The sequence below is a fragment of the Gobio gobio genome (genome assembly GCF_949357685.1).
Source record: "Gobio gobio genome assembly, chromosome: 10".
Taxonomy (NCBI): Eukaryota; Metazoa; Chordata; class Actinopteri; order Cypriniformes; family Gobionidae; genus Gobio; species Gobio gobio.
Window position 1 is genome coordinate 20037917 of NC_137116.1, and position 1153433 is coordinate 21191349.

Consider the following 1153433-nt stretch of genomic DNA (forward strand, 5'->3'; position numbering starts at 1 on the left):
TTCCAAACATCATCCCTCACCGTTCTCATCCCGAACTGAATGATGATTGCTCTCGGTGTGTTATTTGAGGTAGCAGCGTCGCCTTTCCTTCCCAGCCGGTGAACAGTGTCTACTGTGTCTCGCAGCCGCTCCACAGACATTGGAACAACTCTTGACAGTATCCCGATGACAACTTCTCTCGTGTCTTCTCCATCCTTTTCAGGAAGACCAATCATCCTCAGATTCCACCTTCTTTTGTAGCGGGCTTGCTCTGCTCAATTTTTTTTTTTCTGAAGCACGCAGATTTCTTCACGGTTTTCTTTTGTAGCGGCTGTGTTAGCTTCAATACGTCTGTCGAAGCTTTTCAAAAGTTCCGTCTGCTCATCCATTTTTCTGGTCAGAGCCTGTACTGCATGTAGAATTGCAGCGCCAGTATTCGCTTCCTCCATTTCTCTTCGGTGCCTCTGTTTCTTTGGATTCGGCTGTTTCACTGGCGTATGATCCTTGTTAATTTTGTCTTCTTTAAATGAATGATTCTCCGCTTCCATTTCTTCCTCAACGTCAACTTCGTCACATGCCTCGTGGAGCGCATTCAAATTGTAGTTGTGATCGGACATGATTCCAAAAAACAAGGAAAAAGCCCTCAGAATTATGTGATGACTTAGTTTTGTCACTAGATTTTAACACAACGTTAAATAACTGTTTACTAGAGGGGTTGACACACTAGTTTATCACATTTCAAGGACTAAAAAAGCAACTTTCTACCAGAGCCTGCAAAAGTGCTACCACTCACTCCGCCATTTTGAACCCCCCCCTCCGCTCCTTTTAATGCAGCTGCATTTAGCGCCTATATATGGTACAATAAGCTCTGGTTTACGGTTACATTATACAAATGTAACTTATAAGTATAGTTATACAGTTCTTAACTGTGTATATTCTGTCATGTCATTATCATGTATATTTACCATCCTAATTTGTTCTCTCACAGAAACCACATTTATGTACATATCCATGCAAACCTGTTTATGCCTTGCAATTGGATGACTGAATAAACATTACTATCATCAAAGTTCACTCTGGATTAGCTGCAGTTCTTTCTAGCCGAATAATTAGGCCAGTTGAGTTCCAACCATCCCACTGCACACAGAATATCCCACAGGCACCGTGTCGAATGTGGACGAGGTCGAACTGGAAGCCATGTTAATCTTGGACTAAATCGGCCACCATAGGAGTTAAAACGAAATCGGAATTGAACAGAACAGAAACTAAAATTCACTAAATGGTCATATACCTTTTCACCACTAGATGGGGGAAAATATCACACAGTGTAGCTTTAAGCATGAAGAGAACTTATCTATGAGGCGCCGTATATGACAAAAGCGAAGCGAACGCCGCGAGAGAGGCTGAACCAGACTTAAGCTCTGACCATGTAAACGGAAGTGTTGAGGTAAACTAGACTGTAATCATGATGTAGTCGGCTATGGAGTTGCCGTGGTCCAGACCTCAGTATTTTTCAGAGGTGGATATAATAAATGTTGTAAAATAATTTCCCCATATTAGGCATATGGTGTGTAGGCCTACTTGTGAATTAATTTATTAAATGTATTTAGCTAACGTTTGTAACCATCCCTAAATTAACTTGTCTAAGAAAATGCTTAATAAAACATAAGCTAAACATCAGTTGACCATATGTTTACTTTCTTCGCTGACCCAGACAAAAATGAAAAGACTATAAGTCAAAGCTCAGGTGTGGGGAAGAGCCAGGGCAAGAGACAGAGAAACAGAAAGAGTAATGGAAATGAGAGTGTGATGAAATGAGGGCAGGTATGACAGATAATCTGCTTCATTAAAAAAATTTTTTAGCATTCACCTGTCTTAAAATCATCTTACATCACAATACTCAGTATGTTGTCCCACGGTGAGTCATTTTTCTCTGTTTCACCTACACAAAATTTGAGGGTTCCCCCACCTGCCAAATCCCACTTTAACCACTGGTTAGTAGCCTAATGTATAGTATGTAGCCTACCCTAAACCTGAAGGAAACTAGCAGTATAAGTTTTGTTACCCATATTTAAAATGTCTGTATCTACAACAAAGTTTGTGTGTGTGTGTTATTGTTTAAGCCTCTCTCGCAGCTATAGATGGGTAGACACCTGCAAATAAACAAATGAATAAAATGTTTTTATTTATTTGTTTATCTATCTAATGCTATGTCAATGTAAACATATGTAAACATATCTCTAATAATAATTATAAATAATTGCAATTATATACATTCAATAATATGTGAAGTAGGCCTACAGCAAACGAATATAATGGGTTAACCATTATATATAGATTCAGTATCAGACTGATTGAGGTGATGCCAGAATTTAACAGGACTCTCTCTCGCGCACTGTCGGTCTCTCTCGCGGACACGATCGGTCTCTCTCGCGCACTGTCGGTCTCTTTCGCGGACACGCTCGGCATCTCTCGCGCACTGTCGGTCTTTCGGGGCGTTCGCTTCACTTTTGTCATATACGGCGCCTCATAGTTATCCGTCTGGTTCGCTCAAATCCTGCATTTTCTACAGTTTGAAGAAGGCGGCCGATGCGAGGTAACGAAAGCATTACCAACGCAACGAGAGAGGGGGCCCCACTAAGGGGTGTAGCGTCTGGAGTCTCTCTGTCTCTCTCTCTCCGTTTCTCTCTCATGGGATCAAAGTGATGCGAAACAGCAGGGATGCCTTTCGCTACCCAGCTCTGCAGGGAAATCAGATCCCGGCACCCATAAGTCTGGGGTGAATGGCCCTCAATGCCAGGCTGACGACCCACCAGAGAATGGCCAGGCCTACGACAATTGCTCTGGGGGGAACTTCAAAAGATCCCTATCACACACACACACACACACACACACACACACACACCCCAGGCCACTAGCTCACACCTGCAGAGGGGCCGAGAACTGACCTCCATACACACAGACAGCCTGTGCCATGTGGCTTGAACTATTTTAATTAAACCATCCCAGAAATATATGTGATGACCCCTTTTGTTGTATATATGTTGACCACAAAGTATATATTTATGTATTTGTGTGATGTTAATCTTAAATGCTCAAGATGGCTCTGTAAAAGAGATACACCGTCTTTCATGCATTTAAACTAGCATGTTTGGTGTCTATCCGTTCCTCTTTCTCTGCCTTAGCCAATTATGTAAAAAGTATGGTTATGACATGTACCGTTAATATGCTTAGCCCTTTTGGAGCAAAACCTCACTCGTTGTGTTTGCCAGCATTAACATTCCAGTGAGTGATAAAAGTCCAAACAAAGGAACTTTCCCGCCTCCAATCCACATCTACGATTGGTCATCTCAGGGAAGGTGGGCGGAGGTTACTGGACTTTAAAGTGCAGTAACTCGAGCACACCCGGGCTCAGTCATCTTGCAAGAACCCCGGACGAGACAAATCCCCTTTTCCTCCCATCTCATCAGCGTGGCTCGCGGGTTTTCGACCTGCGAGTCGGCGCGGTCCAGCCAAGCTGATGTTTCCTTTGAAGATCGACGCGCTCCGCGACGCAGTCAGCGGACGCACTTAGCTGGACGAGATGAACTTTCCCTTCCAAGACGACACCTTTAAAAGTCCCGCGGACCAACGAAGCTCTGGAAGAACCAGACGGAGAGAACGCTTCAGCGCGCAAACTCTCTGAGAAACGCCAACGCATGCATCTTGCTTTACACAACACCAAGAAACCATGCAAGTATCAATTCTACCGAAATTTAGATGCGTTTTAAAGATTGTACCCCTGTTTAAGGTGATATTTCTGGCTCCAATGGTTTTGTCTGGGAAGGTGTCGGATCGGACACGATCTTACCCTCCTTCCTTTCCTTTCCCTTCCCCTCATCCTCCTCTTTACTTTCCACTATTCTGTAAATACATGTATTCTTTATGTAGTCATATGTAATCGTAGTATTAATCTTTATTAAAACCATGATATTCACGTTTTGATTGTCATTGTTTGCTCACGGAACATGAGTCCCTTTAATGTCAGATCTAAGCTACGAGCTCTTATAAGCATCGTTGAATGCTTTAATTAATACCATAACTCGGAAAGTTTGTCCTTTGTGGCCAGAGGGATAAACTTCCCGAAAATTGGGTAGGAAGAATAGACCTGGTGAGTGGATAAAGAATCTCCGCTCGTTCTTTAAACGGAACGGAGAGGAATTTTGAATCAACTCCCTTGAGGTTATTCTGTGATTATTTAATATAGATATATCTGTAGTTAATAACAATAAATTGTTGTTAACCATATATATATATATTATATTGCATAAATACCGAGGTGAGGTATTCCCATTTTGGGTGATTTTGGAGATTGGTGATTAGATTATAACCCGTTATGATTAATCATAAATCCCTAAATATTAATACCCACAATTCCCTATTGAGCTAATTTTTAATTTAAATATATATGTAACCCTAATACGCTACATATTTTTGGTGGAGAATATTTCGAGCACATTCTAAACTCTGTTTTGTGAGCAACTTTGTCAATTTTATGCGTATATCATTTGTGTTAATTGTTGTCTTATATGCGCGCTTCAGTGAGACAAGTCGCAATCGCGAACTCACGTATCTGTAACTGAAAAGCCCAAAGCTCATTTCAGTTAGTCCTATGTTAACAGCGTCTATTTTGGTCAAACATTTTGGTCACTGTTAATTGTTTGAAAGAAACTGCAGTTCATAATATTAAAACTGTCTCTGTAAAGGGAAAGAAACTTCTTTTGCAGAACATTTTAATATTATCAATTCCACCTGTTAGAACGAAGAAATCTTCTTTCAGCGTGATGCCACCTGTGCGTGATGCCACCTGAGCGTGATGCCACCTGTTAGAACGAAGAAATCTTCTTTCAGCGTGATGCCACCTGTGCGTGATGCCACCAGAGCGTGATGCCACCTGTTAGAACGAAGAAATCTTCTTTCAGCGTGATGACGATTTGAGCGTATTCCTCTTATTCGTTTTGTAAAAGGCCTTATCAATCACTAGCGATCTCACCCCCTGAGGTGGAGTTTTGGCATAGCTAACCAGAACGCACACCTTGCACAAATCAACCAGAAAAAAACTGCTGGCCAGTATCTGCTTGATGTGTGAATGGGAGTATTTTATTTTAACCTTGATCACGTTAAAAATTTGTTGCAGAGAAAATGCTCTGTTCTACATTTGTGTGTATATGCGGTAAATAAATCCGTCCACACACTCTGTGCTTCAAAATTGGCACAAAGGAAATTTGAAAACAAATTCTCTTCACACTTGTGGTTGCAGTTAAATTGCTGCGTTAGGAAGCTGGACCCTCCCCATTGTCGGACGCTCAAGCTTCATAATCACCTAATTTTGGGTAGTGTAATACCTCCGAGTAACACAAGGGGGCAGCCCGCTAGGTGTGCTGCACCTCTCAAATTACCCACGCCTGACTCCACTACGCCATCTTGTGGACGTCTGCAGATGTTTGCCTTATTAAACTCTCTCAAGCGAACTCTCGTTATTTTATTTGTTTACTATTATAATTATTTTCATTTATTTCCTGTTATTGCTATTGTTTGGTATCATTCAATCTTTCGGGTTCAATGACTTCTCACACTTATTTAAATTTGGTTTAAACAAAGTTTGAATTTGAATTTAAATTAAGTTCTCCTTTCAGCCAGTGATGCTACCTAAGGGGAATGGGCCCCTTTTGTGACATCTCCTGCTAAGTCAGTTTCCCTTCTTTCTCATTGTTTCAATTTGAGTTATTTTTGCTTGTATGTTCCTTTCTTTCCTTTTTATTGTTATTTGTTTATCAATTGGTTTCTTCCATTTCATACCAGTCTGATACCCTGCACTTATTTAAATTTTGGTTTAAGCAAGTTTGAACCTGAATTTAAATTAAGCCTTCTCTTTTCAGCCTGCGACAGCCACTTATCAGTAACACGCCCCCTGTTGGGCACTCTCATAAGTTGGCTCTCCTCTCTCTCTTCTCCTTTGGCTCCATTTCTGAATAGATTAATTTAATTAATTCTATTTCTCCCTTTTTCAAGGTTGTTCTGATAATTACCAACATTATCATCATTTTATGTTTTAGTACTATTTGTTGAATAGTCTTTTACCTCACTCACTTTACAGAATTATTTGAATTTGGTTCAAACAAGTTTAAGCTAAGCTAATGTCACGTTTTCCTTGTTAGCCATTTATATATTTACAGGTAGTACCTCCCCTAGTGCTTGTGGTGAATTTCCGGTTGTCTTCTGGCTGGGTTCCGGTGAGTGGAGTCACCTGGCCTGCGTAACTGACACCGGTCGTGTGTGAATCGCAGACACCTGTCTCCGTACCATTGGCGGCGGCACGCAGCAGACTAAGCATTTCGGGCACTCCAGGGAGAAGTCAACGAGTCCAACTGAACCGCTCAAGGGCATCTTGGTTAATTACTCTGATCCTCCGTTTGGACTCCAAAGGGATTTCAGAGGAAACCCAATTTCAACCCTTCAGTCTGGCCGTTGACCAAACTTACCTGAGTGCTGCCCAGTCATGCTAAAAGTCACACGCTGTTTGAGTGGGCGCACCGTGGTACCAAGGGACGAGGATCTGGGAACACCGCGGTCGAGTGTCCAGGGACCGCCGGCGAGATTGACCTCACCATCGGTTCTCACCTGAGGCGACCCCGATTCACCCCAGGCATAGTAAGTTAAATAAGCCCATTCACTTATTGCAAGCCCTAGAATATACATATTCCCGGTCACTTAAGTGTTTGGCCACACCTTTCTTTTTTTTGTAAGCCATACCTTTCCCCTAGGCTTTATAGCTCAACAGCGCCCCCTCACTCGTTGGCCCTGTCATAAACCCTAGCATTGGTATTAAGCTTAGAGCCTTCCCATATCTATCTCTTCTCATGTTCTCATTCTGTTTTATTTCGTGCCTTCCTAGTATTCTTGGATATTTCGCCCTTTTCTTTTCTACTCTACTATTCTGTTGTTTAGTTTCTTCCAGTTCACCTAAAGACAGAACCTATGAGAGCCATCAAGGAAAGCTGAATAATAGATTGACGATCAGCAGCCAGTGTCAGTAAATGACCCACTAGGCTACCGCACTGTCAAAATTGTTATTTAAATCCGGCACTCACCCACACAAATCGGCCCCACCTGGCCGCTCACGGCCAAGACAACAGGTGCACGGCCTAGATTCCACTAACTGTCTGCACCAGTTAGTCCAAAATTGCACACACAATTAAATAGTCACATATGGCTATAAGCACTACACCCTATACGGACTTGCATTGGCCTCTTTTGTGTTGTCTCTCTCTTGCCCACAGTAAGCGGTGTGTCCCGTTCATCCAGCCCCACCGCCACTGGGATCACGTCGAGACCTGATCGAGCACCAGGACAACTGCGTTCCTGCCTAAAGCCACGGTGACCTGCAGCCCCTGAGCCAAGAACGGCAGCGTTGAAGCTCCATGCCGAGGAGGCCCGTAGGAACCAGGACCACGCGCAGAGTCGATTAGATCAGCTACTCCTCGAGACCCAGGACCGACGCGGACGGAAGGACGGAACGGACCTACAACTTCGGGAGGAAGTTGAGAGACTCCAAAATGCCCCGGCAGAACTTCGTGTAGAGACAAGCACAGAGAGCAGTTGGAGAAAGAATCCGAAGAGGAACCAAAAGAAAAACTCCAACGAGGTGAAGCTCTCCTAACAAGAGCAAAGATTGAACTGAAAGAAAGAAACAGCAAGGCCAAAGCTTGTGAAACCCACTTGCAAACGCCCATGCCAAGGTCCAAGATTTGGTTAAAAAAAAAAAAAAAAAAAAAAAAAAAGACTATTCAAGACAAAGAACTTGAAACTGTTCACAGAGAACTGAAGTTCACATGTACATCGCACAGTGAACAGCAAGGGGAAACACGCACCACACAGTTTCCCCTGACAAGTGGGACAAGAAACCCCCAGCCAAGAGTTCCAAGCTCAAAAGGGGGGTGAAAGCCCACTGCCCAAGTTGTCACCAGCCAGCAGCCACGAGCCCCCACCAGCAGCAAAGGGGGTGGGAGCCAATCCAGAGAATCATGCTCAGGCACATCATGGCTTCCCAAGAACTCTACAAGCTGGCCAGAAACATCCCAACTTTCACCCCAAACCCTGCAGGGTATGAACTTTCACTTACAACATGAAACCGTAAAGCTGGACTACCAACAGCTACGGGACTGCCGACCAAAAAGACTGTTTCTGAAAAGACTGTGAGAAATCGAATGGTTTACCATGTCTCTGATCACCGTTCAGAGCTGGCTCCAGGGGGCGCCCTGCAACAACGCAGTGACAGACTTTGTAACCGGCAAGACCGTTCCAAGCCAGCAGAGAGCAGCGCAACTGGCACGGTGCCCGTCTTAAGCACCTGTCCGAGCACTCTGAAAGACTCTGAGACAAGCCACGTCTGTCTAACCACCCAAAGGTGGAGCCGCGTGAGATGCCAGCCGACAGCCCAGAAATGGCAGCACCCCTAGCCCAAACAGCCAGCGGCGGAACGGCTCGCCCCAAACGAACCCAAGTCTGAGCACTCACCAGAGCCAGACGGTGCAGCTTCATCTGAGTCAGCAGAGATCCTGAGGATTCTGAAAGAACTTCTCGCAAGGGAGACAAGAAGGACAGGCCAGACAGCTTACGACTGTGACCAAGACCGGCACCCAACGTCCTTCCTGACTGCTCTCCGACGGAACCAAGCACCGCACAAACCACAGTCCAAAGATCCAGAGACTTCATCACCAAGTGACAGCGTCGCTCAACTCCCTTAGCTGACAGCTGCACTTCCTGAACAATCGAACTCTGAAATCCCAAAATGTGAGTTGAATGTGCAGTCATACAGCCAAAATGAGATCCAACTTGAACAGATAGCTCCCATCCAGCTAACGATGGGCCTAATGAGTCTGGTACACCCAGTGTACATCTAACCAATGGACGCGTACCCCTTTCTCGTCGGCAAAGATCTGCTAGATCTGTCACATGCCTGTCCTGTCTTGTGTGCACATGTTGGTTTTGTTAGTGTGGCCATGTGCCTCTGTCATTGTTTGATCCCTCCCCCTTGTTATCTGATTAGTGTTTGATTTCCTCCACATGTTCCCTCCTGATTTCTTCCCCTTTATATAGTTCCCATGTGCTCACAGTCTTTGTGGTTACGTTGTAATGTCTACGTCCTCCGTTCCCTGTGATTCCCTGGTATGTTCAGTTTTCTGTTATGTTATATTTTTTCCCCCCCTCGTGGGTTTTGTTTTGAGTTTATGTTTTATTTTATAATAAATTTCTATTTTTCCTGCACTTGAGTCCTCGCACCAGTTTTCCTTTGTGTTAAACGTGACAGAACGTAACCACCATGCAGAGGACTCAGCAGGAAATGGTCCCACCACGTATGAACATTTTGGAGTGCTTTGCGTGGTGGGCTCGTCTCACTGAGGAGGCCGATAGACTCCGTGTTCCGGTGGATTTGGTGCCGGTGGTCTCTAAGCGGAGGAGGAGAAGGAAGGCTCCCTCCGTGACGGCTCCGGGGGTCCCTGTGCCGGTGGTCCCTGTGCCGGTGGAGCGTGTCCCGGTGGATCGTGTCCCGGTGGATCGTGTGCCGGTGGTCCCTGTTCCGGTGGATCGTGTGCCGGTGGTCCCTGTTCCGGTGGTCCCTGTTCCGGTGGTCCCTGTTCCGGTGGTCCCTGTTCCGGTGATCCCTGTTCCGGTGGTCCCTGTTCCGGTGGACTCGGTGCCAGTGGTCTCTAAGCGGAGGAGGAGAAGGAAGGCTCCCTCCGTGACGGCTCCGGGGGTCTCAGTTCCGGTGGTCCCTGTGCCGGTGGTCCCTGTCCCGGTGGTCCCTGTCCCGGTGGTCCCTGTTCCGGTGGTCCCTGTTCCGGTGGTCCCTGCTCCGGTGGTCCCTGCTCCGGTGGACCCTGCTCCGGTGGACCCTGCTCCGGTGGTCCCTGCTCCGGTGGTCCCGAGTCCTGACACAGCCTGGAGGGCTGTGATGGGGTTCTTCATGGCGGCAGTCCTGCGTGCCTGGGAGGAGCACAGGGTTTCCCCTGGCGTGGTCCCAGTTCCGGTGGACCCTGCTCCGGTGGACCCTGCTCCGGTGGACCCTGCTCCGGTGGACCCTGCTCCGGTGGACCCTGCTCCGGTGGACCCTGCTCCGGTGGTCCCTGCTCCGGTGGTCCCTGCTCCGGTGGACCCTGCTCCGGTGGTCCCGAGTCCTGACACAGCCTGGAGGGCTGTGATGGGGTTCTTCATGGCGGCAGTCCTGCGTGCCTGGGAGGAGCACAGGGTTTCCCCTGGCGTGGTCCCTGTTCCAGTGGACCCTGCTCCGGTGGTCCCTGCTCCGGTGGTCCCTGCTCCGGTGGACCCTGCTCCGGTGGTCCCTGCTCCGGTGGTCCCTGCTCCGGCGGTCCCAGTTCCGGTGGTCCCTGCTCCGGCGGACCCAGCTCCGGCTGTCCCTGCTCCGGCGGACCCAGCTCCGGCGGTCCCTGCTCCGGCGGACCCAGCTCCGGTGGACCCTAGGCCAGAGACCATCCCGGCAGTTCCTGCCGTGTCCGGGCCTCCCGAACTCTGCGGGCCGTCCTGGCCTCCCGAACTCTGCGGGCCGCCCCGGCGCCCTGCTCTTCCTGCGCCGCCTGAACTCTGCTGGCCGCCTGAACTCTGCTGGCTACCCTGGCCGTCCCGGCCGCCTGAACTCTGCTGTCCGTCTGAACTCTGCTGGCCGCCTGAACTCTGCTGGCCACCCTGGCCGTCCCGGCCGCCTGAACTCTGCTGGCCGCCTGAACTCTGCTGGCCGTCCCGGCCGCCTGAACTCTGCTGGCCACCCTGGCCGTCCCGGTCGCCTGAACTCTGCAGGCCGTCTGAACTCTGCTGGTGTCCCCGGCCCCCCCGGCCGTCTGAACTTTTTGAGATCCCCGTCTCTCCCTTGTTTTCCCCTTCCTTTTCTGTTTCTCCCTTGTCTGTCCCTCCCGTCCCGTCCTGGTCAGTCCCTCCCGTCCCGCCCTGGTCAGTCCCTCCCGTCCCGCCCTGGTCCGTCCCTCCCGTGCCGCCCTGGTCCGTCCCTCCCGTGCCGCCCTGGTCCGTCCCTCCCGTGCCGCCCTGGTCAGTCCCTCCCGTCCCGCCCTGGTCCGTCCCTCCCGTCCCGCCCTGGTCCGTCCCTCCCGTGCCGCCCTGGTCCGTCCCTCCCGTGCCGCCCTGGTCCGTCCCTCCCGTGCCGCCCTGGTCCGTCCCTCCCGTGCCGCTCTGGTCCGTCCCTCCCGTGCCGCCCTGGTCCGTGCCGCCCTGGTCCGTTCCTCCCGTGCCGCCCTGGTCAGTGCCGCCCTGGTCCGTCCCTCCCTTCCCGCCCTGGTCCGTCCCTCCCTTCCCGCCCTGGTCCGTCCCTCCCGTCCCGCCCTGGTCCGTTCCTCCCGTGCCGCCCTGGTCTGTCCCTCTTCGTCTGTCCCTCCCGTCCTTCCCTGGTCTGTCTTTCTTGCCCCGCCCTCGGCTGATGGAGCGTCTGGTAGCCGCTCCGTAGAGAGGGGGTTATGTCACATGCCTGTCCTGTCTTGTGTGCACATGTGGGTTTTGTTAGTGTGGCCATGTGCCTCTGTCATTGTTTGATCCCTCCCCCTTGTTATCTGATTAGTGTTTGATTTCCTCCACCTGTTCCCTCCTGATTTCTTCCCCTTTATATAGTTCCCATGTGCTCACAGTCTTTGTGGTTACGTTGTAATGTCTACGTCCTCCGTTCCCTGTGATTCCCTGGTATGTTCAGTTTTCTGTTATGTTATATTTTTCCCCCCCCTCGTGGGTTTTGTTTTGAGTTTATGTTTTATTTTATAATAAATTTCTATTTTTCCTGCACTTGAGTCCTCGCACCAGTTTTCCTTTGTGTTAAACGTGACAGAACGTAACCACCATGCAGAGGACTCAGCAGGAAATGGTCCCACCACGTATGAACATTTTGGAGTGCTTTGCGTGGTGGGCTCGTCTCACTGAGGAGGCCGATAGACTCCGTGTTCCGGTGGATTTGGTGCCGGTGGTCTCTAAGCGGAGGAGGAGAAGGAAGGCTCCCTCCGTGACGGCTCCGGGGGTCCCTGTGCCGGTGGTCCCTGTGCCGGTGGAGCGTGTCCCGGTGGATCGTGTCCCGGTGGATCGTGTGCCGGTGGTCCCTGTTCCGGTGGATCGTGTGCCGGTGGTCCCTGTTCCGGTGGTCCCTGTTCCGGTGGTCCCTGTTCCGGTGGTCCCTGTTCCGGTGATCCCTGTTCCGGTGGTCCCTGTTCCGGTGGACTCGGTGCCAGTGGTCTCTAAGCGGAGGAGGAGAAGGAAGGCTCCCTCCGTGACGGCTCCGGGGGTCTCAGTTCCGGTGGTCCCTGTGCCGGTGGTCCCTGTCCCGGTGGTCCCTGTCCCGGTGGTCCCTGTTCCGGTGGTCCCTGTTCCGGTGGTCCCTGCTCCGGTGGTCCCTGCTCCGGTGGACCCTGCTCCGGTGGACCCTGCTCCGGTGGTCCCTGCTCCGGTGGTCCCGAGTCCTGACACAGCCTGGAGGGCTGTGATGGGGTTCTTCATGGCGGCAGTCCTGCGTGCCTGGGAGGAGCACAGGGTTTCCCCTGGCGTGGTCCCTGTTCCGGTGGACCCTGCTCCGGTGGTCCCTGCTCCGGTGGTCCCTGCTCCGGCGGTCCCAGTTCCGGTGGTCCCTGCTCCGGCGGACCCAGCTCCGGCGGTCCCTGCTCCGGCGGACCCAGCTCCGGCGGTCCCTGCTCCGGCGGACCCAGCTCCGGTGGACCCTAGGCCAGAGACCATCCCGGCAGTTCCTGCCGTGTCCGGGCCTCCCGAACTCTGCGGGCCGTCCTGGCCTCCCGAACTCTGCGGGCCGCCCCGGCGCCCTGCTCTTCCTGCGCCGCCTGAACTCTGCTGGCCGCCTGAACTCTGCTGGCTACCCTGGCCGTCCCGGCCGCCTGAACTCTGCTGTCCGTCTGAACTCTGCTGGCCGCCTGAACTCTGCTGGCCACCCTGGCCGTCCCGGCCGCCTGAACTCTGCTGGCCGCCTGAACTCTGCTGGCCGTCCCGGCCGCCTGAACTCTGCTGGCCACCCTGGCCGTCCCGGTCGCCTGAACTCTGCAGGCCGTCTGAACTCTGCTGGTGTCCCCGGCCCCCCCGGCCGTCTGAACTTTTTGAGATCCCCGTCTCTCCCTTGTTTTCCCCTTCCTTTTCTGTTTCTCCCTTGTCTGTCCCTCCCGTCCCGTCCTGGTCAGTCCCTCCCGTCCCGCCCTGGTCAGTCCCTCCCGTCCCGCCCTGGTCCGTCCCTCCCGTGCCGCCCTGGTCCGTCCCTCCCGTGCCGCCCTGGTCCGTCCCTCCCGTGCCGCCCTGGTCAGTCCCTCCCGTCCCGCCCTGGTCCGTCCCTCCCGTCCCGCCCTGGTCCGTCCCTCCCGTGCCGCCCTGGTCCGTCCCTCCCGTGCCGCCCTGGTCCGTGCCGCCCTGGTCCGTGCCGCCCTGGTCCGTTCCTCCCGTGCCGCCCTGGTCAGTGCCGCCCTGGTCCGTCCCTCCCTTCCCGCCCTGGTCCGTCCCTCCCTTCCCGCCCTGGTCCGTCCCTCCCGTCCCGCCCTGGTCCGTTCCTCCCGTGCCGCCCTGGTCTGTCCCTCTTCGTCTGTCCCTCCCGTCCTTCCCTGGTCTGTCTTTCTTGCCCCGCCCTCGGCTGATGGAGCGTCTGGTAGCCGCTCCGTAGAGAGGGGGTTATGTCACATGCCTGTCCTGTCTTGTGTGCACATGTGGGTTTTGTTAGTGTGGCCATGTGCCTCTGTCATTGTTTGATCCCTCCCCCTTGTTATCTGATTAGTGTTTGATTTCCTCCACCTGTTCCCTCCTGATTTCTTCCCCTTTATATAGTTCCCATGTGCTCACAGTCTTTGTGGTTACGTTGTAATGTCTACGTCCTCCGTTCCCTGTGATTCCCTGGTATGTTCAGTTTTCTGTTATGTTATATTTTTTCCCCCCCTCGTGGGTTTTGTTTTGAGTTTATGTTTTATTTTATAATAAATTTCTATTTTTCCTGCACTTGAGTCCTCGCACCAGTTTTCCTTTGTGTTAAACGTGACAAGATCGTTTTGAGCCCCTACTAGACTTCAAACAGCTAAAGATTTGGGCTCAAGTACGAGAACCTCTGCCTCTCCAGCCACCCAGATCACCTGAGCCAGACTGTCAGGTCACAGAGGTCACGAGAAATCTTGCAACCCGCCGCGAGAACACTGTCTCAGCACCAGAGCAAAGTTCAAGCTCGCTACTCTGCACTTTTCAACTCACCATAGACTCTGACTTTCACTGCCCCAAGGTCATGACCGACCTCCAGCTGAATGATGTAACAACTACAGACATCATACTCTCACTATGGGCAGACAACTCAGCCATCAGTCTAGCACTGTTCAAAGCCCTCATGAAAGACACATCCAACCTTCCATCTGCAAGCAAGTGCACCCACTGCCCGTTGGACTCCTGCCTAACAACCATGGTAACTGTCAAGGGCACCTGCACTTTGAACTTGAAATGGAACGATCAGTGCCTCACACACCACATCCTGGTCCTTCAAGATCCACTGCATAACGTCTACATAGAAGCAGACCCCTTGATTCGCCTCAAGGCTCATGTGGACTTTACCAATGAGGTAGTGTGAGCCCCACTGACATCACAGCCCCCTGTGGTTCCTGCCAAGACTGAAAACCTCCTGCCAGGCCAGACCATCCCAAGAGTCTGTACTTTAATCAACGAACAGGATACTGCAGCACCAGCTGTCTTTCACCTTCTGCAACCGACAGCGTACTTTCACCAGGTGCCCAATCGGCTATGCCAACTCACCAGCCGAGTTTAACATCTTCCGAAACAAAGCATGCCCAACACCTGTTCGACGTGAGTGATGACATCACAAGAACACACGACATGACTGTCCACCGGGAAAAGGTGACAGGACACTCAAGGCAACCCGGCCTTGACAAAGACTTGAATGACCAAACTGATTCCCTGGCCAAGACTGGCACACTTCACGGCAATCCATGGTCACCTCCCACCCACGCAACCACCCGTGATGGCGCTGTGATAACCCGCAGCAAACTGACTATTCCTGCGACGATTCCAACATCACAGCCGCTTACGCTGGCTCTACAATTTCCATAAATGACACAGCTGACATGCAAGCCTCTGACACTGCCATAAAAGCTATGAGTAACCACCTCTCAGACCCCTCCAACCACCCTGTCACGATGTCTGACTTCACCGCTACCACAGGCCTCAGACGACCGCATGACGGCAAACACATGCTGCGTGAGAAAACAAACATTCTGGGGTATGCCTCTGACGCCCTCACAGCGCTAAAGCTTGTGATGCCACAGTGTCAAAAGGGGGGTAATGCTAAATGTATGCCCACAACGCACCATGTGCCGGACACCACGGTACCAGAGCCACAAGACACAGAAGCAAGTGAAATATTGGCCTGGCATGCAGCAAGTCGTGTCAGAGTATGTCAGAGAAGTGTCTGGTTTGCTGACAATTCTAACCGGCAAACCCAAACCCCAGAGCCCCTGCAACGCAGAAGAGTCACAGTCCCGTGGTCATACCTCCAAATAGACTGGGTGGGATCCCTTCCCAGATCGACGAGGGACCACAAGTACTTCCTCACAGTTGTATGCCAGTTCTCCAAGTGAGTAGAATGTCTTTGAGCACCCAACGACACCAAGTTGAACGAACCAATTGAGCTGGGGCCAGCATGCTGAGAAAGTATGTGTCTGCCAACCAGAAAGACTGGGATGTGAAACGTCCATTGGTGCTCATGACCATCAGAGCCACCCCGCATGAATCAACTCATGTGTCTACTTTGGAACTTGTGACTGGGTGTCAGACGACCCTGCTGCATCAAACAAGAGACTCTAGTTTTGTCAGAACTTACACTGCTCACCAGCACATTGACAAACTACACCTGAAGTGGCTCAGACAGCTGTTGAACCATGAGAGCAGCTGGACAGATCAAACACATGCAGAACTGTCACTATGGCAAACGCCAAGTACCAGACAAGCCACTGGGCGGAGCCACGGAAGACAGCGCGTCCACCCTGCGCACACCACAGGATGTCCCACAGCCGTCGACAACAACGCCCTCTGCCAAACCCTTCACGCAGGTGTCAAGCGGAGGCGGCACAAGGACAGCTGGACACTACTATCTCAGGGTCACAGGAGCTGCTGACACCAGCAAAATAGCCCCTGAACAGGACTCACCAGATGAGGACTGCAAAGGACAAGCTTCCAACTCCTTGCCACACACAGCTCAGGCAAGCTCACAACAGCACTGCTACAAGAAGCAGAGCAGAACTCCGATCCTTCGGACTTCTCGTGACTGAGAGGCTAACAACTACCTGCTTCCCTCCTGTCACCAGCACTAGGTCAGTCTGAAACCCTCTTCAGGCCACATAGACCCCTTACCACTTCCTGAGACCACAAGCAGAAACCTGCGCCACACAGACGGACTTCAGGATGACAGGTGACGCACCGTCATGGCACCTGCTGCCTCGACACCTGTTGCACAAGGTCAGAGACATGAACTTGGCTACTGCCTGCCTTATCTGCCGTGGAGTGACCATCACTCCAGGGGACACAAACGACCAGAGTGTGTGGATTCACGTACCAAAGGGTACCATCCTCCACCTTGATGATCTGGCATCGTAATACCTCCCAAGTGAAGAGTACTGGTCAGAGCTGGAAACCCCATCCTTCTTCAAGAATCACAACTTCACTCTAGATCCAGAACTGGAACTAAAGATTAAGAAAGGGGGTCCTAGCCAATTGACATCACTCTCATCGACACAGCTCTTTACCTTGCTACAGCATCATGCCACACCCTGACACTGGGCCTGGCTTTCATCCTAGTCAAGAGGGTCCACGAGATGCGAGAGTCCATGACCAAGAACACAGCCTCTCTCCTCCTGGGATTCAAACGAAACCCACGGAAGGGAGGTATCAAGACAGAGACAATGCCAAATCTCATCGAGATGGACTCTCAGCCGGAGGAACCAAAGGCTGAGAACAATTAGAAACCACCTGTCATCCGACCGTCATGATCCCTCTCGACCACCATCCGATCAAAACGACAACTGCCATCCGACGAGGTCAACCGGACGTCGTCACATGGCAAAGGGGGAGCTGTAGCGTCTGGAGTCTCTCTGTCTCTCTCTCTCCGTTTCTCTCTCATGGGATCAAAGTGATGCGAAACAGCAGGGATGCCTTTCGCTACCCAGCTCTGCAGGGAAATCAGATCCCGGCACCCATAAGTCTGGGGTGAATGGCCCTCAATGCCAGGCTGACGACCCACCAGAGAATGGCCAGGCCTACGACAATTGCTCTGGGGGGAACTTCAAAAGATCCCTATCACACACACACACACACACACACACACACCCCAGGCCACTAGCTCACACCTGCAGAGGGGCCGAGAACTGACCTCCACACACACAGACAGCCTGTGCCATGTGGCTTGAACTATTTTAATTAAACCATCCCAGAAATATATGTGATGACCCCTTTTGTTGTATATATGTTGACCACAAAGTATATATTTATGTATTTGTGTGATGTTAATCTTAAATGCTCAAGATGGCTCTGTAAAAGAGATACACCGTCTTTCATGCATTTAAACTAGCATGTTTGGTGTCTATCCGTTCCTCTTTCTCTGCCTTAGCCAATTATGTAAAAAGTATGATTATGACATGTACCGTTAATATGCTTAGCCCTTTTGGAGCAAAACCTCACTCGTTGTGTTTGCCAGCATTAACATTCCAGTGAGTGATAAAAGTCCAAACAAAGGAACTTTCCCGCCTCCAATCCACATCTACGATTGGTCATCTCAGAGAAGGTGGGCGGAGGTTACTGGACTTTAAAGTACAGTAACTCGAGCACACCCGGGCTCAGTCATCTTGCAAGAACCCCGGACGAGACAAATCCCCTTTTCCTCCCATCTCATCAGCGCGGCTCGCGGGTTTTCGACCTGCGAGCCGGCGCGGTCCAGCCAAGCTGATGTTTCCTTTGAAGATTGACGCGCTCCGCGACGCAGTCAGCGGACGCACTTAGCTGGACGAGATGAACTTTCCCTTCCAAGACGACACCTTTAAAAGTCCCGCGGACCAACGAAGCTCTGGAAGAACCAGACGGAGAGAACGCTTCAGCGCGCAAACTCTCTGAGAAACGCCAACGCACGCATCTTGCTTTACACAACACCAAGAAACCATGCAAGTATCAATTCTACCGAAATTTAGATGCGTTTTAAAGATTGTACCCCTGTTTAAGGTGATATTTCTTGCTGGCTCCAATGGTTTTGTCTGGGAAGGTGTCGGATCGGACACGATCTTACCCTCCTTCCTTTCCTTTCCCTTCCCCTCATCCTCCTCTTTACTTTCCACTATTCTGTAAATACATGTATTCTTTATGTAGTCATATGTAATCGTAGTATTAATCTTTATTAAAACCATGATATTCACGTTTTGATTGTCATTGTTTGCTCACGGAACACGAGTCCCTTTAATGTCAGATCTAAGCTACGAGCTCTTATAAGCATCGTTGAATGCTTTAATTAATACCATAACTCGGAAAGTTTGTCCTTTGTGGCCAGAGGGATAAACTTCCCGAAAATTGGGTAGGAAGAATAGACCTGGTGAGTGGATAAAGAATCTCCGCTCGTTCTTTAAACGGAACGGAGAGGAATTTTGAATCAACTCCCTTGAGGTTATTCTGTGATTATTTAATATAGATATATCTGTAGTTAATAACAATAAATTGTTGTTAACCATATATATATATATATTATATTGCATAAATACCGAGGTGAGGTATTCCCATTTTGGGTGATTTTGGAGATTGGTGATTAGATTATAACCCGTTATGATTAATCATAAATCCCTAAATATTAATACCCACAATTCCCTATTGAGCTAATTTTTAATTTAAATATATATGTAACCCTAATACGCTACAGGGGGATGCAGAGATGTTGCTGCATGTTTATATGACTATTTCTGATTGTTTAAATGATCAGCCCTCGGGGGCCCCCTCAAAATGCGGGGCCCCAGGCAAGTGCCTGCCTTGCCTGCCCTATTGCGACGCCTCTATATATATATATAGTAACAGCTGGATGAAACCAGGAGAGTAGAGGACACTACACCAGGATGGCAGTTTACACACAATACTTTATTAATCGTTAAAAACACAGCATAACCTCATAAAACACGTTACCGCCCTTGTGTCAGTAGGCGCAGTCACACGCGAGCTCACGTCAGCAGGGAAGGCTCTCTGGGGTTCCCCTTGTCGATTGCGTCACACAGTAGGCAGATTGGTCTCAGGTTCGCATCATCCGCAGCCCAGTTTCCGGGTTCCGGGTCACTCAACAGTTCTCTCAGTGTCCTTGGGAGCTCTCCTAGCCAGCGAGTCAACTCCTAACTATCTAACACATTTGCCCCCGCTTACTGACTATCTTCACCGCCGGAGACACTAATTGTCCCGAGCGGCCGGTTAACGTTCCCCACAAGTGAGAGCTCTCACCACACAAAACTCAGCCCGCGCGCCTCTAGAGCGGCACTGCTTATATAATCAGGATTCACACGCATCACCTGCGCACATTAATTTCATTACGGGACACCCCTCCACATTAACTGAGGGGCGTGTACGTTAACCATAGCCATTCTCCTACTATTACACTACCCCCCTCCCAGGCAAAAAGGACTCGTCCTCGAGTCAAGCAGATAGCTCATAATCCAGCAACCGGGCTGGTAACTTCCTGGCCCGCGACAACCGTCCCTCAACCAGTTCGTTTTGTGCCACAGCCCGCGACTCACAGGCTACCGACTCCATAAGTCCATCACCAGACAGAGAAGCACCCATATTCAGCCTAGGGACAGATAGAAAAGTAGGGGCAGAGGGCAGCACAGGGTCCGGAGGCAGCACAGGGTCCGGAGGCAGCACAGGGTCCGCCTCCCCCCCATTCTGCTTTTCGGGCATCCCTACAAAGGAATTAGAGACATATGGCTTAAGGCGATTAAAATGTACAACTCGCTCAGACCCTTTCTCCGGTGGGGCTATTCGGTACAGAACATCCGTAACTCGTTCCATGACAACAAACGGCCCCACAAAATGCCTTTGTAATTTTGGACATAGTCTCCGCTTACGAGCCATATTATTTACCCACACCAATTCTCCTTCTGTATAAAACTGATGAGAAACCTTTAAGTCAAAACATTGTTTCTGCCGTCCTGATGCTTTAAATTGGTGTGTCTTCACAGCTTCTGCTACCGTAGACAGGCTTTCAGCTATTTTCACCACATAATCACTTACGGAATCAAAATGTTCCACCTCCCCCACTCCCAGAACAACATCAACATGCAAAACAATTTCTCGTCCAAAAAGAACCTTATATGGTGAAAATTTTGTAGTAGCATGCGTGCTGCTCCTAGAAGCCATCATGACATAAGGCAGGAGTGTGTCCCAATTCAGTTGGTTACTATCTACAAACAACGACAGCATGGAAAGCAGGGTCCGGTTAAACCGCTCAACCATCCCATTCGATTGCGGATGATACGCTGTCGTCCTTGTTTTATGCATCTGCAACAGACGACATAATTCTGCAATTAATGTTGACTCAAAGTTACGACCTTGATCAGAGTGAATACTGCGTGGGACCCCAAATCTACACACCCACTCCTGCACAAAAACCTTAGCTATAGATACTGCCTCTTGATTTGGGAGGGCAAATGCTTCAGTCCACTTCGAAAAGTAATCCCCAATAACCAGGATATACCTATTCTTCTCTGCAGACAAGGGCAAAGGCCCCCATAGAAACACACCCTCCCTCAACCACGGCGTCACAAAATAACGTACCAACTTTCATTCCTCGTTTTAAAATATGGGTGTCATCAGTAACATTGATTACACGAACGGGCAACAAACCCTGATCCACCCTACATACCACCCTTGCAACTAAAAGGTCACAATGGGTACCCAGGGAGGCCGACGGCTCTAACATGCCCTGCAAACTGTCAGACACCCCGTCCACCGCCCCTGTAATCAGAACCTCACTACGGGGGGGAACAGATGTATCAGCGTGCACGACCACGTCACAGGACTGCGTAACATTATTTGTTGTACACAGGAGGGGTATTTGTTTTCCCATCAACCGGCAGCTCTTTTGATCAAGATTAATAACAGCGCCAAATTTTAACAGAAAGTCAGCGCAGAGCAGAATTTCTTGAGGCTCCAACTCCGCCACGAGAAACTCTGCGATGACAGCCAGGGACTCAAATTGGCAAACAGTTTGCCAACGCCCCAAAATCGGCATCCTCCCCCCGTTAGCCACACTAACCACGCCCTCGTGATGTTCGAGCCGGGCCCCCCCATTCGTGAGTGCAAGCCACCTTTGTTTTGGTATTATTGAAACTTGTGCACCCATATCGAGTAACAATTTAACATCACACCCACCTAATTTAGCAGCAAGGAAAATCCCCGGGTTGCCTTGAAACGATGAGGCCAACTGAAAAAAACGTTCTTGAATTGGGGCAGGCATTTGGCCTATGGTGCCTGCCCCCTCCCGTTTCCCTGCACATAAGGGCAGTCCCTCCTAATATGCCGATAACAGCCACATTCCCAACAACCACCCCCTAAAGGTTGTACCTGCCTATTCCCTAATAATAAAACAGCTGGATGAAACCAGGAGAGTAGAGGACACTACACCAGGATGGTAGTTTACACACAATACTTTATTAATCGTTAAAAACACAGCATAACCTCATAAAACACGTTACCGCCCTTGTGTCAGTAGGCGCAGTCACACGCGAGCTCACGTCAGCAGGGAAGGCTCTCTGGGGTTCCCCTTGTCGATTGCGTCACACAGTAGGCAGATTGGTCTCAGGTTCGCATCATCCGCAGCCCAGTTTCCGGGTTCCGGGTCACTCAACAGTTCTCTCAGTGTCCTTGGGAGCTCTCCTAGCCAGCGAGTCAACTCCTAACTATCTAACAAATTTGCCCCCCGCTTACTGACTATCTTCACCACCGGAGACACTAATTGTCCCGAGCGGCCGGTTAGCGTTCCCCACAAGTGAGAGCTCTCACCACACAAAACTCAGCCCGCGCGCCTCTAGAGCGGCACTCAAACACTGCTTATATAATCAGGATTCACACGCATCACCTGCGCACATTAATTTAATTACGGGACACCCCTCCACATTAACTGAGGGGCGTGTACGTTAACCATAGCCATTCTCCTACTATTACACTATGTGTACAACAAATTATGTTACGCAGTCCTGTGACGTGGTCGTGCACGCTGATACATCTGTTCCCCCCCGTAGTGAGGTTCTGATTACAGGGGCGGTGGATGGGGTGTCTGACAGTTTGCAGGGCATGTTAGAGCCGTCGGCCTCCCTGGGTACCCATTGTGACCTTTTAGTTGCAAGGGTGGTATGTAGGGTGGATCAGGAGAGAACTGTTGAGTGACCCGGAACCCGGAAACTGGGCTGCGGATGATGCGAACCTGAGACCAATCTGCCTACTGTGTGACGCAATCGACAAGGGGAACCCCAGAGAGCCTTCCCTGCTGACGTGAGCTCGCGTGTGACTGCGCCTACTGACACAAGGGCGGTAACGTGTTTTATAAGGTTATGCTGTGTTTTTAACGATTAATAAAGTATTGTGTGTAAACTGCCATCCTGGTGTAGTGTCCTCTACTCTCCTGGTTTCATCCAGCTGTTACACTATTAGGGAATAAATCCCACCGCTGCCACCAGTGTAACACACAGTAGGCAGATTGGTCTCAGGTTCGCATCATCCGCAGCCCAGTTTCCGGGTTCCGGGTCACTCAACAGTTCTCTCAGTGTCCTTGGGAGCTCTCCTAGCCAGCGAGTCAACTCCTAACTATCTAACACATTTGCCCCCCCGCTTACTGACTATCTTCACCGCCGGAGACACTAATTGTCCGGAGCGGCCGGTTAGCATTCCCCACAAGTGAGAGCTCTCACCACACAAAACTCAGCCCGCGCGCCTCTAGAGCGGCACTCAAACACTGCTTATATAATCAGGATTCACACGCATCACCTGCGCACATTAATTTCATTACGGGACACCTCTCCACATTAACTGAGGGGCGTGTACGTTAACCATAGCCATTCTCCTACTATTACAATATAATTAACATGATGATGTATTTATTTATAACTTTAGCTTCATTGCAAGGCAAGTTTATTTATATACCAAATTTTATATATGGTAATTAATTGCTTGACATAAAGTGAGAAAGAAAATGCAAGCTATTAAAAAGGGAAGATGATTTAAATTAGAATTGATTATCAGGAGATAAAAAAGTTAAATAAATGGGATTGGGATGTTGTCTTTTATTCTGGACAGCAAGGGCAGTGATTGCATGTATTTTGCAGTATTAAACATGTATTTATATCGATTTCATCAGGCTCCGAAAATTCCTCAAAAAGAACACAAAGAATGGCCTTCTCAGCTGCCATAGTTACAACTCTTCAGAACAGGGAACAGGGTGTCCAACGTGTTGCACCGTTTCCGTTTAAAAAACGTTTTGCAGCGTTTAGTCGGGGCTGAACGCAGCCCTGGACAGAGTCAAGTGATTGTACATTGAAGCAACAGAACTTAAAGTTGATCAGTTAAATGTCAGTCCAACTGTACCGCTACCAGTAATAAAACCTTGGTTGCTTGCAGATGCTACTGTAGATTTTACTTTGTTAGAAAAGAAAAATAAGGATATGGAATGTAATTCATATAATGTGCAGACATATATTGATGAGTATTATAATTATGTTCAGATATACCTTGTTTGGGTGTTTAGAGCTCTGTCAAATTGATTCATAATCCTTGATTTTCTTCTTAACACTCGCTTACAAACGAATACTTTCTACTATTTACAGCGTGTGAACATATCTCCGATACTCTATAAAAAACAATCGGATTGCTTTGATATCGCAACTTATATCCGAACTTCTGCTACTAGCCGTAGCCCGCTAGCATTGCACGCGTGGTAACTTGTTTACACCCGGTTACCACTGAAACTACAATTCGCCATCGTAGCACATCTGCTACAATGGCGAATAACTCGGATGTGTGTCTAATGTTACCTTTGAGTGCAGGTGAGGACACGTTCGAGCTGCATTCGGTGCAGTTGGAGTTGGAGTCGTTGGAGAAGCAGATTCGCGGCCTTCTAGACAGACAAGCTGTGCTGAGAGAGCGACGAACAGCGCTTGAAACATTGCGCGCCGATGCTCTCAAGTCAGTGGATAGTAACATTTTGACTCCGACCTCGTCTACACCGCGTGTTTCTCTGCACAGGACCCAAGCACCCAGGACGCGATCATCATCCCTGGTTTCGTTCACTCCGGCACCGACACAGCACCATGGACCCTGGGTGTTTCCACAGCGGAAGACGCGAGCCAGGACCAGAGCTAGGACCTCTCCGCCCCTCCTGGTCTTCGAGATCTCCAACCGGAACCGCTTCTCCCCTCTTCGCGAGACGGAACGCGACGCTGTGGTCATCGGTACTTCCATCGTCCGGCATGTCCACGCTACCTCAGGTAAAGGCAAGGTTATCACTCACTGCTTTCCTGGTGCTCGTGTTCTCGATGTCGCAGGTTCCCGAGATCCTGAGCGGTGACGAGCGCATCGGAGCTGTCGTGCTGCACGCGGGAACGAATGACACCAGGCTGCGGCAGACGGAGGTTCTGAAGAAGGACTACAGGAGTCTGGTCGAGACGGTGCGCAGAACATCGCCTGAAGCAACGATCATCGTATCTGGACCCCTTCCCACGTACCGACTAGGACATGAAAAGTTCAGTAGATTATTTGCTCTAAATGAATGGTTAATGTCATGGTGTAATGAACAGAAGCTGCTCTTTGTAAATAATTGGAATCTGTTTTGGGAGCGACCTAGGCTCTTCCGTCCTGATGGCCTTCACCCCAGCAGAATCGGAGCGGCTCTTCTGTCGGACAACATCTCCAGGGCGTTGCACACCACCATATGACTAGTAAGTCAAAGTCCAAATCACAGTATTTGCTGTCCTAACTTAATTGACATAAGTACCAATGTAGAACATTATATAGAAACTGTGTCTATTCCTCGTTTAGTGAGGTCAAACATTAAATCTACTGTAGGATCTAGGAAAAATCTAATTGTGATTAAACCAGAAAATCTCAATATTAGTGAACAAAAACAATTTTGTCCTAACTTAATTGACATAAGTACCAATGTAGAACATTATATAGAAACTGTGTCTATTCCTTGTTTAGTGAGGTCAAACATTAAATCTACTGTAGGATCTAGGAAAAATCTAATTGTGATTAAACCAGAAAATCGCAATATTAGTGAACAAAAACCATTTCTAAAACTAGGTCTTCTAAACAAACATTAGATCGCTCACACCTAAGGCGGTGATTGTAAATGAAATGGACACAGATAATAGTTTCGATGTACTTTGCCTTACTGAAACCTGGCTTAAGCCAAATGATTATTTCGGTCTTAATGAGTCTACTCCACCAGGATACTGTTATAAGCATGAGCCCAATCTGATTGGTCGTGGCGGGGGTGTTGCAACAATCTATAGAGATATTCTTAATGTTACCCAGAAAACAGGTCACAGGTTTAATTTGTTTGAAGTACTAGTGCTAAATGTTACGCTCTTAGATGTAAGAAAGAAATCCGTATTATCCCTAGCCTTGGCTACTGTATATAGACCTCTAGGGCCCTATGCTGATTTCCTAAAAGAGTTTGCAGACTTTCTCTCAGATCTATTGGTCAACGTCGATAAAGCATTAATTGTTGGAGATTTTAACATACACGTAGATAACACAAATGATGCGTTAGGGGCTGCGTTTACAGATCTATTAAATTCCTTTGGGGTCAAGCAAAAGTCACTGGTCCCACTCATCGTCTTAATCACACACTAGATTTAATTATATCACATGGAACCAACCCAACCGATATAGATATTATACCGCAAAGTGATGATGTCACTGACCATTACATGGTAACTTGCATACTGCGTACTGCTGAAATCTGTCATGTTGCGCCACGTTATCGACCAGGCAGAACAATCCTTCCAACCACTATAGATAGATTCTCAAATACCTTACCTGATCTGTCTCAGCTGCTAAGTGAACCCAAACAAACAGATGAACTAGAGGAAATGACTAGCAGTATGAGCACCATTTTCTCTAGTACATTAGAAATTGTTGCACCAATTAGATTAAAAAAGGTTAGAGAGAAAACTAAAGCACCATGGTACAACAGTGCTACACGTTATCAAGAGAGAAACTCGTAACCTAGAGCGTAAATGGAAACAAACTAATTTAGAGGTCTTCAGAATCGCGTGGAAAGATAGTATGTCACGTTATAAAAAGGCCCTAAAAGCAGCCAGGGCTGAGCATCTCCGCAAACTAATAGAAAATAACCAAAATAATCCAAGGTTTTTATTTAACACTGTGGCTAGACTAACAAATAAACAAGCATCGCCTGAACAAAATATTCCGTTACAGTTTAGTAGTAATGATTTTATGAATTTCTTCACTGAGAAAATAGAAAGCATCAGAAACAAAATTGTAAATGTACAATCTTTAATGATGTCTTATGATTCAATCGCAATTATCGCCCCTCAAGAACTACTACACCGCTTTACAACTATAGGACAGGAAGAACTAAATAAACTTATAATTGCATCTAAACCAACAACATGTTTATTAGATCCAATACCCACTAAACTACTGAAAGAGTTGTTACCTGTAGTGGAAGAGCATCTTCTCAATATTATTAACTCGTCTTTATCTTTAGGTCATGTTCCAAGAATATTCAAGTTGGCAGTCATAAAACCTCTCATTAAGAAGCCACAATTAGATCATAATAACCTAGCAAATTACAGACCAATTTCAAATCTTCCATTCATGTCTAAAATACTAGAAAAAGTTGTGTCCGCTCAATTGTGCTCTTTCTTGCAAGAAAATGATATCTATGAAAAATTTCAATCAGGATTCAGGCCGCATCACAGCACAGAAACCGCGCTTGTTAAAATCAAAAATGATTTACTTCTAGCTTCTGACCAAGGCTGTATCTCAATACTAGTTCTACTCGATCTTAGTGCTGCTTTCGATACTATAGATCATAAAATACTATTAGATCGATTTCAAAATTACACTGGTGTTCAGGGACAGGCATTAAACTGGTTTAGATCGTATTTATCAGACCGCTACCATTTTGTCTGTCTAAATGGGGAAAAATCAAAGATAACGTCAGTAGACTATGGGGTGCCGCAAGGATCCGTGCTAGGCCCTCTGCTATTCTCAATATATATGCTGCCACTTGGTATTATTATAAGAAAACATGGAATTAATTTCCACTGTTATGCTGATGACCCTAAATTATATATTTCATCACGACCAGATGAAAACGCTAAATTATCTAAACTGACAGCGTGTGTTGATGATATTAAATACTGGATGACGTGTAATTTTCTGCTATTAAATTCAGATAAAACGGAGGTATTACTTATTGGTCCAAAAAACTGCCCACAAAACCTCTCACAATACAACTTTAACTTGGAAGGATGTCCTGTCACTTTATCCACTACAGTAAAAGACCTGGGTGTTTTATTAGACCGCAACTTGTCTTTCGAAAATCATATTTCATATGTTACAAGAACGGCATTTTTCCACCTTAGAAACATTGCTAAGCTACGTAACATGCTATCTATTTCTGATGCAGAAAAGTTAGTTCATGCATTCATGACCTCAAGACTAGATTACTGTAATACTTTATTAGCTGGTTGTCCTGCATCATCAATAAACAAGCTACAGTTAGTCCAAAACGCAGCTGCTAGAGTTCTTACTAGGTTAAGAAAATATGATCATATAACACCAATTTTATCATCTCTACACTGGTTACCTATTAAGTTCCGTATCAATTACAAAGTATTGCTACTGACCTATAAAGCCCTAAATGGTTTAGCTCCAGTGTATTTAACGGATCTTCTATCGCCCTACAATCCATCGCGCTCTTTAAGATCACTAAACTCGAGGCTTCTGGTCATTCCTAGGATATCTAAGTTCACTAAAGGAGGGAGGGCATTTTCACATTTAGCTCCTAAACTCTGGAATAGTCTTCCTGATATTGTTCGAGGTTCAGACTCGCTGTCCCAGTTTAAAACTAGATTAAAGACGCATCTCTTTAGCCAAGCATTCACATTATAAATACGTTTCATACTACAGTTAAATCTGATCAAAAGCATTAATATTCTGAACAGCAGCTATGCTAATTATTTCCCATCTGCTTTTCTGTTGTTATCTCGGGACACTAGTCCCGAGGTAAATAGTTCATCAGCTCCAGTTTGTATCCAGCCTCTCATGGAGACTTCAGATGCCCCAACACCTGTGATGAGACGACTCGACGCCTGTGAAGAGACGATTCAACCTCAGCGTTGTTATGGCCTAAATTAATACATGATTGATTAACTTATTCTAACATTTTTCTTTAACATTCTCTTTCTAACATTTTTCAATGTACATTTATGAAATGCACTTTCTGTAAAGCTGCTGTGAAACAATGTGTATTGTGAAAAGCGCTATACAAATACATTTGAATTGAATTGAATTGAATATACACGGATGCATCAAGGAGTTCAGAATCAGATAATAAAACAGGAGTAGTATTCATTGTTCCAGAATTTCATTTATCTGTAGGGAAAAGGATCAGTGATGAATTATCTGTTTATACAGGGGAAATGAATGAAGACCTATGAAATCAATAATTTGTTCAGAATCAAGTTCATCATTGGCTAGCTTACATTATAGTCACTCAGAGAGTAGACTTGACATTTTAATAGAAATACAGCAAACATTATACAGAATTCATATGATGGGTCTAACAGTGTTTTTTTTATGGGTTCCGGCTCATATTGGTGTCCAAGGAAATTAAATGGCAGACAAGAAAGCAAAAGAAGCCATTAAAAACAAAGACATTAGTTTATCAGTTAATTTGAGTAGAACGAAATCAAGAGTATTATTAAGAAAAGGTTGAAGAAAAGGTGGCAAAAACAGTGGGATCAGGAGATGAAAGGTCGATGGTTTTACAGGATTCAAAGGAAAGTAGGAGAGATGAGAAGTGCAGGGAAAAACAGGAGAGATAAGATAATAATATCAAGGATGAGATTTGGACACACAAGTCTAAATAGTACACTTTATAAAATGAATAAACATGATACAGGAAAGTGTGAATTTTGTGGGCAAGAATAAACAGTGGAACATGTTATGTTATACTGTCAGAAATATGAGACTGAAAGAAGGGTTTTAATACAAAATCTAGAAAAAATAAAAATGCGGTTTATATTAGGAGATATTTTACAAAATAAGTCAGGAAATGAATGTTATAATTTTATTTTTCAATATTTAAAAGTGGCTAATTTATGGAATAGAATATAAAAAGGGAGGAAATGTGTAATTTTGATCCACACTCCATACCAGTCGGTGGCCGTAATACACCATTTCGTTGTTTGTCAACCGCCAATAAATATCGAAGAAGAAGAAGAAGAAGATTGTACATTGGCGGAAGTGGCGTCACTCGTTTTTTTTTGTGCCCGCCTTCTGTATTTGCAGTTTCAGGAGTGCAACACATCAAGTGGAAAACCCTTTACACAAGTAAGAAATATTGCATTTTTAAATTCATGTAATCCTTTTTAATGTTTTGTTTGGTGTTACGTAAACGGTTAACAGTCACTGGTGCTGAATGATGATTGTAGGTTAGCACATTTGGCTAACCACTATGCGTCCTGTTATTGTGTTCTTCAATGATTCTACATGCGTGTCTCTTATTTTCATATAAGCTGCTGCGCGTGCTTTAAGATTTATAATATGATGTGTCACACAGTCGAGACTGTGGATCCTTTGTGGTTAAAGAGATCAGGGCTAGGTGTAAGATTTTCCGGGGCGCTGTTCGGCGGCTGACCCCAGAGTCTCACGCATGTTGTTTTGCTTTTTTGTTAAAGGTCTTGTTTATAGCCGTGTCTCGTTAACGTTACATGTTTTAGTCTGTGATTGTGCGTGAAAGCTTCCTACACTGTGGACTATGGAGATAACTAGGAAATGGCTCTTTCTGAATGCCTTATTTTAGCTGTTTCTCGTCGGAAACTCCTTGCCTGGATTTAGGCAAGGTTTGACCTACTCCAGAGATCACTTGATGTATCTACATAGATATGCAGGACAGCTGAACTTTGAGACCATAACGGGCTATTGCTCAGAAATCGTACGGAAACCCAAGTTTGCGGTGAAGGAGCCAAAGAAAAGGGGTTTGAGATGTGGTATTCGGAACAGGCTCCGGAGACGAGGTGCGCGTTTTCCTCTTCCCATGATATCGCTATCAAACGTGCGGTCGCTCAATAGAGTGCCGAAGTAATGACGTCACGTTGTAGGCCAAAACGCGGAAGTGAGTTAGCATTTTATGGGTTTTTGCTAAATCGCCTGAAAAAAGGTCTGTGGTTAACAAAGCCTCTAAATATTTTCACGTTTTGATCTATGACATAAAACAAATGAGTTAAAACCTGCTTGTGATTTTTAAAAACTTTGTTTTAAAAACGATGGTTGCTAACAAGTTGCTAAAAGGGACTACATCCTTTGGCGGGGACTTTAGACGTCATCGTGACAAACAGGCCATCTCTCACTAGCCCGCGTTTCAGCCTCACTTATGAAGAACTTATGTGGCGTGAATAAATCGCGCTATTCGCGCAAAGTTGGATGCTTCAACATTTGGAGTTTACTCTCTTCACATGTTCGTCTCGTTGAGAAATGGCTGACATGGACTGTGTTTACACGTCTTTTTGTGTTAAAATCTACTGTTAATGTGTGACACAACGTAGTTTTAAGACTTTTTCAGTCGACAATTTAGTTGTTTAAAGCTCAAATCTGTGGTATATTTATAAGGAGTGCCTATTTAAACATTTTATCTGGTGTTTTCGGAGTTGTGAGCTCCAGTGAGTCAGCGGCGGTCAGCGCTTGTTTAGCCGGCGAGAGTAGACTTTCCTCGGCCAGTCCTTCTGCCGTCTGCCGCTGGCTCTGTCTCTGTGGCGTCTCCAGCTATAATTAGTCTTGTGGAGATTTAACGGCCCATATTTGCTCTCATGGATCTATAATTTGCTCCCTGGCAAATCGTTTAGGCTGAGTGCAAAGTGAAGTTTCATTACTTGTTTATTTTTAGGCTATAACTGTACGTTACCGTTGTAAGTTAGCCGACTAGCACTGACTTTGAATGTTTGACTGAATTGTTTGCTTTATTTCATGTGTAGCTTGTATTATTGATCATACATAAACTTGCATTTAACAAAAAGAGACTGGGTTGTGTTTCATGTCATTTAATGTTATCACAGTGATAATCATATTGTCTGAATAAACATTAACAAAAGATAAATCTCAGAGAGGCACGCATAAACAAAATTAGTTTCTAACATTTTTGGAAAAAACGAATGGGCAATATTTCTCATGAAAAAGTGGATAAGTGTTCATACACAGCGCAGATCATAATGAGCGAGCGTGCTTTTAAATAAAGTTTGAGGAAGCTTGATGATGTTGCTCCGCGACCATGGTGTGCTCTAGTCCGTTTATAGCCTACCGTTAGCATTTTATATCTGACGGCTTTATTTAGGCTTCAAAATGTATACATTTTGGATTAACTTGTAAAGATTATCTTGGTAGACAAAACGTGTAAGGGTCATAACTCTTTGTTGAACACAGATCTTATTTTTTGCGATTTTCCAAAAGTCTATGGGGAAAATGAATAGCTTTTTGATCGAGGGAACCCATGCGCCGCTAACTTCCGGGTTGGCCTACAAAGTGACGTCATTACTTCGAGACAGAGCGACACGCGTCATAATCTGAAGACCACGCCCACCGGGGGTGGAAACAATCAAACCGTCTCCATTGACTTTGCATTGCGTGAGGCTGCCTCTTTGTCATTTCGGACTTATAACAAAAAACTGAACTATGTATGTAAAAGCTGATATGTGACGGTGTACTGCAAACAAGCTAAACAAAACACAGAAGCAAAAACCCTGACGTTTTTATAAGTTGTTGACCCAAAAAACGAGCGTTTAAGGACAAAAAATTGGATTCAGGCCATTGAGACAGCACGCGACAGGTCATATTACACTGAGAACTACGGCGACTAGAGGGGAACGTAATCAGCGACAGTAAATATAATATATAAAACGGAAATTTGGATATTTGACTTAACAGTGACAACATATTTACTGCACACATAGACATATTAAGGCATACTGAGTGTCAGGATCCCAAAATGTACCCATTCTTCCTGCTGAAGCTTCACTTCGTATTGACTGTATCCACTTTTATCTTCTTAAACGCTCGTTTTTTTGGGTCAACAGCTTATAAAAACTTATTTCTGTGTTTTTTAGCTTGTTTGCTGTACACCTTGTCACATATCAGCTTTTAGACATTGTTCTGTTTTTTGTTATAAGTCCGAAATGACAATGAGGCAGCCTCACGCAATGCAAAGTCAATGGAGAGCGTTGGATTGTTTCCCCCCCCCGGTGTGGGCGTGGCCTAAATGCTCTGTCTCTATTGAGTGCCGAAGTTATGACGTCACTTTGTAGGCCAAAACGCGGAAGTGAGTTAGCATTTTAGCACTTCCGGTTCCCTCGCCCTAAAGTCTATGGGTTTTTGCTAAATCGCCTGAAATAAGGTCTGTGGTTAACAAAGCCTCTAAATATTTTCACGTTTTGATCTGACATAAAACATATTAGTAAAAACATGCTTTAGATTTTTTAACTTTACTGTGTCTTAAAAACGGTGGTTGCCAAAAGGGACTACATCCTTTGGCGGGTAAGTTACTTTAGACGTCATTGTGACAAACAGGAAATCTCTCACTAGCCCGCGTTTCAACCTCACTTATGAAGAACTTATGTGGCGTGAATAAATCGCGCTATTCGCGCAAAGTTGGATGATTGAACATTTTGAGTTTACTCGCTTCATTCCTGCTTGATTCGCGTGGGACATTCACTGCACAACAGACGCGAATTCGCGTCATGGGCGGAGCTTCTGCAGCCGGCACGTCTCTTTGAGAAATGGCTGACATGGGCTGTGTTTACACGTCTTTTTTTGTTAAAATCTACTGTTAATGTGTGACACAACATAGTTTTAAGACTTTTTCAGTCGATAATGTAGTTGTTTAAAGCTCAAATCTGTGGTTTATTTATATAGAGAGTGCCTATTTGAACATTTTATCTGTCGTTTTCGGAGTTGTGAGCTCCAGTGGATCAGCGGCGGTCAGCGCTTGTTTACCCGGCGAGAGTAGACTTTCCTCGGCCAGTCCTTCTGCCGTCTGCCGCTGGCTCTGTCTCTGTGGTGTCTCCAGCTATAATTAGTCTTGTGTAGATGTAACGGCCGATCTTTGGTGGTCTCATGGATCTATAATTTGTTCCCTGGCAAATCGTTTAGGCTAAGGACAAAGTGAAGTTTCATTACTTTTTTATTTTTAGGCTATAACTGTACTGTTGTAGCCGACTAGCACTGACTTTGAATGTTGGACTGAATTGTTTGCTTTATTTAATGTATAGCTTCTTATACCTTTTACTTATACTTTTGTATTATTGATCATACATAAACTTGCATTTAACAAATAGAGACTGAGTTGTTTCATGTCATTTAATGTTATCACAGTGATAATCATATTGTCTGAAAAAACATTAAAGGGGTCATAGAATGGTACATGCACTTTTACAAGTTGATTATACGGAAATGTGTGTTGGCAGTGCCTGTACACAACCATCCTATAATGATAAAAATACATCCAGTGTTTTTTTTTAATCTCCTTATATATTTTCCCCTGTCTCAAATCGAGCCGTCTGATCGTGTGACGTTACACGGTGTACACCCCTCCTAAGATTGTTGATTCACAGCAGCGTTTCAACACAGACCCGCCCTGAGCGAGCTGTCATCAATCCGCCATTGTTGATACTCTGGAGCAGAATGGCGTCTAAGCGATTGTGGTGTTGTGTTGTTGGGTGTAATAACGAACACAGCAGTCATTTTGATGTTCCTAAATCCGAACTGCTGAAGACCCAGTGGCTGCGGAGTTTTGTTTTAGAAGGGAATATTCCCCCCGATCAACGCCAATGTTTGCGCGAATCATTTCTCAGCAGACTGCTTTATAAACGAGCGTCAGTATAAAGCAGGTTTTGCTAATAAGCTGCTCTTGAAAAATGGATCGTGTTCCTGCTGCACCTCAGGAAGATGTGAGTGTAACGTTTTATTAACCTTTATGTTAATCTTTGCAAATCGCTTGCACGCTTCACGATGAATGAGGCTAAAGTTTACAGGGTAAGTTACATTACGGCATGCTTTCTGTGTATGACGTTCTCAATATAATTCATAATCCCACATTTATAATGAACAACGCGTTATGTTTGTTATTACAAACTGTGTACTCGGGTGATAAAGTTAACGTGGTAACACTACACTAAGCTTACTTTTGTACATGGTTTATAACGGTGTCTGTTACTGATTAAGAAGTAATGTAAAAAAAAAAATCTTATAACATAACATCAATCTGTCAATGAACTAACACATCAGTAAAGCAACTACGCTACTCTGCCAGTACAAAGATAGATCAAAGTGACATGACGTTAACCAACCATTCAGAAACGTCCTGTTCGAACTTCGATGGGTTCGTCACCTGTTCCTGGTCCGACTCCGGTTTAAAATGATAAGGTTGCTTAGATGTGTCTTCAGAGACTCCCGTTGCCATTATTTCTCGAAAATATACCCTCAAATGTTGTCAAGGCAACACTCCACGTGTGTCCAGAGCAGAGGGGGCGGGGTGAGCAAAGCTCATTATCATTTAAAGTCACATACACTGAAATGACTTGCTGAAAACTGAGCTGGTTTTGACCAGGTAAATTGAGTGTTTTCTTACAATACTAATGAGAATTTTTAATTAAAGTATATTACAAACTTTTCATTTAGACACTAAAGAATCACATTAAAAAATGTCATTCTATGACCCCTTTAACAAAAGATAAAAAATATCAGAGAGGCACGCATAAACAAAATTAGTTTCTAACATTTTTGGAAAAAATGAATGGGCAATATTTCTCATGAAAAAGTTTATAAGTATTCATACACAGTGCAGATCATAATGAGTGAGCGTGTTTTTTAAAGAGCACCTATCATGGAATTTTGAAATTTACCTTTCATGTAGTGTGTAACATAGATCTAAGTGAACAAAAACATCCTGCATAGTTTGAAATATGACAGTGCACCGTATATATAGTTATTTTCTTTCAAAAGTAAGAGTCGACTCGGAGTCATTTTTAAGAATCGTTAGAAGACCGAAGCTTTTTCTCTGACTAGATGACGTCAACTTGTCAAGTTATTTGAATACGATACACCCACTTATTGCGCTCCAAGACGCCAGTGAAAACTAGAAAACATCATGGCGACGAGACCCTGTGTTCTGAAGTGCGACTCAAAAGCAAACTTTTTTCATCTGCCCAAGGATGAGCATTTGAAGACTAAGTGGCTTGAAGACAAACCATACATCGTCGCGATTGAGTGTTTATTAGTCGTCAAATGTATGTTTCGCGATCTCAGGAAGATCTTTTATTATGGACTTCTATTATGGCACATGGTATCTTCTTCGTCTGTCTGTACATGGACTACATGTGCACAGAGCGCCCTCCGGCTGCCAGTATGAATTGAAAACAACACATAAGAGACTCAATCGCTCATGATTAGGCTATATCTGCGCATTTTGAGGAAGTATTGAATAAAAAATACTCTAAAAATAAACTAAAATTTGACACAGACATATGAGAATCTATCAATATGTCTCCTCATCTGCACACTTTTGAACTAAAAGCCCTGAGGGATGTTGATTTGTCGCGAGTCTTCGTGAGGAGAATAGAGGAGTTTTTTTATGAATGAGATCAGCTGAGGCTCATATTACAATCAAACGGTACAGACGCGGTTTTCATATTCATAACTCCTGACACCTATATTAACAAATTACTGTCACTATAAGACTTTGAGCGTTCCGTTTCCGAAAATATCTGCACAGCCACAGACTATACCAATCACAACTGACTGGGTCATCGGACCAATCACCGCAGATTAGCGTCACGTAAAGGCGGGGTTTTGAAAAGTGAATCACTAAAGGAATCATTTGAGAATCGCTGTCAAAACAGGTAAAAATAAATGCATATTATAAGAAAACTAAAGTCTTTTTTGTCATTGCATGCAAAACTGTTGTTGGGGACTTCTAAAACAATATTTGGAACATTTTAAATGCCATGATAGGTGCTCTTTAAATAAAGTTTGAGGAAGCTTTATGATGACGTTGATCCGGAAAAAAAGTTTGGGAACCGCTGGTCTAAACTAATGATCGCGATGCTGAAGTGTGAGACACTTGATGAATACAAACTTTTATTTATTTGTATTAAACATGTTGATCACTATTCTGTCATTCTTCATTGTCAGTCATTTTACTGTATGTTATAAAAATGTTTATGCCCAAAACGCTTAATTAATATTCAAGGTAGGCCTAGTTGACTGACATTTTCCTCTACTGTGTTTATCACTTTTTAAGATGAATTTAATATTTAACATTGTTAACGTTACATTCATTTAAGGCACGTACCGAGCATTCATTCTACTTCTACTGCATTCAAGCACCAGCGCACACAAACGATCATTTTAATTTTTAGTCAAATTCATTTACAAATGTAAACTCAATAGGTATAAAATATGATCAGTAAAAGAAAAACACTGCTAATGAGGACGAGCACTGGACTGCTGCAGGATAGTGGGGTGATATATTTATTTATTTATTATTCAGAATGCACAGGAAATATATTTATAGAAACATGAGTTCTGCTGCGGCAGCTCGTATGGGTCAACGTTTTTGATATCAGCCAGCTTCTCTAAATACCTCAGCTTGGTGCTGGTAGTAAGTTTCTCCCTGTAAGAGACATCTTCTCCATTTCTTCTAAGTTTTCTCGTAATTTCTCCGCTTAAACGCCGCGATGATAATTCCTCGAGCCGTCTCTCCTGCTCTGATCTGTGACCCTGTCTGTGAAAACCCAGCTAAAGTCATTTTTTTTTGTAATTCGCTGTTTTATACATAAAATCATCCTACATAATGTAAAGAACATTCTGTGAAAATATAACCTTGATATCTTTAATATTGACTGAGTAAGATAATGTCAAAAGTTAGCTGAATTGCGGCCTCAGAAAATCATGATTTTGAGAAATTCCAATTTTAAAATCAAGCTTATTTTTGAAATTGTAAAACATTTTACCATTATTATTCTGATAATGTGCCATATACCACATTAAAGCTAAGATTCTCCCATTTTCAGTGATATAGGACACAATTATGGGAAAATTCTTAGTTTTGTAAAACAAGTCTATTTATTATGATGTGCATGTCCAAAAAGCGTGAAACATTGAAACGAATGGGGGCACCACAAGAGCTTGATTTACCAAGTCAGTTCACTCTAATGATTTGTAGGCTATAACTTTATTAGTAAAATGAAATATCAGTAGAAAATGTCATTAATAGGCCTATATATATCCATTAATATATAAAACATCCATAGACAATCTCACTGTGTAACATTTGGAGTAAATCCAGGACTAGGCCTAATGCCCTAACAAGTTAACAGGTCAGTCTCAAACTTTGTGCAGATAGTTAGTCATAACTGTGAATCTTCACTTGTCTCACAATTCGATTAGATTATGATTCATTAGGATTTTTTTATGGCTCATTGTGCTTAACTCTTTTAGCCTACATAAAGCACGTCCTGCACTTTGTTCTCATTCATGCATGTTCTATTCGTATAGGTTTACAAACCGAAACCAAAACATCAGACGCAAGAGCTTTGCTTCCGAAGGACACACGCAACTTTTTTATATTAATATATAATACGGGTTCTTTATTTAGCCGACAAAAAACAGTAGGCCTATATTAATCCTTATTAATTAAACTATAAGCTGTTCTGTTCCTTGCACTTTGCTTGCCGCGGTCGCCCTGTCAGAGAGCGAATTCATAAACCCAGCGCATCAGCATACAAAGACCAAACTATTTAGACACTTAGCAGCCATTAAATGTCTTTAAAATAAGATGGATGTATAGGCAGAAGGTGGAGTTAGGAAACAAATAAACTGTTTCCTGAAATGTCGGTGATGACACAAAGAAATCCACACAGAAATCGGAACCCGGCTTAAGTCGCTGTTTTCTTGCCTTTCCCGACACTGATCTGATCCTTGGTCGTGTGGATTGATATTATGGTCTATTTGCACTTTGTAATTGTAAAAAATACGTTTCTGAACCGAATGATATAAGAATCAGGAGTTGTTTCTGCGTCCAAAGTAAACGGAGACGATTCAAATCAATATTTAAGAAGCCCACGTCCGGTATTTTTTGGTGCAAAATAATAAAACGTAGCGTCAAAATCATTAATTTCAGTATTTATAATATTATAAATGAGAAATTGAGTACTGCATAGGGCTGAAACGATTCATTGAGTTACTCGATTAACTCGATTGCAAAAATTCTGCCTCCGAAGCCTCGTTAAATTCCTAAACGCGCACTATATGCGCAGGGATCTGATTCACACGGACCGCTGTTCAATGTTCAGGAAGCACACCATAGCGCATGATACATTTTGAATTTAGATGCCCAGAATCACTATAGTAACTGCATGTTTTACACAGTTTATGTAAGTTGATTACCGTTCTTATAGCTGCCACACACACACGCGGCGCGCGCAAGCCCCGAAGCCAGATCGCTTTCACTTTCATCCTCATAAAGTTTGTCAAGTAAATGCTTTTAAAGCCTTGCCAGTTTGAACATTGAAGCGGTTGTGCACTATTCAAAAACAACAATACGGAAAACTTATCCGTTCAGTGCTCAGCTTTTTTCTGTGACACGGAGAGTTGAGCCGTGTCGCGTCTTTGACAACGAGCGCGCGCCCTGAAGGCAGACCTCTTTTCGCGTGAAGATCGCGCGCGGAGAGCAGCGCAGAACTGATAGAGGAAAATCAGTAACACACACACACACACACACACACACATGCACCCTCCTCTCTCTCTCGCGCCAGTCAGACCAATCGTGGCAATGCATCACATATGCTTAAACTTTTATGTAGCCACGCAACAATAATTTCAGCTTGCGTTCACTGTATACACCGGGACGTGATGTTGTGACGCGATTTTTCGAACGAATGCTTCACCTTAAATGCACCGCTATGCAAGTGATTCAAGCCAAATGCAGCGTTCTATTAAAAATGAATGTATGTATTTCTGCTGTACCAAACTGCAATGAAGACACACACACACACACACACAGGTTGCTAGGTTACCATAGCAAATAGGCTCACCACATATGATATATTATTTGTTAGTAGCCTAATGGTAAATGCTGCAGGTGTAGAAATCTACATAAAATATATTTACTTTGATGTCACCGCTAGATTACAGCATGAAACCTGTTGTGCATATTAATAAATTAAATTGCTTTTCCTCTTCATTTTCGTTATGCATTATTTGTTTTGGTTGTTTAAAAACACGGGGAAAAAATATCCGATTAATCGATCGATTAAGTGCTAGATTAATCGATTACAAAAAGAATCGATAGCTGCAGCCCTAGTACTGCATCTCAAAGCCCTTGGTATAATCTATCATTTACAGCAATAAACACAAATTGCCTGTTTTGGTCATTTTTATGGCTATGACTACTTTGATGCTCTATATCTCCTAATTAGATTATGCGACTTTAGCCGGGGTTTCACAGACGGGGTCACATCTCTGTATAGCTCTTAGAATGTTGCCCCTGGCAACCGATAGCGTGGGATCCCTAAATGGTGGACGGGCTCAGACTCTGCCCAATTTGTCACGTGACAGCAAGCGACCATGACGTATCTCCTCATTCTCAATAATAAGATGGATGAGTTAGGGCTAAAGTCGAGAAGGAATTTAAAATGAGTAACCTGATCTATTTTATGACTCAAAGAAGAGACTGAAGTTGCACTTCCTGGTTACACTATGAAAAGAGCTGACCGGGACAAACATAAATCAAACAAATCAATCTGTGGAGGTATGTGTATCTTTGTGGATGGTAAATGGGCAACACAATTGCGCATTCAAGAGAAAGTGTGCACTCCGGACTATGAATTGCTTTCTGTATCATTCAGACCATTTTATCTTCCAAGAGAATTTGGACAGATTACTATCATTTTGGTTTAAATTCCCGAACCCAAATATGAGGAAGCTGCTGGACGGATAACTGAGAGTTTTAACAACGCACTCTCGCGTTCTGTGGATCAACCTGTCTTCATACTTGGGGATTTTAATAACTGTGAACTTTCCGGTCATCTACCAACGTTACAGCACTACATAGACTGTCCTACTCGGCTTTCACGAACTCTAGATCAGTGTTACGGTAATATTCCTAACGCTTATAAGGCAGTGTCCCGCCCACCATTGGGTAAGTCAGACCATAATGTTTTTCATTTACTGCCTACATATAAAGCCAAACTGAAACAAGAAAAGCCTACTGTAAAAGAAGTGGCGGGGTGGTCTTAGGACTGTAAAGAGAGACTGAGAGACTTTTGATGATACAAATTGGGACATTTTCTTTAATTGTGATAATGCAAATGAGCTAACAGAAACAATAACATCATATATTAGTTTTTGTGAGAATAATGTAGTGCAAACAAAAATCGTTAAGATATATCCTTATAATAAGGTTTGGGTTTCGTATGAGATTTAGAAATGTCTAAGTGAGAAAAGGGTTGCTTTTGTTCAAGGTAACATGTAGGGTTGGGTACCGAGATCCGGTTCCAATATGGCACCGGTACTTGTATAACCGGTATGTACCGGACCGAATCAGAACGCAGATTTCGGTTCCTCATTTCGGTGCCAAAATTCAAACGTGCTTTCGGGTGCTTTGGCTGGCACCGAGCCAGAGACACGCTCAGTGCTGGTCACATCACAACTCATGACAACTATTCAGTGTTTTCAACGACATCATGTTTATTCCAGGTTTCAGACATTTAAATGCTCATAAGTAGGCTACTAGCAAAAAACACACACTGATGTCTATGAAAGCGGCAATGACAGTCCTTTCAGGCGGTTATAATTTGACTAACGTTACATGTTTTATTCACATCAGATACATGCACATTATATAGTAGCTATATCGTTTACTCTATTCTTCTTCCAGTTCACTGGTCACTTACTTTCATGTATTTTGTAAGACGAGAATGAACTCAAGTGTTGTAAATCCGACAGATCCGATTCTGAGGCGCAAACTAACATGGCGCCGCCCATTGCGCTTTATAGATCAACTAACACACATTGACTCACACATTTGAACATCAGATAGTTCGTGACACAGTTAAGAAGTTTGTGAATATTTTGAATAAAAAGAAAAAACGAAATAAACCCGATACAGCTGAGCTGTCAGCGCTATTGTGGCTGCTGTGTCATGTGAGAAACATGACGCGTCGTCATGGAAACATTAAGGCGATGCGTTCTAAAATATTTAGCCAGAGAAAATGATCATATTTCAAAATAAAGCTGAAGCTCGAAGCTGGTTAGTAGCAGACCGAGAATACAGACTAGGCTAACTGCTGTTATTACTGTAACTGTTATTTAGAGTTATATTAGGCTTGTTGTAGTTGGGTTAGGTGGCTATTAGGTTTTACTGTGAATTTGTAAATAAGTCAATTATAATTTGTAAATAAGTCAATTGTGTTTTGTATTTATTTATATTCATACATTTAAGTATACATTAAACTTTTAATAAATGGTTCAATTTAAATAAATAAATAAAAAGCCATTTAAATGTTATCCACCTCGTTTTGTGGCCATTTAAAAAAAAAAAAAAAAAACGTTTAGGCACCGGAACCGTTTTAAAAGTATCAGTTTGGCACCGGAATCGAAAAAAACCCAAACGATACCCAACCCTAGTAACATGGCACTTTTTAAGGTTAAAAGAAGAGAACTTGGAGCGATCATTAGGAAATCTAGAAAACAATATAAAGATAATTTGGAGAAACAGTTAGCTACTGGGGATGCTCGTAAAGCATGGAGCAGTTTGAATAATATGATGGGCAGAGACAACATAACTATACAAACACTGGTCTATCTGTGAATGAGCTAAATCAATTTTACAGTAGGTTTGATAAAACCATATATCCCGATAGAACAAGCCAAGTGACTAGCTATGTTAGGAATACAATTATTCTCACGGAGGAGGAGATAGCTGGCTGTTTGGCAAGGGTGAACCCCCAAAAGGCACCTGGCCCAGACGGTCTTAGAGGGAGGGCAATAGTAGGGTGCATTTACCTACTAAAGGGTGTTTTAACTAGATTATTCCAATTCCTGCTTGACACGCATACCGTCCCTCTGTCTTGGGAAAAAAAATACAATCATCCCTGTCCCAAAAAACAGCAAGCCTGTATCACCTAATGATTTTAGACCTATTACCCTTACCAGCATTTTAAGCAAATGCATGGAAAGGGTAGTGTTAAAGCTACACTGTGTGATATTTTCCCCCATCTAGCGGTGAAAAGGTATATGACCATCCAGTGAATATTAGTTTCTGTTCCTCTCAATTCCGATTTCGTTTTAACTCCTACGGTGGCCGATTTAGTCCAAAATTAACATGGCTTCCAGTTCGACCTCGTCCACATTCGACTAGGTGCCATCGATTTACGGGTCTGTCCCTCTTTGGCTAATGTACTTTCAAGATGGAGGGGCAACATGGCGACCGGCATTCGAACCCCTCACCCGTATGTATTTTTAATGGCATATTATAAACTTACGAGAATTCTTTCAAGTAATAAAGTAGTAAATATACATTAATGAGCACATATATTTTTGAAAGAACTAAGTGTTTTTAGCTAAGAATAAACTCAAAGTTACACAGTGTAGCTTTAAGGCATCTGCCAAACACCCATTTGTCAGATCAACTACAGTTTGGATATAAAGCACAGAGAGGCACCGAGGATGCCATTTTAACTTTGCTCCATACGATTAGCAAGCATGTACAGTATCCTGGCGCTTTGGCCAGAATTTTATTTATTGATTTTAGCTCTGCTTTTAATACTGTTAGGACTGATATTTTATTAGATCGATTAGTAAACCTTAATACCAATGGACAACTTGTGTTATGGATCAAGGATTTTTTTAACTGACCGTCCTCAAAGAGTTTCAGTACACGGTACCATGTCTGACGAAGTCCCTCAAGGTTGTGTGTTATCACCTGCATTATTTTCCTTGTATATAAATGAAATGCAGGTTTGTGAAAGTAACTTTGTTACTTAAGTATGCTGATGACATGGCTATGGTTGGTCTTATGGACAAATGAAATGGGGACTTAGAGAGGGCCTATTTTGACCATATAGCCCGCCTGGTAATGTGGTGCGAGGAGAGTGCTTTAGTTTTACTAGCATTTAATAACAAAGAACTGATTGTTAATACTAGGGAAGGACCATCTACACATCAGCCGGTTATAATTGGGGGCCAACATGTTGAAACTAGGGATGGGCATTTTTGTCAATTTCTCATTTCGATCATCGATAGGTCTCAAAAACGAGTACTCGAGTACTCGGGGGGCGGGGCATGTGCAGGGGGCGGGGCATGTCCGTCATTGAGATAATGAAAACTGTTATGAAAATGCTTGTTGACAAATACAAACGTGACATGAAAACAGGTATATGAAAACATGAACATATAAAACAAAAAATAACTGCTAGATTATGATGCATAAATATCTTTGAAAAAGAAACATCTTTATAAAATGACCGTCTCAAATAACCAAGTCAATAATATCGAGCATTGCCTTTGAGCTGAAACTGTGAAATAACACCACCCTGCAGAGCTTGCTATAGCTGGTTAATAAACTCAACCAAACGCACCCTATTTCAATATTAATATGAAGATTATTATGAACCTATTACGACATAAATCAACACAAAAGGACGTGAATGCGCACGTGAACTTCAGCGTGCTAGATTTTACAGGTGAAGGGTTTGAAACGGAACATTTTGAATGCGCTCTTCCCTTAACAACGCTGATACACGGACAACGAAAGCACACAGAAACAACATTTTATTAAAATAGTGTTCTCATTATAAAGCTTTGACAGATTGACTCTACACATCATGCACTTCAGTGTATTATTCATGATCGAAGCGTTTACAGACATCACTGCGCGTTTTCGAACTCATAACGAAAAACAACTTTAAATAAACTAGGTCTACTGTTAAAAAATACGAGAACAGTATAGCACTGCTGCATTACTAATGTCAATGATTCTGAGAAAGAAATAGCCTATCTGAAAAGAATATCTGTCTCTAAACCATGTCAAGCTCGAGCATTAATGCATTTGAGCTGAAACTGAAGAGAATGAACAACAGCCGGTATAACGGCAGCGCTTTGCTAGTTTATTAAGCTCAACCAAACGCGTTTTATATTAGATTAATCAGATAGACAACATAAAAGTAATCTTACAACGTGCATCTGCAGAAAAGGACACGAATGCGCACATGAACTAGTCTGAGTGTTCTCGCTTCTCTGTGGATAAGCTGATACACGGGGAACTAAGCACAGATCATTTACAGCATTTTCCACGGTGTTCTCATTATAATGCTATGTAGGCTATGACAGATTGGCGCTGCACATCTTGCACTAACCATTCAATGATCAGTGATTCCAGACATCACTGCAGTTCATGCCTCAGTTTCACTTTATTTCGCCGCGGTCAGGAGGCGCTGTATAACGCTAACCAATCAGACCTCCGGTACCGCGCAAAACGACGCAATAACCAATAAAAAAGAGACAAATATATATTTTTTCAGGGCGATCATCGTTCTCATGATCGAAGATCGCTGTCACGTTCGAGTACTCGATTACTCGACCACTGTTGCCCATCCCTAGTTGAAACTGTTAATAGCTTCAAATATTTAGGGATCATCCTAGATTGTGGTCTTACTTTTATTGAGCATACAGACTACATCTATAAAAAAGCACTCCAAAGATTGTTTCTTTTAAGGAAATTAAACCGTTTTAATGTGAGTAAGAAAATCTTGGGAATGGTCTATACTAGTTTGCTGGAAAGTATCACGTCATATAACATTACTTGCTGGTGTGGAAACTTGGGGGCTAGAAGTAAAAGCAAGCTCACAGAGATTATTATTACAACCAATAAGATTATCTTGCACCCCCAGAGGCAACTTGGGGAAATCTGCACAAATCAGTCCAGGAGGAAAGCTCTACAAATAACTCAGGACCCTACTCACCCTCTCCATTATGAATTTGAAAAACTCCCATCAGGCAGATGATAAAGGGTACCCATAGCAAAAAGAAATATTTTTAAGAATTCCTTCATACCATCTGCTATTATTTTATTAAATAAATGACATATGTCTGTGTATTATAGGGATGCGCGCTATACCGGTACTGGAAAAATACCGGTTTATGTTTTATTTCAAACGGTACAAATGATTTTGCTCATATCTGTATATGCTGCTGTTCCGAAGTTCACCGCTAGGTGGCAGCGCGCTACCCAAACTGGCGTAAAACCGGCAAATGTGGCAACAGAACAAGATGAATACAGCAGTTGAATCTCACTAAACACGCACAAAAAAACTCATTAATAAAGAGAGTAGACGTGAAATTTGGTATTACTTTTCTTATAAAACTGCTGAAGAGCCATCAAACATTGCCAAGCATCGGTCACTTAATTCCTGACTTGTAAGACATTAAGAGATCGACAGGTGAGTGCATAATTCTAATGATCTAATTTAGACTTTTTTCTTTTAACACTGATTAACGCACATACATAAGATCTTATCGTTTAAATATAAAGAAATCTCCAGCGTTCATTTCAACCAGTGACGTTTAGACCTCATAATATTTGCACGCATACTATTGCACTATTTACATCCGCGAAAGACATACCCAACTGTGTTTATGTAACTACTCACTAAAGATTGACATTTTTGACATAATTTTGTGTGTATTTGACTTTGATAGGAAAAACATCTTAATTTGGAATGCGCGAGCTCTTTAGGCTTGTGTGTGTGTGTGTGTGTGTGTGTGTTTGTTGTTGGCATGAGCGCAAGGAAAACTCTCTCTCAAAGAGCTCTCATCCCATATGTATTACGAAATGCTATAAAATCGCTTGCATGTTCAAATTGGCGAGGTTTAAAAAGACGTGGGCAGTGATTTCCGTCAGCTGTCCCGCAACGGAAGCCAAAGTGTTGAATCTGAGCGCGCCGGCTGCTTTTATAGTGCAGGTGCGATGTCTTTTGAAGCCAATAGCAATTTGCTCATTTTGAGAGAATAGAGACCATAATGCTGAAATTACTTACAAAAAAGTTTCCAAATGACTGATTGATGTGATAATCTTTGTTGATTAATTTAATAATGAACATTTGCGGTAATTTCCCGCTTCATAAACCCAAAACTTGCGAGAGTGAGTAAAATTATGCGCAATACCCGCATCAAAATTCAGACCCTGTATGGTATCGATTTAATATCGGTACTTCAGTATTAGATTGTGGTACCGTACCGAAGTAGCCTGGGAAAACCCAGACAACTTCCGGCAAATTTAGATTTGCTCTGCAAGTAGTCTGGCAAAGAGCCCATTCAAACCCATTTCTAAACCCTAGAAATCGCGGCACCAATCAGAAACGTTGGGGCGGGCTTTACACGATGACGACAGCGCAGCGACGGTGAAGCAGATTTGTGGAGCATCACTCGTTCGAATCAGCGTCTGTTTTAAGCGATTTAAACTTTTCCTTTTCGTTAACCCGAGCAAAGAACAACACTCGAAGCCTTCATATCTAAAAAAGATGTTATCGCTGTCTTACCGACTGGATTCTGATACCAGCTTGGCCCTTTGGTGGCTAAACGAATGGGTCTTAGCGAGAGCCCTCTGGTAGTGTTAATGTTTTACAAAATATAGTTTTAAGTCCTTTTCAGGCGTGAATGTAGTTGTTTAAAGCTCAAATCTGTGGTTTATTTATAAAGAGCGCCTTTTTTAAAATTAGATCTGCCGTTTTCGGAGTTGTGAGCTCCAGTGGTTCAGCGGCGCTCAATCGATCATTGAGCCCGCCGAGAGGCGCCTTTCCTCGGCCAGTCCTTCTGCCGCCTGCCGCTGGCAGAAAGCTCCTCAGTCGAACCAACTATGAACTGGGACTAGCTCTGGCTCAGAATTAGCTCTAGCACTGCCTTGGTGGAAAAGGGGTATCTGTCTCTGCTGTGGTTAAACCGTCTCGTCTTGTGTAGATCTAACGGCTGATCTTTGCTCTCATTAATCTATAATTTATTCCTAGACAGATCGTTTTGTCTGAGGGCAAAGTGAAGTTTCATAACTTAAAGAGGCTGGTTTTTTTATATTTCGTTTTGTTTTAAACATGCATTGAAGATAATATGCATTGCCTGCACTACATATACAAATATATACTGAGTGATACTGTCAAGAACGCTGCTTGTCCATTAGCAGAGTAGGCGGACTAGTGACCTCCTCCCGTCCTCGGGAGTTCGTTCTCCGGAGTCAAACTTGGTAGCCTAAGTCACGGACGCAAGTCAGAAGTTCGCGTACGAAATATGTCATAAAACACTGCCTCATTTCATAAAAAAATTAAATAAAAATTAAACATAATAATTGCCACACGAATGTGGTTCAGGCAACGCGTAGCTAGGCCTACATTGATTATCTTATATATTTATAATAAAACAAAGTATAAAACACCCTGCCTCTTTTCGTTTACATTAAAAAAAAATATATATTAAACATTAATATGTGGTTTAGGTAAGGTGACCAGATTTCTGAAATGGAAACCGGGGACATTTCCTATTTGAGAACACAAGTACAGACAAGAATGCATATTGAGAAACGGCCAGAGTCTCAGATGTTTCTCCATCGCTCTGCATAAGTCCTCTCCCTCATCGCTCTGATTGGTTTTAGGTCTATCCAATTGCGCCGAGAGGCATTTGAGCGACGCCCGTTGGTGACGCCCCTTTGGAAATGATTTGTCTATGAAGCTTTGCCAACCCATAATTCAGTAACTACTGAGAATGGTCTGGTTTTAACCAGGCTAGTACCGAAGACAAAATTGTGGTATCGAGCCATCCCTAGTGTATTATGAAACTAAGGGTGCTTATTTTTGTAATATTCCTAGTAATTGTATTTATGGTCTTAGTGTAATAAGCTTTTTATATGTTGTGTTTTTATGTGTTTGTAATGTATGGAGCATGTACATTTTGCATTTTAGTTTTGTTGTACTTTATTGTAGTCAACTGTATATGTTTTTCTTGTGAGACTAAAGATGAATTTCCACATGTGTGGACAATAAAGATTTTCAAGATTGTAGGATACATCCTTGACCAGGACACTAAATTTGGGGGACTGAATAATTTACAGTAAGCTCCTATATTTGTCTTTTATTCATTAAATTGGTATGGGCTGTGTAGTGGTGAAGATCTGAGCTGGTAGCCTTAAGACTGTTGGTTCAAACCCTACAAGGGATGAATTGCGTCTACTGTAGCCATTAGCATACTGTATTGCTATAAACTAATTTAATTGATACATTTTTCATGACATTATGGCAATTATGTGTATCTATTTTTCTTAAAGGGATATGGAATGTCAAATATATTTTCATTAGAATGCTGTTTATTTCCTGGAAGTTGTAAACGTTTCTCAATTTCCAAAGTACAGTCTCATACAGCACTGCTTATCCTGGACATCAAATTATTTCTTCACTTTACACAGTCACAATAACACAGTTGTTTCTGATATGACATGTTGTTGTTTGAATTACAGGCAGATCTACAGATTGCTGCAGCCCAGCCGCCAGCATGTCTGGCACTGCCACAGTTCTGCAGCAGTTTGTGAGTGGGCTTAAGAGTCGCAATGAAGACACGCGTGCCAAAGCTGCCAAAGACCTCCAGCACTATGTCACTACAGAACTAAGAGAGGTAAACTTTGATCTCTCCAAGTATTTGCATAATTAAACTTCACCAGCACAGTCAAAAGCATAGATTTGACCACAGTCAAAGGAATGTTCTATATATTTTTTTCTAAACGTAATGTCTAGGTACCACTTCTGTCACTGTCAGAAAACTTAAGGTAGGGACACACCAAACCGACGCCAAAGAACTAGCGTTGATGAAAGCCGACTGTGTTGTCGCCTCACCTCACGGTCGGGAAAAAAAAAATCTGTGCTTGAACTAGGGTTGCAAAGGGGCGGAAAGTTTCCATGGGAACAGTTTGGAAACTTAACTGGAATTTACGGGAATTTATAAGACTTTATGGGAATTAATTGGAAATTTATATAAACTGTATAATATATAAGCATAAATATAAACATTTTGTTTGGTCATAAGCGGACATGTTAGGTTTTCTTTTTTGCATATTGATATATTTCCCAATTACTAATTACTAAAATTGATTTATACATGAAAGCTGAATAAATACACTTTCCATTGATGTATGGTGTTAGGATCGGGCCAGTTCTAGGCATGGGCAGGGGTGGGCTGAGACCACCCAAATGTCTGCCGTGCCCACCCAATCAGAATTTCGGAACTGATAGTTTTAATTTGTTTTTACGATTTGTGCATTGATTGGGGCTGGGCAAAAAAATCGATTTTTCGATTAATCGTTTTTTAAAATGTGGTCGATTCTTCTCAAGGCCAAGAATCGTTTTTTTTTTCAGGCGATCCTGCCCGGTATCGCATATATGCTTGTCGTTAAGATAAAATCGAATGGCAATCGCATCTAAGGAAGGCACTCAAATAACAGAGATAGTGACGAAATATAATGCACCATCCGGGGCATGAATCAAAGCTCAGACGCCCCTGGAGGAAAAAGCCTCCATAAAAACGGACAGAGTCTGAATGACGGTCGGCTAAATCGCAAGAAATGCTTGTCCTTTACTGAAAATTGCTGAAAATCATCCAATATCCTTTTTGTTTTAGAATAAGTGTATCAAAATATCCATAAAAACAAAATTGTATTCTATTTAACATAATTGAATGCATTTGAAATATAGAGATGGGTTCTGTTTTAATGTAGGCCTACCCAAGTGTACCTTAAATAAAACGAGTTTAATATACAGATTTGTGGCTCTTAATTTATTTTTAATTACCCACTTGTAAACTTGTTCACTGTTCTTTTTTATAAATATAGTAGGCTATTTGAATTAAATCTATATTCATTGAGTTGAATCAAAATTGAATCGAAAATCGAATCGAAATCGAATCGGAACATCTGAATCGATACCCAGCATAGATTAAAACAATCTGAGGTGGGCTATGTGTTGAAAGTTTTGATGAAGGGCTGTAGAATGCCCCAAACAATCACAAAAATAACACCAAAAATTTGCAGTATTTTTTCCTTTATTAACTGAAAGTAATGGCGTGGCGCGTTGCAACTCGTGCGCTTCAGTCTATAGCACAAAAGCAGAGGCTGACATACACACAAAGCGAAAACAGGCAGAAATTTTTGCATGCTATTAAGGCAATTACGAGGAATTGTATTTGTGAATATGTATCTTGTAAATATTAATATACAGCTCTGATTTGTTTTTTTGATTCATGCCAAGTTGAAATTAGCTAAATAAATAAAAAATCGCTCATTTAAGAACGTGCATTTATTGCATGGACAGAGCTGGAACAATGTAGCGTTGAAGCTATTATGACATTGGTGATGATGACATGCGTATAATTCTTTCCTATCCCAATTTTAACTTTCCCAAATTGGTTTAGGCTATGTGGAAAGATTTTGATGCTTTGTTATATGTACAGATGCAAGTAAATGTGCATTCACTTGTTACTTTAATTATAATTTCAGACACTATCCAGTATAATATGAGAAAACAGGAAAACGTGTAGTTTGGTGTTGATATGTATGAGCATTTACACTTCACATACAGTATCATATACAGTGTGTTAACGTTGCAAACCATTGCCATCTTCGTGCTTTTGCAAACTGGATGCTCCGACTTGCCGTAGAGTCCTCAAACCTGGTAGAGGTGTGCCCATGTAGATGAGCCCATAAATCTGCATTTTGAGTGGCGTCAACTTAGCGTCTTTCGGCGAGTGGCGTTATTTTAACGCGTGGCGGCGTGAGACGTTAACTTAACGCCTGACGCCGCTTATTTAACGCTTGGCGGCGTTATGAAAACGGCGTTTTAATATTAATACGGCGATGAAAAGCACGCAAATTCTGACCCATTTGGCTTTCGATAAATGCAAGTTTTCGGACCTCTGGCTGGAGGACTCATTATTACGATTTAATAATGATTTAAAGACTGGCTAATGTTGCGTTCACACCGGACGCGATTCGCGCGATTCGCGCGAGTGATTTACATGTTAAGTCAATGCAGAGACGCGAAATGGCATTCTGCGGCGCGATTCGCGCGAATGAGGCGGCGAGATTCGCGCGATTCGCGCGATTGAGGCGGCGAGAAGGACGCGACTTGAGCGTTTTGAACGCGCGAATCGCGCGAAACGCTCAAGTTGAAAAATCTGAACTTTGGCGGATATTTCGCGCCGCGTTAACCAATCAGGAGCTTGCTCTAGTAGTGACAACAATGAAGAGAAAATCTGTATATTGATATCTGGTTCAGACAATATGATTATCACTGTGATAACAAATTAAATTACATGAAACACAACCCAGTCTCTTTTTGTTAAATGCAAGTTTATGTATGATCAATAATACAAAAGTATCAGTAATGTATAACAAGCTATACATGAAACAAAGCAACAATGCAGTCAAACATTCAAAGTCAGTGCTAGTAGGCTAACGTTACAACTGCAACGTACAGTTATAGCCTAAAAATATAAAGTAATGAAACTTATCTTTGCCCTCAGCCTAAACGATTTGCCAGGGAACAAATTATAGATCCATGAGACCAAAGATCGGCCGTTACAAGACGAATTATAGCTCGAGACACACCACAGAGACATCAGAGCCAGCGGGAGACAGCAGAAGGACTGGCCGAGGAAAGGTTGCCCTCGCCGGCTTTCACGTGCGCTGAGCGCGCTGTCCGCTGGAGCTCACAGCTCCGACAACGGCAGATAAAATGTTCAAATAGGCACTGTTTATGTAAATAAACCACAGATTTGAGCTTTAAACAACTACATTATCGACTGAAAAAGTCTTAAAACTACGTTTTGTCACACATTAACAGTAGATATGAACAAAAAAAAAGACATGTAAACACAGCCCATGTCAGCCATTTCTCAACGAGACGAGCTGCTGGCGGAAGCCCCGCCCATGACGCGAATTCGCATCTGTTGTGCAGTAAATGTCACACGCGATTCGCGCGAATTTCACGCGCGATTCGCGCGAGTAAACTCAAAATGTACACGCGTCCACCTTCGCGCGATTAGCGCGAATTATTAGCGCGAATCGCGTCCGGTGTGAACGCCACATTAGGCCAGTAGTTTGCAACAGCCGCTAGGCTTATTGCCACGTTTGCAAGAAGACAATTAATATAAACTGTGTGGGGTGAATGGCGTCAAATCGCATATGTAATCATATAGCAGTCACCAAGCTAGGATGTGCGGACGTAGCGAGCAGCTTCCCATATCAATGTTCTGCGCTACGGATGCATCAACGACCTCAACCTCCACTGCTTTGCCCTCAATCCCGACTGCTCTCCCGATTCAAACCACTGCCAGTAGCCTAATGTGGCGTTCACACCGGACGCGATTCGCGCGAATAATTCGCGCTAATCGCGCGAAGGTGGACGCGTGTACATTTTGAGTTTACTCGCGCGAATCGCGCGTGAAATTCGCGCGAATCGCGTGTGACATTTACTGCACAACAGATGCGAATTCGCGTCATGGGCGGGGCTTCCGCCAGCAGCTCGTCTCGTTGAGAAATGGCTGACATGGGCTGTGTTTACATGTCTTTTTTTTTGTTCATATCTACTGTTAATGTGTGACAACGTAGTTTTAAGACTTTTTCAGTCGATAATGTAGTTGTTTAAAGCTCAAATCTGTGGTTTATTTACATAAACAGTGCCTATTTGAACATTTTATCTGCCGTTGTCGGAGCTGTGAGCTCCAGCGGACAGCGCGCTCAGCGCACGTGAAAGCCGGCGAGGGCAACCTTTCCTCGGCCAGTCCTTCTGCCGTCTCCCGCTGGCTCTGATGTCTCTGTGGTGTGTCTCGAGCTATAATTCGTCTTGTAACGGCCGATCTTTGGTCTCATGGATCTATAATTTGTTCCCTGGCAAATCGTTTAGGCTGAGGGCAAAGATAAGTTTCATTACTTTATATTTTTAGGCTATAACTGTACGTTGCAGTTGTAACGTTAGCCTACTAGCACTGACTTTGAATGTTTGACTGCATTGTTGCTTTGTTTCATGTATAGCTTGTTATACATTACTGATACTTTTGTATTATTGATCATACATAAACTTGCATTTAACAAAAAGAGACTGGGTTGTGTTTCATGTAATTTAATGTTATCACAGTGATAATCATATTGTCTGAACCAGATATCAATATACAGATTTTCTCTTCATTGTTGTCACTACTAGAGCAAGCTCCTGATTGGTTAACGCGGCGCGAAATATCCGCCAAAGTTCAGATTTTTCAACTTGAGCGTTTCGCGCGATTCACGCGATTCGCGCGAATCGCGCGTTCAAAACGCTCAAGTCGCGTCCTTCTCGCCGCCTCAATCGCGCGAATCGCGCGAATCTCGCCGCCTCATTCGCGCGAATCGTGCCGCAGAATGCCATTTCGCGTCTCTGCATTGACTTAACATGTAAATCACTCGCGCGAATCGCGTCCGGTGTGAACGCAACATAACGTTTATGGCGTTCCGAAGGGTTCTTTAATATGACTTTGCAACATGCACTCGTCTCAATGAACGTGACGTCTGCCGAACGTGACGTCTGCGTCTGCCGAGCGTTTCGCCTGCGTCTGCCGAACGTGACGTCTGCGTTTGCCTTAAAGGGGTTTCCAGTACATTCCACACAATTAATTATTTATTATTTTTTCCCCGCTGATCTTCAATTATGTTTTATTAGCAATTAAGTGATTTTACCTTGCTTGTGTAGCTATAGCTTTTTTTATTCCAAATACCAAATTTTAAAAACAGTTGCACCTCCAAATCCCTCCCTATGCCTTATTCCTCAAACTTTGGATAAAAGAGTCTGAATACAAAATGAATACATGTAAATGTAACAGAGAAAGACGAGCAGTTTATTATTATTTATCATATAATTTAGCAGAGAATTAACATTTTAGAGCCAGGGATAATCTTTCAATTCTGTCATGGTTTTTATCACACTTAAACAACATATTCATGTGCTGTAGAAGAGATGATCGATCAGTGCACATAGCCTACAGCTTGAACTGAGACTATAGGCTACACAGTAAAGTCACAAAAGTTTATTGATTGGGTTTCTTAAAATGTAAAAAAAATTAAATAAATTGTAAGCTCTGTTTCATACTACTGTTTTTGAGAAAGGTCCCTTGTCATTTGTGGACACCAGACTAAACATTGCAGATGTTTAGTACCTGCAGGAAAAGTACAATTGTACAATTAATTTCTTATTCCTGCTTTTAACATTTATTTCACACTGGTTTTAGTTTTCTTTTTATAAATCATTACTATACATGAATAAACAATTAAATGAAAAGATATGGAAATGTTAATTTTTAGGCATTACAAATATGCAAAATTATTTATTAATCACCTACACTAAAAATCTATTTTAAGGCATTTAAGACCTGGGATTTCGATTTTCAATTCAATATCGATTATTTTGATATGTATCAGGTATAATACATGGAAAATTCTCAAGGAAAACAAATTTCTGAACTAATGTTGTAAACTATGGAAGTCAGTTGATACTACATTAGCCTACTAATATTGAAGGTACAAATTAACAGATTTGTATACAAACACTTAAATGACACTATTATATATATATATATATATATATATATATATATATATATATATATATATATATATATATATAAAAATAATTTAAAGTTATAATAACTTTACAATTACATAATCATAATTCTACTCCAATTAGATTTTTGAAATATAAAAATTTAAATGGTGGCTGAATAAAAACTTGCCAGATTTATTCATACATACATGCATTAAATATTGAAGAACATTGACAATGAATAGCCTATGTAATGTGGTGCATATAATTAGCAAAATGCTCCTTTCTAGAGTTAATTTTTCTAGCTGACTAATGAGTTTATGGACACTGGATATGGTTTTTCTGAGGAAAATGTGACGTTACATGACATTTACAAGCCGTTTTACTGACGCCTTTCTGCGGTTGAAACACTGATTGAGCTATTCTATGTGACATGATACAGATATCGGTAAGTTGTCCTGTATCTTTTAACAGACTTTCAGAAGCTCCTTCATGTTTATTTTGCACTGTTACTGGTATAAGGCGGAAGAGAAAATCCGTTCATGTTTGCTCCACGCTGCCGGTTCTCTTGAGCTGAGCTGCGGCAGAGCGATCTCGCGCCACAGCGTCAAAACTGTATTTATGTTTTTGAATTTCGTAAAAAAATAGAGGTAATTTGAAATCTGAGACTTTGTTTCATATCAAAAGTAATAAAGCACAAAGATTATTGCGATTTATTGGATGGGAGGCGTGCTACAATGTGTATTTCATTCATTAACTGAAAACAGGATGACTAATCCATTCTTGGGATTTAAAAATCGATATTGTTTTGTAAAAGTGAGAATCGATTAAAATCGAGAAATCTATTTTTTACCCAGCCCTAAGAGCCATGCAGTAAAAAGTGTGCTGTGTGTATGTGATTTAAGGAATGTGTAGGGTAGAAATTCAACTGAAATTGCATTAAATCTGGTTGTTTAAACCAAGATTATGCTGCAAGATTTTTTTTCAATTACATTTAAGTTCCTTGTTACAGGCTAACCTGCATTTTTGCAAATTCCCATTCATTCAAATTGATTCCCGTTATTTCCCATATATTCCCATTAATTTCCATGGAAAGTTTCCAGCCTTGACAGTGCGGCCGTGTGTATTTTACTTTAGGTTTAGAATTAGCGCCAATTCGGGGCGCGGGTTGCTTGAATGGTGGGTTCATAAGCCTATTATTCTTAATGAAAAAACACAAAAACAAAACAGTACAATGACAAATTCGCTTAAAGGGATAGTTCACCCAACAATGACAAATTCGCTTAAAGGGATAGTTCACCCAATAATGAAAATTTGACATTTATCTGCTTACCCCCAGGCCATCCAAGGTGTAGGTGTCTTTGTTTCTTCAGTAGAACACAAATGGAGATTTTTAACTTCAACCGTTGCTGTGTGTCACTCATATAATGCTTGTCAATGGGGTCTAATTCTATTAGGGTTAAAAAAACATGCACAGACAACTTCAAATTAATCCATGCGGCTCATGACGACACATTAATGTCTTAAGACACGAAACAATCGGTTTGTGCGATAAACCAAACAGTATTTATATATTTTTTTACCTCAAATACAACACCATGTCCAACAGCCCTGAAAGCACAGCACTTCCGGGAAAGAAGGTCAATGTACACAATCTAGTGTAGAGACTATCACTTCCTGTGTGTGAGGTCTCTACACTAGATCGTGTACATTGACCTTCTTTCCCGGATGATGATGGGTGAACTATCCCTTTAAATAGGCGCCTTTTACATTTAGCTTTGAAACCAAATCTTCCGCGATCATCTTGTCATTCAGCTTCTCACTCTCGTGATGAATGAAATTTGACTCCTGCTGCTAATTTGTGCTGCGACTCTCGTTCGGCTTAGCCTACGCTGTATTGAGCACACACGTTCAGTTTTTATTTGTAGTGACTGTTCTCTAACTGAACTAAATTATTTTATTACTATTTACAAAATCAAAACGATGGTGGGGGTCTGTGCCACGGTGGACAAGTAACACCGGCTATCGCAGCAATCCTATTATCCGTTATTATCAATCTAAATTAATCTACTGCGAAATATGGGAGCTTGTTACTGGGAAGTAACAAACTTATGTGCTTTGTATCACTAGTGCAGTGTCCGTTCCCGCCTGAGGCGCGCTGCTTCTCAAGTCTTCTCAAGTCTTTATTAGAGAGAAGAATATGTTCACCCCCCTCACTCCGAAGCTTCGAATATTCAGTGTTGATTAGGGATGGGTATCGATTCAGATGTTCCAATTCGATTCGATTTGCAAGCTCTCAAATATATTTGATTTCGATTCTCGATTCAACTCAATGAATATAGATTTAATACAAATACTATATTTATAAAAAAGAAATGGTAAATGAACTGCATTTATATAGCGCTTTTAACAGATACATGGCCATCCAAAGCGCTTTACATCTTGCCTCATATTCACCCATTCATACACCGACGGCGGTGTCAGCCATGCAAGGCGCCATCCAGCTCATCGGGAGCAGCTAGGGTTAGGTGTCTTGCTCATGGACACTTCGACACTTGGACAATGATTTTTAAGTAATTAATTAGCATTTTATTGCATGACATAAGTATTTGATACATCAGAAAAGCAGAACTTATTATTTGGTACAGAAACCTTTGTTTGCAATTACAGAGATCATACGTTTCCTGTAGTTCTTGACCAGGTTTGCACACACTGCAGCTGGGATTTTGGCCCACTCCTCCATACAGACCTTCTCCGGACCCTTCAGGTTTCGGGGCTGTCGCTGGGCAATACGGACTTTCAGCTCCCTCCAAAGATTTTCTAATGGGTTCAGGTCTGGAGACTGGCTAGGCCACTCCAGGACCTTGAGATGCTTCTTACGGAGCCACTCCTTAGTTGCCCTGGCCGTGAGTTTCGGGTCGTTGTCATGCTGGGCGACCCAGCCACGACCCATCTTCAATGCTCTTACTGAGGGAAGGAGGTTGTTGGCCAAGATCTCGCGATACTTGGCCCCATCCATCCCTCCCTCAATATGGTGCAGTCGTCCTGTCCCCTTTGCAGAAAAGCATCCCCAAAGAATGATGATTCCATCTCCATGCTTCACGGTTGGAATGGTGTTCTTGGGGTTGTACTCATCCTTCTTCTTCCTCCAAACACGGCGAGTGGAGTTTAGACCAAAAAGCTCTATTTTTGTCTCATCCGACCACATGACCTTTTCCCATTACTCCTCTGGATCATCCAGATGGTCATTGGCAAACTTCAGACGGGCCTGGACATGCGCTGGCTTGAGCAGGGGGACCTTGCGTGCGCTGCAGGATTTTAATCCATGACGGCGTAGTGTGTTACTAATGGTTTTCTTTGAGACTATGGTCCCAGCTCTCTTCAGGTCATTGACCAGGTCCTGCCGTGTAGTTCTGGGCTGATCCCTCACCTTCCTCCATGATCATTGATGCTCCACGAGGTGAGATCTTGCATGGTACCCCAGACCGAGGGAGATTGACCGTCATCTTGAACTTCTTCCATTTTCTAATAATTGCGCCAACAGTTATTGCCTTCTCACCAAGCTACTTGCCTATTGTCCTGTAGCCCATCCCAGCCTTGTGCAGATCTACAATTTTATCCCTGATGTCCTTACACAGTTCTCACAGATCGGCTTGCTTTTTTCTTATCAGTGCCAAAGAGACTCAAATAATTTATCATTCAGGCAAGTGTTATACATTATTATAATCTGTTAAGTTTCTATTTTTTTTGTGTACTGTCACAATAAAACACAATGTTTTGCTTTTTGCAAAATAAAGAAAACAAACATGATGCGCGATCTGCAGCCTCTCGGTCAAAGACGTTCATTCAGATAGTCTTCAGAAAAATGACCTCTGGCTTAGTGAATACTTGTCTCACAAACATGAGACCTATGTCTAAAGAAATGTTGAAATGTCAGGTTTTAAATAATGTAAACCAAATCCAAAACAAATATTCTGTGTTTATGTAATCTGTTCGAAAAGAGATACATGTCAGTCACCCGCGAGCCACTTCATTATCCGCTAATGCGACCACAACGCGCGCTCTTTGAGATTCAAATACTGACAATCCAGAGTCGACGCCCACACATCAACTCATACAAACGCATCTAGTGAAGCGCTGTAACGTCACTTCAGCTACATCGTTTTGAGACGCGTTGAGCAATAATCCTGGATTTATTCTCCTCATGAAAAGCTCCGCCGCTGATTGTAAAGTAGGCTTTATTCTGTTAAGTTTATTCTGTTATCATCTATGAATATTAAACGCACAAAGACGTTTAAATATAAATCCTGCTGCATGTCATACACGCAAGACTGTTTAGACAAGATTTATTTGGCTTGGTTTGGACAGATTAAAATGTGTTTATTGTAAAAGAGCCTAGTGTCACATTTATAAAGCTTTTATTCGCAAATGTCTGCTCAGATGTTATAAATATACCAGTCAAACGTATTTTGCTTCATATTGATGTTTAAATATTATAGCCTACTCTTTGTTTTGTAGAAAATGAATTGATTTTTTTAGTGAATTTCGTTTTGTATAAATTGTATCTTTAATTTTAATTATTTATTATTTAATTTTAGCAATGAGACTACTTTCAAAAACAAAAAGTACACAATGTATAAAAAAATGCTCTTAGTCATTTTTGTCTTGTTTCTAGTCTAAATATTTAAACATTCTTAAATCAAGATGCATTTACTAAATAAGTACAATTTTCAACTAAATAAGAAAAGCATTTTTTTTCAGTGTATTCAAATCTTTTGATCATTTAAAATATAATAGGCCTTTGTTGACTACATTCTAAATAAATAATTCTGGAGTTTTGTTTTGTAGAAAGTGAATTGCTTTCTTTACAGTGAATTTTGTTTTGTATAATCTTAATTTTAGTTATTTATTATTTTATTTTTTAGCATGAGACTACTTTCAAAAACAAAAAATAGTACAAAAAATGTAGAAAAAATGCTCTTAGTAATTTGTCTTGTTTCTAGTCTAAATATTTAACCATTCTTAAATCAAGATGCATTTACTAGATAAGTGCAATATATAATATGTACTTTGTCCTGTTGCTCTCTGTCACAGGCCTTCCTGAAGCTCATTCATTATGCGGGCTATGATGTTATTTTGTCTTCTCAGGTGATATCCATCATTATTCATTAGATATCACGCCTCCTCGCATACGGGCTTTGTGAAGAAAAACTGTCTTACAAATTTTAAATCATTGTATTGTTTTATGCTCAATGATTCTCACATCAGTTTAAAGCAAAACATCTAGGCAAATACTCCCATTAGTCAAAAGTCTTGTGGACACATATATTGTGCGTTTTGAGGCCTTAATTTTAAAACAATTTTTTTTCTCAAACTACGCAAAAACATTTCTCTCAAAAATACAAGCATGTACATTAGGGCTGTCAAAAAAAAATTGAATTTCGAATATTCGTTGAATTTACAAAAAAAGCCTGCACATTCGAATGCAAAAACTGTGCATTCGAATTTTTGGTAGAGGCATGTGAGACATGATGACGTAACTGACGCGGTTTGTTTATCCAGTACAGCGCGGTGCGGCTGTAAAAAGGCGTAAAAAATGGGCAACCTGTTCAACGGTGTATTCAGTCAGACACAGAGCAGTGCAGAAGAAGGCAGTCAGGGCTTTGGAGCATGAGATGGATATAAGTTAAAGAGAAGATGCGCTACCTGCTGACGAAAATCCTCTCAGTTGGTGGCACAATCATGAGGTATAACGTTATATGTATCCACATATTGCGCAGCTGGCAAAGACATACTTGATCATACCTCGCTCAGCAAAAACGCTCTGCACTCACTGCAGGTCAAGTTGACTGTTTGGTGTTTTTCACCAACAATATGTAGATGTTTAGTGAGTGGAAATGGATTGTTTTTGTTTCTATGTCCGTTTGCTATTTTGTGTCCACATTACGTTGCCTGTTGAAGCGTGTTTTCTCAGGTTACTGATGCACTTGCAGTTTTATGCTCTTTTGTTACCTAATTTTCCTTACATGCTCATTAATGAAATTATATTTTATTTAATAACAATTGTTTAAAAAAAGTTAATGCACTGTAAAAAGTGGTGCGCCCGCCCTCTTGTGGCCATAGGAGACGATACAGTACTTTTTCCCTCTAACATTTAAATATTGGTTTTAGAATTTGAATATAATTCGAATTTTGCTAATATTTATGAAAGAATTTCGAATTTAGCTTTTCAGACATTTTGACAGCCCTAATGTACATACATGTTGTTCACATATTATGGTAGCCCAGTTTGTGCTGAATACAGTGTAATTACACTTTTGCCATTAATGTGTTTTAGAAGCAACTGAAAAAAAACACAAATGTCAGAGCATGTCAACTTCTAAAGGTCCCCAAAACAGCTCAGACTCCTAGGGGTTAAGTGAACGCTCAAGTTTAATGATCATAATGCAAGGCAAGCATTCGCATGTATGTAACCTATTTTAGTGGTTGTGTGCTCGGCTGTTCTTGCTACAACTGGGTGATGTCTCATCATCAAATGGTTCTGCAGATTCGTAGCATTTCACCTCAGCATTACAAACGTCAACGCACCGGAAGCCGCCATTTAAGCACTGAATGAATGAATGACAGGCGCGCCTCTCGCTCCTTTGTAACATCGTGCAAGGCCAATAAGAGCGGAGAAGACTAGTAATTAGATTTATGTCAACCTTATGTTCAATGTTTTGCGGAAATAATTATGGGGGAAAAATCGATCGGCCGACCGTCGGCTTTGTGTGTCCCTGACTCATCTTTCAGTGTGTTTAAACAAACAAGAAAAGAATGTAAACATGTTTACAGTAAATACAATTATAATTGAAGCAAAACTGCATGTGCATGTTCTGCAAGATCTGCTAACAGGAATACTGCCAGTAACAAATAACAAGTTCAGAAATATGGACATATCAATATTTGCAATATTTTGCACAGCCCTTTTCAAATCACCCCACAGCATCTCAATAGGAATAAGATCCGGGCTTTGACTTGGCCATTCCTTTACTGGAATGTTTTGGGTCATTGTCATGTTGCATAGTCCCCTCCTGCTTCAGCTTCAATTTTCGGAGAGATGGTTTTACATTTTCCTCAAGTACCCTCTGATACAATGAAGAATTCATAGTGGATTCTATGATAGTGAGTTGGCCAGGCCTTGCTGCAGCAAAGCAACCAAGACATTTCCACCCCCATTCTTCACAGTTGGTATGAGGTTCTTGTGCTCATGCTGTCTTTGGTTTGCGCCAGACATGTCTTCTGCTACTGGGCCCAAAAAATTCAACTTTGGATTCATCTGTCCAAAGCACATTTTTCCAGAAGTCCTGGGGGTCTCATTTATAAAACTTTGCGTATAAACCTTACTAAAAGTGTACGTACACACAAAAAAATTCTGATTTATAAAACCATGTGTATGCCAGAACCTGCGCAAAAATCCCTTTATAAATCACAGCCAGCAGAAGATTGTGCGTACGTGCATCTCCACCCCATCTCCTTCCTGAAATCACCATGTATGGAGCTTACAACGCCTAGTTTTACTATGCATAACCTCATTTGCATATAATTTGCATGCACATTACCATCCACGTGATACCATGTTTAACACTATCAAAGGTACAAGACATAGAAAAATATTAGATACAGACTTTAAATGCCATTTGTGCCTTACACAGTACATTACTGACAATCATCCAATATCTTTGTTTTAGAATAAATATATCAAAATATCCATAAAAACAAAATTGTATAAAATACTTCTGATATTTAAAAAAAAATAAAGTTTATTCATTAATTTCCACAGGCCAAATGTTATTTTAGTTTAAAATATTTTGTTAATTTTAAACCCTTCAACTCAAATTCATGCAGTTTTGCTGATAATGTGACCATATAGGATGTTTAGGCTATTTTAATTTAAACAGATAGGCCTACTTATTTATTGCAGCGTAAATACAATCGTCTGACTCAGAGCGCCACTGACAATGTATTTAAAAAAAGGAAATGGGCAAATCTTAATTTTTTTCTTCAAGTTGTATCCTTCAAATACAGTGGTATTTTTCATAGTTTTGTGAAGATGTCTTTACACTCAGTGTCCGTGCAGCTGTGGTTGTAGGCTAAAGTAAGATATGGACCGTTCGACCACCGAATCCTGCAGTGTCTGTGATATCGAAGTAAGTGTGCATCACTGATCATTGTTTTCACTAAAACATATTTTGTCATACCATGAGATCTGCAGTTTAAAGAGGAATTATTGGAATTAACCTAATTGCTGTCAACAGCGCGTCACAGGAAAACGGATCAAAGTAGCACCTCCACATGTCTATCTAAATTCATATAATTTTTGTTTAAATTCTGAGTAATGACTTTATGTAATTTCAGTGCATATCGCCATTAATGAAACTGGAACATTAATGTAAATGTGTATATCAAAATGAAAACAGTTTTAAATTGTTCTTCATTACTTTTCTCACTCTAGTAAAAGAGTTTGTGCGCATTAAAAAAAAAAAACATTTTGAATTACATTTGGATTTTACTAGATGTATGTATATATATATATAGCCTAAAACAATAGGCACAAATAACACTGTTGGATTTAATCTTCATGATAATGTGGATATAACGTATGAAATGGAGTGAAAATTAAATGTCATTAATTCTTATCGTTCTTCTCACATTTTTCTACAATCTAACTTCAGTTCACGACCTCACCATCAGAGTCGCCAATTCCCTTTGTCTCCAGAATGTGCGTACGCACAGCTCAAAGTTTGCTTAAAGGTGCGCACATTCTCCCGTCAAGTTTGTTTTTTATAGCTCACAACCTTTGTGTGGGAACTGGCGTACGTACGTTTCCGGCCCCGTTTTGTGCATACGCACGCTTTATAAATGAGACCCCTGGTCTTTGTCTAGGTGTGCTCTGGCAAGCTTTAGTCTTGCCCTGATGTTTTTTTTTGACAGCAAGTGTTTCCTCCTTGCACACCTTGCATACAAATCAAACTTGTGCAGTCTCTTTCTTATTGTAGAAGCATCACGCATGTACTTTGACGTCAACTGTGGCTAGAGTTACCTGTAGGTCCCGAGATTACATTTTAGGATTTTTGGAGACTTCTTTAACCCCTTAAACCTGGAGGTGTACCGCGCCGTGAAAAAAATTCATAATCAAATTACTAAGCGACCACTGAATGTAATAACACAAAATCATATAAATATAATTTTAAAGCTTAGAATCTCAGCTTTTCAATGCATCTATCCATTTTGAGCAACTCTAAACGAGTGCTAAGTTATTAATCTAAAACGTCTCTATTAAAAAAAAATCATAATTTATAGAGGGGGGTTGGGTTACACATCAAACAGCTCAGATAGTCATGTCATATGTCATTTGAAAGGTTTCACGGAGCAGAACACAATAAGCCTAATTGTTTTGGGCTTTGTCTAAACTTGAGACCCTTATGTAAATAATATACTGATGCAGCATTCACGTGGTGTTTTTCACTCGTAACTTCATGAAACGTGGAAAATGGCATATTTATGATTCTCACGATTAAAAAGAGCCCAAAGTCACCATAATCTGTCTTTTAGATCTAAAGATATTCCTTGTTGAAGTATAACACCCAAAAAAGAGGCACAGAGGCACATAAGCGGAGTACAAAAATAACTAGAGATGTTCCGATACCCTTTTTCCCTTCCCGATACCGATTCCGATACCTGGGCTCAGGGTATCTACCGATACCTGTGTGTGTATCTGTATATATAGCTGTATATACTACTAGCCCTGTATGAATTGCTAGAATTATTTTATGGTGTCCTTCAGACTTATCCCTTAATAAAACATGAACAAATACATGGTGAACTACTGTATTTATTAAAGTATTTTTATGACATGCATTTGACAGTGATATCTATTTTTCTTAAACGAAAAAGAACTTCAAATGCAGCCACAAATCTAACACTGCAAACTAAAAAATATATTTTAGTTAACTGTGTAAAAAAACTGCAACAAATAAGTCTAGGAATATTAAAAATGATATAGTAATCAGAAAATAATCTCTTTACAACAAAACAAGTGAAAAAAAATAAGCAAACGTCTAGGCATAATTATTATTATTAATAGAGACGTATTATTATTACATAGAGACATAGCTAAATCTACTGTAGGCTACAACAGTAGCTTAATATATTGTCAATTTATTCACGTTAAACCAAACTTTTATTTTGACGGGTTGGCGTGAAGATTTGAGTGTCTGTGTTCATGATATGACCGTTTTCTCTAATGAAACGGTAAATTCTCGTGAAGTGACGGTTTATGCGTTTGTGTCCTCATATAGTGACACACAGCCGAGACTACAAAGACAGCGAGCGAGTGTCGTGTCATGTCGTGTGTGTGCGTGCGCCCGCCATCCACAGAGACGTAGAATTTGCAGGAGTAATATTTAAATAGTATTTTGCAGTTTAATATTCACAGACACTAGTATATATTTGGCTACAGTCTGGAGCCCTGCGCTTAGATTAACGCGGAAGCGACTGAACGCAGCAGCGGGTACCGAATATAGCCTACTCGGGAGTCGGTAACTTACTACCGGTACTACAGAAATGCTGGTATAATCACATTTTTTACATTTCAGCACCGACTTGGTACTGAAATGCTTTGCGACATCCCTAGTCGCCGTTTTACTGTCTGGTTGGTGCAGTCTGAAATACTGCTAAACAGCGGACGTACTGCTAACACATTTTCATTTCTTCTTCGCTGCTCTAAACAGGGGTTGCTTGTGGCAACACAGCACAACTTCCTGTGTTTGCAATGCATTCTGAGCAGCGAAGAAGAACCATGCAGTGGTTAGGCAAAGCTTGCGGTAATAACTAGGTCTTGTTTAAGAAAATGGTATCGGATCGGTACATGGGTTCAAGTACTCGCTGATACTGATGCCAGAATTTGTTGTGGTATCGGGGATATTTCCGATACTAGTTTCGGAATCGGAACAACTCTAAAAATAACAGTTCTTAGACTTGGCGTTTTCACTCATAACTTAATGAAACATACTCGGATCAAAAGTTATTACTCATGGAGTTCTAACACATTTTGGCACATGCTTATTTACAACAGATTCTCACGATTAAAAAGAGACCACGGTCACCATAATCCGCCACTCAGGTCAAAAGTTATTACTCATGGAGTTATATACAGTGAGGAAAATAAGTATTTGAACACCCTGCTATTTTGCAAGTTCTCCCACTTAGAAATCATGGAGGGGTCTGAAATTGTCATCGTAGGTGCATGTCCACTGTGAGACATAATCTAAAAAAAAAAATCACAAAAATCACAATGTATGAATTGTAACTATTTATTTGAATGATACAGCTGCAAATAAGTATTTGAACACCTGAGAAAATCAATGTTAATATTTGGTACAGTAGCCTTTGTTTGCAATTACAGAGGTCAAATGTTTCCTGTAGTTTTTCACCAGGTTTGCACACACTGCAGGAGGGATTTTGGCCCACTCCTCCACACAGATCTTCTCTAGATCAGTCAGGTTTCTGGCCTGTTGCTGAGAAACACGGAGTTTGAGCTCCCTCCAAAGATTCTCTATTGGGTTTAGGTCTGGAGACTGGCTAGGCCATGCCAGAACCTTGATTTGCTTCTTACAGAGCCTCTCCTTGGTTATCCTGGCTGTGTGCTTTGGGTCATTGTCATGTTGGAAGACTCAGCCTCGACCCATCTTCAATGCTCTAACTGAGGGAAGGAGGTTGTTCCCCAAAATCTCAATATATGGCCCTGGTCATCCTCTCCTTAATACAGTGCAGTCGCCCTGTCCCATGTGCAGAAAAACACCCCCATGATGCTACCACCCCCATGCTTCACAGTAGGGATGGTATTCTTGGGATGGTACTCATCATTCTTCTTCCTCCAAACACGTTTAGTAGAATTATGACCAAAAAGTTCTATTTTGGTCTCATCTGACCACATGACTTTCTCCCATGACTCTTCAGGATCATCCAAATGGTAATTGGCAAACTGAAGACGGACCTGGACATGTGCTGGTTTAAGCAGGGGAACCTTCCGTGCCATGCATGATTTCAAACCATGACGTCTTAGTGTATTACCAACAGTAACCTTGGAAACGGTGGTCCCAGCTCTTTTCAGGTCATTGGCCAGCTCCTCCCGTGTAGTTCTGGGCTGATTTCTCACCTTTCTTAGGATCATTGAGACCCCACGAGGTGAGATCTTACATGGAGCCCCAGTCCGAGGGAGATTGACAGTCATGTTTAGCTTCTTCCATTTCCTAATGATTGCTCCAACAGTGGACCTTTTTTCACCAAGCTGCTTGGCAATTTCCCCGTAGCCTTTTCCAGCCTTGTGGATGTGTACAATTTTGTCTCTAGTGTCTTTGGACAGCTCTTTGGTCTTGGCCATGTTAGTAGTTGGATTCTTACTGATTGTATGGGGTGGACAGGTGTCTTTTATGCAGCTAACGACCTCAAACAGGTGCATCTAATTTAGGATAATAAATGGAGTGGAGGTGGACATTTTAAAGGCAGACTAACAGTTCTTTGAGGGTCAGAATTCTAGCTGATAGACAGGTGTTCAAATACTTATTTGCAGCTGTATCGTACAAATAAATAGTTAAAAAATCATACATTGTGATTTCTGGATTTTTTTTTTTTAGATTATGTCTCTCACAGTGGACATGCACCTACGATTACAATTTCAGACCCCTCCATGATTTCTAAGTGGGAGAACTTGCAAAATAGCAGGGTGTTCAAATACTTATTTTCCTCAGTGTGTTTCCGTGGGTGTTTGAGCCCCTCTTTCCTCTCTTTATTTAGGCCATAGGTAAAGGGTTGCCATAGGAAAACAAGCCTTAATATAATAAACAGACATGGCAAAACTGTACCAGAGGAACAATTATAAAACAATATAACTAGCATTACCAATACACAGGAAATGCATTTTTTAATGAATTAAATAGTTCAAAATAAAATGTAGATATTATAAAATGAATTGATTGAAGTAAAAAAACAATAACATGAGATTGAAAAATAAACTTTAAAGTTTTGTTGAATTATTACACCTTTGTTACGTCCCTCGTTAATTAGATGTTACATTGTCTAGCATATCATCAGACATAACACAAGATGATGAGCGTGTGTGCGTTTCAGACAGTAGGGGAGCTGCAAAAGAAAGACCAACAACTATTGGGTTTATTAAACTATTAAAGGTTTAATTCGTGATTATAACAATAAAGTGAAGTAATAATGTGAAAAGTAATAAAGTAGTGAAAATAAAGAATATTTGCAAAATATACAATTAAACTGGATCAAGCAAAAGTAAAACAAACTGGCAGAGAAGGAGCAAATGAGTGGTGCTTAAATCAAAAACAAAACATATCATAACACAACTCATCTAACTTATTTCTTAGGAAATAAGCTAACTAACAACAAAAGTTGTAGAAAGAAACATCTTCAGTGTCCGAAAACGGCATAGCTGAAGTACCTAAGGCTGGCTACACACTGCAAGACCAACGCCTATTTTTCACATTTTCAAATATTGCACCTGTCAATAGAACGAAATATTATGTCGCCTATTTTGCCGTCAATACTGCCGACGTTGTCTTTGCTGTATCAGTAGGCTATATATTTATGTTTAACATGAAGTATTGGCCTTCCACTACGTCACCTAGCAGCAGCAGCGCCGTGTCAGACACGTTTCTGGTGCGCACATAGAAAGACATAGAAAACGCCACGCAACCACCACGCAGCTGACATGCAACAGAAACGCCACACTTGCAGTGTGTAGCCGGCCTAACTAACCAAACAAAACTTACATTTTTAGCACCACTGCTAAACCTGGTGTTTCTAATACATGAGGTGAACTATATGTTGTAAATGTAGGTCGCGGCTTGCTTACCTGACTCACAACCTTTCTTACCCGTTTACATTGCGTAGATGATAACTTGACATGAAGCGTCAGAGAACAGCGGTCACACATCAAACGTGTTAGCACCTCAAGCATATAGCAAACAAGCACGAACACAAACTGAGAACTGATCTAACTACTAAGGTGTAACAGCAGTGAGCCCCGAATATTGATCAGCCTCTCAAACTGGACTCTTGAACGAGAGACCGTCGTCACTGAGCGTGCACTCTCTCCAAAGTCAGAGCGTGTCTCCCATTGAAGTTTGCGCCATTCATAAACAGTCTCCGGACCGGTGATTGGTTGCGCAATTGGTGCGGCAGTGGCTCAGTGGTTCATGTAGGTTGTCTACAAACCTGAAGGTTGGTGGTTCAATTGTAGAGTGTCAAGGTGTCCATGAGCAAGACCCCTAACCCCAGCTGCTCCCGACGAGCTGGCCTTGCATGGCTGACACTGCCGTCTGTGTATGAATGGGTGAAATGTGAGGCAATATGTAAAGTGCTTTGGATGGCCATGGGTCTGTTGAAAGCACTATATAAATGCAGTTCATTTACCAATCCTGATGTCAGCGTCTTGACGTCCGTGGGAGTTTTGACTACTGATAACTTCAAATGATAACTGATAACTCTGCTAATTTTTCTGTGTACTGTAGACCAGTGAAAAGCTTAAATTCTCTGATATGTAAATACAACAAACAATATAGTGACCTCTAAAGCCAACTTTTGTAATGTCTGTTCAGTGCTTTTTCTGACTAATGTAATGTTTTTGATTTTTCTTAATTTGTGGGCTTTTCTTAGTAAATATTAACATGCAGTTACTATTGCACATAATTTACAGTATATAAGTAGAGAATTTTTAAGGTGTGCATAGGGTTTACTCACACTTGGATCTGAACCGTGCCCGAGTACCCAATTTGACACCCAAGGTCCAGTTCGTTTGACTAATGTTATCACTCCATACTGGTCCTGGCGCATAAAAAAACATGAATTTTCATCTTAATGACTTATGCGTGTTCAGGGGCGAAGGTTAAGTGCAATGTGAGTGCAGGATTGTGGGGAAAGGGGGTACAATCGTGCTTGGGCACGGTACAACATAAGTGCCAATGTGAGTATGTCCTTAATTTAAAGTATACAAATATTAAGAAAAGTCATGTTTAGTGTCCTGTGTTTTTGCTTCTGACACAAGCTGAGCCAAGACGAAGCCACCACTTTCTATGATGAGCTGAACCACCACATATTTGAGTTGGTTTCCAGCTCAGATGTGAATGAGAAAAAAGGCGGTATCCTTGCCATAGGTGAGTATGAATCAAATGACAATCAATCTCTACTTTATTTGTTTATTTTTAATAAAATGGAACATATACTTACTTATGTAATGTTTCCATTTTGCCAGATCAAACACATTTTTCTTTAAAAATGACTACTCACCATTGAGTGACGTTATTGTGTAATGACTGTCTCTACAGTGAGTTTAATTGGTGTTGAGGGGGGAAATGCCACCCGTATCAGCCGATTTGCAAACTACCTACGCAACCTGCTTCCCTCCAGTGACTCAGTGGTTATGGAGATGGCCTCTAAGGCCATGGGTCACCTGTCCATGGCAGGAGACACCTTCACTGCAGAGTATGTGGAGTTTGAGGTGAAGAGAGCTCTCGAATGGCTGGGAGCAGACAGGAACGAAGGAAGACGGCATGCAGCGGTGCGTAGAAACACTTAACAGCATCATATTATATAGTCATGGTGAATTGCAGGCAAACTGTTGTACACCCTGACATATTAAAGGGGTCATGAATTGAGAAAACAAGCTTTTGATGTATAAAAGGTAGGGGTGGGACGAGACGCTTATCTCACGAGACGAGATACGAGATTGGGTTCACGAGAAAGGAACGAGACGAGCCAAGATTTTTCCATAGTATTTTTAAGAAATCCTCAATGATGAAATAAATGACTAGAAAAATAGTTTGCAGGTGCATTTGAAATGTTTTAACTCATCTTGTAATGAATGTCATTTCAGTTCTACTTTCTGAGTATGAATTATCATATGCATTAAAAGTCAACAAGCACTGTAAAGGTTTTGCCAAAAACTCAACTGACTGGCTTCTTTCCTGTATGATTGTCTCTTCAGACCTTAGAACTGCACATGAGCTTCTTTTGACCTCCTAACTGAACCCTTCCCACAAAATTATAATAGATATTAAGTGCAAACAATAACCATAATACCATAATCAAAGTACTCAATATTCAAAGTGCAAATAGAAACCACATTTTTCTTCAAGCATGATACAGAGCTAAGAGATGGTTACAACGAGATTGCTTTTATATTGGATATTCGCTTGCCTCAGGGAGCCGCTTTTAAACAGCGGTAACGTATTGAAATCGCTTTTACTTTCACTTTGAATTTCGTGATCATGCGTACTCTGGGAATAGTACTGGTGGTGCTGAACGCGCATTTTCAAATATAAGTCTGACGCTTCTGCTGCCCAACGAATCCTCCGCCACGGAGTCCACACACTCGTAACACACGCTCAATGTGAGCGCTTCACTAACCCCGCCCACCGATGCTTGCCTGAGATGGTATAGGCCTACATAGAGCTAAACCGGAGAGAACTTCTTAGCAATAAACATACCGCATAAGCTTCATTCAGATTCCAATATTATGAATGAATGGATGAACTTTATTTTTAATGACTATGTATGCATATCACTGCATACTGCAGGGAAGAACAGCTTGTCTCAATAAAGAGTAACGTCTGCCTGAAAAATATTCCAACGTCTCCTGGTTTCTTCTTTGAGGATGAAAACATTTCCCAACAGATCTTTATAACAGTATAGCAAACTACTTGCATAGAAAGTGACAACCGATATGTCTATGCATTTTATCTTCCAATATTATGTCTCAGTAAGATGATATTCAAATGCTTTTATGATCAAAGCTTTGTAGTTTTTATTGTGGGGGCAAAACATATAATGCAATGCAATACAACAATGATTTATAGATGTACAACCCCAAATCAGAAAAAGTTGGGACCGTATGGAAAACGCAAAAAAAAAAAAAAGTGATTTCTAAATTTACTTTGACTTGTATTTCATTGCAGACAATATGAACACAAGATGTTTTGTCTGGTCAACTTCATGTCATTTGTAAATATGCATCCTTTCTTGTCATTCAGACCTGCAACACATTTCAAAAAAAGTTGGGACAGGAGCAATTTAGGGCTAGTAATGAGGTAAAATGGTTAAATAATGATGTGATTTGAAACAGGTGATGTCAACAGGTGATTTGTAATTATGATTTGGTACAAAAGCAGCATCCAAGAAAGGTCTAATCCTTTAGGAGCAAAGATGGGCAGAGGATCGCCAGTTTGCCAACAAATACGTGAGAAAATTATTGAAATGTTTAAAAACAATGTTCCTCAAAGAAAGATAGGAAGAGATTTGGATATTTCACATTCAACAGTGCATAACATAATTAAAAGATTCAAGGAATCTGGAGGAATTTCAGTGCGTAAAGGACAAGGGCGCAAGCCTAAGCTGAACAACAGTGATCTCCGATGCTCAGAAGCGCCGTCGACTTCTCTGGGCTCGGAGGCATCTGGGATGGACCATCACACAGTGGAAACGTGTACTGTGGTCAGATGAATCAGTATTTCAGGTATTTTTTGGGAGGAATGGACGCCGTGTGCTCCGGACCAAAGAAGAAAAGGATCATCCAGACTGTTACCAGCAACAAGTCCAAAAGCCAGGGTCTGTCATGGTATGGGGTTGTGTCAGTGCTTTTGCACTTGCACTTCTGTGAAGGCACCATTAATGCTGAAAAGTACATAGAGATTTTGGAGCATAATATACTGCCTTCAAGAAGACATCTTTTCCAGGGACGTCCATGCATATTTCAACAAGACAATGCAAAACCACATTCTGCACACATTACAAAGTCCTGGCTGCGGAGGAAGAGGGTACAGGTACTTGACTGGCCTGCCTGCAGTCCCGACCTGTCTCCAATAGAGAATGTGTGGCGCATTTTGAAGCGCAAAATGCGACAACGAAGACCCCGTACTGTTGCCCACCTTAAGACTTGTTTGCAGGAAGAATGGGACAAAATTACACCTGAAACACTTCATCACTTGGTGTCTTCAGTCCCTAAACGTCTTTTAAGTGTTGTGAAAAGGAATGGCAACATTACAAAGTGGTAAATGCTTTACTGTCCCAACTTTTTTTTTTAAATGTGTTGCAGGTCTGAGTGACAGGAAAGGATGCATATTTACAAATGACATGAAGTTGACCAGACAAAACATGAAATATTGTGTTCATATTGTCTGCAATGAAATGCAAGTCAAAGTAAATTTATAAATCACTTCTTTTTTTTTTTTTTGCGTTTTCCATACTGTCCCAACTTTTTCTGATTTGGGGTTGTACAAATAAACGTTCCTCAAAAGCTTGATGGATCATAATTGATGCTCGCTGATGCTGATTTTTCTAAAAAGTGTTTTATAGATAGTCAAGTAAACTTAAGTTGCTCTAGTCCAGTATTGTGTACATCTTGAAATATAACTAACAATATAAAAGTTATTCTTACCTGTAAACCCGCCCACAGGTCCAATTCTCAGTGTCCAATGGCAGGGGAAAGGTGTCTCTGCGTGTCACTGTCTTTCCTTTTACGCAACAAAAGATTAATTTAAATACATTTTGTTATATGTATTTACCTCGTTATTTCATCTGACTCCATTAATAAAAGATTTTCCAAATATGTTTAGTAATTTCGAAATCTGAATAAACGTTTGATTACTCTATTCACTCTGTACTCAATATTTTACTTTACACTATTTTTACTTTTAGTTTTGGTCACTAAAACAGAGGTAATTGACTATACAGTTTAGAGTGCCGCTCTCATGCTTGCTTTCTCTAAAAGTATTTTATTTAGCCCCCATAGATTTGTGTACACTTGAATTAAAGTAACATTATCTCTAGTCAGAGGTCACGGCCACTACCTTAGCTATAAGTCGACCAATACTTTCTCTAATAGTAGTTTTTGGATGGCCATGCCATGGTTTCCCATGTACACTTAGCAAGAATAACTTTACTTTAAACAGAGGTAAGACTCACCCTATTTAGGTTGGTCAATCAACATTATTGTTGTTCTAAACGGAAATTCCCTTTTTAACCTTCACAGTCTAAGTACACTTGAATTAGTGCCAAATGTTAATCAGAATTCCAGAAACTCAGTCAGTGTGCTTTATGCTCCAGTCAACTGAATTTTGGTCTGATACTCAGCCTGACGCTGATTTGTGGTAACATACGTCTTCACTTAATCTACTTGAGAGAAATAATGTCAGAGTAAATCAGAATAATTCCAAACGTAACAATTTATTTAACCAGGTAAGAAACATCAAACTAAATTCAATTCAAAGAATAAAAAGCATCAATCAATTAGGGATGGGCATTTTTGTCAATTTCTCATTTCGATCATCGATAGGTCTCAAAAACGAGTACGCGAGTACTCGGGGCGGGGCATGTGCAGGGGGCGGGGCTTGTCTGCCATTGAGATAATGAAAACTGTTATGAAAATGGTTGTTGACAAATACAAGTGACATGAAAACAGGTATATGAAAACATGAACATATAAAACAAAAAATAACTGCTAGATTATGATGCATAAATGTCTTTGAAAAAGAAACATCTTTATAAAATGACCATCTCAAATAACCAAGTCAGTAATATCGAGCATTGCCTTTGAGCTGAAACTGTAAAATAACACCACCCTGTAGAGCTTGCTAGCGGGTTAATAAACTCAACCAAACGCACCCTATATCAATATTAATATGAAGATTATTATGAACCAATTACGACATAAATCAACACAAAAGGACGTGAATGCGCACGTGAACTTCAGCGTGCTAGATTTGACAGACGAAGGGTTTGAAACGGAACATTTTGAATGCGCTCTTCCCTTAACAACGCTGATACACGGACAACGAAAGCACACAAACAACATTTTATTTAAATCGTGTTCTCATTATAATGCTTTGACAGATTGACTCTGCACATCATGCTTCATTTTATTATTCATGATCGAAGTGTTTACAGACATCACTGCGCGTTTTCGAACTCATAACGAAAAACAACTTTAAATAACTATAGGTCTACTGTTAAAAAATGAGACCAGTATAGCACTGCTGCATTACTAATATCAATGATTCTGAGAAAGAAATAGCCGATCTAAAAAGAATATGACTGTCTCTAAACCATCATGTCGAGCATGAAATATGCGTTTGAGCTGAAACTGAAGAGAATGAACAACAGCCGGTATAACGGCAGCGCTTTGCTAACTTATTAAGCTCAACCAAACGCTTCTTATATTGGATTAATCAGATAGACAACATAAAAGTAATCTTACAACGTGCATCTGCAGAAAAGGACGCGAATGCGCACATGAACTTCACGCGCTAGTCTGAGTGTTCTCGCTAGTTTCTCTCTGGATCAGCTGATACACGGGGGAACTAAGCACAGATCATTTACAGCATTCTAATTTCCATCGTGTTCTCATTAAAATGCTATGTAGGCTATGACAGATTGGCGCTGCACATCTTGCACTCAAGGCCGTAACCAGAGTTTGAAAATGAGTGAGGTCCGGGGTGGGGTGTTAAGTATTGTGCTATAATAATTGTGCATCTTCGGTGGGCCATCCCTTTACAGTTTTTTTCAATTGCTAACAAGCATTGTTCAATACTGAAACCATATTTTCAAAACTTTTCACACATTCAGCGACACACAAGTGTATACGGACCAAACTGTGAATAATTTTTCATTGCTTTCAGACAAAATGCATTCAATTACCCCATTTTTCAAAATCCACAGACACTTTTGTCATTCATCCTCCACAAAGTCAAGTCAACTTTATTTATATAATGCTTTTAACACTGCAGATTGTTTCAGAGCAGCTTCACAGTGTTAAACAGGAAAATAATGCAGCAGAATTTGATTCGGCCGTATAGGCGTTCTGGAGAAAACGGTGATGTCATCAGCTCAGTTCAATTAACATACAGGGACAATGTGGGCATTAGATCAATAATTTAGTTTATATGGTTAATTTAGTTTAATAATTAGATTTATTTGGATATTTAGATGAAAATGTAGTGTCCCCAACTGAGCACGCCAAGCCAGAGGCAACAAACTGCAAAAAACAATATATTTGCAGGATATTTTTCATATGCTAACACACTGCTTTCAAAACTGATAAAAGCACATTCAAATCAGAATGATGGCAAATTTCAAGCATTTCTGCAGAAATTATTTTGAAATATAGAAAATCTAGCTCCCTGTTGTTAGTGTTTTTTTAGGACCGTGTGTTAAGAGTGACATGCATGTTTTCTGAATGAGAATTTGTTGCCAGTAATTGGTGGAACGAGCTTATTTTGAGACATGTATGAAGTGTTTTGAGTGAGTTTTGGGGGTTAGATTAACTGTTTGGCTAAAATTAATCTTGGAAATGCAGATTGTATGAAGAGTTTTGAAAATGTGGTTTCAGTATTGAACTACTTGTTAGCAATTGAAGAAACCTCTAAGATAGCCTACTCAAAAAAATAAAGAATATGACACTGATGATGAATAAACAGTAATAATAATAATAATAATAATCAATTTTATTTATATTGCACTTTACATTTAAAACAATCTCAAAGTGCTACAGAGTCAAGAGTTAAAATTAAGTTTAAACAAATTAAAAGTAAAATTAAACATGTCAGTTGTATGCTTTTCTAAAGAGATGTGTTTTTAAGTCTTTTTTAAAAACATCTGTAGTCTGTGGGGCCCTCAGGTGGTCAGGGAGGGCGTTCCACAGCCTGGGGGCAGCAGAAGCAAAAGCCCTATCACCCATACTGCAGAGCTTGGTTCTGGGGGTTTGGAGGGTGTGTGAGGTTGCAGACCGGGTGCGTGAGGAGGTCTGGGGGGTGAGGAGTTCCTGTAGGTAAAGGGGGGCATGTCCATGAATGCACTGGTGAGTGAGGAGTGAGACCTTGTACTCAATTCTGAGTGGGACTGGAAGCCAGTGTAGGGATTTCAGAATGGGGGTGATGTGGTCATGCTTGCGCACCCTCATCAGGATCCTGGCAGCGCTGTTCTGTATGTACTGGAGTCTCTGGATGCTCCTGCCAGAGATCCCGATGAGGAGTGCATTACAGTAGTCCAGCCTGGAGGAGACAAAGGCATGGATGAGCTTCTCTGCATCTGGTAGGGTGAGTGTTGGACGGAGTTTGGCGGTGTTCTTGAGGTGGTAAAATGATGTCTTACTGAGGTGTTTGATGTGGGTGTCAAAGGTGAGTTGTTGGTCCATTTTAACACCCAAGTTGGTGACAGATGTGGAGAGGGAGATGGTTTCGCCGTAGAAATTGATATTGGTGATGGTGGAAGAGCGGAGCTGATGTGGTGTGCCAACCAGGATGGCCTCCGTTTTGGAACTGTTGAGCTGTAGAAAGTTGAGCTTCATCCAAGCCTCTATCTCCTCCAGGCAGTTAGTCAGTGTAGAAGTTGGCAGAGGAGCAGAAGAAGTGGGGGTTGTCTTGAGGTAGAGCTGTGTGTCATCCGCATAACAGTGAAATGCTATGCCATGGCTGCTAATGATATTGCCAAGGGGGAGCATGTAGAGAGAAAAGAGGGTGGGGCCCAGCACAGAGCCCTGAGGAACACCACAGGTGACGTTGTGGGTGTGTGACTTGGCTTTGCCCAGGGCGACATGCTCAGTTCTGTCGGTCAGGTAGGAGGTGAACCAGTTGTGAGCGTTTTCTGAGAGTCCAATGGTGTATTGCAGACGGTGGAGAAGGATGTTGTGGTCTACTGTATCAAAAGCAGCTGTGAGGTCCAGGAGGATGAGTAGTGATGGGGAACCAGTATCTGCTGCCATCAGGAGGTCATTGGTGACTCTGACCAAGGCTGTTTCTGTGCTATGACCAGGGCGGAAACCAGACTGAAATTTTTCATACAGTTTATTGTGTTTGAGGTGATCATGGAGTTGAGCTGCAACTATTTTTTCCATAACCTTTGATAGGAATGGTAGATTGGAGATGGGCCTGTAATTGGAGAGAACTTCTGGATCCAGGGTGGGTTTTTTCAGTAGAGGTCTAATGACCGCAGTTTTTAATGCAGATGGGATATGACCGGCCAGGAGGGAGTGGTTTATGATCTTGGTGATGAACGGAGAGATGGCAAAGATGTTTGCTTTCAGCAGGGCCGAAGGAAAAGGGTCCAGGGCACAGGTGGACGGCTTCATTCTTTTCATGATGTCCTCTACTTCCTCCTGCGTGGCTTCGGAGAAGGTGCAGAGCGACTGTACAATCTCAAGCGGTGGGTCAGCAGTTGGGAGGTGCAGGATCGCAGTGGTGGAGAGGTGAGAGCGGATGGTGCTAACTTTTTGCTTAAAGAAAGTGATGTGCATGTTGCACCTCTCTTCGGTGATCTCAGAGTGGGAGGGTGAGCGGGGTTTGAGAAGGTGATTTATTGTAGAAAAAAGTTGCTTGGAGTCACCAGGGCTGTTGTTGATGATGTTGGAATAAAACGTGGAACGTGCATCCCTCAGTGCTTCTGCATACGCCCTCCTATGTTCCCTGTATGCCTGTTTGTGGACAGTCAATCCAGAGGCCTTGAGCCGACGCTCAAGGACACGCCCAGCCGCCTTCATCTTGCGCAGTTCGCAGGTGTACCAGGGTGCTGAGCGCGAGAATGAGACCGACCTGGATGTTAAGGGGGCGTGGAGGTCCAGGAGATTGCTCAGGGACTGATTGTAGAAGTCCACGGAGTCATCAACAGAAGAGAAGTCAGTAGAGGCAGACGAGAGAAGTTGAAGGTCCAGGGCCAGGGCATCTGCATTAATGTTTTTTATTTTCCTGAAATGAATCTGTCGCTTTGGTTTGGTGTGGGTGGGGGGGAAGGGCAGCTCCATTGACACGACTTTGTGATCTGAAACACCAAGATCGTAAACCTGTAGGTTACTGATGGGGGCGGAGTTAGAGATGACCAGATCAAGTGTGTGTCCCCTGCAATGTGTGGGGACATCAACATGTTGTCGTAGGTTGATGGAATCCAGCAGCTGAAGAAAATCAGCAGCGGGACGACAAGAGGGGGTGTCAACATGAATGTTTACATCACCCAGGATTATGGTATTGGCAGAGGTAGTACAGAGTGTTGTGAGGAGATCAGACATTTCTGAGATGAAGGCAGAGTTTGGTTTTGGTGGACGATAGATAAGGAGAACAGTCATGGGAAAGGGCGGCTTACATTTTAAATGCAAGACATTCACAAGAAGATGTTGTAGGCAGCAAGATGGGAGACAACTGCAGTTCCTGTCGGTAAATGACAGCTAGGCCACCACCGCGGCCAGTGCTGCGAGCTGCCTCCAAGTAACTGTAGCCGGGGGGACAGGCTTCATTTAGGGCAGAGTAAACCTCTGGTTTGTGCCAGGTTTCTGTCAGACACATGAAGTCAAGTTCTTTCTCCCTGATGTGTTCTTCAATCAGTGTGGATTTATTGTTGATCGATTGAGTGTTAAAAAGTTCGAATTTGACCAGTGACTGAGGATCTCTGTACAGAGCGCAAAACATTAAAATCCACTCCACGCAGATTTGAATCCAGTCCACGAAATATATCCAGCCGGGATTTCACGGATCTCATGCTGGAATGCAGAGATCTCGCGATATTTCCGGTGTTGATGGTAACTGAAGCGGCAGTACTCTGATGACGCGTCAGTCGTGCGACAGATGTCCAGAGAGATGGGATGTTGTTGGTAGCAGAGCAGCTTGACTGGTTATGGAAGATTAATTTTCGACCGGAGCCTCTATGAATGTAACGAGGGCGGCGAACAAGTCCAAGTTCTTTAATGATGGGGATGTTTAGTCCAGGAGTGGTTACGGGATTTAGTCGCCGGAGTTGTGAGCTGGAGTAGCTGAACGCCATACTGACCAAGGAGAGGGGTGCCAGCCAGACAGCGCTAGCACCCAGCTCTGGAGCGGTGGTGGAACGGAGAGAAGTTGTCCGTCAAGGCAGCGTGATGGTTGGATCCAAACGCGCCCTTACCCAGGTTGAGCAGGGTAGACAGCTGGAAGTGTTCTGAATCAGGTAGGTGCCTAGTTACCTAGCTTCCCCACTATGTAAGCGCAATTCAAAGATTACGGGCGGAGAAGCGGCGAACAAACAACGCCAGCGTCCTCTCCGTTCATGAATTGACGCTTACTCAAATATGTATGAAAAAACAAGTAGTTTTGTAGTTTGGTAGATGGGTAAATGTCCTTCAGATTAGAAGCAAGCCGTAACAATCCATTTCCAAGTTTTTAGACGTAACAACGGGCGTCCTCTCCTGTCATGAGTAACGTAAATCCATTCAAACTGCCAACGACCAACTGTAAACAGCCGAGTGGAGTCATCTGAGACGATAAGATCCAAAAAAAAAAAAAAAAAAAAAAAAAAAAACGGTCCCAATATTAGCACTGACTGATTTTACTAGTTTGGATAAAAAAATTAATAAAATCTAAATCTAACATTACAATTTAAACCAAAGTATAAGGTAGCAGTCCTATAATGTTAGTTGTAAGTTGGTATGAGAGACCAAAGTAAAAAATAAAATGGCATTTTGGGGTTAGGGAAACAACAGTTACCATGGTAAATAGTACACAATATTAAGATGAACTGTTAATGAAACATATGAATACTGATCCTGAGGATGAATGAACAACATCATAAACCTGCATGTAAATCAATCGCAGCTAACATACTAAGTTGAATATACTGGCACTTTTGGTAATTTCATGACTTACTAATTAACATGCATTGTTGCATGCTCGTAGTTTATTTTGCGCTTTATTTATAATCAAGTGAGATCCACCGCGTTTGCGCGTGCAATTGAAGAGTGCGCGCTACGAGCACAATATTGACTGTGAGAGGACAAGGAAATTCTGTAACCTACTTGTTATACAGATCTGTATTATGCTACTGGTTTTGATTGTGTTGTTACCTTTCTTACAGATAATAATAATGATCATTGCGTTTGTCTTACGGAATGCGGCATCTTCCTGTCAGCAATTACAGTAGGGATGCACCGAAAAGAAAATTCTTGGCCGAAAACCGAAAAAGAGGAAACAGGCCAAAAACCGAAACACCGCAACACCGAAAGAAATTATGCCAATTATTAGTACCATTGCATTTATGGCTATGACTGTGTACTAACTTTACTAAAATCAAGGCATTGCAATTGCATAAATTAATATTAAAGTTCCAAAGAATAAATCAATTACAAATTATGCCAATATTTATTTAGCACATTGCAACAATGCACAGTATAAAATAAAATTCAAACTAAAATGTTTAACTTGACCCCACTCATTTGTGCATTAAATAATAATGTACAGGCCTACAGAAAGGTTTTAAAAGTAAATGTTCTCTCATAAAAACAAAGTGAATTTAGGTCTAGTGCATTAAAAAAATTTCTCTGTAGGACTACTACAAGAAAGTGCATTCAGAACAAGTGCAACTGCTTAAAGATGCAACTACTTTCTCTGTAGGCCTTCAACATAATAGTGTATCAAAACACAGACTGCCATAGCCTGTATGTTAACTGTAGAATAGGGATAGCGGTACACAAAACTGACGGTTCGCTACAGCAGTTTTACAAAATGGCTTTTTATTTATTTGTATTGGTTTACTAAAAAAAAAAAGTATCTGTCCTTAAATAAATTATATTATAACTAAAAGTTTATTGAAGATATTGCTGTAAACTATATAGGGAGCCCACTTGCACATTAATATTAAAGGTTAACAACAGAGCCCAAACTATTAGCCGTAATTCAGTTGCTATTTATTTTTAGGTCTAATAATCAACACTCAAATAACACATTGTGTGCAAACATGTAAACTTCACATAAGGCAGTATTTACAATAACTTCTAAATCTAATTATAAAATATATTTTTATCCAATTCGTTGTTGAAATATAATCATTTGTGTCTGTCATTTTCATGACAGGTTTATTTAAACATACATGAAATAATCATGTAGAACAGGGGTGTTCAAAAATCCGGCCCGCGGGCCAAATGCGGCCCGGGGATGAATTTCAAACAGCCCGCAGCGCGTCTATTAAAATGTATTATATGTGGCCCGCCACGGATCATTTATAAATCATGCAGTTCCACGATGTCACCGCAAGGTGGCAGTACTAGACTTTAGACCAGGGAAACAGCGCCCAAAGCGGAACGAGCGGAACGAAACAGCGGTACTTGTGCTCTGCGCAACTCACGCGAGCCGACAGCTAGCTTTAAGGCCAATTTATACTTCTGCGTCGAGTGTACGCCGTAGGCTACGCGCGTAGCCGACGCCGTCGTGAGCATTTATACTTCTGCGCTGTTGTCGAAGCCGAAGAAGAAGCAGGTTGTTGTGTAGAATCTGTACATTCATGTCGGAGTATCAGCAGCAGTGAGAGAGCGGCTTTTCTTGCAGCTTGAGTTGTTGTATCTAATACAAATTAAGCATCTCTAGTTGATTAGTAAAGTTAAATAAGGCGATCTGGCGCTGGAATGGGTTTGTGAAATCATGCAGAGCTCGTGGCCGCTGTTTTCAGCAGCGGTGGCTCGAGCAGTCGATTGCTGTTGCGGAGACTTCATTCACGAAATATACCCTAATGTGTCCCTGTTCTTGATATACAATTACTGATTAACATCTTTGGTTTTAATGAGAAAATAAATAAACTATACTCAGCGGATCTATGTATTTATTTACTACCATAAAGAATCGCTGGACTGCAAAATATTGTGTTATAGCAGACGTAAGGAACTATCATCCAATTTCTGGACACACACTCACACTCCTATCGCAGATTTTTTATTTATTTATTGACCTGAGGGAAGGGTTCTGGCAGACCAATCACAGCGCTTGCGGTCCGCGTAGAATTGACGCGTTGTTAAATTTTTGGAGAGGTGCGCGTCAGGCTACGGCGTAGGGTACGGCGTATCCAACGCGTCTATGCGTAGGGTACGCCGTACCCTCTGCGTGCACTCGACGCAGAAGTATAAATTGGCCTGTAATTGGCCCTTTCACTCGACGCAGAAGTATAAATTGGCCTTGACTCTGAAAAAATGTGTTTACCTGCTGAGTGTCTCAATCACGCGCCCACTAAACAGCCTTCCGAAGCCCGTGAGAAGTGTTCGAGTTCGGCACTGAGGTCTCTGGTACGAGCTGTGAATCTCTCGGTGATTTGTTTTAATTTCCAGTTAAACAGCGCTGACTTAATCAACAACACGAACGTGCAAATCAGCTGAGCCGATTCAAAATGCTTTTCAAACAACAATTCGCATTTCGAATTTATCATGGATTTACTGTAGTAACACTACCTGCTGTAAACATGGTAATTTGTCAGAAATGTAGGTTAATATCTAATTTTATTTAATTTGTAATGTAGACATGTATTAAATGAGTAATAAAGGCCAAATTGCAGACTATTTTTTGTCATAAACTTGCAGTTTTGTGCATTTGAATTTATATGTTAGACTAAATACCATTCTAGATGTGTGTGTGTGTGTGTGTGTGTGTGTGTATTATATAATATATATATGTATGTATATATTATATAATATATGTATATATTATATAATATATGTATGTATTACTTTTTGCCTTGTGTGCACTGCAAAAAATGCTGTCATTTAGTATTTTTTGTCTTGTTTCTAGTCTAAATATATCAAAAAATTCTTAAATCAAGATGTTACGAGATTAGTTAAATGACATTAGATATTTTTTCTTGTTTTCTGAGTGAGTTTTCGTTTAAAACAAGCAAATCTATCTGCCAATGGGGTAAGAAAAATAATGTTTCTGTTTGGAATCTTTAAGGAAGATTTTGGAAGATTATTTTTCTAATCCATTGGCAGATAATTTAGTTTGTTTCAAGCAAAAACTCAATTCATTTAGATTTTTTCCCCCAGGAAAAAATATGTAATTTTCCTTAGTAAAAGCATCTTGATATAAGAATTTTTATATATTTAGACGGGAAAAAAGACAGAAATGCCAAGTCACAAAAGCATGTTTTGTAGTGTGGTTTTACCTGTGGTGATCTAAATAGAGCACTTATTAAATTTAAATAAGAATAGAGTTCTAACTCTGTAATAATATTAAAATTTCACCCATTAAAACTTTTTGGTTGATGAAAGTTTTACAGATATTGTTAAATATCTATACATTTCCTGTGTCCTATCTCAAGCGAATCTACTGTCAGCTCAAGCTTTTGTCAAATCTGTCATGTTTCCAAGAAACAAAACATTTCATATATATATATATATATATATATATATATATATATATATATATATATATATATATATATATATATATATATATATATATATATATATATATATATATATATATATATATATATATATATATATATATATATATATATATATATATATATATATATATATATATATATATATATATATATTTATATTTATATATATATTTATATATATATATATATATATTTATATATATATTTATATATATATATTTATATATATTTATATATATATATTTATATATATATATTTATATATATATATATTTATATATATATATATATTTATATATATATATATATTTATATATATATATTTATATATATATATTTATATATATATATTTATATATATATATTTATATATATATATATATATATATATATTTATATATATATATATATATATATATTTATATATATTTATATATATATATATATATATATATTTTTATATATATATATATATATATATATATATATATATATATATATATATATATATTTTTATATATATATATATTTTTATATATATATATATATTTTTATATATATATATTTTTATATATATATATTTTTATATATATATATATATATAATATATATATAATATATATATATAATAGACTAGAAAAGGGACCGGCCCCCGGGTATGTCCACAATATCGAATCCGGCCCCCTTTAAAAAAAGTTTGGACACCCCTGAAGTAGAATATAATGAATATAACGGCTAATATGGCGCAGTGTTGCCAGATATTACTACGAAAGACAAGTAAAAACAAACAATATAAATCCAAAATAAGTTTAAAAAAGCTTTTGTTTAGGGAATAAAATAAATATATCACTAACCCTAACATGCAACTTACCACTTTATTAACTTCCTAAAGTTTTACGTTAAGTGGGAAAAACGAGTCCAAAACCGCTTATAATAACTGGATCTGGCAACACGGCACCCGCGCCCTCATTTCCAAAAAGCTCTTGAGTCCCCCTCACTCTTCTCGCAGCGACATGAATCGCAAACAGTAATATATGAATACCTCTATGGTATGAGCCTATAGGAGGTGGTTCACACTGCTTATTAGTCATTTATACCCCTTTTCCACCAAGGCAGTGCTAGAGCTAATTCAGAGCCAGAGCTAGTCCCAGTTCATAGTTGGTTCAACTGAGGAGCCTTCTAAGAACCGGTTTGCTTTTCCACGGGCTGAGAGCCACAACAGAGCCATGTCTTACGTCACTGTATACGCAGAGGTGTCAAGTAACGAAGTACAAATACTTCGTTACCTTACTTAAGTACAAATTTTGGGTATCTATACTTTACTGGAGTAATTATTTTTCAGCCTACTTTTTACTTTTACTCCTTACATTTTCAAGCAATTATCTGTACTTTCTACTCCTTACATTTTAATAATAGCCTCGTTACTCCTATTCCATTTCGGCATATTTTTATTCCGGCTTAGAGTGAATTTGATTGTGGTTGGATGAGAAGGATAAACACAAACCATTCCGACACCCTATTGGGCTGTAGGCGATCAATCACGCCTGCGCCTGCACAAATCACACACCATGTTGCCAGATAGGGCGGGTTCTCGCCGACGAGCACGCACTTTCAGCCAATCAGCGATCAGCAGGCAGACGTGTTCATTCATGACTTTAGCCGGGTTTTTAGCGCGATAACTCGTAGCTGTATATTCCAGTGATCGCTATGCCAGTGGCATAAATATACAGTAAGTTGTATCTACAGTAAAGAGTGGGAGAGTGACTCAACTCTCAAACGTGAATTACACCTGTGACTCGAAGACTCTTTATAAATATGACAGTGACTCCTGTCCATCATCATATACACACTTAGGACATCTGCAACTAGCAACCCCGACAGCTGCTGAAAGAGGTTTAAATCAACGATTAATCCATTTTGACTGTGCTAAGTGCATGCGCCATGTATTTTATGAAAGACGTACTGTAGTTTTGTCAAAGCAAAGTGCAACACAATGGTAGGCGCATTGTTGTTATTTTTTGTTGGGGCGGATTGTACAGTATCAATGAATTACGCATTTTGACAGTGGTCTGAGCATTAACGTGTGAAATGTCTGTTAATTACATTGCTTTTTTCAATCTCTATATTGGGCACTTTTTGCACCAAATTGGCTTCTTACTGTTGACATTGTGTTTTTCTGAGGGATTGCCGTTTTGACAGTTTCTACCTGGACATATAGTCATATTTAATCCGTTTTACTGGGATTTTTTTATTTTTTTATCATCAATGTTATGTTTTAAGGAGATAAAATGGTAACTTACTTATCAACATTGATTGGTATGGCAATAAAATAATATCACATTATTTTGGCAGTTAAAGTTAAAGATTTTTCTTGGAGTGACTAGCCTATAAGTATTGTAAAGGTGCAAAAAGTCAAAATTCAGAGCCATGTTATCAATAACCATTTTTTGAATATAAATGTACATTTGGTGAGTTTTTGGGCTGGAAATCGTTGACCCAATCTGGCCACACTGATCACACATTCAAATAATGGTTATTGATAACATGCCTCTGAATTTTGACTTTTTGCTCAGTAGTACAATTATGGTTCTTTAATGTATTTGCATTGTCTTAATGCGTTGATTTTCAATGGGAATATATGCAGCTGAAACGGGTAGCCTATGCATCTAAAAATTTTTCAAAATTAACTTTTTAATATAACATTATAGTCATTATGGCCTTTAGAATTTTTTTTTTTTTGAGGAGGTGGGGTATGCACTGTGGCGCGGCCTAATCTTTTGTCCTTAAAGGGTTACTTCACCCAAAAATGAAAATGCTGTCATCATTTACTCACCCTCAAGTTGTTCCAAAGCTGTATGAGTTTCTTTGTTCTGAGGATATTTTAAAGAATGTTTGTAACCAAGCAGATAGAGCAACCATTGACAGCCATAGCATTTTGCCCCTACTATGGCAGTCAATGGTTGCCCTATCTGCTTGGTTACAAACATTCTTCAAAATATCTCTAGAACAAAGAAACTCATACCGGTTGGAAGTACTTGAGGGTGAGTAATTTATGACAGAATTTTCATTTTTGGGTAAACTACCCCTTTAATGGCATTTTTTACCCTTACATTACTTTTACTTTTATACTTTAAGTAGTTTTGAAACCAGTACTTTTACACTTTTACTTGAGTAAAAAGCTTGAGTTGATACTTCAACTTCTACAGAAGTCTTTTTAAACCCTAGTATCTATACTTCTACTTGAGTAATGAATGCGAATACTTTTGACACCTCTGTGTATACGTCTCATCTCTCTCAGCAACGCTAGCGAGGCAGCGGCAATGTTGCCAAGTATGTGGTTTTGCCGCGGGCTATTTTTTCATGTCCGCGGGATGAAGCGACCCCAATTATGTGATATTTAGCCCCAGGAATGCGAATTTTAGTGCCAAAAAAACACATATTTTACCCCCAAATGTGATTTTTACTGGGGAATCCCCCCCTGGAACGCGATTGGGCTTGTTTTGAGTAGCAATTGGGAGGGTTTGTTGTGAAAACCTGGCAACCCTGGGCAGCGGGAAAAACAAACACACCAGGCTTGTTCGAGATGCATCGTCACTGCGCAGACCGATCCACGTATGATATTAAAAAAAAACGCATGAGTGAATCAAACGCATAAGGATTCATGTGCTCTCGCTGGACTCATACGTTATCATACGGCGATCGGTCTCTGCACAGCACCGCTGCGAACAAGCCATCCATCAACAATGCAAACGTTGCGTTACTTTTCATTCACATGGCTTTACGATCCTACATCGGCATCAAAACACAACGCAAACACCGAATTCGCCGCATTCATGTAGTTCGCCGTAATTTGCATAGACGGAGATTACAAACGAACAGCAGCTGTTAGCTCCATTAGCTGCTATTTCAAAAATGGTGGATCTAACGTTTGTGTTCGTCTTGTTGACCCCGCCCCCAGCGCCTGACGTAATCGGTTCTTACTTCTAGCCCTGTTCTAGCCCAGCAATGTTTTGGTGCTACTTAAGAACCACTTTTCCTGGCTCGGAGCTGGGGCTTTGGGTGTGGAAACACAAAGAACCGATTTGAAACTAGGCTCTGGCTCCGATCTAGCTCTGGCTCTGCTTTGGTGGAAAAGGGGTATTAGAGAGCTTGACATTTTTTTTTTTTTTTTTTTTTTTTGAATATGAAAAAAATTACAGAGGTCCGGACCTCGGTGACCTCATAGCTGGCTACGGCCGTGCTTGCACTAACCATTCAATGATCACAGTGATTCCAGACATCACTGCAGTGCACGCCTCAGTTTCACTTTATTTCGCCGCGGTCAGGAGGAAGCGTGTTGTATAACGCTAACCAATCAGACCTCCGGTACCGCGCAAAACGACGCAATAACCAATAAAAAAAAAGAGACAAATATTTTTTCAGGGCGATCATCGTTCTCATGATCAATGATCGCTGTCACGTTCGAGTACTCGATTACTTTACCACTGTTGCCCATCCCTACAATCAATCATATACAAAAGCAATAATGCAAAAATCAAGGATTCTAGAAATCTTTACATGGTCGTGAAAGACTACACACATAAGCAGTGTGGGATATCTTGATACAGATTCCCAAATTCTTGTATCACCGTCCCTTAAATACCCAGATAATTAAATAAGTCCACAAATGGTGGTGTTTGATATTATAATTAGGGCCCAAGCCCTGAAAGGGCGCAGAGCCCTATTGTTCTTCTAAGGACAATTTTGTTTTTTCAACTATTCGGGCACTTTTGGGGCCCTTACCATGCTCAAAAACTCTTGAAACTTTGCACACACATTGGAGTCTGCGGCCATCAGGGCCGGACCAAAGCTGGTACCCGGGAGTGGCAGGGGGGCTCGACAGCGCCCCCTTAAGTGGGGTCTGAAAACTTGGTCCATATATCAAACACACTTGCACGTACATGTATGAAACTCTGTACACATATGGAGCTCATCTGGCCGAACAACTTTTGTGCTCTGTTATACGTCAGCCCAACAGGAAGTGAGCTATAATGGGTTGTTCTGAAAACGCATGCTCTGGAATTTGATATACTCCTCCTAGAAGATTCCCCCAATCAGTGCCAAACTGTCAGCATGAAGTGAACATATTGAGGATGCTAAATTGCGACCGGATTTGATATCTCGAACGGTTTGGCCGTGGCGAGGAGACCAATTTATGGCGAGAAAAGTGAAACGGGAAGTGTTTTATAAATTCTGCAAACATTGACTGATTTGGATGAAACTTCAGCTGTGTGTTCGTTTTAAGAGGCCGATCACATGGGTCTCACTATTGTGAGTTATAGCGCCACCAACTGGCAGCAGGAAGTGTCATTTTCAAAGTGCTTTATAATCTTATTTTTACCCAATAAGTATGATGTCAAAACAGCAGATGTAAACCTGGTAAGCACTTCTTGACGATCTAAATATTGTTGCCATGGCAACACATCAAACTATAATTTTCTTTTTCGATGCTTTTGAGACTCTTACAATGCTTCAAATTACATGAAACTCGACACACACATCAGACATGCTATCCAGTAGATTTGGGCATAGACTTAAAAACGGGCGTGGTTCAGGGGCTCAGTTGCGCCATCTTTCGACAAAAGTAGCGCAATCTTTTGACAAAAGTTGGGAGGGTTAGTTTTATCTACAGTCACCAAACTCTGTATATATATTGTTCTCTTTGAGCTGGACAACTTTCTAATTTAGAGTCATTAGCTCCGAACAACAGGAAATCAGATATTTAGGGCCTGAGGTGTGAGGACCGTATTGTAATTGCTCAAGGCCAATTTATACTTCTACGTCGAGTGCACGCAGAGGGTACGGCGTACCCTACGCATAGACGCGTTGGATACGCCGTACCCTACGCCGTAGCCTGACGCGCACCTCTCCAAAAATGTAACAACGCGTCAATTCTACGCGGACCGCAAGCGCTGTGATTGGTCTGCCAGAACCCTTCCCTCAGGTCAATAAATAAATAAAAAATCTGCGATAGGAGTGTGTGTGTGTGTCCAGAAATTGGATGATAGTTCCTTACGTCTGCTATAACACACTATTTTGCAGTCCAGCGATTCTTTATGGTAGTAAATAAATACATAGATCCGCTGAATATAGTTTATTTATTTTCTCATTAAAACCAAAGATGTTAATCAGTAATTGTATATCAAGAACAGGGACACATTAGGGTATATTTCGTGAATGAAGTCTCCGCAACAACAATCGCTTGCTGAGCCACCGCTGCTGAAAACAGCGGCCACGAGCTCCGCATGGTTTCACAAATGCATTCCAGCGCCAGATCGCCTTATTTAACTTTACTAATCAACTAGAGATGCTTAATTTGTATTAGATACAACAACTCAAGCTGCAAGAAAAGCCGCTCTCTCACTGCTGCTGATACTCCGACATGAATGTACAGATTCTACACATCAAGCTGCTTCTTCTTCGGCTGTTGTCTTGATTACACCAACATGCCCGAGGACACTGCCTTCTAGTGTCTGCATGTGGAATTGCACATTGACGCAGACAACAGCGCAGAAGTATAAATGCTCACGACGGCGTCGGCTACGCGCGTAGCCTACGGCGTACACTACGGCGTACACTCGACGCAGAAGTATAAATGGGCCTTCAGCCCATCATTCTTCTTATCCCAAGTGAATTGCATTTTTGAGGGCCTAAACATGCTCAAACTCATGAAACTTTGCACACACATCAGAAGTGGTGAAAATTTACATCTGATATGGGTTTTAGAATTAGGTGTGGCAAAATGGTTCGATAGCGCCACCTACAAAATTTCAACTAAGCGCCATTCATGCTACGTTTCATATATGAGTATGAAAATTTGATAGATGCGTTCAACAGCCCAATGCCTACAAAAAAGTAATCGGGCGTCAAATCGGGAAAAACCAACAGGAAGTGAGATATATTGAATTTTCTTTCCTAAATTGGTGCAGTTTTTTGCCATTGTCAGACGTTGTACTTTAACAAATTCCTCCTAGAGATTTAATCAGATCAACATCACATTTGCACTGTCTAATCTAAAGGCCTTTGCGAAGTTAAATTGCGAAGATCTTGGGTTTTTGCTGAAGGGCGTGTCCGTGGCGGCCTCACAAATTTTGATGTTTCGCCATGACACAGGAAGTTGTTGTAACTCTGGCATACAATGTCCGATCTGCCCCAAACTTCTCATGTTTGATAAGCGTCCTGGCTTGAAGACATCTACATGCCAATATTCAAAGTTATAGTCCCACCAACTGGCAGCAGGAAGTGTGTCACTTTCAAAAATGCTTTAAATCACTGTCTTATTTTCACCCGATTTATTTCAAACTTCATCTGTATAATGTCAAAGCATGGCAGATATAGACATATGAATGGATTCATGATATTTTAAATACTGTTGCCATGGCAACATGTCAAAGTTTAATAATCTTTTTGGGTGTTTTTGACACTGTTAGCATGCTTGAAATTGCACGAACCTCGACAGACACATCAGAGATGCCGTCCAGAAGATGCGGGCAAAGACTTAGAAACGGGCGTGGTGGAGGGGTTCAGTAGCGCAATCTTTTGACCAAAGTGGGGCGGTTAGTTTTATCTACAGTCACCAAACTCTGTATATATATATATTGAACTCTTCAAGCCGGACAATTTTCTAATTTACAGTCATTAGCTCCGACCAACAGGAAGTGAGATATTTTGCTTTAAAATTTTGAATAAAAAGGCTCTGAGTTTTTATAAACTCCTCGTAGGAGATGCATGGAATCGACACCAAACTCGGTCAACATGAAACAAAGACACTGAAGATGCTATATTGATAACGATTATATAATATCTCCAACGGTGCTGCTATGGCGAGGGATTAAATAAGAACAAAAAAAGGGTCAAAAAGGGTCTCCTCCCCCCACTCTCTCAGGCTTACTGTGTGTGTATGGGGTGGGGTGTCTCTCTCACTCACTCACTCACTCACTCACTCACTCACTCACTATGTGTGTGTCACTTTCTCTCTTGATGGTGGTAATTCAACCCTTTCATATCATAGGCTATCACAAATAACTATCACTTTAGTGTGAATAAGTAAAAAAATTAAATAAACAAAAAACTATACAAACACCTTGAATTAAATACTCGCCTTCTGGACTTACAAAATTTTGAGCCGCAAAAGATAACTTTGCACATATTTGAAAGTGACCTATTAGATCCTATGACATTTAAATGAATCTATATTTAAATTACATCATGGGTGTGGTTTATGGTCATAATGGCACCAGCTGCTGCAGTAAATGTGGCATATTCAAGTGATTTTAAAATACTTTTCTTTTTAAATGCCTATTGCCTGCCGTGCACAGTTAAGCTGATGCCACCGGGGTGGCGATGCCATCGGCTTGGGCCCGTCATCGCTGCTTGCAGCTTTAATTAGATTTTGGCAATCAGAATTTGTGATTGAATGGGTTCTACACTTCTGTAAAGGAGGACACTTATTTACATACAGGAGGCACTCTGAGTAGATGATCTGTGGGAGGTCACCTTTTGGTGATATACAGTATTTTTATCAATTTATATAACTTCTTGCAGTTTTGCATTATGGTTGGGAGAATGAGACCATTTTCCCAGACGCACTGACACGTTTCAAATGATACTAAACATGCATAGTTACACATTGTACACATTTAACGTTGCATAGATTTTGAATTAGTTTTCAGTGGGGGAGAGAATGAGTTACACAGAGGGTGATGTGCAGAGTGTGAAAGTGAGGTGTGGTGTGTCTCGGGTGGGGTTATGTATGCAGGGGAGTGTTCATATGGTAATCTTTGGAAAAGTCCTTTGTTTCCGGGAAGTCACTGTTTCTCTGCCCAGACTGATCGGCATCCGCCTTATAGTTTACTTCATAAAATTCAGTAAAGATTTTACAGCAAAAAGACCACAACCTGAATTTCACGACCTGCCTCATTTTAGAATGATTCTAAATGGCATTTTACTTGCAAAAAAAATTATAAACTATCAAATCCGACAACAGAAGGCATAATTTTTTAGATTGTGTAAAACACGTTTTCAGCTGTTTTGATCATGTTGATAATTTAGCATCCATAGAAATTGCCTTATCAAATACAAATCTTGTATCGTATCAGATACAAACTTTATATCAGAATCTCTCCTAATGTATTGGTTGCATTTAGCTTCCTGGTCAGTACTTCAGTCTGTGATATCTTGTTGCTCTCCTCAGTGAACTGACCCCACTGTGTTTTTGTTTCAGGTGCTGGTTTTGCGAGAGCTCGCTGTTAGCGCACCTACATTCTTCTTCCAGCAGGTGCAACCTTTCTTTGATAACATTTTTTATGCTGTGTGGGACTCCAAACAGGCCATTCGTGAGGGTGCAGTATCTGCCCTCAGAGCTTGTCTGATTCTCACCACGCAGAGAGAGACTAAAGAGATGCAGAAGCCACAGTGGTACAAGGTCAGAATCAACACCGCTAAAGGGTTCGTTCACCCAAAAATGAAATTTCTGTCATTAATGAATCATCCTCATGTTGTTCTAAACCCGTAAGACCTTTGTTCATCTTTGGAACACAAATTAAGATATTTTTTATGAAATCCAAGAGCTCTCTGACCCCTCCATAGACAGCAATTTAATTAGCACTTTCAAAGCCCATAAAGGTAGTAAAAACATTATTAAAATAGTCCATGCAACTACAGTGGTTCGACCTTAACTTTATGAAGTGACGAGAATGCTTTTTGTGTGCAAAAAACAAACAAAAATAACTTTATTCAACAATTTCTTCTTGTCTGTGTCAGTCTTCTACGCAGTTTACGTTTGCCAGGTTTTATGTCAACATCACACGCATACGTTGTGGTGCTCACGTGAACAGCTTAGGCCAATGGTAAGCTAGCGTTCTGGCGTAGCTCTCTGAAATGCTGGACTATATTTACTACGTCAACAGCGTAGGAGACTGACACAGACGTGAAGAAATTGTTGAATGAAGTTGTTGTTTTTGTTTGTTTTTTTGCACACAAAGTATTCTCGTCTCTTCATAAAATTACGATTGAATCACTAGAGTCTTTCCTACCTTTCTGAGCCTTGAAAGTGTTAATTAAATTACTGTCTATAAAGGGGTCAGAGAGCTCTTGGATTTCATCAAAAATATCTTAATTTGTGTTCCGAAGATGAACGGAGGTCTTGCGGGTTTGGAACATGCGGGTGAGTAATTAATGACAGAAATTTCATTTTTGTGTGAACTAACCCTTTAACTATTTTCAAATATGTTTGCATGAATGTATATGGACACTCACACATTCTTTGTATTTTATTGTCATTAACAGCAAACATTTGAGGAAGCAGAGAAGGGTTTTGATGAAACTCTGGCTAAAGAGAAAGGCATGAATAAGGATGACCGTGTGCATGGAGCTCTACTCATTCTCAATGAACTAGTGCGAATAAGCAGTATGGAGGGAGAGGTATGACACTGCCATGCTATGGGCAACATGACATAATTTCCTCATATTACACTGCCTTTCTAAAGATTATTTACCGTTTCTTTTCTTCTCTTTGTTCTATTCTTTTGTTCTTTTTCTTGTTTGCTCGTTTATTTTTTTTGTAAATATTTTTCTTGTTTGATAATTTCTTATTTTTCTTTCTTTTTGGCCCTTTCATTTGTTTTTATCTTGTATTGCTTGTTTTTACTCTTTGTTCTTTCTATTATGCTCTTTTGTTATATTTTGTCATTTTTGGTTGTTCATTTGCTTCATCTTTTTTTCCTTTGCATGTTCGTTTGTTACCTGTTTGCTTGTTTATTAACCTTTTGTTTCACTTTTTATTTCTTTCACTACTGAAGCGTATGAGAGAAGAGATGGAGGAGATCACGCAGCAGCAGATGGTTCATGATAAGTACTGTAAGGAGCTGATGGGTTTCAGCACTAAACCTCGCCACATCACACCTTTCACCAGCTTTCAATCAGTGCAACCGCAGCAGTCCAATGCTCTGCTGGGGCTGCTGGGATATAACACACCACAGGGCTTTCTAAGTTTTGGAGCTGCTCCTGTTCCCTCTAAAAGCACGCTGGTGGAGAGCCGGTACTGCAGAGAACTGATGGAGGAGCGTTTTGACCAGGTGATTGTATTTATTACTGTAGTGAAGAGGAAATTGAAGTTTTGGAAGAAACTGTAGCCTTTTGTTTTTATCTATTTTCTTTCTTTTTGAGTCTGTCTACAATTTAGGGTACATTTCATGAGCATTGAAGATATTTATAAAAAAAAAATTCTAACAGAAAAATCACATTTGTGTCAGGTTTTCTAGAAGGAAGGACCCAAGAGCAGACAGATGCCTAATTAGATTTATTTAATAAGTAATGTTCAAAACTGAAATGGTGTGAGCCTCCTGGCTCTGTGCCAATTCAAGGAGAGAAGTTAGTAGAGTAGTCAGCCAGTTGAGGCTCAAACCAGATAACCTATCCAAATAGTGACCGAGTCCAAGTTGTCAATGAGAGAGAGGAGGTCAAAAAGGCGAGCTGATCAGAGCCAGAGATTAGTCAATGATATAAGGGGGATATAAAGGGACGAGTTCTGACAGATTTATAATTTAAGGCAGGGTTTTTCAGTCTTTTTTTAAGTAAATAGTTATCAAGTTCGCAAAAACTTCAGAAAAATATATTTTTTTTTTGTTTATATTTGATTTCCTTCTGTCCACAAAAGTCTTGTCAACTGTTATTAACAATTTGTAGCTAACCATTTTACTAACTCTAACTAAAAATGGTTTGTCACAATACCATGCAATCATTATCATATGATGTTTTTTTGCTGTGGTAGAGATTTTTAATGCATTATTGTAAGTGTCTTCTCATTTTTTTCACAATTTTATCTACAATAACTTGCAGTTAAGGGTTATATTAATTGACTGTCAGCTATAGGGATGAAACGGTATGGAAATTTAACATCACGATTATAGTGACCCAAATTATCACGGTTATCAATATTATCACGGTTTTGTTCAAGTTTTATATTTGAAAATCAACAAACAAACTAAAGCAGCTCTATGCACTTTTTTTAAGCAAGATTCTGTGGGATTTTCTTCCTTATAATGGGCGTCGTCAATATAGCAACGCATAAATAATAATAATTTCTCGTAAATATAATCTCTAATATTATCTCTGTAAATATATTCTCAAGCAATATTCTCATCAGTGTTCAGCAATGATGCATTTAAATCTAGCATGTTTTGTGTAAGAGCCCAAACAGTATCCTAGAGAAATAATGCATATCCATATTTCCATATGATTTGACAGTTTATTTGATTAAATATCAAAATGACTATCATACCTGACACCTAGATGATCACTTTACAGCCAGTTTTATGACTTTCATTGTCTTCAAATGCTATTAAAGTTTCAAACGTGTATAACGTTACCAATGTTGTGTGTAACTTTAGAGACGGTCCCTAAATTCACCAACTTTATGCCAGTCACATCAGATGCGCTGTGTTTCTGCTGTGTTTGTTTGAAACTATTTTCGCTGCTGAAATAGAACAAAAACAGTCAACCTCTGTATGATGAGTGAATCTCTTGTGTACATCACACACACATCTCTGCTTTTAGTGTAGATTTCAGCGTGTGAGCGGCGCGCGCTCTGAACAAAACTCCGGATAATCTGAACGCCTCTGATTATGAGACATTGCATTCATAAACTCAATATAAACACGTGTGAGTGGTTATAATGTGCAACGCGATTATAACAGATGGCTTTTGAGAAGACTATAATAAGTTCAACAGCAGAGTGGCTAGTGTGCAGCCGAAATGACGTTAACTTACACCCGCAAACGGCGGTTGTTAATGGCAAACCCTGATTATTATCCCTTAAATGTCACCCTAGTCTTGTCTGAACTTGTTCGTTCGCTTCACGTTATTATTTCCCAGACGTAGTTTTGGTATTGAAGTCCACTTGCCTTGCGTTCGTAGTTTTGAAGTGTTTCCCTCTATTACAGTGACTTTATTCTGGCATGTTCTGCAGACAGGTGACCATCTTCGATTAAGTTTCCCTCAGGACTTTTGTAAAAGCCAAAATATGACAACGCCTCAGATTGGGTCCTTTTAGAGGCTGAACAATCTCCAGAGTGCTGTCACTGCCTTCTGCCATTTCTTCTCATTCAGAAAACAGTGGTGCGCGCAACAGACTGACGCTGACTGGACAAGATTTACCACGAGTTTTAAAATCGTGATAATCACATGCGGTTTTAATGATAATTAAATTTTATACGATATTACTAACCGTCACTAAATTTTACCGTGGTTTATCGTGAAACCGGTAATCGTTTCATCCCTAGTCAGCTATGATGGGTACATTGTAATATTTTTATGATTTCAAATATTTATTGAAATTTGAGGTTAACCCAATTAAGAAAATAGTTGCTTGGGCACTTACCCATTGAGAATTGGCAACAAATTTATATCTGTATACTTTAGATCAGTCGTCGGAACTGTCTCACCTGGTTGCCCGTTGATGGAAAAGTTGCCCCATGTATCATCACTAGGGATGGGCATTTTTGTCAATTTCTCATTTCGATCATCGATAGGTCTCAAAAACGAGTACTCTGGGGCGGGGCATGTGCAGGGGGCAGGGCATGTCCGTCATTGAGATAATGAAAATACTGTTATGAAAATGGTTGTTGACAAATACAAACGTGACAAATGGGTATATGAAAACATGAACATATAAAACAAAAAATAACTGCTAGATTATGATGCATAAATGTCTTTGAAAAAGAAACATCTTTATAAAATGACCGTCTCAAATAACCAAGTCAATAATATCGAGCATTGCCTTAGAGCTGAAACTGTGAAATAACACCACCCTGCAGAGCTTGCTAGCTGGTTAATAAACTCAACCAAACTCAACCACCCTATATCAATATTAATATGAAGATTAATAGGAACCTATTACAACTTAAATCAACACAAAAGGACGTGAATGCGCACGTGAACTTCAGGGTGCTAGATTTTACAGGCTATGGTTTGAAACGGAACATTTTGAATGCACTCTTCCAACGCTGATACACGGACAACGAAAGCACACAGAAACAACATTTTATTAAAATCGTGTTCTCATTATAATGCTATGACAGATTGACTCTGCACATCATGCACAACAATAATTTTATTATTCATGATCGAAGTGTTTACAGACATCACTGCGCATTTTCAAACTCATAACGAAAAACAACTTTAAATAAACTAGGTCTACTGTTAAAAAATATGAGAACAGTATAGCACTGCTGCATTACTAATATCAATGATTATGAGAAAGAAATAGACTATCTAAAAAGAATATGACCGTCTCTAAACCATAATGTTGAGCATGAAATATGCGTTTGAGCTGAAACTGAAGAGAATGAACAGCCGGTATAACGGCAGCGCTTTGCTAGCTTAAAGGTCCCATGGCATGGCATTTTTCTATTATTTTATAATGTTTCCTGAGGTGTACTTATATTGTTAGTATGACTTTTACATCATAAAATGTCATAATTTAGAAATAAATTTTTTCTATACTGCTGTTTGCCCTGTGGCTGAATGCCCTGCTTCAAGAGGCGTGTCTGCTGTGAGACTTCAGTAAAAACGCCCACTGTTGTGATTGGCTGACATCTTTGCATTTTAAATGAGCGGAGGGGGCGTGGTTTAACGAGGTCTACGAGGCACGAGCAGGCACGAGCTGCTGCCAGAGAGACGGATGGACCTGAGTTCACTTCACATCATTTCTCAGCATGTCTGAACTGTTGTAGTTACAGCATATACTTCAGGTTATTAGTCTATTTCTAGTCGGAGGGACTGTCACTTATGTCAGAAAGTTAGTAACTTTAGTAAATTATGGATCAGCGCTGACTGGAGACGCGAACCGTTTAGAACGATTCAGTCCGATTTGGTAAACTGATTCGGTTCACTAAAAAGAACTGGTTCAAAAGAAAGATCGTTCGCGAACCGGACTGTAATGTACCAGAGACGGAGCTCAGCGATTGCTAACTAAGTTATTTATAGTAACTACTGAGTTATGAGAGCGCTGTCTGTCAGCGCGAGTTTGTGTTTGTATCTGAGAGTTCTGAATAAACACGAGTCCCAGTCACACCGAGTCCGTCTTCATCATTATTACCAACTTTGTAACACATGCAAAGTACCATTACAGCTGTCGAGATGAACGAGTTAAAAGTAGGTGTTGATAATAGCATTATTTTTAAAATAAAATAAAAGCGTCAGTGACGCGCGTTGAGTACACAGCGCAAACAAAGACACAACAGCAGTAATCGAATGTAATCCAGTTTATTGTGGGGCTAGGCTGGCTAGCCCGAATATGCTCACGCTTACCCCCCTTCTGCTTAATCTCACGCCGCGTTTGGTGCCTCCGCTGTGGGCCAGATGCAGTACTGGGGGTCGGGGATGTTGAAGGCCACCGGCCAGTGCAGCCCGAGCTTCGGCGTGTGTGAGGCCGATGTTGAGCAGAAACTCATGACTGTATGCACATTTTAGAACCGATAGACGCGACGAGGACGTACAAAAACACTGACTCACAAGATAGAAAACACCGTTCTGTCTGGAGAGAGAGAAGCTGCATTGTGTGCACGAATAATAAATAATTAGCTACACATCAGAAATCACTGATCACAGATCAGAAGGAACTGAAAAAAGACTTCTGTTTTCATTTGTACATCCAAACACTGAGAAACTGCCAGCATTCACTCGTTCACAACCCATGATCTCTGGAGCGTTTGCATGGGCGTGCCAGATTCTCTGGGTGGAGGAAAGGGAGGTAACCGTTCCTGCTTGGATGTCAAACCAGGAGACTTCAGGATTGGCTCGTCTGGCCTGTCATTTTCTCAAAGGCAGAGAGAGACAGCCAGAACTCGGGTTTACACCGATCAACATTTCTATCCACTTGGGGACAGTATTCAGGCTAGGGGAACTCATATTAATGTTGAAAAACCTCATAAAATGAAAATTTCATGCCATGGGACCTTTTAAGCTCAACCAAACGCTTCTTATATTAGATTAATCAGATATAGACAACATAAAAGTAATCTTACAACGTGCATCTGCAGAAAAGGACACGAATGCGCACATGAACTTCACGCGCTAGTCTGAGTGTTCTCGCTAGTTTCTCTGTGGATTTCCTTTAACAGCTGATACACGGGGAACTAAGCACAGCTCATTTACAGCATTCTATTTCCATCGTGTTCTCATTATAATGTGATGTAGGCTATGACAGATTGGCGCTGCACATCTTGCACTAAACATTTAATGATCACAGTGATTCCAGACATCACTGCAGTGCACGCCGCAGTTTCACTTTATTTCGCCGCGGTCTGGAGGCGTGCTATAACGTTAACCAATCAGACCTCAGGTACCGCGCAAAATTACGCAATAACCAATAAAAATATAGAGACAAATATATTTTTTTAAAGTCAGGAATCTCATGATCGATGATCGCCGTCATGTTCCAGTACTCGATTACTCAACCACTGTTGCCCATCCCTAATCATCACCTTAAAGGGATAGTTCACCCAAAAATGAAAATTCTGTCATTTAGTCACCCTCAAGTTGTTCCAAACATGTATAAAGTTTTTTTTTTTTGTTCTGCTGAACACAAAGGAAGATATTTGGAAGAATGTTTGTAACCAAGCCACTTTTCCACCGTCGGGCCGAACCTTTCTCTTGGCTTAACCGTTCCATTCCGTGCCATATGGTTCTCTTTCATCATCTCGTGTTCGAGATCCACCTATGGGAAGGGCATCCGTACAACGCTACTTCGGGGAACTTCCAGTCACGTGCGGCACCCTCATCGCCACTTGGGATTCCCATCCTTACTGTGTGGTGTGTATGGTCCTTAAACACGCTGAAAAGGCTATTGAATTCCCTGAGAAACTCCAGCGCCGCAGGCTCAAAGTGGCCGCTACACAGAGCTTTGATTTCGGCCTATCTGACTCTGATGGGTAAAATGGCGATGCAGGTGTTCACACAGGGGACTCCCACGGTGCTGCCTCCTTGAGCTGGGCCGACCAAAGCAACCCTGTTCTTTTCGAGGATGTCTTGTCTGGATAAGCCACCCGGCCCCGGGGATGAGGACGATGATGACTTTCTCGGTGGCCCGGAAGACGAGGATGCCATCCCGTCATCTGTGACGTCTCAGACGAATGCTCCCGCTGCTTTACCCTGAACGGTCCTCTTCGAGGTTTGTTAGCGAGCGGCTGCTCACCTCAACATCGAATAGCCGGCCCTTCAAAGTGCCTCTGAACAAGAGTGGGACGTCTACGACAGGAAACTCCTTGGATCCCCTCCCGGCCCTAGAAAATATTTTTTTCCTGTCCTCCCTGAATGTGCTAAACACATGAAAAATTGCTGCGGAGATCCGCTTGACCTCAAACACAGTTTTGCAGGTCTGGACGTTAAGGATATGGCCTTTCTTGGCATGGGTGACCCACCCCGCCATCAAGCCCTCTTTCGCCAGGCACCTTAACCCTTTTCAATGTGGGCTTCTCACCCCTCTCAAGCCTGTTCTCCCTGGCAAAATGGATCACATTTCTTCCTCCATCCACCAGGCCTCTTACAAAGGCTGCGAGAACTCTCATGAATCATGCGTAGTGATTTATGATCTTAAATATTAATATTAATATTTAGTATTAATATTGAGTTTTTGGTCACACATCACCTAGGGTGAGTGTGAGAGTGTCTGAAGATTCCTTCCTATATTGAGTCACCAGCCAAGGAATTTCACCTTGACAATAAATAACAATCATGACAGATTGTTGACTGAAATAAAATGATAAATTGTTGGAAGTTTGTCTTCTGATCAATCTGAAGGATTTGTGGGATATCGTTAACTTGTAGAGCCTCTTACTGTATTATCAACACAAAGAAGACACGACTGTAATAAAAGGATTTTATTAACAAAAGGGATAGACAAGAGTAACTAACAACCACTGAATGGGTAAGGTGCAAAAAGATTGATAAATGCAAGTGACTGAGTAGGGCTGTCAAAATGTCTGAAAAGCTAAATTCGACATTCTTTCATAAATATTAGCAAAATTCGAATTATATTCGAATTCTAAAGGCAATATTTAAATGTTAGATGGAAAATGTACTGTATTGTCTCCTATGGACACAAGAGGGCGCAATAGAGCGCAAATGTAAACCAAATCAAGCATCGCATATTTTATTGAAATGAAATGACATTCACTTTTTACAGTGCATTAACTTTTTTTTTAAACAATTGTTATTAAATAAAATATAATTTCATTAAAGCTACACTGTGTGATATTTTCCCCCATCTAGTGGTGAAAAGGTATATGACCATCCAGTGAATTTTAGTTTCTGTTCCTCTCAATTCCGATTTCGTTTTAACTCCTACGGTGGCCGATTTAGACCAAGATTAACATGAATTCCAGCTCGACCTCGTCCACATTCGACACGGTGCCTGTGGGATATTCTGTGCGCAGTGGGACCGTTGGAACTCAACTGGCCTAATTATTCGGCTAGAAAAAACTGCAGCTAATCCAGAGTGAACTTTGATGATAGTAATGTTTATTCAGTCATCCAATTGCAAGGCATAAACAGGTTTGCGTGGATATGTACATAAATGTGGTTTCTGTGAGAGAACAAATAAGGATGGTAAATATACATACACAGTTAAGAACTGTATAACTATACTTATAAGTTACATTTGTATAATGTAACCGTAAACCAGAGCTTATTGTACCATATATAGGCGCTAAATGCAGCTGCATTAAAAGGAGCGGAGCTGCCGCTGCTGCTGCTAACAAGCGGTGTCGGGTTGCAAAAGTGTGTGCGCCGCTTTAACGTTAGCACTGCAGTGCGCTCTGTATAACAATTGTTAATATGCCGATCAGACCTGATGCATATTTCCATCAACATACATTACAAGCAAATATTTTCTATAAACGAATAAACATTGTTAATAACAAAATAGGTGAGCATTATGCTATTGTATGTTGACACAAAAATACTTCTGAGGTGACATCAACTGAATTACGTGATGACACTCTGAAACACATCTACAATGACAATAACTATTATTACTTACGGAGTTATTAACGCACAGAAATACCACACAAGGAAAAACAGACTTGAGGAATAAACAAGCCAGGAAAACTCCATATAACTCTGTTACTGGAGCTGCTGAGATGAAAACTCTCTGCACATGCACCAGACAAGTCTGAACAAGTTGACGCGCATATGCGCGAGGCAGAGAATTTTGTACAGTGCCATCAAGTGTTAAAACCGGTTAAAACGCCAAAGGCGAAGCTTGAATTTACGGGTATGTCCCTCTTTGGCTAATGTACTTTCAAGATGGAGGGGCAACATGGCGACCACCGTTAGATCCCATTACCTTATGTATTTTCAATGGCATATTATAAACTTACGAGAATACTTTATTACTTGAAAGAAGTAAATATACATTAATGAGCACATATATTTTTGAAAGAACTAAGTGTTTTTAGCTTAGAATAGACTAAAAAAGTTACACAGTGTAGCTTTAATGAGCATAAGGAAAATTAGGTAACAAAAGTGCATAAAACTGCAAGTGCATCAGTAACCAGAGAAGACACGGTTCAACAGGCAACGTAATGTGGACACAAAATAGCAAACGGACATTCAGAAAAAATCCATTTCCACTCACTAAACATCAACATATTGTTGGTGAAAAACACCAAACGGTCAACTTGACCTGCAGCGAGTGCTGAGCGTTTTTTGCTGAGGTATGATCAAGTATGTCTTTGCCAGCTGCGCAATATGTGGATACATATATACCGCTTGATTTTTGCCACCAACTGAGAGGATTTTCGTCAGCAGGAAGCGCATCTTCTTTCATTTATATCCATCTCATGCTCCTAAGCCCTGATTGCCTTCTTCTGCACTGCTCTGTGTCTGACTGAATACGCTGTTGAACAGATTACCCTTTTTTTTTTTTTTACTCCTTTTTACAGCCGCACCGCTGTACTGGATAAACAAACCGCGTCAGTTACGTCATCTTGTCTCGCGTGCCTCTACCAAAAAATCGAATGCACAGTTTTTGCTTTCGAAGGTGCTTTTTTTTGTTTTGTAAAATCGACGAATATTCGATATCGGATTAAAAAAAAAAAAAAAAATTGACAGCCCTATGACTGAGTAGGATGCTACTATGGCAGTTACGAGTTATCTTATGGAAAGATAAACAGTAGTTCTTCTGGAAGTTATAAGGTAAACCTTCGAAGAAGCCCTTTTAAACTGCATTGATTTGGACCTTCAACCGTTGGTGGCCATGGAAGTGCATTATGTGGAGAAAAGTCCTGGAATGTTTTCCTCAAACTTAATTTCTTTTCGACTGAAGAAAGAAAGACATGAACACCTTGGATGAGATGGGGGTGAGTAAAATATCAGTAAATTTTCATTTTAAAGTGAACTAATCCTTTAACTGACATCAGCTATGGAAAATCTAATACAAATTAGATAACCATATACTGACAATATATACTAATGCCAAGGTCTTTGGAAAGAGGTTTGGTAAAGTGATATTTATGTTCCGCCTGGTGACTTGCTGAGTCTGAGCGGCAATGTCTTCCACTTGCTGAGCTGGGCCGCTTTGCAGTGGGATGAAAGGAGTTGGATTCCCTTTCACAGCCTTGAACATAAAGTACTTGTGAACATTGAACTCCTGGAACACGCAGAAGATGAAGCCTTGAAGTTGAAGGTTGTAACATCTGTGCAGACGATCCTTTTTGGGATCTTTGGGATGGATCTTTAGGTTCCTTTAGATTTCTTTAGATGGGAGGATCTTTAGATTCGGAAGTCAGTGCAAATCTGGGCAATCTGGAACACGCAGATCTGGAGAATCTCTGAGAGGATTTTAAAGTTAGTACAGATTATATTTTGAAGATTGGGGCTTAGCTTGTTGTCGTTGTCTCTGTTGCAGTTTTCAAACTCCTCAAATTCACTTCTTGCAGAACTTCCTTGTTTCTCAAGTTGTGCAAATTCACAACTCCGTAGTTTTGGACTAAGCTTAGCACATCTTGGAACTGGAACCCTGAACCAGAATGGGAAACTGCAGCAACCCAACTCTGTCTCAGAGCAAAGCATTTTAATCTCTCCTGAGGAGGGGGGAATTGCAAATCCTGTCAGAGGTTGCCACTTTATGGCTCCTCTCTGGCATGAGGGTTATTTGCATAGCTTAAAGTTCATATTAAGAACAATGTCTTTAAGGTTTAAGGTATTTTTCATCATTCACTTTTCAAACCAATTTCACATTAACCTAGACATTGTGCTGAAAACATTGAGTAATATTGAACTTTTAACCATGCATTCATGTACAGGTGCTGGTCATATAATTAGAATATCATCTTTCAGATTATATAGTTGTCAGATTATAACGGACAACTAAGGAAAATCCCAAATTCAGTATCTCAGAAAATCAGAATATTACTTAAGACTAATACAAAGAAAGGATTTTTAGAAATCTTGGCCAACTGAAAAGTATGAACATGAAAAGTATGAGCATGTACAGCACTCAATACTTAGTTGGGGCTCCTTTTGCCTGAATTACTGCAGCAATGCGGCGTGGTATGGAGTCGATCAGTCTGTGGCACTGCTCAGGTGTTATGAGAGCCCAGGTTGCTCTAATAGTGGCCTTCAGCTCTTCTGCATTGTTAGGTCTGGCATATCGCATCTTCCTCCTCACAATACCCCATAGATTTTCTATGGGGTTAAGGTCAGGCGAGTTTGCTGGCCAATTAAGAACAGGGATACCATGGTCCTTAAACCATGTAGTGGTTGCTTTGGCACTGTGTGCAGGTGCCAAGTCCTGTTGGAAAATGAAATCTGCATCTCCATAAAGTTGGTCAGCAGCAGGAAGCATGAAGTGCTCTAAAACTTCCTGGTATACGGCTGCGTTGACCTTGTACCTCAGAAAACACAGTGGACCAACACCAGCAGATGACATGGCTCCCCAAACCATTACTGACTGTGGAAACTTTACACTGGACCTCAAGCAACGTGGATTGTGTGCCTCTCATCTCTTCCTCCAGACTCTGGGACCATGATTTCCAAAGGAAATACAAAATTTACTTTCATCAGAGAACATACTTTGGACCACTCAGCAGCAGTCCAGTCCTTTTTGTCTTTAGCCCAGGCGAGACTCTTCTGACACTGTCTGTTCAAGAGTGGCTTGACACAAGGAATGTGACAGCTGAAACCCATGTCTTGCATATGCCTGTTACCCCTTTTCCACCAAAGCAGAGCCAGAGCTAGATCGGAGCCCGAGCCTAGTTTCAAATCGGTTCTTTGTGTTTCCACACACAAAGCCCCAGCTCAGAGCCAGGAAAAGTGGTTCTTAAGTAGCACCAAAACATTGCTGGGCTAGAACAGGGCTAGAAGTAAGAACCGATTACGTCAGGCGCTGGGGGCGGGGTCAACAAGACGAACACAAACTGAAGATCCACCATTTTTGAAATGGCAGCTAATGGAGCTAACAGCTGCTGCTCGTTTGTAATCTCCGTCTATACAAATTACGGCGAACTACATGAATGCGTTGGATTCGCTGTGTTTGCGTTGTGTTTTGATGCCGATGTAGGATCGTAAAGCCATGTGAATCAATAGTAACGCAACGTTTGCATTGTTGATGGACGGCTTGTTCGCAGCGGTGCTGTGCAGAGACCGATCGTCGTATGATAACGAGTCTAGCGAGAGCATACGACTCCTTATGCTTTTGATTCACTCATGCGTTTTTTTTTATATCATACGTGGATCGGTCTGCGCAGTGACGATGCATCTCGAACAAGCCTGGTGTGTGTGTTTCCCGCAAGCCTGGTGTGTTTGTGTTTCCCGCTGCCCAGGGTTGCCAGGTTTTCACAACAAACCCGCCCAAGCCCAATCGCGTTCCGGGGGGGATTGCCCAGTAAAAATCACATTTGGGGGTAAAATATGTGTTTTTTGGCATGGTTGCCTACTAAAATTCGCATTCCCGGGGCTAAATATCACATAACTGGGGTCGCTTCATCCCGCGGACATGAAAAAACAGCCCGCGGCAAAACCACATACTTGGCAACATTGCCGCTGCCTCGCTAGCGTTGCTGAGAGAGATGAGACGTATACAGTGACGTAAGACCTGGCTCTGTTGTGGCTCTCAGCCCGTGGAAAAGCAACCAGTTCTTAGAAGGCTCCTCAGTCGAACCAACTATGAACTGGGACTAGCTCTGGCTCTGAATTAGCTCTAGCACTGCCTTGGTAGAAAAGGGGTATGTGTGTAGTGGTTCTTGAAGCACTGACTCCAGCTGCAGTCCACTCTTTGTGAATCTCCCCCACATTTTTGAATGGGTTTTGTTTCACAATCCTCTCCAGGGTGCGGTTATCCCTATTGCTTTTTACACTTTTTTTCTACCACATCTTTTCCTTCCCTTCGCCTCTCTATTAATGTGCTTGGACACAGAGCTCTGTGAACAGCCAGCCTCTTTTGCAATGACCTTTTGTGTCTTGCCCTCCTTGTGCAAGGTGTCAATGGTCGTCTTCTGGAAAACTGTCAAGTCAGCAGTCTTCCCCAATATTGTGTAGCATACAGAACTATACTGAGAGACCATTTAAAGGCCTGGCACCAGGTGTCTTCAATATTGAACCTTTTCACAATATTCTAATTTTCTGAGATTCTGAATTTGGGATTTTCCTTTAATGTCAGTTATAATCATCAAAATGTAAAGAAAGAAACATTTGAAATATATCAGTTTGTGTGTAATGAATGAATGTAATATACAAGTTTCACTTTTTGAATGGAATTAGTCAAAAATAAATAAACTTTTTGATGATATTCTAATTATATGACCAGCACCTGTATACCTTAACCTCTTAACCGGATTGAGGGCGCATTCGTCCTAAAGCTTTATTTGTTTAAATTAGCTCAAATGACTGTCAGATGTAAGTAATTACAAGTGACAAACTATACATCATTTAAAAGATCTAAGAGTCAAGCTTCCATTTTTTTTACCTGTTTTATTCTCAAAGTCTTATAGTGACAGTAATTTGTTAATGAGTCAGGAGTAATGAATATGAAAACCGCGTCGGTACCGTTTGATTGTAATGTGAGCCTCAGCTGCTCTCATTCATAAAAAACTCCTATTCTCGTCACGAAGACTCGCGACAAATCAACATCCCTCAGGGCTTTTAGTTCAAAAGTGTGCAGATGAGGAGAAATATTGATAGATTCTCATATGTCGGTGTCAAATTTCTAAACAGAGGAGTATTTTTTATTCAATACATCCTCAAAATGCATAGATGTAGCCTATTCATGAGCGATGGAGTCTCTTATGTGTTGTTTTCAATTCATACTGGCAGCCGGAGGGTGCTCTGTGCACATGTAGTCCATATATGGTCCAGACAGACGAAGAAGATACCATGTGCCATAATAGAAGTCCATAATAAAAGCTTCCTGAGATCGCTAAAGATGCAAATAGAGACATTTGAAGACCATAAACACACAATCGCGACGATGTATGGTTTGTCTGTGTTCTTTATACCATGTTGGGTGTATTCATAATAGATTATATTTATAATGTAATGCTATTCGACATAGCTTTTATCAATATGCAGAATATTGTAAAATGATATATTTTCTGTCTGATTTTTTGATCCGAAGCCAAATGAGACCACAGAAGGTTATTTAAAACATCCCACTTGTTTTTTTCTCGAAAATTACTCAATATCACATGGTTTTAATCTTTATTGTATTTTGATTCTGTGCTAAGCTAACATGCTAGCTAGCCAATGCACCTGCCACCTGGGCAAATACGTTATTTTTATTAATAATTTTGAATAGACTGAAATGAAAAACAACTGCATTGTTTCTATTGTCAACAACTGCATTTGAGGCACTTTAGAAGGTGAAGTGAGAAGTTTGATCATAAATGAGGTTTGAATAGAACAGTTTGAATAGAGAGTCGTCAGTGATTACAATGAAGACAAATGAATAAGATAACTAGAGCCATAACCTGGCCAGAGAGGTGTGAAAGTGTTCTGGGTAGACTGAAATCGAATGGGCAGTTTGCACCTCAAAACAATAGAGACAATAAACTGAGTGGTAGCTCAGAAGAGATGGCAATAAACATCAGTTAACATTTTAGAGAAATCTCAAAATAAAATCATATGACATGATCTTGAAAAACATTTAATAAAAAAGAGTTTTTGACTTATCTTCAGATTTGAAACATAACATGGTCAGACATGTGGCTTCAGCTGTAGTGCACTTCTAGATTGCTAAAATGCCAACTTCAATTTTATTTTCATAAAGATATTTCATACAAATATATTTCTAATAACTTTACAAAACTTTGAAGCTTATTATAGCTATTTTTGATTATGAAATAATTATAATTTTGAATTAACAGTAAACTGCCAAGTGTCTGCTTTCAAATGACGCCATACTTATGATTTTAGTGCAAAGGAATCATTAACTGTAACGGTTTTAGTCTGATTATGCCATTTCTTAGGATTTTTTCAAAAGCGGGGGTGCAGGCTAACAGGTTAAAGGAACACGGCGACTTTTTGGGACTTTAGCTTATTCACTGTATCCTCCAGAGTTAGATAAGTCCATACATACCATTCACATCTAGCCTACTGCTCAATAAGTGACAAAATAACACCAACATTTTCCTATTTACATATTGTGATTTGTATAGTTACATCGTCTACTTAGACCGACGGAAAATGAAAAGTTGCAATTTTCTAGACCGATATGGCTAGGAACTATAGTCTCATTCCTGCGTAGTAATCAAGGATCTTTGCTACCGTACCATGGGTGCAGCGGCGCAATGATATTACTAGGGCTGGGCGATATGGACAAAAAGTCATATCCCGATATATTTAGGCTGAATATCGATATACGATATATATCCCGATATTTTTTCCGCAAAGTGAGAGCAAATGTTCAGTCAAAGCCAAATATGACGTCACAAGTAGTTTTATTGAAACCGGCCATTTCAGTGAACAGTTGAATGAATAAATAGTAAACAGGTTTCTTCACCTGGTTCATAATTAAATGCTCAGCTGTTCAAATAACAATAAAATGTAAAAAAAAAATACTGTATAACAATAGGACAGGAGTACCTTTTTTTTAAATCAAAGCTCCATAAGGTGCACATTTAAATAAAAATAAAATAAAAATAAAAAATAGCCTATAAAATAAAATAGGCCAATCTTTTTCCGAAATAAATATATTTATATGAGAAAAGTACAATATCAAAAAAATTGTTTTACAACTATAAATGGCTTATTAAAATCCAATAACAGATTTTATTCTCCTTTCTAACAAATCCACAGATGCAAATAACGAACATTACAAAAGAATATGACAAACCCTAGTAACTTAAGGGCAGCATTTACATATAAAGAAAGAACAAAATAAAGTGCTCAGTTTAAGAATTTTTTTTTTTAAACATCAGCTTGAGATGACCTTTTCCTTTTTGTTAACTCAATTTCTTATCTGAACAGTCTCAACCAGTTGCACAAGAAACAGATTATCAACTCAATAAACATTTTCCCCCTCTTTTTTTACTTTGATAAACAGTAATGCTGTCTTGAGGTAGACATTAGAAGACAGACAAGCGTAGACATTAGAAGACAGACAAGCGTATCCTCCTTCGTTTAAAGATTTTGTGCGAGAAACACCAGCCTGTCAACAGCATCCGGCTTCAGAGATGCTCTGTGGCAGGTCACGATATTGCCACTACAGCTGAAAACCCTTTCGGAGGGTGAACTGGTAGCTGGTACCAAGAGATACTTTTTTGCCAGGTGGCTCAGAGATGGAAAGAAAACTTCATGATCCTTCCACCACTTGAGAGGTGTCACTCTCCACACTTGCGGACTGCAAGTAACTTGACAGTTCATTTTCAATAGTCCCCCTCTTGGTTGGTGCAGTGGTGGTGGCTGTGTGCTTCTTGAAGAAGCTTGCCAGTCTCTTAGCTTTTGGTGCTACTGCTGCTTCTCCATCTGCAGGCTCAGGCACAGTGGGCACACATAGGCAAGGCGGTTGACAGTTGCTCTGATCAGCCAGTAGCGTCTCCACCTCCAAGACAGCTCTGTGCTTCAATGCATCGACTTTTTCACTTGGGATGTAGGTGGCCCTGAACCGAGGATCCACAAATGAAGCCATCTCCAAAAGGTCAGTAGTGGCTGGGTCAGAATATTTGCTGTTGAGGTACTCAACAATGCTGGTCTTGATCGATTTACAAAGCTCGCTATCACCCTCTTCACATGCCAGGAGACTTTCGTTAAAAAGGTGCAGCACAGGTTTCACATATGATAGAGTGACGTACTCCTCACCTGATAAAGCATCAGTAAAGTCCTGGAGAGGTTTCAGGACCTTTTGGACTGCTTCTAGGACCTCTAAGTCCTGCCAGGTAGGGACAAGGTGCCTGGTCTTTTTGTCATTAGACAGGACTTTGGCCAGTGCTCCTTCCTGCTCCAATACTCTCTCTATCATCTGCTGCCTGGATCCCCAGCGTGTGGCAGACTCGGTTATGAGTTGGTGACTTGGCAGACCCAGCTGAATCTGGACTTCAGCAAGATGTCTCCTTTTCTTCCAGCTGTACGAAAAACAGCCTACAATTCTTTTGCACAAAGAAATGGCCCGGGTGACACGCTTGTCATTCATGCCATGTCCTGTCAGAATCATAAAAAACTATTAAACAAATGTGCTTATGCGAGAAATTTGACTCTGGTTTCACTTTAACACATTCATACAACTAATCCAAAATCAAGCTTTAGAAATATTCTACATTAATATTATTTTCTCGTTTCATAGTTTGTTTTTTTAATCAACACCAGTACTAATCATAAATATCAAATTATATTTTTTTCTGAATTTTAATCATGTAAGTGATTATGTATTATTATTTTTATATAATTTATAAATGATGACTATACTGTATGTACGTTTACTCGTGTTCCGTTCTTGTTGTTGTTCTTAGTATTTAATATTTATGCTATTTTTTAATGCTACTTCATATTTCTACTCCACTAAAAACTCCACAATGTTTAGGCATATGTGTCAACATTAGTTTCTAGTTACTTTGCAGTTTGCTATTTTCAATCCAGAGAAAAAACTATAGTCTATCATAATAGCTAAATATATGTTACCTTGATGATAACAACAGGCTAACCAGCATTTTAAAGTCATAATTACCTCACCTTTACCAGCTGTAACATTAAAGTGGTAAATACATCAATGCATCACTAATTCTTATCCAATAACGGAAACCTAATAAATATGGTTCTGAAATCTACCATTCTGTATTGTAAATGATTTTACATTTAGCACTTTAAGTTTTGTGTTTTATTAATCTATTTAACAATACATACTGCATTTCAACGGACACCTGGCCAAGACAGCAGCATAAAACGCAAAGTTGCAGACAGACACGCAAAGGAAAATAAGTAATCAAAAACATATTAAAATGTTAGTTTTTCAAGTAAAATATCTGAATACTCCTTACAACACTGCACTCACCAATAGCCAAGTGCAGTCTGTGACCGAAGCACTGCATCCTCAGCCACTCGTTCAGCTCAACCGCTTTGACGATGTTGCTCCCGTTGTCGGTTGTTATAGCAACCAGATGCTTTTCTTGGAGTTTCCAGCTTGCAATTGCGTCCTGCAGGGCCTCAGCTATGTGCTCACCGGTGTGATCCTGGGGGAAATAACTTGTTTGCAGACACGCTGTTTTCATCTCCCAGTCTTGAATGAAGTGAACTGTCACGCTCATGTAAGGTTCACACGTCCTGCTCGACCACATATCGCTGGTCAACGCAAAATGGGTCACGTTAGCGAGCCGGTCAGCAAGGCTCTGTCTGATTTCAGAGTACATTTGTGGCAGTGCTTCTCGTGCAAAGTAGTTGCGACTGGGAAGCTCCTATCTCGGGTCCATAGTTTTCAGTAGCTTTTGGAATCCGACTTGTTCCACAGTTGCAATGGGGACCATATTTTTAGCAATGTGATAGGACACCGCTTTAGTTATAGTACACCACTTGACACTTTTCTTTTCATAAGGCACATTGCGGGAAAATGAAGTTTGCAGTGAGCTTTGTGTCGGGGCTGGAGCTTTCTCGGGTTGTCGATGGCTGGCGGCTGTGGCTTCTGCAGCGCGCAGTTTCAAAGACTCTTCGTACTGCAGTTTGTGCCACTGTTTTAGGTGGTGAAAGATTTGTAGTGCTTCCACCCCTGGCTGTAACTTGTTTATTGCACTCCCTACAAATAACGTGATGTTGTTGCTCATCTGAAACTTTGAATCCGAACCATCTCCAAATTACTGAGCCACTGCTTTTTCTTTTACTAACCAATTCCTCCGCGCGCTCTGCAGACGTAGTTGCTTCCTCCATGTTTGTTGAAGAGTGCCTCTGTGCCTGCCCCCTCGAAGAGTAGGGGCGGTGGCGCGGGGAGCAGCGCAAATTTGAACTATATCGATATATGCGATATGGTCTAATTCCATATCGCGTCTAAAAATATATCGATATATTTTTTTATATCGCCCAGCCCTAGATATTACACAGCGTTAACTTCCGTCAACATCACCAACGTGACAACCTGCTTGCACAGGGAGTGTGCCGGGGACTATTTTCAGGCGCTGCGTAATATCATTGCGCCGCTGCACCCATGGTACGGCATCAAAGTTCCTTGATTACTACGCAGGAATGAGAGAATAGTTCCTAGCCTTATTGGTCAAGAAAATCACAACTTTTCATTTTCTGTCAGTCTTAGTACACAATGTAACTATACACATCACAACATGTAAATAGGAAAATGTTGCCGTTATTTTGTCACTTATTGAGCAGTAGGCTAGTTGGAGCCGTTTACCTCCACTCTTTGTGCTAAGCTAGGCTAGCGGTGGGTGCGTCAGACAGAGTTATGGCACGCACGGAGATGAGAATGGTATGTATGGACTTATCTAACTCTGGGGCATACGGTGAATAAGCTGAAGTCCCAAAAAGTCACTGTGTTCCTTTAATAGGTAGGTTTGGATATTTTGCATGTATACAAAAAACACTCATTAGGTATACAGTTCTTTAAATAGATATGAAGAAGGTTAGATCCATTGTGTGTCCATTTTTCATAGAAAATCCATCCTTTGTGGCTTCAAGCCACATGGCAAAACCAGTTTGTTGAGTCTGAGTCTGTGGTCATTCACACCTTGGTCTCAGGACTGAAGGACTGGGGTGAACAATGGGCAAATGGTGATGGGATCAGTCTGTGACTAATGACATGCTAAGCCATCATCTTTCCCTTCCTTAAATGGTACCTGGCAATTGTCTTTGTAGGCTCATCTCCTAACACACCTATTTCCTGTATTGTGGTACTTCTTTTGGAGGTGTGGGTTTTAGAGTCCTGTCCTTTTCATCATGGCAGATGAAAGGAACTCCTGTTTATCACTACACATGTAACAGCCTGGTCGTCTGTGTCCGCTCCCAAATGTCCCAGACTTCAATTTGCCAGAAAACCCCCGTTTCAGTGGAGTTATCTTTTCTCACACAGAAGAGAGATCCGCTCACATTCTGAAAGATGAGATCTCTTCTCGAGAAGGGGGCGGTGCAAGTATCAACTCTGCATTATTGCAAGCAGGGTTTCCACTCCCGTTATTTCCTAATTCCAAAGAAAGACAGTTCTCTTTGTCCTATTCTGGATCTCAGAGTGTTGAACAAACATCCATTGAGGAAATAGAATTTCAGAATTTCGAACCACGGCGTTCTCTCTTGTCCAGTAAAACAGAATGATTGGTTCACATCGATCGATCTGAAAGATGCTTTTTTTCCATATAAGCATTTATCCTCCACACAGGAAGTTTCTTCGTTTCGCCTGCCAAGGCATGTTATGAATTCAGTTCTTTTTGGGTTCTCACTGTCAGAGAGCGTTGTCTGTCTGTGTGTGGAGGCGGGTTTAGCACCGCTGAGAATAACAGTGTTCAAAATCCTGACATACATTGACGATTGGCTGTTTATTCGGCTGATTGGCCAATTGACTGGATATTTTATGTTTTCCGTGAGAACTTCTATAGATGGTCTCTACTATTAAGGTCTATTTAGCGGCTATCACTGCATGTCATGTTGGGTTTGAGGCACTACGCTGGGGCAACACCCCCTTATTTGTAGATTTATGAAAGTCACTCGCCCTTCTCTTTCAGTTACTATTAGAGCGGTTCCAGAGTGGGACCTCTCCATGGTTCTGGAGGCTTTGTCTCAACTTCCTTTTGAGCCCCTGGGAAATATTTCCCTTAAGCTTCTGTCTTTCAAGTCCGCTCTACTACTGGCCTTGGCGTCAGCCAAACATGTCAGTGATTTGCTTGCTCTCTCTGTTCAACGTGCACTAAATTCTCTCTCAGCAGAGATAAGGATTTTCTCAGGCCCAACCCTGCCTTTGTGCCAAACTGTTTCCCAGCGTTCACATGCAAGGTGATTTAGCGTCCTGCCTTTTACCCACCTCCTTTCTCCTCCACGGAAGATCAGAGGTTGAATGCTCTTTCCTGTACATGCCTTGTGGGTTTACTTAGACAGGACCAGCTCTTTCGGGAGAAGCGACCAGCTTTTCATCTCTTGCCCGGGGAGCTGCCCATATCTCCCATAGGTGGTGTTAAGTTTAAGACATAAAAAATGTGTTCATGCACATGTATACCTCTGTGCTGAATATAGTTAAAGATTGCACATGACCGATTACCAAAAGGAAAAGGGAACTCTTATTATGAAGTCCCCGGAAGTGCGGTTGTTATTGTTGTTCCCCGAGCACGACTGCACAATAAACGGGTGATCGTTAAACCACTGAAGTGTCTTCTTTAAGTATAACATTGGTAGCAGAGGATGGTTAGCAACTACAGAGTACCGTCAACATTTGATGATGGAAAACCATATGAAAGTTGGAAGAATGAAGTCACAATTTGGACCAGAGTTACGGATCTTGAAAAAAAGAAACAGGCACTTGCTGTTACTTTGGCGCTGTCGGGAAGAGCGAGAGAAACGGCGATGGAAATACCGGTAGATAATTTGAATAAGGACACTGGCATGGACACTTTACTTGTGAATCTCGATGATTTGTTTCTCAAAGAAGAAAAGGACCAAACGTATAAGGCTTACTCGAGTTTTGACCGGATTATGAAAGATAGCGGTGTTTCCATGACAGACTATATAATCTATTTTGAACAGCGGTACTCACGGAATGCGTAAATATAAAGTAGAGCTTCCCGATGCAGTATTAGCAGATGCTGGACACTATTTCCCGATGCTGGACACTGCGTGCTTAGAAGTGGAAGACTGACAGTTAGCTTTGACAGCATGTACAGATTTGACTTTTGCGTCAATGAAGTCAGCACTGAAGAGGATTTTCGGAGGAAAGTCTACTACTATAGTGGGGATTAACCAGGAAACAGCATATGTAACAGAACACCGAAGACAGAGGAGCAAGCCATGGTCACAAAATATTCAGCAAAAGACACTACTGCCTGGCACTAACCCTCTGGACAGGTATGGACGCAGATCAAAATGTGCTGTTTGTCAAAGCACATTCCACTGAGCCAAGGACTGTCCACACAGAGGTGAGCAAGTCCAACTGACGCAAGATAGTAAAACAGATGATATAGAGGAGTGCAATATTACTCTGTATACAAAAGAGTCACCCACTGAAGCAGAAATATTTATGACAGTGTTTTGGCTCAGCAATAATAGTCACTGCATGCACACGGACTGTGTGTGGACAGGAATGGCTAAATAGCTACATCGCTGAACTAAACCAAAACGAGATAAAAAAACCTGAGGAAGACAGAAACACACAGTCATAGACTCTTTAAGTTTGGTGATGGAAAAGTGGTCTATTCCAGCAGAAAGTTGAAAATTCCTGCAAAGATTGAACAAAGTGTCATATCGAAACTGAAGTTGTTCCAGCAAAGATTCCACTACTCTTGAGCAAGGCATCCATGAAAAGAGCAGGGACAGTGCCGGATATGGAGAATGACAGTGCGGTGATGTTCAGACAACCTGTACAACTTGACTTCACAAGCTCTGGTCACTACTGTGTAAACATTATGGACAAGGAAATGAAAAACATTCAAGCTAATGATGACTGTGTCTTGGTAGCTGCTGAAGATGTCACTCCAATGGAATAAAAGAATGAGGATGCACAAAGTCAGTGTGATGAGGAAATACTAACAATCTCAGAAAAAATTAGCTCAGCAGAAAAACACAAAATCCTGATGAAGCTTCACAGACAATTTGGTCATCCTTCTGCTGACAGACTGCAGAAACTTCTTACTAGCTCAGGGAATAAAGATGCAGAATGTAGTGTCATTCTGGAAAAAATTGAGTCAGTGTGAAACATGTCAAACATACAGTAAGACCAAACCAAAGCCTGCTGTTGGCCTACCACTAGCATCTCAGTACAATGAAACGGTTTCAGTCGATCTACACAAACTTGAATCAGGTGTGTGGTGTCTCCACATTATTGACCAGTTCACAAGGTTCAGTGCAGGCAGCATTCTGACCACGAAGAAATCTTCTGAAATAGTGAAACACTTTGTCCATGTCTGGATAAGTGTACATGGTCCACCTCAGAAACTGTTTAGTGATAATGGGGGAGAATTTAACAATGATGAGGTTCGAGACATGGCAGAAAACTTCAACATAGAAATAAAGACGACAGCAGCATGTAGCCCATGGAGCAATGGACTTACAGAGCGACACAACCAAACACTTAGAGATCATGATGAAGGTGAAGACAAGTAACAGCTGTGACTGGAACACTGCATTGGACTGGGCTCTTATGGCAAAGAACACCATGCAAAATGTACATGGCTACAGTCCTCATCAGTTGGTGTTTGGACAGAATCCCAATCTGCCCTCTGTATTAACTGACAAGCCCTCAGCTTTAGAGGGCACCACGTAAAGTGAGTGGGTGGCAAAACACATCTCTGCTTTACATGCATCAAGAAAGGCTTTTACAGAAGCGTAATACTCAGAAAGAATACGGAGAGCACTGCGTAAACACATTACACAGATGAGAAATATAAAATGGGTGACAAAGTGTACTACAAGAGAGTTGATTGTCAAGAGTGGAAAGGACCAGGAGTTGTCATTGGCCAGGATGGTGCAGTGGTGTTTGTCAGACATGGAGGAACCTGCATTAGGGTACACTACCTCAGACTAAGAAAAGTAAATACAGACAGTGGAGATCAACATGTCAATAAGGATGATGCTGAAATTGACACAAACAATGTGCAAAGACAGGAGATGCTGTCAACACTGAAACTTTAACTGAGATGCAGCACAGTTCGATGCAAATTGAGCACACGGGCATCCATTATGGGGCAGAATGTAGCAGCACAACACACAAGTGACGACATAGGGACACAAAGTGATACAGATCAGGGCGCTGATGTCCGTCTGAAAACGGGGCAAGTCCTAAAATACAGGGACCGAGACAGTGGAGCTTCGCACACAGCTAGAGTACTAGGGCGTGAAGGCAAAGCTACCGGTAAATATAAAAACTGGTACAATCTTCTGTTCATTGGGCCCACTAATGTTGCAGGCAGTAAAGATTCAGTAGATGTATCATGTTTAGAAAATCTTCAAATAGAACCCGCTGTTACTGATGTCAATACCACTAATGTCAGTGAGGATGTATTGGTGACAAAAGATCTATCCTTTGACCTAGCTAAACAAGAAGAGATTAAGAGTTGGAGAGATAACAGTGTGTTTGAGGAAGTTCAAGATGATGGACAAATGTGCATCTCCACCAGATGGGTGTGCACTCTCAAGGAAACACCAACTGGACTAGTACCGAAAGCACAATCAGCAGCTAGAGGTTTTGAAGAGTTAGATGTGTTTGAAGCACATGTGGGTGAATCCTTTTGTAGTTCTGAGTCCCTTCGACTGCTTGTGGCAGTTATTTGTCAAAGACGGTGGACACTTCATTCCATGGATATAAAATCTGCATTTCTGCAGGGAATAGGACTGTCACATGAAATCTACATCAGGCCTCCCCCTGAGGCTATCTGTGAAGGAATATTATGGAAGCTCAAAAAGTGTGTATATGGTCTGGCAGATGCCTCATTGTACTGGTACAGCAGAGTGAAAGACATAGTGCTGAAAGCAGGAGGAAAAGTGTCCAAGGTTGATCCAGCTGTTTTTTTATAGGCTAGATCACGACTGCACTGTAAATGGTGTGCTTGCCTGTCATGTGGATGACTTCATATGGGGGGGGCACACAAAATTTCTCCACAACTGTAATACCACATCTCAGATCTGTTTTCTAAGTTGGACGCGAGGAACATGATCACTTCGGTTATGTGGGAATAGATTTTGTGACTGTTGACAGAAAAGTACAAATACACCAGGAAAACTACATTCAACACATGCAGCCCATACATATGGATCCTTCACGAGCCGTGGAACAAGACTCACCTCTCTGCGAAGAGGAAAAGGATCAGCTCAGGTCTAAAATAGGCCAAATTCTTTGGGTGGCAAGACAGAGCAGCCCAGATGTCATATTTGACACTAGCAATTTAGCATCAGATATAAAAAATGCAACTGTGCAGACAATCCATGAAGCAAACAGGATAGTGTGCTAACTCAAGTCCAAGAAGGTAATTCTAAACTTCCAACACTTGGGCAGAGACAGTGCTCTTAAGCTGATTGTGTTCAACGATGCCTCATTTGGAAATCTTTCAGATGGAGGTACCCAAGGTGGGCACCTGATTCTTCTAATGGGAGAAAATGGAAAATTCTCACCCCTTTCTTGGCAATCAAAGAGAGTCAAGAGGATTGTGCGGAGCACTCTTGCTGGTGAAACATTGGCAATGTCTGATGGAATTGACAATACTATTTTTCTGTCCACACTGTTCTCAGAACTAACAACTGGTGATGCTGAACATGCTCCACCAATAATCTGTGTCACAGACAATCTTCACTGGCTGATGCACTAAAGTCCACAAAGTCAGTTTCTGAGACAAGACTACGCCTGGAATTAACTAGTATCAATGAACTTGTCCAAACACAGAGAGTTGAGCGAGTACTGTGGTACAATACAAAAGAACAACTTGCAGACTGCCTTACCAAAAAGGGGACATCAGCTTGTCAGTTACTGAAGGCACTGATTTAAGGACTAAGGAAACTTTGTTAAAACAAAGTCTGTCTTTGAGTTGTACTCCAGCGCGTGTTGAAATGTGCTAGGTTGTATCCTTGTTCAAGGATGTAATTGTTCAGTATGTTTTTTGTTGTTGTTTTTAAGAGAGAGGGAGTTTAAGTTTAAGACATAAGAAATGTGTTCATGCACATGTATACCTCTGTGCTGAATATAGTTTAAGATTGCACATGACCGATTACCAAAAGGAAAAGGGAACTCTTATTATGAAGTCCCCGGAAGTGCAGTTGTTGTTGTTGTTGTTCCCCGAGCACCAATGCACAATATACAGGTGATCGTTAAACCACTGAAGTTTGTCTTCTTTAAGTATAACAGGTGGATCTCGAACACGAGATGATGAAGGAGAACAATAGGTTACTGTTCATAACCCCGGTTCCCTGAAACATTGAGTGGAGAGATCCACCAAGCTTCCCCACTTGCTGCACAAGAAGCGATTATGCTCACTGAGGAAAGGTAGCTTGTGCATTATGCACCTTGTTAAGGGGTTGTCCCTTATCTGGCATTGGGCACGTGCTCCTGTCTGTGAAGCCAGACTTGATGCAATTGAATGCTTCTGCAGCGGTCAGCTATGGATGCCCCATAGGTGGATTGATGTTTCAGAGAGCCGGGGTTACTAACAGTAACCTATTGTTTAATTTTCCACTGAGAGGCTGATAACGGCTGCTCTTTGGAATACAATGCAAATGCATCAGTTATTGCCAGTGGCGTACCGTGGGGTTTCAGTCAAGGCCTTCACTATGGATCAACACACCCCACGCCGCTGCCATAACCACACACACACACACACACACACACACACACACACACACACACACACACACACACACACACACACACACACACACACACACACACACACACACACACACACACACACACACACACACACACACACACACACACACACACACACACACACACACACACACACACACAATCAAATCATGCACTGTATGCTCTACTGTTACGAACCCCGCTTTCAAAGTGCTCTTTGGGAAGGTCGCAAGCAACATAAAAGGACACGTGAGACAAAAAGGCAATTTAACTATTTATTGATACCACTGCACTCACGTGTCACCGTTTAGGCAACTGGTGAAATTAATCAAAATCAACCAACATAAAAGGACACGCGAGACAAAAAGGCAATTTAACTTTTTATTGATACCACTGCACTTATGTGTCACCGTTAAGGCAACTGGTGAAATTAATCAAAATCAACACACTGACACAACTCATACTCATAAACAAACAAATAAAAACACAGAACATCAAGAACATCAAAAGAGACACAGATAAACACAGCTTGTCAGCTAACGTTACCGGCTTGCACACAAAGCTTGCGCAGTCCGTCATCCGCAGCGGCCATAGCTCATTTAACATAGATCGCTCACAATCCGCGAAAAGTTCAAACGGCAGATGACCTCAGCGGGGGGTAGCGCCGACACATCGCTGGGCCTCTGGGACGTTCTATCAATACACATCAAAATCTGATTGGCTGATGACACACTTCAGTCAAAGTTATGATCCAATGGAAAATGGCAGCTTCAACGGAAGGCTAGCTATTCTACTAGTGCTGGTCCACAGAGCTGTGATGCGTTTAGATGATGAAAATACAGCTCAGCCTCACAAAAAATAACCACATTCTTTCTGGAAATATAATTGTAACGTACTGAAATAGAAAGTAATTGAATTTAGATACGTTCAGACACATTCATTGAATTATGAAAAATATATATATTTTTGATTTTGACAGGGCCAGCAGAGAAGGCCCTGATGGCCCATACAGCCCACCACTGGTCATAGCCTTGGTAACGCAAGAGTTTACAGATTATGAGATGTAAATAGTGACCGCGTTATGGAAGATGATCAAATATTTATTTTAAATTTATTATACATTTTTATTTGTGTTTGTCACTCAAATAGCACGCTTAGCCAGCTACAGATTAATTGGTAGCCTGGCAACAGACAAGTGACCAATTGTGAGTTGCGACATCACTACACGTATTCTACCAGCACGGTTGAGAATTCCGGGCGAGAACAGTTTGTAATCATGCCGTGCCATACCAAGCTCAAGTGGAAACACAACTGGAACCGATCCTTACTGTTCTTAGAACCTTTTGACCTGATGGGGGAAAAGGTGCTTAATTTGCCAATTCTTGGATATGGTTGTCATGACCCTACTGTGTCCACAAATGATAATTGAGTTAAATAATTCAATATTAATTTTTTTTTTAACCTTCTATGTGTCAGTTGAGACTGAGTGTATGTGTGCTTGAGCTAACAATGTATGCAGTTGTTAACAATGTCTCCAGTCAACTATGTTTCTTGTGAACTATTTATTTATTTAATAATAAATTACAAACATTAACTTTTAGGCAGATATCAAATGTTCTGTCTTTAGTTACCATAGAGAATATCACATGGACATCTGTGAAAAATAAAATTCTTAAAATTGTTTTAAAACAATCACTGTACATATGGCAGAACATAGTAAAGAACCCTTGAATACATGTTACTTTAATTTGTCCATAACATTAGTTTACACATTCACCAGGGTAAACATCCTTTCCATTGTAACATCAAAATGGTGTTTAATTATTAAACTTGGCAACTAGCAGATGCTACACTGATCAAATGTATAAACTGAGACCATTAGTAATTTTAAAAAAGCATTTTGTTTTTGTACTTTTTCTGTTTATGTGAAATGTACCTCAATTATAGAAAGAGCCTTTTTTATGCACTTCATACAACAACTGCATACATCCACATATTTTTTATATTTTTATTTTTATCTTATTTCCTATTTTTATCTTTTACTTGATTTATTTATAATTCTACTTATGTTAATACTTTTTATTCTAATTTTATTCTATTTCTATTTAATTTCTTGTAACTGTTATTTGCACTGTCCATGGAGCGGACCTGTTTACATTTCACTGCCAGTTGTATATTGTGTATATAACTGTGTATGTGACAAATAAAACTCTTGAATCTTGAATTTAAGTGACCGTAGATATCAAGAGACTATAAATAAAAAATAAAAAAAATCTGTAAAGAGTCTAGATGGCGCTATAATAAGCAAACTTACATGTGTGCAAAAAAAAGCAGAAATGTATGGGCTAGAGTCAATACACTCAAATCAAATGGTCATATAGATTTCCTGAATTTTCAGAAAAACATACTTTTTCAAAACCATCTTAGGGTGATTGTCCAACTCACTTGGAAATTGGCATGTATTCAAAGATTCTTCTGAATAATATTATTATTATTTTTTTTTGTTGGTCAAATTCAAAAACAATTAAAAAAAGAATGTTTGCAATTATGTTTCTGAATAGTATTATGATTGAAAAAGTATTATGAATTAAAAAATGTTATGACATGGCTCTGCTGTTTTAATCAGGTGTGCCGTTGGGTGCTGAAATACAGGACCAGTAAGAATCCATTAATCCAGATGACTATCCTAAACCTTCTGCCTCGACTCGCTGCCTTTCAGCCACACACTTTCACTGGTAACCCACCTACTTGTGATCGTCTTCCAAAACTGATTTTTGATTTCAGTTTCAGATTTTCAGTTTTGTCTTTCTAATTTAGTGACACTGTTTTAATCAAAGCTTAAATTGTAAAATCCATTGTGGTGCCGCTGTGCATATTACAATAATTTAGTTTAGCTGCACTTTTTTTGATTGACTTTTTTTTCAGTTTTGTTTTTCTTCTACCCTCAGATCAGTATTTACAGGACACTATGGGGCACCTGCTGGGCTGCCTGAAAAAAGAAAAGGAACGGACGGCAGCGTTTCAAGCATTGGGTCTGCTGGTGGTGGCTGTAAGGGCCGAAATTCAGCCTTACCTCACCAAGATCCTGGAGATTATCAAAGCCGCACTGCCACCTAAAGACTTTGCACACAAGTAAGAACCAGAAACCATCCAGTGGGCATACAGTGATTTTTAAGCAGATGAACCACAGACTATGGCAACATTATTATCCTTGTTAAATTATTGAATTTTTTATAATAACCTCAGTTGATCCTGTGCAATTGGCTGTTCAAGTTTCTTTCTTGTGTTAATGTATTTTCACTTCTAAGTTTGTTCATAGACAAAAGTAATGAAGCCACCATCATGTTTAAATGCAACTGTTAGTACAACTTGGCTTCTTTTTATTTGCTAATGTCCTATCATTATTTGCTATGTTTGGCGTGTGTGTGTGTATATATGGTTCTCATTCTAGAGATTATTTTTTTAGTTCCCTGGGAGAAAAAGACTACATTTTAGTAGAAAATCTGATATTTAATTTTGTCTAACTTTTAACTTCTAATAGTACAACTTGTACTAATAAGTTAGTGAGTATGCTGTCCAATGTTTATTTGTGCCAGGCAACACGATCAGAGTTCATTATAAAATTGAGCTCATATGTTAATTCATGACTTTAAGTGTGGCATACACAATCAGATTTTAAAACTCTCCAAGTGTTGTTACTGTTTCACTAAGCATGAAAACTTAATGTTATGAATTTGATTTTCTTTTTCTCCCCCTCTCCTGTGTTGTACTCTTTTAGGAGACAGAAGACTATGCAGGTGGATGCTACTGTATTCACTTGTATAAGTATGCTGTCCAGAGCTATGGGGCCTAGCATCCAACAGGATGTCAAAGAACTTCTAGAGCCCATGTTAACTGTTGGTCTCAGGTACTGTAACAGTCAAACTACTTTGAGTTAGTGTTTTATTCTCAGTTTTTCTTAGTTATTGTTAGTTATTATTAACTAATCAAATTATTAACTAATAATAACTAATGACAATAAAATAACTACTAAACTTAAATGCAGTTGACTGTGCACAAACCTTTTGCTTGTATTGTACATGCTAGAAGATTCAGACATCAGTTCCTCTGTCATCTGTCTGACTCATCTGCTCCTTCTCTTCGGTTAGTCCTGCTCTCACCGCAGTGCTGTACGACCTGAGCAGGCAGATCCCACAGCTAAAGAAGGACATTCAGGATGGTCTGCTAAAGATGCTTTCACTTGTGCTCATGCACAAGCCTCTGCGTCACCCAGGTATGCCCAAGGGCCTGGCATACCAGTTGGCATCACCCAGCCTGACCAACATCCCTGAGGCTAGCGATGTGGGCAGCATCACCCTGGCACTGCGTACTCTCGGCAGCTTTGAATTTGAAGGTACCAATACACTTTAGATGATGACGGTTAAAATTCCATTTTCTTGTCAGTTTATTTATTAATTAATTCTACTAGGTTTTTAAATATTTGTTTGCTAAGAGCTACTATTATTTATGTACTTTCATTAATAGGCAAGGCAAGGCAAGGCAAGTTTATTTGTATAGCACATTTCATACACAGTGGCAATTCAAAGTGCTTTACACAGAAATGAAATAAAAATATTACAGTTATAATAGGAATTAAAAGAAATAAAAAATAAAGAAAACATTGAAAGATAAAAATAAAGAGTATAATTAAGAATAAAAATAAGAACAGGGTTAAATTTAAGCATATAAATTAAAATGCAAGCAGTTCGGACAAAGCACGTACAGTGGCACAGTGCTCATTCTGTAAATGCACTGCTGAACAAATGTGTTTTGAGTCTGGATTTGAAAGTGGCTACTGTTTGAGCACATCTGATCTGATCAGGAAGCTGGTTCCAGCTACGGCTGGCATAATAGCTAAAAGCAGACTCTCCTTGCTTTGAGTGAACCCTTGGTATTTCTAATTGACTTGATCCTGATGATCTGAGTGATCTGTTGGGTTTGTATTTAATCAGCATATCTGCAATGTATTGAGGTCCTAGGTCATTGAGTGATTTATATACAAGTAATAGCACTTTAAAATCGATCCTAAATGTAACTGGAAGCCAGTGTAAAGATCTGAGGACTGGTGTGATATGGTCATATTTTCTGGTTCTGCTCAGGATCCTGGCAGCAGCGTTCTGTATGAGCTGCAGCTGTCTAATGGTCTTTTTGGGAAGGCCGGTGAGGAGACCATTACAATAGTCCACCCTACTGGTAATAAAAGCATGAACGAGTTTCTCTAAGTCTTGCCTGGAAACAAAGCATCTAATTCTTGATATGTTTTTGAGATGATAGTAAGCGGATTTAGTTATTGCTTTGACATGACTATTGAAACTCAGGTCTGACTCCAAAATCACACCAAGATTCCTGACTTGATTTTTTGATTTCAGGCCTTTAGCCTCAAGATATGCATTCACCTTGAGAATTTCATCTTTGTTTCCAAATGTAGTAATTTCAGTTTTGTCTTTGTTTAACTGAAGAAAGTTTTGGCACATCCAACTGTTAACTTCATCAATGCATTTACATAGAGAGTCAATGGGGCTGTAGTCATTAGGTGATAGGGCTAAGTAGATCTGGGTGTCGTCAGCATAGCTGTGGTAAGCCATTTTGTTATTTTTCATTATTTGGCTCAGTGGCAGCATATACAGGTTGAATAGTAGTGGTGCAAGAATTGACCCTTGTGGGACTCCGCATGTCATGGATGTCCACTCAGACTTATGGTCACCTATACTCACATAATAACCTCTCCCTTCTAAGTATGACCTGAACCATTTGAGGACCATTCCAGAAAGCCCAACCCAATTTTCTAGCCTGTCAAGAAGTATGTTGTGGTCAACAGTGTCGAATGCAGCACTGAGGTCCAGTAGTACCAGAATTGATGTTTTGCCTGTATCTGTATTGAGGCGAATATCATTTATTATCTTAATGAGGGCCGTCTCTGTGCTGTGATGCGGTCGGAAACCAGATTGAAAATTGTCAAAGTATCCGTTTGAGTTCAAGAATTTGTTCAGCTGACTGAAAACAACTTTTTCAATGATCTTGCCTATGAAGGGGAGATTTGAGATTGGTCTGTAGTTGCTCAATATGGAGTTATCCAGATTTCTCTTTTTCAGGAGAGGCTTTACTACTGTGGTTTTTAGGGAATTTGGAAAAGTCCCAGAAAGAAGTGAGGCGTTTACCACTTCTAGGAGATCTGCTTCTAAACAGTTAAACACACTTTTGAAAAAAGAAGTGGGGAGTGTGTCAAGGGCGCAGGTTGATGTTTTAAGGTGCTGTACTGTTTCTTCTAAAATTTTACCATCAATTGCTTCGAAATCAGTCATAGTAACTTTCTGAGGCTGTGGTCTGATCTGATTCACCCCAGAGAAACTCAAGGATGTGCTGATCGCATTTCTGATATTAATGATTTTCTCGGAGAAGAAGGAGGCAAACTCACTGCATTTGCTGTCTGAGAGCATTTCACTGGGAATGTGACTCGGGGGGTTTGTTAGTCTCTCTACAGTAGCAAAAAGAGTGCGTGTGTTGTTTATGTTTCTGTTTATAATATTTGAAAAGAAGGTCTGTCTAGCTTTGCCTAGTTCCACATTGAAAGCACGAAGACTGTCTTTATAGATCTTATAATGGACTACAAGTTTTGTCTTTCGCCACATGCATTCCGATTTCCTGCATTGTCTTTTCATTAATTGCACCGCTGTTGAGTTTCTCCAGGGTGCTTTTTTTTTGCCACTCTTTTTCCTGGCTTTTACAGGAGCAATATCATCAATTACACCCTTAATTTTTGAGTTAAAAGAGTCAAGGAGAAAATCAACAGAGTCTGCAGATATGCTTGGTGTTAGAGATATAGCCTTCATAAACAGCACACTAGTGTTCTCATTTAAGCATCTCTTTTTGACAGAGACAGATCTAGTTTCAATGGCAGGAGAGATTGATATATCAAAGAAAATACAGAAATGATCAGACAGTGCCACATCCTTAATAACTATTGATGAAATATTTAGACCCTTACTGATAAGTAAATCTAAAGTGTGTCCACGATCATGTGTGGGTCCGTGAACATGTTGTGTCAAATCAAAAGTGTTAAGAACAGTCATGAGATCTTTTGTTGTACTGGATTCAGCATTGTCAATGTGAATGTTAAAATCCCCAGCAATAGCAAAACAGTCATACTCAGATGAGATTGCTGATAACAGCTCTGTAAAGTCATCAATAAAGGCCGGAGAATATTTCGGAGGCCTATAAATAATGATAAGCAGGATGCGTGGTGCACCTTTTAGCACAATGCCCAGATATTCTAGAGACAAATAGTCACCAAATGATACTTGCTTACATTGATAAACATCTTTAAATAGAGCTGCGACCCCCCCCCCCCCCCCCCCCCCTTCTGACTGGTCTGCAGACACTCATAAAAGTAAAGTTAGGAGGGGCTGTTTCATTGAGGACTGTTGCACTGCAGCTGTCTTCTAGCCACGTTTCATTTAGAAGCAAAAAATCTAGGTTGTTTGTGGATATTAAGTCGTTGACTAGAAATGATTTGTTTTTAAGTGAACGGATGTTTAAGAGTGCTAACTTAACAGTATTAATTTTAATTTTTTCCCCCATAGTAATCTTAGTTTGACAATTAACAGGCAGCAGATTAGATGGGTTTGCCATACGGCCTGAGAAAGCCTTGGACTTTCTATCACGTAACAGAACAGAAATAGAGAAAGATAGAGACACACTGGGCTCACGCATGTTTTGTAAACATTTGATAAGATTGCTGGTGACTTTGCGAGGACCCAGAACACGTCACTGAGAGCTGGTATCAGTTGTTTTTGGTGCAGATGGAGGAGGGTGTGTGCCCTGACGTTGTCAGGGCACACTATAATGTACCTATTGGTCAAGGACCAAGATGTGCAATCCTCTTTCTGCTGGCTAATGTCCTGCAAAGTTTTGCTACAACATTTCAACACACCAGCCTGGAAGTTTCTAGTATCACCTACTAAAGTCAAGTCAACTTTATTTATATAGCATTTTTAAAAATGAAACGATTACCGGTTTCACGATAAACCACAACAAAATTTTATTGACGGTTAGTAATATCGTTTACAATTGAATTATCATTAAAACCGCGTGTGATTATCACGATTTTGAAAACTGCCGGTAAATCCTGTCGAGTCAGCGTCAGTCTGGTGCAGGCGCAGCGCACCGCTGTTTTCTGAATGAGAAGAAATGGCAGAAGGCAGTGACAGCCCCGGGAGATTTTTCAGACTTCTAAAAGGACCAAATCTGAGGCGTGGTCATATTTTGGCTTTTACAAAAGTCCTGAGGGAAACTTAATCGAAGATGGTCACCCTGTCTGCAGAACATGCCAGAAGAAAGTCACTGTAATAGGGGGAACACTTCAAAACTACGAACGTAAGGCAAGTGGACTTTGACCTCAATACCAAAACTACGTCTGGGAAATTATAACGTGAAGCAAACGAACAAATTCAGACAAGACTAGGGTGATATTAAGGGATAATAATCAGGGCTTGACATTAACAACCGCTATTTGCGGGTGTAATGTTATTTCGGCTGCACACCAGCCACTTTGGCGGTTTAACTTATTATAGTCTTCTCAAAAGCCATCTGTTATAATCGCGTTGCGCATTATAACCACTTACACGTGTTTTGAGTTTATGAATGCAATGTCTCATAATCAGAGGCGTTCAGATTAGCCAGAGTTTTGTTCAGAGCGCGCGCTGCTCTCACTCTCACTTATCGCACTCAAAGCAGAGATAAACGTGCGATGTACGCAGGAGATTCACTTATCATACCGTGGTTGACTGTTTCTGTTCTATTTCAGCAGCGAAAATAGTTTCAAACAAACACCGCAGAACCACAGCGCATCTGATATGACTGGCATAACGCAGGCGAATTTAGGGACCATCTCCAAAGTTACATACAACATTGGTAACGTTATACACGTTTCAAACTCCACTTGTATTTGAAGAGAATCACAGTCATAAAACTGACTGTAAAGTGTTCATCTAGGTGTCAGGTATGATGCACACATTTTTATATTTAAAGAGCACCTATCATGGCATTTAAAATGTTCCAAATATTGTTTTAGAAGTCCCCAACAACAGTTTTGCATGCATGCAATGACAAAAAAGACTTTAGTTTTCTTATAATATGCATTTATTTTTACCTGTTTTGACAGCGATTCTCAAATGATTCCTTTAGTGATTCACTTTTCAAAACCCCGCCTTTACGTGACGCTAATCTGCGGTGATTGGTCCGATGACCCAGTCAGTTGTGATTGGTATAGTCTGTGCAGATATTTTCGGAAACGGAACGCCCATCAAAGTCTTATAGTGACAGTAATTTGTTAATATGTGTCAGGAGTTATGAATATGAAAACCGCGTCGGTACTGTTTGATTTTAATATGAGCCTCAGCTGATCTCATTCATAAAAAAAACTCCTCTATTCTCCTCACGAAGACTCGCAACAAATCAACATCCCTCAGGGCTTTTAGTTCAAAAGTGTGCAGATGAGGAGACATATTGATAGATTCTCATATGTCTGTGTCAAATTTCTAAACAGAGGAGTATTTTTTTATTCAATACTTCCTCAAAATGGGCAGATTTAGCCTAATCATGAGCGATTGAGTCTCTTATGTGTTGTTTTCAATTCATACTGGCAGCCGGAGGGCGCTCTGTGCACATGTAATCCATATATGGTACAGACAGACGAAGAAGATACCATGTGCCATAATAAAAGTCCATAATAAAAGCTTCCTGAGATCGCGAAACATACATTTGACGACTAATAAACACTCAATCGCGACGATGTATGGTTTGTCTTCAAGCCACTTAGTCTTCAAATGCTCATCTTTGGGCAGATGAAAAAAGTTTGCTTTTGAGTCGCACTTCAGAACACAGCGTCTCGTGGCCATGATGTTTTCTAGTTTTCACTGGCGTCTTGGAGCACAATAAGTGGGCGTATCGTATTCAAATAACTTGACAAGTTGACGTCATCTAGTCAGAGAAAAAGCTTCGGTCTTCTAACGATTCTTAAAAATGACTCCGAGTCGACTCTTACTTTTGAAAGAAAATAACTATATATACGGTGCACTGTCATATTTCAAGCTATCACAGGATGTTTTTGTTCACTTAGATCTATGTTACACACTACATGAAAGGTAAATTTCAAAATTCCATGATAGTTGCTCTTTAATAAAATAAACTGTCAAATCATATGGAAATATGGATATGCATTATTTCACCAGGATACTGTGGGCTCTTACACAAAATATGCTGATTTAAATGCATCATTGCTGAACACTGATGAGAATATTGCTTGAGAAATATATTTACAGAGATAATATTAGAGATTATATTTACACAAAATTTTTATTATTTATGCGTTATGCGTTGCTATTGACGACGGCCATTAAAAGGAAGGAAATCCCACTGAATAGAATTTAGCTTAAAAAAGTGCATAGAGCTGCTTTTAGTTATTTGTTGTTAACTTGTTGAAATGTTTTAAGTGTGTGCATCTGTTCTTTTTGAACGTTATCTTTTCATTTGAACAAAACCGTGATAATATTGATAACCGTGATAATTTGGGACACTATAATCGTGATGTGAAGTTTCCATACCGTTTCATCCCTAAGCATTTTATACAATACAGCAGCTTTACAGTGATAACATAAAAAAGATTAAATGATGCAAACAGATATCACATTGGCTGTGCTTCATTTTGCTCTTAAAGAAAATAGTGTCATTGTTCAGCTGAAGTCAGTAAAGTGTTGATTCAGTTCCGTTGTAAATATCATCAATTCTTAAATTAGTTCATTGCATCTATAAAGTAGTTCAGCAGAAAACAGTGATGTCATAGTCCATCTCAGTTCAGTTCTCATCCAATCAGAGGTGGGTAGAGTAGCCAAAATCTGTACTCAAGTAAAAGTACAAGTACTTACGGAAATATTTACTCAAGTAAAAGTAAAAGTAACAATCGTAATATTTACTTGAGTAAGAGTAAAAAAGCATTCGATGAGAAAACTACTCAAGTAGTTAGTTACTAGTTACTTTCGATCTGATTGATAAGAAGTGAAAACCCTGAATTTCAGGCTACTTGGAGAGCTTTCACACAGCTCTCGGTAACACTTTACAATAAGGTTGTGTTAGTTAACATTAATGCATTAGTTAACATGAACTAACCATGAACAACACCTCTGTTCAGCATTAGTTAATCTTTGTCAACGTTAGTTCATAAAAATCCAGCTGTTCATGGTTTATTCATGTTAGTTCACAGTGCATTGACTAATGTTAACAATATTTGAATAATGCATTAGTAAATGTTTAAATTAACATAAAGATAAATAAGTGCTTTATAAGTGCAGTTCAATATTAGTTCATGTTAACTAATGTAAGCTAATGAACCATATATATATATATATATATATTAGTGTGTGTGATTTAATGGTTAAACAGTGTAAATTAATGGTGTGCTGGGCTAATTAGAGCTCTTCTTAAAACATACTTTGTTCTTATATTTTTATAAGTATATATAATAGGCTATTCTTTAGGTAGGAATAAAATACAATACCGTTTTTATTTGTATGTATTTTCTACACTTCAGACAGGTGTCTGTCCGGATTTGTGTATAAATGCAAGACGTCACATTAGGCTATTCAATTTGTTTCATTTTGTGAAGAAAAGGAAATGTAAATGTGAAGATGTGAACGTTTGTTCGTGGACGTGTGTTGTTTGGAGGATTCAAACGATTTGTCATTGCTTGCTCAAGAGCGCATATGAGGAAAACACTCGGACAGTGTTAAATAGTATTATAATAAGGGAAAATTTCCCATAGTTACCAAATGACCGTTAATAGTGTTCAAATATAGGCATTATTGTGACACTTACCGCTACATGTTCTTTTCAGGGTAGAATTCTTGTATGCTGAGAGATGTCAGTTCGTTTTGGTGCACACAACATGCATCGCATTATGAAACTATTCTTTTTGACATCTTGGAGTGAAAACATAGACTGAACTTGAGGCCACGGGCAATCTGCCTCCCGTAGCTCACACACATCTTCCTCTGCTCCGGCCATCATCTTCCGACTAAACGCGCGCTAATTATAAGCGGGTGATGCGTAGCAACCTCTCGCGAAGCAGCCTCTCCAACGTTTCGCGAGACTTGCGAAAGTCATATGAACTTATTTTAAAATATATAATATAATTATTACCATTTGACGGTAACGGAGGAACGCCACCGAATGTAACTAAGTAAAAGTACAGTTTTTTCACAAGAAATTTACTTGAGTAAGAGTAAAAGTACCCATCTTTAAATCTACTCTAAAAGTACAAGTTACCCAAAAAATTTACTCAAGTAAATGTAACGAAGTAAATGTAATTCGTTACTACCCACCTCTGCATCCAATAGTGTCCAAAATCCTGTCCTGCCAGCATCAGTCTGGTGCAACGCACAACGTTGTTTTTTGAACGAGAAGAAATGGCGGAAGGCAGTGAAAGCGCTCTGGAGATTTTTCAGCCTTCTAAAAGGAACAAATCTAAATTTGTCATATTTTGGCTTTTAAAAAGTCAAATCTGCAGATTCGTCTTCGTGACCATCACACACTGTTTTGTAGCCAAAACTACGTCTGGGAAATAATTGGACACAAAATGTTGTTTTGAGTTGAAATAATTTGATATTACTCACTTGAAATTTATTTTTAAATTTATATTTACCACATAAATAATTACGGGGCATATTGGATTGAAATTAATGTTTTAAATCTTGCCTGTTTATAAATCCATTTTGTACAGCGTACAAAACAATTGTCCAGACAAGATGATCACAACAATATTATAGTTGTATTAATAGTGAAGTCCTCTGATTTCATTTTCAATGCAATCAAAAATGGAGACGCAAGACATGGCAAGGCAAGTTGCATTTAAATGAAACGAGAGAGCGCCTCCGTTGTGATGCATGGATGTGCGCTGTTATAATGTCGTATGATTCGTTCAAAAGGATAAGAAAATGCCTCTTCTAGAATCTGCTTGCTGCACAAACTGCCACAGACTTTTACAAAGGATTGCAGTTCTTGAAACAAAGTTATTTGCGGAACCATCCAACTAGACGAATCACACAGCAGAGCTTCATCATGAACGCCCTCTGCACACTGTCGGTGAGTCCCATAAATGTAGTGCTACTCAAAAGGTAGAGAAACAAGTAACTGATCAACACACTAATCGATGGCACAAACAGGGAGCAAGACCCAAAGGCACTCGAGACATCAGATTGTCACGAGCATAACATATTGCCGCAGTAGCAAGCTCTACCCCAGACACAAGGATTGCAAACACTAGTTTCCTACCACCAAATATACATCTTGAAAACAGATTTGAAGTATTAATGAATGTGGGTGAGGAATCCCCGAATGTGATGAATGTGACCGAACACAGATCGAAACAGCCTGTAGCTAACACTGATGCTAACAGGTGCTCAAGGTCAAGCAGACAGCGGCACTCAGCTCAGAGTGCAGCCGAGCCCAGGACTCTGATAGTGGGTGACTCCTCAGTCAGAAATATTAGCAGCAGGGATGCAATAACATGCTGCCTTCCACAAGCAACAGTTTCTGATGTAAACAGGGAACTTAAGAACATTCTGATGAAACATAAGACTGCAAATCGACTTCTCATTCATGTGGGGAAGAACGATATTCAGAGAGAGCAGTCAGAACTCCTTAAGAGGGATTTCAATTAACTTTTTGAAACACTTAGAAAACTGAAAGTTCAGCCGTTCATCAGTGGACCACTTTCAGCAAGAGGAACAAATAGGTTCTCACGGCTACTTGGGCTTAATACATGGCTGCAAAAAACCTGCAACATGAAGGGAGTGAACTTTATCGACAACTTTAATCTCTTCTGCAGTCAGAGACAACTGTTTACATCAAATGGCCTCCACCCAAACAAACTCTGTGCAAGAGTGCTAAAGGACAATATACATTTTTTCGCTTCATCATCCTTCAGCTGTCTGTGCTAACCCACTCAACCTGGATGGCACACACACACACACACCAGTAAAGAGTATAGACGATCACAGGACTTCATTTCAGCATCTGAATGGACATGCGGTTGATACACTCCACAAGGACGATAATAATAATAAACATTTATTTGTATAGCACTTTTCATACATAAATGCAACTCAAAGTGCTTCACAAGCATAAAAACAAATAATAGGAAAACAAATTCACACAACATCAATATAAAAGATTAAACAACAAAAGCAGCATACGATTCAAAATGTAAAATAAAAGGTAAAGAAATTGACAATGTCACCTCAATATCAGTAATAAAACCTTCACACAATGTTTTAATTCTGATAAGCAGCTTTAAAAAGATATGTCTTAACCCGCCTTTTAAAAATATGAATGCTTGGAGCCTCTTTTACTTCATTAGGCAGAGAATTCCAAATATTTGGAGCATAGTGACTTAAAGAAGTACCACCAGATCGTTTATAATTCACTGAATAATGTGCCAGAAGATTAGCGCTAGAGGATCTCAAACTACGATTTGGAACATATCTTAACAGACAGTCAGAAATATATAGAGGTGCCAGATTATGCAGTGCTTTATAAACCAATAAAATAACCTTAAAATCAATCCTTTGATAAACTGGTAACCAATGTAATTCCATTAAAACCGGTGTAATATGCTCTCTCCTTTTTAATTTCATTAATACTCTGGCAGCTGCATTTTGTATCAGTTGTAGCTTTGCTATAGAGCCCTTGGGTAAGCCAGTGTATATAGCATTACAATAATCCAGATGAGAGAAGATAAAAGCATGAATGAGTTTTTTAGCATCATCCAGGGATAAAAAAAGAACGAATCTTAGCAATATTTCTTAGATGATAAAAGCAAGTTTTTGTCACTTGATTAATATGACTTAAAACTCAGGTCACAGTCCAAAATGACACCTAGGTTCCTTACTTCCTTCTTAGATTGTAGGGCTAATGTACCCAATCCAGCTTCTATCCTCTCCCGCTCATGTTTCGGGCCCATAATGAGAATTTCAGTTTTTTCTTCGTTCAGTTTCAAAAAATTTGTGTTCATCCACGTTACAATGCTGGTCAGACAACAATACAACAGTGTCTCTGAACTCAACTGAAATATATAACTGTATATCATCGGCATATAAATGATAGTTCATGTCGTATTTCTGAATTATACTACCTAAAGGTAGCATATATAATGAAAATAAAATAGGCCCAAGGATTGATCCTTGTGGAACACCATGCAATATTTTATGTGTCTGTGATATACAGTCACCTATATTAACTAAAAAGTTCCTATCTGTAATGGACGTTTTGAACCAATTTAAAACATTACCAGAAAGACCTACAAGCTTTTCCAGTCTGTTTAACAGAATACAATGATCCACCGTGTCGAATGCAGCACTTAGATCCAAGAGGATTAAAATTGAGGCCTTACCTTTTTCTGTATTTAATCTCAGATCATTTACTACCTTTACTAATGATGTTTCGGTATTATGACCTCGTCTGAAACCTGATTGATATTTCTCCCGAATATTATATTCATCTAGAAATTGATTAAGCTGTTGCAATACAACTTTTTCTAAAATCTTACTCAAAAATGTTATGTTAGAAATTGGTCTGTAGTTTTTTAGGAGAGAACAATCCAGGTTTCTTTTCTTTAAAAGTGGCTTCACAACAGCAGATTTAAAAGCATTAGGAAAAATGCCTGTCTCTAGCGAACAATTAACTATATCAAGGACATAGTCTATCAAACAGTGTGACACCTCTTTAAAAAATAATGTTGGTATAGGGTCAAGATAACTGGAGGAGGAGGAACTTAACTGAGAAATAATTTGCAGAAGATTATCTTTGTTAACAGTTTTTAACATTTCTATTTTATGGTATGGATAATTTCCCAATCCATCCATGTCAAAATGATCAGTATGATCTATTGCAGATCTAATCTGTATTATTTTATTTGTAAAAAACGAAGCAAAATCTTCACACATAGTTACAGAGGGCTCATGTAACCCATTATATGGCTTGTTGTTTAAAAGACGATCTATAGTAGAAAAAAATATTCTAGTATTTGTATTATTTTCATTAATAATCTTTGAGTAGAATTGTTGTCGTTCAGAGCACACTGCTTTTGCATATTCTGATATATTAATCACGATAACACCACGCAGCCACAACAACCACTTCTCATGGACACACTCATGGAGTCCTGCCCTCAAAGCTCACCACAGACAGACTGTGACTGATTAGAACTGCTCCAAGTGACACAGATCGAGGCACTAAACAGCATCATCTCAGCCCAGACTGTGGAGGCACTGGTAAAAATGGGGACCATCGGGGGTCAAACTGGTGAACTTTTACGCCTTATGTCTGGTCTGAACATGAAGCTGGATGAAATGTCTAAGTCACTCCATGAACCGGACGATAACATATTGCAGCTTCCGGTAACACCAGAGTAGGGATGCGCGGTATACCAGTACTGGAAAAATACCGGTATATGTTTTATTTCAAACGGTACGATATCATGATTTTGCTCATTTCGGTATATGCTGCTGTTCCGAAGTTCACCGCTAGGTGGCAGCGCGCTACCCAAACTGACGTGAAACCGGCAAATGTGGCAACAGAACAAGATGAATACAGCAGTTGAATCTCACTAAACGCGCACAAAAAAACTCATTAATAAAGGGAGGAGTAGACGTGAAATTTGGAATTACTTTGCTTATAAAACTGCTGAAGAACCATCAAACATTGCCAAGCATCGGTCACTTAATTCCTGACTTGTAAGACATTAAGAGATCGACAGGTGAGTGCATAATTCTAATGATCTAATTTAGACTTTTTTCTTTTAACACTGATTAACGCACATACATAAGATCTTATCGTTTAAATATAAAGAAATCTCCAGCGTTCGTTTCAACCAGTGACGTTTAGACCTCATAATATTTGCACGCATACTATTGCACTATTTACATCCGCGAAAGACATACCCAACTGTGTTTATGTAACTACTCACTAAAGATTGACATTTTTGACATAATTTTGTGTGTATTTGACTGAGGAAAAACAACTTAATTTGGAATGCGCGAGCTCTTTAGGCTTCTGTGTGTGTGTGTGTCTGTGCGCTCATGCCAACAACAAACACACACACAAAGAAAACTCTCTCTCAAAGAGCTCTCATCCCATATGTATTACGAAATGCTATAAAATTGCTTGCATGTTCAAATTGGCGAGGTTTAAAAAGACGTGGGCAGTGATTTCCGTCAGCTGTCCCGCAACGGAAGCCAAAGTGTTGAATCTGAGCGCGCAGGCTGCTTTTATAGTGCAGGTGCGATGTCTTTTGAAGCCAATAGCAATTTGCTCATTTTGAGAGAATAGAGACGCGCAGTAATGCTGAAATTACTTACAAAAAAGTTTCCAAATGACTGATTGATGTGATAATCTTTGTTGATTAATTTAATAATGAACATTTGCGGTAATTTCCCGCTTCATAAACCCAAAACTTGCGAGAGTGAGTAAAATTATGCGCAATACCCGCATCAAAATTCAGACCCTGTATGGTATCGATTTAATATCGGTACTTGAGTAGTAGATTGTGGTACCGTACCGAAGACAATATTGTGGTATCGAGCCATCCCTACACCAGAGCAACAGCCCCCCTCACCAGACATTTTATTCCTCTCTACAGCATCCCCACTTCTGAGCTTCTCAGAGAAAATGGATTTTGTTTATTCTGGAACCAGACAACCACACTCGATTGCTGCGAGCCCCCAGATATCAACCAAAGAGCGTCGAGCCCCACAACCACCAAAGTCTGGGCCCAGCTTGCTTTGCCCCTCCTCCTGTGAGATTTCTTCGGTCACAACGCCAGGGCACACACCCTCCTCTATCTGCACCAAAAACAACTGATACCAGCTCTGTGATGTATTATGGGTCCTCGCTACGTTAACAGCAACTTTTATCAAATGTTTACAAAACAAGTGGGAACCCATTGTGCCTGTCTCTTTCTCTATTTTCTAGTTCTGTTACGTGATAGAAAGTCTAAGGCCTTCTCAGGCCGTATGGCAAACCCATCTAATCTGCTGCCTGTTACTTGTCAAACTAAGATTACTGTGTGGGAAAAAAATAAAATTAATACTGTTAAGTTAGCACTTTTAAACATCCGTTCACTTTTAAAAACAAATTATTTCTAGTCAACGACTTAATAACCACAAACAACTTAGATTTTTTGCTTCTAAATGAAACGTGGCTAGAAGACAGCTGCAGTGCAACAGTCCTCAATGAAACAGCCCCTCCTAACTTTACTTTTGTGAGTGTCTGCAGAGCAGTCAGGAGGGGTGGAGGTTTAGCTGCTCTATTTAAATATGTCTATCAATGTAAGCAAGTATCATTTGGTGACTATTTGTCTCTAGAATATCTGGGCATTGTGCTAAAATGTGCTCCACGCATCCTGCTTATCATTATTTACAGGCCTCCAAAATATTCTCCGGCCTTTATTGAGGACTTTACAGAGCTGTTATCAGCAATCTCATCTGAGTATGACTGTTTTGCTATTGCTGGGGATTTTAACATTCACATTGACAATCATGAGATCTTTTGTTGTACTGGATTCAGCACTGTTCTTAACACTTTTTGATTTGACACAACATGTACACGTACCCACACGTGATCGTGGACACACTCTAGATTTACTTATCAGTAAGGGGCTAAACATTTAATCGATAGTTATTAAGGATGTGGCACTGTCTGATCATTTCTGTATTTTCTTTGATCAATCTCTCCTGCCATTGAAACTTGATCTGTCTCTGTCAAAAAGAGATGCTTAAATGAGAACACTAGTGTGCTGTTTATGAAGGCTATATCTCTAACACCAAGCATATCTGCAGACTCTGCTGATTTTCTCCTTGACTCTTTTAACTCAAAAGTTAAGAGTGTAATTGATGATATTGCTCCTGTGAAAGTCAGAAAAAAGAGTGGCAAACAAAAAGCACCTTGGAGAAACTCAACAGCAGTGAAATTAATGAAAAGACAATGCAGGAAATCGGAACGCATGTGGCGAAAGACAAAACTTTTAGTCCATTACAACATTTATAAAGACAGTCTTCGTGCTTTCAATGTGGAACTAGGCAAAGCTAGACAGACCTTGTTTTCAAATATTATAAACAGAAACATAAGGTAAATAGGTAGATAATATTTACATAAATACTATTTTCTATTTAAAACTATCATTTCGTTATTTTTACTAACCCAAATAATGACTCGTCCGCTAGGTTGCACGTGAGGGGGAAAAATAGCTTCCTTCCACTTAAGAGTTGAGCTCTATATTTTAATATATCTTTTTACATAAATACTATTTTCTACTTTTAAAAATTAATTTAGTTATTTTACTAACCCAGTGTTTTGTATGTGAATGCTGTTTCACGTGAATATTACCACAGGAGTGAAGCACAATTTTGTTTAGCCTACAAAGGAAATAATGGACAGGGAGCTCTTTTTCATTCTGTTTTGTGATCTGGATCTGGTCAATCGATTTTCCGTGCATTTTAACAATAGGCCTAGTCCATTTTATCCCAATGGACATGGACATCTCGTTTCTTTTCCCAAATCTTCACTCACGTCGCACCCATTTTCGCAGGGGATTATAAACGTTTCTTCATTTCGTTTGCTTATACTTAAGTCTGTTATAACTATTCACATCCTTTACTGTGGGAAGGTATAACAAAACACTGTGGGACGAATACTTTTTTACTTCAAATTGTATTTAACACAGTTTGTTCTTGTTATTAAACTTAGTAAGGCGCGTCAAGTTTGGTTTATTTGAATAGCGCATTTCACACACACACACACGCTGGTGATTTTAGTTTCGTTTTCTCTGGCAGTGAATAATCAAACATTGCCTAAATGTCTTGACCTTGTGGAAGATAAAATCCGCTCTTCAGACATTTTACAAACAGTGTTTCCTTGCAACATCAGGAGAAAACATGAAGATGAAGATATTCAAGAAGGTGTCTATCCAGCTTGTGTCCCACATTCCTCTCAAAGCGCAGAGCCGTATAGCCTATGACGCATCTTTGCGGGGAAATAGTATGAATCAAATATTTTTCTAACTAATATTTAATTTTCTTTAGGGCTGTAATCTCCCAGTCGATTAGTTGATTATTAGTCGATACGTTCTGGCTCGACCAAAATTCTGATTGGTCGATTTTTTGCAGCGTTCATTTCATTAGTTTTGCCACGTTCATTTCATCAGTTTTGCCACGTTCATTTCATCAGTTTTGCCGCGCCGCGTTCATTTCATCAGGTGGAAAGCACTAATTGCTAATGGGGGTGTTTTCAGAGCACCCCTGTTTCACAGGTAACAGTCTGCCTTCAGAACACCCCCATTGTTTCCACTTCTTTTGGATTAGCCCAACCCACTAGAGAAGAGAGACAGATTGAAGAAGGCTAGAACAGCGCTGAGCTGATCCTATGTTTGAGCTGCACAGAGCGGCTGAAATGATACTGTCAGTTATTATAATACATATGACAAAAACAATTGTCTAAATTATGTTGCATATTCCTCAAAAGTTATTGTGATGATATCTAGTTGACAACATACTATATTTTCGGAAATCATAGTGCTATGATATTGCGCAGGTGCACGTGATGCAGCGCTGTCAGAGCCGACAAGACTCGTGTGTCAGACTCATTTCAGTGCAAAATAATTAGCTCAAAAACTATTTAATATACTGCAAATAGCCTACTAGTTTTTTATGTTTATTTTTAATTCACTTAGGCAGACAACAAGGCTACCAAGTACTGCGCAAAGTGCGCAGCTAATTAATTTAACGTTTTTTTTCTTCTAACGTCATTTTAGTCGATTTTTAGTCGAAAATTTCAGGACATCAGTCGACCAAGATTTTCTTTGGTTGATTACAGCCCTAATTTTCTTATATTCTTGAGGTAACCATTATTTACTGAAAATCGTTTAAATGTTTTATAGGCTGTGTTGTTTCACTGACGGAAGTGCTAAAATAAACACGCATGCTTATGGATGTTTCAGCCTCAAATGATTTCAAAATGTAGGCTATATATATCTGGCATAGACTACAGTATTTAAAATAGCATATATGCATTAGTTACATTCTCAATTTAATTTACAGAGCAATCTCTGCTAAGTTTTTAGTTTAACTAATACTATAGAAGCGGATTAGTGTGTGTCGCACTCGCAACGGGGGCGTGGCATCACGATGGTGGCGCTCCATCGTGATGTCGGTCAGCCGTCCATCGGCACAACCCTATAGGTGACCATAAGTCTGAGTGGACATCCATGACATGCGGAGTCCCACAAGGGTCAATTCTTGCACCACTCCTATTCAACCTGTATATGCTGCCACTCAGCCAAATAATGAAAAATAACAAAATGGCTTACCACAGCTATGCTGACGACACCCAGATCTACTTAGCCCTATCAGCTAATGACTACAGCCCCATTGACTCTCTATGTAAATCAGGGTAACCACGGGATCTTAAAGAGTCTTAAATGTCTTTTTAAATTCAAAATCAAAATTTTAAGGCCTTAAAAAGTCTTAAATTCGCTGAAGTATTGAGTTCTAGGTCTTAAATAATTTTAAGCGGGTCTTAATTGTCCTACGTCCATGTAACGCTACCTCTCGCCTGTCAGCGCTCGTGCCAGTGTGTTCCGAATCTAGGCGCATTACTGTAGGTCTTAAAGTGAAAGCAACCCAATATAGCCTAGCCTCCACCATACTTGGCCACACGTCACTTCACTTCACTTATTGCCATGTATGACTATTGTGCATCTAACATAATGATATGGTAAATGTGGCATCCTAATTATTGAAAAAACAAAACAAAAAAACATGCACATTTCTGAAAATGACCACCACAAAATCAGTCATTTTGATCTCACAAAAAATATATATACATACATACACACACTACCGGTCAAAAGTTTGAGAACGGTATGATTTTTTAAAATGTTTTTAAAGAAGTCTCAAAAACCGTATTGTTGTGATTTTTTTTTTTTTTTTAGATTTTTTTTTTTTTACACAATTTTAAAGAACTATTTTCTATTTCAATATATTTTAAAATGCAATTTATTTCTGTGTTTCAGCATCATTACTCCAGGCTTTAGTCACAATCCTTCAGAAATAATTTTTTTACTTTCTATTTCAGATAAATGCTTTTCTTTAGAACTTTCTATCCATCAAAGAATCCTAAAAAATAATCTTTTTGTAATAATCATAAATGTTTGTTGATCATCAGATCCTCATATGATAATGATTAGTGAAGGATCATGTGACACTGAAGACTGGAGTAATGATGATAAATTCAGCTCTGATCACAGGAATAAATTACACTTCACTCAGATAGAGAACAGATCACAACAGAACTGTCACAATATTACAGCTTTTTTGTATTTTTAATAACATAAATGCAGCCTTGGTGAGCAGAAGAGACTTCTGTAAAAAAAATGTTTTTTTTTTATTTTGAAACCTGCAGATACCCTGTAAATGCATTCATGAAGTTAACAGTTGGATGTGCCAAAACTTTCTTCAGTTAAACAAAGACAAAACTGAAATCACTACATTTGGAAACAAAGATGAAATTCTCAAGGTGAAAGCATATATTGAGGCTAAAGGTCTAATAACAAAAAATCAAGTCAGGAATCTTGGTGTGATTTTGGAGTCAGACCTGAGTTTCAGTAGTCATGTCAAAGCAATAACTAAATCAGCCTACTATCATCTAAAAAATATTGCAAGAATTAGATGTTTTGTTTCCAGGCAAGACTTAGAGTCCTAAATAAAGTGTGTAGTGAATTTGGTGTTTTAATATCACTTTCGTAAGCCACTTTAAGCATAATATGGGTGAGAACGCTTGATTCCGGTGCCGGTGTCTGTTTTGGCAGATACTGCCATCTAGTGGCAGCAGGTTTTCTTACACATCTCTGTGTGTGGATCGTGCAAGGCCAAACCGGCGAAATGAAAGTCTCAATCCAAATGAATCAAATAGGATCGACTCACAAACGAGTCAATGAATGCATGCGTGTCACCTGATCCACAAATGCACGGATTACTTTTTGCACGTGGAAATTATGACACTTTACTACAAAATAGCACATATATACTCACAAAAATGACTTTATTAGAACAAAATGCTTCACGTTAATGAAAATCTTAATTCTACAGACACCAGTTGAAAAGCATTTGTTTCAGTGTAGTAATGCACATTTGCAAATTTTTAAAATCGTTTAAACATTAATGAATAGCACTGGGCTATTTAGTTGGTTGTTTGTGTGCGGGTCTTGAAATGCTGTAAACTGCGAAAAGGAAGTCTCAAAATCCAAATGAACCCAACGCGATCCACTCGAACAAGACGTCAATAAATGCACGCATGTCACCTGATTCACAAATGCACAGATTACTTTTTGAATGAGCAATTTATGATTTATGAATGCAGAACAGAACGTTTTTATTCGCAAACGTACAAATCGCTGCGCAATCATTCAAACCCAAATTCCACAGATTCAAATCAAATGACATTTGTTTGTGGCTAGTAAGATACATTCATAACATTTATCTAGTACATGGATAATTGTGCGTGCATTCATTAATCATTTTGAGTCAAAAATCATCCCATATAGATCCGCTCTGACGGTCGAACAAAGTAGAGATAGCCCTGGTGTTCCTGTCCAGGAAGATTTGTCTGTAAGGGTAATGTTTAAATGCACAGTTACCTGACAAATTTATTTTTTTGAGTACTCCATCCGGTGCGAGGAAGACCCGTTTAGATCTGCTCTGACGGGTAAAACATCTAGAGAATGCCCTTAAGTTAGGCCAAGAAGATTTGTCTGTAAGGGTACTGTCTAAACGCACAGTTACCTGACAAATATTTTTAAAGGAAACCTGACTTTCCATTTTCTTCCATTTCATCTTTATTTTTTTTATTTCTTTTAATTCCTATTATAACTGTTATACTATATATATATATATATATATTTTTTTTTTATTTAAAAAAATTATTTTATTCACTTACGAATATTTTAAATTAATTTCTGTGTAAAGCACTTTGAATTGCCACTGTGTATGAAATGTGCTATACAAATAAACTTGCCTTGCCTACGTTGCTATTAACGGCCATTATATAGAATGAAATGCCACAGAATATAATCTTGCTTAAATCTGGTTTTATCTGTTGTTTCCTGATTTTCAAATATAAAACTTATTGAAATGTTTCAGTGTGTGCATCAGTTCTTTTTGAACACTTTAATCTAATTTTAACCAAACTGTGATAATATTGATAATCGTGATAATTTTGGTCACTATAATCGTGATATGAAATTTTCATACCGTCCCATCCCTAGCTTAAAACAGTATACAATACTGTATACAATTATTTACGCGCAAAGGAACTACCATGTCAAAAGTGCTGGAAAAGAGATAGTCAATAGTTTCTGATGCAACATCGAGTTCCTCCAAGCTATCTGGTATGCTGAGCAGTTGAAACTGATCAGGAAGATTATTTATAAAGCTATCTTTGGTGGTAGAAGTGGTAGTTCTATCATATTTGTAACAGGGAGTTGGTTTTGTAGTTATGATCTGTGATCAAATAATTTACAATAAGTTTAGCCAGTTTGTCTGCTATATACAAATTGTTTACTTAAAAATTTGTTTAAAAAAATTATCTTGACATAGCCACTAATATTCCCTAAACGATTGTAATAATATCACTGATATTCAATGTATTGCCTAGCTTACCCAAAATACCTTAGCACCTGCATAGCAATGCTCTACAACAAGCTTTGCATAAGCTAGCATCACTTACATTTTCTTTGGAAAATATCTTTTTTTTTTTTTTCCTGTTTGGTTCATTTTTAGGTCATTCCTTGACCCAGTTTGTGCGCCACTGTGCAGACCACTTCCTGAACAGCGAGCACAAGGAGATCCGCATGGAGGCAGCGCGTACCTGCTCACGTCTGCTCACCCCCTCCATTCACCTGATCAGTGGCCATGGACATGTGGTCAGTCAAACCGCTGTGCAGGTGGTGGCTGATGTTCTCAGCAAGTTACTGGTGGTTGGCATCACTGACCCAGGTGAGAGACACAGCTGTTTAAATGCATGTTAGTTTATAGATTATGTATTTTCACATTTCTGTGTGCAAGTACGTTTATGGAGATGTATACATCAAGAAATTTAATGAAAAACTGTTGTATAGTGGAGATTTTGCTTAAAAAATACGCTTAAAGGAACACTCCACCGTTTTTAGAAATAGGGCTTATTCAACTACTTTCCTACATTTAGATATGTGGGCAAATGCATTTTTGTCTCAGTGCATGCATTGTTTTAGTTTGGCAGGGTCGCCGCTAGCTTAGCTTAGCATAATGAATGGAATCCTATGTTGCCAGCTAGCATGTCCCAAGTAAAAGTGATCCAAAAAACCCCCCCACCTAATTACTTCTTGTGGCCTGCGTATTCACAACGAGAACAAATAGTGATGCAGATTAACACTAGGCGATTTCCTATGCAGATATTAACTTGGGACTATATTATGGGGAAGCACAGGCGAAGCACTGCTACTTGGGCGCAGAGATATCACGCAACACATGAAATCCCACCACTTCCGTCAACATATCGGCGTGAATAGTAGCTGGCTATTTTTCATACAGTACATGAATGGCGATGAACATGGCTGATTTTGTGAGAGACGAAGAGAATTACTACTTAGACAGTCAAGATCCAGAACCATACCTCTATGAACCAGAGTTTTCAGAAGAGGAGCTATGCCTGCGTGCTTTGGAAATAGAACGACAGGAGGAGGAGGTTGCGATCACTCAACAGCTGGAGGGCGTAAGGATGAGAGCCAACATGAACTGGTGGTGTGAGTGTGGTGGAAAATGTCACTCTATGCTGACTGAAATAGTGTCTGTGCTGTGGCGAGTGTGACAAGTTACTGCCATCGATGACCGGTATGTTGACGGAAGTTTGGGGATTTCATGTGTTGCGTGATATCTCTGCGCCCAAGTAGCAGTGCTTCGCCTGTGCTTCACCCTAATATAGTCCCAAGTTAACCCTCTGGAGTCTGAGCTGTTTTGTGGCCCTTTAGAAGTTTTGCCATGCTCTTACAATTGTTTTTTTCAGTTGCTTATAAACATATTAATGGCAAAAGTGTAATTACACTGTATTCAGCACAAACTGTGCTACCATAATATCTAAGCAACAGGTATGTACATGCTTGTATTTTTGAGAGAAAAATGTTTATGCATGATTTTTGAAAAAACTAAAATATTTGTTTTAAAATTAAGGCCTCAAAACACACAATAGATATGTGTTCACAAGACTTTTGACTCCATGGTGTATTTTCATTGAGTTTTTGCTTCAAACTGATGTGAGAATCATTGAGCCTACTCATTCACATAAAACAATTCACTGATTTAAAATTTGTAAGACAGTTTTTCTTCAAAAAGCCAGTATGCAAGGAGGCGTGATATCTAATGAATATTGATGGAGATCTCCTGAGAGCACAATAGAACATAATAGCCCGCATTAATGAGCTGCATAATGAATTAGCTTCATACCTGATTGAGAGAGCAAAAAAAATGCTCTTCTTATTTAGTTGAAAACTGTACTTATCTAGTAAATGCATCTTGATTTAAGAATGTTTAAATATTTAGACTAGAAAGACAAAAATGACTAAGAGCATTTTTTTCTACATTTTTTGTACTATTTTTTTTGTTTTTGAAAGTAGTCTCATGCTAAAAAAATAAATAATAAATAATGAAAATTAAGATATAATTTATACAAAAAAAATTCAATTTAAAGAAAGCAATTTTCTATCTACAAAACAAAAAAATGCACTTTCTTCAAAACCAAACTCCAGAATCATTTATTTAGAATGTAGTCAACAAAGGCCTATTATATTTTAAATTATCAAAAGATTTGACTACACTTAAAAAAATGCTCTTCTTATTTATTTGAAAACTGTACTTATCTAGTAAATGCATCTTGATTTAAGAATGTTTAAATATTTAGACTAGAAACAAGACAAAAATGACTAAGAGCATTTTTTCTAAATTTTGTACAATTTTTTTTTAATGTTTTTAAAAGTAGTCTCATGCTAAAAAAAAAATTATACACAATTTATACAAAACGAAATTTAAAGAAACCACGGGATAAAGAAAAGCAAGAAAGCTTTTCTTTAAAGAAAGCAATTCTATTTCTACAAAACGAAAAAATCACTTTCTACAAAACAAAACTCCAGAATAATTTCTGACAAACTTTGATATTAAATAAAAAAAATACCATTAGGCTATAATATTTAAACATCAATATGAAGCAAAATACGTTTGACTGGTACTATATTTATAGCATCTGAGCAGTCATTTCCGAATAAAAGCTTTATTGATGTGACACTAGGTTCTTTTACAATACATTATAATCTGTCCAAAACAAGCCAAATAAATCTTGTCTAAACAGTCTTGCCTGTATGACATTTAATGTTGCAACAGCATTAATATTTAAACAGTATTTTTGCATTTCATATTCACAGATGCTAACAGAATGAACTGACCTTACAATCAGCGGCGGAGTCCTTTGCTTTCACAAATGAACAGCTTTGCATGAGTAGAATAAATCCAGGATTACTGCTCAAACGTGTCTCAAAACGATGTATCTGAAGTAACGTTACAGCGCTTCACTAGATGTGTTTGTATGAGTTGATGTGTGGGCGTCGACTCTGGATCGTCAGTATTTGAATCTTAATAGAGCGAGCGTGGTCGCATTACCGGATAATGAAGTAGCTCGCGGGTGACTGACATGTATGGCTTTTCGAGCAGATTACATAAATGTTTTCGATTTGGTTTACATTGTTTAAAACCTGACATTTCAGCGTTTCTTTAGACAAATGTCAAACTCATGTTTGTGAGACATGTGTTCACTAAGCTAGAGTTCTTTTTCTGAAGACTATCTGAATGTAACGTCTTTCAGAGAGAGGCTGCAGATCGCGCATCATGTGTGTTTTCTTTGTTTTGCAAAAAGCAAAACATTTTGTTTTTATTGTGACTGTACACAAAAAAATAGAAACTTAATAGATTAAAATGATGTATAACACTTGCCTGTATGATAAAAAAAACGACAGAGTTATTTGAGTCTCTTTGGCACTGATAAGAAAAAAAGAGAGCTGATCGCGCCGGCCCGACCGACTCGAGGGGGTTTATATATGCCTAGGAAATTGCCTAGTCTTAATCTGCATCGCTATTTGTACTTGTTGTGAATACGCAGGCCACAAGAAGTAATTAGGTGGGTTTTTTTTTTTTGGATCACTTTTACTCGAGACATGCTAGCTGGGAACATAGGATTCCATTCATTATGCTAAGCTAAGCTAGCGGCCAAACTAAAACAGTGCATGCACTGAGACAAAAATGCATTTGCCCACATATCTAAATGTAGGAAAGATGTTGAATAAGCCCTATTTCTTAAAACGGTGGAGTGTTCCTTTAAGTTTTAGCCAGTAAAGTTTAATGCATAGAATCTGGGGTTCTGTTTATTGTACACCCCCCCCGAAGATAAACCTATACTTTTATATCTTTTTTTTTTCTCCCTTTTTTAAATGTATTTATCGATTTACAATATACAATTTAGATTTAGCTATATTACTTGCTCACGCAAGTGGCAAAACTTTTAAACATAGGTTATAGCCTAAAATCCCAAACAATTTAAATCAAAATGTTCAACAGGCTAGACAAAAACAGCCAACTCTTGTCTTTTCTTTTGTTTTTAAATCTTTTTTTACAAGTAGTTAGTTTTTCCACCTCGAAGAAAGGACGAGTGCTATCCATTATGTCACCTTTTTTACCTAAATGCCAGGTACGGTGCCGTTTTCCTTGCTTTAACCAAGGAAAAAAAGCAATGTGTTGACTTTGAAACAGAGTATACTTTAAATTATATGCGTCTGTGGTGAAATTACTAGATTTTCACGTCAATACATGTTTATTTTAATGCGAACAATGCACTGTCACTTTAAAGGGATAGTTCACCCAAAAAGTAAAATTCTGTCATCATTTACTCACCCTCAAGTTGTTCCAAACCTGTATGAGTTCCTTTGTTCTGCTGAACACAAAAGAAGATATTTTGAAGAATGTTTGTACACTGTAAGCCTATACAGGTTGATTGAACCTAAAAAAATTATGGAAACTCGTTGCCCTAAAAAAGTTAATTTTGTCTTGTTGAAAAAACAAAACATTTCCAGTTTAATGTACTTAAGATTTCAACAGCATTTAATTAAAAACTTTTAGTTAATTGAACTAACAAACTAACTTAAATTTTAGGTCACCATGATGCAGATGAGTGTTCGTTTTAGTTGGGCTCTTGCCGCAATGCATGCTGGGACCCATGGGGGAGTTTTGATTGGTGGTACCCAGCATGCACTGCAGCATGAAGCTTTTCATTGTCACCATTGTTGAGATTCATACGCAGATTCTTGATGTCTGCATGTGTATAAGTAATGCCGTAGATTTAAACCTTTTGAGCACTACATGGTTTTAAAATCTTGAATATTATTCAATTACCATAACAGTGCTGGATCTCGTGCTATAGAATAACATTACGTAAACACAAAATTGATAACACATTACCTCTATAACCAGAACATTTTAGTGTGAATGAGATTAGTGATTCAGCCTCTACATGATGATGTCATCATCATCAATAAGGCAAAGTCACCTGATCACATTTTCTCTTTGGCTTGTCTTGGCATAACTAAAGTGTTTTTTTAAACACATAGTTAAAGCAGCCAAAGGAAAAAAAAAAACTAATGTTAAAGAGCCAAGGGCCAACTAAAACAAACACTCATCACCATCATGGTAAGACAGAAATAATGTCAGTCTGGTTAGTAATGTGTGAAGCTGGTAATGCTGTTGGTGGAGTTGTTTAATCCTCCTCTGCTGAGATCATCAGAAATGTAATGTCTTCTTTTATCTTCAGTTGATTTATTTAGTTATTTCAAAATGAAAACCTTAAACAAAATAAATTGTTTAAATAAAGTCAACAGCATCGTAAAATAATTTTTTGAGTGTAAACACAGCCTAAACTTACATTTTGTTTTACTGGCTAACTGTTATACATCTAATTTATTAGGGATTAATAATGTATTAGCTGTTTGAGACCAAAATGTAAAGTTACAAGGCCTATACTGCAGCAAACGTTGATAAAACTGCGTGCAGCTGCAGCCTGACTTCAGTTCAAAGAGCCAATCAGCATCTTCCTTGTATTGCGTTGTATTGACAACCGACTAAAATAGGCTTCTTTAAGTACATTTAATTTAAACAATTAAATAGAATGAAAAAAATCATGCAAATCGTACAACAAACGAAAAACATTTAGTCATTGAACAAATCTGTTGGAGTTTATGTTTATTGTACCTAAATAATTTGAATTAAAACAATTTCAGGGATAACAGTGTAACCAAGCAGATAGAGCAACCATTGACCACCATAGTATTTTTTTTCTCTACTATGTTAGTCAATGGTTGCTCTCTCTGCTTGATTACAAACATTCTTTTAAATATCTTCTTTTGTGTTCAGCAGAACAAAATAACTCATACAGGTTTGGAACAACTTGAGGGTGAGTAAATGATGATAGAATTTTACTTTTTGGGTGAACTATCCCTTTAATTCAGCGCGTCCAGTACAGCAAAAAAATAGACTCGGTGCGGAAACGATCGCCGCATTGCTGCAGACACAGCGCTCCTGGAACGCACTGACACTGCATCCATGTGCAGTGTGAAAGCTGTAATCCGTTAACATGGGTACGGAAAAAAATACGCACCGCATACGCACTGCAAACGGAGTATGTGTGAAACGGTTGTTATAACTTCAGCAAGGGGTTCAATTGCTTGACAGCCTCTTTTTAATATTATTTTTTCAGACATAAAATTATTTGTACAAATCTTTCCTACGGTATTACTGTTAAAGTTTTTGATTAACAAAATAAATGTTACTTAAATAGAATATCTTTAATACAGCAAATAAAAATGTCCATTCTATCCAATCAAATGCCTTTACGGCATCAAGGGATACTATTACTGTTTGCAAATTATTCAATTTTGAGTAATCAATTATATTTTAGAGTCTACTAATATTATCTGAACTGTATCTAGCTTTTATTAAGCCTGTCTGATCTGAATGAATAAGGTAGGGAAGAATTTTTTCCAGCCTGCTGGCAAGAAGTTTAGATATAATTTTAAAATCGACTGGAAGTAGCGAGATTGGCCGATATGACGTACATTTTGTCGCATCTTTATCCTTCTTATGAATTAAAGTTATAATAGAATTCTTCATTGTTTCAGGGAGGTTCCCGTTCTCAAAGAAATCATTCACCATTGGCATAAAAAGGGGTTCGATTTGAGGCCAAAATGCCTAATAGAATTCCGCAGGGAATCTATCTAATCCAGGAGTTTTTCCTGACGGCAAGGACCTGATAACTTGTTGTACCTCTATTGAGGTGGGTAATGCATCCAGATATGCTTTATCCTGCTCCTCCAGTGATGGTAAAGATATAGAGTCCAAAAATGTTTGTATATTGGAATCAGAGGGGTTCTCAGAGTGATAAAGCTTATTATAAAAGGCTTGATTTATTAGTTTTGCAAGTCAATTGACCATTGGATTTAATTGTGTGTTCTGCACGCTCCTTCTTAAATTGATGAGCTAATAGTCTGCTAGGTTTGTTGCCAAATTCAAAATACTTCTGTGTTGTGAAAGACAGCTTTTTATTGGTTTGTTCAGTCTGAAAAATATTTAATTGATTTCTAAATGAGTGTAATTTTTTTGAGTTCTCCTCTGAAGGATGCTGTTTATGAAGTTGTTCAAATTAAGAGAGATCTGACATTAGCCTCATTGTGCGCTCCTTTGTTGCCCTTTTTCTTGCAGAGGTGTAAGATATTAGGTTCCCTCTGATAACTTCCTTTGCAGCATCCCACATAACAGCTGGTGAAACATTAGAGGCAGCATTATCAGTTTTAAAATATTTAAACCACTCTGTAATATTGTTACATGCATCATTATTATTACTTTTATTTCTTGATGATCATTATTACAATTCGTGAGAAGAGGACAACATTTACATTTATTAAAGGGGTCATATAATGCTATTTTAAAAGTTCATCGTTATGATTATTGGGTGTATTAGAATAGGTTAACATGCTTTAATAAATAAAAAAACATTATTTTTCACATACTGTACATTGTTACATACCTCTATTCCCAATCTGTCTGAACACTTTGATTGCTTTCCAGTTTCTACAAAGTCCCTTTTCCATAACACAAGCTACAGCTTCCAAGGCTTAAGCAATTGTAAACACAAACCAGGGCTCGCAAAATTTCAAAATGGCTGGTAGCCCTTCAGGCAGGCACTCTTCAGATTTTGGTAGTCCGAGTCGGAACATCAATCAAAACCATTTTCAAAATCGCAAATATCAAAAATAGTATATAAAATAATCAAGATACAATCATCAATACAAATTTTCATTTGGTTCTTAGTAACTGAACTGAAATTTATTCATCTTGAACTGTTTTTTTGTCTGAGTAGAACTGAAACACGAACATAAATCTATGCTCCTCGTAAATTTGTAACACACACACACACACACACACGCACACACACACTTCGCAGTTTTCTCAAGTATTAAGCATGATATGGTAACATGTTACACTGAAGTAGGCTGCTTTTAAATTACATTTAATGTGCTTTTATACATTTATTTCAATGCAAAATTGCATTTCCTTAATACTTTACACAGTTTCCGTCACAGCAACATCCCGAACACAAACATTAGAAATTAGCGTTGTACTCTCCCAGGTTCAGGAAGCGGTCCTCCGTATGTGCTGTACACAAACTGACTTTTGGGTTGTACTGCTCAGTAACAGCATTATAAATAAATCCTAACCAATAATTCCTAATTTCATTTGTATTGGAAGGCCAAAAAATTGTCAAATCTATCGTGTTTAACTCCAGGAGGATGACTTCCTTGTTTAATGGGATGTGTTGCTCAAATTCTCTACAAAATGGTGCTCAGTAGTGTTAAGGTTGGGTGAAATACTTCTCGCTTTGGGACAATAGATTTAATGGGTGCTTCTCATTTCTTATTTGTGCTTCCTTGCTTCCCAACTCCACCCCCTTAGGATGTGTGGGAAGGATACAAGGCAGGAAAATTAAGATGGTTATAACGATCACAAAAACACAAACAGTTCTCATGAACAACTTGTTAGTATAAGCACGACAGACCAACTAACGAAAATATTACAAATATGACAAGACTAGAGAGTTATATCGATCATGAAAAGAGGAACCAAAGGAAACAAACATGTATTAGGAGTTTATCATCATACTTTTCGGACACACTTTGGGAGCTGACGCTTGAAACAGACAGTGAGGAGGTTTAGGCGCTCCAAGCTTATACAGTGTGGAAATGAATGGGTCTTTATCATAACTGAAGTGACGACGATACGATTGCAAATGGACAAACAAGCGAACATGACACACAACTTATCTGTACACATGACGGGCGGCAATAATATCGCAAGAAAAGCCTGACGTGTCAAGTGAGTTTCATTCATAATTTTTCTACTTCATGTAACATGAGGTACTGGAGTGAAGCCGTTCTCATCATGTGATTGGGGGAAACATTTCTGAGGGCGTGGTGAGCTCGTGCCAGGGGCGCGGATAGTGAGTCGTTGGAAGTACCATCCTACGTCACGATGTACCACAATGTCCAATAGGAAAATTCAACTGCAGTAGCCACCGTTCAACCTAAGAGGACAGCACTTTGGCGGTTTTACACCATATTTTATAGAATTAAAACACTTTATACTCAAATGTCAAAACATTTACTCGAATCAATGAACAGCATTAATAAAGCCCTAGTATTACAGATCATTAACTAAAAAAAGTTGGTTTAGGGTTTACCCTTTAATATCTGGTTCAGACAATATGATTATCACTGTGATAACATTAAATGACATGAAACGCAACACAGTCTCTTTTTGTTAAATGCAAGTTTATGTATGATCAATAATACAAAAGTATAAGTAAAAGGTGTAATAAGCTATACATGAAATAAAGCAAACAATTCAGTCAAACATTCAAAGTCAGTGCTAGCAGGCTAACGTTACAACTGCAACGTACAGTTATAGCCTAAATATATAAAGTAATGAAACTTCTCTTTGCCTTCAGTCTAAACGATTTGCCAGGGAACAAATTATAGATCCATGAGACCAAAGATCGGCCGTTACAAGACGAATTATAGCTCGAGACACACCACAGAGACATCAGAGCCAGCGGCAGAAGGACTGGCCGAGGAAAGGTTGCCCTCGCCGGCTTTGACGAGCGCTGAGCGCCGCTGTCCGCTGGAGCTCACAACTCCGAAAACGCCACATAAAATGTTCAAATAGGCACTCTTTATATAAATAAACCACATATTTGAGCTTTAAACAACTACATTATCGACTGAAAAAGTCTTAAAACTACGTTTTGTCACACATTAACAGTAGATTTTAACAAAAAAAAAGACGTGCAAACACAGCCCATGTCAGCCATTTCTCAACGAGACGAGCCTCTGGCAGAAGCCCCGCCCATGACGTGAATTCGCGTCTGTTGTGCAGTGAATGTCACGTGCGATTGAAGCGAGTAAACTCAAAATGTTCAAGCGTCCACCTTCGCGCGAATCGCGTCCGGTGTGAACGCCACATTTAGACATTTGCTTAGCATTTTTCTGCTCTTTTCTTAGCAAAAATCACTCATCCTGAAATGAAAGCTTAAATTGAAGGCCCTTTTTCAGAGACCTTGTTACAAGTCCCTTTTATTTTTTTGTATTCTTTTTTTCTAGTATGCTCACCATTGTGCAACAATGATTTTGTAATCCTATGCCTTTGCCCTATGTTGTATAAATAAATAAATCTCCTGACCATTCACTTCAATGTGGTTTCTTTATTGTCAGCATAAATCTAAGAATGACTCAGTTGGCTCTATGGAACGAAGAAAGGAGTCCTACTTAAATTTTTATTTCAACATATTCACTTGTTGATCAGAAAAAAATCCTTTAACTTGCACCAGAAATGTTTTATTTAGTTTTAATTTTGTAACTTCTGGAGGGTTTACTCTTATTTTCCTGATTAATATTGACATGCTTTTTTTTGGTAATTGATCAACCATATTTTTTATTTGTCTTCTATGTGAAGAGAAATTGCTGAATTGTAAGTTCAGAGGTAGTATACTGATTTATGCTGTGCACTGTATATGTGTCTTCCTTTCAGACCCTGATATTCGATACTGTGTGCTGGCCTCCCTGGATGAACGCTTTGATGCCCACCTGGCACAAGCAGAGAACCTCCAGGCTCTGTTTGTGGCACTTAATGATGAAGTGTTTGAGATCCGTGAACTAGCCATCTGCACTATCGGCCGTCTTAGCAGTATGAACCCTGCCTTTGTCATGCCCTTCCTGCGCAAGATGCTTATTCAGGTATTTATATTTATCATAGTACATGGCTATATTTAAAATGGCATCCTACCATACTACTCATACTACTATACATACACTTTGTATATATATATTCAATGCTCCTAAACGTTGATGCTAGTTCCACAAAGTTGTACAGATGGTGGCAGCAACAGATGATTTGTTAGCACCGGCATTAAAAAATTTAAGACCAAACTAATAATAACCATAGCAATATTGTTATTATTGTATTACACAGTGTATTACAAGTTGAGTTAACAATAAAATGTCTTATTTGTCTCATTTCACATTCAAAGGTAAACCACTGATTGTCATCATTTACTAGGTACTATTGGGTACTGTTAGTTGAATTGACTATTCTAGAATAGTAGAAATACAAATAGTAGACAAAGACAACAAACAACAGAACAGAGATATGGAGATATTAGAGATTAAAGATGTATATGCAGTAAATGTATCTAATTAGCAGAATATTAAGCATAAATTCAATATTTACAACTGTATAGCTGCTGTGCACAAGCTAATAAGTGAAGCACGCTAAGTGAACTGAGAGCACAGTGGCAATAGACCAGGGGCCAGTTGCATAAAGTAAGCCATTATGTTAAGACAGTGTCTTAAGATCTAGTATGACCCACTAGCAGTTAGGCAATTCAGCATTCAGTCTTACTTTTCGTTTCAAATTAGGCCAGTCTGTTTTTATGTAACTGATTTTAAAAAGTTATGAACAGTCTTAAAGAAAAAAATGTATGTCTAACTTGTAAGACTAGTCTTAACGGTTTATGCAACCGGCCTCAGGGGTCTCGAACTCAATTTACCTGGGGGCCGCTGGAGGTAGACTCTGGGTAGGGCTGGGCTGCATCAAGTATTCCACAAAAAAAGTGTTTCATGTATTCCAAAAAAAGAGCACAACTGATCCAATCTTCTCAATCTTTATTATTAACAGTTCTTCAACATGACTGTTTCTTCTGAACATGAACTGTTCCTCTGAATTTGAACTTTCCTTCTGAACATGAACGGTTCTTCAGAACATAGGCTTCTCTTACCTACTCTGTTCTTTTAAAATATAGCCTATAGAAATTAAATCATTATGCAGGGTGTCCGCGGGGTTGTCAAAGGTATTAAATGAAATTAGCCAAAATCAAGGGCATTAAAAAGTATTAAAAAGTAATAAACGTCATCTGACGAGGTATTCAATTTTCAAGCCCAATTTATTTTAATATACATTTTCAATGTGTGTTAAGTGCAGGCCTTTTTTTTCTAAAATTTGTGTGGATTTATTTATATGTTGAGAGTAGGACCTGCACGATATCATGTGAGGTGGTGTTCGTTTGTGCGCTGAAACAAACTGGGTACCCGGCTGGCTTGCTGCGAGCTCGCTTGCATTTCTCCATACTTTAATTACTGAATGGAAGTTCTCGGACCTCTGGCTGGAGGACTCACGATTTAAAGACTGGCTTGGGCCAGTAGTTTGCAACAGCCGCGAGGCTTATTGCCACGTCTGCAAGAAGACAATTAATATAACCTGGGTGGGGTTGAATGGCGTCAAATCGCATATCAAATAGCCACCAAGATGCGCGGACGTAGCGAGCAGCTTTCCATATCAATGTTCTGCGCTACGGATGGATCAACGACCCCAACCTCCACGGCTTTGCCCTCAACCCCGACTGCTCTCCCATTTCAAACCACTGCCAGCAGTAACGTTAGTCCTAGCAGCATCATCAACAGGTGCGTGACAGACGTCAGACTGCAGACGCTATGCCCTATCACCACCGCTACATTGCGAGCTGAGGTGCTGTGGTGTTTAGACCTTGCAACTAAACACCACTCTTTCAATTTGAATGATGGCATTGAAGAGGTGTTTCGAAATATGCAAGTTGCTTAAAGCTGGGCATACACGGTGCGATTTCAGCAAGGTTACCTACTCACACTGTACGAGTAGATCGCATGCGATGTAAAGCCAAAGCTCACGGTTTATGTGCTCACACCATGGCTCACACTGTGCGGATCGTCGAGCGCGACTTGCCTGCTCACTGTACGAGTGAAATATGCGCGAAAAACCTATAATAGAGAGATAGCCTATCAAATGCATCAGCTATCGATATCGAGGATTTAGCATTTACAATTTATGATTATTAGGGGTTCAAGCACGAAGTGTAAGGGTTTTTATTATTATTAGGGGTTCAAGCATGAAATTATAACAGGGTCATTTAGAAAAGGGGCGTGGCCAAATACACTCAAAAGCCTATAAATCCCAAAGGATGATGGTGAGGAAGCATGCAGAGTTTCATGGAGATCGGACCATAGGTGGCGCTATAACTGGCAAAAAGCTACAGCAACCAAAAGTTCAAAATTGCTCATAACTCTTAGACCGATTGTCCCAGGATCAAGTGTCTTATATCGTTGGAATCTGTGGCTCAAGCCAGACAAAATGGCTACCTCCGATTTGCTCGCCCTTCAGGTGCCAATTTCGAGTAAATTGCATTTTTTTTTAAAACATATTTTTGCTGACTTCTCCTAGGTTTTTGGCCCGATTGGAACCAAACCACTGCAAGACTATTCTCTGGAGTCGGACAATCAATAATCATCCAAAAAATTCAAAATTTCAATTAACGGTCGATAAGGGGAACCAAAATCTTTGATGGCACCAGGGCCATTTTTACTAAAATGGTTATAAATTGTGAACGGAAAGAGATTTTTTTGCTAAACTTGGGATACATCTTCGTGATCTTATTGTGAGATCACTTGAAAAAAAATCGCAACAATTGGCTACTAGGTGGCACTATAAAACGGTTATAACTTGTGAACGGAAAGGGATATTTTCGCAAAACTTGGGACACATGTTCATGAGCTCATTCTGAGGTCACGTGAAAAAAAATCATGACAATTGGCCACTTGGTGGCGCTATAAAATGGTTATAACTTGTGAATGGAAAGAGATATTTTCGCTAAACCTGGGACACATGTTCATAAGCTCAATCTGAGTTGACATGAAAAGAATCGTGACAATTGGCCACTTGGTGGCGCTATAACAGTGAAAGAAATCATGAAAATAGCTATAAGCGCACCCAACCGTTAGTCTACTGAAATTGGCATGCAGTGTCTTTGTCCAGGGTGCCATGATTGTCTATGAGAACATTGGTGTATCTCAAAAAACTCAGTATACGTCATTGGCCCAATGCCTTGAAGGAGCCTTAGAAGTTTCAAGCCCGTGTTTTTTTCACAGGAGTGACCTCCTAAGAATCCTTGCCGAGTCCAACAATACCAAACATGCTAGGTTTTGCCTTATGGTTTTTGTAAGTGTCATTTAGAGCTTTAAAAAATTGTGGTTATCTTCAAAGCTGTTAGTCTGATCGAGACAACAACAAAAAAACAAAGGAAATTTGTAAACATAGGTAAATAGCTAAACAATAACGCCAAAATGTTAAAATTATGATAGGAACTGACAAAAAAAAAAAAATTAAATCCAATCAATTTCACCCATGGATCATTTTGATGCTCTCACATGTTTGAAACGAACAATGATGGATTGTGATGAAATTTGTTCTGAATTGGGACTGGCGAATCCCCGTCCATACTGTCAATGACCGTTCGCAAAGACCCGCCCACTTTAGTTACTGTTGCTATGTCTGACAAGCGACGCCACTCTCACACCACACCAAGTTCTCACGCATTGAAAAATACATTGCGGATCAGAGAAAAGACTGCGTGCTGACAGACAAGTACTTTTGATATGAAACAAAGTCTCACCTTTCAAATGTAGTCAATTTTTAGAGACATTTAAACAATAAATACCATTTTGTGACTCTTTAATGTGTCTGATAGATTGCTGTAGACTCGAGGCTCAGGTAAAGCTGCTTGTGAACCGATCATCTCTTCCTTCTAGTTAATTTATATCATTAAAATAAACATGAATGAACATAAAAGGAATGTTGTTTTAAAGTGCTAAGACGTCAGTACACTTTGTTTTTCAAATGTAATTCCTCCTATGTTAATCTACTAACTTTCCTGACTGCTTTGTTGGACAAAATGGCGGATTATGATTAGTTAGATCGCCTGTCAATCAAACTCCCTCCACATATATACAGTATGGGCACACTTTGAGTACTACTAATAAAAGTGGTGGAGCTCAGGCAAGACTTTAAGAAGACTCAGGCAAAAGGTGCTATAACTGTAAAAACGCTTTAAAACCATATATTTCCTATGGTAAACTGCCTGTATAGGCTGTAAATTGACTTTTTCATCTATGATGGCAGTTGTTAAATGCTTGCCAAATAAAACTTAATGTCTTTTGATGCTTGTGTGCTTAAAGGCCTTAACTGCTTGAACCCCGATAAATGCTGCTTGCAGCTTTAATTATTATTATTATTCCGCCGTAAAACGCATTTTGCAGCCCAAACCGTAAGTGCTAGAGACTTGAAACTTGGCCACAAGGTAGTACAAAAATCGAGGAGAGGTTATCAAAGTATGAGCCCGATTGGCCTATAGGTGGCGCTATAGCGCAAAAAACAAAACCAAAACAAAACACTATTTTGCTTATATCTCAATAACCCTTTGTCCCAGATTCAAGTGTCTTACATCATTGGAATCCTTGGATCAAGCCAAAAAAAAAAAAAAAAAAGCAGGTATTTTATTTCCGGTATGCAGATTTTCCCGCCATTTTGGATTTTGTCCAAAACCTACTTTTGCGAACTAGTCCCTGGATTTTTTCCCGATCGGAACCAAACTAGTGCTAAAATGTTCTCTGGAATCTGAATATCAATAATCATTGAAAAAAAGGTGAAATTTCGATTCATGGTTGTTAAAGGGTGTAAAAATGGACGTTCAGGGCGGAGCCAATTTGACTAAAAAGGCTATAACTCAATATCAAAATGAGATATATTCACCAAACTTGGTACAAATGTGTATGGACTCAGTCTTCGGTCACGATAAAACAATTGCGATGATTGAACACTTGGTGGCGCTTTAAAATGAAAAAAACATGAAAAGGGCTATAACCACCCGACCGCTTGTCCGAATGACTTGAAAATTGGAATGCAGTGTCTTGGTCCAAGGCCCCATGTATGTGTGTGAGTACATTGGCGTATCTCAAAAAACATGGCCGCCATTGGCCAATGAACAGGGTACCCGCGGGACCTTAAAAAGTCTTAAATGTCTTTAAATTCAAAATCAAAATTTTAAGGCCTTAAAAGTCTTAAATTCGCTGAAGTATTGAGTTCTAGGTCTTAAATAATTTTAAACCGGTCTTAATTTTCCTACGTCCATGTAACGCTACTCCATTGCTCATTGAAATGCTCCCGCAATGTTTTAGTGTGTGTGTGTGTGTGTGTGTGTGTGTGTGTGTGTGTGTGTGTTGTTCGTTTTTTCGCTAGTGAGAGACCAACATGCATCTTATATAGCAGCCAATCAGCTTTGGTGTTATTGGCGCGGGTCTCTTTCTGATTGTACCACAGACACATCAAACGTATTTTATTCTTCAGCTTCAGTTCTCCAGTTCTTCCAGTTTCACGCGATCGTGAAAGCAAAGGCGAATCTTTCTCATCTGCCATCTCGTATAATGACCAAATAAAAGTTTGATATGCCCGATAGCACTAAACAAAGAGTTTAAAAAGCGATGGAAACCCCGAACTCATTCGCTACTGACACACGGACCGATGTCAGACTGGCCGCGGATTCTGCACGCGTTTGCCGCCTCAGCGCTCGCGCGAGTGAACCGAATCTAGGCACATTCATAGAGATCCATATCTATGGGCTCATTACTGTAGCAACCCAATATAGCCTAGCCTATACCCACCCCTGCCTGTGTCGTTAGTATTAATCACACAACAACAACAATGGGGAAAAACAAACAGTAGCCTAACTAAACTTAAAGCACTGTTTGAATCTGTATATTTAAGTTGTATTTATTTGTCCTATTGTCAAACAAGATTCATGCATTTTGTTTGTTTTATTGCCATGTGTGACTATTGTGCATCTAATATAATGATATGGTAAATGTGGCATCCTAATTATGAAAAAAAAGAAACATGCACATTTCTGAAAATGACCACCACAAAATCAGTAATTTTGATCTCACAAATTTTTTTTTATATACATACACACACACACTATCGGTCAAAAGTTTGCGAACGGTTCAATTTTTTAAAGAAGTCTCTCCTGCTCACCAAGGCTGCATTTATTTGATCCAAAATACAGCAAAAACAGTATTATTGTGAATAATGTTTTTTTTTTTTTTTTACAATTTAAAATAACTATTTTATATTTCAATATATATCTTAAAATATAATTTATTTCTGTGATTCAAAGCTGAATTTTCAGCATCATTGCTCCAGACTTTAGAGTCACATAATCCTTCAGAAATCGTTTTTTTTTTTTTTCATCAAAGAATCCAAAAAAATTTTTTTACACAACTGTGTTCAACACTGATAATAATCATAAATGTTTGTTGATCATCAGATCCTCATATGAGAATGATTAGTGATTTAGTGAAGGATCATGTGACACTGAAGACTGGAGTAATGATGATAAATTCAGCTTTGATCACAGGAATAAATGACACTCCTATATATTCACATAGAAAATAGTCACAACAGAACTGTCACAATATTACAGCTTTTTGTATTTTTAATAACATAAATGCAGCATTGGTGAGCAGAATGTAAAAACATTAAAAAATCTTTCCGTTCTTTTGACGGGTAGTGTGTTTGTATATTAATCCTGGTGGGATTGAGCTATGAGGAAGTGCAAGATTACTAATACTTAGCCTACTTAATTTTGCAAGTAATTTTGTGATTCTGCATTTCCTTTTGTACGTTTTTTTTTTAATTGCGTGATATAGGTCTTAAATTTAATTCATAATGGTCTTGAAAAGGTCTTAAAAAGTCTTAAATTTGACTTGGTGAAACCTGCAGATACCCTGATGAAATTTGAGCACCTAAAAGACAAGGTTAACGGAGGCTGATCGAAACGAAACTTGATGGGCATGTTTAACTCACGGTCTTAGAGGTCTGTAAGAATTTTGAAAGATATCGGCCACTAGTTGGCGCTAACAAGTTTTATGGCTCTGTAATCACGTGGTGTTTCACACATCAACAAAAATATACACATCATATGATCAGTATCCTCATGTTGAACAACTTAGCCTCTAGAAGCATTGCTGTAAATCAAATGGTTCATTAAATATTCACGATTATATTCTAAACCTACTTTTGCGAACTAGTCCCTGGATTTTTGCCCGATCGGAACCAAACCAGTCTAGGATTCTCCGGACTCTCTAGATCAATAATTATTGAAAAAAAGTTGAACTTTTGCATTTGGATGGCTACAACAGTGTCATTTAGAAGAGGGGCATAGCAAAATACACTCAAAAGTTAAAAACTTCACGAAAATTATGTATATGTGACATAACATGTTGAAGAAGCATGCAAAGTTTCATGGATATCGGACCCTAGGTGGCGCTATAACTTTTAAAAAAGCTTTGAAAACCATTTATTCCCTATGGTGAATTGCCTGTATTGGCTGTGAATGGTATTTTCCATCTCTGTAATCAGGTGATATGCATAAATTATGATAGATCTCCTCATACTGAACAACTTTGCCTCAAGAACCACTACTATCAATCAATTCGTTCATTAAATAGTCACGATTATGTTAAAAACCTACTTTTGCAAACTAGTCATAGATTTTTCGACCTGATCAGAACCAAACCAGTGCAGTACAATTTTCTGGACTCTTTAGAGCAATAATTATTTAAAAAAAGTTAAACTTTTGCATCTGAATGGCTATAACAGTGTTATTTCAAGATGTGGCCTTGACCAAGTGTCCCCAAATGCCTATATCTATTCAATGAATGCTCAGATATTCTTAAAAACAAGTCAGAACATGTGTACTATGCCTCTAAACAAGCATGAAAAATTTCAGACAGATCGGACAATATTTGCCTCTATAACAGTTAAAAAGGTGAAAATTAAAGAGTATATTAAGCCAATAAGTGGTCGTTTGCTGCCCCCCGCTGTTCATTTTATTGTACTACACTCTACTATTGATCTATAAGTCATATTCAGACGTTAAAAAAATCCCTATTTTAACATTTACAATCACATTTAGTCAAAATTAATCTATTAAGTATTACTATTGACAATTGTGTCACATTGAGAAATGTGAATCTTGAAGGAGACTTGCAGGAAACATTTTGTTTACTGTAACATCAAATAGTTAAAATGTCTGTATATACAACTGTGTGTGTGTGTGTGTAAGCATGCATAATGGAATTAACATGGAAGACCAATTTGATATATACGTGATTTTATAGTGTCTATTGCAAAGCAACTGTGAAAAGACTTTATTAATAAGTAGAATGTCCAGCAGAGGGCAGCAGAAGACCACTTATTGACTAACTTTCCTTCTACAGTTCATGATTTTCCACAGTATTTTGCACTAAAGTAATTACTATTATAACACACTCATATTTTGTAAGAGTTTATCTCTTCATTTGTACTGACACTTCACATAATTACTAGCAATGTGGTAAATCATGGTAAATAACGCTAGAAACATGGTAAATCGTGGTAAATAATACTAGAACATGCTATATCATGGTAAATTATGCTAGAACACGGTATCTTCACCAAACTTGGTACACATGTGTATGGGCTGAGTATTTGGTCATGGTAAAAAGAATTGTGAGGATTGAACACTTGGTGGCGCTATAACATGAAAAAAACATGAAAAGGGCTATAACCACCCGACTGCTAGTCCTATTGACTTGAAAGTTGGTATGCAGTGTCTTGGTCCAAGGTACCATGCATGTCTATGAGGAAATTGGCGTAACTCAAAAAACATGGCCGCCATTGGCCAATGAAATTTGAGCACCTATTAGACAAGGTTAATGGAAGCCGATCGGAACAAAACTTGGTGAGCATGTTTGACTCATGGTCCTAGAGGTCTGTAAGAACTTTTAAAGAAATTGGCCACTAGTAGGTGCCAACGAGTTTTACGGCTCTGTAATCACGTGATGTTTCACATATTCCCACAATATTGATATCATTTGATAGATATATAAATTATGATAGATCTCCTCATACTCATGGGCGGATCTACAGGGGGGCAAGGGGGGGCAGGTGCCCCCCCACTCTAGAGCCTTGCCCCCCCAGCTGCCCCCCTAACTTTGATGATCCAAAAACTGTACTTGTTAAAACAACCCGCCAGTATGTCCAATACATTTACCAAAAGTAAACCGTTTAATTTTTTATTTTAAATGTATTAAAATTAAAATACATAAAATACCCCTCCCCCCGCCCCTCAAATACGTCCCTGATTCAAACGTGCAGAGCGGCGGTCGCTCAGTCTGGCTCACACACAGCGAGTCTGCTGCGGTGCGGTGGCCCTTCAAACCGACTGGAGAGACTGAGCTGCCCCAGAGCCCCTGAAGGTGAAGTGAGTTTCCCCAGGTGTAGTTTAAAAACACGTTTAACTTAAAATTAAATTTGTAATGAATGTATTGTATGCTAAAGAGGATTCAGCATCAGCAAAAACAGCGAGTCTATTACGTTAGCCAAAATCAGCGGTTGTGATTCGTAAGAGCATTCTTCCCTTTGATTAGCCTAATTTTGATTTTAGTAAAGACAAGAACAGCTTAATAAAAAATATTGTATCCATAACTGCCAACTCTCACGCATTCACCGCGAGACACACGCAATTGACACGCTCTCACGCCGCACACCTTTTCTCATGCACAGAAAAATCGCGAAGCAAAGAGGACACGGAGACTGACAGACTAGACAGAGCAGGTTACTTATGATATAAAAAAAATCCCAGCTCTCAGATTCTGTCACTTTTATTACGAAATTCAAAGAATAAATGCCGTTTTGTCGCTTGTAAATGTTATGTGACAGATCCCTAGCTGCACGTGGACAGATCATCTCTACTAGCTAGTAAATAAACACGAATGAACAATGTTGAAAGAAACAGTAGCCTACAACTTACCTAAATGTATATTCCTCATGCATAATATCGACCAATCAATCTAACAAAGGGGTCAATAAAACAACTGGAGAACAATTATGTCACATAACATTTACCTCAGGAAAGCCATTTAATGACCATAATAGGCTATAGCACAGGGCTGTCCAAACTCTGTTCTGGAGGGCCACTGTCCTGCAGATTTTATCTCCAACTTGCCTCAACACACCTGCCTGGAAGTTTCTAGTATGCCTAGTAAGACTTTGATTAGCTGGTTCAAGTGTGTTTAATTGTGGTTGGAGCTAAACTCTGCAGGACAGTGGCCCTCCAGGAGCAGGATTGGACACCCCTGCTATAGCACATTAGTTGGCTAGAAAAAAAAGAGCTATAGAGAGTATTTTGCTAAATATGTGTAGTGTACCATATTACATATTTATTATATTTTTATTTATATCATTAAATAAAGTTATTATAATAAAAAAACGCATTATATGTAATTTGAGTTATTTTTAACCTTAAATAACACTGCCAGCTGATAGGGCTCTCTGTATGTTTACAGCATTAGGTGAGTTGTTTTTTCTTGAGATTAGGTACATCTTGTGTGCCTAATAGTTAACCAAATGAGTCAATATTAAATCAAATCACAATAATTTAATTTAATTAAAATAGCAAAAAAGCGTAGCTTACCAGAAATTGTACCATGTAAACACTGTAATATGTTGTCACTAAACCCAATAAAATTCAGTTGTTACTAAAATGTTAGTGACAATCACAATTAGGGTTGGGTACCGAAATCCGGTTCCAATATGGCACCGGTACTTATATAACCGGTATGTACCGGACCGAATCAGAACGCAGATTTCGGTTCCTCATTTCGGTGCCAAAATTCAAACGTGCTTTCGCGCTTTGGCTGAGCCAGAGACAGACGCTCAGCGCTCGTCACATCACAACTCATGACAACTATTCAGTGTTTTCAACGACATCATGTTTATTTCAGGTTTCAGACATTTAAATGTTCATAAGTAGGCTACTAGCAAAAAACACACACTGATGTCTATGAAAGCGGCAATGACAATCCTTTCAGACGATTATAATTTGACTAACGTTACGTGTTTTATTCACATCAGATAAATGCACATTATATAGTAACTATATCGTTTACTCTATTCTTCTTCCAGTTCACTGGTCACTTACTTTCATGTATTTTGTAAGACGAGAATGAACTCAAGTGTTGTAAATCCGACAGATCCGATTCTGAGGCGCAAACTAACATGGCGCCGCCCATTGCGCTTTATAGATCAACTAACACACATTCACTCACACATTTGAACATCAGATAGTTCGTGACACAGTTAAGAAGTTTGTGAATATTTTGAATAAAAAGAAAAAACGAAATAAACCCGATACAGCTGAGCTGTCAGCGCTATTGCGGCTGGTGTGTGTCATGTGAGAAACATGACGCGTCACCATGGAAACATTAAGGCGATGTGTTCTAAAATATTTAGCCAGAGAATATGATCATATTTCAAAATAAAGCTGAAGCTCGAAGCTGGTTTGTAGCAGAGCAAGAATACAGACGACTGCTGTTATTACTGTAACTGTTTAGAGTTATATTAGGCTTGTTGTAGTTGGGTGGCTTAGGTTTTACTGTGAATTTGTAAATAGGTCAATTATAATTTGTAAATAAGTAAATTGTGTTTTGTATTTATTTATATTCATACATTTAAGTATACATTAAACTTTTAATAAATGGTTCAATTTAAATAATAAATAAATAAATAAAAAGCCATTTAATGTCATCCACCTCGTTTGGTGGCCTTTAAAAAAAAAAAAAAGTATCGGTTCAGGCACCGTTTAGGCACCGGAACCGTTTTAAAAGTATCGGTTTGGCACCGGAATCGAAAAAAACCCAAACGATACCCAACCCTAATCACAATACACTTATTGTGATGCAATTATTATTTTTTTACATTTGATTTAGTTAAGCAGTCCTATTAAATCCAATTCCTCTCAGATATCACAGCAATGAAACCAGGTTACAACTGGGGAAATAAATACAATAGGATTAAGTAGTCTAAACATAACTGGTGTGTGCATGTGATAAGTCTTTCTGATTTTATATTTGTTATATAGGCTACTTATTAGCTACATGACCCTACAGTGTAATGTAATACAAGGATAACCAGAGGTTTCACATATTGACTTTTGCAGGCAAGAGTAGTTGAAGAAAGTAGCTGAAGTATACAGTAGTATACTGTTTTGTTTTGTTTGAACACTGGGCTTATTCCTGTTGTGAATTAAAAACCTTTGTAGTGTGTAAGGGCATGATTAAACAATAAGTACTGTAGTTTAAAAGTGGTTTTGTGTTTGTTTTGTTAAAGCAATTCACATATAGGGATTTCCATGTACCGTCTACCCCTGCCACCCTGCCAAGACCTCTTGCCACCCCTTTGCCCCCCCCCATGTAAAATTTTCTAGATCCGCCACTGCTCATACTGAACAACTTGAAGTTGAACTTTTGCATTTGGATGGCTATAACAGGGTCATTTAGAAAAGAGGTGTGGAAAAATACCCTCAAAAGCCTATAAATTCTAAGGGAAAACTCAAAACTTAACGAAAAGAGTGGGCATATGTGACATAACATCTTTAACATGCATGCTAAGTTTTATGGGAATCAGACCATAGGTGGCGCTATAACTGTAAAAACCTTTTAAAACCATGTATTTCCTATGGTAAATTGCCTGTATTGACTGTAAATTATTTTCCATCTATTATTTCAGTTTAAAATCTTGCTAAATAAAACTTAATGTCTTTTGATGCTTGTGTGCTTAAAGGCCTTAAAGTCCTAATGAAATCAAAATCGACCTTTTTTACTTTGTTAGCCCACATTACAGGTCTTAGGGCGAACAATTAATCCGTGCAAGTTAATACACATAAAAAAATTGTTTGCCGTGGTAATCTTTAATCAAAATCTGAAAAGTAACTTCCGGTCTTGAATGGCGTTCCCTTTCCGATGACGACTATGCGACGGCTTGGGTTTGAATATCCTTAACCACTCCCCTCCAACCGTTAGTCTGCTATGAGTGAGAGATGGAGAGGAGGAGCGCTGAAGGGAAACCCTGCCCTCTATTCAATATTCCGTTTCGCTTGGCAATACGTCACAGCACTGAAATAAAATCAGTTGCAACTTCCGGTTCACTGGGACTTTAAAGGCTTGAACCCCGCTAAATGCTGCTTGCAGCTTTAATTATTATTATTATTATTATTATTATTAGGGTAGGCCTACTTTTATTATTAAATTGATATTACATTTAATTTGCCCCCGTGATAATTTCATAATGCATCAATGCAGGCTATGCATAACCGACACTCTGCATTATAAAAGAATAGATAGATTAGCTTACTCCTCATTATTTAAATACATTTTGCCCAATTAAACAAGGAATTATAGGCCTATAATTAAAATGATCATCAGTCTATAATATGTCAGAACACTACAATAATATCAGAAAGTAAGAGCAGCTTTATTTCAAAAACAACTTGTTTAACACGAAATGGGCCTATACTTCTCTTCTAATTAGTTTCACAATATGGGCCACAAGAGAAATATTAAGAATATAAATTCAGACAGTTATATATACCGTAAAACTTCAAATAATAGCCCGGGCTTCTATTTACCCAAATCACCGAACTGCACCGGTTTGTATTTGAAACAGGCGTCTATAAGAGACAGGCCTTTAATTTAGTGTTGAGATGTTCAAGCATGACGGTAGGAGGTTACCACATTATATTACGTTTTATTTATAATTAATTCGAATGTGTTTAACAAATCATTTAATGTAAGAAATGTCTTAGATTATTGGCAGCACAAAAAACGAAACGATGTGACAGCAATGGGCAGAACAATATAAGTTACCGCTAAAATCCATTGAGCGTATGAACTTGTTGCCCGAAACGCATCAACAAGAAAGAATGAAGGCTACCCTGTAAAACAACTGCAATCATGTGATAGAAAATTACTCTATTCATCACTATCATCATCCCCGCGGTTCTCCTCCACTTCTCCCTCTCCAGCCTCCGCTAACTCTGCCTGCCTTGCTCGCACTAACAGATCCCGCCCAGATGCGCACGGCTCTCCCTCTTTGAAACAACGGATAAGGTGATCCTCGCTTCCGTAAGAAGCTACTGTCAGGTCACATACCTAAGGATAACATCCCGAAGTTAATGAAATATATCTCCTCCTTCTCCCTCGCACACACAAACACACGCGCACGTCTGCGCGCAAGCATTAAAGGGATTTTTCAGCCGCTCCGTATCCAGCTTTACCCACGCTTGAAATTTGACAACTGTCAGCTTAAATGTCAAATTATACTTTTTTCCATGGTGGTATTGAGAGAATTAAGAAAAACTGAAGACTGAAAGTTCGTTAACCTCTTTGTTGCCATAGTGATGAGTCGTTCATGAACGGTTCCGTCTGTCACGTGAAATCTAATCAAAACATTGAACAGACGATCTGACGGGTTTGAGAAGATCAAATACAGCCCGATACTAAAAAACAGACCCGGCGTCTATTTGAGACCGGCCTTTATTTACCCAAACCTGTCGTCACACCAGGCGTTTAAAGGAGACAGGCGTCTATTTGGGACTCGGCTATTATTTGAAGTTTTACGGTAGGCTATATGTTATCAGCATATATGTTAAAGCAGATTTATATAAATAAAGCGATATCTCTTGTCTCTGTGAGAATATGCGCCGAAAGCTTGTCAGATTTTACTTTCACTTTCTGTAGTGAATAATTGACTAGGTTTGAGACTTCACTGACTCTCGCGCACATTGCGTTTTTGTGTGATATCCACTGACTCGCCTTCATGATTTAAAACGAAAAAGAAAAAAAATCAATATTGCGCCGTGGAAATTGCTCTCGTTTCCATTTGGAAATTTGGTTCAAATTTTGATGCGTAGCTGTTCATTCAAATGTCCAACATTGTTATGCAATTGTTACTTTTTGACACTGATTAAAAACTATGGACAAAGGCCCGTTGTGACATCTTGATTAATCCCTCTGCTTTACTTAAATGTATCAGCTTAATTTATTTTAATAACACCTGTGCTTACTTCTCGGCCACCTCTTTTTTTAGATTGCTCACACATCAGACTTACTGACTAATGATATATGAAGATGTCTCCTTCCTCTCCTGTCTTTATTTCTATTCTCACCTCTATGGGCAGTTGATGTTAAGTTAAAATGACCTCGTTACATTGTGATGCAATATGTTATTCCATTTGGAAAGATATTTCATTTACGCTACTATAGTTGCAGCTTGAACTCGCGCTGGTATTAAAAAATATTTTTAAGGTATTAAAAAAGGTAGTAAAAGGTATTAAATTCAACTTAAGAAGTTCTGTATATACCCTGTTCAGTGTTTCCCCTACCATTGTTTTGGGGGGGCGCCCCGCCCTCCCAAAACGACCCCCCGCCCCCCCTGAATGAATGACCAAAAATATTTGTCATTAAGGTCGACAATAAGAATTGCCTGATGGTTCAGTGCCAGCGTGAAAGACACTCCCAGAGCTGCATCTTCACTGAAACTGATCATTTGCGCATTTTTAAGCCTTGCCAATTTAAATATTCAAGCGCTCATAGACGAGATAGTGTGTCTCTCAGTTTGATACTCGCGAAGGGCAGCAACACAACACACATGCGCACGGCCACGAGTCTCACAGCGCGCGAATAATCACACAAAATTATATCAAAATGACTGTCTTGTTGAGTATCATTGTAAACATAGTCGGTTAGGTCTTTTAAATGAACGTAAACATGAAATTTGCCAGTCACCGCCAGCATTTATGGTCATTTTCACAAGTTTTAATGGTCCACAGAATATCTAAACATGCAATATATCAAAAGAAAGAACAGACCCACTGTTTTATTCCAGCTTCATATATAATTTTTTTTATCAACACTTGAATGTTGCAAGTTTCATGAAAAAGCAACATTTTGAGCATAAAGCTGAAAAAAATCACGTTTTTGTAAAAGACTAACGTTACGTCCGAACGATGAACAAAACACAGATGTTGTAGATGGAGTCCATCAACACCTCAAAGCTTGACAGTCCTATAACTCGTCCTGGTTTGACATTTAATTCAATAACATTAGGCAGTTGTGATTTATATGCTGTTTATTGGTGATGATCGCGTTATTTTACATATGCATCTGCTTACACATGATATCGCACGTTGCTTCTTCGGCTGTGTTTTGATCAGGAGATTCTGTTCTCGTGCAGGAAATGCGCTACAGCGACCCCTACCGTATAACAGTGAACACGCATGGAAAGCCGGAAAATATCGTCATTGGCTATATAAATATTGAGATGACAAAAGACAAAAAAAAAAAAATTCACTCACTGCTCTTGACTGAATAACTTTTAATAAGGGTTCATCTGTTATTTATTTGCAGTGACATATAATTTTATGCAGACTATGCAGTGAAATTTTACATTTGATTACTATTTTTGTAGCTGACAATCTAGTTTAGACCTAAATGAAAATAACTGTTTATTTAATTTGTATGTTTGTTCTGCTGTATTTATTTGTGCTTTTGCTCATCATTTGATTATTTGTTCTTATTTTATTACTGACGGTCTTTAACAATATAAAAAAATTATATGAGTTAGGATATTAGTTTTTAGAGTCATAACCTTATTTATTAAGCTTATATGGCTCAAAAACAATACTAGGCCTATTTTATTTTAGTTGTCGTTTTTTTTGTGTGGTGGGGTCAGTGAAAATTCTGACAGGGCAAGTAAAAATTTTAACCCCTGAAAAAAATCCTTAGCATTGAGCCCTGAAATATACCCCCCCCCCCCCCCCCCAAAAAAAAAAAACACTTTTGCGTGTAGTAACTTTAGTGGTAAAAATGCAATGCGGAAGGTGACGAACCTAAACAGGCAAAAATTAGGGTTTTTTTTCTTAAAAGCAACAAAATCCAGTGCAACAACTCAAGCAAAGCCAACCTCTGTTGTGTTGTAAATAGTTGTGTGATGTATAAATAAATGTTGTTTAAATTTATTTACCAAATTAATTAATTTATTGTCTATGGCAACACCACGTATCTGTAACACTACCGCTCCGTGACACTAGTAGTTTCGGGAGCCCCCCCCCCCCCAAAAGCTGTAAACCTAGGGGAAACACTGCTGTTATGTAATAATGAAATAATGAATGATTTTAATTTTATTTAAAATAGACTAATTCAAAGCAAGGCAGTAACCAGGTCAAACCGAAAAGTGAACACAATTCTATGTCTAATTTTAGTTGGGAAATAATCTTTTTGGGACTATTTGCAGTTAATTAATTTGCGTTAAATATATTATTAGTCCCGAGATTCTTCGCATGAGTGAATAAATACATAGATCCGCAATTAACATTTGAGTTCCTTAGTGGTCTGGTGGTAGAAAGGTAGAAAGTTTGTAAACCGTGTCAAAGGTTCCGAGTTCTAATCCGCCCTCATATAGTTTTCTTCATTAAAATCAAAGATGTTCATCAATGATTGTATATGAAGAGTATGGACACGTTTGTGTGCATTTTGGTTTGTGATTTCCCCGGAAAGAATAGATTCTCTCTCCGCAACGGAATTAAGCCATAGATTGACACGCTCATCTGTGTGAAGACTGTGCACGAGCAAAAAGAGAATATAAACCCCACCTACTTTGATTTGATTGGCCATCTCAATCATTTTGACATTGACGGGCGCTTGTTTCGACTGTCTGATCAGCCTCACATTCTGTTCCTGTCAATTACGTGGTGTCAACCAATTATACTGCATGAGGGAGGGGCGAGTCAACTCTCTCTCTCTCACACACACACACACACACACACACACACACACACACACACACACACACACACACACACACACACACACACACACAGAGGAGGCAGCAAGCAACGACTCCGCAAAAAGGTGCTTTTCAGAACAACGCGCGGGCCGCACTAACACTTAACTTTGATGTCAAATAGGGGGCCACAAAATATCCCGCGGGCTGCGAGTTTGAGACCCCTGCAATAGACGCACACGCCGAGCACACATGCCTTTCTCAAAGATATTGCTGAAAAGTTTGTAGTTCGGTCTGAATTGTCAATAGCAAAGAAAGTAAACTGAAAATAATCTGATCGGTCATACCGCACACACATGAGTTGCATTAAAACTAAATTGTATGTGTCCTAAGTAAAAACATGTGGTTCCCTATATATTACAGAAAAATGTCAATTGATTACAGGGGCACTGCACGGAGCGGCTCTAAATGCATGCTGTAGATGAAATATGATAGAGCAATACAATCAACAGTGAACAGAATAGTAACAGAAGCTTGTACAACACATTTTAACATTTAACATTTTAAGCATGAAAATAACTGAAGGAAATATCTATTTGCTAATCAAATTAAGCCAACGAATGATTCATTCTTTTTCTTTACCCAATATTTTAAATGATTATATTTAAATTATATAAAAAATAAAAAATGTATCAGTAGTCCGAATTGGCGAGTACCGAAAAAGAAAATATCGGTATCAGACTCATTCTGTAAAAAGTGGCATCAGTGCATCCCTACCTATATATCATTTTACATAGATAACATTTAAACCTATAACATTTTTATCTCACAATTCTGACAATTTTTTCTTGCAATTGCGATTTCATCTCATTTCGGACTTTATAAATAAGAGTTTAAAATCTTGATATTTTAGATATTAATGCGGAGAGTCAGAATTGTGAGATATAAACTCGAAATGACATTTTTCATAATTTTATTCCATGGCTTTTATAGACTGCTAGTGCTACTGTCATTTTATCAGCGTAAAGTTGAGCCAAAAACAAAAGAAAACGCTGAATCTAATTGCAGGCAGTATCTTTTAATGAAAAAAAAAAAAATCTAATTTACACTTTTCAGGTAAACAAGAAACAAAAACACAATGACCAGAGATAAGATCTAGCAACTAGAGACAAACACGGCGCTATAAATACTTAAGCAAACTAATAAAGAAAATGAGACACAGGTGCAGGGAATGAATCAAACAATAAATCACCATTGTAACATAGTGAACCTAGGAAACATAACGGAGAAACTGTGCAAAAACCACATTTAAAGGTCAGTCAGCTCCCTAGCCCCTGAGCTCGCGAATCAGTATATAGTTTCCACAAATTCGGGCATGGGTAAGGACAGTAAAGGATGCTGTCTCATTATACATTGAGACACTGATTACTCCATTTCTGGCGTTTCTGGCGTTCCATTTCAGCTTTAACTTGGCATTTATGAACAACAGCAGAGCTGATATCTTTCTGACATTATCAATGTACTTTAAATAACATTACAAGTAAATACTTTGCTTAAGTATACGTGCAACATTTCATCCATACATAAATTATAATTGTTAGCTAGATTTATGTTCATCGATGTCTACCGATGTATGTTTATGCTGAAATATATAATATAATAAGTATAATAAAATAATGGTTTGTATTTCTAAAAACATCTTTTGCGTGTCGCTATGTGTAGTGAGTTGGCTCGCGTGATTTAAATTTCGGCCTTCAGAACTTCGATGCTCCCTGGTTTTCATGGTGTACACCTGATTCTAAACACCTGATTCAGTGTGTTTTGTCGAAATGCGATAGATAGAAAATAATTAATTTTTAAAAATCCTAAAAATAAGTTGTATGTTTACATCAAATGCATATGACTCAATAAAATAATCAAATAGCTGAAAACTTTGGTTTAATAATTAGGTCAAAAAGAGGAGTGACACTTTACCTTTGCGAGTATGACTGTGCTTTCACAGTTTGCCTACTTGTTGCTTAGCAAATCTTGCAACCAGCCAGTGCAAGGATTTAAGTCACCTTTATTTATATAGTGCGTTATACAATACAGTTTCAAAGCAGCTTTACAGTAATAGAAAAATAATGATCTGTCATTTGAAATTCTGTCATTTACTCACCCTCAAGTTGTTCCAAACCTGTGTGAGTTTCTTTGTTCTGCTGAACACAAAAAGATATTTTGAAGAATGTTTGTTACCAAGCAGATAGAGCAATCATTGACACCATAGTATTTTTTCCCCCTACTATGGTAGTCAATGGTTGCTCTATCTGCTTGGTTACAAACATTCTTCAAAATATATTCTTTTGTGTTCAGCAGAACAAAGAAACTGTAAATGAGTAAATTACATAATTTAAATTTTTGGGTGAACTATTCCTTTAATAGTACAATTTAAAATGGTTGTACTCATTTGTAGTAATCATTTGGGTTTTTTCCAACAAAAATATTTTGAGTCAAAATTGAATGCTTCCTACTGTATCTTACACCAGTGGTTTTCAAACTTTTTTAAGAGCGACCCGCTTTTTAAAAAAAAAATTTTTATTGTCGCGACCCATATATAGGCCTACAACAGTTTACATTCAAACAAGTCAAGCCAAGCATAAGAATACTTGTATACAATGGGCCATTTGATTGTATTCTCCATTAAACCAATAGATGGCACAAAAATTCAGCTCAGCACTTTTCCACACAATCGCTTTTGATTATTAATGTATTCGCAACACAAAGTTGATTTTGCACTAATTTGATAGCTAGGCCTATATATGGGACGTTAATTAACTGGTTAACCATTAACCAACAAGGATTTTAACCAATTAATCGTTTGATTGAAAAAAAACAGGAAAGTCGCATTTGATTGCATTGAGATAATACGGGTAAATAAAGTGAAATGTTATAATGTACTACAAACATTATAAACTCTACAAACATAGCTATTGGTTATTTTAGTTCCCCTTGTAAGAGTGGACTCCTGCAGATGGTTCAATCTGCAGGGTTGCCAGAAGACTAAAGAAACATTATCAGAAAGATGGAAGAAAACTGTACATTTCTAGTGTTGTTTTCGTCAACGAAAAGTATGACTAAATATCTTCGTCAACGAACCTTTATAACGTGACGAAAACGAGACGAGACGCAACGTAAATGTTGGTCATGTGACGATGACGAATAAAAACGAGACTAAATGTGGTTCACAAAATAAAAACTATGCTAAAATGTCTCTTCATTTTCGTTGACGAAAATGAGACAAGACGAAAAGTCGTGTTTTTATTTTGCAGTATTTCTATGCGTCTCATTCAGGGGCTGTATCAGGTCTCACTGCGCAGACGCAGGTGACATCACTCTCTTCAAACCCCACTCGCGCGGCGTCTCCGGTGAGTGAACGGGTCCTATGGCCGGCCAGTCGGGGTTCGTAAGCCCTACTCGGACGGTAATTGTTTGTCCTGCGGTCGTAAGGTGTCTTCATCATTTACAGAGGCTAGTCAGTGCTTTTATTGTCGTCTTAATGCAGAATATCAGTGTTTTTCTCCCACCACCCGTGTAAAAATCTCCGGCCGAATTACCTAACTGAATTACTGTTTGACAAACACCAAGGTCGTGTGGTGCCGTCTGAATCCACATCTCTGAGTTTTCAATCACTTCAGAATTCACGGTTTATATCCTTTTTGGCCACTGCAGAGCACTGTGCGGTTGTGCTTCGCTGTTATTAGGATGCATTTTAAAGATCTAGACTTGTATTACTGAAATATTGGCAAGTATTTACAAGAGTAAGATATTTCATCACCGCTCAAAAAAAGAAAGAAAAGCATGCAAACACTTGAAATGTGCCGTTATAACGGCAGCAATTATATATGTTAAAATAACTGCAGCATTATGAATACCTCATAAGCGAATAAGAGGCTATATTCACTTATTTCCACTTATTTTTCTCATTTCCATGTGGAATAAAATTACATCCTTTATTTTGAGATAAAATACAAGACAGAAAAACATTTTAACTATAATGTGGGTCTAATTTTAAACATATTTAACTAATTAAATAATAATTTGGATATTATTTTCCTATTATTAAATGAAATATGCATTTATTCTTATTAAGACATTTGGAAAAACTTTTATTACATTGAAGTGGAAAATAAAACGGGTGTTGTGGAAATAGATGGGGAGAAATGTGGCCACAAATATCACAGGAAAAAACGCCACAAACCTTAAGAGACATCTCAATGTTTTTATTTATTTTATTTAAATGTATGTGTGTGTAGGCTACTTCTAACATTTTTAGTTGGTAAAATAAATATGTAGTAACTTCAAATCAGAGCGTCTTCCGTGTCTGGAATGGATGTATTCTTGAGTCTGTAAGGTAACAATAATAGAAGATAACTTTGTTTGAAATGGGTTTGGCTAAAAGAAGATTTTGGTTTTGTCTATAATACGTACTTATACTATATTGACTGGGTTAAATAGAATTGAATTATAAAAAGAGACTAAAATACAATTTTCATTGACTAAAACTTGACTAAAATGTCATCAGTTTTCGTCGACTAAAACTAGACGAAAATAGTCATAGATAATTCTGACTAAAATAAGACTAAAATGCTCAGACTTTTAGTCGACTAAAACTTGACTAGACTAAAAAGAGTATGACTATGACTAAAACTAATAAAAACTAAAATGACAGCTTGACACAAAGACTAGACTAAAACTAAAATTAAAACAGGCCGCCAAAAACAACACTGTACATTTCTCGTCTATTTCCACCCACTGCAACTTATACCAACGACGGAGATAAGTGCAGTTCCAATAGCAAAATATGTGGGAGAGCGTTGCTATAAGGTGACTATATTGTATTGCAATAGGGAGAACTTCAAAGTCAATACCAAATCAAAACTAGTTAGCACAGTATTTGTAATAGAAAGGATTTAATGACAAAATCTGGTTATGGTTACACTTAAAATAGTTTCAAAATGGATTTATGAGATGATAAACTTATACCATTAATCGTACACAACATGAAATAAAATGTTACCTGAGGGATAGAGAGCAAGCGAGGGAGAGCAAGCGAGGGAGAGGGAGAGAGAGAGGAAGAGAGCAAAGAAGAGAAGCCCCCATGACCTCAAGAGCCAGAGAGTAAGAGAGCCAGAGAGTAAGAGAGCCAGAGAAAAAGAGAGGGAGCAACAGTTACAATCTTCTTTTATCTATTCCTTGACCATGTGACTGAAACCAAATGTGAGATATTTAAACTGACCAATCAGACCAAACTCAAACATGACATTCAAACTGACCAATCAGACCAAACTTCCCCCACTGTAAAGGTGTGGCACCCATGGGGCCTACAGGCCTCTCTATTGTCTTCCAGATGGCCCTTCTGATAAGGAAATGGGGGGTGACAACAGTAAAGCAAATTTCTTTGTTGGATTTCAAATATCAAATATCTTTGATTATTTTCAATTCCTTCACCCTCGCTCCACAACTAATTAGGAATATGGTGTGGCCCCTTTAAGAGCTGCGCGCTCCCTGTTGAATGCGCAAAAATGAGCTTGGAAACATCACAGCGGCGGAGCTCACGCTGAATGGCACGAGCTGTAGGCTACTACTCTAAACTACTTAAACTGAGCTGTGTAACTTTTAATATGTTAGGTTGACTATTTTATGTTGATAATGAACAGTCTGCTGCGATATCATGTTTGCAATGCTGGAATATGTTATGTGTGTGCGCGTAAGGCGCCCGCGCGAATAAGCAGAGGAAACATAAAATACTCCGTCATTTTGGTCATACAGATAATAAGAGTAGGACATCGTTCAAAATTGCAAAGTGTTAACTTACATTGTGCTATTGTAAAATAAAGAAAACAAGATGTGCTTTCTGTTGTCTGGGTTTCCTTTCCCTGTAATTGTTTGAGGAGCGCCGCGCCTCACAAAAATAAACAATCTCGGCAGCAACTGTTGCAGTGTTTTTTTTGTTTTTTTTGTTAATCTGTTAATTATTTAAGTCAAATATATTTAGTGTATTTATTCCTTTTATAAAGGCCTATAGATTGATTTTATGAAAACAATTTATTTTTATTTTTAATATAACTCCATTTTCCTTAAATCATCCTGGTGACCCATTTTTTAAGTCTGGGTCGCGACCCAGGGTTTGAAAACCACTGTCTTACAGCACTGTTTAATAATGGTGTCACATGGTTGTGACTGGCGAGTAAACACACCTGCTCTGAGCTTTCCCAGTTCTGTCTATTAGATCATGATAATCTGATAATTTGTGCAACATTCAAATGGATAAGGCTGTCATTTCTGCTTTTTGAGAGTGTTTTGATGCCTCTCATATATCATTCAAAATTAAAGAGTCACGTCAGCATTTTAAAGTTTCGCAAAAATGTGAAGTTTGTTTGAAATCTTTGCAAATGTATTAAAAATTAAAAACGAAGGAAAAAAAATCACATGTACATAAATATTTACAGCCTTTGCTCAATACTTTGTTGAAGCACCTTTGGCACCAATTACAGTCTCAAGTCTTTTTGAGTATGATGCTACAAGCTTGGCACACCTATTTTTGGGCCGTTTCTCCCATTCTTCTTTGCAGGACCTCTCAAGCTCCATCAGGTTGGACGGGGAGCGTCGGTGCACAGCTATTTTCAGATCCCCAGAGATTTTCAATCAGGTTCAAGTCTGGGCTCTGGCTGGGCCACTCAAGGACATTCAAAGAGTTGTCCGGTAGCCACTCCTTTGTTATCTTGGCTGTGTAGATAGGGTCATTGTCCTTTTGGAAGATTAACCTTCGCCCCAGTCTGAGGTCCAAAGCGTTCTGGAGCAGGTTTTCATCAAGGATGTCTCTGTACATCGCTGCATTATTCTTTTCCTCAATCCTGGCTAATCTTCCAGTTCCTGCCTCTGAAAAACATCCCCACAGCATGATGCTGCCACCACCATGCTTCACTGTAGGGATGGTATTAGCCAGGTGATTAGTGGTGCCTGGTTTCCTCCAGACATGACGCTTGCCATTCAGGCCAAAGAGCTCAATCTTTGTTTCATCAGACCAGAGGATTTTGTCATGGTCAGAGTCTTTCAGGTGCCTTTTGGCAAACTCCAGGTGGGCTGTTATGTGCTGCCTGGCCACTCTACCATACAGACTTGATTGGTGGAGTGCTGCAGAGATTGTTGCTCTTCTGGAAGGTTTTCCTCTCTCCACAGAGAAACGCTGGAGCTCTGTCAGTGACCATCGGGTTCTTGGTCACCTCCCTGACTAAGGCCCTTCTCCGCCGATAGCTCAGTTTGGCCGGGCGGCCAGCTCTAGGAAGAGTCCTGGTGGTTCCAAACTTCTTCCATTTATGGATGATGGATTTGCAAGTTTTACCCGCCACCAATTATATGATGCTTCTTAAAATAATTTACCGGCAAATCAGATAAATATATAAATGCGCTTTGTATGGTCTACAGTGCCATAAATGTTTAAAATAAAATGTAACAATATATATTTGCTATACGTGTTTGATTGTTGTTAAATAAGGATAGACTGATTCCAGTTCAATACAAAAATACATCAAATTGTTTTTTATAAAAGAAATGCAGTTTTCTCCGTCTTTAAAGTTGAACAACGACTCTGTTGCTTTTATGTTTAAATTTTACAAATTTTTGGCAAAATGATGTATATAAGTATTTGAACACCCTGCTATTTTGCAAGTTCTGCCACTTAGAAATCATGGAGGGGTCTGCAATTGTCATCGTAGGTGCATGTCCACTGAGATATAATCTAAAAAAAAAAAAATCCGGAAATCACAATGTAGGATTTTTTAACTATTTAGTTGTATGATACAGCTGCAAATAAGTATTTGAACACCTGTCTATCAGCTAGAATTCTGAACCTCAAAGACCTGTTAGTCTGCCTTTAAAATGTCCACCTCCACTCCATTTATTATCCTAAATTAGATGCACCTGTTTGAGATCGTTAGCTGCATAAAGACACCTGTCCACCCCATAATGTATTTTTTATTTTTTATTTATCCTTTGTTTTACCAGGGTAGTCACATTGAGATAGTAGTCTCTTTTTCAAGTGAGCCCTGGCCAAGAAAAGGCAGCACATAGCTTAAAAAGACACATAAAAACAGAGATGGACACAACATAAAAAACATAAATACAATTAACAAGTGAGAATATGCAGGCTGTAAACAACAAAAAGTCTAGACACACTCACATGTATGATGTAAAGTGTCTGCCAGATATGACTTGAAATCAGAAATGGGGATAAACATGTTTAGTTTCAGTTCTTTCTGTAGTGCGTTCCAGGTTGACGGAGCATTGTAACGGTAGGCTGTTTTACCAAATTCGGAGTGAACAGTAGGCACATTGAAAAGTATGCTATTGTTAGACCTGAGATTATATCTATTGTGTGTTGCCAATGAGAATACTGATAAATATGATGGTAATGATCCAGTAATTGCTTTATAAATGAAAATCAACCAATTGCGTTGTCTGCGTATAGACAGTGGTAACCAACCAGATAAGCTGTACAAATTGCAGTGGTGTGTGTTATAGTCGGCTTTTGTTATAAATCGTAGTGCTGAATGGTAGACAGAATCCAGCGAACGCAATACAGACTTTGAGGCATGCATATAGATAATGTCGCCATAATCCAGAACAGATAAAAATGTGGCTGCTACAAGTTCTTTTCTAGCTTTCAAATTAAAACAAGCCTTATTTCTAAAAAAGAAACATAGCTTTACTCTAAGTTTCTTTACCACATGCATAACATGAGGATTAAAAGAAAGATTTTCATCCAATAAAAAACCTAGATATGTGTAGCATGACACCTTCTCTATTTCCTGTCCCTGTGCGGTTACAATTGGAGTTAGAGATTTTACTTTGGACTTGGAGTGTGTGAACAACATGTGTTTGTTTTTTTTAGCATTAAGCACTAACTTTAATCTCCTTAAATTTTCTTGCAAGACTGTGAAAGCCTCCTGCAGTTTTACTAACGCCTCACATGGAGAGGGTGCAGTGCAATAGATGGTGTCATCCGCATAAAGGTGTACATTAGCATTTACACGTTCAGAAAAAGAATTTATGTAGATGGTAAACAAAAGTGGCCCTAAGATGGAGCCTTGTGGAACCCCAATTGTAATTGCAGCCTTCCCTGATGTAATACTATCACATGTAACACATTGAAACCTACCAGTAAGATAGTTTTTAAACCAATTTACCGCATTTGATGACACCCCAATTTTAACTAGACATTTTAAAAAGAATCCTGTGATCCACTGTATCAAAAGCCTTAGAAAGGTCAATAAACAATCCTGCACATGAGTTTTTGCAATCCATGGCAGACACAATGTCATCAATTACTTTTGTGGCTGCCGTGACGGTGCTATGCCCCTTCCTGAAGCCTGACTGAAAGGGGGTGAGGATACAATTGCAGGTTAAAAACTCTTTTAATTGTTCACTGATTAATTCCTCAAATATCTTAGCCAGTACTGATAATTTAGATATAGGGCAATAATTGTCCAATAATGTGGGGTCCCCACTTTTAAAAAGAGGTATCACATGTGCTGCTTTCCAGGATTCAGGAATAACATTTTGTTCCAAAGACAAATTAAAAATCTGAGCGAGTGGTTTGGCAATAATATCAGCTGCAAGCTTCAGGAGCGATGGATCAAGCCCATCCGGTCCAGCTGACTTTCTACAGTTTACACATTTCAATTTTGACAGGACCATTTTCCTTGTAAATGGCTGAAAAGAGAAAGCGTTAACATTTCCAACATTTGGGACCTGTGTGTCCAAGGGTTGATTTGGCATTGACTTGAAAAGATGCCCAGCAGAGGCAAAGTGCTGATTAAAGGAGTCCATTATCTGATTTTTATCTGTGATTTGTCTAGAATCAACACTTATTTGCTTTGGTAAACTTGATGATGAGGAGTTAGATTTTAAAGATTTAATAGTTTTCCAAAATTTAGCTGGATTATGCAAATTTCTGGTTGTCTCATCTAGATAAAACTGTGCTTTAGCTTTACGTGTCTGTGCTATACATTTGTTTATTAGGCATCGGAAGATGGACCAATCATTTTTTTAAGCCAGATTTCCTTGCCCTGGCCCAGGCCAGGTCCCTCTCATGTAGCAGAGAGGATAATGCATCAGAAAACCAAGGGTTATCCCTCCCTTTAACCTTGAACCTCCTTAGAGGTGCATGTTTATTTAAAACTCCCATAAATAGACCCTTAAAATAAGTCCATGCCAAATCAACATCAGGAATGAATGATATTCTATTCCAATCACAATGATAAATATCATGAATGAGGTTTACAATTCCTAATAATCCCAATAGCACAGTGTTCACTTATGTCATTTGTGAAAATACCAACCTGTGTACATTTATCAGGTCGGTTTACTAAAATAATATCAATTAACGTGGATTTATTTAGATTTTTTGTGTTTGGGCGAGTTGGAGTATTTACTACTTGTGTTAAATTAACAGAATCACAGTAAGCCTTTTAGTCCTTTGAATCATCTATCATCCAGTCCCAATTTAAATCACCAAGCAGAATTATTTCTTTGTGATTTACAATATCTGTAAGCACAGCTGAGAGTGTTGATAATGTTTCTTTAAGAGCTGACGGGGGCCTATAACAACAAGCAACAGTCAAACTGGTAGTTCCTAATTTCAGATCAATAGCCAGCAATTCAAAACATTTTGTGATACTCTTAGCCTTCAATAGAGTGGTATGATACTTAGACTTCACGTAAATAACCACGCCTCCTCCCTTACTCTTCCTATCCGCACGAAATACATTGTATCCTCTAATCGCAATATCATTATCACTAACAGATTTTTTTAGCCACGTTTCCGATAAGACAAAAATGTCTGCATTTGTCGAATTTGCCCATATCCTAACAAAATCTATCTTTGGCACAAGACTACGGATATTTAAATGTAAAATTTTCAAGCCAGATCTATTAGCGAAATCTCCTGGTGTGTATAAACATTCAGGCTCGGGTCCTGGGTTTGGCTTGACATTTCCAGCCAGCAGTAACATCAATATAATAAAACAACGTTTCCAGACATGCTTTAAAATATCATCTCGTTTGATTGCACAATGCTGAATGAGACTTGATCTTTGTCCAAACACTATAAAATTGTCTCTAATCAGACGCAAACAAACAAGGGAAAGATGAATATCAGGTTCATGGATGAAAAGTTTGGCGCAATACTCCTGTTTTGGAGTGTGTGTGTAGTGTGTTCTTTGACGAAGTGTATGTAGTGTACTATCGCGAAGACGTCGGAAAGTCCTTGTGATACGCACAGGTTGAAAAATTCTGATCTAAAGTAAAAAGTAACAACCAGATTACCTGTAGAGTTCCCATGATGGGGAGTAGCTTGCCTACGGGAGACCAGGAAGAATTCAGCAGGCAGTTTCGCAGGTATGTCCACAAACGCTTGTAAACGACGGTGTAGCTTCTGCTATTGGGTGTTTGTCCATAAACCTAGCGCGACATTATGGGAATTGTGGTAGGAAAGGGCAAAATGGAATGGGTAAGGGGAAATGTGTACTTGTTGTTTGGACTGAAGTAGGCCTCCTGCGGGTTTGTAATAAGTTTTCAACAACCAAAGCCTGGAGCACTCTGCTGCAAGAGGTTTAGATGCTGCCCGCAGCCGACGGTAACGCAGAGTTTCAAATTACATAAAAACAGACTGGGTATAGGCATAGATCGTGTCCACAAACAGTCAGTTTAAAATAACGTTGAACAAGACAAACAGGACAGAGACGAGAGAGAGGAGAGACGTGCTGCCATCTTGGGATTGCAGATCAGTGAGACAATCCGTAAGAATCCAACTACTAACATGGCCAAGACCAAAGAGCTGTCCAAAGACACTAGAGACAAAATTGTACACCTCCACAAGGCTGGAAAGAGCTACGGGGAAATTGCCAAGCAGCTTGGTGAAAAAAGGTCCACTGCTGGAGCAATCATTAGAAAATGGAAGAAGCTAAACATGACTGTCAATCTCCCTCGGACTGGGGCTCCATGCAAGATCTCACCTTGTGGGGTCTCAATGATCCTAAGAAAGGTGAGAAATCAGCCCAGAACTACACTGGAGGAGCTGGTCAATGACCTGAAAAGAGCTGGGACCACAGTTTCCAAGGTTACTGTTGGTAATACACTAAGACGTCATGGTTTGAAATCATGCATGGCACAGAAGTTTCCCCTGCTTAAACCAGCACATGTCCAGGCCCGTCTTAAGTTTGCCAATGACCATTTGGATGATCCAGAGGAGTCATGGGAGAAAGTCATGTGGTCAGATGAGACCAAAATAGAACTTTTTGGTCATAATTCCACTAAACGTGTTTGGAGGAAGAAGAATGATGAGTACCATCCCAAGAACACCATCCCTACTGTGCAGCATGGGGGTGGTAGCATCATGCTTTGGGGGTGTTTTTCTGCACATGGGACAGGGCGACTGCACTGTATTAAGGAGAGGATGACCGGGGCCATGTATTGTGAGATTTTGGGGAACAACCTCCTTCCCTCAGTTAGAGCATTGAAGATGGGTCGAGGCTGGGTCTTCCAACATGACAATGACCCGAAGCACACAGCCAGGATAACCAAGGAGAGGCTCTGTAAGAAGCATATCAAGGTTCTGGCATGGCCTAACCAGTCTCCAGACCTAAACCCAATAGAGAATCTTTGGAGGGAGCTCAAACTCCGTGTTTCTCAGCAACAGGCCAGAAACCTGACTGATCTAGAGAAGATCTGTGTGGAGGAGTGGGCCATATATATATATATATATATATATATATAAAATTTCAGTTAAATATGAAGGAAAAATAGCACTGGAAAATCATGCAAAAACAAAGAAGCACCCGAGTTTTGCATTAAGCAAACGCAAAAATCTAGCCATTGCAACGCTTATGACAAAGAAAGGGAGTCCTACAACTGTTAACATAGTATATTTGCAAATATGGGTTATATATATATAGTATTAACATAGTATATTTGCAAATATGGGTTATATATATATTTGCAAATATACTATGTTAACAGTTGTAGGACTCCCTTTCTTTGTCATAAGCGTTGCAATGGCTAGATTTTTGCGTTTGCTTAATGCAAAACTCGGGTGCTTCTTTGTTTTTGCATGATTTTCCAGTGCTATTTTTCCTTCATATTTAACTGAAATTTTGGCAGGACACAAAACACAGGTAGCGGAGAATGGGTCTCCTTGAGGGTGGGCCTTACCCATTCAGAAAAGTTTTCTCTTTTCGCCCAGTCTGAGTTGTAGGTTGTAAATCGTTTTATCTTTGACACTGGCGGTGACTCATCCGATTTTGTTGCGTTATCCTCCTAGTCCGTCTCTCCCCCCATTTCACAAAACTGTGTTAATATAAAGTTTTAAAAAAAGCTAGCAACTGAACACTGTTTTATCCTGCATGTGCGTGGATGGATGCGTGCGTGCGACCGACCTACAGCACAGGCAGTTGCTAGGCGATAAGTTGAGCCCGTTTACGGACACCGGATTGGATACATAACCATGAAGAAAACACAGTAACAGTATAAGGAAACAATTTAATTTGAAGCCAGGAAATTCTACTTTAGAAGTACATTTTCACAAAAAAACGGTGTCCCGGGACAGGCGCTCAAAAAAGAGAACAATCCCTGGAAAACCGGGACGGGTGGCAACGCTACTTAAGACTGAAATTTCCACTTAACTGTAGATCTCACAACTGTGTCTTTTTATATTGTATACTTATCTATACTTTGGTATAGTTTGTGCTTGCTGTTTAATAATCATTTGAACTTAGCAAACTGGGGGTGCTGCAAGAAGGGACATTTCTACAAACCTAAAATTAATATCAACACAGAGGTATCCTCTAGTACAGTGCAAACCTGTCCTGGGGACCCCCACCACTGCATATCTTATATGTCTTTTTCATCTAACACACCTGATTCAACTCATCAGCTTATTAGTACAGGCTGCAAGACTTGAATTAGGTGTGTCTGATGAGGGAGAAAATGTGCAATGGTGGTAGGCTTTGAGAGGCACTGCTCTCCTTGGGTTCAAAGGTACTTCAGTACAGATAATTTCTGCAGTACTATATCTAAATTTTGTGTACAAATTTATTTTAGTCTCTGCAGTTCAATAAATTAAGTTAAAATGGAGATTGTGGGATACAGTATTTCACACAGTGTATATATTGCACATATTTTGTATATTGCACATTTTGCCACATGTATTAGGTTTATATTGTGCACAGTATATACATACTCATGCTATACTTTGCAGAATTGTTAAGAGGAGTTGTAGCCATTCTTTGCTATTTTACTTCATCTCAGTTACCAACAGATGGCAGTCATTAAATGTTTTTTCCTGCTGAAATAGCATCTGTTTTTCACCATAGCTCTAGTCAGCCTTGTCTGACTCTGTTTTCCCTGGCACCTCAATAAATTCACTTAACTGTTGACTAGTAATTTATGAGGTGTTATATTGCTTGGAAACATTTAATGTTAACTGCTCCTAACCCTCTCATTAGAAAAGTTCTGGTTTTATTTGTTTTTGTTATAATATTATACAGTGTCTGTTTAGATCAAATATTAACTGTTGTTTTGTCACTCATCTGTTATGAATGTGTCTACACACTTGAATAATGTCAAACTTGGTACTGTTCAATGCAATAATGTCTAGATCCTGACTGAGCTGGAACATAGCGGTGTGGGCCGAAACAAAGAGCAAAGTGCCCGCATGTTGGGTCACTTGGTGTCTAATGCCCCCAGACTCATCCGCCCATACATGGAGCCCATTCTCAAGGTATAGTCATTTCCTTATATTCTCTGCATTCGTTTTGGGAAGTCAAATGTGTTGTGAACTTTTGTAACAGGAAGTTTATTTGATTGTACGTGGAAAATAGCCAAAATAATTTGCACAGTTGAGAATGTATGTAAAATAGCATATTTATTGAGGTACATTTTTTTTATTCATTATGATTCCCAAATGTAATAACTTGCCAGTCCCTTTTCCTGGGTGTAAATATTGTGATGTCCTTGAAGTGTTACTAAATGTTTGTGATGTATTTTTCCAATTTCGTTCTTCACACAGGCCCTCATCTTGAAGCTGAAAGATCCCGATCCAAACCCTGCAGTCGTTATCAGTGTTTTAGCTACCATTGGAGAACTTGCCCAGGTAATGAACTTTTTAAAATAATTTTCTAGCCTGATCTTTCGACATCAACTACAGTAACTAAAATAACCAGTTCTACTTCCTACTCAGTGCTGCACAATATTTAGTAAATGTACAGGAGAACAGACAGGGTAGCTCTGTGGAGGAGAGGAAGTTGAGAAGACAAACATAGAAACAATGTTTGTGGTTACTGGGTAAGAAGGTGTAGCAGAGGTTGGAGAAAAGGGATTAAGTGTTAGAAAGGATCGTTTTTTCCAAAGCAGATAAATGGTGACGTTAGATGTGACTATTACGGTTGGTATGAATCACCCGGATTAATCACATTCAAAATTACTTTACATTCAAAATAGTCTGTCAACCCTGAAAGCTCATTTATTTTGTTCAGTTGAAATGTTGTTTTCAAGTGTCCCTTTCTTTAATATGTACCAGGTGAGTGGACTCGAGATGAGGAAATGGATGGATGAGCTGTTCCCCATCATTATGGACATGCTGCAGGACTCATCTTCATTAGCCAAGAGACAGGTTTGCTCATTCCTATGTAAAACTTCAGGGTCTGTGTATATTGTGTTCCTCACATCTGCATCCACATTACTCATCAGCCTACTTTTTTCAGGGTTCCCATGGGTCATGGAATTTCTGGAATATCATGGAATTTTAAAAGGTCTATTCCAGACATTGAAAGTCAGGGGATTTTTTTTGTTTGTCGCTTTAAAATTTTGTTTCGATTTATCACAATAAAAATGTTCTATACTGTATTTTTTCCGCGTAGTTTCATCGTGTTTTGCGTATTATGGTTAGGCTATTTTTCAGAGCCATTTTATTCCCTTCCCGCTTGTCAACTAGCAATCACTTAAGTCAATGCAGTCACCTGTATCTGTTAACTAAGAATAGGGCTGGGTATCGAGTTCGATACTTTTTAGGTACCGACCGAATTGCCTCGACTCTATCGAGTATCGTAAAAGGTCTTGTCGTTGGTTCGATACCAACTTTCGATACCGAAGGGGTTAATCATGTCAACGTCAGTGAGCCAATAAGCATGCAGCATGATTGGCTGTGGCAGAATACGGACAAGTAAATCTGTCACCTCACTTGTCCGAGTAAGAAATTTGCTTGTCTGGAATTTTTTTTTTTTGTAAATATAATTTATTCTGAAGCAATATTCTCACCAGCTTTGTCATATTTAAATCTGCATATTTGTGATATTTTTACCTTTTATAAGGGGCATTTTTTCCATATTCTTATTAAATATAGGTTATGCTTCAGCTTAAATTCAATTTTAATTTGATCTAGAAATTTAATTTGAATAAGAAACTATATGGCTGTTACCAATCAAATTAAATAATTTACACACAAAAAAATGACAACCGCTTTAAATAATGTTATGAGATTGTTTTAAATATGTTTGAATATACAAATAAGGAATGTTGGAAAGATGGAGCTAAACCACCAGTAGTTGGCAGCAGGTGACCGTCTTAATGAGTGAGTCATTGAGTCATTCATTCAAACGATTAATTCAAACGGATGATTATGGCCCTGTCCCAAATGGCACACTTCATGTGCACTTTCGGTCTTGTGCACTTACAATGGTCGCTGCATGCGCATGTCCGTTAAGTCCACAAGACCATAGGGTGTCTCATTCATCATTTAACCCCTAGGAGTCTGAGCTGTTTTGGGGCCCTTTAGAAGTTTTGACATGCTCTTCAGTTGCTTATAAACATATTAATTGCAAAAGTGTAATTACACTGTATTCAGCACAAACTTGGTTACCATAATATGAGAGCAACATGTATGTACAAGCTTGCATTTTTGAGAGAATAATGTTTATGCATGATTTTTGAAAAAGCAAAAAATTGTTTTAAAATGAAGGCTTCAAAACACAATAGATGTGTTCACAAGACCTTTGATTATTGGGTGTTTTTGCATTGAGTTTTTTCTTTAAACTGATGTGAGAATCATTGAGCCTACTCATTCACATAAAACAATATATTCATTCGAGCTTCAGTCAGAAACACGTGAAATGCATGAGCCAGCGCTAAGGCTATTATCTGCTATATTGGTATGAAATATACTAATTTATTTATTATACCAGTCTGTTATATTATATCAAATATATTAAAAACATTGATTAAAATAAGATACAATTTATACAAAATTAAATTCAGTTTAAAGAAAGCAATTAACTTTCTAAAAAACAATCAAAAAAACAATAAAAAAACAACAACATAGGGTATAATATTTAAACATCAATATGAAGCAAAATTCGTTTTAAAAACATTGATTAAAATAAAGATATAATTTTAAAGAAAGAAATGAATTGAAACTTTAAAGAAACTTTAAAGAAAGTGAATTTCGTTTTGTATAAATTGTATCTTAATTTTAATTATTTATCAATTTTTTTAGCATGAGACTACTTTCAAAAACATAAGAAATTGTACAAAAAATGTGGAATAAATGCTCTTAGTAATTTTTTTCTTGTTTCTAGTCTAAATATTTAAACATTCTTAAATAAAGATGCATTTACTAGATAAGTACAATATATAATATATAATGTCCTTTGTCCTGCTGCTCTCAGTCACATAGGTACCTGAAGCTCATTCCTTATGCAGTTCATTATGCAAGTCATTATGTGGGCTATTATTCATTAGATATCCCGCCTCCTCGCATACTGGCTTTGTGAAGAAAAACTGTATTACAAATTTCAAATCAGTGTATTGTTTTATGTGAATGAGTAGGCTCAATTATTCCCACATCAGTTTGAAGCAAACACTCTTGGCAACAACATCCATTATTCAAAAGTCTGGTGGACACGCATCTATTGTGTTTTGAGGCCTTCATTTTAAAGCATTTCTTTTTTTGTTTTCTCAAAAACTGTGCATCAAAAATACAAGCATGTACATACATGTTGCTCACATATTATGGTAGCCCAGTTTGTGCTGAATACAATGTAATTACACTTTTGCCATTAATGTGTTTATAAGCAACTGAAAAAAACACAAATGTCAGAGCATGTCAAAACTTCTAAAGGGCCCCAAAACAGCTCAGACTCTTAGGGGTTAACTGTATCATATGTTATAAATATAAAAACTCCACAATTTATAATTTTAACCGTGTATGTTAACTGAGTTTCTTTGTATGAGCGGCGCTCATTTGTTGTGATCTCTCCTCGAGAGGCTGCGCGAGCCTCAACTGCGCAACCTTGTTACCATCAGTTCATTATACATTAAATATTATCCACTATCAATCGCCACTTACACTAAAATAATGCAGAATCATTCTTGCATTTTGGTGATTCCCTAGTTATTTTTTGTTATTTTTTGACGTTTTAAAGGGTTAGTTCACCCAAAAATGAAAATTCTGTCATTAATTACTTACCCTCATGTCGTTCGACACCCGTAAGACCTCCGTTCATCTTTGGAACACAAATGAAGATATTTTAGTTGAAATCTGATGGCTCTGAAAGGCCTCCATTGGCACAATGCACGGTACACTCTCAAGACCCTTAAAAGGTACTAAAGACGTCGTTACAAAGTCCATCTCACTACAGTGGTTCTACAATAACTTTATGGAGTGACAAGAATAGTTTTTGTGCGCAAAAAAAACATAAATAACGACTTGTATAGTGATGCCGATTTCAAAACACGGCATCATGAAGCTTCGAAGCGTTATGAATCAGTGAGTCGAATCATGATTCGGATCGCGTGTCAAACCGCCAAACTGCTAAAATTTGCAGATCCAAACTGCTGAATTTTTCTTGTTTCCAGTCCAAATATTTAAAATTCTTAAATCAAGATTAATTTACTAGATAAGTACAAATTTCTGGGGGGAAAATCAAAATGAAGTGAGTTTTTGCTTAGTTAACTTTATTGTCCCCAAGGGGAAATTCTGCCTAGGCACAGTGCAGAGTTGCTTCATAAAGGTAGACCAGATAACCTAAAACAATCTATATTCTCTGCCACAACAATTTATGATTTATTAAACTATAATTTATGATTTATTACACCAATTTATAAAAAACACAACAATTAGTTAATGAGATTAAAACCATGTTTTTACTCCAAACTTACTTTATATCACAAGCAGTGTTGGGAATAACGGCGTTATAGATAAACGGCGTTACTAACGGAATTACTTTTTTCAGTAACGAGTAATCAAACGAATTACTGTTTCTTCCGTTACAACGCCGTTAGCGTTACTGAGGAAACAAATGTGGCGTTACTATAATTGAGCTCATTGAAGCGGTTTTCATCCGAACAGGCTCTCTGTCAGTCGGACCTGCAGTGTGTGTGTGTGTGTGTGTGTGCGCGCCAGCCATGCGTGTTGGGGGTTGGGTTGGGTGGGACACATAACTGATGATGATTGGTGGGTGGGAGACAAGGTTGAGGTTGATAGGTTGAGTTCACACACACACACCTATGACGCGCACGCATTTGCACAGTCAGCGATGGCAGTCCAACGACTTCAAAGGTAGCTTTCGCAAACTGGAAGTATAAGCGCTACTTTTCCCTCGTTGAGGTGAAAGGTAAGAATGTTTATGTAACGTGCAGCTTATGCCCAGGAAGAAAGAGTCTATCCACGTCGGTGGCAAGTAATTCTATTTCTAATCTAATGAAGCCTCACGTCATCACAGCAACAACATTAGTGGCTAAAAACCCAGGTGATAACGTGAGCTCCACTACCAGGAGTAGTAAAGAAGTACTGATACTATTTACACAATATTTACACTATAGTAGGTCAATGATAATATTTACACAATATGTACACTATAGTAGGTCTACTGATAATATTTACAATAATATATTGAATTTGATAGGTGTCTCTCACATTGTCCCACAGCAACATTACAATAGTGTAATAATTTATTCTATTTAATTTTAAAATTTAATAATAATTTATTCTATTTAGTGTCCAATTCATTCATTTAACATATTTAATATTGGGGGCATCCAAGTTATTTGACATATTTTAACATTTGAAGAAAAGAAAAAAAGTAACACATTAGTTACTTTCCCTGGTAATTAGTTACTTTTATAATGATGTAACTCAGTTACTAACTCAGTTACTATTTGTAAGAAGTAACTAGTAACTATAACTAATTACTTTTTTAAAGTAACGTGCCCAACACTGATCACAAGTCAAATGTTTTAAATAACCTTGTGTGATCTCATTTGGCTTTGGATCACAAAATCAGACTGAAAATATATTTTACAATATTCTGCATAATTATAAAAGCTTGAGTAGTATTGCTTTATAAATATAATCTATGAAAACAACCAATATGGTATAAATAACACAGATAAGCCATATATTGTCGCGATTGTGTGTTTATTATCTTCAAACTTGCATGTTAGAGCGATTTCTGGAAGCTGTTTATGTCAATGTCACATGGTATCTTCTTCATGCGTGCTATACACTCACCTAAAGGATTATTAGGAACACCTGTTCAATTTCTCATTAATGCAATTATCTAATCAAACAATCACATGGCAGTTGCTTCAATGCATTTAGGGGTGTGATCCTGGTCAAGACAATCTCCTGAACTCAAAACTGAATGTCAGAATGGGAAAGAAAGGTGATTTAAGCAATTTTGAGCGTGGCATGGTTGTTGGTGCCAGACGGGCCGGTCTGAGTATGTCACAATCTGCTCAGTTACTGGGATTTTCACGCACAACCATTTCTAGGGTTTACAAAGAATGGTGTGAAAAGGGAAAAACATCCAGTATGCGGCAGTCCTGTGGGCGAAAATGCCTTGTTGATGCTAGAGGTCAGAGGAGAATGGGCCGACTGATTCAAGCTGATAGAAGAGCAACTTTGACTGAAATAACCACTCGTTACAACCAAGGTATGCAGCAAAGCATTTGTGAAGCCACAACACGCACAACCTTGAGGCGGATGGGCTACAACAGCAGACGACCCCACTGGGTACCACTCATCTCCACTACAAATAGGATACAATTTGCACGAGCTCACCAAAATTGGACAGTTGAAGACTGGAAAAATGTTGCCTGGTCTGAGTCTCGATTTCTGTTGAGACATTCAGATGGTAGAGTCAGAATTTGGCGTAAACAGAATGAGAACATGGATCCATCATGCCTTGTTACCACTGTGCAGGCTGGTGGTTGTGGTGTAATGGTGTGGGGGATGTTTTCTTGGCACACTTTAGGGCCCTTAGTGCCAATTGGGCATCGTTTAAATGCCACGGCCTACCTGAGCATTGTTTCTGACCATGTCCATCCCTTTATGACCACCATGTACCCATCCTCTGAAGGCTACTTCCAGCAGGATAATGCACCATGTCACAAAGCTTGAATCATTTCAAATTGGTTTCTTGAACATGACAATCAGTTCACTGTACTAAAATGGCCCCCACAGTCACCCGATCTCAACCCAATAGAGCATCTTTGGGATGTGGTGGAACGGGAGCTTCTTGCCCTGGATGTGCATCCCACAAATCTCCATCAACTGCAAGATGCTATCCTATCAATAAGGGCCAACATTTCTAAAGAATGCTTTCAGCACCTTGTTGAATCAATGCCACGTAGAATTAAGGCAGTTGTGAAGGCGAAAGGGGGTCAAACAAAGTATTAGTATGGTGTTCCTAATAATCCTTTAGGTGAGTGTATATGGACTGCATGTGCACGGAGCGCCCTCCGGCTGCCAGTATGAAGAGTTTTTTATGAATGAGAGTAGCTGACGCTCGTATTACAATCTTTAGAAGGTACCGACGGTTTTCATATTCATAACTCCTGACGCATATTAACAAATTAGTCACTATGACTTTGAGAATAAAACAGAGGTCAAAAATAGAAGCTTGAGTCTTAGATCTTTTAAATGATGTATAGTTTGTCAAGGTAATTACTTACATCTGACAGTAATTTTGAGCTAATTTAAACAAAGAAAGCTTCAGTGTCCTCGCGCACTGTGTTTGTTTGAGCTGATGTGTGTGTGGGCGTCGCCTCAGTATTTGAATCTCAATAGAGCGCACGCTTCGTGGGCGTGGTCGCATTAGTGTATAATGAGCCTCTCAGGAACGACTAACATCGCTCTGCTTTCAAACGGATTACATAAACACAGAATATTTGTTTTTTATTTTGTTTACAGTGTTTAAAACCTGACATTTCAGCTTTTCTTTAGACACATGTCTCATGTTTGTGAGACAAGTACTCATTAAGCTAGAGGTCATTTTCTGAAGACTATCTGAATGAACGTCTTTGACAGAGAGGCTGCAGATCGCGCATCATGTCTGATTTCTTTATTTTGCAAAAAGCACAACAATTAGTTTTTATTGTGACTGTACAAAAAAAAAAAGAAACTTAACAGATTGTAATGATGTATAATACTTGCCTGAATGATAAAAAACTACAGTTATTTGTGTCTCTTTGGCACTGATAAGAAAAAAAGCAAGCCAATCACGCTGGCACGACAGCCGACTCGAGAGGGTTAAGTAAAAAACATTTAGATTTTTCCCCCAGAAGACAATTTTTTTTTTACTGTTACTGTTCTTATCTAGTAAACCTAAAATCTAGTAGGCCTGCCTGAAGCTCATTCATTATGCTACTCATTATTAGGCAGGTCTTTTGTTTCTCAGGAGTGATCACATTATTATTCATGAGTCGTATCATTCACGCCTACTCGCATACGGCCTGAGTAAAGAAAAAGTGTTTTACAAAATGTAAATGAATATATTGTTTTATGTGAACGAGTAGGCTCAATGATTCTCACATCATTTTGAAGCAAAAACTCTAGACAAAAACACCCAATAATCAAAGGTCTTGTGAACGCAAATCTAGTGTTAATTTTAAAACACATTTTTTACTTTTTTCAAATATCATGCATAAACATTATTCTCTCAAAAATACAAGAATGTACATACATGTTGCTCACATATTATGGTAGCCCAGTTTGTGCTGAATACAGTGTAATTACTTGCCATTAATATGTTTATAAGCAACTGAAAAAAGCACAAACATAAGAGCATGTCAAAACTTCTAAAGGGCCCCAAAACAGCTCAGACTCCTAGGGGTTAAATATAACATTTTGAATATAGAAATACGTAATGAATGACGAAATGAAACGTACTTGGATTATGAGAATAAGACCGTCAGATGGTGGTGGCAAGTCACTGTCTTAATGGTTCAGTAAGTCATTCATTCAACCGATTTGTCCAAAACGCTATTTAATTCAGGAATGAAACAAGTGGCGGTCTATATGAATGGGTCATTGAATCATTCACTCAACCGATTCGTTCAAAGACTTCATTCAGGAATGAAACCACACTGTGCAGTGTTTGGAGTCAGCCATGTCTGTGACTTTATTTTGCAACAACATTAATTTGATTTCGGCTTCATCAGCATTCAAAACTCTCTGTGTTGTCTGAAGTAAAAGTTATGATTGCTGCTAGGGATGTGACGGTGAGGAAATTTTCCTACCGGTTAATCGACGTGTGACAACACCGGTAATACTGGTATCACTGGCGGGGGCTTTTAAATCGCTAATTCTAAACCGAAACACTCGGGCATTCATAACGGTGCAGAGCAAAGCAAGTGTTTTTAATGAATTTCTATGGAGGTTGAGCTTCCATATGAACAAACTGAAAATGCGCCAGTGGACACGCACCGTGAATGACAGGCTGTGCGCATTTTACTTTCGGTTTAGAATTGGCGCCAATTCGGGGGTGGCAGTTGCTTGAATGGTGGGGTGATTAGCCTATTATGCTTAATGAAAAACCCAACAACGAACCAATACAACAAAACAGTACAACGAGCTCCTCACTCGTTAGTAGTACTTATGCTACGCCATATGCCAAAATGATTAATGGCTTTGACCTTTAGGGCGGGCCTTCCGGGTTAGGGGGGGGCCTTCCGGTATAGGGGAGCTTTAAAATGACCTTTGACCTTGTTGTTTCCCCTCCCCTCCCCTCCGGAATAATATATCATGTTTTGACTGAAGGTTTGAGTTCTTTGAAGTTTGTGACAGAAGGTTTTTTTTTTTTTTGAAAAACGGCTAACATCATCAACCCCTCCAAAGACTGGCTGGATAATTAGGGCTCGAACCTCGGATCACAATAACCGACTTACCTCCAGCTGCTAAAGCCAGTTGCGACGCAACAGACGGATGTTTCAGTGATGTTGGATTCAAAATCATAAAAGCAGCGACCGTGGTGCTGCTGCAACATCTCATCGGCGACAAGCTTAAGGACGAATGCGAGGGGTGTGCGATTAGCCATCCTAGCCAGCTGCAACATTCCTGTCTGTTTGACCCTCCCAACTTCTTCTTCGACACACACTTTGACGAGCTGTCAGGCAAGCTGTTTAAGCCCTTTGTTCATTACATCTTTACTATTCTCCTAAACCACTGCGGGTTAAAAATCTCATCCCCAGCGAATTCAAGGAACAGTCGGGCCTATTTTGCACGAATTAAAAGACGAACCATTCATCGCTGCCAAGCTAGAAGAAATGGGACCTCTCCAGCATGGGTGCAGCCTGTAGCCTAAAGAGCTGTATGGAATTCATGTTTAAAGACCATTACAGATTCCAGATGACCCGTCTGATGCATACGATTATTGTGGATGCATCCAACCCTGAAATTCCAGGTAGCGCCGACACTACGCGTGAAGCAAATCTCAAGAAAAAAATGGTGTTAATAAGAGGACTGGCTAATTCATGGGACGATTTGACGGACAAATGTATTGATGGTACCGATCCAACCGATGTAACTATAAAACAGGTTCTCGACAATAAATATCTGCTGACGTGCATAGACGTATTTAGCAAGTACTCGTGGGTTTGTGTGTTGAAAAATAAGAGCGGCATTGAAGTTACTAAAGCGTTCGAGTCTATACTCGAAGAGGGTCGTGTGCCTCAGAAATTGCAGACGGATCAGGGAAAGGAATTTTTTTAACAAACATTTTCAAGATGTGATTAAAAAGCACAACATTAACCTCTTCGCTACCGATTTGAAAGCCAGCGTCGTGGAACGGTTTAATAGAACATTAAAAAGCCACATGTGGAGATTTTTAACGGCTACAAATTCCCGGCGATACATAGATGTTTTACAAGACATTATTCAGGGGTACAACACCAGTAGAGATGCTCCGATCAGCATTTTTGGGGCCGATCACCGATTACCGATCACCAAGATCATGATCTGCCGATTGCCGATCACTGCCGATCACAGAATGGCAGGGGAATGGGAATCTTTTATCTATAATCTTGCAGAGTTTGCACCATTTGTAGAAATGAAACTAACTCTAAATTAAGGAGAACCACCAAGTGTTTATTTTAGAAAATGAGATAACTTAAGGCTACTGTAGGCCATCTTTCCCAAATAAATGTATATAATAAATGTGTATAATTATCTCACCTAAATATTTGATCATGCAGTGCATTTTTGTTTTTAAAAACAATTTTTCAGGTAGGTCTAACATTAGTATTGAGGTAAGAAATACTAAAGACATTTAATAAGAAATCAAATGTAAATTAATATTGGTCTTCCCTGAATAAATTAAATTAGATTAATCCTTACACTTAAGGTTGCAAAAGTTAGTCATTCAAGAGCAGTGAGTGTCATAAAGGCTAATCAAACAACACAAGACAAAGAGAAACTCGGAGATAGCAGTTTATTCGACAGCTGTCACTTTAAGAGTGAACACGAATACGGTTACATGCAGTTGCACAAACGTTCACTCGCGAGTCACGGCGGGGTTTACGTGCATACTCGTCAAGACGGTCATTTAGTACATACATTTGTGTGTATCTGACCTTTTCAGCGCAATTTGTACTCGCAAGCTTTTTGTGAAATGGCGTGTGTGCGTGTGTGCGTGTGTGTGTGTGTGTGTGCGCGCTTGCACGGTCTGGAGAGCGCGTGAGTGCTGAGCGGTTTGAACACTGGCAAGACTTAAAAATAAATGCAAATGGTAAACTTTAGTGACGATGCGACACTGCCTCGATTGTGCAAATCCTGAAGTGGCAAATCCTGTGTCAACTGTGCAGCTCAATTTTAGTGCAGATGCGCTGATGTGAAGCCATTTGAGCATTTTGAAAGGGAGAGAGAGAGCGCGTGCATGCGGTGATTCACTCGCGCTGTTTAACTTGCGTCTCACAGAAAGTTTTCAAATGACTGCGTAAGTTATTTAATATAGAAATATGAATTGTACCTCACCTTCAGCATTATAATTATTTTACCCGCGCTGGAAAGAGAATGAGACGGTGTCGCTGCATATCATGCCCTAGCTCTCACGGCAGGTGCAGGTTTATGTGTCGTCAGCATGCGATCGGTTCATGAGATCAGCCTTTTTGGAGACCGCCGATCAATCATCCCAAAGCGATTATCGACCGATCGAGATCGTTTGCCGATCAATCGGAGCACCCCTAAACACCAGTTATCACCGAAGTATCAGAATGAGACCCGTGGATGTCTACAAAGTAAATGAGGCTCAAGTGTTTCAAAACTTGTACGGTGATATAAAGAAGAAGACCGGGAAAACCCTTTTTAATTTCAAAGTCGGTGACGTTGTCAGGATTTCCAAAGGGAGAGGCCCGTTCACCAAAGGTTATGAACAGAACTACACGGAAGAATTGTTCACCGTATCCGCGTGTATTCCGCATCAACCCCCGGTCTGCAGACTCATGGATTATGACGGCGATGTCATCAAGGGGGTTTTTTATGAAAAAGAGCTGCAAAAAATTATTGCGAGTAAAAACAAATCTTTTAAAGTGGAAAAGATTTTAGGTCAGAAAAAACAAGGGAAATCTATGCTTGTTTTAGTGAAATGGTTAGGATGGCCTTCAAAATTTTATAGTTATGTAGATAAAAAAACTCTGTTGGACTTGCAATCTCCTTAAAACGCACCGACGTTAACGGGTGAGATCATAAGAGCGAAGGACCGTCATGGATGACCACGGATTCTACGTCACATTACCGTGCAATGCGTCATCGTCGATTTACCCTGAAAATCGCATATCCAGCTATACAACCAGGTTGTCTAAAGCCATAGACTTGAAAGGACAATGGGAAGTCGGACTTGCCGAAGTCGAATACCCTAGAAGTTGGTATAACTTTAATGATGAAGACGGATATTACATCCTAAATACTGCCCCCGGACCCTCGGATAGCGAAACCGCCAAAGATGCAGAACTGCATAAAAAAGACTTATCGCAGTGTTTTGTATTGACAAAATTATACATAAGCGGTGGGTACTATGCCAACATTCGAGCGATCCTCCGTGCTATAAATCAACTTCTCGCACCCTCTGCCTTATTGAATCACGATGAATTAAAAAACAAAGTGTTTCTGGTCTCGAAACCCAACGTTTCGGTCCTCTTCCAAGAGAGACTAGCCACTATTTTAGGAATGATACCGGATGATGCTCTCGGACGGATCAAACAAGCACTCACTCGTACGTAGAAAGCGTAAGAAGTCTGTTAGTCGAAACGTGCCGACCAAGAGAGCCGCAAAATCCATATTCTAACATGGCGTTACTGCATCGAATGTCGGGAGAATGCCTCAAGTCCGAGTTGGACTTATTTACGGTCCCCCTGACACAGACCGTTATTGAGAAAAACGGCTATTTAGAAGTAGCCCCATTATCGGCCAATATCGGACTCTGCTCCATTGGAATTTTTCATCGCAGGCAGTGGCGATGATTATATGGATCTCAATAACACAATGCTCGAAACCTAACGGAGACGTGATTGCACATCCTGCGAAGGTAGGTCTGATCAACTACCCCGGAGCCACTATATTTTCACAAGTCGACGTGACCCTAGGCGATCGCCTGATCAAAGTTCGAACACCTATCCTTATCATTGCATCATCGAGAGTCTGATCAACTATGGTAAAGATACGCTGGAATCTATTTTCGCCTCCGGCCTGTTTCACAAGGACACGGCGGGTCATATGGCTGTCCATGACCCCGCAGGCCATAACGCGGGGCTGTTGAAGAGATCGGGCTACACCAGCGAAAGCAAGGAGATGGAACTGCTCGTACCCATACACAGCGATATATTCTTCCAGGAGACATTTTTGATAAATGGGGTTGATATTAAGATACGACTTATTTGAGCAAAAGATGAATTCTGTCTGATGAGGTCCGACGATGTGGCTTACAAATTAAATATAGTGGCGGCATCATTATTTGTCAAGAAAGTTACTGTATCACCGCCGGTGAGACTGGCTCACGCCCAGGCGTTACTTTTGACAATGGCCAAGTACCCCATCGATAGGGTCAGTCTAAAATCGCTCTCCATACCTGCCGGTTCTCGCGTTTTGAATCAAGAAAATCTGTTTTAAGGAACGCTACAAAAGTCTATCGTCATTGCTATGGTAGAAAACTACGCATTCACCGACTCCTACACTCGACTCGCGTTTCGTCACTTTGATTTGGAATTATTGGCGATTTACATCGACGGTCTGCAGTACCCCTCCAAGCCTCTACAACCTAATTTTGAAGCCGGTTCGGCAGTACGGGAATATTATCAGTTGGTGATGGCAACCGGGAGACACCTTAAAGACCAACTGCTCTGTATCGGCAGGAATGGTTTCCTGAACGGATACACGCTTTACGCATTTAACCTCACCCCCGACGAAGAGTGCGGTCAACATATTTCCCTCCTCAAGTCCGGCAATATCAGAGTTGAAGCTCGTTTCAGACAACCGCTGCCGAATACCATTAATTTAATCCTTTACGCCGTATTTGACTCCATCGTTGAAGTGTCTAACCGCCGTCAAGTACTGATAGACTACTATTGAGATGAACACGCTGCAACTCACGGCTATCATGGATAAAATTACATGCAGGACTCATTTTCTCGGCGTTCTACCGAGCGATCAACTACCCAAAAAACCCCTAAGGATCTTACCGTCGATGGCGATCATTAACACCCACCCTTCGCGGTTACCGGGGGAGCATTGGATCGCCGTTTATTTATCCGAAGAAGGCCCTGCTTGTTTTTTCGACAGCTTCGGCAATCCACCCAAAAGCCACCGCTTTCCAATCACCATCAATAACTTTCTAGCGGACAACGACGTCGACGTATTATATTCCGACAGACGAGTCCAGGACTATTCATCGGATACCTGCGGTCAGCACTGTGTTTTTTCTATATCATTTAGCCCGAGGATACGACTATAACCATGTGATGAAACTATACACCGATGATTATATTAAAAATGATAAAATGGTGTCCCTATTTGTGAAGAGATTAAGGTCGTATGTTTGTAATGATAAAATGTTTTCCTGCGTTCACTGTGTGCAAACATGTTTGACATATAAATAAAAATCTTAAAACCATTATATTTATCGTCTTTTTTTATATAATCATAAGATGCATATTAATGTACACACACACAAAATAGAGGGATTCGTTAAAATTCCAACCATTGTCTTCGATCGATAGTCGGGGATTTAAACACTGAGTCTTCTGAACTCTGGAAACACGGAGCGTGAATATCTTTGTGCTCTTTTAGAAGGTCTAACAAGGGCTGGGCTGGGGGTGTCTGGTTTACTCTTTAGAGATTTAATTGCGCTCCTGACTTGTTGATTCGGCACTGAAGAAAAAGGGATGGTTGATTCGGCACTGTAGAAAAAGGTATGTTTAATTCGGCAAAGGCGCGTAGAAACTCTGGCCATCCTAGAAGTCTCCGGTCATCCCGAACCTTTTGCGGGGCCGTAACATTTTTTAACAAATCGACAATGTGTGAACCTTGTACGGCTTTACCCCTGAACACAAACTCCCCCGATTCGTTCCACGCGTTTAGTCCTTTAGCTTTAGACATCTTGTCTAATATGTATCAGCTGTTTTTTTTTTACTCTTCTCGAAGGTACATTCTTCAGATCTTCGTCCACCACATGCTCCTCAGCACCATCGTCTTCAACGCTGGCCACGGTCGGTAGTTCGTCTTTATGAGCGGGATCGGGTAACGAAAGCGTTGAAACACCGGTCTCACGATCGCCTTGTTTAACGATGGTCAAAAACCTGCTCAGGGTATTTGTGTAAAGCTTTGCTTTTTCGTACGGGTTCAAATCAGTGCGGTGTAAAATATTTCTCATGGCAGCGTCCAAATCGTTTTCCACGCTCTGTTGAATATTCTCGTGAGCATTTTCAGTTTTCACCCTATCCAATTGATGGTGCGGGACTAAATACATCTTCCCGGCATACTCCATCCTATCTATTTGCTATCAAGCTCGAAAGAAAGGGTACGGCGACGCTCAGGAGCGGTTAAAGGAATCCGCCCTTCTGGTTGAAGACTCGTTTCTTGGCCACTATGCATATTTTTTTATCGGCTACAAATTTGATTACGGCATTTCTCTTTTTCAGTTTTCGGTACTGTTGTCGATTGACCGGAATCGTGCCATAGAGGATGTTAAGCGCCACTTCACACAGCGATAAAATGAATTAGTCGGACGCCGATTGCAAAATAAGACGTCGTTGTTTAGGAGTTGCTTTATGTAGCAGTTTTAACACCGGCAGATGTTTACAAAGTCTGGTGGACATGGTGATTTTATCACGTTCTTCTTCTTTTTTTCGAGATATAAACCACTTGGCGGTCGGAAAGCAATCCTGTTCTGAGGCGGTACTGCTCACGAGTTTTTGCTTTATAGTCTATCATTATGTAGCCTAAAGGTTGGTTGACCGCATCGTGATAACACTCCATAAAGTATTTTGTGTTTCCGGGGTACATTTGGCATCCCAGCATCGCTACTTGATTGACGTCCCGAGGATTTTTAAACAGAATCATATAATTGCCGTTTAAGCTGATGGTTCGGCTGGATTTACCCTGTACAAATAAATGTTGCACTATATAAATAGCGCTGAGATTACGGTGGTGCACATACTGCGTAAAAACCCTTTGAAGCTCCAAATTAGCGCTAGCTTGCTGCATCAAATCATCCACGATGAGAAGATTTGGTTTAGTGACAGGTAGCAAATCATCATCATTCAGACTCTGGTATTCCTTGCACAAATTTAATGTTGTACAAAGGCTGCCAACAGTCATACAACCAAACAATGTTTTCAATTTTCTTGGAAATTAAATTCAAACCTTTTTCCAACAAAAGTTTAACAAAAGACTTTCCAGAATTGGACGGTCCTCTAATAACGCAGCTAAATGGTAATTGAAGTCTGAAATCAAAATCGGAAACAAACTGTCTCCTTAGAACCCCATAGGGTACTCCCAACAAGGGGTGCGTCTGATATGGTTCAAAGCGACTACAGTGTCCGTGGAACCCTGCGTATTCTAAGCCGTGTCTCACGCCGTCCTGCTCGTAGTAGCCGTATAAAAAGTACTTACCGATCGATACTTCGCTGTGGTTTACGCCGTGGTGAACATCCACGTAACAAGTCTTTTTTACATACTCGAGCCATTCGATCGAACCGCTTGAGTAGAACTTATTCTGATGGATGTACGCTTTATGCGTGAGAGCAAGCGTGTTTCTGTCGAGATAATGTGTTTTGAAGACCCCCAACGAACAGCCGGCGAGCGTCGTGAACCCAAAAGGGTCAAGTTTGGTGCATTCTATGAAGGCCTCACAGTATTTCATGCAGCCTTCGCGTAATAAGGCAACATCGTTAACGCCGTACGCGTACAGTTCTTTCCAGAAGTCAAACCACTTGCCCTCAACCGTGCTGTACCACGCATCAAACTTTTCGCTGTCTTTATCCGACATGTTATCATAGTTGTAGAACTTTTTGTTGGAAAAAATTAGTAACTATTGATATATCGCTGGGCAAACGATTCGTCGTACATGAAAATTATTTTACAGCATTATGATAAAAAATTGTCGAGAATTCGAAAGGCGTCAAATCTGGAGGTGTAATGAGCTATGAAGCAGTAGCCATTATATAGGGGTTGTCTGAAGCGGTTGATTAGCTTAGCGATGCAGTCGGTATCCTTTGTCGTAAATTTCTTCCCTTTGAATGTGGTTGCGCAAACAAAACCACGTGCCTACCGTTTTTGTAACGCGTTTCAAAATCGTAGAAAATGTATTTCTCACATAATATCCTTAGGCTCTAGGGGTCGTATGAAGCATTGGTGCGATCCCCTCGTCCACCAGACGTTCTCGGCAATGGACACATTTGTCCGGGGCGCATATGTGTTTTGTTTTCTTGCCACCCGCTTTAACGTCGTAACGTCTGTCGCAAAGTTTACAGTATTTTATAATGGCACAGGAGGGGTATTCCTGACCGGGAGGCTGGTTTTTTTTCATGCATTTCGAAGCAATAGCTCGATTTACAGTAACGCAAACAATCGGTCGTTGAGATGAACCGAGGTCGTGGTAAAACGTGATATCAGTTAACGAACCCGCCTTCTCGAGTCAGTGTCTCAATGTCCGTACGGCTTAATCGAGTCTGTGTGGTAGGGTCAGTCTCGCGTAAAGCGTCAGCATTACCTGATGCGGGTGTGGTTTTGCCGGTCGATGGTTGTGAAGTATCGTCACCGACAGGGCGGTCTGTGTTGTCACAATCAGGATCAGTATCGGTACATGCTGGTAGTTGATTATTTAAAACACCGCCGTATTGTACAAAAGGATTGTTGTCTACGCTTAGCACACGATCGTACAAATTAATATCTGGATTTACAGCTAATTCAAAAAGATCCAAATTAGCAGGGGGTTGTGAAGATTCTAGATTAAACAAATACTGTTCTAAAGAATCCGGAAGCATTAAAAGCTCGTCCGGCAGCATACTTAGCATTTCAATCTCGTCCGGTGACAGTTCTGTGCCGTCTGCGCAAAAGCTTTTTGACCCGTCCATTCTAGATTTCAGACCAAAACATGAAATATCACAAAATCATAGAGTATATGATTTCTTCCCACAAGCAATTAGACTCCTGAACTCTTGATCCATCAGGACCATAACACACTGGACAGAATATCACTCAGCACAACCCACTGTAGATACACACACATTATATACACATTTATTATAATTTATTATTTATCATATAGCACCTATTGTACATTGGATCTCTACTGTGAATAATAATGTATACTGTACATTGTATATTATTATTATAGCGTAATGTATATTGTTTAATGTATGTTTTAGTGTGTATATTGTTTAAAGTATATTGTTTAAAGTATATGTATATTGTAAGTATGTGTATATTGGTTAAAGCTGTGAGAACCACACTCACATTGTGTAAATTATTTATTGTTTATTGTAGAGTTTGCTGTGAGTAATTGTGGGCGCATCAGTGTAATCTGATGCTGCTCTAAATGTTGTACATGTCATGTCGTGACTACTATGTTGCTCGGAACTGCACCAAGAATTTCACCTGCTGTTGCACTTGTGTACATGGCTGTGTGACAATAAAGTGATTTGATTTGATATATGTAGAAAGTTTACATGAAACATTACAAAATCATAGAGTATAAAAAAAAAATCAAAGCATAGAGGGAATATAAAAATCAATACATGATAGGTAAAAGTAAAAAGTAAAAAACAACCATAAAGTTTAATGGATTACATCTATATTAAATTTACTCCGCGGTTCCATCTATGATGTCGAGAATAAGATGATGAAACATGAGTACCAATTCACGATGGTATTCGGTGTTTGACCCGCGTTTGTGCTTGTCCAAGAATCCTGTTCCCAAGCGATGCGTTGAGGCGTATTCCATCTAGTCTCGTCTTCGGGGCTACTACCCGACCCTGCTGTGTATAGAAATATATCACAAAATCTTAATGGTATGACTCAATTTGAGTTTAAATAAAAATAATGTAGATAGTCTTACCATAAAGAAATAGACTGTCAAGACTCGTCGCAGGACTGTTCGGTGGCGTCGGACAAAGAGTTTTCCTCTCAGGACTGGTCTCAGGACTGATCGCTGGGGTAAAACAAATTGTTTTTCTCTCAGGACCGGCCAGTGAGGTGGAACGATCTGTTTTTCTAGCCTTTCTCAAAGGCTCCCCGCATGGTCCGGGGTTCTGGTCTAAAATAAGTTTTTTATAATTTATAAAAGAATAGAAAAAAGATCAGTATCAACACGCAACGATGACATCGAAAGCGTCACTTTCAATATTCGAACCTGGGGAGCAAAAAATCCTGTTATGAATGGAAACGGTTGTGAGTCGTATGTGCTTGTTTGATGACACGCCTACAGACAGACGCTGAAAAAATAAAAAATGACCAATCCTAAAATAAATCATTATTTTCAGAATGTTATATCACCCCGGTGCGCTAGGGGGCACAATTTCGCCATAACAGGATGTAATTTTAACTCCGGGACACCAGGTGGCGCCGGAGAGCTGGTTGGTTCCCGTATCAGTAGCACGCTTTATTAAGCAGACACGTTGCATTTTTAATTGTAGTGTATGTTCTCTAATAGGGCTCGGGCGTATGACGTCATGACTTTGCGTGGCGGCCATGTTGATGGCCTCATTTGCTGCTACTCGGACTACTGCGCACTGTTTATAGACGTGCTCCCTCTCAGTCGTGTGTCTTAATTTGGCGTTATTATTGGAAACCATGGTAAACCGTTGCTGCATTGTGGGGTGTAACACTAGATCACATAATCGCCATGGGAAAAAGTTCGATTTGGATTCGATTTGGATCGCGGCTGTAAGACAAACTGTTACCTGGGGATATGGTGTTGGCTGATCGCGGCTTTGACATAAAGGACAGTGTGGGACTTATGTGTGCCGAGGTAAAGATCCCTGCTTTCACAAAAGAACGCTGTCAGCTGGATGCAAGAGATGTGGGGAGCACAAGAAAAAATGCCCACCTCCGAATTCACGTGGAAAGGGTGATTTGTAAACGTCCGCAACAAGTACACTATTTTGTCAGATAAAGTACCGATTCACATGGTGTTGCCAAGCAAGGACGAAGACATGACATTCCTCTATAAGATTGTGTATGTATGTTGTGCTCTGACAAACATGAGCCCTAGCGTTGAAATAAAATAAATGTGCATTAAATACAGCCATAAGTGTCTGTTGCATCCATACCCACAATCTTCAAAATAAATATACTTAAATCAATATAATGTGCAAAAGCAAGAAGTGTCACACAATCGCAATAACCGTATAATGTGCAAGAGCAAGAAGTGTCACACAATCAGATATTTTTCAGTGTTTATTTGCAAGTAGTGCAACCCGAGAACACAGAACGGTGCAGAATGCTTCAAGGTAAAAGGTTAACGTTACATAGGCTTCATGGTCTGCAGCTCCTGAACCCATCCATTTGTGAACTGCAAATTTCATATAAATCCAAACCGTTAATAGTTCCAATTTTGTCCATATACCGGTCCCTGGCTTCCCTATTTAACGTATCCCGGTAAATTCCACATCCTTTTCGGGATTTTAACATAGTTTTTCTTTCTCCCAACTCCGCTTCTCCTCGTTCGATTTGCTGTATGTTTACATTCGCGAGGCCATCAACATGGCCGCCACGTCCCAGAATGCAACGCAGCGCCCGAGCCCTATTGAATGATTGTATTACTATAAAAAAATTTATTAAAAAACAACGATGGGGTCAGTGCTGCGGTGGGAAAGTGATGTAATTGGTGTTGCGCTTGAAAACCGGTAACACTGGCAACTGCTGTGTATTTACACTTAAAATGTTACTGGTCTGCGCTTTGCTACAATGTAAAAGCACATTCTCAGTGCTGTCCAGTGGGTCATGAAGCTTTGCCACACATGATGTTGGCACACAGATTGTTAGTTGGACAGTTAACCCCTAGGAGTCTGAGCTGTTTTGGGGCCCTTTAGAAGTTTTGACATGCTCTGACATTTGTGTTTTTTCAGTTGCTTATAAACACATTAATGGCAAAAGTGTAATTACACTGTATTCAGCACAAACTGGGCTACCATAATATGTGAGCAACATGTATGTACATGCTTGTATTTTTGAGAGAAAAATGTTTATGCATGGTTTTTGAAAAAACAAAAAAAAATGTTTTAAAATGAAGGTCTATATATATATATATATTAGTGCTGTCAGTTAAACGCGTTATTAACGGCGTTAACGCAAACCTATTTTAACGGCGTCAATTTTTTTATCGCGAGATTAACGTTCTTTTTGGTCTAACAAACTTTGTAGTTTTTTCACATGCTGTTGCAACAACTAGTAACGTTAGAAAAACTACAACACCACTCCGGATGTAGCTAGACCGGAAACAAAACATCAGGCACGCTGCGGCTGCCCGCACTCGTTTGGGCCATTAAAAGAGTAGACGTGGATGGCAAGCGTGAGACGCCGAAATGAGAAATGTATTAAGCCATGGTTTAACTCAGGGGTCTTCAACTAAAAGTGCTTGTCTTGAGCGCTGCTTTCTGCTCTGATGGTGCGTAGCCTACACACCAGACGCGAATGAAGCGTTTTGCGCGAGTGATTTAAGTCAATGCAAAGACGCAAATAGACATTCTGCGGCGCGGATTAAGCGGTGTGCATGTCGCGTCATTCGCGTCCGGTGTGAGCGCACCATCAGTCTCTTCTTCACTGCATGCTTGACCGGATGACCGCGCGTCTGGGTCTGAACGTAGTAACAGTGAGCATTGCAACGTTAACTGTTTCATTATGTCAAAAGGCTTCGCGGTCCGGATGGACGCATCTCGCGGTCCGGATTCGGACCGGAGTTCACTAGTTGGCGACCCCTGGTTTAACTGCACTATAGGCGGAGTCCTAGTTTACCTTGCATGTGCACTTTGTAATTTTATTTTGTATCACCCTGTTTTGATCCCTTAGAAAGGGCTGTTGAAGGGGCTGTTTGTGCAACAAAGTATTTGTTTCACCCTTTTATTGATGGGCAGTGTTACATTGTGTGAGATTATTTGCTCCAAGTGAGAATGTTGGTGTGAAATCGAACACTAAAGTATGCCAATGTTGTTTTCAATAAAACAAACATTTGAACAAAGCAAGCCGATCCACTTTTCTATGTTGATACGAGCATTAAAATAAGAAAAAATAATGGGACAAAAGAAATCAAGGGACATTTAGAATAAATAAAAATGTGCGATTAATTGTGATTAATTGTGAGTTAACTATGACATTAATGCGATTAATCGCGATTAAATATTTTAATCGTTTGACAGCACTAATATATATATATATATATATATATATATATATATATATATATATATATATATATATATATATATACACACATATATATATATACATACAGGGAGTGCAGAATTATTAGGCACGTTGATTTTCTGATCATATTTTTTTTTCCAGGCACATTTGACCAATTCCAAACCACAGTAATCCTAATAACTACTATTGATTTAGTATTTAATAATGTATAAGTGATATATAATTGTTCATGAAGGCTGGAAATTAAAAACACCTTATATTCAGGTGTGCAGAATTATTAGGCATGTTTTCTTTTACAGATAAATTGAGCCAAAAAAGAGATTTAACTCAGACTGAAAAGTAAAAAAGTATTAAATGCCCATGAGAAGGATGCAATACTAATGCAATACTAGACATTGCGGTTAAGGCATGACCATTGGACAGTGAAATGCTCGTTGGGTCAGCAGGGTTAGACAAAAACATGTGGCGGAGAAAAGACACCTATTAACCGCAAAAGAATTAAGAATTAAGGTGAAGAATTAAGTGTGAAACCATCAGGAACCCTTTAGTCTCCAGCGCCACCATTTTCCAGAGCTGCAACCTACCTGGAGTCTCCAGAAGTGCAAGGTGTCAGGATCTCAGAGACTTCAGTTAGGTAAAGAATCCTAAAAAATGACCCCCACTAGATAAGAATCACAAGCTGAAGTGTTGTAAAATACATGAAGCCTGCTTTTTTATAGGCTTTATAGGTTTTATAGGTTGAGAATGACTCTTGAAGGACCAGCACCACATCCTCTAGTACCACTGTTTGAAGAATTCATCTTCCAGAATCTGGCAGTACGTTTTGGGAGTTCATTTTAGTCCATCCTGAAGTCCGTTTTGCAGAGATGGACTAAAAATGAACTCCCAAAACATAAAATTTAAAATGTTAGGTTGATCAGAGTGTATTTGAGAAGGGGAAGGAAAGTGCCTGTAATTACCCATAATGCACTAATCCCCAAATTGAACTCATTAATTTGGGGGTAAGCTTATGCTGTACAAATTTTATCCTTTGCAAAGCAATATGGGTAATTAAAGGCACTTTCCTTTCTCTTATCCATAACAACAATGGAAACATTCTGACGTACTCTCATACCTCAATAATATTTGGAGGCAGTCTAGAGTGCACGCTTTGAGTCTGAAAGGTTTTATAGTCCTGTTATGAGGTGCGGTCAGATGTCCTTAGCATTTACAAAACTTTACACAAGGCTTTCATTCTTGGTGTGACGTTGTGAGATTCTGCTTTAGCAATCAGGATTGTTGTAGAGTTTAAATGTTTTAGGTTGCCTGAGGTTCACAGAAGCTCATGTAACTAAATACTTTACCTTCTTTGGGCTGTGTCTGGGGCTTTATTTGTCTTTTTAGATCAATTTTCTCAATAAAACAGCTTAAAAGTGCACTCTGTAAAATTGGGGGAAAAAAGAAAGAAATGTGTATTACTTTTATTTAAATAGGTTTAAAATGATGCATACTCACATGATCACATGACCTTTTTTCATCCAACAATTTTTATGTGCATTTTGATATATCGTTTAAAAAACGTTGGGTGGAACGCTAAGAATTCTAAAAATGTGCATTAAAAACAACTTGTATATAACTTTAATAGAGGTGTATAATTGTTCTTCTTATAACATGACACGCATAAACTACAATATAAAATACATTTACCGGGTAAATTCCTCGATATGCAACAAAAAACTCAATGGTGGATGTGATTGGATACCTTAACCAGTGGACTAATTTCATTGCACAACATTTCAAGTGTTGGTTTGATCATTCTGAAATGCCTGAGCCAAAGTCTGTCATCAAAATGATTTCGAGTAATTCCCTCCCAGAAGTGTCTCACATGATTGGATTCCCAAACACCAGGCATCTGAATGCAACATGATAGCGCTTATTGTGTTTCTTCCGTACTCTAGGTGTGGGGGGGTGGGGCACAGTGGCTTCATCGATATCAGCAACGATGCTTTATTCACAAATGTTTTATGTGATATTCAAATTTTTGGCGCATAAATTAAATTAGCAGCTTTGGATGGAAGCTTTTGAATGAGGTTGCATGTTGTCAGTATAAGTCCAAAATGACTACAATATCAGTGAACCCAAAACAATTTTTGCAGCATCTGAAATCCCATACTGTCTGAGCACTACATTTGATGAAGAATATGCTTCTCAAGCTTAAAAAACTTATTATCTATATAGTATGAATGTGGAATGAAATCCAGATGCATTACATCCATCATGTGGCTTTTTCATGTGATCTACAGCGTCAGTTCCCTCATGGGATAGTAGTGTCTATTGGAATGCGCACTTCAGAATCTCAATGGAAGTGTTAGGATATTCTGGTACTTTTCCCCTTAATGTCTTATAAATACTATGAATTCGGACATACTACTCATTCCACATACTGCTTTTCACCTACTATATTGTTTGTTTATTTATATGGATCCCATTTGCTTAAAGTCTTTGCAATCAGCTACTATATAGTAGGGAAGTAGACATATTTCGACACACGGATTAAGTGCTTTTTAAATATTGCCATATAGAGCTGACCAATGTTATTAAAAATATTTGGATATTTTTCATTCTTTTGATGATATGTATTAACTTGATATGCAGTTCTGAAATTGTTTAAAACTGCTTTACTTTTTTCTTTCTCTCAGAAAAAACATAACTTCAACAGATTCATTGTTGCAGAATAGCTTCAAGATGTTTAATGTATTGAGAAATAAAACATAAATAAATAAAAAATAATGTGACCTGTTTTCCACTGTCATTTATATTCAACAAAATAAATTTCTGATACATTCGTAATACACTGTACAAATACTGGAAAAGAACAGTGAAGCTTCAAGCTAATGTATTGACGCAGAATTTATAAATGTTAAAGACCAAACACAAAACCTATTAAAACCATCATTATATTGTATCAATACACAATAACTCTATTGTCTGCTCTCCCACCAGGTGGCACTTTGGACTCTGGGTCAACAAGTAGCCAGTACTGGGTATGTGGTGGAGCCATACAGGAAGTACCCATCTCTACTGGAGGTGCTACTCAACTTCCTGAAAACAGAACAGAACCAGGGAATTAGGAGAGAGGTATTGATTTCTATTCCTGTTATTGAATGCCACATTTATGATTTTGGGTACAATGTAGAAATTCCACCTCAGGTCAAGGTTTAGTTTTTTAAATTATTATTAGGGGCCAAGCACCGAAGGTGCGAAGGCACCTATTGAAACCGTTCCCGTTCTTATTATTATTATTCATCTTCTTCTTCTTCTTCTTCTTCTTCTTCCGCCACGAAGTCTATGGCAGCCCATAGAACCGTATGGTAAAAAGTTGTGAAATTTGGCACACTAATAGAGGACAGTCTGAAATGTCACCGTAGCAAATTTGGAGTCTCAAACTCAATCCCTCTAGCGCCACCATCAGTCCAAAATTTGACTCATGTTTATGCTAATAACTTTTGAACCATAAGGGCTAGAAACAAATTTCTTTTTTTCCTCTGATTCCTTGGCTCAAGACGATTCGATTGCACCCTATGACGTCATTTTCCGTCATAAAAATTTTCCCGCCATTTTTAATTTTCCGAAAAACCTACTTTTACGAACTCGTCCTAGACGGTTCATCCGATTTGCACGAAAATTGAACCAGATCATCTTCAGACCATGCTGACAAAAAATCTTGCAAATCAAGTTGATTCGTCAAATCGTTTTTGATAAACGTGCACACACATTTTACGTAGCGGTTGCAAAAACCCACTTAAGGCTATATCTCCACAATGCTTTATCGTATTCAAACCAAACTTGGTACATGTCATCACAAGCATGACTTGAGGCAAAATACAGCGTTTCGGCGCAGCGCCACCTACTGGTCCGGAGATACAAAAAATGGCTATTTTTGCTTATAACTTTTGAACCGTTTGTCCAAAAATCATAAAAGTGGTCTCGTTAGATTCAGGACGACATGCCGAGTTGTCTGATATTCAATTTTACCATATCGGCCATTTTGGCTGTCGGCCATTTTGAATTATGTGCTAAAATGCTATATTTTACAAATGCATTAGTGTATTGTTACTAAACTCGGTATGTGACTTCCACTCCATGCCCTGAAGGTACTCAACAAGTTTTGGGGCAGTGCCACCTTGTGGTCAAAAGTTATAACAAACTTGACAAAAATGCTAATAACTTTTGATTTAATTAGCTTAGTATAATGACACTGGTCATAATACATTAATTGGCTCATGCCGATTCAATTGCACCCTATGACGTCATTTTCGGTCATGATAATTTCCCCGCCATATTTAATTTTCCAAAAAACCTACTTTTGCGAACTCGTCCTAGACGGTTTGTCCGATTTGCACGAAAATTGAACCAGATCATCTTCAGACCATGCTGACAAAAAATCTTGCAAATCAAGTTGATTCGTCAAATCGTTTTTGATAAACGTGCACACAAATTTTACGTAGCGGTTGCAAAAACACTCATAAGGCTATATCTCCGCAACACTTTATCGTGTTCAATCCAAACTTGGTACATGTCATCACAAGCATGACTTGAGGCAACTTGCAGCGTTTCGGCGCAGCGCCACCAACTGGTCCGGAGATACAAAAAAATGGCTATTTTTGCTTATAACTTTTGAACCGTTTGTCCAAAAATAATAAAAGTTGTCTCGTTAGATTTAGGACGGTATTCAGAGTTGTCTGATTTTCAATTTTACCATATCGGCCATTTTGGCTCTCGGCTATTTTGAATTATGTGCTAAAATACTATATTTTACAAACGCATTAGTCTATCGTTACGAAACTTGGTATGGGTCTTCCGCACCATGCTTTGAAGGTACTCAAAAAGTTTTGGGGTAGTGCCACCTTGTGGTCAAAGGTTATAACAAAATTTACAAAAATGCTAATAACTTTTGATTAAATTAGCCTAGTTTAATGAAACGGGTCAAAATACATTTATTGGCTCAGGCCAAGAATATAGATACTAATTTTGCCATATTTGGTCAAACATACTGTCCTCAATGTTCTTATTTGATCAAAATCTACTTTTTCAAACTCATCCTAGACCGGTTGTCCAATTTCCACCAAAATCGAATCGTATCATCTTCAGACTGTGTCAACAAAAAGTTAGGGATTTTGCATCAATAGATGAAACCGTTTTTGTAAACCGCAGCGACGAATTTGAGGCATGATGCAAAAATGACTCTTGAGGCTGTATCTCTGAAATGCTTTGACATATTGGTATCAAACTTTGCATGTGTCATTGTTCCCTTATTCTGACCACACCATATCAATTTCGTAACTGCGCCACCTATTGGTCAAAAGTGATAAACCATTAACTTATATTATCAGTGACTCTATATATGATATTTCAGCCATTTTGCCTAATCTTCTTAAACTGTATAATTGTTCATTGTTGCAGTTGGTCTGACACTGTCAGACTACAATGCATTTTTCAGCCTTTTGCCTAAAATCATCTTAAAACGTGATTAATTGCTCATTGCTCCAGTTGATCTGACACTGCCAGCCATTTTGGCATGTCTTGTCTTCTTCTTTGCGCTTGGCCCCGGTATTGCTGCTTGCAGCTATATTTATTATTATTATTATTATTATTTTAGCAATGATTATTGAATAACCTTAAAAAAGAAGAACTTATACAATAAATAAAATAAAACAAAAACAAATAAAAAAAGGATAATGGGGTTACACATTTAGCATAAATTAAACTATTGGTTTGTAGATTTTGATAAATGGATGTTTTTAAATAGAGAATTTTTTTAGCTTGATGAATGTATATCTTGTATAAAACTGTAAATTTTGTATAAAAATTAAAGAAATTGAATGAGACTGTAAACTTTTTTTAATGGGGGAATTTCTGCTTTAACAGGGATGTATGCAAAAATATATTTTTTGGTGAATCATTAAAATGTTACTATAATTTGGTTATCAGTAGAACATATCTTTAATTATGACATTGTTGTGTGATAATTGATTATTGTTTAATACAAGAGAGTATATCATAGACTGTAAAAAAATATGGACGTAGTGTCTGTGACGTCACCCATAGGATTCTGATGAGCAGTTTTGAAGCGCAAAGTATGGACGAGATGGCCGTTGCCATCTTGGCAGCGCGTCATCGCGCGTCACTCCCGGATAACAGAAAATGGGCAAAAAGGCGGGACGTGGGCGGAGCTGAAGTGACGCGATGACTAACAGACAGCAGATAAATGGCTATCCACCTGTCACTCGAAGTGGCCACTCCCTGAACTTTAAGGCTTTATATAATGTAAACTAATGAGTTATAAAAAAATTCACCCCCCTCACAGTTGTCATGAAGGGCAAAATTAGCCGTATAGACCAAAACCACAATTTGTACCAGGCTATAAACATGTTTTAATCTGCTGTAAAGTTGGGCATTTTAACATGGGGCTCAATGAGATTCTGCTCCCTTCTGGAGCCTGTCCCTAACTGCCAGTCGATGAATTGCAGTAAATGTCAGTTCCGTATTGGCTTCAAGAGAAACTGCGGGAGGTTACCGCTTGGTGTATATACATTTGATGTGCTTAAAATTGCTACTTGTCATCTATGTTAAATTTATGTTAGATAATATTTTTTTCTTACATACTTAAAATTTGTGGGACTTGTTACCCTAGAATATAAAACCATTTCCATTTTTAAGTTAAGTTGTGCTTCTGTCACTTTTGTTAGGCTATACGTGTGTTAGGTCTGCTTGGAGCTCTGGATCCATACAAACACAAGGTGAACATTGGTATGATTGACCAGTCTCGTGATGCTTCAGCTGTCAGCCTCTCAGAGTCCAAGTCCAGCCAGGATTCAGGTAATCAGATGCACCCATAGCTTGTTTGAGCATGTACGTCTAGACCAGGGGTCTCCAACACGTCGCTCGCGAGCTACCAGAAGCTCATTGCCTGATTGGAGGTAGCTTGCCAAGACGTACTTTTCATCTAATCAGTGTCAGCTAATATAGACAGGTGTCCCACCCCCTCCAACGCAAATCAAGTTTGACATATGGGCTGTGAGGTTATTATTTTTATTTATCAACAAATGTAAATGTAAACATGTAAATGTAGGGATGTCACAAGTACCAGTACTTGACTTCGGTACCATGGTAGTGAAATTTTTTAAATATGACGAGACCAGCATTTCTGTAGTACCGGTAGTACCGACTCCCAAGGTACCCACAGCTGCGTTCAGTCGCTTCCATGTTTATCTAAGTGCGGGGCTCCAGACTGTAGCCGAATATATACTAGTGTCTGTGAATATTAAACTGCAAAATACTATTTAAATATTACTCCTGCATGTTCTGCGTCTCTGTGGGCGCGTGCACGCACACACACATGCACGTGCGTGTGACATTCGCTCGCTGTCTTTGTAGTCTCTGCCGTGTCTCTAAATGAGGACCTAACCCTCATTTAAAAAAAACTGTCATAACATGAACACAAACACACAAAGGTCAACTTAAAGGCAACCCGTCAAAATAAAAGTTTGGTTTAACGTGAAGAAATTGACTGAATATATTAGGCTACTGTTGTACCCTACAGTAGATTTAACTACATCAGGGTGTCCGCGGGGTTGTAAAAGGTAGTAAAAGGTAGTAAATGAAATTAGCCAAAATTAAGGGCATTAAAAAGTAGTAAAAAGTAGCAAACGTCATCTGACGAGGTATTAAATTTCCGAGCCCAATTTTTTTTAGATACATTTTCAATTTGTGTAAAGTACAGGCCTTTTTTTTTTCTAAAACTCACGTGGATATGTTGAGAGTAGGACCTGCGCGATATCATGTGAGGTGGTGTTCATTCGCGCGCGCGCTGAAACAAACTGGGTACCCGGCTGGCTTGCTGCCAAGCATGTACGCGAGCTCGCTTCCATTCAGTAATTAAAGCATGGGGAAATGCAAGTTTTCGGACCTCTGGCTGGAGGACTCACGATTTAAAGACTGGCTTAGGCCAGTAGTTTGCAACAGCCGCGAGGCTTATTGCCACGTTTGCAAGAAGACAATTAATATAACCTGGGTGGGGGTGAATGGCGTCAAATCGCATATGTAATCGTATAGCAGCCACCAAGCTAGGATGCGCGGACGTAGCGAGCAGCTTCCCATATCAATGTTCTGCGCTACGGATGCATCAACGATCTCAACCTCCACTGCTTTGCCCTCAACCCCGACTGCTCTCCCGATTCAAACCACTGCCAGTAGCCTAACGTTACAGTCCTAGCAGCTTCATCAACAGGTGCGCGACAGACGTCAGACAGCAGACGCTATGCCCTATCACCACCGCTATTGCGAGCTGAGGTGCTGTGGTGTTTAGACCTTGCAACTAAACACCACTCTTTATATTTGAGCGATGGCATTGAAGAGCTGTTTCGATATATGCAAGTTGCTTAAAGCTGGGCATACACTGTGCGATTTCAGCAAGGTTATCTACTCACACTGTACGGGTAGATCGCATGCGATGTAAAGCCAAAGCTCACGGTTTATGTGCTCACACTGTGCGGATCGTCAATCGCGACTTGTCTGCTCACTATACGAGTGAAATATGCGCGAAACCTATAACAGAGAGATTTTGTGCACACAGACACACATACAAAAAACATTGTGTTCATTGCCCCCACCACATTAATTTTGGCCTGAATAACTGTTATTAGCTACATATTTGGCCTGTTTTGTTTGGATGACCAACTCTCACAATCTGCGTGAAAGCTGCGGGACACAGGACAGCGTGGAGAGAACGCACATGATGTGCTTTGGAAGTTTACTTGTTAGAGAAAATAACAAGCACCGTTTTGTTTGACATCAATTAATTCTCACTATTAATGCAATAAACTCAAAACCAAAAGGTAGCTATAACTGCTGCGTATCTCCTGAACACTTCAATAGGCCTAATGGTCTGTGCTTGACTGTTAGCGTTTATCTGCTTATTTAGTTCATTCAGTTTAATTAACCCATAGCAATTTAGGCTATTGAAACTGTGTGAACTGTTGTTCTCCGGTTTTCAGTTAGTCAGAATGACAGTTCTTGCATGAATAGGCCCAATATACCCAAGTCTAAAGTTTAAAATATTTAATTTACAACTATTAATATTAATTTATATCTTAATCTATTTATTTTTATTAGTGTTTATTTAATTTTCAACTAATTAAATTAAATTAATTTAAATCTTAATTTATTTATTTTTACTGGGCAACCGCAGGGTAGGCGATGATAGCCATCATATATCCTGCCATACCCAGCTGATGCGAAGTGTATGTGAATTTATATCCACACAGGAGAAATCCCTAGGTGTTTCTCAATGTCAAGGATCCTTCCTCTGCAGGACTGGTCCTTCCAAGTCACTTCCTTCAGAGGCTAGGCGAGGCTCCTCTTAAGCATTCGGAAAACACGTAAATGGAACAGGCTAGCAAGTGCACGTCAGCCTCATTACGTCAGTGAAAAGGTCCGTTAGCCATCAATAACGTAATTTGTATAATATCAATACGCTTGTAATTTGTACTGTACTTAAAACTTTACTTATATTTACTTATACTTTACTTATATTTATAACAAATGTTTGGTAACGTAAATACTTACACTTGAAAGCATATTGCCCCGTTAACGCTCCGACTCCACCAACGTCCGATATTTAGTATTTTTTGAACAAGATAGCAAAGCTGCGCGCATAGGATTGTGGGTGATTTGAGAACGCTAAGTCCGCGAAGTCTACTCGTATGCATCCTTTCCTGTATATAGCATATTTTTCGAACGAAGGACTCAAACTTTGGTTGAAATTCCAAGGATCCTCGACATTGGAACAGCCCTTCGACGGACGTCGATGACGTAGCATCCTCGGAATTCTGGCATCTGAGGATCCTTCCTTGACATTGAGAAACGCCTCCTGTCTAGGCTCTGCCCCGGGACGGCCGGGTTGTGTCGAGCCATTCATTAATCTGATTGTTTTATGAATAAAAGATGAAATGTAGCTGCAATAAATGCGTTAAGAATCCGTGGCAGCGCAGGACTATATATTCTGCTGTGCAGTACTGAGGAAGAACTAATGATGGAACAATTTGATCTTCGGCTGACCAATCAGCAGAAAGGGGCAAGGTTATTTTCGTAAACGAAAACTGAAACGAAGACTAAAACTATTGGTCAAAAAACATTTTCATAAACTGAAATAAAATTAAATAATCATAATAAATGAAAAACTAAACGAAACTAACAACTCTTACTGAAAAACTAACTGAAATAAAATAATAATTAGCAAAAAGAAATATTCGTTTTCGTAATTAATAAGCTCTCTGTGGCGGAAAATCTGACTTGTGGCGGTTGAGGGAATGTCTGTTTATGGCGCTACTGCGCGTGAGTTGAGGAGATTAACCGCTGTCCTGTGACGGAACGCGAGCAGTGAACACACATCGCTAGTCCTAAACGGCTGTTCACAAAGAATGCGTTCGTGGCAGTGAAATGGGAAATGACACAGGGTAACGAGACTCATGTTGAACTTGAGTTCACTGCTTTTAGAAAGCCGTTTCATACGTTACACGATGAGAGACGCAGGTTGCTACTGTGTGTTTGAGATTTTATGTTTGTAATATTGACAGGCTCAAAGGTGTTATCATTGTTTTTACAAATCATTTACTACTAATAATATTATTATCCGTGTGGAGACATTTCCCCACAACGTAGGGAATTCCAGGACACACACACACACACACACACACACACACTCTCTCTCTCTCTATGAACACATTACCTGTTACTGTCATTTCTTTATCCTGTAGAAACGTCTTACATTTATATTCAATTACACGCCGTTATCCCTTTACAGTTACTATTCTCATAAAATACTTGAATTACATGTTGACATTTAAAACTAAATTTAGCGAGTAAAGCAGATTTTGCAGCTACATGAACGTTTTTGCACTGAATATTAATTGTCTCCCTCTCTAAAGCGTTCTGTCTGTTTGACGCGCATGCGTGCGCTCACTGCGCCGGCGCTCGTTCAGTGAAGTTACTTTCAGGACCAGGACGCTCTTTCATGCAAAATGGAAATACTTGCGTGAATTAGTAACATTTACAGATGAGGATATAACTGCAGTTCTCTATATAGATCAGTGGATATAACCTGTAAAATGAACGTTTTTTTTAATCATAAATTGATTTTAAAAATCTTGTATAATATGACAAGTTGTGTTTGTTTGCTTGGTTTTATTGAATATATAGCCTATGATTTATTTTTTGCCATGAATATAGCCTTAGATGCTGACATGGCATTAAATAAAACAATCTGTATTCCATTATTTTATTTTTATTATTAAGATGTCTGCATAAGAACTCTAATCTGTGCAAACATTTAACTTTGCTGAAATTAAAAATCTTGATTTGATCTCTACACTGCTTTCTGGTAACTCTGCTAAACTATAATTACTAAAACTGAAACGAAATATATAAAAACTAAATAGAAATGTGTTTACAAAATAAAAACTAAACTAAAACTAGCAAAACAATTTATAAAACTAACTAAAACTAAACTGAATTTTAAAGCAAAATTGAAAACCATAATAAAATAAAAATAATTTAAAAATGCAAAACTATAATAACCTTGGAAAGGGGCGTATAATTCCCGCCCACGTCTAGAAATCTAATATTCAAACCATTTATACATTTTTCACCTCTGAACGAAAAACGAAAAATTAATGTTTAAAAAACGAAAAAGGAAACTTTTTTTTTTTTTATACCCGTTTCTATAAGGAAAATCGAATGAACGAAAAAGTACATGGACCGTACTGACTACTGGAACTACTACTACTACACTCTTTCAAGTGTAAAACAGTTTGGATAGTTGTTAATATGAGAATTATGATGCATTATTTAAGAGTTTTAAGTATTGTATAACATGAGTAGCTCTCTGCGACTTTCATTTTTTAAAAAGTAGCTCTCAAAGGAAAAAAGGTTTGTCTAGACACAGTGGGCTCTAAGCACGCTAATGTGAGTTCACATCAACATAATTAATCACAGACGCATAGAAGAGGCCGCCCATCCAACACGCATTCTCCAGAACAAACAGAGCACATCTTCATTTTATTTTTATCTTTCCAGAAACCCAGCCAATACTCTTGGGTAGCGTGCTCACAGATTGTTTGGCTTTTCACAGAGATATGTACACACATTCATCCTTTTATTGGTGACTTTCTTTGTTGATTTATTTTTAATTTTTGCGATTTCATACTCTGACCTAGCCTGGTTAAAACCAGACCATTCTCAGTAGTAACTGAGTTATGGTCTGGCAAAGCTTCATAGACAAATCATTTCCAAAGAGGCGTCACCAACGGACGTCGCTCAAATGCCTCTGGGCTCAATTGGATAGACCTAAAACCAATCAGAGCTACGAAGGAGATGACGTATGCAGAGCGACGGAGAAACATCTGAGACTCTGGCCATTTCTCAATATGCGTTCTTGTCTGTACTTGTGTTCTCAAAAAGGAAATGTCCCCGGTTTCCATTTCAGAAATCTGGTCACCTTACCTAAACCACATATTAATGTTTTATACATTATTTTTTAAATGTAAATGAAAAGAGGCAGGGTGTTTTATACTTTGTTTTATTATAATATAAGATAATCAATGTAGGCCTAGCTACGTGTTGCCTGAACCACACTTGTGTGGCTATTATGTTTAAGATATTTTTTTTTTAATGCAATGAGGCAGTGGTGTTTTATGACACATTTCGTACGCGAACTTCTGTCTTGCGTCCGTGACTTGCCAAGTTTGACTCCGGAGAACGAACTCCCGAGGACGGGAGGACACTAGTCCGCCTACTCTGCTAATGGACAAGCAGCGTTCTTGACAGTATCACTCAGTATATATTTGTATATTTTAGGCTACAATAAAACAAAATATATGATAAAACACCACTCTGCCTCTTTTCATTTTCATAAAAAAAAATATTAAACATATTATAGCCACACAAATGTAGTGCAGGCAATGCATATTATCTACAATGCATGTATATAACAAAACGAAATATAAAAAAACCCGGCCTCTTTTCATTTGACATTACATTTTTGTTAAATGTCAGTTTATGTGTGATCTATAGCCATTATAAAAGGTATAAGAAGCTGTACAATAAATAAAGCAATTCAGTCAAACAAATTCAGCGTTAGGAGACTACAACAGTAAAGTTTAATAGCTTCAAAATATAAAGTTATGAAATTTCACTTTGCCCTCAGACAAAACGATCTGTCAGGGAACAAATTGTAGATTAATGAGAGCAAAGATCAGCCGTTAGATCTACACAAGACGAATCATATCTTATGTTTAACCACTACAGAGACATCAGAGCCAGCGGCAGATGTCAGAAGGACTGGCCGAGTTAAGGCTGCTCTCGGCGGGGTTAATGAGCTTTGAGCGCCGCTGATCCACTGGAGCTCTCAACCCCGAAAACGGCAGATCAAATTTTCAAAAAGGTGCTCTCTTTATAAATAAACCACAGATTTGAGCTTTAAACAACTACATTCTCGCCTGAAAAGGACTTAAAACTATATTTTGTGAAACATTAACACTACCAGAGGGCTCTCACTAAGACCCATTCGTTTAGCCACAAAAGGGGCAAGCTGGTATATCAGACTTTTGCCGAATCGCTGTCTTACCGACTGGATAACATCTTTTTAGATTTTGAAGGCTTCGAGTGTTGTTCTTTGCTCAGGTTTTAACGACAAGGAAAAGTTTAAAGCGCTTAAAACAGACGCTGATTCGAACGAGTGATGTTCCACGGCGGCATCCATCTTTGGAATGTTATGTACAAAATCTGCTTTACCAGCGTTGCTGTGCTGTTGTCATCGTGTAAAGCCCACCCCAGCATTTCTGATTGGTGCCGCAATTTCGACGGATTAGAAATGGGTTTGAATAGGCTCTTTGCCAGACTACTTGCAGAGCAAATCTAAATTTGCCGGAAGTAGTCTGGGATTTCCCAGGCTAACTCTGCCCGAGTACAATAATGTATTTTAAAAGGTATGATTAAAGTAGATAAAATTGCAACGCCATTTCCTTTTCCGCCCATATCATTATTTTCCAAATTTCATATGCATGTGCCCAAACATCAGAACGAACAGTTCTCAGTTATCAGATAAAGACGTTTGTTCTCTCATTGTTGTGAACACAGTGGCCAAGTACAACATGTCCACTATTTCTCAATCCAGAACGTTAATGGAATGAACCCTGAATACAAGTTATAACAGCATATTCAACATTTAAGACTTTTTAATTTCTCTTTCACTTGCCCCTTCAAAAAATGCTGAGCCCTGAGTATACATATTTAAAATGAAAGTCTGTGGGACAAGGGTTTATCGGCTCTTTTTTTCTTATCAGTGCCAAAGAGACTCAAATAACACTGTCGTTTTTTATCAGATAGATGTCAGACTTTCGCGAGCCACATCATTATCCGCTAATGCGACCACGCCCACGGAGCACGTGCTCTTTCAGATTCAAATTCAACTCAAACTACTTTTGCAGTTGTATGAATTTGTAGAACTTTTAAAAGGTTAAAGTTTTCCTGATTTTCATTGGCGACTGCTCGTTCTGATGCCATTTTATTTTGGCTCTAGAGTCATACATTTAGCTGTACTAGTCACATGGCATTTGATATGATTGGCTTAAAACTGTTCTGTGGTTCAATGAGCAAAGACTGAAGACTGAGTGGGTCATTAGTGTCTGGCCTCATTAGTCGTTCTTCAGAGTATCAGAATCCACCAGCTTAGAGCTTCATCTCCTGTTGTGCAGAGAGAATAAATAGTTTTAACAGCAGGGCCTCATCTCATAAAGAAGCATGAAGCAGGATGTGTGGATATCTCTCGAGTGATGCATTATGATAAAGGTCACGTCTGGGGCAGCTGTCTGGGTCTGTACTTTTTCTCCAGTCCAACTTTAAGAAAAATCTTCTCATAGGCAGAGAACTGCCTGCTGAACCTCTTATTGTTATAACAGAGCAATGGGATGTTTAATGAGCTGAAGGTGAGCTCAGTAAATGGTGTGCAGGAAGAACGTTTATACACGGCTATCAGGATCTTGAATAATTTTGGTCAGTAGCTTATTTAGAAGACTTTCATTACTAATCATTTATTTCTCCAATTCAAATATTTAAAAAAACTCTCTCATTAATAGACAGAAGAAAACGGAGACGGAATAATTCCATAAGAATTTTGGCAGCATATCCATGACAATTGGAGAAATCTACCTGCAAAGCTACAGTACTATGTAACATATTAGACATATGTGTAACTCTTGTAACTCTTGTGAAAAAGATATCATTATAATGTGAGGATGTTTTCAAAAATAATGTTCTCAGTAGATCAATTGATCAATTAACTTCTATTAACGAAGTCAAATTGATATTTGGTGTGACCACCTTCTGCCTTTTAGACAGCTTTTGTCCATGGTACACTTGAACACAGCTTTTTTAAATTTAATTCATAAAATACATACAGAAATTGTACAAAATGCACATATTGAGAAATATCAACAAAACACTATAGACAAACAGCAATATAATGGAAGATGAGAGAACGAAAAGGGGAAAAAAGGGAAAAACAAACAAAAAGGTAGTGAAAAGAAAGATCTTGTAATTAGAAATATATGTCCTTTGGGAGTTGTTAAATGTTCTTTTAAAGGGTAATTAGTAATTTAACATCTGGGCCCACACCCACCAAACCCCTGTTCGGAATACCTGCTATTACCTAGAAGTTCTTTCCTCCCCATTGTAAGCCATAGAGGGTTTTTGTTTTTGTTTTGTTATTTTCCTCACAGTCCTACGGCTATCCCTACACATCCCACCGTTGTCCTGTGCACACAGCTTTTTAAGGTATCTTTGCAGGTTGACTTCTGAAAATTGTCTTGGAGATGTTCCCTGTTCTTATTAATTTAGTCTCTTTATGTAATCCCAGACTGACTTGATGTTGGTGAAATCAGATCTTTATGTGGACCACTCTGTCTGTTGTCTGACTCCCTATGCTTACAAAAATCTTAGTTAATAGCAAAATTATTGTTTGGAAATGTAAACTAATATTTCCTTGTGATGCCTTGTTTCAGCCACAGAATAAAGATAATTGTGACTTTTTAATCTTTTGTGACAATTGATTTTGTCTTTTAATTCTGAGAAAAAAATGTCAGTATTGCGAGATAGAAACTTGCAATTGCAAGAAAAGTCAGAATTGCACATTTATATCTCACAATTCTTAAAACATTTTTGTTGAAAAATCTAAAGCACAGAAGACCTTTGCACAGAAATATAGTGTACTATATACTGCAGTTGTAGTATAATGTTCTGTCAACATTGGGGAAGAATATTCAATAAGCATATTTGAAAACTGTTAAGGGAAAAAAACTGCCTGAGTAAACACGTTTTGTTTTTGGGTGCTCTCATATGTGATTAATACTGCCAATTTTTTTGTTTTAATTATTAAATTAAAAACTGTCCCCTTTTTTACTTTATTTCAGAGTTTTTTAGAGTCGTTACTGACTTACTAATTCAGAAAAAAAGCATGTCATGCATAATCATGACCGATCATTGTTTACATCATTGATCGTTTTGGTCACTTTTGAGTACTTGTTCTCATCCCTAGTATAATAATATGTATTATATGTAGTTAGTGTTATGTTGTAATGCTTAATATTTGAAACGGCCCAATAAAATGATAAACATAAACAAGTAAATATTTTAATGCGGATATTAATATATTAATGCTTATTTTAAAAAAATATTTGTTTTAGGAATTTAAATTCTTTTTGAGTTTTGTTTTTCAAACAATATTTTAAAAAGATGAGAATATTCATTAGAAATTATTTGGGAATACAAAATATTCTTAACTTTAAACTTAAATTAGAAAATAAGATGAAAGTAGGAGTAAAGAATGTTATTCTTAAGAGTGTTTCAGGAACCTGGCCCCAGAATATCATAGATACAGTATACACCCTAACCCTCAGTATAAACTGCTATGATTTCACAAGTTTCACAATTTAAATGCAAATGTAAGGTAAGCAACCAACATGCTCTGAAGTGACCACCCACATGAAACGCTTAATATTCTTTATGCAAAAAGTTTGTCACTAACCCACACCCCCTGCAGCCTCCACCCTGACTTTAACATATACCATTTTGAATCTTATTACTCTCAACAGCTGACTACAGTACCAGTGAGATGCTGGTCAACATGGGCAACCTGCCACTAGATGAGTTTTACCCAGCAGTTGCCATAGTGACTTTGATGCGTATCCTGCGTGACCCATCGCTGTCCAATCACCACACCATGGTGGTGCAGGCCGTCACCTTCATTTTCAAATCGCTTGGCCTGAAATGTGTGCAGTTCCTGCCCCAGGTTATGCCCACCTTTCTCAACGTCATCAGAGTGTGTGATGCCAGCATCAGAGAGGTACAATTCTGTAAATATAAATAGTAAAGCTTTTTTAGTGCAATGAGTTTCTGTTGATCTTTCTGGACACTCTTTTGTTTATGAGGTAATGCTTTCTACAAAAAATATTTCAAATTGAACATTGAAATCCAGAAATTGATCACACTGAAGTGCAAAAATATGTTGATGCTTTGCCAACACATTGCAATACATAACGTGTTCTTCTGTTACTGTGGTGTATTGTCTTTGACAATCAATCAATGAGGCTTGTCTTTTTTTTTAAGTAATATTCCGGGTTAAGATAAAACAACAGCTTTTATAACAATGTTACTTACCACAAAAAAACAGAAGGATTTAAAAACATGTGTGAAGCTAATCAATAACATTTCTTTAAAAAAAATATTTAATTCAAATCGACTGAGCTGAAGTTTTATCATGATAAAATTATAAATTCTTAACCTCTTCTCCAATAATAAATACTATTCTTAAATGCTCAATAATAAATAAAATTCTCAAAACCTTTTCTCAGATGATAAATCAAATACAAATGCAATTTCATTTCTTCATTTGGGGAAATACAAACTGTGACAAAAATACAGTTAAATATCATTATTTTGACCACACACACACACACACACACACACACACACACACACACACACACACACACACACACACACACACACACACACACACACACACACACACACACACACACACACACACACACACACACACACACACACACACACACACACACACACACACACACATGTTTGTTTTTGTGAAATGTGAGGACATTCCATAGGCGTAATGGTTTTTATACCGTACAAACCGTATTTTCTATCCCCTTACACTGCCCCTGCCCCTATACCTAGCCCTCACAGGAGACTGTGCAGTTCACTTTCTGTGAAAAAAACCTTGTTCTGTATGATTTATATGCATTTTGAAAAGTGAGGACATGGGGAACGTCCTCATATTTCACCCTCTTTTTGTAATACCTATGTCATACCCATGTCATTATACACATTTGTGTCCTGATATTTCACAAAAACATGCCCACACACACACACACACACACACACACACACACACACACACACACACACACACACACACACACACACACACACACACACACACAGCTGTTAATCTACCTCATCTACCCGCCACCCACTCAAACTTATGATTTGTAAATGTAAATTTATGTTCATTAACAAAAACAGTAGCATCTGTTTTGACAAAAAAATTTAATAGTGTAAAAATTGGTCTTCCATAGTATTTGGATCATGTTAACCACAGTTAAAACCACATATTGCACCTCACAACCATGGTAAAATTGTAACTTTTTTGTTGCGTTGGTATTTTGTTATGAAAAACAGTAACCTGAAGCCATTTAGTATATAATACAAATGCAGTAATATAATACAAAAATACTGCAATTACTGTGTATTACATTACTCCTTTAATACGTGTATGTGTACATTAATAATAGAATAAAATTTAATATGAATATTCAAAAATAAAGCCAAAATAAAGAAGAGGGTTTTTTTATTTTTACTTTTTATTATTAATAAAATAATATTATTATTATTATTATTATTATTATTATTATTATTATTATTATTATTATTATTATTATTATTATTATTATTATTAGTGTATTATTATCAGGACCCACAAATATTCCCCCATTGCATTATTATACATTATATTCAACGTTATATATAGTCGTTTAATGTAATAATGTCACTGAAACTCTAACTTAAAATGTTCCCCTCACGCATTACTCGTGCTTTCAATGCAGGCAGCATTCTCTCTGTGCTCGCTATGTTCCGCCTCTACTGCTATTAATGCACTATACATATAAGAATTAACCATCTAAAATGCTTTGAATAATTATACTATTAAAACTAAATGTGATCTGATGATTTAAATTATGTTTGCGCTCTCACTTTGAAGAGTGCCGTTCCGGCAGCACGTGCACTTCAGATGATCAATGCAATCAATCACAGTTCTAATCAGAAAACGTGTCAATGACTAATTCTCAAACTGTAAATGTTTACCTCATGCAAGAATTTTAATTCTGCGTTTTCTCACTCTCATGTTGTTTTCGCACGTCACGCAATCATTTGAACGTCTGTGTTTACTACAGTATGTGCATCGTTGTAAATCTGTTCATCATAAACCATCGTTCGTGTCTCTTCAGAAGACTTGGATTTGGATTAGACCACTCGATTAGTGCTTTTACAATGCCTTTATGACATTTATTGGATCTTTTAAGTTTGAGAGGAATGAGTTTAAATGGAGGGACTGATATCCCTCCGGTTTCATAAAGAATATCTGTGTTTGGAAGTTAAACGAAAAATGACATATTGGTGAGTACATGACAGAGTTTACATTTGTGGTAGCCTACATTTGTAAATTTGTGTTTGGGTGAATTATACCTTATAAATAGGTCTACTACAACAAGTTGAGCCTTGGATAAAACAACTCTATCGCGAATTATATCGTTTCCATCAACGATACATATCACATTTTTATATTGCGGTGTATCGTTTAATGATATAGCTTTACACCCCTAGTTACTACAGTAAATCATGGTATACAGGGAGTGCAGAATTATTAGGCACGTTGATTTTCTGATCATATTTTTTTTCCAGGCACATTTGACCAATTCCAAACCACAGTAATCCTAATAACTACTATTGATTGGTAACACTTTATAATAACTACACGCTATGAAGTATTAGTTAAGCATTAGTAAGTAGTTAATTCATCATTTATAAAGCATTAATAGACATTACTAAGCAGTTTATAAATGCGTTATTCTTGATTTATAAGCAAATCTATAATGTGTTTAATGATTGTAATTTCATACTTTATAAATTATTTATCATTTTATCATTTCTAAATTAAGCATTACATTATTTACAAACCAGTTATTTAGGAGTTGTCAGTGGTTCATCAGTAATTCATGATTAATTCAGGTAGTTCTAAAACATAGTTGTCATTTAACTATTTCTGTGAGCTCATCTAAAGGACTATTTATGTCTATATATGTTTATGTATGTTTATACTATATATGTTTATATTTATTTGTGTAAAACTTTTACAAAGGAGATTTAAAGGCTCAGTTATCTTCTGCACTGCTGTTCTCTAATGTTTTAAACTCAGTACTGTTTTGACACTGCAAAATATTGTAATATATTATTATTGTTTTATCTGAATTTTATTTGTTGTATTTTGGCGCTCCTTAAGTGTAATCCACTGGTACATTTTTATTCAGCAATGTTTACACTTTACAGAAATGTATTTTTTATATCAGATTGCAGAGGCTTAGTTTAATATTACTGCAGTTATGTTTTCTGGTGGTCTACAGGAATATTATATTCTATGACATTGAAGAGGTTTAATTTTAATTTTATATTAAGTTACTAGTTGTACAGTTTCCATTTTGCATTTTGATATACAGATTTCTATGTGCTATTTTCCTCTGTGTTGTGTTTGTTTCCTTTTTCTGTTCAGAAGATAACTGAGCCTTTAAATCTCCTTTGTAAAAGCTTTACGCGGCATAAATAGTCCTCACTTTAGATGAGCTCACAGAAATAGTTAACTGACAACTAAGTAAATGTTTTATAACTACCTGAATTAATCATGAATTACAGTAGAAATACAGCATTTATTAACACACTGAGTAACTATTACTATATGTCTAAATAGTAAGATGTATAAATGCATATTTAAATAGTTTATTAATCCTTTACTTACACTTTTTAAATTATCTGATGAACCACTGACAACTCCTAAATAACTGGTTTGTAAATAATGTAATGCTTAATTTAGAGATGATAAATTGACCATTTATAAAGTATGAAAATACAATTATTAAACACATTATAGATATGTTTATAAATCAAGAATAAAGCATTTATAGCTGTATTTATAAACTGCCTATTAATGTCTATTAATGCTTTATAAATGATGAATTAACTATTTACTAATGCTTAGCTAATGCTTCAAAGCGTGTAGTTATTATAAAGTGTTACCCTATTGATTTAGTATTTAATAATGTATAAGTGATATATAATTGTTCATGAAGGCTGGAAATGAAAATCACCTTATATTCAGGTGTGCAGAATTATTAGGCATGTTTTCTTTTACAGATAAATTGAGCCAAAAAAGAGATTTAACTCAGACTGAAAAGTCAAAAAGTATTAAATGCCCATGAGAAGGATGCAATACTAATGCAATACTAGACATTGCAGTTAAGGCATGACCATTGGACAGTGAAATGCTCGTTGGGTCAGCAGGGTCAGACAAAAACATGTGGTGAAGAAAAGACACCTGTTAACTGCAAAATAATTAAGAATTAAGGTGAAGAATTAAGGGTGAAAACATCAGGAACCCTTTAGTCTCCAGCGCCACCATTTTCCAAAGCTGCAACCTACCTGGAGTCTCCAGAAGTGCAAGGTGTCAGGATCTCAGAGACTTCAGTTAGGTAAAGAATCCTAAAAAATGACCCCCACTAGATAAGAATCACAAGCTGAAGTTTTGTAAAATACATGAAGAAGGTTTTTTTTATAGGCTTTATGGACAGATAGGTTGAGAATGACTCTTGAAGGACCAGCACCACATCCTCTAGTACCACTGTTTGAAGAATTCATCTTCCAGAATCTGGCAGTACGTTTTGGGAGTTCATTTTAGTCCATCCTGAAGTCCGTTTTGAAGAGATGGACTAAAAATGAACTCCCAAAACGTACTGCCAGATTCTGGAAGATGAATTCTTCAAACAGTGGTACTAGAGGATGTGGTGCTGGTCCTTCAAGAGTCACTCTCAACCTATCTGTCCATAAAGCCTATAAAAAAAACCTTCTTCATGTATTTTACAAAACTTCAGCTTGTGATTCTTATCTAGTGGGGGTCATTTTTTAGGATTCTTTACCTAACTGAAGTCTCTGAGATCCTGACACCTTGCACTTCTGGAGACTCCAGGTAGGTTGCAGCATTGGAAAATGGTGGCGCTGGAGACTAAAGGGTTCCTGATGGTTTCACCCTTAATTCTTCACCTTAATTCTTAATTCTTTTGCAGTTAATAGGTGTCTTTTCTCCGCCACATGTTTTTGTCTGACCCTGCTGACCCAACGAGCATTTCACTGTCCAATGGTCATGCCTTAACTGCAATGTCTAGTATTGCATTAGTATTGCATCCTTCTCATGGGCATTTAATACTTTTTGACTTTTCAGTCTGAGTTAAATCTCTTTTTTGGCTCAATTTATCTGTAAAAGAAAACATGCCTAATAATTCTGCACACCTGAATATAAGGTGATTTTCATTTCCAGCCTTCATGAACAATTATATATCACTTATACATTATTAAATACTAAATCATTATTAAATCCTCCTGTCAACTCTCATGAAGATGGGCATCTCAGGAACTGCTCTCCAGTGGCTCAAGTCTTACCTCTCAGGTAGGTCCTTCAGGGTGTCATGGAGAGGTGAAGTGTCTAAATCACATCATCTAGCCACTGGTGTTCCCCAGGGCTCAGTGCTTGGACCACTTCTCTTCTCCATCTACATGTCATCACTGGGATCGGTCATTCAGAAACATGGCTTTTCCTATCACTGCTATGCAGACGACACTCAACTCTACTTCTCATTTCAACCAGATGATCCCACGGTTGGTGTTCGTATTGCTGCCTGCCTAACAGACATTTCTGCCTGGATGAAGGAGCATCACCTGCAACTCAACCTTGCAAAGACTGAACTGCTTGTGGTCTCAGCCAACCCAGCACCTCATCACAATCTCTCCATTCAGCTAGGATCATCAACCATAACTCCGTCCAGGACAGCCAGGAATCTTGGAGTTGTGATCGATGATCAGCTAAAATTCACTGACCACATTACTGCAACAACCCGGTCCTGCAGATTTGCATTATACAACATTAGGAAGATTAGACCCTTCCTATCTGAGCAGACCACACAACTCTTGGTCCAAGCTCTTGTTCTCTCCAGACTGGACTACTGTAATGCTCTTCTAGCAGGCCTTCCGGCATGCACTATCAAACCCTTGCAACTGATCCAGAATGCAGCGGCGAGGGTGATCTTTAACGAGCCGAAGAAGGCGCACGTCACGCCTCTCTTCATCAGACTCCACTGGCTACCAATAGCCGCTCGCATCAAATTCAAGGCACTGGTACTCGCCTTCAAAGCAACCACTGGCTCTGCACCAATTTACCTTAACTCGCTTGTTCAGACATACACACCCTCCAGGAGTTTGCTTTCTACCAGTGAACGACGCCTTGTGGTGCCATACCAGAGAGGCATGAAATCACTGTCACGGACCTTTTCCTGGACTGCCCCCACCTGGTGGAATGACCTGCCTATCTCAATTCGAGCAGCCGAGTCTGTAGCCATTTTCAAAAAACATCTAAAGACGCATCTCTTCCAGCAGCACCTGACCAATCAAGAATAGCACTTAACATTTTTCTGTCTGTCTAATTTATAAAAAAAAAAAAAAAAAAAAAAAAAAAAAATCCTATGTGTTCTGTGTTAGATTAACTGAGACTTGTTACAGCACTTGCATACTGTAGCCTCTGACTGTTGTAGTTGCTTCTATTGCTCTCATTTGTAAGTCGCTTTAGATAAAAGCGTCTGCTAAATGACTAAATGTAAATGTAAATCAATAGTAGTTATCAGGATTACTGTGGTTTGGAATTGGTCAAATGTGCCTGGAAAAAAAATATGCTCAGAAAATCAACTTGCCTAATAATTCTGCACTCCCTGTATGTTGGCGACTTGTGGATTGAGAAGCATTGTAACTGTATTGTGGCCCAATTAGATTATATATAAGGTCCATGCAGAAAGTGTCTTGTGACATATAGACAGCAAGCATAGGCTAAATGGAATAAGTAACTAGATTAAGTAACTAGTAACTCGATCTTCATAGAGAACAACTTTGCAATTTCTGCAGCATAGACCAGCGAGGCTTACTTAATGAATCCTGTCAATGCGGGAATATTGTGAGTTGGTCTTCCTTACTTGGGACAGGGCAAATAGATAACTTTTGAAAAGCAATTGCACTGGCTAGTCATGTTGGCGAGCTCCCTCCATAGCCCTTGATTGATGCCCATCTCATTTTATTTTGATTTAGTTTGAACATTTTATTTATTGTTTGAGATGGTTGAAATAATTTATGTATCAGTTGGACATTGAAATAGTTTTAATTTTGACTGGGTTATACTGGATTGATAATGAAATATCATATACAGTGTATTTTATAATATAGTTAAATTGCATTTAACATTTTATTCATTGAGCTGCCATTTTGAGAATTTAAGAGTTTATTATTTGATCATTAAATTTAATTTTGTTAAGAAAAAAATCCATACCTTGAATATCAAATCAGCTTCATGTACAGTAGCCTACTTCTGATTTTGGATTTTTTTTGCAATCAAGTTTTGGTTGTAACTATCCGGACATTTCTTTCTCTGTGCATCTTTCTCTAATTAAAATCTTTTTTCTTCAGTTCCTTTTCCAGCAGATGGGGATGGTTGTGTGCTTTGTCAAGATCCACATCCGGCCATACATGGATGATATCTTTACGCTAATTCGGGTAAGAGATTCATCCACACATCTAAACAAACTATTAGGCACTCAAAAATGTGCACTTAAAACTAGGGATGCAACCGATACCACATTGGCACAGTGGAATCGACGCAAGCGTTTCTCACAGACATCGCTGAAAAATGTGTAGTTCAGTCGGATATGCCAATAGCAAAGAAAGTAAAGCGGTGCACCTATTACTATGTTACTTGACGGAAGGGGAGCGAGAGAGAGATAGCACTTTTGAATGCGCTTGATTGCTGATCGCTCACTCAGCACACACGTGTCAGTTGGATTAAAACTAAACTTTATTTGTAAAGTAAAAACCTGTATGTGTTTTTTGTATAACGTGTTTTCCTACATTATTACTGGAAAATGTCATGTGATTACACTGGAGTGGCTCTAAATATGTGCTGTAGATTAAATGCAATAGGGCAAAAGAATGAGCAGTGAACAGAACAGTATAACAAAAGCAAAACACATTTTAGAGTGTGTTACAGTCTCCCGATAGCCAGAAATGACAATGCTACTGCAACACGCAGCGCCACGTATATGGCCCGCCAGTGATGAACAGTTGAGCATCTTTCTTCAGCAAGCAGACGCGCAAACTGTCGCAAATGAAATTCAAAGTTTGCTGTCACATCCTGAAAGCTCAATTATTCAAATATGTCAAATAAATTCAAAATCATATATCATATTCAATAAAGTAAAAATCATATAAATTGAAATCTGCAGTGTCCTGTTTTGAATAAAATTAAATGTGTTGTAATCAGAGGTGGTTACTGAGTAAAAATAAATAAATAAGTAATAAAAAAGGGGGAAAATCGTGCTCCGGAAATGACTGCATTGAATTAAAGGATGGGAGAACAAACGCGCAAAAATCACAAAAAGATGGAGACGGACAAGACGTGATGCAGCGTCAAAATAAAAGTTTTGTTTAACTAAAAGAAATTATGACAGAAATATATTACTAATGTAGGCCTACAATAGAATGTACTTGTCAAAATAATAGTAACAATAATAATACATAATTTAAACATTATTTAAGAATATCTTTTTTAATCCATGGTTTAATTTAGTAAATCTCTGTTTTGCAGCACTTTGCCAATAAATAAAAGAATAAAAGTTTGTTACATTTTATTTGATTGCCATGTTTTTGATAATATATTTGTATCAAATCATAAAAAGAAAAAAATTCACTTTATTATTCTTAAACATTTTAATAAATTAATGATGAAAATAAGTTGTTAATCTAATTCCTAATCATTTATTGAATTTATTTGATTAGACATGTTTTATTGATATTTTAATAAACTAAACAAACAAGTTTCAAATTTGTTATAATAAATCATTTGTTCAACCAAAAAAACCTGTTTTCATTCATTTAATGGCCATTTAAACTGATGATAATAATAACCCTAATTTAAAAATACAGTTTATTTATTAAATCATTGTTTAGTACTGTGCTGCTGTGAAACTCTGATGTTTTCTGAGATGGTTATCATAACCTGAAAATCTCATTCTATTACAAGGGAGAGTCCGTCCACCTCCCCCCCCCCCCCCCCCCCCTGCTGGTAACTCAGTTACTTTTACTCTGAGTAAATTTTTAATGAACTACTTTTTAATTTTACTTGTAGATTTTTAGACCGAGTTTTTTTTTTTTTTTTTTTTTTTTTTAAAGAATATTTTATTACTCTTTCCACCTCTGGTTGTAATGTTTTACTGATGACAAAACAGATGTCGCTCACTGAAGCTTTTATTCAGAATTACAGTGAATGGCTTAGTTCGAAAAACCAAAGCAGCGTTCTCTACGTGTTCCGTATCAGATAATCCAACTCCTTAACCTCATAAATTCAGAAGGAAAGAAAAGAACAGTAAATCACAACTATTCAGTTTGACTGTTTGATGCTACAGTATAATTACTCAGTACGTATCAAATTATCTGTAAAAGATAAAGCAATAGTGACAGTGACCTTAGCCTGGTTTCTCCCAAGGTTTATTTTTCTCCATTATGCCACCTGATGGAGTTTTGGTTCCTTGCCACTGTCGCCTTTGGCTTGGCTTGCTCAGTTGGGGACAAAATTTTCAACTAAATATCCAAATAAATTTAATTACTAAACTGTAATTAAAATTAAAGTGTAATTGTAATTAAAGTGGCTGTACAGCCGAATCAAAATCTTTTGCATTATTTTCCTGTTTCCTATTTCCTGCATTATTTTCGCTATATAAATATGGTTGACTTGACATGCTAAAAACACTGTTACTCACACTTGTGTGTTGCAACATTACTGTCGGATCCAATGTAGTTGTAGTTGGCACTTCAAAACGTCTTGTAATCCTTAGAGGTGTCTATTATTTTGTGTTTGCCTCTGTCTTTATTTACTACTACATGACATTCATGGATCTGTGTGTGGGGCTGAAGAGGCAGTGATGTAGAAGTAGGCGTTGAACTTTTGCAGAGGTGGTCTTTTGTCACACTATGTTATGTGACAAAATCCGAAACAAGTCATTATCTGAGCTCGGTTTCTATAAAAGCTGTATTTTGAGTAAGTTTTGAGATCTGAAACTCACAGGATATTTTTACAGTACAATAACCTCCGTCAAAAGATCAAGGAAAATTTGATTTCTTAATTCATAACCCCTTTAAAAGTGGTGAGCGCTATATTTCCTCACCAGTCCTGATGTCACAAGTCTGTTGCTTTCAGTGATGTGAACTCTTGAATTTGCATATATTGTGTGAATTGAAGATCAGATTTGTATTCTTTTTGTGGAGACACATTTATGTGGAAAAGTGTAAATTAAACTGTTTTAGCTGTTTTAATGGATAGCTATCTTCTCAGTAAAAAAAAGTGAGTCCATAGAGTCTTTGACACTTTGTTATTTTGTGGCTCAACAAGTAGAGAATATTGGATGCTTTATGAAGTACTTGATTCACTCTCTCCACTCGCATCACAACTCCCAATTCCACAGTTTTTTCACTGCTATTCAGCGTGGCTGTTGAACTTTGAATGCCACAGTGCAAAAATAATTATTTATTTGTTAATTGTTAATTTGTTTATTTTAATTAGTTTGTGAGAAAATTAATTTCTCAAGGCGCTTAACATAAAAATAGTAAAAAACAACAACAAGATCAAATACAACAATAACAGAGTATTATACTATAAATTTAACAAAAGACAAAATAATCCAAAACAACACAATATAAAAACAAGTCAAGTAAAAGCAATCCTAAAATAAAATGTTTTAAGACAAGTTTTAAAGATATCCAATGATTTTGCTTCCCTAAAGTCAGCTGGGAGAGAATTCCACAGTTTTGGATCATGTGCTGAGAAGGCCCTGTCACCCCTGGAACGGAGCCGTGTTTTAGGAACAGCTAATACCTAAGACCACCAGCTAAGACCACATTCAGAAAATCAAGCTGGTGTGTAAGGAGTAAAGAGATCGGCCAGATACTGGGGAGCTAAATCATGTAAAGCCTTATATGTTAGCATTAAGATTTTAAAATCTACACGATACCTGACAGGAAGCAAGAATAGGAGACGTTACATTGGGGCAACCCTGGCCCCTGTTAATATTCTAGCTGCAGAGTTTTGTAGATATTGTAATCTGTTAATAGAAGATTTAGATACTCCAACGAGGAGAGCATTACAATAATACATTTGTGAGAGAACAAAATAATTAATCAATCTTTCAGCTACAGAGAAAGACAGTATAGGTTGAATGCGTGCAATGTTTCGAAGATGAAAAAAGGAGGTCTTAAAGGATTAGTTCACTTTTAAATAAACTTTTGCTGGTAATTTACTCACCCCCATGTCATCCAAGATGTCCATGTCTTTCTTTCTTCAGTCGAAAAGAAATTAAGGTTTTTGATGAAAACATTCAAGGATATTTCTCCATATAATGGACGTGACCATCTTATCAGACGAACGTGATAATCTCTGAGCTCCGCCATAACTTTCGCTAAGTGAGGCCAAAATACGAGCGTGGTCATAGATATATTGTAGATGCCTCATTCTACTGATCCGTGCAGGCGCTAATGAGGCATCTACGTATTTGTTCGAAATTGTTAAAAATTTAAAAATTGTTAGACATCCTCAACTTAATCTCAGAGATACAATTGGAAAGATGAGAAATGTCTACGAATTGACCAGGTTTAGAATGTATGTAAATCTGTCATCAGCATAGAAATTATAACTGAGGTTAAGAGATCTTAAAAGCTATATAATATAAGAGGGTATATATAAATGCTAAAGAGCAAAGGACCGAGAACGGAGCCCTGTGGGACACCAGTACAAACAGGACCCACCTCAGATCTAAACCCACCCATAAAAACAAATTGACAGCGATCCCTAAGATATGACCAAAACCATTCCAAGTCAGTCTCAGATACACCAAAGACAGTTTCTAATCGGTTAAGTAAAAGCATGTGGTCAACGGTGTCAAAAGCGGAACTGAGATCTAATAAAATTAGGATCGACAAAGAGCCAGAATCGGAGGCTAGTAATAAGTCGTTAACGACTTTAACCAAGGCTGTTTCAGTGCTATGCATTTTCCTAAACCCAGATTGAAAGGGCTCGAACAAATTGTTAACCTTTGTTGACGAAAGTTACTAAAATTGTTTAAATCACTGTTTTGCTTTTTTAAAGGTCCCATGGCATGAAATTTTCATTTTATGAGGTTTTTGAGTTCCCCTAGCCTGTATATGGTCCCCAAGTGGCTAGAAATTTCGATAGGTGTAAACAGAGTTCTGGCCTTTGAGAAAATGAAAGCTCAGACGAGCCGATCTGAAGTCTTCCGTTATGTCGTCATACGAGAAAAGGTTACCTCCCCTTCCTCTGCTTTGCCCGCCCAGAGAATTTGGAGAAAATGGATTCAGTTTATCAGTCGCGATGTCAGCACAGGGTTTACAAACAGACTTTTACCATATGGATTCGACAACATCGCCACAAACAGTGAGTAACAGTGTTCATTAATGCCTTATCTGTGATCAGTAGGGGTGTAACGGTACACGTATTCGTATTGAACCGTTTCGGTACAGGGCTTCCGGTACGGTGCACGCGTGTACCGAACGGTTATGAATGTAATGTTTAACAGTTAACAGTCGGCTTGTTGTAAGCGTGGAACACACTTCAATCCGAGTTCCCACACGAACATATTAAGTATTCAGTCCATATTATCATGAAATTCAAACTATAAATGACGTTTTGATGCTCTTTAATGTGCGTGACTGATCAGTGATCACTAAACACAGTTCAAGTGGCCGCGATCATTTGTGAACGGTGCACGCGTCGAACGGTTATGAATGTAATCTTTAACAGTTCACTGTCGGCTTGTTGTAAGCGCGGAACACACTTCAGTCCGAGTTCCCACACGAACATATTAAGTATTCAGTCCATTTTATCACGAAATTCAAAAGATAAATGCCGTTTTGACGCTCTATGTGGCGTGACTGGTCACTGATCACAGTTCAAGCGGCCGCGCGACACGCACGCGCGTGAACGCGATCATCTGTGAAGGCGATCGATCATCTGTTACTAAAGATTTAAGAATAAACATGAATGACGATCTTAAGGTATGCTAAGGATACATTACAATTTACTGTCATGTATATATGTGGTGTAATCGCTAAATCAGTGTTTCAACTGCGGAAAGATGTCAATATAACTGCTTGTGAACTAAACAATGTCATGTAACGTTAGCATCACATTTACCTCAGGCAGTCATTCAGTGTCCACAGAATTTTATTCACTAGAGAAATCAACTCTTTCGCTAAATATATGCTCTATATTAGCCGTTATATTCATTATATTCTACTTAACCTGTTAGTGATGTCTTGATTATTTCATGCATGTTAAATAAACCTGTCATGAAAATGACAGACACTGTATATAAATTATTATATTTCAACAACGATTTGGAGAAAAAAACTATTTTATAATTAGATTTAGAAGTTAATGCAAAAACTGCCTTATGTGAAGTTTACATATTTGCACACAATGTGTTATTTGAGTGTTGATTATTATACCTAAAAATAAATAGCAACTGAATTTAGGCTAATAGTTTGGGCTCTGTTGTGAACCTTTAATATTAATGTACAAGTAAGGGCTCCCTATATAATTTACAGAAATATCTTAAATAAACTTTTAGATATAATTTAATTCATTCAAGGACACTTTTTTCTCCAGTAAACCACTGTTAAATATAAAAAATAAATAAAAAGCAATTTTGTAAATCTGCTGTACCGAACTCGTACCGAACCGTGACTTCAAAACCGAGGTACGTACCGAACCGTCAGTTTTGTGTACCGTTACACCCCTAGTGATCAGTGATTTCTGATGTGTAGCTAATCATTCAAGTTCACACAGACTTTCTTTCTAAGTCGTTTAATACTGTCAGTCACGCCGCTGGCCGTCTTGATGCCCTAAAGCATAATGCATCAGTGAATCAAGCCAGTGACTAAAACGATCAACTTCACATCATTTCTGTTAGTAGCATGAAACAAATCCGTTATTTAAATGATTAAACTACAGAAATCGATCAAAGAACACTCTCTTCATAATGTTCGGATCTGTCAATCACACGTCGCGAGTGTATCTGCACACTTGCCCAAACTGCCATAATAACGAATGAACTGTTATGCTGCACAACAAAGCTATTACTGTATTCATATCGACGTCGTGTTTGCTGTTAGTTGTGGTAAAAGCATTTTGTGAGAGAAATAACGCAATGACGAGATCACTGCATTCACGTGATCAACAAGACTGCTCATCACTGCAGCCGTTCATGTGATGGAAAAAGATCTAAAAATAATGCTATAATTAACACTTTGACTCATCTTGACGGCTGTGATGGTAAAAATAGAATAAGGAGGAAGACGACAGGGCTTCACTTGGACTCGTGTTTATTCAGAGCTCTCAGATACAAACAAAATAAACTTGCGCTCTCAACTCGGTACAATAAAACTTTCTCAGCTATCTTTCTCCAGCTCTCCGTCTCTCTGCTCCACGAGTGCCCAGTCCGTCTCTCTCTGGACTGGCAGTGCTTGCAGAGTCTGACGGTGTCTCGCTAAACCACGCCCCCTCCGCCACATAATCTAATACTCATTTCAAATGCAAAGATGTCAGCCAATCACAGCAGTGGGCGTTTTCACTGAAGTCTCACAGCAGACACGCCTATTGAAACAGAGCATTCAAGGGCTAATATCAGTATAGAAAAAAATGCCTTTTATTTCTAAATTATGCATTTTTTTAATGTAAAAAATGAAAGGCGCTTCCCGAGGCTGGCCAGTCTAGCGAGGCGTTATCTCTGTATTCCCGGGACATCAGTGCCATCTGAAGCCTTGTTTAACCCTCTGGAGTCTGAGCTGTTTTGGGGCCCTTTAGAAGTTTTAACATGCTCTTACATTTGTGTTTTTTTCAGTTGCTTATAAACATATTAATGGCAAAAGTGTAATTACACTGTATTGAGCACAAACTGGGCTACCATAATATCTAAGCAACATGTATATACTGTACATGCTTGTATTTTTGAGAGAAAAATGTTTATGCATGATTTTTGAAAAAACTAAAAAATGTGTTTTAAAATTAAGGCCTCAAAACACACAATAGATGTGTTCACAAGACTTTGGTGTATTTTCAATGAGTTTTTGCTTCAAACTGATGTGAGAATAATTGAGCCTACTCATTCACATAAAACAATACACTGGTTTAGAATTTGTAAGACAGTTTTTCTTCACAAAGCCAGTATGCAAGGAGGCGTGATATCTAATGAAGATTGATGAGATAACACCTGAGAGAACAATAGGCTGCATAATGACCCTGCTTAATGAGCTGCATAATGAATGAGCTTCAGTTGTGTGACTGAGAGAGCAAAAAAATGCTCTTCTTATTTAGTTGAAAACTCTACTTATCTAGTAAATGCATCTTGATTTAAGAATGTTTAAATGTTTAGACCAGAAACAAGACAAAAATGACTCAGAAGAGCATTTTTTGCTACTTTTTTTGTTTTTAAAAGTAGTCTCATGCTAAAAATTTTTTTATAATAAATAAAAAAAATTAAGATACAATTTAAACAAAACGAAATTCACTTTAAAGGGGCTATATGCGTTTTTCTGAAATTTAAACTCGCGACTGACACCTGTGGCCAAAAAAACAGAACTGCTCTTATTTTCTGCTCGCTCTCGCAGCGGTGGTGACGTCACATCCGCAGACATCGCGGGAAAAAAACCACCCGCCAGAAAATAGGAAAAATAGGATACAGGCTTATAGGTGCACCCACTGTGAGCGGAAAAGGTGTCAGTATGAGTATCAGGAGATGTTTGAGTCATAAATGGTAAAATAAAAAGGCTATTGTTATGTTTATTTTTGGGAAAAAGTTGCATATAGCCCCTTTAAAGAAAGCAATTCACTTTCTACAAAACAAAACTCCAGAATAATTTCTGACAAACTTTGATATTAAATCAAAAAAATACCATTGGGCTATAATATTTAAACATCAATATGAAGCAAAATACGTTTGATTTGTACTATATTTATAGCATCTGAGCAGACATTTGCGAATAAAAGCTTTATTGATGTGACACTAGGCTCTTTTACAATAAACACGTTATAATCTGTCCAAAACAAGCCAAATAAATATTTTCTAAACAGTCTTGCGTGTATGACATTTAATGTTGCAACAGGATTAATATTTAAACGGTCTTTTTGCATTTAATATTCACAGATGCTAACAGAATGAACTGACCTTACAATCAGTGGCGGAGTCCAGCTTTGCATGAGGAGAATAAATCCAGGATTACTGCTCAAACGTGTCTCAAAACGATGTATCTGAAGTAATGTTACAGCGCTTCACTAGATGTGTGGGCATTGATGCGGGGATCGTCAGTATTTGAATCTCAATAGAGCGTGCGGTCTGTGGGCGTGGCCGCATTAGCGGATAATGAAGTGGATCGCGGGTGACCGACATGTATCGCTTTTCAACCAGATTACATAAACACAGAATATTTGTTTTCGATTTGGTTTACATTGTTTAAAACCTGACATTTCAGCGTTTCTTTAGACATATGTCTCATGTTTGTGAGACAAGTTTTCACTAAGGTTGAGGTCCATTTCTGACTTTGACAGAGAGGCTGCAGAACGCGCATCATGTGTGTTTTCTTTGTTTTGCAAAAAGCAAAACATTTAGTTTTTATTGTGACTGTACACAAAAAAAATAGAAACTTAACAGATTATGATGTCTAACAACTTGCCTGAATGATAAACGACAGAGTTATTTGAGTCTCTTTGGCACTAAGAAAAAAAGCAAGCCAATCACGCCATTTTGTCATCTTAATTTGGTAATTATTTAAGTTGAAAATATTTAGTGTAGGCCTATTTATTTTATTCTCTTTATTTATATTTTATCTGATCTGTATGCTGCTGTGTGCACGGTAAAATAAACCCTTGAAAAAAAAGACCCGTCTTTTTAACGGGTCACCGACACTCGTCAATCGTTTTTATTCAATTTTTATTTAATGCCAATTCAATATTATAATCTTATCAGTTAACGGTTAATAATCGGATAATGAGCAGCGGTTGTCAGTTGGGAAAATTAACCGAACCTACAGCAGTGTATTTTTAATAAAATTTTAATCAAGAATAGGCAACATTATGCCAGGATGACGGTCCTTCCTTTGCCATACCTGAAGTTGCTGCATTTTGGCTGCTGTCTGTAGATTCCTTCATGCACTCGTATTCTCTCGCATGTTTCATATGCAAATGTTTTAACAGCGGTCATTGTTTAGGGTCCTTGCCACCACGAGACAGAATCGGCATTGCAAATTGAACATTTAGCTCGACTTGAATCGCCTTCTTTAGACTGAAAGGACTGCCAAACAACGCGTTTTCTGTTCACAAGCTCCATTTTCACTTTCTCACAGCCTTCAGCATTCGAACGGTCCACCTAGTAAACACCTTCCCATGATCAACGGCGGCGTCATACGTTCGACCAGTGGAGCACGCTTAGTGCAAGCCTATAGGGTTCAGTCCGGTGGAAAAAAATTCTTAGGTTCGACAGAAACCGAACCCCGTCAAAAAGCCCAATATTCGTCCGAATCCTAACCGAATCCTGGATTCGGTGCATCCCTATTAATAACCATGACAAGATTTAAATAAATTAAACGGAAAGGGATCAGGTATGCAACAAAGAAACTCAGAATTAACATTGGAAAAATTTGAGAAAGGTGTACCGGAAAAACTTGATAAATTAACTATTGAAGCATGAAACCTAGAAGATCTGACGATATCTTTATGAACATTGTCAATTTTTGAACTTAAAAAAATAAGAAAATCATTACATAACTGCTCTGATGCAATCAGATTGTTAACGCTGTTGGGGTAACAGCTTAGGACCCAGGACCAGTAGTGAAAAATGAAGACCAAGAGTCAGGAGTTAGATTATTTAAAGAAAAATTTACTGAAGAATAGTTTGCAGTTTCATCAGCAGAAGCCAGCTTCAATTCTCACAAGGAGTTTGTAGGCCGCGCTCCCTCTAACAGTCTCCCCGCCTCCACCTCTTGTACATACAATTTCTGAACAGTTATACTGTTTTCAAGGTCCATGTGGAATGATTCTGATTGGCAGAGAAAATGCACAGTCACGGTAAATTTCCACACAAGGATAGATAGCAGAGCATATCACTAAACTAGGTAGACTTGTTGTCGCCCCATCACTAGAATTAGATCATTGTTGACCTCGGAGGTTGTAGAAAGGCGTCTTCAAGTCTGGTGTCGTGTGCAGAAAATGTCCATCTTCAATATTGGGCCTGCACAGATCATGCAAGGCACACACACAAAAGCTCCCTAGCATCACAGCTCTCCCAAGGTTGAAGAGTCTTAACTACATGTCAACAAAGCACTTCACCAAAACATGCTGATAGCATGTGCTTCTGTCTCAGTGAGAGGCAGACAATAGTGCAATTGTATTCATACAATTCTTTAGGGTTTCAGTAAAAGGAAATATAAAATAAAATAAAATAAAATGAAAGACAAATCCATATTTAATCTCTGGAAGCCGGGCTAAATGAGCAATCACTGTTACTGCATTCCCATCGAGTTAGAGGCATGTGATGCCTCCAAAATCCAAACACATGACTGAAATCAAGTGTTCTCGTGAGACATCACACACGCTAGGGCGGACCCTCAGTCACCACTCAGAGACCAAATACAAACTTTAGAAAATATAAAGGAAGAAACAATCATTGGTCCTCTTGATATAAGCAAAATCATAACTGGAAAGAATCATTAAAATCATAATAATTATATAGGAGGATGAATATTGATTGAGGTTTTGATTATGAATTTAATTAGGATATATACAATTATATTGAAGCGGTAGTGGATTTCAGAATCCATCTTTCAACACAGTCTTCTTTCATTAGACTGTTAATACTGTGAAAGAGCTGCCGAGGATTATTAGGGGCCAAGCACTGAAGGCTCCTATTGAAACCGTTAGATTTCTTATTATTATTCCACCATTGAAGTTTTTGGCAGCCCATAGAACCGCTTGCGGGAAAGTTATGAAATTTGGCACACAGATTGAGGACTGGCCCAACCTTAACCACACCAATTTTGGAGTCTCTAAAACAATCCCTCTAGCGTCACCACCTGTCCAAAGTTTCAATCATGTTTATGCTAATAACTTTTGAACCATAAGGGCTAGAAACAAAATTATTTTTTCCTCACCCTGACGTCATTTTCCGTCATAAAAGTTTTCCTGCCATATTGATTTATCCGAAAAACCTACTTTTTCGAACTCCTCCTAGGCCGTTGCACTGATTTTCACAAAAATTTAACCAGATCATCTTCAGGCAGTGCTGACAAAAAGTTATGGAATTCAAGTTGATTCGTCAAATAGTTTTTGATAAACGCGCAAACAAATATTATGCAGCGGTATAACTCCAAAACAAAATGAGATATTTTCACCAAAATTGACACACACATGGGCTCACTTCGAGGACACATACAAAAAAAATGGTAGGATTGTGCCTCTTGGTGGCGCTAAAATAGAACAAAACATGAAAATTCCATTGACTACAATGCATTTTTCAGCCTTTTTGCCTAAAATCATCTTAATATGTGTTTAATTGCTCATTGCTGCCGTTTATCTGACACTCCCAGCCATTTTGGCATGTCTTGTCTTCTTATTTGCACTTGGCCCCGGTATTGCTGCTTGCAGCTATATTTATGATTATTATCAATAATCTGAGAAAAATATAAAGACCTTGCCGTATCAATTGCCATTCTGTATTGACCCAAACAGGTTTTCCATGCTTGATGAAAAACAGTCAAGCCAGAGCAGCGCCACTTACGCTCCAAGTTGCGACATGCCACCTTTGCGCGCAAGTCGCTATTGTACCAGGGAGATGACTGTACAAAAGATACACTGCGTGATTTAATAGGATCTTGTCCAAGTTGGCAGTAATGGCATTGTTAAATAAATGAATTTTTGCTCAGAGTGGGCAGAGGACAAACAATCTAGGCAAGAGTTAATAGAATATGCAAAAGCAGCAGGGTCATTTGATTGCCATTTACGGAAAGAGAGAGTACGTGAAACAGGCATTGAAGAATATGAAGCCTCCAAATTAAAAAAGATTGCTGAATGATCAGAAAGTTCAACATCTACAGCAGAGAATTTTGATGCTGAAGAATCATTTGCCATGACTGTGTATGACCTTTACAATGCGTAGAAAAATTCACAAATTGTGTAAGATTAAAACAGTCCAACAGAGATAGAAAGTCCTTGGCCATAGTACAGGCTTTCTGGTCAACATGTATGTTAAAATCACCCAGAATCAGAACTCTCTTAAACCTAACACACAGCATTGTCAGCAAATCAGCAAACTCTAACAAAAATCCTGCGTTTAATTTTGGAGGTCTATAGATTGTAACAAGAGCAGCAGCATAGGGAGCAGTTGCACTAAGTACAAGGCATTCAAAAGATGTAAAACGGGGAACCGATACAGGGCATAATTTACATTGTAGGTTATAGACCACAATAATACCCCCACCTCTGCCAGATGACCGCGGGAGATTGTAAAGTCCAAAGCCTGCTAGAGTCTGTTGATTGAAAAGCAAACCATCTTTTGTGCCAAGTTTCAGTGAGAAAAAGTAAATCCAGCTTATTTTCCGTGATCAATTCTGATAAGAACAAAGCTTTGTTGTTCACAGAACGTGTATTTAGTAGTGCCGCGTTTAAAGAGTTTGTTGAAACTGCGGCGTGGGAATTCCACTCTGAGCAGGGCAGAGCTGTTATATTTCCACTGTCAACACCAGTGTGACGTAGTCTTGTGTTCTTCCGGCGGCAATAAGTAATCAAAAAAGGAGACGAAGATGATGCATAGCTGCGACCTGAGCTCCGATGTAAATAATGTTTAGGCCTCAGCAAGCCAGCATTGCCACAGCAGTCATATGCGTCTTTAGCCAGATGGTAGTTTTGCTTTAGCGACAGAAGTTGACAGAAGGTGTACCGTAAAGCCATGTTTGGTAAAGCCACAGCAACCCCAAGAAGATTTAAATCCTGGAAAACCTCCAGGCCAACACCAGTCGAGCCAAAGATCCTGCGTAGATAAATCGATGCCACCACATATCAAAGTTCATTAAAAGAGAATAAAAAAAATAAAAAAATCGGAGAGCAGAGAGCAGAGAGGCAGAAAAAGGGCCAGCATACACAGTCATCCGGAAGTCCGTCATCTAAACAGTAATTGACAATAACTTGCTTCCTAAACTGCATTTAACCAAGAATCAGTGCTGTCTGAGTAATACTGTTTTAGTTTTTTTTTTTATAAAAATCAAAAACATATTTCATAACATAACTTAACTTAAAAAATTGGGGGAGATGTTGGCCCCCTCTGCAAAAACAAACTACAGGTGCTGGTCATATAATTAGAATATCATCAAAAAGTTGATTTATTTCACTAATTCCATTCAAAAAGTGAAACTTGTATATTATATTATTTCATTACACACAGACTGATATATTTCAAATGTTTATTTCTTTTAATTTTGATGATAACTGACATCTAAGGAAAATCCCAAATTCAGTATCTCAGAAAATTAGAATATTGTGAAAAGGTTCAATATTGAAGACACCTGGGCCCACACTCTAATCAGCTAATTAACTCAAAACACCTGCAAAGGCCTTTAAATGGTCTCTCAGTCTAGTTCTGTAGGCTACAAAATCATGGGGAAGACTGCTGACTTGACAGTTGTCCAAAAGACGACCATTGACACCTTGCACAAGGAGGGCAAGACTCAAAAGGTCATTGCAAAAGAGGCTGGCTGTTCACAGAGCTCTGTGTCCAAGCACATTAATAGAGAGGCGAAGGGAAGGAAAAGATGTTGTAGAAAAAAGTGTACAAGCAAAATGGATAACCGCACCCTGGAGAGGATTGTGAAACAAAACCCATTCAAAAATGTGGGGGAGATTCACAAAGAGTGGACACAAAGAGCTGGACTCCACTACGCACAGACGTATGCAAGACATGTGTTTCAGCTGTCGCATTCCTTGTGTCAAGCCACTCTTGAACAACAGACAGCGTCAGAAGCGTCTCGCCTGGGCTAAAGACAAAAAGGACTGGACTGCTGCTGAGTGGTCCAAAGTTATGTTCTCTGATGAAAGTAAATTTAGCATTTCCTTTGGAAATCAGGGTCCCAGAGTCTGGAGGAAGAGAGGAGAGGCACACAATCCACGATGCTTGAGGTCCAGTGTAAAGTTTCCAGTCAGTGATGGGGTGCCATGTCATCTGCTGGTGTTGGTCCACTGTGTTTTCTGAGGTCCAAGGTCAACGCAGCCGTATACCAGGAAGTTTTAGAGCACTTCATGCTTCCTGCTGCTGACCAACTTTATGGAGATGCAGATTTCATTTTCCAACAGGACTTGGCACCTGCACACAGTGCCAAAGCAACCACTACATGGTTTAAGGACCATGGTATCCCTGTTCTTAATTGGCCAGCAAACTCGCCTGACCTTAACCCCATAGAAAATCTATGGGGTATTGTGAGGAGGAAGATGCGATATGCCAGACCCAACAATGCAGAAGAGCTGAAGGCCACTATCAGAGCAACCTGGGCTCTCATAACACCTGAGCCACAGACTGATCGACTCCATGCCATGCCGCATTGTTGCAGTAATTCAGGCAAAAGGAGCCCCAACTAAGTATTGAGTGCTGTACATGCTCATACTTTTCATGTTCATACTTTTCAGTTGGCCAAGATTTCTAAAAATCCTTTCTTTGTATTGGTCTTAGTAATATTCTAATTTTCTGAGATACTGAATTTGGGATTTTCCTTAGTTGTCAGTTATAATCATCAAAATTAAAAGAAATAAACATTTGAAATATATCAGTCTGTGTGTAATGAATGAATATAATATACAAGTTTCACTTTTTGAATGGAATTGGTGAAATAAATCTACTTTTTGATGATATTCTAATTATATGACCAGCACCTGTGTATATATAGGGAACACTGGGATATGTTTTCTCTTCTACAGGAATACTGGACTCCAAACAACCCCATGCAGAACACCATTATTTTGCTGATTGAGCAGATTGTGGTGGCTCTAGGAGGAGAATTCAAACTTTACCTGCCACAGCTCATCCCACATATGCTGCGAGTCTTCATGCATGACAACAGCCCTGGACGTAGCGTCACCATTAAGGTAAATGCATACACTGATATGAGTGTTAAAGTAGCAATGCGTCTAACTAGGTTTGGGGAATAATCGATTCACCAATTCATTAAGAAAAGTTCTCAAAAGATTCTAGATTGATATACATAGTATTGTTACAACTGCATATAAGCCTACATGTTTTTACATGTTTTTACATATTTTATATACATTATATGTGTGACATTAGCTAAAGTTCTGTTCTGTTTTCCATCATTCATGCAATTTTCTTAAATCAAGGTTTAACTTTCATGGGAGCAATTGAGTTTAGTCATGTAGCAAAGTGGTGCACACTTCTAGCGTAGTCACAGTTTCAGAGATGACTTTAATTTTCTTTTCAAAATCAGTGTTCCTTTTTTAATAGCTGCTTCTTGGCGTTGGCGCTATGGGTACATTTCTGTGTGAACCGGTGTCTGAAGCATGTGTATACTAGGCTTGCTACGATAGTTGGTGTTACCGGTGTCCAGACTCAACACCGGTTACATCACTTGCCCACCGTGGCACCGCCCACCGTCTTTTTGATTTTTTTATAGTAATAAAATAATTTAGTTCAGTTAGAGAACAGACAATACAAATAAAAACTGAACGTATCTGCTTAATAAAGCAGGATCCGACCGTGAGTCTCGACAGCGGCAGGAGTCATTCATCAGATTTAAGAGTGAGGAGCTGACTGAGATGATCGCGGAAGATTTGGTTTCAAAGCGAAACGTAAAAGCGCCTATTTAGGGGAGTTTGTCATTTGTTTTGTTGTTGTGTTTTTCATTAAGAATAATAAGCTAATGAACCCACAATTCAAGCAACCCGCAGCCGAATTGGCGCTAATTCAAAACCGAAAGTAAAATGTGCACGGCCGCATAGAGCGCGCATTGTTTACTTTCGCCTGGCTCCGCAGTGCAAGCCTCCGCGCTACGCTGACTGCGCGCATTCATTTTTGCAGCGTGCACCGAGTATAAACAAGGCTTTACGGACGAACTGTTATTCATTCATGGCGTGCATCTCGATCATAGGCTGATCAATGCTTGATCAGTGCCCCGACTACTGAACTAGGGAACTGATTGAGACGCACCCATGACCACACAGAGCGCGCATTTACAGACGAGCTGTCATTCACGGTGTGCGCGCACTGGCGCGTTTTCAGTTCAGAGCGGTCGTGTGCATGTTACTTTCGGTTAGATAGAATTAGTGATTTAAAAGCCTCCGCCGGTGATACCGGTATTACCGGTGTTGTCACACATCAATTAACCGGTGGGGAAATTTCCTCACCGTCACATCCCTAGTGTATACACGCAGCAATTCAATTGGCTGAGCATATGGCGTGATGATGTGGCACAGCGTATCATCACCAAAGCCATAAATAGATGCCTGAAAAACATGTCATCAGCTTCTTTGTCTTCAGCAGCTGCATGTCTGTTAAGTTTGAGAATATTATTGTAAAGTGTGTGTGTGTGTTTGGACTAAGAATAGGAGTTAGTCTGTGAAATGTCAGGAAACCACTTTAGGAGATGTGCTCTCTTCTTGAAGAATGAGAATCATGCCGCTGCATCCCGTGGCTTGGGTCTTGCATCTACTGAGGTGGTGTGGCATCTTCTGTCACATTCTTCACCTCTAGGAGTTAGGACTCCTCTAGAACGTCTCAGGCTAAATATTGTCCTTCAGACAATTAAAATCTGATTACATGCATTTCAGACATTTATTTATTTAGTCAATAACGTGAATAACACTCATTGCCACCTCACTCTGACCTCACTACATCAGTGCCTTTAATTGCTCATTGCTGCAATTGGTCTGATGCTCCCAGCCCATGCAGTTATGACTTATCATGCCTTCTTTGTGCTTGGCCCCTTAATTGCTGTTTGCAGCTATATTTCTAAATGGATCTGTGTACTGTAGTAGGCATATGCAGTCAGGTCAAGGCAGTTGGTTTACTTTTTTTTCATCTCCAAGTGGTCCTCTTCAGTATTGGAACTGCATTGACGTATGTAAACGCGTGAAATTTCTGAATGACAGTTGACAGCAAAATTTGACATCACATGTTTTACGTCATCAAATTGGAATCGGATTGTGAGGCCAAATGCGTTCATAGCGACGTCGCTTTTTGTTCCTTCGATGTCGGCTCTTCTTATCATTGTGAAGCAGAATTCAGCAAGCGTTGGATTGTTCACCCACTAATAGGTAATGTGAGCTGGGATTAGAATGTCGTGAGACGGGTTAGTTTTACCTTAACCTGATGTAGTTTTACCTGATGTCTGTGTCGTTGCAATAGTAATCCTGCTCAGTACGAGAGGAACCACAGGTTCAGACATTTGGTGCTGAGGAGCCATTTGTGCGAAGCTACCTTCTGCGGTATCATGACTGAATGCCTCAAAGTCAGAATCCCGCCTAAAAGGAATGGTACAGTGCTGCAGGACTTCGATAGGCCCCGGATGGCCGGCGAGGAGAGCTGCTAGAGACTGGAACCGGAGGGCAGCCGAAAGAACATCGCCCCTCTCCCCTCGGTCGCACCACAAGTTTGTGGGGAACCTGGTGCTAAATGACTCTTAGACCACCTGAATCTGAATCAAACGCATAACAAAACGCATCCCATGTGAGATTAATCATATATTTATAAAGCATTAGCATAATGTTACAACTTAAATCTGCACAAAATGTTGCAAATAAATTTTTTGTTGTGGATGCGCTCTTCACATAACAATGCGCTAAAACGCAGCAACTAAACCCAAAGAATTCACAATATTGTTTTATTACAGTAGTTTTCTCATTATAATGTTATGTATATGACAGTCCCAATCATAGTTATTAATGTCATGCATTGCAGTTTGAGCTGCACTTGCTGAACCTAAAGATGGTCACCAGTAAACTGGAGTTCTTTATTACTGTGTTTATTAACTTGACCAAATGCATCCTATATGAGATAAATAATATAATACACGGATCAAATATTGTGTTGGCATGGACTCAATCCATCTGCCACCAAGATGTTAGTAGCAGATCATTTAAGTCCTGTAAGTTGCGAGGTGGGGCCTTCATGAATCGGACTTGTTTGTTCAGCACATCACACAGATGCTCTATTGGATTGAGATCCGGGGAATTTGGAGGCCAAGTCAACACCTCAAACATGTTGCTGTGCTCCTTAAACCATTCCTGAAGATGCTATAAGATGCTATCCTATCAATATGGGCCAATATTTCTAAAGAATGCTTTCAGCACCTTGTTGAATCAATGCCACGTAGAATTAAGGCAGTTCTGAAGGCGAAATATATATATACACAGTCAAGCCCGAAATTATTCAAACCCTTGGTAAATATGACCAAAGAAGGCTGTGAAAATAAATCTGCGTTGTTAATCCTTTTGATCTTTTGTTTTAAAAATGTATAAAATTCTAACCTTTCATTGGAGTATAAGAATTTTAAATGGGGGGAAAATCTTATTATGAAATAAATGTTTTTCTCTAATACACATTGCTCACAATTAATCATACCCTTTTATTCATTACTTTTTGCAACCTCTTTTTGCCAAAATAACAGCTTTGAGTCTTCTTCTATAATGCCTGATGAGTTTGGAGAACACCTGACAAGAGATCAGAGACCATTCCTCCATACAGAATCTCTCCAGATCCTTTAGATTCCCAGCTCCATGTTGGTGCTTCTTCTCTTCAGTTCACCCCACTCATCTTCTATAGTGTGAAGGTCAGGGACTGGGATGGCCATGGCAGAAACTTGGTTTTGTACTCAGTGACACATTTTTGTGTTGATTTTGATGTTTGTTTTGGATCACTGTCCTGTTGGAAGATCCAACCTTGGCCCATTATAAGATTTCTAGCTGGGACAGTCAGGTTTTAATTTATGTGTTGGTATTTGCTAGAATCCATGATACCATGTATCTGAACAAAATGTCCAGGATCTCTGGAAGAAAGATAGGCCCACAACATTAAAGATACAGCAGAGTATTTCATTTTACACATGGGGTACTTTTTTATCCCTGTGTGCACCAAACCTATCTTGAGTGTTTGCTGACAATTTTTATTTTTTTATTTTTTATCTGACCACAGAACATTTGAAAAGTAATTGACGCTACTGGAACTTCAGACGGGACCTAGTTCTGTGGTCAGATGGAAAAAAAATAGCTTTTTGTCAGCAAACACTCAAGATCTTTGATCTCTTGTCAGGTGTTCTCCAAACTCATCAGGCATTATAGAAGAAGACTCAGAGCTGTTATCTTGGCAAAAAGAGGTTGCAAAAAGTATTAAATAAAAGGGTATGATTAATTGTGAGCAATGTGTATTTGAGAACATTTTTTATTTCATAGTAAGATTTTCCCCCCCATTTAAAATTCTTATTCTCTAATGAAAGGTTAGCATTTTAGAAATGTTTAAAACAAAAGATCAAAAGGATTAACAACGCAGATTTATTTTCACAGCCTTCTTTGGTCATATTTACCAAGGGTATGAATAACTTCGGGCTTGACTGTATGTGTGTGAGTGTATATATATAATATATATAGACACAAAATAAAATATTACAACTTACAAAATATTGCAACTTACAATTTCACAAAAAGTTGTGAATGCACAAGCAAACTTGTTTGTGAAGGCCTCCTTCACTTCACTTTCCCTCTGTACAGTCTGGCTATCACCAGACCAAGCTCAATCTTTTAAGCTCTGTATTTTCTACTGCACAAGAGGCGTGATCAACGAGCATAGGTCAAATGAGTCTGTACGCAATTGGATAGTCCTTCAACCAATCAGACTACAAGAGGCATGATCAACGGGCATAGTACAAATGATTCTGTATGCAATTGGATAGTCCTTCAACCAATCAGACCAACGATCCATCGCTTCTCTATCCGTCATCGTGTTAAACCCGCCAATAGCACGCCAGGTGGATAAGCCGGTTTGTGATTAATTCCCACAAATTTGTAACAGAAACAGGATAAAAAGATGTACAGGTTTCCAGCCTGAGCTGCAGGGCGAAATCAAATCGCTGGTAGATCGGGCTGGGTTTACCCAGTCTATCTGTACAGATGAAAAATTAAACAAACTAAAAACGCTGTATTTTGCAATGCAGACAAGCAATTTGGCAGTCATGTTGTAAAGAAAAACGTTACTTTACACATGCATATTCTGACTATAGACTAAACACATAATGCTTACGTGCATGCCGTCATCAAAGATTCACGTTTTTTTAAGTTTACACGAAGATGATAACAGTATAATTTCAAAACCCGTTTCGGGGTTTGTGTTCTCTAGCAGCCGTGGCCTGTTGCCATGCGGATGAGCGGCTGGAACGCAATCAAGTCATGTCAACTTTATTTATATAGCACTTTTTACAATGCAGATTGTTTCAAAGCAGCTTCATAGTGTTAAACAGGAAAATAATGCAACAGAATTTTATTCGGCCGTACAGCCGCTCCAGAGAAAACAGTAATGTCATCTAGCTCATTTCAATTATCACACAGTGACAATGTGGGCAGATCAGTAATTTAGTTTATATAGTTAATTTAGTTTACTAGATTTAGTTGAAAAGTTGTGTCCCCGACTGAGCAAGCCAAAGGCAACAGTGGCAAGGAACCAAAACTCTATCAGGTGGCAATGAGATTTTTCTGTTTTGGTTGAAAATTGTCAGGTATTTTGTTGTATAATTGTGTTGTGCCCCAAACTAAATAACTAATGATTATTTACAACGGAAATTAATCAATCAAAAACAAACAAAAACATTTTTTAACGGATTATTTGTAAATCAAGAAGTTACTGTCTAAAGTATGTCTACTTTTAGCAAGTTCAAATTGCTTTTTTCATATTGTTTCATTTACAAATTATTTATTTCTAAATTATAAAATATTGTGTAACATAAATATCATTGCAGCATGTGTTATTTACTATATTTTAAATTAAATAGTATGATGTTTATATCAGCCTTCTGCCACTCTAAGATATTGGAATATCAAAATATCAGTATCCACCAGAAATTGTATTGGTTGACCACTATTACAGATGAATTTGATCATAGATGAAGATGAAAATTAATGATTAAAGCTGAAGTGTAATGTAGTAATTATGCTTTTTCTTATCACAGTGTAATATGTATAGACAACTATAAGCCAAGCATACAATAGGTTTATTTTCCTGAAAAATGCAAACATTATGGCTTTGTGGCACTATCAAAACAGCACTTTCTATATTTGAGTACACCCGATTCAGCAACGATGGCACAACAAATCATGTGAATTTAGGGCAGGTCTACAAGTATCTGTTTGTCAGATGAATGGAAATGAGAGGAATAATTGGGAAACCATCATTGTTTTTGTAATTTCACTTAGGAATTTTCAGAAATTACACACTTCACCCGTTCATTATCATAAATGTACTTATTAAATACTTATTCAATTAATGTTGATTTGAAAATAATTGTATTATGCTAGAAGAAAAACGTGTTGACATGAAACTAGCAGGTGAATTAGGAAATCAGTTTATGCACACAATGTCTCAGACTCGAGTATGCACTCTATATTGCCAAAAGTATTGGGAAGCCTGCCTTTACATGCACATAAACTTGAATGACATCCTATTCTTAATCCGTAGGGTTTAAAATGGAGTTGGCCCACCATTTGCAGCTATAACAGCTTCAACTCTCCTGGGAAGGCTTTCCACAAGGTTTAGGAGTGTTTATGGGAATTTTTGATAATTCTTCTAGAAGCGCATTTGTGAGGTCAGGCATTGATGTTGGACGAGAAGGCATGGCTCACACTCTCCGCTCTAATTTATACCAAAGGTGTTCTATCGGGTTGAGGTCAGGACTCTGTGCAGGCCAGTCAAATTCCTCCACACCAAACCTGCTCATCCATGTCTTTATGGACCTTGCTTTGTCCACTGGTGCATAGTCATGTTGGAACAGGAAGGGGCCATCCCCAAACTGTTCCCACAAAGTTGGGAGAATGAAATTGTCCAAAATGTCTTTGTATGCTGCAGCAAATTTTGATCTAGTTTTATTCATAGTCTTTTGACTAAAATGCCATTTAGTTTTAGTCATATTTTAGTCAACTGAATTGTTTTTAGTTTTAGTCGACTAAATATCATACGATTTTAGTCAACTAAAATCGAATGAGTTTAGTTAAATTGTAATTGTGTTTTTGACCGCTCAAGCACAAAAATACATGAGAGGTCAATTCAATTAAACTTTTTTTTTACATCTATATAGTTTTTATCATTTTGTATTTCTCTTTTAGTTAGTATATCGGGTTAAGCTAAAGCTTCAAATACATTTGTTTATATATTAACTTTTTTCAGTTAACATTTATTTAATTTCAAGTAATTAATATTTTTAATGTTTTTAGTTAACTGTTATAACCCTGATACTTTATTGAATAATATGTGTCAAATACTGTTCTTAGTCTTTCCTCCTGACTATGAATTAAATGGGAATTAAAGTTAGAGAACCGATTAACTAAAATTAAAAACTGAACGTGCCGCGTGAGCCGAACGAGCGTCTCAGCACATCTGCAGCAGGAGTCAGATTTCAATCATCATGAGAGTGAGGAGCTGAATGACAAGATGATCACAGAAGATTTGGTTTCAAAGCGGAATGTTAAAGCACCTATTTAAAGGAGTTTGTCATTTGTACTGTTTTGTTATTGTGTTTTTCATTAAGAATAATAGGCTAATGAACCCACAATTCATGCAACCCGTCCCCGAATTGGCAAACCGAAAATGAACTGAGCACGGCTACATTCGTTCAAAGCCGCTCAGTGCACAAGCACTGCAATGTGACGGTGAGGGAAAATTTTCTCACCGTAACATCCCTAACGGGCAAATACATTTTGATTCTATTTTCCACAATGTCAAACCAACTTAGCTTAACCCAAAATGCAAGCTCAGGCATGCGCTTCTTCCATATAAGCTCATTCAGTTGTGCGCTCTAGACAGAATACTTGCAGGGAACACTAAGAAGAAGCAAATACACTCTGCTTGCACTCACTTCGAATGAATGCACTAATATTTTAATCTCTTGCATACATGACCGCTCAGTCGTGCGGCCAGGACACATGGACATATTCATCACGTTTCATACAATCAGAGAAATCATACGGATGCCTTCTAACGCATCCCACATTGGTTTGTCTTTTGCAGTTTATTTTTTAATAGCCTAACTAAAAAGTGTGTATCTGATATATAAAATAAGAAATGCATAGCTTGATCTCAGCCAGTGGATCATTTATTCAATCAACATGTATCATATCGCCCTCATTCGTTAACGTTAAAGCATTAAGGGATAACACAAGATTATGGCTCGTAATGCAGCTTTGAAATTATTTGTATTGTGAAAGCACTTTAGTCTACGGTACTAAAAAGTTTTACTGGACTTAAATGGAACAAGTACAGTATTCCTTCTACTGAGAGAAGCTGAACAATGAAGCATTTCCAGACGTGTTTCATACATTATTTATGGTGTGAGCCCATACAAGCGGTTCAGAAAATATTAATCCGTAATATATCGGTTATAAATAATAAATGTATAAATACAAATGATAGACACATTTTGGTTAAGTTGGTTCCAATGAGTTTTACTTTAACTTTTTGTAATTTCCAAGCTGGTAAACTGAAAAATTGCGTGTCATTCGAGATACATTTTCCACGCAGGTCGTGAGAGCGGCTATAGCAGTTCATAACACAGCAAGCGTTCAACATTCAAATGTGTTTTTAACTGTATAATACAAGTTTGGACGTCTACCTCCACTACTACTCATTCTCTAATGTAGTGTCTGTGTCCTAAAGTCCACGAATGCATTGCGTTGCTGACGTCACGTTCCCATTCTCTATAAACGCGTTGCGCATTATAACCAATCACACGTGTTTCTATTGAGTTTATGAATGTTATGTCTCATAATCAGAGGCGTTCAGATTAGCCAGAGCTATGTTCAGAGCACGCTCTCACACTCACTGAAATCTGCACTCAAAGCAGAGATAAACGTGGGATGTACGCAGGAGATTCACTCATCATACAGAGGTTGACTGTTTTTGTTCTATTTCAGCAGCGAAAATAGTTTCAAACAAACACAACAGAACCACAGCACATCTGATATGACTCGAATAAAGTTGGCAAATTTAGGGACCGTCTCTAAAGTTACATACAACATTGGTAGCATACGTTTCAAACTTCAATTGCATTTGAAGAGAATGAGTCATAAAACTTACTGTAAAGTGTTCATCTAGGTGTCAGGTATGATGCACACCTTTTGATATTTTATAAAATAAACTGTCAAATCATATGAAAATATGGATATGCATTATTTCACTAGGATACTGTTTGGGCTCTTACACAAAATATGTTAGATTTAAATGCATCATAGCTGAACACTGATGAGAATATTGCAAATTATTATTATTTATGCGTTATGCGTTGCTATTGACGACGGCCATTATAAGGAAGGAAATCCCACAGAATCTAGCTTAAATTGCATAGAGCTGCTTTATTTATTTGTTGTTTGTTGATTTTCAAATTTAAAACTTGTTGAAATGTTTTAAGTGTGTGCATCTGTTCTTTTTGAACACTTTCATTAGCCTAGAAATCTAGACGCACCCTAGCGGCAGAAAATTAATTTTGCCGCGAGTGTAGTCTAACAACTCTCGGTAGACCTGAGAGCTGGAAAAACCAAACTCTGGTCAGGCCAATCACAGCGTGTGTAGAGTCGGTGGGCGGGCTTAACATAATAACGGTGGCACGGAGTTGCGGAGGTTCTGCATGCTACTCGTAAACAAAGAAGCTGACGAACAGCGGTCTTTTGAATCGGCTTTGGCCGTGACTCTGGAAGACTTGGAGTTAAGCTTTTCTTTGAAAAAAGAACAAAGAACGGCACTGAAGTTATTCTTAAAGGATTAGTTCACTTTTAAATAAACTTTTGCTGATAATTTACTCACCCCCACTACTTCCGGAGAGTGAGGTCAAATTAGATTGTGGTTATAGATATATCGATAGTAGATGCCTCATTCTACTGATCCGTGCAGTCGCTAATGAGGCATCTACGTATACATCTATGACCGCAAATAAATTTGACCTCACTCTCCGGAAGTAATGGCGGAGCTCAGAGACAATCGCGTTCCTCTGTTAAGAGGTAAAATAATAGCATAATTACTGCTCGGTTTCTCGCAGAAACTGATCGTTTCGCTAGATAAGACCCTTATTCATCGCCTGGTACCGTTTAAAACCCTTTGAAGCTGCACTGAAACTGTCATTTGGACCTTGAACCGTTTGGGTCCCACTGAAGTGCATTATATGGAGAAAAACCCTGGACTGTTTTCACCCATGTAGCAATTATGGGCGCAGACATATAGAGGAATTAATCTTCCAAATTATTCAATCAAATGAACATCCCCTTCACAAAGCCCAATTCAGCTCCAGACCCCAGGAAATCGACCATCGCTCACGAGAGAGATGGAGGCTCGATTCTGCCCGGAGCTACTAGTTGTTGATAACTGACTTCCTGTGGGCTTTTGTTCAAAACTTAGTTGGAGAGGACAGAGGACTCGTTGTGATCACAAGACAAAGAAACAACCAGATCTCTGTCTTTTCAATGACCGGTAAATGAACTCCACGACACAGCTAAAACTCCAAGCAAGCTCACAGAAACTGTTACATTCGGAGTGCATCAAATCACTGATTATTGAACTTTCATTCAAATAGCCTTCGACATAGCTTGTTAGTGTGTTTACAACTGATAAACGTGACTATTATGCATGTATTTTACTCCCAATTCATGCAATTATGTAACTATTGAATGAGTGGATGAAAAGGCACGGTGTTTGATATTGTTGTGTTCGTATGGATATAATCCAACAGATGAGCTGAATGAAATCTTTATAGAATTGATCATGTCCTTATAGTAAGAAATTAGGTCTGAATTTACTCTCTGCTTAAGAGCAGGAAACTGAATTACCATAGATAACCCAATTTTATGGGAGGGGTGGAGACACAGTCACCCCTGAAGTCTAATTGGCCAGAACCCATCCAGGGGATGGGCAAATATTTGAGTTTAATCTCAGAACACGAACGAAGAGTTCAGTTCTGTTCAGTTTTCAGCTCAAGTTCGGTTCCAGTTCGGTTCGAGCTGGTTCGCGGCCTGTTCGCAGTTCAGAGATGAGCTAAGTCCTAGCAGTTTGACCAGAGTCGAGTTCTGAACGGAGAGCTCCCAGGAGACGATCTGACGATCGTGGCAGACCAAGATCAGAGAAAATGGGTTAAACAACGATTTCATTCAGGCCATCTGCTTTTCTCTCACTTTCCTTTCTTTTACTTAAAGTTTTTTATTTCCGTTAAGTCTCGGGTTCTGTTAAGTTCCGCCGCAAAAGTTTATCAACGAGTCTCCAAAAGCGCGCTCCAACTTCAAACAACGCCCACAAGACTTTCATCCAGCCGCCAACACGCCACGTGATTGGCTTCCCAAGACGTCGACCAGACCTTCAGCAAATCAAAGACCCGGGAAAACCCCTTGTCCAGCCAGGAAAAAGGGAACCCCCTTGTCAGACGACACACGAGACACAAACGCAAGTAGTGCCTCTTGATTCCGAGCTGAACTGGTGCATTAGATCAAATGTAATACCCCTGCCTAAGAAACGATAGGTTACATTTCTGATCAATGGTTTCTTTAGGTCCTGTTTCATAAATGCATAGATTGCTTAGGATTTCATAATTTCTCTCTCTTAGAACTTATTCTTTTCCTCACCTTCCTTTCTGCAACGTGTGAATGTGCGAGTGCGTGTGTTTATGTTCGATATTAGTTTGATGTGTTAGAGTAATCAATAAAGTTCTGTTTGTATTCAAAGATAACTGTTCTTGTGTTATGTGCTCATCAATTTAATGTCTTGAACTGCCGATCTAAGTTACCTGGCTGTTAAATAGTGTTTCACTATTGTTCGGATATTAATATCCGCTGCAGAGTTGATATTTACGGCCCGTTCAAATGAACACCGGAAGAGTCATTTGCTCGGCTGTAAAATAGACTCTCAAAATTCCCTATGAATTCATTAATTCATTCATTTGAGCTAAATATACATGTTTCCCTTTAACAGAGCCCCCTTTAAGTTCTTACATATTGGCGGACGAATAAGTTAAGGTGTAAACATTAATTCTGAATTATTTATAAATTATAGTATCATTCGAGTCTTTCATTTTAATTCAGTTCCCCGTTGAGTTATTTTATCTGACTCATAGTCGCTACATCCAAAACCTTCATTTCTTTTTGACTGCAGAAAGAACGACATGGACATTGGATGACATGGGGGTGAGTAAATTATCAGCAAAAGTTTATTTAAAAGTGAACTAATCCTTTAAGAAAAGATGTATTCAAAGTTTTGCCTACCGGATACGGCGAAAGTCTATCAACTAACGTTAGCTCGGCTTCACCTTCTTCTTTGCTCTGGTTGGTTGTGGCGCTCATGGCACTATCCAATTGCGTGCAGAGGGAATTTGAAAGACAACCGTTTATCCCACCCCTTGGATTGAGCCCTGTCAATGGTGAGTTTCAAGACCCCAACATCTTGATGTGGGTTTGGCTTGTCAGGCTACACTTTCATGTCATTTGAACAAAACCGTGATAATATTGATAACCATGATAATTTGGGTCACTATAATCGTGATTCGAAATTTCCATACCGTTTCATCCCTAGTTCCTATTCAACTGTCCATCCTATTAAAAACTGCTAGGCTATAAAATAATTGTAAAAAAAAAAAAAAGTATTTTATTTCACCAGATGTTATAGTGTAAACCTATGCAAGCGTGAATGAGAACCGTTTCGAGAGGATGCCAGGTGTGTGCGAAAAAAGAAAGAACCCCCCCCCCCCCGAATATTCGAATCCCAAATTTGAAAATCGAATACCAACCCATCGAACGAATATTCTGGTACAGCCCTACTCTCTTCGCACTGTTCTTGAGCTAATCTGAAGGCCATACGAAGTTTGGTGGTCTGTAGCTATTGACTCTGCAGAAAGTTTGTGAATTCTGTGCACTGTGCGCCTCAGCATGCGCTCACACCGCTTTTACGTGGCCTACCACTTCGTGGCGGAGTTGCTTTTGTTCCCAATTGGTTCCACTTTGTTATAATGCTACTAACAGTTGACCGTAGAATATTTAGTTGTGAGAATTTCTCGAATTGAATTATTGTATAGGTGGCAACCTATCGCTGTACCACGCTTGATTTCACTGAGCTCCTGAGAGCGACCCATTCTTTCACAAATGTTTGTAGCAGTCGTCTGCATGCCTAGGTGCTTGGCCATGGAAGTGATTAGAACACCTGAAATCAATGATTTGGAGGGGTGTCCCTATACTTTTGGCAATATAGTTTATGTGTGTGTATATAATCCCTCTTTACACTTCAAAATAAAGTCATGGATATCAGAGCTTCCCGAGCCCCTTAATCATTAGACATTTTCTCTGCCAGTCTTCAGCCTCTGACAGATGTGTGTAGCTCCAGGCCAAAACCACATATCCCACTCAAGTAATTCAGTAATTCCTACATCCACATGAGTCTTCTCTCTGCATGCCTGGAGAGCCCATAGCCACCGCCTGCATCACTGGGAGCACTAAGGTCACCCTAAAGGAGCTCTTAAACTGCCTACTAGTTGTTATGGGATGAATAAGAAAACAAAAGCTTAGTCATTCATGTGAGCTGCGCTGTCAAGATTTTGTTTTGGTTTATTCTAAAGATGGCCTCCTCATAGCAATGTCTCATTTATGTATTTATTTTTACTGGTTTGCAGTTTTGTTTTTTTGACTGCCGTCGGAAAAATATCCTCGAGTCACATTTCATATGAATATGAAAAAAATAAAAATAAATTGTCTGTTTTTAAGTTGAGGCAAAATGAGGCAAGCTTGTTATAAATTGTGTGAAGTCCATGATGTATAACTGACCCTCCACTAAACCTTACTTGCTGGTTACTGTTTCTAATACTGTTAAGCTTTCCTATTAGCACTTTTTTCGCTTTCCTCATTTGTGGATAAAAGACAAAGAAATATGAGATTAGTGGTTTGCTATTGGGTTAAAACAAATGCTTTGATGTGTTCATTGCTTTGTAGATGGATAGATGGTAGTTTTATTTTTTCCAGAGATGTACTGTTTTTCTTGTTGCACCAGTTTCACAGTTTTCAGGCAATTTTCTTCCTTATGTTTCCTAGATGCTCATGGCCATCCAGCTGTTTGGAGCTAACCTGGATGACTACCTCCACCTACTGCTGCCTCCCGTAGTTAAACTATTTGATGCCCCTGATGTCCCCCTGCAGGCCCGCAAGTCAGTATGAAAATCGTCTGCCCTGTTCAAGCTCCATAAGAAATTATTTTTCTTATGTGAAAAAAGTGTTATTCAAACCAGTAAAGCAGTGAAACTGCATTATTTCATTTTTTTTTAAATAATGCCTAAATAGTTATTTTGCTGTTTATGTACATAAGCAGTCAAAAAAGGACATTTCTTTCAGAGATTTTTTTTTTCTTTGGAATAATGTGCACTGATAAACAGTGAGATCAAGAACATATATTAAAGTTTAATTTTTATTTCATGTTGACTTAAAATGTGGGCATAGGTCATTTGAGGTAGTGAGAGTGTTTTCGCAGAAGTGGTAAGGATGGATGCAAATCAGGTAACCCTAGAATCTATGAATACAGGATCACATTAACAATGTGGCTTTGGCCAGCTTTTTACTCTCAGTTAAATGTTTTTCACAGACAAGAATCTGTATTGTTTTACTGAAAAAGTGCTGGGCTGAGTTAAAGAGAGAATTTTAAAGGTAGAAAGGTAGACACAGATTGTATTTTATTAATGTGCTTGATTGTGTTGGCTGCACCACAGTGCAGGTGTGTTGCTAGTGCTTTCTATGTCTTTACATTTGGCAACTTGGCTTTAAAACCTCAAACAATTAACCAGATCGTGTCTCCTTCACTGATACAAATTTTTTTTTGTAAGCTATGTAGAGGCCAATGCCAATATAGAGAGCAGGGCGGCCAAATGAAAATGTATATGTCATATCATTTTAAAAAAGCAAATGAGATTTACACATTTGCTGCAATAAAATAAACACTAAAAAAGAAAGAAAAATAGGCATAAGACATTTATGTATTTTGACTTTATTTGTTTTTTTAATTATAAATTTCTGATATCTATGAACACATTTGTGTGAACAATGTTCACTTTTGTAAATCAGCCAAGACAACATGGTTTCTGCTACCAAATATTTTTTAAATGTCTAAATACTGGCCAATATATCAGTCTATCACTAGTTATTTTACAATTCTTTAAATGTGACAAAATGCCAATAAATGGTTTTATTTACACTTGGTTATTTTATTTTTGGTGTTTAGGGTTGCTTTGGAGACTTTAGATCGCCTGACTGAGTCTTTAGACTTCACGGATTATGCTTCCAGAATAATTCATCCCATTGTACGCACTCTCGACGTTACTCCAGAGTTGAGGAACACCTCCATGGACACGCTGTCCTCACTAGTCTTTCAGCTTGGCAAAAAGGTACAATCTCTAAGCCTAGTTCAAGTCTGGGGAGTGGATCTATAATGCTGTCCTCATCGTTTGGAAATAAACTATAAAAATGTTTTTTGCCATAATTCTCATAGTTTTATGTCATTGTGTTCTGAAGTAGCCCTCTAATTATTTCCTAGCGTCTTCTAATGTAATGCACAAAGAGGTTTCCATTCAGAGAGAGGGATGAGGTCATTGCTTTAACTATTCCTCTTAAAACCCTTTTAAAATTACCAGTCAACATGTGGCTACCATGAGCACCAGACACAAGCTCTGATTCCTTTGATCACTGCAGGCCACAATCCTCAGTTTCCTGTGTTAGATGAACAACACTTTGTGTACTTACTAGTTGATGGGGTTTAGTCACATGTACACACATGTGCACTCATTCACTCCCAATACTCAAAAGCCTTTATGTGAGAAGTACTGCTACCAAGTTAATTTAATAAAATAAAAATAACTTTACAAATATTTCTACAATGCTAGTACTGAGTACAATGACTTAAGTCAAAACACATGTGGTACTTGTTTTTTCCCCTTTGTTTTCCTTTTTTTTTTGCTGTTTTTTTTTTAACATGAAGCAGTGTTTACTTGCAGTGATTGAAAAATACTTGAAGGCTTTGTATTTGTTTTAATTTAATTTAATATTTTTATTAATATTTAACTTTTTAAATAAAGTAGTGGGTTTAAGTAGTGTTGACATGAATATTTGTATTAGTATGAAAAATATTTTGTCTGCATATTTCTTTTACAGTACCAGATCTTCATTCCTATGGTAAATAAAGTGATGTTGAAACATCGCATCAATCACCAGCGCTACGATGTGCTCATCTGTCGAATTGTCAAGGTCAGCATCCTACCCTCTCCACTGGATATAATGTCTGTGGATATAATGTTTCTTTGTAAAAACATACTTTTTTTTTTCTACATAAAAGAGGGCCCTGATGACTATTCAGTCCTGTTCTTGTTAGAGCAACTTGTCTGAAACAAACCACCACTTGTGTTCTGGCGGAGAAGCCTGCCTCCGTTTCCTGAATTTGGCCCCCTGTGAACCACCACTCATTCTTTGCTAGTGAACCCAGACTTCCTGTTCCAGCACATGGCCTCTTGGCATCCATATCTAATCTTGTCTTTGACATGCATGATATTTCCTACTGACATAGAATTACCAACATGTAATGCTGGTGTAAAAGAAAGTTTCTTGCCCCTTTTTCAAGAACAAACAATTGAAGACAGGCTGTTCAATTATTAGAAAATAATTGGTGGAAATGCCTCGATTGTGCATTATTTTCTAATAATTCAACGGTCAATTATTCAACTTATGCTATGGCTACCACACTTTAAGACATTTTTCAGATGTTTTATTTCAAGACATTCGTCAGGTTTTTGTCCTTTAGGCGCTTTTGTGTGTAGGACTAATTTCTTATGCATCTCATCTCAAACCTGCATTGCTAATTCCAAAACATCATTTTAAAGCTAGTAACAGAGGCTTGATCCATTGATATGCAGTTATCTCAGTTATTAGAGAGAGAGATTAAGCCTTTGTGAATTGCCTCAGTCTCTACAGCTCTCAACAGTGTTTGGCAGCATCTTCTCTACTAATAGCAAAGCTGTAAGTTTAATTGCTTCATTTAGCTTTTCAGGTGAGAAACTATTAGTTCTTTCATCATCTCGTGTTCGAGATCCACCTATGGGAAGGGCATCTGTACCTGACCTCTGCAGAAGCATCCAATTGCACCAAGTCTGACAAGACAGGCAGAAGCGCACAGCCAATGTCCGGTAAGGCCCCACTCCTTACCTGCGGGCATATATAGCCTGCATGCACTACTGTACATCAGTTGACATTCGCTTCTCTCGATCTCTGCACTGACACAGTTCGGTCGAATTAGGGCTGCTCACTTATTGTCTGCAGGAGGAAATATCTTAAGATCAGCCTCCGCCGGGCGTGACAGTTTCTATTCTGCCAGTTTCTCTGTGTCTGCTCTCGGAGCTGCCCGCGCTCTCACTCGTCTTTCCTGTCCCACGGCTGCCACCACGGATTTCTCTGAGTTTTTCGCCGATATGTCGCTCTCTAATTAAGCTGCTTCTTCCGGCAATAGCTCATCACGGACCTACCCGGCCGCGTGTGGTGCTCTTATCGCCGCTAAGGATCTTCACCCTTTCTGCGTGGTTTGCTTGGGCCTCAAGCACGCGCAAGAAGCCATGGAGAACTGCAGTCACTGCCTAGTGCTGCCGAAGAAACTCCTGCGACGCCGCCTTAAAGTTGCTTCTACCCAGTACGGCAAGCTCGACTTTTCAGACTCAGATGTGGGACACGGCGATGTCAGGGCACCACCAGGGACCTCCCGGTGCGCGACTGCTTTTGTCTGGGCTGACCAGCCCAATCCTGAGTTCCCCGAAGAGGGCAACCCCCCACTCGCCGACGATCCGGCCGGGTCCAGTGACAACGACAATGCGGGCCTTCTCAGGGTTTCAGAGGACGAGGAGGCCATCCCGCCCTCTGGTATACCCCAGGCTGGCACCCCTGCGGCCTTGCCTCAATCCATCCTCCTGGATGTATGTGAACGAGCGGCCGCTCGTCTCAACATCGACCCTCTAATCCTCTAATCCGCAGATTTATGAAGGGTGCCCGTCACTCTTTGCCAGTCATTAGGAGAATGATCCCTGAATAGGACCTCTCCATGGTGCTGGAAGCTTTGTCTCAATTCCCTTTTGAGCCTCTAGGGAATATTTCCCTAAAGTTGCTGTCCTTCAAGAGAGCCTTGCTCTTGGCCTTGGCATCAGCCAAACGTGTCAGTGAGTTACATGCACTCTCGGTTTACCCCTCGTGCCGTTACACAATCTTTGTCGTTCTGTGACCGTGACGCGCACCTGCACCGCAGCTCTGCGCCACTGGAAGAGCGTGGACTTTTACGCACAAGGAGCCCCTCTGGGGACGGTTATGTTGCGGAAAGTTGGACGGATGCGTCCTTAACAAGCTGGGTGGCCACCCAAGAGGGTAGAGCACATCAATTATTTAGAGCTTCTGACCATTTGGAAGGCTCTGAATAATTTTCTGCCTCGTCTGCAGGGACATCATGTGCTCGTACACTGCGACAATACAACTGCAGTGGCTTATATCAACCGTCAAGGCAGCGTGCACTCGTCGAAGCTTCATGCCCTGGCTAACAAGCCTTTGGTATGGAGCAGGCAACTTTTGTTGTCGTTACGCGTGACTCATGTTCCAGGGATTCTGAACAGAGGCACGGATCTTCTATCGAGGGGTAACCAGCTCTTCGGAGATTGGCGCTTCCATCCTCAGATAGTAGACATGATATGGCTGAGATTGGGACAGGCATCCGTTGATCTATTCGCCTCTCGCGAAAACAGCCATTGTCCTACGTTCTTCTCGCTAAAGGACTTGGACGTGCCCCTCAGGGTGGACGCATTGGCCCACCCGTGGCCCAGAGTGCTGCTGTATGCCTTTTCTCCCGTGTGCCTGATAATTCTCACACTGGCCAGGGTGAGAGAGAGGCGCCTGTCTCTCATTCTGATGCCCGGTTGGCCAAATCTCCATGGCCGGCCGAGTTAATCCCTCTGTTACAGCTACTATACAGAATGCCAGGGCCGTTTCTACACGGTCCTTATATGGCTGTAAGTTGCAAGTGTTCAATGAGTGGTGTGATGGGCAGTGTCTCACTTCATATCAGTGCTCAGTTTCTGATATTTTGTGTTTCCTCCAAGACCTTATGGATAAGGGGAGGTCTTTTTCCACTATTAAGGTCTATCTGGCAGCTATCTCTGCTTGTCATGTGGGTTTTGAGGGCTCAACGGTTGGGCAGCATCCTCTAATCCGCAGATTTATGAAGGGTGCCCGTCACTTGTTGCCAGTCATTAGGAGAATGATCCCTGAATGGGACCTCTCCATGATGCTGGAAGCTTTGTCTCATTCCCTTTTGAGCCTCGAGGGAATATTTCCCTAAAGTTGCTGTCCTTCAAGAGAGCCTTGCTCTTGGCCTTGGCGTCAGCCAAACGTGTCAGTGAGTTACATGCACTCTTGGTTCACACCTCTTGCATTAAATTCTCTCTGGGTGTAGATAAAGTTTTTCTTAATTCTAATCCAGCCTTCATGCCGAAATGTTTCCCTGCGTTCACATTGGAGGTGTAAGAGCTGTCTGCTTTTCACCCTCCGCCCTTTTCCTCCGCGGAGGCTCAACGGTTGAATGCCCTGTGTCCGGTCCGTGCGTTACAGACGTATTTGGCAAGGACCAGTGCATTCCGGAAGAGTGACCAACTCTTTGTTTCATGGGCTCCTCCCCACAAAGGGGATCCCCGGTCTAAGCAACGCCTTTCACATTGGCTTGTGGACGCCATAGTTTTGGCTTACGAATCAAAGGGAGTGCAACCCCCAGGGGACATCAGAGCTCATTCCACGAGGGGCTTAGCCGCCTCTTGGGCTCTGTTCAGGGGAGTATCACTGCAGGATATCTGCTCTGCTGCCAGTTGGGCTTCTCCCCATACGTTTGTGCGTTACTATAGGCTGGATGTCACCAGAACCTCGGTAGCACATTCTGTTTTGGGGGTGGGGTCTTAATAACCCTGCCTTCTTTCATGTCCTGCTTTCACACCGCAGTTACGTGTGTGCGTCGGTGTGGCGGGTTCATGATAATGAGACATCGTCAAGCCCCCTTGGGGTCTTTTTCTGGCTAAACAGGACCTCACTGTGAGTGTGTTGGGCAATCAGGGAGCTGTCCATGACTCTCCCATAGGTGGATCTCGAACACGAGATGATGAAAGAGAACAATAGGTTACTGTCGTAACCCCGGTTCTCTGAAACATCGAGTGGAGAGATCCACCAGCTTTGCCCAGCTTGCCGCAAGAGAAGCGAATATACTTAATGATGTACAGTAGCGTATGCAGGCTATATATGCCTGCAGGTAAGGGGTGGGGCCTTTGTGCAATAGGATGCTTCTGCAGAGGTCAGGTACGGATGCCCTTCCCATAGGTGGATCTCTCCACTCTGTTTCAGAGAACCGGGGTTACAACAGTAACCTATTGTTTTTGATAATTGTGGAGTAGAGCTGACATGCAGTTTCTCTGCATGTGTGAATGTTTCCATGTGTGTGAGCACGTGTCTGTACTGTGTACTGTGTGTCTTATTGTTTGTTAGATATATTTGCTTTTATTGGGTTTTGGTTCTTTTTCTACTGTAAGGACATTTTAAATGACTGAAATAATTTGGCGAAGTGAAATACGGTTATGTGGTCAAGAACTGCTTTAGCAGTGCGTTTTCAGGAAAATAATTATGCACCTTAGAATGTTCGTCAGCCAATCAGAGTCAAGCGTTCAACAGCCCGTAGTATAATTACAAATATATTTCAGCCTCCTTTTGCCAACAAAACCTAAATAGATGCTGTCCCATAATTCTTTTTAAGCATGAAGGCACACATTTGATGTTATAGATGCTGAATTGATGCATTGATATGTTTGAAATGTTTGGTGTGTAAAATCAGTATAACCTTAAAATATTTTTGTATATTCAGTTTGTTGTAGAAAATATTTTAAATTATTTTATAATGAAAGAATTTTATAATGAAATATTTTTTAATTTATTTTGTTTATATATGTTGCTAGTAAATGTTCACACAAATCAGTGGTCAACACTGTACATACAGTAGACCTTTTGTTAAAAAATAAACATTTGACTATATTTCAAGTCCTATGTAACCTATCTGTGGAAAGTTTTGGGAATTTAGTTTTTTTCGAGCTGACACACATGTAGATTTATTTGTGTGTTTGTATTTGATTTGGCTTTGCTGACATGTGTCTCTCTTTCTCAGGGCTATACTTTGGCGGAAGAGGAAGAGGACCCTTTAATATTTCAGCATAGACAATTACGTGGTAATCAAAGCGACACTCTGGTTAGTGGCCCGGTCGAATCTGGACCGATGAAGAAACTGCACGTCAGCACAACTGCTCTGCAGAAGGTTTGTAGAATGTGTAACCTTAGTAACTTCACATTCACATATTGGATCGTTTGTGGTTAACGTTTACATGTGCCAATAATAGATTAAAGGAACGTTCACATAAGTATGTAGATATTGAAGCAGACCAGTCCAATAATATCAGACATCCCGAACTGTGGCTCTACTGTTGGAAATCTGAATATAATATCTACTTTATAATGTTCTCACCCACAACAAATTTTTTTTTTAAACACAATGGTATTGTGTGTGGTGTACTGGTTGAATGAGCGCTCATTTATCACGTATTGAAATTATGAAATTGAATCTTTCATAAAATAAATTTAACTCGTTCCTACGTTTGTACAAAACGGGAAAGTATTTACAACTAGGAATAAATTAGTCCCCTTAAAGTCATGCCCAGTATATTTCTTTCTATTTTTTTGTATTTTGGATGGTTTGAAACATAGCTACATCGGTCTTCAACACCAGACTTGATCATTCTTTTCAGACAGAGATTGTTTTGTGTCTTTCGGGGCACACTGTTGAAGGGACTGTCTGTTCTCTGTGATTCATGAACACATCATAATCATTTACATGTGTTGCCTGAGTTGTCTTTCCACTATCTTCTCCACCATCACATTCACCAGTTTTCGATTGCCTAAATGTTGAACATTCACCCATGGATGGACTGTCTTGGCTATTGTCTTCATTTTTTAAATAAAACACACAAATGTTTATTTTGTTGATATGAACATATATATATATATATATATATATATATATATATATATATATATATATATATATATATATATATATATATATATATATATATATATATATATATATATATATATATATATATATATATATATATATATATATATATATATATATATATATTCATTTATTTATTTATTTATTCATTCATTCATTCATTCATTCGAATCGATTAAAACAAACCCTGAATTAATCAAATATTTTTCTGTAATTAATCGCGTGATTAATCGCAAGTTCTTAATATTTTAAAGAGCACCTATCATGGCATTTAAAATGTTCCAAATATTGTTTTAGAAGTCCCCAACAACAGTTTTGCATGCATGCAATGACAAAAAAGACTTTAGTTTTCTTATAATATGCATTTATTTTTACCTGTTTTGACAGCGATTCTCAAATGATTCCTTTAGTGATTCACTTTTCAAAACCCCGCCTTTACGTGACGCTAATCTGCGGTGATTGGTCAGATGACCCAGTCAGTTGTGATTGGTATAGTCTGTGCAGATATTTTCGGAAACGGAACGCCCATCAAAGTCTTATAATGACAGTAATTTGTTAATATGTGTCAGGAGTTATGAATATGAAAACCGCGTCTGTACTGTTTGATTGTAATATGAGCCTCAGCTGATCTCATTCATAAAAAAACTCCTCACGAAGACTCGCGACAAATCAACATCCCTCAGGGCTTTTAGTTCAAAAGTGTGCAGATGAGGAGACATATTGATAGATTCTCATATGTCTGTGTCAAATTTCTAAACAGAGGAGTATTTTTTATTCAATACTTCCTCAAAATGGGCAGAAATAGCCTAATCATGAGCGATTGAGTCTCTTATGTGTTGTTTTCAATTCATACTGGCAGCCGGAGGGCGCTCTGTGCACATGTAATCCATATATGGTACAGACAGACGAAGAAGATACCATGTGCCATAATAAAAGTCCATAATAAAAGCTTCCTGAGATCGCGAAACATACATTTGACGACTAATAATAAACACTCAATCGCGACGATGTATGGTTTGTCTTCAAGCCACTTAGTCTTCAAATGCTCATCTTTGGGCAGATGAAAAAAGTTTGCTTTTGAGTCGCACTTCAGAACACAGCGTCTCGTGGCCATGATGTTTTCTAGTTTTCACTGGCGTCTTGGAGCGCAATAAGTGGGCGTATCGTATTCAAATAACTTGACAAGTTGACGTCATCTAGTCAGAGAAAAAGCTTCGGTCTTCTAACGATTCTTAAAGGGTAACTAAACCCTAAACCAACTTTTTTTAGTTAATGATCTGTAATACTGGGGCTTTATTAATGCTGTTCATTGATTCGAGTAAATGTTTTGACATTTGAGTATAAAGTGTTTTAATTCTATAAAATATGGTGTAAAACCGCCAAAGTGCTGCCCTCTTAAGGTTGAACGGTGGCTACTGCAGTTGAATTTTCCTATTGGACGTTGTGGTACATCGTGACGTAGGATGGTACCTCCAACGGCTCACTATCCGCGCCCCTAGCACGAGCTTACCACGCCCTCAGAAATGTTTCCCCCAATCACATGATGAGAACGGCTTCACTCCAGTATGAACTGTCATATTACATGAAGTAGAAACATTATGAATGAAACTCACTTGCCACTTGCTTTAACATTGTATTGAAGAAAATACGGTTAAATAATGCAGTTGTCAGTACACGTCAGGCTTTTCTTGCGATATTATTGCCGCCCGTCATGTGTACAGATCATTTTCATACATGAGACGCGCTTTCAAACCCTGACACGCAAGTGGTTGCCGCGGACGCAGATAGATTAGGTCGGTTCTCTTGCGCGGCTGCTTCGCTAGCATCGTCGGCATCGGGAGTTAACGCAGTTTGAGCAGCGGCTCGCATTGATAAGGCTCCGGGTTTGTGTCTGTTACAGACAATCCACCCTCCTCCACTTCAGGTGAAGGTAGGAGAAATGACCGCTCTGCTGCAAAGCTGGCGTCACTCCAGTCATTCTCCATCTTTGCGACTCGCGAGTCTGACAGCTGTCAATCAACCCCGTCCCTGCGGGTCTCAGGTGCACACCCTCCGCTCAGCCCCGCCCTCGGTTCGTCCCCTCTGTGTCCGCCGGGCTCTGCCCACTTTTCCAGCATTTTTTGAAAATTGCCAGAGGGTGGAGTTAAGCTCTGAGCAGGGGTTTAGTTACCCTTTAAAAATGACTCTGAGTCGACTCTTACTTTTGAAAGAAAATAACTATATATACGGTGCACTGTCATATTTCAAGCTATCACAGGATGTTTTTGTTCACTTAGATCTATGTTACACACTACATGAAAGGTAAATTTCAAAATTCCATGATAGGTGCTCTTTAAGTTTTTAATATTTTGATATTGTAATTTCAGTTACTCTCCAAATTAATGTAGAAACAATTTAAAGACAGTATATTTTAAATATGTGTTGTAATGGCATCTTTTTATGAATGAAGGCCAGTATCACTGATACTAAAGTCTCTATGAAAAATTAATGACGTTACATTACAGTATAACTGAAAGCTCCCAATTTCAACATTTATTAGGCTTTAAAAAAACAACTTTTAATTTAAGTGAACTTAAAACAATCTTTACATAAACCCATTATAATAAATGTTATTTTTACCTGTGGTCTTCCCTGTTAGACATATACAGAAATGTAATAGTTATCAAACACCTTTCTTAACTGCATAAATAATAAATGAAATATAGATTAATCATCATTAAAGCTACAATTTTCTCTGTTCCCGTTGTTCTATGATGAACATCAATGACAGGCATCATCAGTGCTCCTGTCACTTTAAGAATGGCCGCTGACGAACATGACGCGGATCTCATTTCCTCACAACTCTTTAAGTTCATTTAAGACGTCATTTAACTAATTTAAGACTCCTAATATGAGAATACTCAAAATTCTCTGTGTTGTTGTTATTGTTTGTTCAAGAGCAAAAGAGAACTCGATGTGAGCAGGAGACTGACGCGATTCTGTCACACACACACACACACACACAGACACACACACACACACACACACACACACACATTGACATACAGCGTGTTCTCTTGTGTCTTGTCGCGCTTGGAAGCATTTACATGAATAGGAGCGTGATCATGTAACGCTAGGCAAAAATGGATATAAAAACGGATGCTGTGTTATTTGCGTTAAATATTTTTAATGCGTTGAGCTGAAAAAATGAATCGCCCGTGTTAATGCGTTAATTTGCCCAGCCCTAATAAATATATATATATATATATAATATACAGTGAGGAAAATAAGTATTTGAACACCCTGCTATTTTGCAAGTTCTCCCACTTAGAAGTCATGGAGGGGTCTGAAATTGTCATCGTAGGTGCATGTCCACTGTGAGAGACATAATCTAAAAAAAAAAATTCCAGAAATCACAATGTATGATTTTTTTACCTATTTATTTGAATGATACAGCTGCAAATAAGTATTTGAACACCTGAGAAAATCAATGTTAATATTTGGTACAGTAGCCTTTGTTTGCAATTACAGAGGTCAAACGTTTCCTGTAATTTTTCACCAGGTTTGCACACACTGCAGGAGGGATTTTGGCCCACTCCTCCTCACAGATCTTCTCTAGATCAGTCAGGTTTCTGGCCTGTCGCTGAGAAACACAGAGTTTGAGCTCCCTCCAAAGATTCTCTATTGGGTTTAGGTCTGGAGACTGGCTAGGCCACGCCAGAACCTTGATATGCTTCTTACAGAGCCACTCCTTGGTTATCCTGGCTGTGTGCTTTGGGTCATTGTCATGTTGGAAGACCCAGCCTGTCCCATGTGCAGAAAAACACCCCCATGATGCTACCACCCCCATGCTTCACAGTAGGGATGGTGTTCTTGGGATGGTACTCATCATTCTTCTTCCTCCAAACACGTTTAGTGGAATGATGACCAAAAAGTTATATTTTGGTCTCATCTGACCACATGACTTTCTCCCATGACTCCTCTGGATCATCCAAATGGTCATTGGCAAACTTAAGATGGGCCTGGACATGTGCTGGTTTAAGCAGGGGAACCTTCCGTGCCATGCATGATTTCAAACCATGACGTCTTAGTGTATTACCAACAGTAACCTTGGAAACGGTGGTCCCAGCTCTTTTCAGGTCATTGACCAGCTCCTCCCGTGTAGTTCTGGGCTGATTTCTCACCTTTCTTAGGATCATTGAGACCCCATGAGGTGAGATCTTGCATGGAGCCCCAGTCCGAGGGAGATTGACAGTCATGTTTAGCTTCTTCCATTTTCTAATGATTGCTCCAACAGTGGACCTTTTTTCACCAAGCTGCTTGGCAATTTCCACCGTAGCCCTTTCCAGCCTTGTGGAGGTGTACAATTTTGTCTCTAGTGTCTTTGGACAGCTCTTTGGTCTTGGCCATGTTAGTAGTTGGATTCTTACTGATTGTATGGGGTGGACAGGTGTCTTTATGCAGCTAACAACCTCAAACAGGTGCATCTAATTTAGGATAATAAATGGAGTGGAGGTGGACATTTTAAAGGCAGACTAACAGGTCTTTGAGGGTCAGAATTCTAGCTGATAGACAGGTGTTCAAATACTTATTTGCAGCTGTATCAAACAAATAAATAGTCAAAAAAATCATACATTATGATTTCTGGATTTTTTCTTTTTAGATTATGTCGCTCACAGTGGACATGCATCTACGATGGCAATTTCAGACCCCTCCATGATTTCTAAGTGGGAGAACTTGCAAAATAGCAGGGTGTTCAAATACTTATTTTCCTCACTGTATATTTATTTATTTATACAATATTACTGTTTTTGCTTGAATTTTGGATCAAATAAATGCAGTCTTGGTGAGCAGAGGGGACTTTATGTGAGTAGCATTATTTGTGTGGTGAAGTTGGTGTCTTTTAATAGAGCATTTCAAATCAGTCACATATGCAGTTCCAGAAGACAGCTCTCTATGTAAAAGGCTTTGAGGCAAATAACTAGAACAGAGCTCACGTGTTTGTTTGTTTGTTTTTTTTTATTTTATTATTTTTATTTTTTTTTTAAATCTGTTTAATTGTCCTGTTTCTGCTATGTGCAGGCTTGGGGTGCAGCCAGAAAGGTGTCAAAAGATGACTGGCTGGAGTGGTTGAGACGTCTCAGTGTGGTCTTGCTAAAAGAATCATCCTCACCTGCCCTGCGCTCCTGCTGGTCTCTGGCGCAGACATATATACCACTCGCTAGGTAAACCTTATCTCCTCTGTCTCTGTTCATCTGTTAAAGTGCCATTTCAGAAACTCATAATTTTTGTAGAATTTGCCAACATTTTGAGTAGCCTTAATTCTGGGAGTATTTTCTATTTTGGCAAGAACCGCTAACTTGGACAGGAATGGGCGGTCTGGGTAACATGTAAAATGACACACATCAAACACTTTTTAATGAAACATTCAGGAGCAGTTAAATCTGTAATCATACCTGCAGTGATAGGCTGACAAAGTGACAGCAGAGTGCTCATTCAAATAGCAGCACAACCATTTTTGCTAAATGTTTCATGGACAATACCACAGAAAAAACCTGGGTAGATTTTGTGGTCAGAAGTAATATGTACCAACTATTGTTTGGACATAACCCTGCACAATTATCAAAGCCTATTTGTATGTTGTCTCTTCTCTGCAGGGATCTTTTTAATGCTGCATTCTTATCGTGCTGGTCAGAGCTGAGTGAAGACCAACAGGATGAACTGATACGCAGTATTGAGCTTGCTCTGACTTCTCAGGATATTGCTGAAGTCACACAGACGCTGCTCAATCTTGCAGAATTCATGGAGCACAGCGATAAGGTCAGTAATGAAGTCTATAGTCTTTAGACTAATGACAGCAGGCTGAATGCCAGATCCACATCGTTTGATCATATAACTAACCCTGCAAGCCAGGAGAGTTAAGGCTTTTTTAAAACATCTGAAAATAAGGCATAAATACAGCAATTCTCTCTTCATTCTATAGCATTTGCAAATAAAGGCTACTGCTTGAAGTTTTTTCTTCATATACATATATATATATATATATATATATATATATATATATATATATATATATATATATATATATATATATATATATATATATATATATATATATATATATATATATATATATATATATATATATATATATATATATATATATATATATATATATATATATATATATATATATATATATATATATATATATATATATATATATAAAAAACCTAAATGCAAGATGTACTGATTTTTTTTTTCTTTTCTATTTCTGTATCCTATCCAGAGAGGTCACTCATGTTAATAAATGTTCATCATTCCATGATTAAGCCTGAAAGGAGCACTGTAGTTTGTTCTTCTCCTGCGCACTTGGACGATTACATTTCTTTCCATGTTTAGAATGATCTCATTGTGTTGAAGTCCGAATGAATGGAACATTTTGTTCAGTTTTTTTCCAGCACAACAAATACAGCTCACACCCTTTGGTGGTGACATAGCAAATGGCCAGTAAAGTTTGAGAGCTGTGAAATGAAAAGTTTACTCAGTGAGGGTCTGTTATATAAACATTTTATGGTCTAGATGCTCTGTTCTGGCCTGTTTAAAATCCTGTTCCATTTTGTTCTTCTTTTCTATATCTAAAATCTTTCTTTTCTGTATTTTGTTAGGGCCCACTTCCTTTGAGAGATGACAATGGGATTGTTCTGCTGGGGGAGAGAGCTGCTAAATGTCGGGCCTATGCAAAGGCCCTGCACTACAAGGAACTGGAGTTTCAAAAGGGCCCTTCACCGCTCATTTTAGAATCTCTGATCAGGTAGGACACACACTTTTAAAGTCTGAGGATAGTCTTGATGCCTATATGGCTTAATTTCATTTCAGTTAGTTTAGTTTGTGTTAGATTATAATTGTAAAAATCCTTATTTTACTTAAAGGGATAGTTTATTCAAAATTTTAAATAGTCTCCATTTACACAAACTCATGTAATTTATGTATGACACAAAACTGTTTCAAATTAACTACATAAAAACAAAAATTGCATTGCCACCTACTACTGGTAGATCATAGGAATAAGTACTTCTTGGTTTTTTTTGACAATGGATGTTTTTTGGGAATTATTGAATTCAGAATCTGAATTTAGTCCGATTTTTTTCTCTAACGAGCTTATTTTTAACTACACAGACCTATGTTGTATATTTAAATTGTCCCCTTGCACTGTTTACAAGTATGCACTCAACATATTTTGCAGCTTTAAAAGTGTAAGCATCAAATCATGAAGTGTCTCAAATTTCAAAGAGATTTCTTTAGTCCGATGGCACCCAGTGTCTTAGTTCAACTTCCTTGGTCATTTCAAAGTTATATCTTTTTTTGAGAAGCTATAATCTACATTAGGTTGATTGCAGCAAACATAAACTGTTATTACTGAAAAATAAATGTCCTAACACTGGTATATTTATCTTATATGTCAGTCAGATGGCTCTGTCCTTTGTAAGTACTTGCCATGTTAATGTCTACATTATTATCCAAACCTGAAGCTATGAGTATACTTTATTATATATCATTTAACTTAAAAGATGATGTCATCTTAAGTGCACCTTATGCTCTCATGCCCCAATTTGTCCGCCAAAGAAGTAAGCCCCTTTGCCAAATGTATAATTAATTTCCCAAATTGGCAAACATTTTCTCTTTAGGTCGTCTGCATGTTTGAAGAAGGACTATGTTAGACAGCACCTAGCACCCTGTTATTTCAGCGTTATGAAAGTGCATATTTTTGTTGTCAGTAACATGCTTTATATTTAATGCGCCTCCTGATTAGTTTGTGATATTTTGTTTAGTTGTCCAGGTAGATTCAGTATTGTTTTAATATTGTTTGTGGTTCTGTGGCAGTTAATTGGAATGTCCATTTCTGTGTATGCCAGTGTTGATGTTTTTTACTTAAAGGGTCACTTCAGTGATTTAGCATTAAGCTTTGTATCAGTAGAAACCCTGTAGTATATTTGAATTATGGTACTTTCCGCCCTCATATTCCCCTGAGACAAGAGAATTATGCATTTTATTTCTGGAAAAATTCCTCCGATGACGCAAATATCGTAATTTTGCGTCATCGGAGGATTTTTTGGCCGGAGGCTAAAAACTACAGCCAGTAGATGGAGCTGTTCCACATGTTTTCAACCCGCCCACAGGGAAGAGATCTTATGCACAGAATGTAAATGCGCTCGCGGCTCAACCTCATAACGGAGCGATGCGGAGCAAAGTAAGTGTTTCAACTTTTCAATTAATTCCTATGAAAGGTTAGCTTCCATATGCGTTCAGAAAACGCGCCAGACTGGACACGCGCTGAGAATGACAGCCGCGCTTACCTCAGCTACTACTTCCCTCTCGTGCTGAATAAGATCTGACTCCTCCTGCTGTGTTTGTCCTGTGACTTTCGTTCGGCTCACTCACACTTCATTGAAAAGACACGTTCAGTTTTTAATTGTAGTGTTTATTCTCTAACTGAACAAAATTATTGTATTATTATGAAGATAAAAACGACGCTGGGGGCGGTGTAGGGAGTGGCCTCGTAGGGCAGCGAAGCAAGTGCATTCTGGAAGTTGTTGTCTTTCATCCACATGAGACAAAAATACATTTTCTGTCTTTTCTCAGTCTAGAAGGCACCAAATTCAAAAATAATTTCACATTTCTACTACATAAATGACAGTTTAAATACACATTCATCTTCCCAGCGCTGAAGTGACCCTTTAATTTGGCCCACCTTTGTCAAAATAATGCATCTTTGAATTGGTAATAAGGTGTTTTCTCTTGGAATTTCAAATACACTTTGAAAACTGAGCCAGTCCTCCGTCCTGGTACTTGTTGAGTTCTGTGTCTTGAGTCCTTGGTATTGTTTGGTCTTGTTTGTTTTGTCAGTGTAATATTATTTTGTGTGGCAAAGAACAAAGACGCTAAGCAATGCTGAGAACATTAGAGAAAAAGGCTAATTTTGTTTTTTGTGACTTGTGATCAGGCTTTTTTTTTTTTTTTGCTTGTCAAATTAAATGATAACAATGTGATTATAGTAAAATAAGTCACAATGTTGTCTTTTGAAAATTACTTCTTGGTTTTATTGCCCAAGACATATACCTGCAAGATAAACAAATACCTCGTAAGGGTCATAAGGGTCTGCAATGTCATGATGTTAATCAAATGGTTAATGGTTCCTTTTCAACTTAAATCATTTTTAAATACTGTAAGTGGCAGTGTCCATTTGCTTATTGCCCTGGTATATATATATTTTTTCTGTGCTTGATGATGATAAAATTTGCTTTGCATTTAAGTGTTAAACGGTGCTCTCTGTTGAACAAATTTGTACATTCACAAGCACAGTTTCTGCTTGGCTGCTTCTCATAGGGGCTCTTGAATGGCAAACCCCTTAGCTGTAAAACTTTAAAGAAATTTATTTTCTTCTTTTAAACAAGATTATATGCAGAGTTTAGATCAGTATTTTATTAAGAACTCAATAAAAACTTAAGCTAAGCTTTCTTGCCAGGCCTTATATGACATCCTCTTTCAGAAACAATGTGTCAACCAGTTGGGCACGGGAAGTCCGCTAGTGCACTAAAAGGTCATTTAAGGCCAAACAGTTCCTGGAAGTGTAACCTCATCTGGACCTCACAAAATGCCCAGTGATTCTGCACCAGTTAAATCATGTGGAATGTGTTTAGTTATGTTGACCCAGGTTTTGGGTATTTGTGCAAGGAATTAATAGATTTATGCTTTTAGTTTAATAGCTGTGGTTGTTTCTTGATGAGATTTCACCCTTTGCTGATTGATATTTGTTATCTTTTTGCATGTTATCTTTTTTTATTTTTGTGTTTGCCTTTTCAATGTTTATGGCCATGCTATCTGCATAACCAAAGTGATTGCGCTATATTATTTTGTCTGTAATAGTTGTTACCTGATCTTGACAATGTCACTTGAATAGTGAGGCCATTCTTGACAGTCAAGACAAGTACTTTTAGTACCCCTAGTTTTTTTTTTTTTGGTTCATTTTGCACGAATGCAGACACACAATTTAGGTAAAGAAAAAAATATTATTTTTTAAAATACATTTTATTAATCATACATAATTTTACATTTTACAAAGTTCATTTTACTCTACCAGTGAATTTACCGTAAAGTCTCTGAACTGTCAAATTGTTTGTAATTTTACAAAATCGAACATATTGTATGAATGGCTTACATCAGCTTGTTGCCTTAGTCTTGCTGTACTCATTGATCATGTGCATAAAATCCTCTATAAAAGGCTGAAGAAAATAAAATATTTAAGAGATAAATACCTTGTATAAAATGCAATTTACAATCAAACATCGTTTATCACATATTTAGTCTTAAAAAACTGTTTTACAAATGCATTCCCCCTGAAATGTTTTCCCAGTTTAAGCTGTAGATTATGTTGATCCAAAGTTTAGTGGTGAGCAGGAACATAAGTTTGGTTCGGGCAAGTCTTTAAGGTACAAAGCTCTGGGGCCGGATCTTCATCTCCACCCGTTTAAGTGAATAGTTTGGTCCATGCCATCCATACCAAGAGATGCCATCTGAATTCTTGGTATGTGACCCATAGCGGTGAAACACACCATTCAGATTGGAGTCAGTGCAGCAGTTGTACCAGTACCCACCTGTGAAATAAAGCTGTTATGGTTAAATCATGAAATTCATTAGCACAGCAAAAACATGTTTGGTGGGTGTGTCTTTTTACCTTGGCGAAGTTGTGCGCAGTTGTCCACACACTTGTCATTGTCTTTGTTCTTAGTGCTGAAGTTGGTATTATTGTGGTAACGCAGAGAGTCGCCAGCGTTCCCGCTGTAGTTGGCGATGAAAAGCTTGTAGCTGTTCATCTCATTACTCACTGTGAAGAAGCCATATTCAGCGTAGCGTATCTCACCCTCCCAGTCCTAGTAGAATATTAACAAAAAATTTGTTGCAAAATGTCTCATATGTCATTCTTTAAGCATTATTCATGGATTAATATTTCTTAATGTGGATCACCTTTAATAAGGTGTTCCTTTGTGTGATTCCACATTAATTCTAATATTGCATACTTGCCTCCATCTCTATTCTCAGCACTGTGGGCTGTCTAGTCAAACGGAAGATGTGTTCATTGCCGAGCCAGAAATCACCACGGATTGTACCAAAACCATTCTTGTACTGCTTCCAGTCGCGATTGAAGCTTGTCAGACCAATCTTGCGTCTCTGAATGACAGTCCAGCCACCACCATTGTTATCCATGTCACAATATACCTGAAGAAATAATATGGGGATTAATGATACATCTTCTGTTAAACTGAAGTTGCTACCTGTTTGAAGATTCAGACTTACATTCAGTTCAGGTGTTCCTAGAAAGTCATCTTTTGGTAGTTTATACTCTCCAGAAATTTTGTAGTTTTTGCTGTATAGGGATGCGCAATCATAGATTGCATCTAAAAAAGAGAGAATTCCTTGGTTTATAGTATCAAAAACCAGGTACTTTTGAAAAACAAAGGATTTAAACCTAATGGGATCCATAAGGATCCACCTTCAAACCAACTGAAGAATCTTAATTTAGTGTGCAGTCCTGCTGACTATAGACTTGTGTCTGTGAAACTAGCACATTCCTAACAAAGCTTCACTATGTGCATGGTTGCCGCTAGGAAAAAGGAAAAATAAAATTACAGCTTTGCAACATACTTCATTTAACATCTCTATCTGGTTTGAAAGATTAATAGTTTTAAGGGGAAAGTGCTCCTTCATTCTTGTGGGTTCAGAGTAAGAAGCACAAATTACCTGCTGTGACTTGGCTACTGTTGTAAAGCCAGACATTCCTGCACAAGGTAACTGTCCTGTATTATTACCTACTAATTGCCTCCAACTGCTGCCCAGACATTTCACAGCTCTTTGGGTACAACTATGTTAAAGTTTCTCCAAATGAAAACGTGTGTCTAAAGAAAAATGCATTGAAGCATTTTGTCCAGATGAAACTACACAAACCTTTTGTTTTTATTTTCCTCTCTGCTTTTCTTGTCTCGTGTTACAGTATTGTAATCTCGTGTTACTGTAATCTTGATGCTTAGTGGATAGTGTACCATGATAATAGAGCGGTTATCCATTATTCCAAAGTAGAGGTCTGCTTCCAAAGTTAATTTTTGAAATGCAGTTTCGCAGGAAAAACTGTGAATTCATTCAAAGAATGAATTCAGAAAAAACCCTCTATTCCCCAACGGTGTGGAGTGAGTTGTGAATGGCTGCCAATGTAATTTAAATTCAATGAAATGGTCTAAATAAAGAGAATAGTACAACAGTCTTCTGCTAATACTTGCTTGATTTTGCTGTAAAGATGGTTTATTTTTATGATGAATAATGCCTGGGTAAAGAATATACAGGGTACCATACTTATAACTAGAATAATTCCCAAGCCATATTTACAATCTTTCAAATGACTTTAAAGGACAATCACTGACGCTCTGAGGTAAGTCAACAGCCCACATATGTGACCTGTGACCCTCCAGAGAGTAGAATAACACATGGTGTGCGCTTAAAAAGAAGCTTTCAAGCAAGTGTTCGAGTTATCTGTGTCAAGACTTACCTGAAGTGCTCTGCTGTGGTGCAGACTGGGCTGCCTGCAGTTGCATGATATCAATTTGATTGTAGATTTCTGAATATTTGCTCTCTGCCTCTGTGACACGGGCCTCGTGCTGCTGGTTAAGCTTTTCCAGCTCCATCATCTGTCGCACAACTTTCATAAGATCAGACTCCTGTTTTTTGTTCATTTCTTCCAACATGCTGCTCAGATTGGCCACCTGGACCTTCAGGGTGCGCACCTCATCACAGCATTGTGCTGGTTTTGCCGATTTGGTTGTTGCCAAGTTCTTCTTGAGGCCACCCTGAGCCATGGCGTTACCCAGGACTAGAAGTAAAAGAGTCAATGCTGTAGCTGTCATCTTCATGCTTTTCATTATTCTTATGTATGGACAAAATTAGAGTGCTCTTGCTTTGAGGAAGATGCTGATCGATCCTGGCTGTGTTGCTCTCTCGAATGTTTGTCAGATTACAGTGGCACAAGAAAAATGTATGAACTCTTTAGAAAGTGTAAAACTTTAGAATATTTTCCGGGAAGGTCTCTTCTCTGCTCTTCAGAATCAAATGTCTGCTCACACCGAGGGCCTGCAGCGGATGCAGCTTAAATATTTTTTCACTTATGCTGTACCCTCCCCTTTTGCTCAGGCCCACAGTCATTGACCCCCCCCCACCACCACCTACTACCACTCGGCCCTCCCCACCCTCTCCCCCTTGCAAAAAATGTTCCTCCGCCTTTTGTCTGGTCACACCCGTCAACACGTGTGCAATGCACCTCACAATGCTTACATTCTGCACAAGTGGAATTAGTTTGTACACAGAACACTGGGTGAAGACTCTTTGTTCTGTGAAGGTCTTATATTCTGACCTTTTCTCTTTTCTTTTTTTGTCGTTTTCTGTGTGACATCCTCTTATAAAAGAGGAAGGCTTGTGAGAGGAAACTGTGCTTTTTATTTCTTTCCATTCTTTTAATTTCTCAGAACCATCTTGTAATAATTGGAGTAAGTGCTAGATAACTATGTGAGATGCTACTAGATTTTACTTGATTTAAAAGAGTGGTTCTCAAACTTTTTTTCAGGTGGTATGCTACAAAAATTTGGACTGCTTAATTTCCCAAATTACATTCCTGTCTTGAGCCAGGATCCATATTTTTGCTGAAACTGCTGTTTTCTTATTGTGAGCCAAGTCGATTTTATTTGTATAGGGCTTTTCACACATTATTTCAAAATAGCTTTATAGAGAAAATCATGATGTTAATGTTTGTAATATCTTAATACCTTTATGCAGTGTAGAGATTTCAATATATTGAACTAGATAATTTAGTCTTAAGTATAATGCTCTAACTGTTAACTGACTAAAAAGTCACTGACACGTAACTTTCCGTTATATTATTAAGGCAAGACCTCGGAAACCCCTTTTCATAAAATGAGTTAATGGATACCTAAACACGGTGTTCATTTATTAATTTTCTTAGTTTACTTATTACTTGTACTAATGTAACCAATTTAACTTTCACCATCGTTATTTTTCGTGGAGAAACTAATTTTCCCTCGAACCAAAAATGTCATTATCCCTTATCAGATTTATATGTGTTGGTGTGGTGTTTCCAATTTAATAACATTAATCCCCAGAGTAGATTGACGAATAAAACCATACTATGTTCTGCACTGTTTTTAACTATGTTTGACTCTACAATTCCTAGAACCACCATCAAGGGATCTAAATCAATAAGCATATGCAGTATTCTTAATAAAAACAATATTTCCAGTATATTGATAGCTTTGGGCAGCTCTAAAACATATGAGCTAATGATGCCGGTACCAGCCCAGAGCATTACACAAAGGGCTGCCTCTGGAAATATCCTCAAGTTTTTGTTTTCATACAATCAGTAAGAATTAGGGATGCACCGATCCACATTTTTTCACTTCCGATCCGATCCCGATACCTGAATTTGGATATCGGCCGATACCGATACTATTCCGATACCAGAGCTGTGTTTGCTTTAATATTATTATTATCAATATTGTTGATTTTATATGATGCTGACATAAACTCCACTCAACAGGCAAGTATGATATGAACATAATAGTGACCCAAATTATCACGGTTATCAATTTATATTTGAAAATCAACAAACAAAAAATAAATCAAGCAGCTCTAAGCACTTTTTTAAGCTAGATTCTGTGGGCTTTCCTTCCTTATAATGGCCGTCGTCAATGGCAACGCATAATGCATAAATCTCTAATATTAAATCTCTAATATTATATCTGTAAATATATTCTCAAGCAATATTCTCATCAGTGTTCTATCAGCTATGACACATTTAAATCTAGCATATTTTGTGTAAGAGCCCATACAGTATTCTAGTGAAATAAAGCATATATTTTCATATGATTTGACAGTTTATTTGATTAAATATCAAAAATCCAAAAGGTGTGCATCATACCTAACACCTAGATGAACACTTTACAGTCAGTTTTATGACTAAGTCATTCTCTTCAAATGCCATTTAAGTTAGAAACGTGTAGGCTATAGCCTACCAATGTTGTATGTAACTTTAGAGACGCTCCCTAGATTCGCGAACGTCAAGCCAATCTAATGCCAGTCATATCAGATGCGCTGTGGTTCTGCTGTGTTTTGTTTGAAACTATTTTCGGTGCTGAAATATAACAAAAACTGTCAATCACTGTATGATGAATGAATCTCCTGCGTGCATCGCTCGTTTATCTCTGCTTTGAGTGTAGATTTCAGCGAGAGTGAGAGCCGCGCGCGCTCTGAACAAAACTCCGCTAATCTGAACGCCTCTGATTATTATGTTCATAAACTCAATATAAACACGTGTGATTGGTTATAATGCGAAACGCGATTATAACAGATGGCTTTTGAGAAGACCATAATAAGTTCAAAGTAGCTGATGTGAGTGTTACACAGCCGAAAGACGCGCAGATGGCGATTGTCTGTCAAGCCCTGATTATCTCTTCACCCTAGTCTTTTCTGCTTTTTTAAATGTTTGATTGCGTTCGTTGTGTTGTACGACGCGAGGGAGCTTCCACCTCTCTGAATTACGGTTTTGCAAACACACTGTCTTGCTCCGCGGTGTTTCCAGTGTGAAGTATTTCCACACAGCATTGAGCAGCCTTGTGGCTAGCCAACAGCTATCTGGCTGCAAACTGCGGAATGGATTTCCTGAGTGGGGCTTGTCTCATAACTCTGTCTCATTGAGCCGCGCCTCCGTTCAGGAAATCCATTCCATAGTTTGCAGCCAGCTAGCAGACAAGCCGGCGAGAATCACTTTTGGAAAGCGCAGACGTGGCTCATGGGTATCGGATTCCTCCGCAGGTTGGATCGGGAAAATCCGATACGTGAATTAAGCTGGTATCGGTCCCGATCCCGATACTGGATCGGATCGGCCCCATCCCTAGTAAGAATCCAACTACTAACATGGCCAAGACCAAAGAGCTGTAGCAATAATGCTCTGATTCAATCAGCCATCTGGCCGGATGGATTAAAGCTTGAACTCATCACAGCTCTCGTGACTTTCCTAATCAGATCATACATAAACAAAGGGCTTTGTGTGTTGATATGGCTATCTAATTTAATTAACAACCCAAGGAGCCACAATGTCTCCGCAAGAGAATGGAACGTTGAATGTTATAGCCCCGAGACATTCACGTGACTTCACGTCCACACACACACCCTTTGTGCGAATGGACACACACACACATAGCGGAGCACGCTGAACTGTCCAAACAGACACACACACACACACACACACACACATACACGCGTTATTTGAACCATGTGGACCAAAACTGTCTCAATAATGTTCAAATATATATATTTTGTTGATTTAATGTCTTTATACGATGTCATCAAACTACGCCTTTGTTTTGAACAGGCGACCTCTAGTGGACGGAAAAGTTACATAGTGTAGCTTTAAGAGTTCCTTTCACTGTAACTAAGGGGCCCCAAAAAACAACCCCACACCATAACCCCCCTCCACCAAACTTTAGACTTGGCTCAATGCAGTCAGGCAAGTACCGCTCTCCTGGCAACTGCCAAACCCAGACTCGTCCATCAGATTGCCAGACAGAGAAGCATGATTCGTCACTCCTGAGGGCACGTCTCCACTTCTCTAGAGTCCAGTGGCGCCATGCTTTACATCCGACACTTTGCATTGCACTTGGTGATGTAAGGCTTGGATGCAGCTGCTCGCCCATGGAAACCCATTCCATGAAGCTCTCTACGCACTGTTCTTGAGCTTAGCTACAGACCTCCAAATTTCATGTGGCCTTCAGATATTTACTCTGTGGAAAGTTACGGTTAAAGCACGGCACCATGCTTGAATTCACTGAGCTCCTGAGAGCAAACCATTCTTTCACAAATGTTTGTAGAAGCAGTCTGCATGCCTAGGTGCTTGCTTTTATACACCTTTGCCCATGGAAGTGATTGGAACACCTGAATTCAATGATTTGGTGGGGTGTCCCAATACTTTTGGCAATATAGTGTATATGAGACTAAACTATTTTATTTCTCTCAAATTCAAAATTGCCTTTATTTATAAGCTAGTCAACTTATGGATACAAATATGGATACACCTATTTGAAAATGGATACAAACAGTAATTTGTTTTTATTAACATTTTATAAAATTACTCTGCACCAAATATTTTTTCAAGCAAGAATTACTTTTTGCTGCTGAACTATATCTCACTTAGTTTAATATTTTTTTTCATAGCTTATGATTATATATTTTTATTAATATGTATTGAAGTAGTGTGTATTTAGTGGATTGTTCACCAAATAATAAAAGTGACCAATTTGTTCATACTGTGTATAAATTATATATTTTATGGCCTTTTCTGTGATTGGCCAATTTTTTGCAATCGTTTCAGTTATGTACTGAATTTAATACATTTCTTTAATATTTAAAGGTGTTAACTGTAATCTAATGCTGAACATTTTTAATTTACAAAGGATTAAAATTCATCACAATTATTTAATGAATGAAGCACACAAAAAATGTATGACAATGTATGACCTAAAACAGACAATCGTCTAAATCGTCAAAGCCCTAAAACCGGCAAATAATCTGGATATTTTTTAGACAATTAATCGTCAGCCAAATTTCATAATCGTGACAGACCTATTCATCATACAAGATTAATGTTGGGAAACTTAAATAGGTAGATTAAGTACTCTATTTGTGATTGATTGTACTTTTGTTGAATAAATCACAAACATTCCGTCTGCGTGCACTGCCATTGATAGAGGCTAAGTGAAAGTTGTTTTACGCTAGTCAAGTCAAGTCAACTTTATTTATATAGCGCTTTTCACAAAGTAGATTGTTTCAAAGTAGCTTTACAGTGTTAAACAGGAAAATAATGCAGCATAATTTTATTCAGCTGTATAGCCATTCTGGAAAAAACGCTGATGTCATCAGTTCATTTCAATTATCATACAGTGACAGTGTGGGCTTTAGATCAATAATTCGATCAGTAATTTAGTTTAAATGGTTAATTTAGTTTATTATTTAGATTTATTTCGATTAGTTGAAAAATGTAGTGTCCCCAACTGAGCACGCCAGGCCAGAGGCAACAGTGGCAAGGAAACCAAAACCCCATCAGGTGACCTAATGGAGAAAAATAAACCTTGGGAGAAACCAGGCTCAGTCGGGGTGCCAGTTCTCCTCTGGCCAATTAACAAACAGCGTATGATTATTATTATTATTCTGGCAGCTTTACAGCTCAGAGGTCATAATAGATCTGAATATTCGAGGGACCGGGGGCAACATGCTGGAGACGGGTTTATTGAGGATGATGTTGATTAAATAATTATTAAAGTGCAATATTCGAATGATCGGAGGCAACACACCGGAGACGGGTTTATTGAGGATGACATATCGATTTAAGTATTATTTAATTGTAATATTCGAACAATCTCAGTCAACACGCCGGAGACGGGTTTATTGAGATGCCGTGTCGATGAGGCAGTTGCAGGGGGAGTCTACGTAGTAGACGTGATGGAGTATAATATGTTAAGAGCTCGCTCAAGTATTGGGGAGCTAAACCATTTAGTGCTTTGTAAGTAATAAGTAAGATTTTAAAATGTATGCGATGTTTAATAGGCAGCCAGTGCAGTGTTGACAGAACTGGGCTAATATGGTCATACTTCCTGGTTCTAGTAAGAACTCGAGCTGCTGCGTTTTGGACCAGCTGGAGTTTATTTATTAAGCGAGCAGGGCAACCACCCAGTAGAGCATTACAATAATCTAGCCTTGAGGTCATGAACGCATGAACTAACTGTTCAGCATTTTGCATTGAGAGCATGTGCCGTAATTTAGATATATTTTTAAGATGGTAGAAAGCAGTTTTACAGATGCTAGAAACGTGGCTTTCAAACGAAAGATTGGTATCAAAGAGCACACCCCGGTTCCTCACTGACGACGAGGACTTGACAGAACAGCCATCAAGTGTTAGACAGTATTCTAGGCTACTACTTGTGGAGCTTTTTTGTCCAATAATTAAAAATTCAGTTTTTTCTGAATTGAGTTGCAGGAAATTACCGGTCATCCAATGTTTTATATCAGCTATGCATTCCGTTAATCTTGTGAATTGGTAAGTTTCTTCAGGGCGTGAAGAAATATAGAGCTGAGTATCGTCAGCATAACAATGAAAACTAACGCCATGCTTCCTAATGATATCTCCCAGTGGTAGCATGTACAGGGTGAAGAGTAGCGGTCCTAGCACTGAGCCTTGTGGTACTCCATACTGAACTTGCGATCGGTGTGACATATCTTCATTTACTACTACAAACTGATAACGGTCGCATAGGTATGATTTAAACCATGATAATGCAATTCCACTAATACCTACATAATTTTCGCTACAAAGCCATCTTTCAAACGCGCCACAGACCTAATTTAATTATTGTGCGGGAAAGACAAATCCGATCAGTTATCCAGATACAGAGGCCACTTAATGTGAACAAATGTAAACGCACCGTGTCCTGACTGGCTAAAGAGCCGAGCTGCTTGATGTGATCGCATGTCTTTTTAAAATCATGCAGTTTTTACCTGGCATTAGTTAAAATAAGATTGGGATTCAATAGTTTTTTTTCTTTCTAACACACATGTAGCAAACAATCGTGCAGCTGTAAATTAATTCAATTTACAATACTTATTTTTTCAAAGCAGATTTACAGAGAATGCATGTTTCTACATTACAATTTAGAGTTATCTGTTAATAGATGTGACCGTGTCCAAGTAATGTCCATATGTCAGAAATGTACAATTCTAAGATAATACAAATCACATAGTTAGCTAACATCAGGTATTTAAGGTAGTCAGGTATTTAAAAGTAATCCATATAAATTGAGTGGTTTAGTCAAAATTTTCTGAAGAGAAAACAATTGGTTTATATGATGAACATTTAATTTAGGCTTTTATTCACATATAAACATTCGTCAATGCACACATTATTTTCATTCTCGTGTTACACAGCACGTTTGAGTTGCCGCAAGAACCATTGAGGTTTGTTCTTGCGTGTCAAGCAAGAATGGTTGAGCTGTTTATGTTTGCCAATCAATGTTTATATGTGAACAAAGACTTGTTTTATGTCATGTGAAATGTTTTTGTTTTTTTTGTTCTTTTATTTTATTACTAACTTTTCACTTAACCTTTATAAATCAGTGTTTACTGGTACATATTTGAAGGCTGCAATCCAAATTAATATATTTTTAACCGTTAAAAATATGCTATGGTACCATTACAGAGAACCATGAAATATGAATGGTATTGGTACCTACTACTGAAATTTTGGTATCGTGACAACGCTGATCACAGGTTTATGTTCCCTCTCGTTGAGACAACAAAAGAAAACAGATGTCAGGGAGCTGACTCCAAAAAAAACCCACTTATAGATAAGACATGCTTTTGTAGCAGTAATGATACTCTTGAGAGGGTGTTAGGAAGCTGTTTACGATGTCATACTGCTGTGTGAGTCTGCAAGTGTATGGTGAAAGTATTTTGCCTGCAATTTTGTTCTGTTTTTTTGCAGCTGTTTTTTTATTTATTTTTTTATCGTGCTTCTTTACCCTTTTTCGCCTGTCTCATACTTAGCTATATTTACACATCCACACACTGTGTGTACATAACAGTTTTATCAATTGCATTGAAATTTGCATACAGTGCATGTTTAATAGCAGAGTAAAGCAGATTTGTTTTTGAATAGATTTTATGACAGAAAATATTTTATTCAGGAATGTGCCCCACAACTCAAAGGTACTATTAGCACAGCTGAAGTCAATGAGGATGTTGTCTGATTGCCATAGGCCACAGACAGGCTTCCAGATGTTTTCCCAGCAGTTTTGGTGTGCTTCAGACTGTCGTGAGACCCCAAGTGTCTGCTAATTAACGTTCTTTAGTACCACTGAAATGTACTCAGGTTGAAGAGCTACATTTTTATCTTTCAAGTCCCAAAGCTATCTGGCGGTCTCCATCTGAAGCTGACAAGACAGTTTCTTTTGACAAAACCTGTTGCTAAAGCATTTCTAATCGTTTGGCTCAAAATGCGTTCTTCAAACAAAAAAAATGTATCCTTAACTTATCAAAACTTTTCCACGTTTTTTTCTCCTCAGTAATACAGATTCTGTAACTGTTCACAATGTAACTGTTCACATCACATTTCACAGTGGAACAGATGGCGCTAGAGATTCTCTTGACACCCTGCATTTATTACCAAATGAATGACATAAACAGTCTGGAGGCGTTGACGTCATATCGCCTGTCAGTGTCTTGCTTATTTCCAAACATCATGCAACAATTTATTTTCAGAGTCGGCACATCTGTGAGTATTTTACCATGAAATTCAAGATTATTATCTTCACATCCTCAGCCAGTCATGTGCAGGTTTCACCCTCAGCATTTCACTGTCATGTATGTTTGTATACTGACCCTAGGGGTGAGGCTTGTGCCAATTTTCAAATGTCAAAATTCTCTCGAAAAAACACATTGAGGTTAATACAACTTTTTTTTGTATAATTTCTTGTTCGCTTCATTTTTTTCAATTAGACCACAACAAACTAAGATTATGTTTACGCCTAGTAATGAAGTGGTTTGTGGGTGATCCAGTCACAAGTGGTCAGAGCTGAAACACATCACTGTTTACACCTAGGGCCTAGTGTATAAAATTTTCCGTAGATGTTATCCGAACAAAATGAAAACAGTCAGCGAAAGATTGTGCATACATGCATTTTCTCCAAATTCTATCCTTCAAATACAGTGATATTTTTCATAATATTCGGTAGACCAAAGGGTTATCATTAAGCTACTGTCTGTCTGCACACAACAGCAATAGCACACCTGTGTGCAGCAGAGGTTGTACAGTATTGTGTCATTGGACTTATTCAAACCGGCCAAACCTCGACCTTTCGATCACTGAGCAAGTCCTTCATTGTCTGTCATTATACTGTCTTTGTTGCTAAGCCATTTGCTTAGATGGAGTCAAGTGCGCATCGTTGATCATTATTCGCGTGAAAATATTTTCTCAGAAGATATGTTATTTAGAACACAATTTAAAGTGGAAAAATCATGCGCTGTATCCTCGCTGTAGTAAAAACATTAAAACAGAAATATTTGTAGTGGATTCACTGCTCTTGAACACTTTTCCTGTGGCATGCGATTTCATATTTCTAATTTAAATTCATATAAAAAAAATTATAACTTCTGGATAATGATTTCATGTAATTTGAGTGCGTAACTCCATTCATGAGAGTGGCATATTTAATCTTAATGTATCAAAATGAAATATCATTTTGTCACAAATATCAGTTGGGGACAAAATCAAAATATCAAAATGAAAACAGTTTGAATCATTCTGTTTACTTAATTAATTTGCTTGCACCAGTAAAATAGTGTGTACGCACAGTCTAGAGCAGGGATATTCAATAAGCAGGGGTAAGTTCCAAGAGGTCCAGTCTCTATATTTCTTTTCCAGTGGAGGTCCGAGTGTGTGTGTGTGTGTGTGTGTGTGTGTGTGTGTCTATGTATATTATATGATTGCAGAATATTGCAGTATTTATTATAAAGGATTTATCCATATACTCTACTAAGCTGATCCTCCTAATTCATTTCCCATGCCATGTAATCAAAGGAGTGTTATGCTGTTCATCTCTAAAACATACTCATTATTGACCTCTGCTATCCACCTCTCCTGCAGGCATATTATGATGAACTAGCTATAATACAGCTTAAATAATATTATATAATGCAATATCACTTCTTCCAGTCGTGTTTGTGGTCAGACCACGAGGAGATCCACATGTACCTTGTGTCAGAAATAGCATGTCAGAAAAATGCCCCTGAACTCTTAAGTAATCAAATGGAAACTATTGTCTAAGCTGCATGTCAAACCTTTCATGAATATTACTAGAGGAATGAAAGGGATTGGCAAGAAGTTTTGGGTCCACCCTACTTCAATTACATAATTTTAACTGACCTTCCACTGTTGTCTAAGCTGAATTGGGAATGAATGGCTTAGTCTTTTATCATGTTCCATGAGGGGAGGAAACAGAAAACATTCAAACATCTGGACATTAAACATCTGGATTGTTTTTTTATGTATTGCACTGTAGATTAACTCCTAAATACTTTGTCTGCCTCTGAAAGCTTAGATTCTCAGAGAAATTCATCATAACCAGACTATTTCATCACACCAAAGCCAAAGATGAACCCAGCTGTGCTCTATTACAGTGCAGTTTTGGCATATTGTGACCACTAATGCTAATAGTCCTACCCATAATACAGTCCAAATGAAGCCACATGCTTCTGATGAACATGTCATATATTGTAAACGTAAGTGTTTTCATGCGGCTGTAGTAGCTCTGGTTCTGGTGCAAATTTGGACATGAAATTTGACTGTGTAGTCTTTAATTGGTTTAAAACACTGTATTTACTTTCTCTCAGGTGAGACGCAACAGTACAATAAAATTATCCTAAAGGGCGTCCATATGAAGCTATAGAACAGCTTTTTTTTTATCATTGACCTCACCTTAAACTGCTGTTTTGTTGTTTTATGATTTTGTTTTGGTCAAGCCTACTTTTTTTTTATTACTTTTTAGGCGTCCACCTGTGGTAAATACAATTCACTAGAAAGCCACACACCTGTCTATTAGGTCTTACAACTGAAAATGCATATCAGAGCAAAAACCAAGTCATTAGGTCAAAAGATCTGCCTGCAGAGCTCAGAGACATAATTGTGGGAACTGGGGAAGGCTACAAAAATTATGTTGCATTTAAGGTTCTGAAGAGCACATTGTCCTCCATAATTCTTACATTAAACGGTTTTGGAACAACCAGGAATCTTCCTAGATCTGGACTCCTTTCCAGACTGAGCAACCGGGGTAAAGGGCCTTAGAGAGGTGACCATAAACCTGATGATCACTCTTGATCTCCAGAGATAATGTGTGGAGATGGGAGAAACTTGCATAACAACCATCACTGCAACATTCCACTGATCTGGGCTTTATGACTTCGTAGTAAGATGGAAGCCTCTTTTTAGTGTAAGACACCTGAAAGCCCCTAAAGGACTGTCAGATTGTTAGACCAAAAAATGGTAAAACAAAGGTTGGTTAGCCTGGTGGAAACTAGACACTGCTCATCACTTGCGCAATACCAACTTAATGGAGAAGCATCAATCAATGTTTTGTTATAGAGCACATTTAAACACAACCAAGGTTGACCAAAGTGCTTTACAAGGTATAAAAGAAAACAAAGAGGAAAACGAGAGAGGAAAAAATTAAGTAAAAGAGCATAAACAAATAAATAATCAACAGTAAACAAGGAAACCCAAGATAACGTAATAAGGAGTGTAAAGCCAAGGAAAATAAATATGTCTTGAGATAAGATTATAGTGAGATATAGTGAGTGATGGGGCATGCCTAATATAGGGAGGTAGGCTATTCCAAAGTTTGGGTCCAGCATTAGGGAAAGCACGATCACTGCAATTTTTAAGTCTAACTCTGGGTACTGTCAGTAGGCCACGGTCACGTGTTCTCAAATTTCTTGTCAGGTTATACGGAATTAATAGATCAGTTAAATAACGAGGTGCTAGGTCATTGAGGGCTTTATAGACAAATACAAGATTTTAAAATAAATCCTATACTTGACGGAGCCAGTGCAGAGACATTAAAATAGGTGTTATATGATCATATTTTCATTTCCTGTCGAGCCGTCTAGCAGCTGTGTTTTGGACCAGCTGCAGACGAGAGATAGAGGCCTGAGAGATACCATAATACAGTGAGTTACAGTAGTCAAGCCGAGATGTTACAAAGGCATGGATTGCAATTTCAAAATTGCTCCTGGATAAAAAGGGCTTGACTTTATTTAGAAGACGAAGTTGAAAGAAGTACGATTTGACAACAGCAGTGATCTGTTTGTCAAATTTTAAATTTGTAGGGCCAAACGTAATGATTTCTGATTTATTTTCATTTAAAAGTAAGAAATAGCTTGAAAGCCATAACTTAAGTTCAGTTAGGCAATCAAAAAGAGGCTGAAGAGAAAATTTGTTATTGCGCTGTAGGGAAGGTAGATTTGAGTATCATCGGCATAAAGATGAAAAGAGACACCATATTTTTCAAAAATAGAGTACTGTGAGATGTGTTGTAAGGCCCGCTAAAATCCGTTCGAATGGCGGTAACGATCTGCAATTGAAGGTCACTGCGCATTCTGTGTTTTTCAGCTGGGCAAAATGGATTTAATTATAATATTCTTTAACTGACTCCATTTATCATCTCAAATTTAATATAGAATGCCAATTGGTTGTTTGGTCATTTATATTTAATAGTTAGTCACATTTAATCATTCTGTTTTAACCTTTTGTTGCAATTATACCGTTCCATACTGGAGATAGTTAATAATTACAGAGTAATTCAAAAAGGATAAAAATTTTAACAATTTATTATCGGTCATGTAAATGTATAACGCCAATTACCTAATCAATTCAAAGATTATCCATACAAAACATCAAATAATCTGTAGCAAAGAATAAGATATTGATACCTGACTTCTGAATATTACGTAATGCAGAGTGTCTAACAGACTTCTGCGTTACGGGCCAACCTCATTACAGTATTGCGCCCTGAACTCACTGCTACATCACTTTAACTCAGGCCAGATCGAAACCTCTTTTAAATGGAAATGCATGATAACAAAGGGAATTTAAATTAAATCGAGCTCCCATTTGCCTGGATTGAAAGAAGAGACCAAATGGCTCCAAAAGCCACACCCACCGTCATGAGTAAAATATCTCTAAGCTCTAAAAACTTTTATTAACTTCTTGTATATTTCTGTGGGGATGAGCTTTTTGTACCGTTCACACGGAGACATTTCAAACGATATCAAACACATATAATATTGTACAGTGAGAACCTACATCCAAATCACACATATTTTGGGTGATCTCTCAGCATGAAGTGGAGTGGAATGTGGGAAATTCCGGAGAAGGGAAATGCATGTAAATTAAGGCTATTTTCAGTTGATTGACTCAGTGTGACGTCGTCTGCGAAAAGTGTCCTCTCAGTGAGTAATTGTTTTCCACCAGACATCTTGTCGTTATGCAAGTTTTCTCAGTCTTTCAGTGTACCGGTCTTCCATGTCGATCGCGTTCTCTGTCGTACAGCAAATCAACCCCTGCACTACGGATATTAAGCTGTGTAAGTCGGCCATAAACCAAGGTGGAATTACAATTTGAGATTGGAGAGGCAGAGACATAGAAGACAGCAGACGGCAAGCCAGCACAGGCACCATCTTTCCAGGGCAGCAAAAAAAAAAAATAGTGTGGTGGTAGAATAATACTGATGGAAATGGTTTTTCAGGTGCAGGGACTGGGAAACTGGTCAGGGTAGAAGAGAAGTGTAATGCATTAAAATACTATCTATGTCTTAATGGGGGGGGGGGGGGTGGGGGGTGGTGCACCGATCGATTAGTGATGCACCGATCATGATTTTACATGGCCGATTCCGATACCGATTTTTTTTCAAGAAAACTGGTCGATACCGATTTCCGATTTTATTTATTTATTTATTTTTTACACAATAAAAGAATGAAAGTATACATGAACAAGATGTTTATTTGGTATTTAACAGGCTAAATTGGTTTCTGGCTAATGAAAACAAGTCCGCAATCTGAAATTAACGGGAAATTGAATTGGAAATTAAAAGGCTGAAAGGTGAAATTAAAGGCAACAACTGCATATTCTGCAATCCAAACAAAGATGTTACTTAAATCAGCATTTTTTAAAAAAAAATCTATGTAAAGAAAAAAAGTCTTTACCAGTGAAATTCTATAAAACCAAAGTATATAATTGTTCCAAAATGTTAAATCAAATAATGTTTAGTGCAACGAAAAAAACTAAGATGCTACGGCAGGTGCTTTTTAAATCAAATTAAGTAATAATGTAATTTTAAGGTAAAATAAAAATGATCATCCTATAGGCTACAGAACTGATAGTATTTCATTTCAAAAGTGCATGCATGTTCTTCTTTAGGTTACAAAAAGAAGTATTTCGGCTTTGTCACAAGTTAGTCTGTTTCATTCTCATCCGATCCAACACGTGAGAAGCTGAGCTGAACAACTCGCGCAACTTCAGCTCGTGCAGGAAAGCGGCTCTTCATTCCCTTCAGCGTATCTCCTTCCCTCAGTTCTCCAGTTTCCGTTTGTAACACACAAGTGACATGTTCGCGAATACAATACAAAAAGAAAAACGATTTTTGGCCGGTCAACCAGTGCATCCCTAGAAAAAATATAGCCAGATGCCTCAGTTCCCCATCCAACCTAAATCTGCAAAGAATGGCAAAAAATCCCAAAATCAAGGTATGCAAAGCTTGTCATATTATACTGACCATAGAAAAAACTTGGTGGTTCTAGGAACCCTGATGAACATTTTATTTTCTGAAAGGCTGGATTAACTTTTTTATTTTTTGGATGTTGCCGTAGTTCTCATCCCTTTTTATACACAGTAGTTGCAAAAGGTATCCAGTTCATATAACATGTTACAGTTATTTAACGAGACATAGGTACTAGTGTTGTCATGAAGCTGGAATATCTAACTTCAATACGATACCTTGAAAAACATTGATATTCAATACCATTTTCGATACCATGGTGAAAAATTCCATACTGCCATATATATTCCATACTATTTTTTATATATATATATATATATATTATCTCATATTTTTGTCCATACATTAAAAGTCTAATATTCAATCAATCTTTTCATTATTCAAAATACATGAAGCATCATAACAGTAATCCATATTAATCGAATGGTTTAATGCAAGTCTACTCATGAGACACAATCACTTTATATGATCAACAGTTATGAACATAAATTGAATAAGTAGTAATCAAGTGTAAAATAAAATGCACAGATCCAGATCCGTGACCAGTATTGCTCCAGAGACTATATAAGCTGGATCACGAACAGTTGATACTGATCCATCCTTGACTAACAATTTTTAAACACAGCCTGCCTTGCATTACCCCTTATTCACAAAGCAGTCTGGAGTAAAATTATTTGAGATGTAAACAAACCTAAACCTGCTCTGGCGTCGAAACAATGGCAGACTGTTCAGCTCACTCAGGACCGGTCATCACTCATCACTCATCTGCCAACGGATTGTTCTGAGACGGTGCTTATGAATAAAAAGCACTGTGTAGATTTTTATCATTGTGGTTGTGTACACACACTGCCAACACACAGTTATGTTCAAACACCATGTAAAAGTGACGGTTCGGCATGGTTAACCAAATCGAATTATATAAAGTATGAAATATAAAAAGGACCCACTTTATATTAGGTGGCCTTAACTACTATGTACTAACATTTTAATTAATCATTTGATACAATGCACTTATTGTGTACATACATGTCTTTACATTGTACTTACATTTTTAAATATACCTGTATGTAATTACATCTGTAATTAATTTCTGTAGTTACATTTGTAATGACACTGTTGACCCTTCCCTTACACCTAACCCTACCTTTAAACTATCCCATACCACCACACCTGTGCCTAACCCTACCCATATCCCACCTCAATATCTGCAAAAGTGTTTTGCAATACAATATAAACACAGTAAGTACATTGTACTTATTTTTTCATGTAAGTACATAGTAGTTAAGGCCACCTAATATAAAGTGGGGCCTATGAAACTAATGAAAAAATATTTTAAAGCCATAAGTTTATTGCAAAATCTTAGGGGTGTAACGATTCACTCATTGATCTTGAAACATCTCCTTGAAAAATATATATTGAAACAATATTTTCTAATCGTGAAACTTTGATTTCGGTTAATAATCGATTTAAAATGCCAAGAATCGTATTAATCGCGATTTGTTAGCGATTCAGTGCTTTTAAAATATATAAACATTAAATTATTACATGCACAAATTGTGCGCTGTCATTCGCGCCCTCACAGCTCTCCTTCACAGATACACGCTGCACTCTTTACCGCCTTTCACTGGATTACGCAAGCGCTCCATTGCGCTCATTGACACATTTCTGAGCAGCCCACGTTTGAGCTCTCATCAGGACGGCCAATACTATTCACATGAGCAGATGACAGCTCTCTATCGAGACAGCAATAGTCCTGAGTCAAACTGCTCAAACCATTGATAAAGCTGTCGAAGCACTTTCATTATGTGGAAACGCCACCATTATTTTATATAAGATAAAATACTGAGTTTTACGGAAATGGGTCATAGCATTGACATTAACTGAGCAGTTTAAGTAAAACCCAGCTTTTTCAAGAGGGCACACATTTATGGCACACATAATGTAAGTAAGTGTCTAAAATGCATACGCACAGTTCTGATGAATGATAAATTAAAGTTAAACTGAATGTACGAAGGAAACTGCTGAAATAACTACAACATTAACAGCTCTTAAAAAAGAGCGTGCAGTTTATCTATCAATCAGATCTATCAATTACTATAGCAACAGTAGACACCCGGCCCGTTTTCTTTTAGAGTCATCATAAGGAAAATGTTCCTATAAAGAGAACAAAGAGGGCTTTTCCTACTATTCCATGAAGAAAAGTTAGTTGAGGATTAGTTAGAAAAGTTCATATTCTAGTCTCTCCATGGAAGCACTGTATGTTTAATGCACATGGAACACGTTAATAAGGTTGTGCAGCCTACACAATAGAAGGGCTGCACAATATATCGCTCTTTTTGAATGATTCTAATAGGCTACTTCAACATTGTGAAAATTGTATGTTTTAGGTCGATGCATATAGCAAAGAATAGACTGGGCACACGACTGTTACTTATGTGACTTGCTTGACGTTAAAAAGAGTTATTAAACTCTTTGCAGTCTCGCACTGTTAGCTTTTTTTCGTGTCTTGTTAAACACTCGAACTGTCAAATTCACACACACAGATATGTCAAAATGGCTGTCTTGATGAGTATTCATGTAAACACAGTTGATTATGCTTTAAGTGAACGATATCAGTTGGGGAAAGAAACCGAATGCGTGTCAATAGGATCCGTGCATTAGGTCTTAAAGTGACAGCCTGCTAATACAGTAAACCTGCCGCTGTCTGTCAAAAAACAAAAGAAAAAGAGAACATCACTCAGTGCTCATGGCTGAATAACCTTTGTAGCTTGATTATGTAATAAGTTTAAAGCCTTTTTAAGTTTTGGCTTATGTAAATTTCTACAAATGGCAATTTTTAAAGGCTATCCTATGAATGCATATAAAAAAAATGTAGAATCAAATCGAATTAATGGAATCACATCAAATTTTAATCGTCTCAAATCAAATCGTTCTGAATTTGCCAAAAAACGCTCTTGAATTTAATAAAAAACCTATGAATCGTGAATCTAATTGATACGCTGTCTACTCAAAGATTCACAGCCCTACAAAATATGCATATATATTCATATATTTATAATGTGGGCTAATGGCTTCAACAGAAACATTCTATCGATTAACAATCTCGTAGCTCACAGCAAGTCTGTCTTTAAAGGCTTACAATTTATCGTTAAAGGAACACGCCAACTTTTTGGGACTTTGGCTTATTAACTGTATTCCCCAGAGTTAGATAAGTCCATACATACCATTCTCATCTCCGTGCGGGCCATAACTCTGTCTGACCCCCCCCCCCCCCCCCCCCCCAGCACAAAGACTGGAGGTATATGGCTCCAGCTTGCCTACTGCTCAATAAGTGACAAAATAATGCCAACATTTTCCTATTTACATGTTGTGATGTATATAGTCACAGTGTGTACAAATAACAAGGTAACATGAGACACAGCCATCTTATAAATGTATACATACTGGGAACTATATTCTCAGAAGGCGCAGTACTGCTCTACTTCTGAGGAGTGATTTGCTCGTAGCACTTGAGAAGCAGCGTTGTTACTTCCGTCAACAAAACCAGCGTGACTAGGTAGCTGTTTTTGCACAACCCACAGACAAAAATTAAAACTGCCCATCCCCCCTCCAATTCATTAGCAAGGTAAATGCTACAGTCCAGAGAACGTCAGACAGAATTATGGCACGCACGGAGATGAGAATGGTATGTATGGACTTACCTAAATCTGGGGAATACAGTTAATAACAGTTAAGTTTCTGGAACCCGACTGTTGCACTCTATTGTTCTCTGATGAGTCCATCTTCACTTAATGTCTTTCCTGGGAGAATTACGATTTGTAGAAGCCCCAAAAAGGCTTACCACCTGGACTGTTGCACCAGTGTCACGTAGTGACCTCTGGCCACTGTTCTGCAAGAGGAATGGCTCTAAATCCATCTGGCCAATGTGCAGCACTTATATCTGTCATTCCCAGGAAGTATTGATGCTGTATTGGCCCTACACCATACTAATAAATTATTGTGGTCTGTTGTGAACTTTTGTTTCTTGAAGTAGAGACCAGGAGAACTTGGATAGGTTTTTCAGCAGGATTCTTTATTGAGAAAAACGTGCTGTCTTTCCGCTGAGGTCATCAAATCTAACTAAAGGAGTTGTACATTGTAATTCATCTACATTTCAGGGGGAGGGATTATACCACAGGGGAGGAGACACTCTGAACAATGCAATGCAAATGTTGTATAGGTAAAAGAACACACCCTACATAACTGTGTCACCCGTCCAGATTCAATCAGCATAACAGTGTCATTCAAATGCATAGATGCTAATCCAATCACTTGGGGGCTCCAAGAGCCATTAAAGACAAATGGTGCTCATTTTACTTACAATGAAGAGACCAGGAAACTGGCCTGGAAGATTTGTATAGCAGACTAATTCATCTGATATCATCATTTTTACCTTAAATGCTAAATGCAATGTACTTTCTTAAATTTGTAATCCCACAATTCCCCCTTTGAGAATTCTAATAACTCTCACATAATACAAATTTAAACCTTCATCAGTCCATTCTGTATCTTATGTTTGTTAACATAAGCCCCATCTTCTAGTCATGTAACTTGGAAAAAGTTACAGGCACATATCACTGTTTCTGTGTTGATTGTCTGTAGTGACGAATGACATGCTGACACAGAAACAAACATGCCACTAGGGTCCGTGTAGTTCATTACGGGTAATGTTCTTTTGTGGTTGGAACAGTCCTTGTGAGTCATTTGTTGACCTAACAGGTTTCCGAACCACCGTCTTTGTTGGTGGTAGGAGCTGAATTATGTAGCAACCAGGGTGCACCTGCCATTGAATTGGCTGAGGAGGATGTTATATACAGACGTTCCTCCCATCATGTGCCACCCATGGGATTCCTGCTCCTACTGAAGGCAGGTGTGGCATGCAAACGTTCTTTCCAGCAAACAAGGTGTTTCTTGACATATTCATCAGCTCTAAGAATATGTTGTTTCTGCATATGTTGTGAGTCTACACTTTGTGCGATGTCCATGATGAGTAGTAGCAAGGCAATCTTGATAATGTTGATGGAAGACTGAAGTTCCCGTAGGTGATTCTCTGCGTTGTGTAATATCATTTTTTTGTTTCGTTTTTTTTTTTCTTGACAGTTGACTCAGTTGTGTGTCTAGTTGTCCTTCAGAGGTTGTGGCTTCATACGCAGGTGAGGATCAGTGCGTATGGGTCTAGTTGTCCTTCAGAGGTTGTGGCTTCATACGCAGGTGAGAAAGTCTGCATATGGGTCTGGGGACAGCCATCAAGTGGTATCTGCACAGATTAAGAACGAAAAACAAATGACAACAGAGCAGTATTTGTTCTAAAAGACCGCAAACATCAGGGTTGTCTCATCTGTTCAATCGGAGTCTGCTATTGTTGTTTCTTCTTTCCCTATTTCTTAATTCCTGCGACACCTAAAGAACAATGAGGAAAGGATGGGCTAGTGAATGGGGAAAGGCCTATAAGGAAGTCATCACCGCAGGGTTTGCCCCCGAAGCTTATTGCATTTGGTTCTTTCCTGGGCTCCTCACTGTTCCGTGTCCAATCCTATCCCTGTTGGTGGGGGAACAACTTTACCGTGTGACACATGACTCCAGGTTTTCCTTCCCTGACACAACACTGCAGCTGCTGTAATGTTACCTTCAATCACTTGAGCTGAAACATCAACAAACAACTCCAATTCTGCATTCTCAATGGGAGTTTCTGCTATTTCATTCGTAGCTGCGTATGTAAGCGTAACATAATCATGAGTCATTTCATCCTCTAACAAAACTTCAGTCATTGCAGACATACATGAGGATGGGTTCATGACTGGTGCAAGCTGTAAAACAATGTTCGGGGCTGTGACGCTAAATTTCACTGAATCAACAGGCACATCAGATACTGATTGAATGGCTACATCTGTTTCAAAGAAAGCTTGCAAGTCAGGATAAACGTTATCAGGCTGACTAGCTTCATTCACATCAGTTTTCTCTGCAGCTTTGTTGCGGTTCAATTCCTTTAGTCAAAGATGCTACTCTAGCACAGAGTTCTTTGTTCTGTTTCTCTAGCTCTGAGATATGCTGAGACTGTTGTCTAGCTAGCGCTAAACCAAATTCTCTGTGACAACAAATAATGCCTTTCACATTGTTCTTGCAAATACATGCTCCTAAAACTTTTTTACATTCATCAATCGACAAAGTCTTGTCTGGATGGATCTCATATTTCTGCATTAGTTCTTGCCTAATTTTCTCTGTGACAATTAAATTCATCTGCACTCCTAACTCTGATTTGAAATCACTGTCTGTCCACAAAGGAGCTGCGAGACCACCTTTTTCATTTGTGGGGGTCAGTCTAGCATTCTTTCTAAACATTTTTGAATTTCTTTGTTACCACACACTCACAAACACTGACTTCTCTGATCAACAAACTTGTTAACACAGCTCAACTATTGTTAACTTTCTTTGGCAAAAAACAGAGGACAACACAAATATGAACTAAATGCTAATCTTCCCTGCCTAAAACAGAGGCAAAACAATTATTAGCACGTTATGCTAACCTTCTCTATGAAGAGGCAAAACAATTATTAGCACGTTATGCTAACCTTCTCTATGAAGAGGCAAACAACTTCCCTGCTTGAAAACAGAGAATAACTCATCTCTAAAACAAACCTTTTAGAGGATAACTTAGTTAACCAAACCCTACAGCTGTCTGATAACTCTTCCCTGGCGGCACAGAGGATACAACATTTGTACTGGTCTTAGGTTCTTTTGGATTAGAGAGCAGCACTCACCACAACCCTTGGTTGAGAGAAACATTCGGTCTGGAAATCTTTGTTCAGCTGGAAGTTTCGCTCTGGATTCCAGTCTGGAACGTAGGCAGATCTTTATCTTTGAGCTTGAAGTTTCAATCTGGATTTCAGGTGAGGAAGCTGGACCTCTATCCGGGTCACAGGGCACCATCTGTTGTGAACTCTATCTGGGTCACAGGGCACCATCTGTTGTGAACTTCTTTTGTTTCTTGAAGTATAGACCAGGAGAACTTGGATAGGTTTTTCAGCAGGATTCTTTATTGAGAAAAACGTGCTGTCTTTCCGCTGAGGTCATCAAGTCTTGTCTAAAGGAGTTGTACATTGTAATTTATCTACATTTCAGGAGGAGGGATTATACAGCAGGGGAGGAGACACTCTGAACAATACAATGCAAATGTTGTATAGGTAAAAGGACACCCTACATAACTGTGTCACCCGTCCAGATTCAATCAGCATAACAGTGTCATTCAAATGCATAGATGCTAATCCAATCACTCGGGGGCTCCAAGAGCCATTAAAGACAAATGGTGCTCATTTTACTTACAATGAAGAGACCAGGAAACTGGCCTGGAAGATTTGTATAGCAGACTATTCATCTGATATCATCATTTTTACCTTAACCTGTTAGCCTTCACCCCCGCTTTTGAAAAAATCCTAAGAAATGGCATAATAAGACTAAAACCGTTACAGTTAATGATTCCTTTGCACTAAAATCATAAGTATGGCGTCATTTGAAGGCAGACACATGGCAGTTTACTGTAAATTCAAAATTATAATTATTTTCATAATCAAAAATAGCTATAAGCTTCAAAGTTTTGTAAAGTTATTAGAAATATATTTGTATGAAATATCTTTATGAAAATAAAATTGAAGTTGGCATTTTAGCAATCTAGAAGTGCACTACAGCTGAAGCCACATGTCTGACCATGTTATATTTCAAATCTGAAGATGATAAGTCTAAAACTCTAAATTTTATTAAATGTTTTTCAAGATCATGTCAAATGATTTTATTTTGAGATTTCTCTAAAATGTTAACTGATGTTTATTGCCTTCTCTTCTGAGCTACCATTCAGTTTATTGTCTCTATTGTTTTGAGGTGCAAACTGCCCATTCAGTTTCATTCTCCCCAGAACACTTTCACACCCCTCTGGTCTGGTTATGGCTAGTTATCTTATTCTTTTGTCTTCATTGTAATCACTGACGACTCTCTATTCAAACTGTTCTATTCAAACCTCATTTATGATCAAACTTCTCACTTCACCTTCTAAAGTGCCTCAAATGCCGTTGTTGACAATAGAAACATTTCAGTTGGTTTTTCATTTCAGTCTATTCAAAATTATTAATAAAAATAACGTATTTGCCCAGGTGGCAGGTGCATTGGCTAGCTAGCATGTTAGCTTAGCACACAATCAAAATACAATAAAGATTAAAACTATTTTTGTTCTCCAAAATGACTTTATATCACAAGTGGGATGTTTTAAATAACCTTCTGTGGTCTCATTTGGCTTCGGTAAAAAAATCTGACAGAAAATATATCATTTTACAATATTTTGCATATTGAAAAAAGCTATGTCGAATAGCATTGCATTATAAATATAATCTATTATGAATACACCCAACATGGTATAAAGAACACAGACAAACCATACATCATCGCGACTATGACACATGGTATCTTCTTCGTCTGTCTGTACCATATATGGACTACATGTGCACAGAGCGGCCTCCGGCTGCCAGTATGAATTGAAAACAACACATAAGAGTCTCCGTCGCTCATGAATAGGCTACATCTGCGCATTTTGAGGAAGTATTGAATAAAAAATACTCCTCTGTTTAGAAATTTGACACAGACATAGGAGAATCTATCAATATTTCTCCTCATCTGCACACTTTTGAACTAAAAGCCCTGAGGGATGTTGATTTGTTGCGAGTCTTCGTGAGGAGAATAGAGGAGTTTTTTTATGAATGAGATCAGCTGAGGCTCATATTACAATCAAACTGACGCGGTACTGACGCGGTTTTCATATTCATAACTCCTGACACATATTAACAAATTACTGTCACTATAAGACTTTGAGAATAAAACAGAGGTAAAAAATGGAAGCTTGACTCTTAGATCTTTTAAATGATGTATAGATTGTCATGGTAATTACTTACATCTGACGTTCATTTGAGCTAATTTAAACAAATAAAGCTTGAGGACGAATGCATCCTCAATCCGGTTAAGAGGCATTGCTAAATGCAATGTACTTTCTTAAATTTGTAATCCCACAGTGTAAAACCCTGTGTTTCAGTTTCATTGTCCAACCTCTGTAGCTGTCCTGTAGGAGTTAAAACACCATCTGTGGGTAAGGAAAACTCTGTCCTCCACAAACATTTTTTATTTTATTTGCCAAAAATAGCTGACTGAACGTAACACCTTTTGCTTAACATTAAATCAATTTTGTTTATATAGCCAAATAACACTAATCACAAACAACATCCATTCATTTTTGTGCAGCACTTGAAAATACTGCTTCTCTTTCCAGTAAATAAAGGTCTAAAGTTTTATAATAAAGTATTCAATTATTATTAAAAAATTCAATATCTGATTGTAATTTCTTAACGTCTGTCAGGAAATCTTATGCATCCACTGGGAGAATAAAAAGTCCTGGAAAATACAGATTTTCTTACTTCAAATTTCTTTAGAGAAAAGTATTATTTTTACCCAAAATAGGGTAAAGTTATAATATTTCTTATTTCTACTCTATTTTTTGATAAAAATTAATGCAGCCTTGGTGAGCATAAGAGACTTCTTTCAAAGACATAAATATCCCTTCCATAACTTTTAATCTGTAGTGGGCATGCAGCAAACTATGTTGTATAATGGTTTTATTGTATATTTGAATCATTTTGAAAGAACTCTTTGTCTGAGCTGTATCAGAGCACAATGTTTCCAATTAACACAAAAAAATGTGTTGGATACATTATATTATGAGTTTACGTTACATTTCAGGAGACTTTGTGTTGACAGGTGAAGAAAGTTCACTATGTTGCAGTTTGGTATTGCAAAATAAAGTGGGGAAAATAATCTCATATGGTAGGCCCTTTGAACCACTTTAATATCCTTAAGAGAATCAATATCAGGCTTTTAGGAAAAAAGGAAAAGCAGATCAGGGATATTGGAATCCCATCTAAGAGAGGTCAACCTATCTGAAAGCTCTTCAGTTAAGCAGGGCTTTGCTTTTCTGAATTAGGGATTAAGTAAATATTTATTCCATGTGGAGTTGTCTTGCTTGTGAAGGACCAAACACTTTGTTTCATGATTGCTTTATGATTGTGGTTCCAGTTTTTAATGAGTAGCAGATCTGGAAACAATTTCGATTGGTTTCTTTGGTTTTAAAAAAGGTGCTTCTGGACTATAGTCTGTGTACTAGAGAACCATCATAAAAATTATAATAAAAGTCAAGTGGCACAGGACTATAACGCTAGCACCAAAGTAGGTGTTTTACATTTAAGTGAAGACCAGAAACGTGTTTCATTACGGTCAGTAATCCTGTAGAATTATGCTTGAATGATGTGGCATTGAATTCTGAATTGTTTGTATTCGTTGCAAACAGTAGAGCAGCTCATTGTCATGGCCACGGCTGCGTGTCCTGCCCAAAATACTGCCTTCAATATTTTCAAATAAAATGTAAGTGTCACTTAGTCAACAGTACTGCTCATTTGATTCAAGGAACACTGCTCATGGATTCGAGGAACACTGCTCATCAGATGAAAATATCATATGAAAAGTTAATGCAGGATTTAAAACGTTTTTACAAGACATGAGGGCACAAATTTAGTAGAAAAAGTTTCTTTGACAAAAACTTTATTTTTATTTTTAGATAGTGTCATTTTACGTCGCGAGAGGTTCTGCGTTGGCTCAGTGCAGAGTAGGTTGTTATTCAATCGTGAATCAGTGTGTTTTCGGTAGTTTTTGTATTACAATTTATCATCGTCATGGTCAATTATTGTTTTTGTTGCACAAACTTCAGCCTGTCTGGACATTGAGTCCACAGGTTTCCTAACAAGAAAAAGGACGGTATTATCTTCAGTGCCTGGGTTCGTTTTGTGCAGGTGAAAAGACGGGACTTCTGCATCTGCTTGGAAAACGCGGTGTTGTGTAGCGTTCACTTTAGACTGGAGGATTATCATCTCGGCATTGGCTTGAGGGTTCTCACCATCCTTTCACGGTTCTCACGGATCACAAGAACTTAGAATACTTGAGAGAAGCCAAAAGACTCAATCCCCATCAAGCCCGGTGGGCTTTGTTCTTCACACGATTTGATTTCTCGATTTCATATCGTCCAGGAACCAGAAATGTCAAGGCTGATGTTCTGTCCTGTCTCCACGCCCCTGAGGAGGTTAGCGATGTCCCTGAACCCACCCTGCCTACTAACCTAAGCGTGAATCCTATCCAGTGATCCGTTGCATACACCAATGTCTCGACCGTCACTCCGCCAGGCTGTCCACCCAGTCATCAGTACGTTCCACGACATCAACGCACCCCACTTATCCACTCAGAAAATTAATCTCTTGACACTGGCCACCCAGGGGCCAATAACACCCTTTCGTGTCTGAAAGATAGTTTCTGGTGGCCCTACATGGCCAGGGATGTGAAATGGTTCATACAGGTATGGAAGGACTGTGCCATCTCAAAGAGTCCCCGCCATCTACCATCTGGCAAGCTCAATCCGCTGCTCGTTCCCAGTCGACCGTGGACACACCTAGGAGTGGACCTCATCACTGATCTGCCTCATCCAACGATAAAACATGCATCCTTGTAATCATCTATCGCTTTTCCAAGTCATGACGTCTGCTTTCCCTTAAAGGACTTCCGACAGCTCTAGAGACAGCGGAACTACTCTTCAACCACATCTTCAGATACGGGATACCTGAGGATATATCCCGGGTATGGAAGACATTCTTCACCCTCCTAGGTGTAACCATAAGTCTCTCCTCTGGCTAAAATCCTCAATGGAATGGGCAGACGGAAAGAACAATCCAAGAGATCGTCCGCTTCCTACAAACCTTCTGTCATGGCCACCAGAACTCTTGGAACCAGTTCCTTGGCTGGGCCGTGTACGCCCAGAATTCCCTGCGTCCCATACTGTGACAGATCTGCCAGGATCTCTCAACTGTCAACCACAGCGCACCCAGTCACCTGAGTATTATGAAGGTTCGACATTATCAGGGCCAGATAACGCTTTTATGATGTGAACATCAAAAATGGTAATCTGTTCAAAGCTAAACTCTTTGATCTTTAAGTGACTTTCTGTTTAAATAAAATCAGATGCAATGCAATGTTTGTTAAAACAATCAAGCATATGTACTTCATATTAACTGTTTAATGTTCTACCAATATGTCTTTGAGTTATTTAAGTTGTGGTTTTATCAAGGGAATAATCAGCTTTTACCTTTCTAATTTCAACTGTACATTTGTTTCGGAGCTTTCTAGAATGCATTGTCTGAACTTTGCCCAAGCAAGGATTATCCTGACCTTTAACTATATTTTTTAAAAGGTACATGCTAATTAATAATTGACATAAAAATGACATAAAGCACACTTAATATTTGGAATTAGAAAAATCTTATGCTTGTCAAATTTGGCAAGGTCTTAAAGAAAAACTTTTTCATTGAAATGTTTCATACACAGTCTAGCAACAATAAGAGTTTTTCACTTAAGTAATTTTGTATCTTTAAATACAGCGACGACACAATGATCATACAACCCCAAATCAGAAAAAGTTGGGACAGTATGGAAAACGCAAATAAATAAAAAAAGAAGTGATTTCTAAATTTACTTTGACTTGTATTTCATTACAGACAATATGAACACAAAATATTTCATGTTTTGCCTGGTCAACTTCATGTCATTTGTAAATATGCATCCTTTCCTGTCATTCAGACCTGCAACACATTTAAAAAAAAGTTGGGACAGTAAAGCATTTACCACTTTGTAATGTTGCCATTCCTTTTCACAACACTTAAAAGACGTTTAGGGACTGAAGACACCAAGTGATGAAGTGTTTCAGGTGTAATTTTGTCCCATTCTTCCTGCAAACAAGTCTTAAGGTGGGCAACAGTACGGGGTCTTCGTTGTCGCATTTTGCGCTTCAAAATGCGCCACACATTCTCTATTGGAGACAGGTCGGGACTGCAGGCAGGCCAGTCAAGTACCCGTACCCTCTTCCTCCGCAGCCAGGACTTTGTAATGTGTGCAGAATGTGGTTTTGCATTGTCTTGTTGAAATATGCATGGACGTCCCTGGAAAAGATGTCTTCTTGAAGGCAGCATATTATGCTCCAAAATCTCTGTACTTTTCAGCATTAATGGTGCCTTCACAGAAGTGCAAGTGCAAAAGCACTGACACAACCCCATACCATGACAGACCCTGGCTTTTGGACTTGTTGCTGGTAACAGTCTGGATGATCCTTTTCCTCTTTGGTCCGGAGCACACGGCGTACATTCCTCCCAAAAAATACCTGTAATACTGATTCATCTGACCACAGTACACGTTTCCACTGTGTGATGGTCCATCCCAGATGCCTCCGAGCCCAGAGAAGTCGACGGCGCTTCTGGACACTGTTAACATAGGGCTTCCTTTTGGCACAGTACAGTTTTAACTGGCATTTGTAGATGTAACTACGTATTGTGGTACTTGACAAAAGTTTGCCAAAGTAGTCCTGAGCCCATTTGGTGATATCGCTTATAGATTAATGACGATTCTTGATGCAGTGCCGCCTGAGGGATTGGAGATCACGGTTGTTCAGCTTAGGCTTGCGCCCTTGTCCTTAACGCACTGAAATTCCTCTAGATTCCTTGAATCTTTTAATTATGTTATGCACTGTTGAATGTGAAATATCCAAATCTCTTCCTATCTTTCTTTGAGGAACATTGCTTTTAAACATTTCAATAATTTTCTCACGTATTTGTTGGCAAACTGGCGATCCTCGGCCCATCTTTGCTCCTAAAGGATTAGACCTTTCTTGGATGCTGCTTTTGTATCGAATTATAATTACAATCACCTGTTGATATCACCTGTTTCAAAGCACATCATTATTTAACCATTTTACCTCATTACTAGCCCTAAATTGCTCCTGTCCCAACTTTTTTTGAAATGTGTTGCAGGTCTGAATGACAGGAAAGGATGCATATTTACAAATGACATGTAGTTGACCAGACAAAACATGAAATATTTTGTGTTCATATTGTCTGTAATGAAATACAAGTCAAAGTAAATTTAGAAATCACTTCTTTTTTTATTTATTTGCGTTTTCCATACTGTCCCAACTTTTTCTGATTTGGGGTTGTATAATATCATGTAGATGTCCTCATACACACAGTTCATTCCCAAAAGGAGTAGAGCTGGTAGAATCATTTGTATAGCAATTATAGGTAGCATTGTCTTTTTAGTCCATAGTATTGAAATTTAATTATTGTGAATTAACATTGATATCAAAGTTTTACGAATTTACATTGCAAATTGCAAAACACAAGTTTTGTTTAAGGACAAAATGTACTTATCCATCTAATCAAATCATTTTATGAACTTTAGAGTTACATTTAAGACTATACTAATTCCAAAAGTCTCTGAATGGGTCTATTCCAGGCATCCTCAAATAGTGGACCGCGGACTGGTTCTGGACCCTGGCTGGGTTCCAACTGGACTGCGATACAAACTGCAACTGTAGCACCATTTTACCATTTGTCAAAACAACTTGGAACTTTAATTGAATACCCCTGGTCTATACTTCATACTGTAGTATAGTCATACATTGTACACATACAGAGTATGTGTTTTGGGCTCTTTTATTTATTTTATTTATTTTAATTGTTGTTTACAGCTAACCTAAACTTCTATCCATTATTATATTTGCAGTATTTGAATAGATTTTGAGTGTTTCTGTACTAAAATATTGCAATATCTTTCTCTTTTTTTAGCATCAATAATAAACTTCAACAGCCAGAGGCCGCATCTGGAGTGCTTGAGTATGCCATGAAACATTTTGGAGAACTGGTAAGAGCTTTAAACCCTCATTAATCTGTTTATTATTCATGTATTAACTACATAAGATGAGCCCTTGGGTGAATTTCACAAAGCCTGTGAAGATAGGTCATATGTCACCAAAAAAAAAAAATATCGTCATGTCAAAAAAATCGTAGCAATTTGTTTATTTTCATCTGAAAGTCATATTGTAATAGCTAAGCCTTTTTTGTGTGTAATATATTTTAAAATGTTGAAATTTTTGATAAAACAGGAAAACAAGTCAGCTCGCCAGTATGGCATATTTTTGGATTGTATAAGTCTGACCGTCGTCCCTACCAAGACTGGTTATACCACAAACTTGTTTTACCAGCCATGTTTACTTTCGTCTGGCTCCGTAGCGCGAGCCTCCACTGACAGCGTGCGCATTCGGACAGCTGCTGTGTGTACATCGGCTGTACACTCATTATTGCGGTGCAAAGTGGGATAGAATGAGTGCACTCAATAACGTCCACTGTGGTTTCGGACACCACTACAAATGGCTGTCCCCTCAAATAATGCCCTATTTAAAGGTAGAGGGGACGATTTTTTGACTCTGACTGTATCAGTGCCTTATGACAGCATCTAAACGGTAACGTTAACAGTTACAAAGAAATAACGGAGGCACTGCACCTTAATGTTACGAGATAACTGTTAAGTGTTCATTGTGATTTTAGACTTGTGTTTATATTTTAATTATTTGAGTGTTTTCCATGGTTGTGTTTACATTTCTGCCTTTATAACTGAGTGGATTATAATCAGAGGAAGGTTAAGTTTAAAATAAAAATGTTAAAATGTGAAATATTTTTCTCCTGGTCCTTATTTTAAATGGGTCATAAAACATATCAATAATTATCGATATCGACCGATATGAAACACTTATATCGTGATAGCCTACAGTTTTCAGCCATATCGCCCAGCCCTACAATGGTCCCACAATGGGACTAGACTATAATGTCTAAAATGTCTGTGTATCCAGCATACTGTATACAGTAGTCCAAATGCAAAAGGTCAAAGAAAACTCTAAATGAAAAGCATGTTACAGTACACTCAACAAAATGTATGCAACTGCAAAATCAAAGTCAATGAGAGATGCATTCTGCCTCAGCATCACGTCTTCATGTTGGGTCCAGCCTGTGGACTTCGTCCACATCACAGTCAATGTTGTCTCTTGCCAGGCAAAGGAACAAAAACCTCTAATGTGCTGGATCCAGCCTTGACAACACTGTCCACATCTTGCTCTTTCTCGTCCACCTCCTCTTACACATACTCTTCCTCTTCTCCTTATTAGATTGTATCCATCCATTGTCCATATCAATATTCCGTGCACCTGTGTCACTTGTGTACTCCGAGCTGGCTTATATTTTGTAGAGCTGGTTTGATCACATCCTTAGAAACAAATATGAACAATTGAGCAAATGTGCAAACGATGACAACTGTGTTGTAGTTGTGTTTAACTTTTGCCACTTTTGTTTATCGTTTTGCGATGTGCATCACAGTGCAAAATTTGTTTTACTGAGTGAGAATGTTTTTAGGGTTTTGTAAAAAAGAATGCATGAGATTTTCAAATGGTGTCTAACTGCCTGAACTTGTTTAAGGTTTTGTAGAAAGTAATTTATTCGACAAATGGGGTTAAGCTGTAGAATTTGGTTCAGAGAATGGGGTCTGTATGTAAACGTAATGTCTGTAAACTGTAATTTGGGTTCTTGAGGTAGCACTTTCATCCCCCTCCCCTCTAAAATAAATTTTAGTCCCTGATGTTTCTAAATGCTCCCTTTAGGAATGATATGACGTGTGCTCTGTCTGAACTTTTGGTTAATTTTAATTATTTCTATCATTCATCCTTTTATATTTTGTCCTCCTCTACAGGAGATTCAGGCCACCTGGTACGAGAAACTTCATGAGTGGGAAGATGCTCTGGTGGCCTATGATAAAAAAATTGACATGAACAAAGATGATCCGGAGCTAATTCTTGGTCGTATGAGATGTCTGGAAGCGCTAGGCGAATGGTATGTACATATAACATAACTTGTCAGTTTTTGAAGTGTTTTTTGTGGAATTTTCATTTGTCAGTTCATGCATGTCATTTATACATTTTGTTCCAGGATAAATTTGATGAATACACCCCTTTTTCAGACAGTTTTATGTAATCCCATTGTTATTGAAGGTAAATGTTTATGTTTAGTGACTAGATAGGATGGACTGGTCCATGTTTCTAAGCAGGCAGCTTGTAGTGCTGTTAGATGTTACCCAGATCAGTGTTTTCCCTACAATGTATTCAGCAGCGGCGCAGTAATATCACGACATTTACTTACACACTGTAAAAGCACAATAGCCAACGTCATCTTGAAATTGTTTTCTGAAAGTCTTGACTAAGTTAAGTGCATGAAATCCTCCCTTAGCCTCTCATTATTCAGGACATGTAGGCCATACAAGCATTACAAGCCGAAGACAAGACCCATACGTTCTGAATATTAAGGCTACATTAGCCCCTTTTACATGCACACTTTTTTGTCATTCCGATTGAAAGATTCGGTGGACAGTTTACATGAGACATTATCTAAACCGATCTGGTGTTTACATGTGCTAACGCTTTCAATCTGAATCATTTTGTGACATGCGCGCAGTTTGTCTGCTGCATCAGATTCGTAACGTTGCCAGTTAGTAACTGCGACATTCATGGATCAATAGTTCTGTGTATGTAATTTTTATATTTATTTTTTTTTCTGTAGGCGGTCAACTTTATTTGTATAGCGCTTTTAACAATGCAGATTGTTTCAAAGCAGCTTTACAGTGTTAAACAGGAAAATAATGCAACAGAATTTTATTCAGCCGTATAGCCATTCCGGAGAAAAACGGTGATGTCATCAGTTCATTTCAATTATCATACAGTGACAGTGTTGGCTTTAGATCAGTAATTTAGTTTATATGGTTAATTTAGTTTAATAATTAGATTTATTTGGATATTTAGTTGAAAAATGTATTAAATGGATATTTAAATGAAAAATGTCCCCAACTGAGCAAGCCAAGCCAGAGGCAACAGTGGCATAGGCGTCGATTTCGGGGGGGACGGGGGGGACGCGTACCCACCAGATTTCGTCATGAGTCCTTTTGTACCCACCACTTTTTTTTATTTTTTTTTTAAACCTCGAGTTCAATTTTGCGGTGAAGCATTGCTGACACACACATATTATTTTTTCCACTCAATTGTGTCGTAATAACGATATCTTATGTCGTTTTAACTACATCTTTTCTCATAATAACGAGATCTTATGTCGTTTTAACGACATCTTTTGTTGTAAAAACGTTTGAAAAGCAGAAGCAAGCTCCGTAAAATAGGCTCTTCCGCTGCCTGTATCAGTGGCAGTGCCCATAACACGAAATTGTTGTAATGGATTGATGTAGCCTAAGCCTATACAGTTCTTAACAGCCATGGGTAGCAGGTGCCATGGACGGACCGCTCATGATTTAGCGTAATGACGGACCCCGGTGCAGCCACAAATATCATAATTATCTATAGGCTAGGCCTACTGTAATTGAGACATTCAAGAAATGTATTAAAAAGAAAGACGCTTTCAGCCTTACTCAAATTAGAGCCCTACATTTCTGCCCGAGCCCGACGGGCCCCGACTTTTTTACGCCCTAGGGCCGGGCTCCGGGCCAATTTTCCAGTCATAGCCTACCTCAGACGCGGGCCGGGCTTCGGGCTTTTTTAGGCTATAGGACGGCGCTATGCAACATGCATCGCCGCAAATGAGTAAAGCAAGCCAACACGCAAACTGCCACAAGTGAAACTGAAAATAAGCTAAGTTTTAGATGCTCAAAAGCACAATCATCTTCATTAAAATTAATGAGACTAAATGCTCTTACCAGTGTTTAGGTCGCTCGTTCTCATAATGCGGTCTTTGATGTTGAAAAGAGCTGATGAATAAAACACTCATATCGGTTGATTTCGTTGACATGAACTCCGTTAAATGTGCATATAGCACGGGAATTGAAGATCGGATATATATTCATTTCGCGGAGAGGTGTAGCCTAAGGTAAGACAACCAGCTTGTTTTTTTATTTTTAATTAAATGTTTAGATTGTGTAGCCCGTTTTGTTTGCGCGCGCCGTTGCGATCTGCCTGCCTCATCTTGTCAAAAATGCCTTTTTACTGTGATGGTGGTGATAATAGGCTAAAGGTTTAAACGATGCTTTAAGTGTTTTTTATGGATTTAATAAGCAAGACAAGTCAAGTGTTGATTTCAGAGGCTAAAGTGTTGGGTTAACTCACTGTCGGCCGCTGGCCGCTTGGTCGTCACTTTAAAAAGCAAAAACTTTAGTTTACCAAACATTAAATGCTTTAAACATTTTTCTAATTTAACTTAGCCTAATAAAGAAACAAAACGAAATATATCCACTTTGACATTAAAAACAAAACTGAACTATTTTAATGGCTGTAACTAATGTGTAATAGGGAGGATAAAAAAAAACACGGGCTCCAGTGGGACTCTGATAATGAAGTGGGAAAAAAAATTGCAAAAATGAAAAATATTAAAGAATTCGCGGGGCGCTTTCGTCGGCATGAGTAGGCTATAAGGCCCACAATATGTCTCTCATCTGACATTTTTATTTATTTACATTATAAGCTGCAGGACATAGTCTTTCAAAACATGACCTGCGCGAAAGAGAAAAAAAAATGTACCCAGCACTTCTGAAAATGCACTTCTGAATGCGTCTCTGTCCCCAGCACATTTCAAACCAAACTGACGCCCATGAACAGTGGCAAGGAAACCAAAACCCCATCAGGTGACCTAATGGAGAAAAATAAACCTTGGGAGAAACCAGGCTCAGTCGAGTTGCCAGTTCTCCTCTGGCCAATTAACAAGCAGTGTATGATTATTATTCTGGCAATTTTACAGGTCAGAGGTCATAATAGATCGGAATATTCGAAAGATCGGAGGCAACATGCCGGAGACGGGTTTATTGAGGATGTTGTGTTGATTAAATAATTATTAAAGTGCAATATTCGAAGGATCGGAGGCAACACGCCGGAGACGGGTTTATTGAGGATGACATATCAATTTAAAAATTATTAAATTGTAATATTCGAACAATCGGAGTCATCACGCCGGAGACGGGTTCATTGAGGATGCAGTGTTGACGAGTCTAATTGACACGGTCTCTGCAGACACTTCAGGGTCATGCGTTGGTCATGTCTGGGCGCAGGTCCACCATCTGATTTGGATTAAGGTTATTATATTTTTGCATTTTTAAATTAGTTTTTATTTTATTATCGTTTTCAATTCTGCTACAAATTTCAGTTTAGTTTTAGTTAGTTTTATAAATAGTTTTGCTAGTTTTAGTTTAGTTTTTATTTTGTGATCACATTTCTATTTAGTTTTTATATATTTCGTTTCAATTTTAGTTTTAGTAATTATAGTTTAGCTAGTTACCAGAACGAAGTGTAAAGACCAAATCAAGATTTTTAATTTCAGCGAAGTTTAATGTTTGCACAGATTAGAGTTAACTCTTATGCAGACATCTTAATAACAATAATAAAATAATGGAATACAGATTATTTTATTTAATACCAAGTCAGCATCTAAGGCTATATTCAAAAACTTTTCATGCATAATCTTACTAAATAAGTCCTTAAGTGAAATAACTTGATAAAAGAGCATTCTTGTTTTAACCCAGGACAGTCCAACAAAATATGTTTAACGGAGAGGGGAATCTTACAAAACATGCATGAAGTTGGGTCTTCACCTTTAAGAGTCAAACTTTGACCTATAAGACAAACAATGGTCTGAGATTGAACAAAGAACCAAATAAATGCAATGTAAAAAATCTAAAAGTAAAAATGATAAATTCCAGACAAAGTAGTACAATGTAGGCTAGCAGTGTGACCACAGCTAAAGTCATCTGACTACAGCCAACACAAATTGTTGTGAAGACAGTGTGATTAAATAATGAAGTGTATATGCTGTGTGTGTGTGTGTGTCCTGGTATTCCCTACTTTGTGGGGAAATGTCTCCACACGGACAATAATATTATTAGTAGTAAATGATTTGTAAAAACAATGATAACACCTTTGAGCCTGTCAATATTTTGCGAACATGAAATCTCCAACACGCAGTAGTAACGTTACTAGTAGTTGCTGTTGCACCTGCGTCTCTCGTCGCGAATGAAACATTATTCTAAAAGCAGTGAGCTTAAGTTATAAGAAGTTCAACGTGCGTCTCATTACCATGTGTCATTTCCCATTTCACTGCTACGAACGCATTCTTTGTGAGCAGCTGCTTAGGACTTATAGGACTTAGTTCACTGCACGCGTCACATCACAGGACAGCGGTTAATCTCCTCAGCTCACTTCACGCGCAGTAGCGCCATATACAGACACTCCCTCAACCGCCACAGGTCAGATTTTCCGCCACAGTAAAGATAGCTTATTAATTACAAAAACTATTATTTATTTTTGCTAATTATTATTTTATTTCAGTTAGTTTTTCAGTAAGAGTTGTTAGTTTCATTTAGTTTGAGTTTTTCATTTATTATGATTTCTTAATTTTATTTCAGTTTACGAAAATGTTTTTTGACCAATAGTTTGTCTTAGTTTCAGTTTTCGTTTACGAAAATAACCTTGATCTGGATTCGGCCCGGATCCGGCTGACTGCAGTTAACCTCGGGATAAAACAGAGAGACTATGATTAGCGTAGATGCCATTCTTCTGATGATGTGACGAGTACATCAGGTGTTATGGGAAGTGTTCCCGGTTCCGGCTGACCTAATTAATGCAGCCTAACAATCATTTAATTGAAAAAGTGTTTTATGTGTATGCCATAGAAAAGAGATGTGTTTTTAGTCTAGATTTAAACTGACAGAGTGTGTCTGCTTCCCGTACAATGTTAGGAAGACCGTTCCAGAGTTTAGGTGCTAAATAGGAAAAGGATTGACCGCCTGCAGTTGATTTCAATATTCTCTGTATTATCAACTGGCCAGAATTTTGAGACCGCAGTAGACGTGATGGAGTATAATGTGTTAAGAGCTCGCTCAAGTACTGGGGAGCTAAACCATTTAGTGCTTTGTAAGTAATAAGCAAGATTTTAAAATGTATGCAATGTTTAATTGGCAGCCAGTGCAGTGTTGACAGAACTGGGCTAATATGGTCACACTTACTGGTTCTAGTAACTCGAGCTGCTGCGTTTTGGACCAGGTGGAGTTTGTTTATTAAGCTAGCAGGGCAACCACCCAGTAGATCATTACAATAATCTAGCCTTGAGGTCATGAACGCATGAACTAACTGTTCAGCATTTTGCATTTAGAGCATGTGCCGTAATTTAGATATTTTTTTCAAGTTGGTAGAATGCAATTTTACAGATGCTAGAAACGTGGCTTTCAAACGAAAGATTGGTATCAAAGAGCGCACCCAGGTTCCTCACTGACGACGAGGACTTGACAGAGCAGCCATCAAGTGTTAGACAGTATTCTAGGTTACTACTTGTGGAGCTTTTTTGTCCAATTATTAAAAATTCATTTTTTTCTGAATTGAGTTGCAGAAAATTACTGGTCATCCAATGTTTTATATCAGCTATGCATTCCGTTAATCTTGTGAATTGGTAAGTTTCTTCAGGGCGTGAAGAAATATAGAGCTGAGTATCGTCAGCATAACAATGAAAACTAACGCCATGCTTCCTAATGATATCTCCCAGTGGTAGCATGTACAGGGTGAAAAGCAACGGTCGTAGCACTGAGCTCTGCGGTACTCCATACTGAACTTGTGATCGGTGTGACATCTCTTTATTTACTGCTACAAACTGATAACGGTCACATAGGTATGATTTAAACCATGACAAAGCAATTCCACTAATGCCTACATTATTTTCGAGTCTATTCAAAAGAATGTTGTGGTCGATAGTATCGAATGCAGCGCTAAGATTGAGTAACACTAATAGAGAGATACAGCCACGATCGGATGATAAGAGTAAATCATTTGTAACTCTGATGAGAGCAGTCTCAGTACTATGATACGGTCTAAATCCTGACTGTAAATTTACATTTACATTTATGCATTTAGCAGACGCTTTTATCCAAAGCGACTTACAACTTGGGGGTACAATAAGCGAATGGTCGTGAAGAGTCGAGTGAGCGCAACAAGTGCCTGAAATACTTAGTCCGTGTACATTTCTCAGTGTAGCACAGGCTAGAGTAGGGAGGGAAAGAGGAGGAGAAAGAGGAAAGGAAAGAATTATTTTTTTTTTTTTTATGAGGTTAAGTGCTCATGGAAGAGATGAGTTTTTAGTTGACTTTTGAATGTTGTCAACGAATCAGCATTTCGGATGGCGGTGGGCAGATCGTTACACCAGCTTGGAACGTTGAATGAAAATGTTCTGGAAAGGGATTTTTTGCCTCTCTGTGATGGTACCACAAGCCTTCGCTCCTTAGCTGAACGAAGGCTTCTGGTGGGGGTGTGGATTTGTAGAATCGAGTCAAAGTATGCAGGAGCTGAGCGCGTGGTGGATCTGTAGGCAAGCGTCAGCGCCTTAAACTTGATGCGAGCAGCGAGTGGTAACCAGTGTAGAGAGATGAAGAGTGGTGTGACGTGGGTCCTTTTGGGCTCATTGAAGACCAGACGTGCCGCTGCATTCTGGATCATTCGAAGTGTTTGGATCGCACAAGAGGGGAGTCCAGCCAGAAGCGCATTGCAGTAGTCAAGTCTAGAAATAACCAGGGCCTGGACAAGAAGCTGTGTTGCGTGTTCTGTTAGGAACGGTCTGATCTTCCTGATGTTGTAGAGCGCAAACCTGCATGAGCGAGCTGTCTTAGCAATGTGTTCTCTGAAGGACAACTGGTCATCAAATGTAACTCCAAGATTTCTGACTGATTTTGAAGGGGAGATCAGGGATGTACCTAGCTGGATGGTGAAGTCATGTTGCATAGTGGGACTGGCGGGAAAGATGAGGAACTCAGTCTTTGCCAGGTTGAGCTGTAGGTGATTTTTACTCATCCATGCAGAGATGTCAGCCAGACAGCTGGAGATTCGTGCAGCTACTGTGGGGTCGTCTGGTTGGAATGAAAGGTAGAGCTGAGTGTCATCAGCATAGCAGTGATATGAGAAGCCATGTGCCTGTATGATGGGACCTAATGAAGTAGTGTAAATGGAGAAAAGGAGAGGTCCAAGCACTGAGCCCTGAGGAAACCCCGTGGTCAGTTGATGCGCTTGGGATTCCTCTCCTCTCCAGGCAACCTTGAAGGACCTACTTGTGAGATGATAAGATTCAAACCAATGGAGCGGAGTCCCTGTGATGCCCAGTGATGAGAGGGTGGACAGAAGAATCTGATGATTGACCGTGTCAAAGGCAGCAGATAGATCAAGGAGGACGAGGACTGATGATTTGGACTCAGCTTTAGCTATCCGCAGGGCTTCGGTGACGAACAGTAATGCAGTCTCTGTGGAGTGGCCCCTTTTGAAACCGGATTGGTTAGTGTCTAGCTGATTATTCTGTGAGAGGAAGGATGAAACCTGGTTGAAAACAACTCGTTCATGAGTTTTTGCTATGAATGGCAGGAGAGAGACAGGTCTGTAGTTATCAATGAGTGATGCGTTTAAAGTGGGTTTCTAAAGCAGTGGAGTTACCCGAGCCTGTTTGAAAGTGGTAGGGAAAGTGCCAGTGCAGAGCGATGTGTTGATGATGTGTGTGAGTGCTGGTAGGAGAGTAGGAGAGATGGCTTGAAGGAGGTGTGAGGGAATGGGATCGAGAGGACAGGTGGTAGGATGGCTGGAGAGGAGAAGTTTAGATACTTCGGCCTCAGTGAGTGTGGAAAATGAGGAGAGAGTATGTTCGGTCGTGGAAGTGGCTGATCTAAAATCGACAGTGCCCGCGTCAACACATCGCTCTGCACTGGCACTTTCCCTACCACTTTCAAACAGGCTCTGGTAACTCCACTGCTTTAGAAACCCACTTTAAACGCATCACTCATTGATAACTACAGACCTGTCTCTCTCCTGCCATTCATAGCAAAAACTCATGAACGAGTTGTTTTCAACCAGGTTTCATCAGTTCTCAGGGGCTGATAGTTGTAGTTTTGTTTTTGAAGAATTGTGCAAAGTCGTCTGGAGATAGGGAGGTGGTGGAGGAGGACAGAGCAGAGAGTTGAATGTTCTGAATAATGTGCGTGAGTTTGAAGTGGTGCTGATTTTGTTTTGGAAATAAGAAGATTTAGCTGAATGTACTTCATCTGAGAAGGATGAGAGCAAAAATTGATACTTAGCTAGATCAGATGGGTGATTTGATTTATGCCATTTCCTCTCTGCTGCCCTGAGTATCGTCCGGTGTTCACGAATAACATCAGATAACCAAGGGTTAGAGGGAGTAGCTCGTGCTGGCCTAAAAGAAAGGGGGCAGATATTGTCTAGACATGAAGTTAAAGTGGAGCATAAAGTGTCAGTTGCAGTGTTAACGTCCATAGAAGAGAATTGTGTGGATGAGGGAAGGGAGGATGACAGAGCAGAGGAGAGATGAGAAGGAGAGAGTGAGCGCAGGTTTCACCTGAAAGTAACTGGTGGAGGAACTGGTGGTGTGTGAGTAGTAAGTTGAAGATTAAATGTGATGAAAAAGTGATCTGAGATGTGTAGAGGTTTGACCAAAATGCTGTCAGTAGAGCAGCTGCGTGTGTAAATGAGGTCCAGATGGTTACCAGATTTGTGGGTATGTGAAGTGATGAGGCGTTTGAGATCGAATGAAGCTAGGAGGGTGTGGAAATCTGAAGCATAGGATTTGTCCAGGTGAATGTTGAAGTCGCCGAGTACTATGAGTGGGCAGCCATCCTCTGGAAATGAGGACAGCAGAACATCTAGTTCATGGACAAAGGTGGTCAGTGGACCTGGGGTGCGGTAAATGACTACAATATGTATTTTAGTGGGAGTTGTAAGCGTTATAGCATGATATTCAAATGTGTTGTTATTGCAAAGAGCTGTGTGAGATGAGTATTTCCAATTGTTAGAAATGAGAAGACCTGTGCCCCCACCCCTCCCAGTCTGGCGAGGGGTGTGGGAGAAAGAGAAGTTATTAGAGAGAGCAGCAGGTGTTGCTGAGTCTTCTGGACGGATCCAGGTCTCAGTCAAGGCCAGGATTTTGAGAGCGGATTGAGTGGCAAAGGCAGGAATGAAGTCAGCTTTATTGACAGCTGACTGACAATTCCATAGCCCCACAGAAAAAGAAAGAGCAGGAGGGGCATTAGAGGAGGAGGGAACAGGACGTAGATTAGCAGTGTTGGAGTGGACGCACATGGTTAGAGAGAGGAAAGGAAGATGAAAGGAGAAGAATGAAGATAACTAGGTGCCTTATCGGAGTCGTTGCCTCGGAGGAGTCGCGCAGAGGAAGAGTCGAATACAGATGTCTTTACCCGCGTCGGTCTTCACACGCGGAGGCTGAAACGCGGGCTGAACGCTTCCGCGCCAGCTATGGAACGCTCGTTAAATAGAACCTATTCGTTGCTGAGTGAGATCAGCTGGCTCAGATAATTACACTTCAACGCGCAGATGATAGGCCGTGAATGGCTTTAAATCAATACCAATTTATGCCTGGATATAGGCAACTTAAGTGCAAAGCTCTCTCGGTAATAACAGAGTCCAATCTTATTCAAATGCAATTTTGCAATTTGCTATGGCAGTAATAAAAATGCTAAAAACCACACAGAACGAAATATAATATTAGTAGGAGAATCCAGCTACTACTTTGAGTCGTGCAACAGGACTAAAGAATATGTTCAAACTTACATGCGCGCTCAGCCGACCTGCTTCAAAAGCCGTTCGCTTGCCCGGAAATCCTCACACATAATTTCTTTCTAAAAAGGAACATAATTGTGAAGACACTGCCTTTTCAAGTATTTTTGACAGAAAGGGTAGATTTGAGATTGGCCTATAATTGACTAATATAGGATCAAGTTGCGTTTTTTTAATAAGTGGTTTAATAATAGCCAACTTAAAAGTTTTCGGTACATATCCTAATGACAAAGATGAATTAATGATATTAAGAAGAGGATATATGACCTCTGGTAGCATCTCTTTTAATAGCCTAGTCGGTACAGGGTCAAGCATACATGTTGTTGATTTTGATGATTTAATGAGTTTAGCCAATTCTTCTTCTCCTATAGCAGTGAATGAGTGTAATTTTTCTTCAGTGACACTACAATGCTCTGTCTGATGTGATACTGAAGTAGACGGCTGCATGGTTAAAATTTTCTTCCTAATATTATCAATCTTACATGTAAAGAAGTTCATAAAGTCATTACTGCTGTGCTGTTTACAAACATCAGAAGTTGAAGCTTTATTTTTGGTTAATTTAGCTACTGTATTGAATAAATACCTAGGGTTGTGTTTGTTTTCTTCCAAGAGAGGCGAGAAATAAACAGATCTAGCAGTTTTTACGGCCTTTCTGTATGCGATCATGCACTCTTTCCACGAATTACGAAAGACCTTTAGTTTTGTTTTCTTCCAGCTGCGCTCCATTTTTCTGGCTGCTGTTTTAAGGGCCCGAGTGTGCTCGTTGTACCACGGCGTTGGACATCAGTGCCAAAGAGACATGAATAACTGTCGTTTTTTTATCATTCAGGCAAGTGTTATTCATCATTATAATCTGTTAAGTTTCTATTTTTTTTTAGTACAGTCACAATAAAAACAAATTGTTGTGCTTTTTGCAAAATAAAGAAATCAAACATGATGCGCGATCAGCAGCCTCTCTGTCAAAGTCGTTCATTCAGATAGTCTTCAGAAAATGACCTCTAAATTAGTGAATACTTGTCTCACAAACATGAGACATATGACAAGCAGCGGTTCCCAAACTTTTTTTCCTGCGCACCCCCTTCTATGTCCCAACCGGGTTGGCGCACCCCCAATGCCCACTTCAAAAAAAAAAAGAAAAAAAACGCAACAAAGCTTTGTTTTATCGCCATATAAAGACTCATGTTTAATCATGCGCAAATAACCAGAACACGCATGACAATAACAACATCAACAAAGTTTCAATGTAATGCAACAAAGCTACGCACAAGCTTCCACTTTTAAGAGGATGAGTGACAGACACAGGCTCAGTAACAGAAAGCACGGTTATTTTCAGCCGCGTTATGCTGCGTTCACACCAAATGCGGATAGAGCGTCTGGCGCGAGTGATTTCAATGTTAAGTCAATGGAAAGGCGCGTTGACGGGCGTCTGGAGGTCCCGTGGCGCGGAAGGCGCGTTTTGCACGGCGCGAAGGACGCGAATCCGCCTCATTCGCGGGTCCAGTTCGCGCAAATGACGCGAATTGAGAGTATTTCGCGATACGCACGTTACACGCGAGTGGTGCTTTTTGTGCATTCACGCGTTTAAAGCAAATTCGTGTCTGACGCCCGAGTTGAAAATTTTTTACTTTGCTGTCAATTCGCGCAGCGTTAACCAATCAGGAGCCTGCTCGCTGCGGTCACGTGGTAAAGTGACGTGATGTGAAACCCTGCATAATTTAAAAATACTACTATTGTGTCACAAAACGTAGTTTTAAGACTTTTTCAGGTGAGAATGTGGTTGTTTAAAGCTCAAATCTGTGGTTTATTTATAAAGAGAGCGCCTATTTAAAAAAAATTATCTTGTGTTTTTGGAGTTGTGAGACTCCAACTTTGCTTAAAAAAATGTAAGGTGCTTTTGACTTAAATTCGGGCAATCTGTATCGCCGATCCAAGTGAAGCCCAGACCCAGATAATTGTCATCATATTTCCTTCTTTTTTTCCCCGTCTGGTGTTCACCCTCATCACCTCTTTTTTGCCATCTCTTTCCCTCCTCTTCGGTTTCCTCCGGCGCATCTTCTGACTCCCGCTCATTTTTTTTCTCTATTCTCTCCGTCTCTGTTGCCTCCAAATCCTCACTCTCTCTTGGTCCCTCTCCTCCTTCGTGACTAACAACTTTATCATAAGACGTCCCACTTGACAGTTTCCCTGATTTCAGCCAGTTAAGCATATTTATAATATATATATATATGGAATGAATTAAACGAGTTGGCACGCATATAGCCTAGCCTGCAGTGCATAAAAGAAGAAAAGTGCGTAGAAGACATCATCTTCTACGTTTCTATCAAAAACTAATAAATTATAGTTTTTTTTTTTATTTAAAATAAAAGCGATTACAAAGGAAATGTTTACTGTTCATTTTTTTTTATTGTATGGAAAACCCCATTAAAAAAACAGACCGCCATTACATTTTTCCTCTCGCGCACCCCCTGGTGGCAGCTCCACACTTTGGGAATCCCTGGTCTAAAGAAATGCTGAAATGTCAGGTTTTAAACACTGTAAACCAAATCAAAAACAATTATCTGTGTTTATGTAATCCGTTTGAGAGCAGAGAGATGTTAGTCGCTCCTGAGCGGCTCATTATACACTAATGTGACCACGCCCACGAAGCGCGCGCTCTATTGAGATTCAAATACTGAGGCTCCGGAGGCGACGCCCACAGACACATTAGCTCAAACAAACACATCAAGTACTGCATTCCTACTTCAACTACATCGTTTTGAGACACGTTTAATAATCCTGGAATAATTCTCCATGAAAAGCTGTTCATTTCTGAAAGCAACTGATTCCACCGCTGTGTGTAAGTAGGCTAAGTTTACTCTGTAAGCATCTGTGAACATTAAACGCAAAAACCTGCGCAAGGACGCACTAAAGCATTCTTTGTTTAAATTAGCTCAAAATTACTGTCAGATGTAAGTAATTACCTTGACAAACTATACATCATTTAAAAGATCTAAGACTCAAGCTTCCATTTTTGACCTATGTTTTATTCTCAAAGTCATAGTGACCGTAATTTGTTAATGTGTCAGGAGTTATGAATATGAAAACCATGTCGGTACCTTCTATAGATTGTAATACGAGCGTAAACTGATCTCATTCATAAAAAAACTCCTCTATTCTCGTCATGAAGACTCATGACAAAACTACATCCCTCAGGGCTTTTAGTTCAAAAGTGTGCAGATGAGGAGAAATATTGATAGATTCTCATATGTCTGTGTCAAATTTCTATACAGAGAAGTGTTATTATTTCAATCGCAGATGTAATCGTTATGAGTGCTCGATACTCTGTTGTGTTTTCAGTTCATACTGGCAGCTGTAGGGTGCTCCGTGCACGTGTAGTCCATATATAGCATGCATGAAGAAGATACCATGTGACATTGACATAAACAGCTTCCAGAAATCGCTCTAACATGCAGATAGACACGTTTGAAGATAATAAACACACAATCGCGACAATATATGGCTTATCTGTGTTATTTATACCATGTTGGATGTTTTCATAATAGATTATATTTATAATGTAATGCTATTCAAGCTTTTATAATTATGCAGAATATTGTAAAATGATATATTTTCTGTCTGATTTTTTGATCCAAAGCCAAATGAGATCACATAAGGTTATTTAAAACATTTGACTTGTGATATAAAGTAAATTTAGATCGGAATATTCGAAAGATCGGAGACAACATGCCGGAGACGGTTTATTGAGGATGTGTCAATTAAATAATTATTCAATAGGAATATTCAAAATATTGGAGTCATCACGCCAGAGACGGGTTTATTGAGGATGCCGTATTGATTAAACAATTATTAAAGTGCAATATTTGAAAGATCGGAGGCAACATGCCGGAGACGGTTTATTGAGGATGACGTATTGATTAAACAATTATTAAATTGCAATATTCGAAAGCTCGGAGCCGTCAGGCTGGAGACGGGTTTATTAAGGATGCCGTATCGATTAGGTAATTAAAGGGGGACTCAAAATTGACACGGTCTCTGCAGACACTTCAGGGTCATGCGTTGGTCTTGTCTGGGTGCAGGTCCACCATCTGATCTGGATCTGGCTGACGGCAGTATAGGGGTGCACGATATATCGATTTAATATCGTTATCGCGATATCACGTTGCCCGATATTATATCGAAAGTCTCGCGATAATTATGAGATATTTTGTTTATGACAGAATGAGACTCGTTTCACTGTATATACATTCTTTATCGGATCTATTTTTTTAAAATTGGGTCCCTCCTACTCGCTCCAAAGCTAACAGTCACTCTCTCACTTCTCCCTGGCTCTACACACACACACCAGCGCACAACAAAATGAAGTGAAAAAAAAGAAAGGAATTAAAGAGAGAGTGAAGGGAGTGAGTGGAGCAAAGAAAGAACACAAAAGTAAGAAAATTAGTGTTGCTTAGGGAGAAGACGAAAGAACCACCACAAGCCACTTTACGAGGAGTGGTTTTGCATTTAATTAACTATTTTATTTCTCTCCGTTTTAAATAATTCTCTCAGTTTATTTCGGCTCTGTTTAAGTGTGCCTGTCAGTCTACGTGCTGATATGAGCAAATATCCAATCACTATGCACTAGACATGTGCCGGTAAACGGTAATACGATATACCGCAATAATGAACATGCACAATATTGTTATCGTGGGCACTTCAAAATACCGTGAATAATTATTTATTACAAATTATTCAGATTTTAAGAATGAATTTTAAGAATACTTTATCCATCAACCGTTTAAAATGAAAAACACGTCAAAGAGGAACGCGCACTGATGTAAATAGACCGTGCATGAGCCGAGCACATGGCGGAATGAGGAGTGAAGTGCACATTCATTCTTCGACAGCAGAGGGCGCTGACGGAACAGCAGAAATGCAGCCGTTTCCACAGTAATCACATAACCTAATACATAATACTTAAAGACTTAAGGCTATTCATTTTCAAACTTGCATTTTATATTTTAATCTGGACTAAATTACATGCCCTAGATATTGTTTGAATATGTTCTGACTGTTGTTCAATCACACACATTGTAACAAACTGACAATGAAAAATACACTTTGCACTTTAATCTGTTTTAAATATTTGTTTACTTTATACATTTTTGTGTATTGCTTTATTGTATTTAAATGTTTGGTTCTTTTGTTATAAGAAAGTGATTTAACCTGTTATAGTATGACAACACTTTTTTTGCAACTTATTTCAATATCGTGATAATACCGTATACCGTGATAAAAGCTTCAGCAATTAATCGCAACATGAAAATTTGATACCGGCACATGCCTACTATGCACAAGTTGGGTGTTTAGCCACGCTTGCAATGCTGGTGTCAGGGAGTTATACTCACGGAACACTATAGTTATTCACAATCACGAAAGTTCATTATTTGCAAGCGCTTTAAAGCTTTGCCGGTTAAACATTTCATTAGCATGCTCATGCACTGTTTTAACATGCGCTGTGCGCGCGCAATAAAAGCATGTCAAACACGTGATTACTGGACTAAGTAGTCTTACTGTGCTAATACTGTCAAATACACACAAGGTTAACATAAACACAGTCAGTTATGTCTAAAGTGAAAGTAAAATTGGCGTGTGTCTGTATATTAGATGTGTAGAGGTCTTGCATTGACAGCAGCGCAGTAGTGAACACGCTGCAGCTTGTCCTTAAAGGGACAGTTCACTCTAAAATTGTCATTATTTACTCACTCTAATGTTGTTCCAAACCTGTATTCATTTCTTCTGTTGAACACAGACAGTTGAATACCAGACAGTTGATGGTAGCCATTGACTTCCATATTATTATTTCCTACAATGGGGACCAGCAACTTTTGGTTTCCAACATTCTTCAAAATATATTTTATGTCCAACAGAAGAAAGAACTTTATTCAGGTGTAAAGCAACTTGAGCATGAGTAATCGATGACAGAATTAACATTTTTGAGTGAACTCTCTCTTTAATAGTACATTTATTCATACAATTTCATGCTGCTGTACAGCTCTGAGCTGCCACTGTAAATCTTTATATAGATAGATAGATAGATAGATAGATAGATAGATAGATAGATAGATAGATAGATAGATAGATAGATAGATAGATAGATAGATAGATAGATAGATAGATAGATAGATAGATAGATAGATAGATAGATAGATAGATTATACTATAAGCTAGGAATGTGTACAAGGTGTTCAAAAGTCTTTTAAGTAAAATAAAAAAAAGAGTATTGCAATATTTTTTCTCCTTAAGCTCTTGCTGTTCCTGTCGCCTAAGAATAGAATAGCAAAAAACTGATATGACTAGCCATCAGAACCAAACCGAACCAAAAACCTTATTGTATTGTATATTGTATTGGTATGTATTGAACTGTGGACTAACTGTATTGTTGCATCCCTACTGTACAACCAGACATGATTATCATGTTGTACCAGTCCAATATGACTGTCAGTTGAAATAAACCTTGTGTTGTAAAAACTTGTTTTATTTGTTAAGAATCTATTTTGATGCGTTTTCCATAACTTTTGTAATTTTACATAGGTTTAAAAATATCTAAATTAATTTCGATATCGCAATATTCATTATCGATATCGCAATATCACATTTTGTGAATATCGTGCACCCCTACTGCAGTAGACCTCGGAATAAAACAGAGAGACTAACATTAGCGTAGATGCCATCCTTTTTTATGATGTAACGAGTACATCAGGTGTTATGGGAAGTGTTCCTGGTTCTGGCTGACCTAGTTAATGCAGCCTAACAATCATTTAATTGAAAAAGTGTTTCATGTGTATGCCATAGTAAAGAGATGTGTTTTTAGTCTAATATTAAACTAACAGAGTGTGTCTGATTCCCGAACAATGCTAGGAAGACTGTTCCAGAGTTTAGGTGCTAAATAGGAAAAGGATCGACCGCCTGCAGTTGATTTCGATATTCTCTGTATTATCAACTGGCCAGAATTTTGAGACCGCGGTAGACGTGATGGAGTATAATGTTTTAAAAGCTCGCTCAAGTACTGGAGAGCTAAACCATTTAGTGCTTTGTAAGTAGGGTTGGGCATCGAGAACCGGTTCTAACTTGGAACCGTTTAAAAAATAACGATGCCATTGGAATCGGTTAGAAAATTTGTTTTCGATTCCGATCATAGGTTCCAAACGTGCAAGTTTTGGTTTCCATAGTGGCCACCGGATTCCCAGAAGTGCTTGCCGCGCCCGCTTGTTCTGTTCAGGTTCTGTTGCAGCCATGGAGCACGGTAAGCGGCGCTCAAAAGTGTGGCTTTATTTCACTTTTTAAAAAATCCTGGGTCGGCACAGTGCAACACATGTGACAAACTTATTTCTTGCATGGGAGGATGCACTGCAATGTACAAATATGTGGTGTAACGTTACAAATGAACGAGTGTAGCGTGTTTGACATGCTGCGCAGGTCCACTGTATCGTCCTCCTCGGGAAACCCTGTGCTAACCTACGTTGTTAAAGGGATAGTTCAACCTGAAATTAAAATAAAGCCTTCTTTACTCACCCTGCTGTTGTCCCAGTGCCCTATATCCTTCTATCTTTTTCGGACCTCAAAAGCAGAAATTTTTTTAAGTAGTCCTGCACGCGCTCCTTCCTATCATGGCAGTGAATAGAGACCAGGGGAAAATGCCTGCAGAGAAAGTCCCAAAACTAAACCTCATTATTGAATCAAAATAATTTTTTTCTCTGTGAAATGAGCCTGTGACATGTTTTGACTCCAACCCTCAAAGAATCGGAATCGAAAAGAACCGAAATTGAAAGTAAGAATCGGAATTGGAACGATGCCCAACCCTATTTGTAAGTAATAAGCAAGATTTTAAAATGTATGCAATGTTTAATAGGGAACCAGTGTAGTGTTGACAGAACTGGGCTAATATGGTCATACTTCCTGGTTCTAGTAAGAACTCGTGCTGCTGCGTTTTGGACCAGGTGGAATTTGTTTATTAGGCGAGCAGGGCAACCACCCAGTAGAGCATTACAATAATCTAGCCTTGAGGTCATGAACGCATTAACTACCTGTTCAGCATTTTGCATTGAGAGCATGTGCCGTAATTTAGATATATTTTTATGATGGTAGATTGCAGTTTTACAGATGCTAGAAACGTGGCTTTCAAATGAGAGATATTGGTAATATAGAGTTGAGGATCGTCAGCATAACAATGAAAACTAACGCCATGCTTTCTAATGATATCTCCCAGTGGTAGCATGTACAGGGTGTATAGAGAGATATAACCATGGTCGGGTGATAAGAGCACTTGTAACATTTGTAACTCTAATGAGAGCAGTACTCAGTACTATGATATGGTCTAAATCCTGTCTGGAAATCCTTGCTGATACCATTTCTTTCTAAAAAGGAACATAGTTGTGAGGACACTGCATTATCTAGTATCTTTGACAGAAAAGGTAAATTCAAGATCGGCCTTTAATTTACTAATTCTGTAGAATCAAGTTGTGTTTTTTTAATAAGTGGTTTAATAATAGCCAGCTTAAAAGATTTCGGTACGTATCCTAATGACAAAGATGAATTAATGAAAATAAGAAGAGGATCTATGACCTCTGGAATAGTATAGGGTCTAGCATACATGTTGCTGATTTAGATGATTTAACGAGTTTAGACAATTTTTCCTATACTACAATGCACTGTCTAATGTGATAATGTAGTAGACGGTTGCATTGTTATACTTTTCTCTCTAATATTATCAAGCTTGCAAATAAAGAAGTTCATGAAGTCATTCCTGCTGTGCTGTTTGGAAACGTCAGAAGTTGATGCTTAATTTCTTTGTTCGTTTAACCACTGTATCAAATAAATACCTATGATTGTGCAGGGCTCCAGACAAAAATATAAATTGAGGAGCCATTGGCTCCTATAAGGGAAAAGTTAGGCTCCAAAAAATTTTTTCAAGTGCCACAAAAGACTCACTGGAAATCCAAAATACTTCCACACCGGCGACTTCCGTGAAAGAGGAGGGGGTTCAAGTTCTGCCGATGGGTCTCCTGCATCTGCACTTGCCATGCTATCTTATGAGTGGCTGTAGCTGAGGTTGACTTGCAGCATGGGGTTGGTGATTGGCACAAATATCGATTTTGATCTTGATTCAGTATCAATTCATATGTATATAGCCTACTGTAAATATATGGGGAAAATAAGTTTGCCCTTTTAGCACTATTTTAAACTTTTCTTGGGTTAAATTATATTTGCTCGCTAACATTCGTTAATATTCAATTGTGTGTGCTTGTATAAGTATCATTAAAAATATTAGGATGTAAGTTATTAACGTTTTAAAATTTCACATTTAAAGAAATCTTGTGTTTGATCATGTCTAAATATGTATTAAAATGCAAAATCTAAAAATAAGTAAGCAGTTATGATCTGCAATACTTTTTTGAGCAACTAGATACATGTATATTTATTAAAGAGCCATACAGGCACCTATAGTAGGTAAACCATGGCATTACAAATGAAATGTATAATTTCTCCAGCCACAAAATGACTTTAATTTGCCTCTTTGAATTGGCATTCTCTATTTTAACCTTAATTACACTAATTGTAACATAAATAAGAAAAATATTAGAAGAAATATATTTTAATTCATTAAATGGTCATTAATGGACCGTAATTATTGCACAAATAGTAGGCCTATTTAGTACCAAAAGATCTCAAAATATTCAATAAATATTATTAAACTAAAATAAAGAAAATGTATTTAATTGAAAAATAGTTAAGGTGTATGGTCACATTTGACCATCAATGAGTATGAGTGACTGATTAGTAAGGAATAGGCGTATTAGTAAGGAATACCTGAGGGCTAAATACAAGAAAAACATTAACATTAATGTTAACAATGTTGCCAGACTAAAATGTGTGAAATCAACGGAAACATTTTGAAATATGAAATAGGTAGGCAACCTTTCAATGCTAAATAAAGATACACGTACGACATGAGGATATTTATATGCTCCATTATATTAAATAGCATAATATAAAAGATGGGTTGTCACCTGTCCCGTATTTGCCAGGATGTCCCGTATATTGGGCCTAAATGTCCCGTACATGACCTCCCTTATCCCGTTTATTGACTGCTATGCTGATCTAACCACTGTCTAAGGGGCTGTTCACATATGTTGCGTCTTTTGCACGCTTAAGTTTGTTGTTTTAAATGTAGACATGCGACAAGCGCACTCAAATAGAGAGCAATGCCGTCATGACGCTCATGCTGTGCGGCATGCATGTTTTTCCCAGCCACGTCTATGCGTAGCGAGATGAAAAAGCTTAGCAACGGCAGACACCATGGGAGCCTTTAGTTTGTCGGTTTAGTTTGTTCGGCAAACTAAGTGTGTGTGAGTAAAATGCCTTTAACCCCCTCAAGTCGGCCGCCGCGCCGGCGCGATCAGCGCGCTTTTTTTCTTATCAGTGCCAAAGAGACTCAAATAACTCTTTTATTTTATTTTTTTAAGTGTTATACATCATTATAATAGAATCTAATACAGAATCTGTTAAGTTTCTACTTTAATTTGTGTACAGTAGGGCTTGCATAGACTAGTCGAGTAGTCAAGAGATCGACTACTTCAACCACTAGTCGGCGCTGTCGGAAACGATCGACTACTCTAGAGTGCATTAAGTAATTCGTCAAGGATGACAAAAATATCTTAATTTGCCAACTTTGTAAGAATACTTTAAAATACAGCAGTACGACAGCTATGCACAACCACCTAACGTTATGATTGAAACATCCAACAACAAAGGCACGACTTTGTTAGTGAGACGTTAGTGAGACACACACCATGAAGCAAATAAGCATTGGTGAATCCTGTAAATGCCGGATTACAGGGAGGAGAAGACAGGTAATAACAGATTTACTATTTTACTATTTTTATGCTCAGGCCCTAGCCTGGCCCGTGTCTGACAGCTTATCAAACTCTCGCCCGAGTCCGGCTGGAGCCCGTGTTTTTTTGTTTTTGTTTTTTTTATCCTAACTATTACACTGTTACAGCTATTAAAATAGTTCAGCTTTTTTTTTAATGTCAATTAAGTTTAAAACTTTAAAATAAAGTTTTTAGTAAGTTAATTTAGAAAAAGGTTTGGAGCATTTTTTGTTTGTTAAATTTAAGTTTTTGTTTTTTAAAGTGACAACAAAGCGGCCAGCAGCCGAAAGTGAGTTAACCACATGTTTGATCAAATCAACACTTGACTTGTCTTGCTTATAATAAAATTAATCAAGCATCACAATGTTAGTTTAAACGTTAAGCCTATATCACCACCACAGTAAAAAGGCATTTTTGACAAGTTGAGGCAGGCTGATGCTGCTCGCAAAGGCGCTCGCAAACGAAACGGGCTATCGAAACTAATAAACAAAATAAAAATAAAAACATGCAGTTTGTCTTACCTTACACCTCTCCGCAAAACGAATATAAATCCGATCTTCAATTACCGCGCTATATCCATATTTAACGGAGTTCACGTCAACGAAAGCAACAGATAGCCTATGAGCTTTATTTTATTTATCATCAGCTAATTTCAAAATCAATTACAATTTTATAGTGAAGGATATAAGACGCTCTCTGCAGTTCTAGGAAAGGGATTCAGGATATCAACTTCTTTGAACCCAGTTACACCGTTTCATCGAATGCTACACTCTGGAAAGCCATGCACATATAGTTTGTATATACGACGCGAATGTTAGGATTGCAATGTCGCGTGAAGCTATTTATTTGGCTTTACTCTGTTACATGAAAATTAAAATATAATGTCATTATAATGTTTTGAGAGTTTACTTATGTAATTGTTGCATTAAGCTATGAATTAATAAACATTTATTGTTAAGAACTATTTCTTATAGAAACTATAACTACGAGTAATAAAGGACACAAGATACGCAGATACTTTTGTCAGAAATGATTTTGACCACTTCATTAAGTTTTGTTTTGTAGAAAGCCTTTCTTTACAGTGAATTTAGTTTTGTATAAACTGTATCTTAATTTGAATCAGTGTTTTAAATATATTTGCTTCTTATTTAATAAATAAGAAGCAAATAGAGCAGACAATAGCCTTAGCGCTGGCGCAATCATGTATTGCATGCATGTCTCATAAATGAACCAAAACTCGAAATGATATTTGAGTATTGTGTGTATTGGATATTTTTTATATCATAGTTTTGCCATTGAAATGACTTGGGAAAAAAGTGTCCCAATCAACCTGAATTCACCCTATACTCTTTGAAATCATAATTGCATTGCATTGTTGTTTTATTTTATATTTGCATTATGTTGCCAATTTATTTTCAATTTATGCTGAATACAGTGTAATGATACTTTTGCCATTTAATATGTTTATAAACAACTGCAAAAAGCACAAATTTCAGAGCATGTCAAAACTTCTAAAGGGCCCCAAAAACAGCTCAGACTCCAGAGGGTTAACTGCAGACTCTGAAATGACACACTGTGTGGTACAGTACAAACATTTTTAGTGTCCCTTATAAAGAACCACAATGTATTGTTTTATATGAATGAGCGGCCAGAGTGATTTTACATCGTCTTGAAGCAAAAATTCTAGCCTACGTGATCCATTTTTCAAAAGTCTTGTGAACAAATATTCCGTATTATGGCCTTATTTCAGTGACTTAATTTTTTTTTTCACAAACCACGTATAAACATTATTTTCTCAAAACTACAAACTTTTACATACATCCTGCTCACATATTATTGTAGCAGAGTTTGTGCTGAATACAGTGTAATCAGACTTTAGCCATGAAAATGTTTCAAGTAACAGAAATAAGCTCAAATGTCAAAACACCTCCAGGGCCCAGAAAACACCTCAGGGTTAAGCAAGAAAACAGAAATTTAATCAGTTGACCAAAAATAAAAATGGATATGTGTTGTATCAAAAATGATTCCAAACCTATAAGACCCCACTGAATTTAAACAAAAAATGTCATAAACACTCACAATGTTAGTTTTTTGTTTTAGCTAATACCAGTATTTACTATTATATTTTACATTAAACCAATATTTTTTTAAACCAATATTTAATTTAGAGTCTTCTGGAAGTTTATATTATAAGCTGTTTAGAGGCCCCACATATTGCTGTCATTTTATTGTAATTCCCCATATGCATTATAGGATGCTTCGTACTGTAAATTAAGCTCTTGTATGTAGGTTTAAATTGTCTGCATGCATTACTCCAGCGTAATTACCCATAAGTATCCACACTGCACACCTCTTTAAGTATCCAGCTCTCCTCTAAACGTGTACTTCATGTGACGGCCATCCAACTTCTGCTGGGTTTTTTTTGGTCAAATTTCCATTTGACATTCCATTCCAGTGAGTAACAGACTGTTCCCGTGTAAAGGTACTGGCCCTTTTTCCTGTCTCGCTGTTAATGTGCGTCTTTGTGTTTTAGCCCTGTCTGCACCCTGGAACCTTGTATTTTGCAAGGCCTCATAAGTAATGTTTTTTCCAGGTGGCAGGGAAAGCACATTTGTTTCAGATCCCCCACCACATCTCATATGAAACCCATATGAGCAGTGTCTCGCAGGGCTAATCATGGGGCCCCTTTCTTCACAACCCCCAGCAATGACACATATGGTTTGCTTGTGTCTGTGTCAGCACTGTTAGCCTCAAAGGGCCCATTTGTTTTAAAGGTACACCATTCCTAGATGTGATATTATGTCAGTGCTTTTTGCAGTTTATCACAGCCCGAGCTGTGGCAAGGGATTTTTGGTGAAAAGTTCTCAGCTTGGACACAGACAGAAGCTCTCACTGAGGAGTAACTGACCTTTCACATTCTTTCATTGCGTTTAGTCTTTATGAACTGTAAGATGGAGTGCTTATGCTTTGCCAGAAACAATCATTGAAAATCAAAATGATGTATGCAGTGCAAGTACGGGAGTGTTAAATCCTGTTTTTTCCACACCCCCTTTAATAAATAAACAAAATAATGATATTTTTATTTTTTTATAATTTTCATATTGTATACAGCATTTTTAACGTAGAAGGCAAAGCAGTGAGAAGAAATTCATGTCCCTTAATGTTTCCACATTTTCACATAATATTTTTTTTTACATTCACATCAATATACACTCCACACCCCATAAAAAAGGGGCTTTTTAGATTGCGCTTTCTCTTTCCGTTTGTTCTGGTTTTTCAAACACAGAACTAACTTATCAACACCACTTTGTTCATTGTTGAAATTAACTTTTGCATGTTTTGTGATTAGCTGTCTTGAACTGAACGTGATGCGTCCAGTGCAATACCTACCAAAGAATGCCACTCGCATAGTATTCCATTAAATCACATTATATTTGTCCCAAATTATTGTTGATGTACATGATAACTTAACTCCTAATTGGAAGATTGTGTATTCTGCCTTTTTTCAAACACCGAACCGAAAAATCACAGATTTTTCAAACACTGAATTTCAACATTCATCAACGCCACTTTGTTAATTCTTGAAGTGAACTTTTGCCTGTTTGGCGATTAAATTTAATAGATTTGGACTGCTGTCTTGAACTGAAACTGAACTGAACTGAGTTGCTAGATGCGGCGCATCTTGACACTTGAAAGGCCCGCACATACATTCAAAGTAAAGCAATAAAGTTTAATTTTAAAGGGACAGTAAACTCATTATAAAGTGTTATATTTATTGTTAAAAAATTATATATTTTTTCTGGCATCACCGGGGCTCTCCCTCAGCCCAGGGCACTGGGCTTAAGCCCAGGTAAGCTGTGTATTAATGCGGCCCTGCCACCCAGCCAAACTGAGCAATCAGATCACCGCAGCACTTCACCGATCTGCACTTTATAGCAGAATGGTCAGATGGAAGCCTCACTTCAGTGTGGCTTGACACATGAGGAACGTGCTGGAGTTAAAAACGAGACAGGGATAGCTGCAGGTCATAATGGGCATGCTGAAAGGTTCACAGTGCTACAAAAAAGAACTAACCCTACCCCATACCCTAACAGGCAGCTTTTGCGACCAATCGTAAAGAACTTTTGGCACGCCCACTACCTTTCGGCAAGCCCATTACTCCAATCTGCAGATACCCACACTTGAAACAAACACCGAAAAGACTCTCAGACTTTAAAAACATAGTTGGTCGATCTGATTAACCTCAATAACCTCAACCCTCATCATGTCTGGAGGATACCAGTGACCACTCATCGTCTACACAATACCATCTCAGTTGTGAAGCACGGTGGTGGTAGCATCATGCTGTGGTTGTGTTTTTCAGGGGCAGGAACTTGGGGACTAGTCAGGCAAGAATGAAGGATGAACACAGCAAAATACAGATATATCTTTAATGAAAATCTGGTTCAAAGTGTTCAGGATCTTAGACTGGGTCGAAAGCTCAACTTCTAACAGGACAATGACTGTAAGCACAGAGCAAAGACAATGCAAAGTGATTTAGGGACTACTGTGTTGTAACACTTGCAAAGATGTTGCATCATACCCAAAAATACTTGAGTCTGTAATCATTGCCAAAGGTGTCAAAGTAAATACTGAGTACTTTTAGGGGGTAGAGGTCGACCGATTCATCGTTTTTGCAGATTAATCGGCACTGATAGTTGATTGGTGGAACAATCGGTTATCGGCAAAAATCCACACCGATAGTTTTTCCGTGATGCGTCTGTTGCTGGAGCGGCTGAGATGGGTGCGCTGTCATTACACAGTACAAGAGCTCTGAGATACCCCTTTTCCACCAAGGCAGTGCTAGAGCTAGATCGAAGCCAGAGCCTAGTTTCAAATCGGTTCTTTGTGTTTCCACACCCAAAGCCCCAGCTCCGAGCCAGGAAAAGTGGTTCTTAAGTAGCACCAAAACATTGCTGGGCTAGAAGTAAGAACCGATTTAGGCGCTGGGGGCGGGGTCAACAAGACCAACACAAACTTGAGATCCGCCATTGTTGAAATAGCAGCTAATGGAGCTAACAGCTGCTGCTTGTTTGTAATCTCCGTCTATACAAATTACGGCGAACTGAATGAATGTGTTGGATTTGCTGTGTTTTCATTGTGTTTTGATGCCGATGTAGGATCGTAAAGCCATGTGAATCAATAGTAACGCTACGTTTGCATTGTTGGTGGAAGGCTTGTTCGCAGCGGTGCTGTGCAGTAGGGATGCGTGGTATACCGGTACTGGAAAAATACCGGTATACGTTTTATTTCAAACGGTACGATATCATGATTTTGCTCATTTCGGTATATGCTGCTGTTCCAAGCTGAGCGTGCTGAGCGCGCTACCCAAACTGACGTGAAACCGGCAAATGTGGCAACAGAACAAGATGAATACAGCAGTTGAATCTCACTAAACACGCACAAAAAACTCATTAATAAAGAGAGGAGTAGACGTGAAATTTGGAATTACTTTGCTTATAAAACTGCTTAAGAACCATCAAACATTGCCAAGCATCGGTCACTTAATTCCTGACTTGTAAGACATTAAGAGATCGACAGGTGAGTGCATAATTCTAATGATCTAATTTAGACTTTGTTCTTTTAACACTGATTAACGCACATACATAAGATCTTATCGTTTAAATATAAAGAAATCTCCAGCGTTCGTTTCAACCAGTGACGTTTAGACCTCATAATATTTGCACGCATACTATTGCACTATTTACATCCGCGAAAGACATACCCAACTGTGTTTATGTAACTACTCACTAAAGATTGACATTTTTGACATAATTTTGTGTGTATTTGACTGAGGAAAAACAACTTAATTTGGAATGCGCGAGCTCTTTAGGCTTGTGTGTGTGTGTGTGTGTGTGTGTCTCTCTGTGTGTGTGTTTGTTGTTGGCATGAGTGCAAAAAAAACTCTCTCTGAAAGAGCTCTCATCCCATATGTATTACGAAATGCTATAAAATCGCTTGCATGTTCAAATTGGCGAGGTTTAAAAAGACGTGGGCAGTGATTTCCGTCAGCTGTACCGCAACGGAAGCCAAAGTGTTAAATCTGAGCGCGCAGGCTGCTTTTATAGTGCAGGTGCGATGTCTTTTGAAGCCAATAGCAATTTGCTCATTTTGAGAGAATAGAGACGCGCAGTAATGCTGAAATTACTTACAAAAAAGTTTCCAAATGACTGATTGATGTGATAATCTTTGTTGATTAATTTAATAATGAACATTTGCGGTAATTTCCCGCTTCATAAACCCAAAACTTGCGAGAGTGAGTAAAATTATGCGCAATACCCGCATCAAAATTCAGACCCTGTATGGTATCGATTTAATATCAGTACTTCAGTATTAGATTGTGGTACCGTACCGAAGACAAAATTGTGGTATCGAGCCATCCCTACTGTGCAGAGACCGATCGCCGTATGATAACGAGTCCAGCGAGAGCATATGACTCCTTATGCTTTTGATTCACTCATGCGTTTTTTTTTTTTATATCATACGTGGATCGGTCTGCGCAGCGCCGATGCATCTCGAACAAGCCTGGTGTGTTTGTGTTTCCCGCTGCCCTGGGTTGCCAGGTTTTCACAACAAAACCCGCCCAATTGCTACTTAAAACAAGCCCAATCATGTTTCAGGGGGGATTCCCCGGTAAAAATTATATTTGGGGGTAAAATGTGTTTTTTTGGCATGGTTGCCTACTAAAATTCGCATTCCCGGGGCTGAATATCACATAATTGGGGTCGCTTCAACCCGCGGACATGAAAAACAGCCGCGGCAACAGTGATGAAGTAGCCCAATTCCGCAGGAAAACCGTGGACTTGGCAACACTGCCGCTGCCTTGCTAGCATTGCTGAGAAAGATGAGACGTATACAGTGACGTAAGACCTGGCTCTGTTGTGGCTCTCAGCATGTGGAAAAGCAAACGGTTCTTAGAAGGCTCCTCAGTCGAACCAACTATGAACTGGGACTAGCTCTGGCTCTGAACTAGCTCTAGCACTGCCTTGGTGGAAAAGGGGTATGAGAAGGTCTCTGGCAGTATATAGCACAAGAGCGGCCTCTAGAGGCGAACAAAAAACTCACTGACGCCTTGTGTTTACATTCACACGTGAGTCTGCTCGCTGCACAGAGAGCGCTAACACATCAGATGCGCGTTTAAAACACAGACAGCGAAACGGTATGAATACTGAACAAAGAACAGCAGTGTGTATGTTTGTCGACGAGGCTGAGAGGACGCTAAAAAAATTTGCAGTACCTCAAGCAGTTAAAACAATGTGATTAAAAACACACGCAAGTCCGACCCAAATGTTGCATATATAAAATTAGTGATGTGAGAAAGCAAACTGTATAATCATGCTGCCGACAGAAACATAAAGCAGAAACACGTTTGTTTTGTATTAGATAATTTCCTTCTAAAAAAGCAGACTGTTTGGATTTGTATGAAATAGTAACACTTTCCAATAAGATTCCATTTGTAACATTAACTAAGGTTAATAAATGCTATGGAAGTATTGTTTATTGTTAGTATGTTAATTTCAACATTAAATTGAGTTTGAATTTTTATTTTATCTGGTAACCTTGGTTATGCTCTATGAACTAACATGAATGATCAAGGTACAATATTGCTCATATTAAATGCTGTAAAAATGTATCATAATTCTTATAGTTCATGTAAGCTAACACATCCTTGTTGCATAGGGACTTGCATAGTGTTACCTATGATATGTACATGCATGTTTCTAGGTTATAGGTAAAGAAACAAATTTGATCTGTAATATTTTAATGTTTAAATTATTTTCTGAAGAATTTGTTCTGATAGAACTTCTTATTTTTAATATTCATATTTATAAGTTTTTAATTTAGCAAATTTTCGTGAATCAGTACTGTTTTTTATTTCTTGTTATAAAGTTCAGCACTGTTTTACTTTTTTTTTTAATCCAGTATCCATTTTAAAAACTATCGGTCGATTAATCGGTTATCGGCAAGTGTGGTCCAACCTAGTTATCGGTATCAGTAAAATCCACTAACGGTCGACCACTATTATGGGGTATAGAAAATGAGAAAATTAGTGTAGCTGCAACAACAAAATGAGAAAAATAAAGAGGTCTGAATACTTTTACAAGAACTGTATGAATGCACCAACTAATAAACAGATTTGTTAATCTTTATTGTGGGACCAGACTTTACTCAAAGTCTGGTTATGTGAGACTGCTTCCTCCTCTGCTGTCTGTCTTTCTCATTATCTTTCTCTTGTTTCTCTGTCAGGGGTCAGCTGCACCAGCAGTGCTGTGAGGAGTGGACTCTGGTCAGCGAAGAGACTCAAGCTAAGATGGCCCGCATGGCAGCAGCTGCAGCATGGGGACTGGGTGAGGGGGTGAGGGGGTGGGGGGGGGGGGCATTTCACCTTATTCTAATTAAAGAAAAAAAAAAACTTTGTTTTGCGTTGTACCACAATTAGGTTGAAGTTCAGGAATTTGTGAATTCTGTAACGTGTGTGTGTGTGTGAGACTACCTGGCAGCTTCAACTTTAACTGGCAGTTTTGTCCATTTTTTACTAATTTTGGTGAAACACTGCTAGCAAAGCCCTGGTTTAATTTCCATTATTACTCAAAAAGTAGCCCTATAATCACATTAGCACTATGATACATAATTAACATTACACTTCTATAGAGCAGAGATGCAAACTGCTTACCTTTAGGGTGAAGTTCAGTTCACTGTTATGAATTTTAAGCTAAATTGGTTATTTACATTATTCGTGCAGTTCCCAAGAGTTTTTGTTTGGGGCGCGATAAGGGATAATGTACATCCAGCCGGTTGTTATCGCAGAATAAACCCAGACAGAGTGATCAGCACCCTTTTATTAAATACTTTTTGCAACCTCCTTTTGCCAAGATAACAGCTCTGAGTTTTCTCCTATAATGCCTGATGAGTTTGGAGAACACCTGGCAAGATATCAGAGACCATTCCTACATACAGAATCTCACCAGATCCTTCAGATTCCCAGCTCAATGTTGGTGCTTCTTCTCTTCAGTGTACCCCATTCATTTTCTATAGGGATCAGGTCATGGCAGAAGTTTCATTTTGTGCTCAGTGACACATTTTTGTGTTGAAATTTGATGTTTGTTTTGTATCGTTGTCCTGCTAGAAGATCCAACCACGATTTTTAGCAGAGGAGGTCAGGTTTAGTTTTTTTTATCTGTTGGAATCCATGATAACAAGCATCTGAACAAGATGTCCAGGACCTCCAGCAAAAAAATACATTTTTTTCTCATTTCTCAACCCATATTTCAAAGAGGTAAATTCATATGAAATACTTCAAATGAACTGCAGCCACACAAAATAATTAAATCAAGTAGATTTTCATGTACTTTCTAAGAAGATAATTTTTTATGAAGCAACAAGATTCTATTGTGACTTTTGACCTAATAACACACAACGCACAGTTCAAATGCAATCATTATTCAGCATTCAATTAGTAAATCTATTTAAAATAAATATAAATTATAATCTACTGTAGATTCATCATACTCATTCTCTCCTTGAAATCATTTCGGATATAATATAGTCTTCTGCTTTTAAAATGTCCCATCAGATATTCCACATTGCTGGGAAACTTTATCTTGAATATAAGTCTCAGATATTGCAAACAGATATTTGTTTATAATATTAATTATTTTGTAGAAGATGTAATAGTTATATATAATATAATTTGCTCTTTTGTGTTTGTCAGGCCACTGGGACAGTATGGAAGAGTATACCTGTATGATCCCACGAGACACCCATGATGGAGCCTTTTACAGGGCAGTGCTTGCTCTACATCAGGATCTCTTCTCATTGGCCCAACAGGTACTTCATAATGAATAACTAATGAGAGTTATTAAATGAATTGGATTTAAACTACTGCTAACCTAATTTCTCATCATCTAAAAATGTCCAACTCACTTTACATGGAAGAAACAACCAGGAGGAAGATGTTTGAGGAAAAAGTTGGTCAGTTAAAATGATGAGCACAAAAGTTGGCGTGGTGCATTGTGTCAGTTATGTAATATTGGTCAGAGGCTACCCTCAGTCTGCACATAAAATTACTTGGCTGATGCTTGCACCCTGTGGTGATTTGATGTTCCTTCTTCCAAAATGAATGTGTGTTTGTGTGTGTGTGAGAGAGAACAATGAGCTCATACACACAGAGAACATCACAGGCACACCCATGTTTTCATCAATATTATCCTGTCTTCACACCTGTTCCATTACTCATGAGGACATTGTGACAAAGGTTGCTTTAATGAAACAGTCCCACCATCACTCGAGTTTAATGCTGGAAAGGAAAGTGTCCATTCACAGAATGAGATCCAGATGAAACTGTGCTTCTGGTCAGATCAGGTAATTTTGGTTAGTAGAGCTGCAGAATATATTGAAATTATTGAAATATCACCAATGTGCATATCCCAATTTGCATATCACAAGGTCTTTCGATAACTCAATAATTTTAATACTTCAAAAAGTTATGTTTATGGTGATGTAGATAGCAGAGAATAAACTGGGTATGCAACTAGGTGTGTGTGAGCATACACAAAAGACCAATGCCTGCACACACTGTGTGGTGAATATGAAATCATGGCTCCAGGTAAAAAAACAAAAAAAACAATTAAGGAGCCATTGGCTCTGATAAGGGAAAAAGTTAGGCGCCAAATTATTTTTTTATTGCCACAAAATAATAAAGAAGTTAACATTTTTCATGTGCAATTATATGAGCGCTGAATTTCATATTTAACTCCTTCCATTCTTTCTCATGAAGACAACAGTTTAAAGGTGCTACAAGCGATGTCAGGCGTTTTAGGCCAAAACATTTTGTCACATACAGCAAACATCTCCTCACTATCCGCTAGCTGCCTGTCCCCTACACACTCTGTAAAAAAAAGCGGCCTCTGTAGTCAGCACAAGCTCCACAAATGGCAACAAAAACAAACTTGGGCAGTCTGGACAACGAAACATAATAAACAGTGCTCCAGCCAATAACCGACAAGAATGATTTGGGGGTGGAGGTTTGTGCACATGAAGAGGGAAGTTTGAATTAAGCCGCGTTTCCACCGAAATTACCCGGAACTATTTGTACCAGGAACTTTTTTCCCAGGAACTTTTTCTCCCCCAGACCTGCTACAATCTGCGTTTCCACCGCGGTCTAAAGTACCGGGGAGATTAGGCAAATTAGTCCGGTGACATGGGAATGCGCGCGACTGCTTCTCCCAGTTACCGACGGACAGTAGGCTAATCACTTTTGCGCGATACTGTCTGCAACAATAACAAGTGTAGGTGATGCAAGCAGCGCTGCTTTTGCTGATTATGTACACACATTACCAACACTGTTTATTTAAACGTGCACTTTCACCTGGTTTGACCATTTTAATGCAAAATGGGATGATGGAATAAATATATACACATTTTTGTCAGCTTTATAACGTACTGGTGACCGCGGGGGAAAACACGCTGGTCTCCGTTGCCTGCGATTCATCAGGGCCACTCGTTACGTCTGGAAAAGCACGTTGAAAAAAGTTACTGCAACGTGTTTAAACACTGCAACGAGTTTAATAGATGATACCAAGATGATATATTTACCTTACCTTTACCTTCGGATTCCTGGATGGTTTCCAACAACGCACTAGCCGAGTCTTTCGTTACCGCTGCCCTAGAAAAGGACGGTCTGTGTCCCAGCAACGCGTCCAGGCGGTCATACCACTTGTTGATACGCCGGTCGGAACCGCTCCGGTTGTTATGATCCTTTAATTTCTTGTAATCTTGTCTTAATTTCTTCAACTTCTCTCTGCACTGTTTTCCAGTGTGACTGGAACCGAGCCGATATCTTCAGGTATACCTTTTCATTACGGGTCGCCGTTTCCAGTTCCCGCTGGATGTCCTCTTCCGCATATATGCTCAATAAAGCCTGAACCTCGTCGTCGGTCCATCGGTCGAATTTTTTGTTGAACTCCATTGTTGCAAAAAAAATATTTACTGAACGCATAACCCACGGAACCCACCTCGCAAAAGACTTGTAAATATGGCGGTGGAAAAAAAAAATAGCTGCGAGAGCTCAACCAATTAGCATGTTCAGCGCCCAAGTCCCACCCCCGAAAGTTTGCGAACTTTTGAAAAGTCCCACCTCGCAAGCAGGGCCGTTTGGAGGGGGAAATATTTACCCGGAACTTCATTTAGACCCTGGTTCCTGCGGTCGAAACACACCGAGTTCCCCCCCAAAGTTCCTGGTTCCGGGGTAAAGTTCCTGCGGTGGAAACGCGGCTTTATATGATTTTGAAATGGCCGACACACGACCAAAGATACAACGTTCTGATGAACAACTTGCAACGAAAAGGGAAAAGGAGAAGGAACACGCAAAGTCCCGAATTTACATCGGAAAAGCCGGAAGCACGGAGGGGAGGAGGAGGGAGGGTATAGCTAGCCTCTGTTTTGTTTAAAAACACTTCGAACGTCAACAAGAAGTTACTCCACCCAGGATCGCTTAGAGCACCTTTAAGTAAAAATATTATTTTTAAGGATTGTGATATAGTGCATATATTTAGCAAAATGCCACTTTCTATGGTTATTTTTCTAGCTGACTAACGAGTTTATGAGCATTGAATGGCTTTTCTGAGGTAAATTTGACATTACATGACATGATTGTTCTTAAGCTGAACGTGATTGCCGTGACCTGATTGTTCATAAGCTGTTTTATACAAGCTCTTTCCAAGGTTGAAATGCTGATTAGGCAATCTGTCAGGCCACAATAAAGAGCGCCAAAAAGTTTAAAGTTTGTTAATTGTTTACTAAAATTAACAAACAAATTAAAAGTGACATATTAAAGGAGACCGTTCTTCCAAAGTACAAATCTTCCTGCGATAATGGATGGCTGCACTACAAATAACGTGAAGTTCAGGCAGTAACAGAAAACAGCTAAGATTAAAATATATTGAGGATAAGAATCCATATCAGTATCAATTAAAAATGCAAATTGTTACGGATTAGTTCGCATCCACACAGCTGACATGTTTATCTGTTGCGGTTAACCCCCCCTCCCTCCATGTAAAGCGCTTTGTGTACCTAGAAAAGCACTATATAAATGTAAAGAATTATTATTCATTGACATGTCTCCATCGTTTTCTATCTCTCTCATGCTGCCACAGCAGTCAGCATTGTTGCTCGATAGAGATGAGAGCTTTGAAAAAGCCTGATATTTTCTGTTTTGACATCCGTTTCTGATGAGTATTTTGGCGCTCAGGCAGTTTTTTTCCCACTGTAACTTTGCTGCATGTCGTCTCATTTTATTACGTCAACAAAACAAAAGATGTGATTGGCTACTCATCACAGAACATGCCGGTAAAAAGGCACAACATTTTTAATCGTAACGTATAGGGGTGTAACGATATATCGTTAAACGATACATCGCGATATAAAAATGTGAAGATATGTATCATTGATGGAAACGATATGATTCGCGATAGTTATTTTATCCAAGGCTCAACTTGCTGTAGTAGGCCTATTTATAAGGTATAATTCATCCAAACACAAATTTACAAATGTAGGCTACCACAAATGTAAACTCTGTCATCATGTACTCACCATCATGTAGTTTTTCGTTTAACTTCCAAACAGAAATTATATTCTTTATGAAACCGGAGGGATATCAGTCCCTCCATTTAAAGTCATTCCTCTCAACTTAAAAGATCCAATAAATGTCATAAAGGCATCGTAAAAGACCTAATCGAGTGGTCTAATCCAAATCCAAGTCTTCTGAAGAGACACGAACGATGGTTTATGATGAACAGATTTATAAAGACGCACATACTGTAGTAAACACAGACGTTCAAATGATTGCGTGACGTGCGAAAACAACATAAGAGTAAACGCAGAATAAAAATTCTTGGATGAGATAAACATTTACAGTTTGAGAATTAGTCATTTTGACACGTTTTCTTGCGATTAGAACTGTGATTGATTGCATTGATCATCTGAAGTGCACGCGCTGCCAGAACGGCACTCTTCAAAGTGAGAGCGCAAACATTATTTAAAGCGGCACTCCTTAGTGAAAGTGCAAACATCATTTAAATCATCAGATCACATTTAGTTTTAATAGTATGATTATTCAAAGATGGTTAATTCTTATATATATAGTGCGTTAATAGCAGTAGAGGCGGAACATAGCAAGCACGGAGAGAATGCTGCCTGCATTGAAAGCACGAGTAATGCGTGAGGGTTTACGGAGTTTACAGAGTTTCAGTGACATTATTTCATTAAACGACTATATATAATGTTGAATATAAAGTATAATAATGCAATGGGGGAATATTTGTGGGTCCTGATAATAATACACTAATAATAATAATATTATTTTAATAATAATTTAAAAATAAAAAAACCCTCTTTATTTTGGCTTAAAATATTGGGATACCTATCGTATCGTGAGTTCAGTATCGCGATTCATATCGAATCGTGACGCGAGTGTATCGTTACACCCCTAGTAACGTACATTTATATGGTCATCAGTGGAGATCTCAGCAACAATATCACTCGCAAATTAATATTTTTGGTCGCAAATGTGACCGTTTTAGTCGCAGTCTGGAGCCCTGTGAAATGCATGTGTACCTGCGGCAGCATTTCAGCAAAAGCTAAAGCCTGATTCCACCACAGACACGGAGCCTGCACCTGCCGCGGAGAATGAGCCAGCGAGCCCTGCTGAGCCATGTTCCGCCCCCGAGCCCGAGCCTAATATAATGTCTGAACAGGTGGGGGAGTCAGAAACAATGCCTGTCCTCAGATGGAAGCCTTTTTTCTTCTTCCCCCACTGGAGTTTTCTAGGTCTCTTGAGTTTCCTGTATCCCCAGAGAGCCGCCCAGCCTCCCTCTCCCACCTCCTCTACCTAATCGAAATGTGTCATCAGCTCTTACTCTGGTTCCTGTCAATCCCTCAGCGCATCCACAATTGGGCCCCTGCAGTATGGCAGATTCGCCTCAGGTCTTCCAGTCCCCAGCATTGCCTTGGATTCCCCATCTCCACCTCCATCCACAGAGCCCTGGATTCCACCTCGGTCCTCCGACCCATCTGCTGCGCCTTGGCTCAATGCTCCCTTAGCTTCACCATGACCCGTTATACCACCAGCTCCACCAGGCTCCTCCACCTTCCTCCGGCTGCACAGTGGTTCTTGGTCGCACAGGCTCCACTGCGGTTTTCCAGATCCCTGCCTTTGCTTTGGTCCCATGCGCAGTCAGCTCCACCTTGGCCCTCCAGACCTGCAGTTTCACCCTGGCTACGTGTATCCCAGGCTCCGTCTGGGTCTCCTCCGCGCAAAGCACCCCTGGTTCCATCGATCAAGCCTCCACCATGGCTCCTCCCTCCTGCGTCACTTTAAGGAACATTGTGCCGACTGTGGCCTGGGTCATCACCAGGGGCCTCATTTATAAACGTTGCGTACGCACAAAAGAAATATATACAATAATTGGTATTTATAAAAAGCAAACTTGGCGGGAAAATGTGCGGTCCACGCAAGCTCTGACCCAGGCATACGCACAAAAACGGGTGAAATGAGAAGGCAGATGGAAGAAACACGTGAAAGTGTGTGAAACTGTAGACCGTTGTGTAAAAGAAATGGCAATACTGCCTCTCGTAAATAACATGAAGACTTCACAAAGCAAGTCTTACAATTAACAGCCTACATGAACACCCGTTTGATCGATCTGCAGTGTAAAACAAACAAAATCAACGAAAATTACAACAGAAATGCAAATGAACACATATTTGTGAAATATGTTCTGCAATAATATTGGCATTTTATGAGAGAGAGAGAGAGAGAGAGAGAGAGAGAGAGAGAGAGAGAGAGAGAGAGAGAGAGAGAGAGAGAATTAGAGAGATAGATGTATTAATTGTCCACTGGAGAAAGTTGTTTTCATAGTCAAAATTGATTCATCAGCTACGGAATCATGGTATTCATGCATATGCCTTTAGTTTGTTTTATTTCTGATAAAAAATAACGTATGACGTATGTCTCAACCATTCAGAAAGCTGCAAGAATTACATTTGCACTGAACTATTTCCCATTTCCACGTAGATTATAACCTTGTCAGCTTGTCAGATGCAATTAAATGGATGGAAATAAAATACCCCATCACAATGCGTAAAGACGCACAATGGCTGATCTTGCGCTCTTAGAAGATGTGGCAAATGGAAGGATTCTTGGTGAACGCATCTTCAGACAGCAAGAAGACTTGCTGACAAACGAGGACACACTCTGGCGATGGAGCGCTAGATGCTTTTTTGCCTCGACTTTGACGTCCGACCATTTCTTTTTTATTTCGGCCATGGTCCGAAGTTGTGAGGCTACAGCATTTACGGCGTCTGCAACCTTTTGCCACTCAAGTGCCTTTTTGGCATTAGTATGCCCACACTGTGCCCTCCAAAACAACATTTTTCTCCTCATTTCCACCTCACCAACGATAACTTCTACTTCACATTGAGTGGTTACGTTTTTTTTATTTCCTCTCTGTGTTTGCCATGATTTAGCAATCGATGAATATTAACTTGTGGGCGTTTCACGGACTATTTATGGGCGACTATGGGCGTGACATGAAGCCGCAAAAGCTGCGCTACATTTAGAATTGATTGTGATTTATTAAGGGAAAACTGCGTAGGATGTGCGTGCGCACGGTTTTATAAATCCAAATATTTCTGTGCATACGCACGTCCTGTGTTTCATCCGTACGCCACTTCTGACGCAAATCCTACACAAAATTTTATAAATGAGGCCCCTTCTGCTCCTGGCTCCTTCCTCCACTCGCCGATGGACTGTTTTGTTTGCTCTGGACTATGTTTGTTTCTGTGGTCCACTCTATAATAGAAAATTAAGAAATTAATGAAAATAAATGTATCATACAAAAAGTGTTTTCATGGCAGCTGTTTAGTCATTCTTTAGTGAGTATCAAACACGATTGAATAAATTCAAGGTGCACTTTTTCATAATGCAAAAATGCAGTTTATTAGCATTTCGGGTTTTTGTGGGAACCCTGACAATAGTACAGATGTACAGCTGTCTGGTCCATTCAGAAGCTCGTATGAAAGGTGCGCCGGTCATTGACCTGTCACTGTCACGCCACTGTTATTCTTCCACATCCCACACTGTGCTGTTTTTGTCTTCTTTGCTTGAAAAACAAATCCTTGTCACCCAAAAGCCTCTTTTCCCTCAAGAGGACGTATTGGAGAATAAACGAGGAGAAGAATGTTTCGGAGAGTGAGGTCAGCAGCAGAATCTTAGCAATGCTTGTTCTGTATGTCTGTGTATGTATTGAGGCAATCATTCTCTTTCATCATCCCGTGTTCGAGATCCACCTATGGCAGGGGTGTCCAAACTTTTTTAAAAGGGGGCCAGATTTGATGTTGTGGACACACCTGGGGGCCGGTTCCTTTTCTATATACAGTGAGGAAAATAAGTATTTGAACACCTTGCTATTTTGCAAGTTCTCCCACTTAGAAATCATGGAGGGTTCTGAAATTGTCATCGTAGGTGCATGTCCACTGTGAGAGACATAATCCAAAAAAAAATCCAGAAATCACAATGTATGATTTTTTAACTATTTATTTGTATGATACAGCTGCAAATAAGTATTTGAACACCTGTCTATCAGCTAGAATTCTGACCCTCAAAGACCTGTTTGTCTGCCTTTAAAATGTCCACCTCCACTCCATTTATTATCCTAAATTAGATGCACCTGTTTGAGGTCGTTAGCTGCATAAAGACACCTGTCCACCCCATACAATCAGTAAGAATCCAACTACTAACATGGCCAAGACCAAAGAGCTGTCCAAAGACACTAGAGACAAAATTGTACACCTCCACAAGGCTGGAAAGGGCTACGGGGAAATTGCCAAGCAGCTTGGTGAAAAAAGGTCCACTGTTGGAGCAATCATTAGAAAATGGAAGAAGCTAAACATGACTGTCAATCTCCCTCGGACTGGGGATCCATGCAAGATCTCACCTTGTGGGGTCTAAATGATCCTAAGAAAGGTGAGAAATCAGCCCAGAACTACACGGGAGGAGCTGGTCAATGACCTGAAAAGAGCTGGGACCACCGTTTCCAAGGTTACTGTTGGTAATACACTAAAACGTCATGGTTTGAAATCATGCATGGCACGGAAGGTTCCCCTGCTTAAACCAGCACATGTCCAGGCCCGTCTTAAGTTTGCCAATGACCATTTGGATGATCCAGAGGAGTCATGGGTGAAATTCATGTGGTCAGATGAGACCAAAATAGAACTTTTTGGTCATAATTCCACTAAACATGTTTGGAGGAAGAAGAATGATGAGTACCATCCCAAGAACACCATCCCTACTGTGAAGCATGGGGTGGTAGCATCATGCTTTAGGGGTGTTTTTCTGCACATGGGACAGGGCGACTGCACTGTATTAAGGAGATGATGACCGGGGCCATGTATTGCGAGATTTTGGGGAACAACCTCCTTCCCTCAGTTAGAGCATTGAAGATGGGTCGAGGCTGGGTCTTCCAACATGACAATGACCCGAAGCACACAGCCAGGATAACCAAAGAGTGGCTCTGTAAGAAGCATATCGTGGTTCTGGCGTGGCCTAGCCAGTCTCCAGACCTAAACCCAATAGAGAATCTTTGGAGGGAGCTCAAACTCCGTGTTTCTCAGCGACAGGCCAGAAACCTGACTGATCTAGAGAAGATCTGTGTGGAGGAGTGGGCCAAAATCCTTCCTGCAGTGTGTGCAAACCTGGTGAAAAACTACAGGAAATGTTGACCTCTGTAATTGCAAACAAAGGCTACTGTACCAAATATTAACATTGATTTTCTCAGGTGTTCAAATACTTATTTGCAGCTGTATCATACAAATAAATAGTAAAAAAAAATCATACATTGTGATTTCTGGATGTTTTTTTAAATTATGTCTCTCACAGTGTACACGCACCTACGATGACAATTTCAGACCCCTCCATGATTTCTAAATGGGAGAACTTGCAAAATAGCAGGGTGTTCAAGTACTTATTTTCCTCACTGTATATATGTATATATATACAGTATATGTATATATATATATATATATATATGTATATATATATATATATATATATATATATATATATATATATATATATATATATATATATATATATATATATATAGTGCTGGGCAAATTAACGCGTTAACACAGGCGATTCTTTTTTTTTTTCAGTTTAACACATTAAAAATATTTAACGCAATTAACGCAGTAACCATTTTTATATCCTTTTTTGCTCAGCGTTAAATTATATGACTACGCTCTTATTCATGTAAATGCTTTTAAACCATCTAAGCGCGACAAGACACAAGAGAACGCGCTGTATGTCAATGTCCTGTCTGTGTGGGTGCGTCTCAATCAGATCCCTAGTTCAGTAGTTAGGGCACTGATCAGGGAGTCGGCCACATTCATGTACACGATATACTGATTCACCACCTAGGAAGCTAGGGAGTTAATCGAGGGACACCCCTCATAACCCTGGCACACATACACACGCGCGCTAGTCTCGTGCACACATTGAGTTCTCTTTCGCTCTTGAACAAACAATAACAGCAACACAGATGTTACATAACTACCCGTCTAGGGTTGATAGTCAGTAACAATGAAACAAAAGTAAAAAATTAAATAAAAAGAAAGCTTGGAGAGAGAACCAAGATTATTCAACCTCCTGTCCCAAAAAAGAATCAACCAGTTCAAATTAACATTTTAATTTGAAAAGATAAAGGATAATACAAAAATCCCATGAAAGGATACAAAAATACAATTCAAAGAATAGCAAATAATCAAGAACAGGGGATAATACTTCAGGGGAGGGCCAGGCCAAAATAACAAACAAAACATAAGATAACTAACCCAAGAATCTCATTAAATGTCCTAGAAAAGGAGAATAGAAATAAAAGACATCAAACTTCCCTTACTCCCTACCTACCCAAAAACAGGAGAAAAGAGAAGTACAAACATAAATGGCACCCTCCCCCTACAATCCCCAAATTACAAATAAATTAAGAAGAATATACAAACATACTTAACATAAGATCATAGATTAAATCAAAGGTAACACTTTAGTTCTCTTCCCACTAAAGAACTCACGACAAGATCCTGAGCTCACTCAATCAGAATCAAGACAACAATCCAAACAACAGAGTCTGGGCAGACAGGAGGAAGAATTCATCTTGGCAAAAGAAAGTCTCTCTCCCTTCTCAATTGATCCGCTTCAACTTATATCTCAGCTCCTCCCCTTCATTCTCCAATCACGTCAAACACCGTTAGATTGAGTACAGCTGGTCGTTGTACCTGTTGGAATGACGAAAGAGAGAACAAGAGACAAAGAGAGCAAAACACCCAAGCACATACACAAATGCATGACACACTGCAGTAACAAATAAACATACGTCCTTGGACGTAACACAGAGAATGTTGTCAAAATGGCAGTTTAAAGTGACAGCAGCACTGATGATGTCTGTCATTAATGTTCATCAACGAAGTCAAGTCAACTTTATTTATATAGGGCTTTTTACAATGCAGATTGTTTCAAAGCAGCTTCACAGTGTTAAACAGAAGAATTTGATTCGGCTGTACAGCTGCTCTGGAGAAAACGGATCATTTCCATTTCGGGTCATCTAGCTCATTTCAATTATCATACAGTGACAATTTGGGCAGATCAGTCATTTAGTTGATGTCATTAATTTAGTTTAGTAATTAAATTTATTTGGATATTTAGTTGAAAATTTGGTGTCCCCAACTTAGCAAGTCAAGCCAAAAGTGACAGTGGCAAGGAACCAACGGTAACAGAAAATTGCAGCTTTAATGATGATTAATCTAGATTTAATTTATTATTTATGCAGTTAAGAAAGGTGTTGATAACTTTATCCAATTTCTGTGTAGACTTTGTCTGACAGGGAAGACCATGGGTAAATATAACATTTATTATAATGGTTTAATGTAAAGATTGTTTTAAGTTCAATTAAATAGCATATAGTTACTACTTACTAGCATATACTAGAGGTCTTCACGGGTCCAAAAATTCATACCCGAACCCGAAGAGACCCATGATTTGCTTAACGGAACCGACCCGGACCCGTCTGTTATTTCAAAAGCTGGACCCGACCCGTGCAGATCCGAGAAATGCCAAAAATGTAGTACCCGGAACCGACCTGGACCCGTCTAGTATTTAAAAGCTGAAACCGAACCCGGCGGGAAGACACAGACCCGATTGGACCCGACTGTCACATATTCCATAATAACTGATATTAACAAGTCAATAAACAAGTTATGAAAAAATATAACTTTTTGTCTTACCTAGCCGTCGTCTCCCTTCCTTGTAACGTTACTTGTGATGCATTACATCCTTGCCAAAAAGTTGAATCCATGTTATTCCTCTCTTGTTATTCCAAGCATGCTTAATTCACTCATCATTTCAGCTGTAAAAGTCCACTTTATGTCACGGTGACGGATGACAAATGCGTCTTTGCAGATTTGCATTTCGTCAAGTTAACTCGCATAACTTTGACTGTTTGACTGTTTGCCTTTTTGAACTATAATAACGATTGCTCGTTCAGTGGCCGCTGACGTCAGCATTATTTATTTTGTATCATCCCTGTGAGCCGAGTCTGACCACCAAAACTTTAAGATTAAATAAGACGGTTCATTCATATTATTATTAAAGTCAATCACAGCGGAAGCTCGGGTTGCCATAGAAACATGACACGAGCTTGAGACCGCACATGCGCGGTGGCTGGAGCAACCTGAAATATGAGCTTTTTTACGCAATTTGAGCATCATAGAAAACATTTGTGACAGTTCACCTGGGATTTTGTTGCTGATTTTAAATATATTATTTAAATATAAGTTCAAATCAAACTTCAACAGTGCGTCATGTAGACAGCACTTGCTTTTTCTCATGTTTGTCCACAATATGCATGAAGGATGCCCGGACAGAAGAGGTGGCCGTGGGTTAAACTTCTTTATATTCGTTGTTTTTTTTAGCTTTTTCCGCACATCACTCATGAAGGTAACCATTATTATTACTACCGTGCGCTTGCAGAGAGAGCGCGAGAGCGAGAGAGAGAGAGAGAGAGAGAGAGAGCGCGTGAGGCGAGCGAGGCGAGCGAGCAAGAGAGAGATCGCTCGTGTTTTTCTTCTTTCTTTTAAACCTTATTTCCCGGCTCACACTTTTCTTATCCTAATTTTACAGTTGCAAGTTACAAAAAACACACAAGCAGTGCTGACTGACTCTGATCACGGGCAGGTGTTCTCCGGTTCCGGATCGACTCCGGTATTACACACAATGTTAAACAGACCCGGGACCCGTAGTAATAGATTGGGACCCGACCCGGACCCGGCTGATCATTTAAAATATAGACCCGTACGGGTCCCGGGTCGGGTCCCGGGTCCACGGGTCTCGGGGGCTCCGTGAAGACCTCTAGCATATACTTCAGGTTATTCGTTTATTTCTAGTCGGAGGGACTGTCACTCATGTCAGAAAGTTAGTAACTTTAGTAAATTATGGATCAGCGCTGACTCGAGACGCGAACCGTTTAGAGCGATTCAGTCCGATTTGGTGAACTGGTTTCAGACTTTTCCAGACTTTCTTTCTGTCTTTCGTTCCACTTTTGGCGCGTTAATGTTTCCCTGGCCTAAAATCTAGTACTGCCACCTTAACTGCATGATTTGTAAATTATGTGTGGCGGGCCACATGTAATATATTTTAATAGACAAACTGCGGGCCGGACTTTGGACACCCCTGACCTATGGGAAGGGCATCCGTACCTGATCTCTGCAGAAGTATCCAATTGCACCAAGTATGGCTTGACAGACCGGAGTGCATTCCCAATGCCAGGTAAGGGACCGCCCCTTACCAAAGTGCATAAAGCACATGCACACGCTACCTTTCCTCAGTTGTCATTGAAATATGGAATATTTTATATTCAGCTCATGGTTTTACGGACTTCACTATTGTCTGCAGTAGGACACATCTTTTGGATCTGCCTCTGCTGGATTTTTTTTTTTTTCAACCAGGTTGGCTAAAGTAATTAATGCAGGCTGCCCGTGCTCGCACTCGCACTCTTTAGCAGGCTGCCCGCCTCGCTTTCTTCTCTATTTTCCCCTGTTCTGCGGCTGCCCATCTGTCAGATTATTTGTTTATTTCTTTCGATAACTGTCTCTAAACCCACAATAGCTATCCCCAGGGACAACCACTCGCGTTCCTGCCCGGCCGTGTGCTGCGCATTCATCGCTGCTAGGGATTACCATCCTTACTGTGTGGTGTGTATGGGCCTTAAACACGCCAAAGATGCTTCTTTGAGAGTCTTTCCAAGAAACTCCCTACATTTAGTCATTTAGCAGACGCTTTTATCCAAAGCGACTTACAAATGAGGGCAATAGAAGCAGCTAGAGCAGTCCAAGGGCAACAATATCAACAATATGCAAGTGCTGTAACAAGTCTCAGTTAATCTAGCACAGAACAGAATGTTTTTTTTTTTTTTTTTATAAATAAATTAGACAGACAGACAATGAATATAATGATAAGTGCTATTCTCGATCGGTCAGGTGTTGCTGGAAAAGATGTGTCTTTAGACGTTTTTTGAAAATGGCTACAGACTCGGCCGCACGAATTGAGATAGGCAGGTCATTCCACCAGGTGGGAACGGTCCAGGAAAAGGTCCGTGACAGTGATTTCATGCCTCTCTGGTATGGCACCACAAGGCATCGTTCACTGGCAGAACGCAAGTTCCTGGAGGGTGTGTAAGTCTGAACGAGCTTGTTTAGGTATATTGGTGCAGAGCCAGTGGATGTTTTGAAGGCGAGCACCAGTGCCTTGAATTTAATGCGAGCGGCTATTGGTAGCCAGTGCAGGCTGATGAGGAGAGGCGTGACGTGTGCTCTCTTCGGCTCACTAAAGACCAACCTCGCCGTTGCATTCTGGATCAGTTGCAAGGGTTTGATAGTGCATGCCGGAAGGCCCGCTAGAAGAGCATTGCAGTAGTCCAGTCTGGAGAGAACAAGAGCTTGTACCAGTAGTTGTGTGGCATGATCTGATAGGAAGGGTCTAATCTTCCTAATGTTGAATAGTGCAAATCTGCAGGACCGGGTTGTTGCAGTAATGTAGTCAGTGAATTTTAGCTGATCATCAATCACAACCCCAAGGTTCCTGGCTGTCCTGGACGGAGTTATGGTTGATGATCCTAGCTGAATGGAGAGATTGTGATGCAGTGCTGGTTTGGCTGAGACCACAAGCAGTTCTGTCTTTGCAAGGTTGAGTTGCAGGTGATGTTCCTTCATCCATGCTGAAATGTCTGTTAGGCAGGCAGCGATACGAACACCAACCGATGGATCATCAGGTTGAAATGAGAAGACATTTATAAAAGGTAAAAATCAATTAAAACTTTTTGGAAAAGATTATCCCTAAACATAGGGGTGTGCAATATTGACAAAAAATTATATCTTAATATTTTCTGGGATTTTCTTGATAACGATAATTAGACGATATTTTGCTGAGTGTGTTATTGTGCTAATATTATTCATATTCTGTGTGGTGGTCAGTTCACAACAGTGACAGAAATAATCTTTTCCAAAAAGTTTTAATTGATTTTTACCTTTTATGGGCATTTTTACCTTTTATAAATGTCTTTTTTTAAACCTAATTATATTCATGCATCATCTTTGTGTCAATTAATCAAATGTAATTATACTAATGAGCAAACACTGTCAGTCCAGAGAGAGACGGACTGGGCACACCAGATAGCTGAGAAAGTTTTATTGTACCGAATTGTTGAGAGCGCTGTGAGCGCGAGTTTTTGTTTGTATCTGAGAGTTCTGAATAAACACGAGTCCCAGTCACACGACCCTGTCTTCTTCCTCCTTATTCTACGAAGCCCTCTCGAATACTTTTACTACATTTTTTTTACCATCACAGCCGTAGAGATGAAAGAATCGTGAAAGTGTTGATTATAGCATTATTTTTAGATCTTTCCCCATCACATGAAAGGCTTGAACATAGAGTACACATGCAGTCTGTTGATCGCGTGAATGCAGTGATCTCGTCATTGCAGTGCTATATCTCTCACAAAATGCTTTCACCACAACTAACAGCAAACACGACATCGACATGAATACAGTAAGAGCTTCGTTGTGCAGCATAACAGCATCATTCATTATAACGGCAGTTTGGGCAAGTGTGCAGATACACTCGCGACGTGTGATTCACAGCTCCGAACATTATAAAGAGAGTGTTCTTTGATCGCTCTCTGTAATCATTTAAATAATGGATTTGTTTCATGCTACTAACAGGAACCATGTGAAGTTTATCGTTTTAGTCACTGGCTTGATTCAATGATGCATCACGCTTAGGGCATCACAGTCGGCGGGACTGACAGTATTAAACAATTTAGAAAGAAAGGCTGTGTGAATTTAAAATATTAGCTACACATCAGAAATCACTGATCACAGATCAGGCATTAATGAACACTGTTACTCACTGTTTGTGGCGGTGCTGTCGAATCCATATGGTAAAAGTCTGTTTGTAAAGCCTCTGCTGACATCGTGACTGATAAACGGAATCCATTTTCTCCAAATTCTCTGGGCGGGCAAAGCAGAGGAAGGGGAGGTAACCGTTCCCCTTATGTCGACATATAGGGAAGATTCCAGATCGGCTCATCTGAGCTCTCATTTTCTCAAAGGCAGAGCAGGACACCCAGAACTTGGTTTACACCTATCAAAATTTCTAGCCACTTGGGGACCATATACAGGCTAGAAGAACTCATATTAATGTTAAAAATGTCATGCCATGTGACCTTTAATAAAAGTAAATTTTATCTGCATATCAATTCTTAAACCTTTGTTTGACTAGATTATTGTGAACCTGCTCATCAAGCACCACCCACCACCACCACAAGTAAATTCTCAACCTATGGGAAACACTGCACTCTGACAGCAGATGGCGCTAATGGAACAGCAGAAATGCAGCAGTTACCCCGGTAATCAAAGCAGTAAACAACGCAGCTGCGCTACTACAGCATTTAAAGTTCCCATACTGTCAAAACTGAAATTTCCTGGACTCAGGTCTAGGGGCTATGTAACTACCATTTAAGTTTCGAAACAGTCAATCCACAGTCAAATGCACACAGCCTGCATAAAGTAGCTGTGCCGTTTCACGAGCCATTGTAACTTCCGTAAAAATGTGATGTCAGAACTGTCATTCACCACCCCGAGCACTGCCCACCGTCCCACTCTCCTTTTGCCAAACCCCCAGACAGCATCTTGTCCATGCCATTGCTGAGCAACGACATCAGGGAAACATGTCGAGAAAACGCTGTTCAGTTGATGGATGTCAGAAATTACATCATTGCACAGGCTTCCGAACAACATAATATAAGAGACCAGTGGCTAATGTTTATTTATTCGAAAATACCACAGCAATTTAGTTAGACCTTCACCGTCTGTTCTGCACATTTTACAAGTGACTGCTTCGTCAATCAGGCACAGTTCAATGCTGGTTTTTCAAAGAAGCTACTCATCAAAGATTCAGATCCGCAACCCTTAAGTAAACTTCTCGCACATTTTATGTTACATTTTGGAGCCAGCATAATCTGAAATTATAGTTTGTAAACGGTTATGCAACGCTAACGTGTTCCTAAAGCTGAAAGTAAAAAAAAATTAAAAAGGCCTTTCTGTCAGGATCACTATCGTCAAAGTGATAGATAATTAGCATAGTTTAGATTGGCGGTATGGTTCTGTTCTGGGCAAGAACTCCCTACTCATCCATGCAGCCTAGCATGGATAAGAGCAGAGAGAGCAGTGATAAACCCCCCTTAGGGTAAACAGAACAGAAGCAACAATGTATTGCAGATAGCATTAATGTCATATTAAAATGTACAACCCAATTCAGGAATGTAGTCTGATTCAGGGGGAATCAGAACGCCAAATCCTGACTGACGAGTGGAGGAGCTGGGGATGGAGGAGGGTAATTAGCTCCGGAGAACGCGATAGCAGCTGATGATACTGAAGGAGTTTATATATGCACGCTGTGATAGGCATCGTATCCCTATAGTTAGACGTGATCAGCTGACAGTCGCTGATGCAAGCTTGACTAACGTGCCCTGCCAGAACTAACGCTATACGCTGGATTTCTGTCAGGATCACTATCGTCAAAGTGATAGACAATTAGCATAGTTTAGATTGGCGGTATGGTTCTGTTCTGGGCAAGAACTCCCTGCTCATCCATGCAGCCTAGCATGGATAAGAGCAGAGAGAGCAGTGATAAACCCCCAAAACAAAACCAATGCTGATATCCCCCAATCACAACTAATAAAAAAGGCACAAGCATGCTGCCAATACCTGCATACGCCATAGCAACAAGCATGTTGCCAATACCCTCATAAGCCATGGCAACAAGCATGTTGCCAATAACCACATAAGCCATAGCAACAAGCATGTTGCCCTTACCCAGATGACCTAAACGAGTATATTGCCACTACCTACATAGGCCATAGCAACAAGCATGTTGCCAATATCCGCATAAGCCATAGCAACAAGCATGTTGCCCTTACCCAGATGACCTAAACGAGTATATTGCCACTACCTACATAGGCCATAGCAACAAGCATGTTGCCAAAATCCGCATAAGCCATAGCAACAAGCATGTTGCCAATAACCACATAGGCCATAGCAACAAGCATGTTGACAATACCTGAAGTTAAAGGGTTAGTTCACCCAAAAATGAAAATTATGTCATTAATTACTTACCCGCATGTCGTTCGACACCCGTAAGACCTCCGTTCATCTTCGGAACATAAATGAAGATATTTTAGTTGAAATCTGATGGCTCTGAAAGGCCTCCATTGGCACAATGGCACGGTTCACTCTCAAGACCCTTAAAAGGTACTAAAGACGTCGTTACAAAGTCCATCTCACTACAGTGGTTCTAAAATAACTTTATAAATCGGCGAGAATAGTTTTTGTGCGCAAAAAAACCCTAAATAACGACTTGCATAGTGATGACGATTTCAAAACAAGGCATCATGAAGCTTTGAAGCGTTATGAATCAATGAGCCGAATCATGATTCGGATCGCATGTCAAACCGCCAAACTGCTGAAATTTGGTGATTCAAACTGCTGATTCGACTCGCTGATTCATAACGCTACGACATGAGGGTAAGTAATTAATGACAGAATTTTCATTTTTGGGTGAACTAACCCTTTAAAAGCAACCCAGCATTTTTTCATGAATGGTATGCCATCTGAAAAAGGTTAAGATTGAGTTATGAAAATGAATCAGGCGCTGCTTGATATAGTTGTATGAGCAGTCCAAGTTCCAGTTCTTGAGTGATGAATGCTACCACCACCTGCTAGTGTGGACCGATATTCCTCTCATGCAGTGCAGCTGTGCATGCCTATTAGCTGTAGTCTTGTGGTAACCTTCATCTGTGCAAGCGGTCTTTAATAACTTTACTCAAAATGTGAAGATGTCTTTTCTTCTGGAATGGTGTTCCTTCTATGACACGAGAGATGACCACTGGGTAAAACATCCTTAACTGTGCCCCTGCAACAACAACTGCTCTGAGCTAGAGATGAGAGATGGAGATCTCAATATCCAAATTTCCTCTTCGCTTGGAAATACCTCATAACACTTAAGTAACCTCGGTGACAATTCACACAGACTTAGGAAACAACATGTCAGCAATAAAAGCAGAATGGTTTTGTGCAACAGCGTGATGCTGATACCTAGATGACTTGAATATCTAGAATTGCATAATTCGGAATCACTAGAACGAAGTATATATTGTTGAACGTGCACCCGCATTATCCCAAATGTTTCCAAAATGTTGAAGTCAAGAGAAATCCACCATCCCAACCAATGGAGTGGTCCGCTCACTGAGTCTCTTGTCAATGATGTCCTCTTTGTTATACTTGGTTGACGGAAACTCCTGTAGACTGGTTAATTCATCCTAATGTTAGCGGCAAATGTTGAGCACTGTAAATCCAATCTTATAGGCTGTATATGGAAGCGTACACCCCTAGCGTATGCACAAGTATGTTACTGTAACCAAATTGAAAATCATTGAATAATATCTATTGAGCGAAGCATACACCCCTAGCGGCAGCAAAATTTCCAAAAGTATGTTACTGTAACCAAATGGAAAATCATTGAATAAAATCTATTGGGGGAAGCGTACACCCCTATTAGCAGCAAAATTAGCAAAAACATGTTATTGTAACCAATTTGAATCATTGAATAGTGTGTATTGGGGAAGCGTACACCCCTAGCTGCAGCAAAATTAGCAAAAGCCTTTTATTTGAACCCAAACTTAAATTCTTAAATTCTGTCGGGGTGATTCCAACGCTGGAGGAGAAGACGACGACCCCCACGACTCCACACTGCGTCATGAGATCACCAAGCCACAATGTTTGTTAGTGTTGAAAAAGAGACCTCTGCCGTGAAACGTACCTGCTTTGTGTATTTAAGCAGAGCATGTTATTGATACTCTGGATAAGTTAAAGCCACAAGCATGTTGCTAACATTACATAGCATGTGCATTATGATTGTGTTTCCAATTGCAACTATAGCTTAAAGGTGAACTATGTAAGATTTTTGCAGTAAAATATCCAAAAACCACTAGGCCAGTGTTATATATTTTGTTCAGTTGAGTACTTAGAATATCCCAAATGTTTCCAACTATTTGTAAATCGTGAGAAATTTCTATTTTAAACCTATCCAAGTCTCCTGGTCTCTGCTTCAAGGAACAAAAGAAATTCACAACACTATGCCATAATAACAGTCCCGCTCTTCAATCGCTCCAGCGGTTCCTCAGCTCCACAACACTCGGTCCTGCTCTGCTTCATACTACGGTAATGTTAATAATCGCATCCATGAACATGATTTCTGCCCGAGACCTATCCTGACTCTTTTCCACCGGCTTTGAGGTAAAGACTACAAGTCCCAAGATTCTGCGCTAAAGCGTGGCATTTTAAATGCTTGTGCTTTGTAACAGACTCTCCACCAACACAACAGAGAAAGACCCTTGGTTACCCTGGAAACAATCAGATAAGAAGTTTTATGACTCAAAAGAATGTGGCCACAGGAAAAGTCCACATGGGAAAGAGAAACAGCCTGTAAAACACACGGTTTTGCCTCAAGGTATAGACAAACTGTCTATAAATGAACATGCAGCCCAGGACATTGTATGTACACATATAACTGTCTTGTAAAGTGTCCGTTGTATTGTCGTTTATGCATGTCTTATGAACAACTTACTATTTCATGTAACCTCATATATGTTGTGTCTCCTATCAAATTAATGCTCGCTTCACGACTTACACTTTCATGTATGTCACGTCCTCAAGGCAATATGTGTTTATTGCATTAATTAGAGTATAAATGGGCACAGACCCTTTGATTTTACGCTTGAAACAAAGAGCCATAAATTCTCCAGAGAAATTTCCCGCTTGGAAATCCCAACAATCTCATTGGTCAAGTCTACTTCAGGAGGGTGTGATCACTCCCAGACTCTTAAAAGAGAGATCTCAGATTCCCTCTCTCTCTTCTCTTCTCCCTGGCTGAAACAACACCTCATCTCGGCCAGGCGGCCTACTGGCCAGATAAGGCCTCCACACACAGCCTCACGTGTGTGTGTGGGACAGAAAGCCAAACGCCACTACTATTTGGGCCAGCAGGCCCAACTCACAGCTTGTCTATGCAAGTTCACCGTCATTCCTTCACTCAACACGGAAGTAAATGATCGCAACTGCAAAAACATCGGACGGAACCACCAAGACTTTCTCCTGCGGCCGTATATCTGGACGCCTTCCCAGGCAAATGCAAGTAATGTACTAAGAAATACAAGTCGCTGTGTAGTTAGCAAAACTGTAAAGTTTATCAAAGACGGTTCTTCCCAAGGTTTAGACTCGTTGCCTAACTTCATCCATCTGTTCTGACCCTTTTTCCTCCAGCCACTTTAACCTTACCTCGTCATGTATTTTGTGTATGTATGTTTCATGTTAGTTTTAGTCTTGTTCCGTGATTTAGTTATTAAAGTTTGTGCACAATATATGTTTGGTCCTGACTTCCTGCCTGCAAACAAATTGTCCCTTAAATGATCGATCTTGCTATGCGCTCTAAGCGCTTACATAAATTCAAAGAAATAATAATTTTTCTGTAGCCATGAAAAATACCCTTTTCTTAGAATTTATTAATAAATAATACTGAACGTTCATAGGAGGAACTGATTGATTGATTATAATATTAATGTAGCTACATCAAGTGAATCTATTTAACTGATTAAACTATCCATAATGAATCATAATGAGTAATCATAATGAGTTATGAATAATTATTAATAGTTTCCCTCAGATCTAATTCGCTACTGGCCTGGTCCTACCAGACTCTCGTACATTTCATTTGTACAGAGAGTCTGGCCACTCTCCGTTGACAAGCGTTTACTTCCTTGAAGGCGGGTACTCTGTTGAAATGTACAACTATTGGATCTGCCCAGAGCCACTCTGGATCTGCCATAACCAATCGCTAACGTTTGGTCGTGACATATTTCATGCGCCGTTCGCCTTTATTTCTCACATGGAAGTCCGTAAAAATAAATGTGCAGCCACCTCAGTGAAAAAAACCTTGTGCATTCGGATTGTGAATTATTCACTGTGGAGGGGAGAGTTTTGTGATCGGGAACGCACTGCTCACGTGGTCCATAACATGATTGTATACTGTAAATAAAATATAATATGCTTGGTATGATAAGAATAAATGCTGCCGTAAATAACGGCCCAATTCAAATGTTTACGTGCTTTTCTTCCTTTTATTTTTTTAGCGTGATGAAATGTATTGCTCTTGAAAATACTTGCCAGCATTTAAAGAAATACAAGTCTAGAAATGCATCCAAATTACAGTGAAGCGCAACAGTACGGTGCTCTGCAGTGGTCAAAAAGGATATAAACAGTGAATTCTGAAGTGATATATTCTTGAAAACTCAGAGATGTGGATTCGGACAGCAATTAAATTACCACACGACCTTGGTTTTTGTCAAAACCAGTAGGTAATTTGGCTGGGTGTTTTTATGCGGTTGGTGGGAGACGGACGGCAATAAAATCACTGACTAGCCCCTGTAAATGATGACAATACTTTCCGACCTCACGAGAAACAATTACCGTCCGAATAGGGCTTCAGCCAACTCCTTCACCACGAACGGAGCGAGCTGGAAAATCTAACTTTTCCCGGGACACAACATCATGGCCACCAAAAAAACTCAGCAAAGATTGTTCTTGCTCCGGCTTTAACTTCTGGATATTCGGCAGCGATGCCACAACAGATGAATGGCTTCGCTCGCATCTTTTCTCCGCCGCCATTACTGAACTACAACTCAAACTAGCACACAACATCAACGTCATCGTTCTCAGTCACTCCCTCTGTTCGCTGATTGGACCGGTAAAAATTTGTTTGGAGAAAACCTAAGACTATACCGCAGTCCCAGACGGAGTACTGAAGGAAAATGAAAATTGAGCAGAAGTACGTAGGAGGGCGGAGCCAGGCTAATTCGCTACATGGCTCAAAGCACTTTTGAGATTATTCCTCTGCTGTATGCCCAGCCTTGGCCCCTTCCAATACGCTCAGACCTCTTGTCCCAAGCAAACAGGGAAATATACCACCCTCACCCAGACAGGTTGGCCCTTTGTGCCTAGCCCGTGAGAGGACCAAGTTAAACAAATTGGGACTCCCCCCACGTGTTATTGCCACTATTAAGAGTGCTAGAGCCTTTTCAACACGTCCATTTATGACTGTAAGTAACATGTGTTTTGAGGGTTGTTGTGAAGGGCGCCGGCAGGTATCATATCAGTACTTATATCAGTTTTCTGATATTTCATGTTTTCTGCAAGACCTTATGGATGGTGGAAAAGTCTATTTAGCGGCTATCGCTGCATGCCTTGTTGGGTTTGGGGCGCTACGGTGGGGCAACACACCCCACTTATTCGTAGATTTATGAAGGGCACTCACCCTTCTCTTCCACTCACTAGAAGAGCGGGTCCAGAGTGGGACCTCTCCATGGTGCTGGAGGCTTTGTCTCAACAGCCTGTTCAGCCCTTGCATGGGAAATATTTCCCTTCAGCTTCTGTCTTTCAAGACAGCTCTGCTCCTGGCCTTGGTGTCAGCCAAACATGTCAGTATTTTGCGTGTACTCTCTGTTTATTCCTTGTGCACTAAATTCTCTCTTAGCGGAGATTAGGTTTTTCTCAGGCCCAACTCGACTTGTTTGCCAAAATGCTTCCCAGCGTTCACATGCAATGTGATTGAGCTCTCCGCCTTTCACCCCCTTCTTTTCTCTTCCACAGAGAATCAGAGATTGAGTGCTCTATGTTCTGTACATGCTTTGCAGGTTTACTTAGGACCAGCTCTTTCAGGAAAAGCGACCAGCTTTTCATTTCTTGGACTCCCCCACACACAGGGAAACCCATTTCTAAGCAACGCCTCTCTCATTGGCTTGTGGAAGCTATATCTTTGGTAGCTATGTCATCAGGACCACTGGTAGCTCATTCTGTCCTTTTACCCCTTTTCCACCAGATTGAACCAGGTGCTAGTTCAGAGCCAGTGCTAGTCCCAGTTCATAGTTGGTTCGACTGAGGAGCCTTCTAAGAACCGTTTGCTTTTCCACATGCTGAGAGCCACAACAGAGCCCGTCTTACATCACTGTATACGTCTCATCTTTCTCAGCAACGCTAGCGAGGCAGCAGGAAACACAAACACACCAGGCCTGTTCGAGATGCATCGCTGCTGCGCAGACCGATCCACGTATGATATAAAAAAAAACTGCATGAGTGAATCAAAAGCATAAGGAGTCGTATGCTCTCGCTGGACTCGTTGTCATATGGCGATTGGTCTGCACAGCACCGCTGCGAACAAGCCTTCCATCAACAATGCAAACGTTGCGTTACTATGAAATCACATGGCTTTACGATCCTACATCGCCATCAAAACACAACGAAAACACAGCAAATCCAACGCATTCATGCAGTTCGCCGTAATTTGTATAGACGGAGATTACAAATGAGCAGCAGCTGTTAGCTCCATTAGCTGCTATTTCAACAATGGCGGATCTCAAGTTTGTGTTCGTCTTGTTGACCCCGCCCCCAGTGCCTGACGTAATCGGTTCTTATTTCTAGCCCAGCAATGTTTTGGTGCTACTTAAGAACCACTTTTCCTGGCTCAAGGCTGGTGCTTTGGGTGTGGAAACACAAAGAACCGATTTGAAACTAGGTTCTGGCACCGAACTAGCACCAGCACTGCCTTGGTGGAAAAGGGGTATTTGTAGCCTCATGCTAAGCCCTCTACTTTGTGGTTTAATGCACCGCCTTCCCGGGTGAACGTCCTCTGGCTTTCAGGGCGTCGATGTGAGTGTATTGGGCAACCGGGGAGCTGTCCATATCTCCCATAGGTGGATCTCGAACACAAGATGATGAAAGAGAACAATAGGTTACTGTTCGTAACCATGGTTCTCTGAAACATTGAGTGGAGAGATCCACCAAGCTTGCCCCACTTGCTGCTCAAGAAGCGAATATGCTCACTGAGGAAAGGTAGAACTTGTGCTTTATGCACTTTGGTAAGGGGTGGTCCTTTACATGGCATTGATCATGCGCTCCTGTCTGTCAAGCCAGACTTGGTGCAATTAGATGCTTCTGCAGAGGTCAGGTACGGATGCCCTTCCCATAGGTAGATCTCTTCACTCAATGTTTCAGAGAACTAGGGTTACGAACAGTAACCTATTGATTGTTTTTAGAGACTGATGGCTGTCTTTTGCCTGAATAATTGGCCATTGTTGCGATAATAGTTTATGTATAACCTTCAAATGATTGCTTTTGGAGGCCAATTGCTGTATGAATTGGTCATCAATATAGCTATTGTTTTACGATAGCCTAGCGATGTAGCATCTGTTTAGATGTATGACACGACTGATTGTTCTGTGAACGACTGGCAATCAACGTTCTTTCCGTGTATGGAGACAAAAATTGTTCAAAAGCTGTAAAAAGGTCTCTTTTTGTATATAGCTAGGTTTTGTGTGAATTTAGTAATGAAAGCACTAAAATTGTGTGCACAGATTTTTTTTAAATGCCTTTTCTAGTCCACAGATCTTTTGTTACCAAGGGGCACTTCGGAGCTCCAAGTAGCCATTTTTTAAAAAGGCACTAGTCAGAGAAAATGAGAATGTCAAGAACCTAATTTTTTGTCAAATCATCCTCAAACTTGAAACATAGCTTCTTAAGACTTGTGGCTTTGTGCCCTATTTCTAGCTTTTGCATGCATCTTTATTATTATTTTTTTATGATAAAAATATATGTTAAAAAGCATGCTTAAGCATAAGAAAGTTAAGCAAAAAAAAACATTTGCATTCCATTAAACTTCAGTTTATCTAACTTTTTATTTTTTACTTATATTAATTCTGAAATGTATTCATTTATAATTGAGAATGAAGCTCAAATGTATTCTTTTTTTTTTTTTTCGAATGATACCACAACTATGCTCAGCTTTACCTCACTCCATCTTTTGCAGTGATTCTCATCTCAGCAGGGTAGAACAGGCCGTTGTGTACAACCTCACATTGTCTGAGTAGACATTGTACCTCATTGAAGACTACTCATTGTCTCATGACCTTTTGGGTGTAGTCCTTAACAGGGGCGGGGCCTGGGGTGGCACGGGCCACCCCCAAAATGTAATTGGCCACCCCAAGTGCCCCCCCACCCATCAGAGTCGGAAGGTAATATGTTGTTGGACTTGTCAGTATTAATTCTTTACAAGTAGTTCCAGCGGTTTTCTTAACTAAAACTAATATTTTACAGAGCATTGATTTTTTTTATATTTTATTGTATGCATGCAAGTGGCCACTGCACTCATCCCCCTGTTGTTGTTGTGGAGCGCCTCCGCACTGGGGAGGAACCACTCTACCATGACGTGCTGTTATCGGAGTAAATAGTGGGCGCAAACGGACGGCGAAGTGCGGTGGTTGGTTTCTCTACTTTAAAGCTTATAAAAAAACATTTGAGCACAAAAATAAACTAAAACTAAGCCAATTCAGGAGCTAGAAGACGCGAATGAGAAGTTGTGCGCGCTGTGAGAAGAGAGAGAGTGTGTGTGTGTGTGTGTGTGTGTGTGTGTGTGTGTGTGTGTGTGTGCGCTCATCCGAAGCGCGCAAACCCGCGTCTCAGATAGCGAGCAAATATTGAGTTCTCTTTAAAGTCTTCCGCCTAAACGGACAAATTCACACAAAAATTGTCAACATGATCGTCTTGAGTATTCTAGCAAACTAATATTCCTGCTGTCTGTGTTTTTAATGTTAATCAAACTACAAAAGACAAGGAAATCACTCACTGCTTTAGCTTTTATAACTTTAATAACAGTCTTTAATTTATACAGTCAAATAGGCAATGCAATGCAATTTTACATTTGATTACTGATATTCCATTTCTGAGAACTAATGTTAGATCTACCAGAAAAACCTGAAAAGCACTGTTTATTTTATAAGTATCTTTGCTCTGATTGTGTTTATTTGTGCTTTTGCATAGTTAGATTGTTTGTTTTTATTTTCTTTATTTTTATTTGACAGTAGTTATTTTTTCCCTGAATATAGCACATACAGACTGAACCATGAGTAATTTGAACAGTTAGACCCTATAGCCTAAATATTCACATAATAAATATGTATTACAGGCCCCCACTAATTATTCTAGAAATAAGTTAATTCAACGAAGGTAACCTCTTTTGCTGTATATTTTTGATGGTTTGAATGCATACTCTCCATGTTTTACCATTTATGAACTATCATTTATGTGCCCTATACCATCACCATTCATATCTATGCAACCAATAAATAAATTACTACTAAAGTACAAAATTGTTTACTAAAAACACATTTCTTTATGGATCTAGTCACTTAATTTTTCTCTCAAAATGCACCAGATTTATGCATTTAAATTTAAAATGAACAGTTTTCTTTTGGGGAGCAACCCCTAGCCTAGAGGGACCAATGTCTACCCAGCATAGTCTCAAAAAATCCTGTGGGAAACAAATATAATATATTTATAATGTAATATAAATATGAATAAACACTGCTACAGCTTCTTGTTGAGCTCAAAAGCTTTTCTACTCTTGTCAATTATGTTGGTCCATCTTGTTTACAACTATATACAATTATGATGGAAAAAAATCATGCTTGCATTGCATTTACCACAACCCATGTTCTTCTACTACTGTTGAGTTATTTGTTATTTCATATCAAATTTGAAGTTGCTCATTTTTAATTCATTTTCACTCATTATAATACGTTTTGTTATCAATAATATACAGTATTATTACCTCCAGTGTAGGGCTATTTATACTGGTTCACTGTTTACATGTATTTAAATGTGCCACCCCTCTCTGAGTCTGTGCCCCAGCCTGGCCTCCCCACGAAAAATTGTCTAGACCCGCCCCTGGTCCTTAAGCAGCTCAGATATGAAGTTGGGGATATACTTTCCCTCCTCACGTCTCTTTTTCTTGCAGCAGCGAGAATTCAGTTAATAGAGAATGAGCAGAGAGTTTAGACAAGTCCAGATTAAGAACACATAAAGCCCCGGGGCTATAGCAAAAACATAGTTCATGCATAACATGCAGAATTTTACTGTAAGATCATGACACAGGCAAAAAACATACTTTTATAACAAAAACAATAATAATATTAATAATAAACTATGGTATTTATATTGAAAAACTTCTTAAACGCATGAAAAACAGCCTTTATAAAAGTGGCTTATATTGACCAAAATTTAATATAAGGCTAATAATAGTAACATTAATAATAAATACCATAATGCCATATTCATACAGCGTTAGTTACTGCATGGTACATTTTGGTGTTGTGTGGCCTGAAAATCTTGTAATTACCGTTGTGTACAGTTTTACATTTCAACCCTTCATTTCACATGGTCGGAGCTATTCTGTCTGGTTTCATCTAGATTCTTACAGAGCCTTTAATGGGTGAAGCAGCTTGTGCTGGCGAAGTGGCGAGTGAGTGGCGAAAGCGAAAACGTTTTCTTATTGTATGCATACTTGTTTGCTTTGTCAGTGTCTTTGTGGTTTTTGGTTATTTTGCTGTTATAGGCTATAAGGCCCTTTGAAATCATTTGAAATTACAGTACTTCTGTCAACTGACTGAAATAACTGCAATGCAGTCAACAGACCTACTCCATAGATGAATAGAACATTCAGCAACATCATGGTATTATGTTGTGTGTTCATGTGATTTCAGTGCATCGACAAGGCCAGAGATCTACTGGATGCTGAGCTCACTGCCATGGCTGGAGAGAGTTACAGTAGAGCATATGGGGTAAGAACATATACCTCAGTCTCAATACAAGATTGGCTCAAGTCAAATAATCATTCAACACTAATCTTTATTTTAATAGCTCATAATCTGTTTTCATAAGAATGCATGTGATTACCACATGTGAGGTAAAGTTGAGACCATTTCATGAAAGAATATTACATTATTTCAGCTTAGTGAACACACACACAAACACATCCTCTCACATTTGGTGAGGTAATTGAACTTAATTTCTAATCTATGATTTTTCCTCCATTTCACTGCATTTTAATTTAATGTGATTCAAATGTTTAAAGAGTGCATACAAATTTTGAGTTCAGATACCATCTTATCTCTCTCTCTCTCTCTCTCTCTCTCTCCCTCACTCTCTCACACACACATAGGCCATGGTGTCATGTCAGATGCTGTCTGAGTTAGAGGAGGTGATCCAGTATAAACTGGTTCCTGAAAGGAGGGACATCATCAGGGAAACGTGGTGGGAGAGGCTGCAGGTAACAGCAGTGTTATTCCCCCCATACTTGTCAAGTCAAGTCGCACTTTATACAATACCGATTGTTTCAAAGCAGCTTTATAGTGATAACAGAAAAATATTAAATGATGAAAACAGTTCATTTCAGCTGTACAGCAGCTCTAAAAGAAACAGTGTTATTGTTCAGCTGAAGTCAGTTCAGTGTTGATTCAGTTCCATTGTAAAGATCATCAATTATTAAATGAGTTAATCTAATATATAAAGCAGTCATGCTGAAAACAGTGATGTTATCGTCCAGTTCAGTTCTCATCCAATAGTGCAGTGTCAGTGCAGTGCAAGTAAAAGAAGTATTCAGGGTTATATTTCTAAATGTATAAAATTTCAGATAAAAGTTACATAAACAAAGGGCTCATCAAACTGATCCAAAAGAATCCATCTGCTGCTGTTGTTGTTGTTGTGTTCCTTCATCAATAATTCTGCCCTGACCTGGCTGATGCTATATGTGAGAACATTTTGTGGTTGGCATGACATCAGCTCAGCAGGGTGCTTTGACGTACGTAGTGTGTCAGCATGCATTCCTTTTATATGCCATTGGGGAAAACCAAACCATTAACAGTGTGAACTAATGGTGCAGACTTTTCCATTCATAAACAAAGGCGAACTGATGTATCATTGACAAAGAAACGGTTAATTGGTCGGCTTCAGTCTAGGAGAATTACAGAACACTGATCAGTTGTATTAGTAAAGGTTAATGTACAGTCAGCTTTTCATCTATATCAGCTAAAGGTGCATGATTAATTGTTAAAAGATTGCAATCTCGAACCCCTACACAATCTTATTCCTAAATGGCAATGATTCCCCTGTGTCTGTTAAACCTTTTACAAATTAACACCTGAACATTCAAATCTGCATTGGCATACATTTACATTTACATTTAGTCATTTAGCAGACGCTTTTATCCAAAGCGACTTACAAATGAGAGCAATAGAAGCAACTACAACAGTCAGAGGCTACCGTATGCAAGTGCTGTAACAAGTCTCAGTTAATCTAACACAGAACACACAGGATTTTTTTTTTTTTTTTTAAATAAATTAGACAGACAGAAAAATGAATAGAATGTTAAGTGCTATTCTTGATTGGTCAGGTGCTGCTGGAAGAGATGCGTCTTTAGATGTTTTTTGAAAATGGCTACAGACTCGGCTGCTCGAATTGAGATAGGCAGGTCATTCCACCAGGTGGGGGCAGTCCAGGAAAAGGTCCGTGACAGTGATTTCATGCCTCTCTGGTATGGCACCACAAGGCGTCGTTCACTGGTAGAACGCAAACTCCTGGAGGGTGTGTATGTCTGAACAAGCGAGTTAAGGTAAATTGGTGCAGAGCCAGTGGTTGCTTTGAAGGCGAGTACCAGTGCCTTGAATTTGATGCGAGCGGCTATTGGTAGCCAGTGGAGTCTGATGAAGAGAGGCGTGACGTGCGCTCTCTTCGGCTCGTTAAAGATCACCCTCGCCGCTGCATTCTGGATCAGTTGCAAGGGTTTGATAGTGCATGCCGGAAGGCCCGCAAGAAGAGCATTACAGTAGTCCAGTCTGGAGAGAACAAGAGCTTGGACTAAGAGTTGTGTGGTCTGCTCTGATAGGAAGGCTCTAATCTTCCTAATGTTGTATAATGCAAATCTGCAGGACCGGGTTGTTGCAGTAATGTGGTCAGTGAATTTTAGCTGATCATCGATCACAACTCCAAGATTCCTGGCTGTCCTGGACGGAGTTATGGTTGATGATCCTAGCTGAATGGAGAGATTGTGATGAAGTGCTGGGTTGGCTGAGACCACAAGCAGTTCAGTCTTTGCAAGGTTGAGTTGCAGGTGATGCTCCTTCATCCAGGCAGAAATGTCTGTTAGGCAGGCAGCAATACGAACACCATAGAAAGTACTGGGATAAAAGTTGATAGTTCGAATGAAAAAAAACTGATGTCTATGGTAGCGATCAAAATAGAGCAAATCACCTTTTGAAAGTGGCGCTTTAAATAATGATTGTATTGATTGCATCGATTACATCGCTACGCCGCTTGGTGGCGTAATTCCTTTAAGAGATTGGTTCAAAAGCTCTGATTCGTCCAGTAATAAAACGAGTGAAGTCATTAAATCATTAATTCAAGCTGATTTTTTTTTTAAATAATTCATTCAAATGAATAAAAACACTTTTAAATAGACTGCAGCAATTAAAAAAATTTCCGAACCTGTTATTTTGTTTGGTTATAGTTTTTGTTTAGTTTATTTTTTTAATCGTGATCTCTATCAGAATCGTGCAGTTCTAATCTCAGTTTACCCAACCCTAAATGTCATTTGTAGAAGCAGTTTATTCTGGCCAAGGACTGCCCATTTCATAACCTCAACACTAACCCATTTTTTTTTTGTCAGTAGTCAAGTCTGGCTATGTAGGCTATGTTCCCACTATTGGGAAGAGCAATAGACTTCTACGTAAGTCTACATCTTTCTGACAACAAATGTTCTTAAATTAAAGGCAAACACACCATTTTTAGAGCTGTCAGCTGCTATATTTCTTATTTAATTGAAATGTCTAATCTAACCAACCCAAGCTTCAGCGTAGTTTATAAATGTAAGTGATAAAAATTGGTTTGTTTTTCCAGGGTTGCCAGCGTATTGTGGAGGACTGGCAGAGGATCTTGATGGTGCGCTCCCTGGTCATTAGTCCACATGAGGACATGAGGACGTGGTTGAAGTATGCTAGCCTTTGTGGAAAAAGTGGAAGACTAGTAAGAACAACAGTGTCACATCCAATCACAAGCTTAGAACAGAACTGTTTTGTGTAACACGTAAACCATCGTTGCTTAAACCTCAAATTCACCTCTTAGTTTTTACCTCTTAATCGGATTGAGGGCGCATTCGTCCTTAAGCTTTATTTGTTTAAATTAGCTCAAATGACTGTCAGATGTAAGTAATTACCTTGACAAACTATACATCATTTAAAAGATCTTAGAGTCAAGCTTCCATTTTTTACCTCTGTTTTATTCTCAAAGTCTTAGTGACAGTAATTTGTTAATATGTGTCAGGAGTTATGAATATGAAAACCGCATCGGTACTGTTTGATTGTAATATGAGCCTCAGCTGCTCTCATTCATAAAAAACTCCTCTATTCTCGTCACGAAGACTCGCGACAAATCAACATCCCTCAGGGCTTTTAGTTCAAAAGTGTGAAGATGAGGAGAAATATTTGATAGATTCTCATATGTCTGTGTTTCTAAACAGAGGAGTATTTTTTTATTCAATACTTCCTCAAAATGCGCAGATGTAGCCTAATCATGATGGAGACTCTTATGTGTTGTTTTCAATTCATACTGGCAGCCGGAGGGCGCTCTGTGCACATGTAGTCCATATATGGTACAGACAGATGAAGAAGATACCATGTGCCATAATAGAAGTCCATAATAAAAGCTTCCTGAGATCGTTAAAGATGCAAATAGAGACATTTGAAGACAATAAACACACAATCGCGACGATGTATGGTTTGTCTGTGTTCTTTATACCATGTTGGCTGTATTCGTAATAGATTATATTTATAATGCAATACTATTCGATATAACTTCTATAAATATGCAGAATATTGTAAAATGATATATTTTCTGTCAGATTGTTTGATCCTAAGCCAAATGAGAGCACAGAAGGTTATTTAAAACATCCCACTTGTGATATAAAGTAATTTTGGAGAAAAAACATGGTTTTAATCTTTATTGTATTTTGATTGTGTGCTAAGCTAACATGCTAGCTAGCCAATGCACCTGCCACCTGGGCGAATACGTTATTTTTGTTAATAATTTTAAATAGACTGAAATGAAAAACCAACTGAAATGTTTCTATTGTCAACAACGGCATTTGAGGCACTTTAGAAGGTGAAGTGAGAAGTTTGATCATAAATGTGGTTTGAATAGAACAGTTTGAATAGATAGTCGTCCGTGATTACAATGAAGACAAAAGAATAAGATAACTAGAGCCATAACCTGGCCAGAGGGGTGTGAAAGTGTTCTGGGGAGACTGAAACTGAATGGGCAGTTTGCACCTCAAAACAATAGAGACAATAAACTGAATGGTAGCTCAGAAGAGATGGCAATAAACATCAGTTAACATTTTAGAGAAATCTCAAAATAAAATCATATGACATGATCTTGAAAAACATTTAATAAAATTCAGAGTTTTAGACTTATCATCTTCAGATTTGAAATATAAAATGGTCAGACATGTGGCTTCAGCTGTAGTGCACTTCTAGATTGCTAAAATGGCAACTTCAATTTTATTTTCATAAAGATATTTCATACAAATATATTTCTAATAACTTTACAAAACTTTGAAGCTTATTATAGCTATTTTTGATTATGAAAATAATTATATTTTGAATTTACAGTAAACTGCAAAGTGTCTGCTTTCAAATGATGCCATACTTATGATTTTAGTGCAAAGGAATCATTAACTATAACGGTTTTAGTCTGATTATGCCATTTCTTAGGATTTTTTCAAAAGCAGGGGTGCAGGCTAACAGGTTAAATATCTTCCAGAAAATGGCACTGAACACAAAAGTTATGTTTGTTTTGTATCTATGTGTATGCCTACGTTTGTCTTGTCTCATGTTTAAATAACTACTGACTCTCCTGAGCTTTGGTGTGAAAGTTTACAAACAAGGAAATATTATAGTTTTAAACAATGGGCCCCTGTATCTTAGTAGCATAAAATCGTCTTTTATTAGGGCCTGAGCACCGATGGTGTGAGGACCCTATTGTAATTGCTCAGTCTATTAAATTATTCTTCTCTGAAATGAATCGCATTTTTGAGGGCCTGAACATGCTCAAACTCATGAAACTTGGCAGACGCATCAGAAGTGGTAACAATTGGAATGGAACCCTGACCCCTTGCCTAACTGTCTACTAATACTCTGTGAGTTAGTTGACATGTAGGTGAAACATTACTTATAGACATGAGATTATCTAAAGGGGACCATCAAAATAAAGTGTAACACTGTTTTTATTAAGTTTATATTAACTTTGCATTCAAATGCTCTGAAATTAAATAACAATATATTCAAGGCAATAGAACACAACATATGTTTTAATATTTGCACTATATTATAAATGCATTTTTTTCTTGTCTGGTTATTGATGTCTTAAATATTTATGAATGCTTATGAATATGAATTCTCTCCAAAAATGTTTAGAATCTTAAGAAGCCATTTTCTCCAAAACAAGTTTTTATGACAGCTTAATGTAATTTAATGGCATTTAGTTTGCGGATGTTTGTCATCTTATTTTTATCGTTACACCAGTTTGAAGAAATAAGCAGTGACTTAGCTTTTTCATTTAGTTATGGAGTTCCAAAACTGACATAAAGCATTTTCTTGAAGCACCCCCATGAGATTTTAAGTTAATTTAGCAACAATTTAACATTTGCATGTTCACTGTTCTGTGATGTCAGTTAATGGTTACATGACATTTAGTAAATGTTTATTTTTATTGTTTTTATTTTAAAACTATTTATTTACAATATTATTATGCAGCCCTGTATATTTATTTGATTTTTTACATTTTTCATGACAACCCCCTGCAGCTTTCACACAAACCTGTTTTAGAAACATCATAAATATAAGATCAATATTACAACTTAGCCTGATTAACTAACATAGTTTAGCAAATTACAATAACATATTCCTAAAACTGTTTGTTGCTGAGATTCAATGTCAAATATTTGTGTGTTCCTCAGGCACTAGCCCATAAGACCCTTGTTCTCCTACTCGGTGTGGATCCCTCCAAACAGCTCGACCATCCCCTGCCCACCGCCCACCCTCATGTCACCTACGCTTATATGAAGTACATGTGGAAGAGCACTCGCAAGGTAAACACTCACAGCGCACTGAATCAATGCCCCTGGGAAGTATTTCCAGTCATGTACAGTCAAGTACAGATTTTGTCTGCTTGAATGTGGAAAAACAAAAGTGGTCTGCAATATCTGGAGGAAGCCATCCATTAGCTTTCCATTAATCTTAAAAGCAGTTGCTTATCTGGCAAATTCAGTCCTGGAAATACATGTTTAACTACTATCTAAATAAAAGTCAGTGGCATATTCCTGGCAAAAGACTGGCAGAGATAAAGCTGTTCTCAATGTGTACATGAGCGTTCAAATAGGCGATAAGTTTATTTATAAATCGCATATTTGATGTTTAAAAAACTGCATTCTCACCTAAAAAAATATTACTTGAATTTAAGAATAATGCTGTTTAGAATGAATAGATGCAGTCCACACCACATTACAATGCTGTAAGGACATTTCAAGCTTTTAAACTATTTTTACACACTATGTCCACCAGTTCCACTTCCATATAAATGTAACTAAACTTAAAAAATGTAGCTCCACATAAATATTACAAATTCAAGTAATAGCAGGAGATAAAGCTCTACCTCTTCTTAAAGGGTTAGTTCACCCAAAAATGAAAATTAGACCATGATTTACTCACCCTCAAGTCATCCTAGGTGTATATGACATTCTTCTTTCAGACGAATAAAATCAGAGTTATAGTAAAATGTCCTGGCTTTTCCAAGCTTTATAATGGCAGTGACTTTAGGTAATTTCTGAAGTTCATAAAAGGCCTTCTGAAGTGAAGTGGTGCGTTTGTGTAAGAAAAATATCCATATTTAAAACTTTATAGACAAAATAATTAGCTTCCGGCGTCAGCGGTACGCAAGTTGACTTGCGCTAAAAGAGTAATCCCTGACGCGATGTACAGGAGCATCACAAGCTTTGACACCTCAAAGAAGGCCTTTATTAACCCCCCGGAGCTGTGTGGAGCAGTTCTATGATGGATGGATTCACTTTTATGGACTTCAAAAATGACCCAACAAGTCACTTCCATTATAAAGCTTGGAAGAGCCAGGACATTTTTAATATAACTCAGATTTTATTCGTCTGAAAGAAGAATGTTATATACACCCTAGGATGACTTGAAGGGTGAGTTAAAGGGTGAACTAACCCTTTAACTTAAGCTTGAAAAATGCTTACTTCTTGTTGGGGTTCTGATTAGCAAGAAAGGGTTTTTGTGTTGCACCACAGGACTTAATATAATTGGTGATAGAATAGTAGATTTATGTAGATTCATGATTGATCAGTCATCATAATCCGATTTTTTTTTTTTTAAATATACTCTAAATAATGTAAAAATTAACATTTTTATCCACATTGTTCATTTTGAAAATATGTATTTTACAGTTAATTGTGAAGACTTTGAACGCAGGAAATGCTTAAAGGGGTCATGAACTGGCTTTTAAAAATTTGTATACTGTTGTCTGAGGTCATCTAATGGCGTTTGCGTGTTTTTTACATTAAAAAACATCATAATCAATAAGAAATATGCTATTTTCTACCCTGGTTTTGAGCCTCTTTCATGGAACGCTCGGTTTTTATGGGCATGCCGCACTGAAGACTTGGAAGTAAACGCCCACTGCTATGATTGGATAAGCTTTGCATATTATAATGAGCTCCGCTCCCCCGTGAGTACACATGAGGAATTGCTTTGAAAGCGTGTGGGAAAACGGTAATCGGAATAATGATTCGCCCACTGGGCTTGCAAAATGTCTTTATCAAACAAACACAATGATTTATCCCTCATCCACCCACAATTAATTGGAATGTTATTTTTTATTACTTGGCCCACCCGATCGGTGGATATAACCACAAACCTTGCATCACTAACACACACAGACGCACGCACACGCCTCACTGCATAGTCAGACAAATCAGCATGATCAAAACTTCCGCAATTTTATTTTTCCTTCAAATATCAAGTCAAGAGTGTGAACAACGCAAATCAAGAAAGGAATGTTATTTCACTATTTAAGATTCACCGGCCTGCCGACGGGCTTACGTTTTGGTAGCCCATCTGGAAAACACTAGCCCTGGGACGTTGGGCTTTGCGAGCCCTGGCCCATACATGTTCTAGTCTGATCCCGAATCGCAGTATAATGAACCAACAACACCTCATATAAAGGATTCTCCAGCCTGTGACAGCGTGCTAAGTTATGTACAGTTAGACACGTACACATAATCAATAGATATCAAACGATCTGTAACAATGCAATACTATCACATATAAAACACATTTTTTACTCACATAAGTGTGTTGCTTCATTCATTCATGTAATCTCATCCTGTCTGTAAATCCAGTCTCTTGTTTTCAAACGAATCCATGGTGAAATGAAGGAACAAACTCTTCCCCACGTGAGCTGGATCTTCATTAAAAATAAAGTTCAACCATGCATTCATATTAGAATCCGAAGGAAGCTTTTGCAGCGACTGTGTTCTTCCACAACAAAGTGCAATATCTTGCTATCTTCGGCATGTTTATTGCTCAGTAGCGCGATCCGTTGCTCTACGAAGGCCCATGTTATTTATGTTATATTTCTTGCACAAGTCGGTGGGCGGGGCTACAGAATCAGGTGTACTTCTTCTGTTGAGGCAGCGTTTCACCACACTCTAACGTCACAGCCTGGCACATTCTGAGATTGAGCGTTTGTTTGGCCTGGTGTCAATAAAATCTTTTCTTTGACAAACAAGGAAGTTTTCAGCTCCGAAACTTACAGGATATCCTTATATCACGATGAACTTTTATATATCAAAGGCTGAATGAAAAGTTGATTTCTTAATTCATGACCCCTTAAAAGAACTACAACACAATTTGAATAGGCAAGTTTGTTAATGCAACATTTTTTTTGCTTTTGGCTGTTCTGCCAAATGATATAAATTTAAGAGGAAAAATCGTAGCTTTTAATGATAGTATAATTATGTCACGTCAGTGTCCCATAATACAGCTTATGTTATGTCTGCGAGAATTTACGTAAGTCCCAGGCACTGAATATCACAGACCAAACCTGAGAGCCAGTTCCTGTCCGCAGTACAGCTATCAGCCTCATTTGAAATATTCCTGTAAAGATATGAGAAACAAGTATACAAAATCACTAAAACATATTGCATTGTGAATTGCACATTAATAGAAATCCCAAAACACAATTGACTAGTTGTTTGTTGTAGAATGAACTGCTCAAATTTTAAGTATTGAATGTGTATTACTCAAGGAAAATATCTACATAATGCAATGACCAGCTTATTGAAGTCTCTAGAAAATCAGCTCTTGTGGGATAGTGGCTAATGCTCATTTCTGGCAACTAGCAAGTTACTGGTTTAAGCATGAGCCATTACTGTTGTTTCAGAGATTTACTTTCATGATATATTCAGGCATTTGTTCCATCCTCATCTCTCTCAGATTGATGCATTCCAGCATATGCAGCACTTTGTGCAGGGGATGCAACAGCAAGCACAACATGCCATCGCAGCTGATGACCAACAGCACAAACTGGAGCTGCACAAACTAATGGCACGGTACGTACAACTCACAACCATATGTTAAACCTTTATTTAAAAAATACAAATACAAAACTTATTTAATAACAAATATAACTATCAATATTTGAAAATCATTTGTTAATTTAAGTAATTTATTTTCTTGTAATTGATTTATAATTAAACTATATTGATTTTGAGATTATTGTATTAAATACATTTGAACAAAATTGGAAGAGAAGAAATTAAACAATACATTTCAATTTTACAAATGCACCCATAATGATACCAGTACTCTCAACCGCACCCAATACCACTTTATGGCAACACATCTTCGGATGCGGAGCCTCGCCATGCACACCGCCAAGCGAAAAGGGGTCTCGCGCTCTCAACGCGCACGACCGTAATGACTTCATTTTTGCCACGCTTAATCTATGAATAGTCAAAACCCATACAGAATGCTGCTAAAAATAGATCAGATACATGCGATGCATACTTGCCTTGCATTATGATCATTGTATTAAACTTGAGCGTTCACTGAAGCAACTTTAGCCATTATAGACATATTTATTCAAATTCGAGTCAATGGACAGCACAGGAACAATAAGTCAAACCTAATAGCCTATTATAAACAGATTTTCAATTAAAAGTTAGTCCACATAAGTCAGCACGTTAAGGTATTGTTGTTTGTTACCACGGCAACCACTTGCGTGCCCGGTTTGAACACACATCTCGTGTATGAAAAGTATCTGCACACATGACGGGCGGCAAAACCGCAAGAAAAGCTTGTCGTGTACTGACAACTATACATTATTTAACCATATTTTCTAATCTTTATGGTGTTGATATAGCAACTGTTCAAGTGCAAAGTAAATTTCTTTCATAATGTTTCTCCTTTTATCCGATATAAAATTTCATACCGTATTGTCCCGGTATGAACCATAAGCAATATAACCGGTAGTATAACAAGCCTAAGCAAGGCAGCAAGCTTAATTGTTATACTAGTTTGACATGACATGGAAGAAAACGGAAAAGTTTTGTGTAAGCTTTCAAAATCCTCCATCACCTTGCTCATCTTCCGAGTGGAGATTTCTCTGAAGCCTCTGCGCACGTGAGCAACAGAGAAAACCTGCTGCAGCTATACATTTCAAGATATAACATTAAAACGACAGTAATTTAAACATAGCCTTTGTAAAAAATATAAAGCAAAACATTAAATGTTCAAAAAAAAAATGTAAACGACTAGTATGTTCCAAGTTCCAAGTCCTAGCAGCAGCACTAACGTTTAATCAACTAGTCGGCTAGTCTCGCACATCCCTAGCTCAGTGTCACACATTGTAGATGAAAACAGATACAGGCTCATAGCTGATAATGCAGATCACTTTTCCGAAAAAGGCTTAGTCTTTAGTACTGTACTAACATATGATAACATTTAATTTCAGTTGTTCTGCTAATGTTGTGTGGTACTGAAATCCACTGAATGTGTTACAGGTTACATTTATGTGAAATGGGCAGCAGTGCCATGTTTGTTTAGGAAAACACCAAGTTGAATGTTAAATTGTCAGCAACAGCATCAAGTGTATATTTACTTAGCTACAGTCTGAAAGTGAAAAACATCTGATGAAAATAAAACATTGTTAGAATAACTGTAATGGTATTATTAAGTACTCATATCGGTACTTGGTATTGGCAAGTACCCAAATGTAAGTACTTGTACCTGGTCTGAAAAAAAGTGGTTTATATGCATCCTAGTTACGATGTATTCAATTTAATATTGACAAAACTGTAAAATCTGAAGTGTGTTTTTGCAGCAATTGGAAAAGTAGACGTTTGCCACTACATCCTCACAATAACCTATAAAAATAGAACATTTCATTATTTTCTCTTTTTTTACTTTTAGTTCAACAACTCAAGTTACATTAACTCCACAACAAAACCTTAACCCTCTGAGGTTGATGATCACGCTGGCGTGACCGTCTCAATTTTTTTCTTATCAGTGCCAAAGAGACTCAAATAACTCTGTAGATTTTTATCATTCAGGCAAGTGTCATACATCATTATCTGTTAAGTTTCTACTTTTATTTGTGTATACTCACTAAATAAAGAAAACAAACATGATGCAGAAATGCAGCCTCTGTTAATGAGGTTAATTCTGATCTTCAGAAAATGAACTTTAACTTAGTGAATACTTGTCACACAAACATGAGACATGTATCTAAAGAAACGGTGAAATGTCATGTAAATCAAATCGAAAACAAATATTCTCTGTTTATGTAATCTGTTTGCCAGCCTCTTCATTAAGTGTTAATGCGACCATGCCCACAGAGTGAATTCTTTTGAAAGTCAAATACTGTATATCCTAGCCCACATCAACTCGAATAAACACATCAAGTTTAGTGCATGTACTTTACATTGTTTTGAGACGCTGTGAGGAATAATCATGGAATAATTTACCTCAGAAGAAAAGCTGTTTAATTTCAAATAGCAATGGATCCAGCCCCCGGATTGTGAGGTAAATTTATTCTGTTAGTGTCTGTCAATATTTTTAATGTGAATCCTGCTGCAACATAAAATGTCATAGACAGAAGACTGTTTAGACAAGATTTCTTTGGCCCGTTTTGGACAGATTAGGAAGTGTTTACTGTTAAATAGCCTAGTGTCAAATCAATAAAGCTTTTGGTCGCAAATTTCTGCTCAGATGCTATAAAAACAGTACCAGTCAAATGTTTTGTTTACAATACTTGTTGTAGCCATTAAAATGTATTTTGTTATTTGGATTTAATAAATAAGAAGCAGATATAGCAGACAATAGCCTATAATCCTACATAGCCTACATAAGGGCCCGGCGCAATCATTCATTGCAGGTGAACTGGGGTGCGTCTCATAAATGAACCGAAACAGTCTATAGGCTACTTGCCTCACAGACATGATATTTTGGAGTATTGTGTGTATCTGATAGTTTACAAAATCAAATTATTCAGAACATGTTTTCCATTGAAAATAATGGGAAAAAGGGTCCCAATCAACCTGAATTCACACTATACTCTTTGAAATTATAATTGCATTGCATTATGTTGTTTTAAACCCCAAATATTTTACTTATAACATTCATCATTACCAATTATTCAGTTATTTGTATTTACTGAATACTGAATTGTGTTCAATGTCACAATATTACTTGGTTTTTTTTTTAGCATGAGACTTCTTTCAAAATCATTAAAAATAGTAATATAAAATCTTTTGATAATGTAAGATAATTAAAATTATCTTTGTTTGTTGCTCTCTGTTGTCACATTGCCTTTGGCTCTCACTTAATATTCTAAATAAACTACAAAAATATATATTTCTTTTGTAAAAATTTTAAAGAGTTTCCTCTCTGTCACATACCTGACTCAAAGGCTCATTAATTAGGCTGCTCATTATGCGGTTCTTTTGTTCTCTCAGAGGTGATTCACAGCATTATTCATGATTGTTTACGCCTCTTCGCATATGGGCTTTGTAAAGAAAAGGTGTCTTACAAAATTTTAATCAATTTATTGTTTTTTTTGTGAATGAGTAGGCACAATGATTCTCACATCAGTTTGAAGCAAAAACTCTAGGCAACAGCACCCATTTGTCAAAAGTCTTGTGGACACATATCTATTGTGTGTTGTAGCCTTATTTCAGTGTCTAAGATGTTTTGTTTTTTCAGAAACTACGCATAAACGTTATTCTCTCAGAAATAAAAGTAAATACATACATGTAGCTCACATATTATGGTAGCTCAGTTTGTGCTGAATACAGTTTAATGCATTCACAATTTTGCCATTAATATGTTTATAAGCAACTGAAAAAAGCGCAAATGTCAGAGCATGTCAACTTCTAAAGGGCCTCTAAACTGTGGAAATCTGTAGGGGTTAACCTGCATCTGGTAATAACATTGTCCTTTGAAAAGTTCACTGCTACTGTTATACATGTAACAAATTAGGTGTCCTCCAGTTAATCGGCCATTGATCTTTATTGGCCCATATTAATCTTAATCTTGTGATTTGCATTACAACAAAATTCCAAGGGCAAACCCTGCCTCACACCTTATTCTAACGATTTAATTGGTCATGTCAATCACATTGCTGATTGCCTATGCAAACAAACACTAACCCCTAATCCTAACCTGAAGTGTTGTTAGCCCGTCCTGATAGATAGCATTGCTGTTTGTCTGTAATGTCTAGTGTTTTGGTTTTGTTTCATGTTCTTATTCATGTTCAATGTCATGTTTCCTGGTTTGTCATGTGATTCCAATGTGCCCTCATGTGATCATGTCATGTGCTTGCCTAGTGTCTTGTGTCTTGTTGTCATTGGTTCATTGTCCTGATTGTTTTCAGGTGTTCCTTGTTAGTCATCAGTCTCAGTGTATTTAAGCCCTTATGTTTGCCATGCGTCTTTGTCTAGTATTGTTCCTGTAACCTGTTGTGTGAGTTTGTCAAGTTTACTTGTGGTTCATGTTCAAGTCTGTTTTAGTCAAGTCATGCTAAGTTCAGGCCAAGTCATCGTTGGATTCTGTTTACATCACCTTATTTAAATAAAACTGCACTTGGGTTCATCTACAACTTGCCTCCAGTGGAATCCGTTACATTGTCTCAATCAGATCAATACAAAAAATTATAAATTGTTCTGAACTGAATCCATAAAGTATGACCTTTTCTTGACAAATGACTGCATGATTGAGTTGACCAAGGAAACCTGCTGGGTGGCAGGGTTTGTGCCTAATGATTTTCAGGAAAAATCATGAACAGAAAAAACTAAAGCATTAACTCTAAAATGGCATTTTGTTTGTGTGTGTATGAACGAACAGTTACCCTAATAATTTGATGACTGGCTGTAATTTGTGAAAAAGTTTATCCATCTTCTAGGTCGCTAATAAATAAAATGAATCCATACAGCTAAAAGTAATCCATACAACTACAGTGGGTTAATAAATGTCTTCTGTAGCGAACCGATGGGTTTTTTTAAGAAAAATATCCATGCTTAACTTTATAAACTATAATCACCGGCTTCTGGCAACAACCATATACATGTTCACGAGGTGACAATAGACGCCTCTCACGAAAACCATGTAACTCTCTCATGTACGTGTGTATGGTCGTTGGGCACTATTCAATGCCATTACAAAGCTGGGAAGATCAAAGATATTGTAATATAATTCCGACTGTGTTTGGCTTAAAGAAAAAAGTCATATACACCTATAATGGCTTGAGGTCAAGTAAATTATGGGATAATTTTCATTTTTGGGGGGAAAATATCGATATGAATTACTTTATTTGACACTTCAGTTTTCTAAAGACATATCTCTCATGTGTGTGGGATGTATTCACTGAGTTTCGGTTTATTTTTGAAACGCGTTTCAGAAAGAAGCTCACAGAGACTGAGACGGCAGAAGCCCTGTTTTTTTTCTTTATTTCACAAAAACACAAAGTTTTGTCCTTATTGTGAGTGTACACAAACAAAAGTAGACCCTTTACCGTTTCAAATGATGTATTACTCATTTGACAAAAATGACGGAGTATTTTAAGTTGTCTCTGCTGTTATGAGGGAAAAGTCCAGCAATCAAATCAAATCAAATCAAATCAAATCAAATCACTTTATTGTCACACAGCCATGTACACAAGTGCAACAGCAGGTGAAATTCTTGGTGCAGTTCCGAGCAACATAGCAGTCATGACATGTACAACATTTAAAGCAGCATCAGATTACACATCTGATGCGCCCACAATTACTCACAGCACAGTAAACACTACAATAAATAATTTACACAATGTGAGTGTAGTTCTCACAGCTTTAACCAATATACACATACTTACAATATACATATACTTTAAACAATATACACTAAACATACATTAAACAGTATACATTAAGCTATAATAATAATAATATACAATGTACAGTATCCATTATTATTCACAGTAGAGATCCAATGTACAATAGGTGCTATATGATAAATGATAAATAATAAATTATAATAAATGTGTATATAATGTGTGTGTATCTACAGTGGGTTGTGCTGAGTGATATTCTGTCCAGTGTGTGTTATGATCCTGATGGATCAAGAGTTCAGGAGTCTAATTGCTTGTGGGAAGAAGCTGTTCTGGAGTCGGCTGGTGCGTGTTCTGATGCTGCGGTACCGTCTGCCTGATGGCAGCAGTGAGAGCAGCCCATGGCTCGGGTGGCTAGAGTCTCTGATGATCCTCTGAGCTCTCTTCACACATCGCCTGGCGTAAATGTCCTGGAGGGAGGGAAGCTCACCTCCGATGATGCAGCTGGCCGTGCGCACTACCCTTTGCAGGGCTTTTCGGCTGCGGGCGGTACTGTTGCCGTACCAGGTGGTGATGCAGCCAGTCAGCAGGCTCTCTATGGTGCTGCTGTAGAACCGTGTGAGGATGTGGCGGCTCATTCCAAACCTCCTCAGCCGTCGCAGGAAGAAAAGGCGCTGATGAGCCTTCTTCACAACGGCCTCGGAGTGGACGGACCATGAGAGTTCCTCTGTGATGTGGACACCAAGGAACTTGAAGCTGCTGACTCTCTCCACCGGTGCTCCATCGATGGTGATGGGGCGGTGTTCTCTCTCATTCCTCCTGAAGTCGACCACCAGCTCCTTGGTCTTGCTGACGTTGAGGGAGAGGTTGTGCTCCTGACACCACCGTGTCAGAGTGTGCACCTCCTCTCTGTAGGCCGTTTCATCATTGTCAGTGATGAGACCTACCACCGTCGTATCGTCAGCAAACTTGATGATGGTGTTGGAGCTGTGGGTTGCCACACAGTCATGTGTGTACAGGGAGTACAGGAGTGGGCTGAGAACACAGCCCTGAGGGGCTCCAGTGTTGAGAGTCAGTGGTGAGGAGATGTTACTGCCCATTCTGACCACCTGGCGTCTGTTTGACAGGAAGTCCAGGATCCAGCTGCATAAAGAGCTGTTTAAGCCGAGAGCCCGGAGTTTAATGTCAAGTATGGAGGGCACAATGGTGTTGAATGCTGAGCTGTAGTCTACAAACAGCATTCTCACATATGTGTTCCTCTTTTCCAGGTGGGAGAGAGCAGTGTGAATTGTTGATGAAATGGCATCATCAGTGGAGCGGTTTGTGCGGTATGCAAACTGCAGTGGGTCCAATGAGGGGGGGAGAACAGAGCAGATGTGGTCTCTGACTAGTCTCTCAAAGCATTTGCTGATGATGGGGGTCAGAGCAACAGGACGCCAGTCGTTTAAGCAGAGTGTTTTTGACTGCTTAGGTACAGGAACAATGGTGGACGTTTTGAAGCATGTGGGGACCACAGACAGGGAGAGGGACAGGTTAAAAATGTCCGTGAAAACTCCAGCCAGTTGGCGCGCGCACGCTCTGATGACGCGGCCGGGAATCCCGTCTGGACCCGCAGCTTTACGGACGTTCACCCGCCGGAAGGATCGGGTTACATCCGCTTCAGATACGGAGAGTGAACTAACCTCTGTATCTTCAGCCGCGAGCTCTCTCTCCGCGAGGGCGGTGTTAGTTCCCTCAAAGCGAGCATAAAAGGTGTTGAGCTCGTCCGGGAGAGAGGCAGCGGTGTTCACGGTGGAGTTTGAGTTCCCTTTATAGTCTGTGATGATGTTAATTCCCCTCCACATGCTTCTGGAGTCGGTGGTGTTGAACTGTCCTTCAATCTTGTCCCTGTACTGGCGTTTTGCTGCTTTGATTGTTTTCCGGAGGGCATAACTTGCTTGTTTGTGCTCCTCCGCATTACCGGAGTTAAAGGTGAGGGACTGCGCATTGAGTGCCGCGCGAACATCCCCATTTATCCACGGCTTCTGGTTTGGGTACAGCCGAATTGTTTTGGTCGGAACAACGTCATCTACGCACTTCCTGATGAAACACGTTACGCTATCAGCGTAGACCTCGATGTCGTCATCAGAGGCCGACCGGAACATCTCCCAGTCCGCGTGATCAAAACAGTCCTGTAGCATAGAGTCCGATTGGTCCGACCAGCACTGGATGGTTCTGAGGGCGGGTGCTTCCTGTTTCAGTCTCTGCCTGTAAGCGGGCAAAAGTAGAATGGACGCGTGATCTGATTTGCCGAATGGTGGGCGAGGGAGGGACTTGTAACCCTCCTTGAAGGGGGAGTAGCAGTGGTCTAAAACACGGTTCCCTCGCGTGTTGATGCTAACATGTTGGTGGTATTTGGGTGCGATGCGCTTGAAGTTGGCTTTGTTAAAGTCCCCGGTCACAATAAACGCAGCCTCAGGATGCGCGGTTTCCTGCTCACTCACTGACCTATACAGTTCCTTTAGTGCCCGGTCTGTGTCGGCTTGTGGGGGAATATACACCGCTGTGATGATGACCGCGGTGAATTCCCTCGGTAGCCAGAATGGTCGGCACAGAACCATGAGAAATTCCAGATCAGGAGAGCAGAAAGACTTGATAGAATGTACGTTCCTCTGATCACACCAGGATCGGTTGATCATAAAACACACACCCCCGCCTTTGCTTTTCCCGGAGAGATCTTTTTCTCTGTCCATCCGATGCACGGAGAACCCCGTGGTTTCGATGGCTGAGTCTGGAATCTCAGCGGACATCCAAGTTTCTGTAAGGCAGATAATGCAGCAGTCCCTCGTGTCTCGTTGGAAAGAGATCCGCGCTCTCAGCTCGCAGAGTTTATTGTCCAGAGACTGAACATTTGCCAGTAAAATACAGTCGATCCCAGTGGGTTAATGCAGTTATCCCACTGGGGGCAGTCGTGGCCTAATGGTTAGAGAGTCGGACTTGTAACCGGAAGGTTGCGGGTTCGAGTCTCAGGTCCGGCAGGAATTGTCGGTGGGGGGAGTGAATAACCAGTCCTCTCTTCCACCCTCAATACCACGACTGAGGTAAGGAACCTTAAGTAAGGCACCGAACCCCCAACTGCTCCCTGCCTCTGCAATATGGCTGCCCACTGCTCTGTATGTGTGCACTTGGATGGGTTAAATGCAGAGCATGAATTGGGTCACCGTACTTGGCCACATGTCACTTCACTGATCCGCTGCTTTTGTGCTGAATTATCACTTTAAAAATGTATTCTTCCATTGATTTCTGAAGATGTTCTGAAAACAACTACTACAGTCTCTGGAAAGGTCCATATTTTTTATATATTTTAAATGTATTATTTGAATTGGTGTTTAACTTGGTGACTGCAACACATACACAACATAAACAAACTGGTAATGAGTGAGTCGCTTTATTTTACCTCAGAAGTACATCTTAAAGCACACAGTGCAAGTAGTCAACTCAGGCCAGAACAAATTATGTTATAAATAAATTGTTTTAACAACAGTTGATGAGCTTTAAACTCTGAGGAAGTTTCCTGGCAGTCTGGGCTCCTTTCCTACTCAGCCAAATTCCGTCCTTTGAAAGCATTGCCAGATCAGGCACCTTACCACATAATAACACCTAATGTATGAATGAAGCTTTTAGTGGGATACTTTCCCTACTTTCTTGGTAGTTTAGGCTACCAGGGAACCTCGGGAACCTCAGAGTTGTGATTGATGATCAGTTAATCTTCACTGACCACATTACTGCAACAGCCTGGTCCTGCAGATTTAAGTTATACAACCTTAGAAATATTAGACCCTTCCTATCAGAGCAGGCCATACAACTCCTGGTCCAAGCTCTTGTTCTCTCCAGACTGGACTACTGTAATGCTCTTCTAGCGGGCCTTCCGGCATGCAGTATCAAACCCTTGCAACTGATCCAGAATGCAGCGGTGAGGGTGGTCTTCAACGAGCCGAAGAAAGTGCATGTCACGCCTCTCTTCATCAGTTTGCACTGGCTGCCAATAGCCACTCGCATCAATTTCAAGGCACTGGTGCTTGCCTACAAACCACAAGCTCTGCACCAGTATACCTAAACTCGCTTGTTCAGACTTACGCACCCTCCAGAAGCTTGCATTCTGCAAGTGAACAACGCCTCGTAGTGCCACCACAAAGAGGCACAAAATCACTCTCATGGACCTTTTCCTGGACCGGTCCCACCTGGTGGAATGACCTGCCTATCTCAATTCGAGCAGCCAAGTTTGTAGCTATTTTCAAAAAACATCTAAAGAGACAGAGATTTTCCAGCAGCACCTGACCAATTAAGACTGGCACTTAACTATTCTATTAGTTTTTCTTTTTGTTTATGTTATGTTATGTTATGTAAAAAAATGTATTTGTACTCCGCTAGACTAACTGAGACTTGTTACAGCACTTGCACGCTGTTCCCCCTTGTTTGTCTGATTGCTTCTATTGCTCTCCTCATTTGTAAGTCGCTTTGGATAAAAGCATCTGCTAAATGATTAAATGTAAATGTTAGGCGAGATTATTTGTATAGTGTTAACTGGAAATACACAGGACATTTTCCACATTTTTCTTATGGGTTTGTCCTCTGTGCAGGTGTTTTCTGAAGCTGGGGGAGTGGCAGCTCAGCCTTCAGGGTATCAATGAGAGTACCATCCCTAAAGTGTTACAATATTACAGTCACTCAACAGAGCATGATCGCAATTGGTACAAGGTATGTTAACCTCAAAAACTTTAAATGTATGTGGATAAATCTCATTAAACCTGTCAAGAGCATGTCGATGTTGTCACCCCAAAAGGTTGCATAAGTAATTCAGCAAACACAATTGCAAATATAGCTGCAAGCAGCCATTATCGGGGCCAAGCGCAAAGAAGAAGACAAGACATGCCAAAATGGCTGGCAATGTCAGATCAACTGCAGCAATGAGCAATTAAAGACCTATTAAGGTGATTTTAGGCAAAATAGCTGTAAAATGATAAATACAGTCAATAATAATGATTTAATGATTTATCACTTTCAACCAATAGGTGGCACAGTTACAATGACACATGCAAAGATTGGTGTCAATATCAAAGCAGGGTGTCAATATAGTGTCAATATGTCATTGCAGAGATATAGCCTCAAGAGGCCTTTTCATTATAAGTATGGACCACATGGCGGTGCTGTTTTGAAACCTTTTAAAGGGGTGGTAAAACACATTCTTTTGAAGGCTTGACTGTGTTTGTGGGGTGCACTGTAACATGTGTTCATGCTTCGTTTAAAAAAAAATTGCCTTATTTTTCATATATTTGACCTTTATTCTACACTGCTCTGTCCCTCCTTGTAAAACGGTCTGATGCTTTCCGGGTTGTATGAAGCCAGTCCCTCAAAAATACGCGATGGGCTCAGATTGGTTAGCTGGCCCAGTGTGTTGTGATTCGCTAAACGCCTAGTGCACGTATGTCGGAAACGTCACGTCCCTTACCGGAGGCTGTGCTTTGGTCAGTGTTAGAAACAACGGCGTCAATAAAACCATACCAATCTGAGCCCGAATCAGACCCAGAACATTTGAGTGAAGATGATCGAGCAGAACCTGTTCAGTCCTCAAGAGTAAAGACTGCGGATCTATAATGATCGCTACTGAATGGCACTTTAACTTTTGTATTTTTAGAACGATTATAGCCAAATATCTGTCGCAAGAACTAACCCAAAACAAACACTAAGCACTGGCTTTAACTAGTAAGTTAGCCAAATCACACACAGAACCATGTTTAGCATGCCTGTAGATAAACAATACATAAAAGCTCTAATCAAAGAATCATTTACACTAATGTCAGGTTCGCTGTTGAGATTTTAACGTTAGTGCTTGTAACGTTAGGTGTTCGTCGGATAACGTTAAGTATGAATGAGCATTTAACAGACTGGTTTGCAGAACAGCGTTGTCATCTGTTTACTTCCTTGCTACAACCTATTACAGGAAAACACATCGATGAAAAATAAATCAGACTTACAGGTTGTGGCCCGTGAACAGCTTCTGTTTGTAAATCCAGCTTTCAGGACAAGCCGTTGTGCATATCCTGTATTGAACTCGCGAAGTTTGTGGAAGTTTGTGTTGTCCTCCGTGAAATGTGCAGCGCGCGCGTCGTGCATCCACGCACCGGCAGTGTTTTTTTCACGCAGCTGACGTTGTGCAAATCTGGCTTTGAAATCGCGAAGACGGTGGATGTTTTCCTCTGTTAGATGTGCTGCAGGGAGCCCTGCGCGCGCCTGATTCCCCGCTGACTCAAACACACGTGCATATAACATGTTTTATGTTAAACGCTCTGCAACGCACCCCCGTCCCAAGGAAGGCTGAACAGAGCAAGTACCCCAGACCTGCAATCCGGATGAAAATAACAGCGTTTCCTCGGCATCGCGGCAACAACACTCCAGCCTACTATACCACAACAGCGCCGCGATACAAAATGGCCTCACCCCCCCTTATTTAATATTCTCGGAAGAGGGGTTTATGTAAATATTGAGCCTGTTGATGTCACCAACCCTGGAGGAATGTGTAGTCGCCTACTGGCCGTTTGCTGTAGTTCTTAGAAACTGATTTCTTTAAAAGCAAATATCTCCCTTTGCTTTAAACTTTGAACGTTGTAACTTTGCAGATGTTGTTTATGCTCAAGCAGCAACATTACACGTTAGCTAAAGTTAGAATAGTGAAATCGTGGTTTACCACCCCTTTAAGTAGCTTAAAGGCAGGGCTCGACATTAAGCATGTTCACATGCTTGTCCTTCGGACAAGTAAATCTGTCATCTACTTGTCCGAGTAAAAAATGTGCTTGTCCGGAAAAAATAAATAAAAAATTGTGTGTTGTAAATAAAATTTATTCTGAAGCAATATTCTCACCAGTGTTCAATCAGCTTTGACATATGCATATTTGTGATATTTTTACCTTTTAAAAAGGGCATTTTCCCCTAATCTTATTAAATATAGGCTATGATTCAGATTTCCTTTTATATTCTTAAACTGGATCAATAAATTAAATTAGAAGACGACACTGGCTGTTACCAGTCAAATGAAATAATTTACATTGAAAAATTACAACTGCATTAAATAATGTTTTGAGATTGTTTTAAATATTTTTTGAATATACAAATAAGAAATGTTGGAAAGATGAAACTAAACCACCAGTAGGTGGCAGCAGGTGACCGTCTTAATGAGTGAGTCATTGAGTCGACAACACGTTGTTGTTGTGACACTCGTTCTGCTGTGATCTTTGTTTGGAACTATTTTCGCTGCTGAAATAGAACAAAAACACTCAATATTGCATCAAAATGTAAGTGACGTAATGTTAATAATTGTTTATGGAGCTGTCATTTGAAATCAGTGTCCTTTTTAGTCGTGATGTTATTCAGGAAAACAGCACTCTTGGTAATGTGACATTGCAACTGTATCATGTTATAAATATAAATAAACTCCACATTTCTAAATTTTTACGGCAGTGTGTTAACTGAGTTTCTCTGTGTGAGCGGTGCACATATGTTTCGATTTCTCCTCGAGAGGCTGTGCGAGCGTCAACAGTGCAATGTTAGTTACCGTCAGTTCATTATACATTATTATCATTCATTGTCAATCGCCACTTACAGTAATGAATGCAGAATCATTCTTGCATTTGGGTGATTCCCTAGTTATTTTTGTTAATGACGTTTTATCAGCCTACTTGTTCGTCGGGCAAGTAAAATTCTCTTTCACTTGCCCCTTCAAAAAATCCACTTGTCCCGGACAAGCGTTAATGTCGAGCCCTGCTTAAAGGCATGGTGCTGATGGCACAAACCAAGTTTCTTAATGATACACCAATTCATTTGTAAAGCATAGCATTTATATCATAATTCTGCATTGTAGTCAAAGAACAAAACATGAAATTTCCAATTATAGCGCCACCAAGAGGCACAATCCTACAATTTTTTGTATGTGTCCTCGGAGTGAGCCCATACATGTGTGTGTCAATTTTGGTGAAAATATCTCATTTAGTTTTGGAGTTATAGACATTTATATGAAAAAACATGTAAAAAATGACCTGACTTTGATTGGATTTTACTACCCCTTACTATCAATATTTTGACATTTGGGCATTAGTATATAGCTATCGACCTATGTTTCCGAACTTCTGAAGCTGGTTTCGTCTCAATGTGACTAGCGGTTTTGAAGATATCAGCTAATGTTTTTTAAGCGCTAAATTGCAACGCTGCACAGACCATATGCCGTAACCTGGCAAATCTTGTTTTGTTGGACTCTGCAAGGATTCAGGAGACAAAAAAAGTGACTCCCATGAAAATAAGTCAATCTTACCCAAAGTTATAAGCATTTGAAAAAAAATGTATCCACTAGGTGGCGCTGTTTCGAAACTTCTCAGGCTACTTCAGGATATCGTGCTGATGACCCATACCGAGTTTCGCAACAATCCGTTCATGCGTTCATAAAATACAGCATTTTAGCATATAATTCAAAATGGCCGATATGGTAAAATTGGATATCAAACGACTCGGCATACCGTCCTGAATCTAACAAGACCACTTATGATTTTTGGACACACAGTTCAGAAGTTATACGCAAAAATAGCCATTTTTCGTATCTCCGGACCAGTAGGTGGCGCTGTGCCGAAACGCTGCATGTTGCCTCAAGTCATGCTTGTGATGACATGTACCAAGTTTGGTTTGAATACAATAAAGCGTTGCGGAGATATTGCCTTAACTGCGTTTTTGCAAGCGTTACGTAAAATTTGTTTGCGTGTTTATCGAAAACGATTTGACAAATCCACTTGAATTCCATGTTTTTTTGTCAGCATGGTCTGAAGATGATCTGGTTCAATTTTCGTGAAAATCGGATGAACCGTCTTGGACGAGTTCGCAAAAGTAGGTTTATCAGAAAATTCAAAATGGCGGGAAAATTTTAATGACGTCATATGGTGCAATCGAATCGTATTGAGCCAAGGAATCAGAGGAAAAGCCCTTATGGTTCAAAAGTTATTAGCATAAACATGAGTCAAATTTTGGACAGGTGGTGGCGCTAGAGGGATTGAGTTAGAGACTCCAAATTTGCTATGCTGACACTTCAGACTGTCCTCTATTAGTGTGCCAAATTTCATAACTTTCCCGCAAACGGTTCTATGGGCTGCCATAGACTCCCATGGCGGAAGAAGAAGAAGAAGAAGAATAGGAACGCTAATGAAATGTAACGCTTGAAAATATTCAATCTGCTATCACAAACTATCCATCATTTGAAAGCTAAAACACTCAAGATTCATGTTCTGAAATTGTTTTTGCAATAAATACACCAGAGAGGAAAGGGTTAAATGAAATGCTAAAGGACCGGCCATGTAAACATTAGCATAATATTAGCGGTACTCATCTTTCATCTACTGTCGTTCAGATCAGATCGGACGAATCCAATAAACACCCGCATACATGTTCGTGTAAGGGTCCACTCTTCAAAATGCATTCCACTTTTTAATCCAAAACAACAAAAAAATAGGGGAAAAACAAAAAATCCTCCGTTGTTTGCAAGAGAGTTTTGAGTTAGCATAATCAATCATGTCCATTCTCAATGAAATATCTATTCTAATCCGTTTCTGGCAAACTCCCCCTGCAAGAATAGTCTCTTCCCCATAATATAAACCCTCCCTCGTCTCTTTCCTTCAATCAGAGTCTCTCCTCTGATGCATCATCTAGAGCAGGGATTCCCAAAGTGTGGTACGCGCACCCCCAGGGGTACGTGAGCTGCCACCAGGGGGTGCGCAAGAGGAAAAATGTAATGGTGGTCTGTTTTTTTAATGGGATTTTCCATACAAAAAAAAAAAAAAGAACAGTAAACATTTCCTTTGTAATCGCTTTTATTTTAAATAAAAAAAATATATAATTTATTAGTTTTTGATAGAAACGTAGAAGAAGACAGCTGCTGTCTTCTTCTACGCACTTCTCTTCTTTTATGCACTGCAGGCTAGGCTATATGTGTGCCAACTCGTTTCATTCATTCCATATATATATATTATAAATATGCTTAACTGGCTGAAATCAGGGAAACTGTCAAGTGGGACGTCTTATGATAAAGTTGTCAGTTGTTAGAAATCGAGCGTTTGAAGCGAAATAGACTCGCCTTCAATGCGCTCCAGGAGAAATATGTCATAAAACACCACTCTGCCTCTTTTCATTTTCATTAAAAATATATATTAAACATTTGATAACCATACAAATGTGGTCCAGGCAACTCCTACATTATCTTCCCTGTACAGTATATTTAAATATCCTTAAAAAATAAAGTTATGAAACTTCTCTTTGCCCTCAGTCAAAACGATTTGGCAGACAACAAATTATAGATTCATGACACCAAAGATCGCCCGTTAGATCTACACAAGATGAACCACTACAGGACATCACAGCCGACAGCAGAAGGACTGGCCGAGGAAAGGCTGCTCTCACTGAGGTTATGAGCGGTGATTACCCGGTGATCGCCTGGATCTCACAACTCCAAAAACACAAGATAATTTTTTTTAAATAGGTGCTCTCTTTATAAATAAACCACAGATTTGAGCTTTAAACAACCACATTCTCACCTGAAAAAGTCTTAAAACTACGTTTTGTGACACAATAGTAGTATTTTTAAATTATGCAGGGTTTCACATCACGTCACTTTACCACGTGACAGCAGCGAGCAGGCTCCTGATTGGTTAACGCTGCGCGAATTGACGCCAAAGTTACATTTTTTCAACTCGGGCTTCAGACGCGAATTTGCTTCAAACGCGTGAATGCACAAAAAGCACCAATCGCGTGTAACGTGCGTATCGCGCAAGACTCTCAATTCTCGTCCAATTCGCGTCATTCGTGCGAACTGGACCCGCGAATGAGGCCAGGGTCTCCGCGGGGTTGTAAAAGGTAGTAAATGAAATTAGCCAAAATTAAGGACATTAAAAAGTAGTAAATGTCATCTGACGAGGTATTAAATTTTCGAGCCCAATTTTTTTTAGACAAATTTTCAATTTGTGTTAAGTACAGGCCTTTTTTTTTTCTCTAAAATTTGCTTGGATTTATGTATATGTTGAGAGTAGGACCTGCGCGATATCATGTGAGGTGGTGTTCAAGTGCGCGCGCGCTGAAACAAACTGGGTACCCGGCTGGCTTGCTGCCAAGCATGTACGCGAGCTCGCTTCCATTCAGTAAGTAAAGCATGGGGAAATGCAAGTTTTCGGACCTCTGGCTGGAGGACTCACGATTTAAAGACTGGCTTAGGCCAGTAGTTTGCAACAGCCGCGAGGCTTATTGCCACGTTTGCAAGAGGACAATTAATATAACCTGGGTGGGGGTGAATGGCATCAAATCGCATATGTAATCATATAACAGCCACCAAGCTAGGATGCGCGGACGTTGCGAGCAGCTTCCCATATCAATGTTCTGCGCTACGGATGCATCAACAACCTCAACCTCCACTGATTTGCCCTCAACCCCGACTGCTCTCCCGATTCAAACCACTGCAGTCAGCAGTAGCCTAACATTAGTCCTAGCAGCATCATCAACAGGTTCGTGACAGACGTCAGACAGCAGACGCTATGCCCTATCACCACTGCTACTTTGCGAGCTGAGGTGCTGTGGTGGTGTTTAGACCTTGCAACTAAACACCACTCTTTATATTTGAGCGATGGCATTGAAGAGCTGTTTCGATATATGCAAATTGCTTAAAGCTGGGCATAGGCTACACTGTGCGATTTCAGCAAGGTTATCTACTCACACTGTACGAGTAGATCGCATGCGATCTAAAGCCAAAGCTCACGGTTTATGTGCTCACACCATGGCTCACACTGTGCGGATCGTCGAGCGGCTTGTCTGCTCACTGTACTAGTGAAATATGCGCGAAAAACCTATAACAGAGAGATAGCCTATCAAATGCATCAGCTATCGATATCAAGAGGATTTAGCATTTACAATTTATGTATATAAATTATTATTATTATTATTAGGGTAGGCCTACTTTTATTATTAAATTGATATTACATTTAATTCGCCCCCGTGACAATTTCATAATGCATCAATGCATAACCGACGCTGCATAATAAAAGAATAGATAGATTAGCTTACTCCTCATAATTTAAATACATTTTGCCCAATTAAACAAGGAATTAAAATTGTTTAAAATAATTAAAATGATTATCAGTCTATAATATGTCAGAACACTACAATAATATCAGTATTATCAGAAAGTAAGAGCAGCTTTATTTCAAAAACAACTTGATTAACACGAAATGGGCCTATACTTCTCTTCTAATTTGTTTCACAATATGGGCCACAAGAGAAATATTAAGAATATAAATTCAGACTAGGCTATACGTTATCAGCATATGTTAAAGCAGATTTATATAAATAAAGAGATATCTCTTGTCTCTGTGAGAATGTGCGCCGAAAGCTTGTCAGATTTTACTTTCACTTTCTGTAGTGAATAATTGACTAGGTTTGAGAGTTTACCGACTCTCGCGCACATTGCGTTTTTGTGTGATATCCACTGACTCGCCTTCATGATTTAAAACGAAAAAGAAAAAAAATCTATATTGCGCCGTGAAAATTGCTCTCGTTTCCCTCTGTACACTGCACGAACTATGAAGAAGATGTCTCCTTCCTCTTCTGTCTTTATTTCTATTCTCATCTCTGTGGGTTGTTGATGTTAAGTTATAATGACCTCGTTACATTGTGATGCAATTAGTTATTCCATTTGGAAAGAGATTTAATTTACGCTACTATAGTTGCAGCTTGAAATCGCGCTGGTATTAAAAAATATTTTTAAGGTATTAAAAAAGGTAGTAAAAGGTATTAAATTCAACTTAAGAAGTTCTGTATATACCCTGGAGGCGGATTCGCGTCCTTCGCGCCACGCAAAACGCGCCTTCCGCGCCGCGGGACCTCCAGACGCCCGTCAACGCGCCTTTCCATTGACTTAACATTGAAATCACTCGCGCCAGACGCTCTATTCGGGTTTGGTGTGAACGCAGCATAACGCGGCTGAAAATAACCGTGCTTTCTGTTACTGAGCCTGTGTCTGTCACTCGTCTTCTTAAAAGTGGAAGTTTGTTTGAGCTTTGTTGCATTATATTGAAACTTTGTTGATGTTGTTATTGTCATGCGTGTTCTGGTTATTTGCGCATGATTAAACATGAGTCTTTATATGGCGATAAAACAAAGCTTTGTTGCGTTTTTTTGTTTTGTTTTTTGAATTGGGGATTGGCGGTGCGCCAACCCGGTTGGGACATAGAAGGGGGTGCGCAGGAAAAAAAGTTTGAAACAAAGGTTTGATTGATGAACTTATTAACCAATCAAAAGGCATTATTTTGCGCAGTTTATGTAAGTAGGATTTGGTGAATACTACTAGTGCTTAGGCTTTCATAACACCGGCGCGCGCTTCCCAAGGCGCCTGCCAGTGTTCGGGGCAGAAACTGCAGTGGAGCACGCAGACTCTGACACTTCTTATCAACTAAATTAGTTTTTTACACTTTGTAATTTCTGTAAATAGTTGCTTTAGTTTTTCAGTAACTGTTTATCCATTATAATAAGCAGTTTATTGCAGTTTATTGCAGATTTATTTGAATGAAAAACTACTCTTTACAATTGCAAATGTTCTGAAATAAATGGCCTTTTTGAAAGGACGCCTAGTCTTTTCTTGACATAAAAGCTTACAGAAGATTCATTACTGAGAGAATCATCCTCATATTTGAATCATGACATGATTAGACATTCAGTTTTATATTTAAGTTATTTTCAGGCTCTTAACATTAAATTATCATATTTTTTTCCCTAAGTGATGGGAATTTGGTTAATGTTATTTTATTTCAGTAAATGTTTATTTCAAGTAACAAAAAATGTTTTTTCATGGTTTTTGTTTTAGTTAACCTTTTCATTAAGCTTAAATTGATCTCCAGAGGCTTTTTAAAAAAGAAAACAAACTTTATGAGGCCTTTTTTTTTCCTAAAATTCTAAAATTCACCCATCATATTTGGTCAAAACGTCAAATAATAATTCAAATTAAAGCTGCGAGCAGCGATAACGAGCCCAAACCGGTGGCACCGCCACCCCGCTGGCATCAGCTTAACTGTGCATTGCAGGAAATCGGCATTTAAAATGGGAAAACATAAAAGGACTATGTCAAAGTCATCTGAATTCACCACATTAACTGCAGAAGTTGGTGCTGCTATGACCACGAACCACAACAGCCACATCTATGAGATCAATTAAATTGTATTCATTCATTTCATGTCAGATGATGTCAAATGTCAATTTCAAATGAGTTCAGAATATCGTACTAATGCTGATGTTGTATTATCCGAACACTTTTCATCATGTGTTTTTGACCTACCTTAGCTACCGTTTGTTCACCAATCTCATGCACCAAAAAGTGTGCTTTCATTTCAATATGGGTGGTAGCCAATAAAAAAATGTTAATAAAAAAAAATTATAAATGGAGCCAAATCACAGAAACTGCAACAATGATTTTAATATCAGTGTCAGGTAAGTGTAAGATGCGTGTCTAAATTTTATGGAAGTTTATTACAAACAGACACTTGTAGAAAATCATGTGAATATATATTTTTTAAGAAATTTGAATATCAGTAAATAATTAATTTAAAGACATATGTGTCAAAAGGGATCTTTGCAAACACAGCACATGACCTTCTGTAAAGCACAAGTATACAAAACACACACGCATTCCTCTGTTAAAGAAAGAGTACTGTCTGAATGAGTACGATATCACAGAAGTCAGGTGATAAGTAGGGATGGAACGATTACCGGTTTCATGATAAACCACGATAAAATGTACTGACGGTTAGTAATATCGTTTAAATAATATCAGTCAGGTGCGCGCAACGCTGTTTTTGAAAGAGAAGAAATGGCAGAAGGCAGTGAAAGCACTCGGGGGATTGTTCAGCCTTCTAAAAGGACCAAATCTGAGGTGTGGTCATATTTTGGCTTTTACAAAAGTCCTGAGGGAAACTTAATCGAAGATGGTCACCCTGTCTGCAGAACATGCCAGAAGAGAGTTGCTGTAATAGGGGGGAACACTTCACATCTGCGAACGCAAGGCAAGTGGACTTTGACCTCAATACCAAAACTACGTCTGGTATTACTTACACTCACACTAGCCACTTTGGCAGTTGAACTTACACTATAGTCTTCTCAAAAGCCATCTGTTATAATCGCGTTGCGCATTACTAACCACACCTGTTTCTAATAATCAGAGGCGTTCAGATTAGCCGGTGTTTTGTTCAGAGTGCGTTCTCACTGAAATCTGCGATCAAAACGTGCGATGTACGCAGGAGATTCATTCATCATACAGCGATTGACTGTTTTTGTTCTATTTCAGCAGTGAAAATAGTTTCAAACAAACACAGCATAACCACAGCGCATCTGATTTGACTGGCATAAAGTTGGCTTGACGTTCGAGATTCGCGAATTTAGGGACCGTCTCTAAAGTTACACACAAGATTTGTATACACGTTTCTAACTTCAATTAGCCTGGAAAAACCCAGACAACTTCCGGCAAATTTAGATTTGCTCTGCAAGTAGTCTGGCAAAGACCCCATTCAAACCCATTTCTAATCCCTAGAAATCGCGGCACCAATCAGAAACGTTGGGGCGGGCTTTACACGATGACGACAGCACAGCGACGTTGAAGCAGATTTGCCGCGAATCAGCTATCGCGTCTGTTTTAAGCGATTTAAACTTTTCCTTTCCGTTAAAACCCGAGCAAAGAACAACACTCAAAGCCTTCATATCTAAAAAAGATGTTATCGCTGTCTTACCGACTGGATTCGGCAAAAGTCTGATACCAGCTTGGCCCTTTGGTGGCTAAACGAATGGGTCTTAGCGAGAGCCCTCTGGTAGTGTTAATGTTTTACAAAATATAGTTTTAAGTCCTTTTCAGGCGAGAATGTAGTTGTTTAAAGCTCAAATCTGTGGTTTATTTATAAAGAGAGCGCCTTTTTTAAAATGTGATCTGCCGTTTTCGGAGTTGTGAGCTTCAGTGGTTCAGCGGCGCTCAATCGCTCAACCCCACCGAGAGGCCCCTTTCCTCGGCCAGTCCTTCTGCCGTCTGCCGCTGGCTCTGATGTCTCTGTAGTGGCTAAACATAAGATATGATTCGTCTCGTCAAAGATCAGCCGTTAGATCTACACAAGACGAGACGGTTTAACCACTACAGAGACATCAGAGCCAGCGGCAGACGGCAGAAGGACTGGCCGAGGAAAGGCGCCTCTCGTGGGGTTAATGATCGATTGAGCACCGCTGAACCACTGGAGCTCACAACTCCGAAGACGGCAGATCAAATTTTAAAAAAGGCGCTCTCTTTATAAATAAACCACATATTTGAGCTTTAAACAACTACATTCACGCCTGAAAAGGACTTAAAACTATATTTTGTAAAACATTAACACTACCAGAGGGCTCTCGCAAAGACCCATTCGTTTAGCCACCAAAGGGCCAAGCTGGTATCAGACTTTTGCCGAATCCAGTCGGTAAGACAGCGATAACATCTTTTTTAGATATGAAGGCTTCGAGTGTTGTTCTTTGCTCGGGTTTTAACGAAAAGGAAAAGTTTAAATCGCTTAAAACAGACGCGATAGCTGATTCGAACGAGTGATGCTCCACGTACAAATCTGCTTCAATGTCGCTGCGCTGTCGTCATTGTGTAAAGCCCGCCCCAACGTTTCTAATTGGTGCCGCGATTTCTAGGGTTTAGAAATGGGTTTGAATGGGGTCTTTGCCAGACTACTAAAGCATGCCTCTCCGGTCTGGCTCTGTGTGTGTGTAGCGGGGGATGGGAGGGTGTCAGCTAAATCATGCCTCTCTGGCTCTGTGTGTGTGTGTGTGTGTGTGTGTGTGTGTGTGTGTGTGTGTGTGTGTGTGTGTGTGTGTGTGTGTGTGTGTGTGTGTGTGTGTGTGTGTGTGTGTGTGTGTGTGTGTGTGTGTGTGTGTGTGTGTGTGTGTGTGTGTGTGTGTGTGTGTGTGTGTGTGTGTGTGTGTGTGTGTGTGTGTGTGTGTGTGTGTGTGTGTGTGTGTGTGTGTGTGTGTGTGTGTGTGTGTGTGTGTGTGTGTGTGTGTGTGTGTGTGTGTGTGAGAGAGAGAGGGGATGGCTGCAGCTGCTGTGACCTATGAAATCTTATGACATGAAATAGTTATTTTACATTTAACGGATACAAATTCATATTGCAGCAAATGATAACTTCACATTTGTAATTAAACTATGACACTTTATCACCATTCGGATAGGACTAATTTTCTAAATGACATTTGAGTTACAATTCCTATCACATCTGTAATTTCATGTACTCATTCAGACAGTACTTTTTTTTTTAAAACAGAGGACTTTGATTGTATTTTCTATACATGTGCTTTAAAGAAGGTCATGTGCGGTGTTTGCAAAGATCACTTTTGACACATTTGTCTTTAAATTCATTATTTACTGACATAGTTAAAATTTATTTAAAATTAAATAAAAAAAATAAAAAAAAATCACATGATTTTCTAAAAGTGGCTGTTTATAATAAACTTCCATAAAATTTAGACACGCATCTTACTCTTACCTGACACTGATATTAAAATATTTTTTGCGGTTTCTGTGATTTGGCTCCATTTATTCATTTTGTAATCAACATTTCTTTATTGGATACCACCCGTATTAAAATGAAAGCAAACGTTTTGGTGCATAAGACAAACAAAACCAACGGTAGCTAAGGTAGGTCAAAACGCATGAAGGTAAGTGTTAGGATAATACACCATCAGCATTCGATCTGTATTCTGCACTCATTTGAAAATGACATTTGACATCATCTGACATGAAATTAATTAATTAAATTGATCTCATAGATGTGGCTGTTGTGGTTTGTGGTCATAGCAGCACCAACTGCTGCAGTTAATAGGGTGAATTCAGATGACTTTGACATAGTCCTTTTTTGTTTGCACATTTTAAATGCCTGTTGCCTGCCGTGCACAGTTAAGCTGATGCCACCGGGGTGGCGGTGTCACCGGCTTGGGCCCGTCATCGCTGCTCGCAGCTTTAATTTTTTACTTTTTTTCATACCTCTCTGGCACTTTTGGGGCCCTTAACGTGCTCAAAAACGTGCTTGAAACTTTGCACACGCGTCAGAATGCGCGGCCATCAGAGCCGTGCTGAAGCGGGTACCCGGGTGTGGCAGGGGGGCTCGACAGCGCCCCCTTAAGTGGGGTCTGAAAACTTGGTCCATATATCAAACACACTTGCACGTACATGTATGAAACTCGGTACACATATAGAACTCATCGGGCCGAACAACTTTCGTGCTCATAGTTGTGCGTCAGCCCAACAGGAAGTGAGCTATTATGGGTTGTTCGGAAAACGCATGCTCTGGAATTTGATATACTCCTAGGCCATTGTTCCAATCAGCGACAAACTCGTCAGCATTAAGACAAGACACTGAGGATGCTAAATGCGAGCGGCTTTTTGATATCTTGAACGGTTTGGCCGTGGCAAAGAAACAAATTTATGGCGAGAAATGGGAAACAGGAAGTGTGTTATAACTTCTGCATACATTGACTAATTTGGATGAACGTCAGCTGTGTGTTCGTTGTAAGAGGCCGATCACATGGATATGACTTTCAAAAATGCTTTGAATCACTGTCTTATTTTCACCCGATTTACTTAAAACTTCATCAGTATCAGTGTTTCCCCTAGAATTTTTTCCAGCAGTGGTGCTGTTACGTGCCGGAGGTTGTTACCAAGCCGCTCGTCGGGGGGGTCCGGGGGCATGCACCTCCGGAATAAATAAAAAATTAAAATAAACCATGATTTCTGGCAAGTTTTGTGGATAGAAATAGACATTTTGAACATTAAAATCCAAATTAAGCTTTTCATTAGTTTAAAAGGTGACTATCTTATAGCCTATTTTACTTCAATACCTGCAGGGACGTGCAGAAAGTTCCTAAGGGGCAAGGGCTCAAATGTAAGAAAGGGGCAATAACCCAACAAAAAACCCCATATTGTTTGGATACTATTTTATGTTTTTGCAAAAAGTCTCATGCTTATCAAGCCTGCATTTATTTAATCAAAAATACCAGAAAAAACAGTAGCCTAATATTGGGAAATATTATTACATGATGTTTTTTTTTTTTACCTTAAGTTTTTATTAATCAAATATATTGTTGTTTTGATTCACATTATGGCTCAATCGTCACCAAGTTTATTAGATGCTGCCCCTTTAAGACGCAGATCTAAAATCATTCTCCCTTTTACGCCCATTTAAGCTAAACTGTGTTTAAGTGAATACTCTCCAAGCCTGTCATTTTGACATATAGGCTATTTTGTTGTGTATTTGATGGTTTAGTCGCGCACACGAAGCATATGTGCAATTCGGTCCGTTTCGCAGCGTGCGTACACACACACACACACACACACACACACACACACACACACACACACGCCTGCCTTGAACTTGGAAACAGCGTCTATTGCGCGGATTATTGTGCTTTTCATTTAATCAAACACGTTCTGCAATTTAGCCAAAGCGGAGAGTGCATTTGCCAACAATCACGGATTGTGCTGAGTCTGACGTTAAATGCATGTTTGAGGAGAAATGACAGCGCGCGCTGTGAAGGGAAGGAAGTTGTGCTAGACGATGCGCGAGCATAGTTTATAATAGTTTTACCTCATATCTTCTTTTTTTAATCCTTGGAAGTGAAAAAAAGATTAATATCACAGCCCTGTGATATTGTGAAAGTGTAAGCAGACTACATTTTTGTTTAGTTCTCTGGCCATCGTCAATCTCTCTCTCTCTCCTTTACAGTGTGTAAGTGAATGTCGTGATATTACTGATCATGTGAAGATTTTGCAGTGGCGCTGAAAATCCAGCGGCGGCGCTGCGCCGCTGTGAATACATTGTAGGGGAAACACTGAGTATAATGTCAACATGGCAGATAGAGACGTATGAATGAATTCCTGAAATTGTAAATACTGTTGCCATGGCAACGTGTCAAAGTTGAATAATCTTTTTGGGTGTTTTTGAGACTCTTAGCATGCTTGAAACTCAACACACACATCAGAGATGTCAGTCAGTAGACATGGGCAAAGCCTCAGAAACGGGCATGGTGGAGGGGCTCAGTAGCGCCACCTTTTGACAAAAGTGTGTGTGTGTTGGGGGGGGGGGGGTTAGTTTTATCTACAGTCACCAAACTCGGTACATATATTGAGCCGGACAACTTTCTAATTTACAGTCATTAGCTCCGACCAACAGGAAGTCAGATATTTTGGTTTAAATTTGATTTTTTTGGATAAATCAGGCTCTGAGTTTTTACGTTCTTCTCGTAGGCAATTTGTTCAATCTCCACCAAACTCGGTCAACATGAAACAAAGATACGGAAGATGCTAAAATGTGAACGGATATTGGATATCTCAAATGGTGCTGCTATAGCGAGGGATTAAATAAGGACAAAAAAGGGAAACAGAAATGACTTCATATCTTGTAAAATCATTGCTTGATTTAAATTAAATTAAGATTGTATATATGGTAATTGAACCTGTATTAATTTAAAATAAATGTAGTATTTTTCAGATCAATATATTTATTTATTTAAAATATTTCATCTAAATCTAAACTCTGTGCTTCTCTCTGTGCCCTCCCCTCAATGAACAGAAGATGTCAGTGTTGTTATTTTTGAAAATCTCTCTATGCCTCTGTGTGTGTGTGTGGAGGAGGGGGATGGGTGTTTGTCAACTAAAGCATGCCTCTCTCTGCCTCTGGCTGTGTGTGTGTGCGCGTGGATATGTGTGTGTGTGTCTGTGTGTTGGGGGGTGGCTGCAGCTGCTGTGACCTATGACATCCTATGACATGAAATAGTTATTTTACATTTTATGGATTTAAAATCATATTGCAGCAAATGATAACTTCACATCAGAAATTAAACTATGACACTATATCACTATTCGGACAGGACTAATTTTCTAAATGACATTTGAGTTACAATTCTAGGGATGAAACGGTATGGAAATTTCACATCACGATTATAGTGACCCAAATTATCACGGTTATCAATATTATCACGGTTTTTTCAAATGAGATGAAAGTGTTCAAAAAGAACAGATGCACACACTTAAAACATTTCAACATGTTTTATATTTGAAAATCAACAAACAACAAATAAATCAAGCAGCTCTATGCACTTTTTTAAGCTAGACTCTATTCTGTGGGATCTCCTTCCTTATAATGACCGTCGTCAATAGCAACGCATAATGCATAAATAATAATAATTTGGTGTAAATATAATCTCTAATATTATCTCTGTAAATATATTCTCAAGCAATATTGTCATCAGTGTTCTATCAGACACATTTAAATCTAGCATATTTTGTGTACGAGCCCAAACAGTATCCTAGTGAAATAATGCATATCCATATTTTCATATGATTTGACAGTTTATTTTATTAAATATAAAAAATCCAAAAGGTGTGCATATAGGCCTACCTGACACCTAGATGAACACTTTACAGCTGGTTTTATGACTGTAAGTCATTTTCTTTAAATGCTATTGAAGTTTAGCCTGGTTAAAACCAGACCATTCTCAGTAGTAACTGAGTTATGGTTTGACAAAGCTTCATAGACCAATCATTTCCAAAGGGGCGTAAATATAATCTATAATTTGTTCCTAGACAGATCGTTTTGTCTGAGGGCAAAGTGAAGTTTCATTACTTTATATTTTTAAGATATTAAACTTTACCGTTGTAGTCTCCTAGCGCTGACTTTGACTAAATTGCTTTATTTATTGTATAGCTTCTTATACCTTTTACTTATACTTTTATAATTGCTATTGATGATCACACATAAACTGACATTTAACAAAAAGAGACTGGGTTGTGTTTTGTGTCATATTTAATGTATTTACAGTGATAATCATAGCCTATATTATGCCTATATTATGTGTGTGTGTTTTTTAAAATGTAAACGAAAAGAGGCTGGGTTTTTTTATTTCGTTTTGTTATAAACATGCATTAAAGATAATATGCATTGCCTGCACTACATAGGGCCTATATACTGAGTGATACTGTCAAGAACGCTGCTTGTCCATTAGCAGAGTAGGCGGACTAGTGTCCTCCCGTCCTCCGGAGTTCATTCTCCAGAGTCAAACTTGGTAAGTCACGGACGCAAGTCAGAAGTTCACGTACGAAATATGTCATAAAACACCACTGCCTCATTTCATAAAAAAATTAAATAAAAATTAAACATAATAATAGCCACACGAATGTGGTTCAGGCAACGCGTAGCTAGGCCTACATTGATTATCTTATATATTTATAATAAAACGAAGTATAAAACACCCTGCCTCTTTTCGTTTACATTTTAAAAATAATATATTAAACATTAATATGTGGTTTAGGTAAGGTGACCAGATTTCTGAAATGGAAACCGGGGACATTTCCTATTTGAGAACACAAGTACAGACAAGAACGCATATTGAGAAACGGCCAGCTGATAATCTCAGCTGTTTCTCCGTCACTCTGCATACGTCATCTCCCTCATCGCTCTGATTGGTTTAAGGTCTATCCAATTGCGCCGAGAGGCATTTGAGCGACGCCCGTTGGTGACGCCCCTTTGGAAATGATTTGTCTATGAAGCTTTGCCAGACCATAACTCAGTTACTACTGAGAATGGTCTGGTTTTAACCAGGCTAATGCTTTAGCTGACACCCGCCCATCCCCCGCTCCACACACACAAACAGCAGGAGGCAAAGAGACAGAGAGAGAGGCAGGTTATATCTCTATTCAAAACTCAGTGCTGCCAGCTTTTGGTGAATGAGGGGAGTGCAGACTTAGAGAGAGGGGAGATTCAAAATAAATATTTTAAAGCTACACTGTGTGATATTTTCCCCCATCTAGTGGTGAAAAGATAAATGACCATCCAGTGAATTTTAGTTTCTGTTCCTCTCAATTCCGATTTCGTTTCAACTCCTACGGTGGCCGATTTAGTCCAAGATTAACATGGCTTCCAGTTCGACCTCGTCCACATTCGACACGGTGCCTGTGGGATATTCTGTGCGCAGTGGGATGGTTGGAACTCAACTGGCCTAATTATTCGGCTAGAAAGAACTGCAGCTAATCCAGAGTGAACTTTGATGATAGTAATGTTTATTCAGTCATCCAATTGCAAGGCATAAACAGGTTTGCGTGGATATGTACATAAATGTGGTTTCTGTGAGAGAACAAATAAGGATGGTAAATATACATACACAGTTAAGAACTGTATAACTATACTTATAAGTTACATTTGTATAATGTAACCGTAAACCAGAGCTTATTGTACCATATATAGGCGCTAAATGCAGCTGCATTAAAAGGAGCGGAGCTGCCGCTGCTGCTGCTAGCAAGCGGTGTCCGGTTACAAAAGTGTGTGCGCCGCTTTAACGTTAGCACTGCAGTGCGCTCTGTATAACAGTTGTTAATATGCCGATCAGACCTGATACATATTTCCATCAACATACATTACAAGCAAATATTTTCTAAAAATGAATAAACATTGTTGATAACAAAATAACTGAATGATTATTCAAATAGGTGAGCATTACGCTATTGTATGTTGACACAAAAATACTTCTGAGGTGACATCAACTGAATTACGCGATGACACACTCTGAAACACATCTACAATGACAATAACTATTATTACTTACGGAGTTATTAACGCACAGAAATACCACACAAGAAAAAACTGACTTTTGAGGAATAAACAAGCCAGGAAAACTCCGTATAACTCTGTTACTGGACGCTGCTGAGATGAAAACTCTCTGTACATGCACCAGACAAGTCTGAACAAGTTGACGCGCATATGCGCGAGGCAGAGAATTTTGTACAGTGCCATCGAGTATTAAAACCGGTTAAAACCGGCGAAGCTTGAATTTACGGGTATGTCCCTCTTTGGCTAATGTACTTTCAAGATGGAGGGGCAACATGGCGACCACCGTTAGATCCCATTACCTTATGTATTTTCAATGGCATATTATAAACTTACGAGAATACTTTATTACTTGAAAGAAGTAAATATACATTAATGAGCACATATATTTTTGAAAGAACTAAGTGTTTTTAGCTAAGAATAGACTAAAAAGGTGACACAGTGTAGCTTTAAAGAAATAAATATGTTAATCTGAAAAAAAGTACATTCATTTTAAAATTCATTCAGGGTCAATAACCAAACATCCATCATATTTTTTTTTAAATCAAACAATGATTAACTGTACATTCTATCCCCCTACACTAGCCCTAAACCTACCCATCACAGGAAACATTCTGCATTTTTGCATTTTTAATAAAGCATTGTTCAGTATGTTTTTTAAGCTATTTGATTTACGGGGACACATGAAATGTCTTCATAAACCATGATTATGTTGTAATACCAGTGTAATACCACACCGTAAGCACACACAGAGAGAGAGAGAGAGAGAGAGAGAGAGAGAGAGAGAGAGAGAGAGAGAGAAGCAGAGAGAAAGAGAGATTCAAAAATAACAAAACACTACAAGCTTTAGTTGATAGAGGGGAGGGCACACAGAGAGCCAAAAACAGCATCAGTATTTAAAATATCAGGAATCCATTCGTATGTCTATATCTGCCATGTTTTGTCATTATACTGATGAAGTTTGAAGTAAATCGGGTAAAAATAAGACAGTAATTTAAAGCAGTTTTGAAAGTGACACACTTCCTGCTGTCAGTTGGTGGCCACACACACAAACTGCACACACACACACACACACACACACACACACACACACACACACACACAAACCCCTTAAAGCTATTTGGTTTATGGGACACAGGAAATGTCCTCATAAACCATGTTTACGTTGTAATATGTAGTATATTTTAAAGCTATTTGGTTACATTAAAATAAAACATTGTTTAGTATGTTTTTAAACACACACACACACACACACACACACACACACACACACAGGGACACAGGAAATGTCCTCATAAACCATGATTACGTTGTAATACCAGTGTAATACCCATGTCATTATACAAATTTGTGTCCTCATAAATCACATAAACAAGCACACACACACACACACACACACAAAGAGAGAGTGGCAGAGAGAAAGAGAGATGGAATGTTTTTTTTATCCTGTTTCAAAACTAACACAGTGCTGCCATCTTCTGTTCATTGAGGGGAGGGCAGTACACACAGACACAGAATAGATTATTCAAATAAATATTTTAAATAAATAAATAAATACATATATTGATCTGAAAAATAGTAAAGTCATTTTAAATTAGTCCAAGTTCAATTACCGAACATACAATCTTAATTTAATTGAAATCAAAATATGATTTTACAAGATATGAGATCATTTCCGTTCCCTTTTTTTGTTCTTATTTAATCTCTCGCCATGGCAACACCGTTTGAGATATCCAATATCCGTTTGCATTTTAGCATGTTCCGTATCTTTGTTTCATGTTGACCGAGTTTGGTGGAGATTGAATAAATCGCCTACGAGGAGAACGTAAAAACTCAAAGCCTGATTTAAATTCATTGCTTCGCCACGGCCAAACCATTTGAGATTTTAAAAATCCACAGGCAATTTAGCATCCTCAGTGTCTTGACTTAAAGGGGCTAAATGCGTTTTTCTGAAATTTAAACTCGCGACTGACACCTGTGGCCAAAAAACAGAACTGCTCTTATTTTCTGCTCGCTCTCACAGCGGTGGTGACGTCACATCCGCAGACAGCGCGGGGAAAAAACGACCCGACAGAAAATAGGAAAAATAGGATACAGGCTTATATGTGCACCCACTGTGAGCGGACAAGGTGTCAGTATGCTCATCAGGAGATGTTTGAGTCATAAATGGTAAAATAAAAAGGCTATTGTTACGTTTATTTTGGGGAAAAAGTTGCATATAGCCCCTTTAATGCTGACCTAGTTTGGCACTGATTGGGTGAATCGCCTAGGACGTTAGCCTGTTAAGTGTTTTCCTCATCTTTATAACGAGGACACATAAAGCGTCTTATAGGCAGAATAACGCTCACGGTGACGTTGACCGTTTTGGCAGAATACTGCCATCTAGTGGCAACAGGTTTTCTTAGACAGCTGTGTGTGTGGATCGTGCAAGGCCAAACTGGCGAAATGAAAGTCTCAAAATCCAAATGAATCAAATAGGGTCGACTCCCAAACGAGTCAATGAATGTTTTGTATTCACAACTATGTCTCTATTTGTACAAAATCGCTGCACATTCATGTAATTCTGTATTTTGCTCACACAAGTTAAAAGGCATTTGTTTGTGGATTGTAAAAAATGTCTGCAACATTTATCAAGTTCATGGATAATTGTGTGTGCATTTATTACATTTTGAGTCTAAAATCATCCCATACTTCTTTAGTGACATTGTTGATTTCGTGGTCTAAAAACAAAAATACAGCGCCGTCGACGGCTACCATAACCGAACGAAGCTTGTTGATGGCCGTGCTCTTGCTCTCGCTCTGGTTGATGTGCGCATGCGCTCATCCGGGAGAAGTGCCCATACAAGCAATTCCGCCTTTTATGAAGTCATACAGGGCCATACTGGAAAAAAACTTTCCGAAACACATTCGAAATCCAGAAGAAAAATAACAACCCCCCAAAACAAAGAAAAGTGAAACACTTAAAATAACCTGGCTGCACAAGTGTGCACACCCCTCGACTATTACTTGTTTTAATTACTTTTTGCCTTTAATACAACTGCCAATCTTTTTTAATAAAAGTCTCTCAACTCATCACACTTTTTTCCCTCTCCTTGCAAAAGAGCTTCAGATCTCCTGTGTACATCCTTTTTCAAGTCTTTCACTAAGTTTTATTTATTGGATACAGCTCGCTGTTGTTTATCCTGCAGCTGTCTCTTTGCAGTTGACAATTGTTTTCACATGATTGAAAAAAGCATACTAACAACTAAACTGTTCAGTAAAGTTATTTGTATTTGGATCTGTAATTGTTGTTTTCAATTTTGTCAAAAACTGAGATGAAATATATTGCCTCTCCAGGCCTGGCACGCTTGGGCAGTAATGAACTTTGAGGCCGTGCTTCACTACAAGCACCAGAACCAGGGCCGGGATGAGAAGAAAAAACTACGACACGCAAGCGGTGCCAGTGCCAACAGCGAAGCTAGTAACAGTGACAGTGAGGCAGACAGCACAGAGCACAGTCCTGTACCCTCCCCTGGACAGAAGAAAGTCAATGAGGTGAGGAACAAACCAAAACCAGACATCAACATTGGAGTATTATTACAAGCTTGTGTGCAAAGCTTCTCCAATATTCGCCTCTACTGCATTTCCAAACCAGTTGTAAACAATTTTCTAAAACAAGTAAACAAGTCTAAAACAAGGAAACAAGTTTAAACAATACAATAGATTTGGCAGCTTTCATCTTACAATGTGTTTATCATGCCATATGAACAAATCTACAGACCATTGCTATTAACAAGTTATCAACAGTTTAAAACCCAGAATTTCATGGAAAGTAAAAGAATGTTTATCAACAGACATTTGGGCAAATAAAAAGCAAATGCATTGACATTCTTTCCCAAGAGCTTGAAGTCAGAAACAAAAAAGTTAACACATGCAACACATAAAAGTGTATGCGACGGAAATAACACAGATTTACATATGAAATGTATGTTGGCATTCATGTAATGTTTATGGTTGAATTCTATGTTTTTTATGTTGCAGGATTTGTCCAAGACTCTCCTTCTGTATACAGTACCTGCAGTGCAAGGATTCTTCAGATCTATCTCACTCTCACGTGGAAATAACTTGCAGGACACACTGAGGTAAGTCAGCACTGTAGTAGTCTAAGCCAGGGGTTTTCAAACTTTATGATGTCACGGACCCCCAAATATGATGAACCTTTATGAGGAACCCCCTTCCTAAAATCCATTTTTAATTTTTACGTATGAAAAAACATTTAAACTGTTAGATAAATAGTAAGTGTGACATTATAAATACAACATATTGTTTCCCAACTTAAATTGGCTATTTAATGTTGGATGTATTAACCCGAAGAAGAACATTTTCTATTAAAAATTATTTGTATAAGCAACTTTTACAATAAATGTATGTAAGCAGCTTACGTACTGTGTTAAGAATCCTGCCTTACAACCCCAGTGAGTGAGATAAAGTGAGAAAAACTCACTAAAGATACAAAGCAAACGTATACAATTCTGGAAAGTACGTATACGGCAAGAAAGGAGAGAAACATTTACAAATGAAACCGTTAGAATATTCGGTAGACTTTATCCATTTTTGCTTTGTCTTTTGATTCTCTGAAATTTTCTGGGAACCACTTAGAACCTTCTGGAGGACCCCTGAGGGGCCCTGGACCCCAGTTTTAAAACCCCTGGTCTAAGAGACAATACACTATATTTCTGTTTATAATATGTACATTTCTGAGTCTGTTTAGAGGCTGCAATATTATTTTGAATTGTGCTGAAATAAATGCCATATTAATACTCATTAATATGAGTTCCCCTAGCCTTTCTATGGTCACCCAGGGGTTAGAAATTGTGATAGGCATAAACCAAGCTCTGGGTATCCTGCTCTGCCTTTGAGAAAATGAAAGCTCAGATGGGCCAATCTGGAATCTTCCCTATATGTCGTCATATGGGGAAAGGTTACCTCCCCTTTCTCTGCTTTGCCCGCCCAGAGAATTTGAGGGAAATGGATTCAGTTTATTTTTTACATTTAATTCAGTCGCAATGTCAGCACAGGCTTTACAAACAGACTTGTGCGATATGGATTCGACAGCACCGCCACAAACAGTCAGTAACAGTGTTCATTAATGCCTGATCTGTGATCAGTGATTTCGTATGTGTAGCTAATTATTCAAGTTCACACAGATTTTTTTTCTAAACTGTTTATGCATCAGTGAATCAACTTCACATTGTTTCTCTTAGTAGCATGAAACAAATCTGTTATTTAAATTGTGATTAGACTACAGAGAGCGATCAAAGAACACTCTTTATAATGCTCTCTTTATAAAGCTGTCAGTCACACATCGCGAGTGTATCTGCACACTTGCCCTAACTGCCGTTATAATGAATGATGCTGTTATGCTGCACAACGAAGCTCTAACTGTATTCATACAGATGTCGTGTTTGCTGTTAGTTGTGGTGAAAGCATTTTGTGAGAAAAATAGTGCTGCAATGACGAGATCACTGCATTCACGTGATCAACAGACTGTCTGTCTTCTCAATGCTCATCACTGCAGCCTTTCATGTGATGGGAAAAGATCTAAAAATAATGCTATAATCAACACTTTCACGATTCGTTAATCTCGACAGCTGTAATAGTAAAAAATACGTAGTAAAAGTATTCGAGAGGGGTTCCACAAGTAATACGCATTTCAAATGTCTCACAGCAGACACGCCCCTTCAAACAGAGCATTCAAGCCAGATGGCTAAAATCAGGATAGAAAAATGGCTTTTATTTCTAAATTATGACATTTTATGATATAAAAAAAAATCATACTAACAATATAAGTACACCTCAGGAAACATTATAAAAATAATAAAAAAAATCCACGTCATTGGACCTTTAAGATTAAGTTGTGGTTTCTTTATGAGTGGTTAAAGTCACCATGAAATAAAAATGGACAATTCTTATGCCCTCAAAATCTTTAATCCTCTCATGACGTGTTGAAATGCAGTAAAAGATAATTATGTACAGCACCTGTCAAACAAAAAACAATTTAAATATACTGAATTCAAGTACAATCATGGAGTAACTTCAGACTATGTGTGACAATGTATTTGTTCCTTTACATTTAGAGTCCTGACCTTATGGTTTGATTATGGCCACTGGCCTGAGGTGAATGAAGCTCTAGTTGAAGGTATTAAGACCATTCAAATAGACACCTGGTTACAGGTAAGACCATTTCCAGCTTTTTATACATATGCATGGTCATGATTGCTACAAAAATGATCGATAGTTAAATCCTTAAAATCTATTGCCATTGGCAGCAGCACTTTGTGTACACGTGGTTTCATAAGATTTTATTAGATTTGTAGATCTGCACATATCTAGCATTTATTGGGTTTTATGCTTAAAATAAGTATCAATTTTAAAATAAGTATCAATTTGCTAATGAGGTAAGAAAATAAATAAAAAATAAATTCATGAAGTATATTTTGCACTATTTTGCTTTCCAAAAAAATGTATGTTGGTTTAAGGATGTTTACATATTTTTAGCAAAGCAAAAATACTGATATTAAAGAAAATTACTAAATGCCAGAATTTAACTTAAAATTGCTGCAAAAATATGTATTATCTTCCTCCTAATATAATCAGGTGATCCCTCAACTGATAGCGCGAATTGATACCCCACGTGCGCTGGTGGGACGTCTTATTCACCAGCTACTCACCGACATTGGCCGCTACCACCCCCAGGTATACATAAAAAAAAGTAATGATCAATATGCATTCATTAGAGTAGTGCACATAGAAGTTCCATCCCCATAATATAGGAACACTTTTATCTAGGGCTGTCAAAAGATTAATCGCGATTAACCGCATCCAAAATAAAAGTTTGTGTTTACATAATATATGTGTGTGTACTCTGTTAATTATTATTTATATATAAATACACACATATTCATGTATATATTTAAGAAATATTTGCATGTATATACTGTATATACATTTATATAATTTATAATATATATAAATATAAATGTTTTATATATAAAAATAATATTTTTTTCTTAAATATATACATGCTTGTGTGTGTATTTATATATAAATAATAATTAACAGAGTACACACACATATATTATGTAAGCACAAACTTTTATTTTGGATGCGATTAATCACGATTAATCTTTTGACAGCCCTACTTTTATCATCTCACATTATCTTATTTGAAAATTTGTGAAAATCTGTTTCTTGGTCTGCTGGGGAGCTACATACTGTTTGATAGAGGTGTAGCATACAATTGGATGCTCATCTGGTGAAATGCATGACTAACAAAAAACAAATATACCTATAAGTATTTACTTATTGCCAAACTTGGCTGCATTTGAAAGTACACAATATTATCTCACCACTTAAATGTCACTCATTCACAGTGACACCCAGTTGCATTAGATGATGTGAGGGAAAGTGTGTGTCTTTACTGCATATAGCAAAAAATTTATATTTTTACAATATTCAAGAAGTTGTTTTTGTTGTTGACTATAGTTAGTGTACAACTTGATATTGTTATGTCATTTAAAACATAAACAAAAAAGCAAAGCTCCAGATTACAGTGCATCCAGAAAGTATTCACAGTGCTTCACTTTTTCCACATTTTGTTATGTTACAGCCTTATTCGAAAATGGATTAAATGTATCGTTTAATGTATTTTGCTCAATTCTACAAACAATACCCCATAATGACAACAATGAAGAAGTTTGTTTGACATTTTTGCAAATTTATTAAAAACAAAAAACAAAAAAATCACAGCCTTTGCCATGACAGTCAATTGAGCTCAGGTGCATCCTGTTTCCACTGATCATCCTTGAGATGTTTCTACAACTTGATTGGAGTCCACCTGTGGTAAATTCAGTTGATTGGACATGGCACACACCTGTCTGTATAAGGTCCCACAGTTAACAGTGCATGTTAGAGCACAAACCAAGCCATGAAGTCCAAGGAATTGTCTCCAAGACAGGATTATCGAGGCACAGATCTGGGGAAGGGTACAGAATTTTTTTTGCTGTATTGAAAGTCCCAATGAGCACAGTGGCCTCCATCATCCGTAAATGGAAGAAGTTTGGAACCACCAGGACTCTTCCTAGAGCTGGCCGCCTAGCCAAACTAAGCGAGAAGGGGAGAAGGGCCTTAGTCAAGGAGGTGACCAAGAACCCAATGGTCACTCTGATAGAGCTCCAGCATTTCTCTGTGGAGAGAGGAGAACCTTCCAGAACAACAACCATCTATGCAGCACTCCACCAATCATGCCTGTATGGTAGGCTAAACGGAAGCCTCTCCTCTGTAAAAGGCACATAACAGACCGTCTGGAGTTTGCCAAAATGCACCTGAAGACTGGGACAAAGGTTCATCTTCCAACAGGACAACGAACCTATGTACACAGCCAAGATAACAAAGGAGTGGCCATGGGACAATGCATGGACCCCCACCCCCCCCACCCCCCCGTTACCGATGGCGTGTTTGCTGTTAGTTGTGGTGAAAGCATTTTGTGAGAAAAATAGCGCTGCAATGACGAGATCACTGCATTCACGTGATCAACAGACTGTCTGTCTACTCAATGCTCATCACTGCAGCCTTTCATGTGATGGGAAAAGATCTAAAAATAATGCTATAATCAACACTTTCACGATTCGTTAATCTCGAATCTCCCCGTTTTTTATTTTTAAAACATTTGCAAAGATTTCAAACAAACTTCTTTCATATTGTGATTATGGGGTATTGTTTGTAGAATTTTGAGGAAAATAATGAATTTAATCCATTTTGAAAGAAGGCTGTAACGTAAAACTATTTGGAAAAAGTGAAGCGCTGTGAATACTTCCCGGATGCACTGTAGTACCATTTGTGTTATTTAATAGTTTTGATGACTTCATTATCATTCTAAAATGTGATAAATAGTCATGACAAAGATTGAGTAGGTATGTCCATACTTTTTACTGGTTAGTGTGCATGAATCATATGGCGTGATACTTAGGCTTTCTGTTTGCACACTTAAAGGCTTTGATTTATCCACTCACTGTGGCCTCCAAGTCTACCACTACTGCCCGCCACAATGCAGCCAACAAGATCTTGAAGAACATGTGTGAGCACTGCAACACGCTGGTCCAGCAAGCCATTATGGTATGAGTTCACATTCAGTTTGACTGTCTGAATAATACATTTTTTATTAGGTACACATTGGCCCTTGACTATGTTCTGCTCCCTTTTGGTTGCTTTAGCTCGTTCAGACAAGCTTTACAAAATGTGCTATAAGAATGAGACGGAAATGAACAGGGAGTTTTTCTGTGAATGTGAATTTTTTTTAAAAACAAACTCATTCTCAGACTTGTACTCTCACTCATCTCATCACTTGCAGTTGTCACTTGCAATCGCCACCCGCATTCTCTGCTGTCTGCGTCACTTACATGACACAAATAAATCGAAAATATTTCCTACAGTTTGTTTGCATTGCCAATGTGGCCAATAAGCTGGAATGGTTAAATGATTTAAAGTTATTTATTACTCTAATGAGACGGACTATAATTTATTACCTTTAAAAAAATCAAAATATGTTTGTTTCTGCTTGTGTCTTTTCTCTTGAGTCTATTGCAGGATTTTAATACATTTATTTATTTCAATCAATTGCTCAAAGAACATGAGCATATCATGCATATGAGTAAAAACAAAGCTGGACAGGCTTCCAGAACATTATTCCTGTTCTTTGGACATTCAGCCTTCAGTAACTTGGCCATTGCTTTAGTCTTGTTACTTGTTATATTTTGGGCAGCTGAACAGAACCAAGCACATTTGAGTGCTCCACACACCACTTGCTGGCTTTCTTCAAATCCACCATAAATTGATTCTGAAAAATATATAGCATTATTATTGCATTATTATAAAGTCAAAGTCAGAGTGTATTTATATAGCACCATGTATACAGCAGCAGCTGTCCAACATGCTTTACAACACATCATAAATAACATTAATCAGAATACCATAAAAGAAAAATGAGAACAAATAATAATAAAACAGAAAATATATTCAGTGAAAATAAATCAACTAAAAGTCATAGTAATAAAAAGCATACAATGATTAGAATGTATAGAAGCCTACTGACAGAAATGAGTCAGAACCCACATAGCTGGTCTACATCCAGATTGTTTAGAAACCAAATGGCCCAGTAGTCATACTCAAAGTATTCACAATATTTTGTAATTATTTAGGGATCATTGAAAGCCAGTCAGAAGACATGAGCACTACTCTTCTAACAACACCCACTTCTTGTGGTGATTGAAGTGGTGCATTATCCAAAATAGATGCAGTATGTCTATATTACCATAATCTGCCTAAAAACAACATTAATACAATTAAATACAACCAAATGTATTAATTTGTCTGTCTTAATTTTATAACAGACTTTTTAAAGTGGCATTTTTTTATATTAAATGTTTTTATTAAACATTAAATGTTGTGTTTGTGTTTCCAAAATCACATTACGTATTTTCCTATTAAAGATGTTACATTTAGTTGTAATTTCATTCCATTTAGTTAAGTCCACAACACATGTACTATCACCTCCACTGCCAAATTTTTACTGTGAGAAAGTAAAGTAAAACAGACGGTAAACTATAGCCTACATATCGCTTGCACATTATAGCTAATGTGTAAGCGATATAATAACAATACAATACAAATATAATTCTGTCAAATTGTTTATTTTATGTATTCAAGAGAGTAAAGGCATCATACTAAAATCAGTATGATGACATTAACACTTGTCCGGGACAACTGGATTTTTTTGAAGAGGCAAGTGAAAGAGAATTTTACTTGGCCGACCAGACAAGTATCCTAAATAAAACGTCAATATCAAAAAATAACTAGGGAATCACAAAAATGCAAGAATGATTCTGCATTAATTTAGTGTAAGTGGCGATCGATAGTGGATAATAATAATAATGTATAATAAACTGACATAACAATGTTGTGCTGTTGACGCTCGCGCATATTCTCAGATCCTCGAGAGGATGAGATTTACAATAGAAAAGAGCAAAAGCTTGTCTGATAACATGGTAAATATCAACAATCGCTAAGGTACAGGAGAAAAATTGGTAAGCAATGTTTTTAAAGCAGAGCTTAGCCAAGGGTCAATTACGATCCACAACCTCTGCAAAAAGCGATTTTTTTCTAAGTTAAAAGCACCACATGACCACTGTTTCTGTCCATGTTCAGGTAAGTGAGGAGCTGATAAGGGTGGCTATTTTGTGGCATGAAATGTGGCACGAGGGGCTGGAGGAGGCGTCACGTCTGTACTTTGGAGAGAGGAATGTCAAGGGAATGTTTGCTGTACTGGAGCCCCTTCATGCCATGATGGAGAGAGGGCCACAAACTTTGAAAGAAACATCCTTTAATCAGGTAAAATGCACATACTTCACAAAATAATATAATTCAAAAAGGAGTAGAGAAGATAAGACCTTTATATGCTTAAAGGATTCAGGTTACAATTATTTTACCACAGCTAATAGGTGTTTTGATTTTACAACAGTAATAAAAACACTATAACACATGACTTCTTGTCCATCTACATTAATGCTCCTCCAGTCATGGAAAACCTGGAAATATTGTGGAATTATAAAATTGTGATTTCCAGGCCTGGAATAGTTATTGAAATTAATACAATCTCATGGAAGTCATGTAAAATCAATAAAAACACACAGTGAACATTGGTTTGCAGTGGAATCATTCTCAAGTGTCAAATCCACCATTAAGATGCTGTCTAATGTATAGCCAAAAAGGTTGAGAACAACTGGTATAGTGTTTCCATGATAACACTAAAGCTGCAACAACAGTTACTGTCACAGACTCATGAACCTTCTATTTATTTTGTAACATAAAGCAATCTAAGTGGCCAAGCAGTATTAATTATATTTTTTAGGGAACACTTTATTTTAGGGTTCAATTCTTGCTATTAACTAGTTGCTTAGCATGCATATTACTAGGATATTGGCTGTTTATTAGTACTTATAAAGCACATACACCGATCAGGCACAACATTATGACCTATTTTTATTCCTAATATTGTGTTGGTCCCCCTTTTGCTGCCAAAACAGCCCTGACCCTTCGAGGCATGGACACCACTGCTGTGGTATCTGGCACCAAGATGTTAGCAGCAGATCCTTACAAGTCCTGTAAGTTGCGAGGTGGGGCCTCCATGAATCGGACTTGTTTGTTCAGCACATCCCACAGATGCTCGATTGGAATGAGATCTGGGGAATCTGGAGGCCAAGTCAACACCTCAAACTCGTTGCACTCCTCAAACCATTCCTGAACCATTTTTGCTTTGGGGCAGGGCGCATTATCCTGCTAAAAGATGCCACTGCCACCGGGGAAAACCGTTTCCATGAAAGGGTGTACATGGTCTGCAACAATGCTTCGGTAGCACCCCGACTGAGCCTGGTTTCTCCCAAGGTTTATTTTTCTCCATTAGGTCACCTAATGGGGTTTTGGTTTCCTTGCCACTGTTGCCTCTGGCTTGGCATGCTCAGTTGGGGACACTAAATTTTGTGTTCCACAGGTAAGCACGTCCCTGGCCATCCACGTGATGTAAAAGAAAACATGATTCAGACCAGGCCACCTTCTTCCACTGCTCCGTGGTCCAGTTCTGATGCTCACGTGCCCACTGTTGGTGCTTTCGGGGGTGGACAGTGGTCAGCATGGGCACCCTGACTGGTCTGCGGCTATGTAGCCCCATACGCAACAAACTGCGATGCACTGTGTAATCTGACACCTTTCTATCAGAACCAGCATTAACTTCTTGAGCAATTTGAGCTACAGTAGCTTGTCTGTTTGATCAGACCACACAGGCCAGCCTTCGCTCCCCACGTGCAACAATGATCCATGACCCTGTGGCCGGTTCACCACTGTTCCTTCCTTGGACCACTTTTGATAGATACTGACCACTGCAGACCGGGAACACCCCACAAGAGCTGCAATTTTAGAGAGTCAAAATTGCAATCATCTAGCCATTGCAATTTGGCCCATGTCAAACTTGCTCAAATCCTTACCCTTGCCCATTTTTCCTGCTTCTAAGACATCAACTTTTGAGGACAAACTGTTCACTTGCTGCCTAATATATCCCACCCACTAACAAGTGCCATGATGAAGAGATAATCAGTGTTATTCACTTCACCTGTCAGTGTTCATAATGTTATGCCTGATCGGTGTATTAATTCCTTATTCTGCATGACCTGCATGATCCCTTAATCCTAGCCAATACCTAAACTTAAACACTACAAAAAAACTACCTTACTAACTATTAAAAAGCAGTAAATTAGGAGTTTGAGGCAAAAGTCGTAGTTAATAGTGAATGTGTTCCCCATACTATAGTGTTTCCCATTTTTCACTAATTTCATAATTGTAATAAATTGTTGTTGTTGTTGTTATTGTTTTCCCTTTTTCTTCTTCTTAACTACGCATCTGTGTATTTTTTGGAGATTGTGTTAACCACTTTCATTCCGTACATAAAAAACACTTTCATTCCATACAAGAAAGTAATTTACTGAGAATAAAGATGTTGACCATTTATATCAGAAATATTTATTCATAACAAGCGCTTTCTTTCATGACTTTTCAGAGCAGCACATTTTTTTGTTTATTTTTATTTATTTATTTGAATTTATTTTATCTTCTTCATCACTCTAAAGAACTTTGTGAGAATTGTTTTGTTCCATGTCTTAAGAATGTGTATACTAATGGCCATGTAGCCAAATTTAGAGTTGTCTAATAATTGGTCTGCATTTCAGCCTGCATCACTTTCCATTTTATAATCATGGCTGTTGTTTCAGGCTTATGGCAGAGACTTGATGGAGGCACAGGATTGGTGCAGAAAGTACATGCGATCAGGTAACGTGAAAGACCTGACACAGGCCTGGGACCTTTACTACCACGTGTTCCGCAGGATCTCCAAACAACTTCCACAGGTCTGTCAACAGTGTTTTTTAATGGTGTAGTGCTCAGAATAATCATTAAATCAACAAAACTGTTTTATTTTGGATTGAGAACAGAAAATATGTGTACATTCTTATAATGATAAAAACTATAAAACTCACTAGAGGCCTATGTGATGTTTTTGAACTCGTAGCAGGTGAACTATGGAAGGGCAGATTTTCAGAATGAAGACTGACTTTGATATTACCAGATTTTTTTTTTTTTTTGGCATACATATCTGTGTTGATTAGATGTCAGATGTGAAATTGTATAAAAGAGGTGTACTTTTAAAATGAACCTCTTACGTCTGCCAGGATATAATGTTAGTAACACTTAAAAGTGCACATTCATGCATATTGCTTTGTCCACAGCTCACTTCTCTAGAGCTTCAGTACGTCTCACCTAAACTGCTTATGTGTCGTGATCTGGAGTTGGCTGTGCCCGGAACATATGACCCCAATCAGCCAATAATACGTATCCAGTCCATTGCTCCCTCACTGCAGGTTATCACCTCCAAGCAGCGGCCACGCAAACTCACCATCATGGGTAAGAGCCAAATTAAAATCTGCGGTTTTGGATAGGCTGCAAATTTTCTTTAATACTAGGGGCAAAGAAAATGATCAACAAAATAACACATATATGTTTTTAACCCTTTAATCTCTAATCTTTTGATATTTGGGATGGGATCCACAGGTCCCGGTTTAATTTGTTGTAGTGAGTGAAAAAGGTTGTTGTTATACACTTATATACACTTAATTTTCTTTTCTTTAACTTTATCTGTACGTAGGCAAGTACATAATTTCGCTCTATGTTTGTTTGTACAATGACAATAAAAGAATCTAATCTAATCTTATAAGTGTGAGGTTTAATTCTATGGGGGGGGTTTCCATACACACACATGCTTTTCAACATCTTGGTTGTAAAGGAGAATGCATGTACAGCAGTTGAGTTTAATATAGAGACACAAAAGCTTTCTCTGTTCTCCTCTGCACCCTGTAGGTAGCAATGGTCATGAGTTCATGTTCCTGCTGAAGGGTCATGAAGATCTACGGCAAGACGAGAGGGTCATGCAGCTTTTTGGCTTAGTGAACACTCTACTGGCTAATGACCCAGCCTCCCTACGCAAGAATCTAAGGCAAGCTTCTCGCATTCATGCATCAATGCATCTCGGACAGTGTCATTCTTTAAAACAAAGTATATCAGGCAAACAAGACATGGCTAAAGCAAAGAATATATTGATCTTAATTGATTTTCTCTTTTTTATGTATTTTCTCTGAAATGGCTTGAAAAGATCATTTTGTTTTTTGATCAGTGGAATCAGTAATATTTGATGCATAAAGTGCGGCACAGCACAAATGAATAGTCCGATTTGCGGTATTATACGTCGGCCATCATTTAGCTTTTTTAATTACAGACATATGCAAATATCTTACTGCCCTTTAGGAAGATGAGATATTATATACATTTCAAAAGACAAAATAATAACAATTTACACAGATAATAACACAGATCATCAGGTTCAAAGTTAACATATCTTAATGTAGTGTGTTGCCTGCATGAACATCAGTAAATGTTCACATTTTGTAAAAGTTTTGTAAAAGTCCCTCAATTATCCTAGGTGTGAAAAGTTGGATCTCATCATCATATAGCCAATGCAGGTTTCAGATAGTGAACAGCTTCACTACTCCGGGTAAAGCAGGAAATCATGCACACAATCACTGATCATCGAGGCAGCTGCACACCATAATTAAAGAAACCAAGGCAATGTACATTTTTTAACTGACTAGTTTGTGTAACTTCAGCTGTTATTTGGTCTTTTGTAGTATATGGAAATGTATGCTTATTTATGGTGGTACTAAATATAAAAAAAATTATGACCTGTTAAAAGTATTTATTAAAACTTAAGCGCAACTGCAAAAAATCCCACGCAAGGACTTAAGTGAACATCAATTGATTCCATGAAGTGGTCAGTTTAAAAAGATTCGACATGAACTGAACTGAATTTACCAACGTTAATGTTTAAAGGTTTTCAATCAGATAATTATATTATCTGCATTATAGCATTATAGTCTTTCTCTCACTTTTGGCTGCTTCCATTAGGGAGTGCTCATTCAATCCCAGTGCTGGGACACACACACACACACTCGCTCACTTACTCCTATGGGAAATTTAGTATGTCCAGTACACCTAACCTGCAAATCTTTGTATTGTGCGGGAAACCAGAGCACCTGGATGAAACCCATGCTAACACGGAGGGAAGATGCTATAGACAGGCATTCTTGCTCAGCCGGTACTCGAGAGCCCTCTTGCTGTGAGGCAACAGTACTACCCACTGACCAGAGCTGGTATTACCTCCTCAAATATTGGAACTGTTGGAAAATATGAGCAAAACTTGTTTGCTGTTGATCTGTTGGTTTGGTCTGTAGTGAATTAGCACAGAGGGGAAATATTAATAATTTTTCATAACTTATTTGATTATTATGATTATTCATTATGATTAATTATGAAAATTTGAATCGGTTAATGAGATTGACTTGATATAGCTACATTAACATTACAATCAATCAATCAATCAATCAATCAATCAATCAATTGCACAAATAACTTTGTGAGAGGCAAAGTTAAAGTGGTTGAAAAACCGGGTTAGAACAAATGGATGCAACACTAAAAGCACCTGGGAGAAACCATAATTGACTAACAAAGGGGTCTGAACAAAGTGGTTTACAGTTTTACTAACTACACAGCGATGTCGTACGTTACTTGCATTTAGCCTGAGCTGTAGAAGGCCGTCCGAGGTGAAATCGCAGGAGAAAGTTTTGATAGTTCGGTCCGATGGCATTGAAGTAGCGATCAATTTCTTCTGCATCGATTGAAGAAGAAATTATGAGCTTGCGTGGTTATTTCGACTCCGCCGAGGTTGAGGAAGTTGCACATGGCGTGAGGTGTTGGGCCTGCTGGCCCACCGGCCATGTGGTGACATCGGGCTTCCTGTCCCACACATGCAAAGTCTTTGAGAAGTCCCACACTTTATGGTCGAGTTAAACAATGGGATTGTTGGGATTTTCCAGCAGGAAATTCCTCTGTGGGAGGTTTTATGGCTTCTTTGTTTCGAGCATGATTCAATGGGTCTGTGCCCATTTATACATACATGAAAGTGTAAGTCGTGAAACGAGCACTCATTTGATAGGAGACAAGACATATATGAGGTTACATGAACTAGTAAGTTGCTCAAAAGATATGCATAAACGAAATACCGTACAAGGGACACTTTACAAGTCAGTTTTATACGAGAATACAAAGTCCTGGGGTGCATGTTCATTTATAGATGGTTTGTCTATAAGCAAAAGTGTGTGTTTTTACAGTTTTTGTGTCTTAACTGTGGCCTTTTCCATGTGGCCACATTTTTTTAGGGCCATAAAACGTCTTATCAGTTGGTATCCAGGGTAACTGAGGACCTTTCTTACTAAGCACAGAGCATTTAAAACATATTTGTTGAATGCAACAGGCCACAAATCAGATTGTGTGTCTGATTTGCCTCAGTCGTTACAGGTATTTTATTTTTAAATATTCACAAAATCTAACCTTTAAATGATGAAATCGAAATGATTGGAAGAATCTTTAAAATATATGCTTGCAATCAAAATTATTGAACCTCCTGACAAGACATTCAAAATTGTATGAAAAAACTTCAACTAAGGCACCAGTAAACCATCACCGAATGTTTATTCATATGCATTGAATATGTGAATCTGAGAACATGAATTCGAGTTACTGAGTTCAAGTGAAAAAGAAAAAATAAATTTGTTCTAAACATATATATACAAAAATATTCAATCCCTAATAAGTCAAATTTTGGACAGAATCCTTTACTCTTTATGACCTCAAATAAACTGTAGATGTGCACAATAATAGAGAGGTCTTTAGATAAACTTTGTGATGAACCAATTTAATGTGTCGCCTCCAAGAATACAAGAACACCCACTTTCGTCCTTCATGTCCATTTCAAAACATCTGGCTCCCATACATCTATAAATATGTGCGACACACACATTCTACATCTTTCTCTTCTTCTTTTTTTTTGAGACATAACATAGCATAAACAAAAAGAAAGAAGGATGCAGCATAGAAATAAACAGTAACAACATGAATCATGTGCTCCTATAAATTGTAAACAAGACATGATTTAAGAGCAATCAGTGTATGACAAAGTGGGGCTTGTGAGTCTGGATCTTCTTGCTTGGAAATGTCTTGGGGTTCTGGAGAGATTGTGGACACTGACATGGTAGTGGTAGGACAGTACGATTCAGCTACCCGTAGAAGGTGACGGTGGTTCCTTACATAGGTCTTACTATTAGACTCGAATATATAGCTGTTAGGTTGGTAGGCCTTTCCAGAAACCTTAACCCCTAGGAGTCTGAGCTGTTTTGGGGCCCTTTAGAAGTTTTCACATGCTCTGACATTTGTGCTTTTTTCAGTTGCTTATAAACATATTAATGGCAAAAGTATAATTACCATACCTGTCAACACTCCCGTTTTTGCCGGGAGTCTCCCGTATTTCACACCCATCTCCCGCCCCCCTCCCGTTTTGTTATTTCTGCTGGGAATCTCCCGTAATTTGAATGGCCCCAACCTTATTATATGAATAATCACATCAATATATTATTCCAAGGTTGTTCAGTTGCCAGATCTTGTATGAAACGCTTACACATACGATCGACACATCCATAGACTGATTTCAACCCATTTGTGACCTGATTTACAACCCAGTTGCGCTGTTGATCTCTGCGCAGGGCGCGGGAAGTATCAATGGTAGAAATGGGAGGAGAAGAGTCAGGTGGTAAATAAAGCAGCATCCATTTTTTTCTGTCATCCTTTGGCTAGTGTTACATTATAAGATCACGCTCTTATTTATGGAAATTATTTTAAACCATTCAAAAGCAACAAGGCAAAGAGAAGGTGCAGTCTGTGCCATGATACGTACCAGTATCATGCACACACACAGAGCGCCAGGATCGAGTTCACTTTCGCGTTTTAACTAACAATAACACACACAATTATGCCAACATGCCAGTTTTGTTGGGTATCCTCTTAAGAGCAGTCTTAAATGAGTTAAATAACGTTTAAATGAACATAAGAGTCGGGAGGAAATGAGAAGCACGTGAGATCCGCTTCATGTGCGACAACGGAAGGCCTTAAAGTGACAGTGACCATTTATGATGACATTAACATAAAGAACAAAAGTAATGAATTACTCACTGCTCTTGACTAAATAACTTTTGTAGCTTTAATAAGTATTAATCTATTTATAATTTATGCAGTGCAAAGTAAACTGTTACCATTATGTTCATCATCTGTACATTTTTATTCTGACTAAACGTAACTGTGACCTTATATTTTTTTATAATATTTTTCATATTTTTATTCTTAGAAATTGTATTACTATGTCCTTGTTGTATTTGTATTGTATATGGTCACTGGGAGCTTCAGCACCAAGAAAAATTCCTTGTGTGTGCAAGCACACTTGGCAATCAAGCTCTTTCTGATTCTGATAACTTTTAAATTTCTGTATATTTCCTACTTGTTATAGAGGGTACAGGTAGCCTACATATGAAATTTATTACGGGTTTATGTGAGAATTGTTTTAAATTCCCTTAAATTAAAAGTTGTAAAAATTTTCAAAGCCTAATACATGTTAATGTGTTAATTCATTGAAGTGTCAATGAAATGTTATTTCATAGAGACATTATATTAGTATCAGTGATACTGGCCTTAATTCATAAAAATGTGCCATTAAACAAGTATTTAAAATATTCTTTCTTTATGTTGTTTCTACATACATTTTTATATTAACTGTGAAATTATTACATTTTAAAATATAATTTTTTTTTTAGTGTTTTTAATGGTGTTTAATCATGATTAATCATAGAAAAAATTTGATTTAATTTAGTTAATTTGTATTTCTATTAAAAAATTATGTATTAACATATTCCCGGATTTTGATACCCAAATGTTGACAGGTATGGTAATTACACTGTATTCAGCACACACTGGTCTACCATAATATGTGAGAAACATGTATGTACATGCTTGTATTTTTGAGAGAAAAATGTTTATGCATGACTAAAAAATTTGCTTTAAAATTAAGGCCTCAAAACACACAATAGATATGTGTCCACAAGATTTTTGAATAATGGGTGTTGTTGCCAAGAGTTTTTGCTTCAAACGGATGTGAGAATCATTGAGCCTACTCATTCACATAAAACAATACACTGATTTAAAATTTGTAAGACAGTTTTTCTCCACAAAGCCAGTATGCGGGATGCGTGATATCAAATGAATAATGATGAGTATCACCTGAGAGGACAAAATAACAATAGTCTGCATAATGAGCTGCGTAATGAATGAGCTTCATACCTGACTGGGAGAGCAAAAAAATGCTCTTCTTATTTAGTTGAAATTGCACTTATCTAGTAAATGCATCTTGATTTAAGAATGTTAAATATTTAGACTAGAAACAAGACAAAAAAATGTTTTTAAAAAACTTTTTTGTACTTTTTTTATGTTTTTGTAAGTAGTATCATGCAACAAAAAAAAAAAATCAAATTAAGATACAATTTATACAAAACGATATTCACTTTAAAGAAAACAATTCACTTTCTACAAAACAAATAAATTAACTTTCTTCAAAACAAAACTCCAGAATCATTTATTTAGGATGTAGTCAACAAAGGCCTATTATATTTTAAATGATCAAAATATTTGACCACACTTAAAAAAAAAATGCTCCTCTTATTTAGTTGAAAATGACTAAAAAAGCATTTTTTCTTAATGTTTTATGTTTTTAAAAGTAGTCTCATGCTAAAAAATAATATTTAAACATCTATATGAAGCAAAATACGTTTGACTGGTACTATATTTATAGCATCTGAGCAGACATTTGCGAATAAAAGCTTTTTTGATGTGACACAAGGCTCTTTTACAATAAACACATAATAATCTGTCCAAAACAAGCCAAATAAATCTTGTCTAAACAGTCTTGCATGTATGACATGTAATGTTGCAACAGGATTCATATTTAAACGATCTTTTTGCATTTAATATTCACAGATGCTAACCGAATAAACAGACCTTACAATCAGCGGCGGAATCCTTTGCTCTTAGAAATGAACAGCTTTTCATGAGCAGAATAAATCCAGGATTATTCCTCAACGTCTCAAAACGATGTAGCTGAAGTACCATTACAGTGCTTCACTAGATGTGTTTGTATGAGTTGATGTGTGGGTGTCGACTCTGGATCGTCAGTATTTGAATCTCAAAAGAACTCGCGAAATGAGGGCGTGGTCGTATTAGCGGATAATGAAGTGGCTCGTGGATGACTGACATCTATCGCTTTTCAAACAGATTACATAAACACTGAATATTTGTTTTTGATTTGGTTTACATTGTTTAAAACCTGACATTTCAGCATTTCTTTAGACATATGTGTCATGTTTGTGAGACAAGTATTCACTAAGCTACAGTTCCTTTTCTGAAGACTATCTGAATGAATGTCTTTGAGAGAGAGGCTGCAGATCACGCATCATGTTTGTTTTCTTTATTTTGCAAAAAGCAAAACATTTAGTTTTTATTGTGACTGTACACAAAAAAATAGAAATTTAACAGATTATAATGATGTATAACACTTGCCTGAATGATAAAAAATGACAGCGTTATTTGAGTCTCTTGGGCACTGATAAGAAAAAAGAGAGCCGATCGCGCCGGCACGACTGCCGACTCGAGGGGGTTAAACAGTTAAAAAGAAACCATCCTTGCTCTCTGCCCAGGCTCCACAGGTGAAAGACGTCTGGCCGATTTGTCATGGCACAATACATCATGGCATTATCCCTGGAACTTTCGATTCACTATACGTTCATGTTGTTTACATTATTTGCACTTACCGATTGCCAACAAAACATTTGATGCAGTTTCACTCACCGCCTGCGGTTTCGACTCATGACCGGGAACAAACAAACACACTTGCAGAACTCCATTGCTGCGCCGGAAAAACAAACTGCATCCACTGTTTCCTTAACGCCGGGTTATTTGGGAAGCAGAACACGGTTATCCTTACCTCAAAACCTAAAACACACTTTTTTTTGTGACAGTAGCCGCGTTTCCATTACAGATTTGCGCAAAACTTTTGCGATATTTTCTAAAAGTCGACAAAAAAATATTGCGAAATGACAGCGTTTCCATTAACTGATGTTATGTGACTAAAACATTTTTGTTCCTCTCGTGATAAATCATTCCAAAAATCATGCTACGTATGTTGTTAAGTTTATGTATATCCCAGCCACCGCACGCCATTATTTTTAATGGAAAGAGACGTGCGTGTTATAGCACTGATGGCAAGGAAAGCACCTTATACTTGAGCGGCACATATGAGGTGTTATGATAAATTGTGGCATTTTATATTCTATCGTTTTTTTAATAGTTTAATAAAGAACTCGTCTTCTGTCCAAACATACCATCATCTGTAAAGAATGATCGACTTTTACATATGCCAGGTTATTGTGACGCATTGCCACATACAGAGACGAGCGAAAAGTTTGAATTTGCATGGTGGTAACTCAACGTTTTTTTTACCACTTCGTTATTTTGGCTCGGAATTTCATTTTTTGGAAATATAAACTGAATTTAGAAATGCTTTTGAAATGAAAAACTTTGCGTTTAATAAACAAAATATATTTTTGAAATGAAGACAGCGTTTGGAGTGGAGTGCAAAATAATCCGTTCCCTGAGTCCACGGCCTTTGCTGTTATCGTGAGTGTACACAAATAAAAGTAGACCGTTTACTGTTTATAATTATGTCTTGCACTTATCTGTATGGCAAAAAATGTATTTTGAGTTTCCGCTGGAATAAGGAAAAAATCCATCAAAAGGCGACAACGACTTTGACGGAAAGAGGGTTAAAGAAAACGTAGCCTATTTAGTTTCATATAGTTAGGCTATGTCTAAATATTATAATCTTTTAATTTCATATGTTGATTATGAAAAGTGAGCAGCATGAGTAAGGCTACATAATCAGATGTGCATATGTCTGGACACATGGATTTTGAGCACAATTGAATTGTGTTTTCTAGAAAGTCTTTCTTTAAAATTAATTTCGTTTTGTATAAATTGTATTTTAATTTTGATCAATGTTTAATCAACTATTTGGCTGTAGGCTATATTTAATAAATAAGAAGCAAACCAAGATCGTCGGGAATGGATTGACCTAGTCTTTGAGCAAGGCTGAAACTATAGCGTCTTTCTGTTTTAATACATTTCTTGAATATATGTCATAATTACAGTAGGCCTATAGATAGTTATGATATTTGTGGTTGCACTGGGGTCCGTCATTATAAAGTTATGCCACTTTATTAGGAGAAAATATATGTTGTTTTAACGACATAAGATCTCGTACATACTTGAGTGAAAAAAAAAAATTATATGTAGGCCCTGTGTGAGAGCAATGCGTGACCATACCAGGTGACCTGTAAATGCGAAAAAACTGTTTCCATTGCAGTTTTGCGAAAATTTCCTTTTTCGAATTGCCTGAAAAACCACCTCATGCGAGCGGAAAAACTTTTTGGCGATATATGGGAGTTTTTGCGAAATTGACGCGTTTCCATTGGGCGTATTTTCAATTCGCAATTTCAATTTGCGCAATTTGAAGGGTAATGGAAACGTGGCTACTGTTGATTTCATGGTCTAAACGAACCTCGTTGATGGGCGTGCTCTTGTTCTCGCTCTGGTTGATGTGCGCACACGCACATCCGGGAGAAGTGCCCATACAAGCAATTCCACTCTTTATGAAGTCATACAGGGTCACCTGAAAAAACTTTCAGAAACTTTGAATCCTAAAGGAGTGTATTTGGCACATAAATACTGTCATACGTCCAACATGAGAAACCAACTCTTTAACAGTGTAAATAAGTCAGAATGCATGAAATAACATTAGACCCCCCCCCCCTTAATATTTTATGTGCATGATGTTAATCTAATGCCACATCCATAAAAATACATTTTAATTAATAAATAAAATTTTAAACTGAAAATAAAATGTTCTAAAGTTCTGTTTTCGATGGAGGAAAATAATAGTGTGATAAACGTTTATTTTAAATAAAGTTAACGCTTATAAAAAATAAACGTTAACGCATATAAAAAATTAACGTTGCAGGGACTGGGAAACTGACATTGAATGGTCTTGAATCGCTCCTGCATCACACTGTAAATGCCATTTATGATAAAGAACTGCAGATGCTGATATCTTGATGATCTATCAATAAACGCATGCCTTGTTCTCTGCCTCTGACGCTGGGCTGTGCCGCTTCAGACTGAAGAACACGCTGAATATACTGCTAGTACTGTGTACCGGTGTGTACCAGCCCACTTCGAGAAAAGCAAATGATGTTGCCAACTGTGTCTCTAGGAACATTTAGGCCCAATCCCAATTCAATTTTATACCCCTTCGCCTACCCCTATGAAAATATTCCCCTAAGAAATGGGACACCACTACTATACCATTACACGTCATCATACCCCATTTCTTTTATTAGTGTCCTGTAACATTTAACCAGTATAAACAGCAAGTGCACATATCTAACAGAAATCAGACACAAATACGTTTAACAGATTACTCACTCACAACGTTGTTTTGCGCTGTACTTGATAAAACGGCGCTCGTTTTCAGTTCAAAAACGTATGAGCCTTTGAGTTTCCTAAGACGATACAGAACATACAAGACTAGTGAAGTCGTTTTTCCATCGGGCCAAACTGTTCTCTTTGTTTGTTATTCGTTCCATTCCGTGCTGATCCAAGCTGGCCAGTATGGATATGGTTTTGTTATCTACTGTGGTGCTGCGATAATGTTCATACGTTATATGTCAGTCGTTGCCTTGGTAACGCAAGCGTTTACAGACGATACATGATGTAAATATCGACTGCGTTATGAAGGATGACCAGATATATATTTTTAACTATTATTAATATGTGTTCACATTACTCAAATAGTGCGTTTAGCAAGCTACGGAGAAACTGGCAGCCAGGTGACACACAAGTGATCCATCCCGAGTGGCAACATACACACATTCTAGCAGCACGGTAGTCGCTGGAGGGAAACTCCTCATACCCCTTCGTTCGAAGTGTGGCCCTGAAAAATCTTCGTTTGAAGGGCTATCTGGCCCTTCCCCTTACCCCTACCACTCCAACCAAAAGAGAATCAAGACACCCCTACGCGCAAAACGAAGGGGTAGGGGAAAGGGAAGGGCTAAGGGATAGAAATGGGATTGGGCCTTAAAGTCTTGGAATGTTCTCATAGCCATAACCTTTTTAATGTAATAAAACAACTTGTCTCTTAGCTTTTGTCTTGGCCATATTTACTACTACTGAATTAAATTTTACGCCAAATTTAGGTATGTTTCACAACTTAAGATAATTAAGTGTTGTTATATTAAGTGCCAAGTTTAATTGTATTTTTAACACAATTTTGCACCCTACCATACTAGTAAGTTTTTTTTTAAAGCAATGTTGAATTAGCCTGACGTTGTCATATTCAATTCTAGTCAGAATATGAGTCTGATACTGCTCCATTGGGCTGTGATTCACTGCATGAAAAGTGGGATTTTCGACCCCGTAAACGCCTGTATACTCCTGGAAATCTCCCTAATTTTCGGCAGTTTTCGACAATTTAGAGGCAGCGAACGTCGCGTTCGTCTGTGCCACAAATTGTCGTAAACGAACCATGACGTAGGTGGAGAGCCCCCCCGCTGAGAGACCGCGCGGAGGTGCGACGCCTCTAATTTGCATATGAATAGCAGCGAAACCAGAGAGTCAACGGCCAGACTTGAATTTACTCACTCACTATTGGCTGAAGCCACTACATTTAAAAAAGAAAAATCCCTCGTGATTGGTTGGCAGATCACTGCAAACCAATCATTATTGGTCCCCCTGGCTCATTATAAATGTAAACCCCAATAATAATAATAAATATATAATTTATGTTGTAATAATTTGTTTCATATTAATGTTATTGTGCTATGAAGTGTTCATACCATCAAGGAATATATGGGAAAATTATACGGACCGTGCCGTTTATTCAAACAAGGGGCTTCATTTATAAGCATACAGCTGTTCATTCAAAGAAAGGGCTTCATTTATAAAACACAGCGGTTTACTCAAAGAAAGAGCTTTATTGTTAAACACACAACTATGTACAGTGCAGCAGTAATGTCTCGTAATGTAAAGTTCGGCGTGCTCCAGGCTGCAAGAGGGCGGTGGCCGCACAATCCATCCAGACACCCCGTCAACAAAGCCGTCTTCCTCGTCAGATATGAGTTCAATGGTCGCGGACTTCCAAACGTCCACCTCATCCAGCACACTCTCGCTTCCAGCAACTGTAATACAATCCATAAAGGCAATAAGCAACCTGAAAAATACTCACATTGACAAAAAACGGATCTAATATAATAAATCTTACCCTTTTTCTTCTCGATCGACTCCGAGCTAAACTTCGCAGTTTCCGCCTGCTATTTAAGTTCAGGTTGTTTGTATCTGAAGCTCCGGCGTGTCGATTCATAATACGTCTTACAGGCAGCTGGAAAACAATTACATGAGACTGGTATTATTAAAAACAGTCACGGTAAAATTAAACAAGGAATGAGAAACACATTAGAAATTACTTACACACAATTTCGTCATGATCAGCGGTTAAATCTGGACTCGCGGAAATCGCTCCAAGCAGATAAGAGCTCACGGCTTCGTTATGAGGCGAGGATAGTCTGTGTAAACAAAATGTGCAGTTTTAAGCTCGGATCTATTAACCTATCCATTTCCTTATACAGCTGAATAAAAGCATATTCTTTAAATCGTAACGTTACATTACCCATGCTGTGGTTCATAGCGCCTGCAGTTTGCCTCAGAGTTATGAAGACGAAGACAGCCTCCTGAAAATGAGTCCAAAAAGTTCGTCGCGTCCATGCAGAGATTGAGTTGAAGACGGTGTCCTGTAATTGTTGATCACGAAAAAGGAAAGCAGCAAAAAACATTAAAAAAAAAGCTTAAAGCTCGTCTTCTACGCGTCATGGCCATGACCTCGACCTCGACCTCGCACCTCATTGGACTAGAGCTCTAATATGGAACGCGCCCGGGGCCAAATCTCTTTATACGAAACGCGTGATTTAAGACCGTTTCAACACGCCCTGTTTTCTAGCCTGGCTCCGCCCTCCTACGTACTTCCGCTCAATTTTCATTTTCCTTCAGTACTATGTCTGGGACTGCGGTGTATGCTTAGGTTTTCCCCCGAACAATTTTTTACCGGTCCAATCAGCGCACAGAGGGAGTGGCTGAGAGCGATGACGTTGATGTCGTGCGCTAGTTTGAGTTGTAGTTCAGTAATGGCGGCGGTGAAAGATGCGTATGTGTGGCAGCGCTGACGAATGTCCAGAAGTTAAAAGTGTGGCGAGGTGGACGAGCGAGCGACACCGGTGTGCGTGATTGAGACACACCGATCTCGAGGGAGCACGGAGGCATATAAGGACGAGCGACACCGGTGAAGGACGAGAGAGGACCAGGCCTGGATTTTAAGATGGGTTTTGTTATGTTTGTGCGCGGCAGTCATCCGTGAGGGGCTGCCGCTTTTACTTTCATTTTGTGTTTATTATTTGATTAAAAGTTGTTAAACGTTCGCCGGTTCCCGCCTCCTTCTTCCCTGAACAAACGAACTCCCGTTACACGGAGCAAGAACAATCACTGCTGTACTAATGATGTTGTGGTCCGGGAAAAGTCTTTTCCAGCTCGCGCCGTCAGTGGTGAAGGAGTTGCTGAAGCCGTCCGTCTCCCACCACCCGCGAGAAAAACCCAGGCTGAATTATCGACTTTTGACAAACACCAAGGTCGTGTGGTAATGTAATTGCTGTCCGAATCCACATCTCTGAGTTTTAAAGAATATATCACTTCAAAACTCACTGTTTATATCCTTTATAGACCCTTTCAGAGCACCGTGCGGTTGCGTGAGCTGTAATTTGCATTTCTAGACTTGTATTTCTTTAAATACTGGCAAGTGTTTACAAGAGCAAAATATTTCACCACCGCTCAAAAAATAAAAGAAGAAAAGCACGTAAACATTTGAATTGGGCTGTTATTCAAGGCAGCATTTATTCTTATCATACTAAGCAAATTACATTTTATTGACAGCATACAATCATGTTATGATTGCACGAGATATGCACCACGAGAGCAGCGCGTTCAGATCACAAAACTCTCCTCTCCACCGTGAATAAATAACAATCCGAATGTACTAATGCACGAGGTTTTATCACTTAAGGCCTGTTCACACCGGGACGATTTTCGCACGCGTTTATCGCCGACGTTTAACGCCTCGTGACTAAACAATGGGCGCCAATGTGAGTGTTCACACCGACGCGCAAAACGCCAGGCGTAAAAGCGTCATTTTTAAAAAAACGCCTCGGGTTCGTTTTTTTTCTTTTGACGCGGCGCGTAAAAAACTGTCCGACCAATGAGATCGGCGCTTTTGTTCACGTGCCTGGAGCTGCTGAAGTGACAGTAAAACACGACTTGGTGGCGCTCAAGCACAAAACGGTCTTGCCGAGCACACATTGATACGACGAAGAAGTAGTAAGTAGACAAAGAAGAAGATGGGCTGCTAATGCTGCTTGCCAGTTAGCAAAAAGTGTGTGAATGGTTTTGTCCATATACATAATATGTCTATGGTTTTGGCAAGCACGTAAATACTGTCTCTCTTCTCCTTCTGTGTGACAAGCGAGTGTCAGAGGCTTAAAGTGCCGCAGCACCACCTTGTGTACCGGGAGCGCATCTACTGAATGTGCACGTTCACTCAGCGCAGCGCCAGTGAAAATCGCTTGGGTGTGAACACTCAAGACGCGCCGAAAAACGGCACGAAAAACGCTGGCGATAAGCGCGCGCGATATTCGTCCCGGTGTGTACAGGCCTTTACACTGAGTTGGTGTGCTCAGTTAATGTGAGAATCAAAGGCGAACGGCGCGTGACATACGTCACGACCAAACGTTAGCGATTGGTTAGGCAGATTCAGAGTGACTCTTGGCAGATCCAATAGTTTTAAACTTCAACAGAGAACCCGCCTTCAAGGAAGTAAACGCTTGTCAATGGAGAGTGGCCAGACTCTATGTACAAATGAAATGTACGAGAGTCTGGTAAAACCAGGCTACCTGTTTTCCGCTTCAACGCAGCAATTTTTTCCGTGTTTCTTTTGTATGTGTAGACACGCACATTCTGGTCGTGTAACAGGCATACACACACAGTCGACGCACAGTTTTAACATGTTAAGAAGACACATTTGAACGTGTTTCTTAACGCGCACATTCTGTACATGTCGAAGTGTAATATTTTTTTTTTTAAAGCAGACTTACCTTTAGATGTAGCCTAGGCTACATACATATTAATATAAGATATGAATTAATTGCTTAACTGACTACTGTGCTAGAGTAAAGTAGCCTAATGTTACAATGTATATTAAGTAAATGCTTAATATTATACAATTATTATAATTTATCTATATGGGTTATTGTTTGTTTTTTAAAGTTAGGCTATATATAATTTCTAAAAGTATAGGCTAATTTACACAGCACATATTTATAACTGAAAACACACACAACTTTATTCACTTTCACATAATAATGTTTTTGTAATTTGGTGTTTAGTTTGTTGTATAGTTTGTTTATACTGTTCTGTCTCTGTTTTGTTTCCAGGAACATCTGATGAGTGCTATAATAAAATGACTTCATTATATTTAAAATATGTTTTGATATTCAAAATATATTGTTTCATAGCAGCTTCAGTAACAAGTTCAACACAAATTCTGCTGTAAACCGGCTCTAAGCCAATGTAGTGTCAATATTCAGCTCAAGTGACTTCAGTGTTGATTCAGTTCAGTTGATTTCAGTTCAACTGTAAATTCCTCAGTTGTGCATTGTGTGTAGTTAGATATATGCAAAAACAACATTTTTGGAAATAGTTAAAATAGTTTTGCACAAAGTGTTGCTTTTGCAAGAGATGTCTGATGTTTTGTGTGTAGAGTTACAAGAAATGGAGCCATATTTTCAGAAATTGTGTGTAAGCAATTAGATAAAGCTGTAAATGAATCCAGTTTATTTTAGTTCAGGACTCATAGTCCAGGTGTTAGTAATCTGTGCTTAATCTTTGTTCCAGGCAACAATTTTTTAACTCACGATTAAATAGATTAAGGCCTACTCTTGGCATAATTTAAACCCTGTCCAGGAAACCACCTCTTGAAAATCTGCATTGATAATTCATAAAATGTGGTGTGAGCTCAATTTAAATGACAATTACAGAAAAACACAATCTGACTTAACTATAAACAAACAAACTTGTACTTTTCACATTTATTAATAGCCATTTAAAAAATCATTCACAGTGCAGGGTGGAAAAATTAATGTTGGTATGTAAACTGTATGCTTTACTTGATTTATTTGTGTGCTTTGGTTCATTGTCTTGTTGCATCACATAACCTCTCTAAAGGTTGAAGACATGAACTGCTGTCCTGTATTGTTTTATTTTTTTTACATAACATTGGTTATTGCTAATGACATACAGAGTAATTAATCTACACTGTGAGCCCGGACAAGTTGAATCTAGCAAACTGGTTGCCCTAAAAATTTAGTAATGTGAACTAAAACGAGTACATTTAACTTAAATTTAAGTTAACATTTTAACTTAAACTTTAAACTTGTTTTAGTCAAAAAAATTCAGAACCTAGATAAAACTCCCCCTGCTGCTACTCTGATTTGCATTTGTGTAGCTCACAGCATGTTCATTTACATGATAAAGCCTCCCGTAGAATTAAGGGGAGGGGGGGTCATGGGGGGACAACTGCCAAGCAAGGCCCACGTCAATTTCCGACAATTTACGGCAGTTTTCGGTGTTGCCTGCAAATTGCCGTGCACAGTCGTAAACCTGAAGTTTCACGGCAATCTACAGTGCCACATACTGACGAAAATCCCACTTTTCATGCAGTGATTATGGGGCGTGTCTCAACCGAACCAGGAAAGACCTCAATTGACCTATCGGTAAGCCCCTCCCATCGAACGCCGATGAGCCAATGGCAGTTGAGTATAAGTTGCGCTGGGACCGGAACTCGGACATCTTTAGGTGTCAGCGCCATAGAGAAACTTTGGAAAATCCGAAGCTGTCATCGGTTTGATGGTGTTTATGCTACAAAAATGGTAAACGTCGTGCCTGAGGTACTGCAACACTGATTCCAGGGATCCTGAGAGGATTTTCTGGTTGTCATACTCTAATTAAGTTACTATTAAAGTTAGTAATTCCCTGCTAACATACAAACCGACTAACTATAACTAACTGTTCTCATGCATGTAGGTCAGAAACACGAAGGTCTACATTTCAGTGCATCTCTCCATATTATTAAACTGATTAAATGTGAATTTATGTAATCTTACCCTGCGGTACATGAACAGTGTTGATCCTGGATGTTATCATCTGCGATTGTAACAATAGGCTTCTCCCGTTTGCATTGAGATCTGTAAACCATCGCTTCCAAATTAATCTCACCATAATTATTTTATTCCCATTTTATTTCTGTGAGTTTAGATATGTTTTAAGGTCTGCATTATCTGTCTTATAAGGAGGACTCCTATTTTGACGGGTGTTATAGTCAACGGGTAGTAAAGGGAGAGCTCGCACGCAGTTTATCGGAGTTGTTTTGCAGATACAAAGTTCACCAGTTATTAACTGCACCCCCGAAAAGAAAAAAGGTCTGTGTATATGTTTGTTTACTGTGAGTGTTTTTGTGTAATTTGCTGTGTATGTTAATGGTAATGCCACGGAGAGAGGGCTAGAGAAAGAGTTTGTGAATGAGACGTTAATGCGCACTTATGCTTTGTTTGTTCAGCTCTTACGATGATTATAAACTTCATAAACCATCAGTAAAGTTTAGCCATCATTCGGACAGGGTATATGCTACATTCTGTGTCCAAAAACATATTGGGATAAGGTTTTCACACTGACAGCTGTACATTGTAAGATATAGCAACTCTGTTTGTTTGTCCGAGTTAGCAACAGTAACTAAGGGGGGCGGGGCTTACCGATAGGTCAATTGGATAGACCTACAACCAATCAGAGCAACGGAGCGACGCACAACGTTAGTTATCAAATGTCAACAGAACTCAACTGCACTTGTTGCCAAGTCCGCGGTTTTGCCGCGGGCTGTTTTTCCATGTCCGCGGGTTGAAACGACCCCGATTATGTAATATTTAGACCCAGGCAACCCAGACAAAAAAAACACATATTTTACCCCCCAAAAACCTTTTTTTCCGGAGTTTTCTGAACAAATGCGCTTCATCAATGGTTTTGTTTTGAAGGAGAAAAAAAAGCATGTATATTGCTGGACTTTGTCGAGACCAACTAGAACATTTGGCGAGACCTATGACCAAGCCCAGGACAAGTCCAAATGTGCAAATAGCAATGAGTCCAAGACAAGTCAGAGACCCTAGAAAAACATCTTGAGTCTGAGACCGGACTCGAGTACTACAGCACTAATGGCAAGGGATCTAAAACTGATTTGCCATCAAGAATCTTTCTGTGTACAACAAGCTCTATTTTGGATCTATTTTTTAAATAAATGTTGAGATATTTTCTTATAGCCATTTCCTAATTTGTGCAGCCTTTCATTTTACAAACATATGCACAAATATTTTGTTCTTAGGTCTTTCCCATAGTGATGACTAAAGTAATTTTGTACTGTATTTGTGGATGATTCTATTCAATGCTCATACTCACTAGTCATGAGCTTAGTCTATTTGCATTACTTTTTCAAAACTTCAAAAAATATCACCCACCTTATAGGTATGTTATGATGATATAATTTTTGTGGCTCATCTCTTTAATTGGTTTCCACTAATGAATATGTGTCTTTGAACAGTATTCAGCGCTATGCTGTGATCCCACTGTCCACCAACTCTGGTCTCATCGGCTGGGTTCCTCACTGTGACACGCTGCATGCACTGATTCGAGACTACCGAGAGAAGAAGAAGATCCTACTCAACATTGAACACCGCATTATGCTTAGGGTAACATTATGCTTAAGCTTAACAAATACAGCTTCCTGTTTGCCTTTAAAGTTAGTCAGAATTGACCATTATTATTATTATTAATACACTTTCATTGTCTTACTGGTCTTAATTTACCAGTGCATATATTACAAAAATATATATATATTTACTGTCTTTAATGTCTTTAAACAATACGGTGATCAGGAATGGACAGTTCACTTAGTTTTGTTGGAGCCAACACATAGCTTGTCAAATGTCATAGCATGTTGAGGCCACAAAATATTAACTTTTGGAAATGTGATATGTTGCAGCCACAAGATCATTTTGGTAAAGCAACAGCATCCTGTTTTTGTGGCTACAAGTTTGATGCATAAACAACATAGACTGTAAAAAATATGGATGACATATCCTCTACTGTGGGAAAATGAAGCCAAAATGTCCCAGAAATGCCCACCCATACTCCCACAGACTCAATTGCAAGAACAGTCAATCATGACGTTACGCTCCGGTGAAATGTTTTGGATTCATTTTTCAGTATGTGTGGTAAACAAACCTACCTGACCAAAGCAACCTGGGATTTTAATATATTGCATGCAAATATATAGATGCCTAGTCTCCACAACAGCTTTCGAATAAAATTTGAATGTTTTTTGAATAACATGCACCAATGAATTGGGCCCAGTAAGACCATTTTGATTTCATTTTAAATGTCATGATTTCTTTTTAAATATCTGCCATAGATCATGCTGTTTGCATTTATGTTGAAATAAACAGCCTGCTTTCTTTTGACAGACCGTCTCAGGTTACGCATGTAACCATGGCTCCCTGAGAATAGGGAATGAGACGCTGCGTCCCCTAAAGGGCGCTATGGGGAATGCCTCCGGTGTGACAGGTGTATGAAGCAGGAGTCTAAACACGACAATGAACTTGACATTGGCAGGCAGCAGCCAATGACATCACCACTGGTGCAACCGTGAGTATAAAAGGACCCCTGTGAAATACGTCATCCACTTCTTGTCTGAAGGAGACTGAGGAATACCAAAAGCAAAGCAAAGGGACGCAACGTCTCATTCCCTATTCTCAGGGTACCAAACTTACATGCGTAACCTAAAGGATGAGTGCCCTATTGACTGAGCTAAGTCAAAGGACTCAAAGGAGTCCCCGTCCTTAAAGGTGCACACCAGCAATGATCATAGAATTTCTCAAGAACAGAGGCCTCAACAGGATTACTCTAAAGAGAGGAAGCCTTACTACGTTCATATTCCGGCCAGTGTCCAAGGAAGCTCACAGAGAGCCTAACACTCAGAACTTCTGTTCTGACAGCCCTGAAGATTGGAGGCCTCAAACAAGAGGCCTAGGCAACACTCTAACTCAAGGGAAGTACAGAGAAATATAAACTCAGTCTAACTGGCCCGCAAAGTTCCACAGAGTGGAGGCCTCAATACAATGACTCTTAATAATGAGAGGAGGCCTAGCAACACTCCACACTGTGGTCAGTAGCCAAAGAGGCTCCCAGAGAGCCTAACGACTTAGCAAACAGCCTCTGGGGAACGGAGGCCTCAATAAGATAACTCTCTCTAGTGAGAGGAGGCCTAACAACGCTCGCAGAAGCCAAGGGGGCTCACAGAGAGCCTAACGACTTAGCAAACAGCCTCTGGGGAGCAGAGGCATCAATAAGATAAACTCTCTCTAGCGAGAGGAGGCCTAACAACACTCAGATAAAGCTAACAGTGACAAAAGAGGCTCACAGAGAGCCTAACAACTTAGCCCCAGGCTGAGCTCGGAAGATGGAGGCCTTGAAATAACGACTCTCTCAAGAGAGGAGGCCTAGCTACGTCCAATGTATGTCAGGGAGCCCTAAAGAAGGCCTAACAACTTGACACTAATATAGCAAATGGATCCCGGCTGCGAGGGAGCTTGCGCTTCTCTTCCACAACAGATCGAATCTCTCTGTGGCATGAGACATAACATCCAGCAGCTTGTCATATGCAGGGCTGAGGGTGTTCAGAGACATCCTCAATCTCAACAGCCTCGTCCTGCTCATCTTGGCTTGAGGCGAGGAGCATGCTCGCTGCCGGATCAGATGACGTGAGGGATAACACCAGCCACGGACAAATGAGACATATTCATACCATTATCAAACTCGCCAACAAGCTCCATCTGTGAGCCCCACGATCTCAGTCTCCTACTCGCCTCAGCTGTAGCGGGTCCTGAACCGCAAGGTACAGAGGGCTGTCCCGATTCCCTCGAGAAAAGGTATAAACGAGAGCAAAGCTTCCTCAGGACTGAGCGTGCATGCTCCTCGCCCAGTGCACATAACACGCACATCATGTGTGACATCAGATGTCAAGAAACGTGAAAACAGATGAACACTCTGTACTCCTGGAACTTCCTGCTGCTGGTGCTAGTGCTAGCCATAGTTTGTCTTTCTATTTAGATGCAGACTCAAACAGACTGTCTCCTAAAGACAAGAAAGAGGATGACATATTTCACAGGTGCCCTTTTATACTCACGGTCGCACCATTTGTGACGTCATAGGCTGCCGCCTGCCGATGTCATATTTAGACTGAGGCATTCCCCATAGAGCCCTCTAGGGGACACAGGGTGAGTTCCCATTTGAAAGGGAAGACCTATTTTCATTTTTGACAACCTGCTTTTCAAGACACTATCTTTTTTTTGTAATTCTTTAGACTATTTAAATCAATAATTGATCATCAAGCAATATTCAGGAGGTGCTGTTGTATTATTTTTCTAATTAACTTTTTTAGACTGCCTATTATTTTTTTAAATGGGAGAAACAACCGCCTATTCCAAATTTGTACACTGTAAGACATATTTTTGCAATTAGCTACCACAAATTAAAAATGTGCGTTAGTATAACTTTCTTAGATTTAGCTTGAGATAACAACTAAAATATCCAAGTTGTCACTTATACAACTTCACATTTTAAGTTGATACATTTTTTTTATTGTACAGAATGCAATTTGACTTTTCCATCACCACCATTAAAATTAACACATTTTAATAAAATAATTTCAAATACAATTTAATCATATGAATATAATAGATTTAATGCACCTTTGAACATTACAGAGAAACTACATTAACAGGAGCAACACCACAATCCCGAATGCTGCATCTAGGCTAACCCTTTTTCTTGACAAAAGAACCAATTTTAGTGACATATCCACTAAAATTAAACAAAAAAATGTCAACATCGGTAACCATTTTGAAGCGCTAAACCTTTTCGAAAAAAATGAATCCTTGATGGAAACCTGTACCACTATACCACCCTTAAATATAGACCAAATAAAAGGGCTACATTTTTCAGATAGTGCAGGAGGAAGTGAAGAACTGAAGCAAGAATTATCTCTGAAATAACTCATTCAATGAAGCTGTTTGCTAAAACTGTTTCATTTATGTTAGATGGCCCCTGACTATGATCACTTGACTCTCATGGAGAAGGTGGAGGTGTTTGAGCATGCCGTGAACAATACAGCAGGAGACGACCTCGCCAAACTGCTCTGGCTTAAGAGTCCCAGTTCAGAGGTTTGCATTCATCATCATCATCTCTCCTTCTCATCTAAAAACTGCTGTGTTGTATGTTAAGCATATGGTCATATTAGCTGTGAGTCCATTTCTTAGAATACATTTTAGTAATATATTATCTACAGTGGGGAGAACAAGTATTTGATACACTGCCGATTTTGCAGGTTTTCTTACTTACAAAGCATGTAGAGGTCTGTAATTTTTATCATAGGTACACTTCAACTGTGAGAGACAGAATCTAAAACAAAAATCCAGAAATTCACATTGTATGATTTTTAAATAATTAATTTGCATTTTATTGCATGACATATGTATTTGATCACCTACCAACCAGTAAGAATTCCAGCTCTCACAGACCTGTTAGTTTTTCTTTAAGAAAGAAGCCCTCCTGTTCTCCGCTCATTACCTGTATTAACTGCACCTGTTTGAACTCATTACCTGTTTAAAAGACACCTATCCACACACACACAATCAAACAGACTCCAACCTCTCCACAATGGCCAAGACCAGAGAGCTGTGTAAGGACATCAGGGATAAAATTGTAGACCAGCACAAGGCTGAGATGGGCTACAGGACAATAGGCAAGCAGCTTGGTGAGAGGGCAACAACTTTTGGCCTAATTATTATAAAATGGAAGAAGTTCAAGATGACGGTCAATCTCCCTCGGTCTGGGGCACCATGCAAGATCTCACCTCGTGGGGCATCAATGATCATTAGGAAGGTGAGGGATCAGCCCAGAACTACACGGCAGGACTGGTCAATGACCTGAAGAGAACTGGGACCACAGTCTCAAAGAAAACCATTAGTAACACACTACGCCGTCATGGATTAAAATCCTGCAGCGCACGCAAGGTCCCCCTGCTCAAGCCAGCTCATGTCCAGACCCGTTTGAAGTTTGCCAATGACCATCTGGATGATCCAGAGGAGGAATGGGAGAAGGTCATGTGGTCTGATGAGACAAAAATATAACTTTTTGGTCTAAACTCCACTTGCCGTGTTTGGAGGAAGAAGAAGGATGAGTACAACCCCAAGAACACCATCGCAACCGTGAAGCATGGAGGTGGAAACATCATTCTTTGGGGATGCTATTCTGCAAAGGGGACAGGACGACTGCACCGTATTGAGGTGAGGATGGATGGGGCCATGTATCGCGAGATCTTGGCCAACAACCTTCTTCCCTCAGTAAGAACATTGAAGATGGGTCGTGGCTGGGTCTTCCAGCATGACAACGACCTGAAACACACAGCCAGGGCAACTAAGGAGTGGCTCCGTAAGAAGCATCTCAAGGTCCTGGAGTGGCCTCGCCAGTCTCCAGACCTGAACCCAATAGAAAATCTTTGGAGGGAGCTGAAAGTCTGTATTGCCCAGCGACAGCCCCGAAAACTGAAGGATCTGGAGAAAGTCTGTATGGAGGAGTGGGCCAAAATCCCTGCTGCAGTGTGTGCAAACCTGGTCAAGAACTACAGGAAACGTATGATCTCTGTAATTGGGTTTCTGTACCAAATATTCAGTTCTGCTTTTCTGATGTATCAAATACTTATGTATAAATGCAAATGAATTACTTATAAATCATACAATGTGATTTTCTGGATTTCTGGACAGTTGAAGAGTACCTATGATAAAAATTACAGACTTCTACATGCTTTGTAAGTGGGCAAACCGGCAAAATTGGCAGTGTATCAAATACTTGTTCTCCCCACTGTATATTATACAGTATATATCTATATTATCACTGCATGTTTTGTCCCATGACCGCTTAGGGCACCTACACTAGAACACTATGGAGCATTTGATGGGAAGGAATGCGTAAGCTCATTTATTTAAAGGATTAGTTCACTTTTAAATAAACTTTTGCTGATAATTTACTCACCCCCATGTCATCCAAGATGTCCATGTCTTTCTTTCTGCAGTCGAAAAGAAATTAAGGTTTTGGATGAAAACAGTCCAGGGTTTTTCTCCATATAATGGACTTCAGTGGGCTGCAAACGGTTCAAGGTCCAAATGACAGTTTCAGTGCAGCTTCAAAGGGCTTTAAACGATACCAGACGATGAATAAGGGTCTTATCTAGCGAAACGATCAGTTTCTGCGAGAAACCGAGCAGTATTTATGCTATTATTTTACCTCTTAACAGAGGAACGCGATCGTCTCTGAGCTCCGCCATTACTTCCGGAGAGTGAGGTCAAATTAGATTGTGGTCATAGATGTATACGTAGATGCCTCATTAGCGACTTCATGGATCAGTAGAATGAGGAATCTACTATCGATATATCTATAACCACGATCGAATTTGATCTCACTCCCTGGAAGTGATGGCGGAGTTCAGAGACGATCGCGTTCCTCTGTTAAGAGGTAAAATAATAGCATAAATACTGCTCGGTTTCTCGCAGAAACTGGTAGTTTCGCTAGATAAGACCCTTATTCATTGTCTGGTGTCGTTTGGTATCGTTTAAAGCCCTTTGAAGCTGCACTGAAACTGTCATTTGGACCTTGAACCGTTTGCAGCCCATTGAAGTGAAGGAAATTTTGGGATCCTGACACTCAGTATGCCTCAATATGTCTATGTGTGCAGTAAACATTTTGTCACTGTTAAGTCAAATATCCAAATGTCCGTTTTATATATTATATTTACTGTCGCTGATTACGTTCCCCTCTAGTCGTCGTAGTTCTCAGTGTAATATGGCCCGCGCGCTGTCTCAATGGCCTGAATCCACTTTTTTGTACTTAAACGCTCGTTTTTTGGGTCAACAGCTTATAAAAACATCTGGGTTTTTGCTTCTGGGTTTTGTTTAGCTTGTTTGCTGTACACCTTGTCACATATCAGCTTTTATACATTGTTCAGTTTTTTGTTATAAGTCCGAAATGACAAAAAGGCCGCTTCACGCAATGCAAAGTCAATGGAGACGGTTTGATTGTTTTCCCCCCCGGTGGGCGTGGTCTTCAGATTATGACGCGTTTCGCTCTGTCTCTATAGGCTGAGCAAAAATCCACTTTTGCTGCTTCTGTGCAATTTCTGCAGTGCATCTAAAGCAGCATTTAGATGTATGTATACTGCAATTACAATTGGATAAATAATGTTATGAGATTGATGGTTTAAAAATATTTTGAACATCGAAATATTACATTTAAAAAATAAATAAATAAAAAGATACTTTAAAAATGAAACTAAAACTGCCAGTAAGTGCTGCAAAGCACTTTCATTAAAGTGAATCATTTGGTAATTAATCCAACCTATTCGTTCAAATAGATGATTCAATCACCATGAAACAAGTTTTATATATATGTATGTATGTGTATATATACAGTGAGGAAAATAAGTATTTGAATACCCTGGTATTTTGCAAGTTCTCCCACTTGGAAATCATGGAGTGGTCTGAAATTGTCATCGTAGGTGCATGTCCACTGTGAGAGACATAATCTAAAAATAAAATCCAGAAATCACAATATATGATTTTCTTAACTATTTATTTGTATGATACAGCTGCAAATAAGTATTTGAACATCTGTCTATTAGCTAGAATTCTGACCCGCAAAGACCTGTTAGGCTGCCTTTAAAATGTCCACCTCCACTCCATTTATTATCCTAAATTAGATGCACCTGTTTGAGGTCGTTAGCTGCATAAAGACACCTGTCCACCCCATACAATCAGTAAGAATCCAACTACTAACATGGCCAAGACCAAAGAGCTGTCCAAAGACACTAGAGACAAAATTGTACACCTCCACAAGGCTGGAAAGGGCTAGGGGGAAATTGCCAAGCTTATGTTGTGAAAAAAGGTCCACTGTTGGAGCAATCGTGTGTTTGATTAAAAAAATTGGTTTGGTTAAAAAACATTTACTAGCCAATAGACATTATTTTGCAGATTTGTGTAGAGGGTTGCAGAGCTATGACTTCACAAAGTGCCCTGGAATAGACATACACCCCAAAACGTGAACTAAGAAATAGGAATTAGGTCATAATAATTGTGCATAAACAACATGAAGCCTATTTTAGTACCAATTTAAGCATTTCATTTTGTTACCATAAATACAGTAAATTTATTGTGAAAGAAATGTGCTGTGTCCAGACAGGATTATTTTAATGTATTTAACGTATTACAGTAGTGAAAACAAGATTTCTAACGTTAGGCTTTATTTACTATTTGTACAATATAGTTTAGTCATTTTGGCATGAAATTTGAGCTGGGATTTTCAATCAAGAGATTCATTATTAAACTAAGTGGTGCAAATTATAAAAACAAACAAAAAAATCTGAAATGTTGCCGTTTTATTTCACAAATTAAGGGAATAGTTAAACAGTGTGCAAATTTTCCTCGTTTATTTTCATATGTTTCGTTTTCTGCACCTTTGGAGATATTTTTTCCCCTTCTTTCTAGTAGTAATTTATACCATTGTATCTACAGAAATGTGTTGTTTCAAGAAATACAAAAATTATGATAAAATGAAGATACTATTTATGCATTATTTTATTATTTTAATTTTCAAAATGAGTTTACCTCTACCTCTCTATACAGGTTTGGTTTGACAGGAGGACCAACTACACCCGCTCACTAGCTGTCATGTCCATGGTTGGTTATATCTTAGGGCTTGGGGACAGGTACAAAACTCAATTATTGCATTTTATCAGCACTTATCAAACTAGTTTATTCATCATTTATTAGATCATGAATAATCTCTTTTTTCCCTCTAACCACAGACATCCTTCCAATCTAATGTTGGACAGGCTCAGTGGAAAGATACTACATATCGATTTTGGGGATTGTTTTGAGGTTGGAAACTACAACAAATAAGCAACATACAGTAGTTTTGTTCATAACTGAAATTTTGTTTTATATTTTAAGGTTGCAATGACCAGAGAAAAATTCCCTGAGAAAATACCTTTCAGATTAACCCGGATGTTAACCAATGCTATGGAGGTAAGATGGTCATTTGCATGTGAGTGTATTTGGAGTGTTAACGCTCTGAAAGCTTTTTCACCTCGAAGCAATACTAATAATACTACTTCTTTTCATGTCTGGTCATTTTTTATTAAAATCACTATAAATCTCATTCAGCATTGCAATTTTGTTCTATTCTTTAGCCAAAAGGGTTTAAATTATTTGTATATAGTCCAACAAATCCAGATCACTATGTCTACGATTACTCAGATACACTGTCACTCCAGGTAAAGGCTGCAATACACTACTTGACTTTTGCCAAGATTTTTGTTTTCTCCTCTAGGAGTCAGCGCTAGTTGTGGAAAGTTATAGCTACTCTGTAGATTTGGGCAGTCAGAGTTGGCAGATACAGTATATAATGAGTACAGTTTTTTTTTCTTCAGACTATGATTCCATCAAGTTAGAGGATATCAAACATATTTTGAGCTGATTTTATTACACATTGTTTTCATTTGCCATACGTTTCCTAACAACAAGCCACGTTTCTGAGTTTGTTGTCTTCTATGGGAAAAAGGAGATCCCCATATCACCAATTTTAATATAATGACATCCAACACATATTTACCCTACATATTCTTACATACTTTAAAATATTTTTTTATCCAGCACATATTAATAAAGCACACATTTCATGTTATCACTGTATTAAAAAAAACTGATTATACGAGAGGCATGTATGTTATAATTGTTATATGTTATAATTATTGTACATGGAATATTAAACAGCCTACTCGAACACAAAAGACAAAACATGAAAAAGGGTGGCAAGTAGGGCACACCTGAAGCTCTACCTAAAATTCCCCAAGTACCTTCACTTCACGACAGCAATCACACCACATATAACCATTGACTCTAATGAGAGGGCAAAAGACTACACTGGTTGCACTGTTTGTTTTTACATGCAGCCTGTGAGAACAACCAATAGAAAACGCATTTTCTTGTCATTCTTTTTTGGTATTTTTAATTTAGACTGCAAACACACATTCACAACTAAGCCAAAACAATTTTGTTTACCATGATGTTTGAGTTTCAGCAGTTGCCGAAATACAGTGGTACAGTTATACAGTGATACATAAAACCACATATTCTAGTATTTTATCAAAAGATGGCCTTGGACACATCCACAGATGTCTATGCTAAGCCTCGGATATACATTTACTTAAAATAACCCCTGCATTGTCCATTGTGCATGAATGACATTCCCCATCTCTCTGGCTGAATAACAGATCATGTTTTCTCTCAGGTGACCGGACTGGATGGTAACTACCGCATTACATGTCACACAGTGATGGAGGTACTGCGTGAACACAGGGACAGTGTCATGGCTGTGCTGGAGGCCTTTGTTTACGACCCATTACTCAACTGGAGGCTTATGGATAGTAAGCAAACAACTTTTCATCATTCAAAAGACTTAAACATGCCAGAGCCACACAATCCTACAATTGAGTCGTAAACATCTTCAGCAAAAGTCTGCTCATATACTTTAGGGAAGTTGACCTGCTGTGACTTTCTATACTCCAGCTAAAACTTTTTTAAACAGCATTTTTCAAGGTTTCCTATCATAGGTTCACTCTATGCCCACTCGACCAACTCTCTATCATTCTCCTATGTCTACTACTATATATGTAGAAGTCGATATAAGTGATATTTAGCCAAACTGAACATTCTCCCGCCCTTCGTGTTCTACGTTTTGGACAACAACAGGCACACTATGCGTTTTGAACAGCAAATTATTTGCTTGTGGTCTGCACAATGACCCTTTTTGAGCATTGGAGTTTTGCCTTAGTCCTTGCGATTACGACACGTAGCGTAGCGACTTCTGCTAAATGCGTCTCAGGTTTTTCGAACTGTATGCCCTCCAATTTCAGTGCTCCACAAGCCATTGTCCACTGCTTGTGTCCAGTCATTTAGCTTTTGTCAAAATCCATTCAAAGCATGGCAAGGCATTCCTGTAGAAGCAGATATCTTATGTAAATGTGAAGGTCATCAACATAAGAAGCGTATTTGAGACTATGGTGGTGGATAATGTAACTGAGCAGTTTTTAGTAGTTGAGAGAAGAGCTTCTCAGGTAAGCAATCGGTGAAGAGATTACAGATAAACAGGCTAAGAAGATCGAATTGACAGGTAGAAGAACTAGTTTTGTAATTTAAGTCACTCACAGATAATGGACTGGTGAAATTAAAGCTAGACAGAATTGTAATGTCGATCCATGTTATAATCTCTCTCACATGCATGTTTGTAGAGCCATATGTAAAGATACCAGTAGACGTGGATACAAGAACACCTTCAAACTTTATTTACGCATTATTGCACACTGGCATCTCGCGCACTGTGTGGGTGGGGCTTCTTCTTCTTGTGTCATCATAGAATAAATTAAATGCTTACCATCACTCTTTTTTTAAATGAGCAAAAACGATTATATTTTAACCCCTAGAGCAGTGGTTCCCAACCACGTTCCTGGAGGACCCCCAACAGTGCACATTTTGGATGTGTCCTTTGTCTGACACACCCACATCAGGTATTGGAGTAGCTACTAATGAGCTGATGACCTGAATCAGGTGTGTTTGATTGAGGAGACATGCAAAATGTGCACTGTTGGGGGTCCTCCAGGAACGTGGTTGGGAACCACTGCCCTAGAGGACTGCCCGTTTTTGGGGCCCTTTAGAAGTTTGACATGACATTTGTGGTTTTTCAGTTGCTTATAAACATATTAATGACAAAAGTGTCTTTAAACTGTTTTCAGCACAAACTGGGCTACCATAATACGTGAAATGTACATGCTTGTGTTTCTGAGACAATAATGGTTATGCCATTTTTATTTTATTTTTTTAAATGTAAGTCACTGAATTAAGGTCACACAATAGATATGTCCAAAATACTTTTGACAAATGGGTGTTGTTGCCTACAGTCTTTGCTTCAAACTGATGTGAAAATCATTGTGCCTGCTCATTCACATAAAACAATATATTGATTTAAATTTAGTGAGACACTTTTTTTTTTCAACGCCCGTATGCGAAGGGGTGTGAATGATCATTAATAATGCTGTGATTTTCACCTGAGAGGACAAAGGAACACATAATGAACTGTATAATGAATGAGCCTTTGAGTCAGGTACACTGTAAAAAATTTATAATCTTCCCAACTCAAAATTTTCTAGTGACTGGTCACATCTAAAATTTTCAATTGGCCAAATTGAATTTCTTTGAATTGAATTGTATCCATTGTGGCAACAGTCTGTTAACATGGGCTCAATTAGAAATAATATGTTGAGCCAATGGAAAAATGTAATTTACCAACACTGTAAAAAATGTCAGGCCTCTCCAATTTAAAATTTTCTAGTGACTGATCACATCTAAATTTTTCAATTTGGCCAACTAAAAAATTTAGATGTGATCAGTCACTAGAAAATTTTTAATTGGAGAAATGTTTTACAGTGAAACTGTGTGGTTGGTCCAATTAAATATTTTAAATTGTAGTAAAAATTGTTTATTTCTCACTGTCCCAAAAGACAAAAATGACTAAAAACATATATATATTAAGCAAAATACGGAAACAGACAACAGGGTTGACATTTTATCACGTTACTTTATTAACAAGTAAATTCCAACACAGAATATTTGGGTGAAAATACCTTATTTTCAATAAGGAAAAACTCTGAATACATTCAAGAAGTCTTCTGCATAACAGGATGTCTTAAAGTGGTGAAGAAAACACGGCACTGCAAGCTAAAAACCTGCAAATAAAAATAAAAACTAACATTAATGACAAAGCTCCCCTGCATCACATCTGGCAAGAGACAGAACAGAAGTTTCTTCATTATATAATGAGGATGAGACGAATGCTAGCTGGTTTTATAAACTCAACCAAACGCACCCTATATCAATATTAATATGAAGATTATTATTAACCTATTACGACATAAATCAACACAAAAGGACGTGAATGCGCACGTGAACTTCAGCGTGCTAGATTTTACAGGCTATGGTTTGAAACGGAACATTTTGAATGCGCTCTTCCCTTAACAACGCTGATACACGGACAACGAAAGCACACAGAAACAACATTTTATTAAAATAGTGTTCTTATTATAATGCTTTGATAGATTGACTCTGCACATCATGCACTTAATTTTATTATTCATGATTGTAGCGTTTACAGACATCACTGCCCGTTTTCAAACTTATAACGAAAAACAGCTTTAAATAAACTAGGTCTACTGTTAAAAAATACGAGAACAGTATAGCAGTGCTGCATTACTAATGTCAATGATTCTGAGAAAGAAATAGCCTATCTGGAAAGAATATCTGTCTTTAAACCATGTCGAGCTCGAGCATTAATGCATTTGAGCTGAAACTGAAGAGAATGAACAGCCGGTATAACGGCAGCGCTTTGCTAGCTTATTAAGCTCAACCAAACGCGTTTTATATTAGATTAATCAGATATACAACATAAAAGTAGTCTTACAATGTGCATCTGCAGAAAAGGACGCGAATGCGCACATGAACTTCACGCGCTAGTCTGAGTGTTCTCGCTAGTTTCTCTGTGGATCAGCTGATACACGGGGAACTAAACACAGATCATTTACAGCATTTTCCACGGTGTTCTCATTATAATGCTATGTAGGCTATGACAGATTGGCGCTGCACATCTTGCACTAACCATTTAATGATCAGTGATTCCAGACATCACGCAGTGCACGCCTCAGTTTCACTTAATTTCGCCGCGGTCTGGAGGCGTGCTGTATAACGCTAACCAATCAGACCTCCGGTACCGCGCAAAACGACGCAATAACCAATAAAAAAGAGACTTTTTTTTTTTTTTCAGGGTGATCATCATGATCGATGATCGCTGTCACGTTCGAGTACTCGATTACTCGACCACTGTTGCCCATCCCTTATAATTAACAATATAAAGTGAGAGCCAAAGGCCTATTATATTTTAAATTATCAAAAGATTTGACATTACTGTTTTTAATGTTTTTGGGGGAATAAAACTGGTAATGATGAATGTTATAACTAAAATATTTGGGATTTAAAACAATGCAATTATGATTTCAAAGAGTATAGGGTGAATTCAGGTTGTTTGGGACACTTTTTTTTCTAAAGTGGGGACACTAAATTGTTCTGAATTTTTCAACTAAATATCAAAATAAATCTAATTATCAAACTAGATTAACCATATAAACTAAATTACTGCTCTAATTACTGATCTAAAGCCCACACTGTCACTGTATGATAATTGAAATGAACTGATGACATTTTTTCTCCAGAATGGCTAGACGGCTGAATAAAATTATCCTGCATTATTTTCCTGTTTAACACTGTAAAGCTGCTTTGAAACAATCTGTATAGTTAAAAGCGCTATATAAATAAAGTTGACTTGACTTGACTTGACTTTTTCCCCAGTCATTTCAATATTTTTGGGGGAATAAAACAGTAATATATTTACAGGAATAACATTGAACACAATTCAGTAAATACAAATAACTGAATAATTGGTAATGATGAATGTTATAAGTAAAATATTTGTGATTTAAAACAATGCAATTATGATTTCAAAGAGTATAGGGTGAATTCAGGTTGATTGGGACACAATTTTTCCCAGTCATTTCAATGGCAAATTTTCTGAATAATTTGGTTTTGTAAACTACCCAATACACACAATACTCAAATATCATTTTGAGTTTCGGTTCATTTATGATGCGCCGTGCAATGCAAGATCGCGCCTGCACCTATTATAGGCTATTGTCTGCTATATTTGCTTCTTTTTTATTAAAAACCAGGCAATTGGCTGATGAAACATTGATTAAAATTAAGATACAATTTATACAAAACGAAATTCACTTAAAGAACGGCTTATATGTTACAGAAACGATTCTAGAAAAATTTCATATCAGAATGTTATTTAAACAGACTTTGCTTTTCTGGTGAGCGTGAGTGGTACATGAGTGGAGCATTTGGGCCGTGAGCAATGGAGCAGAGCGTGCGGCACACAAACTGAGCAGAACATTGAGCAAAGAGAACGGCACACACACCCAGTGGAACAGACGCTTCAAAGTTGTACATCTTCGGAAGCGTAGCCGCTCGCAAAGTTCCAAGGCAACCTGCGTGAGAATGAAACCTGATCGCTGAACATGGAGGGGCGGCAAATTTTCGCCTCATATTTTTGGCTTTTTTTCTCTCTTTACAGAGTGTGTCTGCTTCCCGAAAAATGCTAGGAAGACTGTTCCTGAGTTTAGGTGCTAAATAGGAAAAGGATATGCCCCCTGCAGTTAATTTATCAACTGGCCAGAGTTTTGAGATCGCAATAGACGTGAAGGTCTATTGCTTGGTTAAGAGCTTGGTCAAGTATTGGGGAGCTAAATCATTTAATGCTTTGTAAGTAATTAGCAAGATTTTAAAGGTCCTGTTCTTCGTGATCCCATTTTTCAAACTTTAGTTAATGTGTAATGTTGCTGTTAGAGCATAAATAATACCTGTAAAATTATAAAGCTCAAAGTTCAATGCCAAGCGAGATATTTTATTTAACAGAAGTTCCCTTTCAAAGCCTACAGCGAACGGCCAGTTTGGACTACATCTCTGTACATCCTGCTTTAATTACGTCAGTAGAACAGTTTGTTGACTAACCTCCGCCCACGAGAATACGCGAAAAAAGGGGGCGTGGTCTTGTTGCTCCCGCGTGGAGAAGAGGAAGTGTTGCGTTTGTATAGTGTTTGTCGCCATGTCGTCGAGACGCTGTTATTTTCATCCCGGAGTCAAATCACCGTTGTTTGGCTTTCCCAGGGACGCTGTACTTAGAGATCATTGAGCGCATGCATCCCCGTTATGGTAAGAGGCGTGACCTTTCCGGTAACGTGCGCTCTGCGTGCGCTAAGCTGCTGTCGAATCACAACACGGGAACCGCTGGCACAATCAGAACTCGTTACGTGTTTCTGAAGGAGGGACTTCATAGAACAGGGAAATCTTTCAAGCCGTTTTGAGGGCAGTGAAAACAGCGGTATACAGATAAGTAAATTGTGTGAAAAATACTGTGTTTTTTTACACGTGAAACATGAACACGTTATATTGCACACTGTAAACACAATCAAAGCTTCAAAAAAACACGAAAAACGGGACCTTTAAAATGTATGCGATGTTTAACCCCTAGGAGTCTGAGCTGTTTTGGGGCCCTTTAGAAGTTTTGACATTTGTGCTTTTTTTCAGTTGCTTATAAACACAGTGTTGGGCACGTTACTTTAAAAAAGTAATTAGTTATAGTTACTAGTTACTTCTTACAAATAGTAACTGAGTTAGTAACTGAGTTACATCATCATAAAAGTAAGTTTTTTTTTCAAAACTTGGATGCCCCCAATATTAAATATGTTAAATGAATGAATTGGACACTAAATAGAATAAATTATTATTATAAAACATTGTACATTAATGTACACTATTGTAATGTTGCTGTGGGACAATGTGAGAGACACCTATCAAATTCAATGCATTATTGTAAATATTATCAGTAGGCCTACTGTAGTGTAAATATTGTCAGTACTATACTACTCCTTTGGTAGTGGAGCGTTATCACCTGGGTTTTTAGCCAATAATTTTGTGTCGGCATGTGATGATGTGAGGTGCTTCATTAGATTAGAATTACTTGCCACCGACGTGGAGAGACTCTTTCTTCCTGGGCATAAGTTACATAAACATTCTTACCTTTCACCTCAACGAGGGAAAAGTAGCGCTTATACTTCCAGTTTGCGAAAGCTACCTTTGAAGTCGTTGGACTTGGTGTGTGTGACTGTGCAAATGCTTGTGCGTGTGTGCGTGTGTGTGCGTGTGCGTGTGCGTGTGTGTGCATGTGTGTGCATGTGTGTGCGTGCGTGCGTGCGTGCGTGCGTGCGTGCGTGCGTGCGTGCGTGCGTGCGTGCGTGTGTGTGTGTGTGTGTGTGTGTGTGTGTGTGTGTGTGAACTTAACCTATCAACCTCAACCTTGTCTCCCACTCACCAATCATCATCAGTTATGTGTACCACCCCACCCACCCCCCAACACGCATGGCATGCACGCATGCCCGCACACACACACACACACACACACCAACCATAGAAAGAAAAATGTTGCAGGTCCGACTGACAGAGAGCCTGTTCGGATGAAAACCGCTTCAGTGAGCTCAATTATAGTAACGCCGCGGGTTTTTTTCTCAGTAACGTTAACGGCGTTGTAACTGGAGAAACAGTAATTCGTTTGATTACTTGTTACTGAAAAAAATAATTCCGTTAGTAATGCCGTTTATCTATAACGCCGTTATTCCCATCACCGTAAACACATTAATGGCAAAAGTGTAATTACTAGGGATGCAACAATACAGTTAGTCCACGGTTCAATACATACCTTGGTTTTTTAACCACAGTTTTCGGTTCGGTTTGGTTCTGATGGCTTGTCACAAGTGTTTTATGTTATTCTATTCTTAGGTGACAGGAACAGCAAGAGGTTAAAGGGTCATGAAATCCCCCCTGCTGCAGCTGGGTTTTTTCACACCTTCTATTTGAAAAGGCTTCCAAAAAGGGGCGTGGTTGACTGCAAAAAGGTGGGATGGGTATTGTGTGGAAAGATGGAATGGTTTGCATAAATAGGGGAGTGTCATTAGGCGCATTAAAATTAGCTAATTGGCAAACTGGCAATGCACAGACACAGGTGACATGGATAGCGATACCGACAGCAGCAGTTACAGCTGTTCTGAGTGTTCTTGGTTCACACGTTGGCAATGTTTACAACAGAGAGATGAGATGAGGGATGAGTACAGCGAATGAGAGAGCTCTGAGATCATAAGTGGCGTGCAGCAGGAAGAACAGACAGAGATCGCTCTGAATGTCATTCAGATCTTCAGATCAGCATAGGCTAATTCAGTGAGAAATGAAAAGAAATGTTATTCTGTATGATGAAATATTTTGCAAACGTGATGATAAATCTATATTTGTCCAAATATGCACACTGTTTGGCAAGATGAACAATGCACCGACGTGGTTATGCTCTCATGAGAGAACATGAACCACCCACGAACAAAGTCTCTACATGCTTGCGATGCGATAGAGGAGTGGGGGCCCACGGAGATGTACTCGGCGGGGAAGCTTCACTGTAATCCTCAGGTCACCCAGGCTTATCAGCCAAAGTAGCCCCTTTTCTGGTGCACCAGAAAAGAAACTAGATCGGGGTATAAGCGAAGGGACTCAACCCCGTTTGAGGTTTCATAGTATCGACCGCGCATCTGAAGCGACGTGCGCTGGGTTGCCTGTGACAACCCGCGCTGTCCGGCAGCTAGAATAAATCTATATTTGTCCAAATACGCACACTGTTTCACTAAGAGCCCGAACACATGCGGGTTGGTGCATGTCAGTGACCACAAATAAAACGGAGAAGACGTGGCTTTTGATTCTTGTTGATATTTCATTCAAAATATTGTTCATTACCTACAGATTTATTATTTTTACAGGTTATTTTGCACTCCTGACATAAATTAAGAAATTAATGTCAACGCTTGCAGGTTCGCCGTGCGATTCCTCAAGTTAATTTTACTTTACCAAACCTTTAGCAATGGCTTCCAAAGACAGCATCCCGGTTACAGCTCGCTCAGCGCCCTTACTTCGTATCAGCGCGACCATCCGCCTCGGCTGTTCCACCGTAGATTATCGGTCTTTACCCACACGAAAGTAATCCAGGGAGCACCTTCACGACACGCTGAAAACAACACCTCACTTTCCTCCTTGACTTTTCCGCACGCTGCTTCCAAAACTTCCCCACCATGTCTCAATAATAATGATGGAAGACGAACCTGACAGAAGTGACTGTCTCATGCATAATAACTAAATTATATTTTATGCATACTACAGCGCAGTGATTGGATTGAATGAGCTTTATGTCATGAATATATGTCAAGAATCGCTCTAAACGGTCAACGTCAGCATGTTCGAGCAGCCCCATACTTGGGCCTACGGTACACGCTGACGTCAGCTTCTGTGACGTTGCTCCGACTCAGCTTTTCAAACCCGAAGACATAAATCGCTCTGAAAAATTCACAAATACAAATTTTTCACATATGAATAACATTAATGAGTACCTTTAGTGTTTTCAATTATGTGCAGCCTATACATATCTGTTTACATCTCAAAAAAGTGAGACCCTTTTATTGCAATAGTCTTTCTTTATTTTACTTAAAAGACTTGAAAAACCTTACTTAAACTTAAAACTTTACTTTAAAAAAAATACTTTTACACATTCCTAGTGTATAGTATAATATAAAATAAATATATATATAAAGATTTACACTGGCAGCTCAGAGCTGTACAGCAGCATTTAAGTATGAAATTGAGTGAATAAATGTAAAAATAAAACACTAAATATACTTCACTATAAAATATACATTTAGTATATTTAGTATTAGCGTAGTAAGACTACTTAGTCAATCACGTGTTTGACAGGCTTTTAGTGTGCGCACTCGGAAAAGTGCATTGGCATAAGCACGAGAATGAAATGTTTAACCGGCAAGGCTTTAAAACGCATGCAAATAATGAACTTTCGTGATTGTGAATAACTATAGTGTTCCGTGAGTATAACTCTACCACTAACATGTGATGTGGCCTATTATATTTTAAATAATCAAAAGATTTGACTACACTGAAAAAAATGCTCTTCTTGTTTAGTTGAAAATTGTACTTATATAGTAAATGCATCTTGATTTAAGAATGTTTAAATATTTAGAATAGAAAGAAGACAAACATTACTAAGAGCATCTTTTTCTACATTTTTTGTTTTTAAAAAGTTGTCTCATTCTAAAAAAATTAATAATAAATAATTAAAATACATTAATGAAAAACAAAATGAAATTAATTTAAATATTTTTTTTTATTTAATATCAAAGTTTGTCTGAAATGATTCTGGCGTTTTGTTTTGTAGAAAGTGATTGTTTTGTTTTGTAGAAAGAGAATTGCTTTCTTTAAAGGATCTATGAAAAAAAGAAAGGATAACAGGGCAATCCCTACAGGATTTGTGACATACAGTAGCAGATCGTCAGCATATAAAGAAAGTTTGAAATCGACACGGGAAAGCGTAATGCTGTTAAAAATGGGGAAAGATCTCAAATAAATGGACAAAGGTTCTATTGCAAGGGCAAAGAGAAGGGGAGAAAGAGGACAACCTTGTCTACAGCCACGATTTAAGGAAAAAAAACTAGACAAGATTTCATGCCATCCTCATCTCTCGTCTTCAACATGTTGCTGGTCTGCAGGGTGCGGTGCTAAATTGGTTCTCCTCATACCTCACTAACAGAACTTTCTCAGTAATGCTTAATGACTTGTCCTCCTCGGTTGCCCCTATGTCATCTGGTGTGCCTCAAGGTTCCATTCTCGGTCCTGTTTTGTTCTCACTTTATATGCTGCCACTTGGTCAACTCATCTCTAATCACAACGTTCAATTTCATTTCTATGCCGACGACCTCCAGATCTATCTCCCTGTGATTCTGAGTAACCGTTCTGCACTGGACCCTCTCCATAATTGTCTTCAGGACGTCAAACAGTGGCTTTCCCAGAATTTCCTGCATTTGAATGAAGAAAAGACTGAGTACATCCTGTTCAGCCCGGACTCATCCAGCAGTTCTTTTAATTTTAATTTTGGTCCTCTAACACCTCAGTTTGCTCCCACTATACGTAACCTGGGTGTTATTTTTGACCAAAGCTTGCAGTACGATAAACAGATTGGTGCAGTTGTGAGGGCGAGCTTTTACCAGCTAAGACTACTCAGTAAGGTCAAATCATTCTTGTCCCAAGCTGACCTTGAAAAAGCAATTCATGCCTTCATCAGCTCGAGGATAGATTACTGCAATGCCCTCTACGCTGGACTAAATCTTTCACTCCTCAGTCGGCTTCAACTGGTACAAAACGCGGCAGCACGTCTTCTCTCCAACACCTCCAAACGTTCACACATCACCCCTGTCCTCCGCTCGCTTCACTGGCTACCGGTGCGGCTTAGGGTGGAGTATAAGGTCCTGCTGTTCGTGTTCAAGGCCATTTATGGTCTGGCCCCGGCCTACCTCGCCGAATTAGTAACGGTCTACCAGCAAGCCAGAACTCTCCGCTCCTCTAAATATACCTCTCTGGTTATTCCAAAGTTCAAGTACAAAAAGTTTGGAGGCCGGTCATTTGCCGTCCTGGGACCTAAGCTGTGGAACGCACTTCCAGCACACTTACGAAGCATCACTGTGCTGAGTGGTTTTAAATCACGGTTGAAAACACATTTATTCATACAAGCTTTTAACACGTAGCCTCTGACTGGACTGCTATTTTATGTATATTAATGTTGTTACATTATGTTGTCTAATGATGTTTTTCTGGAAAGCGCCTTGTGCTCCTTTTGGTTGTTGTAAGGCGCTATATAAATAAAACTTGATTGATTGATTGATTGAAGATTTAAGGAAAAAAAACTAGATTGAAAATTATTAGTTGTGATACTGACGGAAGGTGATGTATAGAGAAGGCGTATCCATGATATAAAAACATTACCAAAACCAAATTTCTTCAAAACTGCAAACAAGTAACTCCATTCAACTCTGTCGAACGCCTTTTCAGCGTCAGCAGAGATTACAACTTCTGGAATGGCAGCGGTTCCTTTCGAGTAGATAACTTTTAATAAAGTACAGACGTTATAAAAAAGCTGACTTCCTTTTATGAAGCCTGTCTGCTCCTGAGATATAATTGTTGGAAGCACCTTCTCTAGACGATGTGCCAAAGCTTTCGCGAGAACTTTGGTATCGACATTCATCAAAGAGATAGGTCTATAAGAAGTAAAAAGTTCGGGATCCTTGCCCTTTTTCAGAAGAACGCTAATAGAAGCCTGTCTTAAAGTGAAAGGAAGAGAGCCATTTGACAGAGATTCTACATAAACAGCATGTAACAGCAGAATGAGTTGATTGTGGAAAGCCTTGAAAAATTCAAACGGGAACCCATCTGGCCCAGGTGCCTTTATTATTTTGCATTTTTTGTAGAGCCAATGTAAGTTCTTGCGTGGTCAGTGGAGAGTCCAACTGATCAATTGCATCTGTGCTCATATCCGGAAAGTCTAGGTCTTGCAAAAACGCATCCATATCAGTCAAGTCCGATGGAGATTCAGAACTATACAAAGATTTATAAAAGGATGAAAATACTGAATTAATAAGGTCAGGTTCCTCCACCAACATCCCCGACTCATCTCTAACACGGGGTATTAAACGTGAGGCTGCTTGTCGACGCAATTGGTGAGCTAGTAATCTTCCAGATTTATCTCCATATTCGTAGTATTTGGCCCGAGAATGTAGAAGTAACCGCTCTGCTTCATTAGTTGTGATCAATTCTAACTCTGTTTTCAACACTACACGCCGCCTTAATAAATCAGGAGATGTGGTTGATCCACAGTTTCCAGATCGGCTGATAATTTCTGAATAGTTGCCATTCCTAATTTCTTAAAAATGAGCAGAATAAGAAATAATCTGACCCCGGAAGTAGGCCTTTAAAGATTCCCACAGGAGCGTCTTAGAAATGGGTTCCGATTCAGATTTGAGAGATATAAAATCCTCAGTTGTACTTATAATAAATTTATGGAATTTGTCATCAGACAAAAGAGATACTGTATGTTAAATCTCCAGTGGGTGTAGTAACAAGATTCAGATGAGAACTGAATGTCCAAGGTTAAAGGCTAATGGTCTGAAATAATAATAGGATGATACCGAATATCTGTCACTTTGGGCATCAGTCTGGCATCGATAAAAAATTATCGATACGGGAAAATGTCTGGTGTACATGTGAATAAAAGGAGTATTTTTTGTCAGTTGGATTACGAACCCTCCAGGGGTCAATGTAGCCATTGTTGGACATAAAACTACAAAGAGTTCTAGCCATTTGTGACTGATTCAAGCTGACTTTAGAACGGTCTAGCTGAGAATTCACACCACAATTCATGTCCCGACAAATATAAAAAATACATAATTTAATGATGGTAGTTTCTTAAACAGATTATCTAAAAAACTAGGATTGTCAAAATGTGGTGCATATACCTTGACAAGTAGAACGGGAACTAGTCCCTAAAATGATCAAGTACCTGCCGTCCTTGTCAGAAATGATTTTGGTCTGTGTAAATGGAACGGATTTGCTAATCAGAATGGCAACCCCTCTGGCTCTAGAATTGAAGCTGGAATGGAATACCTCCGCAACCCAGGGACATCTCAACCGTGCCTGGTCATTATTTTGCATGTGTGTTTCCTGCAGAAAAACAATATCAGGCTTTAAACGCTTTAAATGAGAAAAGACCTTTGAGCGTTTGACAGCACTCCCCAGACCCTTGATATTCCAACTGACAAATCTCGCATTTAAAGCTTTAATACTTGTCATGTTTAGTTTATATCACAACCAAAACTGCAACCACAATTCGACCTCCAACACACAAAAAAAAAAAACACAAGGCAAAAATGGTAGATAAACCCAAACCCCCCTCCCCCCGCACCTACTATTACCCCATCCCCAAACGATAGGATACCGGTGCAGACTCCACTAGGAGTCAATAGCAGAACAACTAAACTTCGTGTATTAGACCTAACAGTCATCTTCATACTTCTCCAAACTCAACAGGAGCTCCTGTACAACAATAAAAAAAATATATATAACTTAAATTACAGGGCGTACATTCAACTAGAACAGTGCAACTTGTGTGATCCTGAGAAAGATATTTGCTTATCAAGATAATAAAATATTTGTGCCACTGTCACTTATGTCTCAGATTCACTTTGATGTTACATGAACGTTCAGTCATTTCGTAGGCAGGTGGCACTCAGAATCAGCTTTACCTATTTAAGGGTTTTGATAAAAACCAGCAGCCTCTCCAGGGGATGTGAAATCCTTTGTAACCCCTCCACTCGTTGTGATCCAGAGGAGAGCAGGATATATCAGACTGTACCTGGAATGTCCCTGAGTTGCCTCCTAACGTCATTGAAGGCAGCACGTGCTCTCGCCGTCCGGGCTGTGTGATCCGGGAAGATGGAGATTGTAGAGTCCCCAATCTTGATCCGCTGCTGGGTCCTGGCACATTGAAGGATGTCGACACAATCTGCGTAATAATGTAAACGTGCTATTATGGGACGTGGCCGCTCTCCGGGTTTGGGCTTGGGGTTTAAGGATCGATGAGCACAATCAATAAGAGGTGCTTTATCCAGGTTAAGCGCTTCCTTAAAGGGCATATTGCAGGTTAGAGACTTCAGTGAGTCAATGTAAAGAAAAATAATGTAGGAACTAGATTTTCTTTAAAATATACTTTAAAAGACGCTATTAAGGCTTTTGGAGTCGTTTTTTTGTGAGAAAATTTTACTTCCGCATCTAAAAATGCCAAAACCGGACGTGACATAACGAGAGGGAGCGCGGTGAATTTCAACGTTAGGAAAACAATGGATCGCAATGACAGCTCGGACGCTGAGGACATTATAAATGTTTATTAATACTCTTATGGCAGACAACAGCCATACAATTATGACACACAATTAGGGACAGACCAGGATTAGACAGAACAACGATTACAGGAGACAAATTGAGTTGTTGTGTGAGGATAAACAGTGGAGAACAGCGGCAGGTGTCTCGGAGAGAGACCAGTGTTAGCTAGATAAAGCTAGCTAACGATATGAACACTGTGCTCAGATTACAACACTGTACTGATTATTATCATGTATCAGGCAGTAGCAAAGCTGGTAACGTTATTGTCATCTAGTATTGATACTTACCAATAACAGAAACTTATAGGCTTTGACCATCAGGAAAAGTCACACTCGTTAATATCCGTCCACACTAAACGTTATGTGATATAACGTTAGCGGTTTCTCATCACGACTGATTTGGTAACTTAACGTTACTCAGCAAATGTTTAAAAGACAAGACTCACGCCACGGTGCACAATTCACGTTTTCTTTGAGCTGCATCTCTGACGGATCCGGGACCGTCACATCTCCCACCGGCGGCGAAACCACAGACACTATAGTGTTATTGTGTTGGAAGCGTTTCCAGGCAAAATAGAATAGGAAAAGCTGTTTGTCATTTTGACACGAATACATATTAATAAATGACATTTTGATGTGTGAAAGGTTTTGACAAAAATGCAGATATAATTGTAATTAAGAAAAAAAATATTCTCGATTTTCAAATATTGTACCTGTCAATACAGAACGAAATATTCTGCAGCCTATTTTGCCGTCAATACTGCTGTGCTGACATTGGGTGCGTCGCAATCAGCTCCCTAGTTCAGTAGTCAGGGCACTGATCAGGGAGTCAGCCCATTGACTTATGTCCTGATCAGTGCCCTGACTACTGAACTAGGGAGCTGATTGCGACGCACCCCTGGTCTTTGCTGTATCAGTAGGTTTAAAATGAAGTAAATAAATTGGAATAGAAAAACTACCGAAAATACACAGACTTGTACTGAATACCAACCTTTTCTGCACTGAGCCAACGCAGAGCTGGGCGAACGACTCCCTCTCGTGACGTAATATGACGCGATGTTGAAAAAAAAGCGCTTTTTCCAAGCGGCCAACAAAATGGCCACTTTATCTACTAAATTTGTGCTCTTATGTCTTTTTAAAACATTTTAAATCCTGCCTTACCTTTTCATATGGTATTTTCATACAAGGTTATATATTAATCTCGAAAAAAATGTAACCTGCAATATGCAAGAAAGAATATGTTAGAAGAAGAATATGTTAAGAAGGAAGCTCATCTCCCAGAGAGTAGGCAAGGTGTACTTGCAGAGGGTCGGTGGGTGTGTTGATAGTGGACGCCAGCACACTTTGCACCAGGCTTAGGGGTATACGGTATGGTGGGATTCTACCCATGGCTAAGCTGTCGATGGTGGAGCTTACTTCCCGTTGCATGTCAGTCATTAAGGTTGTGACCAGCTGCGTTTGAGCAAAGTCATTCTGGAAGACTGTAAACAGCTGTTTCATGGAGTTCACGGTCTGGTTCAACAGGACACTGTGGGTGTTTCGAATTACCACCGTTCCTCTCAATGTTTTGCCGACAGTTTGTAAAGCTGCACTCTTTGTGATGAGTTGCTGTTTTAGCTGTGGAAGTTCAGTCTGAATTTCAGCCACATGCCGTCTTATCGTGGCTATGTTTACGGCGTTGACACTGGACATGCCAATGTTAAACAGAGTTCCAACGGCGGCGGCGGCGGCTCCGAGCAACGCTCCCAGGAACCGTTTGGAGAGGGCGGTTGTGTCCACCTAACTCCGCTTGGGTGACTGTCATCTTCTCCCGTTGGTTGAGCATGTGCTTGCCATCTGCCTCTGCATGGAGGAGAGAGTCCTCTGTCCACCGGGCACCGGCCCAGCTGTACTGGGCTACTGCGTGGGGGTAGTGTGCTCTGTAGACGTTGCAAGGGTCGAGTCGAACTTACACTTTCTGGGTGTGCGTCCGGCAATTGGTGATCAGGAGGTATGCTGTGGTTTGGGCGGTGTCGTTGGGTGCTGGCAGGCATTCTACCCATTTGGTAAACTGGCACACCACCGTGAGGAAGTACTTGTTGCCTCTTGCGGACCTGGGCAGTGGTCCCACTCAGTCGATTTGTAGGTCTGACCACGGGAACGTGATCCCTCTGCGTTGCAGTGGGGCTCTGTGGTTCGGGTTTGCTGGTTGGAACTGGCAGCAGCCCAGGCACTCTCTGACATACTCTGCCACATCTTGTTGCATCCCGGGCCAATATGCCACCTGTTTCAGTGTGTCATACGTGGCCCTGGTGCCGTGGTGTCCAGCACATGGTGTGTCGTGGGCGTACATTAGCATCACCCCCCTTTGCGACCGTGGCACCACAAGCCTTGGTTCTGTGCTGTCATCGGGCGCAAACCACAGAATGTTGTCCTGTATACGCAACATGTGTCTGGAGTTATGTAGGTGTTTGAGGCCTGAGTCATCAGTGAGCTCAGAGTCAGTGATAGGGTGGCTGGAGGGGTCAGAGAGGTGGTCAAGAATTGTATTTATTGCAGTGTCAGAGGCTTGTATATCCGCAATGTCGTTGTTGGACATCTGCGGAGTTAGCGATAAGAGGCTGCGAGACGGGCATTGTAGCCGGGGCCGGTCGCTTGCTGCGGGTTAGGACTGCAACGTTGGGGCTGGATGTGGGGTTTGGGGGTGCCCACATGTCGCCGTGTAGTGCGCCCATCTTGGCGAGGGCGTCAGTTTGGTCATTTAAGTCTTTGTCGAGACCTGGTAGCTTCGAGTGTGCTTTTACCTTCTTCCAGTACACTGTCAGGTCATGTGTTCTTGTGATGTTGTCACATTCCTGGAACAGGTGTTGGTGTTTGACTGGTTTGTTGTTAGCGGTCTTGAAACCATTCTGTTTCCAGCTTGGAAGGTGGCACACGAAACTGAGTCTGGCATAGTTAGAGTCTGAGCGGATGAGCAGTTCTCTGATGTCATGTGCTGATGCAATCTATAGGGCTATGAGAATAGCTGCTATCTCTGCATATTGCGATGACTGAGGATCCAACTTGAAGTGTTGTGGTGGGCACGGCTGATTGTTCACCCACAGCACTCCTGCACCTGCCTTGAGGACGCCGTCGTGGTTGTAGGAGCACCCATCGACGTAGGCCGTGGGCATGCCCTGGCACGGATTCGGTTCAAAGTATCTTTGACAGGTCAGTTGTTGTTGTTGGGGTTCCGCTGCAGCAGCAGGCGTGTTATCAGAGCAGTTTTGGCCATTGCCCAGTGCAGACTTGTGATTCTGTGCGTACCGTGCCTCAACATTGCGTCCCTGGAGGGCCATTAACCACGTGGCTATACGTGAATTAGTGACAACGCCATCTCGGATGTGTTGGCTGTTGAGGAACATTACGGGCTGGTGGCAAGTCTCAATGATAACTTTCTGTGCCCCAATGTAGTTGTAGAATCGCTGAATGGCCCACACCGTGCAGAACAGAGCTTTTTCACAGTCTGAGAACTTGCACTCTGGTGGGAGAAGCGTTTTGCTGGCATATGCGACCACCTTTTTGTCTTGGTCATGTCGTTGATATAGGCCAGCACTGAGACATTGGTCGGAAAACTCGGCTTCCAGGTAGAATTCCTTCTGTGGATCGGGGTAAGCAAGGCATGGAGCTGTGCATAAATGTCTTTTTAGTGCCGTCATGGCGTATTCTTGAGCGTCTGACCAGACGAAAGGGCAGTCTTTCTTCAGGAGGGCTGGCCATGTCTGAGTTGTTTTCAATGAACTGTCGGGAGTAATTGCATACCCCTAGAAAACTGCGCAGGTCATAGACGTTAGTAGGAGGCTTGATGTTTTGAATGGCATGAATACGGTTTGACTGAGGTTCAATGCCTTGGGATCCGATTAGCAGGCCCACGTAGTTGACCTTGGTCCGGCACCCCTGTCCTTTGTGGAGGGCGATCTTGGCACCGGCTGCGGATAGTTGGTTCAAAACATAGTCTCTTTCTTTCAGGTGGTCGGCCACTGTTTTGCTCTTCATGAGAACGTCGTCTACATAGATCAGGTTGGTCTTGAGAGGTGTAGCAGGTTCATCAGTCTCACCTACAGGCTGGTGGGAGACTGTGTGTACTGCGAGGTGACTGTCCTCGGTCAGCTCCGTTCGGCACTCCTGGTCTTTGGTCATCGGCATGACAGACGTGATGCCGATGAATTTGAAGGGTGCAGTGAACAGTGTGTTATCTGTACTCCCTTCGGGTATCAGTGCAGTTGGAATGGGCCCAATGATGGGTAGTTCAAGTTCAAAATCATGAAAGTCATGGCTCACTAGCCATCCCAGCCGGTAGGCCTTGGGAATGTTGATGTCAGTTGCTGTGCAGTTGTTGAAGAGGATGTAGACTACACGAGATGACACTTCAGTGAGGGGTGTGGCTTCAAGTGTGAGTCCGAGTTCCACACATTCAGGTGAGGGTTGGAAGAAACCCAGCGTGTGATTTAAGGTTTGGCCACATCGCATGTTGAGCCGAACAGCGACCCCTTTGGTGTATGCTGGTATCACCGTTCCCTGTTCGTTGATTAGGGTGCAGACCTCCGGGATGGTCTGTCCTGACATGAGGTTGTCATGACTGATGGAAACGTGTGGCTGTAAAGTCAGTGGGGTTTCAAGTCAACCTTGCCTGAGGTCCACAGCAGTGATTAGTCCCGGGTCTGATTCTGGATCAGAGTGTTCATAAATTAAAGCTCGTCGTAGCTGCCAGTAGTCTGCTTTGACAGTCTCTGGTTGACGGTCTAGAAAGCTGCGTACGTCCCAGTTAGATGTGATTCTGAGTAGGTACAATCTGTCCCAAGTGTTCGTTTTAGCGACAGTCTGCAGGTGAAAGTCTATGTCTTGCAAGTAGGCGTCAACGTCGTCTCCTCCTGCAGGGTTTGGGCTGAACGTACGGATATTTCTGGCCAGCTTGTAAAGGTCTTTATGAGCTATGTGGCTGCTGACCCTGACTTCCTGGAAGTGCTTCCCTTCCTCCGCCGCTGGCAGGGATTTGTGGAGGCTAGCAGGTGACAGTCTGAGCGGTGGGCTGTCACCCCCCTTTCTAGCTCTTGGTTCTTGGCTAAAAGGTGCGGACCAGCTGGTCGGGGGAAACTCTGTGAAGTGCGTTTCCCCTTCCCGGTCACTTTGCAGTTTATAAGAATGTTTCAGTTCTCTTTGAACAAGGTCAAGTTCATCTTTGAGCTCATGTCTTTGCTGGACAAGCTCATTGATCTCGGCTCGGGCAACATGCAAGTGTTTTTCGGAGGCTTTGGCTTTAGCATCTCTGTCTTTGAGTGCAGTGTTGGCTCTCTCTAGGAGAACTTCGCCTCGCCGGAGCTGTTCGTTGAGTTCTTCCCTGGTGTCTTTCCCTGACTGCTCTCTGCGGTCTGTGTCCAGACGCAGATTTTCCAGGGTCTTTCGAAGTCTTTCTTCTACTTTCTCTCGTTTGGTGTCCGTTTCACCCTCTTTCTCGGTCTCTAGAAGTAGCTGATCTAGATGACGCTGGGTGAGGGCCTGGTTTCTCCAGGCCTCCTCGGCTTGGAGCTTTAATGTTGCCGCTTCCTGTTCCAGGCTCTTTTCTCTTAGCCGTGCCTGGGCGACAAGGTTGTGGGCGAGGCTCCCGAGGATCTTGGCCAGTTCTTTGTGAGAGTAACTCTGCGTCGGGTCATGTGCCATCAGCTTGTCTAGCTCTGTGTCCAGTTCCTCCTGGCTCAGCTGTTGCAGATCACTGGCGTCCTCAGACAGAACAGTGCTCGTCATCGCTTCCAGCCATACCGCTAGGCGATCACAAGGGACAGCAGGACTGGGTGAACGGGGCATACTGGTTCACTGTGGCCGAGAGAAACACAGCACACACACACAAAGAGGCCAATGCAAGTTTGTTCTAAGGTTAACGAGCTCTTGTACGGACTATGTCGTCGACAAGAATTTTGTCTAACTGATGTGAACAGTTAGACAGTTAGGCAATTAGGCAGGCCAATTTTTGGGTCGGCCTGAAATAGAGACTGACAGGCGGTAGCCCTGTGGGTCACCTGGTGACGCCGGCTGCTTGGTTGTCACTCTATTACTTAGCTTTCCTTGGGGTCTCTTGGTGAACTGAGAGAAACAAGATTACGACAGTCCGGACAGTGAAGGTAGGAAAGAGCACAGTGAAAGCAAACACAAAAATGAATTGGTCTGCAATAAAAAGGAAAATAAGCGCAAACGCTGGGAGTGTTAGAGAAACACTAAAGGGGCTAAGCCTGCTACCTTTCGTGAGAGTTTCTGATAGGGCCTACAGCATGTGTGGCTATCGGGTTAGGAAACCTAGGAAGAGGGTGCGGCTTAGAGAGGAAAGGTGGGCCAAACGTTTAGGCTATACTCGGGGAGTATCTAATATTCGGCTTATAATGTGGATTTTATCACATTTAGTTTATCTGGGGCGAGTTGAGGTCGCTCAGGTGGAAAACCAGCGGCGCAGTCGGCCTTCCGGGCGTTCCCAAACACCCAACTGCCGTGTCCTCGGTCCTTCGTTACTCTGTATCGCGTTACGCCCACTCAAACAGTTTAGACTTTAAACACAACCTGACAACACCAACCCGTCAACCCCAACCCGTCAACCGCCAGCCAGCACAGCAAAATTGGCACGTTCCCTAGCACCCTCTTTTGAGTGGTCCCCTATTAGACCATGGTTTAGGTACAGGTACAAGAAATTGCCTTGTGTGTGTCAGCTGAACTGGTTGACTGGCTTTGGAGTGTCAAATTGCTGATGTCGCCACTGCGGGCCGCAACGGCGGACAGAGGTAAAAGAAACCGAGATTCACACGCAGCCGATGCCGGTCACGTCGGTTGGACAACCTTGCTCGTGGAGACCACGTTGAGATGATTCTCAATTCACCACCGATGCTTGTGAGCCCTACAATAAATACACAAAGAGGGTAAACAGGTGAAATCAAAATGAATTAAGACTCTATTGTTTACCGGATCGAGTGATTTATGGTTGCAGGCGAAAATGAAGTGGAAAAGAGAGAGAGAGCTGTAAGCTGACTTAGCAGGGTACGGCCACACGGTGGCGTCCTTCCTTGCAAATGGACTGTCAGTAACTTTAAGAACCTAATTTCAATTTAAGTTAGAGGAAATTCATTTTTCCTTTTAAACTCAAATTCAAATAAGTGTGTTTAATCAGCGAGAACGGAGACCTGGTTGCTGCCTAATGCTAGTAAAATTGCATAAATGAAAACGTTTCTAACAGTAATCAATAAACAATTCACAAGCTCTTCTTAGGAAGGAAATTAAGTTTGTTAAAAACAAAATTAATAGCGGAGAGTAGAACTATCCGAAAATGCCCACGAGATGGCGCTGTTGCGCCCGCTCGGGATAAAGTTTTGGTGAAGTGTAATTCGAGAGCTGTTAGGTCACGCCCTCTGGTGTCTAGCACGCAGAGTTGCACCTGCTCGTGTGACTGAAGACCAAAAATCAAATAATGGTTGCACACAGGATTAACACAAATCACAATTACTTTTTTTGGACCACGTCGGATATTTTCGTGCTATATTGGCACAAACAAATTGGCAGGATTCATTCGCTGCACAAGAAAATGTGGATACAGGAATAAACCTCTGCTTACGTCACATTTAAAAGAACTCCAATAGACATTTATCAAACTGGCTGACGGTCAGTCAGCATTTATGAGTCATGTTTTAGGTCTCCGATTTGGGTAGCTAAGCCAATGTTAAACCAGGAGTTTTATCGTTTATCTTAACGATTTAATATTATATTAGGCCTATTATTGAAGAGAGGAAACTTGCTCTATTTCAATCTTCCGCTTGAAAGAAGATTTCTTCGTTCAAGTCAAGCGGGATAAAACAATATTACGCATGTACGGACTGTACAGAGATTTCTTCATCTCTGCAGGACATCTAATATTGCTAAATTAGCATCTGTTAATATGCTTAAGCTGAGCTCGGCGTTGTGCCCTGCCAGTAAGTGAGTTCGCTTTGCGCGATTTGTCTCACAGTTCAAACAAACAAACGAAAACGCGCGTGCATAATATTAATACCCAAAAATACACATGAATATGAATATTAATATTGCTCACAAAAACAAAGTTTGAAACGTGGCAAAAATGTCTCCACCAGAACTGTAGCAACAATGAGTTTCGGGGAATAATGAATTCAAATGGTATAACTATTAATGAGTCTATGAATATGATTTGCTTGTTGTACAGACAATATTACGTATAACGGAACCTTTAATCATTTAAAAGTAACCTTTATCCAAATTGATTTCTTCATCAATTATCAATCTTACAAACCTTAATAAACATTAATCTGCTTGATCAGGACAAATAATATCTCTTATGTTTGTACAATTTGTATCACTGAAGTAGTAATACAAGAAAATCAAGCTTACATGGGTAGCTAAAATCTTACGTCTCATTGACTTTGATATTTGTGAGCAAAGCAATACGGATTCACTTCAATGCAATCATTGGGTTTTAATAAAACAACTACAGTTTACAAAGCTACGATTCACACGGGGGGAAATATGCATATATATGTAGGAGAAAACAAACAATATGGTACAAACAAGGAAACATGAAACTTTACGAATAAGGGAAAAAGAATGATGGAAAGAGAGAATTAACAAGGGAGAGAGAGAGAGAGAGAGAGAGAGAGAGAGAGAAAGAGAGACAGTTCCAAGCACTTCACCAGAGCCCTCCAGACATTTATGATTTTGTGAATCAGGAGTAATTAAGACAACCTTTTACAAGCAGTTTAAAGGTGAAATATAATACTTGCATTACTACGGCTTCTCGTGTAAGTGTCTGAGTTTGAATCGTTGGGGAAGTTTGCTAAGGATTTGCGAGTCCCAGGTGAGCTTCTTTGAAGTTTAGGAAAGTCGCTCCAGAAGTCTGCCGGTTTTTTTCTCCGTGCGGGGAGGCCTTCTCTCAGGATTGGGAAGACCAGGGTTGGTCTTCCCCTTCATGGCGAAATGCCAAGAGGTCCGTTCCTTGTGGTGGCGAAAATGCAAAGAGTTGATGGTCGCTGCTGTTCTTATAGAGGGGATGGCCGACGCCCAAAGAGTTCAACGCTCCAATTTCTTGCGGCTACACGATGACGCCTTGGATCTAATCAGCGTAACACACAGGCCCTTTGTTTAAGTATGATTTGATTAGAAAAGTCATGATGGCTGTGAGGTGTTCAGACTTTGGCCTTCCTGCCAGACGACTGATTGAATCATTACTGTTACAATTGAAAAGACAGATTCAGTTTTTAACTGTAGTGTTTATTCTCAAACTGAACGAAATTATTGTATTACTATGAAGATCAAAACGACGGTGTACGGAGTGGCCTCGTAGGGCTGCGAAGCAAGTGCATTCTGGGAGTTGTTGTCTTTCATCAACATGAGACAAAAATACATTTTCTGTCTTTTCTCAGTCTAGAAGGCACCAAATTCAAAAATACTTTTTAAATTAAATATAAAGCTTAATGCTAAATCACTGAAGTTACCCTTTATTTTTTTTTTATATTTTTTTTTTATTGAAGTTGCATGACATATATACACATTTGGTCATATAATACATATTTTGATCTTGTCCTACAACATCATCTTTTTTCCCCCAGAACTAAAAGACACCCCCCCCCCCTCTTCCAACCACAGTCAAAAAGAAAATAATAAATTAAAATAAACTGGTAGCAAGAACAAACAAGGGGAATGTCCCAGGTATTCTATTTTACACAAAGTCCGATCTTATTGGCCTAATAAATTCCAAGAATCCATTCCACAACCTCTCAAACTTATTCATTTCAAATCTAACAGTGTACGTCAGTTTCTCCATAATGTGAAGTTACCCTTTAATACAATCAAAGAAGCTCTTTGATCTCAAAATCTGTACACACCACGTCGGTAGAAAACACCCTGATAGTCTTTATAAAAAGTTTCTGCAGGAGCCCCCGGAGTCACGTCTTTACGCCATTGGCCACTGACAGGAAGTCTCGCCTTGACTCTTGAGGAACTTAAAAGATCTACAATGGAAGATACTACCTTGACACAACTGATTTCCGTAGTGGAGACAGGACAGTGGCCAGCTTCAATTCCTGAATGTCTGCATCCATACAAACGCTGCTCAGATGAGTTGTCAACTCATGATGGTCTTTTGCTGAGGGGACACAGGATTGTTCTTCCTTCCAAGCTGGTTCAGCAAGCTTTGAAAATTGCACACGAGACACATCAAGGTGTAATTTGTGCAAAGCAATTTTTGAGAAGCAAATTTTATTGGACTAATGTGGACATGGATGTAGAAAAAATTATCAAAAAAAGTAATGCGTGTGTTCTGAATCAACCCTTGCATGAAGATCAACCACTTCATCCATTGGAACTACCACCCAGACCGTGGACCAAGATAGGTGTTGATTTGGTGGGTCCTATTCACAATGTCTATATACTCACTGTTATAGACTATTACACATCATATCCTGAAGCAGTAGTCATTGCCGACATAACTTCTGAGACAGTTACCAAGGAAATGATGAGGATATTTGCCCGATTTGGGTATCCCTTGGAAGTAGTCACTGACAATGGGAAGCAATTTGTCAGTAAAGCCTTCGAAGCATTGCTGAGAACTAGTGGAGTTAAGCACATTAAGACCTCACCTAACTACCCCAAAAGTAACTGTAAAATAGAAAGATTCCATCGTTACTTGAAGAAAGCTTTCAAAGCAGCTAAAAATGAGGGAAGGAATTGGAGAGAAGATCTCTCAAAGATTCTTCTTGCCTATCGATCCACACCACATTGAGCATCGGGTGAGACACCAGCTTATCTGATGTTTGGACGAGATGTGCGTACGAAGATGCCAAGTCTCATAGCTGAAAAGAGAGAAACAAAAGACATTGAAAGTCATCATAAAAGCTACAATGAGAAAATGAAAGAGTACGCAGACATGACAAGACGAGCCAAAGAACACAACTTTAAATTAGGAGACGTTGTATATGTGGCGAGTATGGAAAATGGAAAGCTGGACTCTAAGTATAGACACTCTTGCTATGTACTGCTGAGGCACACATTGGACAATTCCTTTTAAATGGTGAATGTAGAGGATGGTATCTAGGATTGTGAGAAATGTGAAGCACATTCATCATGTTCCTGTTCAGCTGGAGATTAGCATACCAGAGCCTGCAGAAACACAAAGCGATCAAGGAACTCAAGAGACAGTGGTCAAGTCAGATTCCACAAAAGAGCCACAGAGTTCTTCTGTTACAGTTCCAGACACTGGTAGCAAAGCCTTTGACTACCCGTAGTGGTAGAGTGATTAAGAAACCTGCTTGTTTCAAGGACATGGTTATGTAAATGTTTGAGTATGTTTGTTGACTGTTTAGTCAGTTTGGATTGAAACAATATAGTAGTATATTGTGTTGTACGGGTTATTCGGATCAAATAAATCAAAGGGGAATTGAATTACGAAGAAAGAGACCCGAATTACATATAAATAATTCAGAATTAATGTTTAACACCTTATCAACTTATTCGTCCACCGATATGTCGATATCAGAGTATTTTATCAATTCTGTCTGGTCCATTAAGTCAAGAACACACATGACAATAAAAATGATTTAGAAATTTTTATTGAATTGCAATCAGTTGATGAATTCTGAATTAAAAATTTTTTTGGCGGTATGGCTCTGTTCAGGCAGTCCTCTGACCTTTCATGAGCACCATGAAATAGCAGAGAGTCAGTGGACAGCAGCAGCATTAGGGAATGCTCACACAGTTTAGGACTGGGAGAGCTTAACTATTCCCCCCCAAACAAACCACACCTGCAATCCTCTTGAGAATAAAACGAGGATGGAATTAGACAATTAAATGCTTAGACATCTTATGAATGAATTACGAATTAGTGGCAATATGGTTCTGTTCAGATGAGTCTCCTGACCTTTCATAAGCACCATGAAATATCATTGAGTCAGGGGACAGCAGCAGCATTAGTGGACGCTCACATGAATTAGGACTAGGGGAGCTGAACTATTCCCCCCTCAGACCATACCAGGCAATCCTCCCTGGCTCTCCCAGCTAATTGAAGAGACAGCAGAGGATACAAAGCAATTTCATCTATGTGAAGCTAGCAGGAGGAATGTAGCTACAGTTATTGATACGAGTAAATAAATAGTAAATAGGCGAAATGGCTCTGTTCTAAATTCCCCTTCATTATCATGGGGAGCTCCATGAAATCCAAAACAGGGAACAGCAGCAGCTTCTAGGGGCTATCCAGCTAACCAGCTGCCATATCACCCTGCAGCCCAAGACTGGTTTCCCACTGCAGCTAAGCAGGGCTGAGCCTGGTTAGTACCTGGATGGGAGACCAACTGGGAAAACCAGGTAGCTGCTGGTAGAGGTGTTAGTGAGGCTCACCCTGTGGTCTGTGTGGGTCCTAACGCCCCAGTATAGTGATGGGGACACTATACTGTAACAAGCACCGTCCTTCGGATGAGATGTTAAACCGAGGTCCTGACTCTCTGTGGTCATTAAAAATCCCAGGATGTCCTTTGATAAAGAGTAGGGGTGTAACCCCGGCATCCTGGCCAAATTTGCCCATTGGCCCTCTCCATCATGGCCTCCTAATCATCCCCATATACAGATTGGCTTCATCACTGTCTCTTCTCCACCAATCAGCTGGTGTGTGGTGGGCGTTCTGGCGCAATATGGCTGCCGTCGCATCATCCAGGTGGATGCTGCACTTTGGTGGTGGTTGAGGAGATTCCCCCCTTCTAAATGTAAAAGCGCTTTGAGTGTCTAGAAAAGCGCTATATAAATGTAACAAATTATTATTATTATTATTATTATTATTATCATCATCCTATTTTATAGACTGGAGAGTAGCATAAATCCCCCCAACAGTCCATACCGGGCAATCCTCCCTGGCTCTTCCTTCTAAATCGAAGAGCCACGGAGGATCCAAAAGAGTGTTTCGAGAGGAGGCAATCTAACTGAATTTAATTGTAAAGATCCAATCGATCTACGTGAAGATAGTATGATGAATGTAACCAGCTAATGATAGAAGTAATTTATATTTATATATCAACAGCTACTGAAGCAATAATATAAAATTTCTCAAGCCACGATCAGAGAGCAGCACTCATAGCTTTTCTAATGGATGGCTCGAGCGTCAGGCCAGATAAAACGTTCATAAGCAGCTGAAGACAATCGCATGAATGGCCCTCAAATGTAGAGACAGGAGTGGAGGAAGCTGCAGTTGTAGCAGCCTCTATGCACAGAAAATGAGCTTTATAACGCTCTGAGGGAAGCTAGCAGTATGCATAGCTGCGGAGGCAGGAGGCAAGCCAGGCTCTGGACACAAGCTTTCCCTACTCCAAGGCAAATAATGGATCCTGCTGACCAGCTTGTGGATGACTCCTCAGGTAGGCTAACATAGATGACATAAAAGCAGAGTCAGATTCAGAGATAAATGCCGTTCATCCCCTTTCCTTTCAGTTTAGTGTGCTTAGAATTACGCTGAAGTGCTAGGAATAAATTAATACATAAGAAATGTGAGGTCATGTGGCTGCGAGTAAAATGTATATCTTAGCAATATATCAGGATAAAGCCCAAAAACACCTCTATTAGCTTTAACTACCACTTTAATAATATCAAGTTCCCATAGTGCCTATAGCTTTAAGAAAAAGCATATTTCCAATAGTGCCTATAGCTTTAAGAAAAGCATATTCCCAATAGTGCCTATAGCTTTAAGAAAAAACATATTTCCAAATTTCCAATAGCGACTATAGCTTGAAGAAAGCATTTCTAATTTTATTTATTTAATTTATTTCCTGAGTCTTAAGTTGATACACCGTAAAAATAGTGTTGTGGTAATCTTTAATAAAATCTAAAAGTAACTTCTAACTCTAAAGTTCTACTCTAAAGTTAGTTATAACTTAAGAGCAAGTGTGTTTCCAATAGCACCTACAGCTTTTAAAAACAAGCACGTTTCCAAACTCTACTATAGCTTACGATATCACTTTAAGACAAGCACATTCCAACATCTATAGCTTAAGAAAAATAGTTTCCAGTACCTATATCGCTTTAAGACAAGCATTTAAGACAATAGCACACTATAGCTTTTAACAACAAGCACTTCCAATATTAATTATAGCTTTAAGACAAGCATATTTTCAATATTAATTGTAGCTTTAAGGACAAGCACTTCCAATATTAATTATAGCTTAAGAACGAGCACTTCCAAAATTAGTTATATCTTTAATATTGATTACAGCTTTAAAGGGTTAGTTCACCCAAAAATGAAAATTCTGTCATTAATTACTCACCCTCATGTCGTTGGACACCCGTAAGACCTCCGTTCATATTCGGAACACAAATGAAGATATTTTAGTTGAAAGCTGATGGCTGAGAAAGGCTTCAGACAGGCCTCCATTGGCATTCAGTACATTGACACTTCCAAGATCCATGAAAGGCACTTAAAACGTTGTTACAAAGTCTATCTCACCACAGTGGCTCTACAATAATCTTACAATGCGACGACAATAGTTTTTGTGCGCAAAAAAAAATCTAAATAACACCTTTTTCCAACTTGTTCTCGACTTCCGTGTATGCCTCCACGACGCATGCGCGAGAATATGACGTAGCGCCGGTGTTCGGGAATCCTAAAGCACGATCAATGTAGAATCCAACAGCTTAGACACGCGCGTCTTCCTCTGCTCGTAAACAAATCGCTTCTGGGTCATATGTCCGAACGCAGGATCTGCGTCATATTCTCGCTCATGCGTCGCGTCGTGCCTTTCATGGATCTTGGAAGTGTCAATGTACTGAATGCCAATGGAGGCCTGTCTGAAGCCTTTCTCAGCCATCAGCTTTCAACTAAAATATCTTCATTTGTGTTCCGAATAGGTCTTACGGGTGTCCAACGACATGAGGGTGAGTAATTAATGACAGAATTTTCATTTTTGGGTGAACTAACCCTTTAAGAACACTCTATTTCCAATATTAACTTTAGCTTTAAGAACAGCACTTCAATATCAATTATAACTTTAAGAACAAGGACTTCCGATATTAATTATAGCTTTAATAACAAGCATTCCCAATATTAGCTGTAGCTTTAAGAATAAGCACTTCCAATATTAATTATAGCTTTAATACAAGCATCCAATATTAATTATAGCTTTAATAACAAGCACTTCCGATATTAGCTATAGCTTTAAGAACAAGCATTTCCAATATTATTTATAGCTTTAAGAACAAGCACTTCCAATATTAGCTATAGCTTTAAGAACAAGCATTTCCAATATTAATTATAGCTTTAAGAACAAGCACTTCCAATATTAGCTATAGCTTTAAGAACAAGCACTTCCGATATTAATTATAGTTGTAAGAACAAGCATTTAATATTAGCTATATAGTTTTAAGAACAAGCATTTCCAATATGAATTATAGCTTTAAGAACAAGCATTTCGAATATTAATTATATCTTTAAGAACAAGCATTTCCAATATTAGCTATAGCTTTAAGAACAAGCATTTCAATATTAGCTAAAGCTTTAAGAACAAGCATTTCCAATATTAGCTATAGCTTTAAGAACAGCACTTCAAAAATTAATTATAGCTTTAAGAACAAGCATTTCAAATATTAGCTATAGCTTTAAGAACAGCACTTCGAATATTAATTATAGCTTTAAGAACAAGCATTTCCAATCATTCCCAATCTCAACTATAGCTTAAGACAATATCCAATAGCAACTGTTGTGAATTTCCTTTTCCTCGTTTGAAGAAGAGACCAGGAGACGTTGGGATATCTTTAAAGCAGACGTTACTCGTTAATTGAGAATCGTGCTGTTCTTCGGCTGAGGTTCCAGGTCTCACTAAAGGAGTTATAAATTGTAATTTATCTATATTTCAGGGGGAGGGATTATACAGCAGGGGAGGAGACACTCTGAACAATACAATGCAAATGTTGTATAGGTAAAAGGACACACCCTACTATGAAAGCCCTACAAGTCCCATTGAATCAGCATAACTATTCGCATGCTGATACTGGCCAGGAACTCCAATTCCAAGAGCCATCCCAGAGCCATTAAAGACAAAAGGTGCAACGTCTGGGCTCCGAAAGGTGGAATCTCAGTGATCTGACTCATTTAAAACACAATAGAGAAAACAGGTCTGGCAGGAAAGGAGACTCTTGCTAGAGCCTCTGAAATCAGTAAAACAGGTCTGGAAGATTTGCATAGCAGACTAATTAATCTGATATCATCATTTTTACCTTAAATGCTAAATGCAATGTACTTTCTTAAATTTGTAATCCCACACAACTTTAGCTTAAAACGAGTTACACATTTACAAATACCAACTATAGGGACAAGAACAATATCCATAAGCCTAGCATTTTACTGAAAACGACTAAGCTTAAGCAATGCAGATACCATTGTCAATTACGTTGCCAAAGCCCGCGAGCCGCGCTGATGTGATGGGAGGAAAAGAAAATTTGTCTCGTTGAGTCCTTGCAAGTTGACAGAGCAAAGATGTGCTTGTGTTACTGTCCTTTAAAGTCCATTAACCTACGCCCATCTTCTCTGAGATGAACAATCATTGGGGTGAATTTCAGGCAGGAGAGAATTTCTTTGTTTGGACTTTATTACTCGATGGAATGTTCTTTTTCGGTACATCTCATAATCATATACTTTGCACCATTGACTAAGACAAAGAAAGAGAAACCTTTAGACATCAAACATGCCTTGGTTTAAGCACATAAAAGCAGTGTATCTTCTTTACAGAGCCATTTTGAGCATTTAAGATGGCTTTTACATCACACAAACAAATATAGGAAGCATGCATATACTTAAGAAATCATCATATATGTAATTTCTGGGATAGTTTAATTAACGGCTAAATACAGAGGAATGCTTGTGTATGTGCGTGTTAAGGTCATCCTCCGGTCATTCTCAACTACGGGGTGAGTTAGAGGTTCTGGCTGATTAGGATCTGATTGAAGCTCTCACAGGACCATCATCGTATCTTCTGTTCACACTCTGGCTGGTCATTAACCAGTCAGTGGTGCAATCTAACTCAGACTTGTTGGAGCCATTGGAGCAGGGATTTCATTTATATGCAGAGCTGTGGAAGAGAAGAGCATCTCTGATGTTCCTCAAAACGACTCATCCCTTTGATCCCATGAGAGAGAGACTCCAGACGCTACATTGGTCAACTCTGCCCTTGCCAGTTGGCGTGAGATTATGCAGGCCTGGCCAAAAGACCCCCTTTTGGTCAGTTCGGCTCCATAGATTAGTTTTACGACTCGTTCATGGTTCGGAAAGGGGGCTCTGGAATGCTGACTGTTCATACATATTCTTAGTGTTCATAGTAACCGTAACAAAGGGGTTGAAACCAAAAGTATTTTGTTATTTGACAAGTTCTCTAATACTAACAAATGGGGGATTTAGTGTAGTGATATCGCGAGAACAAGGGGTCGGACGGGAGAGTGATCACGAGAGTGAAGAGAGTGATCATGTAGTTGAGAGTGTGTTAATAAAAGTTGAGATAACAACGATACAGACTGGTTATTGAGAAGAAGAACAACACAACAAATTACATACTTATCAGTACTTAAACAAGTGTTTGATGAATGGATGGATGAATACACAATTTGCCATTGTTACAAGTGTAATAACACAAAGAAGTACTGAGCAATATTAATTAGCAACATGTATGTCTATATGGTTAGGGTTTGTTTTACTTAGTTGCTTATTATGCATAATTTACTGTCATTACTATAGTAAGTACATGTAACATGAATAACAAGAATATATGGATCATCTACCAGCAGGAATAGTCTAACTGCTAAAACAAACCAGCCAAAACCTAGTCCCTTGTTGACTTGTCACAACAACAACAACAACAAAACTTTTTCTTATACCATTTTTCTCTTTCATTATATCTTTTATCCTACAATCTTGATGTTAGGTTGATAGTCAAACCTCAGATATTTGTGAATGTCCAGTAACTGGATGTTTCTGTTCTCTCCTACAGCAAATACTAAAGGAAACAAGCGCTCCAGGACCAGAACTGACTCCTACACGGCAGGACAGTCTGTTGGTGAGTCTTGACTTTAACCCTTTTCTAATTACCAGCACTATAATAGGTTACACTCCCCTATGAAATACCTTGACAAGCACAGTTTTCTTTCATGTGTCTTATTTCCTTGTGAAATAAGGAGCATATGGAAAGGTAGCAAGTAGCCTTTAATTTACATCACAACACTGTTCAAATTGATGATTTGCTACTTTTTTTATAAACTTTATACTAGTCTCTTTTTTTTTCAACTTTTAGGAGCACAGTAGTATATAGATGACCTCAGGCTAAAGTCTCGTTCACACACAGAATATGTACTGAGAAGTTTTGGCAATTGTTTTGTTCACACTGCCAGAGCTTTCCTGTATACAATGCTTTCATTCACAAACAACTCCCGAACAGTCCCTAAGTGACATTATGATGTGACTTCTAATGTACCCATCCAAATTTTTCATCAAAACTACTGCATGTTCATGGTAATAGATTTAATTTTGTGGTATCTTTTTGTTATGTTTCATGTAGAAGCCATGGAGGGTATTGACCTGGGAGAAACAACCCACAAAAAGCCTGGAACTACAGTGCCTGAGTCAATTCACTCCTTCAGTAAGTCCTTGAAGACTTAGCCTCACCCCTTAAAGTTATGCTGCTTTCTAGTCCTTCTTGGTAGTTCCAATTTACAAACTAGGAAGTCATGATTAAAATCTAAAGTGATTTTAGTTTGAATGGTGCGTGGACCCTATTTGGAATTGTTATTTTTATTATTTTCTAACTCCAGAAACTGAAGATCTTTGCAAAACATTTTTTTTCCTGTGTGTAATACTTGAGCAAAAAAGTGCTATTCTGTATAAATAAACGTGACTTGACTTGGAGTGCGTAATTGCAGAGCTAGTGAAAACATATTTACGTCCCTCTGATTAGATGTATTATCAACTGGACTTTTTTATTTAGTACTGTTCTGAATAAGGTATTTTACATTAAAAATTAAAACATAAACATACATTTCTTTTACATACAGTCACCTAAAGGATTATTAGGAACACCAGTTCAATTTCTCATTAATGCAATTATCTAATCAACCAATCACTTGGCAGTTGCGTCAATGCATTTAGGGGTGTGGTCCTGGTCAAGACAATCTCCTGAACTCCAAACTGAATGTCAGAATGGGAAAGAAAGGTGATTTAAGCAATTTTGAGCGTGGCATGGTTGTTGGTGCCAGACGGGCCGGTCTGAATATTTCTCAATCTGCTCAGTTACTGGGATTTTCACGCACAACCATTTCTAGGGTTTACAAAGAATGGTGTGAAAAGGGAAAAACATCCAGCATGCGGCAGTCCTGTGGGCGAAAATGCCTTGTTGATGCTAGAGGTCAGAGGAGAATGGGCCGACGGATTCAAGCTGATAGAAGAGCAACTTTGACTGAAATAACCACTCGTTACAACCGATGTATGCAGCAAAGCATTTGTGAAGCCACAACACGCACAACCTTGAGGCGGGTGGGCTACAACAGCAGAAGACCCCACCGGGTACCACTCATCTCCACTACAAATAGGAAAAAGAGGCTACAATTTGCACAAGCTCACCAAAATTGGACAATTGAAGACTGGAAAAATGTTGCCTGGTCTGATGAGTCTCGATTTCTGTTGAGACATTGATCACAGATGGTAGAGTCAGAATTTGGCGTAAACAGAATGAGAACATGGATCCATCATGCCTTGTTACCACTGTGCAGGCTGGTGGTGTAATGGTGTGGGGGATGTTTTCTTGGCACACTTTAGGCCCCTTAGTGCCAATTGGGCATCGTTAAAATGCCACGGCCTACCTGAGCGTTGTTTCTGACCATGTCCATCCCTTTATGACCACCATGTACCCATCCTCTGATGGCTACTTCCAGCAGGATGTCACCATGTCACAAAGCTTGAATCATTTCAAATTGGTTTCTTGAACATGACAATGATTTCTCTGTACTAAAATGGCCCCCACAGTCACTAGATTTCAACCCAATAGAGCATCTTTGGGATGTGGTGGAACGGGAGCTTCGTGCCCTGGATGTGCATCCCACAAAACTCCATCAACTGCAAGATGCTATCCTATCAATATGGGCCAACATTTCTAAAGAATGCTTTCAGCACCTTGTTGAATCAATGCCACGTAGAATTAAGGCAGTTCTGAAGGCGAAAGGGGGTCAAACACAGTATTAGTATGGTGTTCCTAATAATCCTTTAGGTGAGTGTATAGTCCACAAGACAAAAAATAGCTGAATTTATTAAAATGACCCTGTTCAAAAGTTTATGAACCATTGATTCTTAATACTGAGCAGAGTGGAGCGTCAGCAATTTCCCCTCCACGCTCTAAGCATGCAATAATCAATCCGCTCCGGGTTCACCATTTCCCACTCCTCATTCACTGATATCAGAAACACTGCTTAGTCTTCGCTCCGAGGAAATTAGCGGCTAACTTATTTAAGTAAGCTCTGAAATATCACAAAAGTTTGGTTTATAAGTTTTAACTTTAGAGCTTTATTTATCCCGTTGGGGCAATTAGTTTAGACTCTCATGGTGCTTCACATTTAACACTTGACATATATACATTCAAATCATCAAAACACAAAATTCTGAAAAAAAGGGGGGGGGAGAAAAAAGGGGAAGAAAACAAATAATAATCATAATCAGCCAAATTTGTTGCATAAACGAAGTGCCTCAGGTACAAAAGTAAATTTATAACGATTTGTAGAACATAATTGTCCTTAAACGTTGCCCCAGGGGCATCCACTCAAAGTCCAACTGCAATGGGTGTGGGCTGTCTCCTATTATTTTGTACACTTTCTATGAAGCCATAATGCATTACGAATACCCTTATAATGCATTATAAGGGTATTCTTAATGCATTATGATGCATGTATAATGCCTTTTAAACAACCTTATAATATGTTGTATCATCTTATCCTCCTGGGAGCCACTGTCCTCGTAAGAGAGCATTATATTTTAGTGAATTTAACACTCTTATGGAAATATGATATTTTGTAATTATCATTTAAATCTGACTAATTTTCAAATTGTTTGTTATGAATCAACATCTCAGGAAAATGTTATGGGGTTTCTAATCGAAATATGACTTTCTGTTACAAAACAGGGCATTGATTTTGATTTCAATAGACGACACCTGGACTTAAAGGTCCCATGACATGAAAATTTAACTTTATGAGGTTCTCTTTCATCATCTCGTGTTTGAGATCCACCTATGGGAAGGGCATCTGTACCTGACCTCTGCAGAAGCATCCAATTGCACCAAGTCTGACAAGACAGGCAGGAGCGTGCATCCAATGCCCGGTTAGGCCCCACCCCTTACCCGCGGGCATATATAGCCTGCATGCGCTACTGTACATCAGTTGACATTCGCTTCTCGCGATCTCTGCACTGACACAGCTCGGTCGAATTTGCGCTGCTCACTTATTGTCTGCAGGAGGAAATATCTTCAGATCAGCCTCCGCCAGGCGTGACAGTTTATATTCTGCCAGTTTTTCTGTGTCCGCTCTCGGAGCCGCCCGCGCTCTTGCTCGTCTTTCCTGTTCCACGGATTTTTCTGAGTTCTTCGCAGGTATGTCGCTCTCTATTCCTGCTTCTTCCGGTGCTAGATTATCACGGGCCTGCCCGGACACATGTGGTGCTCTTATCGCCGCTAAGGATCTTCACCCATTCTGCGTGGTTTGCTTGGGCCTCAAGCATTCGGAAGAGGCCATAGAGAATCCGGAGAACTGCAGTCACTGCCTGGTGCTGCCTACGAAACTCCTGCGACGCTGCCTTAAAGTTGCTGCTACCCAGTGCGGCGAGCTCGACTTTTCAGACTCGGATGTGGGACACGGTGACGACAGCCCGCCACCGGGGCGCGACTGCTCTTGTCTGGGCTGACCAGCCCAATCCTGAGTTCCCCGAAGAGGACATCTTCGCAGGCAACCCCCCGCTCGCCGACGATCCGGGGCGGGTCCGGTGATGGCAACGACTCAGTCCATCTCGGGGTCTCAGAGGACGAGGAGGCCATCCCGCCCTCTGGTATTCCCCAGGCTAGCGCCCCCGCGGCCTTGCCTCAATCCATCCTCCTGGATATGTGTGAGCGAGCAGCTGCTCATCTCAACATTGTGTGGCCGGCTCCACAGAACATCACCGACCAGGAGAGGGATATTTACGATGGGAAAGTGCTGGAAGCTCCCGCCAGCCCGAGGAAACAACTCTTTTCCGTTCTTCCAGTATGCGCTAAGCACATGAGGCACTACTGGAGCGAGGTCTGGAGGTTAAGTATATGGCGGCTCCCGGCATAGGTGAACCGCCTGCTATTGAGCCCTCGATCGCCAGGCACCTCAACCCAGTCCAGGTAGGGCTGCTTGCCCTGCCTAAGTCGGTCCTTCCTAACAAGATGGACCGTTTTTTCTGCCTCGCTGCTTAGGCTGCTTATAAATCCTCGGCCTTGGCTCTTAGGGCCCTTAACGTCTCTTCCCTCCTCTCCGCTTACAGGCGGAAATTCTGGACTACCTCTGCCAACAGCTGGACAAGGAATCTCCCTCTCCTGCATTATGGAAGGAGATCATCACGGTTAACGAACTCGTTCTCCGTAATGCTCGTCAGGCCGTCCAAACCTGCAGGTGCTCCATGGCGCTGTCCGTGGTAGGAGAGCGCACGCTCTGGTTCAATCTGACGGACCTCCCGGATAGTGAAAAAAGACGCATCGCAGACGCCCCGGTAGAACCAGGCCGGGCTCTCTTTGGCCCTTCCGTCGCGCTGATGCAACAACGATGCGACGACAAGAAGAAGGAGGACGAGGCCTTCAAGTTGTGTCTTCTTAGGAAGGCGGCCCCACGCCAGGTGCCCCCTGCGCGTTTGCCTAACCCCACGGCCCCGGGACGTAACTTTCATCAAAGCAAGGAAAGGCTCCACAACAAGCCACCGCCACGGCAGAGCAACCCACCCTCTGAAAAAACACCCTGGGGGAGACCTTCTCCTGCCGCTGCGGGAAAACCCCCGAACTCTACCCCCACCGACTCTAAACGCAAGCCGCCTGCCTGATTTGATGTTTGACCGATGGGGGCTGCGGGTCCACGTTCTTGAGCGAAAAGCTCTTTGGACTCTCTTTCTGCCCCAGAGCCCCTGTCCAAAAGACGGAGGGTCTCTTCTGGAGGGCCCCCCCCCCCTCCCGTGGCTGCCCAGCCCATGTGTTTAGTGGACGATGTGTGTTTCCCCCCTGTTCAGGGGGACTGTTGTGAGGAAAAGTGCAAAAGCAGTGTCACCACACCGCACATACTGTGTTCCCCTCACTCAGTTAATAAAGGCTTCAGCCCCAGTGTTTCCCAAAACAAAACACACAAAAAAACACAAAATACACATTAAATCAGATGAATCAAATGAATTTGTTACAGAGAGATATCCTTTCTCTGCAGGGAAAGCTCTTTTCTCTGCAAAGGGTGGATAACTCTCTGAACCCATGCATGCCGTCCCTAGTTTCCCCACTAGAGGGCGTCATTGCATCACAAATAAGCCAGCTGGGCATGCACGAAGCCAGCACAGCTCGGGTGGGGACATTCGCAAGTGTGTCAGCTTGGCGAACTGCAGCACCATCCGAATGGGTAATGCGTACAATATTACAGGGCTATCGTCTGCAATGTGCTATGAAACACCCACGTTTCAGCAGCGTTCTCTTTTCTCACACAGAGGAAAGCACGGCCCACGTTCTGACCATAGGTGCAATTCAGATGGTGCCCCCCAATCTGATAAACCAGGGTTTTTATTCTTGTTATATCCTGGTTCCAAAGAAGGACGTTCCCTCCGTCCTACCTCAGGGTGTTGAACAAACATTTGAGGAAATACAATTTCAGAATGTTAACTCATGATTTGCTCGTCCGCGCCATAAAATGGAGTGACTGGTTCACATCAGTCGATCTGAAAGATGCTTTTTTCCACATAAGCATTTATCCGCCACATAGGAAGTAGTGTTGCTTTCGTCAACGAAAAGTATGACTAAATATCGTCGTCAACGAACCTTTATCATGTGACGAAAACGAAACGAGTCGCAACGTAAATGCTGGTCATGTGACGATGACGAACAAAAACGAGACTAAATGTGGTTCACAAAATAAAAACTATGCTAAAATGTCTCTTCATTTTCATTGACGAAAAATGAGACGAGACGAAAAGTCGCGTTTTTATTACAACCCCAAATCAGAAAAAGTTGGGACAGTATGGAAAACGCAAAAAAAAAAACAAAGAAGTGATTTCTAAATTTACTTTGACTTGTATTTCATTGCAGACAATATGAACACAAAATATTTCATGTTTTGTCTGGTCAACTTCATGTCATTTGTAAATATGCATCCTTTCCTGTCATTCAGACCTGCAACACATTTCAAAAAAAGTTGGGATAGGAGCAATTTAGGGCTAGTAATGAGGTAAAATGGTTAAATAATGATGTGATTTGAAACAGGTGATGTCAACAGGTGATTGTAATTATGATTTGGTATAAAAGCAGCATCCAAGAAAGGTCTAATCCTTTAGGAGCAAAGATGGGCCGAGGATCGCCAGTTTGCCAACAAATACGTGAGAAAATTATTGAAATGTTTGAAAACAATGTTCCTCAAAGAAAGATAGGAAGAGATTTGGATATTTCACATTCAACAGTGCATAAAATAATTAAAAGATTCAAGGAATCTGGAGGAATTTCAGTGCGTAAAGGACAAGGGCGCAAGACTAAGCTGAACAACCGTGATCTCCAATCTCTCAGGCGGCACTGCATCAAGAATTGTAATTCATCTATAAGCGATATCACCACATGGGCTCAGGACTACTTTGGCAAACCTATAAGTACCACAATACGTAGTTACATCCACAAATGCCAGTTAAAACTGTACTGTGCCAAAAGGAAGCCCTATGTTAACAGTGTCCAGAAGCGCCGTCGACTTCTCTGGGCTCGGAGGCATCTGGGATGGACCATCACACAGTGGAAACGTGTACTGTGGTCAGATGAATCAGTATTTGAGGTATTTTTAGGGAGGAATGGACGCTGTGTGCTCCGGACCAAAGAAGAAAAGGATCATCCAGACTGTTACCAGCAACAAGTCCAAAAGCCAAGGTCTGTCATGGTATGGGGTTGTGTCAGTGCCCTTGACAAAGGTAACTTGCACTTCTGTGAAGGCACCATTAATGCTGAAAAGTACAAAGAGATTTTGGAGCATAATATGCTGCCTTCGAGAAGACATCTTTTCCAGGGACGTCCATGCATATTTCAACAAGACAATGCAAAACCACATTCTGCACACATTACAAAGTCCTGGCTGTGGAGGAAGAGGGTACGGGTGTCTGCCTGCAGTCCCGACCTGTCTCCAATAGAGAATGTGTGGCGCATTTTGAAGCGCAAAATACGACAACGAAGACCCCGTACTGTTGCCCACCTTAAGACTTGTTTGCAGGAAGAATGGGACAAAATTACACCTGAAACACTTCATTACTTGGTGTCTTCAGTCCCTAAATGTCTTTTAAGTGTTGTGAAAAGGAATGGCAACATTACAAAGTGGTAAATGCTTTACTGTCCCAACTTTTTTTTAAATGTGTTGCAGGTCTGAATGACAGGAAAGGATGCATATTTACAAATGACATGAAGTTGACCAGACAAAACATGAAATATTTTTTGTTCATATTGTCTGCAATGAAATACAAGTCAAAGTAAATTTAGAAATCACTTCTTTTTTCTTTCTTTTTTTGCGTTTTCCATACTGTCCCAACTTTTTCTGATTTGGGGTTGTATTATTTTGCAGTATTTCTGTGCGTCTCATTCAGGGGCTGCATCAGGTCTCACTGCGCAGACGCAGGCGACATCACTCTCTTCAAGCCCCACTCGCGCGGCATTTTAGAAGATGCAGCTCCCGTGAGTGAGCGGGACCGCTGGGCGGCCAGTCGGCGTTTGTAAGCCCTATTCGGACGGTCGTAAGGTGTTTTCATCATTTACAGGGGCTAGTCAGTGATTTTATTGTCGTCTTCATCCAGAATATCAGTGTTTTACTCCCACCACCTGTGTACAAATCTCCGGCCGAATTACCTAACTTACTGTTTGACAAACACCAAGGTTGTGTGGTGCCGTCTGAATCCACATCTCTGAGTTTTCAATAAATCACTTCAGAATTCACTGTTTATATCCTTTTTGGCCACTGCAGAGCACCGTGCGGTTGTGGTTCGCTGTTATTTGGATGCATTTTAAAGATCTAGACTTGTATTACTGAAATGCTGGCAAGTATTTACAAGAGCAAGATATTTCATCACCGCTCAAAAAAAAAAGAAAGAAAGAAAGAAAAGCACGTAAACATTTTAAATGTGCTGTTATAATGGCAGAAATTATATATGTTAAAATAACCGCAGCATTATGATTACCTCATAAGCGAATAAGAGGCTATATTCACTTATTTCCGCTCATTTCCACGTGGAATAAAATGACATCCTTTATTTTGAGATAAAATACAAGATAGAAAAACATTTGAACTATAATGTGGGTCTAATTTTAAACAGATTTAAATAATTAAATAATAATTTGGATATTATTTTCCTATTATTAAATTAAATATGCATTTATTCTTAAGACATTTGGAAAAACTTTTATTACATTGAAGTGGAAAATAAAACGGGTGTTGTGGAAAAAGATGGGGTGAAATATGCCCACAAAAATCACAGGAAAAAACACCACAAACCTTAAGAGACATCTCAATCTTTTCATTTATTTTATTTAAATGTATGTGTGTGTACTTCTTACATGTTTAGTTGGTAAAATAAATATGTTGTAACTTCAAATCAGAGCGTCTTCCGTGTCTGGAATGGATGTATTCTTGAGTCTATAAGGTAACAATAATATAATAAGATAACATTGTTTGAAACGGGTTTGGCTAAAAGAAGATTTTGGTTTTGTCTATAATATGTACTTATACTATATTGACTGGGTTAAATAGAATTGCATTACTACAAAGAGACTAAAATACAATTTTCATTGACTAAAACTTGACTAAAATGACATCAGTTTTCGTAGACTAAAACTAGACGAAAATAGTCATAGATAATTCTGACTAAAATAAGACTAAAATGCTCAGACTTTTAGTCGACTAAAACTTGACTACACTAAAAAGAGTATGACTATGACGAAAACTAATAAAAACTAAAATGACAGCTTGACACAAAGACTAGACCAAAACTAAAATTAAAACAGGCCGCCAAAAACAACACTAATAGGAAGTTTCGATTCGAAGGAAAAGGTGCTGCAGGACACCTGCCGTGTGCTTGCACACATCACATCTCTGGGTTTCAGGGTGAATGTAAACAAAAGCAATTTTACACCCAGCCAGAATGTGATCTTCCTGGGCATGGAGCTGAACTCAGTCTCCATGCGAGTGTGTCTCTCTCAAGAGCGCGTTCTCTCGCTGATGAACTGCCTGTCGCAGTTCAGAGAGGGGGCGAAGGTGCAATATCGCACAGGTCTCAGGCTACAGGGTCTCATGGCTTCATCTATCCAGGTTTTGCCACTTGGACTCCTGAAGATGAGGGTGTTCATGAAATGGGTTTTGTCACTACATTTCAGCCCGTTACACGATCTTTGCCGCTCTGTAACAGTGATGCGCACCTGCTCCTCCACTGGAAGAGCGTGGACTTTTACGCACAGGGCGCCCTTCTGGGGACGGTTATGTTGCGGAAAGTTATGACGACAGATGCGTCCTTAACAGGCTGGGGTGCCACCCAAGAGGGCAGAACTGTGAATGGTTTGTGGCCGAGCAAACTATGTTCAGAGCACTTAAATTATTTAGAGCTTCTGACCATTTGGAAAGCTCTGAATTATTTTCTGCCTCGTCTGAAGGGACATAATGTGCTCGTACGCTGCGACAATACCACGGCAGTGGCTTATATCAATAATAGTGCGCAATGAAACTTCATGCTCTAGCTTACAAGCTTTTGGTATGGAGCAAGCGATTTTTCCTGTCATTATGCGCGACTCATGTTCCGGGCATTCTGAACAGAGGCGCGGATCTTCTATCGAGGGGCAACGAGCTCTTCGGAGATTGGCGCCTCCACCCTCAGATAGTGAGCATGATATGGATGAGATTCGGACAGGCGTCCGTAGATCTATTTGCCTCGCGCAAAAACAGCCATTGTCCCATGTTCTTCTCTCTAAAGGACTTGGACGCACCCCTCGGGGCAGATGCACTGGCCCACCCGTGGCCCAGAGTGCTGCTGTATGCATTTCCTCCCCTGTGCCTGATGATTCCTACTCTGGCCAGGGTGAGAGAGGGGAGCCTGTCTCTCATTCTGATAGCGCCCAGGTGGCCCAAAGCACCATGGCTGGCGGAGATAATCCCTCTGTGACATGCCCAGCCGTGGCGCCTCCACCTCCGCACAGACCTATTGTCTCAAGCGAACGGGGAGTTTTATCACCTTCAATACAGCCTTGCACTTGGCCTTGGTGTCAGCCAAACATGTCAGGAAGTTACATGCACTCTTGGTTCACCCCTCGTGCATTAACTTCTCTCTGGGTGGAGATAAGGTTTTCCTTAACCCTAATCCAGCCTTCATGCCGAAATGTTTCCCTGCGTTTACATCAGAGGTGTTGGGGCTGTCCGCTTTTCACCCTCCACCCCGTTTCCTCCGCGGAGGATCAAAAGTTAAATGCCCTGTGTCCGGTCCGTGCGTTACAGACATATTTGGCTAGGACCAGTGCGTTACGGAAGAGTGACCAACTCTTTGTTTCATGGGCTCGTCCCCACAAAGGGGATCCCCTGTCTAAGCAATGCCTTTCACATTGGCTTGTGGACGCTATAATTTTTGGCTTACGAATCAAAGGGAGTGCAACCCTCAGGGGACATCAGAGCTCATTCCATGAGAGGCTTAGCCATCAAGGGAGTATCGCTGCAGGCTATCTGCTCTGCTGCCAGTTGGGCTTCTCCCCATACGTTTGTGCGTTACTACAGGTTGGATGTCACCAGAACCTCAGTAGCACATTTGGTTTTGGGGGTGGAGTCTTCCTAACCCTGCCTTCTGTTGTGTGTGCCACACACGTTTCATGTCCTGCTTCCACACCACAGTTGTGTGCGTCGGTGTGGCGGGTTCATGATTATGAGACGTGTCAAGCATCAACCCTTGGGGTGACCATCTTTTTCTGGCTAACAAGACCTCACTGTGAGTGTATTGGACAATTGGGGAGCTGTCCATGTCTCTCCCATAGGTGGATCTCGAACACGAGATGATGAAAGAGAACAATAGGTTACTGTCGTAACCCCGGTTTTCTGAAACATCGAGTGGAGAGATCCACCAGCTTTGCCCCGCTTGCCGCACGAGAAGCGAATATACTTACTGATGTACAGTAGCGTATGCAGGCTATATATGCCCGCGGGTAAGGGGTGGGGCCTTACCGGGCATTGGCTGCGCGCTCCTGCCTGTCTTGTCAGACTTTGTGCAATTGGATGCTTCTGCAGAGGTCAGGTACGGATGCCCTTCCCATAGGTGGATCTCTCCGCTCAATGTTTCAGAGAACCGGGGTTACGACAGTAACCTATTGTTTTTTAACATTAATATGACTTCCTCTAGCCTGTATATGGTCCCCAAGTGGCTAGAAATTTCAATAGGTGTAAACCCAGCCCTGGGCATCCTGCTCTGCCTTCGAGAAAACGAAAGCTCAGACAGGCCGATCTGGAATGTTCCCTGTATGTCGTCATACGGGGAAAGGTTACCTCCCCCTTTCTCTGCTTTGACTGAGAGAGAATTTGGAGATTTTATGGATTTTATTTTAGTTGCAATGTCAGCACAGGCTTTACAAACAGACTTTTATGATATGGATTCGACAGCACGATATGGATTTCTGATGTGTAGCTAATTATTCAAGTTAACACAGACTTTCTTTCTAAATCGTTTAATACTGTTTATGCATCAGAGAAACAAGCCAGTGACGATCAACTTCACATTGTTTCTCTTAGTAGCATGAAACAAATCTGTTATTTAAATTGTGATTAGACTACAGAGAGCGATCAAAGAACACTCTCTTTGTTCGGAGCTGTCAATCACACATCGCGAGTGTATCTGCACACTTGCCTGCATTTATAATGAATGACGCTCTTATGCTGCACGACAAAGCTCTTACTGTATTCATGTCGATATTGTGTTTGCTGTTAGTTGTGGTGAAAGCATTTTGTGAGAGAAAAAGCGTTGCAACGACGAGATCACTGCATTCACGCGATCAACAGACTGTCTGTCTGACTCAATGCCCAACATGACATCATGACTTTGCGTAAACATACACGCCACTTTCTAAAGCCAAATGGCGTGTTATCTGTACGCATTTTGAGCTATCCGCGTGTATGTCTACGCCGTGTAATTCCGCGTGTATGTGCACGCCAAAACGAACCATAATCTCTGCGTGTATGTCTCACCGTGTGATTCCGCGTGTATGTCAACGCCGTGTGATTCCGCGTGTATGTCTACGCCGTGTGATTCCGCGTGAATGTAAATGGGTTTTATTAACATATTAAATTATGTTTTTTTGAAAATGTAAAAATACAGAATGTTTCTTGTGATGGGTAGGTTTAGGGGCAGTGTGTGTGTGTGTGTGATGGGTAGGTTTAGGGGTAGGGGCAGTGTAGGGGGTTAGAATGAAACGGCGTTGATAAACACGCTAAAAAGCGATTATGCGTCTTGATAGCACGCCAAAATGACATAGCGAATTGCCGTGTCATACAAACGCCATTTCATGAGATCAGTCTGCAATGCCCATCACTGCAGCCTTTCATGTGATGGGAAAAGATCTAAAATTTCAAATGCAAAGATGACAGCCAATCACAACAGTGGCCGTTACACGCCCCTTCAAACAGAGCATTCAAGCCAGAGGGCTAAATTCAGGATTAAAAAAATTGCCTTTTATTTCTAAATTATGACATTTTATGATGTAAAAATCATACTAACAATTTAAGTACACCTCAGGAAACATTATAAAATAATTTTAAAAAATCCACGCCATGGGGCCTTTAAAGCATGTTTATCAGGCATTTTGGGGGACACAAGTGAATAGGGAAAGAAATTACATATCAATGTTCCTATAAAATATTAGATATTATTATGAAAATGTTGCCAAATATTACTCCCATTTATTACACCATTTTTTCATTACATGTTTTTCCAAGAAAAAATGAATGTGTAAATTAGATAGTGTATAGAGACATTGCATTGAATTTGAAAACCCAGCCTGATCTCACAGCAATTCGTACGTATTTTACGAGGTGGCTAATTTGTATGAATTCGTACGAATTACCTACACCTAACCCCGGTAAGCCACCGTTGGAAAACCCATGAATGGCCATTTTACCCACATATTGCATAAAGTAAAATGGTATATCAATTCATTACATTATATCTTTCATAACATAGTTAAGAATCATATTTAAACAAAGTTTTTAAAAAATCCTGAAATCTGAAAATTGATTGGTGAATTAAAAAAAAATCCCATTGTTTTAGCCTATACATGTCATTTCATGTCATTTTATTTTTTAAACAACTAATTCCCGGTGTCCACTTACGAGGAAAAATACATAGCATAACATATTAATAAAATATAATTTTTCCAAAAAAAAATCTATTTGTTTCTTATGCTCTAAACAATGTAATGACATGAAAAAATACTAAATTCAAAAGACTTTGTTTTCCTGGGTCTTAGGAAGTTAAAAATAATCACGGTACAATACATTAAAATAATTTATTAAATAACTATTTGTGGTTATGTACAATGCATTATAACACCAGATGAAGTCTGCATTTATAATCAAGTTTCAAGTTTGTTTTATTTACTAAGCACATTTAAAAACAGCAGACACAGCTGACCAAAGTGCTGAACAAAACAAAAAGCGAAGAGAAACAGGGCAAACCGCACATTCATGACAGAAGCTCAAAATACACAGAAGGCCTACCAAGGCTTGGAACCGACAACTTCACATGGAAGGATTCCTCTAAGGGAATATGACCAGGGGGCCGACAGGAGCCAGTCACTTCTCAGGGGAATGTAGTCAACCCCAAATGCCACCAGGGAGGCAGACCTGGACTGCTCCTGCAACATAGTCTGGCCTACCACCTGTTGGTTTCTTAGAACAGAGCCTCTGAAACATTCTCCTCTAGTAGAGGCATACCGTAGGGACTGCAGACTGGCAGTAACCAACTCACACCGGACTGTAGAGACGGACCTCCTGGAGAGCAGGACTCAGCATAGCGCTTTCCAACCCTTGCAATCGAGGGGAGTTTCTCTGCTCGATCCTGGATCTACATGGCACTTGTTTTTGCCATGGAGGCTGGGCACTCCAATAGGGACCCTTTTGAAGGGAGTATCTCCAGCCTAAGGGGCAGGGAGGCCTTGTGAGAGTCCTTCAACAGTCTTGACCAGACTTAGGGAGCTAAGCACTCTGGAGCTCAACCTGAGAAGTAGACCAGGCTCTGGGCTAGACTCAGGGAGGCTCCAGGGGAGCCTACGACCTGATAGTAATCTGGTTTTTAGCCACGCTAGATACCCATACTGATGGGGACTCACTCTTAAGGAGGCCTGCTAAGGCCATCTACCTGATAGCAAGTCTTTGCTAGCTGCCAAGTACCCAAACTGATGGGGTCTCGCTCTCAAGGAGGCCTGCTAAATTGTTTGTATCATCTTACCTGATAGCAAGTCTTTAAAAAGGTTTACACCCTTCTCAAACTTTGCGGCGAGATCCATCTGGGAACCCCATGATCTGAGTCTCCGCTCAGCCTCAGTACGAGCGGGACCCGAGCGATTGTTACAAACAGACAGTCCCTGAAGATGAAAAGAGGGTGACACTTATAGGCGCCCCTTATATACTTCCGGGTGGCACTAGTAGTGACGTCATAGGCTGTCGCCGGCCAATGTGATTGCCGATTGCATTTCCCCATAGCGTCACCGACACATTAAATTCCCTTTAGAAAGGGAATCAACTATTTATAAGCAGTAAATTAGGAGTTTATTAAGGCAAAAGTCATAGTTAATAGTAAATATGTGTTCCCCATACTAAAGTGTTACCGCTTTTTAGATGTTTAAAAGATTTCGTTTTTATCACTTTACTGTAGACAGTAAAAAGACCATGATGCAGTATTATACAGTGCAGATGCACCCTGCACAGTATAATATTAAACAACATTGTTTAATCTGCATTGAAAATAGCACTATATAAATAAAGGTTGACTTGACTTGACTTAGCTATATTACTGGAATCATACGAAGAATCAGGCTTCAGGCCATGTGTTTGTCATTGACATTGTAGCTTCATTTTTTATTCCTTCAGTTGGAGATGGCCTTGTGCAACCTGAAGCCTTGAACAAGAAAGCCATCCAAATTATCAACAGGGTGCGGGACAAGCTAACTGGTAAGCAAAGCTCTGGCCTTCACAGAGGACTAAACACACATTTCTAAGTGACTTCATTCACAATTCTAGCACCTAATCAAACATCACAAGCTTATAAAACAAAAATAAATGGATTTATGTGTGTTTTTTTACTCCTTCTAGGACGAGACTTTGCCCATGATGAGACCCTGGACGTACCTACTCAAGTGGAGCTGCTTATCAAACAAGCTACTTCACATGAAAACCTGTGCCAGTGTTACATTGGATGGTATGCGTTTTATTGTCTTGCTTAAGAGATTGTAAGGAGTGTAAATGTTTTTCTCAACATAGGTCAGAAAGTGAGTTATATATGTAGTGTTGTGTGCTTAAAGTCTTTTTTCTCTCTTATTCTCTTTAGGTGCCCTTTTTGGTAGAACTTCATATTGCTTCATAATATTCTTTTTCTGCATTTTGCTGTTAAATTCACCCGATGCAAGCACAGATTTTGAAAATTGACATTAATTTGAAAAAATTTGCGCATTTCTTTACTAGTATTTTTTGTTTTGTTTTTGAAAAGTGAAGCAGTCACACTTCTAAGCAAACCCCTGAAAAATCTGAAGAATAATCTTGGATGAGATTGTGTGACTATATATGACTATAACATTGTCAGTGTTTTATTTTGTTTGAAATGATTTGTACAAGTTGTACAGGGTCAAAAATCAATAAAAAAAGAATTAAAGAAAAATAAGAGACTGTTTCATAGTGTCTCCTCCATTATCAATTTGCTCCTGTCTCGGATCGATTGCTCCTGTCTGCGTCGCTGCTGAGTGTTTGCGTCTGTAGCTCCGTTCAGCTTTGCTTTGATATCATTCCTTGTTGTTTTTACTGCTAAATATAACTTACTCATCACCATATATTGTCTAATATTGCCTATCACATTAAATCTGACATTGCTAGCTTTTAATCTAAATCACTATCACAACGTGTTAGCATTTCGCGAGCCTGTTAGCCTGCCATCCATGCATCCGGGTCTCCTGTTTTTCTCTTGTGCGCCTTTTACGTCAAACAACTGTGGTGATTTGGATTAGTCTACAAACACGGTAAGCTATGTCATCATCTGTTATTGTCACTTGCACTGCCTGTTACATGCATAGTCGCGGATCAAAAAAACGCTCTTCTGTTCCGATTAGAGCATCAAACAGGTTCTCCCCACCCACTGAGAATACTGTTGAAAGTGCCCTAGTACACATTGGTGATTCACAGAACGTGAAAATAGACACCAGCCACCATAGTCACATGTTTACAGGGAGCCAGAGCGCCTGACATCAAAGCAAATTTAAAAGTGCTGGCTAAGGCTAATCGTAGATTCTCTAAGATCATTATTCATGTCGGCACTAATGATGTTCGACTTCACCAGTCAGAGATTGGCATGAAAGAGGTGTGTGAACTCGCAAGTACGATGTCAGCTAAAGTTTTTTGTTCTGGTCCCCTTCCCGTTAGGCGGAGTGATTTGGATTAGTCTACAAACACGGTAAGCCATGTCGTCATCTCCTGTTATTGTCACTTGCACTGCCTGTTACATGTTTAATATTACCTTCCCTGTCAGTGAAGAGGGCTTCACATGTGATAAATGCAGGGTGATATTCAGGCTGACGGAGAAGATTTCAGAATTAGAGACACGCATCCAAACTTTAATTGAGGATAGTGAGAATGTAAGAGCTTTAGACACTGCTTTGGATGCGACTAGCTTAGCGAACTCTGTACATTTTCAGTTCCAGCAACAGAGCTCGAGCAGCCGGGCAACTGGCTGACTGTGAGACAGCATAGTCGCGGATCAAAAAAACGCTCTTCTGTTCCGATTAGATCATCAAACAGGTTCTCCCCACCCACTGAGAGTACTGTTGAAAGTGCCCTAGTACACATTGGTGATTCACAGAACGTGAAAATAGACACCAGCCACCATAGTCACATGTTTAGAGGGAGCCAGAGCGCCTGACATCAAAGCAAATTTAAAAGTGCTGGCTAAGGCTAATCGTAGATTCTCTAAGATTATTATTCATTTCGGCACTAATGATGTTCGACTTCACCAGTCAGAGATTGGCATTAAAGAGGTGTGTGAACTCGCAAGTACGATGTCAGCTAAAGTTTTTTTTCTGGTCCCCTTCCCGTTAGGCGGAGTGATGAGATACTTAATAGACTATCATCGCTCAATGGCTGGTTGTCTAAGTGGTATCTGCAGTATAACAGGGTTCATATACAATTGGAAAAGCTTTTGGGGCAGACCTGACCTGTTAAAAAGAGATTAGATAGATACCAAGCAGATAGAGCAACCATTGACTACCATAGTAGGGAAAAAAATACTATGGTAGTCAATGGTTGCACTATCTGCTTTGTTACAAACATTCTTCTAAATATCTTCTTTTGTGTTCAGCAGAACAAAGAAACTCATACAGGTTTGGAACAACTTGAGGGTGAGTAAGTGATGACAGAATTTTCATTTTTGGGTTAACTATCCCTTTAACTGATCTAGATGTCTCATGTCACAGAGGTCAGATAAATCCCAACACATAGAGACTCTCTCACCTAGATATTATTACATAGATACTGTGTCTGTTCCCGAATTAGTAAATACAAAATACTCTGGAACCCATTTAAGGGTAAAAATTAATTGATGTTCAATTAATAAAAAACAGATATAATACAGATGAACAAATTATTTAAGCTTGGGCTACTGAATATTCATCCCTTTCATCAAAAACTATTATTGTTAACGTTATGATTACAGATCATAACCTTGATATGCTGTTTTTGACAGAAACCTGACTAAAACCTGACGATTACATTACTTTAAATGAGTCCACCCCCAAGATTATTGTTATAAACACAAGCCGCTTCTGAAAGGCAAAGGGGGAGGTGTTGCTGTAATTTATAATAATATCTTCAGTATTATGCGTCTAGTTTCACACGCAAACATTTTGAATGCATTCGCGGCGAATAGGACGCGTATAGAAATCGAGCGCTGGAAGCGAAATTGACGCGCGTTCAAGGCACTCTAGGAGAAATATGTCATAAAACACAACTCTGCCTCTTTTCATTTTCATTAAAAATATATATTAAGCATTAATAGCCACACAAATGTGGTCCAGGCAACTCCTACATTATCTTCACTGCATGTGTATTTAAATATCCTTTAAAAATAAAGTTATGAAACTTCTCTTTGCCCTCAGTCAAAACGATTTGGCAGACAACAAATTATAGATTCATGACACCTAAGATCGCCCGTTAGATCCACACAAGACGAACCACTACAGGACTTCAGAGCCAGCGGCAAACGTCAGAAGGACCTCTCGTCGGGGTTATGAGCGGTGATTGCCCGGTGATTGCCTGGATCTCACAACTCCAAAAACACAAGATAATTTTTTTTAAATAGGCGCTCTCTTTATAAATAAACCACAGATTTGAGCTTTAAACAACCACATTCTCACCTGAAAGTCTTAAAACTAAATTTTTTGACACAATAGTAGTATTTGTAATTTATGCAGGGTTTCTCATCACGTCACTTTACCACGTGACAGCAGCAAGCAGGCTCCTGATTGGTTAACGCGGCGCAAATTGACGGCAAAGTTAAAATTTTTGAACTCGGGCATCAGACACGAATTCGCTTCACGCGCGTATGGCGCCGCGGGACCTCCAGACGCGCGTCAACGCACCTTTCCATTGACTTAACATTGAAATCACTCGCGCCAGACATTCTATTCGTGTTTGGTGTGAACGCAGCATTACTCAGAAGTCTAGTTTCAAATATAGTTATTTTGAAGGTTTGGTGCTTTTGGTATCGTTGTGTAGTGTAAAAGATAAATCCTGTTTGACATTTGTGCTGGCTACCAGGCCACCACGGCACCATACAGACTTTACCAAAGAATTTTCAGATTTTCTATCAGAGTTAGTACTGGCTGCAGATAAAGTCCTAATTGTTGGTGATTTTAATATCCATGTAGACAATGAAAAAGATGCATTGGGATTGACATTCTAAACTCTATTGGAGTTGGGCAACACGTGTCAGAACCCACTCATTGTAATCATACTTTAGACCTAATATCACATGGAATAAATGTTGATACTGTTTAAATTCTGCAGCAGCGCAATGTCATCTCAGATCACTATCTAGTATCGTGTTTACTTAATTTAGTCAAGGCTGCAAATATGGCCGGACAATCACCACTACCACTAAAGATTGCTTTGTAAATTATCTTCCTCATCAGTTCCATCTCCTCAGCATCCCAGATAGCCTAGATGTTGGCTCGTTGTTGCAACAGAAACTATTGACTATCTTTTCCAGCACTTCAGACACAGTTGCTCCTCTGCGCTTAAAGAAGATTAAAGAAAATAGTCCAACGCTGTGGTACAATGAGCACACTCGGCCCCTTAAAAGACAGCAGCCAGAAAAATGGAGCGCATCTGGAAGAAAACAAAACTGGAGGTTTTTCTCATTTTGTGTAAAGAGAGCATGATTGCATACAGAAAGACCATAAAAACTGCTAGATCTGTTATTTTTTTCGAATCTCTTAGAAGAAAACAAACACAACCCTAGGTATTTATTTGATACAGTGGCTAAATTAACAAGAAATAAAGCTTCAACTTCTGACATTTGCAAACAGCACAGCTTTATGAACTTATTTAAGATTGATAATATTAGGAAGAAAATTATAACTATACAACCATCTACTACAGGTCAGCCATGTATTGGACTTGCTTCCATCTTCACCTTGCATACTTGTCCTTTCTGAAACAGCCCAAGAGGTAAACATGGTTTAGTTATTTTAGAAGCAGAATGTGGTTCAGAGTTAATGCTTCCAAGTCTAGATTTGGATCTGTGGACTCCTTGGTGATGGGTCTACTATTGAGAATTGGTTCCACTTCACAGAGCACTGTGTAGTGTGCTTCCTTGTCCAGACTTTGTACCCTCAAAGTAGAGTTAAGGACCTATTTGACAGAACAAATCAACCTCTCCCACGCTCCTTCATGATGTGATGCAGTGGGAGGGTTGAAGGTCCATATAATTCCTTTTAATGAGAGTGTATCATTGATCTGTCCCAAGTTCCATCCTTCAATGGCTCGTCTCAACTCATGCTCTGTTCCGACAAAGTTAGTGCCATTGTCTGACCGTGACTCTTTGTTACATCACCTTGCGATGAAGCGTCACAGTGCATTAATGCAAGAATCCGTGTCCAGTGATGATGTAACTTCAATGTGCACTGCTCTTATTAACACATGAAGATAACTCCATATCTTTTCACAAGACCCCTCCCACTCTTGACCTCAAACGGACCAAAGTAGTCGACTCCAACATGATTGAAGGGAGGTTCTTCCGAAGAAACACTGTCTTTATTGGATTGAGCTATATATATATATATATATATATATATATATATATATATATATATATATATATATATATATATATATATATATATATATATATATATATATATATATATATATATATATAAAAAGCTATATATATATATAAATATATACAGCTATATATATATATATATATATATATATATATATATATATATATATATATATATATATATATATATATATATATATATATATATATATATATATATATATATATATATGGCTGTTTCTTTTCATACCTTCTCCTTTTTGGAGGCAGGATAACTCTTGAGAACCTTCTTTTCTGACACAACATGATTAGTTAAATTTCAGCTTCTCTGATCCCTCCCAATGAGAGAGAACCGCCACAGAGCTTGTTCTTTAAATCACGCATGTCCTTTGTGAGAGCATATTCCTGTTGAGTTGCATCTATAAAAGACTAAGGCAATCAGTGATCTCTTTTCTTTTCCTGAAATTCAAAAACAAAGCCTTGAATCTTAGGATCTAGCCCATCACTCTTATGAGACATGTCCAAGATGAGGTGTGGTTAATAAAACAAGTCACGGCATAATTTTCATCCCTTATTGCAGAAACTCCAATTGCAGCTGATACCTTGACCTTGGAGTCTCCTGGTGGAAGTTCTTGCAATTAATCTGGGTTAACAGGCCACTTTTCTTCTGATTGCAAGAGAAATGAAGGACCGGACATACAAGTTTTGTTATTTAGGATTGGCTCCGCCCTCACACCTCTGGAGGCAATTGTGTGCAGTCTTCACAAATCTCCATTGAGATGCATCAGAAACCTTAAGAATCGCCGAGACACTGTTTGCCACAAATATTCGAAATCTGGAAGTTTCATTCTTAATGTATTTTAATACAGAGGTACTATCTGTCCAGAAAACAGTCTTAGCTCCTTTCTCCACAGTTTTTCCATACAGGTTGCTACTACAGCGGCTGTCAACTCCATATGTATGTACATATGGTTCAGAGCTAACTCATAACGTTGAGTGTCACCAGGAAGTTCTGCTAGGGGAAGAAAGTAGGATTCATGAAGATGTAAAAAAGGGGCAATACAGCATCCATCTTCTCAACATGATTTCCAGGATGACATATTGTCATGTGACAGTATTTCAAACCTAAGGTTCAAAATTAAATGTTCCCACTGCTTCATCCGCATGTCTCAAAGCCCGGAGAGGTGTGAGCTGAGTCCATGTGGGGCAGGCGACAGATGAAAAGTACATAAATTCACCCCTCAGGACCTCCTGGCGGAGCAGGTTCATCTCGGGCGGCTTGACGGATCGGATCATCGATGGACCACTGAATGGGGCTGACAATCGTGGCTGGAAGGAGAATGGTTTCTGGAGCACTGGGTTTGGGATCATGATGATGAAGATGAGAGAGTGCGTCGGCCTTGCCATTCTTGTGTCCAGGTCAGTATGTAACTACAAAGTCAAATCTGGTAAAGAACAAAGCCCACCTTGCTTGACGTGGGCTGAGGCATTTGGCTTTGCCAGATTCCGGTGGTCACTGATTACTTTGAATCCATGGTTTGCTCCCTTCAGCCAATGTCCATATTCCTCAAGAGTGAGTTTTATAGGCAGGAGCTCTTGGTTTCTGATGCCATAATTCTGCTCTGCTGGGGACAGCTTTTTGGAGTAGAAGGCACATGGGTGGAGGTGTTGAGGATCACCCTGCCGCTATGAGAGCACTGCTCCGACTCCAGTAGTGGTCCACCTCAACGACAAATGGCAAGTCAGCGGAGCAGAGACAAATGGTTCTTCAAGACTACTGAAGGAGTTGGTGGAAGATGGTGTCCAGGACTGAGACTTGGGCCGGTTCTTCAGGAGTGAGGTGAGAGGAGAACTGAGGATACTGTAAGTCTGGATGAAGCATCGGTAAACGTTTACAAAGCCTAGATCTAAATCTTTTTAGTTCCTTTATGGCGGTGGGTTGTGGCTAGTTCTTTATGGTTTCCACCTTCCTCTGGTCCATTTGAATGCCATGCTGATTGATTATGTATCCTAGGAACTGGACAGAGGTAGTGTGGAACTACTACCATCAGAGAACACCATGTAAATCTGAAAATGGAGAAGTGCGACTTCTCCAATTTCAGATTTACATGGTGTTCTCTGAAACGTTGAAGGACCCGCTCCATGTGCTGACAGTGTTTGGCTGGGGTCCTGGGAATATATTAGGATGTCATCTATGTTGACGATGACGATTCGCTGGAGGAATTCCCGGAACAGTTCGTTCATAGTAGTTCTAGAAGACAGTGCAGCTGTAAACAAAGTAAACAGTAAACTGTTGGATCACCTGATATTAATAGTACCCTGACAGGGTCACAAAGGCGATCTTCCACTCATCTACGAATACGAATCAAATTGTAGGTGCTTCGCAGGTCCAGCATGGAGAAGATACGAGCTCTACACAGCGATTCTAGATCTGCTGGGACCAGAGGAAGGGGATAGCTGAACTTGACCGTTTGGGAGTTGTTTGCACGCTAGTCGATACACGGCCTCAAGCCTCCATTCTTTTTGGCCACAAAGAAGCAGCTGGAAGCGGCAGGGGATGTGGATGGTCGAATAAACTCCTGTTGAAGCGCCTCCTCGATGTAGTCCTCCATGGCCTTTTGCTACAGGATGGACAGAGGGTAAACTCGGCCTTTGGGCAGAGTAGCCCCAGGTAGCAGGTCGATGGCATAGTCCCACGGCTGATGTGGTGGTAGTTTCCACAAGTGAATCACTTGCTGAATGCCCGGTATTCAGGAGGAATCTCAACTTTATTCTCAGTGGGAGGGCTTTCAATGGAGGTAGAATTCGGGGAGATGGCAGCTCGTGAGGAGCTGGAGCTGACAAGCTTGAGGGATTTTGGTAATAGAATACAGACAGCCATGGAAACAGGATTCACCCCACTGAAGAATCTCACTAGTATTCCAGTTGATTTTCAGCTTGTGTTCTGGCATCCACTGGCGTCCCAGGATGATGTTAATGGTGGCTCCTTCCAGCACCATAAACGAGATCTCTTCCGAGTGCAGACAGCCGATGCCGAGCGTCACAATGGGAGAGAAGTGATGGATGCGACCACGGCCCAGCGTTTTTCCCAGAATGGTGTGAACTTCTAAGTTCTGGGATGAGCCAGAGTCAATGAGGCGGAGTTGATGAGGGCTTGTGCTGAAACAGAGGTGCGACATGATGGGATATGAACTGTCATTCTGGTAAGAGGAGCTACACTATATACCCCTCCAAATAATTGAATTCAGGTGTTCCAATCACTTCCAATATGATGAAACAAGAATTCCTCTTTTGTTTTTATTTATTTTTGCTAAGTTACTAATACTTCTAAAGTACAACTCTACTTTCACTCAAGTATGTTCTTGGACAGATACTAAAAATGTTCACCTGGTATATGTACTTGTCGTATTTTTTAGTTTATTGCATGATTAAATAGCACACAAACACCTGTGGACTCTTAATCTAGCCTTTTATTTATTAACCAGCCCAACAACGCCCCCTCGTGGGTGGAAATAGTATTCAGGGTACAAACCACATTGTTATGTAGTTTCAATACATAAATGATCCCACAGTAAGTTACTAATAAAAATGTTTCACCCCTGAACCCCTAGACCAAGGGGTCGAAACACTGTTGACAGTTTGCATACCAGTTAGTCTTCAGACCTTATTATTGAAATAGATTAGGCAACATGGGAGGCAGTGCTGGATAGGGCCAGTTGCCATTGCCATTGAATACAATGTAAGGTGGTTCATATTGCGCATTGTTCAAAATGTAAGCTTTCACGGATTGATCCAACCATTGACCCAGCCACACTAAAACATATGTTCTGTCCAGCTCTTAGTTTTGGGGGTCAATATTCAATTCTCTCTCAGCTATACTCCTTCTCAGTATGTCTACATCTGTAGTCATACCACGGTCACCTATTATTGGCCTTTTTGGGTGTTGCCCGCTGGGTATCCGCTTCCCACTTACTTTTTTAATTTGGTTGCTTTTCTTACGCTGCTTGCTAGAGGTGTCGTTTTATTAAACTGGAAGAGCCCTCAGCCTCCATCTCACACCCGCTGGATGAAGGATGCCCTGTACTTCATGAAACTAGATAAAATTAGACACTCCTTACAGGGGCCTAACAGTACTTAGTACTTTATAAAATTTAGAAGCCCTTCCTTGCATATGTTTAAACTTTCCAGCTGGACCCAGTCCCCCGATGAGTCCCCCATTGAGTCAACTGAAAGCCTTTAATAAACTGAATTATTATTATTATTAGTTATTAACAGGGTTGTTAAAATTACTTAAAATGACACTTGGTACTGTGGGATTATTCAGGGGTGAAACATTTTTATTAGTAGTTTACTGTGGGATCATTTATGTATTGGCGGCGCTAGGGAGGGGCTAACAGGTGCTTCAGCACCCCCAAGTAAGACCAAAGCACCCCCATAGCACCCCCAGACATTTTAGCTGGAAACTAGTGATGCACCGATCATGATTTTACATGGCCGATTCCGATTTTTTTCAAGAAAACATTCCGATTCCGATTTCCGATTTTTTTCTTTCTTTTTTTTTACACAATAAAAGAATGAAAGTATACATGAACAAGATGTTTATTTGGTATTTAACAGGCTAAATTGGCTTTTGGCTAATGAAAACAAGTCCGCAATCTGAAATTAATGGGAAATTGAATTGGAAATTAAAAGGCTGAAAGGTGAAATTAAAGGCAACAACTGCATATTCTGCAATCCAAAGATGTTACTTAAATCAGCATTTGTTTTTAAATTCAGTGTAAAGAAAAAAAGCCTTTACCAGTGAAATTAAATAAAACCAAAGTATATAATTGTTCCAAAATGTTAAATCAAATAATGTTTAGTGCAACGAAAAAAACTAAGATGCTACAGCAGGTGCTTTTTAAATCAAATTAAGTCAATGTAATTTTTAAGTTAAAATAAAAATGATCATCCTATAGGCTACAGAACTGATAGTAGGCCTATTTCATTTCAAAAGTGCATGCATGTTCTTCTTTAGGCTACAAAAAGAAGTATTTCGGCTTTGTCACAAGTTAGTTTCGTTCTCATCCGATCCAACACGTGAGAAGCTGAGCTGAACAAACGCTCATCTGCTCGTGCAGGGCGCGGAGAGGTAAGCTTGTGCAACTTCAGCTCGCGCAGGAAAGCGGTTCTTCATTCCCTTCAGCGTATCTCGTCTCTTCCCTCAGTTCTCCAGTTTCCGTTTGTAACACACAAGTGACATGTTCGCGAATGATTGCAATATTGGTGTATGTGCACGGGGGCGCACTTCCAGAAAAATCGGCAGAAAAATACAAAGAAACCAAAGCAAAAACCGGCCGGTTCCGATTTTTGGCCGGTCAACCGGTGCATCCCTACTGGAAACAATTATATACAGGCTGTTTTCTAATTAATACATAATTAAATAACTTAAAACAACAAATGAAAAAAAAAGAGCATTTTCATTTAATTTTTGAAAAAAATGGAGCGGTTCCTTCTGCCAAATAAGCGATCTCGTGATTCTAATTTAGTTCCTACTTCCCATTTAGTTCCTATTTAGTAGCGACGCGCTTAACTACATTTTTCAGTAGTACTTTATCCAGCAAGTAGCGGTGTAGCGTGACCAAAAGCTACATTCTGTTTTGGGTTCTGATGAGAACGAGCCTGTAATGAGCGGAGCGGTGTGACAGATGCTCTATATCCACTCATTAACCCTCACCGGTAAAACAATGGTAAAAACAACCAAAAATAAAAGGAAAATCAGAGTCAGATAATGTGGGAGTGGAAGGTGCAGATGAGACAGAAAAAGGTATATGTACAAATTAAGTTGTGGAAGGCACCAGAGGAGAAGATGGAGTGTGGAAGAAAGAAATATAGAAATGTATGACAAAGAGCTAGATAGAGGTGATGAGACAGAAGAAATACAGCATGAAGTGAGTGAAGAGGTGGAAGAGAGAGGGCTAAGGGAGGAAGAGAGCTCAGACATTGAAAGAGAAGAGGGAGAGCTTGAAACACCAGCACCCTGTGTGTCAGGTGCCCATGGTATGTTGTGTTCAGTGTGCCCTTTTCAAATATTTTTTACATTAACATACAATAGTCAAAACCTATTTATTTTTATAACTTATAACCTATGATTTAAAGGACCATATGTCAATATATGTTTACCTTGTAAACCATATATTATGGTTACAATCGGTGCTTTTGTTATTAGATACTGGTGAGACTAGATATTTGATGACTTTAGATGGGCATTTGTTGTTCTTGTTGCACCTAAACCTGTGAATTTTTCTTTTCTTTTTTTTTCTTTTCTTTTTCTTTTTTGAAAATATTTGTTGGTGATTAAATCTTAATCTAGATGCACTACAACTTGTGGTTTATATGTCTTTGCTATGTGTTGGTACTACCAGTACTAACCAGTACTTGATGCATTGAGGCTTATATATATAATCGGGTTCATCCGGTTGAAGGGGTACGCTGGCGCGCTGTGGCTGCCGCTCCGTTCTCCGGTCTATTGTTTTAGATTATTTTTAGTGCAACTAATTGCATTTTTTAATGTGCAACGACGAGTTACAATTGGATTGCATTTCCCTCTCTGCGGTGATGTCAAATCGTGGTTTATCTGCTGGATTACTGCTTTTATCTCTGGGCGTTGTTGGGATTGTTTATCTTAACGGAGTGACTGAGGACGTGTACTGCAGAACAGCGGTCGTCGGCGTGAATTTCATCGGCATGGATTCTACTGGCATGGCCCTTAGGTACACTGCACGCCAGCTGTTGAATCTTAAATGGAACTGTGTGCTGGGGAATGACTCGCGTATGTGCTGTGATGCAGCGGGAATACTACGACCAAAGCGATACCTTCATCGATCATCACGAAGTAGGTCTAACATCCTTTTGACATCCACAAACTGTCACTAGTCCGACAGTTCTGCGTAAACCACGAAAGATACCATGGAGACCTACTGGTGTTAATTTTAATAATCTGATTGCAGTAAAACGAAATGTGGCCTCGTCAGACTCACCGGCTTCTACGAGTCTGCTTAAATCGATGCTAATAAACGTTCGTTCTATAAATAACAAGGCTTCGTTGTTGGCAGATATAATTACAGACTACAACCTGGATATTATATGCTTAACAGAAACCTGGCATAAGGAATCAGATGGTCTTCTTTTTAATGAGCTGACCCCTAACGGCTACGGATTATGTGACTCCCCGCGATCCTCTGGCAGAGGTGGTGGCATCATTGTGATGTATAAACATCCACAAAACCTGTGTCCGGTGGCTGCTCCTCAGTTTCAGTCTTTTGAAAGTCTTGTTCTGAGTTCACCGATATCAACTATTATAGCAACTATCTACTGGCCTCCAAAGAGAAATAAGGATTCTCAATTAAGAGCTCACATGACTGTTAACGGACTATTTGAGCCCCTTCAGTCTGGTTTCCGTAAGTTGCACAGTGCTGAAACAGCACTGGTAAGGGTTTTAAATGATTTGTTAATTGCCTCAGATTCTGGTCATATATCTATATTGATTCTACTTGATCTCAGTGCGGCATTCGACACCATTGATCATTGTACTTTACTCTCACGTCTTGAGCATGTTTTTGGTGTCTCTGAGATTGCTTTGAATTGGTTCAAGTCTTATCTCTCCGACCGTAAACAATTTGTTGTATTGGGGGGTTCAAGATCTGAAGTCGGGGTTGTGAAATCGGGTGTTCCTCAAGGATCAATACTTGGTCCATTACTCTTTAGTCTGTATATATTTCCCCTAGGTCAGCTTTTAAGGTCGCTTGGTCTTAACTTTCATTTTTATGCTGATGATACGCAGATATATGTACACTCAAAATCTGATGTAATTGTTCAGATTTCAACTCTGTCTCAAAGTATCTCTGAGGTAAAGAAGTGGATGTCTGAGAACTTTCTTTGCCTAAACAGTGATAAGACCGAAGTCATGCTGATTGGTTCACCACATCAGTTACGTAGAATGGAGCTGCCATCCTTACAGGTGGATGACTCCATTGTACAGTTTAAAGACAAATTAAAAAATCTGGGGGTGATACTTGATTCCAACCTAACGTTCGACTTACAGGTTAGAAACACTATTAAAGTATCTTTCTTTCACCTCAGAAATATCGCCAGATTGCGCCCAATGTTAACTTTTACTGTGGCAGAAAAGCTAATTAACACATTTGTCTTTTCGCGCATTGATTATTGTAACTCCTTGCTGGCTGGAATTTCAAAGACAAATCTCAACAAATTACAGTTGGTACAAAATTCCGCTGCACGCATCTTAACTGGAGCTAGTGTAAGAGAGCATATTACAACTATTCTTAAATCACTGCACTGGCTGTCAGTTAAATTCCGTATTGATTTTAAAGTATTACTTCTGACCTACAAAGCACTAAACAATTTGGCACCACAATATTTGACTGACCTTTTGACACCATACACCCCAGTTCGAAATCTTAGATCCATCAATGCAGGTCTTTTATTGGTCCCTGTAACTCGCCTAAAATCTATGGGAGATAGGGCTTTTTCGAATCTTGCGCCTAAACTCTGGAATTCCTTGCCTGTAGAGTTACGAAATGCAAATTCCTTGCACATTTTTAAATCCAGCTTAAAAACATTCTTATTTAGGGAAGCGTTTGTGTAATTTTATTTAAGTTGTTTTTAGTTGTATTATATTTTCTTTTTGTACTATTTATTTTTCATATATATATGTGTGTGTGTTTATGTATGTATGTGTATGTGTGCATGTATGTATATGTATATATATGTATATATATATATATATATATATATACACACATATTGTTATATTCTGTTGTGATTTTATGTTCTTATGTAAAGCGCTTTGAGAAGTTGCCTTTAAAGGCGCTATATAAAATAAAGTTATTATTATTATTATTATTATTATCCGTATATGTCATGCTTTGTAAATTAATATTGATATGAACTTGTACTCACTTTAAGTTTCCAGTCCAGCTATTAGGTTCAGGCAAAATCTATCACAAAACAGTCTTCAATCTTTATAGACCATTAAAAAATGTGTGCCCCTGTGCAGGCCCGTGCACAGGGGGGTGGCCCGGTGGCTAGAGCCACTGCCCCTCTGCCCTCATCAGCTGAGGTGCCCCTCTCGCGGTTGCTACCCATCCCCGCTAAAAGTGTTCTGTTTTCCGTCCGCTAAAGATCCACAGATTCAGCGAATCCGCTCCCGTGTTTTCCCGCTTGCTCCCCAGCGTCACTCAGAGTCTGTGCGTGGAAATCTGGAAAGCGGAGACGACGTTCCAGAATGTCGTTGCATTAACAAACACCATTACAATCCGCGGAATTAGTAATTTATTTGTTTGTTTTTGTATTTCTGTCTGTATTATTTTGCTCCTGATCTTCTAATAGTGCTAACAACTTGTACAAAATACACGTTCTTGGAAGAGAATTATAATTCTTGTCTAATCAAATTTTTGTACCCGAACTGATATAATATAAATAACACCAACTTTGCTGTTGATGACACACTTTGTATAATATATATGTAACACAGGTTAAATGAAGAGAATTATTTAATTTATACACAATTCAGCGATCTCATTTTCCCTTAATAATAGTTAATAAGAGATGTAAAAATTATTAAGAATATTAAAAAATATGAGACTTCATCCTAGATAAAATGTTAGTGATTGACCAATGGGAGCTCTTTGTCGTTTTATGCGTGTCGGCGGGCATGTGCAATCACAGAAGAGACGAGTTTGGAGAAGAGCAGACGCAAATTGATCGTCGTGATCCAAATTGACAAAACAGAGATTCTAAACCCTTTGAAAAGTTTGAAACTCCATTATTTTGATGCATTCTGAATCAGAAGCCGACTGAATAGGGAGATATATTCTACTAGTTCACGACGCCATTTTGTGATCATGCGCACCTATAGTTGGGGTGCGCCTGTGTGAGAGCGCCTGTAGTTGGGGTGTGCCTGTGTGAGGGCAAAAATCGATCAAAGAGTTTCACCGTCACCATTGTTGGCCACGTGTCTGTATAAGAGCGAAAACTATTGATTCAGAGAGTTTTTTTTTCTTCCTTGTTCTTTCCATTTTCTTTTTTTTTTTTTTTTTTTTTTTACTTCTCTCCTCCTTCCTTCTTGATTCCTGGAAAAAAACGTGTATCACGTTTTTTTCCAGGAATCAAGAAGGAAGGATCTTCTTGATTCCTGAAGAATCACAGGGTGTTGCCGAGCAATCTTCAGCAACACCCTGTGAACTTCACATTTGATGGCGGGCCAACCAAAAATCTGTAGTAGAGGAGAAGACGACAACACTTCGTGGGGTGAACAATATCCTTTCCTTGAGTCTTCCCAGTTTTGCTCGTGAAGCAAGACTATTTCGACCCAAAGAGTTTTTTTTTAAGGGTGTACGGTCACCCAAAACCCAGATTTTACTGACATTTGAAACCTTGTGAGAATATGTGAGGTCTCTCTCAAAATACCTCATTATACTCTTTCTTTATATTCTTTTATTTTATCTTATTTCTTTCAAGAATTGAATTGACTGTATATCGTATAATTGTCTGTATATATAGGAAAAAAAAGACAGAGTGAACTCAGGGGAAGTTTTGCAGACAATTGTGTGTTATTGTTGTGATTCATTGTAATATACATACTTTCATTTTGATCATTTTTTATTTTCTTTGAAATAAATCAAATTATATCTCCACTTCAAATCTAACTTTGTGTCTGTCTGTTACTTCTCACCACAACCGGCCACCTCCTTAGCGATCTTAAATCTTCTGATGAAATTCAAATTTTACCTGTATTATACAGCAAGCAATCTACTAAATTATAACTAATTCTTAGACAAGTGCTACATAAACTTTGGCGAGTCAGCCAGGAGGTGGCGCTGTTGCTGAGAACTAACAGCTACACGTTTAATTTACTTTTTGCTCTTAAACAAGTGACGATAATGGAGATTATTGAAGCCGAAGGGATTATTATCCCAAACTCCATAATAGTCAGTGGTTTAGCCGACACTGAGAGCGATGACGAATAGTTTGATGCTCTGAAACGACACGGGTCGTTTGCCAAAACCGTGCGCATCGACGACAAAGAGTCCGAGTTCTACCAAAACGTGATCATTGAGTACAACAGTGATCAAGTGTTGCGATCACTAGGACCCAAATTGCCGTATACTCACCAGCTGTCAAGCGAACCCGGTGTTAAGTGCCTTGTGAGAGTGTTAGCCAGTGTGTTTACTCAGCAACTGGGTGGTAGCATAACAAAGTCCTACCTGGACAGACTAAAAGAAATAGCAGAACTGAGCGGAAAGAACTTTGAGTCTATACTGAGTGAAATGCTGTCGCAAATGAGTGCTGACCTCCCACCAGAGCCCGCTGTTTCTGGTAGTACTGGTGAAAACACCTGTGAGAAACCATACTGGGCATCTCCTGATGGGAATTTCGACCCAATTCGTAATCCACCCAGTCAGTTAGATGACGTGCCGTCCCAACCTACTCCTATCAATTTGATTGAGCCAACCCTTCGCAGGTCGTCCAAAATTCTCAACCCGCCCGAGGTCCAAAGACTAGTAGTTGAGCATGTTGTGCGGAGCAGTGAAGCGGCTGCTCAAGGGCAGGTACAGCCCAGACTCAGAGTATTTTCAGGAAAATGCCCCAGGCCTGGCAACGAGGTAGATTACGATATTTGGCGTTCTAGTTTCGAATTCAAGATCCTTCTTTGTCCGATTTGCATGCGTCTAGGCAGATATTAGACAGTCTTTTGCCGCCCGTGGCGGATGTTATAAAGAATCTGAATCCTGAATCTCCTCCTTCCGCTTACCTCCAGCTGTTGGACTCCGCTTTCAGGGCTGTGGAGGATGGGGATGAATTGTTAGCGAAATTCATGAACACGTTGCAGGATGCGGGTGAGTGCAACCGTCAAAAGAGTTGGTATTATCCCAGAAGAGGCAGATAGGCATCTCCTAAAGCAGTTTTGCAGGGGCTGCTGGGATAATTACTTAATCGCCGGACTACGACTAGAGCAAAAGCGAAACAATCCTCCTTCCTTTGCACAGCTTTTACTTGTGCTCTGTACAGAGAAGGATATACATACTGCGAAAGCAACTCGCATGAAACAACATCTTGCGTCTTCTAAACAGAAAGCGTTTATGCACTCTCAAAAAGCGTGGGTTTCTGCTGAATTAGAACAAGACGAAGGTCCTAGAGTTAGGTCTCTTGAAACTGAAATGCGTGAGTTAATGAAGCAGATTGTCAAGCTTTAGAATCAGTTAGCTAATCTTGCAGTTCGACCAAAACATCCACAGAAAACTCTGTCGCGAGAGGTAGTCAAAAAGCCTGCACCACCTGACCAAAGGAAGTCAGGGGCTGCTGCGAGTGTAGTTTCGGTGAACAAGAAGCCAATTGACAAACCTAGGCCGTGGTACTGTTTCGCATGTGGTGAGGATGGCCACATTGCATCATCGTGTAGTTCTGAGCCAAATCCTGAGCTTGTCGCTATTAAACGTAGGCTTTTAAGGGAGAAACAGTTACAGTGGGAATCCCAGAATCCCACCACTAGCTCTGATTTAAACTAGGGGCAGTTCCTGTCGTGGGACATACAGGAACTGAGTCTAAATTGAGAGGTCCCATTGTAAGTCGTGTCTTCAAGAAATGCCAAACTCCTAGGAAGCAGAGTGCAAACCTACCTAAGGGCTTAGTTGGTGCTAGATGTGTTGCCGAAGTCAGCATAGCTGGTAAGAAATGTCACTGTCTATTAGACACTGGATCACAGATCACAACTGTGCCAAAGTCTTTTTATGAACAATACCCCTCAGAGCTTCCCATTAACCCGCTGGACGATATATTGGAAGTAGAAGGCGCCAATGGTCTTTCCGTTCCGTACGAAGGTTACGTAAAGGTAGACATTACTTTCCCTAAAGAGTTTTTGGGTACTACTGTTGAAGTGGCCACTGTAGCCTTGGTCGTTCCAGATGTAAAGTCTCACACTCAGCCTTTAGTCTTAATAGGTACAAACACTCTCGACATCCTTTATGAGCAGCAGTTACATGCAAAACCCCCAAAGCACCAGCCATCTCTATTTGGGTATAGGGTGGTTTTGAAAACCAGGCAAAATGGGAAACCAGGAAACGAGGCAAAAGCAGAACACGAGTGGCGTTCTGGGTCATGTGAGATTAAGAGGCAACGTACCTGAGGTCATGTTCGCTGGTCAAACTGTCATTGTGAAAGGCTCTGTTGTGGCACCGGGTGGGGTAGATAAGTGTGTAGTGGTAGAACACCCGTCTGATTCCTCCTTACCTGGTGGTGTGTTTGTGAAGCGCTGCTTACTTACCCCTTCTAGTAGTCAGTCTGTCTGGTTACCTGTGGTACTAAAAAATAAAACCGAGCACGATATAGCCATTCCTCCGAGATGCATAATATTAGATCTGCATGCAGTTGAATCCGTCTTTCCTCAGTCAAATGTTTCCCCTGTTAGTGAGCATTTACCGACCCAGGAATCCAATTTCGCCTTGAATTTTGGTGAGTCCCCATTGCCACAAGAATGGCGGGACCGCATTTCAGCGAAGCCCAGAGAAATGCCTGACGTTTTCAGTCAACACAATCTAGATTTCGGCATATGCAAAAGGTGAAACATCGTATACAACTGCACGATAAAACTACATTTAAACATAGGGTGCGACCGATCCATCCGCAAGATCTGGAAGCCGTCCGCAGACATCTGCGCGATCTTCTCGCAAGCAATGTTATTCGCGAGTCTGAGTCACCTTTTTCTTCGCCTATTGTAGTGGTGCGGAAGAAAAACGGAGATGTACGGTTGTGCATAGACTGCAGGAAGTTAAATCTTCAAACTGTGAAAGACGCCTTTGCATTACCCAATCTTGAGGAGATGTTTTCCGCCTTAGCTGGGTCAAAATGGTTTTCTGTACTCGACTTGAAATCTGGGTATTACCAGATAGAGGTGGAAGAAGCAGACAAACCTAAAACTGCCTTTGTCTGTCCCCTGGGGTTTTGGGAATTTAATCGCATGCCTCAGGGGGTCACTAACGCTCCAAGTACTTTTCAGAGATTGATGGAGAAGTGTATGGAGGATATCAATCTCAGGGAAGTACTTGTTTTCCTGGACGATCTGATCATATTTTCTGAAACTTTGGAAGAGCATGAAAGACGGCTATTAAAAGTTCTTTCTCGGCTCAGAGAGTATGGGTTGAAACTCGCTCTTGAAAAGTGCAAATTCTTTCAGACGTCCATTCGTTACTTAGGACACAGTGTCAGAGCGTGGAGTAGAGACCGATCCAGAAAAAGTGAAAACCTTAAAAACCTGGCCGAGTCCCACAAACCTTAAAGAGTTAAGGTCGTTCTTGGGCTTTTCGGGATATTACCATCGATTTATTAAGGATTACTCTAGGGTCGTGAAACCACTCAACGAATTGACCATAGGGTATCCGCCGACTAGGAAAAGTGGTAAACGGAGTGAGAGCAAGGGTCCATACCATAATCCTAAAGAGTCGTTCGGAGATCGTTGGACACCGCTTTGTGAGGAGGCATTTTGGTCTGTCACCGATAAACTAATTACTGCACCTGTGTTGGGCTTTGCAAACCCAAAACTTTCCTACTTCCTACATACAGATGCCAGCACCAAGGGTTTAGGGGCAGCTCTGTATCAGGAACAGGAAAACCAGATGAGAGTCATTGCATATGCAAGTAGAGGTTTGTCCCGCAGTGAGTCCAATTACCCGGCGCACATGCTTGAGTTTCTTGCATTTAAATGGGCAGTAACTGAAGATCGCGCAGATGTCTGCGGACGGCTTCCAGATCTTGCGGATGGATCGGTCGCACCCTATGTTTAAATGTAGTTTTATCGTGCAGTTGTATACGATGTTTCACCTTTTGCATATGCCGAAATCTAGATTGTGTTGACTGAAAACGTCAGGCATTTCTCTGGGCTTCGCTGAAATGCGGTCCCGCCATTCTTGTGGCAATGGGGACTCACCAAAATTCAAGGCGAAATTGGATTCCTGGGTCGGTAAATGCTCACTAACAGGGGAAACATTTGACTGAGGAAAGACGGATTCAACTGCATGCAGATCTAATATTATGCATCTCGGAGGAATGGCTATATCGTGCTCGGTTTTATTTTTTAGTACCACAGGTAACCAGACAGACTGACTACTAGAAGGGGTAAGTAAGCAGCGCTTCACAAACACACCACCAGGTAAGGAGGAATCAGACGGGTGTTCTACCACTACACACTTATCTACCCCACCCGGTACCACAACAGAGCCTTTCACAATGACAGTTTGACCAGCGAACATGACCTCAGGTACGTTGCCTCTTAATCTCACATGACCCAGAACGCCACTCGTGTTCTGCTTTTGCCTCGTTTCCTGGTTTCCCATTTTGCCTGGTTTTCAAAACCACCCTATACCCAAATAGAGATGGCTGGTGCTTTGGGGGTTTTGCATGTAACTGCTGCTCATAAAGGATGTCGAGAGTGTTTGTACCTATTAAGACTAAAGGCTGAGTGTGAGACTTTACATCTGGAACGACCAAGGCTACAGTGGCCACTTCAACAGTAGTACCCAAAAACTCTTTAGGGAAAGTAATGTCTACCTTTACGTAACCTTCGTACGGAACGGAAAGACCATTGGCGCCTTTTGTAGAATCTCTTGCACTTAACCCCAATGCTATACCGGATAGTTACGAGCAGGAGGGTGATTTTGAGGGGTTACCTGTTGTATCTTACCTGTCAGGGAACCTCTGTGATGAGCAAAGGGCAGATCCAATCATTTGGGAAGTGATATTTCACTTAGAGTCGGGAGAAAAGCCTCCACCAACAGTCAGGAAGGAACTCCCAGATCTTCCCTTCTTTCTAAGAGAGTGGAACCGTCTTGAGTTAAAAGATGGGGTGCTTTATCGAAAGCGCCAAGTAGAGGAATTTGTTACTTACCAACTCGTGCTACCCGAGAAACTGAGGCCCTCTGTTCTGAGCAGTTTGTTTGACAGTATGGGTCATATGGGGGTAGAGAGAACTCTAGATTTGGGAAGGTCTCGTTTCTAATGGCCGAAGATGGCTGCTGAAGTAGAACAAAAGATCAGGACATGTGGTCGTTGTGTTAGGAAGAAATCATTGCCTCAAAAAGCCACACCGTTAGTTAATATCCAAGCCACAAGACCTATAGAGTTGGTATGTATGGATTTTCTCTCATTAGAGCCAGACAAAAGTAATACGAGAGACATCCTAGTAATCACTTACTTCTTTACCAAATATGCTTTGGCAGTCCCCACACCCAACCAGAAGGCAAGAACGGTAGCAAAATGTCCTTGGGAAAATTTTGTTGTGCACTATGGGTTCCCCGAGCATCTTCATAGCGACCAGGGCCCAGACTATGAATCACGCACCATCAAAGAGCTCTGTGAAATGGCAGGTGTTAAGAAAACCCAAAAAAACCCTTGCCATCCCAGGGGAAATCCTGTCGAACGCTTCAATAGGACCATGCTCAGTATGTTAGGTACTTTAGAAGAAAAAGACAAGCTTCGTTGGAGAGATTTTGTAAAACCATTAGCCCATGCGTACAATTGCACAAAACATGAGGTCACTGGTTTAACTCCATACGAATTGATGTTTGGGCGTCAGCCCAGGTTACCCGTCGACCTTGCTTTTGGATTTCCGTACCTAGATGGTTCGCGACAGTCTCATTCAGAGTATGTCAAGCATTTAAAAACCAAGCTGAAAGAGAGTTATTTGCTTGCGTCACGTGGTATGTCAAAAAGTGCAGAAAGAAACAAAGCTAGGTTTGACAAATCTGTAACTCATTGCTCTTTGGAGACTGGCGATCGAGTGTTAGTGAGGAACGTTAGGTTACGTGGGAAGCATAAGTTAGCGGACAAGTGGGAGTCTGAGGTGAATGTTGTGGTGAGTCAGGCAGCTGAATTGCCAGTTTACACTGTTCGTCCAGAGAGAAAGGACGGTCCTCGGTGTACTCTTCACAGAGATCTGTTGCTCCCGTGTGGGTTTTTACCATCTCCAGAAGTTGAACCACCCACTCAAAACGAATCCATCTCGAGACCTCGAACACGACAGAAGAGGAAAGGGTTAAATGAAATGCTAAAGGACCGGCCATGTAAACATTAGCATAATATTAGCGGTACTCATCTTTCATCTCCTGTCATTCAGATCAGATCGGACGAATCCAATAAACACCCGCATACATCTCTGTGTAAGGGTCCACTCTTCAAAATGCATCCCACTTTTTAATCCAAAACAACGGAAAAATAGGGAAAAAACTAAAAATCATCCGTTGTTTGCAAGGGAGTTTTGAGCTAGTGTAATCAATCATGTCCATTTTCAATGAAATATCGATTCTAATCCGTTTCTGGCAAACTCCCCCTGCTAGAATAGTCTCTTCCACGTAAAATGAATCCTCCCTCGTCTCTCTCCTTCAATCAGAGGCTCTCCTGTGATGCATCATATAGAGGAAGCGCCTTACAGGCTTGGTGAGCTGTCAATCATTGCGCCCATGGTTTTCGTTGGATAAAGGCACTCGGTGCCTAGCCAATCACTGCATGAAAAGTGGGATTTTCGACCCCGTAAACGCCTGTAGACTCCCGGAAATCTCCCTAATTTTCGGCAGTTTTCGACAATTTAGAGGCAGCGAACGTCGCGTTCGTCTGTGCCACAAATTGTCGTAAACGAACCATGACGAAGGTGGAGAGCCCCCCGCGGAGAGACCGCGGAGGTGCGACGCCTCTAATTACCATATGAATAGCAGCTAAACCAGAGAGTCAACGGCCAGACTTGAATTTACTCACTCAGTATTGGCTGAAGCCACTACTTTTAAACAAGAAAAATCCCTAGTGATTGGTTGGCAGATCACTGCAAACCAATCAGTATTGGTCACCCTGGCTCATTATAAATGTAAACCCCAATAATAATAATAATAAATATATAATTTATGTTGTAATAATTTATGTTTTATATTAATGTTATTGTGCTATGAACTACACTATTCATACCATCAAGGAATATATGGGAAAATTTGCCCGGACCGTGCCGTTTATTCAAAGAAAGAGCTTCATTTATAAACACACAGCTGTTTATTCAAAGAAAGAGCTTTATTGTTAAACACACAACTATGTACAGTGCAGCAGTAATGTCTCTTATGTTGTCCTCCAAAAACGTCAAAAAGAAGCGCCCAACACATTCGGGAAACACAGGCGTATATGGTGAGTTGCCCTGTATTTCGGTATTGCCTCTAATCTGGATTGCAAAGTGGCACAGAGTTCGGCGAGCTCCAGGCTACGAGAGGGCGGTGGTCGCACAATCCATCCAGACACCCCGTCAACAATGCCGTCTTCCTCATCAGATATGAGTTCAATGGTTGCGCACTTCCAAATGTCCACCTCATCCTCAGCCAGCACACTTCGTCTCGCTTCCAGCAACTGTAATACAATCCATAAAGACGATAAGCAACCTGAAAAATACTCACATTGACAAAAAACGGATCTAATATAATAAATCTTACCCTTTTTCTTCTTGATCGACTCCGAGCTAAACTTCGCAGTTTCCGCCTGCGATTTAAGTTCGGGTTGTTTGTATCTGAAGCTCCGGCGTGTCGATTCATAATACGTCTTACAGGCAGCTGGAAAACAATTAACGTTACATTAATTCACGGTAAAATTAAACAAGGAATGAGAAAAACATTAGAAGTTATACTTACACACAATGTCGTCGTGATCAGCGGTTAAATCTGGACTCGCGGAAATCGCTCCAAGCAGTTAAGAGGTCACGGCTTTGTTATGAGGCGAGGATAGTCTGTGTAAACAAAATGTGCAGTTTTAAGCTCGGATCTATTAACGCATCCATTTCCTTATACAGCTGAATAAAAGCATATTCTTTAAATCGTAACGTTACATTACCCATGCTCTGGTTCATAGCGCCTGCAGTTTGCCTCAGAGTTGTGAAGACGCCAGACAACTGAAAATTAGTCGAAAAAGTTGGCCGCGTCCATGCAGTGGAGCTGAAGGCGAGACGGCGTCCTGTCATTGTTGATCACGAAAAAGCAAAGCAGCAAAAACACAGGAAATGTATATAAAAAAAAAAAGAGTCCAAAACACGTCTGTTTAAAGCTCGTCTTCAAGTTTTGTACGCGTCATGGCCATGACCTCCAAAATCCAAAAGCGTGTTTATGATGGCAAGAAATGACAACGCAAACACACTGGTGTCGTGATTTACTATCTAACAGGGGACCGAGTCATTGTGTTTAACATAATCATTATTCAAAGATGATCTGCAATTAATACATTAGAGAAATATTTCTGCTTGATTTAACTCTTAAAACTCAGTTATTGCTATAAAAACTCTAAATCTCTACAGTGTGTTTATGATGGCAAGAAATGACAACGCAAACACACTGGTGTCGTGATTTACTATCTAACAGGGGGCCGAGTCATTGTGTTTAACATAATCATTATTTACTATATAAAGTGATGACCTGTGATTATTACAACCCAGTCTCATATAAAAACGTACCCTGACTACATTGGTCCAAAGTGCAAAACGTAGAGGGGTTACAATAATGGCCCTTGAATTGTATGACTGTTACATTTTTTTGCCTATTCTTTTCCTCTTGTTTTGCGTCCAAGTCACGTGACTTTCAAGATTCCAGCCGTGAGAACAAAAAACATGGCGGACATTTCTCTAATTTTTAGTGGAAAAAATCAGTATTTTGAGTTAGTTTCTGCATAAAAATAAGTTTTGGTTACATTTCTAGCGAGAAATATATATTTTATTTTCATAATATTCACTCAGTGAATGTACATAATCACTCGCTTGCTCGTTGTTGCGAAGATTTTTCAGATCTCTCCAGAAAAATGTGAAATTGTAACGTTTTGGTTGCTATCGCTGCTATCAACGTGAATGTTATCATGATTAAATTATTTATTGGGTTATCATTTTTTCCATTATGACATGTTGGAGTATGATTCTCAATTTAATCAGCCAGCATAGTTTTATTTACATTTATTTATTTTTATTTATGCTATTCAGACACAAACAGTAGCCCAACCCCGCCCCCAAACCTGCCCATGTGCGTTATATGATATAAAACACAGAATATTACAGACAACGGGCACACTTTATTGAAAAAGTTCAAGTATTCCAACTGTTCCGAGGTCAAACGATTGATTTGTGTGATGAAAAGACGCGCCCCGGCGTCACGGTGACAGGCCGGCTGCAGTTAAACCCATAGATGTGTACACATAGATGTCTCATTCAACCGCTCCAGTCACGTCGACGCGCCGCCATAGAAACAGTCGCTAAAGGGGTATCTACGTATATACATTTCTATGGGCTTGCCCCTCGGCATCATGAAATCGCGCTGAAGAAGTCTCGTTCAGAACACATCGCGATGTTTGGCATCAGTTCACGTGTGCGACGTGTTGGTGAGTTAATAGTCATAAATTATGTCCTAATGTTTGATATAAAGTATTTTCTGCTTGTTGTTATTGATCAGATTATGTTCAGTCACTGCATTATATCTTTCATCTCCACTCAGGCTTCACATTTCTTTGCTTTCTAAATCAACACACCTTAGGGTGATTAAACACTGTCACGTGACGTGCTATAGACCGTTAAACATATTTCATATTTTTAATATTTAATAATAACTACTAGTGTAGTTCCAACGTGGCATTTGTAGTAGAAGCACAATAAAAACAGCAATGCTTTTACCACAGTATTGGTAGTTTTAATGTGATGTTTGTTGTAAATAGACAGTAAACACAACACTTACCATGCTATAAATGCCTTTTAATGTTAAATCCAAATATTGTAATGTAATAGTACTTTTTACTGTATATAATATATGTATTATATATTATGACTTTTTTTTCTCTCTCTCTTTTTTTTACCTGGAAAGAACAAAAGGGCCTTTCGGACTCGGTCAGCCCATTCTTGTTCATGGAGAAGTAACAGAGAAGACCGAAAGCAGCAACAGCAAATATTTGCAATGGTAAGTAAGTGTTGGTTTGAACTCTTTATCAAGCATTTGTGGTTACTTAAACATATTCTTACAAACCGCATGGCTCAATCAGTAAGAACATATTCTCTAAGTCTTAATAATTCACAAGATTTAACAAGTTGTCAAATTCATATGATACTCGTACATAATCCGGCAGCTTTTACTCCGACTCCTGCCATTGGCTACTGCCTCAATTCCTGTACATATTTATCATGATTTTTGTAAATCATTTGCTCCCCTTCTTGGAAAGTAGTCGGATGTCCCACACACTGTCAGAAAGTTTATATTAAGTCCAATGTTTTCTTTAAATTTATTACAAATTGGGCCCTGTCTGTTCATGTAATATTAGATGTCTCTTCAGACCTCATAACCTACCTCTGTTTGCAAGAGTAGAAATGCTCACATGCCATCAGATATTCGATTATTTTGTCATAATAATCTATAATCAGATCAGTTGTACTGAAAAGTGTGAAGTGACGTGTGGCCAAATATGGTGACCCATACTTGGAATTTGTGCTCTGCATTTAACCTATCCAAGTGCACACACACAGTAGTGAACACACACACACACACACACCGTGAACACACACCCAGAGCGCTGGTATTCACTCCCCCCACCGACAATTCCTGCCGGACATGAGACTCGAACCCGCAACCTTTGGGTTGCAAGTCCAACTCTCTAAACATTAGGCCACGACTGCCCCGTAGCGTACTGCTGATAATGTCCTGTTTGCATGTAAATCATTTACGTGATCAAAAGATCAAGTGAATAATCATGAATAGTCAACATTTTTAAACAAATTCATATGTGCTATTAAAGATATACTTTCAATAATGGAAATGCACACATATCAGTGAACTGTATTTAACATTTAATTATGCAACACTTTTTACAGAAAGAAATCCTACAGTTATGTAAAGGGACAACATCATCATCATGTCCTGTCCTGGGCACACTGGGCAACATGTGTCCTCCAACATATTCGATCTGTGGCCACGTTCTTCACATCTTCTCATGGAACAGCTGCATTCTTCAGGTCTTCGCGAAACATCTGTCTCATGTCTTCCTTGGTCTTCCCTGTCTCCTGTGTCTTCCTGGTGGTGTCCACTTCATAACTGTTTTGGGGTGTTGTTGTTTGGGCATGCGTAGGATATGTCCAGTGAGGTGCACCCTTTGCTATGCCACAGTTTCTCAAAGTCTTCACGTGGAGTACCACTCCTCCTCATGATCTCTTCGATATATGCAGAACCAATATTCATAAACTGTACTCGATGTCTGCCTATGCCTTTATTAAAAAAGCATCAGTGCTCAACAGGAGTTTTAGTAAGGGACAAATGTATTGCCATCCACTAGTTCTAGTCATGCAGCGACTTCATGATGCTATAGTCCAATGTATATATCTGCATTTGTATATAGCGGGTGTTTGTTCGAACAAATGAAGATAGTGAGAGTGAATACCTTTTGAAATCAATGTTTATTCATTAAACCTTTTATTACAGTGGTCATTATAGTAAATGTCCACCATAACTACATCTATGGTATCATTATATCACTACCTTGTTAATGTAAATGTAATATGAATGTATTTTATAGAAGAATTTTCTTACTGAAAATGGTTAACATTTATAATAATCATTAACTATTTGAATTGGCCTTTCATTTAGTTACAATAAAAGTGAACAATAATCACAAGGAAATAGTATTAAAGTTGAGAATGTACATTTTTTTTGCCTATTTATTTTTTTAAGGGAAGAAACAAATATATTTTCAGATAATAAAGTCGCACCTCATGTCTCTGTTTGTACTTCATAATGGTTATTTTTTTGAAAAGTTATGTTTCAATATATTTCTCTCTCTCTCTCTCTCTCTGTGTATATATATATATATAACTGATCTTCTTTATACTGTTGTGGAGTAGTTTGGGCACTACATTTGTCTTTGAAATGTTTGACATTAAATATTGGAATATGCTTATAAAATTGTGTGCATTCATTATGCTTTTGTTACATTTATTTTAATTCAGTTCAGATGAAGAATGGCATAAAGAAGTGATTCAATATATATATATATATATATATATATATATATATATATATATATATAATCACTTCTTATTTATTCACATATAATACACACACACACACACACACAATAAATGTATATTAGTAGATGCAATTATCTTTAGTTACAAAAACTGCAACTACCCGTGCTGTTGTAGCTTATAAATATTTAAGAAATAAATATTTAGCAGCCTAAATAGTAAATATTTAAGGAATCTAGCCCTTCAGTTGAAACCGGATGAGATCTGTCATCATTTACCATAAACGGACAAGTAAGTGTGACGCCTCTGTTCTGCTGCGTTGTCATTGGCTGTGACTTTATTGCAGAACTCGCTGTGATTGGGCTATCTTTTAACCCATATAAAACGGCATTTCACGTTACAAAGTATGTTTTGATGTTTTTATTACGTTAATAATGCGTTAAGTTAATTATAAAGTGTCGCTATGTTGTGAGAAATTACTCCTTTACCGAGATCCCAACCCTAACCCTAAGAATTCCTGCACACTTCAATGAACTACAGCGCCATGTTTCCCATTGCATTTGTACAATGACAGAGATGTATGGGTAATGTAGTTTAAAACGTTTAATAATGAAACAATAAATGCTAAGTAAATGACATCTTTAATGGACAACTGGATATCTAAATATGTTCATTGTGTAAACCTTTATGACATATATGAGGGGCAGGTTGAAATTTTATATTTTACTGTGAGCACTTTTAGAAAACCTTTATGCCAGCTTTCCATATCTGTCTGAAAACTGTGCCCAACATTATTTAGAAAACATAGCATAAGCAGTTGTCCTGCCAATTTTCTCTGTGATGCGCTAACCAGAGTTTGAGTAACAGCCATTTGAAATGTGCTTTTTTTGCTCTTCCAGGGGCCTCTACTGGGTCCCTGAGGGCGGAAGGGCAGTACAACATACACAGATCTATTCTCCTCATCATGGACAACAAACTTTGAGTCACATTTAAATATCAGAGTATTTTCTCTTTTCTATTCTAACATCATGCTTGTATTAGGTTTTGATGGGTATTGTGAGACCATCTGATGAAATGCAGAAATATTTGAAAGAAATGTTGTAATATAATTATTATTAATATTTATTTTTTCTTTTATGGATAAACACCAATAAATATAATGTATGAACCCGCAACAACTTGCAATTATCCAGTTTCCAGTGTAAACAAAAACTATTCATATGTACACTTCACTATTATTATTAAATTTAGGACAATGCACCAATAGCAAAAGAGACATTGCCAAAATTTCATGTATTTTCACATACCTGACATCAGTAATGTGCATGCTTTAATTTTTATTGCAGTAGTAGATGTACCAGATTTATCAACATGGATCATCTTCAGTTAAGCTTGAAGTGTTTGTAATCCTGTCCTTTATTTCTGGCATTTAAAACTGGCATAATTGTCACAGCATGCAAGTATATGCAACTTTTTGGTGCATTGTACCAAATATAATATAACCAGATAAAAAAGGTTTATGTCTCAAGTAAAAGAATCTTGGTAATTAATTAGATAACCTAAATAAACTTGTGAAATGTGTATTTACTTTCCAAACACCATACACAATATTCACCATACTTTATCACTCAACACTTTATTGGAGGATACAGTATACAGTTGATACAGTAGCATAAAGACAAATGAGATTCAAGATAAATAAAAATGGGTCTTCAAAAATACATTAACATCATATTAATCCATTCACAGCTGCTGAAGCCACACAAATGAGTGCCACAGAATCCCATCCAGTCAACTATGATACAGAAAACAGATTTGATATTGTGTTGAAAAATAATGATTCATTATCACAGCTAGACTGGTTTCTTGCTCTTCCCTCTATCATGTCCATGTTCTATCTTGTTCTTCTTCTTCTAAGCAATTAGCTTACTTGTACCCTACAGTGTATAATTGATAAACAGATGATGTGGTCACTGATGTGGTGTAGCCTTTTCTCAACCAGAGGAAGAAGTTCTAACATCCCATAGTCAGGCATTCTCCAGTCCTGGTCTAAAAGTAAAACAAAAACACAATTCAAAATAAGTTTAATGTAGTCAGGTTAGCATATGTTCTGCATGATTTAAGCAGTGGTTGGCTACTCTGGGCCTCAGCATCCATTGTCCTGCAGATTTAGCTCCAACCCCAAACCCACCTGCCTATAATTATCTATAAGTAAACCTGAAGACTTTAGTTAAAATTTTCAGGCGTGCTCGATTAGTCTTGGAGGTAAACTCTCCATTTCAAAAGGCCCAGATTTGCCCATTCCTGATTTAAATTTACAAAGCCGCAGTCAGTACATTATATAATACACACTGAAGCATTATGTATATAACATTGCAGCACATAATATTAGCCAAGTACTGAACAAAAACTATTTTACCCATATCTACAGCAACCTTTTAAACAGCAGATCTTTAAAAATATATTTTAGAAAGGCATGGTCTCTACTTAGCCTTTGCCAGTGATGCTAGATTTCTTTTAAGACAACATACTCTTCTGTCACTTGTTTCAAGAGCATCACTCGTGATAGCCTGGACATTGTAAAATTGTTAAAATATGGCAATACAAATTTCATGGAAAAATTAAGAAATAGGTACAGAGGCACAAGACTTACCATGCTTGTTATGAAGCACCCATGGCCATGCATAGTTCTCAGAGACTGGAGTTTTTGCCTCTTGTATTCCTCCTTGGCTGCACATTAGTCTTTTCCTGTAGAATCTTCTGAAGTGTGTGCCTTCTCTTGCTATCCATCTTAAAACATAAATGCAATGTGTTTTAGTCTGTGGAGTATAAGAAATAAGTATAAAAAAATTAACCAGATATTTCACATAATTCAAAGAACATCTACTATTTGATTCCTAATATATGCCACAACTCAATATCTTCCAAAGCTACCCAGAACCATCCATGGTCTACAAAACAGAGAAAAACCTGGAGTTTATATCAACTAAATGCTTTTTATCACACTTTAAGAATTGAAGGCCAAAAGTCCAGTTCCAGCCTTTATGCTAAAAGGCAATCATTGTAATAATAATTGTATCAAAAAGGGAAACAGATATTTACCATTTTAGATAAATCCAAGATACAGAACCTCATTTGCTCATTTTAGGGTTTATAAAAAGATTTACACATGAATAATGGTGCATATTTTATCAGAGTAGAAAGAATGATCACTGCTGAAATGAATAGTTCTTTAAGAAATCAACATCAAATTCTGTACTACATATTACAGCATTGCTTCAATACAGGACATACCAATGGACTTGCGCACTTTTCTGTCTTCTTCGGGCACAAGATGGCCATGTTCCTTCCTCACCCTAAACAAAGGACTTATTCGATTAGCTTCCTTCGATATAAGGTCTGGTCTTTCTTCTCTGCTGTAAAACAAGAAAGCCTTACTTACTCTATGTGCAATTACTATTGTTTTTGAAACATATCAATTAAGACAGTTACAATACGATTCAGGGGAGCATTTGATTAGTAAATACTGATATAGTAAAATATTCTAGAAACTTTACCTGAAGGGCTGATTCGCTGCGACTCACTAGTAGCTCTTGTGAGGGTTGGCTCTTAAAAGAACTGTTGAGTTTGATATTGTAGAGATCTAAAAAATAAAAATAAAAAAATAAATAAAAAAAAGTAATCTGCAAGTATTCCTGCAAGACAGAAAGAAAGGAAATTTCATTACATTGCATGCAAGTTGTGAGTTCATGCATAACTCTTTCATAACTGTTTCTTTCTGTAAAAAGTGTTGCATAATAATGTTAAATACATTTATATAATAAGTTCACTGATATGTGTGCATTTCCATTTTTGAAAGTATATCTTTAATAGCACACATGAATTTGTTTAAAAATGTTGATTATTCTCTTGATTTTTTTGATCACATAAATGATTTACATGCAAAACGGGACGTTATCAGCAGTACAACTGATCTGATTATGACAAAATAATCGAATATCTGATGTCATGTGAGCATTTCTACTCTTGCAAACAGAGGTAGGTTATGAGGTCTGAAGAGACATCTAATATTACATGAACAGATAGGGCCCAATTTGTAATAAATTTAAAGAAAATATTGGACTTAATATAAACTTTCTGACAGTGTGTGGGACATCCGACTACTTTCCAAGAAGGGGAGCAAATGATTTACAAAAATCATGATAAATATGTACAGGAATTGAGGCAGTAGCCAATGGCAGGAGTCGGAGTAAAAGCTGCCGGATTATGTACGAGTATCATATGAATTTGACAACTTGTTAAATCTTGTGAATTATTAAGACTTAGAGAATATGTTCTTACTGATTGAGCCATGCGGTTTGTAAGAATATGTTTAAGTAACCACAAATGCTTGATAAAGAGTTCAAACCAACACTTACTTATCATTGCAAATATTTGCTGTTGCTGCTTTCGGTCTTCTCTGTTACTTCTCCATGAACAAGAATGGGCTGACTGAGTCCGAAAGGCCCTTTTGTTCTTTCCAGGTAAAAAAAAGAGAGAGAGAAAAAAAGTCATCATATATAATACATACATTATATACAGTAAAAAGTACTATTACATTACAATATTTGGATTTAACATTAAAAGGCATTTATAGCATGGTAAGTGTTGTGTTTACTGTCTATTTACAACAAACATCACATTAAAACTACCAATACTGTGGTAAAAGCATGGTAAGCATGATGTAATGTCCTTTTAATGCACCTGCATCACATTAAAACTACCAATACTGTGGTAAAAGCATTGCTGTTTTTATTGTGCTCCTACTACAAATGCCACGTTGAAACTACACTAGTAGTTATTATTAAATATTAATAATATGATATAAAAATATGAAATATGTTTAACGGTCTATAGCACGTCACGTGACAGTGTTTAATCACCCTAAGGTGTGTTGATTTAGAAAGCAAAGAAATGTGAAGCCTGAGTGGAGATGAAAGATATAATGCAGTGACTGAACATAATCTGATCAATAACAAGCAGAAAATACTTTATATCAAACATTAGGACATCATTTATGACTATTAACTCACCAACACGTGGGACACGTAAACTGATGCCAAACATCGCGATGTGTTCTGAACGAGACTTCTTCAGCGCGATTTCATGACGCCGAGGGGTAAGCCCATAGAGGTGTATACGTAGATACCCCTTTAGCGACTGTTTCTATGGCGGCGCGTCGACGTGCCTGGAGCGGTCGAATGAGGCATCTACGTATACATATCTATGGGTTTAACTTGCAGCCGGCCTGTGGCGTCTTCTTCATTGTGACACCGGGGCGCATCTTTTCTTCACACAAATCAATCGTTTGACCTCGGAACAGTTGGAATACTTGAACTTTTTCAAGAAAGTGTGCCCGTTGTCTGTAATATTCTGTGTTTTATATCATATAACGCACATGGGCAGGTTTAGGGGCGGGGTTGGGCTACTGTTTGTGTCTGAATAGCGTAAATAAAAATAAATAAATGTAAACAAAACTATGATGGCTGATTAAATTGAGAATCATACTCCAACATGTCATAATGGAAAAATGATAACCCAATAAATAATTTCATCATGATAACGTTCACATGTGTTGATAGCAGCGTCCATAGCAACCAAAACGTTACAGTTTCACATTTTTCTGGAGAGATCTGAAAAATCTTCGCAACAACGAGCAAGCGAGTGATTATGTACATTCACTGAGTGAATATTATGAAAATAAAATACATATTTCTCGCTAGAAATGTAATCAAAACTTATTTTTATGCAGAAACTAACTCAAAATACTGATTTTTTCCACTAAAATGAGAGAAATGTCCGCCATGTTTTTTGTTCTCACGGCTGGAATCTTGAAAGTCACGTGACTTGGACGCAAAACAAGAGGAAAAGAATAGGCAAAAAAAAATGTAACAGTCATACAATTCAAGGGCCATTATTGTAACCCCTCTACGTTTTGCCCTTTGGACCAATGTAGTCAGGGTACGTTTTTATATGAGACTGGGTTGATTATTACCTTAAAGAACTATTTCTGCTTGTCCAGTCCTATATATATATATTTTTTTTTATTGGTGCAAGAAATCAAATCTCACTCTAAAAATCTCAAAAACAAAGGACATTTTTTGGGATTTTAGAGAGCAGAAACTATGTTTTATTTAAAAATAAGTCACACATTGAAATACCTTTACTGTAAAAAAAATTCAGGTCTCCAATTGAAAATTTTCTGTAAATTGATGCACCTTAATTCAATTAAAATTCAAGAAATTCAATTTGGCCAACTAAAAAATTTAGATTTGATCGGTCACTAGAAAATTTTCAATTGGAGACCTGATTTTTTTTTTACAGTATTGGTGTTCTTGAAAATAAGCTTAAATGAGAGATGTGGACGGATCATATACTGTAAGTATGAAGACACAACAGAGAATGAATTTCTTAAAGATAATTCTTCATTTTAAGAATTTTTTAATTTCTTAAATTCTTTTCTGTAATGTCCACAACATGGCTTTTTCTCCGTTGTGTGCTCATTGTGTTCCCTGATGCCTGTGTGAACATTATATAATTATATATATATATATTAAATAATGAAGACTTGACTGCCAGCTCTCTTCCCTTTCACACACTCAGCTCCATTGCAGGCTATGGAGGTCCCCTGTTGGATAGGTAGACATCGGTCAGGTCCCCTCTTGGCATGTTTAAAAAAATAAAAAATAAATGCTTATTTGAAGTTATATTATGAAAAAAGACCTTAAAACAAAATTTTGTATCCAAGTTTTGTTTCTTCAAAATGACTAGAAACACAGGTCCCCTCTTGGTCAGTGTGGAGTGATGGTCCCCTGTTGGTAATATAGATATGTGTGTGTGTGTGTGTGTGTGTGTGTGTGTGTGTGTGTGTGTGTGTGTGTGTGTGTGTGTGTGTGTGTGTGTGTGTGTGTGTGTGTGTGTGTGTGTGTGTGTGTGTGTGTGTGTGTGTGTGTGTGTGTGTGTGTGCGTGTGTGCGTGTGTGCGTGTGTGCGTGTGTGCGTGTGTGTGAGAGAGAGAGAGATAGAGAATCACAAGAGTCCGGAAATCAGTCCACAGAGGGGCTTAATTTATCCCTATATTCTTCAACCTCATTGAGGTTTCAGACCACCAAGGAGCTCCAGAAAAACCTATTATATTTATTTTCACTTTATTTAAGTTAATGGGTGTGGCAAAAGTGCTTCAATTACATATAGGCATAACACCGTAACTTTTTATTTTGTGTGTATTTTTTTTTACATAACATTGGTTATTGCTAATGACATACAGAGTAATTAATCTACTCTGTTAGCCCGGACAAGTTGAATCTACTTAAAAAATTGGAGCAAACTGGTTGCCCTAAAAATTTAGTAATGTGAACTAAAACGAGTACATTTAACTTAAAATATTTTAGTTAAAAAAATTCAGAACCTAGATAAAACTCCCCCTGCTGCTACTCTGATTTGCATTTGTGTAGCTCACAGCATGTTCATTTACATGTTAAAGCCTCCCCTAGAATTAAGGGGAGGGGGGGTCATGGGGGGACAACTGCCAAGCAAGGCCCACGGTGTTGCCTGCAAATTGCCGTGCACAGTCGTAAATCTGAAGTTTCACGGCAATCTACAGTGCCACATACTGACGAAAATCCCACTTTTCATGCAGTGAATGCCTTTCCAACAAAGGTTTGATTGATGGACTTAGTAACCAATCAAAAGGCATTATCTTGCGCAGTTTCCGTAAGTAGGCTTTGGTGAATATTACTAGTGCGTAGGCTTTCATAACACCGGCACGCTGTCTGCACGCTGTCTGATGGCGCCTGCCAGTGTTTAGGCAGAAACTGCAGTGGAGCACGCAGACTCTGACTGACACTTCTTATCAGCTAAATGAGTTTTTTTACACTTTGTAATCTCTGTAAATAGTTGCTTTAGTTTTTCAGTAACTGTTTATCCATTATAATTAGCAGTTTATTGCAGATTTATTTTAATGAAAAACTACTTTTTACAATTGCAAATGTTATGAAATAAATGGCATTTTTGAAAGGACGCCTAGACTTTTCTTGACATAAAAGCTTACAGAAGCTACATTACTGAGAGAATCATCCTCATATTTGAATCATGACATGATTAGACATTCAGTTTTATATTTAAGTTATTTTCAGGCTCTTAACATTAAATTATCATATTTTTTTCCCTAAGTGAAAAAAAAAAGTGAGTCACTTACATGTATATTTACATGTATATTACTCTGTTCCCATATTACTTCGAGTTATTATGACTCTTGGGTAGCAACATTTCAAGTGTCTAGTTTAAAATAAGACCATATTTATGATTATAGACCATAGGGTTTAAGAGCTGCAGACATTTTCATTTGGGTATATCGTTTTCAAAGAATTCTCAAAAATAGGGGAGCAGGTTAGAGGTTAATTTATATACAATTTAGCGATCTCATATTCCCTTAATAATAGTTAATAAGAGATGTAAAAATTATTAAGAATATTAAAAAATATGAGAATTCATCCTAGATAAAATGTTAGTGATTGACCAATGGGAGCTCTTTGTCGTTTTGCGCTGTGCGTGTCGGCGGGCATGCACAATCACAGAAGAGACGAGTTTGGAGAAGAGCAGACGCAAATTGATCGTCGTGATCCAAATTGACAAAACAGAGATTCTAAACCCTTTGAAAAGTTTGAAACTCCATTATTTTGATGCATTCTGAATCAGAAGCTGACTGAATAGGGAGATATAGGCTGTGTTCGAAATCGCCCCCTATACCCTTAAATAGGGCACTATTTGAGTGAACATCCATTTTTAATGGTGTCCGAAACAATAGTGGACGTCTTTGAGTGCACTTATTCAATCCCACCATGCACCGCAATAACGAGTGTACATTAGATGTACGCGCTGGAGAATATGCTTGTTCGATGCCCGATCGGCGTATGACAGCAAAGTCCCGCGAGAGCATTTCGAGAGCAAACGAGAAACAACTCCTTTTGCATTTGAAACGTTCTCTCACTCAACCAGACGGTGTACTCTCAACGCACTGAGAGTCGCGCACTGAATGAATGAACTTACCGCTGTCCGATTCGCCCTATTTACCCTCATTCTCCATTACTCCACTACTCCAAAAACGAGCCAACAAGCTTAAAGTTAACCCTATAACTCTTTACTTGTGTGGCACTGAACTTACTTGGAAACGGGAATAATAAAGTAACTAATAAGCATTTAATTAAAAAAAATAATAATAATATTTGTAGTAGGCCTATATATTTCATACTTTATAGTAGGCTACTATTAATATTATGGGCGTCAGAAGCAAAAAAAAATGTCGGTGGGTCCTTTAACAGAAACATTTTACTGGAGTAGATGCAATTTACAAAAAATATATTTAAATATATCGGCTTGTTTAAACGTCTGGTTGAGGAAGACACACCTACGGAATACACAATCTTCATCAGCAGCAATTGTGTAGGGGTAAGAGGCTTGACAATAAGATTTGACTCAAATCGATCAGAGGTTCGAATTCGCCTTTTGCCAAACTCGCACTGATCCTTTTTTCCATCATATATCAGATCGGAAAGGATTTTATTTTCTATGAATATGAAGAAAATATTAGAAAAGTGAAAATAAAGCTACTAACGCGTTTAATCAGTGTTTATCAGGGTATGTAAACAGACGTGCTCAATTAGAGACGATAAGTGAGTGGGCCCAATATCATTGGTCTTAAAAAGTGTGTGAGTCGATGCCATCTCCTGGCGAAACGCGGGAATTCATTCAATGCACGGCGCGACTCTCACAGTGCATTATGGGTATTCTCTAGCCGTCAAGCATACATCGGTTGCAAACTCGTTATTGTGGTGCATTGTGGGATTGTATGAGTGCACTTAATAACGTCCACTATGGTTTCGGACACCACTAAATGGCTGTTCCCTCAAATAGTGCCCACAGCTGAATCAATCATCCATCCATCTTCCGAACCGCACTGGTCCAGCCCAATATCATGCATACAGGTATAAATGATCCTATTTAAGATGATTATTATATTGTTTGATTAAGGTTACATGCTAGTTTCCGTAGCAGAGTTCAGGATAAATCTTTTCATTATTACTGGAGCTGCCAAACAGCAAGCACAAACTGCAAAAACGGCTGCCTTTCCGGCGACTTAGTGTCCGAAATCACTCACTCGTTTTCGAAGTGGACTATATCAGTGGACTAATGTAGGGAATAGTGAATGAGGGTATAGGGGGCGATTTCGGAAACAGCCATATTCTACTAGTTCACGACGCCATTTTGTGATCACACGCACCTGTAGACGCACCAACCAAAAATCTGTAGTAGAGGAGAAGACGACAACACTTCGTGGAGTGGACGATATCCTTTCCTTGAGTCTTCCCAGTTTTGCTCGTGAAGCAGGAATATTTCGACCCAAAGAGTTTTTTTTTTAAGGGTGTACGGTCACCCAAAACCCAGATTTCACTGACATTTGAAACCTTGTGAGAATATGTGAGGTCTCTCTCAAAATACCTCATTATACCCTTTCTTTGTATTCTTTTATTTTATCTTATTTCTTTCAAGAATTGAATTGACTGTATATCGTATAATTGTCTGTATATATAGGAGAAAAAAAGACAGAGTGCACTCAAGGGAAGTTTTGCAGACAATTGTGTGTTATTGTTGTGATTCATTGGAATATACATACTTTCATTTTGATCAATTTTTATTTTCTTTGAAATTAATCAAATTATATCTCCACTTCAAATGTAACTTTGTGCCTGTCTGTTACTTCTCACCACAACCCGCCACCTCCTTAGTGATCTTAAATCTTCTGATGAAATTCAAATTTTACCTGTATTATACAGTAAGCAATCTACTAAATTATTACTAATTCTTAGACTAGTGTGCTACATATATATAGGCCTAATATAATATAATAACCCATAAACTGTTACAGAATGTATAAATTACTTTTGATATAATTCTTATTTACTATTTAGGCTATATCTTGTCCTCGTGTCATAATGTAAAATACTAAAAATATTCTACTTAATTTTATTTTGACAATTTAGTAGAATAATTGAATAACTGATAACAGAAAAATCTGAATCCCAGAAAAAGATAATCATCTGAAAGATAATTTTTTTTATGACTTATGTACAAGCATATCAATATTTACTTATTTAATTGCCCATATTTTAATTGAAGATATTTCATAATAAAAAATAAAAAAACATAGGCCTAATATATTTTGTCATAATAGAAATCACTGAATTTACCTATAGGTTTTAATGAACGTGAAGATGCCTGAAATGTACATTTAATTCATGAAAATATTAAATAATAGCCCCGTTAATTACAGTAAGTATTACATTTAAAAACAATAACACCCGTAACAACATGCAACTTGGGGCCTTATATGGCTGGGTCATCTTACCCCAAGAGTCTAATTTTATCTTTTTTCTTCAAAATAAAAGGCAAGGCAAGGCAAGTTTATTTGTATAGCACATTTCATACACAGTGGTAATTCAAAGTGCTTTACACAGAAATGAAGTAAAAATATTCATAAGTGAAAAAAATAAAAATATATATAGTATAACAGTTATAATAGAAATTAAAAGAAAATAGAAAATAAAGAAAAAAATATATAAATAAAAAGTATAATATAAACTAAAAATAAAAACCGGGTTAAATTGAAACACATAATTAAAGTGCAAGCAGTTCGGACAAAGCACAGAGCTCATTCAGTAAAAGCATAAGATAAGGTGCAATCAGTCGGACGTAGAGTGGCACAGTGCTCATTCAGTAAATGCACAGCTAAACAGATGTGTTTTTAGTCTGGATTTGAAAGTGGCTACTGTTGTAGCACATCTGATCTGTTCAGGAAGCTGGTTCCAGCTACGGCTGGCATTAGACATGTGCCGGTAAACGGTAATACGATATACCGCAATAATGAACATGCACAATATTGTTATCGTGGGCACTTCAAAATACCGTGAATAATTATTTATTACGAATTATTCAGATTTTTAGAATGAATTTTAAGAATACTTTACCCATCAACCGTTTAAAATGAACAACACGTCAAAGAGGAACGCACACTGATGTAAATAGACCGTGCATGAGCCGAGCACATGGCGGAATGAGGAGACGCTGAAGTGCACATTCACTCTTCGACAGCAGAGGGCGCTGACGGAACAGCAGAAATGCAGCCGTTTCCCCAGTAATCACATAACCTAATACATATTACTTAAAGACTTAAGGCTATTCATTTTCAAACTTGCATTTTATATTTTAATCTGGACTAAATTACATGCCCTAGATATTGTTTGAATATGTTCTGACTGTTGTTCAATCACGCACTCTACAAGGCTCCAGTATTTAACATTAGTTCCTTCATTAACAAACTGACAATGAAAAATACTTCTAAAGCTTGTATTAATCTTAGTTAAATGTACATTTCAGCATACCTATTGTTCTTTATAATTCTTTTGCACTTTAATCTGTTTTAAATATTTGTTTACTTTATACATTTTTGTGTATTGCTTTATTGTATTTAAATGTTTGGTTCTTTTGTTATAAGCAAGTGATTTAACCTGTTATAGTATGACAACACTTTTTTTGCAACTTATTTCAATATCGTGATAATACCGTATACCGTGATAAAAGCTTCAGCAATTAATCGCAACATGAAAATTTGATACCGGCACATGCCTAGCTGGCATAATAGCTAAAAGCAGACTCTCCTTGCTTTGAGTGAACCCTTGGTATTTCTAATTGACTTGATCCTGATGATCTGAGTGATCTGTTGGGTTTGTACTTTATCAGCATATCTGCAATGTATTTTGGTCCCAGGTCATTGAGTGATTTATATACAAGTAATAGTACTTTCAAATTGATCCTAAATGTAACTGGAAGCCAGTGTAAAGACCTGAGGACTGGTGTGATATGGTCATATTTTCTGGTTCTGCTCAGAATCCTGGCAGCAGTGTTCTGTATGAGCTGCAGCTGTCTAATGGTCTTTTTGGGAAGGCCAGTGAGAAGACCATTACAATAGTCCAACCTGCTGGCGATAAAAGCATGAACGAGTCTCTCTAAGTCTTGCCTGGAAACAAAGCATCTAATTTTTGCGATATTTTTCTGATGATAGTAAGCTGATTTAGTTATTGCTTTGACATGACTACTGAAACTCAGGTCTGACTCCAAAATCACACCAAGATTCCTGACTTGATTTTTTGATTTTAGAACTTTAGCCTCAAGATATGTGTTCACCTTGAGAATTTCATCTTTGTTTCCAAATGTAGTGATTTCAGTTTTGTCTTTGTTTAACTGAAGAAAGTTTTGGCACATCCATCTGTTAACTTCATCAATGCATTTACATAGAGAGTCAATGGGGCTGTAGTCATTAGGTGATAGGGCTAAGTAGATCTGGGTGTCGTCAGCATAGCTGCGGTAAGCCATTTTGTTATTTTTCATTATTTGGCTCAGTGGGAGCATGTACAGGTTGAATAGGAGTGGTGCAAGAATTGACCCTTGTGGGACTCCGCATGTCATGGATGTCCACTCAGACTTATGGTCACCTAAACTCACATAATAACCTCTCCCTTCTAAGTATGACCTGAACCATTTAAGGACCATTCAAGAAAGCCCAACCCAATTTTCTAGCCTATCTAGAAGTATGTTGTGATCAACAGTTTCGAATGCAGCACTGAGGTCGAGTAGTACCAGAATTGATGTTTTGCCTGTATCTGTATTGAGGCGAATATCATTTATTATCTTTATGAGCGCTGTCTCTGTGCTGTGATGCGGTCGGAAACCAGATTGAAAATTGTCAAAGTATCCGTTTGAGTTCAAGAATTTGTTCAGCTGACTGAAAACAACTTTTTCAATGATTTTGCCTATGAAGGGGAGATTTGGTTGGTCTGTAGTTGCTCAGTAGTGGAGTTATCCAGATTTCTCTTTTTCAGGAGAGGCTTAACTACTGCGGTTTTAAGGGACTTTGGAAAAGTCCCAGAAAGAAGTGAGGTGTTTACCACTTCTAGGAGATCTGCTTCTAAACAGTTAAACACACTTTTGAAAAAAGAAGTGGAGAGTGTGTCAAGGGCGCAGGTTGATGTTTTAAGGTGCTGTACCGTTTCTTCTAAAATTTTACCATCAGTTGCTTCGAAATCAGTCATAGTAACTTTCTGAGGTTGTGGTCTGATCTGACTCACCCCAGAGCAACTAAAGGATGTGCTGATCGCATTTCTGATATTATTGATTTTCTCGGAGAAGAAGAAAGCAAACTCACTACATTTGCTGTCTGAGAGCATTTCATTGGGAATGTGACTCGGAGGGTTTGTTAGTCTCTCTACAGTAGCAAAAAGAGTGCGCGTGTTGTTTATGTTTCTGTTTATAATATTTGAAAAGAAGGTCTGTCTAGCTTTGCCTAGTTCCACACTGAAAGCACGAAGACTGTCTTTATAGATGTTATAATGGACTACAAGTTTTGTCTTTCGCAACATGCGTTCAGATTTCCTGCATTGTCTTTTCATTAATTTCACTGCTGTTGAGTTTCTCCAAGGTGCTTTTTGTTTGCCACTCTTTTTTCTGACTTTCACAGGAGCAATATCATCAATTACACTCTTAACTTTTGAGTTAAAAGAGTCAAGGAGAAAATCAACAGAGTCTGCAGATATGCTTGGTGTTAGAGATATAGCCTTCATAAACAGCACACTAGTGTTCTCATTTAAGCATCTCTTTTTGACAGAGACAGATCTAGTTTCAATGGCAGGAGAGATTGATTTATCAAAGAAAATACAGAAATGATCAGACATTGCCACATCCCTAATAACTATCGATGAAATGTTTAGACCCTTACTGATAAGTAAATCTAGAGTGTGTCCAGGATAATGTGTAGGTCCGTGTACATGTTGTGTCAAATCAAAAGTGTTAAGAACAGTCATGAGATCTTTTGTTGTACTGGATTCAGCATTGTCAATGTGAATGTTAAAATCCCCAGCAATAGCAAAACAGTCATACTCAGATGTGATTGCTGATAACAGCTCTGTAAAGTCATCAATAAAGGCTGGACAATATTTTGGAGGCCTGTAAATAATGATAAGCAGAATGCGTGGAGCACCTTTTAGCACAATGCCTAGATATTCTAGAGACAAATAGTCACCAAATGATACTTGCTTACATTGATAGACATCTTTAAAAAGAGCAGCGACGCCCCCACCCCTCCTGGCTGCTCTGCAGACACCCATAAAAGTAAAGTTAGGAGGGGCTGTTTCATTGAGGACTGTTGCACTGCAGCTGTCTTCTAGCCACGTTTCATTTAGAAGCAAAAATCTAGGTTGTTTGGGGTTAAGTCGTTGACTAGAAATGATTTGTTTTTAAGTGAACGGATGTTTTAAAGTGCTAACTTAACAGTCAGTCAAGTCAACTTTATTTATATAGCGCTTTTAACAATGTAGATTGTTTCAAAGCAGCTTTACAGTGTTAAACAGGAAAATAATGCATCATAATTTTATTCAGCTGTATAGCCATTCTGGAAAAAAAGCTGATGTCATCAGTTAATTTCAGTTATCATACAGTGACAGTGTGGGCTTTAGATCAATAATTTGATCAGTAATTTAGTTTAAATGGTTAATTTAGTTTATTATTTAGATGTATTTCGATGTTTAGTTGAAAAATTTAATGTCCCCAACTGAGCACGCCAAGCCAGAGGCAACAGTGGCAAGGAAACCAAAACCCCATTAGGTGACCTAATGGAGAAAAATAAACCTTGGGAGAAACCAGGCTCAGTCGGGGTGCCAGTTCTCCTCTGGCCAATTAACAAACAGCGTATTATTATTATTATTCTGGCAGTTTTACAGCTCGGAGGTCATAATAGATCAGAATATTCGAGGGACCGGGGGCAACATGCTGGAGACGGGTTTATTGAGGATGATGTTGATTAAATAATTATTAAAGTGCAATATTCGAATGATCGGAGGCAACACGCTGGAGACGGGTTTATTGAGGATGACATATCGAATTAAGTATTATTTAATTGTAATATTCTAACAATCTGAGTCAACACGCCGGAGACGGGTTTATTGAGATGCCGTGTCGATGAGGCAGTTGCAGGGGGAGTCTAATCACGGTCTCTCAGACACTTCGGGGTCCTGTGTTGGTCTTCTCTGGGCGCAGGTCCACCATCTGAACTGGATACGGCCCGGATCCGGCTGACTGCAGTAAACCTCGGGATAAAACAGAGAGACTATCATTAGCGTAGATGCCATTCTTCTGATGATGTAACGAGTACATCAGGTGTTATGGGAAGTGTTCCCGGTTCCGGCTGACCTAGTTAATGCAGCGTAACAATCATTTCATTGAAAAAGTGTTTTAAGTGTATGCCACAGTAAAGAGATGTGTTTTTAGTCTAGATTTAAACTGACAGAGTGTGTCTGCTTCCCGAACAATGTTAGGAAGACTGTTCCAGAGTTTAGGTGCTAAATAGGAAAAGGATCGACCGCCTGCAGTTGATTTGGATATTCTCGGTATTATCAACTGGCCAGAATTTTGAGACCGCAGTAGACGTGATGGAGTATAATATGTTAAGAGCTCGCTCAAGTATTGGGGAGCTAAACCATTTAGTGCTTTGTAAGTAATAAGTAAGATTTTAAAATGTATGCGATGTTTAATAGGCAGCCAGTGCAGTGTTGACAGAACTGGGCTAATATGGTCATACTTCCTGGTTCTAGTAAGAACTCGAGCTGCTGCGTTTTGGACCAGCTGGAGTTTATTTATTAAGCGAGCAGGGCAACCACCCAGTAGAGCATTACAATAATCTAACCTTGAGGTCATGAACGCATGAACTAACTGTTCAGCATTTTGCATTGAGAGCATGTGCCGTAATTTAGATATATTTTTAAGATGGTAGAAAGCAGTTTTACAGATGCTAGAAACGTGGCTTTCAAACGAAAGATTGGTATCAAAGAGCACACCCAGGTTCCTCACTGACGACGAGGACTTGACAGAACAGCCATCAAGTGTTAGACAGTATTCTAGGTTACTACTTGTGGAGCTTTTTTGTCCAATAATTAAAAATTCATTTTTTTCTGAATTGAGTTGCAGGAAATTACCGGTCATCCAATGTTTTATATCAGCTATGCATTCCGTTAATCTTGTGAATTGGTAAGTTTCTTCAGGGCGTGAAGAAATATAGAGCTGAGTATCGTCAGCATAACAATGAAAACTAACGCCATGCTTCCTAATGATATCTCCCAGTGGTAGCATGTACAGGGTGAAGAGTAGCGGTCCTAGCACTGAGCCTTGTGGTACTCCATACTGAACTTGTGATCGGTGTGACATATCTTCATTTACTACTACAAACTGATAACGGTCGCATAGGTATGATTTAAACCATGATAATGCAATTCCACTAATACCTACATCATTTTCGAGTCTATTCAAAAGAATGTTGTGGTCGATAGTATCAAATGCAGCGCTAAGATCGAGTAACACTAATAGAGAGATACAGCCACGATCGGATGATAAGAGCAAATCATTTGTAACTCTGACGAGAGCAGTCTCAGTGCTATGATACGTTCTACATCCTGACTGGAAATCCTCACAGATACCATTTCTTTCTAAAAAGGAACATAATTGTGAAGACACTGCCTTTTCAAGTATTTTTGACAGAAAGGGTAGATTTGAGATTGGTCTATAATTGACTAAATCTGTAGGATCAAGTTGCGTTTTTTTAATAAGTGGTTTAATAATAGCCAACTTAAAAGTTTTTGGTACATATCCTAATGACAAAGATGAATTAATGATATTAAGAAGAGGATATATGACCTCTGGTAGCATCTCTTTTAATAGCCTAGTTGGTATAGGGTCGAGCATACATGTTGTCGATTTTGATGATTTAACGAGTTTAGCCAATTCTTCTTCTCCTATAGCAGTGAATGAGTGTAATTTTTCCTCAGTGACACTACAATGCTCTGTCTGATGTGATGCTGTATTAGACGGCTGCATGGTTAAATTTTTGTTCCTAATATTATCAATCTTACATGTGAAGAAGTTCATAAAGTCATTACTGCTGTGCTGTTTACAATCATCAGAAGTTGAAGCTTTATTTTTGGTTAATTTAGCCACTGTATCGAATAAATACCTTGGGTTGTGTTTGTTTTCTTCCAAGAGAGTTGAGAAATAAGCAGATCTAGCAGTTTTTACGGCCTTTCTGTATGTGATCATGTGCTCTTTCCACGAATTATGAAATACCTCTAATTTTGTTTTCTTCCAGCTGCGCTCCATTTTTCTGGCTGCTGTTTTAAGGGCCCGGGTGTGCTCGTTGTACCACGGCGTTGGACTATTTTCTTTAATCTTCTTTAAGCGCAGAGGAGCAACTGTGTCTAAAGTACTGGAAAAGAGAGAGTCAATAGTTTCTTTTGCAACATCGAGTTCTTCTATACTATCTGGGATGCTGAGCAGATGATACTGATGAGGGAGATTATTTAAAAAGCAATCTTTAGTAGCGGCAGTGATTGTCCTGCCATTTTTAAAGCGAGGGGGCGGCTTTGCAACCTTAGCTAAATTAGGTATACATGATACTAAGTAATGATCTGAGATGTCATCGCTCTGCTGCAGAATTTCAACGGCATCAACATTTATTCCATGTGACAATATTAGGTCTAAAGTATGGTTATGGCGATGAGTGGCTCCTGACACGTGTTGCCTAACTCCAATAGAGTTTAGTGTGTCTTTAAATGCTAATCCCAATACGTCTTTTCCGTTGTCTACATGGATATTAAAATCACCAACAATTAGTACTTTATCTACGGCCAGTACTAACTCTGATAGAAAATCAGCAAATTCTTTGATAAAGTCTGTATTATGCCCTGGTGGCCTGTAAACAGTAGCTAACACAAATGTTGAACGGGTTTTATCATGTACACTACATAGCGTTACATAAAGCACCAAAACTTCAAAGGAATTATATTTGAAACTAGACTTCTGAGTAATACTGAAGATATTATTATAAATTACATCAACCCCTCCCCCTTTACCTTTCATACACGGCTCATGTTTATAACAATAATCTTGGGGGGTGGACTCATTTAAGGTAATGTAGTAGTCGTCAGGTATTAGCCAGGTTTCTGTCAAACAGAGCACATCTAGATTATTATCTGTAATAATATCATTAACAATAAGCGCTTTTGGGGAAAGGGATCTAATATTCAGCAACCCAAGCTTTATCAATTGTTCATCTGTATTATATATTTTGTTTATTTGTTGGACGTCAATTAAATTTTTACTGTTGAATGGTTTTGATGTTTTTTTGTATTTACTAATTCGGGGAACAGACACAGTCTCTATATGATAATATCTAGGTGAAAGAGTCTCTATGTGCTGGGATTTATCTGACTCCGGTAACGTGAGACAGCTAGCAGACGGTCGGTTTAGCCAGTTTGTCTGCTTCCTGACCTGGGCCCTAGTGAGTCAAGGTTTAGCTCTAAGACTATGTGCCAAATTACTAGAGAGAAGAGCGGCACCACCCCAAGAGGGATGGATGCCATCCTTCTTCAACAGGTCAGGTCTGCCCCAAAAACTTTTCCAATTGTCTATGAACCCTATGTTATTTTGCAGACACCACTTAGACAACCAGCCATTGAGTGATGATAGTCTGCTAACTATCTCATCACTCTTTTTTACAGGGAGCGGTCCAGAACAAAAAACAGCCTCTGACATCGTACTAGCGAGTTCACACACCTCTTTAATGTTAATTTTGGTGAAACAGTATTAATTTAATTTTTTTTCCCCACAGTAATCTTAGTTTGACAAGTAACAGGCAACAGATTAGATGGGTTTGCCATACGGCCTGAGAAGGCCTTAGACTTTCTATCACGTAACAGAACAGAAATAGAGAAAGAGACAGGCACAATGGGTTCCCGCTTGTTTTGTAAACATTTGATAAGGTTGCTGTTGACGTTGCGAGGACCCAGAACATATCACTAAGAGCTGGTATCAGTTGTTTTTGGTGCAGATGGAGGAAGGTGTGTGCCCTGGCGCTGTGACCGAAGAAATCTCACAGGAAGAGGGGCAGAGCGAGCTGGGCCCACATTCTTTGGTGGTTGTGGGGCTCAATGCTCTTTGGTTGATATCTGGGGGCTCGCAGCGATCGAGTGTGATTGTCTGGTTCCAGTATAAACAAAATCCATTTTCTCTGTGAAGCTCAGAAGCGGGGATGCTGTAGAGAGCAATAACATGTCTGGTGAGGGGGGCTGTTGCTCTGGTGTTACCGGAAACTGCAATATGTTATTGTCCGGTTCATGGAGTGACTTAGACATTTCATCCAGCTTCATGTTCAGACCAGCCATAAGGTGTAAAAGTTCACCAGTCTGACCCCCGATGGTCCCCATTTTTACCAGTGCCTCCACAGCCTCCACAGTCTGGGCTGAGATGCTACTGTTTAGTGCCTCGATCTGTGTCACTTGGAGCAGTTCTAATCCGTCACAGTCACTGCATGAAAAAAGGTGTATCCGGACCAGTATACTCCTGTATACACTGCTGAAATTCAGAAGAATCCAGGAGTATACTGGCCGGATAGGTCAAATTCCATGGATCCGTATATATCAGTCCCTCCAGAAAAACGCGATTATGCGATCGCGTGATTTAACGCATAATCAGCCAAAGTCCGCATATTCATGCGGGGGCCGCATTTTTTCAAATACGCCGCACTTTCGCCGCATAAATTGCCTATTTCCGCGTGCAAAATATGCGGGGCTATCATGATTTCATAATCCCCGCATTTTCGTTGCAAAAAAAGTCATATATATTAGCAGAAAGTTGAAAAATTTTCGTTTACTTCACACAAGAGCCGCCATTTCCGCCTATTGCCATGGGAACGTTTTGAAGTGACGTGATTACCCGACGCGAACGTCATCGAAAAGCTTCAAACCCCGTGGAGAAACCATAGATACCGGTGAAACCATGATGAAGCACAAACTCCCATTGGCCAACAAAAATAACAGCAAAAGAGCAAAGCAGTTTCCCTGTGTGCTGACTGATTTCAAAACACAGCATCATGAAGCTTTGAAGCGTTATGAATCAATGAGTCGATTCAGCGGTTTGAAGCGTTATGAATCAATGAGTTGATTCAGCGGTTTGAAGCGTTATGAATCAATGAGTCGATTCAGCGGGTTGGATCGCCAAAGTCACGTATTTCAGCAGTTTGACACGCGATCCGAATCATGAATCGACTCGATGATTCATAGCATCATGATGCTGTGTTTTGAAATCAGTCATCACTATATAAGTCGTTATTTAGTTTTTTTTGCACACAATAACTATTATCGTCGCTTCATAAAGTTATTGTAGAACCACTGTAGTGAGATGGACTTTGTAACGATGTCTTTAGTGCCTTTTATGGGTCTTGAGAGTGTACATTGTGCCAATGGAGGCCTTTCTGAGCCATCGGAATTCAACTAAAATATCTTAATTTGTGTCCAACAACATAAAGGGAAGTCATTAATGACAGAATTTTCATTTTTAGGTGAACTAACCCTTTAAGAGATTGCACTTTGTGCATTGGAAGCACTCAAATGTCTGTTTTGTATAGCGACATCTGTAAAACAGGAAGTTATTTATTAATTTTTTCAGAAGTTGTAGCATATTCCTTTTGTAAAGCTACAGAACTTGATTGACTAAATGTTTTGTAAATTTGAGCCATTATTAAGGTCTTCAATAAAACAAGATGAGAACTTAAATATTCCAGCACTTTCTGTGATGTAGTGCTTTTTTTCTCTTTCTCATCAAACCGCAGTTTTTGCAAGTTCCCGCAATTTTATCGCATAAAATTGCATAAATATCCCACATTTTTCATCGCATTTTTTAAGAAAACGTGCCGCATAATCAAGGATTTTTGCCCGCAACAATCACAAAAAAAAGCCGCATTTTTCTGGAAGGACTGATTAATATTAATTATCAACTTACGGACATGGACTTGCAAAACATACTCACCAGGCCCATACAAAAACTTCACAGTAGATCCAAAATCCTGGTTTGCCTATAATTCTTCAGAGTCCAAGGATGTTGGTTTCCTGTCCTCTCTGCTGAATGTGTGAACATGATCTCAGATTACTCATTACAAAGCTCCTTTACATATTATGACAAGCTTGATCTTAAAACTAGCTGACAGTAGGGATGGGCATAATGACCATATTATTCTACATACAGGAGAAATTTTATTTTACAATAACGATATCACAATATATTTATTTTGATGGATATTTGATTAAAATGCTACAGAATAATACTGCTTTAAAAGTCTTCACTTTATGATATTCAATTAATTAATATCACTTGATTCTTAAAGAAGCAGAAGGTCTTCTCTATTCTTTTGTTGTTTTATTAAAATTATGACAAAGCTGCAGCCCCTTTAAGAACGGATGCACAGAATGACACGCATGATGGGTTTCCCCACGTTAACTTGAACTGTTTGACTTTACTTTAGACATAACTGACTGTTTAAATCAAGTGAATACCTCACATGACAGGGTTTCTGAGATAATTCTGTGCATTTTACAGAAAGATAATTGATTTTTGGATCGCCTGCTGTCTGAGAGAGGCTTATTTTAACACATGCATGTCCCGTTCATTATTCTACATTCATTCATGTTTCCTTGTCAAAATGTCAAGAACTTTTAGCACAGTCAGTGCTGCGTTATATACGCTATATTCACATTCCGCGATATAAAAAGGTAATGTTAACGTTAACTGCAAAATCGCTAACAATAGTCAGTATCAGATCGTCATAACACCCAGCCCTATCTTAACAATATTACAACACAACAAAACACAGAAACAGAATATGTAAGTTAATCACGATTAGCATATGACTTTAATGCACTAATGTTATATCTTGATGAGCAGTAGAAAAAATATAAAGTGATTTACGTTACCTTCTGCTGTCTGCTGTCCGCCATTGGTAACTTAGTCTGTTCGTATTCATGTTTTTTCGTTCTCAGTCGACATCCCACAATCAAAATTCGTCCAAAATAAGATTTTAACAGATGTAAAATGATCCATGCAATGCCATTAATGGACCGACGAAGCAGTCCTTTTGCAGATTAGAAGCCGCGACCGCGTCCCCGCGAGCCACTCCAACGACAACGGGTGTATAATTCAAACTGAAGGCGCGCACTGTCATTGGCCAGATTTCTGGATGACGTTCAGATTGACAAATCACGCTCAAAAGAACACGGAAAGACAGCAAATAGCCATGCAAATATAAGAAAAAACTTGTTTTAAACAACAGTTAGAAAATGTGTATATTTATTTTTATTTGCTGTTATATTTAATTAATTGGTCAAATGGTGTTTTGTGGTGTGGGCAGAGGCCTGGAAGTTTCAACCTGGAGAGCAGTGCAGATTTGTACTCTTTAAAAACAATTATTGTTTGATATTTAGTTTGCTATATAGTTTGTTATATTTGTATCCAGAATCCGTCCAGAATCCAGAATTGTATCTGAATGTAAAAATACACCTACACTGTAAAACAGAAAATTAAAGTAAAATATCTTAATTTAAATAAGGAAAAATCTGTAAACTAACAGTGTTTTCTCTAAAACGTTTAATGTAAATTTTTGTGAAGTTTTTTAACTTTATTTGACTTAAGATATTTTACTTTAATTTTACGGTTTTTGTTTTGCAGCTGTAGCTGCCAGTCATTTGACCGTTTTTTTAGGTTTTTATTTTTACAGTGTAAATATAAAACTAAGATTTACTTTAAAATGACAAAGAATAATGTTAAATTGTTAGTATGGACATAAACCTTTAATATAATGAGCTAAATATTTTATTACAGTTGTTAATTTACAGATATTGTTTGTAATTTTGCATGAATTTGTTATTTATGAAAACAGAAAAATAATACAGGGATGTTCCTGTATAAAAAAATGAGAATTACTGTAATTTGTCATTAATGATATAATCCTTAAAATAACAGTCAAGTTGTTTATTTAGATATTGTTTGTAATTTTACATAGTTTTAAACATAATTCAAAATTACAAGAAAATACTGTAAAAAAAACTGAAGTTTTTTTCTGTAAAATTAGGATTATTTTTATTGGTTGCCTTATTTTTATTGGTAACCTTATTGGTTGCACCTACATCTACTGTGAGTGGTGGATTTCAAACCTCAAAACGGCCCTTTTTTGCAGCGTGTTAAAGTTAAGAATCTTGGAGTGACACTTTTTGTTAACAGTTGCAGAGCTGAAAGATCTGCTTGTGTTTCTTGAGCAAGTGAATCCCTGCTCTTTTTATTCCATATTTTTATTTAGAGCATATCAGTTTTTGGTGTTTTTAAAACAAACTTTTTTATATTCCACATTTCATCTCCTTTTTATTTAATGCTTGCCTGCAATTTGTAAAACTTTGTTTGGGGATAGTATAAATGTTTGGTTAATTATCCTTTTTTAATTCCATTACATTTCTTTGTTTATTTCATTACATATTCAGATTTTTTTGTGAACGTATATGTTCATGCAGTGGTTTTAAGGCCCTGACACACCATTCTGATGGTTTGGCCCAGACCCAGGCAACGTGAACCAACCCCACAGTCGGCTTTAGTGATTGCTAGTACGGTTTAGTGTTTCAGGGCCTTAAGAATTCTTTTTTCTGTACAAAAAGCTTGTTTGCTGTAGCCTACAGTAGACCAGAGATAATTCTCAATCTTGAAGTCCTCCCCTGCCCCCTCTCCCTCTGAGACCCCTTTTCCACCAAGGCAGTGCTAGAGCTAGTTCAGAGCCAGAGCTAGTCCCAGTTCATAGTTGGTTCGACAGAGGAGCCTTCTAAGAACCGGTTTGCTTTTCCACGGGCTGAGAGCCACAACAGAGCCAGGTCTTACGTCACTGTATACGTCTCATCTCTCTCAGCAACGCTAGCGAGGCAGCTGCAGTGTTGCCAAGTTGGACTACTTCATCACTGTTGCCGCGGGCTGTTTTTCATGTCCGCGGGTTGAAGCGACCCCAATTATGTGATATTTAGCCCCGGGAATGCGAATTTTAGTAGGCAACCATGCCAAAAAAAACACATATTTTACCCCCAAATGTTATTTTTACCGGGGAAGCCCCCCTGAAACGATTGGGCTTGTTTTGAGTAGCAATTGGGTGGGTTTTGTGGTGAAAACCTGGCAACCCTGGGCAGCGGGAAACACAAACACACCAGGCTTGTTCGAGATGCATCGGTGCTGCGCAGACCGATCCACGTATGATATAAAAAAAAAACGCATGAGTGAATCAAAAGCATAAGGAGTCGTGTGCTCTCGCTGGACTCGTTATCATACGGCGATCGGTCTCTGCACAGCACCGCTGCGAACAAGCCTTCCATCAACAATGCAAACGTTGCGTTACTATTGATTCACATGGCTTTACGATCCTACATCGGCATCAAAACACAGCGAATCCAACGCATTCATGCAGTTCGCCGTAATTTGTATAGACGGAGATTACAAACGAGCAGCAGCTGTTAGCTCCATTAGCTGCTATTTCAACAATGGCGGATCTCAAGTTTGTGTTCGTCTTGTTCACCCCGCCCCCAGCGCCTGACGTAATCGGTTCTTACTTCTAGCCCTGTTCTAGCCCAGCAATGTTTTGGTGCTACTTAAGAACCACTTTTCCTGGCTCGGAGCTGGGGCTTTGGGTGTGGAAACACAAAGAACCGATTTGAAACTAGGCTCTGGCTCCGATCTAGCTCTGGCTCTGCTTTGGTGGAAAAGGGGTATGAGAACAGCCAGCACTAGTGTCAGTCATTAACATATGAAAGGTCTTCTTCACACCTACAGTCTTCAGTCCTAGCACACCCAGCAGTGTTTCAGCTGTATATGTCCGTGAAATTTCACGGATTCCTGTATACGTCCGCATATGTGAGGTTTCCGGGTTTTTCTGGAAATATACTGTTCCGTGTTACTCTGATCCGCTTTTTCCCACATACATCCGGTAAACATCAAATTACACAGGAGTATACCATGCCCGGATATTGCCGGATTTCAGTGTTTTCATGCAGTGAGTGTGCCTGTGGTATGTCCATGAGAAGTGATTGTTGTGGCTGCGTGGTGTTATCATTGTCCTTGTGGGGTGTATCAACCGCATGTCCATTCAGATGATGAAATTAAGTCCTGTGATCGTCCATACTCTGTACTGGTGTGTGTGTGCCATCCAGGTTGAGTGGGTTGGCACACACAGCTGAAGGATGATGAAGGGAAAAATAAATATTGTCCTTTAGCACTCTTGCACCGAGTTTGTTTGGGTGGAGGCCATTTGATGTAAACAGTTGTCTCTGACTCCAGAAGAGATTAAAGTTGTCGATAAAGTTCACTCCCTTCATGTTGCAGGTTTTTGTCACGGTTCATGAAATCACTATCTCTCTCTTGTACGCTTTATGTATGTGTGTGTGTTTGTGTGTGTGTGTGTGTGTGTGATTGGGCGCTGCTGCTGATCGGGATCACCTGCGGCTGTGATCAGCGCTCCACCTGCATCTGATCAGCGCACCCTATTTAATGTCTCTCTGTTTGTCATGTCATTTGTCAGAACGTTGTTGGATGTCTCCCCGTGTGTTCCCGCTTGCCTCCTGTTCCTTTCCTGCCGCCTTCAGTGTTCCCTGGTCTTCGTGTTCCACGTTCACTGGTCTTCGTGTCTACGTCGGATCCGTCACCTCTCACCATTCCACCATCATCGCTCTTCACTGGAGGTCTGGGCTGTCCTCAGCGTCCCTGTGCTGCCAAGCGTCATTTCTACCTGGACTTATCCTGCACTCTCACGATCTCCTGAACTAGTGGTCCAAATAAATACTTTTACTTGCAATTGAATTTGTCTCTGTTTACGTTACTGATACGTCACAGAACGCTCTGACCATAAAGTATGGATTCAGCAAGTTCTTCAGATTTGAGTGAGTTTCTGGCACACAGCGTCTCCAGGATGGATCAACAAGAGGAGAATCTGGCCGTCACGGGACGTGCTGTACAGAACTTGGTGGCACAGGTGTCCGAGCTGACCCAAGCGATTAAACAACTCTCCAGTCCCGCTGTGCCCAGTCCACCGCCGCTTCCCCCCACACCAGCAGCGCCGACCCGCCACCATGAACCACGCCTACCCAGTCCTGAGTTATATACTGGTGAGCCCAATTATTGTAGACCTTTTTTGACTAAATGTTCTATGTTTTTTGCACTCCAACCACAGACTTTTTGCACTGAAGAGGCTAAAGTGGCATTTGTTCTTACTCTACTCTCCGGGCGGGCGGCGCTATGGGGAACGGCGGTGTGGGAAAATCACCATCTCTGCTGTTCCTCGTTCCAGGCACTCTCAGAGGAGATGAAGCGCGTGTTTGACCGAGCGGTGGTGGGGAGAGAGGCGGCTCGTCAACTAGCCGACCTCCGTCAAGGCAACCGCTCGGTCTCTGACTTTTCCATTCAGTTCCGCACCCTCGCCGCTGAGTGCCACTGGAACGAGGAGGCACAGTGGGACATGTTCCTGCATGGGCTGGCTGACCGCATCCAGAGGGAGATTTTCACACTGGACCTTCCTGAGAAGCTCGACGGGCTTATCGAACTGGCCTTGAGGGTGGACAGTCGCCTCAGTCGCCTGGAGCAGTCATCCAGGAGGATGCTTCAGCCCGCTAATGTCGAATGCCCTCAGGCCAGCGGATGGGGTGCAGTTAGTCCCACGTCCAATCCTGAGCCCATGCAGGTGGGTCGTGCTCGGCTTTCCCGGAAGGAGAGAGAGAGACGGAGATCCCGGGGTCTTTGCCTCTACTGTGGCGAGGGGGGCCACCATCTGGATAGATGTCCGGTAAAAGACCAAGCCCGGCGGTAAACCAGAGGCTACTGTCGGGCGGGATCTCCGTGGAGAAGACCTCATCCTCTACTCTCCTTCCGGTAAGACTGCTGTGGGCAGCCCGGTCTCACGTCTGCCAGGCACTACTGGATTCAGGGGCGGAAGGTAATTTCATGGACTTATCATTGGCACGCACTCTGGGTATACCCATCACTGCACTACAGGACACGATCAACGTCAGTGCACTCAACGGTCAAGAACTTCCCGGTATCACATTCACCACCAAACCTTTGACACTCATCACATCTGGCAATCACAAGGAACTCATTTAATTTCTTCTTCTGGACTCACCCCTGGCTCCTGTTATCCTCGGTCATCCTTGGCTGGTCCAGCATACCCCTAGGATTGACTGGGGACAGCATTCTGTTTCATCCTGGAGCAATAAGTGTCATGAGTCTTGTCTTGTGTCTGCCTGTTCGTCTGTGTCTCGTCCTTTTTTTCAGAAGGAGGTGGTGAATTTGTCTAACGTGCCCTCCGAGTACCTTGACCTGAAGGAGGTGTTCAGTAAGTCCCGCGCTGCTTCTCTTCCTCCGCATCGTCCCTATGACTGTGCTATAGATTTACTCCCAGGTAAGTCTCCGCCTAGAGGCAAGCTTTACTCTCTTTCTGCTCCAGAGAGGGAGGCCATGGAGAAATATATTTCTGATTCTCTAGCCTCCGAATTCATCCGCCCTTCCTCTTCTCCAGCGGGGGCGGGGTTCTTTTTTGTGGGAAAGAAGGATGGTTCTCTGCGACCTTGCATTGATTACCGAGGGCTGAATAATATCACAGTAAAGAATACTTATCCTTTGCCGCTGATGTCTTCAGCTTTTGAGAGGTTGCAGGGAGCATCCGTCTTCACAAAACTGGATTTACGTAACGCATATCATTTGGTTCGCATCAGGAAGGGGGATGAATGGAAAATCGCTTTTAATACCCCCAGGGGGCACTTTGAATACTTGGTGATGCCGTTCGGGCTGTCCAACTCCCCAGTGGTTTTCCAAGCACTCGTCAATGACGTGTTGAGAGACATGGTCGATCAGTTCATATATGTTTACCTGGATGACATATTGATTTTTTCTTCGTCTCTCCAGGAACACATTCAACACGTCAGACGAGTGCTTCAGAGGTTGCTAGAGAATGGGCTTTTTGTCAAGGCGGAGAAATGCGCTTTTCATGCACAGTCTGTCCCTTTCCTAGGGTACATCGTCTCGTCTGAGGGAGTGCGTATGGACCCTGATAAGGTTAAGGCTGTGGTAGATTGGCCAAGTCCAGATTCCTGTAAGGCCCTGCAGAGGTTTCTGGGGTTTGCCAATTTCTATTGGCGGTTCATTCGCAACTTCAGCCAACTAGCCGCACCTCTGACTGCCTTGACCTCCCCCAGAACTACGTTCAGGTGGTCCGATACAGCTGAGGCTGTATTCGCCAAACTCAAGAGTCGCTTTGTTTCGGCTCCCATCCTAGTCGCCCCTGATCCCTCACGTCAGTTCGTGGTGGAGGTCGATGCATCAGAGGTGGGGGTAGGTGCAGTTCTATCCCAATGCTCTCTTTCAGATGACAAGATGCACCCTTGCGCGTTTTTGTCCCATTGTTTGTCTCCTGCCGAATGTAATTATGACATTGGTAATAGGGAATTGTTGGCCGTCAAATTATCATTGGTTAGAAGGGTCGAGGGTACGTTTTATCGTTTGGACCGATCATAAGAACTTGGAATATATTAGAACTGCTAAAAGACTCAATTCCAGGCATGCTCGGTGGGCACTTTTTTTTCGGACGTTTTGACTTTTTAATCTTGTACCGCCCCGGGTCTCAACATCAAACCCGACTCCTTATCTCGCATTTTTGATCCATCCGTACGCCCGATTACTCCCGAGTGTATTTTGCCCGAGAGAATAGTTGTCTCCACACTCACATGGGAGGTCGAATCGAAGGTCAGATCGGCCTTAGAAGGGGTAACGCCCCGCCCGGCGGCCCACCGAGTCGATTGTTTGTTCCGGAGGAGTTACGGTCCGAAGTTATTCGATGGGGTCACTGCTCCAACATAGCTTGTCATCCAGGAGTAAACCGGACTAGCGGTTTGATAAAGCAACGATTTTGGTGGCCATTAATGGCTCGTGACATCCGCAGTTTTGTCTAGGCATGCTTGGTTTGGGCTATTGGTAAGACATCTAACCGATCCCCTGATGGGTTACTCCATTCGCTGCCAGTGCCTTCGAGACCCTGGTCCCACATCGCACTAGATTTTGTCACCGCCCTCCCGCCCTCTAATGGCATGACGGTTGTTTTAACCGTGGTGGACCGGTTCTCGAAGGCAGCACATTTTATCCCCTTGCCCAAATTTCCCTCAGCCAAGGAGACAGTGGTGTCTGTCGTAGACCACGTCTTTCGGTTACATGGCCTCCCGATGGACGTGGTCTCGCACAGGGGTTCCCAATTTGTGTCCAAATTTTGGCGAGAATTCTGTAAATTACTAGGGGCGACAGTTAGCTTGTCTTCGGGTTATCATCCCCAGAGCAATGGTCAGACCGATCGTGCCAACCAGGATTTGGAGAGAGTGTTACACTGCATGAAAACACTGAAATCCGGCACTATCCGGGCATGGTATACTCCTGTGTAATTTGATGTTTACCGGATGTATGTGGGAAAAAGCGGATCAGAGTAACACGGAACAGTATATTTCCAGAAAAACCCGGAAACCTCACGTATGCGGACGTATACAGGAATCCGTGAAATTTCACGGACATATACAGCTGAAACACTGCTGAGTGTGCTAGGACTGAAGACTGTTAGGTGTGAAGAAGACCTTTCATATGTTAATGACTGACACTAGTGCTGGCTGTTCTCAGAGGGAGCACTTCAGGATTGAGAATTATCTCTGGTCTACTGTAGGCTACAGCAAACAAGCTTTTTGCACAGAAAAAAGAATTCTTAAGGCCCTGAAACACTAAACTGAACTAGCAATGACTAAAGCCGACTGTGGGGTTGGTTCACGTTGCCTGGGTCTGGGCCAAACCATCAGAATGGTGTGTCAGGGCCTTAAAACCAGTGCATGAAAAGAGTCTCTTAATCAAATATTTTTTATAAAAACAGTACAAAATAAAAACCCTGTCTGAACATATACGTTCACAAAAAAATCTGAATATGTAATGAAATAAACAAAGAAAGAAATGTAATGGAATTAACAAAGGATAATTAACCAAACATTTTAGACTATGCCCAAACAATTTTTGTAAAGTTTTACAAATTGTAGGCAATAATAGAATTAAATAAAAAGGAGATGAAATGTGGAAAATGAAAAAGTTTGTTTTAAAAACACCAAAAACTGATATGCTCAAAATAAAAATATGGAATAAAAAAGAGCAGGGATTCACTTGCTCAAGAAACACAGAAACACAAGCAGATCTTTCAGCTCTGCAACTATTAACAAAAAGTGTCACTCCAAGATTCTTAACTTTAACACGCTGCAAAAGAGGGGCGTTTTGAGGTTTGAAATCCACCACTCACAATTGATGTGTATGTGCAACCAATAAGGTTACCCATAAAAATAAGGCAACCAATAAAAATAATCCTAATTTTACAGAAAAAAAACTTCAGTTTTTTACAGTATTTTCTTGTAATTTTGAATTATTTTTAAAACGATGTAAAATTACAAACAATATCTAAATAAACAACTTGACTGTTATTTTAAGGATTATATCATTAATGACAAACTACAGTAATTCTCATTTTTTTATACAGGAACATCACTGTATTATTTTTCTGTTTTCATAAATAACAAATTCATGCAAAATTACAAACAATATCTGTAAATTAACAACTGTAATACAATATTTAGCTCATTATATTAAAGGTTTATGTTTATGTCCATACTAACAATTTAACATTATTCTTTGTCATTTTAAAATAAATCTTTTTAGTTTTATATTTACACTGTAAAAATAAAAACCTAAAAAAACAGCAGCTACAGCTGCAAAACAAAAACCGTAAAATTAAAGTCAAATATCTTAAGTCAAATAAAGTTAAAAAACTTCACAGAAATGTACATTAAATGTTTTAGAGAAAACACTATTAGTTTACAGATTTTTCCTTATTTAAATTAAGATATTTTACTTTAATTTTCTGTTTTACAGTGAAGGTGTATTTTTACATTCAAACTGGTTTTACATTCAATTCTGGATACAAATATAACAAAATATATAGCAAACTAAATATCAAACAATAATTGTTTTTAAAGAGTACAAATCTGCACTGCTCTCCAGGTTGAAACTTCCAGGCCTCTGCCCACATCACAAAACACCATTTGACCAATTAATTAAATATAACAGCAAATAAAAATAAATATACACATTTTCTAACTTGTTTAAAACAAGTTTTTTTCTATATTTGCAAGGCTATTTGCTGTCTTTCCGTGTTCTTTTGAGCGTGATTGGTCAATCTGAACGTCATCCAAAAATCTGGCCAATGACAGTGCGCGCCTTCAGTTTGAATTATACACCCGTTGTCGTTGGAGTTGCTCGTGGCTCGCGGGGACGCGACGCGATCGCGGCTTCTAATCTTCACGTCGGTCTATTAATGGCTTTGCATGGACCATTTAAACCTGTTAAAATCTTATTTTGGACGAATTTTGATTGTGGGATGTCGACTGAGAACGAAAAAACATGAATACGAACAGACTAAGTTTCCAATGGCGGACAGCAGACGGCAGAAGGTAACGTAACGTAAATCCCTTTATATTTTTTCTACTGCTCATCAAGATATAACGTTAGTGCATTAAAGTCATATGCTAATCGTGATTAACTTACATATTCTGTTTCTGTGTTTTGTTGTAATATTGTTAAGATAGGGCTGGGTGTTATGGCGATCTGATGATACTGACTATTGTTAGCGATTTTGCTGTAAACGTTAACATTACCTTTTTATATTGCGGAATGGGAATATAGCGTATATAACGCAGCACTGACTGTACTAAAACTTTTTGACATTTTGACAAGGAAACATGCATGAATGTAGAATAATGAACGGGACATGCATGTGTTAAAATAAGCCTCTCTCAGACAGCATGCGATCCCGAAATCAATTATCTTTCTGTAAAATGCACACAATTATCTCAGAAACCTTGTCATGTGAGGTATTCACTTGATTTAAACAGTCAGTTATGTCTTAAGTAAGTTAAACAGTTCAAGTTAAGGTGGGGAAACCCGGATGCGTGTCATTCTGTGCATCCGTTCTTAAAGGGGCTGCAGCTTTGTCATAATTTTAATAAAACAAAAGAATAGAGAAGACCTTCTGCTTCTTTAAGAATCAAGTGATATTAATTAATTGAATATCATACAGTGAAGACTTTTAAAGCAGTATTATTCTGTAGCATTTTAATAAAATATCCATCAAAATAAATATATTGTGATATCGTTATTGTAAAATAAAATTTCTCATGTATGTATAATTATATGGTCGTAATGCCCATCCCTACTGTCAGCTAGTTTTAAGATCAAGCTTGTCATAAATGTAACAGAGTTTTGGAATGATTAATCTGAGATCATGTTCACTCATTCAAGCAGTGAGGACAGGAAACCACCATACTTGGACTCTGAAGAATTATAGGCAAACCAGGATTTTGGATCTACTGTGAAGTTTTTGTATGGGCCTGGTGAGTATGTTTTGCAAGTCCATGTCCGTAAGTTGATAATTAATATTAATGTTTTATCAAACAAATTAATATTCATTTGTGTGTGTGCATGTTTCTTCCCCCCTCATGATCCAGAAGTTTTGGATCCATGATCCTGAAGAACTTTTACAGATGTTGACCCTGAATGTGTAAAAGGTAATCTTAAAAATGTTGTCATTATTTTAATGTTCTCTGTTTTTTTCTGTAATGTAGACGCATGCATTTTCTGTGAAGTTGCTTTGAAACAATATCAGGGTTTTTCCTACGTTGAACATTTTTTGCCGGCCGCCAAAACAAATTTTTGTCCCGCCAAAGCCTTATTTGATGAGTTATTGTGATTTATGAGTGATGTAGTAGATGACTGCTGCGCTTGCGTTAACTGAGTGACAGAGAGAACGATCAGTGAGCTCATCCCTCGCTCGCACTCTCTCTGTCTTCAAAATAAGCATTCTTAGCTTTCTAATGTTTCACATTTTACGTTAATCAAAATCAAAAGCTCGGAAGGCCGAATCCATGTTGCACGTGGCGCTATCAGACGTCTTCCTTTAATTACCGCTGGGTGTGAAATGCGCTCAAAAAACATTGACTGATTCTCTGACCAGCTGACATAAAGCATACTTTAAATAAACAGGAAACAAATCCTATCCGGTTATGAAGTGTTTTCTGTGTGTTGACAAATCTTTCGCGATGTTCTAAAGACGGGATTCACAAACAACGCGTCTGCTAATGTCCGATTCGCCACCTAATGACTCCTCTGAACCGAATCATTTTAACGACTGGTTAGAACTGATCTGCCCAACACTGAACTCACAAATTAGTTTAATCATTTAATCAGAACGCATCTGGAATGAGAACACAAGTGTGCTTACCTACTTTAGCACGAGTGGATAGTAAGAATTATTTTTAATTATCAACAGTCTTTCAGCTTATTTATGTGGACAATGTGTAGTAAAATAAATAGCCTAAAATCATTTAGTTTAGACTGGAGTGAGGTGAACCCAGAACAAATTTGTTGTTAGCTAGCTGATTGTATATGGCAGTAAAATAGGCTAAATTAGGCTATTTGTTCATTTTTTTAATACTATTTTTTAATATTGATATGATTACCAAAACAAACAATTATCAGTAAATAGTGTAAAAATGAGGAACAAAAACAAACATCAAGGTATCAAAATAAGATAAGCAAAAGTTACAAACTTTCTTTGAATTTATTTCAAATTTATTGTCAGTATTGCGCTTGCAGATCAAGTGGGTTTTTTTTTTTACTGTGCGTATGTGTGTGTATGGATGACCATGTCTGTCAGCCACCACCGAAGACCATTTTTGACCCAGGAAAAACCCTGAATATGTATTGTGAAAAGCGCTATACAAATACATTTTAATTGAATTGTTTTACTTACTTTTATTGGCATTAACTATATATTATTAATGTATTATTTGGCAGGTCGCAAGATGTATTTTATTTTGTGAGACTTTGCTGAGGAAGTATTCTTTGGCTCAGTCTGAAAAGGCCCAGAAAAGAAACACTATGAAGAACATCACACAGAACCGTCAGAGAAAGAGACGGGTAAGTTAAGAAACCGGTTAAGCTTTTTCCCTCCAGAATGTTACTATACTCCTCTCTGAGTTTTAGTGGTTAATTTACTGTCATGTTTTGCAGTTGCTGGAGACCAGGTCCAGGGTTGCACAAACCAACACAGAACCTGTGGAAGACCGCAACTATAGACCTGATGTCTGATGAAGATGCTGCTGTTGTTGATGGATGGCCAGTGTGGATGGTTAGGCTAGCTACTACAAACCAGACTAGACTGACCCACACTACGTGTCACATCACCAGCCCATCATGCCAGTTTGAAAAAATGTTCAAAACTCAAACAACGTTGTGTTAGAGTTGGTCACAATTATTTTATAATTATAATTTTAATATTAATATTCAATTGTTCCATTTTATATTTTCTTTATTCCTATGTTTATATACTTATACTTTTATTGGTTCCCATATATAGAACATTTACATATATTTTATATACACTTTTTAATTTATAGATTTCTTTGTCTCGTTTTATATTGTATACTTTGTATGTTTGTTCCTTTTTAGATGTCCATGTTGCTTTTGATCTCCACGTTTTGTATTGTTCCTCTTACGTCGCCTTCCTTTAGAAACATTTTGTTCACTTATCTTTTCCCCCATTCATTTTAATGTATGTTTATAATGCTCTGTTCTTTTTATTTGGTTATATTGTTTACTTGGAATATTTATGTGTATTTTATATACACTTTTTTTTGTCTTATAAATTTATTGTTCTCATTTTATATTGTTTAATTTGTATATTTATTCTTTTCCTTTTTATGTTCACTGTGTATTTTATTCCTTTACATCTGTCTTTTAAATGCATTTTGTTCATTTTTTCCCTTTTTGTTTCTTTACCAATTCAATTTAACGTATATTTATGTTCTTTGGACTGTTTATATTTTTACATTTGTTCCTTTACATTTTCATCCCTTTTAAATACATTTTGTTCACTTGTTTTTGTTTCACCATTGTTTTAATGTTCGTTTATAATGCTGTTAAGAATGTTTTTTTTTTTTTTTATACCATTTTAATAAATATTTCAGACTTTCTCAAATTGTTTTGTGTGTATTTTTTTTTTGGGAGGGAGAGGGGATTATTTTTTATATATATATATTATATATTAATTAGCAAAATCTGCATAGCTGGCCTATAACCAATCAAGTCCCTATGCTACAAAACCTAGCCCACCCTTAGCCTTAGAAGTAACCAATAAAGTCACTTGACTGGGTTTTCAATGCGTCCTGTCCTCCAATAGCAGTCTGGGTTTTGGGAGTGGTTTTAAAAAAAACAACCAATCCAGTTTGAGATGAAGGACCAATAGGGGATGGAAGGCAAAGCTGTTTAGAGGTGTGAAAATTTCTCCTGGGAAAAACTTGATGGGATTATTTGCCATGGCAACAAATGGCTGTAGCATGGGAGTATACGGCCACAACATACATCCGATTTGGTACCATTTCGGATGAATACGGACATATACGGATCCATGGAATTTGACCTATCCGGCCAGTATACTCCTGGATTCTTCCGAATTTCAGCAGTGTATACAGGAGTATCCTGGTCCGGATACACCTTTTTTCATGCAGTGTTACGATGTTTGGTGTCTAAGAATCCTTCTTCCTGGAGCCAACAACTTTCTATGGTTGAGTACGCTCATAATTCACTACCAGTGTCATCTACGGGCCTTTCTCCGTTTCAGTGTAGTTTAGGTTACCAGCCACCTATTTTTCCGAGTCTGGATTCCGAAGTCGCGGTCCCCTCCGCCCACGCCTTCGTTCAGAGGTGCCACCGCACATGGACCAGAGCCCGGGAGACTCTACTCCAAGTGGGGGCGCGCACTAAGGCTAAAGCCGATCGCCACCGGTCTAAGCCTCCCGTATACGTCGTGGGTCAAAAAGTGTGGCTTTCTACCAAGAATATTCCGCTCCGTATCTAACAAGCTTGCTCCAAAATGTATTGGCCCATTCACTGTCACCAAGATCATTAGTCCGGTGACAGTCCGCCTCAAACTTCCTCCGGCGTACAGGAGAATTCACCCCGCCTTTCACGTATCCAAATTAAAGCCTGTTTTTCATTCTCATCTTAACCCGCCTGTCCCGGTTCCCCCATCGATCCGTCTCGTAGATGGGGAACCTACGTATTCGGTTAATCGTATTCTGGACTCGAGACGGAGGGGTCTACCTGGTGATTCCAGTACCTGGTGGACTGGGAAGGTTATGGTCCGGAGGAGAGAAGTTGGGTTCCTGCTAGGGACATTCTGGATCACTCCCTTATTGATGATTACAATCAACAGGTAGGTCCTCCTGGGAGCGCCAGGAGGCGCTCCTAGGGGGAGGGGTACTGTCACGGTTCATGAATTCACTATCTCTCTCTTGTTCGCTTTACGTATGTGTGTGTTTGTGTGTGTGTGTGTGTGTGTGTGATTGGGCGCTGCTGCTGATCGGGATCACCTGCGGCTGTGATCAGCGCTCCACCTGCATCTGATCAGCGCACCCTATTTAATGTCTCTCTGTTTGTCATGTCATTTGTCAGAGAGTCTACCCGTGTGTTCCCGCAATTGCCTCCTGTTCCTCTCCTGCTGCCTTCTGTGTTCCCTGGTCTTCGTGTTCCACGTTCCCTGGTCTTCGTGTCTACGTCGGATCCGTCACCTCTCACCATTCCACCATCATCGCTCTTCACTGGAGGTCTGGGCTGTCCTCAGCGTCCCTGTGCTGCCAAGCGTCGTTTCCACCTGGACTTATCCTGCACTGTCACGATCTCCTGAACTAGTGGTCCAAATAAATACTTTTACTTGCAATTGAATTCGTCTCTGTTTACGTTACTGATACGTCACAGTTTTTTGCAGCCATGTATTAAGCCCAAGTCAAGTCTAGTCAAGTCAACTTTATTTATATAGCGCTTTTAACAATGCAGATTGTTTCAAAGCAGCTTTACAGTGTTAAACAGGAAAATAATGCAGCATAATTTTATTCAGCCGTCTAGCCATTCTGGAGAAAACGGTGATGTCATCAGTTCATTTCAATTATCATACAGTGACAGTATGGGCTTTAGATCAGTAATTAGATCAGTAATTTAGTTTTTATGGTTAATTTAGTTTGATAATTAGATTTATTTTGATATTTAGTTGAAAAATTTAGAAAAATATAGTGTACCCAACTGAGCACGCCAAGAGAAATTTTCACACCTCTAAACAGCTTTGCCTTCCATCCCCTATTGGTCCTTCATCTCAAACTGGATTGGTTGTTTTGTGTACAGGCAACAGTGGCAAGGAAACCAAAACCCCATCAGGTGACCCAATGGAGAAAAATAAACCTTGGGAGAAACCAGGCTCAGTCGAGGTGCCAGTTCTCCTCTGGCCAATTAACAAACAGCGTATGATTATTATTCTGGAAACTTAACAGGTCAGAGGTCAAAATAGATCGGAATATTCGAGGATCGGAGGCAACACGCCGAAGACGGGTTTATTGAGGATGACATATCGATTTAAGTATTATTAAATTGTAATATTCGAACAATCGGAGTCATCACGCCGGAAACGGGTTTATTGAGGATGCCGTGTCGACGATGCAATTTCAGGGGGAGTCTAATTGACACGGTCTCTGCAGACACTTCAGGGTCCTGCGTTGGTCATGTCTGGGCGCAGGTCCACCATCTGATCTGTATACGGCCCGGATCCGGCTGACTGCAGTAAACCTCGGGATAAAACAGAGAGACTATCATTAGCGTAGATGCCATTCTTCTGATGATGTAACGAGTACATCAGGCGTTATGGGAAGTGTTCCCGGTTCCGGCTGACCTAGTTAATGCAGCCGAACAATCATTTAATTGAAAAAGTGTTTTATGTGTATGCCATAGTAAAGAGATGTGTTTTTAGTCTAGATTTAAACTGACAGAGTGTGTCTGCTTCCCGTACAATGTAAGGAAGACTGTTCCAGAGTTTAGGTGCTAAATAGGAAAAGGATCGACCACCTGCAGTTGATTTGGATATTCTCGGTATTATCAACTGGCCAGAATTTTGAGACCGCAGTAGACGTGATGGAGTATAAAATGTTAAGAGCTCGCTCAAGTATTGGGGAGCTAAACCATTTAGTGCTTTGTAAGGAATAAGCTAGATTTTAAAATGTATGCGATGTTTAATAGGCAGCCAGTGCAGTGTTGACAGAACTGGGCTAATATGGTCATACTTCCTGGTTCTAGTAAGAACTCGAGCTGCTGCGTTTTTAGTAGCCGTGAGAACCTATTTGTTCCTCTTGCTGGAAGTGGTCCACTGATGAACGGCTGAACTTTCAGTTTTCTAAGTGTTTCAAAAAGTTAATTGAAATCCCTCTTAAGGAGTTCTGACTCCTCTCTCTGAATATCATTCTTTCCCACATGAATAAGTCGATTTACAGTCTTATGTTTAATTAGAATGTTCTTAAGTTCCCTGTTTACATCAGAAACTGTTGCTTGTGGATGTATCCCTGCTGCTAATGTTTCTGACTGTGGAGTCACCCACTATCAGAGTTCTGGGCTCGGCTGCCCTCAGAGCTGATTGCCGCTATAACATTTACTCCACAAAGCCAAAAACATTGTGTCCACAAATCCTTCATTAACAAATAGACACAAAAACTGTGATATTCAACATAATAGAATGTCATATATCATTATTTTCGAAAGACACAAAATTAGATCAAAACAGTTTTGACTGACTAGTAAGAGTAAGATTGATCATTTGTATGGACAAGCACACAATCCTCGCCCCCAATTTCGCCCCACCCCAGTGCCCCTTTTTTGGTTTGGGCCACTGCCCCTCAAAATGTCTTTACACGGCCCTGCCCCTGTGTATATACACTGAATATGTATATTATTACTTGAATCCACAAGAACCATGCAATGATGCTTGTTTCAGTGTTGCCACCCCTCATAGTTCTCATGCCAATTTTGAAATTACTTATAAAAATGTGACCAGGTATGACAAGTAGGGACACAAGTCGGCAGCACGAATTCCGAGAAAAACGAGAAAAAAACGTGTTTTTTTTCAAAATTGGTGATTTCCGCTTTTTTTCAGAATCTTTTAGTTGAGATCATGAAGAAGCCTCTCCGTGTTTGAGATAGTAGTATTGGTATATTTAAAAGCGTACATTTTGAGGTTGAAATCAGCTAGTTTTTTCGGATATTCTGGCACGCTGTAGGGGCGTGTCATTGTCTGTGTGTATTTCCATACTGGATAAGCCGGCTTTTGTTTCTTTTGTTATTGCCCACGCCCTCCAAGGGAAGCGTGGCTACTTATGCAGCGCTGGCCGGCTCTAACGTTAGCTGATCAACATTCAATGAAGATGGACGCAGCTAAATTATCGCAGACGAGCTGAACTGTGGCTGTTACACCGAAAATGTTTTGAAGTTCTTCTTCGACAAGCCGGATGCTTATGAACAAGCGCTCACTGATTCTGAAGACGATCTGAGTGACGACGAAAGCGGCACAATACTGAATAATATTCCTAATCTACAACTGAGCGAAGATGAAGACGAGGAAGAATGTATCGGACTGGCGTCAGACGAGTTGGACCGTAAGATATCAGAGGCTATATCTATAGTAACATTTGATGGGGATAAAGACAGAGAAATGGAGAAAATCCGTAACTTTGACTGTAAATGCTACACGAGGAGAAAAGAGAACTCTCTGCAAGGGAGACAGTCATGTAGCCAGAAGCTTTCTCCAGACATTATGTACAACATACGGCTGGATTCTTTAGCTGCGGAAAAAGAGTGGCAGGACATGCAAATTATTGGACATTTAGAGGCAAACAGACGCACAGTGCAAACTTCGGAGATGGTTACATCCACAAAGAAAACCCCGACAAAGAGAAAGTGTGCCCGAACAACTTATTTCATTGGAGGCAACGAGATCTGCAAGAATACTTTTGTTTCTTAAGGGGTGGGTTTCCATAAACATCAAAGTTTGTCGTTTTGTGTTCATTCTAAGAATCTCATGTTTAGACCTTCCCATACCTAACGTTACCTATTGTTATAGCTCAGGACTGTCGTTTTAATTGTAGCCGTTAATCGTTAAGGCCAATAGCGTATATGACACGAACTTCCGGTTTACAGCTAAACCGGCTCCTTTACTTCCGGTGTGTTAGCGTTCGTGTATTGTTCGTCAGTGAAGCCGTCAATATGGCAGTGGTTTTCACCCGGTCACTTCAGGATTTACCTCAGATGAATTTAAACGACGTAAGTCGCATCATAGCTCTGAACTCTTCAACATCGACGGCGATGAAGAACAAGGGTTTCAAACTGTATGTGACAAACTACATAAACAACTACGAAGGTAAGTTGACAATGTTTTTATTAGTCCTTAGCATGTCGTTTTCCTACATTAACGTAGCAACTAACTAACGGCAACAGCAGTGCTTGTGTTCCATGTATTTAATGTGTTATTTGTGTACAATATAATATATTAACCCCAGTGTTAATCTCAGTTTCAAACAAGTGTCCAGCAGGAGAAATTACTGTTAGGGCTGAGTGCTTCAGAAGTATGGAGAAACGAAAAAAGTCTCACAGTCCAAGTGTAAGGGATCACGCAGGTTCAGATCAGGTTCATGATAAATTAGCTACTCAAATCAAGTTTATGTGAGTCATGGGATTGCTTTGAATTAAATGATTAAAAAAAACTCAACTAGCCTACCTAACAACTACAGGCTATATTTTTCATAATGTGTATTGTCACATTTGTTCGATGTGATCTGACCCAGTATTGGAAAAAAAAAGGAAAAAAGTAAATCTCACAGAAACTAGATTTAGTTCAGAGTTCTCTTACTACTCTACTTTCTTTGCTCTTACTTCACTCTTTAAGTAAATGAGTACAGTGAGCGTAATCATAAAATTGGACTCTTTAAATTATGCATAATAAAGTAGGCTAATAGACTAGGCCTACTACACATAAGTTGCACTTTTATAGTGTCTCACTTTTGTCATTTATTTTCTCATTTCTTCTTATAAGTTCCCAGCCTAGGCTAATTACAGTTTATTACAGTTCTCAAACTGTATTCAAGACTGTGTTATAAGTGCAGTTAGTGATTCTGGATGAAATTATGCATGTTTAGGTGTATGTTCACATTAGTTTATAAAAGCTCCTTTGTCCAACACCTTTTTATGGGGTACTCAGGAGAATATAGGGAAAGTCAATCATGGGGACATGGGGTTAGTTTAATTAATAATTAAAGTTTCGCTCACTGCACCTGTAACCTTAAATTGATATTGCAACTGGTCATTTTTCTATCTCTAACACATGTGTTTTGTAACAGATTGTTCTGAGGGATTCAAAACCTGTGACGCTCGAAAGCTGTACATGTACGTGTGTGGCTGGCACTGCCCTGTGCAACCACGTGGCAGCTCTTTTGTACCAAACTGCACATTATTTGCAGCTTGACCTCAAGGCCGTGCCACCGGTGCACAGCTGCACAGAGACGGAGCAGAGGTGGCACAAACCAAGAACCATGGTAACTTACCGCTAACAATTTCATTAATGGATGTTAGGTTAACTTTGACTAAAACATGTTTGGTTTCATTGCAGGGTGTTAAACCTGGTCTTGTGAATAAGATGGTGATCATCTCAGCCCGACCGAAAGAAAGAAGGCTGGTAGAAGGAGTCAGGTTTGTATTGTTACTGTACTGTATTTTGTTCATTTCAAACCCTTCAACTCAAATTCATGCAGTTTTGCTGCTAATGTGAACATATAGGATGATCAAAAGTCGCACATGTCTATTTAAATTCAAATAATGTTTGTTTAAATTCTGAGAAATTTATGTAATTTCAGTGCATATGGCATTAATGTAAATGTGTATATCAAAATGCAAACAGATTAAAATTGTTCTTACTTCATTATCTTACTCTAGTAAAAGAGTTTGTACGCAGGCGGTACAGATCAATTAAAGCAAGGGCAAATAGACTTAAACTGCAATAACCACCCTCAATGCTGCAAAAAAATTATGTGCAATATGAACCCCGATATTAAATGACTGAATACAATGACAGATAGTATGCATGCCTGCAGATGCGTGTGCATACTATTTTTATGCAATGACTGTGTGTTCGTTCTTTTTTATGCAATGGCTGATCTATTCTATTCTATTTTTGTTTTTTGTTCTGTCCTTTTCACAGAAGCAACCTGTATAGGGGAGTGACTTCCCCCTTGCCTGTACCAGCCACACTTAAAGTCGGAGCAGTGTACCAGGACATTCCAGCTGATCTGGCTCCAATGATTACAACTATGTCAATATCAGATGATGTACCTCTGGTTGAATCTATGTTTGGGAGAGTTCAGGAGGGAAGTGTGCTGTCATATCAGATGCCTGCAAAGGTAGTGCCCCGCACATTTCCACATAAAGATGCTCCTTCACCCCCACAGCTGCCACTCAGTGATTACAGACTTGGGCCATCAAACTGTGCTTTTGTCTACACTGAACAGCAACATGGCATCCCTAGAAACATCACTAGAGATGGCACACCAAATAGAAATTTCTACTAGAGAGCAGAGTAGCTGTACTGAGTGGCACCAACTAAGACAACCCCGCATAACCTCGACCAGATTTAGAGAGGTCTGTCACACAAAAGCACTAACATCTGCAGAAAATCTGGCCAAACGGCTTCTCAGGCCTTGTCACCAGACAGCCGACATGAGGAGGGGGCTAGAAATGGAATCCACAGTGATAGAGGAATACTGCAGAGTAAGAGAAGTAAACCACTATCAGTGTGGGTTCCTTATCCATCCTGATGCCCCATGGATGGGCTCGTCGCCTGATGGGATGGTCTATGACCCCAAGAGCCAGCCTGCCTTTGGACTTGTTGAAGTTAAGTGCCCAAACGTAGCAAGCTATGTGGACTGTCCATACATTGCAGTCCGTGACGGAACACCAACTTTGAGGAAAACCCATCCTTACTTCTGGCAGATACAGGGCCAGATGCTGATTTCTGGATGTGAGTGGTGTGATTTTGTTGTTTACACACAGGAGGACATGTTTGTAGAAAGGATTCCCCATGACAATGAAATCACTGACCTCATCAAAGAGAGGGTTGATTACTTTTTTTTCTATGTTTACCTCAGCACTTTCTTGTGTAGTGTTGTGTAGTGCATGTTATGCAATTTTTTTTTTCTAAAATGTAGTGAAAATAAAATGTATTCATCATAAAATTTACTTCAGTAAAGTAACAGTACCTATAATTTGTACAATACATTCTGATATAGGTGACAAGATGCCTGTTAACAAGACCATGATCTTAAACGTTTTTTCATCCCCCACTTTTTTTCAGCATTGGCAAAGACACCCTGGCTGACATAGTGAAACACTATGAGGAGAATGGGGCAAGACCACGTTTGAGGAAGAAGCACTCACTGCCACGTCCACCAGCTAGGTTCATCAGCCCTGAGGATATCAACAGAGTTGTGGACTTCATAAAAAACTATGCAGAAGACAATGCCATCATGCTGCCTGGCCGACAGCCTGGGCAGCCTAAGGATTGGCATGTGAAGTTGCTGCCAACCCATGTGTCCAAGGCCTTAGTGTGGCGTCTTTACGTGAAGATTGCTATGGAGCTTGGTATGTGTAAACATTCATTTAGAGTTTTGTGCTTATAATGTGAAATAATGCGAAGCACTATTAGCAATTACAATACAATTAACCATAAGCAATATCTGTTTTTCAGGTGAGCGTGCAATTTGTAAAACCAGCTTCAAAGCACTGTGGAACCAACTTCTCCCACACATCAAAAGTTGCCGGCCGCACACAGATCTCTGCTGGCAGTGCCAAAGCAATAATGAGCAGCTGATACGAAGTGCAAACCTCCCAGATGATAGAAAGTCTGCAGCAGTAAAGAAGCAACAAGATCATCTTTCCCTTGTGCAGAAAGAGAGGGCTGTGTACAACGACATGACTGCTGCCTGCAGAAAGATTCGCTCTGACTCTAACCTGTGTTTTGGACCGTCCCTACCAGCAAGCAAGAAGATTAGGATGCATTACAGTTTTGATTTTGCTCAGTGGGTAATATTTCACACACATTTACATTTACTTTAATAAGCAGCCTGATAATAGCGCAAATGCAGAATAGCATCAATATAGTAATTTTTATCTTTATTAGACAGTTATGAATAGACACTAATTTCATTCTAATCCAAGTTCCCTCTCTCCCTCTGTCTCCTACATTTACACTTTCCCTCAAACCCTCTCCAGCCAGGACCAATGTACTTCCTGACCCCACGGAAATGTGGCCTATTTGGTGTTTCCTGTGAAGGGCTGCAGAAACAGGTGAATTACCTGATTGATGAAGGCATGTCATCTACTAAGGGAAGCAATGAAGTCATCAGCTACATGCATCATTTCTTCGGCAACATTGGAGTTGGAGAAACAGAGGTGGACCTTCATTGGGACAACTGCAGTGGGCAGAACAAGAACAACTTCATGCTCTGGTACCTTGCCTGGCGGGTTGGACACAAGCTTCACGATCAAATTGAAATCCACTTCCTTATTGCTGGCCACACCAAGTTTTCCCCTGACTGTGGCTTTGGACTCATCAAGCAAGCCTACATGAAGACAAGAGTCAACACTTTGGCAGACATCGCTGAGGTACTTTAACTTTACTTTGCTTTAATGACTTCAGTGCTGTTTTCTGTTCTGCTTCAATGGAACATTTAACTGAAGATCTTTTTTTTTTTCTTTTTTTTTCTCTTCTTTTTTTTTTGTTCATCAGGTTGTGGAAAACAGCTCTCCTGTGAGTCACCTCAAGATCCCACAGCTTGTTGGAACGGCAGAGGGCAAAGTTTTAGTCCAGTTTTGACTGGCAGCAGCATCTGACTCGCCACTTCCGTAGACTACCACAGATCAAGAGTTATCAGCACTTCAGGTACTTATTGAAACTTTCACATTGTGTACATACAATATAACATCCCTATTCCTAGTCTGTGAAACCTTTCATTGCATATAAAATAATTTTTATTCATTGTGAATAAAATTATTTTTATTCAGTGTACATAAGAGTTTCCTATACAGTTTTATCGATTGATGCTAAGAGACATTTATTTATATATTACCTGTTTGCAAACTTTTTTTTTTTTCTATGATGGCACATTCCTCACCTTTTTGCTCCCCCTTTACAGCTTTAGGGGTGAGCTTTATGTAAATGAGATGTAAATGAGCCCTATTGTCACTCCCAGCAGCTGAGAGAGGTGAGAACTGCAGAATCTTTAGAGGCAGATTTCTCCACTTTTAGGTTTTTTGAGTGCCTACCTTCAAATGGCCACAACTTCTCCAAATATTATCAGATTTCCATGTGTGACACATCGTTGGAAAGCTTGGAGTCTACACTTTCAGAATATGTGAATAACTCAAAATGCCCCAGAACCGACTTGTCCCTACTTTCCGTGATCGGTCACAAATGTAATTTTTGGCTTTCATGAAGGTGAAGAGAAAATTGTAATTTATTTTATAAATCTTATTTTTCTGTTAGCCAAATATCACATTCATACAGTAAATGTAAATTTGCTTACTGTAAAACTCTTTTTTTAAGATTTAAACTTGAGATGAAAATGTATTTTGAATCCATTGAGTTTCCTAAATGCATAAATGTAAATGTAAATGCCTAAAAATGTAAAAGCTACGAGAACAATGGCTGTGTTTAAGGACTTGGAGCTTAATCTTGACTTGAAGGACCTTGGTGTATTCCTTTTTTGTGTATGACAATGATGAAAAATTATTGTTATTGTTCCTTTATGCATTTAATTAAAAATGTAAACATAAAAAAAAAACATATTTTACCCGCAAATGCCCTTTTCTTCCGGAGAACCCCACCCCCACTTGTTTTGGGCTATTTTGAGTAGCAATTGGACGGGTTTTGTTGTGAAAACTTGGCAACCCTGTCTGCACGCACGAAGTAAAAGAAGAAGATGAGTGTAAACGATCTTTGCCGGTGTTGTAAAAAATTATTTAAGGATACACAGAGTACTTACCAACACGATGTTCTGGGCGGGGCTAAATTCGGCTGGCATCCAGCATGTTAGGGGTAACCGGGTCTATGTCTGCCACATCGGATGAGACATATCCCAATGGTTTGCTGTTGAGGATGCCCTCTACTTCAATCAGTACTGTGCTTAGTACTTCCTCTGGAACAGACTGGCTCCCAACAACTACCCGCAGGGCAGACTTTACTGATCTGATCTCCCTTTTCCATGCACTTCCAAAGTGTGGTGCGGCTGGAGGATTCCTCTTAAAGTTGATCTGATAACCAGCCAGCAACTCTTGCAGTTTGGGTTCCATTACTTTGAAGGCTTCCATTAGCTCGGTCTCAGCTCCTCGGAAATTGGTCCCCTGATCCGAAAACATTTCGGATGGGGTTCCTCTGCGGGCTATAAAGCGTCTAAGTGCCAACAAGAATGCATCCGTATCAATGCTGTTGAGGAGGTCAAGGTGAATGCATCTGGTCGTCAAGCACTTGAAGATGACTCCCCATCGCTTTTCAGTGCGACGGCCAATCTTCACAATGAAGGGACCAAAGCAGTCAACTCCAGTTGAGAAAAAAGGCGGTTGGTACAGTCGCAGGCGAGCTAAAGGCAAGTCAGCCATGATAGGCACAGTCGGCTTGGCTCTCCACTTCTGACACTTCAAGCACTCTCTCTGATGTTGCCTTACTGCTTGTCTGCCTCTCAGGATCCAGTAGTGGCGACGAAGTTCGGCGAAAACCCTGTCAGGTTCTGGATGGAGAAGGTGTTCATCAAAATGCTTTATTAGAAGTTTAGTAACCTTATGCTGTGGGTGTAAAACTATTGGGTGGATCTCAGCTTGACTTAAGCCATCCAGTTTACGCAGTCTTCCTCCCACATGAATCACTCCCAGTGTGCGATCAAACTTTGGTGCAAGTGAGTTCAGACGGCTGGTTATAGGCAAAGGTTTCACTGTCACAGGGAACTGTTCAACTCTTTATATAATGTATTCTCCACATACATTTTCATCATCCAGTTGTACACTCGTGATATATACAAGAGGTATTAAATGTGGTCTTTATTAACACCTGTAGAAATGGCGGAGCAAACGGCTGGTGAAAGTGAAAGTCAACACAATAGCGGAAACTAACGTCACCTAGCGGCATACCCGTTTCATAATAAAAGTCCTTCCCGTATACCCATATAGGGAATTTAGAACAGTGTAGTTAGTACAACTGTAAACCCCCTTTGTTCAGACAAAGGAGCTTATCAATGATGGTTTCTCCCAGGTGTTTCCATAAGTTTCATCCATCTGTTCTAACCCGGTTTTTCAACCACTTTACCTTTTACCATGTATACGTGATGTGTAACGCATCGCAACGATGATGTTTTATGTTAGTTTAGTCTTGTCTGTGATTTAATTAATAAAATGTGTGCAAAATAAATGTTTGGTTCTGACTCCCTGCCTGCAAACAAATTATGGTGAACATCAGTTAGGATGGCATTCCAGAGACCAGTTTATGGCAAGGCCCCTCCCTAACTACCGGTGTGGAAGATGATGTGCCACACTGTGATTGGACCCTTGGTGAATGAAGATAAACAAATGTTCAGCAACATCAGATAAGATGCCAAGACAACTGCCAGACACCTCTTACAGGGCAGGAAGGGGGACCTTCTGCACCCACCACCACCAAGGAGAGGACTTCTCATTGGTCTAAAAGTTGACTTTAACCAACAAGCTCATTCCTAAGGTTTAGGCAAGAGCTGCCATAAAAATCCCTTCAAGACTTCCTGGATGCAGCAGCAAAAGAGAGGCCACAGAGATCTAAGTCCATTCATACACATGTTTGGAGGCCTTAAATTTATATAAACTGCGACTCATCCACTCATCTTCATACAAAGCCTCTGTCGCCTCTGGCTTGGCTTGCTCAGTTGGGACACTAAATGTTTCAAACAAATATCCAAATAAATCTAATTATTAATCAAAATTAACCATAAAAACTAAATTACTGATCTAATTACTGATCTAAAGCCCACATTGTCACTGTATGATAATTGAAATGAACTGATGACATCACCATTTTCTCCAGAAAGGCTGTGCGGCTGAATACAATTCTGTTGCATTATTTTCCTGTTTAACACTGTGAAGCTGCTTTGAAACAATCTGCATTGTTAAAAGCGCGATATAAATAAAGTTGACTTGACTTGACAAAGCACAGTTTATGTTAATGGTTATTGACTGTAAACACAACAGTCCACGGGACAGATCCATTAACAGATAAACGAATGCGTGGATGATGACTTAACTGTTTCTTATGTTTGATCTGTTCCATACGATGCCTTTACGTTTGGTAAAGAAATAATGCATGGGTAAAACATTAAAGACACTGTTTTAACATGCCACTTTATGCTATGCAAATGAGTTCCACACTAGGCTGGGCAACATAGGGGCTACTTCGGACATCAGTGGCCAATCACACTCCAGGAACGGAAAGGCGCCGGATTTCAATCTCCTCCTCATCAGAAAGGGATAAATATGTCCCCCGGGTAGACACCCTTGTTCTGCGTTTCTAACCTGACGGGGAAGGAGACACTAACAGACACACCACGTTCTGCGTTTCCAACTCGATGGGGAAGGAGACACTGACAGGCACACCACGTCCTGAGTTTCGACTCCTCCAGCAGCACAGCCCAGTCCACCAAGGACCTCTGAGCAGACATTGCCTGTCCCACACGGCTCCTCAGTGACGCAGCCAGCCTGCACTGGACCCTGTGAAGACTCAACTGACCCAGCTGCCTGGTCCACTTTTTAAGGACCCTCTTTGTGCAACCAAAGTTTTGCATCCTTCAGCCCAGCGTGGCAACGACTACTGGATCACAACTCTGCGCTCTTCCCTCTGCACGCTACCTGCATAACCAGAGGAAGATGTCTCTACTGCCGGACCGATCACCCGACTGTGTGGAACGTAAATATAAACTTACCAAACCTCTTTCTAGAGACCTTGGCATTAGTTTATGTCACGGTTCATGAATACATCGTCTCACCTTATCTGTGTGTGTGTGGTGGTGTTGGGGGCGTGGTTTCTGATTGCTTTTCACTTTGATCACGGACACCTGCTGCACTCATCACTAGGGCTATTTATATGAGGTTCTCACCCAGTCCTGTTGTCAGATCCTGACCTGAACCTCAACTAGGAAGGGAAAAGTGGAGTGTGGGTGTGAGCTAACAGCAAGGAGGGTCGATTTTGTTCTGCGATCGATACAACTTTGTGGCAATTTGGCACGGCTGTACTGTGACTAGCCGTGCCAAGCGTTTCGAAGCATTATTGCTTTCTGGTACAATTGTGTCGAAAATGGTTCATTACTCGAAGCTTCATTCAGATAGAAATTGCAGCACCATCTCCTGGTGAAGTAAATGTAATGCAACAAAGCTGACAACCATAAAACGAGGCGATCAAAGCTGAAGCAGTGTTAGTGCTGTGAAACTCATGTAGGTGCATTTTACAGATACTGATGAATTTAATGTGTTCACCTTGATAATAAAACATTAAGCATGGTGTGTGTGTGTGTGTGTGTGTGTGTGTGTGTGTGTGTGTGTGTGTGTGTGTGTGTGTGTGTGTGTGTGTGTGTAATTATTTCTTTAGACAAGGACAGAAGATCAGACCAGCTTAAAAAAAGTTGGAAACCATCACTGAAATTCTAATGGTTTCTATTAAAATACCAATAGGAACCATTGGCTTTTACTATTTAAACCACTACAGAATTATTTTTTGTAGTGTGTTTGGGACATATTCCATTAGGATTTAATGCCCCCACCAATAGAACCCAACACATATCAGTAGAGACCCACAGAGACCACTATAATTACCATTACAACCAATAAAATTCCCATGAAAACCATTAAATCCAATAGAATTCCTGTAATGGTTTCTATAGTTTTTTTTAGCAGGGCAGTAGCATGTGTGAAAGCTTTATCTTGTTTAGCTTTGTACTTGTATAATGTAGCAGAGGGTTTTTGAAGTTAGTGTATTTGATGCATGTTTTATGTAGCAATGTTCATATGTTCTCTAATTAATAAAAAAAAAAAAAAAAAAAAAAAATGTGGCTGAGGGTGACACTGAAATAAACTCAATCCACTCTCCTCAACAATAACGCCGACTATACAACCCACGGTGTTGCCATGGCTTGGCTTCACTTTTATAAGAAATTCAGCGGCCAGGTTTCAAACCTGTCAACACTGGATTGGGCTGTCAAAGCAGTCTGGTGGTTCACTACAGGAGTGAACCAGTGTGTTTGCTTCAGACGTCATTTTCACGTGACTAATGACATAATGATACAAGCTCCGAAGCAGTGGTTCATTGAGAAGACCGTTCGAGTTTGAAGCAAGCTTCGGAGCGTCGGTGTCAGACGTAACATCACTAACTGTGACTGGACCGGAGATGGAAGAGGAAGAGATAAGGAGAAAGATAAAAAGAAATAGCAGGCAGGAAATAAAAAAGATAATCTGAAGAAAAAAAGGAAGGCAAGCACTCTAGGTGTAGTAACTCAGATTGGAGTGGGGAAGAGAGTGAAATGAGTACATTAAATGAAGGAAATGATGTAAAGCACAAAGTAGTTAACAAGTTTCGAGAGGAAGGGGGAGTGGAAGGTGTTAATCCGGTTAGATTGACATCCGCATTAAAAAAGACAATTGGTGATATAGTTACAGCAAGAGTACTGAGAAATGAAAATGTATTGATTAAATGTAAAGATGTGGGTCAAAAGGATCGGGCACTCAAATTAGAAACATTGGGGCAGTTTCAGGTGGAGAGTGTGATAAATGATCAGGGAAGAAGAAAATGGAGTAAGGGGGTGATTACAGGTATTCCAGTATGTGTAGGAATGGAAGAGGTGAAGACTAATTTAAGGGGTGGGAATATGATGAGTGCACAAAGACTTCAGACAACAAAAGATGGAGTTAAGGATGATAGTCAGTCTGTTTTGTTACAGTTTGAAGGAGAAGTCCTCCCAAAGAGAGTAACAATCGGATATATGAGCTATTTTGTTAGACCTTATGTGCCAAAACCACTTAGATGTTACAATTGTCAGCGATTTGGGCATGTAGCAGTAATGTGCAAGGAGGAAAGAAGGTGTGCCAGATGTGGAGGAAATCATAGTTATGGTCAGTGTGGGGAAGGTGTACTACCTAAATGTTGTAATTGTGGAGGTGTCCATAATGTGGCTTATGGAGGGTGTGCAGTGATGAAGGAAGCGGTACAGATACAGCATGTGAGAGTGGGACAGAAGGTGTCATATGCAGAAGCAGTTAAAAAAGTCAGAAATCAGACAACAGAAAATGGAGGTGGTGGTAGAGTGGATATTGAAGCAAGGCAAATAAGGCAGAGTGAGGGGAATATGATGCAAGTGAATGTAAGGAAGCTAGTGACATTTATTGCGGGGGTGATTAATGGTACAGCAGATGTTAAATCAAAGACAGAAAGAATACAGTTGATTGTCATGGCTGCAGTACGACATTTGGATGTAACAGGACTGACATGGGAAACAGTGAGAGATGATCTCAAACATCAGTCTAGTCAGGAATTATGGGTTGGTTGATACTAATCATGTTTTTATTAATACAATGGAACGCCCGAAGTTTGGTAGCAAATGGGCAGGAGTTTAAAAAATGTATTGATGAAATGGTGGAAAAGCCAGATGTTATGTGTATTCAGGAAACATGGCTTAGATCAAACTTGGATTTTGTGATACAGGGTTATGTGGTTGTTCGTCGAGATAGAAATGAAGGGAATGGGGGAGTGTGCTACATTTATTAAAAAGGGGATTCCATATAGGATCCTGGGATTGGGAAAGGAGTTAGAATATGTGGTGGTGGAGGTATGGGTAGGACAGGGCAGTGTATCTATAATTAACTTTTATAATCCGTGTAGGAGATTGGAATTAGATAAAATGGAAGAAATTGAGGGACAGGATAGAAGAAAGGTAGTGTGTTGTGGGGATTTTAACGCTCATAGTTCTCTTTGGGGTGGAAAAAAGACGGATGAGAATGGTCGGATAATAGAGGAGTTATTGGATTTGAAATGGCTGGTGTGTATTAATGATGGTAGAGGTACACGGATTGATATGGCTTCAGGAAAGGAGTCCGCAATAGACCTTACTTTTACGTCTAAGGATATAGCTAGACTATGTGAATGGGAGACATGGAAAGAGTCAACAATAGGGAGTGATCATTTTCCTGTATTATGCTCAATTAGAATGAAGGTGGAAGAACAATTTGAAGAAGGATGTGGGAGATGGATGTTTGCAAAGGCTAATTGGACAAAATTCAAGGAGTTATGTGGGGAAAGGTTGGATGGAGAAGTTATAGATATGGACATTGAAAAAGAGTATAGTAATTTCCAGAAAATTATTAAAGGGGTGGCAGATGAAACTATTCCTAAGAGTTCTGGGAAAATGAGAAGGAAAGCAGTTCCATGGTGGACAGAGGAGTGTAGAGAAGTAGTAAGAGGTAGGAATAGGGCTTTCGGGCAATTAAGACGGACTCATAATTATAAGTATTTGTTGCAGTATAAAAAGACGCAAGCGTTAGTAAGAAAGACCATCCGTCAGGCTAAGAGGAATTATTGGCATCAGTTCTGCAGCTCAATAGGAAGAATGACACCTGTGGGAGAAGTATGGGGAGTGATAAGGAAGATGTGTGGAGTAAGGGGGGAATGGAACTATCCTGTACTGGTTAGTGGGGAGGAGAAGGCAGTGACTGATAAGGAGAAGGCAGAAATGATGGCAAACGCTTTTGTAGCAATACATAGCTCTGATAATTTAGAAGGAGATTGGAAGGAAGGAAGGGAAAAGACATTGAAGGCATATCCTGGAGTCTTGAGGAAAAGGGAGGAAGTGGATGATGCATTGAGTGCACCATTTTCTAGAGAAGAGATGGAAAGGGCAATTAATAGAGCAGGGATGACATCACCAGGAGGAGATGAAATGTGCTATATTATGTTGTCTTTTATGGGTGAAGTAGCATTAAGAAGACTGCTTGGATTATACAATAGAGTGTGGGAGGAAGGCCAGCTTCCAAAAAGTTGGAAGGACGCAGTGGTAGTTCCAATTAGGAAACCAGGAAAGGATCCTACTAAACCTACTAATTATAGACCAATTGCATTAACATCTCATATAAGTAAAATTATGGAACGTATGATAACGGATAGACTGGTCTATTTTTTGGAGAAGAGGGAATTAATTTCATCATTTCAAAGTGGATTCAGGAAGGGTAGCGGTACAATGGACCCAGTGGTATGCCTGGAAGATGAAATCAGGAAATCCCAGGTTAATAGGGAAACAGTGGTGGCAGTCTTTCTAGATGTTGCGAAAGCGTATGATATGATGTGGAAAGAGGGGTTGTTAATTAAATTAAATCTTTTGGGAATAGGAGGTAGGGCATTTAACTGGGTGAAGGATTTTCTGTATGGACGATCTATTCAGGTGAAAATTGGGAGAGAAATATCGGACAGATATATTGTAGAAAATGGAACCCCCCAGGGCAGTGTTATTAGTCCTTTACTCTTTACCATCATGATAAATGATGTATTTTCGGAGATAGGGCCTGGGATAGGAAGATCGTTGTTTGCGGATGATGGGGCTTTGTGGAAAAGAGGAAGAAACATAAATTATATAGTAAGCAAGGTCCAGGAGGCAATAGAATTGGTAGAACATTGGGCAATGAGGTGGGGTTTTAGATTTTCAAAGGAAAAAACTCAAAAGACTCTACTCTCTCCAATACATGTCCATATAATCTGAGATTAATCTCTTCTGCCACTTTTTTCCTTGTAAAGAACACCACTTAAGTTTTTGGGAATGGTTTTTGATGCTAAGTTAACATGGGCAGGCCACATAGAGAAAATTATGGTAAAGTGTAAAAAGGTTTTAAATGTGATGAGATGTCTTACAGGTGTGGATTGGGGGGCAAGCAGGCAATCACTGAGGGAGATATATGTTGCACTGATTAAATCGGTTATTGATTATGGGAGTATAGCATATAGAGATGCAGCAAAAACTACACTGACCAAGTTGGAAGTTTTACAAACTCAAGCACTTAGAATATGTAGTGGGGCTTTTCGGACGTCACCTGCAGTGGCGTTGCAGGTAGAGATGGGTGAGATGCCTCTACATTTAAGAAGGGAACAGCTGGCAGCTGTTTGGGCAACCTTACAAGGGGCAACCTTACATTGGGCAAACTTACATTGGGCAAACTTACAAGGACATGACAGGTCTCACCCCTCAAGGACAGTTCTGCAGGTATGCTGGGAGCATGGAGTTTTGGATGGGTGGGTGATGTTATAGGAAAAGAGATGGGGCTGGAGGGAAAGAAATTTAGCCCAACCATTCCGATGCCAGTCAGGCCACCTTGGCTTCTTGTACAGTGTGGACTTGCAGATATTATATAGCTACCTAAAGAGTAGAAGGGATGTGGATTTATGTGAAATATTTTATAATCAGTTGAATAAAGAGTATAATGGATATTTGGATATGTACACAAAGATATGTAAAGATCCTAAGTCTGGACAAACAGGGGCTGCTTTCGGAATACCAAAGATGGGGATTAAGGTACAGAAGAGACTGTCTGATCATTTATCTGTCTATACAATAGAGCTGGTGGGTATTTGGTTGGCACTGAAGTGGGTAGAAGAAGTTAGACCAGATAAAGTTATAATTTAGGGGGAGGGGTTGCTGTAATTTATAATAATATCTTCAGTATTACTCAGAAGTCTAGTTTCAAATATAATTCCTTCGAAGTTTTGGTGCTTTATGTAACGCTATGTAGTGTACATGATAAAACCCGTTCAACATTTGTGTTAGCTACTGTATACAGGCCACCTGGGCATAATACAGACTTTATCAAAGAATTTGCTGATTTTCTATCAGAGTTAGTACTGGCCGTAGATAAAGTACTAATTGTTGGTGATTTTAATATCCATGTTGACAACGGAAAAGACGTATTGGGATTAGCATTTAAAGACACACTAAACTCTATTGGAGTTAGGCAACACGTGTCAGAAGCCACTCATCGCCATAATCATACTTTAGACCTAATATTGTCACATGGAATAAATGTTGATACCGTTGAAATTCTGCAGCAGAGCGATGACATCTCAGATCATTACTTAGTATCATGTATACTTAATTTAGCTAAGGTTGCAAAGCCGCCCCCTCGCTTTAAAAATGGCAGGACAATCACTGCCGCTACTAAAGATTGCTTTTTAAATAAACTCCCTCATCAGTATCATCTGCTCAGCATCCCAGATAGTATAGAAGAACTCGATGTTGCAACAGAAACTATTGACTCTCTCTTTTGCAGTACTTTAGACACAGTTGCTCCTCTGCGCTTAAAGAAGATTAAAGAAAATAGTCCAACGCCGTGGTACAACGAGCACACCCGGGCCCTTAAAACAGCAGCCAGAAAAATGGAGCGCAGCTGGAAGAAAACAAAATTAGAGGTATTTCGTAATTCGTGGAAAGAGCACATGATCACATACAGAAAGGCTGTAAAAACTGCTAGATCTGCTTATTTCTCAACTCTCTTGGAAGAAAACAAACACAACCCAAGGTATTTATTCGATACAGTGGCTAAATTAACCAAAAATAAAGCTTCAACTTCTGATGATTGTAAACAGCACAGCAGTAATGACTTTATGAACTTCTTCACATGTAAGATTGATAATATTAGGAAAAATTTTTTAACCATGCAGCCGTCTAATACAGCATCACATCAGACAGAGCATTGTAGTGTCACTGAGGAAAAATTACACTCATTCACTGCTATAGGAGAAGAAGAATTGGCTAAACTCGTTAAATCATCAAAATCGACAACATGTATGCTCGACCCTATACCAACTAGGCTATTAAAAGAGATGCTACCAGAGGTCATAGATCCTCTTCTTAATATCATTAATTCATCTTTGTCATTAGGATATGTACCGAAAACTTTTAAGTTGGCAATTATTAAACCACTTATTAAAAAAACGCAACTTGATCCTACAGATTTAGTCAATTATAGACCAATCTCAAATCTACCCTTTCTGTCAAAAATACTTGAAAAGGCAGTGTCTTCACAATTATGTTCCTTTTTAGAAAGAAATGGTATCTGTGAGGATTTCCAGTCAGGATTTAGACCTGAGACTGCTCTCGTCAGAGTTACAAATGATTTGCTCTTATCATCCGATCGTGGCTGTATCTCTCTATTAGTGTTACTCGATCTTAGCGCTGCATTTGATACTATCGACCACAACATTCTTTTGAATAGACTCGAAAATTATGTAGGTATTAGTGGAATTGCATTATCATGGTTTAAATCATACCTATGCGACCGTTATCAGTTTGTAGTAGTAAATGAAGATATGTCACACCGATCGCAAGTTCAGTATGGAGTACCGCAAGGCTCAGTGCTAGGACCGCTACTCTTCACCCTGTACATGCTACCACTGGGAGATATCATTAGGAAGCATGGCGTTAGTTTTCATTGTTATGCTGACGATACTCAGCTCTATATTTCTTCACGCCCTAAAGAAACTTACCAATTCACAAGATTAACGGAATGCATAGCTGATATAAAACATTGGATGACTGGTAATTTCCTGCAACTCAATTCAGAAAAAACTGAATTTTTAATTATTGGACAAAAAAGCTCCACAAGTAGTAACCTAGAATACTGTCTAACACTTGATGGCTGTTCTGTCAAGTCCTCGTCGTCAGTGAGGAACCTGGGTGTGCTCTTTGATACCAATCTTTCGTTTGAAAGCCACGTTTCTAGCATCTGTAAAACTGCTTTCTACCATCTTAAAAATATATCTAAATTACGGCACATGCTCTCAATGCAAAATGCTGAACAGTTAGTTCATGCGTTCATGACCTCAAGGTTAGATTATTGTAATGCTCTACTGGGTGGTTGCCCTGCTCGCTTAATAAATAAACTCCAGCTGGTCCAAAACGCAGCAGCTCGAGTTCTTACTAGAACCAGGAAGTATGACCATATTAGCCCAGTTCTGTCAACACTGCACTGGCTGCCTATTAAACATCGCATAAATTTTAAAATCTTACTTATTACTTACAAAGCACTAAATGGTTTAGCTCCCCAATACTTGAGCGAGCTCTTAACATATTATACTCCATCACGTCTACTGCGGTCTCAAAATTCTGGCCAGTTGATCATACCGAGAATATCCAAATCAACTGCAGGCGGTCGATCGTTTTCCTATTTAGCACCTAAACTCTGGAACAGTCTTCCTAACATTGTTCGGGAAGCAGACACACTCTGTCAGTTTAAATCTAGACTAAAAACACATCTCTTTACTGTGGCATACACATAAAACACTTTTTCAATGAAATGATTGTTAGGCTGCATTAACTAGGTCAGCTGGAACCGGGAACACTTCCCATAACACCTGATGTACTCGTTACATCATCAGAAGAATGGCATCTACGCTAATGTTAGTCTCTCTGTTTTATCCCGAGGTTTACTGCAGTCAGCCGGATCCAGGCCGTATCCAGATCAGATGGTGGACCTGCGCCCAGAGAAGACCAACACAGGACCCCGAAGTGTCTGGGAGACCGTGATTAGACTCCCCCTGAAACTGCCTCATCGACACGGCATCTCAATAAATCCGTCTCCTGCGTGTTGCCTCCGATCATTCAAATATTGCACTTTAATAATTATTTAATCAACATCATCCTCAATAAACCCGTCTCCAGCATGTTGCCCCCGGTCCCTCGAATATTCTGATCTATTATGACCTCCGAGCTGTAAAACTGCCAGAATAATAATAATAATACGCTGTTTGTTAATTGGCCAGAGGAGAACTGGCACCCCGACTGAGCCTGGTTTCTCCCAAGGTTTATTTTTCTCCATTAGGTCACCTAATGGGGTTTTGGTTTCCTTGCCACTGTTGCCTCTGGCTTGGCGTGCTCAGTTGGGGACACTAAATTTTTCAACTAAACATCGAAATACATCTAAATAATAAACTAAATTAACCATTTAAACTAAATTACTGATCAAATTATTGATCTAAAGCCCACACTGTCACTGTATGATACTTGAAATTTTTCCAGAATGGCTATACAGCTGAATAAAATTATGCTGCATTATTTTCCTGTTTAACACTGTAAAGCTGCTTTGAAACAATCTACATTGTTAAAAGCGCTATATAAATAAAGTTGACTTGACTTGACTTGATAATTTGCTCAGATTCCAGTGCAGTTTTAAAAAGTTTGCAATCATTTAAATCACAAGCAAGGCAGGACATAGTATATGAGATAATAGAATGTTACACACGCATTTGTCAGATGGGTATGAGAGTAAAATTTACATGGGTTCCAGCACATGTAGGGGTCAAAGGAAATGAAATTGTAGATGGTTTGGCAAAGCAAACTAGTAAAATGGAAGCTGTTGAAATGCCAATTTTAATAAGTAAAGCAGAAGTTAAGGCCCAAATTTGGCAGAAAACTATGGAAAAGTGGCAGAGATGCTGGGATGCAGAGGTGAAAGGGAGACATCTACACGGTATACAACAAAAGGTTTGGACAGGGAGGGTCACTGGAAGAAATCGCAGGGAGGAAATAATCTTTACTAGACTAAGGGTTGGACACTGTGGATTAAATAAATATTTATGTATTATAGGTAAGCATATATCAGGAATGTGTGAATTTTGTAATAATATTGAATCTATTGAACATGTGATATTAGAATGTCAGAAATATGAGAGGGAAAGAATAAAGATGAAAGAAGATCTAAGAAGAGTGGGGGTTGAAGGAAATTCACTAAAAGAAATACTGGGGAAAACATACATTTTTCAATTTAAATTTCTTAAAGGCTACAGGTTTGGTAGATAGGATATAGTTTGCAAATAAAGGTGTGTTTTATTTTTATTTTTTTTATTATTATTAATTTTATTTTATTTTTTTAATATCAATATTTAGATATAGGTATCTCTGAAGCTCCGGTCCACACTCCAGTACAGTAGGTGGCGGTAATGCACCATTGAAGTTGGATGCCAACCGCCGTTAAACACCAAAGAAGAAGAAGAAGAAGAAGAAGAAGAAGTTCTGTTGTCAGATTATTGCAGTTCGTTTAGGGTTCCTGTCTGTGTGGTGTTCCGGTCTGCTCTTCCTTCCGGATTCAGGATCCCGCCGATTCGGATAGCCCATTGCATCCCTGCGTCACGGTCCTGTGCTGTGTTCCTCATCTGCCTGCCTGTTCTGCCTGGTTCCCTAGTACCGTTCTGAGTTTACCAGCAAACTGTTTTTGTCTACCCTTTGAACTTGAGTATAATAAACGAACTGTTTATCTCGCTATTGGATTCTCTGTCTCTTTTCCAGTCGACACATTGCAACGTTAAATGTGTACAATGTATAACTATGCATGTTTAGTATCATTTGAAACTTGTCAGTGCGTCTGGTAAAATGGTCTCATTCTCCCAATCATAATGGAAACCTCCAAGAAGTTAAGTTAATAAGAGTTTTTTAGAGCTTAGAGATATTTTACTCATGACGGTGGGTGTGGCTTTTGGAGCCATTTGGTCTCTTCCAACCCAGGCAAATGGGAACTTAATCCAATTTAAATTCCCTTTGTTATCATGTATTTCCATTTGAAAGAAGTTTCGGTCTGGTCTGAGTAACTTAAAGCGATACAGCAATGAGTTAAGGGGCGCATACTGTAATGGAGTTGGCCCGTAACGTGGAGTGTCTTGACACGCTGCGTTGCGTAATATTCAGTCGGGTATAGATATCTTATTCTTTGGTACAGAGTATTTGATGTTATGTATGAATTATCTTTGAATTGACTATATAATTAGCATTATACATTTACCTGACTGTTAATAAAATTGTTACATTTCGGAACAGTATAATTGCAATAAAGGGTTAAAACGGAATGTTTAAATGTATGATTAACTATTAAATATAAATGAACTTAAGTTTGACCCGGAAGTATGCGGACGTCTTTTTGTTGGGTGCTGTTGCCATGGTGAATCCTAATTTCGGAGCTCCAATGATCGTGGCTTTTCATAGTCGTGGTGTACACTATTTTTTTTACAGTCTATGAGTGTACACCATTATAGATATCCATAATAAAGGCTAGATGTCTTACGGCGGAGTCTCTAACGTCATCACAGGCGGCCATCTTGTCACAGGCAGGGCTCTGTGGTCCCTGATCTTACATTAGGTACCACAGAGCCCTGCCTGTGACAAGATGGCCGCATGATGTTAGAGACTCCGCCGTAAGACATCTAGCCTTTATGCAAGTGATCTGCATGGACACAAATACTCTTATCTCACTGAAATCTTGACGGATTTACAAATGGTTTGGTTTCTTACAAACGTTTTTAACGTGGCTATAATTATGGATTCTTGAACAAATTATGAATCATTTTTCATAAGTATGCAGTGTCATAACTACATCTCTGACGTTTATAACAAACCAAAGAGTTTGAAAATCGGTAGAAAATTGAGCAAGTTATGGTTATTTAAAAAGTGCAAGCACCCATGAAAACAATATTACGAGCTGCCTGTGACAAGATGGCCGCCAGGTGCGGACGTCGACCTCCATTGGCCAGCAGCGCGGACGAGACATCTAGCCTTTATTATGGATATCTATGGTGTACACGCTTAACTCTGAGCGTTAAGCTACTCAGTCTACTCAGAGTTGATTAAACTACCTTAATTCAGCTGTTCTGAAACCCAAAACTCAGAATTTCCAATCTCAGGGTAAGTCAACTCTGAGTTCAAGTTTAAACTCAGAGTTGGTTGAACCTCCTTATTGAAACAGGCCCCAGATGAAGGACATGGACCAAAACATTGCAAATAAAGCAATTTTTTATACTTTTGTTTGTACATTGTGCGGGACTTTCTTTTGTTTTGCTTTTTTGTTGTTGTTGTTTTTTTCAGTAATACAAATTGTTAATAGTTGTAAATAGTCTCCTTGTGAAATAGGTTTAAAACCTGAATGAAAATATAGCTACAATGTCTCTTTTTAAAAGTAATACACGTCTTTAAGTGTATCTTTGTGGAATTATTCATCTGTGTAGTGTATTAAAATAGACCAGGGGTTTTCAAAGTCAGACAGTGGGCCTCCCTTTTGACATAACCCACACAATGGCGCAGTTATTTCCTGAATAATAACAATTTAATATTTTTTTAAACTTAGAATAATGAAAAGTTTTTAAAACTTGGAATAAGGAAAAGATTTTAAAACTTCGAATAATGAAAAGTAAATAAGACTGATTTTGATTTCATGAGGACTTTAAAATAATTAAACACTTTTTAAAACATAGATTAAAATAATGAAACAAGAACAATGATGCTTCCATATGAAAAGAACAGAACACAGCTCAATTTAAAATTTTAAGAACTGTCCATCACACTCAGACAGATGATTTATAACAGTGGGAAAAGAACTGTAACTTTTACTTTTTGGCCACATTTTTGGATTTGTCAATTTGGAGAGCAAACAACTGGCTGTGTCTGACGCTGTGTAACACTTTCTCCTTCATATCCTGTGCCATGTCTGAGATGCGCGATTTATTGTGTTGTCAGATAGTGGAACAGAATCGATCTTAGAAGTTGCTGCCTCACCATCAGAGAACATGTCTTTCGCTGCCGGCAGAATTAACGTCTTTTGGGTTTAAGCTCTGAATTTGAAGGTTTTGAATCGGGGGTCACAGAAATCGCTCCATTGTAGGCTATTAATAGGCATATACCTGTATCGGCAGGCTTTCCAAAAAGGAGCGAATTCACAGCTACGGCATTCTGGGTGAAAAATGTTTATCTTATTTTTGTCTTATTATTTTGAATATTGTTTAAAAGAAAAAAAAAATTATATAGAAAAAATACATATTATAATTAAACTCAATAATAAACTAATTATTAGGCTATATTTTTTACCACTCTCCACGCCTCCCCCTGCATACTCTGGCGCCCTCCAGGGGAGGCGCACCCCACACTTTGAAAACTCCTGAAATAGACAAATAATATTGAATCTTCATTTTAATTGGACAGCAATACATTCAGTCTTGTTTGAAAGCTTGACAAATATGTTCCCTTTCGGGAGGTCTCTCGTATTGCGTATGGGAAAAGCTCCTTTTCTCCAGAATATGAAGCAAAAACTTTATTCTATAAAGTGTCTATGTAAAACGCAGTGCGGCTGCACAGCAGATAGATGCGCTGTTAGAGAGCGCTGATTGGCTGTGCTGCGGCAACTGCAGGAACCTATGGCGAGGCAGCTGAGAGAGCGAACCAATAGGGGTCGCTAGAAAATCCCGCCGAACAAGGTCGCTAGAATTAGCATATTGAGGCTATAAAAGACCGTGTTCTGCCATAGGAATTCAGATTTAATCTCCTTCAGCGATACCTTCGTTGACCTTCGGAATTGAAGCCCCGCCGTCGAAAAGCACTCAGCGGAAATTCTCTGCAGCCCTGAGGATGCCGGGTTCCTGCCTGGTCTCCGCCTTCAGCTGCCTGCTGTTCCAGCTGCGCCATCCGGCGTTAAATATCCTTTATTCTGTTGTCTATCTATGTGTGTGTGTTGCCGCTGCAACACCTTTTCAATAGAGCATACGAGGCTTTGCTCGTCCCTCTCAACCCTGAGAACTCGGCTCGCCAGTTTTCAGGACCAGCTTCACTCTTCCTCTTCTCTCGTTCCGCCACGCGGAAGAAGCGCCGCGGACAGAGAATGTTAGAGTATACGAGCGAACTCAAGCCGAAGCTCTCCTCTTCTCTCACTCTCTCCCTCCGCGCTGAGAAGCGCCGCGGGCAGACGGAGCTCTCCTCACTCTTCCTCTTCTCTCCTCTCGTTTCGCCGCGCGGAAGAAGCGGCGCGGACAGAGAATGCTAGAGTATTCGAGCAAACTCAAACCGAAGCTCTCCTCTTCTCTCACTCTCTCCCTCCGCGCTGAGAAGCGCCGCGGGCAGACGGAGCTCTCCTCACTCTTCCTCTTCTCGCGTTCCGCCGCGCGGAAGAAGCGTCGCGGACAGAGAATGCTAGAGTATACGAGCGAACTCGAGCCGAAACTCTCCTCTTCTCTCACTCTCTCCCGCAGCGCTGAGAAGTGCCGCAGACAGACGGAGCTCTCCTCACTCTTCTCTCATCCCGCCGCGCGGAAGAAGCGCCGCGGACAGAGAATGCTAGAGTAAGTTAGACGAGCGAACTCAAGCTGCTGGATATGTCAAGAATGCGGCTTACGTCACAGCCGTTCTCAACGCAGCGCGCGCTTACTACCAAGGGAGTTGTAAAATGGCTGCCTTGTTATGACAGCACGCGCGCCCTCTCCACAGCGCGCGTTTGCTGACTAGAGCGCGACTTACGTCATAACAACACGCGCACGCGCTCACTGTCTAGAGCATAAGGGCGTTGTAATGTGGCTGCCAAGCCCTGCGCCTTTTTCACTCTATCACTTCTCCCGGTCCCCTCTATTCAGGCGGCTGGAGAGGTTCAACACTGTAGGCAATGTGTCCACTACACAGTATGCACCCCTGCATAAGCACTGTTAATTCAGTGCCACAAAATCACTCATAAATCCCGCCACGGCCGGATTACCATGGACTTCCTTATATTCACCCAGTTCCCTTGGTTCAGGTGACTGGAGATGTAAATATTGTAGTCAACTAGCCTGTGGTCAAACACGCTCGTTGCACTCTCAGTCTAAACTAGAGCATAACAGCATTGTAAAATGGCTTCCATACCACCCGGACTTCCTTACATTCTCCCAGTTCCCTTGGTTCAGGTGACTGGAGATGTAAATATTACAGTCAATTAGCCTGTGGTCAAACACGCTCGTCTGCATACTAACGCTGTTGCGCGTTTACCCCTGTGGACTCGCTCTCGGGCTTGCGCCGTGAGTACTTCAAATGTAATTTTGCGCCCACTACACAGTGCGCACCACTGCACATTATTACAATGAATCACAAAAAGAGCTTTTTCTATGTAGGAAATGTGCCCACTTTACAGTCTGCACCCCTGCAACCAAGCACTTTTCACTCAGCGCACTCGCGCCACAAGCACTATGAATGTGAGGCGCCCACTGCAAAATCTGCGCCTCCAAACATAAACACTATCCGCACAGTGTTACAGCACAAAGCAACCGGGTTACCGGGTCCCTATTACTAAGCGGCCCGCTCCTGAATCTAATTCAACCCTTGGCTTCACGAGCCCAGGCCTGGCAGGCCATTCCTGGTATATCAAATTGGGTGTTGAACATGATAAAACGAGATTACTCACTACAGTTTGCTCGCAGGCCCCCACGCTTTCGCGCCGTGGTCGAAACCTCAGTGAAAAGCAGTATGAGTCACGTGCTCCGCTCCGAGGTATCAAAACTGTTGGAAAAGGGAGCGGTGGAAACCGTACATCCGACACAAAGTGAGTCAGGCTTTTACAGTCACTACTTCCTCGTCCCGAAAAATTGGACGGTGGCCTCAGGCCCATCCTAGATCTCAGACATCTGAACAAAGCGCTTATGACGCGTTCGTTCAAGATGCTGACAGTGAAACAAATCCTCGCGCACATTCGCCCGGTCGATTGGTTTTTCACAGTCGACCTGAAAGATGCCTACTTTCACATTCGGATAGCACACCGTCACAGGCCATTCTTGAGATTCGCCTTCGAGGGTCAGGCTTATCAATACACAGTCCTGCCATTCGGGTTATCCCTGGCGCCTCGCACTTTTACGAAGTGCATGGACGCAGCCATAGCCCCACTGAGGCTGAATGGCATGTGGATACTCAACTACCTTGATGATTGGCTTGTCAGAGCCCAATCATAGGCACAGTTGATGATACCCAAGTCCTGGCTCCATCTAGAATGTTTGGGTATCAGGATCAATATCGCCAAGAGTTCAATGTCTCCCACCCAGAAAATATCTTTTCTGGGTGGGAAAATATCTTTTCTGGGTATGGTCATAGACTCAATACAGATGAGGGCGCGGCTTACGTCACAGCGCGCCCTCTCTATTCAGAACACGGCGGCGTCATTCAAAGCTGGCGCGTACGTTCCTCTCAAACATTTTCAGAGGATGCTAGGTCTTATGGCCTCGGCATCGGCAGTACTCAAACTGGGTCTATTACATATGCGCCCCCTTTAACGCTGGTTGAATTCCCGCGTTCCGGCTTGTGCATGTTTCGCATCAAAGTGAACCACAGCTGTGTCAAAGCTCTGGCTCCTTGGAAGGCGACCACCTGGTATCAGACAGGTGTGATTATGGGTACAGTTACGAAATGGAAAGTGGTCTCGACAGATGCATCCAACCTAGGTTGGGGCGTCCTGCACGACGGCAAGCCAGTCTCTGGCCAATGGGCAAATTCAGAGAAAAGGCTGCACATAAACTGTCTAGAGATGATAGCGGTCATCCTATCGCTAAGAGCTTTCCTTACGTACATAAAGGGTCACCACGTCCTGGTCTGAATGGACAACATGTCGGTGGTATCCTATATAAATCGCCAGGGCGGTCTGAAATCAGGCTCTCTACATTCCATGGTGAAACACCTCTTTTTATGGGCAGAGCACTACCTGAGCTCCCTGAAAGCGGCTCATGTGCCAGGTATCCTGAATCAGGGTTCGGATATGTTATCCAGAAGCGGCATTCCCCCAGGGGAATGGTCCCTTCACCCGCATACAATAGATATTTTCGCCTCAGAAGACAATGCTCACTGCCCAATATTTTTCTCCAAACAAAGGGATGCGCTGGCCCATGTCTGGCCCAGACACCCTCTGTATGCTTTTCCTCTGATCGCTATGTTGCCACAGGCCATCAAAAAGATCAGGGAAACCGAATCCACAGTGCTATTAATAGCCCCGTTGTGGTAAAACCGAATATGGGTCTCCGAACTGACTCATATGTCAGACACAGCCCCATGGCCGATTCCGCTGAGGAAAGACCTCCTCACGCAGGCTAGAGGGAAAATCTGGCATCCTTGTCCCGAACTGTGGGCCCTCCAAGTATGGCCCATCAACGGATACCTGGGAATCTCTCTGAAAGAGTTCTGAATACTATTTTTGAAGCTAGAGCCTCCGCAACCAGGCGGCTCTATGCACTGAAATGGTCGGTATTCTCTAACTGATGAATGAGAACGAAACCTCGATGCACACTTGTGCGAGGTGGCAGAAGTGCTCGCCTTCCTTCAAGAGCTAATGGACGCGGGTCGTTCCCCCTCCACGCTCAAAGTATATGTTGCCGCCATAGCAGCTTATCATGCTCGGGTCGCGGGACAATCACTGAGGAAAAGCAAGCGAATTGCTAATAAACGCTTTCCCTCAGTCCCTATATGGGACCTTGCCACAGTGTCAGAAGCTATGAAGGGCTCCCCCTTTGAACCGCCTCAGTCTGTGAGCATAAAGCACCTCTCACTCAAAACTGCCTTTCTGCTGGCAGTGGCCTCAGTCAAGCGAGTGGGTGATTTACACGCACTCTCCGCGAGTGCTTCCTGTCTTGAGTTTGGGCCTACCGACTCCAGGGTCGTCCTCAAGCCAAGACATGGTTATGTTCCTAAAGTGCTTTCCACTCCCTTTAGGGCACAGGTAATTTCTCTATTGGCCCTGCCCGCGTCACAAGACGAAAAGGACGCAAAACTGCTCTGCCCACTGCGACTGCATCTAGAGCGTTACGCCCCTTTCAGGCAGTCGGAGCAGCTCTTTGTGTGCTTCAGTGCTTCACTAAAGGTTATGATGTCACGAAGCAGAGACTGTCACACACTGGATAGTAGACGTTATCTCACTGGCTTATAAATCTAAGGTCTCGTTTGCCCTATAGGCACTAAAGCCCATTCTATCAGAGGCATGGCCTCGTCGTGGGCATGGTCATGTGGCACACCGCTGGAAGATATCTATGCGACGGTAGGCTAGGCCTCTCCGTCCACTTTTATCAGATTTTATAAACTGAAAGTCCCCGCTCTACAAGCTGGGATTCTCTCCATAGGTATTGCCTGTTATGATTAACTAAGACCCGATTTCTTCCGGTCTTCCTGTTATACACATATAAACTGTGTTCACAAGCATGTCCTATACTACATAACTATAAGACCCGACTATGTCCGTTCATAGTTTCCATAATCATATGGCCCGATTCTATCCGGCCATATATTCATTATGCCCTTATAGGAGGCCCACTTTGTTGGCCTCCCTGGGACTCACTGTTACCCATCTTATGTGCCTCAGGTTCTCCTCAGGCCACAGTTTGGGGTCGGATAAGCACGCACAGCATTTTAAATTGGGTTCCCATTCGCAATACGAGAGACCTCTCGAAAGGGAACGTACTCGGTTACTCACGTGAGAGAGGGAGAGAGGGAACGAGTATTGCGTAACACGCCGTGCTTGTGCTTCTCAGGGTATCGCTTCAGTCGATTTAAAACCTGAATTCCTATGGCAGGACACAGTCTTTTATAGATATGCTAATATGATATGCCTCAATATGCTAATTCTAGCGACCCCTATTGGTTCGCTCTCTCAGCCGCCTCGCCATAGGTTCCTGCTGTTGCCGCGGCACAGCCAATCAGCGCGCAGATCGCGCTGTTCTATCTGCTGTGCAGCCGCACTGCGTTTTACATAAACACTTTATAGAATAAAGTTTTTGCTTCATATTCTCGAGAAAAAGAGTTTTTCCCATACGCAATACTCGTTCCCTCTCTCAGGGAACTGAGGTTACGTGAGTAACCAAGTACGTTTTCAATATCATTAGGGTAAGACATTTAGTTAACAATGATCTAACGTTAATAGTAATCGAGTATTTTTGAGATCACAGATTTTTTTGCAAACTGATTATATTGAACTTTATGAAACTATAATGCATTTCTAGGGATTATTTTATTAATATTATTTATTTTATTTTTTAATACAAGTCATTCTATAGAACCATATACACTCATATTCAGTGTTGGGGAAAGTTACTTTGAAAAGTAATGCATTACAATATTGCGTTACTCCCTTAAAAAGTAACTAATTGAGTTACTTAGTTACTTTTTAAGAAAAGTAATGCGTTACGTTACTTTTGCGTTACTTTTTTTCACCTGGGCCCTGGGCTGGGCTTGCTTTTTTGTTTTGTTTTTTAATAGCAAAAAAAGTCATTTTTTGTGCAAATGTAAAGACCTCTTCATACCAAAATTGAAATAATAGGCCTCAGGCTGAGGTAAAAATGTGCTGCCATTCTGGATAATGGAAGAATAGGACGCAGGAGAAAAACGTTTTACCAATAAAAACAAAAAATCTAGTAATTTTTGCTCATGGCTTAACTGAATCATCAGAGGTCAGCAGCACGACATTGGTCAATAAAGGTAGATTAAATGCATAAAAATATTTGTTTTATTTAACATTTATATATTTGAGGTTTGAGTACTCTGATTTTGCATTTGACTGATTTTATTCATTTTGAGCAGTACAGAATCTTTATTGTGCAAGTGAGATGAGTAAATGCTCACATTTAGTCTAGAACTACAATAACCCTCATGTTTACACACAACGGCTCTCCACTTATTTTTCACAACATGGGGGCAGGAGAGCTGTCAGTCAAATAAATGTGAAAAAGTAACTCAGATATTTTGTTGTAAATTTGAAAAGTAATGCGTTACTTTACTAGTTACTTGAAAAAGTAATATTATTACGTAACTCAAGTTACTTGTAATGCGTTACCCCCAACACTGCTCATATTTTTTAACTTTGAAAACTAAAAGGATTGGTTATCCTGTGGCTCCCTCTGGTGGATAACATTAGTATTACTGCCTTCATCTCGCATTTTCTGTCTGTTATGAATGCTTTTTTTTTAACTAAAAGGATTTGGTCTCGTTACAATACTAAAGTAGGCTACCTCTAAATACATAATATCAGCGACATATTACATGCAGTTATAATATTCATTACAATTCAAGTCTTTTCATAACAGGTAAAACCTAAAAGTCAAAGAAAGAAAGCATCGATATTTAAATTCTGGGGTTGAAAATGAATAATCAGCTTTACATGTGGGGGGGAATGAACCGTCCCTTTCCGCTGATTGGTCAACGAACAACACCGTTGTTCTAAAATATTCGGTGTCTGAGAATTTCTGAGAACTTAAGCTCAGTTAACAATAGTTTATTGTGTATTGTGTTATGTCGTGTTTGTTTTCTATGTTTGATATGATTACAGCCAATGATTTTCCAGAGGTGTCAACAAGCCAAACACTTATAAGCATTTTTATGTTTCTGTTTTACCTTGAAAGTCTTGAGAGTTTCCAAAATTGCACACAAGCATGAAAACATTAATTGTGCATGTGATAACCAACATATGACAGAAATCATGATGACCAAGGAGAGGTGGGAACTGAACAAAGAAACACAAGAGACGAATGAAAACAAACCATGAAACCAAGTCCATGAAAACTTAGACAAACTGAACATAACTGTGACACTAAGGCATTTTAATGAATAAAGAGAAAATTAAAATTTAACTATAAATATTGTTGTTTAGTGAAAAATAAATCTCTCTATGGCTTCCAGGTTTCAACAAATAATTTAAACTTGAATTGTAATGATTTTATGACTGCTGTGTATGCCTAATATTAAAGATAATGCTTTTTAATGAATTAAGTTAATCAAAATATAAAGATTTTAATAAATAAATGTATTCTTTCTGTGGCTTTCAGATTTCAACAATTAAGGGTGTTTGGGGGTCAGAATGACACCAATCGAATTTTCCTACTTGAAAAACATTGGTCCCTTCATCTCAGTTGCTTAAGATGTGATGACACACACACACACAAAATAACTGGTCTTGATTTGGTTGTTTGATTTCTTTTTTGTAACAAAAAAAGTGACACTCATTATGATTGAAAATTAATGGGAAAAGTGTAAAAAAAAAATTAATAATAATTACAGCATAAAACCTGAAAATTTCCACACATAAAGGAAGGCCTGGTACTAGAGCATAAATGTAATGTGGAACGAACATGATCACTCACACACACACCCACACACACAGGTGTGTGTTCGGTCTGTTCATCTGTTCATTCTGTTTGTTGCTGATTTTTTGTAAACTTTAAATAATATATATTTCTTAAAGTGAATTATTTATTATTTATTATATACACATATTAATAATATGTGATTACAATTATCATTTACTTGATTTGATAATAAATTTGATTACTTTTATGATGCATTATTGCAAAAACAAGACACTTCAAAAGACCTCAAACAACAACAAAAAAATTCTAAACTTTGACGAAAAATACTTCTTTATTGTATTTCATGTTTAAATATGTATATTCACAAAATACACATCACAAGAGCTGTTAGCCACATCCAGAAAAGTGTATGGATCTCTATGCTCTCTGCTGGATGTAAACTGTGATTACAAATTATTTCGAAAACTGTATTTCCTACAGATTTTTCACTGACCAACAGATGGCAAAAACATTTTTGTTTGTTGTTGTTTTTGTGTAAATTTATTTATGAGTTTTATGACAATATTACAAAAAAGGAAAAATAATACAAATAGAAAAGAAAAGAAAAAAAAGGGTACATACATGTATAAAAGTGTGGCTAAACAAGACAGTAGCAATGTACAGTCTGCATGATAAAAGAAATTTTGACTGAAAACAACTGCTGGAGATGAGATTTAGTCTGGGTCAGACAATAAGACATGTTCCCTGACATACTGCTTAAAAGGGTCCAAAGCTTTGTTAAACTGGTTGGACGAGCCTCTGATAGAATGTTTAATTTTTTCTAACTTTAAGAAAAAGAGGACATCTCAAATCCACTGCGTTGGCGGCCTCTGGGCCTACCACCTCAGCAAAATTAATCGTTTGGCTAAGAGCGTGATGAAAGCTATACAGTCAGATTGTACCTTTGTAAGATTATATGATTTAGAAGTGATTCCAAAAATAGCAATCAATTGGGCAAGGGGAGATCGGTCTACCTTAGAAACCAGAGATGGTCTCAAAAATAGTGGCCCAGAAGTTCCTAAGCTTTGTACAGGACCAAAACATATGTGCATGAGAGGCTGGGGTAAAGCTACAGCGATCACACGCAGGATCTATATGCTGAAAGTGCTTGGATAGCGGTGCACAATTTTGCACTGCAGAAGCCCATGTCTTGCGCAGACTGAAGACTTGTGTATCCTGTATAAGACTAAATCCCAATCCTCATCTGAAATAGCCATACATAAGTCATCCTCCCAAAAAGCTTTTATATGTGAAAGGGATTTATAGAGTTGGGTCGAAATTTTACAGTAGATTATCTAGTAGATTATATAGTGCCTTTCCAATTTAGGGGGTCCTCCAATAAATTATCAAATGGAGAGCTGGGAGGTGGGACAGGGAACTGAGGAAACATTTTACGTACAAAATCACAAATTTGGAGGTAACGGAAAAAATTATTCTTAGGGATTTTAAACTTCTCGCAAATTTGCTGAAATGAACTGAAAGCCCCTTCATATAATGCCATTAGTATCCCAAGATGTAAAATACTTATCCATTATTGAGGGACTAAAGACATGATTAGAATGAATAGGGGATTTAGGGGACATAGTTTACCAACCAAAATGACGTCTCACCTGTTTCCAGATTTTAAGTGTAGATTTTACAAGTAGGTTTTTAGTAAATTTTCCACAGGGAAAGGACAGAGAAGCATAAACTAAGGCAAGCATGATACAGACTCAATGGCTACCCATGACAGGGCGTCAGCCCCAGGGTCTTCATAGAGCCAGTGCAATATAGGGCGAATATTTGAAGCCCAATAATAATATTGAAAGTTAGGCAAAGACATTCCGCCCAGTGGTTTAGGATGTTGTAGAAGACATTTACTCATTCTAGCGGGTTTACCATTCCATATAAATGAGCTGAGAGCACTGTCCAGCCTACAAAAACATGAGTTGGGAATAAACACTGGAATGCACTGAAACAAATAGGTAAACTTGGGCAGCACATTCATTTTGAGTTTATTCGACCTGCGACTGATAATGGAGTGAGGTCCAACGCTTTAAATCCTGTTCAACTCGCTCGAGTAAATAGGGGAAGTTTTAAGTAAAAAGTTTAGGAAAGGTATTGGCTACTCGTATACCAAGGTATGTAAATGAGTGGGAGACCTTAAACGGAAAGGAAGAGAAAGAGAACTCCCGGGCAGCATTGTTAATAGGAAACATTTCACTTTTCTGTAAGTTCAATTTATAGCCCGAGAGCCTTCCATAAATATCAAAAATATTGAGGATATGGGGCAAGGATTTAGATGGGTCAGAAATATATCCCATCCGCAAGTCATCCGCATACAGTGAGACTTTATGCTCTCGCCCTCCTCTGATTATACCAGCTATACTTGTGTTTTGGCGCAAGGTAATAGCCAAAGGTTCTATTGCAACTGCAAACAAAAGGGGTGAGAGGGGACAAACTTGTCTTGTGCCTTGATTAACCTGGAAATATGCAGAGCAAATATTGTTGGTACGAACAGAGGCAAGTGGGGCATTGTATAATAACTTGACCCAAGATATAAAACTCGCTCCAAAACCAAACATTTGAAGAGTGTGGAATAAATATTCCCATTCCACCCTGTCAAAAGCCTTTTCCGCATCGAGCGAGATTAAGACCTCAGGCACTGGTGAAGACATGGGATGGTAAATAAACGTCTGACATTAAAAAAATGAGTATCTGTTTTTAATAAAGCCAGTTTGATCAGTAGAAATTATACTGTATTGTTTAGAAAATTTCTTTAAGAATTCAGTCGGAAAACCGTCTGGACCAGGGCTCTTACCACTTTGAATTAATGAAATTGCATTGTACCTCATCTAATGAAATAGGGCTGTCTAGGAGTTGAAAAGCATCGGTACTGATGCGGGGTAATGAAAGATCTTTGAAAAAATTGTGAAAGTCCTCATAATCAGAGGTTTGTTCAGAAGAATATAGTAATCGATAAAATTCCAAAAATGATTTATTGATTTCGTAATAATCTGACAATAAAGTATTGTGTACTTTAATAGCTGGGATGATATGGGAAGCAGAGGATTGTCTAATCTGATGTGCTAAGAGCCTGTTTGCCTTCTCCCCATACTTATAAAAAGCATGCCTTGATTTAATCGGCTTCTCCTCAGTAGCAACAGTAGAGAGAACATCGAAATCAGTTTTTAGAAGAAGACATTCTTTGAGTATGTTGGGAGAAGGACTATTTACATATTGATTTTCTAACTGAGAGATGCGATCTGTCAGATCTGCCATAGATCTCCTCTGTTTGTTCTTTTCAAACGACATATAAGATATAATTTGTCCTCTAATATAGGCTTTAAATGTTTCCCAAAGGGTGCTATGTGTTATATCAGGGGTAGCATTCACACTGATAAAAAAATCTATTTGAGAAGAAATAGTCTGGACAAATTACTTTAATAGTAAGCAGGCGAACATTCAGCTTCCAGAGTGGCCGTTGCATGCACCCACACTCAAACCTCAGGCCTAAAGTAAGAGGAGAATGATCAGAAATAATAATTGCATTATAAGTACAGTGTTGAACTAGAGATATCGCCAAACATCTGTAACACCGTAATCATTAAGAAAAGAGTTTATTATTTTTGCTGACTTCGAGAGAGATGTTCCTCTTTGAGAAGCTCTGTCAAGTTGGGGCAGAGCAGCAGAGGTTAAAATCTCCACCGATAATCAATTAACTAGAATGTAATTTGGTTAAACAGAGAGGAATTTAATTAAAAAAATTATCGTCATCAAAATTAGGTGCATAGCCAATACCACAGGGGTATTAAACAGTAGCCCAGATGTATCTACCGTTACGGTCAGCCAGCACATCTGAGGGGTTAAAAGAAATATCTTTATGAATAAGGATAGCCACTCCCCTTGCTCTATTAGGAAATAATGAATGAAAAGGTTGTGAGACCCATCTTCTGCATAATTTAGGGTGATCAGACACATTGAGGTGTGTTTCTTGCAAAAAGACCACTTTAGCATGTAAGCTATCCAGATGAGTTATCAACTTGTTTAGCTTAGAAGGACGACCAAGACCTTTCACATTCCAGCTTACAAAATTAATGACCCTGCTTATAGATATAAAGTTGAAAATAAAATACTGAAGATATGTACAGAGATATTAAGATTGAGTATAGAAAATAAATTGTGCAATATACTGTACGAGATATAGCCACAACATGTGGAAAAAGAGAAAAAAGAAGAAAAAAAACCAACTTGAAAACCAACAAACCCCAATACCCCATAAGGCAAGTGTTACGCTAAAGAGTGAAGTGAACGGTGTTTATGCTGCTCTGTTGCAGTTGTGCTGCGGCTGTTCCATCTGTTTCCCCTAGAGGCAGCGCTGCGTCCCGCTGATTGTGGGTTGGGCAACCGCTTTAAAGACGCCCTGTTTGATGTCCGGAAGGGTCTCGCTCTCATTTTCCACCTGCTCATCTCGGTAGACGGGGCGAAGCTCCGTGGGAGGCTCACTCGTACATCTCGCTATGTTCCTGAAAGGGGATGAATTATTGTCCTAGTTTATGAGTTATGTTGAGAGCTGGTGGGATTTTGGTGATGGGTTTCATGTTGTTTATCTTATCGGTAGTTTAGTGTAGCAGCTAGAGGAACCGGATGACTCACAACGAACTTGTCTTTTGTTTTGGACAGGAGGTAGGCAAGTTTCATCTTTCTTTGCAGACATGTGTAGTTAGGGTTGTTTTTTTTGTTGTTTTTTCCACCATGCTCTGTTTGTCAAACTTTATCTTTCATTAAACTAATTTGTTGCACCGTCATTACGTCTCTATGGTCTCTTTATATGTTATGTTATTCCATTTTCCTGTTTATTTAATGGTGACGTAACATATAAATGGGGGCTCGTTTAGTCGGGTTTTGAACCATATTTGTAAAAAAATTTCTCTCTCTGATTTTCCTTTTGTGAAAATCTTTTCCATGGTGGTCGCACTGCACGCTGTGAGTGCGCATTTGTTTGAATCGCCCTTTGTTCTTTATGGCTGTAGTTTTTTGGTGCATATTTTTTTCCTTTCCCCTTTTTGCTCGTTTAGGGAATTTTTTGTCACTCGCAATGTTTGATTTAGATGCGTTTATTCTTGCTCCTTCACAGGATATTTTAGTTAAATGTAACGCATGATGACCTTGATAGAATCGCTGGCCACTATACGCTTGAGGTGAGTGGTAGCCCTTCCAAGGCTGATTTGCAGGATAAACTTATGGAAGATTTGCGAGAACTTGGAGTGTTTGGGAGAGTGTCTCCGGATGTATCTACGTCACCCGATCAGGGTAAGCGTCTTCTTATTGATTCGTCACCTTCACCTAGTAAAGCAGCACTAGAATTGAAACGTTTACAGTTAAGAGAAAAGGAAATTGAATGGGAACGCGACAAAACTAGGTTGGAGGCTGACAGACAGACAGCACGAGAACGAGAATAAAGAGAACACGAGTTTAGATTGAAAGATCTTGAGTTTGCGCAGGCATTACGTATTAAAGAGCTCGAGCTGAAAGCCCGTGAGGCTGGTGTTCCATTCAAGCCAGATCAATTTGATATAACTCGTAACATTCGCCTCGTTCCACCTTTTAGTGAGAGCGAGGTTGATAAATGTTTTGCACATTTTGAACGCGTAGCGACAACATTTAAATGGCCCAAAGAAATTTGGACCATGACGTTACAATGGCTGCGTTCGAAACCGCATACTTCCCAGTACATATAGTATGTAAAAAGCAGTAGGTGAGAGAATAGTATGTCCGAATCCATAGTATTCATAAAAGAGTAGGCGAGAACTACCAGGGTTTTGGACTATTTCTCGCAAGATTTGGACGTGCGTATACTGATGTTGCGTTCGAATATGCCTACTTACCTACTATATAGTAGGCGAAAACAGTACGTGAAAGGAGAAGTATGTTCGAAACCTCAGTAATCATAAAAGAGTAGGCGAGAAGTTCCCGGATGACCTACTGATTCCGCCCAGATTGTGAAGCACCCATCGTTGGATACTTTTCTATCCCTGCCTTCCCATGAGGCCACAGGAAAGGATACGTCAGGCGGAGAAAAGCGAATCAAATGTGAGTATTACAAACCAAAATCACGGTTCCTTGTGTTAAAATCGCATTTGTTGGACTACTGTAGAGTAACGTTAAACTGTTGAATTGTTGAAAGTGTAAAGACGACAGACAGTATAGTATAGTGTTGCAGATGACATCACAGCATGAAATAGACATCTGATCAGAGTGATGTGTGTGTGCTTCTAGAGTTCACTGTGGTCAACACTGTTTACTTTACATGAACTTCAGCAATGTTAATAGATCTACATAAAGTAACTAAACATAAGTTATTTTTTTTATTTGTCCATTATACTGTTGATGAATTGAGGAACATTAACACATCAGCAACTACCTCAACATTTAAGGCTATTGAGCACATAAACTTTTATGCTTTTATCAAGGTGTTGTTTAAGATGAATGTTGTCTGATGTTACAGGGGCAGAAGAGCACGTGTGTGTTTATCTGGTGGAGACTGGAGAGAGGGTGATGAAGGAAGGCTGTCATCAAAGGCTTTGAGTATACTACAGAAATGAATAAAACATACATTTAAATCTTAAGTTGTATTTTATTTTAATTTCAAACAGAGTTATTTCAGCACTTTTCTGATTCTTGATGTCTGTGCATTTGCTGCAGAGCTTCTGTGGTTGAGCCTTGCTCAAGGACACACTGGTGGTGACAGCTGCGGAGATCCAAGCAGAAACCTTCTGCTTATCATTTCAATGTTTAGCCCACTACACCACAAAAGTCATAAAGCTACAATACAAATAGCATGTAATTGTAAAAATATTAAATCAAATATGGCAAGAAATGGGATGCTGACAACATGAATTGTAAAACGTTTTAAGTAGTCATGCTGATGGAGAGCAGGCACACGGATGTTTGGAGCAGACATCAGCAGTCAGATTGTCCCGCACATGTTCTCCACTCTTGCTTCAAGGTTGTGGGGTTCAGAAGGGACAGGAGGGACATGAGGGACAGGAGGGACAGGAGGGACATGATGGACGGCTAGGACAGGCGAAGGTGTTCACAGTGGTCAACTGCTTCATCAAGCTGTGTTGAGATGGCAGCAGATGTGGGGTTCACCGTCTGTAAATGTGTGATGGTTTGTTAGAACAATACGTTTGAATAAAGCTTTGTTTCATGGTGACTTATTAATTTGTGATGTTTACTTTTATTCATTCTTTTACTCATTAATTCATGTTTCCTATTGTTGTCAGTAAATAAAATATTGTATTAACTCATGCATTTATTCATTGCTTGACTGAAAATTGGTATTCACATCGGCTGCATTTGTCTAGTGTGTATTCATGCATCGCATGACAACAAGTTGCATTTTGCTTGTTTTACTAAAACAATATAATTTTCAGTAAAAAAAAAAGTAATATAATTAAGTATTCGTCAGCATTTGTTATTATTATTATTGTAATTGTTTTAGTGGGCTAGCAATGCAATTCATTCTGGGGTAATCTTAATTTTGAATAGTGATAACTTACATTTTAAGAGTATAAAATCAACAGTGTTCTCCCAAGATGAGATCTTCGAGCAGCTGAAAGAGGTCCTCGTTGCAGACTCTGAGGGAAACCGCACAGGTCGGGCTGTGGAGTTATTGATGCTTTGAGCTGTTACTGCACCTGTCACTCATAGGCCTATCTTTTATTTTATAATTACATGGTTGTATCTTTAACAATCCTAATAAAACAAATATCATGGGTTTGCATACATTATATACAAAGAAAAAACAATAACAAGGTTAGATATCTTTGAATAATTCATCATAATGCAATTACATTTTATTTCATATGCTTGAGGGATAAAACAGGAGTTAAATTTAAAAAGAAAAAGGAAAATATAAAGGAGATTTAGGCCAATTTTGCTTGTGGATGAAATGTTTTGCATATAAAATAAAGAAATTAACAACATATTTAAGAGATCACGATTGTGGGTTTTGGTAAGGATAAAACTGGGTCAGATTAGTAGGGTTAATATCACAAAATAAATGGGCAGCTGTTTCTTCAACAAGCCCACAAAATTAGCAAGTTTAATCAATATTAAGATATTTATAGATCGATGAATTAAACCTGTCACTCGTCTTTCAAGTTGTTGCGCTTGACATAACGTCGTAGGTCACATGATAACGTCAACATGGCGCATAAAGTGCGGATCGCATTCATACTTAACGAGATCAGGCAATATAGTACCTACTCTTTTAGAGCTCGTTAAGTAAGTAATTATTGAAAATGAGTAACTACTCAATGAGTATACGGTTTCGAACGCAGCCAATGTGTTTTCACTGGGAAAGTGCAGGAAGCTTATTCCTCATTAACTCTTGAAGACGCAGCAGATTACGATAAAGTCAAACATGCTGTTTTACGCATCTATGCTCTTGTGCCAGAGGCTTATTGACAAAAGTTTCGTAGTTATTATAAACCTGAAGCTCTCACCTATGTCGAGTATGTTAGAGAGAAAGAAATGTTATTTGATCGCTGGCTTAGTTCTCAAGAAGTAACAACTTTTCAATCTCTTCGTGATCTGATTATTCCTGAAGATGTTAAAAACGGTCTTCCTCAAACAGTCGTTACCCATGTTAGTGAGCATAAGAATTTGACTCCTGCTCGTGCTTGCTGACGAGTATGTACTCACACACAAGCGTGTTCCTTCTAATCCTAAATTTTCACAAAATGTTTCTAATCAACCAAATATCTCCAAGATGTCTAGAGAAAACGTGCCTGTTTCTGCCCGCTCTCCAGACCGGCATTCATCGCGGTCTAACGCTACAGTTCCGACCTGCGCCTACTGTAAGAAACGTGGTCATGTTCTGGCGGAGTGTTATTCTCTGAAGCGTAAAAGGTCGGCAGGTCAACCAGCTTCTTATTTTTTGTGTGTTTCGAACATGCCTGTGAGTGGGGACAATGCTAATACTGACAATCACAGTTTTGCACCTTTTATAATGGATCACTGCATGAAAAGTGGGATTTTCGTCAGTATGTGGCACTGTAGATTGCCGTGGAACTTCAGGTTTACGACTGTGCACGGCAATTTGCAGGCAACACCGAAAACTGCCGTAAATTGTCGGAAATTGACGTGGGCCTTGCTTGGCAGTTGTCCCCCCATGACCCCCCCTCCCCTTAATTCTAGGGGAGGCTTTATCATGTAAATGAACATGCTGTGAGCTACACAAATGCAAATCAGAGTAGCAGCAGGGGGAGTTTTATCTAGGTTCTGAATTTTTTTTAACTAAAACAAGTTTAAAGTTTAAGTTAAAATGTTAACTTAAATTTAAGTTAAATGTACTCGTTTTAGTTCACATTACTAAATTTTTAGGGCAACCAGTTTGCTCCAATTTTTTAAGTAGAATCAACTTGTCCGGGCTCACAGTGTAGATTAATTACTCTGTATGTCATTAGCAATAACCAATGTTATGTAAAAAAAACAAAATACAGGACAGCAGTTCATGTCTTCAACCTTTAGAGAGGTTATGTGATGCAACAAGACAATGAACCAAAGCACACAAATAAATCAAGTAAAGCATACAGTTTACATACCAAAATTAAGTTTTCCACCCTGCACTGTGAATGATTTCTAAATGGCTATTAATCATAAATGTGAAAAGTACAAGTTTGTGTGTTAATAGTTAAAGGAGCTGTATGTAGGACTGTGGCCAAAACTGGTACTGCAATCACTTTCAAATGACTGTAGAGCGGTGGATCCCCTCTCCCCCTCCCCTGACTCGAGGTTGCCAGCTAGGCTGCAGGATCCAGCAGGAACGTAGGCTGCTACACGGAGCTTTCAATGGCAAGTGACGAGTCGTACACAGTAAGATTTTTTTCTTTCTGTTAATTATGTTTATGCTTTAAGAGCGATGTTTTGTGAAGTAATTATGAATCGCAAAAATATACTAATGGCGATTAGCCAAATATAATCGTAAATATGAACGCTCGAATGTGACAGTACATTCCCACATGAAAAAATACTATAGTAAAATTACAGCAAAGCTAAATAACATTAGAAATGGTCATACAGGTCAACTTGCAGCATGTTTTGTCGACTATATATGCGAAGAACGAATGAGTAATAATTTTTACCGAGGTAACGTTTGGCTACTGTCTCAAATACGTTTTCACATGGCCATAATGGCGTGCTAATGTTGTTTTCCTCAGCGTCCCAGCATAATGACAGAGAAACAGGCTCTGATAATGCATTACTAATGTTAGCAATGACGACTCGCCGTTTTTATTTACCAAACAAATCCTTAACGTTACCTTTTCAATTCAATGACCCACCTCCTCCATCTGCGCTAACCTAACGTTACTTTGCACGAACATGCATATCTTTGTTCGACTGTCATGAATATTTGAAATGTCCATTTACATTAAGTACAAGTTAGCCAAACATAGATGAACCTTACCTGTCCAGGAGAAAATTAGCAACGTTGGCATCAGTCTTCAAATTATTCTCAGTTTTCAGCCGTCTCTATCTTTCAAAGGCATCTCTTATACAAATCCTTGTTTTATTTCGGACACTGTCACGACGTTTTTCTGATTCATAACGAGGTCGTTTAGGTTTCGTAAAGTTAGACATTGTTTATCCAAAAAGTTTGTAGCTGCAGCTGTGGTAACTAGAGCAGAGCTGGCAACCCCGATGCCGAAACACTACTGACTTCGTGATTGGTCGATAGGTGGAGGGTGGCGCTTCAGGCATGACACAACATGTCAACATCAACATCAGTTGAGGGCTGCAACTTAACTTTTAAAATGACAATATCTTGGCCGGACAACCGTTGTCAGTGATATAAATATTTGAAATTAACATGATTTCTTAATGTCTAGTGACATATCAGGGCCATTTTATGATTAATTGAAATACATTTCTTACATACAGTTCCTTTAAGTCAGATTGTGTTTTTCTGTAATTGTCATTTAAATTGAGCTCACACCACATTTTATGAATTATCAGTGCAGATTTTCAAGAGGTGGTTTCCTGGACAGGGTTTAAATTATGCCAAGAGTAGGCCTTAATCTAGTTAATCGTGAGTTAAAAAATTGTTGCCTGGAACAAAGATTAAGCACAGATTACTAACTCCTGGACTATGAGTCCTGAACTAAAATAAACTGGATTCATTTACAGTTTTATCTAATTGCTTACACACAATTTCTGAAAATTTCTTGTAACTCTACACACAAAACACACAACATGCAAAACATCAGACATCGCTTGCAAAAGCAACACTTTGTGCAAAACTATTTTAACTCTTCCAAAAATGTTGTTTTTGCATATATCTAACTACACACAAACGTTATTTGAAATATGCACAACTGAGGAATTTTACAGTTGAACTGAAATCAACTGAACTGAATCAACACTGAAGTCACTTGAGCTGAATATTGACACTATATTGGCTTGTTAGAGCCGGTTTACAGCAGAATTTGTTTTGAACTTGTTACTGAAGCTGCTATGAAACAATATGTTTTGTTGTATGCATATTCTTTCTTTCTCAAACCTTAGTTTTGTTTTCTAAGTGATCAATTTATGTATAAGTGTTTTCACACATGATCATTGGCTGTATGGGTCCTCAGTAAATTAATGTGGCATTTAAATGGCAAAAGTTATTCTTGTCTCTATAACTTATGGCTTCCTAAAGACACGTTTATGGGTAAATAAAATATTAATAATATAAATAAAATGAATATCAAAACATATTTTAAATATAATGAAGTCATTTTATTATAGCACTCATCAGATTTTCCTGGAAACAAAACAGAGACAGAACAGTATAAACAAACTATAAAACAAACTAAACACCAAATTACAAAAACATTATTATGTGAAAGTGAATAAAGTTGTGTGTGTGTGTGTGTGTTTTCAGTTATAAATATGTGCTGTGTAAATTAGCCTATATATACTTTTAGAAATTATATATAGCCTAACTTTAAAAAACAAACAATAACCCATATAGATAAATTATAATAATTGTATAATATTAAGCATTTACTTAATATACATTGTAACATTAGGCTACTTTACTCTAGCACAGTAGTCAGTTAAGCAATTAATTAATATCTTATATTAATATGTATGTAGCCTAGGCTACATCTAAAGGTAAGTCTGCTTTAAAAAAAAAAAAAAATTACACTTCGACATGTACAGAATGTGCACGTTACACGTGAACGTTGAACACGTTCAAATGTGTCTTCTTAACATGTTAAAACTGTGCGTTGACTGTGCGTGTATGCCTGTTACACGACCAGAATGTGCGTGTCTACACATACAAAAGAAACACGTAAAAAAATAGCTGCTTGACGCGGACAAACAGTGCGTGTTGACACGGTCATAGTCACGCGTTTCGTATAAAGAGATTTGGCCCCGGGCGCGTTCCATAGTAGAGCCCTACTTTCCTTTTTCGTGATCAACAATGAAAGGACGCCGTCTTCAACTCTGCATGGACGCGGCCAACTTTTTGGACTCATTTTCAGGAGGCTGTCTTCGTCTTCACAACTCTGAGGCAAACTGCAGGCGCTATGAACCACAGCATGGGTAATGTAATGTTACGATTTAAAGAATATGCTTTTATTCAGCTGTATAAGGAAATGGATGCGTTAATAGATCCGAGCTTAAAACTGCACATTTTGTTTACACAGACTATCCTCGCCTCATAACGAAGCCGTGAGCTCTTATCTGCTTGGAGTGATTTCCGCGAGTCCAGATTTAACCGCTGACCATGACGACATTGTGTGTAAGTATACGTTAACTTCCAATGTTTTTCTCATTCCTTGTTTAATTTTACCGTGACTGTTTTTATTAATACCAGTCTCATGTAATTGTTTTCCAGCTGCCTGTAAGACGTATGAATTGACACGCCGGAGCTTCAGATACAAACAACCTGAACTTACATAGCAGGCGGAAACTGCGAAGTTTAGCTCGGAGTCGATCAAGAAGAAAAAGGGTAAGATTTATTATATTAGATCCGTTTTTTGTCAATGTGAGTATTTTTCAGGTTACTTATTGTCTTTATGGATTGTATTACAGTTGCTGGAAGCGAGACAAAGTGTGCTGGGTGAGGATGAGATGGACTGGAAGTGCGCGACCATTGAACTCATATCTGATGAGGAAGACGGCAATGTTGACGGGGTGTCTGGATGGATTGTGCGGCCACCGCCATATCCGCCTGTGTTTCCCGAATGTTTTGGGCGCTTCTTTTTGACGTTTTTGGAGGACAACATAAGAGACATTACTGCTGCACTGTACATAGTTGTGTGTTTGACAATAAAGCTCTTTCTTTGAATAAACAGCTGTGTGTTTATAAGCTCTTTCTTTGAATAAAAGGCACGGTCCGGGCAAATTTTCCCATATATTCCTTGATGGTATGAATAGAGTAGTTCATAGCACTATAAAACATAAATTATTACAACATAAATTATATATTTATTATTATTATTGGGGTTTACATTTATAATGAGCCAGGGTGACCAATAATGTTTGGTTTGCAGTGATCTGCCAACCAATCACGAGGGATTTTTCTTGTTTAAATGTAGTGGCTTCAGTCAATACTGAGTGAGTAAATTCAAGTCTGGCCGTTGACTCTCTGGTTTCGCTGCTATTCATATGCTAATTAGAGGCGTCACACCTCCGTGCTGTCTCTCAGCGGGGGGCTCTCCACCTACGTCATGGTTCGTTTACGACAATTTGTGGCACAGACGAACGCGACGTTCGCTGCCTCTAAATTGTCGAAAACTGCCGAAAATTAGGGAGATTTCCGGGAGTCTACAGGCGTTTACGGGGTCGAAAATCCCACGTTTCATGCAGTGGATGGCTTTGTCTCTTTGCCTGGTGAGTCTGGTAAGCGTTTAAAAATTCCGGTAAAAATTCTGCGTGATACTGGTGCCTCACAGAGTTTTATTGTGCAAGATGTGTTGCCTTTCAGTGATAAGACTTTTACTTGTGATAGTATTCTTGTACGTGGATTTGAAATGGGTTATGTTAATGTCCCTTAGCATGAGATTTCTCTTGTGTCTGACTTAGTTACTGGCAATGTTACCGTGGGCGTACGCCCCTATTTGCCTATTGAAAACGTAGCAGTGCTACTTGGTAACGATTTGTGTGGTGGAAAAGTTTTGCCTTGCCCCATAGTGTGTCATGCATTCTGATGACTTGTCAATTAACTTCCCTGATGTTTTTTCCTCTAGCGTGGTTACGCGTGCTATGGTGAAAAATGAAAAAGAGAATGAAATTGAGGATCAACTTAATCTTAGTGATACTTTTATTGCTCGACCTTCACTCTCTAGCGACAGTGATTTACTTTTGAATTCTGCCTCACTGTCGTTTCCTTCCGATGTTCTTAATTTGTCTATGAGTCGAGAGCAGCTTATTAAGGAACAGAAAATTGACCCATCTCTGTCTTCTTTTTTTTCAGAAGCTAAGTCTGAAGAAGACATTGAGCATTCGCCGCACGACTATTTTTTACGAGATGGTGTCTTAATGCGCAAGTGGAGACGTCTTATGGCCTCAGAGCAAGATGAGTGGAGAGTTCTCTTGCAAATGGTTGTTCCAGTCTCTTTTCGTGATAAGGTTTTGAGTTTAGCTCATGACCATCACTTTGCGGGTCATCTTGGCGTAAATAAGACCATTGACAGAATTTTACGCCATTTTTTTTGGCCAGGTATTAAAAGAGATGACGTGAGATATTGCCGAACATGTCATTTATGTCAGATCATTGGTAAACCTAACCAGGTGATTCCGCCTGCGCTTTTACAGCCGATTCCTGTTAAGTCTGAGCCCTTTGAACACGTTATATTAGACTGTGTTGGCCTATTGCCTCGAACAAAGTCTGGGAATCAATGGTTACTTACCATCATGTGTAGCGTGACTCGTTTTCCAGAGGCCGTTCCGCTCCGTAAAATCACAGCTCCTGCCGTCATTAAGGCCTGATGGGTTATTTCTCTCTTTTTGGCCGTCCGAAAACCATTCAGACAGATTCGCGGTACTAATTTTATATCCTGTGTATTTGCTCAAGCTATGCACCAGCACGCGGTCCACCTTGTTACATCCAGCCCGTATCGTTCGCAAAGTCAGGGTGCACTCGAGAGGTTTCATCAAACGTTGAAAAATATGCTCAAGTATTTTTGCCTCGAGTTTCAGCGTGATTGGGATGAAGGTGTTCCGCTTGCTCTTTTTGCTGTGCGCGATCGCGGTAGTGCAGGAGAATTTGGGGTTTAGCCCGTCGGAACTTGTTTTCGGGTACACAGTTTGTGGGCCTTTAAAGCTGTTGAAAGAGTTGTGGCTCGTTGAGCCTAAGTAGTGTCTCAGTTTGTCTGATTATGTGTCCAACATGCGCAATAGGCTTAGTTGTGCATGCCAGTTGGCCAAAGATAATTTAGGTCTTTGTCAAAAGAGGATGAAGCAGAGGTTTGATCAGAAGGCTGTTTCTCGAAGCTTCAGTCCTGGTGATAAAGTTCTTGTGTTGATTCCTTGGATGGGTTCTGCTTTGCATGCTCGTTACAGTGGGCCTTATCGTGTTGAACGGCGAGTGAATGATTTGAATTATGTCATCTCTACCTCAGATCGAAGGAGAAAGACCACACTATGCCATATTAATCGTTTGAAATTATATTGTGATCGAGAAGAAGGTTACATTTTTAAGCTCAAATCTGTGGTGAGTGCCTTGTTGGAAGATGAGGGTTGTGTTCCATCCGTTGAAGTTATTGAAGGGAGAATGAAGAATTCTGAGATTCTTAATGACCTAGATTCATTTTTGTCTAAGCTGTCCACATTAGAACTTAATGATTTAATCTCCTTGATTGAACAACATGACAGCTTATTTCCTGATGTGCCTCGTCGCACAACGGTAATTGAACACGATATTGATGTGGGGGCCACATGCCCAATAAAACAGCATCCTTTTTGCACAAACCCATATAAAAGGTTGTTGATTCAGAGTGAGGTAAAATTTATGTTGGAAAATAGCATTGCAGAATCTAGTAATAGCCCGTGGAGCTCGCCATGTTTACTTGTTCCAAAGAGTGATGGTTCCATGCGTTTCTGCACAGATTTTAGAAGGGTGAATGTCGTTACCAAACCTGACAGTTACCCATTACCGCGTATTGACGATTGTGTTGATCGCCTGGGTTCCGCTGTATTTGTCAGTAAAATTGACCTGTTGAAGGGTTACTGACAAGTCCCGCTGACCCTTCATGCCAAAGAGGTCTCCGCTTTCGTGACGCCAGACCACTTTCTGCAATATACAGCCATGGTCTTTGGCCTTCGAAACGCCCCTGCCACCTTTCAGAGGCTCATCAATGGCGTTCTTGATGGTGTGCCTAATTGCGAAGCCTATTTGGATGATTTGGTGATTTATAGTGCCACCTGGCCTTCGCATATGACCCACCTTTCAACTGTATTCCGCAGGCTGTCGGGAGCTAATTTAACCATTAACCTGGCTAAGTCTACTCGGCCAGGCTACTGTGGTATATCTGGGTAAAGTGGTTGGCCGTGGGCAGGTGCGTCCTGTCCAATTTAAAGTTGAGGCGATTTTGAATTATCCTCCTCCAACCACCCGTCGCGAGCTCCGTCGTTTTCTTGGCATGGTAGGTTACTACCGGTCATTTTGCAAGAATTTTTCAACTTTTGCCTCGCCCCTCACTGATTTGCTCAGTTCGAAAGTGACCTACAACTGGACTACACGAAGTCAAGCTGCTTTCGAGTCGGTTAAAGCTCTGCTGACTACTGCGCCTGTGTTGGCCGCTCCTGATTTTTCCCAGCCTTTTTCCATCGCTGTTGATGCGAGTGACTTGGGAGCAGGAGCTGTTCTCTTGCAACATGATGGGGATGGTCTTGAACCAAATTTAACCGTCATCAGCGTGCTTATTCGACAAAAAACTCAAAATGCTGGATGGCGAGCACAAGAGCAAGGGCTTCCTTTTCTAATGTCGGAGGTGCTGCATGCCCGGTTGTGGTTTATACAGATCACAACCCCTTGGTTTTCCTTGATCGCATGCGCAATTGTAACCAGCGCTTAATGCGCTGGAGTTTGATTCTTCAAGGTTACAGCTTGGAGATTAGACACATCCGAGGACATGACAATGTAGTTGCAGATGCATTGTCTTGTGCTTGAGGGGAACATCCTTGCAAATAAATTGTGGGATCTATATATAAAATGTACTGTTTGCACATTAATATATATATACTTTTTCCCTTTGTTTCAGTAACAGGTTATGGAGGTTAAATTCTGCCCCTAATATCAATATCCAGAAACAACTCATGTTTAATTTTGATCATCATTAAAGTGTTTTATTTTTCAGATAAATGTAATATTTCATATGTATGCTAATGCTATAGTTGAGGAATTTTACAGTGAATTGGTAAAAAAAAGTACTTCATATCCCTCAAAAGACAGCATAGATGAAAGTAAACAAAATGACACATCATTTGTAATAGTAAAACATTTTTTTTTGTACAATCGCTCTCTAAATGGCCCAGAGTGTCGACTAGAAATGAACAACATATGAGTGTTAAATTACAATTATATTTTTAGTGACTAGTATCACTGCTATGTATGCCCAATAAAACTCTTTTTTTAATTAACAGATTCAAATCTTAAATGTGGTTCACTGTAAAAAAAAAATCCCAGTAAAATTTACGGTAAAAAATGGCAGCTGTGGTTGCCAGAACTTTACCATAAAAAATACGGTAGCAACATTTTAGGTTTTACAAATTTAAATTTAAATTACAGTAAATAATCATATTTCATTAACTGAAATAATGTTAAATTACCAACCTATTGAAATACTAATATCTGTTATGTACCTGACATGTACCTAAAGCTGACAACTACCAATCACAGTGGTGATGAGAGTCACTGATGAATCAAAGCTCATCACAAGCGGCATTTAGGAGGACAATACTAATATATAGAAGGTGCACAGTGTCATTCACACAAACACTAAACACCATAACATTTCACAATATATTTAAAATATATTATGCTGTATATAAATTTAAGGTAGGCAAGCATAGCAGTTACGCTAAAAGTGGAGCATTTTAGTGAGGAGAATGCGTTGTTTTATTATTTGCCTTGTCTGCTGCGGGGTTCTAACCAATATGATTTAAAACCCAGCTCTGACTGGTGATTTTTACTCTTGTGTGCCCCTCTTTATACTGCTCACTGTGGCTAAGCTCAGTGGTTACCAACCAAGTGCATAGAGCCCCCCAACACTACACATTTTGCCTGTCTCCTTTCTCTGACACACCCATTACAGGTCTTGAAGCTGTTGTGAATTTCCTTTTCCTCGTTTGAAGAAGAGACCCGGAGACGTTGGGATATCTTTCAAGCAGACGTTTACTTTCTATTGAGACATGTGCTGTTCTTTGCTGAGGTCATCAAGTCTTCCAACAAGTCTTCCAACAAGTTGTTGTACATTGTAATTTATCTACAGTTCAGGGGGATGGATTATACAGCAGGGGAGGAGACATTCAAACAAAGGAATGCAACCCATACGGTAAAAAAATATATTTTAAAATATATTTTCACATATATTTCAAAATATACAAAAAATGGCCAAAAAATATATTTGCAAAAATATATTTTAAAATATATTTTTATATTTTAAAATATATTTTTGCACATATATTTTTTGGCCATTTTTTGTATATTTTGAAATATATTTACATAAATATATTTTCTACCAATATATTTTTGGCCATTTTTAAAATATATTTTCAAAATTTACATATATTTTTCAAAAGCATTTAAAAATATGTTTTGTCCTCCATATATTTCAATCCAATAAAATACATTCACATGTCACATTTAAAGAGAAACTTTATTTGTCTGCTACACATGAACATTTGAATAAATTTCCAAGAAACATACTTTACAATGTTCAAAAAAAATTACAATAATACAGTATATTCAAATAATTTAACGTTTTTTCCCCCTTTCAAGCAGTGAATTCCCCCTGTTTAGAATTGACTGTAATTACCAAAGTCTCTTTGGACACATTTGGAAATCTCTTCTTGACTGCCCCTGCAGGAGACAAAGATCACAGATATATTTGAACTGAATTTCTCTAGTAAATTTCCCTTTCACCAAGTATTGACTTACCGTATATGGCGGCCATGATTGCCTCGTCATGGGCTCTTCTCTGCAACACTGTCAGTGGTGCTCTTCCCTCCTACAAAAGACAACATAATACATAAACATTTGAACAGGGTACAGAGGGCACACATTGTCTTATGACTAGTTTTAGATTTCCTGATATTTTTGTTCACAGGGGAACTAAAACAATTATAGGTATGTTTGATTTTAAATATATTTAATGGGCATATTTTTTGGACCATGCGGTTAAGAAACTGAAAATGCAGATGGTAGAATCAGCCTTTTTTACACTTCTGCACTGCATTTTCACTTAAAATAAAGGGATAATGGAATCTCACAAAGGCAGATTAACTTAAAAGGGTTTGTTCACCCAAAGATAAAATTAAATGTCATTTATTACTCACCCTCATGCTGTTCCGAACCCGTAAGACCTCCGTTCATCTTCGAAACACAAATTAAGATATTGGTGTTGAAATCTGAAGGCTCAGTGAGGGCTGCATAGAGGTCAATGACATTTCCTCTCTCAAGATCCATGAATGTACTAAACACATATTTAAATCAGTCCATGTGAGTACAGTGGTTCAATATTAATATTATAAAGCCACGAGAATATTTTTTGTGCGGCAAAAAAAAACTAAAGAACGACTTATATAGTGATAACCGATTTCAAAACAGCTTCGGAGCATATCGAATCAGCGAGTCGATTCATGATTCGCGTGTCAAACCGCTGAAATATGATTCAAGATTCAAGATTCAAGATTCAAGAGTTTTATTTGTCACATACACAGTTATATACACAATATACAACTGGCAGTGAAATGTAAACAGGTCCGCTCCATGGACAGTGCAAATAACAGTTACAAGAAATTAAAATAGAAATAGAATAAAATTAGAATAAAAAGTATTAACATAAGTAGAATTATAAATAAATCAAGTAAAAGATAAAAATAGGAAATAAGATAAAAATTAAAATATAAAAATTAAAATATAAAAATATAAAAAAATAAGTGGATATGATAAGTGAGATAAACTGTAGACTTAGAAATAAGTGGTTAACATAAATATATATATATGTATATATAAAGAAGTATAATGTGCAAGGTTTATTACAGGTTGTTACGCAGTAACAATAGGAAAGTAAAGTGCAGTGCAATGGCAGTATGTGGATGTTAATGTTTAAACTGTATGTTTATGTGTGTGCGGGGGTGAAGTGAAGTCACGTGACTGAGTTCAGGAGTCTGATGGCCTGGGGGAAGAAACTCCTCCTGAGTCTTTCAGTCTTTGCCATCAGGCTACGGAAGCGCTTACCAGATGGCAGCAGGGTGAAGTGAGAGTTTGCAGGGTGATTAATGTCTCTGATGATTTTAGTAGCTCTACCTCTGCAGCGTTTGGTGTAGATGTCCTGCAGAGGCGGGAGAGCTGAGCCTGAGATGCGCTCGGATAAGCGCACCACTCTTTGCAGGGCTTTGGAATCGTGACTGGTGCTGTTCCCGTACCACGCTGTGATGCACTGAGTCAGGACACTTTCTATCGCCCCTCGATAGAAAGTTTTCAGGATGGCTGGTGAAACCCTGAATTTCCTCAGCTGGCGCAGGTGGTACAGTCTTTGCCTGGCTTTTTTCACCTGTGTCTGGATGTGTGTAGTCCAGGTCAGATCCTCGGAGATGTTCACACCCAGGTATTTGAAGCTGCTCACTCTCTCTACCGGTGTCCCGCTGATCATGAGAGGGGAGTATGACCGATGCTGTCTCTTCCTGAAGTCCACAATCAGTTCTTTGGTCTTGTTAACATTCAGAGAGAGACAGTTGTCCTGGCACCATGATGTCAGTTGCTCCACTTCGTCCAAGTATGCCGTCTCATTGTTGTTGGAGATGAGACCCAGGACAACAGTATCATCAGCAAACTTGATGATAGAGGTGGAGCTGTGTGTGGACAAACAGTCATGGGTGTAGAGAGAGTAGAGCAGGGGACTCAGCACACAGCCCTGTGGAGCTCCAACACTCAGGGTGATGGAGGTGGAGGTGAACTGGCCTACTCTCACCGCCTGGGGTCTGCCAGTGAGGAAATCTTCAATCCAGAGGCAGAGAGAAGAATTCAGGCCTAGATCCAGGAGTTTGTGTGTTAGCTTAATGGGAACTATGGTGTTAAAGGCTGAGCTATAGTCAATAAATAGCAGCCTGACATAGTTCCCACTTTTGCTGTCGATGTGAGTGAGGCAGGAGTGAAGGACGTGAGAGATGGCATCTTCAGTCGATCTATTGGGACGATAGGCAAACTGAAGAGGGTCCAAAGTGTCAGGAATGGAGGAGCAAATGTTGTTTTTAATGAGTCTCTCAAAGACCTTCATGACTAAAGATGTGAGAGCCTCTGGACGATAGTCATTTAGGCAAGAGGGTTTACTGATCTTAGGTACAGGGATGATAGAGGATCGTTTGAAGGAGGTGGGGACAACAGATGTAGCAAGGGACTCGTTAAATATGGATGTAAAGAGCCCTGCGAGCTGATCAGCACAGGACCGCAGAACACGACCTGAAATACCATCCGGCCCAGCAGCTTTCCTGACATCCACACGTTTGAGTGCCCTCCGAACCTCGTCCTCCGAGACAGAGATCACGTGACTGTTGCTGCTCTGAGGGACTCTCTCTGACGCGTCACTCGCCGGAGTCGCGCTGCCGCGATTACCATCAAAGCGAGCGTAGAAAGAGTTTAACTCGTTCACCAGCAACGGATCAGCTCTCACCTCTGCAGAGGATTTAGTTCCAAAAGCACAGATGGTCCTCAGTCCCTGCCACATCCGCCGGGAGTCGTTGAGTAGGAAATGAGATTCCACTCGGTCTTTATAGCGGAGTTTTGCGGCTTTAACGGCGCGCCGGAGGGCGTAACATGAAGCTTTGTACTCCCTCATATCCCCCGTTTGGAGACCGGCATTGTACGCGATAGTGCGCGTGTTAACTGCAGTGCGGATTGAACTGTCCACCCACGGTTTCTGATTAGGGAAGGACGTTATAGTTATTGTTTGTGTGGCTTGCTCTGTCAGTGTGTTGATAAAGCAGAGCGCCACTTCTGTGAACTCGCTGACGTCTTCAGAACTCGCGCGGAACATGTCCCAGTCGACGTCATCAAGAGCTGCCTGTAGCGTGATCTCTGAATGGGATGACCAGCGTTTGACTTCCCTCCTCACCGGGGGCTCTTGAACGAGCCTTTGTTTATATTCCGGTGTGAGGAAAATGGCGGCATGGTCCGATTTGCCAAAAGCTGGCTGTGAACGAGCTTTGTAGGCGTTCTTAAACGGAGAGTAGCAATGATCCAGTGTGTTTGCTCCTCGTGTGGGACAGGAGACATGCTGGTGAAAGTTTGGCAATACTTTCTTTAGGTTAGCTTTGTTAAAATCACCCGCGACGATGAAAGCAGCGTCGGGGTGTTTGTTTATGAAGCCGCTGGTCACATCATGGAGGGCAGATAAAGCCAGCCCCGTGTCTGCCTGTGGTGGAATATAAACGGCAGTGGCGATGACCGAGGAAAACTCCCTCGGTAGGTAGAAAGGCCGGCACATGAGAGTTAAATGTTCCAAGTGAGGCGAGCAGGATCGCGAAAGAATGGAGATGTTCCTAGGATCGCACCATTTCTTGTTTATCATGAAACACACTCCACCGCCTTTAGATTTCCCGGCCTCGGCTGTTCTGTCCATCCGAAAAACAGAGAAGTTCTCGGACGGCGTCACGGCTGTATCCGGGACCGCTGGCGTGAGCCATGTTTCGGACAGACAATAGATGTTGCAGTCTCTCATGTCCCGTTGAAAACTTATCCTGGCTCTAAGATCGTCCATCTTATTCTCCAAGGATTGGACATTTGCGAGCAAAACGCTCGGGAGAGGAGGACTGAATGCTCTTTTTCTCAGTCTGTTGCGGATCCCAGCGCGTTTCCCGCGGTGTTTTTTGAATCTTCGCCGTCGACTCGAGTGGCCATTGTTCAACTCGGCGTCCCGGCGAATCTCAGATGGAAGATTGGAGAAAGTGTCCTGAAACAGGTCAGTGTAGCGGTAACCAATTTCCAGAAGTGTTTTGCTGTCGTAACAGATCAAAGCAGATGATCCGTTGGAAAAAATAGAGAGTAAAAGAGAGTAGAATAATAAATAAAAGCAAAGTCTTAGCGGAGCGACCTGAACGGCGACCGAGCACGGCGGCGCCATCTTAAAAGGTGCTCCGAACCGCTGAATCGATATGCTCCGAAGCTTCATGAAGCAGTGTTTTGAAATCGGTTATCACTGATTTAAATATGTTTTTAGTACATTCATGGATCTTGAGAGAGTAAATGTCATTGCTGGCTATGCAGGCCTCACTGAGCCTTCAGATTTCAACACAAATATCTTAATTTGTGTTCTGAAGATGAACGGAGGTCTTACGGGTGTGGAACGGCATGAGGGTGAGTAATAAATTACATAATTTTCATTTTTGGGTGAACTAACCCTTTAAGCTAGTTAACTTAGAGATACTACGGCCATAATTTACTTACCCTCATGCCATGCCAGATGCATATGATGTTCTTTTTTTCTTTGGAAAACAGAGATTAAGAAAAAAATTCCATCACTGTGTGTCCACACAAGTGGATTGGTCAAAAACCAAATAAAGTGAACATAACAGTAGTCCATATGACCCCAGTTGATGAATCAATGTCTTCCAAAGCAGTACAAACTATTGTTTCGGTCAAAGCAGTCAAATATGGACTCAACGTCAGCATGTTATTTAAATGCACGTTGAAGCTTGAGAAGTGAGAGTTTAAAAAAATGTATTTTTATAACACACCTTGTTTCACTTCCACTTGGCCCACATTGATTACTGTTGTGTTCACTATGTGTGGTTTTTGAAGCGTCAACCTGGGGGGTCACGTACACTCACAGACATGGATTATTTTTCTAAAAATCATCATTTATATTCTTCTGAATAAAGAAAAATCATATTCTGAGAGAATTTTCAATTTTGGGTAGAGTATTTTCCTGTTTTTAATCAATCGGTAATGTGTAAAGCCCTATAGAAATAAAGGTGGCTTGACAATGAACAATATATACCGTACCTAAGTGCTCTGCAGAGCAAAACTACTGGTCAGAGCCTCTCCAGCACAAGTGTTGGGCCAGTGGGGCGGTCAGCATGTGGACAGGGATTTGTCTTGTGTTGGCAGATGGGCTAACACTGTTCCTGACAGAGACAAAGACATAAGCACATGCAGAGAACATATCAATTCATAAATTAAACAAATAACATCCATTAATATTTGACCAATGATTAAAAATGATTTATTCTACTTACTAAAGGGCTGGTTCACCCAAAAATGAAAATTACCCCATGTTTTACTCACCCTCAAGTCACCCTAGGTGTGTATGATAGACCTTCCTCTTTCAGACGAACACAATTGTAGTTATAATAAAATATGACCTGGCTCTTCCAAGCTTTATAAATGACAGCCGAAAGAAGTGCATCCATCCATTATAAAAGTGCTCCACACGGCTCCAGGGGTCAATAAAGGCTTTCTGAATTAAATCAATGGGTTTGTGTAAGAAAAATATCCATATCTAACACGTTATAAAGTAAAATATTTAGCTTCCGCTGGACTGCGTTCCATATTCAATTTATGAAAATGTGTAACTGGCACGACGATGACGTCAGATGTAGCGTAAAAAAAGCCTAACTGGCACGACGATGACGTCAGATGTAGCGTAAAAAAAGCCTAACTGGCACGACGATAACGTCGGACGTAACGTAAGCATTTTGAACTGTGAGAGGCGCTACTCTTTCTGTGCAAGTTAAATACAGAAGGCGGTCTGCCGAAACCTAGATATTTTACTTTATAATGTGTTAAATGTGGATATTTTTTCTTACAAAAACCCATCGATTTGCTTCAGAAGGCCTTTATTAACCCCCGGAGCCGCGTGGAGCACTTTTATAATGGATGGATGCACTTTTATGGACTTCAAAACAGAAACAGCCATTCGCTGCCATTATAAAGCTTGGAAGAGCCAGGACATTTTTAATACAACTCCGATAGTATTCGCCTGAAAGAAGAATGCCATATACACCTAGAATTACTTGAGGTAAATCATGGGCTAATTTTCATTTTGGGGTGATCTATCCCTTTAAATTGTGTCTCAGATTATCCTCACCCTGCATAAACTGCAAAATCTGTCGCTTCTGCTACTGAAAATGAAAAGTATATTTAATTTTTACAGTAATTAATTACACATTTAAACCTGTAGGTGGTAACAAATAAGCATCTTTTGTTATAATCAACTCACTGAATTATTGACTCAACTGGTTCCTCGAAAACAGCTTGTCATTCTGCAGAAGAGAACAAAAACTATTATATAGTAAACATAAACAAGATATTAAACCAACAAAACATTAAAACATAAATAGAAAACTTTGTTTGTGAATGAATCGGCATTAATACCAAACCAGCATATGCCAGACCTCCAATGATAAGCGAATGTGTGTCGAATTAACAAGTCTTTAATTTTTAAATACAGCAAAAATGTACAGGCTCCACTGATATCAGTAACAGGCACAAATATGAAACATATTTTTGTGTAGTTTTTGCTAAGTGTCCAAATGAAAGATAACTACAAATGGAAATCAAAAGATTTATCTCTGATTTTATGTTAACGTTAAGTTACCTCAGTAACGTACAGCTCACTGCGATTGTCAGCAAAATAACCAAACACGGCATTAAATTGAACAAATGTTACAAAACCTTGAAAAGACAACAGATAAAGTAACAAGTAACATAACATATGCAAAAAATGAATACTTGAATTAAATGTATAGCTCTTACCTTTTCCTCTGAGAACTCCCGCTGGTAGTCGACCGTTAGAGCAAAATGAGGCGCATGCGTATGGAGTCAGAATAGACTCATTAATAATTCACGCAAAAAACAAGATGCACACATGTGTAACCAATTTCACATGCATGAAACCAAATTCACGTGCACAAAAAACAATTCACGTGCGCAAAATAAAATTATATATTCATAAAATACATTTCACAAATGCAAAACACAATTCGTAGATTTACAACTGTGCACAAAAACTTTTGAATGTTTAAAATGTACACATTCATCCTGTAATGCGAATGTGCAAATCGTCATTCACGTGTGTGAATTGCCTTGGATGTGTGTGTGTGTTTTTGAGACTTTCCTGGCAGCGCAATCCTCCCTACACAGAGGAGTCGTACTCTTTAGCCAATCAGATTTAAGCTCATCAATCGGCCAATCATAACCGCGTGAGGGCGGGCCCACCTGAATGTTACGTCATCAGCGTTCGACCGCAGTTAGAGATCATGGCTCAGCAGCAGAGGTATGTATGTGAAGTTTGATCGGTTCATTTCTGTGTTTAATGAAACTAAGAACTTAGAGATCAGTTGAAGTGATAGTTTATTCAATATTAACAGATGTAAGCAACTGCTGTGGTAATCAGATGTCCCATATGAAGAGGAAATGATGCTTGTTTTGTATTTTAGCTGCAGGTACAGAGACAGACATCTCTCTCAGTTACAATCACACAAATGATTGTAAAACAATAATCTGGGTGGCCAATAGCCCATTTAGCACTGGCCTCATCAATATATTTTTTCACTATGTACAATTTTTTTTATGAGCACTCATTGTTTAGTGATGAAGATATTTTGCCATTTGTGCAACAGTATACAGTGTTAAATTGTTATTACACGTATTGTTCCTGTACACCTTTGGCGTGACCCAGTCACAAACATCTAAATTCATGTTTCCTTATTCTCTTTTATAATTTGTATTAATGTCTTAATCTATTCAGTACACATGTACTTACATGTTCTGTGCTGTATTGTCATCTCAAGGTTTTTAATGTCACAGGACAATGTTGTGAAGCATTCATTTTACTTTGCCTGGCAAAAAAGCGTTTTTATGCTGATCAGACAAAGATGCAATTAACATCATACTACTAAGATTACTCCGTACACTATATTCAATTATATTACCATCACTTCATGTCCTGCTTCCTGCTCTTCCTCTGTCTGCAGCTCTTGTACTGCGTGCTGACTGCTTTAAATATCAAACCAAAATCTGACGTGTTCTGACAGAGAAAGGGCTAGTGGCGGCTAGATTGAACACATTTCATTTGTTAACATTCACCTGATGTATTGCACTGAAATGTATCATTTGGCGATAAACATTTATCTACTTTAAAAGAAAAGAAGACACTTACTGGAACACTACCAACATCCCTGACCAGCCATGCAATGACATTGAGTTTCCAGTGCCCCGTGACTGAAGAACTAACCCAGCTTCAAACTGTTAATCAGCCAATCTCACAACTACAGAATATATTTATATACAATGTTTTATATATATATATATATATATATATATATTATATTTCTCTGTACTACATGTTGTGCTTCTTCATCATTTACTCACCCTCAAGTTGTTCCAAACCTGAACTGAGTTTTGTTTGTTCTGCTGAACACAAAGGAAGTTATTTAGAAGAATGTAACAAAGCAAATCTCTGCAGCCATTGACTAACATAGTATTTTTCTCCCTGCTATGTTAGTCAATGGCTGCAGAGATGTGCTTTGTTACAAACATTCTTACAAATATCTTCCTTTGTGTTCAGCAGAACAGAAATTCATATAGGTTTGGAACAACTTGAGGGTGAGTAAATGAATTAAAAAAAATGTTTTGGGTGAACTCTCTTTCATCATGGCCAAGTCATTTCATATAGGTTTTATTCCCAAAGGATTCAGACACTTTCAAATTAATAAACCGTATACATCAACTGTAGCAAATCTCTTTGAATCTTTTAATTCTGACATAAAACAAGAACATTTAATAATGCATAGCAGGGCTTTATTCCTTGAGTGTGTACATTAATACAGTAACAATGCATGACTTTCAGCCTCTTGTTGAAACAACAGTCAAAATGAAGGGATGCAACATGAGTGTTTTGAAAGAATTACAGTAGGAATGGTAAGGTAACGGTACTGGTCTCTGCAACTTCATACATCATCTGTCTGGGAAATCTGAAACAATAAAACTGCATATATGTGCAGCTTAAAGTTAAAACAAAGCATATATTAAATATAAATGGTCTCCAATGTATGCACTTCATTACATAAATTATTATCAGTTGAATGTGTGGTGGACATGACATGCAGGTACAAACACACTGTTGTGACTGCTCTTTCCTAATTAAATAATAGTTAAATAAAAGACCACGTGAAAAATATATATTTATCTAATTCGTCTATTTATATACACTTTCTCTCATCATTCAAACCATTGTTATGCTTTCTATGGAGTTTATGAATCTAAAATCCTACATTTGTATGGTGTGCATATGCAGAATTCTTTATGAAGTAAACATAAGAATCCATCAATACTACTAAATGTTTATTTTCACACAGAGATCAGTTGAAGTGATAGTTTCTTAACTGCTAAGTTCTTAGTTTCATTAAACACAGAAATGAACCGATCAAACTTCACATACATACCTCTGCTGCTGAGCCATGATCTCTAACTGCGGTCGAACGCTGATGACGTAACATTCAGGTGGGCCCGCCCTCACGCGGTTATGATTGGCCGATTGATGAGCTTAAATCTGATTGGCTAAAGAGTACGACTCCTCTGTGTAGGGAGGATTGCGCTGCCAGGAAAGTCTCAAAAACACACACACACATCCAAGGCAATTCACACACGTGAATGACGATTTGCACATTCGCATTACAGGATGAATGTGTACATTTTAAACATTCAAAAGTTTTTGTGCACAGTTGTAAATCTACGAATTGTGTTTTGCATTTGTGAAATGTATTTTATGAATATATAATTTTATTTTGCGCACGTGAATTGTTTTTTGTGCACGTGAATTTGGTTTCATGCATGTGAAATTGGTTACACATGTGTGCATCTTGTTTTTTGCGTGAATTATTAATGAGTCTATTCTGACTCCATACATGCGCAGTAGTCCAAAGTCCGTGCGCACAAATGATGACGCGGTTCTTAACGTCATACATCTTGCAATTTATTTATATTTACATTTTTATTTGATGTACATTTAAATGGTATAATTGTCATATTAAACTTGCATTAAATTACAAAATAAACAAAACAAATAACAAATAAAAAAATAACATTTGTGAGGATTCGTTTGACTGCACAGTGATTAATCTGTATTTTGGGAAAATCATATGTGGACAAAAGTGGATAACATGTGGAAAACACAGATAATTCATGTGCTTTCCTGTAAGGGTTTAAAATACTTCTAACACATTTTAAATGATGGATACAAATCTAGTTTAGGTTTTGATCGCTAATATGCTATGTTCCATCCACATTTGCATATAGGCGATTGAAAATGTATTTTCTGGCGGCTGAAATACATTTTGAAATATATTTTGGTATATGAAGGCTGGAACAAAATATATTTTCACTTTCAAAAATATATTTAATCAAACTTCGAATATATTTCACTGTTTACAACATACATTTACCATATATTTAAAATATATTTTGGCCAGAAAAAATATTTTTTTTTTCCGTATGGGAAATGTTGTATAGGTAATTGTATAGGTAAAAGGACACACCTCAGACATAACAGTGTCACTCGTCCTAATTCAATCTGTGTCATAACAGTGTCATTCAAATGCATAGATGCTAATCCAATCAGCCAAATAATATTGTACTCTGAGCTTATGCTAAATGGTCAGGAAGTGCATGTGCAGGCCTGAATTTATTTCGATTTTTCAGCGGATTTGTTGTTTGTATATGTCTACTCTACTGAGGATTTTAATTTTGAAAAGCAGTTAGACAACCTCTTAGTTCAGGAAGTAGTTGTAGTACTGCAGTAGTTCAGCGAAATGTGGTAGCTGTGTGACATCCTTAGTCATCATCTTTCTTTGCATCTGTTAGACGCAATGTCTGTAAGTACACAGCGTTAAATTTATTGTTTGATAGATTTGAGAAGATTATTTTGATGTTTGTCACGGTTCATAAATCCATGGCTGCGTTCGAAACCGCATACTTCCCTACTATATAGTATGTAAAAAGCAGTAGGCGAGCGAAGAGTATGCTCGAATCCTTTGTATTCATAAAAGAGTAGGCGAGAACTACCAGGGTTTTGGAGTATTTCTCGCGAGATTCGGACGTGCGTATACTGATGTTGTGTTCGAATATGCCTACTTACCTACTATATAGTAGGCGAAAACAGTACGTGAAAGGAGAAGTATGTTCGAAACCTCAGTAATCATAAAAGAGTAGGCGAGAAGTTCCCGGATGGCTTACTGATTCCGCCCAGATTGTGAAGTACCCATCGTCGGATACTTTTCTATCCCTGCCTTCCCATGAGGCCACAGGAAAGGATACGTCAGGCGGAGAAAAGCCAATCAAATGTGAGTATTACAAACCAAAATCACGGTTCCTTGTGTTAAAATCGCATTTGTTGGACTACTGTAGAGTAACGTTAAACTGTTGAATTGTTAAAAGTGTAAAGACGACAGACAGTATAGTGTAGTTGTGATTGGGCTGTAAAAACACGTTTTATTATGAATGAGCTCCAGTAACACACACACGCACACGTCTCCAAAGTGGATTTACATAAACGATATACTTAAAGATAAAGATGCTTACTAAATGTTTATTTAACATCTGACAGGAACATTTTCGATAAGTATTGCAGATGACATCACAGCATGAAATAGACATCTGATCAGAGTGATGTGTGTGTGCTATAATGTAGAGTTTACTGTGGTCAACACTGCTTACTTTACATGAACGTCAGTAATGTTAATAGATCTACATAAAGTAACTAAACATAAGTTATCTTTTTTTATTTGTCCATTAGTACTGTTGATGAATTGAGGAACATTAACACATCAGCAACTACCTCAACATTTAAGGCTATTGAGCACATAAACTTTTATGCTTTTATCAAGGTGTTGTTTAAGATACAGGTAACATGAAAGTTGTCTGATGTTACAGGGGTAGAAGAGCACGTGTGTGTTTATCTGGTGGAGACTGGAGAGAGGGTGATGAAGGAAGCCTGTCATCAAAGGCTTTGAGTATACTACAGAAATGAATAAAACATACTTTTAAATTTTAAGTTGTATTTTATTTTAATTTCAAACAGAGTTATTTCAGCACTTTTCTGATTCTTGATGTCTGTGCATTTGCTGCAGAGCTTCTGTGGTTGAGCCTTGCTCAAGGACACACTGGTGGTGACGGCTGCGGAGATCCAAGCAGAAACCTTCTGCTTATCAGTTCAGTGTTTAGCCCACTACACCACAAAAGTCATAAAGCTACAATACAAGTAGCATGTAATTGTAAAAAATATTAAATCAAATATGGCAAGAAATGGGATGCTGACAACATGAATTGTAAAACGTTTTAAGTAGTCATGCTGATGGAGAGCAGGCACACGGAAGTTTGGAGTAGACATCAGCAGTCAGATTGTCCCGCACATGTTCTCCACTCTTGCTTCAATGTTGTGGGGTTCAGAAGGGACATGATGGACGGCTAGGACAGGCGAAGGTGTTCACGGTGCTCAACTGCTTCATCAAGCTGTGTTGAGGTGGCAGCAGATGTGGGGTTCACCGTCTGTAAATGTGTGATGGTTTGTTAGAACAATACGTTTGAATAAAGCTTTGTTTCATGGTGACTTATTCATTTGTGATGTTTACTTTTATTCATTCTTTTACTCATTAATTCATGTTTCCTATTGTTGTCAGTAAATAAAATATTTTATTAACTCATGCATTTATTCATTGCTTGACTGAAAATTGGTATTCACATCGGCTGCATTTGTTCTAGTGTATTTTCATGCATCGCTATGTCATATGACAACAAGTTGCATTTTGCTTGTTTTACTAAAACAATATAATTTTCAGTAAAAAAAAAAGTAATATAATTAAGTATTGGTCAGCATTTGTTATTATTATTATTGTAAGTGTTTTAGTGGGCTAGCAATGCAATTCATTCTGGGGTAATCTTAATTTTGAATAGTAATAACTTACATTTTAAGAGTATAAAATCAACAGTGTTCTCCCAAGGTGAGATCTTCGAGCAGCTGAAAGACGTCCTCGTTGCAGACTCTGAGGGAAACTGCACAGGTCGGGCTGTGGAGTTATTGATGCTTTGAGCTGTTACTGCACCTGTCACTCATAGGCCTATCTTTTATTTTATAATTACATGGTTGTATCTTTAACAATCCTAATAATAAAACAAATATCATGGGTTTGCATACATTATATACAAAGAAAAAACAATAACAAGGTTAGATATCTTTGAATAAGGGATTGAGGGATAAAACAGGAGTTAAATTTAAAAAGGAAAATATAAAGGAGATTTAGGCCAATTTTGCTTGTGGATGACATGCTTTGCATATAAAATAAAGAAATTAACAACATATTTAAGAGATCACGATTGTGGGTTTTGGTAAGGATAAAACTGGGTCAGATTAGTAGGGTTAATATCACAAAATAAATGGGCAGCTGTTTCTTCAACAAGCCCACACAATTAGCAAGTTTAATCAATATTAAGATATTTATAGATCGATGAATTAAACCTGTCACTCGTCTTTCAAGTTGTTGCGCTTGAGATTACGTCGTAGGTCACATGATAACGTCAACATGGCGCATAAAGTGCGGATCGCATTCATACTTAACGAGATCAGGCAATATAGTACCTACTCTTTTAGAGCTCGTTAAGTAAGTACTTATTGAAAATGAGTGCCTACTCAATGAGTATGCGGTTTCGAACGCAGCCCATGTCTCTTTCTCATCCCATGTGCTGTTGTTATGTGTGTGTGCGTGCTGATTGTGTGGGCGTGCCCACTCATTGGATCATCAGCCATCCAGCTCATCAGTCCTGACACCAGCTGCAGCTCATATTAATCACCATATATAAACTCATCACCTTCTCATCTCTTTGTCAGATCGTTGTTTGTGGTTTCCGGTATGTGTGTTCGAGTCTACGTCTGAGTCCTGTGCCTTCCCTGCTTCTGTTCGTGTTCCCGTGGCTCTGGATTCATCGTCACCTCTTCACACCACGCTCCTGCACTCCCTTCACCATCATCATCTGGCCATTGGAGTCCCTGCGCCGCTAGCCTGCTCTCTGTGAACATCGTCTGTGTACATCATCATTGTTTCATTAAAGAGAGTTTACTTGCACTTGCTTCCGCCCCAGGTCTGGCATACTTGGACACTTCTAAGGGGGTGAATCCTATTGTGGAGAAACTTCTGTATAACATTCAAGAAAAGTGGATGTCATATGAATCCAAATATAAGCAAGAACATCGTGTTGCTTTTCCACCTTTCTCAGTGTTCGCAAATTTTGTTCGTTCGGAAGCAAAAGCACGTACAGATCTCAGTTTCAGTACATTTCCTCATGTGAAATATGAGAGAGGAGAAAGGTTTGAGAGACAAAGACAAAGCTGGCCAATACATGGAAAACCTCATCCTTTGAGAAAATGTAGAGGGTTCAGTGAAAAGCCTTTACCAGATAGAATGCAGTTCCTGAAAGAGCATTCTGTGTGTTACCATTGCTGTTCTTCTGCAGACCATCTCGCCAAAAACTGCCCTGTAGAAGTTCAGTGCAAAGAGTGCGGTAGTGAACATCACCCTTCGGCCCTTCATCCAGGACCTGCCCCCTGGAAATCTCAGGCATCTACCTCAACCTCAGAGCATGGCGGGGAGAAAGGCAAATCAGCTAGTCATGAGGTTACATCTGAGTGCACGGAAGTCTGTGGAGAAGGTCTCAGTGCACGGTCTTGTTCAAAAATTTGTCTGGTTTCTGTCTATCCAGCTGGACACAAAGAGAAAGCAAAGAGGATGTATGCCATCTTGGATGAGCAAAGCATTCGCTCTTTGGTGAGAGAAGATTTCTTTGACATCTTAAACATTAAAACAAGTCCATTGCCCTACACACTGAAAACATGTGCAGGCCTTTTAGAGACAGCGGGTAGAAGAATTTCTGATTTCATTGTGGAGTCCATTGATGGAAAGATAAGTCTACCTCTCCCTACTCTTCTAGAATGTAATCAGATTCCAAACAATCGTACTGAGATTCCAACTCCTGATGCAGCGTTCCATCACAGCCACCTGAGACACATAGCACCAGAAATACCACCTCTCAACTCTGATGCTGAGATTCTTCTTTTGCTGGACAGAGACGTCCTGCGAGTACACAAAGTACGCAATCATATTAATGGTCCAAACAATGCCCCTTTTGCTCAAAAACTGGATTTGGGCTGGGTTGTCGTCGGGGATGTGTCTCAAAGGAGCTCATAGGCCACACTTTCAAGACTTTTGTCTTAGAAAGTGGCCGTCACAGCTTTCTGAGTCCATGCTATAGTCAAATCAAGGTAAAAGAGAAGTTGGATATTAATCCACGATGGCAACAACCTCTAGGAACCACATCCGAGGACATTCTGTTAGTGCCTGATGGTGAAAGCATTGGTTATTCAGTTTTCTTCTACACTGCAAATGATCATAAGATTGCTCCATCAATGGAAGACACTATGTTTCTTCAGATTATGGACAAAAAAAATTTTCAAGACAGCTGCAACAGTTGGGTTGCTCCGCTACCCTTTCGTAAGCCCAGACAAAGTCTACCCAACAACAAAGACTAGTGTGGTACTTGCCGCTGTTTGGGGTGTATCATCCTAAGAGACCGGACAAAATTCGAGTTGTCTTCGATTCAAGTGCACCATATAAGGGAGTTTCGCTGAACAATGTACTTCTCACAGGTCCTGATTTGATAACAGCCTTCTAGGGGTGCTGATGAGATTCCGTAAAGAGCCATAGGGATTATCTTAGATACCTGTGGTACAGAAATAATGACCTTGACAGTGAAATTGTGGATCACATAACGGGGATAGCAGTGGCAATCTATAGCCTACGGAAAGCAGCCAAAGAATATGAAGAGAGTTTTGGCGGCGACACCAGAAAGCTGATGGAGAAGGAGTTCTATATGGATGACATGTTAAAATCATGCGCTACAGAGGCAGAGGTGATCGACCTTCTCAAACGTACACAAGAGAAGTTTGCAGTGTCTAACCTTAGACTGCACAAGATAATCTCTAACTGTCCAAATATGATTGAAGTGTTTCCCTGGGAAGATCGTGCTGAGGGCAATAAAGATTTGCAACTTTTCTCTAATGGGCTCCCCATCCTACGTAGTCTTGGTGTGTCCTGGAATGTTGCGACAGACTCGTTCATGTTTCATGTTTCAGACGATGATAAGCCTTTCACTCGGAGAGGAGTCCTATCTACCGTGAATGGCTTGTATGACCCTCTTGGATTCCTTGCGCCGTCACCATACAAGGAAGGTTACTGTTGAGGGAACTTACCAAACAAGGTGAGGGCTGGGATTCTCCTTTGCCAGAGGAAATGGAGGCAGAGTGGAAAAAGTGGAACAAATCTCTTCAGGATTTGAAAGAGCTGCAAAAATTGGATATTGAATGGTTGATGAGACATCAGAAGGCCTCAATTAGTCTATATGGGAAATTCAAGATTAAAGCCTCTTTGGCCTGAAATATGTTCAACAGGTCAAAATTGGACTATTGTATGGTTGACGAGAGATCAGAAGGCCTCAATTAGTCTATATAGGAAATTCAAGATCAAAGCCTCTTTGGCCTGAAATACGTTCAATAGGTCAGAATATGGACGACTGAATGCATGATGTAACTTCAGAAAGCCTCAATTAGTCTATAAAGGATATTCATGATTAAGGCCTCTTTGGCCTGAAATACGTTCAATAGGTCAAAATATGGACTACTATATGTATGATGTAACTTCAGAAGCAGTCAATGAGTATGTATAGAAAGTTCAAGATCAAGGCCTCTTTGGCCTGAAATATGTTCAATAGGTCAAAATTGGACTATTGTATGGTTGATGAGACATCCGAAGGCCTCAATTAGTCTATAAGGGAAATTCAAGATTAAGGCCTCTTTGGCCTGAAATATGTTCAATAGGTCAAAATTGGACTTCAGTATGGTTGATGAGACATCCGAAGTCCTCAATTAGTCTATATAGGAAATTCAAGATTGAGAACTCTTTGGCCTGAAAATAGTTCACTATGTTATATATAGACTACTATATTGTTGACGAGACATCAGAAGGCCTTAAATTAGTCTATATAGGAAATTCAAGATCAAAGCCTCTTTGGCCTGAAATATGTTCAATAAGTCAAAATTGGACTATTGTATGGTTGAAGAGACATCAGAAGGCCTCAATTAGTCTACAAAGGAAATTCAAGATCAAATCCTCTTTGGCCTGAAATACGTTCAATAGGTCAAAATATGAACTTCTGTATGCACGATGTAACATCAGAAGCAGTCAATGAGTATATATAGAAAGTTCAAGATTAGGCCTCTTTGGCCTGAAATACGTTCAATAGGTCAAAATATGGACTACGATATGTATGATGTAACTTCAGAAGCAGTCAATGAGTATGTATAGAAAGTTCAAGATCAAGGCCTCTTTGGCCTGAAATATTTTCAATAGGTCAAAATGGACTTCAGTATGGTTGATGAGACGTCAGAAGGCCTCAATTAGTCTATATGGGAAATTCAAGATTAAGGCCTCTTTGGCCTGAAATATGTTCAGTAGGTCAAAATTGGACTACTATATTGTTGACGAGACATCAGAAGGCCTTAATTAGTCTATATAGGAAATTCAAGATCAAAGCCTCTTTGGCCTGAAATATGTTCAATAGGTCAAAACTGGACTTCTGCATGGTTGATGAGACATCAGAAGGCCTCAATTAGTCTATATGGGAGATTCAAGATTAAGGCTCTTTGGCCTGAAATTTGTTCAATAGGTCAAAATTGGACTACAGTATGGTTGATGAGACATCGGAAGGCCTCAATTAGTCTATATAGGAAATTCAAGATCAAGGCCTCTTTGGCCTGAAAGATGTTTAATAGGTCAAATATGGAAAACGTCTCAGGTTACGCATGTAACCATGGTTCCCTGAGAGGGAACGAGACGCTGCGTCAAGCGCTGCGGGAACGCCTCTGCGTTTGCGTCATGAAGCACTCGTAAAATCAGTCCAATGGCGTGACAGGACGTCATAGGCGGGTGACGTCAGCGACCAGGAAACTATAAAGCACCCCTGAACCAAACAGTGTCAGCTTCTGAAAAAGTCGAACAAGTCGGTCACGGGCATGCCGGGAGTATGGCAAAGCGACGCAGCGTCTCGTTCCCTCTCAGGGAACCATGGTTACATGCGTAACCTGAGACGTTCCCTTTCAAGGGAACTCGCGCTGCGTCAAGCGCTGCGGGAACTCAATACCCACGCCGCCATAATTCTCAAGCGCCCGTACATGTGAAGTCGTAGCGCACATTTAAGCTACAAGCACCCGAGAACCTGGAGTAGAGGCTACATCTAGGTTGTAAAACAAAAGTGTGCGGAGAGGACCACCCTGCCGCATCACACACCTCCTGCAGGGAGACTCCTGACAGAAGAGCCAAAGAGGCAGCCATACTCCGAGTAGAGTGGGCTCGGACCTTTAGTGGTGAAGGTTGGCCGGCTGACTCATATGCGAGTGAAATAGCCTCGACTATCCACTTGCTTAGCGTTTGCTTAGATGCGGGTTTCCCTTTATTTGGAGACCCGAAACAGACGAACAGTTGCTCAGATTTTCGCCACAGGGCAGCTCTGTGGACATAAGCATCTAGTGCCCTCACTGGGCAGAGCAGATTTAATTTCTCCTGGTCTGAATTCTGAAAGGGAGGCAGAGAGAAGGCCTGCAGCATTATAGGACCTGCCACGTTCGTGGGAACTTTGGGGACATATCCTTCTTTTGGAAACAAGAATACTTTCACCATACCTGGCGCAAACTCAAGACAGGAAGGGGCAACAGACAATGCTTGCAAATCCCCTACTCTCTTTAGAGAAGAAATAGCCAAGAGAAATACAGTTTTTAGTGTTAGAAATTTCTCTGGCACCTCCTCGATCGGCTCAAAGGGGGCCAATGCTAGACCTTCTAGCACCACGGCCAGATCCCAGGTCGGCACCCTCGAGCGTGCCGCAGGCCTTAGCCTCAGAGTACCACGAAGGAAGCGAGTAACCCATGGGTGTCTCCCCACCGATGCACTATCCAGATGAACGTGATAGGCAGATATTGCCGTCACGTAAACCTTCAAGGTGGAAGGGGATAAACCCGAAGAGAACTTCTTTTGTAGGAAATCCAGCACTGAGTTGACTTGGCAGTGAACTGGATTTAGAGAATGGTTGGAACACCATGCAACAAAGACTCTCCATTTAAGGGCATACAGCCTCCTCGTAGAAGGAGCTCTGGAGTGCAACATGGTCTCCACTACCTCGGCAGAGAGACCTGAGTCTGTGAACTGATCCCCCTCAGGGGCCAGGCCCACAGTTTCCATAACTCCGGCCTCGGGTGCAGAATCGACCCCGACACCTGGGAGAGAAGGTCCCTCCTGATGGGAATCTCCCACGGGGAACCCTCTAGAAGGGACACAATGCCCGAAAGCCATACTCGGCCCGGCCAGAACGGGGCTATTAGCAACAGACAAACCCCGTCCCGGCGTACTCTCTCCAGCACTCCTGGTAGCAACGCCAGAGGGGGAAAGGCGTACAGACGCAGCCTCGGCCACGTCTGCACCATGGCATCCAACCCCAGAGGGGCTGGATGTGTGAGGGAATAAAATAGGGGACAGTGCGTTGTCTCTTGAGACGCAAACAAATCCACCTGAGCCTGACCGAAGCGGTTCCATAGGAGCTCCACCACCTCGGGGTGGAGTCTCCAATTCCCTGGCACCACTCCCTGCCTCGACAGGGAGTCTGCCGTCGTGTTCAGATACCCCGGAATGTATACTGCTCGTAGCGATAACAGTTTGCCCTGGGCCCAAACTAAGACTCGATGAGCCAACTTCCAAAGCCGGCGCGAGCGTAGCCCCCCCTGGCGATTTATATAGGAGACCACCGATGTGTTGTCCGAGCGAACCAACACATGATGGCCCCTCAGGTCTGGGAGAAAGTGCCTGAGCGCCAGGAACACGGCCATCAGCTCCAACTGGTTTATATGCCAGGAGAGCTGATGGTCGCTCCACAAACCTTGAGCTGAGCGACCACTCATGGTCGCCCCTCAGCCGGTGAGAGATGCATCCGTCGTTAGCGTTAAGCGACGACAAGGAGCCCCCAGCACCGGACCCTGGGACAAGAACCAAGGATCTTTCCACATGACTAAGGCACGTAGGCATCGCCGCGTGACCTTGATCATGCGAAACGGATTTCCCCTCGGGGAGAATCCCTTGGTCTTGAGCCACCACTGTAAGGGTCTCATGTACAGCAGGCCAAAAGGTATCATGTTGGACGCTGCTGCCATCAAACCCAGCAGTCTCTGGAACTGCCTTACAGTGACTGACTGGCCTAGCTTCATCTTGGTTACTGAGTCTAGGATCGATTTCACCCTGGCGGGCGCCAGGCGCGCCCTCATGGTGCTCGTGTCCCAAACTACGCCGAGAAAAGTAGTACTCAGTTGTGGAGATAGCACACTTTTCTTTGCGTTTAACCTCAACCCCAACACCTTCATATGAGCGAGCACAGCATCTTGATGCTGAGCCGCTAGCTGTTCCGACTCTGCTAAGATTAGCCAGTCGTCGAAGTAGTTCAGCACGCGAATGCCCTGGAGTCTCAGCGGAGCCAAAGCTGCATCCACGCATTTTGTGAAGGTGCGGGGTGATAGTGCTAGGCCGAATGGAAGAACCCGATATTGGAATGCCTCGCCCCCGAAAGCAAACCTGAGGAACTTCCTGTGTTGAGGAAGGATGGAGACATGGAAGTATGCGTCTTTCAGGTCTATTGTGACACACCAGTCCCTGGACCTGAACTGACACACGATCTGTTTTAGCGTAAGCATTTTGAATCTTAGCTTTTTTACCGCCCGATTTAACTGGCGCAGATCCAGAATAGGACGCAGTCCTCCATCCTTCTTCGGAACTATGAAGTACCGGCTGTAAAACCCCGACTCTCTGCTGTGGGGAGGGACCCTTTCTATAGCCTCTTTTCGCAGAAGAGTCTGTACCTCTTGTTCCATTACCAGAGCCTGCTCGGAGTTTACTACTGTGGGTAGTACCCCGTTGAACTTGGGCGGGTGTGACCCGAATTGTATTCTGTACCCTTTTTCTATAGTACGCAGGACCCACTCTGAGATATTTGGCAGAAGTTTCCACGCTGCCAGAAAATTTACTAAGGGAACCAGCCTCTTGAGGCTGGCCTCTGGATTTTGTTGTGTGGGCAGTTTGGTGTCCTGAAACGGCGCGCCGGCAGGAAGCAACCGAACTGACCCACTTTGAGCCCTCCTTGGAGGGAGCGAGCATCCCCGCGCCGCTACGTTTCCGGGCGGACGTGGAGATATGCGCTCGCCGAGAACCGCTGTGCCCTGAAGCACCAGAGGTGGCAGGGTTGGCAGAACGGCCCCCTGATGGCACCGAGAGTTGAGAGCTGAGCTGATGGCACTTAGAGCGCTGCCCCGGCCCCCAGTCTCTCTGTGGGGGAGCGTGGGTAGCAAAACACTCTCTTTTTGTTGCGCTCTTTATGAGGAAGGAGGACGTACTCGGCTGGGGCTGCTCCCGCCCAGCAGCCCCAGAGACATGAGACTTTCTGGGGAGAAACCTCTGAAACGCCGCCGCCTGCTTTTTTGACTCTTGGAACCTCTCGACGACCGCATTAACAGAGTCGCCGAAGAGGCCAGCAGGGGAGATAGGAGAATCTAACAGAAATTTTTTATCTTTCTCTGTGATGTCTGATAAATTCAGCCACAAATGTCTCTCCGTGGCTACCAGGGCTGCCATAGAACGGCCGATGGATTTGGCCGTCTCCTTGGTAGCCCGAAGAGACAAATCTGCAGCTCTCCTGATCTCCGCGATCGTTTCTCTCCCCACTTCTTCACATTCGTCATCAATGTCTTTCAGCAGGTCAGCCTGGTATGCTTGAAGCACCGCCATAGTGTGTAAACAGGCGGCCGCCTGACCTGCTGCCGAGTATGCCCTACCCACTAAAGCCGACGTTGTTCTAACCGGCTTAGTGGGCAGCTGCGGGGCTTTTAGCGATGATGCAGACCCGGGAGAGAGATAGCTCGCGAGCGTCTCTTCTACCCGAGGCATCGCCGCATAACCATGCTTTTTCAACCCCACAATGTTGGAATATGCAGCAGTTGTAGGGTTAAATGGACGAAATGATGCCGGTTTAATCCATGATCTCGACACCTCGGTGTGGAGATCAGGAAAAAACGGCAAGCCCCGCTTTGGAGGTTGCGATGTAGACGGCAGGAAGCGTTCGTCTAATTTACTCAGCTGACGAACCACCTGCGTCTCGGCTGGCCAGTCTATTTGCAGCCTGGCAACAGCGCGAGTCACAACCTCCAACAGCTCCTCATTAGCGTGTGAATGAGGCGGCGAAACCTCATCTAAATAATCCAGGCTCACCACATCCAACTCCTCAGAGCTGGAATGATGCTGAGCCTGCGCTTCAGCGCGAGCAGAAGAAACCGCAGAGCGTGCTTCTAACTCGGCAGCTGAAGCGTCAGATCTAGCGGGTAAAGGCAGAGATAGGGGATCACCCGTCTCTAACCCCTCCGCTAGATCCCTCTGCGATCCCCAGGACATAAGCCTTCGCTGTGCCTCAGCAGCAGCGGGACCTGCACCCTGGGGAACGCGAGCCGAAGCGCCCTCCTCAAAGAGCGCTCGGCGGGATCGGAGAGTTCTCATGGGGAGCTTTTCACAGTGCTCACAGTCAGCTCCCTCGAGAGCTGACTGTGCATGCTCCGATCCCAGACATACAACACACAGCAGATGTGTATCCCCACCCGTGATGTAATGGGGGCAGGGAGAAACACACTGTCTGAACTGTTGTTGATTCGCCATTATATTTGCTTTAGAGAGACACACACACACTTTGATATATAGGACAAACGATTTAACATGGAGCGCTTGTGAAGACACAGAAGCTGACACTGTTTGGTTCAGGGGTGCTTGGTTCAGGGGTCGCTGACGTCAGCAGCGACGTCGCTGACGTCACCCGCCTATGACGTCCTGTCACGCCATTGGACTGATTTTACGAATGCTTCATGACGCAAACGCAGAGGCGTTCCCGCAGCGCTTGACGCAGCGCGAGTTCCCTTGAAAGGGAACTGTCTAGCTGATATAACAGCCGAAGCAGTCTATGAGTATGTATAGAAAGTTCAAAATCGAGGTCTCATTGACCTGAAATATGTTCAGTACGTCAAATATTTATGCAGGTCTCGCTGATGTAACATCAGACGGAGTCAATGAGCATGCAAATGTTAAAATTGAGAACTCTTTGGCCTTAAAATAGTTCTGTATGTCAAAAATGGACTACTATATTGTTGAGGAGACATCAGAAGGCCTTAATTAGTCTATATAGGAAATTCAAGATCAAAGCCTCTTTGGCCTGAAATACGTTCAATAGGTCAAAATATGAACTACTGTATGCACGATGTAACATCAGAAGCAGTCAATGAGTATGTATAGAAAGTTCAAGATCAAGGCCCTCTTTTGCCTGAAATATATTCAATAGGTCAAAATTGGACTTCTGCATGGTTGATGAGACATCAGAAGGCCTCAATTAGTCTATATGTGAAATTCAAGATTAAGGCCTCTTTGGCCTGAAATTTGTTCAATAGGTCAAAATTGGACTACAGTATGGTTGATGAGACATCGGAAGGCCTCAATTAGTCTATATAGGAAATTCAAGATCAAGGCCTCTTTGGCCTGAAAGATGTTTAATAGGTCAAATATGGACTACTGTCTAGCTGATATAACAGCCGAAGCAGTCTATGAGTATGTATAGAAAGTTCAAAATCGAGGTCTCATTGACCTGAAATATGTTCAGTACGTCAAATATGAATGCAGGTCTCACTGATGTAACATCAGACGGAGTCAATGAGCATGCAAATGTTAAAATTGAGAACTCTTTGGCCTGAAAATAGTTCAGTATGTCAAAAATGGACTACTATATTGTTGACGAGACATCAGAAGGCCTTAATTAGTCTACATAGGAAATTCAAGATCAAGGCCTCTTTAGCCTGAACTATGTTCAATAGGTCAAAATTGGACTTCAGAATGGTTGACGAGACATCAGAAGGCCTCAATTAGTCTATATAGAATATTCAAGATCAAGGCCTATTTGGCCTGAAATATGTTCAATAGGTCAAAATTGGATATTGTTTGGTTGATGAGACATCAGAAGGCCTCAATTAGTCTACATAGGAAATTCAAGATCAAAGCCTCTTTGGCCTGAAATACGTTCAATAGGTCAAAATATGAACTACTGTATGCACAACGTAACATCAGAAGCAGTCGATGAGTATGTATAGAAAGTTCAAGATCAAGGCCTCTTTGGCCTGAAATATGTTCATCAGGTCAAATTTGGACTATTGTATGGTTGACGAGACATTGGAAGGCCTCAATTTGTCTATATAGGAAATTCAAGATCAAAGCCTCTTTGGCCTGAAATACGTTCAATAGGTCAAAATATGGACTACTGAATGCATGTTGTAACTTCAGAAGCAGTCTATGAGTATGTATAGAAAGTTCAAGATTAAGGCCTCTTTGGCCTGAAATACATTCAATAGGTCAAAATATGGACTACTGTATGTATGATGTAACTTCAGAAGCAGTCAATGAGTATGTATAGAAAGTTCAAGATCAAGGCCTCTTTGGCCTGAAATATGTTCAATAGGTCAAAATGGACTTCAGTATGGTTGATGAGACATCTGAAGGCCTCAATTAGTCTATATAGGAAATTCAAGATTGAGAACTCTTTGGCCTGAAAATAGTTCACTATGTTATATATAGACTACTATATTGTTGACGAGACATCAGAAGGCCTCAATTAGTCCATATAGGAAATTCAAGATAAAAGCCTCTTTGGCCTGAAATATGTTCAATAGGTCAAAATTGGACTTCTGCATGGTTGATGAGACATCAGAAGGCCTCAATTAGTCTATATGGGAAATTCAAGATTAAGGCCTCTTCGGCCTGAAATTTGTTCAATAGATCAAAATTGGACTACAGTATGGTTGATGAGACATCGGAAGGCCTCAATTAGTCTATATAGGAAATTCAAGATCAAGGCCTCTTTGGCCTGAAAGATGTTTAATAGGTCAAAATTGGACTACAGTATGGTTGATGAGACATCGGAAGGCCTCAATTAGTCTATATAGGAAATTCAAGATCAAGGCCTCTTTGGCCTGAAAGATGTTTAATAGGTCAAATATGGACTACTGTCTAGCTGATATAACAGCCAAAGCAGTCTATGAGTATGTATAGAAAGTTCAAGATCGAGGTCTCATTGACCTGAAATATGTTCAGTACGTAAAATATGAATGCAGGTCTCGCTGATGATCAGACGGAGTCAATGATTATGCAAATGTTAAAATGGAGAACTCTTTGGCCTTAAAATAGTTCTGTATGTCAAAAATGGACTACTATATTGTTGAAGAGACATCAGAAGGCCTTAATTAGTCTATATAGGAAATTCAAGATCAAAGCCTCTTTGGCCTGAAATACGTTCAATAGGTCAAAATATGAACTACTGTATGCACGATATAACATCAGAAGCAGTCAATGAGTATGTATAGAAAGTTCAAGATCAAGGCCCTTCTTTTGCCTGAAATATATTCAATAGGTCAAAATTGGACTTCTGCATGGTTGATGAGACATCAGAAGGCCTCAATTAGTCTATATGGGAAATTCAAGATTAAGGCCTCTTTGGCCTGAAATTTGTTCAATAGGTCAAAATTGGACTACAGTATGGTTGATGAGACATCGGAAGGCCTCAATTAGTCTATATAGGAAATTCAAGATCAAGGCCTCTTTGGCCTGAAAGATGTTTAATAGGTCAAATATGGACTACTGTCTAGCTGATATAACAGCCGAAGCAGTCTATGAGTATGTATAGAAAGTTCAAAATCGAGGTCTCATTGACCTGAAATATGTTCAGTACGTCAAATATGAATGCAGGTCTCACTGATGTAACATCAGACGGAGCATGCGGAGCATCAATGAGCATGCAAATGTTAAAATTGAGAACTCTTTGGCCTGAAAATAGTTCAGTATATCAAAAATGGACTACTATATTGTTGACGAGACATCAGAAGGCCTTAATTAGTCTATATAGGAAATTCAAGATCAAGGCCTCTTTAGCCTGAACTATGTTCAATAGGTCAAAATTGGAAATCAGTATGGTTGACGAGACATCAGAAGGCCTCAATTAGTCTATATAGGAAATTCAAGATCAAATCCTCTTTGGCCTGAAATATGTTCAATAGGTCAAAATTGGACTATTGTATGGTTGAAGAGACATCAGAAGTCCTCAATTAGTCTACATAGAAAATTCAAGATCAACGCCTCTTTGGCCTGAAATATGTTCAATAGGTCAAAATTGGACTTCTGCATGGTTGATGAGACATCAGAAGTCCTCAATTAGTCTATATGGGAAATTCAAGATTAAGGCCTCTTTGGCCTGAAATTTGTTCAATAGGTCAAAATTGGACTACAGTATGGTTGATGAGACATCGGAAGGCCTATATTAGTCTATATAGGAAATTCAAGATCAAAGCCTCTTTGGCCTGAAATTTGTTCAATAGGTCAAAATTGGACTATTGTAAGGTTGAAGAGACATCAGAAGTCCTCAATTAGTCTACATAGGAAATTCAAGATCAAAGCCTCTTTGGCCTGAAATACGTTCAATAGGTCAAAATATGAACTACTGTATGCACGATGTAACATCAGAAGCAGTCAATGAGTATGTGTAGAAAGTTCAAGATCAAGGCCTCTTTGGCCTGAAATATGTTCAATAGGTCAAAATTGGACTTCTGCATGGTTGATGAGACATCAGAAGGCCTCAATTAGTCTATATGGGAAATTCAAGATTAAGGCCTCTTTGGCCTGAAATTTGTTCAATAGGTCAAAATTGGACTACAGTATGGTTGATGAGACATCGTAAGGCCTCAATTAGTCTATATAGGAAATTCAAGATCAAGGCCTCTTTGGCCTGAAAGATGTTTAATAGGTCAAATATGGAATACTGTCTAGCTGATATAACCGCTGAAGCAGTCTATGAGAATGTATAGAAAGTTCAAAATCGAGGTCTCATTGACTTGAAATATGTTCAGTACGTCAAATATGAATGCAGGTCTCGCTGATGTAACATCAGACGGAGTCAATGAGCATGCAAATGTTAAAATTGAGAACTCTTTGGCCTGAAAATAGTTTAGTATGTCAAAAATGGACTACTATATTGTTGACGAGACATCAGAAGGCCTTAATTAGTCTATATAGGAAATTCAAGATCAAGGCCTCTTTGGCCTGAAATATGTTCAATAGGTCAAAATTGGACTATTGTAGGGTTGATGAGACATCAGAATGCCTTATTTAGTCTATATAGAATATTCAAGATCAAGGCCTATTTGGCCTGAAATATGTTCAACAGGTCAAAATTGGACTATTGTATGGTTGACGAGACATCAGAAGGCCTCAATTAGTCTATATAGGAAATTCAAGATCAAAGCCACTTTGGCCTAAAATACGTTCAATAGGTCAGAATATGGACTACTGAATGCATGATGCAACTTCAGAAAGCCTCAATTAGTCTATAAAGGATATTCAAGATCAAATCCTCTTTGGCCTGTAATACGTTCAATCGGTCAAAATATGGACTACTGTATGTATGATGTAACTTCAGAAGCAGTCAATGAGTATGTATAGAAAGTTCAAGATCAAGGCCTCCTTGGCCTGAAATATGTTCAATAGGTCAAAATTGGACTTCAGTATGGTTGATGAGACATCTGAAGGCCTCAATTAGTCTATATACGGGAAATTCAAGATTAAGGCCTCTTTGGCCTGAAATATGTTCAATAGGTCAAATTTGGACTATTGTATGGTTGATGAGACATCCGAAGGCCTCAATTAGTCTATATAGGAAATTCAAGATTGAGAACTCTTTGGCCTGAAAATAGTTCACTAGGTTATATATAGACTACTATATTGTTGACGAGACATCAGAAGGCCTTAATTAGTCTATATAGGAAATTCAAGATCAAAGCCTCTTTGGCCTGAAATATGTTCAATAGGTCAAAATTGGACTATTGTATGGTTGAAGAGACATCAAACATCATTAGTCTACATAGGAAATTCAAGATCAAATCCTCTTTGGCCTGAAATACGTTCAATAGGTCAAAATATGAACTACTGTATGCACAATGTAACATCAGAAGCAGTCAATGAGTATGTATAGAAAGCTCAAGATCGAGGCCTCTTTGGCCTGAATTATGTTCAACAGGTCAAAATTGGACTTCTGCATGGTTGACGAGACATCAAAAGGCCTCAATTAGTCTATATGGGAAATTCAAGATTAAGTCCTCTTTGGCCTGAAATTTGTTCAATAGGTCAAAATTGGACTATTGTTAGGTTGATGAGACATCAGAAGGCCTTATTTAGTCTATATAGAATATTCAAGATCACGGCCTATTTGGCCTGAAATATGTTAAATAGGTCAAAATTGGATATTGTATGGTTGATGAGACATCAGAAGGCCTTAAATAGTCTATATAGGAAATTCAAGATCAAAGCCTCTTTGGCCTGAAATATGTTCAATAGGTCAAAATTTTACTATTGTATGGTTGACGAGACATCAGAAGGCCTCAATTAGTCTATATAGGAAATTCAAGATCAAAGCCTCTTTGGCCTGAAATACGTTCAATAGGTCAAAATATGGACTACTGTATGAATGATGTAACATCAGAAGCAGTCAATGAGTATGTATAGAAAGTTCAAGATCAAGGCCTCCTTGGCCTGAAATATGTTCAATAGGTCAAAATTGGACTTCAGTATGGTTGATGAGACATCAGAAGGCCTCAATTAGTCTATATATGGGAAATTCAAGATTAAGGCTTCTTTGGCCTGAAATATGTTCAATAGGTAAAAATTGGACTATTGTATGGTTAATTAGACATCCGAAGGCCTCAATTAGTCTATATAGGAAATTCAAGATTGAGAACTCTTTGGCCTGAAAATAGTTCACTATGTTATATATAGACTACTATATTGTTGACGAGTCATCAGAAGGCCTTAATTAGTCTATTGTGACAAGCGTCCTCGGAGGAATCAGCGTCGCCCTGGCAAACAACACAAAACAGCTGCACACCCTCACCACCGGCTGATCGGTCACAGCTGCTCCCAATCAGCCCACAGCCACATAAGCAGCACATGCTGAGCAAACAAGGAGACTCAGGTCTTGAGCCGACTGAAACGCTGGACTAACCTTGTTTATCTGTTCTCCCCAGAAAGCAGCGAGTGACCGACAGCCCACCACTTGGAGCACGTTTTGGACACCCACTTTCGTTTGGATTGAGCACTGAAGAGCACTTAAAGCACCAGCCATCTAATTTGACTGTAAATAAATCTACCCTCCACCGGCTTACCTTCTTTCACCAGTTTTAATTTGACTGTAAATAAATCTACCCTCCAGGGGCCTTTTCACGAAGCCTGCCTTGTCGAGTGGTTCTTCACCCTGTGACACTATATAGGAAATTCAAGATCAAAGCCTCTTTGGCCTGAAATATGTTCAATAGGTAAAAATTGGAGTATTGTATGGTTGAAGAGACATCAGAAGGCCTCAAATAGTCTACATAGGAAATTCAAGATCAAAGCCTCTTTGGCCTGAAATACGTTCAATAGGTCAAAATATGAACTACTGTATGCACGATGTAACATCAGAAGCAGTCAATAAGTATGTATAGAAAGTTCAAGATCAAGGTCTCTTTGGCCTGAAATATGTTCAATAGGTCAAAATTGGACTTCTGCATGGTTGATGAGACATCAGAAGGCCTCAATTAGTCTATATGGGAAATTCAAGATTAAGGCCTCTTTGGCCTGAAATTTATTCAAATGGTCAAAATTGGACTACAGTATGGTTGAGACATCGGAAGGCCTCAATTAGTCTGTATAGGAAATTCAAGATCAAAGCCTCTTTGGCCTGAAATACGTTCAATAGGTCAAAATATGAACTACTGTATGCACGATGTAACATCAGAAGCAGTCAATGAGTATGTATAGAAAGTTCAAGATCAAGGCCTCTGGCCTGAAATATGTTCAATAGGTCAAAATTGGACTTCTGCATGGTTGATGAGACATCAGAAGTCCTCAATTAGTCTATATGGGAAATTCAAGATTAAGGCCTCTTTGGCCGTCTTTGAATAATTATGGTTGATGAGACATCAGAAGGCCTCAATTAGTCTATACGGGAAATTCAAGATTAAGGCCTCTTTGGCCTGAAATATGTTCAATAGGTCAAAATTGGACTATTGTATGGTTGATGAGACATCCGAAGGCCTCAATTAGTCTATATAGGAAATTCAAGATTGAGAACTCTTTGGCCTGAAAATAGTTCACTAGGTTATATATAGACTACTATATTGTTGACGAGACATCAGAAGGCCTTAATTAGTCTATATAGGAAATTCAAGATCAAAGCCTCTTTGGCCTGAAATATGTTCAATAGGTCAAAATTGGACTATTGTATGGTTGAAGAGACATCAGACATCATTAGTCTACATAGGAAATTCAAGATCAAATCCTCTTTGGCCTGAAATACGTTCAATAGGTCAAAATATGAACTACTGTATGCACAATGTAACATCAGAAGCAGTCAATGAGTATGTATAGAAAGCTCAAGATCGAGGCCTCTTTGGCCTGAATTATGTTCAACAGGTCAAAATTGGACTTCTGCATGGTTGACGAGACATCAAAATTTGTTCAATAGGTCAAAATTGGACTACAGTATGGTTGGTGAGACATCGGAAGGCCTCAATTAGTCTATATAGGAAATTCAAGATCAAAGCCTCTTTGGCCTGAAATATGTTCAATAGGTCAAAATTGGACTATTGTAAGGTTGAAGAGACATCAGAAGTCCTCAATTAGTCTACATAGGAAATTCAAGATCAAAGCCTCTTTGGCCTGAAATACGTTCAATAGGTCAAAATATGAACTACTGTATGCACGATGTAACATCAGAAGCAGTCAATGAGTATGTGTAGAAAGTTCAAGATCAAGGCCTCTTTGGCCTGAAATATGTTCAATAGGTCAAAATTGGACTTCTGCATGGTTGATGAGACATCAGAAGGCCTCAATTAGTCTATATGGGAAATTCAAGATTAAGGCCTCTTTGGCCTGAAATTTGTTCAATAGGTCAAAATTGGACTACAGTATGGTTGATGAGACATCGTAAGGCCTCAATTAGTCTATATAGGAAATTCAAGATCAAGGCCTCTTTGGCCTGAAAGATGTTTAATAGGTCAAATATGGAATACTGTCTAGCTGATATAACCGCCGAAGCAGTCTATGAGAATGAATAGAAAGTTCAAAATCGAGGTCTCATTGACTTGAAATATGTTCAGTACGTCAAATATGAATGCAGGTCTCGCTGATGTAACATCAGACGGAGTCAATGAGCATGCAAATGTTAAAATTGAGAACTCTTTGGCCTGAAAATAGTTTAGTATGTCAAAAATGGACTACTATATTGTTGACGAGACATCAGAAGGCCTTAATTAGTCTATATAGGAAATTCAAGATCAAGGCCTCTTTGGCCTGAAATATGTTCAATTGGTCAAAATTGGACTATTGTAGGGTTGATGAGACATCAGAAGGCCTTATTTAGTCTATATAGAATATTCAAGATCAAGGCCTATTTGGCCTGAAATATGTTCAACAGGTCAAAATTGGACTATTGTATGGTTGACGAGACATCAGAAGGCCTCAATTAGTCTATATAGGAAATTCAAGATCAAAGCCACTTTGGCCTAAAATACGTTCAATAGGTCAGAATATGGACTACTGAATGCATGATGCAACTTCAGAAAGCCTCAATTAGTCTATAAAGGATATTCAAGATCAAATCCTCTTTGGCCTGAAATACGTTCAATCGGTCAAAATATGGACTACTGTATGTATGATGTAACTTCAGAAGCAGTCAATGAGTATGTATAGAAAGTTCAAGATCAAGGCCTCCTTGGCCTGAAATATGTTCAATAGGTCAAAATTGGACTTCAGTATGGTTGATGAGACATCTGAAGGCCTCAATTAGTCTATATACGGGAAATTCAAGATTAAGGCCTCTTTGGCCTGAAATATGTTCAATAGGTCAAAATTGGACTATTGTATGGTTGATGAGACATCCGAAGGCCTCAATTAGTCTATATAGGAAATTCAAGATTGAGAACTCTTTGGCCTGAAAATAGTTCACTAGGTTATATATAGACTACTATATTGTTGACGAGACATCAGAAGGCCTTAATTAGTCTATATAGGAAATTCAAGATCAAAGCCTCTTTGGCCTGAAATATGTTCAATAGGTCAAAATTGGACTATTGTATGGTTGAAGAGACATCAGACATCATTAGTCTACATAGGAAATTCAAGATCAAATCCTCTTTGGCCTGAAATACGTTCAATAGGTCAAAATATGAACTACTGTATGCACAATGTAACATCAGAAGCAGTCAATGAGTATGTATAGAAAGCTCAAGATCGAGGCCTCTTTGGCCTGAATTATGTTCAACAGGTCAAAATTGGACTTCTGCATGGTTGACGAGACATCAAAAGGCCTCAATTAGTCTATATGGGAAATTCAAGATTAAGTCCTCTTTGGCCTGAAATTTGTTCAATAGGTCAAAATTGGACTATTGTTAGGTTGATGAGACATCAGAAGGCCTTATTTAGTCTATATAGAATATTCAAGATCACGGCCTATTTGGCCTGAAATATGTTAAATAGGTCAAAATTGGATATTGTATGGTTGATGAGACATCAGAAGGCCTTAAATAGTCTATATAGGAAATTCAAGATCAAAGCCTCTTTGGCCTGAAATATGTTCAATAGGTCAAAATTTGACTATTGTATGGTTGACGAGACATCAGAAGGCCTCAATTAGTCTATATAGGAAATTCAAGATCAAAGCCTCTTTGGCCTGAAATACGTTCAATAGGTCAAAATATGGACTACTGAATGCATGATGTAACTTCAGAAAGCCTCAATTAGTCTATAAAGGATATTCAAGATCAACGCCTTTTTGGCCTGAAATACGTTCAATAGTTTAAAATATAGACTACTGTATGAATGATGTAACATCAGAAGCAGTCAATGAGTATGTATAGAAAGTTCAAGATCAAGGCCTCCTTGGCCTGAAATATGTTCAATAGGTCAAAATTGGACTTCAGTATGGTTGATGAGACATCAGAAGGCCTCAATTAGTCTATATATGGGAAATTCAAGATTAAGGCTTCTTTGGCCTGAAATATGTTCAATAGGTAAAAATTGGACTATTGTATGGTTAACTAGACATCCGAAGGCCTCAATTAGTCTATATAGGAAATTCAAGATTGAGAACTCTTTGGCCTGAAAATAGTTCACTATGTTATATATAGACTACTATATTGTTGACGAGTCATCAGAAGGCCTTAATTAGTCTATTGTGACAAGCGTCCTCGGAGGAATCAGCGTCGCCCTGGCAAACAACACAAAACAGCTGCACACCCTCACCACCGGCTGATCGGTCACAGCTGCTCCCAATCAGCCCACAGCCACATAAGCAGCACATGCTGAGCAAACAGGGAGACTCAGGTCTTGAGCCGACTGAAACGCTGGACTAACCTTGTTTATCTGTTCTCCCCAGAAAGCAGCGAGTGACCGACAGCCCACCACTTGGAGCACGTTTTGGACACCCACTTTCGTTTGGATTGAGCACTGAAGAGCACTTAAAGCACCAGCCATCACGCACCGGCTTACCTTCTTTCACCAGTTTTAATTTGACTGTAAATAAATCTACCCTCCAGGGGCCTTTTCACGAAGCCTGCCTTGTCGAGTGGTTCTTCACCCTGTGACACTATATAGGAAATTCAAGATCACAGCCTCTTTGGCCTGAAATATGTTCAATAGGTAAAAATTGGAGTATTGTATGGTTGAAGAGACATCAGAAGGCCTCAATTAGTCTACATAGGAAATTCAAGATCAAAGCCTCTTTGGCCTGAAATACGTTCAATAGGTCAAAATATGAACTACTGTATGCACGATGTAACATCAGAAGCAGTCAATAAGTATGTATAGAAAGTTCAAGATCAAGGCCTCTTTGGCCTGAAATATGTTCAATAGGTCAAAATTGGACTTCTTTATGGTTGATGAGACATCAGAAGGCCTCAATTAGTCTATATGGGAAATTCAAGATTAAGGCCTCTTTGGCCTGAAATTTATTCAAATGGTCAAAATTGGACTACAGTATGGTTGCGACATCGGAAGGCCTCAATTAGTCTGTATAGGAAATTCAAGATCAAGGCCTCTTTGGCCTGAAAGATGTTTAATAGGTCAAAATTGGACTATTGTTAGGTTGATGAGACCTCAGAAGGCCTTATTTAGTCTATATAGAATATTCAAGATCACGGCCTATTTGGCCTGAAATATGTTAAATAGGTCAAAATTGGATATTGTATGGTTGATGAGACATCAGAAGGCCTTAAATAGTCTATATAGGAAATTCAAGACTGAGAACTCTTTGGCCTGAAAAAAGTTAAGTATGTCAAAATTGGACTACTATATTGTTAACGAGACATCAGAAGGCCTTAAATAGTCTATATAGGAAATTCAAGATCAAAGCCTCTTTGGCCTGAAATATGTTCAATAGGTCAAAATGTGACTATTGTATGGTTGACGAGACATCAGAAGGCCTCAATTAGTCTATATAGGAAATTCAAGATCAAAGCCTCTTTGGCCTGAAATACGTTCAATAGGTCAAAATATGGACTACTGAATGCATGATGAAACTTCAGAAAGCCTCAATTAGTCTATAAAACATATTCAAGATCAAAGCCTCTTTGGCCTGAAATACGTTCAATAGGTCAAAATATAGACTACTGTATGAATGATGTAACATCAGAAGCAGTCAATGAGTATGTATAGAAAGTTCAAGATCAAGGCCTCCTTGGCCTGAAATATGTTCAATAGGTAAAAATTGGACTATTGTATGGTTGATGAGACATCCGAAGGCCTCAATTAGTCTATATAGGAAATTCAAGATTGAGAACTCTTTGGCCTGAAAATAGTTCACTATGTTATATATAGACTACTATATTGTTGACGAGACATCAGAAGGCCTTAATTAGTCTATATAGCAAAATCAAGATCAAAGCCTCTTTGGCCTGAAATATGTTCAATAGGTCAAAATTGGACTATTGTATGGTTGAAGAGACATCAGAAGTCCTCAATTAGTCTACATAGGAAATTCAAGATCAAAGCCTCTTTGGCCTGAAATACGTTCAATAGGTCAAAATATGAACTACTGTATGCACGATGTAACATCAGAAGCAGTCAATGAGTATGTATAGAAAGTTCAAGATCAAGGCCTCTTTGGCCTGAAATATGTTCAATAGGTCAAAATTGGACTTCTGCATGGTTGATGAGACATCAGAAGGCCTCAATTAGTCTATATGGGAAATTCAAGATTAAGGCCTCTTTGGCCTGAAATTTGTTCAAATGGTCAAAATTGGTCTACAGTATGGTTGATGAGACATCGGAAGGCCTCAATTAGTCTGTATAGGAAATTCAAGATCAAGGCCTCTTTGGCCTGAAAGATGTTTAATAGGTCAAATATGGACTACTGTCTAGCTGATATAACCGCCGAAGCAGTCTATGAGTATGTATAGAAAGTTCAAAATCGAGGTCTCATTGACTTGAAATATGTTCAGTACGTCAAATATGAATGCAGGTCACGCTGATGTATCATCAGACGGAGTCAATGAGCATGCAAATGTTAAAATTGAGAACTCTTTGGCCTGAAAATAGTTCAGTATGTCAAAAATGGACTACTATATTGTTGACGAGACATCAGAAGGCCTTAATTAGTCTATATAGGAAATTCAAGATCAAGGCCTCTTTGGCCTGAAATATGTTCAATAGGTCAAAATTGGACTATTGTATGGTTGATGAGACATCAGAAGGCCTTATTTAGTCTATATAGAATATTCAAGATCAAGGCCTATTTGGCCTGAAATATGTTCAATAGGTCAAAATTGGACTATTGTATGGTTGACGAGACATCAGAAGGCCTCAATTAGTCTATATAGGAAATTCAAGATCAAAGCCTCTTTGGCCTGAAATACGTTCAATAGGTCAGAATATGGACTACTGAATGTATGATGTAACTTCAGAAAGCCTCAATTAGTCTATAAAGGATATTCAAGATCAACGCCTCTTTGGCCTGAAATACGTTCAATAGGTCAAAATATGGACTACTGTATGAATGATGTAACATCAGAAGCAGTCTATGAGTATGTATAGAAAGTTCAAGATTAAGGCCTCTTTGGCCTGAAATACGTTCAATAGGTCAAAATATGGACTATTGTATGTATGATGTAACTTCAGAAGCAGTCAATGAGTGTGTATATAAAGATCAAGATCAAGGCCTCCTTGGCCTGAAATATGTTCAATAGGTCAAAATTGGACTATTGTATGGTTGATGAGACATCCGAAGGCCTCAATTAGTCTATATAGGAAATTCAAGATTGAGAACTCTTTGGCCTGAAAATAGTTCACTATGTTATATATAGACTACTATATTGTTGACGAGACATCAGAAGGCCTTAATTAGTCCATATAGGAAAATCAAGATCAAAGCCTCTTTGGCCTGAAATATGTTCAATAGGTCAAAATTGGACTATTGTATGGTTGAAGAGACATCAGAAGTCCTCAATTAGTCTACATAGGAAATTCAAGATCAAAGCCTCTTTGGCCTGAAATACGTTCAATAGGTCAAAATATGAACTACTGTATGCACGATGTAACATCAGAAGCAGTCAATGAGTATGTATAGAAAGTTCAAGATCAAGGCCTCTTTGGCCTGAAATATGTTCAATAGGTCAAAATTGGACTTCTGCATGGTTGATGAGACATCAGAAGGCCTCAATTAGTCTATATGGGAAATTCAAGATTAAGGCCTCTTTGGCCTGAAATTTGTTCAATAGGTCAAAATTGGACTATTGTTAGGTTGATGAGACATCAGAAGGCCTTATTTAGTCTATATAGAATATTCAAGATCAAGGCCTCTTTGGCCTGAAATATGTTAAATAGGTCAAAATTGGATATTGTATGGTTGATGAGACATCAGAAGGCCTAATTAGTCTATATGGGAAATTCAAGACTGAGAACTCTTTGGCCTGAAAAAAGTTAAGTATGTCAAAATTGGACTACTATATTGTTAACGAGACATCAGAAGGCCTTAAATAGTCTATATAAGAAATTCAAGATCAAAGCCTCTTTGGCCTGAAATATGTTCTATAGGTCAAAATTTGACTATTGTATGGTTGACGAGACATCAGAAGGCCTCAATTAGTCTATATAGGAAATTCAAGATCAAAGCCTCTTTGGCCTGAAATACGCTCAATAGGTCAAAATATGGACTACTGAATACATGATGTAACATCAGAAGCAGTCAATGAGTATGTATAGAAAGTTCAAGATCAAGGCCTCCTTGGCCTGAAATATGTTCAATAGGTCAAAATTGGACTTCAGTATGGTTGATGAGACATCAGAAGGCCTCAATTAGTCTATATACGGGAAATTCAAGATTGAGAACTCTTTGGCCTGAAAATAGTTCAGTATGTTATATATAGACTACTATATTGTTGACGAAACATCAGAAGGCCTTAATTAGTCTATATAGGAAATTCAAGATCAAAGCCTCTTTGGCCTGAAATATGTTCAATAGGTCAAAATATGAACTACTGTATGCACGATGTAACATCAGAAGCAGTCAATGAGTATGTATAGAAAGTTCAAGATCAAGGCCTCTTTGGCCTGAAATATGTTCAATAGTTCAAAATTGGACTTCTGCATGGTTGATGAGACATCAGAAGGCCTCAATTAGTCTATATGGGAAATTCAAGATTAAGGCCTCTTTGGCCTGAAATTTGTTCAAATGGTCAAAATTGGACTACAGTATGGTTGATGAGACATCGGAAGGCCTCAATTAGTCTGTATAGGAAATTCAAGATCAAGGCCTCTTTGGCCTGAACGATATTTAATAGGTCAAAATTGGACTACTGTCTAGCTGAAATAACCGCCGAAGCAGTCTATGAGTATGTATAGAAAGTTCAAAATCGAGGTCTCATTGACTTGAAATATGTTCAGTACGTCAAATATGAATGCAGGTCACGCCGATGTAACATCAGACGGAGTCAATGAGCATGCAAATGTTAAAATTGAGAACTCTTTGGCCTGAAAATAGTTCAGTATTTCAAAAATGGACTACTATATTGTTGACGAGACATCAGAAGGCCTTAATTAGTCTATATAGGAAATTCAAGATCAAGGCCTCTTTGGCCTGAAATATGTTCAATAGGTCAAAATTGGACTATTGTATGGTTGATGAGACATCAGAAGGCCTTATTTAGTCTATATAGAATATTCAAGATCAAGGCCTCTTTGGCCTGAAATATGTTCAACAGGTAAAAATTGGACTATTGTATGGTTGACGAGACATCAGAAGGCCTCAATTAGTTTATATAGGAAATTCAAGATCAAAGCCTCTTTGGCCTGAAATACGTTCAATAGGTCAGAATATGGACTACTGAATGCATGATGTAACTTCAGAAAGCCTCAATTTGTCTATAAAGGATATTCAAGATCAACGCCTCTTTGGCCTGAAATACGTTCAATAGGTCAAAATATGGACTACTGTATGAATGATGTAACATCAGAAGCAGTCTATGAGTATGTATAGAAAATTCAAGATTAAGGCCTCTTTGGCCTGAAATACGTTCAATAGGTCAAAATATGGACTACTGTATGTATGATGTAACTTCAGAAGCAGTCAATGAGTATGTATAGAAAGTTCAAGATCAAGGCCTCTTTGGCCTGAAATATGTTCAATAGGTCAAAATTGGACTATTGTATGGTTGATGAGACATCCGAAGGCCTCAATTAGTCTATATAGGAAATTCAAGATTGAGAACTCTTTGGCCTGAAAAAAGTTCAGTATGTTATATATAGACTACTATATTGTTGACGAGACATCAGAAGTCCTTAATTAGTCTATATAGGAAATTCAAGATCAAAGCCTATTTGGCCTGAAATATGTTCAATAGGTAAAAATTGGACTATTGTATGGTTGAAGAGACATCAGAAGGCCTCAATTAGTCTATATAGGAAATTCAAGATCAAAGCCTCTTTGGCCTGAAATACGTTCAATAGGTCAGAATATGGACTACTGAATGCATGATGTAACTTCAGAAAGCCTCAATTTGTCTATAAAGGATATTCAAGATCAACGCCTCTTTGGCCTGAAATACGTTCAATAGGTCAAAATATGGACTACTGTATGAATGATGTAACATCAGAAGCAGTCTATGAGTATGTATAGAAAATTCAAGATTAAGGCCTCTTTGGCCTGAAATACGTTCAATAGGTCAAAATATGGACTACTGTATGTATGATGTAACTTCAGAAGCAGTCAATGAGTATGTATAGAAAGTTCAAGATCAAGGCCTCTTTGGCCTGAAATATGTTCAATAGGTCAAAATTGGACTATTGTATGGTTGATGAGACATCCGAAGGCCTCAATTAGTCTATATAGGAAATTCAAGATTGAGAACTCTTTGGCCTGAAAATAGTTCAGTATGTTATATATAGACTACTATATTGTTGACGAGACATCAGAAGTCCTTAATTAGTCTATATAGGAAATTCAAGATCAAAGCCTATTTGGCCTGAAATATGTTCAATAGGTAAAAATTGGACTATTGTATGGTTGAAGAGACATCAGAAGGCCTCAATTAGTCTACATAGGAAATTCAAGATCAAAGCCTCTTTGTCCTGAAATACGTTCAATAGATCAAAAAATGAACTACTGTATGCACGATATAACATCAGAGGCAGTCAATGAGTATGTATAGAAAGTTCAAGATTGAGGCCTCTTTGGCCTGAAATATGTTCAATAGGTCAAATTTGGACTTCTGCATGGTTGACGAGACATCAAAAGGCCTCAATTAGTCTATATGGGAAATTCAAGATTAAGGCCTCTTTGGACTGAATTTTGTTCAATAGGTCAAAATTGGACTAGAGTATGGTTGATGAGACATCGGAAGGCCTCAATTAGTGTATATAGAAATTCAATATTGAGAACTCTTTGGCCTGAAAAAAGTTAAGTATGTCAAAAATGGACTACTATATTTTTGACGAGACATCAGAAGGCCTTAATTAGTCTATATAGGAAATTCAAGATTAAAGCCTCTTTGGCCTGAAATATGTTCAACAGGTCAAAATTGGACTATTGTATGGTTGACGAGACATCAGAAGGCCTCAATTAGTCTATATAGGAAATTCAAGATCAAATCCTCTTTAGCCTGAAATACGTTCAATAGGTCAAAATATGGACTACTGAATGCACGATGTAACTTCAGAAAGCCTCAATTAGTCTATAAAGGATATTCAAGATCAACACCTCTTTGGCCTGAAATACGTTCAATAGGTCAAAATTTGGACTACTGTATGAATGATGTAACATCAGAAGCAGTCTATGAGTATGTATAGAAAGTTCAAGATCGAGGCCTCTTTGGCCTGAAATATGTTCAATAGGTCAAAATTGGACTTCTGCATGGTTGACGAGACATCAGAAGGCCTCAATTAGTCTATATGGGAAATTCAAGATTAAGGCCTCTTTGGCCTGAAATTTGTTCAATAAGTCAAAATTGGACTATTGTTTGGTTGATGAGACATCAGAAGGCCTTATTTAGTCTATATAGAATATTCAAGATCAAGGCCTATTTGGCCTGAAATTTGTTCAATAGGTCAAAATTGGATATTTTATGGTTGATGAGACATCAAAAGGCCTCAATTAGTCTATATGGGAAATTCAAGATTGAGAACTCTTTGGCCTGAAAAAAGTTAAGTATGTCAAATATGGACTACTATATTGTTGACGAGACATCAGAAGTCCTTAATTAGTCTATATAGGAAATTCAAGATCAAGGCCTATTTGGCCTGAAATATGTTCAATAGTTCAAAATTGGACTACAGTATGGTTGATGAGACATCGGAAGGCCTCAATTAGTCTTTATGGGAAATTCAAGATTAAGGCCTCTTTGGCCTGAAATTTGTTCAATAGTTCAAAATTGGACTACAGTATGGATGATGAGACATCGGAAGGCCTCAATTAGTCTACGTATATAGGAAATTCAAGATCAAGGCCTCTTTGGCCTGAAAGATTTTTAATAGGTCAAAACTGGACTACTGTCTAGCTGAAATAACCGCCGAAGCAGTCTATGAGTATGTATAGAAAGTTCAAAATCGAGGTCTCATTGACTTGAAATATGTTCAGTACGTCAAATATGAATGCAGGTCACGCTGATGTAACATCAGACGGAGTCAATGAGCATGCAAATGTTAAAATTGAGAACTCTTTGGCCTGAAAATAGTTCAGTATGTCAAAAATGGACTACTATATTGTTGACGAGACATCAGAAGGCCTTAATTAGTCTATATAGGAAATTCAAGATCAAGGCCTCTTTGGCCTGAAATATGTTCAATAGGTCAAAATTGGACTATTGTATGGTTGATGAGACATCAGAAGGCCTTATTTAGTCTATATAGAATATTCAAGATCAAGGCCTATTTGGCCTGAAATATGTTCAACAGGTCAAAATTGGACTATTGTATGGTTGACGAGACATCAGAAGGCCTCAATTAGTCTATATAGGAAATTCAAGATCAAAGCCTCTTTGGCCTGAAATACGTTCAATAGGTCAGAATATGGACTACTGAATGCATGATGTAACTACAGAAAGCCTCAATTTGTCTATAAAGGATATTCAAGATCAACGCCTCTTTGGCCTGAAATACGTTCAATAGGTCAAAATATGGACTACTGTATGAATGATGTAACATCAGAAGCAGTCTATGAGTATGTATAGAAAGTTCAAGATTAAGGCCTCTTTGGCCTGAAATACGTTCAATAGGTCAAAATATGGACTACTGTATGTATGATGTAACTTCAGAAGCAGTCAATGAGTATGTATAGAAAGTTCAAGATCAAGGCCTCCTTGGCCTGAAATATGTTCAACAGGTCAAAATTGGACTTCTGCATGGTTGACGAGACATCAAAAGGCCTCAATTAGTCTATATGGGAAATTCAAGATTAAGGCCTCTTTGGCCTGAAATTTGTTCAATAGGTCAAAATTGGACTATTGTTAGGTTGATGAGACATCAGAAGGCCTTATTTAGTCTATATAGAATATTCAAGATCACGGCCTATTTGGCCTGAAATATGTTAAATAGGTCAAAATTGGATATTGTATGGTTGATGAGACATCAGAAGGCCTAATTAGTCTATATGGGAAATTCAAGACTGACAACTCTTTGGCCTGAAAAAAGTTAAGTATGTCAAAATTGGACTACTATATTGTTAACGAGACATCAGAAGGCCTTAAATAGTCTATATAAGAAATTCAAGATCAAAGCCTCTTTGGCCTGAAATATGTTCTATAGGTCAAAATTTGACTATTGTATGGTTGACGAGACATCAGAAGGCCTCAATTAGTCTATATAGGAAATTCAAGATCAAAGCCTCTTTGGCCTGAAATACGCTCAATAGGTCAAAATATGGACTACTGAATGCATGATGTAACTTCAGAAAGCCTCAATTAGTCTATAAAGGATATTCAAGATCAACGCCTCTTTGGCCTGAAATACGTTCAATAGGTCAAAATATAGACTACTGTATGAATGATGTAACATCAGAAGCAGTCAATGAGTATGTATAGAAAGTTCAAGATCAAGGCCTCTTTGGCCTGAAATATGTTCATCAGGTCAAATTTGGACTATTGTATGGTTGACGAGACATTGGAAGGCCTCAATTTGTCTATATAGGAAATTCAAGATCAAAGCCTCTTTGGCCTGAAATACGTTCAATAGGTCAAAATATGGACTACTGAATGCATGTTGTAACTTCAGAAGCAGTCTATGAGTATGTATAGAAAGTTCAAGATTAAGGCCTCTTTGGCCTGAAATACGTTCAATAGGTCAAAATATGGACTACTGTATGTATGATGTAACTTCAGAAGCAGTCAATGAGTATGTATAGAAAATTCAAGATCAAGGCCTCTTTGGCCTGAAATATGTTCAATAGGTCAAAATGGACTTCAGTATGGTTGATGAGACATCTGAAGGCCTCAATTAGTCTATATAGGAAATTCAAGATTGAGAACTCTTTGGCCTGAAAATAGTTCACTATGTTATATATAGACTACTATATTGTTGACGAGACATCAGAAGGCCTCAATTAGTCTATATGGGAAATTCAAGACTGACAACTCTTTGGCCTGAAAAAAGTTAAGTATGTCAAAATTGGACTACTATATTGTTAACGAGACATCAGAAGGCCTTAAATAGTCTATATAAGAAATTCAAGATCAAAGCCTCTTTGGCCTGAAATATGTTCTATAGGTCAAAATTTGACTATTGTATGGTTGACGAGACATCAGAAGGCCTCAATTAGTCTATATAGGAAATTCAAGATCAAAGCCTCTTTGGCCTGAAATACGCTCAATAGGTCAAAATATGGACTACTGAATGCATGATGTAACTTCAGAAAGCCTCAATTAGTCTATAAAGGATATTCAAGATCAACGCCTCTTTGGCCTGAAATACGTTCAATAGGTCAAAATATAGACTACTGTATGAATGATGTAACATCAGAAGCAGTCAATGAGTATGTATAGAAAGTTCAAGATCAAGGCCTCTTTGGCCTGAAATATGTTCATCAGGTCAAATTTGGACTATTGTATGGTTGACGAGACATTGGAAGGCCTCAATTTGTCTATATAGGAAATTCAAGATCAAAGCCTCTTTGGCCTGAAATACGTTCAATAGGTCAAAATATGGACTACTGAATGCATGTTGTAACTTCAGAAGCAGTCTATGAGTATGTATAGAAAGTTCAAGATTAAGGCCTCTTTGGCCTGAAATACGTTCAATAGGTCAAAATATGGACTACTGTATGTATGATGTAACTTCAGAAGCAGTCAATGAGTATGTATAGAAAATTCAAGATCAAGGCCTCTTTGGCCTGAAATATGTTCAATAGGTCAAAATGGACTTCAGTATGGTTGATGAGACATCTGAAGGCCTCAATTAGTCTATATAGGAAATTCAAGATTGAGAACTCTTTGGCCTGAAAATAGTTCACTATGTTATATATAGACTACTATATTGTTGACGAGACATCAGAAGGCCTCAATTAGTCTATATAGGAAATTCAAGATAAAAGCCTCTTTGGCCTGAAATATGTTCAATAGGTCAAAATTGGACTTCTGCATGGTTTATGAGACATCAGAAGGCCTCAATTAGTCTATATGGGAAATTCAAGATTAAGGCCTCTTCGGCCTGAAATTTGTTCAATAGATCAAAATTGGACTACAGTATGGTTGATGAGACATCGGAAGGCCTCAATTAGTCTATATAGGAAATTCAAGATCAAGGCCTCTTTGGCCTGAAAGATGTTTAATAGGTCAAAATTGGACTACAGTATGGTTGATGAGACATCGGAAGGCCTCAATTAGTCTATATAGGAAATTCAAGATCAAGGCCTCTTTGGCCTGAAAGATGTTTAATAGGTCAAATATGGACTACTGTCTAGCTGATATAACAGCCAAAGCAGTCTATGAGTATGTATAGAAAGTTCAAGATCGAGGTCTCATTGACCTGAAATATGTTCAGTACGTAAAATATGAATGCAGGTCTCGCTGATGATCAGACGGAGTCAATGATTATGCAAATGTTAAAATGGAGAACTCTTTGGCCTTAAAATAGTTCTGTATGTCAAAAATGGACTACTATATTGTTGAAGAGACATCAGAAGGCCTTAATTAGTCTATATAGGAAATTCAAGATCAAAGCCTCTTTGGCCTGAAATACGTTCAATAGGTCAAAATATGAACTACTGTATGCACGATGTAACATCAGAAGCAGTCAATGAGTATGTATAGAAAGTTCAAGATCAAGGCCCTTCTTTTGCCTGAAATATATTCAATAGGTCAAAATTGGACTTCTGCATGGTTGATGAGACATCAGAAGGCCTCAATTAGTCTATATGGGAAATTCAAGATTAAGGCCTCTTTGGCCTGAAATTTGTTCAATAGGTCAAAATTGGACTACAGTATGGTTGATGAGACATCGGAAGGCCTCAATTAGTCTATATAGGAAATTCAAGATCAAGGCCTCTTTGGCCTGAAAGATGTTTAATAGGTCAAATATGGACTACTGTCTAGCTGATATAACAGCCGAAGCAGTCTATGAGTATGTATAGAAAGTTCAAAATCGAGGTCTCATTGACCTGAAATATGTTCAGTACGTCAAATATGAATGCAGGTCTCACTGATGTAACATCAGACGGAGCATGCGGAGCATCAATGAGCATGCAAATGTTAAAATTGAGAACTCTTTGGCCTGAAAATAGTTCAGTATATCAAAAATGGACTACTATATTGTTGACGAGACATCAGAAGGCCTTAATTAGTCTATATAGGAAATTCAAGATCAAGGCCTCTTTAGCCTGAACTATGTTCAATAGGTCAAAATTGGAAATCAGTATGGTTGACGAGACATCAGAAGGCCTCAATTAGTCTATATAGGAAATTCAAGATCAAATCCTCTTTGGCCTGAAATATGTTCAATAGGTCAAAATTGGACTATTGTATGGTTGAAGAGACATCAGAAGTCCTCAATTAGTCTACATAGAAAATTCAAGATCAACGCCTCATTGGCCTGATATACGTTCAATAGGTCAAAATATGAACTACTGTATGCACGATGTAACATCAGAAGCAGTCAATGAGTATGAGAAATGAGTCAATGAGTCAATGAGAAAGTTCAAGATCAAGGCCTCTTTGGCCTGAAATATGTTCAATAGGTCAAAATTGGACTTCTGCATGGTTGATGAGACATCAGAAGTCCTCAATTAGTCTATATGGGAAATTCAAGATTAAGGCCTCTTTGGCCTGAAATTTGTTCAATAGGTCAAAATTGGACTACAGTATGGTTGATGAGACATCAGAAGGCCTCAATTAGTCTATATAGGAAATTCAAGATCAAAGCCTCTTTGGCCTGAAATATGTTCAATAGGTCAAAATTGGACTATTGTAAGGTTGAAGAGACATCAGAAGTCCTCAATTAGTCTACATAGGAAATTCAAGATCAAAGCCTCTTTGGCCTGAAATACGTTCAATAGGTCAAAATATGAACTACTGTATGCACGATGTAACATCAGAAGCAGTCAATGAGTATGTGTAGAAAGTTCAAGATCAAGGCCTCTTTGGCCTGAAATATGTTCAATAGGTCAAAATTGGACTTCTGCATGGTTGATGAGACATCAGAAGGCCTCAATTAGTCTATATGGGAAATTCAAGATTAAGGCCTCTTTGGCCTGAAATTTGTTCAATAGGTCAAAATTGGACTACAGTATGGTTGATGAGACATCGTAAGGCCTCAATTAGTCTATATAGGAAATTCAAGATCAAGGCCTCTTTGGCCTGAAAGATGTTTAATAGGTCAAATATGGAATACTGTCTAGCTGATATAACCGCCAAAGCAGTCTATGAGAATGTATAGAAAGTTCAAAATCGAGGTCTCATTGACTTGAAATATGTTCAGTACGTCAAATATGAATGCAGGTCTCGCTGATGTAACATCAGACGGAGTCAATGAGCATGCAAATGTTAAAATTGAGAACTCTTTGGCCTGAAAATAGTTTAGTATGTCAAAAATGGACTACTATATTGTTGACGAGACATCAGAAGGCCTTAATTAGTCTATATAGGAAATTCAAGATCAAGGCCTCTTTGGCCTGAAATATGTTCAATAGGTCAAAATTGGACTATTGTAGGGTTGATGAGACATCAGAAGGCCTTATTTAGTCTATATAGAATATTCAAGATCAAGGCCTATTTGGCCTGAAATATGTTCAACAGGTCAAAATTGGACTATTGTATGGTTGACGAGACATCAGAAGGCCTCAATTAGTCTATATAGGAAATTCAAGATCAAAGCCACTTTGGCCTAAAATACGTTCAATAGGTCAGAATATGGACTACTGAATGCATGATGCAACTTCAGAAAGCCTCAATTAGTCTATAAAGGATATTCAAGATCAAATCCTCTTTGGCCTGAAATACGTTCAATCGGTCAAAATATGGACTACTGTATGTATGATGTAACTTCAGAAGCAGTCAATGAGTATGTATAGAAAGTTCAAGATCAAGGCCTCCTTGGCCTGAAATATGTTCAATAGGTCAAAATTGGACTTCAGTATGGTTGATGAGACATCTGAAGGCCTCAATTAGTCTATATACGGGAAATTCAAGATTAAGGCCTCTTTGGCCTGAAATATGTTCAATAGGTCAAATTTGGACTATTGTATGGTTGATGAGACATCCGAAGGCCTCAATTAGTCTATATAGGAAATTCAAGATTGAGAACTCTTTGGCCTGAAAATAGTTCACTAGGTTATATATAGACTACTATATTGTTGACGAGACATCAGAAGGCCTTAATTAGTCTATATAGGAAATTCAAGATCAAAGCCTCTTTGGCCTGAAATATGTTCAATAGGTCAAAATTGGACTATTGTATGGTTGAAGAGACATCAGACATCATTAGTCTACATAGGAAATTCAAGATCAAATCCTCTTTGGCCTGAAATACGTTCAATAGATCAAAATATGAACTACTGTATGCACAATGTAACATCAGAAGCAGTCAATGAGTATGTATAGAAAGCTCAAGATCGAGGCCTCTTTGGCCTGAATTATGTTCAACAGGTCAAAATTGGACTTTTGCATGGTTGACGAGACATCAAAAGGCCTCAATTAGTCTATATGGGAAATTCAAGATTAAGTCCTCTTTGGCCTGAAATTTGTTCAATAGGTCAAAATTGGACTATTGTTAGGTTGATGAGACATCAGAAGGCCTTATTTAGTCTATATAGAATATTCAAGATCACGGCCTATTTGGCCTGAAATATGTTAAATAGGTCAAAATTGGATATTGTATGGTTGATGAGACATCAGAAGGCCTTAAATAGTCTATATAGGAAATTCAAGATCAAAGCCTCTTTGGCCTGAAATATGTTCAATAGGTCAAAATTTGACTATTGTATGGTTGACGAGACATCAGAAGGCCTCAATTAGTCTATATAGGAAATTCAAGATCAAAGCCTCTTTGGCCTGAAATACGTTCAATAGGTCAAAATATGGACTACTGAATGCATGATGTAACTTCAGAAAGCCTCAATTAGTCTATAAAGGATATTCAAGATCAACGCCTTTTTGGCCTGAAATACGTTCAATAGTTTAAAATATAGACTACTGTATGAATGATGTAACATCAGAAGCAGTCAATGAGTATGTATAGAAAGTTCAAGATCAAGGCCTCCTTGGCCTGAAATATGTTCAATAGGTCAAAATTGGACTTCAGTATGGTTGATGAGACATCAGAAGGCCTCAATTAGTCTATATGGGAAATTCAAGATTAAGGCCTCTTCGGCCTGAAATTTGTTCAATAGATCAAAATTGGACTACAGTATGGTTGATGAGACATCGGAAGGCCTCAATTAGACTATATAGGAAATTCAAGATCAAGGCCTCTTTGGCCTGAAAGATGTTTAATAGGTCAAAATTGGACTACAGTATGGTTGATGAGACATCGGAAGGCCTCAATTAGTCTATATAGGAAATTCAAGATCAAGGCCTCTTTGGCCTGAAAGATGTTTAATAGGTCAAATATGGACTACTGTCTAGCTGATATAACAGCCAAAGCAGTCTATGAGTATGTATAGAAAGTTCAAGATCGAGGTCTCATTGACCTGAAATATGTTCAGTACGTAAAATATGAATGCAGGTCTCGCTGATGATCAGACGGAGTCAATGATTATGCAAATGTTAAAATGGAGAACTCTTTGGCCTTAAAATAGTTCTGTATGTCAAAAATGGACTACTATATTGTTGAAGAGACATCAGAAGGCCTTAATTAGTCTATATAGGAAATTCAAGATCAAAGCCTCTTTGGCCTGAAATACGTTCAATAGGTCAAAATATGAACTACTGTATGCACGATGTAACATCAGAAGCAGTCAATGAGTATGTATAGAAAGTTCAAGATCAAGGCCCTTCTTTTGCCTGAAATATATTCAATAGGTCAAAATTGGACTTCTGCATGGTTGATGAGACATCAGAAGGCCTCAATTAGTCTATATGGGAAATTCAAGATTAAGGCCTCTTTGGCCTGAAATTTGTTCAATAGGTCAAAATTGGACTACAGTATGGTTGATGAGACATCGGAAGGCCTCAATTAGTCTATATAGGAAATTCAAGATCAAGGCCTCTTTGGCCTGAAAGATGTTTAATAGGTCAAAATTGGACTACTGTCTAGCTGATATAACAGCCGAAGCAGTCTATGAGTATGTATAGAAAGTTCAAAATCGAGGTCTCATTGACCTGAAATATGTTCAGTACGTCAAATATGAATGCAGGTCTCACTGATGTAACATCAGACGGAGCATGCGGAGCATCAATGAGCATGCAAATGTTAAAATTGAGAACTCTTTGGCCTGAAAATAGTTCAGTATATCAAAAATGGACTACTATATTGTTGACGAGACATCAGAAGGCCTTAATTAGTCTATGTAGGAAATTCAAGATCAAGGCCTCTTTAGCCTGAACTATGTTCAATAGGTCAAAATTGGAAATCAGTATGGTTGACGAGACATCAGAAGTCCTCAATTAGTCTACATAGAAAATTCAAGATCAACGCCTCATTGGCCTGATATACGTTCAATAGGTCAAAATATGAACTACTGTATGCACGATGTAACATCAGAAGCAGTCAATGAGTATGAGAAATGAGTCAATGAGTCAATGAGTCAATGAGAAAGTTCAAGATCAAGGCCTCTTTGGCCTGAAATATGTTCAATAGGTCAAAATTGGACTTCTGCATGGTTGATGAGACATCAGAAGTCCTCAATTAGTCTATATGGGAAATTCAAGATTAAGGCCTCTTTGGCCTGAAATTTGTTCAATAGGTCAAAATTGGACTACAGTATGGTTGATGAGACATCGGAAGGCCTCAATTAGTCTATATAGGAAATTCAAGATCAAAGCCTCTTTGGCCTGAAATATGTTCAATAGGTCAAAATTGGACTATTGTAAGGTTGAAGAGACATCAGAAGTCCTCAATTAGTCTACATAGGAAATTCAAGATCAAAGCCTCTTTGGCCTGAAATACGTTCAATAGGTCAAAATATGAACTACTGTATGCACGATGTAACATCAGAAGCAGTCAATGAGTATGTGTAGAAAGTTCAAGATCAAGGCCTCTTTGGCCTGAAATATGTTCAATAGGTCAAAATTGGACTACAGTATGGTTGATGAGACATCGTAAGGCCTCAATTAGTCTATATAGGAAATTCAAGATCAAGGCCTCTTTGGCCTGAAAGATGTTTAATAGGTCAAATATGGAATACTGTCTAGCTGATATAACCGCCAAAGCAGTCTATGAGAATGTATAGAAAGTTCAAAATCGAGGTCCATTGACTTGAAATATGTTCAGTACGTCAAATATGAATGCAGGTCTCGCTGATGTAACATCAGACGGAGTCAATGAGCATGCAAATGTTAAAATTGAGAACTCTTTGGCCTGAAAATAGTTTAGTATGTCAAAAATGGACTACTATATTGTTGACGAGACATCAGAAGGCCTTAATTAGTCTATATAGGAAATTCAAGATCAAGGCCTCTTTGGCCTGAAATATGTTCAATAGGTCAAAATTGGACTATTGTAGGGTTGATGAGACATCAGAAGGCCTTATTTAGTCTATATAGAATATTCAAGATCAAGGCCTATTTGGCCTGAAATATGTTCAACAGGTCAAAATTGGACTATTGTATGGTTGACGAGACATCAGAAGGCCTCAATTAGTCTATATAGGAAATTCAAGATCAAAGCCTCTTTGGCCTGAAATACGTTCAATAGGTCAAATATGGACTACTGTCTAGCTGATATAACAGCCAAAGCAGTCTATGAGTATGTATAGAAAGTTCAAGATCGAGGTCTCATTGACCTGAAATATGTTCAGTACGTAAAATATGAATGCAGGTCTCGCTGATGATCAGACGGAGTCAATGATTATGCAAATGTTAAAATGGAGAACTCTTTGGCCTTAAAATAGTTCTGTATGTCAAAAATGGACTACTATATTGTTGAAGAGACATCAGAAGGCCTTAATTAGTCTATATAGGAAATTCAAGATCAAAGCCTCTTTGGCCTGAAATACGTTCAATAGGTCAAAATATGAACTACTGTATGCACGATGTAACATCAGAAGCAGTCAATGAGTATGTATAGAAAGTTCAAGATCAAGGCCCTTCTTTTGCCTGAAATATATTCAATAGGTCAAAATTGGACTTCTGCATGGTTGATGAGACATCAGAAGGCCTCAATTAGTCTATATGGGAAATTCAAGATTAAGGCCTCTTTGGCCTGAAATTTGTTCAATAGGTCAAAATTGGACTACAGTATGGTTGATGAGACATCGGAAGGCCTCAATTAGTCTATATAGGAAATTCAAGATCAAGGCCTCTTTGGCCTGAAAGATGTTTAATAGGTCAAATATGGACTACTGTCTAGCTGATATAACAGCCGAAGCAGTCTATGAGTATGTATAGAAAGTTCAAAATCGAGGTCTCATTGACCTGAAATATGTTCAGTACGTCAAATATGAATGCAGGTCTCACTGATGTAACATCAGACGGAGCATGCGGAGCATCAATGAGCATGCAAATGTTAAAATTGAGAACTCTTTGGCCTGAAAATAGTTCAGTATATCAAAAATGGACTACTATATTGTTGACGAGACATCAGAAGGCCTTAATTAGTCTATGTAGGAAATTCAAGATCAAGGCCTCTTTAGCCTGAACTATGTTCAATAGGTCAAAATTGGAAATCAGTATGGTTGACGAGACATCAGAAGGCCTCAATTAGTCTATATAGGAAATTCAAGATCAAATCCTCTTTGGCCTGAAATATGTTCAATAGGTCAAAATTGGACTATTGTATGGTTGAAGAGACATCAGAAGTCCTCAATTAGTCTACATAGAAAATTCAAGATCAACGCCTCATTGGCCTGATATACGTTCAATAGGTCAAAATATGAACTACTGTATGCACGATGTAACATCAGAAGCAGTCAATGAGTATGAGAAATGAGTCAATGAGTCAATGAGTCAATGAGAAAGTTCAAGATCAAGGCCTCTTTGGCCTGAAATATGTTCAATAGGTCAAAATTGGACTTCTGCATGGTTGATGAGACATCAGAAGTCCTCAATTAGTCTATATGGAAAATTCAAGATTAAGGCCTCTTTGGCCTGAAATTTGTTCAATAGGTCAAAATTGGACTACAGTATGGTTGATGAGACATCAGAAGGCCTCAATTAGTCTATATAGGAAATTCAAGATCAAAGCCACTTTGGCCTAAAATACGTTCAATAGGTCAGAATATGGACTACTGAATGCATGATGCAACTTCAGAAAGCCTCAATTAGTCTATAAAGGATATTCAAGATCAAATCCTCTTTGGCCTGAAATACGTTCAATCGGTCAAAATATGGACTACTGTATGTATGATGTAACTTCAGAAGCAGTCAATGAGTATGTATAGAAAGTTCAAGATCAAGGCCTCCTTGGCCTGAAATATGTTCAATAGGTCAAAATTGGACTTCAGTATGGTTGATGAGACATCTGAAGGCCTCAATTAGTCTATATACGGGAAATTCAAGATTAAGGCCTCTTTGGCCTGAAATATGTTCAATAGGTCAAATTTGGACTATTGTATGGTTGATGAGACATCCGAAGGCCTCAATTAGTCTATATAGGAAATTCAAGATTGAGAACTCTTTGGCCTGAAAATAGTTCACTAGGTTATATATAGACTACTATATTGTTGACGAGACATCAGAAGGCCTTAATTAGTCTATATAGGAAATTCAAGATCAAAGCCTCTTTGGCCTGAAATATGTTCAATAGGTCAAAATTGGACTATTGTATGGTTGAAGAGACATCAGACATCATTAGTCTACATAGGAAATTCAAGATCAAATCCTCTTTGGCCTGAAATACGTTCAATAGATCAAAATATGAACTACTGTATGCACAATGTAACATCAGAAGCAGTCAATGAGTATGTATAGAAAGCTCAAGATCGAGGCCTCTTTGGCCTGAATTATGTTCAACAGGTCAAAATTGGACTTTTGCATGGTTGACGAGACATCAAAAGGCCTCAATTAGTCTATATGGGAAATTCAAGATTAAGTCCTCTTTGGCCTGAAATTTGTTCAATAGGTCAAAATTGGACTATTGTTAGGTTGATGAGACATCAGAAGGCCTTATTTAGTCTATATAGAATATTCAAGATCACGGCCTATTTGGCCTGAAATATGTTAAATAGGTCAAAATTGGATATTGTATGGTTGATGAGACATCAGAAGGCCTTAAATAGTCTATATAGGAAATTCAAGATCAAAGCCTCTTTGGCCTGAAATATGTTCAATAGGTCAAAATTTGACTATTGTATGGTTGACGAGACATCAGAAGGCCTCAATTAGTCTATATAGGAAATTCAAGATCAAAGCCTCTTTGGCCTGAAATACGTTCAATAGGTCAAAATATGGACTACTGAATGCATGATGTAACTTCAGAAAGCCTCAATTAGTCTATAAAGGATATTCAAGATCAACGCCTTTTTGGCCTGAAATACGTTCAATAGTTTAAAATATAGACTACTGTATGAATGATGTAACATCAGAAGCAGTCAATGAGTATGTATAGAAAGTTCAAGATCAAGGCCTCCTTGGCCTGAAATATGTTCAATAGGTCAAAATTGGACTTCAGTATGGTTGATGAGACATCAGAAGGCCTCAATTAGTCTATATGGGAAATTCAAGATTAAGGCCTCTTCGGCCTGAAATTTGTTCAATAGATCAAAATTGGACTACAGTATGGTTGATGAGACATCGGAAGGCCTCAATTAGTCTATATAGGAAATTCAAGATCAAGGCCTCTTTGGCCTGAAAGATGTTTAATAGGTCAAAATTGGACTACAGTATGGTTGATGAGACATCGGAAGGCCTCAATTAGTCTATATAGGAAATTCAAGATCAAGGCCTCTTTGGCCTGAAAGATGTTTAATAGGTCAAATATGGACTACTGTCTAGCTGATATAACAGCCAAAGCAGTCTATGAGTATGTATAGAAAGTTCAAGATCGAGGTCTCATTGACCTGAAATATGTTCAGTACGTAAAATATGAATGCAGGTCTCGCTGATGATCAGACGGAGTCAATGATTATGCAAATGTTAAAATGGAGAACTCTTTGGCCTTAAAATAGTTCTGTATGTCAAAAATGGACTACTATATTGTTGAAGAGACATCAGAAGGCCTTAATTAGTCTATATAGGAAATTCAAGATCAAAGCCTCTTTGGCCTGAAATACGTTCAATAGGTCAAAATATGAACTACTGTATGCACGATGTAACATCAGAAGCAGTCAATGAGTATGTATAGAAAGTTCAAGATCAAGGCCCTTCTTTTGCCTGAAATATATTCAATAGGTCAAAATTGGACTTCTGCATGGTTGATGAGACATCAGAAGGCCTCAATTAGTCTATATGGGAAATTCAAGATTAAGGCCTCTTTGGCCTGAAATTTGTTCAATAGGTCAAAATTGGACTACAGTATGGTTGATGAGACATCGGAAGGCCTCAATTAGTCTATATAGGAAATTCAAGATCAAGGCCTCTTTGGCCTGAAAGATGTTTAATAGGTCAAATATGGACTACTGTCTAGCTGATATAACAGCCGAAGCAGTCTATGAGTATGTATAGAAAGTTCAAAATCGAGGTCTCATTGACCTGAAATATGTTCAGTACGTCAAATATGAATGCAGGTCTCACTGATGTAACATCAGACGGAGCATGCGGAGCATCAATGAGCATGCAAATGTTAAAATTGAGAACTCTTTGGCCTGAAAATAGTTCAGTATATCAAAAATGGACTACTATATTGTTGACGAGACATCAGAAGGCCTTAATTAGTCTATGTAGGAAATTCAAGATCAAGGCCTCTTTAGCCTGAACTATGTTCAATAGGTCAAAATTGGAAATCAGTATGGTTGACGAGACATCAGAAGGCCTCAATTAGTCTATATAGGAAATTCAAGATCAAATCCTCTTTGGCCTGAAATATGTTCAATAGGTCAAAATTGGACTATTGTATGGTTGAAGAGACATCAGAAGTCCTCAATTAGTCTACATAGAAAATTCAAGATCAACGCCTCATTGGCCTGATATACGTTCAATAGGTCAAAATATGAACTACTGTATGCACGATGTAACATCAGAAGCAGTCAATGAGTATGAGAAATGAGTCAATGAGTCAATGAGTCAATGAGAAAGTTCAAGATCAAGGCCTCTTTGGCCTGAAATATGTTCAATAGGTCAAAATTGGACTTCTGCATGGTTGATGAGACATCAGAAGTCCTCAATTAGTCTATATGGGAAATTCAAGATTAAGGCCTCTTTGGCCTGAAATTTGTTCAATAGGTCAAAATTGGACTACAGTATGGTTGATGAGACATCGGAAGGCCTCAATTAGTCTATATAGGAAATTCAAGATCAAAGCCTCTTTGGCCTGAAATATGTTCAATAGGTCAAAATTGGACTATTGTAAGGTTGAAGAGACATCAGAAGTCCTCAATTAGTCTACATAGGAAATTCAAGATCAAAGCCTCTTTGGCCTGAAATACGTTCAATAGGTCAAAATATGAACTACTGTATGCACGATGTAACATCAGAAGCAGTCAATGAGTATGTGTAGAAAGTTCAAGATCAAGGCCTCTTTGGCCTGAAATATGTTCAATAGGTCAAAATTGGACTTCTGCATGGTTGATGAGACATCAGAAGGCCTCAATTAGTCTATATGGGAAATTCAAGATTAAGGCCTCTTTGGCCTGAAATTTGTTCAATAGGTCAAAATTGGACTACAGTATGGTTGATGAGACATCGTAAGGCCTCAATTAGTCTATATAGGAAATTCAAGATCAAGGCCTCTTTGGCCTGAAAGATGTTTAATAGGTCAAATATGGAATACTGTCTAGCTGATATAACCGCCAAAGCAGTCTATGAGAATGTATAGAAAGTTCAAAATCGAGGTCCATTGACTTGAAATATGTTCAGTACGTCAAATATGAATGCAGGTCTCGCTGATGTAACATCAGACGGAGTCAATGAGCATGCAAATGTTAAAATTGAGAACTCTTTGGCCTGAAAATAGTTTAGTATGTCAAAAATGGACTACTATATTGTTGACGAGACATCAGAAGGCCTTAATTAGTCTATATAGGAAATTCAAGATCAAGGCCTCTTTGGCCTGAAATATGTTCAATAGGTCAAAATTGGACTATTGTAGGGTTGATGAGACATCAGAAGGCCTTATTTAGTCTATATAGAATATTCAAGATCAAGGCCTATTTGGCCTGAAATATGTTCAACAGGTCAAAATTGGACTATTGTATGGTTGACGAGACATCAGAAGGCCTCAATTAGTCTATATAGGAAATTCAAGATCAAAGCCTCTTTGGCCTGAAATACGTTCAATAGGTCAAATATGGACTACTGTCTAGCTGATATAACAGCCAAAGCAGTCTATGAGTATGTATAGAAAGTTCAAGATCGAGGTCTCATTGACCTGAAATATGTTCAGTACGTAAAATATGAATGCAGGTCTCGCTGATGATCAGACGGAGTCAATGATTATGCAAATGTTAAAATGGAGAACTCTTTGGCCTTAAAATAGTTCTGTATGTCAAAAATGGACTACTATATTGTTGAAGAGACATCAGAAGGCCTTAATTAGTCTATATAGGAAATTCAAGATCAAAGCCTCTTTGGCCTGAAATACGTTCAATAGGTCAAAATATGAACTACTGTATGCACGATGTAACATCAGAAGCAGTCAATGAGTATGTATAGAAAGTTCAAGATCAAGGCCCTTCTTTTGCCTGAAATATATTCAATAGGTCAAAATTGGACTTCTGCATGGTTGATGAGACATCAGAAGGCCTCAATTAGTCTATATGGGAAATTCAAGATTAAGGCCTCTTTGGCCTGAAATTTGTTCAATAGGTCAAAATTGGACTACAGTATGGTTGATGAGACATCGGAAGGCCTCAATTAGTCTATATAGGAAATTCAAGATCAAGGCCTCTTTGGCCTGAAAGATGTTTAATAGGTCAAATATGGACTACTGTCTAGCTGATATAACAGCCGAAGCAGTCTATGAGTATGTATAGAAAGTTCAAAATCGAGGTCTCATTGACCTGAAATATGTTCAGTACGTCAAATATGAATGCAGGTCTCACTGATGTAACATCAGACGGAGCATGCGGAGCATCAATGAGCATGCAAATGTTAAAATTGAGAACTCTTTGGCCTGAAAATAGTTCAGTATATCAAAAATGGACTACTATATTGTTGACGAGACATCAGAAGGCCTTAATTAGTCTATGTAGGAAATTCAAGATCAAGGCCTCTTTAGCCTGAACTATGTTCAATAGGTCAAAATTGGAAATCAGTATGGTTGACGAGACATCAGAAGGCCTCAATTAGTCTATATAGGAAATTCAAGATCAAATCCTCTTTGGCCTGAAATATGTTCAATAGGTCAAAATTGGACTATTGTATGGTTGAAGAGACATCAGAAGTCCTCAATTAGTCTACATAGAAAATTCAAGATCAACGCCTCATTGGCCTGATATACGTTCAATAGGTCAAAATATGAACTACTGTATGCACGATGTAACATCAGAAGCAGTCAATGAGTATGAGAAATGAGTCAATGAGTCAATGAGTCAATGAGAAAGTTCAAGATCAAGGCCTCTTTGGCCTGAAATATGTTCAATAGGTCAAAATTGGACTTCTGCATGGTTGATGAGACATCAGAAGTCCTCAATTAGTCTATATGGAAAATTCAAGATTAAGGCCTCTTTGGCCTGAAATTTGTTCAATAGGTCAAAATTGGACTACAGTTTGGTTGATGAGACATCGGAAGGCCTCAATTAGTCTATATAGGAAATTCAAGATCAAAGCCTCTTTGGCCTGAAATATGTTCAATAGGTCAAAATTGGACTATTGTAAGGTTGAAGAGACATCAGAAGTCCTCAATTAGTCTACATAGGAAATTCAAGATCAAAGCCTCTTTGGCCTGAAATACGTTCAATAGGTCAAAATATGAACTACTGTATGCACGATGTAACATCAGAAGCAGTCAATGAGTATGTGTAGAAAGTTCAAGATCAAGGCCTCTTTGGCCTGAAATATGTTCAATAGGTCAAAATTGGACTTCTGCATGGTTGATGAGACATCAGAAGGCCTCAATTAGTCTATATGGGAAATTCAAGATTAAGGCCTCTTTGGCCTGAAATTTGTTCAATAGGTCAAAATTGGACTACAGTATGGTTGATGAGACATCGTAAGGCCTCAATTAGTCTATATAGGAAATTCAAGATCAAGGCCTCTTTGGCCTGAAAGATGTTTAATAGGTCAAATATGGAATACTGTCTAGCTGATATAACCGCCAAAGCAGTCTATGAGAATGTATAGAAAGTTCAAAATCGAGGTCTCATTGACTTGAAATATGTTCAGTACGTCAAATATGAATGCAGGTCTCGCTGATGTAACATCAGACGGAGTCAATGAGCATGCAAATGTTAAAATTGAGAACTCTTTGGCCTGAAAATAGTTTAGTATGTCAAAAATGGACTACTATATTGTTGACGAGACATCAGAAGGCCTTAATTAGTCTATATAGGAAATTCAAGATCAAGGCCTCTTTGGCCTGAAATATGTTCAATAGGTCAAAATTGGACTATTGTAGGGTTGATGAGACATCAGAAGGCCTTATTTAGTCTATATAGAATATTCAAGATCAAGGCCTATTTGGCCTGAAATATGTTCAACAGGTCAAAATTGGACTATTGTATGGTTGACGAGACATCAGAAGGCCTCAATTAGTCTATATAGGAAATTCAAGATCAAAGCCACTTTGGCCTAAAATACGTTCAATAGGTCAGAATATGGACTACTGAATGCATGATGCAACTTCAGAAAGCCTCAATTAGTCTATAAAGGATATTCAAGATCAAATCCTCTTTGGCCTGAAATACGTTCAATCGGTCAAAATATGGACTACTGTATGTATGATGTAACTTCAGAAGCAGTCAATGAGTATGTATAGAAAGTTCAAGATCAAGGCCTCCTTGGCCTGAAATATGTTCAATAGGTCAAAATTGGACTTCAGTATGGTTGATGAGACATCTGAAGGCCTCAATTAGTCTATATACGGGAAATTCAAGATTAAGGCCTCTTTGGCCTGAAATATGTTCAATAGGTCAAATTTGGACTATTGTATGGTTGATGAGACATCCGAAGGCCTCAATTAGTCTATATAGGAAATTCAAGATTGAGAACTCTTTGGCCTGAAAATAGTTCACTAGGTTATATATAGACTACTATATTGTTGACGAGACATCAGAAGGCCTTAATTAGTCTATATAGGAAATTCAAGATCAAAGCCTCTTTGGCCTGAAATATGTTCAATAGGTCAAAATTGGACTATTGTATGGTTGAAGAGAGACATCAGACATCATTAGTCTACATAGGAAATTCAAGATCAAATCCTCTTTGGCCTGAAATACGTTCAATAGATCAAAATATGAACTACTGTATGCACAATGTAACATCAGAAGCAGTCAATGAGTATGTATAGAAAGCTCAAGATCGAGGCCTCTTTGGCCTGAATTATGTTCAACAGGTCAAAATTGGACTTTTGCATGGTTGACGAGACATCAAAAGGCCTCAATTAGTCTATATGGGAAATTCAAGATTAAGTCCTCTTTGGCCTGAAATTTGTTCAATAGGTCAAAATTGGACTATTGTTAGGTTGATGAGACATCAGAAGGCCTTATTTAGTCTATATAGAATATTCAAGATCACGGCCTATTTGGCCTGAAATATGTTAAATAGGTCAAAATTGGATATTGTATGGTTGATGAGACATCAGAAGGCCTTAAATAGTCTATATAGGAAATTCAAGATCAAAGCCTCTTTGGCCTGAAATATGTTCAATAGGTCAAAATTTGACTATTGTATGGTTGACGAGACATCAGAAGGCCTCAATTAGTCTATATAGGAAATTCAAGATCAAAGCCTCTTTGGCCTGAAATACGTTCAATAGGTCAAAATATGGACTACTGAATGCATGATGTAACTTCAGAAAGCCTCAATTAGTCTATAAAGGATATTCAAGATCAACGCCTTTTTGGCCTGAAATACGTTCAATAGTTTAAAATATAGACTACTGTATGAATGATGTAACATCAGAAGCAGTCAATGAGTATGTATAGAAAGTTCAAGATCAAGGCCTCCTTGGCCTGAAATATGTTCAATAGGTCAAAATTGGACTTCAGTATGGTTGATGAGACATCAGAAGGCCTCAATTAGTCTATATGGGAAATTCAAGATTAAGGCCTCTTCGGCCTGAAATTTGTTCAATAGATCAAAATTGGACTACAGTATGGTTGATGAGACATCGGAAGGCCTCAATTAGTCTATATAGGAAATTCAAGATCAAGGCCTCTTTGGCCTGAAAGATGTTTAATAGGTCAAAATTGGACTACAGTATGGTTGATGAGACATCGGAAGGCCTCAATTAGTCTATATAGGAAATTCAAGATCAAGGCCTCTTTGGCCTGAAAGATGTTTAATAGGTCAAATATGGACTACTGTCTAGCTGATATAACAGCCAAAGCAGTCTATGAGTATGTATAGAAAGTTCAAGATCGAGGTCTCATTGACCTGAAATATGTTCAGTACGTAAAATATGAATGCAGGTCTCGCTGATGATCAGACGGAGTCAATGATTATGCAAATGTTAAAATGGAGAACTCTTTGGCCTTAAAATAGTTCTGTATGTCAAAAATGGACTACTATATTGTTGAAGAGACATCAGAAGGCCTTAATTAGTCTATATAGGAAATTCAAGATCAAAGCCTCTTTGGCCTGAAATACGTTCAATAGGTCAAAATATGAACTACTGTATGCACGATGTAACATCAGAAGCAGTCAATGAGTATGTATAGAAAGTTCAAGATCAAGGCCCTTCTTTTGCCTGAAATATATTCAATAGGTCAAAATTGGACTTCTGCATGGTTGATGAGACATCAGAAGGCCTCAATTAGTCTATATGGGAAATTCAAGATTAAGGCCTCTTTGGCCTGAAATTTGTTCAATAGGTCAAAATTGGACTACAGTATGGTTGATGAGACATCGGAAGGCCTCAATTAGTCTATATAGGAAATTCAAGATCAAGGCCTCTTTGGCCTGAAAGATGTTTAATAGGTCAAATATGGACTACTGTCTAGCTGATATAACAGCCGAAGCAGTCTATGAGTATGTATAGAAAGTTCAAAATCGAGGTCTCATTGACCTGAAATATGTTCAGTACGTCAAATATGAATGCAGGTCTCACTGATGTAACATCAGACGGAGCATGCGGAGCATCAATGAGCATGCAAATGTTAAAATTGAGAACTCTTTGGCCTGAAAATAGTTCAGTATATCAAAAATGGACTACTATATTGTTGACGAGACATCAGAAGGCCTTAATTAGTCTATATAGGAAATTCAAGATCAAGGCCTCTTTAGCCTGAACTATGTTCAATAGGTCAAAATTGGAAATCAGTATGGTTGACGAGACATCAGAAGGCCTCAATTAGTCTATATAGGAAATTCAAGATCAAATCCTCTTTGGCCTGAAATATATTCAATAGGTCAAAATTGGACTATTGTATGGTTGAAGAGACATCAGAAGTCCTCAATTAGTCTACATAGAAAATTCAAGATCAACGCCTCATTGGCCTGATATACGTTCAATAGGTCAAAATATGAACTACTGTATGCACGATGTAACATCAGAAGCAGTCAATGAGTATGAGAAATGAGTCAATGAGTCAATGAGAAAGTTCAAGATCAAGGCCTCTTTGGCCTGAAATATGTTCAATAGGTCAAAATTGGACTTCTGCATGGTTGATGAGACATCAGAAGTCCTCAATTAGTCTATATGGGAAATTCAAGATTAAGGCCTCTTTGGCCTGAAATTTGTTCAATAGGTCAAAATTGGACTACAGTATGGTTGATGAGACATCAGAAGGCCTCAATTAGTCTATATAGGAAATTCAAGATCAAAGCCTCTTTGGCCTGAAATATGTTCAATAGGTCAAAATTGGACTATTGTAAGGTTGAAGAGACATCAGAAGTCCTCAATTAGTCTACATAGGAAATTCAAGATAAAAGCCTCTTTGGCCTGAAATATGTTCAATAGGTCAAAATTGGACTTCTGCATGGTTTATGAGACATCAGAAGGCCTCAATTAGTCTATATGGGAAATTCAAGATTAAGGCCTCTTCGGCCTGAAATTTGTTCAATAGGTCAAAATTGGACTACAGTATGGTTGATGAGACATCGGAAGGCCTCAATTAGTCTATATAGGAAATTCAAGATCAAAGCCTCTTTGGCCTGAAATATGTTCAATAGGTCAAAATTGGACTATTGTAAGGTTGAAGAGACATCAGAAGTCCTCAATTAGTCTACATAGGAAATTCAAGATCAAAGCCTCTTTGGCCTGAAATACGTTCAATAGGTCAAAATATGAACTACTGTATGCACGATGTAACATCAGAAGCAGTCAATGAGTATGTGTAGAAAGTTCAAGATCAAGGCCTCTTTGGCCTGAAATATGTTCAATAGGTCAAAATTGGACTTCTGCATGGTTGATGAGACATCAGAAGGCCTCAATTAGTCTATATGGGAAATTCAAGATTAAGGCCTCTTTGGCCTGAAATTTGTTCAATAGGTCAACATTGGACTACAGTATGGTTGATGAGACATCGTAAGGCCTCAATTAGTCTATATAGGAAATTCAAGATCAAGGCCTCTTTGGCCTGAAAGATGTTTAATAGGTCAAATATGGAATACTGTCTAGCTGATATAACCGCCAAAGCAGTCTATGAGAATGTATAGAAAGTTCAAAATCGAGGTCTCATTGACTTGAAATATGTTCAGTACGTCAAATATGAATGCAGGTCTCGCTGATGTAACATCAGACGGAGTCAATGAGCATGCAAATGTTAAAATTGAGAACTCTTTGGCCTGAAAATAGTTTAGTATGTCAAAAATGGACTACTATATTGTTGACGAGACATCAGAAGGCCTTAATTAGTCTATATAGGAAATTCAAGATCAAGGCCTCTTTGGCCTGAAATATGTTCAATAGGTCAAAATTGGACTATTGTAGGGTTGATGAGACATCAGAAGGCCTTATTTAGTCTATATAGAATATTCAAGATCAAGGCCTATTTGGCCTGAAATATGTTCAACAGGTCAAAATTGGACTATTGTATGGTTGACGAGACATCAGAAGGCCTCAATTAGTCTATATAGGAAATTCAAGATCAAAGCCACTTTGGCCTAAAATACGTTCAATAGGTCAGAATATGGACTACTGAATGCATGATGCAACTTCAGAAAGCCTCAATTAGTCTATAAAGGATATTCAAGATCAAATCCTCTTTGGCCTGAAATACGTTCAATCGGTCAAAATATGGACTACTGTATGTATGATGTAACTTCAGAAGCAGTCAATGAGTATGTATAGAAAGTTCAAGATCAAGGCCTCCTTGGCCTGAAATATGTTCAATAGGTCAAAATTGGACTTCAGTATGGTTGATGAGACATCTGAAGGCCTCAATTAGTCTATATACGGGAAATTCAAGATTAAGGCCTCTTTGGCCTGAAATATGTTCAATAGGTCAAATTTGGACTATTGTATGGTTGATGAGACATCCGAAGGCCTCAATTAGTCTATATAGGAAATTCAAGATTGAGAACTCTTTGGCCTGAAAATAGTTCACTAGGTTATATATAGACTACTATATTGTTGACGAGACATCAGAAGGCCTTAATTAGTCTATATAGGAAATTCAAGATCAAAGCCTCTTTGGCCTGAAATATGTTCAATAGGTCAAAATTGGACTATTGTATGGTTGAAGAGACATCAGACATCATTAGTCTACATAGGAAATTCAAGATCAAATCCTCTTTGGCCTGAAATACGTTCAATAGATCAAAATATGAACTACTGTATGCACAATGTAACATCAGAAGCAGTCAATGAGTATGTATAGAAAGCTCAAGATCGAGGCCTCTTTGGCCTGAATTATGTTCAACAGGTCAAAATTGGACTTTTGCATGGTTGACGAGACATCAAAAGGCCTCAATTAGTCTATATGGGAAATTCAAGATTAAGTCCTCTTTGGCCTGAAATTTGTTCAATAGGTCAAAATTGGACTATTGTTAGGTTGATGAGACATCAGAAGGCCTTATTTAGTCTATATAGAATATTCAAGATCACGGCCTATTTGGCCTGAAATATGTTAAATAGGTCAAAATTGGATATTGTATGGTTGATGAGACATCAGAAGGCCTTAAATAGTCTATATAGGAAATTCAAGATCAAAGCCTCTTTGGCCTGAAATATGTTCAATAGGTCAAAATTTGACTATTGTATGGTTGACGAGACATCAGAAGGCCTCAATTAGTCTATATAGGAAATTCAAGATCAAAGCCTCTTTGGCCTGAAATACGTTCAATAGGTCAAAATATGGACTACTGAATGCATGATGTAACTTCAGAAAGCCTCAATTAGTCTATAAAGGATATTCAAGATCAACGCCTTTTTGGCCTGAAATACGTTCAATAGTTTAAAATATAGACTACTGTATGAATGATGTAACATCAGAAGCAGTCAATGAGTATGTATAGAAAGTTCAAGATCAAGGCCTCCTTGGCCTGAAATATGTTCAATAGGTCAAAATTGGACTTCAGTATGGTTGATGAGACATCAGAAGGCCTCAATTAGTCTATATGGGAAATTCAAGATTAAGGCCTCTTCGGCCTGAAATTTGTTCAATAGATCAAAATTGGACTACAGTATGGTTGATGAGACATCGGAAGGCCTCAATTAGTCTATATAGGAAATTCAAGATCAAGGCCTCTTTGGCCTGAAAGATGTTTAATAGGTCAAAATTGGACTACAGTATGGTTGATGAGACATCGGAAGGCCTCAATTAGTCTATATAGGAAATTCAAGATCAAGGCCTCTTTGGCCTGAAAGATGTTTAATAGGTCAAATATGGACTACTGTCTAGCTGATATAACAGCCAAAGCAGTCTATGAGTATGTATAGAAAGTTCAAGATCGAGGTCTCATTGACCTGAAATATGTTCAGTACGTAAAATATGAATGCAGGTCTCGCTGATGATCAGACGGAGTCAATGATTATGCAAATGTTAAAATGGAGAACTCTTTGGCCTTAAAATAGTTCTGTATGTCAAAAATGGACTACTATATTGTTGAAGAGACATCAGAAGGCCTTAATTAGTCTATATAGGAAATTCAAGATCAAAGCCTCTTTGGCCTGAAATACGTTCAATAGGTCAAAATATGAACTACTGTATGCACGATGTAACATCAGAAGCAGTCAATGAGTATGTATAGAAAGTTCAAGATCAAGGCCCTTCTTTTGCCTGAAATATATTCAATAGGTCAAAATTGGACTTCTGCATGGTTGATGAGACATCAGAAGGCCTCAATTAGTCTATATGGGAAATTCAAGATTAAGGCCTCTTTGGCCTGAAATTTGTTCAATAGGTCAAAATTGGACTACAGTATGGTTGATGAGACATCGGAAGGCCTCAATTAGTCTATATAGGAAATTCAAGATCAAGGCCTCTTTGGCCTGAAAGATGTTTAATAGGTCAAATATGGACTACTGTCTAGCTGATATAACAGCCGAAGCAGTCTATGAGTATGTATAGAAAGTTCAAAATCGAGGTCTCATTGACCTGAAATATGTTCAGTACGTCAAATATGAATGCAGGTCTCACTGATGTAACATCAGACGGAGCATGCGGAGCATCAATGAGCATGCAAATGTTAAAATTGAGAACTCTTTGGCCTGAAAATAGTTCAGTATATCAAAAATGGACTACTATATTGTTGACGAGACATCAGAAGGCCTTAATTAGTCTATATAGGAAATTCAAGATCAAGGCCTCTTTAGCCTGAACTATGTTCAATAGGTCAAAATTGGAAATCAGTATGGTTGACGAGACATCAGAAGGCCTCAATTAGTCTATATAGGAAATTCAAGATCAAATCCTCTTTGGCCTGAAATATGTTCAATAGGTCAAAATTGGACTATTGTATGGTTGAAGAGACATCAGAAGTCCTCAATTAGTCTACATAGAAAATTCAAGATCAACGCCTCATTGGCCTGATATACGTTCAATAGGTCAAAATATGAACTACTGTATGCACGATGTAACATCAGAAGCAGTCAATGAGTATGAGAAATGAGTCAATGAGTCAATGAGAAAGTTCAAGATCAAGGCCTCTTTGGCCTGAAATATGTTCAATAGGTCAAAATTGGACTTCTGCATGGTTGATGAGACATCAGAAGTCCTCAATTAGTCTATATGGGAAATTCAAGATTAAGGCCTCTTTGGCCTGAAATTTGTTCAATAGGTCAAAATTGGACTACAGTATGGTTGATGAGACATCGGAAGGCCTCAATTAGTCTATATAGGAAATTCAAGATCAAAGCCTCTTTGGCCTGAAATATGTTCAATAGGTCAAAATTGGACTATTGTAAGGTTGAAGAGACATCAGAAGTCCTCAATTAGTCTACATAGGAAATTCAAGATCAAAGCCTCTTTGGCCTGAAATACGTTCAATAGGTCAAAATATGAACTACTGTATGCACGATGTAACATCAGAAGCAGTCAATGAGTATGTGTAGAAAGTTCAAGATCAAGGCCTCTTTGGCCTGAAATATGTTCAATAGGTCAAAATTGGACTTCTGCATGGTTGATGAGACATCAGAAGGCCTCAATTAGTCTATATGGGAAATTCAAGATTAAGGCCTCTTTGGCCTGAAATTTGTTCAATAGGTCAACATTGGACTACAGTATGGTTGATGAGACATCGTAAGGCCTCAATTAGTCTATATAGGAAATTCAAGATCAAGGCCTCTTTGGCCTGAAAGATGTTTAATAGGTCAAATATGGAATACTGTCTAGCTGATATAACCGCCAAAGCAGTCTATGAGAATGTATAGAAAGTTCAAAATCGAGGTCTCATTGACTTGAAATATGTTCAGTACGTCAAATATGAATGCAGGTCTCGCTGATGTAACATCAGACGGAGTCAATGAGCATGCAAATGTTAAAATTGAGAACTCTTTGGCCTGAAAATAGTTTAGTATGTCAAAAATGGACTACTATATTGTTGACGAGACATCAGAAGGCCTTAATTAGTCTATATAGGAAATTCAAGATCAAGGCCTCTTTGGCCTGAAATATGTTCAATAGGTCAAAATTGGACTATTGTAGGGTTGATGAGACATCAGAAGGCCTTATTTAGTCTATATAGAATATTCAAGATCAAGGCCTATTTGGCCTGAAATATGTTCAACAGGTCAAAATTGGACTATTGTATGGTTGACGAGACATCAGAAGGCCTCAATTAGTCTATATAGGAAATTCAAGATCAAAGCCACTTTGGCCTAAAATACGTTCAATAGGTCAGAATATGGACTACTGAATGCATGATGCAACTTCAGAAAGCCTCAATTAGTCTATAAAGGATATTCAAGATCAAATCCTCTTTGGCCTGAAATACGTTCAATCGGTCAAAATATGGACTACTGTATGTATGATGTAACTTCAGAAGCAGTCAATGAGTATGTATAGAAAGTTCAAGATCAAGGCCTCCTTGGCCTGAAATATGTTCAATAGGTCAAAATTGGACTTCAGTATGGTTGATGAGACATCTGAAGGCCTCAATTAGTCTATATACGGGAAATTCAAGATTAAGGCCTCTTTGGCCTGAAATATGTTCAATAGGTCAAATTTGGACTATTGTATGGTTGATGAGACATCCGAAGGCCTCAATTAGTCTATATAGGAAATTCAAGATTGAGAACTCTTTGGCCTGAAAATAGTTCACTAGGTTATATATAGACTACTATATTGTTGACGAGACATCAGAAGGCCTTAATTAGTCTATATAGGAAATTCAAGATCAAAGCCTCTTTGGCCTGAAATATGTTCAATAGGTCAAAATTGGACTATTGTATGGTTGAAGAGACATCAGACATCATTAGTCTACATAGGAAATTCAAGATCAAATCCTCTTTGGCCTGAAATACGTTCAATAGATCAAAATATGAACTACTGTATGCACAATGTAACATCAGAAGCAGTCAATGAGTATGTATAGAAAGCTCAAGATCGAGGCCTCTTTGGCCTGAATTATGTTCAACAGGTCAAAATTGGACTTTTGCATGGTTGACGAGACATCAAAAGGCCTCAATTAGTCTATATGGGAAATTCAAGATTAAGTCCTCTTTGGCCTGAAATTTGTTCAATAGGTCAAAATTGGACTATTGTTAGGTTGATGAGACATCAGAAGGCCTTATTTAGTCTATATAGAATATTCAAGATCACGGCCTATTTGGCCTGAAATATGTTAAATAGGTCAAAATTGGATATTGTATGGTTGATGAGACATCAGAAGGCCTTAAATAGTCTATATAGGAAATTCAAGATCAAATCCTCTTTGGCCTGAAATATATTCAATAGGTCAAAATTGGACTATTGTATGGTTGAAGAGACATCAGAAGTCCTCAATTAGTCTACATAGAAAATTCAAGATCAACGCCTCATTGGCCTGATATATACGTTCAATAGGTCAAAATATGAACTACTGTATGCACGATGTAACATCAGAAGCAGTCAATGAGTATGAGAAATGAGTCAATGAGTCAATGAGAAAGTTCAAGATCAAGGCCTCTTTGGCCTGAAATATGTTCAATAGGTCAAAATTGGACTTCTGCATGGTTGATGAGACATCAGAAGTCCTCAATTAGTCTATATGGGAAATTCAAGATTAAGGCCTCTTTGGCCTGAAATTTGTTCAATAGGTCAAAATTGGACTATTGTAAGGTTGAAGAGACATCAGAAGTCCTCAATTAGTCTACATAGGAAATTCAAGATAAAAGCCTCTTTGGCCTGAAATATGTTCAATAGGTCAAAATTGGACTTCTGCATGGTTTATGAGACATCAGAAGGCCTCAATTAGTCTATATGGGAAATTCAAGATTAAGGCCTCTTCGGCCTGAAATTTGTTCAATAGGTCAAAATTGGACTACAGTATGGTTGATGAGACATCGGAAGGCCTCAATTAGTCTATATAGGAAATTCAAGATCAAAGCCTCTTTGGCCTGAAATATGTTCAATAGGTCAAAATTTGACTATTGTAAGGTTGAAGAGACATCAGAAGTCCTCAATTAGTCTACATAGGAAATTCAAGATCAAAGCCTCTTTGGCCTGAAATACGTTCAATAGGTCAAAATATGAACTACTGTATGCACGATGTAACATCAGAAGCAGTCAATGAGTATGTGTAGAAAGTTCAAGATCAAGGCCTCTTTGGCCTGAAATATGTTCAATAGGTCAAAATTGGACTTCTGCATGGTTGATGAGACATCAGAAGGCCTCAATTAGTCTATATGGGAAATTCAAGATTAAGGCCTCTTTGGCCTGAAATTTGTTCAATAGGTCAAAATTGGACTACAGTATGGTTGATGAGACATCGTAAGGCCTCAATTAGTCTATATAGGAAATTCAAGATCAAGGCCTCTTTGGCCTGAAAGATGTTTAATAGGTCAAATATGGAATACTGTCTAGCTGATATAACCGCCAAAGCAGTCTATGAGAATGTATAGAAAGTTCAAAATCGAGGTCTCATTGACTTGAAATATGTTCAGTACGTCAAATATGAATGCAGGTCTCGCTGATGTAACATCAGAAGGAGTCAATGAGCATGCAAATGTTAAAATTGAGAACTCTTTGGCCTGAAAATAGTTTAGTATGTCAAAAATGGACTACTATATTGTTGACGAGACATCAGAAGGCCTTAATTAGTCTATATAGGAAATTCAAGATCAAGGCCTCTTTGGCCTGAAATATGTTCAATAGGTCAAAATTGGACTATTGTAGGGTTGATGAGACATCAGAAGGCCTTATTTAGTCTATATAGAATATTCAAGATCAAGGCCTATTTGGCCTGAAATATGTTCAACAGGTCAAAATTGGACTATTGTATGGTTGACGAGACATCAGAAGGCCTCAATTAGTCTATATAGGAAATTCAAGATCAAAGCCACTTTGGCCTAAAATACGTTCAATAGGTCAGAATATGGACTACTGAATGCATGATGCAACTTCAGAAAGCCTCAATTAGTCTATAAAGGATATTCAAGATCAAATCCTCTTTGGCCTGAAATACGTTCAATCGGTCAAAATATGGACTACTGTATGTATGATGTAACTTCAGAAGCAGTCAATGAGTATGTATAGAAAGTTCAAGATCAAGGCCTCCTTGGCCTGAAATATGTTCAATAGGTCAAAATTGGACTTCAGTATGGTTGATGAGACATCTGAAGGCCTCAATTAGTCTATATACGGGAAATTCAAGATTAAGGCCTCTTTGGCCTGAAATATGTTCAATAGGTCAAATTTGGACTATTGTATGGTTGATGAGACATCCGAAGGCCTCAATTAGTCTATATAGGAAATTCAAGATTGAGAACTCTTTGGCCTGAAAATAGTTCACTAGGTTATATATAGACTACTATATTGTTGACGAGACATCAGAAGGCCTTAATTAGTCTGTATAGGAAATTCAAGATCAAAGCCTCTTTGGCCAGAAAAATGTTAAATAGGTCAAAATTGGACTATTGTATGGTTGAAGAGACATCAGACATCATTAGTCTACATAGGAAATTCAAGATCAAATCCTCTTTGGCCTGAAATACGTTCAATAGATCAAAATATGAACTACTGTATGCACAATGTAACATCAGAAGCAGTCAATGAGTATGTATAGAAAGCTCAAGATCGAGGCCTCTTTGGCCTGAATTATGTTCAACAGGTCAAAATTGGACTTTTGCATGGTTGACGAGACATCAAAAGGCCTCAATTAGTCTATATGGGAAATTCAAGATTAAGTCCTCTTTGGCCTGAAATTTGTTCAATAGGTCAAAATTGGACTATTGTTAGGTTGATGAGACATCAGAAGGCCTTATTTAGTCTATATAGAATATTCAAGATCACGGCCTATTTGGCCTGAAATATGTTAAATAGGTCAAAATTGGATATTGTATGGTTGATGAGACATCAGAAGGCCTTAAATAGTCTATATAGGAAATTCAAGATCAAAGCCTCTTTGGCCTGAAATATGTTCAATAGGTCAAAATTTGACTATTGTATGGTTGACGAGACATCAGAAGGCCTCAATTAGTCTATATAGGAAATTCAAGATCAAAGCCTCTTTGGCCTGAAATACGTTCAATAGGTCAAAATATGGACTACTGAATGCATGATGTAACTTCAGAAAGCCTCAATTAGTCTATAAAGGATATTCAAGATCAACGCCTTTTTGGCCTGAAATACGTTCAATAGTTTAAAATATAGACTACTGTATGAATGATGTAACATCAGAAGCAGTCAATGAGTATGTATAGAAAGTTCAAGATCAAGGCCTCCTTGGCCTGAAATATGTTCAATAGGTCAAAATTGGACTTCAGTATGGTTGATGAGACATCAGAAGGCCTCAATTAGTCTATATGGGAAATTCAAGATTAAGGCCTCTTCGGCCTGAAATTTGTTCAATAGATCAAAATTGGACTACAGTATGGTTGATGAGACATCGGAAGGCCTCAATTAGTCTATATAGGAAATTCAAGATCAAGGCCTCTTTGGCCTGAAAGATGTTTAATAGGTCAAAATTGGACTACAGTATGGTTGATGAGACATCGGAAGGCCTCAATTAGTCTATATAGGAAATTCAAGATCAAGGCCTCTTTGGCCTGAAAGATGTTTAATAGGTCAAATATGGACTACTGTCTAGCTGATATAACAGCCAAAGCAGTCTATGAGTATGTATAGAAAGTTCAAGATCGAGGTCTCATTGACCTGAAATATGTTCAGTACGTAAAATATGAATGCAGGTCTCGCTGATGATCAGACGGAGTCAATGATTATGCAAATGTTAAAATGGAGAACTCTTTGGCCTTAAAATAGTTCTGTATGTCAAAAATGGACTACTATATTGTTGAAGAGACATCAGAAGGCCTTAATTAGTCTATATAGGAAATTCAAGATCAAAGCCTCTTTGGCCTGAAATATGTTCAATAGGTCAAAATTGGACTATTGTATGGTTGAAGAGACATCAGAAGTCCTCAATTAGTCTACATAGAAAATTCAAGATCAACGCCTCATTGGCCTGATATACGTTCAATAGGTCAAAATATGAACTACTGTATGCACGATGTAACATCAGAAGCAGTCAATGAGTATGAGAAATGAGTCAATGAGTCAATGAGAAAGTTCAAGATCAAGGCCTCTTTGGCCTGAAATATGTTCAATAGGTCAAAATTGGACTTCTGCATGGTTGATGAGACATCAGAAGTCCTCAATTAGTCTATATGGGAAATTCAAGATTAAGGCCTCTTTGGCCTGAAATTTGTTCAATAGGTCAAAATTGGACTACAGTATGGTTGATGAGACATCGGAAGGCCTCAATTAGTCTATATAGGAAATTCAAGATCAAAGCCTCTTTGGCCTGAAATATGTTCAATAGGTCAAAATTGGACTATTGTAAGGTTGAAGAGACATCAGAAGTCCTCAATTAGTCTACATAGGAAATTCAAGATCAAAGCCTCTTTGGCCTGAAATACGTTCAATAGGTCAAAATATGAACTACTGTATGCACGATGTAACATCAGAAGCAGTCAATGAGTATGTGTAGAAAGTTCAAGATCAAGGCCTCTTTGGCCTGAAATATGTTCAATAGGTCAAAATTGGACTTCTGCATGGTTGATGAGACATCAGAAGGCCTCAATTAGTCTATATGGGAAATTCAAGATTAAGGCCTCTTTGGCCTGAAATTTGTTCAATAGGTCAACATTGGACTACAGTATGGTTGATGAGACATCGTAAGGCCTCAATTAGTCTATATAGGAAATTCAAGATCAAGGCCTCTTTGGCCTGAAAGATGTTTAATAGGTCAAATATGGAATACTGTCTAGCTGATATAACCGCCAAAGCAGTCTATGAGAATGTATAGAAAGTTCAAAATCGAGGTCTCATTGACTTGAAATATGTTCAGTACGTCAAATATGAATGCAGGTCTCGCTGATGTAACATCAGACGGAGTCAATGAGCATGCAAATGTTAAAATTGAGAACTCTTTGGCCTGAAAATAGTTTAGTATGTCAAAAATGGACTACTATATTGTTGACGAGACATCAGAAGGCCTTAATTAGTCTATATAGGAAATTCAAGATCAAGGCCTCTTTGGCCTGAAATATGTTCAATAGGTCAAAATTGGACTATTGTAGGGTTGATGAGACATCAGAAGGCCTTATTTAGTCTATATAGAATATTCAAGATCAAGGCCTATTTGGCCTGAAATATGTTCAACAGGTCAAAATTGGACTATTGTATGGTTGACGAGACATCAGAAGGCCTCAATTAGTCTATATAGGAAATTCAAGATCAAAGCCACTTTGGCCTAAAATACGTTCAATAGGTCAGAATATGGACTACTGAATGCATGATGCAACTTCAGAAAGCCTCAATTAGTCTATAAAGGATATTCAAGATCAAATCCTCTTTGGCCTGAAATACGTTCAATCGGTCAAAATATGGACTACTGTATGTATGATGTAACTTCAGAAGCAGTCAATGAGTATGTATAGAAAGTTCAAGATCAAGGCCTCCTTGGCCTGAAATATGTTCAATAGGTCAAAATTGGACTTCAGTATGGTTGATGAGACATCTGAAGGCCTCAATTAGTCTATATACGGGAAATTCAAGATTAAGGCCTCTTTGGCCTGAAATATGTTCAATAGGTCAAATTTGGACTATTGTATGGTTGATGAGACATCCGAAGGCCTCAATTAGTCTATATAGGAAATTCAAGATTGAGAACTCTTTGGCCTGAAAATAGTTCACTAGGTTATATATAGACTACTATATTGTTGACGAGACATCAGAAGGCCTTAATTAGTCTATATAGGAAATTCAAGATCAAAGCCTCTTTGGCCTGAAATATGTTCAATAGGTCAAAATTGGACTATTGTATGGTTGAAGAGACATCAGACATCATTAGTCTACATAGGAAATTCAAGATCAAATCCTCTTTGGCCTGAAATACGTTCAATAGATCAAAATATGAACTACTGTATGCACAATGTAACATCAGAAGCAGTCAATGAGTATGTATAGAAAGCTCAAGATCGAGGCCTCTTTGGCCTGAATTATGTTCAACAGGTCAAAATTGGACTTTTGCATGGTTGACGAGACATCAAAAGGCCTCAATTAGTCTATATGGGAAATTCAAGATTAAGTCCTCTTTGGCCTGAAATTTGTTCAATAGGTCAAAATTGGACTATTGTTAGGTTGATGAGACATCAGAAGGCCTTATTTAGTCTATATAGAATATTCAAGATCACGGCCTATTTGGCCTGAAATATGTTAAATAGGTCAAAATTGGATATTGTATGGTTGATGAGACATCAGAAGGCCTTAAATAGTCTATATAGGAAATTCAAGATCAAATCCTCTTTGGCCTGAAATATATTCAATAGGTCAAAATTGGACTATTGTATGGTTGAAGAGACATCAGAAGTCCTCAATTAGTCTACATAGAAAATTCAAGATCAACGCCTCATTGGCCTGATATATACGTTCAATAGGTCAAAATATGAACTACTGTATGCACGATGTAACATCAGAAGCAGTCAATGAGTATGAGAAATGAGTCAATGAGTCAATGAGAAAGTTCAAGATCAAGGCCTCTTTGGCCTGAAATATGTTCAATAGGTCAAAATTGGACTTCTGCATGGTTGATGAGACATCAGAAGTCCTCAATTAGTCTATATGGGAAATTCAAGATTAAGGCCTCTTTGGCCTGAAATTTGTTCAATAGGTCAAAATTGGACTATTGTAAGGTTGAAGAGACATCAGAAGTCCTCAATTAGTCTACATAGGAAATTCAAGATAAAAGCCTCTTTGGCCTGAAATATGTTCAATAGGTCAAAATTGGACTTCTGCATGGTTTATGAGACATCAGAAGGCCTCAATTAGTCTATATGGGAAATTCAAGATTAAGGCCTCTTCGGCCTGAAATTTGTTCAATAGGTCAAAATTGGACTACAGTATGGTTGATGAGACATCGGAAGGCCTCAATTAGTCTATATAGGAAATTCAAGATCAAAGCCTCTTTGGCCTGAAATATGTTCAATAGGTCAAAATTTGACTATTGTAAGGTTGAAGAGACATCAGAAGTCCTCAATTAGTCTACATAGGAAATTCAAGATCAAAGCCTCTTTGGCCTGAAATACGTTCAATAGGTCAAAATATGAACTACTGTATGCACGATGTAACATCAGAAGCAGTCAATGAGTATGTGTAGAAAGTTCAAGATCAAGGCCTCTTTGGCCTGAAATATGTTCAATAGGTCAAAATTGGACTTCTGCATGGTTGATGAGACATCAGAAGGCCTCAATTAGTCTATATGGGAAATTCAAGATTAAGGCCTCTTTGGCCTGAAATTTGTTCAATAGGTCAAAATTGGACTACAGTATGGTTGATGAGACATCGTAAGGCCTCAATTAGTCTATATAGGAAATTCAAGATCAAGGCCTCTTTGGCCTGAAAGATGTTTAATAGGTCAAATATGGAATACTGTCTAGCTGATATAACCGCCAAAGCAGTCTATGAGAATGTATAGAAAGTTCAAAATCGAGGTCTCATTGACTTGAAATATGTTCAGTACGTCAAATATGAATGCAGGTCTCGCTGATGTAACATCAGAAGGAGTCAATGAGCATGCAAATGTTAAAATTGAGAACTCTTTGGCCTGAAAATAGTTTAGTATGTCAAAAATGGACTACTATATTGTTGACGAGACATCAGAAGGCCTTAATTAGTCTATATAGGAAATTCAAGATCAAGGCCTCTTTGGCCTGAAATATGTTCAATAGGTCAAAATTGGACTATTGTAGGGTTGATGAGACATCAGAAGGCCTTATTTAGTCTATATAGAATATTCAAGATCAAGGCCTATTTGGCCTGAAATATGTTCAACAGGTCAAAATTGGACTATTGTATGGTTGACGAGACATCAGAAGGCCTCAATTAGTCTATATAGGAAATTCAAGATCAAAGCCACTTTGGCCTAAAATACGTTCAATAGGTCAGAATATGGACTACTGAATGCATGATGCAACTTCAGAAAGCCTCAATTAGTCTATAAAGGATATTCAAGATCAAATCCTCTTTGGCCTGAAATACGTTCAATCGGTCAAAATATGGACTACTGTATGTATGATGTAACTTCAGAAGCAGTCAATGAGTATGTATAGAAAGTTCAAGATCAAGGCCTCCTTGGCCTGAAATATGTTCAATAGGTCAAAATTGGACTTCAGTATGGTTGATGAGACATCTGAAGGCCTCAATTAGTCTATATACGGGAAATTCAAGATTAAGGCCTCTTTGGCCTGAAATATGTTCAATAGGTCAAATTTGGACTATTGTATGGTTGATGAGACATCCGAAGGCCTCAATTAGTCTATATAGGAAATTCAAGATTGAGAACTCTTTGGCCTGAAAATAGTTCACTAGGTTATATATAGACTACTATATTGTTGACGAGACATCAGAAGGCCTTAATTAGTCTGTATAGGAAATTCAAGATCAAAGCCTCTTTGGCCAGAAAAATGTTAAATAGGTCAAAATTGGACTATTGTATGGTTGAAGAGACATCAGACATCATTAGTCTACATAGGAAATTCAAGATCAAATCCTCTTTGGCCTGAAATACGTTCAATAGATCAAAATATGAACTACTGTATGCACAATGTAACATCAGAAGCAGTCAATGAGTATGTATAGAAAGCTCAAGATCGAGGCCTCTTTGGCCTGAATTATGTTCAACAGGTCAAAATTGGACTTTTGCATGGTTGACGAGACATCAAAAGGCCTCAATTAGTCTATATGGGAAATTCAAGATTAAGTCCTCTTTGGCCTGAAATTTGTTCAATAGGTCAAAATTGGACTATTGTTAGGTTGATGAGACATCAGAAGGCCTTATTTAGTCTATATAGAATATTCAAGATCACGGCCTATTTGGCCTGAAATATGTTAAATAGGTCAAAATTGGATATTGTATGGTTGATGAGACATCAGAAGGCCTTAAATAGTCTATATAGGAAATTCAAGATCAAAGCCTCTTTGGCCTGAAATATGTTCAATAGGTCAAAATTTGACTATTGTATGGTTGACGAGACATCAGAAGGCCTCAATTAGTCTATATAGGAAATTCAAGATCAAAGCCTCTTTGGCCTGAAATACGTTCAATAGGTCAAAATATGGACTACTGAATGCATGATGTAACTTCAGAAAGCCTCAATTAGTCTATAAAGGATATTCAAGATCAACGCCTTTTTGGCCTGAAATACGTTCAATAGTTTAAAATATAGACTACTGTATGAATGATGTAACATCAGAAGCAGTCAATGAGTATGTATAGAAAGTTCAAGATCAAGGCCTCCTTGGCCTGAAATATGTTCAATAGGTCAAAATTGGACTTCAGTATGGTTGATGAGACATCAGAAGGCCTCAATTAGTCTATATGGGAAATTCAAGATTAAGGCCTCTTCGGCCTGAAATTTGTTCAATAGATCAAAATTGGACTACAGTATGGTTGATGAGACATCGGAAGGCCTCAATTAGTCTATATAGGAAATTCAAGATCAAGGCCTCTTTGGCCTGAAAGATGTTTAATAGGTCAAAATTGGACTACAGTATGGTTGATGAGACATCGGAAGGCCTCAATTAGTCTATATAGGAAATTCAAGATCAAGGCCTCTTTGGCCTGAAAGATGTTTAATAGGTCAAATATGGACTACTGTCTAGCTGATATAACAGCCAAAGCAGTCTATGAGTATGTATAGAAAGTTCAAGATCGAGGTCTCATTGACCTGAAATATGTTCAGTACGTAAAATATGAATGCAGGTCTCGCTGATGATCAGACGGAGTCAATGATTATGCAAATGTTAAAATGGAGAACTCTTTGGCCTTAAAATAGTTCTGTATGTCAAAAATGGACTACTATATTGTTGAAGAGACATCAGAAGGCCTTAATTAGTCTATATAGGAAATTCAAGATCAAAGCCTCTTTGGCCTGAAATACGTTCAATAGGTCAAAATATGAACTACTGTATGCACGATGTAACATCAGAAGCAGTCAATGAGTATGTATAGAAAGTTCAAGATCAAGGCCCTTCTTTTGCCTGAAATATATTCAATAGGTCAAAATTGGACTTCTGCATGGTTGATGAGACATCAGAAGGCCTCAATTAGTCTATATGGGAAATTCAAGATTAAGGCCTCTTTGGCCTGAAATTTGTTCAATAGGTCAAAATTGGACTACAGTATGGTTGATGAGACATCGGAAGGCCTCAATTAGTCTATATAGGAAATTCAAGATCAAGGCCTCTTTGGCCTGAAAGATGTTTAATAGGTCAAATATGGACTACTGTCTAGCTGATATAACAGCCGAAGCAGTCTATGAGTATGTATAGAAAGTTCAAAATCGAGGTCTCATTGACCTGAAATATGTTCAGTACGTCAAATATGAATGCAGGTCTCACTGATGTAACATCAGACGGAGCATGCGGAGCATCAATGAGCATGCAAATGTTAAAATTGAGAACTCTTTGGCCTGAAAATAGTTCAGTATATCAAAAATGGACTACTATATTGTTGACGAGACATCAGAAGGCCTTAATTAGTCTATATAGGAAATTCAAGATCAAGGCCTCTTTAGCCTGAACTATGTTCAATAGGTCAAAATTGGAAATCAGTATGGTTGACGAGACATCAGAAGGCCTCAATTAGTCTATATAGGAAATTCAAGATCAAATCCTCTTTGGCCTGAAATATGTTCAATAGGTCAAAATTGGACTATTGTATGGTTGAAGAGACATCAGAAGTCCTCAATTAGTCTACATAGAAAATTCAAGATCAACGCCTCATTGGCCTGATATACGTTCAATAGGTCAAAATATGAACTACTGTATGCACGATGTAACATCAGAAGCAGTCAATGAGTATGAGAAATGAGTCAATGAGTCAATGAGAAAGTTCAAGATCAAGGCCTCTTTGGCCTGAAATATGTTCAATAGGTCAAAATTGGACTTCTGCATGGTTGATGAGACATCAGAAGTCCTCAATTAGTCTATATGGGAAATTCAAGATTAAGGCCTCTTTGGCCTGAAATTTGTTCAATAGGTCAAAATTGGACTACAGTATGGTTGATGAGACATCGGAAGGCCTCAATTAGTCTATATAGGAAATTCAAGATCAAAGCCTCTTTGGCCTGAAATATGTTCAATAGGTCAAAATTGGACTATTGTAAGGTTGAAGAGACATCAGAAGTCCTCAATTAGTCTACATAGGAAATTCAAGATCAAAGCCTCTTTGGCCTGAAATACGTTCAATAGGTCAAAATATGAACTACTGTATGCACGATGTAACATCAGAAGCAGTCAATGAGTATGTGTAGAAAGTTCAAGATCAAGGCCTCTTTGGCCTGAAATATGTTCAATAGGTCAAAATTGGACTTCTGCATGGTTGATGAGACATCAGAAGGCCTCAATTAGTCTATATGGGAAATTCAAGATTAAGGCCTCTTTGGCCTGAAATTTGTTCAATAGGTCAACATTGGACTACAGTATGGTTGATGAGACATCGTAAGGCCTCAATTAGTCTATATAGGAAATTCAAGATCAAGGCCTCTTTGGCCTGAAAGATGTTTAATAGGTCAAATATGGAATACTGTCTAGCTGATATAACCGCCAAAGCAGTCTATGAGAATGTATAGAAAGTTCAAAATCGAGGTCTCATTGACTTGAAATATGTTCAGTACGTCAAATATGAATGCAGGTCTCGCTGATGTAACATCAGACGGAGTCAATGAGCATGCAAATGTTAAAATTGAGAACTCTTTGGCCTGAAAATAGTTTAGTATGTCAAAAATGGACTACTATATTGTTGACGAGACATCAGAAGGCCTTAATTAGTCTATATCAGTCCCTCCAGAAAAACGCGATTATGCGATCGCGTGATTTAACGCATAATCAGCCAAAGTCCGCATATTCATGCGGGGGCCGCATTTTTTCAAATACGCCGCACTTTCGCCGCATAAATTGCCTATTTCCGCGTGCAAAATATGCGGGGCTATCATGATTTTATAATCCCCGCATTTTCGTTGCAAAAAAAGTCATATATATTAGCAGAAAGTTGAAAATTTTTCGTTTACTTCACACAAGAGCCGCCATTTCCGCCTATTGCCATGGGAACGTTTTGAAGTGACGTGATTACCCGACGCGAACGTCATCGAAAAGCTTCAAACCCCGTGGAGAAACCATAGATACCGGTGAAACCATGATGAAGCACAAACTCCCATTGGCCAACAAAAATAACAGCAAAAGAGCAAAGCAGTTTCCCTGTGTGCTGACTGATTTCAAAACACAGCATCATGAAGCTTTGAAGCGTTATGAATCAATGAGTCGATTCAGCGGTTTGAAGCGTTATGAATCAATGAGTTGATTCAGCGGTTTGAAGCGTTATGAATCAATGAGTCGATTCAGCGGGTTGGATCGCCAAAGTCACGTATTTCAGCAGTTTGACACGCGATCCGAATCATGAATCGACTCGATGATTCATAGCATCATGATGCTGTGTTTTGAAATCAGTCACCACTATATAAGTCGTTATTTAGTTTTTTTTGCACACAATAACTATTATCGTCGCTTCATAAAGTTATTGTAGAACCACTGTAGTGAGATGGACTTTGTAACGACGTCTTTAGTAGGCTACCTTTTATGGGTCTTGAGAGTGTACATTGTGCCAATGGAGGCCTTTATGAGCCATCGGAATTCAACTAAAATATCTTAATTTCTGTCCAACAACATAAAGGGAAGTCATTAATGACAGAATTTTCATTTTTAGGTGAACTAACCCTTTAAGAGATTGCACTTTGTGCATTGGAAGCACTCAAATGTCTGTTTTGTATAGCGACATCTGTAAAACAGGAAGTTATTTATTAATTTTTTCAGACGTTGTAGCATATTCCTTTTGTAAAGCTACAGAACTTGATTGACTAAATGTTTTGTAAATTTGAGCCATTATTAAGGTCTTCAATAAAACAAGATGAGAACTTAAATATTCCAGCACTTTCTGTGATGTAGTGCTTTTTTTCTCTCTCATCAAACCGCAGTTTTTGCAAGTTCCCGCAATTTTATCGCATAAAATTGCATAAATATCCCGCATTTTTCATCGCATTTTTTAAGAAAACGTGCCGCATAATCAAGGATTTTTGCCCGCAACAATCACAAGAAAAAGCCGCATTTTTCTGGAAGGACTGCTATATAGGAAATTCAAGATCAAGGCCTCTTTGGCCTGAAATATGTTCAATAGGTCAAAATTGGACTATTGTAGGGTTGATGAGACATCAGAAGGCCTTATTTAGTCTATATAGAATATTCAAGATCAAGGCCTATTTGGCCTGAAATATGTTCAACAGGTCAAAATTGGACTATTGTATGGTTGACGAGACATCAGAAGGCCTCAATTAGTCTATATAGGAAATTCAAGATCAAAGCCACTTTGGCCTAAAATACGTTCAATAGGTCAGAATATGGACTACTGAATGCATGATGCAACTTCAGAAAGCCTCAATTAGTCTATAAAGGATATTCAAGATCAAATCCTCTTTGGCCTGAAATACGTTCAATCGGTCAAAATATGGACTACTGTATGTATGATGTAACTTCAGAAGCAGTCAATGAGTATGTATAGAAAGTTCAAGATCAAGGCCTCCTTGGCCTGAAATATGTTCAATAGGTCAAAATTGGACTTCAGTATGGTTGATGAGACATCTGAAGGCCTCAATTAGTCTATATACGGGAAATTCAAGATTAAGGCCTCTTTGGCCTGAAATATGTTCAATAGGTCAAATTTGGACTATTGTATGGTTGATGAGACATCCGAAGGCCTCAATTAGTCTATATAGGAAATTCAAGATTGAGAACTCTTTGGCCTGAAAATAGTTCACTAGGTTATATATAGACTACTATATTGTTGACGAGACATCAGAAGGCCTTAATTAGTCTATATAGGAAATTCAAGATCAAAGCCTCTTTGGCCTGAAATATGTTCAATAGGTCAAAATTGGACTATTGTATGGTTGAAGAGACATCAGACATCATTAGTCTACATAGGAAATTCAAGATCAAATCCTCTTTGGCCTGAAATACGTTCAATAGATCAAAATATGAACTACTGTATGCACAATGTAACATCAGAAGCAGTCAATGAGTATGTATAGAAAGCTCAAGATCGAGGCCTCTTTGGCCTGAATTATGTTCAACAGGTCAAAATTGGACTTTTGCATGGTTGACGAGACATCAAAAGGCCTCAATTAGTCTATATGGGAAATTCAAGATTAAGTCCTCTTTGGCCTGAAATTTGTTCAATAGGTCAAAATTGGACTATTGTTAGGTTGATGAGACATCAGAAGGCCTTATTTAGTCTATATAGAATATTCAAGATCACGGCCTATTTGGCCTGAAATATGTTAAATAGGTCAAAATTGGATATTGTATGGTTGATGAGACATCAGAAGGCCTTAAATAGTCTATATAGGAAATTCAAGATCAAAGCCTCTTTGGCCTGAAATATGTTCAATAGGTCAAAATTTGACTATTGTATGGTTGACGAGACATCAGAAGGCCTCAATTAGTCTATATAGGAAATTCAAGATCAAAGCCTCTTTGGCCTGAAATACGTTCAATAGGTCAAAATATGGACTACTGAATGCATGATGTAACTTCAGAAAGCCTCAATTAGTCTATAAAGGATATTCAAGATCAACGCCTTTTTGGCCTGAAATACGTTCAATAGTTTAAAATATAGACTACTGTATGAATGATGTAACATCAGAAGCAGTCAATGAGTATGTATAGAAAGTTCAAGATCAAGGCCTCCTTGGCCTGAAATATGTTCAATAGGTCAAAATTGGACTTCAGTATGGTTGATGAGACATCAGAAGGCCTCAATTAGTCTATATGGGAAATTCAAGATTAAGGCCTCTTCGGCCTGAAATTTGTTCAATAGATCAAAATTGGACTACAGTATGGTTGATGAGACATCGGAAGGCCTCAATTAGTCTATATAGGAAATTCAAGATCAAGGCCTCTTTGGCCTGAAAGATGTTTAATAGGTCAAAATTGGACTACAGTATGGTTGATGAGACATCGGAAGGCCTCAATTAGTCTATATAGGAAATTCAAGATCAAGGCCTCTTTGGCCTGAAAGATGTTTAATAGGTCAAATATGGACTACTGTCTAGCTGATATAACAGCCAAAGCAGTCTATGAGTATGTATAGAAAGTTCAAGATCGAGGTCTCATTGACCTGAAATATGTTCAGTACGTAAAATATGAATGCAGGTCTCGCTGATGATCAGACGGAGTCAATGATTATGCAAATGTTAAAATGGAGAACTCTTTGGCCTTAAAATAGTTCTGTATGTCAAAAATGGACTACTATATTGTTGAAGAGACATCAGAAGGCCTTAATTAGTCTATATAGGAAATTCAAGATCAAAGCCTCTTTGGCCTGAAATACGTTCAATAGGTCAAAATATGAACTACTGTATGCACGATGTAACATCAGAAGCAGTCAATGAGTATGTATAGAAAGTTCAAGATCAAGGCCCTTCTTTTGCCTGAAATATATTCAATAGGTCAAAATTGGACTTCTGCATGGTTGATGAGACATCAGAAGGCCTCAATTAGTCTATATGGGAAATTCAAGATTAAGGCCTCTTTGGCCTGAAATTTGTTCAATAGGTCAAAATTGGACTACAGTATGGTTGATGAGACATCGGAAGGCCTCAATTAGTCTATATAGGAAATTCAAGATCAAGGCCTCTTTGGCCTGAAAGATGTTTAATAGGTCAAATATGGACTACTGTCTAGCTGATATAACAGCCGAAGCAGTCTATGAGTATGTATAGAAAGTTCAAAATCGAGGTCTCATTGACCTGAAATATGTTCAGTACGTCAAATATGAATGCAGGTCTCACTGATGTAACATCAGACGGAGCATGCGGAGCATCAATGAGCATGCAAATGTTAAAATTGAGAACTCTTTGGCCTGAAAATAGTTCAGTATATCAAAAATGGACTACTATATTGTTGACGAGACATCAGAAGGCCTTAATTAGTCTATATAGGAAATTCAAGATCAAGGCCTCTTTAGCCTGAACTATGTTCAATAGGTCAAAATTGGAAATCAGTATGGTTGACGAGACATCAGAAGGCCTCAATTAGTCTATATAGGAAATTCAAGATCAAATCCTCTTTGGCCTGAAATATGTTCAATAGGTCAAAATTGGACTATTGTATGGTTGAAGAGACATCAGAAGTCCTCAATTAGTCTACATAGAAAATTCAAGATCAACGCCTCATTGGCCTGATATACGTTCAATAGGTCAAAATATGAACTACTGTATGCACGATGTAACATCAGAAGCAGTCAATGAGTATGAGAAATGAGTCAATGAGTCAATGAGAAAGTTCAAGATCAAGGCCTCTTTGGCCTGAAATATGTTCAATAGGTCAAAATTGGACTTCTGCATGGTTGATGAGACATCAGAAGTCCTCAATTAGTCTATATGGGAAATTCAAGATTAAGGCCTCTTTGGCCTGAAATTTGTTCAATAGGTCAAAATTGGACTACAGTATGGTTGATGAGACATCAGAAGGCCTCAATTAGTCTATATAGGAAATTCAAGATCAAAGCCTCTTTGGCCTGAAATATGTTCAATAGGTCAAAATTGGACTATTGTAAGGTTGAAGAGACATCAGAAGTCCTCAATTAGTCTACATAGGAAATTCAAGATAAAAGCCTCTTTGGCCTGAAATATGTTCAATAGGTCAAAATTGGACTTCTGCATGGTTTATGAGACATCAGAAGGCCTCAATTAGTCTATATGGGAAATTCAAGATTAAGGCCTCTTCGGCCTGAAATTTGTTCAATAGATCAAAATTGGACTACAGTATGGTTGATGAGACATCGGAAGGCCTCAATTAGTCTATATAGGAAATTCAAGATCAAGGCCTCTTTGGCCTGAAAGATGTTTAATAGGTCAAAATTGGACTACAGTATGGTTGATGAGACATCGGAAGGCCTCAATTAGTCTATATAGGAAATTCAAGATCAAGGCCTCTTTGGCCTGAAAGATGTTTAATAGGTCAAATATGGACTACTGTCTAGCTGATATAACAGCCAAAGCAGTCTATGAGTATGTATAGAAAGTTCAAGATCGAGGTCTCATTGACCTGAAATATGTTCAGTACGTAAAATATGAATGCAGGTCTCGCTGATGATCAGACGGAGTCAATGATTATGCAAATGTTAAAATGGAGAACTCTTTGGCCTTAAAATAGTTCTGTATGTCAAAAATGGACTACTATATTGTTGAAGAGACATCAGAAGGCCTTAATTAGTCTATATAGGAAATTCAAGATCAAAGCCTCTTTGGCCTGAAATACGTTCAATAGGTCAAAATATGAACTACTGTATGCACGATGTAACATCAGAAGCAGTTAATGAGTATGTATAGAAAGTTCAAGATCAAGGCCCTTCTTTTGCCTGAAATATATTCAATAGGTCAAAATTGGACTTCTGCATGGTTGATGAGACATCAGAAGGCCTCAATTAGTCTATATGGGAAATTCAAGATTAAGGCCTCTTTGGCCTGAAATTTGTTCAATAGGTCAAAATTGGACTACAGTATGGTTGATGAGACATCGGAAGGCCTCAATTAGTCTATATAGGAAATTCAAGATCAAGGCCTCTTTGGCCTGAAAGATGTTTAATAGGTCAAATATGGACTACTGTCTAGCTGATATAACAGCCGAAGCAGTCTATGAGTATGTATAGAAAGTTCAAAATCGAGGTCTCATTGACCTGAAATATGTTCAGTACGTCAAATATGAATGCAGGTCTCACTGATGTAACATCAGACGGAGCATGCGGAGCATCAATGAGCATGCAAATGTTAAAATTGAGAACTCTTTGGCCTGAAAATAGTTCAGTATATCAAAAATGGACTACTATATTGTTGACGAGACATCAGAAGGCCTTAATTAGTCTATATAGGAAATTCAAGATCAAGGCCTCTTTAGCCTGAACTATGTTCAATAGGTCAAAATTGGAAATCAGTATGGTTGACGAGACATCAGAAGGCCTCAATTAGTCTATATAGGAAATTCAAGATCAAATCCTCTTTGGCCTGAAATATGTTCAATAGGTCAAAATTGGACTATTGTATGGTTGAAGAGACATCAGAAGTCCTCAATTAGTCTACATAGAAAATTCAAGATCAACGCCTCATTGGCCTGATATACGTTCAATAGGTCAAAATATGAACTACTGTATGCACGATGTAACATCAGAAGCAGTCAATGAGTATGAGAAATGAGTCAATGAGTCAATGAGAAAGTTCAAGATCAAGGCCTCTTTGGCCTGAAATATGTTCAATAGGTCAAAATTGGACTTCTGCATGGTTGATGAGACATCAGAAGTCCTCAATTAGTCTATATGGGAAATTCAAGATTAAGGCCTCTTTGGCCTGAAATTTGTTCAATAGGTCAAAATTGGACTACAGTATGGTTGATGAGACATCGGAAGGCCTCAATTAGTCTATATAGGAAATTCAAGATCAAAGCCTCTTTGGCCTGAAATATGTTCAATAGGTCAAAATTGGACTATTGTAAGGTTGAAGAGACATCAGAAGTCCTCAATTAGTCTACATAGGAAATTCAAGATCAAAGCCTCTTTGGCCTGAAATACGTTCAATAGGTCAAAATATGAACTACTGTATGCACGATGTAACATCAGAAGCAGTCAATGAGTATGTGTAGAAAGTTCAAGATCAAGGCCTCTTTGGCCTGAAATATGTTCAATAGGTCAAAATTGGACTTCTGCATGGTTGATGAGACATCAGAAGGCCTCAATTAGTCTATATGGGAAATTCAAGATTAAGGCCTCTTTGGCCTGAAATTTGTTCAATAGGTCAAAATTGGACTACAGTATGGTTGATGAGACATCGTAAGGCCTCAATTAGTCTATATAGGAAATTCAAGATCAAGGCCTCTTTGGCCTGAAAGATGTTTAATAGGTCAAATATGGAATACTGTCTAGCTGATATAACCGCCAAAGCAGTCTATGAGAATGTATAGAAAGTTCAAAATCGAGGTCTCATTGACTTGAAATATGTTCAGTACGTCAAATATGAATGCAGGTCTCGCTGATGTAACATCAGACGGAGTCAATGAGCATGCAAATGTTAAAATTGAGAACTCTTTGGCCTGAAAATAGTTTAGTATGTCAAAAATGGACTACTATATTGTTGACGAGACATCAGAAGGCCTTAATTAGTCTATATAGGAAATTCAAGATCAAGGCCTCTTTGGCCTGAAATATGTTCAATAGGTCAAAATTGGACTATTGTAGGGTTGATGAGACATCAGAAGGCCTTATTTAGTCTATATAGAATATTCAAGATCAAGGCCTATTTGGCCTGAAATATGTTCAACAGGTCAAAATTGGACTATTGTATGGTTGACGAGACATCAGAAGGCCTCAATTAGTCTATATAGGAAATTCAAGATCAAAGCCTCTTTGGCCTGAAATATGTTCAATAGGTCAAAATTGGACTATTGTAAGGTTGAAGAGACATCAGAAGGCCTCAATTAGTCTATATGGGAAATTCAAGATTAAGGCCTCTTTGGCCTGAAATTTGTTCAATAGGTCAAAATTGGACTACAGTATGGTTGATGAGACATCGGAAGGCCTCAATTAGTCTATATAGGAAATTCAAGATCAAGGCCTCTTTGGCCTGAAAGATGTTTAATAGGTCAAATATGGACTACTGTCTAGCTGATATAACAGCCGAAGCAGTCTATGAGTATGTATAGAAAGTTCAAAATCGAGGTCTCATTGACCTGAAATATGTTCAGTACGTCAAATATGAATGCAGGTCTCACTGATGTAACATCAGACGGAGCATGCGGAGCATCAATGAGCATGCAAATGTTAAAATTGAGAACTCTTTGGCCTGAAAATAGTTCAGTATATCAAAAATGGACTACTATATTGTTGACGAGACATCAGAAGGCCTTAATTAGTCTATATAGGAAATTCAAGATCAAGGCCTCTTTAGCCTGAACTATGTTCAATAGGTCAAAATTGGAAATCAGTATGGTTGACGAGACATCAGAAGGCCTCAATTAGTCTATATAGGAAATTCAAGATCAAATCCTCTTTGGCCTGAAATATGTTCAATAGGTCAAAATTGGACTATTGTATGGTTGAAGAGACATCAGAAGTCCTCAATTAGTCTACATAGAAAATTCAAGATCAACGCCTCATTGGCCTGATATACGTTCAATAGGTCAAAATATGAACTACTGTATGCACGATGTAACATCAGAAGCAGTCAATGAGTATGAGAAATGAGTCAATGAGTCAATGAGAAAGTTCAAGATCAAGGCCTCTTTGGCCTGAAATATGTTCAATAGGTCAAAATTGGACTTCTGCATGGTTGATGAGACATAAGAAGTCCTCAATTAGTCTATATGGGAAATTCAAGATTAAGGCCTCTTTGGCCTGAAATTTGTTCAATAGGTCAAAATTGGACTACAGTATGGTTGATGAGACATCGGAAGGCCTCAATTAGTCTATATAGGAAATTCAAGATCAAAGCCTCTTTGGCCTGAAATATGTTCAATAGGTCAAAATTGGACTATTGTAAGGTTGAAGAGACATCAGAAGTCCTCAATTAGTCTACATAGGAAATTCAAGATCAAAGCCTCTTTGGCCTGAAATACGTTCAATAGGTCAAAATATGAACTACTGTATGCACGATGTAACATCAGAAGCAGTCAATGAGTATGTGTAGAAAGTTCAAGATCAAGGCCTCTTTGGCCTGAAATATGTTCAATAGGTCAAAATTGGACTTCTGCATGGTTGATGAGACATCAGAAGGCCTCAATTAGTCTATATGGGAAATTCAAGATTAAGGCCTCTTTGGCCTGAAATTTGTTCAATAGGTCAAAATTGGACTACAGTATGGTTGATGAGACATCGTAAGGCCTCAATTAGTCTATATAGGAAATTCAAGATCAAGGCCTCTTTGGCCTGAAAGATGTTTAATAGGTCAGTACGTCAAATATGAATGCAGGTCTCGCTGATGTAACATCAGACGGAGTCAATGAGCATGCAAATGTTAAAATTGAGAACTCTTTGGCCTGAAAATAGTTTAGTATGTCAAAAATGGACTACTATATTGTTGACGAGACATCAGAAGGCCTTAATTAGTCTATATAGGAAATTCAAGATCAAGGCCTCTTTGGCCTGAAATATGTTCAATAGGTCAAAATTGGACTATTGTAGGGTTGATGAGACATCAGAAGGCCTTATTTAGTCTATTTAGAATATTCAAGATCAAGGCCTATTTGGCCTGAAATATGTTCAACAGGTCAAAATTGGACTATTGTATGGTTGACGAGACATCAGAAGGCCTCAATTAGTCTATATAGGAAATTCAAGATCAAAGCCACTTTGGCCTAAAATACGTTCAATAGGTCAGAATATGGACTACTGAATGCATGATGCAACTTCAGAAAGCCTCAATTAGTCTATAAAGGATATTCAAGATCAAATCCTCTTTGGCCTGAAATACGTTCAATCGGTCAAAATATGGACTACTGTATGTATGATGTAACTTCAGAAGCAGTCAATGAGTATGTATAGAAAGTTCAAGATCAAGGCCTCCTTGGCCTGAAATATGTTCAATAGGTCAAAATTGGACTTCAGTATGGATGATGAGACATCTGAAGGCCTCAATTAGTCTATATACGGGAAATTCAAGATTAAGGCCTCTTTGGCCTGAAATATGTTCAATAGGTCAAATTTGGACTATTGTATGGTTGATGAGACATCCGAAGGCCTCAATTAGTCTATATAGGAAATTCAAGATTGAGAACTCTTTGGCCTGAAAATAGTTCACTAGGTTATATATAGACTACTATATTGTTGACGAGACATCAGAAGGCCTTAATTAGTCTATATAGGAAATTCAAGATCAAAGCCTCTTTGGCCTGAAATATGTTCAATAGGTCAAAATTGGACTATTGTATGGTTGAAGAGAGACATCAGACATCATTAGTCTACATAGGAAATTCAAGATCAAATCCTCTTTGGCCTGAAATACGTTCAATAGATCAAAATATGAACTACTGTATGCACAATGTAACATCAGAAGCAGTCAATGAGTATGTATAGAAAGCTCAAGATCGAGGCCTCTTTGGCCTGAATTATGTTCAACAGGTCAAAATTGGACTTTTGCATGGTTGACGAGACATCAAAAGGCCTCAATTAGTCTATATGGGAAATTCAAGATTAAGTCCTCTTTGGCCTGAAATTTGTTCAATAGGTCAAAATTGGACTATTGTTAGGTTGATGAGACATCAGAAGGCCTTATTTAGTCTATATAGAATATTCAAGATCACGGCCTATTTGGCCTGAAATATGTTAAATAGGTCAAAATTGGATATTGTATGGTTGATGAGACATCAGAAGGCCTTAAATAGTCTATATAGGAAATTCAAGATCAAAGCCTCTTTGGCCTGAAATATGTTCAATAGGTCAAAATTTGACTATTGTATGGTTGACGAGACATCAGAAGGCCTCAATTAGTCTATATAGGAAATTCAAGATCAAAGCCTCTTTGGCCTGAAATACGTTCAATAGGTCAAAATATGGACTACTGAATGCATGATGTAACTTCAGAAAGCCTCAATTAGTCTATAAAGGATATTCAAGATCAACGCCTTTTTGGCCTGAAATACGTTCAATAGTTTAAAATATAGACTACTGTATGAATGATGTAACATCAGAAGCAGTCAATGAGTATGTATAGAAAGTTCAAGATCAAGGCCTCCTTGGCCTGAAATATGTTCAATAGGTCAAAATTGGACTTCAGTATGGTTGATGAGACATCAGAAGGCCTCAATTAGTCTATATGGGAAATTCAAGATTAAGGCCTCTTCGGCCTGAAATTTGTTCAATAGATCAAAATTGGACTACAGTATGGTTGATGAGACATCGGAAGGCCTCAATTAGTCTATATAGGAAATTCAAGATCAAGGCCTCTTTGGCCTGAAAGATGTTTAATAGGTCAAAATTGGACTACAGTATGGTTGATGAGACATCGGAAGGCCTCAATTAGTCTATATAGGAAATTCAAGATCAAGGCCTCTTTGGCCTGAAAGATGTTTAATAGGTCAAATATGGACTACTGTCTAGCTGATATAACAGCCAAAGCAGTCTATGAGTATGTATAGAAAGTTCAAGATCGAGGTCTCATTGACCTGAAATATGTTCAGTACGTAAAATATGAATGCAGGTCTCGCTGATGATCAGACGGAGTCAATGATTATGCAAATGTTAAAATGGAGAACTCTTTGGCCTTAAAATAGTTCTGTATGTCAAAAATGGACTACTATATTGTTGAAGAGACATCAGAAGGCCTTAATTAGTCTATATAGGAAATTCAAGATCAAAGCCTCTTTGGCCTGAAATACGTTCAATAGGTCAAAATATGAACTACTGTATGCACGATGTAACATCAGAAGCAGTCAATGAGTATGTATAGAAAGTTCAAGATCAAGGCCCTTCTTTTGCCTGAAATATATTCAATAGGTCAAAATTGGACTTCTGCATGGTTGATGAGACATCAGAAGGCCTCAATTAGTCTATATGGGAAATTCAAGATTAAGGCCTCTTTGGCCTGAAATTTGTTCAATAGGTCAAAATTGGACTACAGTATGGTTGATGAGACATCGGAAGGCCTCAATTAGTCTATATAGGAAATTCAAGATCAAGGCCTCTTTGGCCTGAAAGATGTTTAATAGGTCAAATATGGACTACTGTCTAGCTGATATAACAGCCGAAGCAGTCTATGAGTATGTATAGAAAGTTCAAAATCGAGGTCTCATTGACCTGAAATATGTTCAGTACGTCAAATATGAATGCAGGTCTCACTGATGTAACATCAGACGGAGCATGCGGAGCATCAATGAGCATGCAAATGTTAAAATTGAGAACTCTTTGGCCTGAAAATAGTTCAGTATATCAAAAATGGACTACTATATTGTTGACGAGACATCAGAAGGCCTTAATTAGTCTATATAGGAAATTCAAGATCAAGGCCTCTTTAGCCTGAACTATGTTCAATAGGTCAAAATTGGAAATCAGTATGGTTGACGAGACATCAGAAGGCCTCAATTAGTCTATATAGGAAATTCAAGATCAAATCCTCTTTGGCCTGAAATATGTTCAATAGGTCAAAATTGGACTATTGTATGGTTGAAGAGACATCAGAAGTCCTCAATTAGTCTACATAGAAAATTCAAGATCAACGCCTCATTGGCCTGATATACGTTCAATAGGTCAAAATATGAACTACTGTATGCACGATGTAACATCAGAAGCAGTCAATGAGTATGAGAAATGAGTCAATGAGTCAATGAGAAAGTTCAAGATCAAGGCCTCTTTGGCCTGAAATATGTTCAATAGGTCAAAATTGGACTTCTGCATGGTTGATGAGACATAAGAAGTCCTCAATTAGTCTATATGGGAAATTCAAGATTAAGGCCTCTTTGGCCTGAAATTTGTTCAATAGGTCAAAATTGGACTACAGTATGGTTGATGAGACATCGGAAGGCCTCAATTAGTCTATATAGGAAATTCAAGATCAAAGCCTCTTTGGCCTGAAATATGTTCAATAGGTCAAAATTGGACTATTGTAAGGTTGAAGAGACATCAGAAGTCCTCAATTAGTCTACATAGGAAATTCAAGATCAAAGCCTCTTTGGCCTGAAATACGTTCAATAGGTCAAAATATGAACTACTGTATGCACGATGTAACATCAGAAGCAGTCAATGAGTATGTGTAGAAAGTTCAAGATCAAGGCCTCTTTGGCCTGAAATATGTTCAATAGGTCAAAATTGGACTTCTGCATGGTTGATGAGACATCAGAAGGCCTCAATTAGTCTATATGGGAAATTCAAGATTAAGGCCTCTTTGGCCTGAAATTTGTTCAATAGGTCAAAATTGGACTACAGTATGGTTGATGAGACATCGTAAGGCCTCAATTAGTCTATATAGGAAATTCAAGATCAAGGCCTCTTTGGCCTGAAAGATGTTTAATAGGTCAAATATGGAATACTGTCTAGCTGATATAACCGCCAAAGCAGTCTATGAGAATGTATAGAAAGTTCAAAATCGAGGTCTCATTGACTTGAAATATGTTCAGTACGTCAAATATGAATGCAGGTCTCGCTGATGTAACATCAGACGGAGTCAATGAGCATGCAAATGTTAAAATTGAGAACTCTTTGGCCTGAAAATAGTTTAGTATGTCAAAAATGGACTACTATATTGTTGACGAGACATCAGAAGGCCTTAATTAGTCTATATAGGAAATTCAAGATCAAGGCCTCTTTGGCCTGAAATATGTTCAATAGGTCAAAATTGGACTATTGTAGGGTTGATGAGACATCAGAAGGCCTTATTTAGTCTATATAGAATATTCAAGATCAAGGCCTATTTGGCCTGAAATATGTTCAACAGGTCAAAATTGGACTATTGTATGGTTGACGAGACATCAGAAGGCCTCAATTAGTCTATATAGGAAATTCAAGATCAAAGCCACTTTGGCCTAAAATACGTTCAATAGGTCAGAATATGGACTACTGAATGCATGATGCAACTTCAGAAAGCCTCAATTAGTCTATAAAGGATATTCAAGATCAAATCCTCTTTGGCCTGAAATACGTTCAATCGGTCAAAATATGGACTACTGTATGTATGATGTAACTTCAGAAGCAGTCAATGAGTATGTATAGAAAGTTCAAGATCAAGGCCTCCTTGGCCTGAAATATGTTCAATAGGTCAAAATTGGACTTCAGTATGGTTGATGAGACATCTGAAGGCCTCAATTAGTCTATATACGGGAAATTCAAGATTAAGGCCTCTTTGGCCTGAAATATGTTCAATAGGTCAAATTTGGACTATTGTATGGTTGATGAGACATCCGAAGGCCTCAATTAGTCTATATAGGAAATTCAAGATTGAGAACTCTTTGGCCTGAAAATAGTTCACTAGGTTATATATAGACTACTATATTGTTGACGAGACATCAGAAGGCCTTAATTAGTCTATATAGGAAATTCAAGATCAAAGCCTCTTTGGCCTGAAATATGTTCAATAGGTCAAAATTGGACTATTGTATGGTTGAAGAGACATCAGACATCATTAGTCTATATAGGAAATTCAAGATCAAATCCTCTTTGGCCTGAAATACGTTCAATAGATCAAAATATGAACTACTGTATGCACAATGTAACATCAGAAGCAGTCAATGAGTATGTATAGAAAGCTCAAGATCGAGGCCTCTTTGGCCTGAATTATGTTCAACAGGTCAAAATTGGACTTCTGCATGGTTGACGAGACATCAAAAGGCCTCAATTAGTCTATATGGGAAATTCAAGATTAAGTCCTCTTTGGCCTGAAATTTGTTCAATAGGTCAAAATTGGACTATTGTTAGGTTGATGAGACATCAGAAGGCCTTATTTAGTCTATATAGAATATTCAAGATCACGGCCTATTTGGCCTGAAATATGTTAAATAGGTCAAAATTGGATATTGTATGGTTGATGAGACATCAGAAGGCCTTAAATAGTCTATATAGGAAATTCAAGATCAAAGCCTCTTTGGCCTGAAATATGTTCAATAGGTCAAAATTTGACTATTGTATGGTTGACGAGACATCAGAAGGCCTCAATTAGTCTATATAGGAAATTCAAGATCAAAGCCTCTTTGGCCTGAAATACGTTCAATAGGTCAAAATATGGACTACTGAATGCATGATGTAACTTCAGAAAGCCTCAATTAGTCTATAAAGGATATTCAAGATCAACGCCTTTTTGGCCTGAAATACGTTCAATAGTTTAAAATATAGACTACTGTATGAATGATGTAACATCAGAAGCAGTCAATGAGTAGGTATAGAAAGTTCAAGATCAAGGCCTCCTTGGCCTGAAATATGTTCAATAGGTCAAAATTGGACTTCAGTATGGTTGATGAGACATCAGAAGGCCTCAATTAGTCTATATATGGGAAATTCAAGATTAAGGCTTCTTTGGCCTGAAATATGTTCAATAGGTAAAAATTGGACTATTGTATGGTTAATTAGACATCCGAAGGCCTCAATTAGTCTATATAGGAAATTCAAGATTGAGAACTCTTTGGCCTGAAAATAGTTCACTATGTTATATATAGACTACTACATTGTTGACGAGTCATCAGAAGGCCTTAATTAGTCTATTGTGACAAGCGTCCTCGGAGGAATCAGCGTCGCCCTGGCAAACAACACAAAACAGCTGCACACCCTCACCACCGGCTGATCGGTCACAGCTGCTCCCAATCAGCCCACAGCCACATAAGCAGCACATGCTGAGCAAACAGGGAGACTCAGGTCTTGAGCCGACTGAAACGCTGGACTAACCTTGTTTATCTGTTCTCCCCAGAAAGCAGCGAGTGACCGACAGCCCACCACTTGGAGCACGTTTTGGACACCCACTTTCGTTTGGATTGAGCACTGAAGGGCACTTAAAGCACCAGCCATCACGCACCGGCTTACCTTCTTTCACCAGTTTTAATTTGACTGTAAATAAATCTACCCTCCAGGGGCCTTTTCACAAAGCCTGCCTTGTCGAGTGGTTCTTCACCCTGTGACACTATATAGGAAATTCAAGATCAAAGCCTCTTTGGCCTGAAATATGTTCAATAGGTAAAAATTGGAGTATTGTATGGTTGAAGAGACATCAGAAGGCCTCAAATAGTCTACATAGGAAATTCAAGATCAAAGCCTCTTTGGCCTGAAATACGTTCAATAGGTCAAAATATGAACTACTGTATGCACGATGTAACATCAGACACAGTCAATAAGTATGTATAGAAAGTTCAAGATCAAGGCCTCTTTGGCCTGAAATATGTTCAATAGGTCAAAATTGGACTTCTGCATGGTTGATGAGTCATCAGAAGGCCTCAATTAGTCTATATGGGAAATTCAAGATTAAGGCCTCTTTGGCCTGAAATTTATTCAAATGGTCAAAATTGGACTACAGTGTGGTTGAGACATCGGAAGGCCTCAATTAGTCTGTATAGGAAATTCAAGATCAAAGCCTCTTTGGCCTGAAATACGTTCAATAGGTCAAAATATGAACTACTGTATGCACGATGTAACATCAGAAGCAGTCAATGAGTATGTATAGAAAGTTCAAGATCAAGGCCTCTGGCCTGAAATATGTTCAATAGGTCAAAATTGGACTTCTGCATGGTTGATGAGACATCAGAAGTCCTCAATTAGTCTATATGGGAAATTCAAGATTAAGGCCTCTTTGGCCTGAAATTTGTTCAATAGGTCAAAATTGGACTACAGTATGGTTGGTGAGACATCGGAAGGCCTCAATTAGTCTATATAGGAAATTCAAGATCAAAGCCTCTTTGGCCTGAAATATGTTCAATAGGTCAAAATTGGACTATTGTAAGGTTGAAGAGACATCAGAAGTCCTCAATTAGTCTACATAGGAAATTCAAGATCAAAACCTCTTTGGCCTGAAATACGTTCAATAGGTCAAAATATGAACTACTGTATGCACGATGTAACATCAGAAGCAGTCAATGAGTATGTGTAGAAAGTTCAAGATCAAGGCCTCTTTGGCCTGAAATATGTTCAATAGGTCAAAATTGGACTTCTGCATGGTTGATGAGACATCAGAAGGCCTCAATTAGTCTATATGGGAAATTCAAGATTAAGGCCTCTTTGGCCTGAAATTTATTCAAATGGTCAAAATTGGACTACAGTATGGTTGAGACATCGGAAGGCCTCAATTAGTCTGTATAGGAAATTCAAGATCAAGGCCTCTTTGGCCTGAAAGATGTTTAATAGGTCAAAATTGGACTATTGTTAGGTTGATGAGACCTCAGAAGGCCTTATTTAGTCTATATAGAATATTCAAGATCACGGCCTATTTGGCCTGAAATATGTTAAATAGGTCAAAATTGGATATTGTATGGTTGATGAGACATCAGAAGGCCTTAAATAGTCTATATAGGAAATTCAAGACTGAGAACTCTTTGGCCTGAAAAAAGTTAAGTATGTCAAAATTGGACTACTATATTGTTAACGAGACATCAGAAGGCCTTAAATAGTCTATATAGGAAATTCAAGATCAAAGCCTCTTTGGTCTGAAATATGTTCAATAGGTCAAAATTTGACTATTGTATGGTTGACGAGACATCAGAAGGCCTCAATTAGTCTATATAGGAAATTCAAGATCAAAGCCTCTTTGGCCTGAAATACGTTCAATAGGTCAAAATATGGACTACTGAATGCATGATGAAACTTCAGAAAGCCTCAATTAGTCTATAAAACATATTCAAGATCAAAGCCTCTTTGGCCTGAAATACGTTCAATAGGTCAAAATATAGACTACTGTATGAATGATGTAACATCAGAAGCAGTCAATGAGTATGTATAGAAAGTTCAAGATCAAGGCCTCCTTGGCCTGAAATATGTTCAATAGGTAAAAATTGGACTATTGTATGGTTGATGAGACATCCGAAGGCCTCAATTAGTCTATATAGGAAATTCAAGATTGAGAACTCTTTGGCCTGAAAATAGTTCACTATGTTATATATAGACTACTATATTGTTGACGAGACATCAGAAGGCCTTAATTAGTCTATATAGCAAAATCAAGATCAAAGCCTCTTTGGCCTGAAATATGTTCAATAGGTCAAAATTGGACTATTGTATGGTTGAAGAGACATCAGAAGTCCTCAATTAGTCTACATAGGAAATTCAAGATCAAAGCCTCTTTGGCCTGAAATACGTTCAATAGGTCAAAATATGAACTACTGTATGCACGATGTAACATCAGAAGCAGTCAATGAGTATGTATAGAAAGTTCAAGATCAAGGCCTCTTTGGCCTGAAATATGTTCAATAGGTCAAAATTGGACTTCTGCATGGTTGATGAGACATCAGAAGGCCTCAATTAGTCTATATGGGAAATTCAAGATTAAGGCCTCTTTGGCCTGAAATTTGTTCAAATGGTCAAAATTGGTCTACAGTATGGTTGATGAGACATCGGAAGGCCTCAATTAGTCTGAATAGGAAATTCAAGATCAAGGCCTCTTTGGCCTGAAAGATGTTTAATAGGTCAAATATGGACTACTGTCTAGCTGATATAACCGCCGAAGCAGTCTATGAGTATGTATAGAAAGTTCAAAATCGAGGTCTCATTGACTTGAAATATGTTCAGTACGTCAAATATGAATGCAGGTCACGCTGATGTATCATCAGACGGAGTCAATGAGCATGCAAATGTTAAAATTGAGAACTCTTTGGCCTGAAAATAGTTCAGTATGTCAAAAATGGACTACTATATTGTTGACGAGACATCAGAAGGCCTTAATTAGTCTATATAGGAAATTCAAGATCAAGGCCTCTTTGGCCTGAAATATGTTCAATAGGTCAAAATTGGACTATTGTATGGTTGATGAGACATCAGAAGGCCTTATTTAGTCTATATAGAATATTCAAGATCAAGGCCTATTTGGCCTGAAATATGTTCAATAGGTCAAAATTGGACTATTGTATGGTTGACGAGACATCAGAAGGCCTCAATTAGTCTATATAGGAAATTCAAGATCAAAGCCTCTTTGGCCTGAAATACGTTCAATAGGTCAGAATATGGACTACTGAATGTATGATGTAACTTCAGAAAGCCTCAATTAGTCTATAAAGGATATTCAAGATCAACGCCTCTTTGGCCTGAAATACGTTCAATAGGTCAAAATATGGACTACTGTATGAATGATGTAACATCAGAAGCAGTCTATGAGTATGTATAGAAAGTTCAAGATTAAGGCCTCTTTGGCCTGAAATACGTTCAATAGGTCAAAATATGGACTATTTTATGTATGATGTAACTTCAGAAGCAGTCAATGAGTGTGTATATAAAGATCAAGATCAAGGCCTCCTTGGCCTGAAATATGTTCAATAGGTCAAAATTGGACTATTGTATGGTTGATGAGACATCCGAAGGCCTCAATTAGTCTATATAGGAAATTCAAGATTGAGAACTCTTTGGCCTGAAAATAGTTCACTATGTTATATATAGACTACTATATTGTTGACGAGACATCAGAAGGCCTTAATTAGTCCATATAGGAAAATCAAGATCAAAGCCTCTTTGGCCTGAAATTTGTTCAATAGGTCAAAATTGGACTATTGTATGGTTGAAGAGACATCAGAAGTCCTCAATTAGTCTACATAGGAAATTCAAGATCAAAGCCTCTTTGGCCTGAAATACGTTCAATAGGTCAAAATATGAACTACTGTATGCACGATGTAACATCAGAAGCAGTCAATGAGTATGTATAGAAAGTTCAAGATCAAGGCCTCTTTGGCCTGAAATATGTTCAATAGGTCAAAATTGGACTTCTGCATGGTTGATGAGACATCAGAAGGCCTCAATTAGTCTATATGGGAAATTCAAGATTAAGGCCTCTTTGGCCTGAAATTTGTTCAATAGGTCAAAATTGGTCTACAGTATGGTTGATGAGACATCGGAAGGCCTCAATTAGTCTGTATAGGAAATTCAAGATCAAGGCCTCTTTGGCCTGAAAGATGTTTAATAGGTCAAATATGGACTACTGTCTAGCTGATATAACCGCCGAAGCAGTCTATGAGTATGTATAGAAAAATCAAAATCGAGGTCTCATTGACTTGAAATATGTTCAGTACGTCAAATATGAATGCAGGTCACGCTGATGTATCATCAGACGGAGTCAATGAGCATGCAAATGTTAAAATTGAGAACTCTTTGGCCTGAAAATAGTTCAGTATGTCAAAAATGGACTACTAAATTGTTGACGAGACATCAGAAGGCCTTAAATAGTCTATATAGGAAATTCAAGATCAAGGCCTCTTTGGCCTGAAATATGTTCAATAGGTCAAAATTGGACTATTGTATGGTTGATGAGACATCAGAATGCCTTATTTAGTCTATATAGAATATTCAAGATCAAGGCCTATTTGGCCTGAAATATGTTCAACAGGTCAAAATTGGACTATTGTATGGTTGACGAGACATCAGAAGGCCTCAATTAGTCTATATAGGAAATTCAAGTTCAAAGCCTCTTTGGCCTGAAATACGTTCAATAGGTCAGAATATGGACTACTGAATGTATGATGTAACTTCAGAAAGCCTCAATTAGTCTATAAAGGATATTCAAGATCAACGCCTCTTTGGCCTGAAATACGTTCAATAGGTCAAAATATGGACCACTGTATGAATGATGTAACATCAGAAGCAGTCTATGAGTATGTATAGAAAGTTCAAGATTAAGGCCTCTTTGGCCTGAAATACGTTCAATAGGTCAAAATATGGACTATTGTATGTATGATGTAACTTCAGAAGCAGTCAATGAGTATGTATATAAAGATCAAGATCAAGGCCTCCTTGGCCTGAAATATGTTCAATAGGTCAAAATTGGAATATTGTATGGTTGATGAGACATCCGAAGGCCTCAATTAGTCTATATAGGAAATTCAAGATTGAGAACTCTTTGGCCTGAAAATAGTTCAGTATGTTATATATAGACTACTATATTGTTGACGAGAAATCAGAAGGCCTTAATTAGTCTATATAGGAAATTCAAGATCAAAGCCTCTTTGGCCTGAAATATGTTCAATAGGTCAAAATTGGACTATTTTATGGTTGAAGAGACATCAGAAGGCCTCAATTAGTCTACATAGGAAATTCAAGATCAAATCCTCTTTGGCCTGAAATACGTTCAATAGGTCAAAATATGAACTACTGTATGCACGATGTAACATCAGAAGCAGTCAATGAGTATGTATAGAAAGTTCAAGATAAAGGCCTCTTTGGCCTGAAATATGTTCAACAGGTCAAAATTGGACTTCTGCATGGTTGACGAGACATCAAAAGGCCTCAATTAGTCTATATGGGAAATTCAAGATTAAGGCCTCTTTGGCCTGAAATTTGTTCAATAGGTCAAAATTGGACTATTGTTAGGTTGATGAGACATCAGAAGGCCTTATTTAGTCTATATAGAATATTCAAGATCACGGCCTATTTGGCCTGAAATATGTTAAATAGGTCAAAATTGGATATTGTATGGTTGATGAGACATCAGAAGGCCTAATTAGTCTATATGGGAAATTCAAGACTGAGAACTCTTTGGCCTGAAAAAAGTTAAGTATGTCAAAATTGGACTACTATATTGTTAACGAGACATCAGAAGGCCTTAAATAGTCTATATAAGAAATTCAAGATCAAAGCCTCTTTGGCCTGAAATATGTTCTATAGGTCAAAATTTGACTATTGTATGGTTGACGAGACATCAGAAGGCCTCAATTAGTCTATATAGGAAATTCAAGATCAAAGCCTCTTTGGCCTGAAATACGCTCAATAGGTCAAAATATGGACTACTGAATACATGATGTAACATCAGAAGCAGTCAATGAGTATGTATAGAAAGTTCAAGATCAAGGCCTCCTTGGCCTGAAATATGTTCAATAGGTCAAAATTGGACTTCAGTATGGTTGATGAGACATCAGAATGCCTCAATTAGTCTATATACGGGAAATTCAAGATTGAGAACTCTTTGGCCTGAAAATAGTTCAGTATGTTATATATAGACTACTATATTGTTGACGAAACATCAGAAGGCCTTAATTAGTCTATATAGGAAATTCAAGATCAAAGCCTCTTTGGCCTGAAATATGTTCAATAGGTCAAAATATGAACTACTGTATGCACGATGTAACATCAGAAGCAGTCAATGAGTATGTATAGAAAGTTCAAGATCAAGGCCTCTTTGGCCTGAAATATGTTCAATAGTTCAAAATTGGACTTCTGCATGGTTGATGAGACATCAGAAGGCCTCAATTAGTCTATATGGGAAATTCAAGATTAAGGCCTCTTTGGCCTGAAATTTGTTCAAATGGTCAAAATTGGACTACAGTATGGTTGATGAGACATCAGAAGGCCTCAATTAGTCTGTATAGGAAATTCAAGATCAAGGCCTCTTTGGCCTGAACGATATTTAATAGGTCAAAATTGGACTACTGTCTAGCTGAAATAACCGCCGAAGCAGTCTATGAGTATGTATAGAAAGTTCAAAATCGAGGTCTCATTGACTTGAAATAAGTTCAGTACGTCAAATATGAATGCAGGTCACGCCGATGAAACATCAGACGGAGTCAATGAGCATGCAAATGTTAAAATTGAGAACTCTTTGGCCTGAAAATAGTTCAGTATTTCAAAAATGGACTACTATATTGTTGACGAGACATCAGAAGGCCTTAATTAGTCTATATAGGAAATTCAAGATCAAGGCCTCTTTGGCCTGAAATATGTTCAATAGGTCAAAATTGGACTATTGTATGGTTGATGAGACATCAGAAGGCCTTATTTAGTCTATATAGAATATTCAAGATCAAGGCCTCTTTGGCCTGAAATATGTTCAACAGGTAAAAATTGGACTATTGTATGGTTGACGAGACATCAGAAGGCCTCAATTAGTCTATATAGGAAATTCAAGATCAAAGCCTCTTTGGCCTGAAATACGTTCAATAGGTCAAAATATGGACTACTGTATGTATGATGTAACTTCAGAAGCAGTCAATGAGTATGTATACCTCCTCAGTATTGGATCATATCAATACCACCATCGACAGTGTTACAACCCAGAAACAGATCACCACATACCCAAATCAGAAGCCTTGGATGAACAGGGAAGTACGACTCCTGCTGAAGTCACGCAATACTGCCTTCAGATCAGGAGATGCACAAGCCTACAGCGCATCCAGGGCAAACCTGAAGAGGGGCATCAAAAAGGCCAAGCACTGCTACAAGCTTAAGATTGAGGGTCACTTTTCCAACTCTGACCCTCGACGCATGTGGCAGGGCATCCAGGCCATCAGTGACTACAAACCCCCCCACTCCACCCCCGCAGCCACTGATGTCAACTTCCTGAATGAGCTAAATTACTTTTATGCTCGTTTTGAAAGAGACAACAGAGAAACTGCCACCAAGCTCAAACCCTCAGCTGACCACCCACCAATCACACTCTCCACCACAGATGTCTGCAAGGCACTGAGCCGGATCAGCGCGCACAAGGCTGCTGGACCAGACAACATCCCTGGACGTGTGCTCAGGGCATGTGCGGAGCAGCTCGCTGGGGTTTTTACAGACATTTTCAACCTGTCACTCGCCCAAGCAGCTGTACCATCATGCTTTAAACGCACTTCCATTGTGCCAGTGCCGAAACACTCCAGCCCGAGGTGCCCTAATGACTACCGCCCTGTAGCACTCACACCCATCATTATGAAGTGCTTTGAGCGGCTGGTCCTGGAACACCTAAAAGACTCTATACCATCCACATTGGACTCACACCAGTTTGCCTACCGCAGCAATAGGAGCACAGAGGATGCCGTTTCCATGGCACTGCACTCTGTGCTCACCCATCTGGACAGTAAAAACACTTATGCACGCATGCTGTTTGTTGACTTCAGCTCAGCATTCAACACTGTCATCCCATCCAAGTTAATTGCCAAACTTGGAGACCTGGGCATCAACACTTCAATGTGTAACTGGATTTTGGACTTCCTAACTGACAGACCCCAGAATGTTCGATCAGGATCCACCTGCTCCACATCCATCACACTCAACACTGGTGTACCACAGGGCTGTGTGCTAAGTCCGTTTCTCTACTCCCTCTTCACCTCCGACTGCAAGCCTGTGTATGGAACTAATTCCATCGTCAAGTTTGCGGACGACACTACGGTGATTGGTCTCATCAGCAACAACGATGAGACTGCCTACAGGGAAGAGATCCAGCACCTGGCCACATGGTGCGCTGATAATAACCTGCTCCTCAACACCACCAAAACGAAGGAGCTCATCGTGGACTTCAGGAAGGAGTCAAGAGGCACACACGACACCATCCACATCAATGGAATGGCTGTTGAGCGTGTCTCCAGTTTCAAGTTCCTGGGGATCCACATCTCGGCGGACATGTCGTGGACGACCAACACCTCCAGCCTGGTCAAGAAGGCTCACCAGCGCCTCTTCTTCCTGAGGACACTGAGGAAGAATCAGCTCTCCTCGGCCATCCTGGTGAACTTCTACCGCTGCGCAATAGAAAGCATCCTGACCAACTGTGTGGCAGTGTGGTATGGGAGCTGCTCTGTTGCGGAGCGCAAGGCACTGCAGCGGGTGGTGAAAACTGCCCAGCGCATCACAGGGACTCCACTGCCTGCCATCGAGCACATCCAGAGGAAACGCTGTCTGCATCGAGCTCGCAGCATCCTCAAGGACTCCTCTCACCCAGCACACAGACTGTTTTCTCTCCTGCCCTCCGGCAGGCGTTTCAGGATCCACCGGACCAGGACCAGCAGACTAAAGAACAGTTTTTTCCCCAGAGCTGTCTCTTTATTGAACTCAAACCCCCGTTGATCCACTTCCCTCATAAACTGATAACTCTCCTACCTCACATCTGCCTTCACTTTGTTATTTGCACTACTGACTGTTTATCACAGTAACAACTGTTTACTTATGCATTCTGCACCACCATACCGTAACTGGATAATGCTCATCTGCACTGCCGACTGTATTTACAGTAACAATGTTTACATTTGCATTTTGCACCGTACTTCTAACTGGAATATGCAACCACTTTCCACTGCACTTTTACACTTTCTTTCGGATAGCTCTGTCCATAATTTATTGTACTAACTTAATCCACTGCTATATTCCTCATATTAGCCTAACATATTATTGTATACCTCTAACTGTAAATTCTGTTCAAGTAATAACCGTCTGTATATTTATTCATAGTACATAGTCACCTGTAAATTCTGTTTATAGTAATAGCCATCTGTATATTTATTCATAGTACATATTCACCTGTAAATTCTGTTTATAGTAATAGCCATCTGTATATTTATTCACTGTATATATTCATCTGTAAATTCAGTTCTACTTATAGTAATAACCATCTCTCTACTTATACATATTTATATATATTCAGAACATTTTTATGTCCTGCACTTACGCAACCATTGTATATATCCTGCACTTGCTGCTATTGCACTTCTGGTTAGACCTAAACTGCATTTCGTTGCCTTGTACTTGTACTTGTGTAATGACAATAAAGTTGAATCTAATCTATAGAAAGTTCAAGATCAAGGCCTCTTTGGCCTGAAATATGTTCAATAGGTCAAAATTGGAATATTGTATGGTTGATGAGACATCCGAAGGCCTCAATTAGTCTATATAGGAAATTCAAGATTGAGAACTCTTTGGCCTGAAAATAGTTCAGTATGTTATATATAGACTACTATATTGTTGACGAGACATCAGAAGTCCTTAATTAGTCTATATAGGAAATTCAAGATCAAAGCCTATTTGGCCTGAAATATGTTCAATAGGTAAAAATTGGACTATTGTATGGTTGAAGAGACATCAGAAGGCCTCAATTAGTCTATATAGGAAATTCAAGATCAAAGCCTCTTTGGCCTGAAATACGTTCAATAGGTCAGAATATGGACTACTGAATGCATGATGTAACTTCAGAAAGCCTCAATTTGTCTATAAAGGATATTCAAGATCAACGCCTCTTTGGCCTGAAATACGTTCAATAGGTCAAAATATGGACTACTGTATGAATGATGTAACATCAGAAGCAGTCTATGAGTATGTATAGAAAATTCAAGATTAAGGCCTCTTTGGCCTGAAATATGTTCAACAGGTCAAAATTGGACTATTGTATGGTTGACGAGACATCAGAAGGCCTCAATTAGTCTATATAGGAAATTCAAGATCAAAGCCACTTTGGCCTAAAATACGTTCAATAGGTCAGAATATGGACTACTGAATGCATGATGCAACTTCAGAAAGCCTCAATTAGTCTATAAAGGATATTCAAGATCAAATCCTCTTTGGCCTGAAATACGTTCAATCGGTCAAAATATGGACTACTGTATGTATGATGTAACTTCAGAAGCAGTCAATGAGTATGTATAGAAAGTTCAAGATCAAGGCCTCCTTGGCCTGAAATATGTTCAATAGGTCAAAATTGGACTTCAGTATGGTTGATGAGACATCTGAAGGCCTCAATTAGTCTATATACGGGAAATTCAAGATTAAGGCCTCTTTGGCCTGAAATATGTTCAATAGGTCAAATTTGGACTATTGTATGGTTGATGAGACATCCGAAGGCCTCAATTAGTCTATATAGGAAATTCAAGATTGAGAACTCTTTGGCCTGAAAATAGTTCACTAGGTTATATATAGACTACTATATTGTTGACGAGACATCAGAAGGCCTTAATTAGTCTATATAGGAAATTCAAGATCAAAGCCTCTTTGGCCTGAAATATGTTCAATAGGTCAAAATTGGACTATTGTATGGTTGAAGAGACATCAGACATCATTAGTCTACATAGGAAATTCAAGATCAAATCCTCTTTGGCCTGAAATACGTTCAATAGATCAAAATATGAACTACTGTATGCACAATGTAACATCAGAAGCAGTCAATGAGTATGTATAGAAAGCTCAAGATCGAGGCCTCTTTGGCCTGAATTATGTTCAACAGGTCAAAATTGGACTTTTGCATGGTTGACGAGACATCAAAAGGCCTCAATTAGTCTATATGGGAAATTCAAGATTAAGTCCTCTTTGGCCTGAAATTTGTTCAATAGGTCAAAATTGGACTATTGTTAGGTTGATGAGACATCAGAAGGCCTTATTTAGTCTATATAGAATATTCAAGATCACGGCCTATTTGGCCTGAAATATGTTAAATAGGTCAAAATTGGATATTGTATGGTTGATGAGACATCAGAAGGCCTTAAATAGTCTATATAGGAAATTCAAGATCAAAGCCTCTTTGGCCTGAAATATGTTCAATAGGTCAAAATTTGACTATTGTATGGTTGACGAGACATCAGAAGGCCTCAATTAGTCTATATAGGAAATTCAAGATCAAAGCCTCTTTGGCCTGAAATACGTTCAATAGGTCAAAATATGGACTACTGAATGCATGATGTAACTTCAGAAAGCCTCAATTAGTCTATAAAGGATATTCAAGATCAACGCCTTTTTGGCCTGAAATACGTTCAATAGTTTAAAATATAGACTACTGTGTGAATGATGTAACATCAGAAGCAGTCAATGAGTATGTATAGAAAGTTCAAGATCAAGGCCTCCTTGGCCTGAAATATGTTCAATAGGTCAAAATTGGACTTCAGTATGGTTGATGAGACATCAGAAGGCCTCAATTAGTCTATATGGGAAATTCAAGATTAAGGCCTCTTCGGCCTGAAATTTGTTCAATAGATCAAAATTGGACTACAGTATGGTTGATGAGACATCGGAAGGCCTCAATTAGTCTATATAGGAAATTCAAGATCAAGGCCTCTTTGGCCTGAAAGATGTTTAATAGGTCAAAATTGGACTACAGTATGGTTGATGAGACATCGGAAGGCCTCAATTAGTCTATATAGGAAATTCAAGATCAAGGCCTCTTTGGCCTGAAAGATGTTTAATAGGTCAAATATGGACTACTGTCTAGCTGATATAACAGCCAAAGCAGTCTATGAGTATGTATAGAAAGTTCAAGATCGAGGTCTCATTGACCTGAAATATGTTCAGTACGTAAAATATGAATGCAGGTCTCGCTGATGATCAGACGGAGTCAATGATTATGCAAATGTTAAAATGGAGAACTCTTTGGCCTTAAAATAGTTCTGTATGTCAAAAATGGACTACTATATTGTTGAAGAGACATCAGAAGGCCTTAATTAGTCTATATAGGAAATTCAAGATCAAAGCCTCTTTGGCCTGAAATACGTTCAATAGGTCAAAATATGAACTACTGTATGCACGATGTAACATCAGAAGCAGTCAATGAGTATGTATAGAAAGTTCAAGATCAAGGCCCTTCTTTTGCCTGAAATATATTCAATAGGTCAAAATTGGACTTCTGCATGGTTGATGAGACATCAGAAGGCCTCAATTAGTCTATATGGGAAATTCAAGATTAAGGCCTCTTTGGCCTGAAATTTGTTCAATAGGTCAAAATTGGACTACAGTATGGTTGATGAGACATCGGAAGGCCTCAATTAGTCTATATAGGAAATTCAAGATCAAGGCCTCTTTGGCCTGAAAGATGTTTAATAGGTCAAATATGGACTACTGTCTAGCTGATATAACAGCCGAAGCAGTCTATGAGTATGTATAGAAAGTTCAAAATCGAGGTCTCATTGACCTGAAATATGTTCAGTACGTCAAATATGAATGCAGGTCTCACTGATGTAACATCAGACGGAGCATGCGGAGCATCAATGAGCATGCAAATGTTAAAATTGAGAACTCTTTGGCCTGAAAATAGTTCAGTATATCAAAAATGGACTACTATATTGTTGACGAGACATCAGAAGGCCTTAATTAGTCTATATAGGAAATTCAAGATCAAGGCCTCTTTAGCCTGAACTATGTTCAATAGGTCAAAATTGGAAATCAGTATGGTTGACGAGACATCAGAAGGCCTCAATTAGTCTATATAGGAAATTCAAGATCAAATCCTCTTTGGCCTAAAATATGTTCAATAGGTCAAAATTGGACTATTGTATGGTTGAAGAGACATCAGAAGTCCTCAATTAGTCTACATAGAAAATTCAAGATCAACGCCTCATTGGCCTGATATACGTTCAATAGGTCAAAATATGAACTACTGTATGCACGATGTAACATCAGAAGCAGTCAATGAGTATGAGAAATGAGTCAATGAGTCAATGAGAAAGTTCAAGATCAAGGCCTCTTTGGCCTGAAATATGTTCAATAGGTCAAAATTGGACTTCTGCATGGTTGATGAGACATAAGAAGTCCTCAATTAGTCTATATGGGAAATTCAAGATTAAGGCCTCTTTGGCCTGAAATTTGTTCAATAGGTCAAAATTGGACTACAGTATGGTTGATGAGACATCGGAAGGCCTCAATTAGTCTATATAGGAAATTCAAGATCAAAGCCTCTTTGGCCTGAAATATGTTCAATAGGTCAAAATTGGACTATTGTAAGGTTGAAGAGACATCAGAAGTCCTCAATTAGTCTACATAGGAAATTCAAGATCAAAGCCTCTTTGGCCTGAAATACGTTCAATAGGTCAAAATATGAACTACTGTATGCACGATGTAACATCAGAAGCAGTCAATGAGTATGTGTAGAAAGTTCAAGATCAAGGCCTCTTTGGCCTGAAATATGTTCAATAGGTCAAAATTGGACTTCTGCATGGTTGATGAGACATCAGAAGGCCTCAATTAGTCTATATGGGAAATTCAAGATTAAGGCCTCTTTGGCCTGAAATTTGTTCAATAGGTCAAAATTGGACTACAGTATGGTTGATGAGACATCGTAAGGCCTCAATTAGTCTATATAGGATATTCAAGATCAAGGCCTCTTTGGCCTGAAAGATGTTTAATAGGTCAAATATGGAATACTGTCTAGCTGATATAACCGCCAAAGCAGTCTATGAGAATGTATAGAAAGTTCAAAATCGAGGTCTCATTGACTTGAAATATGTTCAGTACGTCAAATATGAATGCAGGTCTCGCTGATGTAACATCAGACGGAGTCAATGAGCATGCAAATGTTAAAATTGAGAACTCTTTGGCCTGAAAATAGTTTAGTATGTCAAAAATGGACTACTATATTGTTGACGAGACATCAGAAGGCCTTAATTAGTCTATATAGGAAATTCAAGATCAAGGCCTCTTTGGCCTGAAATATGTTCAATAGGTCAAAATTGGACTATTGTAGGGTTGATGAGACATCAGAAGGCCTTATTTAGTCTATATAGAATATTCAAGATCAAGGCCTATTTGGCCTGAAATATGTTCAACAGGTCAAAATTGGACTATTGTATGGTTGACGAGACATCAGAAGGCCTCAATTAGTCTATATAGGAAATTCAAGATCAAAGCCACTTTGGCCTAAAATACGTTCAATAGGTCAGAATATGGACTACTGAATGTATGATGCAACTTCAGAAAGCCTCAATTAGTCTATAAAGGATATTCAAGATCAAATCCTCTTTGGCCTGAAATACGTTCAATCGGTCAAAATATGGACTACTGTATGTATGATGTAACTTCAGAAGCAGTCAATGAGTATGTATAGAAAGTTCAAGATCAAGGCCTCCTTGGCCTGAAATATGTTCAATAGGTCAAAATTGGACTTCAGTATGGTTGATGAGACATCTGAAGGCCTCAATTAGTCTATATACGGGAAATTCAAGATTAAGGCCTCTTTGGCCTGAAATATGTTCAATAGGTCAAATTTGGACTATTGTATGGTTGATGAGACATCCGAAGGCCTCAATTAGTCTATATAGGAAATTCAAGATTGAGAACTCTTTGGCCTGAAAATAGTTCACTAGGTTATATATAGACTACTATATTGTTGACGAGACATCAGAAGGCCTTAATTAGTCTATATAGGAAATTCAAGATCAAAGCCTCTTTGGCCTGAAATATGTTCAATAGGTCAAAATTGGACTATTGTATGGTTGAAGAGACATCAGACATCATTAGTCTATATAGGAAATTCAAGATCAAATCCTCTTTGGCCTGAAATACGTTCAATAGATCAAAATATGAACTACTGTATGCACAATGTAACATCAGAAGCAGTCAATGAGTATGTATAGAAAGCTCAAGATCGAGGCCTCTTTGGCCTGAATTATGTTCAACAGGTCAAAATTGGACTTCTGCATGGTTGACGAGACATCAAAAGGCCTCAATTAGTCTATATGGGAAATTCAAGATTAAGTCCTCTTTGGCCTGAAATTTGTTCAATAGGTCAAAATTGGACTATTGTTAGGTTGATGAGACATCAGAAGGCCTTATTTAGTCTATATAGAATATTCAAGATCACGGCCTATTTGGCCTGAAATATGTTAAATAGGTCAAAATTGGATATTGTATGGTTGATGAGACATCAGAAGGCCTTAAATAGTCTATATAGGAAATTCAAGATCAAAGCCTCTTTGGCCTGAAATATGTTCAATAGGTCAAAATTTGACTATTGTATGGTTGACGAGACATCAGAAGGCCTCAATTAGTCTATATAGGAAATTCAAGATCAAAGCCTCTTTGGCCTGAAATACGTTCAATAGGTCAAAATATGGACTACTGAATGCATGATGTAACTTCAGAAAGCCTCAATTAGTCTATAAAGGATATTCAAGATCAACGCCTTTTTGGCCTGAAATACGTTCAATAGTTTAAAATATAGACTACTGTATGAATGATGTAACATCAGAAGCAGTCAATGAGTATGTATAGAAAGTTCAAGATCAAGGCCTCCTTGGCCTGAAATATGTTCAATAGGTCAAAATTGGACTTCAGTATGGTTGATGAGACATCAGAAGGCCTCAATTAGTCTATATATGGGAAATTCAAGATTAAGGCTTCTTTGGCCTGAAATATGTTCAATAGGTAAAAATTGGACTATTGTATGGTTAATTAGACATCCGAAGGCCTCAATTAGTCTATATAGGAAATTCAAGATTGAGAACTCTTTGGCCTGAAAATAGTTCACTATGTTATATATAGACTACTACATTGTTGACGAGTCATCAGAAGGCCTTAATTAGTCTATTGTGACAAGCGTCCTCGGAGGAATCAGCGTCGCCCTGGCAAACAACACAAAACAGCTGCACACCCTCACCACCGGCTGATCGGTCACAGCTGCTCCCAATCAGCCCACAGCCACATAAGCAGCACATGCTGAGCAAACAGGGAGACTCAGGTCTTGAGCCGACTGAAACGCTGGACTAACCTTGTTTATCTGTTCTCCCCAGAAAGCAGCGAGTGACCGACAGCCCACCACTTGGAGCACGTTTTGGACACCCACTTTCGTTTGGATTGAGCACTGAAGGGCACTTAAAGCACCAGCCATCACGCACCGGCTTACCTTCTTTCACCAGTTTTAATTTGACTGTAAATAAATCTACCCTCCAGGGGCCTTTTCACAAAGCCTGCCTTGTCGAGTGGTTCTTCACCCTGTGACACTATATAGGAAATTCAAGATCAAAGCCTCTTTGGCCTGAAATATGTTCAATAGGTAAAAATTGGAGTATTGTATGGTTGAAGAGACATCAGAAGGCCTCAAATAGTCTACATAGGAAATTCAAGATCAAAGCCTCTTTGGCCTGAAATACGTTCAATAGGTCAAAATATGAACTACTGTATGCACGATGTAACATCAGACACAGTCAATAAGTATGTATAGAAAGTTCAAGATCAAGGCCTCTTTGGCCTGAAATATGTTCAATAGGTCAAAATTGGACTTCTGCATGGTTGATGAGTCATCAGAAGGCCTCAATTAGTCTATATGGGAAATTCAAGATTAAGGCCTCTTTGGCCTGAAATTTATTCAAATGGTCAAAATTGGACTACAGTGTGGTTGAGACATCGGAAGGCCTCAATTAGTCTGTATAGGAAATTCAAGATCAAAGCCTCTTTGGCCTGAAATACGTTCAATAGGTCAAAATATGAACTACTGTATGCACGATGTAACATCAGAAGCAGTCAATGAGTATGTATAGAAAGTTCAAGATCAAGGCCTCTGGCCTGAAATATGTTCAATAGGTCAAAATTGGACTTCTGCATGGTTGATGAGACATCAGAAGTCCTCAATTAGTCTATATGGGAAATTCAAGATTAAGGCCTCTTTGGCCTGAAATTTGTTCAATAGGTCAAAATTGGACTACAGTATGGTTGGTGAGACATCGGAAGGCCTCAATTAGTCTATATAGGAAATTCAAGATCAAAGCCTCTTTGGCCTGAAATATGTTCAATAGGTCAAAATTGGACTATTGTAAGGTTGAAGAGACATCAGAAGTCCTCAATTAGTCTACATAGGAAATTCAAGATCAAAACCTCTTTGGCCTGAAATACGTTCAATAGGTCAAAATATGAACTACTGTATGCACGATGTAACATCAGAAGCAGTCAATGAGTATGTGTAGAAAGTTCAAGATCAAGGCCTCTTTGGCCTGAAATATGTTCAATAGGTCAAAATTGGACTTCTGCATGGTTGATGAGACATCAGAAGGCCTCAATTAGTCTATATGGGAAATTCAAGATTAAGGCCTCTTTGGCCTGAAATTTATTCAAATGGTCAAAATTGGACTACAGTATGGTTGAGACATCGGAAGGCCTCAATTAGTCTGTATAGGAAATTCAAGATCAAGGCCTCTTTGGCCTGAAAGATGTTTAATAGGTCAAAATTGGACTATTGTTAGGTTGATGAGACCTCAGAAGGCCTTATTTAGTCTATATAGAATATTCAAGATCACGGCCTATTTGGCCTGAAATATGTTAAATAGGTCAAAATTGGATATTGTATGGTTGATGAGACATCAGAAGGCCTTAAATAGTCTATATAGGAAATTCAAGACTGAGAACTCTTTGGCCTGAAAAAAGTTAAGTATGTCAAAATTGGACTACTATATTGTTAACGAGACATCAGAAGGCCTTAAATAGTCTATATAGGAAATTCAAGATCAAAGCCTCTTTGGTCTGAAATATGTTCAATAGGTCAAAATTTGACTATTGTATGGTTGACGAGACATCAGAAGGCCTCAATTAGTCTATATAGGAAATTCAAGATCAAAGCCTCTTTGGCCTGAAATACGTTCAATAGGTCAAAATATGGACTACTGAATGCATGATGAAACTTCAGAAAGCCTCAATTAGTCTATAAAACATATTCAAGATCAAAGCCTCTTTGGCCTGAAATACGTTCAATAGGTCAAAATATAGACTACTGTATGAATGATGTAACATCAGAAGCAGTCAATGAGTATGTATAGAAAGTTCAAGATCAAGGCCTCCTTGGCCTGAAATATGTTCAATAGGTAAAAATTGGACTATTGTATGGTTGATGAGACATCCGAAGGCCTCAATTAGTCTATATAGGAAATTCAAGATTGAGAACTCTTTGGCCTGAAAATAGTTCACTATGTTATATATAGACTACTATATTGTTGACGAGACATCAGAAGGCCTTAATTAGTCTATATAGCAAAATCAAGATCAAAGCCTCTTTGGCCTGAAATATGTTCAATAGGTCAAAATTGGACTATTGTATGGTTGAAGAGACATCAGAAGTCCTCAATTAGTCTACATAGGAAATTCAAGATCAAAGCCTCTTTGGCCTGAAATACGTTCAATAGGTCAAAATATGAACTACTGTATGCACGATGCAACATCAGAAGCAGTCAATGAGTATGTATAGAAAGTTCAAGATCAAGGCCTCTTTGGCCTGAAATATGTTCAATAGGTCAAAATTGGACTTCTGCATGGTTGATGAGACATCAGAAGGCCTCAATTAGTCTATATGGGAAATTCAAGATTAAGGCCTCTTTGGCCTGAAATTTGTTCAAATGGTCAAAATTGGTCTACAGTATGGTTGATGAGACATCGGAAGGCCTCAATTAGTCTGAATAGGAAATTCAAGATCAAGGCCTCTTTGGCCTGAAAGATGTTTAATAGGTCAAATATGGACTACTGTCTAGCTGATATAACCGCCGAAGCAGTCTATGAGTATGTATAGAAAGTTCAAAATCGAGGTCTCATTGACTTGAAATATGTTCAGTACGTCAAATATGAATGCAGGTCACGCTGATGTATCATCAGACGGAGTCAATGAGCATGCAAATGTTAAAATTGAGAACTCTTTGGCCTGAAAATAGTTCAGTATGTCAAAAATGGACTACTATATTGTTGACGAGACATCAGAAGGCCTTAATTAGTCTATATAGGAAATTCAAGATCAAGGCCTCTTTGGCCTGAAATATGTTCAATAGGTCAAAATTGGACTATTGTATGGTTGATGAGACATCAGAAGGCCTTATTTAGTCTATATAGAATATTCAAGATCAAGGCCTATTTGGCCTGAAATATGTTCAATAGGTCAAAATTGGACTATTGTATGGTTGACGAGACATCAGAAGGCCTCAATTAGTCTATATAGGAAATTCAAGATCAAAGCCTCTTTGGCCTGAAATACGTTCAATAGGTCAGAATATGGACTACTGAATGTATGATGTAACTTCAGAAAGCCTCAATTAGTCTATAAAGGATATTCAAGATCAACGCCTCTTTGGCCTGAAATACGTTCAATAGGTCAAAATATGGACTACTGTATGAATGATGTAACATCAGAAGCAGTCTATGAGTATGTATAGAAAGTTCAAGATTAAGGCCTCTTTGGCCTGAAATACGTTCAATAGGTCAAAATATGGACTATTTTATGTATGATGTAACTTCAGAAGCAGTCAATGAGTGTGTATATAAAGATCAAGATCAAGGCCTCCTTGGCCTGAAATATGTTCAATAGGTCAAAATTGGACTATTGTATGGTTGATGAGACATCCGAAGGCCTCAATTAGTCTATATAGGAAATTCAAGATTGAGAACTCTTTGGCCTGAAAATAGTTCACTATGTTATATATAGACTACTATATTGTTGACGAGACATCAGAAGGCCTTAATTAGTCCATATAGGAAAATCAAGATCAAAGCCTCTTTGGCCTGAAATTTGTTCAATAGGTCAAAATTGGACTATTGTATGGTTGAAGAGACATCAGAAGTCCTCAATTAGTCTACATAGGAAATTCAAGATCAAAGCCTCTTTGGCCTGAAATACGTTCAATAGGTCAAAATATGAACTACTGTATGCACGATGTAACATCAGAAGCAGTCAATGAGTATGTATAGAAAGTTCAAGATCAAGGCCTCTTTGGCCTGAAATATGTTCAATAGGTCAAAATTGGACTTCTGCATGGTTGATGAGACATCAGAAGGCCTCAATTAGTCTATATGGGAAATTCAAGATTAAGGCCTCTTTGGCCTGAAATTTGTTCAATAGGTCAAAATTGGTCTACAGTATGGTTGATGAGACATCGGAAGGCCTCAATTAGTCTGTATAGGAAATTCAAGATCAAGGCCTCTTTGGCCTGAAAGATGTTTAATAGGTCAAATATGGACTACTGTCTAGCTGATATAACCGCCGAAGCAGTCTATGAGTATGTATAGAAAAATCAAAATCGAGGTCTCATTGACTTGAAATATGTTCAGTACGTCAAATATGAATGCAGGTCACGCTGATGTATCATCAGACGGAGTCAATGAGCATGCAAATGTTAAAATTGAGAACTCTTTGGCCTGAAAATAGTTCAGTATGTCAAAAATGGACTACTAAATTGTTGACGAGACATCAGAAGGCCTTAAATAGTCTATATAGGAAATTCAAGATCAAGGCCTCTTTGGCCTGAAATATGTTCAATAGGTCAAAATTGGACTATTGTATGGTTGATGAGACATCAGAATGCCTTATTTAGTCTATATAGAATATTCAAGATCAAGGCCTATTTGGCCTGAAATATGTTCAACAGGTCAAAATTGGACTATTGTATGGTTGACGAGACAACAGAAGGCCTCAATTAGTCTATATAGGAAATTCAAGTTCAAAGCCTCTTTGGCCTGAAATACGTTCAATAGGTCAGAATATGGACTACTGAATGTATGATGTAACTTCAGAAAGCCTCAATTAGTCTATAAAGGATATTCAAGATCAACGCCTCTTTGGCCTGAAATACGTTCAATAGGTCAAAATATGGACCACTGTATGAATGATGTAACATCAGAAGCAGTCTATGAGTATGTATAGAAAGTTCAAGATTAAGGCCTCTTTGGCCTGAAATACGTTCAATAGGTCAAAATATGGACTATTGTATGTATGATGTAACTTCAGAAGCAGTCAATGAGTATGTATATAAAGATCAAGATCAAGGCCTCCTTGGCCTGAAATATGTTCAATAGGTCAAAATTGGAATATTGTATGGTTGATGAGACATCCGAAGGCCTCAATTAGTCTATATAGGAAATTCAAGATTGAGAACTCTTTGGCCTGAAAATAGTTCAGTATGTTATATATAGACTACTATATTGTTGACGAGAAATCAGAAGGCCTTAATTAGTCTATATAGGAAATTCAAGATCAAAGCCTCTTTGGCCTGAAATATGTTCAATAGGTCAAAATTGGACTATTTTATGGTTGAAGAGACATCAGAAGGCCTCAATTAGTCTACATAGGAAATTCAAGATCAAATCCTCTTTGGCCTGAAATACGTTCAATAGGTCAAAATATGAACTACTGTATGCACGATGTAACATCAGAAGCAGTCAATGAGTATGTATAGAAAGTTCAAGATAAAGGCCTCTTTGGCCTGAAATATGTTCAACAGGTCAAAATTGGACTTCTGCATGGTTGACGAGACATCAAAAGGCCTCAATTAGTCTATATGGGAAATTCAAGATTAAGGCCTCTTTGGCCTGAAATTTGTTCAATAGGTCAAAATTGGACTATTGTTAGGTTGATGAGACATCAGAAGGCCTTATTTAGTCTATATAGAATATTCAAGATCACGGCCTATTTGGCCTGAAATATGTTAAATAGGTCAAAATTGGATATTGTATGGTTGATGAGACATCAGAAGGCCTAATTAGTCTATATGGGAAATTCAAGACTGAGAACTCTTTGGCCTGAAAAAAGTTAAGTATGTCAAAATTGGACTACTATATTGTTAACGAGACATCAGAAGGCCTTAAATAGTCTATATAAGAAATTCAAGATCAAAGCCTCTTTGGCCTGAAATATGTTCTATAGGTCAAAATTTGACTATTGTATGGTTGACGAGACATCAGAAGGCCTCAATTAGTCTATATAGGAAATTCAAGATCAAAGCCTCTTTGGCCTGAAATACGCTCAATAGGTCAAAATATGGACTACTGAATACATGATGTAACATCAGAAGCAGTCAATGAGTATGTATAGAAAGTTCAAGATCAAGGCCTCCTTGGCCTGAAATATGTTCAATAGGTCAAAATTGGACTTCAGTATGGTTGATGAGACATCAGAAGGCCTCAATTAGTCTATATACGGGAAATTCAAGATTGAGAACTCTTTGGCCTGAAAATAGTTCAGTATGTTATATATAGACTACTATATTGTTGACGAAACATCAGAAGGCCTTAATTAGTCTATATAGGAAATTCAAGATCAAAGCCTCTTTGGCCTGAAATATGTTCAATAGGTCAAAATATGAACTACTGTATGCACGATGTAACATCAGAAGCAGTCAATGAGTATGTATAGAAAGTTCAAGATCAAGGCCTCTTTGGCCTGAAATATGTTCAATAGTTAAAAATTGGACTTCTGCATGGTTGATGAGACATCAGAAGGCCTCAATTAGTCTATATGGGAAATTCAAGATTAAGGCCTCTTTGGCCTGAAATTTGTTCAAATGGTCAAAATTGGACTACAGTATGGTTGATGAGACATCAGAAGGCCTCAATTAGTCTGTATAGGAAATTCAAGATCAAGGCCTCTTTGGCCTGAACGATATTTAATAGGTCAAAATTGGACTACTGTCTAGCTGAAATAACCGCCGAAGCAGTCTATGAGTATGTATAGAAAGTTCAAAATCGAGGTCTCATTGACTTGAAATAAGTTCAGTACGTCAAATATGAATGCAGGTCACGCCGATGAAACATCAGACGGAGTCAATGAGCATGCAAATGTTAAAATTGAGAACTCTTTGGCCTGAAAATAGTTCAGTATTTCAAAAATGGACTACTATATTGTTGACGAGACATCAGAAGGCCTTAATTAGTCTATATAGGAAATTCAAGATCAAGGCCTCTTTGCCCTGAAATATGTTCAATAGGTCAAAATTGGACTATTGTATGGTTGATGAGACATCAGAAGGCCTTATTTAGTCTATATAGAATATTCAAGATCAAGGCCTCTTTGGCCTGAAATATGTTCAACAGGTAAAAATTGGACTATTGTATGGTTGACGAGACATCAGAAGGCCTCAATTAGTCTATATAGGAAATTCAAGATCAAAGCCTCTTTGGCCTGAAATACGTTCAATAGGTCAAAATATGGACTACTGTATGTATGATGTAACTTCAGAAGCAGTCAATGAGTATGTATAGAAAGTTCAAGATCAAGGCCTCTTTGGCCTGAAATATGTTCAATAGGTCAAAATTGGAATATTGTATGGTTGATGAGACATCCGAAGGCCTCAATTAGTCTATATAGGAAATTCAAGATTGAGAACTCTTTGGCCTGAAAATAGTTCAGTATGTTATATATAGACTACTATATTGTTGACGAGACATCAGAAGTCCTTAATTAGTCTATATAGGAAATTCAAGATCAAAGCCTATTTGGCCTGAAATATGTTCAATAGGTAAAAATTGGACTATTGTATGGTTGAAGAGACATCAGAAGGCCTCAATTAGTCTATATAGGAAATTCAAGATCAAAGCCTCTTTGGCCTGAAATACGTTCAATAGGTCAGAATATGGACTACTGAATGCATGATGTAACTTCAGAAAGCCTCAATTTGTCTATAAAGGATATTCAAGATCAACGCCTCTTTGGCCTGAAATACGTTCAATAGGTCAAAATATGGACTACTGTATGAATGATGTAACATCAGAAGCAGTCTATGAGTATGTATAGAAAATTCAAGATTAAGGCCTCTTTGGCCTGAAATACGTTCAATAGGTCAAAATATGGACTACTGTATGTATGATGTAACTTCAGAAGCAGTCAATGAGTATGTATAGAAAGTTCAAGATCAAGGCCTCTTTGGCCTGAAATATGTTCAATAGGTCAAAATTGGACTATTGTATGGTTGATGAGACATCCGAAGGCCTCAATTAGTCTATATAGGAAATTCAAGATTGAGAACTCTTTGGCCTGAAAATAGTTCAGTATGTTATATATAGACTACTATATTGTTGACGAGACATCAGAAGTCCTTAATTAGTCTATATAGGAAATTCAAGATCAAAGCCTATTTGGCCTGAAATATGTTCAATAGGTAAAAATTGGACTATTGTATGGTTGAAGAGACATCCGAAGGCCTCAATTAGTCTACATAGGAAATTCAAGATCAAAGCCTCTTTGTCCTGAAATACGTTCAATAGATCAAAAAATTAACTACTGTATGCACGATATAACATCAGAGGCAGTCAATGAGTATGTATAGAAAGTTCAAGATTGAGGCCTCTTTGGCCTGAAATATGTTCAATAGGTCAAATTTGGACTTCTGCATGGTTGACGAGACATCAAAAGGCCTCAATTAGTCTATATGGGAAATTCAAGATTAAGGCCTCTTTGGACTGAATTTTGTTCAATAGGTCAAAATTGGACTAGAGTATGGTTGATGAGACATCGGAAGGCCTCAATTAGTGTATATAGAAATTCAATATTGAGAACTCTTTGGCCTGAAAAAAGTTAAGTATGTCAAAAATGGACTACTATATTTTTGACGAGACATCAGAAGGCCTTAATTAGTCTATATAGGAAATTCAAGATTAAAGCCTCTTTGGCCTGAAATATGTTCAACAGGTCAAAATTGGACTATTGTATGGTTGACGAGACATCAGAAGGCCTCAATTAGTCTATATAGGAAATTCAAGATCAAATCCTCTTTAGCCTGAAATACGTTCAATAGGTCAAAATATGGACTACTGAATGCACGATGTAACTTCAGAAAGCCTCAATTAGTCTATAAAGGATATTCAAGATCAACACCTCTTTGGCCTGAAATACGTTCAATAGGTCAAAATTTGGACTACTGTATGAATGATGTAACATCAGAAGCAGTCAATGAGTATGTATAGAAAGTTCAAGATCGAGGCCTCTTTGGCCTGAAATATGTTCAATAGGTCAAAATTGGACTTCTGCATGGTTGACGAGACATCAGAAGGCCTCAATTAGTCTATATGGGAAATTCAAGATTAAGGCCTCTTTGGCCTGAAATTTGTTCAATAAGTCAAAATTGGACTATTGTTTGGTTGATGAGACATCAGAAGGCCTTATTTAGTCTATATAGAATATTCAAGATCAAGGCCTATTTGGCCTGAAATATGTTCAATAGGTCAAAATTGGATATTTTATGGTTGATGAGACATCAAAAGGCCTCAATTAGTCTACATGGGAAATTCAAGATTGAGAACTCTTTGGCCTGAAAAAAGTTAAGTATGTCAAATATGGACTACTATATTGTTGACGAGACATCAGAAGTCCTTAATTAGTCTATATAGGAAATTCAAGATCAAGGCCTATTTGGCCTGAAATATGTTCAATAGTTCAAAATTGGACTACAGTATGGTTGATGAGACATCGGAAGGCCTCAATTAGTCTTTATGGGAAATTCAAGATTAAGGCCTCTTTGGCCTGAAATTTGTTCAATAGTTCAAAATTGGACTACAGTATGGTTGATGAGACATCGGAAGGCCTCAATTAGTCTACATAGGAAATTCAAGATCAAAGCCTCTTTGTCCTGAAATACGTTCAATAGATCAAAAAATTAACTACTGTATGCACGATATAACATCAGAGGCAGTCAATGAGTATGTATAGAAAGTTCAAGATTGAGGCCTCTTTGGCCTGAAATATGTTCAATAGGTCAAATTTGGACTTCTGCATGGTTGACGAGACATCAAAAGGCCTCAATTAGTCTATATGGGAAATTCAAGATTAAGGCCTCTTTGGACTGAATTTTGTTCAATAGGTCAAAATTGGACTAGAGTATGGTTGATGAGACATCGGAAGGCCTCAATTAGTGTATATAGAAATTCAATATTGAGAACTCTTTGGCCTGAAAAAAGTTAAGTATGTCAAAAATGGACTACTATATTTTTGACGAGACATCAGAAGGCCTTAATTAGTCTATATAGGAAATTCAAGATTAAAGCCTCTTTGGCCTGAAATATGTTCAACAGGTCAAAATTGGACTATTGTATGGTTGACGAGACATCAGAAGGCCTCAATTAGTCTATATAGGAAATTCAAGATCAAATCCTCTTTAGCCTGAAATACGTTCAATAGGTCAAAATATGGACTACTGAATGCACGATGTAACTTCAGAAAGCCTCAATTAGTCTATAAAGGATATTCAAGATCAACACCTCTTTGGCCTGAAATACGTTCAATAGGTCAAAATTTGGACTACTGTATGAATGATGTAACATCAGAAGCAGTCAATGAGTATGTATAGAAAGTTCAAGATCGAGGCCTCTTTGGCCTGAAATATGTTCAATAGGTCAAAATTGGACTTCTGCATGGTTGACGAGACATCAGAAGGCCTCAATTAGTCTATATGGGAAATTCAAGATTAAGGCCTCTTTGGCCTGAAATTTGTTCAATAAGTCAAAATTGGACTATTGTTTGGTTGATGAGACATCAGAAGGCCTTATTTAGTCTATATAGAATATTCAAGATCAAGGCCTATTTGGCCTGAAATATGTTCAATAGGTCAAAATTGGATATTTTATGGTTGATGAGACATCAAAAGGCCTCAATTAGTCTACATGGGAAATTCAAGATTGAGAACTCTTTGGCCTGAAAAAAGTTAAGTATGTCAAATATGGACTACTATATTGTTGACGAGACATCAGAAGTCCTTAATTAGTCTATATAGGAAATTCAAGATCAAGGCCTATTTGGCCTGAAATATGTTCAATAGTTCAAAATTGGACTACAGTATGGTTGATGAGACATCGGAAGGCCTCAATTAGTCTTTATGGGAAATTCAAGATTAAGGCCTCTTTGGCCTGAAATTTGTTCAATAGTTCAAAATTGGACTACAGTATGGTTGATGAGACATCGGAAGGCCTCAATTAGTCTACGTATATAGGAAATTCAAGATCAAGGCCTCTTTGGCCTGAAAGATTTTTAATAGGTCAAAACTGGACTACTGTCTAGCTGAAATAACCGCCGAAGCAGTCTATGAGTATGTATAGAAAGTTCAAAATCGAGGTCTCATTGACTTGAAATATGTTCAGTACGTCAAATATGAATGCAGGTCACGCTGATGTAACATCAGACGGAGTCAATGAGCATGCAAATGTTAAAATTGAGAACTCTTTGGCCTGAAAATAGTTCAGTATGTCAAAAATGGACTACTATATTGTTGACGAGACATCAGAAGGCCTTAATTAGTCTATATAGGAAATTCAAGATCAAGGCCTCTTTGGCCTGAAATATGTTCAATAGGTCAAAATTGGACTATTGTATGGTTGATGAGACATCAGAAGGCCTTATTTAGTCTATATAGAATATTCAAGATCAAGGCCTATTTGGCCTGAAATATGTTCAACAGGTCAAAATTGGACTATTGTATGGTTGACGAGACATCAGAAGGCCTCAATTAGTCTATATAGGAAATTCAAGATCAAAGCCTCTTTGGCCTGAAATACGTTCAATAGGTCAGAATATGGACTACTGAATGCATGATGTAACTACAGAAAGCCTCAATTTGTCTATAAAGGATATTCAAGATCAACGCCTCTTTGGCCTGAAATACGTTCAATAGGTCAAAATATGGACTACTGTATGAATGATGTAACATCAGAAGCAGTCTATGAGTATGTATAGAAAGTTCAAGATTAAGGCCTCTTTGGCCTGAAATACGTTCAATAGGTCAAAATATGGACTACTGTATGTATGATGTAACTTCAGAAGCAGTCAATGAGTATGTATAGAAAGTTCAAGATCAAGGCCTCCTTGGCCTGAAATATGTTCAACAGGTCAAAATTGGACTTCTGCATGGTTGACGAGACATCAAAAGGCCTCAATTAGTCTATATGGGAAATTCAAGATTAAGGCCTCTTTGGCCTGAAATTTGTTCAATAGGTCAAAATTGGACTATTGTTAGGTTGATGAGACATCAGAAGGCCTTATTTAGTCTATATAGAATATTCAAGATCACGGCCTATTTGGCCTGAAATATGTTAAATAGGTCAAAATTGGATATTGTATGGTTGATGAGACATCAGAAGGCCTAATTAGTCTATATGGGAAATTCAAGACTGACAACTCTTTGGCCTGAAAAAAGTTAAGTATGTCAAAATTGGACTACTATATTGTTAACGAGACATCAGAAGGCCTTAAATAGTCTATATAAGAAATTCAAGATCAAAGCCTCTTTGGCCTGAAATATGTTCTATAGGTCAAAATTTGACTATTGTATGGTTGACGAGACATCAGAAGGCCTCAATTAGTCTATATAGGAAATTCAAGATCAAAGCCTCTTTGGTCTGAAATACGCTCAATAGGTCAAAATATGGACTACTGAATGCATGATGTAACTTCAGAAAGCCTCAATTAGTCTATAAAGGATATTCAAGATCAACGCCTCTTTGGCCTGAAATACGTTCAATAGGTCAAAATATAGACTACTGTATGAATGATGTAACATCAGAAGCAGTCAATGAGTATGTATAGAAAGTTCAAGATCAAGGCCTCCTTGGCCTGAAATATGTTCAATAGGTCAAAATTGGACTTCAGTATGGTTGATGAGACATCAGAAGGCCTCAATTAGTCTATATATGGGAAATTCAAGATTAAGGCTTCTTTGGCCTGAAATATGTTCAATAGGTAAAAATTGGACTATTGTATGGTTAATTAGACATCCGAAGGCCTCAATTAGTCTATATAGGAAATTCAAGATTGAGAACTCTTTGGCCTGAAAATAGTTCACTATGTTATATATAGACTACTACATTGTTGACGAGTCATCAGAAGGCCTTAATTAGTCTATTGTGACAAGCGTCCTCGGAGGAATCAGCGTCGCCCTGGCAAACAACACAAAACAGCTGCACACCCTCACCACCGGCTGATCGGTCACAGCTGCTCCCAATCAGCCCACAGCCACATAAGCAGCACATGCTGAGCAAACAGGGAGACTCAGGTCTTGAGCCGACTGAAACGCTGGACTAACCTTGTTTATCTGTTCTCCCCAGAAAGCAGCGAGTGACCGACAGCCCACCACTTGGAGCACGTTTTGGACACCCACTTTCGTTTGGATTGAGCACTGAAGGGCACTTAAAGCACCAGCCATCACGCACCGGCTTACCTTCTTTCACCAGTTTTAATTTGACTGTAAATAAATCTACCCTCCAGGGGCCTTTTCACAAAGCCTGCCTTGTCGAGTGGTTCTTCACCCTGTGACACTATATAGGAAATTCAAGATCAAAGCCTCTTTGGCCTGAAATATGTTCAATAGGTAAAAATTGGAGTATTGTATGGTTGAAGAGACATCAGAAGGCCTCAAATAGTCTACATAGGAAATTCAAGATCAAAGCCTCTTTGGCCTGAAATACGTTCAATAGGTCAAAATATGAACTACTGTATGCACGATGTAACATCAGACACAGTCAATAAGTATGTATAGAAAGTTCAAGATCAAGGCCTCTTTGGCCTGAAATATGTTCAATAGGTCAAAATTGGACTTCTGCATGGTTGATGAGTCATCAGAAGGCCTCAATTAGTCTATATGGGAAATTCAAGATTAAGGCCTCTTTGGCCTGAAATTTATTCAAATGGTCAAAATTGGACTACAGTGTGGTTGAGACATCGGAAGGCCTCAATTAGTCTGTATAGGAAATTCAAGATCAAAGCCTCTTTGGCCTGAAATACGTTCAATAGGTCAAAATATGAACTACTGTATGCACGATGTAACATCAGAAGCAGTCAATGAGTATGTATAGAAAGTTCAAGATCAAGGCCTCTGGCCTGAAATATGTTCAATAGGTCAAAATTGGACTTCTGCATGGTTGATGAGACATCAGAAGTCCTCAATTAGTCTATATGGGAAATTCAAGATTAAGGCCTCTTTGGCCTGAAATTTGTTCAATAGGTCAAAATTGGACTACAGTATGGTTGGTGAGACATCGGAAGGCCTCAATTAGTCTATATAGGAAATTCAAGATCAAAGCCTCTTTGGCCTGAAATATGTTCAATAGGTCAAAATTGGACTATTGTAAGGTTGAAGAGACATCAGAAGTCCTCAATTAGTCTACATAGGAAATTCAAGATCAAAACCTCTTTGGCCTGAAATACGTTCAATAGGTCAAAATATGAACTACTGTATGCACGATGTAACATCAGAAGCAGTCAATGAGTATGTGTAGAAAGTTCAAGATCAAGGCCTCTTTGGCCTGAAATATGTTCAATAGGTCAAAATTGGACTTCTGCATGGTTGATGAGACATCAGAAGGCCTCAATTAGTCTATATGGGAAATTCAAGATTAAGGCCTCTTTGGCCTGAAATTTATTCAAATGGTCAAAATTGGACTACAGTATGGTTGAGACATCGGAAGGCCTCAATTAGTCTGTATAGGAAATTCAAGATCAAGGCCTCTTTGGCCTGAAAGATGTTTAATAGGTCAAAATTGGACTATTGTTAGGTTGATGAGACCTCAGAAGGCCTTATTTAGTCTATATAGAATATTCAAGATCACGGCCTATTTGGCCTGAAATATGTTAAATAGGTCAAAATTGGATATTGTATGGTTGATGAGACATCAGAAGGCCTTAAATAGTCTATATAGGAAATTCAAGACTGAGAACTCTTTGGCCTGAAAAAAGTTAAGTATGTCAAAATTGGACTACTATATTGTTAACGAGACATCAGAAGGCCTTAAATAGTCTATATAGGAAATTCAAGATCAAAGCCTCTTTGGTCTGAAATATGTTCAATAGGTCAAAATTTGACTATTGTATGGTTGACGAGACATCAGAAGGCCTCAATTAGTCTATATAGGAAATTCAAGATCAAAGCCTCTTTGGCCTGAAATACGTTCAATAGGTCAAAATATGGACTACTGAATGCATGATGAAACTTCAGAAAGCCTCAATTAGTCTATAAAACATATTCAAGATCAAAGCCTCTTTGGCCTGAAATACGTTCAATAGGTCAAAATATAGACTACTGTATGAATGATGTAACATCAGAAGCAGTCAATGAGTATGTATAGAAAGTTCAAGATCAAGGCCTCCTTGGCCTGAAATATGTTCAATAGGTAAAAATTGGACTATTGTATGGTTGATGAGACATCCGAAGGCCTCAATTAGTCTATATAGGAAATTCAAGATTGAGAACTCTTTGGCCTGAAAATAGTTCACTATGTTATATATAGACTACTATATTGTTGACGAGACATCAGAAGGCCTTAATTAGTCTATATAGCAAAATCAAGATCAAAGCCTCTTTGGCCTGAAATATGTTCAATAGGTCAAAATTGGACTATTGTATGGTTGAAGAGACATCAGAAGTCCTCAATTAGTCTACATAGGAAATTCAAGATCAAAGCCTCTTTGGCCTGAAATACGTTCAATAGGTCAAAATATGAACTACTGTATGCACGATGCAACATCAGAAGCAGTCAATGAGTATGTATAGAAAGTTCAAGATCAAGGCCTCTTTGGCCTGAAATATGTTCAATAGGTCAAAATTGGACTTCTGCATGGTTGATGAGACATCAGAAGGCCTCAATTAGTCTATATGGGAAATTCAAGATTAAGGCCTCTTTGGCCTGAAATTTGTTCAAATGGTCAAAATTGGTCTACAGTATGGTTGATGAGACATCGGAAGGCCTCAATTAGTCTGAATAGGAAATTCAAGATCAAGGCCTCTTTGGCCTGAAAGATGTTTAATAGGTCAAATATGGACTACTGTCTAGCTGATATAACCGCCGAAGCAGTCTATGAGTATGTATAGAAAGTTCAAAATCGAGGTCTCATTGACTTGAAATATGTTCAGTACGTCAAATATGAATGCAGGTCACGCTGATGTATCATCAGACGGAGTCAATGAGCATGCAAATGTTAAAATTGAGAACTCTTTGGCCTGAAAATAGTTCAGTATGTCAAAAATGGACTACTATATTGTTGACGAGACATCAGAAGGCCTTAATTAGTCTATATAGGAAATTCAAGATCAAGGCCTCTTTGGCCTGAAATATGTTCAATAGGTCAAAATTGGACTATTGTATGGTTGATGAGACATCAGAAGGCCTTATTTAGTCTATATAGAATATTCAAGATCAAGGCCTATTTGGCCTGAAATATGTTCAATAGGTCAAAATTGGACTATTGTATGGTTGACGAGACATCAGAAGGCCTCAATTAGTCTATATAGGAAATTCAAGATCAAAGCCTCTTTGGCCTGAAATACGTTCAATAGGTCAGAATATGGACTACTGAATGTATGATGTAACTTCAGAAAGCCTCAATTAGTCTATAAAGGATATTCAAGATCAACGCCTCTTTGGCCTGAAATACGTTCAATAGGTCAAAATATGGACTACTGTATGAATGATGTAACATCAGAAGCAGTCTATGAGTATGTATAGAAAGTTCAAGATTAAGGCCTCTTTGGCCTGAAATACGTTCAATAGGTCAAAATATGGACTATTTTATGTATGATGTAACTTCAGAAGCAGTCAATGAGTGTGTATATAAAGATCAAGATCAAGGCCTCCTTGGCCTGAAATATGTTCAATAGGTCAAAATTGGACTATTGTATGGTTGATGAGACATCCGAAGGCCTCAATTAGTCTATATAGGAAATTCAAGATTGAGAACTCTTTGGCCTGAAAATAGTTCACTATGTTATATATAGACTACTATATTGTTGACGAGACATCAGAAGGCCTTAATTAGTCCATATAGGAAAATCAAGATCAAAGCCTCTTTGGCCTGAAATTTGTTCAATAGGTCAAAATTGGACTATTGTATGGTTGAAGAGACATCAGAAGTCCTCAATTAGTCTACATAGGAAATTCAAGATCAAAGCCTCTTTGGCCTGAAATACGTTCAATAGGTCAAAATATGAACTACTGTATGCACGATGTAACATCAGAAGCAGTCAATGAGTATGTATAGAAAGTTCAAGATCAAGGCCTCTTTGGCCTGAAATATGTTCAATAGGTCAAAATTGGACTTCTGCATGGTTGATGAGACATCAGAAGGCCTCAATTAGTCTATATGGGAAATTCAAGATTAAGGCCTCTTTGGCCTGAAATTTGTTCAATAGGTCAAAATTGGTCTACAGTATGGTTGATGAGACATCGGAAGGCCTCAATTAGTCTGTATAGGAAATTCAAGATCAAGGCCTCTTTGGCCTGAAAGATGTTTAATAGGTCAAATATGGACTACTGTCTAGCTGATATAACCGCCGAAGCAGTCTATGAGTATGTATAGAAAAATCAAAATCGAGGTCTCATTGACTTGAAATATGTTCAGTACGTCAAATATGAATGCAGGTCACGCTGATGTATCATCAGACGGAGTCAATGAGCATGCAAATGTTAAAATTGAGAACTCTTTGGCCTGAAAATAGTTCAGTATGTCAAAAATGGACTACTAAATTGTTGACGAGACATCAGAAGGCCTTAAATAGTCTATATAGGAAATTCAAGATCAAGGCCTCTTTGGCCTGAAATATGTTCAATAGGTCAGAATATGGACTACTGAATGCATGATGTAACTTCAGAAAGCCTCAATTTGTCTATAAAGGATATTCAAGATCAACGCCTCTTTGGCCTGAAATACGTTCAATAGGTCAAAATATGGACTACTGTATGAATGATGTAACATCAGAAGCAGTCTATGAGTATGTATAGAAAATTCAAGATTAAGGCCTCTTTGGCCTGAAATACGTTCAATAGGTCAAAATATGGACTACTGTATGTATGATGTAACTTCAGAAGCAGTCAATGAGTATGTATAGAAAGTTCAAGATCAAGGCCTCTTTGGCCTGAAATATGTTCAATAGGTCAAAATTGGACTATTGTATGGTTGATGAGACATCCGAAGGCCTCAATTAGTCTATATAGGAAATTCAAGATTGAGAACTCTTTGGCCTGAAAATAGTTCAGTATGTTATATATAGACTACTATATTGTTGACGAGACATCAGAAGTCCTTAATTAGTCTATATAGGAAATTCAAGATCAAAGCCTATTTGGCCTGAAATATGTTCAATAGGTAAAAATTGGACTATTGTATGGTTGAAGAGACATCCGAAGGCCTCAATTAGTCTACATAGGAAATTCAAGATCAAAGCCTCTTTGTCCTGAAATACGTTCAATAGATCAAAAAATTAACTACTGTATGCACGATATAACATCAGAGGCAGTCAATGAGTATGTATAGAAAGTTCAAGATTGAGGCCTCTTTGGCCTGAAATATGTTCAATAGGTCAAATTTGGACTTCTGCATGGTTGACGAGACATCAAAAGGCCTCAATTAGTCTATATGGGAAATTCAAGATTAAGGCCTCTTTGGACTGAATTTTGTTCAATAGGTCAAAATTGGACTAGAGTATGGTTGATGAGACATCGGAAGGCCTCAATTAGTGTATATAGAAATTCAATATTGAGAACTCTTTGGCCTGAAAAAAGTTAAGTATGTCAAAAATGGACTACTATATTTTTGACGAGACATCAGAAGGCCTTAATTAGTCTATATAGGAAATTCAAGATTAAAGCCTCTTTGGCCTGAAATATGTTCAACAGGTCAAAATTGGACTATTGTATGGTTGACGAGACATCAGAAGGCCTCAATTAGTCTATATAGGAAATTCAAGATCAAATCCTCTTTAGCCTGAAATACGTTCAATAGGTCAAAATATGGACTACTGAATGCACGATGTAACTTCAGAAAGCCTCAATTAGTCTATAAAGGATATTCAAGATCAACACCTCTTTGGCCTGAAATACGTTCAATAGGTCAAAATTTGGACTACTGTATGAATGATGTAACATCAGAAGCAGTCAATGAGTATGTATAGAAAGTTCAAGATCGAGGCCTCTTTGGCCTGAAATATGTTCAATAGGTCAAAATTGGACTTCTGCATGGTTGACGAGACATCAGAAGGCCTCAATTAGTCTATATGGGAAATTCAAGATTAAGGCCTCTTTGGCCTGAAATTTGTTCAATAAGTCAAAATTGGACTATTGTTTGGTTGATGAGACATCAGAAGGCCTTATTTAGTCTATATAGAATATTCAAGATCAAGGCCTATTTGGCCTGAAATATGTTCAATAGGTCAAAATTGGATATTTTATGGTTGATGAGACATCAAAAGGCCTCAATTAGTCTACATGGGAAATTCAAGATTGAGAACTCTTTGGCCTGAAAAAAGTTAAGTATGTCAAATATGGACTACTATATTGTTGACGAGACATCAGAAGTCCTTAATTAGTCTATATAGGAAATTCAAGATCAAGGCCTATTTGGCCTGAAATATGTTCAATAGTTCAAAATTGGACTACAGTATGGTTGATGAGACATCGGAAGGCCTCAATTAGTCTTTATGGGAAATTCAAGATTAAGGCCTCTTTGGCCTGAAATTTGTTCAATAGTTCAAAATTGGACTACAGTATGGTTGATGAGACATCGGAAGGCCTCAATTAGTCTACGTATATAGGAAATTCAAGATCAAGGCCTCTTTGGCCTGAAAGATTTTTAATAGGTCAAAACTGGACTACTGTCTAGCTGAAATAACCGCCGAAGCAGTCTATGAGTATGTATAGAAAGTTCAAAATCGAGGTCTCATTGACTTGAAATATGTTCAGTACGTCAAATATGAATGCAGGTCACGCTGATGTAACATCAGACGGAGTCAATGAGCATGCAAATGTTAAAATTGAGAACTCTTTGGCCTGAAAATAGTTCAGTATGTCAAAAATGGACTACTATATTGTTGACGAGACATCAGAAGGCCTTAATTAGTCTATATAGGAAATTCAAGATCAAGGCCTCTTTGGCCTGAAATATGTTCAATAGGTCAAAATTGGACTATTGTATGGTTGATGAGACATCAGAAGGCCTTATTTAGTCTATATAGAATATTCAAGATCAAGGCCTATTTGGCCTGAAATATGTTCAACAGGTCAAAATTGGACTATTGTATGGTTGACGAGACATCAGAAGGCCTCAATTAGTCTATATAGGAAATTCAAGATCAAAGCCTCTTTGGCCTGAAATACGTTCAATAGGTCAGAATATGGACTACTGAATGCATGATGTAACTACAGAAAGCCTCAATTTGTCTATAAAGGATATTCAAGATCAATGCCTCTTTGGCCTGAAATACGTTCAATAGGTCAAAATATGGACTACTGTATGAATGATGTAACATCAGAAGCAGTCTATGAGTATGTATAGAAAGTTCAAGATTAAGGCCTCTTTGGCCTGAAATACGTTCAATAGGTCAAAATATGGACTACTGTATGTATGATGTAACTTCAGAAGCAGTCAATGAGTATGTATAGAAAGTTCAAGATCAAGGCCTCCTTGGCCTGAAATATGTTCAACAGGTCAAAATTGGACTTCTGCATGGTTGACGAGACATCAAAAGGCCTCAATTAGTCTATATGGGAAATTCAAGATTAAGGCCTCTTTGGCCTGAAATTTGTTCAATAGGTCAAAATTGGACTATTGTTAGGTTGATGAGACATCAGAAGGCCTTATTTAGTCTATATAGAATATTCAAGATCACGGCCTATTTGGCCTGAAATATGTTAAATAGGTCAAAATTGGATATTGTATGGTTGATGAGACATCAGAAGGCCTAATTAGTCTATATGGGAAATTCAAGACTGACAACTCTTTGGCCTGAAAAAAGTTAAGTATGTCAAAATTGGACTACTATATTGTTAACGAGACATCAGAAGGCCTTAAATAGTCTATATAAGAAATTCAAGATCAAAGCCTCTTTGGCCTGAAATATGTTCTATAGGTCAAAATTTGACTATTGTATCGTTGACGAGACATCAGAAGGCCTCAATTAGTCTATATAGGAAATTCAAGATCAAAGCCTCTTTGGCCTGAAATACGCTCAATAGGTCAAAATATGGACTACTGAATGCATGATGTAACTTCAGAAAGCCTCAATTAGTCTATAAAGGATATTCAAGATCAACGCCTCTTTGGCCTGAAATACGTTCAATAGGTCAAAATATAGACTACTGTATGAATGATGTAACATCAGAAGCAGTCAATGAGTATGTATAGAAAGTTCAAGATCAAGGCCTCCTTGGCCTGAAATATGTTCAATAGGTCAAAATTGGACTTCAGTATGGTTGATGAGACATCAGAAGGCCTCAATTATTCTATATACGGGAAATTCAAGATTGAGAACTCTTTGGCCTGAAAATAGTTCAGTATGTTATATATAGACTACTATATTGTTGACGAGACATCAGAAGGCCTTAATTAGTCTATATAGGAAATTCAAGATCAAAGCCTCTTTGGCCTGAAATATGTTCAATAGGTCAAAATATGAACTACTGTATGCACGATATAACATCAGAGGCAGTCAATGAGTATGTATAGAAAGTTCAAGATTGAGGCCTCTTTGGCCTGAAATATGTTCAATAGGTCAAATTTGGACTTCTGCATGGTTGACGAGACATCAAAAGGCCTCAATTAGTCTATATGGGAAATTCAAGATTAAGGCCTCTTTGGACTGAATTTTGTTCAATAGGTCAAAATTGGACTAGAGTATGGTTGATGAGACATCGGAAGGCCTCAATTAGTGTATATAGAAATTCAATATTGAGAACTCTTTGGCCTGAAAAAAGTTAAGTATGTCAAAAATGGACTACTATATTTTTGACGAGACATCAGAAGGCCTTAATTAGTCTATATAGGAAATTCAAGATTAAAGCCTCTTTGGCCTGAAATATGTTCAACAGGTCAAAATTGGACTATTGTATGGTTGACGAGACATCAGAAGGCCTCAATTAGTCTATATAGGAAATTCAAGATCAAATCCTCTTTAGCCTGAAATACGTTCAATAGGTCAAAATATGGACTACTGAATGCACGATGTAACTTCAGAAAGCCTCAATTAGTCTATAAAGGATATTCAAGATCAACACCTCTTTGGCCTGAAATACGTTCAATAGGTCAAAATTTGGACTACTGTATGAATGATGTAACATCAGAAGCAGTCTATGAGTATGTATAGAAAGTTCAAGATCGAGGCCTCTTTGGCCTGAAATATGTTTAATAGGTCAAAATTGGACTTCTGCATGGTTGACGAGACATCAGAAGGCCTCAATTAGTCTATATGGGAAATTCAAGATTAAGGCCTCTTTGGCCTGAAATTTGTTCAATAAGTCAAAATTGGACTATTGTTTGGTTGATGAGACATCAGAAGGCCTTATTTAGTCTATATAGAATATTCAAGATCAAGGCCTATTTGGCCTGAAATATGTTCAATAGGTCAAAATTGGATATTTTATGGTTGATGAGACATCAAAAGGCCTCAATTAGTCTATATGGGAAATTCAAGATTGAGAACTCTTTGGCCTGAAAAAAGTTAAGTATGTCAAATATGGACTACTATATTGTTGACGAGACATCAGAAGTCCTTAATTAGTCTATATAGGAAATTCAAGATCAAGGCCTATTTGGCCTGAAATATGTTCAATAGTTCAAAATTGGACTACAGTATGGTTGATGAGACATCGGAAGGCCTCAATTAGTCTTTATGGGAAATTCAAGATTAAGGCCTCTTTGGCCTGAAATTTGTTCAATAGTTCAAAATTGGACTACAGTATGGTTGATGAGACATCGGAAGGCCTCAATTAGTCTACGTATATAGGAAATTCAAGATCAAGGCCTCTTTGGCCTGAAAGATTTTTAATAGGTCAAAACTGGACTACTGTCTAGCTGAAATAACCGCCGAAGCAGTCTATGAGTATGTATAGAAAGTTCAAAATCGAGGTCTCATTGACTTGAAATATGTTCAGTACGTCAAATATGAATGCAGGTCACGCTGATGTAACATCAGACGGAGTCAATGAGCATGCAAATGTTAAAATTGAGAACTCTTTGGCCTGAAAATAGTTCAGTATGTCAAAAATGGACTACTATATTGTTGACGAGACATCAGAAGGCCTTAATTAGTCTATATAGGAAATTCAAGATCAAGGCCTCTTTGGCCTGAAATATGTTCAATAGGTCAAAATTGGACTATTGTATGGTTGATGAGACATCAGAAGGCCTTATTTAGTCTATATAGAATATTCAAGATCAAGGCCTATTTGGCCTGAAATATGTTCAACAGGTCAAAATTGGACTATTGTATGGTTGACGAGACATCAGAAGGCCTCAATTAGTCTATATAGGAAATTCAAGATCAAAGCCTCTTTGGCCTGAAATACGTTCAATAGGTCAGAATATGGACTACTGAATGCATGATGTAACTACAGAAAGCCTCAATTTGTCTATAAAGGATATTCAAGATCAACGCCTCTTTGGCCTGAAATACGTTCAATAGGTCAAAATATGGACTACTGTATGAATGATGTAACATCAGAAGCAGTCTATGAGTATGTATAGAAAGTTCAAGATTAAGGCCTCTTTGGCCTGAAATACGTTCAATAGGTCAAAATATGGACTACTGTATGTATGATGTAACTTCAGAAGCAGTCAATGAGTATGTATAGAAAGTTCAAGATCAAGGCCTCCTTGGCCTGAAATATGTTCAACAGGTCAAAATTGGACTTCTGCATGGTTGACGAGACATCAAAAGGCCTCAATTAGTCTATACGGGAAATTCAAGATTAAGGCCTCTTTGGCCTGAAATTTGTTCAATAGGTCAAAATTGGACTATTGTATGGTTGATGAGACATCAGAAGGCCTCAATTAGTCTATATGGGAAATTCAAGATTAAGGCCTCTTTGGCCTGAAATTTGTTCAATAGGTCAAAATTGGACTATTGTATGGTTGATGAGACATCAGAAGGCCTTATTTAGTCTATATAGAATATTCAAGATCAAGGCCTATTTGGCCTGAAATATGTTCAATAGGTCAAAATTTGACTATTGTATGGTTGACGAGACATCAGAAGGCCTCAATTAGTCTATATAGGAAATATAGACTAATTGAGTCTATTGGCCTGAAATATGTTCAATAGGTCAAAATTGGACTTCTGCATGGTTGATGAGACATCAGAAGGCCTCAATTAGTCTATATGGGAAATTCAAGATTGAGAACTCTTTGGCCTGAAATATGTTCAACAGGTCAAAATTGGACTATTGTATGGTTGACGAGAAATCAGAAGTCCTTAATTAGTCTATATAGGAAATTCAAGATCAAGGCCTATTTGGCCTGAAATATTTTCAATAGTTCAAAAATGGACTACAGTATGGTTGATGAGACATCGGAAGGCCTCAATTAGTCTTTATGGGAAATTCAAGATTAAGGCCTCTTTGGCCTGAAATTTGTTCAATAGTTCAAAATTGGACTACAGTATGGTTGATGAGACATCGGAAGGCCTCAATTAGTCTATATAGGAAATTCAAGATCAATGCCTCTTTGGCCTGAAAGATGTTTAATAGGTCAAATATGGACTACTGTCTAGCTGATATAACAGCCGAAGCAGTCTATGAGTATGTATAGAAAGTTCAAGATCGAGGTCTCATTGACCTGAAATATGTTCAGTACGTCAAATATGAATGCAGGTCTCGCTGATGTAACATCAGACGGAGTCAATGATAATGCAAATGTTAAAATTGAGAACTCTTTGGCCTGAAAATAGTTCAGTATGTCAAAAATGGACTACTATATTGTTGACGAGACATCAGAAGGCCTTAATTAGTCTATATAGGAAATTCAAGATCAAAGCCTCTTTGGGAGGAAATATGTTCAATAGGTCAAAATTGGGCTATCGTATGGTTGATGAGACATCGGAAGGCCTCAATTAGTCTATATAGAAAATTCAAGATTGAGAACTCTTTGGCCTGAAAATAGTTCACTATGTTATATATAGACTACTATATTGTTGACGAGACATCAGAAGGCCTCAATTAGTCTATTTAGGAAATTCAAGATCAACGCCTCTTTGGCCTGAAATACGTTCAATAGGTCAAAAAATGGACTACTGTATGAATGATGTAACATCAAAAGCAGTCTATGAGTATGTATAGAAAGTTCAAGATTAAGGCCTCTTTGGCCTGAAATATGCTCAATAGGTCAAAATTGGACTTCTGCATGGTTGACGAGACATCAGAAGGCCTCAATTAGTCTATATGGGAAATTCAAGATTAAGGCCTCTTTGGCCTGAAATTTGTTCAATAGGTCAAAATTGGACTATTGTATGGTTGATGAGACATCAGAAGGCCTTATTTAGTCTATATGGGAAATTCAAGATCAAAGCCTCTTTGGCCTGAAATACGTTCAATAGGTCAGAATATGGACTACTGAATGCATGATGTAACTTCAGAAAGCCTCAATTAGTCTATAAAGGATATTCAAGATCAACGCCTCTTTGGCCTGAAATACGTTCAATAGGTCAAAATATGGACTACTGTATGTATCATGTAACTTCAGAAGCAGTCAATGAGTATGTATAGAAAGTTCAAGATCAAGGCCTCCTTGGCCTGAAATATGTTCAATAGGTCGAAATTGGACTATTGTATGGTTGATGAGACATCCGAAGGCCTCAATTAGTCTATATAGGAAATTCAAGATTGAGAACTCTTTGGCCTGAAAATAGTTCAGTATGTTATATATAGACTACTATATTGTTGACGAGACATCAGAAGTCCTTAATTAGTCTATATAGGAAATTCAAGATCAAAGCCTATTTGGCCTGAAATATGTTCAATAGGTAAAAATTGGACTATTGTATGGTTGAAGAGACATCAGAAGGCCTCAATTAGTCTACATAGGAAATTCAAGATCAAAGCCTCTTTGTCCTGAAATACGTTCAATAGGTCAAAAAATGAACTACTGTATGCACAATATAACATCAGAGGCAGTCAATGAGTATGTATAGAAAGTTCAAGATTGAGGCCTCTTTGGCCTGAAATATGTTCAATAGGTCAAATTTGGACTTCTGCATGGTTGATGAGACATCAAAAGGCCTCAATTAGTCTATATGGGAAATTCAAGATTAAGGCCTCTTTGGCCTGAAATTTGTTCAATAGGTCAAAATTGGACTATTGTATGGTTGATGAGACATCAGAAGGCCTCAATTAGTCTATATGGGAAATTCAAGATTAAGGCCTCTTTGGCCTGAAATTTGTTCAATAGGTCAAAATTGGACTATTGTATGGTTGATGAGACATCAGAAGGCCTTATTTAGTCTATATAGAATATTCAAGATCAAGGCCTATTTGGCCTGAAATATGTTCAATAGGTCAAAATTTGACTATTGTATGGTTGACGACACATCAGAAGGCCTCAATTAGTCTATATAGGAAATTCAAGATCAAAGCCTCTTTGGTCTGAAATACGCTCAATAGGTCAAAATATGGACTACTGAATGCATGATGTAACTTCAGAAAGCCTCAATTAGTCTATAAAGGATATTCAAGATCAACGCCTCTTTGGCCTGAAATACGTTCAATAGGTCAAAATATAGACTACTGTATGAATGATGTAACATCAGAAGCAGTCAATGAGTATGTATAGAAAGTTCAAGATCAAGGCCTCCTTGGCCTGAAATATGTTCAATAGGTCAAAATTGGACTTCAGTTAGGTTGATGAGACATCAGAAGGCCTCAATTAGTTTATATGGGAAATTCAAGATTATGGCCTCTTTGGCCTGAAATATGTTCAATAGGTCAAAATTGGACTATTGTATGGTTGATGAGACATCAGAAGGCCTCAATTAGTCTATGAAGGAAATTCAAGATTGAGAACTCTTTGGCCTGAAAAAAGTTAAGTATGTCAAATATGGACTACTATATTGTTGACGAGACATCAGAAGGCCTTAATTAGTCTATATAGGAAATTCAAGATCAAGGCCTATTTGGCCTGAAATATTTTCAATAGTTCAAAAATGGACTACAGTATGGTTGATGAGACATCGGAAGGCCTCAATTAGTCTTTGTGGGAAATTCAAGATTAAGGCCTCTTTGGCCTGAAATTTGTTCAATAGTTCAAAATTGGACTACAGTATGGTTGATGAGACATCGGAAGGCCTCAATTAGTCTATATAGGAAATTCAAGATCAATGCCTCTTTGGCCTGAAAGATGTTTAATAGGTCAAATATGGACTACTGTCTAGCTGATATAACAGCCAAAGCAGTCTATGAGTATGTATAGAAAGTTCAAGATCGAGGTCTCATTGACCTGAAATATGTTCAGTACGTCAAATATGAATGCAGGTCTCGCTGATGTAACATCAGACGGAGTCAATGATAATGCAAATGTTAAAATTGAGAACTCTTTGGCCTGAAAATAGTTCAGTATGTCAAAAATTGACGAGACATCAGAAGGCCTTAATTAGTCTATATAGGAAATTCAAGATCAAAGTCTCTTTGGCCAGAAATATGTTCAATAGGTCAAAATTGGGCTATTGTATGGTTGATGAGACATCGGAAGGCCTCAATTAGCCTATATAGAAAATTCAAGATTGAGAATTCTTTGGCCTGAAAATAGTTCACTATGTTATATATAGACTACTATATTGTTGACGAGACATCAGAAGGCCTTAATTAGTTAATATAGGAAATTCAAGATTAAAGCCTCTTTGGCCTGAAATATGTTCAACAGGTCAAATATGGACTACTATATTGTTGACGAGACATCAGAAGGCCTTAATTAGTCTATATAGGAAATTCAAGATCAAAGCCTCTTTGGCCTGAAATATGTTCAACAGGTCAAATATGGACTACTATATTGTTGACGAGACATCAGAAGGCCTTAATTAGTCTATATAGGATATTCAAGATCAAAGCCTCTTTGGCAAGAAATATATTCAATAGGTCAAAATATGGACTACTGTATGAATGATGTAACATCAGAAGCAGTCTATGAGTAAGTATAGAAAGTTCAAGATTAAGGCCTCTTTGGACTGAAATTTGTTCAGTAGGTCAAAATTGGACTAGAGTATGGTTGATGAGACATCGGAAGGCCTCAATTAGTGTATATAGAAATATCAATATTGAGAACTCTTTGGCCTGAAAAAAGTTAAGTATGTCAAAAATGGACAACTATATTGTTGACGACTCGAGACATCAGAAGGCCTTAATTAGTCTATATAGGAAATTCAAGTTTAAAGCCTCTTTGGCCTGAAATATGTTCAACAGGTCAAAATTGAACGATTGTATGGTTGACGAGACATCAGAAGGCCTCAATTAGTCTATATAGGAAATTCAAGATCAAATCCTCTTTAGCCTGAAATACGTTCAATAGGTCAAAATATGGACTACTGAATGCATGATGTAACTTCAGAAAGCCTCAATTAGTCTATAAAGGATATTCAGATCAACACCTCTTTGGCCTGAAATACATTCAATAGGTCAAAATTTGGACTACTGTATGAATGACGAGACATCAGAAGGCCTCAATTAGTCTATATGGGAAATTCAAGATTAAGGCCTCTTTGGCCTGAAATTTGTTCAATAGGTCAAAATTGGACTATTGTTTGGTTGATGAGACATCAGAAGGCCTTATTAAGTCTATATAGAATATTCAAGATCAAGGCCTATTTGGCCTGAAATATGATCAATAGGTCAAAATTGGATATTTTATGGTTGATGAGACATCAGAAGGCCTCAATTACTGTTTATAGGAAATTCAATATTGAGAACTCTTTGGCCTGAAAATAGTTCAGTATATTAAAAATGGACTACTATATTGTTGACGAGACATCAGAAGGCCTTAATTAGTCTATATAGGAAATTCAAGATCAAAGCCTCTTTGGCCAGAAATATGTTCAATAGGTCAAAATTGGGCTATTGTATGGTTGATGAGACATCGGAAGGCCTCAATTAGTCTATATAGATAATTTAAGATTGAGAACTCTTTGGCCTGAAAATAGTTCACTATGTTATATATAGACTACTATATTGTTGACGAGACATCAGAAGGCCTCAATTAGTCTATATAGGAAATTCAAGATCAACGCCTCTTTGGCCTGAAATACGTTCAATAGGTCAGAATATGGACTACTGAATGCATGATGTAACTTAAGAAAGCCTCAATTAGTCTATAAAGGATATTCAAGATCAACGCCTCTTTGGCCTGAAATACGTTCAATAGGTCAAAATATGGACTACTGTATGAATGATGTAACATCAGAAGCAGTCTATGAGTATGTATAGAAAGTTCAAGATTAAGGCCTCTTTGGCATGAAATACGTTCAATAGGTCAAAATATGGACTACTGTATGTATGATGTAACTTCAGAAGCAGTCAATGAGTATGTATAGAAAGTTCAAGATCAAGGCCTCTTTGGCCTGAAATTTGTTCAGTAGGTCAAAATTGGACTAGAGTATGGTTGATGAGACATCGGAAGGCCTCAATTAGTGTATATAGAAATATCAATATTGAGAACTCTTTGGCCTGAAAAAAGTTAAGTATGTCAAAAATGGACAACTATATTGTTGACGACTCGAGACATCAGAAGGCCTTAATTAGTCTATATAGGAAATTCAAGTTTAAAGCCTCTTTGGCCTGAAATATGTTCAACAGGTCAAAATTGAACGATTGTATGGTTGACGAGACATCAGAAGGCCTCAATTAGTCTATATAGGAAATTCAAGATCAAATCCTCTTTAGCCTGAAATACGTTCAATAGGTCAAAATATGGACTACTGAATGCATGATGTAACTTCAGAAAGCCTCAATTAGTCTATAAAGGATATTCAGATCAACACCTCTTTGGCCTGAAATACATTCAATAGGTCAAAATTTGGACTACTGTATGAATGACGAGACATCAGAAGGCCTCAATTAGTCTATATGGGAAATTCAAGATTAAGGCCTCTTTGGCCTGAAATTTGTTCAATAGGTCAAAATTGGACTATTGTTTGGTTGATGAGACATCAGAAGGCCTTATTAAGTCTATATAGAATATTCAAGATCAAGGCCTATTTGGCCTGAAATATGATCAATAGGTCAAAATTGGATATTTTATGGTTGATGAGACATCAGAAGGCCTCAATTACTGTTTATAGGAAATTCAATATTGAGAACTCTTTGGCCTGAAAATAGTTCAGTATGTTAAAAATGGACTACTATATTGTTGACGAGACATCAGAAGGCCTTAATTAGTCTATATAGGAAATTCAAGATCAAAGCCTCTTTGGCCAGAAATATGTTCAATAGGTCAAAATTGGGCTATTGTATGGTTGATGAGACATCGGAAGGCCTCAATTAGTCTATATAGATAATTCAAGATTGAGAACTCTTTGGCCTGAAAATAGTTCACTATGTTATATATAGACTACTATATTGTTGACGAGACATCAGAAGGCCTCAATTAGTCTATATAGGAAATTCAAGATCAACGCCTCTTTGGCCTGAAATACGTTCAATAGGTCAGAATATGGACTACTGAATGCATGATGTAACTTAAGAAAGCCTCAATTAGTCTATAAAGGATATTCAAGATCAACGCCTCTTTGGCCTGAAATACGTTCAATAGGTCAAAATATGGACTACTGTATGAATGATGTAACATCAGAAGCAGTCTATGAGTATGTATAGAAAGTTCAAGATTAAGGCCTCTTTGGCATGAAATACGTTCAATAGGTCAAAATATGGACTACTGTATGTATGATGTAACTTCAGAAGCAGTCAATGAGTATGTATAGAAAGTTCAAGATCAAGGCCTCTTTGGCCTGAAATATGTTCAATAGGTCAAAATTGGACTTCTGTATGGATGATGACACATCAGAAGGCCTCAATTAGTCTATATGGGAGATTCAAGGTTAAGGCCTTTTTGGCCTGAAATATGTTCAATGGGTCAAAATTGGACTATTCTATGGTTGATGAGACATCCGAAGGCCTCAATTAGTCTACATAGGAAATTCAAGATTGAGAACTCTTTGGCCTGAAAATAGTTCAGTATGTTATATATAGACTACTATATTGTTGACGAGACATCAGAAGGCCTTAATTAGTCAATATAGGAAAATCAAGATCAAAGCCTCTTTGGCCTGAAATATGTTCAATAGGTCAAAATTGGACTATTGTATGGTTGAAGAGACATCAGAAGGCCTCAATTAGTCTACATAGGAAATTCAAGATCAAAGCCTCTTTGGCCTGAAATACGTTCAATAGGTCAAAATATGAACTACTGTATGCACGATGTAACATCAGAAGCAGTCAATGAGTATGTATAGAAAGTTCAAGATCGAGGCCTCTTTGGCTTGAAATATGTTCAATAGGTCAAAATTGGACTTTCAGCATGGTTGATGAGACATCAGAAGGCCTAAATTAGTCTATATGGGAAATTCAAGATTAAGGCCTCTTTGGCCTGAAATTTGTTCAATAGGTCAAAGATGGTCTACTATATTGTTGACGAGACATCAGAAGGCCTTAATTAGTCTATATAGGAAATTCAAGATTAAAGCCTCTTTGGCCTGAAATATGTTCAACAGCTCAAAATTGGACTATTGTATGGTTGACGAGACATCAGAAGGCCTCAATTAGTCTATATAGGAAATTCAAGATCAAATCCTCTTTGGCCTGAAATACGTTCAATAGGTCAAAATATGGACTACTGAATGCATGATGTAACTTCAGAAGGCCTCAATTAGTCTACATAGGAAATTCAAGAGCAAAGCCTCTTTGGCCTGAAAAACGTTCAATAGGTCAAAATATGAACGACTGTATGCACGATGTAACATCAGAAGCAGTCAATGAGTATGTATAGAAAGTTCAAGATCAAGGCCCTCTTTTGCCTGAAATATGTTCAATAGTTAAAAATTGGACTTCTGCATGGTTGATGAGACATCAGAAGGCCTCAATTAGTCTATTTAGGAAATTCAAGATCAACGCCTCTTTGGCCTGAAATACGTTCAATAGGTCAAAAAATGGACTACTGTATGAATGATGTAACATCAAAAGCAGTCTATGAGTATGTATAGAAAGTTCAAGATTAAGGCCTCTTTGGCCTGAAATATGTTCAATAGGTCAAAATTGGACTTCTGCATGGTTGACGAGACATCAGAAGGCCTCAATTAGTCTATATGGGAAATTCAAGATTAAGGCCTCTTTGGCCTGAAATTTGTTCAATAGGTCAAAATTGGACTATTGTATGGTTGATGAGACATCAGAAGGCCTTATTTAGTCTATATAGAACATTCAAGATCAAGGCCTATTTGGCCTGACATATGTTCAATAGGTCAAAATTGGACTATTGTATGGTTGACGAGACATCATAAGGCCTCAATTAGTCTATATAGGAAATTCAAGATCAAAGCCTCTTTGGCCTGAAATACGTTCAATAGGTCAGAATATGGACTACTGAATGCATGATGTAACTTCAGAAAGCCTCAATTAGTCTATAAAGGATATTCAAGATCAACGCCTCTTTGGCCTGAAATACGTTCAATAGGTCAAAATATGGACTACTGTATGAATGATGTAACATCAGAAGCAGTCTATGAGTATGTATAGAAAGCGTCTCAGGTTATGACTATAACCATAGTTCCCTGAGAAGGGAACGAAACACTGCGTCCACTAGGGACAGCTTTGGGAACGCCCACAGCGTGATAGCGTCTGATGCACGTATGTCAACTCAGCCAATGGCGAGAGTGAGCGTCACGGGCGGGTGACGTCACGTCCAGGAAAGGATAAATATACATCCGGTCCGATCGCACTTCAGCTAAACTGCCGAAGCAAGGGATCACAGGGATGCAGGGAGTATGGCAAAGGGACGCAGTGTTTCGTTCCCTTCTCAGGGAACTATGGTTATAGTCATAACCTGAGACGTTCCCTTTCGAGGGAACTTCACACTGCGTCCACTAGGGACAGCTTTGGGAACGAAATACCAAAACGCCATAATACCAAATGCCTGTCGTGTGAAACTGTGGCACATTCAAGACAGGAGCACTGAAGAACCTGGAGCACATTCCAGGTCAAGATCATAGTATCTCACAAACGTAAGAGGCGAGGACCAACCGGCCGCATCGCAGACTTCTTTGAGGGAAACCCCCGATACCAAGGCCTTAGAGGCCGCCATACTCCTAGTAGAGTGGGCTTTGACAGCTAAGGGACACTGCTGATCAGAAGACCCATAAGCCAGTGAGATAGCCTCGACTATCCACTTGCTCATTGTATGTTTGGACGCAGGGAGACCCCTGTTCTGAGGTCCAAAACAAACAAACAATTGATCCGCTTTTCTCCACAGGGCAGCTCTGTGGACATAAGCATCCAGTGCTCGCACTGGACATATAAGGTTCAATCTTTCCTGGTCTGGATTAACAAATGGAGGAGGACAGAGAGCCTGCAACACTATAGGCCGTGGAACATTGGTTAACACCTTCGGAACATACCCTAATCTAGGGTAAAGGAAAGCTTTAACCATCCCTGGTGCAAACTCCAAGCACGAAGGGGATATTGATAAGGCCTGAAGGTCTCCTACTCTCTTAATAGAAGAGATGGCAAGAAGGAAGATGGTTTTCAGAGTCAGAAACTTTTCTGAGATGATGTCAAGTGGCTCGAACGGAGCCGCAGATAAACCTTCCAACACTATAGCCAAATCCCAAGTAGGAACTCTAGTACGCACCGCAGGCCTCAGCCTCTTAGTGCCACGAAGGAAACGAGTTACCAACGGGTCTCTCCCCACAGTAATACCATCCACATGGGCATGGTAAGCAGAAATAGATGAAACATACACCTTTAGTGTAGCAGGGGTCAACCCAGAAGAGAATCGCTCTTGTAAAAAATCTAGCACTGAACCAACAGGGCAGTTGACTGGATCTAAATGTCGTTCTTGACACCAAGAAGTGAACAACTTCCACTTCAGGGCATATAGTCTCCTCGTGGATGGAGCTCTGGAGCTAAGAATGGTCTCCACTACCTCGGTAGAGAGACCAGATTCTATGAGCTCAGCCCCCTCAGCGGCCAAACCCATAGGTTCCACATTTCTGGGCGGGGGTGAAATATTGAGCCCTCCGCCTGAGATAGAAGATCCCTCCTTATCGGAATCTTCCAAGGTGAGCCATCGAGCAGTGTTACAAGGTTCGAGAACCAAATCCGGCTCGGCCAGTAAGGAGCTACTAGCAGTAGACTTATCCCCTCCCGGCGAACTTTCTCCAGAACTCCCTGGAGCAGAACCACTGGGGGAAATGCGTACAGACGCCGCCTCAGCCACGTCTGTACCATGGCATCCAGTCCCAGAGGAGCTGGATGTGTCAACGAGAACCAGAGTGGACAGTGCGTCGTATTCTGAGACGCAAACAGATCCACTTCCGCCTGGCCGTAAATCTCCCAAATGAGCTTCACCACCTCGGGGTGAAGTCTCCATTCCCCTGGCCTCAGCCCCTGTCTCGACAGGATGTCCGCTCCAATATTCTGGGCCCCCGGGATAAAGATTGCTCTCAAGGAGAGTAACTTCCCCAGAGACCACAGGAGGATCTGGTGCGCTAGTTTGCACAGTGGACGCGAACGCAGACCCCCCTGACGATTTACATAGGAAACCACCGATGTGTTGTCCGTACGGACCAACACATGATGGCCCCTCAGGTCCGGGAGGAAGAACTTCAAAGCATTGAAGACTGCCATCATCTCCAGGCAGTTGATGTGCCACGAAAGATGATGGTCCCCCCACAGACCCTGAGCTGAGCGGCCTTCCATTACCGCTCCCCAGCCCGTGAGAGAGGCATCTGTCGTCAGGGTGACTCGACGACATAGTGCCCCTAGCACCGGACCCTGGGACAGGAACCAGGCTTTCTTCCATATGACCAAGGCGCGGAGACACCGCCGCGTGATCTTGATCATACGAAAAGGGTTCCCCCTCGGGGAAAACCCTCTGGTCCTGAGCCACCACTGTAAGGGCCTCATGTACAGCAGGCCAAAAGGAATCAAGTTGGACGCCGCTGCCAATAACCCCAGCAACTTTTGAAACTGCTTGACAGTGAATGACTGGCCTAGTTTGACTCTCTTTATAGCTGACAGAATCGCAGCAATGCGCGTGGGTGAAAGCACTGCCTGCATTGCTACGGAATCCCAAACCACGCCTAGGAAAGTGGTCCTCTGTACTGGAGAAAGCACACTCTTCTTCGCGTTCAGCCTCAACCCCAACTTTTGAATATGCGCGAGGACGACATCTCGATGCCGAACCGCCATCTCCTGCGACTGTGCCAGAATCAGCCAGTCGTCTATATAGTTCAGAATGCGTATGCCCTGCAGCCTGAGCGGGGCCAGAGCTGCATCTACGCATTTCGTGAACGTGCGGGGTGAGAGAGCTAGACCAAATGGAAGAACCCGATACTGGTACGCTTTGCCCCCGAAAGCAAACCTCAGGAACTTCCTGTGTTGTGGAAGGATGGAGACATGGAAGTATGCGTCCTTCAGATCTATTGTGACAAACCAATCCTCGGATCTGATTTGGGTCACAATCTGACTTAGCGTCAGCATCTTGAATTTTAGTTTCCTGACCGTACAATTCAGACGACAAAGATCTAATATGGGGCGCAACCCTCCATCCTTTTTTGGAACTAAGAAGTACCGGCTGTAAAAACCCGACTCTCTGTTCTGTACAGGGACCTGTTCTATAGCCTCCTTTTTTAACAAGGTTTCTACTTCCTGTTCCATTATCAGAGCCTGCTCGGGACGTACTGATGTTACCAGCACTCCGTTGAAACGAGGTGGGTGGAACCCAAACTGAATTCTGTACCCCTTTTCTACCGTCTGCAGGACCCATAGCGATATATTTGGTAGACGTTTCCATTCTGCCAGAAAATCTACTAAGGGAACCAGCCTCTCGAGGCTGGTCTCTGATATTTCCACTGCAACCATCTCGGCGGCCTGAAGCATACTGGCAGCACCTAACCGATCTGGCTGCGTTTCTAACCTCCTTGGAGGCTGCGAGTGTGACACCTTGTCCTGTGGACGCCAAGTCACGAGCTCGCTGGAAACCGCTGCGCCCCGAAGCACCAAGGGTGGCGGGGTTGGCAGAACGGTCCCCTGAGGGCAACGAAGTGGAGTGGGCACCGTATACTGAGGTGAACACCAATCCACCCCGCAGGGGGGCGCCCTCGGAGACCTGACGCTGCTGGCGTCAGGACCTCTTTTGGCCTGAAGCCTTCTTCGCCTGAAGCACGACCCTCAGGTCGGTCTTCGGCTTAGAAGGCTTCGGCTGAGAATGCCGACCTGGCCCACCGTATCTCTGAGGTGGAGCACGAGATGCGACACTCTCTTTTTGCTGCTGCCTGTAAGAAGAGCTAGACGGCTGGGGCTGCTCACGCCCAGCAGCCCCAGAGGGTTGGTGGCGGCGCGGGAGATATTTTTTAAAAGCCTCCGCTTGCTTTTTATTCTCCTGAAATCTGTCGACGACTTCATTTACAGCGTCGCCGAACAGACCAGCCGGTTCAACTGACGCATCAAGGAGAAAAGCCCTGTCTTTATCCTTAATATCAGATAAATTGAGCCACAGATGTCTCTCTGTCGCCACCAAGGCTGCCATAGACCGCCCAATAGCTCTAGCGGTCTCCTTGGTGGCTCTCAGAGATAAATCTGTGGCCCGACGCAGTTCGCGCACTGCCTCAGGGCTCACTGTTTCGCCGCCATCCAAATCCCCCAGCAGTTCAGCCTGGTACGCTTGCAAAATACTCATTGTATGCAAACATGCACCAGCCTGCCCTGCTGCCGTGTACGCTTTCCCCACTAGCCCTGATGTTGTTTTTAATGGTTTAGTGGGGAGCGTGGGGGCCTTCAGGGACGATGCTGAAGTAGGGGACAGATAACTAGCAAGCGTCTGATCCACTTTAGGCATCGCCCCATAACCATATTCTTTCAGCCCCCTTATATCACTGTATGTTTTTACTTGAGGGCTGAAAAGACGTGATAAATATGGTTTCTTCCATGATCTACACAGCTCACTGTGTAAATCAGGAAAGAAAGGAAGACCCCGTGGTGAAGGTGACACATTTGACGTCAAAAAGCGCTCGTCTAATTTGCTTTTCGGACGAGCGCCTTGTTTCTCGGCTGGCCAATCAATATTTAACTTTGCCACAGCGCGAGTAATCACCTCCACCAGCTCTTCGTGTGCTGGGGAAAGAGATGGCGAATCATCTTCCCCCAATCCGACGCACAACACATCCACCTCCTCAGAGCTGGAGTGTTGAAGCGACGGGCTCTCACTCTGGGCGGAAGAAGCCGCAGCGCGGGCTTCCGACACCAGAGATTGAGCGACAGATCTCCCGGGTGAAGGCAGAGAAAGAGCGTTCGCGCTCGTCTCAAACCCCGCCGAGAGATCCATCTGCGAACCCCATGATGTCCTTCTCCGCTGTGCCTCAGCAGCAGCGGGTCCAGAACCAGAGGGAACGCGATCCTGATCACCCTTCTCGAAGAGTGACAGGCGGGAGCGGAGCATGCGAAGCGGCAGCTTCTCACAATGCTCACACTCAGCCCCCTCGAAGGCTGACAGAGCATGCTCCACTCCCAAACACATCACACACAAATCATGTGTATCTCCACCCGTAAGGAAACGGGGACACGGAGGAGTACACTGTTTGAATACTGATGCATTCGCCATTTTTAAACTGAGACTTATTGTGCTTTTGACGGACAACAATAAATAGACAGAGACAGTTTTCACACAGATCGCTTAGCTGAGGCAGAAAAGCTGAAGTGCGATCGGACCGGATGTATATTTATCCTTTCCTGGACGTGACGTCACCCGCCCGTGACGCTCACTCTCGCCATTGGCTGAGTTGACATACGTGCATCAGACGCTATCACGCTGTGGGCGTTCCCAAAGCTGTCCCTAGTGGACGCAGTGTGAAGTTCCCTCGAAAGGGAATTCAAGATTAAGGCCTCTTTGGCATGAAATACGTTCAATAGGTCAAAATTGGACTTCTGTATGGATGATGACACATCAGAAGGCCTCAATTAGTCTATATGGGAGATTCAAGATTAAGGCCTTTTTGGCCTGAAATATGTTCAATAGGTCAAAATTGGACTATTCTATGGTTGATGAGACATCCGAAGGCCTCAATTAGTCTACATAGGAAATTCAAGATTGAGAACTCTTTGGCCTGAAAATAGTTCAGTATGAACTATATAGTTCATATATAGACTACTATATTGTTGACGAGACATCAGAAGGCCTTAACCCTCAGAGCCCGACGGCATCGCCCACGACGTCACACGGCACCTCCGATAAATATCTATATTATTTCATGAAACTTTTATCGATTTTCTTACCGTTTTTTCCAGCAGAAAGCTAACGAGCTAGCCATCACGGGGGTGTCTTTGGTGTCTTTTAGCCTTTACAGAAGGTTTTCTATCCAGCCTGGAACATGTGCATCTTTTTGGAGTTGTTCAGCAATAAATCAAAACGCTTACATCCAAGATATATCCACTTGATGTCCATAATTTATACATTTTCCGTCATTTTTGCCGCTAGCGCGATGCTAGCTGCCATTTTGGATGAGGGTTTGACCAATGACAGGCTGATCCGTCATCCACGTTGGTGTGCGTCATTACGCATGAACCACAGCTCTTTTATTGTGAAGAGAGAGAGACGCACGGCTAGTGTTGAGGATAGAGAGAGAGAGACGCGCTGCAGTTTTTAGTAGTTTTGTGGAGAAAGTTTGAGGAAAAAGTTTGAGGAGAAAGTTTGAGGAGAAGTTCCTGATAGGAACTGTTTTGAGGCTTGGCACCAGTAAATATCCAAAATCCAAAGAGGCCAAAAGCGCCTGGACTTTTTTTGGAAAAATGTAAATAGTTTTGGTTCTGTATAAGTTATCATGTTTATTCCTGAGTTCCAGGACTCTAAAGACTTGAACAAACTGTTTTCCAGAGGAAATATGCTTAGCTTTTATTTATTTGTGTGTGTTTTCAATAAATATTTGAGTGATTCAATTTCCGTTTTATGTTTTCATTTGTCTTTATGGTCCCATAACTTATTTTACATTCAGGTGACATCAATGCAACACAAATATACTGACAGAGCAACTTGTCTTGAAAAAAAAGAGGTGTGTCAATTGTCTGTGCACAACAGGGTTGATGTTTTACAAGCTTTTTTAGTAAATAACACTAGGCGGAAAATTAATTGTAAAAATACCCTTAGGTCTTAAAGGGTTAATTAGTCTATATAGGAAAATCAAGATCAAAGCCTCTTTGGCCTGAAATATGTTCAATAGGTCAAAATTGGACTATTGTATGGTTGAAGAGACATCAGAAGGCCTCAATTAGTCTACATAGGAAATTCAAGATCAAAGCCTCTTTGGCCTGAAATACGTTCAATAGGTCAAAATATGAACTACTGTATGCACAATGTAACATCAGAAGCAGTCAATGAGTATGTATAGAAAGTTCAAGATCGAGGCCTCTTTGGCTTGAAATATGTTCAATAGGTCAAAATTGGACTTTCAGCATGGTTGATGAAACATCAGAAGGCCTCAATTAGTCTATATGGGAAATTCAAGATTAAGGCCTCTTTGGCCTGAAATTTGTTCAATAGGTCAATATTGGATATTGTATGGTTGATGAGACATCAGAAGGCCTCAATTAGTCTATATGGGAAATTCAAGATTGAGAACTCTTTGGCCTGAAAAAAGTTGAGTATGTCAAAAATGGACTACTATATTGTTGACGAGACATCAGAAGGCCTTAATTAGTCTATATAGGAAATTCAAGATTAAAGCCTCTTTGGCCTGAAATATGTTCAACAGGTCAAAATTGGACTATTGTATGGTTGACGAGACATCAGAAGGCCTCAATTAGTCTATATAGGAAATTCAAGATCAAAGCCTCTTTGGCAAGAAATACGTTCAATAGGTTAAAATATGGACTACTGTATGAATGATGTAACATAAGAAGCAGTCTATGAGTATGTATAGAAAGTTCAAGATCAAGGCCCTCTTTTGCCTGAAATATGTTCAATAGGTCAAAATTGGACTTCTGCATGGTTGATGAGACATCAGAAGGCCTCAATTAGTCTATATGGGATATTCAAGATTAAGGCCTCTTTGGCCTGAAATTTGTTCAATAGGTCAAAATTGGACTACAGTATGGTTGATGAGACATCGGAAGGCCTCAATTAGTCTATATAGGAAATTCAAGATCAAGGCCTCTTTGGCCTGAAAGATGTTTAATAGGTAAAATATGGACTACTGTCTAGCTGATATAACAGCGAAAGCAGTCTGTGAGTATGTATAGAAAGTTCAAGATCGAGGTCTCATTGACCTGAAATATGTTCAGTACGTCAAATATGAATGCAGGTCTCGCTGATGTAACATCAGAGGGAGTCAATGATTATGCAAATGTTAAAATTGAGAACTCCTTGGCCTGAAAATAGTTCTGTATGTTAAAAGTGGACTACTATATTGTTGACGAGACATCAGAAGGCCTTAATTAGACTATATAGGAAATTCAAGATCAAAGCCTCTTTGGCCTGAAATACGTTCAATAGGTCAAAATATGAACTACTGTATGCACGATGTAACATCAGAAGCAGTCAATGAGTATGTATAGAAAGTTCAAGAACAAGGCCCTCTGTTGCCTGAAATATATTCAATAGGTCAAAATTGGACTTCTGCATTTTTGATGAGACATCAGAAGGCCTCAATTAGTCTATATAGGAAATTCAAGATCAAAGCCTCTTTAGCCAGAAATATGTTCAATAGGACAAAATTGTACTACAGAATGGTTGATGAGACATCGGAAGGCCTCAATTAGTCTATATAGGAAATTCAAGATCAAGGCCTCTTTGGCCTGAAAGATGTTTAATAGGTCAAATATGGACTACTGTCTAGCTGATATAACAGCCGAAGCAGTCTATGAGTATGTATAGAAAGTTCAAGATTGAGGTCTCATTGACCTGAAATATGTTAAGTACGTCAAATATGAATGCAGTGATGTTACATCAGCGAGACGCTGATGTAACATCATACGGAATCAATGAGCATACAAATGTTAAAATTGAGAACTCTTTGGTCTGAAAATAGTTAAGTATGTCAAAAATGGACTACTATATTGTTGACGAGACATCAGAAGGCCTTAATTAGTCTATATAGGAAATTCAAGATCAAGGCCTCTTTGGCCTGAAATATGTTCAATAGTTCAACATTTGACTATTGTATGGTTGATGAGACATCAGAAGGCCTTATTTAGTCTATATAGGATATTCAAGATCAAGGCCTGTTTGGCCTGAAATATGTTCAATAGGTCAAAATTGGATATTGTATGGTTGATGAGACATCAGAAGGCCTCAATTAGTCTATTTGGGAAAATCAAGATTGAGAACTCTGACCTGAAAAAAGTTAAGTATGTCAAATATGGACTACTATATTGTTGACGAGACATCAGAAGGCCTTAATTAGTCTATATAGGAAATTCAAGATTAAAGCCTCTTTGGCCTGAAATATGTTCAACAGGTCAAAATTGGACTATTGTATGGTTGACAAGACTTCAGAAGGCCTCAATTAGTCTATATAGGAAATTCAAGATCAGAGCCTCTTTGGCCTGAAAATCGTTCAATAGGTCAAAATATGGACTACTGAATGCATGATGTAACTTCAGAAAACCTCAATTAGTTTATAAAGGATATTCAAGATCAACGCCTCTTTGGCATGAAATACGTTCAATAGGTCAAAATATGGACTACTGTATGTATGATGTAACTTCAGAAGCAGTCAATGAGTATGTATAGAAAGTTCAAGATCAAGGCCTCTTTGGCCTGAAATATGTTCAATAGGTCAAAATTGGACTTCTGTATGGATGATGAGACATCAGAAGGCCTCAATTAGTCTATATGGGAAATTCAAGATTAAGGCCTCTTTGGCCTGAAATATGTTCAATAGGTCAAAATTGGACTATTGTATGGTTGATGAGACATCCGAAGGCCTCAATTATTCTATGTAGGAAATTCAAGATTGAGAACTCTTTGGCCTGAAAATAGTTCAGTATGTTATATATAGACTACTATATTGTTGACGAGACATCAGAAGGCCTTAATTAGTCTATATAGGAAATTCAAGATCAAAGCCTCTTTGGCCTGAAATATGTTCAATAGGTCAAAACTGGACTATTGTATGGTTGAAGAGACATCAGAAGGCCTCAATTAGTCTACATAGGAAATTCAAGATCAAAGCCTCTTTGGCCGGAAATACGTTCAATAGGTCAAAATATGAACTACAGTATGCACGATGTAACATCAGAAGCAGTCAATGAGTATGTATAGAAAGTTCAAGATCGAGGCCTCTTTGGCTTGAAATATGTTCAATAGGTCAAAATTGGACTAGAGTATGGTTGATGAGACATCGGAAGGCCTCAATTAGTCTATATAGGAAATTCAAGATCAAAGCCTCTTTGGCAAGAGATACGTTCAATAGGTCAAAATATGAACTACTGTATGCACGATGTATCATCAGAAGCAGTCAATGTTTATGTATAGAAAGTTCAAGATCAAGGCCCTCTTTTGCCTGAAATATGTTCAATAGGTCAAAATTGGACTTCTGCATGGTTGATGAGACATCAGAAGGCCTCAATTAGTCTATATGGGAAATTCAAGATTAAGGCCTCTTTGGCCTGAAATTTGTTCAATAGGTCAAAATTGGACTACAGTATGGTTGATGAGACATCGGAAGGCCTCAATTAGTCTATATAGGAAATTCAAGATCAAGGCCTCTTTGGCCTGAAAGATGTTTAATAGGTAAAATATGGACTACTATCTAGCTGATATAACAGCGAAAGCAGTCTATGAGTATGTATAGAAAGTTCAAGATCGAGGTCTCATTGACCTGAAATATGTTCAGTACGTCAAATATGAATGCAGGTCTCGCTGATGTAATATCAGACGGAGTCAATGATTATGCAAATGTTAAAATTGAGAACTCTTTGGCCTGAAAATAGTTCAGTATGTTAAAAATGGACTACTATATTGTTGACGAGACATCAGAAGGCCTCAATTAGTCTATATAGGAAATTCAAGATCAAAGCCTCTTTGGCCAGAAATATGTTCAAAAGGTCAAAATTGGACTATTGTATGTTTGATGAGACATCGGAAGGCCTCAATTAGTCTATATAGAAAATTCAAGATTGAGAACTCTTTGGCCTGAAAATAGTTCACTATGTTATATATAGACTAATATATTGTTGACGAGACATCAGAAGGCCTTAATTAGTCTATATAGGAAATTCAAGATCAAAGCCTCTTTGGCCTGAAATACGTTCAATAGGTCAAAATATGAACTACTGTATGCACGATTTAACTGATGTAACTGAAGCAGTCAATGAGTATGTATAGAAAGTTCAAGATTAAGGCCTCTTTTGCCTGAAATATGTTCAATAGGACAAAATTGGACTACAGAATGGTTGATGAGACATCGGAAGGCCTCAATTAGTCTATATAGGAAATTCAAGATCAAGGCCTTTTTGGCCTGAAAGATGTTTAATAGGTCAAATATGGACTACTGTCTAGCTGATATAACAGCCGAAGCAGTGTATGAGTATGTATAGAAAGTTCAAGATTGAGGTCTCATTGACCTGAAATATGTTAAGTATGTCAAATATGAATGCAGTGATGTTACATCAGCTGATGTAACATCATACGGAATCAATGAGCATGCAAATGTTAAAATTGAGAGCTCTTTGGTCTGAAAATAGTTCAGTATGTCAAAAATTGCCTACTATATTGTTGACGAGACATCAGAAGGCCTTAAGTAGTCTATGGAGGAAATTCAAGATCAAGGCCTCTTTGGCCTGAAATATGTTCAATAAGTCAACATTTGACTATTGTATGGTTGATGATACATCAGAAGGCCTTATTTAGTCTATATAGGATATTCAAGATCAAGGCCTATTTGGCCTGAAATATGTTCAATAGGTCAAAATTGGATATTGTATGGTTGATGAGACATCAGAAGGCCTCAATTAGTCTATATGGGAAAATCAAGATTGAGAACTCTGGCCTGAAAAAAGTTAAGTATGTCAAATATGGACTACTATATTGTTGAAGAGACATCAGAAGGCCTCAATTAGTCTACATAGGAAATTCAAGATCAAAGCCTCTTTGGCCTGAAATACGTTCAATAGGTCAAAATATGAACTACTGTATGCACAATGTGACATCAGAAGCAGTCAATGAGTATGTATAGAAAGTTCAAGATCGAGGCCTCTTTGGCTTGAAATATGTTCAATAGGTCAAAATTGGACTTTCAGCATGGTTGATGAGACATCAGAAGGCCTCAATTAGTCTATATGGGAAATTCAAGATTAAGGCCTCTTTGGCCGGAAATTTGTTCAATAGGTCAAAATTGGACTATTGTATGGTTGATGAGACATCAGAAGGCCTCAATAAGTCTATATAGGAAATTCAAGATTGAGAACTCTTTTGCCTGAAAAAAGTTAAGTATGTCAAATATGGACTACTATATTGTTGACGAGACATCAGAAGGCCTTAATTAGTCTATATAGGAAATTCAAGATTAAAGCCTCTTTGGCCTGAAATATGTTCAACAGGTCAAAATTGTACTATTGTATGGTTGACGAGACATCAGAAGGCCTCAATTAGTCTATATAGGAAATTCAAGATCAAAGCCTCTTTGGCCTGAAATACGTTCAATAGGTCAAAATATGGACTACTGAATGCATGATGTAACTTCAGAAGGCCTCAATTAGTCTACATAGGAAATTCAAGATTAAGGCTTCTTTGGCCTGAAATTTGTTCAATAGGTCAAATATGGACTACTGTCTAGCTGATATAACAGCAGAAGCAGTCTATGAGTATGTATAGAAAGTTCAAGATCGAGGTCTCATTGACCTGAAATATGTTCAGTACGTCAAATATGAATGCAGGTCTCGCTGATGTAACATCAGACGGAGTCAATGAGCATGCAAATGTTAAAATTGAGAACTCTTTGGCCTGAAAATAGTTCAGTATGTCAATAATGGGCTACTATATTGTTGACGAGACATCAGAAGGCCTTAATTAGTCTATATAGGAAATTCAAGATCAAAGCCTCTTTGGCCTGAAATATGTTCAATAGGTCAAAATTGGACTATTGTATGGTTGAAGAGACATCAGAAGGCCTCAATTAGTCTACATAGGAAATTCAAGATCAAAGCCTCTTTGGCCTGAAATACGTTCAATAGGTCAAAATATGAACTACTGTATGCACGATGTAACATCAGAAGCAGTCAATGAGTATGTATAGAAAGTTCAAGATCAAGGCCTCTTTGGCCTGAAACATGTTCAATAGGTCAAAATTGGACTTCTGCATGGTTGATGAGACATCAGAAGGCCTCAATTAGTCTATATGGGAAATTCAAGATTAAGGCCTCTTTGGCCTGAAATTTGTTCAATAGGTCAAAATTGGACTACAGTATGGTTGATGAGACATCGGAAGGCCTCAATTAGTCTATATAGGAAATTCAAGATCAAGGCCTCTTTGGCCTGAAAGATGTTTAATAGGTCAAATATGGACCACTGTCTAGCTGATATAACAGCCGAAGCAGTCTATGAGTGTGTATAGAAAGTTCAAAATCGAGGTCTCATTGACCTGAAATATGTTCAGTACGTCAAATATGAATGCAGGTCTCGCTGATGTAACATCAGACGGAGTCAATGATTATGCAAATGTTAAAATTGAGAACTCTTTGGCCTGAAAATAGTTCAGTATGTCAATAATGGGCTACTATATTGTTGACGAGACATCAGAAGGCCTTATTTAGTCTATATAGAATATTCAAGATCAAGGCCTATTTGGCCCGAAATATGTTCAATATGTCAAAATTGGACTATTGTATGGTTGACGAGACATCAGAAGGCCTCAATTAGTCTATATAGGAAATTCAAGATCAAAGCCTCTTTGGCCTGAAATATGTTCAACAGGTCAAAATTGGACTATTGTATGGTTGACGAGACATCAGAAGGCCTCAATTAGTCTATATAGGAAATTCAAGATCAAAGCCTCTTTGGCCTGAAATACGTTCAATAGGTCAGAATAGGGACTACTGAATGCATGATGTAACTTCAGAAAGCCTCAATTAGTCTATAAAGGATATTCAAGATCAACGCCTCTTTGGCCTGAAATACGTTCAATAGGTCAAAATATGGACTACTGTATGTATGATGTAACTTCAGAAGCAGTCAATGAGTATGTATAGAAAGTTCAGGATCAAGGCATCTTTGGCCTGAAATATGTTCAATAGGTCAGAATATGGACTTCTGTATGAATGATGTAACATCAGAAGCAGTCTATGAGTATGTATAGAAAGTTCAAGATTAAGGCCTCTTTGGCCTGAAATACGTTCAATAGGTCAAAATTGGACTATTGTATGGTTGATGAGACATCTGAAGGCCTCAATTAGTCTATATGGGAAATTCAAGATTAAGGCCTCTTTGGCCTGAAATTTGTTCAATAGGTCAATATTGGATATTGTATGGTTGACCAGACATCAGAAGGCCTCAATTAGTCTATATAGGAAATTCAAGATCAAAGCCTCTTTGGCCTGAAATACGTTCAATAGGTCAAAATATGGACTACTGAATGTATGATGTAACTTCAGAAAGCCTCAATTAGTCTATAAAGGATATTCAAGATCAAAGCCTCTTTGGCCTGAAATACCTTCGATAGGTCAAAATATAGACTACTGTATGAATGATGTAACATCAGAAGCAGTCTATGAGTATGTATACAAAGTTCAAGATTAAGGCCTCTTTGGCCTGAAATACGTTCAATAGGTCAAAATATGGACTACTGTATGTATGATGTAACTTCAGAAGCAGTCAATGAGTATGTATAGAAAATTCAAGATCAAGGTCTCTTGGGCCTGAAATATGTTCAATAGGTCAAAATTGGACTATTGTATGGTTGATGAGACATCTGAAGGCCTCAATTAGTCTATATAGGAAATTCAAGATTGAGAACTCTTTGGCCTGAAAATAGTTTAGTAAGTTATATATAGACTACTATATTGTTGACGAGACATCAGAAGGCCTTAATTAGTCTACATAGAAATTCAAGATCAAAGCCTCTTTGGCCTGAAATACGTTCAATAGGTCAAAATATGAACTACTGTATGAATGATGTAACATCAGAAGCAGTCAATGAGTAGGTATAGAAAGTTCAAGATCGAGGCCTCTTTGGCCTGAAACATGTTCAATAGGTCAAAATTGGACTTCTGCATGGTTGACGAGACATCAGAAGGCCTCAATTAGTCTATATGGGAAATTCAAGATTAAGGCCTCTTTGGCCTGAAATTTGTTCAATAGGTCAAAATTGGAATATTGTATGGTTGATGAGACATCCGAAGGCCTCAATTAGTCTATATAGGAAATTCAAGATTGAGAACTCTTTGGCCTGAAAATAGTTCAGTATGTTATATATAGACTACTATATTGTTGACGAGACATCAGAAGGCCTTAATTAGTCTATATAGGAAATTCAAGATCAAAGCCTCTTTGGCCTGAAATATGTTCAATAGGTCAAAACTGGACTATTGTATGGTTGAAGAGACATCAGAAGGCCTCGATTAGTCTACATAGGAAATTCAAGATCAAAGCCTCTTTGGCCTGAAATACGTTCAATAGGTCAAAATATGAACTACTGTATGCACGATGTAACATCAGAAGCAGTCAATGAGTATGTATAGAAAGTTCAAGATCGAAGCCTCTTTGGCCTGAAATATGTTCAACAGGTCAAAATTGTACTATTGTATGGTTGACGAGACATCAGAAGGCCTCAATTACTCTATATAGGAAATTCAAGATCAAAGCCTCTTTTGCCTGAAATACATTCAATAGGTCAAAATATGGACTACTGAATGCATGATGTAACTTCAGAAGGCCTCAATTAGTCTACATAGGAAATTCAAGATCAAAGCCTCTTTGGCCTGAAAAACGTTCAATAGCTCAAAATATGAACTACTGTATGCACGATATAACATCAGAAGCAGTCAATGAGTATGTATAGAAAGTTCAAGATCGAGGCCTCCTTGGCCTGAAATATGTTCAACAGGTCAAAATTGGACTTCTGCATGGTTGACGAGACATCAAAAGGCCTCAATTAGTCTATATGGGAAATTCAAGATTAAGGCCTCTTTGGCCTGAAATTTGTTCAATAGGTCAAAATTGGATATTGTATGGTTGACCAGACATCAGAAGGCCTCAATTAGTCTATATAGGAAATTCAAGATCAAAGCCTGTTTGGCCTGAAATACGTTCAATAGGTCAAAATATGGACTACTGAATGTATGATGTAACTTCAGAAAGCCTCAATTAGTCTATAAAGGATATTCAAGATCAACGCCTATTTGGCCTGAAATACGTTCAATAGGTCAAAATATAGACTACTGTATGAATTATGTAACATCAGAAGCAGTCTATGAGTATGTATACAAAGTTCAAGATTAAGGCCTCCTTGGCCTGAAATACGTTCAATAGGTCAAAATATGGACTACTGTATGTATGATGCAACTTCAGAAGCAGTCAATGAGTATGTATCGAAAATTCAAGATCAAGGTCTCTTGGGCCTGAAATATGTTCAATAGGTCAAAATTGGACTATTGTATTGTTGATGAGACATCTGAAGGCCTCAATTAGTCTATATAGGAAATTCAAGATTGAGAACTCTTTGGCCTGAAAATAGTTTAGTATGTTATATATAGACTACTATATTGTTGACGAGACATCAGAAGGCCTTAATTAGTCTACATAGAAATTCAAGATCAAAGCCTCTATGGCCTGAAATAAGTTCAATAGGTCAAAATATGAACTACTGTATGAATGATGTAACATCAGAAGCAGTCAATGAGTATGTATAGAAAGTTCAAGATCGAGGCCTCTTTGGCCTGAAACATGTTCAATAGGTCAAAATTGGACTTCTGCATGGTTGACGAGACATCAGAAGGCCTCAAATAGTCTATATGGGAAATTCAAGATTAAGGCCTCTTTGGCCTGAAATTTGTTCAATAGGTCAAAATTGGACTATTGTATGGTTGATGAGACATCCGAAGGCCTCAATTAGTCTATATGGGACAATCAAGATTGAGAACTCTTTTGCCAGAAAAAAGTTAAGTATGTCAAATATGGACTACTATATTGTTGACGAGATTCAAGATTCAAGAGTTTTATTTGTCACATACACAGTTATATACACAATATACAACTGGCAGTGAAATGTAAACAGGTCCGCTCCATGGACAGTGCAAATAACAGTTACAAGAAATTAAATAGAAATAGAATAAAATTAGAATAAAAAGTATTAACATAAGTAGAATTATAAATAAATCAAGTAAAAGATAAAAATAGGAAATAAGATAAAAATAAAAATATAAAAAATATGTGGATATGATAAGTGAGATAAACTGTAGACTTAAAAATAAGTGGTTAACATAAAATATATAATATGTATATATAAAGAAGTATAATGTGCAAGGTTTATTACAGGTTGTTACGCAGTAACAATAGGAACGTAAAGTGCAGTGCAATTGCAGTATGTGGATGTTAATGTTAAAAAACCGTATGTTTATGTGTGTGCGGGGGTGAAGTGAAGTCACGTGACTGAGTTCAGGAGTCTGATGGCCTGGGGGAAGAAACTCCTCCTGAGTCTTTCAGTCTTTGCCATCAGGCTACGGAAGCGCTTACCAGATGGCAGCAGGGTGAAGTGAGAGTTTGCAGGGTGATTAATGTCTCTGATGATTTTAGTAGCTCTACCTCTGCAGCGTTTGGTGTAGATGTCCTGCAGAGACGGGAGAGCTGAGCCTGAGATGCGCTCGGATAAGCGCACCACTCTTTGCAGGGCTTTGCCATCGTGACTGGTGCTGTTCCCGTACCACGCTGTGATGCACTGAGTCAGGACACTTTCTATCGCCCCTCGATAGAAAGTTTTCAGGATGGCTGGTGAAACCCTGAATTTCCTCAGCTGGCGCAGGTGGTACAGTCTTTGCCTGGCTTTTTTCACCTGTGTCTGGATGTGTGTAGTCCAGGTCAGATCCTCGGAGATGTTCACACCCAGGTATTTGAAGCTGCTCACTCTCTCTACCGGTGTCCCGCTGATCATGAGAGGGGAGTATGACCGATGCTGTCTCTTCCTGAAGTCCACAATCAGTTCTTTGGTCTTGTTAACATTCAGAGAGAGACAGTTGTCCTGGCACCATGATGTCAGTTGCTCCACTTCGTCCAAGTATGCCGTCTCATTGTTGTTGGAGATGAGACCCAGGACAACAGTATCATCAGCAAACTTGATGATCGAGGTGGAGCTGTGTGTGGACAAACAGTCATGGGTGTAGAGAGAGTAGAGCAGGGGACTCAGCACACAGCCCTGTGGAGCTCCAACACTCAGGGTGATGGAGGTGGAGGTGAACTGGCCTATTCTCACCGCCTGGGGTCTGCCAGTGAGGAAATCTTCAATCCAGAGGCAGAGAGAAGAATTCAGGCCTAGATCCAGGAGTTTGTGTGTTAGCTTAATGGGAACTATGGTGTTAAAGGCTGAGCTATAGTCAATAAATAGCAGCCTGACATAGTTCCCACTTTTGCTGTCGATGTGAGTGAGGCAGGAGTGAAGGACGTGAGAAATGGCATCTTCAGTCGATCTATTGGGACGATAGGCAAACTGAAGAGGGTCCAAAGTGTCAGGAATGGAGGAGCAAATGTTGTTTTTAATGAGTCTCTCAAAGACCTTCATGACTAAAGATGTGAGAGCCACTGGACGATAGTCATTTAGGCAAGAGGGTTTACTGATCTTAGGTACAGGGATGATGGAGGATCGTTTGAAGGAGGTGGGGACAACAGATGTAGCAAGGGACTCGTTGAATATGGATGTAAAGAGCCCTGCGAGCTGATCAGCACAGGACCGCAGAACACGACCTGAAATACCATCCGGCCCAGCAGCTTTCCTGACATCCACACGTTTGAGTGCCCTCCGAACCTCGTCCTCCGAGACAGAGATCACGTGACCGTTGCTGCTCTGAGGGACTCTCTCTGACGCGTCACTCGCCGGAGTCGCGCTGCCGCGATTACCATCAAAGCGAGCGTAGAAAGAGTTTAACTCGTTCACCAGTAACGGATCAGCTCTCACCTCTGCAGAGGATTTAGTTCCAAAAGCACAGATGGTTCTCAGTCCCTGCCACATCCGCCGGGAGTCGTTGAGTTGGAAATGAGATTCCACTCTGTCTTTATAGCGGAGTTTTGCGGCTTTAACGGCGCGCCGGAGGGCGTAACATGAAGCTTTGTACTCCCTCATATCCCCCGTTAGGAGACCGGCATTGTAAGCGGTGGTGCGCGAGTTTACTGCAGTGCGAATTGAACTGTCCACCCACGGTTTCTGATTAGGGAAGGACGTTATAGTTATTGTTTGTGTGGCTTGCTCTGTCAGTGTGTTAATAAAGCAGAGCGCCACTTCTGTGAACTCGCTGACGTCTTCAGAACTCGCGCGGAACATGTCCCAGTCGACGTCATCAAGAGCTGCCTGTAGCGTGATCTCTGAATGGGATGACCAGCGTTTGACTTCCCTCCTCACCGGGGGCTCTTGAACGAGCCTTTGTTTATATTCCGGTGTGAGGAAAATGGCGGCATGGTCCGATTTGCCAAAAGCTGGCTGTGAACGAGCTTTGTAGGCGTTCTTAAACGGAGAGTAGCAATGATCCAGTGTGTTTGCTCCTCGTGTGGGACAGGAGACATGCTGGTGAAAGTTTGGCAATACTTTCTTTAGGTTTGCTTTGTTAAAATCACCCGCGACGATGAAAGCAGCGTCGGGGTGTTTGTTTATGAAGCCGCTGGTCACATCATGGAGGGCAGATAAAGCCAGCCCCGTGTCTGCCTGTGGTGGAATATAAACAGCAGTGGAGATGACCGAGGAAAACTCCCTCGGCAGGTAGAAAGGCCGGCACATGAGAGTTAAATGTTCCAAGTGAGGCGAGCAGGATCGCGAAAGAATGGAGATGTTCCTAGGATCGCACCATTTCTTGTTTATCATGAAACACACTCCACCGCCTTTAGATTTCCCGGCCTCGGCTGTTCTGTCCATCCGAAAAACAGAGAAGTTCTCGGACGGCGTCACGGCTGTATCCGGGACCGCTGGCGTGAGCCATGTTTCGGACAGACAATAGATGTTGCAGTCTCTCATGTCCCGTTGAAAACTTATCCTGGCTCTAAGATCGTCCATCTTATTCTCCAAGGATTGGACATTTGCGAGCAAAATGCTCGGGAGAGGAGGACTGAATGCTCTTTTTCTCAGTCTGTTGCGGATCCCAGCGCGTTTCCCGCGGTGTTTTTTGAATCTTCGCCGTCGACTCGAGTGGCCATTGTTCAACTCGGCGTCCCGGCGAATCTCAGATGGAAGATTGGAGAAAGTGTCCTGAAACAGGTCAGTGTAGCGGTAACCAATTTCCAGAAGTGTTTTGCTGTCGTAACAGATCAAAGCAGATGATCCGTTGGAAAAAATAGAGAGTAAAAGAGAGTAGAATAATAAATAAAAGCAAAGTCTTAGCGGAGCGACCTGAACGGCGACCGAGCACGGCGGCGCCATCTTGTCATGCCATCTTGAGACATCAGAAGGCCTTAATTAGTCTATATAGGAAATTCAAGATTAAAGCCCCTTTGGCCTGAAATATGTTCAACACGTCAAAATTGTACTATTGTATGGTTGACGAGACATCAGAAGGCCTCAATTAGTCTATATAGGAAATTCAAGATCAAAGCCTCTTTTGCCTGAAATACGTTCAATAGGTCAAAATATTGACTACTGAATGCATGATGTAACTTCAGAAGGCCTCAATTAGTCTACATAGGAAATTCAAGAGCAAAGCCTCTTTGGCCTGAAAAACGTTCAATAGCTCAAAATATGAACTACTGTATGCACGATATAACATCAAAAGCAGTCAATGAGTATGTATAGAAAGTTCAAGATCAAGGCCCTCTTTTGCCTGAAATATGTTCAATAGGTCAAAATTGGACTTCTGCATTGTTGATGAGACATCAGAAGGCCTCAATTAGTCTATATGGGAAATTCAAGATTAAGGCCTCTTTGGCCTGAAATTTGTTCAATAGGTCAAATATGGACTACTGTCTAGCTGATATAACAGCCGAAGCAGTCTATGAGTATGTATAGAAAGTTCAAGATCGAGGTCTCATTGACCTGAAATATGTTCAGTACTTCAAATATGAATGCAGGTCTCGCTGATTTAACATCAGACGGAGTCAATGAGCATGCAAATGTTAAAATTGAGAACTCTTTGGCCTGAAAATAGTTCAGTATGTTATATATAGACTACTATATTGTTGACGAGACATCAGAAGGCCTTAATTAGTCTATATAGGAAATTCAAGATCAAAGCCTCTTTGGCCTGAAATATGTTCAATAGGTCAAAACTGGACTATTGTATGGTTGAAGAGACATCAGAAGGCCTCAATTAGTCTATATAGGAAATTCAAGATCAAAGCCTCTTTTGCCTGAAATACGTTCAATAGGTCAAAATATGGACTACTGAATGCATGATGTAACTTCAGAAGGCCTCAATTAGTCTACATAGGAAATTCAAGAGCAAAGCCTCTTTGGCCTGAAAAACATTCAATAGCTCAAAATATAAACTACTGTATGCACGATATAACATCAAAAGCAGTCAATGAGTATGTATAGAAAGTTCAAGATCAAGGCCCTCTTTTGCCTGAAATATGTTCAATAGGTCAAAATTGGACTTCTGCATTGTTAATGAGACATCAGAAGGCCTCAATTAGTCTATATGGGAAATTCAAGATTAAGGCCTCTTTGGCCTGAAATTTGTTCAATAGGTCAAATATGGACTACTGTCTAGCTGATATAACAGCCGAAGCAGTCTATGAGTATGTATAGAAAGTTCAAGATCGAGGTCTCATTGACCTGAAATATGTTCAGTACTTCAAATATGAATGCAGGTCTCGCTGACATCAGAAGGCCTCAATTAGTCTATATAGGAAATTCAAGATCAAAGCCTCTTTGGCCTGAAATACGTTCAATAGGTCAAAATATGGACTACTGAATGTATGATGTAACTTCAGAAAGCCTCAATTAGTCTATAAAGGATATTCAAGATCAACGCCTCTTTGGCCTGAAATACGTTCAATAGGTCAAAATATAGACTACTGTATGAATGATGTAACATCAGAAGCAATCTATGAGTATGTATACAAAGTTCAAGATTAAGGCCTCTTTGGCCTGAAATACGTTCAATAGGTCAAAATATGGACTACTGTATGTATGATGTAACTTCAGAAGCAGTCAATGAGTATGTATAGAAAATTCAAGATCAAGGTCTCTTGGGCCTGAAATATGTTCAATAGGTCAAAATTGGACTATTGTATGGTTGATGAGACATCTGAAGGCCTCAATTAGTCTATATAGGAAATTCAAGATTGAGAACTCTTTGGCCTGAAAATAGTTTAGTATGTTATATATAGACTACTATATTGTTGACGAGACATCAGAAGGCCTTAATTAGTCTACATAGAAATTCAAGATCAAAGCCTCTTTGGCCTGAAATACGTTCAATAGGTCAAAATATGAACTACTGTATGAATGATGTAACATCAGAAGCAGTCAATGAGTATGTATAGAAAGTTCAAGATCGAGGCCTCTTTGGCCTGAAACATGTTCAATAGGTCAAAATTGAACTTCTGCATGGTTGACGAGACATCAGAAGGCCTCAATTAGTCTATATGGGAAATTCAAGATTAAGGCCTCTTTGGCCTGAAATTTGTTCAATAGGTCAAAATTGGACTATTGTATGGTTGATGAGACATCCGAAGGCCTCACTTAGTCTATATAGGAAATTCAAGATTGAGAACTCTTTGGCCTGAAAATAGTTCAGTATGTTATATATAGACTACTATATTGTTGACGAGACATCAGAAGGCCTTAATTAGTCTATATAGGAAATTCAAGATCAAAGCCTCTTTGGCCTGAAATATGTTCAATAGGTCAAAACTGGACTATTGTATGGTTGAAGAGACATCAGAAGGCCTCGATTAGTCTACATAGGAAATTCAAGATCAAAGCCTCTTTGGCCTGAAATATGTTCAATAGGTCAAAACTGGACTATTGTATGGTTGAAGAGACATCAGAAGGCCTCGATTAGTCTACATAGGAAATTCAAGATCAAAGCCTCTTTGGCCTGAAATACGTTCAATAGGTCAAAATATGAACTACTGTATGCACGATGTAACATCAGCAGTCAATGAGTATGTATAGAAAGTTCAAGATGGAAGCCTCTTTGGCTTGAAATATGTTCAATAGGTCAAAATTGGACTTTCAGCATGGTTGATGAGACATCAGAAGGCCTCAATTAGTCTATATGGGAAATTCAAGATTAAGGCCTTTTTGGCCTGAAATTTGTTCAATAGGTCAAAATTGGACTATTGTATGGTTGATGAGACATCAGAAGGCCTCAATTAGTCTATATGGGAAAATCAAGATTGAGAACTCTTTTGCCAGAAAAAAGTTAAGTATGTCAAATATGGACTACTATATTGTTGACGAGACATCAGAAGGCCTTAATTAGTCTATATAGGAAATTCAAGATTAAAGCCTCTTTGGCCTGAAATATGTTCAACAGGTCAAAATTGTACTATTGTATGGTTGACGAGACATCAGAAGGCCTCAATTAGTCTATATAGGAAATTCAAGATCAAAGCCTCTTTTGCCTGAAATACGTTCAATAGGTCAAAATATGGACTACTGAATGCATGATGTAACTTCAGAAGGCCTCAATTAGTCTACATAGGAAATTCAAGAGCAAAGCCTCTTTGGCCTGAAAAACGTTCAATAGCTCAAAATATGAACTACTGTATGCACGATATAACATCAAAATTAGTCTATGAGTATGTATAGAAAGTTCAATATCAAGGCCCTCTTTTGCCTGAAATATGTTCAATAGGTCAAAATTGGACTTCTGCATTGTTGATGAGACATCAGAAGGCCTCAATTAGTCTATATGGGAAATTCAAGATTAAGGCCTCTTTGGCCTGAAATTTGTTCAATAGGTCAAATATGGACTACTGTCTAGCTGATATAACAGCCGAAGCAGTCTATGAGTATGTATAGAAAGTTCAAGATCGAGGTCTCATTGACCTGAAATATGTTCAGTACTTCAAATATGAATGCAGGTCTCGCTGATTTAACATCAGACGGAGTCAATGAGCATGCAAATGTTAAAATTGAGAACTCTTTGGCCTGAAAATAGTTCAGTATGTTATATATAGACTACTATATTGTTGACGAGACATCAGAAGGCCTTAATTAGTCTATATAGGAAATTCAAGATCAAAGCCTCTTTGGCCTGAAATATGTTCAATAGGTCAAAACTGGACTATTGTATGGTTGAAGAGACATCAGAAGGCCTCAATTAGTCTATATAGGAAATTCAAGATCAAAGCCTCTTTTGCCTGAAATACGTTCAATAGGTCAAAATATGGACTACTGAATGCATGATGTAACTTCAGAAGGCCTCAATTAGTCTACATAGGAAATTCAAGAGCAAAGCCTCTTTGGCCTGAAAAACATTCAATAGCTCAAAATATAAGATTCAAGATTCAAGATTCAAGAGTTTTATTTGTCACATACACAGTTATATACACAATATACAACTGGCAGTGAAATGTAAACAGGTCCGCTCCATGGACAGTGCAAATAACAGTTACAAGAATTTAAATAGAAATAGAATAAAATTAGAATAAAAAGTATTAACATAAGTAGAATTATAAATAAATCAAGTAAAAGATAAAAATAGGAAATAAGATAAAAATAAAAATATAAAAAATATGTGGATATGATAAGTGAGATAAACTGTAGACTTAAAAATAAGTGGTTAACATAAAATATATATATGTATATATAAAGAAGTATAATGTGCAAGGTTTATTACAGGTTGTTACGCAGTAACAATAGGGACGTAAAGTGCAGTGCAATTGCAGTATGTGGATGTTAATGTTAAAAGACTGTATGTTTATGTGTGTGCGGGGGTGAAGTGAGTCACGTGACTGAGTTCAGGAGTCTGATGGCCTGGGGGAAGAAACTCCTCCTGAGTCTTTCAGTCTTTGCCATCAGGCTACGGAAGCGTTTACCAGATGGCAGCAGGGTGAAGTGAGAGTTTGCAGGGTGATTAATGTCTCTGATGATTTTGGTAGCTCTACCTCTGCAGCGTTTGGTGTAGATGTCCTGCAGAGACGGGAGAGCTGAGCCTGAGATGCGCTCGGATAAGCGCACCACTCTTTGCAGGGCTTTGCAGTCGTGACTGGTGCTGTTCCCGTACCACGCTGTGATGCACTGAGTCAGGACACTTTCTATCGCCCCTCGATAGAAAGTTTTCAGGATGGCTGGTGAAACCCTGAATTTCCTCAGCTGGCGCAGGTGGTACAGTCTTTGCCTGGCTTTTTTCACCTGTGTCTGGATGTGTGTAGTCCAGGTCAGATCCTCGGAGATGTTCACACCCAGGTATTTGAAGCTGCTCACTCTCTCTACCGGTGTCCCGCTGATCATGAGAGGGGAGTATGACCGATGCTGTCTCTTCCTGAAGTCCACAATCAGTTCTTTGGTCTTGTTAACATTCAGAGAGAGACAGTTGTCCTGGCACCATGATGTCAGTTGCTCCACTTCGTCCAAGTATGCCGTCTCATTGTTGTTGGAGATGAGACCCAGGACAACAGTATCATCAGCAAACTTGATGATCGAGGTGGAGCTGTGTGTGGACAAACAGTCATGGGTGTAGAGAGAGTAGAGCAGGGGACTCAGCACACAGCCCTGTGGAGCTCCAACACTCAGGGTGATGGAGGTGGAGGTGAACTGGCCTACTCTCACCGCCTGGGGTCTGCCAGTGAGGAAATCTTCAATCCAGAGGCAGAGAGAAGAATTCAGGCCTAGATCCAGGAGTTTGTGTGTTAGCTTAATGGGAACTATGGTGTTAAAGGCTGAGCTATAGTCAATAAATAGCAGCCTGACATAGTTCCCACTTTTGCTGTCGATGTGAGTGAGGCAGGAGTGAAGGACGTGAGAAATGGCATCTTCAGTCGATCTATTGGGACGATAGGCAAACTGAAGAGGGTCCAAAGTGTCAGGAATGGAGGAGCAAATGTTGTTTTTAATGAGTCTCTCAAAGACCTTCATGACTAAAGATGTGAGAGCCACTGGACGATAGTCATTTAGGCAAGAGGGTTTACTGATCTTAGGTACAGGGATGATGGAGGATCGTTTGAAGGAGGTGGGGACAACAGATGTAGCAAGGGACTCGTTGAATATGGATGTAAAGAGCCCTGCGAGCTGATCAGCACAGGACCGCAGAACACGACCTGAAATACCATCCGGCCCAGCAGCTTTCCTGACATCCACACGTTTGAGTGCCCTCCGAACCTCGTCCTCCGAGACAGAGATCACGTGACTGTTGCTGCTCTGAGGGACTCTCTCTGACGCGTCACTCGCCGGAGTCGCGCTGCCGCGATTACCATCAAAGCGAGCGTAGAAAGAGTTTAACTCGTTCACCAGCAACGGATCAGCTCTCACCTCTGCAGAGGATTTAGTTCCAAAAGCACAGATGGTTCTCAGTCCCTGCCACATCCGCCGGGAGTCGTTGAGTTGGAAATGAGATTCCACTCGGTCTTTATAGCGGAGTTTTGCGGCTTTAACGGCGCGCCGGAGGGCGTAACATGAAGCTTTGTACTCCCTCATATCCCCCGTTTGGAGACCGGCATTGTAAGCGGTGGTGCGCGAGTTTACTGCAGTGCGAATTGAACTGTCCACCCACGGTTTCTGATTAGGGAAGGACGTTATAGTTATTGTTTGTGTGGCTTGCTCTGTCAGTGTGTTAATAAAGCAGAGCGCCACTTCTGTGAACTCGCTGACGTCTTCAGAACTCGCGCGGAACATGTCCCAGTCGACGTCATCAAGAGCTGCCTGTAGCGTGATCTCTGAATGGGATGACCAGCGTTTGACTTCCCTCCTCACCGGGGGCTCTTGAACGAGCCTTTGTTTATATTCCGGTGTGAGGAAAATGGCGGCATGGTCCGATTTGCCAAAAGCTGGCTGTGAACGAGCTTTGTAGGCGTTCTTAAACGGAGAGTAGCAATGATCCAGTGTGTTTGCTCCTCGTGTGGGACAGGAGACATGCTGGTGAAAGTTTGGCAATACTTTCTTTAGGTTTGCTTTGTTAAAATCACCCGCGACGATGAAAGCAGCGTCGGGGTGTTTGTTTATGAAGCCGCTGGTCACATCATGGAGGGCAGATAAAGCCAGCCCCGTGTCTGCTTGTGGTGGAATATAAACGGCAGTAGCGATGACCGAGGAAAACTCCCTCGACAGGTAGAAAGGCCGGCACATGAGAGTTAAATGTTCCAAGTGAGGCGAGCAGGATCGCGAAAGAATGGAGATGTTCCTAGGATCGCACCATTTCTTGTTTATCATGAAACACACTCCACCGCCTTTAGATTTCCCGGCCTCGGCTGTTCTGTCCATCCGAAAAACAGAGAAGTTCTCGGACGGCGTCACGGCTGTATCCGGGACCGCTGGCGTGAGCCATGTTTCGGACAGACAATAGATGTTGCAGTCTCTCATGTCCCGTTGAAAACTTATCCTGGCTCTAAGATCGTCCATCTTATTCTCCAAGGATTGGACATTTGCGAGCAAAATGCTCGGGAGAGGAGGACTGAATGCTCTTTTTCTCAGTCTGTTGCGGATCCCAGCGCGTTTCCCGCGGTGTTTTTTGAATCTTCGCCGTCGACTCGAGTGGCCATTGTTCAACTCGGCGTCCCGGCGAATCTCAGATGGAAGATTGGAGAAAGTGTCCTGAAACAGGTCAGTGTAGCGGTAACCAATTTCCAGAAGTGTTTTGCTGTCGTAACAGGTCAAAGCAGATGATCCGTTGGAAAAAATAGAGAGTAAAAGAGAGTAGAATAATAAATAAAAGCAAAGTCTTAGCGGAGCGACCTGAACGGCGACCGAGCACGGCGGCGCCATCTTGCGAATGGCGAATATCTTGCGAATATAAACTACTGTATGCACGATATAACATCAAAAGCAGTCAATGAGTATGTATAGAAAGTTCAAGATCAAGGCCCTCTTTTGCCTGAAATATGTTCAATAGGTCAAAATTGGACTTCTGCATTGTTGATGAGACATCAGAAGGCCTCAATTAGTCTATATGGGAAATTCAAGATTAAGGCCTCTTTGGCCTGAAATTTGTTCAATAGGTCAAATATGGACTACTGTCTAGCTGATATAACAGCCGAAGCAGTCTATGAGTATGTATAGAAAGTTCAAGATCGAGGTCTCATTGACCTGAAATATGTTCAGTACTTCAAATATGAATGCAGGTCTCGCTGACATCAGAAGGCCTCAATTAGTCTATATAGGAAATTCAAGATCAAAGCCTCTTTGGCCTGAAATACGTTCAATAGGTCAAAATATGGACTACTGAATGTATGATGTAACTTCAGAAAGCCTCAATTAGTCTATAAAGGATATTCAAGATCAACGCCTCTTTGGCCTGAAATACGTTCAATAGGTCAAAATATAGACTACTGTATGAATGATGTAACATCAGAAGCAATCTATGAGTATGTATACAAAGTTCAAGATTAAGGCCTCTTTGGCCTGAAATACGTTCAATAGGTCAAAATATGGACTACTGTATGTATGATGTAACTTCAGAAGCAGTCAATGAGTATGTATAGAAAATTCAAGATCAAGGTCTCTTGGGCCTGAAATATGTTCAATAGGTCAAAATTGGACTATTGTATGGTTGATGAGACATCTGAAGGCCTCAATTAGTCTATATAGGAAATTCAAGATTGAGAACTCTTTGGCCTGAAAATAGTTTAGTATGTTATATATAGACTACTATATTGTTGACGAGACATCAGAAGGCCTTAATTAGTCTACATAGAAATTCAAGATCAAAGCCTCTTTGGCCTGAAATACGTTCAATAGGTCAAAATATGAACTACTGTATGAATGATGTAACATCAGAAGCAGTCAATGAGTATGTATAGAAAGTTCAAGATCGAGGCCTCTTTGGCCTGAAACATGTTCAATAGGTCAAAATTGGACTTCTGCATGGTTGACGAGACATCAGAAGGCCTCAATTAGTCTATATGGGAAATTCAAGATTAAGGCCTCTTTGGCCTGAAATTTGTTCAATAGGTCAAAATTGGACTATTGTATGGTTGATGAGACATCCGAAGGCCTCACTTAGTCTATATAGGAAATTCAAGATTGAGAACTCTTTGGCCTGAAAATAGTTCAGTATGTTATATATAGACTACTATATTGTTGACGAGACATCAGAAGGCCTTAATTAGTCTATATAGGAAATTCAAGATCAAAGCCTCTTTGGCCTGAAATATGTTCAATAGGTCAAAACTGGACTATTGTATGGTTGAAGAGACATCAGAAGGCCTCGATTAGTCTACATAGGAAATTCAAGATCAAAGCCTCTTTGGCCTGAAATATGTTCAATAGGTCAAAACTGGACTATTGTATGGTTGAAGAGACATCAGAAGGCCTCGATTAGTCTACATAGGAAATTCAAGATCAAAGCCTCTTTGGCCTGAAATACGTTCAATAGGTCAAAATATGAACTACTGTATGCACGATGTAACATCAGAAGCAGTCAATGAGTATGTATAGAAAGTTCAAGATTATAGCCTCTTTGGCTTGAAATATGTTCAATAGGTCAAAATTGGACTTTCAGCATGGTTGATGAGACATCAGAAGGCCTCAATTAGTCTATATGGGAAATTCAGGATTAAGGCCTTTTTGGCCTGAAATTTGTTCAATAGGTCAAAATTGGACTATTGTATGGTTGATGAGACATCAGAAGGCCTCAATTAGTCTATATGGGAAAATCAAGATTGAGAACTCTTTTGCCAGAAAAAAGTTAAGTATGTCAAATATGGACTACTATATTGTTGACGAGACATCAGAAGGCCTTAATTAGTCTATATAGGAAATTCAAGATTAAAGCCTCTTTGGCCTGAAATATGTTCAACAGGTCAAAATTGTACTATTGTATGGTTGACGAGACATCAGAAGGCCTCAATTAGTCTATATAGGAAATTCAAGATCAAAGCCTCTTTTGCCTGAAATACGTTCAATAGGTCAAAATATGGACTACTGAATGCATGATGTAACTTCAGAAGGCCTCAATTAGTCTACATAGGAAATTCAAGAGCAAAGCCTCTTTGGCCTGAAAAACGTTCAATAGCTCAAAATATGAACTACTGTATGCACGATATAACATCAAAATTAGTCAATGAGTATGTATAGAAAGTTCAAGATCAAGGCCCTCTTTTGCCTGAAATATGTTCAATAGGTCAAAATTGGACTTCTGCATTGTTGATGAGACATCAGAAGGCCTCAATTAGTCTATATGGGAAATTCAAGATTAACCCTTTAAGACCTAAGGGTATTTTTACAATTATTTTTCCGCCTGGTGTTATTTACTAAAAAAGCTTGTAAAACATCAACCCTGTTGTGCACAGACAATTGACACACCTCTTTTTTTTCAAGACAAGTTGCACTGTCAGTATATTTGTGTTGCATTGATGTCACCTGAATGTAAAATAAGTTATGGGACCATAAAGACAAATGAAAACATAAAACGGAAATTGAATCACTCAAATATTTATTGAAAACACACACAAATAAATAAAAGCTAAGCATATTTCCTCTGGAAAACAGTTTGTTCAAGTCTTTGGAGTCCTGGAACTCAGGAATAAACATGATAACTTATACAGAAACAAAACTATTTACATTTTTCAAAAAAAAGTCCAGACGCTTTTGGCCTCTTTGGATTTTGGATATTTACTGGTGCCAAGCCTCAAAACAGTTCCTATTAGGAACTTCTCCTCAAACTTTCTCCTCAAACTTTTTCCTCAAACTTTCTCCACAAAACTACTAAAAACTGCAGCGCGTCTCTCTCTCTCTCTCCTCAACACTAGCTGTGCGTCTCTCTATCAACAATAATAGAGCTGTGGTTCATGCGTAATGACGCACACCAACGTGGATGACGGATCAGCCTGTCATTGGTCAAACCCTCATCCAAAATGGCAGCTAGCATCGCGCTAGTGGCAAAAATGACGGAAAATTTATAAATTATGGACATCAAGTGGATGTATCTTGGATGTAAGCGTTTTGATTTATTGCTGAACAACTCCAAAAAGATGCACATGTTCCAGGCTGGATAGAAAACCTTCTGTAAAGGCTACAAAGACACCAAAGACACCCCCGTGATGGCAAGCTCGTTAGCTTTCTGCTGAAAAAACGGTAAGAAAATCGATAAAAGTTTCATGAAATAATATAGATATTTATCGGAGGTGCCGTGTGACGTCGTGGGCGATGCCGTCGGGCTCTGAGGGTTAAGGCCTCTTTGGCCTGAAATTTGTTCAATAGGTCAAATATGGACTACTGTCTAGCTGATATAACAGCCGAAGCAGTCTATGAGTATGTATAGAAAGTTCAAGATCGAGGTCTCATTGACCTGAAATATGTTCAGTACTTCAAATATGAATGCAGGTCTCGCTGATTTAACATCAGACGGAGTCAATGAGCATGCAAATGTTAAAATTGAGAACTCTTTGGCCTGAAAATAGTCAGTATGTCAATAATGGGCTACTATATTGTTGACGAGACATCAGAAGGCCTTATTTAGTCTATATAGAATATTCAAGATCAAGGCCTATTTGGCCTGAAATACGTTCAATAGGTCAAAATATGAACTACTGTATGCACGATGTAACATCAGAAGCAGTCAATGAGTTTGTATAGAAATTTCAAGATCGAGGCCTCTTTGGCCTGAAATATGTTCAACAGGTCAAAATTGGACTTCTGCATGGTTGACGAGACATCAAAAGGCCTCAATTAGTCTATATGGGAAATTCAAGATTAAGGCCTCTTTGAACTGAAATTTGTTCAATAGGTCAAAATTAGACTATTGTATGGTTGACCAGACATCAGAAGGCCTCAATTAGTCTATATAGGAAATTCAAGATCAAAGCCTCTTTGGCCTGAAATACGTTCAGTGGGTCAAAATATGGACTACTGAATGTATGATGTAACTTCAGAAAGCCTCAATTAGTCTATAAAGGATATTCAAGATCAACGCCTCTTTGGCCTGAAATACGTTCAATAGGTCAAAATATAGACTACTGTATGAATTATGTAACATCAGAAGCAGTCTATGAGTATGTATACAAAGTTCAAGATTAAGGCCTCTTTGGCCTGAAATACGTTCAATAGGTCAAAATATGGACTACTGTATGTATGATGTAACTTCAGAAGCAGTCAATGAGTATGTATAGAAAATTCAAGATCAAGGTCTCTTGGGCCTGAAATATGTTCAATAGGTCAAAATTGGACTATTGTATTGTTGATGAGACATCTGAAGGCCTCAATTAGTCTATATAGGAAATTCAAGATTGAGAACTCTTTGGCCTGAAAATAGTTTAGTATGTTATATATAGACTACTATATTGTTGACGAGACATCAGAAGGCCTTAATTAGTCTACATAGAAATTCAAGATCAAAGCCTCTATGGCCTGAAATAAGTTCAATAGGTCAAAATATGAACTACTGTATGAATGATGTAACATCAGAAGCAGTCAATGACTATGTATAGAAAGTTCAAGATTGAGGCCTCTTTGGCCTGAAACATGTTCAATAGGTCAAAATTGGACTTCTGCATGGTTGACGAGACATCAGAAGGCCTCAAATAGTCTATTTGGGAAATTCAAGATTAAGGCCTCTTTGGCCTGAAATTTGTTCAATAGGTAAAAATTGGACTATTGTATGGTTGATGAGACATCCGAAGGCCTCAATTAGTCTATATAGGAAATTCAAGATTGAGAACTCTTTGGCCTGAAAATAGTTCAGTATGTTATATATAGACTACTATATTGTTGACGAGACATCAGAAGGCCTTAAATAGTCTATATAGGAAGTTCAAGATCAAAGCCTCTTTGGCCTGAAATATGTTCAATAGGTCAAAACTGGACTATTGTATGGTTGAAGAGACATCAGAAGGCCTCAATTAGTCTACATAGGAAATTCAAGATCAAAACCTCTTTGGCCTGAAATACGTTCAATAGGTCAAAATATGAACTACTGTATGCACGATGTAACATCAGAAGCAGTCAATGAGTATGTATAGAAAGTTCAAGATCGAGGCCTCTTTGGCTTGAAATATGTTCAATAGGTCAAAATTGGACTTTCAGCATGGTTGATGAGACATCAGAAGGCCTCAATTAGTCTATATGGGAAATTCAAGATTAAGGCCTCTTTGGCCTGAAATTTGTTCAATAGGTAAAAATTGGACTATTGTATGGTTGATGAGACATCAGAAGGCCTCAATTAGTCTATATGGGAAAATCAAGATCAAAGCCTCTTTGGCCTGAAATATGTTCAATAGGTCAAAACTGGACTATTGTATGGTTGAAGAGACATCAGAAGGCCTCAATTAGTCTACATAGGAAATTCAAGATCAAAGCCTCTTTGGCCTGAAATACGTTCAATAGGTCAAAATATGAACTACTGTATGCACGATGTAACATCAGAAGCAGTCAATGAGTATGTATAGAAAGTTCAAGATCGGGGCCTCTTTGGCTTGAAATATGTTCAATAGGTCAAAATTGGACTTTCAGCATGGTTGATGAGACATCAGAAGGCCTCAATTAGTCTATATGGGAAATTCAAGATTAAGGCCTCTTTGGCCTGAAATTTGTTCAATAGGTCAAAATTGGACTATTGTATGGTTGATGAGACATCAGAAGGCCTCAATTAGTCTATATGGGAAAATCAAGATTGAGAACTCTTTTGCCAGAAAAAAGTTAAGTATGTCAAATATGGACTACTAATTGTTGTCGAGACATCAGAAGGCCTTAATTAGTCTATATAGGAAATTCAAGATTAAAGCCTCTTTGGCCTGAAATATGTTCAACAGGTCAAAATTGTACTATTGTATGGTTGACGAGACATCAGAAGGCCTCAATTAGTCTATATAGGAAATTCAAGATCAAAGCCTCTTTTGCCTGAAATACGTTCAATAGGTCAAAATATGGACTACTGAATGCATGATGTAACTTCAGAAGGCCTCAATTAGTCTACATAGGAAATTCAAGAGCAAAGCCTCTTTGGCCTGAAAAACGTTCAATAGCTCAAAATATGAACTACTGTATGCACGATATAACATCAAAAGCAGTCAATGAGTATGTATAGAAAGTTCAAGATCAAGGCCCTCTTTTGCCTGAAATATGTTCAATAGGTCAAAATTGGACTTCTGCATTGTTGATGAGACATCAGAAGGCCTCAATTAGTCTATATGGGAAATTCAAGATTAAGGCCTCTTTGGCCTGAAATTTGTTCAATAGGTCAAATATGGACTACTGTCTAGCTGATATAACAGCCGAAGCAGTCTATGAGTATGTATAGAAAGTTCAAGATCGAGGTCTCATTGACCTGAAATATGTTCAGTACTTAAAATATGAATGCAGGTCTCGCTGACATCAGAAGGCCTCAATTAGTCTATATAGGAAAATCAAGATCAAAGCCTCTTTGGCCTGAAATACGTTCAATAGGTCAAAATATGGACTACTGAATGTATGATGTAACTTCAGAAAGCCTCAATTAGTCTATAAAGGATATTCAAGATCAACGCCTCTTTGGCCTGAAATACGTTCAATAGGTCAAAATATAGACTACTGTATGAATGATGTAACATCAGAAGCAGTCTATGAGTATGTATACAAAGTTCAAGATTAAGGCCTCTTTGGCCTGAAATACGTTCAATAGGTCAAAATATGGACTACTGTATGTATGATGTAACTTCAGAAGCAGTCAATGAGTATGTATAGAAAATTCAAGATCAAGGTCTCTTGGGCCTGAAATATGTTCAATAGGTCAAAATTGGACTATTGTATGGTTGATGAGACATCTGAAGGCCTCAATTAGTCTATATAGGAAATTCAAGATTGAGAACTCTTTGGCATGAAAATAGTTTAGTATGTTATATATAGACTACTATGTTGACGAGACATCAGAAGGCCTTAATTAGTCTACATAGAAATTCAAGATCAAAGCCTCTTTGGCCTGAAATACGTTCAATAGGTCAAAATATGAACTACTGTATGAATGATGTAACATCAGAAGCAGTCAATGAGTATGTATAGAAAGTTCAAGTTCGAGGCCTTTTTGGCCTGAAACATGTTCAATAGGTCAAAATTGGACTTCTGCATGGTTGACGAGACATCAGAAGGCCTCAATTAGTCTAATGGGAAATTCAAGATTAAGGCCTCTTTGGCCTGAAATTTGTTCAATAGGTCAAAATTGGACTATTGTATGGTTGATGAGACATCCGAAGGCCTCAATTAGTCTATATGGGAAATTCAAGATTAAGGCCTCTTTGGCCTGAAATTTGTTCAATAGGTCAAAATTGGATATTGTATGGTTGACCAGACATCAGAAGGCCTCAATTAGTCTATATAGGAAATTCAAGATCAAAGCCTCTTTGGCCTGAAGTACGTTCAGTGGGTCAAAATATGGACTACTGAATGTATGATGTAACTTCAGAAAGCCTCAATTAGTCTGTAAAGGATATTCAAGATCAACGCCTCTTTGGCCTGAAATACGTTCAATAGGTCAAAATATAGACTACTGTATGAATTATGTAACATCAGAAGCAGTCTATGAGTATGTATACAAAGTTCAAGATTAAGGCCTCTTTGGCCTGAAATACGTTCAATAGGTCAAAATATGGACTACTGTATGTATGATGTAACTTCAGAAGCAGTCAATGAGTATGTATAGAAAATTCAAGATCAAGGTCTCTTGGGCCTGAAATATGTTCAATAGGTCAAAATTGGACTATTGTATGGTTGATGAGACATCTGAAGGCCTCAATTAGTCTATATAGGAAATTCAAGATTGAGAACTCTTTGGCCTGAAAATAGTTTAGTATGTTATATATAGACTACTATATTGTTGACGAGACATCAGAAGGCCTTAATTAGTCTACATAGAAATTCAAGATCAAAGCCTCTATGGCCTGAAATAAGTTCAATAGGTCAAAATATGAACTACTGTATGAATGATGTACCATCAGAAGCAGTCAATGAGTATGTATAGAAAGTTCAAGATCGAGGCCTCTTTGGCCTGAAACATGTTCAATAGGTCAAAAATGGACTTCTGCATGGTTGACGAGACATCAGAAGGCCTCAAATAGTCTATTTGGGAAATTCAAGATTAAGGCCTCTTTGGCCTGAAATTTGTTCAATAGGTAAAAATTGGACTATTGTATGGTTGATGAGACATCCGAAGGCCTCAATTAGTCTATATAGGAAATTCAAGATTGAGAACTCTTTGGCCTGAAAATAGTTCAGTATGTTATATATAGACTACTATATTGTTGACGAGACATCAGAAGGCCTTAAATAGTCTATATAGGAAATTCAAGATCAAAGCCTCTTTGGCCTGAAATATGTTCAATAGGTCAAAACTGGACTATTGTATGGTTGAAGAGACATCAGAAGGCCTCAATTAGTCTACATAGGAAATTCAAGATCAAAACCTCTTTGGCCTGAAATACGTTCAATAGGTCAAAATAAGAACTACTGTATGCACGATGTAACATCAGAAGCAGTCAATGAGTATGTATAGAAAGTTCAAGATCGAGGCCTCTTTGGCTTGAAATATGTTCAATAGGTCAAAATTGGACTTTCAGCATGGTTGATGAGACATCAGAAGGCCTCAATTAGTCTATATGGGAAATTCAAGATTAAGGCCTCTTTGGCCTGAAATTTGTTCAATAGGTCAAAATTGGACTATTGTATGGTTGATGAGACATCAGAAGGCCTCAATTAGTCTATATGGGAAAATCAAGATTGAGAACTCTTTTGCCAGAAAAAAGTTAAGTATGTCAAATATGGAATACTATATTGTTGACGAGACATCAGAAGGCCTTAATTAGTCTATATAGGAAATTCAAGATTAAAGCCCCTTTGGCCTGATAATATGTTCAACAGGTCAAAATTTTACTATTGTATGGTTGACGAGACATCAGAAGGCCTCAATTAGTCTATATAGGAAATTCAAGATCAAAGCCTCTTTTGCCTGAAATACGTTCAATAGGTCAAGATATGGACTACTGAATGCATGATGTAACTTCAGAAGGCCTCAATTAGTCTTCATAGGAAATTCAAGAGCAAAGCCTCTTTGGCCTGAAAAACGTTCAATAGCTCAAAATATTAACTACTGTATGCACGATATAACATCAAAAGCAGTCAATGAGTATGTATAGAAAGTTCAAGATCAAGGCCCTCTTTTGCCTGAAATATGTTCAATAGGTCAAAATTGGACTTCTGCATTGTTGATGAGACATCAGAAGGCCTCAATTAGTCTATATGGGAAATTCAAGATTAAGGCCTCTTTGGCCGGAAATTTGTTCAATAGGTCAAATATGGACTACTGTCTAGCTGATATAACAGCCGAAGCAGTCTATGAGTATGTATAGAAAGTTCAAGATCGAGGTCTCATTGACCTGAAATATGTTCAGTACTTCAAATATGAATGCAGGTCTCGCTGACATCAGAAGGCCTCAATTAGTCTATATAGGAAATTCAAGATCAAAGCCTCTTTGGCCTGAAATACGTTCAATAGGTCAAAATATGGACTACTGAATGTATGATGTAACTTCAGAAAGCCTCAATTAGTCTATAAAGGATATTCAAGATCAACGCCTCTTTGGCCTGAAATACGTTCAATAGGTCAAAATATAGACTACTGTATGAATGATGTAACATCAGAAGCATTCTATGAGTATGTATACAAAGTTCAAGATTAAGGCCTCTTTGGCCTGAAATACGTTCAATAGGTCAAAATATGGACTACTGTATGTATGATGTAACTTCAGAAGCAGTCAATGAGTATGTATAGAAAATTCAAGATCAAGGTCTCTTGGGCCTGAAATATGTTCAATAGGTCAAAATTGGACTATTGTATGGTTGATGAGACATCTGAAGGTCTCAATTAGTCTATATAGGAAATTCAAGATTGAGAACTCTTTGGCCTGAAAATAGTTTAGTATGTTATATATAGATTACTATATTGTTGACGAGACATCAGAAGGCCTTAATTAGTCTACATAGAAATTCAAGATCAAAGCCTCTTTGGCCTGAAATACGTTCAATAGGTCAAAATATGAACTACTGTATGAATGATGTAACATCAGAAGCAGTCAATGAGTATGTATAGAAAGTTCAAGATCGAGGCCTCTTTGGCCTGAAATATGTTCAATAGGTCAAAATTGGACTTCTGCATGGTTGACGAGACATCAGAAGGCCTCAATTAGTCTATATGGGAAATTCAAGATTAAGGCCTCTTTGGCCTGAAATTTGTTCAATAGGTCAAAATTGGACTATTGTATGGTTGATGAGACATCCGAAGGCCTCAATTAGTCTATATAGGAAATTCAAGATTGAGAACTCTTTGGCCTGAAAATAGTTCAGTATGTTATATATAGACTACTATATTGTTGACGAGACATCAGAAGGCCTTAATTAGTCTATATAGGAAATTCAAGATCAAAGCCTCTTTGGCCTGAAATATGTTCAATAGGTCAAAACTGGACTATTGTATGGTTGAAGAGACATCAGAAGGCCTCAATTAGTCTACATAGAAATTCAAGATCAAAGCCTCTTTGGCCTGAAATACGTTCAATAGGTCAAAATATGAACTACTGTATGCACGATGTAACATCAGAAGCAGTCAATGAGTATGTATAGAAAGTTCAAGATCGAGGCCTCTTTGGCTTGAAATATGTTCAATAGGTCAAAATTGGACTTTCAGCATGGTTGATGAGACATCAGAAGGCCTCAATTAGTCTATATGGGAAATTCAAGATTAAGGCCTCTTTGGCCTGAAATTTGTTCAATAGGTCAAAATTGGACTATTGTATGGTTGATGAGACATCAGAAGGCCTCAATTAGTCTATATGGGAAAATCAAGATTGAGAACTCTTTTGCCAGAAAAAAGTTAAGTATGTCAAATATGGACTACTATATTGTTGACGAGACATCAGAAGGCCTTAATTAGTCTATATAGGAAATTCAAGATTAAAGCCCCTTTGGCCTGAAATATGTTCAACAGGTCAAAATTTTACTATTGTATGGTTGACGAGACATCAGAAGGCCTCAATTAGTCTATATAGGAAATTCAAGATCAAAGCCTCTTTTGCCTGAAATACGTTCAATAGGTCAAGATATGGACTACTGAATGCATGATGTAACTTCAGAAGGCCTCAATTAGTCTTCATAGGAAATTCAAGAGCAAAGCCTCTTTGGCCTGAAAAACGTTCAATAGCTCAAAATATGAACTACTGTATGCACGATATAACATCAAAAGCAGTCAATGAGTATGTATAGAAAGTTCAAGATCAAGGCCCTCTTTTGCCTGAAATATGTTCAATAGGTCAAAATTGGACTTCTGCATTGTTGATGAGACATCAGAAGGCCTCAATTAGTCTATATGGGAAATTCAAGATTAAGGCCTCTTTGGCCGGAAATTTGTTCAATAGGTCAAATATGGACTACTGTCTAGCTGATATAACAGCCGAAGCAGTCTATGAGTATGTATAGAAAGTTCAAGATCGAGGTCTCATTGACCTGAAATATGTTCAGTACTTCAAATATGAATGCAGGTCTCGCTGACATCAGAAGGCCTCAATTAGTCTATATAGGAAATTCAAGATCAAAGCCTCTTTGGCCTGAAATACGTTCAATGGGTCAAAATATGGACTACTGAATGTATGATGTAACATCAGAAGCATTCTATGAGTATGTATACAAAGTTCAAGATTAAGGCCTCTTTGGCATGAAATACGTTCAATAGGTCAAAATATGGACTACTGTATGTATGATGTAACTTCAGAAGCAGTCAATGAGTATGTATAGAAAATTCAAGATCAAGGTCTCTTGGGCCTGAAATATGTTCAATAGGTCAAAATTGGACTATTGTATGGTTGATGAGACATCTGAAGGTCTCAATTAGTCTATATAGGAAATTCAAGATTGAGAACTCTTTGGCCTGAAAATAGTTTAGTATGTTATATATAGATTACTATATTGTTGACGAGACATCAGAAGGCCTTAATTAGTCTACATAGAAATTCAAGATCAAAGCCTCTTTGGCCTGAAATACGTTCAATAGGTCAAAATATGAACTACTGTATGAATGATGTAACATCAGAAGCAGTCAATGAGTATGTATAGAAAGTTCAAGATCGAGGCCTCTTTGGCCTGAAACATGTTCAATAGGTCAAAATTGGACTTCTGCATGGTTGACGAGACATCAGAAGGCCTCAATTAGTCTATAGGGGAAATTCAAGATTAAGGCCTCTTTGGCCTGAAATTTGTTCAATAGGTCAAAATTGGACTATTGTATGGTTGATGAGACATCCGAAGGCCTCAATTAGTCTATATAGGAAATTCAAGATTGAGAACTCTTTGGCCTGAAAATAGTTCAGTATGTTATATATAGACTACTATATTGTTGACGAGACATCAGAAGGCCTTAATTAGTCTATATAGGAAATTCAAGATCAAAGCCTCTTTGGCCTGAAATATGTTCAATAGGTCAAAACTGGACTATTGTATGGTTGAAGAGACATCAGAAGGCCTCAATTAGTCTACATAGGAAATTCAAGATCAAAGCCTCTTTGGCCTGAAATACGTTCAATAGGTCAAAATATGAACTACTGTATGCACGATGTAACATCAGAAGCAGTCAATGAGTATGTATAGAAAGTTCAAGATCGAGGCCTCTTTGGCTTGAAATATGTTCAATAGGTCAAAATTGGACTTTCAGCATGGTTGATGAGACATCAGAAGGCCTCAATTAGTCTATATGGGAAATTCAAGATTAAGGCCTCTTTGGCCTGAAATTTGTTCAATAGGTCAAAATTGGACTATTGTATGGTTGATGAGACATCAGAAGGCCTCAATTAGTCTATATGGGAAAATCAAGATTGAGAACTCTTTTGCCAGAAAAAAGTTAAGTATGTCAAATATGGACTACTATATTGTTGACGAGACATCAGAAGGCCTTAATTAGTCTATATAGGAAATTCAAGATTAAAGCCTCTTTGGCCTGAAATATGTTCAACAGGTCAAAATTGTACTATTGTATGGTTGAAGAGACATCAGAAGGCCTCAATTAGTCTATATAGGAAATTCAAGATCAAAGCCTCATTTGCCTGAAATACGTTCAATAGGTCAAAATATGGACTACTGAATGCATGATGTAACTTCAGAAGGCCTCAATTAGTCTACATAGGAAATTCAAGAGCAAAGCCTCTTTGGCCTGAAAAACATTCAATAGCTCAAAATATGAACTACTGTATGCACGATATAACATCAAAAGCAGTCAATGAGTATGTATAGAAAGTTCAAGATCAAGGCCCTCTTTTGCCTGAAATATGTTCAATAGGTCAAAATTGGACTTCTGCATTGTTGATGAGACATCAGAAGGCCTCAATAAATCTATATGGGAAATTCAAGATTAAGGCCTCTTTGGCCTGAAATTTGTTCAATAGGTCAAATATGGACTACTGTCTAGCTGATATAACAGCCGAAGCAGTCTATGAGTATGTATAGAAAGTTCAAGATCGAGGTCTCATTGACCTGAAATATGTTCAGTACTTCAAATATGAATGCAGGTCTCGCTGATGTAACATCAGACGGAGTCAATGACAGAGGTGGACAAAGTACACAACTCCATTACTCGAGTGAAAGTAAAAGTATTACTGGTCAAATATTAGTCCGTTACAAGTGAAAGTTGTTAAAAACTATTTTTACTTAAGTAAAAGTACAGAAGTACTTGCTTTTAAAAGTACTTAAGTATCAAAAGTAAATTTTCTTTTTTATGTCAATGCATTATTTTATTATTGTTGCATTGTTGTATAAATGCACACTATGCCATTAGTGATGCTCCATACGACCACCTTGAACTAATTTAAATACTTAAAAGTTACAAAGCTTTTTACAAAGCTGCTGTCACTTTAAGGCAAAATGCACAAATCCAAAACACTGATACACATCAGATATTCCCCCAACTGTTTACGTTCACTTAAGACATAATCAACTTTGTTTACGTGAATACTTTCCAAAATGAAAATTTTGACATTTTGTGTGTTTTGGTCTGTTTAAGTGAGAAAAAAACACAAAAGAAAGCTCTATTCAGTACTCGTGCTCTGGCAAACAGACTGAACTGAGCTCTTTCATCATGCTTTTTCAGATTCATCAATATGTCTCTGCTTCTCTTTCTCCCAGACATTTACATTTTGCAAAAAAAAAAAAACTTTTAAAGAAGAAAAAAATTTCATCCACTGACTTGCAAAGCTGCTACAGAAACGACTTTCGACTTCGAGGACCTTGATAGAAATGTAGTGGAGTAAAAAGTATGATATTTTTCTTTCAAATGTAGTGAAGTTAAAGTAAAAGTTTTCCTAAAAAATAATACTTCAGTAAAGTACAGATACTCAAAAAGTGTACTTAAGTACAGTACTCAAGTAAATGTCCTTAGTTACTGTCCACCTCTGGTCAATGAGCATGCAAATGTTAAAATTGAGAACTCTTTGGCCTGAAAATAGTCAGTATGTCAATAATGGGCTACTATATTGTTGACGAGACATCAGAAGGCCTTATTTATTCTATATAGAATATTCAAGATTAAGGCCTCTTTGGCCTGAAATACGTTCAATAGGTCAAAATATGGACTACTGTATGTATGATGTAACTTCAGAAGCAGTCAATGAGTATGTATAGAAAATTCAAGATCAAGGTCTCTTGGGCCTGAAATATGTTCAATAGGTCAAAATTGGACTATTGTATGGTTGATGAGACATCTGAAGGTCTCAATTAGTCTATATAGGAAATTCAAGATTGAGAACTCTTTGGCCTGAAAATAGTTTAGTATGTTATATATAGATTACTATATTGTTGACGAGACATCAGAAGGCCTTAATTAGTCTACATAGAAATTCAAGATCAAAGCCTCTTTGGCCTGAAATACGTTCAATAGGTCAAAATATGAACTACTGTATGAATGATGTAACATCAGAAGCAGTCAATGAGTATGTATAGAAAGTTCAAGATCGAGGCCTCTTTGGCCTGAAACATGTTCAATAGGTCAAAATTGGACTTCTGCATGGTTGACGAGACATCAGAAGGCCTCAATTAGTCTATAGGGGAAATTCAAGATTAAGGCCTCTTTGGCCTGAAATTTGTTCAATAGGTCAAAATTGGACTATTGTATGGTTGATGAGACATCCGAAGGCCTCAATTAGTCTATATAGGAAATTCAAGATTGAGAACTCTTTGGCCTGAAAATAGTTCAGTATGTTATATATAGACTACTATATTGTTGACGAGACATCAGAAGGCCTTAATTAGTCTATATAGGAAATTCAAGATCAAAGCCTCTTTGGCCTGAAATATGTTCAATAGGTCAAAACTGGACTATTGTATGGTTGAAGAGACATCAGAAGGCCTCAATTAGTCTACATAGGAAATTCAAGATCAAAGCCTCTTTGGCCTGAAATACGTTCAATAGGTCAAAATATGAACTACTGTATGCACGATGTAACATCAGAAGCAGTCAATGAGTATGTATAGAAAGTTCAAGATCGAGGCCTCTTTGGCTTGAAATATGTTCAATAGGTCAAAATTGGACTTTCAGCATGGTTGATGAGACATCAGAAGGCCTCAATTAGTCTATATGGGAAATTCAAGATTAAGGCCTCTTTGGCCTGAAATTTGTTCAATAGGTCAAAATTGGACTATTGTATGGTTGATGAGACATCAGAAGGCCTCAATTAGTCTATATGGGAAAATCAAGATTGAGAACTCTTTTGCCAGAAAAAAGTTAAGTATGTCAAATATGGACTACTATATTGTTGACGAGACATCAGAAGGCCTTAATTAGTCTATATAGGAAATTCAAGATTAAAGCCTCTTTGGCCTGAAATATGTTCAACAGGTCAAAATTGTACTATTGTATGGTTGAAGAGACATCAGAAGGCCTCAATTAGTCTATATAGGAAATTCAAGATCAAAGCCTCATTTGCCTGAAATACGTTCAATAGGTCAAAATATGGACTACTGAATGCATGATGTAACTTCAGAAGGCCTCAATTAGTCTACATAGGAAATTCAAGAGCAAAGCCTCTTTGGCCTGAAAAACATTCAATAGCTCAAAATATGAACTACTGTATGCACGATATAACATCAAAAGCAGTCAATGAGTATGTATAGAAAGTTCAAGATCAAGGCCCTCTTTTGCCTGAAATATGTTCAATAGGTCAAAATTGGACTTCTGCATTGTTGATGAGACATCAGAAGGCCTCAATAAATCTATATGGGAAATTCAAGATTAAGGCCTCTTTGGCCTGAAATTTGTTCAATAGGTCAAATATGGACTACTGTCTAGCTGATATAACAGCCGAAGCAGTCTATGAGTATGTATAGAAAGTTCAAGATCGAGGTCTCATTGACCTGAAATATGTTCAGTACTTCAAATATGAATGCAGGTCTCGCTGATGTAACATCAGACGGAGTCAATGACAGAGGTGGACAAAGTACACAACTCCATTACTCGAGTGAAAGTAAAAGTATTACTGGTCAAATATTAGTCCGTTACAAGTGAAAGTTGTTAAAAACTATTTTTACTTAAGTAAAAGTACAGAAGTACTTGCTTTTAAAAGTACTTAAGTATCAAAAGTAAATTTTCTTTTTTATGTCAATGCATTATTTTATTATTGTTGCATTGTTGTATAAATGCACACTATGCCATTAGTGATGCTCCATACGACCACCTTGAACTAATTTAAATACTTAAAAGTTACAAAGCTTTTTACAAAGCTGCTGTCACTTTAAGGCAAAATGCACAAATCCAAAACACTGATACACATCAGATATTCCCCCAACTGTTTACGTTCACTTAAGACATAATCAACTTTGTTTACGTGAATACTTTCCAAAATGAAAATTTTGACATTTTGTGTGTTTTGGTCTGTTTAAGTGAGAAAAAAACACAAAAGAAAGCTCTATTCAGTACTCGTGCTCTGGCAAACAGACTGAACTGAGCTCTTTCATCATGCTTTTTCAGATTCATCAATATGTCTCTGCTTCTCTTTCTCCCAGACATTTACATTTTGCAAAAAAAAAAAAACTTTTAAAGAAGAAAAAAATTTCATCCACTGACTTGCAAAGCTGCTACAGAAACGACTTTCGACTTCGAGGACCTTGATAGAAATGTAGTGGAGTAAAAAGTATGATATTTTTCTTTCAAATGTAGTGAAGTTAAAGTAAAAGTTTTCCTAAAAAATAATACTTCAGTAAAGTACAGATACTCAAAAAGTGTACTTAAGTACAGTACTCAAGTAAATGTCCTTAGTTACTGTCCACCTCTGGTCAATGAGCATGCAAATGTTAAAATTGAGAACTCTTTGGCCTGAAAATAGTCAGTATGTCAATAATGGGCTACTATATTGTTGACGAGACATCAGAAGGCCTTATTTATTCTATATAGAATATTCAAGATTAAGGCCTCTTTGGCCTGAAATACGTTCAATAGGTCAAAATATGGACTACTGTATGTATGATGTAACTTCAGAAGCAGTCAATGAGTATGTATAGAAAATTCAAGATCAAGGTCTCTTGGGCCTGAAATATGTTCAATAGGTCAAAATTGGACTATTGTATGGTTGATGAGACATCTGAAGGCCTCAATTAGTCTATATAGGAAATTCAAGATTGAGAACTCTTTGGCCTGAAAATAGTTTAGTATGTTATATATGGACTACTATATTGTTGACAAGACATCAGAAGGCCTTAATTAGTCTACATAGAAATTCAAGATCAAAGCCTCTTTGGCCTGAAATACGTTCAATAGGTCAAAATATGAACTACTGTATGAATGATGTAACATCAGAAGCAGTCAATGAGTATGTATAGAAAGTTCAAGATCGAGGCCTCTTTGGCCTGAAACATGTTCAATAGGTCAAAATTGGACTTCTGCATGGTTGACGAGACATCAGAAGGCCTCAATTAGTCTATATGGGAAATTCAAGATTAAGGCCTCTTTGGCCTGAAATTTGTTCAATAGGTCAAAATTGGACTATTGTATGGTTGATGAGACATCCGAAGGCCTCACTTAGTCTATATAGGAAATTCAAGATTGAGAACTCTTTGGCCTGAAAATAGTTCAGTATGTTATATATAGACTACTATATTGTTGACGAGACATCAGAAGGCCTTAATTAGTCTATATAGGAAATTCAAGATCAAAGCCTCTTTGGCCTGAAATATGTTCAATAGGTCAAAACTGGACTATTGTATGGTTGAAGAGACATCAGAAGGCCTCGATTAGTCTACATAGGAAATTCAAGATCAAAGCCTCTTTGGCCTGAAATATGTTCAATAGGTCAAAACTGGACTATTGTATGGTTGAAGAGACATCAGAAGGCCTCGATTAGTCTACATAGGAAATTCAAGATTAAGGCCTCTTTGGCCTGAAATACGTTCAATAGGTCAAAATATGGACTACTGTATGTATGATGTAACTTCAGAAGCAGTCAATGAGTATGTATAGAAAATTCAAGATCAAGGTCTCTTGGGCCTGAAATATGTTCAATAGGTCAAAATTGGACTATTGTATGGTTGATGAGACATCTGAAGGCCTCAATTAGTCTATATAGGAAATTCAAGATTGAGAACTCTTTGGCATGAAAATAGTTTAGTATGTTATATATAGACTACTATATTGTTGACGAGACATCAGAAGGCCTTAATTAGTCTACATAGAAATTCAAGATCAAAGCCTCTTTGGCCTGAAATACGTTCAATAGTTCAAAATATGAACTACTGTATGAATGATGTAACATCAGAAGCAGTCAATGAGTATGTATAGAAAGTTCAAGTTCGAGGCCTTTTTGGCCTGAAACATGTTCAATAGGTCAAAATTGGACTTCTGCATGGTTGACGAGACATCAGAAGGCCTCAATTAGTCTATATGGGAAATTCAAGATTAAGGCCTCTTTGGCCTGAAATTTGTTCAATAGGTCAAAATTGGACTATTGTATGGTTGATGAGACATCCGAAGGCCTCAATTAGTCTATATGGGAAATTCAAGATTAAGGCCTCTTTGGCCTGAAATTTGTTCAATAGGTCAAAATTGGATATTGTATGGTTGACCAGACATCAGAAGGCCTCAATTAGTCTATATAGGAAATTCAAGATCAAAGCCTCTTTGGCCTGAAATACGTTCAGTGGGTCAAAATATGGACTACTGAATGTATGATGTAACTTCAGAAAGCCTCAATTAGTCTGTAAAGGATATTCAAGATCAACGCCTCTTTGGCCTGAAATACGTTCAATAGGTCAAAATATAGACTACTGTATGAATTATGTAACATCAGAAGCAGTCTATGAGTATGTATACAAAGTTCAAGATTAAGGCCTCTTTGGCCTGAAATACGTTCAATAGGTCAAAATATGGACTACTGTATGTATGATGTAACTTCAGAAGCAGTCAATGAGTATGTATAGAAAATTCAAGATCAAGGTCTCTTGGGCCTGAAATATGTTCAATAGGTCAAAATTGGACTATTGTATGGTTGATGAGACATCTGAAGGCCTCAATTAGTCTATATAGGAAATTCAAGATTGAGAACTCTTTGGCCTGAAAATAGTTTAGTATGTTATATATAGACTACTATATTGTTGACGAGACATCAGAAGGCCTTAATTAGTCTACATAGAAATTCAAGATCAAAGCCTCTATGGCCTGAAATAAGTTCAATAGGTCAAAATATGAACTACTGTATGAATGATGTACCATCAGAAGCAGTCAATGAGTATGTATAGAAAGTTCAAGATCGAGGCCTCTTTGGCCTGAAACATGTTCAATAGGTCAAAATTGGACTTCTGCATGGTTGACGAGACATCAGAAGGCCTCTAATAGTCTATTTGGGAAATTCAAGATTAAGGCCTCTTTGGCCTGAAATTTGTTCAATAGGTAAAAATTGGACTATTGTATGGTTGATGAGACATCCGAAGGCCTCAATTAGTCTATATAGGAAATTCAAGATTGAGAACTCTTTGGCCTGAAAATAGTTCAGTATGTTATATATAGACTACTATATTGTTGACGAGACATCAGAAGGCCTTAAATAGTCTATATAGGAAATTCAAGATCAAAGCCTCTTTGGCCTGAAATATGTTCAATAGGTCAAAACTGGACTATTGTATGGTTGAAGAGACATCAGAAGGCCTCAATTAGTCTACATAGGAAATTCAAGATCAAAACCTCTTTGGCCTGAAATACGTTCAATAGGTCAAAATATGAACTACTGTATGCACGATGTAACATCAGAAGCAGTCAATGAGTATGTATAGAAAGTTCAAGATCGAGGCCTCTTTGGCTTGAAATATGTTCAATAGGTCAAAATTGGACTTTCAGCATGGTTGATGAGACATCAGAAGGCCTCAATTAGTCTATATGGGAAATTCAAGATTAAGGCCTCTTTGGCCTGAAATTTGTTCAATAGGTCAAAATTGGACTATTGTATGGTTGATGAGACATCAGAAGGCCTCAATTAGTCTATATGGGAAAATCAAGATTGAGAACTCTTTTGCCAGAAAAAAGTTAAGTATGTCAAATATGGACTACTATATTGTTGACGAGACATCAGAAGGCCTTAATTAGTCTATATAGGAAATTCAAGATTAAAGCCCCTTTGGCCTGAAATATGTTCAACAGGTCAAAATTTTACTATTGTATGGTTGACGAGACATCAGAAGGCCTCAATTAGTCTATATAGGAAATTCAAGATCAAAGCCTCTTTTGCCTGAAATACGTTCAATAGGTCAAGATATGGACTACTGAATGCATGATGTAACTTCAGAAGGCCTCAATTAGTCTTCATAGGAAATTCAAGAGCAAAGCCTCTTTGGCCTGAAAAACGTTCAATAGCTCAAAATATTAACTACTGTATGCACGATATAACATCAAAAGCAGTCAATGAGTATGTATAGAAAGTTCAAGATCAAGGCCCTCTTTTGCCTGAAATATGTTCAATAGGTCAAAATTGGACTTCTGCATTGTTGATGAGACATCAGAAGGCCTCAATTAGTCTATATGGGAAATTCAAGATTAAGGCCTCTTTGGCCTGAAATTTGTTCAATAGGTCAAATATGGACTACTGTCTAGCTGATATAACAGCCGAAGCAGTCTATGAGTATGTATAGAAAGTTCAAGATCGAGGTCTCATTGACCTGAAATATGTTCAGTACTTCAAATATGAATGCAGGTCTCGCTGACATCAGAAGGCCTCAATTAGTCTATATAGGAAATTCAAGATCAAAGCCTCTTTGGCCTGAAATACGTTCAATAGGTCAAAATATGGACTACTGAATGTATGATGTAACTTCAGAAAGCCTCAATTAGTCTATAAAGGATATTCAAGATCAACGCCTCTTTGGCCTGAAATACGTTCAATAGGTCAAAATATAGACTACTGTATGAATGATGTAACATCAGAAGCATTCTATGAGTATGTATACAAAGTTCAAGATTAAGGCCTCTTTGGCCTGAAATACGTTCAATAGGTCAAAATATGGACTACTGTATGTATGATGTAACTTCAGAAGCAGTCAATGAGTATGTATAGAAAATTCAAGATCAAGGTCTCTTGGGCCTGAAATATGTTCAATAGGTCAAAATTGGACTATTGTATGGTTGATGAGACATCTGAAGGTCTCAATTAGTCTATATAGGAAATTCAAGATTGAGAACTCTTTGGCCTGAAAATAGTTTAGTATGTTATATATAGATTACTATATTGTTGACGAGACATCAGAAGGCCTTAATTAGTCTACATAGAAATTCAAGATCAAAGCCTCTTTGGCCTGAAATACGTTCAATAGGTCAAAATATGAACTACTGTATGAATGATGTAACATCAGAAGCAGTCAATGAGTATGTATAGAAAGTTCAAGATCGAGGCCTCTTTGGCCTGAAATATGTTCAATAGGTCAAAATTGGACTTCTGCATGGTTGACGAGACATCCGAAGGCCTCAATTAGTCTATATAGGAAATTCAAGATTGAGAACTCTTTGGCCTGAAAATAGTTCAGTATGTTATATATAGACTACTATATTGTTGACGAGACATCAGAAGGCCTTAATTAGTCTATATAGGAAATTCAAGATCAAAGCCTCTTTGGCCTGAAATATGTTCAATAGGTCAAAACTGGACTATTGTATGGTTGAAGAGACATCAGAAGGCCTCAATTAGTCTACATAGAAATTCAAGATCAAAGCCTCTTTGGCCTGAAATACGTTCAATAGGTCAAAATATGAACTACTGTATGCACGATGTAACATCAGAAGCAGTCAATGAGTATGTATAGAAAGTTCAAGATCGAGGCCTCTTTGGCTTGAAATATGTTCAATAGGTCAAAATTGGACTTTCAGCATGGTTGATGAGACATCAGAAGGCCTCAATTAGTCTATATGGGAAATTCAAGATTAAGGCCTCTTTGGCCTGAAATTTGTTCAATAGGTCAAAATTGGACTATTGTATGGTTGATGAGACATCCGAAGGCCTCAATTAGTCTATATGGGAAAATCAAGATTGAGAACTCTTTTGCCAGAAAAAAGTTAAGTATGTCAAATATGGACTACTATATTGTTGACGAGACATCAGAAGGCCTTAATTAGTCTATATAGGAAATTCAAGATTAAAGCCTCTTTGGCCTGAAATATGTTCAACAGGTCAAAATTGTACTATTGTATGGTTGAAGAGACATCAGAAGGCCTCAATTAGTCTATATAGGAAATTCAAGATCAAAGCCTCATTTGCCTGAAATACGTTCAATAGGTCAAAATATGGACTACTGTATGCACGATGTAACATCAGAAGCAGTCAATGAATATGTATAGAAAGTTCAAGATCGAGGCCTCTTTGGCTTGAAATATGTTCAATAGGTCAAAATTGGACTTTCAGCATGGTTGATGAGACATCAGAAGGCCTCAATTAGTCTATATGGGAAATTCAAGATTAAGGCCTCTTTGGCCTGAAACATGTTCAATAGGTCAAAATTGTACTATTGTATGGTTGACGAGACATCAGAAGGCCTCAATTAGTCTATATAGGAAATTCAAGATCAAAGCCTCTTTTGCCTGAAATACGTTCAATAGGTCAAAATATGGACTACTGAATGCATGATGTAACTTCAGAAGGCCTCAATTAGTCTACATAGGAAATTCAAGAGCAAAGCCTCTTTGGCCTGAAAAACGTTCAATAGCTCAAAATATGAACTACTGTATGCACGATATAACATCAAAAGCAGTCAATGAGTATGTATAGAAAGTTCAAGATCAAGGCCCTCTTTTGCCTGAAATATGTTCAATAGGTCAAAATTGGACTTCTGCATTGTTGATGAGACATCAGAAGGCCTCAATTAGTCTATATGGGAAATTCAAGATTAAGGCCTCTTTGGCCGGAAATTTGTTCAATAGGTCAAATATGGACTACTGTCTAGCTGATATAACAGCCGAAGCAGTCTATGAGTATGTATAGAAAGTTCAAGATCGAGGTCTCATTGACCTGAAATATGTTCAGTACTTCAAATATGAATGCAGGTCTCGCTGACATCAGAAGGCCTCAATTAGTCTATATAGGAAATTCAAGATCAAAGCCTCTTTGGCCTGAAATACGTTCAATAGGTCAAAATATGGACTACTGAATGTATGATGTAACTTCAGAAAGCCTCAATTAGTCTATAAAGGATATTCAAGATCAACGCCTCTTTGGCCTGAAATACGTTCAATAGGTCAAAATATAGACTACTGTATGAATGATGTAACATCAGAAGCATTCTATGAGTATGTATACAAAGTTCAAGATTAAGGCCTCTTTGGCCTGAAATACGTTCAATAGGTCAAAATATGGACTACTGTATGTATGATGTAACTTCAGAAGCAGTCAATGAGTATGTATAGAAAATTCAAGATCAAGGTCTCTTGGGCCTGAAATATGTTCAATAGGTCAAAATTGGACTATTGTATGGTTGATGAGACATCTGAAGGTCTCAATTAGTCTATATAGGAAATTCAAGATTGAGAACTCTTTGGCCTGAAAATAGTTTAGTATGTTATATATAGACTACTATATTGTTGACGAGACATCAGAAGGCCTTAATTAGTCTACATAGAAATTCAAGATCAAAGCCTCTTTTGCCTGAAATACGTTCAATAGGTCAAAATATGAACTACTGTATGAATGATGTAACATCAGAAGCAGTCAATGAGTATGTATAGAAAGTTCAAGATCGAGGCCTCTTTGGCCTGAAACGTGTTCAATAGGTCAAAATTGGACTTCTGCATGGTTGACGAGACATCAGAAGGCCTCAATTAGTCTATATGGGAAATTCAAGATTAAGACCTCTTTGGCCTGAAATTTGTTCAATAGGTCAAAATTGGACTATTGTATGGTTGATGAGACATCCGAAGGCCTCAATTAGTCTATATAGGAAATTCAAGATTGAGAACTCTTTGGCCTGAAAATAGTTCAGTATGTTATATATAGACTACTATATTGTTGACGAGACATCAGAAGGCCTTAATTAGTCTATATAGGAAATTCAAGATCAAAGCCTCTTTGGCCTGAAATATGTTCAATAGGTCAAAACTGGACTATTGTATGGTTGAAGAGACATCAGAAGGCCTCAATTAGTCTACATAGGAAATTCAAGATCAAAGCCTCTTTGGCCTGAAATACGTTCAATAGGTCAAAATATGAAGTACTGTATGCACGATGTAACATCAGAAGCAGTCAATGAGTATGTATAGAAAGTTCAAGATCGAGGCCTCTTTGGCTTGAACTATGTTCAATAGGTCAAAATTGGACTTTCAGCATGGTTGATGAGACATCAGAAGGCCTCAATTAGTCTATATGGGAAATTCAAGATTAAGGCCTCTTTGGCCTGAAATTTGTTCAATAGGTCAAAATTGGACTATTGTATGGTTGATGAGACATCAGAAGGCCTCAATTAGTCTATATGGGAAAATCAAGATTGAGAACTCTTTTGCCAGAAAAAAGTTAAGTATGTCAAATATGGACTACTATATTGTTGACGAGACATCAGAAGGCCTTAATTAGTCTATATAGGAAATTCAAGATTTAAGCCTCTTTGGCCTGAAATATGTTCAACAGGTCAAAATTGTACTATTGTATGGTTGACGAGACATCAGAAGGCCTCAATTAGTCTATATAGGAAATTCAAGATCAAAGCCTCTTTTGCCTGAAATACGTTCAATAGGTCAAAATATGGACTACTGAATGCATGATGTAACTTCAGAAGGCCTCAATTAGTCTACATAGGAAATTCAAGAGCAAAGCCTCTTTGGCCTGAAAAACGTTCAATAGCTCAAAATATGAACTACTGTATGCACGATATAACATCAAAAGCAGTCAATGAGTATGTATAGAAAGTTCAAGATCAAGGCCCTCTTTTGCCTGAAATATGTTCAATAGGTCAAAATTGGACTTCTGCATTGTTGATGACACATCAGAAGGCCTCAATTAGTCTATATGGGAAATTCAAGATTAAGGCCTCTTTGGCCGGAAATTTGTTCAATAGGTCAAATATGGACTACTGTCTAGCTGATATAACAGCCGAAGCAGTCTATGAGTATGTATAGAAAGTTCAAGATCGAGGTCTCATTGACCTGAAATATGTTCAGTACTTCAAATATGAATGCAGGTCTCGCTGACATCAGAAGGCCTCAATTAGTCTATATAGGAAATTCAAGATCAAAGCCTCTTTGGCCTGAAATACGTTCAATAGGTCAAAATATGGACTACTGAATGTATGATGTAACTTCAGAAAGCCTCAATTAGTCTATAAAGGATATTCAAGATCAACGCCTCTTTGGCCTGAAATACGTTCAATAGGTCAAAATATAGACTACTGTATGAATGATGTAACATCAGAAGCATTCTATGAGTATGTATACAAAGTTCAAGATTAAGGCCTCTTTGGCCTGAAATACGTTCAATAGGTCAAAATATGGACTACTGTATGTATGATGTAACTTCAGAAGCAGTCAATGAGTATGTATAGAAAATTCAAGATCAAGGTCTCTTGGGCCTGAAATATGTTCAATAGGTCAAAATTGGACTATTTTATGGTTGATGAGACATCTGAAGGTCTCAATTAGTCTATATAGGAAATACAAGATTGAGAACTCTTTGAACTGAAAATAGTTTAGTATGTTATATATAGACTACTATATTGTTGACGAGACATCAGAAGGCCTTAATTAGTCTACATAGAAATTCAAGATCAAAGCCTCTTTGGCCTGAAATACGTTCAATAGGTCAAAATATGAACTACTGTATGAATGATGTAACATCAGAAGCAGTCAATGAGTATGTATAGAAAGTTCAAGATCGAGGCCTCTTTGGCCTGAAACATGTTCAATAGGTCAAAATTGGACTTCTGCATGGTTGACGAGACATCAGAAGGCCTCATTTAGTCTATATGGGAAATTCAAGATTAAGGCCTCTTTGGCCTGAAATTTGTTCAATAGGTCAAAATTGGACTATTGTATGGTTGATGAGACATCCGAAGGCCTCAATTAGTCTATATAGGAAATTCAAGATTGAGAACTCTTTGGCCTGAAAATAGTTCAGTATGTTATATATAGACTACTATATTGTTGACGAGACATCAGAAGGCCTTAATTAGTCTATATAGGAAATTCAAGATCAAAGCCTCTTTGGCCTGAAATATGTTCAATAGGTCAAAACTGGAGTATTGTATGGTTGAAGAGACATCAGAAGGCCTCAATTAGTCTACATAGGAAATTCAAGATCAAAGCCTCTTTGGCCTGAAATACGTTCAATAGGTCAAAATATGAACTACTGTATGCACGATGTAACATCAGAAGCAGTCAATGAGTATGTATAGAAAGTTCAAGATCGAGGCCTCTTTGGCTTGAAATATGTTCAATAGGTCAAAATTGGACTTTCAGCATGGTTGATGAGACATCAGAAGGCCTCAATTAGTCTATATGGGAAATTCAAGATTAAGGCCTCTTTGGCCTGAAACATGTTCAATAGGTCAATATTGTACTATTGTATGGTTGACGAGACATCAGAAGGCCTCAATTAGTCTATATAGGAAATTCAAGATCAAAGCCTCTTTTGCCTGAAATACGTTCAATAGGTCAAAATATGGACTACTGAATGCATGATGTAACTTCAGAAGGCCTCAATTAGTCTACATAGGAAATTCAAGAGCAAAGCCTCTTTGGCCTGAATAACGTTCAATAGCTCAAAATATGAACTACTGTATGCACGATATAACATCAAAAGCAGTCAATGAGTATGTATAGAAAGTTCAAGATCAAGGCCCTCTTTTGCCTGAAATATGTTCAATAGGTCAAAATTGGACTTCTGCATTGTTGATGAGACATCAGAAGGCCTCAATTAGTCTATATGGGAAATTCAAGATTAAGGCCTCTTTGGCCGGAAATTTGTTCAATAGGTCAAATATGGACTACTGTCTAGCTGATATAACAGCCGAAGCAGTCTATGAGTATGTATAGAAAGTTCAAGATCGAGGTCTCATTGACCTGAAATATGTTCAGTACTTCAAATATGAATGCAGGTCTCGCTGACATCAGAAGGCCTCAATTAGTCTATATAGGAAATTCAAGATCAAAGCCTCTTTGGCCTGAAATACGTTCAATAGGTCAAAATATGGACTACTGAATGTATGATGTAACTTCAGAAAGCCTCAATTAGTCTATAAAGGATATTCAAGATCAACGCCTCTTTGGCCTGAAATACGTTCAATAGGTCAAAATATAGACTACTGTATGAATGATGTAACATCAGAAGCAGTCTATGAGTATGTATACAAAGTTCAAGATTAAGGTCTCTTGGGCCTGAAATATGTTCAATAGGTCAAAATTGGACTATTGTATGGTTGATGAGACATCCGAAGGCCTCAATTAGTCTATATGGGAAAATCAAGATTGAGAACTCTTTTGCCAGAAAAAAGTTAAGTATGTCAAATATGGACTACTATATTGTTGACGAGACATCAGAAGGCCTTAATTAGTCTATATAGGAAATTCAAGATTAAAGCCTCTTTGGCCTGAAATATGTTCAACAGGTCAAAATTGTACTATTGTATGGTTGAAGAGACATCAGAAGGCCTCAATTAGTCTATATAGGAAATTCAAGATCAAAGCCTCATTTGCCTGAAATACGTTCAATAGGTCAAAATATGGACTACTGTATGCACGATGTAACATCAGAAGCAGTCAATGAATATGTATAGAAAGTTCAAGATCGAGGCCTCTTTGGCTTGAAATATGTTCAATAGGTCAAAATTGGACTTTCAGCATGGTTGATGAGACATCAGAAGGCCTCAATTAGTCTATATGGGAAATTCAAGATTAAGGCCTCTTTGGCCTGAAACATGTTCAATAGGTCAAAATTGTACTATTGTATGGTTGACGAGACATCAGAAGGCCTCAATTAGTCTATATAGGAAATTCAAGATCAAAGCCTCTTTTGCCTGAAATACGTTCAATAGGTCAAAATATGGACTACTGAATGCATGATGTAACTTCAGAAGGCCTCAATTAGTCTACATAGGAAATTCAAGAGCAAAGCCTCTTTGGCCTGAAAAACGTTCAATAGCTCAAAATATGAACTACTGTATGCACGATATAACATCAAAAGCAGTCAATGAGTATGTATAGAAAGTTCAAGATCAAGGCCCTCTTTTGCCTGAAATATGTTCAATAGGTCAAAATTGGACTTCTGCATTGTTGATGAGACATCAGAAGGCCTCAATTAGTCTATATGGGAAATTCAAGATTAAGGCCTCTTTGGCCGGAAATTTGTTCAATAGGTCAAATATGGACTACTGTCTAGCTGATATAACAGCCGAAGCAGTCTATGAGTATGTATAGAAAGTTCAAGATCGAGGTCTCATTGACCTGAAATATGTTCAGTACTTCAAATATGAATGCAGGTCTCGCTGACATCAGAAGGCCTCAATTAGTCTATATAGGAAATTCAAGATCAAAGCCTCTTTGGCCTGAAATACGTTCAATAGGTCAAAATATGGACTACTGAATGTATGATGTAACTTCAGAAAGCCTCAATTAGTCTATAAAGGATATTCAAGATCAACGCCTCTTTGGCCTGAAATACGTTCAATAGGTCAAAATATAGACTACTGTATGAATGATGTAACATCAGAAGCATTCTATGAGTATGTATACAAAGTTCAAGATTAAGGCCTCTTTGGCCTGAAATACGTTCAATAGGTCAAAATATGGACTACTGTATGTATGATGTAACTTCAGAAGCAGTCAATGAGTATGTATAGAAAATTCAAGATCAAGGTCTCTTGGGCCTGAAATATGTTCAATAGGTCAAAATTGGACTATTGTATGGTTGATGAGACATCTGAAGGTCTCAATTAGTCTATATAGGAAATTCAAGATTGAGAACTCTTTGGCCTGAAAATAGTTTAGTATGTTATATATAGACTACTATATTGTTGACGAGACATCAGAAGGCCTTAATTAGTCTACATAGAAATTCAAGATCAAAGCCTCTTTTGCCTGAAATACGTTCAATAGGTCAAAATATGAACTACTGTATGAATGATGTAACATCAGAAGCAGTCAATGAGTATGTATAGAAAGTTCAAGATCGAGGCCTCTTTGGCCTGAAACGTGTTCAATAGGTCAAAATTGGACTTCTGCATGGTTGACGAGACATCAGAAGGCCTCAATTAGTCTATATGGGAAATTCAAGATTAAGACCTCTTTGGCCTGAAATTTGTTCAATAGGTCAAAATTGGACTATTGTATGGTTGATGAGACATCCGAAGGCCTCAATTAGTCTATATAGGAAATTCAAGATTGAGAACTCTTTGGCCTGAAAATAGTTCAGTATGTTATATATAGACTACTATATTGTTGACGAGACATCAGAAGGCCTTAATTAGTCTATATAGGAAATTCAAGATCAAAGCCTCTTTGGCCTGAAATATGTTCAATAGGTCAAAACTGGACTATTGTATGGTTGAAGAGACATCAGAAGGCCTCAATTAGTCTACATAGGAAATTCAAGATCAAAGCCTCTTTGGCCTGAAATACGTTCAATAGGTCAAAATATGAAGTACTGTATGCACGATGTAACATCAGAAGCAGTCAATGAGTATGTATAGAAAGTTCAAGATCGAGGCCTCTTTGGCTTGAACTATGTTCAATAGGTCAAAATTGGACTTTCAGCATGGTTGATGAGACATCAGAAGGCCTCAATTAGTCTATATGGGAAATTCAAGATTAAGGCCTCTTTGGCCTGAAATTTGTTCAATAGGTCAAAATTGGACTATTGTATGGTTGATGAGACATCAGAAGGCCTCAATTAGTCTATATGGGAAAATCAAGATTGAGAACTCTTTTGCCAGAAAAAAGTTAAGTATGTCAAATATGGACTACTATATTGTTGACGAGACATCAGAAGGCCTTAATTAGTCTATATAGGAAATTCAAGATTTAAGCCTCTTTGGCCTGAAATATGTTCAACAGGTCAAAATTGTACTATTGTATGGTTGACGAGACATCAGAAGGCCTCAATTAGTCTATATAGGAAATTCAAGATCAAAGCCTCTTTTGCCTGAAATACGTTCAATAGGTCAAAATATGGACTACTGAATGCATGATGTAACTTCAGAAGGCCTCAATTAGTCTACATAGGAAATTCAAGAGCAAAGCCTCTTTGGCCTGAAAAACGTTCAATAGCTCAAAATATGAACTACTGTATGCACGATATAACATCAAAAGCAGTCAATGAGTATGTATAGAAAGTTCAAGATCAAGGCCCTCTTTTGCCTGAAATATGTTCAATAGGTCAAAATTGGACTTCTGCATTGTTGATGACACATCAGAAGGCCTCAATTAGTCTATATGGGAAATTCAAGATTAAGGCCTCTTTGGCCGGAAATTTGTTCAATAGGTCAAATATGGACTACTGTCTAGCTGATATAACAGCCGAAGCAGTCTATGAGTATGTATAGAAAGTTCAAGATCGAGGTCTCATTGACCTGAAATATGTTCAGTACTTCAAATATGAATGCAGGTCTCGCTGACATCAGAAGGCCTCAATTAGTCTATATAGGAAATTCAAGATCAAAGCCTCTTTGGCCTGAAATACGTTCAATAGGTCAAAATATGGACTACTGAATGTATGATGTAACTTCAGAAAGCCTCAATTAGTCTATAAAGGATATTCAAGATCAACGCCTCTTTGGCCTGAAATACGTTCAATAGGTCAAAATATAGACTACTGTATGAATGATGTAACATCAGAAGCATTCTATGAGTATGTATACAAAGTTCAAGATTAAGGCCTCTTTGGCCTGAAATACGTTCAATAGGTCAAAATATGGACTACTGTATGTATGATGTAACTTCAGAAGCAGTCAATGAGTATGTATAGAAAATTCAAGATCAAGGTCTCTTGGGCCTGAAATATGTTCAATAGGTCAAAATTGGACTATTTTATGGTTGATGAGACATCTGAAGGTCTCAATTAGTCTATATAGGAAATACAAGATTGAGAACTCTTTGAACTGAAAATAGTTTAGTATGTTATATATAGACTACTATATTGTTGACGAGACATCAGAAGGCCTTAATTAGTCTACATAGAAATTCAAGATCAAAGCCTCTTTGGCCTGAAATACGTTCAATAGGTCAAAATATGAACTACTGTATGAATGATGTAACATCAGAAGCAGTCAATGAGTATGTATAGAAAGTTCAAGATCGAGGCCTCTTTGGCCTGAAACATGTTCAATAGGTCAAAATTGGACTTCTGCATGGTTGACGAGACATCAGAAGGCCTCATTTAGTCTATATGGGAAATTCAAGATTAAGGCCTCTTTGGCCTGAAATTTGTTCAATAGGTCAAAATTGGACTATTGTATGGTTGATGAGACATCCGAAGGCCTCAATTAGTCTATATAGGAAATTCAAGATTGAGAACTCTTTGGCCTGAAAATAGTTCAGTATGTTATATATAGACTACTATATTGTTGACGAGACATCAGAAGGCCTTAATTAGTCTATATAGGAAATTCAAGATCAAAGCCTCTTTGGCCTGAAATATGTTCAATAGGTCAAAACTGGAGTATTGTATGGTTGAAGAGACATCAGAAGGCCTCAATTAGTCTACATAGGAAATTCAAGATCAAAGCCTCTTTGGCCTGAAATACGTTCAATAGGTCAAAATATGAACTACTGTATGCACGATGTAACATCAGAAGCAGTCAATGAGTATGTATAGAAAGTTCAAGATCGAGGCCTCTTTGGCTTGAAATATGTTCAATAGGTCAAAATTGGACTTTCAGCATGGTTGATGAGACATCAGAAGGCCTCAATTAGTCTATATGGGAAATTCAAGATTAAGGCCTCTTTGGCCTGAAACATGTTCAATAGGTCAATATTGTACTATTGTATGGTTGACGAGACATCAGAAGGCCTCAATTAGTCTATATAGGAAATTCAAGATCAAAGCCTCTTTTGCCTGAAATACGTTCAATAGGTCAAAATATGGACTACTGAATGCATGATGTAACTTCAGAAGGCCTCAATTAGTCTACATAGGAAATTCAAGAGCAAAGCCTCTTTGGCCTGAATAACGTTCAATAGCTCAAAATATGAACTACTGTATGCACGATATAACATCAAAAGCAGTCAATGAGTATGTATAGAAAGTTCAAGATCAAGGCCCTCTTTTGCCTGAAATATGTTCAATAGGTCAAAATTGGACTTCTGCATTGTTGATGAGACATCAGAAGGCCTCAATTAGTCTATATGGGAAATTCAAGATTAAGGCCTCTTTGGCCGGAAATTTGTTCAATAGGTCAAATATGGACTACTGTCTAGCTGATATAACAGCCGAAGCAGTCTATGAGTATGTATAGAAAGTTCAAGATCGAGGTCTCATTGACCTGAAATATGTTCAGTACTTCAAATATGAATGCAGGTCTCGCTGACATCAGAAGGCCTCAATTAGTCTATATAGGAAATTCAAGATCAAAGCCTCTTTGGCCTGAAATACGTTCAATAGGTCAAAATATGGACTACTGAATGTATGATGTAACTTCAGAAAGCCTCAATTAGTCTATAAAGGATATTCAAGATCAACGCCTCTTTGGCCTGAAATACGTTCAATAGGTCAAAATATAGACTACTGTATGAATGATGTAACATCAGAAGCAGTCTATGAGTATGTATACAAAGTTCAAGATTAAGGTCTCTTGGGCCTGAAATATGTTCAATAGGTCAAAATTGGACTATTGTATGGTTGATGAGACATCTGAAGGTCTCAATTAGTCTATATAGGAAATTCAAGATTGAGAACTCTTTGGCCTGAAAATAGTTTAGTATGTTATATATAGACTACTATATTGTTGACGAGACATCAGAAGGCCTTAATTAGTCTACATAGAAATTCAAGATCAAAGCCTCTTTGGCCTGAAATACGTTCAATAGGTCAAAATATGAACTACTGTATGAATGATGTAACATCAGAAGCAGTCAATGAGTATGTATAGAAAGTTCAAGATCGAGGCCTCTTTGGCCTGAAACGTGTTCAATAGGTCAAAATTGGACTTCTGCATGGTTGACGAGACATCAGAAGGCCTCAATTAGTCTATATGGGAAATTCAAGATTAAGACCTCTTTGGCCTGAAATTTGTTCAATAGGTCAAAATTGGACTATTGTATGGTTGATGAGACATCCGAAGGCCTCAATTAGTCTATATAGGAAATTCAAGATTGAGAACTCTTTGGCCTGAAAATAGTTCAGTATGTTATATATAGACTACTATATTGTTGACGAGACATCAGAAGGCCTTAATTAGTCTATATAGGAAATTCAAGATCAAAGCCTCTTTGGCCTGAAAGATGTTCAATAGGTCAAAACTGGACTATTGTATGGTTGAAGAGACATCAGAAGGCCTCAATTAGTCTACATAGGAAATTCAAGATCAAAGCCTCTTTGGCCTGAAATACGTTCAATAGGTCAAAATATGAAGTACTGTATGCACGATGTAACATCAGAAGCAGTCAATGAGTATGTATAGAAAGTTCAAGATCGAGGCCTCTTTGGCTTGAACTATGTTCAATAGGTCAAAATTGGACTTTCAGCATGGTTGATGAGACATCAGAAGGCCTCAATTAGTCTATATGGGAAATTCAAGATTAAGGCCTCTTTGGCCTGAAATTTGTTCAATAGGTCAAAATTGGACTATTGTATGGTTGATGAGACATCAGAAGGCCTCAATTAGTCTATATGGGAAAATCAAGATTGAGAACTCTTTTGCCAGAAAAAAGTTAAGTATGTCAAATATGGACTACTATATTGTTGACGAGACATCAGAAGGCCTTAATTAGTCTATATAGGAAATTCAAGATTAAAGCCTCTTTGGCCTGAAATATGTTCAACAGGTCAAAATTGTACTATTGTATGGTTGACGAGACATCAGAAGGCCTCAATTAGTCTATATAGGAAATTCAAGATCAAAGCCTCTTTTGCCTGAAATACGTTCAATAGGTCAAAATATGGACTACTGAATGCATGATGTAACTTCAGAAGGCCTCAATTAGTCTACATAGGAAATTCAAGAGCAAAGCCTCTTTGGCCTGAAAAACGTTCAATAGCTCAAAATATGAACTACTGTATGCACGATATAACATCAAAAGCAGTCAATGAGTATGTATAGAAAGTTCAAGATCAAGGCCCTCTTTTGCCTGAAATATGTTCAATAGGTCAAAATTGGACTTCTGCATTGTTGATGACACATCAGAAGGCCTCAATTAGTCTATATGGGAAATTCAAGATTAAGGCCTCTTTGGCCGGAAATTTGTTCAATAGGTCAAATATGGACTACTGTCTAGCTGATATAACAGCCGAAGCAGTCTATGAGTATGTATAGAAAGTTCAAGATCGAGTTCTCATTGACCTGAAATATGTTCAGTACTTCAAATATGAATGCAGGTCTCGATGACATCAGAAGGCCTCAATTAGTCTATATAGGAAATTCAAGATCAAAGCCTCTTTGGCCTGAAATACGTTCAATAGGTCAAAATATGGACTACTGAATGTATGATGTAACTTCAGAAAGCCTCAATTAGTCTATAAAGGATATTCAAGATCAACGCCTCTTTGGCCTGAAATACGTTCAATAGGTCAAAATATAGACTAGTGTATGAATGATGTAACATCAGAAGCAGTCTATGAGTATGTATACAAAGTTCAAGATTAAGGCCTCTTTGGCCTGAAATACGTTCAATAGGTCAAAATATGGACTACTGTATGTATGATGTAACTTCAGAAGCAGTCAATGAGTATGTATAGAAAATTCAAGATCAAGGTCTCTTGGGCCTGAAATATGTTCAATAGGTCAAAATTGGACTATTGTATGGTTGATGAGACATCTGAAGGCCTCAATTAGTCTATATAGGAAATTCAAGATTGAGAACTCTTTGGCCTGAAAATAGTTTAGTATATTATATATAGACTACTATATTGTTGACGAGACATCACAAGGCCTTAATTAGTCTACATAGAAATTCAAGATCAAAGCCTCTTTGGCCTGAAATACTTTCAATAGGTCAAAATATGAACTACTGTATGAATGATGTAACATCAGAAGCAGTCAATGAGTATGTATAGAAAGTTCAAGATCGAGGCCTTTTTGGCCTGAAACACGTTCAATAGGTCAAAATTGGACTTCTGCATGGTTGACGAGACATCAGAAGGCCTCAATTAGTCTATATGGGAAATTAGAGATTAAGGCCTCTTTGGCCTGAAATTTGTTCAATAGGTCAAAATTGGACTATTGTATGGTTGATGAGACATCCGAAGGCCTCAATTAGTCTATATGGGAAATTCAAGATTAAGGCCTCTTTGGCCTGAAATTTGTTCAATAGGTCAAAATTGGATATTGTATGGTTGACCAGACATCAGAAGGCCTCAATTAGTCTATATAGGAAATTCAAGATCGAGGCCTCTTTGGCCTGAAACATGTTCAATAGGTCAAAATTGGACTTCTGCATGGTTGACGAGACATCAGAAGGCCTCAAATAGTCTATTTGGGAAATTCAAGATTAAGGCCTCTTTGACCTGAAATTTGTTCAATAGGTAAAAATTGGACTATTGTATGGTTGATGAGACATCCGAAGGCCTCAATTAGTCTATATAGGAAATTCAAGATTGAGAACTCTTTGGCCTGAAAATAGTTCAGTATGTTATATATAGACTACTATATTGTTGACGAGACATCAGAAGGCCTTAAATAGTCTATATAGGAAATTCAAGATCAAAGCCTCTTTGGCCTGAAATATGTTCAATAGGTCAAAACTGGACTATTGTATGGTTGAAGAGACATCAGAAGGCCTCAATTAGTCTACATAGGAAATTCAAGATCAAAACCTCTTTGGCCTGAAATACGTTCAATAGGTCAAAATAAGAACTACTGTATGCACGATGTAACATCAGAAGCAGTCAATGAGTATGTATAGAAAGTTCAAGATCGAGGCCTCTTTGGCTTGAAATATGTTCAATAGGTCAAAATTGGACTTTCAGCATGGTTGATGAGACATCAGAAGGCCTCAATTAGTCTATATGGGAAATTCAAGATTAAGGCCTCTTTGGCCTGAAATTTGTTCAATAGGTCAAAATTGGACTATTGTATGGTTGATGAGACATCAGAAGGCCTCAATTAGTCTATATGGGAAAATCAAGATTGAGAACTCTTTTGCCAGAAAAAAGTTAAGTATGTCAAATATGGACTACTATATTGTTGACGAGACATCAGAAGGCCTTAATTAGTCTATATAGGAAATTCAAGATTAAAGCCCCTTTGGCCTGAAATATGTTCAACAGGTCAAAATTTTACTATTGTATGGTTGACGAGACATCAGAAGGCCTCAATTAGTCTATATAGGAAATTCAAGATCAAAGCCTCTTTTGCCTGAAATACGTTCAATAGGTCAAAATATGGACTACTGAATGCATGATGTAACTTCAGAAGGCCTCAATTAGTCTTCATAGGAAATTCAAGAGCAAAGCCTCTTTGGCCTGAAAAACGTTCAATAGCTCAAAATATGAACTACTGTATGCACGATATAACATCAAAAGCAGTCAATGAGTATGTATAGAAAGTTCAAGATCAAGGCCCTCTTTTGCCTGAAATATGTTCAATAGGTCAAAATTGGACTTCTGCATTGTTGATGAGACATCAGAAGGCCTCAATTAGTCTATATGGGAAATTCAAGATTAAGGCCTCTTTGGCCGGAAATTTGTTCAATAGGTCAAATATGGACTACTGTCTAGCTGATATAACAGCCGAAGCAGTCTATGAGTATGTATAGAAAGTTCAAGATCGAGGTCTCATTGACCTGAAATATGTTCAGTACTTCAAATATGAATGCAGGTCTCGCTGACATCAGAAGGCCTCAATTAGTCTATATAGGAAATTCAAGATCAAAGCCTCTTTGGCCTGAAATACGTTCAATAGGTCAAAATATGGACTACTGAATGTATGATGTAACTTCAGAAAGCCTCAATTAGTCTATAAAGGATATTCAAGATCAACGCCTCTTTGGCCTGAAATACGTTCAATAGGTAAAAATATAGACTACTGTATGAATGATGTAACATCAGAAGCATTCTATGAGTATGTATACAAAGTTCAAGATTAAGGCCTCTTTGGCCTGAAATACGTTCAATAGGTCAAAATATGGACTACTGTATGTATGATGTAACTTCAGAAGCAGTCAATGAGTATGTATAGAAAATTCAAGATCAAGGTCTCTTAGGCCTGAAATATGTTCAATAGGTCAAAATTGGACTATTGTATGGTTGATGAGACATCTGAAGGTCTCAATTAGTCTATATAGGAAATTCAAGATTGAGAACTCTTTGGCCTGAAAATAGTTTAGTATGTTATATATAGACTACTATATTGTTGACGAGACATCAGAAGGCCTTAATTAGTCTACATAGAAATTCAAGATCAAAGCCTCTTTGGCCTGAAATACGTTCAATAGGTCAAAATATGAACTACTGTATGAATGATGTAACATCAGAAGCAGTCAATGAGTATGTATAGAAAGTTCAAGATCGAGGCCTCTTTGGCCTGAAACATGTTCAATAGGTCAAAATTGGACTTCTGCATGGTTGACGAGACATCAGAAGGCCTCAATTAGTCTATATGGGAAATTCAAGATTAAGACCTCTTTGGCCTGAAATTTGTTCAATAGGTCAAAATTGGACTATTGTATGGTTGATGAGACATCCGAAGGCCTCAATTAGTCTATATAGGAAATTCAAGATTGAGAACTCTTTGGCCTGAAAATAGTTCAGTATGTTATATATAGACTACTATATTGTTGACGAGACATCAGAAGGCCTTAATTAGTCTATATAGGAAATTCAAGATCAAAGCCTCTTTGGCCTGAAATATGTTCAATAGGTCAAAACTGGACTATTGTATGGTTGAAGAGACATCAGAAGGCCTCAATTAGTCTACATAGGAAATTCAAGATCAAAGCCTCTTTGGCCTGAAATACGTTCAATAGGTCAAAATATGAACTACTGTATGCACGATGTAACATCAGAAGCAGTCAATGAGTATGTATAGAAAGTTCAAGATCGAGGCCTCTTTGGCTTGAAATATGTTCAATAGGTCAAAATTGGACTTTCAGCATGGTTGATGAGACATCAGAAGGCCTCAATTAGTCTATATGGGAAATTCAAGATTAAGGCCTCTTTGGCCTGAAATTTGTTCAATAGGTCAAAATTGGACTATTGTATGGTTGATGAGACATCAGAAGGCCTCAATTAGTCTATATGGGAAAATCAAGATTGAGAACTCTTTTGCCAGAAAAAAAGTTAAGTATGTCAAATATGGACTACTATATTGTTGACGAGACATCAGAAGGCCTTAATTAGTCTATATAGGAAATTCAAGATTAAAGCCTCTTTGGCCTGAAATATGTTCAACAGGTCAAAATTGTACTATTTTATGGTTGGCGAGACATCAGAAGGCCTCAATTAGTCTATATAGGAAATTCAAGATCAAAGCCTCATTTGCCTGAAATACGTTCAATAGGTCAAAATATGGACTACTGAATGCATGATGTAACTTGAGAAGGCCTCAATTAGTCTACATAGGAAATTCAAGAGCAAAGCCTCTTTGGCCTGAAAAACGTTCAATAGCTCAAAATATGAACTACTGTATGCACGATATAACATCAAAAGCAGTCAATGAGTATGTATAGAAAGTTCAAGATCAAGGCCCTCTTTTGCCTGAAATATGTTCAATAGGTCAAAATTGGACTTCTGCATTGTTGATGAGACATCAGAAGGCCTCAATAAATCTATATGGGAAATTCAAGATTAAGGCCTCTTTGGCCTGAAATTTGTTCAATAGGTCAAATATGGACTACTGTCTAGCTGATATAACAGCCGAAGCAGTCTATGAGTATGTATAGAAAGTTCAAGATCGAGGTCTCAATGACCTGAAATATGTTCAGTACTTCAAATATGAATGCAGGTCTCGCTGATGTAACATCAGACGGAGTCAATGAGCATGCAAATGTTAAAATTGAGAACTCTTTGGCCTGAAAATAGTCAGTATGTCAATAATGGGCTACTATATTGTTGACGAGACATCAGAAGGCCTTATTTAGTCTATATAGAATATTCAAGATCAAGGCCTATTTGGCCTGAAATACGTTCAATAGGTCAAAATATGAACTACTGTATGCACGATGTAACATCAGAAGCAGTCAATGAGTATGTATAGAAATTTCAAGATCGAGGCCTCTTTGGCCTGAAATATGTTCAACAGGTCAAAATTGGACTTCTGCATGGTTGACGAGACATCAAAAGGCCTCAATTAGTCTATATGGGAAATTCAAGATTATGGCCTCTTTGGCCTGAAATTTGTTCAATAGGTCAAAATTGGATATTGTATGGTTGACCAGACATCAGAAGGCCTCAATTAGTCTATTTAGGAAATTCAAGATCAAAGCCTCTTTGGCCTGAAATATGTTCAACAGGTCAAAATTGTACTATTGTATGGTTGACGAGACATCAGAAGGCCTCAATTAGTCTATATAGGAAATTCAAGATCAAAGCCTCTTTTGCCTGAAATACGTTCAATAGGTCAAAATATGGACTACTGAATGCATGATGTAACTTCAGAAGGCCTCAATTAGTCTACATAGGAAATTCAAGAGCAAAGCCTCTTTGGCCTGAAAAACGTTCAATAGCTCAAAATATGAACTACTGTATGCACGATATAACATCAAAAGCAGTCAATGAGTATGTATAGAAAGTTCACGATCAAGGCCTTCTTTTGCCTGAAATATGTTCAATAGGTCAAAATTGGACTTCTGCATTGTTGATGAGACATCAGAAGGCCTCAATTAGTCTATATGGGAAATTCAAGATTAAGGCCTCTTTGGCCGGAAATTTGTTCAATAGGTCAAATATGGACTACTGTCTAGCTGATATAACAGCCGAAGCAGTCTATGAGTATGTATAGAAAGTTCAAGATCGAGGTCTCATTGACCTGAAATATGTTCAGTACTTCAAATATGAATGCAGGTCTCGCTGACATCAGAAGGCCTTAATTAGTCTATATAGGAAATTCAAGATCAAAGCCTCTTTGGCCTGAAATACGTTCAATAGGTCAAAATATGGACTACTGAATGTATGATGTAACTTCAGAAAGCCTCAATTAGTCTATAAAGGATATTCAAGATCAACGCCTCTTTGGCCTGAAATACGTTCAATAGGTCAAAATATAGACTACTGTATGAATTATGTAACATCAGAAGCAGTCTATGAGTATGTATACAAAGTTCAAGATTAAGGCCTCTTTGGCCTGAAATACGTTCAATAGGTCAAAATATGGACTACTGTATGTATGATGTAACTTCAGAAGCAGTCAATGAGTATGTATAGAAAATTCAAGATCAAGGTCTCTTGGGCCTGAAATATGTTCAATAGGTCAAAATTGGACTATTGTATGGTTGATGAGACATCTGAAGGCCTCAATTAGTCTATATAGGAAATTCAAGATTGAGAACTCTTTGTCCTGAAAATAGTTTAGTATGTTATATATAGAATACTATATTGTTGACGAGACATCAGAAGGCCTTAATTAGTCTACATAGAAATTCAAGATCAAAGCCTCTATGGCCTGAAATAAGTTCAATAGGTCAAAATATGAACTACTGTATGAATGATGAAACATCAGAAGCAGTCAATGAGTATGTATAGAAAGTTCAAGATCGAGGCCTCTTTGGCCTGAAACATGTTCAATAGGTCAAAATTGGACTTCTGCATGGTTGACGAGACATCAGAAGGCCTCAATTAGTCTATATGGGAAATTCAAGATTAAGGCCTCTTTGGCCTGAAATTTGTTCAATAGGTCAAAATTGGACTATTGTATGGTTGATGAGACATCCGAAGGCCTCAATTAGTCTATATAGGAAATTCAAGATTGAGAACTCTTTGGCCTGAAAATAGTTCAGTATGTTATATATAGACTACTATATTGTTGACGAGACATCAGAAGGCCTTAATTAGTCTATATAGGAAATTCAAGATCAAAGCCTTTTTGGCCTGAAATATGTTCAATAGGTCAAAACTGGACTATTGTATGGTTGAAGAGACATCAGAAGGCCTCAATTAGTCTACATAGGAAATTCAAGATCAAAGCCTCTTTGGCCTGAAATACGTTCAATAGGTCAAAATATGAAGTACTGTATGCACGATGTAACATCAGAAGCAGTCAATGAGTATGTATAGAAAGTTCAAGATCGAGGCCTCTTTGGCTTGAAATATGTTCAATAGGTCAAAATTGGACTTTCAGCATGGTTGATGAGACATCAGAAGGCCTCAATTAGTCTATATGGGAAATTCAAGATTAAGGCCTCTTTGGCCTGAAATTTGTTCAATAGGTCAAAATTGGACTATTGTATGGTTGATGAGACATCAGAAGGCCTCAATTAGTCTATATGGGAAAATCAAGATTGAGAACTCTTTTGCCAGAAAAAAGTTAAGTATGTCAAATATGGACTACTATATTGTTGACGAGACATCAGAAGGCCTTAATTAGTCTATATAGGAAATTCAAGATTAAAGCCTCTTTGGCCTGAAATATGTTCAACAGGTCAAAATTGTACTATTGTATGGTTGACGAGACATCAGAAGGCCTCAATTAGTCTATATAGGAAATTCAAGATCAAAGCCTCTTTTGCCTGAAATACGTTCAATAGGTCAAAATATGGACTACTGAATGCATGATGTAACTTCAGAAGGCCTCAATTAGTCTACATAGGAAATTCAAGAGCAAAGCCTCTTTGGCCTGAAAAACGTTCAATAGCTCAAAATATGAACTACTGTATACACGATATAACATCAAAATTAGTCAATGAGTATGTATAGAAAGTTCAAGATCAAGGCCCTCTTTTGCCTGAAATATGTTCAATAGGTCAAAATTGGACTTCTGCATTGTTGATGAGACATCAGAAGGCCTCAATTAGTCTATATGGGAAATTCAAGATTAAGGCCTCTTTGGCCTGAAATTTGTTCAATAGGTCAAATATGGACTACTGTCTAGCTGATATAACAGCCGAAGCAGTCTATGAGTATGTATAGAAAGTTCAAGATCGAGGTCTCATTGACCTGAAATATGTTCAGTACTTCAAATATGAATGCAGGTCTCGCTGATTTAACATCAGACGGAGTCAATGAGCATGCAAATGTTAAAATTGAGAACTCTTAGGCCTGAAAATAGTCAGTATGTCAATAATGGGCTACTATATTGTTGACGAGACATCAGAAGGCCTTATTTAGTCTATATAGAATATTCAAGATCAAGGCCTATTTGGCCTGAAATACGTTCAATAGGTCAAAATATGAACTACTGTATGCACGATGTAACATCAGAAGCAGTCAATGAGTATGTATAGAAATTTCAAGATCGAGGCCTCTTTGGCCTGAAATATGTTCAACAGGTCAAAATTGGACTTCTGCATGGTTGACGAGACATCAAAAGGCCTCAATTAGTCTATATGGGAAATTCAAGATTAAGGCCTCTTTGGCCTGAAATTTGTTCAATAGGTCAAAATTGGATATTGTATGGTTGACCAGACATCAGAAGGCCTCAATTAGTTTATATAGGAAATTCAAGATCAAAGCCTCTTTGGCCTGAAATACGTTCAGTGGGTCAAAATATGGACTACTGAATGTATGATGTAACTTCAGAAAGCCTCAATTAGTCTATAAAGGATATTCAAGATCAACGCCTCTTTGGCCTGAAATACGTTCAATAGGTCAAAATATAGACTACTGTATGAATTATGTAACATCAGAAGCAGTCTATGAGTATGTATACAAAGTTCAAGATTAAGGCCTCTTTGGCCTGAAATACGTTCAATAGGTCAAAATATGGACTACTGTATGTATGATGTAACTTCAGAAGCAGTCAATGAGTATGTATAGAAAATTCAAGATCAAGGTCTCTTGGGCCTGAAATATGTTCAATAGGTCAAAATTGGACTATTGTATGGTTGATGAGACATCTGAAGGCCTCAATTAGTCTATATAGGAAATTCAAGATTGAGAACTCTTTGTCCTGAAAATAGTTTAGTATGTTATATATAGACTACTATATTGTTGACGAGACATCAGAAGGCCTTAATTAGTCTACATAGAAATTCAAGATCAAAGCCTCTATGGCCTGAAATAAGTTCAATAGGTCAAAATATGAACTACTGTATGAATGATGTAACATCAGAAGCAGTCAATGAGTATGTATAGAAAGTTCAAGATCGAGGCCTCTTTGGCCTGAAACATGTTCAATAGGTCAAAATTGGACTTCTGCATGGTTGACGAGACATCAGAAGGCCTCAATTAGTCTATATGGGAAATTCAAGATTAAGGCCTCTTTGGCCTGAAATTTGTTCAATAGGTCAAAATTGGACTATTGTATGGTTGATGAGACATCCGAAGGCCTCAATTAGTCTATATAGGAAATTCAAGATTGAGAACTCTTTGGCCTGAAAATAGTTCAGTATGTTATATATAGACTACTATATTGTTGACGAGACATCAGAAGGCCTTAATTAGTCTATATAGGAAATTCAAGATCAAAGCCTCTTTGGCCTGAAATATGTTCAATAGGTCAAAACTGGACTATTGTATGGTTGAAGAGACATCAGAAGGCCTCAATTAGTCTACATAGGAAATTCAAGATCAAAGCCTCTTTGGCCTGAAATACGTTCAATAGGTCAAAATATGAACTACTGTATGCACGATGTAACATCAGAAGCAGTCAATGAGTATGTATAGAAAGTTCAAGATCGAGGCCTCTTTGGCTTGAAATATGTTCAATAGGTCAAAATTGGACTTTCAGCATGGTTGATGAGACATCAGAAGGCCTCAATTAGTCTATATGGGAAATTCAAGATTAAGGCCTCTTTGGCCTGAAATTTGTTCAATAGGTCAAAATTGGATATTGTATGGTTGACCAGACATCAGAAGGCCTCAATTAGTCTATTTAGGAAATTCAAGATCAAAGCCTCTTTGGCCGGAAATTTGTTCAATAGGTCAAATATGGACTACTGTCTAGCTGATATAACAGCCGAAGCAGTCTATGAGTATGTTTAGAAAGTTCAAGATCGAGGTCTCATTGACCTGAAATATGTTCAGTACTTCAAATATGAATGCAGGTCTCGCTGACATCAGAAGGCCTTAATTAGTCTATATAGGAAATTCAAGATCAAAGCCTCTTTGGCCTGAAATACGTTCAATAGGTCAAAATATGGACTACTGAATGTATGATGTAACTTCAGAAAGCCTCAATTAGTCTATAAAGGATATTCAAGATCAACGCCTCTTTGGCCTGAAATACGTTCAATAGGTCAAAATATAGACTACTGTATGAATTATGTAACATCAGAAGCAGTCTATGAGTATGTATACAAAGTTCAAGATTAAGGCCTCTTTGGCCTGAAATACGTTCAATAGGTCAAAATATGGACTACTGTATGTATGATGTAACTTCAGAAGCAGTCAATGAGTATGTATAGAAAATTCAAGATCAAGGTCTCTTGGGCCTGAAATATGTTCAATAGGTCAAAATTGGACTATTGTATGGTTGATGAGACATCTGAAGGCCTCAATTAGTCTATATAGGAAATTCAAGATTGAGAACTCTTTGTCCTGAAAATAGTTTAGTATGTTATATATAGAATACTATATTGTTGACGAGACATCAGAAGGCCTTAATTAGTCTACATAGAAATTCAAGATCAAAGCCTCTATGGCCTGAAATAAGTTCAATAGGTCAAAATATGAACTACTGTATGAATGATGAAACATCAGAAGCAGTCAATGAGTATGTATAGAAAGTTCAAGATCGAGGCCTCTTTGGCCTGAAACATGTTCAATAGGTCAAAATTGGACTTCTGCATGGTTGACGAGACATCAGAAGGCCTCAATTAGTCTATATGGGAAATTCAAGATTAAGGCCTCTTTGGCCTGAAATTTGTTCAATAGGTCAAAATTGGACTATTGTATGGTTGATGAGACATCCGAAGGCCTCAATTAGTCTATATAGGAAATTCAAGATTGAGAACTCTTTGGCCTGAAAATAGTTCAGTATGTTATATATAGACTACTATATTGTTGACGAGACATCAGAAGGCCTTAATTAGTCTATATAGGAAATTCAAGATCAAAGCCTTTTTGGCCTGAAATATGTTCAATAGGTCAAAACTGGACTATTGTATGGTTGAAGAGACATCAGAAGGCCTCAATTAGTCTACATAGGAAATTCAAGATCAAAGCCTCTTTGGCCTGAAATACGTTCAATAGGTCAAAATATGAAGTACTGTATGCACGATGTAACATCAGAAGCAGTCAATGAGTATGTATAGAAAGTTCAAGATCGAGGCCTCTTTGGCTTGAAATATGTTCAATAGGTCAAAATTGGACTTTCAGCATGGTTGATGAGACATCAGAAGGCCTCAATTAGTCTATATGGGAAATTCAAGATTAAGGCCTCTTTGGCCTGAAATTTGTTCAATAGGTCAAAATTGGACTATTGTATGGTTGATGAGACATCAGAAGGCCTCAATTAGTCTATATGGGAAAATCAAGATTGAGAACTCTTTTGCCAGAAAAAAAGTTAAGTATGTCAAATATGGACTACTATATTGTTGACGAGACATCAGAAGGCCTTAATTAGTCTATATAGGAAATTCAAGATTAAAGCCTCTTTGGCCTGAAATATGTTCAACAGGTCAAAATTGTACTATTTTATGGTTGGCGAGACATCAGAAGGCCTCAATTAGTCTATATAGGAAATTCAAGATCAAAGCCTCATTTGCCTGAAATACGTTCAATAGGTCAAAATATGGACTACTGAATGCATGATGTAACTTGAGAAGGCCTCAATTAGTCTACATAGGAAATTCAAGAGCAAAGCCTCTTTGGCCTGAAAAACGTTCAATAGCTCAAAATATGAACTACTGTATGCACGATATAACATCAAAAGCAGTCAATGAGTATGTATAGAAAGTTCAAGATCAAGGCCCTCTTTTGCCTGAAATATGTTCAATAGGTCAAAATTGGACTTCTGCATTGTTGATGAGACATCAGAAGGCCTCAATAAATCTATATGGGAAATTCAAGATTAAGGCCTCTTTGGCCTGAAATTTGTTCAATAGGTCAAATATGGACTACTGTCTAGCTGATATAACAGCCGAAGCAGTCTATGAGTATGTATAGAAAGTTCAAGATCGAGGTCTCAATGACCTGAAATATGTTCAGTACTTCAAATATGAATGCAGGTCTCGCTGATGTAACATCAGACGGAGTCAATGAGCATGCAAATGTTAAAATTGAGAACTCTTTGGCCTGAAAATAGTCAGTATGTCAATAATGGGCTACTATATTGTTGACGAGACATCAGAAGGCCTTATTTAGTCTATATAGAATATTCAAGATCAAGGCCTATTTGGCCTGAAATACGTTCAATAGGTCAAAATATGAACTACTGTATGCACGATGTAACATCAGAAGCAGTCAATGAGTATGTATAGAAATTTCAAGATCGAGGCCTCTTTGGCCTGAAATATGTTCAACAGGTCAAAATTGGACTTCTGCATGGTTGACGAGACATCAAAAGGCCTCAATTAGTCTATATGGGAAATTCAAGATTAAGGCCTCTTTGGCCTGAAATTTGTTCAATAGGTCAAAATTGGATATTGTATGGTTGACCAGACATCAGAAGGCCTCAATTAGTCTATTTAGGAAATTCAAGATCAAAGCCTCTTTGGCCTGAAATATGTTCAACAGGTCAAAATTGTACTATTGTATGGTTGACGAGACATCAGAAGGCCTCAATTAGTCTATATAGGAAATTCAAGATCAAAGCCTCTTTTGCCTGAAATACGTTCAATAGGTCAAAATATGGACTACTGAATGCATGATGTAACTTCAGAAGGCCTCAATTAGTCTACATAGGAAATTCAAGAGCAAAGCCTCTTTGGCCTGAAAAACGTTCAATAGCTCAAAATATGAACTACTGTATGCACGATATAACATCAAAAGCAGTCAATGAGTATGTATAGAAAGTTCACGATCAAGGCCTTCTTTTGCCTGAAATATGTTCAATAGGTCAAAATTGGACTTCTGCATTGTTGATGAGACATCAGAAGGCCTCAATTAGTCTATATGGGAAATTCAAGATTAAGGCCTCTTTGGCCTGAAATTTGTTCAATAGGTCAAATATGGACTACTGTCTAGCTGATATAACAGCCGAAGCAGTCTATGAGTATGTTTAGAAAGTTCAAGATCGAGGTCTCATTGACCTGAAATATGTTCAGTACTTCAAATATGAATGCAGGTCTCGCTGACATCAGAAGGCCTTAATTAGTCTATATAGGAAATTCAAGATCAAAGCCTCTTTGGCCTGAAATACGTTCAATAGGTCAAAATATGGACTACTGAATGTATGATGTAACTTCAGAAAGCCTCAATTAGTCTATAAAGGATATTCAAGATCAACGCCTCTTTGGCCTGAAATACGTTCAATAGGTCAAAATATAGACTACTGTATGAATTATGTAACATCAGAAGCAGTCTATGAGTATGTATACAAAGTTCAAGATTAAGGCCTCTTTGGCCTGAAATACGTTCAATAGGTCAAAATATGGACTACTGTATGTATGATGTAACTTCAGAAGCAGTCAATGAGTATGTATAGAAAATTCAAGATCAAGGTCTCTTGGGCCTGAAATATGTTCAATAGGTCAAAATTGGACTATTGTATGGTTGATGAGACATCTGAAGGCCTCAATTAGTCTATATAGGAAATTCAAGATTGAGAACTCTTTGTCCTGAAAATAGTTTAGTATGTTATATATAGAATACTATATTGTTGACGAGACATCAGAAGGCCTTAATTAGTCTACATAGAAATTCAAGATCAAAGCCTCTATGGCCTGAAATAAGTTCAATAGGTCAAAATATGAACTACTGTATGAATGATGAAACATCAGAAGCAGTCAATGAGTATGTATAGAAAGTTCAAGATCGAGGCCTCTTTGGCCTGAAACATGTTCAATAGGTCAAAATTGGACTTCTGCATGGTTGACGAGACATCAGAAGGCCTCAATTAGTCTATATGGGAAATTCAAGATTAAGGCCTCTTTGGCCTGAAATTTGTTCAATAGGTCAAAATTGGACTATTGTATGGTTGATGAGACATCCGAAGGCCTCAATTAGTCTATATAGGAAATTCAAGATTGAGAACTCTTTGGCCTGAAAATAGTTCAGTATGTTATATATAGACTACTATATTGTTGACGAGACATCAGAAGGCCTTAATTAGTCTATATAGGAAATTCAAGATCAAAGCCTTTTTGGCCTGAAATATGTTCAATAGGTCAAAACTGGACTATTGTATGGTTGAAGAGACATCAGAAGGCCTCAATTAGTCTACATAGGAAATTCAAGATCAAAGCCTCTTTGGCCTGAAATACGTTCAATAGGTCAAAATATGAAGTACTGTATGCACGATGTAACATCAGAAGCAGTCAATGAGTATGTATAGAAAGTTCAAGATCGAGGCCTCTTTGGCTTGAAATATGTTCAATAGGTCAAAATTGGACTTTCAGCATGGTTGATGAGACATCAGAAGGCCTCAATTAGTCTATATGGGAAATTCAAGATTAAGGCCTCTTTGGCCTGAAATTTGTTCAATAGGTCAAAATTGGACTATTGTATGGTTGATGAGACATCAGAAGGCCTCAATTAGTCTATATGGGAAAATCAAGATTGAGAACTCTTTTGCCAGAAAAAAGTTAAGTATGTCAAATATGGACTACTATATTGTTGACGAGACATCAGAAGGCCTTAATTAGTCTATATAGGAAATTCAAGATTAAAGCCTCTTTGGCCTGAAATATGTTCAACAGGTCAAAATTGTACTATTGTATGGTTGACGAGACATCAGAAGGCCTCAATTAGTCTACATAGGAAATTCAAGATCAAAGCCTCTTTTGCCTGAAATACGTTCAATAGGTCAAAATATGGACTACTGAATGCATGATGTAACTTCAGAAGGCCTCAATTAGTCTACATAGGAAATTCAAGAGCAAAGCCTCTTTGGCCTGAAAAACGTTCAATAGCTCAAAATATGAACTACTGTATACACGATATAACATCAAAATTAGTCAATGAGTATGTATAGAAAGTTCAAGATCAAGGCCCTCTTTTGCCTGAAATATGTTCAATAGGTCAAAATTGGACTTCTGCATTGTTGATGAGACATCAGAAGGCCTCAATTAGTCTATATGGGAAATTCAAGATTAAGGCCTCTTTGGCCTGAAATTTGTTCAATAGGTCAAATATGGACTACTGTCTAGCTGATATAACAGCCGAAGCAGTCTATGAGTATGTATAGAAAGTTCAAGATCGAGGTCTCATTGACCTGAAATATGTTCAGTACTTCAAATATGAATGCAGGTCTCGCTGATTTAACATCAGACGGAGTCAATGAGCATGCAAATGTTAAAATTGAGAACTCTTAGGCCTGAAAATAGTCAGTATGTCAATAATGGGCTACTATATTGTTGACGAGACATCAGAAGGCCTTATTTAGTCTATATAGAATATTCAAGATCAAGGCCTATTTGGCCTGAAATACGTTCAATAGGTCAAAATATGAACTACTGTATGCACGATGTAACATCAGAAGCAGTCAATGAGTATGTATAGAAATTTCAAGATCGAGGCCTCTTTGGCCTGAAATATGTTCAACAGGTCAAAATTGGACTTCTGCATGGTTGACGAGACATCAAAAGGCCTCAATTAGTCTATATGGGAAATTCAAGATTAAGGCCTCTTTGGCCTGAAATTTGTTCAATAGGTCAAAATTGGATATTGTATGGTTGACCAGACATCAGAAGGCCTCAATTAGTTTATATAGGAAATTCAAGATCAAAGCCTCTTTGGCCTGAAATACGTTCAGTGGGTCAAAATATGGACTACTGAATGTATGATGTAACTTCAGAAAGCCTCAATTAGTCTATAAAGGATATTCAAGATCAACGCCTCTTTGGCCTGAAATACGTTCAATAGGTCAAAATATAGACTACTGTATGAATTATGTAACATCAGAAGCAGTCTATGAGTATGTATACAAAGTTCAAGATTAAGGCCTCTTTGGCCTGAAATACGTTCAATAGGTCAAAATATGGACTACTGTATGTATGATGTAACTTCAGAAGCAGTCAATGAGTATGTATAGAAAATTCAAGATCAAGGTCTCTTGGGCCTGAAATATGTTCAATAGGTCAAAATTGGACTATTGTATGGTTGATGAGACATCTGAAGGCCTCAATTAGTCTATATAGGAAATTCAAGATTGAGAACTCTTTGTCCTGAAAATAGTTTAGTATGTTATATATAGACTACTATATTGTTGACGAGACATCAGAAGGCCTTAATTAGTCTACATAGAAATTCAAGATCAAAGCCTCTATGGCCTGAAATAAGTTCAATAGGTCAAAATATGAACTACTGTATGAATGATGTAACATCAGAAGCAGTCAATGAGTATGTATAGAAAGTTCAAGATCGAGGCCTCTTTGGCCTGAAACATGTTCAATAGGTCAAAATTGGACTTCTGCATGGTTGACGAGACATCAGAAGGCCTCAATTAGTCTATATGGGAAATTCAAGATTAAGGCCTCTTTGGCCTGAAATTTGTTCAATAGGTCAAAATTGGACTATTGTATGGTTGATGAGACATCCGAAGGCCTCAATTAGTCTATATAGGAAATTCAAGATTGAGAACTCTTTGGCCTGAAAATAGTTCAGTATGTTATATATAGACTACTATATTGTTGACGAGACATCAGAAGGCCTTAATTAGTCTATATAGGAAATTCAAGATCAAAGCCTCTTTGGCCTGAAATATGTTCAATAGGTCAAAACTGGACTATTGTATGGTTGAAGAGACATCAGAAGGCCTCAATTAGTCTACATAGGAAATTCAAGATCAAAGCCTCTTTGGCCTGAAATACGTTCAATAGGTCAAAATATGAACTACTGTATGCACGATGTAACATCAGAAGCAGTCAATGAGTATGTATAGAAAGTTCAAGATCGAGGCCTCTTTGGCTTGAAATATGTTCAATAGGTCAAAATTGGACTTTCAGCATGGTTGATGAGACATCAGAAGGCCTCAATTAGTCTATATGGGAAATTCAAGATTAAGGCCTCTTTGGCCTGAAATTTGTTCAATAGGTCAAAATTGGACTATTGTATGGTTGATGAGACATCAGAAGGCCTCAATTAGTCTATATGGGAAAATCAAGACTGAGAACTCTTTTGCCAGAAAAAAGTTAAGTATGTCAAATATGGACTACTATATTGTTGACGAGACATCAGAAGGCCTTAATTAGTCTATATAGGAAATTCAAGATTAAAGCCTCTTTGGCCTGAAATATGTTCAACAGGTCAAAATTGTACTATTGTATGGTTGACGAGACATCAGAAGGCCTCAATTAGTCTATATAGGAAATTCAAGATCAAAGCCTCTTTTGCCTGAAATACGTTCAATAGGTCAAAATATGGACTACTGAATGCATGATGTAACTTCAGAAGGCCTCAATTAGTCTACATAGGAAATTCAAGAGCAAAGCCTCTTTGGCCTGAAAAACGTTCAATAGCTCAAAATATGAACTACTGTATGCACGATATAACATTAAAAGCAGTCAATGAGTATGTATAGAAAGTTCAAGATCAAGGCCCTCTTTTGCCTGAAATATGTTCAATAGGTCAAAATTGGACTTCTGCATTGTTGATGAGACATCAGAAGGCCTCAATTAGTCTATATGGGAAATTCAAGATTAAGGCCTCTTTGGCCGGAAATTTGTTCAATAGGTCAAATATGGACTACTGTCTAGCTGATATAACAGCCGAAGCAGTCTATGAGTATGTATAGAAAGTTCAAGATCGAGGTCTCATTAACCTGAAATATGTTCAGTACTTCAAATATGAATGCAGGTCTCGCTGACATCAGAAGGCCTCAATTAGTCTATATAGGAAATTCAAGATCAAAGCCTCTTTGGCCTGAAATACGTTCAATAGGTCAAAATATGGACTACTGAATGTATGATGTAACTTCAGAAAGCCTCAATTAGTCTATAAAGGATATTCAAGATCAACGCCTCTTTGGCCTGAAATACGTTCAATAGGTCAAAATATAGACTACTGTATGAATGATGTAACATCAGAAGCAGTCTATGAGTATGTATACAAAGTTCAAGATTAAGGCCTCTTTGGCCTGAAATACGTTCAATAGGTCAAAATATGGACTACTGTATGTATGATGTAACTTCAGAAGCAGTCAATGAGTATGTATAGAAAATTCAAGATCAAGGTCTCTTGGGCCTGAAATATGTTCAATAGGTCAAAATTGGACTATTGTATGGTTGATGAGACATCTGAAGGCCTCAATTAGTCTATATAGGAAATTCAAGATTGAGAACTCTTTGGCCTGAAAATAGTTTAGTATGTTATATATAGACTACTATATTGTTGACGAGACATCAGAAGGCCTTAATTAGTCTACATAGAAATTCAAGATCAAAGCCTCTTTGGCCTGAAATACGTTCAATAGGTCAAAATATGAACTACTGTATGAATGATGTAACATCAGAAGCAGTCAATGAGTATGTATAGAAAGTTCAAGATCGAGGCCTTTTTGGCCTGAAACATGTTCAAAAGGTCAAAATTGGACTTCTGCATGGTTGACGAGACATCAGAAGGCCTCAATTAGTCTATATGGGAAATTCAAGATTAAGGCCTCTTTGGCCTGAAATTTGTTCAATAGGTCAAAATTGGACTATTGTATGGTTGATGAGACATCCGAAGGCCTCAATTAGTCTATATGGGAAATTCAAGATTAAGGCCTCTTTGGCCTGAAATTTGTTCAATAGGTCAAAATTGGATATTGTATGGTTGACCAGACATCAGAAGGCCTCAATTAGTCTATATAGGAAATTCAAGATCGAGGCCTCTTTGGCCTGAAACATGTTCAATAGGTCAAAATTGGACTTCTGCATGGTTGACGAGACATCAGAAGGCCTCAAATAGTCTATTTGGGAAATTCAAGATTAAGGCCTCTTTGGCCTGAAATTTGTTCAATAGGTAAAAATTGGACTATTGTATGGTTGATGAGACATCCGAAGACCTCAATTAGTCTATATAGGAAATTCAAGATTGAGAACTCTTTGGCCTGAAAATAGTTCAGTATGTTATATATAGACTACTATATTGTTGACAAGACATCAGAAGGCCTTAATTAGTCTATATAGGAAATTCAAGATCAAAGCCTCTTTGGCCTGAAATATGTTCAATAGGTCAAAACTGGACTATTGTATGGTTGAAGAGACATCAGAAGGCCTCAATTAGTCTACATAGGAAATTCAAGATCAAAGCCTCTTTGGCCTGAAATACGTTCAATAGGTCAAAATATGAAGTACTGTATGCACGATGTAACATCAGAAGCAGTCAATGAGTATGTATAGAAAGTTCAAGATCGAGGCCTCTTTGGCTTGAAATATGTTCAATAGGTCAAAATTGGACTTTCAGCATGGTTGATGAGACATCAGAAGGCCTCAATTAGTCTATATGGGAAATTCAAGATTAAGGCCTCTTTGGCCTGAAATTTGTTCAATAGGTCAAAATTGGACTATTGTATGGTTGATGAGACATCAGAAGGCCTCAATTAGTCTATATGGGAAAATCAAGATTGAGAACTCTTTTGCCAGAAAAAAGTTAAGTATGTCAAATATGGACTACTATATTGTTGACGAGACATCAGAAGGCCTTAATTAGTCTATATATGAAATTCAAGATTAAAGCCTCTTTGGCCTGAAATATGTTCAACAGGTCAAAATTGTACTATTGTATGGTTGACGAGACATCAGAAGGCCTCAATTAGTCTATATAGGAAATTCAAGATCAAAGCCTCTTTTGCCTGAAATACGTTCAATAGGTCAAAATATGGACTACTGAATGCATGATGTAACTTCAGAAGGCCTCAATTAGTCTACATAGGAAATTCAAGAGCAAAGCCTCTTTGGCCTGAAAAACGTTCAATAGCTCAAAATATGAACTACTGTATGCACGATATAACATCAAAAGCAGTCAATGAGTATGTATAGAAAGTTCAAGATCAAGGCCCTCTTTTGCCTGAAATATGTTCAATAGGTCAAAATTGGACTTCTGCATTGTTGATGAGACATCAGAAGGCCTCAATTAGTCTATATGGGAAATTCAAGATTAAGGCCTCTTTGGCCGGAAATTTGTTCAATAGGTCAAATATGGACTACTGTCTAGCTGATATAACAGCCGAAGCAGTCTATGAGTATGTATAGAAAGTTCAAGATCGAGGTCTCATTGACCTGAAATATGTTCAGTACTTCAAATTTGAATGCAGGTCTCGCTGACATCAGAAGGCCTCAATTAGTCTATATAGGAAATTCAAGATCAAAGCCTCTTTGGCCTGAAATACGTTCAATAGGTCAAAATATGGACTACTGAATGTATGATGTAACTTCAGAAAGCCTCAATTAGTCTATAAAGGATATTCAAGATCAACGCCTCTTTGGCCTGAAATACGTTCAATAGGTCAAAATATAGACTACTGTATGAATGATGTAACATCAGAAGCAGTCTATGAGTATGTATACAAAGTTCAAGATTAAGGCCTCTTTGGCCTGAAATACGTTCAATAGGTCAAAATATGGACTACTGTATGTATGATGTAACTTCAGAAGCAGTCAATGAGTATGTATAAAAAATTCAAGATCAAGGTCTCTTGGGCCTGAAATATGTTCAATAGGTCAAAATTGGACTATTGTATGGTTGATGAGACATCTGAAGGCCTCAATTAGTCTATATAGGAAATTCAAGATTGAGAACTCTTTGTCCTGAAAATAGTTTAGTATGTTATATATAGACTACTATATTGTTGACGAGACATCAGAAGGCCTTAATTAGTCTACATAGAAATTCAAGATCAAAGCCTCTTTGGCCTGAAATACGTTCAATAGGTCAAAATATGAACTACTGTATGAATGATGTAACATCAGAAGCAGTCAATGAGTATGTATAGAAAGTTCAAGATCGAGGCCTTTTTGGCCTGAAACATGTTCAAAAGGTCAAAATTGGACTTCTGCATGGTTGACGAGACATCAGAAGGCCTCAATTAGTCTATATGGGAAATTCAAGATTAAGGCCTCTTTGGCCTGAAATTTGTTCAATAGGTCAAAATTGGACTATTGTATGGTTGATGAGACATCCGAAGGCCTCAATTAGTCTATATGGGAAATTCAAGATTAAGGCCTCTTTGGCCTGAAATTTGTTCAATAGGTCAAAATTGGATATTGTATGGTTGACCAGACATCAGAAGGCCTCAATTAGTCTATATAGGAAATTCAAGATCGAGGCCTCTTTGGCCTGAAACATGTTCAATAGGTCAAAATTGGACTTCTGCATGGTTGACGAGACATCAGAAGGCCTCAAATAGTCTATTTGGGAAATTCAAGATTAAGGCCTCTTTGGCCTGAAATTTGTTCAATAGGTAAAAATTGGACTATTGTATGGTTGATGAGACATCCGAAGACCTCAATTAGTCTATATAGGAAATTCAAGATTGAGAACTCTTTGGCCTGAAAATAGTTCAGTATGTTATATATAGACTACTATATTGTTGACGAGACATCAGAAGGCCTTAAATAGTCTATATAGGAAATTCAAGATCAAAGCCTCTTTGGCCTGAAATATGTTCAATAGGTCAAAACTGGACTATTGTATGGTTGATGAGACATCCGAAGGCCTCAATTAGTCTATATGGTAAATTCAAGATTAAGGCCTCTTTGGCCTGAAATTTGTTCAATAGGTCAAAATTGGATATTGTATGGTTGACCAGACATCAGAAGGCCTCAATTAGTCTATATAGGAAATTCAAGATCGAGGCCTCTTTGGCCTGAAACATGTTCAATAGGTCAAAATTGGACTTCTGCATGGTTGACGAGACATCAGAAGGCCTCAAATAGTCTATTTGGGAAATTCAAGATTAAGGCCTCTTTGGCCTGAAATATGTTCAATAGGTCAAAATTGGACTTTCAGCATGGTTGATGAGACATCAGAAGGCCTCAATTAGTCTATATGGGAAATTCAAGATTAAGGCCTCTTTGGCCTGAAATTTGTTCAATAGGTCAAAATTGGACTATTGTATGGTTGATGAGACATCAGAAGGCCTCAATTAGTCTATATGGGAAAATCAAGATTGAGAACTCTTTTGCCAGAAAAAAGTTAAGTATGTCAAATATGGACTACTATATTGTTGACGAGACATCAGAAGGCCTTAATTAGTCTATATAGGAAATTCAAGATTAAAGCCCCTTTGGCCTGAAATATGTTCAACAGGTCAAAATTTTACTATTGTATGGTTGACGAGACATCAGAAGGCCTCAATTAGTTTATATAGGAAATTCAAGATCAAAGCCTCTTTTGCCTGAAATACGTTCAATAGGTCAAAATATGGACTACTGAATGCATGATGTAACTTCAGAAGGCCTCAATTAGTCTTCATAGGAAATTCAAGAGCAAAGCCTCTTTGGCCTGAAAAACGTTCAATAGCTCAAAATATGAACTACTGTATGCACGATATAACATCAAAAGCAGTCAATGAGTATGTATAGAAAGTTCAAGATCAAGGCCCTCTTTTGCCTGAAATATGTTCAATAGGTCAAAATTGGACTTCTGCATTGTTGATGAGACATCAGAAGGCCTCAATTAGTCTATATGGGAAATTCAAGATTAAGGCCTCTTTGGCCGGAAATTTGTTCAATAGGTCAAATATGGACTACTGTCTAGCTGATATAACAGCCGAAGCAGTCTATGAGTATGTATAGAAAGTTCAAGATCGAGGTCTCATTGACCTGAAATATGTTCAGTACTTCAAATATGAATGCAGGTCTCGCTGACATCAGAAGGCCTCAATTAGTCTATATAGGAAATTCAAGATCAAAGCCTCTTTGGCCTGAAATACGTTCAATAGGTCAAAATATGGACTACTGAATGTATGATGTAACTTCAGAAAGCCTCAATTAGTCTATAAAGGATATTCAAGATCAACGCCTCTTTGGCCTGAAATACGTTCAATAGGTCAAAATATAGACTACTGTATGAATGATGTAACATCAGAAGCAGTCTATGAGTATGTATACAAAGTTCAAGATTAAGGTCTCTTGGGCCTGAAATATGTTCAATAGGTCAAAATTGGACTATTGTATGGTTGATGAGACATCTGAAGGTCTCAATTAGTCTATATAGGAAATTCAAGATTGAGAACTCTTTGGCCTGAAAATAGTTTAGTATGTTATATATAGACTACTATATTGTTGACGAGACATCAGAAGGCCTTAATTAGTCTACATAGAAATTCAAGATCAAAGCCTCTTTGGCCTGAAATACGTTCAATAGGTCAAAATATGAACTACTGTATGAATGATGTAACATCAGAAGCAGTCAATGAGTATGTATAGAAAGTTCAAGATCGAGGCCTCTTTGGCCTGAAACGTGTTCAATAGGTCAAAATTGGACTTCTGCATGGTTGACGAGACATCAGAAGGCCTCAATTAGTCTATATGGGAAATTCAAGATTAAGACCTCTTTGGCCTGAAATTTGTTCAATAGGTCAAAATTGGACTATTGTATGGTTGATGAGACATCCGAAGGCCTCAATTAGTCTATATAGGAAATTCAAGATTGAGAACTCTTTGGCCTGAAAATAGTTCAGTATGTTATATATAGACTACTATATTGTTGACGAGACATCAGAAGGCCTTAATTAGTCTATATAGGAAATTCAAGATCAAAGCCTCTTTGGCCTGAAATATGTTCAATAGGTCAAAACTGGACTATTGTATGGTTGAAGAGACATCAGAAGGCCTCAATTAGTCTACATAGGAAATTCAAGATCAAAGCCTCTTTGGCCTGAAATACGTTCAATAGGTCAAAATATGAAGTACTGTATGCACGATGTAACATCAGAAGCAGTCAATGAGTATGTATAGAAAGTTCAAGATCGAGGCCTCTTTGGCTTGAACTATGTTCAATAGGTCAAAATTGGACTTTCAGCATGGTTGATGAGACATCAGAAGGCCTCAATTAGTCTATATGGGAAATTCAAGATTAAGGCCTCTTTGGCCTGAAATTTGTTCAATAGGTCAAAATTGGACTATTGTATGGTTGATGAGACATCAGAAGGCCTCAATTAGTCTATATGGGAAAATCAAGATTGAGAACTCTTTTGCCAGAAAAAAGTTAAGTATGTCAAATATGGACTACTATATTGTTGACGAGACATCAGAAGGCCTTAATTAGTCTATATAGGAAATTCAAGATTAAAGCCTCTTTGGCCTGAAATATGTTCAACAGGTCAAAATTGTACTATTGTATGGTTGACGAGACATCAGAAGGCCTCAATTAGTCTATATAGGAAATTCAAGATCAAAGCCTCTTTTGCCTGAAATACGTTCAATAGGTCAAAATATGGACTACTGAATGCATGATGTAACTTCAGAAGGCCTCAATTAGTCTACATAGGAAATTCAAGAGCAAAGCCTCTTTGGCCTGAAAAACGTTCAATAGCTCAAAATATGAACTACTGTATGCACGATATAACATCAAAAGCAGTCAATGAGTATGTATAGAAAGTTCAAGATCAAGGCCCTCTTTTGCCTGAAATATGTTCAATAGGTCAAAATTGGACTTCTGCATTGTTGATGACACATCAGAAGGCCTCAATTAGTCTATATGGGAAATTCAAGATTAAGGCCTCTTTGGCCGGAAATTTGTTCAATAGGTCAAATATGGACTACTGTCTAGCTGATATAACAGCCGAAGCAGTCTATGAGTATGTATAGAAAGTTCAAGATCGAGTTCTCATTGACCTGAAATATGTTCAGTACTTCAAATATGAATGCAGGTCTCGCTGACATCAGAAGGCCTCAATTAGTCTATATAGGAAATTCAAGATCAAAGCCTCTTTGGCCTGAAATACGTTCAATAGGTCAAAATATGGACTACTGAATGTATGATGTAACTTCAGAAAGCCTCAATTAGTCTATAAAGGATATTCAAGATCAACGCCTCTTTGGCCTGAAATACGTTCAATAGGTCAAAATATAGACTACTGTATGAATGATGTAACATCAGAAGCAGTCTATGAGTATGTATACAAAGTTCAAGATTAAGGCCTCTTTGGCCTGAAATACGTTCAATAGGTCAAAATATGGACTACTGTATGTATGATGTAACTTCAGAAGCAGTCAATGAGTATGTATAGAAAATTCAAGATCAAGGTCTCTTGGGCCTGAAATATGTTCAATAGGTCAAAATTGGACTATTGTATGGTTGATGAGACATCTGAAGGCCTCAATTAGTCTATATAGGAAATTCAAGATTGAGAACTCTTTGGCCTGAAAATAGTTTAGTATATTATATATAGACAACTATATTGTTGACGAGACATCACAAGGCCTTAATTAGTCTACATAGAAATTCAAGATCAAAGCCTCTTTGGCCTGAAATACGTTCAATAGGTCAAAATATGAACTACTGTATGAATGATGTAACATCAGAAGCAGTCAATGAGTATGTATAGAAAGTTCAAGATCGAGGCCTTTTTGGCCTGAAACATGTTCAATAGGTCAAAATTGGACTTCTGCATGGTTGACGAGACATCAGAAGGCCTCAATTAGTCTATATGGGAAATTAGAGATTAAGGCCTCTTTGGCCTGAAATTTGTTCAATAGGTCAAAATTGGACTATTGTATGGTTGATGAGACATCCGAAGGCCTCAATTAGTCTATATGGGAAATTCAAGATTAAGGCCTCTTTGGCCTGAAATTTGTTCAATAGGTCAAAATTGGATATTGTATGGTTGACCAGACATCAGAAGGCCTCAATTAGTCTATATAGGAAATTCAAGATCGAGGCCTCTTTGGCCTGAAACATGTTCAATAGGTCAAAATTGGACTTCTGCATGGTTGACAAGACATCAGAAGGCCTCAAATAGTCTATTTGGGAAATTCAAGATTAAGGCCTCTTTGACCTGAAATTTGTTCAATAGGTAAAAATTGGACTATTGTATGGTTGATGAGACATCCGAAGGCCTCAATTAGTCTATATAGGAAATTCAAGATTGAGAACTCTTTGGCCTGAAAATAGTTCAGTATGTTATATATAGACTACTATATTGTTGACGAGACATCAGAAGGCCTTAAATAGTCTATATAGGAAATTCAAGATCAAAGCCTCTTTGGCCTGAAATATGTTCAATAGGTCAAAACTGGACTATTGTATGGTTGAAGAGACATCAGAAGGCCTCAATTAGTCTACATAGGAAATTCAAGATCAAAGCCTCTTTGGCCTGAAATACGTTCAATAGGTCAAAATAAGAACTACTGTATGCACGATGTAACATCAGAAGCAGTCAATGAGTATGTATAGAAAGTTCAAGATCGAGGCCTCTTTGGCTTGAAATATGTTCAATAGGTCAAAATTGGACTTTCAGCATGGTTGATGAGACATCAGAAGGCCTCAATTAGTCTATATGGGAAATTCAAGATTAAGGCCTCTTTGGCCTGAAATTTGTTCAATAGGTCAAAATTGGACTATTGTATGGTTGATGAGACATCAGAAGGCCTCAATTAGTCTATATGGGAAAATCAAGATTGAGAACTCTTTTGCCAGAAAAAAGTTAAGTATGTCAAATATGGACAACTATATTGTTGACGAGACATCAGAAGGCCTTAATTAGTCTATATAGGAAATTCAAGATTAAAGCCCCTTTGGCCTGAAATATGTTCAACAGGTCAAAATTTTACTATTGTATGGTTGACGAGACATCAGAAGGCCTCAATTAGTCTATATAGGAAATTCAAGATCAAAGCCTCTTTTGCCTGAAATACGTTCAATAGGTCAAAATATGGACTACTGAATGCATGATGTAACTTCAGAAGGCCTCAATTAGTCTTCATAGGAAATTCAAGAGCAAAGCCTCTTTGGCCTGAAAAACGTTCAATAGCTCAAAATATGAACTACTGTATGCACGATATAACATCAAAAGCAGTCAATGAGTATGTATAGAAAGTTCAAGATCAAGGCCCTCTTTTGCCTGAAATATGTTCAATAGGTCAAAATTGGACTTCTGCATTGTTGATGAGACATCAAAAGGCCTCAATTAGTCTATATGGGAAATTCAAGATCAAAGCCTCTTTGGCCTGAAATACGTTCAAAAGGTCAAAATATGGACTACTGAATGTATGATGTAACTTCAGAAAGCCTCAATTAGTCTATAAAGGATATTCAAGATCAACGCCTCTTTGGCCTGAAATACGTTCAATAGGTAAAAATATAGACTACTGTATGAATGATGTAACATCAGAAGCATTCTATGAGTATGTATACAAAGTTCAAGATTAAGGCCTCTTTGGCCTGAAATACGTTCAATAGGTCAAAATATGGACTACTGTATGTATGATGTAACTTCAGAAGCAGTCAATGAGTATGTATAGAAAATTCAAGATCAAGGTCTCTTAGGCCTGAAATATGTTCAATAGGTCAAAATTGGACTATTGTATGGTTGATGAGACATCTGAAGGTCTCAATTAGTCTATATAGGAAATTCAAGATTGAGAACTCTTTGGCCTGAAAATAGTTTAGTATGTTATATATAGACTACTATATTGTTGACGAGACATCAGAAGGCCTTAATTAGTCTACATAGAAATTCAAGATCAAAGCCTCTTTGGCCTGAAATACGTTCAATAGGTCAAAATATGAACTACTGTATGAATGATGTAACATCAGAAGCAGTCAATGAGTATGTATAGAAAGTTCAAGATCGAGGCCTCTTTGGCCTGAAACATGTTCAATAGGTCAAAATTGGACTTCTGCATGGTTGACGAGACATCAGAAGGCCTCAATTAGTCTATATGGGAAATTCAAGATTAAGACCTCTTTGGCCTGAAATTTGTTCAATAGGTCAAAATTGGACTATTGTATGGTTGATGAGACATCCGAAGGCCTCAATTAGTCTATATAGGAAATTCAAGATTAAAGCCTCTTTGGCCTGAAATATGTTCAACAGGTCAAAATTGTACTATTTTATGGTAGGCGAGACATCAGAAGGCCTCAATTAGTCTATATAGGAAATTCAAGATTGAGAACTCTTTGGCCTGAAAATAGTTCAGTATGTTATATATAGACTACTATATTGTTGACGAGACATCAGAAGGCCTTAATTAGTCTATATAGGAAATTCAAGATCAAAGCCTTTTTGGCCTGAAATATGTTCAATAGGTCAAAACTGGACTATTGTATGGTTGAAGAGACATCAGAAGGCCTCAATTAGTCTACATAGGAAATTCAAGATCAAAGCCTCTTTGGCCTGAAATACGTTCAATAGGTCAAAATATGAAGTACTGTATGCACGATGTAACATCAGAAGCAGTCAATGAGTATGTATAGAAAGTTCAAGATCGAGGCCTCTTTGGCTTGAAATATGTTCAATAGGTCAAAATTGGACTTTCAGCATGGTTGATGAGACATCAGAAGGCCTCAATTAGTCTATATGGGAAATTCAAGATTAAGGCCTCTTTGGCCTGAAATTTGTTCAATAGGTCAAAATTGGACTATTGTATGGTTGATGAGACATCAGAAGGCCTCAATTAGTCTATATGGGAAAATCAAGATTGAGAACTCTTTTGCCAGAAAAAAGTTAAGTATGTCAAATATGGACTACTATATTGTTGACGAGACATCAGAAGGCCTTAATTAGTCTATATAGGAAATTCAAGATTAAAGCCTCTTTGGCCTGAAATATGTTCAACAGGTCAAAATTGTACTATTGTATGGTTGACGAGACATCAGAAGGCCTCAATTAGTCTATATAGGAAATTCAAGATCAAAGCCTCTTTTGCCTGAAATACGTTCAATAGGTCAAAATATGGACTACTGAATGCATGATGTAACTTCAGAAGGCCTCAATTAGTCTACATAGGAAATTCAAGAGCAAAGCCTCTTTGGCCTGAAAAACGTTCAATAGCTCAAAATATGAACTACTGTATACACGATATAACATCAAAATTAGTCAATGAGTATGTATAGAAAGTTCAAGATCAAGGCCCTCTTTTGCCTGAAATATGTTCAATAGGTCAAAATTGGACTTCTGCATTGTTGATGAGACATCAGAAGGCCTCAATTAGTCTATATGGGAAATTCAAGATTAAGGCCTCTTTGGCCTGAAATTTGTTCAATAGGTCAAATATGGACTACTGTCTAGCTGATATAACAGCCGAAGCAGTCTATGAGTATGTATAGAAAGTTCAAGATCGAGGTCTCATTGACCTGAAATATGTTCAGTACTTCAAATATGAATGCAGGTCTCGCTGATTTAACATCAGACGGAGTCAATGAGCATGCAAATGTTAAAATTGAGAACTCTTAGGCCTGAAAATAGTCAGTATGTCAATAATGGGCTACTATATTGTTGACGAGACATCAGAAGGCCTTATTTAGTCTATATAGAATATTCAAGATCAAGGCCTATTTGGCCTGAAATACGTTCAATAGGTCAAAATATGAACTACTGTATGCACGATGTAACATCAGAAGCAGTCAATGAGTATGTATAGAAATTTCAAGATCGAGGCCTTTTTGGCCTGAAACATGTTCAAAAGGTCAAAATTGGACTTCTGCATGGTTGACGAGACATCAGAAGGCCTCAATTAGTCTATATGGGAAATTCAAGATTAAGGCCTCTTTGGCCTGAAATTTGTTCAATAGGTCAAAATTGGACTATTGTATGGTTGATGAGACATCCGAAGGCCTCAATTAGTCTATATGGGAAATTCAAGATTAAGGCCTCTTTGGCCTGAAATTTGTTCAATAGGTCAAAATTGGATATTGTATGGTTGACCAGACATCAGAAGGCCTCAATTAGTCTATATAGGAAATTCAAGATCGAGGCCTCTTTGGCCTGAAACATGTTCAATAGGTCAAAATTGGACTTCTGCATGGTTGACGAGACATCAGAAGGCCTCAAATAGTCTATTTGGGAAATTCAAGATTAAGGCCTCTTTGGCCTGAAATTTGTTCAATAGGTAAAAATTGGACTATTGTATGGTTGATGAGACATCCGAAGACCTCAATTAGTCTATATAGGAAATTCAAGATTGAGAACTCTTTGGCCTGAAAATAGTTCAGTATGTTATATATAGACTACTATATTGTTGACAAGACATCAGAAGGCCTTAATTAGTCTATATAGGAAATTCAAGATCAAAGCCTCTTTGGCCTGAAATATGTTCAATAGGTCAAAACTGGACTATTGTATGGTTGAAGAGACATCAGAAGGCCTCAATTAGTCTACATAGGAAATTCAAGATCAAAGCCTCTTTGGCCTGAAATACGTTCAATAGGTCAAAATATGAAGTACTGTATGCACGATGTAACATCAGAAGCAGTCAATGAGTATGTATAGAAAGTTCAAGATCGAGGCCTCTTTGGCTTGAAATATGTTCAATAGGTCAAAATTGGACTTTCAGCATGGTTGATGAGACATCAGAAGGCCTCAATTAGTCTATATGGGAAATTCAAGATTAAGGCCTCTTTGGCCTGAAATTTGTTCAATAGGTCAAAATTGGACTATTGTATGGTTGATGAGACATCAGAAGGCCTCAATTAGTCTATATGGGAAAATCAAGATTGAGAACTCTTTTGCCAGAAAAAAGTTAAGTATGTCAAATATGGACTACTATATTGTTGACGAGACATCAGAAGGCCTTAATTAGTCTATATATGAAATTCAAGATTAAAGCCTCTTTGGCCTGAAATATGTTCAACAGGTCAAAATTGTACTATTGTATGGTTGACGAGACATCAGAAGGCCTCAATTAGTCTATATAGGAAATTCAAGATCAAAGCCTCTTTTGCCTGAAATACGTTCAATAGGTCAAAATATGGACTACTGAATGCATGATGTAACTTCAGAAGGCCTCAATTAGTCTACATAGGAAATTCAAGAGCAAAGCCTCTTTGGCCTGAAAAACGTTCAATAGCTCAAAATATGAACTACTGTATGCACGATATAACATCAAAAGCAGTCAATGAGTATGTATAGAAAGTTCAAGATCAAGGCCCTCTTTTGCCTGAAATATGTTCAATAGGTCAAAATTGGACTTCTGCATTGTTGATGAGACATCAGAAGGCCTCAATTAGTCTATATGGGAAATTCAAGATTAAGGCCTCTTTGGCCGGAAATTTGTTCAATAGGTCAAATATGGACTACTGTCTAGCTGATATAACAGCCGAAGCAGTCTATGAGTATGTATAGAAAGTTCAAGATCGAGGTCTCATTGACCTGAAATATGTTCAGTACTTCAAATTTGAATGCAGGTCTCGCTGACATCAGAAGGCCTCAATTAGTCTATATAGGAAATTCAAGATCAAAGCCTCTTTGGCCTGAAATACGTTCAATAGGTCAAAATATGGACTACTGAATGTATGATGTAACTTCAGAAAGCCTCAATTAGTCTATAAAGGACATTCAAGATCAACGCCTCTTTGGCCTGAAATACGTTCAATAGGTCAAAATATAGACTACTGTATGAATGATGTAACATCAGAAGCAGTCTATGAGTATGTATACAAAGTTCAAGATTAAGGCCTCTTTGGCCTGAAATACGTTCAATAGGTCAAAATATGGACTACTGTATGTATGATGTAACTTCAGAAGCAGTCAATGAGTATGTATAAAAAATTCAAGATCAAGGTCTCTTGGGCCTGAAATATGTTCAATAGGTCAAAATTGGACTATTGTATGGTTGATGAGACATCTGAAGGCCTCAATTAGTCTATATAGGAAATTCAAGATTGAGAACTCTTTGTCCTGAAAATAGTTTAGTATGTTATATATAGACTACTATATTGTTGACGAGACATCAGAAGGCCTTAATTAGTCTACATAGAAATTCAAGATCAAAGCCTCTATGGCCTGAAATAAGTTCAATAGGTCAAAATATGAACTACTGTATGAATGATGTAACATCAGAAGCAGTCAATGAGTATGTATAGAAAGTTCAAGATCGAGGCCTCTTTGGCCTGAAACATGTTCAATAGGTCAAAATTGGACTTCTCTATGGTTGACGAGACATCAGAAGGCCTCAATTAGTCTATATGGGAAATTCAAGATTAAGGCCTCTTTGGCCTGAAATTTGTTCAATAGGTCAAAATTGGACTATTGTATGGTTGATAAGACATCCGAAGGCCTCAATTAGTCTATATAGGAAATTCAAGATTGAGAACTCTTTGGCCTGAAAATAGTTCAGTATGTTATATATAGACTACTATATTGTTGACGAGACATCAGAAGGCCTTAATTAGTCTATATAGGAAATTCAAGATCAAAGCCTCTTTGGCCTGAAATATGTTCAATAGGTCAAAACTGGACTATTGTATGGTTGAAGAGACATCAGAAGGCCTCAATTAGTCTACATAGGAAATTCAAGATCAAAGCCTCTTTGGCCTGAAATACGTTCAATAGGTCAAAATATGAACTACTGTATGCACGATGTAACATCAGAAGCAGTCAATGAGTATGTATAGAAAGTTCAAGATCGAGGCCTCTTTGGCTTGAAATATGTTCAATAGGTCAAAATTGGACTTTCAGCATGGTTGATGAGACATCAGAAGGCCTCAATTAGTCTATATGGGAAATTCAAGATTAAGGCCTCTTTGGCCTGAAATTTGTTCAATAGGTCAAAATTGGACTATTGTATGGTTGATGAGACATCAGAAGGCCTCAATTAGTCTATATGGGAAAATCAAGATTGAGAACTCTTTTGCCAGAAAAAAGTTAAGTATGTCAAATATGGACTACTATATTGTTGACGAGACATCAGAAGGCCTTAATTAGTCTATATAGGAAATTCAAGATTAAAGCCTCTTTGGCCTGAAATATGTTCAACAGGTCAAAATTGTACTATTGTATGGTTGACGAGACATCAGAAGGCCTCAATTAGTCTATATAGGAAATTCAAGATCAAAGCCTCTTTTGCCTGAAATACGTTCAATAGGTCAAAATATGGACTACTGAATGCATGATGTAACTTCAGAAGGCCTCAATTAGTCTACATAGGAAATTCAAGAGCAAAGCCTCTTTGGCCTGAAAAACGTTCAATAGCTCAAAATATGAACTACTGTATGCACGATATAACATTAAAAGCAGTCAATGAGTATGTATAGAAAGTTCAAGATCAAGGCCCTCTTTTGCCTGAAATATGTTCAATAGGTCAAAATTGGACTTCTGCATTGTTGATGAGACATCAGAAGGCCTCAATTAGTCTATATGGGAAATTCAAGATTAAGGCCTCTTTGGCCGGAAATTTGTTCAATAGGTCAAATATGGACTACTGTCTAGCTGATATAACAGCCGAAGCAGTCTATGAGTATGTATAGAAAGTTCAAGATCGAGGTCTCATTAACCTGAAATATGTTCAGTACTTCAAATATGAATGCAGGTCTCGCTGACATCAGAAGGCCTCAATTAGTCTATATAGGAAATTCAAGATCAAAGCCTCTTTGGCCTGAAATATGTTCAATAGGTCAAAATATGGACTACTGAATGTATGATGTAACTTCAGAAAGCCTCAATTAGTCTATAAAGGATATTCAAGATCAACGCCTCTTTGGCCTGAAATACGTTCAATAGGTCAAAATATAGACTACTGTATGAATGATGTAACATCAGAAGCAGTCTATGAGTATGTATACAAAGTTCAAGATTAAGGCCTCTTTGGCCTGAAATACGTTCAATAGGTCAAAATATGGACTACTGTATGTATGATGTAACTTCAGAAGCAGTCAATGAGTATGTATAGAAAATTCAAGATCAAGGTCTCTTGGGCCTGAAATATGTTCAATAGGTCAAAATTGGACTATTGTATGGTTGATGAGACATCTGAAGGCCTCAATTAGTCTATATAGGAAATTCAAGATTGAGAACTCTTTGGCCTGAAAATAGTTTAGTATGTTATATATAGACTACTATATTGTTGACGAGACATCAGAAGGCCTTAATTAGTCTACATAGAAATTCAAGATCAAAGCCTCTTTGGCCTGAAATACGTTCAATAGGTCAAAATATGAACTACTGTATGAATGATGTAACATCAGAAGCAGTCAATGAGTATGTATAGAAAGTTCAAGATCGAGGCCTTTTTGGCCTGAAACATGTTCAAAAGGTCAAAATTGGACTTCTGCATGGTTGACGAGACATCAGAAGGCCTCAATTAGTCTATATGGGAAATTCAAGATTAAGGCCTCTTTGGCCTGAAATTTGTTCAATAGGTCAAAATTGGACTATTGTATGGTTGATGAGACATCCGAAGGCCTCAATTAGTCTATATGGGAAATTCAAGATTAAGGCCTCTTTGGCCTGAAATTTGTTCAATAGGTCAAAATTGGATATTGTATGGTTGACCAGACATCAGAAGGCCTCAATTAGTCTATATAGGAAATTCAAGATCGAGGCCTCTTTGGCCTGAAACATGTTCAATAGGTCAAAATTGGACTTCTGCATGGTTGACGAGACATCAGAAGGCCTCAAATAGTCTATTTGGGAAATTCAAGATTAAGGCCTCTTTGGCCTGAAATTTGTTCAATAGGTAAAAATTGGACTATTGTATGGTTGATGAGACATCCGAAGACCTCAATTAGTCTATATAGGAAATTCAAGATTGAGAACTCTTTGGCCTGAAAATAGTTCAGTATGTTATATATAGACTACTATATTGTTGACAAGACATCAGAAGGCCTTAATTAGTCTATATAGGAAATTCAAGATCAAAGCCTCTTTGGCCTGAAATATGTTCAATAGGTCAAAACTGGACTATTGTATGGTTGAAGAGACATCAGAAGGCCTCAATTAGTCTACATAGGAAATTCAAGATCAAAGCCTCTTTGGCCTGAAATACGTTCAATAGGTCAAAATATGAAGTACTGTATGCACGATGTAACATCAGAAGCAGTCAATGAGTATGTATAGAAAGTTCAAGATCGAGGCCTCTTTGGCTTGAAATATGTTCAATAGGTCAAAATTGGACTTTCAGCATGGTTGATGAGACATCAGAAGGCCTCAATTAGTCTATATGGGAAATTCAAGATTAAGGCCTCTTTGGCCTGAAATTTGTTCAATAGGTCAAAATTGGACTATTGTATGGTTGATGAGACATCAGAAGGCCTCAATTAGTCTATATGGGAAAATCAAGATTGAGAACTCTTTTGCCAGAAAAAAGTTAAGTATGTCAAATATGGACTACTATATTGTTGACGAGACATCAGAAGGCCTTAATTAGTCTATATATGAAATTCAAGATTAAAGCCTCTTTGGCCTGAAATATGTTCAACAGGTCAAAATTGTACTATTGTATGGTTGACGAGACATCAGAAGGCCTCAATTAGTCTATATAGGAAATTCAAGATCAAAGCCTCTTTTGCCTGAAATACGTTCAATAGGTCAAAATATGGACTACTGAATGCATGATGTAACTTCAGAAGGCCTCAATTAGTCTACATAGGAAATTCAAGAGCAAAGCCTCTTTGGCCTGAAAAACGTTCAATAGCTCAAAATATGAACTACTGTATGCACGATATAACATCAAAAGCAGTCAATGAGTATGTATAGAAAGTTCAAGATCAAGGCCCTCTTTTGCCTGAAATATGTTCAATAGGTCAAAATTGGACTTCTGCATTGTTGATGAGACATCAGAAGGCCTCAATTAGTCTATATGGGAAATTCAAGATTAAGGCCTCTTTGGCCGGAAATTTGTTCAATAGGTCAAATATGGACTACTGTCTAGCTGATATAACAGCCGAAGCAGTCTATGAGTATGTATAGAAAGTTCAAGATCGAGGTCTCATTGACCTGAAATATGTTCAGTACTTCAAATTTGAATGCAGGTCTCGCTGACATCAGAAGGCCTCAATTAGTCTATATAGGAAATTCAAGATCAAAGCCTCTTTGGCCTGAAATACGTTCAATAGGTCAAAATATGGACTACTGAATGTATGATGTAACTTCAGAAAGCCTCAATTAGTCTATAAAGGACATTCAAGATCAACGCCTCTTTGGCCTGAAATACGTTCAATAGGTCAAAATATAGACTACTGTATGAATGATGTAACATCAGAAGCAGTCTATGAGTATGTATACAAAGTTCAAGATTAAGGCCTCTTTGGCCTGAAATACGTTCAATAGGTCAAAATATGGACTACTGTATGTATGATGTAACTTCAGAAGCAGTCAATGAGTATGTATAAAAAATTCAAGATTAGATTAGATTAGATTCAACTTTATTGTCATTACACAAGTACAAGTACAAGGCAACGAAATGCAGTTTAGGTCTAACCAGAAGTGCAATAGCAGCAAGTGCAGGATATATACAATGGTTGCGTAAGTGCAGGACATAAAAATGTTCTGAATATATATAAATATGTATAAGTAGAGAGATGGTTATTACTATAAGTAGAACTGAATTTACAGATGAATATATACAGTGAATAAATATACAGATGGCTATTACTATAAACAGAATTTACAGGTGAATATGTACTATGAATAAATATACAGATGGCTATTACTATAAACAGAATTTACAGGTGACTATGTACTATGAATAAATATACAGACGGTTATTACTTGAACAGAATTTTACAGTTAGAGGTATACAGTAATATGTTAGGCTAATATGAGGAATATAGCAGTGGATTAAGTTAGTACAATAAATTATGGACAGAGCTATCCGAAGAAAGTGTAAAAGTGCAGTGGAAAGTGGTTGCATATTCCAGTTAGAAGTACGGTGCAAAATGCAAATGTAAACATTGTTACTGTAAATACAGTCGGCAGTGCAGATGAGCATTATCCAGTTACGGTATGGTGGTGCAGAATGCATAAGTAAACAGTTGTTACTGTAATAAACAGTCAGTAGTGCAAATAACAAAGTGAAGGCAGATGTGAGGTAGGAGAGTTATCAGTTTATGAGGGAAGTGGATCAACGGGGGTTTGAGTTCAATAAAGAGACAGCTCTGGGGAAAAAACTGTTCTTTAGTCTGCTGGTCCTGGTCCGGAGGATCCTGAAACGCCTGCCGGAGGGCAGGAGATAAAACAGTCTGTGGGCTGGGTGAGAGGAGTCCTTGAGGATGCTGCGAGCTCGATGCAGGCAGCGTTTCCTCTGGATGTGTTCGATGGCAGGCAGTGGAGTCCCTGTGATGCGCTGGGCAGTTTTCACCACCCGCTGCAGTGCCTTGCGCTCCGCAACAGAGCAGCTCCCATACCATACTGCGACACAGTTGGTCAGGATGCTTTCTATTGCGCAGCGGTAGAAGTTCACCAGGATGGCCGAGGAGAGCTGATTCTTCCTCAGTGTCCTCAGGAAGAAGAGGCGCTGGTGAGCCTTCTTGACCAGGCTGGAGGTGTTGGTCGTCCACGACATGTCCGCCGAGATGTGGATCCCCAGGAACTTGAAACTGGAGACACGCTCAACAGCCATTCCATTGATGTGGATGGTGTCGTGTGTGCCTCTTGACTCCTTCCTGAAGTCCACGATGAGCTCCTTCGTTTTGGTGGTGTTGAGGAGCAGGTTATTATCAGCGCACCATGTGGCCAGGTGCTGGATCTCTTCCCTGTAGGCAGTCTCATCGTTGTTGCTGATGAGACCAATCACCGTAGTGTCGTCCGCAAACTTGACGATGGAATTAGTTCCATACACAGGCTTGCAGTCGGAGGTGAAGAGGGAGTAGAGAAATGGACTTAGCACACAGCCCTGTGGTACACCAGTGTTGAGTGTGATGGATGTGGAGCAGGTGGATCCTGATCGAACATTCTGGGGTCTGTCAGTTAGGAAGTCCAAAATCCAGTTACACATTGAAGTGTTGATGCCCAGGTCTCCAAGTTTGGCAATTAACTTGGATGGGATGACAGTGTTGAATGCTGAGCTGAAGTCAACAAACAGCATGCGTGCATAAGTGTTTTTACTGTCCAGATGGGTGAGCACAGAGTGCAGTGCCATGGAAACGGCATCCTCTGTGCTCCTATTGCTGCGGTAGGCAAACTGGTGTGAGTCCAATGTGGATGGTATAGAGTCTTTTAGGTGTTCCAGGACCAGCCGCTCAAAGCACTTCATAATGATGGGTGTGAGTGCTACAGGGCGGTAGTCATTAGGGCACCTCGGGCTGGAGTGTTTCGGCACTGGCACAATGGAAGTGCGTTTAAAGCATGATGGTACAGCTGCTTGGGCGAGAGACAGGTTGAAAATGTCTGTAAAAACCCCAGCGAGCTGCTCCGCACATGCCCTGAGCACACGTCCAGGGATGTTGTCTGGTCCAGCAGCCTTGTGCGCGCTGATCCGGCTCAGTGCCTTGCAGACATCTGTGGTGGAGAGTGTGATTGGTGGGTGGTCAGCTGAGGGTTTGAGCTTGGTGGCAGTTTCTCTGTTGTCTCTTTCAAAACGAGCATAAAAGTAATTTAGCTCATTCAGGAAGTTGACATCAGTGGCTGCGGGGGTGGAGTGGGGGGGTTTGTAGTCACTGATGGCCTGGATGCCCTGCCACATGCGTCGAGGGTCAGAGTTGGAAAAGTGACCCTCAATCTTAAGCTTGTAGCAGTGCTTGGCCTTTTTGATGCCCCTCTTCAGGTTTGCCCTGGATGCGCTGTAGGCTTGTGCATCTCCTGATCTGAAGGCAGTATTGCGTGACTTCAGCAGGAGTCGTACTTCCCTGTTCATCCAAGGCTTCTGATTTGGGTATGTGGTGATCTGTTTCTGGGTTGTAACACTGTCGATGGTGGTATTGATATGATCCAATACTGAGGAGGTGTAGGAGTCAATGTCCGTGTGAGCGCCACTGGTGGCTTGAGAAGCAAACATACTCCAGTCTGTGTTTAGAAACCTTTCCTGGAGTGTGGAGTCTGCCCCCGCAGGCCACACCTTGATGGTTTTCATTGATGGCTTCACGCGGTTGATGAGGGGTGAATATTTGGGTCTGAGAAACAAAGAGAGGTGGTCTGACTGTCCCAGGTGGGGGAGGGGTGTCGCAACGTAAGCTCCGGCCATGTTTGTGTAGACATGGTCTAAGGTTTTGTTTCCTCTGGTGTGGCAGGAAACATGCTGGTGAAACTTGGGTAGCACTGACTTTAAGTTTGAGTGATTAAAGTCACCTGCAACAATAAACGCAGCTTCCGGGTGATCAGTCTGTTGTTTACTGATGGCTGCGTGAAGTTCTTTCATAGCAAGCTTGGCATCAGCATCGGGTGGAATATAAGCTGCTGTGATAATAGTGGAGGTGAACTCCCGCGGTAGATAAAACGGTCTACATTTAACCATGAGAAACTCCAGGTTAGCTGAACAATGACTCCCAACAATAGCAGAGTTTGTGCACCAAGCTTTGTTAATATAAATGCACAATCCACCCCCTCTGCTCTTCCCAGAGCCATCTAATGTTCTATCCGCCCGGAGTGTGTGGCGTCCCGCTAGCTCGATAGCGGTGTCCGGTATTCCGCTGTTTAACCAGGTTTCCGTGAATATTAGGACGTTACAGTTCAAAAGTTTCTTACTGTGTGTGATGCTGAGTCGAATCTCCTCCATTTTGTTCACTAGCGACCGTACATTGGCAAGGAAAATGCTGGGTAAAGAGAGCCGATGAGGAGTAAGCGTTAGCTTAGCACGCGTTCCTCCACGTCTCCCTCGCCTTTGTTTACGATCACGCCGCCGTCTGCGTGCACTTCCGCCCGGCCGGGTAGAGTGCAGAGTCACCGGTGTCTTAGCGATCTCAGGAAGGAGTTGTAGATTGTCCATAAAACTGTCGGAAATTCGCAAACCAATATCCAAAAGCTCAGCGCGGGTGTACGATGTAAAGGCACAACTGTTCTGTGCGAACAGACCCGAGAAGAACAGGAAAAATACCGCAAAATTGCAGAATCTGGAGAGACGCTGAGCCTCGCGATCTACTCGCGCCGCCATCTTGGTCATCATCTTGGTCATCAAGATCAAGGTCTCTTGGGCCTGAAATATGTTCAATAGGTCAAAATTGGACTATTGTATGGTTGATGAGACATCTGAAGGCCTCAATTAGTCTATATAGGAAATTCAAGATTGAGAACTCTTTGTCCTGAAAATAGTTTAGTATGTTATATATAGACTACTATATTGTTGACGAGACATCAGAAGGCCTTAATTAGTCTACATAGAAATTCAAGATCAAAGCCTCTTTGGCCTGAAATACGTTCAATAGGTCAAAATATGAACTACTGTATGAATGATGTAACATCAGAAGCAGTCAATGAGTATGTATAGAAAGTTCAAGATCGAGGCCTTTTTGGCCTGAAACATGTTCAAAAGGTCAAAATTGGACTTCTGCATGGTTGACGAGACATCAGAAGGCCTCAATTAGTCTATATGGGAAATTCAAGATTAAGGCCTCTTTGGCCTGAAATTTGTTCAATAGGTCAAAATTGGACTATTGTATGGTTGATGAGACATCCGAAGGCCTCAATTAGTCTATATGGGAAATTCAAGATTAAGGCCTCTTTGGCCTGAAATTTGTTCAATAGGTCAAAATTGGATATTGTATGGTTGACCAGACATCAGAAGGCCTCAATTAGTCTATATAGGAAATTCAAGATCGAGGCCTCTTTGGCCTGAAACATGTTCAATAGGTCAAAATTGGACTTCTGCATGGTTGACGAGACATCAGAAGGCCTCAAATAGTCTATTTGGGAAATTCAAGATTAAGGCCTCTTTGGCCTGAAATTTGTTCAATAGGTAAAAATTGGACTATTGTATGGTTGATGAGACATCCGAAGACCTCAATTAGTCTATATAGGAAATTCAAGATTGAGAACTCTTTGGCCTGAAAATAGTTCAGTATGTTATATATAGACTACTATATTGTTGACGAGACATCAGAAGGCCTTAATTAGTCTATATAGGAAATTCAAGATCAAAGCCTCTTTGGCCTGAAATATGTTCAATAGGTCAAAACTGGACTATTGTATGGTTGAAGAGACATCAGAAGGCCTCAATTAGTCTACATAGGAAATTCAAGATCAAAGCCTCTTTGGCCTGAAATACGTTCAATAGGTCAAAATATGAACTACTGTATGCACGATGTAACATCAGAAGCAGTCAATGAGTATGTATAGAAAGTTCAAGATCGAGGCCTCTTTGGCTTGAAATATGTTCAATAGGTCAAAATTGGACTTTCAGCATGGTTGATGAGACATCAGAAGGCCTCAATTAGTCTATATGGGAAATTCAAGATTAAGGCCTCTTTGGCCTGAAATTTGTTCAATAGGTCAAAATTGGACTATTGTATGGTTGATGAGACATCAGAAGGCCTCAATTAGTCTATATGGGAAAATCAAGATTGAGAACTCTTTTGCCAGAAAAAAGTTAAGTATGTCAAATATGGACTACTATATTGTTGACGAGACATCAGAAGGCCTTAATTAGTCTATATAGGAAATTCAAGATTAAAGCCTCTTTGGCCTGAAATATGTTCAACAGGTCAAAATTTTACTATTTTATGGTTGGCGAGACATCAGAAGGCCTCAATTAGTCTATATAGGAAATTCAAGATCAAAGCCTCATTTGCCTGAAATACGTTCAATAGGTCAAAATATGGACTACTGAATGCATGATGTAACTTGAGAAGGCCTCAATTAGTCTACATAGGAAATTCAAGAGCAAAGCCTCTTTGGCCTGAAAAACGTTCAATAGCTCAAAATATGAACTACTGTATGCACGATATAACATCAAAAGCAGTCAATGAGTATGTATAGAAAGTTCAAGATCAAGGCCCTCTTTTGCCTGAAATATGTTCAATAGGTCAAAATTGGACTTCTGCATTGTTGATGAGACATCAGAAGGCCTCAATAAATCTATATGGGAAATTCAAGATTAAGGCCTCTTTGGCCTGAAATTTGTTCAATAGGTCAAATATGGACTACTGTCTAGCTGATATAACAGCCGAAGCAGTCTATGAGTATGTATAGAAAGTTCAAGATCGAGGTCTCATTGACCTGAAATATGTTCAGTACTTCAAATATGAATGCAGGTCTCGCTGATGTAACATCAGACGGAGTCAATGAGCATGCAAATGTTAAAATTGAGAACTCTTTGGCCTGAAAATAGTCAGTATGTCAATAATGGGCTACTATATTGTTGACGAGACATCAGAAGGCCTTATTTAGTCTATATAGAATATTCAAGATCAAGGCCTATTTGGCCTGAAATACGTTCAATAGGTCAAAATATGAACTACTGTATGCACGATGTAACATCAGAAGCAGTCAATGAGTATGTATAGAAATTTCAAGATCGAGGCCTCTTTGGCCTGAAATATGTTCAACAGGTCAAAATTGGACTTCTGCATGGTTGACGAGACATCAAAAGGCCTCAATTAGTCTATATGGGAAATTCAAGATTAAGGCCTCTTTGGCCTGAAATTTGTTCAATAGGTCAAAATTGGATATTGTATGGTTGACCAGACATCAGAAGGCCTCAATTAGTCTATTTAGGAAATTCAAGATCAAAGCCTCTTTGGCCTGAAATACGTTCAGTGGGTCAAAATATGGACTACTGAATGTATGATGTAACTTCAGAAAGCCTCAATTAGTCTATAAAGGATATTCAAGATCAACGCCTCTTTGGCCTGAAATATGTTCAATAGGTCAAAATATAGACTACTGTATGAATTATGTAACATCAAAAGCAGTCTATGAGTATGTATACAAAGTTCAAGATTAAGGCCTCTTTGGCCTGAAATACGTTCAATAGGTCAAAATATGGACTACTGTATGTATGATGTAACTTCAGAAGCAGTCAATGAGTATGTATAGAAAATTCAAGATCAAGGTCTCTTGGGCCTGAAATATGTTCAATAGGTCAAAATTGGACTATTGTATGGTTGATGAGACATCAGAAGGCCTCAATTAGTCTATATGGGAAAATCAAGATTGAGAACTCTTTTGCCAGAAAAAAGTTAAGTATGTCAAATATGGACTACTATATTGTTGACGAGACATCAGAAGGCCTTAATTAGTCTATATATGAAATTCAAGATTAAAGCCTCTTTGGCCTGAAATATGTTCAACAGGTCAAAATTGTACTATTGTATGGTTGACGAGACATCAGAAGGCCTCAATTAGTCTATATAGGAAATTCAAGATCAAAGCCTCTTTTGCCTGAAATACGTTCAATAGGTCAAAATATGGACTACTGAATGCATGATGTAACTTCAGAAGGCCTCAATTAGTCTACATAGGAAATTCAAGAGCAAAGCCTCTTTGGCCTGAAAAACGTTCAATAGCTCAAAATATGAACTACTGTATGCACGATATAACATCAAAAGCAGTCAATGAGTATGTATAGAAAGTTCAAGATCAAGGCCCTCTTTTGCCTGAAATATGTTCAATAGGTCAAAATTGGACTTCTGCATTGTTGATGAGACATCAGAAGGCCTCAATTAGTCTATATGGGAAATTCAAGATTAAGGCCTCTTTGGCCGGAAATTTGTTCAATAGGTCAAATATGGACTACTGTCTAGCTGATATAACAGCCGAAGCAGTCTATGAGTATGTATAGAAAGTTCAAGATCGAGGTCTCATTGACCTGAAATATGTTCAGTACTTCAAATTTGAATGCAGGTCTCGCTGACATCAGAAGGCCTCAATTAGTCTATATAGGAAATTCAAGATCAAAGCCTCTTTGGCCTGAAATACGTTCAATAGGTCAAAATATGGACTACTGAATGTATGATGTAACTTCAGAAAGCCTCAATTAGTCTATAAAGGACATTCAAGATCAACGCCTCTTTGGCCTGAAATACGTTCAATAGGTCAAAATATAGACTACTGTATGAATGATGTAACATCAGAAGCAGTCTATGAGTATGTATACAAAGTTCAAGATTAAGGCCTCTTTGGCCTGAAATACGTTCAATAGGTCAAAATATGGACTACTGTATGTATGATGTAACTTCAGAAGCAGTCAATGAGTATGTATAAAAAATTCAAGATTAGATTAGATTAGATTCAACTTTATTGTCATTACACAAGTACAAGTACAAGGCAACGAAATGCAGTTTAGGTCTAACCAGAAGTGCAATAGCAGCAAGTGCAGGATATATACAATGGTTGCGTAAGTGCAGGACATAAAAATGTTCTGAATATATATAAATATGTATAAGTAGAGAGATGGTTATTACTATAAGTAGAACTGAATTTACAGATGAATATATACAGTGAATAAATATACAGATGGCTATTACTATAAACAGAATTTACAGGTGAATATGTACTATGAATAAATATACAGATGGCTATTACTATAAACAGAATTTACAGGTGACTATGTACTATGAATAAATATACAGACGGTTATTACTTGAACAGAATTTTACAGTTAGAGGTATACAGTAATATGTTAGGCTAATATGAGGAATATAGCAGTGGATTAAGTTAGTACAATAAATTATGGACAGAGCTATCCGAAGAAAGTGTAAAAGTGCAGTGGAAAGTGGTTGCATATTCCAGTTAGAAGTACGGTGCAAAATGCAAATGTAAACATTGTTACTGTAAATACAGTCGGCAGTGCAGATGAGCATTATCCAGTTACGGTATGGTGGTGCAGAATGCATAAGTAAACAGTTGTTACTGTAATAAACAGTCAGTAGTGCAAATAACAAAGTGAAGGCAGATGTGAGGTAGGAGAGTTATCAGTTTATGAGGGAAGTGGATCAACGGGGGTTTGAGTTCAATAAAGAGACAGCTCTGGGGAAAAAACTGTTCTTTAGTCTGCTGGTCCTGGTCCGGAGGATCCTGAAACGCCTGCCGGAGGGCAGGAGATAAAACAGTCTGTGGGCTGGGTGAGAGGAGTCCTTGAGGATGCTGCGAGCTCGATGCAGGCAGCGTTTCCTCTGGATGTGTTCGATGGCAGGCAGTGGAGTCCCTGTGATGCGCTGGGCAGTTTTCACCACCCGCTGCAGTGCCTTGCGCTCCGCAACAGAGCAGCTCCCATACCATACTGCGACACAGTTGGTCAGGATGCTTTCTATTGCGCAGCGGTAGAAGTTCACCAGGATGGCCGAGGAGAGCTGATTCTTCCTCAGTGTCCTCAGGAAGAAGAGGCGCTGGTGAGCCTTCTTGACCAGGCTGGAGGTGTTGGTCGTCCACGACATGTCCGCCGAGATGTGGATCCCCAGGAACTTGAAACTGGAGACACGCTCAACAGCCATTCCATTGATGTGGATGGTGTCGTGTGTGCCTCTTGACTCCTTCCTGAAGTCCACGATGAGCTCCTTCGTTTTGGTGGTGTTGAGGAGCAGGTTATTATCAGCGCACCATGTGGCCAGGTGCTGGATCTCTTCCCTGTAGGCAGTCTCATCGTTGTTGCTGATGAGACCAATCACCGTAGTGTCGTCCGCAAACTTGACGATGGAATTAGTTCCATACACAGGCTTGCAGTCGGAGGTGAAGAGGGAGTAGAGAAATGGACTTAGCACACAGCCCTGTGGTACACCAGTGTTGAGTGTGATGGATGTGGAGCAGGTGGATCCTGATCGAACATTCTGGGGTCTGTCAGTTAGGAAGTCCAAAATCCAGTTACACATTGAAGTGTTGATGCCCAGGTCTCCAAGTTTGGCAATTAACTTGGATGGGATGACAGTGTTGAATGCTGAGCTGAAGTCAACAAACAGCATGCGTGCATAAGTGTTTTTACTGTCCAGATGGGTGAGCACAGAGTGCAGTGCCATGGAAACGGCATCCTCTGTGCTCCTATTGCTGCGGTAGGCAAACTGGTGTGAGTCCAATGTGGATGGTATAGAGTCTTTTAGGTGTTCCAGGACCAGCCGCTCAAAGCACTTCATAATGATGGGTGTGAGTGCTACAGGGCGGTAGTCATTAGGGCACCTCGGGCTGGAGTGTTTCGGCACTGGCACAATGGAAGTGCGTTTAAAGCATGATGGTACAGCTGCTTGGGCGAGAGACAGGTTGAAAATGTCTGTAAAAACCCCAGCGAGCTGCTCCGCACATGCCCTGAGCACACGTCCAGGGATGTTGTCTGGTCCAGCAGCCTTGTGCGCGCTGATCCGGCTCAGTGCCTTGCAGACATCTGTGGTGGAGAGTGTGATTGGTGGGTGGTCAGCTGAGGGTTTGAGCTTGGTGGCAGTTTCTCTGTTGTCTCTTTCAAAACGAGCATAAAAGTAATTTAGCTCATTCAGGAAGTTGACATCAGTGGCTGCGGGGGTGGAGTGGGGGGGTTTGTAGTCACTGATGGCCTGGATGCCCTGCCACATGCGTCGAGGGTCAGAGTTGGAAAAGTGACCCTCAATCTTAAGCTTGTAGCAGTGCTTGGCCTTTTTGATGCCCCTCTTCAGGTTTGCCCTGGATGCGCTGTAGGCTTGTGCATCTCCTGATCTGAAGGCAGTATTGCGTGACTTCAGCAGGAGTCGTACTTCCCTGTTCATCCAAGGCTTCTGATTTGGGTATGTGGTGATCTGTTTCTGGGTTGTAACACTGTCGATGGTGGTATTGATATGATCCAATACTGAGGAGGTGTAGGAGTCAATGTCCGTGTGAGCGCCACTGGTGGCTTGAGAAGCAAACATACTCCAGTCTGTGTTTAGAAACCTTTCCTGGAGTGTGGAGTCTGCCCCCGCAGGCCACACCTTGATGGTTTTCATTGATGGCTTCACGCGGTTGATGAGGGGTGAATATTTGGGTCTGAGAAACAAAGAGAGGTGGTCTGACTGTCCCAGGTGGGGGAGGGGTGTCGCAACGTAAGCTCCGGCCATGTTTGTGTAGACATGGTCTAAGGTTTTGTTTCCTCTGGTGTGGCAGGAAACATGCTGGTGAAACTTGGGTAGCACTGACTTTAAGTTTGAGTGATTAAAGTCACCTGCAACAATAAACGCAGCTTCCGGGTGATCAGTCTGTTGTTTACTGATGGCTGCGTGAAGTTCTTTCATAGCAAGCTTGGCATCAGCATCGGGTGGAATATAAGCTGCTGTGATAATAGTGGAGGTGAACTCCCGCGGTAGATAAAACGGTCTACATTTAACCATGAGAAACTCCAGGTTAGCTGAACAATGACTCCCAACAATAGCAGAGTTTGTGCACCAAGCTTTGTTAATATAAATGCACAATCCACCCCCTCTGCTCTTCCCAGAGCCATCTAATGTTCTATCCGCCCGGAGTGTGTGGCGTCCCGCTAGCTCGATAGCGGTGTCCGGTATTCCGCTGTTTAACCAGGTTTCCGTGAATATTAGGACGTTACAGTTCAAAAGTTTCTTACTGTGTGTGATGCTGAGTCGAATCTCCTCCATTTTGTTCACTAGCGACCGTACATTGGCAAGGAAAATGCTGGGTAAAGAGAGCCGATGAGGAGTAAGCGTTAGCTTAGCACGCGTTCCTCCACGTCTCCCTCGCCTTTGTTTACGATCACGCCGCCGTCTGCGTGCACTTCCGCCCGGCCGGGTAGAGTGCAGAGTCACCGGTGTCTTAGCGATCTCAGGAAGGAGTTGTAGATTGTCCATAAAACTGTCGGAAATTCGCAAACCAATATCCAAAAGCTCAGCGCGGGTGTACGATGTAAAGGCACAACTGTTCTGTGCGAACAGACCCGAGAAGAACAGGAAAAATACCGCAAAATTGCAGAATCTGGAGAGACGCTGAGCCTCGCGATCTACTCGCGCCGCCATCTTGGTCATCATCTTGGTCATCAAGATCAAGGTCTCTTGGGCCTGAAATATGTTCAATAGGTCAAAATTGGACTATTGTATGGTTGATGAGACATCTGAAGGCCTCAATTAGTCTATATAGGAAATTCAAGATTGAGAACTCTTTGTCCTGAAAATAGTTTAGTATGTTATATATAGACTACTATATTGTTGACGAGACATCAGAAGGCCTTAATTAGTCTACATAGAAATTCAAGATCAAAGCCTCTTTGGCCTGAAATACGTTCAATAGGTCAAAATATGAACTACTGTATGAATGATGTAACATCAGAAGCAGTCAATGAGTATGTATAGAAAGTTCAAGATCGAGGCCTTTTTGGCCTGAAACATGTTCAAAAGGTCAAAATTGGACTTCTGCATGGTTGACGAGACATCAGAAGGCCTCAATTAGTCTATATGGGAAATTCAAGATTAAGGCCTCTTTGGCCTGAAATTTGTTCAATAGGTCAAAATTGGACTATTGTATGGTTGATGAGACATCCGAAGGCCTCAATTAGTCTATATGGGAAATTCAAGATTAAGGCCTCTTTGGCCTGAAATTTGTTCAATAGGTCAAAATTGGATATTGTATGGTTGACCAGACATCAGAAGGCCTCAATTAGTCTATATAGGAAATTCAAGATCGAGGCCTCTTTGGCCTGAAACATGTTCAATAGGTCAAAATTGGACTTCTGCATGGTTGACGAGACATCAGAAGGCCTCAAATAGTCTATTTGGGAAATTCAAGATTAAGGCCTCTTTGGCCTGAAATTTGTTCAATAGGTAAAAATTGGACTATTGTATGGTTGATGAGACATCCGAAGACCTCAATTAGTCTATATAGGAAATTCAAGATTGAGAACTCTTTGGCCTGAAAATAGTTCAGTATGTTATATATAGACTACTATATTGTTGACGAGACATCAGAAGGCCTTAATTAGTCTATATAGGAAATTCAAGATCAAAGCCTCTTTGGCCTGAAATATGTTCAATAGGTCAAAACTGGACTATTGTATGGTTGAAGAGACATCAGAAGGCCTCAATTAGTCTACATAGGAAATTCAAGATCAAAGCCTCTTTGGCCTGAAATACGTTCAATAGGTCAAAATATGAACTACTGTATGCACGATGTAACATCAGAAGCAGTCAATGAGTATGTATAGAAAGTTCAAGATCGAGGCCTCTTTGGCTTGAAATATGTTCAATAGGTCAAAATTGGACTTTCAGCATGGTTGATGAGACATCAGAAGGCCTCAATTAGTCTATATGGGAAATTCAAGATTAAGGCCTCTTTGGCCTGAAATTTGTTCAATAGGTCAAAATTGGACTATTGTATGGTTGATGAGACATCAGAAGGCCTCAATTAGTCTATATGGGAAAATCAAGATTGAGAACTCTTTTGCCAGAAAAAAGTTAAGTATGTCAAATATGGACTACTATATTGTTGACGAGACATCAGAAGGCCTTAATTAGTCTATATAGGAAATTCAAGATTAAAGCCTCTTTGGCCTGAAATATGTTCAACAGGTCAAAATTTTACTATTTTATGGTTGGCGAGACATCAGAAGGCCTCAATTAGTCTATATAGGAAATTCAAGATCAAAGCCTCATTTGCCTGAAATACGTTCAATAGGTCAAAATATGGACTACTGAATGCATGATGTAACTTGAGAAGGCCTCAATTAGTCTACATAGGAAATTCAAGAGCAAAGCCTCTTTGGCCTGAAAAACGTTCAATAGCTCAAAATATGAACTACTGTATGCACGATATAACATCAAAAGCAGTCAATGAGTATGTATAGAAAGTTCAAGATCAAGGCCCTCTTTTGCCTGAAATATGTTCAATAGGTCAAAATTGGACTTCTGCATTGTTGATGAGACATCAGAAGGCCTCAATAAATCTATATGGGAAATTCAAGATTAAGGCCTCTTTGGCCTGAAATTTGTTCAATAGGTCAAATATGGACTACTGTCTAGCTGATATAACAGCCGAAGCAGTCTATGAGTATGTATAGAAAGTTCAAGATCGAGGTCTCATTGACCTGAAATATGTTCAGTACTTCAAATATGAATGCAGGTCTCGCTGATGTAACATCAGACGGAGTCAATGAGCATGCAAATGTTAAAATTGAGAACTCTTTGGCCTGAAAATAGTCAGTATGTCAATAATGGGCTACTATATTGTTGACGAGACATCAGAAGGCCTTATTTAGTCTATATAGAATATTCAAGATCAAGGCCTATTTGGCCTGAAATACGTTCAATAGGTCAAAATATGAACTACTGTATGCACGATGTAACATCAGAAGCAGTCAATGAGTATGTATAGAAATTTCAAGATCGAGGCCTCTTTGGCCTGAAATATGTTCAACAGGTCAAAATTGGACTTCTGCATGGTTGACGAGACATCAAAAGGCCTCAATTAGTCTATATGGGAAATTCAAGATTAAGGCCTCTTTGGCCTGAAATTTGTTCAATAGGTCAAAATTGGATATTGTATGGTTGACCAGACATCAGAAGGCCTCAATTAGTCTATTTAGGAAATTCAAGATCAAAGCCTCTTTGGCCTGAAATACGTTCAGTGGGTCAAAATATGGACTACTGAATGTATGATGTAACTTCAGAAAGCCTCAATTAGTCTATAAAGGATATTCAAGATCAACGCCTCTTTGGCCTGAAATATGTTCAATAGGTCAAAATATAGACTACTGTATGAATTATGTAACATCAAAAGCAGTCTATGAGTATGTATACAAAGTTCAAGATTAAGGCCTCTTTGGCCTGAAATACGTTCAATAGGTCAAAATATGGACTACTGTATGTATGATGTAACTTCAGAAGCAGTCAATGAGTATGTATAGAAAATTCAAGATCAAGGTCTCTTGGGCCTGAAATATGTTCAATAGGTCAAAATTGGACTATTGTATGGTTGATGAGACATCTGAAGGCCTCAATTAGTCCATATAGGAAATTCAAGATTGAGAACTCTTTGTCCTGAAAATAGTTTAGTATGTTATATATAGACTACTATATTGTTGACGAGACATCAGAAGGCCTTAATTAGTCTACATAGAAATTCAAGATCAAAGCCTCTATGGCCTGAAATAAGTTCAATAGGTCAAAATATGAACTACTGTATGAATGATGTAACATCAGAAGCAGTCAATGAGTATGTATAGAAAGTTCAAGATCGAGGCCTCTTTGGCCTGAAACATGTTCAATAGGTCAAAATTGGACTTCTGCATGGTTGACGAGACATCAGAAGGCCTCAATTAGTCTATATGGGAAATTCAAGATTAAGGCCTCTTTGGCCTGAAATTTGTTCAATAGGTCAAAATTGGACTATTGTATGGTTGATGAGACATCCGAAGGCCTCAATTAGTCTATACAGGAAATTCAAGATTGAGAACTCTTTGGCCTGAAAATAGTTCAGTATGTTATATATAGACTACTATATTGTTGACGAGACATCAGAAGGCCTTAATTAGTCTATATAGGAAATTCAAGATCAAAGCCTCTTTGGCCTGAAATATGTTCAATAGGTCAAAACTGGACTATTGTATGGTTGAAGAGACATCAGAAGGCCTCAATTAGTCTACATAGGAAATTCAAGATCAAAGCCTCTTTGGCCTGAAATACGTTCAATAGGTCAAAATATGAACTACTGTATGCACGATGTAACATCAGAAGCAGTCAATGAGTATGTATAGAAAGTTCAAGATCGAGGCCTCTTTGGCTTGAAATATGTTCAATAGGTCAAAATTGGACTTTCAGCATGGTTGATGAGACATCAGAAGGCCTCAATTAGTCTATATGGGAAATTCAAGATTAAGGCCTCTTTGGCCTGAAATTTGTTCAATAGGTCAAAATTGGACTATTGTATGGTTGATGAGACATCAGAAGGCCTCAATTAGTCTATATGGGAAAATCAAGATTGAGAACTCTTTTGCCAGAAAAAAGTTAAGTATGTCAAATATGGACTACTATATTGTTGACGAGACATCAGAAGGCCTTAATTAGTCTATATAGGAAATTCAAGATTAAAGCCTCTTTGGCCTGAAATATGTTCAACAGGTCAAAATTGTACTATTGTATGGTTGACGAGACATCAGAAGGCCTCAATTAGTCTATATAGGAAATTCAAGATCAAAGCCTCTTTTGCCTGAAATACGTTCAATAGGTCAAAATATGGACTACTGAATGCATGATGTAACTTCAGAAGGCCTCAATTAGTCTACATAGGAAATTCAAGAGCAAAGCCTCTTTGGCCTGAAAAACGTTCAATAGCTCAAAATATGAACTACTGTATGCACGATATAACATCAAAAGCAGTCAATGAGTATGTATAGAAAGTTCAAGATCAAGGCCCTCTTTTGCCTGAAATATGTTCAATAGGTCAAAATTGGACTTCTGCATTGTTGATGAGACATCAGAAGGCCTCAATTAGTCTATATGGGAAATTCAAGATTAAGGCCTCTTTGGCCGGAAATTTGTTCAATAGGTCAAATATGGACTACTGTCTAGCTGATATAACAGCCGAAGCAGTCTATGAGTATGTATAGAAAGTTCAAGATCGAGGTCTCATTGACCTGAAATATGTTCAGTACTTCAAATATGAATGCAGGTCTCGCTGACATCAGAAGGCCTCAATTAGTCTATATAGGAAATTCAAGATCAAAGCCTCTTTGGCCTGAAATACGTTCAATAGGTCAAAATATGGACTACTGAATGTATGATGTAACTTCAGAAAGCCTCAATTAGTCTATAAAGGATATTCAAGATCAACGCCTCTTTGGCCTGAAATACGTTCAATAGGTCAAAATATAGACTACTGTATGAATTATGTAACATCAGAAGCAGTCTATGAGTATGTATACAAAGTTCAAGATTAAGGCCTCTTTGGCCTGAAATACGTTCAATAGGTCAAAATATGGACTACTGTATGTATGATGTAACTTCAGAAGCAGTCAATGAGTATGTATAGAATATTCAAGATCAAGGTCTCTTGGGCCTGAAATATGTTCAATAGGTCAAAATTGGACTATTGTATGGTTGATGAGACATCTGAAGGCCTCAATTAGTCTATATAGGAAATTCAAGATTGAGAACTCTTTGTCCTGAAAATAGTTTAGTATGTTATATATGGACTACTATATTGTTGACGAGACATCAGAAGGCCTTAATTAGTCTACATAGAAATTCAAGATCAAAGCCTCTATGGCCTGAAATAAGTTCAATAGGTCAAAATATGAACTACTGAATGAATGATGTAACATCAGAAGCAGTCAATGAGTATGTATAGAAAGTTCAAGATCGAGGCCTCTTTGGCCTGAAACATGTTCAATAGGTCAAAATTGGACTTCTGCATGGTTGACGAGACATCAGAAGGCCTCAATTAGTCTATATGGGAAATTCAAGATTAAGGCCTCTTTGGCCTGAAATTTGTTCAATAGGTCAAAATTGGACTATTGTATGGTTGATGAGACATCCGAAGGCCTCAATTAGTCTATATAGGAAATTCAAGATTGAGAACTCTTTGGCCTGAAAATAGTTCAGTATGTTATATATAGACTACTATATTGTTGACGAGACATCAGAAGGCCTTAATTAGTCTATATAGGAAATTCAAGATCAAAGCCTCTTTGGCCTGAAATATGTTCAATAGGTCAAAACTGGACTATTGTATGGTTGAAGAGACATCAGAAGGCCTCAATTAGTCTACATAGGAAATTCAAGATCAAAGCCTCTTTGGCCTGAAATACGTTCAATAGGTCAAAATATGAAGTACTGTATGCATGATGTAACATCAGAAGCAGTCAATGAGTATGTATAGAAAGTTCAAGATCGAGGCCTCTTTGGCTTGAAATATGTTCAATAGGTCAAAATTGGACTTTCAGCATGGTTTATGAGACATCAGAAGGCCTCAATTAGTCTATATGGGAAAATCAAGATTGAGAACTCTTTTGCCAGAAAAAAGTTAAGTATGTCAAATATGGACTACTATATTGTTGACGAGACATCAGAAGGCCTTAATTAGTCTATATAGGAAATTCAAGATTAAAGCCTCTTTGGCCTGAAATATGTTCAACATGTCAAAATTGTACTATTGTATGGTTGACGAGACATCAGAAGGCCTCAATTAGTCTATATAGGAAATTCAAGATCAAAGCCTCTTTTGCCTGAAATACGTTCAATAGGTCAAAATATGGACTACTGAATGCATGATGTAACTTCAGAAGGCCTCAATTAGTCTACATAGGAAATTCAAGAGCAAAGCCTCTTTGGCCTGAAAAACGTTCAATAGCTCAAAATATGAACTACTGTATGCACGATATAACATCAAAAGCAGTCAATGAGTATGTATAGAAAGTTCAAGATCAAGGCCCTCTTTTGCCTGAAATATGTTCAATAGGTCAAAATTGGACTTCTGCATTGTTGATGAGACATCAGAAGGCCTCAATTAGTCTATATGGGAAATTCAAGATTAAGGCCTCTTTGGCCGGAAATTTGTTCAATAGGTCAAATATGGACTACTGTCTAGCTGATATAACAGCCGAAGCAGTCTATGAGTATGTATAGAAAGTTCAAGATCGAGGTCTCATTGACCTGAAATATGTTCAGTACTTCAAATATGAATGCAGGTCTCGCTGACATCAGAAGGCCTCAATTAGTCTATATAGGAAATTCAAGATCAAAGCCTCTTTGGCCTGAAATGGAGAAAAATAAACCTTGGGAGAAACCAGGCTCAGTCGGGGTGCCAGTTCTCCTCTGGCCAATTAACAAACAGCGTATTATTATTATTATTCTGGCAGTTTTACAGCTCGGAGGTCATAATAGATCAGAATATTCGAGGGACCGGGGGCAACATGCTGGAGACGGGTTTATTGAGGATGATGTTGATTAAATAATTATTAAAGTGCAATATTCGAATGATCGGAGGCAACACGCAGGAGACTGTTTTATTGAGATGCCGTGTCGATGAGGCAGTTTCAGGGGGAGTCTAATCACGGTCTCCCAGACACTTCGGGGTCCTGTGTTGGTCTTCTCTGGGCGCAGGTCCACCATCTGATCTGGATACGGCCCGGATCCAGCTGACTGCAGTAAACCTCGGGATAAAACAGAGAGACTAACATTAGCGTAGATGCCATTCTTCTGATGATGTAACGAGTACATCAGGTGTTATGGGAAAGTGTTCCCGGTTCCGGCTGACCTAGTTAATGCAGCCTAACAATCATTTCATTGAAAAAGTGTTTTATGTGTATGCCACAGTAAAGAGATGTGTTTTTAGTCTAGATTTAAACTGACAGAGTGTGTCTGCTTCCCGAACAATGTTAGGAAGACTGTTCCAGAGTTTAGGTGCTAAATAGGAAAACGATCGACCACCTGCAGTTGATTTGGATATTCTCGGTATGATCAACTGGCCAGAATTTTGAGACCGCAGTAGACGTGATGGAGTATAATATGTTAAGAGCTCGCTCAAGTATTGGGGAGCTAAACCATTTAGTGCTTTGTAAGTAATAAGTAAGATTTTAAAATTTATGCGATGTTTAATAGGCAGCCAGTGCAGTGTTGACAGAACTGGGCTAATATGGTCATACTTCCTGGTTCTAGTAAGAACTCGAGCTGCTGCGTTTTGGACCAGCTGGAGTTTATTTATTAAGCGAGCAGGGCAACCACCCAGTAGAGCATTACAATAATCTAACCTTGAGGTCATGAACGCATGAACTAACTGTTCAGCATTTTGCATTGAGAGCATGTGCCGTAATTTAGATATATTTTTAAGATGGTAGAAAGCAGTTTTACAGATGCTAGAAACGTGGCTTTCAAACGAAAGATTGGTATCAAAGAGCACACCCAGGTTCCTCACTGACGACGAGGACTTGACAGAACAGCCATCAAGTGTTAGACAGTATTCTAGGTTACTACTTGTGGAGCTTTTTTGTCCAATAATTAAAAATTCAGTTTTTTCTGAATTGAGTTGCAGGAAATTACCAGTCATCCAATGTTTTATATCAGCTATGCATTCCGTTAATCTTGTGAATTGGTAAGTTTCTTTAGGGCGTGAAGAAATATAGAGCTGAGTATCGTCAGCATAACAATGAAAACTAACGCCATGCTTCCTAATGATATCTCCCAGTGGTAGCATGTACAGGGTGAAGAGTAGCGGTCCTAGCACTGAGCCTTGCGGTACTCCATACTGAACTTGCGATCGGTGTGACATATCTTCATTTACTACTACAAACTGATAACGGTCGCATAGGTATGATTTAAACCATGATAATGCAATTCCACTAATACCTACATAATTTTCGAGTCTATTCAAAAGAATGTTGTGGTCGATAGTATCAAATGCAGCGCTAAGATCGAGTAACACTAATAGAGAGATACAGCCACGATCGGATGATAAGAGCAAATCATTTGTAACTCTGACGAGAGCAGTCTCAGTGCTATGATACGGTCTAAATACTGACTGGAAATCCTCACAGATACCATTTCTTTCTAAAAAGGAACATAATTGTGAAGACACTGCCTTTTCAAGTATTTTTGACAGAAAGGGTAGATTTGAGATTGGTCTATAATTGACTAAATCTGTAGGATCAAGTTGCGGTTTTTTAATAAGTGGTTTAATAATTGCCAACTTAAAAGTTTTCGGTACATATCCTAATGACAAAGATGAATTAATGATATTAAGAAGAGGATCTATGACCTCTGGTAGCATCTCTTTTAATAGCCTAGTTGGTATAGGGTCGAGCATACATGTTGTCGATTTTGATGATTTAACGAGTTTAGCCAATTCTTCTTCTCCTATAGCAGTGAATGAGTGTAATTTTTCCTCAGTGACACTACAATGCTCTGTCTGATGTGATGCTGTATTAGACGGCTGCATGGTTAAAAAAATTTTCCTAATATTATCAATCTTACATGTGAAGAAGTTCATAAAGTCATTACTGCTGTGCTGTTTACAATCATCAGAAGTTGAAGCTTTATTTTTGGTTAATTTAGCCACTGTATCGAATAAATACCTTGGGTTGTGTTTGTTTTCTTCCAAGAGAGTTGAGAAATAAGCAGATCTAGCAGTTTTTACAGCCTTTCTGTATGTGATCATGTGCTCTTTCCACGAATTACGAAATACCTCTAATTTTGTTTTCTTCCAGCTGCGCTCCATTTTTCTGGCTGCTGTTTTAAGGGCCCGGGTGTGCTCGTTGTACCACGGCGTTGGACTATTTTCTTTAATCTTCTTTAAGCGCAGAGGAGCAACTGTGTCTAAAGTACTGCAAAAGAGAGAGTCAATAGTTTCTGTTGCAACATCGAGTTCTTCTATACTATCTGGGATGCTGAGCAGATGATACTGATGAGGGAGATTATTTAAAAAGCAATCTTTAGTAGCGGCAGTGATTGTCCTGCCATTTTTAAAGCGAGGGGGCGGCTTTGCAACCTTAGCTAAATTAAGTATACATGATACTAAGTAATGATCTGAGATGTCATCGCTCTGCTGCAGAATTTCAACGGTATCAACATTTATTCCATGTGACAATATTAGGTCTAAAGTATGATTATGGCGATGAGTGGCTCCTGACACGTGTTGCCTAACTCCAATAGAGTTTAGTGTGTCTTTAAATGCTAATCCCAATACGTCTTTTCCGTTGTCTACATGGATATTAAAATCACCAACAATTAGTACTTTATCTACGGCCAGTACTAACTCTGATAGAAAATCAGCAAATTCTTTGATAAAGTCTGTATTATGCCCAGGTGGCCTGTATACAGTAGCTAACACAAATGTTGAACGGGTTTTATCATGTACACTACATAGCGTTACATAAAGCACCAAAACTTCGAAGGAATTATATTTGAAACTAGACTTCTGAGTAATACTGAAGATATTATTATAAATTACAGCAACCCCTCCCCCTTTACCTTTCAGACGCGGCTCATGTTTATAACAATAATCTTGGGGGGTGGACTCATTTAAGGTAATGTAGTCGTCAGGTTTTAGCCAGGTTTCTGTCAAACAGAGCACATCTAGATTATTATCTGTAATAATATCATTAACAATAAGCGCTTTTGGGGAAAGGGATCTAATATTCAGCAACCCAAGCTTTATCAATTGTTCATCTGTATTATATATTTTGTTTATTTGTTGGACGTCAATTAAATTTTTACTGTTGAATGGTTTTGATGTTTTTTTGTATTTACTAATTCTAGGAACAGACACAGTCTCTATATGATAATATCTAGGTGAAAGAGTCTCTATGTGCTGGGATTTATCTGACTCCGGTAACGTGAGACAGCTAGCAGACGGTCGGTTTAGCCAGTTTGTCTGCTTCCTGACCTGGGCCCTAGTGAGTCAAGGTTTAGCTCTAAGACTATGTGCCAGATTACTAGAGAGAAGAGCGGCACCACCCCAAGAGGGATGGATGCCATCCTTCTTCAACAGGTCAGGTCTGCCCCAAAAACTTTTCCAATTGTCTATGAACCCTATGTTATTTTGCAGACACCACTTAGACAACCAGCCATTGAGTGATGATAGTCTGCTAACTATCTCATCACTCCTTTTTACCGGGAGCGGTCCAGAACAAAAAACAGCCTCAGACATCGTACTAGCGAGTTCACACACCTCTTTAATGTTAATTTTGGTGATCTCCGACTGGCGAAGTCGAACATCATTAGTGCCGACGTGAATAATAATCTTAGAGAATTTACGATTAGCTTTAGCCAGCACTTTTAAATTTGCTTTGATGTCAGGTGCTCTGGCTCCCGGTAAACAAGTGACTATGGTAGCTGGTGTCTCTATCTTCACGTTCCGTGTAATAGAATCGCCAATGACTAGGGCACTTTCAACAGGATACTCAGTGGGTGCTTCACTGAGAGGGGAGAACCTGTTTGATGTTCTAACCGGAACGGAAAAGCGGTTCTTTGGTCTGCGACTATGCTGCCTCACTGTTACCCAGTTTCCCTGCTGCGAGGGCCCTGCAGCCGGAACCGAAGAATGTACAGAGTTCACTAAGCTATTCGCATCCAAATCAGTGTCTAAAGCTGTTACATCCTCACTACTCTCAGATAAAGTATGGATGCGTGTTTCTAATTCTGAAATCTTCTCCGTCAGCCTAACTATCTCCTTACATTTATCACATGTGAAGCCCTTTTCGCCAGCGGAGAAGCCTATACTGAACATGTGGCATGCACTGCAGGTGATAATGACAGGAGAAGACATGACTTACCGTGTTTGTTGATTAATCCAATTTACCACTTACCACAATCGTTTGCTGGACACAATTTACTAATCCAAGTTATGAACTCAGAAAAAGGGAGGCCCGGGTGCAGAGATAACAAGCTAACAGGCTAGCAAAATGCTAACGTGTGATGGTGATTTAGATTAAAAGCTAGCGATGTCAAATTTAACGTGATAGGCAATTTTTAAACAATGTATGGTGATGAGTAAGTTATATTTAGCAGTAGAAGAAAGAGGAAATATCAAAATAAAGATTCAAACGTAAGCAAGGCTCTACAGAGCTACAGACTTGAGCTACAGAGCAACAGACACAGCAGGCAGACAGGAGCAATCGATCAGCGAGCAATTCAAGCAGTCAATGAGTATGTATAGAAAGTTCAAGATCGAGGCCTCTTTGGCCTGAAACATGTTCAATAGGTCAAAATTGGACTTCTGCATGGTTGACGAGACATCAGAAGGCCTCAATTAGTCTATATGGGAAATTCAAGATTAAGGCCTCTTTGGCCTGAAATTTGTTCAATAGGTCAAAATTGGACTATTGTATGGTTGATGAGACATCCGAAGGCCTCAATTAGTCTATATAGGAAATTCAAGATTGAGAACTCTTTGGCCTGAAAATAGTTCAGTATGTTATATATAGACTACTATATTGTTGACGAGACATCAGAAGGCCTTAATTAGTCTATATAGGAAATTCAAGATCAAAGCCTCTTTGGCCTGAAATATGTTCAATAGGTCAAAACTGGACTATTGTATGGTTGAAGAGACATCAGAAGGCCTCAATTAGTCTACATAGGAAATTCAAGATCAAAGCCTCTTTGGCCTGAAATACGTTCAATAGGTCAAAATATGAACTACTGTATGCACGATGTAACATCAGAAGCAGTCAATGAGTATGTATAGAAAGTTCAAGATCGAGGCCTCTTTGGCTTGAAATATGTTCAATAGGTCAAAATTGGACTTTCAGCATGGTTGATGAGACATCAGAAGGCCTCAATTAGTCTATATGGGAAATTCAAGATTAAGGCCTCTTTGGCCTGAAATTTGTTCAATAGGTCAAAATTGGACTATTGTATGGTTGATGAGACATCAGAAGGCCTCAATTAGTCTATATGGGAAAATCAAGATTGAGAACTCTTTTGCCAGAAAAAAGTTAAGTATGTCAAATATGGACTACTATATTGTTGACGAGACATCAGAAGGCCTTAATTAGTCTATATAGGAAATTCAAGATTAAAGCCTCTTTGGCCTGAAATATGTTCAACAGGTCAAAATTGTACTATTTTATGGTTGGCGAGACATCAGAAGGCCTCAATTAGTCTATATAGGAAATTCAAGATCAAAGCCTCATTTGCCTGAAATACGTTCAATAGGTCAAAATATGGACTACTGAATGCATGATGTAACTTCAGAAGGCCTCAATTAGTCTACATAGGAAATTCAAGAGCAAAGCCTCTTTGGCCTGAAAAACGTTCAATAGCTCAAAATATGAACTACTGTATGCACGATATAACATCAAAAGCAGTCAATGAGTATGTATAGAAAGTTCAAGATCAAGGCCCTCTTTTGCCTGAAATATGTTCAATAGGTCAAAATTGGACTTCTGCATTGTTGATGAGACATCAGAAGGCCTCAATAAATCTATATGGGAAATTCAAGATTAAGGCCTCTTTGGCCTGAAATTTGTTCAATAGGTCAAATATGGACTACTGTCTAGCTGATATAACAGCCGAAGCAGTCTATGAGTATGTATAGAAAGTTCAAGATCGAGGTCTCATTGACCTGAAATATGTTCAGTACTTCAAATATGAATGCAGGTCTCGCTGATGTAACATCAGACGGAGTCAATGAGCATGCAAATGTTAAAATTGAGAACTCTTTGGCCTGAAAATAGTCAGTATGTCAATAATGGGCTACTATATTGTTGACGAGACATCAGAAGGCCTTATTTAGTCTATATAGAATATTCAAGATCAAGGCCTATTTGGCCTGAAATACGTTCAATAGGTCAAAATATGAACTACTGTATGCACGATGTAACATCAGAAGCAGTCAATGAGTATGTATAGAAATTTCAAGATCGAGGCCTCTTTGGCCTGAAATATGTTCAACAGGTCAAAATTGGACTTCTGCATGGTTGACGAGACATCAAAAGGCCTCAATTAGTCTATATGGGAAATTCAAGATTAAGGCCTCTTTGGCCTGAAATTTGTTCAATAGGTCAAAATTGGATATTGTATGGTTGACCAGACATCAGAAGGCCTCAATTAGTCTATTTAGGAAATTCAAGATCAAAGCCTCTTTGGCCTGAAATACGTTCAGTGGGTCAAAATATGGACTACTGAATGTATGATGTAACTTCAGAAAGCCTCAATTAGTCTATAAAGGATATTCAAGATCAACGCCTCTTTGGCCTGAAATATGTTCAATAGGTCAAAATATAGACTACTGTATGAATTATGTAACATCAAAAGCAGTCTATGAGTATGTATACAAAGTTCAAGATTAAGGCCTCTTTGGCCTGAAATACGTTCAATAGGTCAAAATATGGACTACTGTATGTATGATGTAACTTCAGAAGCAGTCAATGAGTATGTATAGAAAATTCAAGATCAAGGTCTCTTGGGCCTGAAATATGTTCAATAGGTCAAAATTGGACTATTGTATGGTTGATGAGACATCTGAAGGCCTCAATTAGTCTATATAGGAAATTCAAGATTGAGAACTCTTTGTCCTGAAAATAGTTTAGTATGTTATATATAGACTACTATATTGTTGACGAGACATCAGAAGGCCTTAATTAGTCTACATAGAAATTCAAGATCAAAGCCTCTATGGCCTGAAATAAGTTCAATAGGTCAAAATATGAACTACTGTATGAATGATGTAACATCAGAAGCAGTCAATGAGTATGTATAGAAAGTTCAAGATCGAGGCCTCTTTGGCCTGAAACATGTTCAATAGGTCAAAATTGGACTTCTGCATGGTTGACGAGACATCCGAAGGCCTCAATTAGTCTATATGGGAAATTCAAGATTAAGGCCTCTTTGGCCTGAAAATAGTTCAGTATGTTATATATAGACTACTATATTGTTGACGAGACATCAGAAGGCCTTAATTAGTCTATATAGGAAATTCAAGATCAAAGCCTCTTTGGCCTGAAATATGTTCAATAGGTCAAAACTGGACTATTGTATGGTTGAAGAGACATCAGAAGGCCTCAATTAGTCTACATAGGAAATTCAAGATCAAAGCCTCTTTGGCCTGAAATACGTTCAATAGGTCAAAATATGAAGTACTGTATGCACGATGTAACATCAGAAGCAGTCAATGAGTATGTATAGAAAGTTCAAGATCGAGGCCTCTTTGGCTTGAAATATGTTCAATAGGTCAAAATTGGACTTTCAGCATGGTTGATGAGACATCAGAAGGCCTCAATTAGTCTATATGGGAAATTCAAGATTAAGGCCTCTTTGGCCTGAAATTTGTTCAATAGGTCAAAATTGGACTATTGTATGGTTGATGAGACATCAGAAGGCCTCAATTAGTCTATATGGGAAAATCAAGATTGAGAACTCTTTTGCCAGAAAAAAGTTAAGTATGTCAAATATGGACTACTATATTGTTGACGAGACATCAGAAGGCCTTAATTAGTCTATATAGGAAATTAAAGATTAAAGCCTCTTTGGCCTGAAATATGTTCAACAGGTCAAAATTGTACTATTGTATGGTTGACGAGACATCAGAAGGCCTCAATTAGTCTATATAGGAAATTCAAGATCAAAGCCTCTTTTGCCTGAAATACGTTCAATAGGTCAAAATATGGACTACTGAATGCATGATGTAACTTCAGAAGGCCTCAATTAGTTTACATAGGAAATTCAAGAGCAAAGCCTCTTTGGCCTGAAAAACGTTCAATAGCTCAAAATATGAACTACTGTATGCACGATATAACATCAAAAGCAGTCAATGAGTATGTATAGAAAGTTCAAGATCAAGGCCCTCTTTTGCCTGAAATATGTTCAATAGGTCAAAATTGGACTTCTGCATTGTTGATGAGACATCAGAAGGCCTCAATTAGTCTATATGGGAAATTCAAGATTAAGGCCTCTTTGGCCGGAAATTTGTTCAATAGGTCAAATATGGACTACTGTCTAGCTGATATAACAGCCGAAGCAGTCTATGAGTATGTATAGAAAGTTCAAGATCGAGGTCTCATTGACCTGAAATATGTTCAGTACTTCAAATATGAATGCAGGTCTCGCTGACATCAGAAGGCCTCAATTAGTCTATATAGGAAATTCAAGATCAAAGCCTCTTTGGCCTGAAATACGTTCAATAGGTCAAAATATGGACTACTGAATGTATGATGTAACTTCAGAAAGCCTCAATTAGTCTATAAAGGATATTCAAGATCAACGCCTCTTTGGCCTGAAATACGTTCAATAGGTCAAAATATAGACTACTGTATGAATGATGTAACAACAGAAGCAGTCTATGAGTAAGTATACAAAGTTCAATATTAAGGCCTCTTTGGCCTGAAATACGTTCAATAGGTCAAAATATGGACTACTGTATGTATGATGTAACTTCAGAAGCAGTCAATGAGTATATATAGAAAATTCAAGATCAAGGTCTCTTGGGCCTGAAATATGTTCAATAGGTCAAAATTGGACTATTGTATGGTTGATGAGACATCTGAAGGCCTCAATTAGTCTATATAGGAAATTCAAGATTGAGAACTCTTTGGCCTGAAAATAGTTTAGTATGTTATATATAGACTACTATATTGTTGACGAGACATCAGAAGGCCTTAATTAGTCTACATAGAAATTCAAGATCAAAGCCTCTTTGGCCTGAAATACGTTCAATAGGTCAAAATATGAACTACTGTATGAATGATGTAACATCAGAAGCAGTCAATGAGTATGTATAGAAAGTTCAAGATCGAGGCCTTTTTGGCCTGAAACATGTTCAATAGGTCAAATTTGGACTTCTGCATGGTTGACGAGACATCAGAAGGCCTCAATTAGTCTATATGGGAAATTCAAGATTAAGGCCTCTTTGGCCTGAAATTTGTTCAATAGGTCAAAATTGGACTATTGTATGGTTGATGAGACATCCGAAGGCCTCAATTAGTCTATATAGGAAATTCAAGATTGAGAACTCTTTGGCCTGAAAATAGTTCAGTATGTTATATATAGACTACTATATTGTTGACGAGACATCAGAAGGCCTTAATTAGTCTATATAGGAAATTCAAGATCAAAGCCTCTTTGGCCTGAAATACGTTCAATAGGTCAAAATATAGACTACTGTATGAATGATGTAACATCAGAAGCATTCTATGAGTATTTATACAAAGTTCAAGATTAAGGCCTCTTTGGCCTGAAATACGTTCAATAGGTCAAAATATGGACTACTGTATGTATGATGTAACTTCAGAAGCAGTCAATGAGTATGTATAGAAAATTCAAGATCAAGGTCTCTTGGGCCTGAAATATGTTCAATAGGTCAAAATTGGACTATTGTATGGTTGATGAGACATCTGAAGGTCTCAATTAGTCTATATAGGAAATTCAAGATTGAGAACTCTTTGGCCTGAAAATAGTTTAGTATGTTATATATAGACTACTATATTGTTGACGAGACATCAGAAGGCCTTAATTAGTCTACATAGAAATTCAAGATCAAAGCCTCTTTGGCCTGAAATACGTTCAATCGGTCAAAATATGAACTACTGTATGAATGATGTAACATCAGAAGCAGTCAATGAGTATGTATAGAAAGTTCAAGATCGAGGCCTCTTTGGCCTGAAACATGTTCAATAGGTCAAAATTGGACTTGTGCATGGTTGACGAGACATCAGAAGGCCTCAATTAGTCTATATGGGAAATTCAAGATTAAGGCCTCTTTGGCCTGAAATTTGTTCAATAGGTCAAAATTGGACTATTGTATGGTTGATGAGACATCCGAAGGCCTCAATTAGTCTATATAGGAAATTCAAGATTGAGAACTCTTTGGCCTGAAAATAGTTCAGTATGTTATATATAGACTACTATATTGTTGACGAGACATCAGAAGGCCTTAATTAGTCTATATAGGGAATTGAAGATCAAAGCCTCTTTGGCCTGAAATATATTCAATAGGTCAAAACTGGACTATTGTATGGTTGAAGAGACATCAGAAGGCCTCAATTAGTCTACATAGGAAATTCAAGATCAAAGCCTCTTTGGCCTGAAATACGTTCAATAGGTCAAAATATGAACTACTGTATGCACGATGTAACATCAGAAGCAGTCAATGAGTATGTATAGAAAGTTCAAGATCGAGGCCTCTTTGGCTTGAAATATGTTCAATAGGTCAAAATTGGACTTTCAGCATGGTTGATGAGACATCAGAAGGCCTCAATTAGTCTATATGGGAAATTCAAGATTAAGGCCTCTTTGGCCTGAAATTTGTTCAATAGGTCAAAATTGGACTATTGTATGGTTGATGAGACATCATAAGGCCTCAATTAGTCTATATGGGAAAATCAAGATTGAGAACTCTTTTGCCAGAAAAAAGTTAAGTATGTCAAATATGGACTACTATATTATTGACGAGACATCAGAAGGCCTTAATTAGTCTATATAGGAAATTCAAGATTAAAGCCTCTTTGGCCTGAAATATGTTCAACAGGTCAAAATTGTACTATTTTATGGTTGACGAGACATCAGAAGGCCTCAATTAGTCTATATAGGAAATTCAAGATCAAAGCCTCATTTGCCTGAAATACGTTCAATAGGTCAAAATATGGACTACTGAATGCATGATGTAACTTCAGAAGGCCTCAATTAGTCTACATAGGAAATTCAAGAGCAAAGCCTCTTTGGCCTGAAAAACGTTCAATAGCTCAAAATATGAACTACTGTATGCACGATATAACATCAAAAGCAGTCAATGTGTATGTATAGAAAGTTCAAGATCAAGGCCCTCTTTTGCCTGAAATATGTTCAATAGGTCAAAATTGGACTTCTGCTTTGTTGATGAGACATCAGAAGGCCTCAATAAATCTATATGGGAAATTCAAGATTAAGGCGTCTTTGGCCTGAAATTTGTTCAATAGGTCAAATATGGACTACTGTCTAGCTGATATAACAGCCGAAGCAGTCTATGAGTATGTATAGAAAGTTCAAGATCGAGGTCTCATTGACCTGAAATATGTTCAGTACTTCAAATATGAATGCAGGTCTCGCTGACATCAGAAGGCCTCAATTAGTCTATATAGGAAATTCAAGATCAAAGCCTCTTTGGCCTGAAATACGTTCAATAGGTCAAAATATGGACTACTGAATGTATGATGTAACTTCAGAAAGCCTCAATTAGTCTATAAAGGATATTCAAGATCAACGCCTCTTTGGCCTGAAATACGTTCAATAGGTCAAAATATAGACTACTGTATGAATTATGTAACATCAGAAGCAGTCTATGAGTATGTATACAAAGTTCAAGATTAAGGCCTCTTTGGCCTGAAATACGTTCAATAGGTCAAAATATGGACTACTGTATGTATGATGTAACATCAGAAGCATTCTATGAGTATGTATCGAGGAAGATTAGATTCAACTAGATTCAATAGATGTAACATCAGAAGCATTCTATGAGTATGTATGAGTATGTATCGAGGCCTCTTTGGCCTGAAACATGTTCAATAGGTCAAAATTGGACTTCTGCATGGTTGACGAGACATCAGAAGGCCTCAATTAGTCTATATGGGAAATTCAAGATTAAGGCCTCTTTGGCCGGAAATTTGTTCAATAGGTCAAATATGGACTACTGTCTAGCTGATATAACAGCCGAAGCAGTCTATGAGTATGTATAGAAAGTTCAAGATCGAGGTCTCATTGACCTGAAATATGTTCAGTACTTCAAATATGAATGCAGGTCTCGCTGACATCAGAAGGCCTCAATTAGTCTATATAGGAAATTCAAGATCTGAACTTACTGAACTCTAACCCCCGTTGATCCACTCCCCTCTTATACTGATAACTCTCCTACCTCACATCCACCTTCACTTTGTTATTTGCACTACCGACTGTTTATCACAGTAACAACTGTTTACTTATTCATTTTGCACTACCACACCGTAACTGGATTATGCTCATTTGCACTGCCGACTGTTTACAGTACCTACTGTTTACATTTGTATTTTGCACTGTACTTCTAACTGTAATATGCAACCACTTTCCACTGCACTTTTACACTTTTTTCGGATAGCTTCTGTCCATAATTTATTGCACTACCTTAATCCACTGCCATATTCCTCATTTTAGCCTAACATATCATCGTATACCTCTATCTGTAAAATGTATATTATATTATATTCATAGTACATATCCACCTGTAAATTCTGTTTATAGTATTAACCATCTGTATATTATTCACCTGTAAATTCTGTTTATAGTAATAACCATCTCTCTATTTATAGATATATTTATACATACTCAGTACATATCCATGTCCTGCACTTATGCAAACGTTGTATATCCTGCACTTGCTGCTATTGCACTTCTGGTTAGACCTAAACTGCATTTCGTTGCCTTGTACTTGTACTTGTGTAATGACAATAAAGTTGAATCTCATCTAATCTAATCTAATCAAAGCCTCTTTGGCCTGAAATACGTTCAATAGGTCAAAATATGGACTACTGAATGTATGATGTAACTTCAGAAAGCCTCAATTAGTCTATAAAGGATATTCAAGATCAACGCCTCTTTGGCCTGAAATACGTTCAATAGGTCAAAATATAGACTACTGTATGAATGATGTAACATCAGAAGCATTCTATGAGTATGTATACAAAGTTCAAGATTAAGGCCTCTTTGGCCTGAAATACGTTCAATAGGTCAAAATATGGACTACTGTATGTATGATGTAACTTCAGAAGCAGTCAATGAGTATGTATAGAAAATTCAAGATCAAAGTCTCTTGGGCCTGAAATATGTTCAATAGGTCAAAATTGGACTATTGTATGGTTGATGAGACATCTGAAGGTCTCAATTAGTCTATATAGGAAATTCAAGATTGAGAACTCTTTGGCCTGAAAATAGTTTAGTATGTTATATATAGACTACTATATTGTTGACGAGACATCAGAAGGCCTTAATTAGTCTACATAGAAATTCAAGATCAAAGCCTCTTTGGCCTGAAATACGTTCAATAGGTCAAAATATGAACTACTGTATGAATGATGTAACATCAGAAGCAGTCAATGAGTATGTATAGAAAGTTCAAGATCGAGGCCTCTTTGGCCTGAAACATGTTCAATAGGTCAAAATTGGACTTCTGCATGGTTGACGAGACATCAGAAGGCCTCAATTAGTCTATATGGGAAATTCAAGATTAAGGCCTCTTGGCCTGAAATTTGTTCAATAGGTCAAAATTGGACTATTGTATGGTTGATGAGACATCCGAAGGCCTCAATTAGTCTATATAGGAAATTCAAGATTGAGAACTCTTTGGCCTGAAAATAGTTCAGTATGTTATATATAGACTACTATATTGTTGACGAGACTTCAGAAGGCCTTAATTAGTCTATATAGGAAATTCAAGATCAAAGCCTCTTTGGCCTGAAATATGTTCAATAGGTCAAAACTGGACTATTGTATGGTTGAAGAGACATCAGAAGGCCTCAATTAGTCTACATAGGAAATTCAAGATCAAAGCCTCTTTGGCCTGAAATACGTTCAATAAGTCAAAATATGAACTACTGTATGCACGATGTAACATCAGAAGCAGTCAATGAGTATGTATAGAAAGTTCAAGATCGAGGCCTCTTTGGCCTGAAATTTGTTCAATAGGTCAAAATTGGACTATTGTATGGTTGATGAGACATCAGAAGGCCTCAATTAGTCTATATGGGAAAATCAAGATTGAGAACTCTTTTGCCAGAAAAAAGTTAAGTATGTCAAATATGGACTACTATATTGTTGACGAGACATCAGAAGGCCTTAATTAGTCTATATAGGAAATTCAAGATTAAAGCCTCTTTGGCCTGAAATATGTTCAACAGGTCAAAATTGTACTATTGTATGGTTGACGAGACATCAGAAGGCCTCAATTAGTCTATATAGGAAATTCAAGATCAAAGCCTCTTTTGCCTGAAATACGTTCAATAGGTCAAAATATGGACTACTGAATGCATGATGTAACTTCGGAAGGCCTCAATTAGTCTACATAGGAAATTCAAGAGCAAAGCCTCTTTGGCCTGAAAAACGTTCAATAGCTCAAAATATGAACTACTGTATGCACGATATAACATCAAAAGTAGTCAATGAGTATGTATAGAAAGTTCAAGATCAAGGCCCTCTTTTGCCTGAAATATGTTCAATAGGTCAAAATTGGACTTCTGCATTGTTGATGAGACATCAGAAGGCCTCAATTAGTCTATATGGGAAATTCAAGATTAAGGCCTCTTTGGCCGGAAATTTGTTCAATAGGTCAAATATGGACTACTGTCTAGCTGATATAACAGCCGAAGCAGTCTATGAGTATGTATAGAAAGTTCAAGATCGAGGTCTCATTGACCTGAAATATGTTCAGTACTTCAAATATGAATGCAGGTCTCGCTGACATCAGAAGGCCTCAATTAGTCTATATAGGAAATTCAAGATCAAAGCCTCTTTGGCCTGAAATACGTTCAATAGGTCAAAATATGGACTACTGAATGTATGATGTAACTTCAGAAAGCCTCAATTAGTCTATAAAGGATATTCAAGATCAACGCCTCTTTGGCCTGAAATACGTTCAATAGGTCAAAATATAGACTACTGTATGAATTATGTAACATCAGAAGCAGTCTATGAGTATGTATACAAAGTTCAAGATTAAGGCCTCTTTGGCCTGAAATACGTTCAATAGGTCAAAATATGGACTACTGTACGTATGATGTAACTTCAGAAGCAGTCAATGAGTATGTATAGAAAATTCAAGATCAAGGTCTCTTGGGCCTGAAATATGTTCAATAGGTCAAAATTGGACTATTGTATGGTTGATGAGACATCTGAAGGCCTCAATTAGTCTATATAGGAAATTCAAGATTGAGAACTCTTTGTCCTGAAAATAGTTTAGTATGTTATATATAGACTACTATATTGTTGACGAGACATCAGAAGGCCTTAATTAGTCTACATAGAAATTCAAGATCAAAGCCTCTATGGCCTGAAATAAGTTCAATAGGTCAAAATATGAACTACTGTATGAATGATGTAACATCAGAAGCAGTCAATGAGTATGTATAGAAAGTTCAAGATCGAGGCCTCTTTGGCCTGAAACATGTTCAATAGGTCAAAATTGGACTTCTGCATGGTTGACGAGACATCAGAAGGCCTCAATTAGTCTATATGGGAAATTCAAGATTAAGGCCTCTTTGGCCGGAAATTTGTTCAATAGGTCAAATATGGACTACTGTCTAGCTGATATAACAGCCGAAGCAGTCTATGAGTATGTATAGAAAGTTCAAGATCGAGGTCTCATTGACCTGAAATATGTTCAGTACTTCAAATATGAATGCAGGTCTCGCTGACATCAGAAGGCCTCAATTAGTCTATATAGGAAATTCAAGATCAAAGCCTCTTTGGCCTGAAATACGTTCAATAGGTCAAAATATGGACTACTGAATGTATGATGTAACTTCAGAAAGCCTCAATTAGTCTATAAAGGATATTCAAGATCAACGCCTCTTTGGCCTGAAATACGTTCAATAGGTCAAAATATAGACTACTGTATGAATGATGTAACATCAGAAGCATTCTATGAGTATGTATACAAAGTTCAAGATTAAGGCCTCTTTGGCCTGAAATACGTTCAATAGGTCAAAATATGGACTACTGTATGTATGATGTAACTTCAGAAGCAGTCAATGAGTATGTATAGAAAATTCAAGATCAAGGTCTCTTGGGCCTGAAATATGTTCAATAGGTCAAAATTGGACTATTGTATGGTTGATGAGACATCTGAAGGTCTCAATTAGTCTATATAGGAAATTCAAGATTGAGAACTCTTTGGCCTGAAAATAGTTTAGTATGTTATATATAGACTACTATATTGTTGACGAGACATCAGAAGGCCTTAATTAGTCTACATAGAAATTCAAGATCAAAGCCTCTTTGGCCTGAAATACGTTCAATCGGTCAAAATATGAACTACTGTATGAATGATGTAACATCAGAAGCAGTCAATGAGTATGTATAGAAAGTTCAAGATCGAGGCCTCTTTGGCCTGAAACATGTTCAATAGGTCAAAATTGGACTTGTGCATGGTTGACGAGACATCAGAAGGCCTCAATTAGTCTATTTGGGAAATTCAAGATTAAGGCCTCTTTGGCCTGAAATTTGTTCAATAGGTCAAAATTGGACTATTGTATGGTTGATGAGACATCAGAAGGCCTCAATTAGTCTATATGGGAAAATCAAGATTGAGAACTCTTTTGCCAGAAAAAAGTTAAGTATGTCAAATATGGACTACTATATTGTTGACGAGACATCAGAAGGCCTTAATTAGTCTATATAGGAAATTCAAGATTAAAGCCTCTTTGGCCTGAAATATGTTCAACAGGTCAAAATTGTACTATTTTATGGTTGACGAGACATCAGAAGGCCTCAATTAGTCTATATAGGAAATTCAAGATCAAAGCCTCATTTGCCTGAAATACGTTCAATAGGTCAAAATATGGACTACTGAATGCATGATGTAACTTCAGAAGGCCTCAATTAGTCTACATAGGAAATTCAAGAGCAAAGCCTCTTTGGCCTGAAAAACGTTCAATAGCTCAAAATATGAACTACTGTATGCACGATATAACATCAAAAGCAGTCAATGTGTATGTATAGAAAGTTCAAGATCAAGGCCCTCTTTTGCCTGAAATATGTTCAATAGGTCAAAATTGGACTTCTGCATTGTTGATGAGACATCAGAAGGCCTCAATAAATCTATATGGGAAATTCAAGATTAAGGCGTCTTTGGCCTGAAATTTGTTCAATAGGTCAAATATGGACTACTGTCTAGCTGATATAACAGCCGAAGCAGTCTATGAGTATGTATAGAAAGTTCAAGATCGAGGTCTCATTGACCTGAAATATGTTCAGTACTTCAAATATGAATGCAGGTCTCGCTGATGTAACATCAGACGGAGTCAATGAGCATGCAAATGTTAAAATTGAGAACTCTTTGGCCTGAAAATAGTCAGTATGTCAATAATGGGCTACTATATTGTTGACGAGACATCAGAAGGCCTTATTTAGTCTATATAGAATATTCAAGATCAAGGCCTATTTGGCCTGAAATACGTTCAATAGGTCAAAATATGAACTACTGTATGCACGATGTAACATCAGAAGCAGTCAATGAGTATGTATAGAAATTTCAAGATCGAGGCCTCTTTGGCCTGAAATATGTTCAACAGGTCAAAATTGGACTTCTGCATGGTTGACGAGACATCAAAAGGCCTCAATTAGTCTATATGGGAAATTCAAGATTAAGGCCTCTTTGGCCTGAAATTTGTTCAATAGGTCAAAATTGGATATTGTATGGTTGATGAGACATCTGAAGGCCTCAATTAGTCTATATAGGAAATTCAAGATTGAGAACTCTTTGTCCTGAAAATAGTTTAGTATGTTATATATAGACTACTATATTGTTGACGAGACATCAGAAGGCCTTAATTAGTCTACATAGAAATTCAAGATCAAAGCCTCTATGGCCTGAAATAAGTTCAATAGGTCAAAATATGAACTACTGTATGAATGATGTAACATTAGAAGCAGTCAATGAGTATGTATAGAAAGTTCAAGATCGAGGCCTCTTTGGCCTGAAACATGTTCGATAGGTCAAAATTGGACTTCTGCATGGTTGACGAGACATCAGAAGGCCTCAATTAGTCTATATGGGAAATTCAAGATTAAGGCCTCTTTGGCCTGAAATTTGTTCAATAGGTCAAAATTGGACTATTGTATGGTTGATGAGACATCCGAAGGCCTCAATTAGTCTATATAGGAAATTCAAGATTGAGAACTCTTTGGCCTGAAAATAGTTCAGTATGTTATATATAGACTACTATATTGTTGACGAGACATCAGAAGGCCTTAATTAGTCTATATAGGAAATTCAAGATCAAAGCCTCTTTGGCCTGAAATATGTTCAATAGGTCAAAATATGAAGTACTGTATGCACGATGTAACATCAGAAGCAGTCAATGAGTATGTATAGAAAGTTCAAGATCGAGGCCTCTTTGGCTTGAAATATGTTCAATAGGTCAAAATTGGACTTTCAGCATGGTTGATGAGACATAAGAAGGCCTCAATTAGTCTATATGGGAAATTCAAGATTAAGGCCTCTTTGGCCTGAAATTTGTTCAATAGGTCAAAATTGGACTATTGTATGGTTGATGAGACATCAGAAGGCCTCAATTAGTCTATATGGGAAAATCAAGATTGAGAACTCTTTTGCCAGAAAAAAGTTAAGTATGTCAAATATGGACTACTATATTGTTGACGAGACATCAGAAGGCCTTAATTAGTCTATATAGGAAATTCAAGATTAAAGCCTCTTTGGCCTGAAATATGTTCAACAGGTCAAAGTTGTACTATTGTATGGTTGACGAGACATCAGAAGGCCTCAATTAGTCTATATAGGAAATTCAAGATCAAAGCCTCTTTTGCCTGAAATACGTTCAATAGGTCAAAATATGGACTACTGAATGCATGATGTAACTTCAGAAGGCCTCAATTAGTCTACATAGGAAATTCAAGAGCAAAGCCTCTTTGGCCTGAAAAACGTTCAATAGCTCAAAATATGAACTACTGTATGCACGATATAACATCAAAAGCAGTCAATGAGTATGTATAGAAAGTTCAAGATCAAGGCCCTCTTTTGCCTGAAATATGTTCAATAGGTCAAAATTGGACTTCTGCATTGTTGATGAGACATCAGAAGGCCTCAATTAGTCTATATGGGAAATTCAAGATTAAGGCCTCTTTGGCCGGAAATTTGTTCAATAGGTCAAATATGGACTACTGTCTAGCTGATATAACAGCCGAAGCAGTCTATGAGTATGTATAGAAAGTTCAAGATCGAGGTCTCATTGACCTGAAATATGTTCAGTACTTCAAATATGAATGCAGGTCTCGCTGACATCAGAAGGCCTCAATTAGTCTATATAGGAAATTCAAGATCAAAGCCTCTTTGGCCTGAAATACGTTCAATAGGTCAAAATATGGACTACTGAATGTATGATGTAACTTCAGAAAGCCTCAATTAGTCTATAAAGGATATTCAAGATCAACGCCTCTTTGGCCTGAAATACGTTCAATAGGTCAAAATATAGACTACTGTATGAATTATGTAACATCAGAAGCAGTCTATGAGTATGTATACAAAGTTCAAGATTAAGGCCTCTTTGGCCTGAAATACGTTCAATAGGTCAAAATATGGACTACTGTATGTATGATGTAACTTCAGAAGCAGTCAATGAGTATGTATAGAAAATTCAAGATCAAGGTCTCTTGGGCCTGAAATATGTTCAATAGGTCAAAATTGGACTATTGTATGGTTGATGAGACATCTGAAGGCCTCAATTAGTCTATATAGGAAATTCAAGATTGAGAACTCTTTGTCCTGAAAATAGTTTAGTATGTTATATATAGACTACTATATTGTTGACGAGACATCAGAAGGCCTTAATTAGTCTACATAGAAATTCAAGATCAAAGCCTCTATGGCCTGAAATAAGTTCAATAGGTCAAAATATGAACTACTGTATGAATGATGTAACATCAAAAGCAGTCAATGAGTATGTATAGAAAGTTCAAGATCGAGGCCTCTTTGGCCTGAAACATGTTCAATAGGTCAAAATTGGACTTCTGCATGGTTGACGAGACATCAGAAGGCCTCAATTAGTCTATATGGGAAATTCAAGATTAAGGCCTCTTTGGCCGGAAATTTGTTCAATAGGTCAAATATGGACTACTGTCTAGCTGATATAACAGCCGAAGCAGTCTATGAGTATGTATAGAAAGTTCAAGATCGAGGTCTCATTGACCTGAAATATGTTCAGTACTTCAAATATGAATGCAGGTCTCGCTGACATCAGAAGGCCTCAATTAGTCTATATAGGAAATTCAAGATCAAAGCCTCTTTGGCCTGAAATACGTTCAATAGGTCAAAATATGGACTACTGAATGTATGATGTAACTTCAGAAAGCCTCAATTAGTCTATAAAGGATATTCAAGATCAACGCCTCTTTGGCCTGAAATACGTTCAATAGGTCAAAATATAGACTACTGTATGAATGATGTAACATCAGAAGCATTCTATGAGTATGTATACAAAGTTCAAGATTAAGGCCTCTTTGGCCTGAAATACGTTCAATAGGTCAAAATATGGACTACTGTATGTATGATGTAACTTCAGAAGCAGTCAATGAGTATGTATAGAAAATTCAAGATCAAGGTCTCTTGGGCCTGAAATATGTTCAATAGGTCAAAATTGGACTATTGTATGGTTGATGAGACATCTGAAGGTCTCAATTAGTCTATATAGGAAATTCAAGATTGAGAACTCTTTGGCCTGAAAATAGTTTAGTATGTTATATATAGACTACTATATTGTTGACGAGACATCAGAAGGCCTTAATTAGTCTACATAGAAATTCAAGATCAAAGCCTCTTTGGCCTGAAATACGTTCAATAGCTCAAAATATGAACTACTGTATGCACGATATAACATCAAAAGCAGTCAATGCGTATGTATAGAAAGTTCAAGATCAAGGCCCTCTTTTGCCTGAAATATGTTCAATAGGTCAAAATTGGACTTCTGCATTGTTGATGAGACATCAGAAGGCCTCAATTAGTCTATATGGGAAATTCAAGATTAAGGCGTCTTTGGCCTGAAATTTGTTCAATAGGTCAAATATGGACTACTGTCTAGCTAATATAACAGCCGAAGCAGTCTATGAGTATGTATAGAAAGTTCAAGATCGAGGTCTCATTGACCTGAAATATGTTCAGTACTTCAAATATGAATGCAGGTCTCGCTGATGTAACATCAGACGGAGTCAATGAGCATGCAAATGTTAAAATTGAGAACTCTTTGGCCTGAAAATAGTCAGTATGTCAATAATGGGCTACTATATTGTTGACGAGACATCAGAAGGCCTTATTTAGTCTATATAGAATATTCAAGATCAAGGCCTATTTGGCCTGAAATACGTTCAATAGGTCAAAATATGAACTACTGTATGCACTATGTAACATCAGAAGCAGTCAATGAGTATGTATAGAAATTTCAAGATCGAGGCCTCTTTGGCCTGAAATATGTTCAACAGGTCAAAATTGGACTTCTGCATGGTTGACGAGACATCAAAAGGCCTCAATTAGTCTATATGGGAAATTCAAGATTAAGGCCTCTTTGGCCTGAAATTTGTTCAATAGGTCAAAATTGGATATTGTATGGTTGACCAGACATCAGAAGGCCTCAATTAGTCTATTTAGGAAATTCAAGATCAAAGCCTCTTTGGCCTGAAATACGTTCAGTGGGTCAAAATATGGACTACTGAATGTATGATGTAACTTCAGAAAGCCTCAATTAGTCTATAAAGGATATTCAAGATCAACGCCTCTTTTTATTCTGAAATACGTTCAATAGGTCAAAATATAGACTACTGTATGAATTATGTAACATCAGAAGCAGTCTATGAGTATGTATACAAAGTTCAAGATTAAGGCCTCTTTGGCCTGAAATACGTTCAATAGGTCAAAATATGGACTACTGTATGTATGATGTAACTTCAGAAGCAGTCAATGAGTATGTATAGAAAATTCAAAATCAAGGTCTCTTGGGCCTGAAATATGTTCAATAGGTCAAAATTGGACTATTGTATGGTTGATGAGACATCTGAAGGCCTCAATTAGTCTATATAGGAAATTCAAGATTGAGAACTCTTTGTCCTGAAAATAGTTTAGTATGTTATATATAGACTACTATATTGTTGACGAGACATCAGAAGGCCTTAATTAGTCTACATAGAAATTCAAGATCAAAGCCTCTATGGCCTGAAATAAGTTCAATAGGTCAAAATATGAACTACTGTATGAATGATGTAACATTAGAAGCAGTCAATGAGTATGTATAGAAAGTTCAAGATCGAGGCCTCTTTGGCCTGAAACATGTTCGATAGGTCAAAATTGGACTTCTGCATGGTTGACGAGACATCAGAAGGCCTCAATTAGTCTATATGGGAAATTCAAGATTAAGGCCTCTTTGGCCTGAAATTTGTTCAATAGGTCAAAATTGGACTATTGTATGGTTGATGAGACATCCGAAGGCCTCAATTAGTCTATATAGGAAATTCAAGATTGAGAACTCTTTGGCCTGAAAATAGTTCAGTATGTTATATATAGACTACTATATTGTTGACGAGACATCAGAAGGCCTTAATTAGTCTATATAGGAAACTCAAGATCAAAGCCTCTTTGGCCTGAAATATGTTCAATAGGTCAAAACTGGACTATTTTATGGTTGAAGAGACATCAGAAGGCCTCAATTAGTCTACATAGGAAATTCAAGATCAAAGCCTCTTTGACCTGAAATACGTTCAATAGGTCAAAATATGAAGTACTGTATGCACGATGTAACATCAGAAGCAGTCAATGAGTATGTATAGAAAGTTCAAGATCGAGGCCTCTTTGGCTTGAAATATGTTCAATAGGTCAAAATTGGACTTTCAGCATGGTTGATGAGACATCAGAAGGCCTCAATTAGTCTATATGGGAAATTCAAGATTAAGGCCTCTTTGGCCTGAAATTTGTTCAATAGGTCAAAATTGGACTATTGTATGGTTGATGAGACATCAGAAGGCCTCAATTAGTCTATATGGGAAAATCAAGATTGAGAACTCTTTTGCCAGAAAAAAGTTAAGTATGTCAAATATGGACTACTATATTGTTGACGAGACATCAGAAGGCCTTAATTAGTCTATATAGGAAATTCAAGATTAAAGCCTCTTTGGCCTGAAATATGTTCAACAGGTCAAAGTTGTACTATTGTATGGTTGACGAGACATCAGAAGGCCTCAATTAGTCTATATAGGAAATTCAAGATCAAAGCCTCTTTTGCCTGAAATACGTTCAATAGGTCAAAATATGGACTACTGAATGCATGATGTAACTTCAGAAGGCCTCAATTAGTCTACATAGGAAATTCAAGAGCAAAGCCTCTTTGGCCTGAAAAACGTTCAATAGCTCAAAATATGAACTACTGTATGCACGATATAACATCAAAAGCAGTCAATGAGTATGTATAGAAAGTTCAAGATCAAGGCCCTCTTTTGCCTGAAATATGTTCAATAGGTCAAAATTGGACTTCTGCATTGTTGATGAGACATCAGAAGGCCTCAATTAGTCTTTATGGGAAATTCAAGATTAAGGCCTCTTTGGCCGGAAATTTGTTCAATAGGTCAAATATGGACTACTGTCTAGCTGATATAACAGCCGAAGCAGTCTATGAGTATGTATAGAAAGTTCAAGATCGAGGTCTCATTGACCTGAAATATGTTCAGTACTTCAAATATGAATGCAGGTCTCGCTGACATCAGAAGGCCTCAATTAGTCTATATAGGAAATTCAAGATCAAAGCCTCTTTGGCCTGAAATACGTTCAATAGGTCAAAATATGGACTACTGAATGTATGATGTAACTTCAGAAAGCCACAATTAGTCTATAAAGGATATTCAAGATCAACGCCTCTTTGGCCTGAAATACGTTCAATAGGTCAAAATATAGACTACTGTATGAATTATGTAACATCAGAAGCAGTCTATGAGTATGTATACAAAGTTCAAGATTAAGGCCTCTTTGGCCTGAAATACGTTCAATAGGTCAAAATATGGACTACTGTATGTATGATGTAACTTCAGAAGCAGTCAATGAGTATGTATAGAAAATTCAAGATCAAGGTCTCTTGGGCCTGAAATATGTTCAATAGGTCAAAATTGGACTATTGTATGGTTGATGAGACATCTGAAGGCCTCAATTAGTCTATATAGGAAATTCAAGATTGAGAACTCTTTGTCCTGAAAATAGTTTAGTATGTTATATATAGAATACTATATTGTTGACGAGACATCAGAAGGCCTTAATTAGTCTACATAGAAATTCAAGATCAAAGCCTCTATGGCCTGAAATAAGTTCAATAGGTCAAAATATGAACTACTGTATGAATGATGTAACATCAAAAGCAGTCAATGAGTATGTATAGAAAGTTCAAGATCGAGGCCTCTTTGGCCTGAAACATGTTCAATAGGTCAAAATTGGACTTCTGCATGGTTGACGAGACATCAGAAGGCCTCAATTAGTCTATATGGGAAATTCAAGATTAAGGCCTCTTTGGCCGGAAATTTGTTCAATAGGTCAAATATGGACTACTGTCTAGCTGATATAACAGCCGAAGCAGTCTATGAGTATGTATAGAAAGTTCAAGATCGAGGTCTCATTGACCTGAAATATGTTCAGTACTTCAAATATGAATGCAGGTCTCGCTGACATCAGAAGGCCTCAATTAGTCTATATAGGAAATTCAAGATCAAAGCCTCTTTGGCCTGAAATACGTTCAATAGGTCAAAATATGGACTACTGAATGTATGATGTAACTTCAGAAAGCCTCAATTAGTCTATAAAGGATATTCAAGATCAACGCCTCTTTGGCCTGAAATACGTTCAATAGGTCAAAATATGGACTACTGTATGTATGATGTAACTTCAGAAGCAGTCAATGAGTATGTATAGAAAATTCAAGATCAAGGTCTCTTGGGCCTGAAATATGTTCAATAGGTCAAAATTGGACTATTGTATGGTTGATGAGACATCTGAAGGTCTCAATTAGTCTATATAGGAAATTCAAGATTGAGAACTCTTTGGCCTGAAAATAGTTTAGTATGTTATATATAGACTACTATATTGTTGACGAGACATCAGAAGGCCTTAATTAGTCTACATAGAAATTCAAGATCAAAGCCTCTTTGGCCTGAAATACGTTCAATAGCTCAAAATATGAACTACTGTATGCACGATATAACATCAAAAGCAGTCAATGCGTATGTATAGAAAGTTCAAGATCAAGGCCCTCTTTTGCCTTAAATATGTTCAATAGGTCAAAATTGGACTTCTGCATTGTTGATGAGACATCAGAAGGCCTCAATTAGTCTATATGGGAAATTCAAGATTAAGGCGTCTTTGGCCTGAAATTTGTTCAATAGGTCAAATATGGACTACTGTCTAGCTGATATAACAGCCGAAGCAGTCTATGAGTATGTATAGAAAGTTCAAGATCGAGGTCTCATTGACCTGAAATATGTTCAGTACTTCAAATATGAATGCAGGTCTCGCTGATGTAACATCAGACGGAGTCAATGAGCATGCAAATGTTAAAATTGAGAACTCTTTGGCCTGAAAATAGTCAGTATGTCAATAATGGGCTACTATATTGTTGACGAGACATCAGAAGGCCTTATTTAGTCTATATAGAATATTCAAGATCAAGGCCTATTTGGCCTGAAATACGTTCAATAGGTCAAAATATGAACTACTGTATGCACTATGTAACATCAGAAGCAGTCAATGAGTATGTATAGAAATTTCAAGATCGAGGCCTCTTTGGCCTGAAATATGTTCAACAGGTCAAAATTGGACTTCTGCATGGTTGACGAGACATCAAAAGGCCTCAATTAGTCTATATGGGAAATTCAAGATTAAGGCCTCTTTGGCCTGAAATTTGTTCAATAGGTCAAAATTGGATATTGTATGGTTGACCAGACATCAGAAGGCCTCAATTAGTCTATTTAGGAAATTCAAGATCAAAGCCTCTTTGGCCTGAAATACGTTCAGTGGGTCAAAATATGGACTACTGAATGTATGATGTAACTTCAGAAAGCCTCAATTAGTCTATAAAGGATATTCAAGATCAACGCCTCTTTGGCCTGAAATACGTTCAATAGGTCAAAATATAGACTACTGTATGAATTATGTAACATCAGAAGCAGTCTATGAGTATGTATACAAAGTTCAAGATTAAGGCCTCTTTGGCCTGAAATACGTTCAATAGGTCAAAATATGGACTACTGTATGTATGATGTAACTTCAGAAGCAGTCAATGAGTATGTATAGAAAATTCAAGATCAAGGTCTCTTGGGCCTGAAATATGTTCAATAGGTCAAAATTGGACTATTGTATGGTTGATGAGACATCTGAAGGCCTCAATTAGTCTATATAGGAAATTCAAGATTGAGAACTCTTTGTCTTGAAAATAGTTTAGTATGTTATATATAGACTACTATATTGTTGACGAGACATCAGAAGGCCTTAATTAGTCTACATAGAAATTCAAGATCAAAGCCTCTATGGCCTGAAATAAGTTCAATAGGTCAAAATATGAACTACTGTATGAATGATGTAACATTAGAAGCAGTCAATGAGTATGTATAGAAAGTTCAAGATCGAGGCCTCTTTGGCCTGAAACATGTTCGATAGGTCAAAATTGGACTTCTGCATGGTTGACGAGACATCAGAAGGCCTCAATTAGTCTATATGGGAAATTCAAGATTAAGGCCTCTTTGGCCTGAAATTTGTTCAATAGGTCAAAATTGGACTATTGTATGGTTGATGAGACATCCGAAGGCCTCAATTAGTCTATATAGGAAATTCAAGATTGAGAACTCTTTGGCCTGAAAATAGTTCAGTATGTTATATATAGACTACTATATTGTTGACGAGACATCAGAAGGCCTTAATTAGTCTATATAGGAAATTCAAGATCAAAGCCTCTTTGGCCTGAAATATGTTCAATAGGTCAAAACTGGACTATTGTATGGTTGAAGAGACATCAGAAGGCCTCAATTAGTCTACATAGGAAATTCAAGATCAAAGCCTCTTTGGCCTGAAATACGTTCAATAGGTCAAAATATGAAGTACTGTATGCACGATGTAACATCAGAAGCAGTCAATGAGTATGTATAGAAAGTTCAAGATCGAGGCCTCTTTGGCTTGAAATATGTTCAATAGGTCAAAATTGGACTTTCAGCATGGTTGATGAGACATCAGAAGGCCTCAATTAGTCTATATGGGAAATTCAAGATTAAGGCCTCTTTGGCCTGAAATTTGTTCAATAGGTCAAAATTGGACTATTGTATGGTTGATGAGACATCAGAAGGCCTCAATTAGTCTATATGGGAAAATCAAGATTGAGAACTCTTTTGCCAGAAAAAGTTAAGTATGTCAAATATGGACTACTATATTGTTGACGAGACATCAGAAGGCCTTAATTAGTCTATATAGGAAATTCAAGATTAAAGCCTCTTTGGCCTGAAATATGTTCAACAGGTCAAAGTTGTACTATTGTATGGTTGACGAGACATCAGAAGGCCTCAATTAGTCTATATAGGAAATTCAAGATCAAAGCCTCTTTTGCCTGAAATACGTTCAATAGGTCAAAATATGGACTACTGAATGCATGATGTAACTTCAGAAGGCCTCAATTAGTCTACATAGGAAATTCAAGAGCAAAGCCTCTTTGGCCTGAAAAACGTTCAATAGCTCAAAATATGAACTACTGTATGCACGATATAACATCAAAAGCAGTCAATGAGTATGTATAGAAAGTTCAAGATCAAGGCCCTCTTTTGCCTGAAATATGTTCAATAGGTCAAAATTGGACTTCTGCATTGTTGATGAGACATCAGAAGGCCTCAATTAGTCTATATGGGAAATTCAAGATTAAGGCCTCTTTGGCCGGAAATTTGTTCAATAGGTCAAATATGGACTACTGTCTAGCTGATATAACAGCCGAAGCAGTCTATGAGTATGTATAGAAAGTTCAAGATCGAGGTCTCATTGACCTGAAATATGTTCAGTACTTCAAATATGAATGCAGGTCTCGCTGACATCAGAAGGCCTCAATTAGTCTATATAGGAAATTCAAGATCAAAGCCTCTTTGGCCTGAAATACGTTCAATAGGTCAAAATATGGACTACTGAATGTATGATGTAACTTCAGAAAGCCACAATTAGTCTATAAAGGATATTCAAGATCAACGCCTCTTTGGCCTGAAATACGTTCAATAGGTCAAAATATAGACTACTGTATGAATTATGTAACATCAGAAGCAGTCTATGAGTATGTATACAAAGTTCAAGATTAAGGCCTCTTTGGCCTGAAATACGTTCAATAGGTCAAAATATGGACTACTGTATGTATGATGTAACTTCAGAAGCAGTCAATGAGTATGTATAGAAAATTCAAGATCAAGGTCTCTTGGGCCTGAAATATGTTCAATAGGTCAAAATTGGACTATTGTATGGTTGATGAGACATCTGAAGGCCTCAATTAGTCTATATAGGAAATTCAAGATTGAGAACTCTTTGTCCTGAAAATAGTTTTTATGTTATATATAGACTACTATATTGTTGACGAGACATCAGAAGGCCTTAATTAGTCTACATAGAAATTCAAGATCAAAGCCTCTATGGCCTGAAATAAGTTCAATAGGTCAAAATATGAACTACTGTATGAATGATGTAACATCAGAAGCAGTCAATGAGTATGTATAGAAAGTTCAAGATCGAGGCCTCTTTGGCCTGAAACATGTTCAATAGGTCAAAATTGGACTTCTGCATGGTTGACGAGACATCAGAAGGCCTCAATTAGTCTATATGGGAAATTCAAGATTAAGGCCTCTTTGGCCGGAAATTTGTTCAATAGGTCAAATATGGACTACTGTCTAGCTGATATAACAGCCGAAGCAGTCTATGAGTATGTATAGAAAGTTCAAGATCGAGGTCTCATTGACCTGAAATATGTTCAGTACTTCAAATATGAATGCAGGTCTCGCTGACATCAGAAGGCCTCAATTAGTCTATATAGGAAATTCAAGATCAAAGCCTCTTTGGCCTGAAATACGTTCAATAGGTCAAAATATGGACTACTGAATGTATGATGTAACTTCAGAAAGCCTCAATTAGTCTATAAAGGATATTCAAGATCAACGCCTCTTTGGCCTGAAATACGTTCAATAGGTCAAAATATAGACTACTGTATGAATGATGTAACATCAGAAGCATTCTATGAGTATGTATACAAAGTTCAAGATTAAGGCCTCTTTGGCCTGAAATACGTTCAATAGGTCAAAATATGGACTACTGTATGTATGATGTAACTTCAGAAGCAGTCAATGAGTATGTATAGAAAATTCAAGATCAAGGTCTCTTGGGCCTGAAATATGTTCAATAGGTCAAAATTGGACTATTGTATGGTTGATGAGACATCTGAAGGTCTCAATTAGTCTATATAGGAAATTCAAGATTGAGAACTCTTTGGCCTGAAAATAGTTTAGTATGTTATATATAGACTACTATATTGTTGACGAGACATCAGAAGGCCTTAATTAGTCTACATAGAAATTCAAGATCAAAGCTTCTTTGGCCTGAAATACGTTCAATCGGTCAAAATATGAACTACTGTATGAATGATGTAACATCAGAAGCAGTCAATGAGTATGTATAGAAAGTTCAAGATCGAGGCCTCTTTGGCCTGAAACATGTTCAATAGGTCAAAATTGGACTTCTGCATGGTTGACGAGACATCAGAAGGCCTCAATTAGTCTATATGGGAAATTCAAGATTAAGGCCTCTTTGGCCTGAAATTTGTTCAATAGGTCAAATATGGACTACTGTCTAGCTGATATAACAGCCGAAGCAGTCTATGAGTATGTATAGAAAGTTCAAGATCGAGGTCTCATTGACCTGAAATATGTTCAGTACTTCAAATATGAATGCAGGTCTCGCTGACATCAGAAGGCCTCAATTAGTCTATATAGGAAATTCAAGATCAAAGCCTCTTTGGCCTGAAATACGTTCAATAGGTCAAAATATGGACTACTGAATGTATGATGTAACTTCAGAAAGCCTCAATTAGTCTATAAAGGATATTCAAGATCAACGCCTCTTTGGCCTGAAATACGTTCAATAGGTCAAAATATAGACTACTGTATGAATGATGTAACATCAGAAGCATTCTATGAGTATGTATACAAAGTTCAAGATTAAGGCCTCTTTGGCCTGAAATACGTTCAATAGGTCAAAATATGGACTACTGTATGTATGATGTAACTTCAGAAGCAGTCAATGAGTATGTATAGAAAATTCAAGATCAAGGTCTCTTGGGCCTGAAATATGTTCAATAGGTCAAAATTGGACTTTTGTATGGTTGATGAGACATCTGAAGGTCTCAATTAGTCTATATAGGAAATTCAAGATTGAGAACTCTTTGGCCTGAAAATAGTTTAGTATGTTATATATAGACTACTATATTGTTGACGAGACATCAGAAGGCCTTAATTAGTCTACATAGAAATTCAAGATCAAAGCCTCATTGGCATGAAATACGTTCAATAGGTCAAAATATGAACTACTGTATGAATGATGTAACATCAGAAGCAGTCAATGAGTATGTATAGAAAGTTCAAGATCGAGGCCTCTTTGGCCTGAAACATGTTCAATAGGTCAAAATTGGACTTCTGCATGGTTGACGAGACATCAGAAGGCCTCAATTAGTCTATATGGGAAATTCAAGATTAAGGCCTCTTTGGCCTGAAATTTGTTCAATAGGTCAAAATTGGACTATTGTATGGTTGATGAGACATCCGAAGGCCTCAATTAGTCTATATAGGAAATTCAAGATTGAGAACTCTTTGGCCTGAAAATAGTTCAGTATGTTATATATAGACTACTATATTGTTGACGAGACTTCAGAAGGCCTTAATTAGTCTATATAGGAAATTCAAGATCAAAGCCTCTTTGGCCTGAAATATGTTCAATAGGTCAAAACTGGACTATTGTATGGTTGAAGAGACATCAGAAGGCCTCAATTAGTCTACATAGGAAATTCAAGATCAAAGCCTCTTTGGCCTGAAATACGTTCAATAAGTCAAAATATGAACTACTGTATGCACGATGTAACATCAGAAGCAGTCAATGAGTATGTATAGAAAGTTCAAGATCGAGGCCTCTTTGGCTTGAAATATGTTCAATAGGTCAAAATTGGACTTTCAGCATGGTTGATGAGACATCAGAAGGCCTCAATTAGTCTATATGGGAAATTCAAGATTAAGGCCTCTTTGGCCTGAAATTTGTTCAATAGGTCAAAATTGGACTATTGTATGGTTGATGAGACATCAGAAGGCCTCAATTAGTCTATATGGGAAAATCAAGATTGAGAACTCTTTTGCCAGAAAAAAGTTAAGTATGTCAAATATGGACTACTATATTGTTGACGAGACATCAGAAGGCCTTAATTAGTCTATATAGGAAATTCAAGATTAAAGCCTCTTTGGCCTGAAATATGTTCAACAGGTCAAAGTTGTACTATTGTATGGTTGACGAGACATCAGAAGGCCTCAATTAGTCTATATAGGAAATTCAAGATCAAAGCCTCTTTTGCCTGAAATACGTTCAATAGGTCAAAATATGGACTACTGAATGCATGATGTAACTTCAGAAGGCCTCAATTAGTCTACATAGGAAATTCAAGAGCAAAGCCTCTTTGGCCTGAAAAACGTTCAATAGCTCAAAATATGATCTACTGTATGCACGATATAACATCAAAAGCAGTCAATGAGTATGTATAGAAAGTTCAAGATCAAGGCCCTCTTTTGCCTGAAATATGTTCAATAGGTCAAAATTGGACTTCTGCATTGTTGATGAGACATCAGAAGGCCTCAATTAGTCTATATGGGAAATTCAAGATTAAGGCCTCTTTGGCCGGAAATTTGTTCAATAGGTCAAATATGGACTACTGTCTAGCTGATATAACAGCCGAAGCAGTCTATGAGTATGTATAGAAAGTTCAAGATCGAGGTCTCATTGACCTGAAATATGTTCAGTACTTCAAATATGAATGCAGGTCTCGCTGACATCAGAAGGCCTCAATTAGTCTATATAGGAAATTCAAGATCAAAGCCTCTTTGGCCTGAAATACGTTCAATAGGTCAAAATATGGACTACTGAATGTATGATGTAACTTCAGAAAGCCTCAATTAGTCTATAAAGGATATTCAAGATCAACGCCTCTTTGGCCTGAAATACGTTCAATAGGTCAAAATATAGACTACTGTATGAATTATGTAACATCAGAAGCAGTCTATGAGTATGTATACAAAGTTCAAGATTAAGGCCTCTTTGGCCTGAAATACGTTCAATAGGTCAAAATATGGACTACTGTACGTATGATGTAACTTCAGAAGCAGTCAATGAGTATGTATAGAAAATTCAAGATCAAGGTCTCTTGGGCCTGAAATATGTTCAATAGGTCAAAATTGGACTATTGTATGGTTGATGAGACATCTGAAGGCCTCAATTAGTCTATATAGGAAATTCAAGATTGAGAACTCTTTGTCCTGAAAATAGTTTAGTATGTTATATATAGACTACTATATTGTTGACGAGACATCAGAAGGCCTTAATTAGTCTACATAGAAATTCAAGATCAAAGCCTCTATGGCCTGAAATAAGTTCAATAGGTCAAAATATGAACTACTGTATGAATGATGTAACATCAGAAGCAGTCAATGAGTATGTATAGAAAGTTCAAGATCGAGGCCTCTTTGGCCTGAAACATGTTCAATAGGTCAAAATTGGACTTCTGCATGGTTGACGAGACATCAGAAGGCCTCAATTAGTCTATATGGGAAATTCAAGATTAAGGCCTCTTTGGCCGGAAATTTGTTCAATAGGTCAAATATGGACTACTGTCTAGCTGATATAACAGCCGAAGCAGTCTATGAGTATGTATAGAAAGTTCAAGATCGAGGTCTCATTGACCTGAAATATGTTCAGTACTTCAAATATGAATGCAGGTCTCGCTGACATCAGAAGGCCTCAATTAGTCTATATAGGAAATTCAAGATCAAAGCCTCTTTGGCCTGAAATACGTTCAATAGGTCAAAATATGGACTACTGAATGTATGATGTAACTTCAGAAAGCCTCAATTAGTCTATAAAGGATATTCAAGATCAACGCCTCTTTGGCCTGAAATACGTTCAATAGGTCAAAATATAGACTACTGTATGAATGATGTAACATCAGAAGCATTCTATGAGTATGTATACAAAGTTCAAGATTAAGGCCTCTTTGGCCTGAAATACGTTCAATAGGTCAAAATATGGACTACTGTATGTATGATGTAACTTCAGAAGCAGTCAATGAGTATGTATAGAAAATTCAAGATCAAGGTCTCTTGGGCCTGAAATATGTTCAATAGGTCAAAATTGGACTATTGTATGGTTGATGAGACATCTGAAGGTCTCAATTAGTCTATATAGGAAATTCAAGATTGAGAACTCTTTGGCCTGAAAATAGTTTAGTATGTTATATATAGACTACTATATTGTTGACGAGACATCAGAAGGCCTTAATTAGTCTACATAGAAATTCAAGATCAAAGCCTCTTTGGCCTGAAATACGTTCAATAGGTCAAAATATGAACTACTGTATGAATGATGTAACATCAGAAGCAGTCAATGAGTATGTATAGAAAGTTCAAGATCGAGGCCTCTTTGGCCTGAAACATGTTCAATAGGTCAAAATTGGACTTCTGCATGGTTGACGAGACATCAGAAGGCCTCAATTAGTCTATATGGGAAATTCAAGATTAAGGCCTCTTTGGCCTGAAATTTTTTCAATAGGTCAAAATTGGACTATTGTATGGTTGATGAGACATCCGAAGGCCTCAATTAGTCTATATAGGAAATTCAAGATTGAGAACTCTTTGGCCTGAAAATAGTTCAGTATGTTATATATAGACTACTATATTGTTGACGAGACATCAGAAGGCCTTAATTAGTCTATATAGGAAATTCAAGATCAAAGCCTCTTTGGCCTGAAATATGTTCAATAGGTCAAAACTGGACTATTGTATGGTTGAAGAGACATCAGAAGGCCTCAATTAGTCTACATAGGAAATTCAAGATCAAAGCCTCTTTGGCCTGAAATACGTTCAATAGGTCAAAATATGAACTACTGTATGCACGATGTAACATCAGAAGCAGTCAATGAGTATGTATAGAAAGTTCAAGATCGAGGCCTCTTTGGCTTGAAATATGTTCAATAGGTCAAAATTGGACTTTCAGCATGGTTGATGAGACATCAGAAGGCCTCAATTAGTCTATATGGGAAATTCAAGATTAAGGCCTCTTTGGCCTGAAATTTGTTCAATAGGTCAAAATTGGACTATTGTATGGTTGATGAGACATCAGAAGGCCTCAATTAGTCTATATGGGAAAATCAAGATTGAGAACTCTTTTGCCAGAAAAAAGTTAAGTATGTCAAATATGGACTACTATATTGTTGACGAGACATCAGAAGGCCTTAATTAGTCTATATAGGAAATTCAAGATTAAAGCCTCTTTGGCCTGAAATATGTTCAACAGGTCAAAATTGTACTATTGTATGGTTGACGAGACATCAGAAGGCCTCAATTAGTCTATATAGGAAATTCAAGATCAAAGCCTCTTTTGCCTGAAATACGTTCAATAGGTCAAAATATGGACTACTGAATGCATGATGTAACTTCAGAAGGCCTCAATTAGTCTACATAGGAAATTCAAGAGCAAAGCCTCTTTGGCCTGAAAAACGTTCAATAGCTCAAAATATGAACTACTGTATGCACGATATAACATCAAAAGCAGTCAATGAGTATGTATAGAAAGTTCAAGATCAAGGCCCTCTTTTGCCTGAAATATGTTCAATAGGTCAAAATTGGACTTCTGCATTGTTGATGAGACATCAGAAGGCCTCAATTAGTCTATATGGGAAATTCAAGATTAAGGCCTCTTTGGCCGGAAATTTGTTCAATAGGTCAAATATGGACTACTGTCTAGCTGATATAACAGCCGAAGCAGTCTATGAGTATGTATAGAAAGTTCAAGATCGAGGTCTCATTGACCTGAAATATGTTCAGTACTTCAAATATGAATGCAGGTCTCGCTGACATCAGAAGGCCTCAATTAGTCTATATAGGAAATTCAAGATCAAAGCCTCTTTGGCCTGAAATACGTTCAATAGGTCAAAATATGGACTACTGAATGTATGATGTAACTTCAGAAAGCCTCAATTAGTCTATAAAGGATATTCAAGATCAACGCCTCTTTGGCCTGAAATACGTTCAATAGGTCAAAATATAGACTACTGTATGAATTATGTAACATCAGAAGCAGTCTATGAGTATGTATACAAAGTTCAAGATTAAGGCCTCTTTGGCCTGAAATACGTTCAATAGGTCAAAATATGGACTACTGTATGTATGATGTAACTTCAGAAGCAGTCAATGAGTATGTATAGAAAATTCAAGATCAAGGTCTCTTGGGCCTGAAATATGTTCAATAGGTCAAAATTGGACTATTGTATGGTTGATGAGACATCTGAAGGTCTCAAATAGTCTATATAGGAAATTCAAGATTGACAACTCTTTGGCCTGAAAATAGTTTAGTATGTTATATATAGACTACTATATTGTTGACGAGACATCAGAAGGCCTTAATTAGTCTACATAGAAATTCAAGATCAAAGCCTCTTTGGCCTGAAATACGTTCAATCGGTCAAAATATGAACTACTGTATGAATGATGTAACATCAGAAGCAGTCAATGAGTATGTATAGAAAGTTCAAGATCGAGGCCTCTTTGGCCTGAAACATGTTCAATAGGTCAAAATTGGACTTGTGCATGGTTGACGAGACATCAGAAGGCCTCAATTAGTCTATATGGGAAATTCAAGATTAAGGCCTCTTTGGCCTGAAATTTGTTCAATAGGTCAAAATTGGACTATTGTATGGTTGATGAGACATCCGAAGGCCTCAATTAGTCTATATAGGAAATTCAAGATTGAGAACTCTTTGGCCTGAAAATAGTTCAGTATGTTATATATAGACTACTATATTGTTGACGAGACATCAGAAGGCCTTAATTAGTCTATATAGGGAATTCAAGATCAAAGCCTCTTTGGCCTGAAATATGTTCAATAGGTCAAAACTGGACTATTGTATGGTTGAAGAGACATCAGAAGGCCTCAATTAGTCTACATAGGAAATTCAAGATCAAAGCCTCTTTGGCCTGAAATACGTTCAATAGGTCAAAATATGAACTACTGTATGCACGATGTAACATCAGAAGCAGTCAATGAGTATGTATAGAAAGTTCAAGATCGAGGCCTCTTTGGCTTGAAATATGTTCAATAGGTCAAAATTGGACTTTCAGCATGGTTGATGAGACATCAGAAGGCCTCAATTAGTCTATATGGGAAATTCAAGATTAAGGCCTCTTTGGCCTGAAATTTGTTCAATAGGTCAAAATTGGACTATTGTATGGTTGATGAGACATCAGAAGGCCTCAATTAGTCTATATGGGAAAATCAAGATTGAGAACTCTTTTGCCAGAAAAAAGTTAAGTATGTCAAATATGGACTACTATATTGTTGACGAGACATCAGAAGGCCTTAATTAGTCTATATAGGAAATTCAAGATTAAAGCCTCTTTGGCCTGAAATATGTTCAACAGGTCAAAATTGTACTATTGTATGGTTGACGAGACATCAGAAGGCCTCAATTAGTCTATATGGGAAATTCAAGATTAAGGCGTCTTTGGCCTGAAATTTGTTCAATAGGTCAAATATGGACTACTGTCTAGCTGATATAACAGCCGAAGCAGTCTATGAGTATGTATAGAAAGTTCAAGATCGAGGTCTCATTGACCTGAAATATGTTCAGTACTTCAAAAATGAATGCAGGTCTCGCTGATGTAACATCAGACCTCTCCCCCCTGGCTCCCTCTGGCTCCCAGCGAAGGCGGTCGCATTCTCTCCTCTCTCCTCTCGTCTCCTTACTCCCTCCTCTCCTGCTTGCTTCTCTCGTCTCGTCTAGTCTACTGTCTTAAACTTGGGAGACTCTCCACGCACTGCTCTCGAACTAAAAATTATGGATTTGATCAACTGGTCTCTCAACGCAATTGACACCATCTTCTCGACGAGAAGCTTGGGTTCGGGGGAACCTAACTGCCCTGCCGGAACGTTTGCTGCTGGCTACACGATGGACGCGTGGGAGAGGTGGCATGTTGTGTGTCTAGCGGCACTTTCCGTAGAGGACATTGAAGACATCTACCTATTCGGATTCATGGTAACAGGGTTTCTGCTGATTGGATCAGGCATTGCCCTGGGATATCGAAAAATTCAGAAAACGGTGACAGCTGTTCAAAGCTCCACAAGGCTGCCCGTCATGATTGAAGCAGTGGGCAGAGCGGTCATCTCCCAAACTGGGACTACTAACCGCAACATGGATAACATCATGGAGTTGCAACGCAAGATGGATATCATCACGGAAAAGCTCACTGCTTTGCAAAATGGTTTCAGAGACCAGAACGAACTAAGAGAGTAGTCATAAATTGTGGCTACTCGCTCCCAGACCAAACAAATTCCAATCTTATCTGCTTTCGGCTCCCTCAACCAGCACGGTCTTGGCCAAGGCCGCTGCTGAGACAACAACTCCTCCAGAAGAGCACTGCAGGGAGACGCTCTTGCATTCATCCCCCAACCACCTGCTGACTCGGACTGGGATCTGATCAAGGTTGTCTCCATAACAACGGGAGCACCGAGATTAGGGTGCCAGGCGTGACTCTCCAGGCCTACACAAACATGCACATGAACTTTACAGGCACACACACACTTATGCACACACCCATCTCTCACCTTCGCCGCTTTGTACCCCCAGTCTGACAAGCGGGTCTGTGACCAGCGCCTGAGATGGCTGCAGGACCGGGACGCCTGGCTGTGCTGGGACACCTCAACCCCCTACTCCTCTCCCCTGTTGCAAGTCGTGTTTCATGTTGTATTGTGTGCTCGTGTTGCTGAGATGTTTTTTTACTGGTCTCAAACTGTGCTCCCGTAGGAGCATAGTCTGGGGGTTGTTTTTTTTCTCATCTCCTCACCCCTCCCTACCTATCCTCATGTTATGCTGTATTTTCTGTCCAACTCAAGAAGGCGCCGCATTGAATGGCGACTCGGTGTGACTCGCATAACACCAAATACATTTCACTGCCAGTTGTATATTGCATATAACTGTGTATGTGACAAATAAAATCTCTTGAATCTTGAATCTTGAGACGGAGTCAATGATTAGATTAGATTAGATTAGATTCAACTTTATTGTCATTACACAAGTACAAGTACAAGGCAACGAAATGCAGTTTAGGTCTAACCAGAAGTGCAATAGCAGCAAGTGCAGGATATACAACGTTTGCATAAGTGCAGAACATGGATATGTACTGAGTATATATAAATATATCTATAAATAGAGAGATGGTTATTACTATAAACAGAATTTACAGGTGAATAATATACAGATGGTTAATACTATAAACAGAATTTACAGGTGGATATGTACTATGAATATAATATAATATACATTTTACAGATAGAGGATACAATGATATGTTAGGCTAAAATGAGGAATATGGCAGTGGATTAAGGTAGTGCAATAAATTATGGACAGAAGCTATCCGAAAAAAGTGTAAAAGTGCAGTGGAAAGTGGTTGCATATTACAGTTAGAAGTACAGTGCAAAATACAAATGTAAACAGTAGGTACTGTAAACAGTCGGCAGTGCAAATGAGCATAATCCAGTTACGGTGTGGTAGTGCAAAATGAATAAGTAAACAGTTGTTACTGTGATAAACAGTCAGTAGTGCAAATAACAAAGTGAAGTTGGATGTGAGGTAGGAGAGTTATCAGTATAAGAGGGGAGTGGATCAACGGGGGTTAGAGTTCAGTAAGGAGACAGCTCTGGGGAAAAAACTGTTCTTTAGTCTGCTGGTCCTGGTCCGGTGGATCCTGAAACGCCTGCCGGAGGGCAGGAGAGAAAACAGTCTGTGGGCTGGGTGAGAGGAGTCCTTGAGGATGCTGCGAGCTCGATGCAGGCAGCGTTTCCTCTGGATGTGCTCGATGGCAGGTAGTGGAGTCCCTGTGATGCGCTGGGCAGTTTTCACCACCCGCTGCAGTGCCTTGCGCTCCGCAACAGAGCAGCTCCCATACCACACTGCCACACAGTTGGTCAGGATGCTTTCTATTGCGCAGCGATAGAAGTTCACCAGGATAGCCGAGGAGAGCTGATTCTTCCTCAATGTCCTCAGGAAGAAGAGGCGCTGGTGAGCCTTCTTGACCAGGCTGGAGGTGTTGGTCGTCCACGACATGTCCGCCGAGATGTGTATCCCCAGGAACTTGAAACTGGAGACACGTTCAACAGCCATTCCATTGATGTGGATGGTGTCGTGTGTGCCTCTTGACTCCTTCCTGAAGTCCACGATGAGCTCCTTCGTTTTGGTGGTGTTGAGGAGCAGGTTATTATCAGCGCACCATGTGGCCAGGTGCTGGATCTCCTCCCTGTAGGCGGTCTCATCGTTGTTGCTGATGAGACCAATCACCGTAGTGTCGTCCGCAAACTTGACGATAGAATTAGATCCATACACAGGCTTGCAGTCGGCGGTGAAGAGGGAGTAGAGAAACGGGCTTAGCACACAGCCCTGTGGTACGCCAGTGTTGAGTGTGATGGATGTGGAGCAGGTGAATCCTGAACGAACATTCTGGGGTCTGTCAGTTAGGAAGTCCAAAATCCAGTTGCACAGTGAGGTATTGATGCCCAGGTCTCCAAGTTTGGCTATTAACTTGGTTGGGATGACAGTGTTGAATGCTGAGCTGAAGTCAACAAACAGCATGCGTGCATAAGTGTTCTTATGGTCCAAATGGGTGAGCACAGAGTGCAGTGCCATGGAAACGGCATCCTCTGTGCTCCTATTGCTGCGATAGGCAAACTGGTGTGAGTCCAATGTGGATGGTAGAGAGTCTTTTAGGTGTTCCAGGACCAGCCGCTCAAAGCACTTCATGACGATGGGTGTGAGTGCTACAGGGCGGTAGTCATTAGGGCACCTCGGGTTAGAGTGTTTCGGCACTGGCACAATGGACGTGCGTTTAAAGCATGAAGGTACAGCTGCTTGGGCAAGAGACAGGTTGAAAATGTCTGTAAAAACCCCAGCGAGCTGCTCCGCACATGCCCTGAGAACACGACCAGGGATGTTGTCTGGTCCAGCAGCCTTGTGTGCGCTGATCCGGCTCAGTGACTTGCAGACATCTGTGGTGGAGAGTGTGATTGGTGGGTCAGCTGAGGGTTTGAGCTTGGTGGCAGTTTCTCTGTTGTCTCTTTCAAAGCGAGCATAAAAGTGATTTAGCTCGTTCAGGAAGTTGACATCAGTGGCTGCGGGGGTGGAGTGGGGGGGTTTGTAGTTACTGATGGCCTGGATGCCCTGCCACATGCGTCGAGGGTCAGAGTTGGAAAAGTGACCCTCTATCTTCAGCTTGTAGCAGTGCTTGGCCTTTTTGATGCCCCTCTTCAGGTTAGCTCTGGATGTACTGTAGGCTTGTGCATCTCCTGATCTGAAGGCAGTATTGCGTGACTTCAGCAGGAGTCGAACTTCCCTGTTCATCCAAGGCTTCTGATTAGGGTATGTGGTGATCTGTTTCTGGGTTGTAACACTGTCAATGGTGGTATTGATATGATCCAATACAGAGGAGGTGTAGAAGTCAATGTCCGTGTGAGCGCCACTGGTGGCTTGAGAAGCAAACACACTCCAGTCTGTGTGTAGAAACCTTTCCTGGAGTGTGGAGTCAACCCCCGCAGGCCACACCTTGATGGTCTTTACTGCTGGCTTCACACGGTTGATGAGGGGTGCATATTTGGGGATGAGGAACAAAGAAAGGTGATCTGACTGTCCCATGTGGGGGAGGGGTGTCGCAACGTAAGCACCAGCCATGTTTGTGTACACATGGTCTAAGGTTTTGTTTCCTCTGGTGTGGCAGGAAACATGCTGGTGAAACTTGGGTAGCACTGACTTTAAGTTTGAATGATTAAAGTCACCTGCAACAATAAAAGCAGCTTCCGGGTGATCAGTCTGTTGTTTACTGATGGCTGCGTGAAGTTCTTTCATAGCAAGCTTGGCATCAGCATCCGGAGGAATATAGGCTGCAGTTATAATGGTGGAAGTGAACTCACGCGGCAGATAAAACGGTCTACATTTAACCATGAGAAACTCGAGGTTAGCTGAACAATGACTCCCAACAATAGCAGAGTTTGTGCACCAGGCTTTGTTAATGTAAATGCACAATCCACCACCTCTGGTCTTACCGGAGCCATCTAATGTTCTATCCGCCCGGAGCGTGTGGCATCCCGCTAGCTCAATAGCGGTGTCCGGTATTCCGCCGTTTAGCCAGGTTTCCGTGAAGATTAGGACGTTACAGTTCAAAAGTTTCTTGCTGTGTGTGATGCTGAGTCGAATCTCCTCCATTTTGTTCACTAGCGACCGTACATTGGCAAGGAAAATACTGGGTAAAGAGAGCCGATGTGGGGTTAGCCTTAGCTTTAGCCTTAGCTTAGCTCTCAGACCACCGCGTATTCCCCGCCTTTGTTTACGATCTCGGCGCCGCCTGCGAGCACATCCGCCCGGCCGGGTAGAGTGCATAGCCTCGGGTGTCCTAGCGATCTCAGGAAGGAGTCGAAGATTGTCCATAAAACTGTCGGAAATTCGCAAACCAATATCCAAAATCTCACCACGGGTGTACGATGTTAAGGCACAACTATTCTGAACGAACAGACCCGAGATGAGCAGGAAAAATACCGCAAAATTGCAGAATCTGGAGAGACCCAGAGCCTCGCGAACTACTCGCGCCGCCATCTTGGATTACCACGAGCAATGAGCATGCAAATGTTAAAATTGAGAACTCTTTGGCCTGAAAATAGTCAGTATGTCAATAATGGGCTACTATATTGTTGACGAGACATCAGAAGGCCTTATTTAGTCTATATAGAATATTCAAGATCAAGGCCTATTTGGCCTGAAATACGTTCAATAGGTCAAAATATGAACTACTGTATGCACGATGTAACATCAGAAGCAGTCAATGAGTATGTATAGAAATTTCAAGATCGAGGCCTCTTTGGCCTGAAATATGTTCAACAGGTCAAAATTGGACTTCTGCATGGTTGACGAGACATCAAAAGGCCTCCATTAGTCTATATGGGAAATTCAAGATTAAGGCCTCTTTGGCCTGAAATTTGTTCAATAGGTCAAAATTGGATATTGTATGGTTGACCAGACATCAGAAGGCCTCAATTAGTCTATTTAGGAAATTCAAGATCAAAGCCTCTTTGGCCTGAAATACGTTCAGTGGGTCAAAATATGGACTACTGAATGTATGATGTAACTTCAGAAAGCCTCAATTAGTCTATAAAGGATATTCAAGATCAACGCCTCTTTGGCCTGAAATACGTTCAATAGGTCAAAATATAGACTACTGTATGAATTATGTAACATCAGAAGCAGTCTATGAGTATGTATACAAAGTTCAAGATTAAGGCCTCTTTGGCCTGAAATACGTTCAATAGGTCAAAATATGGACTACTGTATGTGTGAAGCTGATAAAAAAGCGGAAAAGCGGAAAAGTGACGGAGAAGCGGAAAGTGATGAAGAGGGGCGGAGAATGCCGAGTGAAGGCGGAAGAAAGTGAAACTCACATGGCAGATACATGCACGCAGAGTTAGAGTGCAGAGAAAGCCGAAGAGACGCGATCGCCACAGTGAGTTAACGGCGCGAATTAAAGATGCAAGTAACTTCAACATGAAAATGGATGTATGCAGAAAGTTTAAAAGACTGCAGTGAGTAAAACACAAGACGGGAAACGCATCAGAAATTGGTCATCTCAGGGACACTGATGGTATGATAATATCTCTCTTTAATTATATGGAAGACTGATTATGGCTTAAATCTGTGTTATTTGATTATTATAATGGACAAAATAGAGAAGATTGGTTATTATATCATGCTGTGTTTAAGTGCATGATGCATAGTTTTGTGTGTTTATAAAGAAATGCAGCTTTGTGTATTCAGAAGAACTGAAATAGTGACATATACCACTGGTACTTAAATAGTTCATGGGAAAAATGGTAATATTATGTTTGATAAGAAAGGAAAGTAAGCTTAAATATATAAATGAGCAAATTGAGAGACAGTTGTATTTGAAGAAATCTTTATTTACATTGTTTGTTCACATTTAAAAATTTAATCTTGAGTATTTATGTATTCTTTTCTTTGTGTGTTGTTTTCTTTTTAAGGTTATCAACCTTATCGAATCATTGAGCCAAACTGTACAATTACTGTCTGACCTGACAAAATTACTAAATACAAGAGCTGAAAAGTGATTTGGAGTTGTTCCCTTTGTCCCCTGTGGTTGACTGATGCTTTTGTCGAGTTAGAAGCAAGTACTGATGCAAAAATTCCCAGATAACTCGACAGTTGATAACCAAGTGTAGCAGCGTGGATGAAGAGATCAACGGCTCAGTAAAGTCCAGATAAAGTGCTGCTGACACAAAGGAGTTAAGTGAATAACATCCAAACTAAAATGGCTGAGGAAGCATTAGGAAAAACAGTCGATCAACTGAAAAAGGAGAGAACTTCTGCAAAAAGCAGTTTCACCAAGCAAGCAAACTTCATCTGTAGAGAAGCGCATAGGCTGTTAGAATCAGAGCTCAAGGAAGAATTTAAAAAGTTCTCTTTTGAAACAAGACATGTGTTTGAAACAAATGATGATTATAAGGCTGGGTTACTGGCAGAGATTGAAGCCAACCAAGAAGATGGTGAAGAGGTATTACTTTCAGCACAGCAGGAAGCTGACTTTAGAAAAACCATGGAGGACTGTGACGCGAGGTTTGAGGAAGTTAACGAGTTAGTGCAAGACAACCTCTGGAAAAGGTATGGAGAGAATGAGGTGTCAGCCGCTGTTTCTGAAGCAGAGAAAGCCTGTGAACGCACAGTCACCATACCTGTCGACGGCATCGGCTATGAAAGCTATGAAGTGCAACTGAAGCTCTTGATGAGTCTGGTGAAAGAGGCAACTGGAGCTTTGTTAAGTTGGGAAAGATGGATTCCAGCAACTGAAAGAGAGCATCTAGATTGTCGTGTACGGAAGCTGAAAGAGTTTAGCAACGAGCTTGAAGCGAGAAAAGCTGAATTTGTGTGGGCTCGAAAGGCTGCTGAGGACGCTCGAGCTTCTGAAAAACTGGATGTAACGGCAAATGCAGCTCAGATCATTCCAGTAGTGAGAATCAAACCTACAAGCTTACCCAAGTTTAGTGGTAGTAAGAGGGATTTCTACCGTTGGAAAAGGGACTGGGAAAATCTCCAGAGACAGGGGGAGCCCACCGGGTCAGCGGAGGTTAAAAAGATCCAGCTCGTGGACAGCGTTGATGAGAAGATTGCCAAAGAGCTCAGATTGTCTTCTCATAACACTGCTGATGACGTATTCAGGGTGTTGGAAAACCGGTATGGAAATAAAATCACAATTGCCATGGAAATTGTTGAGGAGTTAGAGAGGATCCCTGCTGTGAGAGGAAATCAGACAAGAAGGGTTATAGAATTAATCCAAATGGTGGAAAAAGCCCTGGCAGACCTCACGGATCTGGGGAATGTAGGTGCGATTAAGAATCCACTTGTCATAAAGTCCATTGAGAGCAAGTTGCCTGAGTTTGTGAAAAGAGATTGGCTAGTCTATATGACAGATCCTGCAAATGGCATCACACCAGAGAACCACTTTGATGCACTATTAAAGTTCCTAAAGAAAGAAGAAGAAATTCTTGAGAAACTGGAACAGCTCAAAATCTCAGAGAGACCAGAAAAAGCAGAAAGAAAATCTGAGAGAAGCTACGCTTTTACCAGAACGACAAAGAAGATTTCTACAGAAAGCGGATGCATCGTGTGTGGAGCTGAGAAGCATAGAGACAAGATTTTCTTCTGCAGAAAGTTCAAAGAACTAAAACTAGCAGAGAAGAAGTCTATCATGAAAAAACTGGGAGCTTGTAAGAAGTGCTTGGGGTGTCATGAGGAGGATGACAAGTGCAGCGATAGCTACCTTTGCAAGAACAAAGACTGTAAGAAAGGACTTTTGTCAGACCACCATTACTTCCTTTGTCCAAAAGGGGAACTGAAGAACGTGAGTGAAGGAAAGGCTGTCATCAAAGATAGTAAGAAAGGAGGCAGACTGACAGATGAGCAGGAGGAATTCTTGGCTGAGCTTTCACCAGAACTTGCGGAAAGGTGCAAAAAGGCATTCACCAACAAAGTTAAGATGGTAAACTGCTCTGAGAACGATCAGATGGGATTGTTGAATGAAAGTGGACTGAAAGAGCTTCCTGTTATCATGATGCTGATGGAGGTCACCACGAATGCGGGACAGAAAATTGGCACTCTGATAGACCTGGCCTCAGATACGAATTATATTACCCATGAAGCTGCTGATAGACTCAAGCTGAGAGGTGAGAAAATTACCTTGGTGGTTCATGGAGTTGGCAAGATGGCCATTAGAGTGAGCACAAAAAGATATCTCCTCAGGATTAGAGTTCAAACTTCCAAGGGGACAGAGAAGGCTCACCAGTTAATCTGCTATGGGTTGGAGGAAATCGCCAAAGTACACAGGAGTGTAACACCAGAGCTACTTAAGAAATTCTTTCCTGAAGCGGATCTTGAAGAATTGAAAAGACCAGAGAAGATTGAGCTCCTTATCAGCCATCGAGAGGGAAGACTTGCGCCACAAAGATTGAAGATTGTGGGGGATCTCGTCTTGTGGGACAGCCCGTTGGGAAAAACAGTGGCTGGAGCGCACCAAGAGCTGTTGGAGATGGTAGACATGGCAGCATATGAGTCTAAGACGCATTTTGCTCGATCCATGAGGACAGCTGCAGTCAGGTATGAGGAAATCCTTGAGAAGGCTGGAGCTCCAAAGGGGAAAAGTCATGTCGCTGAAACAAAAAGCTCACTGACCAGTAATCAGGAGTTTCTTGAGTGGTGGAGATGGGACAGTGTTGGAGCAGCCTGCGAGCCAAAGTGTGGTGGGTGTCGCTGTGGTAATTGCCAACCTGGAGGGAAGGAAATGACCCTTGTGGAAGAAAAAGAACTTGAGATCATAAGAGAAGGTCTTACCTATGTTGAAGAGGATTCTCACAGTAAGTCTCCACACTGGGATACAAAGTATCCATGGATTCAGGACCCATCTACCCTTCCATACAACAGAAGTGGAGTGGAAAGTGTTTTCCTAAGAACAGAGAAAGAACTCAAGAGGGTGCCTGAGTGGCAGGGCATTTATGCTGCTCAAGTCCATGACATGGTGGAGAGAAAGGCAGCGACAAAACTCACCAAGGAAGTGATTGATAATTGGAAGGGCCCAATTTGGTATGTCAGCCACTTGGTGGCGCCAAATCCCCACTCAACTACTACTCCCGTGCGGCTTGTTTGGAACAGTAGCCAAAAATTCAGGGGACTGAGCATGAATGATCTTCTGTTAAAGGGACCAGATGTACTCAACCCTATCAGGGCTGTCTTGCTTAGATTCAGAAAGGGAGTATTTGCTGCTCTTGGGGACATTAAGAAGATGTATAATTCCGTGTGGCTGGAGGAGCGTGAAGTACACCTTCACAGGTTCCTTTGGAGAGATACTCAAGAGGAAGAAATAGGGGAGTACGCTATCACAAGGGTTAACATTGGAGATCGCCCTGCTGGATGCATTGCACAGTTAGCTATGCGTGAGACAGCAAGACTAACAAAGTTTGCTCACTTGGGAGAAGAGCGCAGAGTCCTTGAGGAGGATAGTTATGTGGATGACATCCTTACATCCCACAATGACCAGAAGAGGCTGAATGAGATAATAAATGGACTGGAAGAGATCCTGACAGCAGGCGGATTTGCGCTCAAGCCATGGGTTCGGTCAGGGCAAAGTGGGAGGCAAGTGACTGGTGTGAAAAACCAAAGTCAGGTAATCGTACTCCCGAACCAGATGAAGGAGGAAGATAGCAAGGCTTTGGGCACAGGGTACTTGGTAGAGGAGGACAAACTCTACATTATGACTTCCATTAACTTCTCAAAAAGGAAGAAGAAGATGAGGATGGAACAAAACCTTCTTAGGGACGAAGTGAAACTGAAAACACCTAACCCTTTGACCAGAAGACATCTGCTAAGCCAAGTTGCCGGGCTTTATGACCCAGTTGGTCTTGTCACACCTGCCAAGCAAAAGGGTGCAATTCTTGTCAGGAAGGCATTCCAAGAGACAGGAAAAGGGAACTTAACCCGACAAACATGGGACAAACCCCTTTCTGAAAATCTCAGGAATGAAGCCATCAAACTTTTTGAGGAGTATGTGCAGCTTGGTCAAGTTAAGTTTCACAGAAGTCTCACACCAGTTGGCTGGAAAGGAAAACCATGGGGGATCACATTCTCAGATGGTAGCGACAAAAGCTATGGAGCTGTATTGTACCTAAGGTGGGACACAGATCAAGGGATAGATGTCAGACTAGTCGAGTCTAAGGCCAAACTAGCACCATTGGACCAGAAAGGAGATGCTGTAAAAGCTGAGATCTGTGGTGCAGTTTTCGCTGTACGTCTCAGGAAGTACTTTGAGAAGCATGGGCGGATGGAAGTTGAGCATTGGTTCCACCTGGTAGACAGTCAAACCGTGCTGGGGGCCATTCAACGTGATAGTTATGGGTACCAGACGTTCTTCGCAAATAGAGTCGGGGAAATCCAAAAGGCTGGACCAGTCAGTGATTGGTGGTGGATCCCAGGGGACTTCAATATCGCAGACCTCATCACAAGGGGGGGAACTCCTAAGGATCTTGATGATGATTCTGTATGGCAGAAGGGACCACAATTCCTTAGGCATCCTGTAGAAGAGTGGCCAAAGAAATCTGCTGCTGAGGTTGCTGCTGATGCCAGAGAAAGGGTTAATAGACTTCAAAGGAAGACATTCTCAGCAGTTCTGACGAGAGCTCAAACAAAGAAGGACCTGGGAGAAACAAGAGAAGGAAGTCTCAAAGTATCAAGCCCTATGGACCAAAGTAATTCAACCAACATCATTTCTGACCCAATCATCCATGAGAATGCAGGAGAATCAAAACTTGAGAAAAACTTACAGAGAAGTACACAAGGTGACTTGGTTGTCAAAAAACTGGTGAATGTAGAAAAATGTAGTAGCTTAACCAAAATAGTCAGAGTCATCTGCTGGGTATGGCGTGCCATACAGAAATGGTTAAGAAGTCGAAATCAGAAGCCAAAGGATGGAAAACAGAAAGCACCATTGAAGAATGAAACCAGAAAGACTGTGCTTACTGTAAAGGAACAAGAGGATGCATTAAGAGGGCTATTTCTGGCAACTCAGAAGGATGTGACTTTTCCTGACACTACACTTAACAGACTGGCAGTATACCGAGAACACTCAGGGCTCTTGGTTTGTGGTGGCAGAATTCAAATCTTCAATGAGGAAAAGGTTGCAGTTCCAATATTACCTGACACTGCATGGGTGTCAATGCTATTGGCCCAAGAAGCCCACAATGCAAATCACGAAGAAGTAGCAGGAACACTTCTCAGGATGAGGAAGAAAGCATGGGTGGTTAAAGGTCGAAGACTAGCCAAGAAGGTAGTAGACAGCTGCGTGATTTGTAGGAAAGCGAGAGAAAAAAGATGTCAGCAAGTCATGGGCGACCTTCCTCCTGAACGGACAGAACCAGCTACGCCTTTCGAATTCACAACCTTAGACTTGTTTGGTCCGTACGAAGTAAGGGATGAAGTGAAGAAAAGAGTCCGGCTCAAAGTCTGGGGGATTGTTTTCTGCTGCATGGCTTCTAGAGCTTTACACACGGACGTTGTGAGTGACCAATCTACTGAAGGCTTCCTACTGGCCTACCAGAGGTTTACAGCCCTGAGGGGTCATCCGAGAAAATTGTGGTCTGACCCAGGCTCAAATTTAATTGGAGCTAAACCTGCTCTCAAAGAACTCTACAAGTTCCTGGATAATTTGCATAAATCAGAGCTAGAGGAAGAGGCTGCTAAACATGGCACTAGATGGTACTGGAAAATCCATCCCGCAAGCTCTCCTCATAGGAATGGGGCAGCAGAGGCCGCTGTCCACATTGTAAAGCGAGCCCTTCATAACTTGGGAGGCAATGGTATTTTCACATGGGGCGAGTTCCAAACCTTCCTCTACATGGCAGCCAATCTGGCGAACGAGAGGCCTATAGACGCGAGAACCCAGAGCAGGGAGGATTGCATAGAGTACGTCACTCCAAACTCTCTCTTGTTAGGAAGGTCAGGACCAAGGGGAGACCCAGGTGACTTTGATTTCGTAGGCTACCCCTATAGAAGATTAAAAATCATCCAGGGGGAAGTTAACAAATTTTGGAAGAAATGGAGTCAGTTAGTAGGCCCAAATTTGTTCGTGAGGAGCAAGTGGCACACGAAAGGACGGAATGTCGCAGTAGGGGATGTAGTCTGGTTAGCTGACCAGAATGCACTAAGAAGCCAGTTCAAGTTGGCCAGAGTGGTCAAAGTCAATCCTGATCACAAAGGAGTTGTCAGAGATGTGCACGTAAGAGTCTTTACACACTACCCAGTTTCAAGTATAAAACCCAACAAAATAAAAGCCAAAGACGAAAGGAAAAGAGTCACCAAATGTTTGACCAACAAAATTCCTGCGACCATCCTCCATAGAGATGTTAGACGGTTAGTCGTCTTGATTCCTGCAGAAGAACAGCCAGACAAACAGTCAGAGGAGAATGAATAGTGTGACCTACTTGGGTTCAAGAACCAGTAGGTCAAGTGGGAGGTGTGAAGCTGATAAAAAAGCGGAAAAGCGGAAAAGTGACGGAGAAGCGGAAAGTGACGAAGAGGGGCGGAGAATGCCGAGTGAAGGCGGAAGAAAGTGAAACTCACATGGCAGATACATGCACGCAGAGTTAGAGTGCAGAGAAAGCCGAAGAGACGCGATCGCCACAGTGAGTTAACGGCGCGAATTAAAGATGCAAGTAACTTCAACATGAAAATGGATGTATGCAGAAAGTTTAAAAGACTGCAGTGAGTAAAACACAAGACGGGAAACGCATCAGAAATTGGTCATCTCAGGGACACTGATGGTATGATAATATCTCTCTTTAATTATATGGAAGACTGATTATGGCTTAAATCTGTGTTATTTGATTATTATAATGGACAAAATAGAGAAGATTGGTTATTATATCATGCTGTGTTTAAGTGCATGATGCATAGTTTTGTGTGTTTATAAAGAAATGCAGCTTTGTGTATTCAGAAGAACTGAAATAGTGACATATACCACTGGTACTTAAATAGTTCATGGGAAAAATGGTAATATTATGTTTGATAAGAAAGGAAAGTAAGCTTAAATATATAAATGAGCAAATTGAGAGACAGTTGTATTTGAAAAAATCTTTATTTACATTGTTTGTTCACATTTAAAAATTTAATCTTGAGTATTTATGTATTCTTTTCTTTGTGTGTTGTTTTCTTTTTAAGGTTATCAACCTTATCGAATCATTGAGCCAAACTGTACAATTACTGTCTGACCTGACAAAATTACTAAATACAAGAGCTGAAAAGTGATTTGGAGTTGTTCCCTTTGTCCCCTGTGGTTGACTGATGCTTTTGTCGAGTTAGAAGCAAGTACTGATGCAAAAATTCCCAGATAACTCGACAGTATGTATGATGTAACTTCAGAAGCAGTCAATGAGTATGTATAGAAAATTCAAGATCAAGGTCTCTTGGGCCTGAAATATGTTCAATAGGTCAAAATTGGACTATTGTATGGTTGATGAGACATCTGAAGGCCTCAATTAGTCTATATAGAAAATTCAAGATTGAGAACTCTTTGTCCTGAAAATAGTTTAGTATGTTATATATAGACTACTATATTGTTGACGAGACATCAGAAGGCCTTAATTAGTCTACATTGAAATTCAAGATCAAAGCCTCTATGGCCTGAAATAAGTTCAATAGGTCAAAATATGAACTACTGTATGAATGATGTAACATCAGAAGCAGTCAATGAGTATGTATAGAAAGTTCAAGATCGAGGCCTCTTTGGCCTGAAACATGTTCAATAGGTCAAAATTGGACTTCTGCATGGTTGACGAGACATCAGAAGGCCTCAATTAGTCTATATGGGAAATTCAAGATTAAGGCCTCTTTGGCCTGAAATTTGTTCAATAGGTCAAAATTGGACTATTGTATGGTTGATGAGACATCCGAAGGCCTCAATTAGTCTATATAGGAAATTCAAGATTGAGAACTCTTTGGCCTGAAAATAGTTCAGTATGTTATATATAGACTACTATATTGTTGACGAGACATCAGAAGGCCTTAATTAGTCTATATAGGAAATTCAAGATCAAAGCCTCTTTGGCCTGAAATATGTTCAATAGGTCAAAACTGGACTATTGTATGGTTGAAGAGACATCAGAAGGCCTCAATTAGTCTACATAGGAAATTCAAGATCAAAGCCTCTTTGGCCTGAAATACGTTCAATAGGTCAAAATATGAAGTACTGTATGCACGATGTAACATCAGAAGCAGTCAATGAGTATGTATAGAAAGTTCAAGATCGAGGCCTCTTTGGCTTGAAATATGTTCAATAGGTCAAAATTGGACTTTCAGCATGGTTGATGAGACATCAGAAGGCCTCAATTAGTCTATATGGGAAATTCAAGATTAAGGCCTCTTTGGCCTGAAATTTGTTCAATAGGTCAAAATTGGACTATTGTATGGTTGATGAGACATCAGAAGGCCTCAATTAGTCTATATGGGAAAATCAAGATTGAGAACACTTTTGCCAGAAAAAAGTTAAGTATGTCAAATATGGACTACTATATTGTTGACGAGACATCAGAAGGCCTTAATTAGTCTATATAGGAAATTCAAGATTAAAGCCTCTTTGGCCTGAAATATGTTCAACAGGTCAAAGTTGTACTATTGTATGGTTGACGAGACATCAGAAGGCCTCAATTAGTCTATATAGGAAATTCAAGATCAAAGCCTCTTTTGCCTGAAATACGTTCAATAGGTCAAAATATGGACTACTGAATGCATGATGTAACTTCAGAAGGCCTCAATTAGTCTACATAGGTAATTCAAGAGCAAAGCCTCTTTGGCCTGAAAAAAGTTCAATAGCTCAAAATATGAACTACTGTATGCACGATATAACATCAAAAGCAGTCAATGAGTATGTATAGAAAGTTCAAGATCAAGGCCCTCTTTTGCCTGAAATATGTTCAATAGGTCAAAATTGGACTTCTGCATTGTTGATGAGACATCAGAAGGCCTCAATTAGTCTATATGGGAAATTCAAGATTAAGGCCTCTTTGGCCGGAAATTTGTTCAATAGGTCAAATATGGACTACTGTCTAGCTGATATAACAGCCGAAGCAGTCTATGAGTATGTATAGAAAGTTCAAGATCGAGGTCTCATTGACCTGAAATATGTTCAGTACTTCAAATATGAATGCAGGTCTCGCTGACATCAGAAGGCCTCAATTAGTCTATATAGGAAATTCAAGATCAAAGCCTCTTTGGCCTGAAATACGTTCAATAGGTCAAAATATGGACTACTGAATGTATGATGTAACTTCAGAAAGCCTCAATTAGTCTATAAAGGATATTCAAGATCAACGCCTCTTTGGCCTGAAATACGTTCAATAGGTCAAAATATAGACTACTGTATGAATTATGTAACATCAGAAGCAGTCTATGAGTATGTATACAAAGTTCAAGATTAAGGCCTCTTTGGCCTGAAATACGTTCAATAGGTCAAAATATGGACTACTGTATGTATGATGTAACTTCAGAAGCAGTCAATGAGTATGTATAGAAAATTCAAGATCAAGGTCTCTTGGGCCTGAAATATGTTCAATAGGTCAAAATTGGACTATTGTATGGTTGATGAGACATCTGAAGGCCTCAATTAGTCTATATAGGAAATTCAAGATTGAGAACTCTTTGTCCTGAAAATAGTTTAGTATGTTATATATAGACTACTATATTGTTGACGAGACATCAAAAGGCCTTAATTAGTCTACATAGAAATTCAAGATCAAAGCCTCTATGGCCTGAAATAAGTTCAATAGGTCAAAATATGAACTACTGTATGAATGATGTAACATCAGAAGCAGTCAATGAGTATGTATAGAAAGTTCAAGATCGAGGCCTCTTTGGCCTGAAACATGTTCAATAGGTCAAAATTGGACTTCTGCATGGTTGACGAGACATCAGAAGGCCTCAATTAGTCTATATGGGAAATTCAAGATTAAGGCCTCTTTGGCCGGAAATTTGTTCAATAGGTCAAATATGGACTACTGTCTAGCTGATATAACAGCCGAAGCAGTCTATGAGTATGTATAGAAAGTTCAAGATCGAGGTCTCATTGACCTGAAATATGTTCAGTACTTCAAATATGAATGCAGGTCTCGCTGACATCAGAAGGCCTTAATCTGGGAAATTCAAGATTAAGGCCTCTTTGGCCGGAAATTTGTTCAATAGGTCAAATATGGACTACTGTCTAGCTGATATAACAGCCGAAGCATTCTATGAGTATGTATACAAAGTTCAAGATTAAGGCCTCTTTGGCCTGAAATACGTTCAATAGGTCAAAATATGGACTACTGTATGTATGATGTAACTTCAGAAGCAGTCAATGAGTATGTATAGAAAATTCAAGATCAAGGTCTCTTGGGCCTGAAATATGTTCAATAGGTCAAAATTGGACTATTGTATGGTTGATGAGACATCTGAAGGTCTCAATTAGTCTATATAGGAAATTCAAGATTGAGAACTCTTTGGCCTGAAAATAGTTTAGTATGTTATATATAGACTACTATATTGTTGACGAGACATCAGAAGGCCTTAATTAGTCTACATAGAAATTCAAGATCAAAGCCTCTTTGGCCTGAAATACGTTCAATAGCTCAAAATATGAACTACTGTATGCACGATATAACATCAAAAGCAGTCAATGAGTATGTATAGAAAGTTCAAGATCAAGGCCCTCTTTTGCCTGAAATATGTTCAATAGGTCAAAATTGGACTTCTGCATTGTTGATGAGACATCAGAAGGCCTCAATTAGTCTATATGGGAAATTCAAGATTAAGGCCTCTTTGGCCGGAAATTTGTTCAATAGGTCAAATATGGACTACTGTCTAGCTGATATAACAGCCGAAGCAGTCTATGAGTATGTATAGAAAGTTCAAGATCGAGGTCTCATTGACCTGAAATATGTTCAATAGGTCAAAATATGAACTACTGTATGCACAATGTAACATCAAAAGCAGTCAATGAGTATGTATAGAAAGTTCAAGATCGAGGCCTCTTTGGCTTGAAATATGTTCAATAGGTCAAAATTGGACTTTCAGCATGGTTGATGAGACATCAGAAGGCCTCAATTAGTCTATATGGGAAATTCAAGATTAAGGCCTCTTTGGCCTGAAATTTGTTCAATAGGTCAAAATTGGACTATTGTATGGTTGATGAGACATCAGAAGGCCTCAATTAGTCTATATGGGAAAATCAAGATTGAGAACTCTTTTGCCAGAAAAAAGTTAAGTATGTCAAATATGGACTACTATATTGTTGACGAGACATCAGAAGGCCTTAATTAGTCTATATAGGAAATTCAAGATTAAAGCCTCTTTGGCCTGAAATATGTTCAACAGGTCAAAGTTGTACTATTGTATGGTTGACGAGACATCAGAAGGCCTCAATTAGTCTATATAGGAAATTCAAGATCAAAGCCTCTTTTGCCTGAAATACGTTCAATAGGTCAAAATATGGACTACTGAATGCATGATGTAACTTCAGAAGGCCTCAATTAGTCTACATAGGAAATTCAAGAGCAAAGCCTCTTTGGCCTGAAAAACGTTCAATAGCTCAAAATATGAACTACTGTATGCACGATATAACATCAAAAGCAGTCAATGAGTATGTATAGAAAGTTCAAGATCAAGGCCCTCTTTTGCCTGAAATATGTTCAATAGGTCAAAATTGGACTTCTGCATTGTTGATGAGACATCAGAAGGCCTCAATTAGTCTATATGGGAAATTCAAGATTAAGGCCTCTTTGGCCGGAAATTTGTTCAATAGGTCAAATATGGACTACTGTCTAGCTGATATAACAGCCGAAGCAGTCTATGAGTATGTATAGAAAGTTCAAGATCGAGGTCTCATTGACCTGAAATATGTTCAGTACTTCAAATATGAATGCAGGTCTCGCTGACATCAGAAGGCCTCAATTAGTCTATATAGGAAATTCAAGATCAAAGCCTCTTTGGCCTGAAATACGTTCAATAGGTCAAAATATGGACTACTGAATGTATGATGTAACTTCAGAAAGCCTCAATTAGTCTATAAAGGATATTCAAGATCAACGCCTCTTTGGCCTGAAATACGTTCAATAGGTCAAAATATAGACTACTGTATGAATTATGTAACATCAGAAGCAGTCTATGAGTATGTATACAAAGTTCAAGATTAAGGCCTCTTTGGCCTGAAATACGTTCAATAGGTCAAAATATGGACTACTGTATGTATGATGTAACTTCAGAAGCAGTCAATGAGTATGTATAGAAAATTCAAGATCAAGGTCTCTTGGGCCTGAAATATGTTCAATAGGTCAAAATTGGACTATTGTATGGTTGATGAGACATCTGAAGGCCTCAATTAGTCTATATAGGAAATTCAAGATTGAGAACTCTTTGTCCTGAAAATAGTTTAGTATGTTATATATAGACTACTATATTGTTGACGAGACATCAAAAGGCCTTAATTAGTCTACATAGAAATTCAAGATCAAAGCCTCTATGGCCTGAAATAAGTTCAATAGGTCAAAATATGAACTACTGTATGAATGATGTAACATCAGAAGCAGTCAATGAGTATGTATAGAAAGTTCAAGATCGAGGCCTCTTTGGCCTGAAACATGTTCAATAGGTCAAAATTGGACTTCTGCATGGTTGACGAGACATCAGAAGGCCTCAATTAGTCTATATGGGAAATTCAAGATTAAGGCCTCTTTGGCCGGAAATTTGTTCAATAGGTCAAATATGGACTACTGTCTAGCTGATATAACAGCCGAAGCAGTCTATGAGTATGTATAGAAAGTTCAAGATCGAGGTCTCATTGACCTGAAATATGTTCAGTACTTCAAATATGAATGCAGGTCTCGCTGACATCAGAAGGCCTCAATTAGTCTATATAGGAAATTCAAGATCAAAGCCTCTTTGGCCTGAAATACGTTCAATAGGTCAAAATATGGACTACTGAATGTATGATGTAACTTCAGAAAGCCTCAATTAGTCTATAAAGGATATTCAAGATCAACGCCTCTTTGGCCTGAAATACGTTCAATAGGTCAAAATATAGACTACTGTATGAATGATGTAACATCAGAAGCATTCTATGAGTATGTATACAAAGTTCAAGATTAAGGCCTCTTTGGCCTGAAATACGTTCAATAGGTCAAAATATGGACTACTGTATGTATGATGTAACTTCAGAAGCAGTCAATGAGTATGTATAGAAAATTCAAGATCAAGGTCTCTTGGGCCTGAAATATGTTCAATAGGTCAAAATTGGACTATTGTATGGTTGATGAGACATCTGAAGGTCTCAATTAGTCTATATAGGAAATTCAAGATTGAGAACTCTTTGGCCTGAAAATAGTTTAGTATGTTATATATAGACTACTATATTGTTGACGAGACATCAGAAGGCCTTAATTAGTCTACATAGAAATTCAAGATCAAAGCCTCTTTGGCCTGAAATACGTTCAATAGCTCAAAATATGAACTACTGTATGCACGATATAACATCAAAAGCAGTCAATGAGTATGTATAGAAAGTTCAAGATCAAGGCCCTCTTTTGCCTGAAATATGTTCAATAGGTCAAAATTGGACTTCTGCATTGTTGATGAGACATCAGAAGGCCTCAATTAGTCTATATGGGAAATTCAAGATTAAGGCCTCTTTGGCCGGAAATTTGTTCAATAGGTCAAATATGGACTACTGTCTAGCTGATATAACAGCCGAAGCAGTCTATGAGTATGTATAGAAAGTTCAAGATCGAGGTCTCATTGACCTGAAATATGTTCAATAGGTCAAAATATGAACTACTGTATGCACAATGTAACATCAAAAGCAGTCAATGAGTATGTATAGAAAGTTCAAGATCGAGGCCTCTTTGGCTTGAAATATGTTCAATAGGTCAAAATTGGACTTTCAGCATGGTTGATGAGACATCAGAAGGCCTCAATTAGTCTATATGGGAAATTCAAGATTAAGGCCTCTTTGGCCTGAAATTTGTTCAATAGGTCAAAATTGGACTATTGTATGGTTGATGAGACATCAGAAGGCCTCAATTAGTCTATATGGGAAAATCAAGATTGAGAACTCTTTTGCCAGAAAAAAGTTAAGTATGTCAAATATGGACTACTATATTGTTGACGAGACATCAGAAGGCCTTAATTAGTCTATATAGGAAATTCAAGATTAAAGCCTCTTTGGCCTGAAATATGTTCAACAGGTCAAAGTTGTACTATTGTATGGTTGACGAGACATCAGAAGGCCTCAATTAGTCTATATAGGAAATTCAAGATCAAAGCCTCTTTTGCCTGAAATACGTTCAATAGGTCAAAATATGGACTACTGAATGCATGATGTAACTTCAGAAGGCCTCAATTAGTCTACATAGGAAATTCAAGAGCAAAGCCTCTTTGGCCTGAAAAACGTTCAATAGCTCAAAATATGAACTACTGTATGCACGATATAACATCAAAAGCAGTCAATGAGTATGTATAGAAAGTTCAAGATCAAGGCCCTCTTTTGCCTGAAATATGTTCAATAGGTCAAAATTGGACTTCTGCATTGTTGATGAGACATCAGAAGGCCTCAATTAGTCTATATGGGAAATTCAAGATTAAGGCCTCTTTGGCCGGAAATTTGTTCAATAGGTCAAATATGGACTACTGTCTAGCTGATATAACAGCCGAAGCAGTCTATGAGTATGTATAGAAAGTTCAAGATCGAGGTCTCATTGACCTGAAATATGTTCAGTACTTCAAATATGAATGCAGGTCTCGCTGACATCAGAAGGCCTCAATTAGTCTATATAGGAAATTCAAGATCAAAGCCTCTTTGGCCTGAAATACGTTCAATAGGTCAAAATATGGACTACTGAATGTATGATGTAACTTCAGAAAGCCTCAATTAGTCTATAAAGGATATTCAAGATCAACGCCTCTTTGGCCTGAAATACGTTCAATAGGTCAAAATATAGACTACTGTATGAATGATGTAACATCAGAAGCATTCTATGAGTATGTATACAAAGTTCAAGATTAAGGCCTCTTTGGCCTGAAATACGTTCAATAGGTCAAAATATGGACTACTGTATGTATGATGTAACTTCAGAAGCAGTCAATGAGTATGTATAGAAAATTCAAGATCAAGGTCTCTTGGGCCTGAAATATGTTCAATAGGTCAAAATTGGACTATTGTATGGTTGATGAGACATCTGAAGGTCTCAATTAGTCTATATAGGAAATTCAAGATTGAGAACTCTTTGGCCTGAAAATAGTTTAGTATGTTATATATAGACTACTATATTGTTGACGAGACATCAGAAGGCCTTAATTAGTCTACATAGAAATTCAAGATCAAAGCCTCTTTGGCCTGAAATACGTTCAATAGGTCAAAATATGAACTACTGTATGAATGATGTAACATCAGAAGCAGTCAATGAGTATGTATAGAAAGTTCAAGATCGAGGCCTCTTTGGCCTGAAACATGTTCAATAGGTCAAAATTGGACTTCTGCATGGTTGACGAGACATCAGAAGGCCTCAATTAGTCTATATGGGAAATTCAAGATTAAGGCCTCTTTGGCCTGAAATTTGTTCAATAGGTCAAAATTGGACTATTGTATGGTTGAGAAGACATCCGAAGGCCTCAATTAGTCTATATAGGAAATTCAAGATTGAGAACTCTTTGGCCTGAAAATAGTTCAGTATGTTATATATAGACTACTATATTGTTGACGAGACATCAGAAGGCCTTAATTAGTCTATATAGGAAATTCAAGATCAAAGCCTCTTTGGCCTGAAATATGTTCAATAGGTCAAAACTGGACTATTGTATGGTTGAAGAGACATCAGAAGGCCTCAATTAGTCTACATAGGAAATTCAAGATCAAAGCCTCTTTGGCCTGAAATACGTTCAATAGGTCAAAATATGAAGTACTGAATGCACGATGTAACATCAGAAGCAGTCAATGAGAATGTATAGAAAGTTCAAGATCGAGGCCTCTTTGGCTTGAAATATGTTCAATAGGTCAAAATTGGACTTTCAGCATGGTTGATGAGACATCAGAAGGCCTCAATTAGTCTATATGGGAAATTCAAGATTAAGGCCTCTTTGGCCTGAAATTTGTTCAATAGATCAAAATTGGACTATTGTATGGTTGATGAGACATCAGAAGGCCTCAATTAGTCTATATGGGAAAATCAAGATTGAGAACTCTTTTGCCAGAAAAAAGTTAAGTATGTCAAATATGGACTACTATATTGTTGACGAGACATCAGAAGGCCTTAATTAGTCTATATAGGAAATTCAAGATTAAAGCCTCTTTGGCCTGAAATATGTTCAACAGCTCAAAATTGTACTATTGTATGGTTGACGAGACATCAGAAGGCCTCAATTAGTCTATATAGGAAATTCAAGATCAAAGCCTCTTTTGCCTGAAATACGTTCAATAGGTCAAAATATGGACTACTGAATGCATGATGTAACTTCAGAAGGCCTCAATTAGTCTACATAGGAAATTCAAGAGCAAAGCCTCTTTGGCCTGAAAAACGTTCAATAGCTCAAAATATGAACTACTGTATGCACGATATAACATCAAAAGCAGTCAATGAGTATGTATAGAAAGTTCAAGATCAAGGCCCTCTTTTGCCTGAAATATGTTCAATAGGTCAAAATTGGACTTCTGCATTGTTGATGAGACATCAGAAGGCCTCAATTAGTCTATATGGGAAATTCAAGATTAAGGCCTCTTTGGCCGGAAATTTGTTCAATAGGTCAAATATGGACTACTGTCTAGCTGATATAACAGCCGAAGCAGTCTATGAGTATGTATAGAAAGTTCAAGATCGAGGTCTCATTGACCTGAAATATGTTCAGTACTTCAAATATGAATGCAGGTCTCGCTGACATCAGAAGGCCTCAATTAGTCTATATAGGAAATTCAAGATCAAAGCCTCTTTGGCCTGAAATACGTTCAATAGGTCAAAATATGGACTACTGAATGTATGATGTAACTTCAGAAAGCCTCAATTAGTCTATAAAGGATATTCAAGATCAACGCCTCTTTGGCCTGAAATACGTTCAATAGGTCAAAATATAGACTACTGTATGAATTATGTAACATCAGAAGCAGTCTATGAGTATGTATACAAATTTCAAGATTAAGGCCTCTTTGGCCTGAAATACGTTCAATAGGTCAAAATATGGACTACTGTATGTATGATGTAACTTCAGAAGCAGTCAATGAGTATGTATAGAAAATTCAAGATCAAGGTCTCTTGGGCCTGAAATATGTTCAATAGGTCAAAATTGGACTATTGTATGGTTGATGAGACATCTGAAGGTCTCAATTAGTCTATATAGGAAATTCAAGATTGACAACTCTTTGGCCTGAAAATAGTTTAGTATGTTATATATAGACTACTATATTGTTGACGAGACATCAGAAGGCCTTAATTAGTCTACATAGAAATTCAAGATCAAAGCCTCTTTGGCCTGAAATACGTTCAATCGGTCAAAATATGAACTACTGTATGAATGATGTAACATCAGAAGCAGTCAATGAGTATGTATAGAAAGTTCAAGATCGAGGCCTCTTTGGCCTGAAACATGTTCAATAGGTCAAAATTGGACTTGTGCATGGTTGACGAGACATCAGAAGGCCTTAATTAGTCTACATAGAAATTCAAGATCAAAGCCTCTTTGGCCTGAAATACGTTCAATCGGTCAAAATATGAACTACTGTATGAATGATGGAACATCAGAAGCAGTCTATGAGTATGTATAGAAAGTTCAAGATCGAGGTCTCATTGACCTGAAATATGTTCAGTACTTCAAATATGAATGCAGGTCTCGCTGATGTAACATCAGACGGAGTCAATGAGCATGCAAATGTTAAAATTGAGAACTCTTCGGCCTGAAAATAGTCAGTATGTCAATAATGGGCTACTATATTGTTGACGAGACATCAGAAGGCCTTATTTAGTCTATATAGAATATTCAAGATCAAGGCCTATTTGGCCTGAAATACGTTCAATAGGTCAAAATATGAACTACTCTATGCACGATGTAACATCAGAAGCAGTCAATGAGTATGTATAGAAATTTCAAGATTGAGGCCTCTTTGGCCTGAAATATGTTCAACAGGTCAAAATTGGACTTCTGCATGGTTGACGAGACATCAAAAGGCCTCCATTAGTCTATATGGGAAATTCAAGATTAAGGCCTCTTTGGCCTGAAATTTGTTCAATAGGTCAAAATTGGATATTGTATGGTTGACCAGACATCAGAAGGCCTCAATTAGTCTATTTAGGAAATTCAAGATCAAAGCCTCTTTGGCCTGAAATACGTTCAGTGGGTCAAAATATGGACTACTGAATGTATGATGTAACTTCAGAAAGCCTCAATTAGTCTATAAAGGATATTCAAGATCAACGCCTCTTTGGCCTGAAATACGTTCAATAGGTCAAAATATAGACTACTGTATGAATTATGTAACATCAGAAGCAGTCTATGAGTATGTATACAAAGTTCAAGATTAAGGCCTCTTTGGCCTGAAATACGTTCAATAGGTCAAAATATGGACTACTGTATGTATGATGTAACTTCAGAAGCAGTCATTGAGTATGTATAGAAAATTCAAGATCAAGGTCTCTTGGGCCTGAAATATGTTCAATAAGTCAAAATTGGACTATTGTATGGTTGATGAGACATCTGAAGGCCTCAATTAGTCTATATAGGAAATTCAAGATTGAGAACTCTTTGTCCTGAAAATAGTTTAGTATGTTATATATAGACTACTATATTGTTGACGAGACATCAGAAGGCCTTAATTAGTCTACATAGAAATTCAAGATCAAAGCCTCTTTGGCCTGAAATACGTTCAATCGGTCAAAATATGAACTACTGTATGAATGATGTAACATCAGAAGCAGTCAATGAGTATGTATAGAAAGTTCAAGATCGAGGCCTCTTTGGCCTGAAACATGTTCAATAGGTCAAAATTGGACTTGTGCATGGTTGACGAGACATCAGAAGGCCTTAATTAGTCTACATAGAAATTCAAGATCAAAGCCTCTTTGGCCTGAAATACGTTCAATCGGTCAAAATATGAACTACTGTATGAATGATGTAACATCAGAAGCAGTCTATGAGTATGTATAGAAAGTTCAAGATCGAGGTCTCATTGACCTGAAATATGTTCAGTACTTCAAATATGAATGCAGGTCTCGCTGATGTAACATCAGACGGAGTCAATGAGCATGCAAATGTTAAAATTGAGAACTCTTTGGCCTGAAAATAGTCAGTATGTCAATAATGGGCTACTATATTGTTGACGAGACATCAGAAGGCCTTATTTAGTCTATATAGAATATTCAAGATCAAGGCCTATTTGGCCTGAAATACGTTCAATAGGTCAAAATATGAACTACTGTATGCACGATGTAACATCAGAAGCAGTCAATGAGTATGTATAGAAATTTCAAGATTGAGGCCTCTTTGGCCTGAAATATGTTCAACAGGTCAAAATTGGACTTCTGCATGGTTGACGAGACATCAAAAGGCCTCCATTAGTCTATATGGGAAATTCAAGATTAAGGCCTCTTTGGCCTGAAATTTGTTCAATAGGTCAAAATTGGATATTGTATGGTTGACCAGACATCAGAAGGCCTCAATTAGTCTATTTAGGAAATTCAAGATCAAAGCCTCTTTGGCCTGAAATACGTTCAGTGGGTCAAAATATGGACTACTGAATGTATGATGTAACTTCAGAAAGCCTCAATTAGTCTATAAAGGATATTCAAGATCAACGCCTCTTTGGCCTGAAATACGTTCAATAGGTCAAAATATAGACTACTGTATGAATTATGTAACATCAGAAGCAGTCTATGAGTATGTATACAAAGTTCAAGATTAAGGCCTCTTTGGCCTGAAATACGTTCAATAGGTCAAAATATGGACTACTGTATGTATGATGTAACTTCAGAAGCAGTCAATGAGTATGTATAGAAAATTCAAGATCAAGGTCTCTTGGGCCTGAAATATGTTCAATAGGTCAAAATTGGACTATTGTATGGTTGATGAGACATCTGAAGGCCTCAATTAGTCTATATAGGAAATTCAAGATTGAGAACTCTTTGTCCTGAAAATAGTTTAGTATGTTATATATAGACTACTATATTGTTGACGAGACATCAGAAGGCCTTAATTAGTCTACATAGAAATTCAAGATCAACTTCTCTTTGGCCTGAAATACGTTCAATAGGTCAAAATATAGACTACTGTATGAATGATGTAACATCAGAAGCATTCTATGAGTATGTATACAAAGTTCAAGATTAAGGCCTCTTTGGCCTGAAATACGTTCAATAGGTCAAAATATGGACTACTGTATGTATGATGTAACTTCAGAAGCAGTCAATGAGTATGTATAGAAAATTCAAGATCAAGGTCTCTTGGGCCTGAAATATGTTCAATAGGTCAAAATTGGACTATTGTATGGTTGATGAGACATCTGAAGGTCTCAATTAGTCTATATAGGAAATTCAAGATTGAGAACTCTTTGGCCTGAAAATAGTTTAGTATGTTATATATAGACTACTATATTGTTGATGAGACATCAGAAGGCCTTAATTAGTCTACATAGAAATTCAAGATCAAAGCCTCTTTGGCCTGAAATACGTTCAATAGCTCAAAATATGAACTACTGTATGCACGATATAACATCAAAAGCAGTCAATGAGTATGTATAGAAAGTTCAAGATCAAGGCCCTCTTTTGCCTGAAATATGTTCAATAGGTCAAAATTGGACTTCTGCATTGTTGATGAGACATCAGAAGGCCTCAATTAGTCTATATGGGAAATTCAAGATTAAGGCCTCTTTGGCCGGAAATTTGTTCAATAGGTCAAATATGGACTACTGTCTAGCTGATATAACAGCCGAAGCAGTCTATGAGTATGTATAGAAAGTTCAAGATCGAGGTCTCATTGACCTGAAATATGTTCAGTACTTCAAATATGAATGCAGGTCTCGCTGACATCAGAAGGCCTCAATTAGTCTATATAGGAAATTCAAGATCAAAGCCTCTTTGGCCTGAAATGCGTTCAATAGGTCAAAATATGGACTACTGAATGTATGATGTAACTTCAGAAGCATTCTATGAGTATGTATACAAAGTTCAAGATTAAGGCCTCTTTGGCCTGAAATACGTTCAATAGGTCAAAATATGGACTACTGTATGTATGATGTAACTTCAGAAGCAGTCAATGAGTATGTATAGAAAATTCAAGATCAAGGTCTCTTGGGCCTAAAATATGTTCAATAGGTCAAAATTGGACTATTGTATGGTTGATGAGACATCTGAAGGTCTCAATTAGTCAATATAGGAAATTCAAGATTGAGAACTCTTTGGCCTGAAAATAGTTTAGTATGTTATATATAGACTACTATATTGTTGACGAGACATCAGAAGGCCTTAATTAGTCTACATAGAAATTCAAGATCAAAGCCTCTTTGGCCTGAAATACGTTCAATAGGTCAAAATATGAACTACTGTATGAATGATGTAACATCAGAAGCAGTCAATGAGTATGTATAGAAAGTTCAAGATCGAGGCCTCTTTGGCCTGAAACATGTTCAATAGGTCAAAATTGGACTTCTGCATGGTTGACGAGACATCAGAAGGCCTCAATTAGTCTATATGGGAAATTCAAGATTAAGGCCTCTTTGGCCTGAAATTTGTTCAATAGGTCAAAATTGGACTATTGTATGGTTGATGAGACATCCGAAGGCCTCAATTAGTCTATATAGGAAATTCAAGATTGAGAACTCTTTGGCCTGAAAATAGTTCAGTATGTTATATATAGACTACTATATTGTTGACGAGACATCAGAAGGCCTTAATTAGTCTATATAGGAAATTCAAGATCAAAGCCTCTTTGGCCTGAAATATGTTCAATAGGTCAAAACTGGACTATTGTATGGTTGAAGAGACATCAGAAGGCCTCAATTAGTCTACATAGGAAATTCAAGATCAAAGCCTCTTTGGCCTGAAATACGTTCAATAGGTCAAAATATGAAGTACTGTATGCACGATGTAACATCAGAAGCAGTCAATGAGTATGTATAGAAAGTTCAAGATCGAGGCCTCTTTGGCTTGAAATATGTTCAATAGGTCAAAATTGGACTTTCAGCATGGTTGATGAGACATCAGAAGGCCTCAATTAGTCTATATGGGAAATTCAAGATTAAGGCCTCTTTGGCCTGAAATTTGTTCAATAGGTCAAAATTGGACTATTGTATGGTTGATGAGACATCAGAAGGCCTCAATTAGTCTATATGGGAAAATCAAGATTGAGAACTCTTTTGCCAGAAAAAAGTTAAGTATGTCAAATATGGACTACTATATTGTTGACGAGACATCAGAAGGCCTTAATTAGTCTATATAGGAAATTCAAGATTAAAGCCTCTTTGGCCTGAAATATGTTCAACAGCTCAAAATTGTACTATTGTATGGTTGACGAGACATCAGAAGGCCTCAATTAGTCTATATAGGAAATTCAAGATCAAAGCCTCTTTTGCCTGAAATACGTTCAATAGGTCAAAATATGGACTACTGAATGCATGATGTAACTTCAGAAGGCCTCAATTAGTCTACATAGGAAATTCAAGAGCAAAGCCTCTTTGGCCTGAAAAACGTTCAATAGCTCAAAATATGAACTACTGTATGCACGATATAACATCAAAAGCAGTCAATGAGTATGTATAGAAAGTTCAAGATCAAGGCCCTCTTTTGCCTGAAATATGTTCAATAGGTCAAAATTGGACTTCTGCATTGTTGATGAGACATCAGAAGGCCTCAATTAGTCTATATGGGAAATTCAAGATTAAGGCCTCTTTGGCCGGAAATTTGTTCAATAGGTCAAATATGGACTACTGTCTAGCTGATATAACAGCCGAAGCAGTCTATGAGTATGTATAGAAAGTTCAAGATCGAGGTCTCATTGACCTGAAATATGTTCAGTACTTCAAATATGAATGCAGGTCTCGCTGACATCAGAAGGCCTCAATTAGTCTATATAGGAAATTCAAGATCAAAGCCTCTTTGGCCTGAAATACGTTCAATAGGTCAAAATATGGACTACTGAATGTATGATGTAACTTCAGAAAGCCTCAATTAGTCTATAAAGGATATTCAAGATCAACGCCTCTTTGGCCTGAAATACGTTCAATAGGTCAAAATATAGACTACTGTATGAATTATGTAACATCAGAAGCAGTCTATGAGTATGTATACAAATTTCAAGATTAAGGCCTCTTTGGCCTGAAATACGTTCAATAGGTCAAAATATGGACTACTGTATGTATGATGTAACTTCAGAAGCAGTCAATGAGTATGTATAGAAAATTCAAGATCAAGGTCTCTTGGGCCTGAAATATGTTCAATAGGTCAAAATTGGACTATTGTATGGTTGATGAGACATCTGAAGGTCTCAATTAGTCTATATAGGAAATTCAAGATTGACAACTCTTTGGCCTGAAAATAGTTTAGTATGTTATATATAGACTACTATATTGTTGACGAGACATCAGAAGGCCTTAATTAGTCTACATAGAAATTCAAGATCAAAGCCTCTTTGGCCTGAAATACGTTCAATCGGTCAAAATATGAACTACTGTATGAATGATGTAACATCAGAAGCAGTCAATGAGTATGTATAGAAAGTTCAAGATCGAGGCCTCTTTGGCCTGAAACATGTTCAATAGGTCAAAATTGGACTTGTGCATGGTTGACGAGACATCAGAAGGCCTTAATTAGTCTACATAGAAATTCAAGATCAAAGCCTCTTTGGCCTGAAATACGTTCAATCGGTCAAAATATGAACTACTGTATGAATGATGGAACATCAGAAGCAGTCTATGAGTATGTATAGAAAGTTCAAGATCGAGGTCTCATTGACCTGAAATATGTTCAGTACTTCAAATATGAATGCAGGTCTCGCTGATGTAACATCAGACGGAGTCAATGAGCATGCAAATGTTAAAATTGAGAACTCTTCGGCCTGAAAATAGTCAGTATGTCAATAATGGGCTACTATATTGTTGACGAGACATCAGAAGGCCTTATTTAGTCTATATAGAATATTCAAGATCAAGGCCTATTTGGCCTGAAATACGTTCAATAGGTCAAAATATGAACTACTCTATGCACGATGTAACATCAGAAGCAGTCAATGAGTATGTATAGAAATTTCAAGATTGAGGCCTCTTTGGCCTGAAATATGTTCAACAGGTCAAAATTGGACTTCTGCATGGTTGACGAGACATCAAAAGGCCTCCATTAGTCTATATGGGAAATTCAAGATTAAGGCCTCTTTGGCCTGAAATTTGTTCAATAGGTCAAAATTGGATATTGTATGGTTGACCAGACATCAGAAGGCCTCAATTAGTCTATTTAGGAAATTCAAGATCAAAGCCTCTTTGGCCTGAAATACGTTCAGTGGGTCAAAATATGGACTACTGAATGTATGATGTAACTTCAGAAAGCCTCAATTAGTCTATAAAGGATATTCAAGATCAACGCCTCTTTGGCCTGAAATACGTTCAATAGGTCAAAATATAGACTACTGTATGAATTATGTAACATCAGAAGCAGTCTATGAGTATGTATACAAAGTTCAAGATTAAGGCCTCTTTGGCCTGAAATACGTTCAATAGGTCAAAATATGGACTACTGTATGTATGATGTAACTTCAGAAGCAGTCATTGAGTATGTATAGAAAATTCAAGATCAAGGTCTCTTGGGCCTGAAATATGTTCAATAAGTCAAAATTGGACTATTGTATGGTTGATGAGACATCTGAAGGCCTCAATTAGTCTATATAGGAAATTCAAGATTGAGAACTCTTTGTCCTGAAAATAGTTTAGTATGTTATATATAGACTACTATATTGTTGACGAGACATCAGAAGGCCTTAATTAGTCTACATAGAAATTCAAGATCAAAGCCTCTTTGGCCTGAAATACGTTCAATCGGTCAAAATATGAACTACTGTATGAATGATGTAACATCAGAAGCAGTCAATGAGTATGTATAGAAAGTTCAAGATCGAGGCCTCTTTGGCCTGAAACATGTTCAATAGGTCAAAATTGGACTTGTGCATGGTTGACGAGACATCAGAAGGCCTTAATTAGTCTACATAGAAATTCAAGATCAAAGCCTCTTTGGCCTGAAATACGTTCAATCGGTCAAAATATGAACTACTGTATGAATGATGTAACATCAGAAGCAGTCTATGAGTATGTATAGAAAGTTCAAGATCGAGGTCTCATTGACCTGAAATATGTTCAGTACTTCAAATATGAATGCAGGTCTCGCTGATGTAACATCAGACGGAGTCAATGAGCATGCAAATGTTAAAATTGAGAACTCTTTGGCCTGAAAATAGTCAGTATGTCAATAATGGGCTACTATATTGTTGACGAGACATCAGAAGGCCTTATTTAGTCTATATAGAATATTCAAGATCAAGGCCTATTTGGCCTGAAATACGTTCAATAGGTCAAAATATGAACTACTGTATGCACGATGTAACATCAGAAGCAGTCAATGAGTATGTATAGAAATTTCAAGATTGAGGCCTCTTTGGCCTGAAATATGTTCAACAGGTCAAAATTGGACTTCTGCATGGTTGACGAGACATCAAAAGGCCTCCATTAGTCTATATGGGAAATTCAAGATTAAGGCCTCTTTGGCCTGAAATTTGTTCAATAGGTCAAAATTGGATATTGTATGGTTGACCAGACATCAGAAGGCCTCAATTAGTCTATTTAGGAAATTCAAGATCAAAGCCTCTTTGGCCTGAAATACGTTCAGTGGGTCAAAATATGGACTACTGAATGTATGATGTAACTTCAGAAAGCCTCAATTAGTCTATAAAGGATATTCAAGATCAACGCCTCTTTGGCCTGAAATACGTTCAATAGGTCAAAATATAGACTACTGTATGAATTATGTAACATCAGAAGCAGTCTATGAGTATGTATACAAAGTTCAAGATTAAGGCCTCTTTGGCCTGAAATACGTTCAATAGGTCAAAATATGGACTACTGTATGTATGATGTAACTTCAGAAGCAGTCAATGAGTATGTATAGAAAATTCAAGATCAAGGTCTCTTGGGCCTGAAATATGTTCAATAGGTCAAAATTGGACTATTGTATGGTTGATGAGACATCTGAAGGCCTCAATTAGTCTATATAGGAAATTCAAGATTGAGAACTCTTTGTCCTGAAAATAGTTTAGTATGTTATATATAGACTACTATATTGTTGACGAGACATCAGAAGGCCTTAATTAGTCTACATAGAAATTCAAGATCAACTTCTCTTTGGCCTGAAATACGTTCAATAGGTCAAAATATAGACTACTGTATGAATGATGTAACATCAGAAGCATTCTATGAGTATGTATACAAAGTTCAAGATTAAGGCCTCTTTGGCCTGAAATACGTTCAATAGGTCAAAATATGGACTACTGTATGTATGATGTAACTTCAGAAGCAGTCAATGAGTATGTATAGAAAATTCAAGATCAAGGTCTCTTGGGCCTGAAATATGTTCAATAGGTCAAAATTGGACTATTGTATGGTTGATGAGACATCTGAAGGTCTCAATTAGTCTATATAGGAAATTCAAGATTGAGAACTCTTTGGCCTGAAAATAGTTTAGTATGTTATATATAGACTACTATATTGTTGATGAGACATCAGAAGGCCTTAATTAGTCTACATAGAAATTCAAGATCAAAGCCTCTTTGGCCTGAAATACGTTCAATAGCTCAAAATATGAACTACTGTATGCACGATATAACATCAAAAGCAGTCAATGAGTATGTATAGAAAGTTCAAGATCAAGGCCCTCTTTTGCCTGAAATATGTTCAATAGGTCAAAATTGGACTTCTGCATTGTTGATGAGACATCAGAAGGCCTCAATTAGTCTATATGGGAAATTCAAGATTAAGGCCTCTTTGGCCGGAAATTTGTTCAATAGGTCAAATATGGACTACTGTCTAGCTGATATAACAGCCGAAGCAGTCTATGAGTATGTATAGAAAGTTCAAGATCGAGGTCTCATTGACCTGAAATATGTTCAGTACTTCAAATATGAATGCAGGTCTCGCTGACATCAGAAGGCCTCAATTAGTCTATATGGGAAATTCAAGATTAAGGCCTCTTTGGCCTGAAATTTGTTCAATAGGTCAAAATTGGACTATTGTATGGTTGATGAGACATCCGAAGGCCTCAATTAGTCTATATAGGAAATTCAAGATTGAGAACTCTTTGGCCTGAAAATAGTTCAGTATGTTATATATAGACTACTATATTGTTGACGAGACATCAGAAGGCCTTAATTAGTCTATATAGGAAATTCAAGATCAAAGCCTCTTTGGCCTGAAATATGTTCAATAGGTCAAAACTGGACTATTGTATGGTTGAAGAGACATCAGAAGGCCTCAATTAGTCTACATAGGAAATTCAAGATCAAAGCCTCTTTGGCCTGAAATACGTTCAATAGGTCAAAATATGAAGTACTGTATGCACGATGTAACATCAGAAGCAGTCAATGAGTATGTATAGAAAGTTCAAGATCGAGGCCTCTTTGGCTTGAAATATGTTCAATAGGTCAAAATTGGACTTTCAGCATGGTTGATGAGACATCAGAAGGCCTCAATTAGTCTATATGGGAAATTCAAGATTAAGGCCTCTTTGGCCTGAAATTTGTTCAATAGGTCAAAATTGGACTATTGTATGGTTGATGAGACATCAGAAGGCCTCAATTAGTCTATATGGGAAAATCAAGATTGAGAACTCTTTTGCCAGAAAAAAGTTAATTATGTCAAATATGGACTACTATATTGTTGACGAGACATCAGAAGGCCTTAATTAGTCTATATAGGAAATTCAAGATTAAAGCCTCTTTGGCCTGAAATATGTTCAACAGGTCAAAATTGTACTATTGTATGGTTGACGAGACATCAGAAGGCCTCAATTAGTCTATATAGGAAATTCAAGATCAAAGCCTCTTTTGCCTGAAATACGTTCAATAGGTCAAAATATGGACTACTGAATGCATGATGTAACTTCAGAAGGCCTCAATTAGTCTACATAGGAAATTCAAGAGCAAAGCCTCTTTGGCCTGAAAAACGTTCAATAGCTCAAAATATGAACTACTGTATGCACGATATAACATCAAAAGCAGTCAATGAGTATGTATAGAAAGTTCAAGATTAAGGCCCTCTTTTGCCTGAAATATGTTCAATAGGTCAAAATTGGACTTCTGCATTGTTGATGAGACATCAGAAGGCCTCAATTAGTCTATATGGGAAATTCAAGATTAAGGCCTCTTTGGCCGGAAATTTGTTCAATAGGTCAAATATGGACTACTGTCTAGCTGATATAACAGCCGAAGCAGTCTATGAGTATGTATAGAAAGTTCAAGATCGAGGTCTCATTGACCTGAAATATGTTCAGTACTTCAAATATGAATGCAGGTCTCGCTGACATCAGAAGGCCTCAATTAGTCTATTTAGGAAATTCAAGATCAAAGCCTCTTTGGCCTGAAATACGTTCAGTGGGTCAAAATATGGACTACTGAATGTATGATGTAACTTCAGAAAGCCTCAATTAGTCTATAAAGGATATTCAAGATCAACGCCTCTTTGGCCTGAAATACGTTCAAAAGGTCAAAATATAGACTACTGTATGAATTATGTAACATCAGAAGCAGTCTATGAGTATGTATACAAAGTTCAAGATTAAGGCCTCTTTGGCCTGAAATACGTTCAATAGGTCAAAATATGGACTACTGTATGTATGATGTAACTTCAGAAGCAGTCAATGAGTATGTATAGAAAATTCAAGATCAAGGTCTCTTGGGCCTGAAATATGTTCAATAGGTCAAAATTGGACTATTGTATGGTTGATGAGACATCTGAAGGCCTCAATTAGTCTATATAGGAAATTCAAGATTGAGAACTCTTTGTCCTGAAAATAGTTTAGTATGTTATATATAGACTACTATATTGTTGACGAGACATCAGAAGGCCTTAATTAGTCTACATAGAAATTCAAGATCAAAGCCTCTATGGCCTGAAATAAGTTCAATAGGTCAAAATATGAACAACTGTATGAATGATGTAACATCAGAAGCAGTCAATGAGTATGTATAGAAAGTTCAAGATCGAGGCCTCTTTGGCCTGAAACATGTTCAATAGGTCAAAATTGGACTTCTGCATGGTTGACGAGACATCAGAAGGCCTCAATTAGTCTATATGGGAAATTCAAGATTAAGGCCTCTTTGGCCTGAAATTTGTTCAATAGGTCAAAATTGGACTATTGTATGGTTGATGAGACATCCGAAGGCCTCAATTAGTCTATATAGGAAATTCAAGATTGAGAACTCTTTGGCCTGAAAATAGTTCAGTATGTTATATATAGACTACTATATTGTTGACGAGACATCAGAAGGCCTTAATTAGTCTATATAGGAAATTCAAGATCAAAGCCTCTTTGGCCTGAAATATGTTCAATAGGTCAAAACTGGACTATTGTATGGTTGAAGAGACATCAGAAGGCCTCAATTAGTCTACATAGGAAATTCAAGATCAAAGCCTCTTTGGCCTGAAATACGTTCAATAGGTCAAAATATGAAGTACTGTATGCACGATGTAACATCAGAAGCAGTCAATGAGTATGTATAGAAAGTTCAAGATCGAGGCCTCTTTGGCTTGAAATATGTTCAATAGGTCAAAATTGGACTTTCAGCATGGTTGATGAGACATCAGAAGGCCTCAATTAGTCTATATGGGAAATTCAAGATTAAGGCCTCTTTGGCCTGAAATTTGTTCAATAGGTCAAAATTGGACTATTGTATGGTTGATGAGACATCAGAAGGCCTCAATTAGTCTATATGGGAAAATCAAGATTGAGAACTCTTTTGCCAGAAAAAAGTTAAGTATGTCAAATATGGACTACTATATTGTTGACGAGACATCAGAAGGCCTTAATTAGTCTATATAGGAAATTCAAGATTAAAGCCTCTTTGGCCTGAAATATGTTCAACAGGTCAAAGTTGTACTATTGTATGGTTGACGAGACATCAGAAGGCCTCAATTAGTCTATATAGGAAATTCAAGATCAAAGCCTCTTTTGCCTGAAATACGTTCAATAGGTCAAAATATGGACTACTGAATGCATGATGTAACTTCAGAAGGCCTCAATTAGTCTACATAGGAAATTCAAGAGCAAGTCAAGTCAAGTCAAGTAAACTTTATTTATATAGCGCTTTTAACAATGTAGATTGTTTCAAAGCAGCTTTACAGTGTTAAACAGGAAAATAATGCAGCATAATTTTATTCAGCTGTATAGGCATTCTGGAAAAATTTCAAGTATCATACAGTGACAGTGTGGGCTTTAGATCAATAATTTGATCAGTAATTTAGTTTAAATGGTTAATTTAGTTTATTATTTAGATGTATTTCGATGTTTAGTTGAAAATTTAGCAAAGCCTCTTTGGCCTGAAAAACGTTCAATAGCTCAAAATATGAACTACTGTATGCACGATATAACATCAAAAGCAGTCAATGAGTATGTATAGAAAGTTCAAGATCAAGGCCCTCTTTTGCCTGAAATATGTTCAATAGGTCAAAATTGGACTTCTGCATTGTTGATGAGACATCAGAAGGCCTCAATTAGTCTATATGGGAAATTCAAGATTAAGGCCTCTTTGGCCGGAAATTTGTTCAATAGGTCAAATATGGACTACTGTCTAGCTGATATAACAGCCGAAGCAGTCTATGAGTATGTATAGAAAGTTCAAGATCGAGGTCTCATTGACCTGAAATATGTTCAGTACTTCAAATATGAATGCAGGTCTCGCTGACATCAGAAGACCTCAATTAGTCTATATAGGAAATTCAAGATCAAAGCCTCTTTGGCCTGAAATACGTTCAATAGGTCAAAATATGGACTACTGAATGTATGATGTAACTTCAGAAAGCCTCAATTAGTCTATAAAGGATATTCAAGATCAACGCCTCTTTGGCCTGAAATACGTTCAATAGGTCAAAATATAGACTACTGTATGAATTATGTAACATCAGAAGCAGTCTATGAGTATGTATACAAAGTTCAAGATTAAGGCCTCTTTGGCCTGAAATACGTTCAATAGGTCAAAATATGGACTACTGTATGTATGATGTAACTTCAGAAGCAGTCAATGAGTATGTATAGAAAATTCAAGATCAAGGTCTCTTGGGCCTGAAATATGTTCAATAGGTCAAAATTGGACTATTGTATGGTTGATGAGACATCTGAAGGCCTCAATTAGTCTATATAGGAAATTCAAGATTGAGAACTCTTTGTCCTGAAAATAGTTTAGTATGTTATATATAGACTACTATATTGTTGACGAGACATCAGAAGGCCTTAATTAGTCTACATAGAAATTCAAGATCAAAGCCTCGATAGCCTGAAATAAGTTCAATAGGTCAAAATATGAACTACTGTATGAATGATGTAACATCAGAAGCAGTCAATGAGTATGTATAGAAAGTTCAAGATCGAGGCCTCTTTGGCCTGAAACATGTTCAATAGGTCAAAATTGGACTTCTGCATGGTTGACGAGACATCAGAAGGCCTCAATTAGTCTATATGGGAAATTCAAGATTAAGGCCTCTTTGGCCGGAAATTTGTTCAATAGGTCAAATATGGACTACTGTCTAGCTGATATAACAGCCGAAGCAGTCTATGAGTATGTATAGAAAGTTCAAGATCGAGGTCTCATTGACCTGAAATATGTTCAGTACTTCAAATATGAATGCAGGTCTCGCTGACATCAGAAGGCCTCAATTAGTCTATATAGGAAATTCAAGATCAAAGCCTCTTTGGCCTGAAATACGTTCAATAGGTCAAAATATGGACTACTGAATGTATGATGTAACTTCAGAAAGCCTCAATTAGTCTATAAAGGATATTCAAGATCAACGCCTCTTTGGCCTGAAATACGTTCAATAGGTCAAAATATAGACTACTGTATGAATGATGTAACATCAGAAATATTCTATGAGTATGTATACAAAGTTCAAGATTAAGGCCTCTTTGGCCTGAAATACGTTCAATAGGTCAAAATATGGACTACTGTATGTATGATGTAACTTCAGAAGCAGTCAATGAGTATGTATAGAAAATTCAAGATCAAGGTCTCTTGGGCCTGAAATATGTTCAATAGGTCAAAATTGGACTATTGTATGGTTGATGAGACATCTGAAGGTCTCAATTAGTCTATATAGGAAATTCAAGATTGAGAACTCTTTGGCCTGAAAATAGTTTAGTATGTTATATATAGACTACTATATTGTTGACGAGACATCAGAAGGCCTTAATTAGTCTACATAGAAATTCAAGATCAAAGCCTCTTTGGCCTGAAATACGTTCAATAGCTCAAAATATGAACTACTGTATGCACGATATAACATCAAAAGCAGTCAATGAGTATGTATAGAAAGTTCAAGATCAAGGCCCTCTTTTGCCTGAAATATGTTCAATAGGTCAAAATTGGACTTCTGCATTGTTGATGAGACATCAGAAGGCCTCAATTAGTCTATATGGGAAATTCAAGATTAAGGCCTCTTTGGCCGGAAATTTGTTCAATAGGTCAAATATGGACTACTGTCTAGCTGATATAACAGCCGAAGCAGTCTATGAGTATGTATAGAAAGTTCAAGATCGAGGTCTCATTGACCTGAAATATGTTCAATAGGTCAAAATATGAACTACTGTATGCACAATGTAACATCAAAAGCAGTCAATGAGTATGTATAGAAAGTTCAAGATCGAGGCCTCTTTGGCTTGAAATATGTTCAATAGGTCAAAATTGGACTTTCAGCATGGTTGATGAGACATCAGAAGGCCTCAATTAGTCTATATGGGAAATTCAAGATTAAGGCCTCTTTGGCCTGAAATTTGTTCAATAGGTCAAAATTGGACTATTGTATGGTTGATGAGACATCAGAAGGCCTCAATTAGTCTATATGGGAAAATCAAGATTGAGAACTCTTTTGCCAGAAAAAAGTTAAGTATGTCAAATATGGACTACTATATTGTTGACGAGACATCAGAAGGCCTTAATTAGTCTATATAGGAAATTCAAGATTAAAGCCTCTTTGGCCTGAAATATCTTCAACAGGTCAAAGTTGTACTATTGTATGGTTGACGAGACATCAGAAGGCCTCAATTAGTCTATATAGGAAATTCAAGATCAAAGCCTCTTTTGCCTGAAATACGTTCAATAGGTCAAAATATGGACTACTGAATGCATGATGTAACTTCAGAAGGCCTCAATTAGTCTACATAGGAAATTCAAGAGCAAAGCCTCTTTGGCCTGAAAAACGTTCAATAGCTCAAAATATGAACTACTGTATGCACGATATAACATCAAAAGCAGTCAATGAGTATGTATAGAAAGTTCAAGATCAAGGCCCTCTTTTGCCTGAAATATGTTCAATAGGTCAAAATTGGACTTCTGCATTGTTGATGAGACATCAGAAGGCCTCAATTAGTCTATATGGGAAATTCAAGATTAAGGCCTCTTTGGCCGGAAATTTGTTCAATATGTCAAATATGGACTACTGTCTAGCTGATATAACAGCCGAAGCAGTCTATGAGTATGTATAGAAAGTTCAAGATCGAGGTCTCATTGACCTGAAATATGTTCAGTACTTCAAATATGAATGCAGGTCTCGCTGACATCAGAAGGCCTCAATTAGTCTATATAGGAAATTCAAGATCAAAGCCTCTTTGGCCTGAAATACGTTCAATAGGTCAAAATATGGACTACTGAATGTATGATGTAACTTCAGAAAGCCTCAATTAGTCTATAAAGGATATTCAAGATCAACGCCTCTTTGGCCTGAAATACGTTCAATAGGTCAAAATATAGACTACTGTATGAATGATGTAACATCAGAAGCATTCTATGAGTATGTATACAAAGTTCAAGATTAAGGCCTCTTTGGCCTGAAATACGTTCAATAGGTCAAAATATGGACTACTGTATGTATGATGTAACTTCAGAAGCAGTCAATGAGTATGTATAGAAAATTCAAGATCAAGGTCTCTTGGGCCTGAAATATGTTCAATAGGCTCAGGCTCAGCTCTCCCGTCTCTGCAGGACATCTACACCAAACGCTGCAGAGGTAGAGCTACTAATATCATCAGAGACATTAATCACCCTGCAAACTCTCACTTCACCCTGCTGCCATCTGGTAAGCGCTTCCGTAGCCTGATGGCAAAGACTGAAAGACTCAGGAGGAGTTTCTTCCCCCAGGCCATCAGACTCCTGAACTCAGTCACGTGACTCACTTCACCCCCGCACACGCATAAACATACGGTCTTTCAACATTAACATCCCCATACTGCAATTGCACTGCACTTTACGTCCCTATTGTTACTGCGTAACAACCTGTAATAAACCTTGCACATTATACTTCTTTATATATACATATTATATATTTTATGTTAACCACTTATTTTTAAGTCTACAGTTTATCTCACTTATCATATCCACATATTTTTTATATTTTTATTTTTATCTTATTTCCTATTTTTATCTTTTACTTGATTTATTTATAATTCTACTTATGTTAATACTTTTTATTCTAATTTTATTCTATTTCTATTTAATTTCTTGTAACTGTTATTTGCACTGTCCATGGAGCGGACCTGTTTACATTTCACTGCCAGTTGTATATTGTGTATATAACTGTGTATGTGACAAATAAAACTCTTGAATCTTGAATCTCTAGGTCAAAATTGGACTATTGTATGGTTGATGAGACATCTGAAGGTCTCAATTAGTCTATATAGGAAATTCAAGATTGAGAACTCTTTGGCCTGAAAATAGTTTAGTATGTTATATATAGACTACTATATTGTTGACGAGACATCAGAAGGCCTTAATTAGTCTACATAGAAATTCAAGATCAAAGCCTCTTTGGCCTGAAATACGTTCAATAGGTCAAAATATGAACTACTGTATGAATGATGTAACATCAGAAGCAGTCAATGAGTATGTATAGAAAGTTCAAGATCGAGGCCTCTTTGGCCTGAAACATGTTCAATAGGTCAAAATTGGACTTCTGCATGGTTGACGAGACATCAGAAGGCCTCAATTAGTCTATATGGGAAATTCAAGATTAAGGCCTCTTTGGCCTGAAATTTGTTCAATAGGTCAAAATTGGACTATTGTATGGTTGAGAAGACATCCGAAGGCCTCAATTAGTCTATATAGGAAATTCAAGATTGAGAACTCTTTGGCCTGAAAATAGTTCAGTATGTTATATATAGACTACTATATTGTTGACGAGACATCAGAAGGCCTTAATTAGTCTATATAGGAAATTCAAGATCAAAGCCTCTTTGGCCTGAAATATGTTCAATAGGTCAAAACTGGACTATTGTATGGTTGAAGAGACATCAGAAGGCCTCAATTAGTCTACATAGGAAATTCAAGATCAAAGCCTCTTTGGCCTGAAATACGTTCAATAGGTCAAAATATGAACTACTGTATGCACGATGTAACATCAGAAGCAGTCAATGAGAATGTATAGAAAGTTCAAGATCGAGGCCTCTTTGGCTTGAAATATGTTCAATAGGTCAAAATTGGACTTTCAGCATGGTTGATGAGACATCAGAAGGCCTCAATTAGTCTATATGGGAAATTCAAGATTAAGGCCTCTTTGGCCTGAAATTTGTTCAATAGGTCAAAATTGGACTATTGTATGGTTGATGAGACATCAGAAGGCCTCAATTAGTCTATATGGGAAAATCAAGATTGAGAACTCTTTTGCCAGAAAAAAGTTAAGTATGTCAAATATGGACTACTATATTGTTGACGAGACATCAGAAGGCCTTAATTAGTCTATATAGGAAATTCAAGATTAAAGCCTCTTTGGCCTGAAATATGTTCAACAGCTCAAAATTGTACTATTGTATGGTTGACGAGACATCAGAAGGCCTCAATTAGTCTATATAGGAAATTCAAGATCAAAGCCTCTTTTGCCTGAAATACGTTCAATAGGTCAAAATATGGACTACTGAATGCATGATGTAACTTCAGAAGGCCTCAATTAGTCTACATAGGAAATTCAAGAGCAAAGCCTCTTTGGCCTGAAAAACGTTCAATAGCTCAAAATATGAACTACTGTATGCACGATATAACATCAAAAGCAGTCAATGAGTATGTATAGAAAGTTCAAGATCAAGGCCCTCTTTTGCCTGAAATATGTTCAATAGGTCAAAATTGGACTTCTGCATTGTTGATGAGACATCAGAAGGCCTCAATTAGTCTATATGGGAAATTCAAGATTAAGGCCTCTTTGGCCGGAAATTTGTTCAATAGGTCAAATATGGACTACTGTCTAGCTGATATAACAGCCGAAGCAGTCTATGAGTATGTATAGAAAGTTCAAGATCGAGGTCTCATTGACCTGAAATATGTTCAGTACTTCAAATATGAATGCAGGTCTCGCTGACATCAGAAGGCCTCAATTAGTCTATATAGGAAATTCAAGATCAAAGCCTCTTTGGCCTGAAATACGTTCAATAGGTCAAAATATGGACTACTGAATGTATGATGTAACTTCAGAAAGCCTCAATTAGTCTATAAAGGATATTCAAGATCAACGCCTCTTTGGCCTGAAATACGTTCAATAGGTCAAAATATAGACTACTGTATGAATTATGTAACATCAGAAGCAGTCTATGAGTATGTATACAAATTTCAAGATTAAGGCCTCTTTGGCCTGAAATACGTTCAATAGGTCAAAATATGGACTACTGTATGTATGATGTAACTTCAGAAGCAGTCAATGAGTATGTATAGAAAATTCAAGATCAAGGTCTCTTGGGCCTGAAATATGTTCAATAGGTCAAAATTGGACTATTGTATGGTTGATGAGACATCTGAAGGTCTCAATTAGTCTATATAGGAAATTCAAGATTGACAACTCTTTGGCCTGAAAATAGTTTAGTATGTTATATATAGACTACTATATTGTTGACGAGACATCAGAAGGCCTTAATTAGTCTACATAGAAATTCAAGATCAAAGCCTCTTTGGCCTGAAATACGTTCAATCGGTCAAAATATGAACTACTGTATGAATGATGTAACATCAGAAGCAGTCAATGAGTATGTATAGAAAGTTCAAGATCGAGGCCTCTTTGGCCTGAAACATGTTCAATAGGTCAAAATTGGACTTGTGCATGGTTGACGAGACATCAGAAGGCCTTAATTAGTCTACATAGAAATTCAAGATCAAAGCCTCTTTGGCCTGAAATACGTTCAATCGGTCAAAATATGAACTACTGTATGAATGATGGAACATCAGAAGCAGTCTATGAGTATGTATAGAAAGTTCAAGATCGAGGTCTCATTGACCTGAAATATGTTCAGTACTTCAAATATGAATGCAGGTCTCGCTGATGTAACATCAGACGGAGTCAATGAGCATGCAAATGTTAAAATTGAGAACTCTTCGGCCTGAAAATAGTCAGTATGTCAATAATGGGCTACTATATTGTTGACGAGACATCAGAAGGCCTTATTTAGTCTATATAGAATATTCAAGATCAAGGCCTATTTGGCCTGAAATACGTTCAATAGGTCAAAATATGAACTACTGTATGCACGATGTAACATCAGAAGCAGTCAATGAGTATGTATAGAAATTTCAAGATTGAGGCCTCTTTGGCCTGAAATATGTTCAACAGGTCAAAATTGGACTTCTGCATGGTTGACGAGACATCAAAAGGCCTCAATTAGTCTATATGGGAAATTCAAGATTAAGGCCTCTTTGGCCTGAAATTTGTTCAATAGGTCAAAATTGGACTATTGTATGGTTGATGAGACATCAGAAGGCCTCAATTAGTCTATATGGGAAAATCAAGATTGAGAACTCTTTTGCCAGAAAAAAGTTAAGTATGTCAAATATGGACTACTATATTGTTGACGAGACATCAGAAGGCCTTAATTAGTCTATATAGGAAATTCAAGATTAAAGCCTCTTTGGCCTGAAATATCTTCAACAGGTCAAAGTTGTACTATTGTATGGTTGACGAGACATCAGAAGGCCTCAATTAGTCTATATAGGAAATTCAAGATCAAAGCCTCTTTTGCCTGAAATACGTTCAATAGGTCAAAATATGGACTACTGAATGCATGATGTAACTTCAGAAGGCCTCAATTAGTCTACATAGGAAATTCAAGAGCAAAGCCTCTTTGGCCTGAAAAACGTTCAATAGCTCAAAATATGAACTACTGTATGCACGATATAACATCAAAAGCAGTCAATGAGTATGTATAGAAAGTTCAAGATCAAGGCCCTCTTTTGCCTGAAATATGTTCAATAGGTCAAAATTGGACTTCTGCATTGTTGATGAGACATCAGAAGGCCTCAATTAGTCTATATGGGAAATTCAAGATTAAGGCCTCTTTGGCCGGAAATTTGTTCAATATGTCAAATATGGACTACTGTCTAGCTGATATAACAGCCGAAGCAGTCTATGAGTATGTATAGAAAGTTCAAGATCGAGGTCTCATTGACCTGAAATATGTTCAGTACTTCAAATATGAATGCAGGTCTCGCTGACATCAGAAGGCCTCAATTAGTCTATATAGGAAATTCAAGATCAAAGCCTCTTTGGCCTGAAATACGTTCAATAGGTCAAAATATGGACTACTGAATGTATGATGTAACTTCAGAAAGCCTCAATTAGTCTATAAAGGATATTCAAGATCAACGCCTCTTTGGCCTGAAATACGTTCAATAGGTCAAAATATAGACTACTGTATGAATGATGTAACATCAGAAGCATTCTATGAGTATGTATACAAAGTTCAAGATTAAGGCCTCTTTGGCCTGAAATACGTTCAATAGGTCAAAATATGGACTACTGTATGTATGATGTAACTTCAGAAGCAGTCAATGAGTATGTATAGAAAATTCAAGATCAAGGTCTCTTGGGCCTGAAATATGTTCAATAGGCTCAGGCTCAGCTCTCCCGTCTCTGCAGGACATCTACACCAAACGCTGCAGAGGTAGAGCTACTAATATCATCAGAGACATTAATCACCCTGCAAACTCTCACTTCACCCTGCTGCCATCTGGTAAGCGCTTCCGTAGCCTGATGGCAAAGACTGAAAGACTCAGGAGGAGTTTCTTCCCCCAGGCCATCAGACTCCTGAACTCAGTCACGTGACTCACTTCACCCCCGCACACGCATAAACATACGGTCTTTCAACATTAACATCCCCATACTGCAATTGCACTGCACTTTACGTCCCTATTGTTACTGCGTAACAACCTGTAATAAACCTTGCACATTATACTTCTTTATATATACATATTATATATTTTATGTTAACCACTTATTTTTAAGTCTACAGTTTATCTCACTTATCATATCCACATATTTTTTATATTTTTATTTTTATCTTATTTCCTATTTTTATCTTTTACTTGATTTATTTATAATTCTACTTATGTTAATACTTTTTATTCTAATTTTATTCTATTTCTATTTAATTTCTTGTAACTGTTATTTGCACTGTCCATGGAGCGGACCTGTTTACATTTCACTGCCAGTTGTATATTGTGTATATAACTGTGTATGTGACAAATAAAACTCTTGAATCTTGAATCTCTAGGTCAAAATTGGACTATTGTATGGTTGATGAGACATCTGAAGGTCTCAATTAGTCTATATAGGAAATTCAAGATTGAGAACTCTTTGGCCTGAAAATAGTTTAGTATGTTATATATAGACTACTATATTGTTGACGAGACATCAGAAGGCCTTAATTAGTCTACATAGAAATTCAAGATCAAAGCCTCTTTGGCCTGAAATACGTTCAATAGGTCAAAATATGAACTACTGTATGAATGATGTAACATCAGAAGCAGTCAATGAGTATGTATAGAAAGTTCAAGATCGAGGCCTCTTTGGCCTGAAACATGTTCAATAGGTCAAAATTGGACTTCTGCATGGTTGACGAGACATCAGAAGGCCTCAATTAGTCTATATGGGAAATTCAAGATTAAGGCCTCTTTGGCCTGAAATTTGTTCAATAGGTCAAAATTGGACTATTGTATGGTTGAGAAGACATCCGAAGGCCTCAATTAGTCTATATAGGAAATTCAAGATTGAGAACTCTTTGGCCTGAAAATAGTTCAGTATGTTATATATAGACTACTATATTGTTGACGAGACATCAGAAGGCCTTAATTAGTCTATATAGGAAATTCAAGATCAAAGCCTCTTTGGCCTGAAATATGTTCAATAGGTCAAAACTGGACTATTGTATGGTTGAAGAGACATCAGAAGGCCTCAATTAGTCTACATAGGAAATTCAAGATCAAAGCCTCTTTGGCCTGAAATACGTTCAATAGGTCAAAATATGAAGTACTGTATGCACGATGTAACATCAGAAGCAGTCAATGAGAATGTATAGAAAGTTCAAGATCGAGGCCTCTTTGGCTTGAAATATGTTCAATAGGTCAAAATTGGACTTTCAGCATGGTTGATGAGACATCAGAAGGCCTCAATTAGTCTATATGGGAAATTCAAGATTAAGGCCTCTTTGGCCTGAAATTTGTTCAATAGGTCAAAATTGGACTATTGTATGGTTGATGAGACATCAGAAGGCCTCAATTAGTCTATATGGGAAAATCAAGATTGAGAACTCTTTTGCCAGAAAAAAGTTAAGTATGTCAAATATGGACTACTATATTGTTGACGAGACATCAGAAGGCCTTAATTAGTCTATATAGGAAATTCAAGATTAAAGCCTCTTTGGCCTGAAATATGTTCAACAGCTCAAAATTGTACTATTGTATGGTTGACGAGACATCAGAAGGCCTCAATTAGTCTATATAGGAAATTCAAGATCAAAGCCTCTTTTGCCTGAAATACGTTCAATAGGTCAAAATATGGACTACTGAATGCATGATGTAACTTCAGAAGGCCTCAATTAGTCTACATAGGAAATTCAAGAGCAAAGCCTCTTTGGCCTGAAAAACGTTCAATAGCTCAAAATATGAACTACTGTATGCACGATATAACATCAAAAGCAGTCAATGAGTATGTATAGAAAGTTCAAGATCAAGGCCCTCTTTTGCCTGAAATATGTTCAATAGGTCAAAATTGGACTTCTGCATTGTTGATGAGACATCAGAAGGCCTCAATTAGTCTATATGGGAAATTCAAGATTAAGGCCTCTTTGGCCGGAAATTTGTTCAATAGGTCAAATATGGACTACTGTCTAGCTGATATAACAGCCGAAGCAGTCTATGAGTATGTATAGAAAGTTCAAGATCGAGGTCTCATTGACCTGAAATATGTTCAGTACTTCAAATATGAATGCAGGTCTCGCTGACATCAGAAGGCCTCAATTAGTCTATATAGGAAATTCAAGATCAAAGCCTCTTTGGCCTGAAATACGTTCAATAGGTCAAAATATGGACTACTGAATGTATGATGTAACTTCAGAAAGCCTCAATTAGTCTATAAAGGATATTCAAGATCAACGCCTCTTTGGCCTGAAATACGTTCAATAGGTCAAAATATAGACTACTGTATGAATTATGTAACATCAGAAGCAGTCTATGAGTATGTATACAAATTTCAAGATTAAGGCCTCTTTGGCCTGAAATACGTTCAATAGGTCAAAATATGGACTACTGTATGTATGATGTAACTTCAGAAGCAGTCAATGAGTATGTATAGAAAATTCAAGATCAAGGTCTCTTGGGCCTGAAATATGTTCAATAGGTCAAAATTGGACTATTGTATGGTTGATGAGACATCTGAAGGTCTCAATTAGTCTATATAGGAAATTCAAGATTGACAACTCTTTGGCCTGAAAATAGTTTAGTATGTTATATATAGACTACTATATTGTTGACGAGACATCAGAAGGCCTTAATTAGTCTACATAGAAATTCAAGATCAAAGCCTCTTTGGCCTGAAATACGTTCAATCGGTCAAAATATGAACTACTGTATGAATGATGTAACATCAGAAGCAGTCAATGAGTATGTATAGAAAGTTCAAGATCGAGGCCTCTTTGGCCTGAAACATGTTCAATAGGTCAAAATTGGACTTGTGCATGGTTGACGAGACATCAGAAGGCCTTAATTAGTCTACATAGAAATTCAAGATCAAAGCCTCTTTGGCCTGAAATACGTTCAATCGGTCAAAATATGAACTACTGTATGAATGATGGAACATCAGAAGCAGTCTATGAGTATGTATAGAAAGTTCAAGATCGAGGTCTCATTGACCTGAAATATGTTCAGTACTTCAAATATGAATGCAGGTCTCGCTGATGTAACATCAGACGGAGTCAATGAGCATGCAAATGTTAAAATTGAGAACTCTTCGGCCTGAAAATAGTCAGTATGTCAATAATGGGCTACTATATTGTTGACGAGACATCAGAAGGCCTTATTTAGTCTATATAGAATATTCAAGATCAAGGCCTATTTGGCCTGAAATACGTTCAATAGGTCAAAATATGAACTACTGTATGCACGATGTAACATCAGAAGCAGTCAATGAGTATGTATAGAAATTTCAAGATTGAGGCCTCTTTGGCCTGAAATATGTTCAACAGGTCAAAATTGGACTTCTGCATGGTTGACGAGACATCAAAAGGCCTCCATTAGTCTATATGGGAAATTCAAGATTAAGGCCTCTTTGGCCTGAAATTTGTTCAATAGGTCAAAATTGGATATTGTATGGTTGACCAGACATCAGAAGGCCTCAATTAGTCTATTTAGGAAATTCAAGATCAAAGCCTCTTTGGCCTGAAATACGTTCAGTGGGTCAAAATATGGACTACTGAATGTATGATGTAACTTCAGAAAGCCTCAATTAGTCTATAAAGGATATTCAAGATCAACGCCTCTTTGGCCTGAAATACGTTCAATAGGTCAAAATATAGACTACTGTATGAATTATGTAACATCAGAAGCAGTCTATGAGTATGTATACAAAGTTCAAGATTAAGGCCTCTTTGGCCTGAAATACGTTCAATAGGTCAAAATATGGACTACTGTATGTATGATGTAACTTCAGAAGCAGTCATTGAGTATGTATAGAAAATTCAAGATCAAGGTCTCTTGGGCCTGAAATATGTTCAATAAGTCAAAATTGGACTATTGTATGGTTGATGAGACATCTGAAGGCCTCAATTAGTCTATATAGGAAATTCAAGATTGAGAACTCTTTGTCCTGAAAATAGTTTAGTATGTTATATATAGACTACTATATTGTTGACGAGACATCAGAAGGCCTTAATTAGTCTACATAGAAATTCAAGATCAAAGCCTCTTTGGCCTGAAATACGTTCAATCGGTCAAAATATGAACTACTGTATGAATGATGTAACATCAGAAGCAGTCAATGAGTATGTATAGAAAGTTCAAGATCGAGGCCTCTTTGGCCTGAAACATGTTCAATAGGTCAAAATTGGACTTGTGCATGGTTGACGAGACATCAGAAGGCCTTAATTAGTCTACATAGAAATTCAAGATCAAAGCCTCTTTGGCCTGAAATACGTTCAATCGGTCAAAATATGAACTACTGTATGAATGATGTAACATCAGAAGCAGTCTATGAGTATGTATAGAAAGTTCAAGATCGAGGTCTCATTGACCTGAAATATGTTCAGTACTTCAAATATGAATGCAGGTCTCGCTGATGTAACATCAGACGGAGTCAATGAGCATGCAAATGTTAAAATTGAGAACTCTTTGGCCTGAAAATAGTCAGTATGTCAATAATGGGCTACTATATTGTTGACGAGACATCAGAAGGCCTTATTTAGTCTATATAGAATTTTCAAGATCAAGGCCTATTTGGCCTGAAATACGTTCAATAGGTCAAAATATGAACTACTGTATGCACGATGTAACATCAGAAGCAGTCAATGAGTATGTATAGAAATTTCAAGATTGAGGCCTCTTTGGCCTGAAATATGTTCAACAGGTCAAAATTGGACTTCTGCATGGTTGACGAGACATCAAAAGGCCTCCATTAGTCTATATGGGAAATTCAAGATTAAGGCCTCTTTGGCCTGAAATTTGTTCAATAGGTCAAAATTGGATATTGTATGGTTGACCAGACATCAGAAGGCCTCAATTAGTCTATTTAGGAAATTCAAGATCAAAGCCTCTTTGGCCTGAAATACGTTCAGTGGGTCAAAATATGGACTACTGAATGTATGATGTAACTTCAGAAAGCCTCAATTAGTCTATAAAGGATATTCAAGATCAACGCCTCTTTGGCCTGAAATACGTTCAATAGGTCAAAATATAGACTACTGTATGAATTATGTAACATCAGAAGCAGTCTATGAGTATGTATACAAAGTTCAAGATTAAGGCCTCTTTGGCCTGAAATACGTTCAATAGGTCAAAATATGGACTACTGTATGTATGATGTAACTTCAGAAGCAGTCATTGAGTATGTATAGAAAATTCAAGATCAAGGTCTCTTGGGCCTGAAATATGTTCAATAAGTCAAAATTGGACTATTGTATGGTTGATGAGACATCTGAAGGCCTCAATTAGTCTATATAGGAAATTCAAGATTGAGAACTCTTTGTCCTGAAAATAGTTTAGTATGTTATATATAGACTACTATATTGTTGACGAGACATCAGAAGGCCTTAATTAGTCTACATAGAAATTCAAGATCAAAGCCTCTTTGGCCTGAAATACGTTCAATCGGTCAAAATATGAACTACTGTATGAATGATGTAACATCAGAAGCAGTCAATGAGTATGTATAGAAAGTTCAAGATCGAGGCCTCTTTGGCCTGAAACATGTTCAATAGGTCAAAATTGGACTTGTGCATGGTTGACGAGACATCAGAAGGCCTTAATTAGTCTACATAGAAATTCAAGATCAAAGCCTCTTTGGCCTGAAATACGTTCAATCGGTCAAAATATGAACTACTGTATGAATGATGTAACATCAGAAGCAGTCTATGAGTATGTATAGAAAGTTCAAGATCGAGGTCTCATTGACCTGAAATATGTTCAGTACTTCAAATATGAATGCAGGTCTCGCTGATGTAACATCAGACGGAGTCAATGAGCATGCAAATGTTAAAATTGAGAACTCTTTGGCCTGAAAATAGTCAGTATGTCAATAATGGGCTACTATATTGTTGACGAGACATCAGAAGGCCTTATTTAGTCTATATAGAATATTCAAGATCAAGGCCTATTTGGCCTGAAATACGTTCAATAGGTCAAAATATGAACTACTGTATGCACGATGTAACATCAGAAGCAGTCAATGAGTATGTATAGAAATTTCAAGATTGAGGCCTCTTTGGCCTGAAATATGTTCAACAGGTCAAAATTGGACTTCTGCATGGTTGACGAGACATCAAAAGGCCTCCATTAGTCTATATGGGAAATTCAAGATTAAGGCCTCTTTGGCCTGAAATTTGTTCAATAGGTCAAAATTGGATATTGTATGGTTGACCAGACATCAGAAGGCCTCAATTAGTCTATTTAGGAAATTCAAGATCAAAGCCTCTTTGGCCTGAAATACGTTCAGTGGGTCAAAATATGGACTACTGAATGTATGATGTAACTTCAGAAAGCCTCAATTAGTCTATAAAGGATATTCAAGATCAACGCCTCTTTGGCCTGAAATACGTTCAATAGGTCAAAATATAGACTACTGTATGAATTATGTAACATCAGAAGCAGTCTATGAGTATGTATACAAAGTTCAAGATTAAGGCCTCTTTGGCCTGAAATACGTTCAATAGGTCAAAATATGGACTACTGTATGTATGATGTAACTTCAGAAGCAGTCAATGAGTATGTATAGAAAATTCAAGATCAAGGTCTCTTGGGCCTGAAATATGTTCAATAGGTCAAAATTGGACTATTGTATGGTTGATGAGACATCTGAAGGCCTCAATTAGTCTATATAGGAAATTCAAGATTGAGAACTCTTTGTCCTGAAAATAGTTTAGTATGTTATATATAGACTACTATATTGTTGACGAGACATCAGAAGGCCTTAATTAGTCTACATAGAAATTCAAGATCAACTTCTCTTTGGCCTGAAATACGTTCAATAGGTCAAAATATAGACTACTGTATGAATGATGTAACATCAGAAGCATTCTATGAGTATGTATACAAAGTTCAAGATTAAGGCCTCTTTGGCCTGAAATACGTTCAATAGGTCAAAATATGGACTACTGTATGTATGATGTAACTTCAGAAGCAGTCAATGAGTATGTATAGAAAATTCAAGATCAAGGTCTCTTGGGCCTGAAATATGTTCAATAGGTCAAAATTGGACTATTGTATGGTTGATGAGACATCTGAAGGTCTCAATTAGTCTATATAGGAAATTCAAGATTGAGAACTCTTTGGCCTGAAAATAGTTTAGTATGTTATATATAGACTACTATATTGTTGATGAGACATCAGAAGGCCTTAATTAGTCTACATAGAAATTCAAGATCAAAGCCTCTTTGGCCTGAAATACGTTCAATAGCTCAAAATATGAACTACTGTATGCACGATATAACATCAAAAGCAGTCAATGAGTATGTATAGAAAGTTCAAGATCAAGGCCCTCTTTTGCCTGAAATATGTTCAATAGGTCAAAATTGGACTTCTGCATTGTTGATGAGACATCAGAAAGCCTCAATTAGTCTATATGGGAAATTCAAGATTAAGGCCTCTTTGGCCGGAAATTTGTTCAATAGGTCAAATATGGACTACTGTCTAGCTGATATAACAGCCGAAGCAGTCTATGAGTATGTATAGAAAGTTCAAGATCGAGGTCTCATTGACCTGAAATATGTTCAGTACTTCAAATATGAATGCAGGTCTCGCTGACATCAGAAGGCCTCAATTAGTCTATATAGGAAATTCAAGATCAAAGCCTCTTTGGCCTGAAATGCGTTCAATAGGTCAAAATATGGACTACTGAATGTATGATGTAACTTCAGAAGCATTCTATGAGTATGTATACAAAGTTCAAGATTAAGGCCTCTTTGGCCTGAAATACGTTCAATAGGTCAAAATATGGACTACTGTATGTATGATGTAACTTCAGAAGCAGTCAATGAGTATGTATAGAAAATTCAAGATCAAGGTCTCTTGGGCCTAAAATATGTTCAATAGGTCAAAATTGGACTATTGTATGGTTGATGAGACATCTGAAGGTCTCAATTAGTCAATATAGGAAATTCAAGATTGAGAACTCTTTGGCCTGAAAATAGTTTAGTATGTTATATATAGACTACTATATTGTTGACGAGACATCAGAAGGCCTTAATTAGTCTACATAGAAATTCAAGATCAAAGCCTCTTTGGCCTGAAATACGTTCAATAGGTCAAAATATGAACTACTGTATGAATGATGTAACATCAGAAGCAGTCAATGAGTATGTATAGAAAGTTCAAGATCGAGGCCTCTTTGGCCTGAAACATGTTCAATAGGTCAAAATTGGACTTCTGCATGGTTGACGAGACATCAGAAGGCCTCAATTAGTCTATATGGGAAATTCAAGATTAAGGCCTCTTTGGCCTGAAATTTGTTCAATAGGTCAAAATTGGACTATTGTATGGTTGATGAGACATCCGAAGGCCTCAATTTGTCTATATAGGAAATTCAAGATTGAGAACTCTTTGGCCTGAAAATAGTTCAGTATGTTATATATAGACTACTATATTGTTGACGAGACATCAGAAGGCCTTAATTAGTCTATATAGGAAATTCAAGATCAAAGCCTCTTTGGCCTGAAATATGTTCAATAGGTCAAAACTGGACTATTGTATGGTTGAAGAGACATCAGAAGGCCTCAATTAGTCTACATAGGAAATTCAAGATCAAAGCCTCTTTGGCCTGAAATACGTTCAATAGGTCAAAATATGAAGTACTGTGTGCACGATGTAACATCAGAAGCAGTCAATGAGTATGTATAGAAAGTTCAAGATCGAGGCCTCTTTGGCTTGAAATATGTTCAATAGGTCAAAATTGGACTTTCAGCATGGTTGATGAGACATCAGAAGGCCTCAATTAGTCTATATGGGAAATTCAAGATTAAGGCCTCTTTGGCCTGAAATTTGTTCAATAGGTCAAAATTGGACTATTGTATGGTTGATGAGACATCAGAAGGCCTCAATTAGTCTATATGGGAAAATCAAGATTGAGAACTCTTTTGCCAGAAAAAAGTTAATTATGTCAAATATGGACTACTATATTGTTGACGAGACATCAGAAGGCCTTAATTAGTCTATATAGGAAATTCAAGATTAAAGCCTCTTTGGCCTGAAATATGTTCAACAGGTCAAAATTGTACTATTGTATGGTTGACGAGACATCAGAAGGCCTCAATTAGTCTATATAGGAAATTCAAGATCAAAGCCTCTTTTGCCTGAAATACGTTCAATAGGTCAAAATATGGACTACTGAATGCATGATGTAACTTCAGAAGGCCTCAATTAGTCTACATAGGAAATTCAAGAGCAAAGCCTCTTTGGCCTGAAAAACGTTCAATAGCTCAAAATATGAACTACTGTATGCACGATATAACATCAAAAGCAGTCAATGAGTATGTATAGAAAGTTCAAGATCAAGGCCCTCTTTTGCCTGAAATATGTTCAATAGGTCAAAATTGGACTTCTGCATTGTTGATGAGACATCAGAAGGCCTCAATTAGTCTATATGGGAAATTCAAGATTAAGGCCTCTTTGGCCGGAAATTTGTTCAATAGGTCAAATATGGACTACTGTCTAGCTGATATAACAGCCGAAGCAGTCTATGAGTATGTATAGAAAGTTCAAGATCGAGGTCTCATTGACCTGAAATATGTTCAGTACTTCAAATATGAATGCAGGTCTCGCTGACATCAGAAGGCCTCAATTAGTCTATATAGGAAATTCAAGATCAAAGCCTCTTTGGCCTGAAATACGTTCAATAGGTCAAAATATGGACTACTGAATGTATGATGTAACTTCAGAAAGCCTCAATTAGTCTATAAAGGATATTCAAGATCAACGCCTCTTTGGCCTGAAATACGTTCAATAGGTCAAAATATAGACTACTGTATGAATTATGTAACATCAGAAGCAGTCTATGAGTATGTATACAAATTTCAAGATTAAGGCCTCTTTGGCCTGAAATACGTTCAATAGGTCAAAATATGGACTACTGTATGTATGATGTAACTTCAGAAGCAGTCAATGAGTATGTATAGAAAATTCAAGATCAAGGTCTCTTGGGCCTGAAATATGTTCAATAGGTCAAAATTGGACTATTGTATGGTTGATGAGACATCTGAAGGTCTCAATTAGTCTATATAGGAAATTCAAGATTGACAACTCTTTGGCCTGAAAATAGTTTAGTATGTTATATATAGACTACTATATTGTTGACGAGACATCAGAAGGCCTTAATTAGTCTACATAGAAATTCAAGATCAAAGCCTCTTTGGCCTGAAATACGTTCAATCTGTCAAAATATGAACTACTGTATGAATGATGTAACATCAGAAGCAGTCAATGAGTATGTATAGAAAGTTCAAGATCGAGGCCTCTTTGGCCTGAAACATGTTCAATAGGTCAAAATTGGACTTGTGCATGGTTGACGACACATCAGAAGGCCTCAATTAGTCTATATGGGAAATTCAAGATTAAGGCCTCTTTTGCCTGAAATATGTTCAATAGGTCAAAATTGGACTTCTGCATTGTTGATGAGACATCAGAAGGCCTCAATAAATCTATATGGGAAATTCAAGATTAAGGCGTCTTTGGCCTGAAATTTGTTCAATAGGTCAAATATGGACTACTGTCTAGCTGATATAAAAGCCGAAGCAGTCTATGAGTATGTATAGAAAGTTCAAGATCGAGGTCTCATTGACCTGAAATATGTTCAGTACTTCAAATATGAATGCAGGTCTCGCTGATGTAACATCAGACGGAGTCAATGAGCATGCAAATGTTAAAATTGAGAACTCTTTGGCCTGAAAATAGTCAGTATGTCAATAATGGGCTACTATATTGTTGACGAGACATCAGAAGGCCTTATTTAGTCTATATAGAATATTCAAGATCAAGGCCTATTTGGCCTGAAATACGTTCAATAGGTCAAAATATGAACTACTGTATAAACGATGTAACATCAGAAGCAGTCAATGAGTATGTATAGAAATTTCAAGATCGAGGCCTCTTTGGCCTGAAATATGTTCAACAGGTCAAAATTGGACTTCTGCATGGTTGACGAGACATCAAAAGGCCTCCATTAGTCTATATGGGAAATTCAAGATTAAGGCCTCTTTGGCCTGAAATTTGTTCAATAGGTCAAAATTGGATATTGTATGGTTGACCAGACATCAGAAGGCCTCAATTAGTCTATTTAGGAAATTCAAGATCAAAGCCTCTTTGGCCTGAAATACGTTCAGTGGGTCAAAATATGGACTACTGAATGTATGATGTAACTTCAGAAAGCCTCAATTAGTCTATAAAGGATATTCAAGATCAACGCCTCTTTGGCCTGAAATACGTTCAAAAGGTCAAAATATAGACTACTGTATGAATTATGTAACATCAGAAGCAGTCTATGAGTATGTATACAAAGTTCAAGATTAAGGCCTCTTTGGCCTGAAATACGTTCAATAGGTCAAAATATGGACTACTGTATGTATGATGTAACTTCAGAAGCAGTCAATGAGTATGTATAGAAAATTCAAGATCAAGGTCTCTTGGGCCTGAAATATGTTCAATAGGTCAAAATTGGACTATTGTATGGTTGATGAGACATCTGAAGGCCTCAATTAGTCTATATAGGAAATTCAAGATTGAGAACTCTTTGTCCTGAAAATAGTTTAGTATGTTATATATAGACTACTATATTGTTGACGAGACATCAGAAGGCCTTAATTAGTCTACATAGAAATTCAAGATCAAAGCCTCTATGGCCTGAAATAAGTTCAATAGGTCAAAATATGAACAACTGTATGAATGATGTAACATCAGAAGCAGTCAATGAGTATGTATAGAAAGTTCAAGATCGAGGCCTCTTTGGCCTGAAACATGTTCAATAGGTCAAAATTGGACTTCTGCATGGTTGACGAGACATCAGAAGGCCTCAATTAGTCTATATGGGAAATTCAAGATTAAGGCCTCTTTGGCCTGAAATTTGTTCAATAGGTCAAAATTGGACTATTGTATGGTTGATGAGACATCCGAAGGCCTCAATTAGTCTATATAGGAAATTCAAGATTGAGAACTCTTTGGCCTGAAAATAGTTCAGTATGTTATATATAGACTACTATATTGTTGACGAGACATCAGAAGGCCTTAATTAGTCTATATAGGAAATTCAAGATCAAAGCCTCTTTGGCCTGAAATATGTTCAATAGGTCAAAACTGGACTATTGTATGGTTGAAGAGACATCAGAAGGCCTCAATTAGTCTACATAGGAAATTCAAGATCAAAGCCTCTTTGGCCTGAAATACGTTCAATAGGTCAAAATATGAAGTACTGTATGCACGATGTAACATCAGAAGCAGTCAATGAGTATGTATAGAAAGTTCAAGATCGAGGCCTCTTTGGCTTGAAATATGTTCAATAGGTCAAAATTGGACTTTCAGCATGGTTGATGAGACATCAGAAGGCCTCAATTAGTCTATATGGGAAATTCAAGATTAAGGCCTCTTTGGCCTGAAATTTGTTCAATAGGTCAAAATTGGACTATTGTATGGTTGATGAGACATCAGAAGGCCTCAATTAGTCTATATGGGAAAATCAAGATTGAGAACTCTTTTGCCAGAAAAAAGTTAATTATGTCAAATATGGACTACTATATTGTTGACGAGACATCAGAAGGCCTTAATTAGTCTATATAGGAAATTCAAGATTAAAGCCTCTTTGGCCTGAAATATGTTCAACAGGTCAAAGTTGTACTATTGTATGGTTGACGAGACATCAGAAGGCCTCAATTAGTCTATATAGGAAATTCAAGATCAAAGCCTCTTTTGCCTGAAATACGTTCAATAGGTCAAAATATGGACTACTGAATGCATGATGTAACTTCAGAAGGCCTCAATTAGTCTACATAGGAAATTCAAGAGCAAGTCAAGTCAAGTCAAGTCAACTTTATTTATATAGCGCTTTTAACAATGTAGATTGTTTCAAAGCAGCTTTACAGTGTTAAACAGGAAAATAATGCAGCATAATTTTATTCAGCTGTATAGCCATTCTGGAAAAATTTCAAGTATCATACAGTGACAGTGTGGGCTTTAGATCAATAATTTGATCAGTAATTTAGTTTAAATGGTTAATTTAGTTTATTATTTAGATGTATTTCGATGTTTAGTTGAAAATTTAGCAAAGCCTCTTTGGCCTGAAAAACGTTCAATAGCTCAAAATATGAACTACTGTATGCACGATATAACATCAAAAGCAGTCAATGAGTATGTATAGAAAGTTCAAGATCAAGGCCCTCTTTTGCCTGAAATATGTTCAATAGGTCAAAATTGGACTTCTGCATTGTTGATGAGACATCAGAAGGCCTCAATTAGTCTATATGGGAAATTCAAGATTAAGGCCTCTTTGGCCGGAAATTTGTTCAATAGGTCAAATATGGACTACTGTCTAGCTGATATAACAGCCGAAGCAGTCTATGAGTATGTATAGAAAGTTCAAGATCGAGGTCTCATTGACCTGAAATATGTTCAGTACTTCAAATATGAATGCAGGTCTCGCTGACATCAGAAGACCTCAATTAGTCTATATAGGAAATTCAAGATCAAAGCCTCTTTGGCCTGAAATACGTTCAATAGGTCAAAATATGGACTACTGAATGTATGATGTAACTTCAGAAAGCCTCAATTAGTCTATAAAGGATATTCAAGATCAACGCCTCTTTGGCCTGAAATACGTTCAATAGGTCAAAATATAGACTACTGTATGAATTATGTAACATCAGAAGCAGTCTATGAGTATGTATACAAAGTTCAAGATTAAGGCCTCTTTGGCCTGAAATACGTTCAATAGGTCAAAATATGGACTACTGTATGTATGATGTAACTTCAGAAGCAGTCAATGAGTATGTATAGAAAATTCAAGATCAAGGTCTCTTGGGCCTGAAATATGTTCAATAGGTCAAAATTGGACTATTGTATGGTTGATGAGACATCTGAAGGCCTCAATTAGTCTATATAGGAAATTCAAGATTGAGAACTCTTTGTCCTGAAAATAGTTTAGTATGTTATATATAGACTACTATATTGTTGACGAGACATCAGAAGGCCTTAATTAGTCTACATAGAAATTCAAGATCAAAGCCTCGATAGCCTGAAATAAGTTCAATAGGTCAAAATATGAACTACTGTATGAATGATGTAACATCAGAAGCAGTCAATGAGTATGTATAGAAAGTTCAAGATCGAGGCCTCTTTGGCCTGAAACATGTTCAATAGGTCAAAATTGGACTTCTGCATGGTTGACGAGACATCAGAAGGCCTCAATTAGTCTATATGGGAAATTCAAGATTAAGGCCTCTTTGGCCGGAAATTTGTTCAATAGGTCAAATATGGACTACTGTCTAGCTGATATAACAGCCGAAGCAGTCTATGAGTATGTATAGAAAGTTCAAGATCGAGGTCTCATTGACCTGAAATATGTTCAGTACTTCAAATATGAATGCAGGTCTCGCTGACATCAGAAGGCCTCAATTAGTCTATATAGGAAATTCAAGATCAAAGCCTCTTTGGCCTGAAATACGTTCAATAGGTCAAAATATGGACTACTGAATGTATGATGTAACTTCAGAAAGCCTCAATTAGTCTATAAAGGATATTCAAGATCAACGCCTCTTTGGCCTGAAATACGTTCAATAGGTCAAAATATAGACTACTGTATGAATGATGTAACATCAGAAATATTCTATGAGTATGTATACAAAGTTCAAGATTAAGGCCTCTTTGGCCTGAAATACGTTCAATAGGTCAAAATATGGACTACTGTATGTATGATGTAACTTCAGAAGCAGTCAATGAGTATGTATAGAAAATTCAAGATCAAGGTCTCTTGGGCCTGAAATATGTTCAATAGGTCAAAATTGGACTATTGTATGGTTGATGAGACATCTGAAGGTCTCAATTAGTCTATATAGGAAATTCAAGATTGAGAACTCTTTGGCCTGAAAATAGTTTAGTATGTTATATATAGACTACTATATTGTTGACGAGACATCAGAAGGCCTTAATTAGTCTACATAGAAATTCAAGATCAAAGCCTCTTTGGCCTGAAATACGTTCAATAGCTCAAAATATGAACTACTGTATGCACGATATAACATCAAAAGCAGTCAATGAGTATGTATAGAAAGTTCAAGATCAAGGCCCTCTTTTGCCTGAAATATGTTCAATAGGTCAAAATTGGACTTCTGCATTGTTGATGAGACATCAGAAGGCCTCAATTAGTCTATATGGGAAATTCAAGATTAAGGCCTCTTTGGCCGGAAATTTGTTCAATAGGTCAAATATGGACTACTGTCTAGCTGATATAACAGCCGAAGCAGTCTATGAGTATGTATAGAAAGTTCAAGATCGAGGTCTCATTGACCTGAAATATGTTCAGTACTTCAAATATGAATGCAGGTCTCGCTGACATCAGAAGGCCTCAATTAGTCCATATAGGAAATTCAAGATCAAAGCCTCTTTGGCCTGAAATACGTTTAATAGGTCAAAATATGGACTACTGAATGTATGATGTAACTTCAGAAAGCCTCAATTAGTCTATAAAGGATATTCAAGATCAACGCCTCTTTGGCCTGAAATACGTTCAATCGGTCAAAATATAGACTACTGTATGAATGATGTAACATCAGAAGCATTCTATGAGTATGTATACAAAGTTCAATATTAAGGCCTCTTTGGCCTGAAATACGTTCAATAGGTCAAAATATGGACTACTGTATGTATGATGTAACTTCAGAAGCAGTCAATGAGTATGTATAGAAAATTCAAGATCAAGGTCTCTTGGGCCTGAAATATGTTCAATAGGTCAAAATTGGACTATTGTATGGTTGATGAGACATCTGAAGGTCTCAATTAGTCTATATAGGAAATTCAAGATTGAGAACTCTTTGGCCTGAAAATAGTTTAGTATGTTATATATAGACTACTATATTGTTGACGAGACATCAGAAGGCCTTAATTAGTCTACATAGAAATTCAAGATCAAAGCCTCTTTGGCCTGAAATACGTTCAATAGGTCAAAATATGAACTACTGTATGAATGATGTAACATCAGAAGCAGTCAATGAGTATGTATAGAAAGTTCAAGATCGAGGCCTCTTTGGCCTGAAACATGTTCAATAGGTCAAAATTGGACTTCTGCATGGTTGACGAGACATCAGAAGGCCTCAATTAGTCTATATGGGAAATTCAAGATTAAGGCCTCTTTGGCCTGAAATTTGTTCAATAGGTCAAAATTGGACTATTGTATGGTTGATGAGACATCCGAAGGCCTCAATTAGTCTATATAGGAAATTCAAGATTGAGAACTCTTTGGCCTGAAAATAGTTCAGTATGTTATATATAGACTACTATATTGTTGACGAGACATCAGAAGGCCTTAATTAGTCTATATAGGAAATTCAAGATCAAAGCCTCTTTGGCCTGAAATATGTTCAATAGGTCAAAACTGGACTATTGTATGGTTGAAGAGACATCAGAAGGCCTCAATTAGTCTACATAGGAAATTCAAGATCAAAGCCTCTTTGGCCTGAAATACGTTCAATAGGTCAAAATATGAACTACTGTATGCACGATGTAACATCAGAAGCAGTCAATGAGTATGTATAGAAAGTTCAAGATCGAGGCCTCTTTGGCTTGAAATATGTTCAATAGGTCAAAATTGGACTTTCAGCATGGTTGATGAGACATCAGAAGGCCTCAATTAGTCTATATGGGAAATTCAAGTTTAAGGCCTCTTTGGCCTGAAATTTGTTCAATAGGTCAAAATTGGACTATTGTATGGTTGATGAGACATCAGAAGGCCTCAATTAGTCTATATGGGAAAATCAAGATTGAGAACTCTTTTGCCAGAAAAAAGTTAAGTATGTCAAATATGGACTACTATATTGTTGACGAGACATTAAAAGGCCTTAATTAGTCTATATAGGAAATTCAAGATTAAAGCCTCTTTGGCCTGAAATATGTTCAACAGGTCAAAATTTTACTATTTTATGATTGGCGAGACATCAGAAGGCCTCAATTAGTCTATATAGGAAATTCAAGATCAAAGCCTCATTTGCCTGAAATACGTTCAATAGGTCAAAATATGGACTACTGAATGCATGATGTAACTTCAGAAGGCCTCAATTAGTCTACATAGGAAACTCAAGAGCAAAGCCTCTTTGGCCTGAAAAACGTTCAATAGCTCAAAATATGAACTACTGTATGCACGATATAACATCAAAAGCAGTCAATGAGTATGTATAGAAAGTTCAAGATCAAGGCCCTCTTTTGCCTGAAATATGTTCAATAGGTCAAAATTGGACTTCTGCATTGTTGATGAGACATCAGAAGGCCTCAATAAATCTATATGGGAAATTCAAGATTAAGGCCTCTTTGGCCTGAAATTTTTTCAATAGGTAAAATATGGACTACTGTCTAGCTGATATAACAGCCGAAGCAGTCTATGAGTATGTATAGAAAGTTCAAGATCGAGGTCTCATTGACCTGAAATATGTTCAGTACTTCAAATATGAATGCAGGTCTCGCTGATGTAACATCAGACGGAGTCAATGAGCATGCAAATGTTAAAATTGAGAACTCTTTGGCCTGAAAATAGTCAGTATGTCAATAATGGGCTACTATATTGTTGACGAGACATCAGAAGGCCTTATTTAGTCTATATAGAATATTCAAGATCAAGGCCTATTTGGCCTGAAATACGTTCAATAGGTCAAAATATGAACTACTGTATGCACGATGTAACATCAGAAGCAGTCAATGAGTATGTATAGAAATTTCAAGATCGAGGCCTCTTTGGCCTGAAATATGTTCAACAGGTCAAAATTGGACTTCTGCATGGTTGACGAGACATCAGAAGGCCTCAATTAGTCTATATGGGAAATTCAAGATTAAGGCCTCTTTGGCCTGAAATTTGTTCAATAGGTCAAAATTGGACTATTGTATGGTTGATGAGACATCCGAAGGCCTCAATTAGTCTATATAGGAAATTCAAGATTGAGAACTCTTTGGCCTGAAAATAGTTCAGTATGTTATATATAGACTACTATATTGTTGACGAGACATCAGAAGGCCTTAATTAGTCTATATAGGAAATTCAAGATCAAAGCCTCTTTGGCCTGAAAGATGTTCAATAGGTCAAAACTGGACTATTGTATGGTTGAAGAGACATCAGAAGGCCTCAATTAGTCTACATAGGAAATTCAAGATCAAAGCCTCTTTGGCCTGAAATACGTTCAATAGGTCAAAATATGAAGTACTGTATGCACGATGTAACATCAGAAGCAGTCAATGAGTATGTATAGAAAGTTCAAGATCGAGGCCTCTTTGGCTTGAAATATGTTCAATGGGTCAAAATTGGACTTTCAGCATGGTTGATGAGACATCAGAAGGCCTCAATTAGTCTATATGGGAAATTCAAGATTAAGGCCTCTTTGGCCTGAAATTTGTTCAATAGGTCAAAATTGGACTATTGTATGGTTGATGAGACATCAGAAGGCCTCAATTAGTCTATATGGGAAAATCAAGATTGAGAACTCTTTTGCCAGAAAAAAGTTAAGTATGTCAAATATGGACTACTATATTGTTGACGAGACATCAGAAGGCCTTAATTAGTCTATATAGGAAATTCAAGATTAAAGCCTCTTTGGCCTGAAATATGTTCAACAGGTCAAAATTGTACTATTGTATGGTTGACGAGACATCAGAAGGCCTCAATTAGTCTATATAGGAAATTCAAGATCAAAGCCTCTTTTGCCTGAAATACGTTCAATAGGTCAAAATATGGACTACTGAATGCATGATGTAACTTCAGAAGGCCTCAATTAGTCTACATAGGAAATTCAAGAGCAAAGCCTCTATGGCCTGAAAAACGTTCAATAGCTCAAAATATGAACTACTGTATGCACGATATAACATCAAAAGCAGTCAATGAGTATGTATAGAAAGTTCAAGATCAAGGCCCTCTTTTGCCTGAAATATGTTCAATAGGTCAAAATTGGACTTCTGCATTGTTGATGAGACATCAGAAGGCCTCAATTAGTCTATATGGGAAATTCAAGATTAAGGCCTCTTTGGCCGGAAATTTGTTCAATAGGTCAAATATGGACTACTGTCTAGCTGATATAACAGCCGAAGCAGTCTATGAGTATGTATAGAAAGTTCAAGATCGAGGTCTCATTGACCTGAAATATGTTCAGTACTTCAAATATGAATGCAGGTCTCGCTGACATCAGAAGGCCTCAATTAGTCTATATAGGAAATTCAAGATCAAAGCCTCTTTGGCCTGAAATACGTTCAATAGGTCAAAATATGGACTACTGAATGTATGATGTAACTTCAGAAAGCCTCAATTAGTCTATAAAGGATATTCAAGATCAACGCCTCTTTGGCCTGAAATACGTTCAATAGGTCAAAATATAGACTACTGTATGAATTATGTAACATCAGAAGCAGTCTATGAGTATGTATACAAAGTTCAAGATTAAGGCCTCTTTGGCCTGAAATACGTTCAATAGGTCAAAATATGGACTACTGTATGTATGATGTAACTTCAGAAGCAGTCAATGAGTATGTATAGAAAATTCAAGATCAAGGTCTCTTGGGCCTGAAATATGTTCAATAGGTCAAAATTGGACTATTGTATGGTTGATGAGACATCTGAAGGCCTCAATTAGTCTATATAGGAAATTCAAGATTGAGAACTCTTTGTCCTGAAAATAGTTTAGTATGTTATATATAGACTACTATATTGTTGACGAGACATCAGAAGGCCTTAATTAGTCTACATAGAAATTCAAGATCAAAGCCTCTATGGCCTGAAATAAGTTCAATAGGTCAAAATATGAACTACTGTATGAATGATGTAACATCAGAAGCAGTCAATGAGTATGTATAGAAAGTTCAAGATCGAGGCCTCTTTGGCCTGAAACATGTTCAATAGGTCAAAATTGGACTTCTGCATGGTTGACGAGACATCAGAAGGCCTCAATTAGTCTATATGGGAAATTCAAGATTAAGGCCTCTTTGGCCGGAAATTTGTTCAATAGGTCAAATATGGACTACTGTCTAGCTGATATAACAGCCGAAGCAGTCTATGAGTATGTATAGAAAGTTCAAGATCGAGGTCTCATTGACCTGAAATATGTTCAGTACTTCAAATATGAATGCAGGTCTCGCTGACATCAGAAGGCCTCAATTAGTCTATATAGGAAATTCAAGATCAAAGCCTCTTTGGCCTGAAATACGTTCAATAGGTCAAAATATGGACTACTGAATGTATGATGTAACTTCAGAAAGCCTCAATTAGTCTATAAAGGATATTCAAGATCAACGCCTCTTTGGCCTGAAATACGTTCAATAGGTCAAAATATAGACTACTGTATGAATGATGTAACATCAGAAGCATTCTATGAGTATGTATACAAAGTTCAAGATTAAGGCCTCTTTGGCCTGAAATACGTTCAATAGGTCAAAATATGGACTACTGTATGTATGATGTAACTTCAGAAGCAGTCAATGAGTATGTATAGAAAATTCAAGATCAAGGTCTCTTGGGCCTGAAATATGTTCAATAGGTCAAAATTGGACTATTGTATGGTTGATGAGACATCTGAAGGTCTCAATTAGTCTATATAGGAAATTCAAGATTGAGAACTCTTTGGCCTGAAAATAGTTTAGTATGTTATATATAGACTACTATATTGTTGACGAGACATCAGAAGGCCTTAATTAGTCTATATAGGAAATTCAAGATCAAAGCCTCTTTGGCCTGAAAGATGTTCAATAGGTCAAAACTGGACTATTGTATGGTTGAAGAGACATCAGAAGGCCTCAATTAGTCTACATAGGAAATTCAAGATCAAAGCCTCTTTGGCCTGAAATACGTTCAATAGGTCAAAATATGAAGTACTGTATGCACGATGTAACATCAGAAGCAGTCAATGAGTATGTATAGAAAGTTCAAGATCGAGGCCTCTTTGGCTTGAAATATGTTCAATGGGTCAAAATTGGACTTTCAGCATGGTTGATGAGACATCAGAAGGCCTCAATTAGTCTATATGGGAAATTCAAGATTAAGGCCTCTTTGGCCTGAAATTTGTTCAATAGGTCAAAATTGGACTATTGTATGGTTGATGAGACATCAGAAGGCCTCAATTAGTCTATATGGGAAAATCAAGATTGAGAACTCTTTTGCCAGAAAAAAGTTAAGTATGTCAAATATGGACTACTATATTGTTGACGAGACATCAGAAGGCCTTAATTAGTCTATATAGGAAATTCAAGATTAAAGCCTCTTTGGCCTGAAATATGTTCAACAGGTCAAAATTGTACTATTGTATGGTTGACGAGACATCAGAAGGCCTCAATTAGTCTATATAGGAAATTCAAGATCAAAGCCTCTTTTGCCTGAAATACGTTCAATAGGTCAAAATATGGACTACTGAATGCATGATGTAACTTCAGAAGGCCTCAATTAGTCTACATAGGAAATTCAAGAGCAAAGCCTCTTTGGCCTGAAAAACGTTCAATAGCTCAAAATATGAACTACTGTATGCACGATATAACATCAAAAGCAGTCAATGAGTATGTATAGAAAGTTCAAGATCAAGGCCCTCTTTTGCCTGAAATATGTTCAATAGGTCAAAATTGGACTTCTGCATTGTTGATGAGACATCAGAAGGCCTCAATTAGTCTATATGGGAAATTCAAGATTAAGGCCTCTTTGGCCGGAAATTTGTTCAATAGGTCAAATATGGACTACTGTCTAGCTGATATAACAGCCGAAGCAGTCTATGAGTATGTATAGAAAGTTCAAGATCGAGGTCTCATTGACCTGAAATATGTTCAGTACTTCAAATATGAATGCAGGTCTCGCTGACATCAGAAGGCCTCAATTAGTCTATATAGGAAATTCAAGATCAAAGCCTCTTTGGCCTGAAATACGTTCAATAGGTCAAAATATGGACTACTGAATGTATGATGTAACTTCAGAAAGCCTCAATTAGTCTATAAAGGATATTCAAGATCAACGCCTCTTTGGCCTGAAATACGTTCAATAGGTCAAAATATAGACTACTGTATGAATTATGTAACATCAGAAGCAGTCTATGAGTATGTATACAAAGTTCAAGATTAAGGCCTCTTTGGCCTGAAATACGTTCAATAGGTCAAAATATGGACTACTGTATGTATGATGTAACTTCAGAAGCAGTCAATGAGTATGTATAGAAAATTCAAGATCAAGGTCTCTTGGGCCTGAAATATGTTCAATAGGTCAAAATTGGACTATTGTATGGTTGATGAGACATCTGAAGGCCTCAATTAGTCTATATAGGAAATTCAAGATTGAGAACTCTTTGTCCTGAAAATAGTTTAGTATGTTATATATAGACTACTATATTGTTGACGAGACATCAGAAGGCCTTAATTAGTCTACATAGAAATTCAAGATCAAAGCCTCTATGGCCTGAAATAAGTTCAATAGGTCAAAATATGAACTACTGTATGAATGATGTAACATCAGAAGCAGTCAATGAGTATGTATAGAAAGTTCAAGATCGAGGCCTCTTTGGCCTGAAACATGTTCAATAGGTCAAAATTGGACTTCTGCATGGTTGACGAGACATCAGAAGGCCTCAATTAGTCTATATGGGAAATTCAAGATTAAGGCCTCTTTGGCCGGAAATTTGTTCAATAGGTCAAATATGGACTACTGTCTAGCTGATATAACAGCCGAAGCAGTCTATGAGTATGTATAGAAAGTTCAAGATCGAGGTCTCATTGACCTGAAATATGTTCAGTACTTCAAATATGAATGCAGGTCTCGCTGACATCAGAAGGCCTCAATTATTCTATATAGGAAATTCAAGATCAAAGCCTCTTTGGCCTGAAATACGTTCAATAGGTCAAAATATGGACTACTGAATGTATGATGTAACTTCAGAAAGCCTCAATTAGTCTATAAAGGATATTCAAGATCAACGCCTCTTTGGCCTGAAATACGTTCAATAGGTCAAAATATAGACTACTGTATGAATGATGTAACATCAGAAGCATTCTATGAGTATGTATACAAAGTTCAAGATTAAGGCCTCTTTGGCCTGAAATACGTTCAATAGGTCAAAATATGGACTACTGTATGTATGATGTAACTTCAGAAGCAGTCAATGAGTATGTATAGAAAATTCAAGATCAAGGTCTCTTGGGCCTGAAATATGTTCAATAGGTCAAAATTGGACTATTGTATGGTTGATGAGACATCTGAAGGTCTCAATTAGTCTATATAGGAAATTCAAGATTGAGAACTCTTTGGCCTGAAAATAGTTTAGTATGTTATATATAGACTACTATATTGTTGACGAGACATCAGAAGGCCTTAATTAGTCTACATAGAAATTCAAGATCAAAGCCTCTTTGGCCTGAAATACGTTCAATAGCTCAAAATATGAACTACTGTATGCACGATATAACATCAAAAGCAGTCAATGAGTATGTATAGAAAGTTCAAGATCAAGGCCCTCTTTTGCCTGAAATATGTTCAATAGGTCAAAATTGGACTTCTGCATTGTTGATGAGACATCAGAAGGCCTCAATTAGTCTATATGGGAAATTCAAGATTAAGGCCTCTTTGGCCGGAAATTTGTTCAATAGGTCAAATATGGACTACTGTCTAGCTGATATAACAGCCGAAGCAGTCTATGAGTATGTATAGAAAGTTCAAGATCGAGGTCTCATTGACCTGAAATATGTTCAATAGGTCAAAATATGAACTACTGTATGCACAATGTAACATCAAAAGCAGTCAATGAGTATGTATAGAAAGTTCAAGATCGAGGCCTCTTTGGCTTGAAATATGTTCAATAGGTCAAAATTGGACTTTCAGCATGGTTGATGAGACATCAGAAGGCCTCAATTAGTCTATATGGGAAATTCAAGATTAAGGCCTCTTTGGCCTGAAATTTGTTCAATAGGTCAAAATTGGACTATTGTATGGTTGATGAGACATCAGAAGGCCTCAATTAGTCTATATGGGAAAATCAAGATTGAGAACTCTTTTGCCAGAAAAAAGTTAAGTATGTCAAATATGGACTACTATATTGTTGACGAGACATCAGAAGGCCTTAATTAGTCTATATAGGAAATTCAAGATTAAAGCCTCTTTGGCCTGAAATATGTTCAACAGGTCAAAGTTGTACTATTGTATGGTTGACGAGACATCAGAAGGCCTCAATTAGTCTATATAGGAAATTCAAGATCAAAGCCTCTTTTGCCTGAAATACGTTCAATAGGTCAAAATATGGACTACTGAATGCATGATGTAACTTCAGAAGGCCTCAATTAGTCTACATAGGAAATTCAAGAGCAAAGCCTCTTTGGCCTGAAAAACGTTCAATAGCTCAAAATATGAACTACTGTATGCACGATATAACATCAAAAGCAGTCAATGAGTATGTATAGAAAGTTCAAGATCAAGGCCCTCTTTTGCCTGAAATATGTTCAATAGGTCAAAATTGGACTTCTGCATTGTTGATGAGACATCAGAAGGCCTCAATTAGTCTATATGGGAAATTCAAGATTAAGGCCTCTTTGGCCGGAAATTTGTTCAATAGGTCAAATATGGACTACTGTCTAGCTGATATAACAGCCGAAGCAGTCTATGAGTATGTATAGAAAGTTCAAGATCGAGGTCTCATTGACCTGAAATATGTTCAGTACTTCAAATATGAATGCAGGTCTCGCTGACATCAGAAGGCCTCAATTAGTCTATATAGGAAATTCAAGATCAAAGCCTCTTTGGCCTGAAATACGTTCAATAGGTCAAAATATGGACTACTGAATGTATGATGTAACTTCAGAAAGCCTCAATTAGTCTATAAAGGATATTCAAGATCAACGCCTCTTTGGCCTGAAATACGTTCAATAGGTCAAAATATAGACTACTGTATGAATGATGTAACATCAGAAGCATTCTATGAGTATGTATACAAAGTTCAAGATTAAGGCCTCTTTGGCCTGAAATACGTTCAATGGGTCAAAATATGGACTACTGTATGTATGATGTAACTTCAGAAGCAGTCAATGAGTATGTATAGAAAATTCAAGATCAAGGTCTCTTGGGCCTGAAATATGTTCAATAGGTCAAAATTGGACTATTGTATGGTTGATGAGACATCTGAAGGTCTCAATTAGTCTATATAGGAAATTCAAGATTGAGAACTCTTTGGCCTGAAAATAGTTTAGTATGTTATATATAGACTACTATATTGTTGACGAGACATCAGAAGGCCTTAATTAGTCTACATAGAAATTCAAGATCAAAGCCTCTTTGGCCTGAAATACGTTCAATAGGTCAAAATATGAACTACTGTATGAATGATGTAACATCAGAAGCAGTCAATGAGTATGTATAGAAAGTTCAAGATCGAGGCCTCTTTGGCCTGAAACATGTTCAATAGGTCAAAATTGGACTTCTGCATGGTTGACGAGACATCAGAAGGCCTCAATTAGTCTATATGGGAAATTCAAGATTAAGGCCTCTTTGGCCTGAAATTTGTTCAATAGGTCAAAATTGGACTATTGTATGGTTGAGAAGACATCCGAAGGCCTCAATTAGTCTATATAGGAAATTCAAGATTGAGAACTCTTTGGCCTGAAAATAGTTCAGTATGTTATATATAGACTACTATATTGTTGACGAGACATCAGAAGGCCTTAATTAGTCTATATAGGAAATTCAAGATCAAAGCCTCTTTGGCCTGAAATATGTTCAATAGGTCAAAACTGGACTATTGTATGGTTGAAGAGACATCACAAGGCCTCAATTAGTCTACATAGGAAATTCAAGATCAAAGCCTCTTTGGCCTGAAATACGTTCAATAGGTCAAAATATGAAGTACTGTATGCACGATGTAACATCAGAAGCAGTCAATGAGAATGTATAGAAAGTTCAAGATCGAGGCCTCTTTGGCTTGAAATATGTTCAATAGGTCAAAATTGGACTTTCAGCATGGTTGATGAGACATCAGAAGGCCTCAATTAGTCTATATGGGAAATTCAAGATTAAGGCCTCTTTGGCCTGAAATTTGTTCAATAGGTCAAAATTGGACTATTGTATGGTTGATGAGACATCAGAAGGCCTCAATTAGTCTATATGGGAAAATCAAGATTGAGAACTCTTTTGCCAGAAAAAAGTTAAGTATGTCAAATATGGACTACTATATTGTTGACGAGACATCAGAAGGCCTTAATTAGTCTATATAGGAAATTCAAGATTAAAGCCTCTTTGGCCTGAAATATGTTCAACAGCTCAAAATTGTACTATTGTATGGTTGACGAGACATCAGAAGGCCTCAATTAGTCTATATAGGAAATTCAAGATCAAAGCCTCTTTTGCCTGAAATACGTTCAATAGGTCAAAATATGGACTACTGAATGCATGATGTAACTTCAGAAGGCCTCAATTAGTCTACATAGGAAATTCAAGAGCAAAGCCTCTTTGGCCTGAAAAACGTTCAATAGCTCAAAATATGAACTACTGTATGCACGATATAACATCAAAAGCAGTCAATGAGTATGTATAGAAAGTTCAAGATCAAGGCCCTCTTTTGCCTGAAATATGTTCAATAGGTCAAAATTGGACTTCTGCATTGTTGATGAGACATCAGAAGGCCTCAATTAGTCTATATGGGAAATTCAAGATTAAGGCCTCTTTGGCCGGAAATTTGTTCAATAGGTCAAATATGGACTACTGTCTAGCTGATATAACAGCCGAAGCAGTCTATGAGTATGTATAGAAAGTTCAAGATCGAGGTCTCATTGACCTGAAATATGTTCAGTACTTCAAATATGAATGCAGGTCTCGCTGACATCAGAAGGCCTCAATTAGTCTATATAGGAAATTCAAGATCAAAGCCTCTTTGGCCTGAAATACGTTCAATAGGTCAAAATATGGACTACTGAATGTATGATGTAACTTCAGAAAGCCTCAATTAGTCTATAAAGGATATTCAAGATCAACGCCTCTTTGGCCTGAAATACGTTCAATAGGTCAAAATATAGACTACTGTATGAATTATGTAACATCAGAAGCAGTCTATGAGTATGTATACAAATTTCAAGATTAAGGCCTCTTTGGCCTGAAATACGTTCAATAGGTCAAAATATGGACTACTGTATGTATGATGTAACTTCAGAAGCAGTCAATGAGTATGTATAGAAAATTCAAGATCAAGGTCTCTTGGGCCTGAAATATGTTCAATAGGTCAAAATTGGACTATTGTATGGTTGATGAGACATCTGAAGGTCTCAATTAGTCTATATAGGAAATTCAAGATTGACAACTCTTTGGCCTGAAAATAGTTTAGTATGTTATATATTGACTACTATATTGTTGACGAGACATCAGAAGGCCTTAATTAGTCTACATAGAAATTCAAGATCAAAGCCTCTTTGGCCTGAAATACGTTCAATCGGTCAAAATATGAACTACTGTATGAATGATGTAACATCAGAAGCAGTCAATGAGTATGTATAGAAAGTTCAAGATCGAGGCCTCTTTGGCCTGAAACATGTTCAATAGGTCAAAATTGGACTTGTGCATGGTTGACGAGACATCAGAAGGCCTTAATTAGTCTACATAGAAATTCAAGATCAAAGCCTCTTTGGCCTGAAATACGTTCAATCGGTCAAAATATGAACTACTGTATGAATGATGTAACATCAGAAGCAGTCTATGAGTATGTATAGAAAGTTCAAGATCGAGGTCTCATTGACCTGAAATATGTTCAGTACTTCAAATATGAATGCAGGTCTCGCTGATGTAACATCAGACGGAGTCAATGAGCATGCAAATGTTAAAATTGAGAACTCTTCGGCCTGAAAATAGTCAGTATGTCAATAATGGGCTACTATATTGTTGACGAGACATCAGAAGGCCTTATTTAGTCTATATAGAATATTCAAGATCAAGGCCTATTTGGCCTGAAATACGTTCAATAGGTCAAAATATGAACTACTGTATGCACGATGTAACATCAGAAGCAGTCAATGAGTATGTATAGAAATTTCAAGATTGAGGCCTCTTTGGCCTGAAATATGTTCAACAGGTCAAAATTGGACTTCTGCATGGTTGACGAGACATCAAAAGGCCTCCATTAGTCTATATGGGAAATTCAAGATTAAGGCCTCTTTGGCCTGAAATTTGTTCAATAGGTCAAAATTGGATATTGTATGGTTGACCAGACATCAGAAGGCCTCAATTAGTCTATTTAGGAAATTCAAGATCAAAGCCTCTTTGGCCTGAAATACGTTCAGTGGGTCAAAATATGGACTACTGAATGTATGATGTAACTTCAGAAAGCCTCAATTAGTCTATAAAGGATATTCAAGATCAACGCCTCTTTGGCCTGAAATACGTTCAATAGGTCAAAATATAGACTACTGTATGAATTATGTAACATCAGAAGCAGTCTATGAGTATGTATACAAAGTTCAAGATTAAGGCCTCTTTGGCCTGAAATACGTTCAATAGGTCAAAATATGGACTACTGTATGTATGATGTAACTTCAGAAGCAGTCATTGAGTATGTATAGAAAATTCAAGATCAAGGTCTCTTGGGCCTGAAATATGTTCAATAGGTCAAAATTGGACTATTGTATGGTTGATGAGACATCTGAAGGCCTCAATTAGTCTATATAGGAAATTCAAGATTGAGAACTCTTTGTCCTGAAAATAGTTTAGTATGTTATATATAGACTACTATATTGTTGACGAGACATCAGAAGGCCTTAATTAGTCTACATAGAAATTCAAGATCAAAGCCTCTTTGGCCTGAAATACGTTCAATCGGTCAAAATATGAACTACTGTATGAATGATGTAACATCAGAAGCAGTCAATGAGTATGTATAGAAAGTTCAAGATCGAGGCCTCTTTGGCCTGAAACATGTTCAATAGGTCAAAATTGGACTTGTGCATGGTTGACGAGACATCAGAAGGCCTTAATTAGTCTACATAGAAATTCAAGATCAAAGCCTCTTTGGCCTGAAATACGTTCAATCGGTCAAAATATGAACTACTGTATGAATGATGTAACATCAGAAGCAGTCTATGAGTATGTATAGAAAGTTCAAGATCGAGGTCTCATTGACCTGAAATATGTTCAGTACTTCAAATATGAATGCAGGTCTCGCTGATGTAACATCAGACGGAGTCAATGAGCATGCAAATGTTAAAATTGAGAACTCTTTGGCCTGAAAATAGTCAGTATGTCAATAATGGGCTACTATATTGTTGACGAGACATCAGAAGGCCTTATTTAGTCTATATAGAATATTCAAGATCAAGGCCTATTTGGCCTGAAATACGTTCAATAGGTCAAAATATGAACTACTGTATGCACGATGTAACATCAGAAGCAGTCAATGAGTATGTATAGAAATTTCAAGATTGAGGCCTCTTTGGCCTGAAATATGTTCAACAGGTCAAAATTGGACTTCTGCATGGTTGACGAGACATCAAAAGGCCTCCATTAGTCTATATGGGAAATTCAAGATTAAGGCCTCTTTGGCCTGAAATTTGTTCAATAGGTCAAAATTGGATATTGTATGGTTGACCAGACATCAGAAGGCCTCAATTAGTCTATTTAGGAAATTCAAGATCAAAGCCTCTTTGGCCTGAAATACGTTCAGTGGGTCAAAATATGGACTACTGAATGTATGATGTAACTTCAGAAAGCCTCAATTAGTCTATAAAGGATATTCAAGATCAACGCCTCTTTGGCCTGAAATACGTTCAATAGGTCAAAATATAGACTACTGTATGAATTATGTAACATCAGAAGCAGTCTATGAGTATGTATACAAAGTTCAAGATTAAGGCCTCTTTGGCCTGAAATACGTTCAATAGGTCAAAATATGGACTACTGTATGTATGATGTAACTTCAGAAGCAGTCAATGAGTATGTATAGAAAATTCAAGATCAAGGTCTCTTGGGCCTGAAATATGTTCAATAGGTCAAAATTGGACTATTGTATGGTTGATGAGACATCTGAAGGCCTCAATTAGTCTATATAGGAAATTCAAGATTGAGAACTCTTTGTCCTGAAAATAGTTTAGTATGTTATATATAGACTACTATATTGTTGACGAGACATCAGAAGGCCTTAATTAGTCTACATAGAAATTCAAGATCAAAGCCTCTATGGCCTGAAATAAGTTCAATAGGTCAAAATATGAACAACTGTATGAATGATGTAACATCAGAAGCAGTCAATGAGTATGTATAGAAAGTTCAAGATCGAGGCCTCTTTGGCCTGAAACATGTTCAATAGGTCAAAATTGGACTTCTGCATGGTTGACGAGACATCAGAAGGCCTCAATTAGTCTATATGGGAAATTCAAGATTAAGGCCTCTTTGGCCTGAAATTTGTTCAATAGGTCAAAATTGGACTATTGTATGGTTGATGAGACATCCGAAGGCCTCAATTAGTCTATATAGGAAATTCAAGATTGAGAACTCTTTGGCCTGAAAATAGTTCAGTATGTTATATATAGACTACTATATTGTTGACGAGACATCAGAAGGCCTTAATTAGTCTATATAGGAAATTCAAGATCAAAGCCTCTTTGGCCTGAAATATGTTCAATAGGTCAAAACTGGACTATTGTATGGTTGAAGAGACATCAGAAGGCCTCAATTAGTCTACATAGGAAATTCAAGATCAAAGCCTCTTTGGCCTGAAATACGTTCAATAGGTCAAAATATGAAGTACTGTATGCACGATGTAACATCAGAAGCAGTCAATGAGTATGTATAGAAAGTTCAAGATCGAGGCCTCTTTGGCTTGAAATATGTTCAATGGGTCAAAATTGGACTTTCAGCATGGTTGATGAGACATCAGAAGGCCTCAATTAGTCTATATGGGAAATTCAAGATTAAGGCCTCTTTGGCCTGAAATTTGTTCAATAGGTCAAAATTGGACTATTGTATGGTTGATGAGACATCAGAAGGCCTCAATTAGTCTATATGGGAAAATCAAGATTGAGAACTCTTTTGCCAGAAAAAAGTTAAGTATGTAAAATATGGACTACTATATTGTTGACGAGACATCAGAAGGCCTTAATTAGTCTATATAGGAAATTCAAGATTAAAGCCTCTTTGGCCTGAAATATGTTCAACAGGTCAAAGTTGTACTATTGTATGGTTGACGAGACATCAGAAGGCCTCAATTAGTCTATATAGGAAATTCAAGATCAAAGCCTCTTTTGCCTGAAATACGTTCAATAGGTCAAAATATGGACTACTGAATGCATGATGTAACTTCAGAAGGCCTCAATTAGTCTACATAGGAAATTCAAGAGCAAAGCCTCTTTGGCCTGAAAAACGTTCAATAGCTCAAAATATGAACTACTGTATGCACGATATAACATCAAAAGCAGTCAATGAGTATGTATAGAAAGTTCAAGATCAAGGCCCTCTTTTGCCTGAAATATGTTCAATAGGTCAAAATTGGACTTCTGCATTGTTGATGAGACATCAGAAGGCCTCAATTAGTCTATATGGGAAATTCAAGATTAAGGCCTCTTTGGCCGGAAATTTGTTCAATAGGTCAAATATGGACTACTGTCTAGCTGATATAACAGCCGAAGCAGTCTATGAGTATGTATAGAAAGTTCAAGATCGAGGTCTCATTGACCTGAAATATGTTCAGTACTTCAAATATGAATGCAGGTCTCGCTGACATCAGAAGGCCTCAATTAGTCTATATAGGAAATTCAAGATCAAAGCCTCTTTGGCCTGAAATACGTTCAATAGGTCAAAATATGGACTACTGAATGTATGATGTAACTTCAGAAAGCCTCAATTAGTCTATAAAGGATATTCAAGATCAACGCCTCTTTGGCCTGAAATACGTTCAATAGGTCAAAATATAGACTACTGTATGAATTATGTAACATCAGAAGCAGTCTATGAGTATGTATACAAAGTTCAAGATTAAGGCCTCTTTGGCCTGAAATACGTTCAATAGGTCAAAATATGGACTACTGTATGTATGATGTAACTTCAGAAGCAGTCAATGAGTATGTATAGAATATTCAAGATCAAGGTCTCTTGGGCCTGAAATATGTTCAATAGGTCAAAATTGGACTATTGTATGGTTGATGAGACATCTGAAGGCCTCAATTAGTCTATATAGGAAATTCAAGATTGAGAACTCTTTGTCCTGAAAATAGTTTAGTATGTTATATATAGACTACTATATTGTTGACGAGACATCAGAAGGCCTTAATTAGTCTACATAGAAATTCAAGATCAAAGCCTCTATGGCCTGAAATAAGTCCAATAGGTCAAAATATGAACTACTTTATGAATGATGTAACATCAGAAGCAGTCAATGAGTATGTATAGAAAGTTCAAGATCGAGGCCTCTTTGGCCTGAAACATGTTCAATAGGTCAAAATTGGACTTCTGCATGGTTGACGAGACATCAGAAGGCCTCAATTAGTCTATATGGGAAATTCAAGATTAAGGCCTCTTTGGCCTGAAATTTGTTCAATAGGTCAAAATTGGACTATTGTATGGTTGATGAGACAACCGAAGGCCTCAATTAGTCTATATAGGAAATTCAAGATTGAGAACTCTTTGGCCTGAAAATAGTTCAGTATGTTATATATAGACTACTATATTGTTGACGAGACATCAGAAGGCCTTAATTAGTCTATATAGGAAATTCAAGATCAAAGCCTCTTTGGCCTGAAATATGTTCAATAGGTCAAAACTGGACTATTGTATGGTTGAAGAGACATCAGAATGCCTCAATTAGTCTACATAGGAAATTCAAGATCAAAGCCTCTTTGGCCTGAAATACGTTCAAAAGGTCAAAATATGAAGTACTGTATGCACGATGTAACATCAGAAGCAGTCAATGAGTATGTATAGAAAGTTCAAGATCGAGGCCTCTTTGGCTTGAAATATGTTCAATAGGTCAAAATTGGACTTTCAGCATGGTTGATGAGACATCAGAAGGCCTCAATTAGTCTATATGGGAAATTCAAGATTAAGGCCTCTTTGGCCTGAAATTTGTTCAATAGGTCAAAATTGGACTATTGTATGGTTGATGAGACATCAGAAGGCCTCAATTAGTCTATATGGGAAAATCAAGATTGAGAACTCTTTTGCCAGAAAAAAGTTAAGTATGTCAAATATGGACTACTATATTGTTGACGAGACATCAGAAGGCCTTAATTAGTCTATATAGGAAATTCAAGATTAAAGCCTCTTTGGCCTGAAATATGTTCAACAGCTCAAAATTGTACTATTGTATGGTTGACGAGACATCAGGAGGCCTCAATTAGTCTATATAGGAAATTCAAGATCAAAGCCTCTTTTGCCTGAAATACGTTCAATGGGTCAAAATATGGACTACTGAATGCATGATGTAACTTCAGAAGGCCTCAATTAGTCTACATAGGAAATTCAAGAGCAAAGCCTCTTTGGCCTGAAAAACGTTCAATAGCTCAAAATATGAACTACTGTATGCACGATATAACATCAAAAGCAGTCAATGAGTATGTATAGAAAGTTCAAGATCAAGGCCCTCTTTTGCCTGAAATATGTTCAATAGGTCAAAATTGGACTTCTGCATTGTTGATGAGACATCAGAAGGCCTCAATTAGTCTATATGGGAAATTCAAGATTAAGGCCTCTTTGGCCGGAAATTTGTTCAATAGGTCAAATATGGACTACTGTCTAGCTGATATAACAGCCGAAGCAGTCTATGAGTATGTATAGAAAGTTCAAGATCGAGGTCTCATTGACCTGAAATATGTTCAGTACTTCAAATATGAATGCAGGTCTCGCTGACATCAGAAGGCCTCAATTAGTCTATATAGGAAATTCAAGATCAAAGCCTCTTTGGCCTGAAATACGTTCAATAGGTCAAAATATGGACTACTGAATGTATCATGTAACTTCAGAAAGCCTCAATTAGTCTATAAAGGATATTCAAGATCAACGCCTCTTTGGCCTGAAATACGTTCAATAGGTCAAAATATAGACTACTGTATGAATGATGTAACATCAGAAGCATTCTATGAGTATGTATACAAAGTTCAATATTAAGGCCTCTTTGGCCTGAAATACGTTCAATAGGTCAAAATATGGACTACTGTATGTATGATGTAACTTCAGAAGCAGTCAATGAGTATGTATAGAAAATTCAAGATCAAGGTCTCTTGGGCCTGAAATATGTTCAATAGGTCAAAATTGGACTATTGTATGGTTGATGAGACATCCGAAGGCCTCAATTAGTCTATATGGGAAATTCAAGATTAAGGCCTCTTTGGCCTGAAATTTGTTCAATAGGTCAAAATTGGACTATTGTATGGTTGATGAGACATCCGAAGGCCTCAATTAGTCTATATAGGAAATTCAAGATTGAGAACTCTTTGGCCTGAAAATAGTTCAGTATGTTATATATAGACTACTATATTGTTGACGAGACATCAGAAGGCCTTAATTAGTCTATATAGGGAATTCAAGATCAAAGCCTCTTTGGCCTGAAATATGTTCAATAGGTCAAAACTGGACTATTGTATGGTTGAAGAGACATCAGAAGGCCTCAATTAGTCTACATAGGAAATTCAAGATCAAAGCCTCTTTGGCCTGAAATACGTTCAATAGGTCAAAATATGAAGTACTGTATGCACGATGTAACATCAGAAGCAGTCAATGAGTATGTATAGAAAGTTCAAGATCGAGGCCTCTTTGGCTTGAAATATGTTCAATAGGTCAAAATTGGACTTTCAGCATGGTTGATGAGACATCAGAAGGCCTCAATTAGTCTATATGGGAAATTCAAGATTAAGGCCTCTTTGGCCTGAAATTTGTTCAATAGGTCAAAATTGGACTATTGTATGGTTGATGAGACATCAGAAGGCCTCAATTAGTCTATATGGGAAAATCAAGATTGAGAACTCTTTTGCCAGAAAAAAGTTAAGTATGTCAAATATGGACTACTATATTGTTGACGAGACATCAGAAGGCCTTAATTAGTCTATATAGGAAATTCAAGATTAAAGCCTCTTTGGCCTGAAATATGTTCAACAGGTCAAAATTGTACTATTTTATGGTTGACGAGACATCAGAAGGCCTCAATTAGTCTATATAGGAAATTCAAGATCAAAGCCTCATTTGCTTGAAATACGTTCAATAGGTCAAAATATGGACTACTGAATGCATGATGTAACTTCAGAAGGCCTCAATTAGTCTACATAGGAAATTCAAGAGCAAAGCCTCTTTGGCCTGAAAAACGTTCAATAGCTCAAAATATGAACTACTGTATGCACGATATAACATCAAAAGCAGTCAATGAGTATGTATAGAAAGTTCAAGATCAAGGCCCTCTTTTGCCTGAAATATGTTCAATAGGTCAAAATTGGACTTCTGCATTGTTGATGAGACATCAGAAGGCCTCAATAAATCTATATGGGAAATTCAAGATTAAGGCGTCTTTGGCCTGAAATTTGTTCAATAGGTCAAATATGGACTACTGTCTAGCTGATATAACAGCCGAAGCAGTCTATGAGTATGTATAGAAAGTTCAAGATCGAGGTCTCATTGACCTGAAATATGTTCAGTACTTCAAATATGAATGCAGGTCTCGCTGACATCAGAAGGCCTCAATTAGTCTATATAGGAAATTCAAGATCAAAGCCTCTTTGGCCTGAAATACGTTCAATAGGTCAAAATATGGACTACTGAATGTATGATGTAACTTCAGAAAGCCTCAATTAGTCTATAAAGGATATTCAAGATCAAGGCCTCTTTGGCCTGAAATACGTTCAATAGGTCAAAATATAGACTACTGTATGAATTATGTAACATCAGAAGCAGTCTATGAGTATGTATACAAAGTTCAAGATTAAGGCCTCTTTGGCCTGAAATACGTTCAATAGGTCAAAATATGGACTACTGCATGTATGATGTAACTTCAGAAGTAGTCAATGAGTATGTATAGAATATTCAAGATCAAGGTCTCTTGGGCCTGAAATATGTTCAATAGGTCAAAATTGGACTATTGTATGGTTGATGAGACATCTGAAGGCCTCAATTAGTCTATATAGGAAATTCAAGATTGAGAACTCTTTGTCCTGAAAATAGTTTAGTATGTTATATATAGACTACTATATTGTTGACGAGACATCAGAAGGCCTTAATTAGTCTACATAGAAATTCAAGATCAAAGCCTCTATGGCCTGAAATAAGTTCAATAGGTCAAAATATGAACTACTGTATGAATGATGTAACATCAGAAGCAGTCAATGAGTATGTATAGAAAGTTCAAGATCGAGGCCTCTTTGGCCTGAAACATGTTCAATAGGTCAAAATTGAACTTCTGCATGGTTGACGAGACATCAGAAGGCCTCAATTAGTCTATATGGGAAATTCAAGATTAAGGCCTCTTTGGCCTGAAATTTGTTCAATAGGTCAAAATTGGACTATTGTATGGTTGATGAGACATCCGAAGGCCTCAATTAGTCTATATAGGAAATTCAAGATTGAGAACTCTTTGGCCTTAAAATAGTTCAGTATGTTATATATAGACTACTATATTGTTGACGAGACATCAGAAGGCCTTAATTAGTCTATATAGGAAATTCAAGATCAAAGCCTCTTTGGCCTGAAATATGTTCAATAGGTCAAAACTGGACTATTGTATGGTTGAAGAGACATCAGAAGGCCTCAATTAGTCTACATAGGAAATTCAAGATCAAAGCCTCTTTGGCCTGAAATACGTTCAATAGGTCAAAATATGAACTACTGTATGCACGATGTAACATCAGAAGCAGTCAATGAGTATGTATAGAAAGTTCAAGATCGAGGCCTCTTTGGCTTGAAATATGTTCAATAGGTCAAAATTGGACTTTCAGCATGGTTGATGAGACATCAGAAGGCCTCAATTAGTCTATATGGGAAATTCAAGATTAAGGCCTCTTTGGCCTGAAATTTGTTCAATAGGTCAAAATTGGACTATTGTATGGTTGAAGAGACATCAGAAGGCCTCAATTAGTCTACATAGGAAATTCAAGATCAAAGCCTCTTTGGCCTGAAATACGTTCAATAGGTCAAAATATGAAGTACTGTATGCACGATGTAACATCAGAAGCAGTCAATGAGTATGTATAGAAAGTTCAAGATCGAGGCCTCTTTGGCTTGAAATATGTTCAATAGGTCAAAATTGGACTTTCAGCATGGTTGATGAGACATCAGAAGGCCTCAATTAGTCTATATGGGAAATTCAAGATTAAGGCCTCTTTGGCCTGAAATTTGTTCAATAGGTCAAAATTGGACTATTGTATGGTTGATGAGACATCAGAAGGCCTCAATTAGTCTATATGGGAAAATCAAGATTTAGAACTCTTTTGCCAGAAAAAAGTTAAGTATGTCAAATATGGACTACTATATTGTTGACGAGACATCAGAAGGCCTTAATTAGTCTATATAGGAAATTCAAGATTAAAGCCTCTTTGGCCTGAAATATGTTCAACAGGTCAAAATTGTACTATTGTATGGTTGACGAGACATCAGAAGGCCTCAATTAGTCTATATAGGAAATTCAAGATCAAAGCCTCTTTTGCCTGAAATACGTTCAATAGGTCAAAATATGGACTACTGAATGCATGATGTAACTTCAGAAGGCCTCAATTAGTCTACATAGGAAATTCAAGAGCAAAGCCTCTTTGGCCTGAAAAACGTTCAATAGCTCAAAATATGAACTACTGTGTGCACGATATAACATCAAAAGCAGTCAATGAGTATGTATAGAAAGTTCAAGATCAAGGCCCTCTTTTGCCTGAAATATGTTCAATAGGTCAAAATTGGACTTCTGCATTGTTGATGAGACATCAGAAGGCCTCAATTAGTCTATATGGGAAATTCAAGATTAAGGCCTCTTTGGCCGGAAATTTGTTCAATAGGTCAAATATGGACTACTGTCTAGCTGATATAACAGCCGAAGCAGTCTATGAGTATGTATAGAAAGTTCAAGATCGAGGTCTCATTGACCTGAAATATGTTCAGTACTTCAAATATGAATGCAGGTCTCGCTGACATCAGAAGGCCTCAATTAGTCTATATAGGAAATTCAAGATCAAAGCCTCTTTGGCCTGAAATACGTTCAATAGGTCAAAATATGGACTACTGAATGTATGATGTAACTTCAGAAAGCCTCAATTAGTCTATAAAGGATATTCAAGATCAACGCCTCTTTGGCCTGAAATACGTTCAATAGGTCAAAATATAGACTACTGTATGAATTATGTAACATCAGAAGCAGTCTATGAGTATGTATACAAAGTTCAAGATTAAGGCCTCTTTGGCCTGAAATACGTTCAATAGGTCAAAATATGGACTACTGTATGTATGATGTAACTTCAGAAGCAGTCAATGAGTATGTATAGAAAATTCAAGATCAAGGTCTCTTGGGCCTGAAATATGTTCAATAGGTCAAAATTGGACTATTGTATGGTTGATGAGACATCAGAAGGCCTCAATTAGTCTATATGGGAAATTCAAGATTAAGGCCTCTTTGGCCTGAAATTTGTTCAATAGGTCAAAATTGGACTATTGTATGGTTGATGAGACATCCGAAGGCCTCAATTAGTCTATATAGGAAATTCAAGATTGAGAACTCTTTGGCCTGAAAATAGTTCAGTATGTTATATATAGACTACTATATTGTTGACGAGACATCAGAAGGCCTTAATTAGTCTATATAGGAAATTCAAGATCAAAGCCTCTTTGGCCTGAAATATGTTCAATAGGTCAAAACTGGACTATTGTATGGTTGAAGAGACATCAGAAGGCCTCAATTAGTCTACATAGGAAATTCAAGATCAAAGCCTCTTTGGCCTGAAATACGTTCAATAGGTCAAAATATGAACTACTGTATGCACGATGTAACATCAGAAGCAGTCAATGAGTATGTATAGAAAGTTCAAGATCGAGGCCTCTTTGGCTTGAAATATGTTCAATAGGTCAAAATTGGACTTTCAGCATGGTTGATGAGACATCAGAAGGCCTCAATTAGTCTATATGGGAAATTCAAGATTAAGGCCTCTTTGGCCTGAAATTTGTTCAATAGGTCAAAATTGGACTATTGTATGGTTGATGAGACATCAGAAGGCCTCAATTAGTCTATATGGAAAAATCAAGATTGAGAACTCTTTTGCCAGAAAAAAGTTAAGTATGTCAAATATGGACTACTATATTGTTGACGAGACATCAGAAGGCCTTAATTAGTCTATATAGGAAATTCAAGATTAAAGCCTCTTTGGCCTGAAATATGTTCAACAGGTCAAAATTGTACTATTTTATGGTTGACGAGACATCAGAAGGCCTCAATTAGTCTATATAGGAAATTCAAGATCAAAGCCTCATTTGCCTGAAATACGTTCAATAGGTCAAAATATGGACTACTGAATGCATGATGTAACTTCAGAAGGCCTCAATTAGTCTACATAGGAAATTCAAGAGCAAAGCCTCTTTGGCCTGAAAAACGTTCAATAGCTCAAAATATGAACTACTGTATGCACGATATAACATCAAAAGCAGTCAATGAGTATGTATAGAAAGTTCAAGATCAAGGCCCTCTTTTGCCTGAAATATGTTCAATAGGTCAAAATTGGACTTCTGCATTGTTGATGAGACATCAGAAGGCCTCAATAAATCTATATGGGAAATTCAAGATTAAGGCGTCTTTGGCCTGAAATTTGTTCAATAGGTCAAATATGGACTACTGTCTAGCTGATATAACAGCCGAAGCAGTCTATGAGTATGTATAGAAAGTTCAAGATCGAGGTCTCATTGACCTGAAATATGTTCAGTACTTCAAATATGAATGCAGGTCTCGCTGATGTAACATCAGACGGAGTCAATGAGCATGCAAATGTTAAAATTGAGAACTCTTTGGCCTGAAAATAGTCAGTATGTCAATAATGGGCTACTATATTGTTGACGAGACATCAGAAGGCCTTATTTAGTCTATATAGAATATTCAAGATCAAGGCCTATTTGGCCTGAAATATGTTCAATAGGTCAAAATATGAACTACTGTATGCACGATGTAACATCAGAAGCAGTCAATGAGTATGTATAGAAATTTCAAGATCGAGGCCTCTTTGGCCTGAAATATGTTCAACAGGTCAAAATTGGACTTCTGCATGGTTGACGAGACATCAAAAGGCCTCAATTAGTCTATATGGGAAATTCAAGATTAAGGCCTCTTTGGCCTGAAATTTGTTCAATAGGTCAAAATTGGATATTGTATGGTTGACCAGACATCAGAAGGCCTCAATTAGTCTATTTAGGAAATTCAAGATCAAAGCCTCTTTGGCCTGAAATACGTTCAGTGGGTCAAAATATGGACTACTAAATGTATGATGTAACTTCAGAAAGCCTCAATTAGTCTATAAAGGATATTCAAGATCAACGCCTCTTTGGCCTGAAATACGTTCAATAGGTCAAAATATAGACTACTGTATGAATTATGTAACATCAGAAGCAGTCTATGAGTATGTATACAAAGTTCAAGATTAAGGCCTCTTTGGCCTGAAATACGTTCAATAGGTCAAAATATGGACTACTGTATGTATGATGTAACTTCAGAAGCAGTCAATGAGTATGTATAGAAAATTCAAGATCAAGGTCTCTTGGGCCTGAAATATGTTCAATAGGTCAAAATTGGACTATTGTATGGTTGATGAGACATCTGAAGGCCTCAATTAGTCTATATAGGAAATTCAAGATTGAGAACTCTTTGTCCTGAAAATAGTTTAGTATGTTATATATAGACTACTATATTGTTGACGAGACATCAGAAGGCCTTAATTAGTCTACATAGAAATTCAAGATCAAAGCCTCTATGGCCTGAAATAAGTTCAATAGGTCAAAATATGAACTACTGTATGAATGATGTAACATCAGAAGCAGTCAATGAGTATGTATAGAAAGTTCAAGATCGAGGCCTCTTTGGCCTGAAACATGTTCAATAGGTCAAAATTGGACTTCTGCATGGTTGACGAGACATCAGAAGGCCTCAATTAGTCTATATGGGAAATTCAAGATTAAGGCCTCTTTGGCCTGAAATTTGTTCAATAGGTCAAAATTGGACTATTGTATGGTTGATGAGACATCCGAAGGCCTCAATTAGTCTATATAGGAAATTCAAGATTGAGAACTCTTTGGCCTTAAAATAGTTCAGTATGTTATATATAGACTACTATATTGTTGACGAGACATCAGAAGGCCTTAATTAGTCTATATAGGAAATTCAAGATCAAAGCCTCTTTGGCCTGAAATATGTTCAATAGGTCAAAACTGGACTATTGTATGGTTGAAGAGACATCAGAAGGCCTCAATTAGTCTACATAGGAAATTCAAGATCAAAGCCTCTTTGGCCTGAAATACGTTCAATAGGTCAAAATATGAACTACTGTATGCACGATGTAACATCAGAAGCAGTCAATGAGTATGTATAGAAAGTTCAAGATCGAGGCCTCTTTGGCTTGAAATATGTTCAATAGGTCAAAATTGGACTTTCAGCATGGTTGATGAGACATCAGAAGGCCTCAATTAGTCTATATGGGAAATTCAAGATTAAGGCCTCTTTGGCCTGAAATTTGTTCAATAGGTCAAAATTGGACTATTGTATGGTTGAAGAGACATCAGAAGGCCTCAATTAGTCTACATAGGAAATTCAAGATCAAAGCCTCTTTGGCCTGAAATATGTTCAATAGGTCAAAATATGAAGTACTGTATGCACGATGTAACATCAGAAGCAGTCAATGAGTATGTATAGAAAGTTCAAGATCGAGGCCTCTTTGGCTTGAAATATGTTCAATAGGTCAAAATTGGACTTTCAGCATGGTTGATGAGACATCAGAAGGCCTCAATTAGTCTATATGGGAAATTCAAGATTAAGGCCTCTTTGGCCTGAAATTTGTTCAATAGGTCAAAATTGGACTATTGTATGGTTGATGAGACATCAGAAGGCCTCAATTAGTCTATATGGGAAAATCAAGATTTAGAACTCTTTTGCCAGAAAAAAGTTAAGTATGTCAAATATGGACTACTATATTGTTGACGAGACATCAGAAGGCCTTAATTAGTCTATATAGGAAATTCAAGATTAAAGCCTCTTTGGCCTGAAATATGTTCAACAGGTCAAAATTGTACTATTGTATGGTTGACGAGACATCAGAAGGCCTCAATTAGTCTATATAGGAAATTCAAGATCAAAGCCTCTTTTGCCTGAAATACGTTCAATAGGTCAAAATATGGACTACTGAATGCATGATGTAACTTCAGAAGGCCTCAATTAGTCTACATAGGAAATTCAAGAGCAAAGCCTCTTTGGCCTGAAAAACGTTCAATAGCTCAAAATATGAACTACTGTGTGCACGATATAACATCAAAAGCAGTCAATGAGTATGTATAGAAAGTTCAAGATCAAGGCCCTCTTTTGCCTGAAATATGTTCAATAGGTCAAAATTGGACTTCTGCATTGTTGATGAGACATCAGAAGGCCTCAATTAGTCTATATGGGAAATTCAAGATTAAGGCCTCTTTGGCCGGAAATTTGTTCAATAGGTCAAATATGGACTACTGTCTAGCTGATATAACAGCCGAAGCAGTCTATGAGTATGTATAGAAAGTTCAAGATCGAGGTCTCATTGACCTGAAATATGTTCAGTACTTCAAATATGAATGCAGGTCTCGCTGACATCAGAAGGCCTCAATTAGTCTATATAGGAAATTCAAGATCAAAGCCTCTTTGGCCTGAAATACGTTCAATAGGTCAAAATATGGACTACTGAATGTATGATGTAACTTCAGAAAGCCTCAATTAGTCTATAAAGGATATTCAAGATCAACGCCTCTTTGGCCTGAAATACGTTCAATAGGTCAAAATATAGACTACTGTATGAATTATGTAACATCAGAAGCAGTCTATGAGTATGTATACAAAGTTCAAGATTAAGGCCTCTTTGGCCTGAAATACGTTCAATAGGTCAAAATATGGACTACTGTATGTATGATGTAACTTCAGAAGCAGTCAATGAGTATGTATAGAAAATTCAAGATCAAGGTCTCTTGGGCCTGAAATATGTTCAATAGGTCAAAATTGGACTATTGTATGGTTGATGAGACATCAGAAGGCCTCAATTAGTCTATATGGGAAATTCAAGATTAAGGCCTCTTTGGCCTGAAATTTGTTCAATAGGTCAAAATTGGACTATTGTATGGTTGATGAGACATCCGAAGGCCTCAATTAGTCTATATAGGAAATTCAAGATTGAGAACTCTTTGGCCTGAAAATAGTTCAGTATGTTATATATAGACTACTATATTGTTGACGAGACATCAGAAGGCCTTAATTAGTCTATATAGGAAATTCAAGATCAAAGCCTCTTTGGCCTGAAATATGTTCAATAGGTCAAAACTGGACTATTGTATGGTTGAAGAGACATCAGAAGGCCTCAATTAGTCTACATAGGAAATTCAAGATCAAAGCCTCTTTGGCCTGAAATACGTTCAATAGGTCAAAATATGAACTACTGTATGCACGATGTAACATCAGAAGCAGTCAATGAGTATGTATAGAAAGTTCAAGATCGAGGCCTCTTTGGCTTGAAATATGTTCAATAGGTCAAAATTGGACTTTCAGCATGGTTGATGAGACATCAGAAGGCCTCAATTAGTCTATATGGGAAATTCAAGATTAAGGCCTCTTTGGCCTGAAATTTGTTCAATAGGTCAAAATTGGACTATTGTATGGTTGATGAGACATCAGAAGGCCTCAATTAGTCTATATGGAAAAATCAAGATTGAGAACTATTTTGCCAGAAAAAAGTTAAGTATGTCAAATATGGACTACTATATTGTTGACGAGACATCAGAAGGCCTTAATTAGTCTATATAGGAAATTCAAGATTAAAGCCTCTTTGGCCTGAAATATGTTCAACAGGTCAAAATTGTACTATTTTATGGTTGACGAGACATCAGAAGGCCTCAATTAGTCTATATAGGAAATTCAAGATCAAAGCCTCATTTGCCTGAAATACGTTCAATAGGTCAAAATATGGACTACTGAATGCATGATGTAACTTCAGAAGGCCTCAATTAGTCTACATAGGAAATTCAAGAGCAAAGCCTCTTTGGCCTGAAAAACGTTCAATAGCTCAAAATATGAACTACTGTATGCACGATATAACATCAAAAGCAGTCAATGAGTATGTATAGAAAGTTCAAGATCAAGGCCCTCTTTTGCCTGAAATATGTTCAATAGGTCAAAATTGGACTTCTGCATTGTTGATGAGACATCAGAAGGCCTCAATAAATCTATATGGGAAATTCAAGATTAAGGCGTCTTTGGCCTGAAATTTGTTCAATAGGTCAAATATGGACTACTGTCTAGCTGATATAACAGCCGAAGCAGTCTATGAGTATGTATAGAAAGTTCAAGATCGAGGTCTCATTGACCTGAAATATGTTCAGTACTTCAAATATGAATGCAGGTCTCGCTGATGTAACATCAGACGGAGTCAATGAGCATGCAAATGTTAAAATTGAGAACTCTTTGGCCTGAAAATAGTCAGTATGTCAATAATGGGCTACTATATTGTTGACGAGACATCAGAAGGCCTTATTTAGTCTATATAGAATATTCAAGATCAAGGCCTATTTGGCCTGAAATATGTTCAATAGGTCAAAATATGAACTACTGTATGCACGATGTAACATCAGAAGCAGTCAATGAGTATGTATAGAAATTTCAAGATCGAGGCCTCTTTGGCCTGAAATATGTTCAACAGGTCAAAATTGGACTTCTGCATGGTTGACGAGACATCAAAAGGCCTCAATTAGTCTATATGGGAAATTCAAGATTAAGGCCTCTTTGGCCTGAAATTTGTTCAATAGGTCAAAATTGGATATTGTATGGTTGACCAGACATCAGAAGGCCTCAATTAGTCTATTTAGGAAATTCAAGATCAAAGCCTCTTTGGCCTGAAATACGTTCAGTGGGTCAAAATATGGACTACTAAATGTATGATGTAACTTCAGAAAGCCTCAATTAGTCTATAAAGGATATTCAAGATCAACGCCTCTTTGGCCTGAAATACGTTCAATAGGTCAAAATATAGACTACTGTATGAATTATGTAACATCAGAAGCAGTCTATGAGTATGTATACAAAGTTCAAGATTAAGGCCTCTTTGGCCTGAAATACGTTCAATAGGTCAAAATATGGACTACTGTATGTATGATGTAACTTCAGAAGCAGTCAATGAGTATGTATAGAAAATTCAAGATCAAGGTCTCTTGGGCCTGAAATATGTTCAATAGGTCAAAATTGGACTATTGTATGGTTGATGAGACATCTGAAGGCCTCAATTAGTCTATATAGGAAATTCAAGATTGAGAACTCTTTGTCCTGAAAATAGTTTAGTATGTTATATATAGACTACTATATTGTTGACGAGACATCAGAAGGCCTTAATTAGTCTACATAGAAATTCAAGATCAAAGCCTCTATGGCCTGAAATAAGTTCAATAGGTCAAAATATGAACTACTGTATGAATGATGTAACATCAGAAGCAGTCAATGAGTATGTATAGAAAGTTCAAGATCGAGGCCTCTTTGGCCTGAAACATGTTCAATAGGTCAAAATTGGACTTCTGCATGGTTGACGAGACATCAGAAGGCCTCAATTAGTCTATATGGGAAATTCAAGATTAAGGCCTCTTTGGCCTGAAATTTGTTCAATAGGTCAAAATTGGACTATTGTATGGTTGATGAGACATCCGAAGGCCTCAATTAGTCTATATAGGAAATTCAAGATTGAGAACTCTTTGGCCTTAAAATAGTTCAGTATGTTATATATAGACTACTATATTGTTGACGAGACATCAGAAGGCCTTAATTAGTCTATATAGGAAATTCAAGATCAAAGCCTCTTTGGCCTGAAATATGTTCAATAGGTCAAAACTGGACTATTGTATGGTTGAAGAGACATCAGAAGGCCTCAATTAGTCTACATAGGAAATTCAAGATCAAAGCCTCTTTGGCCTGAAATACGTTCAATAGGTCAAAATATGAACTACTGTATGCACGATGTAACATCAGAAGCAGTCAATGAGTATGTATAGAAAGTTCAAGATCGAGGCCTCTTTGGCTTGAAATATGTTCAATAGGTCAAAATTGGACTTTCAGCATGGTTGATGAGACATCAGAAGGCCTCAATTAGTCTATATGGGAAATTCAAGATTAAGGCCTCTTTGGCCTGAAATTTGTTCAATAGGTCAAAATTGGACTATTGTATGGTTGAAGAGACATCAGAAGGCCTCAATTAGTCTACATAGGAAATTCAAGATCAAAGCCTCTTTGGCCTGAAATATGTTCAATAGGTCAAAATATGAAGTACTGTATGCACGATGTAACATCAGAAGCAGTCAATGAGTATGTATAGAAAGTTCAAGGTCGAGGCCTCTTTGGCTTGAAATATGTTCAATAGGTCAAAATTGGACTTTCAGCATGGTTGATGAGACATCAGAAGGCCTCAATTAGTCTATATGGGAAATTCAAGATTAAGGCCTCTTTGGCCTGAAATTTGTTCAATAGGTCAAAATTGGACTATTGTATGGTTGATGAGACATCAGAAGGCCTCAATTAGTCTATATGGGAAAATCAAGATTTAGAACTCTTTTGCCAGAAAAAAGTTAAGTATGTCAAATATGGACTACTATATTGTTGACGAGACATCAGAAGGCCTTAATTAGTCTATATAGGAAATTCAAGATTAAAGCCTCTTTGGCCTGAAATATGTTCAATAGGTCAAAATTGTACTATTGTATGGTTGACGAGACATCAGAAGGCCTCAATTAGTCTATATAGGAAATTCAAGATCAAAGCCTCTTTTGCCTGAAATACGTTCAATAGGTCAAAATATGGACTACTGAATGCATGATGTAAGTTCAGAAGGCCTCAATTAGTCTACATAGGAAATTCAAGAGCAAAGCCTCTTTGGCCTGAAAAACGTTCAATAGCTCAAAATATGAACTACTGTATGCACGATATAACATCAAAAGCAGTCAATGAGTATGTATAGAAAGTTCAAGATCAAGGCCCTCTTTTGCCTGAAATATGTTCAATAGGTCAAAATTGGACTTCTGCATTGTTGATGAGACATCAGAAGGCCTCAATTAGTCTATATGGGAAATTCAAGATTAAGGCCTCTTTGGCCGGAAATTTGTTCAATAGGTCAAATATGGACTACTGTCTAGCTGATATATCAGCCGAAGCAGTCTATGAGTATGTATAGAAAGTTCAAGATCGAGGTCTCATTGACCTGAAATTAGATTAGATTAGATTAGATTCAACTTTATTGTCATTACACAAGTACAAGTACAAGGCAACGAAATGCAGTTTAGGTCTAACCAGAAGTGCAATAGCAGCAAGTGCAGGATATATACAATGGTTGCGTAAGTGCAGGACATAAAAATGTTCTGAATATATATAAATATGTATAAGTAGAGAGATGGTTATTACTATAAGTAGAACTGAATTTACAGATGAATATATACAGTGAATAAATATACAGATGGCTATTACTATAAACAGAATTTACAGGTGAATATGTACTATGAATAAATATACAGATGGCTATTACTATAAACAGAATTTACAGGTGACTATGTACTATGAATAAATATACAGACGGTTATTACTTGAACAGAATTTTACAGTTAGAGGTATACAATAATATGTTAGGCTAATATGAGGAATATAGCAGTGGATTAAGTTAGTACAATAAATTATGGACAGAGCTATCCGAAAGAAAGTGTAAAAGTGTATATATGTTCAGTACTTCAAATATGAATGCAGGTCTCGCTGACATCAGAAGGCCTCAATTAGTCTATATAGGAAATTCAAGATCAAAGCCTCTTTGGCCTGAAATACGTTCAATAGGTCAAAATATGGACTACTGAATGTATGATGTAACTTCAGAAAGCCTCAATTAGTCTATAAAGGATATTCAAGATCAACGCCTCTTTGGCCTGAAATACGTTCAATAGGTCAAAATATAGACTACTGTATGAATTATGTAACATCAGAAGCATTCTATGAGTATGTATACAAAGTTCAAGATTAAGGCCTCTTTGGCCTGAAATACGTTCAATAGGTCAAAATATGGACTACTGTATGTATGATGTAACTTCAGAAGCAGTCAATGAGTATGTATAGAAAATTCAAGATCAAGGTCTCTTGGGCCTGAAATATGTTCCATAGGTCAAAATTGGACTATTGTATGGTTGATGAGACATCTGAAGGTCTCAATTAGTCTATATAGGAAATTCAAGATTGAGAACTCTTTGGCCTGAAAGTAGTTTAGTATGTTATATATAGACTACTATATTGTTGACGAGACATCAGAAGGCCTTAATTAGTCTACATAGAAATTCAAGATCAAAGCCTCTTTGGCCTGAAATACGTTCAATAGGTCAAAATATGAACTACTGTATGAATGATGTAACATCAGAAGCAGTCAATGAGTATGTATAGAAAGTTCAAGATCGAGGCCTCTTTGGCCTGAAACATGTTCAATAGGTCAAAATTGGACTTCTGCATGGTTGACGAGACATCAGAAGGCCTCAATTAGTCTATATGGGAAATTCAAGATTAAGGCCTCTTTGGCCTGAAATTTGTTCAATAGGTCAAAATTGGACTATTGTATGGTTGATGAGACATCCGAAGGCCTCAATTAGTCTATATAGGAAATTCAAGATTGAGAACTCTTTGGCCTGAAAATAGTTCAGTATGTTATATATAGACTACTATATTGTTGACGAGACATCAGAAGGCCTTAATTAGTCTATATAGGGAATTCAAGATCAAAGCCTCTTTGGCCTGAAATATGTTCAATAGGTCAAAACTGGACTATTGTATGGTTGAAGAGACATCAGAAGGCCTCAATTAGTCTACATAGGAAATTCAAGATCAAAGCCTCTTTGGCCTGAAATACGTTCAATAGGTCAAAATATGAAGTACTGTATGCACGATGTAACATCAGAAGCAGTCAATGAGTATGTATAGAAAGTTCAAGATCGAGGCCTCTTTGGCTTGAAATATGTTCAATAGGTCAAAATTGGACTTTCAGCATGGTTGATGAGACATCAGAAGGCCTCAATTAGTCTATATGGGAAATTCAAGATTAAGGCCTCTTTGGCCTGAAATTTGTTCAATAGGTCAAAATTGGACTATTGTATGGTTGATGAGACATCAGAAGGCCTCAATTAGTCTATATGGGAAAATCAAGATTTAGAACTCTTTTGCCAGAAAAAAGTTAAGTATGTCAAATATGGACTACTATATTGTTGACGAGACATCAGAAGGCCTTAATTAGTCTATATAGGAAATTCAAGATTAAAGCCTCTTTGGCCTGAAATATGTTCAACAGGTCAAAATTGTACTATTTTATGGTTGACGAGACATCAGAAGGCCTCAATTAGTCTATATAGGAAATTCAAGATCAAAGCCTCATTTGCTTGAAATACGTTCAATAGGTCAAAATATGGACTACTGAATGCATGATGTAACTTCAGAAGGCCTCAATTAGTCTACATAGGAAATTCAAGAGCAAAGCCTCTTTGGCCTGAAAAACGTTCAATAGCTCAAAATATGAACTACTGTATGCACGATATAACATCAAAAGCAGTCAATGAGTATGTATAGAAAGTTCAAGATCAAGGCCCTCTTTTGCCTGAAATATGTTCAATAGGTCAAAATTGGACTTCTGCATTGTTGATGAGACATCAGAAGGCCTCAATAAATCTATATGGGAAATTCAAGATTAAGGCGTCTTTGGCCTGAAATTTGTTCAATAGGTCAAATATGGACTACTGTCTAGCTGATATAACAGCCGAAGCAGTCTATGAGTATGTATAGAAAGTTCAAGATCGAGGTCTCATTGACCTGAAATATGTTCAGTACTTCAAATATGAATGCAGGTCTCGCTGACATCAGAAGGCCTCAATTAGTCTATATAGGAAATTCAAGATCAAAGCCTCTTTGGCCTGAAATACGTTCAATAGGTCAAAATATGGACTACTGAATGTATGATGTAACTTCAGAAAGCCTCAATTAGTCTATAAAGGATATTCAAGATCAAGGCCTCTTTGGCCTGAAATACGTTCAATAGGTCAAAATATAGACTACTGTATGAATTATGTAACATCAGAAGCAGTCTATGAGTATGTATACAAAGTTCAAGATTAAGGCCTCTTTGGCCTGAAATACGTTCAATAGGTCAAAATATGGACTACTGTATGTATGATGTAACTTCAGAAGCAGTCAATGAGTATGTATAGAATATTCAAGATCAAGGTCTCTTGGGCCTGAAATATGTTCAATAGGTCAAAATTGGACTATTGTATGGTTGATGAGACATCTGAAGGCCTCAATTAGTCTATATAGGAAATTCAAGATTGAGAACTCTTTGTCCTGAAAATAGTTTAGTATGTTATATATAGACTACTATATTGTTGACGAGACATCAGAAGGCCTTAATTAGTCTACATAGAAATTCAAGATCAAAGCCTCTATGGTCTGAAATAAGTTCAATAGGTCAAAATATGAACTACTGTATGAATGATGTAACATCAGAAGCAGTCAATGAGTATGTATAGAAAGTTCAAGATCGAGGCCTCTTTGGCCTGAAACATGTTCAATAGGTCAAAATTGAACTTCTGCATGGTTGACGAGACATCAGAAGGCCTCAATTAGTCTATATGGGAAATTCAAGATTAAGGCCTCTTTGGCCTGAAATTTGTTCAATAGGTCAAAATTGGACTATTGTATGGTTGATGAGACATCCGAAGGCCTCAATTAGTCTATATAGGAAATTCAAGATTGAGAACTCTTTGGCCTGAAAATAGTTCAGTATGTTATATATAGACTACTATATTGTTGACGAGACATCAGAAGGCCTTAATTAGTCTATATAGGAAATTCAAGATCAAAGCCTCTTTGGCCTGAAATATGTTCAATAGGTCAAAACTGGACTATTGTATGGTTGAAGAGACATCAGAAGGCCTCAATTAGTCTACATAGGAAATTCAAGATCAAAGCCTCTTTGGCCTGAAATACGTTCAATAGGTCAAAATATGAACTACTGTATGCACGATGTAACATCAGAAGCAGTCAATGAGTATGTATAGAAAGTTCAAGATCGAGGCCTCTTTGGCTTGAAATATGTTCAATAGGTCAAAATTGGACTTTCAGCATGGTTGATGAGACATCAGAAGGCCTCAATTAGTCTATATGGGAAATTCAAGATTAAGGCCTCTTTGGCCTGAAATTTGTTCAATAGGTCAAAATTGGACTATTGTATGGTTGAAGAGACATCAGAAGGCCTCAATTAGTCTACATAGGAAATTCAAGATCAAAGCCTCTTTGGCCTGAAATACGTTCAATAGGTCAAAATATGAAGTACTGTATGCACGATGTAACATCAGAAGCAGTCAATGAGTATGTATAGAAAGTTCAAGATCGAGGCCTCTTTGGCTTGAAATATGTTCAATAGGTCAAAATTGGACTATTGTATGGTTGATGAGACATCTGAAGGCCTCAATTAGTCTATATAGGAAATTCAAGATTGAGAACTCTTTGTCCTGAAAATAGTTTAGTATGTTATATATAGACTACTATATTGTTGACGAGACATCAGAAGGCCTTAATTAGTCTACATAGAAATTCAAGATCAAAGCCTCTATGGCCTGAAATAAGTTCAATAGGTCAAAATATGAACTACTGTATGAATGATGTAACATCAGAAGCAGTCAATGAGTATGTATAGAAATTTCAAGATCGAGGCCTCTTTGGCCTGAAACATGTTCAATAGGTCAAAATTGGACTTCTGCATGGTTGACGAGACATCAGAAGGCCTCAATTAGTCTATATGGGAAATTCAAGATTAAGGCCTCTTTGGCCTGAAATTTGTTCAATAGGTCAAAATTGGACTATTGTATGGTTGATGAGACATCCGAAGGCCTCAATTAGTCTATATAGGAAATTCAAGATTGAGAACTCTTTGGCCTGAAAATAGTTCAGTATGTTATATATAGACTACTATATTGTTGACGAGACATCAGAAGGCCTTAATTAGTCTATATAGGAAATTCAAGATCAAAGCCTCTTTGGCCTGAAATACGTTCAATAGGTCAAAATATGAACTACTGTATGCACGATGTAACATCAGAAGCAGTCAATGAGTATGTATAGAAAGTTCAAGATCGAGGCCTCTTTGGCTTGAAATATGTTCAATAGGTCAAAATTGGACTTTCAGCATGGTTGATGAGACATCAGAAGGCCTCAATTAGTCTATATGGGAAATTCAAGATTAAGGCCTCTTTGGCCTGAAATTTGTTCAATAGGTCAAAATTGGACTATTGTATGGTTGATGAGACATCAGAAGGCCTCAATTAGTCTATATGGAAAAATCAAGATTGAGAACTCTTTTGCCAGAAAAAAGTTAAGTATGTCAAATATGGACTACTATATTGTTGACGAGACATCAGAAGGCCTTAATTAGTCTATATAGGAAATTCAAGATTAAAGCCTCTTTGGCCTGAAATATGTTCAACAGGTCAAAATTGTACTATTTTATGGTTGACGAGACATCAGAAGGCCTCAATTAGTCTATATAGGAAATTCAAGATCAAAGCCTCATTTGCCTGAAATACGTTCAATAGGTCAAAATATGGACTACTGAATGCATGATGTAACTTCAGAAGGCCTCAATTAGTCTACATAGGAAATTCAAGAGCAAAGCCTCTTTGGCCTGAAAAACGTTCAATAGCTCAAAATATGAACTACTGTATGCACGATATAACATCAAAAGCAGTCAATGAGTATGTATAGAAAGTTCAAGATCAAGGCCCTCTTTTGCCTGAAATATGTTCAATAGGTCAAAATTGGACTTCTGCATTGTTGATGAGACATCAGAAGGCCTCAATAAATCTATATGGGAAATTCAAGATTAAGGCGTCTTTGGCCTGAAATTTGTTCAATAGGTCAAATATGGACTACTGTCTAGCTGATATAACAGCCGAAGCAGTCTATGAGTATGTATAGAAAGTTCAAGATCGAGGTCTCATTGACCTGAAATATGTTCAGTACTTCAAATATGAATGCAGGTCTCGCTGATGTAACATCAGACGGAGTCAATGAGCATGCAAATGTTAAAATTGAGAACTCTTTGGCCTGAAAATAGTCAGTATGTCAATAATGGGCTACTATATTGTTGACGAGACATCAGAAGGCCTTATTTAGTCTATATAGAATATTCAAGATCAAGGCCTATTTGGCCTGAAATATGTTCAATAGGTCAAAATATGAACTACTGTATGCACGATGTAACATCAAAAGCAGTCAATGAGTATGTATAGAAATTTCAAGATCGAGGCCTCTTTGGCCTGAAATATGTTCAACAGGTCAAAATTGGACTTCTGCATGGTTGACGAGACATCAAAAGGCCTCAATTAGTCTATATGGGAAATTCAAGATTAAGGCCTCTTTGGCCTGAAATTTGTTCAATAGGTCAAAATTGGATATTGTATGGTTGACCAGACATCAGAAGGCCTCAATTAGTCTATTTAGGAAATTCAAGATCAAAGCCTCTTTGGCCTGAAAAACGTTCAATAGCTCAAAATATGAACTACTGTATGCACGATATAACATCAAAAGCAGTCAATGAGTATGTATAGAAAGTTCAAGATCAAGGCCCTCTTTTGCCTGAAATATGTTCAATAGGTCAAAATTGGACTTCTGCATTGTTGATGAGACATCAGAAGGCCTCAATAAATCTATATGGGAAATTCAAGATTAAGGCGTCTTTGGCCTGAAATTTGTTCAATAGGTCAAATATGGACTACTGTCTAGCTGATATAACAGCCGAAGCAGTCTATGAGTATGTATAGAAAGTTCAAGATCGAGGTCTCATTGACCTGAAATATGTTCAGTACTTCAAATATGAATGCAGGTCTCGCTGATGTAACATCAGACGGAGTCAATGAGCATGCAAATGTTAAAATTGAGAACTCTTTGGCCTGAAAATAGTCAGTATGTCAATAATGGGCTACTATATTGTTGACGAGACATCAGAAGGCCTTATTTAGTCTATATAGAATATTCAAGATCAAGGCCTATTTGGCCTGAAATATGTTCAATAGGTCAAAATATGAACTACTGTATGCACGATGTAACATCAAAAGCAGTCAATGAGTATGTATAGAAATTTCAAGATCGAGGCCTCTTTGGCCTGAAATATGTTCAACAGGTCAAAATTGGACTTCTGCATGGTTGACGAGACATCAAAAGGCCTCAATTAGTCTATATGGGAAATTCAAGATTAAGGCCTCTTTGGCCTGAAATTTGTTCAATAGGTCAAAATTGGATATTGTATGGTTGACCAGACATCAGAAGGCCTCAATTAGTCTATTTAGGAAATTCAAGATCAAAGCCTCTTTGGCCTGAAATACGTTCAGTGGGTCAAAATATGGACTACTGAATGTATGATGTAACTTCAGAAAGCCTCAATTAGTCTATAAAGGATATTCAAGATCAACGCCTCTTTGGCCTGAAATACGTTCAATAGGTCAAAATATAGACTACTGTATGAATTATGTAACATCAGAAGCAGTCTATGAGTATGTATACAAAGTTCAAGATTAAGGCCTCTTTGGCCTGAAATACGTTCAATAGGTCAAAATATGGACTACTGTATGTATGATGTAACTTCAGAAGCAGTCAATGAGTATGTATAGAAAATTCAAGATCAAGGTCTCTTGGGCCTGAAATATGTTCAATAGGTCAAAATTGGACTATTGTATGGTTGATGAGACATCTGAAGGCCTCAATTAGTCTATATAGGAAATTCAAGATTGAGAACTCTTTGTCCTGAAAATAGTTTAGTATGTTATATATAGACTACTATATTGTTGACGAGACATCAGAAGGCCTTAATTAGTCTACATAGAAATTCAAGATCAAAGCCTCTATGGCCTGAAATAAGTTCAATAGGTCAAAATATGAACTACTGTATGAATGATGTAACATCAGAAGCAGTCAATGAGTATGTATAGAAAGTTCAAGATCGAGGCCTCTTTGGCCTGAAACATGTTCAATAGGTCAAAATTGGACTTCTGCATGGTTGACGAGACATCAGAAGGCCTCAATTAGTCTATATGGGAAATTCAAGATTAAGGCCTCTTTGGCCTGAAATTTGTTCAATAGGTCAAAATTGGACTATTGTATGGTTGATGAGACATCCGAAGGCCTCAATTAGTCTATATAGGAAATTCAAGATTGAGAACTCTTTGGCCTGAAAATAGTTCAGTATGTTATATATAGACTACTATATTGTTGACGAGACATCAGAAGGCCTTAATTAGTCTATATAGGAAATTCAAGATCAAAGCCTCTTTGGCCTGAAATACGTTCAATAGGTCAAAATATGAACTACTGTATGCACGATGTAACATCAGAAGCAGTCAATGAGTATGTATAGAAAGTTCAAGATCGAGGCCTCTTTGGCTTGAAATATGTTCAATAGGTCAAAATTGGACTTTCAGCATGGTTGATGAGACATCAGAAGGCCTCAATTAGTCTATATGGGAAATTCAAGATTAAGGCCTCTTTGGCCTGAAATTTGTTCAATAGGTCAAAATTGGACTATTGTATGGTTGATGAGACATCAGAAGGCCTCAATTAGTCTATATGGAAAAATCAAGATTGAGAACTCTTTTGCCAGAAAAAAGTTAAGTATGTCAAATATGGACTACTATATTGTTGACGAGACATCAGAAGGCCTTAATTAGTCTATATAGGAAATTCAAGATTAAAGCCTCTTTGGCCTGAAATATGTTCAACAGGTCAAAATTGTACTATTTTATGGTTGACGAGACATCAGAAGGCCTCAATTAGTCTATATAGGAAATTCAAGATCAAAGCCTCATTTGCCTGAAATACGTTCAATAGGTCAAAATATGGACTACTGAATGCATGATGTAACTTCAGAAGGCCTCAATTAGTCTACATAGGAAATTCAAGAGCAAAGCCTCTTTGGCCTGAAAAACGTTCAATAGCTCAAAATATGAACTACTGTATGCACGATATAACATCAAAAGCAGTCAATGAGTATGTATAGAAAGTTCAAGATCAAGGCCCTCTTTTGCCTGAAATATGTTCAATAGGTCAAAATTGGACTTCTGCATTGTTGATGAGACATCAGAAGGCCTCAATAAATCTATATGGGAAATTCAAGATTAAGGCCTCTTTGGCCTGAAATTTGTTCAATAGGTCAAATATGGACTACTGTCTAGCTGATATAACAGCCGAAGCAGTCTATGAGTATGTATAGAAAGTTCAAGATCGAGGTCTCATTGACCTGAAATATGTTCAGTACTTCAAATATGAATGCAGGTCTCGCTGATGTAACATCAGACGGAGTCAATGAGCATGCAAATGTTAAAATTGAGAACTCTTTGGCCTGAAAATAGTCAGTATGTCAATAATGGGCTACTATATTGTTGACGAGACATCAGAAGGCCTTATTTAGTCTATATAGAATATTCAAGATCAAGGCCTATTTGGCCTGAAATATGTTCAATAGGTCAAAATATGAACTACTGTATGCACGATGTAACATCAAAAGCAGTCAATGAGTATGTATAGAAATTTCAAGATCGAGGCCTCTTTGGCCTGAAATATGTTCAACAGGTCAAAATTGGACTTCTGCATGGTTGACGAGACATCAAAAGGCCTCAATTAGTCTATATGGGAAATTCAAGATTAAGGCCTCTTTGGCCTGAAATTTGTTCAATAGGTCAAAATTGGATATTGTATGGTTGACCAGACATCAGAAGGCCTCAATTAGTCTATTTAGGAAATTCAAGATCAAAGCCTCTTTGGCCTGAAATACGTTCAGTGGGTCAAAATATGGACTACTGAATGTATGATGTAACTTCAGAAAGCCTCAATTAGTCTATAAAGGATATTCAAGATCAATGCCTCTTTGGCCTGAAATACGTTCAATAGGTCAAAATATAGACTACTGTATGAATTATGTAACATCAGAAGCAGTCTATGAGTATGTATACAAAGTTCAAGATTAAGGCCTCTTTGGCCTGAAATACGTTCAATAGGTCAAAATATGGACTACTGTATGTATGATGTAACTTCAGAAGCAGTCAATGAGTATGTATAGAAAATTCAAGATCAAGGTCTCTTGGGCCTGAAATATGTTCAATAGGTCAAAATTGGACTATTGTATGGTTGATGAGACATCTGAAGGCCTCAATTAGTCTATATAGGAAATTCAAGATTGAGAACTCTTTGTCCTGAAAATAGTTTAGTATGTTATATATAGACTACTATATTGTTGACGAGACATCAGAAGGCCTTAATTAGTCTACATAGAAATTCAAGATCAAAGCCTCTATGGCCTGAAATAAGTTCAATAGGTCAAAATATGAACTACTGTATGAATGATGTAACATCAGAAGCAGTCAATGAGTATGTATAGAAAGTTCAAGATTGAGGCCTCTTTGGCCTGAAACATGTTCAATAGGTCAAAATTGGACTTCTGCATGGTTGACGAGACATCAGAAGGCCTCAATTAGTCTATATGGGAAATTCAAGATTAAGGCCTCTTTGGCCTGAAATTTGTTCAATAGGTCAAAATTGGACTATTGTATGGTTGATGAGACATCCGAAGGCCTCAATTAGTCTATATAGGAAATTCAAGATTGAGAACTCTTTGGCCTTAAAATAGTTCAGTATGTTATATATAGACTACTATATTGTTGACGAGACATCAGAAGGCCTTAATTAGTCTATATAGGAAATTCAAGATCAAAGCCTCTTTGGCCTGAAATATGTTCAATAGGTCAAAACTGGACTATTGTATGGTTGAAGAGACATCAGAAGGCCTCAATTAGTCTACATAGGAAATTCAAGATCAAAGCCTCTTTGGCCTGAAATACGTTCAATAGGTCAAAATATGAAGTACTGTATGCACGATGTAACATCAGAAGCAGTCAATGAGTATGTATAGAAAGTTCAAGATCGAGGCCTCTTTGGCTTGAAATATGTTCAATAGGTCAAAATTGGACTTTCAGCATGGTTGATGAGACATCAGAAGGCCTCAATTAGTCTATATGGGAAATTCAAGATTAAGGCCTCTTTGGCCTGAAATTTGTTCAATAGGTCAAAATTGGACTATTGTATGGTTGAAGAGACATCAGAAGGCCTCAATTAGTCTACATAGGAAATTCAAGATCAAAGCCTCTTTGGCCTGAAATACGTTCAATAGGTCAAAATATGAAGTACTGTATGCACGATGTAACATCAGAAGCAGTCAATGAGTATGTATAGAAAGTTCAAGATCGAGGCCTCTTTGGCTTGAAATATGTTCAATAGGTCAAAATTGGACTTTCAGCATGGTTGATGAGACATCAGAAGGCCTCAATTAGTCTATATGGGAAATTCAAGATTAAGGCCTCTTTGGCCTGAAATTTGTTCAATAGGTCAAAATTGGACTATTGTATGGTTGATGAGACATCAGAAGGCCTCAATTAGTCTATATGGGAAAATAAAGATTTAGAACTCTTTTGCCAGAAAAAAGTTAAGTATGTCAAATATGGACTACTATATTGTTGACGAGACATCAGAAGGCCTTAATTAGTCTATATAGGAAATTCAAGATTAAAGCCTCTTTGGCCTGAAATATGTTCAACAGGTCAAAATTGTACTATTGTATGGTTGACGAGACATCAGAAGGCCTCAATTAGTCTATATAGGAAATTCAAGATCAAAGCCTCTTTTGCCTGAAATACGTTCAATAGGTCAAAATATGGACTACTGAATGCATGATGTAACTTCAGAAGGCCTCAATTAGTCTACATAGGAAATTCAAGAGCAAAGCCTCTTTGGCCTGAAAAACGTTCAATAGCTCAAAATATGAACTACTGTATGCACGATATAACATCAAAAGCAGTCAATGAGTATGTATAGAAAGTTCAAGATCAAGGCCCTCTTTTGCCTGAAATATGTTCAATAGGTCAAAATTGGACTTCTGCATTGTTGATGAGACATCAGAAGGCCTCAATTAGTCTATATGGGAAATTCAAGATTAAGGCCTCTTTGGCCTGAAATTTGTTCAATAGGTCAAATATGGACTACTGTCTAGCTGATATAACAGCCGAAGCAGTCTATGAGTATGTATAGAAAGTTCAAGATCGAGGTCTCATTGACCTGAAATATGTTCAGTACTTCAAATATGAATGCAGGTCTCGCTGACATCAGAAGGCCTCAATTAGTCTATATAGGAAATTCAAGATCAAAGCCTCTTTGGCCTGAAATACGTTCAATAGGTCAAAATATGGACTACTGAATGTATGATGTAACTTCAGAAAGCCTCAATTAGTCTATAAAGGATATTCAAGATCAACGCCTCTTTGGCCTGAAATACGTTCAATAGGTCAAAATATAGACTACTGTATGAATTATGTAACATCAGAAGCAGTCTATGAGTATGTATACAAAGTTCAAGATTAAGGCCTCTTTGGCCTGAAATACGTTCAATAGGTCAAAATATGGACTACTGTATGTATGATGTAACTTCAGAAGCAGTCAATGAGTATGTATAGAAAATTCAAGATCAAGGTCTCTTGGGCCTGAAATATGTTCAATAGGTCAAAATTGGACTATTGTATGGTTGATGAGACATCTGAAGGCCTCTTTTAGTCTATATAGGAAATTCAAGATTGAGAACTCTTTGTCCTGAAAATAGTTTAGTATGTTATATATAGACTACTATATTGTTGACGAGACATCAGAAGGCCTTAATTAGTCTACAGAGAAATTCAAGATCAAAGCCTCTATGGCCTGAAATAAGTTCAATAGGTCAAAATATGAACTACTGTATGAATGATGTAACATCAGAAGCAGTCAATGAGTATGTATAGAAAGTTCAAGATCAAGGCCTCTTTGGCCTGAAACATGTTCAATAGGTCAAAATTGGACTTCTGCATGGTTGACGAGACATCAGAAGGCCTCAATTAGTCTATATGGGAAATTCAAGATTAAGGCCTCTTTGGCCTGAAATTTGTTCAATAGGTCAAAATTGGACTATTGTATGGTTGATGAGACATCCGAAGGCCTCAATTAGTCTATATAGGAAATTCAAGATTGAGAACTCTTTGGCCTGAAAATAGTTCAGTATGTTATATATAGACTACTATATTGTTGACGAGACATCAGAAGGCCTTAATTAGTCTATATAGGAAATTCAAGATCAAAGCCTCTTTGGCCTGAAATATGTTCAATAGGTCAAAACTGGACTATTGTATGGTTGAAGAGACATCAGAAGGCCTCAATTAGTCTACATAGGAAATTCAAGATCAAAGCCTCTTTGGCCTGAAATACGTTCAATAGGTCAAAATATGAACTACTGTATGCACGATGTAACATCAGAAGCAGTCAATGAGTATGTATAGAAAGTTCAAGATCGAGGCCTCTTTGGCTTGAAATATGTTCAATAGGTCAAAATTGGACTTTCAGCATGGTTGATGAGACATCAGAAGGCCTCAATTAGTCTATATGGGAAATTCAAGATTAAGGCCTCTTTGGCCTGAAATTTGTTCAATAGGTCAAAATTGGACTATTGTATGGTTGATGAGACATCAGAAGGCCTCAATTAGTCTATATGGAAAAATCAAGATTGAGAACTCTTTTGCCAGAAAAAAGTTAAGTATGTCAAATATGGACTACTATATTGTTGACGAGACATCAGAAGGCCTTAATTAGTCTATATAGGAAATTCAAGATTAAAGCCTCTTTGGCCTGAAATATGTTCAACAGGTCAAAATTGTACTATTTTATGGTTGACGAGACATCAGAAGGCCTCAATTAGTCTATATAGGAAATTCAAGATCAAAGCCTCATTTGCTTGAAATACGTTCAATAGGTCAAAATATGGACTACTGAATGCATGATGTAACTTCAGAAGGCCTCAATTAGTCTACATAGGAAATTCAAGAGCAAAGCCTCTTTGGCCTGAAAAACGTTCAATAGCTCAAAATATGAACTACTGTATGCACGATATAACATCAAAAGCAGTCAATGAGTATGTATAGAAAGTTCAAGATCAAGGCCCTCTTTTGCCTGAAATATGTTCAATAGGTCAAAATTGGACTTCTGCATTGTTGATGAGACATCAGAAGGCCTCAATAAATCTATATGGGAAATTCAAGATTAAGGCGTCTTTGGCCTGAAATTTGTTCAATAGGTCAAATATGGACTACTGTCTAGCTGATATAACAGCCGAAGCAGTCTATGAGTATGTATAGAAAGTTCAAGATCGAGGTCTCATTGACCTGAAATATGTTCAGTACTTCAAATATGAATGCAGGTCTCGCTGACATCAGAAGGCCTCAATTAGTCTATATAGGAAATTCAAGATCAAAGCCTCTTTGGCCTGAAATACGTTCAATAGGTCAAAATATGGACTACTGAATGTATGATGTAACTTCAGAAAGCCTCAATTAGTCTATAAAGGATATTCAAGATCAAGGCCTCTTTGGCCTGAAATACGTTCAATAGGTCAAAATATAGACTACTGTATGAATTATGTAACATCAGAAGCAGTCTATGAGTATGTATACAAAGTTCAAGATTAAGGCCTCTTTGGCCTGAAATACGTTCAATAGGTCAAAATATGGACTACTGTATGTATGATGTAACTTCAGAAGCAGTCAATGAGTATGTATAGAATATTCAAGATCAAGGTCTCTTGGGCCTGAAATATGTTCAATAGGTCAAAATTGGACTATTGTATGGTTGATGAGACATCTGAAGGCCTCAATTAGTCTATATAGGAAATTCAAGATTGAGAACTCTTTGTCCTGAAAATAGTTTAGTATGTTATATATAGACTACTATATTGTTGACGAGACATCAGAAGGCCTTAATTAGTCTACATAGAAATTCAAGATCAAAGCCTCTATGGCCTGAAATAAGTTCAATAGGTCAAAATATGAACTACTGTATGAATGATGTAACATCAGAAGCAGTCAATGAGTATGTATAGAAAGTTCAAGATCGAGGCCTCTTTGGCCTGAAACATGTTCAATAGGTCAAAATTGAACTTCTGCATGGTTGACGAGACATCAGAAGGCCTCAATTAGTCTATATGGGAAATTCAAGATTAAGGCCTCTTTGGCCTGAAATTTGTTCAATAGGTCAAAATTGGACTATTGTATGGTTGATGAGACATCCGAAGGCCTCAATTAGTCTATATAGGAAATTCAAGATTGAGAACTCTTTGGCCTTAAAATAGTTCAGTATGTTATATATAGACTACTATATTGTTTGACGAGACATCAGAAGGCCTTAATTAGTCTATATAGGAAATTCAAGATCAAAGCCTCTTTGGCCTGAAATATGTTCAATAGGTCAAAACTGGACTATTGTATGGTTGAAGAGACATCAGAAGGCCTCAATTAGTCTACATAGGAAATTCAAGATCAAAGCCTCTTTGGCCTGAAATACGTTCAATAGGTCAAAATATGAACTACTGTATGCACGATGTAACATCAGAAGCAGTCAATGAGTATGTATAGAAAGTTCAAGATCGAGGCCTCTTTGGCTTGAAATATGTTCAATAGGTCAAAATTGGACTTTCAGCATGGTTGATGAGACATCAGAAGGCCTCAATTAGTCTATATGGGAAATTCAAGATTAAGGCCTCTTTGGCCTGAAATTTGTTCAATAGGTCAAAATTGGACTATTGTATGGTTGAAGAGACATCAGAAGGCCTCAATTAGTCTACATAGGAAATTCAAGATCAAAGCCTCTTTGGCCTGAAATACGTTCAATAGGTCAAAATATGAAGTACTGTATGCACGATGTAACATCAGAAGCAGTCAATGAGTATGTATAGAAAGTTCAAGATCGAGGCCTCTTTGGCTTGAAATATGTTCAATAGGTCAAAATTGGACTTTCAGCATGGTTGATGAGACATCAGAAGGCCTCAATTAGTCTATATGGGAAATTCAAGATTAAGGCCTCTTTGGCCTGAAATTTGTTCAATAGGTCAAAATTGGACTATTGTATGGTTGATGAGACATCAGAAGGCCTCAATTAGTCTATATGGGAAAATCAAGATTTAGAACTCTTTTGCCAGAAAAAAGTTAAGTATGTCAAATATGGACTACTATATTGTTGACGAGACATCAGAAGGCCTTAATTAGTCTATATAGGAAATTCAAGATTAAAGCCTCTTTGGCCTGAAATATGTTCAACAGGTCAAAATTGTACTATTGTATGGTTGACGAGACATCAGAAGGCCTCAATTAGTCTATATAGGAAATTCAAGATCAAAGCCTCTTTTGCCTGAAATACGTTCAATAGGTCAAAATATGGACTACTGAATGCATGATGTAACTTCAGAAGGCCTCAATTAGTCTACATAGGAAATTCAAGAGCAAAGCCTCTTTGGCCTGAAAAACGTTCAATAGCTCAAAATATGAACTACTGTATGCACGATATAACATCAAAAGCAGTCAATGAGTATGTATAGAAAGTTCAAGATCAAGGCCCTCTTTTGCCTGAAATATGTTCAATAGGTCAAAATTGGACTTCTGCATTGTTGATGAGACATCAGAAGGCCTCAATTAGTCTATATGGGAAATTCAAGATTAAGGCCTCTTTGGCCGGAAATTTGTTCAATAGGTCAAATATGGACTACTGTCTAGCTGATATAACAGCCGAAGCAGTCTATGAGTATGTATAGAAAGTTCAAGATCGAGGTCTCATTGACCTGAAATATGTTCAGTACTTCAAATATGAATGCAGGTCTCGCTGACATCAGAAGGCCTCAATTAGTCTATATAGGAAATTCAAGATCAAAGCCTCTTTGGCCTGAAATACGTTCAATAGGTCAAAATATGGACTACTGAATGTATGATGTAACTTCAGAAAGCCTCAATTAGTCTATAAAGGATATTCAAGATCAACGCCTCTTTGGCCTGAAATACGTTCAATAGGTCAAAATATAGACTACTGTATGAATTATGTAACATCAGAAGCAGTCTATGAGTATGTATACAAAGTTCAAGATTAAGGCCTCTTTGGCCTGAAATACGTTCAATAGGTCAAAATATGGACTACTGTATGTATGATGTAACTTCAGAAGCAGTCAATGAGTATGTATAGAAAATTCAAGATCAAGGTCTCTTGGGCCTGAAATATGTTCAATAGGTCAAAATTGGACTATTGTATGGTTGATGAGACATCTGAAGGCCTCAATTAGTCTATATAGGAAATTCAAGATTGAGAACTCTTTGTCCTGAAAATAGTTTAGTATGTTATATATAGACTACTATATTGTTGACGAGACATCAGAAGGCCTTAATTAGTCTACATAGAAATTCAAGATCAAAGCCTCTATGGCCTGAAATAAGTTCAATAGGTCAAAATATGAACTACTGTATGAATGATGTAACATCAGAAGCAGTCAATGAGTATGTATAGAAATTTCAAGATCGAGGCCTCTTTGGCCTGAAACATGTTCAATAGGTCAAAATTGGACTTCTGCATGGTTGACGAGACATCAGAAGGCCTCAATTAGTCTATATGGGAAATTCAAGATTAAGGCCTCTTTGGCCTGAAATTTGTTCAATAGGTCAAAATTGGACTATTGTATGGTTGATGAGACATCCGAAGGCCTCAATTAGTCTATATAGGAAATTCAAGATTGAGAACTCTTTGGCCTGAAAATAGTTCAGTATGTTATATATAGACTACTATATTGTTGACGAGACATCAGAAGGCCTTAATTAGTCTATATAGGAAATTCAAGATCAAAGCCTCTTTGGCCTGAAATACGTTCAATAGGTCAAAATATGAACTACTGTATGCACGATGTAACATCAGAAGCAGTCAATGAGTATGTATAGAAAGTTCAAGATCGAGGCCTCTTTGGCTTGAAATATGTTCAATAGGTCAAAATTGGACTTTCAGCATGGTTGATGAGACATCAGAAGGCCTCAATTAGTCTATATGGGAAATTCAAGATTAAGGCCTCTTTGGCCTGAAATTTGTTCAATAGGTCAAAATTGGACTATTGTATGGTTGATGAGACATCAGAAGGCCTCAATTAGTCTATATGGAAAAATCAAGATTGAGAACTCTTTTGCCAGAAAAAAGTTAAGTATGTCAAATATGGACTACTATATTGTTGACGAGACATCAGAAGGCCTTAATTAGTCTATATAGGAAATTCAAGATTAAAGCCTCTTTGGCCTGAAATATGTTCAACAGGTCAAAATTGTACTATTTTATGGTTGACGAGACATCAGAAGGCCTCAATTAGTCTATATAGGAAATTCAAGATCAAAGCCTCATTTGCCTGAAATACGTTCAATAGGTCAAAATATGGACTACTGAATGCATGATGTAACTTCAGAAGGCCTCAATTAGTCTACATAGGAAATTCAAGAGCAAAGCCTCTTTGGCCTGAAAAACGTTCAATAGCTCAAAATATGAACTACTGTATGCACGATATAACATCAAAAGCAGTCAATGAGTATGTATAGAAAGTTCAAGATCAAGGCCCTCTTTTGCCTTAAATATGTTCAATAGGTCAAAATTGGACTTCTGCATTGTTGATGAGACATCAGAAGGCCTCAATAAATCTATATGGGAAATTCAAGATTAAGGCGTCTTTGGCCTGAAATTTGTTCAATAGGTCAAATATGGACTACTGTCTAGCTGATATAACAGCCGAAGCAGTCTATGAGTATGTATAGAAAGTTCAAGATCGAGGTCTCATTGACCTGAAATATGTTCAGTACTTCAAATATGAATGCAGGTCTCGCTGATGTAACATCAGACGGAGTCAATGAGCATGCAAATGTTAAAATTGAGAACTCTTTGGCCTGAAAATAGTCAGTATGTCAATAATGGGCTACTATATTGTTGACGAGACATCAGAAGGCCTTATTTAGTCTATATAGAATATTCAAGATCAAGGCCTATTTGGCCTGAAATATGTTCAATAGGTCAAAATATGAACTACTGTATGCACGATGTAACATCAAAAGCAGTCAATGAGTATGTATAGAAATTTCAAGATCGAGGCCTCTTTGGCCTGAAATATGTTCAACAGGTCAAAATTGGACTTCTGCATGGTTGACGAGACATCAAAAGGCCTCAATTAGTCTATATGGGAAATTCAAGATTAAGGCCTCTTTGGCCTGAAATTTGTTCAATAGGTCAAAATTGGATATTGTATGGTTGACCAGACATCAGAAGGCCTCAATTAGTCTATTTAGGAAATTCAAGATCAAAGCCTCTTTGGCCTGAAATACGTTCAGTGGGTCAAAATATGGACTACTGAATGTATGATGTAACTTCAGAAAGCCTCAATTAGTCTATAAAGGATATTCAAGATCAACGCCTCTTTGGCCTGAAATACGTTCAATAGGTCAAAATATAGACTACTGTATGAATTATGTAACATCAGAAGCAGTCTATGAGTATGTATACAAAGTTCAAGATTAAGGCCTCTTTGGCCTGAAATACGTTCAATAGGTCAAAATATGGACTACTGTATGTATGATGTAACTTCAGAAGCAGTCAATGAGTATGTATAGAAAATTCAAGATCAAGGTCTCTTGGGCCTGAAATATGTTCAATAGGTCAAAATTGGACTATTGTATGGTTGATGAGACATCTGAAGGCCTCAATTAGTCTATATAGGAAATTCAAGATTGAGAACTCTTTGTCCTGAAAATAGTTTAGTATGTTATATATAGACTACTATATTGTTGACGAGACATCAGAAGGCCTTAATTAGTCTACATAGAAATTCAAGATCAAAGCCTCTATGGCCTGAAATAAGTTCAATAGGTCAAAATATGAACTACTGTATGAATGATGTAACATCAGAAGCAGTCAATGAGTATGTATAGAAAGTTCAAGATCGAGGCCTCTTTGGCCTGAAACATGTTCAATAGGTCAAAATTGGACTTCTGCATGGTTGACGAGACATCAGAAGGCCTCAATTAGTCTATATGGGAAATTCAAGATTAAGGCCTCTTTGGCCTGAAATTTGTTCAATAGGTCAAAATTGGACTATTGTATGGTTGATGAGACATCCGAAGGCCTCAATTAGTCTATATAGGAAATTCAAGATTGAGAACTCTTTGGCCTGAAAATAGTTCAGTATGTTATATATAGACTACTATATTGTTGACGAGACATCAGAAGGCCTTAATTAGTCTATATAGGAAATTCAAGATCAAAGCCTCTTTGGCCTGAAATACGTTCAATAGGTCAAAATATGAACTACTGTATGCACGATGTAACATCAGAAGCAGTCAATGAGTATGTATAGAAAGTTCAAGATCGAGGCCTCTTTGGCTTGAAATATGTTCAATAGGTCAAAATTGGACTTTCAGCATGGTTGATGAGACATCAGAAGGCCTCAATTAGTCTATATGGGAAATTCAAGATTAAGGCCTCTTTGGCCTGAAATTTGTTCAATAGGTCAAAATTGGACTATTGTATGGTTGATGAGACATCAGAAGGCCTCAATTAGTCTATATGGAAAAATCAAGATTGAGAACTCTTTTGCCAGAAAAAAGTTAAGTATGTCAAATATGGACTACTATATTGTTGACGAGACATCAGAAGGCCTTAATTAGTCTATATAGGAAATTCAAGATTAAAGCCTCTTTGGCCTGAAATATGTTCAACAGGTCAAAATTGTACTATTTTATGGTTGACGAGACATCAGAAGGCCTCAATTAGTCTATATAGGAAATTCAAGATCAAAGCCTCATTTGCCTGAAATACGTTCAATAGGTCAAAATATGGACTACTGAATGCATGATGTAACTTCAGAAGGCCTCAATTAGTCTACATAGGAAATTCAAGAGCAAAGCCTCTTTGGCCTGAAAAACGTTCAATAGCTCAAAATATGAACTACTGTATGCACGATATAACATCAAAAGCAGTCAATGAGTATGTATAGAAAGTTCAAGATCAAGGCCCTCTTTTGCCTGAAATATGTTCAATAGGTCAAAATTGGACTTCTGCATTGTTGATGAGACATCAGAAGGCCTCAATAAATCTATATGGGAAATTCAAGATTAAGGCCTCTTTGGCCTGAAATTTGTTCAATAGGTCAAATATGGACTACTGTCTAGCTGATATAACAGCCGAAGCAGTCTATGAGTATGTATAGAAAGTTCAAGATCGAGGTCTCATTGACCTGAAATATGTTCAGTACTTCAAATATGAATGCAGGTCTCGCTGATGTAACATCAGACGGAGTCAATGAGCATGCAAATGTTAAAATTGAGAACTCTTTGGCCTGAAAATAGTCAGTATGTCAATAATGGGCTACTATATTGTTGACGAGACATCAGAAGGCCTTATTTAGTCTATATAGAATATTCAAGATCAAGGCGTATTTGGCCTGAAATATGTTCAATAGGTCAAAATATGAACTACTGTATGCACGATGTAACATCAAAAGCAGTCAATGAGTATGTATAGAAATTTCAAGATCGAGGCCTCTTTGGCCTGAAATATGTTCAACAGGTCAAAATTGGACTTCTGCATGGTTGACGAGACATCAAAAGGCCTCAATTAGTCTATATGGGAAATTCAAGATTAAGGCCTCTTTGGCCTGAAATTTGTTCAATAGGTCAAAATTGGATATTGTATGGTTGACCAGACATCAGAAGGCCTCAATTAGTCTATTTAGGAAATTCAAGATCAAAGCCTCTTTGGCCTGAAATACGTTCAGTGGGTCAAAATATGGACTACTGAATGTATGATGTAACTTCAGAAAGCCTCAATTAGTCTATAAAGGATATTCAAGATCAATGCCTCTTTGGCCTGAAATACGTTCAATAGGTCAAAATATAGACTACTGTATGAATTATGTAACATCAGAAGCAGTCTATGAGTATGTATACAAAGTTCAAGATTAAGGCCTCTTTGGCCTGAAATACGTTCAATAGGTCAAAATATGGACTACTGTATGTATGATGTAACTTCAGAAGCAGTCAATGAGTATGTATAGAAAATTCAAGATCAAGGTCTCTTGGGCCTGAAATATGTTCAATAGGTCAAAATTGGACTATTGTATGGTTGATGAGACATCTGAAGGCCTCAATTAGTCTATATAGGAAATTCAAGATTGAGAACTCTTTGTCCTGAAAATAGTTTAGTATGTTATATATAGACTACTATATTGTTGACGAGACATCAGAAGGCCTTAATTAGTCTACATAGAAATTCAAGATCAAAGCCTCTATGGCCTGAAATAAGTTCAATAGGTCAAAATATGAACTACTGTATGAATGATGTAACATCAGAAGCAGTCAATGAGTATGTATAGAAAGTTCAAGATTGAGGCCTCTTTGGCCTGAAACATGTTCAATAGGTCAAAATTGGACTTCTGCATGGTTGACGAGACATCAGAAGGCCTCAATTAGTCTATATGGGAAATTCAAGTTTAAGGCCTCTTTGGCCTGAAATTTGTTCAATAGGTCAAAATTGGACTATTGTATGGTTGATGAGACATCCGAAGGCCTCAATTAGTCTATATAGGAAATTCAAGATTGAGAACTCTTTGGCCTTAAAATAGTTCAGTATGTTATATATAGACTACTATATTGTTGACGAGACATCAGAAGGCCTTAATTAGTCTATATAGGAAATTCAAGATCAAAGCCTCTTTGGCCTGAAATATGTTCAATAGGTCAAAACTGGACTATTGTATGGTTGAAGAGACATCAGAAGGCCTCAATTAGTCTACATAGGAAATTCAAGATCAAAGCCTCTTTGGCCTGAAATACGTTCAATAGGTCAAAATATGAAGTACTGTATGCACGATGTAACATCAGAAGCAGTCAATGAGTATGTATAGAAAGTTCAAGATCGAGGCCTCTTTGGCTTGAAATATGTTCAATAGGTCAAAATTGGACTTTCAGCATGGTTGATGAGACATCAGAAGGCCTCAATTAGTCTATATGGGAAATTCAAGATTAAGGCCTCTTTGGCCTGAAATTTGTTCAATAGGTCAAAATTGGACTATTGTATGGTTGAAGAGACATCAGAAGGCCTCAATTAGTCTACATAGGAAATTCAAGATCAAAGCCTCTTTGGCCTGAAATACGTTCAATAGGTCAAAATATGAAGTACTGTATGCACGATGTAACATCAGAAGCAGTCAATGAGTATGTATAGAAAGTTCAAGATCGAGGCCTCTTTGGCTTGAAATATGTTCAATAGGTCAAAATTGGACTTTCAGCATGGTTGATGAGACATCAGAAGGCCTCAATTAGTCTATATGGGAAATTCAAGATTAAGGCCTCTTTGGCCTGAAATTTGTTCAATAGGTCAAAATTGGACTATTGTATGGTTGATGAGACATCAGAAGGCCTCAATTAGTCTATATGGGAAAATAAAGATTTAGAACTCTTTTGCCAGAAAAAAGTTAAGTATGTCAAATATGGACTACTATATTGTTGACGAGACATCAGAAGGCCTTAATTAGTCTATATAGGAAATTCAAGATTAAAGCCTCTTTGGCCTGAAATATGTTCAACAGGTCAAAATTGTACTATTGTATGGTTGACGAGACATCAGAAGGCCTCAATTAGTCTATATAGGAAATTCAAGATCAAAGCCTCTTTTGCCTGAAATACATTCAATAGGTCAAAATATGGACTACTGAATGCATGATGTAACTTCAGAAGGCCTCAATTAGTCTACATAGGAAATTCAAGAGCAAAGCCTCTTTGGCCTGAAAAACGTTCAATAGCTCAAAATATGAACTACTGTATGCACGATATAACATCAAAAGCAGTCAATGAGTATGTATAGAAAGTTCAAGATCAAGGCCCTCTTTTGCCTGAAATATGTTCAATAGGTCAAAATTGGACTTCTGCATTGTTGATGAGACATCAGAAGGCCTCAATTAGTCTATATGGGAAATTCAAGATTAAGGCCTCTTTGGCCTGAAATTTGTTCAATAGGTCAAATATGGACTACTGTCTAGCTGATATAACAGCCGAAGCAGTCTATGAGTATGTATAGAAAGTTCAAGATCGAGGTCTCATTGACCTGAAATATGTTCAGTACTTCAAATATGAATGCAGGTCTCGCTGACATCAGAAGGCCTCAATTAGTCTATATAGGAAATTCAAGATCAAAGCCTCTTTGGCCTGAAATACGTTCAATAGGTCAAAATATGGACTACTGAATGTATGATGTAACTTCAGAAAGCCTCAATTAGTCTATAAAGGATATTCAAGATCAACGCCTCTTTGGCCTGAAATACGTTCAATAGGTCAAAATATAGACTACTGTATGAATTATGTAACATCAGAAGCAGTCTATGAGTATGTATACAAAGTTCAAGATTAAGGCCTCTTTGGCCTGAAATACGTTCAATAGGTCAAAATATGGACTACTGTATGTATGATGTAACTTCAGAAGCAGTCAATGAGTATGTATAGAAAATTCAAGATCAAGGTCTCTTGGGCCTGAAATATGTTCAATAGGTCAAAATTGGACTATTGTATGGTTGATGAGACATCTGAAGGCCTCTTTTAGTCTATATAGGAAATTCAAGATTGAGAACTCTTTGTCCTGAAAATAGTTTAGTATGTTATATATAGACTACTATATTGTTGACGAGACATCAGAAGGCCTTAATTAGTCTACAGAGAAATTCAAGATCAAAGCCTCTATGGCCTGAAATAAGTTCAATAGGTCAAAATATGAACTACTGTATGAATGATGTAACATCAGAAGCAGTCAATGAGTATGTATAGAAAGTTCAAGATCAAGGCCTCTTTGGCCTGAAACATGTTCAATAGGTCAAAATTGGACTATTGTATGGTTGATGAGACATCCGAAGGCCTCAATTAGTCTATATAGGAAATTCAAGATTGAGAACTCTTTGGCCTGAAAATAGTTCAGTATGTTATATATAGACTACTATATTGTTGACGAGACATCAGAAGGCCTTAATTAGTCTATATAGGAAATTCAAGATCAAAGCCTCTTTGGCCTGAAATATGTTCAATAGGTCAAAACTGGACTATTGTATGGTTGAAGAGACATCAGAAGGCCTCAATTAGTCTACATAGGAAATTCAAGATCAAAGCCTCTTTGGCCTGAAATACGTTCAATAGGTCAAAATATGAAGTACTGTATGCACGATGTAACATCAGAAGCAGTCAATGAGTATGTATAGAAAGTTCAAGATCGAGGCCTCTTTGGCTTGAAATATGTTCAATAGGTCAAAATTGGACTTTCAGCATGGTTGATGAGACATCAGAAGGCCTCAATTAGTCTATATGGGAAATTCAAGATTAAGGCCTCTTTGGCCTGAAATTTGTTCAATAGGTCAAAATTGGACTATTGTATGGTTGATGAGACATCAGAAGGCCTCAATTAGTCTATATGGAAAAATCAAGATTGAGAACTCTTTTGCCAGAAAAAAGTTAAGTATGTCAAATATGGACTACTATATTGTTGACGAGACATCAGAAGGCCTTAATTAGTCTATATAGGAAATTCAAGATTAAAGCCTCTTTGGCCTGAAATATGTTCAACAGGTCAAAATTGTACTATTTTATGGTTGACGAGACATCAGAAGGCCTCAATTAGTCTATATAGGAAATTCAAGATCAAAGCCTCATTTGCTTGAAATACGTTCAATAGGTCAAAATATGGACTACTGAATGCATGATGTAACTTCAGAAGGCCTCAATTAGTCTACATAGGAAATTCAAGAGCAAAGCCTCTTTGGCCTGAAAAACGTTCAATAGCTCAAAATATGAACTACTGTATGCACGATATAACATCAAAAGCAGTCAATGAGTATGTATAGAAAGTTCAAGATCAAGGCCCTCTTTTGCCTGAAATATGTTCAATAGGTCAAAATTGGACTTCTGCATTGTTGATGAGACATCAGAAGGCCTCAATAAATCTATATGGGAAATTCAAGATTAAGGCGTCTTTGGCCTGAAATTTGTTCAATAGGTCAAATATGGACTACTGTCTAGCTGATATAACAGCCGAAGCAGTCTATGAGTATGTATAGAAAGTTCAAGATCGAGGTCTCATTGACCTGAAATATGTTCAGTACTTCAAATATGAATGCAGGTCTCGCTGACATCAGAAGGCCTCAATTAGTCTATATAGGAAATTCAAGATCAAAGCCTCTTTGGCCTGAAATACGTTCAATAGGTCAAAATATGGACTACTGAATGTATGATGTAACTTCAGAAAGCCTCAATTAGTCTATAAAGGATATTCAAGATCAAGGCCTCTTTGGCCTGAAATACGTTCAATAGGTCAAAATATAGACTACTGTATGAATTATGTAACATCAGAAGCAGTCTATGAGTATGTATACAAAGTTCAAGATTAAGGCCTCTTTGGCCTGAAATACGTTCAATAGGTCAAAATATGGACTACTGTATGTATGATGTAACTTCAGAAGCAGTCAATGAGTATGTATAGAATATTCAAGATCAAGGTCTCTTGGGCCTGAAATATGTTCAATAGGTCAAAATTGGACTATTGTATGGTTGATGAGACATCTGAAGGCCTCAATTAGTCTATATAGGAAATTCAAGATTGAGAACTCTTTGTCCTGAAAATAGTTTAGTATGTTATATATAGACTACTATATTGTTGACGAGACATCAGAAGGCCTTAATTAGTCTACATAGAAATTCAAGATCAAAGCCTCTATGGCCTGAAATAAGTTCAATAGGTCAAAATATGAACTACTGTATGAATGATGTAACATCAGAAGCAGTCAATGAGTATGTATAGAAAGTTCAAGATCGAGGCCTCTTTGGCCTGAAACATGTTCAATAGGTCAAAATTGAACTTCTGCATGGTTGACGAGACATCAGAAGGCCTCAATTAGTCTATATGGGAAATTCAAGATTAAGGCCTCTTTGGCCTGAAATTTGTTCAATAGGTCAAAATTGGACTATTGTATGGTTGATGAGACATCCGAAGGCCTCAATTAGTCTATATAGGAAATTCAAGATTGAGAACTCTTTGGCCTTAAAATAGTTCAGTATGTTATATATAGACTACTATATTGTTGACGAGACATCAGAAGGCCTTAATTAGTCTATATAGGAAATTCAAGATCAAAGCCTCTTTGGCCTGAAATATGTTCAATAGGTCAAAACTGGACTATTGTATGGTTGAAGAGACATCAGAAGGCCTCAATTAGTCTACATAGGAAATTCAAGATCAAAGCCTCTTTGGCCTGAAATACGTTCAATAGGTCAAAATATGAACTACTGTATGCACGATGTAACATCAGAAGCAGTCAATGAGTATGTATAGAAAGTTCAAGATCGAGGCCTCTTTGGCTTGAAATATGTTCAATAGGTCAAAATTGGACTTTCAGCATGGTTGATGAGACATCAGAAGGCCTCAATTAGTCTATATGGGAAATTCAAGATTAAGGCCTCTTTGGCCTGAAATTTGTTCAATAGGTCAAAATTGGACTATTGTATGGTTGAAGAGACATCAGAAGGCCTCAATTAGTCTACATAGGAAATTCAAGATCAAAGCCTCTTTGGCCTGAAATACGTTCAATAGGTCAAAATATGAAGTACTGTATGCACGATGTAACATCAGAAGCAGTCAATGAGTATGTATAGAAAGTTCAAGATCGAGGCCTCTTTGGCTTGAAATATGTTCAATAGGTCAAAATTGGACTTTCAGCATGGTTGATGAGACATCAGAAGGCCTCAATTAGTCTATATGGGAAATTCAAGATTAAGGCCTCTTTGGCCTGAAATTTGTTCAATAGGTCAAAATTGGACTATTGTATGGTTGATGAGACATCAGAAGGCCTCAATTAGTCTATATGGGAAAATCAAGATTTAGAACTCTTTTGCCAGAAAAAAGTTAAGTATGTCAAATATGGACTACTATATTGTTGACGAGACATCAGAAGGCCTTAATTAGTCTATATAGGAAATTCAAGATTAAAGCCTCTTTGGCCTGAAATATGTTCAACAGGTCAAAATTGTACTATTGTATGGTTGACGAGACATCAGAAGGCCTCAATTAGTCTATATAGGAAATTCAAGATCAAAGCCTCTTTTGCCTGAAATACGTTCAATAGGTCAAAATATGGACTACTGAATGCATGATGTAACTTCAGAAGGCCTCAATTAGTCTACATAGGAAATTCAAGAGCAAAGCCTCTTTGGCCTGAAAAACGTTCAATAGCTCAAAATATGAACTACTGTATGCACGATATAACATCAAAAGCAGTCAATGAGTATGTATAGAAAGTTCAAGATCAAGGCCCTCTTTTGCCTGAAATATGTTCAATAGGTCAAAATTGGACTTCTGCATTGTTGATGAGACATCAGAAGGCCTCAATTAGTCTATATGGGAAATTCAAGATTAAGGCCTCTTTGGCCGGAAATTTGTTCAATAGGTCAAATATGGACTACTGTCTAGCTGATATAACAGCCGAAGCAGTCTATGAGTATGTATAGAAAGTTCAAGATCGAGGTCTCATTGACCTGAAATATGTTCAGTACTTCAAATATGAATGCAGGTCTCGCTGACATCAGAAGGCCTCAATTAGTCTATATAGGAAATTCAAGATCAAAGCCTCTTTGGCCTGAAATACGTTCAATAGGTCAAAATATGGACTACTGAATGTATGATGTAACTTCAGAAAGCCTCAATTAGTCTATAAAGGATATTCAAGATCAACGCCTCTTTGGCCTGAAATACGTTCAATAGGTCAAAATATAGACTACTGTATGAATTATGTAACATCAGAAGCAGTCTATGAGTATGTATACAAAGTTCAAGATTAAGGCCTCTTTGGCCTGAAATACGTTCAATAGGTCAAAATATGGACTACTGTATGTATGATGTAACTTCAGAAGCAGTCAATGAGTATGTATAGAAAATTCAAGATCAAGGTCTCTTGGGCCTGAAATATGTTCAATAGGTCAAAATTGGACTATTGTATGGTTGATGAGACATCTGAAGGCCTCAATTAGTCTATATAGGAAATTCAAGATTGAGAACTCTTTGTCCTGAAAATAGTTTAGTATGTTATATATAGACTACTATATTGTTGACGAGACATCAGAAGGCCTTAATTAGTCTACATAGAAATTCAAGATCAAAGCCTCTATGGCCTGAAATAAGTTCAATAGGTCAAAATATGAACTACTGTATGAATGATGTAACATCAGAAGCAGTCAATGAGTATGTATAGAAATTTCAAGATCGAGGCCTCTTTGGCCTGAAACATGTTCAATAGGTCAAAATTGGACTTCTGCATGGTTGACGAGACATCAGAAGGCCTCAATTAGTCTATATGGGAAATTCAAGATTAAGGCCTCTTTGGCCTGAAATTTGTTCAATAGGTCAAAATTGGACTATTGTATGGTTGATGAGACATCCGAAGGCCTCAATTAGTCTATATAGGAAATTCAAGATTGAGAACTCTTTGGCCTGAAAATAGTTCAGTATGTTATATATAGACTACTATATTGTTGACGAGACATCAGAAGGCCTTAATTAGTCTATATAGGAAATTCAAGATCAAAGCCTCTTTGGCCTGAAATACGTTCAATAGGTCAAAATATGAACTACTGTATGCACGATGTAACATCAGAAGCAGTCAATGAGTATGTATAGAAAGTTCAAGATCGAGGCCTCTTTGGCTTGAAATATGTTCAATAGGTCAAAATTGGACTTTCAGCATGGTTGATGAGACATCAGAAGGCCTCAATTAGTCTATATGGGAAATTCAAGATTAAGGCCTCTTTGGCCTGAAATTTGTTCAATAGGTCAAAATTGGACTATTGTATGGTTGATGAGACATCAGAAGGCCTCAATTAGTCTATATGGAAAAATCAAGATTGAGAACTCTTTTGCCAGAAAAAAGTTAAGTATGTCAAATATGGACTACTATATTGTTGACGAGACATCAGAAGGCCTTAATTAGTCTATATAGGAAATTCAAGATTAAAGCCTCTTTGGCCTGAAATATGTTCAACAGGTCAAAATTGTACTATTTTATGGTTGACGAGACATCAGAAGGCCTCAATTAGTCTATATAGGAAATTCAAGATCAAAGCCTCATTTGCCTGAAATACGTTCAATAGGTCAAAATATGGACTACTGAATGCATGATGTAACTTCAGAAGGCCTCAATTAGTCTACATAGGAAATTCAAGAGCAAAGCCTCTTTGGCCTGAAAAACGTTCAATAGCTCAAAATATGAACTACTGTATGCACGATATAACATCAAAAGCAGTCAATGAGTATGTATAGAAAGTTCAAGATCAAGGCCCTCTTTTGCCTGAAATATGTTCAATAGGTCAAAATTGGACTTCTGCATTGTTGATGAGACATCAGAAGGCCTCAATAAATCTATATGGGAAATTCAAGATTAAGGCGTCTTTGGCCTGAAATTTGTTCAATAGGTCAAATATGGACTACTGTCTAGCTGATATAACAGCCGAAGCAGTCTATGAGTATGTATAGAAAGTTCAAGATCGAGGTCTCATTGACCTGAAATATGTTCAGTACTTCAAATATGAATGCAGGTCTCGCTGATGTAACATCAGACGGAGTCAATGAGCATGCAAATGTTAAAATTGAGAACTCTTTGGCCTGAAAATAGTCAGTATGTCAATAATGGGCTACTATATTGTTGACGAGACATCAGAAGGCCTTATTTAGTCTATATAGAATATTCAAGATCAAGGCCTATTTGGCCTGAAATATGTTCAATAGGTCAAAATATGAACTACTGTATGCACGATGTAACATCAAAAGCAGTCAATGAGTATGTATAGAAATTTCAAGATCGAGGCCTCTTTGGCCTGAAATATGTTCAACAGGTCAAAATTGGACTTCTGCATGGTTGACGAGACATCAAAAGGCCTCAATTAGTCTATATGGGAAATTCAAGATTAAGGCCTCTTTGGCCTGAAATTTGTTCAATAGGTCAAAATTGGATATTGTATGGTTGACCAGACATCAGAAGGCCTCAATTAGTCTATTTAGGAAATTCAAGATCAAAGCCTCTTTGGCCTGAAATACGTTCAGTGGGTCAAAATATGGACTACTGAATGTATGATGTAACTTCAGAAAGCCTCAATTAGTCTATAAAGGATATTCAAGATCAACGCCTCTTTGGCCTGAAATACGTTCAATAGGTCAAAATATAGACTACTGTATGAATTATGTAACATCAGAAGCAGTCTATGAGTATGTATACAAAGTTCAAGATTAAGGCCTCTTTGGCCTGAAATACGTTCAATAGGTCAAAATATGGACTACTGTATGTATGATGTAACTTCAGAAGCAGTCAATGAGTATGTATAGAAAATTCAAGATCAAGGTCTCTTGGGCCTGAAATATGTTCAATAGGTCAAAATTGGACTATTGTATGGTTGATGAGACATCTGAAGGCCTCAATTAGTCTATATAGGAAATTCAAGATTGAGAACTCTTTGTCCTGAAAATAGTTTAGTATGTTATATATAGACTACTATATTGTTGACGAGACATCAGAAGGCCTTAATTAGTCTACATAGAAATTCAAGATCAAAGCCTCTATGGCCTGAAATAAGTTCAATAGGTCAAAATATGAACTACTGTATGAATGATGTAACATCAGAAGCAGTCAATGAGTATGTATAGAAAGTTCAAGATCGAGGCCTCTTTGGCCTGAAACATGTTCAATAGGTCAAAATTGGACTTCTGCATGGTTGACGAGACATCAGAAGGCCTCAATTAGTCTATATGGGAAATTCAAGATTAAGGCCTCTTTGGCCTGAAATTTGTTCAATAGGTCAAAATTGGACTATTGTATGGTTGATGAGACATCCGAAGGCCTCAATTAGTCTATATAGGAAATTCAAGATTGAGAACTCTTTGGCCTGAAAATAGTTCAGTATGTTATATATAGACTACTATATTGTTGACGAGACATCAGAAGGCCTTAATTAGTCTATATAGGAAATTCAAGATCAAAGCCTCTTTGGCCTGAAATACGTTCAATAGGTCAAAATATGAACTACTGTATGCACGATGTAACATCAGAAGCAGTCAATGAGTATGTATAGAAAGTTCAAGATCGAGGCCTCTTTGGCTTGAAATATGTTCAATAGGTCAAAATTGGACTTTCAGCATGGTTGATGAGACATCAGAAGGCCTCAATTAGTCTATATGGGAAATTCAAGATTAAGGCCTCTTTGGCCTGAAATTTGTTCAATAGGTCAAAATTGGACTATTGTATGGTTGATGAGACATCAGAAGGCCTCAATTAGTCTATATGGAAAAATCAAGATTGAGAACTCTTTTGCCAGAAAAAAGTTAAGTATGTCAAATATGGACTACTATATTGTTGACGAGACATCAGAAGGCCTTAATTAGTCTATATAGGAAATTCAAGATTAAAGCGTCTTTGGCCTGAAATATGTTCAACAGGTCAAAATTGTACTATTTTATGGTTGACGAGACATCAGAAGGCCTCAATTAGTCTATATAGGAAATTCAAGATCAAAGCCTCATTTGCCTGAAATACGTTCAATAGGTCAAAATATGGACTACTGAATGCATGATGTAACTTCAGAAGGCCTCAATTAGTCTACATAGGAAATTCAAGAGCAAAGCCTCTTTGGCCTGAAAAACGTTCAATAGCTCAAAATATGAACTACTGTATGCACGATATAACATCAAAAGCAGTCAATGAGTATGTATAGAAAGTTCAAGATCAAGGCCCTCTTTTGCCTGAAATATGTTCAATAGGTCAAAATTGGACTTCTGCATTGTTGATGAGACATCAGAAGGCCTCAATAAATCTATATGGGAAATTCAAGATTAAGGCCTCTTTGGCCTGAAATTTGTTCAATAGGTCAAATATGGACTACTGTCTAGCTGATATAACAGCCGAAGCAGTCTATGAGTATGTATAGAAAGTTCAAGATCGAGGTCTCATTGACCTGAAATATGTTCAGTACTTCAAATATGAATGCAGGTCTCGCTGATGTAACATCAGACGGAGTCAATGAGCATGCAAATGTTAAAATTGAGAACTCTTTGGCCTGAAAATAGTCAGTATGTCAATAATGGGCTACTATATTGTTGACGAGACATCAGAAGGCCTTATTTAGTCTATATAGAATATTCAAGATCAAGGCCTATTTGGCCTGAAATATGTTCAATAGGTCAAAATATGAACTACTGTATGCACGATGTAACATCAAAAGCAGTCAATGAGTATGTATAGAAATTTCAAGCTCGAGGCCTCTTTGGCCTGAAATATGTTCAACAGGTCAAAATTGGACTTCTGCATGGTTGACGAGACATCAAAAGGCCTCAATTAGTCTATATGGGAAATTCAAGATTAAGGCCTCTTTGGCCTGAAATTTGTTCAATAGGTCAAAATTGGATATTGTATGGTTGACCAGACATCAGAAGGCCTCAATTAGTCTATTTAGGAAATTCAAGATCAAAGCCTCTTTTGCCTGAAATACGTTCAGTGGGTCAAAATATGGACTACTGAATGTATGATGTAACTTCAGAAAGCCTCAATTAGTCTATAAAGGATATTCAAGATCAATGCCTCTTTGGCCTGAAATACGTTCAATAGGTCAAAATATAGACTACTGTATGAATTATGTAACATCAGAAGCAGTCTATGAGTATGTATACAAAGTTCAAGATTAAGGCCTCTTTGGCCTGAAATACGTTCAATAGGTCAAAATATGGACTACTGTATGTATGATGTAACTTCAGAAGCAGTCAATGAGTATGTATAGAAAATTCAAGATCAAGGTCTCTTGGGCCTGAAATATGTTCAATAGGTCAAAATTGGACTATTGTATGGTTGATGAGACATCTGAAGGCCTCAATTAGTCTATATAGGAAATTCAAGATTGAGAACTCTTTGTCCTGAAAATAGTTTAGTATGTTATATATAGACTACTATATTGTTGACGAGACATCAGAAGGCCTTAATTAGTCTACATAGAAATTCAAGATCAAAGCCTCTATGGCCTGAAATAAGTTCAATAGGTCAAAATATGAACTACTGTATGAATGATGTAACATCAGAAGCAGTCAATGAGTATGTATAGAAAGTTCAAGATTGAGGCCTCTTTGGCCTGAAACATGTTCAATAGGTCAAAATTGGACTTCTGCATGGTTGACGAGACATCAGAAGGCCTCAATTAGTCTATATGGGAAATTCAAGTTTAAGGCCTCTTTGGCCTGAAATTTGTTCAATAGGTCAAAATTGGACTATTGTATGGTTGATGAGACATCCGAAGGCCTCAATTAGTCTATATAGGAAATTCAAGATTGAGAACTCTTTGGCCTTAAAATAGTTCAGTATGTTATATATAGACTACTATATTGTTGACGAGACATCAGAAGGCCTTAATTAGTCTATATAGGAAATTCAAGATCAAAGCCTCTTTGGCCTGAAATATGTTCAATAGGTCAAAACTGGACTATTGTATGGTTGAAGAGACATCAGAAGGCCTCAATTAGTCTACATAGGAAATTCAAGATCAAAGCCTCTTTGGCCTGAAATACGTTCAATAGGTCAAAATATGAAGTACTGTATGCACGATGTAACATCAGAAGCAGTCAATGAGTATGTATAGAAAGTTCAAGATCGAGGCCTCTTTGGCTTGAAATATGTTCAATAGGTCAAAATTGGACTTTCAGCATGGTTGATGAGACATCAGAAGGCCTCAATTAGTCTATATGGGAAATTCAAGATTAAGGCCTCTTTGGCCTGAAATTTGTTCAATAGGTCAAAATTGGACTATTGTATGGTTGATGAGACATCAGAAGGCCTCAATTAGTCTATATGGGAAAATAAAGATTTAGAACTCTTTTGCCAGAAAAAAGTTAAGTATGTCAAATATGGACTACTATATTGTTGACGAGACATCAGAAGGCCTTAATTAGTCTATATAGGAAATTCAAGATTAAAGCCTCTTTGGCCTGAAATATGTTCAACAGGTCAAAATTGTACTATTGTATGGTTGACGAGACATCAGAAGGCCTCAATTAGTCTATATAGGAAATTCAAGATCAAAGCCTCTTTTGCCTGAAATACGTTCAAAAGGTCAAAATATGGACTACTGAATGCATGATGTAACTTCAGAAGGCCTCAATTAGTCTACATAGGAAATTCAAGAGCAAAGCCTCTTTGGCCTGAAAAACGTTCAATAGCTCAAAATATGAACTACTGTATGCACGATATAACATCAAAAGCAGTCAATGAGTATGTATAGAAAGTTCAAGATCAAGGCCCTCTTTTGCCTGAAATATGTTCAATAGGTCAAAATTGGACTTCTGCATTGTTGATGAGACATCAGAAGGCCTCAATTAGTCTATATGGGAAATTCAAGATTAAGGCCTCTTTGGCCTGAAATTTGTTCAATAGGTCAAATATGGACTACTGTCTAGCTGATATAACAGCCGAAGCAGTCTATGAGTATGTATAGAAAGTTCAAGATCGAGGTCTCATTGACCTGAAATATGTTCAGTACTTCAAATATGAATGCAGGTCTCGCTGACATCAGAAGGCCTCAATTAGTCTATATAGGAAATTCAAGATCAAAGCCTCTTTGGCCTGAAATACGTTCAATAGGTCAAAATATGGACTACTGAATGTATGATGTAACTTCAGAAAGCCTCAATTAGTCTATAAAGGATATTCAAGATCAACGCCTCTTTGGCCTGAAATACGTTCAATAGGTCAAAATATAGACTACTGTATGAATTATGTAACATCAGAAGCAGTCTATGAGTATGTATACAAAGTTCAAGATTAAGGCCTCTTTGGCCTGAAATACGTTCAATAGGTCAAAATATGGACTACTGTATGTATGATGTAACTTCAGAAGCAGTCAATGAGTATGTATAGAAAATTCAAGATCAAGGTCTCTTGGGCCTGAAATATGTTCAATAGGTCAAAATTGGACTATTGTATGGTTGATGAGACATCTGAAGGCCTCTTTTAGTCTATATAGGAAATTCAAGATTGAGAACTCTTTGTCCTGAAAATAGTTTAGAATGTTATATATAGACTACTATATTGTTGACGAGACATCAGAAGGCCTTAATTAGTCTACAGAGAAATTCAAGATCAAAGCCTCTATGGCCTGAAATAAGTTCAATAGGTCAAAATATGAACTACTGTATGAATGATGTAACATCAGAAGCAGTCAATGAGTATGTATAGAAAGTTCAAGATCAAGGCCTCTTTGGCCTGAAACATGTTCAATAGGTCAAAATTGGACTTCTGCATGGTTGACGAGACATCAGAAGGCCTCAATTAGTCTATATGGGAAATTCAAGATTAAGGCCTCTTTGGCCTGAAATTTGTTCAATAGGTCAAAATTGGACTATTGTATGGTTGATGAGACATCCGAAGGCCTCAATTAGTCTATATAGGAAATTCAAGATTGAGAACTCTTTGGCCTGAAAATAGTTCAGTATGTTATATATAGACTACTATATTGTTGACGAGACATCAGAAGGCCTTAATTAGTCTATATAGGAAATTCAAGATCAAAGCCTCTTTGGCCTGAAATATGTTCAATAGGTCAAAACTGGACTATTGTATGGTTGAAGAGACATCAGAAGGCCTCAATTAGTCTACATAGGAAATTCAAGATCAAAGCCTCTTTGGCCTGAAATACGTTCAATAGGTCAAAATATGAACTACTGTATGCACGATGTAACATCAGAAGCAGTCAATGAGTATGTATAGAAAGTTCAAGATCGAGGCCTCTTTGGCTTGAAATATGTTCAATAGGTCAAAATTGGACTTTCAGCATGGTTGATGAGACATCAGAAGGCCTCAATTAGTCTATATGGGAAATTCAAGATTAAGGCCTCTTTGGCCTGAAATTTGTTCAATAGGTCAAAATTGGACTATTGTATGGTTGATGAGACATCAGAAGGCCTCAATTAGTCTATATGGAAAAATCAAGATTGAGAACTCTTTTGCCAGAAAAAAGTTAAGTATGTCAAATATGGACTACTATATTGTTGACGAGACATCAGAAGGCCTTAATTAGTCTATATAGGAAATTCAAGATTAAAGCGTCTTTGGCCTGAAATATGTTCAACAGGTCAAAATTGTACTATTTTATGGTTGACGAGACATCAGAAGGCCTCAATTAGTCTATATAGGAAATTCAAGATCAAAGCCTCATTTGCCTGAAATACGTTCAATAGGTCAAAATATGGACTACTGAATGCATGATGTAACTTCAGAAGGCCTCAATTAGTCTACATAGGAAATTCAAGAGCAAAGCCTCTTTGGCCTGAAAAACGTTCAATAGCTCAAAATATGAACTACTGTATGCACGATATAACATCAAAAGCAGTCAATGAGTATGTATAGAAAGTTCAAGATCAAGGCCCTCTTTTGCCTGAAATATGTTCAATAGGTCAAAATTGGACTTCTGCATTGTTGATGAGACATCAGAAGGCCTCAATAAATCTATATGGGAAATTCAAGATTAAGGCGTCTTTGGCCTGAAATTTGTTCAATAGGTCAAATATGGACTACTGTCTAGCTGATATAACAGCCGAAGCAGTCTATGACTATGTATAGAAAGTTCAAGATCGAGGTCTCATTGACCTGAAATATGTTCAGTACTTCAAATATGAATGCAGGTCTCGCTGATGTAACATCAGACGGAGTCAATGAGCATGCAAATGTTAAAATTGAGAACTCTTTGGCCTGAAAATAGTCAGTATGTCAATAATGGGCTACTATATTGTTGACGAGACATCAGAAGGCCTTATTTAGTCTATATAGAATATTCAAGATCAAGGCCTATTTGGCCTGAAATACGTTCAATAGGTCAAAATATGAACTACTGTATGCACGATGTAACATCAGAAGCAGTCAATGAGTATGTATAGAAATTTCAAGATCGAGGCCTCTTTGGCCTGAAATATGTTCAACAGGTCAAAATTGGACTTCTGCATGGTTGACGAGACATCAAAAGGCCTCAATTAGTCTATATGGGAAATTCAAGATTAAGGCCTCTTTGGCCTGAAATTTGTTCAATAGGTCAAAATTGGATATTGTATGGTTGACCAGACATCAGAAGGCCTCAATTAGTCTATTTAGGAAATTCAAGATCAAAGCCTCTTTGGCCTGAAATACGTTCAGTGGGTCAAAATATGGACTACTGAATGTATGATGTAACTTCAGAAAGCCTCAATTAGTCTATAAAGGATATTCAAGATCAACGCCTCTTTGGCCTGAAATACGTTCAATAGGTCAAAATATAGACTACTGTATGAATGATGTAACATCAGAAGCAGTCTATGAGTATGTATACAAAGTTCAAGATTAAGGCCTCTTTGGCCTGAAATATGTTCAATAGGTCAAAATATGGACTACTGTATGTATGATGTAACTTCAGAAGCAGTCAATGAGTATGTATAGAAAATTCAAGATCAAGGTCTCTTGGGCCTGAAATATGTTCAATAGGTCAAAATTGGACTATTGTATGGTTGAAGAGACATCTGAAGGTCTCAATTAGTCTATATAGGAAATTCAAGATTGAGAACTCTTTGGCCTGAAAATAGTTTAGTATGTTATATATAGACTACTATATTGTTGACGAGACATCAGAAGGCCTTAATTAGTCTACATAGAAATTCAAGATCAAAGCCTCTTTGGCCTGAAATACGTTCAATAGGTCAAAATATGAACTACTGTATGAATGATGTAACATCAGAAGCAGTCAATGAGTATGTATAGAAAGTTCAAGATCGAGGCCTCTTTGGCCTGAAACATGTTCAATAGGTCAAAATTGGACTTGTGCATGGTTGACGAGACATCAGAAGGCCTCAATTAGTCTATATGGGAAATTCAAGATTAAGGCCTCTTTGGCCTGAAATTTGTTCAATAGGTCAAAATTGGACTATTGTATGGTTGATGAGACATCCGAAGGCCTCAATTAGTCTATATAGGAAATTCAAGATTGAGAACTCTTTGGCCTGAAAATAGTTCAGTATGTTATATATAGACTACTATATTGTTGACGAGACATCAGAAGGCCTTAATTAGTCTATATAGGAAATTCAAGATCAAAGCCTCTTTGGCCTGAAATATGTTCAATAGGTCAAAACTGGACTATTGTATGGTTGAAGAGACATCAGAAGGCCTCAATTAGTCTACATAGGAAATTCAAGATCAAAGCCTCTTTGGCCTGAAATACGTTCAATAGGTCAAAATATGAACTACTGTATGCACGATGTAACATCAGAAGCAGTCAATGAGTATGTATAGAAAGTTCAAGATCGAGGCCTCTTTGGCTTGAAATATGTTCAATAGGTCAAAATTGGACTTTCAGCATGGTTGATGAGACATCAGAAGGCCTCAATTAGTCTATATGGGAAATTCAAGATTAAGGCCTCTTTGGCCTGAAATTTGTTCAATAGGTCAAAATTGGACTATTGTATGGTTGATGAGACATCAGAAGGCCTCAATTAGTCTATATGGGAAAATCAAGATTGAGAACTCTTTTGCCAGAAAAAAGTTAAGTATGTCAAATATGGACTACTATATTGTTGACGAGACATCAGAAGGCCTTAATTAGTCTATATAGGAAATTCAAGATTAAAGCCTCTTTGGCCTGAAATATGTTCAACAGGTCAAAATTGTAATATTTTATGGTTGACGAGACATCAGAAGGCCTCAATTAGTCTATATAGGAAATTCAAGATCAAAGCCTCATTTGCCTGAAATACGTTCAATAGGTCAAAATATGGACTACTGAATGCATGATGTAACTTCAGAAGGCCTCAATTAGTCTACATAGGAAATTCAAGAGCAAAGCCTCTTTGGCCTGAAAAACGTTCAATAGCTCAAAATATGAACTACTGTATGCACGATATAACATCAAAAGCAGTCAATGAGTATGTATAGAAAGTTCAAGATCAAGGCCCTCTTTTGCCTGAAATATGTTCAATAGGTCAAAATTGGACTTCTGCATTGTTGATGAGACATCAGAAGGCCTCAATAAATCTATATGGGAAATTCAAGATTAAGGCCTCTTTGGCCTGAAATTTGTTCAATAGGTCAAATATGGACTACTGTCTAGCTGATATAACAGCCGAAGCAGTCTATGAGTATGTATAGAAAGTTCAAGATCGAGGTCTCATTGACCTGAAATATGTTCAGTACTTCAAATATGAATGCAGGTCTCGCTGATGTAACATCAGACGGAGTCAATGAGCATGCAAATGTTAAAATTGAGAACTCTTTGGCCTGAAAATAGTCAGTATGTCAATAATGGGCTACTATATTGTTGACGAGACATCAGAAGTCCTTATTTAGTCTATATAGAATATTCAAGATCAAGGCCTATTTGGCCTGAAATACGTTCAATAGGTCAAAATATGAACTACTGTATGCACGATGTAACATCAGAAGCAGTCAATGAGTATGTATAGAAATTTCAAGATCGAGGCCTCTTTGGCCTGAAATATGTTCAACAGGTCAAAATTGGACTTCTGCATGGTTGACGAGACATCAAAAGGCCTCAATTAGTCTATATGGGAAATTCAAGATTAAGGCCTCTTTGGCCTGAAATTTGTTCAATAGGTCAAAATTGGATATTGTATGGTTGACCAGACATCAGAAGGCCTCAATTAGTCTATTTAGGAAATTCAAGATCAAAGCCTCTTTGGCCTGAAATACGTTCAGTGGGTCAATATATGGACTACTGAATGTATGATGTAACTTCAGAAAGCCTCAATTAGTCTATAAAGGATATTCAAGATCAACGCCTCTTTGGCCTGAAATACGTTCAATAGGTCAAAATATAGACTACTGTATGAATTATATAACATCAGAAGCAGTCTATGAGTATGTATACAAAGTTCAAGATTAAGGCCTCTTTGGCCTGAAATACGTTCAATAGGTCAAAATATGGACTACTGTATGTATGATGTAACTTCAGAAGCAGTCAATGTGTATGTATAGAAAATTCAAGATCAAGGTCTCTTGGGCCTGAAATATGTTCAATAGGTCAAAATTGGACTATTGTATGGTTGATGAGACATCTGAAGGCCTCAATTAGTCTATATAGGAAATTCAAGATTGAGAACTCTTTGTCCTGAAAATAGTTTAGTATGTTATATATAGACTACTATATTGTTGACGAGACATCAGAAGGCCTTAATTAGTCTACATAGAAATTCAAGATCAAAGCCTCTATGGCCTGAAATAAGTTCAATAGGTCAAAATATGAACTACTGTATGAATGATGTAACATCAGAAGCAGTCAATGAGTATGTATAGAAAGTTCAAGATCGAGGCCTCTTTGGCCTGAAACATGTTCAATAGGTCAAAATTGGACTTCTGCATGGTTGACGAGACATCAGAAGGCCTCAATTAGTCTATATGGGAAATTCAAGATCAAGGCCTCTTTGGCCTGAAATTTGTTCAATAGGTCAAAATTGGACTATTGTATGGTTGATGAGACATCCGAAGGCCTCAATTAGTCTATATAGGAAATTCAAGATTGAGAACTCTTTGGCCTGAAAATAGTTCAGTATGTTATATATAGACTACTATATTGTTGACGAGACATCAGAAGGCCTTAATTAGTCTATATACGAAATTCAAGATCAAAGCCTCTTTGGCCTGAAATATGTTCAATAGGTCAAAACTGGACTATTGTATGGTTGAAGAGACATCAGAAGGCCTCAATTAGTGTACATAGGAAATTCAAGATCAAAGCCTCTTTGGCCTGAAATACGTTCAATAGGTCAAAATATGAAGTACTGTATGCACGATGTAACATCAGAAGCAGTCAATGAGTATGTATAGAAAGTTCAAGATCGAGGCCTCTTTGGCTTGAAATATGTTCAATAGGTCAAAATTGGACTTTCAGCATGGTTGATGAGACATCAGAAGGCCTCAATTAGTCTATATGGGAAATTCAAGATTAAGGCCTCTTTGGCCTGAAATTTGTTCAATAGGTCAAAATTGGACTATTGTATGGTTGATGAGACATCAGAAGGCCTCAATTAGTCTATATGGGAAAATCAAGATTGAGAACTCTTTTGCCAGAAAAAAGTTAAGTATGTCAAATATGGACTACTATATTGTTGACGAGACATCAGAAGGCCTTAATTAGTCTATATAGGAAATTCAAGATTAAAGCCTCTTTGGCCTGAAATATGTTCAACAGGTCAAAATTGTACTATTGTATGGTTGACGAGACATCAGAAGGCCTCAATTAGTCTATATAGGAAATTCAAGATCAAAGCCTCATTTGCCTGAAATACGTTCAATAGGTCAAAATATGGACTACTGAATGCATGATGTAACTTCAGAAGGCCTCAATTAGTCTACATAGGAAATTCAAGAGCAAAGCCTCTTTGGCCTGAAAAACGTTCAATAGCTCAAAATATGAACTACTGTATGCACGATATAACATCAAAAGCAGTCAATGAGTATGTATAGAAAGTTCAAGATCAAGGCCCTCTTTTGCCTGAAATATGTTCAATAGGTCAAAATTGGACTTCTGCATTGTTGATGAGACATCAGAAGGCCTCAATTAGTCTATATGGGAAATTCAAGATTAAGGCCTCTTTGGCCGGAAATTTGTTCAATAGGTCAAATATGGACTACTGTCTAGCTGATATAACAGCCGAAGCAGTCTATGAGTATGTATAGAAAGTTCAAGATCGAGGTCTCATTGACCTGAAATATGTTCAGTACTTCAAATATGAATGCAGGTCTCGCTGACATCAGAAGGCCTCAATTAGTCTATATAGGAAATTCAAGATCAAAGCCTCTTTGGCCTGAAATACGTTCAATAGGTCAAAATATGGACTACTGAATGTATGATGTAACTTAAGAAAGCCTCAATTAGTCTATAAAGGATATTCAAGATCAACGCCTCTTTGGCCTGAAATACGTTCAATAGGTCAAAATATAGACTACTGTATGAATGATGTAACATCAGAAGCAGTCTATGAGTATGTATACAAAGTTCAAGATTAAGGCCTCTTTGGCCTGAAATACGTTCAATAGGTAAAAATATGGACTACTGTATGTATGATGTAACTTCAGAAGCAGTCAATGAGTATGTATAGAAAATTCAAGATCAAGGTCTCTTGGGCCTGAAATATGTTCAATAGGTCAAAATTGGACTATTGTATGGTTGATGAGACATCTGAAGGCCTCAATTAGTCTATATAGGAAATTCAAGATTGAGAACTCTTTGGCCTGAAAATAGTTTAGTATGTTATATATAGACTACTATATTGTTGACGAGACATCAGAAGGCCTTAATTAGTCTACATAGAAATTCAAGATCAAAGCCTCTTTGGCCTGAAATACGTTCAATAGGTCAAAATATGAACTACTGTATGAATGATGTAACATCAGAAGCAGTCAATGAGTATGTATAGAAAGTTCAAGATCGAGGCCTTTTTGGCCTGAAACATGTTCAATAGGTCCAAATTGGACTTCTGCATGGTTGACGAGACATCAGAAGGCCTCAATTAGTCTATATGGGAAATTCAAGATTAAGGCCTCTTTGGCCTGAAATTTGTTCAATAGGTCAAAATTGGACTATTGCATGGTTGATGAGACATCCGAAGGCCTCAATTAGTCTATATAGGAAATTCAAGATTGAGAACTCTTTGGCCTGAAAATAGTTCAGTATGTTATATATAGACTACTATATTGTTGACGAGACATCAGAAGGCCTTAATTAGTCTATATAGGAAATTCAAGATCAAAGCCTCTTTGGCCTGAAATATGTTCAATAGGTCAAAACTGGACTATTGTATGGTTGAAGAGACATCAGAAGGCCTCAATTAGTCTACATAGGAAATTCAAGATCAAAGCCTCTTTGGCCTGAAATACGTTCAATAGGTCAAAATATTAACTACTGTATGAATGATGTAACATCAGAAGCAGTCAATGAGTATGTATAGAAAGTTCAAGATCGAGGCCTCTTTGGCCTGAAACATGTTCAATAGGTCAAAATTGGACTTCTGCATGGTTGACGAGACATCAGAAGGCCTCAATTAGTCTATATGGGAAATTCAAGATTAAGGCCTCTTTGGCCTGAAATTTGTTCAATAGGTCAAAATTGGACTATTGTATGGTTGATGAGACATCAGAAGGCCTCAATTAGTCTATATGGGAAAATCAAGATTGAGAACTCTTTTGCCAGAAAAAAGTTAAGTATGTCAAATATGGACTACTATATTGTTGACGAGACATCAGAAGGCCTTAATTAGTCTATATAGGAAATTCAAGATTAAAGCCTCTTTGGCCTGAAATATGTTCAACAGGTCAAAATTGTAATATTTTATGGTTGACGAGACATCAGAAGGCCTCAATTAGTCTATATAGGAAATTCAAGATCAAAGCCTCATTTGCCTGAAATACGTTCAATATATGGGAAATTAAAGATTAAGGCCTCTTTGGCCTGAAATATGTTCAATAGGTCAAAATTGGACTATTGTATGGTTGATGAGACATCAGAAGGCCTCAATTAGTCTATATGGGAAAATCAATATTGAGAACTCTTTTGCCAGAAAAAAGTTAAGTATGTCAAATATGGACTACTATATTGTTGACGAGACATCAGAAGGCCTTAATTAGTCTATGTAGGAAATTCAAGATTAAAGCCTCTTTGGCCTGAAATATGTTCAACAGGTCAAAATTGTACTATTGTATGGTTGACGAGACATCAGAAGGCCTCAATTAGTCTATATCGGAAATTCAAGATCAAAGCCTCTTTTGCCTGAAATACGTTCAATAGGTCAAAATATGGACTACTGAATGCATGATGTAACTTCAGAAGGCCTCAATTAGTCTACATAGGAAATTCAAGAGCAAAGCCTCTTTGGCCTGAAAAACGTTCAATAGCTCAAAATATGAACTACTGTATGCACGATATAACATCAAAAGCAGTCAATGAGTATGTATAGAAAGTTCAAGATCAAGGCCCTCTTTTGCCTGAAATATGTTCAATAGGTCAAAATTGGACTTCTGCATTGTTGATGAGACATCAGAAGGCCTCAATTAGTCTATATGGGAAATTCAAGATTAAGGCCTCTTTGGCCGGAAATTTGTTCAATAGGTCAAATATGGACTACTGTCTAGCTGATATAACAGCCGAAGCAGTCTATGAGTATGTATAGAAAGTTCAAGATCGAGGTCTCATTGACCTGAAATATGTTCAGTACTTCAAATATGAATGCAGGTCTCGCTGACATCAGAAGGCCTCAATTAGTCTATATAGGAAATTCAAGATCAAAGCCTCTTTGGCCTGAAATACGTTCAATAGGTCAAAATATGGACTACTGAATGTATGATGTAACTTCAGAAAGCCTCAATTAGTCTATAAAGGATATTCAAGATCAACGCCTCTTTGGCCTGAAATACGTTCAATAGGTCAAAATATAGACTACTGTATGAATGATGTAACAACAGAAGCAGTCTATGAGTAAGTATACAAAGTTCAATATTAAGGCCTCTTTGGCCTGAAATACGTTCAATAGGTCAAAATATGGACTACTGTATGTATGATGTAACTTCAGAAGCAGTCAATGAGTATGTATAGAAAATTCAAGATCAAGGTCTCTTGGGCCTGAAATATGTTCAATAGGTCAAAATTGGACTATTGTATGGTTGATGAGACATCTGAAGGCCTCAATTAGTCTATATAGGAAATTCAAGATTGAGAACTCTTTGGCCTGAAAATAGTTTAGTATGTTATATATAGACTACTATATTGTTGACGAGACATCAGAAGGCCTTAATTAGTCTACATAGAAATTCAAGATCAAAGCCTCTTTGGCCTGAAATACGTTCAATAGGTCAAAATATGAAGTACTGTATGCACGATGTAACATCAGAAGCAGTCAATGAGTATGTATAGAAAGTTCAAGATCGAGGCCTCTTTGGCTTGAAATATGTTCAATAGGTCAAAATTGGACTTTCAGCATGGTTGATGAGACATCAGAAGGCCTCAATTAGTCTATATGGGAAATTCAAGATTAAGGCCTCTTTGGCCTGAAATTTGTTCAATAGGTCAAAATTGGACTATTGTATGGTTGATGAGACATCAGAAGGCCTCAATTAGTCTATATGGGAAAATCAAGATTGAGAACTCTTTTGCCAGAATAAAGTTAAGTATGTCAAATATGGACTACTATATTGTTGACGAGACATCAGAAGGCCTTAATTAGTCTATATAGGAAATTCAAGATTAAAGCCTCTTTGGCCTGAAATATGTTCAACAGGTCAAAATTGTACTATTGTATGGTTGACGAGACATCAGAAGGCCTCAATTAGTCTATATAGGAAATTCAAGATCAAAGCCTCTTTTGCCTGAAATACGTTCAATAGGTCAAAATATGGACTACTGAATGCATGATGTAACTTCAGAAGGCCTCAATTAGTCTACATAGGAAATTCAAGAGCAAAGCCTCTTTGGCCTGAAAAACGTTCAATAGCTCAAAATATGAACTACTGTATGCACGATATAACATCAAAAGCAGTCAATGAGTATGTATAGAAAGTTCAAGATCAAGGCCCTCTTTTGCCTGAAATATGTTCAATAGGTCAAAATTGGACTTCTGCATTGTTGATGAGACATCAGAAGGCCTCAATTAGTCTATATGGGAAATTCAAGATTAAGGCCTCTTTGGCCGGAAATTTGTTCAATAGGTCAAATATGGACTACTGTCTAGCTGATATAACAGCCGAAGCAGTCTATGAGTATGTATAGAAAGTTCAAGATCGAGGTCTCATTGACCTGAAATATGTTCAGTACTTCAAATATGAATGCAGGTCTCGCTGACATCAGAAGGCCTCAATTAGTCTATATAGGAAATTCAAGATCAAAGCCTCTTTGGCCTGAAATACGTTCAATAGGTCAAAATATGGACTACTGAATGTATGATGTAACTTCAGAAAGCCTCAATTAGTCTATGAAGGATATTCAAGATCAACGCCTCTTTGGCCTGAAATACGTTCAATAGGTCAAAATATAGACTACTGTATGAATGATGTAACATCAGAAGCAGTCTATGAGTATGTATACAAAGTTCAAGATTAAGGCCTCTTTGGCCTGAAATACGTTCAATAGGTCAAAATATGGACTACTGTATGTATGATGTAACTTCAGAAGCAGTCAATGAGTATGTATAGAAAATTCAAGATCAAGGTCTCTTGGGCCTGAAATATGTTCAATAGGTCAAAATTGGACTATTGTATGGTTGATGAGACATCTGAAGGCCTCAATTAGTCTATATAGGAAATTCAAGATTGAGAACTCTTTGGCCTGAAAATAGTTTAGTATGTTATATATAGACTACTATATTGTTGACGAGACATCAGAAGGCCTTAATTAGTCTACATAGAAATTCAAGATCAAAGCCTCTTTGGCCTGAAATACGTTCAATAGGTCAAAATATGAACTACTGTATGAATGATGTAACATCAGAAGCATTCAATGAGTATGTATAGAAAGTTCAAGATCGAGGCCTTATTGGCCTGAAACATGTTCAATAGGTCCAAATTGGACTTCTGCATGGTTGACGAGACATCAGAAGGCCTCAATTAGTCTATATGGGAAATTCAAGATTAAGGCCTCTTTGGCCTGAAATTTGTTCAATAGGTCAAAATTGGACTATTGTATGGTTGATGAGACATCCGAAGGCCTCAATTAGTCTATATAGGAAATTCAAGATTGAGAACTCTTTGGCCTGAAAATAGTTCAGTATGTTATATATAGACTACTATATTGTTGACGAGACATCAGAAGGCCTTAATTAGTCTATATAGGAAATTCAAGATCAAAGCCTCTTTGGCCTGAAATATGTTCAATAGGTCAAAACTGGACTATTGTATGGTTGAAGAGACATCAGAAGGCCTCAATTAGTCTACATAGGAAATTCAAGATCAAAGCCTCTTTGGCCTGAAATACGTTCAATAGGTCAAAATATGAACTACTGTATGCACGATGTAACATCAGAAGCAGTCAATGAGTATGTATAGAAAGTTCAAGATCGAGGCCTCTTTGGCTTGAAATATGTTCAATAGGTCAAAATTGGACTTTCAGCATGGTTGATGAGACATCAGAAGGCCTCAATTAGTCTATATGGGAAATTCAAGATTAAGGCCTCTTTGGCCTGAAATTTGTAAAATAGGTCAAAATTGGACTATTGTATGGTTGATGAGACATCAGAAGGCCTCAATTAGTCTATATGGGAAAATCAAGATTGAGAACTCTTTTGCCAGAAAAAAGTTAAGTATGTCAAATATGGACTACTATATTGTTGACGAGACATCAGAAGGCCTTAATTAGTCTATATAGGAAATTCAAGATTAAAGCCTCTTTGGCCTGAAATATGTTCAACAGGTCAAAATTGTACTATTTTATGGTTGACGAGACATCAGAAGGCCTCAATTAGTCTATATAGGAAATTCAAGATCAAAGCCTCATTTGCCTGAAATACGTTCAATAGGTCAAAATATGGACTACTGAATGCATGATGTAACTTCAGAAGGCCTCAATTAGTCTACATAGGAAATTCAAGAGCAAAGCCTCTTTGGCCTGAAAAACGTTCAATAGCTCAAAATATGAACTACTGTATGCACGATATAACATCAAAAGCAGTCAATGAGTATGTATAGAAAGTTCAAGATCAAGGCCCTCTTTTGCCTGAAATATGTTCAATAGGTCAAAATTGGACTTCTGCATTGTTGATGAGACATCAGAAGGCCTCAATAAATCTATATGGGAAATTCAAGATTAAGGCCTCTTTGGCCTGAAATTTGTTCAATAGGTCAAATATGGACTACTGTCTAGCTGATATAACAGCCGAAGCAGTCTATGAGTATGTATAGAAAGTTCAAGATCGAGGTCTCATTGACCTGAAATATGTTCAGTACTTCAAATATGAATGCAGGTCTCGCTGATGTAACATCAGACGGAGTCAATGAGCATGCAAATGTTAAAATTGAGAACTCTTTGGCCTGAAAATAGTCAGTATGTCAATAATGGGCTACTATATTGTTGACGAGACATCAGAAGGCCTTATTTAGTCTATATAGAATATTCAAGATCAAGGCCTATTTGGCCTGAAATACGTTCAATAGGTCAAAATATGAAGTACTGTATGCACGATGTAACATCAGAAGCAGTCAATGAGTATGTATAGAAAGTTCAAGATCGAGGCCTCTTTGGCTTGAAATATGTTCAATAGGTCAAAATTGGACTTTCAGCATGGTTGATGAGACATCAGAAGGCCTCAATTAGTCTATATGGGAAATTCAAGATTAAGGCCTCTTTGGCCTGAAATTTGTTCAATAGGTCAAAATTGGACTATTGTATGGTTGATGAGACATCAGAAGGCCTCAATTAGTCTATATGGGAAAATCAAGATTGAGAACTCTTTTGCCAGAAAAAAGTTAAGTATGTCAAATATGGACTACTATATTGTTGACGAGACATCAGAAGGCCTTAATTAGTCTATATAGGAAATTCAAGATTAAAGCCTCTTTGGCCTGAAATATGTTCAACAGGTCAAAATTGTACTATTGTATGGTTGACGAGACATCAGAAGGCCTCAATTAGTCTATATAGGAAATTCAAGATCAAAGCCTCTTTTGCCTGAAATACGTTCAATAGGTCAAAATATGGACTACTGAATGCATGATGTAACTTCAGAAGGCCTCAATTAGTCTACATAGGAAATTCAAGAGCAAAGCCTCTTTGGCCTGAAAAACGTTCAATAGCTCAAAATATGAACTACTGTATGCACGATATAACATCAAAAGCAGTCAATGAGTATGTATAGAAAGCTCAAGATCAAGGCCCTCTTTTGCCTGAAATATGTTCAATAGGTCAAAATTGGACTTCTGCATTGTTGATGAGACATCAGAAGGCCTCAATTAGTCTATATGGGAAATTCAAGATTAAGGCCTCTTTGGCCGGAAATTTGTTCAATAGGTCAAATATGGACTACTGTCTAGCTGATATAACAGCCGAAGCAGTCTATGAGTATGTATAGAAAGTTCAAGATCGAGGTCTCATTGACCTGAAATATGTTCAGTACTTCAAATATGAATGCAGGTCTCGCTGACATCAGAAGGCCTCAATTAGTCTATATAGGAAATTCAAGATCAAAGCCTCTTTGGCCTGAAATACGTTCAATAGGTCAAAATATGGACTACTGAATGTATGATGTAACTTCAGAAAGCCTCAATTAGTCTATAAAGGATATTCAAGATCAACGCCTCTTTGGCCTGAAATACGTTCAATAGGTCAAAATATAGACTATTGTATGAATGATGTAACATCAGAAGCAGTCTATGAGTATGTATACAAAGTTCAAGATTAAGGCCTCTTTGGCCTGAAATACGTTCAATAGGTCAAAATATGGACTACTGTATGTATGATGTAACTTCAGAAACAGTCAATGAGTATGTATAGAAAATTCAAGATCAAGGTCTCTTGGGCCTGAAATATGTTCAATAGGTCAAAATTGGACTATTGTATGGTTGATGAGACATCTGAAGGCCTCAATTAGTCTATATAGGAAATTCAAGATTGAGAACTCTTTGTCCTGAAAATAGTTTAGTATGTTATATATAGACTACTATATTGTTGACGAGACATTAGAAGGCCTTAATTAGTCTACATAGAAATTCAAGATCAAAGCCTCTTTGGCCTGAAATACGTTCAATAGGTCAAAATATGAACTACTGTATGAATGATGTAACATCAGAAGCATTCAATGAGTATGTATAGAAAGTTCAAGATCGAGGCCTTTTTGGCCTGAAACATGTTCAATAGGTCCAAATTGGACTTCTGCATGGTTGACGAGACATCAGAAGGCCTCAATTAGTCTATATGGGAAATTCAAGATTAAGGCCTCTTTGGCCTGAAATTTGTTCAATAGGTCAAAATTGGACTATTGTATGGTTGATGAGACATCCGAAGGCCTCAATTAGTCTATATAGGAAATTCAAGATTGAGAACTCTTTGGCCTGAAAATAGTTCAGTATGTTATATATAGACTACTATATTGTTGACGAGACATCAGAAGGCCTTAATTAGTCTATATAGGAAATTCAAGATCAAAGCCTCTTTGGCCTGAAAATAGTCAGTATGTCAATAATGGGCTACTATATTGTTGACGAGACATCAGAAGGCCTTATTTAGTCTATATAGAATATTCAAGATCAAGGCCTATTTGGCCTGAAATACGTTCAATAGGTCAAAATATGAAGTACTGTATGCACGATGTAACATCAGAAGCAGTCAATGAGTATGTATAGAAAGTTCAAGATCGAGGCCTCTTTGGCTTGAAATATGTTCAATAGGTCAAAATTGGACTTTCAGCATGGTTGATGAGACATCAGAAGGCCTCAATTAGTCTATATGGGAAATTCAAGATTAAGGCCTCTTTGGCCTGAAATTTGTTCAATAGGTCAAAATTGGACTATTGTATGGTTGATGAGACATCAGAAGGCCTCAATTAGTCTATATGGGAAAATCAAGATTGAGAACTCTTTTGCCAGAAAAAAGTTAAGTATGTCAAATATGGACTACTATATTGTTGACGAGACATCAGAAGGCCTTAATTAGTCTATATAGGAAATTCAAGATTAAAGCCTCTTTGGCCTGAAATATGTTCAACAGGTCAAAATTGTACTATTGTATGGTTGACGAGACATCAGAAGGCCTCAATTAGTCTATATAGGAAATTCAAGATCAAAGCCTCATTTGCCTGAAATACGTTCAATAGGTCAAAATATGGACTACTGAATGCATGATGTAACTTCAGAAGGCCTCAATTAGTCTACATAGGAAATTCAAGAGCAAAGCCTCTTTGGCCTGAAAAACGTTCAATAGCTCAAAATATGAACTACTGTATGCACGATATAACATCAAAAGCAGTCAATGAGTATGTATAGAAAGTTCAAGATCAAGGCCCTCTTTTGCCTGAAATATGTTCAATAGGTCAAAATTGGACTTCTGCATTGTTGATGAGACATCAGAAGGCCTCAATTAGTCTATATGGGAAATTCAAGATTAAGGCCTCTTTGGCCGGAAATTTGTTCAATAGGTCAAATATGGACTACTGTCTAGCTGATATAACAGCCGAAGCAGTCTATGAGTATGTATAGAAAGTTCAAGATCGAGGTCTCATTGACCTGAAATATGTTCAGTACTTCAAATATGAATGCAGGTCTCGCTGACATCAGAAGGCCTCAATTAGTCTATATAGGAAATTCAAGATCAAAGCCTCTTTGGCCTGAAATACGTTCAATAGGTCAAAATATGGACTACTGAATGTATGATGTAACTTAAGAAAGCCTCAATTAGTCTATAAAGGATATTCAAGATCAACGCCTCTTTGGCCTGAAATACGTTCAATAGGTCATAATATAGACTACTGTATGAATGATGTAACATCAGAAGCAGTCTATGAGTATGTATACAAAGTTCAAGATTAAGGCCTCTTTGGCCTGAAATACGTTCAATAGGTCAAAATATGGACTACTGTATGTATGATGTAACTTCAGAAGCAGTCAATGAGTATGTATAGAAAATTCAAGATCAAGGTCTCTTGGGCCTGAAATATGTTCAATAGGTCAAAATTGGACTATTGTATGGTTGATGAGACATCTGAAGGCCTCAATTAGTCTATATAGGAAATTCAAGATTGAGAACTCTTTGTCCTGAAAATAGTTTAGTATGTTATATATAGACTACTATATTGTTGACGAGACATCAGAAGGCCTTAATTAGTCTACATAGAAATTCAAGATCAAAGCCTCTTTGGCCTGAAATACGTTCAATAGGTCAAAATATGAACTACTGTATGAATGATGTAACATCAGAAGCAGTCAATGAGTATGTATAGAAAGTTCAAGATCGAGGCCTTTTTGGCCTGAAACATGTTCAATAGGTCCAAATTGGACTTCTGCATGGTTGACGAGACATCAGAAGGCCTCAATTAGTCTATATGGGAAATTCAAGATTAAGGCCTCTTTGGCCTGAAATTTGTTCAATAGGTCAAAATTGGACTATTGCATGGTTGATGAGACATCCGAAGGCCTCAATTAGTCTATATAGGAAATTCAAGATTGAGAACTCTTTGGCCTGAAAATAGTTCAGTATGTTATATATAGACTACTATATTGTTGACGAGACATCAGAAGGCCTTAATTAGTCTATATAGGAAATTCAAGATCAAAGCCTCTTTGGCCTGAAATATGTTCAATAGGTCAAAACTGGACTATTGTATGGTTGAAGAGACATCAGAAGGCCTCAATTAGTCTACATAGGAAATTCAAGATCAAAGCCTCTTTGGCCTGAAATACGTTCAATAGGTCAAAATATGAACTACTGTATGAATGATGTAACATCAGAAGCAGTCAATGAGTATGTATAGAAAGTTCAAGATCGAGGCCTCTTTGGCCTGAAACATGTTCAATAGGTCAAAATTGGACTTCTGCATGGTTGACGAGACATCAGAAGGCCTCAATTAGTCTATATGGGAAATTCAAGATTAAGGCCTCTTTGGCCTGAAATTTGTTCAATAGGTCAAAATTGGACTATTGTATGGTTGATGAGACATCAGAAGGCCTCAATTAGTCTATATGGGAAAATCAAGATTGAGAACTCTTTTGCCAGAAAAAAGTTAAGTATGTCAAATATGGACTACTATATTGTTGACGAGACATCAGAAGGCCTTAATTAGTCTATATAGGAAATTCAAGATTAAAGCCTCTTTGGCCTGAAATATGTTCAACAGGTCAAAATTGTAATATTTTATGGTTGACGAGACATCAGAAGGCCTCAATTAGTCTATATAGGAAATTCAAGATCAAAGCCTCATTTGCCTGAAATACGTTCAATATATGGGAAATTCAAGATTAAGGCCTCTTTGGCCTGAAATATGTTCAATAGGTCAAAATTGGACTATTGTATGGTTGATGAGACATCAGAAGGCCTCAATTAGTCTATATGGGAAAATCAATATTGAGAACTCTTTTGCCAGAAAAAAGTTAAGTATGTCAAATATGGACTACTATATTGTTGACGAGACATCAGAAGGCCTTAATTAGTCTATGTAGGAAATTCAAGATTAAAGCCTCTTTGGCCTGAAATATGTTCAACAGGTCAAAATTGTACTATTGTATGGTTGACGAGACATCAGAAGGCCTCAATTAGTCTATATAGGAAATTCAAGATCAAAGCCTCTTTTGCCTGAAATACGTTCAATAGGTCAAAATATGGACTACTGAATGCATGATGTAACTTCAGAAGGCCTCAATTAGTCTACATAGGAAATTCAAGAGCAAAGCCTCTTTGGCCTGAAAAACGTTCAATAGCTCAAAATATGAACTACTGTATGCACGATATAACATCAAAAGCAGTCAATGAGTATGTATAGAAAGTTCAAGATCAAGGCCCTCTTTTGCCTGAAATATGTTCAATAGGTCAAAATTGGACTTCTGCATTGTTGATGAGACATCAGAAGGCCTCAATTAGTCTATATGGGAAATTCAAGATTAAGGCCTCTTTGGCCGGAAATTTGTTCAATAGGTCAAATATGGACTACTGTCTAGCTGATATAACAGCCGAAGCAGTCTATGAGTATGTATAGAAAGTTCAAGATCGAGGTCTCATTGACCTGAAATATGTTCAGTACTTCAAATATGAATGCAGGTCTCGCTGACATCAGAAGGCCTCAATTAGTCTATATAGGAAATTCAAGATCAAAGCCTCTTTGGCCTGAAATACGTTCAATAGGTCAAAATATGGACTACTGAATGTATGATGTAACTTCAGAAAGCCTCAATTAGTCTATAAAGGATATTCAAGATCAACGCCTCTTTGGCCTGAAATACGTTCAATAGGTCAAAATATAGACTACTGTATGAATGATGTAACAACAGAAGCAGTCTATGAGTAAGTATACAAAGTTCAATATTAAGGCCTCTTTGGCCTGAAATACGTTCAATAGGTCAAAATATGGACTACTGTATGTATGATGTAACTTCAGAAGCAGTCAATGAGTATGTATAGAAAATTCAAGATCAAGGTCTCTTGGGCCTGAAATATGTTCAATAGGTCAAAATTGGACTATTGTATGGTTGATGAGACATCTGAAGGCCTCAATTAGTCTATATAGGAAATTCAAGATTGAGAACTCTTTGGCCTGAAAATAGTTTAGTATGTTATATATAGACTACTATATTGTTGACGAGACATCAGAAGGCCTTAATTAGTCTACATAGAAATTCAAGATCAAAGCCTCTTTGGCCTGAAATACGTTCAATAGGTCAAAATATGAACTACTGTATGAATGATGTAACATCAGAAGCAGTCAATGAGTATGTATAGAAAGTTCAAGATCGAGGCCTTTTTGGCCTGAAACATGTTCAATAGGTCAAAATTGGACTTCTGCATGGTTGACGAGACATCAGAAGGCCTCAATTAGTCTATATGGGAAATTCAAGATTAAGGCCTCTTTGGCCTGAAATTTGTTCAATAGGTCAAAATTGGACTATTGTATGGTTGATGAGACATCCGAAGGCCTCAATTAGTCTATATAGGAAATTCAAGATTGAGAACTCTTTGGCCTGAAAATAGTTCAGTATGTTATATATAGACTACTATATTGTTGACGAGACATCAGAAGGCCTTAATTAGTCTATATAGGAAATTCAAGATCAAAGCCTCTTTGGCCTGAAATATGTTCAATAGGTCAAAACTGGACTATTGTATGGTTGAAGAGACATCAGAAGGCCTCAATTAGTCTACATAGGAAATTCAAGATCAAAGCCTCTTTGGCCTGAAATACGTTCAATAGGTCAAAATATGAACTACTGTATGCACGATGTAACATCAGAAGCAGTCAATGAGTATGTATAGAAAGTTCAAGATCGAGGCCTTTTTGGCCTGAAACATGTTCAATAGGTCAAATTTGGACTTCTGCATGGTTGACGAGACATCAGAAGGCCTCAATTAGTCTATATGGGAAATTCAAGATTAAGGCCTCTTTGGCCTGAAATTTGTTCAATAGGTCAAAATTGGACTATTGTATGGTTGATGAGACATCCGAAGGCCTCAATTAGTCTATATAGGAAATTCAAGATTGAGAACTCTTTGGCCTGAAAATAGTTCAGTATGTTATATATAGACTACTATATTGTTGACGAGACATCAGAAGGCCTTAATTAGTCTATATAGGAAATTCAAGATCAAAGCCTCTTTGGCCTGAAATATGTTCAATAGGTCAAAACTGGACTATTGTATGGTTGAAGAGACATCAGAAGGCCTCAATTAGTCTACATAGGAAATTCAAGATCAAAGCCTCTTTGGCCTGAAATACGTTCAATAGGTCAAAATATGAACTACTGTATGCACGATGTAACATCAGAAGCAGTCAATGAGTATGTATAGAAAGTTCAAGATCGAGGCCTCTTTGGCTTGAAATATGTTCAATAGGTCAAAATTGGACTTTCAGCATGGTTGATGAGACATCAGAAGGCCTCAATTAGTCTATATGGGAAATTCAAGATTAAGGCCTCTTTGGCCTGAAATTTGTTCAATAGGTCAAAATTGGACTATTGTATGGTTGATGAGACATACGAAGGCCTCAATTAGTCTATATAAGAAATTCAAGATTGAGAACTCTTTGGCCTGAAAATAGTTTAGTATGTTATATATAGACTACTATATTGTTGACGAGACATCAGAAGGCCTTAATTAGTCTACATAGAAATTCAAGATCAAAGCCTCTTTGGCCTGAAATACGTTCAATAGGTCAAAATATGAACTACTGTATGAATGATGTAACATCAGAAGCATTCAATGAGTATGTATAGAAAGTTCAAGATCGAGGCCTTTTTGGCCTGAAACATGTTCAATAGGTCCAAATTGGACTTCTGCATGGTTGACGAGACATCAGAAGGCCTCAATTAGTCTATATGGGAAATTCAAGATTAAGGCCTCTTTGGCCTGAAATTTGTTCAATAGGTCAAAATTGGACTATTGTATGGTTGATGAGACATCCGAAGGCCTCAATTAGTCTATATAGGAAATTCAAGATTGAGAACTCTTTGGCCTGAAAATAGTTCAGTATGTTATATATAGACTACTATATTGTTGACGAGACATCAGAAGGCCTTAATTAGTCTATATAGGAAATTCAAGATCAAAGCCTCTTTGGCCTGAAATATGTTCAATAGGTCAAAACTGGACTATTGTATGGTTGAAGAGACATCAGAAGGCCTCAATTAGTCTACATAGGAAATTCAAGATCAAAGCCTCTTTGGCCTGAAATACGTTCAATAGGTCAAAATATGAACTACTGTATGCACGATGTAACATCAGAAGCAGTCAATGAGTATGTATAGAAAGTTCAAGATCGAGGCCTCTTTGGCTTGAAATATGTTCAATAGGTCAAAATTGGACTTTCAGCATGGTTGCTGAGACATCAGAAGGCCTCAATTAGTCTATATGGGAAATTCAAGATTAAGGCCTCTTTGGCCTGAAATTTGTTCAATAGGTCAAAATTGGACTATTGTATGGTTGATGAGACATCAGAAGGCCTCAATTAGTCTATATGGGAAAATCAAGATTGAGAACTCTTTTGCCAGAAAAAAGTTAAGTATGTCAAATATGGACTACTATATTGTTGACGAGACATCAGAAGGCCTTAATTAGTCTATATAGGAAATTCAAGATTAAAGCCTCTTTGGCCTGAAATATGTTCAACAGGTCAAAATTGTACTATTTTATGGTTGACGAGACATCAGAAGGCCTCAATTAGTCTATATAGGAAATTCAAGATCAAAGCCTCATTTGCCTGAAATACGTTCAATAGGTCAAAATATGGACTACTGAATGCATGATGTAACTTCAGAAGGCCTCAATTAGTCTACATAGGAAATTCAAGAGCAAAGCCTCTTTGGCCTGAAAAACGTTCAATAGCTCAAAATATGAACTACTGTATGCACGATATAACATCAAAAGCAGTCAATGAGTATGTATAGAAAGTTCAAGATCAAGGCCCTCTTTTGCCTGAAATATGTTCAATAGGTCAAAATTGGACTTCTGCATTGTTGATGAGACATCAGAAGGCCTCAATAAATCTATATGGGAAATTCAAGATTAAGGCCTCTTTGGCCTGAAATTTGTTCAATAGGTCAAATATGGACTACTGTCTAGCTGATATAACAGCCGAAGCAGTCTATGAGTATGTATAGAAAGTTCAAGATCGAGGTCTCATTGACCTGAAATATGTTCAGTACTTCAAATATGAATGCAGGTCTCGCTGATGTAACATCAGACGGAGTCAATGAGCATGCAAATGTTAAAATTGAGAACTCTTTGGCCTGAAAATAGTCAGTATGTCAATAATGGGCTACTATATTGTTGACGAGACATCAGAAGGCCTTATTTAGTCTATATAGAATATTCAAGATCAAGGCCTATTTGGCCTGAAATACGTTCAATAGGTCAAAATATGAAGTACTGTATGCACGATGTAACATCAGAAGCAGTCAATGAGTATGTATAGAAAGTTCAAGATCGAGGCCTCTTTGGCTTGAAATATGTTCAATAGGTCAAAATTGGACTTTCAGCATGGTTGATGAGACATCAGAAGGCCTCAATTAGTCTATATGGGAAATTCAAGATTAAGGCCTCTTTGGCCTGAAATTTGTTCAATAGGTCAAAATTGGACTATTGTATGGTTGATGAGACATCAGAAGGCCTCAATTAGTCTATATGGGAAAATCAAGATTGAGAACTCTTTTGCCAGAAAAAAGTTAAGTATGTCAAATATGGACTACTATATTGTTGACGAGACATCAGAAGGCCTTAATTAGTCTATATAGGAAATTCAAGATTAAAGCCTCTTTGGCCTGAAATATGTTCAACAGGTCAAAATTGTACTATTGTATGGTTGACGAGACATCAGAAGGCCTCAATTAGTCTATATAGGAAATTCAAGATCAAAGCCTCTTTTGCCTGAAATACGTTCAATAGGTCAAAATATGGACTACTGAATGCATGATGTAACTTCAGAAGGCCTCAATTAGTCTACATAGGAAATTCAAGAGCAAAGCCTCTTTGGCCTGAAAAACGTTCAATAGCTCAAAATATGAATTACTGTATGCACGATATAACATCAAAAGCAGTCAATGAGTATGTATAGAAAGTTCAAGATCAAGGCCCTCTTTTGCCTGAAATATGTTCAATAGGTCAAAATTGGACTTCTGCATTGTTGATGAGACATCAGAAGGCCTCAATTAGTCTATATGGGAAATTCAAGATTAAGGCCTCTTTGGCCGGAAATTTGTTCAATAGGTCAAATATGGACTACTGTCTAGCTGATATAACAGCCGAAGCAGTCTATGAGTATGTATAGAAAGTTCAAGATCGAGGTCTCATTGACCTGAAATGTGTTCAGTACTTCAAATATGAATGCAGGTCTCGCTGACATCAGAAGGCCTCAATTAGTCTATATAGGAAATTCAAGATCAAAGCCTCTTTGGCCTGAAATACGTTCAATAGGTCAAAATATGGACTACTGAATGTATGATGTAACTTAAGAAAGCCTCAATTAGTCTATAAAGGATATTCAAGATCAACGCCTCTTTGGCCTGAAATACGTTCAATAGGTCAAAATATAGACTACTGTATGAATGATGTAACATCAGAAGCAGTCTATGAGTATGTATACAAAGTTCAAGATTAAGGCCTCTTTGGCCTGAAATACGTTCAATAGGTCAAAATATGGACTACTGTATGTATGATGTAACTTCAGAAGCAGTCAATGAGTATGTATAGAAAATTCAAGATCAAGGTCTCTTGGGCCTGAAATATGTTCAATAGGTCAAAATTGGACTATTGTATGGTTGATGAGACATCTGAAGGCCTCAATTAGTCTATATAGGAAATTCAAGATTGAGAACTCTTTGGCCTGAAAATAGTTTAGTATGTTATATATAGACTACTATATTGTTGACGAGACATCAGAAGGCCTTAATTAGTCTACATAGAAATTCAAGATCAAAGCCTCTTTGGCCTGAAATACGTTCAATAGGTCAAAATATGAACTACTGTATGAATGATGTAACATCAGAAGCATTCAATGAGTATGTATAGAAAGTTCAAGATCGAGGCCTTATTGGCCTGAAACATGTTCAATAGGTCCAAATTGGACTTCTGCATGGTTGACGAGACATCAGAAGGCCTCAATTAGTCTATATGGGAAATTCAAGATTAAGGCCTCTTTGGCCTGAAATTTGTTCAATAGGTCAAAATTGGACTATTGTATGGTTGATGAGACATCCGAAGGCCTCAATTAGTCTATATAGGAAATTCAAGATTGAGAACTCTTTGGCCTGAAAATAGTTCAGTATGTTATATATAGACTACTATATTGTTGACGAGACATCAGAAGGCCTTAATTAGTCTATATAGGAAATTCAAGATCAAAGCCTCTTTGGCCTGAAATATGTTCAATAGGTCAAAACTGGACTATTGTATGGTTGAAGAGACATCAGAAGGCCTCAATTAGTCTACATAGGAAATTCAAGATCAAAGCCTCTTTGGCCTGAAATACGTTCAATAGGTCAAAATATGAACTACTGTATGCACGATGTAACATCAGAAGCAGTCAATGAGTATGTATAGAAAGTTCAAGATCGAGGCCTCTTTGGCTTGAAATATGTTCAATAGGTCAAAATTGGACTTTCAGCATGGTTGATGAGACATCAGAAGGCCTCAATTAGTCTATATGGGAAATTCAAGATTAAGGCCTCTTTGGCCTGAAATTTGTTCAATAGGTCAAAATTGGACTATTGTATGGTTGATGAGACATCAGAAGGCCTCAATTAGTCTATATGGGAAAATCAAGATTGAGAACTCTTTTGCCAGAAAAAAGTTAAGTATGTCAAATATGGACTACTATATTGTTGACGAGACATCAGAAGGCCTTAATTAGTCTATATAGGAAATTCAAGATTAAAGCCTCTTTGGCCTGAAATATGTTCAACAGGTCAAAATTGTACTATTTTATGGTTGACGAGACATCAGAAGGCCTCAATTAGTCTATATAGGAAATTCAAGATCAAAGCCTCATTTGCCTGAAATACGTTCAATAGGTCAAAATATGGACTACTGAATGCATGATGTAACTTCAGAAGGCCTCAATTAGTCTACATAGGAAACTCAAGAGCAAAGCCTCTTTGGCCTGAAAAACGTTCAATAGCTCAAAATATGAACTACTGTATGCACGATATAACATCAAAAGCAGTCAATGAGTATGTATAGAAAGTTCAAGATCAAGGCCCTCTTTTGCCTGAAATATGTTCAATAGGTCAAAATTGGACTTCTGCATTGTTGATGAGACATCAGAAGGCCTCAATAAATCTATATGGGAAATTCAAGATTAAGGCCTCTTTGGCCTGAAATTTGTTCAATAGGTCAAATATGGACTACTGTCTAGCTGATATAACAGCCGAAGCAGTCTATGAGTATGTATAGAAAGTTCAAGATCGAGGTCTCATTGACCTGAAATATGTTCAGTACTTCAAATATGAATGCAGGTCTCGCTGATGTAACATCAGACGGAGTCAATGAGCATGCAAATGTTAAAATTGAGAACTCTTTGGCCTGAAAATAGTCAGTATGTCAATAATGGGCTACTATATTGTTGACGAGACATCAGAAGGCCTTATTTAGTCTATATAGAATATTCAAGATCAAGGCCTATTTGGCCTGAAATACGTTCAATAGGTCAAAATATGAAGTACTGTATGCACGATGTAACATCAGAAGCAGTCAATGAGTATGTATAGAAAGTTCAAGATCGAGGCCTCTTTGGCTTGAAATATGTTCAATAGGTCAAAATTGGACTTTCAGCATGGTTGATGAGACATCAGAAGGCCTCAATTAGTCTATATGGGAAATTCAAGATTAAGGCCTCTTTGGCCGGAAATTTGTTCAATAGGTCAAATATGGACTACTGTCTAGCTGATATAACAGCCGAAGCAGTCTATGAGTATGTATAGAAAGTTCAAGATCGAGGTCTCATTGACCTGAAATATGTTCAGTACTTCAAATATGAATGCAGGTCTCGCTGACATCAGAAGGCCTCAATTAGTCTATATAGGAAATTCAAGATCAAAGCCTCTTTGGCCTGAAATACGTTCAATAGGTCAAAATATGGACTACTGAATGTATGATGTAACTTAAGAAAGCCTCAATTAGTCTATAAAGGATATTCAAGATCAACGCCTCTTTGGCCTGAAATACGTTCAATAGGTCAAAATATAGACTACTGTATGAATGATGTAACATCAAAAGCAGTCAATGAGTATGTATAGAAAGTTCAAGATCAAGGCCCTCTTTTGCCTGAAATATGTTCAATAGGTCAAAATTGGACTTCTGCATTGTTGATGAGACATCAGAAGGCCTCAATTAGTCTATATGGGAAAATCAAGATTGAGAACTCTTTTGCCAGAAAAAAGTTAAGTATGTCAAATATGGACTACTATATTGTTGACGAGACATCAGAAGGCCTTAATTAGTCTATATAGGAAATTCAAGATTAAAGCCTCTTTGGCCTGAAATATGTTCAACAGGTCAAAATTGTACTATTGTATGGTTGACGAGACATCAGAAGGCCTCAATTAGTCTATATAGGAAATTCAAGATCAAAGCCTCTTTTGCCTGAAATACGTTCAATAGGTCAAAATATGGACTACTGAATGCATGATGTAACTTCAGAAGGCCTCAATTAGTCTACATAGGAAATTCAAGAGCAAAGCCTCTTTGGCCTGAAAAACGTTCAATAGCTCAAAATATGAACTACTGTATGCACGATATAACATCAAAAGCAGTCAATGAGTATGTATAGAAAGTTCAAGATCAAGGCCCTCTTTTGCCTGAAATATGTTCAATAGGTCAAAATTGGACTTCTGCATTGTTGATGAGACATCAGAAGGCCTCAATTAGTCTATATGGGAAATTCAAGATTAAGGCCTCTTTGGCCGGAAATTTGTTCAATAGGTCAAATATGGACTACTGTCTAGCTGATATAACAGCCGAAGCAGTCTATGAGTATGTATAGAAAGTTCAAGATCGAGGTCTCATTGACCTGAAATATGTTCAGTACTTCAAATATGAATGCAGGTCTCGCTGACATCAGAAGGCCTCAATTAGTCTATATAGGAAATTCAAGATCAAAGCCTCTTTGGCCTGAAATACGTTCAATAGGTCAAAATATGGACTACTGAATGTATGATGTAACTTAAGAAAGCCTCAATTAGTCTATAAAGGATATTCAAGATCAACGCCTCTTTGGCCTGAAATACGTTCAATAGGTCAAAATATAGACTACTGTATGAATGATGTAACATCAGAAGCAGTCTATGAGTATGTATACAAAGTTCAAGATTAAGGCCTCTTTGGCCTGAAATACGTTCAATAGGTCAAAATATGGACTACTGTATGTATGATGTAACTTCAGAAGCAGTCAATGAGTATGTATAGAAAATTCAAGATCAAGGTCTCTTGGGCCTGAAATATGTTCAATAGGTCAAAATTGGACTATTGTATGGTTGATGAGACATCTGAAGGCCTCAATTAGTCTATATAGGAAATTCAAGATTGAGAACTCTTTGGCCTGAAAATAGTTTAGTATGTTATATATAGACTACTATATTGTTGACGAGACATCAGAAGGCCTTAATTAGTCTACATAGAAATTCAAGATCAAAGCCTCTTTGGCCTGAAATACGTTCAATAGGTCAAAATATGAACTACTGTATGAATGATGTAACATCAGAAGCATTCAATGAGTATGTATAGAAAGTTCAAGATCGAGGCCTTTTTGGCCTGAAACATGTTCAATAGGTCAAAATTGGACTTCTGCATGGTTGACGAGACATCAGAAGGCCTCAATTAGTCTATATGGGAAATTCAAGATTAAGGCCTCTTTGGCCTGAAATTTGTTCAATAGGTCAAAATTGGACTATTGTATGGTTGATGAGACATCCGAAGGCCTCAATTAGTCTATATAGGAAATTCAAGATTGAGAACTCTTTGGCCTGAAAATAGTTCAGTATGTTATATATAGACTACTATATTGTTGACGAGACATCAGAAGGCCTTAATTAGTCTATATAGGAAATTCAAGATCAAAGCCTCTTTGGCCTGAAATATGTTCAATAGGTCAAAACTGGACTATTGTATGGTTGAAGAGACATCAGAAGGCCTCAATTAGTCTACATAGGAAATTCAAGATCAAAGCCTCTTTGGCCTGAAATACGTTCAATAGGTCAAAATATGAACTACTGTATGCACGATGTAACATCAGAAGCAGTCAATGAGTATGTATAGAAAGTTCAAGATCGAGGCCTCTTTGGCTTGAAATATGTTCAATAGGTCAAAATTGGACTTTCAGCATGGTTGCTGAGACATCAGAAGGCCTCAATTAGTCTATATGGGAAATTCAAGATTAAGGCCTCTTTGGCCTGAAATTTGTTCAATAGGTCAAAATTGGACTATTGTATGGTTGATGAGACATCAGAAGGCCTCAATTAGTCTATATGGGAAAATCAAGATTGAGAACTCTTTTGCCAGAAAAAAGTTAAGTATGTCAAATATGGACTACTATATTGTTGACGAGACATCAGAAGGCCTTAATTAGTCTATATAGGAAATTCAAGATTAAAGCCTCTTTGGCCTGAAATATGTTCAACAGGTCAAAATTGTACTATTTTATGGTTGACGAGACATCAGAAGGCCTCAATTAGTCTATATAGGAAATTCAAGATCAAAGCCTCATTTGCCTGAAATACGTTCAATAGGTCAAAATATGGACTACTGAATGCATGATGTAACTTCAGAAGGCCTCAATTAGTCTACATAGGAAATTCAAGAGCAAAGCCTCTTTGGCCTGAAAAACGTTCAATAGCTCAAAATATGAACTACTGTATGCACGATATAACATCAAAAGCAGTCAATGAGTATGTATAGAAAGTTCAAGATCAAGGCCCTCTTTTGCCTGAAATATGTTCAATAGGTCAAAATTGGACTTCTGCATTGTTGATGAGACATCAGAAGGCCTCAATAAATCTATATGGGAAATTCAAGATTAAGGCCTCTTTGGCCTGAAATTTGTTCAATAGGTCAAATATGGACTACTGTCTAGCTGATATAACAGCCGAAGCAGTCTATGAGTATGTATAGAAAGTTCAAGATCGAGGTCTCATTGACCTGAAATATGTTCAGTACTTCAAATATGAATGCAGGTCTCGCTGATGTAACATCAGACGGAGTCAATGAGCATGCAAATGTTAAAATTGAGAACTCTTTGGCCTGAAAATAGTCAGTATGTCAATAATGGGCTACTATATTGTTGACGAGACATCAGAAGGCCTTATTTAGTCTATATAGAATATTCAAGATCAAGGCCTATTTGGCCTGAAATACGTTCAATAGGTCAAAATATGAAGTACTGTATGCACGATGTAACATCAGAAGCAGTCAATGAGTATGTATAGAAAGTTCAAGATCGAGGCCTCTTTGGCTTGAAATATGTTCAATAGGTCAAAATTGGACTTTCAGCATGGTTGATGAGACATCAGAAGGCCTCAATTAGTCTATATGGGAAATTCAAGATTAAGGCCTCTTTGGCCTGAAATTTGTTCAATAGGTCAAAATTGGACTATTGTATGGTTGATGAGACATCAGAAGGCCTCAATTAGTCTATATGGGAAAATCAAGATTGAGAACTCTTTTGCCAGAAAAAAGTTAAGTATGTCAAATATGGACTACTATATTGTTGACGAGACATCAGAAGGCCTTAATTAGTCTATATAGGAAATTCAAGATTAAAGCCTCTTTGGCCTGAAATATGTTCAACAGGTCAAAATTGTACTATTGTATGGTTGACGAGACATCAGAAGGCCTCAATTAGTCTATATAGGAAATTCAAGATCAAAGCCTCTTTTGCCTGAAATACGTTCAATAGGTCAAAATATGGACTACTGAATGCATGATGTAACTTCAGAAGGCCTCAATTAGTCTACATAGGAAATTCAAGAGCAAAGCCTCTTTGGCCTGAAAAACGTTCAATAGCTCAAAATATGAACTACTGTATGCACGATATAACATCAAAAGCAGTCAATGAGTATGTATAGAAAGTTCAAGATCAAGGCCCTCTTTTGCCTGAAATATGTTCAATAGGTCAAAATTGGACTTCTGCATTGTTGATGAGACATCAGAAGGCCTCAATTAGTCTATATGGGAAATTCAAGATTAAGGCCTCTTTGGCCGGAAATTTGTTCAATAGGTCAAATATGGACTACTGTCTAGCTGATATAACAGCCGAAGCAGTCTATGAGTATGTATAGAAAGTTCAAGATCGAGGTCTCATTGACCTGAAATATGTTCAGTACTTCAAATATGAATGCAGGTCTCGCTGACATCAGAAGGCCTCAATTAGTCTATATAGGAAATTCAAGATCAAAGCCTCTTTGGCCTGAAATACGTTCAATAGGTCAAAATATGGACTACTGAATGTATGATGTAACTTAAGAAAGCCTCAATTAGTCTATAAAGGATATTCAAGATCAACGCCTCTTTGGCCTGAAATACGTTCAATAGGTCAAAATATAGACTACTGTATGAATGATGTAACATCAGAAGCAGTCTATGAGTATGTATACAAAGTTCAAGATTAAGGCCTCTTTGGCCTGAAATACGTTCAATAGGTCAAAATATGGACTACTGTATGTATGATGTAACTTCAGAAGCAGTCAATGAGTATGTATAGAAAATTCAAGATCAAGGTCTCTTGGGCCTGAAATATGTTCAATAGGTCAAAATTGGACTATTGTATGGTTGATGAGACATCTGAAGGCCTCAATTAGTCTATATAGGAAATTCAAGATTGAGAACTCTTTGGCCTGAAAATAGTTTAGTATGTTATATATAGACTACTATATTGTTGACGAGACATCAGAAGGCCTTAATTAGTCTACATAGAAATTCAAGATCAAAGCCTCTTTGGCCTGAAATACGTTCAATAGGTCAAAATATGAACTACTGTATGAATGATGTAACATCAGAAGCATTCAATGAGTATGTATAGAGAGTTTAAGATCGAGGCCTTTTTGGCCTGAAACATGTTCAATAGGTCAAAATTGGACTTCTGCATGGTTGACGAGACATCAGAAGGCCTCAATTAGTCTATATGGGAAATTCAAGATTAAGGCCTCTTTGGCCTGAAATTTGTTCAATAGGTCAAAATTGGACTATTGTATGGTTGATGAGACATCCGAAGGCCTCAATTAGTCTATATAGGAAATTCAAGATTGAGAACTCTTTGGCCTGAAAATAGTTCAGTATGTTATATATAGACTACTATATTGTTGACGAGACATCAGAAGGCCTTAATTAGTCTATATAGGAAATTCAAGATCAAAGCCTCTTTGGCCTGAAATATGTTCAATAGGTCAAAACTGGACTATTGTATGGTTGAAGAGACATCAGAAGGCCTCAATTAGTCTACATAGGAAATTCAAGATCAAAGCCTCTTTGGCCTGAAATACGTTCAATAGGTCAAAATATGAACTACTGTATGCACGATGTAACATCAGAAGCAGTCAATGAGTATGTATAGAAAGTTCAAGATCGAGGCCTCTTTGGCTTGAAATATGTTCAATAGGTCAAAATTGGACTTTCAGCATGGTTGCTGAGACATCAGAAGGCCTCAATTAGTCTATATGGGAAATTCAAGATTAAGGCCTCTTTGGCCTGAAATTTGTTCAATAGGTCAAAATTGGACTATTGTATGGTTGATGAGACATCAGAAGGCCTCAATTAGTCTATATGGGAAAATCAAGATTGAGAACTCTTTTGCCAGAAAAAAGTTAAGTATGTCAAATATGGACTACTATATTGTTGACGAGACATCAGAAGGCCTTAATTAGTCTATATAGGAAATTCAAGATTAAAGCCTCTTTGGCCTGAAATATGTTCAACAGGTCAAAATTGTACTATTTTATGGTTGACGAGACATCAGAAGGCCTCAATTAGTCTATATAGGAAATTCAAGATCAAAGCCTCATTTGCCTGAAATACGTTCAATAGGTCAAAATATGGACTACTGAATGCATGATGTAACTTCAGAAGGCCTCAATTAGTCTACATAGGAAATTCAAGAGCAAAGCCTCTTTGGCCTGAAAAACGTTCAATAGCTCAAAATATGAACTACTGTATGCACGATATAACATCAAAAGCAGTCAATGAGTATGTATAGAAAGTTCAAGATCAAGGCCCTCTTTTGCCTGAAATATGTTCAATAGGTCAAAATTGGACTTCTGCATTGTTGATGAGACATCAGAAGGCCTCAATAAATCTATATGGGAAATTCAAGATTAAGGCCTCTTTGGCCTGAAATTTGTTCAATAGGTCAAATATGGACTACTGTCTAGCTGATATAACAGCCGAAGCAGTCTATGAGTATGTATAGAAAGTTCAAGATCGAGGTCTCATTGACCTGAAATATGTTCAGTACTTCAAATATGAATGCAGGTCTCGCTGATGTAACATCAGACGGAGTCAATGAGCATGCAAATGTTAAAATTGAGAACTCTTTGGCCTGAAAATAGTCAGTATGTCAATAATGGGCTACTATATTGTTGACGAGACATCAGAAGGCCTTATTTAGTCTATATAGAATATTCAAGATCAAGGCCTATTTGGCCTGAAATACGTTCAATAGGTCAAAATATGAAGTACTGTATGCACGATGTAACATCAGAAGCAGTCAATGAGTATGTATAGAAAGTTCAAGATCGAGGCCTCTTTGGCTTGAAATATGTTCAATAGGTCAAAATTGGACTTTCAGCATGGTTGATGAGACATCAGAAGGCCTCAATTAGTCTATATGGGAAATTCAAGATTAAGGCCTCTTTGGCCTGAAATTTGTTCAATAGGTCAAAATTGGACTATTGTATGGTTGATGAGACATCAGAAGGCCTCAATTAGTCTATATGGGAAAATCAAGATTGAGAACTCTTTTGCCAGAAAAAAGTTAAGTATGTCAAATATGGACTACTATATTGTTGACGAGACATCAGAAGGCCTTAATTAGTCTATATAGGAAATTCAAGATTAAAGCCTCTTTGGCCTGAAATATGTTCAACAGGTCAAAATTGTACTATTTTATGGTTGACGAGACATCAGAAGGCCTCAATTAGTCTATATAGGAAATTCAAGATCAAAGCCTCATTTGCCTGAAATACGTTCAATAGGTCAAAATATGGACTACTGAATGCATGATGTAACTTCAGAAGGCCTCAATTAGTCTACATAGGAAACTCAAGAGCAAAGCCTCTTTGGCCTGAAAAACGTTCAATAGCTCAAAATATGAACTACTGTATGCACGATATAACATCAAAAGCAGTCAATGAGTATGTATAGAAAGTTCAAGATCAAGGCCCTCTTTTGCCTGAAATATGTTCAATAGGTCAAAATTGGACTTCTGCATTGTTGATGAGACATCAGAAGGCCTCAATAAATCTATATGGGAAATTCAAGATTAAGGCGTCTTTGGCCTGAAATTTGTTCAATAGGTCAAATATGGACTACTGTCTAGCTGATATAACAGCCGAAGCAGTCTATGAGTATGTATAGAAAGTTCAAGATCGAGGTCTCATTGACCTGAAATATGTTCAGTACTTCAAATATGAATGCAGGTCTCGCTGATGTAACATCAGACGGAGTCAATGAGCATGCAAATGTTAAAATTGAGAACTCTTTGGCCTGAAAATAGTCAGTATGTCAATAATGGGCTACTATATTGTTGACGAGACATCAGAAGGCCTTATTTAGTCTATATAGAATATTCAAGATCAAGGCCTATTTGGCCTGAAATACGTTCAATAGGTCAAAATATGAAGTACTGTATGCACGATGTAACATCAGAAGCAGTCAATGAGTATGTATAGAAAGTTCAAGATCGAGGCCTCTTTGGCTTGAAATATGTTCAATAGGTCAAAATTGGACTTTCAGCATGGTTGATGAGACATCAGAAGGCCTCAATTAGTCTATATGGGAAATTCAAGATTAAGGCCTCTTTGGCCTGAAATTTGTTCAATAGGTCAAAATTGGACTATTGTATGGTTGATGAGACATCAGAAGGCCTCAATTAGTCTATATGGGAAAATCAAGATTGAGAACTCTTTTGCCAGAAAAAAGTTAAGTATGTCAAATATGGACTACTATATTGTTGACGAGACATCAGAAGGCCTTAATTAGTCTATATAGGAAATTCAAGATTAAAGCCTCTTTGGCCTGAAATATGTTCAACAGGTCAAAATTGGACTATTGTATGGTTGATGAGACATCAGAAGGCCTCAATTAGTCTATATGGGAAAATCAAGATTGAGAACTCTTTTGCCAGAAAAAAGTTAAGTATGTCAAATATGGACTACTATATTGTTGACGAGACATCAGAAGGCCTCAATTAGTCTATATAGGAAATTCAAGATCAAAGCCTCATTTGCCTGAAATACGTTCAATAGGTCAAAATATGGACTACTGAATGCATGATGTAACTTCAGAAGGCCTCAATTAGTCTACATAGGAAACTCAAGAGCAAAGCCTCTTTGGCCTGAAAAACGTTCAATAGCTCAAAATATGAACTACTGTATGCACGATATAACATCAGAAGCAGTCAATGAGTATGTATAGAAAGTTCAAGATCGAGGCCTTTTTGGCCTGAAACATGTTCAATAGGTCCAAATTGGACTTCTGCATGGTTGACGAGACATCAGAAGGCCTCAATTAGTCTATATGGGAAATTCAAGATTAAGGCCTCTTTGGCCTGAAATTTGTTCAATAGGTCAAAATTGGACTATTGCATGGTTGATGAGACATCCGAAGGCCTCAATTAGTCTATATAGGAAATTCAAGATTGAGAACTCTTTGGCCTGAAAATAGTTCAGTATGTTATATATAGACTACTATATTGTTGACGAGACATCAGAAGGCCTTAATTAGTCTATATAGGAAATTCAAGATCAAAGCCTCTTTGGCCTGAAATATGTTCAATAGGTCAAAACTGGACTATTGTATGGTTGAAGAGACATCAGAAGGCCTCAATTAGTCTACATAGGAAATTCAAGATCAAAGCCTCTTTGGCCTGAAATACGTTCAATAGGTCAAAATATGAACTACTGTATGCACGATGTAACATCAGAAGCAGTCAATGAGTATGTATAGAAAGTTCAAGATCGAGGCCTCTTTGGCTTGAAATATGTTCAATAGGTCAAAATTGGACTTTCAGCATGGTTGATGAGACATCAGAAGGCCTCAATTAGTCTATATGGGAAATTCAAGATTAAGGCCTCTTTGGCCTGAAATTTGTTCAATAGGTCAAAATTGGACTATTGTATGGTTGATGAGACATCAGAAGGCCTCAATTAGTCTATATGGGAAAATCAAGATTGAGAACTCTTTTGCCAGAAAAAAGTTAAGTATGTCAAATATGGACTACTATATTGTTGACGAGACATCAGAAGGCCTTAATTAGTCTATATAGGAAATTCAAGATTAAAGCCTCTTTGGCCTGAAATATGTTCAACAGGTCAAAATTGTACTATTGTATGGTTGACGAGACATCAGAAGGCCTCAATTAGTCTATATAGGAAATTCAAAATCAAAGCCTCTTTTGCCTGAAATACGTTCAATAGGTCAAAATATGGACTACTGAATGCATGATGTAACTTCAGAAGGCCTCAATTAGTCTACATAGGAAATTCAAGAGCAAAGCCTCTTTGGCCTGAAAAACGTTCAATAGCTCAAAATATGAACTACTGTATGCACGATATAACATCAAAAGCAGTCAATGAGTATGTATAGAAAGTTCAAGATCAAGGCCCTCTTTTGCCTGAAATATGTTCAATAGGTCAAAATTGGACTTCTGCATTGTTGATGAGACATCAGAAGGCCTCAATTAGTCTATATGGGAAATTCAAGATTAAGGCCTCTTTGGCCGGAAATTTGTTCAATAGGTCAAATATGGACTACTGTCTAGCTGATATAACAGCCGAAGCAGTCTATGAGTATGTATAGAAAGTTCAAGATCGAGGTCTCATTGACCTGAAATATGTTCAGTACTTCAAATATGAATGCAGGTCTCGCTGACATCAGAAGGCCTCAATTAGTCTATATAGGAAATTCAAGATCAAAGCCTCTGGCCTGAAATACGTTCAATAGGTCAAAATATGGACTACTGAATGTATGATGTAACTTAAGAAAGCCTCAATTAGTCTATAAAGGATATTCAAGATCAACGCCTCTTTGGCCTGAAATACGTTCAATAGGTCAAAATATAGACTACTGTATGAATGATGTAACATCAGAAGCAGTCTATGAGTATGTATACAAAGTTCAAGATTAAGGCCTCTTTGGCCTGAAATACGTTCAATAGGTCAAAATATGGACTACTGTATGTATGATGTAACTTCAGAAGCAGTCAATGAGTATGTATAGAAAATTAGAGATCAAGGTCTCTTGGGCCTGAAATATGTTCAATAGGTCAAAATTGGACTATTGTATGGTTGATGAGACATCTGAAGGCCTCAATTAGTCTATATAGGAAATTCAAGATTGAGAACTCTTTGGCCTGAAAATAGTTTAGTATGTTATATATAGACTACTATATTGTTGACGAGACATCAGAAGGCCTTAATTAGTCTACATAGAAATTCAAGATCAAAGCCTCTTTGGCCTGAAATACGTTCAATAGGTCAAAATATGAACTACTGTATGAATGATGTAACATCAGAAGCAGTCAATGAGTATGTATAGAAAGTTCAAGATCGAGGCCTTTTTGGCCTGAAACATGTTCAATAGGTCCAAATTGGACTTCTGCATGGTTGACGAGACATCAGAAGGCCTCAATTAGTCTATATGGGAAATTCAAGATTAAGGCCTCTTTGGCCTGAAATTTGTTCAATAGGTCAAAATTGGACTATTGCATGGTTGATGAGACATCCGAAGGCCTCAATTAGTCTATATAGGAAATTCAAGATTGAGAACTCTTTGGCCTGAAAATAGTTCAGTATGTTATATATAGACTACTATATTGTTGACGAGACATCAGAAGGCCTTAATTAGTCTATATAGGAAATTCAAGATCAAAGCCTCTTTGGCCTGAAATATGTTCAATAGGTCAAAACTGGACTATTGTATGGTTGACGAGACATCAGAAGGCCTCAATTAGTCTACATAGGAAATTCAAGATCAAAGCCTCTTTGGCCTGAAATACGTTCAATAGGTCAAAATATGAACTACTGTATGAATGATGTAACATCAGAAGCAGTCAATGAGTATGTATAGAAAGTTCAAGATCGAGGCCTCTTTGGCCTGAAACATGTTCAATAGGTCAAAATTGGACTTCTGCATGGTTGACGAGACATCAGAAGGCCTCAATTAGTCTATATGGGAAATTCAAGATTAAGGCCTCTTTGGCCTGAAATTTGTTCAATAGGTCAAAATTGGACTATTGTATGGTTGATGAGACATCAGAAGGCCTCAATTAGTCTATATGGGAAAATCAAGATTGAGAACTCTTTTGCCAGAAAAAAGTTAAGTATGTCAAATATGGACTACTATATTGTTGACGAGACATCAGAAGGCCTTAATTAGTCTATATAGGAAATTCAAGATTAAAGCCTCTTTGGCCTGAAATATGTTCAACAGGTCAAAATTGTAATATTTTATGGTTGACGAGACATCAGAAGGCCTCAATTAGTCTATATAGGAAATTCAAGATCAAAGCCTCATTTGCCTGAAATACGTTCAATATATGGGAAATTCAAGATTAAGGCCTCTTTGGCCTGAAATATGTTCAATAGGTCAAAATTGGACTATTGTATGGTTGATGAGACATCAGAAGGCCTCAATTAGTCTATATGGGAAAATCAATATTGAGAACTCTTTTGCCAGAAAAAAGTTAAGTATGTCAAATATGGACTACTATATTGTTGACGAGACATCAGAAGGCCTTAATTAGTCTATGTAGGAAATTCAAGATTAAAGCCTCTTTGGCCTGAAATATGTTCAACAGGTCAAAATTGTACTATTGTATGGTTGACGAGACATCAGAAGGCCTCAATTAGTCTATATAGGAAATTCAAGATCAAAGCCTCTTTTGCCTGAAATACGTTCAATAGGTCAAAATATGGACTACTGAATGCATGATGTAACTTCAGAAGGCCTCAATTAGTCTACATAGGAAATTCAAGAGCAACGCCTCTTTGGCCTGAAAAACGTTCAATAGCTCAAAATATGAACTACTGTATGCACGATATAACATCAAAAGCAGTCAATGAGTATGTATAGAAAGTTCAAGATCAAGGCCCTCTTTTGCCTGAAATATGTTCAATAGGTCAAAATTGGACTTCTGCATTGTTGATGAGACATCAGAAGGCCTCAATTAGTCTATATGGGAAATTCAAGATTAAGGCCTCTTTGGCCGGAAATTTGTTCAATAGGTCAAATATGGACTACTGTCTAGCTGATATAACAGCCGAAGCAGTCTATGAGTATGTATAGAAATTTCAAGATCGAGGTCTCATTGACCTGAAATATGTTCAGTACTTCAAATATGAATGCAGGTCTCGCTGACATCAGAAGGCCTCAATTAGTCTATATAGGAAATTCAAGATCAAAGCCTCTGGCCTGAAATACGTTCAATAGGTCAAAATATGGACTACTGAATGTATGATGTAACTTAAGAAAGCCTCAATTAGTCTATAAAGGATATTCAAGATCAACGCCTCTTTGGCCTGAAATACGTTCAATAGGTCAAAATATAGACTACTGTATGAATGATGTAACATCAGAAGCAGTCTATGAGTATGTATACAAAGTTCAAGATTAAGGCCTCTTTGGCCTGAAATACGTTCAATAGGTCAAAATATGGACTACTGCATGTATGATGTAACTTCAGAAGCAGTCAATGAGTATGTATAGAAAATTCAAGATCAAGGTCTCTTGGGCCTGAAATATGTTCAATAGGTCAAAATTGGACTATTGTATGGTTGATGAGACATCTGAAGGCCTCAATTAGTCTATATAGGAAATTCAAGATTGAGAACTCTTTGGCCTGAAAATAGTTTAGTATGTTATATATAGACTACTATATTGTTGACGAGACATCAGAAGGCCTTAATTAGTCTACATAGAAATTCAAGATCAAAGCCTCTTTGGCCTGAAATACGTTCAATAGGTCAAAATATGAACTACTGTATGAATGATGTAACATCAGAAGCAGTCAATGAGTATGTATAGAAAGTTCAAGATCGAGGACTTTTTGGCCTGAAACATGTTCAATAGGTCCAAATTGGACTTCTGCATGGTTGACGAGACATCAGAAGGCCTCAATTAGTCTATATGGGAAATTCAAGATTAAGGCCTCTTTGGCCTGAAATTTGTTCAATAGGTCAAAATTGGACTATTGCATGGTTGATGAGACATCCGAAGGCCTCAATTAGTCTATATAGGAAATTCAAGATTGAGAACTCTTTGGCCTGAAAATAGTTCAGTATGTTATATATAGACTACTATATTGTTGACGAGACATCAGAAGGCCTTAATTAGTCTATATAGGAAATTCAAGATCAAAGCCTCTTTGGCCTGAAATATGTTCAATAGGTCAAAACTGGACTATTGTATGGTTGACGAGACATCAGAAGGCCTCAATTAGTCTACATAGGAAATTCAAGATCAAAGCCTCTTTGGCCTGAAATACGTTCAATAGGTCAAAATATGAACTACTGTATGAATGATGTAACATCAGAAGCAGTCAATGAGTATGTATAGAAAGTTCAAGATCGAGGCCTCTTTGGCCTGAAACATGTTCAATAGGTCAAAATTGGACTTCTGCATGGTTGACGAGACATCAGAAGGCCTCAATTAGTCTATATGGGAAATTCAAGATTAAGGCCTCTTTGGCCTGAAATTTGTTCAATAGGTCAAAATTGGACTATTGTATGGTTGATGAGACATCAGAAGGCCTCAATTAGTCTATATGGGAAAATCAAGATTGAGAACTCTTTTGCCAGAAAAAAGTTAAGTATGTCAAATATGGACTACTATATTGTTGACGAGACATCAGAAGGCCTTAATTAGTCTATATAGGAAATTCAAGATTAAAGCCTCTTTGGCCTGAAATATGTTCAACAGGTCAAAATTGTAATATTTTATGGTTGACGAGACATCAGAAGGCCTCAATTAGTCTATATAGGAAATTCAAGATCAAAGCCTCATTTGCCTGAAATACGTTCAATATATGGGAAATTCAAGATTAAGGCCTCTTTGGCCTGAAATATGTTCAATAGGTCAAAATTGGACTATTGTATGGTTGATGAGACATCAGAAGGCCTCAATTAGTCTATATGGGAAAATCAATATTGAGAACTCTTTTGCCAGAAAAAAGTTAAGTATGTCAAATATGGACTACTATATTGTTGACGAGACATCAGAAGGCCTTAATTAGTCTATGTAGGAAATTCAAGATTAAAGCCTCTTTGGCCTGAAATATGTTCAACAGGTCAAAATTGTACTATTGTATGGTTGACGAGACATCAGAAGGCCTCAATTAGTCTATATAGGAAATTCAAGATCAAAGCCTCTTTTGCCTGAAATACGTTCAATAGGTCAAAATATGGACTACTGAATGCATGATGTAACTTCAGAAGGCCTCAATTAGTCTACATAGGAAATTCAAGAGCAAAGCCTCTTTGGCCTGAAAAACGTTCAATAGCTCAAAATATGAACTACTGTATGCACGATATAACATCAAAAGCAGTCAATGAGTATGTATAGAAAGTTCAAGATCAAGGCCCTCTTTTGCCTGAAATATGTTCAATAGGTCAAAATTGGACTTCTGCATTGTTGATGAGACATCAGAAGGCCTCAATTAGTCTATATGGGAAATTCAAGATTAAGGCCTCTTTGGCCGGAAATTTGTTCAATAGGTCAAATATGGACTACTGTCTAGCTGATATAACAGCCGAAGCAGTCTATGAGTATGTATAGAAAGTTCAAGATCGAGGTCTCATTGACCTGAAATATGTTCAGTACTTCAAATATGAATTCAGGTCTCGCTGACATCAGAAGGCCTCAATTAGTCTATATAGGAAATTCAAGATCAAAGCCTCTTTGGCCTGAAATACGTTCAATAGGTCAAAATATGGACTACTGAATGTATGATGTAACTTCAGAAAGCCTCAATTAGTCTATAAAGGATATTCAAGATCAACGCCTCTTTGGCCTGAAATACGTTTAATAGGTCAAAATATAGACTACTGTATGAATGATGTAACAACAGAAGCAGTATATGAGTAAGTATACAAAGTTCAATATTAAGGCCTCTTTGGCCTGAAATACGTTCAATAGGTCAAAATATGGACTACTGTATGTATGATGTAACTTCAGAAGCAGTCAATGAGTATGTATAGAAAATTCAAGATCAAGGTCTCTTGGGCCTGAAATATGTTCAATAGGTCAAAATTGGACTATTGTATGGTTGATGAGACATCTGAAGGCCTCAATTAGTCTATATAGGAAATTCAAGATTGAGAACTCTTTGGCCTGAAAATAGTTTAGTATGTTATATATAGACTACTATATTGTTGACGAGACATCAGAAGGCCTTAATTAGTCTACATAGAAATTCAAGATCAAAGCCTCTTTGGCCTGAAATACGTTCAATAGGTCAAAATATGAACTACTGTATGAATGATGTAACATCAGAAGCAGTCAATGAGTATGTATAGAAAGTTCAAGATCGAGGCCTTTTTGGCCTGAAACATGTTCAATAGGTCAAAATTGGACTTCTGCATGGTTGACGAGACATCAGAAGGCCTCAATTAGTCTATATGGGAAATTCAAGATTAAGGCCTCTTTGGCCTGAAATTTGTTCAATAGGTCAAAATTGGACTATTGTATGGTTGATGAGACATCCGAAGGCCTCAACTAGTCTATATAGGAAATTCAAGATTGAGAACTCTTTGGCCTGAAAATAGTTCAGTATGTTATATATAGACTACTATATTGTTGACGAGACATCAGAAGGCCTTAATTAGTCTATATAGGAAATTCAAGATCAAAGCCTCTTTGGCCTGAAATATGTTCAATAGGTCAAAACTGGACTATTGTATGGTTGAAGAGACATCAGAAGGCCTCAATTAGTCTACATAGGAAATTCAAGATCAAAGCCTCTTTGGCCTGAAATACGTTCAATAGGTCAAAATATGAACTACTGTATGCACGATGTAACATCAGAAGCAGTCAATGAGTATGTATAGAAAGTTCAAGATCGAGGCCTTTTTGGCCTGAAACATGTTCAATAGGTCAAATTTGGACTTCTGCATGGTTGACGAGACATCAGAAGGCCTCAATTAGTCTATATGGGAAATTCAAGATTAAGGCCTCTTTGGCCTGAAATTTGTTCAATAGGTCAAAATTGGACTATTGTATGGTTGATGAGACATCCGAAGGCCTCAATTAGTCTATATAGGAAATTCAAGATTGAGAACTCTTTGGCCTGAAAATAGTTCAGTATGTTATATATAGACTACTATATTGTTGACGAGACATCAGAAGGCCTTAATTAGTCTATATAGGAAATTCAAGATCAAAGCCTCTTTGGCCTGAAATATGTTCAATAGGTCAAAACTGGACTATTGTATGGTTGAAGAGACATCAGAAGGCCTCAATTAGTCTACATAGGAAATTCAAGATCAAAGCCTCTTTGGCCTGAAATACGTTCAATAGGTCAAAATATGAACTACTGTATGAATGATGTAACATCAGAAGCAGTCAATGAGTATGTATAGAAAGTTCAAGATCGAGGCCTCTTTGGCCTGAAACATGTTCAATAGGTCAAAATTGGACTTCTGCATGGTTGACGAGACATCAGAAGGCCTCAATTAGTCTATATGGGAAATTCAAGATTAAGGCCTCTTTGGCCTGAAATTTGTTCAATAGGTCAAAATTGGACTATTGTATGGTTGATGAGACATCAGAAGGCCTCAATTAGTCTATATGGGAAAATCAAGATTGAGAACTCTTTTGCCAGAAAAAAGTTAAGTATGTCAAATATGGACTACTATATTGTTGACGAGACATCAGAAGGCCTTAATTAGTCTATATAGGAAATTCAAGATTAAAGCCTCTTTGGCCTGAAATATGTTCAACAGGTCAAAATTGTAATATTTTATGGTTGACGAGACATCAGAAGGCCTCAATTAGTCTATATAGGAAATTCAAGATCAAAGCCTCATTTGCCTGAAATACGTTCAATATATGGGAAATTCAAGATTAAGGCCTCTTTGGCCTGAAATATGTTCAATAGGTCAAAATTGGACTATTGTATGGTTGATGAGACATCAGAAGGCCTCAATTAGTCTATATGGGAAAATCAATATTGAGAACTCTTTTGCCAGAAAAAAGTTAAGTATGTCAAATATGGACTACTATATTGTTGACGAGACATCAGAAGGCCTTAATTAGTCTATGTAGGAAATTCAAGATTAAAGCCTCTTTGGCCTGAAATATGTTCAACAGGTCAAAATTGTACTATTGTATGGTTGACGAGACATCAGAAGGCCTCAATTAGTCTATATAGGAAATTCAAGATCAAAGCCTCTTTTGCCTGAAATACGTTCAATAGGTCAAAATATGGACTACTGAATGCATGATGTAACTTCAGAAGGCCTCAATTAGTCTACATAGGAAATTCAAGAGCAAAGCCTCTTTGGCCTGAAAAACGTTCAATAGCTCAAAATATGAACTACTGTATGCACGATATAACATCAAAAGCAGTCAATGAGTATGTATAGAAAGTTCAAGATCAAGGCCCTCTTTTGCCTGAAATATGTTCAATAGGTCAAAATTGGACTTCTGCATTGTTGATGAGACATCAGAAGGCCTCAATTAGTCTATATGGGAAATTCAAGATTAAGGCCTCTTTGGCCGGAAATTTGTTCAATAGGTCAAATATGGACTACTGTCTAGCTGATATAACAGCCGAAGCAGTCTATGAGTATGTATAGAAAGTTCAAGATCGAGGTCTCATTGACCTGAAATATGTTCAGTACTTCAAATATGAATGCAGGTCTCGCTGACATCAGAAGGCCTCAATTAGTCTATATAGGAAATTCAAGATCAAAGCCTCTTTGGCCTGAAATACGTTCAATAGGTCAAAATATGGACTACTGAATGTATGATGTAACTTCAGAAAGCCTCAATTAGTCTATAAAGGATATTCAAGATCAACGCCTCTTTGGCCTGAAATACGTTCAATAGGTCAAAATATAGACTACTGTATGAATGATGTAACAACAGAAGCAGTCTATGAGTAAGTATACAAAGTTCAATATTAAGGCCTCTTTGGCCTGAAATACGTTCAATAGGTCAAAATATGGACTACTGTATGTATGATGTAACTTCAGAAGCAGTCAATGAGTATGTATAGAAAATTCAAGATCAAGGTCTCTTGGGCCTGAAATATGTTCAATAGGTCAAAATTGGACTATTGTATGGTTGATGAGACATCTGAAGGCCTCAATTAGTCTATATAGGAAATTAAAGATTGAGAACTCTTTGGCCTGAAAATAGTTTAGTATGTTATATATAGACTACTATATTGTTGACGAGACATCAGAAGGCCTTAATTAGTCTACATAGAAATTCAAGATCAAAGCCTCTTTGGCCTGAAATACGTTCAATAGGTCAAAATATGAACTACTGTATGAATGATGTAACATCAGAAGCAGTCAATGAGTATGTATAGAAAGTTCAAGATCGAGGCCTTTTTGGCCTGAAACATGTTCAATAGGTCAAAATTGGACTTCTGCATGGTTGACGAGACATCAGAAGGCCTCAATTAGTCTATATGGGAAATTCAAGATTAAGGCCTCTTTGGCCTGAAATTTGTTCAATAGGTCAAAATTGGACTATTGTATGGTTGATGAGACATCCGAAGGCCTCAATTAGTCTATATAGGAAATTCAAGATTGAGAACTCTTTGGCCTGAAAATAGTTCAGTATGTTATATATAGACTACTATATTGTTGACGAGACATCAGAAGGCCTTAATTAGTCTATATAGGAAATTCAAGATCAAAGCCTCTTTGGCCTGAAATATGTTCAATAGGTCAAAACTGGACTATTGTATGGTTGAAGAGACATCAGAAGGCCTCAATTAGTCTACATAGGAAATTCAAGATCAAAGCCTCTTTGGCCTGAAATACGTTCAATAGGTCAAAATATGAACTACTGTATGCACGATGTAACATCAGAAGCAGTCAATGAGTATGTATAGAAAGTTCAAGATCGAGGCCTTTTTGGCCTGAAACATGTTCAATAGGTCAAATTTGGACTTCTGCATGGTTGACGAGACATCAGAAGGCCTCAATTAGTCTATATGGGAAATTCAAGATTAAGGCCTCTTTGGCCTGAAATTTGTTCAATAGGTCAAAATTGGACTATTGTATGGTTGATGAGACATCCGAAGGCCTCAATTAGTCTATATAGGAAATTCAAGATTGAGAACTCTTTGGCCTGAAAATAGTTCAGTATGTTATATATAGACTACTATATTGTTGACGAGACATCAGAAGGCCTTAATTAGTCTATATAGGAAATTCAAGATCAAAGCCTCTTTGGCCTGAAATATGTTCAATAGGTCAAAACTGGACTATTGTATGGTTGAAGAGACATCAGAAGGCCTCAATTAGTCTACATAGGAAATTCAAGATCAAAGCCTCTTTGGCCTGAAATACGTTCAATAGGTCAAAATATGAACTACTGTATGCACGATGTAACATCAGAAGCAGTCAATGAGTATGTATAGAAAGTTCAAGATCGAGGCCTCTTTGGCTTGAAATATGTTCAATAGGTCAAAATTGGACTTTCAGCATGGTTGATGAGACATCAGAAGGCCTCAATTAGTCTATATGGGAAATTCAAGATTAAGGCCTCTTTGGCCTGAAATTTGTTCAATAGGTCAAAATTGGACTATTGTATGTTTGATGAGACATCAGAAGGCCTCAATTAGTCTATATAGGAAATTCAAGATCAAAGCCTCTTTTGCCTGAAATACGTTCAATAGGTCAAAATATGGACTACTGAATGCATGATATAACTTCAGAAGGCCTCAATTAGTCTACATAGGAAATTCAAGAGCAAAGCCTCTTTGGCCTGAAAAACGTTCAATAGCTCAAAATATGAACTACTGTATGCACGATATAACATCAAAAGTAGTCAATGAGTATGTATAGAAAGTTCAAGATCAAGGCCCTCTTTTGCCTGAAATATGTTCAATAGGTCAAAATTGGACTTCTGCATTGTTGATGAGACATCAGAAGGCCTCAATTAGTCTATATGGGAAATTAAGATTAAGGTTAAGGCCTCTTTGGCCTGAAATTTGTTCAATAGGTCAAATATGGACTACTGTCTAGCTGATATAACAGCCGAAGCAGTCTATGAGTATGTATAGAAAGTTCAAGATCAAGGTCTCATTGACCTGGAATATGTTCAGTACTTCAAATATGAATGCAGGTCTCGCTGATTTAACATCAGACGGAGTCAATGAGCATGCAAATGTTAAAATTGAGAACTCTTTGGCCTGAAAATAGTCAGTATGTCAATAATGGGCTACTATATTGTTGACGAGACAGCAGAAGGCCTTATTTAGTCTATATAGAATATTCAAGATCAAGGCCTATTTGGCCTGAAATACGTTCAATAGGCCAAAATATGAACTACTGTATGCACGATGTAACATCAGAAGCAGTCAATGAGTATGTATAGAAATTTCAAGATCGAGGCCTCTTTGGCCTTAAATATGTTCAACAGGTCAAAATTGGACTTCTGCATGGTTGACGAGACATCAAAAGGCCTCAATTAGTCTATATGGGAAATTCAAGATTAAGGCCTCTTTGGCCTGAAATTTGTTCAATAGGTCAAAATTGGATATTGTATGGTTGACCAGACATCAGAAGGCCTCAATTAGTCTATATAGGAAATTCAAGATCAAAGCCTCTTTGGCCTGAAATACGTTCAGTGGGTCAAAATATGGACTACTGAATGTATGATGTAACTTCAGAAAGCCTCAATTAGTCTATAAAGGATATTCAAGATCAATGCCTCTTTGGCCTGAAATACGTTCAATAGGTCAAAATATAGACTACTGTATGAATTATGTAACATCAGAAGCAGTCTATGAGTATGTATACAAAGTTCAAGATTAAGGCCTCTTTGGCCTGAAATACGTTCAATAGGTCAAAATATGGACTACTGTATGTATGATGTAACTTCAGAAGCAGTCAATGAGTATGTATAGAAAATTCAAGATCAAGGTCTCTTGGGCCTGAAATATGTTCAATAGGTCAAAATTGGACTATTGTATGGTTGATGAGACATCTGAAGGCCTCAATTAGTCTATATGGGAAAATCAAGATTGAGAACTCTTTTGCCAGAAAAAAGTTAAGTATGTCAAATATGGACTACTATATTGTTGACGAGACATCAGAAGGCCTTAATTAGTCTATATAGGAAATTCAAGATTAAAGCCTCTTTGGCCTGAAATATGTTCAACAGGTCAAAATTGTACTATTGTATGGTTGACGAGACATCAGAAGGCCTCAATTAGTCTATGTAGGAAATTCAAGATCAAAGCCTCTTTTGCCTGAAATACGTTCAATAGGTCAAAATATGGACTACTGAATGCATGATGTAACTTCAGAAGGCCTCAATTAGTCTACATAGGAAATTCAAGAGCAAAGCCTCTTTGGCCTGAAAAACGTTCAATAGCTCAAAATATAAACTACTGTATGCACGATATAACATCAAAAGCAGTCAATGAGTATGTATAGAAAGTTCAAGATCAAGGCCCTCTTTTGCCTGAAATATGTTCAATAGGTCAAAATTGGACTTCTGCATTGTTGATGAGACATCAGAAGGCCTCAATTAGTCTATATGGGAAATTCAAGATTAAGGCCTCTTTGGCCTGAAATTTGTTCAATAGGTCAAATATGGACTACTGTCTAGCTGATATAACAGCCGAAGCAGTCTATGAGTATGTATAGTAAGTTCAAGATCGAGGTCTCATTGACCTGATATATGTTCAGTACTTCAAATATGAATGCAGGTCTCGCTGACATCAGAAGGCCTCAATTAGTCTATATAGGAAATTCAAGATCAAAGCCTCTTTGGCCTGAAATACGTTCAATAGGTCAAAATATGGACTACTGAATGTATGATGTAACTTCAGAAAGCCTCAATTAGTCTATAAAGGATATTCAAGATCAATGCCTCTTTGGCCTGAAATACGTTCAATAGGTCAAAATATAGACTACTGTATGAATGATGTAACATCAGAAGCAATCTTTGAGTATGTATACAAAGTTCAAGATTAAGGCCTCTTTGGCCTGAAATACGTTCAATAGGTCAAAATATGAACTACTGTATGAATGATGTAACATCAGAAGCAGTCAATGAGTATGTATAGAAAGTTCAAGATCGAGGCCTCTTTGGCCTGAAACATGTTCAATAGGTCAAAATTGGACTTCTGCATGGTTGACGAGACATCAGAAGGCCTTAATTAGTCTATATGGGAAATTCAAGATTAAGGCCTCTTTGGCCTGAAATCTGTTCAATAGGTCAAAATTGGATATTGTATGGTTGATGAGACATCAGAAGGCCTCAATTAGTCTATATGGGAAATTCAAGATTGAGAACTCTTTGGCCTGAAAAAAGTTAAGTATGTCAAATATGGACTACTATATTGTTGACGAGACATCAGAAGGCCTTAATTAGTTTATATAAGAAATTCAAGATTAAAGCCTCATTGGCTTGAAATATGTTCAATAGGTCAAAATTGGACTATTGTATGGTTGATGAGCAATCGGAAGGCCTCAATTAGTCTATATAGGAAATTCAAGATCCAAGCCTCTTTGGCTTGAAATACGTTCAATAGGTCAGAATATGGACTACTGAATACATGATGTAACTTCAGAAAGCCTCAATTAGTCTATAAAGGATATTCAAGATCAACGCCTCTTTGGCCTGAATTACGTTCAATAGGTCAAAATATGGACTACTGTATGGTTGATGAGACATCGGAAGGCCTCAATTAGTGTATGTAAGAAATTAAATATTGAGAACTCTTTGGCCTGAAAAAAGTTAAGTATGTCAAATATGGACTACTATATTGTTGACGAGACATCAGAAGGCCTCAGTTAGTCTATATAGGAAATTCAAGATCAAAGCCTCTTTGGCCTGAAATACGTTCAATAGGTCAGAATATGGACTACTGAATGCATGATGTAACTTCAGAAAGCCTCATTTAGTCTATAAAGGATATTCAAGATCAACGCCTCTTTGGCCTGAAATACGTTCAGTAGGTCAAAATTGGACTTCTGCATGGTTGACGAGACATCAGAAGGCCTCAATTAGTCTATATGGGAAATTCAAGATTAAGGCCTCTTTGGCCTGAAATTTGTTCAATAGGTCAAAATTGGACTATTGTATGGTTGATGAGACATCCGAAGGCCTCAATTAGTCTATATAGGAAAATCAAGATTGAGAACTCTTTGGCCTGAAAATAGTTCAGTATGTTATATATAGACTACTATATTGTTGACGAGACATCAGAAGGCCTTAAATAGTCTATATAGGAAATTCAAGATCAAAGCCTCTTTGGCCTGAAATATGTTCAATAGGTCAAAACTGGACTATTGTATGGTTGAAGAGACATCAGAAGGCCTCAATTAGTCTACATAGGAAATTCAAGATCAAAGCCTCTTTGGCCTGAAATACGTTCAATAGGTCAAAATATGAACTACTGTATGCACGATGTAACATCAGAAGCAGTCAATGAGTATGTATAGAAAGTTCAAGATCGAGGCCTCTTTGGCCTGAAACATGTTCAATAGGTCAAAACTGGACTTCTGCATGGTTGACGAGACATCAGAAGGCCTCAATTAGTCTATATGGGAAATTCAAGATTAAGGCCTCTTTGGCCTGAAATTTGTTCAATAGGTCAAAATTGGACTATTGTATGGTTGATGAGACATCCGAAGGCCTCAATTAGTCTATATAGGAAATTCAAGATTGAGAACTCTTTGGCCTGAAAATAGTTTAGTATGTTATATATAGACTACTATATTGTTGACGAGACATCAGAAGGCCTTAATTAGTCTACATAGAAATTCAAGATCAGTGGCAGTGGCTCAGGGGCGGCAGTGGCTCAGTGGTTCATGTAGGTTGTCTACAAACCGGAAGGTTGGTGGTTCGATCCCCGGTTCCATATGACCAAGTGCCGAGGTGTCCATGAGCAAGACACCTAACCCCAGCTGCTCCCGACGAGCTGGATGGCGCCTTGCATGGCTGACACCGCCGTCGGTGTGTGAATGGGTGAATGTGAGGCAAAAATGTAAAGCGCTTTGGATGGCCGTAGGTCTGTTAAAAGCGCTATATAAATGCAGTCCATTTACCATTTACCATCAAAGCCTCTTTGGCCTGAAATACGTTCAATAGGTCAAAATATGAACTACTGTATGAATGATGTAACATCAGAAGCATTCAATGAGTATGTATAGAAAGTTCAAGATCGAGGCCTTTTTGGCCTGAAACATGTTCAATAGGTCCAAATTGGACTTCTGCATGGTTGACGAGACATCAGAAGGCCTCAATTAGTCTATATGGGAAATTCAAGATTAAGGCCTCTTTGGCCTGAAATTTGTTCAATAGGTCAAAATTGGACTATTGTATGGTTGATGAGACATCCGAAGGCCTCAATTAGTCTATATAGGAAATTCAAGATTGAGAACTCTTTGGCCTGAAAATAGTTCAGTATGTTATATATAGACTACTATATTGTTGACGAGACATCAGAAGGCCTTAATTAGTCTATATAGGAAATTCAAGATCAAAGCCTCTTTGGCCTGAAATATGTTCAATAGGTCAAAACTGGACTATTGTATGGTTGAAGAGACATCAGAAGGCCTCAATTAGTCTACATAGGAAATTCAAGATCAAAGCCTCTTTGGCCTGAAATACGTTCAATAGGTCAAAATATGAACTACTGTATGCACGATGTAACATCAGAAGCAGTCAATGAGTATGTATAGAAAGTTCAAGATCGAGGCCTCTTTGGCTTGAAATATGTTCAATAGGTCAAAATTGGACTTTCAGCATGGTTGATGAGACATCAGAAGGCCTCAATTAGTCTATATGGGAAATTCAAGATTAAGGCCTCTTTGGCCTGAAATTTGTTCAATAGGTCAAAATTGGACTATTGTATGGTTGATGAGACATCAGAAGGCCTCAATTAGTCTATATGGGAAAATCAAGATTGAGAACTCTTTTGCCAGAAAAAAGTTAAGTATGTCAAATATGGACTACTATATTGTTGACGAGACATCAGAAGGCCTTAATTAGTCTATATAGGAAATTCAAGATTAAAGCCTCTTTGGCCTGAAATATGTTCAACAGGTCAAAATTGTACTATTTTATGGTTGACGAGACATCAGAAGGCCTCAATTAGTCTATATAGGAAATTCAAGATCAAAGCCTCATTTGCCTGAAATACGTTCAATAGGTCAAAATATGGACTACTGAATGCATGATGTAACTTCAGAAGGCCTCAATTAGTCTACATAGGAAATTCAAGAGCAAAGCCTCTTTGGCCTGAAAAACGTTCAATAGCTCAAAATATGAACTACTGTATGCACGATATAACATCAAAAGCAGTCAATGAGTATGTATAGAAAGTTCAAGATCAAGGCCCTCTTTTGCCTGAAATATGTTCAATAGGTCAAAATTGGACTTCTGCATTGTTGATGAGACATCAGAAGGCCTCAATAAATCTATATGGGAAATTCAAGATTAAGGCCTCTTTGGCCTGAAATTTGTTCAATAGGTCAAATATGGACTACTGTCTAGCTGATATAACAGCCGAAGCAGTCTATGAGTATGTATAGAAAGTTCAAGATCGAGGTCTCATTGACCTGAAATATGTTCAGTACTTCAAATATGAATGCAGGTCTCGCTGATGTAACATCAGACGGAGTCAATGAGCATGCAAATGTTAAAATTGAGAACTCTTTGGCCTGAAAATAGTCAGTATGTCAATAATGGGCTACTATATTGTTGACGAGACATCAGAAGGCCTTATTTAGTCTATATAGAATATTCAAGATCAAGGCCTATTTGGCCTGAAATACGTTCAATAGGTCAAAATATGAAGTACTGTATGCACGATGTAACATCAGAAGCAGTCAATGAGTATGTATAGAAAGTTCAAGATCGAGGCCTCTTTGGCTTGAAATATGTTCAATAGGTCAAAATTGGACTTTCAGCATGGTTGATGAGACATCAGAAGGCCTCAATTAGTCTATATGGGAAATTCAAGATTAAGGCCTCTTTGGCCTGAAATTTGTTCAATAGGTCAAAATTGGACTATTGTATGGTTGATGAGACATCAGAAGGCCTCAATTAGTCTATATGGGAAAATCAAGATTGAGAACTCTTTTGCCAGAAAAAAGTTAAATATGTCAAATATGGACTACTATATTGTTGACGAGACATCAGAAGGCCTTAATTAGTCTATATAGGAAATTCAAGATTAAAGCCTCTTTGGCCTGAAATATGTTCAACAGGTCAAAATTGTACTATTGTATGGTTGACGAGACATCAGAAGGCCTCAATTAGTCTATATAGGAAATTCAAGATCAAAGCCTCTTTTGCCTGAAATACGTTCAATAGGTCAAAATATGGACTACTGAATGCATGATGTAACTTCAGAAGGCCTCAATTAGTCTACATAGGAAATTCAAGAGCAAAGCCTCTTTGGCCTGAAAAACGTTCAATAGCTCAAAATATGAACTACTGTATGCACGATACAACATCAAAAGCAGTCAATGAGTATGTATAGAAAGTTCAAGATCAAGGCCCTCTTTTGCCTGAAATATGTTCAATAGGTCAAAATTGGACTTCTGCATTGTTGATGAGACATCAGAAGGCCTCAATTAGTCTATATGGGAAATTCAAGATTAAGGCCTCTTTGGCCGGAAATTTGTTCAATAGGTCAAATATGGACTACTGTCTAGCTGATATAACAGCCGAAGCAGTCTATGAGTATGTATAGAAAGTTCAAGATCGAGGTCTCATTGACCTGAAATATGTTCAGTACTTCAAATATGAATGCAGGTCTCGCTGACATCAGAAGGCCTCAATTAGTCTATATAGGAAATTCAAGATCAAAGCCTCTTTGGCCTGAAATACGTTCAATAGGTCAAAATATGGACTACTGAATGTATGATGTAACTTAAGAAAGCCTCAATTAGTCTATAAAGGATATTCAAGATCAACGCCTCTTTGGCCTGAAATACGTTCAATAGGTCAAAATATAGACTACTGTATGAATGATGTAACATCAGAAGCAGTCTATGAGTATGTATACAAAGTTCAAGATTAAGGCCTCTATGGCCTGAAATACGTTCAATAGGTCAAAATATGGACTACTGTATGTATGATGTAACTTCAGAAGCAGTCAATGAGTATGTATAGAAAATTCAAGATCAAGGTCTCTTGGGCCTGAAATATGTTCAATAGGTCAAAATTGGACTATTGTATGGTTGATGAGACATCTGAAGGCCTCAATTAGTCTATATAGGAAATTCAAGATTGAGAACTCTTTGGCCTGAAAATAGTTTAGTATGTTATATATAGACTACTATATTGTTGACGAGACATCAGAAGGCCTTAATTAGTCTACATAGAAATTCAAGATCAAAGCCTCTTTGGCCTGAAATACGTTCAATAGGTCAAAATATGAACTACTGTATGAATGATGTAACATCAGAAGCAGTCAATGAGTATGTATAGAAAGTTCAAGATCGAGGCCTTTTTGGCCTGAAACATGTTCAATAGGTCCAAATTGGACTTCTGCATGGTTGAAGAGACATCAGAAGGCCTCAATTAGTCTATATGGGAAATTCAAGATTAAGGCCTCTTTGGCCTGAAATTTGTTCAATAGGTCAAAATTGGACTATTGCATGGTTGATGAGACATCCGAAGGCCTCAATTAGTCTATATAGGAAATTCAAGATTGAGAACTCTTTGGCCTGAAAATAGTTCAGTATGTTATATATAGACTACTATATTGTTGACGAGACATCAGAAGGCCTTAATTAGTCTATATAGGAAATTCAAGATCAAAGCCTCTTTGGCCTGAAATATGTTCAATAGGTCAAAACTGGACTATTGTATGGTTGAAGAGACATCAGAAGGCCTCAATTAGTCTATATGGGAAAATCAAGATTGAGAACTCTTTTGCCAGAAAAAAGTTAAATATGTCAAATATGGACTACTATATTGTTGACGAGACATCAGAAGGCCTTAATTAGTCTATATAGGAAATTCAAGATTAAAGCCTCTTTGGCCTGAAATATGTTCAACAGGTCAAAATTGTACTATTGTATGGTTGACGAGACATCAGAAGGCCTCAATTAGTCTATATAGGAAATTCAAGATCAAAGCCTCTTTTGCCTGAAATACGTTCAATAGGTCAAAATATGGACTACTGAATGCATGATGTAACTTCAGAAGGCCTCAATTAGTCTACATAGGAAATTCAAGAGCAAAGCCTCTTTGGCCTGAAAAACGTTCAATAGCTCAAAATATGAACTACTGTATGCACGATATAACATCAAAAGCAGTCAATGAGTATGTATAGAAAGTTCAAGATCAAGGCCCTCTTTTGCCTGAAATATGTTCAATAGGTCAAAATTGGACTTCTGCATTGTTGATGAGACATCAGAAGGCCTCAATTAGTCTATATGGGAAATTCAAGATTAAGGCCTCTTTGGCCGGAAATTTGTTCAATAGGTCAAATATGGACTACTGTCTAGCTGATATAACAGCCGAAGCAGTCTATGAGTATGTATAGAAAGTTCAAGATCGAGGTCTCATTGACCTGAAATATGTTCAGTACTTCAAATATGAATGCAGGTCTCGCTGACATCAGAAGGCCTCAATTAGTCTATATAGGAAATTCAAGATCAAAGCCTCTTTGGCCTGAAATACGTTCAATAGGTCAAAATATGGACTACTGAATGTATGATGTAACTTAAGAAAGCCTCAATTAGTCTATAAAGGATATTCAAGATCAACGCCTCTTTGGCCTGAAATACGTTCAATAGGTCAAAATATAGACTACTGTATGAATGATGTAACATCAGAAGCAGTCTATGAGTATGTATACAAAGTTCAAGATTAAGGCCTCTATGGCCTGAAATACGTTCAATAGGTCAAAATATGGACTACTGTATGTATGATGTAACTTCAGAAGCAGTCAATGAGTATGTATAGAAAATTCAAGATCAAGGTCTCTTGGGCCTGAAATATGTTCAATAGGTCAAAATTGGACTATTGTATGGTTGATGAGACATCTGAAGGCCTCAATTAGTCTATATAGGAAATTCAAGATTGAGAACTCTTTGGCCTGAAAATAGTTTAGTATGTTATATATAGACTACTATATTGTTGACGAGACATCAGAAGGCCTTAATTAGTCTACATAGAAATTCAAGATCAAAGCCTCTTTGGCCTGAAATACGTTCAATAGGTCAAAATATGAACTGCTGTATGAATGATGTAACATCAGAAGCAGTCAATGAGTATGTATAGAAAGTTCAAGATCGAGGCCTTTTTGGCCTGAAACATGTTCAATAGGTCCAAATTGGACTTCTGCATGGTTGACGAGACATCAGAAGGCCTCAATTAGTCTATATGGGAAATTCAAGATTAAGGCCTCTTTGGCCTGAAATTTGTTCAATAGGTCAAAATTGGACTATTGCATGGTTGATGAGACATCCGAAGGCCTCAATTAGTCTATATAGGAAATTCAAGATTGAGAACTCTTTGGCCTGAAAATAGTTCAGTATGTTATATATAGACTACTATATTGTTGACGAGACATCAGAAGGCCTTAATTAGTCTATATAGGAAATTCAAGATCAAAGCCTCTTTGGCCTGAAATATGTTCAATAGGTCAAAACTGGACTATTGTATGGTTGAAGAGACATCAGAAGGCCTCAATTAGTCTACATAGGAAATTCAAGATCAAAGCCTCTTTGGCCTGAAATACGTTCAATAGGTCAAAATATGAACTACTGTATGAATGATGTAACATCAGAAGCAGTCAATGAGTATGTATAGAAAGTTCAAGATCGAGGCCTCTTTGGCCTGAAACATGTTCAATAGGTCAAAATTGGACTTTCAGCATGGTTGATGAGACATCAGAAGGCCTCAATTAGTCTATATGGGAAATTCAAGATTAAGGCCTCTTTGGCCTGAAATTTGTTCAATAGGTCAAAATTGGACTATTGTATGGTTGATGAGACATCAGAAGGCCTCAATTAGTCTATATGGGAAAATCAAGATTGAGAACTCTTTTGCCAGAAAAAAGTTAAGTATGTCAAATATGGACTACTATATTGTTGACGAGACATCAGAAGGCCTTAATTAGTCTATATAGGAAATTCAAGATTAAAGCCTCTTTGGCCTGAAATATGTTCAACAGGTCAAAATTGTACTATTTTATGGTTGACGAGACATCAGAAGGCCTCAATTAGTCTATATAGGAAATTCAAGATCAAAGCCTCATTTGCCTGAAATACGTTCAATAGGTCAAAATATGGACTACTGAATGCATGATGTAACTTCAGAAGGCCTCAATTAGTCTACATAGGAAATTCAAGAGCAAAGCCTCTTTGGCCTGAAAAACGTTCAATAGCTCAAAATATGAACTACTGTATGCACGATATAACATCAAAAGCAGTCAATGAGTATGTATAGAAAGTTCAAGATCAAGGCCCTCTTTTGCCTGAAATATGTTCAATAGGTCAAAATTGGACTTCTGCATTGTTGATGAGACATCAGAAGGCCTCAATAAATCTATATGGGAAATTCAAGATTAAGGCCTCTTTGGCCTGAAATTTGTTCAATAGGTCAAATATGGACTACTGTCTAGCTGATATAACAGCCGAAGCAGTCTATGAGTATGTATAGAAAGTTCAAGATCGAGGTCTCATTGACCTGAAATATGTTCAGTACTTCAAATATGAATGCAGGTCTCGCTGATGTAACATCAGACGGAGTCAATGAGCATGCAAATGTTAAAATTGAGAACTCTTTGGCCTGAAAATAGTCAGTATGTCAATAATGGGCTACTATATTGTTGACGAGACATCAGAAGGCCTTATTTAGTCTATATAGAATATTCAAGATCAAGGCCTATTTGGCCTGAAATACGTTCAATAGGTCAAAATATGAAGTACTGTATGCACGATGTAACATCAGAAGCAGTCAATGAGTATGTATAGAAAGTTCAAGATCGAGGCCTCTTTGGCTTGAAATATGTTCAATAGGTCAAAATTGGACTTTCAGCATGGTTGATGAGACATCAGAAGGCCTCAATTAGTCTATATGGGAAATTCAAGATTAAGGCCTCTTTGGCCTGAAATTTGTTCAATAGGTCAAAATTGGACTATTGTATGGTTGATGAGACATCAGAAGGCCTCAATTAGTCTATATGGGAAAATCAAGATTGAGAACTCTTTTGCCAGAAAAAAGTTAAGTATGTCAAATATGGACTACTATATTGTTGACGAGACATCAGAAGGCCTTAATTAGTCTATATAGGAAATTCAAGATTAAAGCCTCTTTGGCCTGAAATATGTTCAACAGGTCAAAATTGTACTATTGTATGGTTGACGAGACATCAGAAGGCCTCAATTAGTCTATATAGGAAATTCAAGATCAAAGCCTCTTTTGCCTGAAATACGTTCAATAGGTCAAAATATGGACTACTGAATGCATGATGTAACTTCAGAAGGCCTCAATTAGTCTACATAGGAAATTCAAGAGCAAAGCCTCTTTGGCCTGAAAAACGTTCAATAGCTCAAAATATGAACTACTGTATGCACGATATAACATCAAAAGCAGTCAATGAGTATGTATAGAAAGTTCAAGATCAAGGCCCTCTTTTGCCTGAAATATGTTCAATAGGTCAAAATTGGACTTCTGCATTGTTGATGAGACATCAGAAGGCCTCAATTAGTCTATATGGGAAATTCAAGATTAAGGCCTCTTTGGCCGGAAATTTGTTCAATAGGTCAAATATGGACTACTGTCTAGCTGATATAACAGCCGAAGCAGTCTATGAGTATGTATAGAAAGTTCAAGATCGAGGTCTCATTGACCTGAAATATGTTCAGTACTTCAAATATGAATGCAGGTCTCGCTGACATCAGAAGGCCTCAATTAGTCTATATAGGAAATTCAAGATCAAAGCCTCTTTGGCCTGAAATACGTTCAATAGGTCAAAATATGGACTACTGAATGTATGATGTAACTTAAGAAAGCCTCAATTAGTCTATAAAGGATATTCAAGATCAACGCCTCTTTGGCCTGAAATACGTTCAATAGGTCAAAATATAGACTACTGTATGAATGATGTAACATCAGAAGCAGTCTATGAGTATGTATACAAAGTTCAAGATTAAGGCCTCTTTGGCCTGAAATACGTTCAATAGGTCAAAATATGGACTACTGTATGTATGATGTAACTTCAGAAGCAGTCAATGAGTATGTATAGAAAATTCAAGATCAAGGTCTCTTGGGCCTGAAATATGTTCAATAGGTCAAAATTGGACTATTGTATGGTTGATGAGACATCTGAAGGCCTCAATTAGTCTATATAGGAAATTCAAGATTGAGAACACTTTGGCCTGAAAATAGTTTAGTATGTTATATATAGACTACTATATTGTTGACGAGACATCAGAAGGCCTTAATTAGTCTACATAGAAATTCAAGATCAAAGCCTCTTTGGCCTGAAATACGTTCAATAGGTCAAAATATGAACTACTGTATGAATGATGTAACATCAGAAGCAGTCAATGAGTATGTATAGAAAGTTCAAGATCGAGGCCTTTTTGGCCTGAAACATGTTCAATAGGTCCAAATTGGACTTCTGCATGGTTGACGAGACATCAGAAGGCCTCAATTAGTCTATATGGGAAATTCAAGATTAAGGCCTCTTTGGCCTGAAATTTGTTCAATAGGTCAAAATTGGACTATTGCATGGTTGATGAGACATCCGAAGGCCTCAATTAGTCTATATAGGAAATTCAAGATTGAGAACTCTTTGGCCTGAAAATAGTTCAGTATGTTATATATAGACTACTATATTGTTGACGAGACATCAGAAGGCCTTAATTAGTCTATATAGGAAATTCAAGATCAAAGCCTCTTTGGCCTGAAATATGTTCAATAGGTCAAAACTGGACTATTGTATGGTTGAAGAGACATCAGAAGGCCTCAATTAGTCTACATAGGAAATTCAAGATCAAAGCCTCTTTGGCCTGAAATACGTTCAATAGGTCAAAATATGAACTACTGTATGAATGATGTAACATCAGAAGCAGTCAATGAGTATGTATAGAAAGTTCAAGATCGAGGCCTCTTTGGCCTGAAACATGTTCAATAGGTCAAAATTGGACTTTCAGCATGGTTGATGAGACATCAGAAGGCCTCAATTAGTCTATATGGGAAATTCAAGATTAAGGCCTCTTTGGCCTGAAATTTGTTCAATAGGTCAAAATTGGACTATTGTATGGTTGATGAGACATCAGAAGGCCTCAATTAGTCTATATGGGAAAATCAAGATTGAGAACTCTTTTGCCAGAAAAAAGTTAAGTATGTCAAATATGGACTACTATATTGTTGACGAGACATCAGAAGGCCTTAATTAGTCTATATAGGAAATTCAAGATTAAAGCCTCTTTGGCCTGAAATATGTTCAACAGGTCAAAATTGTACTATTTTATGGTTGACGAGACATCAGAAGGCCTCAATTAGTCTATATAGGAAATTCAAGATCAAAGCCTCATTTGCCTGAAATACGTTCAATAGGTCAAAATATGGACTACTGAATGCATGATGTAACTTCAGAAGGCCTCAATTAGTCTACATAGGAAATTCAAGAGCAAAGCCTCTTTGGCCTGAAAAACGTTCAATAGCTCGAAATATGAACTACTGTATGCACGATATAACATCAAAAGCAGTCAATGAGTATGTATAGAAAGTTCAAGATCAAGGCCCTCTTTTGCCTGAAATATGTTCAATAGGTCAAAATTGGACTTCTGCATTGTTGATGAGACATCAGAAGGCCTCAATAAATCTATATGGGAAATTCAAGATTAAGGCCTCTTTGGCCTGAAATTTGTTCAATAGGTCAAATATGGACTACTGTCTAGCTGATATAACAGCCGAAGCAGTCTATGAGTATGTATAGAAAGTTCAAGATCGAGGTCTCATTGACCTGAAATATGTTCAGTACTTCAAATATGAATGCAGGTCTCGCTGATGTAACATCAGACGGAGTCAATGAGCATGCAAATGTTAAAATTGAGAACTCTTTGGCCTGAAAATAGTCAGTATGTCAATAATGGGCTACTATATTGTTGACGAGACATCAGAAGGCCTTATTTAGTCTATATAGAATATTCATGATCAAGGCCTATTTGGCCTGAAATACGTTCAATAGGTCAAAATATGAAGTACTGTATGCACGATGTAACATCAGAAGCAGTCAATGAGTATGTATAGAAAGTTCAAGATCGAGGCCTCTTTGGCTTGAAATATGTTCAATAGGTCAAAATTGGACTTCTGCATGGTTGACGAGACATCAGAAGGCCTCAATTAGTCTATATGGGAAATTCAAGATTAAGGCCTCTTTGGCCTGAAATTTGTTCAATAGGTCAAAATTGGACTATTGTATGGTTGATGAGACATCCGAAGGCCTCAATTAGTCTATATAGGAAATTCAAGATTGAGAACTCTTTGGCCTGAAAATAGTTCAGTATGTAATATATAGACTACTATATTGTTGACGAGACATCAGAAGGCCTTAATTAGTCTATATAGGAAATTCAAGATCAAAGCCTCTTTTGCCTGAAATATGTTCAATAGGTCAAAACTGGACTATTGTATGGTTGAAGAGACATCAGAAGGCCTCAATTAGTCTACATAGGAAATTCAAGATCAAAGCCTCTTTGGCCTGAAATACGTTCAATAGGTCAAAATATGAACTACTGTATGCACGATGTAACATCAGAAGCAGTCAATGAGTATGTATAGAAAGTTCAAGATCGAGGCCTCTTTGGCTTGAAATATGTTCAATAGGTCAAAATTGGACTTTCAGCATGGTTGATGAGACATCAGAAGGCCTCAATTAGTCTATATGGGAAATTCAAGATTAAGGCCTCTTTGGCCTGAAATTTGTTCAATAGGTCAAAATTGGACTATTGTATGGTTGATGAGACATCAGAAGGCCTCAATTAGTCTATATGGGAAAATCAAGATTGAGAACTCTTTTGCCAGAAAAAAGTTAAGTATGTCAAATATGGACTACTATATTGTTGACGAGACATCAGAAGGCCTTAATTAGTCTATATAGGAAATTCAAGATTAAAGCCTCTTTGGCCTGAAATATGTTCAACAGGTCAAAATTGTACTATTTTATGGTTGACGAGACATCAGAAGGCCTCAATTAGTCTATATAGGAAATTCAAGATCAAAGCCTCATTTGCCTGAAATACGTTCAATATATGGGAAATTCAAGATTAAGGCCTCTTTGGCCTGAAATATGTTCAATAGGTCAAAATTGGACTATTGTATGGTTGATGAGACATCAGAAGGCCTCAATTAGTCTATATTTGAAAATCAATATTGAGAACTCTTTTGCCAGAAAAAAGTTAAGTATGTCAAATATGGACTACTATATTGTTGACGAGACATCAGAAGGCCTTAATTAGTCTATGTAGGAAATTCAAGATTAAAGCCTCTTTGGCCTGAAATATGTTCAACAGGTCAAAATTGTACTATTGTATGGTTGACGAGACATCAGAAGGCCTCAATTAGTCTATATAGGAAATTCAAGATCAAAGCCTCTTTTGCCTGAAATACGTTCAATAGGTCAAAATATGGACTACTGAATGCATGATGTAACTTCAGAAGGCCTCAATTAGTCTACATAGGAAATTCAAGAGCAAAGCCTCTTTGGCCTGAAAAACGTTCAATAGCTCAAAATATGAACTACTGTATGCACGATATAACATCAAAAGCAGTCAATGAGTATGTATAGAAAGTTCAAGATCAAGGCCCTCTTTTGCCTGAAATATGTTCAATAGGTCAAAATTGGACTTCTGCATTGTTGATGAGACATCAGAAGGCCTCAATTAGTCTATATGGGAAATTCAAGATTAAGGCCTCTTTGGCCGGAAATTTGTTCAATAGGTCAAATATGGACTACTGTCTAGCTGATATAACAGCCGAAGCAGTCTATGAGTATGTATAGAAAGTTCAAGATCGAGGTCTCATTGACCTGAAATATGTTCAGTACTTCAAATATGAATGCAGGTCTCGCTGACATCAGAAGGCCTCAATTAGTCTATATAGGAAATTCAAGATCAAAGCCTCTTTGGCCTGAAATACGTTCAATAGGTCAAAATATGGACTACTGAATGTATGATGTAACTTCAGAAAGCCTCAATTAGTCTATAAAGGATATTCAAGATCAACGCCTCTTTGGCCTGAAATACGTTCAATAGGTCAAAATATAGACTACTGTATGAATGATGTAACAACAGAAGCAGTCTATGAGTAAGTATACAAAGTTCAATATTAAGGCCTCTTTGGCCTGAAATACGTTCAATAGGTCAAAATATGGACTACTGTATGTATGATGTAACTTCAGAAGCAGTCAATGAGTATGTAGAGAAAATTCAAGATCAAGGTCTCTTGGGCCTGAAATATGTTCAATAGGTCAAAATTGGACTATTGTATGGTTGATGAGACATCTGAAGGCCTCAATTAGTCTATATAGGAAATTCAAGATTGAGAACTCTTTGGCCTGAAAATAGTTTAGTATGTTATATATAGACTACTATATTGTTGACGAGACATCAGAAGGCCTTAATTAGTCTACATAGAAATTCAAGATCAAAGCCTCTTTGGCCTGAAATACGTTCAATAGGTCAAAATATGAACTACTGTATGAATGATGTAACATCAGAAGCAGTCAATGAGTATGTATAGAAAGTTCAAGATCGAGGCCTTTTTGGCCTGAAACATGTTCAATAGGTCAAAATTGGACTTCTGCATGGTTGACGAGACATCAGAAGGCCTCAATTAGTCTATATGGGAAATTCAAGATTAAGGCCTCTTTGGCCTGAAATTTGTTCAATAGGTCAAAATTGGACTATTGTATGGTTGATGAGACATCCGAAGGCCTCAATTAGTCTATATAGGAAATTCAAGATTGAGAACTCTTTGGCCTGAAAATAGTTCAGTATGTTATATATAGACTACTATATTGTTGACGAGACATCAGAAGGCCTTAATTAGTCTATATAGGAAATTCAAGATCAAAGCCTCTTTGGCCTGAAATATGTTCAATAGGTCAAAACTGGACTATTGTATGGTTGAAGAGACATCAGAAGGCCTCAATTAGTCTACATAGGAAATTCAAGATCAAAGCCTCTTTGGCCTGAAATACGTTCAATAGGTCAAAATATGAACTACTGTATGCACGATGTAACATCAGAAGCAGTCAATGAGTATGTATAGAAAGTTCAAGATCGAGGCCTTTTTGGCCTGAAACATGTTCAATAGGTCAAATTTGGACTTCTGCATGGTTGACGAGACATCAGAAGGCCTCAATTAGTCTATATGGGAAATTCAAGATTAAGGCCTCTTTGGCCTGAAATTTGTTCAATAGGTCAAAATTGGACTATTGTATGGTTGATGAGACATCCGAAGGCCTCAATTAGTCTATATAGGAAATTCAAGATTGAGAACTCTTTGGCCTGAAAATAGTTCAGTATGTTATATATAGACTACTATATTGTTGACGAGACATCAGAAGGCCTTAATTAGTCTATATAGGAAATTCAAGATCAAAGCCTCTTTGGCCTGAAATATGTTCAATAGGTCAAAACTGGACTATTGTATGGTTGAAGAGACATCAGAAGGCCTCAATTAGTCTACATAGGAAATTCAAGATCAAAGCCTCTTTGGCCTGAAATACGTTCAATAGGTCAAAATATGAACTACTGTATGCACGATGTAACATCAGAAGCAGTCAATGAGTATGTATAGAAAGTTCAAGATCGAGGCCTTTTTGGCCTGAAACATGTTCAATAGGTCAAATTTGGACTTCTGCATGGTTGACGAGACATCAGAAGGCCTCAATTAGTCTATATGGGAAATTCAAGATTAAGGCCTCTTTGGCCTGAAATTTGTTCAATAGGTCAAAATTGGACTATTGTATGGTTGATGAGACATCCGAAGGCCTCAATTAGTCTATATAGGAAATTCAAGATTGAGAACTCTTTGGCCTGAAAATAGTTCAGTATGTTATATATAGACTACTATATTGTTGACGAGACATCAGAAGGCCTTAATTAGTCTATATAGGAAATTCAAGATCAAAGCCTCTTTGGCCTGAAATATGTTCAATAGGTCAAAACTGGACTATTGTATGGTTGAAGAGACATCAGAAGGCCTCAATTAGTCTACATAGGAAATTCAAGATCAAAGCCTCTTTGGCCTGAAATACGTTCAATAGGTCAAAATATGAACTACTGTATGCACGATGTAACATCAGAAGCAGTCAATGAGTATGTATAGAAAGTTCAAGATCGAGGCCTCTTTGGCTTGAAATATGTTCAATAGGTCAAAATTGGACTTTCAGCATGGTTGATGAGACATCAGAAGGCCTCAATTAGTCTATATGGGAAATTCAAGATTAAGGCCTCTTTGGCCTGAAATTTGTTCAATAGGTCAAAATTGGACTATTGTATGGTTGATGAGACATCAGAAGGCCTCAATTAGTCTATATGGGAAAATCAAGATTGAGAACTCTTTTGCCAGAAAAAAGTTAAGCATGTCAAATATGGACTACTATATTGTTGACGAGACATCAGAAGGCCTTAATTAGTCTATATAGGAAATTCAAGATTAAAGCCTCTTTGGCCTGAAATATGTTCAACAGGTCAAAATTGTACTATTGTATGGTTGACGAGACATCAGAAGGCCTCAATTAGTCTATATAGGAAATTCAAGATCAAAGCCTCTTTTGCCTGAAATACGTTCAATAGGTCAAAATATGGACTACTGAATGCATGATATAACTTCAGAAGGCCTCAATTAGTCTACATAGGAAATTCAAGAGCAAAGCCTCTTTGGCCTGAAAAACGTTCAATAGCTCAAAATATGAACTACTGTATGCACGATATAACATCAAAAGTAGTCAATGAGTATGTATAGAAAGTTCAAGATCAAGGCCCTCTTTTGCCTGAAATATGTTCAATAGGTCAAAATTGGACTTCTGCATTGTTGATGAGACATCAGAAGGCCTCAATTAGTCTATATGGGAAATTAAGATTAAGGTTAAGGCCTCTTTGGCCTGAAATTTGTTCAATAGGTCAAATATGGACTACTGTCTAGCTGATATAACAGCCGAAGCAGTCTATGAGTATGTATAGAAAGTTCAAGATCAAGGTCTCATTGACCTGGAATATGTTCAGTACTTCAAATATGAATGCAGGTCTCGCTGATTTAACATCAAACGGAGTCAATGAGCATGCAAATGTTAAAATTGAGAACTCTTTGGCCTGAAAATAGTCAGTATGTCAATAATGGGCTACTATATTGTTGACGAGACAGCAGAAGGCCTTATTTAGTCTATATAGAATATTCAAGATCAAGGCCTATTTGGCCTGAAATACGTTCAATAGGCCAAAATATGAACTACTGTATGCACGATGTAACATCAGAAGCAGTCAATGAGTATGTATAGAAATTTCAAGATCGAGGCCTCTTTGGCCTTAAATATGTTCAACAGGTCAAAATTGGACTTCTGCATGGTTGACGAGACATCAAAAGGCCTCAATTAGTCTATATGGGAAATTCAAGATTAAGGCCTCTTTGGCCTGAAATTTGTTCAATAGGTCAAAATTGGATATTGTATGGTTGACCAGACATCAGAAGGCCTCAATTAGTCTATATAGGAAATTCAAGATCAAAGCCTCTTTGGCCTGAAATACGTTCAGTGGGTCAAAATATGGACTACTGAATGTATGATGTAACTTCAGAAAGCCTCAATTAGTCTATAAAGGATATTCAAGATCAACGCCTCTTTGGCCTGAAATACGTTCAATAGGTCAAAATATAGACTACTGTATGAATTATGTAACATCAGAAGCAGTCTATGAGTATGTATACAAAGTTCAAGATTAAGGCCTCTTTGGCCTGAAATACGTTCAATAGGTCAAAATATGGACTACTGTATGTATGATGTAACTTCAGAAGCAGTCAATGAGTATGTATAGAAAATTCAAGATCAAGGTCTCTTGGGCCTGAAATATGTTCAATAGGTCAAAATTGGACTATTGTATGGTTGATGAGACATCTGAAGGCCTCAATTAGTCTATATGGGAAAATCAAGATTGAGAACTCTTTTGCCAGAAAAAAGTTAAGTATGTCAAATATGGACTACTATATTGTTGACGAGACATCAGAAGGCCTTAATTAGTCTATATAGGAAATTCAAGATTAAAGCCTCTTTGGCCTGAAATATGTTCAACAGGTCAAAATTGTACTATTGTATGGTTGACGAGACATCAGAAGGCCTCAATTAGTCTATATAGGAAATTCAAGATCAAAGCCTCTTTTGCCTGAAATACGTTCAATAGGTCAAAATATGGACTACTGAATGCATGATGTAACTTCAGAAGGCCTCAATTAGTCTACATAGGAAATTCAAGAGCAAAGCCTCTTTGGCCTGAAAAACGTTCAATAGCTCAAAATATAAACTACTGTATGCACGATATAACATCAAAAGCAGTCAATGAGTATGTATAGAAAGTTCAAGATCAAGGCCCTCTTTTGCCTGAAATATGTTCAATAGGTCAAAATTGGACTTCTGCATTGTTGATGAGACATCAGAAGGCCTCAATTAGTCTATATGGGAAATTCAAGATTAAGGCCTCTTTGGCCTGAAATTTGTTCAATAGGTCAAATATGGACTACTGTCTAGCTGATATAACAGCCGAAGCAGTCTATGAGTATGTATAGTAAGTTCAAGATCGAGGTCTCATTGACCTGAAATATGATCAGTACTTCAAATATGAATGCAGGTCTCGCTGACATCAGAAGGCCTCAATTAGTCTATATAGGAAATTCAAGATCAAAGCCTCTTTGGCCTGAAATACGTTCAATAGGTCAAAATATGGACTACTGAATGTATGATGTAACTTCAGAAAGCCTCAATTAGTCTATAAAGGATATTCAAGATCAACGCCTCTTTGGCCTGAAATACGTTCAATAGGTCAAAATATAGACTACTGTATGAATGATGTAACATCAGAAGCAATCTTTGAGTATGTATACAAAGTTCAAGATTAAGGCCTCTTTGGCCTGAAATACGTTCAATAGGTCAAAATATGAACTACTGTATGAATGATGTAACATCAGAAGCAGTCAATGAGTATGTATAGAAAGTTCAAGATCGAGGCCTCTTTGGCCTGAAACATGTTCAATAGGTCAAAATTGGACTTCTGCATGGTTGACGAGACATCAGAAGGCCTTAATTAGTCTATATGGGAAATTCAAGATTAAGGCCTCTTTGGCCTGAAATCTGTTCAATAGGTCAAAATTGGATATTGTATGGTTGATGAGACATCAGAAGGCCTCAATTAGTCTATATGGGAAATTCAAGATTGAGAACTCTTTGGCCTGAAAAAAGTTAAGTATGTCAAATATGGACTACTATATTGTTGACGAGACATCAGAAGGCCTTAATTAGTTTATATAAGAAATTCAAGATTAAAGCCTCATTGGCTTGAAATATGTTCAATAGGTCAAAATTGGACTATTGTATGGTTGATGAGCAATCGGAAGGCCTCAATTAGTCTATATAGGAAATTCAAGATCCAAGCCTCTTTGGCTTGAAATACGTTCAATAGGTCAGAATATGGACTACTGAATGCATGATGTAACTTCAGAAAGCCTCAATTAGTCTATAAAGGATATTCAAGATCAACGCCTCTTTGGCCTGAATTACGTTCAATAGGTCAAAATATGGACTACTGTATGGTTGATGAGACATCGGAAGGCCTCAATTAGTGTATGTAAGAAATTAAATATTGAGAACTCTTTGGCCTGAAAAAAGTTAAGTATGTCAAATATGGACTACTATATTGTTGACGAGACATCAGAAGGCCTCAGTTAGTCTATATAGGAAATTCAAGATCAAAGCCTCTTTGGCCTGAAATACGTTCAATAGGTCAAAATATGAACTACTGTATGCACGATGTAACATCAGAAGCAGTCAATGAGTATGTATAGAAAGTTCAAGATCGAGGCCTCTTTGGCCTGAAACATGTTCAATAGGTCAAAACTGGACTTCTGCATGGTTGACGAGACATCAGAAGGCCTCAATTAGTCTATATGGGAAATTCAAGATTAAGGCCTCTTTGGCCTGAAATTTGTTCAATAGGTCAAAATTGGACTATTGTATGGTTGATGAGACATCCGAAGGCCTCAATTAGTCTATATAGGAAATTCAAGATTGAGAACTCTTTGGCCTGAAAATAGTTCAGTATGTTATATATAGACTACTATATTGTTGACGAGACATCAGAAGGCCTTAATTAGTCTATATAGGAAATTCAAGATCAAAGCCTCTTTGGCCTGAAATATGTTCAATAGGTCAAAATTGGACTATTGAATGGTTGAAGAGACATCAGAAGACCTCAATTAGTCTACATAGGAAATTCAAGATCAAATCCTCTTTGGCCTGAAATACGTTCAATAGGTCAAAATATGAACTACTGTATGCACGATGTAAAATCAGAACCAGTCAATGAGTATGTATAGAAAGTTCAAGATCAAGGCCTCTTTGGCCTGAAATATGTTCAATAGGTCAAAACTGGACTTCTGCATGGTTGATGAGACATCAGAAGGCCTCAATTAGTCTATATGGGAAATTCAAGATTAAGGCCTCTTTGGCCTGAAAGATGTTTAATAGGTCAAATATGGACTACTTTCTATCTGATATAACAGCCGAAGCAGTCTATGAGTATGTATAGAAAGTTCAAGATCGAGGTCTCATTGATCTGAAATATGTTCAGTACGTCAAATATGAATGCAGGTCTCGCTGATGTAACATCAGACGGAGTCAATGATTATGCAAATGTTAAAATTGAGAACTCTTTGGCCTGAAAATAGTTCAATATGTCAAAAATGGACTACTATATTGTTGACGAGACATCAGAAGGCCTTAATTAGTCTATATAGGAAATTCAAGATCAAAGCCTCTTTGGCTTGAAATATGTTCAATAGGTCAAAATTGGACTATTGTATGGTTGATGAGACATCGGAAGGCCTCAATTAGTCTATATAGGAAATTCAAGATTGAGAACTCTTTGGCCTGAAAATAGTTCAATATGTCAAAAATGGACTACTATATTGTTGATGAGACATAAGAAGGCCTCAATTAGTCTATATAGGAAATTCAAGATCAAGGCCTCTTTGGCCTGAAATATGTTCACTAGGTCAAAATTGGACTATTGTATGGTTGAAGAGACATCAGAAGGCCTCAATTAGTCTACATAGGAAATTCAAGATCAAAGCCTCTTTGGCCTGAAATACGTTCAATAGGTCAAAATATGAACTACAGTATGGTTGATGAGACATCAGAAAGTCTCATTTTGAAAGATGTTTAATAGGTCAAATACGATCTACCCTCTAGTTGATATAACATCAGAAGTAGTCTGTGAGAATGTATAGAACGTTCAAGATCGAGGTCTTATTGACCTGAAAAATGTTCAGTATGTCAAATATGGATGCAAGTCTCGCTGATATAACATCAGACCGAGTCAATGAGCATGAACATTTTTAAATAATGAACTCTTTGATTTGAAAAAAGTTTGTCAATTGCAATGCACACAAGAACTCGCTTCGCATTGAAATGATAACTGCTTTTGCATTGTATGAAAGAACACGTGCATTGGAGGAGGTGTTTTTCACTGCAATACTTACAAGAACTTTGTTGTGCATTAAAGAGATATTGCTTTTGCATTGCATAAAAGATCTCGTTGTGCATTGAAAAGAAATGTGCTTTTGCATTGCAATGCACACAAGAACTCATTGCGCATTAAAATTATAAGTGCTTTTGCAATGCCTACAAGAACTTGTTGTGCATTGAAGACAATTGATTTTGCATTCTCTACAGGAACTTGAGCATTGAAGAGATATATGCTCTTTTTCCACTGCAATGCATATCTCGTACATTGAAGAGATCTGTGCTTTTGCATTGAAATATTTACAAGAACTCGTGCATTGAAGAGATTTGTGCTTTTGCATTGCAATGCCTACAAAACTCCTTGTGCATTAAATAGATTAGTGAGTTTGCATTCATTGCATAAAATAATTTGTGCATTGGAGATAAATGCTTTTGCCTGCCAATGCATATGAACATGTTGTGCATTGAAGAAATTTGTGCTTTTGCAATGCAATGCAATGCACAAAAAACCTTGTGCATTAAAGAGATTAGTGCATTTGCATTCATTGCATAAAATAACACGTTGTGCATTGAAGAGATAAGTGCGTTTGCATACATTTGATAAAATAAATATGCAAAACATTTTGTGCATTGAAGAGATAAGTGCTTTTGAATGCTTATGCATATGGACATGTTTTGCATTGAGGAGATTTGTGCTTTTGCATTGCAATGCGTACAAAACTCCTTGTGCATTGAAGAGATTCTTACTTTTGCAATGCAATGCATACAAAACTCCATCCATCCATCCATCCATCTTCTTCCGCTTTATCCAGGGCCGGGTCGCGGGGGCAGCAGTCTAAGCAGAGATGCCCAGACTTCCCTCTCCCTAGACACTTCCTCCAGCTCTTCCGAGGGGACACCGAGGCGTTCCCAGGCCAGCCGGAAGACATAGTCCCTCCAGCGTGTCCTAGGTCTTCCCCGGGGCCTCCTCCCGGTTGGACATGCCCGAAACACCTTCCCGGGAAGGCGCTCAGGAGGCATCCGGAACAGATGCCCGAGCCACCTCAACTGACCCCTCTCGATGTGGAGGAGCAGCGGCTCTACTCCGAGTTCCTCCCGAGTGACTGAGCTCCTCACCCTATCTCTAAGGGAGCGCCCAGCCACCCTGCGGAGAAAACTCATTTCGGCCGCCTGTATCCGGGATCTTGTCCTTTCGGTCATGACCCAAAGCTCATGACCATAGGTGAGAGTAGGAACGTAGATTGACCGGTAAATCGAGAGCTTCGCCTTACGGCTTAGCTCTTTCTTCACCACAACAGACCGGTACATCGACCGCATTACTGCAGAAGCTGCACCGATCCGTTTGTCAATCTCCCGTTCCATCCTCCCCTCACTCGTGAACAAGACCCCTAGATACTTGAACTCCTCCACTTGAGGCAGGAACTCTCCACCAACCTGAAGTGGGCAAGCCACCCTTTTCCGACTGAGGACCATGGCCTCGGATTTGGAGGTGCTGATCCTCATCCCAGCCGCTTCACACTCGGCTGCAAACCGTCCCAGTGCATGCTGAAGGTCCTGGTTAGAAGGGGCCAACACGACAACGTCATCCGCAAAGAGCAGAGACGAAACCGCATGGTCCCCAAACCTGACACCCTCCGGCCCCTGGCTGCGCCTAGAAATTCTGTCCATAAAAATTATGAACAGAACCGGCGACAAAGGGCAGCCCTGCCGGAGTCCAACATGCACCGGGAACAAGTCTGACTTACTGCCGGCAATGCGGACCAAACTCCTGCTTTGGTCGTACAGGGACCGGACAGCCCTTAGCAAAGGACCCCGGACCCCATACTCCCTGAGCACCCTCCACAGGATGCCGCGAGGGACACAGTCGAATGCCTTCTCCAAATCCACAAAACACATGTGGACTGGTTGGGCAAACTCCCATGAACCCTCCAGCACCCTGTAGAGGGTATAGAGCTGGTCCAGTGTACCACGGCCCGGACGAAAACCAGACTGTTCCTCCTGAATCCGAGGTTCAACTATCGGCCGAATTCTCCTCTCCAGTACCCTGGCATAGACTTTCCCGGGGAGGCTGAGAAGTGTGATCCCCCTGTAGTTGGAACACACCCTCCGGTCCCCCTTCTTAAAAAGAGGGACCACCACCCCGGTCTGCCATCCCAGAGGCACTGTCCCCGACCGCCACGCGATGTTGCAGAGGCGTGTCAGCCAAGACAGCCCCACAACATCCAGAGACTTGAGGTACTCAGGGCGGATCTCATCCACCCCCGGTGCCTTGCCACCGAGGAGTTTCTTGACCACCTCGGTGACTTCAGCCCGGGTGATGGACGAGTCCTCCTCTGAGCCCCCAGCCTCTGCTTCCTCAATGGAAGGCGTGATGGCGGGATTGAGGAGATCCTCAAAGTATTCCTTCCACCGTCCGACGATATCCCCAGTTGAGGTCAACAGCCGCCCATCGCCACTGTAAACAGCGTTGGTAGGGCACTGCTTCCCCCTCCTGAGGCGCCGGACGGTTTGCCAGAATCTCTTCGAGGCCAGCCGATAGTCCTTTTCCATGGCCTCACCGAACTCCTCCCAGGCCCGAGTTTTTGCCTCCACAACCACCCGGGCTGCAGTCCGCTTAGCCTGCCGGTACATGTCAGCTGCCTCAAGAGTCCCACAAGCCAACCAGGCCCGATAGGACTCCTTCTTCAGCTTGACGGCATCCCTTACTTCCGGTGTCCACCACCGAGTTCGGGGATTGCCGCCTCGACATGCACCGGAGACCTTACGGCCACAGCTCCGAGCGGCAGCTTTGACAATGGAGGTGGAGAACATGGTCCATTCGGACTCAATATCTCCAGCCTCCCTCGGGATCCGGTCGAAGTTCTGCCGGAGGTGGGAGTTGAAGATCTCTCTGACAGGGGGCTCGGCCAAACGTTCCCAGCAGACCCTTACAGTATGCTTGGGTCTACCGGGTCTGTCCAGCTTCCTCCCCCGCCATCGGATCCAACTCACCACCAGGTGGTGATCAGTTGACAGCTCCGCCCCTCTCTTCACCCGAGTGTCCAAGACATACGGCCGCAGGTCAGATGAAACGACCACAAAGTCGATCATTGACCTACGACCTAGAGTGTCCTGGTGCCATGTGCACTGATGGACACTCTTATGCCTGAACATGGTGTTCGTTATGGACAAACCGTGACTAGCACAGAAGTCCAATAACTGAACACCACTCGGGTTCAGATCAGGGGGGCCGTTCCTCCCAATCACGCCCCTCCAGGTGTCACTGTCATTGCCCACGTGGGCGTTGAAGTCCCCCAGTAGAACGACGGAGTCCCCAGTCGGAGCACTTTCCAGTACCCCTCCCAGGGACACCAAAAAGGCCGGGTACTCTGCACTGCCGTTCGGCCCGTAGGCACAAACAACAGTGAGAGACCTATCCCTGAGCCGAAGCCGCAGGGAAACGACCCTCTCGTTCACCGGGGTAAACTCCAACACATGGCGGCAGAGCTGGGGGGCTATAAGCAAACCCACACCAGCCCGCCGCCTCTCACCATGGGCAACTCCAGAGTGGTGAAGAGTCCATCCTCTCTCGAGGAGTGTGGTTCCAGAGCCCAAGCCGTGCGTAGAGGTGATTCCGACTATCTCTAGTCGGAACCTCTCAACCTCACGCACAATCTCAGGCTCCTTCCCCGCCAGTGAGGTGACATTCCATGTCCCAAGAGCCAGTTTCCGTGTCCAGGGATCGGGTTGTCTAGGCTCCTGCCTTCGACTGCTGCCCGATCTTCTCCGCACCGGCCCCTTACGGTCCCTTCCGTGAGTGGTGGGCCCACGGGAAGGTGTCCCCACGTCGCTCCTTCGGGCTGAGCCCGGCCGGACCCCGTGGGGGAAGGCCCGGCCACCAGGCGCTCGCATACGAGCCCCAACCCCAGGCCTGGCTCCAGGGTGGGGCCCCGGCTGCGCCATACCGGGCGACGTCACGGTCCTCGTTGTCATTGTCGTCATAAGGGGTTTTTGAACTGCTCTTAGTCTGACCCGTCCCCTAGGACCTGTTTGCCTTGGGAGACCCTACCAGGGGCATATAGCCCCGGACAACATAGCTCCTAGGTTCATTCGGGTACTCAAACCCCTCCACCACGTTAAGGTGGCAGTTCAAGGCAAAACTCCTGGTGCATTAAAGAGATTAGTGCTTTTGCATTGCAATGCGTAAAAAAACGCCTTGTGAATTGAAGAGATTCGTACTTTTGCAATGCAATGCAATGCATAAAAACCTTGTGCATTAAAGAGATAAGTGCGTTTGCATTTATTGCATAAAATAACACGTTGTGCATTGAAGAGATTCGTTATTTTGCAATGCAATACATACAAAACTCCTTGTGCATCAAAGAGATTAGTGCGTTTGCATTCATTGCATAAAATAACACGTTGTGCATTGAAGAGATTCGTTCTTTTGCAATGCAATGCATACAAAACTCCTTGTGCATTAAAGAGATTAGTGCGTTTGCATTCATTGCATAAAATAACTCGTGCATTGAAGAGATAAATGCTTTTGTAATGCAATGCAATGCATTGCATAAAAAACCTTGTGCATTAAAGAGATCAGTGCGTTTGCATTTATTGCATAAAATAACACGTTGTGCATTAAAGAGATTCGATATTTTGCAATGCAATACATACAAAACTCCTTGTGCATTAAAGAGATTAGTGCGTTTGCATTCATTGCATAATATAACGTTGTGCATTGAAGAGATTATGCTTTTGCATTGCATGCAATAACTTGTTGTACATTGAAGAGATTTGTGCTTTTGCATTGAAATATTTACAAGAACTCGTGCATTGAAGAGATTTGTGCTTTTGCATTATTTTATAAATTAACTCGTTGTGCGTTGAAGAGATTGAGCTTTTGCACTGCAATGCCTACAAAACTTGTGCATCAAAGAGATTAGTGCGTTTGCATTCATTGCATAAAATAACACGTTGTGCATTGAAGAGATTCGTTCTTTTGCAATGCAATGCATACAAAACTCCTTGTGCATTAAAGAGATTAGTGCGTTTGCATTCATTGCATGAAATAACTCGTGCATTGAAGAGATAAATGCTTTTGTAATGCAATGCAATGCATTGCATAAAAAACCTTGTGCATTAAAGAGATCAGTGCGTTTTCATTTATTAAATAAAATAACTCGTGCATTGAAGAGATTCGTGCTTTTGCATTGCAATGCGTACAAAACGCATGGTGCATTAAGAGATTCGTACTTTTGCAATGCAATGCAATGCATAAAAAACCTTGTGCATTGAAGATATTCGTACTTTTGCATTGCATTAAACAACGCGCTCTGCATTGAATGGATTGTGCTTCTGCATTGCAATGCGTACAAAATTCCGTGTGCTTTACGGAGATTAGTGCTTTTGCATTGCACTGCGTACAAAACTCCTTGTGCATTAAAGAGATTAGTGCGTTTGCATTCATTGCATAAAATAACACGTTGTGCATTGAAGAGATTCGTTCTTTTGCAATGCAATGCATACAAAACACCTTGTGCTTTAAAGAGATTAGTGCGTTTGCATTCATTGCATAAAATAACTCGTGCATTGAAGAGATAAATGCTTTTGCATGCCTTTTACATGTTGTGCATTGAAGAGATTTGTGCTTTTGTAATGCAATGCATTGCATAAAAAACCTTGTGCATTAAAGAGATTAGTGAATTTGCATTTATTGCATAGAATAACTCTTTGTGCATTGAAGAGATTAGTGCTTTTGCATTGCAATGCGTACAAAACGCCTAGTGCATTAAGAGATTCGTACTTTTGCAATGCAATGCAATGCATAAAAAACCTTGTGCATTAAAGAGATTAGTGCGTTTCCATTCATGGCATAAAATAACTCGTTGTTCATTGAAGATATTCGTACTTTTGCATTGCATTCAACAACGCGCTCTGCATTGAATGGATTGTGCTTCTGCATTGCAATACGTACAAAACTCCTTGTGCTTTAAAGAGATTAGTGCTTTTGCATTGCAATGCGTACAAAACTCCTTGTGCATTAAAGAGATTAGTGCGTTTGTATTCATTGCATAGAATAACTCCTTGTGCATCGAAGAGATTTGTACTTGTGCAATGCAATGCATATGAAACTCTTTGTGCACTAATGAGATTAGTTCGTTTGCATTAATTGCATATAATAAAGAGATTAGTGCTTTTGCATTGCAATGCGTACAACACTCCTTTTGCATTGAAGAGATTCGTATTTTTGAAATACAATGCATACAAAACTCCTTGAGCATTAAAAAGATTAGTACGTTTACATTAATTGCATATAATAAAGAGATTAGTGCTTTTGGATTGCAATGCGTACAAAACGCCTGGTGCATTAAGAGATTCGTACTTTTACAATGCAATGCATAAAAAACCTTGTGCATTAAAGAGATTAGTGCGTTTACATTCATTGCATATAATAAAGAGATTCGTACTTTTGCATTGCATTCAACAACGCGCTCTGCATTGAAGGTATTATGCTTCTGCATTGCAATGCGTACAAAACGTCTTGTGAATTGAAGAGATTATTGCGTTTGCATTCATTGCATAAAATAACGTTGTGCATTGAAGAGATTATGCTTTTGCCTGCCAATGCATATGAACATGTTGTGCATTGAAGAGATTTGTGCTTTTGCATTGCAATGCATACAAAACTCCTTGTGCATTAAAGAGATTAGTGCGTTTGCATTCATTGCATAAAATAACTCATGCATTGAAGAGATAAATGCTTTTGCATGCCTTTTACATGTTGTGCATTGAAGAGATTTGTGCTTTTGTAATGCTTTTGCAATGCATACAAAACTCCTTGTGCATTAAAGTGATTAGTGCGTTTGCATTCATTGCATAAAATAACTCGTGCATTGAAGAGATAAATGCTTTTGTAATGCAATGCAATGCATAAAAACCTTGTGCATTAAAGAGCTTAGTGAGTTTGCATTTATTGCATAAAATTACTATTTGTGCATTGAAGAGATTAGTGCTTTTGCATTGCAATGCGTACAAAACGCCTGGTGCATTAAGAGATTCGTACTTTTGCAATGTAATGCAATGCATAAAAAACCTTGTGCATTAAAGAGATTAGTGCGTTTCCATTCATGGCATAAAATAACTCGTTGTGCATTGAAGATATTCGTACTTTTGCATTGCATTCAACAACGCGATCTGCATTGAATGGATTTTGCTTCTGCATTGCAATGCGTACAAAACTCCTTGTGCTTTAAAGAGATTAGTGCTTTTGCATTGCAATGCGTACAAAACTCCTTGTACATTAAAGAGATTAGTGCGTTTGTATTCATTGCATAGAATAACTCCTTGTGCATCGAAGAGATTTGTACTTGTGCAATGCAATGCATATGAAACTCTTTGTGCACTAATGAGATTAGTGCGTTTGCATTAATTGCATATAATAAAGAGATTAGTGCTTTTGCATTGCAATGCGTACAAAACTCCTTTTGCATTGAAGAGATTCGTATTTTTGAAATACAATGCATACAAAACTCCTTGAGCATTAAAGAGATTAGTACGTTTACATTCATTGCATATAATAAAGAGATTAGTGCTTTTGGATTGCAATGCATACAAAACGCCTGGTGCATTAAGAGATTCGTACTTTTGCAATGCAATGCATAAAAAACCTTGTGCATTAAAGAGATTAGTGCGTTTGCATTATTTGTACTTTTGCATTGCATTCAACAACGCGCTCTGCATTGAAGGGATTGTGCTTCTGCATTGCAATGCGTACAAAACGTCTTGTGAATTGAAGAGGTTATTGCGTTTGCATTCCTTGCATAAAATAACGTTGTGCATTGAAGAGATTATGCTTTTGCCTGCCAATGCATATGAACATGTTGTGCATTGAAGAGATTTGTGCTTTTGCATTGCAATGCATACCAAAACTCCTTGTGCATTAAAGAGATTAGTGCGTTTGCATGTATTGCAACAAATAACTCGTGCATTGAAGAGATTCGTGCTTTTGCAATGCAATGCATAAAACCTTGTGCATTAAAGGGATATGTGCGTTTGCATTTATTGCATAAAATAAATATTCAAATCGTTGTACATTGAAGAGATAAGTGCTTTTGCATTGCAATGCGTACAAAACGCCTGGTGCATTAAGAGATTCGTACTTTTGCAATGCAATGCAATGCAATGCATAAAAAACCTTGTGCATTAAAGAGATTAGTGCGTTTGCATATATTGCATAAAATAAATATTCAAAACGTTGTGCATTGAAGAGATAAGTGCTTTTGCAATGCAATGCATACTGCTTGTGCATTAAAGAGATTAGTGCATTTGCCTTCATTGCATAAAATAACACGCTGTGCATTGAAGAGATTCGTTCGTTTGCAATGCAATGCATACAAAGCTTTTGTATGCATACTCCTTGTGCATTAAAGAGATTCGTACTTTTGCAATGCAATGCAATTCATAAAAAACCTTGTGCATTAAAGAGATTAGTGCGTTTGCATTCATTGCATAAAATAACACGTTGTGCATTGAAGAGATTCGTGCTTTTGTAATGCAATGCATACAAAAAACCTTGTGCATTAAAGGGATAAGTGCGTTTGCATATATTGCATAAAATAAATATTCAAAACGTTGTGCATTGAAGAGATAAGTGCTTTTGCAATGCAATTGCAATTGCAATGCATACTGCTTGTGCATTAAAGAGATTAGTGCATTTGCATTCATTGCATAAAATAACGCTGTGCATTGAAGAGATTAGTACGTTTACATTCATTGCATATAATAAAGAGATTAGTGCTTTTGGATTGCAATGCATACAAAACGCCTGGTGCATTAAGAGATTCGTACTTTTGCAATGCAATGCATAAAAAACCTTGTGCATTAAAGAGATTAGTGCGTTTACATTATTCGTACTTTTGCATTGCATTCAACAACGCGCTCTGCATTGAAGGGATTGTGCTTCTGCATTGCAATGCGTACAAAACGTTTTGTGAATTGAAGAGGTTATTGCGTTTGCATTCCTTGCATAAAATAACGTTGTGCATTGAAGAGATTATGCTTTTGCCTGCCAATGCATATGAACATGTTGTGCATTGAAGAGATTTGTGCTTTTGCATTGCAATGCATACCGAAACTCCTTGTGCATTAAAGAGATTAGTGCATGTATTGCAACAAATAACTCGTGCATTGAAGAGATTCGTGCTTTTGCATTGCAATGCAATGCACAAAAAAAGCCTTGTGAATTGAAGAGATTCGTACTTTTGCAATGCATAAAACCTTGTGCATTAAAGGGATAAGTGCGTTTGCATTTATTGCATAAGATAAATATTCAAAACGTTGTGCATTGAAGAGATAAGTGCTTTTGCAATGCAATGCAATGCATACTCCTTGTGCATTAAAGAGATTCGTACTTTTGCAATGCAATGCAATTCATAAAAAACCTTGTGCATTAAAGAGATTAGTGCGTTTGCATTCATTGCATAAAATAACACGTTGTGCATTGAAGAGATTCGTGCTTTTGAAATGCAATGCATACAAAAAACCTTGTGCATTAAAGGGATAAGTGCGTTTGCATATATTGCATAAAATAAATATTCAAAACGTTGTGCATTGAAGAGATAAGTGCTTTTGCAATGCAATGCATACTGCTTGTGCATTAAAGAGATTAGTGCATTTGCATTCATTGCATAAAATAACGCTGTGCATTGAAGAGATTCGTTCGTTTGCAATGCAATGCATACTAAACTCCTTGTGCATTAAAGAGATTAGTGCATTTGCATTCATTGCATAAAATAACTCGTGCATTGAAGAGATAAATGCTTTTGTAATGCAATGCAATGCATAAAAACCTTGTGCATTAAATAGCTTAGTGAGTTTGCATTTATTGCATAAAATTACTATTTGTGCATTGAAGGGATTGTGCTTCTGCATTGCAATGTGCACAAAACGTCTTGTGAATTGAAGAGATTAGTGCGTTTGCATTCATTGCATAAAATAACGTTGTGCATTGAAGAGATTATGCTTTTGCCTGCCAATGCATATGAACATGTGCATTGAAGAGATTTGTGCTTTTGCATTGCAATGCATACAAAACTCCTTGTGCATTAAAGGGATAAGTGCGTTTGCATTTATTGCATAAAATAAATATTCAAAACGTTGTGCATTGAAGAGTTGTGCTTTTGCAATGCAATGCGATGCATACTCCTTGTGCATTAAAGAGATTCGTACTTTTGCAATGCAATGCAATTCATAAAAAACCTTTTGCATTAAAGAGATTAGTGCATTTGCATTCATTGCATAAAATAACACGTTGTGCATTGAAGAGATAATTTCTTTTGCATGCCTTTTACTTGTTGTGCATTGAAGATATTTGTACTTTTGTAATGCAATGCAATGCATTGCATAAAAAACCTTGTGCATTAAAGAGATTAGTGCGTTTGCATTTATTAAATAACATAACTTGTGCATTGAAGAGATTCGTGCTTTTGCATTGCAATGCGTACAAAAAGCCTTGTGAATTGAAGAGATTCGTACTTTTGCAAAGCAATGCATAAAAACCTTGTGCACTCTTTAATTTAAGATAAGTGCGTTTGCATTTATTGCATAAAATAACTTGTGCATTGAAGAGATTCGTACTTTTGCATTGATGCATACACAAAACTCCTTGTACATTAAAGAGATTAGTGCGTTTGCATTCGTTGCATAAATAACTCTTTGTGCATTGAAGAGATTCGTACTTTTGTAATGCAATGCTTCCAAAACTCCTTGTGCATTAAAGAGATTAGTGCGTTTGCATTCATTGCATAAAATAAATATGCAAACATCGTTGTGCATTGAAGAGATAAGTGCTTTTGCATGCCATTGCATTCAAGAACGCGCCTGGCATTGAAGAGATTGCACCAAAAGCATAATGCATTCATTGCATAAAATAACACGTTAATATTGTGAATTTTTCATCATTGCATAATGAACTCGTTGTGCATTGAAGAGATTGTGCTTTTGCATTGCAGTGCGTACAAAACTCCTTGTGCATTGGGGATTCGTACTTTTGCAATACAATGCATACAAAACTCCTTGTGCGTTAAAGAGATTAGTGCTTTTGCATTGCAATGCGTACAAAACTCCTTGTGCATTAAAGAGATTAGTGCGTTTGCATTCATTGCGTAAAATAAATATGCAAAACTCGTTGTGCTTTGAAGAGATAAGTGCTTTTGCATTCCATTGCATTCAAGAACGCGCTGTGCATTGAATAGATTGGTGCATTGGAGATTCGTACTTTTGTAACAATGCATACAAAACTCCTTGTGCATTAAAGAGATTAGTGCGTTTGCATTCATTGCATAAAGTATAAATTAAATGTGCAAAACTCGCTGTGCATTGAAGAGATTTGTGCTTTTGCAATGCAATGCATACGAAACTCTTTGTGCACTACTGAGATTAGTGCGTTTGCATTAATTGCATACCTATAATAAAGCTATTAGTGCTTTTGCATTGCAAAGCGTACAAAACTCCTTTTGCATTGAAGAGATTCATGCTTTTGAAATACAATGTATACAAAACTCCTTGTGCATTAAAGAGATTAGTGCGTTTGCATTCATTGCATATAATAAAGAGATTAGTGCTTTTGCATTGCAATGCGTAAAAACGCCTTGTGCATTAAGAGATGAGTGTGTTATTTTATGCAATTAATGGAAACTCTAATCTCTTTTTTTCGCAATGAATGCAAAAACACTTAACTCCTCAATGCACGAGTTTTGTATGCATTGCAATGAAAAATCACGAATCTCTTCAATGCACAAATATTTACTATCTTATTGTAATGCAAAAGCACTAATCTCTTCATTACACCACGAGTTATCTATGCATTGTAATGCAAGAACTTGTCTCCATACGTTTTATATGTATAGCAATGCAAAAGCGTTTATCTGTTCAAAGCGTTAGGTCGTGCAATTCAGTGCAATTTTTTTTTAATCTCTGTATTGATTATATTTAGTTAGTTCTTGCATTCAATGCACTGCAAAAACATGTATGTTGTGTTCTCTTTTCAATACACAACAGAATAAGCTGATTCTTTTATGTGATGCAACAGTTCACATGTTCTGTATCTTAATACACAACAAATTAAGTTAGATGGTGCAAAATAAATTATCTCTTCATTAAATAACAATTATGCAATGCATTGAAACAGAGCACATGTTATTCTTTAATGCACAACGGAAAAATCTAAGCATTTTAAGGTTGTTCTTCACTAAATAACGGTTAGATAATGTATGCAATGCAACAATTATGTTATGGGTTATTTCTTCAATGCAGAATGGAATGATTAAGTTCTTTTAGAACGGAGAATACCTCAAAAGTTATTATGTTATCTCTTCAATACACAAGTTAGCAATGTAACAGTATATGTCTTTAGATAACAGAGAGTCTTCAAACTTTATCATTGCATTCCGACTTCTAGACTCATTCTGATGTTATATCAGTCAGAACTAGTCTTTTCTTTTACTAGACCTTTTAAACAACTTTCCTAATAGATTGCTTCTGATGTCTTATATAACCATACATTAGTCCATATTTGACTCACTAATCATTTTTCAGGCCAAAGAGTTTTCAATTTAAAAATGATCATGCTCATTAACTCCGCCTGATGTTATATCAGCTAGACATGTATCCATATTTGACGTACTAAACATATTTCAGTTCAAAGAGACCTAGATCTCGAACTTTCTATGCATACTCATAGATTGCTTCTGATGTTATATCAGTCATACAGTTGAACTTTTTGAACCTTATTAACAACTTTCCTAATTGACTCCTTCTGATGTCTCATCATATATGACATAATGAACATATTTCAGGCCAAGGAGTTCTCATTCTTGTTCTTTCTATACAAACGAATTGACTCCTTCTTTTATCTCATCAACCCTTTATCAACCCTCATCAACCTTTTATCTCAACAACTAGTCCATATTTGACATGCTGAACATATGTAAGGCCAAGTTCTCAATCTTGAACTTTCTGTACAGAATAATTGACTCCTTCTGATGTCTCATCAACATCAGTGGTCCATATTAGACATATTGAATTTTTTTCAAGCCAAGGAAATCTCAATTTAAAAATGTTCGTGCTCATTAACTCCGTCTGATGTTATATCAGCCAGACATGCATCCAAATTTAACTTGCTGAACATATTTCAGGTCAGAGACCTCGATCATGATTTTTTCTAACCAGAGTCATAGAGTCATTCTGATGTTACATCAGTCATACAGTAGTCCATATTTGACCTATTGAAAATCTTTCTGGCCAGAGATTCTGCTAAATTTATTATTCCATTTCTACTTCTAGCCTCCGTCTGATGTTATATAAGTCAGACAATAGCCCTTATTTGACCTTTTGAACAACTTTCCTATTTGGCTCCTTTTGATGTCTCATCAACCATACAGTAGTTCATATTTGACATACTGAACATATTTCAGACCGAGTTCTCAATCTTGAACTTTCTATTCCTACTTCTAGAAACCTTCTGATGTCTCATCAACCATACAGTAGTCCTTATTTGACCTTTTGAACATCTTTCCTATTTGGCTCCTTTTGATGTCTCATCAACCATACAGTAGTTCATATTTTACATACTGAACATATTTCAGACCGAGTTCTCAATCTTGAACTTTCTATTCCTACTTCTAGAAACCTTCTGATGTCTCATCAACCATACAGTAGTCCTTATTTGACCTTTTGAACATCTTTCCTAATTGACTCCTTCGAATAGGTCAAAATTGGACTTCTGTATGGTTGATGAGACATCAGAAGCCTCAATTAGTCTATATGGGAAATTCAAGATTAAGGCCTCTTTGGCCTGAAATTTGTTCAATAGGTCAAAATTGGACTACAGTATGGTTGATGAGACCATACTCATCAAAATATGGACTACTGTACGTATGATGTAACATCGCAAGCAGTCAATGAATATGTTTAGAAAGTTCAAGATCAAGGCCTCTTTGGCCTGAAATATGTTCAGTAGTTCAAAATTCGACTTCTGTGTGGTTGATAAGACATCAGAAGGCCTCAATTAGTCTATATGGTAAATTCAAGATTAAGGCCTCTTTGGCCTGAAATGTGTTCAATAGGTCAAAATTGGACTACAGTAATTTTGATGAGACATTAGAAGGCCTCAATTACTCTATATAGGAAATTCAAGATCAAGGCCTCTTTGGCCTGAAATATGTAAAAAAGGTCATAATTGGACTATTGTATGGTTGATGAGACAACAGAAGGCCTCATTTAGTTTGTACAGGATATTCAAGATCAAAGCCTCTTTGGCCTGAAATACGTTCAATAGGTCAAAATATGGACTACTGTATGCAAGATGTAACATCAGAAGCCTCAATTAGTCTATATGGGAAATTCAAGATTAAGGCCTCTTTGGCCTGAAATATTTTAAATAGGTCATAATTGGACTATTGTATGGTTGATGAGACAACAGAAGGCCTCATTTAGTTTGTACAGGATATTCAAGATCAAGGCCTCTTTGGCCTGAAATATGTTCAATAGGTCAAAATTGGACTTCTGTACGGTTGATGAGACATCAGAAGCCTCAATAAGTCTATATGGGAAATTCAAGATTAAGGCCTCTTTGGCCTGAAATTTGTTCAGTACGTCAAATATGAATGCATTTCTCGCTGATGTAACATCAGACGGAGTCAATGATTATGCAAATGTTAAAATTGAGAACACTTTGGCCTGAAAATAGTTCAGTATGTCAAAAATTGACTACTATATTGTTGACGAGACATCCGAAGGCCTCAATTATTCCATATGACATGCTGAACATACGTAAGGCCAAGTTCTCAATCTTGAACTTTCTGTACAGAATAATTGACTCCTTCTGATGTCTCATCAACCAACTCAACTCATCTAATACAGTGGTCCATATTAGACATATTTAATTTTTTTCAAGCCAAGGAGTTCTCAATTTAAAAATGTTCGTGCTCATTAACTCCGTCTGATGTTATATCAGACAGACATGCATCCAAATTTAACTTGCTGAACATATTTCAGGTCAAAGAGACCTCGATCATGATTTTTTTCTAACCAGAGTCATAGAGTGCTTCTGATGTTACATCAGTCATACAGTAGTCCATATTTGACCTATTGAAAATCTTTCTGGCCAGAGAGTCTGCTAAATTTATTATTCCATTCCCACTTCTAGCCTCCGTCTGATGTTATATAAGTCAGACAATAGCCCTTATTTGACCTTTTGAACAACTTTCCTATTTGGCTCCTTTTGATGTCTCATCAACCATACAGTAGTTCATATTTGACATACTGAACATATTTCAGACCGAGTTCTCAATCTTGAACTTTCTATTCCTACTTCTAGAATCCTTCTGATGTCTCATCAACCATACAGTAGTCCTTATTTGACCTTTTGAACATCTTTCCTAATTGACTCCTTCGAATAGGTCAAAATTGGACTTCGTTCAATAGTTAAAAAAATGGACTACTATATTGTTGACGAGACATCAGAAGGCCTCAATTAGTCTATATGGGAAATTCAATATTGAGAACTCTTTGGCCTGAAAAAAGTTAAGTATGTCAAATATGGACTACTATATTGTTGACGAGACATCAAAAGGCCTCAATTAGTCTATATAGGAAATTCAAGATCAAAGCCTCTTTGGCCTGAAATACGTTCAATAGGTCAGAATATGGACTACTGAATGCATGATACACTTCAGAAAGCCTCAATTAGTCTATATAGGATATTCAAGATCAAAGCCTTTTTGGCCTGAAATACGTTCAATAGGTCAAAATATGGACTACTGTATGAATGATGTAACATCAGAAGGAGTCTATGAGTATGTATATAAATTTCAAGATTAAGGCCTCTTTGGCCTGAAATTTGTTCAATAGGTCAAAATTGGAAAATGTATGGTTGATGAGACATCAGAAGGCCTCAATTAGTCTATATGGGAAATTCAAGATTGAGAACTCTTTGGCCTCAAAAAAGTTAAGTATGTCAAATATGGACTACTATATTGTTGACGAGACATCAGAAGGCCTCAATTAGTCTATATAGGAAATTCAAGATCAAAGCCTCTTTGGCCTGAAATATGTTCAATAGGTCAGAATATGGACTACTGAATGCATGATGTAACTTCAGAAAGCCTCAGTTAGTCTATAAATGATATTCAAGATCAACGCCTCTTTGCCTCAAATATGTTCAATAGGTCAAAATATGGACTACTGTATGAATGATGTAACTTCAGAAGCAGTCAATGAGAATGTATAGAAAGTTCAAGATTAAGGCCTCTTTGGCCTGAAATACGTTCAATAGGTCAAAATATGGACTACTGTATGTCTGATGTAACTTCAGAAGCAGTCAATGAGTATGTATAGAAAGTTCAAGATCAAGGCCTCTTTGGCCTGAAATATGTTCAGTAGGTCAAAATTGGACTTCAGTATGGTTGATGAGACATCAGAAGGCCTCAATTAGTCTATATGGGAAATTCAAGATTAAGGCCTCTTTGGCCTGAAATATGTTCAATAGGTCAAAATTGGACTATTGTATGGTTGATGAGACATCAGAAGGCCTCAATTAGTCTATATAGGAAATTCAAGATTGAGAACTCTTTGGCCTGAAAATATTTCAGTATATTACATATAGACAATATATTGTTGACGAGACATCAGAAGGCCTCAATTCGTCTATATGGGAAATTCAAGATTGAGAACTTTTTGGCCTGAAAAAAGTTAAGTATGTCAAATATGGACTACTATATTGTTGACGAGACATCAGAAGGCCTTAATTAGTCTATATAAGAAATTCAAGATTAAAGCCTCTTTGGCCTGAAATATGTTCAATAGGTCAAAATTGGACTATTGTATGGTTGATGAGCAATCGGAAGGCCTCAATTAGTCTATATAGGAAATTCAAGATCCAAGCCTCTTTGGCTTGAAATACGTTCAATAGGTCAGAATATGGACTACTGAATGCATGATGTAACTTCAGAAAGCCTCAATTAGTCTATAAAGGATATTCAAGATCAACGCCTCTTTGGCCTGAAATACGTTCAATAGGTCAAAATATGGACTACTGTATGGTTGATGAGACATCGGAAGGCCTCAATTAGTGTATGTAAGAAATTAAATATTGAGAACTCTTTGGCCTGAAAAAAGTTAAGTATGTCAAATATGGACTACTATATTGTTGACGAGACATCAGAAGGCCTCAGTTAGTCTATATAGGAAATTCAAGATCAAAGCCTCTTTGGCCTGAAATACGTTCAATAGGTCAGAATATGGACTACTGAATGCATGATGTAACTTCAGAAAGCCTCAATTAGTCTATAAAGGATATTCAAGATCAACGCCTCTTTGGCCTGAAATACGTTCAATAGGTCAAAATATGGAATACTGTATAAATTATGTAACTTCAGAAAGCCTCAATTAGTCTATAAAGGATATTCAAGATCAACGCCTCTTTGGCCTGAAATACGTTCAATAGGTCAAAATATGGACTACTGTATGAATGATGTAACATCAGAAGCAGTTTATGAGTATGTATAGAAAGTTCAAGATTAAGGCCTCTTTGGCCTGAAAAACGTTCAATAGGTCAAAAAATGGACTACTGTACGTATGATGTAACATTCAGAAGCAGTCAATGAGTATGTATAGAAAGTTCAAGATCAAGGCCTCTTTGGCCTGAAATATGTTCAATAGGTCAAAATATGGACTACTGTATGTATGATGTAACTTCAGAAGCAGTCAATGAGTATATATAGAAAGTTCAACATCAAGGCCTCTTTGGCCTGAAAAATGTTCAATAGGTCAAATTTGGACTTCAGTATGGTTGATGAGACATCAGAAGGCCTCAATTAGTCTATATGGGAAATTCAAGATTAAGGCCTCTTTGGCCTGAAATATGTTCAATAGGTCAAAATTGGACTATTGTATGGTTGATGAGACATCCGAAGGCTTCAATTAGTCTATATAGGAATTTTAAGATTGAGAACTCTTTGGCCTGAAAATAGTTCAGTATGTTATATATAGACTACTATATTGTTGACGAGACATCAGAAGGCCTATATATAGTCTTTATAGGAAATATAGGAAATTCAAGATCAAATATTTAGGAAATTCAGGATCAAAGCCTCTTTGGCCTGAAATACGTTCAATAGGTCAAAATATGAACTACTGTATGCACGATGTAACATCAGAAGCAGTCAATGAGTATGTATAGAAAGTTTAAGATCGACCTCTTTGGCCTGAAATATGTTCAATAGGTCAAAATTGGACTTCTGCATGGTTGACGAGACATCAGAAGGCCTCAATTAGTCTATATGGGACATTCAAGATTAAGGCCTCTTTGGCCTGAAATATGTTCAATAGGTCAAAATTTGAGTATTTTTAGGTTGATGAGACATCAGAAGGCCTTATTTAGTCTATATAGAATATTCAAGATCAAGGCCTATTTGGCCTGAAATATGTTCAATAGGTCAAAATTGGACTATTGTATGGTTGACGAGACATCAGAAGGCCTCAATTAGTCTATATAGGAAATTCAAGATCAAAGCCTCTTTGGCCAGAAATACGTTCAATAGGTCAGAATAGGGACTACTGAATGCATGATGTAACTTCAGAAAGCCTCAATTAGTCTATAAAGGATATTCAAGATCAACGCCTCTTTGGCCTGAAATACGTTCAATAGGTCAAAATATGGACTACTGTATGTATGATGTAACTTCAGAAGCAGTCAATGAATATATAGAGAAAGTTCAACATCAAGGCCTCTTTGGCCTGAAATATGTTCAATAGGTCAAATTTGGACTTCAGTATGGTTGATGAGACATCAGAAGGCCTCAATTAGTCTATATGGGAAATTCAAGATTAAGGCCTCTTTGGCCTGAAATATGTTCAATAGGTCAAAATTGGACTATTGTATGGTTGATGAGACATCCGAAGGCTTCAATTAGTCTATATAGGAATTTTAAGATTGAGAACTCTTTGGCCTGAAAATAGTTCAGTATGTTATATATAGACTACTATATTGTTGACGAGACATCAGAAGGCCTATATATAGTCTTTATAGGAAATATAGGAAATTCAAGATCAAATATTTAGGAAATTCAGGATCAAAGCCTCTTTGGCCTGAAATACGTTCAATAGGTCAAAATATGAACTACTGTATGCACGATGTAACATCAGAAGCAGTCAATGAGTATGTATAGAAAGTTTAAGATCGAGGCCTCTTTGGCCTGAAATATGTTCAATAGGTCAAAATTGGACTTCTGCATGGTTGACGAGACATCAGAAGGCCTCAATTAGTCTATATGGGACATTCAAGATTAAGGCCTCTTTGGCCTGAAATATGTTCAATAGGTCAAAATTTGAGTATTTTTAGGTTGATGAGACATCAGAAGGCCTTATTTAGTCTATATAGAATATTCAAGATCAAGGCCTATTTGGCCTGAAATATGTTCAATAGGTCAAAATTGGACTATTGTATGGTTGACGAGACATCAGAAGGCCTCAATTAGTCTATATAGGAAATTCAAGATCAAAGCCTCTTTGGCCAGAAATACGTTCAATAGGTCAGAATAGGGACTACTGAATGCATGATGTAACTTCAGAAAGCCTCAATTAGTCTATAAAGGATATTCAAGATCAACGCCTCTTTGGCCTGAAATACGTTCAATAGGTCAAAATATGGACTACTGTATGTATGATGTAACTTCAGAAGCAGTCAATGAATATATAGAGAAAGTTCAACATCAAGGCCTCTTTGGCCTGAAATATGTTCAATAGGTCAAATTTGGACTTCAGTATGGTTGATGAGACATCAGAAGGCCTCAATTAGTCTATATGGGAAATTCAAGATTAAGGCCTCTTTGGCCTGAAAGATGTTTAATAGGTCAAATATGGACTACTTTCTAGCTGATATAACAGCCGAAGCAGTCTATGAGTATGTATAGAAAGTTCAAGATCGAGGTCTCATTGACCTGAAATATGTTCAGTATGTCAAATATGAATGCAGGTCTCGCTGATGTAACATCAGACGGAGTCAATGATTATGCAAATGTTAAAATTGAGAACTCATTGGCCTGAAAATAGTTCAATATGTCAAAAATGGACTACTATATTGTTGACGAGACATCAGAAGGCCTTATTTAGTCTATATAGGAAATTCAAGATCAAAGCCTCTTTGGCCTGAAATATGTTCAATAGGTCAAAATTGGACTATTGTATGGTTGATGAGACATCAAAAGGCCTTATTTAGTCTATATAGGATATTCAAGATCAAGGCCTATTTGGCCTGAAAATCGTTCAATAGGTCAAAATATTGACTACTGAATGCAATGTAACTTCAGAAAGCCTCAATTAGTCTATAAAGGATATTCAAGATCAACGCCTCTTTGGCCTGAAATATGTTCAATAGGTCAAAATATAGACTACTGTATGAATGATATAACATCAGAAGCAGTTTTTTAAATGAATTTAAAATGTATATGAAATCTTTGAAAATCTTAAAAGGTCCTAAAGCACAAAAAATATTTGATACCCTAAAACACTTCCCAACTGAGGTTAGTAACTGAACAATGACTGAAATCTCCTTGTGTCATATTATAATCTTTGTTTTTGTTTTGTTTTTGTTTTTATTATGGTTTTCTTTCTCTTCCTAATAATTCACCCTTATTTTTATCACGAAGACTGTTTATAATTTCCTGTTTGTATTAAGAGCTGCTCTCTCAGGCTATGTATTTTCTGTATTCTATTCTGAAGAAACGATTTCTATGCAGCCATGTTTGTTTTGTAAATATTATTTTCAATAAAAAAAAAAAAAAAAAAAACAAACATCAGAAGCAGTCTATAAGTATGTATAGAAAGTTCAAGATTAAGGCCTCTTTGGCCTGAAATACGGTCAGTAGGTCAAAATATGGACTAGTGTATGTATGATGTAACATCAGAAGCAGTCAATGAGTATGTATAGAAAGTTCAAGATCGAGGCCTATTTGGCTTGAAATATGTTCAATAGGTCAAAATTGGACTTTCAGCATGGTTGATGAGACATCAGAAGGCCTCAATTAGTCTATATGGGAAATTCAAGATTAAGGCCTCTTTGGCCTGAAATTTGTTCAATAGGTCAAAATTGGACTATTGTATGGTTGATGAGACATCAGAAGGCCTCAATTAGTCTATATGGGAAAATCAAGATAGAGAACTCTTTTGCCAGAAAAAAGTTAAGTATGTCAAATATGGACTACTATATTGTTGACGAGACATCAGAAGGCCTTAATTAGTCTATATAGGAAATTCAAGATTAAAGCCTCTTTGGCCTGAAATATGTTCAACAGGTCAAAATTTGACTATTGTATGGTTGACGAGACATCAGAAGGCCTCAATTAGTCTATATAGGAAATTCAAGATCAAAGCCTCTTTTGCCTGAAATACGTTCAATAGGTCAAAATATAGACTACTGTATGAATGATGTAACATCAGAAGCAGTCTATGAGTATGTATAGAAAGTTCAAGATTAAGGCCTCTTTGGCCTGAAATACGTTCAGTAGGTCAAAATATGGACTACTGTATGTATGATGTAACTTCAGAAGCAGTCAATGAGTATGTATAGAAAGTTCAAGATCAAGGCCTCCTTGGCCTGAAATATGTTCAATAGGTCAAAATTGGACTTCAGTATGGTTGATGAGACATCAGAAGGCCTCAATAAGTCTATATACGGGAAATTCAAGATTAAGGCCTCTTTGGCCTGAAATATGTTCAATAGGTAAAAATTGGACTATTGTATGGTTGATGAGACATCCGAAGGCCTCAATTAGTCTATATAGGAAATTCAAGATTGAGAACTCTTTGGCCTGAAAATAGTTCAGTATGTTATATATAGACTACTATATTGTTGACGAGACATCAGAAGGCCTTAATTAGTCTACATAGGAAATTCAAGATCAAAGCCTCTTTGGCCTGACATATGTTCAATAGGTCAAAATTGGACTATTGTATGGTTGAAGAGACATCAGAAGGCCTCAATTAGTCTATATAGGAAATTCAAGATCAAAGCCTTTTTGGCCTGAAATACGTTCAATAGTCAGAATATGGACTACTGAATGCATGATGTAACTTCAGAAAGCCTCAATTAGTCTATAAAGGATATTCAAGATCAACGCCTCTTTGACCTGAAATACGTTCAATAGGTCAAAATATGGACTACTGTATGTATGATGTAACTTCAGAAACAGTCAATGAGTATGTATAGAAAGTTCAAGATCAAGGCCTCCTTGGCCTGAAATATGTTCAATAGGTCAAAATTGGACTTCAGTATGGTTGATGAGACATCAGAAGGCCTCAATTAGTCTATATACGGGAAATTCAAGATTAAGGCCTCTTTGGCCTGAAATATGTTCAATAGGTAAAAATTGGACTATTGTATGGTTGATGAGACATCCGAAGGCCTCAATTAGTCTATATAGGAAATTCAAGATTGAGAACTCTTTGGCCTGAAAATAGTTCAGTATGTTATATATAAACTACTATATTGTTGACGAGACATCAGAAGGCCTTAATTAGTCTATATAGGAAATTCAAGATCAAAGCCTCTTTGGCCTGAAATATGTTCAATAGGTCAAAATTGGACTATTGTATGGTTGAAGAGACATCAGAAGGCCTCAATTAGTCTACATAGGAAATTCAAGATCAAATCCTCTTTGGCCTGAAATACGTTCAATAGGTCAAAATATGAACTACTGTATGCACGATGTAACATCAGAAGCAGTCAATGAGTATGTATAGAAAGTTCAAGATCGAGGCCTCTTTGGCCTGAAATATGTTCAACAGGTCAAAATTGGACTTCTGCATGGTTGACGAGACATCAAAAGGCCTCAATTAGTCTATATGGGAAATTCAAGATTAAGGCCTCTTTGGCCTGAAATTTGTTCAATAGGTCAAAATTGGATATTGTATGGTTGACCAGACATAAGAAGGCCTTAATTAGTCTACATAGGAAATTCAAGATCAAAGCATCTTTGGCCTGAAATACGTTCAATATGTCAAAATATGAACTACTGTATGAATGATGGAACATCAGAAGCAGTCAATGAGTATGTATAGAAAGTTCAAGATCGAGGCCTCTTTGGCCTGAAACATGTTCAATTGGTCAAATTGGACTTCTGCATTGTTGACGAGATATCAGAAGGCCTCAATTAGTCTATATGGGAAATTCAAGATTAAGGCCTCTTTGGCCTGAAATTTGTTCAATAGGTCAAAATTGGACTATTGTATGGTTGATGAGACATCAGAAGGCCTCAATTAGTCTATATGGGAAAATCAAGATTGAGAACTCTTTTGCCAGAAAAAAGTATGTCAAATATGGACAAATATTGTTGACGAGACATCAGAAGGCCTTAATTAGTCTATATAGGAAATTCAAGATTAAAGCCTCTTTGGCCTGAAATATGTTCAACAGGTTAAAATTGTACTATTGTATGGTTGACGAGACAACAGAAGGCCTCAATTAGTCTATATAGGAACTTCAAGATCAAAGCCTCTTTTGCCTGAAATATGTTCAATAGGTCAAAATTGGACTTCAGTATGGTTGATGAAACATCAGAAGGCCTCAATAAGTCTATATACGGGAAATTCAAGATTAAGGCCTCTTTGGCCTGAAATATGTTCAATAGGTAAAAATTGGACTATTGTATGGTTGATGAGACATCCGAAGGCCTCAATTAGTCTATATAGGAAATTCAAGATTGAGAATTCTTTGGCCTGAAAATAGTTCAGTATGTTATATATAGACTACTATATTGTTGACGAGACATCAGAAGGCCTTAATTAGTCTATATAGGAAATTCAAGATCAAAGCCTCTTTGGCCTGACATATGTTCAATAGGTCAAAATTGGACTATTGTATGGTTGAAGAGACATCAGAAGGCCTCAATTAGTCTATATAGGAAATTCAAGATCAAAGCCTTTTTGGCCTGAAATACGTTCAATAGTCAGAATATGGACTACTGAATGCATGATGTAACTTCAGAAAGCCTCAATTAGTCTATAAAGGATATTCAAGATCAACGCCTCTTTGACCTGAAATACGTTCAATAGGTCAAAATTTGGACTACTGTATGTATGATGTAACTTCAGAAGCAGTCAATGAGTATGTATAGAAAGTTCAAGATCAAGGCCTCCTTGGCCTGAAATATGTTCAATAGGTCAAAATTGGACTTCAGTATGGTTGATGAGACATCAGAAGGCCTCAATTAGTCCATATACGGGAAATTCAAGATTAAGGCCTCTTTGGCCGGAAATATGTTCAATAGGTAAAAATTGGACTATTATATTGGTTGATGAGACATCCGAAGGCCTCAATTAGTCTATATAGGAAATTCAAGATTGAGAACTCTTTGGCCTGAAAATAGTTCAGTATGTTATATATAGACTACTATATTGTTGACGAGACATCAGAAGGCCTTAATTAGTCTATATAGGAAATTCAAGATCAAAGCCTCTTTGGCCTGAAATATGTTCAATAGGTCAAAATTGGACTATTGTATGGTTGAAGAGACATCAGAAGGCCTCAATTAGTCTACATAGGAAATTCAAGATCAAATCCTCTTTGGCCTGAAATACGTTCAATAGGTCAAAATATGAACTACTGTATGCACGATGTAACATCAGAAGCAGTCAATGAGTATGTATAGAAAGTTCAAGATCGAGGCCTCTTTGGCCTGAAATATGTTCAACAGGTCAAAATTGGACTTCTGCATGGTTGACGAGACATCAAAAGGCCTCAATTAGTCTATATGGGAAATTCAAGATTAAGGCCTCTTTGGCCTGAAATTTGTTCTATATGGGAAATTCAAGATTAAGGCCTCTTTGGCCTGAAATTTGTTCAATAGGTCAAAATTGGACTATTGTATGGTTGATGAGACATCAGAAGGCCTCAATTAGTCTATATAGGAACTTCAAGATCAAAGCCTCTTTTGCCTGAAATATGTTCAATAGGTCAAAATTGGACTTCAGTATGGTTGATGAGACATCCGAAGGCCTCAATTAGTCTATATAGGAAATTCAAGATTGAGAACTCTTTGGCCTGAAAATAGTTCAGTATGTTATATATAAACTACTATATTGTTGACGAGACATCAGAAGGCCTTAATTAGTCTATATAGGAAATTCAAGATCAAAGCCTCTTTGGCCTGAAATATGTTCAATAGGTCAAAATTGGACTATTGTATGGTTGAAGAGACATCAGAAGGCCTCAATTAGTCTACATAGGAAATTCAAGATCAAATCCTCTTTGGCCTGAAATACGTTCAATAGGTCTAAATATGAACTACTGTATGCACGATGTAACATCAGAAGCAGTCAATGAGTATGTATAGAAAGTTCAAGATCGAGGCCTCTTTGGCCTGAAATATGTTCAACAGGTCAAAATTGGACTTCTGCATGGTTGACGAGACATCAAAAGGCCTCAATTAGTCTATATGGGAAATTCAAGATTAAGGCCTCTTTGGCCTGAAATTTGTTCAATAGGTCAAAATTGGATATTGTATGGTTGACCAGACATAAGAATGCCTTAATTAGTCTACATAGGAAATTCAAGATCAAAGCATCTTTGGCCTGAAATACGTTCAATAGGTCAAAATATGAACTACTGTATGAATGATGGAACATCAGAAGCAGTCAATGAGTATGTATAGAAAGTTCAAGATCGAGGCCTCTTTGGCCTGAAACATGTTCAATAGGTCAAATTGGACTTCTGCATGGTTGACGAGATATCAGAAGGCCTCAATTAGTCTATATGGGAAATTCAAGATTAAGGCCTCTTTGGCCTGAAATTTGTTCAATAGGTCAAAATTGGACTATTGTATGGTTGATGAGACATCAGAAGGCCTCAATTAGTCTATATGGGAAAATCAAGATTGAGAACTCTTTTGCCAGAAAAAAAGTATGTCAAATATGGACAAATATTGTTGACGAGACATCAGAAGGCCTTAATTAGTCTATATAGGAAATTCAAGATTAAAGCCTCTTTGGCCTGAAATATGTTCAACAGGTTAAAATTGTACTATTGTATGGTTGACGAGACAACAGAAGGCCTCAATTAGTCTATATAGGAACTTCAAGATCAAAGCCTCTTTTGCCTGAAATACGTTCAATAGGTCAAAATTGGACTTCAGTATGGTTGATGAGACATCAGAAGGCCTCAATAAGTCTATATACGGGAAATTCAAGATTAAGGCCTCTTTGGCCTGAAATATGTTCAATAGGTAAAAATTGGACTATTGTATGGTTGATGAGACATCCGAAGGCCTCAATTAGTCTATATAGGAAATTCAAGATTGAGAACTCTTTGGCCTGAAAATAGTTCAGTATGTTATATATAGACTACTATATTGTTGACGAGACATCAGAAGGCCTTAATTAGTCTTTATAGGAAATTCAAGATCAAAGCCTCTTTGGCCTGACATATGTTCAATAGGTCAAAATTGGACTATTGTATGGTTGAAGAGACATCAGAAGGCCTCAATTAGTCTATATAGGAAATTCAAGATCAAAGCCTTTTTGGCCTGAAATACGTTCAATAGTCAGAATATGGACTACTGAATGCATGATGTAACTTCAGAAAGCCTCAATTAGTCTATAAAGGATATTCAAGATCAACGCCTCTTTGACCTGAAATACGTTCAATAGGTCAAAATATGGACTACTGTATGTATGATGTAACTTCAGAAGCAGTCAATGAGTATGTATAGAAAGTTCAAGATCAAGGCCTCCTTGGCCTGAAATATGTTCAATAGGTCAAAATTGGACTTCAGTATGGTTGATGAGACATCAGAAGGCCTCAATTAGTCTATATACGGGAAATTCAAGATTAAGGCCTCTTTGGCCTGAAATATGTTCAATAGGTAAAAATTGGACTATTGTATGGTTGATGAGACATCCGAAGGCCTCAATTAGTCTATATAGGAAATTCAAGATTGAGAACTCTTTGGCCTGAAAATAGTTCAGTATGTTATATATAGACTACTATATTGTTGACGAGACATCAGAAGGCCTTAATTAGTCTATATAGGAAATTCAAGATCAAAGCCTCTTTGGCCTGAAATATGTTCAATAGGTCAAAATTGGACTATTGTATGGTTGAAGAGACATCAGAAGGCCTCAATTAGTCTACATAGGAAATTCAAGATCAAATCCTCTTTGGCCTGAAATACGTTCAATAGGTCAAAATATGAACTACTGTATGCACGATGTAACATCAGAAGCAGTCAATGAGTATGTATAGAAAGTTCAAGATCGAGGCCTCTTTGGCCTGAAATATGTTCAACAGGTCAAAATTGGACTTCTGCATGGTTGACGAGACATCAAAAGGCCTCAATTAGTCTATATGGGAAATTCAAGATTAAGGCCTCTTTGGCCTGAAATTTGTTCTATATGGGAAATTCAAGATTAAGGCCTCTTTGGCCTGAAATTTGTTCAATAGGTCAAAATTGGACTATTGTATGGTTGATGAGACATCAGAAGGCCTCAATTAGTCTATATAGGAACTTCAAGATCAAAGCCTCTTTTGCCTGAAATACGTTCAATAGGTCAAAATTGGACTTCAGTATGGTTGATGAGACATCCGAAGGCCTCAATTAGTCTATATAGGAAATTCAAGATTGAGAACTCTTTGGCCTGAAAATAGTTCAGTATGTTATATATAAACTACTATATTGTTGACGAGACATCAGAAGGCCTTAATTAGTCTATATAGGAAATTCAAGATCAAAGCCTCTTTGGCCTGAAATATGTTCAATAGGTCAAAATTGGACTATTGTATGGTTGAAGAGACATCAGAAGGCCTCAATTAGTCTACATAGGAAATTCAAGATCAAATCCTCTTTGGCCTGAAATACGTTCAATAGGTCAAAATATGAACTACTGTATGCACGATGTAACATCAGAAGCAGTCAATGAGTATGTATAGAAAGTTCAAGATCGAGGCCTCTTTGGCCTGAAATATGTTCAACAGGTCAAAATTGGACTTCTGCATGGTTGACGAGACATCAAAAGGCCTCAATTAGTCTATATGGGAAATTCAAGATTAAGGCCTCTTTGGCCTGAAATTTGTTCAATAGGTCAAAATTGGATATTGTATGGTTGACCAGACATAAGAATGCCTTAATTAGTCTACATAGGAAATTCAAGATCAAAGCATCTTTGGCCTGAAATACGTTCAATAGGTCAAAATATGAACTACTGTGTG

General features: G+C 38.6%; 2 protein-coding genes across 3 annotated transcripts; one reads left to right on the plus strand and one right to left on the minus strand.

The window, feature by feature from the left end:
- The first annotated feature begins 29553 nt into the window (after window positions 1-29553).
- Window positions 29554-508702, plus strand: mtor (mechanistic target of rapamycin kinase). The gene is made up of 58 exons (XM_079827620.1): window positions 29554-29661; window positions 48872-49026; window positions 70081-70189; window positions 70361-70593; window positions 93469-93669; window positions 94533-94667; window positions 95045-95320; window positions 123788-123896; window positions 124110-124293; window positions 124940-125068; window positions 125310-125554; window positions 146082-146297; window positions 156507-156712; window positions 189190-189312; window positions 189601-189684; window positions 190111-190203; window positions 214702-214836; window positions 218448-218577; window positions 228906-229156; window positions 236665-236751; window positions 252269-252436; window positions 266606-266718; window positions 267783-267945; window positions 268709-268801; window positions 273774-273920; window positions 279738-279880; window positions 280313-280475; window positions 281324-281469; window positions 316924-316999; window positions 318875-319014; window positions 347972-348072; window positions 349437-349552; window positions 378031-378108; window positions 378489-378596; window positions 381221-381346; window positions 384336-384467; window positions 387886-388001; window positions 398374-398491; window positions 420805-421002; window positions 421489-421589; window positions 423585-423681; window positions 424105-424203; window positions 426499-426621; window positions 428710-428892; window positions 431322-431456; window positions 431835-432009; window positions 432463-432598; window positions 450440-450587; window positions 453996-454118; window positions 458631-458713; window positions 458813-458885; window positions 458958-459032; window positions 460297-460432; window positions 492538-492603; window positions 493102-493182; window positions 507908-507988; window positions 508130-508235; window positions 508365-508702. The coding sequence occupies exons 2-58, from the start codon at window positions 48907-48909 to the stop codon at window positions 508378-508380; spliced, it is 7548 nt and encodes a 2515-aa protein (XP_079683746.1). The 5' UTR covers window positions 29554-29661; window positions 48872-48906; the 3' UTR covers window positions 508381-508702.
- Window positions 284709-288108, minus strand: angptl7 (angiopoietin-like 7). Of its 2 annotated transcripts, XM_079826835.1 has the most exons (6): window positions 287660-287822; window positions 287254-287574; window positions 286011-286111; window positions 285738-285932; window positions 285391-285586; window positions 284734-285310 (listed from the first exon to the last, which is right to left on the minus strand). In XM_079826835.1, the coding sequence occupies exons 2-6, from the start codon at window positions 287558-287560 to the stop codon at window positions 285141-285143; spliced, it is 969 nt and encodes a 322-aa protein (XP_079682961.1). In that variant the 5' UTR covers window positions 287561-287574; window positions 287660-287822; the 3' UTR covers window positions 284734-285140. The 2 variants fall into 2 exon arrangements, with proteins under 2 accessions (XP_079682960.1, XP_079682961.1); XM_079826834.1 differs by having other exon boundaries at window positions 284709-285310; window positions 287254-288108.
- Window positions 508703-1153433: the final 644731 nt, after the last annotated feature.

Bases quoted from the DNA above. Each gene is read 5' to 3' on its own strand.
- mtor (XM_079827620.1), top strand. From the start codon at position 48,907: ATGTCTGGCACTGCCACAGTTCTGCAGCAGTTTGTGAGTGGGCTTAAG. The intron at 146,298-156,506 runs GTGAGAGACACA...TCTTCCTTTCAG, and splicing joins GGTTGGCATCACTGACCCAG to ACCCTGATATTCGATACTGT. The intron at 317,000-318,874 runs GTAAGAGCTTTA...CCTCCTCTACAG, and splicing joins TGAAACATTTTGGAGAACTG to GAGATTCAGGCCACCTGGTA.
- angptl7 (XM_079826834.1), bottom strand. From the start codon at position 287,623: ATGAAAAGCATGAAGATGACAGCTACAGCATTGACTCTTTTACTTCTA. The intron at 286,112-287,253 runs GTAAGTCTTGAC...TCTCTTTTTTAG, and splicing joins ACCACAGCAGAGCACTTCAG to ATGCAATCTATGATTGCGCA. The intron at 285,933-286,010 runs GTAAGTCTGAAT...TTATTTCTTCAG, and splicing joins TAGGAACACCTGAACTGAAT to GTATATTGTGACATGGATAA.